The 1,153,433-nt window shown below is 47.2% G+C and overlaps 4 protein-coding genes and 1 long non-coding RNA gene across 12 annotated transcripts in view; 3 read left to right on the top strand and 2 right to left on the bottom strand.

Annotated features, from left to right (window-relative positions):
* LOC134928763 (collagen alpha-1(I) chain-like) overlaps positions 1-2,860 on the bottom strand; it is a 7,834-nt gene extending 4,974 nt beyond the window's left edge. The window contains exons 1-2 of one of the 2 annotated variants that reach the window (XM_063924774.1): positions 2,608-2,860; positions 1-905 (exon numbers count right to left, since the gene is read on the bottom strand). The exon at positions 1-905 is cut by the window's left edge and continues 4,974 nt beyond it. In XM_063924774.1, the coding sequence (XP_063780844.1) occupies positions 1-885 (885 nt within the window). In that variant the 5' untranslated portion in view covers positions 886-905; positions 2,608-2,860. The other variant, XM_063924770.1, reaches the window with a different exon arrangement.
* A 93,133-nt stretch (positions 2,861-95,993) lies between these two features.
* Positions 95,994-166,324, top strand: LOC135002581 (uncharacterized). The gene is made up of 3 exons (XR_010203819.1): positions 95,994-96,360; positions 106,651-106,760; positions 165,940-166,324. It is a non-coding gene; the product is annotated as an uncharacterized LOC135002581 (long non-coding RNA).
* Positions 166,325-271,381: 105,057 nt separating this feature from the next.
* On the top strand, positions 271,382-364,371 carry NAT8L (N-acetyltransferase 8 like). The gene is made up of 3 exons (XM_063951672.1): positions 271,382-271,840; positions 287,288-287,452; positions 362,052-364,371. Exons 1-3 carry the CDS (start codon positions 271,489-271,491, stop codon positions 362,417-362,419), a joined length of 885 nt encoding a protein of 294 aa, XP_063807742.1. The 5' UTR covers positions 271,382-271,488; the 3' UTR covers positions 362,420-364,371.
* A 44,907-nt stretch (positions 364,372-409,278) lies between these two features.
* On the bottom strand, positions 409,279-1,026,546 carry POLN (DNA polymerase nu). 6 transcript variants are annotated; one of them, XM_063924721.1, is made up of 26 exons: positions 1,026,374-1,026,546; positions 922,310-922,416; positions 864,225-864,289; positions 863,798-863,899; positions 852,577-853,020; positions 850,067-850,239; positions 825,715-825,818; positions 823,558-823,700; positions 804,905-804,973; positions 781,305-781,365; positions 777,899-777,963; positions 776,515-776,598; positions 774,155-774,247; positions 768,713-768,769; positions 767,552-767,605; positions 746,374-746,439; positions 737,737-737,794; positions 710,002-710,079; positions 577,413-577,527; positions 533,424-533,506; positions 522,598-522,726; positions 518,247-518,357; positions 492,991-493,069; positions 419,941-420,008; positions 411,520-411,575; positions 409,279-410,991 (listed from the first exon to the last, which is right to left on the bottom strand). In XM_063924721.1, exons 2-26 carry the CDS (start codon positions 922,407-922,409, stop codon positions 410,923-410,925), a joined length of 2,526 nt encoding a protein of 841 aa, XP_063780791.1. In that variant the 5' UTR covers positions 922,410-922,416; positions 1,026,374-1,026,546; the 3' UTR covers positions 409,279-410,922. The 6 variants fall into 6 exon arrangements, with proteins under 6 accessions (XP_063780791.1, XP_063780803.1, XP_063780798.1 ...); XM_063924733.1 differs by lacking the exon at positions 710,002-710,079; XM_063924728.1 differs by lacking the exon at positions 804,905-804,973.
* An 83-nt stretch (positions 1,026,547-1,026,629) lies between these two features.
* HAUS3 (HAUS augmin like complex subunit 3) lies at positions 1,026,630-1,108,846 on the top strand. Of its 2 annotated transcripts, none has more exons than XM_063924764.1 (5): positions 1,026,630-1,026,953; positions 1,052,749-1,053,664; positions 1,070,416-1,070,855; positions 1,101,825-1,102,050; positions 1,106,967-1,108,846. In XM_063924764.1, the coding sequence occupies exons 2-5, from the start codon at positions 1,052,768-1,052,770 to the stop codon at positions 1,107,192-1,107,194; spliced, it is 1,791 nt and encodes a 596-aa protein (XP_063780834.1). In that variant the 5' UTR covers positions 1,026,630-1,026,953; positions 1,052,749-1,052,767; the 3' UTR covers positions 1,107,195-1,108,846. The 2 variants fall into 2 exon arrangements, with proteins under 2 accessions (XP_063780834.1, XP_063780830.1); XM_063924760.1 differs by having other exon boundaries at positions 1,026,631-1,026,854.
* Positions 1,108,847-1,153,433: the final 44,587 nt, after the last annotated feature.

Below are 1,153,433 nucleotides of genomic sequence, written 5' to 3'. Positions count from 1 at the left end.
CAAGTCGCATTGTGCATTATTAAAAGCGAAGCATTTCCCATGCCCCGCGCGCCCTGCGCCTCCGCGAAAGCCGGCAGAACGAGAGGCAGGTTTTTTTGCCCATCGTCTTGCCGAGCCGCCGTCATCTGTGGCGGCCGGACCTTGTGTCAGTTCAGAGCACAATTCCACGTCTTTTTTACCAAAGTTATAGATCTCCCGGCCATGTTGTTTGCGTCGGAAATCCTCGTCGTAGCGCCGCCAGGCAGACCCTTTGTACTTATGGTACAGAACGTGTATAAGAAATTGATAGCGCACCACGTTCATATGTTCATCCGGGCGCGTCTCTAGGTAACACGCCGCAAAGATCAACATGCAGCGGACCCAATTCTGGTAGGACCGCAAAGTGTCCTCGCTACCCTGCCCCTTTTTCTTAGCCGAAAGCAAGGCTTTGCGATCGTCGCTGGTAAGGGCAAAAATGTTCACATATTGGCCCTTACGGATACGGTCCCGGATCCGGGGCCTGAGTCCACGTTGCACCGCCGTATTGGCGCAGTGCACGGTGTCTGATTCCACCGATACTTGGGACGCGGACGAGGTGGAATACCGCCGCTTGCGTTGTCTACGACGCTTCACCCTGTGCAAGCCGCCATCTGAGGAGGACAGACCCTCCGAGGAAGTAGAGGCAAGGGAGGAATCTGTGCCCCGACGCCTGCGCCTACTGCGCTTGCCGGAAATCCTGCCTGCGCTGCTACCTATGCTAGAGGCGCTGGAGCGAGTACCCGAACCCAAGCCGCTAGCGCTCCCCTTGGACCAGTCAGGGTCCGAGGAAGACTCACCTGCTCGAGAGGGCACGCCGTCCGCGCCTCCGGCCACCGAACGACTCGTGGATACACCGGCGGATTCCATTGCCGATCCGACTACCGTGGCTGGGGAGACAAAGGAGACATTGTTCCCCTGCACCGCCTCCGGTCCCGCAGCCACCGGGAGCGGGGCAAAAGGGGGGGTAGTTGCCCCAGTAGACAGAAGTGGAATAAGGGATTGCGCAATGCTATCCGCCAAGGAAGCGGTGGGCCGCCCCAGTCCCCCGGGTACGGAGGATAACAAGGGAGCCACCGCTGACACTACAGCGGCACAAATGGCGGACAAGACGGAGGCGTCCACCAAGGGTGCAGTCGCAGGGGCAGGTGAAGTAAGGACGGACCTCCTCCGCGCGTCATGCGCCCGACGTGCGGTACGCAAACCTCCCGTCGGGAGCAAGGATCCGGAGGATCCCTCACTGTCGGGAATCATGGCACCACCGTCTGGCTGCGCCAGACCGCGTATAGACTGCCGACCCCTCGACTGTCTACCGACCCGAGCGTCGGCCACAGGAGAGTCGTCGCCACTAGAAGGGAGGAGTCCGACGTCGGACTGAGAGCTGACCGCGGAAGCGTCGGCAGTTGAAAAATGGATGCGGGGAGTGGGTGCTGGGTCGTGATCCGCCTGCGCACGCCGCCCCCTAGTGGGGTGATTAGCTGGCAGGCGCGACCCCGCCCGCTGTCTGCCAGGAGGCGCGCGGCCGCGGGCGGCGGCCGAGCCACTTGCCAAGGCGGGCGTCCTGGATGGGCCCGACGCCCCGGGCCCCACCGCGAAAGGGGAGGTCGGACGGGCAGGCACACCGCGGGCGGGCGCGGGCCGCCCCCGTACGGCCGGCCCCGCACTATCTGTAATGGATAATGCCCCCCCCGCTGGCGCGGAGCGGGGGCGACGCCCCACCCCAACGCGGGAGGGCGCTGACCGCACGGGTGGGGGGGGTAGTGGCACAGAGGGGGTATGCCTCATGTGGGCCCCCCTGCTGTGCGCCATGTTGTCCGCACGCGCAGGCAGTAATCCATCTGCCGCGCGACCCCCCACCCGCCCATTAACTGAGGCAGCCGTGTTGGGAAGTGGGGAGAGCCGCCGGGCCGCCGGGCGGGAGCTCCGCCCCCGCCCCACGTGACCCGCGCGGCCACCCGCTGTAAGAAGCGGCGGGGCCAGGGACGGTAAAACACCGTCCCTGGCAGGCCGCCTGAGGCTTCTCCTGCTCCCCGGCGCTCCGTCCCCCGCCGCTGATTGCAGCGGGGAAGGAGACGGGGAGGAAGCACGTGGGGGAGCGCGGGCGGGCGGCCGAGCTCGGCCGCGCACAGCCCTGGTCTCCATGGCAGCCCCAGCAGCTCCGTCGCCAGCCGCTGATCGCAGCGGGGAAGGAGACGGGGAGGACACACGTGGGGGAGCGCGGGCGGGCGGCCGAGCTCGGCCGCGCACAGCCCTGGTCTCCCTCACAGATACAGCATCCGCAGCAGCAGGGCTTCCCCGACCCGGCGGAACATCAGGGGAATCTAACAGCCGGGCGGGGAGGCCAGCGCTGCGTGCAGGACGGGAAGGGGGGTTTCGTAACCCCGACATGTCCAGGGGGGAGAGGAGTCACAGCAAGGGGGGGTGGGGGAATACCCAGCAATCACCTCCAATATGTTATAAAAAACAAGCAGTAAGTAGGAGAAGAAGAATAAAAAAGTTAGGAATAGGATGAATGTAGCAGTAGGAATATAGGAAAGAGAAGATAAGGAAAAAGATAAGGAAAAAAGAGAAGAAAAATTAAAGTATATTTACTGAATAAATGAACAATACTTGCACTGCCTGCGTGAAGACACTGAAAGAGGCAGGAAATGGTGGGTTAGCCACCTATATCCAGGCTGTACAGCCCCTTTCCACAATCCGGCCAATGGCCTACCAGTTCCTCACTCAACGTTCCTCCCACTACAAAAAACCTTAACCCCTTGCAGGCCAAAGTGATGCACCAAGCAGCGCTCTGCAAGCACAGACGGCGTGTTTATGCTGCTGCTATCATATTATATTCCTTACGCAGTCTTTCATTTTTTTGGCGAATACTGGAGCCAAGGTGTTTGGGTTATGTTTGCCCAGCTGGACGCTGCTAATTCCAGAGGAATGTCAGGCTGCATATTCTGGCTAAACACCACAAACCAAAGTGGAGTCTGTCTCCTGTGACCATCATACACTGGCGTTACATTACAGACTGCTATTGGCTGGGTGCCTGCCAGCTACACACTGCATTCTCATAAATATTGGATCGGCGTGCCAAGTATGTCACACAGGGCCCTGAGGGTGGTAACGTCGCTGTCCCACGGCACCTGCATGCACCCGTCATCCATTCTCCGTTGCCTTGCAGCAGTGTCAGAGTTCCTCCCACCCAGGGCCGGATTAAGACTATGGGGGGCCCAGGGCGCACTTCAGTCAGGGGGGCCCCTAATAAAGAGGCAGGCAGAAGAAGATACACACACACACACATATATACCCACACGATGCAGCACTCCAGGCGCCTGAAATAAATACTATAACAGCAGCATATAGTTGGTAACGTTTCAGTGCCGTTTATAGGTGGTACTTTCGTCAGGCACTGAAAAGTTGCATATATATGCCGCTGTTATAGTGTTTATTTCAGCCGCCTGGAGTGCTGCACTATGTGGGGATATATGTGATTCAGAGTGTGCGGGCACCCGGCGCTGATGGCTTTATTCTACAGGGAGAGCCGGACACCTTGCTGTGATGTGTGTGTGTGCATGTGTGTGTATATACAGTATATATATATATATATATATATATATATGTGTGTGTGTGTGCATGTGTGTGTGTATATATATATATATATATATATATATATACACATACATACAGTATATATATATATATATATATATATTATATATGTGTGTGTGTGTGCGTGCGTGCGTGCGTGTGTGTGTATTTTATAATGTGTGGGTGGGTGCATGTCAGAGCTACTTACTGGGGGCATCTGCTCCAATCCACTGCCTCCTCTTCTAGATACTTGGTTTTCGATGGCCGAGCCTTCAAATCTGCAGATATGTAAAAGTACAGAATCCTATGAATATATGAACCCTAGCACTATGTCAAGTCGGGCCAATATAATATGTCCGAGTCGTTACCACCAGGAGACACATATCTGCATTGCATGGATAGCCATTCAATTTCATTAGGTGTTCCTGGGAGGTGATTGGATAGTGGTTAATGGCGGTAGACGTGTCAATGTCAGGGACTGCGTCATAAGACGCAGTTCCATTGGCACTGGCAGCCATGATCAAATGGACATTCTGAGCACCAAAGGGATTCTATAATGTCTGATGGTGCAACCGATGTTTGATCGATGGCCCGTCTTCATGCACACATCGACAGATTTGCATTACAGCTGGTGGACGTCACATAAGGGCGCCCACCGACTGTGGCATTAGCATAAAGACGTAGTAGCAGCTGCTGCAGCTACTGCAAATCCACCCACCTCCAAATCAGGCTCAAAGGGATATTCAATTACCCCCAAAGAGACATCTGGAGTAAAAACCCCTGATGTTTCTTCGGGTGCTGCGGTTGGACTATTTGATTTAGTCGGCCAGTAAAAAGTGCATTTTCACCCGAAAACACACAGGTTCAGTGAAACCTGTGTGTTTACGGGTGAAATAGCCCCGTTTTCGGACAAAAACGGGGCTGTTATCGGGGATTTTGCTTTGCCTGCCGGAGGCATGTGAAACAAAATCCCAGATAAGCCGCGGCACACGCCGGCTTATCGGGGCTAATTAGATAGCCCCCGGCGGTGATACAGTACACCTGACAGCAAGTCGGGGTAATTGAATATACCTTTCAGTATTAATATAACCCCACCCCACCACCCAGATAACAGTAATAAATTAGAGATGAGCGGGTTCGGATGTAACGCCAGAATTAACGCCAGTTCGGTTTTATCCGGATTTTTCTTATTGGCTATCCAAAACACGAGACGTCCGTGAGCCAAAAAGATGTCATTTTGAGAACCGAGTAAATCCGAGTAAAACCGAACCCGCTCATCTCTAAGTAATATACCCCCATAATATTAATACACCCCCACCCAGTGGCGCACCCAGGGGGGGTTTCCGAGTACCCAGAAACCCCCCTCCACTATTTTTTTTTTTTTTATAGCTGCATGAGTATTATTAATGACTGTCTAGCGTCCTCTGCAGCCTGCTGTCTTCCTGGTGGCACTTGCAAGTGCAATAAAAATTTACTTTATTTTAATTATAGTACATATATATCCATGTGCCTACATATATACACATGTATATACATACATACATATAAACACACACACACATATGATATATATATACATGTGTATATATATGTGTACTGTATGTGTGTGTATATATATATATATATATATATATGTATGCATGTTTAATATGCTATGTATATGTGTATATGGGTTCACTACGATCTCCCGGCGGCCGGCCTCCCGGCGACCAGCATACCGGCGCTGGGAGGCCGGCCGCCGGCTTACCAACAATGTGGCGAACGCAAATGAGCCCCTTGCGGGCTCGCTACGCGCGCCACACTATTCTATTCTCCCTCCAGGGGGGTCGTGGACCCCCACGAGGGAGAATAAGTGTCGGTATGCCGGCGGTCAGGCTCCCGGCGCCGGTATGCTGGTCGCCGGGAGCCCGACCGCCGGCATACTGAAGACCACCCGTGTATATGTATGTGTATGTATATATATATATATATATATATATATGTGTGTGTAGATATATGTATATATATATATATATATATATATATATATATATATGTAGAAGAGTCAGAACAAACAAATGTCCAAGACAGGACATGGCACTCCAGGACTTTAGTATAAATGATTTTAATGCATCCACTTAATCAACGACCTGCATCACTCCAACAGCCAGTGGTGCAGTGTAAACTGTGGCATAATGGCACAAGCATATATATGTGTAGATATATATATATATATACACACACACACACACACACACACACACACACACACAGACACACTAGTTTTACGGACCCAGCATATACTGGGTCACCTCAGTCCCCACCCCTGTGATTGGCTCCGCCCAGTTCTGGAAACCCCCCCATGCAAATCCTGCGTTTGCCACTGCCACCCCAACCCACCACCCAGATAACAGTAATACATACTTGCCTACCTGACCCTCTCCATGAGGGAGAAAATGCTCTGTTCCTGGACTTTCCTGGTAATGTATGATTGCCATCACCTGTGGTGAGCTAGTTAATTGATAAGAAAAGTGTTTCACCACAGGTGATGGCAATCATACATTACCAGGAAAGTCCAGGAACAGAGCATTTTCTCCCCCATGGAGGGGGGCAGGTAGGCAAGTATGCAGTAATATACCCCCACAATATTAATACACCCCCACCCCAACCCACCACCCAGATAACAGTAATATACCCCCATAATATTAATACACCCCCACCCCAATAACAGTAATACTGTATAGTCCCCATAATGTTAATACACCCCCATCCTCTTAACATAACCCCCACATATAACATTAATACAACACCAGTCAGACTGCATTAATATAGCCCCCTACACTTCCCCATATACTTACCTCGGTAGGAAGTTTGCTGCCTGGTCTCAGACTATCAGCAGACTGCGGAGCTGGAGCTCATGGGGAGAAGGAGAGACAGTCACAGATAGGGTAGAAGAGAGGAGGAGAGGGAAGGGGTGGAGACTAGAGCAGAATAAGCAAAGACAAAGGGCTGTAACACACTGGCCGGTTTCTCCCGGATGGCAAAAAGCCGGACAAACTTTGTCCGGCTTTTTGCCATCCGGGAGAAACCGGCAGAGTCTCGCACACAGGACGGCTTTGAGCCGTGTGTAATGCTGTGCGCATGCGCAGCATCAGACACGGCTTCAGAAAAAACCGTTGTGTGTGAAAGCTCCCCTTCACACACACAGTTCACTGGCTCCAAAGACGGCCCGGCGGCCGCCCGGCCGCCGGACCCTCCAGTGGTGAGACCTGGCTGCAACCCGGCAGCCGGGCCGGGCCGTGCAGTGTGAAGGGACCCTAGCCCTCACACTGTTCACTACAATGCCGGCACGGGAAAAAGCCGCCCGGCTTTTTCCCGGCTGGCCAAAGCCGGGTAGTGTGTTTCAGCACATAGGGCTGAAACAGACGAGCCGGCTTTTGCCGGCCGGGAAAAAGCCGGATGGCTTTTTACCGTGCCGGCATTGTAATGAATAGTGTGAGGAGTAGTGACCTTACACACTGCACGGCCCCGGCCCGGCTGCCGGGTTGCAGCCGGAATTATCCACTGGAAGGTCCGGCTGCCGGGCTGGCGCTGTGCCGTCTTTGCAGCCAGTAAACCGTGTGTGTGAAGGGGAGTTTTCACACACAACGTTTTTTTCCCAAGCCGTGTCTAATGCTGCGCATGCGCACAGCATCACACACGGCTCAAAGCCGTGGTGTGTGAGAGACTCTGCCGGTTTCTCCCGGATGGCAAAAAGCCGGACAAAGTTTGGCCGGCTTTTTGCCATACGGGAGAAACCGGCGCGTGTGTTACAGCCCATAGAGAAGAGGAGAGAAGGGGGTGGGGATTCACTGAGCATAGGGGCCGGAGTCCCCGCGAGGGGGGGGGGAGTAAGTAGAGGCATCCTCACCGCAGCCCATTGGTGGCAGTGGGAGATGACCAGTTCAGCAGCTGTGACTGGCTGCTGCACTGAGTGCTGGCCCCAATGACAGCAGCAATGCAGCAGCAGAAGCTGCGTGATCTTGGAGCTAAAGTGAAAGATTCCTACAGGTCGTCCAGGGGGCCCCTGAGATTTGGGGGGCCCAGGGTAACATACCCCCTGGGCTCCCCCCTTAATCCGGCTCTGCTCCCACCCATCCGGTTCCTGCAGGTGGGACAGTCCCAGAAAAATGGGACCATCTCGTGGAAATCAGTACAGTTGGAATGTGTGTAGTCATAGTTCCCAGCTGGCCTTATTTTCATGGGACAATCCCAACTGGTTGCCATTGAAATGCTCACATTTCATCAAAAAGTGTTTCAAGGCCTGTCAATGAGACAGGGCTTGGTTGCATTGTGGGCTGGCATTTGGGCATTTTGTTCCACTTTGGTATTTGTATATATTAGGAGGTATGTTTTATGTAGGATAGGCACAAGCATTTCGGACTAGGGGGAGTGTGTCAGTGGACTGCTTTCTCCAGCAATAAAAAAAACAAACCTTATAGTCGCAATTTATCAAACTTATGTTATACTGGCTGGAAGTAGTATGGATTATTTAGAACAGGTCATGCATGATTACACTGATTGACAAGACTGCCAGCATTTGGGGATGGGCAGAGCTGGGCTGCGTTCCCGATAATGGGGGCGTGTCACCCCATTTTATTGGAGTAGCTTGGCCAGTGACTGCATCCTTCAATGCAGCTTCACTGGCCCCAGTAGTGTGAATCAACTGAGGGTTACCCAGATGACCGATGTTCACGCAAGTGACACGATGTTGCATCTTCGGATGCAGCAGGGGTCACACAGGCATGCGGGAGGCCTCTGTTTACTCAAGACGACTTCTGCTGCCTTTGCATATTGTCGTACAGAAGCTGGGCTAAAAGAAACAGCTGCTCTATGAACTGTGCCCATCTCTAAATCAGGGCCTTAGGCGAAGAGTGATTGACAGTCATTGCGCATGATCTATGTATACAAGTGGCGGATTAGCGTGGCAGCTGGTGGGCGGCTCTGTACACATCCCAGCACCTGCTGCATTAGCATATAGTTGCAGTGCCGTTGCGTACAAAGATGCAGTTGCAAATGCAATCACAGTCATCTCTGATTCAGGCCCAATGTGAATTTCTGGCATAGATACAGTATTTATGATATGACATTGATATCTAGCATGTTTGAGCAATAACGATAATATACAATATAGAGGGGAAAATGGAAGAATTGCCACTTCAATCAATCTCTTAACTAAAGAAACCACAATACAATCCCTCCAGGACCAAAATACTAACAATACAGCAATTATTTCACCTACAGGACTCTGCACTTTCTATTTAAAAATCAAGCTCCAATAGTTGCTCTGCTCAATAATAACCACAGCCAGCACTCTCTTTCCCCCAAATCTCCCCAACCATAAAAACAGCATTCCGTACCTGCAGGATACTGTGCGGGGAACAGTGTGGAATACTTTGGGACACACAGTTACATATTGAGCGGCTTAAAGTGCGGGACAAACACAGTGCAGGGTGCAGTGTGGGTTGGATACAGTGCAGGTCAGATAGGTGCTGGTTATAGTGCTAGTCAGATACAGTGCGGGTCGGCTACAGTGCTGGTTACAGTGCGGGTTACAGTGCATTCCGAGTTGTTCGCTCGCTAGCTGCTTTTAGCAGCCGTGCAAACGCTAAGCCGCCGCCCTCTGGGAGTGTATCTTAGCTTAGCAGAAGTGCGAACAAAAGGATCGCAGAGCGGCTACCAAATAAATTTGTGCAGCTTCAGAGTAGCTCCAGACCTACTCCTAGCTTGCGATCACAGCAGACTATTTAGTTCCTGTTTTGACGCCACGAACACGCCCTGCGTTCGGCCAGCCACGCCTGCGTTACCCCAGGCACGCCTGCATTTTTCCACACACTCCCCGAAAACGGTCAGTTACCTCCCAGAAACACCCACTTCCTGTCAATTACTCTGCAGCCAGCAGTGCGACTGAAAAGCGTCGCTAGACCTTGTGTGAAACTGCATCGGCTGTTGTGAAAGTACGTAGCGTGTGAACATCGCGCCCCATACGCATGCGCAGAAGTGTCTTTTTTTGCCTGATCGGTGTGCTGCGAACAAAAGCAGCTAGCGATCAACTCGGAATGACCACCATAGTCACTGACAAAGTCGCCCAGGCGAAACATGCATGTCGGACTCCGGATAGACATGCTGCGATTGTGAGTAGCCTAAACTGCCAAAACACAATTGGTAACCTACAGGTCTTTACTTCTGGTATGTATAATAACGACGTTACCACACCAGGAGGGCCAGCTGATTGAATTGATACAGGTGCTGCGATTGCATTGAAACTAGTGATGAGCGGGTTCGGTTTCTCGGAAACCGAACCCCCCGAACTTCACGCTTTTTACACGGGTCCGAGGCAGACTCGGATCTTCCCGCCTTGCTCGGCTAACCCGAGCGCGCCCGAACGTCATCATCCCGCTGTCGGATTCTCGCGAGGCTCGTATTCTATCGCGAGACTCGGATTCTATATAAGGAGCCGCGCGTCGCCGCCATTTTCACACGTGCATTGAGATTGATAGGGAGAGGACGTGGCTGGCGTCCTCTCCGTTTAGATAGAGAGTGAGACACTTGATTTACTGGAGCATTAGGAGTACTCAGAGAGTGCAGAGTTTTGCTGATAGTTATACTAGTGACCACCAGTTTTATTTATTATTTAATATAATCCGTTCTCTGCCTGAAAAAAAACGATACACAGTCACATACCATATCTGTGCTCAGCCTCAGTGTGCTGCATGATAATATCATCTATGTATATCTGACTGTGCTGAGTAGTGCTCACTGCTCACACAGCTTAATTGTGGGGGAGACTGGGGAGCAGTTATAGCAGGAGTACATATTTAACAGTGCACACTTTTGCTGCCAGAGTGCCAGTGTGACTGACCAGCAGTGACCACCAGTATATTGTCTGCCTGAAAAAGTTAAACACTCGTGTGGTGTTTTTTTTTTTTATTCTATAAACGCATTCTGCTGACAGTGTCCAGCAGGTCCGTCATTCATTATATTTCTATCTTCTTCATACTAGTAGTTTAGGAGTCTGCAGTGCTGACAGTGTCCAGCAGGTCCGTCATTATATAATATATACCTGTCCTGCAGTAGTGATATATATATATTTTTTATATCATTATCATCCAGTCTATACTAGCAGACGCAGTACGGTAGTCCACGGCTGTAGCTACCTCTGTGTCGGCAGTCGCTCGTCCATAATTGTATACCTACCTGTGGTGGTTTTTTTTTTTTTCTATCTTCTTCATACTAGTAGTTTAGGAGTCTGCAGTGCTGACAGTGTCCAGCAGGTCCGTCATTATATAATATATACCTGTCCTGCAGTAGTGATATATATATATTTTTTATATCATTATCATCCAGTCTATACTAGCAGACGCAGTACGGTAGTCCACGGCTGTAGCTACCTCTGTGTCGGCACTGGCAGTCGCTCGTCCATAATTGTATACCTACCTGTGGTGGTTTTTTTTTTTTCTATCTTCTTCATACTAGTAGTTTAGGAGTCTGCAGTGCTGACAGTGTCCAGCAGGTCTGTCATTATACAATATATACCTGTCCTGCAGTAGTGATATATATATATTTTTTATATCATTATCATCCAGTCTATACTAGCAGATGCAGTACGGTAGTCCACGGCTGTAGCTACCTCTGTGTCGGCAGTCGCTCGTCCATAATTGTATACCTACCTGTGGTGGTTTTTTTTTTCTATCTTCTTCATACTAGTAGTTTAGGAGTCTGCAGTGCTGACAGTGTCCAGCAGGTCCGTCATTATACAATATATACCTGTCCTGCAGTAGTGATATATATATATATTTTTTATATCATTATCATCCAGTCTATACTAGCAGACACAGTACGGTAGTCCACGGCTGTAGCTACCTCTGTGTCGGCAGTCGCTCGTCCATAATTGTATACCTACCTGTGGTGGTTTTTTTTTCTCTATCTTCTTCATACTAGTAGTTTAGGAGTCTGCAGTGCTGACAGTGTCCAGCAGGTCCGTCATTATACAATATATACCTGTCCTGCAGTAGTGATATATATATATTTTTTATATCATTATCATCCAGTCTATACTAGCAGACGCAGAACGGTAGTCCACGGCTGTAGCTACCTCTGTATCGGCACTGGCAGTCGCTCGTCCATAATTGTATACCTACCTGTGGTGGGTTTTTTTTTTTCTATCTTCTTCATACTAGTAGTTTAGGAGTCTGCAGTGCTGACAGTGTCCAGCAGGTCCGTCATTATACAATATATACCTGTCTTGCAGTAGTGATATATATATATTTTTTATATCATTATCATCCAGTCTATACTAGCAGACGCAGTACGGTAGTCCACGGCTGTAGCTACCTCTGTGTCGGCACTGGCAGTCGCTCATCCATAATTGTATACCTACCTGTGGTGGGGTTTTTTTTTTCTATCTTCTTCATACTAGTAGTTTAGGAGTCTGCAGTGCTGACAGTGTCCAGCAGGTCCGTCATTATATAATATATACCTGTCCTGCAGTAGTGATATATATATATTTTTTATATCATTATCATCCAGTCTATACTAGCAGACGCAGTACGGTAGTCCACGGCTGTAGCTACCTCTGTGTCGGCACTGGCAGTCGCTCGTCCATAATTGTATACCTACCTGTGGTGGTTTTTTTTTTTTCTATCTTCTTCATACTAGTAGTTTAGGAGTCTGCAGTGCTGACAGTGTCCAGCAGGTCCGTCATTATACAATATATACCTGTCCTGCAGTAGTGATATATATATTTTTTATATCATTATCATCCAGTCTATACTAGCAGACGCAGAACGGTAGTCCACGGCTGCAGCTACCTCTGTGTCGGCAGTCGCTCGTCATCCACAAGTATACTAGTATCCATCCATCTCCATTGTTTACCTGAGGTGCCTTTTAGTTGTGCCTATTAAAATATGGAGAACAAAAATGTTGAGGTTCCAAAAATAGGGAAAGATCAAGATCCACTTCCACCTCGTGCTGAAGCTGCTGCCACTAGTCATGGCCGAGACGATGAAATGCCATCAACGTCGTCTGCCAAGGCCAATGCCCAATGTCATAGTACAGAGCATGTAAAATCCAAAACACCAAATATCAGTAAAAAAAGGACTCAAAAATCTAAAATAAAATCGTCGGAGGAGAAGCGTAAACTTGCCAATATGCCATTTACCACACGGAGTGGCAAGGAACGGCTGAGGCCCTGGCCTATGTTCATGGCTAGTGGTTCAGCTTCACATGAGGATGGAAGCACTCAGCCTCTCGCTAGAAAAATGAAAAGACTTAAGCTGGCAAAAGCACAGCAAAGAACTGTGCGTTCTTCGAAATCACAAATCCACAAGGAGAGTCCAATTGTGTCGGTTGCGATGCCTGACCTTCCCAACACTGGACGTGAAGAGCATGCGCCTTCCACCATTTGCACGCCCCCTGCAAGTGCTGGAAGGAGCACCCGCAGTCCAGTTCCTGATAGTCAGATTGAAGATGTCAGTGTTGAAGTACACCAGGATGAGGAGGATATGGGTGTTGCTGGCGCTGGGGAGGAAATTGACCAGGAGGATTCTGATGGTGAGGTGGTTTGTTTAAGTCAGGCACCCGGGGAGACACCTGTTGTCCGTGGGAGGAATATGGCCATTGACATGCCTGGTGAAAATACCAAAAAAATCAGCTCTTCAGTGTGGAAGTATTTCAACAGAAATGCGGACAACATTTGTCAAGCCGTGTGTTGCCTTTGTCAAGCTGTAATAAGTAGGGGTAAGGACGTTAACCACCTCGGAACATCCTCCCTTATACGTCACCTGCAGCGCATTCATCATAAGTCAGTGACAAGTTCAAAAACTTTGGGCGACAGCGGAAGCAGTCCACTGACCAGTAAATCCCTTCCTCTTGTAACCAAGCTCACGCAAACCACCCCACCAACTCCCTCAGTGTCAATTTCCTCCTTCCCCAGGAATGCCAATAGTCCTGCAGGCCATGTCACTGGCAATTCTGACGAGTCCTCTCCTGCCTGGGATTCCTCCGATGCATCCTTGCGTGTAACGCCTACTGCTGCTGGCGCTGCTGTTGTTGCTGCTGGGAGTCGATGGTCATCCCAGAGGGGAAGTCGTAAGACCACTTTTACTACTTCCACCAAGCAATTGACTGTCCAACAGTCCTTTGCGAGGAAGATGAAATATCACAGCAGTCATCCTGCTGCAAAGCGGATAACTGAGGCCTTGGCATCCTGGGCGGTGAGAAACGTGGTTCCGGTATCCATCATTACTGCAGAGCCAACTAGAGACTTGTTGGAGGTACTTTGTCCCCGGTACCAAATACCATCTAGGTTCCATTTCTCTAGGCAGGCAATACCGAAAATGTACACAGACCTCAGAAAAAGACTCACCAGTGTCCTAAAAAATGCAGTTGTACCCAATGTCCACTTAACCACGGACATGTGGACAAGTGGAGCAGGGCAGACTCAGGACTATATGACTGTGACAGCCCACTGGGTAGATGTATTGACTCCCGCCGCAAGAACAGCAGCGGCGGCACCAGTAGCAGCATCTCGCAAACGCCAACTCTTTCCTAGGCAGGCTACGCTTTGTATCACCGCTTTCCAGAATACGCACACAGCTGAAAACCTCTTACGGCAACTGAGGAAGATCATCGCAGAATGGCTTACCCCAATTGGACTCTCCTGTGGATTTGTGGCATCGGACAACGCCAGCAATATTGTGTGTGCATTAAATCTGGGCAAATTCCAGCACGTCCCATGTTTTGCACATACCTTGAATTTGGTGGTGCAGAATTATTTAAAAAACGAGAGGGGCGTGCAAGAGATGCTGTCGGTGGCCAGAAGAATTGCGGCACACTTTCGGCGTACAGGCACCACGTACAGAAGACTGGAGCACCACCAAAAACGCCTGAACCTGCCCTGCCATCATCTGAAGCAAGAAGTGGTAACGAGGTGGAATTCAACCCTCTATATGCTTCAGAGGTTGGAGGAGCAGCAAAAGGCCATTCAAGCCTATACAACTGAGCACGATATAGGAGGTGGAATGCACCTGTCTCAAGCGCAGTGGAGAATGATTTCAACGTTGTGCAAGGTTCTGCAACCTTTTGAACTTGCCACACGTGAAGTCAGTTCAGACACTGCCAGCCTGAGTCAGGTCATTCCCCTCATCAGGCTTTTGCAGAAGAAGCTGGAGACATTGAAGGAGGAGCTAACACAGAGCGATTCCGCTAGGCATGTGGGACTTGTGGATGGAGCCCTTAATTCGCTTAACAAGGATTCACGGGTGGTCAATCTGTTGAAATCAGAGCACTACATTTTGGCCACCGTGCTCGATCCTAGATTTAAAACCTACCTTGGATCTCTCTTTCCGGCAGACACAAGTCTGCTGGGGTTCAAAGAACTGCTGGTGAGAAAATTGTCAAGTCAAGCGGAACGCGACCTGTCAACATCTCCTCCTTCACATTCTCCCGCAACTGGGGGTGCGAGGAAAAGGCTCAGAATTCCGAGCCCACCCGCTGGCGGTGATGCAGGGCAGTCTGGAGCGACTGCTGATGCTGACATCTGGTCCAGACTGAAGGACCTGACAACGATTACGGACATGTCGTCTACTGTCACTGCATATGATTCTCTCCCCATTGAAAGAATGGTGAAGGATTATATGAGTGACCGCATCCAAGTAGGCACGTCAGACAGTCCGTACTTATACTGGCAGGAAAAAGAGGCAATTTGGAGGCCCTTGCACAAACTGGCTTTATTCTACCTAAGTTGCCCTCCCACAAGTGTGTACTCCGAAAGAGTGTTTAGTGCCGCCGCTCACCTTGTCAGCAATCGGCGTACGAGGTTACATCCAGAAAATGTGGAGAAGATGATGTTCATTAAAATGAATTATAATCAATTCCTCCGTGGAGACATTCACCAGCAGCAATTGCCGCCACAAAGTACACAGGGAGCTGAGATGGTGGATTCCAGTGGGGACGAATTGATAATCTGTGAGGAGGGGGATGTACACGGTGATATATCGAAGGATGATGATGAGGTGGACATCTTGCCTCTGTAGAGCCAGTTTGTGCAAGGAGAGATTAATTGCTTCTTTTTTGGTGGGGGTCCAAACCAACCCGTCATTTCAGTCACAGTCGTGTGGCAGACCCTGTCACTGAAATGATGGGTTGGTTAAATTGTGCATGTCCTGTTTATACAACATAAGGGTGGGTGGGAGGGCCCAAGGACAATTCCATCTTGCACCTCTTTTTTCTTTCATTTTTCTTTGCGTCATGTGCTGTTTGGGGAGTAGTTTTTGGAAGGGCCATCCTGCGTGACACTGCAGTGCCACTCCTAGATGGGCCAGGTGTTTGTGTCGGCCACTTGGGTCGCTTATCTTAGTCACACAGCTACCTCATTGCGTCTCTTTTTTTCTTTGCGTCATGTGCTGTTTGGGGGGTGTTTTTTGGAAGGGCCATCCTGCGTGACACTGCAGTGCCACTCCTAGATGGGCCAGGTGTTTGTGTCGGCCACTAGGGTCGCTTAGCTTACTCACACAGCTACCTCATTGCGCCTCTTTTTTTTCTTCTTTGCGTCATGTGCTGTTTGGGGGGTGTTTTTTGGAAGGGCCATCCTGCGTGACACTGCAGTGCCACTCCTAGATGGGCCAGGTGTTTGTGTCGGCCACTTGGGTCGCTGAGCTTAGTCATCCAGCGACCTCGGTGCAAATTTTAGAACTAAAAATAATATTGTGAGGTGTGAGGTGTTCAGAATAGACTGAAAATGAGTGGAAATTATGGTTATTGAGGTTAATAATACTTTGGGATCAAAATGACCCCCAAATTCTATGATTTAAGCTGTTTTTTAGGGTTTTTTGAAAAAAACACCCGAATCCAAAACACACCCGAATCCGACAAAAAAAATTTGGTGAGGTTTTGCCAAAACGCGTTCGAACCCAAAACACGGCCGCGGAGCCGAACCCAAAACCAAAACACAAAACCCGAAAAATTTCCGGTGCTCATCACTAATTGAAACCGGTCAAGTACTGGTAAAACAGTAGTCGTATATATTGGTGCACACTGAGCAAATATAGCTGCACTAGAGAATTCACTTGTTTATTTTAAATATTGGTTGGTGCTTGCCAAACGCAGTAGTGATAACTGCTGGGAGTGTTAAAGTACATAGGGGCAGAGGTATTAACCTGGAGAAGGCATAAGGAAGTGATAAACCAGTGATAAATGCAAGGTGATAAACTCTCCAGCCAATCCACTCCAATATGCAAATTGACAGTTAGGAGCTGATTGGCTGGTGCGTTTATCTCCTTGCACTTATCACTGGTTTATCCCTTCCTTATTCCTTCTCCAGGCTTAATACATCTGCCCCATAATTAGAAACGACTGTTGCAGACTACTCAGGTATCTTGCACCCTGAACGAGGCTCTAATGGATTTGCTCATTTGCATTATAAGATAAACATGCATTTGTTATATGTTTGGATCAGGGACGTGCAGTCAGGGGAGGCAGTGCCTCCCCTGTCATTACTGATTAAAATAATATAAAGAAGATACTTATGACACATATTCTGTGTCATAAGTATTTGCTTTATATTATCCTAATCATCCGAGTCCTGTGTAAAAGTGTTTGGGAGGCACCGATCGTGGTGCCTCCCTGTCAGATAGGGAAAGGTATGGGGAGCGGGGGGCGGGCACGGGCGGGCCTAGCAATGGGCATTAAAAGCCCATTGAAAAATCATGGGAAAGCGGCACCATTAGTGGTGCCGATTTCACACAGGGACGTGCTTTCAACCCATGAAAGCACGTCTCTGTCAGTGAGGCCACAGTGATTGGCCAGCGGATCCTTCACTGGATCCGATGTCAATCACTGTTGTGGGCGCGTCGGCGGTGCGGGCGTCGGCGGAGGTGCTGGCGGCGTGGGTGCGGGCGGCGTGGGTGCGGTGGTGCGGGCGGCGTGGGTGCGGCGGTGTGAGCGGCGTGAGTGCGGGCGGCGGTGCAGAGTTTGAGCAGCAGAGCGGTAACCCATTTCATTTTTGAAATTGAAGATGGCCGCCGCGAGCCAATCACGGCTCGCCGCGTCATCGCTCCGCCCCCTCTGTCTGACATATAAGTCAGCGCGAGGGAGCGGCTGTCAGTCCGACGGCGGAGGAGGAGCGGAGAAGAGCTCCTGAAGGTTGAAGACGCCGGAAGTCCTGGATGGGCGGCGGCTATGCAAAAGAGCTTAGCAGCCGCCGCCCACCAGGTGAAGACGCTGGAAGCCCTGGGGAAGGCGGCGGCCATGCAAAAGAGCTTTAAGGCCACCGCCTCCCAGGTGAAGACGTCAAAGGAAGACGCTGGAAGCCCTGGGGAGGTGGCGCCCTCCCAGGTGAAGACGCCTGAAGCCCTGGGGAAGCGGCGGCCATGCAAAAGAGCTTAAAGGCCGCCGCCCCTAGGTGAAGACCCTGTGCAATAAAACTTATTTTTTAAGACTGTGTGGTGTTTTTATTTTAATATTTTCTTTACAGGTGGGCAACAGGTGCCAGCAGGCTATTTACGTCCGAGCATGCTGGCACTTGTGGTTCTCCAAGTGCCAGCATGCTGGGGCAGGCTTGCTGGGACCTGTAGGCCACCTGTAAAGAACAATATTACTATTCTTTACAGGTGGACTACAGGTGCCAGCGGGCCCATTATGTCCGGGCATGCTGGCACTTGTGGTTCTCCAAGTGCCAGCATGCTGGGGCAGGCTTGCTGGGATCTGTAGGCCACCTGTTAAGAACAATTTTAACAATGAACCCTGCACCCATAGCCCAGTGCTGGTTATTGCTCGAGAGGGGGACCCCATGTTTATTTTTTGGGGTCCCCACTTCCGAGGAATTCCAGCCCTGGGCTGAGTAGCTTGGGGGGGGGGGGGTAGATTAATGCTATGGCAGGGGGACCCCATACCGAGTGACTCCCCTGCTATGGCATTACCCCCACCCCCCCTGGCTGGTTCTGCCTGGTGCTGGATTTACGAATACAGGGGGGGGGGGCTACGCTTTTTTTTTTCCCTCTGTGGGGGGGGGGGGAGGGGGATGTGAGCTGCTTGTGCCTCCCCAGCCACTGACCTCACCGCACACCACTGGTTTGGATGAAATGTCATAATATTGCTACATGCGTTACTGTTGAAACAGGTGCATTTAAAGGGATAGCATACAGATCCTCATTGTCATTATATAGCACTCAGGGACGGTTCTTGGGCTCTGTGCGCCCCGGGCGACAATAGGGGGCGTGGCTTCATACAGGGGGCGTGGTCATGTACGCCCCCTGTACAGACTGAAATGATGTGCGGTGCGCGATGACGTCATTGCGCACCGCACAGCAAAGGTCCCTGACGTCATTCTGCGTGAAAGCTTCCTTCTACTTACCTGAGCTTTTTGAGCAAGCTCTATCTAATATAGTCATTGTACTTTAAATAAGTCCAGTTTAGATATTTCCTTGGACAGATTATACACACATTAGTGTGCTTGTTATTAACGTTATTTTACCGGTATAGCACAGTCCAACCTCTCCCCTGCACTCTCATTAACTTGTGCCATGTGTGTGGCACTGTGATAGTTAACAGCAGATGTAGGCCCTTTGGGATATATAATTTCTGTACCGTTAAAAGGCTCTCTCATTGAGAATTGGATGCCCATCTGGCAGATTTTCAAAAGCAGAAGCCTGGGACAGAGTATATGTCTCGCTTCCTTCCAGTCTTTTTTTCCCCCAAGTCTATCTAGTTATTTACATCATGATTCACTGAGGGTTTTGATAGGCAAACTCATATAGGCTTATGCTGAGAGTTTTTCAGTAGGGAGAACAATGGGGTCGATTCAATTCTCCGACAGTTGAATATCGCCGGGAATTAGCTCCCATCGCTATTCAATTCAGCTCAAGTTAAGTCGGCGAATGCCTGTTCTCCCGGACTTAACAGGTTGATTTGTCGGGAGAACGGGCATTCTCCGACTTAACTCCCCACCGCAATGCTGATTCCCACCAGAATCAGCCTCGCGCCGGCCGCGCGGCAGCACTTTTGTCGGATTTCCTCTCTCATCCCCTGGGGGTGAGAGAAGAATTCCCGACAATTGAGTGTCACTTGGCGCTGTGTTGAATAGCACCGGGAGCTAATTCCCGGCGTTATTCAACTGTCGGAGAATTGAATTGACCCCAATGTGTCTGTTGATTACAGTTTAGGACAATGTTGCTAATAAAATTGTTACAGTAAATAGAAGCAGCTAGAGTTCTTTATGTAAAAGTACAACAGTTTAACAATTCACCAACAACAGATGACTTACACTCTAGGAATTCCTTGTTAAAGCTAAATAACAGACACACATATCTTCAATCTATTCTATATAAAGGAAACAAATTGTTGGATATTCCTGCTTATCAAGTAACTACACCAATTGGTGGGCATTACAATAAATATCTTAAGGGGAATTGATACTTAACTGTTTAAACCAGGCCTAGGTAAAGCCATTATATACTGTGCTATATACTGTATTTTAAATAATTCTTGAATTATTGTTTTTTGTTTTCTTTAATAAAAGTTACGTTTTAATTATAACTAAGAGTGCCCCAAAAAAAGAGAGAGTTTTCTTTTTCTTCCTGTCTTTCGATTGTATACACAACTCTAGGGAGCACCACCGGTTCCTCAAATTGCTCTATATACTCTATACATTAAGTATTTTATCAATTTAAGATCTAATATAATTCCGGTACACAGCATAATTTCACCCATTGGAAGGTGAACTGTATTGTACTTATCCCAAAACCTTCTCCTTTTCAATTGTACAGTATGCAAATTCTAAATGTTACTTCAATGCTGATTGGTTGCCATGATCAACTTCTTCACAGGCTCACTTCTCCACACTTTTCACTGCTTCATGAATAGACCCCAAAGTACTGGTTATAGGCCCTCATTCCGAGTTGATCGCTAGCTGCTTTCGTTCGCAGCGCAGCGATTAGGTAAAAAAGCGGCACTTCTGCGCATGCGTATGGGGCGCAGTGCACACGCGTGACGTACTTTCACAAAAGCCGATGCAGTTTCACGCAAGGTCTAGCGACGCTTTTCAGTCGCACTGCTGGCCGCAGAGTGATTGACAGGAAGTGGGTGTTTCTGGGAGGTAACTGACCGTTTTCGGGGAGGGTGTGTAAATACGCAGGCGTACCAGATAAAAACGCAGGAGTGGCTGCGAAAACAGAGGCGTGGCTGGCCGAGCGCAGGGCGTGTTTGTGACGTCAAAACAGGAACAGTCTGAAGTGATCGCTAGCTAGGAGTAAGTCTCGAGCTACTCAGAAACTGCACAATCTTTTTTTGGAGCAGTTCTGCGATCCTTTCGTTTGTACTTCTGCTAAGCTCCCAGAGGACGGCGGCTTAGCATTTGCACTGCTGCTAAAAGCAGCTAGCGAGCGAACTCGGAATGAGGGCCCTAGTGCAAGTCAGATACAGTGTTGGTCAGCTACAGTGCGGGTTACAGTGCGGGTCGGATATAGTGGTGGTCGGATATAGTGCAGGTTGGATACAGTGTGGGCTACAGTGTGGGTTGGATACAGTGTGGGTTGGATACAATGGGGTATATGCAATTCCGGGCAAATTGCGGGGTTTTTTCGCCCGTTTTTAAATTTGACATAATTCGACCATCGAATTCCGGCCGGCGGGTGCCGAAGTTCGACATATTCAATAAAAAACGGATTCGACAGTCCCGCTGTCGAAAAACGGACCAATTGACGAATAAGTGCGTCCTGGATTCGACTTTTTGGATGGCACAAAAATGGTTAAAAAACCCTGAAAAAATTGCGTGGGGTCCCCCCTCCTAAGCATAACCAGCCTCGGGCTCTTTGAGCCGGTCCTGGTTGTAAAAATACGGGGGGGAAATTGACTGGGGATCCCCCGTATTTTTAGAACCAGCACGGGGCTCTGCGTCCGGTCCTGGTGCAAAAAATACGGGGGACAAAAAATGTAGGGGTCCCCCGTATTTTCAACACCAACACCGGGCTCCACTAGCTGGAGAGATAATGCCACAGCCGGGGGACACTTTTATACCGGTCCCTGCGGCCGTGGCAATAAATCTCCAACTAGTCACCGCTGGCCGGGGGACCCTGGAGGAGTGGGGACCCCTTAAATCAAGGGGTCCCCCCCTCCAGCCACCCAAGGGCCAGGGGTGAAGCCCAAGGCTGCCCCCCCAATCCATGGGCTGCGGATGGGGGGCTGATAGCCTTGTGTAAAATGAAAGAATATTGTTTTTTGCAGAAGAACTACAAGTCCCAGCAAGCCTCCCCCGCAAGCTGGTACTTGGAGAACCACAAGTACCAGCATGCGGGGGTAAAACGGGCCAGCTGGTACCTGTAGTTCTTCTGCAAAAAATACCCAAATAAAAACAGGACACGCACACCGTGAAAGTAAAACTTGATTACATACACGCCGACACACACATACTTACCTATGTTGACACGCCGACTCTGTCCACGTCTCCAAGTAGAATCCGGGGTACCTGAAAATAAAATTATACTCACCTAAATCCAGTGTGTCCTGTTCTTTTTTTGTAATCCACGTACTTGGCAAAAAAAACAAACTGTATACCCGATCCACGAACTGAAAGGGGTCCCATGTTTACACCTGGGACCCCTTTCCCCGAATGCTGAGACCCCCCATGACTCTTGTCACAGAGGGTCCCTTCAGCCAATCAGGGAGCGCCACGTCGTGGCACTCTCCTGATTGGCTTTGCGCGTCTGAGCTGACAGTTCGTGGATCGGGTATACAGTTTGTTTTTTTGCCAAGTACGTGGATTACAAAAAAAGAACAGGACACACTGGATTTAGGTGAGTATAATTTTATTTTCAGGTACCCCGGATTCTACTTGGAGACGTGGACAGAGTCGGCGTGTCAACATAGGTAAGTATGTGTGTGTCGGCATGTATGTAATAAAGTTTTACTTTCACGGTGTGCGTGTCCTGTTTTTATTTGGGTATTTTTTTGCAGAAGAACTACAGGTACCAGCGGGCCCGTTTTACCCCCGCATGCTGGTACTTGTGGTTCTCCAAGTACCAGCTTGCGGGGTAGGCTTGCTGGGACTTGTAGTTCTACTGCAAAAAACAATATTCTTTCATTTTACACAAGGCTATCAGCCCCCCATCCGCAGCCCATGGATTGGGGGGACAGCCTCGTGCTTCACCCCTGGCCCTTGGGTGGCTGGAGGGGGGGGGGGGCTTGATGTAAGGGGTCCCCACTCCTCCAGGGTACCCCGGCCAGGGGTGACTAGTTGGAGATTTAATGCCACGGCCGCAGGGACCAGTATAAAAGTGTCCCCCGGCTGTGGCATTATCTCTCCAGCTAGTGGAGCCCGGTGCTGGTGTTGAAAATACGGGGGACCCCTACGCTTTTTGTCCCCCGTATTTTTTGCACCAGGACCGGATGCAGAGCCCGGTGCTGGCTCTAAAAATACGGGGGATCCCCAGTCAATTTCCCCCCCGTATTTTTACAACCAGGACCGGCTCAAAGAGCCCGAGGCTGGTTATGCGTCGGAGGGGGGACCCCACACATTTTTTTTCCTGAATTTAACCCCATTCATTTCCCACCCCTTCCCACTGAAAACCATGCTCTCTCAATAATAGTTGTAAATCCAAATAGACAAACCAAGTTCCTAATCCCTTCTAATATAAATAGATATGCTATTAGCAATAAATAAAACATGTTTTTTAAAATTTTTCTTAGATTCCACCAGCAAAGTGAGGCGGAATGAAATTGACGAAATTACTGTCGAAAAGTACTGTTGTCGAAACGACATTCTTCAACTGAATATACTTTTGTCGAAAAGCCGCATTTTTACCATTGCAAAAATGTCGAATTTGTCAACTGTCGAATTTCAAAAAGTCAAATCTGAAAAGTCAGTTTTTTTGTGGAAAAGTACTGTATTGCATTGTCGAATTTTTTTTTTGTGTCGAAAATTAGTGATGTGCACCGGACATTTTTCGGGTTTTGTGTTTTGGTTTTGGATTCGGTTCCGCGGCTGTGTTTTGGATTCGGACGCGTTTTGGCAAAACCTCCCTGAAATTTTTTTGTCGGATTCGGGTGTGTTTTGGATTCGGGTGTTTTTTTACAAAAACCCCTAAAAAACAGCTTAAATCATAGAATGTGGGGGTCATTTTGATCCCATAGTATTATTAACCTCAATAACCATAATTTCCACTCATTTCCAGTCTATTCTGAACACCTCACACCTCACAATATTATTTTTAGTCCTAAAATTTGCACCGAGGTCGCTGGATGACTAAGCTAAGCGACACAAGTGGCCGACACAAACACCTGGCCCATCTAGAAGTGGCACTGCAGTGTCAGGCAGGATGGCACTTCAAAAAAATAGTCCCCAAACAGCACATGATGCAAAGAAAAAAAGAGGTGCACCAAGGTCGCTGGATGGCTAAGCTAAGCGACACAAGTGGCCGACACAAACACCTGGCACATCTAGGAGTGGCACTGCAGTGTCAGGCAGGATGGCACTTCAAAAAAATAGTCCCCAAACAGCACATGATGCAAAGAAAAATGAAAGAAAAAAGAGGTGCAAGATAAAATTGTCCTTGGGCCCTCCCACCCACCCTTATGTTGTATAAACAGGACATGTACACTTTAACAAACCCATCATTTCAGCGACAGGGTCTGCCACACAACTGTGACTGAAATGACTGGTTGGTTTGGGCCCCCACCAAAAAAGAAGCAATCAATCTCTCCTTGCACAAACTGGCTCTACAGAGGCAAGATGTCTACCTCCTCCTCATCGTCCGATTCCTCACCCCTTTCACTGTGTACGAACCCCTCCTCACAGATTATTAATTCGTCCCCACTGGAATCCACCATCTCAGGTCCCTGTGTACTTTCTGGAGGCAATTGCTGGTGAATGTCTCCACGGAGAAATTGATTATAATTCATTTTGATGAACATCATCTTCTCCACATTTTCTGGAAGTAACCTTGTACGCCGATTGCTGACAAGGTGAGCGGCTGCACTAAACACTCTTTCGGAGTACACACTGGAGGGTGGGCAACTTAGGTAAAATAAAGCCAGTTTCTGCAAGGGCCTCCAAATTGCCTCTTTTTTCCTGCCAGTATACGTATGGACTGTCTGACGTGCCTACTTGGATGCGGTCACTCATATAATCCTCCACCATTCTTTCAATGGTGAGAGAATCATATGCAGTGACAGTAGACGACATGTCAGTAATCGTTGGCAGGTCCTTCAGTCCGGACCAGATGTCAGCACTCGCTCCAGACTGCCCTGCATCACTGCCAGCGGGTGGGCTCGGAATTCTTAGCCTTTTCCTCGCACCCCCAGTTGCGGGAGAATGTGAAGGAGGAGCTGATGACGGGTCACGTTCCGCTTGACTTGACAATTTTCTCACCAGCAGGTCTTTGAACCTCTGCAGACTTGTGTCTGCCGGAAAGAGAGATACAACGTAGGTTTTAAATCTAGGATCGAGCACGGTGGCCAAAATGTAGTGCTCTGATTTCAACAGATTGACCACCCGTGAATCCTGGTTAAGCGAATTAAGGGCTCCATCCACTAGTCCCACATGCCTAGCGGAATCGCTCTGTTTTAGCTCCTCCTTCAATGTCTCCAGCTTCTTCTGCAAAAGCCTGATGAGGGGAATGACCTGACTCAGGCTGGCAGTGTCTGAACTGACTTCACGTGTAGCAAGTTCAAAGGGTTGCAGAACCTTGCACAACGTTGAAATCATTCTCCACTGCGCTTGAGTCAGGTGCATTCCCCTTCCTTTGCCTATATCGTAGGCAGATGTATAGGCTTGAATGGCCTTTTGCTGCTCCTCCATCCTCTGAAGCATATAGAGGGTTGAATTCCACCTCGTTACCACCTCTTGCTTCAGATGATGGCAGGGCAGGTTCAGGAGTGTTTGCTGGTGCTCCAGTCTTCGGCACGCGGTGGCTGAATGCCAAAAGTGGCCCGCAATTCTTCGGGCCACCGACAGCATCTCTTGCACGCCCCTGTCGTTTTTTAAATAATTCTGCACCACCAAATTCAATGTATGTGCAAAACATGGGACGTGCTGGAATTTGCCCAGATGTAATGCACGCACAATATTGCTGGCATTGTCCGATGTCACAAATCCCCAGGAGAGTCCATTTGGGGTAAGCCATTCTGCGATGATGTTGCTCAGTTTCCGTAAGAGGTTGTCAGATGTGTGCCTCTTCTGGAAAGCGGTGATACAAAGCATAGCCTGCCTAGGAACGAGTTGGCGTTTGCGAGATGCTGCTACTGGTGCCGCCGCTGCTGTTCTTGCTGCGGGAGGCAATACATCTACCCAGTGGGCTGTCACAGTCATATAGTCCTGAGTCTGCCCTGCTCCACTTGTCCACATGTCCGTGGTTAAGTGGACATTGGGTACAACTGCATTTTTTAGGACACTGGTGACTCTTTTTCTGAGGTCTGTGTACATTTTCGGTATCGCCTGCCTAGAGAAATGGAACCTAGATGGTATTTGGTACCGGGGACACAGTATCTCAATCAAGTCTGTAGTTGCCTGTGAATTAACGGTGGATACCGGAAACACGTTTCTCACCGCCCAGGCTGCCAAGGCCTGAGTTATCCGCTTTGCAGCAGGATGACTGCTGTGATATTTCATCTTCCTCGCAAAGGACTGTTGGACAGTCAATTGCTTACTGGAAGTAGTACAAGTGGTCTTCCGACTTCCCCTCTGGGATGACGATAGACTCCCAGCAGCAACAACAGCAGCGCCAGCAGCAGTAGGTGTTACACTCAAGGATGCATCGGAGGAATCCCAGGCAGGAGAGGACTCGTCAGACTTGCCAGTGACATGGCCTGCAGGACTATTGGCTTTCCTGTCTAAGGAGGAAATTGACACTGAGGGAGTTGGTGGTGTGGTTTGCAGGAGCTTGGTTACAAGAGGAAGGGATTTAGTGGTCAGTGGACTGCTTCCTCTGTCATCCAAAGTTTTTGAACTTGTCACTGACTTATGACGAATGCGCTGCAGGTGACGTATAAGGGAGGATGTTCCGAGGTGGTTACCGTCCTTACCCCTACTTATTACAGCTTGACAAAGGCAACACACGGCTTGACACCTGTTGTCCGCATTTGTGTTAAAATAATTCCACACCGAAGAGGTGATTTTTTTTATTTATTTAACCAGGCATGTCAATGGCCATATTCGTCCCACGGACAACAGGTGTCTCCCTGGGTGCCTGACTTAAACAAACCACCTCACCATCAGAATCCTCCTTGTCAATTTCCTCCTCAGCGCCAGCAACACCCATATCCTCATCCTGGTGTACTTCACAAGTGACATCTTCAATTTGACTATCAGGAACTGGCCTGCAGGTGCTCCTTCCAGCACTTGCAGGGGGCGTGCAAATGGTGGAAGGCGCCACCTCTTCCCGTCCAGTGTTGGGAAGGTCAGGCATCGCAGCCGACACAATTGGACTCTCCTTGGGGATTTGTGATTTAGAAGAACGCACAGTTCTTTGCTGTGCTTTTGCCAGCTTAAGTCTTTTCATTTTTCTAGCGAGAGGATGAGTGCTTCCATCCTAATGTGAAGCTGAACCACTAGCCATGAACATAGGCCAGGGCCTCAGCCGTTCCTTGCCACTCCGTGTCGTAAATGGCATATTGGCAAGTTTACGCTTCTCCTCAGACGCTTTTAATTTTGATTTTTGGGTCATTTTACTGAACTTTTGTGTTTTGGATTTTACATGCTCTCTACTATGACATTGGGCATCGGCCTTGGCAGACGACGTTGATGGCATTTCATCGTCTCGGCCATGACTAGTGGCAGCAGCTTCAGCACGAGGTGGAAGTGGATCTTGATCTTTCCCTATTTTACCCTCCACATTTTTGTTCTCCATTTTTTAATGTGTGGAATTATATGCCAGTAACTATCAATAGCAATGGCCTACTACTATATATACTGCGCACAACTGAAATGCACCACAGGGATGGATAGTATACTTGATGACACAGAGGTAGGTAGAGCAGTGGCCTGCTGTACCGTACTGCTATATATTATATACTGGTGGTCAGCAAACTGTGCAAAACTGAAATGCACTACAGGTATGGATGGATAGTATACTTGACGACACAGAGGTAGGTAGAGCAGTGGCCTACTGTACCGTACTCCTATATATTATATACTGGTGGTCAGCAAAATTATGCACTGTACTCCTACTATATACTACAATGCAGCACAGATATGGAGCGTTTTTCAGGCAGAGAATGTATAATACTGGTGGTCACTGGTCAGCAAAACTCTGCACTGTACTCCTCCTATATAATACTGCTGGTCCCCAGTCCCCACAATAAAGCAGTGTGAGCACAGATATATGCAGCACACTGAGCACAGATATGGAGCGTTTTTCAGGCAGACAACGTATACTGGTGGTCACTGGTCAGCAAAACTCTGCACTGTACTCCTATATAATACTGCTGGTCCCCAGTCCCCACAATAAAGCAGTGTGAGCACAGATATATGCAGCACACTGAGCACAGATATGGAGCGTTTTTCAGGCAGAGAACGGATAAAACTGGTGGTCACTGATCAGCAAAACTCTGCACTATACTCCTCCTATATAATACAGCTGCTCCCCAGTCCCCACAATTAAGCAATAAGCACAAATATTTGCAGCAACATTAATAAACAGAGAGGACGCCAGCCACGTCCTCTCCCTAACATTTCCAATGCACGAGTGAAAATGGCGGCGACGCGCGGCTCATTATATAGAATCCGAATCTCGCGAGAATCCGACAGCGGGATGATGACATTCGGGCGCGCTCGGGTTAACCGAGCCATACGGGAGAATCAGAGTATGCCTCGGACCCGTGTAAAATGGGTGAAGTTCGGGGGGTTCGGATTCCGAGGAACCGAACCCGCTCATCTCTATCGAAAATGCCCCGTTTTTCGACATTTGCGGCAATTCAACCGCAATTGCATATACCCCAATGTGGGTCGGATACGGTGCAGGTTACAGTACAGTCATATACAGTGTGAGTTGGATACACCAAGGGGGGAATTCAAATGTTTGAAAAGTACGTTGGGTGTCTGTTTTTTCCTGTCTATTAGATAGAAAAAAACAGACACCCAACTGACTTTTCAAACATTTGAATTTCCGCCCAATAGTGCACTTACTGTGACAGCAGACAGGAGGGTCCCCATGATGGTAAATGCCCTCAGTGGTGTCTGTGAGGATGATGATGGTCCAAGCACTGCTGTGTGCACAGCACCTTCTTTTCTCTGTCAGCACAGCAGAAGCCTCTGGCTGGATTCAGCAGCAGCTTCTAGGTGGATGAGAGTGCAGGAAGCCTATTGGCTGAGAGTCGTGAGAATGGCTCACTCAGCGGTTAGCCCATTGATTTGGCGCTTGCCTTGAATACAAAACTTGTGAGATCCGACAGAGGAAAGATGCTGTTGTCAGGTCTCAGGTATTGTCTGTCCCCGGAGGGGGCACTAGTGGGTCAGTGTTGGTGCAATGTACAAAGCGTGGAGGCAATATGAAAGTCCTGCGCATATGCGCTGATGTTTATTAGCACAGAGGTAACAAAGCGGATGGTATAATAATGAATAATAACTGAAGACCGGCAATGTAGCAAACAATGATTGATAACTGAAACCAAAAGTAACTGAAAGTCTCTTGCAACAAAATTTGAAATAATTTAATTGGCTGAATGCAGATGAATAAACAAAACTCCGGTAATACTTGAAAGCACAGTCTCTGTATAATATGAAATGAACGGATAACTGAATGCAGATGGATTGAAAAGCAGAACTCCGGTATTATTTAGAAACACACAGTCTCTGTATAACACAATATGAAATGAACTGAAAACTGAAATGCAGATGGAAAAGGCAGAACTCCGGTATTATTTGAAAATACACAGTCTCTATTATATAGCATAAGTCGTTATGGCCTCACTAGGCCCAAGCAGGAGACAGTCTCAATGCAATTAGTTGGTATTACTGCTGAGATGCACAGGTTGATATACTGATAACGAAGTGCACAGGTAAGGAAATGGATTGAACACCTGAGGAGAGTCTCTTACTGCTGATGAGCTTGTAGCTGTGGTTTGAAGTCCAGAGTAAACAGGAGAATTGCAGAGTGATGAATGATGAGAGTAACCACGGTAAATAACTGGAGACAGGAACATGGGAATAACAACGGAGGTATCACTGGAGACAGGAACACGGGAACCAGAAGAACTAGACACACCATATGTGACTCGTTGTCCGAGGCGATGTGAGTGAGCCCTGGACAGGAACTTATACCCCTTGCTCTGCAGTGATTGGTCACAGGGCCCTGGCTGGAAACACAGCGCTGGATTGGATGCCGGGATCAGCTGAGTGTTAACTGGAGCTGGTGATTAACTGGGAGAATAATTCTATAGACAGTTAATGCAATGCACTGCTGGTTGCTGGCTGGGATCAGTAGTGCACCGGGAGTTAATGCTGTTTAGCTAAAAGCACTGTGTACTCCAGGCTGCTGGCTGAAACCAGTGGTTACCAAAAGATAGAACTGGTTAGGTGGAGCACAGTGAGCTGTGGGCTGCAGGAGACTGAAGACTGGAACTGCTGGGACCTGTAGTTCCACAGGTCCAATTCACAGGGAATACTCTGAAAACAGAGGACTGAAGCCAGGAGACGCCTGTTCACTAGAAGTGATGCAATGGAGAATGCGGATTCCTGACAGCTGTTTTGCCTCATTTTGGGTTCCACGGTAGGCGGTGAGATCCAAGTCCTGTCTTGGATCCCTTCAGATCCTGGAAGTTTGGGTGGGCTTGGTTCATACCTCCCAACTTTGAATTAGGATGCGCAGTGGTGCAAGTAGGACAAATGTCTTATACGTACTCGGCGCACGTGCCAAAAAATTGGTGTGACCAAATGCCACATGGGGCTTTGCCAGGGCTGCCAAGAGAAATAATGGGCCCCGGTACAACAACTTTCTGGGCACACCCGCCAACCCCCTGGAGGGGGTGTGGCCACAGCATGTGGGGGGCATGGCCACACCTCTTTGGGGGCGTAACTAGCACATGAGAAGCACCCACTCACAGGAGCATGGCATGCCTCCCAGCTAGTGCAGTAGAGTGCCTGGCTGTGCCCAGGTATTTTTCAGGGGGCATGGCCTAATCAAAGGAGGCCTGGGCCCCCACTGGGCCTCTCCATCAGACCTGGGCCCAGGTAATTTGTACCCTCCCCCCCTCTCTCAGCGCCACTGGGCATTGCCAATGAAAATGGGGGCGTGATACACATATGGGGGGGCAGATACACATATGACCCCAATAGTGCCAGATACACGTTGCCTCACAGTACCAGATATACATTTCCCCACAATGCCAGATACACATTGCCTCACAGTGCCAGATACACATTGCCCCACAGTGCCAGATACACATTGCCCCACAGTGCCAGATACACAAATGCCCCCAGAGTGCCAGATATACATTGCCTCACAGTGCCAGATACACAAATGCCCCCAGAGTGCCAGATATACATTGCCTCACAGTGCCAGATACACATTGCCCCACAGTGCCAGATACACAAATGCCCCCAGAGTGCTTGATACACAAATGCCCCCAGAGTGCCAGATACACATTGCCCCACAGTGCCAGATACAGAAATGCCCCCAGAGTGCTAGATACACAAATGCTCCCAGAGTGCCAGATACACATTGCCCCACAGTGCCAGATATGCCCCGAGTGCCAGATACACATGTCTCCACAGTGCCAGATATGCCCCCAGTGCCAGATACAGAAATGCCCCCAGTGCCAGATACAGAAATGCCCCCACAGTGCCAGATATGCCCCCAGTGCCAGATACATATATGCCCCCAGTGCCAGATATGCCCCCAGTGCCAGATACAGAAATGCCCCCAGTGCCAGATACACATGTCCCCACAGTGCCAGATATGCTACCAGTGCCAGATATGCCCCCAGTGCCAGATACAGAAATGCCCCCAGTGCCAGATACAGAAATGCCCCTACAGTGCCAGATATGCCCCCAGTGCCAGATTTATAGATGCCCCCAGTGCCAGATATGCCCCCAGTGCCAGATACAGAAATGCCCTCAGTGCCAGATACACATGTCCCCGCAGTGCCAGATATGCCCCCAGTGCCAGGTACACATGTCCTTCCCCTGCTGCTAACCGCGCTGCTGCAGCTGCTGTCCTGTGTGTGAGGGGAGGAGAGCGCAGCGTGCACCTCTCCTGCCCCTCAGTCTCCAGAGGCGGTGCGGGTGTCTACCTTCAATTAGGCGCCGATCCACGAGCCAATCAAAGCTTGCAGTCCGGCAGCTAATCAGGAGCCTTGGCTGCCGGTCCGCGAGCTCTGATTGGCTCACGGGCCGGCACCGAAATTAAGGTAAACACTGAGGGGCAGGAGAGGCGCATGCTGGCTCTCCTCCCCTCACAACAGCAGCGTGCGGTGAGCAGCAGAGGGAGGGAGGGAGCGGCGGCCTGGCGGAGGTGGGTACAGCGTACCTACAGCTAAATTCTTAAGGGTACGCCGTACCTGCGCGTACCCGCCCACTTGCACCGCTGAGGATGCAAGACTCTGGATCCCTGCTGTGCAGCAGTGCCGCGCTCGCCCAGCAAAAAGGGGGCATGGGCGATCGCGAGCCACGCCCGGTGTTCCATCACTGTGGAGGCATGGCCAGTGCTCTTTGAGGCGCTGGCATGCCCCCAGTCCCTCTTGTCTCCGTGAATAGACGCTGTGCTCATGCTAGGCAGAGCAGTGACTGACAGGAACCTCCGAACTCCCCCCCCCCCCACCCACCCACGGCGGGACACTGCCGTCCACGGGTGGGACAGCCCCCAAAAAATGGGACTGTCCCGCGAGAATCGGGACAGTTGGGAGGTATGGCTTGGTTCTCTGAGAACTGAGGGGGTAATTCAGACCTGATCGCTAGCAAGCGATTTTTGCAGCCCTGTGATAAGATAGTCGCCGCCTACGGGGGGAGTGTATTTTCGCTGTGCAAGTGTGTGATCGCATGTGCAGCAGAGCTGTACAAACTGATTTTGTGCAGTCTCTGTGCAGCGCAGGACTTACTCACCCGCTGCAATCACATCAGCCTGTCCGGGACCGGATTTGACATCATACTCCCTCCCTTCAAACACATGGACACACCTACGTTTTTCCAGACACTCCCTGAAAACGGTCAGTTGCCACCCACAATGGCCTTCTTCCTGCCAATCTCCTTGTGATCGCCCGTGCGAATGGATCCTTCACACAAACCCATCGCAGAGTGGTGATCTGCTTTGTAGCTGTATGATGCACCTGCGCATTGCGGTGCATACACATGCGCAGTTTGCATCTGATCACTGCTGTGCGAAATCGCACAGCAGTGATCAGTTTGAACCGGCCCCTGAGCCCACTCATCTCTACTTAAAACAGCAATGGTCACCCATTTCTTGATTGTAACTGCAACATTCATCCAGAACCAGAGTCTCCCTCTTGGTCCAGGGACTAGCTTGCAAATGCCCAGTCCTGCATATACTGGCCTGGCTCTCCTAAGGCTAGTTTCAGCTCTACTCGGCTCTCTGCATGATAGAGATGTGTGCCTAGCCAAAGCAGGATTTATCTGCCGCACTGTCCAGTCTGAAAATTGTAACACGCACATTTTACACGGCTGCAGTGTCATCAAGCAAAGTGCAAAACATTACAACTGCTTTCCTGTAGCTGCCAACCAGGGCCGGTTCTAGCCCTTGTGGCGCCCTGGGCGAAAAATAGAGGCGTGGCTTCATACAGGGGCGTGGTCAGTTACGCCCCCTGTAGAGTTGTGCCCCCATTTGTGCCCCCTGTACAGTAGCGCTTAAAAAAAAATGAATACTTGCTATCCCCGCTCCTGATTCCCGACCACTGCAGACCTCCGCCGGTGCCGCTCCTCTCCTCGGATCTATGGGAGAGACGTCATGACGTCTCTCCCATAGCACAGCATAGATAGACACTAGAGGTCAATTATGACCCCTTGCGTCTGTGCCAGTCCCACAATGCTGTGCGGTGCACAGTGACGTCATTGCGCACCACACAGCAAAGGTCCTCTTCACGAAGGGAAACTAGACGGGTAGCGTCTAGTTCCCTTCACAGCGGGGGACACAGCGGGGGGCACTGCCAAACAGTAGCGGATCTTGCAATGGTGCGGCGCCCTCCGGATGGCCCCGTGGCAAGATCCGCTACTGCTGCCAACATTTGTAAGTAATTTACAGGGACTCTCTGTTACCTGAGCAGGTGCATCCGATACAGGCATTTCATATACGCAATCTTCTTTATGTCTGGTGCACTTAGTCTGATTATAGTGCACTTTAGATACTGATAATAAATATCTACTTAAGGTGCATATACACTGTGCTATATTTTAGTCAATATCGCTTATTTCCCCCCCTCTGAGCGATATTGAGTAAAATATCACACAGTGGGGGAAATTTACGAAGATGGGAGTTCTATTTAAGATGGGATGTTGCCCCTAGCAACCAATCAGATTCCAGGTATTATCTTCTAGAAGATGCTTGATAAATGAGAAGTAGAATGTGATTGGTTGCTATGGGCAACATCCCATCTTAAATAGAACTCTCATCTTAGTAAATTTGCCCCAGTGTGTATACTACAAACGACGGCCGATGCGCATTCCAGGGGGTTATTAACGACCCCCTCTGCCAGTCGTACATGCAGGTCAATTTTGGCTATGTCGGCCAAAACTACATGTACTTGCCGTCCGCAGCGTGACATCACTGAGCGATATCGTTTGCTGTACCGCTTTGGGTGTACGCACTATGGGGGTCATTCCCAGTTGTTCGCTCATTTTTTTTTTTCGCTACAGAGCGATTAGTCGCAAACAGCGCATGCGCAATGTACGCAGCGCGCCTGCGCCAAGTAAATTAGCACAAAAGTTTGGTATTTTACTCACGGCGTAACAAAGTTTTTTCATCGTTGAAGTGATCGTAGTGTGATTGACAGGAAGTGGGTGTTTCTGGGCGGAAACTGCCCGTTTTCTGGGAGTGTGCGGAAAAACGCAGGCGTCTCAGGGAAAAACGCGGGAGTGGCTGGAGAAACGGGGGAGTGGCTGGGCGAACGCTGGGTGTGTTTGTGACGTCAAACCAGGAACGAAAAGGACTGAGCTGGTCGCAATGGCTGAGTAAGTCTGGAGCTACTCAGAAACTGCGGGGTAATCGTTACGAGAAAATTAGCGAATCTTTTGTTCGCAATTCTGCTAAGCTAAGATACACTCCCAGAGGGCGGCGGCTTAGCGTGTGCAATGCTGCTAAAAGCAGCTAGCGAGCGAACAACTCGGAATCACCCCCAATGAGTCTAATTGAGACCTGATCGCTCCTCTGCGAATTTGCAGAGGTTTGTGATCGGATAGTCGACGCCCAGGCAGAGTGAATACCCGCCCTGTGCAAGTCTGCGTATGCCGTGCGAAAAGCTTTGCAAACGCCGGTCAGTTGCAAATCCATTCAAAACTCACTCACCATCGAATTATTTTTCTAGTCTGTGTGTAGGCCAGGACCTACGCACAGACTGCACAGACACCTGCGTTTTTCCTTACATTCCCAGAAAACGGCCAGTTACCACCCTCAAACGCCGGCTTCCTGTCAATCAACTTGTGTATGTCCACTGATCAAAAAAGACGCTGATTTATTTTGCAGTTTGGCCTCGCGCGTGCGCATGTGCAGTCCATCAATCAGCCGCCTTTGCGAATTCGAACAATAGCGATCAGGTCTGAATTAAGCCCTATGTCGGGAGGCCCGGAAGGGAAGGGAACACACTGTGCAATATCACTCATAGAACGTATCTTACAGTGTGTGTACCCACAATAAGGATAGTAAGAATTTACACTTATTGTACAGTATAAGAGCTACTGTTAGCCAATATTGGAAAATGGGGACATTTACTTGTGCACACTCAGCTCCGGAGCATGTGCAAAGCAAATTAAACATAACCTGCATTCAACGCTGCATCACAACCTCTATATCTGAAGTTAGATCCCTGATCCTGGATTTGCATATTATACAGTTTATTAACTACAGTTTATATAATAAGGACTTTAAGGTGTTTTCTATATAATTACTGTAGCTGTGAGCAGTGTCGGACTGGAGCATGAAGGGATCACGGGGGAAATGCAGTCGTAGGGGCCCATACTTAGGGGTATTGTAAGCCACCCCAAAGATATTGGCTAGCCATTAGAGAGTGCATGGACCCCTTGATGAATATATATATATATATATATATATATATTCCAAATACATCGTACAAGCAGCGGCACTCGGAGGCTTTCACAGGTGAAAAAAATTGTATATAGATATATATATAGATATATATATAGATATAGTAAATTCTGCTAGTGCATGCATGATAATAACAGCAGCAATGCTCTGCAGTGAATACACCATAGCCCTATGCAGTATAACTCAAGTACATAGTCTAGAACTTGATCCTTAGAGGAGAAGGTGGGGCCAACTGGGGATTTCCCTTGTGCCCCTGTGGGCCAGTCGGACCCTGGTTGTATGTATTTTACACTTCTGCATAAAAGCATCACTTGGTATTGTCACAGTAACACCTCCCTGGAGGTCAGCAGAACATACACATAAATGTAGCTCGCAAAATTAAAATATCAGCAAAAAATAGGATTTTAATACCTACCGGTAAATCCTTTTCTCTTAGTCCGTAGAGGATGCTGGGGATGCCTCAAGAACCATGGGGTATAGACGGGATCCGCAGGAGACATGGGCACACTATAAGACTCTGAATGGGTGTGAACTGGCTCCTCCCTCTATGCCCCTACCCCAGACTCCAGTTATAGGAACTTTGCCCAGGGAGACGGACATTTCGAGGAAGAGGATTTATTTAACGTTTTAAACTAAGGTGAGATACATACCAGCTCATACCACCAACACGCTGTACAACATGGCATTCAATAACAACGCATGCAACGGCATGATCAACAACAGTCACAGACTGACTGAACTCAGCACAACATGTGCGTAACTACAACCAATAACTGCAGACACTGTCCGCACCGGGACGGGTGCCCAGCATCCTCTACAGACTAAGAGAAAAGGATTTACCGGTAGGTATTAAAACCCTATTTTCTCATACGTCCTAGAGGATGCTGGGGATGCTTCAAGAACTATGGGGTTTATACCAAAGCTCTAGAACGGGCGGCAGAGTGCGGATGACTCTGCATCACTGATTGACCAAACAAGAGGTCCTCCTCAGCCAGGGTATCAAACTTGTAGAACTTCGCAAAGGTGTTTGATCCTGACCAAGTAGCAGCTCGGCAAAGCTGTAATGCCGAGACCCCTCGGGCAGCCGCCCAGGATGAGCCCACCTTCCTGGTAGAATGGGCCTTCACCGACTTCGGTAACGGCAATCCTGCTGTAGAATGAGCCTGCTGAATCGTATTACAGATCCAGCGTGCAATAGTCTGCTTGGAAGTAGGAGCCCCAATCTTGTTGGGAGCATACAGGACAAACAGAGCCTCTGTTTTCCTAACTTGAGCCGTTCTGGCAACATAGATTTGCAAAGCTCTGACCACATCAAGAGACTTTGATTCCGCCAAGGCGTCAGCAGCCACTGGCACCACAATAGGCTGGTTCACGTGAAACGAAGAAACCACCTTTGGCAAAAATTATTGGCGAGTTCTCAACTCCGCCCTATCAGCATGGAAGATTAAATAGGGACTTTTGTGCGACAAAGCCGCCAACTCAGATACCCGCCTTGCAGAAGCCAAAGCCAACAGTATGACTACTTTCCAAGTAAGGAATTTTAACTAAACCTTACGCAAAGGTTCAAACCAATGAGATTGCAGGAATTGCAACACCACGTTAAGATACCATGGTGCCACTGGGGGCACAAAGGGAGGTTGTATGTGTAGTACGCCTTTCACGAAGGTCTGAACTTCTGGAAGGGAGGCCAACTCTTTCTGAAAGAAAATAGATAAGGCTGAAATTTGTACTTTAATGGAGCCTAACTTTAGGCCCGCATCCACACCTGCTTGTAAAAATTGGAGCAACCGCCCCAGCTGAAATTCCTCCATAGGAGCCTTCTTGGATTCACACCAAGACACATATTTTCTCCAAATATGGTGGTAATGCTTTGCCATTACTTATTTTCTAGCCTGAAGAAGTGTGGGAATGACTTCACTGGGAATACCCTTTTGGGCTAGGATTTAGCGTTCAACCGCAATGCCGTCAAACGCAGCCACAGTAAGTCCTGATACACGCACGGCCCCTGTTGTAACAGGTCCTCCCGAAGAGGAAGAGGCCAAGGATCTTCTATGAGCAACTCCTGAAGATCTGGATACCAGGCCCTTTTTGGCCAATCTGGAACAATGAGGATCGCCTGAACCCTTGTTCTTCTTATAATTTTTATCACCTTTGGAATGAGTGGAAGTGGAGGGAACACATAGACCGACTGAAACACCCACGGTGTCACTAGGGCTATCGCTTGAGGGTCCCTTGACCTGGAACAATATCTCTGAAGTTTCTTGTTGAGGCGGGATGCCATCATGTCCACTTGAGGAACTCCCCAACGACTTGTCACTTCTGCAAAGACCTCTTGATGAAGACCCCACTCTCCTGGATGGAGATCGTGTCTGCTGAGGAAGTCTGCTTCCCAGTTGTCCACTCCTGGAATGAAGACCGCTGACAGAGCGCTGGCATGTCTTTCCGCCCAGCGAAGAATCTTCGCGGCCTCGGCCATCGCCGCTCTGCTCTTTGTTCCACCTTGGCGGTTTATGTACGCCACTGCTGTCACGTTGTCTGACTGAATCAAGACCGGCAGACCTCGAAGAAGATGTTCTGCTTGCAGTATGCCGTTGTAGACGGCTCTTAATACCAGAATGTTTATGTGTAGACAAGTTTCTTGGCTTGACCACTTTCCCTGAAAGTTTCTTCCCTGTGTGACTGCTCCCCATCCTCGGAGGCTTGCATCCGTGGTCACCAGGATACAATCCTGAATCCCGAACCTGCATCCCTCCAGAAGGTGAGAACTGTGCAGCCACCACAGAAGGGAAATTCTGGTCCTGGGAGATAGAATTATTTTCCGGTGCATGTCCAGGTGAGACCCGGACCACTGGTCCAGCAGGTTCCACTGAAACACCCTGGCATGGAAACTGCCATGCGGAATGGCCTCGTAGGCCGCCACCATCTTCCCCAGCAACCGAGTGCAGTGAAGAACTGATACCTTTGCCGGTTTCAGAATCTGTTTTACCATGTTCTGTATTTCCAGAGCTTTTTCCACTGGAAGACAAACTCTCTGCAATTCTGTATCCAGAATCATACCCAGGAACGACAGCCGTGTCGTCGGATCCAACTGTGATTTTGGCAAATTTAGGAGCCAACCGTTTTGTTGCAGAATCGTCAGTGAAAGGACAATATTCTTCAACAACTGCTCCTTGGACCTCGCCTTTATGAGGAGATCGTCCAAGTACGGGATAATTGTGATTCCTTGCTTGCGCAGGAGAACCATTATTTCCGCCATTACTTTGGTGAAAATCCTCGGAGCCGTGGACAGACCAAACGGCAACGTCTGAAATTGGTAATGACAATCCTGTACAGCAAATCTCAGGTAAGCCTGATGTGGAGAATATATGGGGACATGTAAGTAGGCATCTTTTATGTCGACCGGCACCATAAAATCCCCCTCCACCAGACTGGAGATCACTGCTCGTAGAGACTCCATCTTGAACTTGAATTTTTTTAGAAAGAAATTGAGGGATTTTAGGTTTAGAACCGGTCTGACTGAGCCATCCGGCTTCGGGACCACGAACAGGCTCGAATAAAAACCTTCCCCCTGTTGAGACGGAGGTACCGTGAAAATTACTTGATTTTGACACAACTTTAGTATCGCAGCGCTTACTATCTCCCTTTCTGGAAGAGAAGCTGGCAAGGCCGATTTGAAAAATCGGTGAGGGGGCACGTCTTGAAACTCTAACTTGCACCCCTGGGTTACTATGGCTACTATCCAAGGATCCAGGTCCGAGTGCACCCAGACCTGACTGAAGAGTTTGAGACGTGCCCCCACTGGAGTGGACTCCCACAGAGGAGCCCCAGCGTCATGCAGTGGATTTGGTAGAAGCCGGAGAGGACTCCTGCTCCTGGGAACTTGCCACAGCCTGTGACCTTTTCCCCCGTCCTCTCCCCCTCGCCGCAAGGAAGGAGGACCCACGTCCTTTTTTGAATTTATTGGGCCGAAAGGACTGCATCTGATACTGAGGCGATTTCTTCTGCTGTGCAGGGACATAAGGTAAAAATGAAGACTTACCCGCGGTAGCCGTAGACACAAGGTCAGTGAGGCCGTCGCCAAACAAGACCCTACGGTTAAACGGAAGAGACTCCATCGCCTTCTTAGAGTCAGCATCAGCATTCCATTGATGTATCCACAATGCTCTCCTTGCTGAGACCGCCATGGCATGGCCCTTGAACCCAAAAAGCCAATATCCCTTACAGCTTCTTTAAAATATGCTGCAGCCTCCCTGATGTGACCCAGAGTCAAAAGCACACTATCCCTGTCTAGGGTATCTCTACCTCAGATGACAAGTTATCTGCCCACCTTTCAATAGCGCTACTCACCCATGCCGCAGCAACGGCAGGCCTGAGTAGCGACCCTGTAGTGACATAAATGGATTTTAGTGTATTTTCCTGCTTACGATCTGCAGGATCCTTTAGGGCTGCCGTGTCAGGGGACGGAAGCGCCACATTTTTGGATAGACGCGATAAAGTTTTGTCTACCGTGGGGATTGACTCCCACCTTTCCCTGTCCCCAGAGGGGGACGGATATGCCACTGGAATTCTTTTGGGAACCTGTATCTTTTTGTCAGGATTTTCCCAAGCCTTTTCAAAAAGCGCGTTCAGTTCATGAGAGGGAGGAAACGTTACCTCAGGTTTCTTTCCTTTAACATACAGACCCTAGTATCAGGAACAGCAGGGTCCTCAGTGATATGTAATACGTCTTTTATCGCCACAATCATGTACTGAATACTCTTAGCCAGCTTTGGATGTAATCTGGCATCACTATAGTCGACACTGGAATCAGAGTTCATGTCGGTATCTGTATCTGCTATCTGGGTAAATACACGTTTCTGTGCCCCCTGAAGGGGTCTGGGCCTGTGACAAAGCATCTTCCATGGATTTCCTCCATGTTTGGTTCTTAACTCAGATTTATCAAATCTCTTAGTCAACTTAGTCACGTTTGCGTTTAAAACACTCAACATATTCACCCAATCATCCGTCGGCGGTGCCGACACGTTCACTCTCACAGTATTTTTTGTCCCCACTCCAGCCTCAGACATGTCGACACACACGTACCGACACCCACAACCACACTGGGGCTATAGGAGACAGACCCACAATAAAGCCTGTAAGAGGGACACAGAGAAAGTTCTGCCAGCTCACACCCAGCGCCTATCCCGGTACTGAGGCCAGTAAAATGACTGCCCAGACCTGTTAGCGCTTTATATATATACAAATCAGCACCAAATTATTTGTGCCCCCCCCCCCCCCCCGTTTTGCACCCTGTTACTTGTACAGCAGTGTGGGGGACAGGGACAGCGTCTCTGCAGCTTCTGAGGAGAGAAAATGGCGCTGGTCAGAGCTGTGTGGGCTAAGCCCCGCCCACTACATGGCGCGCTTCAGTCCCGCTTAAAAATATGTTTATACTGGCGGGGGTCCCTTAACTAGTGCCCGGGGCACTGTTATAACTCATGCCAGTCTGATTTGAGGTGTTCATGCTGCCCAGGGTGCCCCACCTGCGCCCTGCAGTGCTGTGTTATGTGTGGGAGCATGGCGCGCAGCGGTACCTCTTCTGCCGTCACTGAAGTCTTCTGATCTTCTCATACTCACCCGGCTTCTATCTTCTGGCTTTGTGAGGGGGGTGACGGCGAGGCTCCCGGAATAAGCAGCTAGGCGTACCGTAGTGATCGAACCCTCTGGAGCTAATGGTGTCCAGTAGCCTAAGAAGCAGTGCCCTTGAACTCTTAAGACGTAGGTCTGCTTCTCTCCCCTCACTCACACAATGCAGGGAGCCTGTAGCCAGCAGGTCTCCCCGAAAATAACAAACCTAATAAAGTATTTTTCAGAGAAACTCTGGAGAGCTCCTCAGTGTGCATCCAGTCTCACTGGGCACAGAATCTAACTGGAGTCTAGGGGAGGGGCATAGAGGGAGGAGGCAGTTCACACCCATTCAAAGTCTTATAGTGTACCCATGTCTCCTGCGGATCCCGTCTATACCCCATGGTTCTTGAAGCATCCCCAGCATCCTCTAAGACGTATGAGTAAAGTTGTACAAGTAGGAGGACCAATCACATGCTGCACTTGCCAATGGCCTCTGATTGGTCCTCCCACTTACACCCCTCTGGTTCTCGTCTCTGTCTGTAAGGGGAGCTGCTGGGAGTGTGGGGATGCACAACCCCCTTATCCTAGGTGATAGTGCCGCTTTAATGGGCACAGGCAGTTATGAAATGTCAGACTGCCTCAGTGATTTCACCGCTTCCTGGTATAATAAATCTTGTGAATGATGGTATAGTCCATAAAATGGCTGCCCCAATTATAGGCACTCGGTGTTCATCTTGGTATTGCAGTGGATGGTCCCTCCAGCACATTTCAAGTTCCATTACTGCTCTGTGTCAAGAGCAAGGCTGCCAAGACATTGACTGGCACCGGTACTACGGGGGACGGGGGGGGGGGGGGGGGGTTTGGCTGTGAGATGGGCGCGGCCACATCATATCATGGAATGTCTGGTGAAGCCGCACACTGTGTCCTTACATACTGTATGACTGAAAAATGGCAGGCATGGACATGTATAGTGGCATCACAAACATTGAAAGTAGAGATGTGCACTTGAAATTTTTCGGGTTTTGTGTTTTGGTTTTGGGTTCGGTTCCGCGGCCGTGTTTTGGGTTCGACCGCGTTTTGGCAAAACCTCACCGAATTTTTTTTGTCGGATTCGGGTGTGTTTTGGATTCGGGTGTTTTTTTCAAAACACACTAAAAAACAGCTTAAATCATAGAATTTGGGGGTCATTTTGATCCCAAAGTATTATTAACCTCAAAAACCATAATTTCCACTCATTTTCAGTCTATTCTGAACACCTCACACCTCACAATATTATTTTTAGTCCTAAAATTTGCACCGAGGTCGCTGGATGACTAAGCTAAGCGACCCTAGTGGCCGACACAAACACCTGGCCCATCTAGGAGTGGCACTGCAGTGTCACGCAGGATGGCCCTTCCAAAAAACACTCCCCAAACAGCACATGACGCAAAGAAGAAAAAAAGAGGCGCAATGAGGTAGCTGTGTGAGTAAGATAAGCGACCCTAGTGGCTGACACAAACACCTGGCCCATCTAGGAGTGGCACTGCAGTGTCACGCAGGATGGCCCTTCCAAAAAACACTCCCCAAACAGCACATGACGCAAAGAAAAAAAGAGGCGCAATGAGGTAGCTGTGTGAGTAAGCTAAGCATCCCTAGTGGCCGACACAAACACCTGGCCCATCTAGGAGTGGCACTGCAGTGTCACGCAGGATGGCCCTTCCAAAAAACACTCCCCAAACAGCACATGACGCAAAGAAGAAAAAAAGAGGCGCAATGAGGTAGCTGTGTGAGTAAGCTAAGCGACCCTAGTGGCCGACACAAACACCTGGCCCATCTAGGAGTGGCACTGCAGTGTCACGCAGGATGGCCATTCCAAAAAACACTCCACAAACAGCACATGACGCAAAGAAAAATGAAAGAAAAAAGAGGTGCAAGATGGAATTGTCCTTGGGCCCTCCCACCCACCCTTATGTTGTATAAACAGGACATGCACACTTTAACCAACCCATCATTTCAGTGACAGGGTCTGCCACACGACTGTGACTGAAATGACGGGTTGGTTTGGACCCCCACCGAAAAAGAAGCAATTAATCTCTCCTTGCACAAACTGGCTCTACAGAGGCAAGATGTCCACCTCATCATCATCCTCCGATATATCACCGTGTACATCCCGCTCCTCACAGATTATCAATTCGTCCCCACTGGAATCCACCATCTCAGCTCCCTGTGTACTTTGTGGAGGCAATTGCTGCTGGTCAATGTCTCCACGGAGGAATTGATTATAATTCATTTTAATGAACATCATCTTCTCCACATTTTCTGGAAGTAACCTCGTACGCCGATTGCTGACAAGGTGAGCGGCGGCACTAAACACTCTTTCGGAGTACACACTTGTGGGAGGGCAACTTAGGTAGAATAAAGCCAGTTTGTGCAAGGGCCTCCAAATTGCCTCTTTTTCCTGCCAGTATAAGTACGGACTGTCTGACGTGCCTACTTGGATGCGGTCACTCATATAATCCTCCACCATTCTTTCAATGGTGACAGAATCATATGCAGTGACAGTAGACGACATGTCCGTAATCGTTGTCAGGTCCTTCAGTCCGGACCAGATGTCAGCATCAGCAGTCGCTCCAGACTGCCCTGCATCACCGCCAGCGGGTGGGCTCGGAATTCTGAGCCTTTTCCTCGCACCCACAGTTGCGGGAGAATGTGAAGGAGGAGATGTTGACAGGTCGCGTTCCGCTTGACTTGACAATTTTGTCACCAGCAGGTCTTTGAACCCCAGCAGACTTGTGTCTGCCGGAAAGAGAGATCCAAGGTAGGTTTTAAATCTAGGATCGAGCACGGTGGCCAAAATGAGGTGCTCTGATTTCAACAGATTGACCACCCGTGAATCCTTGTTAAGCGAATTAAGGGCTCCATCCACAAGTCCCACATGCCTAGCGGAATCGCTCCCTTTTAGCTCCTCCTTCAATGCCTCCAGCTTCTTCTGCAAAAGCCTGATGAGGGGAATGACCTGACTCAGGCTGGCAGTGTCTGAACTGACTTCACGTGTGGCAAGTTCAAAAGGTTGCAGAACCTTGCACAACGTTGAAATCATTCTCCACTGCGCTTGAGACAGGTACATTCCACCTCCTATATCGTGCTCAATTGTATAGGCTTGAATGGCCTTTTGCTGCTCCTCCAACCTCTGAAGCATATAGAGGGTTGAATTCCACCTCGTTACCACTTCTTGCTTCAGATGATGGCAGGGCAGGTTCAGGCGTTTTTGGTGGTGCTCCAGTCTTCTGTACGTGGTGCCTGTGCGCCGAAAGTGTCCCGCAATTCTTCTGGCCACCGACAGCATCTCTTGCACGCCCCTGTCGTTTTTTAAAAAATTCTGCACCACCAAATTCAAGGTATGTGCAAAACATGGGACGTGCTGGAATTTGCCCATATTTAATGCACACACAATATTGCTGGCGTTGTCCGATGCCACAAATCCACAGGAGAGTCCAATTGGGGTAAGCCATTCCGCGATGATCTTCCTCAGTTGCCGTAAGAGGTTTTCAGCTGTGTGCGTATTCTGGAAACCGGTGATACAAAGCGTAGCCTGCCTAGGAAAGAGTTGGCGTTTGCGAGATGCTGCTACTGGTGCCGCCGCTGTTCTTGCGGCGGGAGTCCATACATCTACCCAGTGGGCTGTCACAGTCATATAGTCCTGACCCTGCCCTGCTCCACTTGTCCACATGTCCGTGGTTAAGTGGACATTGGGTACAACTGCATTTTTTAGGACACTGGTGAGTCTTTTTCTGACGTCCGTGTACATTCTCGGTATCGCCTGCCTAGAGAAGTGGAACCTAGATGGTATTTGGTAACGGGGGCACACTACCTCAAGAAATTGTCTGGTTCCCTGTGAACTAACGGCGGATACCGGACGCACGTCTAACACCAACATAGTTGTCAAGGCCTCAGTTATCCGCTTTGCAACAGGATGACTGCTGTGATATTTCATCTTCCTCGCAAAGGACTGTTGGACAGTCAATTGCTTGGTGGAAGTAGTAAAAGTGGGCTTACGACTTCCCCTCTGGGATGACCATCGACTCCCAGCAGCAACAACAGCAGCGCCAGCAGCAGTAGGTGTTACACGCAAGGATGCATCGGAGGAATCCCAGGCAGGAGAGGACTCGTCAGAATTGCCAGTGACATGGCCTGCAGGACTATTGGCATTCCTGGGGAAGGAGGAAATTGACACTGAGGGAGTTGGTGGGGTGGTTTGCGTGAGCTTGGTTACAAGAGGAAGGGATTTACTGGTCAGTGGACTGCTTCCGCTGTCGCCCAAAGTTTTTGAACTTGTCACTGACTTATTATGAATGCGCTGCAGGTGACGTATAAGGGAGGATGTTCCGAGGTGGTTAACGTCCTTACCCCTACTTATTACAGCTTGACAAAGGCAACACACGGCTTGACAAATGTTGTCCGCATTTCTGTTGAAATACTTCCACACCGAAGAGCTGATTTTTTTGGTATTTTCACCAGGCATGTCAACGGCCCTATTCCTCCCACGGACAACAGGTGTCTCCCCGGGTGCCTGACTTAAACAAACCACCTCACCATCAGAATCCTCCTTGTCAATTTCCTCCCCAGCGCCAGCAACACCCATATCCTCCTCATCCTGGTGTACTTCAACACTGACATCTTCAATCTGACTATCAGGAACTGGACTGCGGGTGCTCCTTCCAGCACTTGCAGGGGGCGTGCAAATGGTGGAAGGCGCATGCTCTTCACGTCCAGTGTTGGGAAGGTCAGGCATCGCAACCGACACAATTGGACTCTCCTTGTGGATTTGGGATTTCGAAGAACGCACAGTTCTTTGCGGTGCTTTTGCCAGCTTGAGTCTTTTCATTTTTCTAGCGAGAGGCTGAGTGCTTCCATCCTCATGTGAAGCTGAACCACTAGCCATGAACATAGGCCAGGGCCTCAGCCGTTCCTTGCCACTCCGTGTGGTAAATGGCATATTGGCAAGTTTACGCTTCTCCTCCGACAATTTTATTTTAGATTTTGGAGTCCTTTTTTTACTGATATTTGGTGTTTTGGATTTTACATGCTCTGTACTATGACATTGGGCATCGGCCTTGGCAGACGACGTTGCTGGCATTTCATCGTCTCGGCCATGACTAGTGGCAGCAGCTTCAGCACGAGGTGGAAGTGGATCTTGATCTTTCCCTAATTTTGGAACCTCAACATTTTTGTTCTCCATATTTTAATAGGCACAACTAAAAGGCACCTCAGGTAAACAATGGAGATGGATGGATACTAGTATACTTATGGATGGACGAGCGACTGCCGACACAGAGGTAGCTACAGCCGTGGACTACCGTACTGTGTCTGCTGCTAATATAGACTGGATGATAATGAGATGAAATTAATATATATATATATATATATATATATATAATATCACTAGTACTGCAGCCGGACAGGTATATATATTTATTATGTAATGACTGATGATGGACCTGCTGGACACTGTCAGCTCAGCAGCACCGCAGACTGCTACAGTAAGCTACTATAGTAGTATGTATCAAGAAGAAAGAGAAAAAAAAAAAACCACGGGTAGGTGGTATACAATTATGGATGGACCAGCGACTGCCGACACAGAGGTAGCTACAGCCGTGGACTACCGTACTGTGTCTGCTGCTAATATTGGCCCTCATTCCGAGTTGATCGGTCGCAAGGCGAATTTAGCAGAGTTACACACGCTAAGCCTACGCCTACTGGGAGTGTATCTTAGCTTCTTAAAATTGCGACCGATGTATTCGCAATATTGCGATTACACACTACTTTGCAGTTTCTGAGTAACTTCAACCTTACTCTGCCTGTGCGATCAGTTCAGTGCTTGTCGTTCCTGGTTTGACGTCACAAACACACCCAGCGTTCGCTCAGACACTCCCCCGTTTCTCCAGCCACTCCTGCGTTTTTTCCGGAAACGGTAGCGTTTTCATCCACACGCCCATAAAACGCCGTGTTTCCGCCCAGTAACACCCATTTCCTGTCAATCACATTACGATCGCCGGAGCGATGAAAAAGCCGTGAGTAAAAATACTATCTTCATTGTTAAATTACTTGGCGCAGTCGCAGTGCGAATATTGCGCATGCGTACTAAGCGGATTTTCATTGCGATGCGATGAAAAATACCGAGCGAACGACTCGGAATGAGGGCCCTAGACTGGATGATAATGAGATGAAATTAATATATATATATATATATATATATATATATATATATATATATATATATATAATATCACTAGTACTGCAGCCGGACAGGTATATATATTTATTATGTAATGACTGATGACGGACCTGCTGGACACTGTCAGCTCAGCAGCACCGCAGACTGCTACAGTAAGCTACTATAGTAGTATGTATCAAGAAGAAAGAGAGAAAAAAAAACCACGGGTAGGTGGTATACAATTATGGATGGACCAGCGACTGCCGACACAGAGGTAGCTACAGCCGTGGACTACCGTACTGTGGGGGTCATTCCGAGTTGTTCGCTCGCAAGTGAATTTTAGCAGATTTGCTCATGCTAAGCCGCCGCCTACTGGGAGTGAATCTTAGCATCTTAAAATTGCGAACGATGTATTCGCAATATTGCGATTACACACCTCGTAGCAGTTTCTGAGTTGCTTCAGACTTACTCGGCATCTGCGATCATTTCACTGCTTGTCGTTCCTGGTTTGACGTCACAAACACACCCAGCGTTCGCCCAGACACTCCCCCGTTTCTCCAGCCACTCCTGCGTTTTTTCGGGAAACGGTAGCGTTTTTTCCCACACGCCCATAAAACGGCCTGTTTCCGCCCAGTAACACCCATTTCCTGTCAATCACATTACGATCGCCAGAACGATGAAAATGCCGTGAGTAAAATTCCTAAGTGCATAGCAAATTTACTTGGCGCAGTCGCAGTGCGGACATTGCGCATGCGCATTAAGCGGAAAATCGCTGCGATGCGAAGATTTTTACCGAGCGAACAACTCGGAATGACCCCATGTGTCTGCTGCTAATATAGACTGGATGATAATGAGATGAAATTAATATATATATAATATCACTAGTACTGCAGCCGGACAGGTATATATATTTATTATGTAATGACTGATGACGGACCTGCTGGACACTGTCAGCTCAGCAGCACCGCAGACTGCTACAGTAAGCTACTATAGTAGTATGTATCAAGAAGAAAGAAGAAAGAAGAAAAAAAAACACGGGTAGGTGGTATACATATACAATTATATATATATTATATACAATTATATATATATATATATATATATATATATATATATATTAAACTGGTGGTGATTAATTAAACTGGTGGTCAGGTCACTGGTCACACTATCAGCAACTAGCATGTAGTACTCCTAAGCAGACAATCACAATATATACTGGTGGTCAGTGTGGTCACAATGGCAGTGTGGCACTCTGGCAGCAGAGTGCCAGCAAAAGTGTGCACTGTACGTTAAAATATGTACTCCTGCTCTCAGACTCTAACTGCTCCCCACTGTCTCCCCCACAAGTCAGATATACAGTCACACTATCACTTCAGCAAGTAGTAGTACTCCTCCTAATGCTCCCCAAAATTACTAAAGTAAATAATACTGTGTCTCTCTCTACTCTAGTCTCACTCTCTATAAACGGAGAGGACGCCAGCCACGTCCTCTCCCTATCAATCTCAATGCACGTGTGAAAATGGCGGCGACGCGCGGCTCCTTATATAGAATCCGAGTCTCGCGATAGAATCCGAGCCTCGCGAGAATCCGACAGTGGGATGATGACGTTCGGGCGCGCTCGGGTTAACCGAGCAAGGCGGGAAGATCCGAGTCGCTCGGACCCGTGTAAAAAAACCTGAAGTTCGGGCGGGTTCGGTTTCCGAGGAACCGAACCCGCTCATCTCTAATTGAAAGTGCTCAAGCACCCCTAGCACCCCAGAGCTGACTCCTATAAGTGTGGTAACACCTGACTAGCACTCCTGGGCCCCCAGTGAGACATGGCCTGTGTTCTTTGTGTGCGCAGACCTAGAGCGGGATGTGCTCTGTGCTGCTGAAGTTTTGTGCTTTGTACATGACCTGTAATGTGTACACCTCAATATTAGATATGTGCACTTGAAATTTTTCGGGTTTTGTGTTTTGGTTTTGGGTTCGGTTCCGCGGCCGTGTTTTGGGTTCGACCGCGTTTTGGCAAAACCTCACCGAATTTTTTTTGTCGGATTCGGGTGTGTTTTGTATTCGGGTGTTTTTTTTAAAAAACACTAAAAAAACAGCTTAAATCATAGAATTTGGGGGTCATTTTGATCCCAAAGTATTATTAACCTCAAAAACCATAATTTCCACTCATTTTCAGTCTATTCTGAATACCTCACACCTCACAATATTATTTTTAGTCCTAAAATTTGCACCTAGGTCGCTGGATGACTAAGCTAAGCGACCCTAGTGGCCGACACAAACACCGTGCCCATCTAGGAGTGGCACTGCAGTGTCACGCAGGATGGCCCTTCCAAAAAACCCTCCCCAAACAGCACATGACGCAAAGAAAAAAAGAGGCGCAATGAGGTAGCTGTGTGAGTAAGATAAGCGACCCTAGTGGCCGACACAAACACCGTGCCCATCTAGGAGTGGCACTGCAGCGTCACGCAGGATGGCCCTTCCAAAAAACCCTCCCCAAACAGCACATGACGCAAAGAAAAAAAGAGGCGCAATGAGGTAGCTGTGTGAGTAAGATAAGCGACCCTAGTGGCCGACACAAACACCGGGCCCATCTAGGAGTGGCACTGCAGTGTCACGCAGGATGGCCCTTCCAAAAAACCCTCCCCAAACAGCACATGACGCAAAGAAAAAAAGAGGCGCAATGAGGTAGCTGTGTGAGTAAGATAAGCGACCCTAGTGGCCGACACAAACACCGGGCCCATCTAGGAGTGGCACTGCAGTGTCACGCAGGATGGCCCTTCCAAAAAACACTCCCCAAACAGCACATGACGCAAAGAAAAAAAGAGGCGCAATGAGGTAGCTGTGTGAGTAAGATAAGCGACCCTAGTGGCCGACACAAACACCGGGCCCATCTAGGAGTGGCACTGCAGTGTCACGCAGGATGGCCCTTCCAAAAAACATTCCACAAACAGCACATGACGCAAAGAAAAATTAAAGAAAAAAGAGGTGCAAGATGGAATTGTCCTTGGGCCCTCCCACCCACCCTTATGTTGTATAAACAGGACATGCACACTTTAACCAACCCATCATTTCAGTGACAGGGTCTGCCACACGACTGTGACTGAAATGACGGGTTGGTTTGGACCCCCACCAAGAAAGAAGCAATTAATCTCTCCTTGCACAAACTGGCTCTACAGAGGCAAGATGTCCACCTCATCATCATCCTCCGATATATCACCGTGTACATCCCCCTCCTCACAGATTATCAATTCGTCCCCACTGGAATCCACCATCTCAGCTCCCTGTGTACTTTGTGGAGGCAATTGCTGCTGGTCAATGTCTCCACGGAGGAATTGATTATAATTCATTTTAATGAACATCATCTTCTCCACATTTTCTGGATGTAACCTCGTACGCCGATTGCTGACAAGGTGAGCGGCGGCACTAAACACTCTTTCGGAGTACACACTTGTGGGAGGGCAACTTAGGTAGAATAAAGCCAGTTTGTGCAAGGGCCTCCAAATTGCCTCTTTTTCCTGCCAGTATAAGTACGGACTGTGTGACGTGCCTACTTGGATGCGGTCACTCATATAATCCTCCACCATTCTTTCAATGGTGAGAGAATCATATGCAGTGACAGTAGACGACATGTCCGTAATCGTTGTCAGGTCCTTCAGTCCGGACCAGATGTCAGCATCAGCAGTCGCTCCAGACTGCCCTGCATCACCGCCAGCGGGTGGGCTCGGAATTCTGAGCCTTTTCCTCGCACCCCAGTTGCGGGAGAATGTGAAGGAGGAGATGTTGACAGGTCGCGTTCCGCTTGACTTGACAATTTTCTCACCAGCAGGTCTTTCAACCCCAGCAGACTTGTGTCTGCCGGAAAGAGAGATCCAAGGTAGGCTTTAAATCTAGGATCGAGCACGGTGGCCAAAATGTAGTGCTCTGATTTCAACAGATTGACCACCCGTGAATCCTTGTTAAGCGAATTAAGGGCTCCATCCACAAGTCCCACATGCCTAGCGGAATCGCTCCGTGTTAGCTCCTCCTTCAATGTCTCCAGCTTCTTCTGCAAAAGCCTGATGAGGGGAATGACCTGACTCAGGCTGGCAGTGTCTGAACTGACTTCACGTGTGGCAAGTTCAAAGGGCATCAGAACCTTGCACAACGTTGAAATCATTCTCCACTGCGCTTGAGACAGGTGCATTCCACCTCCTATATCGTACTCAATTGTATAGGCTTGAATGGCCTTTTGCTGCTCCTCCAACCTCTGAAGCATATAGAGGGCTGAATTCCACCTCGTTACCACTTCTTGCTTCAGATGATGGCAGGGCAGGTTCAGTAGTTTTTGGTGGTGCTCCAGTCTTCTGTACGTGGTGCCTGTACGCCGAAAGTGTCCCGCAATTCTTCTGGCCACCGACAGCATCTCTTGCATGCCCCTGTCGTTTTTTAAAAAATTCTGCACCACCAAATTCAAGGTATGTGCAAAACATGGGACGTGCTGGAATTTGCCCATATTTAATGCACACACAATATTGCTGGCGTTGTCCGATGCCACAAATCCACAGGAAAGTCCAATTGGGGTAAGCCATTCCGCGATGATCTTCCTCAGTTGCCGTAAGAGGTTTTCAGCTGTGTGCGTATTCTGGAAAGCGGTGATACAAAGCGTAGCCTGCCTAGGAAAGAGTTGGCGTTTGCGAGATGCTGCTACTGGTGCCGCCGCTGCTGTTCTTGCGGCGGGAGTCCATACATCTACCCAGTGGGCTGTCACAGTCATATAGTCCTGACCCTGCCCTGCTCCACTTGTCCACATGTCCGTGGTTAAGTGGACATTGGGTACAGCTGCATTTTTTAGGACACTGGTGAGTCTTTTTCTGAGGTCTGTGTACATTTTCGGTATCGCCTGCCTAGAGAAGTGGAACCTAGATGGTATTTGGTAATGGGGGCACACTACCTCAAGAAATTGTGTAGTTCCCTGTGAACTAACGGCGGATACCGGACGCACGTCTAACACCAACATAGTTGTCAAGGCCTCAGTTATCCGCTTTGCAGCAGGATGACTGCTGTGATATTTCATCTTCCTCGCAAAGGACTGTTGGACAGTCAATTGCTTACTGGAAGTAGTACAAGTGGTCTTCCGACTTCCCCTCTGGGATGACCATCGACTCCCAGCAGCAACAACAGCAGCGCCAGCAGCAGTAGGCGTTACACGCAAGGATGCATCGGAGGAATCCCAGGCAGGAGAGGAATCGTCAGAATTGCCAGTGACATGGCCTGCAGGACTATTGGCATTCCTGGGGAAGGAGGAAATTGACACTGAGGGAGTTGGTGGGGTGGTTTGCGTGAGCTTGGTTACAAGAGGAAGGGATTTACTGGTCAGTGGACTGCTTCCGCTGTCACCCAAAGTTTTTGAACTTGTCACTGACTTATTATGAATGCGCTGCAGGTGACGTATAAGGGAGGATGTTCCGAGGTGGTTAACGTCCTTACCCCTACTTATTACAGCTTGACAAAGGCAACACACGGCTTGACACCTGTTGTCCGCTTTTCTGTTGAAATACCTCCACACTGAAGAGCTGATTTTTTTGGTATTTTCACCAGGCATGTCAACGGCCATATTCCTCCCACGGACAACAGGTGTCTCCCCGGGTGCCTGACTTAAACAAACCACCTCACCATCAGAATCCTCCTGGTCAATTTCCTCCCCAGCGCCAGCAACACCCATATCCTCCTCATCCTGGTGTACTTCAACACTGACATCTTCAATCTGGCTATCAGGAACTGGACTGCGGGTGCTCCTTCCAGCACTTGCAGGGGGCGTGCAAATGGTGGAAGGCGCATGCTCTTCATGTCCAGTGTTGGGAAGGTCAGGCATCGCAACCGACACAATTGGACTCTCCTTGTGGATTTGGGATTTCGAAGAACGCACAGTTCTTTGCGGTGCTTTTGCCAGCTTGAGTCTTTTCAGTTTTCTAGCGAGAGGCTGAGTGCTTCCATCCTCATGTGAAGCTGAACCACTAGCCATGAACATAGGCCAGGGCCTCAGCCGTTCCTTGCCACTCCGTGTGGTAAATGGCATATTGGCAAGTTTACGCTTCTCCTCCGACAATTTTATTTTAGGTTTTGGAGTCCTTTTTTTACTGATATTTGGTGTTTTGGATTTGACATGCTCTGTACTATGACATTGGGCATCGGCCTTGGCAGACGACGTTGCTGGCATTTCATCGTCTCGGCCATGACTAGTGGCAGCAGCTTCAGCATGAGGTGGAAGTGGATCTTGATCTTTCCCTAATTTTGGAACCTCAACATTTTTGTTCTCCATATTTTAATAGGCACAACTAAAAGGCACCTCAGGTAAACAATGGAGATGGATGGATACTAGTATACTTATGGATGGACTGCCGAGTGCCGACACAGAGGTAGCTACAGCCGTGGACTAACGTACTGTGTCTGCTGCTAATATAGACTGGATGATTGATAATGAGATGAAATCAATATATATATGTATGTATATATAATATCACTAGTACTGCAGCCGGACAGGTAGATAATATATTTATTAGGTAATGATGACTGATGACGGACCTGCTGGACACTGTCAGCTCAGCAGCACCGCAGACTGCTACAGTAAGCTACTATACTCTATAGTAGTATGTACAAAGAAGAAAAAAAAAAACCACGGGTAGGTGGTATACAATTATGGATGGACTGCCGAGTGCCGACACAGAGGTAGCTACAGCCGTGGACTAACGTACTGTGTCTGCTGCTAATATAGACTGGATGATTGATAATGAGATGAAATCAATATATATATATGTATGTATATATAATATCACTAGTACTGCAGCCGGACAGGTAGATAATATATTTATTAGGTAATGATGACTGATGACGGACCTGCTGGACACTGTCAGCTCAGCAGCACCGCAGACTGCTACAGTAAGCTACTATACTCTATAGTAGTATGTACAAAGAAGAAAGAAAAAAAAAAAACCACGGGTAGGTGGTATACAATTATGGATGGACTGCCGAGTGCCGACACAGAGGTAGCTACAGCCGTGGACTAACGTACTGTGTCTGCTGCTAATATAGACTGGATGATTGATAATGAGATGAAATCAATATATATATGTATGTATATATAATATCACTAGTACTGCAGCCGGACAGGTAGATAATATATTTATTAGGTAATGATGACTGATGACGGACCTGCTGGACACTGTCAGCTCAGCAGCACCGCAGACTGCTACAGTAAGCTACTATACTCTATAGTAGTATGTACAAAGAAGAAAAAAAAAAAAAAACACGGGTAGGTGGTATACAATTATGGATGGACTGCCGAGTGCCGACACAGAGGTAGCTACAGCCGTGGACTAACGTACTGTGTCTGCTGCTAATATAGACTGGATGATTGATAATGAGATGAAATCAATATATATATGTATGTATATATAATATCACTAGTACTGCAGCCGGACAGGTAGATAATATATTTATTAGGTAATGATGACTGATGACGGACCTGCTGGACACTGTCAGCTCAGCAGCACCGCAGACTGCTACAGTAAGCTACTATACTATAGTAGTATGTACAAAGAAGAAAGAAAAAAAAAAACACGGGTAGGTGGTATACAATTATGGATGGACTGCCGAGTGCCGACACAGAGGTAGCTACAGCCGCGGACTAACGTACTGTGTCTGCTGCTAATATAGACTGGATGATTGATAATGAGATGAAATCAATATATATATGTATGTATATATAATATCACTAGTACTGCAGCCGGACAGGTAGATAATATATTTATTAGGTAATGATGACTGATGACGGACCTGCTGGACACTGTCAGCTCAGCAGCACCGCAGACTGCTACAGTAAGCTACTATAATCTATAGTAGTATGTACAAAGAAGAAAGAAAAAAAAAAAAACCACGGGTAGGTGGTATACAATTATGGATGGACTGCCGAGTGCCGACACAGAGGTAGCTACAGCCGTGGACTAACGTACTGTGTCTGCTGCTAATATAGAGTCTAGACTGGATGATAAATTATTGATAATGAGATGAAATCAATATAATATCACTAGTACTGCAGCCGGACAGGTACTATATATATTTATTATGTAATGACTGATGACGGACCTGCTGGACACTGTCAGGTCAGCACAGCACCGCAGACTGCTACAGTAAGCTACTATAGTAGTATGTATAAAGAAGAATGAAAAAAAAAAAAAAACCACGGGTAGGTGGTATACAATATTATATATATATTGTAACACTGTAGGGGTGCAAGGTGCCTTTTCCTGGGGAATATGGCAGCCCGCAGCAGCTGAGGAACAACACAAGTCCAGTTTCTGGTACAACTGACCCCGGCCAGTTTTATTGAAACAGAAAATAAAACAAACCCCAAAATAAAAATACCTTGCCTGTCCGGCACTAACTAAACATAAGATGTTCCTAACTGTCACTAAACAAAACACAGAGTTCTTCAGTACATACTGTATAGCTTACTTGCATCAGAAAGCGTGTCTCTCACACACAGATCCTGCAGCCTTCCCAGGCAGTCTGCCCATACTAATCAGGTTAGAAGCACTATATCACTCTTACACAGCTGAAACCCTGATTAGCCCTCTGTGAGGCCAAAGACCCGAACTGGGCCCAATGTCTAGAACTCGCCTTATCTCTCTCTCAGAGCCTTTTCCCAGCTTTTACAGCAAACTGAAAAGGTTCAGACAAAACAAAAAGCATTTTTCCTAGAAGTTAACATTTTCTAAAACATGTAAGACAAGAACCTGGGACAAATATACCTGCCCTCAAACACTATCCCAGTGTTCTTGTCACATATCCCCCTCCCCTGTTTCGACCTAGGGGCCGGAACACTTGTAGCCCCCAAACAGAAGATGCGAGACAATGCATCTGCGTTGGCCAATTGTGTTCCCGGTCTATGTTCGACAGTAAACTTAAAGTCCTGCAACGCTAGAAACCATCTAGTTACACGAGCATTCTTGCCTCTATTTACATACATCCATTTTAAAGGGGCATGGTCTGTCACTAGTCTGAATTGTCTACCCAAGAGGTAATATCTCAAGGTATCTAGTGCCCACTTAATGGCCAAAGCCTCCTTTTCCACAATGGCATACCTTTTTTCATGCTCATTGAGTTTCCTACTCAAATAAATGATAGGGTGTTCGTCCCCATCTCTGGTTTGGGACAGCACAGCACCTATCCCTACCTCTGAGGCATCTGTCTGTACCACAAATTCTTTTGAAAAATCTGGTGTTATCAACACCGGTTGTGAACACAAAGCCACTTTTAATGCTTGGAACGCCTTTTCTGCATCAGGGTTCCATTTCACCACATTTGACTGCTTCCCTTTGGTAAGGTCTGACAACGGCACCGCTGTGGTCGCAAAATTAGGAATAAACCGTCTATAGTACCCAGTAATTCCCAAAAAAGCCCTTACCTGTTTTTTATTCACTGGACGAGGCCAGTTTTGAATAGCATCAACTTTATTCAATTGGGGCCTAATCAGAACTCTGCCTATGGTGAAGCCCAAGTATTTGACCTCCTCCATTGCGAGGCAGCACTTCTTTGGGTTAGCAGTTAACCCTGCCTCTCTGATTGAGTCCAGTACTGCTTGTACTTTAACCAAATGGGACCCCCAGTCTGTACTGTGAATTACCACATCATCCAAATAGGCAGCTGCATATTTTCTATGGGGCCTCAAAATTTTATCCATCGCCCGTTGAAAGGTTGCTGGAGCCCCATGCAACCCAAAGGGTAACATCTTATACTGGTACAGCCCCTCCGGAACCGAAAAGGCTGTTTTTTCTTTGGCGCTATCAGATAAAGGTATTTGCCAGTAACCTTTGGTCAGGTCCAATGTGGTGAGAAACCTGGCTGTTCCCAGCCTTTCTACAAGCTCATCCACACGGGGCATGGGGTATGCGTCAAACTTGGACACCTCATTTAACTTACGAAAGTCATTACAGAAGCGTATGCTACCGTCGGGCTTCGGGATGAGCACTATGGGACTGGACCACTCACTGTTAGACTCCTCTATGACTCCGAGTTCTAACATGGTTTTAACTTCCTTAGAAATAGCTTCTCGCTGAGCTTCAGGAATCCTATATGGCTTTAAATGAACCCTGACCCCTGGTTCTGTGACAATGTCATGTTTTATTATGGTCGTTCGGCCAGGCAGCTCTGAAAATACCTCCCTATTTTGGATGAGAAATTCTTTAACCTGATTGTTCTGATCAGCTGATAATGTCTCTGACACCTTCACTGCGGGAAGCAACCGGGGTGAAGACACCGAAGGGCAAGGCTCCGCTGACAGAGACAACCTATCTTTCCAGGGTTTGATTAAGTTAACATGGTAGATCTGTTCGGGTTTTCTCTTTCCCGGCTGGTATACTTTGTAATTAACCTCATTCACTTTTTCCCTAATCTCAAATGGACCCTGCCATTTAGCTAGGAATTTGCTTTCCACAGTGGGTACCAAAACAAGAACTCTATCTCCAGGAGCAAATTCCCGTATCTTGGCACTCCGGTTATAGACCCTCTGTTGAGCACTTTGGGCCTGTTCCATGTGCTCTCTGACAACAGGTACCACGGCTGCAATCCTATCCTGCATTTGTGTTACATGCTCAATAACGCTTCTATAAGGAGTGGGCTGTCCTTCCCACGTCTCTTTGGCAATATCCAACAGCCCTCTGGGGTGTCTACCATACAACAAATCAAATGGAGAAAACCCCGTAGAGGACTGAGGGACTTCTCTGATGGCCATTAACAAGTAGGGCAACAAACAATCCCAGTTTTTCCCATCTCTCTCAACAACCTTTTTTAACATACTTTTTAATGTTTTATTAAACCTTTCCACCAACCCGTCAGTTTGGGGATGGTAGATGGACGTCCTGAGGTGAGTGACCTTAAATAACTTGCACAATTCTTTCATGATCCTTGACATAAATGGAGTACCTTGGTCAGTCAAAATTTCTTTTGGTATTCCCACTCTACTAAATACCTGCACCAGCTCCCTAGCTATCGCCTTGGTTGTGATAGTGCGTAAAGGGACAGCCTCAGGATATCGAGTGGCATAGTCCATAATTACCAGGATATACTGATGGCCCCGAGCAGACTTTAACAAGGGCCCCACGAGATCCATGGCTATTCTGTCAAACGGGACCTCTATAATAGGCATGGGAACTAGTGGGCTCCTGAAATGGGGTCTAGGGGCATGATACTGGCATTCAGGACAGGAAGAACAATATTCAGACACTTCTTTATAAACCCCTGGCCAAAAGAACCTTTGTAAAACTCTTTCAGTGGTTTTTTCTGCCCCTAAATGTCCTGCGGTAACGTGACTATGAGCTAAATCTAGTACCGTTCTCCGATAAGGCTGGGGAACTACCAGCTGTTCCACCACATCCTCACCCCTTTTGACAATGTGGTACAAGAGCTCATTACAGATGGCCATGTGGGGATACGTAACCCTGTCACCTGGTACCACAGGTTCCCCATTAACAATCTTAACATTCTCTCTAGCCTTTATTAAGGTAGGATCCTTTAACTGTTCAGACGCAAACAGATCCTTCTTTACCTCCAGGTCAGGCACGCTTTCAGTTCTAACTACTATGTCTCTGTTCCCGGCAAGAGGGTCCTCACTGGACTCCCCATCTGTCACTTCCCCAGCCAAACTAGCAAAAGGCAAAGGGACAGAAAGTTCCGAAGACCCACGTACATCCATAAAATCACCGGTATTATCAACTGGTTTTTTACTTCTCACATCTGTTGACAACCGTGATTCCCACAGTTTCCAAAAATGAGGAAAATCCCTCCCTATTATGGCCTCATGCACCAAGGTAGGGACCAGTCCCACTTTAACCCTTGCTGACCCACAACAAGTTTCTATATTCACCTCAGCAGTGGCATAATATTGGGTATCCCCGTGTATGCAAGTTACCCCAATAGGTATTTGCTGGACCTTTAAGGGGTTCACTAACCCAGCTTTCACGAGGGTAACTAAACTTCCTGAATCTAGCAAGGCCTCTACCCGGTTACCTTCTAAGAACACATCACACATTTGTTTTTCCAGCTCAGGTGAAGGTACCACAGTACAGGCTAACCTAGCAAAGAAAGACATTCTGCGACATTCAAAGGCAGCATCACATTGCATGGGTTCTTGCGTGACTGGGCAATTGGCAATAACATGACCTGGCATACCACACCTAAAACATTTAACCACACGATTATCAACCCATTTGGGCAGCATAGACCGTTCTAGCCCCATTGGCCTGTTTCCAGGGCCAGTGTTTACAGTCTCTCCAGCCTTGCGTTCTCTTAACCGCCCAGCAACGTTTTCCCACGGAACAGTCTTACCAGTCTTTACTGAAGGGCGCTGTCGAGGACCTATGGGTTGCTGGGTGGTCATCAGTAGTTCCTCTGCTGCCAAATACCTCTCTACCATGTCCACTAATTGGTCAGCAGTACCCGGGTTTCCATGGCTCACCCACTTGCGCAGGACCATGGGCAAAGATCTCAAGTAGCGGTCCATGACGACTCTTTCCACCATCTGGGGACCAGTTAATGTCTCTGGCTGCAGCCATTTTTTTGTTAGCTGAATAAGGTCGTGCATCTGGGAGCGCGGAGGCTTCTCCATGGCGTACAGCCAACGGTGCACCCGTTGTGCTCGTACTGACAGCGTGACTCCCAGGCGGGTCAGGATCTCAGTCTTTAGTTTATCATAGTCCCGAGCCTCAGCAGGGCTTAAATCAAAGTAAGCTTTTTGGGGCTCACCTGACAGGAAAGGTGCCAGCAGACTGGCCCACTGTGCTTTCGGCCAGTTCTCACGCTCGGCAGTCCTTTCAAACGTGGTCAGATAGGCCTCCACATCATCAGCCTCTGTCATTTTCTGCAGGAAGTGACTGGCCCGTATAGAACTAGAGCTGGTTGGAGCACTGACGGCCACATCTCCAACCCGAGCTGCAAGTCTCTGCACCACTTCTGTTAAGGCCTCTCTATCCTGACGCTGTTGCCTGTAAAGTTCATCAACAACTGCCTGCTGTGGTCTCTTATTTTCCTCCATTGCCACCTGCTGTAGTCTCCAATTTTCCTCCATTGCCACCTGCTGCTGTCAGTTGGCCTCCTGCTGAGCCGCTGTAGCTTGCAGCAAGGCTTTAAGCAGATCCTCCATGTCAACAGATTTTTCAGGCGGCTTTGCAGCTGCTTTCACCCAGGACATATATCAAACCCTCAGGGGTGAGTCTCAGTAACTTCACACTGGGCTGTATCTGCATAAACCACCGTTTTCTGCAGGCCTCACAAAGCTGCTGCTTTCACTTATGCGCAGAACGGCCTGCTCGCATTCTCCACCAAGTTGTAACACTGTAGGGGTGCAAGGTGCCTTTTCCTGGGGAATATGGCAGCCCGCAGCAGCTGAGGAACAACACAAGTCCAGTTTCTGGTACAACTGACCCCGGCCAGTTTTATTGAAACAGAAAATAAAACAAACCCCAAAATAAAAATACCTTGCCTGTCCGGCACTAACTAAACATAAGATGTTCCTAACTGTCACTAAACAAAACACAGAGTTCTTCAGTACATACTGTATAGCTTACTTGCATCAGAAAGCGTGTCTCTCACACACAGATCCTGCAGCCTTCCCAGGCAGTCTGCTCATACTAATCAGGTTAGAAGCACTATATCACTCTTACACAGCTGAAACCCTGATTAGCCCTCTGTGAGGCCAAAGACCCGAACTGGGCCCAATGTCTAGAACTCGCCTTATCTCTCTCTCAGAGCCTTTTCCCAGCTTTTACAGCAAACTGAAAAGGTTCAGACAAAACAAAAAGCATTTTTCCTAGAAGTTAACATTTTCTAAAACATGTAAGACAAGAACCTGGGACAAATATACCTGCCCTCAAACACTATCCCAGTGTTCTTGTCACAATATATATATATATATATATATATATTAAACTGGTGGTGATTGATTATTAAACTGGTGGTCACTTCAGGTCACGTTGCAACTTGCATCTAGTACTCCGAGGCCTAAGCAGACAATCACAAAATATATTATTATACTGGTGGTCAGTGTGGTCACAACAATGGCAGTGTGGCACTGACTCTGGCAGCAAAAGTGTGCACTGTACGTTATATGTACTCCTGAGTCCTGCTCTCAGACTCTAACTGCTCCCCACTGTCAGTGTCTCCCCCACAAGTCAGATAATACACTTACAGTCACACTATCTATTATCTAATCTATAAATATCACTTCAGCAAGTAGTATAGTAGTATACAGTATAGTAGTACTCCTCCTAATAATGCTCCCCAAAATACTGTGTCTCTCTCTTCTCTAAACGGAGAGGACGCCAGCCACGTCCTCTCCCTATGACTCTCAATGCACGTGTGAAAATGGCGGCGACGCGCGGCTCCTTATATAGAATCCGAGTCTCGCGATAGAATCCGAGCCTCGCGAGAATCCGACAGCGTGATGATGACGTTCGGGCGCGCTCGGGTTAGCCGAGCAAGGCGGGAAGATCCGAGCCTGCTCGGACCCGTGTAAAAAACCTGAAGTTCGGGCGGGTTCGGATTCAGAGGAACCGAACCCGCTCATCTCTACTCAATATGTGCATTTATTTTCTGCAGCATACAGTTATGTGGGCACAGTCTGTCAGGCCCTGCAAACCTTTTCTGCCTGCAGGTGATGGAAAAATAACAGGTGATCTATGAAGGTAAAAAGACAAAAAGATTAAGTATTTTGGGACTTCAGAATATTGACCCATTACTGATTACAACGATTATACAAATCACCTTGTATTGTACAACGCTTGAAGTAATGGCCTGAAGAAAAATGCGCAGCACGTAAGAGGAATGGCCTCTGCCCAGTGTGAGCGGCTGGATTTAGTAAGTGTGCAATTACCCTGACGTGTGCTTTCACAGAATACTGAGGAGCTCTCAGATGGAAAATCAATTTCCTTTCTCTGAAAACTAGTTTACAAGTGACCCACTTACACTAAAACCTTTCCCAGTTCATTTCTTAATGATGGGAGACACCAGCGGGGAAAATTCATTGCAATTAGTCATATATTAAAAAAATATATATAATAAAACCTAATAAAAAGCTGAAAATAAGAATTTACTTACCGATAATTTTATTTCTCATAGTCCGTAGTGGATGCTGGGACTCCGTAAGGACCATGGGGGAATAGCGGCTCCGCAGGAGACTGGGCACAAAAGTAAAAGCTTGAAAGCTGGTGTGCACTGGCTCCTCCCCCTATGACCCTCCTCCAAGCCTCAGTTAGGATACTGTGCCCGGACGAGTGTACATAATAAGGAAGGATATTGAATCCCGGGTAAGACTCATACCAGCCACACCAATCACACCGTACAACCTGTGATCTGAACCCAGTTAACAGTATGATAAACGAAGGAGCCTCTGAAAAGATGGCTCACAACAATAATAACCCGAATTTTGTAACAATAACTATATACAAGTATTGCAGACAATCCGCACTTGGGATGGGCGCCCAGCATCCACTACGGACTATGAGAAATAGAATTATCGGTAAGTAAATTCTTATTTTCTCTAACGTCCTAAGTGGATGCTGGGACTCCGTAAGGACCATGGGGATTATACCAAAGCTCCCAAACGGGCGGGAGAGTGCGGATGACTCTGCAGCACCGAATGAGAGAACTCCAGGTCCTCCTCAGCCAGGGTATCAAATTTGTAGAATTTAGCAAACGTGTTTGCCCCTGACCAAGTAGCTGCTCGGCAAAGTTGTAAAGCCGAGACCCCTCGGGCAGCCGCCCAAGATGAGCCCACCTTCCTTGTGGAATGGGCTTTTACAGATTTTGGCTGTGGCAGGCCTGCCACAGAATGTGCAAGCTGAATTGTACTACAAATCCAACGAGCAATCGTCTGCTTAGAAGCAGGAGCACCCAGCTTGTTGGGTGCATACAGGATAAACAGCGAGTCAGATTTCCTGACTCCAGCCGTCCTGGAAATATATATTTTCAGGGCCCTGACTACATCCAGTAACTTGGAGTCCTCCAAGTCCCTAGTAGCCGCAGGCACCACAATAGGCTGGTTCACGTGAAACGCTGAAACCACCTTTGGGAGAAATTGAGGACGAGTCCTCAATTCTGCCCTATCCGTGTGAAAAATCAGGTAAGGGCTTTTATAAGATAAAGCCGCCAATTCTGAGACACGCCTGGCTGAAGCCAGGGCTAACAGCATTACCACCTTCCATGTGAGATATTTTAATTCCACAGTGGTGAGTGGTTCAAACCAATGTGATTTTAGGAACCCCAAAACCACATTGAGATCCCAAGGTGCCACCGGGGGCACAAAAGGAGGCTGTATATGCAGTACCCCTTTGACAAACGTCTGGACTTCAGGCACAGAAGCCAGTTCTTTTTGGAAGAAAATCGACAGGGCCGAAATTTGAACCTTAATGGACCCTAATTTTAGGCCCATAGACAGTCCTGTTTGCAGGAAATGTAGGAAGCGACCCAGTTGAAATTCCTCTGTAGGGGCCTCTTTGGCCTCACACCACGCAACATATTTTCGCCAAATGCAGTGATAATGTTTCGCGGTTACATCCTTCCTGGCCTTTATCAGGGTAGGGATGACTTCTTCTGGAATGCCTTTTTCCTTCAGGATCCGGCATTCAACCGCCATGCCGTCAAACGCAGCCGCGGTAAGTCTTGGAACAGACAAGGTCCCTGCTGGAGCAGGTCCTTTCTTAGAGGTAGAGGCCACGGGTCCTCCGTAAGCATCTCTTGAAGTTCCGGGTACCAAGTCCTTCTTGGCCAATCCGGAACCACGAGTATAGTTCTTACTCCTCTCCTTTTTATGATTCTCAGTACTTTTGGTATGAGAGGCAGAGGAGGGAACACATACACTGACTGGTACACCCATGGTGTTACCAGAGCGTCCACCGCTATTGCCTGAGGGTCCCTTGACCTGGCGCAATATCTGTCTAGTTTTTTGTTGAGACGGGACGCCATCATGTCCACCTTTGGTTTTTCCCAACGGTTTACCATCTCTTGGAAGACTTCTGGATGAAGTCCCCACTCCCCCGGGTGAAGGTCGTGTCTGCTGAGGAAGTCCGCTTCCCAGTTGTCCACTCCCGGAATGAACACTGCTGACAGTGCTATCACATGATTCTCCGCCCAGCGAAGAATCCTTGCAGCTTCTGCCATCGCCCTCCTGCTTCTCGTGCCGCCCTGTCTGTTTACGTGGGCGACTGACGTGATGTTGTCCGATTGGATCAATACCGCCTGACCCTGAAGCAGGGGTTTTGCTTGAGTTAGGGCATTGTAAATGGCCCTTAGTTCCAGAATGTTTATATGAAGAGATGTTTCCATGCTTGACCACAAGCCCTGGAAATTTTGTCCCTGTGTGACTGCTCCCCAGCCTCTCAGGCTGGCATCTGTGGTCACCAGGATCCAATCCTGAATGCCGAATCTGCGGCCCTCTAGTAGATGAGCACTCTGCAGCCACCACAGAAGAGACACCCTTGTCCTTGGCGACAGGGTTATCCGCTGATGCATCTGAAGATGCGATCCGGACCATTTGTCCAGAAGATCCCACTGAAACGTTCTTGCATGGAATCTTCCGAATGGAATCGCTTCGTAAGAAGCCACCATTTTTCCCAGGACCCTCGTGCACTGATGCACTGACACCTGGCCTGGTTTTAGGAGATTCCTGACTAGCTCGGATAACTCCCTGGCCTTCTCCTCTGGGAGAATCACCTTTTTCTGGACTGTGTCCCGAATCATTCCTAGGAACAGGAGACGTGTCGTTGGAATCAGCTGCGATTTTGGAATATTTAGAATCCACCCGTGCTGACGTAACACTAACTGAGATAGTGCTACTCCGACTTCTAACTGTTCCCTGGACCTTGCCCTTATCAGGAAATCGTCCAAGTAAGGGATAATTAAAACGCCTTTTCTTCGAAGAAGAATCATCATTTCGGCCATTACCTTGGTAAAGACCCGAGGTGCCGTGGACAATCCAAACGGCAGCGTCTGAAACTGATAATGACAGTTTTGTACTACAAACCTGAGGTACCCTTGGTGAGAAGGGTAGATTGGGACGTGGAGATAAGCATCTTTGATGTCCAGAGACACCATATAGTCCCCTTCTTCCAGGTTTGCTATCACTGCTCTGAGTGACTCCATCTTGAATTTGAACCTCTTTATGTAAGTGTTCAAGGATTTTAGATTTAAAATTGGTCTCACCGAGCCGTCCGGCTTCGGTACCACAAACAGCGTGGAATAATACCCCTTTCCCTGTTGTAGGAGAGATACCTTGATTATCACCTGCTGGGAATACAGCTTGTGAATGGCTTCCAAAACTGCCTCCCTGTCGGAGGGAGACTTTGGTAGAGCAGACTTCAGGAACCGGCGAGGGGGAGACGTCTCGAATTCCAGTTTGTACCCCTGTGATACTACCTGCAGAATCCAGGGGTCCACTTGCGAGTGAGCCCACTGCGCGTTGAAATTTTTGAGACGGGCCCCCACCGTGTCCGAGTCCGCTTGTAAAGCCCCAGCGTCATGCTGAAGACTTGGCAGAAGCAGAGGAGGGCTTCTGCTCCTGTGAAGAGGCTGCCTGGTGCAGTCTTTTTCCTCTTCCTCTGCCCCGGGGCAGAAATGAGTGGCCTTTTGCCCGCCTGTACTTATGGGGACGAAAGGACTGAGTTTGAAAAGACGGTGTCTTTTTCTGCTGAGAGGTGACCTGGGGTAAAAAGGTGGACTTTCCGGCCGTTGCCGTGGCCACCAGGTCCGATAGACCGGCCCCAAATAACTCCTCCCCTTTAAACGGCAATACTTCCATATGTCGTTTGGAATCCGCATCCCTTGACCACTGTCGCGTCCATAACGCTCTTCTGGCAGAAATGGACATAGCACTCACTCTTGATGCCAGGGTGCAAATATCCCTCTGTGCATCACGCATATATAGTAATGCATCCTTCAAATGCTCTATAGTTAGTAATATACTGTCCCTATCCAGGGTATCAATATTTTCAGTCAGGGAATCCGACCACGCAACTCCAGCACTGCACATCCAGGCTGATGCGATTGCTGGTCGCAGTATAACACCAGTATGTGTGTATATACCCTTCAGGATATTTTCCAGCCTTCTATCCGCTGGTTCTTTGAGGGCGGCCGTATCAGGAGACGGTAACGCTACTTGTTTAGATAAACGTGTGAGCGCTTTATCTACTCTAGGGGGTGTTTCCCAACGCGCCCTAACCTCTGGCGGGAAAGGGTATAGTGCCAATAATTTATTAGAAATTAGCACTTTTTTATCGGGGGGAAACCCACGCTTTATCACACACCTCATTTAATTCATCTGACTCAGGAAAAGCTACTGGTAGTTTTTTCACTCCCCACATAATACCCTTCTTTGTGGTACTTGTAGTGTCAGAAATGTTCAATGCCTCCTTCATTGCCGTGATCATGTAACGTGTGGCCCTACTGGACATTACGTTTGTCTCCTCACCGTCGACACTGGACTCAGTATCCGTGTCTGGGTCTGTGTCGACCCACTGAGGTAACGGGCGTTTTATCGCCCCTGACGGTGTCTGAGACGCCTGGACAGGCACTAATTGATTTGTCGGCTGTCTCATGTCGTCAACAGTTTTTTGTAAAGTGCTGACATTGTCACGTAGTTCTTTAAATACAACCATCCAGTCAGGTGTCGACTCCCTAGGGGGTGACATCACTAATACAGGCAATTGCTCTGCTTCCACATCATTTTCCTCCTCATACATGTCGACACAATCGTACCGACACCCAGCACACACACAGGGAATGCTCTGATAGAGGACAGGACCCCACTAGCCCTTTGGGGAGACAGAGGGAGAGTTTGCCAGCACACACCAGAGCGCTATATATATCAATAGGGATAACCTTATATAAGTGTTACTCCCTTTTATAGCTGCTGTTTATAATTTAGCTGCCAATAGTGCCCCCCCTCTCTCGTTTTTACCCTGATTCTGTAGGGACTGCAGGGGAGAGTCAGGGAGCCGTCCTTCCAGCGGAACTGTGAGGGAAAATGGCGCTTGTGTGCTGAGGAGATAGGCTCCGCCCCTTCACGACGGCCTTATCTCCCGCTTTTTTCTGGAAAACTGGCAGGGGTTAAATACATCCATATAGCCCAGGAGCTATATGTGATGTATTTCTTTTGCCATCCTAAGGTATTTCTGTTTTTATTGCGTCTCAGGGCGCTCCCCCCCAGCGCCCTGCACCCTCAGTGACCGGAGTGTGAAGTGTGCTGAGAGCAATGGCGCACAGCTGCAGTGCTGTGCGCTACCTTAGTTGAAGACAGGACCGTCTTCTGCCGCCGATTTCACCGGACCTCTTCGTTCTTCTGGCTCTGTAAGGGGGCCGGCGGCGCGGCTCCGGGACCCATCCAGGCTGAACCTGTGATCGTCCCTCTGGAGCTAATGTCCAGTAGCCTAAGAAACCCAATCCACTCTGCACGCAGGTGAGTTCGTTTCTTCTCCCCTTAGTCCCACGATGCAGTGAGCCTGTTGCCAGCAGGACTCACTGAAAATAAAAAACCTAAAATAAACTTTTACTCTAAGCAGCTCAGGAGAGCCACCTAGCATGCACCCTTCTCGTTCGGGCACAAAAATCTAACTGAGGCTTGGAGGAGGGTCATAGGGGGAGGAGCCAGTGCACACCAGCTTTCAAGCTTTTACTTTTGTGCCCAGTCTCCTGCGGAGCCGCTATTCCCCCATGGTCCTTACGGAGTCCCAGCATCCACTTAGGACGTTAGAGAAAGGATAAATAGTGCAGACATGTTACCCCTGGCAGTATTAGCAAGCTTCTGGTATGGCTAAGGATCTAGGCCTCAACAAAATCTCTGGCCATGGCATGCACTGCTTTGTATACGTATATACTATGGGGCCAATGCAGAGCTGAATGCAGGTGTGTTTCTTAGACAGATCTAGTGTGTTCTTTTTTTCACTGCACAATGCACATGTTCCACAACTGAGCGCACTCACCTCCCGGCGATTCAGAACTCAGTCACACCTCTGCTTGTGACTAGAAGGATGTAACTGGGTGGTAGCTGTCATTACCGCGTAGGCTAAGGGGAGATGTACTAAGCCCTGAAAACAATGGAGATGTGAGCCAGTGGAGAAGTTGCCCATGGCAACCAATCAGCACTGATGTAACATTTATAATTTTCATACAATAAAAGTATACAGAGCAGCTGATTGGTTGTCATGAGTAATTTCTCCACTGGCTCACTTCCCCACTCTTACTACTGATTAGTACATCTCCCCCTCTGTAGTGAGGGCATGTCGACGGATTTGCACGCCTTTCAGTGTTGCGCGCCAAGGACAGGGTTAGTGCACATGTGCTCTAATGACAATGACGGCTATCCTGCCAAGCGTTCGGATAGTGGCTGCGCAGTCACATAGGTACATATAACTCTGCATACTACATTTTGCCTTGTGCATGTAATGCAGGTGCAATTGCGTTCGGCCTGCGTTCAACTTTGCATTGGCAACTCTATATTATATATAACTTGCCTACATGCATCTCTTCACACAGATACTGAGCACAGAGAGTAATAAGCTCGAGTGTGTAGGCCAGGCATGTCCAAACTGCGGCCCTCCAGCTGTTGAGAAACTACACATCCCAGCATGCCCTGACACAGCTTTAGCATTCTCTGACAGCAAAACTGTGTCAGGGCATGCTGGGATAATAGGATTTTGATAACCTACCGGTAAATCCTTTTCTCCTAGTCCGTAGAGGATACTGGGGATGACATTAAGACCATGGGGTATAGACGGGATCCGCAGGAGACATGGGCACTCTAAAGAATTTTCATTGGGTGTGAACTGGCTCCTCCCTCTATGCCCCTCCTTCATACCCCAGTTGTAGGAACTGTGCCCAGGGAGACTGATATTTCGAGGAAAGGAATTACTTAACTAGTGGTGAGATATCTACCAACTCACACCCTCAACCATGCTGTACACATGGCATTCAACATAACACACGCCAACAGGCATGAACTAATTGCAGCAACATGCTGAAACCAAGATAACACAACTTGTGTAACTGTAATAACTAAACTGCAGGTAAAGTACGCACTGGGACGGGCGCCCAGCATCCTCTACGGACTAGGAGAAAAGGATTTACCGGTAGGTTATCAAAATCCTATTTTCTCATACGTCCTAGAGGATGCTGGGGATGACACCAAGACCATGGGGTCTATACCAAAGCTCCAGTACGGGCGGGAGAGTGCGGATGACCCTGCAGCACCGATTGACCAAACTTGAGGTCCTCATCGGCCAAGGTGTCAAACTTGTAGAATTTTGCAAATGTGTTTGACCCCGACCAAGTAGCTGCTCGGCAAAGTTGTAATGCCGAGACCCCCCGGGCAGCCGCCCAGGAGGAGCCCACCTTCCTAGTAGAATGGGCCTTCACCGACATCGGTAACGGCAATCCAGCCGTAGAATGAGCTTGCTGAATCGTACCTCTGATCCAGCGCGCAACAGTCTGCTTGGAAGCAGGACACCCAATCTTGTTGGGAGCATACAGAACAAACAAAACCTCTGTTTTCCGTATCCGAGCTGTTCTAGCGACATAAATCTTCAAAGCTCTAACCACATCTAGAGACTTTGACTCAGCGAATGTGTCAGTAGCAACTGGCACCACAATAGGTTGGTTTATGTGGAAAGAGGAAACCACCTTTGGAAGAAAATGTTGACGAGTTCTCAACTCTGCCCTATCTTCATGGAAGATCAGGTAAGGGCTCTTGTGGGACAAGGCCCCCAATTCAGACACCCGCCTTGCGGATGCCAACGCCAACAGCATCACCACTTTCCAAGTGAGAAACTTCAACTCTATTTCTTGTAGAGGCTCAAACCAACCCGATTGAAGGAACTGCAACACCACATTAAGGTCCCATTGTGCCACTGGAGGCACAAATGGAGGCTGGATGTGCAGAACCCCTTTCACGAACGTCTGAACTTCTGGAAAGGAGGCCAATTGTTTTTGAAAGAAAACTTATAAGGCCGAAATATGGACCTTGATTGACCCCAATCTAAGGCCCACATCCACACCAGCCTGCATAAAATGGAGAAAACGTCCCAACTCAAACTCTTCCGTAGGAGCCTTCTTGGATTCACGCCAAGACACATATTTTCTCCAAATACGGTGGTAATGTTTAGACGCTACTCCTTTCCTGGCCTGAATAAGAGTGGGGATGACTTCCTTGGGAATACCCTTTCGGGCTAGGATCCGATGCTCAACGGCCATGCCGTCAAACGTAGCCGCAGTAAGTCTTGATACATACACGGCCCCTGCTGTAGTAGGTCCTCTCGAAGATCTTCTATGAGCAACTCCTGAAGATCTGGATACCAAGCCCTCCTTGGCCAGTCTGGGGCAATGAAGATTGCTCAAACTATTGTTCTTATTATTATTTTGAGAACTTTTGGAATCAGTGGAAGTGGAGGGAAAACATATACCGACCGAAACACCCACTGGGTCACCAGTGTATCCACTGCCATTGCTTGAGGGTCTCTCGACCTGGAACAATATCTCTGAAGCTTCTTGTTTAGACGAGATGCCATCATGTCTACTTGAGGAACTCCCCAAAGACTCGTCACCTCTGCGAAGACTTCTTGGTGGAGGCCCCACTCTCCTGGATGGAGATCGTGTCTGCTGAGGAAGTCTTCTTCCCAGTTGTCCACTCCCGGAATGAAAATTGCTGACAGAGCTCTAACATGTCTTTCTGCCCAGAGGAGAATCCTTGTCACCTCTGCCATTGCCTCTCTGCTTTTCGTTCCGCCTTGCCTGTTTATGTACGCGACTGCTGTTACATTGTCCGACTGGATCTGCACGGGATCTTGAAAAAGATGTACCGCTTGTAGAAGGCCGTTGTAAATGGCTCTCAATTCCAGAACGTTTATGTGAAGGCAGGCTTCCTGACTTGACCATTTTCCTTGGAAGCTTTCCCCCTGTGTGACAGCTCTCCAGCCTCGGAGACTTGCATCCGTGGTTATTAGGACCCAGTCGTAAATCCCAAGCCTGCATCCCTCTAATAGGTGAGAACTGTGTAGCCACCACAGGAGCGAAATCCTGGCTTTGGGGGACAGGATTATTTTCCGGTGTATGTGTAGGTGGCATCTGGACCACTTGTCCAACAGGTCCGACTGGAATACTCTGGTATGAAATCGGCCAAACTGTATGGCCTCATAGGCCGCTACCATTTTCCCCAACAACTGAATGCATTGATGGATCAACACGCTTGTTGGTTTCAATATTTGTTTGACCATTTTCTGGATTTCCAGAGCCTTTTCCACTGGAAGAAATACTCTCCATACTTCTGTGTCCAGAATCATCCCTAAAAAGGACAATCTTGTCGTCGGTTTCAACTGCGACTTTGGAAAATTCATGATCCAACTGTGTTGTTGGAGTATTGACAGGGAGAGTGCGATGTTCTGCACCAACTGTTTCCTGGATCTCGCTTTTATCAGGAGATCGTCCAGATAAGGAATTATATTGACTCCTTTTTAACGAAGGAGGACCATCATCTCCGCCATCACCTTGGTGAATACCCTCTGTGCTGTGGAGAGTCCGAACGGCAACATCTGAAACTGGTAATGGCAATCCTGTACTGCGAATCTCAGATAAGCTTGGTGAGGAGGATAAATGGGAACATGCAAGTAAGCATCTTTTATGTCTACTGACACCATGAAGTCCCCCTCTTCCAGACTGGAAATCACTACCCTCAGGGATTCCATCTTGAACTTGAACCTTTTCAGGTAGAGATTCAGATTTTCAGGTTTAAAATCGGTCTGACCGAGCCGTCCGGCTTCGGAACTACGAAGAGGCTTGAATAAAAAAACCTTCTCCTTACTGTGCCAAGGGTACCAGGACAATGACCTGATCCTGACATAATTTTTGAATTGCCGTTGTTACTGCCTCTCTTCCCGGAAGAGAAGCTGGCAAGGTTGATTTTAAAAATCGGCATGGGGGGACGTCTTGAAACTCTAGTTTGTACCCATGGGACACTATTTGTAAGACCCATTGGTCCAGGCCAGATTGAATCCAGATTTGGCTGAAAAGTTTCAGACGTGCTCCCACCCAAGTGGACTCCCGCAAGGGAGCCCCAGTGTTATGCTGCAGATTTGGCAGAAGCAGGGGTGGACTTCTGCTCCTGCTATCCGGGAGATGCTGCAGATTTTTTTCCTTTTCCCCTTCCCCTACCTGCAAAAAAAGGGGAGACCTTTGGCCTTTTTGTATTTGTTGGGCCGAAAGGACTGTATGTGAGAGTGATGTGTCTTTTTCACCGGTGTAGGAGCATAAGGCAAGAATGTTGACTTACCTGCGGTAGCCGCCGAGACTAACGCATCCAGCCCATCACCAAACAAGGCCTCACCTTTATACGGGAGAGACTCCATATTTTATTTTGTAATCTACATCAGCATTCCACTGCCTAATCCACAACGCCCTCCGAGCCGATACTGCCATGGTAGCGGTTCTTGATCCCAAGAAACCAATATATTTCATTGATTCTAGTACGTACGCAGCAGCATCTTTGATATGACCTAACGTTAGGAGTATCTCGTCTCCATCTATTGTGTCAATGTCTAAGGACAGGTTTTCTGACCACTTTTCAATAGCACTACTCACCTACTCACAGACAATGGTAGGCCTGAGTAGTGTCCCATTGGCCACATCAATAAATCACCTCACTCACTTGCGGTCTGTCGGCTCCTTAAGTGAAGCCCTTCCAGGCGCAGGGAGAAACACCTTTTCTCTTTTATGACAGGGCCCTGTCTAAAATGCGGGGTGACTCCCACCTTTTTTGGAAAAAGGTAAGCTGCCTGAATTCCTTTTGGGAATCTGAAATTTCTTTTCAGGTTAAATCAGACCTGAGGTGGAGGGAAAATTACATTACTTCTTTACTAAAGTAAACCCTCTCCTTGTGGTAAAAGAGGGGGCTTCGTAACTTCTAACACCTCCTTTATAGCTAAAACATGTTTTGAATGCTTTTTTGCTAACTTGGAATCACTAGTGTCAACACAGGAATCAGAGTCCGTGTCGGTATCAGTTTGTACTACTTTTTCAAATTTGTATGTGACCCAGAAAGGTCCCTGTGGACGAAAGGCAGAACTATTAAAAATCACATCTTCAACAGATTATTTTCATTTTCTGTATGAGATTCAGTCCAACCTCTTACTCATATGATTCACACTATCATGTAACCTTTCACTCAGTCAGGCTCTTGGTGTCATATTACACCTCTGTGTCCCTAACATGTCTCCACAGAGTTCCTTGCCACAGACATGTCACACACGTGCAGAACCACCCCACAGACACTCCGGGATTTATAGGGGACAGACCCAAAGTAAAATCTGTCAGAGGGACACAGATGGGATTTGCCAGTTCACAACCCAGCGCCAGTAACACAATGTCTGTGAACACAAAATTCCCACTGACATTCAGCGCTTTTAAAATGTTAATCACATAATTATATAGCACCAAATTCACTGTGGGCCCCCCCCTGTTTTGCACCCTGATACTTGTTCAGTAGTGGAGGAGGACCAGTGTTGTCTCTGCAGCCTGAGGAGAGAGAGAAAATGGTGCTGAGCAGTGTGCTGGCTGACTGAGGAGGAAGCTCCACTCTTCAATGGTGTGTTTCTCCTCAGCTTTTATGAGGTAATTTTTATACTGATGGGGGTAGGACTGTGCCTCAGCAACTTATGCCCCTTATTTGTGCCAGTTTACATAGCTTTCATGCTGCCCAGGGTGCCCCCCCCCCCCCCCCCCCCGCGCCATGCACCCTGCAATGCCTGTGTATGTGTGGGCAACATGACGCGCTGCGCTCCCGCCAGCCGTCACTTTCTTGATTGAAGATCTGTCTTCCAACACTCACCTGTCTTCTGACTTCTGGCTCTGTGAGGGGGGTGACGGCGTGCTGTGGGAGTGAGCATCTAGGCACGGCTAGCGTTCAGTTCCCTTCAGGAGCTAATGGTGTCCTGTCAGCCAGAAGCAGAGCCATGAAACTTTTTAGGAAGATGGTTCCTACTTCTGCCCCCTCAGTGCCACGAAGCAGGGAGTCTGATGCCAGCAGATCTCCCTGAAAATAAAAAACCTAACATAAGTGTTTTCAGAGAAATTCAGTAGAGCTCCTCAAAGTGCATCCAGTCGACCTGGGCACATTTCTAAAACTGGGGTCTGGAGGAGGGGCATAGAGGGAGGAGCCAGTTCACACCCAATAAAAAGTCTTTAGAGTGCCCATGTCTCCTGCGGATCCCGTCTATACCCCATGGTCTTGATGTCGTCCCCAGCATCCTCTAGGACGTATGAGAAATGTAGTTTCACAACAGATGGAGGGCCGCAGTTTGGACATGCCTGGTGTAGGCTATACCCCAGAACAACTCAGTGCAAGGCTTCCACGATACAGACTTCTGGATGCACCCACCCCTATTGCCACCATATAAAATAAGGTGCACACCTAGGCAGGTATATCATAACTAAGTTCATTGAGGGACAACACAAATGATTTATAGGTAAAAGTAACACCTAATAATTTGGCAACAATACAGTAGTGCCCAAGGTATCAGAAGATATGCAAGTAATAACTAACTAAGGTAACCAAGGATACTGTGTCAGGTATGAAGTAAAACCACACTGTACCTCGGGCTGAATGAGCTATTGAGCACCATTAGAGGGAACAGAGTAAATAGCACTGAAGACCTTGGGGTATATTTACTAAGCTCCCGATTTTGACCGATTTGGTGTTTTTTCTTCAAAGTGTCATCTCGGGAATTTACTAAGCACAAATCTCGGCATTGATGAGGGCATTCGTATTTTTATTACGGCTGTGTAGTAAAAGTACGAATGAATACACCATCGGTCAAACGCGGCTGTTTAGATATAGAACTCGGTCATTTACTAAGCATTCGTATTTGTAATTTCTACCGTGAAAATGGAATTGCGGCCGCAAAAAATTACTAATCGTACAAAAAGCCTAAAAAAAAGTAGACCTGCTTTTGAGAAGCGTGTTTACATGTGTTGTCAATTCTACATTAGCCACACCTGACTTTTTGGACCTTTAAAAGGGGCCCCAACACATTTTTCAACACTCTCAATCTGAAATGGCTGCTACTGTGTGTAGTACTGCTGTATTGTTTGCTGGGGGATACCTGACACTGCTCCATGAGGCTACAATAAACCCAGGCCAGGAAAATCAACAGGGTCAGCAGGTTGTACATGTTCCGCGTAGGCTGGCCATGGCTTGTTTTTTTAGTGGGCATTTAAACTATAAAAAAATTGCTGATGACCATGTTATACAGATGAGCAGACTAAATGTAAATAATATTTTCACTCTGTATGACCTTGTCAAACTGAACCTAGACCCTGAGACAATACGCTCTCGCTCTGTCTCAGGCCTGCACAAACTCCTGCTTGTGTTGCACTTTCTGGCTACTGGCAGCTTCCAGGCTGTGACTGCTGATGTAATTAGTATCTCACAGGTTACCTTTTTAAAATATGTAATTCAGGTGAGTTAACACATACATACACGTCTACGTCTAAGTGTTGCTTCTGTAATGTAATAGATTCAGTATTGTATTGCTTACAGGTCATGACACTCACCTTTAATTTTGGAATGGCCACTCAGGTTTTGGATGTCTTGGATGGCTACATAGATGCCTCTCTCTGCTTCCCTACCCAGGAGTCGCAGTGGCATGCAGTCAGGGTAGCTTTATGTGATCTTGCGGCCATGGCCAATGTGCTGGGTGTCATAGATTAGACATACGTTGAGCTGAGGACACCTAGGGGTAGGCAATATATATATAGCAATACACATCTGGCCCTAGACACTAATGTGGAGGTTGTTTGTGTTGCGAATTAAGCAATACACATATTCTGTGTTAACAATTTATTTTTTTTAACACACCAATTTAGGCACAACAAAAACTGAAAAAAATTAAATGGTCACCATATTCTGGCCATGCATTATTATCTTTTTTTTTTTTTGGGTGCTGGGTGCGGAGGATTGTGCAGGCTCGTTGGCGCGGCTTCGACTTGAGCGTTGAACTGGGGATTGAACTGGGGTGTGGCTTGGTGTTGTTGTCCCCGAGCTCGATGTCACATGGTGTGATGCCAACACACTTAGGCTTTGGCTAAGATTGTTCAAGCTTGCTGTGAGCTGCGTATTAGCGGCAGTGTTCTTTGCGATCATTCTTGAGAGATTATCATTGATCATTTGATTATGTTGGATGATCTGGATGAGTGTTTGTTGCTGGCGCTGCTGTTCATCCAAGATGCGTTGGAGGTTTGACTGCATTTGGGTGTTGTCTGCCCTCATCTGCTCCATGGAGTTTGCGATTCTGCCCACCTGCACTATAAGTCTGCCTGAGTTGCGACTCAGTCTAGGCAAATGATGGGGCAGACTTGACATGTATTGGCTGTGGGTGGTGAGGCACGCGTAGTGTTGTGCCTGTTGTGACGACCAACGGCTCCAAAACTCAGGGCCCATTTGTGTGTGGCCTTGTGTTGTGCTCAATTGGGGGCTTTGGGATGTTTGGGGTGGTTGGGGTATGTCCTGAGGCATGTTTGGCTGTGTCGGATCGATGGGCTGCAGGTGGAGTGTGAAGGTCTCCTGTCACGGTCCTGCTGGACATCCTCGGTGATGATGCCTGGGTCTGTATGGGGTTGAAGACAGCCACTATTTAGTACATATATAGCATTGGTCTTACGATAGCTTTACGTCAACATGCATTACTTCTCAATATTAATGTAATAGCTAAATAGATTGTGGCCTAAACTTAACTATGTTGGTCACCTTTTATTAAAAATATGTGGCTTCTAACGTTCACTACTCAGTTGTTTAAAGTTTGTGGGAATAGTAGGATTCAGAGCCATAATTACTGTTTAAACACGAAGAACTCTAACAAATACAAAGTACTACATTTACATATTGGGTATGAAGCTTCCTTTGGAACAACACACACAATACAATAAATGTGTTGACCAATACACTCATACATTGTTCAAGGCAGTCAGTGGTCTGGCCAAAACGTTAACTAATATAGTGGTGTAAAATGTACACATTACCAATGGGTGAAAAAGTTTTAAGGTGCCCTATGTTTAGAAGTGGTGTTTTTGGCCATGCAAAACAATTGGATGAGACTTAACATTTATGGGGGTTTTTTAGGCCAAAAAATCATTTTCAAAAATGTGTTTATATGGCCAACATCACATATGACAATTAACCGTCTAAAAATACCTTAACACCATCTGCTTGTTGTTGTTTATTATTGCAAGTATGACTGGTCATTTGGTTTTTTGCTTTTTCAGTACTAACAGTGGTGCAGATGTATAAACCTGGAGAAGGCATAAGGAAGTGAAAAACCAGTGATATGTGCAAGGTGCTAAAGGCACAAGGCAAACAGCTCCAATATGTACATTAACAGTTGTGTTTATTTTGTACTGCTGCCTTTATCATCTTGCACATATCAGTGTTTTTTCACTTCCTTATGCCTTCTCCAGGTTAATAAATTTACCCCACTGTTTTTTAACTTATTTACACGTAATTGTTAGGTTTACTCACCAGACAACTGAGGGGATTGTGGATCCTCACTTTGGGGGCTGGCCAAAAGAGCTAGTGGTGGCACGGCCGACACTGCGGAGATGCGCCGTTGGGGTGAGGATGCTGGTGCTGGAGCCTCAAGACGGGGCCTCTTGGGTGGCCTCGTAGCCACAGTAACCGAGCCCTGTGATGGGCGCCTTAGTGGAGGTGGATTAGCCGAAGAACCTATGTGATAAGATAATCATTAACATTTTGTGTTTCTATGTGTTTGCAGAATATGTGGTTACAGTTAAATCTTACCTGCATTGCCACCATCTGCATCTCTTGGCAATGTTGGATGTGGCCTGGCTGTGCTGCTTCTCCGGCGTACTGTAGAAATATGAAGAATGTCGATATGAACATACTCTTTGGTTGATATGTTTATGCAAATTACTTATTGGGATGTAAACATATGTGGTACCTGCTGAGAAGTAAACTAAACGATGCTTAGGCTTGAATGCATAACTTCATTGGGTGTGTATACTTTAAATGCGAAACAATTTCACCAAACAATACATACACAAAGGCGCATAATGCACAATATTATACTACTTAAAACCCAAACGTCGTAGCTTTACACAGCCACAATATTGCAGGCTAAGTTACAAATTTTAGACGCTAACAAGAAAACACTAGCCACAAATATCTGCACAAAATTGTAAACATCAAATCCACAAAGGCATGAAAAAACACATAATCCACACAAATGACAACCCAGAACAACACAAAATAAACATAAGTCCATTGAAATTGATAAAATATAAACATATGCATAAAACACAGTAATCACACTTCTTTAAAATACACCGACTAACATTTACTTGGAAAATCAGACTCCAGAAAAAGGCCAAGCCAACCAGAAACATTGACAATACATAAGCCAAAAAAAAACAGAATTGAGAGTAACACTACATCAGGCCTGGCCAACCTGTGTCTCTCCAGATGTAGTGAAACTACACATCCCAGCATGCCCGGCACACATTTTGCATTCACTAATAGCAAAACTGTGGCAAGGCATGATGGGACTTGTCGTTTTACAACAGCTGGAGAGCCACAGGTTGCCCAGGCCTGCACTACATCACCAACACATTAGAAGAAAGAACCAAATAACAATCACAATTAGCGCAAAGACATTTCACACAACTAAGGACAAAGCACAGATGTTTAAATTACATAAAAAAAATAAGATTTTACTTACCGATAAATCTATTTCTCGTAGTCCGTAGTGGATGCTGGGACTCCGTAAGGACCATGGGGAATAGCGGCTCCGCAGGAGACAGGGCACAAGAATAAAAGCTTTAGGATCAGGTGGTGTGCACTGGCTCCTCCCCCTATGACCCTCCTCCAAGCCTCAGTTAGGATACTGTGCCCGGACGAGCGTACATAATAAGGAAGGATATTGAATCCCGGGTAAGACTCATACCAGCCACACCAATCACACCGTACAACTTGTGATCTGAACCCAGTTAACAGTATGATAACAACGAAGGAGCCTCTGAAAAGATGGCTCACAACAACAATAACCCGATTTAGTTAACAATAACTATGTACAAGTATTGCAGACAATCCGCACTTGGGATGGGCGCCCAGCATCCACTACGGACTACGAGAAATAGATTTATCGGTAAGTAAAATCTTATTTTCTCTGACGTCCTAGTGGATGCTGGGACTCCGTAAGGACCATGGGGATTATACCAAAGCTCCCAAACGGGCGGGAGAGTGCGGATGACTCTGCAGCACCGAATGAGAGAACTCCAGGTCCTCCTCAGCCAGGGTATCAAATTTGTAGAATTTAGCAAACGTGTTTGCCCCTGACCAAGTAGCTGCTCGGCAAAGTTGTAAAGCCGAGACCCCTCGGGCAGCCGCCCAAGATGAGCCCACTTTCCTTGTGGAATGGGCTTTCACAGATTTTGGCTGTGGCAGGCCTGCCACAGAATGTGCAAGCTGAATTGTACTACAAATCCAACGAGCAATAGTCTGCTTAGAAGCAGGAGCACCCAGCTTGTTGGGTGCATACAGGATAAACAGCGAGTCAGACTTTCTGACTCCCGCCGTCCTGGAAACATATATTTTCAGGGCCCTGACAACGTCAAGTAACTTGGAGTCCTCCAAGTCCCTAGTAGCCGCAGGCCCACAATAGGTTGGTTCATGTGAAAGGCAGAAACCACCTTAGGGAGAAATTGAGGACGAGTCCTCAATTCTGCCCTGTCAGAATGAAAAATTAAGTAAGGGCTTTTATATGATAAAGCCGCCAATTCTGACACACGCCTGGCTGAAGCCAGGGCTAACAGCATCGTCACCTTCCATGTGAGATATTTTAAGTCCACAGTGGTGAGTGGTTCAAACCAATGTGACTTAAGGAACCTCAAAACAACATTGAGATCCCAAGGTGCCACTGGAGGCACAAAAGGAGGTTGTATATGCAGTACCCCTTTTACAAATGTCTGAACTTCAGGTACTGAAGCCAGTTCTTTCTGGAAGAAAATCGACAGGGCCGAAATTTGAACCTTAATGGACCCTAATTTTAGGCCCATAGACAGTCCTGTTTGCAGGAAATGGAGGAAACGACCCAGTTGAAATTCCTCTGTAGGGGCCTTCTTGGCCTCACACCACGCAACATATTTTCGCCAAATGCGGTGATAATGTTTTGCGGTTACATCCTTCCTGGCTTTGACCAGGGTAGGGATGACTTCATCTGGAATGCCTTTTTCCTTCAGGATCCGGCGTTCAACCGCCATGCCGTCAAACGCAGCCGCGGTAAGTCTTGGAACAGACAAGGCCCCTGTTGGAGCAGGTCCTTTCTTAGAGGTAGAGGCCACGGGTCTTCCGTGAGCATCTCTTGAAGTTCCGGGTACCAAGTCCTTCTTGGCCAATCCGGAACCACGAGTATCGTTCTTACTCCTCTCCTTCTTATGATTCTCAGTACTTTTGGTATGAGAGGCAGAGGAGGGAACACATACACTGACTGGTACACCCACGGTGTCACCAGAGCGTCCACCGCTATTGCCTGAGGGTCCCTTGACCTGGCGCAATATCTGTCTAGTTTTTTGTTTAGACGTGACGCCATCATGTCCACCTTTGGTTTTTCCCAACGGTTTACAATCAGGTGGAAGACTTCTGGGTGAAGTCCCCACTCTCCCGGGTGAAGGTCGTGTCTGCTGAGGAAGTCTGCTTCCCAGTTGTCCACTCCCGGAATGAACACTGATGACAGAGCTATCACATGATTTTCCGCCCAGCGAAGAATCCTTGCAGCTTCTGCCATTGCCCTCCTGCTTCTCGTGCCGCCCTGTCTGTTTACGTGGGCGACTGACGTGATGTTGTCCGATTGGATCAATACCGCCTGACCCTGAAGCAGGGGTTTCGCTTGACTTAGGGCATTGTAAATGGCCCTTAGTTCCAGAATGTTTATATGAAGAGATGTTTCCATGCTTGACCACAAGCCCTGGAAATTTTTTCCCTGTGTGACTGCCCCCCAGCCTCTCAGGCTGGCGTCCGTGGTCACCAGGACCCAATCCTGAATGCCAAATCTGCGGCCCTCTAGTAGATGAGCACTCTGCAGCCACCACAGAAGAGACACCCTTGTCCTTGTCGACAGGGTTATCCGCTGATGCATCTGAAGATGCGATCCGGACCATTTGTCCAGTAGATCCCACTGAAACGTTCTTGCATGGAATCTTCCGAATGGAATCGCTTCGTAAGAAGCCACCATTTTTCCCAGGACCCTCGTGCACTGATGCACTGACACCTGGCCTGGTTTTAGGAGGTTCCTGACTAGCTCGGATAACTCCCTGGCCTTCTCCTCCGGGAGAAACACCTTTTTCTGGACTGTGTCCAGAATCATTCCTAGGAACAGTAGACGTGTCGTTGGAATCAGCTGCGATTTTGGAATATTTAGGATCCACCCGTGCTGACGTAACACTACCTGAGATAGTGCTACTCCGACTTCTAACTGTTCCCTGGACCTTGCCCTTATCAGGAGATCGTCCAAGTAAGGGATAATTAAGATGCCTTTTCTTCGAAGAAGAATCATCATTTCGGCCATTACCTTGGTAAAGACCCGAGGTGCCGTGGACAACCCAAACGGCAGCGTCTGAAACTGATAATGACAGTTTTGTACTACAAACCTGAGGTACCCTTGGTGAGACGGGTAGATTGGGACGTGGAGATAAGCATCCTTGATGTCCAGGGACACCATATAGTCCCCTTCTTCCAGGTTTGCTATCACCGCTCTGAGTGATTCCATCTTGAATTTGAACCTCTTTATGTAAGTGTTCAGGGATTTTAGATTTAAAATTGGTCTCACCGAGCCGTCCGGCTTCGGTACCACAAACAGCGTGGAATAATACCCCTTTCCCTGTTGTAGGAGGGGTACCTTGATTATCACCTGCTGGGAATACAGCTTGTGAATGGCTTCCAAAACTGCCTCCCTGTCGGAGGGAGACTTTGGTAGAGCAGACTTCAGGAACCGGCGAGGGGGAAACGCCTCGAATTCCAGTTTGTACCCCTGCGATACCACCTGTAGAATCCAGGGGTCCACTTGCGAGTGAGCCCACTGCGCGTTGAAATTCTTGAGACGGGCCCCCACCATGTCTGAGTCTGCTTGTAAAGCCCCAGCGTCATGCTGAAGACTTGGCAGAAGCAGGGGAGGGCTTCTGCTCCTGGGAAGCGGCTGCATGGTGCAGTCTTTTTCCCCTTCCTCTGCCCCGGGGCAGGAAGGAATGGCCTTTAGCTCGCTTGTACTTATGGGAACGAAAGGACTGAGTTTGAAAAGACGGTGTCTTTTTCTGCTGATGTGAAGTGACCTGGGGTAAAAAGGTGGATTTTCCAGCCGTTGCCGTGGCCACCAGGTCCGATAGACCAGCCCCAAATAACTCCTCCCCTTTATACGGCAATATTTCCATATGTCGTTTGGAATCCGCATCGCCTGACCATTGTCGCGTCCATAACGCTCTTCTGGCAGAAATGGACATAGCACTTACTCTTGATGCCAGGGTGCAAATATCCCTCTGTGCATCACGCATATATAGTAATGCATCCTTCAAATGCTCTATAGTTAACAGTATATTGTCCCTATCCAGGGTATCAATATTTTCAGTCAGGGAATCCGACCACGCGACGCCAGCACTGCACATCCAGGCTGAAGCGATTGCTGGTCGCAGTATAACACCAGTATGTGTGTATATACTTTTAAGAATATTTTCCAGCCTTCTATCTGCTGGTTCTTTGAGGGTGGCCGTATCAGGAGACGGTAACGCTACTTGTTTAGATAAACGTGTGAGCGCCTTATCTACCCTAGGGGGTGTTTCCCAACGTGTCCTAACCTCTAACGGGAAAGGATATAGTGCCAATAATTTTTTAGAAATTAGCAGTTTTTTGTCAGGGGAAACCCACGCTTTATCACACACCTCATTTAACTCATCTGACTCAGGGAAAACTATTGGTAGTTTTTTCACACCCCACATAATACCCTTCTTTGTGGTACTTGTAGTGTCAGAAATGTTCAATGCTTCCTTCATTGCCGTGATCATGTAACGTGTGGCCCTACTGGACATTACGTTTGTCTCCTCACCGTCGACACTAGACTCGGTATCTGTGTCTGGATCTGTGTCGACCCACTGAGGTAACGGGCGTTTTAGGGCCCCTGACGGTGTCTGAGACGCCTGGACAGGCACTAATTGATTTGCCGGCTGTCTCATGTCATCAACCGTTCTTTGCAAAGTGCTGACATTATCACTTAATTCTTTAAATACGATCATCCAGTCAGGTGTCGACTCCCTAGGGGGTGACATCACTAACCCAGGCAATTGCTCCGCCTCCACATCATTTTCCTCCTCATACATGTCGACACACACGTACCGACACACAGCACACACACCGGGAATGCTCTGATAGAGGACAGGACCCCACAAGCCCTTTGGAGAGACAGAGGGAGAGTCTGCCAGCACACACCAAGCGCTATATATATATACAGGGATAACCTTATATAAGTGTTAATCCCTTATAGCTGCTGTTTATATAGTTTTTAGCTGCCAATAGTGCCCCCCCTTCTCTTTTTTACCCTGATTCAGTAGCAAGTCTGCAGGGGAGAGTCAGGGAGCCGTCCTTCCAGCGGAGCTGTGAGGGAAAATGGCGCTTGTGTGCTGAGGAGATAGGCTCCGCCCCTTCACGACGTCCTTATCTCCCGCTTTTTCTGTAAAAAATGGCAGGGGTTAAAATACATCCATATAGCCCCAGAGCTATATGTGATGTATTCTTTAGCCAATCTAAGGTATATCATGTTATATTGCGTCTCAGGGCGCTCCCCCCCAGCGCCCTGCACCCTCAGTGACCGGAGTGTGAAGTGTGCTGAGAGCAATGGCGCACAGCTGCGGTGCTGTGCGCTACCTTAGTCTGAAGACAGGATCGTCTTCTGCCGCCGATTTCACCGGACCTCTTCGCTCTTCTGGCTCTGTAAGGGGGCCGGCGGCGCGGCTCCGGGACCCATCCAGGCTGAACCTGTGATCGTCCCTCTGGAGCTAATGTCCAGTAGCCTAAGAAACCCGATCCACTCTGCACGCAGGTGAGTCCGTTTCTTCTCCCCTTAGTCCCACGATGCAGTGAGCCTGTTGCCAGCAGGACTCACTGAAAATAAAAAACCTAAAATATACTTTTATTCTAAGCAGCTCAGGAGAGCCACCTAGCCTGCACCCTTCTCGTTCGGGCACAAAAATCTAACTGAGGCTTGGAGGAGGGTCATAGGGGGAGGAGCCAGTGCACACCACCTGATCCTAAAGCTTTTATTCTTGTGCCCTGTCTCCTGCGGAGCCGCTATTCCCCATGGTCCTTACGGAGTCCCAGCATCCACTAGGACGTCAGAGAAATTAAACAAACTCACCATCCTGCCTTGGCCGATCCGAATCCCGGACATGAGTTGCACCAACCACTTCAAGCGGAATCAGCGTACGAACAGGCTCCTCCCAATCTCGATAAGACGCTCGGAAGGGGTGTCCACCCCCGGTTTGGCGGGCTGATTTAGCCTCCTTCGCCATCTTCGCCTTCACACGGCGCTTGATGTCGTAGAAGCGCTTACGACAGGTGTCCTCGGTCCGCCTCACCACACCCTCACTATTCACAGCCGCAACGACCTTCCCCCACAGAACAGTCTTCCTGCGTGTCGACACCTTTGCAGCATCATGTCCAAACAACTGGCGATGATACCTCATCAGCTCCCGCACCAAAGCCATATTTTCAGCGTAACTGAACTTAACATTGCGGCCCGTCTTTGTAGTGGTGCGTGGCTGCGGAGCCACAACACCATCACTATCACTATTAGTGGAAGCCGCTGCAGCAACCTCCCCCTCCTCCTCACTAACCTCCTCCCTCTCACTCACCTCCTCCACCTCACTCACCTCCTCCCTCTCACTCACCTCCTCCACCTCACTCACCTCCTCCCTCTCACTCACCTCCTCCACCACACTCACCTCTGACTGGGACATAATCAGGACAAACAACAAATAACACTGAGAAAAAAAAACAATTAACACACTCCTCCACTACCACTACACACCACACACCAAACACACACACACACACACACACACACACACACAGACACACACACACACACACACTCACTCACTCACTCACTCACTCACTCACTCACAATGACAATAGACGTAAAAAAAAAAAAACAAAGACAAAAAACTAGACAGACTTTTAAATAACTACACAACTAGTATGACAAGACTACTTACACACACAATACAGCACTCAACAATCGCAAAACTCCGCCTCAAATCCTCCACAAACTCCACAAAACTCACCAACTGCTAACACACCTTCCTCTCTCCTCTCCACTAGCTCAACCCACGAGGTGCGGCCGGTTTGGGGCGGTTTTATAGTAATTAGAGATGAGCGCCGGAAATTTTTCGGGTTTTGTGTTTTGGTTTTGGGTTCGGTTCCGCGGCCGTGTTTTGGGTTCGACCGCGTTTTGGCAAAACCTCACCGAATTTTTTTTGTCGGATTCGGGTGTGTTTTGGATTCGGGTGTTTTTTTAAAAAAACCCTAAAAAACAGCTTAAATCATAGAATTTGGGGGTAATTTTGATCCCAAAGTATTATTAACCTCAAAAAACATAATTTACACTCATTTTCAGCCTATTCTGAACACATCACACCTCACAATATTATTTTTAGTCCTAAAATTTGCACCGAGGTCGCTGTGTGAGTAAGATAAGCGACCCTAGTGGCCGACACAAACACCGGGCCCATCTAGGAGTGGCACTGCAGTGTCACGCAGGATGGCCCTTCCAAAAAACCCTCCCCAAACAGCACATGACGCAAAGAAAAAAAGAGGCGCAATGAGGTAGCTGACTGTGTGAGTAAGATTAGCGACCCTAGTGGCCGACACAAACACCGGGCACATCTAGGAGTGGCACTGCAGTGTCACGCAGGATGTCCCTTCCAAAAAACCCTCCCCAAACAGCACATGACGCAAAGAAAAAAAGAGGCGCAATGAGGTAGCTGTGTGAGTAAGATTAGCGACCCTAGTGGCCGACACAAACACCGGGCCCATCTAGGAGTGGCACTGCAGTGTCACGCAGGATGTCCCTTCCAAAAAACCCTCCCCAATCAGCACATGATGCAAAGAAAAAGAAAAGAAAAAAGAGGTGCAAGATGGAATTATCCTTGGGCCCTCCCACCCACCCTTATGTTGTATAAACAAAACAGGACATGCACACTTTAACCAACCCATCATTTCAGTGACAGGGTCTGCCACACGACTGTGACTGATATGACGGGTTGGTTTGGACCCCCCCCAAAAAAGAAGCAATTAATCTCTCCTTGCACAAACTGGCTCTACAGAGGCAAGATGTCCACCTCATCTTCACCCTCCGATATATCACCGTGTACATCCCCCTCCTCACAGATTATCAATTCGTCCCCACTGGAATCCACCATCTCAGCTCCCTGTGTACTTTGTGGAGGCAATTGCTGCTGGTCAATGTCTCCGCGGAGGAATTGATTATAATTCATTTTAATGAACATCATCTTCTCCACATTTTCTGGATGTAACCTCGTACGCCGATTGCTGACAAGGTGAGCGGCGGCACTAAACACTCTTTCGGAGTACACACTTGTGGGAGGGCAACTTAGGTAGAATAAAGCCAGTTTGTGCAAGGGCCTCCAAATTGCCTCTTTTTCCTGCCAGTATAAGTACGGACTGTGTGACGTGCCTACTTGGATGCGGTCACTCATATAATCCTCCACCATTCTATCAATGTTGAGAGAATCATATGCAGTGACAGTAGACGACATGTCCGTAATCGTTGTCAGGTCCTTCAGTCCGGACCAGATGTCAGCATCAGCAGTCGCTCCAGACTGCCCTGCATCACCGCCAGCGGGTGGGCTCGGAATTCTGAGCCTTTTCCTCGCACCCCCAGTTGCGGGAGAATGTGAAGGAGGAGATGTTGACAGGTCGCGTTCCGCTTGACTTGACAATTTTGTCACCAGCAGGTCTTTCAACCCCAGCAGACCTGTGTCTGCCGGAAAGAGAGATCCAAGGTAGGCTTTAAATCTAGGATCGAGCACGGTGGCCAAAATGTAGTGCTCTGATTTCAACAGATTGACCACCCGTGAATCCTTGTTAAGCGAATTAAGGGCTGCATCCACAAGTCCCACATGCCTAGCGGAATCGCTCCGTGTTAGCTCCTTCTTCAATGCCTCCAGCTTCTTCTGCAAAAGCCTGATGAGGGGAATGACCTGACTCAGGCTGGCAGTGTCTGAACTGACTTCACGTGTGGCAAGTTCAAAGGGCATCAGAACCTTGCACAACGTTGAAATCATTCTCCACTGCACTTGAGACAGGTGCATTCCATCTCCTATATCGTGCTCAATTGTATAGGCTTGAATGGCCTTTTGCTGCTCCTCCAACCTCTGAAGCATATAGAGGGTTGAATTCCACCTCGTTACCACTTCTTGCTTCAGATGATGGCAGGGCAGGTTCAGTAGTTTTTGGTGGTGCTCCAGTCTTCTGTACGTGGTGCCTGTACGCCGAAAGTGTCCCGCAATTTTTCTGGCCACCGACAGCATCTCTTGCACGCCCCTGTCGTTTTTTAAAAAATTCTGCACCACCAAATTCAAGGTATGTGTAAAACATGGGACGTGCTGGAATTTGCCCATATTTAATGCACACACAATATTGCTGGGGTTGTCCGATGCCACAAATCCACAGGAGAGTCCAATTGGGGTAAGCCATTCCGCGATGATCTTCCTCAGTTGCCGTAAGAGGTTTTCAGCTGTGTGCGTATTCTGGAAAGCGGTGATACAAAGCGTAGCCTGCCTAGGAAAGAGTTGGCGTTTGCGAGATGCTGCTACTGGTGCCGCCGCTGCTGTTCTTGCGGCGGGAGTCCATACATCTACCCAGTGGGCTGTCACAGTCATATAGTCCTGACCCTGCCCTGCTCCACTTGTCCACATGTCCGTGGTTAAGTGGACATTGGGTACAACTGCATTTTTTAGGAGACTGGTGAGTCTTTTTCTGACGTCCGTGTACATTCTCGGTATCGCCTGCCTAGAGAAGTGGAACCTAGATGGTATTTGGTAACGGGGGCACACTGCCTCAATAAATTGTCTAGTTCCCTGTGAACTAACGGCGGATACCGGACGCACGTCTAACACCAACATAGTTGTCAAGGACTCAGTTATCCGCTTTGCAGTAGGATGACTGCTGTGATATTTCATCTTCCTCGCAAAGGACTGTTGAACAGTCAATTGCTTACTGGAAGTAGTACAAGTGGGCTTACGACTTCCCCTCTGGGATGACCATCGACTCCCAGCGGCAACAACAGCAGCGCCAGCAGCAGTAGGCGTTACACGCAAGGATGCATCGGAGGAATCCCAGGCAGGAGAGGACTCGTCAGACTTGCCAGTGACATGGCCTGCAGGACTATTGGCATTCCTGGGGAAGGAGGAAATTGACACTGAGGGAGTTGGTGGGGTGGTTTGCGTGAGCTTGGTTACAAGAGGAAGGGATTTACTGGTCAGTGGACTGCTTCCGCTGTCACCCAAAGTTTTTGAACTTGTCACTGACTTATTATGAATGCGCTGCAGGTGACGTATAAGGGAGGATGTTCCGAGGTGGTTAACGTCCTTACCCCTACTTATTACAGCTTGACAAAGGGAACACACGGCTTGACACCTGTTGTCCGCATTTCTGGTGAAATACCTCCACACCGAAGAGCAGATTTTTTTGGTATTTTCACCTGGCATGTCAACGGCCATATTCCTCCCACGGACAACAGGTGTCTCCCCGGGTGCCTGACTTAAACAAACCACCTCACCATCAGAATCCTCCTGGTCAATTTCCTCCCCAGCGCCAGCAACACCCATATCCTCCTCATCCTGGTGTACTTCAACACTGACATCTTCAATCTGACTATCAGGAACTGGACTGCGGGTGCTCCTTCCAGCACTTGCAGGGGGCATGCAAATAGTGGAAGGCGCATGCTCTTCACGTCCAGTGTTGGGAAGGTCAGGCATCGCAAACGACACAATTGGACTCTCCTTGTGGATTTGGGATTTCAAAGAACGCACAGTTCTTTGCGGTGCTTTTGCCAGCTTGAGTCTTTTCAGTTTTCTAGCGAGAGGCTGAGTGCTTCCATCCTCATGTGAAGCTGAACCACTAGCCATGAACATAGGCCAGGGCCTCAGCCGTTCCTTGCCACTCCGTGTGGTAAATGGCATATTGGCAAGTTTACGCTTCTCCTCCGACAATTTTATTTTAGGTTTTGGAGTCCTTTTTTTTCTGATATTTGGTGTTTTGGATTTGACATGCTCTGTACTATGACATTGGGCATCGGCCTTGGCAGACGACGTTGCTGGCATTTCATCGTCTCGGCCATGACTAGTGGCAGCAGCTTCAGCACGAGGTGGAAGTGGATCTTGATCTTTCCCTAATTTTGGAACCTCAACTTTTTTGTTCTCCATATTTTATAGGCAGAACTAAAAGGCACCTCAGGTAAACAATGGAGATGGATGGATTGGATACTAGTATACAATTATGGACGGACTGCCACGGTTAGGTGGTATAAAAAAACCACGGTTAGGTGGTATATATTATAATAATAATACAATTATGGATGGACGGACTGCCTGCCGACTGCCGACACAGAGGTAGCCACAGCCGTGAACTACCGCACTGTACACTGGTTGATAAAGAGATAGTAGTATACTCGTAACAACTAGTATGACACTATGACGACGGTATAAAGAATGAAAAAAAAACCACGGTTAGGTGGTATATATTATAATAATAATACAATTATGGATGGACGGACTGCCTGCCGACTGCCGACACAGAGGTAGCCACAGCCGTGAACTACCGCACTGTACACTGGTTGATAAAGAGATAGTAGTATACTCGTAACAACTAGTATGACACTATGACGACGGTATAAAGAATGAAAAAAAAACCACGGTTAGGTGGTATATATTATAATAATAATACAATTATGGATGGACGGACTGCCTGCCGACTGCCGACACAGAGGTAGCCACAGCCGTGAACTACCGCACTGTACACTGGTTGATAAAGAGATAGTAGTATACTCGTAACAACTAGTATGACACTATGACGACGGTATAAAGAATGAAAAAAAAACCACGGTTAGGTGGTATATATTATAATAATAATACAATTATGGATGGACGGACTGCCTGCCGACTGCCGACACAGAGGTAGCCACAGCCGTGAACTACCGCACTGTACACTGGTTGATAAAGAGATAGTAGTATACTCGTAACAACTAGTATGACACTATGACGACGGTATAAAGAATGAAAAAAAAACCACAGTTAGGTGGTATATATTATAATAATAATACAATTATGGATGGACGGACTGCCTGCCGACTGCCGACACAGAGGTAGCCACAGCCGTGAACTACCGCACTGTACACTGGTTGATAAAGAGATAGTAGTATACTCGTAACAACTAGTATGACACTATGACGGTATAAAGAATGAAAAAAAAACCACGGTTAGGTGGTATATATTATAATAATAATACAATTATGGATGGACGGACTGCCTGCCGACTGCCGACACAGAGGTAGCCACAGCCGTGAACTACCGCACTGTACACTGGTTGATAAAGAGATAGTAGTATACTCGTAACAATTAGGATGACACTATGACGGTATAAAGAATGAAAAAAAAACCACGGTTAGGTGGTAGGTATATAATAATAAATAATACAATTCTGGTCGGACGGACTGCCTGCCGTGTGCCGACACAGAGGTAGCCACAGCCGTGAACTACCGCACTGTACACTGGTTGATAAAGAGATAGTAGTATACTCGTAACAATTAGGATGACACTATGACGGTATAAAGAATGAAAAAAAAACCACGGTTAGGTGGTAGGTATATAATAATAAATAATACAATTCTGGTCGGACGGACTGCCTGCCGTGTGCCGACACAGAGGTAGCCACAGCCGTGAACTACCGCACTGTACACTGGTTGATAAAGAGATAGTAGTATACTCGTAACAATTAGGATGACACTATGACGGTATAAAGAATGAAAAAAAAACCACGGTTAGGTGGTAGGTATATAATAATAAATAATACAATTCTGGTCGGACGGACTGCCTGCCGTGTGCCGACACAGAGGTAGCCACAGCCGTGAACTACCGCACTGTACACTGGTTGATAAAGAGATAGTAGTATACTCGTAACAATTAGGATGACACTATGACGGTATAAAGAATGAAAAAAAAACCACGGTTAGGTGGTAGGTATATAATAATAAATAATACAATTCTGGTCGGACGGACTGCCTGCCGTGTGCCGACACAGAGGTAGCCACAGCCGTGAACTACCGCACTGTACACTGGTTGATAAAGAGATAGTAGTATACTCGTAACAATTAGGATGACACTATGACGGTATAAAGAATGAAAAAAAAACCACGGTTAGGTGGTAGGTATATAATAATAAATAATACAATTCTGGTCGGACGGACTGCCTGCCGTGTGCCGACACAGAGGTAGCCACAGCCGTGAACTACCGCACTGTACTGTGTCTGCTGCTAATATAGACTGGTTGATATTTAAAGAGATATTAGTAGTATACAACAATACTATACTGGTGGTCAGGCACTGGTCACCACTCCTGCAGCAAAAGTGTGCACTGTTAATTAATATAATTGTACTCCTGGCTCCTGCTAACAACCTGCAGTGCTCCCCAGTCTCCCCCACAATTAATTATAAGCTTTTAATTTATACATTGATGACTGTGCAGCACACTGGGCTGAGCTGAGTGCACACAGACTGAGTCACACTGTGTGACTGACTGTGCTGTGTATCGTTTTTTTTTTCAGGCAGAGAACGGATATAGCAGAGAGAAGTGAACGGATATATTATATTAAATAAAAGTTAACTAGCAACTGCACTGGTCACTGACTGTGGTAAACTAACTCTGTCTGCGACTCTGCACAATCTCTCTCTATCTAATCTATCTATCTCTATTCTAATGGAGAGGACGCCAGACACGTCCTCTCCCTATCAATCTCAATGCACGAGTGAAAATGGCGGCGACGCGCGGCTCCTTATATAGAATCCGAGTCTCGCGATAGAATCCGAGCCTCGCGAGAATCCGACAGCGTCATGATGACGTTCGGGCGCGCTCGGGTTAACCGAGCAAGGCGGGAAGATCCGAGTCGCTCGGACCCGTGGAAAAAAAAGTGAAGTTCGTGCGGGTTCGGATTCAAAGAAACCGAACCCGCTCATCTCTAATAGTAATGAGCACAGACACTCCTCCATCACGAATCAAACCAATCACGGACGAGTGACAAAATCGAAACTTAGAAAAAAAACGCGTCCGGGAACGGATAAACACTGCCGTAACCGAAATGTGACGCGGTCGTAAAAAAACCTCATAACACGGCCGACAAACCACTAAATCGGCCGCATTATACCTTACAAAAATACGAATGACATCGACATCGGAAAACACGAAGAAAAAAAAATACGACAGCTTAGTAAATGAGGCGTAATAAATTCAAAAAGTTGCAAAATTACACTTTCGATGTCATTCGTGATGAATCTCTCTCCAAATCGGGACAAATACGAATTTTAGTAAATATACCCCCTTGAGTCCTGTTTGTAGAGCAGTCTGTGGTTCCCTCCAAACTGGTCACAGGTGCAGGCCCACCTCTCAGGCAGGCAGGGATGCAGCTTCTCCTGAGCAACCTGATGAGAGAGATTTCCACAGTCAGATATGTGATGACTTTCAACCAATGGGATTTTCTGGTCACACCTGATATTTACCAAAAAAGAAGAAAAAGAGACTCTCGTTTTTTGGGGGGCACTCATTGAAAGATATTACATAAAATATAACTTTTATTGATTATCATTAAAAAAATGTTGCCACAAACCAAGACTAGGACATGAACATATACACATAAATACCAGAATTCACAAAAAAACTAAAAACAACAAAAGAACCACGCCTCAATTTACGCGTGGTATGAACACACCGTGGGGAGATACACGTGCATAGGCGTGCGCATGGGGGGTGCCTGGTGCACACAGGAACCCCCTAATGTTTGGCACCCGCCAGTTTCAGCCTGGACTCGGAGCATCAGCAGGCAGCTAGAAACACAGCACCAGATGCAAGCCAATCAAGACTCCCTGACCGGCAGCCAATCAGGAGCAGCACAGCAGCTGCGGGCAGGGGCGGATCCAGAAAAAAATGACAGGGGGGGCACTGTGATTGGGAAAGTGTAGTTGTGGGGTGTGGCAGTGACGTGCGGTGAGGTGAGGCAGGTGAGTCAGAGCCTTTCCTGTCATACTAACGTATATGGAAAATACAAAGAATATATTATAAATATCTTCTTTGTATCTAATCATTTATATAGTCAAATCTTTGGAGTAAAAAGTCTATGGCAGGGGCCTATGGATGGATATCGCAAGCCCACCATCAAATGATCTTTCGACGCAAAAAAAGAATTAGATAGAAGAAAAAAAATCATCTGATTAGCGCATGCGCAAGAAAAGTCCTGTTTGCGTATGTTTAACCCTCTGCAGTATGGTGGCCTGGGATTGGACTCGGGGCGGGCCCATCACTACACCATCAAATGTTTACCATTAGATGGCGGCAAACATTAGAGGGAAAAACCACTACCATCGCAACAAAACATTGATGATTGCAAACCATCGTGATGCGATGTTCATCCCTACCATTGCCTACCTTTTCCGCACATCTCTGATCAAAGCTCACCAAATTTCCAGCAGTATCACCTGTGTATAATGCCCACATGTATATACTGCTGCACCTGTGTATAATGCCCACATGTATATACTGCTGCACCTGTGTATAATGCCCACATGTATATACTGCTGAACCTGTGTATAATGCCAACATGTATATACTGCTGAACCTGTGTATAATGCCCACGTGTACCCTTTGGCTCATATATTGTGTGTAAATCTGGCTCTGGTAGTAGCCAGTGCATCCTCAGCCAGTTGCCTCAACGCACGTTCCTGCTGGACAGAGGCTGCAGTAGGGCGAGCGAAAGATCTCTCACCTGCTACTATGCCTCTGTAGGCTAAAAGGAGAGATGGCGTAAACTAACGTGAACAAACTCTGAAAAGCTTTGCTGATAATAGTGGGGACTGCGATCTGTAGTGCTAATTAGCATTCAGCAAGAGATTTTGTGAAATCTCCTGCATTATGCTATTAGTATATAGCCACAAGCCATAAAATTATGCAGAAAATTCAGTTTCTACATCATTTTATTGTAAACTGCTTGATACATAGGCCTCATAGAGTGTGAGTTAGTGCTCTATGAAACCACTACTAACAGTAAAGTAAAATTGTTTAAATAGAAATGTTTTGAATACCATTTGCTAAAAGACAGAATTTGTCTGATTGTAAGCATTCAAATCTATATTTTATTTTAAAAAACACATACATTTTCCACCTGCTACAGTACTGTATATCACCACAAGTATTATCCATTCTGAATATAAATGCAGAGCACATGGATTTATTTAATAAACATTTACCTGTATTTAAAATTCACAAAGATCTGCCATTAACGGTGATGATGTAACGCTAATAACTGAAAAGTAAGCCAAATAATAAAGCACATTTTTTAGAATATAAAATGGGTCCCTGAAAGGTTTTGAAAATCTGTGATGTTATATATTTAAAATATTTTAATATATGGCAACCAGGCTTTTATGTACCTACTCTATCAGAAAACAATAGGATTAATTATTTTTTATGCTGTCCTTCTGTATTCCTGGCTGTCTCCTGTTTGTTTTATGTTGACCTGTTGCACTTTATTGTCTGGGTCAGGTCAGGAATGCGGCAGAGTTTAGGATTTTAGCCTGCACCTACAAAACTCATTGAAGCAGGCTAGTAAATGCAAATCCTCAGAGCAGCACAGACACACTTATAGTTGAACTTACTGTAGCTGCCGTGTGTGGGCAGTAAGTCAATGCATGTTTATGTATTACTGGCACAGTTTCTGCAGCAGCCCGCCCCACATACTGGCTGGTGGGATCCCGTCTGTATGTGACTGTGTGAAGCAGAGGGGAGAGGAGGTTGAAAAGCATATGTTGGAATCTCCTTGTCTCCCTCTGCCGTAAATTGGAGCATTCTTTTGACCTCACCTTCCCTCCCGTCTTCACTCTTCCGATGACTGACAAGCAGCTGGGTCCGGGAAGCTTGCAGAGCAGAGCTCACGGAGGCGGAAGCCGCGGAGCTGCTGCTGAGCCTTTGACCAAGCTGCTGCTACAGGTACTATTAATGCTGGCAGCAAGTACAATAAAAAAAAAAGCCTGAAAATGACAGGGGGGGCACGTGCCTTGGTGCCCCCTCCCTGAATCCGCCAATGGCTGCGGGCACAAGATCTTAAATGCTGCCTGCACTGTTTATCTATCCGCGCTGTCCATCTCAGGCTGCTGCTCCCCCCCCCCCGGTATCAGGATCACTCTCTGTACCCTGTTCTCAGGCTCCAGCTCTCCCCTGGTCTCAGTAATCAGGCTCCTGAGGCTGCCCAGGATGCGGTGATGGTGTTGCTATTACAACCTGCAGGTGACGGAAAAGTTTTTACCGGAACTGAAGCATCCTTTCCATGCCACCATGTTGAGTGTCCAGCCTTATTTACCTCAGAGGTGTGTTATGTGCAGCGAAACCATACCTAGGTTGACGCCATGTTGGGACTGCTTTATACTGTGTATCTAAATGCTGGTGATTATATTACCTACCCACAGGTAAGTCAGTGTGAGGTGGATGCAGGAGGGCATGTACCCGCTTGTAGTTCAGTCAGTGTAAGGTATGTGCAGGATGGTATGTACCCATCTGAAGGCCAATAATTGTGACGTGGGTGCAGTAGGGTATGTACCCACCTGGAGGTCAGTCAGTGTGAGATGGGTGCAGTAGGATATGTACTCACCCGGAGGCGGAGGTCAGTGTCAGGTGAGTGCAGGAGGGTATGTGCCTACCCAGAGGTCAGTGTGAGGTGGATGTAGTAGGGTATGTACCCACCTAGAGGTCTTTCAGTGTGAGGTGGGTGCAGAAGGGTATGTTAAATATATAACATACAATAGTAATAACATGAGCAGCTACGCTTGTATCACTGTGTACCTTACAATCAATATTTTGAGACAATTTCGTTAGAGACCAGCTGTATATTTTTGACAATTTTTTTGTTAAAACTTCAACTAAAGCCGCACAAATTAAATCCCCACCCCTGTTGTTGCTCCGTCCATATTATTCACATGACTGCCCATCCACTCCACGGGGAAGGGGGCCTACCTATTTTAACAGTCCCGGGCACCATAATGTCTGATGGCAGCCCTGGCCATGCCCAATAGACGGTGCTAGACACGCCCCTCTGTCAGTGCACACCCTAATAAATTGTGCTGCACACGCCTATGTACACGTGACCTGGTCAGGGTCAATGTTATTGATCCTGACAATAGTTCCTGCAATAATAAGCATTGACAGTCCCCTAACAAGAGGAGACAAATTGTAGGATGATATAGTCGGCTGAAACAAGAAGCGGTAGCCCTATAGATAGATTTACCATAAATTTCAGCCTGTTGTAATGGATGCTACTGGCGTAGAATATAAGTAACAATAACAGTGTTGATTAGTATGTGTCCAAGCTTCATAGCACATACAATCTCCCCATCGATTGCATATCATATGTTCCCTTAGAGAGGTAGTAGCGAAATAATCTAATAATTATTTAGGATCTAGGATATAAATCTCCATAATATGAGTAAAAACTGATCCTGTAATTGTCTTAGTGCAAATACTATATAGTATACTATAGTACTATGATATGCAATCGATGGGGAGAGTGCCCCCCAAAAAACGAGAGTCTCTTTTTCTTCTTTTTTGGTACACTATTGCTTACTCTCAGGGGTGCACCTCCACATGAGTTATTGTTATAGTACCCTTCAGTGAAAGATGTAATTTAAAACTATTGTGGTTTTTCCAATTTATTCAGCGGTATATTATATCTCACCACCAGTGCTCAAGTTTCCCCCATCCCTTTCCTCCCCCCATATTCTTCACACCTGATATTTGCAAGGTCCCATCTCCCTGGTGGTGCAAGCCTCTTCCATATCCCTGGGACCTTCTTGGGAAAGCCATGGGTTGGTTGGGTAAGCAAGATCGGCGGTCTCAGCATACTGACGCTGGAATCCCGGCTTGTAGATGGCTGGGGCGGGGGGGGCAAACACCCTTTCTGGGCTCGCTGTGTTTGCCACCCTGCAGCTCGCCACAGGTTATATTCCCACTCTGTGGGTGTCGAAGTGAGCGAAGTGTTAAAATATAGATATAAGAAAGTGATAAGAAACAGAAGAGTATAAGTGTATTAAAATGGTGCAGTTTATACTATTTTCTCTTACGTCCTACAGGATGCTGGGGGCTCCGTAAGGACCATGGGGTATAGACGGCTCCGCAGGAGACATGGGCACTCTAAGACTTTAGAATGGGTGTACACTGGCTCCTCCCTCTATGCCCCTCCTCCAGACTTCAGTTAGATCCTGTGCCCAGTGGAGACTGGGTGCATTACAGGGGAGCTCTACTGAGTTTTTCTGAAAAGACCTTTGTTAGGTTTTTTATTTTCAGGGAGCACTGCTGGCAACAGGCTCCCTGCATCGTGGGACCGAGGGGAGAGAAGCAGACCTACTTAACTGATAGGCTCTGCTTCTTAGGCTACTGGACACCATTAGATCCAGAAGGTCGGAACACAGGTGTCGTCCTCGCTGTTCGTCCCGGAGCCGCGCCGCCGTCCTCCTCACAGAGCCGGAAGATAGAAGCCGGGTGAGTATAAGAAGAAAGAAGACTTCAAAGGCGGCAGTAGACTTCAGATCTTCACTGAGGTACCGCGCAGCGGTCACGCTGCGCGCCATTGCATCCACACACACACACACACACACACACACACACACACACACACACACATAAGGCACAGCAAGGGTGCAGGGGGGCGCCCTGGGCAGCAATTATTACCTCAAAAATAATCACTGGCAGTTTATCAGATACGGCAGAAGCAGTATATTATAAAACTCCCGCCAGTATTAAAAAATTGAGCGGGACCGAAGCCCGCCGTCGAGGGGGCGGGGCTTGATCCTCCAGCACTAACCAGCACCATTTTTCTCCACAGCAAGCTGCAGAGAAGCTGCTCCCGGACTCTCCCCTGCTGTACAAATAACAGAGGGCAAAAACGAGGGGGGGGCGGCACATTTATTTGGCGCAAAAGAGTGTATATATATATATATATATATATATATATATATATATAAAGAGCGCTGTACAGGCTGAGACTTTGTTTCCAGTGTCCAGTGGCGCTGGGTGTGTGCTGGCATACTCTCTCTCTGTCTCTCCAAAGGGCCTTATTGTGGGTCAGTCCCCATATTTATTTATCCCAGTGTGTGTGGGGGTGTCAGTACGTGTGTGTCGACGACTCGACATGTCTGAAGCGGAAGGCTCGTCTTGTGAGGTAGCAGAGCAGATGGTGGTGGTGTCTCCGTCGGCACAGCCGACACCTGATTGGGTGGACATGTGGAATGTTTTGAATGCTAATGTGGCTTTATTACATAAGAGATTGGACAAAGCAGAGTCCAAAGACAAGCAGGGAATTAACCCATGGCTTTTACTGTGTCACAGGACCCTTCAAGGTCCCATAAACGTCCCTTTACCCAGATACCAGACGCTGATACAGACACGGATTCCGACTCCAGTGTCGACTAGGATGATGCAAGGTTGCACCCATGAGTTGCCAAAAGTAGTCATTATATGATTATTGCAATAAAATATGTTTTGCATATCACAGAGGACCCCTCTGTCACTGACAAGGGTCTGCATGGTTTAAAGAAAAGAAACCTGACGTTATGTTTCCCTCATCTCATGAGCTGAACGTTTTATTTGAAAAAGCTTGGGATACTCACATTAGACTGCAGTTTCCCAAGAGAATTATTATGGCGTATCCTTTCCCCTCAAAGGATAGGTTACGGTGGGAATCCTCGCCCACGCTGGACAAGGCCTTAACGCGCTTGTCCAAAAAGGTAGCACTACCGTCCCCTGATACGGCGGCCCTAAAGGATCCTGCGGATCGTAGGCAGGAATCTACCTTAAAATCAATTTATGCGACTACGGGAGCCCTGTTTAGGCCTGCTGTAGCGTCGGCATAGGTAGGTAGCGCATTTGCAGCTTGGGCTGATAGCTCGTCATCTGACATTGACACCCTAGATAAAGATACTATGATGTTGGCCTTAGGTCACATCAAGGACGCAGCGTTTTATATGAGAGAAGCTGCGAGAGATATTGGGCTTTTGGGTTCAAGAGATAATGCCAGGGCAGTTTCTGTTAGTAAGTCCCTGTGGACCCGTCAATGGACAGGTGATGCCGACTCAAAGAGACATATGGAGGCTTTACCTTGAAAAGGGTGAAGTTTTATTTGGGGAGGGTCTCGCGGACCTGGTTTCCACAGCTACCGCGGGTAAGTCTTCTTTTTTGCCTTACGTTTCCCCACAGCAAAAGAAAACACCCCAATACCAGATGCAGTCCTTTCGGTCGCATAAGTTCAGAAAGGGGCGTGGCTCTTCTTTCCTCGCCAGAGGTAGAAGTAGAGGGAAAAGAACACCGGCTACGGCTAGTTAACAGGAAAAATTTCCTCCCCGGCCTCTACAAAATCCATCGAAGAGGTGCTTCCACACCGATTTTCAAATCGGACTTGCCAGCTTCTTCCCCGGAGTGGGAAATAGTTTTGGCTGCTATACTAATGCTGGGTCAACAGCAAGTGATTATCATGGTTCCCCTAGTGCAACAAGGGAAAGGGTTTTATTCAACCCTATTTGTGGTCCCAAAGCCGGATGGCTAGGTCAGACTAATTCTGAATCTAAAATCCCTAAACCTATATTTAAAGAGGTTCAAATTCAAGATGGAATCTCTCAGGGCGGTGATCCCCAGCCTGGAAGGGGGGGATTTTATGGTGTCACTAGACATAAAGGCTGCATACCTTCATGTCCCCATATATCCTCCTCATTGGGCGTACCGGAGATTCGCTGTACAGAATTGTCGTTACCAGTTTCAGACGTTGCCGTTTGGGCTTTCCGCGGCCCCGAGAAGTTTCACCAAGGTAATGGCGGAAATTATGGTGCTCCTGCGCAAGCAAGGGGTCACAATTATCCCATACTTGTACGATCTCCTGATAAAAGCGAGTTCAAGGGAACAGTTATTAAAAAGCGTGTCTCTCTCCTTGAGAGTACTAAAACAGCACGGCTGGATTCTAAATCTACCAAAGTCGCAGTTGGTTCCGACAACTCAGCTGTCTTTTTTGGGGCATGATTCTGGATACAGAAAAACAAAGGTTTTTTTTCTCCCAATGGAAAAAGCCCAGGAACTCCAGAACATGGTCAAGGTCCTGCTAAAGCCAAAAAGAGTGTCAGTTGGGATGCAGTCAGTTTACCTCCAATCAAAATCCCGACGTTCAAAATCCTGACACCAATTGACCAATGGTCAAAATCCCAACAAAGGTCAAAATCCCGACATGGACAAAATACCGACATTTAAAATACCGACAAGGTCAAAATACCGACATGTAAAATGCCGACAGGTCAAAATACCGACCTGAGTTTTTCATGATTTTTTTCATTGAAACCAACTTGTTCATACTTTACCATCCCAGTGGACCTGGAGGGGGAATATAATAGTGTGCCGAGCGCAGCGAGGCACCGTGCCCGAAGCATGGCGAGTGCAGCGAGCCATGCGAGGGGACGCTGTACACTTTATATAGTGTCCATGTTGACTTATGTCGACATACACACAAAAAAAAAAAAAAAATGCATGTCGGTATTTTGACCTGTCGGCATTTTACATGTCGGTATTTTTACCTTGTCGGTATTTTAAATGTCGGTATTTTGTCCATGTCGGGATTTTGACCATCGGTCAATTGGTGTCGGGATTTTGAATGTCGGGATTTTGATTGGCGGTATTTCATACCGATCCCTGTCAGTTCATCAATGCACTCGAGTATTGGGAAAGATGGTGGCGGCCTACGAGGACATTCTATTCATCAGGTTCCATGCAAGGACTTTTCAGTGGGACCTTCTGGACAAGTGGTCAGGGTCCCATCTGCAGAGGCATTGGAAGATAACACTGTCCCCCAGGGCCAGGGTCTCTCTCTCCTGTGATGGCTCCAGAATACTCACCTTCTAGAGGGTCGCAGGTTCGGCATTCAAGATTGGGTTCTTGTGACCACGGACGAGAGCCTCCGTGGATGGGGAGCAGTCACACACCAAAAAAATTTTTTTTCAGGGAATATGGTCAATCCAGGAGGCTTGTCTACACATCAATGTGCTGAAATTAAGGACCATATACAATGGCCTGCGGCAGGCGGAGACCCTTCTTCGCACCTACCTGTTCTGATACAGTCAAACAACGTCACAGCCGTGGCGCATGTAAACCGCCAGGGCGGGACAAGGAGCAGAGCAGCAATGGCAGAAGCCATCAGGATTCTTCGCTGGGCGGAAAATCATATAAGCGCGCTGTCAGCGGTCTTCATTCCGGGAATAGACAACTGGGAAGTACACTTCCTCAGCAGACACGATCTCCATCCAGGAGAGTGGGGACTTCATCAAGAAGTCTTTGCAGAGGTGACAAGTCGTTGGGGACTTCCTCAAATAGACATGATGGCGTCACGCCTCAACAAAAAGCTTTGGACCTATTGTTCCAGGTCAAGGGACCCTCAGGCAGTGGCAGTGGATGTTTCAGTCGGTCTATGTGTTCCCTCCACTTCCTCTCATCTAAAAGATATTGAGAATCATAAGACAAACAAGAGTGTAGACAATACTCATTGTTCCAGATTGGCCTCGAAGGGCCTGGTATTCAGATCTTCAAGAAATGCTCTCAGAAGATCCGTGGCCTCTTCCTCTCAGGGAGGACCTGTTACAACAGGGGCCCTGTGTGTTCCATGACTTACCGTGGTTACGTTTGATGGCATGGCGGTTGAACACCAAATCCTAGCTAGGAAAGGTATTCCGGATTAAGTCATCCCTACTCTAATTAAAGCTAGGATGGAGGTAACGGCGAAACACTATCACCGTATCTGGAGGAAACATATGTCTTGGTGTGAGGCCAAGAATGATCCTACGGAAGATTTTCAGCTGGGTCGTTTTCTCCTTTTTCTGCAGTCAGGTGTGGATATGGGCCTGAAGTTAGGCTCCATTAAGGTGCAGATTCGGCCTTATCTATATTCTTTCAGAAGGAGTTGGCTTCTCTCCCAGAAGCCCAGACTTTTGTAATGGGAGTGTTGCACATCCAACCTGCTTTTGTGCCCCCAGTGGCACCGTGGGACCTTAACGTGGTGTTACAGTTCCTTAAATCACACGGGGTTGAACCTCTTCAAACAGTTGAATTGAAGTTTCTCACTTGGAAAGTGGTCATGTTATTGGCCTTGGCATCTGCAAGGCGGGTGTCCGAATTGGCGGCTTTGTCGCACAAGATCCCCTATCTGATTTTCCATACGGATCGAGCGGAGTTGAGGACTCGTCCTCATTTTCTGCCTAAAGTGGTTTCGTCATTTCATATGAACCAACCTATTGTGGTACCTGTGGCTACGGGTGCTTTGGAGGATTCCAAGTCCCTTGGTGTAGTCAGGGCCTTAATAATTTATATAGCCAGAACGGCTAGGGTTAGGAAAACAGAAGCACTGTTTGTCCTGTATGCAGCCAACAAGGTTGGCGCTCCTGCGTCTAAGCAGACTATTGCTCGCTGGATTTGTAACACGATTCAGCGGGCTCATCCTACGGCTGGATTGCCGGTTGAAAGTTCGGTTAAGACCCATTCCACTAGGAAGGTGGGCTCTTCTTGGGCGGCTGCCCGAGGCGTCTCGGCTTTACAGCTTTGCCGAGCAGCTACTTGGTCGGGTTCAAACACTTAGGCAGATTTCTACAAGTTTGATACCCTGGCTGATGAGGACCTCATGTTTGCTCAATCGGTGCTGCAGAGTCGTCCGCACTCTCCCGCCCGGTCTGGAGCTTTGGTATAAACCCCATGGTCCTTACGGAGTCCCCAGCATCCTCTAGGACGTGAGAGAAAATAAGATTTTAAACCTACCGGTAAATCTTTTTCTCCTAGTCCGTAGAGGATGCTGGGCGCCCGTCCCAGTGCGGACAAGTTCTGCAAGGCTTGTATATAGTTGTTGCTTACATAAGGGTTATGTTACAGTTGAGATCAGTCTCTGGCTGATGCTGTCTTGTTCATGCTGTTAACTGGTTTATTATATACCATGTTGTACGGTGTAACAAAAATCCTTTCCTCGTACTGTCCGTCTCCTCTGGGAACGGTCCTAACTGAGGTCTGGAGGAAGGGCATAGAGGGAGGAGCCAGTGCACACCCATTCTAAAGTCTTAGAGTGCCCATGTCTCCTGCGGAGCCATCTATACCCCATGGTCCTTACGGAGTCCCCAGCATCCTCTACGGACTAGGAGAAAAAGATTTACCGGTAGGTTTAAAATCTTATTTTTAAACTGTACCATATGAACGTTTCAATATTGTTGATTGAATAAAGAAATACTGTGGTTTCTGTTTCTCTTGTATCATTCTGTGTATTGAATATATTAATACGGAGCAAAATGCAACAATATTGGCTTACACTACAGGGATCTTAATACTGAGGAGGATGATGAAGGAACCCTCTCCCGATTCTCTCTGCGAAGTGTAGCCCATAGGTTACAATAGGCTAACGCCATGTTGCATTCTAGAGCTTGGTAAATCTACAGCAACGAATCCTTCATAGAAACTAATGGGGGCTGCAGCTACTGTTGGGAATTGCGAGCGCATTATTGGGCGGCTTGTTTTGTGCTGGGCGGCTCTTGCTGCGCGATGTTCAGCAGCTGCAGTTCTGCTTCAATCGCAGAACCACACCTGAAGCTGAATAAGGCCCATAGACAGAAGCTTGGAAGTGATGGTATATTGGTTTTTTTTTTCAGGTCGCATCGCTTACCACAATTACCCCATTCCCAGCGCAAATGCGCATGCGCAGGTCCCGTACTGTGCGTATGCAACCAGCCAATGTGATCTGATCACATTTGGCTGTGAACACGGGGCGGGCGGGGGCGACGACAGAGCCTTGTGGGGGCGGTGCGGGGAAAACGGGGGGTGGATCAGCGCCATTTTCGGGGCAGCTTTTTTCACACGCATTTTCACACGCAGCCGCACCGATGAAAAAAATGTCGGCTGACCGCCTGCATGCGCAGCCTAGCTGTCGCTGCAGGGGATCGTCCACAAATGCTGCAACCTCAATTAAACATGCAGAATGGCCGCTGGGCAGGCCATTCTGCATGCTGGGCGGTCTTGCCCTGCGATGTGCCCTCAGCATGCGAAGGAAAGGATTGCGGACAGTAGTGGTTTTCCCACTAGGCATGTGAGGCACGTGCCTAGGGGCGGCACTTACTGGGGGGCAGCACACCTGGCTGATAAGGGCCAGATGATTCTTATTTTTTTCATCATTACAACTTTTTTATATATTTCAGTTATTTAGCAAATGATAGGGGTAAGACAATGGGCAGCAAATTGTAGTTCAGGAGTTGGTAGTGGGGTGAGGTTGAGGCTGCTTTGGTGGTCTCGAAGCATCCGGACTGGCACCTGAATGAAGGGGGCAATGATGTGATGAAGGAGGAAGGGGGGGCATACTTGCCTAACTGACCCTCTCCATGAGGGAGAAAATGCTCTGTTCCTGGACTTTCCTGGTAATGTATGTGGTGAAACACCTTTCTTATCAATTAACTAGCTCACCACAGGTGATGGCAATCATACATTACCAGTAAAGTCCAGGAACAGAGCATTTTCTCCCTCATGGAGAGGGTCAGGTAGGCAAGTATGAGGGGGGGGGGGGGGTCGGCGGCCAGTAATGTGCCCAGGGGCGGCCTGACCCCTAAATTCGGCCCTGATTGCAATCTGTACTGAATAACCCCCATTGCTTACTACATATAGTAAATATATGTAACACTGCCAAGCTGTATTGCTGGGGAACAGATTATTGCTAAGTTTCCCAAGTGAACTATTCCTTTTAAATTGCGGTGAGAACTTATTTTCAATCGTCAGGATAATCAGTGATAGAAAATCAGTCTTATCGCCAGAACCTGATTCCTTGATCTGAAAGTCATCTGTGCATGATTTAATAAATCCTGAAAGCATGTGCTGCTGGGGGGTGCAGGAGTGCTTGAGATAGAAACATAGGCCCAGATTTATCAAGCTTTGGGGAGTGATAAAAAGCATGGTGATAAAGTACCAGCCAATCAGCTCCTAACTGTCATTTTTTAAACACAGCCTGTAACATGGCAGTTAGGAGCTGAGTGGTTGGTACTTTATTACCATTGTATTTATCACTCTCCGAGGGGTAAATAATTTACTAAGATGGGAGTTCTATTTAAGATGGGATGCTGCCCATAGCAACCAATTAGATTCTACATATCATTTATTTAGCACCTTCTAGAAGATAATACCTGGAATCTGATTGGTTGCTATGGGCAACATCCCATCTTAAGTAGAACTACCATCTTAGTAAATTTACCCCCAAGTCTTGATAAATGGGGGCCATAGAAACATAGAATTTGATGGCAGATAAGAACCACTTGGCTCATCTAGTCTGCTCCTTTTTGAACCATTTTGAACCATAACCAGGTCTAATTAAGAAAGTGCGCAAATCTGTCCCCTGTGCTGGAGCAGGGAGTAGTGAATCACGATGCCAGGGTCCTATTCTCCTACACTCTTTAGGCCTATTTTCGAGCATTGTGAGTTTTACTTGCGGCTTAGTTCCTTAAAAGGTAACATGTTACTAATCAGAACTGAGTCCATTTTCCACCTGTCTTGTAAGACACTTACTATTGTGACCATTGTATACACTATATATTTTGTACCCATCATAAATTTTATTTGGAATGCAGATCAATGGGGCAAAAGACAGACGATCAATCAGGCTGGAGAGAGGAAACAAGACATGAAGAAACCTTTACCCTCTAATAGGGATGAGCACAGAGGGAAACAGAGGCAGCAGGTGGGGGCACTGGGTTTTTGTGACAGAAAAATATTAATGGACATTATAAGAAATATGCTGCAAAAGAAAGTATTATAATGTTTGGTAATTAAGTATAGATCTATGAGTTTCATAATCTGTGGTAAAGGGCCCGATTCAGCTTGGTACGTTGAAGTGCAGAAACCACTAATCGGAGATTTCTGCACTTCTGCACATGCATGCACACCACTGTGTGCATTTGCGAGGACTTAAACAGCGATCACATTCAATCGCGGTCTAAGTGCCGGCGGGGAGGCAGTTACGTGGCATCGTCGTTGCGCCGTTTTTTAGGGGTCTATTTACTAATCCTTGGATGGAGATAAAGTCGCTGGAGATAACGCACCAGCCAATCGGCTCCTAATTGTCATTTTTCAAACACAGCCTGTGACATGTCAGTTAGGACCTGATTGGCTGGTACTTTATCTCCAGCGACTTTATCTCCATCCAGGCTTAGTAAATAGACCCCTTAGTTGTGGATGGCAGCATTGGGAGAGGGGGCCGCGGTCCGGACAATATAGGCGTGTACGGACCATTTGTGGGGCACGCCGCGATGGCCTGGCAACTGCTGCAGAGGGCTACCCTAAAGATGTGAGTGCTTTGCTGTTTAGCGAAGCACTCACATTTTAGCGGGGGGAAGGTCCGGCATGCGGGACGGCCTTGCCCTGTGCTGGGAGCCCCCCCCCCCCCCCCCCACATGCTAGTGGAAGGAGTTGCAGTTTTGCGAATTTTTGCAAAATTACAACTCATGCTGAATTAGGCCCAAAGTGTGTAAATATAAATATTGGGGTATAGTCATTTTTTTAATATAAATTGTTTTTCCCCTTTGCTGACTACCTCTGTGACATTATAAATAATTGGATGATTCGTGTTCCTCGTTTATGTTCTGTAAATAGACCGCTCCTCCAAGCTTTGTATTATGACAGGAGAGGCACTTTCCCAGCTATTGAGAGGGCAGTAATTAATTCTATAATTCGAGTTTCTTTATTGGTAAATTGGATTCTTAGCAGCTAACGTATATATGTAAGCTACTGATTCACCTACTTTGTTTCTGTATAGACAGCTTAAGGAAAGCCCCTTAACGTTATTAAAATTCATCCCCTCTCTTCATGTATTTAGTTATTGGCCAGTCTCTTAGGTTTAATCCTTACTGACTCTGCCTGTCTATGATACTATATGCCGACATGACGCACCTGTATGCCCCCCCCCTCCCCTTCCTTCCCAACCCCCTCCCTTGTCTATATCTTTCTTTATGTTCCTTTATTGCGGTATATTTTATATGTTTCCTTATTACTTTACCTTGTGTCGCAGACACATTATGCTCTGCATTCTTATAGGTTTTTGTATGTTCTCTTTTGATACATCCCATTTTCTATTATCTACTGTTAGAACTTAGCAGTGTCCTGCTTCTTCATTGTTTGACCTCTGGCCTCGAAGTGGATGATTCTATTTCACTATTTTGGGGGGCGTGGTCTGGGGTCTGAGGGAGGCAGAAGTGTTTGAGAAGAGCTCCAGAGACCCACGATAAAACCTACTGATTCCCCTGATATCAGCGCCTCATCGGTCACCCTCAGTCCTCTGCCGCCCTTCTGGTGCCCCTTGGCTGAGACCCCTGCGGCGCTGCGGAATCGGGGAGCAGTTTTAACTGCTCCCGCGGATTGCGGCCTGCGGGGCTGGAAGAAGCCGGGGCCTCTATTTTGGACGGCTGGCCGGAGACGGCTCCGGGACCCGCTAAGCAGGCCGCGAACATTATACGGAGCCCTTCAGATTCACCTGCCGCCAGCCGATTGCCGCGGCTAGCGGTTTCCTTCTCTGCCCGCAGCTCCCAGCGTGACGGGGACCCGGCAGCTCGTCGGAGGAATAGACGGGAGAAGGCGCCCGGCGGCCATTTTGGGCTCAGTGAGAGGTGCAGGATTGCACTTTCACTGCTGCGACACATGTGAAGTAAGAGAAGGGGGACCAGAGGGGCCAGACAATACAGGCTTGATCACACTATAAATCAGTCACAGTACTCTATATACCCATTCAACCATCCATCCATCCACTTAATAATTTCTCTGTGTCTGCTGGCCTGGGGTTCGGTGGCTGCACCCTGATCGGATCATATCAGAAGCACCGCCACTACCAGCGACAGAATGGGCCCTTAGCCTAGTGAATGCCTGCCTGATGCCACCCTAAGACCACGAGGGGGGTTCTTGCACGATGACGGCCCTCATGCTGTATAATACCGAGGAAATGTGAAAGTGTACTTTTAAACGGTTATATCTACAGACCGATCTCATGGTGAAAGGGGGAAAGAAAAAAAAGAAGGCCAAGACTAAGCCGGACGAGATCCCAACCCCCGTGAATCGACGTTCATCAGATTTACGTCGGTTCCTAACTTCTCCAACCTCGACCCCCTCCGCTCCTTCTAACGTCCCGACCTTCTCGAGTGTACACGACCCGGTAGACGACATGGCCTCCTCTGGGTCTCCGGAGCCCTTACAGGCCCTCTCCTTATCAGCGGAGATAAGCGAAATACTGTCTCATGTACGATCACTCCCTACGAAGCAAGACTTTTCGGCCTTGGAGACCCGTCTGCTATCCACCATTACTCGGGAAGTGACAGCGCTCCGACAAGATATGTCTCAAATCGCGACTCGATTTGATGTACTAGAACGCCATGAATCATCTGCTGTGGACTCTTTGACTAAACTTCGAGAAGTACTATGCCACCAACGAGACAATATCTCCTTCTTAAAGTCGCGCATTGAAGATATGGATAATCGCGGCCGGCGGAATAATATTAGAGTCAGGGGCCTGCCGGAGGGCGTCCAGCAAGCAGACCTGGTAGCCGCCTTATCTAAGATATTTGGGGAACTTATTGACCTGGATCCGAATAAGGATATTATATTCGATAGAGCTCACAGAGCCCTTCGTCCTCGAGGCTTGCCCTCTGACAGACCACGGGACGTGATTTGTAGGCTCCACTATTACGCCCAAAAAGAGGAGATAATGAGGTCGGCCCGTCAATTAGACAACATTGAATTTCAAGGCGACAAGATACAGATATTCCCTGACCTGGCCTGGTCAACCCTGCAACAACGTCGCGCCTTGAAACCTCTTACGGACGCCCTCAGGAAGCTCGAGCTGAAGTATAGATGGGGCTTTCCATTCTCCCTCCAGATCTCTCATGGCGGCAAGATTGCGAGTCTTTCTAGACCGTCGGACCTACAGGCTTTCTTCACGACTCTGGGTATCCCCCCGGTTCCGGTTCCTGATTGGGACGCCTTTCACCACCTTTCGGACCTGCCTGTTGTACTCCCTCCAGATGACGCGTGGCAGCAGGTTCGCACCCCGCGGATGCGGGGATCCACTCCCGGCCCTCGACTCTCGAAGCCTCCTTGAATGAGATGCCTCGTCCCGAGTGGTTGTGAATTTGCTTGTTGAATTCGTCATACATTGAGTTCTTCTCTTTCTTCATAGTACTATTTCACTATTTTACTAACTGTTTAAATAATAAAAACAGATTTTCAAAAAGAAATAAAGATTTCTGATACTGTAGCGTACAGGTAGGCAACATGTGGCCTCCCGCAGCCCCACTGTTATAGGCCCTACACAGTACACACTGGCCGATTTTTAGAAAGATATGAACGATCTCGTTCATAAATGAACGAGAACTCGTTCATATCTTTCAGTGTGGAGGCTCCAGCGATGAACGATGCGCGGCCACGCGCTCGTTCATCGCTGGTCTCCCGTCGGCTGTGCATGCAGGCCAATATGGACGATCTCGTCCATATTTGCCTGCACTTCAATGCAGCCGCGTGACGGGGGGAGTGAAGAAACTTCACTCCCCCCGTCACTGCCCCCCCGCCGCCGGGTCGCTCGTCGGCCGTATCCGCCGTCGGGCAGCTCGGCGGCGGGTCGGCCAGTGAGTAGGGCCCCTTACTCTTCTCACAGGTGACGCACAGTTATCATCCACTGTTGTCAGCGTCATTGATTATTTACTTTTAATATTGTTTTCCAGCCACAGAGAATTAAGGGTACATTTACTAAGCAGTGATAAGAACGGAGATGTGAGCCAGTGGAGAAGTTTCCCCATCAACCAATCAGCAGCTCTGTATCATATTATAGTATGCAAATTATAGATATTACTTCAGTGCTGATTGGTTGCTATGGGCAACTTCTCCACTGGCTCACTTCTCCGCTCTTATCATTGCTTAGTAAATGTCCCCCTGAGTCTTCTCTTCTTATTTTGATGTATATCCTCACAGGGACTGTGAATAATACATGTCATTGTGATTTTGTGTGGTTAATGCTGATCCAGTACAAACACTGTGGAAGGCAGAGAACACTTTGCTATGTAGTGGCAGGTGTCACGGGGTAGTGACTGTTCCATCTTCTAGGCTCTGCACCCAGGGAGGTGGCACCACTTAGGCTCCCCAAGTTATGGCCCTGCCTAATGTCAACTCTTTGGAAGAGAGGAATCCTTTGGATCCCTCTTGGTTAATGGCTGTATGCACTTGCACAGCTGGATGGGCGGACATGAGCAGCCAGAGACAGATTAACAATGAGGAAGATGGGATTATAGCACCAGGCCTCCACATAAATATAGGCCCATCACCGTGACTGGGTGACAGTCCAGCTTGCCACACATTCGGACGTAAATCATACATTTTAAATATATATCTCTAGTTTCCTCGCATTATGATGTCATTTTTCTACTTTGACTTATATAGGGGCCCATTTATCAATAAATATGTGTGGCATATTCCCCCGAAAACACCCATTTTCGGGGGATATCTGCAAATATTTACTATCACTTGTATGTAGGAGGGACTGCTGCAGGAATCTACAATATCTGCTGTGATCCCTCCATTTCCGACTTCAGCTGCAGCCACCATAGGTTGCGATGATGTTAGATATTCCAAGCTCCAGAATGGGAAGCACTGACCCCCGCAGCTAACACCATTTGAAGATGGCATTAGCCTGTTGTAGCCTGCGAGGGTACCCTTTGCAAAAATCAGAAGGTTCCTCCATAGTAGCCCTGCTAGTTGTCCGATTATATTGTAGGGATGGTGTCCTTTTGGAGCCCCTGTTCCTGCTGGTGAAGATTAATACATGGCACCAATATAATTGTATATTCCATACGATTTTGGGTGCTAATATTGCACCGAAATCACATTGCAAAGCGATTATTGATAATTGGACCTTGCAGCAGATTCCGGCACATGACGAAGACTACTGCGCTTATGCCGATCTCTGGGAAATTGGTGCAGACGCCACTTCCTGGTGATTTATGCAGTTCACATATACAGGTCTCCAGACACTTCGGGGGGTATTCACTTGTTTGAAAAGTCAGTTGGGTGTCTGTTTTTTCCTATCTAATAGACGGGAAAAAACAGACACCCAACCAACTTTTCTAACAATTGAAAATCCCCCATAATGTCTTCCCCTTGTTTCCAGTGAAGTCTGCAGTGCAGACATACTGTAGGCGTTTCTATCATGTGTGCGGTGCACACGGGCCCCTGGGTCCAGGGGGGGGCCCACACTGCACCCATATTTTAGTACTCACCTCTCCACGGTGCAGCGTCGATCGCTGCAGCTGCAGCCGTCGTGCAAAAAATCCCTTCCAAAATGGCCGCTGCGCATGCGCAGTTTGAATTTTGTCTCCGAAACTTTACGCGCGCCATGTTTCCGGAGACCTGCGTGGGGCCCACCTGGAGTCTGCATATAGGCCCCCTCCTCGCTTAAGACACCCCTGAGTGCAGATCTCCAGAAACATGCCATGTCCCCGGTGATGCCTGTGGCGCTGACAGATTAATAAATATTTTGAATAGGTGCAGAGTGCGCAACATGGGAAAAGGCTGGGACACAGGAATCTTCATGAAGACATCAATATATTTACCGGTACATGATAATGCAGATTATATTACGCCAGAATAAGACCAAAAGTAGTGCAGAAAGAACCGTGTAATGGTTACTGATAGATATTAGCATAGGAATGGATGCCCATTGTGCTTTATTGGGGGGCAGTGTCCGGATCTATAGCTTTGTCCTTGGAAATGGTTCTTAGCACTGCCCAACAGCACAATAATGTTCTTACCCTGCATGTTGGATGCAGCTCCCACCGGTTATTTTTATTCTCCAGCTTTTATAAATTATTTATTAGAGGATTATTTAAAATGATAAAATGTAGACTGTAATTAGGTTCGGGGAACGTGACATAATGGGACTACAAGGTCAGCAGAGACGGCAATGCCAGGGATCCGCTTATGTAGTGTGCCATTCTGGCCCTGGTTTGAGACAGAGCAATGGATATAGGGGGTAATTCAGATGCTGCAGCGGCAGTAATCGCAGTCTGAATTACTTTGTGGAGTGCGCACACACAGCGGCCACACTACGCGTGCACACCCCGGGAACCCAGTGAGATGCTATCAGCATCTCACTGGTTCATTCGTCTCTGCCTGATTGACAGGTAGAGGCGGTCGCGGGAGGCGTGTCCAGACCATTGGGGGTGTGGGCCACATTGGGGGTGTGGGCCACAGCGGCTGCGTGACGTCACATGCAGCCACTGCGACCCAGGACGCGGCGAGTAGTTCCCTGTCAGTGCGCAGGAGCTGCGCTGGTAGGGAGCTACTCCTCAGGTACAAAAGCATCGCCGCCGTGCAATGCTTTTGTACCTGTGTGGGGGGCAGAGCTAGACATGTGGGGCGGACTAGCCCTGTGCTGGGCGTCCCCCCGCATGACTGTGAAACTGATCGTAGATGTGATAAATTTAGCACATCTACGATCAGGTCTGAATTACCCCCATAGTTTGAGTGTAGTGTCAAGAGGAAGAGAACAGTACTCGGGTCCATGAGAAGAGAGAGAGGAACCGGGTGTAGTACGGTATGCCGGCGCTCGGGCTCCCGGCGACCAGAATACCGGTGCCGGGAGCTCGACTGCCGGCATACCGACAGCGTGGCGAGCGCAAAGGAGCCCCTTGCGGGCTCGCTGCGCTCGCCACGCTGCAGGCACGGTGGCGCGCTACGCGCACCACTCTATTTTATTCTCCCTCCAGGGGGGTCGTGGACCCCCACGAGGGAGAATAGTTGTCGGTATGCCGGGTGTCGGGATCCCGGCGCCGGCCCGGTATACCGACATTCGGCATACAGAAGACCACCCAGAGGAACCGTGTAATGTCCGTGTTATGCAGAGAATTTGGGAAGAAGAGAGCTAAAGGCCCCTACACACTAGACAATTTTATGAATGATATGGGCAATTCCGACTCTTCGGAAGGACAAATTGTTCAAATTGTCAAGTGTGTATGCACTATGCACGCTAACGCAACGTAATTCGTGGCATTTTCATCACATCTTCTCTACATGCAGCTCAATCTGAGGATATCGTCAGACTCAGCTGCATACCAGCATACTCTAGATGTGGCCACTGATGATATCTTTTATAAGATTGCACAGTGTGTATGCTCTACATTGTTTGTCCAGGAGTTCAAGGGAAATCGTTGAAGACATTGCATCGTTTGCAAGTCATCTAGTGTGTACCTAGCATAAGAGGGCAGCTAATCCTGGCAAGTGGGACATTGGCAAAAGCATGGGGGCAGGTAGAGAATAGCATTAGATCCATCAGAAACTCCCCAGGACTCAGGGAAGAGCAAAGGAGATCAGCAACTGTGGTTAGAAGAACCTTAATCAGCCGCATATCAGGGGGAAAGAAGCGACTAGGGAACATCTATTATACACCCGCTGAGTGACAGCTCCTGAATCACCTAGTGTCCCAAATAAGCCTCAGAAAGGGTGGATGAGATTATGAGAAGGAAGAGAATGAAGCCACAGTTAATGATGATAGAAGGTAGGAGTCATGGACAGGGTCAGACTGGCCCATAGTGGTGCAGAGGAAACCCCCGGTAGGCCCCACTGCCTAAGGGCCCACCCTCTCCTCTGGGGATCAGGTTTTAGACTGTGCACTTGAATTACACATTATACATATATTACATTATACTGCACAAGACTATGGTGTATGCACTACAGTGCATTGCTGTTATTAATCCACTACATTATCATACATGCACTAGCAGTATTCAGAGGCGCAGCATGAAGACATGACACCAGGAGAAGAGTCATGTCACGATGCCCCCACCCACTACCACCACCACACATACATACATACATACATACATACATACATAGAGTCACACATATCTAGGCACAGACATACATAAACACACACATATACACAAACAGATATATGTACATGTACACACACACATAAACACAGACATACACACTGACATAAATAAACACACACATATACACAGACATATACACACAGAAATACATAAACACACACATATACTCACACATACTGTCTACAAAGATATATACACATAAACACACACATATACACACAGACATACATAAGCACACACATATACACTCACATATAAACACAGACATATACATGTATACACATAAACATACACATACAGTATGCACACAGACATATACACATATTTACACAGAAACACTCACATTTACGCATACATACAGTTAGTGATGAGCGGGTTCGGTTCCTCGGAATCCGAACCCCCCCGAACTTCACCCATTTTACACGGGTCCGAGGCATACTCGGATCCTCCCGCCTTGCTCGGTTAACCCGAGCGCACCTGAACGTCATCATCCCGCTGTCGGATTCTCGCGAGATTCGTATCCTATATAAGGAGCCGCGCGTCGCCGCCATTTTCACTCGTGCATTGGAGATGATAGGGAGAGGACGTGCAGTGTCCTCTCAGTTGTGTTCAGTGTGCTGCAAATATCTGTGCTCAGTGTGCTGCAAGTATCTGTGCTCAGTGTGCTTGCAAATTTCTGCGCTGAGTGTGCTGAAAATATCTACGTTCTCTGCCTGAAAAACGCTCCATATCTGTGCTGCATTGTAGTATAGGAGGACAGTGCAGAATTTTGCTGACCAGTGACCACCAGTATAGCAGTATGGTACAATAGTCCACTGCTCTACCTACCTCTGTTTCATCAAGTATACTATCCATCCATCCCTGTGGTGCATTTTAGTTGTTGTGCGGTGTATATATAGTAGGAGGACAGTGCATAATTTTGCTGACCACCAGTATATAATATATAGCAGTACGGTACAGTAGTCCACTGCTCTACCTACCTCTGTGTCGTCAAGTATACTATCCATCCATACCTGTGGTGCATTTTAGTTGTTGTGCGCAGTAGTAGGAGGACAGTGCATATTTTGCTGACCACCAGTATATAATATATAGCAGTACGGTACAGTAGGCTACTGCTCTACCTACCTCTGTGTCGTCAAGTATACTATCCATCCATCCCTGTGGTGCATTTAAGTGGTGCAGTGTATATATAGTAGGAGGACAGTGCATAATTTTGCTGACCGCCAGTATATAATATATAGCAGTACGGTACAGTAGGCCACTGCTCTACCTACCTCTGTGTCGTCAAGTATACTATCCATCCATCCCTGTGGTGCATTTTAGTTGTTGTGCAGTGTATATAAAGTAGGAGGACAGTGCATAATTTTGCTGACCGCCAGTATATAATATATAGCAGTACGGTACAGTAGGCCACTGCTCTACCTACGTCTGTGTCGTCAAGTATGCTATCCATCCATCCCTGTGGTGCATTTAAGTGGTGCAGTGTATATATAGTAGGAGGACAGTGCATAATTTTGCTGACCACCAGTATATAATATATAGCAGTACGGTACAGTAGGCCACTGCTCTACCTACCTCTGTGTCATCAAGTATACTATCCATCCATACCTGTGGTGCATTTTAGTTGTTGTGCGGTGTATATATAGTAGGAGGACAGTGCATAATTTTGCTGACCACCAGTATATAATATATAGCAGTACGGTACAGTAGGCCACTGCTCTACCTACCTCTGTGTCGTCAAGTATACTATCCATCCATCCCTGTGGTGCATTTAAGTGGTGTGGTGTATATATAGTAGGAGGACAGTGCATAATTTTGCTGACCACCAGTATATAATATATAGCAGTACGGTACAGTAGGCCACTGCTCTACCTACCTCTGTGTCATCAAGTTTACTATCCATCCATACCTGTGGTGCATTTTAGTTGTTGTGCGTTGTATACTGTATATAGTAGGAGTACATTGCATAATTTTGATGACCACCAGTATATAATATATAGCAGTACAGTACAGTAGGCCACTGCTCTACCTACCTCTGTGTCGTCAAGTATACTATCCATCCCTTACTGTGGTGCATTTTAGTTGTCGTGCGCAGTATGTAGTAGTAGGCCATTGCTATTGATATATTACTGGCATATAATTCCACACATTAAAAAATGGAGGACAAAAATGTGGAGGGTAAAATAGGGAAAGATCAAGATCCACTTCCACCTCGTGCTGAAGCTGCTGCCACTAGTCATGGCCAAGACGATGAAATGCCATCAACGTCGTCTGCCAAGGCAGATGCCCAATGTTATAGTAGAGAGCATGTAAAATACAAAAAACTAAATTTCAGTAAAATGACCCAAAAATCAAAATTAAAAGCGTCTGATGAGAAGCGTAAACTTGCCAATATGCCATTTACGACACGGAATGGCAAGGAACGGCTGAGGCCCTGTCCTATGTTCATGGCTAGTGGTTCAGCTTCACATGAGGATGGAAGCACTCATCCTCCTGCTAGAAAATTTAAAAGAGTTAAGATGGCAAAAACACAGCAAAGAACTGTGCGTTCTTCTAAATCACATATCCCCAAGGAGAGTCCAATTGTGTCGGTTGCGATGCCTGACCTTCCCAACACTGGACGGGAAGAGGTGGCGCCTTACACCATTTGCACGCCCCCTGCAAGTGCTGGAAGGAGCACCGGCAGTCCAGTTCCTGATAGTCAAATTTAAGATGTCACTGTTGAAGTACACCAGGATGAGGATATGGGAGTTGCTGGCGCTGGGGAGGAAATTGTCAAGGAGGATTCTGATGGTGAGGTGGTTTGTTTAAGTCAGGCACCCGGGGAGACACCTGTTGTCCGTGGGACGAATATGGCCATTGACATGCCTGGTCAAATTACAAAAAAAAAATCACCTCTTCGGTGTGGAATTATTTAAACAGAAATGCAGACAACTGGTGTCAAGCCGTGTGTTGCCTTTGTCAAGCTGTAATAAGTAGGGGTAAGGACGTTAACCACCTCGGAACATCCTCCCTTATGCGTCACCTGGAGCGCATTCATCACAAGTCATTGACAAGTTCAAAAACTTTGGGTGACAGCGGAAGCAGTCTACTGCCAACTAAATCCCTTCCTCTTGTAACCAAGCTCATGCAAACTACACCACCAACTCCCTCAGTGTCAATTTCCTCCTTACACAGGAAAGCCAATAGTCCTGCAGGCCATGTCACTGTCAAGTCTGACGAGTCCTCTCCTGCCTGGGATTCCTCTGATGCATCCTTGAGTGTAACGCCTACTGCTGCTGGCGCTGCTGTTGTTGCTGCTGGGAGTCGATCGTCATCCCAGAGGGGAAGTCGTAAGCCCACTTGTACTACTTCCAGTAAGCAATTGACTGTCCAACAGTCCTTTGCGAGGAAGATGAAATATCACAGCAGTCATCCTGCTGCAAAGGGGATACCTCAGGCCTTGGCAGCCTGGGTGGTGAAAAACGTGTTTCCGGTATCCACCGTTAATTCACAGGGAACTAGAGAATTGCATGAGGTACTGTGTCCCCGGTACCAAATACCATCTAGGTTCCACTTCTCTAGGCAGGCGACACCGAAAATGTACACAGACGTCAGAAAAAGAGTCACCAGTGTCCTAAAAAATGCAGTTGTACCCAATGTCCATTTAACCACGGACATGTGGACAAGTGGAGCAGGGCAGACTCAGGACTATATGACTGTGACAGCCCACTGGGTAGATGTATTGCCTCCCACAGCAAGAACAGCAGTGGCGGCACCAGTAGCAGCATCTCGCAAACGCCAACTCGTTCCTAGGCAGGCTACGCTTTGTATCACCGCTTTCCATAAGAGGCACACAGCTGACAACCTCTTACAGGAACTGAGGAAGATCGCAGAATGGCTTACCCCAATTGGACTCTCCTGGGGATTTGTGACATCGGACAACGCCAGCAATATTGTGCGTGCATTACATCTGGGCAAATTCCAGCACATCCCATGTTTTGCACATACATTGAATTTGGTGGTGTGGAATTATTTGAAAAATTACAGGGGCGTGCAAGAGATGCTGTCTGTGGCCCGAAGAATTGCGGGCCACTTTCGGCATTCAGCCACCGCGTGCCGAAGACTGGAGCACCAGCAAACACTCCTGAACCTGCCCTGCCATCATCTGAAGCAAGAGGTGGTAACGAGGTGGAATTCAACCCTCTATATGCTTCAGAGGATGGAGGAGCAGCAAAAGGCCATTCAAGCCTATACAGCTACCTACGATATAGGCAAAGGAGGGGGAATGCACCTGACTCAAGCGCAGTGGAGAATGATTTCAACGTTGTGCAAGTTTCTGCAACCCTTTGAACTTGCCACACGTGAAGTCAGTTCAGACACTGCCAGCCTGAGTCAGGTCATTCCCCTCATCAGGCTTTTGCAGAAGAAGCTGGAGAGATTGAAGGAGGAGCTAATACAGAGCGATTCCGCTAGGCATGTGGGACTTGTGGATGGAGCCCTTAATTCGCTTAACCAGGATTCACGGGTGGTCAATCTGTTGAAATCAGAGCACTACATTTTGGCCACCGTGCTCGATCCTATATTTAAAACCTACGTTGTATCGCTCTTTCCGGCAGACACAAGTCTGGTGAGACACTTGTCAAGTCAAGCGGAACGTGACCCGTCAACAGCTCCTCCTTCACATTCTCCCGCAACTGGGGGTGAGAGGAAAAGGCTAAGAATTCCGAGTCCACCCGCTGGCGGTGATGCAGGGCAGTCTGGAGCGAGTGCTGACATCTGGTCCGGACTGAAGGACCTGCCAACGATTACTGACATGTCGTCTACTGTCACTGCATATGATTCTCTCACCATTGAAAGAATGGTGGAGGATTATATGAGTGACCGCATCCAAGTAGGCATGTCAGACAGTCCGTACGTATACTGGCAGGAAAAAGAGGCAATTTTGAGGCCCTTGCACAAACTGGCTTTATTTTACCTAAGTTGCCCCCCCTCCAGTGTGTACTCTGAAAGAGTGTTTAGTGCAGCCGCTCACCTTGTCAGCAATCGGCGTACGAGGTTACTTCCAGAAAATGTGGAGAAGATGATGTTCATCAAAATGAATTATAATCAATTCCTCCGTGGAGACATTCACCAGCAATTGCCTCCAGAAAGTACACAGGGACCTGAGATGGTGGATTCCAGTGGGGACGAATTCATAATCTGTGAGGAGGGGGATGTACACAGTGAAAGGGGTGAAGAATCGGAGGATGAGGAGGAGATGGACATCTTGCCTCTGTAGAGCCAGTTTGTGCAAGGAGAGATTGATTGCTTCTTTTTTGGTGGGGGCCCAAACCAACCAGTCATTTCAGTCACAGTCGTGTGGCAGACCCTGTGGCTGAAATGATGGGTTTGTTAAAGTGTGCATGTCCTGTTTATACAACATAAGGGTGGGTGGGAGGGCCCAAGGACAATTCCATCTTGCACCTCTTTTTTCTTTCATTTTTCTTTGCATCATGTGTTTGGGGACTGTTTTTTGAAGTGCCATCCTGTCTGACACTGCAGTGCCACTCCTAGATGGGCCAGGTGTTTGTGTAGGCCACTTGGGTCACTTAGCTTAGTCACACAGCTACCTCATTGCGCCTCTTTTTTTCTTTGCATCATGTGCTGTTTGGGGACTATTTTTTGAAGTGCCATCCTGTCTGACACTGCAGTGCCACTCCTAGATGGGCCAGGTGTTTGTGTCGGCCACTTGGGTCGCTTAGCTTAGTCACACAGCTACCTCCTTGCGCCTCTTTTTTTCTTTGCATCATGTGCTGTTTGGGGACTATTTTTTTAATCTGCCATCCTGTGTGACACTGCAGTGCCACTCCTAGATGGTCCAGGTGTTTGTGTCAGCCACTTGGGTCGCTTAGCTTAGTCATCCAGCGACCTCGGTGCAAATTTTAGGACTAAAAATAATATTGTGAGGTGTGAGGTGTTCAGAATAGACTGGAAATGAGTGGAAATTATGGTTATTGAGGTTAATAATACTATGGGATCAAAATGACCCCCAAATTCTATGATTTAAGCTGTTTTTGAGGGGTTTTTGTAAAAAAACACCCGAATCCAAAACACAACCGAATCCGCCAAAAAATTTTCAGGGAGGTTTTGCCAAAACGCTTCCGAATCCAAAACACGGCCGCGGATCCGAATCCAAAACCAAAACACAAAACCCGAAAAATGTCCGGTGCACATCACTGCATACAGTACATATACACACTCACAGACATATACACATAAACACACATATACACACAGTATACACAAACCCTCCAACATTTTACACATGAAAACCAGTACAAATTAGGAAAGGGGACATGGCCACGGGTAAAGAGGGCGTGGCCACACCCCTTTTTCTATACTTACAATGTTAATTGGGAGAGTCAAAAATCGGTACAAACCCTTTTTGGCAGGTACAGACCATAAAAAAAAGGTATTGTACCTGCCAAAAAGGTACAGTTGGAGGGTTATGTATACACTCATTAATTCTCACCAAGAGGGCAGCAGCAGAGCAGCTCCTCGTTCTAGCCTGGAGCGGCGGAGCTTCTATGTGATTGATCTCCGTGGGTAGAAGGAAAGGACTGAGGAAAGGGAAGGGGTGGCCACCACACTGCCTGCTTGTTCCATATCACTGAATGCAGATACAGGGGCTAATTCAGTAAGGCAGAATTTGCTATCCTTTGGCTCGCATGCTGGGGGCCACCCATCGCTTGGCAAGGCTGCCCAGCATGCTGACCGGAGCCTCCCCCAGTTGAACAAGCAGAAATTGCGGAGCGTTTGCAATTTCTGCTTGTTAGCAGAAACTGTGGGAGCCTCCTGCCGCTGCTGCTTAGCTACGGCCGCAGGAGACTCGCTGCCAGTTTCCTGACCGCAGTGGCTGCGTGTGACATCACGCAGCCACCGTGATCACACCCACAACACGCTCCCATTCATCCGCCTCCGCCCACCGTTCGCGCCGCCCCACGCCCCGCAACGCTCCGTCTCCTCCCTGGAAACGGAGCGTTGCTAGCCCCCACCCCGTGACCGCCTCTGCCTGATTGACCGGCAGAGGCGATCGCTTTTTCTGCGCCCCCCCGCAGAAAGTGCGGGCGCATACGTAGGACGGGCGCTGCGCATGCGCCCGCATCTTTTCAGCAAAAATTCCGGTTGGATCTCTGTTACAGAAAGCCTGCACCTTTTGTCCCCAGCAGCGCCTGGAGCTCAAGCTCTACTCGTTCCACCCTCGCTACGCCCCTGGCAGTATTTACTATATTTATTTATAAAGTGGCCCAAAACTTACAATCTGTAATAGTTAGCCAAGCCTCTGAGGAGGATGGCCACAGCCCTAAGCATCTGTATGATAACGTCGCTGCCAATGGTCATACTACTGTTAGGTTCCTGGTGCTCAGAACAAGGGAGATGTTATGAAGCGAGTCCAGAGCACCAGGACGGAATGCTGGGAAAGGGGAATGGAAAGGGAATAGCCCCTGGCGCCCTATCTCCGTTGTCTCACCCGTGCTGTCAGTACACTCTTGCGAGACTATGGTTGCTTGAGCCCATGGCAGCCGCGTTTGAAGGGCGGATTACGTCTGCCCAACTTCGATGCCCCCTCAGGTCTTAATGAGAGACAAAGAGTGAACCGAGACAGGGTGATAACAAGGGACCCTCTGACTAAACAACAAGGCCAGGGGCTACTAACAAACCTAAAACCAAAGTATGTGCGGCTTGCCGCCAAAGGAAAAGAACAACAAAGGAAATGCTGACCACACGCCGACAATACTTTTGTGTACCGGCGGTGACAGCATAAGCAGAACCCTCTGCAAAACACCAGTGACAGAAATAATAAGGGAATACAGCAGCCTAGGCCGACGGACGCGGTAGTGCCGCTACTCACGGAACCGGTACGAATACTGGCAAACGGACAGGAACTCCCAATGCTGCTGACACAGACTCTCAGAACTGGAGGACAGGCAGAATCCCAAACGGCAGACCGGTGGACACCAAGAAGCCAGAAACTTGCACAGGCAACGGTACTGGACCTCAGGACAGGAACGCCTCACGGCAGTACACGGGATCAGACATAGGAATCGACACAGGGACTGACACAGGAATCGACACAGGAAGCTCAGGAACTAGCAGGAACCAAGCTCAGAACTCAAGCAGACTGCAAACCAAGGAATATCACCAGCATCTGTGAATTGCAAACAGCCAGCATATAACAGAGAGGCCTAATTAATAATCCCATGCAGCTGCCTTGTTGCAAGATTCCAAACTGACCAGATGCAATTAGCAGCCAGGTGAGGCTGAACACAAGGGAACAAGCTGCAATTACACAGACTCACCAGCGGCAGCAGACAAGAGTATTCTAAAACAGAGCAACAGGAAATCCTGGCATGCAAGACAACTTTATAAACATAAAATAGTAATGAACCACTACCTGTGGTTCATAACAGTATCCCCTCCTTAAGGGTGAGCTCCGAGCACCCCATGACACCCACGGGGAACATAAACAGAAGTATAACATGAAATACAGAACAAAACTGCAAAACAGGAATGAGCCACAGCCGTGGCTCATAACATTACCCCCCCCCCTTGAGGAGGGGTCAAAAGACCCCAAAATTCAGACTATCCAGAACAAGGGATACAAAAAAAAAAACCTGACACACTGGTCTAACAGACAAGAAAACAAAAACAAGCTGTAGCAACAACTTGTAACAGTGCCCTCCCCTTGATGGTGGCCACTGGACACAAGACAAGGGGAAAAAACAAAAAAAAAACTCTTTTTTTTTAATCAAGGCAAGAGTCAAAAATTATTTCTTTTTCTTCTTCTTCTTTTTACAAAGCTCTTTAGGTCTGACCAAGGTAATTCCCCACACATTGTCTGAACTGATGGTACCACCCAGCAAGGCTGCGTTCAAATCAGAGACAGGTCTCTTACCCTTGGGAGCTGAACTTTCTGGTAAAGTACTATTATTAGAAGAAGTCAGAAAAGCACATCCTGCAGTCAAAACAACGGGCTGAGACTCTTGTGCTGAGTTTACAGTATTTGGTGGACTCTCAGTATATAAGACGGGTGACCTAGAGGAACCTGAACCAATTTCTTTGGAACCATATCTTTTAATAATTGCATCACTGAATGCTAGGGGATCCTGAAGAATGGGATCTTCAGCTTTCATTAGGCTGGTCGCCCACTCAAAAGGCTCTCCTCTAAAAGAATAAATCAGATAAAGCACAATGTTCTCTGAAGTGATGCCCAGAAATGGTCTAGACAACATAATAATGTAATAGTGTTTGTAAAGTGTCAAAAATTGGGCTAAGTCCCCATCAAAGATTATGGATGTTGAGATATCAGAGTCAGGATCTGTTTCCTTCTCATCTGACTGACTGGAGTGCTTTGCTAGGACCTGGTCACTATTGACCTTACTCGAGGCTGAGACTCTCTGAACCCCACCCGGGGCAGTGACTTTCTGAACCCCACCCGGGGCAGTGACTTTCTGAACCCCACCCGGGGCAGTGACTTTCTGAACCCCACCCGGGGCAGTGACTTTCTGAACCCCACCCGGGGCAGAGACTTCCTGAACCCCACCCGGGGCAGAGACTTCCTGAACCCCACCCGGGGCAGAGACTTCCTGAACCCCACCCGGGGCAGAGACTTCCTGAACCCCACCCGGGGCAGAGACTTCCGGGAACCCCGCCGGGGCAGAGACTTCCGGGAACCCCGCCGGGGCAGTGGCCTCCGGGAACCCTGCCGGGGCAGTGGCCTCCGGGAACCCCGCCGGGGCAGTGGCCTCCGGGAACCCCGCCGGGGCAGTGGCCTCCGGGAACCCCGCTGGGGCAGTGGCCTCCGGGAACCCCGCTGGGGCAGTGGCCTCCGGGAACCCCGCTGGGGCCAGCACCTCGGATTCTTTTACTGGGACCGGGCCGTTGGCCTCCCTGACTGGAATCGGGCCATCGGCCTCCCTCTCTGAGTCGATAATTATCGAAAGTTCTCCCGGGACTATGACTTCCGGGACTTTTGCTGAAGCAATAACGTTCAGATCCTCCACTAATGCTATGCTTCTTAAGTTCTTTCCTGGGGAAGCGACTTCTAGACCCTTCTTTGGGGCTGCGTCTCTCGAGACCCCACTTGGGGATATTACTTCAAAGATCCCTTCTGGGGTTTTGCTTCTCGAGTTCCCTTCAAGAACTATGGTTTTAGAGACCCTTTCTTGGGTTGCGCTTTTCAAGTCCCTACCTGGGGTGACAGCTTCTGAGACCCCTTCCGGTATGGACACCTGAACTATAATATTTGATGCCCCTCTATAAGCTAGGGCATTGGGTACCGCTCCAGCACTCTGGGCATCGGGTACCGCTCCAGCACTCTGGGCATCGGGTACCGCTCCAGCACTCTGGGCATCGGGTACCGCTCCAGCACTCTGGGCATCGGGTACCACTCCAGGACCCTGGGCTACGGGCACCACTCCAGGACCCTGGGCTACGGGCACCACTCCAGGACCCTGGGCTACGGGCACCACTCCAGGACCCTGGGCTACGGGCACCACTCCAGGACCCTGGGCTACGGGCACCACTCCAGGACCCTGGGCACCACTCCAGGACCCTGGGCATCGGGCACCACTCCAGGACCCTGGGCATCGGGCACCACTCCAGGGGCTTGCAACTCCGCTTCCACAGGAACCTCAAGAGAGGAGAAAAACATTCTTTTTTGATTCCTGAATCTATAATGGGGCTCCCTTGCCCAAGGACCCCAATTATAGGACAGAGAGCTTTTTAGTGTGGGTTGTGTGACAAGTACCTCTGCCACAGTAGAGACAGGAGTAGGTCTTGTATCCTGACTCAACTTGGCCAGAGGGCAAGACTCGTCACCACACTTTGGCTTGCGCAACTCACAGGTCTGCAGATAGTGGCCTAAACCCCCACAATATAGGCACAAGTTTAAGTTTCTGCGACGCAGACGCTCCTCTTCTGAGAGCCTGGGCCGCAGAAAACTTTTAAATCTTTTCTCTTCAATTAAACCAGAGGATTCTCTTGTCACCATACTGTGAACAAGAGTCTCTTTAGAGATAGATGTACTCTCAACGACTTCTGGCAAGATGAGCAAGATTTTAGTCAGTAGGTTTTGCAGTTGCTTTAGGGATTGCTGCAAAACTTCTAGTCGCTCTGGTCTCAAAGCACTGAATACAGAGTTCAGGGCTGCGAGAGATGCCTGCAGGGCTTGCATAGTAGACATAGGAGGATTTAAAACTGGACAAGACAAGGCAAGACTAAATTTTGCTAAACAAAACAAGACTTTTTTTTTTTTTTTTTTTTAAACACCGGACTGGATTCTAAACACCGGACTGGATTCTAAACACCGGACTGGATTCTAAAAACCGGACTGGATTCTAAAAACCGGACTGGATTCTAAACACCGGACTGGATTCTAAACACCAGATTCTAGACAAGACTGGATTCTAACACTGGACTGGATTCTAACACTGGACTGGATTCTAAACACCGAATTCTAGACAGGACTGGATTCTAGACTAGACACTGGACTGGGCCAAAAAAGAAAAAAGTTTTATTTCTTTTTTGTGGTATGGCTGGTGATAATGTTAGGTTCCTGGTGCTCAGAACAAGGGAGATGTTATGAAGCGAGTCCAGAGCACCAGGACGGAATGCTGGGAAAGGGGAATGGAAAGGTAATAGCCCCTGGCGCCCTATCTCCGTTGTCTCACCCGTGCTGTCAGTACACTCTTGCGAGACTATGGTTGCTTGAGCCCATGGCAGCCGCGTTTGAAGGGCGGATTACGTCTGCCCAACTTCGATGCCCCCTCAGGTCTTAATGAGAGACAAAGAGTGAACCGAGACAGGGTGATAACAAGGGACCCTCTGACTAAACAACAAGGCCAGGGGCTACTAACAAACCTAAAACCAAAGTATGTGCGGCTTGCCGCCAAAGGAAAAGAACAACAAAGGAAATGCTGACCACACGCCGACAATACTTTTGTGTACCGGCGGTGACAGCATAAGCAGAACCCTCTGCAAAACACCAGTGACAGAAATAATAAGGGAATACAGCAGCCTAGGCCGACGGACGCGGTAGTGCCGCTACTCACGGAACCGGTACGAATACTGGCAAACGGACAGGAACTCCCAATGCTGCTGACACAGACTCTCAGAACTGGAGGACAGGCAGAATCCCAAACGGCAGACCGGTGGACACCAAGAAGCCAGAAACTTGCACAGGCAACAGTACTGGACCTCAGGACAGGAACGCCTCACGGCAGTACACGGGATCAGACATAGGAATCGACACAGGGACTGACACAGGAATCGACACAGGAAGCTCAGGAACTAGCAGGAACCAAGCTCAGAACTCAAGCAGACTGCAAACCAAGGAATATCACCAGCATCTGTGAATTGCAAACAGCCAGCATATAACAGAGAGGCCTAATTAATAATCCCATGCAGCTGCCTTGTTGCAAGATTCCAAACTGACCAGATGCAATTAGCAGCCAGGTGAGGCTGAACACAAGGGAACAAGCTGCAATTACACAGACTCACCAGCGGCAGCAGACAAGAGTATTCTAAAACAGAGCAACAGGAAATCCTGGCATGCAAGACAACTTTATAAACATAAAATAGGAATGAACCACTACCTGTGGTTCATAACAGTATCCCCTCCTTAAGGGTGAGCTCCGAGCACCCCATGACACCCACGGGGAACATAAACAGAAGTATAACATGAAATACAGAACAAAACTGCAAAACAGGAATGAGCCACAGCCGTGGCTCATAACAACTACTGAGATCCTACTGAGATGCTCATCCACCGCCTTGTGAATTAAGACGCACCATCAATCACACATCGGTTGCACCATTGGACATTGCACCATCCTTATGGAGGCACAAAGTCTCCATCTGAACATGAACTCCTAGGTCAGTGCAATTCCATCTTTAGACGTAGTCGCTGACCGCAACACTCCTGCTTCTGGCTAGCCATTCCCCCTTTATACCACCCACCTAAAATCGCATGAATTTCCACGCAATTTCAATCTTCATCTTTGTACGGTAATCATCATGATGCATGGGCTGTGTGACTGAGATGCTTGCGCAAACAATAGCCACCTGCATCCGATGTCACCATGCGCAGACCTGGAACGGTAAACGCCTGCGTCCGATGTCAAAATGTGCAGATGTCACTGTGCGCAGACAGAGATCAGCAGCCGTCTGCGTCCGATGTCATTGTGCAGACTGAGAACACAAGACGCCTGTGTCCGATGTCACCATACACAGACTTAGAACATCAGCCGCCTACGCTCGACGTCACCTTGCGCAGACTGAGAATGCCAGCCACCTTCCTCCAACGTCACCCTGTGCAACTGAGGACGCCAGCCTCCTGCGTCCAACATTACCCTGCGCAGACTGAGAACCTAAGCTGCCTGCGTCCGACGTCACCCTGCACAGACTGAGACCATCACTGTTGCGTTCATGTCTGAATCTTGACCAGAGACTCATAGTAAATAAATATACCTTTGCGGGATGACTGTAAAATAGGCAGTCACGTTATCTGTATACTAATACAGTAAATACTGTACAGCAGAACACAGGCAGAGAACATTAGCGCTGATGGATTTGTATATTGGGTCCCTGCAGAGCCTTTGTAAAGCCAACATTGATTCCTCATAAATCTCCCCCTGGCTTATTGCCTCTGTTTCATGTGCTCCTTCAGCTTGCAGATATTATCCTAAGTCATCGTGCAGTTCATCAATATATGTGCAGTATATACACTGTGAATACAGATGCAGACAACCTTTATATAGCGCAGAATACATTTGTTTTGTAACCATTCTCTCCCGGGTTCCGCAATCACAGACTGGCTACCAAGCGGATTGCCCAGCAGTTTCCTGTAGGTCTGGTGCTGATTGCTTTGCTGTGTTGTTCTCACAGTCTTGCTGCTAGAGAAGGAAGGCTATATAGGTCAATGTTCCATATCATAGTTTTTAATCGAACTGTAAGAAAATCAAAATGTGTCTGTGTGACAACAGATGAAATACAATCCAATGTACTGTACTCAGGGCCAGTTCTAGACCTTGTAGCGCCCAGGGCAAACGTTTCCTTTGGCGCCGCCTCCCGCCCACACACACACACACACACACACACACACACACACACACACACACACACACACACACACACACACACTGAAAACAGGGATAGTGCATGTCAGAGTCACGCGCCAAAAATAGTACCAATTCACACGACATGCACAGTCACATTACACTACACAGTAGTACTCCTTATACCAGTGGTTCTCAAACTGTGTGCCTAAGCACCCTTGGGTGCTCAGGCACTCAGTTTGCCTTAGATTGGTGGTCCAGGACTAATGCAATTATTTATGGTCAATGTAATAGGCAAACCCAGTGCTGTTGGCTGCCTCTCATATAAACTATGTGGACAAACAGATGCAAATGTTGTCCCTCACCACACAATTGAACCTAAGGATGACATATAAACACAATTTACTTAATTTAATATTTCTTTCTAAATTTCTCAATAAGAAACTTTTTGTCTAGGGGTGCCTTTAAAATAAATAAATCTGATAGTCTAGGGTGCCATGATTCAAAAATGTTTGGGAACCACTGCCTTATACACATTATGCCATGTTAGAGCCCCTTACACGCATGACACCACAGTAGAGCAGAGCCCCTTATAAACATTAAGCCCGGTAGAGCCCCTTTTATACACATTTTGCCTGGTAGAGCCCCTTACACACTTTATGCCCGATAGAGCACCTTATACACTTTGCACCAGGTAGAGCCCCTTACACACTTTGCACCAGGTAGAGCCCCTTACACACTTTGCGCCAGTTTGAGCCTTTTATACGTTGAGCCAGGTAGAGTCCCTTATACACGCTGAGCCATTTATAGCCCCTTATACACGTTACACCTAGAAGAGCCCCTTATACACGTTATACCAGGTAGAGCACCTAATATCACATTACACCAGGTAGAGCACCATATACATGTTGCGCCAAGTAGAGCCCCTTATACATGTTGCGCCAGGTAGAGTTTCTTATACAGTTTGCCCCAGATAGAGCCCCGTATACATGTTGTGCCAGGTAGAGCCCCTTATACACGTTGCGCCAGGTAGAGACCCTTATACACGTTGCCCCAGGTAGAGCCCCATATACCTGTTACGCTAGACAGAGCCCCTTATGCACATTGAGGCAACATATCAATTTAATAACAAAGAGGGTAATTCAGACCTGAACGCTAGGGTGCGTTTTTTGCTTCCCTGCGATCAAGTATTCGCCGCCTATAGGGGGTGGGTATGGTGTGTGTGTGCAGGTGTGCGATCGCATGTGTAGCAAAAGTGGACAAACATCAGTTTGTGCAGTTTCTGCTCAGCCCAGGACTTACTTAGCCGCTGTATTGATCAGGGCTGGAGCTGACGTCAGAAATCCTCCCACAAAACACCTGCTCCCTCCTGCGTTTTAACGGACACTCCCTAGAAACAGTCAGTTACCACCCACAAACGCCCTCTTCCTGTCAATCTCCTTGCAATCGCCGGTGTGTTTGTAATTTTCGCACCATCCCATCACGGACTCGCGATCCCCGTTGGTGCCGTCCATCACGCCTGCACATTGCGGTGCATACGTATGTGCAGTTCAGACTTCATCGCAGCCTGTGAGAAAATGCACAGCAGCGATCAGGTCTGAATCGGCCCCAAAGGCATATGATTTAGGCTGCAGGCAAACGGGTGCTATTTCACGGTCTTTAAGCACTGCTTACACCCTTCCATGAGCTGTGCAGTACAGCAGTCAATGTTTTGGATGTGTACACTATAGATTCATTTTACATTTGGATCGATAATCCCATAGACTGGCTGCATCAGTTATACTCAGATTGGTTTTGCCTTGTACATTTTTGGTTCTTTAAATCGTGCCTGTGCCTGCAACTTGCAGACTCTTAATGATTTAGGTGTTAGAGTTGGTGGCAAACACTGTAATGCAGACACACAGCCCGGGATGCCAGCAACCTTTACATCTGCAAATAGTTTGTTTACAGCTGAGTTAGGTTATCCAGGTTAATGCCTATATAACAGTCTGTCAGTGGGAAGGTCAGCAGGCTGATTATATAACGATCCAGAAGAGAAATTGTATTCTCCATCTTATTGCCTAAATAATCACAGCAAACTGTAACTCACTGATGTTCCGATTTCTTCCTCTCTGTGGGGCATCGGTGACAAAAACCCATCAATCACCTCTACACCCCATGGCTATGGTCGCCAGATCATCCATTTAATAAGGACACATATGAATTACACAGGTTCCGTGGCTGACTGACTTCAAATCTCCATTTCATCTGGTTTTAATCAGCCAGAACCTGTGTAATTCATGTTGAAGGAGGAGTGCGCTTCTGCGCAGACTCTAGTCTTCCTGTTTTCAAGGGAGGCTTCATGCCCTATCCCAAGATGGCTGTTGAGATCTCTACTGAGCATGTGCAGGAGCCATCTTGTTTCTTAACTGTTCTAGAGCATCACAGTGGAAAACATATGTCTTCAACTTAGCTCCAGAGAGACTTGAGCTTACCTGCAAGCCTCTTGTCCTGCACCGCTACCTAGTGCCTACATACACTCACTGGCTGGTGAGCTGCATGACACCCTGCTCCACTGAAGCTCTACTCCATTAGAACTAGGCTGTAACAGTGGGTATGGCTGTACCAGATAGCGATCAATAAACCAACACCACTGATTAAGTACAGTAACTGGTCTGTGCATAGCTTGACTCATCCGCCAGTGTGTGCCTATATAATTCTGCAACCCCTGCACACACATCCTTTCCAACAACTCATATGTGTCCTTTATTAAATGTATGATCTGGTGACCCTAAACACGGATGGTCTTCAGAACCAATACTCTCACTGGCATCATGGATTGGTCTGTGAGGAAGCCCCAACCCATAGTCCTCCATATGGGTTGTGTACGAAATCCCAGCAGTCACCATCTCGACGGTCAGGATGCCATCAGTGGCATCCCAATGGTCAAAATCCAGATGGATCCAGTTATATATTTTAACCATATCCTTATGCCTAACCTACCTCTCCCGTAGCCTAACCCTAAGCATCCCCTCCCACAGCCTGAGCCTAACTACGTTCCCCCCCAGCCTAACCCTGACCTCCCCCACAGCCTAACTCTAACCCCAGTACTTACAGTTGGGATTCTGACCATCGGAATTCCACTGTCGGTATTCTGACTGTCCGGATCCTGTCAGCCAGGATCCTGACCGCATCCCCACCATACAACCCCAGGCTTCAGTACACTCTCACCGCTAACGCAGTATAGAGATGACAGGGAAAGCCTAGCCTTACCAAACCAGACCATGGCAGGCAGCTTTCTATTTAATCTTCCAATCAGACAATTGCATGGAGTAAACCAAAATACAAGCCCAACCTACATGGTCTGATATTCTCCCAGCCAGAAAAACAGCATCTCCTCCGGGGAGCAAAGGTCACAGTCTGATCTTTAAAAAATAATAATAAGAGATCTCTTGGGTGTATGGGAAACACTAGTGACAAGTAAATAGGTGTAGTAAATGTTATTGTGTAACATAAATGACCCACAGTGGATAAACCACCCTGCTACCGCCCATGATTGCCAAAGTCCAAACTGTCCAAGAATTGAGGAGCTGCATGGTGCACTGCCTATTTACTAATCGCATGTATTTATTCAAAGCATCCTAAGGTTATACTGCATAAGCAGCATAAGCTGTAAATAAAACCAAGTTCCAGCAGTCGGGGGACTAGTGCTATGTCACCTATCACCCCAGCCTGTCTGACAACCCCGGCAATATGTTGTTAGTAGGAGATCTGCCCAACGTCCCCATCTGCAAATCATGTCTGACAAGTGGTAATGGTCTGTTTATTGCAAGTAGATGGTCACAAAGATGGATCTGGCGAGCACAGTAGGTGATCAGGGGAGGGATCCTGAAGTGCACATACAGTAGTAGGTGATCAGGGGAGGGATCCTTGAGTGCAAGTACAGTAGAAGGTGATCAGGGGTGGGATCCTGGAGTGCACGTACAGTAGTAGATTATCAGGGGAGGGATCCTGGAGTGCACGTACCATAGTAGATGATTAGGGGAGAGATCCTGGAGTGCACATACAGTAGTAGGTGATCCGGGGAGGGATCCTGGAGTGCACATACAGCAGTAGATGATCAGGGGAGGGATCCTGAAGTGCACGTACAGTAGTAGGTGATCAGGGGTGTGATCCTGGAGTGCATGTACAGTAGTAGGTGATCAGAACAGGGATCCTGGAGTGCACATACAGTAGTAGGTGATCAGGGGAGGGATCCTGGAGCGCACATACAGTAGTAGGTGATCAGGGGAGGGATCCTGGAGTGCACGTACAGTAGTAGATGATCAGGGGAGGGATCCTGGAGTGCACGTACAGTAGTAGATGATCAGGGGAGGGATCCTGGAGTGCACGTACAGTAGTAGGTGATCAGGGGAGAGATCCTGGAGTGCACGTACAGTAGTAGATGATCAGGGGAGGGATCCTGGAGTGCACGTACAGTAGTAGGTGATCAGGGGAGAGATCCTGGAGTGCACGTACAGTAGTAGGTGATCAGGGGTGGGATCCTGGAGTGCACGTACAGTAGTAGATGATCAGGGGAGGGATCCTGGAGTGCACGTACAGTAGTAGGTGATCAGGGGTGGGATCCTGGAGTGCACGTACAGTAGTAGATGATCAGGGGAGGGATCCTGGAGTGCACGTACAGTAGTAGATTATCAGGGGAGGGATCCTGGAGTGCACGTACCATAGTAGATGATCAGGGGAGAGATCCTGGAGTACACGTACAGTAGTAGGTGATCCGGGGAGGGATCCTGGAGAGCACATACAGTAGTAGGTGATCAGGGGAGGGATCCTGAAGTGCACGTACAGTAGTAGGTGATCAGGGGAGAGATCCTGGAGTGCATGTACAGTAGTAGGTGTTCAGGACAGGGATCTTGGAGTGCACATACAGTAGTAGGTGATCAGGGTAGGGATCCTGGAGCGCACATACAGTAGTAGGTGATCAGGGGAGGGATCCTGGAGTGCACATACAGTAGTAGGTGATCAGGGGTGGGATCCTGAAGTGCACGTACAGTAGTAGGTGATCAGGGGAGGGATCCTGGAGTGCACATACAGTATTAGGTGATCAGGGGAGGGATCCTGGAGTGCACGTACAGTAGTAGAGGATCAGGGTAGGGATCATGGAGTGCATGTACAGCAGTAGGTGATCAGGGGAGAGGTCCTGGAGTGCATGTACAGTAGTAGGTGATCAGGAGAGGGATCCTGGAGTGCACATACAGTAGTAGGTGATCAGGGGAGGGATCCTGGAGTGCGCGTACAGTAGTAGATGATCAGGGGAGGGATCCTGGAGTGCACGTACAGTAGTAGATGATATGGGGAGGGATCTTGGAGTGCACGTACAGTAGTAGGTGATCAGGGGAGGGATCCTGGAGTGCACGTACAGTAGTAGGTGATCAGGGGAGTGATCCTGGAGTGCACGTACAGTAGTAGATGATATGGGGAGAGATCCTGGAGTGCATGTACAGTAGTAGGTGATCAGGGGTGGGATCCTGGAGTGCACGTACAGTAGTAGGTGATCAGGGGAGTGATCCTGGAGTGCACGTACAGTAGTCGGTGATCAGGGGAGAGATCCTGGAGTGCATGTACAGTAGTAGGTGATCAGGGGTGGGATCCTGGAGTGCACGTACAGTAGTAGATGATCAGGGGAGGGATCCTGGAGTGCGCGTACAGTAGTAGGTGATCAGGGGTGGGATCCTGGAGTGCATGTACAGTAGTAGATGATCAGGGGAGGGATCCTGGAGTGCACATACAGTAGTAGGTGATCAGGGGAGAGATCCTGGAGTGCATGTACATTAGTAGGTGATCAGGTGAGGGATCCTGGAGTGTACATACAGTAGTAGGTGATCAGGAGAGGGATCCTGGAGCGCACGTACCGTGGTAGGTGCTGAATTTGGAATCAGAGATACAGTACACAGCGCCAGCACTTCCTATCTGTGTTCTGTTACCAGGAACAGGGCATATATTTTTATTGCATGACTTTTTACTAGTACTTCATAGGTGTCTAAGGATCCTTGGTCTTTTCTCCTGGGATTCCCTACTGCAAATTCTCCTTCTAATTCCGGTAAAGTGACAACGCAGATCTTAAACGCCGCTAGATGCTCAATTGCCCTCCACTGGAAACAGAAAGAGGCCCCCCCATTAGTCGAGTCATTGATAAAGTATGGTACTTAGCAAGCATGGACAAGATTACTGCATATCTCCATAATAGATCATTCCAGTTTCTATTGATATGGGACCTGTGGTACAAATCTCAAGCCCCCGCATGTAGTTCACGCTCCTCAAGCAGCTCTTTGACACTCCTCCTGTGACCTTCGTAAACCACTGACTTTTCGTGCAGACCTGAGGTCGTTCTTTATAGTACCTTATCGTGTATCTCGGCTATTATTTTCACCTAGCATTAACTTCGCGAGTTGAATTCGTTTAGTATGGAGACGTACCGGCGGACCCTCCACATCTGTCTCTTTCCCCTCTATGCTGTACCTTCCCCTTCTTTCCCTCCTCTCTTCTCCTTTTACCTCTTCATCATCCTTACGTTCTCTACCTATGCAATAGAAAATTTTAGACTTTTATTTGGTTCCTCTAAGAATGTCTTGCTTATGTTACTCACAATGTCAATTTCTTTATTTCTCTTATAATCAGTGTATTGTCTTTCAATCTGGGAACCCTACAATTTCTTTACTAAGGTTATACCTCTGTTCCATACATATTGTAGTTTTATGAATATGTTCTCTCCAAAATTGTGGGGGGACGTTGTTGTCTTTTATAACCAGAAAAATTAAATAAACTTTAAAAAAAAAAAAAAGTACTTCATGGGCAGAATGTAATGAAGTCCGAGTTCGGGGAACTGGAGTTCACATACAGTAGTAGGTGATCAGGGGAGGGATCTTGGAGTGCACGTACAGTAGTAGGTGATCAGGGGAGAGATCCTGGAGTGCACATACAGTATTAGGTGATCAGGGAAGGGATCCTGGAGTGCGCATACAGTAGTAGGTGATCAGGGGAGGGATCCTGGAGTGCACATACAGTAGTAGGTGATCAGGGGAGGGATCTTGGAGTGCACGTACAGTAGTAGGTGATCAGGAGAGGGATCCTGGAGTGCACATATAGTAGTAGGTGATATGGGGAGGGATCCTGGAGTGCACGTACAGTAGTAGGTGATCAGGGGAGGAATCCTGGAGTGCACATACAGTAGTAGGTGATCAGGGGAGGAATCCTGAAGTGCACATACAGTAGTAGGTGATCAGGGGAGAGATCCTGGAGTGCGCATACAGTAGTAGATGATCAGGGGAGAGATCCTGGAGTGCACGTACAGTAGTAGGTGATCAGGGGAGGGATCCTGGAGTGCGCATACAGTAGTAGATGATCAGGGGAGAGATCCTGGAGTGCACGTACAGTAGTAGGTGATCAGGGGAGGGATCCTGGAGTGCACATACAGTAGTAGATGATCAGGGGAGAGATCCTGGAGTGCACGTACAGTAGTAGGTGATCAGGGGAGGGATCCTGGAGTGCACATACAGTAGTAGGTGATATGGGGAGGGATCCTGGAGTGCACATACAGTAGTAGGTGATCAGGGGAGGGATCCTGGAGTGCATACAGTAGTAGGTGATCAGGGGAGGAATCCTGGAGTGCATGTACAGTAGTAGGTGATCAAGGGAGGAATCCTGGAGTGCACATACAGTAGTAGATGATCAGGGGAGAGATCCTGGAGTGCACGCACAGTAGTAGGTGATCAGGGGAGGGATCCTGGAGTGCATGTACAGTAGTAGGTGATCAGGGGAGGGATCCTGGAGTGCATATACAGTAGTAGGTGATCAGGGGAGGGATCCTGGAGTGCACGTACAGTAGTAGATGATCAGGGGAGGGATCCTGGAGTGCACATACAGTAGTAGGTGATCAGGGGAGGGATCCTGGAGTGCACATACAGTAGTAGGTGATCAGGGGTGGGATCCTGAAGTGCACGTACAGTAGTAGGTGATCAGGGGAGGGATCCTGGAGTGCACATACAGTATTAGGTGATCAGGGGAGGGATCCTGGAGTGCACGTACAGTAGTAGAGGATCAGGGTAGGGATCATGGAGTGCATGTACAGCAGTAGGTGATCAGGGGAGAGGTCCTGGAGTGCATGTACAGTAGTAGGTGATCAGGAGAGGGATCCTGGAGTGCACATACAGTAGTAGGTGATCAGGGGAGGGATCCTGGAGTGCGCGTACAGTAGTAGATGATCAGGGGAGGGATCCTGGAGTGCACGTACAGTAGTAGATGATATGGGGAGGGATCTTGGAGTGCACGTACAGTAGTAGGTGATCAGGGGAGGGATCCTGGAGTGCACGTACAGTAGTAGGTGATCAGGGGAGTGATCCTGGAGTGCACGTACAGTAGTAGATGATATGGGGAGAGATCCTGGAGTGCATGTACAGTAGTAGGTGATCAGGGGTGGGATCCTGGAGTGCACGTACAGTAGTAGGTGATCAGGGGAGTGATCCTGGAGTGCACGTACAGTAGTCGGTGATCAGGGGAGAGATCCTGGAGTGCATGTACAGTAGTAGGTGATCAGGGGTGGGATCCTGGAGTGCACGTACAGTAGTAGATGATCAGGGGAGGGATCCTGGAGTGCGCGTACAGTAGTAGGTGATCAGGGGTGGGATCCTGGAGTGCATGTACAGTAGTAGATGATCAGGGGAGGGATCCTGGAGTGCACATACAGTAGTAGGTGATCAGGGGAGAGATCCTGGAGTGCATGTACATTAGTAGGTGATCAGGTGAGGGATCCTGGAGTGTACATACAGTAGTAGGTGATCAGGAGAGGGATCCTGGAGCGCACGTACCGTGGTAGGTGCTGAATTTGGAATCAGAGATACAGTACACAGCGCCAGCACTTCCTATCTGTGTTCTGTTACCAGGAACAGGGCATATATTTTTATTGCATGACTTTTTACTAGTACTTCATAGGTGTCTAAGGATCCTTGGTCTTTTCTCCTGGGATTCCCTACTGCAAATTCTCCTTCTAATTCCGGTAAAGTGACAACGCAGATCTTAAACGCCGCTAGATGCTCAATTGCCCTCCACTGGAAACAGAAAGAGGCCCCCCCATTAGTCGAGTCATTGATAAAGTATGGTACTTAGCAAGCATGGACAAGATTACTGCATATCTCCATAATAGATCATTCCAGTTTCTATTGATATGGGACCTGTGGTACAAATCTCAAGCCCCCGCATGTAGTTCACGCTCCTCAAGCAGCTCTTTGACACTCCTCCTGTGACCTTCGTAAACCACTGACTTTTCGTGCAGACCTGAGGTCGTTCTTTATAGTACCTTATCGTGTATCTCGGCTATTATTTTCACCTAGCATTAACTTCGCGAGTTGAATTCGTTTAGTATGGAGACGTACCGGCGGACCCTCCACATCTGTCTCTTTCCCCTCTATGCTGTACCTTCCCCTTCTTTCCCTCCTCTCTTCTCCTTTTACCTCTTCATCATCCTTACGTTCTCTACCTATGCAATAGAAAATTTTAGACTTTTATTTGGTTCCTCTAAGAATGTCTTGCTTATGTTACTCACAATGTCAATTTCTTTATTTCTCTTATAATCAGTGTATTGTCTTTCAATCTGGGAACCCTACAATTTCTTTACTAAGGTTATACCTCTGTTCCATACATATTGTAGTTTTATGAATATGTTCTCTCCAAAATTGTGGGGGGACGTTGTTGTCTTTTATAACCAGAAAAATTAAATAAACTTTAAAAAAAAAAAAAAGTACTTCATGGGCAGAATGTAATGAAGTCCGAGTTCGGGGAACTGGAGTTCACATACAGTAGTAGGTGATCAGGGGAGGGATCTTGGAGTGCACGTACAGTAGTAGGTGATCAGGGGAGAGATCCTGGAGTGCACATACAGTATTAGGTGATCAGGGAAGGGATCCTGGAGTGCGCATACAGTAGTAGGTGATCAGGGGAGGGATCCTGGAGTGCACATACAGTAGTAGGTGATCAGGGGAGGGATCTTGGAGTGCACGTACAGTAGTAGGTGATCAGGAGAGGGATCCTGGAGTGCACATATAGTAGTAGGTGATATGGGGAGGGATCCTGGAGTGCACGTACAGTAGTAGGTGATCAGGGGAGGAATCCTGGAGTGCACATACAGTAGTAGGTGATCAGGGGAGGAATCCTGAAGTGCACATACAGTAGTAGGTGATCAGGGGAGAGATCCTGGAGTGCGCATACAGTAGTAGATGATCAGGGGAGAGATCCTGGAGTGCACGTACAGTAGTAGGTGATCAGGGGAGGGATCCTGGAGTGCGCATACAGTAGTAGATGATCAGGGGAGAGATCCTGGAGTGCACGTACAGTAGTAGGTGATCAGGGGAGGGATCCTGGAGTGCACATACAGTAGTAGATGATCAGGGGAGAGATCCTGGAGTGCACGTACAGTAGTAGGTGATCAGGGGAGGGATCCTGGAGTGCACATACAGTAGTAGGTGATATGGGGAGGGATCGTGGAGTGCACATACAGTAGTAGGTGATCAGGGGAGGGATCCTGGAGTGCATACAGTAGTAGGTGATCAGGGGAGGAATCCTGGAGTGCATGTACAGTAGTAGGTGATCAAGGGAGGAATCCTGGAGTGCACATACAGTAGTAGATGATCAGGGGAGAGATCCTGGAGTGCACGCACAGTAGTAGGTGATCAGGGGAGGGATCCTGGAGTGCATGTACAGTAGTAGGTGATCAGGGGAGGGATCCTGGAGTGCATATACAGTAGTAGGTGATCAGGGGAGGGATCCTGGAGTGCACGTACAGTAGTAGATGATCAGGGGAGGGATCCTGGAGTGCACATACAGTAGTAGGTGATCAGGGGAGGGATCCTGGAGTGCACGTACAGTAGTAGATGATCAGGGGAGGGATCCTGGAGTGCACATACAGTAGTAGATGATCAGGGGAGGGATCCTGGAGTGCACATACAGTAGTAGGTGATCAGGGGAGGAATCCTGAAGTGCACATACAGTAGTAGGTGATCAGGGGAGAGATCCTGGAGTGCGCATACAGTAGTAGATGATCAGGGGAGAGATCCTGGAGTGCACGTACAGTAGTAGTTGATCAGGGGAGGGATCCTGGAGTGCGCATACAGTAGTAGATGATCAGGGGAGAGATCCTGGAGTGCACGTACAGTAGTAGGTGATCAGGGGAGGGATCCTGGAGTGCACATACAGTAGTAGATGATCAGGGGAGAGATCCTGGAGTGCACGTACAGTAGTAGGTGATCAGGGGAGGGATCCTGGAGTGCACATACAGTAGTAGGTGATATGGGGAGGGATCCTGGAGTGCACATACAGTAGTAGGTGATCAGGGGAGGGATCCTGGAGTGCATACAGTAGTAGGTGATCAGGGGAGAAATCCTGGAGTGCATGTACAGTAGTAGGTGATCAAGGGAGGAATCCTGGAGTGCACATACAGTAGTAGATGATCAGGGGAGAGATCCTGGAGTGCACGCACAGTAGTAGGTGATCAGGGGAGGGATCCTGGAGTGCATGTACAGTAGTAGGTGATCAGGGGAGGGATCCTGGAGTGCATATACAGTAGTAGGTGATCAGGGGAGGGATCCTGGAGTGCACGTACAGTAGTAGATGATCAGGGGAGGGATCCTGGAGTGCACATACAGTAGTAGGTGATCAGGGGAGGGATCCTGGAGTGCACGTACAGTAGTAGATGATCAGGGGAGGGATCCTGGAGTGCACATACAGTAGTAGATGATCAGGGGAGGGATCCTGGAGTGCACATACAGTAGTAGATGATCAGGGGAGGGATCCTGGAGTGCACGTACAGTAGTAGATGATCAGGGGAGGGATCCTGGAGTGCACATACAGTAGTAGATGATCAGGGGAGGGATCCTGGAGTGTACATACAGTAGTAGATGATCAGGGGAGGGATCCTGGAGTGCACAAACAGTAGTAGATGATCAGGGGAGGGATCCTGGAGTGCACGTACACAGGGCCGGTGCTAGGGTGTTCGGCGCCTCCCTGCAAACTATTAATTTGCGCCATCCCTCCCATGTGTTTGATGGTGCAGCGGTGGCAGGTCCGTGAGGCTACTGCCAGCGACTCTGTGCCCACAGTGCATATGCACTGTGCCAGGCACCACTGTCACAGTGTTAGTTACGGCCCTGTGCAGGGTATCTAGGGGAGGGCGGCACAGTGGCTGTGAGAGAACACGTGGGGGTGGGGTCGACACAGCAACTGAGTGACACAGTGACTGGGACTGAACACAGAGGGGGGGGATTGTGACGCAATGACAAAAAACAAACTGGGGGAGGGGGGTGACAGAGTGACGTGACAGGGCACGGGGAGGTGACACAGTGACAGAACATGGGGGGACACAGTGACAGAACACGGGGGGGCACAGTGACAGAACGTTGGGGGTGACAGTGACAGAACACGGGGGGGGGGGGTAACACAGTGACAGAACACGGGGGGGGGGGGGGGCGCAGTGACAGGGCATGAGGGGGGGTGACGCAGTGACAGAACATGGGGGGAAACACAGTGACAGAATAAGGGGGGGGTGACACAGTGACAGAACACGGGGGGTGACACAGTGACAGAACACAGATGAGGGGGGGTACAGCGTGACATCAGGGTGTCTGTAATATCACGAGATCCTGGAGTCTCAGTGGGTATATTACCCTAGGAGCTTGCAGCCCGTGCCGTACCCTCCCCCTGCCGAATGACCTGACCTGCTGTGCATCGCTCAGAGCCGCCCACTGGGGATACCAGATATCTGCCTCAGCGCTGCCTGTCTCTCTCTGCCCACAGCGGCCACCACAATGCTGGTCTACTTACTTGGGGCCAGGCGAGCGCAGTTCCCCTTGTGCGCCGAGCACCGCAGCTGTAAAGACTCTGGTGGGGTGCTTCATGGCGGCAGCGGAGGGGCATTGCGTGGCTGATTGCAGCAGCAGCAATATGAGGTGCTTGAGGGGGCGGTGCTTGCAGCAATCACACTGGGTGAGCTGGAGGGGTGGGGTTTGCTGAATGCTGACCTGGCCCACTCTGGACTCCAGAGAGAACATGCTTTGTTGTTAAAACAAAAAAACATATCACACATAGCTGCCGGCGCCACTGCCTGTAATAGTGTGACAGGCGCAGTGGCAGCCAGCAGCACCAACAGACAGCAAAGGGATGCAGAGCAGAGACAGTGCCTCTCCAGGCCGGCGCCTACCTGCTCTGCATCCCTTTGCTGAGCGGGTTCCGCCGGGCCTGCCCGTCACACACACACACACACACCTTCCCCCCCACACACACACACCCTCCCCCCCACCCCCCCACCCCACAAACACCCCTCCCCCCCACACACACATGCACCCCCCACCCTTCCCCCCACACACACTTTTTCAATCACTCTCCCCCAACTTACCATTCTGTTTGTCCTCCTCTGCAGCCTGGTCCCATGTAGCTCCGCCCCCTGGCACCATGTAGCTCCGCCCCCTTTTCGGGCTGGCCCATGGAGTGTGACATAACGCTGTCATAGGAAGGAGGAGGCTTCATCATGCTGCCGGCGCCGCTGCCTGTCAGTGTGACAGGCACAGCAGCCGGCAGCAGCAGCAGGGTCCAAGGCGCAGCACAGGGATGCAAAGCAGGCAGAGTGCCTCTCCTACCTGGCGCCTACCTGCTTTGCATCCGTTTGCTGAGCGGGTAGCGCCGGGCCTGCACGTACAGTAGTAGGTGATCAGGAGAGGGATCCTGGAGGGCACGTACCGTAGTAGGTGCTGAATTTGGAATCAGAGATACAGTACACAGCGCCAGCACTTCCTATCTGTGTTCTGTTACCAGGAATAGGGCATATATTTTTATTGCATGACTTTTTAAAAGTACTTCATAGGTGTCTAAGGATCCTTGGTCTTTTCTCCTGGGATTCCCTACTGCAAATTCTCCTCCTAATTCCGATAAAGTGACAACGCAGATCTTAAACGCCGCTAGATGCTCAATTGCCCTCCACTGGAAACAGAAAGAGGCCCCCCCATTAGTCGAGTCATTGATAAAGTATGGTACTTAGCAAGCATGGACAAGATTACTGCATATCTCCATAATAGATCATTCCAGTTTCTATTGATATGGGACCTGTGGTACAAATCTCAAGCCCCCGCATGTAGTTTACGCTCCTCAAGCAGCTCTTTGACACTCCTCCTGTGACCTTTGTAAACCACTGACTTTTCGTGCAGACCTGAGGTCGTTCTTTATAGTACCTTATCGTGTATCTCGGCTATTATTTTCACCTAGCATTAACTTCGCGAGTTGAATTCGTTTAGTATGGAGACGTACCGGCGGACCCTCCACATCTGTCTCTTTCCCCTCTATGCTGTACCTTCCCCTTCTTTCCCTCCTCTCTTCTCCTTTTACCTCTTCATCATCCTTACGTTCTCTACCTATGCAATAGAAAATTTTAGACTTTTATTTGGTTCCTCTAAGAATGTCTTGCTTATGTTACTCACAATGTCAATTTCTTTATTTCTCTTATAATCAGTGTATTGTCTTTCAATCTGGGAACCCTACAATTTCTTTACTAAGGTTATACCTCTGTTCCATACATATTGTAGTTTTATGAATATGTTCTCTCCAAAATTGTGGGGGGACGTTGTTGTCTTTTATAACCTGAAAAATTAAATAAACTTTAAAAAAAAAAAAAGTACTTCATGGGCAGAATGTAATGAAGTCCGAGTTCGGGGAACTGGAGTTCACATACAGTAGTAGGTGATCAGGGGAGGGATCCTGGAGTGCGCATACAGTAGTAGGTGATCAGGGGAGGGATCTTGGAGTGCACGTACAGTAGTAGGTGATCAGGGGAGGGATCCTGGAGTGCATATACAGTAGTAGGTGATCAGGGGAGGGATCCTGGAGTGCACGTACAGTAGTAGATGATCAGGGGAGGGATCCTGGAGTGCACATACAGTAGTAGGTGATCAGGGGAGGGATCCTGGAGTGCATATACAGTAGTAGGTGATCAGGGGAGGGATCCTGGAGTGCACGTACAGTAGTAGATGATCAGGGGAGGGATCCTGGAGTGCACGTACAGTAGTAGGTGATCAGGGGAGGGATCCTGGAGTGCACGTACAGTAGTAGATAATCAGGGGAGGGATCCTGGAGTGCACATACAGTAGTAGATGATCAGGGGAGGGATCCTGGAGTGTACATACAGTAGTAGATGATCAGGGGAGGGATCCTGGAGTGCACAAACAGTAGTAGATGATCAGGGGAGGGATCCTGGAGTGCACGTACACAGGGCCGGTGCTAGGGTGTTCGGCGCCTCCCTGCAAACTATTAATTTGCGCCCTCCCTCCCATGTGTTTGATGGTGCAGTGGTGGCAGGTCCGTGAGGCTACTGCCAGCGACTCTGTGCCCACAGTGCATATGCACTGTGCCAGGCACCACTGTCACAGTGTTAGTTACGGCCCTGTGCAGGGTATCTAGGGGAGGGCGGCACAGTGGCTGTGAGAGAACACGTGTGGGTGGGGTCGACACAGCAACTGAGTGACACAGTGACTGGGACTGAACACAGAGGGGGGGATTGTGACACAATGACAAAAAACAAACTGGGGGACGGGGGTGACAGAGTGTCGTGACAGGGCACGGGGAGGTGACACAGTGACAGAACACGGGGGGACACAGTGACAGAACGTTGGGGGTGACAGTGACAGAACACGGGGGGGGGGTAACACAGTGACAGAACACGGGGGGGGTGGCGTAGGGGGGTGACGCAGTGACAGAACATGGGGGGAAACACAGTGACAGAACACGGGGGGTGACACAGTGACAGAACACAGATGAGGGGGGGTACAGCGTGACATCAGGGTGTCTGTAATATCACGAGATCCTGGAGTCTCAGTGGGTATATTACCCTAGGAGCTTGCAGCCCGTGCCGTACCCTCCCCCTGCCGAATGACCTGACCTGCTGTGCATCGCTCAGAGCCGCCCACTGGGGATACCAGATATCTGCCTCAGCGCTGCCTGTCTCTCTCTGCCCACAGCGGCCACCACAATGCTGGTCTACTTACTTGGGGCCAGGCGAGCGCAGTTCCCCTTGTGCGCCGAGCACCGCAGCTGTAAAGACTCTGGGGGGGTGCTTCATGGCGGCAGCGGAGGGGCATTGCGTGGCTGATTGCAGCAGCAGCAATATGAGGTGCTTGAGGGGGCGGTGCTTGCAGCAATCACACTGGGTGAGCTGGAGGGGTGGGGTTTGCTGAATGCTGACCTGGCCCACTCTGGACTCCAGAGAGAACATGCTTTGTTGTTAAAACAAAAAAACATATCACACATAGCTGCCGGCGCCACTGCCTGTAATAGTGTGACAGGCGCAGTGGCAGCCAGCAGCACCAACAGACAGCAAAGGGATGCAGAGCAGAGACAGTGCCTCTCCAGGCCGGCGCCTACCTGCTCTGCATCCCTTTGCTGAGCGGGTTCCGCCGGGCCTGCCCGTCACACACACACACACACACACCTTCCCCCCCACACACACACACCCTCCCCCCCCACCCCCCCACCCCACAAACACCCCTCCCCCCCACACACACATGCACCCCCCACCCTTCCCCCCACACACACTTTTTCAATCACTCTCCCCCAACTTACCATTCTGTTTGTCCTCCTCTGCAGCCTGGTCCCATATAGCTCCGCCCCCTGGCACCATGTAGCTCCGCCCCCTTTTCGGGCTGGCCCATGGAGTGTGACATAACGCTGTCATAGGAAGGAGGAGGCTTCATCATGCTGCCGGCGCCGCTGCCTGTCAGTGTGACAGGCACAGCAGCCGGCAGCAGCAGCAGGGTCCCAGGCGCAGCACAGGGATGCAAAGCAGGCAGAGTGCCTCTCCTACCTGGCGCCTACCTGCTTTGCATCCCTTTGCTGAGCGGGTAGCGCCGGGCCTGCACGTACAGTAGTAGGTGATCAGGAGAGGGATCCTGGAGGGCACGTACCGTAGTAGGTGCTGAATTTGGAATCAGAGATACAGTACACAGCGCCAGCACTTCCTATCTGTGTTCTGTTACCAGGAATAGGGCATATATTTTTATTGCATGACTTTTTAAAAGTACTTCATAGGTGTCTAAGGATCCTTGGTCTTTTCTCCTGGGATTCCCTACTGCAAATTCTCCTCCTAATTCCGGTAAAGTGACAACGCAGATCTTAAACGCCGCTAGATGCTCAATTGCCCTCCACTGGAAACAGAAAGAGGCCCCCCATTAGTCGAGTCATTGATAAAGTATGGTACTTAGCAAGCATGGACAAGATTACTGCATATCTCCATAATAGATCATTCCAGTTTCTATTGATATGGGACCTGTGGTACAAATCTCAAGCCCCCGCATGTAGTTCACGCTCCTCAAGCAGCTCTTTGACACTCCTCCTGTGACCTTCGTAAACCACTGACTTTTCGTGCCGACCTGAGGTCGTTCTTTATAGTACCTTATCGTGTATCTCGGCTATTATTTTCACCTAGCATTAACTTCGCGAGTTGAATTCGTTTAGTATGGAGACGTACCGGCGGACCCTCCACATCTGTCTCTTTCCCCTCTATGCTGTACCTTCCCCTTCTTTCCCTCCTCTCTTCTCCTTTTACCTCTTCATCATCCTTACGTTCTCTACCTATGCAATAGAAAATTTTAGACTTTTATTTGGTTCCTCTAAGAATGTCTTGCTTATGTTACTCACAATGTCAATTTCTTTATTTCTCTTATAATCAGTGTATTGTCTTTCAATCTGGGAACCCTACAATTTCTTTACTAAGGTTATACCTCTGTTCCATACATATTGTAGTTTTATGAATATGTTCTCTCCAAAATTGTGGGGGGACGTTGTTGTCTTTTATAACCTGAAAAATTAAATAAACTTTAAAAAAAAAAAAAAAGTACTTCATGGGCAGAATGTAATGAAGTCCGAGTTCGGGGAACTGGAGTTCACATACAGTAGTAGGTGATCAGGGGAGGGATCTTGGAGTGCACGTACAGTAGTAGGTGATCAGGGGAGAGATCCTGGAGTGCACATACAGTATTAGGTGATCAGGGGAGGGATCCTGGAGTGCGCATACAGTAGTAGGTGATCAGGGGAGGGATCCTGGAGTGCGCATACAGTAGTAGGTGATCAGGGGAGGGATCCTGGAGTGCACATACAGTAGTAGGTGATCAGGGGAGGGATCTTGGAGTGCACGTACAGTAGTAGGTGATTAGGGGAGGGATCCTGGAGTGCACATACAGTAGTAGGTGATAAGGGGAGGGATCCTGGAGTGCACGTACAGTAGTAGGTGATCAGGGGAGGAATCCTGGAGTGCACATACAGTAGTAGGTGATCAGGGGAGGGATCCTGAAGTGCACGTACAGTAGTAGGTGATCAGGGGAGAGATCCTGGAGTGCGCATACAGTAGTAGATGATCAGGGGAGGGATCCTGGAGTGCACGTACAGTAGTAGGTGATCAGGGGAGGGATCCTGGAGTGCACGTACAGTAGTAGATGATCAAGGGAGGAATCCTGGAGTGCACATACAGTAGTAGATGATCAGGGGAGAGATCCTGGAGTGCACGTACAGTAGTAGGTGATCAGGGGAAGGATCCTGGAGTGCATGTACAGTAGTAGGTGATCAGGGGAGGGATCCTGGAGTGCATATACAGTAGTAGGTGATCAGGGGAGGAATCCTGGAGTGCATGTACAGTAGTAGGTGATCAGGGGAGGGATCCTGAAGTGCACATACAGTAGTAGGTGATCAGGGGAGGGATCCTGAAGTGCACGTACAGTAGTAGGTGATCAGGGGAGAGATCCTGGAGTGCATATACAGTAGTAGGTGATCAGGGGAGGGATCCTGGAGCGCACATACAGTAGTAGGTGATCAGGGGTGGGATCCTGGAGTGCACGTACAGTAGTAGATGATCAGGGGAGGGATCCTGGAGTGCACATACAGTAGTAGGTGATCAGGGGAGGGATCCTGGAGTGCACGTACAGTAGTAGATGATCAGGGGAGGGATCCTGGAGTGCACATACAGTAGTAGGTGATCAGGGGAGGGATCCTGGAGTGCACGTACATTAGTAGATGATCAGGGGAGGGATCCTGGAGTGCACATACAGTAGTAGATGATCAGGGGAGGGATCCTGGAGTGCACATACAGTAGTAGATGATCAGCGGAGGGATCCTGGAGTGCACGTACAGTAGTAGATGATCAGGGGAGGGATCCTGGAGTGCACGTACAGTAGTAGGTGATCAGGGGAGAGATCCTGGAGTGCACGTACAGTAGTAGGTGATCAGGGGTGGGAACCTGGAGTGCACGTACAGTAGTAGATGATCAGGGGAGGGATCCTGGAGTGCACGTACAGTAGTAGGTGATCAGGGGTGGGATCCTGGAGTGCACGTACAGTAGTAGATGATCAGGGGAGGGATCCTGGAGTGCACGTACAGTAGTAGATTATCAGGGGAGGGATCCTGGAGTGCACGTACCATAGTAGATGATCAGGGGAGAGATCCTGGAGTACACATACAGTAGTAGGTGATCCGGGGAGGGATCCTGGAGTGCACATACAGTAGTAGGTGATCAGAGGAGGGATCCTGAAGTGCACGTACAGTAGTAGGTGATCAGGGGAGAGATCCTGGAGTGCATGTACAGTAGTAGGTGTTCAGGACAGGGATCCTGGAGTGCACATACAGTAGTAGGTGATCAGGGTAGGGATCCTGGAGCGCACATACAGTAGTAGGTGATCAGGGGAGGGATCCTGGAGTGCACATACAGTAGTAGGTGATCAGGGGTGGGATCCTGAAGTGCACGTACAGTAGTAGGTGATCAGGGGAGGGATCCTGGAGTGCACATACAGTATTAGGTGATCAGGACAGGGATCCTGGAGTGCACGTACAGTAGTAGATGATCAGGGTAGGGATCAAGGAGTACATGTACAGTAGTAGGTGATCAGGGGAGAGGTCCTGGAGTGCATGTACAGTAGTAGGTGATCAGGGGAGGGATCCTGGAGTGCACATACAGTAGTAGATGATCAGGGGAGGGATCCTGGAGTGCACGTACAGTAGTAGATGATATGGAGAGGGATCCTGGAGTGCACGTACAGTAGTAGGTGATCAGGGGAGGGATCCTGGAGTGCACGTACAGTAGTAGGTGATCAGGGGAGTGATCCTGGAGTGCACGTACAGTAGTAGGTGATCAGGGGAGAGATCCTGGAGTGCATGTACAGTAGTAGGTGATCAGGGGTGGGATCCTGGAGTGCACGTGTACAGTAGTAGATGATCAGGGGAGGGATCCTGGAGTGCACGTACAGTAGTAGGTGATCAGGGGTGGGATCCTGGAGTGCATGTACAGTAGTAGATGATCAGGGGAGGGTTCCTGGAGTGCACGTACAGTAGTAGGTGATCAGGGGAGAGATCCTGGAGTGCATGTACAGTAGTAGGTGATCAGGGGTGGGATCCTGGAGTGCATGTACAGTAGTAGGTGATCAGGGGTGGGATCCTGGAGTGCACGTTTACAGTAGTAGATGATCAGGGGAGGGATCCTGGAGTGCGCGTACAGTAGTAGGTGATCAGGGGTGGGATCCTGGAGTGCATGTACAGTAGTAGATGATCAGGGGAGGGTTCCTGGAGTGCACGTACAGTAGTAGGTGATCAGGGGAGAGATCCTGGAGTGCATGTACAGTAGTAGGTGATCAGGGGTGGGATCCTGGAGTGCACGTGTACAGTAGTAGATGATCAGGGGAGTGATCCTGGAGTGCGCGTACAGTAGTAGGTGATCAGGGGTGGGATCCTGGAGTGCATGTACAGTAGTAGATGATCAGGGGAGGGTTCCTGGAGTGCACGTACAGTAGTAGGTGATCAGGGTAGGGATCCTGGAGTGCACGTACAGTAGTAGGTGATCTGGGGAGAGATCCTGGAGTGCATGTACATTAGTAGGTGATCAGGTGAGGGATCCTGGAGTGTACATACAGTAGTAGGTGATCAGGAGAGGGATCCTGGAGCGCACGTACCGTGGTAGGTGCTGAATTTGGAATCAGAGATACAGTACACAGCGCCAGCACTTCCTATCTGTGTTCTGTTACCAGGAACAGGGCATATATTTTTATTGCATGACTTTTTAAAAGTACTTCATAGGTGTCTAAGGATCCTTGGTCTTTTCTCCTGGGATTCCCTACTGCAAATTCTCCTTCTAATTCCGGTAAAGTGACAACGCAGATCTTAAACGCCGCTAGATGCTCAATTGCCCTCACTGGAAACAGAAAGAGGCCCCCCCATTAGTCGAGTCATTGATAAAGTATGGTACTTAGCAAGCATGGACAAGATTACTGCATATCTCCATAATAGATCATTCCAGTTTCTATTGATATGGGACCTGTGGTACAAATCTCAAGCCCCCGCATGTAGTTCACGCTCCTCAAGCAGCTCTTTGACACTCCTCCTGTGACCTTCGTAAACCACTGACTTTTCGTGCAGACCTGAGGTCGTTCTTTATAGTACCTTATCGTGTATCTCGGCTATTATTTTCACCTAGCATTAACTTCGCGAGTTGAATTCGTTTAGTATGGAGACGTACCGGCGGACCCTCCACATCTGTCTCTTTCCCCTCTATGCTGTACCTTCCCCTTCTTTCCCTCCTCTCTTCTCCTTTTACCTCTTCATCATCCTTACGTTCTCTACCTATGCAATAGAAAATTTTAGACTTTTATTTGGTTCCTCTAAGAATGTCTTGCTTATGTTACTCATAATGTCAATTTCTTTATTTCTCTTATAATCAGTGTATTGTCTTTCAATCTGGGAACCCTACAATTTCTTTACTAAGGTTATACCTCTGTTCCATACATATTGTAGTTTTATGAATATGTTCTCTCCAAAATTGTGGGGGGACGTTGTTGTCTTTTATAACCTGAAAAATTAAATAAACTTAAAAAAAAAAAAAAGTACTTCATGGGCAGAATGTAATTAAGTCCGAGTTCGGGGAACTGGAGTTCACATACAGTAGTAGGTGATCAGGGGAGGGATCTTGGAGTGCACGTACAGTAGTAGGTGATCAGGGGAGAGATCCTGGAGTGCACATACAGTATTAGGTGATCAGGGGAGGGATCTTGGAGTGCACGTACAGTAGTAGGTGATCAGGGGAGGGATCCTGGAGTGCACATACAGTAGTAGGTGATCAGGGGAGGGATCTTGGAGTGCACGTACAGTAGTAGGTGATCAGGGGAGGGATCCTGGAGTGCACATACAGTAGTAGGTGATCAGGGGAGGGATCCTGGAGTGCACGTACAGTAGTAGGTGATCAGGGGAGAGATCCTGGAGTGCGCATACAGTAGTAGATGATCAGGGGAGAGATCCTGGAGTGCACGTACAGTAGTAGGTGATCAGGGGAGGGATCCTGGAGTGCACATACAGTAGTAGATGATCAGGGGAGAGATCCTGGAGTGCACGTACAGTAGTAGGTGATCAGGGGAGGGATCCTGGAGTGCATGTACAGTAGTAGGTGATCAGGGGAGGGATCCTGGAGTGCATATACAGTAGTAGGTGATCAGGGGAGGAATCCTGGAGTGCATGTACAGTAGTAGGTGATCAGGGGAGGGATTCTGAAGTGCACATACAGTAGTAGGTGATCAGGGGAGGGATCCTGAAGTGCACGTACAGTAGTAGGTGATCAGGGGAGAGATCCTGGAGTGCACATACAGTAGTAGGTGATCAGGGGAGGGATCCTGGAGCGCACATACAGTAGTAGGTGATCAGGGGAGGGATCCTGGAGTGCACGTACAGTAGTAGATGATCAGGGGAGGGATCCTGGAGTGCATGTACAGTAGTAGATGATCAGGGGAGGGATCCTGGAGTGCATATACAGTAGTAGGTGATCAGGGGAGAGATCCTGGAGTGCACGTACAGTAGTAGATGATCAGGGGAGGGATCCTGGAGTGCACATACAGTAGTAGGTGATCAGGGGAGGGATCCTGGAGTGCACGTACAGTAGTAGATGATCAGGGGAGGGATCCTGGAGTGCACATACAGTAGTAGATGATCAGGGGAGGGATCCTGGAGTGCACATACAGTAGTAGGTGATCAGGGGAGGGATCCTGAAGTGCACGTACAGTAGTAGATGATCAGGGGAGGGATCCTGGAGTGCACATACAGTAGTAGATGATCAGGGGAGGGATCCTGGAGTGCACGTACAGTAGTAGATGATCAGGGGAGGGATCCTGGAGTGCACATACAGTAGTAGATGATCAGGGGAGGGATCCTGGAGTGTACATACAGTAGTAGGTGATCAGGGGAGGGATCCTGGAGTGCACGTACAGTAGTAGATGATCAGGGGAGAGATCCTGGAGTGCACATACAGTAGTAGGTGATCAGGGGAGGGATCCTGGAGTGCATATACAGTAGTAGGTGATCAGGGGAGGGATCCTGGAGTGCACGTACAGTAGTAGATGATCAGGGGAGGGATCCTGGAGTGCACATACAGTAGTAGGTGATCAGGGGAGGGATCCTGGAGTGCACGTACAGTAGTAGATGATCAGGGGAGGGATCCTGGAGTGCACATACAGTAGTAGATGATCAGGGGAGGGATCCTGGAGTGCACATACAGTAGTAGATGATCAGCGGAGGGATCCTGGAGTGCACGTACAGTAGTAGATGATCAGGGGAGGGATCCTGGAGTGCACATACAGTAGTAGATGATCAGGGGAGGGATCCTGGAGTGTACATACAGTAGTAGATGATCAGGGGAGGGATCCTGGAGTGCACAAACAGTAGTAGATGATCAGGGGAGGGATCCTGGAGTGCACGTACACAGGGCCGGTGCTAGGGTGTTCAGCGCCTCCCTGCAAACTATTAATTTGCGCCCTCCCTCCCATGTGTTTGATGGTGCAGCGGTGGCAGGTCCGTGAGGCTACTGCCAGCGACTCTGTGCCCACAGTGCATATGCACTGTGCCAGGCACCACTGTCACGGTGTTAGTTACGGCCCTGTGCAGGGTATCTAGGGGAGGGCGGCACAGTGGCTGTGAGAGAACACGTGGGGGTGGGGTCGACACAGCAACTGAGTGACACAGTGACTGGGACTGAACACAGAGGGGGGAATTGTGACACAATGACAAAAAACAAACTGGGGGAGGGGGACGACAGAGTGACGTGACAGGGCACGGGGAGGTGACACAGTGACAGAACACGGGGGGGCACAGTGACAGAGCATTGGGGGTGACAGTGACAGAACACGGGGGGGGGGTAACACAGTGACAGAACACGGGGGGGGGGTGGCGCAGTGACAGGGCATGAGGGGGGGTGACGCAGTGACAGAACATGGGGGGAAACACAGTGACAGAATAAGGGGGGGGTGACACAGAGACAGAACACGGGGGGTGACACAGTGACAGAACACAGATGAGGGGGGGTACAGCGTGACATCAGGGTGTCTGTAATATCACGAGATCCTGGAGTCTCAGTGGGTATATTACCCTAGGAGCTTGCAGCCCGTGCCGTACCCTCCCCCTGCCGAATGACCTGACCTGCTGTGCGTCGCTCAGAACCGCCCACTGGGGATACCAGATATCTGCCTCAGCGCTGCCTGTCTCTCTCTGCCCACAGCGGCCACCACAATGCTGGTCTACTTACTTGGGGCAAGGCGAGCGCAGTTCCCCTTGTGCGCCGAGCACCGCAGCTGTAAAGACTCTGGGGGGGTGCTTCATGGCGGCAGCGGAGGGGCACAGCGTGGCTGATTGCAGCAGCAGCAATATGAGGTGCTTGAGGGGGCGGTGCTTGCAGCAATCACACTGGGTGAGCTGGAGGGGTGGGGTTTGCTGAATGCTGACCTGGCCCACTCTGGACTCCAGAGAGAACATGCTTTGTTGTTAAAAAAAACAACATATCACACATAGCTGCCGGCGCCACTGCCTGTAATAGTGTGACAGGCGCAGTGGCAGCCGGCAGCACCAACAGACAGCAAAGGGATGCAGAGCAGAGACAGTGCCTCTCCAGGCCGGCGCCTACCTGCGCTGCATCCCTTTGCTGAGCGGGTTCCGCCGGGCCTGCCCGTCACACACACACACACACCTTCCCCCCCACACACACACACCCTCCCCCCCACCCCACAAACACCCCTCCCCCCCACACACACACGCACCCCCCACCCTTCCCCCCACACACACTTTTTCAATCACTCTCCCCCAACTTACCATTCTGTTTGTCCTCCTCTGGAGCCTGGTCCCATGTAGCTCCGCCCCCTGGCACCATGTAGCTCCGCCCCCTTTTCGGGCTGGCCCATGGAGTGTGACATAACGCTGTCATAGGAAGGAGGAGGCTTCATCATGCTGCCGGCGCCGCTGCCTGTCAGTGTGACAGGCACAGCAGCCGGCAGCAGCAGCAGCAGGGTCCCAGGCGCAGCACAGGGATGCAAAGCAGGCAGAGTGCCTCTCCTACTCGGCGCCTACCTGCTTTGCATCCCTTTGCTGAGCGAGTAGCGCCGGGCCTGCACGTACAGTAGTAGGTGATCAGGAGAGGGATCCTGGAGGGCACGTACCGTAGTAGGTGCTGAATTTGGAATCAGAGATACAGTACACAGCGCCAGCACTTCATATCTGTGTTCTGTTACCAGGAATAGGGCATATATTTTTATTGCATGACTTTTTAAAAGTACTTCATGTGCAGAATGTAATGAAGTCCGAGTTCGGGGAACGTGTGAGATGCCAGCCGAGCTTGGACTTTTTTTTAAAGGGGCGATTATGTACAAGGCATGGTTTAGCTTTGTACATGATTGCCCCTTAAAAAAATGTCCAAGTTGGTCCGGCATCCTACACAGCCACTGAACTTGGACTTCATTACATCCCAGCCCATATGTTCTGTATAAATACAAAAGCAATATGCCCCTGTCTGTCAGCTAACTACTTTATCGCTGTATAACTTACACTACACCCCAGTGGCATAAGTAGAAATATTTTCTTAGAGGTATTGAGTGTCAAAAAATGGGTGTGGTCATGTGTTGTGAAGGGGCGTTGACACATATCACTAGTTGGAGTGGCTACATGACACTAGGGGTGTGGCCACACAGCACAGTGCATTTTCTTTGAACTCTGGAGGCAAGGTTAGAAATATATATTACTACCTCCAGTATAATAGAAATATAAAGTGATACCCCCAGTACAATAGAAATATATAGTAATGCCCTTAGTATAATAAATATATAGTAATGCACCCATATAGTAATGCACCCCATTATAACAGGAAAATAAACTGTAGTGTCCCACATTACAATATAAATATATAATAATGCCCCATAATATTAGACATATATAGTAGTGTCCACATTACAATAGAAATATATAGTAGTGTCCCCCATAATAATAGAAATATATAGTAGTGACCACATAACAATAGAAATATATAGTAATGCCCACATAATAATAGAAATATATAGTAGTGTCCACATTATATTAGAAATGAATGACCCCACACAGTGAAGCAGGAGACATGCCCAGCAGCCCAGCCTGTGAAGAACAAAAGCCGCTCAGTGCAGATGCGTCACATGATCTGAGTGAAGGGAAACAGCTGCACTGCTGCTCCCAGCACGGGATGCTGCAGGAAAGTGCAATCAGGCTCCTCTCTTCACGCCAACCACAGCCGCCAGAGGAGGAAGCGTGATGTGATCTCTAGTGATGAGCGGGTTCGGTTTCTCGGAAACCGAACCCCCCCGAACTTCACGCTTTTTACACGGGTCCGAGGCAGACTCGGATCTTCCCGCCTTGCTCGGTTAACCCGAGCGCGCCCGAACGTCATCATCCCGCTGTCGGATTCTCGCGAGGCTCGGATTCTATCGCGAGACTCGGATTCTATATAAGGAGCCGCGCGTCGCCGCCATTTTCACACGTGCATTGAGATTGATAGGGAGAGGACGTGGCTGGCGTCCTCTCCGTTTAGAGTAGACTAGAGAGTAGTAGAGACACTTGATTTACTAATTTTGGGGAGCATATTAGGAGTACTACTTGCTGATAGTGTGACCAGTGACCACCAGTTTAATTAATCCGTTCTCTGCCTGAAAAAAACGATACACAGTGTGACACAGTCACATACCATATCTGTGCTCAGCCTCAGTGTGCTGCATCATCTATGTAATACTGTATATCTGACTGTGCTGAGTGCTCACTGCTCACACAGCTTAATTGTGGGGGAGACTGGGGAGCAGTTATAGCAGGAGTACATATTTTAACAGTGCACACTTTTGCTGCCAGAGTGCCACTGCCAGTGTGACTGACCAGTGACCACTGACCACCAGTATATTGTGATTGTCTGCCTGAAAAAGTTAAACACTCATCGTGTGGTGTTTTTATTCTATAAACGCATTCTGCTGACAGTGTCCAGCAGGTCCGTCATTATATAATATATACCTGTCCGGCTGCAGTAGTGATATATATATATTTTTTATATCATTATCATCCAGTCTATATTAGCACTGCAGCAGACGCAGTACGGTAGTCCACGGCTGTAGCTACCTCTGTGTCGGCAGTCGCTCGTCCATCCATAATTGTATACCACCTACCCGTGGTGTTTTTTTTTTTTTCTATCTTCTTGATACTAGTAGCTTACTTTAGGAGTCTGCAGTGCTGAGCTGACAGTGTCCAGCAGGTCCGTCATTATATAATATATACCTGTCCGGCTGCAGTAGTGATATATATATATTTTTTATATCATTATCATCCAGTCTATATTAGCAGCAGATGCAGTACGGTAGTCCACGGCTGTAGCTACCTCTGTGTCGGCAGTCGCTCGTCCATCCATAATTGTATACCACCTACCCGTGGTGTTTTTTTTTTTCTATCTTCTTGATACTAGTAGCTTACTTTAGGAGTCTGCAGTGCTGAGCTGACAGTGTCCAGCAGGTCCGTCATTATATAATATATACCTGTCCGGCTGCAGTAGTGATATATATATATTTTTTATATCATTATCATCCAGTCTATATTAGCCGCAGACGCAGTACGGTAGTCAACGGCTGTAGCTACCTCTGTGTCGGCAGTCGCTCGTCCATCCATAATTGTATACCACCTACCCGTGGTGTTTTTTTTTTTTTTCTATCTTCTTGATACTAGTAGCTTACTTTAGGAGTCTGCAGTGCTGAGCTGACAGTGTCCAGCAGGTCCGTCATTATATAATATATACCTGTCCGGCTGCAGTAGTGATATATATATATTTTTTATATCATTATCATCCAGTCTATATTAGCAGCAGACGCAGTACGGTAGTCCACGGCTGTAGCTACCTCTGTGTCGGCAGTCGCTCGTCCATCCATAATTGTATACCACCTACCTGTGGTGTTTTTTTTTTTCTATCTTCTTGATACTACTAGTAGCTTACTTTAGGAGTCTGCAGTGCTGAGCTGACAGTATCCAGCAGGTCCGTCATTATATAATATATACCTGTCCGGCTGCAGTAGTGATATATATATATTTTATATCTCATTATCATCCAGTCTATACTAGCAGCAGACGCAGTACGGTAGTCCACGGCTGTAGCTACCTCTGTGTCGGCAGTCGCTCGTCCATCCATAATTGTATACCACCTACCCGTGGTGTTTTTTTTTTTTTTCTATCTTCTTGATACTAGTAGCTTACTTTAGGAGTCTGCAGTGCTGAGCTGACAGTGTCCAGCAGGTCCGTCATTATATAATATATACCTGTCCGGCTGCAGTAGTGATATATATATATATATTTTATATCATTATCATCCAGTCTATATTAGCAGCAGACGCAGTACGGTAGTCCACGGCTGTAGCTACCTCTGTGTCGGCAGTCGCTCGTCCATCCATAATTGTATACCACCTACCTGTGGTGTTTTTTTTTTTCTATCTTCTTGATACTACTAGTAGCTTACTTTAGGAGTCTGCAGTGCTGAGCTGACAGTGTCCAGCAGGTCCGTCATTATATAATATATACCTGTCCGGCTGCGGTAGTGATATATATATATTTTATATCTCATTATCATCCAGTCTATATTAGCAGCAGACGCAGTACGGTAGTCCACGGCTGTAGCTACCTCTGTGTCGGCAGTCGCTCGTCCATCCATAATTGTATACCACCTACGCGTGGTGTTTTTTTTTTTTATCTTCTTGATACTAGTAGCTTACTTTAGGAGTCTGCAGTGCTGAGCTGACAGTGTCCAGCAGGTCCGTCATTATATAATATATACCTGTCCGGCTGCAGTAGTGATATATATATATATTTTTTATATCATTATCATCCAGTCTATATTAGCAGCAGATGCAGTACGGTAGTCCACGGCTGTAGCTACCTCGGTGTCGGCAGTCGCTCGTCCATCCAAAATTGTATACCACCTACCTGTGGTGTTTTTTTTTTTTTCTATCTTCTTGATACTAGTAGCTTACTTTAGGAGTCTGCAGTGCTGACAGTGTCCAGCAGGTCCGTCATTATATAATATATACCTGTCCGGCTGCAGTAGTGATATATATATATTTTTTATATCATTATCATCCAGTCTATATTAGCAGCAGACGCAGTACGGTAGTCCACGGCTGTAGCTACCTCTGTGTCGGCAGTCGCTCGTCCATCCATAAGTATACTAGTATCCATCCATCTCCATTGTTTACCTGAGGTGCCTTTTAGTTGTGCCTATTAAAATATGGAGAACAAAAATGTTGAGGTTCCAAAAATAGGGAAAGATCAAGATCGACTTCCACCTCGTGCTGAAGCTGCTGCCACTAGTCATGGCCGAGACGATGAAATGCCAGCAACGTCGTCTGCCAAGGCCGATGCCCAATGTCATAGTACAGAGCATGTAAAATCCAAAACACCAAATATCAGTAAAAAAAGGACTCAAAAATCTAAAATAAAATTGTCAGAGGAGAAGCGTAAACTTGCCAATATGCCATTTACCACACGGAGTGGCAAGGAACGGCTGAGGCCCTGGCCTATGTTCATGGCTAGTGGTTCAGCTTCACATGAGGATGGAAGCACTCAGCCTCTCGCTAGAAAAATGAAAAGACTCAAGCTACCAAAAGCACAGCAAAGAACTGTGCGTTCTTTGAAATCACAAATCCACAAGGAGAGTCCAATTGTGTCGTTTGCGATGCCTGACCTTCCCAACACTGGACGTGAAGAGCATGCGCCTTCCACCATTTGCACGCCCCCTGCAAGTGCTGGAAGGAGCACCCGCGGTCCAGTTCCTGATAGTCAGATTGAAGATGTCAGTGTTGAAGTACACCAGGATGAGGAGGATATGGGTGTTGCTGGCGCTGGGGAGGAAATTGACCAGGAGGATTCTGATGGTGAGGTGGTTTTTTTAAGTCAGGCACCCGGGGAGACACCTGTTGTCCGTGGGAGGAATAGGGCCATTGACATGCCTGGTGAAAATACCAAAAAAATCAGCTCTTCGGTGTGGAAGTATTTCAACAGAAATGCGGACAACATTTGTCAAGCCGTGTGTTGCCTTTGTCAAGCTGTAATAAGTAGGGGTAAGGACGTTAACCACCTCGGAACATCCTCCCTTATACGTCACCTGCAGCGCGTTCATCATAAGTCAGTGACAAGTTCAAAAACTTTGGGCGACAGCGGAAGCAGTCCACTGACCAGTAAATCCCTTCCTCTTGTAACCAAGCTCACGCAAACCACCCCACCAACTCCCTCAGTGTCAATTTCCTCCTTCCCCAGGAACGCCAATAGTCCTGCAGGCCATGTCACTGGCAATTCTGACGAGTCCTCTCCTGCCTGGGATTCCTCCGATGCATCCTTGCGTGTAACGCCTACTGCTGCTGGCGCTGCTGTTGTTGCTGCTGGGAGTCGATGGTCATCCCAGAGGGGAAGTCGTACTCGTAAGACCACTTTTACTACTTCCACCAAGCAATTGACTGTCCAACAGTCCTTTGCGAGGAAGATGAAATATCACAGCAGTCATCCTGCTGCAAAGCGGATAACTGAGGCCTTGGCATCCTGGGCGGTGAGAAACGTGGTTCCGGTATCCATCATTACTGCAGAGCCAACTAGAGACTTGTTGGAGGTACTGTGTCCCCGGTACCAAATACCATCTAGGTTCCATTTTTCTAGGCAGGCGATACCGAAAATGTACACAGACCTCAGAAAAAGACTCACCAGTGTCCTAAAAAATGCAGTTGTACCCAATGTCCACTTAACCACGGACATGTGGACAAGTGGAGCAGGGCAGGCTCAGGACTATATGACTGTGACAGCCCACTGGGTAGATGTATGGACTCCCGCCGCAAGAACAGCAGCGGCGGCACCAGTAGCAGCATCTCGCAAACGCCAACTCTTTCCTAGGCAGGCTACGCTTTGTATCACCGCTTTCCAGAATACGCACACAGCTAAAAACCTCTTACGGCAACTGAGGAAGATCATCGCAGAATGGCTTACCCCAACTGGACTCTCCTGTGGATTTGTGGCATCGGACAACGCCAGCAATATTGTGTGTGCATTAAATCTGGGCAAATTCCAGCACGTCCCATGTTTTGCACATACCTTGAATTTGGTGGTGCAGAATTATTTAAAAAACGAGAGGGGCGTGCAAGAGATGCTGTCGGTGGCCAGAAGAATTGCGGGACACTTTCGGCGTACAGGCACCATGTACAGAAGACTGGAGCACCACCAAAAACGCCTGAACCTGCCCTGCCATCATCTGAAGCAAGAAGTGGTATCGAGGTGGAATTCAACCCTCTATATGCTTCAGAGGTTGGAGGAGCAGCAAAAGGCCATTCAAGCCTATACAACTGAGCACGATATAGGAGGTGGAATGCACCTGTCTCAAGCGCAGTGGAGAATGATTTCAACGTTGTGCAAGGTTCTGCAACCTTTTGAACTTGCCACACGTGAAGTCAGTTCAGACACTGCCAGCCTGAGTCAGGTCATTCCCCTCCTCAGGCTTTTGCAGAAGAAGCTGGAGACATTGAAGGAGGAGCTAACACAGAGCGATTCCGCTAGGCATGTGGGACTTGTGGATGGAGCCCTTAATTCGCTTAACAAGGATTCACGGGTGGTCAATCTGTTGAAATCAGAGCACTACATTTTGGCCACCGTGCTCGATCCTAGATTTAAAACCTACCTTGAATCTCTCTTTCCGGCAGACACAAGTCTGCTGGGGTTCAAAGAACTGCTGGTGACAAAATTGTCAAGTCAAGCGGAACGCGACCTGTCAACATCTCCTCCTTCACATTCTCCCGCAACTGGGGGTGCGAGGAAAAGGCTCAGAATTCCGAGCCCACCCGCTGGCGGTGATGCAGGGCAGTCTGGAGCGACTGCTGATGCTGACATCTGGTCCGGACTGAAGGACCTGACAACGATTACGGACATGTCGTCTACTGTCACTGCATATGATTCTCTCCCCATTGAAAGAATGGTGGAGGATTATATGAGTGACCGCATCCAAGTAGGCACGTCAGACAGTCCGTACTTATACTGGCAGGAAAAAGAGGCAATTTGGAGGCCCTTGCACAAACTGGCTTTATTCTACCGAAGTTGCCCTCCCACAAGTGTGTACTCCGAAAGAGTGTTTAGTGCAGCCGCTCACCTTGTCAGCAATCGGCGTACAAGGTTACATCCAGAAAATGTGGAGAAGATGATGTTCATTAAAATGAATTATAATCAATTCCTCCGTGGAGACATTGACCAGCAGCAATTGCCTCCACAAAGTACACAGGGAGCTGAGATGGTGGATTCCAGTGGGGACGAATTGATAATCTGTGAGGAGGGGGATGTACACGGTGATATATCGGAGGATGATGATGAGGTGGACATCTTGCCTCTGTAGAGCCAGTTTGTGCAAGGAGAGATTAATTGCTTCTTTTTTGGTGGGGGTCCAAACCAACCCGTCATTTCAGTCACAGTCGTGTGGCAGACCCTGTCACTGAAATGATGGGTTGGTTAAAGTGTGCATGTCCTGTTTATACAACATAAGGGTGGGTGGGAGGGCCCAAGGACAATTCCATCTTGCACCTCTTTTTTCTTTCATTTTTCTTTGCGTCATGTGCTGTTTGGGGGGTGTTTTTTGGAAGGGCCATCCTGCGTGACACTGCAGTGCCACTCCTAGATGGGCCAGGTGTTTGTGTCGGCCACTTGGGTCGCTTAGCTTACTCACACAGCTACCTCATTGCGCCTCTTTTTTTCTTTGCGTCATGTGCTGTTTGGGGAGTGTTTTTTGGAAGGGCCATCCTGCGTGACACTGCAGTGCCACTCCTAGATGGGCCAGGTGTTTGTGTCGGCCACTAGGGTCGCTTAGCTTACTCACACAGCTACCTCATTGCGCCTCTTTTTTTCTTTGCGTCATGTGCTGTTTGGGGAGTGTTTTTTGGAAGGGCCATCCTGCGTGACACTGCAGTGCCACTCCTAGATGGGCCAGGTGTTTGTGTCGGCCACTAGGGTCGCTTAGCTTACTCACACAGCTACCTCATTGCGCCTCTTTTTTTCTTTGCGTCATGTGCTGTTTGGGTAGTGTTTTTTGGAAGGGCCATCCTGCGTGACACTGCAGTGCCACTCCTAGATGGGCCAGGTGTTTGTGTCGGCCACTTGGGTCGCTTAGCTTAGCCATCCAGCGACCTCGGTGCAAATTTTAGGACTAAAAATAATATTGTGAGGTGTGAGGTGTTCAGAATAGACTGAAAATGATTGGAAATTATGGTTATTGAGGTTAATAATACTTTGGGATCAAAATGACCCCCAAATTCTATGATTTAAGCTGTTTTTTAGGGTTTTTTGAAAAAAACACCCGAATCCAAAACACACCTGAATCCGACAAAAAAATTTCAGGGAAGTTTTGCCAAAACGCGTCCGAATCCAAAACACGGCCGCGGAACCGAATCCAAAACCAGAACACAAAACCCGAAAAATGTCCGGTGCTCATCACTAGTGATCTCATGATGTCACCGTTGCGCTCCCAGTAACCCGGACAAAGTGTGAGGCGCTGTCATGCTGCCAAGCACCATGGTCTTGTTGCTTTCTGGCGCATTATAATTGTGGTAATGGGGGTCACGGGTGCAAAGTGTATGGCACAGCGTCTATTCACCGCTGCTCTGCTAAGCAGGGTAGCGAGAGACAGAGCCTCCCAACTGCTCCCCCCACCGCGGGACACTACGGCTCACGGGTGGGACAGCGGGACAGTCCCCAAAAAACGGGACTGTCCCGCGAAAATCGGGACAGTTGGGAGGTATGCATACCTGAGCGTACCTGCATACTGCTACACCAGTCACAGATGCAGTGAGTGTGATCATGTGTGGTTTAACATATGAAGAGGGTTACTGACATTTGCAAGGGCAAGGTGATGGATAGAGGAGTGTATGAAAGCCTGTCTGTGATGAGGCTGGTCAGCAGAGGCCTGTTCACACTCCAGGCTTGTATTAATGAGCACATTCCCACAGAACCCTGAGAGTGCCTAGGGGGGAACATTAATCTCAGCCCAGGAAAGCTGTTGCAGTGTATACAGCCGCTCTATGCAGTTTATCCATTAATTGCAATGGTACCACAATGAGTGTGAGTAGGAGGAGACACAGTGGGAGAGGCGTACTAAGCCCTGGAGAGTGATAAAGTGGAGACAGCTAACGTATCAGCCGATCTGCTCCTAACTGCCATGTTATAGGCTGTGTCAGGGCTGCCATCAGAATTTGTGGGGCCCTGGACTGACTAAATAGGTAGCACCCCCGTCCCCCACAAAAAAGAAAAAGAAAAAAAAGAATAAAATATATATATATATATATATAGGTAGTGAATGAACGGCGGCACTCAAGCAGACTTAGTCGTTATGAAGATAAAATTTCCTTTAATCGCCTACATGTTTCGGGGAAAATCACCCCGTCCTCAGGGCTCAAACAACAATAAAAGCATCTACATATGACATTTATATACACCACAGACAAAACAACATTAGTACAAAGACGAGTGTGAGCGCCAATTAAGGGACTTATCTGTTTATTCCCGTCTCATGAAAGATCCTACTAAGGACTTTAAGAAAGAGCTGGACATCTATTTAAAGGAATCCAGTGATTTGGGTATAATATCACAAGATGTTCGTACTGCCCTTACGGTAGACTTCCCGGTAGTACCGCTTTTTTACACCTTGCCTAAGGTACACAAGACCTTAGAGAATCCCCCAGGTCGACCTATTGTGTCAGCAAGGGGCTCGTTATATCAGCCCATAGCGGTCTACCTGGATGCCTTCCTTAACCCCTGTGTTCAAGCTTTGCCTTCCTACTTAAAGGACACATCGTCTCTTTTGCTGCAATTACAGCAAGTGGAGTCGATACCCACTGATACCCTTTTATGTAGTGCTGATGTGACCAGCCTCTACACCTGCATCCCACATGATGCAGGTGTGGAGGCTGTCAGAGTGCTTATTGAGGGCAATGTTTTATACCAGGGTCCAGATGTGTCTTTCTTTTTACGTTTATTGAATCTGGTCCTTACAAGAAATTATTTTGTCTTTAATGGGGAGTTTTTCTTACAGTCTTCTGGTTGTGCGATGGGGTCCGCTGTGGCTCCATCGTACGCTAATGCCTTCATGTACCAACTTGAAAATATCATGTTTTACCTTAACCCTTCAGTTAAGTCCAAAGTCGTCTATTACAGGCGTTATATTGACGATCTTCTGGTCTGTTGGGGTGGTTCTAGGGAGGAGCTTACCAGTTTGTGGGAACAACATAATGCCTCAGAGCATGTAGTAAAATTTACATATGTGATTGATGAGAAGCATGTTAATTACTTAGATGTTTCCATTACCCTTAGCTCTGGTCAGCTTAGTACTTCCATTTTTGTTAAAGATACCGACAGGAATACATTTTTGAATCATCAAAGTTTTCATCCATTGGCCCTTAAGAAAGGGTTGCCGTACTCACAATTTTTGCGGGTGCGGCGTATTACATCGGACCCTCAGGAGACCATTGTGGCCCTTAATGCAATGTTACTGAGATTTGCACAAAGGGGGTACCCCATCAGGGAACTTGAGAAATCTAAGGAGGCGGTCCTCCGTATTCCTAGGCAACAATTATTGAACCCCAGACCTGATCAGAACTTGGGGGGCGATAGACTACCATGGGTAAGCAGATTCACTACGAGCACTAAACGAATAGTGAGCAAGGCCAAACAATTGTGGCCCATCATACAAACCGATTCTGCTTTAAGTAGTCTATCTAATACTAGACTACTTCCCAGTCACACTAGGGGTAGCAACATAGGAGATCACATTGTTCGCCTTGATGTCACAAATTTGGCCAAAAGTAATCAGTCCCATTTCCTTAGACCTAAGATGGGGTGCTACAAATGCCTGGGATGTGCCACATGTAACACTTTACAAACCGGCACTACTTTTAATCATCCCCAAACGGGTCAGAAGATCCCTATTAGACATCGTCTAACGTGCACTACAACCCATGTAATTTATTTGCTTACATGTCCCTGTGGTCTAGCCTATATAGGCAAAACTATACGACAGTTTAGGGAAAGGATGGCACTACATAGGAGTGCCATCAAAAAAGCGTTTGAGAAGGGCACAAGTGACCAGCCCTTTGCACGTCATTGTCTGACAGCCAAACATGGGGTGGCTAGCATTCGGGCTATCCTTATTGACCATACCCCTACTTCTTTGAGGGGTGGCAATAGGGATAGATTACTCCTACAGAAGGAGTCCCGTTGGATTTTTAGGTTGGGAACATTATCCCCTGGTGGCCTCAATGAGAATTTGGGCCTCCTTTGTTTTCTTTAGGGCCACATAATATACATCTAATTCTGTTGTGGGATTCTGCTATTGGTTAAATTGTTTATTGCTAAATATTAATGGTTAATACTCTGTTGGATTAATAACAGAGGTATTTAATATATTACCATTGAGATAGCTATACTATTTTGACTAGGTATTGCTGTCCTCCTCATTAGCGATGCTTTATGTGTATTTTAATTGTGTTGTCTTTTTAAATGTATTATGTTCTTTGTACAGGCCCTTCGGATGCCTGCAATTGTTTAGTGTTGGTTACTATGACGATCTCCCTGTCCCGCGGCGCACCGTGACGTCATCACTCTGCGACACGGAAGCGTGCAGCATGTGCGGGCGGGCGGCGGCGCCGTGAGGACAGGTGAGTACAATCTTTGTACTAATGTTGTTTTGTCTGTGGTGTATATAAATGTCATATGTAGATGCTTTTATTGTTGTTTGAGCCCTGAGGACGGGGTGATTTTCCCCGAAACATGTAGGCGATTAAAGGAAATTTTATCTTCATAACGACTAAGTCTGCTTGAGTGCCGCCGTTCATTCACTACCTATGCTAGTCACATTGCTGACTTGGAGGGCACCGCAGCAAAGGAACTCGTTGTCGTCTCTGGGAGTGCCGGTATGACTTCTGTATATATATATATATATATATATACACTCGAGCATGTCGGCACTCAATCAATGTAAACAAATACCATGTCGGCACTCAATCAATGTAAACAAATACCATGTCGGCACTCAATCAATGTAAACAAACATCTGTGAACGCCCGGATCTCCAGCCAACGATGCGGGGCACACACCAGTGACGTCACTACATGCACGTCACGGAGCCCTCGCGCCACTGCCATGGCAACAGTAGCGGCCGTAGAGGTTGCCTAGGAAGCTTCCGTGTCACCAGGTTCCGAATGCATCATCACTGTCACTCTCAGCTGGTTCATCTACGGGCCTGTATTAAAAACACCAACATATAAAAAAAAAGAAATAGAGAAGTTAAAAACACACTGAAATAGTGTATACTGAGGCAGACACCAAAGTGTATATGCAGAACCCAGAGGAATAACGAGTAAATATATATTAGTAATCCATATGCAACAACATATTTGCAATATGCAAGCTAAATATATACAACATACACAGAAGGCAAATACATAAACAAATTAGTGCAATAAAGATAATTAATAATACTAAATCCAGTATAATTAATACAGGCTATTCCAACATATCTTCTCATTTAAACCCCTAGGGGCAACAGTGTCCATTCAGACAATTCATCTCGCTTCCATACCCAACAGCCTCTTATTCCTATCCCCACCACGTTTTATCTCTGGCAGGTGGTCAGTGATCATATATTTTAAACTAGCTAGGCTGTGACTTCTATCCACGAAATGTTGCGCCACAGGTTGTTCACTTTTTCCGGTTGTCAGGGCCGCACGGATTGCTGAACGATGTTGGTTTGCTCTTACCTTGAATTATCATTTAGTTTTTCCCACATAATAAAGTCCACATGGGCATCTGATGAGATAAATGACATGAGTCTTGTCTTGTACATGTCACCGCATGCTTTATAGGGATATACTTCCCACTATGTGGGTGTCTAAAAGAAGTCCCGATATCCAGGTGACTGCATGTGGCACAGTTAATGCATTTGTAACAACCTGCTTTACGGGCATGTAACATGAGAAGATATGTTGGAATAGCCTGTATTAATTATACCGGATTTAGTATTATTAATGATCTTTATTGCACTAATTTGTTTATACATTTGCCTTCTTTGTATGTTGCATATATTTAGCTTGCATATTGCAATTATGTTGTTGCAATAGAATGTTCTGTTTGCAGAAGTCCCACAGAGTTCCGGATACTCCAAGGGTTTCCTCAAGGTAAGTCCCTGTACCGTTCCTCTATTTCCCAGATTACAGTAGCCACACCGCTTAACTCTGTGGGACTCTTGGAAGCTGATCACCTGATGAGTATACGTTTGCCTTTATCACGATAGATTTTATATGCTTTTTATACTTTTTTTGTTTGTTTTATTAAATCTTTTCCCTATAAGTGGGAGTCTGTACTATTGCTTTGCTTCACTTTTTTCAGTAAAGCTCAGAAAGAAGTCAAAAGAATCCATATGAATTGTCGTATCCATTCAAAGAAGTGAGCCATTACATGCTCTCGTTTGACTGACCCATTGTGAGTGCAATACTAAAATAAAACCCTATTTTATTGAATTGGATGTCTGCACTATTGTGTATATTATCTTTTTCAGTTCATTTATTTCATTGTTCGATGGTATTTGAGGAGTTCATCCCTGTCTGAAAAAGGGAAGTAACGTTATTTATGTAACCATGCAAACAGTATTTGCGCAATTATACATTTAATTTCTTGTTTTATTGACTGTATGGGAAAATAGTGAATTTTTTCTCAAGTGTATAAGCTGCCATTGTTTACTGTTTATTCAGCGCAGAAAACATAGTACCTATTTCTCTGACGTCCTAGTGGATGCTGGGGACTCCGTAAGGACCATGGGGGATAGCGGCTCCGCAGGAGACTGGGCACAAAAGTAAAGCTTTAGAACTACGTGGTGTGCACTGGCTCCTCCCCCTATGACCCTCCTCCAAGCCTCTGTTAGATTTTTGTGCCCGAACGAGAAGGGTGCACACTAGGTGGCTCTCCTGAGCTGCTTAGTGAAAAGTTTAGTTTTAGGTTTTTTATGTTCAGTGAGACCTGCTGGCAACAGGCTCACTGCATCGAGGGACTAAGGGGAGAAGAAGCGAACTCACCTGCGTGCAGAGTGGATTGGGCTTCTTAGGCTACTGGACATTAGCTCCAGAGGGACCGATCACAGGCCCAGCCATGGATAGGTCCCAGAGCCGCGCCGCCGGCCCCCTTACAGAGCCAGAAGACAGAAGAGGTCCGGAAAATCGGCGGCAGAAGACGTTCTGTCTTCAACAAGGTAGCGCACAGCACTGCAGCTGTGCGCCATTGCTCTCAGCACACTTCACACTCCGGTCACTGAGGGTGCAGGGCGCTGGGGGGGGGGGGCGCCCTGAGACGCAATAAAAACACCTTGGATGGCAAAAAATGCATCACATATAGCTCCTGGGCTATATGGATGAATTTAACCCCTGCCAGAATACACAGAAAAACGGGAGATAAGGCCGCCGAGAAGGGGGCGGAGCCTATCTCCTCAGCACACTGGCGCCATTTTCCCTCACAGCTCCGTTGGAGGGAAGCTCCCTGGCTCTCCCCTGCAGTCACTACACTACAGAAAGGGTTAAAAAAGAGAGGGGGGCACTAATTATGCGCAGTATTAAAAATACAGCAGCTATAAGGGGAAAAACACTTATATAAGGTTATCCCTGTATATATATATAGCGCTCTGGTGTGTGCTGGCAAACTCTCCCTCTGTCTCCCCAAAGGGTTAGTGGGGTCCTGTCCTCTATCAGAGCATTCCCTGTGTGTGTGCTGTGTGTCGGTACGTTTGTGTCGACATGTATGAGGAGAAAAATGATGTGGAGACGGAGCAGATTGCCTGTAATAGTGATGTCACCCCCTAGGGGGTCGACACCTGAGTGGATGAACTGTTGGAAGGAATTACGTGACAGTGTCAGCTCTGTATAAAAGACAGTGGTTGACATGAGACAGCCGGCTACTCAGCTTGTGCCTGTCCAGACGTCTCATAGGCCGTCAGGGGCTCTAAAGCGCCCGTTACCTCAGATGGCAGATATAGACGCCGACACGGATACTGACTCCAGTGTCGACGGTGAAGAGACAAATGTGACTTCCAGTAGGGCCACACGTTACATGATTGAGGCAATAAAAAATGTTTTACACATTTCTGATAATACGAGTACCACCAAAAAGGGGTATTATGTTCGGTGAGGAAAAACTACCTGTAGTTTTCCTGAATCTGAGAAATTAAATGAGGTGTGTGATGATGCGTGGGTTTCCCCCGATAACAACTGATAATTTCTAAAATGTTATTGGCATTATATCCTTTCCCGCCAGAGGTTAGGGTGCATTGGGAAACACCCCCTAGGGTGGATAAAGCGCTCACACGCTTGTAAGAACAAGGGCTCTACCCTCTCCTGAGATGGCCGCCCTTAAGGATCCTGCTGATAGAAAGCAGGAGGGTATCCTAAAATGTATTTACACACATACTGGTGTTATACTGCGACCAGCAATCGCCTCAGCCTGGATGTGCAGTGCTGGGTTGGCGTGGTCGGATTCCCTGACTGAAAATATTGATACCCTAGATAGGGACAGTATATTATTGCCTATAGAGCATTTTAAAGGATGCATTTCTATATATGCGTGATGCACAGCGGAATAATTGCCGACTGGCATCAAGTCTAAGTGCGTTGTCCATTTCTGCCAGTAGAGGGTTATGGACACGACAGTGGTCAGGTGATGCGGATTTCAAACGGCATTTGGAAGTATTGCCTTATTAAGGGGAGGAGTTATTTGGGGTCGGTCTTTCAGACCTGGTGGCCACGGCAACAGCTGGGAAATCCACGTTTGTACCCCAGGTCGCCTCTCAACATAAGAAGACGCCGTATTATCAGGCGCAGTCCTTTCGTGGGCAAGCGGGCAAAAGGTTCCTCATTTCTGCCCCGTGACAGAGGGAGAGGAAAAAGGCTGCAGAAATCAGCCAGTTCCCAGGAACAGAAGCCCTCTCCCGCCTCTGCCAAGCCCTCAGTATGACGCTGGGGCTTTACAAGCAGAATCAGGCACGGTGGGGGCCCGTCTCAATGAATTTCAGCGCGCAGTGGGCTCACTCGCAATTAGACCCCTGGATCCTTCAGGTGATATCTCAGGGGTACAAATTGGAATTCGAGACGTCTCCCCCTCGCCGTTTCCTAAAGTCGGCTTTACCGATGTCTCCCTCTGACAGGCAGGCAGTTTTGGAAGCCATTCACAAGCTGTATTCCCAGCAGGTGATAATCAAGGTACCCCTCCTGTAACAGGGAACGGGGTATTATTCCACACTGTTGTGGTACCGAAGCCGGACGGCTCGGTGAGACCGATTCTAAATCTAAAATCTTGAACACTTACATACGGAGGTTCAAATTCAAGATTGAGTCACTCAGAGCAGTGATTGCGAACCTGGAAGAAGGGGACTACATGATGTCTCGGGACATCAAGGATGCTTACCTTCATGTCCCAATTTACCCTTCTCACCAAGGGTACCTCAGGTTTGTGGTACAGAACTGTCACTATCAGTTTCAGACGCTGCCGTATGGATGGTCCACGGCACCCCGGGTCTTTACCAAGGTAATGGCCGAAATGATGATACTCTTTCGAAGGAAGGGAATTTTAGTTATCCCTTACTTGGACGATTCCCTGATAAGGGTAAGATCCAGGGAACAGTTGGAGGTCGGTGTAGCACTATCTCAGGTAGTGTTGCGGCAGCACGATTGGATTCTCAATATTCCAAAATCGCAGCTGATTCCGACGACTCGTCTTCTGTTCCTAGGGATGATCCTGGACACAGTCCAGAAAAAGGGGTTTCTCCCGGAGGAGAAAGTCAGGGAGTTATCCGAGCTAGTCGGGAACCTCCTATAACCGAGCCAAGTCTCAGTACATCAATGAAAGGGTTCTGGGAAAAATGGTGGCTTCCTACGAAGCAATCCCATTCGGCAGATTCCACGCAAGAACTTTCCAGTGGGACCTGCTGGACAAATGGTCCGGGTCGCATCTTCAGATGCATCAGCGGATAACCCTGTCACCAAGCACAAGGGTGTCTCTCCTGTGGTGGTTGCAGAGTGCTCATCTTCTAGAGGGCCGCAGATTCGACATTCAGGACTGGGTCCTGGTGACCACGGATGCCAGCCTGCGAGGCTGGGGAGCAGTCACACAGGGAAGGAATTTCCAGAGCTTATGGTCAAGCCTGGAGACATCACTTCACATAAATATCCTGAAGCTAAGGGCCATTTACAATGCTCTAAGCTCAGCATGACCTCTGCTTCAAGGTCACCCGGAGTTGATCCATTCGGACAACATCACGGCAGTCACCCACGTAAACAGACAGGGTGACACAAGAAGCAGGAGGGCAAGGCAGAAGCTGCAAGGATTCTTCGCTGGGCGGAAAATCATGTGATAGCACTGTCAGCAGTATTCATTCCGGGAGTGGACAACTGGGAAGCAGACTTCCTCAGCAGACACGACCCCCACCCGGGAGAGTGGGGACTTCACCCAGAAGTCTTCCACATGTTTATAAAACTCGACAAGTATTGCGCCAGGTCAAGGGACCCTCAGGCAAATGCTGTAGACGCTCTGGTAACACAGTGGGTGTACCAGTCAGTGTATGTGTTCCCTCCTCTGCCTCTCATACCCAAGGTACTGAGAATTATAAGATGGAGAGGAGTAAGCACTATATTCGTGGCTCCGGATTGACCAAGAAGGACTTGGTAACCGGAACTTCAAGAGATGCTCACGGAGGATCCGTGGCCTCTACCTCTAAGAAGGGACCTGCTCCAGCAAGGACCCTGTCTGTTCCAAGACTTACCGCGGCTGCGTTTGACGGCATGGCGGTTGAACGCCGGATCCTGAACATTCCGGATGAAGTCATTCCTATCCTGATCAAAGCCAGGAAAGATATAACCGCAAAACATTATCACCGCATTTGGCGAAAATATGTTGCGTGGTGCGAGGCCAGTAAGGCCCCGACGGAGGAATTTTCAACTAGGTCGATTCCTACATTTCCTGCAAACAGGAGTGTTTATGGGCCTGAAATGGGGGTCCATTAAGGTTCAAATTTCGGCCCTGTCAATTTTCTTCCAAAAAGAACTAGCTTCAGTCCCTGAAGTTCAGACGTTTGTGAAAGGGGTACTGTATATACAGCCTCCTTTTGTGCCTCCAGTGGCACCTTGGGATCTAAATGTAGTTTTTGGGTTCCAAAAGTCACATTGGTTTGAACCACTTAAATATGTGGAGTTAAAATATCTCACATGGAAAGTGGTCATGCTGTTGGCCCTGGCCTGGGCCAGGTGCGTGTCAGAATTGGCGGCTTTATCCTGTAAAAGCCCGCATCTGATTTTCCTTTCGGACAGGGCGGAATTGAGGACTTGTCCTCAGTTTCTCCCTAAGGTGGTTTTCAGCGTTTCACCTGAATCAACCTATTGTGGTGCCTGCGGCTACTAGGGACTTGGAGGACTCCAAGTTGCTAGACGTTGTCAGGGCCCTGGAAATATAGGTTTCCAGGACGGCTGGAGTCAGAAAATCTGACTCGTTGTTTATTCTGTATGCACCCAACAAGCTGGGTGCTCCTGCTTCTAAGCAGACTATTGCTCGTTGGATTTGTAGTACAATTCAGCTTGCACATTCTGTGGCAGGCCTGCCACAGCCAAAATCTGTAAAAGCCCATTCCACAAGGAAGGTGGGCTCATCTTGGGCGGCTGCCCGAGGGGTCTCGGCTTTACAACTTTGCCGAGCAGCTACTTGGTCAGGAGCAAATACGTTTGTAAAATTCTACAAATTTGATACCCTGGCTGAGGAGGACCTGGAGTTCTCTCATTTGGTGCTGCAGAGTCATCCGCACTCTCCCGCCCGTTTGGGAGCTTTGGTATAATCCCCATGGTCCTTACGGAGTCCCCAGCATCCACTAGGACGTCAGAGAAAATAAGAATTTACTTACCGATAATTCTATTTCTCGTAGTCCGTAGTGGATGCTGGGCGCCCATCCCAAGTGCGGATTGTCTGCAATACTGGTACATAGTTATTGTTACCAAAAAATCGGGTTATTGCTGTAGTGAGCCATCTTTTCTAGAGGCTCCTCTGTTATCATGCTGTTAACTGGGTTAGATCACAAGTTATATGGTGTGATTGGTGTGGCTGGTATGAGTCTTACCCGGGATTCAAAATCCTTCCTTATTGTGTACGCTCGTCCGGGCACAGTATCCTAACTGAGGCTTGGAGGAGGGTCATAGGGGGAGGAGCCAGTGCACACCAGGTAGTTCTAAAGCTTTACTTTTGTGCCCAGTCTCCTGCGGAGCCGCTATCCCCCATGGTCCTTACGGAGTCCCCAGCATCCACTACGGACTACGAGAAATAGAATTATCGGTAAGTAAATTCTTATTTTTTTAAAATTGCCTTCTGAATATGTTGGGAGGTATGCATGAAGAGCTTAACACAAGAAAAGTTTGTGTTATGATGGTTCCACAGCTTCTCAGTGCTGAGCAGAAAGATATAGAAAGCAAATTTGTACAGGCATTTTGGAACAAAATCAAGCATATTCACATTTTATAGATAAAGTTATTACATGTGATGAAACATAGATCTTCAGTACGATCCTGCAGAGCCGTAACTAGACTTTTTGATGCCCTGTGTCAGAGACAGAATTCGTGCCCCCACCTTCCCCCCCATTTTTTCAATAGGGACATAAGGCACATGCCTCCTGGGGAAGGGGTATGACCAGATTGATTCCAGAGAAAGCTCATGCTATGATGCCTCTTCCCACATTTTATATCTATATATAATACACACACATTTATAGACCACTGCAAAAAAATGGGTATGGACATAAATCCTCTTTATAACACATTCATGCACTTAACAGCTTGTTGTTATTCAGTTACAATACCCTTTATTAAATAACACATTTTAATATACTGTCATACCCAGGATTCAAACCTCCTACTCACTGAGCTGTTTGATTCTGCATAAAAACAAAGAACACTATATAAAGCTACTGATACTTTGTAAAAAAACATAATCAGCATTGCAATTGAGCAGATCTATGTAGTGTGCAGCCACACATCCAATCTCTTGCAGCTACACACTACATAGATCTGTTGAGCAGCAACGCCAATCATTTTTTTCACAAAGTACAAAAGGTAAGATTCAAATAGGTAGAATTCTCTAGCTTAGAATTATCTACCTTTATATGCAAGGGCAGATAGTTCAATTATTAGATTGTCTGACTGCAATGCCACAGTCAATGGGTTAGAATCCCTGGGTATGTCAGCATCTTAAAATGTAATAATGGACAGTGTGACCGAATAACAAAGATATCTCAAGTTGAGTTGTCAAAGTCGAAAAATATTGCAATACACACATCACGTACAAACTACACACAGATGGCCTCCGTGCGCATACTTATTCTGCTGTGCGTGCACATATTCGCAATTTGCGTATGGTCGCTACCGCGTGGTATGAGTATTTACGGTAGTGTTTGTAGTTGCATGGAAAAGCCATAAAAACACATTACATATTTAATCCAAATAGTGCACAATGTACACATAGTCTCCCTGCATCACACCAGCAAGTTACAACAGTTTAAATGGTATCAGAACAAAGGGATTCACCTTTACAGGATAGGAGGGGACAGAACAAGGTTATAAGGTGGTGTTTGGTATCCAGTTGTAGGGTATTTTAAGGGCAATATTCCGGTGTTGGTTTGCAGAAGATCGCACGCTCCTGCGAATAGTTATGCGCAGGAGCAGAATATAAATATAAACTGTATTTACTGTACATTTGTTATGCGGCGGGAACCCAGAGGAGACCACCCACAAGTGCATCTGGAACAGACATCGCCCACCTATTCAAACCAACCTATGACCTCTCCTGTACTGTAAATGACCATCCCTGTGTCCAATGAACAAAGAGATTACAGTATCCATTATGTTAAGTTTTGGAAGATTGTATAAAAGAGCCAGCTGCATGCCAGGTCACACACAGACTCTTAAGGTCATCTACCCTGATCACTGAGGACCAGACTGGGAAGCGCAGGCGAAAACCAAACAAGCATGTACCATTGACTGTAGCCATTATTCTATTGTATTGTATTGTTTATATTGTTACCCCCTGCAAGTAAAGAACTGTTGGTGGGTTAGACCCCAACCTAGTTTTGAATTATAATTGGTGTTGTGTTCCATTTCCTTGCTAAGGTTTAAAGTGTATTTACAGCCACTCGGGCTGCTGCATTGTGCTAACAGCGTATAGGCCTGTGTACGCAAACTGTGTAGTCCCTACGCCCTTTTGGCGTACATACACAGAGTGCGTACACTGTGCGACCTTGTGTATGTAAGGTTTGTAAATAATATAAAGGTGAAAGGTTAATTACTGCGGCCGCAGTGGCTCAATATTAAAGTGTATCAACTGTGTTTAAGGTATATGCTTTTTAGTCCTGTAAGTAAACCAGCATTTACAATTGGTGGCATCGTCCAGTTTTCACATGCTCACAGCCTAACACAGGCATTCCCAACCGCGGTCCTCAAGGCACACCAACAGTGCAGGTTTTAGTGATATCCAGACTTCAGCACAGATGGTTAAATTAAAATAACTGAGGTATTAATTAAGTCACCTGTGTTCAAGACTGGATATCACTAAAACCAGGACTGTTGGTGTGCCTTGAGGACCGCGGTTGGGAAACACTGGCCTAACAGGTCATAGCAGACTTAATCTATCAGCAAAGGGTGGAAAGTCATCCTACATAACCTTTTCATGGTCGATGGATGTGCTGAAAACCCTATTTGTGTGCTGTTAGATTGCGTCTGGTCTGCAGAGATGCTGATAGAACCCGTAAAACAGGGGGGAAAAAAGCTATTTAAAAATCTGTGAATTTTTTTTGGCACCAAAAGCGTACACAAAGGGCACCGATACTTTGCATACCCTCTCACATTGTTGCAGCAAGATTCAGATTTCTAGAGTCATTTAGATCTGTGTGAAATCGGATACATTTGTTGCTATATAGTTAAAATTGAAATAACAGTGTTTAAGGAAGTAAATCTAAAGCACAACATGCAGGTCTGGCCTTGTCGTTAAAGGTTACACAGAACAAGCGGTTGTGCTTGTGAGCGATTATAGTTAGTATTGCTCACATTTATAGAGTTGTGTGATTTGTTTTATTGCCGACGCACGGTTTTGCACACGTGTCTCGGACAAAGTACAGGACTGCGCACGCAGCGTAAAAGACATGCACGGTCGCGTGTTTACGCAAAGTGCGTAAGAGTGCGGACGATAAGTACAAATTACACGATAGTTTCTTTCAGTTAAAAGGTGAGACAGTAGCCATGCTACAATAGCACACAACTATCCGGTTTCTAAAACAGATTAGTATAAAACTTTTGTTTAAACTGTATTGCCTCTGGGGGTAAAGCTGCCGACCAGAACGAGTGAAACATTTTCTGTACAGAAAAACAAAGCATATTTGAATGAGTGAAAGCAGGAGTGAGTGAGTTGAACCCCGTGAATTCGGGATCCCGTCGTTTGGTACACCAAGTAAGTGGAGGCTTGGCGGCGTGAGGCAGCTGACTCATGTTAGTATAGATTGAAATATGCCAATCATGAGGAGATTTGCAAAGGAGCGTAATAGGGAATAGTGGATTGTGTAGTATTGAAGTAAAAAGGTTTTTTGTTATGCTCCGGCTGAGGGTCGCAGTTTGTACATCGACTCGTGGTCGTACGGCAGATAGGTAACAAGTACCTATACGTCGTGCGATTGGACCGCGCGTTTGTGGGTGCGATATATAGCGCAACTTGATACTTTCTTTTTACGAGCTTTTGCGTAAAATCGCGGTATCATTAGCGTTGTGTAGAGCATACGCAAGCATGATTTGTGTATAAAAAGTGCATAGGGAATTTTTGCTGGTCTCTCTCAGGAAAATCTCCAGCGGTGGATATTTGCTGGAAAAGGTAAGTCATTCCTAACACTTCCAGTAAATATAAACCAATTAGGTCGACCTCACTGGGTACGCGGCGGTCACTATTGGAGTGAGTCGTGGTACTTGGCGGAGAAGGAGTGGGTGAAAGCGCTCTAAGAACTTTCACTGTCTGTCCGTATCGTGCAATTGGGGATTGTGTAAAAGGAAAAAGTCCGCGATGCGATCCAATTGCACAAGCGGTGGACGTATGGTAGCCAGGGTTCAGGCAGAAGAGTTGGGACATGAGAAGGTCAGAATTGCGGCCGAGAGGGTCAGCAAGGTTTATTATGTGTGGAAAATAGGGTCCACACGCTGAAGACTTTTTGTCTGAATGGGTACGTATGACTGACAAAGATAGGGTACCATTCCCTAGGGTGGGCAGCTTTAAACCAGAGGTACTGCAGAATGTAAGTAGTAAAATATGTCTGCTTAAATCCAGAAAACATAGGATTAGACATAACGATTGTTTAAAATTATGGCAACAAGAGGGGGAGATGCAAAGGGAACAAACTCGCAAAGCAGGTTCCAAACCTAGCAGGAATGAGGACACAAACACACCATTATTGACACAGGTCGAGAGGGAAAAGATGGCTACAGTCAATGGTATATCTATGAATGATAGTATAATGCAAGAGAAATGTATTAACCCTAATTTTTGCAAGATGTATCCCGTTTTGAAGTCTTTTCAAGGTTATAGGTCACAGGAAGATGAAGGACCCAGCCAAATCGGAGCTCTCATTCAGGCAGTCGCCTTGCAGGAAACTCAGGTGGGGCCTATCCATCCAGTTAGAGCAGTAACAGTATTCCCCACTGAAAGAACTGGTGAGGTCACAGCAAGGTAAGTGTGAGACGGTCATTGCACAGAGACAACAACACCTTACAGCAAACAGATTAGGAACGGAATGGTAGGATTACATCCTGTCTTGGAAATAAATAACTCCCAATGGGGGAACCGATAGTCAGGGAGTAATCCTCACCAGGAATAATGCAATGTATTGCCTGTGGTCCAGAGCTGAGCTGCGGTCAATCATTTCAGAATTCTCCGTTCCCCGGAAGCATTTAGCCAGATGTCAGAAGTTTACCAGAGATCTGTGTAATGCTCTTGAACCAACTAACAAAGATTGGCGGATACTTTTAAAAGTGTGCCTACCCCCTAATATTGACACCCAAAAATGTATCACTGATTGTAGATTAGAGTCGGATGGTCCTATGACTAACGAACACAATCAGGAGAATGTGGAACGAATTAACAGGCAACTAGAGTTGTATTTCCCCACTACTGTTAAGTGGAGAAGTATTTTCTCCATAAAACAAAGGAAAAATGAAATGGCATCTAAATATTTCCATCGGGCCCTGCAAATAATGGACAGATACATTGGGATATCAGATACAGGGAACGATGCGAATTACAGGGAGGTGGCTGTCTCTGTGCTAATGGACGGACTCGATCAGACAGTAAGGGACAGGGTACAAATATCTTTGCCTAATTGGAGAGGGGCCACAGTAGCTTGTCTTAGAGAGTGCGCAATGGAACACCACGAGAATGTTGCTAGGCGCAGGAAACAACAGGAGGATAAACTGATGACAATAAGTCTACAGGCTCTTGCAGCAAAGCCTCATCAGCCTAAACCCCAAAACCCGGGTAGTAAGAAAAGACCGATAATATGTTACATTTGTAGAAATAAAGGGCATTTTGCCAGAGACTGTAGGAGTAGTAGAACACATAGTCAATATAGACCCCTAGACAGAGAAAACAAGCCACGTTATTAAACACATAGACGGGATCAAGGGACATATAGTAAGGAATCACGAGCCATATAGAAAACACAGATTCGATTAATGTGAAGAACGGAATAAATGCAACTTTACCCTTTTGACAAAACTTGCTGGGGTTAAGATGAGGCCTCTAAACTTTTGCTTCTTTCTCTAGCAGAAATGGCCCCTGATTAACAGGAGTTTTGTTAGATATGGTATACATATAATGTGCTCCCGCCCAGGAAGCACAAAGTATGTTGGATACCCACGAAGACTAATGTTGCATTTCACGGTTCTAGATATATGCCCATCACAGGTAGAGAAAATTATCTCACAGATACCGAGTTCCCTATGAACTTAGGATGGACAGGACACTGGATTGATGGCTGGGATAGTCCCAGTAGAGATATGACACATAGAATTTTTTTTTAGGGGTATAGACAGTAGAGAATCACTTCCCAATAAAGCCCAATCCAGTTGTCAAATTTTATAAAATCCTCTTTGCCTCTACAAACTTATCTGTTACTAACCTCTATGTGATTTTTCTTCAAAGTTTCCTCCTCATCTCTTACGCTCACCGACAGGAGGGTACAATACATGGACCCGATCACAGTTCAAACGCCACATGCCTACTCGGTCCTTCAGAGCTCTGCCCAAATCCAGTATATCTCACCAGCATAAGGACATAAGGATACCAGTATTAATGCAGTGTGCCTGGTAAGGCACAAAGGGTGGAGAATGAGAATACTGGTGAAGGGAGACTGTGTACAGACACCGATATGCATGATGGTGTGACAGCCTGTTGGTGAATGCCAAACCTGACATTTCCAAACCTGACATTTTCTTTTTTTATTTACTATTTTTCCCCTCTTTTCTCTCATCCAGAGACGGTTTACTTCACACAACTGATAACACACGATAGTAAATTAAAATGCAAAATTTGTGTTCCCTACAGGAAAAGGCAGTCTGGAGGGCAAAGGGGTATGGCCAGGAGTCCTCAGGACTTTGGACAGGTGGACACGGTAAGCGAGTAGCCCCCAGAGCATATCGTCCAAGTCTAGCCGAGGTGGCACACGGTCTGGCTCATCTAGGCAAAGAGGGTATGTGCAAGCTGGTGAGAGCCTACTGGTGTGCGCCAGGATTCTCTTCTCATGCAGGTAAGAGAGACATGTTTTACTTGCTTGAGGAAGAATATTGGTAAGACAATACCAACAGAGCCATCCCATATGCCTCCGACAGACGGACCTTTTCAGGTAATACAAATCAACTTCATACAGTTACCACCCTGTAGGAATTTGAAATATGCATTAGTTTGTATTGATGTATTTTCCAACTGGGTAGAAGCATTCCCCGCTGCCACAAACACTGCTACATTCACTGCAAAGAAAATTGTGCAGGAATTTGTGTGTAGATATGGTATCCCTAGAGTAATTGAAAGTGATAGGGGTACCCACTTTACAGGTGAAGTCTTTCAGATCATGTGCAAACTGATGGGAACAAGCTGAGCAAATGAATGGCTGAAACTGGATTGTTGTGGCCAGAAGCTTTGCCACGAGTGTTGTACAGCATCAGAACCACTCCCAGGTCTCCACTTAACTTATCACCCTTTGAAATTCTTTTTGGTCGACAACCTCATGTAATGATAGACCCCCAGGATGAGTTGAAATGTAATAATGAAGTGACTGTGAAATATTTGGTTGGGATGAGCCAGCAGCTGAGAAATCAAAAAAGAAATCTAAAGCTGGTGATTCCTGACCTACCGAACAGTGATTGTCATGACACTGAGCCTGGGGATTATGTGATGATTTGAAATTTCTTATGCTCAGGTTGCCTCATAGACAGGTAGGAAGGACCATATCAAGTCTTGTTAATCAGCACGACAGCATTAAAGGTCGCCGAAAGAGAGACTTGGGTCCACCCGTCCCACTGCAAGAAGGTCGCTGTTCGGAGAGAACTCGTGACAAAGTAGTTTGGTAACTGTGCGTTCAAAGTGAACTATGTGTTCAAAGAGCAAGGCAAAGAGACACTAGACTGTTTGTTCCGGAAAAGTTGAGAGGCAGGACTGTTGAAAGGCACCTGAGCACAGAGAGCAACAATATCTAGGACGGTTGTTGCACCATTTTCTTTTTACACCTCCCCCTGCATTTTCCTTTCTTTTCTCCCTTTTATTTTCCTTCTTTTCCCTAAAGAAATGGATCTATCACAAGAGACTGCGTTTTGGGTTCTACTAGTAATTCTGTTTTTGATCAGGACAATTTGTTTTGGTGAGGGTACCAGAGAGGTCGAGCTGGGATCTGGAATGGGTTCTGATGGCGAGTACGAATTTGTAGGATCTCAGGAGCAGCACATCACTCGAGTAAAGGCTGGTATCAGTAAGCGCTCTGGTAGTCATGGAGCTTGGAGGCACTGTGAAGGGTTATTGTCTGATGAATATTGTATTTGTAGGAATTGTGAGAATATAGAAGAGGGTGGGTGCATCCAGAGATGTCAGTCCAACCTTAATATCGACATGGACCGCCATCCGTTGAGTGATTACCACTCACTAGTGGGTAAGGTCTTAAACCAGACAGAATGCTGGGTGTGCTCACAGGTACCTCAAGGTCAGAGTAAGTCAGGATTTGTACCATACCCTTTAGCAATAGATGAGGTACTCGAATTACGGGGTGGGAGACCAGTGGACAATATTTCTAGGCCCCCTAGTTTGAAGCTCCACCAGTATCATGTAGACAGGTCCTTACTGTGCTTTAATATTTCCAATTACCGAAAACCAGGAAATTGGGAAGTAACATGGAATAACCAGACAATGACCTTTTCACACAGAGCTGATAGGATACCCATAGACTCTGAACTTGTACGCCAAATAGCTAACAGTGGGAGGTATTTTCGGTATAGGTATACTCGTGGAAGCAAGACCATGTGGGTTGGAAAAGTATCGTCAGGGTATTGTGCCCATATCATCCAGCCCGATACTTGTACTGAGCAAATGAGAGAACTAGGGATTGGTTTCTTTAGTTGGAAAATTTGTAATATGGTGATGTTATATTTTGTCCCCTATGTTCTCCCAGATGAAGCCTATTTCATATGTGGGAGAAAAGCGTACAAGTGGCTTGCACCGAGCTCAGAGGGATTGTGTTATATTGGGAGAGTACTACTGGAGGTCATGACCATAACCAATGATAAAATGAAAGACGTTCACCACAGTGCTCAGGCTTCTTATACTCATACTCACTATGAACACATCATCAAGAGACACCTCATAGATAGGGCAGAGCACGCAGCCTCTGATTTGATCCATGAATCCACCGGGATTCAGTTCCTTCTCGCATTATACATCACCCGTACTGCCAGAGGAACTATAAATTATAAGTATATCCATGCGCTAGCGAACTTGATAGATAATATCACTGAGATGTATGATGACACCTTCAGGTATACTGGAAGGGAGTTACAAGCCTACAAGAAGGAACTGATCCAGCACAGGATGGTCCTTAATTATGTCACAGCCGTGACAGGTGGGTACTGTGTTACTCTGGCAACTCAATATGGTGTGAAGTGCTGTACGTATATTACAAACAGCACTGATAACCCAACGGAGATCATCGATCAGAAGATGGACGAGATCTTGCAGTTGAAGTGGGAGTTCAGGAGGAAGCACAACCTTACCTTAGCGACTGTGGGTAATGAACTGACCGGCTGGGTCTCATGGTTGAACCCACACAAATGGTTCTCAGGTTTAGGAGAGTGGGCTCAAAATGTCTTTATGAGTGTGTGGAAGTTTCTCCTTTGTATCCTGGGAGTCATCATAATTATTGGTTTGAGATTTAGCTGTGTTCAAATTCTAACGTGGCGCAAGCACGGCACAAATTTGATGAGTCTAAGGAGCGAGGGCGCTGTTACAGCAGCAGATTTAATTTATGATCCATCCATAGAGACAGCGTTATGATAATGATTGCAAATGAATTTCATGGCCTGTTTCTTTCACCCGTTTTTCTTTGTCTCCCCCTCTGCCCTGATACATCCAACCGGAAAATACGTCAGCCCTACCCAAAATGTTTATGTGAATGTATTTTTATATATGTGTCTTATCTTCATCTCTGCAGCCTCCAGTTAATGGCACACATAGTCGACAGGTGATAACCACATATACTAGCACTCACATATGTTCCCCCTCCATGTATCATCAACTAAATGTGCACCCCATTTGTTGGAACAAGAAGCCGAAGAGTGCTCGGTAGTGTTTGTTGGCCCATTTCCAGACCCTTAATATGGGATGAGAAGGATTTAATGTATACTTCGCAATACCTTGAAGCTTATTTAGAACATATACAGCACGATGATACATGCCCCTCAGACATGGATTCATACATACATGCTTTTTACTATCCCACTAGGTCATACATTTCCCACCTACAACTCTCCCCCGACCATCCAAGCTTCTGTATATATTGTATAGATATTTTTCTGTTTATTGATTAGGTAGTGGCAGTTATTGGTGACTGTCAAAGGGTGGACTGTCAAAGTTGAAAAATATTGCAATACACACATCACGTACAAACTACACACAGATGGCCTCCGTGCGCATACTTATTCTGCTGTGCGTGCACATATTCGCAATTTGCGTATGGTCGCTCCCGCGGTCCTGTGCATTAGCGCGTGGTATGAGTATTTACGGTAGTGTTTGTAGTCACATGGAAAAGCCATAAAAACACATTACATATTTAATCCAAATAGTGCACAATGGTGGTCATTCCGAGTTGTTCGCTCGCAAGCTACTTTTAGCAGCTTTGCACACGCTAAGCCGCCGCCTACTGGGAGTGAATCTTAGCATAGTAGATTTGCGAACAAAAGATTAGCAGATTTGCGAATAGGCAGTTCTTAGCAGTTTCTGAGTAGCTCGAGACTTAATCTGCCACTGCGATCAGTTCAGTCAGTTTCGTTCCTGGTTTGACGTCACAAACACACCCAGCGTTCGCCCAGAGACTCCCCCGTTTCTCCAGCCACTCCCGCGTTTTTCCCAGAAACGGCAGCGTTTTTTCAAACACTCCCATAAAACGGCCAGTTTCCGCCCAGAAACACCCACTTCCTGTCAATCACACTACGATCACCAGAACGAAGAAAAAACCTCGTAATGCCGTGAGTAAAATACCAAACTTCTTAGCAAATTTACTTGGCGCAGTCGCACTGCGGACATTGCGCATGCGCATTAGCGACTAATCGCTCCGTTGCGGAAAAAAAATAACGAGCGATCAACTCAGAATGACCACCAATGTACACATGGGGGTATATTTACTAAAATTTGTATTTGTCCCGATTTGGAGAGAGATTCATCACGAATGACATCGAAAGTGTAATTTTGCAACTTTTTGAATTTGTTACGCCTCATTTACTAAGCTGTCGTATTTTTTTTTTCCTGTTGTCCGATGTCGATGTCATTCGTATTTTTGTAAGGTATAATGCGGCCGAATTAGTGGTTTGTCGGCTGTGTTCTGAGGTTTTTGTTACGACTGCGTCACATTTCGGTTACGGCAGTGTTTATCCGTTCCCGGCCGCGTTTTTTTTCTAAGTTTCTATTTTGTCACTCGTCCGTGATTGGTTTGATTCGTGATGGAGGAGTGTCTGTGCTCATTACTATAAAAACGCCCCAAACCGGCCGCACCTCGTGGGTTTAGCTAGTGGAGAGGAGAGAGGAAGGTGTGTTAGGAGTTGGTGAGTTTTGTGGAGTTTGTGGAGGATTTGAGGCGGAGTTTTGCGATTGTTGAGTGCTGTACTGTGTGTGTAAGTAGTCTTGTCATACTAGTTGTGTAGTTATTTAAAAGTCTGTCTAGTTTTTTGTCTTTGTTTTTTTTTTACGTCTATTGTCATTGTTTGTGAGTGAGTGTGTGTTTGGTGTGTGGTGTGTGGTGTGTAGTGGTAGTGGAGGAGTGTGTTAATTGTTTTTTTTTTCTCAGTGTTATTTGTTGTTTGTCCTGATTATGTCCCAGTCAGAGGTGAGTGTGGTGGAGGAGGTGAGTGAGAGGGAGGAGGTGAGTGAGGTGGAGGAGGTGAGTGTGAGGGAGGAGGTGAGTGAGGTGGAGGAGGTGAGTGAGAGGGAGGAGGTTAGTGAGGAGGAGGGGGAGGTTGCTGCAGCGGCTTCCACTAATAGTGATAGTGATGGTGTTGTGGCTCCGCAGCCACGCACCACTACAAAGACGGGCCGCAATGTTAAGTTCAGTTACGCTGAAAATATGTCTCTGGTGCGGGAGCTGATGAGGCATCATCGCCAGTTGTATGGGCATGATGCTGCAAAGGTGTTGACACGCAGGAAGACTGTTCTGTGGGGGAAGGTCGTTGCGGCTGTGAATAGTGAGGGTGTGGTGAGGCGGACCGAGGACACCTGTCGTAAGCGCTTCTACGACATCAAGCACTGTGTGAAGGCGAAGATGGTGAAGGAGGCTAAATCAGCCCGCCAAACCGGGGGTGGACACCCCTTCCGAGCGTCTTATCGAGATTGGGAGGAGCCTGTTCGTACGCTGATTCCGCCTGAAGTGGTTGGTGCAACTCATGTCCGGGATTCGGATCGGCCAAGGCAGGATGGTGAGTTTGTTTAATTTTTTTATGTAATTTAAACATCTGTGCTTTGTCCTTAGTTGTGTGAAATGTCTTTGCGCTAATTGTGATTGTTATTTGGTTCTTTCTTCTAATGTGTTGGTGATGTAGTGCAGGCCTGGGCAACCTGTGGCTCTCCAGCTGTTGTAAAACGACAAGTCCCATCATGCCTTGCCACAGTTTTGCAATTAGTGAATGCAAAATGTGTTGCCGGGCATGCTGGGATGTGTAGTTTCACTACATCTGGAGAGACACAGGTTGGCCATGGCTAATGTAGTGTTACTCTCAATTCTGGTTTTTTTTGCCTTATGTATTGTCAATGTTTCTGGTTGGCTTGGCCTTTTTCTGGTGTCTGTTTTTCCAAGTAAATGTTAGTCGGTGTATTTTAATGAAGTGTGATTACTGTGTTTTATGCATATGTTTATATTTTAACATTTTCAATGGACGTATGTTTATTTTGTGTTGTTCTGGGTTGTCATTTGTGTTGATTATGTGTATTTTCATGCATTTGTTGTTTTGAGGTTTTCAATTTTGTGCAGATATTTGTGGCTACTGTTTTCTTGTTAGCGTCTAAAATTGGTAACTTAGCGTGCAATATTGTGCCTGTGTAAAGCTACGACGTTTGGGTTTTAAGTAGTATAATTTTGTGGATTATGCGCCTTTGTGTATGTATTGTTTGGTGAAATTGTTTAGCATTTAAAGTATACACACCCAATGAAGTCATGCATTCAAGGCTAAGCATCGTTTAGTTTAATTCTCAGCAGGTACCATATATGTTTACATCCCAATAAGTAATTGGCATAAACATATCAACCAAAGAGTATGTTCATATCGACATTCTTCATATTTCTACAGTACGCCGGAGAAGCAGCACAGCCAGGCCACATCCAACATTGCCTAGAGATGCAGATGGTGGCAATGCAGGTAAGATTTAACTGTAACCACATATTCTGCAAACACATAGAAACACAAAATGTTAATGATTATCTTATCACATAGGTTCTTCGGCTAATCCACCTCCACTAAGGCGCCCATCACAGGGCTCGGTTACTGTGGCTACGAGGCCACCCAAGAGGCCCCGTCTTGAGGCTCAAGCTCCAGCACCAGCATCACCACCCCAACGGCGCATCTCCGCAGTGTCGGCCGTGCCACCACTCGCTCTTTTGGCCAGCCCCCAAAGTGAGGATCCACAATCCCCTCAGTTGTCTGGTGAGTAAACCTAAAAATTACGTGTAAATAAGTTAAAAAACAGTGGTGTAGATTTATTAACCTGGAGAAGGCATAAGGAAGTGAAAAAACACTGATATGTGCAAGATGATAAAGGCAGCAGTACAAAATAAACACAACTGTTAATGTACATATTGGAGCTGTTTGCCTTGTGCCTTTAGCACCTTGCACATAGCACTGGTTTCTCACTTCCTTATGCTTTCTCCAGGTTTATACATCTGCACCACTGTTATTACTGAAAAAACAAAAAAACAAATGACCAGTCATACTTGCAATAATAAACAACAACAAGCAGATGGTGTTAAGGTATTTTTAGACGGTTAATTGTCATATGTGATGTTGGCCATATCAACACATTTTTGCAATTGTTTTTTGGCCAAAAAAAACCCCATAAATGTTAAGTCTCATCCAATTGTTTTGCATGGCCAAAAACACCACTTCTAAACATAGGGCACCTTAAAACTTTTTCACCCATTGTTAATGTGTACATTTTACACAACTATATTAGATAACGTTTTGGCCAGACCACTGACTGCCTTGAACAATGTATGAGTGTATTGGTCAACACATTTATTGTTTTGTGTGTGTTGTTCCAAAGGAAGCTTCATACCCAATATGTAAATGTAGTACTTTGTATTTGTTAGAGTTCTTCGTGTTTAAACAGTAATTATGGCTCTGAATCCTACTATTTCCACAAACTTTAAACAACTGAGTAGTGAACGTTAGAAGCCACATCTTTTAAATAAAAGGTGACCAACATAGTTAAGTTTAGGCCACAATCTATTTAGCTATTACATTAATATTAAGAAGTAATGCATGTTGACATAAAGCTATCGTAAGACCAATGCTACATATGTACTAAATAGTGGCTGTCCCATACAGACCCAGGCATCATGACCGAGGATGTCCAGCAGGACCATGACCAGGAGACCTTCACACTCCACCTGCAGCCCATCGATCCGACACAGCCAAACATGCCTCAGGACATACCCCAACCACCCCAAACATCCCAAAGCCCCCAATTGAGCACAGCACAAGGCCACACACAAATGGGCCCTGAGTTTTGGAGCCGTTGGTCCTCACAACAGGCACAACACTACACGTGCCTCACCACCCACAGCCAATACCTGTCAAGTCTGGCCCATCATTTGCCTAGACTGAGTCGCAACTCAGGCAGACTTATAGTGCAGGTGGGCCGAATTGCGAACTCCATGAACAGATGAGGGCAGACAACACCCAAATGCACTCAAACCTACAACGCATCTTGGATGATCAGCAGCGCCAGCAACAAACACTCATCCAGATCATCCAACATAATCAAATGATCAATGATAATCTCTCAAGAATGATCGCAAACAACACTGCCGCTAATACGCAGCTCACAGCAAGTTTGAACAATCTTAGCCAAAGTCTAAGTGTGTTGGCCTCACACCATGTGACATCAAGCTCGGGGACAACAACACCAAGCCACACCCCAGTTCAATCCCCAGTTCGAAGCTCAAGTCGAAGCCGCGCCAACGAGCCTGCACAATCCTCCGCACCCAGCACCCAAAAAAAAAAAAGATAATAATGCATGGCCAGAATATGGTGACCATTTAATTTTTTTCAGTTTTTGTTGTGCCTAAATTGGTGTGTTAAAAAAAATAAATTGTTAACACAGAATATGTGTATTGCTTAATTAGCAACACAAACAACCTCCACATTAGTGTCTAGGGCCAGATGTGTATTGCTATAAATATATTGCCTACCCCTAGGTGTCCTCAGCTCAACGTATGTCTAATCTATGACACCCAGCACATTGGCCATGGCCGTAAGATCACATAAAGCTACCCTGACTGCATGCCACTGCGACTCCTGGGTAGGGAAGCAGAGAGAGGCATCTATGTAGCCAGCCAAGACATCCAAAACCTTAGTGTCCATTCAAAAATTAAAGGTGAGTGTCATGACCTGTAAGCAATACAATACTGTGTTCTATTACATTACAGAAGCAACACTTAGACGTAGACGTGTATGTATGTGTTAACTCACCTGAATTACATATTTTAAAAAGGTAACCGGTGAGATACTAATTACATCGGCAGTCACAGCCTGGAAGCTGCCAGTAGCCAGAAAGTGCAACACAGGCAGGAGTTTGTGCAGGCCTGAGACAGAGCGAAAGCGTACTGTCTCAGGGTCTAGGTTCAGTTTGACAAGGTCATACAGAGTGAAAATATTATTTACATTTAGTCTGCTCATCTGTATAACATGGTCATCAGCAATTTTGTTATCGTTTAAACGCCCACTAAAAAAACAAGCCATGGTCAACCTACGCGGAACATGTACAACCTGCTGACCCTGTTGATTTTCCTGGCCTGGGTTTATTGTAGCCTCATGGAGCAGTGTCAGGTATCCCCCAGCAAACAATACAGCAGTACTACACACAATAGCAGCCATTTCAGATTGAGAGTGTTGAAAAATGTGTTGGGGCCCCTTTTAAAGGTCCAAAAAGTCAGGTGTGACTAATGTAGAATTGACAACACATGTAAACACGCTTCTCAAAAGCAGGTCTACTTTTTTTTAGGCTTTTTGTACGATTAGTAATTTTTTGCAGCCGCAATTCCATTTTCACAGTAGAAATTACAAATACGAATGCTTAGTAAATGACCGAGTTCTATATCTAAACAGCCGCGTTTGACCGATGGTGTATTCATTCGTACTTTTACTACACAGCCGTAATAAAAATACGAATGCCCTCATCACTGCCGTGATTTGAGTTTAGTAAATTCCCGAGATGACACTTTGAAGAAAAGACACGGGACCTTAGTAAATATACCCCATAGTCTCCCTGCATCACACCAGCAAGTTACAACAGTTTAAATTGTATCAGAACAAAGGGATTCACCTTTACAGGATAGGAGGGGACAGAACAAGGTTATAAGGTGGTGTTTGGTATCCAGTTGTAGGGTATTTTAAGGGCAATATTCCGGTGTTGGTTTGCAGAAGATAGTTATGCGCAGGAGCAGAATATAAATATAAACTGTATTTACTGTACATTTGTTATGCGGCGGGAACCCAGAGGAGACCACCTACAAGTGCATCTGGAACAGACATCGCCCACCTATTCAAACCAACCTATGACCTCTCCTGTACTGTAAATGACCATCCCTGTGTCCAATGGACAAAGAGATTACAGTATCCATTGTGTTAAGTTTTGGAAGATTGTATAAAAGAGCCAGCTGCATGCCTGGTCACACACAGACTCTTAAGGTCATCTACCCTGATCACTGAGGACCAGACTGGGAAGCGCAGGTGAAAACCAAACAAGCATGTACCATTGACTGTAGCCATTATTCTATTGTATTGTATTGTTTATATTGTTACCCCCTGCAAGTAAAGAACTGTTGGTGGGTTAGACCCCAACCTAGTTTTGAATTACAATTGGTGTCATGTTCCATTTCCTTGCTAAGGTTTAAAGTGTATTTACAGCCGCTCGGGCTGCTGCATTGTGCTAACAGCGTATAGGCCTGTGTACACAAACTGTGTAGTCCCTACGCCCTTTCCGCGTACACACGCAGAGTGCGTACACTGTGTGACCTTATGTACGTAAGGTTTGTAAATAATATAAAGGTGAAAGGTTAATTACTGCGGCCGCAGCGGCTCAAAATTAAAGTGTATCAAGTGTGTTTAAGGTATATGCTTTTTAGTCCTGTAAGTAAACCAGCATTTACAGAGTTCATGAATGTTGTATAGGTATTAGCGACAGAAGGGATCAGGGTATTAGACAGGGGTGGTCAGGAGATGCTGGGCTTCAAAAAGGGGTGAAGCTTCAAGTGAAAGTAATTAAAACATATAATTATGCCAACAGCGCCCCCTACCCTGCAGCGCTCTGTGTGGTGCCCCTTCTGGACACACCTAGTTACAGCCCTGTCCGTCCTGAGACGAAACAACAGTCCATGTGCTGGAAAACACCATCATCACCAAGAATGAAGAAAGCACATCAAAGCAAGTCCAAATTCAAAGCCATGTTAACGCTTTTCTTTGATATCAAGGGTCAATTAGGCCAATTACATTTATTTGCAGTCTTCTTTCAAAAATGATGTTCAATAATGATTTGATAAATTAAATCAGATTATTATCCCACGTTGCAGTTGTTTTTGGCTGGATATGTTGCAATAGCAGGTAATTGCTTGTTTTTGGCCAGCATTAGGCAAAGGGAAGAATTTTGTGCCTGTAACCACAGTTCCTACCCTGTAGTTTGTTGTGCACTGACACCTCCAGTGCAGCTAGAACATAAAGCAAACAATACAGTGGTCTTATTCCAATTTGTTTTCCAACAACTGTGTACAGAAAGCTTTCACCAGGGAATGAGGAATGAACATGTGTCTAGAGAGGTAAGCAGATATTACTAGCTTCCACACAGCAACATAAATACAGTATGTAGAAGAGAGAGATTTTCTGGAAATGGACATGTAGGTGTAGGAAAGCAATGGTTAGTGCATATACGCCAACTCCCCGAATGCTCCCTCCGGGACGGTGCAGGAGCGAGGTGCCATGATCGTGTCATTGTGGCCCTTCCCCTGCTAAACTGAGCTCCTATTCCCGACCCTGTAAAGTGGGGGAGGTGCTATGATTATGTTGATCAGTGCAAACCGAGTCATTAAGCCGCCCGAACTGCACCACTTCACTTTGGAAGTTGGCATGGGCAGCCAAATGGGTACATGTTCTGGGGGGCTTGACGACACTGCTCATGCCCCAAGTGCCCCCCTAATCATTAAACACTCATGTGAGCTGGGTGCGGGGAACATGGGTCTTAGAGGCAGGACCCATAATCATCTTGGCCCCATAGTTTTGCCCCGTCTTCGACGACCCCCCCCCCCCCCCCCCCACACACACACACACACACACACTACACTATAATTATGCCCCCAGATTAGTGCTGTCTTAACGGTTTGTGGTTTTGTGTTTGTGTTTATAGTGGTTATAGTCTAGTCCCTTGAGACCGAAGTACTGCATGATTTTGCACATAGCCTACAGTGGGGAGGAAACAGACCCATCTCCATGTGTATGTTGTTTATGTTTATAGTGGAAAATTTGTAACATCAGCCAAAAATATTAAGAGCTACAGTATGTTTACAAACTGGCGACTTTTCAAAGCTGATCACTTGTCAGCAGTTCTGGCCACTTAATTTAAAAGGGAAATAATATTAAGGCAAAACCAACCCTGTTTCGCATGTAATATTATTGCCCTTTTAAATTGGACACAGGATCGGCTGATTGTTTTAATAGTCTTTATCGTAAGAGTGTGTCTGCATGCATACTTACAGTTAGTGATGAGCGGGTTCGGTTTCTCGGAAACCGAACCCCCCCGAACTTCACGCTTTTTACACGGGTCCGAGGCAGACTCGGATCTTCCCGCCTTGCTCGGCTAACCCGAGCGCGCCCGAACGTCATCATCCCGCTGTCGGATTCTCGCGAGGCTCGTATTCTATCGCGAGACTCGGATTCTATATAAGGAGCCGCGCGTCGCCGCCATTTTCACACGTGCATTGAGATTGATAGGGAGAGGACGTGGCTGGCGTCCTCTCCGTTTAGATAGAGAGTGAGACACTTGATTTACTGGAGCATTAGGAGTACTCAGAGAGTGCAGAGTTTTGCTGATAGTTATACTAGTGACCACCAGTTTTATTTATTATTTAATATAATCCGTTCTCTGCCTGAAAAAAAACGATACACAGTCACATACCATATCTGTGCTCAGCCTCAGTGTGCTGCATGATAATATCATCTATGTATATCTGACTGTGCTGAGTAGTGCTCACTGCTCACACAGCTTAATTGTGGGGGAGACTGGGGAGCAGTTATAGCAGGTGTACATATTTAACAGTGCACACTTTTGCTGCCAGAGTGCCAGTGTGACTGACCAGCAGTGACCACCAGTATATTGTCTGCCTGAAAAAGTTAAACACTCGTGTGGTGTTTTTTTTTTTTATTCTATAAACGCATTCTGCTGACAGTGTCCAGCAGGTCCGTCATTCATTATATTTCTATCTTCTTCATACTAGTAGTTTAGGAGTCTGCAGTGCTGACAGTGTCCAGCAGGTCCGTCATTATATAATATATACCTGTCCTGCAGTAGTGATATATATATATTTTTTATATCATTATCATCCAGTCTATACTAGCAGACGCAGTACGGTAGTCCACGGCTGTAGCTACCTCTGTGTCGGCAGTCGCTCGTCCATAATTGTATACCTACCTGTGGTGGGGTTTTTTTTTTCTATCTTCTTCATACTAGTAGTTTAGGAGTCTGCAGTGCTGACAGTGTCCAGCAGGTCCGTCATTATATAATATATACCTGTCCTGCAGTAGTGATATATATATATTTTTTATATCATTATCATCCAGTCTATACTAGCAGACGCAGTACGGTAGTCCACGGCTGTAGCTACCTCTGTGTCGGCACTGGTAGTCGCTCGTCCATAATTGTATACCTACCTGTGGTGGGGGTTTTTTTTCTATCTTCTTCATACTAGTAGTTTAGGAGTCTGCAGTGCTGACAGTGTCCAGCAGGTCCGTCATTATATAATATATACCTGTCCTGCAGTAGTGATATATATATATTTTTTATATCATTATCATCCAGTCTATACTAGCAGACGCAGTACGGTAGTCCACGGCTGTAGCTACCTCTGTGTCGGCAGTCGCTCGTCCATAATTGTATACCTACCTGTGGTGGTTTTTTTTTTTCTATCTTCTTCATACTAGTAGTTTAGGAGTCTGCAGTGCTGACAGTGTCCAGCAGGTCCGTCATTATACAATATATACCTGTCCTGCAGTAGTGATATATATATATTTTTTATATCATTATCATCCAGTCTATACTAGCAGACGCAGTACGGTAGTCCACGGCTGTAGCTACCTCTGTGTCGGCACTGGCAGTCGCTCGTCCATAATTGTATACCTACCTGTGGTGGTTTTTTTTTTCTATCTTCTTCATACTAGTAGATTAGGAGTCTGCAGTGCTGACAGTGTCCAGCAGGTCCGTCATTATACAATATATACCTGTCCTGCAGTAGTGATATATATATATATTTTTTATATCATTATCATCCAGTCTATACTAGCAGACGCAGTACGGTAGTCCACGGCTGTAGCTACCTCTGTGTCGGCACTGGCAGTCGCTCGTCCATAATTGTATACCTACCTGTGGTGGGTTTTTTTTTTCTATCTTCTTCATATTAGTAGTTTAGGAGTCTGCAGTGCTGACAGTGTCCAGCAGGTCCGTCATTATACAATATATACCTGTCCTGCAGTAGTGATATATATATATTTTTTATATCATTATCATCCAGTCTATACTAGCAGACGCAGTACGGTAGTCCACGGCTGTAGCTACCTCTGTGTCGGCAGTCGCTCGTCATCCATAAGTATACTAGTATCCATCCATCTCCATTGTTTACCTGAGGTGCCTTTTAGTTGTGCCTATTAAAATATGGAGAACAAAAATGTTGAGGTTCCAAAAATAGGGAAAGATCAAGATCCACTTCCACCTCGTGCTGAAGCTGCTGCCACTAGTCATGGCCGAGACGATGAAATGCCATCAACGTCGTCTGCCAAGGCCGATGCCCAATGTCATAGTACAGAGCATGTAAAATCCAAAACACCAAATATCAGTAAAAAAAGGACTCAAAAATCTAAAATAAAATCGTCGGAGGAGAAGCGTAAACTTGCCAATATGCCATTTACCACACGGAGTGGCAAGGAACGGCTGAGGCCCTGGCCTATGTTCATGGCTAGTGGTTCAGCTTCACATGAGGATGGAAGCACTCAGCCTCTCGCTAGAAAAATGAAAAGACTTAAGCTGGCAAAAGCACAGCAAAGAACTGTGCGTTCTTCGAAATCACAAATCCACAAGGAGAGTCCAATTGTGTCGGTTGCGATGCCTGACCTTCCCAACACTGGACGTGAAGAGCATGCGCCTTCCACCATTTGCACGCCCCCTGCAAGTGCTGGAAGGAGCACCCGCAGTCCAGTTCCTGATAGTCAAATTGAAGATGTCAGTGTTGAAGTACACCAGGATGAGGAGGATATGGGTGTTGCTGGCGCTGGGGAGGAAATTGACCAGGAGGATTCTGATGGTGAGGTGGTTTGTTTAAGTCAGGCACCCGGGGAGACACCTGTTGTCCGTGGGAGGAATATGGCCATTGACATGCCTGGTGAAAATACCAAAAAAAATCAGCTCTTCAGTGTGGAAGTATTTCAACAGAAATGCGGACAACATTTGTCAAGCCATGTGTTGCCTTTGTCAAGCTGTAATAAGTAGGGGTAAGGATGTTAACCACCTCGGAACATCCTCCCTTATACGTCACCTGCAGCGCATTCATCATAAGTCAGTGACAAGTTCAAAAACTTTGGGCGACAGCGGAAGCAGTCCACTGACCAGTAAATCTCTTCCTCTTGTAACCAAGCTCACGCAAACCACCCCACCAACTCCCTCAGTGTCAATTGCCTCCTTCCCCTGGAATGCCAATAGTCCTGCAGGCCATGTCACTGGCAATTCTGACGAGTCCTCTCCTGCCTGGGATTCCTCCGATGCATCCTTGCGTGTAACGCCTACTGCTGCTGGCGCTGCTGTTGTTGCTGCTGGGAGTCGATGGTCATCCCAGAGGGGAAGTCGTAAGCCCACTTTTACTACTTCCACCAAGCAATTGACTGTCCAACAGTCCTTTGCGAGGAAGATGAAATATCACAGCAGTCATCCTGCTGCAAAGCGGATAACTGAGGCCTTGGCATCCTGGGCGGTGAGAAACGTGGTTCCGGTATCCATCATTACTGCAGAGCCAACTAGAGACTTGTTGGAGGTACTGTGTCCCCGGTACCAACTACCATCTAGGTTCCATTTCTCTAGGCAGGCGATACCGAAAATGTACACAGACCTCAGAAAAAGACTCACCAGTGTCCTAAAAAATGCAGTTGTACCCAATGTCCACTTAACCACGGACATGTGGACAAGTGGAGCAGGGCAGACTCAGGACTATATGACTGTGACAGCCCACTGGATAGATGTATGGACTCCCGCCGCAAGAACAGCAGCGGCGGCACCAGTAGCAGCATCTCGCAAACGCCAACTCTTTCCTAGGCAGGCTACGCTTTGTATCACCGCTTTCCAGAATACGCACACAGCTGAAAACCTCTTACGGCAACTGAGGAAGATCATCGCAGAATGGCTTACCCCAATTGGACTCTCCTGTGGATTTGTGGCATCGGACAACGCCAGCAATATTGTGTGTGCATTAAATATGGGCAAATTCCAGCACGTCCCATGTTTTGCACATACCTTGAATTTGGTGGTGCAGAATTATTTAAAAAACGAGAGGGGCGTGCAAGAGATGCTGTCGGTGGCCAGAAGAATTGCGGCACACTTTCGGCGTACAGGCACCACGTACAGAAGACTGGAGCACCACCAAAAACGCCTGAACCTGCCCTGCCATCATCTGAAGCAAGAAGTGGTAACGAGGTGGAATTCAACCCTCTATATGCTTCAGAGGTTGGGGGAGCAGCAAAAGGCCATTCAAGCCTATACAACTGAGCACGATATAGGAGGTGGAATGCACCGGTCTCAAGCGCAGTGGAGAATGATTTCAACGTTGTGCAAGGTTCTGCAACCTTTTGAACTTGCCACACGTGAAGTCAGTTCAGACACTGCCAGCCTGAGTCAGGTCATTCCCCATATCAGGCTTTTGCAGAAGCTGGAGACATTGAAGGAGGAGCTAACACAGAGCGATTCCGCTAGGCATGTGGGACTTGTGGATGGAGCCCTTAATTCGCTTAACAAGGATTCACGGGTGGTCAATCTGTTGAAATCAGAGCACTACATTTTGGCCACCGTGCTCGATCCTAGATTTAAAACCTACCTTGGATCTCTCTTTCCGGCAGACACAAGTCTGCTGGGGTTCAAAGAACTGCTGGTGAGAAAATTGTCAAGTCAAGCGGAACGCGACCTGTCAACATCTCCTCCTTCACATTCTCCCGCAACTGGGGGTGCGAGGAAAAGGCTCAGAATTCCGAGCCCACCCGCTGGCGGTGATGCAGGGCAGTCTGGAGCGACTGCTGATGCTGACATCTGGTCCGGACTGAAGGACCTGACAACGATTACGGACATGTCGTCGACTGTCACTGCATATGATTCTCTCCCCATTGAAAGAATGGTGGAGGATTATATGAGTGACCGCATCCAAGTAGGCACGTCAGACAGTCCGTACTTATACTGGCAGGAAAAAGAGGCAATTTGGAGGCCCTTGCACAAACTGGCTTTATTCTACCTAAGTTGCCCTCCCACAAGTGTGTACTCCGAAAGAGTGTTTAGTGCCGCCGCTCACCTTGTCAGCAATCGGCGTACGAGGTTACATCCAGAAAATGTGGAGAAGATGATGTTCATTAAAATGAATTATAATCAATTCCTCCGTGGAGACATTCACCAGCAGCAATTGTCTCCACAAAGTACACAGGGAGCTGAGATGGTGGATTCCAGTGGGGACGAATTGATAATCTGTGAGGAGGGGGATGTACACGGTGATATATCGGAGGATGATGATGAGGTGGACATCTTGCCTCTGTAGAGCCAGTTTGTGCAAGGAGAGATTAATTGCTTCTTTTTTGGTGGGGGTCCAAACCAACCCGTCATTTCAGTCACAGTCGTGTGGCAGACCCTGTCACTGAAATGATGGGTTGGTTAAAGTGTGCATGTCCTGTTTATACAACATAAGGGTGGGTGGGAGGGCCCAAGGACAATTCCATCTTGCACCTCTTTTTTCTTTCATTTTTCTTTGCGTCATGTGCTGTTTGGGGAGTAGTTTTTGGAAGGGCCATCCTGCGTGACACTGCAGTGCCTCTCCTAGATGGGCCAGGTGTTTGTGTCGGCCACTTGGGTCGCTTATCTTAGTCACACAGCTACCTCATTGCGCCTCTTTTTTTCTTTGCGTCATGTGCTGTTTGGGGGGTGTTTTTTGGAAGGGCCATCCTGCGTGACACTGCAGTGCCACTCCTAGATGGGCCAGGTGTTTGTGTCGGCCACTAGGGTCGCTTAGCTTACTCACACAGCTACCTCATTGCGCCTCTTTTTTTTCTTCTTTGCGTCATGTGCTGTTTGAGGGGTGTTTTTTGGAAGGGCCATCCTGCGTGACACTGCAGTGCCACTCCTAGATGGGCCAGGTGTTTGTGTCGGCCACTTGGGTCGCTGAGCTTAGTCATCCAGCGACCTCGGTGCAAATTTTAGGACTAAAAATAATATTGTGAGGTGTGAGGTCTTCAGAATAGACTGAAAATGAGTGGAAATTATGGTTATTGAGGTTAATAATACTTTGGGATCAAAATGACCCCCAAATTCTATGATTTAAGCTGTTTTTTAGGGTTTTTTGAAAAAAACACCCGAATCCAAAACACACCCGAATCCGACAAAAAAAATTCGGTGAGGTTTTGCCAAAACGCGTTCGAACCCAAAACACGGCCGCGGAACCGAAGCCAAAACCAAAACACAAAACCCGAAAAATTTCCGGTGCTCATCACTACTTACAGTCAGGGCCGGTGCTAGGGCGTACGGCGCCCCCCCTGCAAACCATAAATTTGCGCCTTATCACACTTCAAAAAGGGGGAGGGCAGGTGACACAATAGCTATGACAGGACACAGAGGGGTGGGGTGTGCGAAACAGTGACAGAACACGGGCGGGGGGGTGAAACAGTGACAGAACATGGGGAGGGGGGTGAAACAGTGACAGAACATGGGGAGGGGGGGTGAAACAGTGACAGAACATGGGGAGGGGGGTGAAACAGTGACAGAACATGGGGAGGGGGGGTGAAACAGTGACAGAACATGGGGAGGGGGGGTGAAACAGTGACAGAACATGGGGGGGATGAAGCAGTGACAGAACAAAGGGGGATGGATTGTTTGACACAGTGACAGAGCACATGGGGGGGTAAAATGGTGACAGAAAATGTGTGTGACTGGGTGAAATAGTGACAGAACACAGAGGGGAAGGGATCTGTGAGAAAATGGCTGAGACAGAACATGGGGTGGGGGTTTGAAAGTGACAGAACAGTGAGAACACAGAGACCAAACACTGTGCATCCCCCATGCCCTACCCCAGCCCAGTGACCTGAAATGCTGTAGAGCTGAAAGCTGCGTTCCCCCACTCAGGAAGGATGCCAAGTTTCTGGCTATGTGGCTGCCTTGTATAACCGGTTCACTTGACAGGAGAGCACGCTTCCTGTACAGAGTGACGAGCTGTGACGAGGCTTTATTGCTGCCGCGGAGGGGCAAGTCGTGGCGTCTCAGATCTGCAGCAGGAATATCAGGTGCTGCGGTGAGGTAAGGGGGCGGAGCTTACCACACTCTCCGTGTGCGGTCTCCACTGTAAGTGCCGGAGAGGAGAGGAGCCCAATAAAAAGATGCCGCAGTTTTTAACAGAGATGCCGGCGCCGCAGCCTGTGCATGGCGGCAGCCAGCAGCAAGTCAGGTACAGGGGGGATGCAGAGCAGGCAGAGTGCCTCTCCACCCTGGCGCCTACCTGCACTGCATCCCTCTGCTGAGCCGGTTGCGCCGGGCCTGCTTACAGCCATAAATATGTAACAGAATAGGCATCGCCGTGGTGATTGCTTTGATACTTGGAAAATAGGCTTCCCCATGCAAACATTTGGATTCCCCCCATCAAGAAATCCAATCTGGTTTTTCCTTTTAAAAGACTGTCCCTTTAAAATAATGGGCAGACTCGCCCGGAACTTGCCAATACCTGCAAGTCACAGGCTGTTACATTTACACCATACACTTCCAGACTACCTACACCTAGGCTCCCCACATTTCTCTCAATGGGTCAAATATACTAAGCCTTGGACAGCGATGATGAGGAGAGAGATAAAGTATCAGCCAATCAGCTCCTAACTACCATTTTTCAAACAAAGGGGTCTACTTACTAAGCCTTCTATGGAGAGAAAGTGGACGGAGATTAAGTACCAGCCAATCAGCTCCTAACTGCCATGACACAGGCTGGGTTTGAAAAATGACAGGAGCCAACTGGCTGGTACTTTATCTCCGTTCACTTTATCTCCATCCAAGGCTTAGTAAATAGACCCCACAGTCTGTAAGATGGCAGTTAGGCGCTGATTGGCTGTTACTCTATCTCTCTCTACTTTATCACTCTTTGATTCTTAATACATATCCTCTGAAAGTATGCCTAGTATCAATAATCATTATCAGCATTCCGCTTGTGAAGAGAAATAGTTGTGGTATGACCTATACACGTATCACTAGTATGCCTGTTCCATCATACTGTAAATTAGAGGTGGGGTGGGAGGGCCCCTGGTGGGGTGGGAGGGCCCCTGGTTTCTCCCTAAATAGAGCTCTATCTCTGTCCAATATTCAGATGCTGTCAGCTCCCAGTACAATCTCACCATTCACCTGCTTCCAGTGCAAAGCTTTGTGTGGGGCGGATCATGGGGAGGACAATGTCGCCATTCATCTGTATGTGGTGATGAGGCTGAGGAGGACTGCTGTAAGGAAGTCTTCAGCCAAGAGGTTGGGGCAAAGCCAGCGCTTCCTCATTACATTACAGGACAAATTGCTGCCTTTTCCTAGAAACTGCTCCCTGGGAACGTGATGACTGAGGAGAAAAAAGAGCTGGAGAAATCAATACGTATTTTGTACACTGAGCGAATGATGAGAGTAGATGCACACTAAGACTGGGGCGCAGAGCATAAATATAGCCCAAATGCACTGATCTTGCCGCTATGCTTTAAACCTAACACTAGGCAAGGTGTCAGCAGAATAGAAAACTGCAATGCCTCATTTCCGGATAAGCGGCTCTATGTGCAGCTGTCTGGAGAGAACCTCTGCAAACTGCACCATAGGACAGAACTTAGGTTATCGCTGCATTCTACAGGACAGAAATGTTCTATATTGGAATTTAGTAGAAAGGATCTCCGATGGCTGTTACACCTGCAGCAAAAGGGCCACAGCTAAACGCTTTGCCCTTTCAGCTGCACAATTGGCCATTAAAGCAAGTCACTGTCAGTTTACACCATCAGAAACATAAGCACAGTGCTAGAACAATGGGTGCTTTGGGGCAATGAATAAGTTGCACGCCAGACACAGAGTCAAGATGATGGATATGTAAAAGTTGATGGGGTGGCATGGGAACTAGAGAGGTGGTCCTCTTATATTTATGGGGTCGCTAAGTATACAGAATGCACAGGTGCACTCATATTTTATTTATGTTAATGCACACGACAAATGCAATAAGTTCATAAATGAATAATGTAAGTCTGACATTTGAGCAACATAATTCATCTCAGTTAAACAAGCAGTAAATAATTTCTAGTAGGATATTATGATTAAGGGGACGATTTATCACCGAATCCATGGATGCAGATGGGATGTGATAAAATCAAGTCAATCCGCACTGTGATAATTGATTACAGCGTATGGATGTATCAATTATCGCATGTAGCCACAGAGCTCTGTCCCTGCGATGCCGCGCCGCAGGATTATCGGGGACTTTTTCGTAAAAAAATACCCTGACGTATTGCTGCGCATGCGCCGCCACAGCAGCCGCCCGGTCGACACCCTCCCCTGTCGCGCTTTTGGTTAGTAACCCAGATCGCATTTCCCGTACCTATAACGGTAAATATGATCTGGACGAATTTATTAAAAAGAAAAAATGTAAAAAAAAATACAGCAGTGAGCCCTGTGATGATAATTACACCAGCTTCAGCTGGCATAATCGCAGGGCACCACTGTAATGTGAGTACTTCTGCACAGCTTTCTCTGCCCCCTGTCAGAGAAAGCTGTGCGGGGAGCAGGCAGTGTGATCAGTTGGATGGACACACAAGCTTAAAAATAAATAAAAATAAATCATACTTACCCGTCCAGGAGCCGGTGACTGCTGCTTCCAGGAGGCCGCCCGGCATCAGGATTTCCTGCTGCTGTACTGTGACCCCTATGCAGTAAAGTGATGCTGGAAAGCGGCAGCTCACTTTACAGCACCGCGGGTCACAACAAAGTAGCAGGACCGGGTGCCCGGCAGCCTCCTGGAAGCAGCAGTCACCGGCTCCTGGACGAGTAAGTATAATTACTCATGGGAGGGTAGAGGTGCAGGGATAGTCGCTGCTAGGGGGGTGTCACCTGGCATGCGCAGCAGGACATCAGGGTATTTTTGGCCAAAAATACCAGGATAATGGAGTGCATTCGCAGGAACAAAACTTTCTAGCAAGCTCTGCGTTACTTGATACATCCATGCAATGTACTCAAATATCGCATTGCGAGTTTGGTCGATCATCATGGTGATAAATGTGGCCCTAAATAAGAAGTTCGGGGTTGCTGGATAGACAGGACTTTGTAGTCTGTGTATAAAAAAACCTGGGCAGAAGTTGCCCATGATTGGTTGTCATGGTCAACTTCTCCACAGGCTCACTTCTCCAATCTTTTCACTGCTTCATGAATAGACCCAATAGGGGGGAATTCAAATGTTTGAAAAGTCAGTTGGGTGTCTGTTTTTTCCTATCTAATAGACAGGCAAAAACAAATACCCAACCGACTTTTCAAACATTTGAATTCCCCCCAATGAGTCTGATTGGGAGTAGCATGCAGGACCATGTACAGCTGAATCTAACATTTCTTTGCAGATAGCACATGTGCCAGAGTGATCCGGATACGGATAATCTCGGTTATTTCTTTCCATCTGTCAAATGGGCGTAACTGGGCATGCTCACATAGGGGAAAAATGTATATTTAATTTTTTAATCAAATGCGGGGTGTCCCAATAGCGTGGCACCCTCCCTTCTGTGTTCCATCAGCACTGTATGTACAGCACGCATGCACGGACAAATGAACAGTGTTACTCTCTTCTGTACGCTGGATGCAACGCTCAGTAGCTGATCTTACTCTGTATGTAGGATAACATTACTGCTGTTCTGCATGCTGGAGGTAATCCTCTGGATCTGTTCCTATTCCTATCAGAGCAGTAACTGAAGATTTGTTGATGGAAAAAACAATATTGAAAAAACAAATCCCAGGGGAACTGCTCTGTGACTGTAAAGTAAAAATCATATGTTCTTATATTCTAAGTAGACCTGGAACCTTGCACTGTGTGCTTGTAACCAGGGGCAGATACGTGCCTATAGCGGCAGCGGCTGAGAGACAATCCTTCCCACTGAGTGGTTCCTCTGAGCTACACAAGTGTGTTCGCAGTGGTCAGAATATCATGTATTATACATGGACCAATGCTGACCGTGGAGCACGGTGAAGCTAGACACATATATAATACATGATATTAAAGGGGACTACTGCTGAGTGCGGATTTCATGTTGGAAACAAACTGACCAACGTCTCTGAGCTGCTTATTCAGCATAAAATATGCAGACTACCTCACAATATTGACTTATATTTATTGATTCAGTTTATATTATAATCATACTTGCCTCCTCTCGTGGATCCTGCGGAAGACACCCGGTTTTTCAGGTAGTCGCCTGCATCACCTAGAAGAGTGGGCACCCCTCCCGCATTCTGCCCACTTCCTAGTGAAGTGGGCCAAATGGAGAGATAAAACGAGTTTTATGGTAAGAACTTACCTTTGTTAAAACTCTCTCTGCGAGGTACACTGGGCTCCAGAAGGATATACATTGGGGTGTAGAGTAGGATCTTGATCCGAAGCACCAACAGTCTCAAAAGCTTTGACCTTCTTCCCAAGATGCATAGCGCCACCTCCTATATCAGCCCGCCTCTGTGCACAGCTCAGTTTTGTTAACCAGCCCAATGCAGTAGCAAGTAAAAGAGACGACAACTGCCAGTTGCCACAAACACCACACTCTCCCGACAGGAGAAGTGTCAGCGGCTAATGCCATACCAACCCAAAGAAGCTAAGTGTGTCAGGGTGGGCGCCTTGTGGAGCCCAGTGTACCTCGCAGAAAGAGTTTTAACAAAGGTAAGTTCTTACCATAAAACTCGTTTTCTGCTGCGGGGTACACTGGGCTCCACAAGGAAAGACATAGGGGATGTCCTAAAGCAGTTCCTTATGGGAGGGGACGCACTGTAGCGGGCACAAGAACCCGGTGTCCAAAGGAAGCATCCTGGGAAGCGGCAGTATCGAAGGCATAGAACCTTATGAACGTGTTCACAGAGGACCACGTAGCCGCCTTGCACAATTGTTCAAGGGTCGCACCGCGGCGGGCCGCCCAAGAAGGTCCAACAGACCGAGTAGAATGGGCCGTAATGTGAGCAGGAGCTGATAGACCAGCCCTCACATAAGCATGTGCAATCACCATTCTAATCCATCTGGCCAAAGTTTGCTTGTGAGCAGGCCAGCCCCGTTTGTGAAATCCAAACAGCACAAAGAGAGAATCAGATTTCCTAATAGAAGCAGTTCTCTTTACATAGATACGGAGAGCCCGTACCACATCCAAAGACCGCTCTTTGGGAGACAGATCAGAAGAAACAAGTGCCGGAACCACAATCTCCTGGTTAAGGTGGAACGAAGAAACCACCTTAGGTAAATATCCGGGACGAGTCCTAAGAACCGCCCGGTCATGGTGAAATATCAGATATGGGGAACTACAAGACAAGGCACCCAAATCTGACACTCTTCTAGCTGAAGCAATAGCCAGCAGAAACACCACCTTAAGGGAAAGCCACTTAATATCAGCTGAACCAAGAGGTTCAAACGGAGACTCTTGTAACGCCTACAAAACCACCGACAAGTCCCAAGGAGCCACAGGCGGAACATTGGGAGGTTGGATACGCAACACGCCCTGAGTAAAGGTATGCACATCAGGTAAGGTCGCAATCTTTCTCTGAAACCACACCGACAAGGCAGATATTTGAACCTTGAGGGAGGCCAGACGCAGGCCTAAGTCCAGGCCCTGCTGAAGAAAGGCCAACAGCTTGGCTATACTAAACTTGGAAGCGTCATAACGGTTAGATGCTCACCAAACAAAGTAAGAATGCCAGACCCTATAGTAAATCCGAGCAGAAGCCGGTTTCCTGGCCCACAACATAGTTTGAATGATCACCTCAGAAAACCCTTTAGCCCTCAAGACGGAAGCTTCAAGAGCCACGCCGTCAAAGACAGCCGGGCTAGGTCCTGGTAGACACAGGGGCCCTGAACGAGGAGGTCTGGGCGTTGTGGAAGTAGAATTGGACGCTCTGACGACAGGCCCTGCAGGTCTGAGAACCAGTGCCGTCTTGGCCACGCCGGAGCTATGAGAAGCAGATTTCATTTTTCTTGCTTGAACTTCCGAATTACCCTGGGCAGGAGTGACACCGGAGGGAACACATACGGCAGCCGAAACCTCCACGGCACCACTAGCACATCCACGAATGCTGCTTGAGGATCCCTTGTCCTTGCTCCGAAGACCGAAACCTTGTGATTGTGTCGAGACGCCATCAGATCCACATCTGGAAGACCCCACTTTTCCATGAGGAGTTGAAACACTTCTGGATGGAGGCCCCACTCGCCGGCATGCACGTCCTGACGACTGAGAAAGTCCGCTTCCCAATTCAGGACTCCCGGAATGAATATTGCCGATATTGCCTGTAGATGGCGTTCCGCCCAACGTAGAATCCGTGAGACTTCCTTCATTGCCAAATGGCTTAGAGTGCCGCCTTGATGATTTATGTAAGCCACTGTAGTGGCGTTGTCCGACTGTACTTGAACAGGACGGTTCTGAATTAAATGCTGGGCCAGGTTCAACGCATTGAAGACCGCCCGCAATTTCAGAATGTTGATCGAGAGGAGAGATTCCTCCTTGGTCCACCGACCCTGAAGGGAGTGCTGCTCCAGCACTGCGCCCCAACCTCTTAGACTGGCATCTGTCGTCAACAGGATCCAGTTGGATATCCAGAAGGGACGGCCCCTGCACAATTGTTGATCCTGGAGCCACCAGAGCAGCGACAGACGAACCTCCGGAGTCAATGAGATCATGTGAGACCTGATCCGGTGAGGCAGGCCATCCCACTTGGCTAGAATTGCCTCTGGATGGGGCGAGAATGGAATTGAGCATACTCAACCATGTCGAATGCTGATACCATGAGGCCCAGCACCTGCATTGCCGAATGTATCGACACTTGCGGACGAGAAAGGAAGCAACGAATCCTGTCCTGAAGCTTCAGGACTTTCTCCTGAGACAAGAACAACCTCTGGTTGTGAGTGTCCAACAGCGCTCCTAGGTGCACCATGCTCTGAGCAGGGACCAGGTAGGATTTCTTCCAGTTGATGAGCCACCCGTGGGCTTGTAGAAACCGGACCGTCATATCCAGATGACGTAGGAGAAGATCTGGGGAATTTGCCAGGATTAACAAGTCATCCAGATACGGCAGTATCCTGACCCCTTGACGGCGGAGTACCACCGTCATCACCGCCATATCTTTGGTGAAGACTCGCGGAGCCGTTGTTAAACCAAAAGGTAATGCCCGAAACTGGTAATGGATGTTGCCAATAGCAAACCTCAGGTATTGTTGATGTGACACTCCTATAGGAATATGCAGGTAAGCATCCTGTATGTCCAGGGAGACAATGTAGTCCCCCGGTTCCAAGGCCAGAACTATAGAGCGAAGGGTTTCCATACGGAACTCGGGAAATCTTCACAAACCTGTTCAATGCCTTGAGGTTGAGAATGGGCCGGGAGGACCCATTCGGTTTCGGGACTAGAAACAGCAGAGAATAGTACCCCCGGCCCCTCTGAGCAAGAGGCACCTGTACTACGGACTCCTGTATCCAGGAGGGTCTGTACCACCGAGTGTAGAGTTTTTGCCTTTGTCTGGTCCAAAGGGACGTCTGTCTGGCAAAATCGATGAGGGGGTCAGTTTTTGAAGGCTATGGCGTAACCTCAAGTGACGACTTCCCGTACCCAGGCATCTGAAGTGATCTTCAACCATTCCTGGGTATACCCTAGAAGTCGGCCCCCCACCCTGGGATCCCCCAGGGGGAGGCCTGCCCCGTCATGCGGCAGGCTTATCGGTCTTGGCAGCTGGCTGATGGCAGCCCAGGCTCTTTTGGGCTTCAGCTTACCAGGTTTGGAAGTGCGGGCCTGACCTTTTGCTTTACCTGGAGGACGAAAGGGGCGAAAGGACGTACCTTTAGCCTTCGACACAGAAGGAGCGGTATTAGGCAGACAGGAAGCTTTGGCAGTAGCCAAAGCAGCCACTATCTTATTTATGTCCTCCCCAAACAGAATATCTCCCTTGAAAGGGAGTACCTCCAGGGTTTTTCTAGAGTCCAGATCCACAGACCAGGATCTCAGCCACAATATCCGGCGAGCCAGGACTGATGTAGTAGAGGCCTTGGCTGCTAGGATACCGGCATCAGAAGCCGCCTCTTTAATATATTGAGAAGCTGTGACAATATATAACAAGCATTGTCTAGCATGGTCAGAGAAGATTTCAGCTTCTAACTCCAAGGCCCATGCTTCAATAGCCTCTGCAGCCCATGTAGCTGCAATAGGGGGCCTTTGTGCAGCACCCGTGAGGGTGTAAATCGCTTTCAGACAACCCTCCACACGTTTATCCGTAGGCTCTTTTGGAGACGTGACGGTAGTGACAGGTAGAGCTGAGGAAACCACCATCCTAGCCACATGTGAGTCCACTGGAGGAGGCATTTCCCAATTCTTAGACAGCTCTGGCGCGAAGGGATAGCGAGCCAGCATCTTCTTTTGAGGCACAAACTTCGTACCCGGGTTTTCCCAGGGTTCCTGACGTATATCCACTAGGTGATCAGAGTGAGGTAAAACTTGTTTAACCACCTTCTGACGCTTGAACCTATCTGGTTTCTTAGGAGGGACGGATGGCTCGGGATCATCCGTAATCTGCAGAATTAACTTAATAGCCTCCAACAGATCAGGAACATCCACATGTGAACTACCCTCCCCATCAGCGGTATCTGAGTCAGAACCTGTGGGGTCAGTGTAAGTGCCGTCTTCACCAGACGAGGTGTCAGTGACAGCAGTGGATTGTGAGGAAACAAGCGCTCGCTTAGAGGACCTCTTGGACTTAGGCGAGCGTTGGTCAGACTTTTTAGTAGTCAAGGACTGGTTCAACTTATTTAATAGAGCAGATAAATCGTCCGCCCATGGCAGGTTAGCTGCAGGGACCACATACGGTTGTACCGCATTGGGGGTCCCATAGGGGGTGTTAGTTTATGAACTAGCGTATGCAGAAGCATGGAAAAAGCGGCCCACGGTGAGTCAGTATGTGCCTCCGTTGCCACATCCCCAATGGGGGGTAAGGAGCCCCCAGAACCAGAACCCACAACTGCTATATTCTCCTCATATGTGCCTGTGGCTTCAGCAACACCAGCAGTGTGTTCCGCCTCAGAACCGTTACCCTCAGAAGCAGACATGATATAACTTGCAGTATGAGGTAAACACAGTACAATTATCAGCAGCACTATATCCCAAATCCCAAACCCCTGCGCAGTGTAGTCAGCACTAGCAGAGATAAAGGAGAGATATGGTGACTAAATCACAGAGAAAAATACGTAATACAGTATATCTTTGTTAAAATCCTATATTAGATAACACCTGACGCACCAAGCCCCCTCGGGTTATGGAATATAGGAATAGCAAGTTGAGTGGGAGACACGAAATGGACACCACTCAGCTATCAAATGCACACACAGAAATTCACAGTCTGTACAATGCAGAGGTTATTACTAACAATAATACTGCACTGGACTAGCTTACACAGCTATATAACAATAGATATAACACTACACAGTAAGAACTGGATGTATATCACAGGGTAATTGTACTATAATAAAACCCTGACTTAATGCACTCTTTCTTAACTATCACTGTCTAAAAAGGCAGGTAGAATACTTAAGTGTCATGTAAAGGCACAGCGCTGACAACCAGGCGGCTTTACATAGGAGGATTTGCCAAAGCAGTCACAGGAACAGTGAACTGAGGAATAATGGCACCGCAGACACTGACAGGGAGTGAGGAAAAGACAGAAATGCAGCTCCAGGGCGGGAACACTTGATGGAAATGGCACCCTGGGGCTGGGGGAGGGGCTTCAGGTCTAAGCCTTATCCTCCTTGCTGGCAAAACCACCGGGTACTGTGGGCGATATAAAAACCGGTTTAGAGAGAAAACCTGACCTGTGCCCATGCCCTGTTGATCTAGTGGGAGCGCCTGTACTGCCACAGTGTCCACCGCCAGCGCGCGCGGCCCGCCTCCCACTGACCCACTTACCACCTCCCGAAGCGCGGCCACGCGATTCTGGAGAGCCCCAGCCGTGTGTGTCTAACGTGAAGAAAACCGGAGCCTCCGCTGTAGGTACCCGGCAACCAGGGCTCGGGAGTGTACAGCGCCGCTGGGGGAGAGATGGAGCTGCAGCAGGCAATGTCTACTGACATTCAGCACAATCTGTGCCTCTGCTGCAGCCCTTGTAGTCTTCTTTTTCCTCAGAAAAAGCTTTTATAGAGCTGCTGTGAGCAGCTCTTCCTGTTACATGCTTGCACTGTTACATGCTTGCACTGCAAGCACCAACTACTACTGCATTGGGCTGTTTAACAAAACTGAGCTCCTGTGCACGGAGGCGGGGTGATATAGGAGGCGCCGCTATGCAACTTGGGAAGAAGGTCAAAGCTTTTGAGCCTGTTGGTGCTTCGGATCAAGATCCTACTCTACACCCCAATGTCTATCCTTGTGGACCCCAGTGTACCCCGCAGCAGAAATAGAGTTAATCTGCGATCCTGGCAGAGGGGGTGGGGCCTAATGATGTGATGCTATGCTAATCGCATCATTTTAGCCCCACCCCTATGCAACTCCACACCAATCACTGTGTTTTCCCCACGAGGGGATGGGACCCAATGACACAATTAGGTCGTCGCCACCCACTTGCTTCTCCTATCCGGGCATGTGTCGGAGAGGAAAGCATTACTGTCAGCAAGTATGATTATAATGAATTATTTTGCATTAGGTTCTAGCTAATATTTATAGAATGTATTAGAAAAATTAAAGCTAGAATCTAATTGGGCAACACCTCCACTTGTTCGCTTGGAAGGCATGATAAATCTTCTCCCAAATGTTTAGTGCCATTAAGTTCTACAGACATTGGCCCTCATTCCGAGTTGTTCGCTCGTTGCCGAGTTTCGCTATATAGCGATTAGTCGCTTACTGCGCATGCGCAAGGTTCGCAGAGCGCATGCGCTTAGTTATTTTACTCAAAAGTTAGGTAATTTACTCACGGCATAACGAGGATTTTTCATCGTTCTGGTGATCGGAGTGTGATTGACAGGAAGTGGGTGTTTCTGGGCGGAAACTGGCCGTTTTATGGGTGTGTGCGGAAATACGCTGCCGTTTCTGGGAAAAACGCGGGAGTGGCTGGAGAAACGGGGGAGTGTCTGGGCGAACGCTTGGTGTGTTTGTGACGTCAAACCAGGAACGAAACTGACTGAACTGATCGCAGTGGCAGAGTAAGTCCCGAGCTACTCAGAAACTGCTAAGAAATTTCTATTCGCAATTATGCGAATCTTTCGTTCGCAATTCTGCTAAGCTAAGATTCACTCCCAGTAGGCGGCGGCTTAGCATGTGCAAAGCTGCTAAAAGCAGCTAGCGAGCGAACAACTCGGAATGAGGGCCATAAATCCATCTCTCTTATACCCATTTTTCACTAGCTCAAAAAACACGGGTAAATGCACGGGGGCGCGCATTTACCAGTATTTTTTGCTAGTGGAAACAGCTCCCTCAGGAAAAACCCGGATCAAGTGACCCGGGAATCCTACCCGGGTAGCTACCTGGGTACGACACGGGAATGATCCGGGTAAGGTGTAGTGTAAACGGAAGCCATGTCGATGCGACACGGCTCCCGTCCACAGTGTATGGAAGGGCTGCACTGGGAGATCTTGTGATCTCCCAGTGCCGCCCCTGCCGCGTCACCAGCAGCATCACCAATCCGGCAATGTGCCGGGATGGTGACTGCTGATGGGAAAGGGGCCGATGTGGGTCGCAGCCAGGTAGCACCCATGTCAGGCTCCCGGCTGCGACCCGCATCGTAGATGGAAAAGGGGTATTACTGTACTTCTACATTACATCTGTACTAGCTTCCTTTATCTTCTGGGAGTGATAACCAGTGCTAGGACCTGGGGCAAGCAAGCATTATGGGTTTAATTCTGAGTTGATCGCAGCAACAAGTTTGTTAGCAATTGGGCAAAACCATGTGCACTGCAGGGGAGGCAGATATAACATGTGCAGAGAGAGTTAGATTTGGGTGGGTTATTTTGTTTCTGTGCAGGGTAAATACTGGCTGCTTTATTTTTACACTGCAATTTAGATTTGAGTTTGAACACACCGCACCCAAATCTAACTCTCTCTGCACATGTTATATCTGGCTCCCCTGCAGTGCACATGGGCCCTCATTCCGAGTCGTTCGCTCGGTAAATTTCATCGCATCGCACCGATTTTCCGCTTAGTGCGCATGCGCAATGTCTGCACTGCGACTGCGCCAAGTAAGTTTGCTATGAAGATAGTATTTTTACTCACGGCTTTTTCATCGCTCCGGCGATCGTAGTGTGATTGACAGGAAATGGGTGTTACTGGGCGGAAACTGGCCGTTTTAAGGGCGTGTGGGAAAAAACGCTACCGTTTCCGGAAAAAACGCGGGAGTGGCTGGAGAAACGGGGGAGTGTCTGGGCGAACGCTGGGTGTGTTTGTGACGTCAAACCAGGAACGACAAGCACTGAACTGATCGCAGATGCCGAGTAAGTCTGGAGCTACTCTGAAACTGCTAAGAAGTGTGCTAATCGCAATATTGCGAATACATCGTTCGCAATTTTAAGATGCTAAGATACACTCCCAGTAGGCGTAGGCTTAGCGTGAGCAACTCTGCTAAAATCGCCTTGCGAGCGAACAACTCGGAATGAGGGCCATGGTTTTGCACAACTGCTAACATATTTACTGCTGCGATCAACTCTGAATTAGGCCCGATACCTCTTTTACAACTAAAGCCAGGGTCCAGCTCAGGTCACAGAACATGGATTTCAAGCTGTGTCACAGCACTTTGAATCCCATTTACACCACAGGCTGGTCATGAGTCATGCAAAAATGGAGCATGTACAGGTACCTTATTTATGATATGTGAGTATTCGGCAGAGCATTACATCACTGATACCCTCTTCCCTTATACTGTCTGTTTGAACATTTTTACATTGAACTGTTTGTGTGTCATTGTCATTTTTCCCTGTATTGAGCTGGACACTTAGTGACATCATTTAACCACTTGCCTAGCATGTTCACATCATTTGGGACCACACCAGTCTGTGCTTTATCTGACCTGGTCGCAAAGAATACAACCAGTCAGAAACACAGAGTGGCAGGCTGCCAGAAGGGGTTCAGTATGATTTCCTGATGGACGGGATGCCTTCAGTCAGAATCCTGACAGCCCCCTCTGTCACCCTACCCTAACCCTCCCCTGCCCCCTACCCTAGCACCTTGTGCGTGCCTAAACCTAACCCACCCTGGTGGTGCCTAACACTCCCCACTAGTGCCTAACCCTAACCCTCCCTTCCCCGCTGCCTAAACCTAACCCTCCACGCTTGGTGACTAACCCTAACCTCCCCTTCTATGTGCCTAACACCCCCTCCCTGGTCCCTAACCCTAACCTTCCCGGCCCTGCACCCTAACCCCTTCTTCTGCCTGACCCTATCCCCCCTTCTATGTGCCTAAACCTAACCCTCCCTACCCGATCCCGAACCCTAACCGGGCCCGGCATCCTAACTCCCCCTCTCCTGACTAAACCTAACCCCTTCTCCCCGTGGCAGGATGCCAGCGCTTCCCACTGGATGGACGTTCTGGACTCCGGCTGTCGGTATTGTGACACCGGTATCCAGATTGGCGTTGGTATTTAGACGCCGGACTTGAGGCGTCCTTTGGGATCCAGGCATTGGTATATCGACCATTGAGATCCCATTCATTGGTAAGCTAACTTCTAGTGGCTACAATTACATAGGGACCTTTTGGCCCTTCTGCATCCTTGCACCCTTCCCCCAGTGTCTGTCCCCTTCCCCCAGTGTCTGTCCTTTGGGTTAGAGACATACTTACTGCTGCATCCTCAGGAACATTAGCTACAGGGCTAGGGTTAGGATTTGGGTTCTTACCGCTACAGCAGGCAGATCGTACCATCACCAATTATCAATATTGTTAGCCTGTTGAAATGTAATTAATAGCAACATACTCAACGTCTACATGCGACCGTGTCAACATTCTCATATAGACAGGGGCGTGTAGGAGTTTCGTGCCTCCCAACTTAAAAAATAGGGAAAACAAATATGGTGTGTGTTAGTGTGTGTGTATAAACATGCATGACTTACATAATCATATAGATAGCACTCTCAGCCGCTCTACAGGGACCAGAGCCCGCAGGGAATTGGCAGTGCTTCAGCTACACTGTGTTCAGCTATCTGCAGCATACAGAATCAGCGTTCACCGGTGCGTCCCATCTCACAGTCCAGCAGCAGTGGCGGGTGCACCGTCGCTTGCTGCAGCGCAGACTGAGCAGTACCAGGCAGAAGCCGTCCTGTCTCCTATTGCACGTGTCAGCAGGGCTCCTGGGACAGAGCTGATTAACTCTGCAGCAGCAGCAGTAGGGGTTCCGCAGAGCTCCATTGGAAGAGCAGCGGTCACACTTGGATCCCACTGTGAACCACACAGGTGCTGCTGTACATGCAGGTGACCCTTCAGGGCTTTGAGCCCGGTGGCTGGAGTCTCCATTGCCTCTTGGAGTTATACCCTCATCGACATGAGGAACGCTGATATAATAACCACTGACAAAGCATACTGAACCAAAACAGGCAAATTACTGTGGGTAACATAGGTTCTTATAAAATGCCCCAGACCACCCATTGTTTGGTGCCTCCTGCAATAGATGTCCCCGTCCCCATCCAATGTGAATCTCTGCAGGTTTCCTTAAAAACTGATATCTGAATAACATTGCGATATCAATGGTTCTGCATTGTACTATGTAATCTCCTGTGAGAATGTCTCCATAGGCACAAATCTGAAGGTGGCCATTAACCTACGGGGCCAAACTCTGAAAAGCTAAATTTTTTGCATAGGGCCAGCGCACCGGTCAGCCAGCTATGCAGGGAGTTTGCCTGGGAGCTCTCTGCATCCTGGCAGGGCAAGCTCCCAGGCAGCCATTAGGTCTACGGTGGCTGGGACAGCAGGGGGTGGCGGCCATTTGCTGGGCTCAGCAGCTAGAGATGGGGTGGTGCCTAGGCAAGCTGCATCAGGAGGGGGAGCAGGAGGGGGAGTTTAGGGATCATGCTGCTGCGGGCAAGGCAGGGTGCTGCGGGCAGAGGTGCTGTTGCAGCTTTGGAGCTAGGAGGGGAAGTGAATGTAGGGGCTGTGTAGGTGCAGCTGCTGTGTTTGACCCCTCTGCCGTTGCATCTGCGGTGTCCGCTATGACCGCTGCGATGGCACCTTTTATGTCAGCCGTGTCCCCAGGGAGTGGGTATGCGTTGCCTGCGGCGGTGGATCGCGTTGCTCTCCCTAGTACTTCCGGCCCGCCATGGCACAGTTTTTGGAAGCTTGCCGTAGGGTCTGCCGCGGCGTTATTAGGAGGCAGTACGCCGGCTGAAGGTTTTAGGGACCGCACGGGGGCTTTGTTCTCTTCAATTTTCGCCAGTGGGGCTGCGGCCCTGGGGGCGGCTCTTCCATCTTCTTCAGATTTGGCAGAGGAGGATGACCTTGATGGCGTGCCGGCTGAAGGCGAAGCATCATCTTCTGTGTCTGGGACCTCAGGTTAGTTGGAGGAAGATTTGGATGTGAGGCAGAGGAGTGCATCTTCCTCCAGGGGTCTAGCAGGTCTTCTTCCTCTTCATCCTCTTCTGTTCACTCGGCGGTATGTAGCGCGGCAAAGGCGAAGAAAAGAGCTCATAAATACGCACGGTGTGAGGCGCGGAGGCGTGATAGGAGGAGCAAGAGAAGTAGGGTTTCTGGTAGTGCGCGTAGGGCCAGAAAGCGTCGCAATTTGCCGGGAGTAGTTCACTGCGACTACACAGCGGTCTTGCGAGGGCTCCGGGAGAGTTGTAGGAAGACAATTCAGCGAGGAGAGTACGTTGATGTTTTTATGCTGACGGATGATGCTAAGAAGGAGTTTAAGGAAGCGCAGGCGAAGTGCAGTTGAGGCTTTTAGATCCTTCGACAATTGGTTGACGGCGTTTTGCGTGTTCGCAGCGTGCTATTTGGAGAATCGCCCGGAGGAGCACATGAACGTGGTACATACACCTAGTTCACGACATGCAGCGTCAGTCAAAAGACACGGCATGGAGGGCGTATGACAAGCAGTTCAGACAGAAGCATGATTGCCTTCACATCATTGACTTTGGGTGCAAGGATGTGGAGGTATGGCTTCACATCACGAGGTCGCAGGATGCGAAGCAGACCGCTAAGGGCGGGCCAGATGCTCAGCCTGCGGGGGCTACTTCGGCGCGCGCTGGTACTGAGCCTTCTACTGCACGGCGCTTTGGGGGATCCGGACGGTCAGCATGGCAAGCTCCGTCAAAAGGGAAGTGCTTTGCATTTAATAATTCTGCATGCACTCTTGGTCAGCGGTGTCGTTTTCGACACCTCTGTTTGCGATGCAGTGGTTTCCACCCCGCGACCAATTGTTTTTGATTCGGTCGACAAGGGGCTAAGGCAGCCGGTGGCGCGGTCAATAAGGCAGCCGGTGGTGCCGTTAACTAGGGCGCCCACCCCAATACGTTTGGAGGCCATGTCCAAATGGTTGGGGTGGTATCCAAATAGGGAAGACGCTGAGTTTCTTTTTTCTGGTTTTAAGTTTGGCTTTCGTTTGCCGGTTGAGGGTGATGTCGTTGTTCGGGCTCCCAGGAACCTGCAATCGGCTCGAGATTTTCCTGCGGTTCTTCGGGCAAAGGTCGATTTGGAGGTGCAGCTAGGAAGAATGGCGGGCCCCTTTGCGCAGCCACCAGTGGGGAACTTAATCATTTCCCCAGTGGGGATTGTACCCAAGAAAGCTTAAGGGAAGTTCCGGCTCATTCAGCATTTGTCTTATCCATCTGGATCATCAGTTAACGATGCTATTCCTCCGGAGTATTGTTCGGTGGTGTATCAGTCTTTTGATGATGCTTTAGGTATGGTACGGGGATGTGGCCCCGGGGCCCTCATGGCTAAGATGGATGTTGAATCGGCCTTCCGTTTACTTCCGTTACACCCGGAGTCATTCGGATTCATGGGTTTCCGCATCGGTAAGGAGTACTTCATAGACAAGTGCTTGCCTATGGGGTGTTCCATTTCCTGCGCGTTTTTTGAAAAGTTTAGTGCCTTTTTACATTGGTGCATGGAGTTTGCTTGCGGGGGCCGTGGGATAGCACATTATCTTGACGACTTCCTGTGTGTGGGGCCCGCGGATTCTTTGCGATGTAGTGAACTGTTGTTCTGCTTGCGAGCATTCTTTAGTCATTTTGGGGTACCTGTGGCAGAGGACAAAACAGAGGGGCCTCTCTCGTGTTTGTCATTCCTGGTTCATCGAGATTGATACCGTTGCAGGTGCTTGCCAACTTACTTAGGCAGAGCCGGTCCTAGGCATAGGCAAACTAGGCAATTGCCTAGGGCATCTGGTATGCTTAGGGGCATCAGCATCTTCTGCTGATTAAAATGATATGCGGCATGCCTATATTCAGTGTGTAGCATTTCGTATGCAGATACAGCCACAGTCGCACACAGTATATAGGCATGCCGCATATCATTTTAATCAGCAGGATGCTTGTGTATCCTAGCCACATAGCAATGCAAATAAGATGCATCTTCATCAAAAATAGGCACCCGTTGTTAGCAGAGCTGCCAGTTGACTCACACAAGGCATCTCCTGCTGCATGGCGCATGGAGGCAACATTTATGAGGACACATCTGTATCCAAGCAGAGGCAGAGGTCACAGTGTTAGCGGCCATGTGAGTGCTGTGTGTGTGTGTGGGGGGGGGGGGGGGGGGTTTGGTTGTGCAATAGTGTTCGGCATATGTGTAAGGGGCATTATGAGTTTCATGTGTATAAATGCATTATTAATGTGTAGCAAATGTGTAAAGGGCACTATACAGTATGTGTCATTATGTGTATAAGGGCATTAATAATGTGTGACATATGTGTAAGGGGCACTATGTGTGTCATGTGTATAAGGGCATTAATAATGTGTGACATGTGTAATGGGCACTATGTGTGTCAATATGTGTATAAGGACACTAATAATGTGCGGCATATCTGTAAGGGACATTATGTGTGACATTATGTGTATAAGGGCATTAATAATGTGCGGCATATGTGTAAGGGACATTATGTGTATAAGAGCATTAATAAGGGTTGGCATAATGGGGGTCATTCTGAGTTGTTCGCTCGTTGACGATTTTCGCAACGGAGCGATTAAGGCAAAAATTCGCATGCGCATGGTTCGCAGTACGCATGCGGTTAGTATTTTAGTACAAAACTTAGTAGATTTACTCACGTCCGAACAAAGATTTTTCATCGTTGAAGTGATCGGAATGTGATTGACAGGAAGTGGGTGTTTCTGGGCGGAAACTGGCCGTTTTCTGGGAGTGTGCGGAAAAACGCAGGCGTTTCAGGGAAAAACGCGGGAGTGTCTGGAGAAACGGGGGAGTGGCTGGGCGAACGTTGGGCGTGTGTGTGACGTCAAACCAGGAACGAAACTGACTGAACTGATCGCTATTTGTGAGTAGGTCTGGAGCTACTCAGAAACTGCTAAGAAATTTCTATTCGCAATTCTGCTAATCTTTCGTTCACAATTCTGCTAAACTAAGATACACTCCCAGAGGGCGGCGGCTTAGCGTGTGCAATGCTGCTAAAAGCAGCTAGCAAGCGAACAACTTGGAATCACGAAAACATTTTGATACGTGGAATACCGCTCAACCAGCGCCTTACTAAGCATCAGCAGCTTTTTTGTTCAGCTAATTAGAATCCGTGCACCTCCTTCAACACTTCCGCATATGGAGAGGCTTTCAGGCCTCAATCACGCAGTCAGTACCGGAAAGAGAAATTAGTGCATAATAGTGTGATACTGTTTAAAAATTTAATAACATGACATACAAAACATGTAACTTATGAAACAAATTTAGGACACATGACCACATGTGTGGTAAACATGAACTGCTGGGGCTGACACCCTGGGTATCGACAGAAGGTTAGGCTAATTACCGGCTCATTAAAGAGAACAAGCTCTTATGGATGTTAGTGGATATGAGTCCAATCAGGGTATATCACCAGGCTGCAGCACCGGGATTCCTCAATGACAGGATTCTCACGTCAGCCGGGTCAGTCTCCACTCCTCGCCGTCCGTTTCAGGGGTAAGTCCCAAATAGAGCACCAATAGAATCACCCCCAATGTGTAAGGTTCAATATGTTTATAAGGACATTAATAATGTGTGTCATATGTGTAAGGGGCATTACTGTGTGGTATTATGTGTATAAATGCATTACTAATGTATGGCATTATGTGTATAAGGTGCTCTACTGTGTGGCGTAATGTATAGAAAGGGCACTACTGTGTGGTCTAATGTGAATAAAGAGCAATATGGTGTGGTGTAATGTGAATAAGGAGCAATTCAGTATGATGTTATGTGAATGAGGGGCACTACGGTGAGGAGTAACGTATATAAGGTAAAGTGGTACTACTGTGTGATGTAATGTGAATAAGGGACACTATCGCATAATTAATTGTGAATATAGTTGCACTACTGTGTGGCATAATTTGAATTGGGGGTACTATTGTGTGGCCATGCCCCTTGCCAGCAAAAACACACACCCTTTTGGGCTGTGCACTGAATGTGCGCACTGTTCTTATTTAAATTACAGGGGGTAGGAACACCAAAATAAGGACTGCTATGGCTGAGGGGTGAACAGCTCTGCTTTGCTTAGATCCTGCCATCAGGCTACCTCCCGCTTGCTTGCACCTCATGTCATCTGTCTGTCGCCCCGTCCCACTAGATTGTTAGCTCTTCGGAGTAGGGCCCTCTTTCCTCTTGTTGTCAAAGCCCTCTTCTCGACACATTTCACTCACAGCTCTCTCCTACTCAGTGACCATCTTTACCCACTTTTTCTCCTGCTGGTAAAGGCTCATCTCTATCTATGGCCGACAGCTCCAAGTAGTACGATGATTACTCCCTCAATACTTACATCTAAGCTGTATTATGTTTTGAAAATTGTGGTGCTCTTTGTTACCTGTACTCTAATTTTCTTATTTACTGTAATGTTAAGTTTTGTCTCCCAGTACTGTCCTTTGTATGGCGCTGCAAAACACTTTTGGTGCCTTATAAATAAAATGTAATAATAATAATGGTGCTGGGAAAGGGGTGCAGAGGCGGAAGTAGCGGTGGTGCTAGGGGGCACCTGCCAAAATCTTGCCTAGGGCATCATATTGGTTAGGGCTGGCTCTGTCCTCAGGACAAGGTCGAGAAGCTGCGGGGGTCGATTACACAGTGTTTGGGGCGGTGGAAGGTAACTTTGCAGCAGGCCCAATCTCTTTTGGGTCTCTTGAACTTTGCCTGTAGGGTTATTCCCATGGGCAGTTTTTTGCCGAAAATTGGAGCGGTCCACGGCTGGGGTTTCCAGGTTGCATCATTTTATCCGCTTATCTTCTGAAATTAAGAGAGAATTCAGTTTGGGTTTCGTTTTTAGCGGATTTTAATGGTGTACGGATTTGGATGGCCCCGCTCGTGGACAACATCGAGTTGCAACTATTCACTGATGCGGCGGGCTCAGCAGGGTTTGGATGTTATTTGCGTGGTTCCTGGTGTGTTGCGTCTTGGCCTGAGGATTGGTCAAAGAAAGGTCTGACAAATGACCTGTTATTGCTGGAACTTTTCCCCATCATGGTTGCCTTGGAGGTCTGGGGTGAGCGGCTTAGCAATTGCAGTATTCTTTTCCGATGCGATAATCTGGGAGTCGTACATGCTGTCAACAATCAAAGAGCTAAGGCGCTGCGAGTTCTGTGTGTTTTGTCGCAGCTAGTGCTGCCATGCATGCGTTCAACATCTTGTTTCATGCTCAGCATGTTCCTGGGGTCGCGAACGGCATTGTGGATGCATTATCAAGAGGGCAATGGGATAGATTCCGATTATTCGCCCCGGAGGCTGATGCAGTTGGTGTGCCCTGCCCCTCTTATGTTTGGCAGATCATCGAGGCGGACTGGAGGGGCTAGCTGAGCTATCTCTTGCCCCAGCCACTCTCAAGGCTTACCATCAGGCCTGGAAGGAGTGGGAAGATTTTTCCCGTGACCAAGGGCCTAGAGGTAAGAGGGGTCGGCGGTTGCTTCTTTCTTTTGTCTGGCAACTCTACGTAACAGGTAGTTCGAGGGCAGTAGTATCTCGGTACCTCGCAGGGATATCCCTTTTCTCGAAGTTAAAGGGTTTTCCAGATTTTACAAAGAGTTTCCTTTTAACGAAGGCTATCAAGGGATGGGCGCATTCAGTGCCAGCTCCGCCAGATAGGAGGCGCCCTATCGATGCGGCCCTTCTTTCTTCAATCATTGGGGCAGTTGCGGAGGTGGCGGCTACGAGCTTTGAAGCACTCCTATTTGAATTGGCTTTTTCCATGGCATTTCATAGGGTATTTAGGGTGTCTGAGTTGGTCGCAGCTTCCAAATGGATGGATTCCATTATGCTGCGTTCCGATGTTGTTGTGGGGGATGGGTCTTTGCTGTGCAGGCTGCGTTGCTCTAAAACAGATCAATTGGGTAAGGGCCGATGGGTTACTTTGGTGCCATCGGTTGATAGGAGATGTTGTCCTGTAACATTGGCTAATCATTATGTGGGGGTGAAACCCTCGCTAGAGGGTTCTTGGCTTCTGCATTATGATGGTTTGCCTTTGACAAAGTCACAATTTAATTGGATGATGCGGCACTGCCTTTCCGGTTTGGGCCTGTCCCCTCGTGACTTCGGTTCGCACTCGTTTAGGATCGGGGCCGCCACCTCCGCAGCATCAGCAGGGTTTTCGGTGGCTGAAATTAAGGCTTTTGGCCGATGGAAGTCGGCTAGTTACAAGCGTTACATTCGGCCGTCTGCTGAGTGTGTTGTTCATACTAACAGTTCGATTGTTCAGCTTTGTTTTTAAGTCATTGCAGTCTTGTTTGTCTCCCCTGTCTTCCCTACTCGGATGGCTAGCTACTCGTCACTGTTGGCAGTGGGAGTCTGGAGTTCTTTGACAATTTTTTACCTGGACTGACGGACTGAAGTTGGCTTAGTAATATTCAATTCGGCTAATTGGATTCTAATTATAAGTCCCTCAGCAGGTTTTTAAGTTTCACCTCCAGCCGAGTTCTTCTGTGTGAGCCCAATCGCCCCCTCCCCTAATGCCCCCACCCCCTCCTCTTTTATTATTTTGATTGATCCTCCTGTATCTTTATGTTGCTTCGATTGGCCTGAAGCTTGTTCCACAGGAAATTGAGTTCCTTATAAAAAAATTCTTTTTGGCAGATCCTCAATTTTCGAATAGTTGATTCACATTATTAGTTATTTGGTGGGTCTAAATTAAATTAATCTTTTTTGCCTTTGTAGGTATGCAGGATGATAGGTTTGGCATTTGGGTGATTGGTCACTCATATATTTGTTGGGCAGCTAAGTTTATGGCCCCGGATGGGGCTCCGCAGTTTCCAAGGTCGGCAGACGTGAGGTGGGTAGGAGTGAGGGGTATGCTTTGACAAGAACTGAAGGCCAAACTTCTTGAGCAGGCTAGTTGGTTTGGTTTACCTAGGGTCTTGGTGATTTACTTAGGTGGGAATGATCTGGGAAAAAGGATGGCAGTGGATCTACGGTTGTTAATGGTACGTGATTTGGAGGAGATTATGATGGCATGGCCGGGTTGTAGAGTGGCGTGTGGTCTTGTATGGTGCCCCGTTTATGTTGGCTAGGAGTGTCCGATTGTAGAGCGATTGATTTGGCTAGGAAGAAAGTAAATTCAGCAGTGGCTAAATCAGTTGTAGCTAAAGGGGGTGCGGTGGTTTGGCACCAAAGAATCAAATTTCGTTGTTTCTACTTGTTTAAACCAGATGGGGTTCACTTAGCTAGAAAGGGATTGTGTATATTCATTGAGGATCTGTTTTCGGTTGTGGGATCTTTGGGTTAGGGGAATGGTGGTGGAGCATGGTTTCTGTAAGCAGAACCTCGCTGTTGGCGGGTAAGAACGGCAAGTTACCTGTTGCTGGATTAGGAAACTGATTGGAGTTAGATTGGTGGTTGATTTTTAGGTGCGCTCACCTTCGTTAACTGGTATACATCTGCTAGACCACCTTTACGGGGGCAACCTCATCCCCTTTACGGATGAGTAGTCAAGAAGAAGGTTGAGTGGATACCGTTTGTGTTTTTGATGGTTTGCTTCAGTTATAGAGCAGGATTTGGTTGGGAGTTAGGGTTGTTTTAGCCGTTCTTTCGTGCCACTATACTTTGAATTTTTATATTTATGCAGTCTTTACATTACATTAGTTCATTTTAAATAAATAGCTGACAATTTTCTGCCAAATTCATGTCTCCGTGTCTTTATTTAATATTTAAAGTATTTACGTTGTTGGTGTTATATTCGAGAGACACAGGGCAATCCTCAGCTGATAGGGGGTTTATAAAAATGAAGAGAACATTATTTATATAGCACACACATATTCCGCAGCGCTTTACAGAGAATATTTGCCCATTCATATCAGTCCCTGCCGCAGTGGAGCTTACAATCTATGTTCCCTATCACATGTACACACAGACACATTCACGCTAGGGTTAATTTTTGTTGGGAGCCAATTAACCTATCAGTATATTTTTGGGATTGTGGGAGGAAACCGGAGTACCCGGAGGAAACCCACGCAAGTACGGGGAGAATATACAAACTCCACACAGTTAGGGCCATGGTGGGAATCGAACCCATGACCTCAGTGATGTGAGGCAGTAATGCTAACCATTACACCATCCGTACTGCCCATGATTAGTGTGGTACATACAGTATCAGGCTGATTTCTGATCATTAGCAGAACAAGATGCATTTATCCAAAAATCTGTTCCAGAAATGATGTTTGTATAAGTGCTCAGCAGAGCTCAGATTGCATGGCCTATGGTCCGGAGATATAACAGCTGACCTCTGGAGACATGAATGGGAGGCAGTGTTCATACAGTGACTGTGCTTAATGTCCTGACTGCAAGCTGCAATATTACACTCTCTCTCTTCCTGCCCTGCAGTCTCGCACTCTGCGGCGGCGCTGAAGGAAAGACATCTGTGCCACAAGCTGTGGTGTGTGATAAGCGGCTACAACTAATGCAAATAAATGCCTTTTCTACTCCTGGACATGGCATACTCATAGCTTACATCTCAGAGTGTGGATCCCCCCTTCCTCTCCCCCAGAAGCATCTCTCCATCAGTGCACAGATTACAAGTGCACAAGGCATCACTAGGTGGGAATCTATGTTAGAGTGTATTACAGTAATATGCTATTTCCATGTGATATCAGCAGCATTTCAGCACATGGTAGGAAGCATGCAGGAAACACCCGCTATAATTTGAACTTAAATTCACCCCTCTTACGTATTTAGAGTAAATCAGCAGGACGGACGGCCGGGGCAGAGTATGGGTCCGCTGCATGGACAAATATGTATAATTAGACACTTGTATTTTGGGCATCCTGAAAATGTTGGTGCTTTATGTGTCCACGTGAATTCATCTTATGGTAGCGCAGTCCCAGGTGTCAGTTCATGTTTCCAACCATAGTACATGCAGTGCTTAAAGTGGTCCTAGAGACGTGGTGGAACTCACCCCCCCTCCTCAAGGCGCCCGGCGCACATGCCCCAAAAAGGGCGTGGTCTCAAAAAGAAAGGGGCGTGGTCACACAATAGCAATAATGCCCACAGTAGTAGCACCCCATAATACACATAATGCCCACAGCAGTAGCGCCCCTTATGCAATGCCCGCAATAGTAGTGCCCCATATGTCCCCAGGAGTGATGCCCCTTATGAAGTTCCCCCTTTACAATGCCCTCATTAGTAGTGCCCACAGTAGTAATGCCCTTAATAGTAATGTCCCTGTGTATTATTGCCCCCAGTAGTAATGTTGTCTGTAGTAATGCCCCCAGTCATTTAGCCCCCTGTAGTTTAGCCCCAGTAGTTATGTCCTTAGTGGTAATGCCCCTGCAGTTATGACCCCAGTAGTTTACCCCCCCCCCTTTTAGTTTAGCCTCCCAGTGGTAATGCCCCCAGTAGTAATGCCCCCTGTAGTTATGCCGCAAGAAGTTTAGCCCCCCAGTAGTAATGCCCCTGTAATTATGCCCCCAGTAGTTATTCCCATGTAGTTATGCCCCAGTAGTAATGCCCTCCTGTAGTTTGCCCCCAGTAGTTAGCCCCCTTGTAGTTTTCCCCCGGTAGCTTGCCCCCTTGTAGCTTGCCCCAGTAGCTTGCCCCCTTGTAGCTTGCCCCCAGTAGCTTGCACCTTGTAGTTTGCCCCCTTGTAGCTTGCCCCCCAGTAGTTAGCCCCTTGTAGTTTGCCCCCAGTAGATGCCCCCTCACTAGTAAGGTCCCCCAGTAGTTGCCCCCCAGTAGTTTGCCTCCAGTAGACGCCCCTCCGTAGTTATGCCCCCCAGTAGATTGCCCACAGTAGATGCCCCTCAGTATTAATGTCCCCCAGTAGTTTGCCCCCTGTAGATGCCCCTCAGTAGTTATGTCCCCCAGTAGTTTGCCCCCTGTAGATGCCCCTCGGTAGTAATGTCCCCGAGTAGATGCGCCGCTACACAAAGAAAAAAATAAAAATCACAATACAATCACAATCCCATGTCCGACGGCTGCAGTCCTCTGGGCGTCCGCTCCTCGGCACTATGGGAGAGACGTCATGACGTCTCTCCCATAGCGCACAGTGACAGCGCTGGAAACCGGAGCCCAGTAGTGAGCTCCTGCCTCCGGCTTCCGCTGTGGAGAGAGAGATGGGCACCCGCTGGTAACACAATCTAAGCGGGTGCTCGGCATCTCCCTGCGGCGCCGGCCACACATCGGGTTAGGTGAGCCGGAGGAGGCGGAACTCCATTCCGTCTCCAAGTGGAACTGACAGAACGCAGTTCCGCCCCGTTCCGGCTCACTTTAACCTCTGAGTACATGTTAAACTCAGATTATTCCCTATGCATCTCCTTCATAAAAAGTGTCTGTCTGGCCATTCCTCTGCCCCATACCCTGAAAAGAAAAGAAATAAAAAAAGTTTCCACTATTGATTGGCTCTTTTTTTTTTAAAGATAATTATTATCTGTTATTTCTTAACCACTAAAAGTGCCAACACGGAGCGTTATTCAGAGCTGGTTCCAGAATTTGCTATCACAGCAAAATCTGTGACCATACTACCCAGCACAGAGAAAGGCCGCCCAGCATGTGACGCCGCCCCGCGATGCGATCGCAATTCAATTGCAATTGCATCGAATAGAGGTAGACCCCTGCCTATGCAACCTGGCTGTGTATGCAGGAGCACCGCCACCATGTCTCCAATCGCAGGAAATGCAGGCGACTTCAACGCATCTTCCCCCCCCCCCCCCCAACTCCGTTTCACAAACCCCGGACGCTCGCCGCCTGTCAGTCACTATGCAATCGCATCCTTTCGGGATGCGATCGCACAGTGAAGAATAGCGCATGTGCACTACAGCCTTTGGACAGGGCCATGCGTACAAACGCAGTGGCTACATCAGGGACGTGCAGTCAGGGGAGGCAGGGGAGGCAGTGCCTCCCCTGTCATAATGATTAAAATAATAAAAAAAAGATATTTATAACAGAGTCTGTTATAAATATTTTTTTTCATTATTTTAATAATTCTCCCCCCCCCCCCCCCCCCCTGTGGCTGCTTGTGAGGGTGGGCGGCAGCGGGAGAGGTGCCTCCCGCTGCTAACATTAAAACTCCGGGCAGCGGGGGGCGGGCAGGGGGCGGGGCGCAGCAATGGGCTGTGAAAGCCCATTGAAAATGAATGGGGAAGCGGCACCTATATTGGTGCCGCAATGACAGGGGCGTGCGATGAATGCACACCCCTGTCAGTGCCCCAGATGTGATTGGCCCAGCGGATCCAGTGCTGGATCCGCTGTCCAATCACCCCCTTCCCGGCTGCAGCAGGCGCCGTGGCCTGTGTGGGCGCCCGCTGCAGCCAGCGCCGCTACTATGGGAGAGACGTCATGAGTCATGACGTCTCTCCCATAGTACAGAAGAGACGAGCCGGCGGCGGACGGACGGAGGACAGCGCTGCAGGAGCGGTAAGTATGTGTGTGTGTGTGTGTTTTTTTTTTTTTTTAAATGTGTTTGTGTTTGGGGGCAGCAACAGGGGCACCGCAACTGGGGGGCACAGCAACAGGGGCACCACAACTGGGGGGCACAGCAACAGGGGCACCACAACTGGGAGTCACAGCAACAGGGGCACCACAACTGGGGGGCACAGCAACAGGGGCACCACAACTGGGGGGCACAGCAACAGGGGCACCACAACTGGGGGGCACAGCAACAGGGGCACCACAACTGGGAGGCACAGCAACAGGGGCACAGCAACAGGGGGGCACAGCAACAGGGGCACCGCAACTGGAGGGCACAGCAAAACCGCAACTGGGGGGCACAGCAACAGGGGCACCGCAACTGGGGGGCACAGCAACAGGGGCACAGCAACTGGGGGGGCACAACTACAAGGGGCACAGCAACTGGGGGCACAATTACAGGGGTCACAACTACTAGGGGCACAGCGACTGGGGGCACAGCTATTGGGGTCAAAGCTACAAGGGGCACAGCGACTGGGGTCACAACTACTGGGGGCACAGCTACAGGGGCCACAGCGACTGGGGGCAAAGCTACAAGGGGCACTGCTACAAGGGGCACAGCTACAACGGGCACAGCTACAGGGGTCACAACTACTGGGGGCACAGCCACAAGGGGCAAAGCTACAGGGGGCACAGCAACTGGGGGCATAACTACAGGGGTCACAACTACTCGGGGCACTGCTACAGGGGGCAAAGCTACTAGGGGTACAGCTACTAGGCTCACAACTATTGGGGGAGCCTGCTCCATCCTCCCAGCCAGCAGCAGCACTCTCCCCTGTCTGTGCTAATGTCTTCCCGCGTTAGCGAGTGCATAATATTCATTCATTCTACATGGACAAGTGGACGTGACCGGCGTGGGATGTAGGTAAGTATGTGTGAGTGTGTGTGTTTTAATAAATTTTTACTTTCACGGTGTGTGTGTTGTGTTTTTATTTGGGTATTTTTTGTTGTTGTAGAACTACAGGTACCAGTGGGCCCGTTATTTCCCCAAATGCTGGCACTTGAGGTTCTCCAAGTACCAGCAAGCGGGGGAGGCTTGCTGGGCCTTGTAGTTCCACAACAAAAAACAATATTCTTTTTCATACACACTTATGGCTATCAGCCTGGCACCCACCGCCCAGGGGTGCTGGGGACAGCCTCGGGCTTCACCCCTGGCCCTTGGGTGCCTGGAGGGGGTGGACCTCTTGATTTAAGGGGTCCCCACTCCTCCAGGGAACCCCGGCCAGAGGTGACTAGTTGGGGGGGTAATGCCACGGCCGCAGGGACCTAAATAAATGTGTCCCCTGGCTGTGGCATTGTGTCCCTGGCTAGTGGAGCCCGGTGCTGGTTTAAAAAATACGGGGGACCCCTACATCTTTTGTCCCCCGTATTTTTAGAACCAGGACCGGTCTAAGAGCCCGGTGCTGGTTGTCTAAATACGGGGAACCCCTGTCCAATTTTTTCCCAGTTTTTAAACAACCAGGACCGGCTTAAAGAGCCCGAGGCTGGTTACACTTAGGAGGGGGGACCTCACGCATTTTTTTTTTTTTACATTTTTTAACCCATTCAGACCCTTCTCTATTAAGTTAATGGAAGCCCTGGACAACAAAATTGCATTCATGTCCTCCTCCCACTCCCTTCCCAAACACTAATTTTTATTTTTTTTCTATAAAAATGTACAATATATCACAAGTATGATGAGCAGGCAGGCAGCAGGCATTGGCGGCATCGGACTGAGGTGCAAATTAGTGGCGGAGGGCTGGGTCAGTTGATGGTGGGCGAGTTTGTAAGCCATTGGCGGTGGCAGCAGGCATCGGCTCAGTGGCAGTAGCGGGCATTGGCTTGGCGGCGGTAGGGGTCATCGGCAGGATTCTGCGGACATTCTGGCTGTAGTGCCTCACCAGTCTCTGACCTCACTGCACGCCACTGGGCTACATCCAGGCCTGGAATAAGGCCCAATGTCATGTAAGGAGTGTATATCATAACAGAGTAACTTGACATGTCATACGTACAATACAATGTAAATTGATCTAACTAGGAATGGAATGCAGTCACAGAGCAGTAACTAGACATTTTGGTGCCCTGTGCCAGAAAGTGAATTGGTGCCTCTCCCCTCCTTTTTATTTGCGTGTGTCAAAAAAAATAGAGGTGTGGCTTCGTGGGGAAGAGGCGTGGCCACATAATACTTATAATTCATACTACACTGCACAGTAGTTTCTGTTAGTCACATTACACACACAGTAAAGCCCCTTATACACGTCACACCACAGTTCTACATGCCCACAGGGCAAATGTGCTGTCGGTAAAGCACCACCTGCGCACACCTAGTTACGGCCCTATCACTGCCAGTCACTCTCTCTCTATAGGAGCTATGGCTGGCAGTTCCTCTATAGGTGCAGGTACCAGTTGATCAAAGCATTGGAGCAGCAATGTACTATGAGCATCGCCTAGCCCGGATGCGCACAATATATGAGGAACACACAGGACACCAGCTGATACAGTAGAACAAGCTGCAATAGCCCCTGCCCCCCCCCCCATTGCTACCCCAGAGGCAGATACACAGGCTGCAGCTATGTGCCGCAGTGCTGATATCTTACCCACGGCCACGGGTTACAGCACGGCTCCCCTTCCTCTCCCTGGCACAGGCAGTGCGTGCCGCGGAAGCAGCAATGAGAGTGACGGACACCGGACTCTGGAAGCGGCAACCAGTGATGTCACGAGAGCGGGGTTTCTGCTGTGCATGCACATAGAGCGTGCCGTGGTGGCTACTGCTGCCTACATCGCCCAGCGCAGCAAACACAAAGGTGACCGGCTGATAAGGGTGGATGCAGATGGTGCGCCCACAGGGCAAATGCGCTGTGGACAAAGCACCATCTGCCCACACCTGGTTACGGCCATGTGCAGTCATAATGAAGGGTCTCTACCCTCTGCTCATTCCCCTTGACCTCTCTGCTGCTTTTGATACTGTGAACCACCCTTTCCTCCTGCAATACCTTCAGTCACTTGGTCTTCATGATACTGCCCTTTCCTGGTCATGTCCTCTTTGTCCGTTCCTTCTCTGTCTCCTCTCATGACTCCACTCCCCTGACCACCCTTTGCCTTCAAAACAGCATAAATCCTTCTAGATACACTTACACACAGTTTTTGAAGGAACTCAGCAGGGAGGTTGTTCCAAACATCTTGGAGAACTAACCACAGATCTTCTGTGGATGTAGGCTTGCTCAAATCCTCATGTGTCTTCATGTAATCCCAGACAGACTAGATGATGTTGAGATCAGAGCTCTGTGGGGGCGAGGGCTTGAACTGGTCCTGGAGAGGTGGTGGAACTTATTTCCCACGCCACCTACTCCCCCCTCCTTACCCCCCTCCCATTAGGTGGAGACAGGGTATTCAGTATCCCCCTGCAAACTATAAGTTTGTACATTACCTGTTATACTTTATAAAAGGACAGTGGTCACACAATAGTACCTGCAATTCTAATTACACATCACAGTATAGCACAGTCTTATTCCCATTACACCGCATGTAGGGGGGTCATTCCGAGTTGATCGCTCGCTAGCTGTTTTTAGCAGCCGTGCAAACGCTATGCCGCCTCCCACTGGGAGTGTATTTTAGCTTAGCAGAAGTGCGAACGAAAGGATCGCAGAGCAGCTACAAAAAAAAAATTGTGCAGTTTCAGAGTAGCTCCAGACCTACTCAGCGCTTGCGATCACTTCAGACTGTTCAGTTCCTGTTTTGACATCACGAACACGCCCTCCATTCGCCCAGCCACGCCTGCGTTTTTCCTGGCACGCCTGCGTTTTTTCAAACACTCCCTGAAAACGGTCAGTTGACACCCAGAAACGCCCACTTCATGTCAATCACTCTGCGGCCAGCATTGCAACTGAAAAGCTTCGCTAATCCTTGTGTGAAACTACATTATTCGTTGTAATAGTACGTCACGTGTGCGCACTGCGCCGCATACGCATGTGCAGAAGTGCCGGATTTTTCCTTAATCGCCACGCATCGAACATTTTTAGCTAGCGATCAACTCGGAATGATCCCCGTAGTGTCAAGATTCATATTACACCATATAGTAGTGCCCCTTATTCACATTAGGACACTTAGTAGTGCCCCTTATTCATGTCATGACACACAGTGGTACTGCTTATACACGATATGTATTTACTATGCAAGGTCATTGAGGAGGTGGGACTAGTTAGATCTACAATCACAGGTCTCCTTGTTCTCTTTTATGCTGAAGATAGATATTAATGACATTGGCTGTATGTTTGGGGTCATTGTCCTGCTGTAGAATACATTTGGAGCAAATCAGTTGCCTACCTGATGGTATTGCATGATGAATAAGTACCTGCCTGTATTTGTCAGCATTGAAGACACCTTTAATCCTAACAAAGGGGGTCATTCCGAGATGATCGTAGCTGTGCTAAATTTAGCACAGCTACGATCATTCACACAGACATGCGGGGGGATGCCCAGCACAGGGCTATCCCACCCTGCATGTCAGTGCCGGCACCCCAAGCAGAAGTGCAAAGGCATCGCACAGCGGTGATGCCTTTGCACTTCAAGAGTAGCTCCCAACCAGCGCAACTTTAGCGTGCTGGCCAGGAGCTACTCATCGCTCCCTGGCCCGCAGTGGCTGTGTGTGATGTCACGCAGCCGCTGCATCCCGCCCCCCGTTCGGTCCGGCCACACCTGCATTGGACGGACCGCGCCACGAAACGGTGGCCAAACATCACCGGTCCACCCCCGCCCAGCGACCGCCTCTGCCTGTCAATCAGGCAGAGGCGATCGTAGCGGCCCGACGGCCTTAGGCCATCTGGCATATGATATTTCTCTTACAGTATGTGATATAAAATGTTATTTTCTGTGAACTGCATGCCATTCCCTTCTACTAGGTTGTAAATACTGTGGACATAACCCCGGGGGGGCTAGGAGGTTATCACTGAGTGCATTTCACCAGGCCACTAGGTCCTGAAGTCATGAATGTGTTTAGTAGGGACAATAAAATGTAAGAAGAAATTTATATTCAACAACAGTGATTTCTCATCCTGGATCAATCATAAATGTTTGGGGGTGGAAGACTGCATTATTCAGTCCCTATCTTCAAACAAACTGTGCAAGACAGCATTGATCTTCAAACAAACTGTGCATGACAGCACTGAGCTAGTTAAAAACCACAAGGGTGGGGGCAGCTGAGGGAATAACTATCCCTTTCACTGTAATATGTGTGTTCATTCTCATGGGGTGTAGCTGCAGCTAGAAGTGAACCGATAAAGTCACCTGTGTCATCTCCAGAGCCATCTCCTAAATTTGTGTGTAAGTTTAGGCTTCTGAATTATTATCTCCTTTTATTTTTGTTTGAGATTGTACCGTACTCTGTGTGTATTCTTAAAATATTCTTAATAATCTTTGTAACGCTTTTTGCAACTAAAGCTCTGAGGTATTCTATGAATTAAAATTACAATTCTAGTTCCTGATTCTGTGCTTCTTCAAACCCAAAGCCTTGTGTGGCCCATGTCTACCTATTTTTTCTAAGTATTGCAGTGTGTGTGACAGGTAGAAGCAAAGGCTACCTTGCGTTTAGACGCTAAATCTCTCTTGCTGGTAGCGGCAAATGTGTTTGTATAACCCTGTGTGTCCAAAGTGACCCGTACGTCACAGGCAGCGATTCTCAGATAGGCGAATCTGGAGAAGCAACTGGCAGTTCCATGACATCGATTTTGTCTGATTTCGCAAGATGGCCGATTATCGATCAACTGTGCATGCATACAAATTGTAAAGTGCACGCGCGAGGCCAATCTGTGAAAAAATCCAGCATATTATCGCTAGGCTTATGCAAGTTGATTGACAGGAAGCGGACATTAGGGGGTGGTAACTGGCCGTTTTCTGGGAGTGTCAGAAAAACTGCAGGCATTCCCAAGCGTTTTCAGGGAGGGTGTGTGATGTCAGCTCCGGCCCCCGAACAGTCTGTTGCTATCGCACTGTAGGAGTAGGCCCTGGGCTATGCACAGCCTGCACAGACTGGAAAAAGCATTTGATGGTAAGTTGCGAACAGGTTTGTAGCTAACCGGCATTCGCAGAGATTTTCGCACGGCATATGCAGATTTGCATGGGGCGAGTATTCACTCTGCAAAGTTGCAGAGTGAATACCTGTAAAATAAGCAGTTTAAACTCTGTTATGTTGGGTTTTCTTCCACGAATTGCTGGCTTCAGGTTCTTCTACAACATTTTGATTGCATTAAGGTCAAGACTTTGACTTGCCATTCCAAAACTTTAAATGTATTCTTCTTTAACCATTTTTTGGTCGAATGACTTGTGTGCTTTGGGTCATTGTCTTGCTCCATGACCCTCATTCTCTTGAGAAGCAGCACATATGTCCTGGCATTTTCTTTTAGTATATTCTTGTACAATTCAGAATTTATTGTCCCAACAATGATGGCAAGTTGTCCTGGACCAGATGCAGCAAAACAGGCCCAAACCATGATACCACCACCACCACCACCACCACCACATTTTGGTATGAGGTTTTGATGCTGGAATGCAGTGTTCTACTTTCTCCAAGCATAACACTTCTAATTTAAACCAAAAAGCTCTATTTTGGACTCATCTGTCCACAAAACATCATTCCAATAGCCTTCTGGCTAGTCCAGGTGATCTTTAGCAAACTGCAGATGAGCAGTAATGTTCTGTTTGGAGAGCAGCGGCTTTCTCCATGCAATCCTGCCATGCACACCATTGTTGTTCAGCTCCCTCCTAACGGTGGACTCATGAACATTAACACTAGCTAATGTGAGAAAGGCCTTCAGTTGCTTAAAGGTTGTCAGGTCTCTGGTTTTGTCTGTCCCCGGCGGGGGCGCTAGTGGGTCAGTGTTGGTGCGATGTACAAAGCGGGGAGTCAGTATAAAAGTCCTGCGCATAAGCGCTGATATTTATTAATGCAAAGCAGATTGTATAATACTGAATACAATGGAAACCGGTAATGTGGAAAACTGTGACAGGTAACTGAATCCAAACAACATAAAAGTCTCTTGCAGCAGAAAGTAAAATAACTGATAATGAATGCAGGTGAAAATAACAGAGCTCCAGTAGTATTTGGAAATACACAGTCTCTGAATAACACAGGGTAAACTGATAATGGTTAGGAAAGCAGAACTCCGGAACATATGAGTAACTCACAGTCTCTGTAAAGCACAAGTCCATATAGCCACACTTAGGCTAAAGCAGGAGACAGTCTCTAAGCCAGTAGATGTTATACGGCTGAGTTGCACAGATGGTATGCTGACAATTAGTGCACAGGTAAGTAATGAGAAAGAACACCTGAGGAGAGTCTCTTACTGCTGATGGGTTTGAAGCTGGATGTAGCTGAAGTCCGGAGTAACAGGAGAGCTGTTGAAATGGAAGCTGGAACAAATGAAGTATCCACAGGGGAACGCTGGAAACAGGAACGCAGGAACTGGGAGAACTAGACACAGGGTATGTGACTCGTTGTCCGAGGCGATGAGAGTGAGCCCCGGACAGGAACTTATACCCCTTGCTCTGCAGTGATTGGTCGCAGTGTTCTGGCTGGAAACACAGGGCTGGATTAGATGCTGGGATTAGCTGAGTGCAGGAGTCATAGCAGCATCCCCACGAACCGGATGCCGGCACACAGCGGAACACAAACGCAGGACCAGACTCAGGGGTACTCAGCGACACGGGAGATGACGCTCGCGGTCAGCGCATCCATTCAGCCGTGACTGGGGCCATGACCTCCGGAGGCCTGCACACCAGCGCGCTGGTAGGTGAGACGCAGCTGACCGCCGATTCCTGACAGTACCCCCTCCTTTATGGGTGGACTCCGAACACCCACGAGGCTTGGCAGGGAAGAGTCTGTGGAAGGCTTGTACCAACCGTGGAGCGTGCACATCCGTAGCGTTGACCCAACTCCTCTCTTCAGGACCATATCCAGACCAGTCAATTAGGTATTGCAAATGACCGTAGCGATGACGAGAGTCCAAGATCTTTTCCACCTCGTATTCCACGCCCCGATGAGTTTGTACCTTTGGGCCTACTGGAAGCGCTCTCTGGAAACGATTGAGAATTAGTGGTCTGAGGAGAGAAATATGTAATGAGTTGGGAATTTTCAAATAGGAAGGCAGTTTTAATTTATAAGCCACCGGATTAATAACACTTTCTACTGGAAATGGTCCAATAAACCGTGGGGCAAATTTCATCGAAGGAACTCTGAGACGGAGATTCCGAGTAGATAACCAGACTTTGTCGCCTGGCTTCAAACTGGGAACTGCTCGTCTCTTTCGATCAGAAAACATTTTATACCGCTGAGAAACCTTTTTAAGAAATAGATGAATCTTCTTCCAAATTTGAGAGAACCGCTGAAGAGCAGAAGCAGCTGCAGGCACGTCTATGACGGGTAAATCTTGGAAATCCGTTACTCTAGGATGTTGACCATAAACTGCGAAAAAAGGAGTTGTATCTGTAGAAGTATGATAACGGAAATTATGAGCAAACTCCGCCCAAGGCAATAAATCTACCCAGTTATCCTGTGAAGAGGAAATATACAGTCTTAGATAGGTCTCAAGCTCTTGATTTACCCTCTCCGTCTGCCCATTTGTTTGAGGGTGATAGGCCGTAGAGAACTTAAGTTTGACTTGTAGCGCAGAACACAGAGCCCTCCAAAACTTTGCCACAAACTGTACACCACGGTCGGATATTATTTCTGTTGGAAGTCCATGTTACCTTCAGATTTCACGAAGAAATAACTGTGCCAGCTTTGGAGCAGAGGGTAACCCCATGAGTGGGATAAAGTGTGCCATTTTTGAAAATCTATCAACCACTACCCAGATGGTATCATATCCATTAGAGGGAGGAAGGTCTGAAATAAAGTCCATTGATAAATGAGACCAGGAGCGCTTGGGAATGGAATTTGGTAGCAATTGGCCTGCAGGAGCCTGACGAGTAACTTTGTGCTGAGCACATTTGGGACATGAAGATATGAATTCTTGAACATCTACTTTCATATGAGGCCACCAATAAGTTTGGGACAGAAACTTGAAAGTTTTTAGGACTCCAGGGTGACCAGTAAATTTAGACGTATGAGCCCAGGACGGGAGATTTGGACGAAGCTCAGGAGAGACAAACATCTTGCCTGGAGGTGGAACTTGGGATACCCCTGTAGCTGCGAACACCACAGGATTTAATATGGGTCGGGCAGCTTGTTCTGATGATTCCTCAGTTGAACTCATAGAGCGAGATAATGCATCTGCCTTAACATTTTGTGAGCCAGGTCTAAACATCAACTTAAAATCAAAACGAGAGAAGAATAAGGCCCACCTTGATTGTCGGTGATTCAGACACTGCGCTGCCTTCAAGTAAAGGAGGTTCTTGTGATCCGTGTAGATGGCAATAGGGAATCTCGCACCCTCCAGCAGATATCTCCAGTCTTCAAGGGCCAATTTGATTGCCAACAGCTCCTGGTCACCGATGGTATAGTTCATTTCTGCGGGCAAGAATCTACGAGAGAAAAACCCGCAAGGGTGAGTCTTACCATCAACGCCCACCTGGGACAGGACTGCGCCCACGCCAACCGTTGAGGCGTCTACTTCCAAGATGAAGGCCTTGTTGACATCTGGCTGTTGTAACACGGGAGCTGAAATAAAAGCCTGTTTTATTTTATGAAAAGCAGACAGCGCTTCATCAGACCATTGGGAAGGATTTTCCCCTTTTCGGGTTAGGCAGGTGATAAAGATGGAAACCATCTTTGTTCATAGACTCCATATTGCTAAGCTGTTTATAATTGTTTATCAGATCAGAGTTGATATTGGAAAGAACTGCCAGGCGTTGCACTTTGAGTGAACCATATTGAAACCTTCTTATGATCTATTTTTATTACTTTTCTTAGTAAAATATAAATGTCAGCAGCTAGACATATAGGCTTCACAGGTGTCCAACAGCGTGTTGAACAGCGGACGACTGGGCGGACGGTTCCTGGACTGAGACTCAAAACCCATGCATGGTACGTAGAGATATTTCTCTGTAGACTCTCATTCCTGCTAACTGTCCACTCTGTTCAGCTGGGAGACAGGAATCGGGATTGCGTGCGCAAAGTTCACTCAGTAAACAGGTTTTTCTCATTTTCATTCTATCTCTTGCTTATATGTGCTTATATATGTTACAAAGGCGTATGAATCAATGAATGTCAGTGTGAATTTATCCTGAGTATTTAGAGTGTGTATACATAATCAACTGGCGGGTTGTTAAACTGGATGTTGCTGCAGCCGCCTTCACTGGTGGTAGTGGCTCCTGGGACCTGTGAACTTGATTTGTATACCTCAAATAACAGGCGATTGGAGTGGCGTAGTTAAAACGTCCAATGAGTCTGGTCAGGTGTTCTGGTGCGGTAGCGTCCCTATACGCATACTCATGTGACCCATGTGGATTTTGAGGGCTAGAACACTGTCTTGTTTGTCTTATAAAGAGAATTAGAATGTTAATTAAGTCATTGTTACAGCAGTATAAATGTAAATTAGTGAAGGGAGACTTTAGAAAAAAACTCAGAGTTATGAAATAAACTTGTCCCCTTGGTAAGTGTGTAGTACTTTTAGTAAAGGCACACCACGATCAAACATTTTATTTACATTATATTTGTAGTCCAGGAGAAGGTCCCCTATTTTCTGAACCTTGGGAAGAAGGATTTGACATTTTTGCACCAATTTGTTGCCATTTCATTCCTACAGTAAGAGACATTGGAAGGAAGTGGTCAGATATACTTTCTGAATTAAAAGATTCAGAGCAGTATATCGTACACAATATCACAGTAGAATATTATTGCATCTGACTTGCATACCTTGTTAGTACCATAAAGCACGTCCTGACGCTTTAAAAATTATAGCGTACAGAGTTGAGAAGAGAAAAAAAAAATCAGGAACGGAAGCCGTTTAAAACTTTTTTTTTTCTTTCTCTCTTCCGTAAACTGTAACCACAGACTAGTGCAAACGGTGAATGCAAGTTAAATGTCCTGTCAGGATTGTGTCTGCATAGCAATCATACATAAGTTAGGGGAGGGACATCCATTTGTTTTAAAAGCAGTAGTGTACTCAGCAGAAGAAGGGGTTTGGGAAAATAGAGAAAACCCAGATGATGTGTTCATATTGATGGGATGTCATTTCATTCCAAAAAGATAGTGACATAGGTAAAAATTCGTTACAAATCACCTCTGTTCCAGGCAATTATCCTCACAGTTGTATCTCTGAGGATCCGTTAGATCCAGGCTACTGATATTTCCCGGATTTTGAATTCTTACTGGCCATAAGAATGGGAAATACAAATACTTATCCTTCGGATGAAGCACCTCGGAGTGCCATGGACATTATGAAGAATGTACATGGTGAGCAATGCTTGAAGGGTATGAGACGATTGTTTCAACGGGCAGAAGTGACTACTGATGGCATTCTAGACCCGGATAGGTTGAAACAAATTAGAGTAACCTATGGGAGATATGTGAAGGATAATAAACTGGAGCGTAGGCTTGAATTGTGGATTGACACGGCTGAATTACTTCAGTATGAAAAAGAGTTAGAAGAGGTAGACCAAATTCAGGAACAACTGTCCCTAATAAGTTTGGATGACTGGGAAGATGTAGACACAACAAGACAGGAAACCATGATACATAGAGGTCCCAAGAAAACCAAAGGGTATCCTTACTGGGCATGTCCAAATTGTGGACATTGTAACCCACCAGATGACACAATATGACCAGTTTGTCAGACACCCTGGTCTTACAAATGTAAACCCTGTGAAGGACCAAATGTTAGAAAATCTGTTAGGTTTAGGAAATCTATCAGTGAATGGCTGCCATTACTTAAAAATAAGAAACCTACAAAATATACTTGGAGATGCAGATGCCCTAAACTTATACATTGGCAAACTAAAGAGTGCACAGCATGTAATGTCAAAAAACCAGGAGTGCATCCTAAACAAACTGGATGTGTGGTCTCTAGTCTGACATCTGCACCTCCAGCATATATTGTACCCGAGGGATTAGTCCCCTATGGATTGTATCCGGTATGTACACAGGATTCAATCACACCGGCTGTAGCAGCTGCGAATGGTAATGAAGCGCAGGCAGAGCGGCGCAGAACCACAACATGGTACAAGCCATGGACAAATACAGAACTGTTAACAATAGTCAAGGACATGCCAGATGTTAAACTTCAACCCATGGGGTTTCTTAGGCAGGTTAAAAGATTAAGAACAATTTATAATGCTACATGGCTAGATCTAGATGAAGTAACAAAGGCCTCTGCAGGAGATCTGATTGCAAGCCAAATAGAGCAAATGCAGCCTAACCCTCCAGGTGCAGCACTTGCCATACCTGCTGAAAATGAGCGCAAAGCTTGTGCTGCTGGCCAGACGTGTATAGAAAAATTTGAACTTTTCTGTAATCGCCTGGTAGAGAATGCACCAGCAGCACAAAAACACAGACAAAATAAAACAGAATCAGTACAGCAGTACTATGATATCATGCATAGACGGCATACTGATCAAGGCTTTAATATGACAGAGCCGAGAGACATTAGAGTATTCAAGACTGCCTTCCTTAATGGCCTATCCCCCACCCTAAAGGAAGAATTGTAACGTAGCAGACCAGAAGCAGGGACATTGGCTCCAGATGTGATGCTTACTATCTTGCGTGCCATTGAACATAATAATCAGGAAAAGGCTGACAAAAAGAAGTCAGCTCCACAGACTATTTATCTGGTCCAACAAGCACCAGGTAAATTTCAACAAAATACCCACAAACAGGACTCTGATAACAGATTCAGATCCACTGCTGAAACAGCAAGGAGACTGGGTCTGTGTTTTGCCTGCAATAAAAAGGGTCATCTCAAAAAGGACTGTCGGAAATGGAAAAATCAGCAAGCCAATTTGCAAAAACCATTTCAGAGCAGCCACAATTCTCAAGATAAACACAAATCAGATTAGGAACACGGCCGCCGAGTGCCCACCTTTCCCTGCAGAGTATCTAAGGCAGGACCCCAATGTAATTTACCTCTAACTCTTGATGAAGGTCCAACCAGCAAGTGTTTGGTGGACACCGGGGCAGCCAGATCTGTAATAAGGAAAGACTTAGTGCCCAAAAATCTAATTTCAGTCGATCAAGTACCTGCTACAGGTTTACATGGTCAAACACAGTTCCTACAACAATCCAAACCGATAAAAGTTTCTGGCCCAGAGGGTAAATCAGTTGTCACACAGTTTCTCATATCTGAGGACTGCCCAGTAAACTTAATAGGAGCAGATCTTTTATCTGCCCTAGAAGCCTGTATAATATTTAAAAATGGAACTGTGTCGATTTCAACTCATGCTTGTGACAACCAAAGAATTGCTTTTGATACTTACATGTTTGTCTCATCTCAGGAGTGTGACTCTCCGAGTACTTCGCTTCCTGAATTGCTTCAAACATTACCACAGGACCTGTGGTCAAGTAGTAAAGTAGATGTGGGTTTACTCCCAGTAACACCAGTGGCTATCAAATTGAAGCCCAATGTACAACCAGTTAAAATGAAACAGTATCCCCTAAACAGTGAACAGGTGGAAGCGATAGGGAAACAAAGTGGGGATTATGTTAAGGCAGGGGTCCTTAAGACCTGCAGGTCCCCTTGGAATACGCCTCTGTTTCCCATTAAAAAACGTTCCCAAATAAATGATAAGCCCTCTTATAGGCTTATTCATGACCTAAGGGAGGTCAACAAGAGGATGATCATAGATAGTCCTATTGTTCCCAACCCGCACACACTTCTCAATCAGATTCCAACTAGTGCTACAGTATTCACTGTCCTCGATCTTGCCAACGCATTTTTCAGTGTGCCCATTACTGAGGATAGTCAGTTACTGCTAGCCTTTACTTTTAACGGACAACAGTACTGCTGGACAAGATTGCCTCAAGGAGGAGCAGTAAGTCCCAGTGGATTTAGCGAGGCTATGGCATTGGTCCTTCAGGAATGGGCACCAGAAAATGCGTCCACAGTACTGATACAATATGTAGATGACCTACTGTTGTGTGCAGATGACAGACAGAAATGTGAACAGGATACATATTCCTTGTTATTATTTTTACACAAAAAGAATTGCAAGGTATCCAAGGACAAGTTACAGTACGCACAAGACAAAATACAATTTTTGGGTCATTGTATTTCTGCTAATGCTAAACACATTACTACAGAAAGGAGAAATGTAATTTCGTCAGTTAAACCTCCTCAAACACTTAAACAGCTCAGATCCTTTTTAGGACTGATCACTTATTGCAGAGAGTGGATTGTAGGCGCATCACAGAAACTACAAGTGTTATATGATGCCCTAAAGGGACAAAATGCACAAGGTGCATTACTCATGACACAAGAACAGCTAGATGCTTTTTGTCAGCTAAAAACAGACATAGTATCAGCACCAGCATTAGGACTTCCTGATTATGCAAGGCCTTTCAATTTGTTATGTTGTGAAATTTCAGGCCATGCGCAAGGAATATTAATGCAGGTACATTGTGACAAACAGCGACCCCTAGCGTATTACTCAGTACAGTTAGACCCAGTCATACGGGCAGCACCAACATGTGTCAAGTCAGTAGCAGCAGCAGCATTATTGTTAGACAAAGCTGCTGATATTGTTCTGGGTCATCCCTTAACTGTACAGGTGCCTCACTCAGTGACTGAAATTCTGAACCAAGCGCAGACTAAACATTTATCTGCTGCTAGACTAACCAAATATGAAGTAGCATTGCTTACACCATCCAATGTCACTATCAAACGTTGTACTTCTTTGAACCCAGCTACATTATTGCCGCTGGTTTCAAAAGAGGGGAATGGTGCGAGTGATGATGAAATGACAGGCACAGAAAACCAATCAAATTTTTCAATTTCTATACACGATCAAGAACATGATTGTATAGAGTTAATGAATCTTGAAACCGCAAGTACACCAGAAATACAGGAACACCCTCTACTGAATGCTGATTTACATTTATTTGTGGATGGCTCCAGGTACTATGTGGATGGGGAACCTCATACAGGTTTTGCAGTTACCACAGAAACAGACATCTTAATACAGGAACCCTTGCCATCAGGTAGTTCAGCTCAGGAGGCAGAACTTAGGGCACTGATAGAAGCCTGTATTTATGCTGAAGGTCAAACAGTTAACGTTTATACAGACTCAAGGTACTGCTTTGGTATTGCCCATGACTATGCAGTTATCTGGAAGAGCAGAGATTTTATAGGTTCTTCAGGAAAGCCAATAAAACATGCAGACTGTATTAGGGCATTATTTGCCTCCTTTCAATTGCCAAAGAAATTAGCAGTTATAAAGGTCAAAGCGCACACTAAAGAGGACACTGCAGAGGTCAGAGGAAACGCTCTAGCTGATCAGGCTGCAAAAGCTGCAGCAGTCCAGCCTCTGGCAGACACTCAGGTGATGTTAACTGTCACACCAGAGTCATTAGACTTACAGTTATTGTGCAAATTACAAGCACAGGCCTTAGGCAAGGAGAAAAAGGATTGGGAAAAATTAGGTGGGCGAATACACAGTGACAGATGGATGGTGGAAAACCGTATCTGTTTACCACGCTCACTTTACCCAGTCTTAGCACAAATATTGCATGGAAAAACGCACCAATCCAGAGATGCAATGGTGAGGATTCTAAACCAGCATTGGGTAGCACCAGGTTTCACACAAGCAGCACAGGCTTATGTTGCAGGGTGTGTAACTTGTGCTCTACACAACCCAGGAAAGGTTGTGAAGGTACCAGCAAAAAGTACCCCACAAACTTGCTACCCCTTTCAGAGATTGCAAATAGATTTTATCCAGTTACCTAAATGTTCTGGGTATGAAAATGTACTTGTGTGCAAAGACCTATTCTCAAATTGGGTTGAAGCTTGGCCTTGTAGAGCAGCAAATGCCAAGACAGTTGCAAAGAAGCTAATGCAAGAAGTAATATGCAGGTTTGGAGTACCTGAAGTTATTGAAAGTGACAGAGGTACTCATTTTACAGGAGAGATATTGGGCAAAATTTTATCTGATTTAGGGGTTACCCAGGCCTTCCACACGGCTTATCATCCCCAAAGCAGTGGTCACATGGAACACATGAACTATACCCTAAAATTAAAGCTACAGAAATTAGTGGCAGAAACAAGTAAAACGTGGTTAGAATGCTTGCCCATAGCTCTTTTCTCAGTCAGAAATACTCCTAGTGGAAAGCATGGGTTAACACCGTATGAAATCCTTTTTGGTACTGCAGCTAGGACAGGCTGTTATTTTCCTCAACAATTGCAACATGAGCATGGTGACTTAGCTCAGTATGTAATACATATACAACAGCAACTAACCAAAATGCACGACAAAGTTTTTGGTTCAATTCCAGATCCTAATAAGTCACAGGAAACGCATGAACTGAAGCCAGGTGATTGGGTGGTCACTAAGAAACACGTAAGAAAGTCTCTAGAACCCAGATTTGAAGGTCCATTCCAAGTCCTGTTGACGACAGCCACGTCGGTCAAATTATGTGGAAGGGATTCGTGGGTACATGCATCACATTGCAAGAAAGTGACAAAGGAAGTATTATCCAATCACGATACACAATCAGAATGTACAGATATCATCTCATAAGCGCCAGACCAGACATGGGTCTGTGGGCATGTATAATGTGTTATTCAGTTCTTATTGTTGGCATGGTTATCCTTATATGGTCATTAATACTTGATCCATACTATTATGAGGAGTCACGTGACAGGGCCATGGATGGTAACCATGCCAAGGGTAATGACACAAAGGGAGATATAAATGAATCAGTAATCCTCCCTATTTTATCAGAAATGTCTACTGTTATGACTTCACCAAACACTCCAGTAAATGCATATAAACCTAGAAGATGCAGATCAGTAGGTACAATAAGGAACAACTGTAAGCAAAAGACAGCAGTAGAAGAGTGTATTTGTAGGTATTGTGGGCCTAATTCAGAGGCAACATGCGAAGAGTGTGCAAGGGTGACCCCTCGCACACGGTACATACACACCCTCTCGATACCTACCATACATTACTGGGTAAAGGTGCAAACCTCACAGATTGTTGGATTTGCAGTCACGTCCCAAGAGGACAAGGAAATGTAGGATTTGTCCCAGTGCCCATCACATATGACATGGTCAAAAATCGTGGCTGTGGAAAACACACTGCACCCCCTTATGATATGACCAAAGCTCCAGCTTTAATAGTAAAAAGTTATAATTTTACTAAAGAACAACAGGTAGTGTGTATAAATAAATCCGTAGGAAAAGAAACAGCCAAACGATGGGCAGGATGGGAACCTGATGAAGGGACTGATCTTACTGGAATAAAATTCTTGGGGGCCACCACAGGCTGTACACATATATTAGATATAGATAATCCAAAATACTTTTGGGCCATAATAGCAAAAATGGTAGGGGTAAATGTCTCTGAAGCATGGGACCGATTTCAGGAAAGGAAAATAGGAGAGGAATATCCTTGTGACCTCTTGAACGAAGCAATAATATATGCATTGTGGGATGAGGCATACACTTTACCTAGTGGAATCTATTACATCTGTGGTAGACGGGCTTATAAATGGTTATCGTACAATGCTTTTGGAATATGTTTTATAGGTACACTCATTCCTGATGTAGTTACATTAGATCATGAGGATATGAAAGAACAATTTACATCCGAGGTAACACCCCCAGGCCAAAAGTTGCCCAAACGTGAAGTCAAGACAATAAGCAAAAAAATATAAGCATCTCTTTACCCTAAGTACAGGTTACAAACTGGGATTGGGTTTTGGAAACATAATTACATTTGGTACGTGGGGATCCACTACAAATCAGAAAAAGATCCAGGCTTTGGGGGATATAATTGACAATATCACTGAAATATATGATAGTACCTTTAGGTATATTGGACATGAGCTCCAATCGGTCTGAACAGAACTTATTCAGCACCGCATGATTCTCGATTACCTTACAGCAGCATCTGCAGGCTATTGTGTCACGTTACAAACTGTATATGGAATTAAGTGTTGTACTTATATAACTAATGATACTAACCAAGAAGATATTATTGATGAATAGATGAATGAAGTAATACAGTTAAAAAATCAGTTCGCTATTAACCATAACTACACTAGTGTAATTCCAGACTCTTACTTTTCTTGGCTTTCATGGTTAAATCCAAACAATTGGTTCCAAGGCATAGGAGGATGGATAGCAGGAATATTGTCCATTATTGCCAAAATGCTTGCTTTGCTATTAGTAATATATATTTTCGTAAAGATTATTATGTGGATAATACAAAAGATACTTACACAAAGATCTTTTTCTGTCCGAGGTGTTCCTGAAACTGGAAAATCACAACCAATTAACATGGCACTTCTGGGAGACACCACCAGATATACAGAAGCTTCCAGCTGTCCCCATTGTTATGATGACATAATCTAATGAACTTTACTGTCACAATATTAAGTCAAAAAGACTTTCAAGGACTATTGAGCAAGGACTATGGACATTATGATGATTCCATCTTCAGAAGATACCTCTGATATATGAACTCTTATAATAATTCAGAAATTAGGGATAAGAGAATAGGGAACATTGATTCTGCATAAGTATAGGGGTGTTGAATGGATTAGCCCATGTCTCGAGTGCCCTTAAGGCACACTTGATGTGAAAGTAGGTGTCCCTATAGAATCAATGGCCAGGTAAAGAAAGGGTAGAATAGAGGTAAAAATTGTAAACAAAGAGGGGAAATTGATAAAGATGGAAACCATCTTTGTTCATAGACTCCATATTGCTAAGCTGTTTATAATTGTTTATCAGATCAGAGTTGATATTGGAAAGAACTGCCAGGCGTTGCACTTTGAGTGAACCATATTGAAACCTTATGATCTATTTTTATTACTTTTCTTAGTAAAATATAAATGTCAGCAGCTAGACATATAGGCTTCACAGGTGTCCAGTAGTTTGCGGTAAGGGAGGTGTGAAAAACATAACTAGACATAGCATGTCTCACTTTTAGCAAAATTCTCCTAACTAACCCATTTAAAAGCACATACAGTATAAAAAAATATAGGCATTGGCAAATATATTACGTATAAGATAAGAGTTTAATTAGCCAATAGGATTAAGCTTCGTGTCAGGAATCGACGACACCATATGTTAATTTGTATCCTTTATAATGTACTGCTTGTAGGAAATAAAGCTCTCTGCTCTATTACTTTCCACTTTATACATGTGTGGCTAGTTATTACAAAGGTCACTTTGTTGGCTGGTCACTGGCTGCAGCCGTGTATGAACCTGATGCTGACTGACTGAATGCGTGCTTGAACTTGGTTAAGCAAAGGGTGCCCTTTCCTGGGTTCACCTTTATCACAGGTAATTGGGGCTATTAATGTGGAAAAGCCCTTAATAAACTTCCTGTAGTAGTTAGCGAAGCCAATAAAACGTTGAACTGACTTGAGTGTTGTTGGAAGAGACGAGTTCTCTATGGCTTCTAGTTTAGCTGGGTCCATTTGAAGGTCTGTTCCGGAAATAATGTATCCCAGGAAAGATATTGAAGAAGCTTCAAACGTGCATTTAGATAGTTTGCCATACAGATGATTCTGTCGAAGACATCGAAGAACCTCTTTGACCTGTTGGCGATGAGTAACTAAATCGCGGGAAAATATCAGGATGTCATCGAGGTAAACTACCACACACTTATACAGGAGATCTCTAAATACTTCGTTGACAAAGTTTTGGAACACAGCCGGAGCATTACTCAAGCCGAAGGGCATCACTAGATATTCGTAGTGGCCGTCACGAGTATTGAAGGCGGTTTTCCACTCATCACCACTTCGAATCCTGATTAACTTGTAAGCCCCACGAAGATCCAGTTTCGTGAAGATGGAGGCACCTCTGACTCTGTCAAACAGTTCTGTGATGAGAGGTAACGGGTAGCTGTTTTTAATCGTGATGTCATTTAAACCCCGATAATCAATACAGGGGCGTAGTCCTCCATCCTTCTTCTTAACAAAGAAGAATCCCGCACCGGCCGGGGAAGAAGATGGACGGATAAACCCTTTTTGTAAATTCTCCTTTATATATTCGCTCATTGCTTGAGTCTCTGGAACTGAAAGAGGGTATGTTCGCCCTCTAGGTGGCTTGCTCCCTGGGACCAAATCAATGGGACAGTCCCATTCTCGATGAGGCAGTAAGAAATCAGCAGCTTTCTCACTGAAGACGTCAGTGAATTCCTGATAGGCCTTTGGAAGGCCAGACTGAGGTTTAACACTTGTGGATTTTATTGGACATACTTGAGCTAAGCATGAATGGAGACAGGAGGGACTCCACGCCGTCAACTGTAAGGTAGACCAGTCAAATTGTGGATTGTGCAATTGAAGCCAAGGCATACCCAGTACAATCTCATAGGTAGCTTTTGGTATGACCAGGAATTTGATGAGCTCAGAATGCAGGAAGCCCACTCCCAGAACTACCGACTTGGTCTGCTGAGTGATGGATCCTTCAGCAATACGGCTTCCGTCTACGGCAGTAAGATAAACCGGATGAGACAGCTTTGACACTGGGAGAGAAAGTCTATCTACTGCAGACAAAGACTGGAGACCATCTGGCATTTCCAAAGTGACAGGCAATATTAGGTCTTGAGATGAAGGAGCTTTATTCAAGGTCCCTAACTTGACTCCTCCTTTGCAAGTTAGGACCTGGCGTTTCCCGACCGAGCAGGGCAGGAACCAATCAGATGACCATCAGCAGCACAATAGACACAGTCTTCCCTTTAATCTTCTGGACCGCTCCTCAGGTGTTAAACAAAATTTCAGTAAGCTAACCAACTTAAGTTGCTTCAATTCATTACGATACCAATTACACCTGTATCAATCAAGGTGTGCCTAACAATATTACTCAATATATATAATACAACTCAATATATATAATTGTCATTGTACTTGTCTATTTTTACTCACTGCTTATGGCTAATAAATTAAAAAAATTTAACGTCGGCTCTCATTCTTTCCCTGGTACACTGCGCAGCCGTTCTATTGTTTTTATCAACAACTCTTCGTCTGAGGTCCTCAGAGATCTCCTTTGATCATGGCATGATACACTTCCATAAACGTGTTGTGAACATGATAGATCCCTGTTCTTATAAAAAGACAGGCTGTCCACTCATACCTGATTGTCCTGCAATAGATTGTAAATACCTGACTTTAATTTCACCTTCAAAATATCTGCCAAGCTTAAAAGTATGTGATATTGGATCATTTTCCACAAAACAATGAGCATCGGCAGCAGTCCACAGAAGCTGAATTGAGCTGTGCGAAAAGCAAGGAGTGGCTTCCTTCAGGAAGGGCTTCGGACCTTGCTACACAATGCTGCTTCAAACCTGCAGTTATTCCCTAGGATTTATCACCAGCAACACCCTACAGCTATTATTTAGCATTTGTGCAGCGTTCTATCCTGGTTTCTGTGCACCGGAACCCAGCCTGTAAAGTTACGTGCGGCTGTGACTCTCCGCAGCCATCTTAGGGCACGATTATAGGGGAGCACTCGACAGCTTTTCCCGCTATAATGCTGTGGCATCTTCTCCCTGCAACTGATGGTGCCTTATTGCTGATTCTCTCTGCTGGATCACCTTTCTGACATGCCTGTATGCCTCCACCTGAGGGTTTACTCATCACTCCTGCAGTGCTGCTGATTGTCAGAGAGCTCAGGTGAGAGGTTGGTTCTCCAGTGGCACTACCCTGCTGGCGACTCCTGCTATTTGGACTGTTTGCAGAGCTCCTCTGTTTGCAGTCCGCTGTGCACCCCGCCAGCACCATGGCTATGCTCCTTTATAACAGACCATCATACCCGCAATCTCAAATCAATGGAGTCATATCTCCCACAATATTACCGTATCATGGTCACTACGTTGTCTTCCTCATCTGACACAAGATCTCCCCTACTGCCACTCTGCTCAGTTGACTATGGCAGTCTCTGCCTTGGTGTGTAAGGATATTACTTTTATTGCCCATCTGGCAACAGAACTGAGCAAAATTCTTATACTGTACCTTACTTCGATGACTGTTGTAATGGACGAGAGTCTTGTCTGGACCCCATTACAGAATTTCTTGAGGCTCCTTTTGGTTTTGTTGTCCCCCTCCAGAAAATGGATAACTCCAGATCTGATATCCCTCCCTCCCCTGTGAGTCCTCTATCAGATACAGTTAATCCCATACAAATGGATGGGGGTGTTTTCCTTTCCTCATCTAAGCCATCTCAACAGGGAAATGTGCATTCTATCTCTGGATGGCTTGATGATTGGGACCCTGCTTTCTATTCAACTTGGATCCTGCACTGTAACCCCATTTTGGATTCATCTCATTCTTTATCCTGTTACACTGCTTCAGGGAGGGAGGTAGATGGCTTTCTGGTAGAAGTTCTGCAACGCCTGCATTTGGATGGTGTTATTCACTCTCCTTTTAATCTAATTTCCCGCCAAGGCATTCTATATTATAAAACATTCATGGACTCTGGCCGGCCTTTTGTCTCACATTTTGTAGAAAAGCTGCCATGGTCTATCTAGGGAGGCATCTTACCCGCCACCCTGTACCATTTACTATTGTTTCAGGGTCTCCAAGGCGTCATCTCTTGAGTGTTGAATTATCTTTTAGCATATATGTCATTTCGGTTATGTAACCTACCGTGCTAATTAGAATGTGTTGTGTGCCTATAGCATATTGTATATCTTCTATTGTGTCGTGCACTACTGAGTATGCAAATTTTTCACTTTCAGATGCTTTATGCTGTTATATTGACTTAGTGCTGTTGCTATGTACCTTACTGTTTTTATTCTATCATATTATTTCTCATGCTATATTTTTGTCTTCTCTTCCCTGTTTTTATTACCTTGTTCCTGTATAGGGATGTGCGGTGAGGTAAATGGCTGAGGAGGCACTGTCTAGTTCCAGAGCCAAATTTACACACAATTTATGAGCCAAAGGGTTCATGTGGGCATTATACAAAGATGCAGTTGTATCTACTGCTGGAAATTTGGTGAGTTTTGATCAGAGATGTGTGGAAAAGGTAGGCATAGACTTTGTACTCCAGAGTTTTGAGCAGGGCCGTAACTAGGTGTGTGCAGAGTGTGCTCCGCACATAGCGCTGTAGGGTAAGGGGCGCTGTTGGCAGCACTTATCAGTTATCTAATTGCTTTACAGTTTTAACTATTTGAAGCTTACCTTGTATTTTGTGAAGGGGTGATCACTGTTGCGGCTGGGCAGATCTACAGTATGTAGTGTGTGGCTGCAAGGAATTGGATGTGTGGCTGCACACTGCATGAATCTGCTCAATTATGGGGCTGGTTATTTGTTAAGGGGTACAGGTAGCTTCATATAGTTAGAAATCTCATAGTTTATGTGGGATCAAGAGGCATGGTGGGTGGGTTGTTTGGATGGGATGCAGCAGGTTGTGGGTTTGAGTCCTGGGTGTGAAAGTATATTGAAATGTGTTTTCTATAAATGTGTGTATAAGATGCCTCACCCCACCACACGTCACTGCTGTGTAGTATATCACAGTCTCATACACACAGCAAGATGGCACAGGGACACAGGGTTGTGCATCCCCATTTTCAGGAACGCTTTTTAGCGCCACCCCATCTCTGCACCCCACTGTAAAGACTCAGAATGTCAATCATGCTGCAGCTTAGGAGGCACTACGTGCGATTGCACAGTCACAGCTCGCCACAAGCGCAGTACAGAACCTGACACCAAACATCTATGCTATACGAAACATCAGTTTGCTTACTATCTGAAGCAGGCCCAGTGTTTATGCACTGGACAAGAGGTGTGGGTGCAGGGAGTGGGCGCTGGAATGGGGGTGGGGAGTGAAGCTGATGATTCAGCTGGGGAATTGTGGTTGTTTAGTGATGAAGAAAGATACTTATCTGAAGTATTTTCAGTGGATTTTTGATTTCTGAGAGAAGGATGATTTTTCTCCAGGAATGATGAGATCGCACAGCGTGGTATTATGAAAAACACAAAATAACAAATTTTGGGTTTGGGGGAAAGGTACGACCTTCTCAAATTTTTTTCAATTTCTTTTGGTACCAGGCCATGTGAGCTGGTTTGTGGATGGTCCTACAGGTTCCCCTGTCTGGCAGTTCCTTCCTCGTGGCCAATACTCCCTCTGTGTTTAATTTGTTTTTATCACCTGTTTTTATCCAATAAATCCTTCCTTTAAATATGGGTGGCTGAATAAGTATGCTGATTGGATAAAAGATACCTTGATGTGCAGACTGAATACGCTCCTTCCAGTGAGTACCGGTACGCAGCACAGCTTACAAAGATACCCTGATGTGTACCTATACTTTTTATTGTAAGTTAGGTACGCTGAAAATTCCAGCATCAGTTTTTAAAGAAACCTTTACATGCTTTCAACCTCACTCACTTTTGTAAGTGAGGTATGATTATCCTACTCGAAATCCCTTCCTACTTGCTATCAAAAAAATGTTTATTATATCCCATTGAGGCTCCCCAAAACCCAAAATTTGTTATTTTGTGTTTTTCATAATACCACGCTGTGCGATCTCATCATTCCTGGAGAAAAATCATCCTTCTCTCAGAAATCAAAAATCCACTGAAAATACTTCAGATAAGTATCTTTCTTCATCACTAAAAAACCACAATTCCCCAGCTGAATCATCAGCTTCACTCCCCACCCCTATTCCAGCGCCCACTCCCTGCACCCACACCTCTTGTCCAGTTTTTACCCCTTTTGGATTACATTTGGGATTAATCCAGTGGTGCAAGGGAGAGGCAGCAGGTATATTCATTCACCAGGAGCGCCTCCTTCATTCTACCAAATTTTTGTTCCAGTGTTTATGCAGATTTGTGCATGGTATTTTACTAACATCGGATTACATGCTGGCTGTCCTTGCGATACTAGCATCAGAACATACCAATCTATGGAGTAATTCAGACCTGATCGCTAGGCTGCGTTTTCTCACAGCCTGTGATCAGGTCAGAACTGCGCATGTGTATGCACCGCAATGCGCAGGCGCGACGGACCGTAGCAACAGGGCTCGGTGCATAGGGCGATCGCAAGGTGACTGATAGGAAGAGGGCATTTGTGGGTGGCAACTGACCATTTTCAGGGAGTATCTGGATTTAGAACTTTGTCTGGCCTCCCTCAAGATTCACATATCTGCCTTGTCGGTGTGGTTTCAGAGGAAAATTGCGTCTATTCCTGACGTTCATACATTCACTCAGGGCGTACTGTGGATTCAGCCTCCCTATGTCCCTCCTGTGGCTTCATGGGATCTGTCTGTTGTCCTGAATGCCCTGCAAGAGTCTCCATTTGAACCTCTTGAGTCAGTGGGCCTTAAATGGCTCACAGCCAAGGTCCTGTTTCTGCTGGCTATTGCCTCACCTAGGAGGGTGTCGGACTTAGGCGCTTTGTCCTGTCGTCCACTCTTTCTGATATTCCATTGTGACCGGGCAGTTATGAGAACTCGCCCAGGTTACTTACCTAAAGTGGTGTCATTTTTATACCTTAACCAAGAGATTGTGGTTCCGGCCTTCATCTCTTCTGACTTGTCCTCCAAAGAGCGGTCTTTGGATGTGGTAAGGGCTCTCCTTGTTTGTGGAGAGGACAGCCTCTATCAGGAGGTCAGATTCCCTTTTGGCCAGATGGATTAGAATGGTGATTGCACAAGCTTATGCGCAGGCCAGGCTCCCGGCACCTGCTGCTATTAAGGCCCATTCTACTCTGTCTGTTGGACCTTCTTGGGCGGCCTGCCGTTGCGCGTCTGCAGAACAATTGTGCAAGGCGGCTACAAGGTCATCAGTGAACACGTTCCTTAGGTTCTATGCCTTTGATACTTCCACCTCCCAGGATGCTTCCTTTGGACGCCGAGTTCTCATACCCGCTAGGGTGCGTTCCCTCCCTTGAGGAACTGCTTTAGGACATCCCCAATGTATTCCCTGTGGAACACAGTGTACCCCACTGCAGAAAACGAGATTTATAGAAGACTTACTATGGTTAAATCTCTTTCTGCGAGGTACACTGGGTTTCACAGGGCGCCCATCCTGACGCACTTAGCTTCTTTGGGTTTGTATGACATTAGCCGCTGGTCCCTTCTCCTGTCGTGAGAACGTGGTTCTATGTCATTAACATCTGCCTTCTCTTTTACCTGCTTCTGCATTGGACTAAGCTCACAGTGCCTGGAGGCGGGGTTATATAGAGGAGGCCCCGCAATGCATCCTGGGACAGTCTAAAGCTTTAGCCTGTTGGTGCCTCTGGATCAAGATCAATCTCTACACACCTATGTATTTCCTGTGGAACCCAGTGTACCTCGCAGACAATAAGATTTTACTTACCGGTAAATCTATTTCTCGTAGTCCGTAGTGGATGCTGGTGACTCCGTAAGGACCATGGGGAATAGACGGGCTCCGCAGGAGACAGGGCACTTTAAGAAAGAATTTGGATTCTGGTGTGTTCTGGCTCCTCCCTCTATGTCCCTCCTCCAGACAGGCCCGGCGACATGGGGGGTTCAAAGGGGACACCTGTACCGGGCCCCGAAGTTGAGAGGGGCCCCGAGGATCAGTGGTCCTGGTGGTCCGTGGTGCGTAGCCGACGTAGCTACATTCTATGCATTACACTGCACCAGCCCTCAATTGTCTGTTCCTCCTGCTGTCCCCGCCGAAGAGCTGAGCAGCTCAGAAGGAAAACTGCGCCTGCCAGGCACACAAAGTAGCCGCTGTACGTAGTGACTTGCAAGGTCTACACTGATCAAGGGAAAGGACCTGTATTTCTACTGAAATGGTAAGAGGACATTATAGTGATATATATGATTATAGAAAAGTGGTATTATTGCATATAAGGTCCAGCTTGCAAGTCCCTGCGTACAGCTGTTACTTGTACCGCTTTTACACCAACTTAAGCGGGACGCAGCCGGGAGCCCTGACACGGGAGCTACCCGGCTGCGACCCGCGTCATCCCCCATTTAGACCGGAGTCACCAATCCGGCATATTGCCGGGTTGGTGACATTGCCGGGGACGCGACGGGGGCGGCGCTTGGAGATCACATGATCTCCAAGCGCCGCCCGCACATAGAGAGTAAACGGGAAGCCGGGTCGCATCGACCTGGCTACCGTTTACACTGCACAGTTTGCCGGGTTGAACACATAGCGCTGTAGGGTACCCTTTTCTGTATATATATATATATATATATATATAAATATATATATATATATATATACAGTATTATTGTGTGTGTGTGTGTGTGTGTGTGTGTGTGTGTGTGTGTGTGTGTGTGTGTGTGTGTATACTGGAGGCCCCCAGTGATTTCATTGTACCGGGCCCCAAGATTTCTGTTGCCAGCCCTGCCTCCAGACCTCAGTTAGAGAAACTGTGCCCGGAAGAGCTGACAGTACAAGGAAAGGATTTTGGAATCCAGGGCAAGACTCATACCAGTCACACCAATCACACCGTATAACTTGTGATAAACATACCCAGTTAACAGTATGAACAACAACGGAGCATCAGATCAACCCTGATGCAACCAAACATAACCCTTATTTAAGCAATAACTATATACAAGTATTGCAGAAGAAGTCCGCACTTGGGACGGGCGCTGTGGCCGGAGAGACTGGCCAGCCACACGTGTAATGGCGTCTGCGGCACTGAAGGGGTTGACCCTCGTGCCCGGCGCCATATTACGGACTGTTTGGAAGTTTGTTTAATGGTGTGTTTTACTTTTGACATGTCATATGTAGTGCTCTGTGCACCATTGCAGGAAGGCATGTTTAACTGTATCTATTTTATATTCAAGACAGGCTCTGTGTATATTTAAAGGGAAACACGTGTTTAAATTAAATGTATTTAAAGGAAAAATGCAGTTACTATAGCTGTCTGAATGAGCAACTCTTATCCTCTGGAAATAGGAAGTGGCATGCTAATGGCTCTGTGCTATCAGAGAGGTGTGAAGGACAATACCTTTTGATGTGTAAGTTCCTTAGAGAGAGATGCTAATCACTGGGTCTATGGGCTTGGAACTTGTTTCATGTACCTGATTTAATTGACATACGAACGACCGATGTAGGAAGGAAGACTGTTTGTTTGTATTGTAGCCTTCCTGTTGTAATCTCAGACACTGGGTTTGCCTGGAGATGTGAATGAGACAGAAACATTGTATTTTGAAGCTATGTGATAAATTTATCAATAGTGAATGTTAATCTGATACCAAACGTCTGTGTCAGAGGAAGGAGGATATTGTTTTATTGCACTTATATCCTTGTAAAATGTGATTTATTGGTATTTTGTAAAATAACCTGATTGGTTGGAGAAGACAGGGAGGGCTTACCCCCCTGTGATACTGTGTGGAAAACTGACATAAAAAGGAGACCTGCGTGCCTCCAGAGTTGTAGTTATTATTCCATCTTATTCTGCTGAATTGTATGCTGTTGCCCCTAGCAATAGGGAGGAGCCTTTTTAAAGGTTATTGAGCAATAAACATCTTTGCCTTAAGAAGACTGCTTCATCTTGTGACCAACAGGGTTAGGCCAAACCTAGCCCCGTCCTCCGGCTGTCCAGGGAAGCACCTAGCGTCTCCAAGTTCCGCCCTCCGCCAGCTACCGGTAGAGGCCTAGCAAGTGGCTAGTGGGGATTCGTCAACACCACACAGGTGTGGTAAGGCAGTGCGTCGGCACATACAGAGCAGAACCGTGGTTCCAAACGCCACGGCAGGTTAGGAGTTTGGTGGTGGCAGCAATAACCCGCCCACAACGCAGTGGGTGGAGTCAGTAACAGGCGGTTACTGACGGTAAGCGGGAATCCCCTATGTGGTCAGGCCTCGTGCGGCTTGACCTTCCATTCTGTGCGCAGTCAACGGGACGCGGCAAGCGGCGAGTGCTTCCGTACGGTACCGTCCTGTCACAGAAATTGGTGGCATGGTGGTGGGATATTCCCAGGCGGCTTTTCATCACCCGATTGGAGAAGCCGAGTTACTCAGGAGAGGAGTAACTGCAGCGCAGGAGAACGCACAAGATGGCGGAATTCAGCGGAATGTCCAAGGAGGATCTGGAGATCGTATGCCAGGGGAAGGGTGTGGATATCCCTTCCAACGCGTCCAGAAGCGTCATGAAGGCGGCGCTCAGAAGCGTGGAGGAGTCTCATCGGGCGGAGGTGGAAAGCACTGACGGCGTCAGCATCGCAGAGGACGGCCCAACAGTGGACCTTCGTAAGGAACCGGTGAGAACCACAAGCCCCGCCCTCTCTCACAGCAGCAATGTTTCCCAGCAATCCCTAGCAGGGCCAGGATCCCAACGTCCCAGGGGGGGCGACCTGGATACCCTAGCAGATCGGCTAGCGGAATTGGGGGAAAGGGCAACGGAGCAAGAACGCATGCTTGTCATTCGAATGTGGCATGCGGAGCGGGCACCACAGGCCGTGGTACCCCGGGAGCCGTTGTCAGCTGTTGTACACAGATCAGGACGTATTCAGTTTGCCAAGTTTGCAGACAGTGATGGGGACATTGATGGACATTTGCAAGTTTTTGAAAGGACTTGTAAACTACACGATCTACCCAAGTCAGAGTGGGTTAGACACCTTGTGCCCACTCTGCATGGAGAGGCCTTGGAGGCCTATCGAGGAGTGGCGACGGAGGACTGTGGGAACTACGACGAAGTCGCGAAGGCCCTCCTCCAGCGATTCTTCATCACTCCAGAGTCTTACAGGAAGAAGTTCAGAGACTTGCCCAAGAATCCTAGCAGCACCCATGAGCAGTTCGCCACCCAGCTGCGGCAGTACGTGGTGAAGTGGGTGAAGGATTCGGAAGCCACTACATGGGACGCACTGATCGACCTGATCTGCAGGGAGCAGTTCTACCGAAGGTGCGCCCAAGAAGTGAAGGAGCGGGTGCTAGATCGGGAGCCACCCAGCTTAAAAATGGCTGCCCAATTAGCCGACAAATATGTGGCAATTCGGCCACGGGGGCAGAAGCGCCCCACCAGCAGCCAGCTCCAACAGACTGTACCACCAAGGGGACCACCCTCTTCAGCTCATCACCCCCAAAGACAAGCATCTTCCAACCCGGGTGCTCTTGGCCAGCAACCGCACCGCAGCGTCCCTGCGACTGATCAGAGATCATCGGTGCCACGACTGGAGAAGAAGTGCTACGGCTGTGGGAAAATCGGACATCTGAGGATGAACTGTCCTGCATCCCAAGCACCCCAGACTCGTGCCCCAAATCCGAGTGCTGGAGCCCGGCTCACTTGTTTGACGAGAGGAGATGAGCCTACAGAGACTGTTCCCCCTCCAGTCAGTCCGATGGAGTGTGGCGAGAGACAGGTGCACTCTGCGGAGAGAGTCACCTGCATGGCCAAACAGCCCCTACACAACATGTGGAGGCACCTGCAGCCGGTCCACGTGGGACCCCTGCAGGGGGAAGGCCTAAGAGACTCTGGGGCCTCAATCACTGTGGTGAGCCCCCACCTTATAGATCCTGCTGCAGTATTGCAGGGTCGCACTGCCACGGTCACCCTGGCAGAAGGAACAGAGAGAGCGGTTCCCATGGCAAGAGTCTACCTGGACTGGGGGGCTGGACCAGAGTTGCGAGAAGTTGCCGTCATGGATGGTCTCCCAACTGATGTGGTCCTAGGAAATGACCTGGGTGGTGGGATCGTCACTACGTTTGTTGGCGCCATTCCCCGGAGTCAAGTTCCATACCCACCGTTGACATCAGCTACTCCAGCACAGCCCAGCCCAGAGGAAAAGACTACAGCTGCTAGACAACTGCCAGCACAGCCAACCACAGCATCAACCAGCCCAGAGGAAAAGATCACAGCGGCTAGATCAGCACATCGACCCCGCATGCCTTTTGCCTCTGGTATGCCCACGTCCACTAGCAACGCAGAGGATGTCGGTTCCAGCTCGTTTGATCCTGTGGGGGTGCCCAATGATGCTCCTGACCCAAGTGGTTTGCCAACTCCGGCGGTGAGTATGAGAAACCACACTGACTTTTCCATGACTGACCCCTACCCGACTGACCCTAGTAGTCCCCACCTAGATCCCCCTGTAGAGTGTCCCAATTTAGGAGAGATTGAGGGCCACAGGCAGGAGTTTAGGGAGGCTCAACTCTCTGACCCATCCCCGAAAGGCATGAGGCGCCACTCTGGCAGCGGCCTTGACAGGGTTGGGGCGGGAAGTTTGACCTGGCGGGAAGGGTTAAGGTACAGGGTAGACAGGAAAGTGGGAGGGGATAGACCAGATAGGGAATGTGTCCATCTGGTCCCCTCAGGGAACGTTCCTGCGCAACCGGTGTCGGTTGCCAGCGAAACCCCTTTGGACAGTAACCCGGAGACAGACCGTACCCTGAAGTGCCTGACACAGAGCTTACCCTGGTCTGGAATGTCGGATGACGCCCAGACCAAATGTAAGGCTGGTGCCATGCGTTGGCAGCCGGGGCACTCCAGCGGTTGTGTTGTCTCTGGGCCTCTGCCCATAGGAGAACCCTTGCAGCAAGTTGCTGTGGACATAGCAGGTCCCCTGCCTGTGCACAGTAGATTGGGGAAGACATGCAGCCTCCCTGTAGTGGATGCCACACAGGATCCAGAGGCTGGTGGTCTGGCCGCCATCACTGTGGCACAGGTAGCGGACGAGGAGGGAAGAGTAGGCCTAGGTGACAGGGTAGGTTTCCCGAGTCATAGGTCGACGGAGGAGGATTGGAGGGCAGGTCTGACGGTTAGGGCAGACAGTTGCCAGTTAGGTATGACGGAGGTGCAGTGCCTGGGGCACCATGTGGGAGGAGACAGGGGTAGGCCCAACCCAGAGGGGGTGGAGGCAACCAGAGGCTGTCCCCGGCCCACATCACCCAGACCGGTACTGACCTTAGAACCTGTAAGGCCCTACGGACATGTTGTCATTGACTTTAGTCCTGTAGTGAACCCCTTGACAGAGATGGCTAGGAAGGGCATTCCCAAGTCAGTGGACTTTGCACCCGCTTGCGAGTTGGCATTCCAGTCATTGAAGGAGGCTCGGGTACCCGCTCCAGTGCTGATGGCGCACATTCTTGACCAGGACTGTGCGTTACGAACTACTGCGCCACTGCACGGACTGGGAGCAGTACCGAGCCAGAAAGAGCCATATGGGCAGGAGCACTCTGTGGCCTGGTTGAGCAGTATACTGCTATTGTGGGAGGTGGGGTATGCCACAGTTGGGACACCTTGGGTGGCACTTGGTAGGAACCGGCCCCCCACCGTGGTGACTTACCACCTACCTGTTAGGTGGCTGCAACCTACCTTGGGGGAATTGGACAGACTTTTGTGGTGGAGCCTTGAACTTGGACTTCAGGTGGACTATTTGAACATTGTGCACCCACGAAGAGAGGCCCACTACACTATGGATGAACTGTCTAGGCCAGAGCCTACACATCCCAGGTAGCGTCCCCTTCACCCCAACGGACTGCGGGACCAGGACCCAAATCGTTGGGACATGGGTCCCTGGTTGACCCGCTTGAATGGGGGGGGGAGGAATGTGGCCGGAGAGACTGGCCAGCCACACGTGTAATGGCGTCTGCGGCACTGAAGGGGTTGACCCTCGTGCCCGGCGCCATGTTACGGACTGTTTGGAAGTTTGTTTAATGGTGTGTTTTACTTTTGACATGTCATATGTAGTGCTCTGTGCACCATTGCAGGAAGGCATGTTTAACTGTATCTATTTTATATTCAAGACAGGCTCTGTGTATATTTAAAGGGAAACACGTGTTTAAATTAAATGTATTTAAAGGAAAAATACAGTTACTATAGCTGTCTGAATGAGCAACTCTTATCCTCTGGAAATAGGAAGTGGCATGCTAATGGCTCTGTGCTATCAGAGAGGTGTGAAGGACAATACCTTTTGATGTGTAAGTTCCTTAGAGAGAGATGCTAATCACTGGGTCTATGGGCTTGGAACTTGTTTCATGTACCTGATTTAATTGACATACGAACGACCGATGTAGGAAGGAAGACTGTTTGTTTGTATTGTAGCCTTCCTGTTGTAATCTCAGACACTGGGTTTGCCTGGAGATGTGAATGAGACAGAAACATTGTATTTTGAAGCTATGTGATAAATTTATCAATAGTGAATGTTAATCTGATACCAAACGTCTGTGTCAGAGGAAGGAGGATATTGTTTTATTGCACTTATATCCTTGTAAAATGTGATTTATTGGTATTTTGTAAAATAACCTGATTGGTTGGAGAAGACAGGGAGGGCTTACCCCCCTGTGATACTGTGTGGAAAACTGACATAAAAAGGAGACCTGCGTGCCTCCAGAGTTGTAGTTATTATTCCATCTTATTCTGCTGAATTGTATGCTGTTGCCCCTAGCAATAGGGAGGAGCCTTTTTAAAGGTTATTGAGCAATAAACATCTTTGCCTTAAGAAGACTGCTTCATCTTGTGACCAACAGGGTTAGGCCAAACCTAGCCCCGTCCTCCGGCTGTCCAGGGAAGCACCTAGCGTCTCCAAGTTCCGCCCTCCGCCAGCTACCGGTAGAGGCCTAGCAAGTGGCTAGTGGGGATTCGTCAACACCACACAGGTGTGGTAAGGCAGTGCGTCGGCACATACAGAGCAGAACCGTGGTTCCAAACGCCACGGCAGGTTAGGAGTTTGGTGGTGGCAGCAATAACCCGCCCACAACGCAGTGGGTGGAGTCAGTAACAGGCGGTTACTGACGGTAAGCGGGAATCCCCTATGTGGTCAGGCCTCGTGCGGCTTGACCTTCCATTCTGTGCGCAGTCAACGGGACGCGGCAAGCGGCGAGTGCTTCCGTACGGTACCGTCCTGTCACAGGCGCCCAGCATCCACTACGGACTACGAGAAATAGATTTACCGGTAAGTAAAATCTTATTTTCTCTAACGTCCTAGTGGATGCTGGGGACTCCGTAAGGACCATGGGGATTATACCAAAGCTCCCAAACGGGCGGGAGAGTGCGGATGACTCTGCAGCACCGACTGAGCAAACACAAGGTCCTCCTCAGCCAGGGTATCAAACTTGTAAAACTTTGCAAAAGTGTTCGAACCTGACCAAGAAGCTGCTCGGCAAAGCTGTAATGCCGAGACCCCTCGGGCAGCCGCCCAAAAAGAGCCCACCTTCCTTGTGGAGTGGGCTTTTACTGATTTTGGAAGCGGCAATCCAGCCGCAGAATGAGCCTGCTGAATCGTGTTACAGATCCAGCGAGCAATAGTTTGCTTTGAAGCAGGAGCACCCAGCTTGTTGGATGCATACAGGATAAACTGCGACTCAGTTTTCCTGACTCTAGCCGTTCTGGCTACATAAACCTTAAAAGCCCTGACCACATCTAGTAACTCGGAATCCTCCAAATCACGAGTAGCCACAGACACCACAATAGGTTGGTTCATATGAAAGGATGACACCACCTTTTGCAGAAATTGTGGACGAGTCCGCAATTCTGCCCTGTCCATATGGAATACCAGATAGGGCTTTTATGTGACAAAGCCGCTAATTCTGACACACGCCTAGCTGACGCCAAGGCTAATAGCATGACCACCTTCCACGTGAGAAATCTTAACTCCACGGTTTTGAGTGGCTCAAACCAGTGTGACTTCAGGAAACTCAACACCACGTTAAGATCCCAAGGTGCCACTGGAGGCACAAAAGGGGGCTGAATATGCAGCCCTCCCTTTACAAACGTCTGGACTTCAGGAAGAGAAGCCAGTTCTTTTTGAAAGAAAATGGATAGAGCCGAAATCTGGATCTAATGGAACCCAATTTCAGGCCCAAAGTCACTCCCGACTGTAGGAAGTGAATGAAACGGCCTAGCTGGAATTCCTCCGTAGGGGCATTCCTGGCCTCACACCAAGCAACATATTTTCGCCATATACGGTGATAATGTTGAGCCGTCACATCCTTCCTAGCCTCTATTAGCGTAGGAATGACCTCATCCGGAATGCCTTTTTCTGCTAGGATCCGGCGTTCAACCGCCATGCCGTCAAACGCAGCCGCGGTAAGTCTTGGAACAGACAGGGCCCCTGTTGCACAAGTCCTGTCTTAGAGGCAGAGGCCACGGGTCCTCTGTGAGCATTTCTTGCAGATCTGGAAACCATGTCCTTCTTGGGTAATCCGGAACAATGAGTATTGTTCTCACTCCTCTTTTCTTATGATTCTCAGCACCTTGGGTATGAGAGGAAGAGTAGGAAATACATAGACCGACGGGAACACCCACGGTGTCACCAGTGCGTCCACCGCTATCGCCTGAGGGTCTCTTGACCTGGCGCAATATCTCTGCAGCTTTTTGTTGAGGCGAGATGCCATCATGTCCACCTGTGGCAGCTCCCACCGACTTGCAATCTGCATGAAGACTTCTTGATGAAGTCCCCACTCTCCCGGGTGGAGGTCGTGCCTGCTGAGGAAGTCTGCTTCCCAGTTGTCCACTCCCGGAATGAACACTGCTGACAGTGCGCTTACGTGATTCTCCGCCCAGCAAAGAATTCTGGTGGCTTCTACCATCGCCACCCTGCTCCTTGTGCCGCCTTGGCGGTTACATAAGCCACTGTGGTGATGTTGTCTGACTGAATCAGAACCGGTTGGTCGCGAAGCAGGGTCTCCGCTTGACTTAGGGCGTTGTATATGGCCCTTAGTTCCAGGAAATCGATGTGAAGGCAAGTCTCCTGCCTTGACCACAGCCTTTGGAAATTTCTACCCTGTGTGACTGCCCCCCACCCTCGGAGGCTTGCATCCGTGGTCACCAGGACCCAGTCCTGAATGCCGAATCTGCGACCTTCGAGAAGGTGAGCACTCTGCAGCCACCACAGGAGAGACACCCTGGCCCTGGGGGATAGGGTGATTAACCGATGCATCTGAAGATGTGATCCGGACCACTTGTCCAGTAAGTCCCATTGGAAGGTCCTCGCATGGAACCTGCCGAAGGGAATGGCCTCGTATGATGCCACCCTCCTTCCCAGGACTCGAGTGCAGTGATGCACTGACGCCTGTTTTGGTTTTAATAGATTCCTGACCAGTGTCACGAGCTCCTGAGCTCTCTCTATCAGGAGATAAACCCTTTTCTGGTCTGTGTCTAGGACCATGCCTAGGAGAGGCAGATGAGCTGTAAGAACCAACTGCGACTTTGGAATATATAGAATCCAGCCGTATTGCCGTTACACTTTCAGAGAAAGTGATACGCTGTTCAGCAACTGCTCTCTTGATCTCGCTTTTATAAGGAGATCGTCCAAGTACGTGATAATAGTGACACCTTGCTTCCGCAGGAGCACCCTCATTTCCGCCATTACCTTGGTGAATATTCTCAAGGCCGTGGAGAGACCAAACGGCAACGTCTGAAATTGGTAATTACAATCCCGTACCGCAATTCTGAGGTACGCCTGATGAGGTGGATAAATGGAGACATGAAGGTATGCATCCTTTATTTCCCGAGTCACCATAAACTCTCCCCCTTTCAGGCTTGCAATGACCGCTCTTAGCGATTCCATCTTGAACTTGAACCTTTTCTGGTATATGTTCAGGGATTTTAAATTCAATATGGGTCTGACCGAACCGTCTGGTTTCGGGACTACAACATGGTCGAATAATACCCCCCCCCCTTGTTGAAGGAGGGGAACCTTGACCACCACCTGTTGAAGATATAATTTGTGAATTGCAGTTAACACTGTTTCCCTCTCGTGGGGGGAAGCCGGCAGGGCCGTCGGTGAGGGGGCATCTTCTCAAAGTCCAGCTTGTATCCCTGAGACACAATATCTATTGCCCAGGGATCTAACAGGGAGTGAACCCACTTGTGGCTGAACTTACGAAGGCGTGCCCCCACCGGGCCTAGCTCCGCCTGTGGAGCCCCAGCGACATGCGGTGGATTTTTGTAGAGGCCGGGGAGGACTTCTGTTCCTGGGAACTAGCTGTGTTGTGCAGCTTCTTTCCTCTACCCCCACCTCTGGCAAGAAAGGACGCACCTCGGACTTTCTTGTCTCTTTATTCGAAAGGCTGCATTTAATAATGTCGTGCTTTCCTAGGCTGTGCAGGAATATAAGGCAAAATATCAGAATTGCCAGCTATAGCTGTGGAGACCAGGTCCGAGAACCCTTCTCCACACAATCCTCAGCCTTCCATATGCCTCTTAAGTCGGCATCATCTGTCCATTGCATATTCTACAGGACACGTCAAGCAGAAATCGACATAGCTTTGACTCTAGGACCCAGTATACTCATGTCTCTTTGGGCATGTTTTATATATACATATCTCTTAAGACAGCATCTTTAATATATATATATATCTCTATATATACATATGTATATCTATATCACTTTGACATGTCCTGATGAAAATGTTAAACCAATAACATTGAAACGTTGACCGCACAACGACTAAGCGTTTTCTTTCCCCGTGTACGGGAGCCGTGAGTGCCGCTGACTGGGTTATGTATGTATATCTATATACATACTAGGGTCTCAATCTCTGCTGATAAGGTACCTGTCCACGCTGCCACAGCGCTATAAACCCATGCCGACACAATCGCCGGTCTGAGTAGTGTACAAGAATGTGCACGCTATCTGCAGGATCCCTGAGAATAGCTGTTACGTCAGGGCTACCTTTTGGGCAAACGTGACACCCTAGGGGAAGATTCCCATCATATCCTGGCCCTAGTGGGGAAAGGATACTGCCTGAGAATTCTTTGTGGGAAACTGCAGTCTCTTGTCTGGAGATTCCCGCTCTTTTTCATCATGAGAGGAGGGAAATTTACCTCAGCTTTCTTCCCCTTAAACATGTGTACCCTTGTGTCAGGGACAGATGATATGCAAATCATCTTTTATTACAATAATCATATATTGAATACTTTTCTGCCATTTTGGCTGTAACTTTGCATTATCGTAGTCGACACTGGAGTCAAACTCCGTGTCGATATCAGTGTCTATTATTTTGGATAGTGAGCATTGAGAGACTGTAAAGGTCTCTGCGACATAGGGACAGACATGGGTAGATTTTCTGTCTGTTCTCTAATCTTTTGTGCAATAAATTCACCTTAGCACTTAATTACACAGACAATTCCCCCATAAGGCCCTTTGGAGAGACAGAGAGAGAGTATGCCAGCACACACCCCAGCGCTATTAACCCAGGAATAACACAGTAACTTAATGTTAACCCAGTAGCTGCTGTTTATATTGATTTTTGCGCCTAATTATGTGCCCCCCCTCTATTTTTACCCTCTTCTACCGTGTAACTGCAGGGGAGAGACTGGGAAGCTTCCTCTCAGTGGTGCTGTGGAGAAAAAACATGGCGCTGGTGAGTGCTGAGGAAGAAGCCCCGCCCCCTCGACGGCGGGCTTTTGTCCCGCTTTCATGTACAATTTTGGCAGGGGCTCATACATATATACAGTGCCCAACTGTATATTATGCAAACTTTTGCCAAAGAGGTCTCTAATTGCTGCCCAGAGCGTCCCCCCCCCCCTGCGCCCTGCACCCTACAGTGACCGGAGTATGTGGGTTTAGTGTGGGAGCAATGGCGCACAGCTGCAGTGCTGTGCGCTACCTCATATGAAGACTGGAGTCTTCTGCCGCCGATTTCGAAGTCTTCTTGCTTCTGTCACCGGCTTCTGTCTTCCGGCTCTGCGAGGGGGACGGCGGCGTGACCAAGGGTGCGATCCTGTGTACGATCCCTCTGGAGCTAATGGTGTCCAGTAGCCTAAGAAGCAGGACCTATCTTCAGAGAGTAGGGCTGCTTCTCTCCCCTCAGTCCCACGTAGCAGAGAGTCTGTTGCCAGCAGATCTCTCTGAAAATAAAAAACCTAACAAAATACTTTCTTATAGCAAGCTCAGGAGAGCTCACTAAGTAGCACCCAGCTCGTCCGGGCACAGATTCAAACTGAGGTCTGGAGGAGGGACATAGAGGGAGGAGCCAGAACACACCAGAATCCAAATTTTTTCTTAAAGTGCCCTGTCTCCTGCGGAGCCCGTCTATTCCCCATGGTCCTTACGGAGTCCCCAGCATCCACTAGGATGTTAGAGAAAGAGATTTAACCATAGTAAGTCTACCATAAATTTCCTTATTTATATATATATATATATATATATGTACATATATATATATAAACAGTTTTTTATATAGCGCAAATTCTGTTGCGCTTTAATAAATAAATACACACATATTTATAGATATTTATATATCTCATCTGAGGGGGCCCCAGAGATATCACTGTATGGGGACCCAAGATTTCTGTTGCCGGCCCGCTCGTCACTCCTCTAAAACGGAGGCGACATGCAAGGATGGACTGGGCCCATAAAGCAGCCCTGGCACATCACTCTGCATGTGTGCCTAATGGGGAGCAGCCACAGCTCACGGGGGCGTTTCATGAGTCAGGGGCAACTGGCCTAGCGGCACACCCTGCAATCACTGACAGTCTACAGCTGTAGTGTGACTGATGTTGCAGGCCCATATTGCACATGTGCAGTACGGGTCCAGTGCATGCTCAAAGTACCGAACATTGGTGCTTTGTGGCATGTGCTGCACCTCTGACTACATCAATAAGTTTACTGTCGAAGTCAAAAATATTACATACCGACAACATACAAACTCCAGAGAGGTCTCTGTTCGTGCGCATACATGCAGCGTGCACAGGATATACGGTAGCATACGCATCCACACAGACAAGCCACAAAGATATATTCACCACAGATTTAATACAACACATAAATTACACATAGACAAAACATGACAAGCACTAGACATTATAATGTATTTATATAATAGAGTGTAACATCAGATATATATGTATTATTGGAACGGAACAAGTTAAATATATCATGCTTAGTGTCAAAATGATCAGGAGAATGTGTGTATTAATTTGATAGCTATGGGTAGATTGTAGCACATTGCAACGATTAGTTATGACCAAATGTATGAATACAAAGGACTTCCTGAAGACTTGAAACTGGATTCGCAGTCATGGCCCTGGGGGCAAACACATGTGTTTGCAACATAGGACAAAAGCCCTCATACTGACCTATGAGCTGTCGAGTTCTTGAGAGGTCTGGCCTCTGGACCAATGGAAGAAGAAGAAACTCACCATTATATACACCCCTTATTTTACTGTATAAAAATAAGGGACCCAGAAGCACTCTCACACACACATTCTCATTCACACACACACACACACACACACACACACACACTCACTTTCACACACACACACACACACACACACACACACACACACACACACACACACACACACAGCCTTATCAGAAGTCTTCTACCTGATGACTGGCTGCCTGTTCCCAGTGAAACAAAGCGTATGTATATTGGCTGTAACTGATTCTTATGTAACTACAACTGCTTCTTGTGTAATTGTGACTCTGTAACCATATATATATATATACGTTATACCTAATGATATACTGTACATCTGTTATTTTGTATGCATACCCTTTTTAATATCAAATATATATATCTCTGGGCGTTGGACCTCAGCTTACAATGTGTGCGACTGCTTGCTTTCTCTTAAGGGACATAGTGTTGCGACGTTCAGCGCACTTTTATCATATATGGTAATAAGATGCGCCTTGCGTCCGCAGTACATATATTAACGCTGGCATTTGAAATGTTTATTTAAAATAATTTGAAACTTTACAGTTGGGGGCTAAAATTTGAAACTTTACATTACCTATAGGAGACATTGTGAACATTTGTTGATTTTAGTATGTACATTTGTCAGGATATTTGATCCATTCATTTTATTAAGTATATCTGTTTTTGTAAGATCATATTATAAATGGATCCACTTTTAATTCTTGTTTTATGTTGGGGCCCATTTTTCAGGGATTAACCACAAATATTTAGTAACCCCCAAATGTATCACTGGGGGACCGCAGCAGATATTTCCGATACCTGCTGTGATCCATTCAGTCCCACCGGCAGCCACAACCCCCATAGGTTTGTATGGTAGGATGCGATGCTGCCAGATTTAACAACTTCCAGAATGCGAAGATGGTGGTAGTCTGTTGTAGATTATGGGCTATACTTCGCATACAGTAGTTAGCTGTTAGAAGATTCCCCTGGGATCCACCCCGGCAACGGCCACCACACCTGTGCCTCGGCAGCACTCAGAGCACATCACAGGGATGGGCTCCCCTGTCCCTGTGGGTGCTGGTCAATACATGGCGCCGGTACAATTGCATATTGCAATGTGATTCTGGGGGCTAATATCATACCCAGATCGCATTGCGTAGGCAATTCTTGATAAATGGGCCCCATTGATTGCTGTAAATTTGTTGTGGTGATAACATTTCTTCTATTTTACTGATGAAGTACAGTCTCGTCACTATATAGTTACACCATATTGTTAGGACTCCGCCTCAGTGCTATTGTTCTCCCCTTTTGTTTTTTGTTTTTGTGTTCTAGCATTTGCTTTTGAGATTAGCAATCATCTTGGACATAGCTGCAATGGTAGAGAATAACCTCTTGGACATAGTTGCAATGGTAGAGAATCACCTCTTGGACATAGCTGCAGAGGTAGAGAATCACCTCTTGGACATGGCTGCAGAGGTAGAGAATCACCTCTTGGACATAGCTGCAAAGGTAGAGAATCACCTCTTGGACATAGCTACAATGGTAATGAATCACCTCTTGGACATAGCTGCAGAGGTAGAGAATCACCTCTTGGACATAGCTGCAAAGGTAGAGAATCACCTCTTGGACATGGCTGCAGAGGTAGAGAATCACCTCTTGGACATAGCTGCAAAGGTAGAGAATCACCTCTTGGACATAGCTACAATGGTAATGAATCACCTCTTGGACATAGCTGCAGAGGTAGAGAATCACCTCTTGGACATAGCTGCAGAGGTAGAGAATCACCTCTTGGACATAGCTGCAGAGGTAGAGAATCACCTCTTGGACATAGCTGCAGAGGTAGAGAATCACCTCTTGGACATAGCTGCAATGGTAGAGAATCACCTCTTGGACATAACTGCAAAGGTAGAGAATCACCTCTTGGACATATCTGCAGAGGTAGAGGATCACTTCTTGGACATAGCTGCAGAGGTAGAGAATCACCTCTTGGACATAGCTGCAGAGGTAGAGGATCACTTCTTGGACATAGCTGCAGAGGTAGATAATCACATTAAGTTTAATTAAGAATAAAAAGGATATACACATACTGTATACATTCTTTCAGGGTTACAAGTTGCTTTCTCCATGTCCTGGACACTATTTGCTGGACGCTCTGCTTGGACATTGCAAGGAGATAACGCTTGCTATACCTTTGATTGTTTTACGTCTTTCCCCCCATGGCTCCTGCACTCCACCCTGGACACTCTCCCCAGCTGGACCTCGGTGACCTGGACGTAAATTTATCAGTACACATACCCTCTCAATCTAATACCCTAAACTTCACCCTTTCTCTTAATACCCTAACACTAATATCGTAACTTTCACCCTAAAGTACCTTGAGTCCTATTGGAGAAAGTGTGCTATACAAATAAAATTATTATTATTATTATTATTATTATTATTAATATTATTATTATTATTATTAATCCTAACCTCAAACACTAATACCCTAACTCTCACCCTTAATCCACACCCTGACCATAATACACCAACACTAATACCATAATCAGACCCAACCCAAACTGCTAATCCAACTGTAACCACCAGGACTGCATTTGCATTTTAAATTCCACAACTAAATTAAGTAACCAGCCCTAGTTCAATAGCCTTGGCTAGTTACTACTATGGCAGGTGGAATCCAAGTTTGATGCCCCCAGGGCCTGCTGGAACACTTAAATCCATAAAAATATCTGGCATTAAAATTAAAAAATAAAATAAAACCCAATATGTCCAAATAGAACACAAAAAAATATTGCTCTCCTAAATACCAAATCTTCTTCCTTTATTCATCAAGTATTCCAGTTGGATAAAAATTGAGAAACTGTAAGAGAATGAGTAGATTTGTGCTAGCAGAGCCACAGTGCAAACTAATGACTTTAATTGACCTTAAACTCTTAAAGCAGAGGTTCTCAAACTCGGTCCTCGGGGGCACACACAGTCCATGTTTTGCAGGTCTCCTCACAGAATCGCATGTGAAATAATTAGCTCCACCTGTGGACCTTTTAAAATGTGTCAGTGAGTAATTAATACACCTGTGCACCTGCTGGGTTACCTGCAAAACATGCACTGTGTGTGACCCCGAGGACCGAGTTTGAGAACCTCTGTCTTAAAGGGTCAATGAACAGACAGTCATTCAGAGTAATTTTTACATTCCACAGCCAATCAGATGCAATCTAATTGGCTGACCATGCCATACTGTGTTCCCTTCATTAATTCATATGCTTGGAGCAACTATTGTTGCTCTTTCATGGTTCAACCACGTAACAGACATCAATGTGGCCATGCCAGAAGTAGGCCAAGCAGGGGCGTGATATGAAATACCAACCACGGCATGCTGATTTTTAAAATGCCAACAGGAGAGGAGGTAAAAAATGTACCCCTTCCCTGCCCCCTACACTAACCCGCCAGGGGTGAAGGCTAGGGCTAAGATAGTGAGGGGTGGCAGCTACAGATAAGCACAGGGGGTGGCGGCTAGGGCTAAGACTCGGGGGTGGTGGCGGCTATGGCTAAACCCTCCCTGTGGTGTCTAACCCTAACCCTGCCCCCCGGGCCCTAACCCTTACCCCAATACTTACCTTTGAGATACCGGCGGTCGGGGGTTCCAACGCCGGGATTCCGAGTGGTGTTGAGATTACAGCGTCAGTCACCTGACTGCCGGGGATGCTTGGGGCTCATATAAGTTTGGAAAGAAAAACTGTGACCTTCATTTCACCTGAAGTGGCCAGAAAACCCACCCTACATTTTCACCATAAAGATTTCTGAGCCGGATGCCAGAGAAAATGCAGACGCATCTTGTGATTTGCCGCGGACTGCACAAGCGTTGAGACTATGAACAGGGTCTGAAAATGCTTTGCACAATGTGTCCACACAAGTAAGTAGCGCCATGTGACTCACATCTAGTATGGACATAACCTAATATGAAATTGGCGTTCCTGGGTGGCGACCATGGGGATGGAATAACTTTGGGTGGTGCGATGCGTATACAAAGGCATAGCTACGCCATAAATGGGCTGGTACTTGTAATAGCATAAAAAAGGTAAGTAGGCTGCCGCGGCCAGGCGCAAGGGTGGCTGCAGATGTGTCTGAATCGGTTCCGGTATGAATGGTCGACCATGTTATGGTCAACAGTCATTAGGTCGACCACTATTGGTCGACATTGACATGGTCGACATGGACACATGGTCGACACATGAAATTGTCGACACATGAAAGGTCGACATATGAAAAGGTCGACATGAGTTTTTTAACTTTTTTTTGTGTAGTTTTTTGCGTAAAGTGACTGGAAACCCCAATTAGTGCACCGCGTCCCCTCGCATGGCTCGCTTCGCTCGCCATGCTTCGGGCATGGTGCCTTCGCTTCGCTCGGCACACTTTACTGTTCCAATCGTAGTCCATGTGGATCGTAAAGTATGGAAAAGTTCCCCAAAAGAAAAAAAAGTTAAAAAATTCATGTCGACCTTTTCATGTGTCGACCTTTCATGTGTTGACCATGTGTCCATGTCGACCATGTCAACCAATAGTGGTCGACCTAATGACTGTCGACCATAACATGGTCGACCATGTGAACGGATACCGTCTGAATCAACCCCTTTGAGTGGATAGATAAAAAAAAGAAAAAAAACTGTTTGCTCTGGGTAAATGGCACCTGCACAGGCTGCACTGGCCCTTGTAGCTCACAGGCAGCAATATAAAGCAATAAATCCAGCCTGCACACCCAGTAAGTATATAAGTGTCGTTCTTATAGTGTACACTGTACATGGATCTGTGATATTACTCTATGTACAGTACCAGCAATGCACACTCACAGGGTGCCAGCATTGCAGGGCTCCCACTTGCACGCAGCCCCCTCCGTGTACTCCAGCAGAATGACAGCTTGAGGCACAGGGTAATTGACCATTGCATGGAATAAGTGCAGGAGGGGAGGGAGGTGATTCCTTCCAATACTCCACCCAGGCATCACATGGAGGACAATGCTAGCCAATGCAGTCGGTGCTAGGGCCCTGGAAGCCCCTTGGATGCAGAGCGTGCCGGCTTTGCTGCAATATAAATACAGTACTTGTGTAAAATGCAGAGCACATTCGTTACCGCTTCCCAGCTGCTGCCGCCGAGCCCGCATCCCCTCTGCACACCCCGCACCGCCGGCATCTCACCCCTCTGCTGCACCCCTGACCACTTGCATGCATTATCTTCCTCCAAAAATGGTTTGTGAGACGGGAATACTGTCAGATGGTCACAGCTCCATGCCGGGACCCCAGAAGGACCCCCTGATCGTCTCATCTCAGATGTGGCCACCTCTGCCCAGTACAGCACCCCCCACCGCCACCACTTCTCCACTGGCAGCCCCTAATACTGGGGTGGAGGAGAAGGATGTCATTAAGGAACAGCTGTATATCCGAGAATTCCAACCCACAGACCAGGAGTTTGCCAGAAGAATATTTTATGAGGGCATTAAGGAGAGGATTCCTAGCTCAGCATTTAGAGGGTTACAGCACCAGCCTGTGCTCCAGTGCGTCTATGCAGTGCTGATATGTAAGTACTAGCGCTGCATCCGCTACTTGTGCTGTACCAGAGGTGCACCCACTATACCTGCAGTGCAGGCCACGCTGCTGGACCTGCCAGGCTAGGGCTGCTCATTGCTGGTACTGCAGGTGGAGTGGATGCGATTGCTGTATTGTCTCCATGTAGTGTATATGGTTAGATGCTCCTTGGTTGGTACAGCAGCTGCCAGGGGATGGCATGTCCTGCTGGGCTCAGTACCTGTGTCACATGCTGGCCACTGTCACAGGATGCCAGAGGCATCCAATAGCTATATTGTTACTATACAATGCTCTTCATCGCCCTTCTCATTTATCAATGAGTGATAAATTTCACTGTGAGTGATAAATTGCACCAGCCAATCAGCTCATAACTCATTTTTCACTTACAGTCTGTAACAGTTAGGAGCGGATTGGCTGGTATCACTCACAGTGAAATGTATCACTCATTGATAAATAAGCCCCTAAGTTTTCTGTATCATTCAAACTTCCAGAGACATGAAAAGCAGAATACGCAGCGTTCGGGTACTGCGTAAAATAACGCGGTTTGTGTAACGCTTCAGTGTGTGATAGGAAACCGCACATTGCGCTATGGCAAACCTAAGTGCTCCATTTAATCAGAGAATGATTATTATAAGTATCAAGTGGCATCAGACTCGATTGGAACCAGTTTCAGCCGGTCTGTCCTTATCTACAGCGACTGCTGCAATCAATGAGGCGTCCCTTTGCGGATCTGATTAATAATAACAGTACAAGTAGTTGAAAGGAGAACTAGAAACATTAACTTGCTGAAACCAAGTCGCAGCTACAGTAGTGCTGCATTACCTGAAGAGGAAAGTATAACATGAGATACATCTTCTGCAAGCCATAAGCCAGTGCTGCAGTGCACCTACAGAATGCATGGAAGATTAGTGATCTGGGACTGGTACTGTCCCAGGGATCTTGGTTTTAAAGTAACCCCAGGCGACAATTACCTTATATGTAGATTACTCACTTATGTAGTAGATAGATAGATAGATAGATAGATAGATAGATAGATAGATAGATAGATAGATAATTACACATACAAAGAGATTTGTGTAATTATGACATGTAACACATGGCTGCTTATCTAGGCTGCAGAGAACACCATAGTGTAAGTGGATAATTGTACAGACTGTACACGATTAGATTGGGAATAGCGATCTGTGATGAGTGGAACTGTTTTCTTGTATATCTATGTACAATGATAGATTGTTAGTACGATGATGTGAGGTGCAGCCGGCTTTGCAGGGCTCAGGGAGGCTGAGATATATTGGCAGGGGGAGTTCCCTGGAAGTTTCTGGCTGTCCGGCTGACTTCATGCCATGGTACAACGTTTCTGTACTGCGCTGCAGATCGGGTGTTACAATGTGATGCTGATCAGTACAGTACAGTTTCCTTATGTACTGCAGATCATTTTACTACAATGCTTCAGCATAGGGGGCAGATCACAGATTGCTTGGCAGAATGTACAGTACTGAGCTGCAGACCACATGATACAGTGCTTCAGTATATACTGCAGATAACTTCATACAGTGCTTCAGTATATACTGCAGATAACTTCATACAGTGCTTCAGTATATACTGCAGATAACTTCATACAGTGCTTCAGTATATACTGCAGATAACTTCATACAGTGATTCAGTATATACTGCAGATAACTTCATACAGTGCTTCAGTATATACTGCAGATAACTTCATACAGTGCTTCAGTATATACTGCAGATAACTTCATACAGTGCTTCAGTATATACTGCAGATAACTTCATACAGTGATTCAGTATATACTGCAGATAACTTCATACAGTGCATCAGTATATACTGCAGATAACTTCATACAGTGATTCAGTATATACTGCAGATAACTTCATACAGTGCTTCAGTATATACTGCAGATAACTTCATACAGTGATTCAGTATATACTGCAGATAACTTCATACAGTGCTTCAGTATATACTGCAGATAACTTCATACAGTGCTTCAGTATATACTGCAGATAACTTCATACAGTGATTCAGTATATACTGCAGATAACTTCATACAGTGCTTCAGTATATACTGCAGATAACTTCATACAGTGATTCAGTATATACTGCAGATAACTTCATACAGTGCTTCAGTATATACTGCAGATAACTTCATACAGTGCTTCAGTATATGCTGTAGATAGTTTTATATTGTTTCAGCATATGCTGCAGACGGCTGCATCCCCTGCAGACAGCTTGGCACTGCATTCTGTTGATGGCTTAATATAATGTTTCAGTTCTGTGCAGCATACTGCTTGATACATTGTTTCAGAATATCCTGCAGATTGATACAATGTTACAGTGATATGATGTAAGTAGCTTGATACTGTAACAGTGTATGTGGAGTAACAGTGATAGGATGTAGGTGATCCTTAGTTACAGTGATAGGATGTATAGAGGATACAGTGATAGGATGCAGGTGATACATTGTTACAGTGATAGGATGTATAGAGGATACAGTGATAGGATGCAGGTGATACATTGTTACAGTGATAGGATGTACAGAGGATACAGTGATAGGATGTATAGAGGATACAGTGATAGGATGTATAGAGGATACAGTGATAGGATGTAGGTGATCCTTAGTTACAGTGATAGGATGTATAGAGGATACAGTGATAGGATGTATAGAGGATACAGTGATCGGATGCAGGTGATACATTGTTACAGTGATAGGATGTATAGAGGATACAGTGATAGGATGCAGGTGATACATTGTTACAGTGATAGGATGTATAGAGGATAAAGTGATAGGATGTATAGAGGATACAGTGATAGGATGCAGGTGATACATTGTTGCAGTGATAGGATGTATAGAGGATACAGTGATAGGATGCAGGTGATACATTGTTACAGTGATAGGATGTATAGAGGATACAGTGATAGGATGCAGGTGATACATTGTTACAGTGATAGGATGTAAGTAGCTTGATACTGTAACAGTGTATGTGGAGTAACAGTGATAGGATGCAGGTGATACATTGTTACAGTGATAGGATGTATAGAGGATACAGTGATAGGATGCAGGTGATACATTGTTACAGTGATAGGATGTATAGAGGATACAGTGATAGGATGCAGGTGATCCATAGTTACAGTGATAGGATGTATAGAGGATACAGTGATAGGATGCAGGTGATACATTGTTACAGTGATAGGATGTATAGAGGATACAGTGATAGGATGTAGGTGATCCATAGTTACAATGATAGGATGTATAGAGGATAAAGTGATAGGATGTATAGAGGATACAGTGATAGGATGTATAGAGGATACAGTGATAGGATGCAGGTGATACATTGTTACAGCGATAGGATGTACAGAGGATACAGTGATAGGATGTATAGAGGATACAGTGATAGGATGTATAGAGGATACAGTGATAGGATGCAGGTGATACATTGTTACAGCGATAGGATGTACAGAGGATACAGTGATAGGATGTATAGAGGATACAGTGATAGGATGTATAGAGGATACAGTGATAGGATGCAGGTGATACATTGTTACAGTGATAGGATGTATAGAGGATACAGTGATAGGATGCAGGTGATACATTGTTACAGTGATAGGATGTATAGAGGATACAGTGATAGGATGCAGGTGATACATTGTTGCAGTGATAGGATGTATAGAGGATACAGTGATAGGATGCAGGTGATACATTGTTACAGTGATAGGATGTATAGAGGATACAGTGATAGGATGCAGGTGATACATCGTTACAGTGATAGGATGTATAGAGGATACAGTGATAGGATGCAGGTGATACATTGTTGCAGTGATAGGATGTATAGAGGATAAAGTGATAGGATGTATAGAGGATACAGTGATAGGATGTATAGAGGATACAGTGATAGGATGCAGGTGATACATTGTTACAGTGATAGGATGTATAGAGGATACAGTGATAGGATGCAGGTGATACATCGTTACAGTGATAGGATGTATAGAGGATACAGTGATAGGATGCAGGTGATACATTGTTACAGTGATAGGATGTATAGAGGATACAGTGATAGGATGCAGGTGATACATCGTTACAGTGATAGGATGTATAGAGGATACAGTGATAGGATGCAGGTGATACATTGTTACAGTGATAGGATGTATAGAGGATACAGTGATAGGATGCAGGTGATACATTGTTACAGTGATAGGATGTATAGAGGATACAGTGATAGGATGTAGGTGATACATTGTTACAGTGATAGGATGTATAGAGGATACAGTGATAGGATGTAGGTGATCCATAGTTACAGTGATAGGATGTATAGAGGATAAAGTGATAGGATGTATAGAGGATACAGTGATAGGATGCAGGTGATACATTGTTACAGCGATAGGATGTACAGAGGATACAGTGATAGGATGTATAGAGGATACAGTGATAGGATGTATAGAGGATACAGTGATAGGATGCAGGTGATACATTGTTACAGTGATAGGATGTATAGAGGATACAGTGATAGGATGCAGGTGATACATTGTTGCAGTGATAGGATGTATAGAGGATACAGTGATAGGATGCAGGTGATACATTGTTACAGTGATAGGATGTATAGAGGATACAGTGATAGGATGCAGGTGATACATTGTTACAGTGATAGGATGTAAGTAGCTTGATACTGTAACAGTGTATGTGGAGTAACAGTGATAGGATGTAGGTGATCCATAGTTACAGTGATAGGATGTATAGAGGATAAAGTGATAGGATGCAGGTGATACATTGTTACAGTGATAGGATGTATAGAGGATACAGTGATAGGATGTAGGTGATCCATAGTTACAGTGATAGGATGTATAGAGGATACAGTGATAGGATGCAGGTGATACATTGTTACAGTGATAGGATGTATAGAGGATACAGTGATAGGATGCAGGTGATACATTGTTACAGTGATAGGATGTATAGAGGATACAGTGATAGGATGCAGGTGATACATTGTTACAGTGATAGGATGTATAGAGGATACAGTGATAGGATGCAGGTGATACATTGTTACAGTGATAGGATGTAGGTGATACAGTGTTACAGTGATAGGATGTAGGTGATACAGTGTTACAGTGATAGGATGTAGGTGATGCAGTGTTACAGTGTGCCACCCTTCAGCTGCTACGGACCTACATATCCCAGCATGCCCTGCTGCATTTTAGCATACCCTAATAGCAAAACTGTAGTGGGCATGCTGGTATGTGTAGTTCCACTGCAGCTTGGGGTATTTCATATTACATAGCCTTGATGTAGGCGATACAGTGTTGCAGTGGCGGGATGTATATGGTGTAATATTACAGTGATAGGATGTAGATTATAGAATTGTACATTGAGTGGATGTCATGATTCAATGTTACAGTGATAAGATACAGATTATACAGTGTTACAGTGACAGGATGTAGATGATACACTGTTACAGTGATACTATGTAGATTATACAATGTTACAGTAATAATATGTAGATGATACAATGTTACTGTCATAGGATATAGATAATACAATGTTACAGTGATAGGATGTAGTTGATACAATGTTACAGTGATGGGATGTAGATGGTACAGTGTTGCAGTGATGGGATGTAGATGGTACAGTGTTGCAGTGATGGGATGTAGATGGTACAGTGTTGCAGTGATGGGATGTAGATGGTACAGTGTTGCAGTGATGGGATGTAGATGGTACAGTGTTGCAGTGATGGGATGTAGATGGTACAGTGTTACAGTGATGGGATGTAGATGGTACAGTGTTGCAGTGATGGGATGTAGATTGTACAGTGTTGCAGTGATGGGATGTAGATGGTAGTGTTGCAGTGATGGGATGTAGATGGTACAGTGTTGCAGTGATGGGATGTAGATGGTACAGTGTTGCAGTGATGGGATGTAGATGGTACAGTGTTGCAGTGATGGGATGTAGATGGTACAGTGTTGCAGTGATGGGATGCAGATGGTACAGTGTTGCAGTGATGGGATGCAGATGGTACAGTGTTGCAGTGATGAGATGTAGATGGTACAGTGTTGCAGTGATGGGATGTAGATGGTACAGTGTTGCAGTGATGGGATGTAGATGGTACAGTGTTGCAGTGATGGGATGTAGATGGTACAGTGTTGCAGTAATGGGATGTAGATGGTACAGTGTTGCAGTGATGGGATGTAGATGGTACAGTGTTGCAGTGATGGGATGTAGATGGTACAGTGTTGCAGTGATGGGATGTAGATGGTACAGTGTTGCAGTGATGGGATGTAGATGGTACAGTGTTGCAGTGATGGGATGTAGATGGTACAGTGTTGCAGTGATGGGATGTAGATGGTACAGTGTTGCAGTGATGGGATGCAGATGGTACAGTGTTGCAGTGATGGGATGCAGATGGTACAGTGTTGCAGTGATGAGATGTAGCTGGTACAGTGTTGCAGTAATGGGATGTAGATTGTACAGTGTTGCAGTGATGGGATGTAGATGGTACAGTGTTGCAGTGATGGGATGTAGATTGTACAGTGTTGCAGTGATGGGATGTAGATTGTACAGTGTTGCAGTGATGAGATGTAGATGGTACAGTGTTGCAGTGATGGGATGTAGATGGTACAGTGTTGCTGTGATGGGATGTAGATTGTACAGTGTTGCAGTGATGGGATGTAGATGGTACAGTGTTGCAGTGATGGGATGTAGATGGTACAGTGTTGCAGTGATGGGATGTAGATGGTACAGTGTTGCAGTGATGGGATGTAGATGGTACAGTGTTGCAGTGATGGGATGTAGATGGTACAGTGTTGCAGTGATGGGATGTAGATGGTACAGTGTTGCAGTGATGGGATGCAGATGGTACAGTGTTGCAGTGATGGGATGCAGATGGTACAGTGTTGCAGTGATGGGATGCAGATGGTACAGTGTTGCAGTGATGGGATGTAGATGGTACAGTGTTGCAGTGATGGGATGTAGATGGTACAGTGTTGCAGTGATGGGATGTAGATGGTACAGTGTTGCAGTGATGGGATGTAGATGGTACAGTGTTGCAGTGATGGGATGTAGATGGTACAGTGTTGAAGTGATGGGATGCAGATGTTACAGTGTTGCAGTGATGGGATGTAGATGGTACAGTGTTGCAGTGATGGGATGTAGATGGTACAGTGTTGCAGTGATGGGATGCAGATGGTACAGTGTTGCAGTGATGAGATGTAGATGGTACAGTGTTGCAGTGATGGGATGTAGATGGTACAGTGTTGAAGTGATGGGATGTAGATGGTACAGTGTTGCAGTGATGGGATGTAGATGGTACAGTGTTGCAGTGATGGGATGTAGATGGTACAGTGTTGCAGTGATGGGATGTAGATGGTACAGTGTTGCAGTGATGGGATGTTTATTGTACAATGTTGCAGTAATGGGATGTTGATGTTACAGGTGTGGTATAATGGATAGACAGTGTCTAGTTAGACAGTCAATAGACAGACACCACATGTTAGACAGTCAAAAGGACGACAGGGTAAAAAATTTGACATGAAAATGGTCGACATTAAAAAGGTAGACACCTTTTTTTTGGGGGGGGGGGGGGGGTTGTGTGGATAGTTTTGTCATCTGGGACCCCCAATTGTAGAAAGGCATCCTCTTGCAGGGCTTGTTTCGCACGCCACAAGGTTTATAACCAACTCTATGCTGACATAGATGAGTGGTATAGTGGTATTTACTTTGCCGGCTGTTGGGATCCTGGCGCGCAGTATACCGGCGCCGGAATCCCGACACCCAGCATACCGACACCTTTTCTCCCTCTTGTGGGTCCATGACCCCCCTGGAGGGAGAATAGCAAGCATGGTGCGTGTAGCGCACCACCGTGCCCGCAGCATGGCGAGTGCAGCGAGCCCGCAAGGGGCTCATTTGCGCTCGCCCAGCTGTCGGTATGCCCGTGGTCGGGATTCCGGCACTGGTATGCTAGCCGCCGGGAGCCCGGCCGCCGGCATACCATACTACACCCGACGTGGATAGAGAAGGTATGAAAAAGTCCAAAAACATGTAAAATTTTAAAAAAAACTTGTGTCTACCTTTTTTATGTCGACCTTTTGACTCTGTCAACCTTGTAACCCTGTTGACCTAATGTCTGTCTAACACCTGGTGTCTGTCTATTGACTGTCTATCATCAGCAGTTGCCTAGATGCAGGCCAGGGCATGGGCCTTACACCTCTTTATCACTCTAGGAACGCTGCAATACAATACATAACTATTCTCCATCCATTATGTACATATCTCACACGCTACATGCTAGCTGGCCCATCTCCAGAGCTGTATCAGAAATGTATCAGGAGTATATGCATTACTGCATCCTGGTTACTGCGTGGCATAGTTCCTTGCTGTAGGCTGGACCTCGAATGCTGCAAATCCACATATTCCCTTTATTGAACAGTTACTTATTTATTAACATTATGTTTTACTAAAATAATGTAAAACATTTGTATTTTCACATTATTTTAGTATAACTGAATGTATTAAAGGGCAGGTTTCGTGAAAAACTGCTCCAAACCCTTTAATTGTAATTTTTTTTAATAACACACATCGCATTCCCCATACTTACAGTATAATGGGAAATGTGATGTGGCCGAATTTACGGAAAAGAAAATAGTTAAAAAACACTGCAGTGTGCCCTGTGATAATAACGCCAGCTAAAGCTGCGCTATAACTGCATGCAATTAATGATACATCCACGTGATGTACTCAATTATCGCATTGCGAGTTTGGCCGATATTATCACCTGTCATCCGCGTCATCAGATGCGGATGGTGATAAATCGTCCCCTTAACCTCTTATGCAGCAGTGATACCGCACACAATAGTTCTGCCCTCTTTTTTGTTCAATAGTCATACTAATTTAATTCATATGGCACTTTTCTCCAAAGGGACTCAAGATGCTAATTCATTTACAATAACTATCATACCTCTCTTTAGTATACCTAGTGTAGATCCATGTCTTGACCACAGGGGAGACAGCTTTTTAAAATGAATGGTGGTGCACATTTTACATCTGCCTTATGACTCAAAATGCTGTATGTGTTGGCAGCACACATATAGGGGGTGCATGAGTGCATATGTGCTGCTATGTGTACACACATAGCTACTGGCACATATGCTTAACAGGGGTGTGGATTATTAGATCTACACTAAAAAGGTCTACAGTCAATAGATCTACCACTAATGGTAGACTTGCATTAGGTCGACAGGGTCACATGGTCGACATGGAATAGGTAGACAGTAAGAAAGGTTAACAGGGTCAAAAGGTCAACATGGAAATGGTCGACACAAAAAAAAGGTAGACACAATTTATTTTTGTTTTTTTGGGGTGTTTTGTCACTTTTCTGCCACATACAAACCCCATTACTGTACTGCTACCCTTGCATCTACGGGCAAGGTGCAGGTTACTAATCCCAATCGTAGTCCACATGGATGGTAAAGTACTGTATGTGAAAGTTGGAAAAAATGAAAAATAACTAAAAAAACTTTTGTCTACCATATGTGTGTCGACCATTGTCATGTTGACCTTTTGACCCTGTCAACCTGTTGAACTGTCTACCTTTTATATGTCGACTTAATGCATGTCTACCATTAGTGCTGGACCTATTGACTGTAGACCTTTTTAGTGTAGATCTAGAGACCGGATACCGCTTAACAGCTAGTGAAAAGAAAGTGCTCCTTCTGATTTAATGATATGGTAATTCCCTAGGTCTATAAAGTTGGAGCTGCTATATACAATTTCTATAGGGCTCATTGTTTTTTTGCACCAACCTGAGTGAATTTACTGACAATGCTACACAATTGTCAGAAAATGTACTTAGGTTGGATGAAACGACATGTAGTCCTCCAAGCTATAGTCCCTGGCACCTTCCTGCTTTGTTGTTGTAATATTGCTTTGCTAGAGCTAATAAACCCTGCTGATAGCTGCCTCTCTTTGATTAAGTTAATTCATGTAATTTATCACTGAGATTATGAGGCTCATTTATCAATGAGTGATAAAACTCGTTGTGAATGAGAAACTTGGTGGGTATGATAAATGGTGCTCCAGCCAATCAGTTCCCAGTTGTCATTTTTCAAACACATGACAATTAGGAGCTGATTGGCTGGAGTTCCATTTATCATATGCAACGAGTGTTATCATTCACAGTGAGTTTTATCACTCATTGGGGGTAATTCTGAGTTGATCGCAGCAGGAATATTGTTAGCAGTTGGGCAAAACCATGTGCACTGCAGGGGAGGCAGATATAACATGTGCAGAGAGAGTTAGATTTGGGTGTGTTATTTTGTTTCTGTGCAGGGTAAATACTGGCTGCTTTATTTTTACACTGCGATTTAGATTGCAGATTGAACACACCTCACCCAAATCTAACTCTCTCTGCACATGTTATATCTGCCTCCCCTGCAGTGCACATGGTTTTGCCCAACTGCTAACAAAATTCCTGCTGCGATCAACTCAGAATTACCCCCATTGTTAAATGTGCCCTTAAAGGTAATGTATTGCCCCTGAAGTATATCAGGCTATCTATCACTGCTATGGGTGTGCTATGTTAGGTAGATACTGTAAGACTTAGGTCGACAGTGTCTAGGACGACCACTGTTGGTCGACAGTAAGTAGATCGACATGGTTTCTAGTCGACAGGGACTCTAGGTCAACATGAGAAAAGGTCGACATTAGTTTTTTGACTATTTTTGGTGTAGTTTTTTCCATACAGTGACCGGGAACCCCAATTAGTGCACCATGCCCCCTCGCAAGGCGAGTGAAGGCAAGTTGCCTCGCTGCACTCGGCACAGGTTACCATTCCCAATTGTAGTCCATGTGGATCGTAAATTATCAAAAAGTTCTAAAAATGAAAAAAAAAATGTGAAAAACTCATGTCGACCTTTTGTCATATTAACCAAGAACATGTCGATCTAGAGTACCAATAGTGGTCGACCTAGACAGTGTCGACCTACTTACTGTCGACCTAAGGGGGGTCATTCCAAGTTGATCGCATGCTGCAACTTTTTGCAGACCGTGTGATCAACTAGACGCCGCCTATGGGGGAGTGTATTTTTGCATAGCAAAGCTGTGATCGCTTGTGCAGCTGAGCTCTGCAAAAACATTTTGTGCAGTCTAGGAGTAGGTCCTGACTTACTCACCCACTGCGATCACTTCAGCCTGTTGGGTCCTGGAATTGACGTCAGACATCCGCCCTCCAAACGCCTGGACACGCCTGCATTTTCCACTCCACTTTCAGAAAACGGTCAGTTGCCACCCCGGATTGCCTTCCTCCTGTCAATCTCGTTGCGATCTCGGCAGCGATCGTTTTCCTCATTGATTCAGTCACTGCCCGGCGTTCCCCATCACCGGGCAGTGATGCGCCTGCGCATTGCGCCCACTGCGCATGCAGATTCCGGACCCATTCGCACGGCTGTGAAAAAAAGCAGCGTGCAAACGGGTCAGAATGACCCCCAAAGACTGAATCCCCACTGCTATACACAGGGGTTAAAGTGGGGGGAACGAGGTAGAACTGAGTTCCACCACCTGTTATGGTAGGGGGAACTAGTTTCACCTCCTCGATTGCACTGCACAGTAATTCCAACAGAAAATCCTGCCCCATCATCTGCGTCAATAGATGATGCAGGTGGTGCATGTGTTACTGATGAGCTGCAGCCACCTCCCCCTTCCTCAGGTCCTGGTGGCTCCATGGTCCTCCTCCATTTACAGTCCACCCCTCCTGGTACTCACACGCGCTGTGTCTGTTGGACAGCATTCATTCCCTCCTCAGATCCCAGTGGCTTCCTTTTCCAGCACAGCATATGTGAGGTCATGCTGTCACTGCTGCTGAAGTGAAGATGAGCCATGAAGAGGAGCAGGCTCTGTGCATCTTGAAGATGAGAGGAAGCTGGAGGGACAAGAGAGGTGGGGGAGCTGCTGGAGGGATACAGGGCATGGAGCTGCTGAAGGGACACAGGCGGTGAGCTGCTGGAGTGACAGAGGCATAGATGTGTATAAGGGGCACTACTGTGGGCATTATGTGTATAACCAGCACTACTGTGGTTATTATGTGTAAGGAGCACTACTACTGAGGGTATTATGTGTAAGGAGCACTACTACTGTGGGCATTCTGGATATAAGCAGCACCACTACTGTAGGTATTTTGTGTATAAGTGGAACTTCTGTGGGCATTATGTGTACGTTGCACTACTACTGTGGGAATTGTGTATAAGGGGCACTACTGTAGGTGTTGTATATAAGGTACACTACTGTGTGGCATAATATGTGTAGAGTGTACCATTGTGTAGTGTAGTGTGAATAAAGGGCACTACTGAGTGATGTAACCTGAATAAAGGGCATTATTAAGTGGTGTAATATGAATCAGGGGTACTATTATGTGACCACACTGCTTCTTTGTAAGATCAATGTCCCTTTATAAAGTATGGGAAGTAAGGCACTAAGGGTGTGTACACACAGTGAGATCCTTGCTATGTCCGATTTTAACAATGCTATTTCCCTTGAACTCTCCCAGAGCGCAGATACCACAGATTTTGACTGTCTGTGCTTGAGATTTTGTCTATGTGCAATTTTGACTAAGTGCCAATTTTGACTATACTTTGTACTAGATAGTACACTAGATAGTCAAGATTGACTTGCCTGCACAGTCTATCTAGCCTTACCGACCCCATGGGAGTGCGCATCGGATCGACTCTGTATCGCAAGCTGCCTAACACCTTGAGATATTCACTAACGTTCCATAAGATTTTGACTATATAGTCAAAATCTTACAGATTTATCTCCCCATGTGCACAGGAGGGTGCTGAAAACACTAGCACTGGCCCTGGCTCCATTTAATGTTGGGGCGGTAGGTGGCGGGGTAAATGAGTTCCACCACCTCTCCAGGACCACTTTAATCTCTGGCTATACATGTACCAAAGCAATGCTTTCTGCAAGCTGCAAGATTGTATCTGATTGTCTTGCATTCACTGATCCTCTTTTCTGTTTAATGTCATTGTGTTTAGTTTGGGACCATTTTGGTGTAGAATAATAGGAGAAATGTATGATAACTGGTGCCTTAAGATGTTGTAACCGTGGCAACAATAGTCTATCCGCTTTCTATTGTCTTAGAAAATGGATGCAAAAGTGTGAATGGATGGTGGTGTGCAATAGTCTGCACAGATGCCTTACAATGACTGTGGGGTAAATTTACTAAGATGGGAATTCTATTTAAGATGGGATGTTGCCCTTAGCAACCAATCAGATTCTACTTCTCATTTATCTAGCACCTTCTAGAATATAATACCTGGAATCTGATTGGTTGCTATGAGCAACATCCCATCTTAAATAGAACTCCTGTCTTAGTAAATTTACCCCTCTGCGTGTAAAAGCCCTGCAAAAAGTGAAGCCTTATGGAGTAGTAAGCTCAAATACATGTACGGATGGGAACCTAGTTATGACACAATGAGGCTACTGTGGCCCTTGTTTGATTGCAGCAGTCAGCTCCAGCAATCAGGGACCTTAGACTGGCAGGTCAGTTCTGAAAGACAGAGGGTAGGATAAGGACACTTTGCAAATGTGGATGAACTGGTTTGCGCTTTCACTGGATGTTTCAGAGAATGTCCCATTTATAGCACCATGTAAATATTATCAGCTCTTTGTATGTAACTAAATAAAAATATTCTCTTGATGAATGAGGAACATTGCAATAAAACTATTATCTTGATATGGAACATTGCAGTACTAATATGTATCTTCTTGTGTTTTATTTACATATATACTCATAATGTACTATGTAGATTTTTCTAATACTGTATACTTAACCTTCTAAAGGAGAGAATGATATTGCCCATAGCAACCGATCACATTAGCTTCATTTATCTAGTACATTCTGTAAAGTGATCTCTAGAATATGATTGGTTGCTAAGAGAAACGCTTCCACTTGTCCTCTTTTGAAGGCTTGATACATCTGCCCTTAGTGTAGCATAGTTCAGTGTTGTGTGAAAGACAATAGATCAGGGGTAGGTGACTTGTGGCACTCCAGCTGCTGTGGAACTACACATCCCAGCATGCCCTTCCACAGCTTTGCTGTTAGGGCATGCCAAAACTGTGGCAGGGCATGCTGGGATATGTAGTTCCACAGTAGCTGGAGTGCAGCAAATTGCCTACCCCTGACCTATTGTCTTTCACTCAACACTTAACTATGGGGGTCATTACGGCCCGTTCGCACGCAGCGGTTTGTCACTGCAGTGCGAACGGGTCCGGAATGCACATGCGCGTCGCTGGATTACGACGCGGATTACGAAGAAAGCGGTCGCAGCGGCGGCCGCAAGAAGATTGACAGATCACCAGACCGTTGGCAGCCATTTTCGGGGAGTTGTGGAGACAACGCAGGCGTGGTCAGAAGAACGGAGGGCAGATGCACAGGTTTCCGGGAAAATGGTGTGGTAGCCATTTTCCCAGTGACTTTTTTACAACGCATGTGCAAAATGCTAGGAAAATGGCCACCGTACCATCTTACTGCTGATTACTGTAGCACTGCTGCTGCTGATGCGGCACTCCGGAGGCCCCCATTATAAATACTCCAGTGGCTAGAAGGTGACTGATTGGTATGGGTAATATCATCACTGGTCATCCGTGAAAGGTCCGATAAATTTCCCCCATAGAGGCTGATGTAGCGTTGAACGTAAGATGGTTTTGCAGATGAATCTTGGGTGATCCAGCACCGGGCGTTCACATGTATGAGTGACAAAGAGTTCTATACAGATCATTTAGCAATGTTCACTAAAGGTACATTGACAGACATGTGGGCTATCTAGTTTCAGACCCATCTTTTGCACCTGGCATAGGGCTGCAGCAAGGGGAGCGCTCACGATGATACCAGTATGACACCAAGCATACAGATGGTGGGCACTGTACGGGTCAGCGAATCTAACCTCTTTTTTTACAATTGCGGCAGAAATTAGGACCGACTTGCATTCAATTCTACATCAGCCCATTATTGTCCATTTTCAGACCTACCTGCCGCTAACAATATTAACCCTCGGTTTATCTGTCCCAGTAATCAGCTTCATTTTTCCCTTATTTATTTTTTTGAAATAATATTGATATACAAAGAACTGTACAAAAACCAAGTAGTCCACAGCAACCACTAACATTCCACCTGTCATTTTACTGGTACTGTGTAGAAAATGAAAAGTAAATATTTACATGATAGTTACATGTTACATTGCTGTTCATAAATATCCCCATCTTCTTTCCATGAGATGAATTTGTCAATGAGTGAATTATTTCACTAGCTATTAAATGTCTCTTGCATTTTATTATCTTCTCTAACATGTGCTATCTGATTCTTGTTGTTTGGGTTTTTCTATTCCGAAATCAACACTAAATTCTCTTTTCTGACAGGTATCGTTTATTTTTCTTCCTTATCTCCATAGTAATGAGCTTTGTTGTGACCAACTCCTTGCTGCTGGCCTGCTGTATGCCCATCTTTCTCTTGGGCATGAGGTACTACTTCAGTAGAAAAATTATCCTCAATCATCTCGAGGGTGCTCTACGCACGGACATGTCTGATATTGAGCAATATTACATGAAACAGCCAGGTGAGTATAACCCCATAAAGGAACACTCTTCGCTGAGCCCCTTTCCGCCCCAAAAGCAGACATTTAATTCTTTCTTCGAGTCAACGCTGAGAAATTCCACAGACATCTTTTTTTTTTCTTCTTTTTTTTTTTAAATAAGCCCAGGAATATCCATGCATGCTCTTCTGTCTAGGCTAGGAAAAGCTGTCCTGCTTTTGTGGTTATTATCTGTGTATATCTGACTTCAAGATAAAGCTGCCAGCTATCACATTTCTCGGATGGTTCACAATGCAGTAAAGGTAGGTATACATTTTTTCCTGCCATTTGTTTGAGGGTGGTAAACATATATGCATGCTTCTGGATTGTAATATGAAACCTCTATGGGGGTCATTCCAACTTGATCGCACGCTAGCTTTTTTTTGCAGCGCTGCGATCAGGTCAAAACTCAGCAAAACTGCACATGTGTATGCACCGCAATGCGCAGGCGCGTGGTACGGGTACAAAGCGGATCGTTGCTGGGCGATGGATTTAATGAAGAATCCATTCGCACAGCCGATCGCAAGAAGATTGACAGCAAGTTTATGGGTGTCAACTGACCGTTTTCAGGGAGTGGTTGGAAAAACACAGGCGTGTCCAAGCGTTTGCAGGGCGGGTGTCTGACGTCAATTTCCGGGACCGGACAGGCTGAAGTGATCGCAGCGGCTGAGTAAGTTCAGACCTACTCAGAAACTGCACAAAACTTTTTTGTACCGCTCGGCTGCACAAGTGTTGCAAAGCCAAAATACACTCCCCCATAGGCGGCGACTATCTGATCGCAGCACTTCAAAAAATAGCTACCGAGTGATCAACTCGGAATGACCCCCTATATTCCATGTGTTATTCAGTTAAAATAACTGGCAAAGCAGAACGCTGGGACAGATGTATTAACCTGGAGAAGGGATAAAGAAGTGATAAGTGCAAGCTGATAACGCACCAGCCAATCATTACAGATTTTAAAAATGACAGTTAGGAGCTGATTGGCTAGTGCGTTATCACCTTGCACTCATCACTGCTTTATCACTTCTCCAGGCTTAATACATCTGCCCCACTGTTACTTCTCAGACGTATGGGATTTACATTGGACAGTAGATTCTCTAGGTGACTCTGCAAGGGAAAAGTCATCATTAGTTTAACTGTTTAACACTTCCATCCCGCAGGGCGCGCAGTTTATAGGGAACTGATCATGAAGAAATAAAATAAAATTGGGATTATGAATTTACTGTAGGGTTCCACCGACAGATTCATGGAGTGCACCAACCTGCTAAATGTAACTAAAACTGTTTTTGTTGTTGTTGTGTAATTAAAGGCACAATATCATAAATACTTACTATGAATGTATTCACGTTTATTTAATACAAAGTATGACTTTATTAAAGTTTGCAAAATATAATTTTTACAAATCTCATTCATAATAATGCCAGAAAAACAATTATAACTTTGTAAATAAACTCTCAGTGGATGTAGTTCTGCACCAGGTGCACTAAAGAACAAAATGTAGTAATACCTGCTTGTGTTACATGATGTCCGCATGTTACCCGGGCCCTGGTACAGGGAGGGTGATGTGACCAATGGGGGGAAAGTCCTCGACACCCCGTGGTGACATTGCTTCCCCACGCAGGGAGAGAGAAGACTGACTGCTGCTGCAGCTGCCCCTCTCCCCAGCCCAGCACACAACAGCGTATGATGGAGAGAGAGGCTGCTGCAGCAGCAGTCCGTTCTCTCTCTACCGTTCACGGAGTGCGGCTCCCTGCAGCAGGACCTAGGCCCCCATTAGGCCCCTCTAATAGGCCCGGGCCCGGTTAAAGAGTACCCGCTCTGTCCCTTTCTCGGCTCCACTGCATGCTACACGCCACGGCCGGATTAAAGGAGGGGCGACAGGGGCGGCCATCCTGGGGTCCCCACACACTGCATTTTGAATCTTCGGAAGCTCCCTCCAGTGGCTTAGCTGTTTAGTAACAGCGGCCACCAAGGAGCTCCTCCGTGCACAGTCAGTCTCGCGGGATAGGGAAATCCTGCGAGACAGTGACTGTGAGTGTGAGTCAGAGTGAATGAGTGTGTGTGTGTGTGTGTGTGTGTGTGTGGCGCGTGCTGGGGAAGAGAGGCCTTTGTCAGCAACTTTAGTGGTAAGGGCCCCCACATCCTCCGTTGCCCTGGGCTTCCCCCCCAGCCTTAATCTGTCCCTGCAACACGCACTATATAATGACTCTGACAGTTGTGCTTTCCTTCTAGGAGACTCAGTTGCTTTAAACTTTTTAACATTTATGGGTTTAAAAATGACACATATAAAACCATTCTAGTAATACAGTCTGAGTCATCAGGTCAAATATTTTTTGTTTTACGATGGAACTTTTTTACTACAGTTTGTTACTGATATATTTACACACAGTGGTGGTCATTCCGAGTTGTTCGCTCGCAAGCTGCTTTTAGCAGCTTTGCACACGCTAAGCCGCCGCCTACTGGGAGTGAATCTTATCTTCTCCAAATTGCGAACGAAAGATTACCAGAATTGCGAATAGACACTTCTTAGCAGTTTCTGAGTAGCTCGAAACTTACTCTGCCAGTGCGATCAGTTCAGTGCTTGTCGTTCCTGGTTTGACGTCACAAACACACCCAGCGTTCGCCCAGACACTCCTCCGTTTCTCCAGCCACTCCCGCGTTTTTCCCAGAAACGGTAGCGTTTTTTCACACACTCCCATAAAACGGCCACTTTCCGCCCAGAAACACCCACTTCCTGTCAATCACATTACGATCACCAGAATGAAGAAAAAACCTCGTAATGCCGTGAGTAAAAAACCTAACTGCATAGTAAATTTACTTGGCGCAGTCGCACTGCGGACATTGCGCATGCGCATTAGCGACTAATCGCTCCGTTGCGAGAGAAAAAAATAACGAGCGAACAACTCGGAATGACCCCCAGTGTACACAGTCCACAGATTTATACAAAACACAAATGTACGGAGATATGCAATAAAGATACGGGTGCAATAATGTAGCTGGGGTTCAGGTATAACTAGTTCTGCACATACTCTGAGCATGTAACAGCACACACACAAGCACAAATCCAATAAACTGTATTGCATGTGTCAGGGGGATAACTATACTAAATGGAGACCTGGGGGCATATTTATTAATGTTCGATTTTGGGTTTTGGGTGATTTTGCATTTGCATTCAATTTTGCATGTAACAATTTACTAATGACAATGTAGAATGTAAAATTGAATATAAAACCAAATCCCACTCAAAATCAAATACAGGTTGAGTATCCCATATCCAAATATTTCGAAATACGGAATATTCCGAAATACGGATGTTTTTGAGTGAGACTGAGATAGTGAAAACTTTGTTTTCTGTGGCTCAATGTACTCAAACTTTGTTTAATACACAAAAGAATTAAAAATATTGTATTAAATGACCTTCATGCTGTGTGTATAAGGTGTATATGAAACATAAATGAATTGTGTCTATGGGGGTAATTCCAAGTTGATCGCAGTAGGACATTTTTTAGCAGTTGGGCAAAACCATGTGCACTGCAGGGGGGGCAGATATAACATTTGCAGAGAGAGTTAGATCTGGGTGGGTTATTTTGTTTCTGTGCAGGGTAAATACTGGCTGCTTTATTTTTACACTGCAATTTAGATTGCAGATTGAACTCACCACACCCAAATCTATCTCTCTCTGCATATGTTATATCTGCCTCCCCTGCAGTGCACATGGGCCCTCATTCCGAGTTGTTCGCTCGTTCTTTTTCATCGCATCGCAGTGAAAATCCGCTTAGTACGCATGCGCAAAGTTCGCACTGCGACTGCGCCAAGTAACTTTACTATGAAGAAAGTATTTTTACTCACGGCTTTTTCTTCGCTCCGGCGATCGTAATGTGATTGACAGGAAATGGGTGTTACTGGGCGGAAACACGGCGTTTCAGGGGCGTGTGGCTGAAAACGCTACCGTTTCCGGAAAAAACGCAGGAGTGGCCGGAGAAACGGTGGGAGTGCCTGGGCGAACGCTGGGTGTGTTTGTGACGTCAACCAGGAACGACAAGCACTGAACTGATCGCACAGGCAGAGTAAGTCTGGAGCTACTCTGAAACTGCTAAGTAGTTAGTAATCGCAATATTGCGAATACATCGGTCGCAATTTTACGAAGCTAAGATTCACTCCCAGTAGGCGGCGGCTTAGCGTGTGTAACTCTGCTAAATTCGCCTTGCGACCGATCAACTCGGAATGAGGGCCATGGTTTTGCCCAACTGCTAAAAAATTTGCTGCTGCGATCAACTCGGAATTACCCCCTATGTAGACACACGTTGTTTAATGCACAAAGTTATTAAAAATATTGGCTAAAATGACCTTCAGGCTGTGTGTATAAGGTGTACATGAAACATAAATCAATTCTGTGCTTAGACTTGGGTCCCATCACCATGATATCTCATTATGGTATGCAATTATTCCAAAATTCGGAAAAATCCGATATCCAAAATACTTCTGGTCCCAAGCATTTTGGATATGGGATACTCAACCTGTATCGGCAAAACATCAATGTTTTTCCATAGACGGATATACGATCCCCTGATTTACTAACATTCGACTTGAAAATCGAACACATAATCAAACTTCAAATCCCCAAGATAATAGACTACTAACAAACATACGATTGTAGCATCTAAACAACATTCTGTAACCTAAACCTTTATTATGATCAGGGGTGTAGTGAGGTTGGCTCTGGTGGAGCGCGAGCTTCGGGTGCCAAAAAAGTTAGAGGGCGCACTGGTGCCCCCCCCCCCCCCCCCCTCCCCTGGGCCACTGTACTGGCATCCGCAGAGCAGGCTGAAGAGAAGCAGAGGGGCACACACTGACTCGGACTCTGAGACTAGGTAGGGCACAGGTCAGGCCAGAGGTGACAGCAGGAGACACTGACAGCCGGCACATGCTGGTGCTCTGCCTCTCTTTATATGTCTCACTGTCTGCTTGTAGCTACTTCTGTCCTGCAGAACCTCTCTTTTTCCTGGACGCTGCAGCACATGTCTCTACTTCAGATGCTGCAGCAGCTCTCTCTGTCCTATCTGCTGCTGCACCTCTTTCTGCAGAACTTCTCTCTGCCTGGCTTCTGTAGCACCTCGCTCTGCCACCGGCTGCTGCAGTACTTCTCTCTACATTGATGCTACAGCACTTCTTTTCTGCTTCAGCTGCTGCTGCAGCATCTCTCTCTGCATTAGAAGCTACAGCACCTCACTCTCTCAGGCTGCTGCAGCACCTCTCTGCCCCTCAGGCTGCTGCGGCACAGCTCTCTCTGCCCCTCAGGCTGCTGAGGCACAGCTCTCTCAGCCCCTCAGGCTGCTGAGGCACAGCTCTCTCAGCCCCTCAGGCTGCTGTGGCACAGCTCTCTCTACCCCTCAGGCTGCTGCAGCACCTCTCCTTGCCCCTCAGGCTGCTGCGGCACAGCTCTCTCTGCCCCTCAGGCTGCTGCAGCACAGCTCTCTCTACCCCTCAGGCTGCTGAGGCACAGCTCTCTCAGCCCCTCAGGCTGCTGAGGCGCAGCTCTCTCTGCCCCTCAGGCTGCTGCAGCACAGCTTTCTCTCCCCCTCATGCTGCTGCGGCACAGCTCTCTCTGCCCCTCATGCTGCTGCGGCACAGCTCTCTCTGCCCCTCATGCTGCTGCGGCACAGCTCTCTCTGCCCCTCAGGCTGCTGCGGCACAGCTCTCTCTGCCCTTCAGGCTGCTGTGGCACAGCTCTCTCTGCCCTTCAGGCAATTCTGGTACATTATTTTCACTGAAACATAGTGGTATTATCAGGTCTGGGATGGTAGTTCTAGGGTATTATTTTCATTGAGGGATTATCAAATTGGGGGGGGGGGGATTTTAGTGCATTAATTGCATTTAGAGTTTTGGGAAGGTTCAGGTCTGTGTGGGGGGTCACATTTGGGGCATTATTTTCATTGAGTCATTGAGACATAATCAGATCTGGGGGGGAGCAGTTTTGGAGATTTATTTTCATTCAGAAATTGGGGGTTATCAGGTCTGTGGTGGGGGGGGGGTCACATTTGGGGCCTTTTCATTGAGGAATTGGGGGGTTATGAGGTCAGGGCATATATAGTGTTTTTTTATTTATTTGAATTAAATAAGTAAATAGTTAAATGCAGCTACTTCCATAGCTGCTCAACCATAGTGTAACATGTATAAGGAGCTCTACTGTGTGGCGTAATGTGTATAAGGGGCTCTACTGGGTGGTGTAATGTGAATAATGGACACTACTGTGCGGTATAATGTAAAATGGTACTATTTTGTGGCCACACACCTTCCCAATGAAGCCATTATTTATTTATTATTACCAGTTATTTATATAGCGCACACATATTCCACGGTGCTTTAGAGAGAATATTTCGCCATTCAAATCAGTACCTGCCCCATGGAAGCTTACAAACTATGGGGCAGATGTATTAACCTGGAGAAGGCATAAGGAAATGATAAACCAGTGATATGTGCAAGGTGATAAATGCACCAGCCAATCAGCTCTTAACTGTTAATTTACATATTGTAGCTGATTGGCTGGATCGTTTATCACTTTGCGCATATCACTGGTTTATCACTTCCTTATGCCTTCTCCAGGTTAATACATCTGCCCCTATATTCTTTAACACACACACACAGGGGAGCCAATTAACCTACCAGTATATTTTTGTATTGTGGAAGGAAACTGGAGTACCCGCATGAAACCCACACAACAACGTGGAGAATATACAGGCTCCACACAGTTAGGGCCATGGTGGGAATCAGACCCGTGACCTCAGTGCTGTGAGGCAGTAATGCTAACCATTACACCATCCGTACTGCCATGCCCCTATATTGTTCTTGCAAGCCTTCGGCACGCACTGACCCTACTTTAAACATAGGTGCAGCAAAAGGAAACTTCCACCCTGAGCTCCACAAGGTCTAGAATCAGCCCTGTCACCAATTTAGGATTTTTTAAATGGTTTCTTTTCAGATATAACATGCACCACATGTTTGCTAGGCCCCTAATTCAGTACAGGGGAGGGGTGCACCAAAACATACCCTTGCTCCGGGCACCATGGAGCCTAGCTACCCCTCTGATTATGATGCCGGTAAAAGCAGAGCTGATGGGCACTGTGACAATGTTTTTGCAATGATGCACATGCTCCAAAACCTAATAGCAATGTCACTTGCAGCCTTTATCTTTAGGCAGAGTGACTGATAGTCAAACTCCGTTTGTGGGTGTTGATGGGGGAGTGGTGGCAAAAACGCAGACATGGTGCTGTCATTTTGGGGCACATTGCTGGGTGTGCCTGGGAATCCATACTTAAGTAGCGTGCCTCTGGTATCTCTGTTCAGGATACCATGCTGCTAGGGGTGTAACTAGAACTTTTTGTGCCCCATAGCAAAATCTTGGAAGCCCCCCCCCTTCTGCAGTTGTCACTACAATTCCCCTTAGGAGAGAGGAAAGTGAGAGACAAAAAGGGTATCAGGGGGAGAGAGGGTTTCATGGAAAAAGAGGGAATGAGAGAAAGAGAGAGAGGATCAAGAGAGAGTGTGTCAGGGAGAAAGAGAGAAAGGGATGAGAGAGGAAAGAGAGAGGGCATCTAGGAGAGAGAGAGGGTGCCAGAGAGACAGAGAAGTGGGAGGAGCAAGTGAGAGAGAGAGGGGGGAGTGAGAGAGAGAGAGAGAGAGTGTGTCAGGGAGGGAGAGATATTGGGGGGACCAAGAGAAAGTAAGAAAGAGTGTCAGGGAGAAACAGAGAGAGTGTCATGGAGAGAGAGAGTCAGGGAGAAAGGAAGAGAGAGACAGTGTCAGGGGGAAAGGGAGGGAGATAGAGACAATGTCAGGGAGAGAGAGGCAGTGTCAGGATGAGAGAGAGATGGTGAGAGAGACAGTGTCAGGGAGAGAGTGAGACAGTGTCAGGAACAGAGAGAGGGAGAGACAGTGTCAGAGAGAGAGAGTGTGTGTTTCAGGGAGAGAGAAAGTGTCAGAGAGAGAGACAGTGTCAGAGAGAGAACTAGAGAGACAGTGTGAGGGAGAGACAGTGTCAGGGGGAGAGGAAGACAGTGTCTGGGAGAGAGACAGTGTCAGGGCGAGAGACAGTGTTAGAGAGATAGCGAGAGAGTGTCAGGGGGAGAGAGAGAGACCGTGTTAGGGAGAGAGGCAGTGTCAGGGCAAGGGAGGGAGAAAGAGTGTCAGGGAGAGAGTGTGCCAGGAAGAGAGTGAGTGGGAGACAGTGTCATCAGGGAGAGAGAGAGAGACAGTGTCACAGAGAGAGAAAAAGAGAGAGGACCAAGAGTGTCAGGGAGAGAGAGAGGGAGTGAGGACAAGCACTACCTGACTCCAGCAGAGGTCTCTGATGGGGATGGGCACTTTCCGGCATTAGGCCCCACCCCCTAAATACCCGTGAATCACGGACCTTGGAGCTGTCTAAGTTGCCCCCCCCCCCGGGGTTGATGCTATCGATAGCGGCTGTTCTTAGCATGCTGCTTGTCCATTGATTTAATCGAGCTGCTGATTATCGAAGGGTGTGCGTGTGCGCTGGGAATGTGTACACAGCTGCTGTGCCTATGCAATGGCTCCACTGGGCGTCTCTGTACTTTTCAGGGTTGCTGGTATTTTTAAATAATTTTGCACATCCTCAACGTACACAATATCAGTGAATCTGGGCAGATATTAATAATACTGTAAAGGCTCTGGGCATAATTCATGTTTGTTCACTAATGCATTAGCAAGTGCAATTTTCTAGGCTATGGAACAGCAAAAGTGAAGGATGTTATAAAAAAACAAAAAAAACAACAGCGTGCAGGTCCCCCCAAAAGCATAACCAGCACTGGGCTCTTTGAGCTGGTCCTGGTTACAAAAATACGGGGGGAAAACTGACTGGGGTTCCCGGTATTTAAACAACCAGCACCGGGTTCTTTGACCATTCCTGGATCCAAAAATACAGAAGACAAAAGAAGTAGGGGTCCCCCGTATTTTTAAAACCAGCACCAGGTTCCTTTAGCCAGGGAGGTGATGCCGCATCCGGGGGACACTTTTATATAGGTCCCTGCGGCTGCAGCATCACACACCCCAACTAGTCACCCCTGGCCGGGGTTCCCTGGGGGAATGGGGACCCCTTAAATAAAGGGGTCCTCCCCTCCAGGCACCCAAGGGCCAGGGATGAAGCCTGAGGCTGTCCCCGTCATCCGTGGGCTGTGGATGGCGAGCTGATAGCCATAAAAGTGTAAAAAAATAATATTGTCTTTTGCTGTGGAACTACAAGTCCCAGCATGCAGGGAATTAAAGGGCACGCTTGTACCTGTAGTTCCACGACAAAAGCAATGCCAAAAAATAACCAGGACTCACACACTGTGATAGTAAAAGTTTATTTATACATACATGCACACTTACACACTCACATATACTTACCTAGTGTCCCATGAGCCCCTCGGTTTTAGTAGAATCCATTAGGGTACCTGTGAAATACATTTTTATACTCACCTATTGCTGTGTTGATTGGTCCTCTTCGGTCCATGTAGGCATCCACAGGGTTAAAGAAAAAAATGCAAAAAAAGAACCACGCGACTAAAGGGGATCCATGGTTCTACAAGGATCCCCTTTCCCCGAATGCTGGGACCCCTCGTGACTCCTGTCACTAGGGGACCCGCCAGCCAATCAGGGAGTGCCTTGTCATAGCGCTTTCCTGATTGGCTGTGTGCTCCTGGCCTGTCAATCAGGAGGAGCGCTTAGGCTATAATGGAGGTTCGTGATCCTCCATTATAGTCAATGGTGGAAACTTTGCAGTTCGCGGTAGACTGCGAGGTTAATTGAGGTCACTCTTTAGTGGGTGATCTCAATTAACCTCGCAGTCTACCGCAGACCACAAAGTTCCCACCATTGACTGTAATGGAGGATCGTGAACCATTGTGCATGTATGTGTAAATAAACTTTTACTATCATGGTGTGTGTGTTTTTGGGTATTTCTTTTACTGTGGAACTACAGGTACAAGCAGGTCCTTTAATTCCCGCATGCTGGTACTTGTAGTTCTCCAAGTACCAGAATGCGGGGGAGGCTTGCTGGGACTTGTAGTTCCACAGCAAAAGACAATATTCTTTTTTTACACACTATGGCTATCAGCCGCCATCCACAGCCCACGGATGGCGAGGACAGCCTTGGGCTCCATCCCTGGTCCTTGGGTGCCTGGAGGGGGGAAACCCCTTATTTTAGGGGTCCCCACTCCCCCAGGGAACCCCGGCCAGGGGTGACTAGTTGAGGGGTTGTAATGCTGTGGCCGCAGGGACCTATATAAAAGTGTCCCCCGGATGCGGCATCACCGAGTGGAGCCCGATGCTGGTTTTAAAAATACGGGGAACCCCTACTTCTTTTGGCACCCGTATTTTTAGAACCATAACCGGTCCAAGAGCCTGGTGCTGGTTGTTTAAATATGGGGAGCCCCAGTCAATTTTTTTCTCGTATTTTTGTCATGAGAACCGGCTCAAAGAGCCCGGGGCTGGTTATGCTTTTGGGTGTGGGGGGAAGGACCTGCACATCGTTTTTTTTATTTGTTTTTTAATTATTTCTTTACTTTTCCAGACAGAAACATGCACGGATCTCATTGATCTGTGCATGCTACTGTCAAAGTCGCACAATGGTCCTCATTCCGAGTTGTTCGCTCGCTAGCTGCTTGTAGCAGCATTGCAAACGCTAGGCCGCCGCCCTCTGGGAGTGTATCTTAGCTTAGCAGAATAGCGAACGGAAGAGTAGCAGAATTGCTACTAAATATTTTCTTGCAGTTTCTGAGTAGCTCCAGACCTACTCCTAGATTGCGATCAGCTCGGTCCATTTAGTTCCTGGTTTGACGTCACAAACACGACCTGCGTTCGGCCAGCCACTCCCCCGTTTCTCCAGACACACCCACGTTTTTCACTGACACGCCTGCGTTTTTTAGCACACTCCCGGAAAACGCTCAGTTACCACCCAGAAACGCCCCTTTCCTGTCAATCACTCACCGATCAGCAGTGCAACTGAAAAGCGCCGCACGATCAACAGCAAAACTGCTAAGTTTTTAGTTAAATAACTAAGCGCATGCGCGCTGCGTACCATGCGCATGCGCATTTATCAACAAGTCGCAGCATAGCGAAAATCAGCAAAGAGCGAACAACTCATAATGACCACCAATGTAATGAAACTAACATTACATTATGCGAGTTTAACCACTGGGTTTCTGGTCTGTTATTTCTCCAGACCTCACATGCAGAAAGAGTTTTTTTACAAAAAACTCGCACTGTATTACATTTGCGAGCTGCTCCGCCAACTCTCACCTTCTCAAAGTGCGAGAAGGTGCGAGTTGGAATTTGACTATATACTCGCACCGCAATACATCCCGGCCCATATTTCCATTTGCGGAGCAGAATTATTAAATCTACAGGGGTGGAAAAGAGATGTTAGACATTTATACATCTGTAAAACACTTGGGCCATGGGTCTCTTCTTTCACTTTTAATGGGACCTATTTTGGACCTTAAAGTTCTATTACAAAGGAAAAGCAATTTTGGAGGGGTGTGGTTCATCAAATCGACAGTGTCTAGGTCGACAATGTTTAGGTCGACCACTATAGGTCGACAGTCACTAGGTCGACATGGATGGAAGGTCGACAGGGTTTCTAGGTCGACATGTGCTAGGTCGACAGGTCTAAAGGTCGACATGAGGATATATTTTTTTTGTGTCGATTTCTTCGTAGAGTGACCGGGATCCCAAATTAGTGCACCGCGTCCCCTCGCATGGCTCGCTTCGCTCGCCATGCTTCGGGCATGGTGCCTTCGCTCCGCTACCGCTTCGCTCGGCACACTTTACCGTTCCAATCGTAGTCCACGTGGATCGTTAAGTATGAAAAAATTCAAAAAAAGAAAAAAATGTGAAAAACTCATGTCGACCTTTAGACCTGTCGACCTAGCACATGTCGACCTAGAAACCCTGTCGACCTTCCATCCATGTCGACCTAGTGACTGTCGACCTATAGTGGTCGACCTAAACATTGTCGACCTAGACACTGTCGATCTTCAGACCGGATCCCATTTTGGAGCCCAGTGTAATAAAATAACTAGCTGCCTGCACCACTAGGGGTCAGTAAGCTAGCAGCTACGCCTAGTGGAGATATTGGGGGTAATTCTGACCTGATCGCTAGGCTGCATTTTCTCACAGCATGCGATCAGATCTGAACTGCGCATGTGTATGCACCACAATGCGCAGGCATGATGGACCGCAGCAACGGGGATCGCCAGTCAGTGACGGGTTGCTGCAAAATTTCCGAACGCACGGACGATCGCAAGAAGATTGAAAGGAAGAGGACGTTTGTGGGTGGCAACTGACCGTTTTCAAGGAGTGTCCAGGAAAACGCAGGAGGGACCAGGCGTTTGGAGGGAGATATTCTGGCGACAGCTCCAGCCTCGATCATCGCAGCAGCTGAGTAAGTCCTGGGCTGAGCAAAAACTGCACAAACTTATGTTTTGTGCAGTTCTGCTGCAAATGCAATTGCACACCTGCACACACTCCATACCCTCCCCCTGTAGGCGGCGAATACCTGATCGCAGGGATGCAAAAAACGCACCCTTGCGATCAGGTCTGAATTACCCCATTGTACTATATATCAAGTTATCATAACCCACAAACTATTTTCATCTTAGCCTACACTGCTCCGTACCTCTGCATTATCTTATTCATGGATCAGTAATGTCACTAATTTCTACTGAACTGATAAGGTGTCATTATCATTGCTCCACCCCACAAAATGTTGCCTACTTTGTGAATCCACTGGTTTCAAAGGAATAGGTAGGTTGCAGCCATTTTGATTTAAACCCACAAAATGGCCACCTGTAATGGGGTGACATTCTTTTTTAGTCCATAAACAGGGTTCACTTATTAATATTGCCCACAAAATGCATTTTTAAATACAGGGTTAGTCTCCTGCATCTGAAAAACTTGGGACCAGAAGTATATTGGATTTTGATTTTTTTATGTATTTTGGAAAATGTGCATAGCGCAATGAGATATCCTGGGGGTGGGACCCAAGTCTGAACACAGAATGCATTTATGTTCCTTATACACATGGAATGAAGGTCATTTTATACAATATTTGTAATAATTTTGTACATGAAACAAAGTCTGTGTACACTGAACCATCAGAAAGCAAAAGTGTCACTATCGTGCTCAAAAAATTGTTTTTCTGAATAGTTTAGATATCAGATTTTTAGATATGGGAGACACAATCTGTTGTATTTAAATGCTCTATTGTAGGTGATATAGCATCCCATTTAATATTTTCATTAACCTCTGCATTTAATACAATAGAAGTTGCTCATTTAATTACATTTTTCACATCTCAGTCGCAGATGCCTTAAAAAAAAAACCAAAAGATTTTGCTATAAATTGTGATGATATTATTATTATTACACTTTATTTACATGGCGCCACAAGTGGTCCGCAGCACCAAAGGCATGCGGTAAGACAGAACATTACAGTAGCCCAAAAATAAACAGGAAACAAGTAACAATCAGGACCACAAATCTCAGGACATAATACAGCTGGAAAGCGGCTAAGGTAGAGACGTGTCAGGAATAGCTATGGCAAGACTAGTAATTTAAGAGGCAGCGGAAGGGATGAGTAGCTACAACGGGCCGAATACCGGAAAATGGCCAGTGTGTGGGTGAAGGCTGTATTTGAAGTGCAAAAGAGGGCTGAGAGAACAGGAGGTGGGAGGACCCTGCTCCTAGGATGTTACAATCTAAGGGGAGGGAAGACAAGACATGAGCAAGTCAGTGGGGACCTGAGGGCAGGAAGTTAGGTAGTGAGATCGAGATGGCTGGACAAAGGTATGAATGTGGGGCAGAAATTAGATTGGCTGATTCCTATGTGATATAGAGGGTCATTACGAGTTGATCGCTAGCTAGCTGTTTTTAGCAGCCGTGCAAAATGCTATGTCGCCGCCCACTGGGAGTGTATTTTAGCTCAGCAGAAGTGCGATCGCTTGTATCGCAGAGCGGCTACAAAGTTTTTTTGTGCAGTTTCACAGTAGCTCAAAACCTACTCAGCGCTTGCGATCACTTCAGACTGTTCAGTTCCTGTTTTGACGTCACAAACCCGCCCAGCGTTCGCCCAGCCACGCCTGCGTTTTTCCTGGCACGCCTGCGTTTTTCCGAACACTCCCTGAAAACGGTCAGTTGACACCCAGAAACGCCCACTTCATGTCAATCACTCTGCGGCATGCTTCGCTAGACCCTGTGCAAAACTACATCGTTCGTTGTGCCCGTACGACGCGAGTGCGCATTGCGCCGCATACGCATGCGCAGAACTGCCATTTTTTAGCCTGATTGCTGCGCTGCGAACAAATGCAGCTAGCGATCAACTCGGAATGAACCCCCATAATCAGCCCATTTTGACAATAAAAAACGATTGAGTTCATGGATTCGGTTTCAGGTTCTGATAGAATTCCGTGGCACAGACACAACTTTTATAAACATGTTTGTAAATTCCAGTCACTGAGTCATGTGACCTGGCACCATTAATAGATGGGCACGTTTGTGATATATACAGTGCTGTTTAACATGTTTTACAGACATCTTGTCTTAAGACAGAGTTACTACTGTATCCCAAAATAAATGCAAGGCTTGAATATTAATATCATCTATAGATTTACTATATCAAAAGACTGTGTAATTTCTGATTTTCATTGCTTCAGGGGGAGTTATAAACCTGTGAACTGCTGTATAATTAGAAGTCCTGAAAATAGAGGCTAGAGATTCTAATTTTCCTGTCACTTGAAGCAAAAATTTTTTTTATCACACAGTAGTTCAGCAAAAGCAGCCAACACCACATATTATTCTAGTTATTTGTGCCAGCTATTTCATTTGTTTTCTTGTCTGTCTCTACCAGCTCCCAGTCCTCCCTTATATATATGGATTTGTATGTAAAAACAAAGATCAGCATGCGTCAACTAAAGAGTCAAGCTTAATTTATATAGAAAGATGGCTCGGCTTCCTTTGTGGGTGTATGTCGGAGTAATAAGCACATTTTATGACCAAATTTAATCAATGACAAAAAGGTTGAGGAGCAAGCAGTGGAAGACTCCTCATCATTGTGGTGCCTCATAAGTAGTTTATTTACTGTGTTCATGCTATATTACAAGTATTTCATGCTTAGAAAGCCTCAGAACATAAACCTCTGTGTTCTTGGGAGGAAAGAATGTTTATTGGTAGGAGACTGAATATTGTAATTGGGATCCTCTATTTTCCCTTCTGCTCCTCCCTCAGGGAATATACAACATCTCATATCCACATTACCCAACGCATTTTACAAAAATATTTCTTACCTCAAAAGGGTTCCGAAACACTTATAATCCTTTCTCCTTTTCCTAAAATCAACTCTGAATACTGTCAAATTAAAAAAATACAAACTTACTGCAGCATAACATTAGCCATGAACTATGAGCCTCAGTAGATGACAGGGAGATGATGTTAATGGAATGTTTCATTTCCCCAAAGAAAGTATTGCACTAATAAAAATCTTACATGGTTTTGTTATTGCCATTATTTTTTCAATGGACCAATCTCTTTTTCTAATTATTTGGTAGCAAACTGTTGATGTAAATCAGTCTGTGATCCTTTTCATGGTCTTTAGGAAATAATTAAATTTCTTGGTGTTCGTCTAGTGCAGAGGTAGCCAACCCTGGTCCTTGAGAGCTATCAACAGGTCATGCTTTCCAGGCCACCAGTGGATCTATAGAATGTGTTGGTTAGGAATGAATGCACTGCATGTATGAAAAGGTGACAGAAATACCGCTTTCACATCGCAAATGCTGGGTCGCACCTGAGAATTGGAAATGGGTCCTTTCCAAGGTATGACCCAGCATTGGACCCTAACATTGGCTTCCCTGACCCGGCAATATGCCGGGTCGGGCTGCCATCGGGGCGGGGACCGTGGCATCATCGGGGGCAGGTGCGGAGGCGGTGCTGGGAGATGAGATCATCTCCGTGCTGCCTCTCCCTATGCAGTGAACGGGTCCTGGGTCGCATCGACCCAGTAACCCATTCACACTGCACCTGACCCAGTATTTAATCTGGGAATAACCCTTCTTTATTCCTGGGTTAAATTACCGGGTCAGGCGACCCGTCAATTCGTCATGGCTCCTTTCACACCACACAGCGACCCCTATCGACCCGGCAATATACCAGGTTGATACCAGGTTATTTGTGTGGTGTAAAAGGGGTATTAATAATGACTACACCTGTGCACCAGCTAGTTGGTCTAGAAAACATGAACTGTTAGTAGCTCTCCAGGATCAGGATGGCTACCCCTAGTCTAGTATATACACGAAAGCAATGAACCTTAAGCTTATAGGGTTTTTACCGATTATTATTTTTGGCATTTTCCCCTAGTGGTTCTCAAACTCAGTCCTCAGAACCCCACACAGTTCAAGTTTTCCAGGTCACCTGGCAGGTGCACCATCTATCACCAACTGTCACATTTTAAAAATCCACAGGTAACCTGGAAAACATGAACTGTGTGGGGTCCTGAGGACCGAGTTTGAGAACCTGTGATCTAATGTAAATAATAATGCATAGCATTATTTTTATAGAGCTTTAGCTTATTTCCATGATGATGATAATAAGCCATTTAGCAGTTTCCATTCAATTGTCATGTATTATATTACTAACTTGTCTTTTATAGAAACACATACAGTATACACCACAAGTTAACTTAGTTTACCTCTTTAGCAACCGTATCAATGCTAAAAGTTAGTTTTCTTCAGTTATTATATGCCCTCTTAGATTTAACTCCAATCAAAAATGAATTGGTTCTATTTGAATACTCTCTTACCCCCGCTTTATATTTGTATTAGACTGAATAAATAAAATACAATATTTTACCTTTTTTTTTAGGTTTATTTTATCATTACTTTTTAAATAGATGTCAGTGTAGTGAAAGCTGGGTATGCAATCTACAGTATTGATTACGCAAATGTTCAATAGTAAAATGATTAAAACTGCTTGATCATAGTCGGGAATGTTGATAAGTGGAGTTGGAAGGTGCCATTACAGTCGCTACTGCATCTTTATGCTAATGCTATGGCTGGTGGTCTTCCCACTGAGGAGCCCACCGGCTGCGGTGCTAACCCGACGCTGTTCTAATTAAGACACATCATCAACTGTTGTAGTAGCCCTATGGAGGTGCAGATTCCCAGTTTAACCACGGCCGCCAGTGTCAGTGCGACACCCTGCATCTGTCTAGCCACCACCAGGCCCTTTATGTCTCTGAGCTCCTGCAGACTGTGCCAATGGGTTCTAGTGATGTCAGAAGATATCCAGATGCTTTGCCCATGCTCCGAGCAGCTGTATCTTGTCCAATTAGCCACCTTATAAGAGTGGGCCGAGTGGCAGGATTGCTTCAAGTGTGGCCAGTATTAATGGCTGATTATTGTAAATTAAACGCCAAGAACAAATTTCTAACACATACTGTACTTACCTACTTTGATGATAGTTCCTCCAGGAGATACATGAAGGTGGGCGATTCGTGGGGCGTTGCGACGGGTGTCACATTTTCAGGCAGCGGGGGTGGAGCAATGACGACATGACTCACCTGGAATCATGTAAATTCAGCACCTGTATTGCCACTTCACTTCAGAACTGGGTGGCATCCAGGAGGCTGATATACGCTCCTGGAGTGCGGTAGATTTTGACGAAAATCAGGAGTCTCCCGGACATTCCAGGAGAGTAGTAAAGTATGTGCTAACATGCTCTTTCCTCTTTCACAAGCATTGTATGAGTTGTAGCACAAATACATAACAGACACAGCACAACGAAACATGAAGACTGAATTATTGAAGCCATGTCGCCATTCTACGGAGAGAAAGGGAATTATACTGGAAGCTGTCCTATAATCACTGACATTGTGTGTGGGAGATAACAGCTTGCTCCGCTCCTGTGCAGTAAATAAGAGAAAGGCTAGTCATCATATGTAAATACATCGGTAGCAGTGCTATCAGCGTAATGCAGTAGCTACAGATATAACCCACTGAGCAAACATAAAGTTCATCGGTTTTGTTTTTCTATCAGAGAGAGTAGTTATTTAGTTTAGGACTGAATAGGCTGCAGAGTATGGCTGTAGATAGCCAGCTTGGTGGAATGCCAGGCTAAACTGAACAACTAGTTGTGTAAAACATGGTGGTGGCTAGTGTGCACAGGCAGAAATATAGAGGGTAACACAAGTTATTTTCACAGTATGCCAGAACTCTTGTGTGTTGCATCACTTTCTGCTTTATTGTTAACACAATTGGTTATAGTTCAGATTAAACCAATAATAAGTTGGCCAATTAATATATTCAAGATGGATAAAATAATTCTGTATAGATATAATGGGGCACATGCTCAGTTGGGCATATAACTGTTTTTTAAGAGAAATATAAGCAAATTTGTATTATGCTTGCTCACAAAGAGCTGCAATTGTTACCTGTCAATAGCCGTATCAATTGCAGGCCTGGTGCAAATACATGCTGGCCTGGTACAAATACATGCTGGCTTGGTACAAATACATGCTGGCCTGGTACAAATACATGCTGGCTTGGTACAAATACATGCTGGCCTGGTACAAATACATGCTGGCTTGGTACAAATACATGCTGGCGTGGTACAAATACATGCTGGCCTGGTACAAATACATGCTTGCGTGGTACAAATACATGCTGGCGTGGTACAAATACATGCTGGCTTGGTACAAAGCTTGGTACAAATACATGCTGGCTTACTACAAATACTTGCCAATACAATGATGATATCCACTCCCGATTAGCGGATTGCAGGTTCACTTCTCAAGCGTTCTTCAGTGTTTGTTTTTATATTATATGATTTCGTCGGTGTTATTATGAATTATTTGTTCCCACGTTCATAAGGAGATGGAAGATTATACCGGTTGTATGGTATTCTTTCATATAAAGCTACCTTAAAACCTGTTCTTAGATCATTATAGGCACCAGGAGTGTAGGAGAGGTGTAACCCCAATGTTTTTCCAGGATTTTTGAGGGTTTTAATGTCTCCCAGGATAAGAGGACTAATCCTGTAAATACTGCAATATGGAAATGTCAAAATTGGGAGACGGAATGAACGAAGGGATAGAAAAAAGAGGGCACTACATATTGGACTCGGGGAATAGCAGAAAGGGAGGTAATGTCAAGAAGGTGGAGCATACATGCCTACCTTTTAAGTCTCCTTTCCGGAAGAAGCCCGGAGAGGAGACGCAGCAGGCAACTTCGGTGGGCATGGCCAAACTGAGATATCCTTAGGCCCCACCCCCAAGAGGAGGAAATGACAGCAATCTGAGATATCATTAGGCCCCACCCCCAAGAGGAGGAAATGACAGCTATTGGATGGGCTGTGGGTAGGGGGCGGGGCTAAATGCTGCAATTAGCCCCGCCCCTCAGGCGGCTGCCCTAGAGTGCATTATTTTAGCCTTATCCTGCCCGCTTCACTAGGAAGCGTGCAGGATTGTGCGGGATGCGGGAGAATCACTTACCCTTCCGGGGCTGCGGAGGAGAAGTCGAAAAATCGTGAGCCTCCCGCAGCTTCCGGGAGGGTAAGCAAGTATGACTGGCGGAGACATTGTAGACACAGGAAAATCAGTTGGCAGCTGTGTAGCTATGCACTCGCGTGTTAGTGGGGGTGGGGGGGGGGGGGGGCAGGATCCATTATGCGGGCAGCCTTGCCCTGTGCTGGACGGCCCCCCGCATGTTGGAGAAGCGAGTTGTAGTTTTGCGACTCAAGCTGAATTAGGCCCTAAGTTTGGGGAACATGTAAATTAAAATGGAGAAAACAATACATATTTTGTCTCACCCTTTTCAGGAAAAACTCAACATCTTAACATTTCTTTAAATGGGCGTCCTGATTTTCAGTTAGATTAATTCAAGCACAGGAAAACTTGTACACTCATTTACTCAGCATAGCTTTGAAGAGATGTAGATTAGTCATTTGCAGCTACTGCATTAATTGTGCCTGTTAATTGCTAACCCATGCATAGACACAGAAAACTCTGTTGTATTCATTCTGGAACGTAGGAAGAAAAACAGACTATAACTGTGTTCCTGGAATGGCACATTGCCTCCATTCAGTTAGAAATTACGCCTCACACCCCAGTGAGGCAATGTCGGAGGTGCAGTAACTGGTGGTGTTCAGCGGCACATCGCGTGCAATTGTATCGCCCTCTTAAATGCTAAGGAGGTCGTAAGTAAATAATCCGCATAAGACAGAATGGAATACATACTATTTACCAGTGGGCAGTATGCCGGCTGTCAATATCCCGACAGCTGCATCCCATTTATTTATTTATTTATTTATTAACAGTTTCTTATATAGCGCAGCAAATTCCGTTGCGCTTTACAATTTGAAATAACAATAACAAAATGGGTGATAACAAACAGTCATAGAGGTAGGAAGGCCCTGCTCGCAAGCTTACAATCTATAGGGAAATAGGCATGTGTACATATGGAAAGGTGCTATCTATTGCATAGAATGAGAAGACATGTGAGGATATGTGTGGACTGTACAGAGTGGATGCAATTTGATAGGAAGGTTTATGAAAGTTATGTGGGCGGTTCTGGAATTTAGTATGCTTGCCTGAAGAGGTGAGTTTTCAGGGAACGCTTGAAGGTTTGGAGACTAGAGGAGAGTCTTATTGTGCGTGGTAGGGCATTCCACAGAGTGGGTGCAGCCCGATGAAAGTCCTGCAATCGTGAGTGGGAGCGAGTATTGAGTGTGGATGAGAGACGCAGGTCTTGTGAAGAGCGAAGAGGTCGGGTTGGGAGATATTTTGAGATAAGCGAAGTGATGTACGTTGGTGTAGTTTGGTTAATGGCCTTGTGTGTGAGTAAAAGTATTTTATATTGAATGCGGTAGAGTACAGGAAACCAATGGAGGGACTGACAGAGTGGATCTGCAGACGATGAACGTCTAGCGAGGAAGATAAGCCTCGCAGCTGCATTCAGAATGGATTGTAGTGGTGAGAGTCTCGTTTTGAGAAGACCAGTTAGGAGACTATTGCAATAATCAATGCGGGAGATAATGAGAGTGTGGATTAGAGTTTTAGCAGTGTCTTGTGTAAGGTATGGTCGTATTTTGGATATGTTTTTTAGATGCATGTAACATGATCTTGAGACAGATTGAATGTGGGGAACAAAGGACAGATCAAAGTCAAGGATGACACCTAGGCAGCGAGCTTGTGGGGTAGGGTAGATAGTCGAGTTTTCAACAGTGATAGAGATATCAGGTTGGTACCTACTATTGGCCGGTGGAAATATAATTAACTCTGTCTTTGAAATATTCAGTTTGAGGTGGCGAGATGTCATCCAGGATGAAATTACAGAAAGGCATTCAGTGACACGGTCCAGTACAGATAGGGACAAGTCAGGTGAGGATAGATAGATTTGAGTATCATCTGCGTACAGATGATACTGAAAACCAAAAGAGCTGATTAGTTTACCAAGAGATGAGGTATAGATAGAGAAAAGCAGAGGACCCAAGACTGAGCCTTGCGGTACTCCAACTGAAAGAGGTAGCGAAGAGGAGGTAGATTCAGAGAAGCGAACACTGAAGGAGCGATTAGATAGGTAGGATAGTAACCAAGAAAGGGCTGTGTCTTTAAGACCTAGGGATTGTAATGTCTGTATGAGAAGAGAGTGCTCTACAGTGTCAAATGCAGCAGATAGATCTAGAAGAATAAGTAGTGAGTAATGGCCTTTAGACTTCGTAGTGACCAAATCATTAACCACTTTAGTCAGTGCTGTCTCTGTGGAGTGTTGGGAACCGAAGCCTGACTGAAGTGGGTCCAATAAAGTGTATGAGTTAAGAAAGTGTGTGAGTCGAAAATGTAGGCAAGTCTCTCAAGTAGCTTAGAGAGACAAGGGAGCTGAGAGATAGGGCGGTAGTTTGAGAGAGCATTAGGGTCAGAATTTTGTTTCTTTAAAATGGGAGTAATCACTGCATGCTTGAAGAGTGAAGGAAAAATACCAGTAGAGAGAGAGAGATTACAGATGTTAGTTAAGGTAGGGATGAGCACCAGAGACAGAGCTTTACTTATTTGTGAGGGGAAAGGATCAAGAGGAGAGGTAGTGGAGAAGCAGGATGAGAAGAGTGATGATACTTCATCTTCATTTGTGGGATCAAATGAAGAAAGAGTGCCAGAGGGTTCAGGTAAAGAACGGAGCAGGTCACTGGCTGCCGAAGAGCATACCATTTCATCTCGGATCTTATCAATCTTCTCCTTGAAGTAGGAAGCAAGATCCTGTGCCTTGATAGTGGCTGGTGGGGTAGGTGAGGGAGGATTCAGAAGTGATTTAAATGTATTAAAGAGTCGTTTGGGGTTGTAGGCTTGAGCAGAGATAAGAGTTTGGAAATATGTTTGTTTGGCAGTGTCCAGGGCATTTTTATAAGAATGGTAGACAGTCTTATATGTGAGGAAGTCACTTGAAATACGAGATTTACGCCACTGACGTTCAAGTTTTCGTGTGAGTTTTTGTAGTTGTCTTGTTAATTTGGAGTGCCATGGTTGACATCTAGGCCTACGTGGAGTGTGATGGGTAGCTGGAGGCACTTCATCAAGGGCTAGTTCTAGAGTCTCATTAAGGTGTGATACAGCCATCTCAGGAGAGGTGAATGCAGAAATAGGTGAAAGCAGTTGTTGGAGTGAAGTGGAAAGTTCTTGACGATTAATTGTGTTAATATTTCTGCGGGTTTGAGGAAGATTGGAGGACTTCAGCAACACAGGGTTTGAATTAACGGAGGAGAGCATGCAGGTGATAAGGTTGTGATCTGAGAGGGGGGAAAGGAGTGTTAGTGAGTTCAGAGATGGAGCATAGTCTGGTGAATACTAGATCAAGGCAGTGGCCTTCCTGATGAGTAGAGGAGTCAGTCCATTGGGAGAGGCCAAGAGAGGAAGTTAGAGAGAGTAGTTTGGAGGCATGAGCAGCAGATTTTGGACAATCAATAGCAATATTGAAATCACCCATCATAATGGTGGAGATGTCAAAGGATAGGAAGTGAGGGAGCCAGGCAGAAAAATCTTCCAAAAATTGTTTTGGATGCCCAGGTGGGCGGTAGATAGCTGCAACACGCAGAGAGAAAGGCGAGTAAACCCTAATGGAATGTACTTCAAATGATGTAACTGTGAGTGATGGAACCTGTGGTAGAACAGTGTATGCAAAAGATTGGGAAAGTAAAAGTCCAACTCCTCCTCCTTTATGGTTACTGGGTCTGGAGGTGTGTGTAAAGTGGAGACCACCATGTGCCAGTGCTGCAGGGAAGGCTGTGTCAGATTGTGTGAGCCAGGTTTCTGTTATAGCCAGCAGATTGATGTTGTTGGATATGAAGAGGTCATGGATGGATGTTAATTTGTTACAAACAGAGCGTGCATTCCATAAGGCACATTTTAGTGATCTGGAGGGTAATGGAAGACATGTGATGTTTATGAGGTTAGCTGGATTTCTATGTTGCTGTGAATCAGGTGAATGTGAGCGATGCAAGTGGCTGGGTCCTGGATTTGGTGAAATGTCACCAGCTATCAGAAGCAGAAGAGAGCGATAAATGTGAGTGTCAGAGGTTTGTGAAAGTTTTTTATGGTGAGAGGTTGTAGATGTTATTGTCAATGAGTATAGGGAAGTGAAAAGCTCATGAGTGCTAATAAGAGGGGAGTGTAGAATTGAGGGGGCAACATGTACGGAAGGCTGAGTTGCTGGGAGACTGAATGATGCAATGGTCTTTATGAATACTCCATGAAGAGCAATGCAGAAAATCAATTTGTGGAACATAGTTTGTTTGAGATTAAACCAGTGTTATCAGGGCTGAGAATGTATGGTTTCACTTGATCAAGTTAAAAGTTCAGTTGCCTATTTACTGGTGTTGTTCCGCTGTATGTTAGCTGTGCATGATAGAGCAAAGTGACAAACAGGTATGTACAATCACATGTATATCACAATGTAAATGGTTATACACAAAATTGGTTGTATTTTGTTCTTAGTGGTCATGAGGATTGTAGTTGGTAATTTCTATACATACGCTGAATTGCACAGATGATTGGGAATGAAAGGAAGGGAGGATGGTTTTCTGTTTTGTTGGGGGAATGTTTCCGTCTGTTTTCGTCCTGGTAAGTCCTGGGTAAGTCTATATTGTAATATTTTCTTAGCCCTTTTAAACAGCCCTTCTAATAAAGCTCTGTTCAGCCGGCTATTGGTCAGCCAAGCATCTTTCCTTATGAATGGTAAGTATCCATGTGTGTCTAGTAATTGCAATCAAGGCCTAACATCCCACCCCCGTTTACAGAGCATGCCATAAAACTCACCTAAAACAAACACTAACATAGCAGTTACCAACTATTTCAAAGCTGCAATAGTTTCTTCCTAGAATACAATATACCTTATAATATACAAATTGACAGTGTAGATTACCTAGTTATAATAACTATATCACTGCTGCATATATATTCTGAGCAGATCCAAACTGCCATCCGTCAGAATGCTGGCAGCGGGTCGAGCTCAAAGAGTCCCCTTGCGGGCACGCTGCGGGCTCGCCACAGGATGTATTCCCACTCTATGGGTGTCATGGACACCCACGAGGGGTAATAGCCCTGTGGCACTGGTATTCCGGCTGTCGGTATTGTTGGCTGTCGTGATTTTGGTGTCGATATCCTGAACGCCGGGATCCCGACAGCCGGCATGTTAACCACAACCCAACAGAACCTACCTTCCTATACAGAATGGCAGAGGCAGATAACGTTGCATCAGCATGAACCAATCAGTTAATTAAAGTACTTGTAGATGGAGTTTGTTAATGAATTGCCGCTATTTGCTTTGCAGTCATAGTAACTTTGGAATGTTCTGCTCCATGGCCATAAACTGAATCTGATTCTGCATCAAGATAAAATGAATTCTAATGAAGTCTGAGCTGGTTTCTGCACTGGAGCAGACGTGTAATGGCAGGAGGGAGGCTGAGCATAGCAGGGAGTTACACACTGGCCCCAACCTGCTGCTAACAAGCACTGAGTGTGAGGGAATGAGCACTGTGAGTCAGTGGTTTGCATACATGTCCGATTGTTTGAGATCTGTGCACGCCTCCATCTGTGGGGGTGCTGAGGCCGGTGTCTGCGTCTTTTAGCAGTGGAGATGAGGCGTCCATTCTGAGTAACCTAAGGGTTACTCAGATATCTGACGCTGTAACCTTAAGGTTTACTCGGATGGCCAATACTGTAACCTTAGGGTTACTCAGATGAGCGTTGCTGCAAATGATGTTTGCAATGGTGATTCGATGCGAAGTGTCTCTCCTACCATCCAGACACTAAGGGGGTCATTCCGAGTTGTTCGCTAGCAGATTTCGGACGCAGTGCAGCGTTCAGGCAAAAAAAATGGCACTTCTGCGCATACGTATGCGGTGCAATGCGCACGCGCGTCGTACTATTACAACGAACGATGTAGTTTCACACAGGGTCTAGCGAAGCTTTTCAGTCGCACTGCTGGCCGCAGAGTGATTGACAGGAAGAGGGTGTTTCTGGGTGTCAACTGACCGTTTTCAGGAAGTGAGCGGAAAAACGCAGGCGTACCAGATAAAAATGCAGGTATGGCTGGGGAAACGTAGGCGTGGCTGGCCGAACGCAGGGCGTGTTCGTGACGTCAAAACAGGAACTGAATAGACTGAAGTGATCGCAAGCGCTGAGTAGGTCTGAAACTGCACAAATATTTTTGTATCCGCTGTGCGATCCTTTTGTTCACACTTTTGCTAAGCTAAAATACACTCCCAGAGGGTGGCGGCTATGTATTTGCACGGCTGCTAAAAGCAGCTAGAGAGCGAAGAACTCGGAATGACCACCAAAGACCTTGAGCCACCTCCGAACTGACAAGTGTGCTACCGCGCAAGTACGGTTCTCTGTACGTGTTTCTCATCTCAGCGTCATATGTATAGGACATACCCCTGAGTGTCTTCAATAACACAATGACCCAAAAAAACTAGTGTCATCACTGCTGTATATTATATACATCCCGCTGCCACCCCTGAATATATATATATATATTTTACAGTGAATGTGCACATAGGTGCACTACAACACCCAGCATTACCCTGTATGATCCTGCCTGCAACTGGATATCCTTGTATCCTGTGCCTGCTGCATATTGCAATAACCCTATGTTATTCTGCAGCTGCTTTCTACCCCTTAGTAAACCATTACCTGATAAAGTTGTTCTGCCGTGTGGACTAACCTCCATCGTACACTGCTGCCACCTACTACCATCATGGGATCTGCCAATTAATGGAGCTGGATCTACTTATTAACAGTTACTTACAGATGTAGCAGGCCTCATCGTATCCACGACTATTTGTGGGTGCGACTACATTGCCACGATTAGTGTACCTGCCCGTAGGCATGTGCAAATAGTTGGACCCACGATCCATTGGAATTGCAGGGTGCGATTGCGGATGTGACTATTTGTGCATATGCATCACAGCAGATGAGGGCTGCTACATCTGTATATAGGGGGTAATTCCAAGTTGATCGCAGCAGGAATTCTGTTAGCAACTGGGCAAAACCATGTGCACTGCAGGGGAGGCAGATATAACATGTGCAGAAAGAGTTAGATTTGGGTGTGATGTGTTCAATCTGCAATCTAATTTGCAGTGTAAAAAATAAGATTTTACTCACCGGTAAATCTATTTCTCGTAGTCCGTAGTGGATGCTGGGACTCCGTAAGGACCATGGGGAATAGCAGCTCCGCAGGAGACTGGGCACAACTAAAGAAAGCTTTTAGGTCACCTGGTGTGCACTGGCTCCTCCCACTATGACCCTCCTCCAGACCTCAGTTAGGATACTGTGCCCGGAAGAGCTGACACAATAAGGAAGGATTTTGAATCCCGGGTAAGACTCATACCAGCCACACCAATCACACCGTATAACTCGTGATACTATACCCAGTTAACAGTATGAAATATAACTGAGCCTCTCAACAGATGGCTCAACAATAACCCTTTAGTTAGGCAATAACTATATACAAGTATTGCAGACAATCCGCACTTGGGATGGGCGCCCAGCATCCACTACGGACTACGAGAAATAGAATTACCGGTGAGTAAATTCTTATTTTCTCTGACATCCTAGTGGATGCTGGGAACTCCGTAAGGACCATGGGGATTATACCAAAGCTCCCAAACGGACGGGAGAGTGCGGATGACTCTGCAGCACCGAATGAGCAAACTCTAGGTCCTCCTCAGCCAGGGTATCAAACTTGTAGACTCTTGCAAAAGTATTTGAACCCGACCAAGTAACAGCTCGGCAAATTTGTAAAGCCGAGACCCCTCGGGCAGCCGCCCAAGAAGAGCCCACTTTCCTCGTGGAATGGGCTTTTACAGATTTAGGGTGCGGCAGTCCAGCCGCAGAATGTGCAAGTTGAATCGTGCTACAGATCCAGCGAGCAATAGTCTGCTTAGAAGCAGGAGCACCCAGCTTGTTGGGTGCATACAGGATAAATAGCGAGTCAGTTTTCCTGACTCCAGCCGTCCTGGAAACATATATTTTTCAGGGCCCTGACTACGTCCAGTAACTTGGAATCCTCCAAGTCCCAAGTAGCCGCAGGCACCACAATAGGTTGGTTCACATGAAAAACTGATACCACCTTAGGAAGGAATTGGGAACGAGTCCTCAATTCCGCCCTATCCATATAAAAAAATTAGATAAGGGCTTTTGCATGATAAAGCCGCTAATTCTGATACACGCCTGGCCGACGCCAAGGCCAACAGCATGAACACTTTCCATGTGAGGTATTTTAGCTCCACGGATTTAAGTGGCTCAACCCAATGCGACTTCAGGAAATCCAACACCACGTTGAGATCCCACGGTGCCACTGGAGGCACAAACTGGGGCTGACTATGCAGCACTCCCTTAATAAAAGTCTGAACTTCAGGCAGTGAAGTAAGTTTTATTTTGGAAGAAAATCGATAGAGCGAAATCTGGACCTTAATGGAACCCAATTTTAGGCCCATAGTCACCCCTGACTATAGGAAGAGCAGAAATCGACCTAGCTGAAATTCCTCTGTTGGGGCCTTCCTGGCCTCACAGCACGCAACATATTTCCGCCATATGCGGTGATAATGGTTTGCGTTCACTTCTTTCCTAGCTTTAATTAGCGTAGGGATAACTTCCTCCGGAATGCCCTTTTCCTTCAGGATTCGGCGTTCAACCGCCATGCCGTCAAACGCAGCCGCGGTACGTCTTGGAACAGACAAGCCCCCTGCTGCAGCAGGTCCTGTCTGAGCGGCAGAGGCCATGGGTCCTCTGAGATCATTTCTTGGAGTTCTGGTTACCAAGCTCTTCTTGGCCAATCCGGAACAATGAGTATAGTCTTACTCCTCTCCTTATTATTCTCATTACCCTGGGTATGAGAGGCAGAGAAGGGAACACATACACCGACTGGTACACCCACGGTGTTACCAGAGCGTCCACAGCTATCGCCTGAGGGTCCCTTGACCTGGCGCAATATCTGTTTAGCTTTTTGTTGAGGCAGGACGCCATCATGTCCACCTGTGGCCTTTCCCAACGGTGTACCATCATTTGGAAGACTTCTGGATGAAGTCCCCACTCTCCCGAGTGGAGGTCGTGTCTGCTGAGAAAGTCTGCTTCCCAGTTGTCCACTCCGGGAATGAACACTGCTGACAGTGCTAACACATGATTTTCCGCCCATCGGAGAATCCTTGTGGCTTCTGCCATCGCCATCCTGCTTCTTGTGCCGCCCTGTCGGTTTACATGAGCGACCGCCGTGATGTTGTCTGACTGGATCAGCACCGGCCGGTGTTGAAGCAGGGGTCTAGCCTGACTTAGGGCATTGTAAATGGCCCTTAGTTCCAGAATATTTTTGTGTAGGGAAGTCTCCTGACTTGTCCATAGTCCTTGGAAGTTTCTTCCCTGTGTGACTGCCCCCCAGCCTCGAAGGCTGGCATCCGTGGTCACCAGGACCCAGTCCTGTATGCCGAATCTGCGGCCCTCTAGAAGATGAGCACTCTGCAGCCACCACAACAGCGACACCCTGACCCTTGGAGACAGGGTTATCCGCCGATGCATCTGAAGATGCGACCCGGACCACTTGTCCAACAGATCCCACTGGAAGATCCTTGCATGAGACCTGGCGAATGGAAATTCTTCATAAGAAGCTACCAACTATCCCAGGGCTCGCGTGCATTGATGCACCGACACCTGTATTTGTATTAGGAGGTCTCTGTCTAGAGACGACAACTCCTTGGACTTCTCCTCTGGGAGAAACCCTTTTTATCCTGTTCTGTGTCCAGAACCATCCCCAGGAACAGTAGACGCGTCGTAGGAACCAGCTGCGGCTTTGGAATATTCAGAATCCAGCCGTGCTGTTGTAGCACTTCCCGAGATAGTGCTACTCCGACGAACAACTGCTCCCTGGACCTCGCCTTTATAAGGAGATCGTCCAAGTACGGGATAATTATTTCGGCCATTACCTTGGTAAATACCCTCGGTGCCGGGGACAGACCAACGGCAACGTCTGGAATTGGTAATGACAATCCTGTACCACAATTTTGAGGTACTCCTGGTGAGGAGGGTAAATAGGGACATGCAGGTAAGCATCCTTGATGTCCAGTGATACCATGAAATTCTCCAGGCTTGCAATAATCGCCCTGAGCGATTCCATTTTGAACTTGAACCTTCGTATATAAGTGTTCAAGGATTTCAATTTAGAATGTGTCTCACCGAACCGTCTGGTTTCGGTACCACAAACATTTTGGAATAGTAACCCCGGCCTTGTTGAAGGAGGGGTACCTTGATTTCACCTGCTGGAAGTACAGCTTGTGAATTGCCGCCAGTACTACCTCCCTTTCTCCGAGGGCAGCAGGCAAGGCTGATGTGAGGTAACGGCGAGGGGGAGTCCACTCGAACTCCAGCTTGTATCCCTGTGATACTATTTGCAGAACCTAGGGATCCACCTGTGGGCAAGCCCACTGGTCCCTGAAGTTCCCGAGACGCGCCCCCACCGCACCTGTCTCCATCTGTGGAGCCCCAGCGTCATGCGGTGGACTCAGAGGAAGCGGGGGAAGATTTTTGATCCTGGGAACTGGCTGTCTGGTGCAGCTTTTTCCTTCTTCCCTTGTCTCTGTGCAGAAAGGAAGCGCCTTTGACCCGCTTGCTTTTCTGAAGCCGAAAGGACTGTACCTGAAAATACGGTGCTTTCTTAGGCTGTGAGGAAACCTGAGGTAAAACATTTTTCTTCCCAGCTGTTGCTGTGGATACGAGGTCCCAGAGACCATCCCCAAACAATTCCTCACCCTTATAAGGCAGAATCTCCATGTGCCTTTTAAAGGCAGCATCACCTGTCCACTGCCGGGTCTCTAATACCCTCCTGGCAGAATGGACATTGCATTAATTCTGGATGCCAGCCGGCAAATATCCCTCTGTGCATCCCTCATATATAAGACAACGTCTTTAATATGCTCTATGTTAGCAAAATATTATCCCTGTCTAGGGTATTATATTATCTGACAGGGTATCAGACCACGCTGCAGCAGCACTATTTACGCTGAGGCAATTGCAGGTCTCAGTATAGTACCTGAGTGTGTATATACAGACTTCAGGATAGCCTCCTGCTTTTTATCAGCAGGCTCCTTCAAAGTGGCCGTATCCCAAGACGGCAGTGCCACCTTTTTTGACAAACGTGTGAGCGCCTTATCCACCCTAGGGGATATCTCCCAACGTGACCTATCCTCTGGCGGGAAAGGGTACGCCAGCAGTAACTTTTTAGAAATTACCAGTTTCTTATCGGGGGAACCCACGCTCTTTACACACTTCATTCACTCATCTGATGGGGGAACAAAACACTGGCTGCTTTTTCTCCCCAAACATAAAACCCCTTTTATGTGGTCCTTGGGTTCATGTCAGAAATGTGTAACACATTTTTCATTGCCGAGATCATGCAACGGATGTTCCTAGTGGATTGTGTATATGTCTCAACCTCGTCGACACTGGAGTCAGACTCCGTGTCGACATCTGTGTCTGCCATCTGAGGTAACGGGCGTTTTTTGAGCCCCTGATGGCCTTTGAGACGCCTGGGCAGGCGCGGGCTGAGAAGCCGGCTGTCCCACAGCTGTTACGTCATCCAGCCTTTTATGTAAGGAGTTGACATTGTCGGTTAATACCTTCCACCTATCCATCCACTCTGGTGTCGGCCCCACAGGGGGCGACATCCCATTTATCGGCCTCTGCTCCGCCTCCACGTAACCTTCCTCATCCAACATGTCGACACAGCCGTACCGACACACCGCACACACACAGGGAATGCTCTGACTGAGGACAGGACCCCACAAAGTCCTTTGGGGAGACAGAGAGAGAGTATGCCAGCACACACCAGAGCGCTATATAATGCAGGGATTAACACTATAACTGAGTGATTTTTCCCCCAATAGCTGCTTGTATACACATATTGCGCCTAAATGTAGTGCCCCCCCTCTCTTTTTAACCCTTTGAGCCTGAAAACTACAGGGGAGAGCCTGGGGAGCTGTCTTCCAGCTGCACTGTGAAGAAAAAATGGCGCCAGTGTGCTGAGGAAGATAGCCCCGCCCCTTTTTCGGCGGACTTTTCTCCCGCTTTTTTCATGGATTCTGGCAGGGGTAATTTATCACATATATAGCCCTGGGACTATATATTGTGATGATTTGCCAGCCAAGGTGTATTATATTGCCCTCAGGGCGCCCCCCCCCCCCCCCAGCGCCCTGCACCCATCAGTGACCGGAGTGTGAGGTGTGCATGAGGAGCAATGGCGCACAGCTGCAGTGCTGTGCGCTACCTTGTTGAAGACAGAAGTCTTCTGCCGCCGATTTTCCGGAACACTTCTTGCTTCTGGCTCTGTAAGGGGGCCGGCGGCGCGGCTCCGGGACCGAACGATCGAGGTCGGGTCCTGTGTTCGATCCCTCTGGAGCTAATGGTGTCCAGTAGCCTAAGAAGCCCAAGCTACCACCAGTTAGGTAGGTTCGCTTCTTCTCCCCTTAGTCCCTCGCTGCAGTGAGTCTGTTGCCAGCAGATCTCACTGTAAAATAAAAAAACTAAAATATACTTTCTTTCTAGGAGCTCAGGAGAGCCCCTAGTGTGCATCCAGCTCAGCCGGGCACAAGATTCTAACTGAGGTCTGGAGGAGGGTCATAGTGGGAGGAGCCAGTGCACACCAGGTAGTCCTAAAGCTTTCTTTAGTTGTGCCCAGTCTCCTGCGGAGCCGCTATTCCCCATGATCCTTACGGAGTCCCAGCATCCACTTAGGACGTCAGAGAAATAAAGCAGCCAGTATTTACCCTGCACAGAAACAAAATAACCCACCCAAATCTAACTCTCTCTGCACATGTGCACACGGTTTTGCCCAACTGCTAAAAAATTTCCTGCTGCGATCAACTTGGAATTACCCCCTTAGTGCACACATATTACACAGCTCTTTACAGAGAATAGTTAATCATTCATATCAGTCCCTGGAACTTGCAATCTATATTCTCTACCACATGTACAAGCATACGCTTCTAGGACTAATTTCTAGGAGAAACAATTCATCCTACTAGTATGTGTCCACTATCTAGATTGTGGAAGGAAAGAAGAAACCCACACAAACAATGGAGTATATGCAAACTCCGCATAGAAAGGGCCCTGGAACAATGAGTCCCAGCACTGCTCCTTTGGATACCATTTGAATTTGCAGTAGTTTGTATCTTACAGATCCTAGATGACTTATGTGCCCTACACACTGTGCGATTTAAGTGAAAGATATGAACGATCTCGTTCATTAATGAACAAAATATTGTTCATATCTTTCAGTGTGGGGGCACCAGCAATGAATGATGCACGGCCCCGCACTCGTTCATCGCTGTTGCCCCGTTGCTTGTGCATGCAGGCCAATATGGACAATCTCGTCCATATTTGCCTGCACTTCTATGGAGCCGGGTGACGGGCCCTGTCACTGCCCCCCCGCCGCCGGGTCGCCCGTCGGGCAGCTCAGCGGCTGATCGGTATGTGTGTAGGGCCCATTATGCTGCTATTCCAACGTGTTGGAGGAGTAATGATAGGAGCTGCAGGCAGGGGAAGGTTCCACTCCTGATTCTACATAGAGGTGGAGAGAGCACTGTTATATGGGGACTGCCTCAATTGTATAAAAAATAAGTAGTTAAATATAGAAAAAATAAGAATTTACTCACTGGTAATTCTATTTCTCGTAGTCCGTAGTGAATGCTGGGACTCCGTAAGGACCATGGGGAATAGCGGCTCCGCAGGAGACTGGGCACAACTAAAAGAAAGCTTTAGACTACTGGTGTGCACTGGCTCCTCCCACTATGACCCTCCTCCAGACTTCAGTTAGGATACTGTGCCCGGAAGAGCTGACACAATAAGGAAGGATTTTGAATCCCGGGTAAGACTCATACCAGCCACACCAATCACACCGTACAACTTGTGATACAATACCCAGTTAACAGTATGAAACATAACTGAGCCTCTCAACAGATGGCTCATAACAATAACCCTTTAGTTAGGCAATAACTATATACAAGTATTGCAGACAATCCGCACTTGGGATGGGCACCCAGCATCCACTACGGACTACGAGAAATAGAATTACCAGTGAGTAAATTCTTATTTTCTCTAACGTCCTAAGTGGATGCTGGGACTCCGTAAGGACCATGGGGATTATACCAAAGCTCCCAAACGGGCGGGAGAGTGCGGATGACTCTGCAGCACCGAATGGGCAAACTCTAGGTCCTCCTCAGCCAGGGTGTCAAACTTGTAGAATTTAGCAAACGTGTTTGACCCCGACCAAGTAGCTGCTCGGCAAAGTTGTAGAGCCGAGACCCCTCGGGCAGCCGCCCAAGAAGAGCCCACCTTCCTCGTGGAATGGGCTTTCACTAATTTAGGATGCGGCAGTCCAGCCGCAGAATGTGCAAGCTGAATCGTACTACAGATCCAGCGAGCAATAGTCTGCTTTGAAGCAGGTGCACCCAACTTGTTGGGCGCATACAGGATAAACAGCGAGTCAGTCTTTCTGACTCCCGCAGTCCTGGAAACATAAATTTTCAGGGCCCTGACTACGTCCAACAAATTGGAAGCCTCCAAGTCTTTAGTAGCCGCAGGCACCACGATAGGTTGGTTCAGATGAAAGGCTGATACCACCTTAGGGAGAAATTGGGGGGGAAAACTCAATTCTGCCCTATCCATATGGAAAATCAGATAAGGGCTTTTACATGACAAAGCCGCCAATTTTGATACACGCCTGGCCGAAGCCAAGGCCAACCACATGACCACTTTCCACGTGAGATACTTCAATTCCACGGTTTTAAGTGGCTCAAACCAATGTGACTTTAGGAAATCCAACACCACGTTGAGATCCCAAGGTGCCACAGGAGGCACAAAAGGGGGCTGAATATGCAGCACTCCCTTAACAAAAGTTTGAACTTCAGGTAGTGAAGCCAGTTCTTTCTGGAAGAAAATCGATAGAGCCGAAATCTGGACCTTAATGGAACCCAATTTTAGGCCCATAGTCACCCCTGACTGTAGGAAGTGCAGGAAACGGCCCAGCTGAAATTCCTCCGTTGGGGCCTTCCTGGCCTCACACCACGCAACATATTTTCGCCATATGTGGTGATAATGGTTTGTGGTTACTTCTTTCCTAGCTTTAATCAGCGTAGGAATGACTTCCTCCGGAATGCCCTTTTCCTTCAGGATTCGGCGTTCAACCGCCATGCCGTCAAACGCAGCCGCGGTACGTCTTGGAACAGACAAGCCCCCTGCTGCAGCAGGTCCTGTCTGAGCGGCAGAGGCCATGGGTCCTCTGAGATCATTTCTTGGAGTTCTGGTTACCAAGCTCTTCTTGGCCAATCCGGAACAATGAGTATAGTCTTACTCCTCTCCTTATTATTCTCATTACCCTGGGTATGAGAGGCAGAGAAGGGAACACATACACCGACTGGTACACCCACGGTGTTACCAGAGCGTCCACAGCTATCGCCTGAGGGTCCCTTGACCTGGCGCAATATCTTTTTAGCTTTTTGTTGAGGCAGGACGCCATCATGTCCACCTGTGGCCTTTCCCAACGGTGTACCATCATTTGGAAGACTTCTGGATGAAGTCCCCACTCTCCCGAGTGGAGGTCGTGTCTGCTGAGAAAGTCTGCTTCCCAGTTGTCCACTCCGGGAATGAACACTGCTGACAGTGCTAACACATGATTTTCCGCCCATCGGAGAATCCTTGTGGCTTCTGCCATCGCCATCCTGCTTCTTGTGCCGCCCTGTCGGTTTACATGAGCGACCGCCGTGATGTTGTCTGACTGGATCAGCACCGGCCGGTGTTGAAGCAGGGGTCTAGCCTGACTTAGGGCATTGTAAATGGCCCTTAGTTCCAGAATATTTTTGTGTAGGGAAGTCTCCTGACTTGTCCATAGTCCTTGGAAGTTTCTTCCCTGTGTGACTGCCCCCCAGCCTCGAAGGCTGGCATCCGTGGTCACCAGGACCCAGTCCTGTATGCCGAATCTGCGGCCCTCTAGAAGATGAGCACTCTGCAGCCACCACAACAGCGACACCCTGACCCTTGGAGACAGGGTTATCCGCCGATGCATCTGAAGATGCGACCCGGACCACTTGTTCAACAGATCCCACTGGAAGATCCTTGCATGAGACCTGGCGAATGGAAATTCTTCGTAAGAAGCTACCAACTATCCCAGGGCTCGCGTGCATTGATGCACCGACACCTGTATTTGTATTAGGAGGTCTCTGTCTAGAGACGACAACTCCTTGGACTTCTCCTCTGGGAGAAACCCTTTTTATCCTGTTCTGTGTCCAGAACCATCCCCAGGAACAGTAGACGCGTCGTAGGAACCAGCTGCGGCTTTGGAATATTCAGAATCCAGCCGTGCTGTTGTAGCACTTCCCGAGATAGTGCTACTCCGACGAACAACTGCTCCCTGGACCTCGCCTTTATAAGGAGATCGTCCAAGTACGGGATAATTATTTCGGCCATTACCTTGGTAAATACCCTCGGTGCCGGGGACAGACCAACGGCAACGTCTGGAATTGGTAATGACAATCCTGTACCACAATTTTGAGGTACTCCTGGTGAGGAGGGTAAATAGGGACATGCAGGTAAGCATCCTTGATGTCCAGTGATACCATGAAATTCTCCAGGCTTGCAATAATCGCCCTGAGCGATTCCATTTTGAACTTGAACCTTCGTATATAAGTGTTCAAGGATTTCAATTTAGAATGTGTCTCACCGAACCGTCTGGTTTCGGTACCACAAACATTTTGGAATAGTAACCCCGGCCTTGTTGAAGGAGGGGTACCTTGATTTCACCTGCTGGAAGTACAGCTTGTGAATTGCCGCCAGTACTACCTCCCTTTCTCCGAGGGCAGCAGGCAAGGCTGATGTGAGGTAACGGCGAGGGGGAGTCCACTCGAACTCCAGCTTGTATCCCTGTGATACTATTTGCAGAACCTAGGGATCCACCTGTGGGCAAGCCCACTGGTCCCTGAAGTTCCCGAGACGCGCCCCCACCGCACCTGTCTCCATCTGTGGAGCCCCAGCGTCATGCGGTGGACTCAGAGGAAGCGGGGGAAGATTTTTGATCCTGGGAACTGGCTGTCTGGTGCAGCTTTTTCCTTCTTCCCTTGTCTCTGTGCAGAAAGGAAGCGCCTTTGACCCGCTTGCTTTTCTGAAGCCGAAAGGACTGTACCTGAAAATACGGTGCTTTCTTAGGCTGTGAGGAAACCTGAGGTAAAACATTTTTCTTCCCAGCTGTTGCTGTGGATACGAGGTCCCAGAGACCATCCCCAAACAATTCCTCACCCTTATAAGGCAGAATCTCCATGTGCCTTTTAAAGGCAGCATCACCTGTCCACTGCCGGGTCTCTAATACCCTCCTGGCAGAATGGACATTGCATTAATTCTGGATGCCAGCCGGCAAATATCCCTCTGTGCATCCCTCATATATAAGACAACGTCTTTAATATGCTCTATGTTAGCAAAATATTATCCCTGTCTAGGGTATTATATTATCTGACAGGGTATCAGACCACGCTGCAGCAGCACTATTTACGCTGAGGCAATTGCAGGTCTCAGTATAGTACCTGAGTGTGTATATACAGACTTCAGGATAGCCTCCTGCTTTTTATCAGCAGGCTCCTTCAAAGTGGCCGTATCCCAAGACGGCAGTGCCACCTTTTTTGACAAACGTGTGAGCGCCTTATCCACCCTAGGGGATATCTCCCAACGTGACCTATCCTCTGGCGGGAAAGGGTACGCCAGCAGTAACTTTTTAGAAATTACCAGTTTCTTATCGGGGGAACCCACGCTCTTTACACACTTCATTCACTCATCTGATGGGGGAACAAAACACTGGCTGCTTTTTCTCCCCAAACATAAAACCCCTTTTATGTGGTCCTTGGGTTCATGTCAGAAATGTGTAACACATTTTTCATTGCCGAGATCATGCAACGGATGTTCCTAGTGGATTGTGTATATGTCTCAACCTCGTCGACACTGGAGTCAGACTCCGTGTCGACATCTGTGTCTGCCATCTGAGGTAACGGGCGTTTTTTGAGCCCCTGATGGCCTTTGAGACGCCTGGGCAGGCGCGGGCTGAGAAGCCGGCTGTCCCACAGCTGTTACGTCATCCAGCCTTTTATGTAAGGAGTTGACATTGTCGGTTAATACCTTCCACCTATCCATCCACTCTGGTGTCGGCCCCACAGGGGGCGACATCCCATTTATCGGCCTCTGCTCCGCCTCCACGTAACCTTCCTCATCCAACATGTCGACACAGCCGTACCGACACACCGCACACACACAGGGAATGCTCTGACTGAGGACAGGACCCCACAAAGTCCTTTGGGGAGACAGAGAGAGAGTATGCCAGCACACACCAGAGCGCTATATAATGCAGGGATTAACACTATAACTGAGTGATTTTTCCCCCAATAGCTGCTTGTATACACATATTGCGCCTAAATGTAGTGCCCCCCCTCTCTTTTTAACCCTTTGAGCCTGAAAACTACAGGGGAGAGCCTGGGGAGCTGTCTTCCAGCTGCACTGTGAAGAAAAAATGGCGCCAGTGTGCTGAGGAAGATAGCCCCGCCCCTTTTTCGGCGGACTTTTCTCCCGCTTTTTTCATGGATTCTGGCAGGGGTAATTTATCACATATATAGCCCTGGGACTATATATTGTGATGATTTGCCAGCCAAGGTGTATTATATTGCCCTCAGGGCGCCCCCCCCCCCCCCCAGCGCCCTGCACCCATCAGTGACCGGAGTGTGAGGTGTGCATGAGGAGCAATGGCGCACAGCTGCAGTGCTGTGCGCTACCTTGTTGAAGACAGAAGTCTTCTGCCGCCGATTTTCCGGAACACTTCTTGCTTCTGGCTCTGTAAGGGGGCCGGCGGCGCGGCTCCGGGACCGAACGATCGAGGTCGGGTCCTGTGTTCGATCCCTCTGGAGCTAATGGTGTCCAGTAGCCTAAGAAGCCCAAGCTACCACCAGTTAGGTAGGTTCGCTTCTTCTCCCCTTAGTCCCTCGCTGCAGTGAGTCTGTTGCCAGCAGATCTCACTGTAAAATAAAAAAAACTAAAATATACTTTCTTTCTAGGAGCTCAGGAGAGCCCCTAGTGTGCATCCAGCTCAGCCGGGCACAAGATTCTAACTGAGGTCTGGAGGAGGGTCATAGTGGGAGGAGCCAGTGCACACCAGGTAGTCCTAAAGCTTTCTTTAGTTGTGCCCAGTCTCCTGCGGAGCCGCTATTCCCCATGATCCTTACGGAGTCCCAGCATCCACTTAGGACGTCAGAGAAATAAAGCAGCCAGTATTTACCCTGCACAGAAACAAAATAACCCACCCAAATCTAACTCTCTCTGCACATGTGCACACGGTTTTGCCCAACTGCTAAAAAATTTCCTGCTGCGATCAACTTGGAATTACCCCCATAGTGCACACATATTACACAGCTCTTTACAGAGAATAGTTAATCATTCATATCAGTCCCTGGAACTTGCAATCTATATTCTCTACCACATGTACAAGCATACGCTTCTAGGACTAATTTCTAGGAGAAACAATTCATCCTACTAGTATGTGTCCACTATCTAGATTGTGGAAGGAAAGAAGAAACCCACACAAACAATGGAGTATATGCAAACTCCGCATAGAAAGGGCCCTGGAACAATGAGTCCCAGCACTGCTCCTTTGGATACCATTTGAATTTGCAGTAGTTTGTATCTTACAGATCCTAGATGACTTATGTGCCCTACACACTGTGCGATTTAAGTGAAAGATATGAACGATCTCGTTCATTAATGAACAAAATATTGTTCATATCTTTCAGTGTGGGGGCACCAGCAATGAATGATGCACGGCCCCGCACTCGTTCATCGCTGTTGCCCCGTTGCTTGTGCATGCAGGCCAATATGGACAATCTCGTCCATATTTGCCTGCACTTCTATGGAGCCGGGTGACGGGCCCTGTCACTGCCCCCCCGCCGCCGGGTCGCCCGTCGGGCAGCTCAGCGGCTGATCGGTATGTGTGTAGGGCCCATTATGCTGCTATTCCAACGTGTTGGAGGAGTAATGATAGGAGCTGCAGGCAGGGGAAGGTTCCACTCCTGATTCTACATAGAGGTGGAGAGAGCACTGTTATATGGGGACTGCCTCAATTGTATAAAAAATAAGTAGTTAAATATAGAAAAAATAAGAATTTACTCACTGGTAATTCTATTTCTCGTAGTCCGTAGTGAATGCTGGGACTCCGTAAGGACCATGGGGAATAGCGGCTCCGCAGGAGACTGGGCACAACTAAAAGAAAGCTTTAGACTACTGGTGTGCACTGGCTCCTCCCACTATGACCCTCCTCCAGACTTCAGTTAGGATACTGTGCCCGGAAGAGCTGACACAATAAGGAAGGATTTTGAATCCCGGGTAAGACTCATACCAGCCACACCAATCACACCGTACAACTTGTGATACAATACCCAGTTAACAGTATGAAACATAACTGAGCCTCTCAACAGATGGCTCATAACAATAACCCTTTAGTTAGGCAATAACTATATACAAGTATTGCAGACAATCCGCACTTGGGATGGGCACCCAGCATCCACTACGGACTACGAGAAATAGAATTACCAGTGAGTAAATTCTTATTTTCTCTAACGTCCTAAGTGGATGCTGGGACTCCGTAAGGACCATGGGGATTATACCAAAGCTCCCAAACGGGCGGGAGAGTGCGGATGACTCTGCAGCACCGAATGGGCAAACTCTAGGTCCTCCTCAGCCAGGGTGTCAAACTTGTAGAATTTAGCAAACGTGTTTGACCCCGACCAAGTAGCTGCTCGGCAAAGTTGTAGAGCCGAGACCCCTCGGGCAGCCGCCCAAGAAGAGCCCACCTTCCTCGTGGAATGGGCTTTCACTAATTTAGGATGCGGCAGTCCAGCCGCAGAATGTGCAAGCTGAATCGTACTACAGATCCAGCGAGCAATAGTCTGCTTTGAAGCAGGTGCACCCAACTTGTTGGGCGCATACAGGATAAACAGCGAGTCAGTCTTTCTGACTCCCGCAGTCCTGGAAACATAAATTTTCAGGGCCCTGACTACGTCCAACAACTTGGAAGCCTCCAAGTCTTTAGTAGCCGCAGGCACCACGATAGGTTGGTTCAGATGAAAGGCTGATACCACCTTAGGGAGAAATTGGGGGGGGAAACTCAATTCTGCCCTATCCATATGGAAAATCAGATAAGGGCTTTTACATGACAAAGCCGCCAATTTTGATACACGCCTGGCCGAAGCCAAGGCCAACCACATGACCACTTTCCACGTGAGATACTTCAATTCCACGGTTTTAAGTGGCTCAAACCAATGTGACTTTAGGAAATCCAACACCACGTTGAGATCCCAAGGTGCCACAGGAGGCACAAAAGGGGGCTGAATATGCAGCACTCCCTTAACAAAAGTTTGAACTTCAGGTAGTGAAGCCAGTTCTTTCTGGAAGAAAATCGATAGAGCCGAAATCTGGACCTTAATGGAACCCAATTTTAGGCCCATAGTCACCCCTGACTGTAGGAAGTGCAGGAAACGGCCCAGCTGAAATTCCTCCGTTGGGGCCTTCCTGGCCTCACACCACGCAACATATTTTCGCCATATGTGGTGATAATGGTTTGTGGTTACTTCTTTCCTAGCTTTAATCAGCGTAGGAATGACTTCCTCCGGAATGCCCTTTTCCTTCAGGATCCGGTGTTCAACCGCCATGCCGTCAAACGCAGCTGCGGTAAGTCTTGGAACAGACAGGGCCCCTGCTGCAGCAGGTCCTGTCTGAGCGGCAGAGGCAATGGGTCCTCTGACATCATTTCTTGAAGTTCCGGGTACCAAGCTCTTCTTGGCCAATCCGGAACAATGAGTATAGTTCTTACTCCTCTTCTCCTTATTATCCTCAGTACCTTTGGCATGAGAGGAAGAGGAGGGAACACATAAACCGACCGGTACACCCACGGTGTCACTAGAGCGTCCACAGCTATCGCCTGCGGGTCTCTCGACCTGGCGCAATATCTTTCTAGCTTTTTGTTTAGGCGGGACGCCATCATGTCCACCTGTGGCCTTTCCCAACGGTTTACAATCAGTTGGAAGACTTCTGGATGAAGTCCCCACTCTCCCGGGTGGAGGTCGTGCCTGCTGAGGAAGTCTGCTTCCCAGTTGTCCACTCCCGGAATGAACACTGCTGACAGTGCTAACACGTGATTTTCCGCCCATCGGAGAATCCTTGTGGCTTCTGCCATCGCCGTCCTGCTTCTCGTGCCGCCCTGTCGGTTTACATGGGCGACCGCCGTGATGTTGTCTGACTGGATCAGTACCGGCTGGTTTTGAAGCAGGGGTTTTGCCTGACTTAGGGCATTGTAAATGGCCCTCAGTTCCAGAACATTTATGTGTAGGGAAGTCTCCAAACTCGACCATAGTCCTTGGAAGTTTCTTCCCTGTGTGACTGCCCCCCAGCCTCGAAGGCTGGCATCCGTGGTCACCAGGACCCAGTCCTGTATGCCGAATCTTCGGCCCTCTTGAAGATGAGCACTTTTCAGCCACCACAGCAGAGACACCCTGGTCCTTGGAGACAGGGTTATCCGACGATGCATCTGAAGATGCGATCCTGACCACTTGTCCAACAGGTCCCACTGAAAGGTTCTCGCATGGAACCTGCCGAAAGGAATTGCTACGTAGGAAGCTACCATCTTTCCCAAGATCCGCGTGTGCAGTGATGCACCGACACCTGTCTTGGTTTTAGGAGGCCTCTGACTAGAGATGACAGCTCCTTGGCCTTCTCCTCCGGGAGAAACACTTTTTTCTGTTATGTGTCCAGAACCATCCCCAGGAACAGTAGACGTGTCGTAGGGACCAGCTGTGACTTTGGAATATTTAGAATCCAGCCGTGCTGTTGTAGCACCTCCCGAGATAGTGCTACCCCGACCAACAACTGCTCCCTGGACCTCGCCTTTATCAGGAGATCGTCCAAGTACGGGATAATTAAAACTCCCTTCTTTCGAAGGAGTATCATCATTTCGGCCATTACCTTGGTAAATACCCTCGGAGCCGTGGATAGACCGAACGGCAACGTCTGGAATTGGTAATGACAATCCTGTACCACAAATCTGAGGTACTCCTGGTGAGGATGGTAAATGGGGACATGCAGGTAAGCATCCTTGATGTCCAGTGATACCATGTAATCCCCCTCGTCCAGGCTTGCAATAACCGCCCTGAGCGATTCCATCTTGAACTTGAATTTTTTTATATACGTGTTCAAGGATTTCAAATTTAAAATGGGTCTCACCGAACCGTCCGGTTTCGGTACCACAAACATTGTGGAATAGTAACCCCGTCCTTGTTGAAGTAGGGGCACCTTTACTATCACCTGCTGGGAATACAGCTTGTGAATTGCCTCTAACACTGCCTCCCTGTCTGAGGGAGTTGTTGGCAAGGCAGATTTGAGGAAACGGCGGGGGGGAGACGTCTCGAATTCCAGCTTGTACCCCTGAGATACTACTTGAAAGATCCAGGGATCCACCCGTGAGCGAGCCCACTGATCGCTGAAATTTTTGAGACGGGCCCCCACCGTACCTGGCTCCGCCTGTGGAGCCCCAGCATCATGCTGTGGACTTAGAGGAAGCGGGGGAGGACTTTTGCTCCTGGGAACTGGCTGTATGCTGCAGCTTTTTCCCTCTACCTCTGCCTCTGGGCAGAAAGGACGCACCTCTAGCCCGCTTGCCCTTATTGGGCCGAAAGGACTGTACCTGATAATACGGTGCTTTCTTTGGCTGTGAGGGAACATGGGGTAAAAATGTAGACTTCCCAGCTGTTGCTGTGGAAACAAGGTCTGAGAGACCATCCCCGAACAACTCCTCACCCTTATAAGGCAAAACTTCCATGTGCCTTTTAGAATCTGCATCTCCAGTCCACTGCCGAGTCCATAACCCTCTCCTGGCAGAAATGGACATTGCACTTATTTTGGATGCCAGCCGGCAAATATCCCTCTGTGCATCCCTCATGTATAAGAGTGCGTCTTTAATATGCTCTACGGTTAGCAATATAGTGTCCCTGTCTAGGGTATCAATATTTTCCGACAGGGAATCTGACCACGCAGCTGCAGCACTGCACATCCATGCTGACGCAATAGCTGGTCTCAATATAACACCTGTGTGTGTATATATAGACTTCAGGATAGCCTCCTGCTTTCTATCAGCAGATTCCTTCAGGGCGGCCGTATCCGGAGACGGTAGTGCCACCTTCTTTGACAAGCGTGTGAGCTCTTTATCCACCCTAGGGGATGTTTCCCAACGTGACCTATCCTCTGGCGGGAAAGGGTACGCCATTAGTAACCTCTTAGAAATTACCATTTTCTTATCGGGGGAAGCCCACGCTTCTTCACACACTTCATTTAATTCCTCAGATGTAGGAAAAACAACTGGTAGTTTTTTCTCTCCAAACATAATACCCTTTTTTGTGGTACCTGGGGTAACATCAGAAATGTGCAACACATTTTTCATTGCCTCATCGTCGTCGACACTGGAGTCAGTATCCGTGTCGACATATGTGTCTGCCATCTGAGGTAGCGGGCGTTTTAGAGCCCCTGATGGCTTTTGAGACGCCTGGGCAGGCACAGGCTGAGAAGCCGGCTGTCCCATATTTGGTATGTCGTCAAACCTTTTATGCAAGGAGTCGACACTGTCGCGTAATTCCTTCCACAGAACCATCCACTCAGGTGTCGACCCCGCAGGGGGTGACATCACATTTATCGGCACTTGCTTCGCCTCCACATAAGCCTCCTCATCAAACATGTCGACACAGCCGTACCGACACACCGTAAACACACAGGGACTGCTCTGACAGAGGACAGGACCCCACAAAGCCCTTTGGGGAGACAGAGAGAGAGTATGCCAGCACACACCAGAGCGCTATATAACACAGGGATCCCACTATAATGAGTGTTTTTCCCTTATAGCTGCTTATATTTATATACTGCGCCTAAATTTAGTGCCCCTCCTCTCTTTTTTACCCTTATGTAGCTTGTCACAATGCAGGGGAGAGCCAGGGAGCGTCCTTCCAGCGGAGCTGTGAGGGAAAAATGGCGCCAGTGTGCTGGGAGAGATAGCCCCGCCCCTTTTCCGGCGGACTTCTCCCACTTTTTCTGGAATTCTGGCAGGGGTATATTTACACCTATATAGCCTTCCTGACTATATATGGTGTAGATTTGCCAGCCAAGGTGTCTTATATTGCGCTCAGGGCGCCCCCCCCCCAGCGCCCTGCACCCATCAGTGACCGGAGTGTGAGGTGTGCATGAGGAGCAATGGCGCACAGCTGCAGTGCTGTGCGCTACCTTGTTGAAGACTGAAGTCTTCTGCCGCCGATTTTCCGGAACACTTCTTGCTTCTGGCTCTGTAAGGGGGCCGGCGGCGCGGCTCCGGGAACGAACACCAAGGTCGGGTCCTGCGGTCGATCCCTCTGGAGCTAATGGTGTCCAGTAGCCTAAGAAGCCCAAACTACCACCAGTTAGGTAGGTTCGCTTCTTCTCCCCTTAGTCCCTCGCTGCAGTGAGTCTGTTGCCAGCAGATCTCACTGTAAAATAAAAAACCTAAAATATACTTTCTTTCTAGGAGCTCAAGAGAGCCCCTAGTGTGCATCCAGCTCAGCCGGGCACAAGATTCTAACTGAAGTCTGGAGGAGGGTCATAGTGGGAGGAGCCAGTGCACACCAGTAGTCTAAAGCTTTCTTTTAGTTGTGCCCAGTCTCCTGCGGAGCCGCTATTCCCCATGGTCCTTACGGAGTCCCAGCATCCACTTAGGACGTTAGAGAAAATAAGAATTTACTTACCGATAATTCTATTTCTCATAGTCCGTAGTGGATGCTGGGAACTCCGAAAGGACCATGGGGAATAGCGGCTCCGCAGGAGACTGGGCACAAAAGTAAAAGCTTTAGGACTAGCTGGTGTGCACTGGCTCCTCCCCCTATGACCCTCCTCCAAGCCTCAGTTAGGATACTGTGCCCGGACGAGCGTACACAATAAGGAAGGATTTTGAATCCCGGGTAAGACTCATACCAGCCACACCAATCACACCGTACAACCTGTGATCTGAACCCAGTTAACAGCATGATAACAGAGGAGCCTCTGAAAAGATGGCTCACAACAATAATAACCCGATTTTTGTAACTATGTACAAGTATTGCAGACAATCCGCACTTGGGATGGGCGCCCAGCATCCACTACGGACTATGAGAAATAGAATTATCGGTAAGTAAATTCTTATTTTCTCTGACGTCCTAGTGGATGCTGGGAACTCCGAAAGGACCATGGGGATTATACCAAAGCTCCCAAACGGGCGGGAGAGTGCGGATGACTCTGCAGCACCAAATGAGAGAACTCCAGGTCCTCCTCAGCCAGGGTATCAATTTTGTAGAATTTTACAAACGTATTTGCTCCTGACCAAGTAGCTGCTCGGCAAAGTTGTAAAGCCGAGACCCCTCGGGCAGCCGCCCAAGATGAGCCCATCTTCCTTGTGGAGTGGGCATTTACAGATTTTTGGCTGTGGCAGGCCTGCCACAGAATGTGCAAGCTGAATTGTACTACAATTCCAACGAGCAATAGTCTGCTTAGAAGCAGGAGCACCCAGCTTGTTGGGTGCATACAGGATAAACAGCGAGTCAGATTTTCTGACTCCAGCCGTCCTGGAAACATATATTTTCAGGGCCCTGACAACGTCTAGCAACTTGGAGTCCTCCAAGTCCCTAGTAGCCGCAGGCACCACAATAGGTTGGTTCAGGTGAAACGCTGAAAACACCTTAGGGAGAAACTGAGGACGAGTCCTCAATTCCGCCCTGTCCAAATGGAAAATCAGATAAGGGCTTTTACTGGATAAAGCCGCCAATTCTGACACGCGCCTGGCCCAGGCCAGGGCCAACAGCATGACCACTTTCCATGTGAGATATTTTAACTCCACAGATTTAAGTGGTTCAAACCAATGTGACTTTTTTGGAACCCAAAAACTACATTGAGATCCCAAGGTGCCACTGGAGGCACAAAAGGAGGCTGTATATGCAGTACCCCTTTACAACGTCTGAACTTCAGGGACTGAAGCTAGTTCTTTTTGGAAGAGAATTGACAGGACCGAAATTTGAACCTTAATGGACCCCAATTTCAGGCCCATAGACACTCCTGTTTGCAGGAAATGTAGGAATCGACCCAGTTGAATTTCCTCCGTCGGGCCTTACTGGCCTCGCACCACGCAACATATTTTTGCCAAATGCGGTGATAATGTTTTGCGGTTACATCCTTCCTGGCTTTGATCAGGATAGGGATGACCTCATCCGGAATGCCTTTTTTCCTTCAGGATCCGGCGTTCAACCGCCATGCCGTCAAATGCAGTCGCGGTAAGTCTTGGAACAGACAGGGTCCTTGCTGAAGCAGGTCCCTTCTTAGAGGTAGAGGCCACGGATCCTCCGTGAGCATCTTTTGAAGTTCCGGTTACCAAGTCCTTCTAGGGCAATCCGGAGCCACGAATATAGTGCTTACTCCTCTCCATCTTATCAATCTCAGTACCTTGGGTATGAGAGGCAGATGAGGGAACACATACACTGACTGGTACACCCACGGTGTTACCAGAGCGTCTACAGCTATTGCCTGAGGGTCCCTTGACCTGGCGCAATACCTGTCGAGTTTTTCCCAACGGTTTATAATCATGTGGAAGATTTCTGGGTGAAGTCCCCACTCTCCCGGGTGGAGGTCGTGTCTGCTGAGGAAGTCTGCTTCCCAGTTGTCCACTCCCGGAATTGCTGACAGTGCTATCACATGATTTTCCGCCCAGCGAAGAATCCTTGCAGCTTCTGCCATTGCCCTCCTGCTTCTTGTGCCACCCTGTCTGTTTACGTGGGTGACTGCCGTGATGTTGTCCGACTGGATCAACACCGGCTGACCTTGAAGCAGAGGTCTTGCTAAGCTTAGAGCATTGTAAATGGCCCTTAGCTTCAGGATATTTATGTGAAGTGATGTCTCCAGGCTTGACCATAAGCCCTGGAAATTCCTTCCCTGTGTGACTGCTCCCCAGCCTCGCAGGCTGGCATCCGTGGTCACCAGGACCCAGTCCTGAATGCCGAATCTGCGGCCCTCTAGAAGATGAGCACTCTGCAACCACCACAGGAGGGACACCCTTGTTCTTGGTGACAGGGTTATCCGCTGATGCATCTGAAGATGCGACCCGGACCATTTGTCCAGCAGGTCCCACTGGAAAGTTCTTGCGTGGAATCTGCCGAATGGGATTGCTTCGTAGGAAGCCACCATTTTACCCAGAACCCTTGTGCATTGATGCACTGAGACTTGGCTCGGTTTTAGGAGGTTCCTGACTAGCTCGGATAACTCCCTGGCTTTCTCCTCCGGGAGAAACACCTTTTTCTGGACTGTGTCCAGGATCATCCCTAGGAACAGAAGACGAGTCGTCGGAACCAGCTGCGATTTTGGAATATTGAGAATCCAATCGTGCTGCCGCAACACTACCTGAGATAGTGCTACACCGACCTCCAACTGTTCCCTGGATCTTACCCTTATCAGGGAATCGTCCAAGTAAGGGATAACTAAAATTCCCTTCCTTCGAAGGAATATCATTTCGGCCATTACCTTGGTAAAGACCCGGGGTGCCGTGGACCATCCATACGGCAGCGTCTGAACTGATAGTGACAGTTCTGTACCATAAACCTGAGGTACCCTTGGTGAGAAGGGTAAATTTGGACATGAAAGGAAGCATCCTTGATGTCCCGAGACATCATGTAGTCCCCTTCTTCCAGGTTCGCAATCACTGCTCTGAGTGACTCAATCTTGAATTTGAACCTCTGTATGTAAGTGTTCAAGATTTTAGATTTAGAATCGGTCTCACCGAGCCGTCCGGCTTCGGTACCACAACAGTGTGGAATAATACCCCGTTCCCTGTTGCAGGAGGGGTACCTTGATTATCACCTGCTGGGAATACAGCTTGTGAATGGCTTCCAAAACTGTCTCCCTGTCAGAAGGAGACATCGGTAAAGCCGACTTTAGGAAACGGCGAGGGGGAGACGTCTCGAATTCCAATTTGTACCCCTGAGATATCACCTGAAGGATCCAGGGGTCTACTTGCGAGTGAGCCCACTGCGCGCTGAAATTCATTGAGACGGCCCCCCACCGTGCCTGATTCTGCTTGTAAAGCCCCAGCGTCATACTGAGGGCTTGGCAGAGGCGGGAGAGGGTTTTTGTTCCTGGGAACTGGCTGATTTCTGCAGCCTTTTTCCTCTCACTCTGTCACGGGGCAGAAATGAGGAACCTTTTGCCCGCTTGTCCACGAAAAGACTGCGCCTGATAATACGGCGTCTTCTCATGTTGAGAGGCGACCTGGGGTACAAACATGGATTTCCCAGCTGTTGCCGTGGCCACCAGGTCTGAAAGACCTACCCCAAATAACTCCTCTCCTTAATAAGGCAATACTTCCAAATGCCGTTTGAAATCCGCATCACCTGACCACTGTCGTGTCCATAACCCTCTACTGGTAGAAATGGACAACGCACTTAGACTTGATGCCAGTCGGCAAATATTCCGCTGTGCATCACGCATATATAGAAATGCATCTTTTAAATGCTCTATAGGCAAAAAAATATACTGTCCCTATCTAGGGTATCAATATTTTCAGTCAGGGAATCCGACCACGCCAACCCAGCACTGCACATCCAGGCTGAGGCGATTGCTGGTCGCAGTATAACACCAGTATGTGTGTAAATACATTTTAGGATACCCTCCTGCTTTCTATCAGCAGGATCCTTAAGGGCGGCCATCTCAGGAGAGGGTAGAGCCCTTACAAGCGTGTGAGCGCTTTATCCACCCTAGGGGGTGTTTCCCAACGCACCCTAACCTCTGGCGGGAAAGGATATAATGCCAATAGCATTTTAGAAATTATCAGTTGTTATCGGGGGAAACCCACGCATCATCACACACCTCATTTAATTTCTCAGATTCAGGAAAACTACAGGTAGTTTTTCCTCACCGAACATAATACCCCTTTTTTGGTGGTACTCGTATTATCAGAAATGTGTAAAACATTTTTCATTGCCTCAATCATGTAACGTGTGGCCCTACTGGAAGTCACATTTGTCTCTTCACCGTCGACACTGGAGTCAGTATCCGTGTCGGCGTCTATATCTGCCATCTGAGGTAACGGGCGCTTTAGAGCCCCTGACGGCCTATGAGACGTCTGGACAGGCACAAGCTGAGTAGCCGGCTGTCTCATGTCAACCACTGTCTTTTATACAGAGCTGACACTGTCACGTAATTCCTTCCATCAGTTCATCCACTCAGGTGTCGACCCCCTAGGGGGTGACATCACTATTACAGGCAATCTGCTCCGTCTCCACATCATTTTTCTCCTCATACATGTCGACACAAACGTACCGACATACAGCACACACACAGGGAATGCTCTGATAGAGGACAGGACCCCACTAGCCCTTTGGGGAGACAGAGGGAGAGTTTGCCAGCACACACCAGAGCGCTATATATATACAGGGATAACCTTATATAAGTGTTTTTCCCCTTATAGCTGCTGTATTGTTTATACTGCGCCTAATTAGTGCCCCCCTCTCTTTTTTAACCCTTTCTGTAGTGTAGTGACTGCAGGGGAGAGCCAGGGAGCTTCCCTCCAACGGAGCTGTGAGGGAAAATGGCGCCAGTGTGCTGAGGAGATAGGCTCCGCCCCCTTATCGGCGGCCTTATCTCCCGATTTTCTATGTATCCTGGCAGGGGTTAAATGCATCCATATAGCCCAGGAGCTATATGTGATGTATTTTTTTGCCATATAAGGTATTTTTATTGCGTCTCAGGGCGCCCCCCCCCCCAGCGCCCTGCACCCTCAGTGACCGGAGTGTGAAGTGTGCTGAGAGCAATGGCGCACAGCTGCGGTGCTGTGCGCTACCTTATTGAAGACAGGACGTCTTCTGCCGCCGATTTTCCGGACCTCTTCTGCTCTTCTGGCTCTGTAAGGGGGACGGCGGCGCGGCTCTGGGACCCATCCATGGCTGGGCCTGTGATCGTCCCTCTGGAGCTAATGTCCAGTAGCCTAAGAAGCCCAATCCACTCTGCACGCAGGTGAGTTCGCTTCTTCTCCCCTTAGTCCCTCGATGCAGTGAGCCTGTTGCCAGCAGGACTCACTGAAAATAAAAAACCTAATTTAAACTTTTACTCTAAGCAGCTCAGGAGAGCCACCTAGATTGCACCCTTCTCGTTCGGGCACAAAAATCTAACTGAGGCTTGGAGGAGGGTCATAGGGGGAGGAGCCAGTGCACACCAGCTAGTCCTAAAGCTTTTACTTTTGTGCCCAGTCTCCTGCGGAGCCGCTATTCCCCATGGTCCTTTCGGAGTTCCCAGCATCCACTAGGACGTCAGAGAAATTGCAGATATTACACACATTGCCATTGGTCAGTAGGTCAACTTGGATAGGCAGCTTTTACCTTGGAAATACTGATCAGTTATTAAATAAACTGAGAGAAGGTATTGGAACACCACCGATAATCCGGCACACTTGGTTCCGCCACTATGGCAGATTATCCATTTTAACAGGTCATCAATGGTATCGGTGGCATCCTGACCCGCCGAGTAGCCTATTTCTATGTTGCATCCCAACTACCCCCCCTAAGTCTAACTAAGCCCTTCCACAGCCTAAGCCCTCCCACAGCCTAACAAAGCCCTCCAGCAGCCTAACTAAGCCCTCCCGCAGCCTAAAAAAGCCCTACCGCAGCCTAAATCCTCCCGCAGCCTAACTAAGCCCTCCTGCAGCCTACCTAAGCCCTCCCGCAGCCCAACTAATCCCTCCCACAGCCTAAGCCCTCCCATAACCAACCTAAGCTCTCCCACAGCCTACCTAAGCTCTCCCACAGCCTACCTAAACCCTCCCGCAGCCTAACTAAGCCCTCCCACAGCCTAAGCACTCCCGCAACCTACCTAAGCCCTCCCACAGCCTAACTAAGCCCTCCCGCAGCCTAACTCCTACCTGCAGCCTAACTTCCCCTGACACCTGATGTGTCCGGATTAAAATAGATGCCTGACCATAACTTGTAGGATAATTGGTGGTCTACTGTACCTGTATTTTATATCCGATGCTCTGTATTCTGTGCATTTAAGACATCCCAAACATGCTAGCCTCAGAGAAATCCTGTTAAATACTAAAGGTACCCCAATGTTTAGTGTCATGGGAGCTTGGGGATGTCCCCAGTAGGGAGGCCAATCCCGGGCCGTTTTTTCAATCCCGGGATTCGGGATTGAAAAACGGTCAATCCCGGGATTCCCGGGATTGCAGTAGGGATTAGAGAAAATTGTAGGGAGCAGCGCTGGAGGGAGTGTGTAGGTAGCGGTGCGGGAGGTAGGGAGTGTGTAGGTAGTGGTGCGGGAGGTAGGGAGGGTGTAGGTAGCGGTGTGGGACTCAGGACAGAGGGTGTAGGTCGTGGCAGGGCGGGAGGAAGGCTGCGCGGAGGGAGAGAGGATCATGTGTGTAAGTAATAGTACTTACTAATACTATTAGACGGGCGGCAACCATTAACACACTGAACGCGGCGGCATTTCAAATGAAGCGCCGGCAGCCAGCCAACCAGAGCTGGCGGACCGGCAGCCAATCAGGGAAGCGGCCGCAGCAGTCGCTCCTGATTGGCTGCCGCTGCAGCTTCCCTGATTGGCTGCCGGTCCGCCAGCTCTGATTGGCTGGCGGCCGGCGCTACATGTGAAGTGCCGCGCGCGTTCAACTTGTTCATGGCTGCTGCCCGCCTAAATAAGTAAGTACTATTACTTACACACCCACCCTCCCGCCGCCGCGCATGCGCAGTATAATCCCGTGAATCCCGGGATTGGATGCTCCAATCCCGGGATTCAAATCCCGGCATTTTTGGGCCCAAATCCCGGGATCCCCCCGATCCCAGGATTGGCCTCCCTAGTCCCCAGGATAGCTCAAAATATCCATGAGAAAATAGAAATCAGTCAGTTAGCAGAAAGGATCCTGTAGTAACGGAACTGGCACACAGACATTACTATGTAGCATACCCTATCTGTGTAGTATACCCCTATGTCTGAGTGGGTTTCCTCCGAGTGCTCCCGTTTCCTCCCACACTTCAAAAACATACTAGAAAGTTAATTGGCTTTTGACAAAAAAAAAAAAAAAAATAGAACCCTATTGTGTATATCCATCCAAGTGAGAGGGAATATAGATTGTAAGCTTCCCTGGGGCAGGAACTGATATGAATGACTGAAATATTCTCTTATTTAATATGTGCACTATATAAATATCTGTTACTAATTTATAAAATGTAGCAAAATAAACATATTGCTAATTGAATTGTTACCTATTTACTAGAGAAACATAACAAAACTCAGGAAATAATTGTAGTTCGTTATCAGTTAAACGCTAAATGACTGCAGCGCAAGCTCTAAATTTCCTTAGGGAAAGCAGCCGTGCACGAAATAACTCCCCAGGGTTAGAAACTGCGTAAGTGAATAGAAATGAAAGAAGATTAAGCTTTCTAATGACAGAAAAACCAATACAGACATCCCGAAAATAAGAATTTACTTACCGATAATTCTATTTCTCGGAGTCCGTAGTGGATGCTGGGGTTCCTGAAAGGACCATGGGGAATAGCGGCTCCGCAGGAGACAGGGCACAAAAAAGTAAAGCTTTACTAGGTCAGGTGGTGTGCACTGGCTCCTCCCCCTATGACCCTCCTCCAGACTCCAGTTAGGTACTGTGCCCGGACGAGCATACACAATAAGGGAGGCATTTTGAATCCCGGGTAAGACTCATACCAGCCACACCAATCACACCGTACAACTTGTGATCTAAACCCAGTTAACAGTATGACAACAGAAAGGGCCTCTTAAAGATGGCTCCTTAACAATAACCCGAATTAGTTAACAATAACTATGTACAAGTATTGCAGATAATCCGCACTTGGGATGGGCGCCCAGCATCCACTACGGACTCCGAGAAATAGAATTATCGGTAAGTAAATTCTTATTTTCTCTATCGTCCTAAGTGGATGCTGGGGTTCCTGAAAGGACCATGGGGATTATACCAAAGCTCCCAAACGGGCGGGAGAGTGCGGATGACTCTGCAGCACCGAATGAGAGAACTCCAGGTCCTCCTTTGCCAGGGTATCAAATTTGTAAAATTTTACAAACGTGTTCTCCCCCGACCACGTAGCTGCTCGGCAGAGTTGTAATGCCGAGACCCCTCGGGCAGCCGCCCAAGATGAGCCCACCTTCCTTGTGGAGTGGGCTTTTACAGTTTTAGGCTGTGGCAGGCCTGCCACAGAATGTGCAAGTTGAATTGTGTTACAAATCCAACGAGCAATCGACTGCTTAGAAGCAGGTGCGCCCAACTTGTTGGGTGCATACAATATAAACAGCGAGTCAGATTTTCTGACTCCAGCCGTCCTTGCAATGTATATTTTTAAGGCTCTGACAACGTCCAACAACTTGGAGTCCTCCAAGTCGCTAGTGGCCGCAGGCACCACAATAGGTTGGTTCAGATGAAATGCTGATACCACTTTAGGGAGAAAATGCGGACGAGTCCGCAGTTCTGCCCTATCCGAATGGAAGATTAGATAAGGACTTTTATAAGATAAAGCCGCCAATTCAGATACTCTCCTGGCAGAGGCCAGGGCTAGTAACATAGTCACTTTCAATGTGAGATATTTCAAATCCACCTTTTTCAATGGTTCAAACCAATGGGATTTGAGGAAATCTAAAACTACATTTAGATCCCACGGTGCCACCGGAGGCACCACAGGAGGCTGTATATGCAGTACTCCCTTGACAAAAGTCTGGACTTCAGGGACAGAGGCCAATTCTTTTTGGAAGAATATTGACAGGGCCGAAATTTGAACCTTAATGGATCCCAATTTGAGACCCATAGATAATCCTGATTGCAGGAAATGTAGGAAACGACCCAGTTGGAATTCCTCCGTCGGAACCCTCCGATCCTCGCACCACGCTACATATTTTCGCCAAATGCGGTGATAATGTTTCACGGTGACTTCCTTCCGTGCCTTAATCAAGGTAGGAATGACTTCTTCTGGAATGCCTTTCCCTTTTAGGATCTGGCGTTCAACCGCCATGCCGTCAAACGCAGCCGCGGTAAGTCTTGAAAAAGACAGGGACCCTGCTGTAGCAGGTCCCTTCTCAGAGGTAGAGGCCACGGTTCGTCCGTGAGCATCTCTTGAAGTTCCGGATACCAAGTCCTTCTCGGCCAATCCGGAACCACTAGTATTGTTCTTACTCTTCTTTGCCGTATGATCTTCAATACCTTTGGTATGAGCGGCAGAGGAGGAAACACATACACTGACTGGTACACCCAAGGAGTTACCAGTGCGTCCACAGCTATTGCCTGTGGATCTCTTGACCTGGCGCAATATTTGTCCAGTTTCTTGTTGAGGCGAGACGCCATCATGTCTACAATTGGTCTTTCCCAACGGTCTATTAACATGTTGAAGACTTCTGGATGTAGACCCCACTCTCCCGGATGAAGATCGTGTCTGCTGAGGAAGTCTGCTTCCCAGTTGTCCACGCCCGGGATGAACACTGCTGACAGTGCTATCACGTGATTCTCCGCCCAGCGAAGAATCTTGGCAGCTTCTGCCATTGCACTCCTGCTTCTTGTGCCGCCCTGCCTGTTAACATGGGCGACCGCCGTGATGTTGTCCGACTGAATCAACACCGGCTTTCCTTGCAGGAGAAGTTCCGCCTGGCTTAGAGCATTGTAGATTGCTCTTAGTTCCAGAATGTTTATGTGAAGAGACTTTTCCAGACTCGTCCATACTCCCTGGAAGTTTCTTCCTTGTGTGACTGCTCCCCAGCCTCTCAGGCTGGCGTCCGTGGTCACCAGGATCCAATCCTGAATGCCGAATCTGCGGCCTTCTAATAGGTGAGCCTTCTGCAACCACCACAGAAGTGACACCCTTGTCTTTGGTGACAGGGTTATTCGCAGGTGCATCTGCAGATGCGACCCTGACCATTTGTCCAACAGATCCCTTTGGAATATTCTTGCATGGAATCTGCCGAATGGAATTGCTTCGTAAGAAGCCACCATTTTTCCCAGGACTCTTGTGCATTGATGTACTGACACTTTTCCTGGTTTTAGGAGGTTCCTGACCAGATCGGATAACTCCTTGGCTTTTTCCTCTGGAAGGAAAACCTTTTTCTGAACCGTGTCCAGAATCATTCCTAGGAACAGCAGACGAGTTGTCGGGATTAAATGGGATTTTGGAATATTCAGAATCCACCCGTGTTGTCTTAGCACCTCTTGAGATAGTGCTAAAGCTGTCTCCAGCTGTTCTCTGGACCTTGCCCTTATTAGGAGATCGTCCAAGTATGGGATAACTAATACGCCTTTTCTTCGAAGAAGAATCATCATCTCGGCCATTACCTTGGTAAAGACCCGAGGCGCCGTGGACAATCCGAACGGCAGCGTCTGAAAATGATAGTGACAGTTTTGAACAATGAACCTGAGGTACCCCTGGTGTGCGGGGTAAATCGGAACGTGTAGATACGCATCCTTGATGTCCAAGGATACCATAAAGTCCCCTTCTTCCAGGTTCGCTATCACTGCTCTGAGTGACTCCATCTTGAACTTGAACTTTTTTATGTAGAGGTTCAAGGACTTCAGATTTAGAATAGGCCTTACCGAGCCATCCGGCTTCGGTACCACAAATAGAGTGGAATAATACCCCTTTCCTTGTTGTAATAGGGGTACTTTGACTATCACCTGCTGAGCGTACAGCTTGTGAATGGCTTCCAACACCCTCTCCCTTTCGGAAGAGACGGTTGGTAAGGCAGACTTCAGGAAACGATGAGGAGGATCCGTCTCTAATTCCAACCTGTACCCCTGAGATATTATCTGCAGGATCCAGGGGTCTACCTGCGAGTGAGCCCACTGCGCGCTGTAATTTTTGAGACGGCCCCCCACTGTCCCCGAGTCCGCTTGAGAGGCCCCAGCGTCATGCTGAGGTTTTTGCAGGAGCCGGGGAGGGCTTCTGTTCCTGGGAAGGAGCTGCCTGTTGGTGTCTCTTCCCTCTTCCTCTGCCTCGTGGCAGGTACGACAAGCCCTTTGCTCTCTTATTTTTGTAGGAGCGAAAAGGCTGCGGTTGAAAGGTCGGTGCCTTTCTCTGTTGGGGAGTGACTTGAGGTAAAAAAGTGGATTTCCCGGCAGTAGCCGTGGCCACCAAGTCTGATAGACCAACTCCAAATAACTCCTCCCCTTTATACGGCAAAACCTCCATGTGACGTTTTGAATCCGCATCGCCTGTCCACTGTCGTGTCCATAAGGCTCTTCTGGCTGAAATGGACATAGCACTCACCCGAGATGCCAGTGTGCAAATATCCCTCTGTGCATCACGCATATAGATAAATGCATCCTTTATTTGTTCTAACGACAGTAAAACATTGTCCCTATCTAGGGTATCAATATTTTCAATCAGGGATTCTGACCAAACTACTCCAGCACTGCACATCCAGGCAGTTGCTATAGCTGGTCGTAGTATAACACCTGCATGTGTGTATATATTCTTTTGAATAACTTCCATCTTTCTATCTGATGGATCCTTAAGTGCGGCCGTCTCAGGAGAGGGTAACGCCACTTGTTTGGATAAGCGTGTGAGCGCCTTGTCCACCTTAGGGGGTGTTTCCCAGCGCGCCCTAACCTCTGGCGGGAAAGGGTATAATGCCAATAACTTTTTTGAAATTATCAACTTTTTATCAGGAGCAACCCACGCTTCATCACACACGTCATTTAATTCTTCTGATTCAGGAAAAACTGTTTGTAGTTTTTTCACACCATACATAATACCCTGTTTTACGGTATCTGTAGTATCAGCTAAATGTAACGTCTCCTTCATTGCCAAAATCATATAACGTGTGGCCCTACTGGAAAATACGTTTGAATTTCTACCGTCGTCACTGGAATCAGTGCCCGTGTCTGGGTCTGTGTCGACCGACTGAGGCAAAGGGCGTTTTACAGCCCCTGACGGTGTTTGAGGCGCCTGGACAGGCATTAATTGATTGTCCGGCCGCCTCATGTCCTCAACTGACTGTTTAAGGGAAGATAAACCATCACGTAATTCCACAAATAAAGGCATCCATTCTGGTGTCGACCCCCTGGGGGGTGACATCTGCATATTTGGCAATTGCTCCGCCTCCACACCAATATCGTCCTCATACATGTCGACACCACGTACCGACACACACCGCAAACTCACAGGGAATGCTCTAATGAAGACAGGACCCACTAGCCCTTTTGGGGAGACAGAGGGAGAGTCTGCCAGCACACACCACAAAGCGCTATATATACAAGGGATATCCTTATATTAAGTGCTCCCTTATAGCTGCTTTAATATATATATATATAGCCATTAATGTGCCCCCCCTCTCTGTGTAGTGCAGTGCAGGGGAGAGACCTGGGAGCCGTTCTGACCAGCGGAGCTGTGACAGAAAATGGCGCCGTGTGCTGAGGAGATAGGCCCCGCCCCTTTTTCGGCGGGTTCTTCTCCCGCTATTTTTCCAGTCAGGCAGGGGTTAAATATCTCCATATAGCCCCTATGGGCTATATGTGAGGTATTTTTAGCCTTGTATAAGGTTTATATTTGCCTCTCAGAGCGCCCCCCCCCCAGCGCTCTGCACCCTCAGTGACTGCCCAGTGAAGTGTGCTGAGAGGAAAATGGCGCACAGCTGCAGTGCTGTGCGCTACCTTATGAAGACTGAGGAGTCTTCAGCCGCCGGTTTCCGGACCTCTTCACGCTTCAGCATCTGCAAGGGGGTCGGCGGCGCGGCTCCGGGACCGGACTCCACGGCTGGGCCTGTGTTCGATCCCTCTGGAGCTAATGGTGTCCAGTAGCCAAGCAGCAAATCCACTCTGCATGCAGGTGAGTTTACTACTTTCCCCCTAAGTCCCACGTTGCAGTGATCCTGTTGCCAGCAGGACTCACTGTAAAGAAAAAAACCTAAACTAAACTTTCTCTAAGCAGCTCTTTAGGAGAGCCACCTAGATTGCACCCTTCTCGTTCGGGCACAAAATCTAACTGGAGTCTGGAGGAGGGTCATAGGGGGAGGAGCCAGTGCACACCACCTGACCTAGTAAAGCTTTACTTTTTTGTGCCCTGTCTCCTGCGGAGCCGCTATTCCCCATGGTCCTTTCAGGAACCCCAGCATCCACTTAGGACGATAGAGAAAATATGTTTATTAAGACCGTAATTCCAGCGGAACACCTGAATACAGAGATTGTCTCTGCCAAGAAAGGCAAAATTGCAAAATCAGAACGCTGTAATTCAGAAGCAGCAAAAGGAAGGAATGCAGAGTGGCTTAGATACTGTATGTATGTGCTATCTGCAGTGCAGTCAGAAATGCACAGTATATGTCACATTATCCAGCTACTCCTATTTCTAACATCTGTAACAGTAGTACTTCAGAGAAATAAACAGTAGAAACGTTGTGCTCACTGCTATATTTAAAAAGATATTGGTGAGCAGTAATGTCCGAATGTACCAAATAATGTTATTGGTGAGCAGTAATGTCCAAATGTACCAAGTAATGTTATTGGTGGAGCAATAATGTCCGAATGTACCAAATAATGTTATTGGGAAGCAATAATGCCCTAATGTACCAAATAATGTTATTGGTGAGCAGTAATGCCCTAATGTACCAAATAATGTTATTGTTGTAATGCCCAAATAATGTTATTACATTTTTAGATAAATAACTTGACGTGGGCTACCTCGGATGCATGAAGCAACCAGGGTAGCGATTCCCAGGCAGAAGAGACTTTTAAGCATGATAGGAGCTAGTTACAAATTCCTGTAATAATTACTAATTATTAATATTATTATTATTTGGTTACAGACGGGTGCTCTTTTATACAGCCCCAAATTAGTAGCACATCAGTCTAGTTCTTGGTACATGTTGCCGCAGCTAGTTTTATTTGCAGCACAAAGATGAATAAAATATAAAAGAAAATACTAGCTAGTACCGCTGTAACTTAACAAAATGATTCCCTCGCTCAGAGTGGAAGGACCTAACGTCTCCATTACAAAACAGCAGTATTAGCCAGTAAGCATTCTGTATTTCAACAGGCCTGCTGCCTGCTTCCCGGGTAGTAAGAGACCTTAGGGGTCTATTTACTAAGCCTTGGATGGAGACAGAGTCAACGGAGATAAAGTACCAGCCAATCAGCTCCTAACTGTCATTTTTCAAACCCAGCCTGTGACATGTCAGTTAGGAGCTGATTGGCTGGTCACTTATCTCCGTCCACTTTATCTCCATCCAAGACTTAGTAAATAGACCCCTATCGGGTCTATTCATGAAGCAGTGAAAAGAGTGGAGAAGTGAGCCTGTGGAAAAGGTGCCTATGGCAACCAATCAGCTGCTCTGCACAATTGTATAGTATGCAAATTATAAATGTAACTTCAATGCTGATTGGTTGCCATGGGCAACTTCTCCACTGGCTCACTTCTCCACACTTTTCACTGCTTCATAAATACACCCCTCAGGGGGAGATGTACTAAGCAGTGATAAAAGTGGAAAAGTGAGCCAGTGGAGAAGTTGCCTATAGCATCCAATCAACACTGATGTAACATTTATAATTTGCATACTATGAATGTACAGTATACAGAGCAGCTGATTGGTTGCTATGGGCAACTTCTCCACTGGCTCACTTCTCTACTTTTATTACTGCTTAGTATATGTCCCCCTGAGACTAAGAACTGACTTACCTTGTGCTAAAAGGGGCTTGTGTCCACCATGCAGGAAACAGGAACCTGGGACACACATAGCTCCCATCTAAAACTTCTCCTGTGCTTTTATCACTCTGTGTGTGTGTGGGTATATATATATATATATATATATATATATATATATATATATATATATATATTTGATTGATTGCAGTGGAACACGATATTGGTCATAGTTGATTGATTGCAGTGAAGATTTGGTATTGATATAGTGTCTGAAGTATTGGTGATTGCTAAATTGAAATATTGAGAATCAGCAAGATATTAAATTGGTATAAATTGAGCATTTTTGATAGCGGCAGGGGCTACTAAGCCTTTATTAGAAGAAATTTCACATTGCAGCAGCAGCAGTCTCTGTAGAGAATAATTTTAATATCACATTTTCAGACTTTATTCACCTACATATTTTTATATTTCATATGGCTGAAGAAACATCCCTATTTTTAAACTTGAAACAATAAAAGTTATGTATTAAATTATAGTTAATTTAATCTCGGTGCACCCCAAAAAACGGCTTCTTTTTTCTGTGTGTTTGTATTGTACTCTCCTAAGCTAGGGGTAGCACTCCCGGACAAAAATAAAGTGTGTATATCACACTATAAATCAGTCACAAGGGAAAGAGATTGATCATTTTGAAAAATCTATACTGGTGCGGGAATATTTTTTGCTCTACATTAATGTTAACCCAGTAGCTGCTGTATGTATAGTTTTTGCGCCTAATTATGTGACCCCCTCTCTTTTCAACCCTCTTCTACCGTGTATCTGCAGGGGAGAGTCCGGGGAGCTTTCTCTCAGCGGAGCTGTGGAGAAAAAATGGCGCTGGTGAGTGCTGAGGGAGAAGCCCCGCCCCCTCGACGGCGGGCTTCTGTCCCGCTTATACAGTAATTTTGGCGGGGGCTCATACATATATACAGTGCCCAGCTGTATATATGTGTACTTTTGCCAACATGAGGTCCCAAATGCTGCCCAGGGCGCCCCCCCCTGCGCCCTGCACCCTTACAGTGACCGGAGTATGTGAGGTGTGTGGAGCAATAGCGCACAGCTGCAGTGCTGTGCGTTACCTCTAGTGAAGATCATGAAGTCTTCTGCCGCCTGTGAAGTCTTCTTTTCTTCTCATACTCACCCGGCTTCTATCTTCCGGCTCTGCGAGGGGGACGGCGGCGCGGCTCTGGGACGGACGGCGAGGGTGAGATCCTGCGTACCAATCCCTCTGGAGCTAATGGTGTCCAGTAGCCTAAGAAGCAGGACCTAGCTTCAGAGAGTAGGGCTGCTTCTCTCCCCTCAGTCCCAAGATGCAGGGAGTATGTTGCCAGCAGAGCTCCCTGAAAATAAAAAACCTAACAAAATACTTTCTATCAGTAAACTCAGGAGAGCTCACTGAAAAGCACCCAGCTCGTCTGGGCACCGTATCAAACTGAGGTCTGGAGGAGGGGCATAGAGGGAGGAGCCAGTGCACACCAGGAACTAAATTCTTTCTTAAAGTGCCCATGTCTCCTGTGGAGCCCGTCTATCCCCATGGTCCTTACGGAGTCCCCAGCATCCTCTAGGACGTTAGAGAAATATATATATATATATATATACATACACTGTGTGTGTGTGTGTGTGTGTGTGTGTGTGTGTGTGTGTGTGTGTGTGTGTCCGCATATATATAAATTCAAATCTTCATGGATGTTTTCATAGAAGGTAGAATCCTATTATTGGCTGAGTACCAGGATTGTGTGGTGTAGTTTGTTGTTGCAATTTACTATTAGAGCTCCCGCTGTGTACATTATGCTACAGATGTATGTATAATGTTACTTTCTCTGTTGGTTGCTAATGTAATCTCAGTATAACCATCTTCTTGTAGGCCAGGAGAGAGCTGGTGATGCATTTCTCTTGTAATCTGTATATTCTTAAGGAATGAATTGGAAATGCAGTTGCATGAGCTTTAATAGTTTAGAAGTACTTACAGACTGCAGAAAGAAATTATATGAAGATATACATTCATCTACAATAATACTAGACAGTGGCAGGACATACATTTTTGAGGCCATGAAGCTTGAACTGTTATGGGGGCCCCTTCGCAACCAGCAACAATAGGGCAACATCCAACAAGTTCCAAAGGGCCAGCAGAATTACCTATTAGACGTCTCCTTGTCCCGGGTGCCTTCTCACCTTTCATTGCTTCCAGCCTCTAAGGACGGACCCTCTTAGGCTCCACCATTCCTGGGAATGTCACAAAGAGAAGTTCTGCAGGCTGTTGGGAATTGTAGTTTAAAACATATTCGTTTCACTCTATTTACAAAGCTCAAATAACTGAGCTAGACTACAACTCCCAGCAGCTCCTGCAGTATTAAGAGAGGCGCATCCAAGCTGTAATAGCACATCCAAGCTGGTTGTCATGGTGTTATTGGTGACAAGCTATAACCAAACAGCGGCGTTTGGGTCAGGGAAGGGGGGGTCTTGAGCAAGTAGTCTTTACCCAGACCCGAGCCTGTAGGAGGGGCCCAGGTCCCGCTGCCCCCCACCTTCCCTGGTGTAGACAGCGACCACTTGGGTGCGGGGAGAATGGGGACTGACAGCTGTTGCAGCAGCCTCTCTCCCCAGCACAGCACATGGCAGAAACAGTGTCCTCTCACTTCTTGCATGAGTGATCACACCTCTCCCCGGCGGCTGCCACTGCCGCCGCCCATATGTACTCACCAGGCGTCTCCGTCCCCCACCCGTGCGGCCGCTCAGGTTCACTTTAAATATTTCCTAAGGAGGGGGGCTGGCCAGGCCTCCCTGTATTGGCCACGCACCTCCCCTGTACCTGGGCCCAGCATGGCTGTTGGCTCCCCTGATCATACAGTACATAAAAGCAAGAGGTGAAAATCTGATTCTTTTTTTTTTTTGTTAACAAGCACAAGTGAAATGAGTTTCTGTCACTAAAATAACTTTATTTTGATAACAAATACTTAAAAAACTCCTTCGATTTTGTTGAAAAATTCACTCCTTAAAATAAAAACTTGCTTCAAGGCCCCTCCGGGACTAAGGGTCTGAGTTACCGGAGGTGCGGGACTTTGGGCAAAAATGCCCATATTTTAAAGCAGCAATCATTTGTAATGCAACCTGGTTTAACCTTGTAAATAACTGCCGCTTTAAAAACACAGGCAACTTGGACCCTATTACATTTACCCCCCATGTTTAAGTATAAGTGTTTGAGGACAAGTCTCATTATGTAGGCATAGCCTTCAATTCATATTTAAGATAATTTCAGTATGAAGCACAGTTTCTATACGAAGCTGTTCATTTTCTATACTCTATTAAGTTAAAATATAGTCTACTAAAAAAACAACCTACCCAAATGTTTTGCATTAACAGTTCAGTTTTTGGGATATATGTAGTAGGTTCCGATTTGCTGGAAACTGTGTTACTTCGGCAATATAGCCTGCAAATTTAAAGAGGCTATTTGTTTTAGGCAAAACCAATCGTGCCAGGTTTAGCAAATCAAAACCCTATTGTGTTCATTATAAAATCTTGGTGCCGCCCACAACTCCAACAACTGTTGGAATACCAATGCCGGAATCCGGGCTGCCCGCTCCCTAAATATAAGTATGCCAGGGTCTTCTACATTTTAGTCAATATATCGTATTTATTCCACTGTACACATACAACAAGCAAGCCTGGGCTTTACTTTCTGCTACTATAATGAGGGAATAGGCTGGACAGTGCACGCTCCATGACAAGCTGCTTCTGGAAAGTCTTGGATCAACCGAGAACCCACTGACATGGTTCTTAGTCACATGACTGCTGTGATAATCTTTTCCAGCAATCATAGTAATAGTTTACCAAACACAAACATTTACTAACATCAGTAGGTTAGTTCCTGGTAGGGGCATATTCAATTGGCCACAAGGCTTTCCACGTAAAAAAATGACGTGACCAGTTTTGGATTACCATGGGTATGCATACTCCTGATACTCGTAGTATCCAAATTTAAAAAATGCATGCTGGTTGTTCTGCATACTGAGGTGTGAGAAAAAAGTGAAGAAGTAAAAAAGAGAAGAACTCACATGCTCCGGACGCTCAGCTGTCATCTGTTCCCAGCTGCTGCATCCTTCGACCACTGGACTGGCTCCTGTGCTCCCCTGTATGAAGAAGAAAGCCGACAAGAGAGGATAAGTATAGTATAGTATGTGTGGTGAGGGGGGTGGAGGGTAAAAGCGGTAGTGTAGTGTGTGGGAGGAAGGGGTGCAGGGGTAGTACGTAGCTGTCCTGTGCCCAGCCGATCCCTAGAAGCTGTCTCTCTGCGACACTGGAGAAGAGAATCAGAGGAGGAGTCAGCGCTGAGGAAGCAGAGTAATTAAGGACTAATTAAGCTAATTCTAAACTTCCAATTGCTTAATTAGTCATTAGGGGGTGTGCCGCAGTGGTTCCAGTGCAATTCCCGACCATTTTTCCTAAAAATATGTAAATGTCCGAAAAATTGATCATGTTCTGGGGCACCGGAAAAAAAATCCCTGTTTAAAAATAAAAAAAACTCTGCACCCAATTGAGTAGCAAAAATCTCACACCTGTAGGAAAAACCCCGCAAGTGTGCATTATTTGCTATTTTTGGACCAACTTGAATATGCCCCATAGTAGTATTTAAATTAACTGTTAATTTCAATGTTTTCATACCTGTTCATTGGGCAAACCGGTCCCTTTTGTTATGTTATTGTAATTCTCTGCTGGAATAAATAGCTATAGGAAACAGCAAACATTTACTAATATGTTCTCATCTTTTGCTACCCTCACAGTGATTGTATATGCTTGAGAAAGAAGTATGTTTATTTTTACAGTGTGTGTATGTGTGTGTGTGTGTGTGTGTGTGTGTGTGTGTGTAAGTATGTATACTGTATATATATATATATATATACACACACACACACACGTAGCTTTTCCAAGTTCAAACAACAAAACGGGGCTTTACGGTTTTCAATTGTCAGCAAACAGAAAAATAACAACAAAAACCTAGCAGACATTCAGGGCACTACTTTACTTTTTGCACCCTATCTAACCGGGCAGCTAGTCAGCAAACTCAGTCTCACGGTCCTCCCTGCCTCGGGTTCCGGATGACACGCCGACTGGCAATACGCAGACAGAAAAAAGACCGACAACAGAAGATAGACACACACCAGTCAGACAAGTGTGAAACCATACCTCCCAACTTTCTTGTGTTCTAAGGAGGGACACACGCGCGGATTCGCCGCGTGCGCTCCCGAAAAGAGGGAGTGGCCTATGAAGAGGAGGCATGGCTTCGCGGGAGGACCCGCGATCGCTAGCCACACCCCCGTTTTCGTCACTGAGGTGGCATGCCCAGCGCTCTGTGAGCCGCTGGCATGCCCCCTCTCCTCCTGTCTCCCCTGAATAGATGCGGTGCGCATGCGCACAGCGTCTATTCACCGCTGCTCTGCTAAGCAGGGCAGCGAGAGACAGAGTCTCCCAACTGCCCCCCCACCGCGGGACACTGCGGCCCGCGGGTGGGACAGCGGGACAGTCCCCAAAAAACGGGACTGTCCCGCGAAAATCGGGACAGTTGGGAGGTATGGTGAAACACTGACAGATAAACCTCAGACAAAGGTAAATATAGACAACTAAAACACCGACAAGGTCAACAACCTGACACACCAAAAACTGATAGTGCAATCATCAGGCAACAGTTATACCTACACCAACAATACCGACAGCGCATACATAAACAACAAAAGAGACCGACACGGCTTTCATCAGACATCAATGAGACTGACCAACAAAAGACCGACAGCATATACACAGACACACAAAAGGCAGACAGTGCACACACCAGACATCAATTATACCGACACGCAAAAGGCCGACAGCGCATACCTAGACAATGAAAGCAGCTGTCCCAGCCAATGCTCACTCCTGGGTTCTGTCACAGCAGATCCCGCTTTTCATTGGAAAGAGCTGCCAATGCCACCTGGCGACAAGTTTAGAACAGATACATTTTTCTCTTGCTGGGTACACACCAGCGCGACAGGGATTCGTTCCGACATAGGAAAGAGTCCCTGTCAACCTGACTTTAATGGAGGATGGAACGACCATGTTCCGTTCTCCATTGATATAACACAGGACACTAGCGCCAGACACTTCGCTTGATGTGCAGAACATCAAACCAAGTGTCTGTCGCATGCGACTGCGGGAGCACGTAGTCCTGGATACACACTGAGCGATGTAAGCAATATGTCGCTCCAAAATGACGTTTTGGAGCGACATTGCTCCAGTGTGTACCCAGCTTAAGCTTGTTAACTTGGGCCAGACCTCTACTCACATATAGGATTATAGCGATAGCTGTATTCAGGCCCGGCGACAGGGGGGGTCAAAGGGGACACCTGTACCGGGCCCCGAAGTTGAGAGGGGCCCCGAGGATCAGTGGCACAAGAAAACGTGGCCGCAGAGCATAATAGTGCATTTTTAAACTTTCAGCCTCCAGAAAATTAACTAATAAATAATTGTCAGGCGCACCTGTTGCCCCCCCCCCTTCATTATCCCATCACTTGGTCCAGTCCTGGTGGTCCGTAGTGCGTAGCCGACGTAGCTACATTCTATGCATTACACTGCACCAGCCCTCAACTGTCTGTTCCTCCTGCTGTCCCCGCCGAAGAGCTGAGCAGCTCAGAAGGAAAATTGCGCCTGCCAGGCACACAAAGTAGCCGCTGTACGTAGTGACTTGCAAGGTCTACACTGATCAAGGGAAAGGACCTGTATTTCTACTGAAATGGTAAGCGGACATTATAGTGATATATATGATTATAGAAAAGTGGTATTATTGCATATAATGTCCAGCTTGCAAGTCACTGCGTACAGCTGTTACTTGTACCGCTTTTACACAAACTTAAGCGGGTCGCAGCCGGGAGCCCTGACACGGGAGCTACCCGGCTGCGACCCGCGTCATCCCCCATTTAGACCGGAGTCACCAATCCGGCATATTGCCGGGTTGGTGACATTGCCAGTGACGCGACGGGGGCGGCGCTTGGAGATCACATGATCTCCAAGCGCCGCCCGCACATAGAGAGTAAACGGGAAGCCGGGTCGCATCGACCTGGCTACCGTTTACACTGCACAGTTTGCCGGGTTGAACACATAGCGCTGTAGGGTACCCTTTTCTGTATATATATATATATATATATATATATACAGTATTTATTGTGTGTGTGTATATATATACTGGAGGCCCCCAGTGATTTCATTGTACCGGGCCCCAAGATTTCTGTTGCCAGCCCTGGCTGTATTCAGAGATACTGGGGTTGACATAAGAGATATCTGTGATCTTTCCTGTGGTAAATACCAACATTACCTAAATATGAGTTATTCATGATGAAACAGTTTCTGCTTAATGGGGGTAATTCCAAGTTGATCGCAGCAGGATTTTTTTTTGCAATTGGGCAAAACCATGTGCACTGCAGGGGAGGCAGATATAACATGTGCAGAGAGAGTTAGATTTGGGTGGGTTATTTTGTTTCTGTGCAGGGTATATACTGGCTGCTTTATTTTTACACTGCAAATTAGATTGCAGATTGAACACACCACACCCAAATCTAACTCTCTCTGCACATGTTATATCTGCCTCCCCTGCAGTGCACATGGTTTTGCCCAATTGCTAAAAAAAATCCTGCTGCGATCAACTTGGAATTACCCCCAATATCAGGGAAAGGGGCTTAATAAATAGGTCCCTAATTCCTTAATGAATACTAAAATGATAAAATCACTAATCACTATTTATAGGAAACGAAGGTATGTACACATACTAATAACAGTACGGATGGTGTAGCGGTTAGCATTACTGCCTCCCAGCACTGAGGTCATGTGTTTGATTCCCACCATGGCCCTAACTGTGTGGAGTTTGTATATTCTCCCCGTACTTGTGAGGGTGTGCTCCGGTTTCCTCCCACAATCCAAAAATATACTGGTAGGTTAATTGGCTCCCGACAAATTTTTTTTAACCCTAGCATGTCTGTGTGTACACGTAGTAGGGAATATAGACTGTAAGCTCCACTGGGGCAGGGACTGATGTGAATGGGCAAATATTTTATGTACAGCGCTGCGGAATATGTGTGCGCTATATAAATAACTGGTAATAAATAAATAATAATGCTGCTTGTCTTTGGTAGGATTACTCTTTTCAGTTACTCTATGTGTCATGTTTATATTTTGCACCACTTTAGTGTTTCTCTGATACTGCATTAAAAAAGAATCAATATTTAGGATGATTGATCTTCTTAGTAGCTGTCTCCCCTGGAGGTTCCGGGAGTGAGGAGAAAATGCATGTTATTTATAGAGGTGTGACAATAATCACTGATCTAGCTCCCATTATAGCTAATGCAAGGGCGTAGCTACCATAGGTGCAGGCAGTGCAGCTGCTATGGGTCCCAGAGCTAAGAGAGGCCACCTTCCCTGTCACAGTTACATGTGTTATATACATTTTTCGCCATTGGGTGGTACATTGGAGTACTTTCAAACTTTTTCCTTGGGGCCTGTATTATATCTAGGTATGCACTTGGACCTGGTCATTGTAGTGTGGTATAAAATGAACTGTAGAACATTTCAATCTTAAATAAAATAAACCGGGGCACTGTAATGAGGCACAATATGAACAGGGAGAACTATATATCATAATGTGACTTGGGGGTACTGTGCGGCATAATGTGACTTGGGGGTACTGTGCGGCATAATGTGTACTGGGGGTACTGTACGGCATAATGTGTACTGGCAGCTCTGAAATGTGACATAGGGTGAACTTAATCACTACTGCGATTCATAAAAGAAACTAGGGCACTACTATGGGGCTTAATATTAAATAAGGATCTATTATGGTTCAGAAAATAAACTACGGCACTATTATAGGGTATAAAATGAACAACTTCTGCAGAGAAGTTTCTAGAAGCATTGGGACGGGGGCCCATTCAAAATGTGCTGTGGGACCCACAAAGTTCTGGCTACGCCCCTGAGCTAATGCCAATGTTGTCAGTATCCCTGGGGGCTCTACGAAACTATTTTACCTGGCAAAAGCCAACATTCACTTCAGTCATATATGATACACAATGGTCCAAATACCAATATCATTTCTTACTGAAGACAAAAATATGTCCACAGCTATACTTACCTTACTTTGTATGGATGGTGCAGGTTAGATAGCTGTGTGGTACGTTGCATCACATTGCAGTCATATCGTTCTGAATACACAAAGGCATACACAGACCACAGTGACCATAAACACTAATATTACACGGCCTGATCTGAGCAGTGAAGCAGAACAGAGCCAGCAACTGTGCACCTTGGTAACACCATGCTGCAATGCAGGTGGGGCAGATGTAACATGTGCAGAGAAATTTTGATTTGGGGGGCGTGTCCAAACTGCTTTCTAAATTTCTGTATAACGATAAAACTGTCCAGCAATTGTGGACTACATGCAAAATCTGCCAGTATTTAACCTGCATGCAAAAACAATAAATGTTACACCATACTTGCCTACTCTCCCGGAAAGGCTGGGAGGCTCCTGAAAATCAGGTGGCACTCTAGGATCCCCGGGAGGTGGGCAAGTCTCCCGCATCCTGCTCCCCCCACATGCACTTTCCACAGCAAACAGTCACACAGGAGAAGCGGGTGGGGCGTTGACGCAATTTGCTAAACGTATCATCATAGCCCTGCTTTACAATGCCAGTAATGTTGGCATTGAAAGTGGGGGTGGGGCAATAATGATGCGTCACCAGTGGTTGAAGTGGAAATTTTGAAGTGGGGGTATGCAAAAGTCAAGGACAGAATTATGCGTGCGCCCAAGGGGGCGTGGTCACCCAAAAGGGGGCGTGTCCAGTGTAGTAGAACCCTTTATACTATCTAGTACTGGTGACCCTTTCACCTTATAGCACACGGCACGAGCCGAAATTCACATTGTAGCACACTGAATGAGCCGAAATTCACATTATAGCACACTGAATAAGCCGAAATTCACATTATAGCACACTGAATGAGCTGAAATTCACATTGTAGCACACTGAATGAGCCCAAATTCACATTATAGCACACTGAATGAGCTGAAACTGTGACAGCAGGGAGAGAGAGAGTGACGACAGGGAGAGAGAGTGACGACAGGGAGAGAGAGTGACGACAGTGACAGCAGGGAGAGAGAGAGTGACGACAGTGATAGCGGGGAGATAGTGACAGTAGGGACAGGGATGGTAATGACAGGGAGAGAGGTGACAGCAGGGGAACATTACCTCATTTGCGGGTGAGCGGCTGGTGGCTGGCGGCGGTGAGCGGCTGGTGGCTGGCGGCGGTGGGCGGCAGTGAGCGGCGGGCGGTGTTGAGCGGCGTGCGGTGGGCGGGCGGCTGGCAGCGTTGAGCGGCTGTGAGCTAGTACAGCGCTCTACACAGATGCCGGCCGCCGCGCAGGGACGGGGAGCAACATGTGCAGCAGGATGGCCACTTCCCTCGCCTCCTGCTGCACTTTAATTTCCTCATTTCCATGTCAGTGCAAGAAGTGGCGGTATACCATACCGTCGTATACCGCCCCACTTCGACCACTGTGCGTCACCATGCCCCCGTACCGCCTCCTCCATACCCCCCTCCTGGAGGTAGTAGCCAAAAAGTAGGCAAGTATGATTTACACCCCTTGCATTACAATATGGGTTGTCCAGCTGCACAGTTACTTGCTATTTTTTTTTTTTAGCTTTGCTCCCATCTCAGAATAAGGCCCCCATTGTTTTGTAAGAGGTAAAATATTGCATTGCTCCTTTTGAACTTTCTGGGATCAATCCAAATAGGTGCAAGTTGCCTTGTGTTTTTGCAAACTGTATATGCAATCCAATGATAAACTTGCAATGCTTCTCTTGTATATTCACGTTTTTCCATGCGCACCCTCCTGAGGGTGAGAAAAGATAGGGAGAATCGTTATTTTAACTTAAAAATGTCAGGACTTGCGCCAGAACCCCTTGCCAACACCTCCTGACCCCCCTAATGACTAATTAGCCATTTGGAAGTTTTTAATTAGCTTATTTGGGCCAATAATTACATGTCATTTTTGGGGGTTAAAAAATAAATGGCCTCCAGTTACCCCGAAATAAACATTTTTGTTACATTATGCACCCTAAATGTAAACGAAAGCATTTATTTCAGCAAAAAATAATTGCTTTGGATCATTTTTTACTTTTATTTACTATAAAATAGCCGCAATTTAGCCAGAAAGCACTTTTTTTGCATTTTTAGTTTAATTCCTTTTAAGTAAATGAAATTTGCAAACTTTTTACATCCTTAAACTTTTTTTTTTTTTAAATGCACAATCAGCCATTTAACACCTTTTAAAAGCGTCTAGTGTTTTCCTTTTGCTCACTAACATCCTTCTGTATGATTCTGATAATGAAGTTGTCACTTTCCTGGGGTCCGGGAAGGTCTTCCCACTGTTTCATGTACTTCTCCCACATTGCATGTTGTAGAAAAGCCACACACTCCCGCTGCAAGTACCACGAAAAAGGGCGGGGAGCGGCTGCACGGGGTCGTCCACAGTTGCTGCAACCGCAATTAAATTGCAGTCGCAACAACATGCTGGGCGCCCCTGCTCTGCGATGTGCGACCCCCAGCATGCGAAAGAACGGATTGCAGGGTGGGGGAGGAGCAGCATGGCCCACTGTCGTTGCTGGTATGTGTGTGTGTGCACTTGCCGATCCCAGCACCCCAACGGAGGACATATCGCTCCGTGTGTGGGGACCTTTCATTTCATGTGATTACCATACTAACAAGAGTTTATATTACTTTATAATTTCCATTTTTCTGAACTGTTCATCTTTGTCTTTGTGTTAAGGAGTTACCCAACATAACTGTATCATTTTAACATATTACAAAAAAGTAATTTAATATTACTTTTTGTGGTTATATTGAGCCTCTCTTCTGCATTTTACTGTACAGTATGTGGCTATATCTTTCTACAATCTGCTGCTGTCTCTGATGGTCATGGACAAATCTCGATTTGACCAGGTGTGCCTATATATATTTTTTCTCTAAACACCCCCTCTAAAATCCAAAATATTAATTATAATTATATATAACTACTATTGGGAACTATTGTTGGGGTGCTCATGCAAAACTCATATAAGTCACACAACAGATTGAGCAAGTTCTAACTACGGGGCTAACTCAGACCTGATCGCTACCGTGCGTTTTCGCACAGCGGGTGAACAGGTCTGCACTGCGCATGCGTATACACTGCAGCGATGGGGAGAGGCCGCACCGGCGATCGCAATGAGATTGACAGGAAGAGGCCGTGTGTGGGTGGCAACTGACCGTTTCCAGGGAGTGTCTGGGAAAACGCAGGAGGGACCCGGCGTTTTGTGGGAGGAATCCTGACGTCAGCTCCGGGCCCCGACATCGTACTGGAAGAGTAAGTCCTGGGCTGTGCAGAGACTGCACAAACTGCTGTTTGTGCAGCTCTCCAGCACATGCGATCGCACCCCTGCACACAACCAGTACCCTCCCCTGTGGGCGGCGACTACCTGATCGCAGGAATGCAGAAAACGCACCCTAGCAATCTGGTCTGAATTAGCCCCTATGTACTAGGACCACTAGGCTCTGTTTAAAATGATTCATTATTCATTTTTTATTATTTTCAACATTATTAGGATCCATCCCAACAAGCAAAATATTAAAATGTATAGATAAAGGAGATGCATAAACAAAAAATGAGAAAGTGCCAGAGTCCTTGCCATCTCCTGTGCTGGCATCCTCATTCCAAAGACAACGCTGGAAAGATGGTGCATACTGTATATGGAGGGGGTGGGTGGCACTGCACAGTGTTCTGGGTACATGGTGTGTGCGTTGTGGGCAGAGCCAGATTAACAACAGGGAAACTGGGGTGGTCGTACAGGGGCCTCCACACAATGGGGGGCCACACACAAAGCTGCATCACCAGTGAGTGTGGAGGGCACTGGTGTATAGGCAAACTGGGGATTCTATGAGGCATAATGTGAACTGGGAGCAGATTTGGTATGAAACACCTCTTGTCGGGATGCCAGTGGTCACATGACCGACAGCATCATCCCAAAAATGAAGATTTTTTCCCCTTCCCCCGCCTCACGCCAACCCTCCGGAAGTGGCAGCAAGGATTAACTCCCCTCCCTCCAGTCCCCTATCCCTTCCCCCATCTGGGCCTTAACCCTAACAGGTACCCCGATACCTACCTTCCAGATGTCAGTTGTCGGTGTTTCAGTGCTGGTCTCCCGAGTAGTGTCAGTATTCCAGCCACGATCACATGACCGCCGGCATCCCGAATGGCAGCATGCTAAACGCATCCCCTGGGAACACTACAGTGTATTTAATGCATTTGTACTGCTGGGAGTATTTGCACATTACATTTTTTAATAACATCGCCAGAATATCATACTGACAGTTTTACTGGTAGGGCCCCCACAAGTCTTAATCTGGCCCTGGGGGAAGGTTCCCCTTGATCCATGGGTCAGTGTGCAGCGCATGCTGTGCAACCGGAAACTGTACGCCACTGGTGAGAGAGTTGGAGAATGTGCATCTTTAGGTAAATTTCTTGCCACGGGACAGAGCACATGTGCAATTCTAGTCAGCAAAAGGAGCTGAATCGTGCACCAGCTCAGAACTGGCTGAGATCGGATCTCATCCTATACATCTAATGGGACCTATTTTTGGTCCTCCATGTTGCACTTTGGCGGAAAGGAACAATGTATTGCATACCCATGCCAAGCGATGTAATAAAATGATTCACGCCTGTAATAATGTCAGTCCATACACATGATTTGTGCGGATATTCCAGAAATGAGGCTAAATTGAGCATTATTTTGCGAGAAAAATAGGAAAGTCTATTTCATTCAAACAGGCGGTACCATACAGCAAAGTGGTAGCAGGCTGGACTTCATTTAAACTATTGCATAAACATAGGACATTACCTTTGCAAAATGTTCCACTGAGATGAATCACAAACTCACTTCTCCTTGTACTACTGCAGAAATGCCACTTATCCGGAAAACAATAACTCTACTGCTCCAGTCACTGGCACCCTGCGGAGGCAGCCATTTTGTAGGTGGACCCAGTGTTAATGAGAATGCAGTCTATTCAATTACTTCAGTTCAGTACACAAACAATACAGTATCAGCCAAATATTACATTTTAATATAAAGTTTCAACACAAATACCCAAAGAAGGCCATTTGCTTTCCTGTCCCTTACTCGTGTGGTTGTGTTTTGCAGGTTCCTGCTTCTGGGTAGCGGTCCTGGACGGGAAAGTCGTTGGAATAGTGGCAGCCAGAGGCAACGAAGAAGACAATGTTGTTGAACTACGCCGAATGTCTGTAGATTCAAACTACCGTGGGAAGGGTATTGCCAAAGCCTTAGGCCGTAAGGTCCTGGAGTTTTCTATGGTAAACCACTACTCTTCCATTGTGCTTGGAACGACAGCTGTGAAAATCGCAGCTCACAAGTTGTACGAGTCCTTGGGGTTCAAGCACGTGGGCGTCGTGGAGCATCATACTGTTCCAGGGATGACGCATTCATTACTGGAGAGAATGTTTTTTCAGCTCCGCTACCACCGCTACTGTCTCCAGCTACGTGAAGAATGAGGGCGCTCTGTCCGTCCCTTTCCGCTGCTTTCATTTATTTTTAACCCATCACTGCAACGATCACAAAAGTCAATTTTCCCTTCTTGTAGTTAATTTGCTCCTGAATGTACCACAGTCCCTTGCTGTGAGATGCGTCCTCGGTATTCACTGTCCAGTTAGGATGGGCGTCCTAACGGTTATGTGAAGCTCACATAGGCGTTGCAACTACTTAAGCACATGAACCGGATTACTGGCCTTGTGTAAATACTGTATCTTTTTCTTTTTTTAAATGTCAATCAATGAACCGCCATTCAGATGGGAATATCAAAGTAAACCTGAACGCAATTAATTACACCAGTGACGTGTGCTAATAATAGATCTATCTATTAGTTAATCCATTTGCAAGACAATGTGAATACTGATGCTTGGTACAATGCATGAAGAGGAAGTGTCTGCACGTATACACATAGCACCGCCAATGAGGCAATGAGGTGACACTTACATGGATGTGCCTGGTAATTTTGCCAAATCTTTCAATCGACATCCAGCTCTGTGACTTTCACCAGATGTCATACTCTTGTTTTTTTTTTTTAAAGCCAGCAGACAAAATGTTACATCCAAACTGAGCCCATTTGTAAAATATTATGTAGATTATGAACGAATCCAGCTTTCCTACAGTCACGGCGCTACTTGCAATTCAGGACCAAGAGTCCTCGGAAACGTGCATTGAAGGGTACTAGAAGTTCACTCCCATTCTTTGGCTCATACTGATGATGTCATTGAAGCACAAGAGAAGCTAACATTACCTTGGCAATGCATTTGCACATTCATTGCTGAAGCAAGAGCAATGAGTAAAAGAAAACAAAAATATAGAAATATATATTTGTAGGGGAGGAATGTATAGATACCAAACAGCTCCTTATTCATGTGATGTATATAAAACTACCTTGCAGATACCCTTGTAAATGTAACTGCTTTAAATATGTTATCTGGATTCTGACTTGTCTAATGCAAGAAGCAATGCAACGCTGATTTGGCATGTGTCTGTACTTGGTATGTATGTACAGTGTCTGCCAAAACACTAAATCCAAGTCAGTGGCTTCTCCTGTCTTGAATTGTATACATTTTCTAACATGTTTGGGAATAGAATTTTGCATGGAGTATGTATAGGGGTCACCGGGTAGCTTTTAATTTAAAAGATAATAATGTAAAGAAAAAAAATAGATTTGCACAGTATGTTGATAATTTAGGTTTAGTCTTCACATTTTTAGAGAATGCATTTCTATAATATAGTAAGCTTGTTACTGTATTTTATTTCTTACTGCAGATAATCATTAACCTTTATACAGGTATAGTAGTGACATTTGCAAAGCAACCAATAAAAGGGACATTTCTAAACCAGAGAATAACAGGTAATGCAAGGAAACTTCTTAAGGATGTATAGTAATCTCAGATACTGTAACTCACATATTCTTTACTCCACTTTCATAAATGTCCTCCAAAGGCTTTAAGACATGCACTGAATGTATACTGTTACAGGACTTCTATTGTATGCCAATGATAAATATGTTATATGTAATACCAGGGATCTTGGGTCAATCTTAAAAAATAATATAAAGTAGGCTGCACAGACTAAAGTATGTTGTGTAAAACAAATTGTATTAATTAACATTCTACATTCAATCAATCTCCTAAAGCAGCAATCTCATGAAAAAACGGTTTTATGTTTTTGTTTTTAAATAACTCCCTGTGGCAGACCATAATCTAAATGCTGGTAAATTTCTATGTTGTTAATTTAAACATGCTGCTATTAATCATTTATAAATCGGCATGGACTACCATGGCAACCACAGTCACATGCTCATGATCTAGTGAGCAAATAGGCTTTGGAAAGCCTCCCTGTTCTCTGTGCACTGTAAAATTCTCCAACTCCTCCCCTCTCTGCATGACATGCTGAGAACATGTGTATGACTGCCAGCCTTTCTAGTCTGTCCCCTTTAGAGATTTTGAAAAGGAGATAATGATTTTAAGAAATTAACTATCATATGCTTGAAAGGTACTTAACTTACTATTTACAAATAATAATAATAATAATAATAATAATAAAAACTTTTATTTGGGATTGCTGCTTTAACACCATGCTGAGATTTTGGAATTCGAGTTAGGCGTGAATATTGTTAACTTCAAATTTAAGATCACTCTTGTCATTTTGGCAATAGCAGTCTATAGAAATGACTTTAGACAATTATTATCCTTTTTTATATCACTCCACAAGGGATCCGCAGCGCCCAATTACAGATTACATAAATTAAAAATCAAAACGGGAAAATAGTGACTTACAGTTGAAGACAATATAGGATAAGTTCAGGGTAAATAACCGTGTCATAAGTATCACATTGGCAGAAAACTGCGGGATTAGGTGTCGTCGAGGATAGTTTAAGTAAGAGAAGGATAAGCACATGCGGGTTGAGGGCCCTGATCGTGAGAGCTTACATTCTAAAGGGGAGTATTGTGACTACAGAGTTAAAGAATGAACCCAAGTAAAACGTAACATATAGTTTTCAGTGCTGTTCACTAACTTTAGACAAAATAACCAGTTTATCTAGTGATATTTGTTATTCATTTGAGAGATCTACGAGCAATACATTATTTTTTTAAATTATTATTATTATTATTATTATTATTATTATTATTACAAAGTGATGTTATTGCCTATTTTGTTTTCTAACTCTACTTTCCTGACTTTGGCACCTTATACTTTTAATACTACGAAACTGAAATATGTTTAACTATGTTGGAAAATAACACCATGCAAACATTGTCTTTGATAACTGCATAATTAATTCATTAATGTAAAGTACTTCACTTTTGATAATGTCCAGGGTAATGCCTGACATCTTAAACCTTACCGTAAGCCCTTAAAACCAAGCTATTGGTATGCGCCACCTAATGCAGCCCCATTTTGCTGCTCACAGATACTTTTTAGCTCCCTGGGTTTTTACAAAGTCTCAGGTGCTTACAGTACATATCATTTCTGTCAATATAAGCAAAGCGATACATACAAGGTGATAGATTATCAAATACATAGAGAGTGACTGTTCAAGTAAGGCTGTAGATAAAAGGGGTATGGGACTCAGGGTCGACAGTGTTTAGGTCGACACCTATTAGTCGACAGTGGCTAGGTCGACACTAAAAATAGGTCAACACTGCCATTAGGTCGACATGAAAAAAAGGTCATCATAAGTTTTTCATGTATTTTTTGGTGTTGTTTTCTTCGGAAAGTGACCAGGAACCCCAATTAGTGCACCGTGTTCCCTCACATGGCTCGCTTCGCTCACCATGCTTCGGGCAAGGTGCCATGCTATGCTTGGCACAGGTTACCGTTCCCGACCGTATTCCACATGGATCGTAAAGTATGAAAAAGTTTAAAAAAAGCAAAAAATGTGAAAAACTCATGTCAACCTTTTTGCATGTCGACCTTGTTCACGTTGACCTGATGGTCATGTCGACCTATTGCTAGTGTCGACCTATTCACTGTCAACCAATGGGTGTTGACCTAAGTGGTGTCGACCCAGAGTCCGGATACCAGATAAAAGATGCTTTGAAGTCAGAACAGGTGATAGGTATCCAAATCAGGACTAATAACACACACCGTAGTCAATAAATAAACAATGGTGATCAAAAAATGGCCGATGGTCAAGGCAGGCAGAGTTTAAATGTGATCAGTGATACAGACTGGAGCCTGTAGAGGGAAAATCAATACCAGAGCAAAAAGGATACAAAGAAACTTGAAACTATGACAGGATGATAGCTGTAGGAGTGAGCCACTTTTATAGAGGTACTATTCGGATTGCTTGAGTTATGTGTGTCATTGGATACCAAGCAGTCATTGAAAGAGCAAGAATCTGTCGTGGGGCTAAACCCATACCTAAATTATTCATAACCCATCATCATCATCATTCTTATCCCACCACTACAAACAGTCTCATGAACCCTAATGGGAATATTTAAGGGGTAAGTGCATATGAAAAGTTTGTTAAGATGTTCAGTAAGTCTGGAAAAATTTATTGTCCCCATACTTTATACCTCCCAATGCAGCAAGTACTAATGGCATATGGAGACCACTCAGAATATAGGTTATATTTTCTATCTCGCATTCCTTGGCTTGGTTTCAGGAAATGTAATAATTAACTTATTTGGGGTTTTAAGAGATGATGGGGGGTATAACTGAAAATGACTTTAAAAATCTATTTAGGTCCAATGTACTTTGGTCCCAATGTAACAGAGAGTTGTTGGAGGTTAACGTTCCCAGCGTATATTTTGAAGCCAAGTGTCCTGCAGTGATGTTTGTTCAAAAAGTACTTGCGTCTAGGTGTGGTACATAGTAAAGGTGTATAACTCTGTCTTCAGGAATATTTATGAGTGCGATTATGAAAAGGAGAAAGATCTACCATAGGATATCTAACAGAAACAAAAGAATAATGAAGCCCAGGTTGCTTCATGAGTAACATTAGTAGGAGTGAAATCCGCCCAAAGCAAATATTTTGACCAACCAGATTGGAGATTAGATTGGATATAATACATTTTAGGTACTACTCTAGGCATTGATTGCTAATTTCAACTCGGATTGACTCTTCAGGATTCTGACACAACACCTAACTTCTGCTGAAAAACTTTCCAAAACAGCAAGACAAATTGCATTTCTCTATTCGAAATGATAATTGATGATCAGATTATTTAAAATTCTGCTGCAGGCACCTGGGTAAGATGTAAACATTGACTAATTTTGCTGAACCACAACTCAGATAACTGAATAATCTTCATAAGACGGTATCTATAGTGGGTCCATGGTTTAGTAAGAATAGACAAGGGGGAAGTTGTTCAAGAGGGACTATCTAAGAGGCCGTATTTGGGGCACATGTTGCATTTTGTGCTTTTTTTTTTGGCCCAAAACAAAACTAGATAATAAAATAATGGTCTTAGAAGAGTCCTAGCTGTATGTTCCTGATGAAATTACCTTTTGGGATTTTTTTGTGGCAGGAGTTCTGAAAAATATGAATGGTCACGTTTTGAGTCAAGACAACAATAATCTGGGAACTGGGTATAATAGGAACAACTTCACAAGGCTTGTAATGGTTATGAAGACAGCTTTAGGATAGAAGCAGATTATACTTACCGATAATTTCATTTCTTCGAGATACTTCATGGCAGCCATAACTACTGGGATTGTATCCCTATTCCTAACTTTAGACAGGGAGTTTTCCTAAACCACTAGGGCCCACCCACTATGGGTATATAACCGCACTCCACCCCTTCCTCCCTAGTCTTTTGAGTGTCTCCTACGACAAGTCTCTCTGAGAAACCCAATAAGGGAGGGATTTTGTAGGCTGCCATGAAGTATCTCGAAGAAATGAAATTATCGGTAAGTATAATTTGCTTCTTTCTTCTACGCTACTTCATGGCAGCCATAACTACTGGGATATACCAACGCTCGTTATAGGGAGGGCAATGTAATACACAGGAAGCCTTGTTTTGATGCTGAAAATAATACTTATTTATTGCAAAGCCCCTTGAAGGACCTGCTTCCCAAAGTGGGTGTCAACAATATCTAATGCATAATGAGTAGAGAATGTATGCATTGAAGACCAGGTGGCTGCCGCGCAAATGTCTTTCGCCGACACGCGACCCTTCTTAGCCCAAGAAGTTGCCATGGCCCTAGTAGAGTGTGCCTTTAAACCTTCTGGAACTCTGCGACCACTTCTTTCATATACAAATGTCAAAAGCTCTGTAATCCACCTGGAAATTGTCTGCTTTGTAGGCCTTTCACCTTTCTTCACACCAGAGTGTAGCACGAACAGATGTTTTGTGTTACGGAACTGTTTAACTCTTTCCATATAGATTGAAACTGCCCTTATCAGATCTAAATTATGCATTGCTTCTTCCTCCTCATTCTGCGGATCCGGATAGAAAGATGGTAACACGATGTCCTGACTGAGGTGAAACTCCGACACAACTTTTGGCAGAAAATCTGGATTAGTTCTCAGAACAATTTTATCCGGGAAAAAGTTAAGATAAGGTTCTTCTGACCACAGAGCCTGTAATTCGCTAACTCTTCTGGCCGTTGTGATGGCTACCAGAAACACTACTTTCCAAGTTAAGAACTTCAACGAAATATCCTGCAGAGGCTCAAACGGAGGCAGCATCAAAGAATTGAGAACTAAATTTAAGTCCCAAGGAGCAAGAGTTGACCTAACTCGAGGTCTTATTCTTTTAATTGTCTGACAAAACTTTTTGACCAAGTCCTCCTCAGACAATCTCCGTCCCAACAGAATACTCAGAGCCGATATCTGAACCTTGATAGTGGACACTGCCAATCCTTTCTCAAAGCCTTCAAACAGGAATTGTAAAACTTGAGATGTTTCTGCTTTTGATGGATTAAATCTTGATCCAGACCATGAGATGAACTTTTTCCAGACCCTATAGTAAACACTAGAGGATACTTTTTTCCTTGCCTGTATAAGCAAATCGAGGACCTGCTCGGACAGACCTCTATTTCTTAATAACTGCCGCTCAATTTCCACGCCGTCAAATGAAGCTGTTGTAGATTCGGATGCAACAATGGCCCCTGATGCAGCAAATCCTTCTTCAACGGCAACCGCCAAGGACCCTGCACTGCCATCCTGAGCACTGAAGGAAACCAAACCCTCTTCGGCCAGTAGGGAAGAATTATGATTACTTGTGCCTTGTCCTCCCAGATCTTCCTGAGAGTCCTTGGAATCATAGGAAACGGGGGAAACACATACGCCAGTCTGAACGTCCAAGGAAGGGAGAAAGCATCCACTCCCCCTGTTCCTGGGAGATGACATCGGGAGAAAAAGAGTGGAACTTTTGCATTGACGTGTGTGGCCATCAAATCTACCTGAGGCCTTCCGAACTGTTGTATGATCTGCTGAAAAACTACATCGTCCAGCTCCCACTCTCCTGGTAATACCTCCTGTCGACTGAGGAAGTCTGCCACCACATTGTTCACTCCTGGAACATGTAGAGCTGCTAGAGTTTTGAGATGGCATTCCGCCCATTTCAATATCTTTGACACTTCCTCCATCAGCACTCGACTCCTGGTGCCTCCTTGGCGATTGAGATACGCCACTACGGAAACATTGTCTGAAAAAACCTTGAGATGTTTTCCTTGAAGTTGTTTTTGAAACTGCTGTATGGCATTCCACACCGCTCTCATCTCCCTGTGATTCGAAGACAAACGTGCTTCCTCTTCGCTCCATGTGCCCTGACAATTTCTGTGCAACAGATGAGCACCCCAACCTGTTGTACTCGCATCCGTTGTCAGAACCAGAGCATGATGGTCCGACAGAGACGTCCTTCTGCTGACCAGCCGTTCGTCCGTCCACCAGGTCAAAGATTCTTTCGCTTTCCGGCCTAGTTTTATACGATAATTCAGAGAATATCCTTTCCGAATATAATTCAGGATGTCCAACTGAAGATCTCTCATCCTCCACCTCGCCCAAGGGACTACATCTATGGAGGACGCCATCATCCCCAAGAGACGCATCCCCTGACGAATCGTCACACTGTTGCATCCCTTTATGAGGGTAGCCAGATCTTGAAGCTTTAGACACCTCTCCTCTGAAAGACTTATCATATAATCGAGGGTATCTACCTGTACCCCCAGAAACTGTATTATTTGCTTTGGCGTTAGTCTGCTTTTTTCCCAGTTTATGAGCCAGCCATGTTCTTGCAGAATTTGTAGCGCCACACTTAATGCTTTGTCCACTTTCTCTATTGACTCTCCGCACACCAGCAAGTCGTCCAGGTATGACCATATTGCTACTTTTTGACCTCTGATCACAGCAATGAGCGACGTCAGAACTTTGGTGAACACCCTTGGAGATGACTTTAGGCCGAACGGAAGGCAAGTGAACTGAAAGTGTTTGCCGAGGACACAAAGCCTTAGATATTTCCTGTGCTGCTTGCAAATTGGAACGTGGAAGTAAGCATCCTTTAGATCTACAGAAGCCAAAAAGTCTCTCTCTCTCACCCCTAACAGGATAGACTTTAGGGTCTCCATACGGAACTTTATTGTTTCTATATACTCGTTGAGCTGTCTGAGATCTAAGATGGTTCTGAACTCGCCGGAAGGTTTTATCACCAGAAACAGTCTTGAATAGAAACCTCTGTTTCTTTCCAAAAACGGGACAGTCTCTACAGCTTTTGCTTCGATCAGTTTCCTTAAACTGTCCTCCATAGCTTTTAACTCTAGATTTGTAGTTGGTGTCTCTGAAATTAGAAATTTGTCCCACACGGGAAGTTTTGAGAATTCTATCCGGTATCCCCGGGATACGACATCCATTACCCACGTATCCTGAATAGACTCTACCCAACGGCCGGCAAACTTCTGAAGTCTGCCACCCACTGGGAAAGATACCGGAACCCTGTGACAGTCATGCCCTTCGACCACCTCTCCTGTAGGCCTGCCGAAAGGACTGCCTATTGGTACCTGAGGAGTATCTTCCTGAATAAAAGCGACCTGGTCGATATCCTCTTGCCTCCTTAAACTGCTGTTTAGAGGACGGTATTGGAAATCTATTCCTCCTGTCCTGAGGAAGTTTTGCCGATTTCCCTCCTGACATTTTCTGTATAATGGCCTCTAATTTATTTCCAAACAACAGAGACCCTTCATATGGCAGGGACACCAACCTATTCTTGGAGTGCATATCTGCCGACCAAGAACGCAGCCACAAAGCTCTCCTTGCCATCACACCTGCTGCCATAGACTTTGCAGCAAAAACCAGAGCATCTAAAGAGGCCTCACAGAGATACTCGATCCCTTTGGACATTATGGTCAGACTTCTTTGCAGATACTGCCTCGAAATACCTTCTTCTATATCAGACGACAATACTGACCCCCACACTCTCAACGCTCTAGAAACAGATGCTACCGCCACACCGGATTTTAGTGATATTGCTGAAGACATATGCAATTTCTTTAACGCACTCTCCATGCGTTTATCCATCCCATCTTTTAAGACTGCTCCATCTTCTAACAAAATGGTGGTTTTTGATACCATCTCTGCGACTGCAGCATCAACTTTAGGGATTGCACACCAATTAGTAAACTGCTCATCTTCCACTGGGAACATACGATCAAGCCTTTTAGTATTACCCAGCCTTTTATCAATGCTTTTCCACTCCTTACTCACAACATCTTTTAATGCCTTATGGACTGGAAAAACCCTGTTCTTTTTGGTTTTATCACAGAACAGAATATCCTCATCATTACATTCCTCTTCAGGCACTTTATAATTCATAGTCTTAAAGATATCTTTCAGAAGACTATCCACCAGCTCCAAGTTAAACTTTCTCTCCTCTTCTTGCCCGTCTACCGACTCAGCACTAGAAGCAGCCTGATAATCATCATAAGCAAAATCCTGAGAACCTGACTCATCCACTGAATCAATTCTATCCAGAGACCTAGCCCTTTTATTCCCTTGGAACTCCGAGAGCTGCTCTTTGGTAACAAAAGACTCCTTCATCCATCTCATTAAATCTCTTATTTGTTTGGACTGCACAGACTCCTGAGAATCACTCTGCATACACTCCTCACAGAATTTAACATTTTCAGCAGCTGAAAAGATTTTGTCACAAGCTGCACACTGCATGTCCTTATGCCTTTTCTTACACAACCTCTTCTTAGGTGGAGACACACTAAAACAGCAAAATAAAACACCTTACAACCTAAACTACCACACAGCAACAAAATAAACAACAAATAACAATAAATAAAAAGTAAATAAACAACCTGCCCTCTATGAGGACTTACCTCTTTAGGGCACTGACCGGCTTTTGGGGAGAAGGCTCTCTTTCCATTCTGCTGGTAAGCTTAGAAAACCAGCCCAGCAATCATAGGAGCTTCCTAACTCCTTGTGTGCAGCGCCATTAATTCAAAATGTTCATGCCTTATAAAAGGCTGCGGCGTCAGTGCAGCCCGCCCCCCACAATCAGCTGGGACGGGTGCTAAACAGCACTTCCGCCAGCCAGCCTCCACTGCGTCCCCCCAGCACTTCCGCCCATCGCCGCACTTCCCCTTCAGTGCCAGGACCTTCCGGCGGAAGTCGCGTACGTCCCCTTCCTAAAGAGGACGGCCGCACATATCCACTTCAACAGATGGACCTCCGGCCGGAAACCGCACACATGCCCTTCTGAAGAGGGACTTCCTCTGCAGCAGCACACATTCTCCTCACTGGAAGGCCCCATAGCACCAGCAGAGCGGCGGCCACGGCAGCGGGAAACGGCAAAAGGGGGACCCGCAGCAAAGGGCTGACAGGAGGACACCTTAAGCTGAACATATGGGGACTTACTTGACTGCCCCTAGCACACTTAGCCAAACACCCAGGGAGCCACCCTCTTCTAGCACGGCTGCCAGGAGACGTATCAGCTAGGAACAACATGAGGTAAGCCCTGAAAAAATAATTTAAACAGAAAAATAAATGATACAGGAACTCCTACTGCCAAGCTAGGAGACAGGAAAAAGACTAGGGTGGAAGGGGTGGAGTGCGGTTATATACCCATAGTGGGTGGGCCCTAGTGGTTTAGGAAAACTCCCTGTCTAAAGTTAGGAATAGGGATACAATCCCAGTAGTTATGGCTGCCATGAAGTAGCGTAGAAGAAAGAGCAATTACATTCAGACTTTTAGACACCGGCCTGTAAGCGATAATGACACATTTGCCTGGGAACTCTCTCAAGATTTTGTTTAACAAAATCCTGAAGGACGGTAAGCACATTATAAAAAATCAAATGGCATAATTAGATAGCTGTAATGCTCATCTCCCAGATTGAGAGATGTTTTCAACTTGTCACCATGTCTAATATGAGTGAAAATATAAGCACTCCTCAGATCAATTTGACATAAAACAGTATGATACTCTTATTAGAGTGCTGATAATGCAGGAATGTTATTTTGGCACTGTTTTCAGGACCCAGGAGGGCATAAACTTTATTCTTGTAGATCTTAGAAAGAGGGATCAAATCAATGCAACAAGTGTCTCTTCTCTTGGGAAGATTTGTTGCACTATACGTTAAAACAATTTAGTATTGTAAGAGTAACTCCTCAAGAGACATAGAAGAGGGGCAAAGGTAACATAACAATAATAGTGACTAATGGAACTCTGTTGGATTATATTCTATATTTTCCAATCAACCGGAGGATTATGACTATACAATAAGGAGTAGCCCAGAACTGTAGCTAAATAAAGCTGAAGAAGAGGAGACAATGAAATAATATAAAAAATGTATATCATAAACAACAAGGGTAAAAATAATTTCTAAACTAAAATAATGTATCTGATGCAAGAGAATATATCTTAACTAAAGACTGTAAGAAGACAAATATTGTCATACAATTTGGGCAAAGGAAAAATCAAGAAAGTTGCCAGGGAACCTCACAATCCAAAACAGCTGAATTTGATCTATCAATAACTATGACTCCTGAAGAGGTGATAATATTTTATTAACTGCAGACAAATATAACTGAGCTTTTTGGGCTTTCTACATGCTGAAGAATCTATGCTTCACTGGAAAATTTCTAAACAGATATGCTTGCTGCGGTATAAATGTAGACCCATGGAGATAGAGTGTTGTTTCTCCATAGGCTTTAACCAGGAGGCCCCAACCTGTTAGGATTAATTTAAGGGGATCTGGAATATAAGTGAAGTTTGTAAGAGACTCAAGTGTGGGTGTGCAGCTAACCTTGTTCTGTCCTGAGAACCCTAGACAGAATTTTTGGCTTAGGGTTATTATGTTTCCATCAATGCCCCAGTGAGGAGATTCTGCTCTGTATTTCTTTGCAGTCTTTGTTTGAATGAACACAATTTGGGTCAGCAGAATTAACTCTTGCGGGTCAGCATGTGAAGCACCCAACACTTTAACGAATAAGTCTACAGATGTCACAGTCACAGATGAGCTCTAGGAATCCAGGCCAAGCACCTAATCTTGAGGGTCTTCTTAAATAAGAAAAGTTACAATACCCACTCACTGGGGCAGATGTATTAAGCCTGGAGAAGGCATAAAGAAGTGATAAAGTGGTGATAAGTGCAAGGTGATAACGCACCAGCCAATCATCTCATAACTGTCAATTTACATATTGGAGCTGATTGGCTGGTGCGTTATCACCTTGCACTTATTACCGCTTTATCACTTCTTTATGCCTTCTCCAGGCTTAATACATCTGCCCCCTTGTTCTTAGCTGCCAATAGTTGTTAGATTTGTTATCTGGTGTAAAAGCAGGAGTCAGAATAGGCAAAGTACAAACATGGTCGGACAGCTTTCAACAAGGCCCCATATCAACCTCTGCCAATGGCACTGGAGCAATATTGTAATAGTATCGTGATGGTAGCCATGATTGAATTACTCTTATTTCTTTACTAACATTGAAAGTATGATTTGTAAGAATCAATGCATGGTCCAACAGACACAGTCCTGGTGATAAGGCAATTTCTCATCATAGACCAGGTGTGCACCCTAATGGTGTAATAGTGCAGCATACGAGACTGAAAGCAGACTATAATTCTCTGATGTTACCTGTCATTAAATGACTGCTTCTCTTATAACCCTACATCAGAGACTTTCATCTCTAGTCTTCAGGTTTCCCCATATGTGAAAACTCCCTCATATGATGGTTACACTTGAAGAGAAATCCTGAGTACTCCAGGAGGAGAATCCCTGTTTCCTTCATTATCATCTGCTTTCTGACATACTCTGTATATATCAGTCTATTTAGTGGCTTTGCTATTATGGGAACATTTCTGATAAAAATAAGTAAGTATGCTGTTAGAAGGTAGATCTGTACGCGGACTTGTTTGTGACATATAATCATAGTAATACTGTAGATTTGAATACATGAACATCATATAATTATGTAAAATGATATAGTGAATCATATCTAACATACAGCTGTGCATAATTATGGTTACAAAGTATATATTATTCATCCGTGGGAAGCCAGAATGTTATCAAAGTTCAGCATTGTACAGTATGACGCTTGCAAAGTATTCCAGTTCCCCTATGTGAGATCACAGCGGGGTCACTAACAAAGCGCAGACCCTATACACAGCTGTGAGGTACGCCCCGCCACTCCAACCTCTACTCACTACCACTTACAACATTTAGCAAATAGGATCCGATCCATCCCAAACCAGTTCCTCTAATAAAGTAATTACATTACAGCAATCTGAGCAGTTCCCTGACATGTATACACATTCTATCCATCATTAACACTGAGATATATAGAGCTGTTGGGTTGGTACAAAGCGCAACAGTAAATAGGATCTCGTTTCGGGTGCTGCTGGTAACTATAGAGTTGTCCACACTCTTGTTATCAAATGGTAAATAGGGTTTTTTGGTGCCTGCGCTCACCAATGCATGTTGTCAAAAGTAACAAAAATGTATAATCAGTGTATAATAAACAGGTGTCTGTGTCGTCTGCTGATACTTTTATTCAGTCACAATGATGAGTATCAGTCAGAAAAAAATGCTATAAACACATATAAACATCAAATGAAATGAACAATAATGCAAGCTTGGTTCTTACACATCATATGTTAATTTTAAGTGTGGGGTCAGAATGTCCGTATTCCGTGGTGCACAAAGTTCATATCTAGTGCAGGTAATTAGTATAATACAGTTCGCAGTCTCTTAGGGGTGCAATGTTGACCCTTCGGTCTGGGAATCCCCACTTGATGATGGAAAAAGAGTAAGAAGTGTTGGGTAAGCTGGTTGTACCTGGCAGGCCCGGACGCCGGCTTCTCAGAACACGACCCCCTCAGACTAAAACCTCTTTATCCATCATCAAGTGGGGATTCCCAGACCGAAGGGTCAACATTGCACCCCTAAGAGACTGCGAACTGTATTAAACCAATTACCTGCACTAGATATGAACTTTGTGCACCACGGAATACGGACATTCTGACCCCACACTTAAAATGAACATATGATGTGTAAGAACCAAGCTTGCATTATTGTTCATTTCATTTGATGTTTATATGTGTTTATAGCATTTTTTCTGACTGATACTCAGCACTGTGACTGAATAAAAGTATTAGCAGACGACACAGACACCTGTTTATTATACACTGATTATATATTTTTGATACATTTGACAACATGCATTGGTGAGCGCAGGTACCAAAAAAACCCTATTTACCATCATTAACACTGACAATTCTTTTTGTTGCCTGCAGAATCCATATGTATTAAAACTGAGTGCACCATTACTGGCCCATGTTCACTATAGCCGTGGCAGTTATGGCTTATAGCTATGACCTACTGTAGGCATTCTATACATTTAGGGGCAAGTGATTAACACCTGTAGTATAGAAAGAGCTAAGGGTTAGTTCGGATCTGAGTTTTTCTCTGAATAACATTTGCAGACTATATAAGCCGTGTGCTTCTTATCTGCCATCAAATTCTATGTTTCTGTGTAATATAAGTAAGCAGTTTCCATCTAATACTGCTGCTCAGTTGTAATATATGTATATTTACACAATAGAATTCTAAACAGCCTCTTCTAATTAGGTAATATTACCTGTATTAATAGATGAGGACCTCTTTGTTGGTTACTGTTATTGTATCTTTATGTCCTATTGATATTTCTTTTCATGCCATTGCCTACCAAGAGTCAGCCTTAGCAGCCACACGCACGCATACAGGCTTTATGGCTTTGAGAGTACTAGCAGACTTTCTTGTAGCAGTCGGCATAATATTACTGTTTAAGTGAGTGGAGATGACACTGAAAGGATTAGTATGATCAAACATTTTTCCATATGCTATGCTAATAAATGAATAGTCATTTAAATAAACGTAAACAATTAGGAAGTCATGTCTTCTTATGAATCTAGCTGTGAGTTTTCTACTCCTAAGTTTTATTTTGTTGAGCAGTACTCTCTTACAGCCAGAAGATGTCGCTGTTGCTGTCCATAAAAACAATTCAGCCAATGGCTAGAGAGCTCATTATACAACAATAGCCATATTATCCCTTTCAGTCTATGGGAGAAGTAGTTTAAAAAAAAAGTGTGTTTATCCCTTTCAAATGATGTATCACACAGAAGAATGGTGTGGGTGGGATATTACTGTTGTTTGTTCATTAATACAAACTGTTATTAAGTTACATAGAATTATTATTATCAGTCTGACAAATGTCACATATTACATGGTCATATTTACATTGTACCAGAAGCCAATATAGTAAATATGACATACCGTTGGAGTGTTCTTTATTATAGTATTATTTATTACTCAGCTCACCGGAATCATCAATCAGTACCAATTAGCGATCTTTATCACAGTTTTCCATTGCAGTGAATGTGCTGTATGCTTTTCTCTGAAATCTGCATGATATTGCACTGCAGAATGTAACATAAAATAAAGCCCACTCCATCTGTAACTTATCTAGGAAACAGTCTGTAAGCTGGTCTAATACAGAAATGGCTAAGATAAATATTACACCATTTTTAAATAAATCATGAAGGGAACTACATATAATGAACTATAGAATTAAGGGTTTAATTTGCTGCTGCCTTAACCCAAAACTTATCTGCATGTCTAAAAGTACATTTCACATTAGTCTTCATATAAGAGCTACAAATTTATAGAATAGTGTGAGCAAAACTAAGCAGATGCACAAAAGATAGTAATAACAGCACGGACTGACTGGGCAACTCAGATGTATGCTCTAGTTTGTCCTGAATTTCTAATAAGGAATGGTGAACAGTAGGTACAGTATACTGTCCAGTAAGTAAACATTATTAAATACCCTGTATTACAATATGCCAAACGGGCTGTGTGTATTAAAGGTCAAACGGGAGGCAGTATGAAAAATGTCCCCATAAATTGAACACACCAGTGTTCTTCTTTATGTGTTCAGCCAACGTACCCAAGAGAACACAGCCTATCAATTTACTAGGAACCAGAGCTATCACTGAGGAACTAACCTGGTTTCCAGTGTCTTCATAGACAGTGCTCTAATGAATACTGATTAGGACCACCAACTAGCTGGGTAGAAGATTAGATAGATAGATAGATAGATAGATAGATAGATAGATAGATAGATAGATAGATAGATAGATAGATAGATAGATAGATATTAAGCCTGGAGAAGTGATACAGCAGTGATAAGTGCAAGGTGATATCGCACCAGCCAATCAGCTCCAATATGTAAATTGACAGTTAGGACTCGGAGCTGACTGGCTCACCTTGCACTTATCACTGCTTTATCACTTATCCAGGCTTAATGCATCTGCCAGATAATAAGAATTTACTTACCGATAATTCTATTTCTCGTAGTCCGTAGTGGATGCTGGGGACTCCGTAAGGACCATGGGGGATAGCGGCTCCGCAGGAGACTGGGCACAAAAGTAAAGCTTTAGAACTACCTGGTGTGCACTGGCTCCTCCCCCCATGACTCTCCTCCAAGCCTCAGTTAGGATACTGTGCCCGGACGAGCGTACACAATAAGGAAGGATTTTGAATCCCGGGTAAGACTCATACCAGCCACACCAATCACACCATATAACTTGTGATCTAAACCCAGTTAACAGCATGATAACAGAGGAGCCTCTAGAAAAGATGGCTCACTACAGCAATAACCCGATTTTTTGGTAACAATAACTATGTACCAGTATTGCAGACAATCCGCACTTGGGATGGGCGCCCAGCATCCACTACGGACTACGAGAAATAGAATTATCGGTAAGTAAATTCTTATTTTCTCTAACGTCCTAAGTGGATGCTGGGGACTCCGTAAGGACCATGGGGATTATACCAAAGCTCCCAAACGGGCGGGAGAGTGCGGATGACTCTGCAGCACCAAATGAGAGAACTCCAGGTCCTCCTCAGCCAGGGTATCAAATTTGTAGAATTTTACAAACGTATTTGCTCCTGACCAAGTAGCTGCTCGGCAAAGTTGTAAAGCCGAGACCCCTCGGGCAGCCGCCCAAGATGAGCCCACCTTCCTTGTGGAATGGGCTTTTACAGATTTTGGCTGTGGCAGGCCTGTCACAGAATGTGCAAGCTGAATTGTACTACAAATCCAACGAGCAATAGTCTGCTTAGAAGCAGGAGCACCCAGCTTGTTGGGTGCATACAGAATAAACAACGAGTCAGATTTTCTGACTCCAGCCGTCCTGGAAACCTATATTTCCAGGGCTCTGACAACGTCTAGCAACTTGGAGTCCTCCAAGTCCCTAGTAGCCGCAGGCACCACAATAGGTTGATTCAGGTGAAACGCTGAAAACCACCTTAGGGAGAAACTGAGGACAAGTCCTCAATTCCGCCCTGTCCGAATGGAAAATCAGATGAGGGCTTTTACAGGATAAAGCCGCCCATTCTGACACGCACCTGGCCCAGGCCAGGGCCAACAGCATGACCACTTTCCATGTGAGATATTTTAACTCCACATATTTAAGTGGTTCAAACCAATGTGACTTTTGGAACCCAAAAACTACATTTAGATCCCAAGGTGCAACTGGAGGCACAAAAGGAGGCTGTATATACAGTACCCCTTTCACAAACGTCTGAACTTCAGGGACTGAAGCTAGTTCTTTTTGGAAGAAAATTGACAGGGCCAAAATTTGAACCTTAATGGACCCCCATTGCAGGCCCATAGACACTCCTGTTTGCAGGAAATGTAGGAATCGACCTAGTTGAAAATTCCTCCGTCGGGGCCTTACTGGCCTCGCACCACGCAACATATTTTCGCCAAATGCGGTGATAATGTTTTGCGGTTATATCTTTCCTGGCTTTGATCAGGATAGGGATGACTTCATCCGGAATGCCTTTTTCCTTCAGGATCCGGCGTTCAACCGCCCTGCCGTTAAACGCAGCCGCGGTAAGTCTTGGAACAGACAGGGTCCTTGCTGGAGCAGATCCCTTCTTAGAGGTAGAGGCCACGGATCCTCCGTGAGCATCTCTTGAAGTTCCGGTTACCAAGTCCTTCTTGGCCAATCCGGAGCCACGAATATAGTGCTTATTCCTCTCCATCTTATAATTTTCAGTACCTTGGTTATGAGAGGCAGAGGAGGGAACACATACACTGACTGGTACACCCACTGTGTTACCAGAGCGTCTACAGCTATTGCCTGAGGGTCCCTTGACCTGGCGCAATACTTGTCGAGTTTTATAAACATGTGGAAGACTTCTGGGTGAAGTCCCCACTCTCCCGGGTGGAGGTCGTGTCTGCTGAGGAAGTCTGCTTCCCAGTTGTCCACTCCCGGAATGAATACTGCTGACAGTGCTATCACATGATTTTCCGCCCAGCGAAGAATCCTTGCAGCTTCTGCCATTGCCCTTCTGCTTGCTTCTTGTGTCACCCTGTCTGTTTACGTGGGTGACTGCCGTGATGTTGTCCGAATGGATCAACTCCGGGTGACCTTGAAGCAGAGGTCTTGCTGAGCTTAGAGCATTGTAAATGGCCCTTAGCTTCAGGATATTTATGTGAAGTGATGTCTCCAGGCTTGACCATAAGCTCTGGAAATTCCTTCCCTGTGTGACTGCTCCCCAGCCTCGCAGGCTGGCATCCGTGGTCACCAGGACCCAGTCCTGAATGTGCGGCCCTCTAGAAGATGAGCTCTCTGCAACCACCACAGGAGAGACACCCTTGTGCTTGGTGACAGGGTTATCCGCTGATGCATCTGAAGATGCGACCCAGACCATTTGTCCAGCAGGTCCCACTGGAAAGTTCTTGCGTGGAATCTGCCGCATGGGATTGCTTCATAGGAAGCCACCATTTTTCCCAGAACCATCTCATTGATGTACTGAGACTTGGCTCGGTTATAGGAGGTTCCCGACTAGCTCGGATAACTCCCTGACTTTCTCCTCCGGGAGAAACACCTTTTTCTGAACTGTGTCCAGGATCATCCCTAAGAACAGAAGACGAGTCGTCGGAATCAGCTGCGATTTTGGAATATTGAGAATCCAATCGTGCTGCCGCAACACTACCTGAGATAGTGCTACACCGACCTCCAACTGTTCCCTGGATCTTACCCTTATCAGGGAATCGTCCAAGTAAGGGATAACTAAAATTCCCTTCCTTCGAAGGAGTATCATCATTTCGGCCATTACCTTGGTAAAGACCCGGGGTGCCGTGGACCATCCATACGGCAGCGTCTGAAACTGATAGTGACAGTTCTGTACCATAAACCTGAGGTACCCTTGGTGAGAAGGGTAAATTGGGACATGAAGGTAAACATCCTTGATGTCCCGAGACATCATGTAGTCCTCTTCTTCCAGGTTCGCAATCACTGCTCTGAGTGACTCAATCTTGAATTTGAACCTCTGTATGTAAGTGTTCAAAGATTTTAGATTTAGAATCGGTCTCACCGAGCCGTCCGGCTTCGGTACCACAACGGTGTGGAATAATACCCCGTTCCCTGTTGCAGGAGGGGTACCTTGATTATCACCTGCTGGGAATACAGCTTGTGAATGGCTTCCAAAACTGTCTCCCTGTCAGAAGGAGACATCGGTAAAGCCGACTTTAGGAAACGGCGAGGGGGAGACGTCTCGAATTCCAATTTGTACCCCTGAGATATCACCTGAAGGATCCAGGGGTCTACTTGCGAGTGAGCCCACTGCGCGCTGAAATTCATTGAGACGGGCCCCCACCGTGCCTGATTCTGCTTGTAAAGCCCCAGCGTCATACTGAGGGCTTGGCAGAGGCGGGAGAGGGTTTCTGTTCCTGGGAACTGGCTGATTTCTGCAGCCTTTTTCCTCTCCCTCTGTCACGGGGCAGAAATGAGGAACCTTTTGCCCGCTTGCCCACGAAAAGACTGCGCCTGATAATACGGCGTCTTCTCATGTTGAGGCGACCTGGGGTACAAACGTGGATTTCCCAGCTGTTGCCGTGGCCACCAGGTTTGAAAGACCGACCCCAAATAACTCCTCCCCTTAATAAGGCAATACTTCCAAATGCCGTTTGGAATCCGCATCACCTGACCACTGTCGTGTCCATAACCCTCTACTGGTAGAAATGGACAACGCACTTAGACTTGATGCCAGTCGGCAAATATTCCGCTGTGCATCACGCATATATAGAAATGCATCTTTTAAATGCTCTATAGGCAATAATATACTGTCCCTATCTAGGGTATCAATATTTTCAGTCAGGGAATCCGACCACGCCAACCCAGCACTGCACATCCAGGCGATTGCTGGTCGCAGTATAACACCAGTATGTGTGTAAATACCTTTTAGGATGCCCTCCTGCTTTCTATCAGCAGGATCCGTAAGGGCGGCCATCTCAGGAGAGGGTAGAGCCCTTGTTCTTACAAGCGTGTGAGCGCTTTATCCACCCCAGGGGGTGTTTCCCAACGCACCCTAACCTCTGGCGGGAAAGGATATAATGCCAATAACATTTTTGAAATTATCAGTTGTTATCGGGGGAAAACCACGCATCATCACACACCTCATTTAATTTCTCAGATTCAGTAAAACTACAGGTAGTTTTTCCTCACCGAACATAATACCCCTTTTTGGTGGTACTCGTATTATCAGAAATGTGTAAAACATTTCATTTTTCATTGCCTCAATCATGTAACGTGTGGCCCTACTGGAAGTCACATTTGTCTCTTCACCGTCGACACTGGAGTCAGTATCCGTGTCGGCGTCTATATCTGCCATCTGAGGTAACGGGCGCTTTAGAGCCCCTGACGGCCTATGAGACGTCTGGACGGGCACAAGCTGAGTAGCCGGCTGTCTCATGTCAACCACTGTCTTTTATACAGAGCTGACACTGTTACGTAATTCCTTCCAACAGTTCATCCACTCAGGTGTCGACCCCCTAGGGGGTGACATCACTATTACAGGCAATCTGCTCCGTCTCCACATCATTTTTCTCCTCATACATGTCGACACAAACGTACCGACATACAGCACACACACAGGGAATGCTCTGATAGAGGACAGGACCCCACTAGCCCTTTGGGGAGACAGAGGGAGAGTTTGCCAGCACACACCAGAGCGCTATATATATATACAGGGATAACCTTATATAAGTGTTTTTCCCCTTATAGCTGCTGTATCTTTAATACTGCGCGTAATTAGTGCCCCCCCTCTCTTTTTTAACCCTTTCTGTAGTGTAGTGACTGCAGGGGAGAGCCAGGGAGCTTCCCTCCAACGGAGCTGTGAGGGAAAATGGCGCCAGTGTGCTGAGGAGATAGGCTCCGCCCCCTTATCGGCGGCCTTATCTCCCGTTTTTCTATGTATTCTGGCAGGGGTTAAATTCATCCATATAGCCCAGGAGCTATATGTGATGCATTTTTTGCCATCCAAGGTGTTTTTATTGCGTCTCAGGGCGCCCCCCCCCCAGCGCCCTGCACCCTCAGTGACCGGAGTGTGAAGTGTGCTGAGAGCAATGGCGCACAGCTGCAGTGCTGTGCGCTACCTTGTTGAAGACAGGACGTCTTCTGCCGCCGATTTTCCGGACCTCTTCTGTCTTCTGGCTCTGTAAGGGGGCCGGCGGCGCGGCTCTGGGACCCATCCATGGCTGGGCCTGTGATCGTCCCTCTGGAGCTAATGTCCAGTAGCCTAAGAAGCCCAATCCACTCTGCACGCAGGTGAGTTCGCTTCTTCTCCCCTTAGTCCTTCGATGCAGTGAGCCTGTTGCCAGCAGGTCTCACTGAAAATAAAAAACCTAAAACTAAACTTTTCACTAAGCAGCTCAGGAGAGCCACCTAGTGTGCACCCTTCTCGTTCGGGCACAAAAATCTAACTGAGGCTTGGAGGAGGGTCATGGGGGGAGGAGCCAGTGCACACCAGGTAGTTCTAAAGCTTTACTTTTGTGCCCAGTCTCCTGCGGAGCCGCTATCCCCGATGGTCCTTACGGAGTCCCCAGCATCCACTTAGGACGTTAGAGAAAGATAGATAGATAGATAGATAGATAGATAGATAGATAGATAGATAGATCAGGGCCGTCTTTTCGTATGGGCTCAATGGGCTCTTGCCCAAGGGCCCCAGGAGTCTAAGGGCCCTAGGCTGATAGCTGAGGGTCCCCTCTTTTCAGGGGTACCAGATTTTTGAAAATCGGCCCAGGGGAACCGGAGATATCTGACTTCGAAGCAGTGGTCCCCATCCAAGACTGTTAATTGCTCTTCCCAGCCAGATATCTCTGGTTCTGTCTAACTTAGAGTTTTTTGAGGATATTCTCCAAAATATGGGACTCCCCCTTTCAGTGGACATTGGTAGCTTGTCTCTACTATGCCCAGAACCAGAGATATAAGCCTTCAAGCAACTGGTCCCTGCTCCAGCTCCACACATCAGGTTTGCAGTTTTATACTTTTGCCGGTGGATTGCTCTGGCTCCTGAACTCTGATCCCCAAGTTCCCAGAACTTCTTGAAAGGTGGGACTCTCTAGTTTTTTTATCGCTTTCAAAGCTAAGAAATCTATTTCCAGGAACTGGAGATATCTGCAGTCAACCAAGCCTCCCTCCCACCGAAAATTATGAATATTAAGTCCACTCCACTATCCACCCCTCCCCTGCGTATTATACACCCCTTACCACCCTGGAAGTTATGTAAAAGGGCCCCTTTATTCATCTCAATGCCTCTTCTACAGTTTAGTGTTCTCCCTCCCACCCCATCTTACACCATCTGTACAGTAAAGGAGTAATTAGCAGAAATTACTGCTCCAGGTCCTACATACTGAGTGGCAGATAGAACACCCGCTACCGCTCACGGGACATCAATGCTGTGGCTGATAGCACCCCCCACCCCTACCGCTGAAGGATGGGTAGGGGGCCCAGTGCACTGCTGTGCCCAGGGGCCTACACTGCTGTTAAGACGGCCCTGAGATAGATAGATAGATAGACCTCATTTGCTACTGTGTCCTACAACAATGTTTTAAAAGGTTGAAGTATCTGTTTTAAAAGGTTGAAGTATCAAGCATTAAAAACAGCAGAGAAGTTGCCCATACAAATCAATCAGCATCTAGCTATCTTTTTATAGATTGCACTTGATAAATGTCACCTGAAAGCTGATTGGTTTGTATTGGCAGCTTCTTGTCCACTCTTTTCACTGCTTGCTACATCAACACCTAGGTCATTTAAATGATGCCACTAATAGAACCTGTTTTCTCAATAAATGTTCACTCATACACCCAGTGCCCAGCACTGCATGAGTTCTCTGTTTATGTGTAATATATACTGTACTTTTGCATATTACATGGTATACATCCTTACAATCCAGTGATTGCTTACGCTTATTATGCTGTATATAAATGCACACACACTGCAAATGTACGCTGTGGAAACATGTGCCACTGTGTTTTCATATTTACTTGGCATAACATTTACTTGATACTCAAGTGGCACGGCTGGCAGTAGCTGACTGCATCAGTATAAGGGAATGATCTAGCATTACCAGTGGGTGCAGTAATATTTGCCAACTCTATATGCACACAGCTATCTGCGTGTAACTGAGTAGGCCATTGCATAGTACGTACAATGCATAGATGTACAGATGGTCCTGCAACGTGAGGATTGTACAGTGTACAGAAATTGGCAACACGTTTTCCTGTTGCCGTTAGTCACGGAGGAGTATAAATAGACAGGTGGGAAAACAGTCTGTGCCTTTCAGTTATTCTTCATATTGGCGGCATGATCTCAGCTCTCGATCACTGCCCGCGTATGTTGTTACTGGTAACGTATCAGACAACATACGTACTCGCACCTGTCCCGTATTTATGTTTATTTTGTATTGGGACTAAGTGGGGTGTTTGTCAAATATTCTAATGCCACTTTAAAGTATGCCCCTAATGTTACTAAGCATTATTCTGTATGAGTGAATGCAATAACGACTTAGGGGTCTATTTACTAAACTTTGGATGGAGATACTGTAAAGCGGGCGGAGATAAAGTACCAGCCAATCAGCTCCTAACTGTCATTTTTCAAACACAGCCTGTAACATGGCAGTTAGTCTGGTACTTTATTTCCGCTGACTTTATCTCCATCCAAGGCTTAGTAAATAGACCTCGTAAGCTGTAAACTGTCAGCCAATTTCTGGGAAAGAACAGTCATAGGTATGGCTCCTGTCTTTCCAGGATGGTCCCATATATTGCAACTGGAGTCTCTGTAATCTTCATAGTGCTTATACAATTAGTGGCAGAATACCCGCATCATTTTAAACAAACTTGTCCTGGATAAAATGGCAGCCCTACTCAGATTCCTTTCCAGATAATGGCCACAGACAGCATATGTCATTCATGTAATGTATTCAGAGCATGTTGGTCCTTGCAAGTGAATTATAAGTGACAGAAGTAAGTTACAAAATAGCAGTAGTCACATTCTGATGTTTGCTATTTGTTGCCTTACTGTGCATTTGGAATAATGTGAATCTTTTGTGCCTTGTCAAGCTGCCTCTCGGTAGAGATGAGCAAACCTTATGGCGTTTAGTTAATAAATCACTTTTGAAAAAGGACAAGTATCCTTACTGACAGTTATCACTGCAAAGTTACATGAAAAAAAGTTATGTGGATATTTGTTAAAGCTTGGAGAGAGATAAAGTGTAGACAGATGACGTACCAAACATTGAACTGTCATTTTTCAAATACAGCCTGTAATATGACAGATAGAAGTTGGTTGTAGGGATGGACATTGGTGTGGTTACCATATATGGTTACCATTGATGGCGATATGGCAAGTGGCCATCAATGGTTGCCAACTATGCAATATATTATGCATAACCATTGATGGTCTCACCACCGGATGGTAATCCCTATTCTTTGTCCGACTGGCCCATGGACCAATCAGAAGCTGGGGGCGGGGCTCATGGGTATCAGGGAGCAGAGCTATGCTCTATGTCCCGGCACCTTGTAAAAAAAAAAAAAATGTAGTTATGCTGTGCCATTGATGGGGGGAAACATCTGGTTCTCCCCCATCGATGGCAAAAAAATTCAACATCGGCCATAAACCATCGATTATTATGAATCATCGATGGTCAATGGCCATCTCTAGTTGGCTGGTTAGTACTTTATCTCTCTCTCTCTCTCTAACCTTTGATAAATACCCCCCACAATCTTCAGAACTGTGCTCTGCTTCAGATGGCAGCCAGGCAGCATAAACATCATCCCAATTAGCTCCACTCACTGTTTAAATAACACAAACAATTAAAATTAATGTCAACATGTTGAGATCTCATCCATAGGTTGTGCTTAGCTACATACCTCAAGGCAGCATAATCTTTGTGATAATTCACCGCCAGAGGCAATAACAGACACTCTATAGGGCGGATTCCAAATGTTTGATTTAGGAACAAAAGAAAAACTGCTGCAATAAGCCTAATGCAGGCACTTTTTTGTAATTAAATTGTTACACATACATATGGTTGAGTCCCAAATTGTTTGTTATTCAGACAAAGAGACTTATCTAGTGAAATTAAAAGTATATATAAAAAAGGGTAACTTTTTATTTTTTTTACACCATGAAATAATTTTTTACCTGCAGTAAAGTTATCTGCATCCAACACACAGTTTCCGGTAAGTTCAGCACTGTACATATACCATAGAGACAGCAGTTCTTGATGCATCCATCATGTGGACGAGATGCAGTTAAAATGCCGGCTGTCAGGATCCAGGTGTTCAGGATACCGACGTTGTAATCCCGCCAGCCGACTGTGTCGCCAGCCAGAATCCCGGCGCACCTGGGCTATTCCCACTTTTGGGTGTCCACGATACCCATAGAGTGGGAATAGATCCTGTGGCGAGCCACCGAGCCCACAAGGGGACTCTTATGGCCTGCATGCAGGCCAATCTAGCACCAGCGATAGCGATGCGCGGGGCTGCGCATCGCTATCGCTGTGAGGGGTACACACGGAGAGATCACTGCTTAAAATCTAAGCAATCTAGTCAGACTGCTTAAATTTTAAGCAGCGATTGCTCCATGAGTACCCCCCTTTAGCGAACGCCCCACTGCCGGCATTCTGGCGGGCGGGGAGGCCGCTGTCGTGATATTGACAGCTGGCATCCCATCCGCCGGTATAACGTATGTAATCCATGTGGACGATGGATTACATATTCTGCTAGCTGTCCAGCTGTTTACAGAATATCATGTGTCTTACTATTTCACTTTGCTCATCTCTATTCCTTAATTTTTAAATAAAAATATGTTGTATATCTGATACCAGAATCACATTAACGAGCCATCATTTTGTTACAGTAGCTCCTAAAAGATGTCAGTAATTAGAGTGTAAGGGGTCAATGTAATAGGGTCCGAGTTTGCCAGAGGACCAGGATTTCGTCCGAGAATGCCCATATTTTTAAAGCGCCAATCTTTACAAGGCATAACCAAGTTGGTTTTGCCTTGTCAATGAATGGCGCTTTAAAAAAAATGGGCATTCTCAGACGAAATCCCGGACCTCCGGCAAACTCAGATCCTATTACCTTTACCCCAAGTGTTAAATGTAGTGACAAATCAGCATTTAGATAAACAATACAGAGAGTGCCCAGTTGAAATTTGAATAATCATCTTGTATCATGTGACGTGTATTATTGTACAGAATGTAAGTTTGCGGAGAAGCAGTGGGCTACCTCACAGACATACTATGCATTTGTTTTGTTGGTAATAAAGCTGTATGCATAAACCGGTTGTGTGGACATTGTGGAATTAAACAGTTCGCATTGAGTATATAACTTTATACAATCTGTCTTCAGTTCCATTTGCTCCCATGTATGTAATTAGAAACATTTGTCTCTCTGGGATGTTAATAAAACTAAAAGTGGAACTAAGGCTTGAAGTGGCCAAGGTGAGGTATGTAGGTATTTGAACCGCAGGAGAAAACCACTTTATTGGCAACTGATTGCATAAAGTCCTAAAAACAATTATGCCCAGATTTCAGATAATTGTGTATTCATGTTGTAAAATTTGTGTTACAGAAAATATATTTACTTTGAGTTTACAGTGAGCTCTTATAATATATATTGTTTATGGTCACACTGACATTCAAGCCTAATTGTTAAACTGCAATAGAGACTTCTCTAAATTATGAATTATCTCACTAAACTATGTATAACAAATTTTTTAGATGATTCATCTCAAGCATATTCATCATCACCGTAACAGGTTGGCAGTGTGTCCTGTGCCGGCCCCCGCCCCTAAACCCATGTCATCATGATGCCAAGCCTATGGGGTGGGAACACCGGCTATGAAGTACAGCACTGCTGGAGTGCCCTAAGGATGATCTTTGCAGCTCCACAGGCTGCAGGTGGCAATCCACATGGAGGTGCCGGGAGGCAATAATGGTGCTGCCCACAGAGCCCTATGCTCTGTGTGACGGCATCACTCACACACCCAAAGTTACGGCCCTGATAGGCACAGTAAGTGACATTAAAAATAAAAACAAAATGTCCAGCAGCAATTATACACAGAATATAACAGAAGCGTAAATCACCTATATCCGTAAGAAATACACAAGGGTTGGGAGAGCTGACTGGAGTTACTAACAAGACAGATTGGGTGGAATTCAATTGTTTGAAAAGTCGGTTGGGTGTCTGTTTTTCCTGTCTATTAGATAGGAAAAAACAGACATCCAACTGACTTTTCAAACAATTGAATACCCCCCATGGAGTCTAAGTTAGTGCTTAGGTTGTACAGAGAGGCCCTATTGCAGTTATGTTGGCTGCTTTTTAGTTGATACACAAATTGTTGCAAGCTTTACTCAAATACTAGCTATGTTATCTGTACTGAGACTCTTGACAAAGGTTTTCTGCTGTAACTCCAGATGCATTCAACTTCTCCCACCCCTCTTAGCCCGTAGATACATGACTTAGAGAAAGTCCATTTCTAGGCCTCTTATCCTGTAGATATATGACTTAGAGAAAGCCTGTTCCTACACCTGTTAGCCCCAGTTATATGACTTAGAGAAAGCCCGTTTCTAGGCCTCTTAGCTGTAGATACATGACTTAGAGAGAGCCTGTTCCTAAGTCTGTTAGCCCCTAGTTATATGACTTAGGGAAAGCCCGTTTCCAGGCCTCTTATCCCGTAGATACATGACTTAGAGAAAGCCCGTAGATACATGTCTTAGCAAGACTTCCAGGGTAAAACTAAATTGCAGTACAATTTTCATTTTTCCATGTAATTTGCATGGTATCTTGAGTCAATTTAAATCTTGTTAGCATAGAAGAATACAAAGTAATTAACCATCAAACATGTCAATTAGGATCTCAAACTAGCGTTGTTATGATTGTAACCTTATTCCTGTTCTAAATTCAGTCACAGGTGAACATAATTCAGTAATATATTTATTACACAGTCTAACATTTTCTAGTTGTGCCTAGTATAATAACAGACATAAATCCGAGCTCACCAAAATCAAGAATGTTAAATGGCCAGTTATAGTTGAATGAACAATAGATTTCATAAGAATAAAAATACAGTTCACAATACTTGCTAGGGATATACTTTCTTTTGTGTTGTTAGAGACTTCAATTGGTCATATTGATATGTAGCTTTATGCTTAATTTAGGTTAAGTAAAATGCATGTTTGACTTGTAATAATATGGTGCATTATGTCTAGTTTTTCCCTGCTTGGTGCTAACTGGACTTGTACCTGCGTATGTTAGGACCAAAAAAAAAAAAAAAGACTGACTACAATCTGCACTTTTATTGGCCTTGAACCTTGAGTTCTCTCAGTTTCTCTGCTATTACAGAAGTGTTGTTCATGATGATGTAATACAGTGAATCCGTTCAGGCATATTCTAAGGCTGTAAAGGGAAGCTTGTATACATAGCAATAAGAACCCTATTCTCTGCAGTTGGCCATGAATGGGAAATTGTCTGAATGTCTACAACTGTTTAAATAAAGAATCCACTTTTTCCCCACTGGGCTGTTCCCATCTTCTAATAACTTGTGTGCTGAAAGCTATATCACTAGAACTCGTCGCTGCGATTTGTTTGCTCTCTGAGCCGGACCAACGTTTTAAAGAGTCGTATAATGGTTGCTATGCATCTTGTGCAATTCTCTAAACCTGCTTGTACTGTGCCATGTACTGCTTGGGCTTAGTGTAACTTCCATGCTATTAGTAACTATTATTGTATCTCAGTTTTCTAATAATATCCATATGTTTGATTATATTATTATTATTATTACTTTTTAATACCCATTAAATATGTAAGACAAACCTCACTGACTCTAATAATTAGTAAACAGATAAGCAATAATCCTGCAGGAAGTATCACATGAACGGAAATGTTCTGAAAACATCCGGTAAGGAAGTAGGGCCTTTAGCACCATAGTTATATTACCGCCTGCGATCATGACAATGAGTGGGGAGCTGCCATGTTACCTGATTGGCCAATGTAAAGAAGTATCAGCAATAGGCTCTGGTTGTCTTTAGAAGATGGTCAGCAGTGGCATCAGTACATTGCCTGAGTATGCTCTGAGATGATCTTTGAACATTGCCTGAGTATGCTCTGAGATGATCTTTGAACATTGCCTGAGTATGCTCTGAGATGATCTTTGAACATTGCCTGAGTATGCTCTGAGATGATCTTTGAACATTGCCTGAGTATGCTCTGAGATGATCTATGAACATTGCCTGAGTATGCTCTGAGATGATCTTTGAACATTGCCTGAGTATGCTCTGAGATGATCTTTGAACATTGCCTTAGTATGCTCTGAGATGATCTTTGAACATTGCCCGAGTATTCTCTGAGATGATCTTTGAACATTGCCCGAGTATGCTCTGAGATGATCTTTGAACATTGCCCGAGTATGCTTTGAGATGATCTTTGAACATTGCCTGAGTATGCTCTGAGATGATCTTTGAACATTGCCCGAGTATGCTCTGAGATGATCTTTGAACTAGCCTTTTATCATGGTGCATTATATCGGTAATGACTGGGAATCAGCAGCAGAGCCTGGTAGTGACTGTGAGCTGTTCTGTTCTCACTCCCAGTAATTTATTGCAGACATCCCTATGCAAAGGTCACCAATTGCTTGTACACAATGATGTCAGCCAAGTTATTATCTGACCCAATATTCCATGGACCGCTGCTGATATCTTCTCTTTGAGCAAGCTTAGTAACACCTCTAGTTGGTTGTGACACAACAGTCTGTACTCCTAAATATACTAATTCACTGATATCTCCCAACTTTTTATAAAGCAAAATTGGGACACAAATAAGCCCCTACCATGAAATGACCTGATCACGCCAAACCACGCCCATATTCGGCAAACCACACCCACACTGACAGGAGGCTCACTTGTTTCTGGCTTTGCAAAAATGGGATAACGCCTTCAAAATAGGGACTGTTGGGATCTTCATCCCACAACATGTCTGCCCCCATTGTGCTTGGCGTTGGGTACACTTTAAGAATATGTCAGTACATTTTACAATGTGTTTTATTTTATGGCATTACTGTAACAACAGTGACATGATGTGTCGCCCACCATACATTAACTATTTTATATGAAAAAGTAGCTATTTTGCCTGTATTTTGATGGTGATTATTGTTTTTATAGACTGTGTATTGATTACTATTGATGTGGAATTTGAATGGGGTATAATACTATCATTTGAGGAGCATATGATAAGCATAGAGAGAGATGTACTAAACCTTGGAGAGGGACAAAGTGGAGAGAGATAAAGTGCCAGCCAATCATGTTACAGGCTGTGTTTGAAAAATGACAGGATTGGCTGGTACTTTCTCTCTTTTCACTTTATCACTCTCCAAGCCTTATTTTTCCTCCAGCACAAGTCGGCTCTGTGTTCTGTTATGGAATTGAGACAATATATGGTCAGCAGGTACTGTACTCAATCCTCATCATCTCTGGCTGCAAAGGGGTAATGTGTGACCCAGATGGCCGATGTTACTGTGAAAATCTGAATAGCTGCGATAATTCATTTTGCTGCATCATTTTATGTCATTTATTTTTAAATTCAAAGTGTTAAAAATACAAAAGGAGATGTATTCTGCTGATGTAAATAATGTATCAATAAATCAATCAGTCTTAAACCTAATGTCTGTTTATATTCTACTAGTTAAACGGGGCAGTATATGGTTGGGGGTGCAGTGTACATAGGGTGTGTGTGTGTGTGTGTGTGTGCCGATGTCCCTTCGGTGGCTGCCGGTGCCACCACAGATGTGAGGAGCAGCGCTAGATTAATGTAACCGTAAGTGGAAAAGAAACAAAAGGATAGAAAATCCAATCAATTTTGAATATGAAAGGTTGTTATAAATGGAAACTGCCACATCAAAAACCTACCCCTACCCCCACTCTCTCTCTCTCTCCCCAGCACCCTCTCTCCATATTCAGCAACTGTGAAACAGTCAGATCAGTGGTTTTATGTAATTAGCAGCTGGCTGTAACATCTCCCTGTATGATCACTTTCATTTGGTCTGTGTGGCGGCCTCCAGTGGCCACTGATGAACATAACAAAGGTGAGGAGCAGTTAGCCTTTTATTATATAGGATTGTGGTTGACATAAAGAAATTCAAACCCAGCGGTGAAGTGCATGCAGGCCAATCTAGAGTCAGCGATATCACCATGCAGGGCCGCGTATCGCTGTCGCTATAGGGCATACACATGGAGAGATCCATGCTTAATTTCTAAGCAATCTAGTCATCTCGCGGTGTGCACCTCTCTTTACACCTTGTCTAACGGCAAGCCTAAACATAGCCCTGTCCTAACCAAGGATAGGTTATGCCCCCCCCCCCCCCTTCCATATTAATTAACATTACTAAAGATTCAGCTGGGACTACGGCACAGTAAGGGGAGATAGGAATAGTGAGGAAAGGGGATGGGGGAAGGAAAAATCACACAATTAGTCTCCAGCAAATAAGAAGCCTGGGTGTAAAAATGTGTGTATGTGAATAGCTGGGTACATGAACTTTCATAAATGGAGCTTGAATGCAATGCTTACTAATTCACAGTCTCATTAGTTCTTAACCACTTTGCATAATCAGTCATATCTGTAAAACTGCATGCATACCAACATAGGCGTGCGCACGGGGGGTGCCTGGTGCGCACGGGCACCCCCTAATGTCTGGCACCCCCCGCACACACGCCTGCTGCTGCTGCCGATTCCCGTCTCTTGACGCTGAAGGGAGGAGAGCGCTGCGTGCGTCTCTCCTACCCCTCACTGTGTTTCCCCGTCTCTGGCAGTCATTTAAAATGTCTCTGGCTGTCAGCCAATCAGAGCTCGTGGACCAGCTCTTGATTGGCTGCTGGCACATGAGCTTTGATTGGCTCACAAGCCGGCGCTATATTTCAAATGGCCGCCGGAGACAGGGACTCTGTGAAGTGAGGCGCAGAAGAGACGCGCGGTGCGCTCGCCTCCCCTCAGCGTCAGAGACGGGAATCTGTGGCACTGGCAGCAGGAGGGTGAGCACAAATGGGGGCATAATGTATCTGGCACCACTGGGGGCATATGTATCTGGCACAGCTGGGGGCATTTGTGTATCTGGCACCGCCAGGGGCATTTGTGTATCTGGCACCGCTGGGGGCATTTGTGTATCTGGCACCACTGGGGGAATTTGTGTACCTGGCACCGCTGGGGGCATTTGTGTATCTGGTACCACTGGGGGCATATGTATCTGGTACCACTGGGGGCATATGTATCTGGCACCGCTGGCGGCATCTGAATATCTGGCACCGCTGGCGGCATCTGAATATCTGGCACCGCTGGGGGCATTTGAGGATCTGGCACCGCTGGGGGAATATGTGTATAATGCTTTGAGTGCCAATAGGCAGTGCTAGACATGCCCAATAGGCGGTGCTAGAGATGCCCAGTAGATGGTGCTAAACACCCCTCCGACGGTGCACCCCCTAATAAAATGTTCTGCGCACGCCTATGAATACCATACTGGCTTACAGTTGCCTCCAGACTAGTGCAGGGGTATGGAACATTTGCCACTTTAGGTGCCAGACATTCAACATTATAAGCCAGAAACATTTCCAGAATGCCACCACTATTACAACATATAATAAAATGTAGGTGGCTTTCCTGTCCTTACTTTTATAAAGCTAATTTGCTCAGGATAAATTGCCAGTTTGTGTCCTGTAGATGCTCAGATTGTTGTACTGTTATTCGACTGGTAAATGAACCCAGCCACTGCTATTCATACTGAAAGTGGCCCACTATTCTCTTAGTACGCTTGCCCCTCATAGGTTCTCTGATTTGGACAGTGTCTAGTGCAGCATAGAGATCTCTCCTATTAGGGAAGGAGTTGGAGCAGGAGGGCAGAACATCCATCCTCCATTTCTCTCCTCCTGAATAACTTTTCTAATGCCATTTCCATATACTGTACTTATAAAGGGTGCAGATGGTGTCGCGGCTCCGGGACCCAGAGGTGAGTTGGCTCAGTTGTCCACTGAGGTTCCCACTCTGCTCTATTGAGAGCGGGGAGCCTGGGTAGTGAGAACTGCACTGTTAAACAACTACAATAAATTTGGTATGGGTCCCTGTGATGCACTGTTCCGCCTTAACATAAAGCTATAAGTGAAATGACTAGTGATGAGAGCAGGGCCTGGTTGCCCATCTGGCACTTCTGGCAAATACAAGAAGGGCCGTTGGCCTTATGTGTCGGTCCGGCCACGCAGTGAGATCGGGGCTGGCCGAGCAGCTCAGCCTCCTGGGACGCTACCTGGCTGTCTGGCTCACATAGACAGGGGCTGGCCGAGCAGCTCCGCCGCCTGGCACTCTGCTCGGCTGCCCAGCATAGAGAGATGGGTGAGTGCCGCAAAGCCAGGCACCCGTGACTCGCAGCATGCCCACATGAGCCATGACCACAGCCAGAGGTGTAGCTAGGTGCCATGGTGCCTGGAGCAAGGGTATGTTTCAACGCCCCATCTCCTGTACTTAATTGGGGGCATGTTACAGTTAAAAAAAAAAAAATATTGAAAAATCCTAAATTGGTGACAGGGCCGGTTCTAGACCTTGTGGAGCTCAGGGCGAAAGTTTCCTTTGGGCACCCCACATGTTTAAAACAGGAACAGTGTGCGGCGAGTGTGCATCCCCTCTGCTTCTCCTCGTGTACAGCAGCCCGTAGTATAGCGGACAGAAGGAGGCAGGGCCGTCTTTTCGTATGGGCTCAATGGGCTCTTGGATGATAGCCGAGGGTCCCCTCTTTCCAGGGGTACCAGATCTTTGAAAATCGGCCCTAGGGAACCAGAGATATCTGACTTGAAAGCAGTGGTCCCCATCAATGCCTGTTAATTGCTTTTCCCACCCAGATATCTCAGGTACTGTCTGTCATAGAGTTTTTCTGAGGGCATTCTCCAAAAGCTGGGACTCTCCCCTTTCGGTGGAAACTGGCAGCTTGTCTCTATTGTGTCCAGAACCAGAGCAGCTGGTCCTTGCTCCAGCTCCACATGCCTGGTATGCAGTTTCACATTTTCGGTGGTGGATGGCTCTGGCTCCTGAACTCTGATCCCCAAGTCCCCAGTAGCTCCTGAAAGGTGGGACTCTCTAGTTTTTTTTTTATCCCATTAAAGCTAAGAAATCTATTTTCAGGAACTTGAGATATCTGCAGTCAAGCAAGCTGCCCTCCCACCAGAAAATTAAGCCCACTCCAAATCCACCCCTACCCTACATATTAAGCACCCCCTGGAAGTCATGTACCTGGGCCCCTTCATTCAGCCCTATGCTTTCTTCTACAGTTTAGCCCCGCAGTAAAGGAGTAATTAGCAGAAATTACTGCTCCAGGTCCTACATGCTGAGCGGAAGATAGAACACCCTCTACCGCCCGTGGCACATCAAAGCTGGAGGATAGGTAGGGGGCCCAGTGCATTTCTGTGCCCAGGGGCCTACACTGCTGTTAAGACGGCCCTGGAAGGAGGGGGTGGGCAGGTAGCGACGCACCCTCTAACTTTTCCAGCACCTGGAGCTCGCGCTCCACCGGAGCCACCTTTGCTACACCCCTGACCAGAGCCCATTTCTTGTACATGCTGTAAATGCCCGCAATAATATGCCACGGCTACTATACAGTCCAAGTCTGTCCCTGGATGAGAGTAGGTTGCCTGATTTGCATCACAACTCTATCATACAGTTAATTAACACTAAAAAACAACAACGAGCAGTGCCTCTCTGGATCCGAGACGAATAAATGCCTCTTATTCTGTGGTAGTGCATTTTATATTGTTTGCTGTGTGTCTGCCCAGTGGTTGTGCCTCTGTTTTCCTTGAACACATTTTAAAGCAATCTCACACTTCAGTCCACAAGAATGTCTCACCAATAATGTCTTTGAGTTTCCATGGATGAAAAGTGTTAAGAGCTTGTGAAAGTTGACATTGCTTAAAAGGCAGTGTCAGGGTGAGAAGATCAATTAATAGTAGAAATGTTTATAGCAGCTATTCTGGTGGAATTTTTTTTTTTGATACGTTACACATTGAACATGTATATAATTAATTAAGTCTAAAAATAGACTTTTTAGTAGGTCCAGAATAAAAACTTGTTTAGTGTATTAGAGTCACATTCTAAATTCTCATCTGGTCCTTCCACTGCAGTTCTGTAAAGGTTTTCGACAATATTACATGTTCACTAAATAAATGTAAGGGTTAATAATTATTCATTTTATCAGCATAAGTTTAACTGAAATGTACATGTTCTTTGCATACATGACACAATATACATACTTACCATCGGTTTCCTGATCTGCCTGCAAATAGTGCGGGCAGATCATGGTCACTGTAAAGCAAGGTACAGACTTTACCATTTTTGGCCTGACCTGACAGATATTGGGCCGTTGGCCTGATAATTGTTTAGTGCGTGTATGCTGGTCAAGGGCCCGACAGTCGGTCCAAAATCAATATGATCTGGTAACGATATAGCATTTGCTGTGTACACAATGTGATTTTCAGCCCGTTCAGAAAATGTAGTGTGTACGGACCTTGGCCTGATGTCTACTGTGTAGTGTACAGAGACACTGATTGGCGAGATGGTTTGGAGTTGAAGGGACTGTTTAGAACGTAATTATTATTGAGTAGTGTGTACGCTGTACATTAGCCCTTTTCTGGATTGTTTTGGTCGTTTTGAACCGTTGTACGTTTGCCAAAATCTTATAGTGTGTACATACAGTAGCATAATACATTTTCCTTCAATCCTGACTGGTATCTGATCAATCCCAATCAGCAGTCTGAGAGCCACACATGGTGATACGGGGCAATTTGGGTTACAACAAGCAAATAAGCTTAGAAAATGACTGTATGTATGGCCTGTAGTATTAGTTCCAAGCACTGATTAAAGCTGGATAAATAGTTCTTGTTACTAGCAATGGAAAGGAAGCAATCACAGATGAAATGGTAGTTGGGGCCAGGTGACATGAGTAAACATCCCTGCAGTGTAATTAAGTACAGACTGGTTTACAGTACTTCATAATTGCTTTTACTTACTATTTCCTTGAAGTCTAAGGAAAAGGCAACAATGTATATGATCAGCAAAGTTAGTTCTGTTAACTGACTTTTTCCATCTTAATTATCATGCGATATTTTTCAGTAATACCTTAGAGATCTATTTATCACCATCCGCATCTGATGATGCGGATGACAGGTGATGAACTCGACCAAACTCGCACTGCGATAATTGAGTACATCGCATGGATGTATCAATTATCGCATGCAGGGACAGAGCTTGCGGTCAAGCTCTGCCCCTGCGATGCCTCTTCGCAGCACCATCAGGGTATTTATCTTAAAAAATACCACGATGGCCTGCAGCGCATGCGCCGCTTCCCGTCGCAACTGCCGCCGCTGGGTCTCCCCCTGTTGTGACTACCCCCACGCTGGATAGAACCCCCCTCTCCCCCCCCCCCCCCCCGGATTCATACTTATCAGTCCCAGGAGCTGGTGTCCGCTGCTCCGGTGAGCGCTACCAGGCACCAGGTCCTTCTTCTACGCTGTGACCCGCGGTGCTGTAAAGTGAGCTGACATTTTGCAACGGGGTCACAGTGCACCATATGGGGGACCCGACACCAGGCAGCGCTCAGCAGAGCAGCGGATACCGGCTCCCTGGACTGGTAAGTATGTTGTTGTTTTTTTTACTTTTTTTACACATTGATCAGCTTCTGTGTCCATCGGGCACACATAGCTGAACACTGGAGCCCGGTCCCCACACAGCTTTCTCTGCCAGGGGCAGCGAAAGCTGGGCAAAGGGTGCAGATCGCAGTACTGCCCTGTGATCTCACCAGCCTGAGCTGGCGAGATTATCACAGGGCTCACTGCAGTATTTGTTTTTATTTATTTTTTAGTAAATTCGGCCATATCACATTTCCCATTATAAGTATAGGGAATGCGATGTGGGTTACTAAAAAAATTACAATTAAAGGGTCTGGAGCAGTTTTCATGAAAACTGCTCCAAATACCCTTTAATACAGTCAGTGATACTCAAATAACGTGAAAAGGTTGTGAAAACACCCTTTTTCACATTATTTTAGTACTGGAGTATTTTATGTACTGGAGAAGATATGTGATATTATATAATTTTCCTCAATAACAAAATGAGCACGTCTAATGTTTTTGTCTCATTTGTTTGATTTGGTTCTCTTTATCTACTTTTAGGACTTGCGTGAAAATCTGAGGTAGTTTTAGGCCAAATTTCAGCAGAAATATAGAAAATTTTGTAGGGTTCACAAACTTTCAAGCACCACTGTACACAGAACTATATAACTAATGCATAAAAATCTTTCAAGTTGTTGCTCAGTCTACTAGCGAGAGGTTTAGGAATGTATAATGGAGAGGGGTGCGCCCAGTGTTGGACTCGGGCATCAATGGCCCACCGGGGGAATGCAGTGGTAGGGTCCCATGTTTAGGGGTGTGGCCAGCCACCACAGAAGCTTGGCTAACCATGAGAAAATGCATGGTCTATGCCCCTTGAGATATATATATATATACAGGTTGAGTATCCCATATCCAAATATTCCGAAATATGGAATATTCCGAAATACGGACTTTTTTGAGTGAGAGTGAGATAGTGAAACCTTCGTTTTCTGATGGCTCAATGTACACAAACTTTGTTTAATACACAAAGTTATTAAAAATACTGTATTAAATGACCTTCAGGCTGTGTGTATAAGGTGTATATGAAACATAAATGAATTGTGTGAATGTACACACACTTTGTTTAATGCACAAAGTTATAAAAAATATTGGCTAAAATTACCTTCAGGCTGTGTGTATACGGTATATATGTAACATAAATGCATTCTGTGCTTAGATTTAGGTCCCATCACCATGATATCTCATTATGGTATGCAATTATTCCAAAATACGGAAAAATCCGATATCCAAAATACCTCTGGTCCCAAGCATTTTGGATAAGGGATACTCAACCTGTATATATATATATATATATATATAGAAAAAAGCACAAGTGACAGCACTCAAAACCATGGTCAAAAATGAATGAGTGGTGCAAGGCAGTAAAATAACATAAAGGCACTCGCTTTCCCAACTCATTGGTAAAAGCAAAACAAGCCAGCACTCACAGTTTAGATGAAGAATCGAAGAAGCTTTATTCCATATCGAAGCGACAAGTGTATATTCAGGCTGTGCCTGTATGTACACTTGTCGCTTCGATATGGAAATATGGAATAAAGCTTCTTCGATTCTTCATCTAAACTGTGAGTGCTGGCTTGTTTTGCTTTTACCAATGAGTTGGGAAAGCGAGTGCCTTTATTTATTTTTATATATATATATATATATATATATATATATAAAATACTGCTAGTGCGTGCATTACAATGTACCAGATTAAAAACAGCAATGCACTGTACTCAGTACACCATAGTCCTGTGCAGTGTAAGGTCAAATGTATATGTGCACAGTCTGGAACCTGATCCCTAAAGGGGAGGGGGGGGGGCAGTGGGGCCCACCGGGGGTTTCCCCTGTACCCCTGTGGGACAGTGCGACACTAAACCCGCTGTAGTTGTGGATTACAACCAGGTTTTACAGTCTATACATTATTATTTTTGTCAGGGCTCTTTAAATAAAAGGGACAGAAGTGGTAGTTTATTTGGGTCAAGTAATGTTGGAGAAGCTGAAAACTTCCCTCTCTGCTCTAGTTACCTATAAGGACTAATTAGTAGAGTCTTCTTTTGTGCCCTTTACTTTTTTATTCTTTTTAAATGGGACACTTCATCACCCTGCATAATTTGTACCAGTTGAATAATAATGGTAGCTTACAAGTAATACCCCTTTCACACTGCCAATGCACCCGGGAATTGGAAACGGGTCCTTCCTGGGTGGGATCCGGCATTGGCCGCTGCTGCTGGCTTCCCCGACCCTTGCCTTAGCAGCGGGGGGCGGAGCCGGTAGCGGGGGCGGAGGTGGAGGCGGCGCTAGGAGATGAGATCATCTCCGCGCCGCCTCTCCCTGCTATAGTAAACAGGTCCCGGGACGCACCGACCCAAGAGCCTGTTTACGCAGCCACTGACCCGGTATTCAACCCGGGTATAACACTGCTTTATTCCCGGGTTGAATTGCCTGGTCAGGTGACCCAGGATTTCGGCTATGACCCTTTCACACCGCACGCTGACCCGTGTCAACCCGGCAATATGCCGGGTCGATACCGGGTTATTTATGCGGTGTGAAAGGGGTGTTATGGAGGTGTTCCTTATTTACCAACTCCATTTCCAGATTCACTCTAATAGTCTAGCTCTGTCTCTACAGTCTAGACTAGTGCTTCTCAAATCCAGTCGACTCTCTGGACACACTAGCATTGCATGTTTTCCATATCTCCCCGCTGGAGCACAGGTGTATAGGACCCCATACAGATAAAGTCCATCTTCCTAATTCCCCGACCGGTACCACTGATCTGCAAATTTAATCCACCCATCGGCGGCCATCGATGATCAGCAATCTTTTTTAGGAATTGGGAAATTCTTAATTTTAAAAATCTCCAATTTGCCAATCCTGACTCTATGTGGTCATGATCAGGGAATCGCTTTTTTAAAAATGTTTAATATTCCCAATTCCCCGACCTGGCTGTTAGGGGATTGGGAAATAGCAGCAATCCGTCGGTAGTGTATGGGGGCCTTATTCCTTACTGACTGACATTTTTGAAAATCCACAGGTGGTTCTAATTATTTCACTTGTGATTCTATGAGGAGACCTGGAAAACATGCACTGTTAGTGGGTCGCGAGGACTGGATTTGAGAAGCACTGGTCTAAACTATGGCCTAGATCTCAACTTCATGCTGCTCCAGTAACCCTGCACCAGATCTGGATTTTATAATATTGTCTAAGCAGTATTAACAGTACATAAAAATCAGTCTGATATTACATCAGCAGGATTAGGATCCACAGAAGCTGAGCTACGGAGCCCTGATTTCAGGTCTTGGAGCTGGCTCTTAGCAATGGAGCAGAAATCATCTGTACATAATATACTCTGGATATTGCCTACCCTAGGCCTATAAATAATTCCAAATACAGTAGCCTTACTCTCTGCCACACCTCTTCTTTCTATCCAAATCTATATATACCAATAATAAACGCTGTGTTGTTCTATGTAAAGTGATGGGTAAAGTAGTACAACCTACAGTAGTACATGATTGTTTTCATCAAATGGGACCCTGGGTAAAAGGTCTCACACCAATCACAATTAAGATTGCAGTGTATTTTAATTGACACTTTTAATTGACACTTTATATCTACTACAGCGTGGGCAACATATGTTTTAGTACCTACTGTAAATGTCCTACTACGGTAGCATGGGCGCATCTAGAGAGGAGGAGGCCCACATGCAGGCTCCTTCTTTACCCCCCCCCCCCCCCCGCCTCTCTAGCCGGTAGTGCTGTAGCTCTGAGCACTTGGGTCACTAGGGAACCCTAGCGTTGTCCCAGAGTCTAGAGCTCATGTGCGGTTCTCTGGGAAATTGGCGCAGCGGCCATTTTCCCAGTGATTTTTCCTACTGGATATGTGCGGGAAAATGGCCGCAGTGATTTCTGCTGCTCTGCTGCTGTGCCTCCGGAGGGTAAGTATTGAAAAATAAGAATTTACTTACCGATAATTCTATTTCTCATAGTCCGTAGTGGATGCTGGGAACTCCGAAAGGACCATGGGGAATAGCGGCTCCGCAGGAGACTGGGCACAAAAGTAAAAGCTTTAGGACTAGCTGGTGTGCACTGGCTCCTCCCCCTATGACCCTCCTCCAAGCCTCAGTTAGGATACTGTGCCCGGACGAGCGTACACAATAAGGAAGGATTTTGAATCCCGGGTAAGACTCATACCAGCCACACCAATCACACCGTACAACCTGTGATCTGAACCCAGTTAACAGCATGATAACAGAGGAGCCTCTGAAAAGATGGCTCACAACAATAATAACCCGATTTTTGTAACTATGTACAAGTATTGCAGACAATCCGCACTTGGGATGGGCGCCCAGCATCCACTACGGACTATGAGAAATAGAATTATCGGTAAGTAAATTCTTATTTTCTCTGACGTCCTAGTGGATGCTGGGAACTCCGAAAGGACCATGGGGATTATACCAAAGCTCCCAAACGGGCGGGAGAGTGCGGATGACTCTGCAGCACCGAATGAGAGAACTCCAGGTCCTCCTCAGCCAGGGTATCAAATTTGTAGAATTTAGCAAACGTGTTTGCCCCTGACCAAGTAGCTGCTCGGCAAAGTTGTAAAGCCGAGACCCCTCGGCCAGCCGCCCAAGATGAGCCCACTTTCCTTGTGGAATGGGCTTTTACAGATTTTGGCTGTGGCAGGCCTGCCACAGAATGTGCAAGCTGAATTGTACTACAAATCCAACGAGCAATAGTCTGCTTAGAAGCAGGAGCACCCAGCTTGTTGGGTGCATACAGGATAAACAGCGAGTCAGATTTTCTGACTCCAGCCGTCCTGGAAACATATATTTTCAGGGCCCTGACTACGTCCAGCAACTTGGAATCCTCCAAGTCCCTAGTAGCCGCAGGTACCACAATAGGCTGGTTTAAGTGAAACGCTGAAACCACCTTAGGGAGAAATTGAGGACGAGTCCTCAATTCTGCCCTGTCCGTATGAAAAATTAGGTAAGGGCTTTTATAGGATAAAGCCGCTAATTCTGAGACACGCCTGGCTGAAGCCAGGGCTAACAGCATTACCACTTTCCATGTGAGATATTTTAAGTCCACAGTGGTGAGTGGTTCAAACCAATGTGATTTTAGGAACCCCAAAACTACATTGAGATCCCAAGGTGCCACTGGAGGCACAAAAGGAGGCTGTATATGCAGTACCCCCTTGACAAACGTCTGAACTTCAGGGACTGAAGCTAGTTCTTTCTGGAAGAAAATCGACAGGGCCGAAATTTGAACCTTAATGGACCCTAATTTTAGGCCCATAGACAGTCCTGTTTGCAGGAAATGCAGGAAACGACCCAGTTGAAATTCCTCTGTAGGGGCCTTCCTGGCCTCACACCACGCAACATATTTACGCCAAATACGGTGATAATGTTGCACAGTTACATCCTTCCTGGCTTTGATCAGGGTAGGGATGACTTCATCCGGAATGTATTTTTCCTTCAGGATCCGGCGTTCAACCGCCATGCCGTCAAACGCAGCCGCGGTAAGTCTTGGAACCGACAGGGTCCCTGCTGGAGCAGGTCCTTTCTTAGAGGTAGAGGCCACGGGTCCTCCGTGAGCATCTCTTGAAGTTCCGGGTACCAAGTCCTTCTTGGCCAATCCGGAGCCACGAGTATAGATCTTACTCCTCTCCTTCTTATGATTCTCAGTACCTTGGGTATGAGAGGCAGAGGAGGGAACACATACACTGACTGGTACACCCACGGTGTTACCAGAGCGTCCACAGCTATTGCCTGAGGGTCCCTTGACCTGGCGCAATATCTGTCTAGTTTTTTGTTGAGGCGGGACGCCATCATGTCCACCTTTGGTTTTTCCCAACGGTTCACAATCATGTGGAAGACTTCTGGGTGAAGTCCCCACTCCCCCGGGTGGAGGTCGTGTCTGCTGAGGAAGTCTGCTTCCCAGTTGTCCACTCCCGGAATGAACACCGCTGACAGTGCTATCACATGATTTTCCGCCCAGCGAAGAATCCTTGCAACTTCCGTCATTGCCCTCCTGCTTCTTGTGCCGCCCTGTCTGTTTACGTGGGCGACTGCCGTGATGTTGTCCGACTGGATCAACACCGGCTGACCCTGAAGCAGAGGCCTTGCTTGACTTAGGGCATTGTAAATGGCCCTTAGTTCCAGGATATTTATGTGAAATGACGTTTCCATGCTTGACCACAAGCCCTGGAAATTTCTTCCCTGTGTGACTGCTCCCCAGCCTCTCAGGCTGGCATCCGTGGTCACCAGGACCCAGTCCTGAATGCCGAATCTGCGGCCCTCTAGAAGATGAGCACTCTGCAACCACCACAGGAGAGACACCCTTGTCCTTGGAGACAGGGTTATCCGCTGATGCATCTGAAGATGCGATCCGGACCATTTGTCCAGCAGATCCCACTGAAAAGTTCTTGCGTGGAATCTGCCGAATGGAATCGCTTCGTAAGAAGCCACCATTTTTCCCAGGACCCTTGTGCATTGATGCACTGACACTTGGCCTGGTTTTAGGAGGTTCCTGACTAGCTCGGATAACTCCCTGGCTTTCTCCTCCGGGAGAAACACCTTTTTCTGGACTGTGTCCAGAATCATCCCTAGGAACAGCAGACGTGTCGTCGGAATCAGCTGCGATTTTGGAATATTTAGAATCCACCCGTGCTGTCGTAGTACTACTTGAGATAGTGCTACTCCGACCTCTAACTGTTCCCTGGACCTCGCCCTTATCAGGAGATCGTCCAAGTAAGGGATAATTAAGACGCCTTTTCTTCGAAGAAGAATCATCATTTCGGCCATTACCTTGGTAAAGATCCGGGGTGCCGTGGACAATCCAAACGGCAGCGTCTGAAACTGATAATGACAGTTCTGTACCACAAACCTGAGGTACCCTTGGTGAGAAGGGCAAATTGGGACATGGAGGTAAGCATCCTTGATGTCCAGAGACACCATATAGTCCCCTTCTTCCAGGTTCGCTATCACTGCTCTGAGTGACTCCATCTTGAATTTGAACCTTTGTATGTAAGTGTTCAAGGATTTCAGATTTAAAATAGGTCTCACCGAGCCGTCCGGCTTCGGTACCACAAACAGCGTGGAATAATACCCCTTTCCCTGTTGTAGGAGGGGTACCTTGATTATCACCTGCTGGGAATACAGCTTGTGAATGGCTTCCAATACCGCCTCCCTGTCGGAGGGAGACGTTGGTAAAGCAGACTTCAGGAACCGGCGAGGGGGAGACGTCTCGAATTCCAATTTGTACCCCTGAGATACTACCTGCAGGATCCAGGGGTCCACTTGCGAGTGAGCCCACTGCGCGCTGAAATTCTTGAGACGGGCCCCCACCGTGCCTGAGTCCGCTTGTAAGGCCCCAGCGTCATGCTGAGGACTTGGCAGAAGCGGGGGAGGGCTTCTGTTCCTGGGAAGAGGCTGCCTGCTGCAGTCTTTTTCCCCTTCCTCTGCCCCGGGGCAGATATGAGTGGCCTTTTGCCCGCTTGCCCTTATGGGGACGAAAGGACTGAGCCTGAAAAGACGGTGTCTTTTTCTGCTGAGAGGTGACCTGGGGTAAAAAGGTGGATTTCCCAGCCGTTGCCGTGGCCACCAGGTCCGATAGACCGACCCCAAATAACTCCTCCCCTTTATACGGCAATACTTCCATATGCCGTTTGGAATCCGCATCACCTGACCACTGTCGCGTCCATAACCCTCTTCTGGCAGAAATGGACAGCGCACTTACTCTTGATGCCAGAGTGCAAATATCCCTCTGTGCATCTCGCATATATAGAAATGCATCCTTTAAATGCTCTATAGTCAATAATATACTGTCCCTGTCCAGGGTATCAATATTTTCAGTCAGGGAATCCGACCAAGCCACCCCAGCACTGCACATCCAGGCTGAGGCGATTGCTGGTCGCAGTATAATACCAGTATGTGTGTATATACTTTTAAGGATATTTTCCAGCTTCCTATCAGCTGGTTCCTTGAGGGCGGCCGTATCAGGAGACGGTAACGCCACTTGTTTTGATAAGCGTGTGAGCGCCTTATCTACCCTAGGGGGTGTTTCCCAACGCGCCCTAACCTCTGGCGGGAAAGGGTGTAATGCCAATAATTTTTTAGAAATTAGCAGTTTTTTATCGGGGGAAACCCACGCTTCATCACACACCTCATTTAATTCATCTGATTCAGGAAAAACTACGGGTAGTTTTTTCACACCCCACATAATACCCTTTTTTGTGGTACTTGTAGTATCAGAAATGTTCAAAACCTCCTTCATTGCCGTGATCATGTAACGTGTGGCCCTACTGGAAAATACGTTTGTTTCCTCACCGTCGACACTGGAGTCAGTGTCCGTGTCTGGGTCTGTGTCGACCATCTGAGGTAACGGGCGCTTTAGAGCCCCCGACGGTGTTTGAGACGCCTGTACAGGTAATAACTGATTTGCCGGCTGTCTCATGTCGTCAACAGTCTTTTGTAAAGTGCTGACGCTATCACGTAATTCCTTCCATAAGACCATCCAGTCAGGTGTCGACTCCCTAGGGGGTGACATCACTATTACAGGCAATTGCTCCGCCTCCATACCATTTTCCTCCTCATACATGTCGACACAACGTACCGACACACAGCACACACACAGGGAATGCTCTGATAGAGGACAGGACCCCACTAGCCCTTTGGGGAGACAGAGGGAGAGTTTGCCAGCACACACCAGAGCGCTATATATATACAGGGATAACCTTATATAAGTGTTTTTCCCTTATATAGCTGCTGTATTGATTTATCTGCCAAATTAGTGCCCCCCCTCTCTTGTTTTACCCTGTTTCTGTAGTGCAGGACTGCAGGGGAGAGTCAGGGAGCTTCCCTCCAACGGAGCTGTGAGGGAAAATGGCGCCAGTGTGCTGAGGAGATAGGCTCCGCCCCCTTCTCGGCGGCCTTTCTCCCGCTTTTTTAAGGAAAAACTGGCAGGGGTTAAATGCATCCATATAGCCCAGGAGCTATATGTGATGTATTTTTTTGCCATCTAAGGTATTTTTATTGCGTCTCAGGGCGCCCCCCCCCAGCGCCCTGCACCCTCAGTGACCGGAGTGTGAAGTGTGCTGAGAGCAATGGCGCACAGCTGCGGTGCTGTGCGCTACCTTATTGAAGACAGGACGTCTTCTGCCGCCGATTTTCCGGACCTCTTCTGCTCTTCTGGCTCTGTAAGGGGGACGGCGGCGCGGCTCTGGGACCCATCCATGGCTGGGCCTGTGATCGTCCCTCTGGAGCTAATGTCCAGTAGCCTAAGAAGCCCAATCCACTCTGCACGCAGGTGAGTTTGCTTCTTCTCCCCTTAGTCCCTCGATGCAGTGAGCCTGTTGCCAGCAGGACTCACTGAAAATAAAAAAAACTAATTTAAACTTTTACTCTAAGCAGCTCAGGAGAGCCACCTAGATTGCACCCTTCTCGTTCGGGCACAAAAATCTAACTGAGGCTTGGAGGAGGGTCATAGGGGGAGGAGCCAGTGCACACCAGCTAGTCCTAAAGCTTTTACTTTTGTGCCCAGTCTCCTGCGGAGCCGCTATTCCCCATGGTCCTTTCGGAGTTCCCAGCATCCACTAGGACGTCAGAGAAATAATGGGTGCAATACCCCAGTGTACTGGAGGTTATTTCAATGACTGTATGTACAAGATTGGACTGACTGTTCATGGGTATGTAGAGTACCAGAGAAGGCAAAGCAGTTGAGTGTGTATTGGCAGGGGTGGGCAATAAGCGGCCCACCAGATGCTGTAGAGCTACACATCCCAGCATGCCCTGCCACAGTTTTCCCTGGTTAAAGTGACAAAAGTATACTTATTAGAATAAAACAGTAACACAAATCAGAAACACTTATCTGAAATCACCTTTTACTGAGTAGTAAAGAGCAATACATATTTAACAAATGTACGACAAAAGCTTTATCTGACACAATTAGAAAATATGCAACACTAGGGCTTGCTACACTAATTTGGGGGATGAATTAGTACAAAAAAGTTATTGTATACATAAGTGGTTCCTAAACTCGGTCCTCAGAAGCCCACACAGGTCACATTTTCCAGGTCACCCGGCAGGTGCGCTATCACCAACTGTTACTTTTAAAAATCCACAGGTGACCTGGAAAATGTGAATTGTTAGGGGTCCCTGAGGACAGAGTATGGGAAACACCGGTATAGATGCAATAAACACAAATGAATACAGGTTGTTCTAAGAACTGCAAATAAGAATGTGCTATAAAAAGCAGAACACATAAATCAAATGATGGGGAAGCATTAATAATGATAGAACCTACATCTAAATTGTAAATGTTCTTTATCCAGGAACTACTATGTTAATGCTAGGAAATGCTGTACTTCAAAGCACTTGGTAAACATTAACATACTGTGTATGAGGAAGGAAACATTGTGTTGGAAACCCCTAAAGTGAGTGCTCAGATGAAAACAACAACGGCAACTAAATGTCACCACACTGCAACATAAATACAATAACAATCTGAAAAAGCTGCATTGTGTGTGAACTAGTAAGAATAAATGTTTGTTGTGATTAAACAACATACAGAACGTTAACAGGCAAAGATTAAATCTATTGTTCCAGTTCCCCCTTTTGGCTACTTTTCTGACCGGCAATCTGACAGATGACTTATGACAGATGGCAATCTGACAGATGTACATGATATAAAACAGTGTGATATTTTATGTGTGCTATCAATGCTTTACCTCCTAGCTACTGAGCATTAATAGAAAGTACAATTACTACATACTTATATACACAATGTCCAGATATTCCCATTCCAATGTGTACCGGTCAGTAATGCCTTCTGTATGAATATTTTATTTATATTTTGTACATTATAGACAGTCATCTGAAATACCTTCCATGTATGTACCTTCCAATAGGTATGGTCATCAGTAGGGGGGAAATAAAGAGTCACAGATGAGGGTGATGTGATGACAAAATAATAATATATATTGCATTATATATTAGAATGCACCATACAATAAAGCATAATAGTAACTATGTAAATTAAGACATCCAACCTCTAACTATTTTAATTGAAACAAATAAGTCAAGCAAAGGGGAAAAACAGTACTAGCTATTTCATTCAGACAGAGGGAATTACATCTCAACGGAGCTGTATTTGTGCACAGTGTGATTGTACCTGTGATGACTGTGATAAAGTATATTTGGAACATATGTCTGAGTGAGAAAACACAATATAGATTAAGCATTACAAGGAAGAAATTAAAACCTGCAGCTCTCTGCTGGGTACCGTGGCTAAAATAAGTACAATGAGCTGGTATGAACCAGTCTTGTCCCACTGCGGTTGCCTAGGGCTACAGACAGAATGATGTAAGATAAATTTACATGTTGGGTATTAGGTGCTGATGAAAAATGCAGCCAAGCGGTTGCTTAGCGATTCACAAAAGAATCAGTGCGGATCTGGAGGAGGGGGGATTATGTGGTTACTAAATAACAGTCCTGTAGGGCGCTGTTCTACTTCACTTGATGCTCAGTCATGCATCCCCAGGATTTTCCACAGGATAAAGTCACTTTCAAAGGGACCTACAAATACATAATTCTCTGGTTCTTACAAAGATCTGCATACTTTAAATATAACACATGCCAATGGAATATTTCAAACGATCTTGACAGTTATTCTTTTCATTTCCAGTTGTGTAAGCCTAAAAGAAATGGTGCGAGTATTGTAACTTCTAACACATTGTAACATGTTTAGAAGCGACTCAATAGAAAGTTAAAAGTAGCTTTGTTGCTTTAGATGCTTTTCAAAGCATAGCAAGTACATTCTATTCACACAGTAGCAATTCACATTTTATATATATATATATACACACACACACACACACACACACACACACACATACATATACACACATATATGCACTTCACATATAATAGCATTGCTACTATACGTCCAACTCTGTTGTTGGAGTTTGAAGAATAAGAGTTATTATAATAAGTGAGCTATTGTTCATCAAGAGCTCTGTTTGAAAAATACTTATGTCAATAGTCAAGCTGAACAGTCACCAGCACTATTTCCGTTGTCACTATTGTCACAGTGAGTATTTGTACCTTTAATCCAACGCCACTAGCATGTTGTAAAGATTCCATGATGTGTTTAACAAGTGCTATAATTGGAATATAAAAAGTAAATTAATTACATATACTGTAAGTACCTGTTATGTAATATGACTAAGTAAGTGAAATATGCCTAATTAAATAATTTGCAGACAATAAACATTATTTTGAAAATTATATGTTTTAAAACACTTTGTTTAAATTAACAAATACAATGTGCTTATTGTTTTCTAAGTCATTACAAAAGAAGTATAAATGTTTTCCCCCTTTGATAGATAACATGTCTCGGCAGTTCAGTGATCATATCCTGTATTGTTTTATCCTGTGAGTTAATCTAGTTAATTTAGTCTGCAAATGAAACAAATGTGTTCTACATAGAACAACAAGTGTAATGAACACTTATCAGTTACAGCAAATGCTTTTCTAAACGGGTGTGGTATGGCTGAGCGATGGTCTCCCGATCGCCGATCAGCATACAGACGCCGGGATCCCTGCGGGGAGGGGCGAGTGCAGCAAGCCCCTTGTGGGCTCGGTGGCGACCTGACCTGAGGTCGCCACGGGTTCTATTCCCACTCTATGGGGGTGTGGATAATTAGATCAACAGTGTCTAGGTCGACAATATTTAGGTCGACAGTCACTAGGTCGATAGGGTCAGAAGGTCGACATGTTCTAGGTCGACAGGTCAAAAGGTCGACATGAGTTGTTTTTTTTGGGGGGGGGGTTGTGTCGTTTCTTCGTAGAGTGACCGGGAACCCCAATTACTGTACCGTGTCCCCTCGCATGGCTCACTTCGCTCGCCATGCTTCGGGCAAGGTGCCTCGCTCCGCTATCGCTTTGCTTGGCACAGATTACCGTTCCAATCATAGTCCACGTGGATCGTTAAGTATGAAAAAGTAAAAAATAAAGATTTTTTAAAAAAACCTCATGGCGGCCTTTTGACCTGTCGACCAGGAACATGCCGACCATCTGACCCTGTCGACCTATAGTGGTCGACCTAAACATTGTCGACCTAGACACTGTCGATCTTCAGACCGGATCCCCTCTATGGGTGTTGTGGAAATAGTCCCTGTTGGTCGGCATGCCGACCGTCGGGATAGTGAGGGGGCGGGATTTGGGGGGAGGTCATGTGACCGTCGGTCTGCTGACTGCCGGTCACATGAATACCACCCTTTCTAAACATTTCATGGGAAATCATGAAAAGCACAGTGTGATATTGTATTGCACTGCTATTTTCCACTGAAGGTGAGAATTATAAATGGAACATAATAAGCATTATTGCTACCATAACTGCATACAGTAATGTCCATCCAGAAAGTTTAAAGCTAGTTTAATCTTTACTGGAAATACAAACCAATATTTATTATTAACCCTCTTTTTAAAGATATAGGGGCTCATTTATCAATTACTGCATTTGCAATGTGATCTGGTACACGATATTAGCACCCAAAATTGTATTGCAATATGTGATTATACTGGTGCAATGCATGAAGAAGCACTTGCAGGGACAGAGCCCGTCCAAGTGAAGTCCGTCTCTCTGGTAAATGTGACAGCATTCAACTCTAAAATGTTTACATATTGATGCTGCATATGTCAAGTTTTACATCTATTACTAAACCTCTTTCTAAAAATATTTTGAAACTTAAGCTGTTATACAATTTTATTGCAGTCACTCACGTCTAATATGCTTTGGAGGCATTTTATCTATTCTATCCTCCTACATTGCTGCTTCAGATCTTTAGTAGGGGAATTAAATTGCAGGCGAAGGGTGCGAATTGCTACTTCAGCAGCATTTAAATGCCCGTCTCGCACTCTTCATCTGGTCAATTCGCATCAAAGCGCTCGCTACCCTATGTGAGGTCCTGCTACCATAGTTTGGCGATTCGGCAGGGCGGGGTCATCACCAGCAATTGAACTGCCCTCTAAGAGTGACTGTGGAGGCTTATAATACTACTTAACTTGTCTGCACACTGTATCAATTGAAAAACTTGTCATTGCCAACATAGGTAGGTTTAGGGGTCAAGCTACAACTTATTGGCTGCTATCACCCCCCCCCCCCACCACCACCCCCCTCCCCTCTCCTTTTCAATCAAAGCCTGTAAACTGAGAGTTAGAAGCTGGTTGGTTAGTGCTCTCTCTCTCTTTCTCCTCTTGCTTTAATAAATACCCCCCCCCAGAGAGAAAATGAAAAGTATGAAGTGAGAGGAAGAAGACCAGACATTTCTAGGGCTGCACACCAGTGAAGAGACACTGGTGTGCAGCCCTAGAAATGTCTGGTCTTCTTCCTCTCACTTCATACTTTTCATTTTCTCTCTGTGGGGGGTATTTATTAAAGCAAGAGGAGAAAGAGAGAGAGAGCACTAACCAACCAGCTTCTAACTTCTAGTGTGTACACACAGAGCGATATGGCTTAGCGATTTTGACTATATAGACAAAATCGCTAAGAAAGTTAGTGCATATCGCTCCGTGTGTACACAGCGAGCGATAGCAATGTGCGTCCCCGCCAGGTCGCAATCGCTGTGCAGGCAAGTAAATTTTGACTAGGTCCCTGGAAAAGTAAAAGCATCCCCGTATTTACAGAAGTTAGTCAAAATCGCCCGTAGCCAAAATCGCTTGCACAGTTAGTCAAAATCGGTGGTATTCATGTGACCGGTGGTCAGCAGACAGACGGTCACATGACCTCCCCCAAAATCCCGCCCCCTCACTATCCCGAGGGTTGGCATGCCAATTAACAGGGACTATTTCCACTTGTGGGTGTCCACGGCACCCATAGAGTGGGAATAGAACCCGTGTCAACCGCAGGTCGCCACCGAGCCCACATCGTAGCGAGCACAGCAAGCCCGCAAGGGGCTTGCTGCACTTGCCCCTCCCCGCTGGGATCCCGGCATTGGTATGCTGTCATCTACTGCCAATGCAAAGTAAATTGCTCAGTCAAAATCGTGTATGGACCTTTACTCAGAATAATCTAACTAAACACAATTATTCCACAGGTCAGGCTGCGCTAAATCTCCTGAACCAGTGCTGTCCGAGTACTAAGAATAAGCAAGTGGACTCAAAATAATTGTCTGCTAACTAGCTGCTTGTAGGCCAAAATGGCACAAAAAAGATGTTATACAGCAGTTTTTTTAGTCGTTATGAGGAATAGTGGAGCCGTAATATAAACTTGGAAGGTGGTACAGTAGAAAAGTCCTGTTCTAAACTTCTGAATTTTGCCCATTCGCATCAGTCACTGCCCCAGTAAGACCTTACAATCTATATTCCCTACCACATAAACACTTGGTTTTAGTGCTGTGAGTCAGTAATGCTAACCATTACACTGTCTGTGCTGCCTGTGATTGAGACAAACATATTTCATTGAGCCACTTGTTTAAAAATAGAAATGTACTTGAAAAGCAACATGCAGGGAACAGATAGTCATTTAGTTATTTTGACAAAGTGCCCCAGATAAAGCTCTCACAATGATGGTTATTTGCTATCTCATAGGATTGTTGAAGCATTGAAAAAAAGAAGAAAAAGAAATACTACTAATGTTGGCGAGTCCATTTCATCCCATATTCGAAATTTCTTGGACACTCTGGGAGCACAGATTTGGAGCCTCATTTGGAGCACAGATATTTTGCTTACAGAATGCTAATACGATTATATGTGCATATAGCACCACCCCAATGGGGGTCATTCCGACCCGTTCGCACGCAGCGGTTTTTCACTGCTATGCAAACGGGTGCGGAATGCGCATGCGCGGCGGGCGCAGGGCGTGACGTTGCCTGGCGACAGGGGTCGCTGGGTTACGTTGCGGCTTCCGACAGGAGCGGTCGCAGTGGCGACCGCTAAGAAGATTGACAGCAAGGAGGCGTGGAGGGGCGGATCCGGATTGTTGGAGAGCGTTTTTGGGGAGTGGTGAGTAAAACTCAGGCGTGTCCAGGACAATGGAGGGCGGAGGTGTGACGTCAAAGCCGGCCCCATCATCGCTGGATCAATCGCACAGGGTAAGTAGGTCCAGGGCTGGTCAAGTTCTGCTTGAATTTTTTTTAGCTTAGCAGGACTGCACAAGTGATCGCAGCCCTGCTAAGCTAAAATACACTCCCCCATAGGCGTGGACTGTTGATCGCAGCAGCAGCTAAAAGTTGCTAGCTGAGATCAACTCGGAATGACCACCAAAGTTTTCTATCCACCAGAGCAGCTGTCATCATCACTAATAGTTTTACCTATTCTATGCTGAATGTATGAGATTGATGAAAAAGGCGTCCACTCAGTATATGTGTATAACTCTGGATACGGGGCCTAATTCAGAGTTGATCGCAGCAGCAAATTTGTTAGCAGTTGGGCAAAACCATGGCCCTCATTCCGAGTTGATCGCTCGTTAGCTGCTTTTAGCAGCATTGCACACGCTAGGCCGCCGCCCTCTGGGAGTGTATCTTAGCTTAGCAGAATTGCGAACGAAAGATTAGCAGAACTGCTAATAAATAATTCTTAGCAGTTTCTGAGTAGCTTGAGACTTACTCCTACACTGCGATCAGCTCAGCCCGTTTCTTCCTGGTTTGACGTCACAAACACGCCCTGCGTTCGGCCAGCCACTCCCCCGTTTCTCCAACCACTCCTGCGTTTTATCCTGACACGCCTGCGTTTTTCCGCACACTCCCAGGAAACGGTCAGTTTCCGCCCAGAAACACCCACTTCCTGTCAATCACACTCCGTTCACTTCAACGATGAAAATTCTTCGTTCGGACGTGAGTAAATCTACTAAGTTTTGTGCTAAAATACTTAGCGCATGCGCACTGCGTACCATGCGCATGCGCATTTTTGCCTTAATCGCTCCGTTGCGAAAATCGGCAACGAGCGAACAACTCAGAATGACCCCCCATGTGCACTGCAGGTGGGGCAGATATAACATGTGCAGAGAGAGTTAGATTTGGGTGGGGTTTGTTCAAACTGAAAATTAAATTGCAGTGTAAAAATAATGCAGCCAGTATTTACCCTGCACAGAAACAAAATAACCCACAGAAATCTAAGAGAGGAGGGGACCCACACATGGAGACTGCACACGGGTCCCATCCTCTCTAGATACGCCTCTGTCTGTTTCATAGGACTGTTATGGCACACTCATGGGGGGTAATTCAGAAACAAAATAACCGCACCATTTTTCTAGAGTCCTGCGCATGCGCTGTATATTCTGGCACTGTGCCAGTGTCTAGTGCTCAGTGCGCTAACAGCAGCGGTGACGGCTATGGGAGAGGAGGAGGCCCACACATGGTCACCGATGGACGCCGGAAAGGTGAGTATAGAAGAAATGGGTGCAGTGTGTGCGGTGTGGGCCCCCTCTGGACCCAGGGGCCCGTGTGCACCGCACACACTGCACCCATTATAGATACGCTAGTGGAAATAGATCTCTTTTGTGCATCTATCCAGCTGCTGCTCAACGGACATCCGGAAACACTCATTTCATGTATGGAGAGAAATGGTGAAAGAGTCACATGCATGCACAAACTGCTCAGTGTGGAGCTTTGTGTGAGAATCAGGCCCTATCTGTATTTAAACAGTGTCACTTTGGACTTTGACTATGCATCTCCTTTGCTCCTCATATTAATTTCCAAGCTCTATCACTTGACAGCAGGGCCGTAACTAGGAGTGTGCGGAGGGGGCACCGCACATAGCGCTGCAGGGTAGGGGGCGCTGTTGGCAGCACTTGTCCATTATCTGTTTTAATTACTTTTACTTGCAGCTCCCCCCCTTTTTGAAGTCCAGCATCTCCTGACTGCCGCTGTCTCCTACCCTGACTCCTTCTGTCGCTAATACCTATACAACATTCATGAACTAAACTTGAGATTTCTTTCATATTCAGTCACACTGTCCTTTATTACATTTCACGATGCTGACATACCCGGGATTCAAACCTATTGCCTATGGCATTGCAGTCAGACACTCTATTCATTGAGCTATCTGCCCTTGCTTAGAAAGGTAGATCATTCTAAGATAGAGAATTGTATTTGAAGCTCACCTTGTACTTTGAAATAAAATGATCAGCATTGCAGCTAAGCAGATCTATGTAGTGTGTGGCTGCAAGAGATTGGCTGTGTGGCTGCACACGACATAGGGGGTAATTCCAAGTTGATCGCAGCAGGATTTTTGTTAGCAATTGGGCAAAACCATGTGCACTGCAGGGGAGGCAGATATAACATGTGCAGAGAGAGTTAGATTTGGATGGGGTGTGTTCAAACTGAAATCTAAATTGCAGTGTAAAAATAAAGCAGACAGTATTTACCCTGCATAGAAACAATATAACCCACCCAAATCTAACTCTCTCAGCAAATGTTATATCTGTCCCCCCCCCCCCCTGCAGTGCATATGGTTTTGCCCAATTGCTAACAAACTTGCTGCTGCGATCAACTCAGAATTACCCCCCATGTGCACTGCAGGGGAGGCAGATATAACATGTGCAGAGAGAGTTAGATTTGGGTGAGGTGAGTTCAATCTGCAATCTAAATTGCAGTGTAAAAATAAAGCAGCCAGTATTTACCCTGCACAGAAACAAAATAACCCACCCAAATCTAACTCTCTCTGCAAATGTTATATCTGCCCCCCCCCCCCCCCCCCCCTGCAGTGCACATGGTTTTGCCCAACTGCTAAAAATTTCCTGCTGCAATGAACTTGGAATTACCCCCATAGATCTATCTGCTCAATTGCAATGCTGATTATTTTTTTTACAAGGTACCAGTAGCCTCATAGTGCATGAATGTGGTATAAAGAGGATTTGTGTCCAAATGTCCAAATCTTTTTCTTGCAGTGGTCTACAAGCGTATGTAGTAAGGGGCATCATAGCATGGGCTTTCTCTAGGATCAATGTTGACATGCCCCCACCCCACAGTATGGGCGCCTTAGGTCCCTACTGGAAAAATGGGGATGGGGGGGAAGGCAAGGGGGGGTAGGCGCCAATTCTCTCTCTGGCACAGGGCACCAAAAGGTCTAGTTACGGCTCCGCTTGACAGAACCGTTATTTCATCACCTCCTAAGTTAGTGTAGGTGTACACACTCACCCAATACTTTCTGAACTCCATCATGAATGTTGCTGTCTAATCAAATAACAACTTGTTACACTGTAATGGCACATTTATGTCTATTGCCTTACGGCCCTTGTACTAACCACAGCCTCAAAAGCTATACAAAACATTCTTGCTAGCCCATGGCCGGACTGGCCATCTGTCACTTCTGGCACATGCCAGAAGGGCCAATGGGCAGGTGAGCCGGATCGGTCGCTCAGAGAGCCGGGAAGGCCGCGCGCAGCGCAGCCTCCGGCTATCTGGTTCCATGGACACCTTGGAAATGGGGGCGTGCCGCGAGTCCACGCCCCCGGACTCACGGCGCGTCCCGCCAGCCCCAGCAACCATCGCCATGGTAATGGGGGCATGCCATGAGTCAACGCCCCCATGACTCACGGCACGCCCCCATACGTCGTGCGGCGCGCCCCACGCGTTCACAAATGTCAGGGCCGAATCGAGGCCCCAGTCCGTCACTGCACTAGCCTAATACTATCTTCATGATCTTAGATTGCTATACAGTAACTCGTTTAAGCCCCAAATCTTCTCCCACCAGCACTTCATGAGTGGACCTCACAGTCTCGCTATATCAAACACTCCCTAAGCTTTCCCTTTAGAATTTTTGGGTCTCGTTTCGAAAGAATCTGATTACCATATATATATACAGCGGTATGACTCGGCACTCAAAAAAGGGTAAGATTACTTGCTGCGGTGCCCTCTGAGAATCTGTTCTGGATCCCAAATAGTGTAATGGAAGCAGCGGCACTCTGCAGACTGGTCAGATAAGGAAAAAAGCCTTTATTCCGGTCCTACGCCGTTTCAGGGATAACCCCGTCGCCAGGGACAAGCGATTCACGAATGAGTCGCTTGTCCCTGACAACGGGGGTTATCCCCGAAATGGCGTAGGACCGGAATAAAGGCTTTTTTTCTTATCTGACCAATCTGCAGAGTGCCGCTGCTTCCATTACACTACATATACATATATATATATACATACATATAATACAGATTTTTATTTTTATGTATTCTTATTTGGCAAATAATGGTTGTAAATCAATGGGCAGCAAATTGTGGTCCAGGAATTGGTAGTAGGGTGAGGTTGGGTCTGCTTTGGTGGCCTCGAGGGCATCCGTACTGGCACCCGAAATGATGGGGGCATTGACGTGATAAAGGGTGGGGGGGGGGGGGGGGGGGGGGTGCTGAGGGCAATAATGCGCCTTGGGGTGGCCTAAAATTCAGCCCTGGGCACTCCAATGCAGAATCAAGGTGTTTTGAAGCATTTATTATATGTGATTCACAAATGAGGTTCTTAATTTGCATTTTTGGTCTCAAGTTGTAATTTATGGCAAATGCACATTCGTACACGGTGTTGTACTGCTGCACCAACCTGCAAATTCTTGGATTTGAGAATCCTCAACTTCAAATAACAGTTCGTCATGAATCTGTGCAATAATCCTGAAAGAAATTGACTGGTTTTCATTATCATCATCATCATCGCCACTATTTTTATTTGCAGGGCACCACAAGTTCTGCAGTACCGGTCAGTGTACAAATCCCGACAATACAGATTAAGCATACAGGTACAAACTGCAAGTACACGTCATAAGTATAAATACAGGTAGCAAATGTGAAAGTAAAAATAGGATTCTTATTACCTACCGGTAAATCCTTTTCTCGTAGTCCGTAGGGGATACTGGGAATCCATTTAATACCATGGGGTATAGACAGGTCCACTAGGAGCCTTGGGCACTTTAAGAATTTGATAGTGTGCGCTGGCTCCTACCTCTATGCCCCTCCTACCAGGCTAAGTCTAGGAAACTGTGCCCGAGGAGACAGACATACTTTGAGAGAAGGATAGATAAGGAAAGTGGTGAGATTACGAACCAGCACACACAAAACAAGAGGATCTTCGATCAGCATCTCAAGAAGATCCGCGTACCAGGCCCTTCGCGGCCAGTCCAGAGCAATGAGTATTGCTTGAACCTTTTCCCTTTTTATTCTCTTTAGAATTCGTGGGATCAGCGGAAGTGGAGGAAACACGTACACCAACTGGTAGACCCAAGGAGTTGTCAGAGCATCTACTGCCACTGCTTGTGGGTCCCTTGACCTGGAACATTGCCACTTGAGCTTCTTGTTGAGTCGAGAGGCCATTATGTCGATCTGTGGATATCCCCACCGACGTGTCAACCACCAGAACACCTCCAGGTGGAGGCCCCACTCCCCCGGGTGCAGGTCGTCTCTGCTGAGGAAGTCTGCTTCCCAGTTGTCTACTCCCGGAATGAAGACCGCCGACAACGCCACGGCGTGTATTTACACCCAGAGGAGAATTCTTGTTACCTCTGACATTGCTGCTCTGCTTTTCGTTCCGCCCTATCAGTTTATGTACGTTACCGCCGTCACATTGTCTGACTGGACTTGAATGGCCTGATTCCGAAGTAGAGATGAGGCCTGCAGAAGGGCATTGTAGATTGCCCTGAGTTCCAGGATGTTTATTGGAAGGACGACTTCCTGACTTGACCATCTTCCTTGAAACTGCACCCCCTTGGTGACTGCTCCCCAACCTCTGAGGCTTGCGTCTGTGTTTAGCAGAATCAAATTCTGAATAATAAACCTCCGACCCTCGACGAGGTGAGAAGTCTGTAGCCACCACAAAGGGAGATCCTGGCTCTTGACGAAAGACGGATCCTCTGGTGCATGTGAAGATGTGATCTGGACCATTTGTCCAATAGATCCAGCTGGAAGGGCCTCGCAAGAAACCTTCCGTACTGAAGCGTCTCGTAAGAGGCCACCATTTTCCCCAGAAGGCGAATGCACAGATGCACCGAGATCCGGGTTGGCTTCAGGACAGACCGAACCATCGACTGGATTACCATAGCCTTCTCCAAGGGAAGGAACACTCTCTGAGGCTCTGTCTCGAGTATCATTCATAGGAAAGGAAGCCTCTGCGTCGGTTCCAGGTGAGATTTTGGTAAGTTCAGAATCCACCCGTGATCCAGGAGTAGTCTGTTTGAGAGGCCAATGCTGTTCAACAACCGCTCCCTGGACAGTGTCTTTATCAGAAGATCGTCCAGGTACAGAATTATGTTCACTCCCTGTTTGTGGCGTAGAAACATCATCTCTGCCTTCACCTTGGTGAACACTCATGGTGCCGTGGAGAGACCAAGTGGCAGGGCCTGAAACTGGAAGTGACAGCCCTGCAGTGCAAACCGTAGATAAGCCTGATGAGGCGGCCAGATCGGAATGTGAAGGTACGCATCCTTGATATCAAGAGACACAAGGAATTCCCCCTTCTCCAGACCTGAGATCACCGCTCTCAGAGACTCCATCTTGGATTTGAACACTTGTAAGTACGGGTTCAACGACTTGAGGTTCAAAATCGGTCTTACCGAATAATCCGGTTTCGGTACTACAAGCAAGTTGGAATAATATCCCTTGTTTTGCAGATGAGGTGGAACTGAAACAATGACCTGAGTCTGTAACAGTCTTTGAATGGTGTCCTGTAAAGTTATACTTGCCTCTTGCAAAACTGGTAAGCCTGATTTGAAGAATCTGTGAGGTGGGAGCTCCTGGAACTCCAGTCTGTAGCCCTGGTAAATAAGATCTATGACCCAGGGATCATGGCACGAACTTGTCCAGATGTGACTGAAGAATTTTAGTCGGGCTCCCACCCGCCAGTCTTCCAGGCATCACGGTCCACCATAATGCTGAAGGCTTTGAGGAAGCAGAGCTTGAGCTCTGTTCCTGAGATCCGGCAGTTGCTGGTTTGCGTGGTTTACCACTAGCGCCTCTGGTGGCTGTAGAAGAACCTCTGGTTTTGCCCCTAAACTAAGCCGTCCGAAAAGACTGTAAATTGGAACCTGAGTAAGCCTTCCTGGCTGGGGGGGGAACTGCAGAAGGAAAATAGTGGACTTACCCTCAGTAGCTTTGGAGATCCATTTGTCTAATTCATCTCCAAATAAGCCTCTCCTGTGAAGGGTAGGCCTTACACGCCTTTGCTGGAGTCCATGTCAGCAGTCCACAGGCGTAGCCATAAGTCCCTGCGTGCATGACACTGCGTGCTGACACTGCCTCCATCTATGCTGTTAGCTCTCTTGAGACTCTCTACCCTATGTTCCTTGTCTGCACCTCCTTCATCTACCACTTATGCACCTGTTATGTGCTATGTTCACTAATATCTCCATTTCTGTTATGTTATTACAGAATTTTCTCTTACGTCCTAGGGGATACTGGGAATCCATTTAGTACCATGAGGTATAGACGGGTCCACTAGGAGCCATGGGCACTTTAAGAATTTGATAGTGTGGGCTGGCTCCTCCCTCTATGCCCCTCCTACCAGACTCAGTCTAGGAAACTGTGCCCGAGGAGACGGACATACTTTGAGAGAAGGATAGATAAGGATAGTGGTGAAATTCCGAACCAGCACACACAACAAGAGGAAAGCCAAGCTAACCAAACTTGAAAAAGGAACAGCAATGGCTGAACCAACATTACTTAACCAAGTAACAGTGCAGTAAGAACGAAGCACTGGGCGAGCGCCCAGTATCCACTACGGACTACGAGAAAAGGATTTACCGGTAGGTAATTAAAATCCTATTTTCTCTTATGTCCTAGAGGATACTGGGGTCCATTTAGTACCATGGGGATGTACCAAAGCTCCCAAACTGGGTGGGAGAGTGCTGAGGTTCCTGCAGAACTGATTGACCAAACTGAAGGTCCTCAGAGGCCAAAGTATCGAACTTGTAAAAATTAGCAAACTTGTTCAAACCTGACCAAGTAGCTGCTCGGCAGAGCTGTAGAGCTGAGACACCCCGAGCAGCTGGACAGGAAGAACCCACCGACCTAGTAGGGTGGGCCTGTAAAGATTTTTGGACATGGCAAACTTGCTGTGTAATTAGCATGCTGGATAGTAAGTCTGATTCAGCGTGCAATTGTCTGCTTTGAAGCAGGACACCCAATCTTATTGGGATCATAAAGAACGAACAGCGAGTCCGTCTTTCTGTGACGAGCTGTTCTTTTCACATACACCTTCAAAGCCCTCAAAACATCCAAAGACTTTGAAGTAGAAGAGGTGTCGGTGACAACCGGAACCACAATAGGTTGGTTGATGTGAAATGCGGACACCACTTTAGGAAGAAATTACTGACGAGTTCTGAGTTCAGCTCTGTCCTCATGGAAAATTAAATAGGGACTTTGTGAGACAAAGCCTCCAGCTCCGACACACGTCTTGCTGTAGCCAAGGCCAACAGTGACGGTCTTCCACGTAAGATATTTTACGTCCACCTCCTGTAATGGTTCAAACCAGTCCGATTGGAGGAACTGCTGCTACACACTGAGATCCCAAGGTGCCGTGGGAGGCACAAAGGGAGGTTGGATGTGCAAAACTCCTTTCAAGAACGTCTGGACCTCAGGGAGAGAAGCCAATTGTTTCTGAAAGAAAATGGACAAGGCCAAAATCTGGACTTTTATGGAGCCCAGATGCAGGCCAACATCCACGCCTGCCTGCAGAAAAAGCAGGAAACGTCCCAGATGAAATTCCACCGCACAATAATTTCTGCTCTCACACCAAGAGACATAGTGGGTACTCCGAGTTGTTTCTCGTTGCCGATTTTCGCTATGCAGCGATTTGCTGCTAAATGCGCATGCGCATGGTACGCAGCGCGCATGCGCTTAGTTATTTAACTAAAAACGTAGCAGTTTTGCTGGTGTTCGGGCGGCGCTTTTCAGTCGTACTGCTGATCGGTGAATGATTGACAGGAAAGGGGCGTTCTGGGTGGTAACTGAGCATTTTCTAGGAGTGTGCTAAAAAACGCAGGCGTGTCAGGGAAAAACGCGGGAGTGGCTGGAGAAACGGGGGAGTGGCTGGCCGAACGCAGGGCGTGTTTGTGACGTCAAACCTGGAACTAAACGGACCGAGCTGATCGCAATCTAAGAGTAGGTCTGGAGCTACTCAGAAACTGCAAGAAAATATTTCGTTCGCAATTCTGCTAAGCTAAGATACACTCCCAGAGGGCGGCGGCCTAGCATTTACAATGCTGCTAAAAGCAGCTAGCGAGCGATCAACTCGGAATGAGGGCCATATTTCTTCTAAATACGATAGTAATGCTTAGACGTTACCCCCTTTCTGGCTTGGATCATAGTCGGGATAACCTTGTTAGGGATCCCTCTCCTGGCTAGAATCAGCCGTTCAACTTCCATGCCGTCCATGACGGCCCTGTTGCAGAAGATCCTCTCGAAGAGGTAGAGGCCACGGATATTCGAGGAGCATCTCCAGAAGGCCAGCGTACCAGGCCCATCTTGGCAAGTCCAGAGCAACGGGGGTCATTCCGAGTTGTTCGCTCATTGCCGATTTTCGCAACGGTGCGATTAAGGCGAAAATGTGCATGCGCATGGTACGCAGGGCGCATGCGCTAAGTATTTTAGCTCAAAACTTAGTAGATTTACTCACGTCCGAACGAAGAATTTTCATCGTTGAAGTGTTCGGAGTGTGATTGACAGGAAGTGGGTGTTTCTGGGCGGAAACTGACCGTTTTCTGGGAGTGTGCGGAAAAACGCAGGCGTGCCAGGATAAAACGCGGGAGTGTCTGGAGAAACGGGGGAGTGGCTGGCCAAACGCAGGGCGTGTTTGTGACGTCAAACCAGGAACGAAACGGGCTGAGCTGATCACAGTGTAGGAGTAAGTCTCGAGCTACTCAGAAACTGCTAAGAATTTTCTATTCGCAATTCTGCTAATCTTTTGTTCGCAATTCTGCTATGCTAAGATACACTCCCAGAGGGCGGCGGCCTAGCGTGTGCAATGCTGCTAAAATCTGCTAGCGAGCGAACAACTCGGAATGACCCCCACTGAGTATTGCTTGAACCTTTACCCTTTTTATTCGTTTTAGAATTCTTGAGATCAGAGGAAGTGGAGGAAACACTTACACCATCTGAAAGACCCATGAAGTTGTCAGGGCGTCTATCGCTACCACTTGTGGGTCTCTCGACCTGGAACATTACCGCCTGAGCTTCTTGTTGAGACGAGAGGCCATCATGTCGATCTGTGGATATCCCCATCTACTTGTCAAGCACCTGAACACTTTCGGGTGAAGGCCCCACTCACCCCGGGTGCAGGTCGTGTCTGCCGAGGAAGTCTGCTTCCCAGTTGTCTACTGTGTTTCTTTCTGCCCAGAGGAGAATTCTTGACACCTCGTACATTGCTGCTCTGCTTTTCATTCCGCCCTGTCAGTTTATGTACGTTACTGCCTTCACATTGTCCGACTGGACCTGAATTGCCGATATTGAAGATGTGAGGCCTGCAGAAGGGCGTTGTATATAGCCCTAAGTTTCAGAATGTTGATTGGAAGGCTGACTTCCTGACTTGACCATCTTCCCTGAAACTGCACCCCCCGAGTGACTGCTTCCGAACCTCTGAGGCTTGCGTCTGTGGTTAACAGAATCCAGTCCTGAATTCCGAACCTCCATCCTGCGACAACGTGAGAAGACTGTAGCCACCACAGAAGGGAGATCCTGGCCTTTGGCGACAGACAGATCCTCTGGTGCATGTGAAGATGCGATCCGGACCATTTGCCCAACAGATCGTGCTGGATGGGGCTTGCATGAAACCTTCCGTATTGAAGTGCCTTGTAAGAGGCCACCATTTTCCCCAGAAGGTGAATGCACAGATGCACCGACACCCGGGTTGCCTTCAGGACTTCCCGAACCATCGACTGGATTACCAATGCCTTTTCCAACGGAAGGAACACCTTTTGTAACTCTTTGTCCAGTATCATTCCCAGGAATGGGAGACTCCGTGTTGGTTCCAGGTGAGATCTCAGAAGGTTCAGAATCCACCCGTGATATGATCATGCTCAGCCACGAACTTGCCTTGAACCTCCGGGCTGCCCATGTTCACCCACTGATATGGTCTGACCATGCCCCTATCTCCTGCGATCTCTCGGGTCTTCTCTCTCGCCCCCGCCCCACGACTTGGCGCCTCAACGACTCCCTCCTTCACAACCCGGAGACACGCTCCCACCTTCGGGATAAGCTTTCTGACTATTTCCCCCTGAACGATTCCCCCGATACTTCCAGGTCCACTCTTTGGCTGGCACACAAGGTGGTCCTCCGGAAGCATATCATCAGCCTAGCTTCACGGGCCAAGAAACAATCCCTCACCCAGCTTAATAGACTTTCTATCAGACTCCATTCCCTCGAGACCCAGCATAAGGCGTCCTCCGACCAGACTATCTTGTCCGAACTCCGTACTGTTAAGGCGGAACTTGATCTCCTTCTCTCCAGACGGGTGGCTAAACGTCTTAAATGGCTTCGCCAGTCCTTTTATGAGAAGGGGGATAAGGCGGACAAGATTCTGGCGGCACGACTCCGCTCCGCTAGGGCCAAAACTAATATTATTTCCATTAGAGACCCTCTTAATCGGTTAGTCCATGACCCTACCGCCATTAGGGCGGCGTTTCAATCCTATTACAATAACTTATATAATCTCCCCCCGCCAGGTCCCTCCTCCCAGCCCCACTCTGACTTGATCTCTCACTTTCTCTCGGCCTCCAACCTGCATAAATTGCCCCGAGACGCCATGGACCATCTTAACAGGGAGATCTCGGTGGAAGAAATTCCCAGACCATTCTCTCACAAAAGATTGGTAAATCTCCTGGCCTGGATGGGTTTACAGCTCTTTACTACAAACAATTCTCCGATCTCCTCTCCCCCCACCTTCAATCCCTGTTTAATAAGATCATCCATGGCGACCCTCTTCCATCCGAGATGTTGGAGGCTAGAATTGTGGTGATCCCTAAAGAAGGCAAGGACGCCCTCAACTGCGCTAGCTACCGCCCTATATCTCTCCTGGGCCTTAAAATCTTTGCTAAGATTCTAGCTAACCGCCTTAACCCGTATCTCCCCTCCCTTGTCCACTACGACCAAGTGGGGTTTGTCCCGGGCCGCCAGGCGAGAGACAACACCAGACGCGCTATGGATCTTATACATATCTCGAACTCCAGGGGATCCCCCACTATCATGCTCTCCTTAGATGCTGAAAAAGCTTTCGACCGGATCTCCTGGAGTTTCTTAAGAGCCGCCCTGGAGGCCTACGGCTTGTCTGGTGCCTTCCTCTCTGGTGTCCTGGCGCTATACTCCTCCCCCTCTGCCACAGTCCTAATTAATGGGGTCCCATCCGCCCCGGTCAATATATCGAATGGTACACGTCAGGGCTGCCCCCTGTCACCATTGATATTCGCCCTTGTTATCGTGCCTCTCGCCTCTCAAATTAGAGCTCACCAGGGTATACATGGTATACCAGTGGGTCGTACCGAGCCCAAAATTTTCCTCTTCGCCGATGACGTCCTACTTTCCTTAACCCAGCCCCTTATCTCGCTCCCGAACCTATTTTCAATTAGTGATGTGCACCGGAAATTTTTCGGGTTTTGTGTTTTGGTTTTGGGTTCGGTTCCGCGGCCGTGTTTTGGGTTCGGACGCGTTTTGGCAAAACCTCACCGAAATTTTTTTGTCGGATTCGGGTGTGTTTTGGATTCGGGTGTTTTTTTCAAAAAACCCTAAAAAACAGCTTAAATCATAGAATTTGGGGGTCATATTGATCCCATAGTATTATTAACCTCAATAACCATAATTTCCACTCATTTTCAGTCTATTCTGAACACCTCACATCTCACAATATTATTTTTAGTCCTAAAATTTGCACCGAGGTCGCTGGATGGCTAAGCTAAGCGACCCAAGTGGCCGACACAAACACCTGGCCCATCTAGGAGTGGCACTGCAGTGTCAGACAGGATGGCCCTTCAAAAAAATTGTCCCCAAACAGCACATGATGCAAAGAAAAAAAGAGGCGCAATGAGGTAGCTGTATGACTAAGCTAAGCGATCCAAGTGGCCGATACAAACACCTGGCCCATCTAGGAGTGGCACTGCAGTGTCAGACAGGATGGCCCTTCAAAAAAATTGTCCCCAAACAGCACATGATGCAAAGAAAAAAAGAGGCGCAATGAGGTAGCTGTGTGACTAAGCTAAGCGACCCAAGTGGCCGACACAAACACCTGGCCCATCTAGGAGTGGCACTGCAGTGTCAGACAGGATGGCACTTCAAAAAAATACTCCCCAAACAGCACATGATGCAAAGAAAAAAAGAGGCGCAATGAGGTAGCTGTGTGACTAAGATAAGCGACCCAAGTGGCCGACACAAACATCTGGCCCATCTAGGAGTGGCACTGCAGTGTCACGCAGGATGGCCCTTCAAAAAAATACTCCCCAAACAGCACATGACGCAAAGAAAAAAAGAGGCGCAATGAGGTAGCTGTATGACTAAGCTAAGCGACCCTAGTGGCCGACACAAACACCTGGCCCATCTAGGAGTGGCACTGCAGTGTCACGCAGGATGGCCCTTCAAAAAAATACTCCCCAAACAGCACATGATGCAAAGAAAAAAAGAGGCGCAATGAGGTAGCTGTGTGACTAAGCTAAGCGACCCAAGTGGCCAACACAAACACCTGGCCCATCTAGGAGTGGCACTGCAGTGTTAGACAGGATGGCCCTTCAAAAAAATACTCCCCAAACAGCACATGATGCAAAGAAAAAAAGAGGCGCACCAAGGTCGCTGTGTGACTAAGCTAAGCGACACAAGTGGCCGACACAAACACCTGGCCCATCTAGGAGTGGCACTGCAGTGTCACGCAGGATGGCCCTTCAAAAAAATACTCCCCAAACAGCACATGATGCAAAGAAAAAAAGAGGCGCAATGAGGTAGCTGTGTGACTAAGATAAGCGACCCAAGTGGCCGACACAAACATCTGGCCCATCTAGGAGTGTCACTGCAGTGTCACGCAGGATGGCCCTTCAAAAAAATACTCCCCAAACAGCACATGATGCAAAGAAAAATGAAAGAAAAAAGAGGTGCAAGATGGAATTGTCCTTGGGCCCTCCCACCCACCCTTATGTTGTATAAACAGGACATGCACACTTTAACAAACCCATCATTTCAGTGACAGGGTCTGCCACACGACTGTGACTGAAATTACTGGTTGGTTTGGGCCCCCACCAAAAAAGAAGCAATCAATCTCTCCTTGCACAAACTGGCTCTACAGAGGCAAGATGTCCACCTCCTCCTCATCGTCCGATTCATCACCCCTTTCACTGTGTACATCCCCCTCCTCACAGATTATTAATTCGTCCCCACTGGAATCCACCATCTCAGGTCCCCGTGTACTTTCTGGAGGCAATTGCTGCTGGTGAATGTCTCCACGGAGGAATTGATTATAATTCATTTTGATGAACATCATCTCTCCACATTTTCTGGAAGTAACCTTGTACGCCGATTGCTGACAAGGTGAGCGGCTGCACTAAACACTCTTTCGGAGTACACACTGGAGGGAGGGCAACTTAGGTAGAATAAAGCCAGTTTCTGCAAGGGCCTCCAAATTGCCTCTTTTTCCTGCCAGTATACGTACGGACTGTCTGACGTGCCTACTTGGATGCGGTCACTCATATAATCCTCCACCATTCTTTCAATGGTGAGAGAATCATATACAGTGACAGTAGACGACATGTCAGTAATCGTTGGCAGGTCCTTCAGTCCGGACCAGATGTCAGCACTCGCTCCAGACTGCCCTGCATCACCGCCAGCGGGTGGGCTCGGAATTCTTAGCCTTTTCCTCGCACCCCCAGTTGCGGGAGAATGTAAAGGAGGAGCTGTTGACGGGTCACGTTCCGCTTGACTTGACAATTTTCTCACCAGCAGGTCTTTGAACCCCTGCAGACTTGTGTCTGCCGGAAAGAGAGATACAACGTAGGTTTTAAATCTAGGATCGAGCACGGTGGCCAAAATGTAGTGCTCTGATTTCAACAGATTGACCACCCGTGAATCCTGGTTAAGCGAATGAAGGGCTCCATCCACAAGTCCCACATGCCTAGCGGAATCGCTCTGTTTTAGCTTCTCCTTCAATGTCTACAGCTTCTTCTGCAAAAGCCTGATGAGGGGAATGACCTGACTCAGGCTGGCAGTGTCTGAACTGACTTCACGTGTGGCAAGTTCAAAGGGTTGCAGAACCTTGCACAACGTTGAAATCATTCTCCACTGCGCTTGAGACAGGTGCATTCCACCTCCTTTGCCTATATCGTGGCCAGATGTATAGGCTTGAATGGCCTTTTGCTGCTCCTCCATCCTCTGAAGCATATAGAGGGTTGAATTCCACCTCGTTACCACCTCCTGCTTCAGATGATGGCAGGGCAGGTTCAGGTGTGTTTGGTGGTGCTCCAGTCTTCTGTACGCGGTGCCTGAACACCGAAAGTGGCCCGCAATTCTTCGGGCCACCGACAGCATCTCTTGCACGCCCCTGTCGTTTTTTAAATAATTCTGCACCACCAAATTCAATGTATGTGCAAAACATGGGACGTGCTGGAATTTGCCCAGATGTAATGCACGCACAATATTGCTGGCATTGTCCGATGTCACAAATCCCCAGGAAATTCCAATTGGGGTAAGCCATTCTGCGATGATCTTCCTCAGTTGCCGTAAGAGGTTTTCAGCTGTGTGCGAATTCTGGAAAGCGGTGATACAAAGCGTAGCCTGCCTAGGAACGATTTGGCGTTTGCGAGATGCTGCTACTGGTGCCGCCGCTGCTGTTCTTGCAGCGGGAGGCAATACATCTACCCAGTGGGCTGTCACAGTCATATAGTCCTGAGTCTGCCCTGCTCCACTTGTCCACATGTCCGTGGTTAAGTGGACATTGGGTACAACTGCATTTTTTAGGACACTGGTGAGTCTTTTTCTGAGGTCTGTGTACATTTTCGGTATCGCCTGCCTAGAGAAATGGAACCTAGATGGTATTTGGTACCGGGGACACAGTACCTCAATCAAGTCTATAGTTGGCTCTGAATTACCGATGGATACCGGAACCACGTTTCTCACCGCCCAGGCTGCCAAGGCCTCAGTTATCCGCTTTGCAGCAGGATGACTGCTGTGATATTTCATCTTCCTCGCAAAGGACTGTTGGACAGTCAATTGCTTACTGGAAGTAGTACAAGTGGTCTTCCGACTTCCCCTCTGGGATGACGATCGACTCCCAGCAGCAACAACAGCAGCGCCAGCAGCAGTAGGCGTTACACTCAAGGATGCATCGGAGGAATCCCAGGCAGGAGAGGACTCGTCAGACTTGCCAGTGACATGGCCTGCAGGACTATTGGCTTTCCTGGGTAAGGAGGAAAATAAGATTTTACTCACCGGTAAATCTATTTCTCGTAGTCCGTAGTGGATGCTGGGAACTCCGTAAGGACCATGGGGAATAGCGGCTCCGCAGGAGACTGGGCACAATTAAAGAAAGCTTTAGGTCACCTGGTGTGCACTGGCTCCTCCCACTATGACCTTCCTCCAAGCCTCAGTTAGGACACTGTGCCCGGACGAGCTGACATAATAAGGAAGGATTTTGAATCCCGGGTAAGACTCTTACCAGCCACACCAATCACACTGTATAACACGTGATACAATACCCAGTTTAACAGTATGAAAACAACTGAGCCTCTCAACAGATGGCTCAACAATAACCCTTTAGTTAACAGTAACTATGTACAAGTATTGCAGACAATCCGCACTTGGGACGGGCGCCCAGCATCCACTACGGACTACGAGAAATAGATTTACCGGTGAGTAAAATCTTATTTTCTCTGACGTCCTAGTGGATGCTGGGAACTCCGTAAGGACCATGGGGATTATACCAAAGCTCCCAAACGGGCGGGAGAGTGCGGATGACTCTGCAGCACCGAATGAGAGAACTCCAGGTCCTCCTCAGCCAGGGTATCAAATCTGTAGAATTTTGCAAACGTGTTTGCCCCTGACCAAGTAGCAGCTCGGCAAAGTTGTAAAGCCGAGACCCCTCGGGCAGCCGCCCAAGATGAGCCCACCTTCCTTGTGGAATGGGCTTTTACTGATTTAGGATGCGGCAGTCCAGCCGCAGAATGCGCCTGCTGAATTGTGCTACAAATCCAGCGAGCAATAGTCTGCTTAGAAGCAGGAGCACCCAGCTTGTTGGGTGCATACAGGATAAATAGCGAGTCAGTTTTCCTGACTCCAGCCGTCCTGGAAACATAAATTTTCAAGGCCCTGACTACGTCCAGCAACTTGGAATCCTCCAAGTCCCTAGTAGCCGCAGGCACCACAATAGGTTGGTTCAAGTGAAAAGCTGATACCACCTTAGGGAGAAACTGAGGACGAGTCCTCAATTCTGCCCTATCCATATGGAAAATCAGATAAGGGCTTTTACATGACAAAGCCGCCAATTCTGACACACGCCTGGCCGAAGCCAAGGCCAATAACATGACCACTTTCCACGTGAGATATTTTAGATCCACGGTTTTAAGTGGCTCAAACCAATGTGATTTTAAGAAACTCAACACCACGTTGAGATCCCAAGGTGCCACTGGAGGCACAAACGGGGGCTGAATATGCAGCACTCCCTTCACAAACGTCTGAACTTCAGGCAATGAAGCCAGTTCTTTCTGGAAGAAAATCGACAGAGCCGAGATCTGTACCTTAATGGAGCCTAATTTCAGGCCCATAGTCACTCCTGTTTGTAGGAAATGCAGAAATCGACCTAGTTGAAATTCCTCTGTTGGGGCCTTTTCGGCCTCACACCAAGCAACATATTTTCGCCATATGCGGTGATAATGCTTTGCAGTTACATCTTTCCTGCCTTTAATCAGCGTAGGAATGACTTCCTCCGGAATGCCCTTTTCCTTCAGGATCCGGCGTTCAACCGCCATGCCGTCAAACGCAGCCGCGGTAAGTCTTGGAACAGACAGGGCCCCTGCTGCAGCAGGTCCTGTCTGAGCGGCAGAGGCCATGGGTCCTCTGAGATCATCTCTTGAAGTTCCGGGTACCACGCTCGCCTTGGCCAATCCGGAACCACGAGTATTGTTCTTACTCCTCGTTTTCTTATTATTCTCAGTACCCTTGGTATGAGAGGCAGAGGAGGGAACACATAAACCGACTGGTACACCCACGGTGTCACCAGAGCGTCCACAGCTATCGCCTGAGGGTCCCTTGACCTGGCGCAATATCTCTCTAGTTTTTTGTTTAGGCGGGACGCCATCATGTCCACTTGTGGACGTTCCCATCGATTTACAATCAGTGTGAAGACTTCTGGATGAAGTCCCCACTCTCCCGGGTGGAGGTCATGCCTGCTGAGAAAGTCTGCTTCCCAGTTGTCCACTCCCGGAATGAACACTGCTGACAGTGCTAGTACGTGATTTTCCGCCCATCGGAGAATCCTTGTGGCTTCTGCCATTGCCATCCTGCTTCTTGTGCCGCCCTGTCGATTTACATGGGCGACTGCCGTGATGTTGTCTGACTGGATCAGTACCGGCTGGTTTTGAAGCAGAGGCCTTGCCTGACTTAAGGCGTTGTAGATGGCCCTTAGTTCCAGAATATTTATGTGTAGGGAAGTCTCCTGACTCGACCATAGTCCTTGGAAGTTTCTTCCCTGTGTGACTGCCCCCCAGCCCCGAAGGCTGGCATCCGTGGTCACCAGGACCCAGTCCTGTATGCCGAATCTGCGGCCCTCTAGAAGATGGGCATTCTGCAGCCACCACAGCAGAGACACCCTGGTTCTTGGAGACAGGGTTATCAGGCGATGCATCTGAAAATGCGATCCGGACCACTGGTCCAACAGGTCCCACTGAAAGATTCTGGCATGGAACCTGCCGAAAGGAATTGCTCGTAAGAAGCCACCATCTTTCCCAGGACCCGCGTGCAGTGATGCACCGATAGTCCGATACCTGTTTCGGTTTCAGGAGGTCTCTGACTAGAGATGACAGCTCCTTGGCTTTCTCCTCTGGGAGAAACACTTTTTTTTTTTTTTTTTTTTCTGGACTGTGTCCAGGATCATACCCAGGAACAGTAGACGTGTCGTCGGAACCAGCTGTGATTTTGGAATATTCAGAATCCAACCGTGCTGGTGTAGCACCTCCTGAGATAGTGCTACTCCCACCAACAACTGCTCCTTGGACCTCGCCTTTATTAGGAGATCGTCCAAGTACGGGATAATTAAAACTCCCTTTCTTCGAAGGAGTATCATCATTTCCGCCATTACTTTGGTAAACACCCTCGGTGCCGTGGAGAGTCCAAACGGCAGCGTCTGGAATTGGTAATGGCAATCCTGTACCACAAATCTGAGGTACTCCTGGTGAGGATAGTAAATGGGGACATGCAGGTAAGCATCCTTGATGTCCAGGGATACCATGTAATCCCCCTCGTCCAGGCTTGCAATAACCGCCCTGAGCGATTCCATCTTGCACTTGAATTTTTTTATGTATGTGTTCAAGGATTTCAAATTTAAAATGGGTCTCACCGAACCGTCCGGTTTCGGTACCACAAACAGTGTGGAATAGTAACCCCGTCCTTGTTGAAGTAGGGGCACCTTGACTATCACCTGCTGGGAATACAGCTTGTGAATTGCCTCTAGCACAGCCTCCCTGCCTGAGGGAGTTGTCGGTAAGGCAGATTTTAGGAACCGGTGGGGTGGAGACGCCTCGAATTCCAGTTTGTACCCTTGAGATACTATTTGCAGGATCCAGGGATCCACCTGTGAGCGAGCCCACTGATCGCTGAAATTTTTGAGGCGGCCCCCCACCGTACCTGGCTCCGTCTGTGGAGCCCCACCGTCATGCGGCGGACTTGGAAGAAGCGGGGGAGGACTTTTGCTCCTGGGAACCTGCTGTTTGTTGCAGCCTTTTTCCCCTACCTCTGCCTCTGGACAGAAAGGACCCGCCTTTTCCACGCCTGTTTTTCTGAGTCCGAAAGGACTGTACCTGATAAAACGGCACCTTTTTAGGCTGTGAGGGAACATGGGGTAAAAATGCTGACTTCCCAGCAGTTGCTGTGGAAACTAGGTCCGAGAGACCATCCCCGAATAACTCCTCACCCTTATAAGGCAAAACTTCCATGTGCCTTTTTGAATCTGCATCCCCTGTCCACTGGCGAGTCCATAAGTCTCTCCTAGCAGAAATGGACAGTGCACTTATTTTAGATGCCAGCCGGCAGATCTCCCTCTGTGCATCTCTCATGTATAAGACTGAGTCTTTTATATGCTCTATGGTTAGCAGAATAGTGTCCCTGTCTAGGGTGTCAATATTTTCTGACAGGGAATCTGACCACGCAGCGGCAGCACTGCACATCCATGCTGACGCAATAGCAGGTCTAAGTATAATGCCTGAGTGTGTATATACAGACTTCAGGATAGCCTCCTGCTTTCTATCAGCAGGTTCCTTGAGGGCGGCCGTATCCGGAGACGGTAGTGCCACCTTTTCAGACAAACGTGTGAGCGCTTTATCCACCCTAGGTGGTGTCTCCCAACGTGACCTATCCTCTGGCGGGAAAGGGAACGCCATTAGTAACTTCTTAGAGATTACCAATCTTTTATCAGGGAAAGCCCACGCTTCATCACACACTTCATTTAATTGTTCTGATGGGGGAAAGACTACGGGTAGTTTTTTCTCCCCAAACATAATACCCTTTTTAGTGGTACCTGGGTTTATATCAGAAATGTGTAACACCTCTTTCATTGCTTCAATCATGCAACAAATGGCCTTAGTGGACATTAGACTAGACTCATCGTCGTCGACACTGGTGTCAGTATCCGTGTCGACATCCGCGTCTGCCATCTGAGGTAGCGGGCGTTTTAGAGCCCCCGAAGGCCTTTGAGACACCTGGACAGGCACGAGCTGAGAAGCCGGCTGTCCCGCATTCGGCATGTCATCAAATTTTTTGTGTAAGGAGTCGACGCGTGCACGCAATTCCTTCCATAAGTCCATCCACTCAGGTGTCTGCCCCGCAGGGGGTGACATCCCTTCTATATGCAACTGCTCCGCCTCCACCTCATTATCCTCATCAAACATGTCGACACAGCCGTACCGACACACCGCACACACACAGGGAATGCTCTAACAGAGGACAGGACCCACAAAAGCCCTTTGGGGAGACAGAGTGAGAGTATGCCAGCACACACCAGAGCGCTATATAATGCAGGGACTAACTGAATTATGTCCCCTATAGCTGCTGTTATATATACTGCGCCTAAATGTAGTGCCCCCCCTCTCTTTTTTACCCTTTTCTGTAGTGTAGACTGCAGGGGAGAGCCAGGGAGCTTCCTTCCAGCGGAGCTGTGAGGGAGAAATGGCGCCAGTGTGCTGAAGGAGATAGCTCCGCCCCTTTTTCGCGGACTATTCTCCCGCTTTTTTCTGGATTCTGGCAGGGGTAATTATCACATATATAGCCTCTGGGGCTATATATTGTGGTATTTATGCCAGCCAAGGTCTTTTTATTGCTGCTCAGGGCGCCCCCCCCTAGCGCCCTGCACCCTCAGTGACCGGAGTGTGAAGTGTGTATGAGGAGCAATGGCGCACAGCTGCAGTGCTGTGCGCTACCTTGGTGAAGACAGATGTCTTCTGCCGCCCATTTTCCGGACCTCTTCTTACTTCTGGCTCTGTAAGGGGGACGGCTGCGCGGCATCGGGACCGAACACCAAGGCCAGTTCCATGCGGTCGGTCCCTCTGGAGCTAATGGTGTCCAGTAGCCTAAGAAGCCCAAGCTAGCTGCAAGCAGGTAGGTTCGCTTCTTCTCCCCTTAGTCCCTCGCTGCAGTGAGCCTGTTGCCAGCAGGTCTCACTGTAAAATAAAAAAACCTAAATATATACTTTCTTTCTAGAAGCTCAGGAGAGCCCCTAGTGTGCATCCAACCTCGGCCGGGCACAAAATCTAACTGAGGCTTGGAGGAGGGTCATAGTGGGAGGAGCCAGTGCACACCAGGTGACCTAAAGCTTTCTTTAATTGTGCCCAGTCTCCTGCGGAGCCGCTATTCCCCATGGTCCTTACGGAGTTCCCAGCATCCACTAGGACGTCAGAGAAATTGACACTGAGGGAGTTGGTGGTGTGGTTTGCAGGAGCTTGGTTACAAAAGGAAGGGATTTACTGGTCAGTGGACTGCTTCCGCTGTCGCCCAAAGTTTTTGAACTTGTCACTGACTTATGATGAATGCGCTGCAGGTGACGTATAAGGGAGGATGTTCCGAGGTGGTTAACGTCCTCACCCCTACTTATTACAGCTTGACAAAGGCAACACACGGCTTGACACCTGTTGTCCGCATTTGTGTTGAAATAATTCCACACCGAAGAGCTGATTTTTTTTGTATTTTGACCAGGCATGTCAATGGCCATATTCCTCCCACGGACAACAGGCGTCTCCCCGGGTGCCTGACTTAAACAAACCACCTCACCATCAGAATCCTCCTTGTCAATTTCCTCCCCAGCGCCAGCAACACCCATATCCTCATCCTGGTGTACTTCAATACTGACATCTTCAATTTGACTATCAGGAACTGGACTGCGGGTGCTCCTTCCAGCACTTGCAGGGGGCGTGCAAATGGTGGAAGGCGCAAGCTCTTCCAGTCCAGTGTTGGGAAGGTCAAGCATCGCAACCGACACAATTGGACTCTCCTTGGGGATTTGTGATTTCGAAGAACGCACAGTTCTTTGCTGTGCTTTTGCCAGCTTAAGTCTTTTTTTTTTTCTAGCGAGAGGATGAGTGCTTCCATCCTCATGTGAAGCTGAACCACTAGCCATGAACATAGGCCAGGGCCTCAGCCGTTCCTTGCCACTCCGTGTCGTAAATGGCATATTGGCAAGTTTACGCTTCTCCTCAGACGCTTTTAATTTAGATTTTTGGGTCATTTTACTGATCTTTTGTGTTTTGGATTTTACATGCTCTGTACTATGACATTGGGCATCGGCCTTGGCAGACGACGTTGATGGCATTTCATCATCTCGGCCATGACTAGTGGCAGCAGCTTCAGCACGAGGTGGAAGTGGATCTTGATCTTTCCCTATTTTTTTAACCTCCACATTTTTGTTCTCCATATTTTAATGCGCACAACTAAAAGGCACCACAGGTATACAATGTAGATGGATGGATACTAGTATACTTATGGACGACGAGTGACGACACAGAGGTAGGTACAGCAGTGGCCTACCGTACTGCTATATACAGTATAATGGACCTGGTGGACACTGTCAGCAGACTGCGTTTATACTTAGTATAAAGAAAAAAAGACACCACAGGTATACAATGTAGATGGATGGATACTTAGTATACTTATGGACGACGAGTGACGACACAGAGGTAGGTACAGCAGTGGCCTACCGTACTGCTATATACAGTATAATGGACCTGGTGGACACTGTCAGCAGACTGCGTTTATAGTATAAAGAAAAAAAGACACCACAGGTATACAATGTAGATGGATGGATACTTAGTATACTTATGGACGACGAGTGACGACACAGAGGTAGGTACAGCAGTGGCCTACCGTACTGCTATATACAGTATAATGGACCTGGTGGACACTGTCAGCAGACTGCGTTTATAGTATAAAAAAAAAAAGACACCACAGGAGTGTTTTTCAGGCAGACAAACGTATACTGGTGGTCACTGTCAGCAAAACTGTGCACTGTACTCCTGCTATAGCTGCTCCCCAGTCCCCACAATTAAGCAGTGTGAGCACTCAGCACAGATATATCATGCAGCACTGCACACTGAGCACAGATATGGTATGGAGCGTTTTTTTCAGGCAGAGAACGGATAAAAAACTGGTGGTCACTATTAGCAAAACTCTGCACTGTACTCCTCCTAACAGCTGCTCCCCAATCCTCCCCACAATAAGCTAAGCAATCAGATCAACTGTGTAGTATATAACTAGTATATAAACGGAGAGGACGCCAGCCACGTCCTCTCCCTATTAATCTCAATGCACGTGTGGAAAATGGCGGCGACGCGCGGCTGCTTATATAGAATCCGAATCTCGCGAGAATCCGACAGCGGGATGATGACGTTCGGGCGCGCTCAGGTTAACCGAGCCATACGGGAGGATCCGAGTATGGCTCGGACCCGTCTAAAAAGGGTGAAGTTCGGGGGGGTTCGGTTTCTCGGAAACCGAACCCGCTCATCACTATTTTCAATCGTCCATTCCTACAGTCTCGTATCAGGCTATAAGATCAATTATTCCAAGTCCGAGGCCATGCTGCTTCACGTCTCCCCCCCCCCCCCCGTGAGGCTGACTCCCTCCGTACCAGTTTCAATTTTAGATGGCAGCCTACGAGGATCAAATACCTAGGGATTTATTTGACTTCCCGCTATGACTCTCTCTTTAGGGAAAACTTCCCACCCCTCCTCACCAAAATGCTTGCTGATCTGACATCCTAGAGGAGTCTTTTCATTTCGTGGCTGGGCAGGATCATTGCGGTTAAAATGAACATAATCCCTAAATGGCTCTACCTTTTCCAGACTCTCCCTGTGGCAGTCCCGGCCTCCTTTCTCCGTACTATCCAGCGAGCACTCGTACGCTTTATCTGGAACCACAGACCTCCCCGCATTGCTGCCAATACCCTAAAACGGCCGACCTCTGCGGGCGGCAGAGGTCTCACGGATATTAAACTCTACTATCTGGCCTCTCATCTCTCCTATATTGTTGCTTCCTATGCCCCCCCGGGGTCTGCTTCCTGGCTAGATATTGAAGCAGCCTATCTCAACCTATTGGACCTGTCTCCCCTGTGGGGTTTGCCCTCGACCTCCCGGCCCCCAGCCTCCAAACTCCTCCCCACGATCAAATTTAATCTTAAAATTTGGGATTCCTATTCCTTGAAGATGGGCCTTACCACTACCCCCTCACCCTTGACCCCTATCTGGCAGAACCCTTTGTTTCCTCCTGGATACTCGGCTACGAGATTTCGTACATGGATAACGTTGGGTTTTAAATTCCCAACCGATTTTGCCGATAGGGGCCAATGGTTGTCTCTCCCTGCCCTACAACAGAATCCACCCGTGATCCTGGAGGAGTTTGGTTGAGAGAGCAATGCTGTCCAGCAACCTCTCCCTGGATGGCGCTTTTATCAGGAAATCGTCCAGGTACGGAATTATGTTCACTCCCTGTTTGCAGAGTAGAAACATCATCTCTGCCATCACCTTGGTGAACACCCTAGGTGCCGTGGAGAGACCTAATGGCAGGGCCTTAAACTGGTAGTGACAGTCCTGCAGCGCAAACCGTAGATAAGCCTGATGAGGCGGCCAGATCGGAATATGAAGGTTACGAATCCTTGATATCCAGAGACACAAGGAATTCCCCCTCCTCCAGACCTGAGATCAGCGCTCTCAGAGACTCCATCTTGAATTTGAACACTCAGAAGTATTGGTTCAAAGTCTTAAGGTTCAGAATCGGTTTTACCGAAACCACCTGGCTTCGATACTACAAACAAGCTGTGGAGATCCATTTGTCTAGTTCATCTCCAAACAAGGCCTCTCCTGTGAATGGTAGGCCTTCCACGCCTTTTCTGGAGTCCGCGTCAGCAGTCCACTGGCGTAGCCACAAGCCCCTGCATGCCAACACCGCCATAGTGGTGGTGCGTGCGTTAAGCACGCCTATTTCCTTTATGGCTTCCACCATAAAGTTCGCAGAGTCCTGTATATGCTGCAGGAGTAAGACAACATCCCCCCTAGATAAGGAATCTAACCCCTCAATTAGGTTACATGACCATTTCGCAATGGCTTTAGTGATCCACGCACATGCAATAGTGGGTCTTTGGGCCACCCCTGCAGCTGTGTACAATTATTTGAGTGTAGTCTCTATTTTGTGATCGGCCGTGTCTTTTAGGGAGGCTGCACCAGGAACAGGCAATATAATTTTACGCGCCTAGAGACTGATGTGTCCACTATCGGTGGAATTTCCCATTTTTTCCTATCCTCCAGAGGAAAAGATGAGAGCAACCTTTTAGGGATCTGAAACTTCTTATCAGGATTAACCCATTGTTCTTCAAACAGGGTATTCAATTCCTTTGACACAGGAAATGTAACTGAGGACTTATTCTTTACATTAAAATATGATTCCTCACTCGCCTCTGACACCTTATCAGGAATATGCAGAACATCTTTGATAGCCTCTATAAGAGCCTCAGGGGCAGATGTATTAAGCCTGGAGAAGGCATAAGGAAGTGATAAACCAGTGATATGTGAAAGGTGATAAAGGCACCAGCCAATCAGCTCCAATATGTAAATTAACAGGATCTGATTGGCTGCTGCCTTTATGACCTTGCACATATCACTGGTTTATCACTTCCATATGCCTTCTCCAGGTTAATACATCTACCCCTTTATTCCCTGTGACAGAGCCACATACCCCCCTCCACAAGTCTACCTCACCCTCCTCCAAGTCTGACCCATCAGCGTCAGAGTCAGATAGCAGGATATGGGCCAGAGATCGCTTTTGTGGACAAATGGGAAGGGACTGAGTCTCTGTTCATAAACTCATCCACAGTTTGTTTTAAGTATTGCGTCTCTTTCTCATTGCGGGACAATTTTCTAGAAAGAGTGGAAATCATTCCTTTGAGAGAATTAACCCACTCCGGTTCAGACCCGCTAGTTTGTGAAACCTGAGTACCCAGTAGTAAGCCCCCTGGTGAAGAGGAACACTCCACTGTACAAGAAACACACTCTATGCCTGATATAATGTAAATGTGACAGCACACACACAGGAAAAGGTTAAGCACAATAAACCCACAAAGAGCCCTTCAGGGAGACAGAGTTGTTTGGAGCCAGCCCCCACTGCGCCCTTATCGCTAATGCCACGCTTAGCCGGGTCACAGACTAAGTACCCTGATAGGGGACTTAGTACACTAGTAGTCGCTCCCCCCCTGCTATGACCCCCTGGTACTGCTGAAGTAATCTGGAGTCACAACGGAGGAGCTGCGCGTCCCTGTCCTGTCAGCATCTGTGTCCACTGCAGAGGGAAAATGGCACTGGTGAGCTGCTGGATCCTCTCATAGTGAAGCCCCGCCCCTTCAATGGTGCACGGTCTTCCCGCTTTTTTTATACTGGCTGAGGTTCTGGTGCTTAAAATGGAGAGAAACCATTTTAAGCCTGTGTTGCCAATCTGGGTACTGTGTACAGTGTACTGTGATGCAGTTGTGTACTGTGTCTGGAGACGCATTCCGCCCCGTTTAGAATCCGTGCATCTCCATACCTTTGTGCCGCCATAATGGCCGGCACCCCGCTAACCAAGACGCCGGCTCAGTACTCACTACTCTTCATTCTTCTGGCTCTGTTAGGGGTGGCGGCGTGCTGCGGGAATGTACGCTCGCCGTGGTGGGGCTTGCGAATAGTTCCCTCAGGAGCTCAGTGTCCTGTCAGTGGGGAACGGGACCATTAACCCTTAACCATTCTCCCCCTAAGTCCCACAAAGCAGGCAGGCTGGTGCCAACCAGTCCTGCCTGAAAATAACAAACATAGAAAATAAATGCAGAAAACTCTTCAGGAGCTTCCTTCAGCGTGACCGGCTCCTCGGGCACATTTTCTAAACTTAGTCTGGTAGGAGGGGCATAGAGGGAGGAGCCAGCCCACACTATCAAATTCTTAAAGTGCCCATGGCTCCTAGGGGACCCGTCTATCCCCCATGGTACTAAATGGACCCCAGTATCTTCTAGGAAGTAAGAGAAATAAAGGAAAGGGGTTTTGGTTAGATCTTGAGTGAGAAAGTGGGTATTCTGGCAAAGCTGCAAAGACACAGGCCACTAGATTGCAAGAGGTCTAGATGTGAGGAGTAGAGCTAAGGGTTGAGTTAATGACTATACCAAGGTGGGCGGCTGTGTGGAACATGTGAGCTTGTGGGGGATGAGTGACGATTAGTCCACAAATCACCAGGACAAGTATGTACACTAAGGGCATGTGCTGCACAGGATGCTTCCATATTGAAATTCACATGCATCTGAATGCATTTAATGACATCATAACATTGGTTACAAAGTTACTATGTGTTTATTTTGCACATTAACCTCATTACTACCTAGTGCCTGTGTGCTGCCTATGTATAGTATTATGCCTCCTCTGACAGCGGGTGTCACACTTCCACAGTGACTCATCTGACGTGAGTGGGTGCAGCCTTTTCTTTATAGTTAGTGCACATATAGCATATTTCCCTTTGGTAACACACCTCTAAGTAAAGATGTTTATAGAATAAAAACAAATGTTCCTAAATTAACTGTTCTCCTTCACAAAAAATTATTTACTTTTCAGTTACCTTTTTATTAATAACCTCATTTCACAGCTCTATAATTAACACATTGCAGTTCCGTGACTTATTATTTTCTTCAGTAAATAATGCATTATCCTCTGTGTAAAAATTTTTAAAATGAGAGCGAACATTACTTTAAAAATCTCATGATGACACACAATAAAAACAAACGGCGATGTAAATAAAATGTGGATTTCATGCTTTGCACAAAAAGAATGCTTTTACTGTTTTATTTATTCTACATCGTCCTCCATCTCTGAATTTCCATCTCTATGTCCCCGTTTCTCTGAATTGTATCGTTATATTCATTGTCTTCCATATGAATTCTTTATAAGCTTAATTCTGGGTGTTGCCAGTTACCACCACCTTATCTCATTGGTAATGCTTCACAACATCTCAACTCTATAGTGCTAACCGTCATCCCCTTACTACCCTGTACGCAGGTTTCTTAACATACTGTATACAGTAGATACTCAAAACATGGGTCATGACCTTTGAAGTGGCTTTCCATGTTCCCCACTTTGAAACGTATTATTTACATCCAATTTACATAATCCTTATTAGTCACCTATAAAGAAAAGTCTTTCATTTCCTATATATTAGGATTAACTTTCATTATCATAACTTATTTATAATGCTCCATAATATTCAGCAGACAGCCAGAGTTACAGAACATACACAATATAAAGCCCAATTTAATAAGGATAGCAGAAATTGCTGTCTTTTGGATCGCATGCCGGGGGCCATCCATCGCTGAGCAAGGCCACCCAGCATGCTGACCGGAGCCCCCCCCCTCAACAAGCAGAAATTGCGATCGCATCGCAATTTCCGCTTGTTAGCAGAAATAGAGGAAGCCTCCTGCCGGCGATCGCGGCAGCTGCACCACCCCCTGATCGCCTGGCTCCGCCCCAGCAATGCTCCGTCTCCTGCTCATGATTAATTATCCCTCACCACAGTAATACTCATTAAATCATATGAATAAATCACAAACTAGTGAGAGGGCACATCAGGCACACTAAGAAGGAATATTTCCTCTGTATATTATTCACTATACTCCCCTGCAAACACTCTTGATACCTCCACCTTAATAGCAAAAGAAATGTTGCCCCTGCTTCACACTGTTTTCCCAATCAGCTGGATCCCATCCCTCTCACTTTGTACAAAGTTCCCCCTCCTTTATCACACGTCTAACGCTGTTCCTTCTTCTCAACACGCATCTTATCATTTACAGTCAAACCTGCTGTTTTCAAGATCATTAAAAAAAGGATTTAAACCATAGCCTTAATACATATTTCAGACTCATTATTAACCAAATAAATGATGTGTAATACTAAGCTAAATTTTCTATTTGCAAAAAAACCCAGAAGTGTTTCTAATGTAATATTTCAACTGTTTCTATATGCACAATACGTAAATGTTCAGTAAAAGTTACTTACTGATTTAAGAGGATATCTAGTTCCATAGGGGCCTATGTACTAAGCCTTGGAAAGAGATAATGTGGACAGAGATAAAGTACCAGCCAATCAGCTCCTATCTGCCATGTTACAAGTTGTGTTTGAAAAATGAGAGGAGCTGGTTGGCTGGCAGGGACTGGCTGGCAACTTTTAACCTGGGGGCAAGTGCAGTCAGTGGCCCTGGCTTTCTACAAGTCTTCCTTGAATATCACCCTGCTGTCTAATTGAGTCCTACCTGCATATATCCTGATTACCCACTCCATAGCTGTCTCCTATTACCCCCTTCATAGCCCTCTCTCACTGCCAGTTTCTTCCATATAACAATGAACCCATCGCAGCACTCACTGACCCCCTTACTGCCCCCCCACCCACCAGCTATCGCTCCACCACAGTGCACTCACTGATCCCTTCTAACAGAACTTACTGCCCCTTTCACTGACCCCCTCTCACTGAATTGTCACAGTTCACATGCTGCCCCACAGCACACACTGATCCCCTCACTTCCCCCTTTACAGTCCACCTCAGAGAATTCCCCCCTCCCTTCAATATCCACCCGGCAACAACCCCCCCTTCAAAGTCAAACTTATGGCACTCCCCACTCCTTCGCTGTCCATATCACAGCACCCAAGCCCCCTCAGTGTCCGTCTCACAGCACTCCCACTGACCCCTTCACTGTACACCTCACAGCCCCCATCCCCCTTCAATGACCACTCCCCCGCACCTTCAATGTCAACCCTACAGTACTCTCCCCACCCACAGCATTTTCACTGTCCACCTGACCCTACAGCACCTTTAATGTCATCCCTACAGTACTCCTCCCACACCCAACACTTCCCACAGCACCTTCACTGTCTGTATGATCCTACAGAACCTTTAATGTAAAACCTACAATACTCCACCCAGCATCAGCAGAAGAATTACTGAACCTGCTTTATTTTGAGGTGGTCTCAGGTATTTCAGTTGCTGTGTCTATCCTACTTTTCTGGCTTGATGGCGGCTTTTTACCCTGCAGTGCAGCGCAGCATGACTCTTCTCACAATCATGCATGCGTAGTCGCACCTGCTGAGAGGAGTACAGGGAGGTGGAGTTGCTGCCTGTCTGCCCCAATATTGTATTATAGAACAGTGAAAGTGTGGCCAGGAGTGTCTGCAGCAGCGGCCCTGTAGCACTAAAATTGTACTGGCCCAGGGGGCAGATGGGACCCTGCCCAGGTCACCACTGTTTGGTGGTACTTTATCTCTGTCCACTATCTCTCTCTCTCTAAGGCTCAGTACATAGACCCCATAGTCTCCTGCTCCACATTTCAGACTTACTCAACACTGCCCATTCCAAGGAACCCCTAGTAAAGAAATTAATAAAATATAGGCCTTTAATGGCTTGTGGTATATTCGTACTCTGGTCTTTACGCCCAACTCCTGGGCAACTTCTCCGATCACTTTCTCCCCTTTGCTCATTTTGGGGACTGCAACATTCCTGTGTTGATGATCCAACCAGCACTGCCACAACCAAACGTCTCTCACAGATTAGCTTGCTTGGCCTGTCTCATTGGACCTCTTTCCACTCCCATAGTAGTGGCCTCTTTGGACGGATTTGTAATTTCAGTAACTCCCCCTTTACTCTTTCTCACCTTCATCTCCTCTCTTTTAACCCTTTCAGTGGTATGTCTGGAAATCTTGGGTAGCCTACCTTGGAAGATTTCTCGGTATGCTACTGACTGATTCCCTGGGGACAGCAGTGCAGTGTGAGATGCCCAGGAATCAGCATAAGCTATTATGGAGTTAAGCCAGCCCACGGACTCCTATTGGCCAGGGGGCAGGCTTAACTGTATTCTAGCTTATGCTGATTCCCGGCCGCCGTGCACGCTGCACGGCTGTCTCTGGATAATCAGCCACTAATTAGGACTGACGTTGGCGGTGCCTGCGGGTGTTCCCCCTCTTTACCTTCCCACCGGCACTTTAACTCCTGCATCCCAGGAATTAAAAACACACCATGGTAGGTGTGTATTTTTCTTAGATAAAAACACTGTTTTAGGGTTTTTTTTTGCAATGAGCACACACGCTGGAGATGCCTGCAGGTGTTTCCTCGCCGGCAATCGCCCCTCTGCTGAGCGCCTCTGGAGGTAGTCACACTCTCTTACTGACTTGGTATATTTCAAATTTCATTCCTGTTACAGCTCTGCAATTTTCTAATGTAAACAGTCCTACTCCACCCTGTCCTCAAATGCAAGGCGCTTCTTGGCCACCATCAACTCCATCCTTTTACCTCCCTCCTTTCCTTGTGCCCACTTCTCTTACAAATACTGAATTTGCCTCCAAAATGTAACCTATTCATAGTGAAATTTCCTCCCATCTGTCTCCTATGCGTCCCCCCCCCTTCCCACCACCCACACACACTCCACTTGGCCTACCAACCTTGTCCTTTCTTCTTCCCTGCCACAGGGCTCAAATTCCATGCTGTCCATTAGTCCTCTCCTGCCTCCATCTGCCCTCTCAACCCTATTTCCCTCCAATGCTAAATCCAAGAAACCCTGCTCTGTTCTCATCTTTCCCAACCTCACTTCTGCCGCTGACATTATCCTTAATTCTATCAGCCTCTAATACACCGCTGTGAAGATACCAGGTTCCAAATCACTCAGGCACGGTGGTAGATGAAAAACCAACAGTGGTTTATTGAACAGAATGGGTTATAAACAGTTCAGCACACTTCTGTAATCCAATTCCACATGACAATTCCTAACACAAACTCCTGACCAGTGCTTAAAGTGGTCCTAGAGAGGTGGTGGAACTCACCCCCCTCCCCACGGCGCAGCAAAAAGGGGGTGTGGCCTCAAAAAGAAAGGGGCGTGGTCACACAATAGTAATAATGCCCACAGTAGTAGTACCCAAGTGGAAATTTTGAAGTGGGGGTATGGAAAAGTGAAGGGTGCAATTATGTGCGCGCCGAAGGCGCACGCACTCCTGACAAGGGGGCGTGGCCACGCAAAAGGGGGCGTGCCCTTCAGTGTAGTTTACCACACCATATACCCCTTATACACATTATGCACCACAATAGTAGGACCCCTTTCACATTATACCTCACAGTATGAGCCGAAATTCACATTTATACCACACAGTATGAGCCACATTCATATTACACCACACAGTATGAGCCAAATTCACATTACACCACACAGTATGAGCCAAATTCACATTACACAACACGGTATGAGCCGAAATTCACATTATAGCACACGGTATGAGCCGAAATTCACATTTATACCACACAGTATGAGCCAAATTCACGTTACACCACACAGTATGAGCCGAAATTCACATTATAGCACACGGTATGAGCCGAAATTCACATTTATACCACACAGTATGAGCCAAATTCACATTACACCACACCACACAGTATGAGCCGAAATTCACATTATAGCACACGGTATGAGCCGAAATTCACATTTATACCACACAGTATGAGCCACATTCATATTACACCACACAGTATGAGCCGAAATTCACATTATAGAACACGGTATGAGCCGAAATTCACATTATAGCACACGGTATGAGCCGAAATTCACATTATAGCACACGGTATGAGCCGAAATTCACATTATAGAACACGGTATGAGCCGAAATTCACATTATAGCACACGGTATGAGCCGAAATTCACATTATAGAGTGACAGAGTGACAGGGAGAGTGACAGCAGGGACATGGAAAGTGACAGCAGAGACATGGAAAGTGACAGCAAGGGAATACAGTAGGGACTAGGGAGAGAGAAAGGCAGCAGGTTAGATTACCTGTTTAGCAGCCGCGGTGGTCTGCGGTGCTGTGGATGAGTAGGCTGTGGTAGGCGTGACGTGGAGGAGGCTGTGGGCCTCGGAGATAGTGCGGAGGAGGAGGCTGTGGGTGCGCAGAGGTCCGAGGGCGGGGCGGCAAAAGAGGCTGAGGGCGGCTGCAGTGGATCTGGAACCAGGCTGGCTTTATTATCCCTGCCGCCGCATCGAGCTCCTGTGACCACGGCGCTAATATTTCAAAACTGCTGCGGACCGGCAGCCAATCAGCGACAGATTTGAACTAGTAGCGCCGCGGTCACAGGAGCTCGATGCAGCGGCAGGGATAATAAAGCCGGCCTGGTCCCAGATCCGCTGCAGCTGGGAGTCTGGAACCTGGGCTTCCATGCGGCGGCGATGGTAGGGGTGGAGCGACGGAGGGCGGACCGGGAACGCAGCTTCTTTGTCGGCCCATACAGTAATGCCCCCAGCAGTAGCACCCCTTATACAATGCCCACAGTAGTAGTGCCCCTTATGCAATGCCCCCAACAGTAGTGCCCCCTTTACAATGCCCTCATTAGCTGTGCACCCCATCAGTAATGCCCTTAATGGTAATGCCCCTGTGTAGTATTGCCCCTAGTCGTTTAGCCCCTGTAGTTTAGCCCCAGTAGTCATGCCCATACTGGTAATGCCCCTGCAGTTATGACCCCAGCAATTTACTCCCCCCCTCCCCTTTAGTTTAGCCTCTGAGTGGTAATGCCCCCAGTAGTTTTGCCCTCATGTAGTTTGCCCCATGTAGTTTATCCCCCAGTGGTAATGCCCCCTGCAGTTGTGCCCCCAGTTGTTTAGCCCCTGTAGTTTAGCTCCCATGTAGTTTGCCAAAGTTAGTAATGTCCCCTGTAGTTTGCCCCCTTGTAGTTATACCCCCAGTAGTTTAGCTCCTGTAATTATGCCCCCTTGTAGTTTAGCCCCCAGTAGTAATGCTGCCAGTAGTTTGCCCCTTTGTAGCTTGCCCCCTTGTAGTAATGCCCCCAGTAGTTTGCCCCTTGTAGTTTGCCCCAGCAGTAAAGCCCCCCAGTAGTTTGCCCCCAGTACTAAAGCCCCCCAGTAGTTTGCCCCTCTGTAGTTTGCCCCAGTAGTAAAGCCCCCCCAGTAGTTTGCCCCTCTGTAGTTTGCCCCAGTAGTAAAGCCCCCAGTAGTTTGCCCCAGTAGTAAAGCCCCCCAGTAGTTTTGCCCCTCTGTAGTTTGCCCCAGTAGTAAAGCCCCCCAGTAGTAAAAGCCCCCCAGTAACTAGCCCCCCAGTAGTTTGCCCCTCTGTAGTTTGCCCCAGTAGTAAAGCCCCCCCAGTAGTTTGCCCCTCTGTAGTTTGCCCCAGTAGTAAAGCCCCCCAGTAGTTTGCCCCTCTGTAGTTTGCCCCAGTAGTAAAGCCCCCCAGTAGTTTGCCCCTCTGTAGTTTGCCCCAGTAGTAAAGCCCCCCAGTAGTTTTACCCCTCTGTCGTTTGCCCCAGTAGTAAAGCCCCCCAGTAGTAAAAGCCCCTTAGTAACTAGCCCCCCAGTAGAAACGCCGCTAGTGGTACACATATAGGAGGGAGGGGGGGGGAGCACCATACTTACCAAGCCCGCTCCCGCCGCAGTCCTCTCTCGCCGCCCGCTCCTCGGCACTATGGGAGAGACGTCATGACGTCTCTCCCATAGCGCGCACTGACAGAGCCGGAAGCCGGAGCTCAGTACTGAGCTCCGGCTGCCGCTGCGGAGAGGGAGACGGGCGCCCGCTGGTAACGCGATCTCAGCGGGCACCCAGCATCTCCCTGCAGCGCCGCCCGGGACATCGGGTTAGGTGAGCTGGGGGGAGGCGGAACTGTGTTCCGTCTCCTGGTGGAACTGACGGAACGCAGTTCCGCCCCGTTCCGGCTCACTTTAACCCCTGCTCCTGACAGAACATTACTTCTTAGTCTTGGAGCAGAGAATCTCTTCTAGCAATACAGAGTCCCAGATAAATCCAATATAATGGGTTCCACAGCAGATCCTTGGCAGAACATTACTTCTTAGCCTAGGGTCAAAGAAACTCTCAGCTCCCTGGGTAGCTCTGCTTATACCCCCAGAAGCTTCATATTGCAGGGGTGTGTGTGACCTCTTTGTCTTAGGATCTTACAGCATTGGAATATAATACATATTCTAATCAAGGTGATTACAAGGTGATCAGCCAGAGAGCCACCCTGTCTGGTTAGCTCACTTTTGGATAATAGGGAGTAAACAAAAAGGGATAATGGTACCTTATATGACTCAACCTTTGAGTGTCCACTGTGGTGTATGAAAACAATAGGAAACTATAGGTCTAACACAAATACATTATCTAAAGGGTAACAGATAACATAACACAAGTGCAAATATTAACAATATCAAGATTGATTTAAACACAGTATTGGGTGAGCAGCAATGGACATGTTATGGAGAATGAACAAACAGATGAATTGGATGTATATGGATATGGGTATAAAAAGTACATATTTGACACAGGAAATGAGGCATAGCTATATTAATTGTCACAGACCTCATTTCCTCACAACCGCACTCTCCCACTTTTTAGACACAATGTCCCAGCAACTTGTAGGTAAAGTCCTCAATGTCCAAGCGAGGCTGTTGGGACAATCCACTAAGTCTGGGTGATTAGCAGTTTAGAAGTTCCTCCACCATTTTTAAACCCTGTGTCTGGGCAGTACAAACTAGTTGTCACTTTAACCCCACCTGCGTCAAAAGGACTGAGGGCCATGTTTCCTGAAGAGACTAATGACCGGCCTTTTGGGTCTGGTGGAATTATGATTAGCAACCCACAATTGATCAGTTCTTCACCAGATTCCCAATTATATGTCCCTGGCAGCAAATAACTCTGAGCCCAAAACATACTTGTAAATGCCTGTACCTCTCCCACTTGTTCCGTGGTCTCCCACGTGAGAACAAACAAATAGTGGGATGCTGGCTGACACCAGTTTCCCTCCTGGTGGTGCATTACATCTCTCGCCTCTGGCACTCCAGGAGTGGGTATTTTATCCATGTGTCCCAAACATAAATGTGTCAGTTGCATAAGGACGGGCATATGCTGGAGCTTGGCCATGGCTCCAGATACACTGTGGGGCTCTCCTCCCCCCCTCCCCGGATTGCATGCCCAATGGCAGTAACATGTTGGGGCTCTTGCCCTTTTGCCAAAGGCAAATTTAACTTGTGCTGCAGGGAAGTAACAAAATCTGACAATTTGTCTCTTAACTCTTCCCCCTCAAAAGCCACTTCCACTGTTCCCTCACATAATTCCCCATGTGGCTGCAGAGAAGCTGACAGGACCGATGGATCCCTGTCCAGGTCTTCTCCCTCAAAAGCCAATTCCCCCTCACCCAAACACAACACTGTGAATGGCTTAGTAGCCAGGACTGGTTGGTGCTCACCTGAGGAATTCCCTTGGAGGTGCTGTTGCTCAAGTGGTGGTAGAGTGACCATGGCGTCTTCTTCCTCAGTGTCTCGCTGGCACTCTGCGATGGTTTCTGTATCCTCCAAGCCTGCAAATGGCCAGTTGTAATACAGCGCAGGCTGGTAACAGAGTGTTTCACTGTGACATTCCCCCAGGGAGGAGAGAGCGGGTTGCAGACAGTGCTTCCTTGCATCCACCTGGTCAAGCTCTGCCTTTTCCAGTGTAACATACTGGGCAGACAGTTCTTGGCACTCTCTCTCACTAAGTCCTCATCTACCATCTCAGCAAAAGGGAAGTTGTAGTGCAGTTCCTCATGGGGTGCCTGGATTGCGGTCACTGCTTTCTTGACTTCAACGTGTGCTTCCTTCCGTATACAACACTGGGCAGCTTCTTCCCTTGGGTATGGGAGAAGCTGTTGCAGATGGTGCCTTTCAGCATCCACCCAGTAACACTGGTCTCGCCATGCTGAGGTAACCACAGGCCCCCAATCCAATGCAATTTCCTCTGGCTCTGTCCGGGAAAACAATTTACTCTGGACTTGTCCTTACGTCTCTGTATATTGTATTTTTTGTGTCATTTGGGCCTCTGTGGCGATCACTCCCTCCCTGAATTCCACGAACTCTGGCTTCCCCAGCAGATTCCATGTGGCTGCTTTACTTCTGCAGTGCATGAACGCATTCCCCAGATGACACATTTTGTCCTGTATGCAGGATGCTCTCCACCTGCTGATTACCCGCTGAGCTTCATTCCAGTACTCCCAAATGTACTGCATCTTTGTTAGGATCTCCTGCTCTGTGCTGCCACGTCGCCATGGCAACCGGGAGGCAAGTGTTAGCGAAGTAACCTGAGCGCAGCTGATACTCCGGTTCGGGTTTTTACTGTGTAGTGGTTACAGGCTCTGTGCACGGCAGGGAATCCGGCGCTGGTTTTGTGCTCACAGTCTGTGAGGTCTGAGTGGGGCGTGGACAGCACCTGCTATATAAACCATCCTCTCAGGCTAGGCAAATGCTGCTGAATCTTTGTTTGTTAGTCAGTTCCAGAGAGTTAGCTAGTACTGTGTGACTTTGTATTTACTTGTTGCTTACTGCGAATAGGCCTTGGGATTCGGTACTTCATTCTGCCAATCCGGACCTAGCAGTAAGACTGGAGTCAGTTGTTTGACCTGCTGGGGTTCTTTTGCTATTCTGTGAACCCAGCAGGTTTGCGGCTGTACTCTCAGACCTTCTTGCTTAATCCTCCCTCACTGTGCAGGGCGTCCAGGTGTCAGTTTAGTGGCAGTAAGCTGAACCTGTGCCCTGCAAGTGGGGGTTAGGATTGTGGATACTCTCCTTGTGTCTATATTTCTATCTCTGACCAAGGAGTTTATTCCCACACCCGTTGGTAACCCTTTGGGGTTTTTTCTGTTGCTCTTAGCAACATCATTTCAGGTGCTCCACATGTGAAATCACTACACATCGCTTCACTGTCCGCTCTATTCCATCTGAGCATTCCTGACACTAGGGAGACACCCAATTCCTGAGCCTTTGGGCTTCTCCGTTCACTTTGTGTTTATTAGTTATTCCATCACCTCCTGTGTATGTTATGTTATACTGTCTGTAAGTTCGTTTGCTTCGCTTCCCTCTCTGTTCATACACCGGTATACTCCTGTTAGCACCGGTGTGCATAACATATTCAGGAGCCATACTCCTGTTGAAATTTTGTGGGAATATGGAGCATACCCCTCAAAATACTTTGCAACAGGTGGTCGATCAGGTGCAGGTCCTGACTCGACAATTTAATGAGATGTCCATTAAAATGAACACCCCGCAGGCCGCTAGAGGAGCTCCCGCAGCAGCAGCGGCAAGTTCAGGGGTTAAGGAGCCGAAAGTAAATCTCCCGGATCTTTTTTCTGGAGATCGCTTGCAGTTCTTTTGTTTCAAGGAGAGCTGTAAGCTATATTTCAGGCTTAGGCCCCAGTCTTCTGGGTCGGAGATTCAGCGGGTGGGCATGGTGATTTTCTTGCTACAAGGAGACCCACAGGTCTGGGCATATGGGTTACAGCCTGACTGTCCGTCGCTTAAAAGTGTTGATGCTTTTTTTACGGCACTGGGCATTTTGTATGATGACCCTGACAAGATGGCTTCAGCCGAGGCTCAGATTACGGTTCTTAAGCAAGGGCGACGGCCAGCTGAGGTTTATAGTACGGAGTTTCGGAGGTTGGCTCATGATACCCAGTGGAATGACCCAGCCCTGAGAAACCAGTACCGAAGGGGCCTTTCTGACCAGATAAAGGACCAACTGGTACAATATCCCTCGCCTGATAGCTTAGATCAGCTCATGCAGTTATCCATCCGGGTGGATAGACAGCTGAGAGAGCGTAGGCTTGAAAAGGGAGACCGCAGTTTCCTTTTTTCCCAAGGGAACCTCAGACTCTGAGGAATATTCCGAGGAGCCTATGCAGATTGGGGCTACCCGCCTCTCCTCGCGTGAGAAGACGCGGAGGAGACAGCAGGGTTTGTGTTTGTACTGTGGGAATAAAGGTCATGTTGTAGTATCATGCCCAGAAAAAACGGAAAACTTCAGGGCCTGAGGGTGATGGGAAATATCCTGTCAGGCCAGAAGTCAGAATTTCCCAAAAAGACTTTTCTCATTCCGGTGACTTTGGAGATCCTCGGTCAAACTGTCAAGACTGAGGCCTTTGTTGACAGTGGGGCCGATGGGGTTTTCATGGACCGTCAATTCGCCCTGGAACACTCTGTTCCCTCAGTACCTTTGGCATCAGAGATTGAGATCTGTGGGTTAAACGGGGAACCATTGTCCCAGGGTAAAATTACCTCCTGCACCAGCCAAATTCCTTTGTTTATTGGAGCCACACACTCTGAAAAATTGTCTTTTTATGTGACTGTCTGTTCTTTTGCCCCATTGGTTTTGGGGTTACCCTGGTTAAGGGCCCATAACCCTCAATTTGACTGGGTCTCTGGGGAGATTCTTAGTTGGGGTAGTGATTGTTTCGGGAGTTGCTTGAGCCTTCCAGTCAGGCTCTCGCAGCTAAGTTTGCCAGGATTGCCAGGATGTTATGCAGACTTTGCGGATGTGTTCTCCAAAAAAGTTGCGGAGGTACTACCTCCCCATCGCCCCTATGACTGTGCCATTGATTTGTTGCCGGATGCTAAGCTTCCCAAGAGCAGGTTGTACTCCCTGTCACGTCCTGAGACTCAGGCTATGGCAGAGTACATTCAGGAGAACTTGGCTAAGGGATTTATCAGACCCTCACAGTCCCCAGTTGGGTCGGGGTTCTTTTTCGTGGGTAAAAAGGACGGTTCATTGCGACCCTGCATCGACTTCAGGGAATTGAACCGTATCACGATTAAAAACTCGTACCCACTGCCTCTCATTTCGGTTTTGTTTGACCAGCTTCGTACTGCCACCATTTTTTCTAAGATTGACCTACGCGGTGCTTACAATCTAATCCGAATAAGAGAGGGGGATGAATGGAAGACTGCCTTTAATACCCACTCAGGGCATTATGAATATTTGGTGATGCCTTTTGGGCTCTCTAATGCCCCGGCAGTCTTCCAGGAATTCATGAACGATGTGCTCAGGGAATATTTGGATAGATTCTTAGTTGTCTATCTAGATGACATCCTAATCTTCTCTCATTCCCTGGAGGAACATCGGAAGCACGTACGCTTAGTCCTCCAGAAACTCAGAGACCACTACCTTGGGGCGAAGCTGGAGAAGTGCGAGTTTGAAGTCCAGCAAATCGCATTTCTAGGGTATATTATCTCCTCAGAAGGTTTCCAAATGGAGGGTTCTAAGGTACAGGCAGTCCTGGATTGGGTGCAGCCCACTAGTTTGAAGGCGCTTCAGCGTTTTCTGGGCTTTGCGAATTTTTATAGACGGTTTATCGCTGGATTTTCGTCTATAGTGGCCCCCTTGGTGGCACTCACTAAGAAAGGGGCGGATGTTGCTCACTGGTCTTGTGAGGCCAAAGCGGCCTTTGCCCGTCTCAAAAGGGCATTTGTCTCGGCCAAGGTGCTGTGACACCCAGATCCAGAGCGTCCTTTTGTGGTAGAAGTGGATGCCTCTGAGATAGGTATTGGGGCAGTGCTCTCTCAGATGGGGGTGTCTGATAATCGCCTTCATCCCTGTGCTTACTTTTCCCGTAAATTTTCGTCTGCCGAGATGAATTATGATGTGGGTAACCGGGAATTGTTGGCTATAAAGGATGCACTCGGGGAGTGGAGACACTGGCTTGAGGGGGCTAAGTTTGTGGTCTCAATTCTCACCGACCATAAGAATCTGGCATATTTAGAGTCAGCGAAGCGGCTCAATGCCAGGCAGGCACGATGGGCTTTGTTTTTTGCTCGCTTTAATTTTTTGATAACATATCGCCCTGGGTCAAAAAACATCAAGGCTGATGCGCTCTCGCGGAGTTTTGCTCCAGTTCAAGAGACCACCGAGGAGCCATTGCCCATTGTGTCCCCATCATGTATTAAAGTGGGCATTACCCAGGACCTCTTGTCATTAGTCCTTAGAGCACAGGAGCAGGCTCCTCCAGACCTTCCGGTAGGTCTCTTGTTTGTGCCTCCTAGGTTAAGACAGCGAGTGTTCCTGGAATTCCACGCCAAGAGGTCGGCAGGGCATCCGGGTATTGCCAGAACTCGGGAGTTGCTGTCTAGGGCGGTGTGGTGGCCCTCGGTGGCTAGGGATGTGGATCAGTGGGTTCGGGCATGTGACGTTTGTGCCCGAAATAAAACTCCTAGAGGGGTTCCTGTCGGCCCATTACATCCACTCTCTATTCCGTCTAAGCCATGGACCCACATTTCCATGGATTTTGTGGTGGACTTGCCCAAATCCTCGGGGATGACAGCCATTTGGGTTGTCGTTGACAGGTTTTCGAAGATGGCGCATTTCATTCCACTGGTCTGGTTGCCATCGGCCAGACGCCTGTCTGAGTTATTTATGCAGCATGTTGTGCGCCTCCACGGGTTGCCACTTGATGTGGTCTCTGACCGTGGATCCCAGTTTGTGGCCAAATTCTGGAGGGCATTTTGTTCTGATCTCCAGATTTCTGTGAGCTTGTCGTCAGGCTACCATCCACAGTCTAATGGGCAGACTGAGAGGGTGAACCAGTCCTTGGAGCAGTTCCTCAGGTGTTATGTCTCCAAGTGTCATACTGACTGGGTTGCTCATCTGTCCATGGCGGAGTTTGCCTATAACAACGCGGCTCACTCTGCTACAGGGATCTCTCCCTTCCTTTGTGTGTATGGGCATCATCCTAAGGCCAATTCTTTTGACCCCCTGGATTCCACGCCTGGTGGTTCCTCTGTTGTTTCGGTCCTTAGGGGTATTTGGAGGAAAGTGAAGAAAGCCCTTGTGTCTGTGTCATTAGTGACCAAAAGGGTTTTTGATAAGCGGAGAAGACCCTGCAGCTTCAAATTAGGAGACTTCGTCTGGTTGTCCACCAAGAATTTGAAGTTGAGACAACCATCTCATAAGTTAGGCCCCCGGTTCATCGGCCTTTATAAGATCACCAGGGTTATCAATCCGGTGGCATTTCAGTTAGATCTGCCCCGTTCATTGGGTATCAATAAAACATTTCATTGTTCCCTTTTAAAACTGGCGGTAGTAATCCTTCTTCCAGTGGAAGACCTTCTCCTCTTCTGATACGGGGTCAGAGGGAGTTTGTGGTTGAAAGGGTTCTTGACTCCAAGATGGTTCGGGGTCGGCTGTCATTTTTGGTGCACTGGAAGGGGTATGGCCCGGAGGAGCGGTCGTGGGTGCGCAGTTATGATCTTCATGCCCCCAGACTGATACGCTCTTTCTTCTCGCAGTTCCCCGATAAACCCGGTGGTAGGGGTTCTTTGACCCCTCGTCAGAGGGGGGGTACTGTTAGGATCTCCTGCTCTGTGCTGCCACGTCACCATGGCAACCGGGAGGCAAGTGTTAGCGAAGTAACCTGAGCGCAGCTGATACTCCGGTTCGGGTTTTTACTGTGTAGTGGTTACAGGCTCTGTGCACGGCAGGGAATCCGGCGCTGGTTTTGTGCTCACAGTCTGTGAGGTCTGAGTGGGGCGTGGACAGAACCTGCTATATAAACCATCCTCTCAGGCTAGGCAAATGCTGCTGAATCTTTGTTTGCTAGTCAGTTCCAGAGAGTTAGCTAGTACTGTGTGACTTTGTATTTACTTGTTGCTTACTGCGAATAGGCCTTGGGATTCGGTACTTCATTCTGCCAATCCGGACCTAGCAGTAAGACTGGAGTCAGTTGTTTGACCTGCTGGGGTTCTTTTGCTATTCTGTGAACCCAGCAGGTTTGCGGCTGTACTCTCAGACCTGCTTGCTTAATCCTCCCTCACTGTGCAGGGCGTCCAGGTGTCAGTTTAGTGGCAGTAAGCTGAACCTGTGCCCTGCAAGTGGGGGTTAGGATTGTGGATACTCTCCTTGTGTCTATATTTCTATCTCTGACCAAGGAGTTTATTCCCACACCCGTTGGTAACCCTTTGGGGTTTTTTCTGTTGCTCTTAGCAACATCATTTCAGGTGCTCCACATGTGAAATCACTACACATCGCTTCACTGTCCGCTCTATTCCATCTGAGCATTCCTGACACTAGGGAGACACCCAATTCCTGAGCCTTTGGGCTTCTCCGTTCACTTTGTGTTTATTAGTTATTCCATCACCTCCTGTGTATGTTATGTTATACTGTCTGTGAGTTCGTTTGCTTCGCTTCCCTCTCTGTTCATACACCGGTATACTCCTGTTAGCACCGGTGTGCATAACATATTCAGGAGCCATACTCCTGTTGAAATTTTGTGAGAATATGGAGCATACCCCTCAAAATACTTTGCAACAGGTGGTCGATCAGGTGCAGGTCCTGACTCGACAATTTAATGAGATGTCCATTAAAATGAACACCCGCAGGCCGCTAGCGGAGCTCCCGCAGCAGCAGCGGCAAGTTCAGGGGTTAAGGAGCCGAAAGTAAATCTCCCGGATCTTTTTTCTGGAGATCGCTTGCAGTTCTTTTGTTTCAAGGAGAGCTGTAAACTATATTTCAGGCTTAGGCCCCAGTCTTCTGGGTCGGAGATTCAGCGGGTGGGCATGGTGATTTTCTTGCTACAAGGAGACCCACAGGTCTGGGCATATGGGTTACAGCCTGACTGTCCGTCGCTTAAAAGTGTTGATGCTTTTTTTACGGCACTGGGCATTTTGTATGATGACCCTGACAAGATGGCTTCAGCCGAGGCTCAGATTACGGTTCTTAAGCAAGGGCGACGGCCAGCTGAGGTTTATAGTACGGAGTTTCGGAGGTTGGCTCATGATACCCAGTGGAATGACCCAGCCCTGAGAAACCAGTACCGAAGGGGCCTTTCTGACTAGATAAAGGACCAACTGGTACAATATCCCTCGCCTGATAGCTTAGATCAGCTCATGCAGTTATCCATCCGGGTGGATAGACAGCTGAGAGAGCGTAGGCTTGAAAAGGGAGACCGTAGTTTCCTTTTTTCCCAAGGGAACCTCAGACTCTGAGGAATATTCCGAGGAGCCTATGCAGATTGGGGCTACCCGCCTCTCCTCGCGTGAGAAGACGCGGAGGAGACAGCAGGGTTTGTGTTTGTACTGTGGGAATAAAGGTCATGTTGTAGTATCATGCCCAGAAAAACCGGAAAACTTCAGGGCCTGAGGGTGATGGGAAATATCCTGTCAGGCCAGAAGTCAGAATTTCCCAAAAAGACTTTTCTCATTCCGGTGACTTTGGAGATCCTCGGTCAAACTGTCAAGACTGAGGCCTTTGTTGACAGTGGGGCCGAAGGGGTTTTCATGGACCGTCAATTCGCCCTGGAACACTCTGTTCCCTCAGTACCTTTGGCATCAGAGATTGAGATCTGTGGGTTAAACGGGGAACCATTGTCCCAGGGTAAAATTACCTCCTGCACCAGCCAAATTCCTTTGTTTATTGGAGCCACACACTCTGAAAAATTGTCTTTTTATGTGACTGTCTGTTCTTTTGCCCCATTGGTTTTGGGGTTACCCTGGTTAAGGGCCCATAACCCTCAATTTGACTGGGTCTCTGGGGAGATTCTTAGTTGGGGTAGTGATTGTTTCGGGAGTTGCTTGAGCCTTCCAGTCAGGCTCTCGCAGCTAAGTTTGCCAGGATTGCCAGGATGTTATGCAGACTTTGCGGATGTGTTCTCCAAAAAAGTTGCGGAGGTACTACCTCCCCATCGCCCCTATGACTGTGCCATTGATTTGTTGCCGGATGCTAAGCTTCCCAAGAGCAGGTTGTACTCCCTGTCACGTCCTGAGACTCAGGCTATGGCAGAGTACATTCAGGAGAACTTGGCTAAGGGATTTATCAGACCCTCACAGTCCCCAGTTGGGTCGGGGTTCTTTTTCGTGGGTAAAAAGGACGGTTCATTGCGACCCTGCATCGACTTCAGGGAATTGAACCGTATCACGATTAAAAACTCGTACCCACTGCCTCTCATTTCGGTTTTGTTTGACCAGCTTCGTACTGCCACCATTTTTTCTAAGATTGACCTACGCGGTGCTTACAATCTAATCCGAATAAGAGAGGGGGATGAATGGAAGACTGCCTCTAATACCCACTCAGGGCATTATGAATATTTGGTGATGCCTTTTGGGCTCTCTAATGCCCCGGCAGTCTTCCAGGAATTCATGAACGATGTGCTCAGGGAATATTTGGATAGATTCTTAGTTGTTTATCTAGATGACATCCTAATCTTCTCTCATTCCCTGGAGGAACATCGGAAGCACGTACGCTTAGTCCTCCAGAAACTCAGAGACCACTAGCTTGGGGCGAAGCTGGAGAAGTGCGAGTTTGAAGTCCAGCAAATCGCATTTCTAGGGTATATTATCTCCTCAGAAGGTTTCCAAATAGAGGGTTCTAAGGTACAGGCAGTCCTGGATTGGGTGCAGCCCACTAGTTTGAAGGCGCTTCAGCGTTTTCTGGGCTTTGCGAATTTTTATAGACGGTTTATCGCTGGATTTTCGTCTATAGTGGCCCCCTTGGTGGCACTCACTAAGAAAGGGGCGGATGTTGCTCACTGGTCTTGTGAGGCCAAAGCGGCCTTTGCCCGTCTCAAAAGGGCATTTGTCTCGGCCAAGGTGCTGCGACACCCAGATCCAGAGCGTCCTTTTGTGGTAGAAGTGGATGCCTCTGAGATAGGTATTGGGGCAGTGCTCTCTCAGATGGGGGTGTCTGATAATCGCCTTCATCCCTGTGCTTACTTTTCCCGTAAATTTTCGTCTGCCGAGATGAATTATGATGTGGGTAACCGGGAATTGTTGGCTATAAAGGATGCACTCGGGGAGTGGAGACACTGGCTTGAGGGGGCTAAGTTTGTGGTCTCAATTCTCACCGACCATAAGAATCTGGCATATTTAGAGTCAGCGAAGCGGCTCAATGCCAGGCAGGCACGATGGGCTTTGTTTTTTGCTCGCTTTAATTTTTTGATAACATATCGCCCTGGGTCAAAAAACATCAAGGCTGATGCGCTCTCGCGGAGTTTTGCTCCAGTTCAAGAGACCACCGAGGAGCCATTGCCCATTGTGTCCCCATCATGTATTAAAGTGGGCATTACCCAGGACCTCTTGTCATTAGTCCTTAGAGCACAGGAGCAGGCTCCTCCAGACCTTCCGGTAGGTCTCTTGTTTGTGCCTCCTAGGTTAAGACAGCGAGTGTTCCTGGAATTCCATGCCAAGAGATCGGCAGGGCATCCGGGTATTGCCAGAACTCGGGAGTTGCTGTCTAGGGAGGTGTGGTGGCCCTCGGTGGCTAGGGATGTGGATCAGTGGGTTCGGGCATGTGACGTTTGTGCCCGAAATAAAACTCCTAGAGGGGTTCCTGTCGGCCCATTACATCCACTCTCTATTCCGTCTAAGCCATGGACCCACATTTCCATGGATTTTGTGGTGGACTTGCCCAAATCCTCGGGGATGACAGCCATTTGGGTTGTCGTTGACAGGTTTTCGAAGATGGCGCATTTCGTTCCACTGGTTGGGTTGCCATCGGCCAGACGCCTGTCTGAGTTATTTATGCAGCATGTTGTGCGCCTCCACGGGTTGCCACTTGATGTGGTCTCTGACCGTGGATCCCAGTTTGTGGCCAAATTCTGGAGGGCATTTTGTTCTGATCTCCAGATTTCTGTGAGCTTGTCGTCAGGCTACCATCCACAGTCTAATGGGCAGACTGAGAGGGTGAACCAGTCCTTGGAGCAGTTCCTCAGGTGTTATGTCTCCAAGTGTCATACTGACTGGGTTGCTCATCTGTCCATGGCGGAGTTTGCCTATAACAACGCGGCTCACTCTGCTACAGGGATCTCTCCCTTCCTTTGTGTGTATGGGCATCATCCTAAGGCCAATTCTTTTGACCCCCTGGATTCCACGCCTGGTGGTTCCTCTGTTGTTTCGGTCCTTAGGGGTATTTGGAGGAAAGTGAAGAAAGCCCTTGTGTCTGTGTCATTAGTGACCAAAAGGGTTTTTGATAAGCGGAGAAGACCCTGCAGCTTCAAATTAGGAGACTTCGTCTGGTTGTCCACCAAGAATTTGAAGTTGAGACAGCCATCTCATAAGTTAGGCCCCCGGTTCATCGGCCTTTATAAGATCACCAGGGTTATCAATCCGGTGGCATTTCAGTTAGATCTGCCCCGTTCATTGGGTATCAATAAAACATTTCATTGTTCCCTTTTAAAACTGGCGGTAGTAATCCTTCTTCCAGTGGAAAACCTTCTCCTCTTCTGATACGGGGTCAGAGGGAGTTTGTGGTTGAAAGGGTTCTTGACTCCAAGATGGTTCGGGGTCGGCTGTCATTTTTGGTGCACTGGAAGGGGTATGGCCCGGAGGAGCGGTCGTGGGTGCGCAGTTATGATCTTCATGCCCCCAGACTGATACGCTCTTTCTTCTCGCAGTTCCCCGATAAACCCGGTGGTAGGGGTTCTTTGACCCCTCGTCAGAGGGGGGGGTACTGTTAGGATCTCCTGCTCTGTGCTGCCACGTCGCCATGGCAACCGGGAGGCAAGTGTTAGCGAAGTAACCTGAGCGCAGCTGATACTCCGGTCCGGGTTTTTACTGTGTAGTGGTTACAGGCTCTGTGCACGGCAGGGAATCCGGAGCTGGTTTTGTGCTCACAGTCTGTGAGGTCTGAGTGGGGCGTGGACAGCACCTGCTATATAAACCATCCTCTCAGGCTAGGCAAATGCTGCTGAATCTTTGTTTGTTAGTCAGTTCCAGAGAGTTAGCTAGTACTGTGTGACTTTGTATTTACTTGTTGCTTACTCCGAATAGGCCTTGGGATTCGGTACTTCATTCTGCCAATCCGGACCTAGCAGTAAGACTGGAGTCAGTTGTTTGACCTGCTGGGGTTCTTTTGCTATTCTGTGAACCCAGCAGGTTTGCGGCTGTACTCTCAGACCTGCTTGCTTAATCCTCCCTCACTGTGCAGGGCGTCCAGGTGTCAGTTTAGTGGCAGTAAGCTGAACCTGTGCCCTGCAAGTGGGGGTTAGGATTGTGGATACTCTCCTTGTGTCTATATTTCCATCTCTGACCAAGGAGTTTATTCCCACACCCGTTGGTAACCCTTTGGGGTTTTTTCTGTTGCTCTTAGCAACATAATTTCAGGTGCTCCACATGTGAAATCACTACACATCGCTTCACTGTCCGCTCTATTCCATCTGAGCATTCCTGACACTAGGGAGACACCCAATTCCTGAGCCTTTGGGCTTCTCCGTTCACTTTGTGTTTATTAGTTATTCCATCACCTCCTGTGTATGTTATGTTATACTGTCTGTGAGTTCGTTTGCTTCGCTTCCCTCTCTGTTCATACACCGGTATACTCCTGTTAGCACCGGTGTGCGTAACAATCTTGGTAAATATAAATAACATATTCAGCTTCCCAGCCCGCCAATACGCTGACGAACCTCCATCAACAAGCTCCACTGCCCTGATTCCGTTATTGGTCCCCTCTGCTGGGTCCTGGACCATATCCTCCTCTCCCTCCTCATCACAAGGGTACGCCAAGTCCCATTGAGCCAATTTTCCAATTAGGGACCCCTTGGTATCCACTGCATTGATTACAATTTTTCTTGCATGACAGTTCTTGCAGGACTCTCTTCTTGTTGTCTTTGTAATATTGTGCTGCTGTCTCCATTCTGCTGTAATATCTTACATCCATGCTTGTAACCCGAGAGATCCCTCTGCTTGCCACCAAATGTGAAGATACCAGGTTCCAAATCACTCAGGCACGGTGGTATATGAAAAACCAACAGTGGTTTATTGAACAGAATGGGTTATAAACAGTTCAGCACACTTCTGTAATCCAATTCCACATGACAATTCCCACCACCAACTTCCGACAAAACATTACTTCTTAGTCTTGGAGCAGAGAATCTCTTCTAGCAATACAGATTCCCAGATAAATCCAATATAATGGGTTCCACAGCAGATTTCCTGGCAGAACATTACTTCTTCTTAGCCTAGGGTCAAAGAATCTCTCCTTCAGCTCCCTGGGTAGCTCTACTTATACCCCCAGAAGCTTCATATTGCAGGGGTGTATGTGACCTTTTTGTCTTAGGATCTTACAGCATTGGAATACAATACATATTCTAATCAAGGTGATTACATCAGCCAGAGAGCCACCCTGTCTGGTTAGCTCACTTTTGGACAATATAATTATATGATTCAACCTTTGAGTGTTCACTGTGGAGTATGAAAACAATAGGAAACTATAGGTCTAACATAAATACATTATCTAAAAGATAACAGATAACATAGCAGAATTGCATATATTAACAATATCAAGGTTGATTTAAACACAGTATTGGGTGAGCAGCAATGGACATGTTATGGAGAATGGACAAACTGGATGTACAGTATATGGATATGGGTATAAAAAGTACATATTTGACACAGGAAATGAGGCATAGCTATATTAATTGTCACAGACCTCATTTCCTCACAACCGCACTCTCCAGGTTCACATACAATATATATCTAATCACACTTTTTCTGTTCCCATGTCCACCTCCACCACCCCTCCTATTCCCCTTCCTGTGCGAGTTATCAAAGGTTTTGTCCTTGGTCCCTTCCATTCTCCCTCTATACCTATACCCCTTCCCTCTGTATGCTTATCAGCTCCTTTCAGCCTTCAATACCGCATATAAGCTGAAAAATTTTCCCCTAGCCTTCTTAACTTCTAAACTCACCCTAAATAAAAACATTTTTTACTGAAGCCTACCACATCTTTCTAGCTCTCCAAATTTTGTACCCCACTATTCTGCTTGCCTTATTTCCCTTTAGAATGTAAGTTCTTGCAAGCAGAGCTATCTTTTTGTCTTGTTAGGTAATTATGCATTTTGTTGGATACAATTATGCATCTATGTCACTCTGTTTAATTTTTGTGTGTGATATTGTTTACTGTATACCCTTCTACTACAGTATGTTGTTTGCCTACATACAGCACTACGGAAATCTTGTGCTGCCTAAGAAATAAAAATAGAATAATATTTAGCACACACGAGGAGTAATGTGTTACCTGAACGATTATTATAATGGGGAAGCTTCAAATGAGAGAAAATTAGCTCATGGTTTTAGCTGACGCTGTCAAAAAGGTACGGATAGGCGTTCTTTACACATTTTATATAATTATGTTTATTTATAGTCCTATTAGATAAATCATATTGGAAAATTAAAAAGGATGGGTTTTGTGTGCCCTTGACAGGAGAATGGATTATGTTGCCTTTCTTTCATTCACTTCAGTCCACCAATGTGTGAACGTCAGGCTGCTGCGCCATCTAGTGGTAAAGCAGAGGAATCTGTGTACTGTACGTGTGTGCTGCATGGATACCTTTTCAGAGAGCAGGATACAGGCCAACTTAGCATAAAATATTTTGTCACCACATACCATCCATCCAATGTCTCTGGTTATTCCATGTAATCACTATATTCACCCCATTGAAACAGAACACAGTAGGGATAACCATTGGTGGGTTATCCATCGATTGTTACCATCGATTGATAACTTCGATGGTGGAAATGGTCACCTTTACTTTAATATTAAGTGAGTTGTGAGCCAATCGGGGGCCCAGGGGCGTGGCTTCACGGGTGGCGGGAGCGGAGCTATGCTCTGTGTCCCTGACACCCTGAAAGAAAAGAAAAAAATATTTGACAGCTCTTTATCATCGATGGCAGGAAACCATCTGGTTCTCCCCCATCGGTGGTAAAAGTAGTTACCATCGGTCATAGGCCATCAATGATTTCGAATCATCGATGGTCGGTGGCCATCCATAGCACAGTGATGGAAAAGAAAGCTATGAACCAGCATGTGACTATTTCCTTTGCAGTCTGCAAAGTACAGCTGTACAGGCATATAGCGACAATAAGGAATATTTTTCGTTGGTATTTACCATTTTAACATCACAAAGCCATAGGCTCCGACGAGAGCCACCCCTGACGTTCAGTAGATAGTAAAGTGATGGTTCACACTATCACTTTACTTTTGGGTATGCCGGATCCAGCCAAGAAGCAGCGTATGTGCAACCATCCAGCTGCATATGTGCAGAGTGAAGGCCATTGCAGTCACTCCAGCCCCCTGTAGAGGAAAAACAAGATCCTGCTCTGACCACGCTTTTCCCATAGAGAACAGTGGGCTAACACAGTGGCAATTTAAGAGAGGAGGAGACCGGTGTGCAGGCTCTGTGCGGGTCCCCTCCTCTTCGGAGGTGCAGTAGACTCTGGCTTTGTGGCAGAGTTTACTGCGAATGTGCAGGCCTCCAGGAACATAGCACCCATGCCTAATTCCCAAGGACATCTCTACAGCGCATGCGCAAATCACTGGGAAAATGGACACCGTGCCATATTCCAAGTGATTTCTGCAGCTCTGCAGCCAGCTCCAGGCTAATTGAGCAGTAAGTATAATTATATGGGTGCAGGGTGTGTGGTGTGTGGGTCCCTCTGGATTCAGAAGCCCGTGTGCACCGTACACCCTGCACCCATTATACATACGCCAGTGGGATAACACCAACTGAAGATTGTGTAAGCCACTACAGGAAAGTCCCAAAATAGGAGAGTTATGGTAAACTTACCATTGTTAATTCTCTTTCTGTGAGGTACATTGGGTTCCACAGGGAAAACATTGTGGTGTAGAGTGGATCTTGATCCAGAGGCACCAACAGGTTAAAGCTTTAGGCTGTCCCAGGATGCATTGGGGCCTCCTCTAAAACCCTGCCTCCAGGCACTGAGAGCTCAGTTTCGTTAACCAGTCCAATGTAGGAGCAAGCAAAAGAGAAGGTAGATGTTAGTCACATAGAACCACATTCTCATGACAGTAGAAGGTACCAGCAGCTAATGCCATACAACCCAAAGAAGCTAGGTGCGTCAGTATGGGCGCCCAGTGGAACCCAATGTACTTCGCAGAAAGAGTTAACAATGGTAAGTCTACCATAACTCTCCTTTCCTGCAGCAGGTTTAATTGGTTTCCACAGGGAAAACATTGGGGATGTCCTAAATCACTTCCTCAAGGTAGGGGACGTGCCGTAACGACTATCAGAACCCAGCGTCCAAAGGAAGCAGCATGGGAGGCAGAAGTATCAAAGGCATATAACCTAATAAACGTGTTCACTGAGGACCACGTAGCCCCCTTGCACAATTGTTCTGCAGACGCGCCACGGCGGACCGCCAAAGAACGTCCAACAGACCGAGTAGAATGGGCATTAACAGCAGCAGGAGCTGGGGGTCCAGCCTGCGCATAAGCTTGTGCAATCTGGCCAAGGTTTGCCTATTCGCAGGCCAGCCATGTTTGTGGAAACCAAACAGGACAAATAGGGCATCTGACGTCCTTATAGAGGCAGTCCTCCCCACACAGATTCGGAGAGCCCTAACCACAAAGAACGTTTTTTGGGAGACAAATCTGAAGAGATAAAGGGCACAATCTCTTGGTTAAGGTGAAAAGATGACAGCACCTTAGGTAAATAACCAGGTCGAGTTCGTAGAACTGCCCGGTCACTGTGAAATATCAGAAAGGGTGGACGACAGGACAAGGAGCCTAAGTCTAACACCCGTGTATTGCAGAGGCAAAAGCCAGCAAGAATAGGACCTTGGCCGTCAGCCATTTAAGGTCCACTGATTCAAGAGGTTGATTGGAGACTCTTGCAGGGCATTTAGTACAACAGACAGATCCCATGGAGCCACAGAACGGACATAGGGAAGCTGAATCCGCAGTACACCCTTAGTGAATGTATGAATGTCAGGCATAGATGCAATTTTTATTTTTCACCTTGAAAAAGCTGTGTACAAAAGCGAAACGCGTCTGTGGAGCAGCTGGACTCTTATGCATTTTCATCCTGAGATGAGAGCCTAATCAGTCGGATATAGGAACCCCATAACAGCGAGTTGGCCTTTCTACAAACGGACCTGTGCTTTTCATTGGATCAAGCAGCATCTTGTACCAAGCCATCGTTAGGTCCACATCTCCAACAGTGATTGGTAATTATTCCACTCGCCAAGCTTTGGTTCCTGGACTTTGGCATGAATCATATGGATGAACTTTTTAATTGAGTCCCAGCAATTATTTTTTTAAAACAACGTTTGCAGTGCTATGCCCAAATTGTTCTTGATTTAATCAACTGTTGCAACAATATGTTTTTCTTATAGATATTTTATTAAAATTGTGATTTAATTCATATCTAGTTTCACAGCGCCAACCTTTATTTGTATTTCTCTGTTTGCTTGGGCCTAACTAGCCTATAAGTTGGCAGCTTTTAGTTAAGCAGCTCATGATCAGCGCCAATTAAATTACTTGTTAATTTATTTTTCACAATAGATGCAATTTTTCTCTGAAACCACACCGACAAGGCAGATATGTGAACCTTGAGGAAAGCCAGACGAAGGCCTAAGTCTAGGCCTAGTTGAAAAAAAGCCAGATTCTGGAAGTTCAGAATCTATGTGCATCATAATTCTTATCAGCACACCAAGTGAAGTAAGAATTCCAGACCCTGTAAGAAATCCGGGCAAATGCCGGTTTGCGGGCCTTCAGCATAGTCTGAATAACCGCCTCGGAGAATTCTTTGGCCCTCAGGAGTGAAGTTTCAAGAGCCATATACGAGGAAGTCCGGGCACTGAGGAAGTAGAAGGGGATGCTCTGTCGACAGACCCTGCAGGTCTGAGAACCATTACCGTCTGGGCCATGCTGGAGCGACTAGACGTAGTATTTCTCCTTCTTGTTTGAACTTCTGTAGGACCCTGGGCAGGAGTGACACTGGAGGGAACACTTAGGGCAGCCGAAAGTTCCATGAAACTATCAGTGCATCCACGAACGCTGCCTGAGAATCCCTTGTCCTTGATACCAAGACCAGAACCTTGTTGTTGTGTCGAGGCGCCATGAGGTCTATGTCCGGTAGGCCCCACCTGTCCACTAGGAGTTGAAAGACTTCTGTATGAAGACTCCACTCTCCAGCGTGCACGTCCTGGTGACAGAGGAAGTCCGCTTCCCAGTTCAGGACATCCGGAATGAACATTGCCAATACGGCTGGCAGATGGCGTTCCGCCCAATAAAGAATTTTTTACACTTCCATCAATGCCATGTGGCTTTGAGTGCCACCTTGATGGTTTATGTATGCCACCGTGGTGGCGTTGTCTGATCGTACTTAAACAGGCCTGTTCTGTACTAGAGGCAGGGCGAGAGATAGCGCATTGAACACTGCCCTCAGCTCCAGAATATTTATTGGAAGCAGTGACTCCTCCTTGGTCCAATGACCTCGATAAGAGTGTTGCTCCAACAACCCTCCCCATCCCCTCAGACTGGCATCTGTTGTCAGCAGGACCCAGAAGGGACGGTCCCTGTTCAATTGCTGGTCCTGGAGCCACCAGGTCAGTGACAAATTAATCTCCGGAGTCAAAGAGAATGAAATTGAGCGTACTCTACCATGTTGAAATTCAACACCATCAGGCCAAGAACTTGCATCGCTGAGTGTATAGACACTCTGGGGCGACTAAGGAAGCATCTTATCCCATCCTGAAACTTCAGGACTTTTTCTGGAGACAGAAACAGTCTCTGACTATGTGCGTCAAGAAGTGCCCCCAGGTGCACCATGCTCTGAGCTGGGACAAGCAAGAACTTCTTCCAATTGATGAGTCACCCGTGGGCTTGCAGGAAGGTTACCATCAGTTGCAGATAACTGAGGAGGACTTAATTGGAATTTACCAGAATCAGCAGGTCGTCTAGGTACAGCATTATTCTGACTCCCTGGCAACGGAGATGAGCCGTCATCATGGCCATGACCTTGGTGAAGATCCGAGGAACCGTAGCCAGTCCAAATGGCAATAGTGGTCTGCTATTGGCAATCTGCACTACCAGATGCGATATGGTATATGCAGGTATGCATCCTATATATCCAAGGATACCATATAGTCTCTGGGTTTCATAGCCAGCACAATTGAGCACAGCGTTACCATACAAACTTGTTCAGAGATTTGAGGTTGAGTATAGGCCGGAAAGACCCATTGGGTTTTCGGGACTCTGCCTCTTTGGGACTGAGGTACCGGCACAACCACTAAAGTACTCAGGAGGGAACTCACAACCATTTGTAGAGCTTGCACCTTTAACAGATCCGAAGGGAAAGCCGTAGTGCAAAACTGGTGAGAGGGACGTCTCTAGAAAGAGTGTACACGTGAGAGACAACTTCCAGTACCCATGCGTCTGAAGTAGTCTTTAATCAGACCTGGGTGAACTGTAGAAGTCTGCCTCCCACCCTGGGATCCCCCAGAGGGAGGCCCACCCCGTCATGCAGCATGCTTGTCATGTTTTGAAGCAGGCTGACGGGCTGCCCAGTATTGTTTTGCCTTGGGCTTTGTGGTTTTGGCAGCACGAGATTGTCTCGGGTATGCCTGACCTTTTGCTTTCCCTTGAGGCTGAAAGGAACGAAAAGTGCTACCTTTTGCCTTCTGTGCAGAAGGATTAGCAGTGGGGAGAAAGGCTATCTTAGCGACTGCTAATTCAGACACTATTTTGTTTAGGTCTTCCCCAAAGAGAATGTCCCCAGTGAAGTGGAGTGCCTCCAATGTCTTTTTGGAGTCTAGATCCACTTTCCATGACCTCAACTACAGTATGCGGCCAATACACCCGCCTCAGAGGACGCTTCCTGTAATAGGAGGCGGTGGTAATGTGAGACAGGTATTGTCTGGCATTGTCAGAAATATCCTCGGGCAGCTCTTCCTCTAATGCCTGAACCCATGCCTCAATACCTTTTGCAGCCCAGGAGGCAGCTATAGTGGGTCTATCAATGGCTCCAGCAAGGGAGTATATAGACTTCAGGCATCCTTAAACACGCTTATCTGTCGGTTTCTTCAGTGAGGTGACAGTGGTGACAGGCAGAGTGGACGACACCAAGAGGCGGTTGACGTGAGAATCCACCAGCGGTGGGTTTTCCCATTTGTTACATAACTCTGCAGGGAGAGGATGGTGAGCCAAGGCCTGTTTTGGCAGGGGGAATTTCTTCCTTGGATTAGACCAGGGTTCCCATCTGATGTCCACAAGATGATCAGAATGGGGTAATATAGTTTTAACCACCTTCTGCTGTTTAAACTTATTAGTTTTCTTTGCCACAGTAGTGGAATCCTCATCAGTGATTTGAAGGATATGCTTAAAAGCATCCACTTAGGCAGGGATATCAATCTGCAAGGGATAATCCTCATCAGTAACATAGGATTCAGTGTCTGACAGGACCATATGCTCTCCCTCCTCTTCAGATGAGACATCAGAGAGGTTTGTGGATTGCGAGGAGGAAGCAGCCTGCTTAGAGGACCCAGAGACACGGGAGTGACCTGGTGTAGGTTTCTGTCTAACTAGAGACTGGTTCAATTGCTGCAGTTGGTTAGACAAATATTCCACCCAATGCGGATTAACAATAGGTACAATATGAGGTGGCAGTGGCACTGGTCTTCTCATAGGGGGTGCTAGGCATTCCACCAAAATACCCAATAGGTTGGTGAACGCAGCCCAGGGTGGCTCCATTGCAGATGCAGGAGCTGCGGACTGACTGGGAGGAGTATGACAATTAGTACACAGACCATCTTATAACATTTCCCCCTCTGGTAAATTCCTGGAACATGCTCTGCATGATGCAGGATCTTCCACTGATTTACTACCCTTTCTGTTTAACATTATGTTAGAATGCAACAACACAGCGACTTAGTACAATAAAGCCAGACAAAGTACAATATCTGCGAATAAATCCGGTAATATGTGACTGAATACACAGTAGAATATACCTATTAGATAAATGCTGTGTCACACTATATTATGAGACCCAGACGCACCTAGTCCCTTAGGGTACAGAATATAGTGACAGTTATATCTGGGAAACATTGAGAGTGAAACCACACGGCAGATACAGGCACACACAGTTACAGGCAATGCAGAAATTAAGACACTAAAGCTGCACTGGACATATATATATATATATATATATATATATATATATAAAACACAGCGCGGCCCTAGACCGGCGGTATATATCATAATATTCGTACAATATATTCTGTAATAGGTACACTCTTTCTTAACTAATGCTGTCTGTATACAGACATATATGGGCACTGCTATTATGTGGTGTTAGGACTGCTGATATCGGAGAAGCCTTGGCGCGGCTCAGCAGCTAAACATGTCTTTGCAAACACGTGTGACTAATTCTCTGGAATTCTATTACCATATAGTTTCAGGTATGGTTACAGGTAATTTTATAGTGTGCTGGGGGGATACCAGCGGTGTAAAAGCACCCCCTTTTCTGTCTGCTGTCAGACATGTAGAATACTCAAGTGTTTGCAAAGTGTTTGCCCTGCAATCCCAGAAACCAGCTGCTGCTACTATGCTGTAAGATGGCACCCAGTGTCTCTGTGAGGGAATGAGGGAGAGTGTGAGGCAGCACAAGGGCGGGAAATCTACAAAGAGATGGCGTCCTGGGCCGGGGAAGGGGCTACAGGTCAAGCGCCGGCTCCCCTATGCTGGACTTCCACCCAGGTACTAGCAAGTCTTATTAAATGGGATGTTAGTACCTGTACTCTGACGCCCTGGGTTCTAGTGAGGTCCCTACTCGGTGACAGTGTCGGGCGGGAAATCTACAAAGAGATGGCGTCCTGGGCCGGGGAAGGGGCTACAGGTCAAGCGCCGGCTCCCCTATGCTGGACTTCCACCCAGGTACTAGCAAGTCTTATTAAATGGGATGTTAGTACCTGTACTCTGACGCCCTGGGTTCTAGTGAGGTCCCTACTCGGTGACAGTGTCCATGCCAGCACCGCAACCCGTCTCCCTAGGTCACGGTTGAAACACGGTTTAATGGTGGGTTCCACCTGGGAGACCCTCTTACCTCCTCCCCATAGCAGCCACGCGAACCAGGAGAATGTCTGCGACTGTGTGCCTAGGCCGGAGCGTCTCCGCCGCAAGTACCCGGGAACTGAGCTGCGTGAGTATGCGTCGTCACTTGGGAGGTGATGAAGCTGCTGCACTGAAGTGTCACCCTGACATACAATGCTGACCGCCCAGAGAAGAAATCTTCTTAGAAAAGCTTTTTCAGGGCTGTCCAGTGCAGCCCTCCTGTTAGGTGACCTGCTGCTGCAGGCACCAACTCGAAACTGAGCTCTCAGTGCCTGGAGGCGGGGTTATAGAGGAGGCCCCAATGCATCCTGGGACAGACTAAAGCTTTAGCCTGTTGGTGCATCTGGATCAAGATTCACTCTACACCCCAATGTTTTTTCTGTGGAAACCAATGTAACCTGCTGCAGAAAGCTAAGACTTTGAGAGCTTGTAAAATAGTCATAACAGAAAAGTGTGGGGACGGCTGCTGCAAGCACTGTTTGTAAAGCATGCATGAGATATCATATTGGAGAACTTTATAGCTTAGATCGGTGTCCTCAGGACCCTTACACAGTTCACGTTTTCGCCTATGGAGTTTTAAAATGTGACATTTGGTGATACACGGTGCACTTGCCGGGTGACGTGGAAAACGTGAACCATTAGAGGCGATTGAGGACCACTGGCTTAGATAAATCTGTATGCACTAATTCTGCCTGAAACATGTGTAAACAGGTACTTTAAGGTCAAAATAAGTTCAATAAACAGACCCCTAGTTTCTGTTTAGGAGTAAAGCAAAATAAGTGAGCTCCTAAACAATTCTACTCCAAAACAGAGTATTGTTGCAGTGGTACATAGAGCTCAGTAGGTTATTCTCATTGTTACTGTGGCATACCACAAAACAGTTGTGACATACTATAGGTTCCCTGTGCATAACAAATAGGCAGTTTAAGGGTGATATTTAGGTAGATTTGGCCAAATGAAGCATGCCAGGAATTTCCCATTTTCAGAGGGTGACAGGAAGAAGGGTATATTGGAACACTATAAAGCAGGGGTGGCCAACCAGTCAGAGGCAAAGAGCCAGAAAAGATCTGTAGTCAAGGGCGTGGCCTAGTTTTCACAAAGTCACACCTCATTTTGTGCGCACACCTTTCGTTATGACATTTGTAGGAGTATGACCTTGTGTCATAATTCCGTTTTTAGTCATGTTGTACAGCGCCAAATACATATAATGCCCCAGTACAGTGCCACATACATATAAAAATGTCAAAAAATGGATGCCTCCACACTGCCAGAAACATATGTCCCCACAGTGCCAGATACATATATGCCCCACAGTGCCACATACACATGTCCCCACAGTGCCAGATACATATATGCCCCACAGTGCCATATACACATGTCCCCACAGTGCCAGATACATATATACCCCACAGTGCCACATACACATATATCCCCACAGTGCCAGATACATATATGCCCCAAAGTGCCAGATACATATATGCCCTACAGTGCCAGATATATATATATGCCTCACAGTGCCAGATATACATGTCCCCCCAGTGCTAGATATGCATGTCCCCCCCAGTGCTAGATATACATTTCCCCCCAGTGCCAGATATATATGTCCCCACAGTGCCAGCTATGCCCCTAGTGCCAGATATATATGTCCCCAAAGTGCCAGCTATGCCCCCAATGCAGGGTTCCCACAGTGCCAGATATGCCCCCAGTGCCAGATATACATGTCCCCACACAGTGCCAGCTATGCCCCCAGTGCCAGATATACTTGTCCCCACAGTGCCAGCTATGCCCTCAGTGCCAGATATATATGTCCTCACAGTGCCAGCTATGCCCCTAGTGCCAGATATATATGTCCCCACAGTGCCAGCTATGCCCCCAATGCCAATGTCCCCACAGTGCCAGATATGCCCCCCAGTGCCAGATATACATGTCCCCCAAGTGCCAGATATATATGTCCCCACAGTGCCAGCTATGCCCCCAATGCCAGTGTCCCCCACAGTGCCAGATATGCCCCCCAGTGCCAGATATACATGTCTCCCCAGTGCCAGCTATGACCTCAGTGCCAGCTATGACCCCCAGTGCCTGGTATACATGCCCCCACAGTGCCAGCAATGCCCCCAGTGCCAGATATATACCGCTGCGCTGGCCCCCCCTCCCCACCCCCGTGCTGCTCACCGCGCTGCTGCTGCTGTCTGTGAGGGGAGGAGAGCGCAGCGTGCGCCTCTCCTGCCCCTCACTCTCCGGCGGCAACTGTGTCTCTCTTTAATTAGGCGCCGCTCCGTGAGCCAATCAAAGCTCGCGGTCCGGCAGCCTTAGCTGCCGGTCTGCGAGCTCTGATTGGCTCATGGACCGGCGCCTAATTGAAGTGTGACACAGCCACCGCCGGAGAGTGAGGGGCAGGAGAGGCGCACGCTGCGCTCTCCTCCCCTCACAGACAGCAGCAGCGGCGCAGTGAGCAGCACGGGGGTGGGGGGGCCAGGGCAGCGGTGGCCAGGAGCCGGCTGAGCCGCATGCGGCAGATGAAAGAGCCGCATGCGGCTCGAGAGCCGCGGGTTGGCCACTCCTGCTATAAAGAGACAAATGTGAAAAACAAAATCTCATATGTCTGGGGCGTGGCCTGACCTTGCTGCAGGAGAGACGTGTCTCCCTGGAGCTCCTGCACTGGGCACATGTCCTTGTTCCTCCCTGCACTCCCGAGGTGCTGTCAAAGACCAGGAGACTCCCTGCTCTCCCCCCGCATATCCTGGGCAGCGCTGCAGAGCCAGGGACCACGCTAGGTCGATTTCGGGCTGCACCAGCCACGGACTTCCGGACTGGGGGGAGCCGCGGTACAGAGGCCTACACCGCCTGCTGGGATTGCTGCCACCAGGACCGACAGGTACAGACTTTCAGCGGGAGCCGCGGCTCTCGTACACCCACCTGTAACTTGTGCCTGTGTCCCCCAGCATTGGCCCTGCTCCTCGGTGCTGCGGCGGCCATTTTGCGGCCCTCACCCTGCATCCCGGGACGGCTGTCTCCCCCAGAGGCTAACCACCTGCCCTAACAGTGCCTCCTATCTGACACCGCAGCTGCAGACAGCCTGGATAAGCAAAGCTGCTGCAGGCACCCATACTTCCCATAGCTCCTGCGGCCATCTGCTCAGTGGTCACCTCATAGCGGGCAGGGGGACCGGCTGAGGGGGGGAAGCTGCAGAACGCGGCCCCCTGCAGCTTCTGTTAACACACTGCTTCTGCCAACCTGCTGCTGTCTGGGCCTCTGGTGACACCACAGGCTGCACTGCTCCTGGAAGCCTGGACCCCACGATCGCCTCCCCTCTGCGACTGGATCTAACTGGCTGTCGCTCTAGGACCTGAGTGGGGCCGAGTCCCCGGAATCAACCTACAGGCCATTTCACATCTAACCTGGGCAGGTAAGTGTGCTCTTGCAGCATACCCTCTTCAAACTTACCAGCCTCTTCCCTGTCCTGTTGCAGTGCCCTCTACCCACCCTCTGCCATTCCAGCAGACTCGCCCATGGAGGTATTCAATCTACTAGTCTCAGCTGTACATCAACTGCACAGAGGCTCAGTCCATAATTATACATTACATTGTGCCACGCTGGGATCTCCCAATTTTCTTCTGTGAACTGTCTACAATGTGATCTCACTATGTCAAGCACCCAGCCCCGTGTGTGATCCTGATGCCTTAGGAGCTTCGCTATTCCCAACCAGGTGTTGACTACCGAACTACCTCCTTCATCTCCTTCACCATGCCTAAAGGGGGAAAAAAGACAAATGGCCATAACTTGGTGGGTTACTTCAAGAACTCTACTCCGTCCTCTTCCCAGAAATCATCACCACCACCGCCTACGTCTGCAGCCTCCGACCGTGATTCGGATGACGACTCTTCCTCAACTCCCGCCACTAAGGCGGATGTCGCTCTTCTCCTGTCCGAAATGTGCAATATAAAAAAAAAAACAATCCGCGCAGAGGTACAAGAGGCTAACCTGGCCTAAAAACAGATATGGACAGTTTGGGGTCCAGAGTTGATGCCATAGAAAGGAAACAAGAAGAACTTATCGCCTTTCAACAGGAATCGGAACAGGAGGTGGCACAAATGCGTACAGATGTTATGCTATTGGCAGACAAACAAGAAGATTTGGATAATAGGGGTCCACGAAACAATCTTAGACTACAATGCTTTTGGATCCTCTCAGAGGGCTTAACTCTAGGATCTCTGAAGAAGAAATTGACGCTGTCATTAAAAATCTAAAACTTAATAAAGCTCCTGGCCCTGACGGCTTCTCAGCTACCTACTACAAGACTTTTCTTCCCCAGCTTATGCCCCACCTTTCAACTCTCTTTAATGCTGTTTTCATGGGAGCATCTTTTTCCAAATCAGCTCTGGAGGCTAGGATTATCGTTATCCCCAAAGATGGCACAGATGCTTCCAACTGTATTAACTATAGACCTATTTCATTACTTAATTCTGACATTAAGATATACGCGAAAATCCTGGCCCTCCGTTTGAACAGTGTGTTGCCCCAACTTATCCATAATGACCAGGTGGGATTTATTCCTGGTAGACAGGCCCGCGATAATACGAGACATATTATTAGCTTTGCCCACAACATCAACCTCACACATACCCCTATTCTTTTGCTTTCTCTGGACGCGGAGAAAGCATTTCGACCGGATCTGCTGGCACTTCATGTTCGAAACTCTCGCATGTTTTGGTTTTAGAGGTGAATTCCTCATAGGGGCCCAGGCTTTGTATTCACGTCCCTCTGCAAGGGTCTCCGTAAATGGAGTGGTCAGACCCTCTACAGATCTCCAACGATACTAGGCAGGGCTGCCCGCTCTCGCCCCTGATCTTCACTTTAGTGATAGAACCGTTGGCAGCCCGTATTCGGACTTCGAATGATATTAGGGGGATTGACATGGGGGGCTCTGCCTATAAGATCTCTCTGTTTGCAGATGATGTCCTCCTTTCACTTTCCTCACCGCACACTTCCTTGCCGAGTCTTTTCAACCTTCTGTCTGAATATGGACATGTGTCTGGTTACAAAGTTAATTGGTCTAAAACTGAAGCTCTTCCCTTCCACATCCCTCCAACCCACCTGACCCACATGCAAACCAACTATACATTTTCCTGGTGTTCTTCTAAAATCCGATACCTGGGGGTTTCTATTACACACCGCTATGGAGACCTGTATAAAGAGAACTTCTTCCCTTTACTTATAAATATTAAGGCCGATCTCCATAAGTGGCAGTCTGATTATCTCTTGGCTGGGTCGTATTGTTGCCCTAAAAATTAACATTATCCCTAGTCTACTTTATTTGTTTCAAACGTTGCCAGCGAAAGCCCCGGACTCTGTCTTGGCACAAGTACACTCCTGGGCCAATATTTACTAAGAATTCGAGTTTGTCCGTTTTGTGTTTTTTTTTCTAAGTCCCAATCCGGGAATTCACTAAGCACCAATCTCGGCAGTGTTTGGACTATTCGTAATGGTTTGATTTGCAAAGTTCCGAAATACGAATGAATAGACCATCGGTCAAACACGGCTGTTATTTCATACAATACGGGCATTCACTATTCATTCGTATTTGGGTGTTAGTTTCTGAGTGCTCAAGTGCGGGTCTGTTTTTTTTTCGATTCGTTAAAAAAAGCAGCAAAAAAATAGACCTGCTTTTTCCAGTCGAGTTTGGATAACCATGCAGAGAGATCAGTGAGATCAGTGATCAGTGAGATCAGTGAGATCTGTGCATGGTTATCTATGGGAAAGGGTCTGTTTAGTGTAAAAACGGAAAAAAAAATTGCGTGGGGTCCCCCCTCCTAAGCATAACCAGCCTCGGGCTCTTTGAGCCGGTCCTGGTTGAAAAAATATGGGGGGAAAAATGACAGGGGTTCCCCCATATTTAATCAACCAGCACCGGGCTCTGCGCCTGGTCCTGGTTCCAAAAATACGGGGGACAAAAAGCGTATTTTTGAGTCAGCACACAGCACAGATACAATGTAGCGCCTATGCGCTCCATTGTAGCCAATGGTGGGAACTTTGCGGTCAGCGGTGAGGTTACTTTCGGTCAACCGCTGACCGCAAAGTTCCCACCATTGGCTACAATGGAGCGCATAGGCGCTACATTGTATCTGTGCAGTGTGCTGCCTCACAGACACTGCAGGAGCACACAGCCAATCAGGAGAGTGCCACGACGTGGTGATCCCTGATTGGCTGAAGGGACCCTCTTTGACAGGAGTCAGGGGGGGTCCTGGCAGTCGGGGAAAGGGGTCCCATGTGTAAACATGGGACCCCTTTCAGTGCGTGGTCGGGTTTCCGTTTTATTTTTTTGCCAAGTACGTGGATTATACCAAGGTCTGATTCTACACTGGATTATGTGAGTATAATTTTTTTCACAGGTACCCCAAGGATTCTACATGGAGAAGAGGACCGAGCCTCGTGGGAACATAGGTAAGTATGTATGTATGGAGGTGTGCATGTATGTAATAAACGTATACTTTCACGGTGTGTGTGTCCTGTTTTTTGGGGGGTATTTTTTTAGTAGTAGTACTACAGGTACCAGCGGGCCCGGTTTTCCACCGCATGCTGGTACTTGTGGTTCTCCAAGTACCAGCTTGCGGGGGAGGCTTGCTGGGACTTGTAGTACTGCTACTAAAAACAATATTCACATTTTTCCAAAAGGCTATCAGCCCCCCATCCGCCGCCCTTGGATGGGGGGGACAGCCTCGGGCTTCACCCCTGGCCCTTGGGTGGCTGGAGGGGGGGACCCCTTGATTTAAGGGGTTCCCACTCCTCCAGGGTACCCCGGCCAGGGGTGACTAGTTGGGTATGTAATGCAAGGGCCGCAGGGACCAGTATAAAAGTGTCCCCCGGCTGTGGCATTATGTACCTGGCTAGTGGAGCCCGGTGCTGGTCTCAAAAATACGGGGGACCCCTACGCTTTTTGTCCCCCGTATTTTTGGAACCAGGACCAGGCGCAGAGCACGGTGCTGGTTGATTAAATATGGGGGAACCCCTGTCATTTTTCCCCCCATATTTTTTCAACCAGGACCGGCTCAAAGAGCCCGAGGCTGGTTGTGCTTAGGAGGGGGGACCCCACGCAATTTTTTTCAGATTTTTTAAGACTTTAATCAACTTTTTATTGTACACAATGGAGCCCTGCACGGATCTCACAGATCCGGCCGGGATTCCTTGTGTTTTGTCTGACAGTGTTTTACTCATCACTCCCGTAAAACACTGCCTGATATTACGAATCACATAGACATCGGAAAAAACGATTGTGCAAAACTCGGCAGCTTAGTGAATGATCGTATCAGGATTCAAAAAGTTGCAGTAAAATGCACCCGATACCATTCGAGTTCAAACACCCTTCAAAACGGCCAAAACACGAATCTTTGTAAATATACCCCCTGGTTTCTTCATTTTATCTGGAGAAACAAGGTCCCTAGGATAGGTTTCTCCGCTCTCCACAAACTGGTACAGGACGGTGGCAGAGGCTTCCCAGATATCCGCCTTTACTATCTGGCCACTCATCTCAGTCAAGCTATTGCCTGGTTTGATCCGGCTCAGAGTCTTCTGTGGCTTCAGCTGGAATCTGCGCTATGCCACACTATTTCTTTGACGTCCTTGCTCTTATCCCCCTCCAAATCCAGGCCTTCTCACTTACAATTACACCCTGTGCTGGAATTTTCTTGTCAGATCTGGGACTATTGCACACGCCGCATTAATCTGCTGTCATCCCCCTCTTCGCTTACCCCCTTATGGGACAATCCTCCTTTTACTCCGGGTCATTCTTTAACTTGCTCTCGTCTATGGTCGAGCAAGAATATCCTTTTTGTTGTAGATGTACTGTCCGAGGGCTCCTGCGCGCACTTATCGGATCTCATGACAAAATATCACTTTCCAGAGGCAAATCCTTTCACCTATTTTCAGATTAGACATTTTGTCTCCTTTCTATCGAACTCTTCCCCGTTTCAATCTTTATCCACTTTGGAGTCTTTTTGCTATCATAAACCGCTTGGTCGCGGAACTATTTCCCTGCTATATTCCCTCCTTATAGATTGAGGTCAGTCGTTGACCCCATCATTTGTACTTCAGTGGGAGCAGGATCTGGGCCCACCGCCTGCTGACCATGATTGGTCAGATATCTTCACTGCTGTTGCGAAATCTTCTATTTCAACCTTGGTAGGTGAAAATGCCTACCAAATACTATATACTGTAGGTGGTATTTTGTCCCCACTAGACTTCATAAAATGTTTCCTTCATCTTCTCCCTTGTGCTGGAGAGGTTGCGGCGGACAACTTTCCTCCATATCTGGTGGTCATGTCCTAAGATTGTGTTTTGGGATACTGTCGCACACCTGATAAGTAGTGTTCAACACCCAGGTGTCTAAAGATCCTTGGTCTTTTCTCCTGGGCCTCCCCATTGTAAATGCTCCTCCAAACTCCGGTAAATTGATAACGCAGATCTTAAACACCGCTAGATTCTTAATTGCCCTCCACTGGAAACAGAGAGAGCCCCCCCCCCCCCCCCCCCCTCTTAGTAGGGTCATTGATAAAATATGGTACTTAGCAAGCATGGAAAAGATCACTGCATACCACCATAACAGATCATTCTAGTTTCTACTGATATGGGACATGTGGTTCAAATCTCAAGCCCCCACATGCAGATCATGCCCCTCCAGAAGTTCTCTAGCACTCCTCATGTGACTTTGTAAACCCCTAACCTATTGAGTAGCCCTGAGGACGTTCTTTATATTACCATATCGTGTATTTCAGCTATCGCCTCCAACCTAGCATTAGACTTGCAAGTTGAATATATTACGTACGATGACGTACCAGTGGGTCCTCTACCCCTGTCTCTTTCCCCTCTACTCTATACCTTCCCCCTTTTCCCCCCCTCTTCTTCGCTTGCCTATTCTTCACCCTTCGGTTCTCTATTTGTACGATTACGAGACTATTATTTGGTTTCTTTATGTATGATTTGCTTGTGATACGATGTCTATTTTTTATTTTTTTAATCAGTGTAATGTTTTTTACTCTAAGAACCCTATGACTTCTTTATTAATGTCATATTTCTACTTTATACATAATGTAGGTTTATGAATATATTCTCTCCTCGTTGTGGGGGGACATTGTTGTCTCTTTTTACCTGAAAATTAAATAAACAACAACAAAAAAAAAAACTCATATGTCTACTGATGTGCATTCCCTACAATAGTCAAAACTGGATTCCCCAAAACTAGTCCCGTCTTGCGGTAATGGGGTATGGTTAAGGGTGAGACATAATGGGGTAGCGGCACATGCCAAAATGTACCAATACTCGATACTATGGATGTGCAGCATGGGTCTGTGACATTGGACGTAGATCAGCAGCAGACTGCCAGTGACTGTTGCTATTTAGGGGTAGGGAAGGGGCAGCGGCTACTTCTGTTTCCCAAAATGGAGGTGTGTTGTGGGGAGTGACGAGGCCAGGTTCTCCAGGATATTTCCTGGCCTCTTTGTTGGATCTGCAGTGGCTGCCTTACACGACCCCATGCAGCCGACCAATGGTGTTGCAGAGATCCGATGCTGCATCCTATGACACAGCTCGGATCACCAATGTAAGCAGGAGGTGTCTATTTATATCAGATACCTCCTGATGCATTACATATTAATGCTAGTGCTGCTGCTAAACGTAAGTAGCAGCATCAGCTCCTCTGTCCACATCTGAAACAGGCCTAGTGTGTCCAAATTTGTCAAATGGAAATATTTGGAAATATGGGGAGGCCAGATGTAAATTAAGAGGAGACTGGTAAGGTGCTCTCATTGATAATTTAATACTGTGGTTGCTGCTTTTCTAAATATCAAGTAAGAGTAATAAGTATCCATTGCACCTATAAACCAATGTGTTTATAAAGGGTCTGTACTTGTCTTTTTTTTATTATGCATCATAGAATAAAGAGCTGTATTTGTATGCATAAGAGACCCTGAAAGGTGTTCCTAGTAGAGACACTACAAATATAGATACATTAAATCCAGGGTTTAAATGTGCCTCACTCTCTACAACCAGATAGATACAGTGGGGATCGAAAGTTTGGGCACCCCAGGCAAAAATTAATTTTAATGTGCAAAAAAAAGCCAAGGAAAGATGGAAAAATCTCCAAAAGGCATCAAATTACAGATTAGACATTCTTATAACATGTCAAAAAAAGTTTGATTTTATTTCCATCATTTACACTTTCAAAAGAACAGAAAACAAAAAATGGCGTCTGCAAAAGTTTGGGCACCCTGCAGAGTTAATAACTTGTACTGCCCCCTTTGGACAGCTGAGACCTGGCAGTGTCATGGATTGTTCTCAATCATCATCTGGAAAGACCAGGTGATGTCAATCTCAAAGGTTTTAAAAGCCCAGACTCATCTGACCTTGCTCCAACAATCAGCACCATGGGTTCCTCTAAGCAGTTGTGTAGAACACTGAAACTGAGAATAGTTGACGCTCACAAAGCAGGAGAAGGCTATAAGAAGATAACAAAGCGTTATCAGATGCCCATATCCTCTGTTCGGAATGTAATTAAGAAATAGCAGTCATCAGGAACAGTGGAAGTTAAAGCACGATCTGGAAGACCAAGAAAAATATCAGACAGAACAGCTCGCAAGATTGTGAGAAAAGCAAGTCAAAATCCACGTTTGACTGCACGATTCCTCCAGGAAGATCTGGCAGACACTGGAGTTGTGGTACACTATTCCACTATAAAGAGATACTTGTACAAATATGGTCTTCATGGAAGAGTCATCAGAAGAAAACCTCTTCTACGTCCTCACCACAAAAATCAGCGTTTGAAGTTTGCAAATGAACATATAGACAAGCCTGATGCATTTTGGAATAAAGTTCTGTGGACCGATGAGGTTAAAATAGAACTTTTTGGCCGGAATGAGCAAAGGTACGTTTGGAGAAGGAAGGGCACAGAATTTAATGAAAAGAACCTCTGTCCAACTGTTAAGCATGGGGGTGGATCAATCATGCTTTGGGGTTGTATTGCAGCCAGTGGCACAGGGAACATTCACGAGTAGAAGGAAAAATGGATTCAATAAGATTCCAGCAAATTTTGGACGCTAACTTGATGCCATCTGTGAAAAAGCTGAAGTTAAAGAGAGGCTGGCTTCTACAAATGGATAATGATCCTAAACACACCTCAAAATCCACGGTGGATTACATCAAGAGGCGTAAACTTAGGGGTTTGCCATGGCCTTCACAATCTCCTGACCTCAACATAATTGAAAATCTATGGATAGACCTTAAAAGAGCAGTGCATCACAGACAGCCCAGGAATCTCAAAGAACTGGAAGACTTTTGTAAGGAAGAATGGGTGAAGATACCGCAAACAAGAATTGAAAGACTCTTGGCTGGCTACAAAAAGCATTTACAAGCTGTGATACTTGCCAAAGGGGGCAGTACAAGGTATTAACTCTGCAAGGTGCCCAAACTTTTGCAGACGCCATTTTTTGTTTTCTGTTCTTTTGAAAGTGTAAATGATAGAAATAAAATCAAACTTTTTTTGACATGTTATAAGAATGTCTAATCTGTAATTTGATGCCTTTTGGAGATTTTTCCATCTTTCCTTGGCTTCTTTTTGCACATTAAAATGAATTTTTGCCTGGGGTGCCCAAACTTTTGATCCCCACTGTACTACCATCAAGAGCCAGTACACTTTAAGGGAAGACACAATAGTGACAGTGCAAATAGATATGTGTGTGTGTGTGTGTGTGTGTGTGTGTGTGTGTGTGTGTGTGTGTGTGTGTGTACATATATTGCAAATAAAATATGCCACTGTGTGCTGCCAATACAGTATATAAATCATTTAATTAATAAATTACATATGAAAGCATATAAAATAAATAACACTTAATATGTAAGAATCATCACATAGAATTTAAACAGAACATTGGGCTTAGAAATGGCATATGGGAAGGTTGGGGTTGGGACCAGTGAAAGGGATGAATGAGACTTGAAAGTCTCTGTAACTAAATCTCAGATGTTCAAACTGACCAGAAGAAATTAATATTTCCCACTGTAGTCAGATGAGAACCTGAGTTGTGCAGCTTTTTGCAAGCAGATCAGATACAGTATTAATATAGTGATGGCTAGCAATGGCCAGGAATAATGTGCCAGCTTCTTCAATTTTACCACACCGGAATACATGGGGGCTCATTTATCACCGAGTGATAAAACTCATTGTGAATTATAAAACTAATTGCCAATCAGCTCCTAACTGTCATCTGTTTGAAAAATGACAGTTGGGAGCAGATTGGCTGCAGCACCATTTATTATATGCAACGAGCTTTATCATTCACAATGAGTTTTATCACTCGTTGATAAATAAGCCCCTTACTCTCCAATCACCAGAGCTGGAGAAAGTATTTTTTTCCAAATGTAGGTACAGTGGTTGGGCTGGAGATTTGTCCAAAGGAACTATAGCATGGGATATCAACACGGAACGGAAGTTACCTTACAGCCTAATGTGTTTCATTGAATATATTCAACTTCTTCAGGGGCAAGATAACTTATTTTTCCTCTGAAGAAGTTGAATATATTGAACAAAATGCATTAGCCTACAGATTCCACCCACCTTGGACTATCCCCTTCACCTACCCGCACGTGGCACACTGGCACAATTTTTTCATCCCTCTTTTAAAGAGTTGTTTTTGTCTATTGTTTTTAAGGTAGACATCGCTACACACACATTAGATGTCATTCATAGTCACAGTAATAGACCTGGTCATTTTTCTGTATTTTTTTCTGATCTCCAAAGCCAGGTTTTAGTATGATGTTTTCAAACCCACCATAAATTGGATGCACTTTGAAATTCCAGATTGCCGCATGTATGTAACTGTGGTTTGCATGTCTTGTGCATGTGAACGGTGGGGGTTTAATAAACAAACCACTATGTTTTAATCCAAAACCACAAAACTCAACAAAGAGAAAGAAGTGCTTAAATAAAAATTTTGTTATTGGAAACCAGAAATATACATATTATATAACAATTTTAATAATAGTCATATCACAACGTATATAAAAACACATCAGAAATCATAGGTGCATCAATTAAAAAAAAAAATATTAGCAGTGTTATAAGCTATCAACTGTAACATATTCTCTTGAGCAAATAAAAGCAAATTCAGAAATCACAGTTGTGTGGATAAATATGTTGTTATTATTATTATTATAAACTGTCAGCAGTAAAGTGTTCTCTTATCTGCACATAAGTCAGGTCTCCTATCAAGTCTAGCACTGTATGTGTCAGTAATCAGCTAGGGTGGTCTTCTGTATGCCGAATGTCGGGATCCCGGCGCATAGTATACCGGCGCCGGAATCCCGACACCCGGCATACCGACAACTATTCTCCCTCGTGGGGGTCCACGACCCCCCTGGAGGGAGAATAAAATAGTGTGGCGCGCGTAGCGCGCCACCGTGCCCGCAGCGTGGCGAGCGCAGCGTGGCGAGCGCAGCGAGCCCGCAAGGGGCTCCTTTGCGCTCACCACGCTGTCGGTATGCCGGCAGTCGGGCTCCCGGCGCCGGTATGCTGGGCGCCGGGAGCCCGAGCGCCGGCATACCGTACGACACCCATCAGCTATTGTAATGTGTCTTTGGTGCCTAATCATTAAAGTGAATAGGTCCGTTTTACATGTTGAAACATGTACATTTACAAACCACATGTTTAAGTAATGGACCCCTTTGACTGATGTCTCCAATGAGGCATGCCATCCACATACAAGTATGATGACATAAATATAAATAAATACATGAGGTTCTGAAAACTAAAAGCTTTCAGATATTGACCATGGTAACTGATGTCATCTTCAGATGGTGCTAGCCGAATAAGCCCCTCTCCTGCCTATAGGAAGGAGGTCCTGATTGCTAAGAGGGATCTGATTTGACCCCTCCATCTCCTCCAGCCCTCGCTGTGTGCATGCGTGTCCTCAGGTCACGTATGCACAGTAACACTACCCAGATGTGTAAAGTTTTACCTCTAGTATGACTGTCAAAAGAGGCAGCAGTAGGGCTTTGCTCGGAAACATAGCTGTCCCAACACCAGTGCAATACTGAATTGCCACTGCAAAATGCAGCAACTTATACCCCTTTTCCACTACCTTTAAAAACATGGGTAAATGCGCGGGGGTGCTCATTTACCCATGTTTTTTTCTAGTGGAAACGGCCCCCCCGGCAAATTCCCGGATTAAGTGATGCGGGAATCCTACCCGGGTATCTTGCCGGGTTGAACACGTGTTCAACCCGGTAAGATGTGTAGTGTGAACGGAAGCTGTGTCGAGGAGACCCGGCTCCCGTTCACAGTGAATGGAAGGGCGGCACTGGGAGATCATGTGATCTCCCAACGCCGCCCCTGCCGCGTCAGCAGCAGCGTCACCAACCCAGCAATATGCCGGGTTGGTGAGCGCTGTGGGAAAGGGGGCTGTAGCACGGGTTGCAGCCGTGTCAGGCTCCCGGCTGCGACCCGTGCTACAGGTGGAAAAGGGGTATAAGATGCTTTAGGGCCTGATTCAGCATGGATTACAAAAGCAAAATCTTTCTCTAATGGGCAAAATCATGTGCACTGCAGGTGTGGCAGAGAGAGTTAGATTTGGGTGGGTTATTTGTTTCTGTGCAGGGTAAATACTGGCTGCTTTATTTTTACACTGCAATTTAGATTTCAGTTTGAACACACCCCACCCAAATCTAACTCTCTCTGCATATGTTACATCTGCCCGCCCCGCAGTGCACATGGTTTTGCCCATTAGAGAAAGATTTTGATTTTGTGATCCATGCTGAATCAGGCCCTTATTTCCACGGGACCATCGCAAATATTGATGAATAGGCAGTGGCGTAACTACTGCCCCCGCAGTCCTCGCGGTGGCTTGGGGGCGAGGGGCTGCGGGGGCGCCACTGACTTAGAACAGATTGACATGCGGACGAGCGTCCGCATGTCAGTCTGCGGTCTCCTTCCCTCCGCTGCTGTGTTGGAGGGACACGGAGGGCACCGCGCGCGCCTCTCAAGTGTCCCTCCTGGCTCTCCGGCCGGTCTAATAAAGGAAGTGCCGTTCGTGAGCTCTGATTGGCTCACGAACCGGCACTTCCTTTATTAGACCCGCAGGAGAGCCAGGAAGGACACGGGAGAGGCGCGCGCTGTGCCCTCCGTGTCCCTCCAACACAAAGGAGCGGCGGGGGGCGGGGCGGATAGGGGAGCAGGCACTGTGGGGGAATATCTGGCACTGAGGGCATGTACCTGGCGGCACTGTGGGGGAATATCTGGCACTGGGGGCATATACCTGGCACTGTGTGGAGGAATATCTGTCACTGTGGGCATATACCTGGCACTGTGGGGCAATATCTGGCACTGGGGGGAGCAGGCACTGAGGGGGCTTATGTGACACTGTGGGGTAATATCTGGCACTGGGGGCATATTCCTGGCACTGTAGGAGAATATCTGGCACTGGGGGCATATACCTGGCACTGTGTGGAGGAATATCTGGCACTGGGGGCATATACCTGGCACTGTGGGGCAATATCTGGCACTGGGGGGAGCAGGCACTGAGGGGGCTTATGTGACACTGTGGGGGAATATCTGGCACTGGGGGCATATACCTGGCACTGTGGGGGAATATCTGGCACTGGGGGGAGCAGGCACTGAGGGGGCTTATGTGACACTGTGGGGGAATATCTGGCACTGGGGGCATATACCTGGCACTGTGGGGGAATATCTGGCACTGGGGGGAGCAGGCACTGAGGGGGCTGAGGGGGCTTATGTGGCACTGTGGGGGAATATCTGGCACTGGGGGCATATACCTGGCACTGTGGGGGAATATCTGGCTCTGGGGGCATATACCTGGCACTGTGGGGGAATATCTGGCACTGGGGGGAGCAGGCACTGAGGGGGCATATGTGGCACTGTGGGGGGAATATCTGGCACTGGGGGCAAATACCTGGCACTGTGGGGGAATATCTGGCACTGGGGGCAAATACCTGGCACTGTGGGGGAATATCTGGCACTGGGGGGAGCAGGCACTGAGGGGGCATATGTGGCACTGTGGGGGAATATCTGGCACTGGGGGCATATACCTGGCACTGTGGGGGAATATCTGGCACTGGGGGCATATGTGGCACTGGGGGGGTATATTTGGCACTGGGGGCATGTACCTGGCACTGTGGGGGAATATCTGGCACTGGGGGCATATGTGGCACTGGGAGCACGGCCCTACCAACAAGCACTACCCCCTAGCAACGAGCATGACACCCAGTGCATGAAACCCCTGGCAACGAGCATGACACCCTGAGCATGAAAATCCCTGGCACCGTGCATGGAACCAAGAGCATGAAACCCCTGGCAACAAGCAGGTAATTTAAAAGTAATTAGAAGCCTTACTGTAGAACTTAATGTGTAATGGGCATTACGGTGTGTGGCATAATGTATCACGGATATTGCGGTGTGTGTCATAATGTATCTGGCATTACGGTGTGTTGTATACTATATCACGATCATTGTGGTATGTGGTATAATGTCTCAGGATCATTGTGTTGTGTGTCATAATGTGTCACAGACATTGTATGTGCTATAATGTATCAGGGGCATTGCAGTGTGTAGCATAATGTATAACGGGCATTGCGATTCCTGTCATAATGTGTCACAGGCATTACGGTGTGTGGCATAATGTGTCGGGGGCATTACAGTGTGTGCATATTGTGTCGTACATTATTGTGTGTGGCATAATGTCTAAGGGCCATTGCAGTATGTGGCATAATGTATACTGGGCATTACTATAAGGAGGAAAAATGACAAATAATGTAAGGGGCATGAATCAGGATTATTTTTCTTTCCTGTGGTGGCTAACGTCTGGGCGTGCAGGTTGCAAAACTGGGATATAAGGTAGTCTTTTCCTGCAATGACACGCCCCTTTATGCGAAGCCACGCCCATTTCAACAAAGCCACACACCCTTTTTGGCGGCGCGCACCTTCAGCGCGCGCATATTTGTCCCTTTACTGCTGCCAAAAATTTAAGGGGGGGGGGGGGGGCGCCGAAGAATTTTTTGGCTTGGGGAAGAAAAATTTCTAGTTACACCACTGTGAATAGGCACATGAGTAATAGTAACAATGGTCTCCAGCATCTCATCACTTAAATACAGATGGCCAAATCTCCGGTGTGTGGCTGATCCAGTCTTCACACTATCTGATGGATGGAACAGGATTTCCCCCACAGCCTGTAAATTGCTCTCTCTTTGAGGTTCTCACTGAGGAGTCTGTACTGAAGAAGGGAAGTCAAAATGCAGGTTCCATATCGGGAAATTACATATTGTTCCCCACTGGAAGCTTTTTGGCGCTTGAGAATTTGGGCAATATCTTTGTCACCATAAAAATCAATGGATACAGCAGTATTGCCTGTTAACTATTCTAACTTTGGAAACATCATTTATTTCTCCAGTGTTAGTAAATTAATAAATAGCCCTGATTTTAAAATGGGGTTCCAGATGATAGGTCGACGGTCATTAGGTCGACAGTCAATAGGTTGACCCCATATGGTCAAGATGCATTAGGTTTACAGTTTCAAATGGCCCCCATGACAATGGTCATCACACATATGGTCGACACACGTTTTTTAAAACTTTTTCATCATTTGCTATCCACATGGACTACGACTGAGAATAGTAACCTTGCCAGAAGCACGGCAAGCGAAGCAAGCCCGCGAGGGTACATGTTTCTACTAATTTGTCATACATGTGATTAAACATATAAAATGACACACACAAAAAAAAACTGTCAACCTTATTTGTGTTGACCATTCCCATGTCAATCTTTTAGTGGGGTCAACCTTTTGTGGTGTCTACCATTTTCATGTCGACCCTGTTGCCCTTTAGACCTAGTCAACCTACTGCATGTCGACCATATGGGGTCGACCAATTGACTGTCGACCTATTTCTGATTGACCCATTGATCCACATCCCTTAAAAATGACACTTACTTTGGTGAAGACTGCTCTTTTCACAGAAAATAGTCCGATAGTGAGTAACGTAAAGGTGTCGGGGTCTCTCAGGAGTATGTGCAGAGAAGGGCATATGGAGTGTTGGTGCGTAATATCTGTGACCTTATATATTTGCAGGTGTGTAGAAGCAAGATGATTGGGGGTTATTGGGAAGACCAAGTCCCTCCTGCTGCCCTGGACATCATCCTGAGTCATGGAAGAGCCCCTTCTATGCCACCACCGCATACACCACTCCTGCACCCGATCTCCCAACAGTAAGCTGTAGTGGGGCCAGAAGCTGCCGCCGGGGAGATGCAGCCTGCTCACCTGCACCTCCTCCTTCTCCTCCGGGGACTGCTGTAGATGGGCTGCACGTTAAGGGGGGCGGGGTGTCGGTCTCTCAGCACCGCATGGTGGGGGCTGGGGCTGCGCTTTCTCTCGGGCCTCTTAGCAGCCTCCATGACGGTTCCACAGGCCCGAAGCCCTCATCACAGGCCCTGACGGGTTGCTGCATGGCTCACAGCCGGCCCCTCACCCACTGAGCCAAGCATCTTCCCTCATCTGCCTGGCCAACTCATGGCTCACAGCCGACCCCTCACCCACTGGCCAACTCAGTTTGTCTCAGAGGGGGAAAAAAACGTTGTGCTGCAGTAGTAGTTCGGGTTAGCAGGGGGGGAGTTCTAGGTACTCAGAACCCCCCCACCCCCACCCCCCGTATGCGCTAGTGACCACCCATCTCCTATATATTTGCCCAGATCTGTGACTCTGACTCCACCCAGCACTGTGACTCCGCCCAGCGTTATCCACACAGTCACAGAGTGATAGATCTGGGCTATTATATAGGAGATGGTGAAAAAAAAAATGGCGTGGGGTCCCCCTCCTTTACAAGCATAACCAGCCGCGAGCTCTTTGAATCAGTCCTGGTTCCAAAAATACAAGAGCGGTCCTTATGTTCGGGAGTGATTGGCAGCCGGCACACAGAGCAAACACAGCTGCCAAGCACGACTGAATATACCATCAGAAAACACGATCCACTCACAAACGGGAGCATAGTAAATTCACATATTTCATTTTTTTTAGAAAGCACTCGTGTTCGATCTATCCCACCAGTGTTTAATCTCGGCCAAACACGAGTCAAACACAAATCTAAGTATATTTACCCCATACTGTTTTTCTAATCACCCAGGAAATGTTCACATTTTACTACAAAGTTTCACTAGAGAAAGTATTAATAAATCTGTTTTATTATATTTGTAGAAAAATATCATTATGTGCAATATTAGAACAATCAATTGTATTTCCATTCATGTCTACTAACCTGGGTGTTAAACTAGAAGAAGATGTGATTGATGATGAAATTGTAATCATTGCCAGTTTGCAAAGGTCAGCTGCCGATCCTAGAATAAATGTGCATGTGTAAACAGTAAAGCAGTGATAATGATATGCCAAAAAAACTAATTAGACATTACTACAGTACATGCTAGAAATAGATTTGTGATTTTTCTAGGTTGTCTCCATGCTTGGAACCCTTTCGTAATATCAGGGCAATATGCTACTACAGACAAATATAGGTCAATAGCAAAAGCAAACAAGTATCAGAAACAGATTACCCCATAATTATAGCAATGGGAATATTACTTGTTACATGCAGGGGCGCTGGAATGTTTTGAGGTTGGGGGGGGGGGGCGTAGTAAAAATGAAATTTTTTGTGTTTGACACTGACCAAGTAGCTGCTCGGCAAAGTTGTAATGCTGAGACCCCCGGGGCAGCCGCCCAGGATAAGCCCACCTTCCTAGTAGAGTGGACCTTTACCGACGTCTGTAACGGCAATCCAGCCATAGTATGAGATTGCTGAATCGTATTTCTAATCTAACGTGCAATAGTCTGCTTGGAAGCAGGACAGCCAATCTTGTTGTGCTCATACAGGACAAATAGAGTCTCTGTTTTCCGTATACGAGCCATTCTAGCAACATAGATTTTCAAAGCTCTAACCACATCTAGAGATTTTGACTCAGTGAATGTGTCAGTAATTACTGGCACAACAATAGGTTGGTTTATGTGGAAAGATGAAACCACCTTCGGAAGAAAATGTTGACGAGTCCTCAACTCTGCCCTCTCTTCATGGAAAATCAGGTAAGGGCTCTTGTGAGACAAGGCCCCCAATTCAGACACACGCCTTGCGGATGCCAAAGTCAAAAGTATCACCACTTTCCAAGTGAGAAACTTCAACTCTATATTTTGTAGAGGCTTAAACCAATCCGATTGAAGGAACTGCAATACCACGTTAAGGTCCCATGGTGCCACTGGAGGCACGAATGGAGGCTGGATGTGCAGAACCCCTTTCACAAAGGTCTGAATCTCCGGAAGAGAGGCCAATGGTTTCTGGAAGGACACTGACAAGGCCGAAATCTGGACCTTGATCGATGCCAATCGGAGGCCCGCCTCCACACCATCCTGCAAAAAATGGAGAAAACGTCCTAAATGAAACTCTTCCGTAGGAGCTTTCTTGGATTTACACCAAGATACATATTTTCTCCAAATACGGTGGTAATGTTTTGATGTTACTCCCTTTTTGGTCTGAATAAGGGTGGGGATGACCTCCTCAGGAATACCCTTCCTGGCTAGGATACGGCGCCCAACAGCCATGCCGTCAAACGTAGCCGCGGTAAGTCTTGGTACACGCATGGCCCCTGCTGCAGCAGGTCCTCGTGAAGAGGAAGAGGCCGAGGATCTTCTATGAGCAACTCCTGAAGATCTGGGTATTAAGCCCTCCTTGGCCAGTCTGGGGCAATGAAGATTGCTCAAACTCTTGTTCTTATTATGATCCTGAGTACTTTTGGGATGAGCGGAAGTGGAGGGAAGACATATACTGACGGACACGCCCACTGGGTCACCAGTGCATCCACTGCTACTGCTTGAGGGTCTCTCGACCTGGAACAGTATCTCTGAAGCTTCTTGTTGAGACGAGACGCCATCATGTCTATTTGAGGAACTCCCCAAAGACTTGTCACCTCTGCGAAGACTTCTCGGTGGAGGCCCCACTCTCCTGGATGGAGATCGTGTCTGCTGAGGAAGTCTGCTTCCCAGTTGTCTACTTCCCGAATGAATATTACCGACAGAGCTTGTAGATGTTTTTCTGCCTAGCGGAGGATTTTTGTCGCCTCCGCCATTGCCGCTCTGCTTTTCGTTCCACCCTGCCTGTTTATGTGTGCGACTTCTGTTACATTGTACGCCTGGATCTGCACGGGACGGTCTTGAAGAAGATGTACCGCTTGTTGAAGGCCGTTGTATATGGCTCTTAGCTCCAGAACGTTTATGTGAAGGCAGGCTTCCTGTTGTGACCAACGTCCCTGGAAGTTTTCTCCCTGAGAGATCGCTTCCCAGCCTCGGAGACTTGCATCCGGGGTTACCAGGACCCAGTCCTGAATCCCGAACCTGCGTCCCTCTAGTAGGTGAGAGCTGTGTAACCACCACAGGAGCGAAATCCTGGTTTTTGATGACAGGATTATCTTTCTGTGCATGTGTAGGTGCGACCCCAACCACTTGTCCAACAGGTCCCACTGGAATACTCTGGCATGGAACCTGCCAAACTGTATGGCCTCGTAGGCCGCCACCATCTTCCCCAACAACCGAATGCACTGATGGATCGACATACTTGATGGTTTCAATATCTGTTTTACCATTTTCTGGATTTCCAGAGCCTTTTTTCAGCGGAAGAAATACTCTCTGAACTTCTGTGTCCAGAATCATCCCGAGGAAAGACAACCTTGTCGTCGGTTCCAACTGTGACTTTGGGTAATTTATGATCCACTCGTGTTGTTGGAGTATTGACAGAGAGAGTGATATGTTTTGTTACAACTGCTCCCTGGATCTCGCCTTTATCAGGAGGTCGTCCAGATAAGGAATTATATTGACTCCTTTCTGACGAAGGAGAACCATCATCTCCGCCATCACCTTGGTGAATACCCTTGGCGCCGCGGAGAGACAGAAAGGTAACGTCTGGAATTGGTAATGGCAATCCTGAACCGCGAATCTCAGATAAGCCTGGTGAGGAGGATAAATGGGAACATGCAGGTAAGCATCCTTTATGTCCACCAACACCAAGTAGTCCCCCTCCTCCAGACTGGCAATCACTGCCCGAAGTGATTCCATCTTGAACTTGAACCTTTTTAGGTAACCATTCAGATCCTTTAGATTTAGGATCGGTCTGACCGAGTCGTCCGGCTTCGGAACCACAAAGAGGCTTGAATAAAAACCCCTCCCTTGTTGTGACAACGGTACCAGGACTATGACCTGGTCTTGACATCATTTTTGGATTGCCGCTGTCACTGCTTTTCTTTCTGACGGAGAAACTGGCAAGGTCGATTTGAAAAATCGGCATGGGGGAACGTCTTGAAACTCCGGCTTGTACCCCTGGGATACTATTTGCAACACCCAGGGGTCCAGGCAAGACAGAATCCAATCCTGGCTGAAGAGTCTGAGACGTGCCCCCATCTAAGTGGCCTCCCGCAAGGGAGCTCCAGCGTCATGCTGGGGATTTGGCAGAAGTAGGGGTAGACTTCTGCTCCTGGGAACCTGGAGCCGCTGTGGGCTTCTTTCCCCTTCCCCTACCTGCAAAGAAGGGAGAACCTCTCGTCTTTTTGTATTTATTGGGCCGAAAAGACTGCATTTGCGGGTGATAGGTCTTTTTTGCCGGTGCAGAGGGCAAAAATGACGACTTACCTGCGGTAGCCGCCGAGACTAATGCATCCAGGCCATCGCCAAATAAGGCCTCACCTTTATATGGGAGAGCCTACATGTTTCTTTTGGAATCTGCATCCACGTTCCACTGGCGAATTCACAACGCCCGCCTAGCCGATACTGCCTTGGTAGCGGCCTGTGAACTCAAGAGTCCAATATCCTTCATTGCTTCCAGCATGTAGGCGGCAGCGTCCTTGATATTCCCTAACTTAAGGAGTATCTCATCTTTATCAATCGTGTCAATTTCTGATGACATGCTTTCTGACCATTTTTCAATAGCGCGACTCACCCATGCGCAGTGGGCCTAATCAGTGTACCATTGGTAACATAAATGGATTTCAATGTCGTTTCCATTTTGCAGTCTGCCGGCTCTTTAAGAGAAGTCGTGCCGGGAGCAGGGAGAATTACTTTCTTTGTCAACCTGGAAAGTGCACTGTCTAACACAGGGGGTGACTCCCACTTTTTCCTGTCTTCAGCCGGGAAAGGGTAAGCTATGTGAATTCTTCTGGGAATACAAAATCTTTTATCAGGATTCACCCACATCCCTTCAAACAGAGCATTTAGTTGGTGTGAAGGGGGGAACGTGACTTTGGACTTTTCCTTACATAAATACGCCTTCTCCTGAAGTACAGGAGTGGTTTCTGTAACCTCCAACACGTCCCTTATAGCCACAATCATATATTGTATATTTTTTGCCAATTTATGATCTATCTCTCTGGATTCACTATCGTCGACACAAGAGTCAGAATCCGTGTCGGTATCAGTGTTTACAACATTTGCAAATGGTCTCCTATGTGACCCCGAGGGGCCGCCCGCATAAGGAATAACAGCATCATGAAAAATCACATCTTCCACTTATTTTCTCCAGCATGCAGCCTTAGATTCAGACTTATCTAGTCTACAGTTAATCAGATGCATACTGTCACGTATCTCCTTCACCCATGCAGGCTCTTGGTGTGCCGGTAGCGCCACCACATTACAACTCTGTGTCCCTAAAATGGCTTCCTCCGGGGAGGAACTCCCTGCCTCAGACATGCCTCACACGTGTACAGCACACCAACAGACACACTGGGACTTATTTTGGGGATAGATCCACAGTAAAATTTGTCAGAGGGACACAGGATAGGAGCAGCCAGTTCACAATCCCAGCGCCAGTATTTCCTGTGAACACAGTATGTCCACAGCCTAACAGCACCTTTTAAATAGTAATAATACACTATCAAATGCACCACAATCGCTTTGTGCCCCCCCTTAGTAGCACCCTGTACTTGTCAGAAGTGGAGGAGAGGACCAGCGTGTTCTCTGCAGCCTGAGGTGAGAGAGAAAATGGTGCTGAGTAGTGTGCTGGCTGCCTGAGGAAGAAGCTCCGCCCCCGCAATGGCGCGTCTTTACACTCATACAAACACTGTAATATTTATACTGGCGGGGGTAGGGCTGTGCCAGCGGCAACTTATGCCCCCTTTTATCCAGTTTGAGGTACTTTTATTGCTGCCCAGAGTGCCCCCCCCCAGAGCGCCCTGCACCCTGTAGTGCCAGTGTGTGTGGGCAGCAATGGAGCGCTGCGCTCCCGCCAGCCGCGCCGCACCTCAGCCGTCACTTACTTGATAGAAGATCATTCTTCTTATACTCGCCTGTCTTCTGACTTCTGGCTCTGTGAGGGCGGTGACGGCGTACTGTGGGAGTGAGCATCTAGACACGGCTAGCGTTCAGTTCCCTTCAGGAGCTAATGGTGTCCTGTCAGCCAGAAGCAGAGCCATGAAACTCTGAGGAAGTTGGTTCTGCTTCTGCCCCCTCAGTCCCACGAAGCAGGGAGTCTGATGCCAGCAGATCTCCCTGAAAATAAAAAATCTAACATAAGTCTTTTCAGAGAAACTCAGTAGAGCTCCTCAGAGTGCATCCAGTCGACCTGGGCACATTTCTAAAACTGAGGTCTGGAGGAGGGGCATAGAGGGAGGAGCCAGTTCACACCCAATGAAAAGTCTTTAGAGTGCCCATGTCTCCTGCGGATCCCGTCTATACCCCATGGTATTGATGTCGTCCCCAGCATCCTCTAGGACGTATGAGAAATCAGTGTCCTGCCGCAGCTTGCTGTGCCCCATGTCCCTATTTTCTATCACCTCTATTCTCTTCTTACTGCCACTACTTTGAGAGTTACAGGGAGGGTGAGAGCAGGGATGCTAGGGGGGAGTTACAGGGATGGTGAGGGCAGGGACGCTGACGGGGGATTAAGAGAGAGGGTGAGGGCATGGACGCTAAGGGGGGAGTTACAAGGAGGGTGAGGGCAGGGGCACTGAGGGTGGAGACACAGGGAGGGTGATGGTAGGGACGCTGATGGGGGATTAAGAGGGAGGGTGTGGGCATGGACGCTGAGGGGGGAGTTACAGGGAGGGTGAGGGCAGGGGCACTGAGGGTGGAGACACAGGGAGGGTGAGGGCAGGGGCACTGAGGGTGGAGTTACAGGGATGGTGAGGGCACACTAAGGTGGGAGCTTCATAGTGGGTGAGGGCAGGGACACAGAGGGTGGAGTTACAGGGAGAGTGAGGGCAGGGACGCTGATGGGGGACTAAGAGGGAGGGTGAGGGCAGGGATACTGAGGGGGGAGTTAGAGGGATGGTGTGGGCACCTGATGGGGGAGCTACAGGGAGAGTGAGGGCATGGATGCTGAGGGGGGCGCTACATGGAGGGTAAATAAACAAATGCTCTAAATCCCCCCCAATTGTCACTTACCAGATATTTGTGCCTTCTCACCCACACGTGGGTCTCAGCTACTGCGCGCTGCAGCTCCCTTTGATCTTCTAAAGCGGCCCACAGAGGAGGCAGGGCTCGGGACAGGACTCGGGGGCAGAGCTGTGCTAGAGTGGTCTTCCTGGAACACTGGTGAGGGCAGCGCATGCTCCACTCTTCATGCTGCTGGTGCCGCTGCTGCCTGTGATAAGTGTGTGACAGGCGCTGGCAGCAGCGGCAGCCGGCAGCAGCAGGCAGGCAGTACAGTGCGGCTCCATCAGTAAGGCGGTAGAGAGGGGGGAGCTGCTGTTCATGCTGCCGGCGCCGCTGTTCCCTGTCAGTGTGACAGGGAGCAGCAGCGCACATCAGCAAGGTCGCAGAGCGGAGAGAACGCCTCCCTTGCTGAGCGGGTAGCGCCGGGACAGCGCTCCCCCTCAGCTGCGCCTGCATCTCATTTGGGGGGGTCATGCTGCCCCCCCCCCCTCCCCCCTCCCCGACCTTGCTGATGTGCGCTGCTGCTCCCTGTCACACTGACAGGGTACAATATTGTGGTCCTGTTTTAATATATATAATTAAAAAATGTGCTCTGTTAAAAGTGTATTTAAAAATAGCTAGGTTTTATTATTTGAATTCTTGGTAATAATGCTGGTTATATGCAAAAGTATAATTAATTTGTTTATTATAAAAATTCCCAAAACTCTTCACCTCAGAATCAGTATTTTCATACAATTAGCTTGTTATACCTATGTTAGACATTTGGAAGCAGAGGCGTATCTAGGGCAGGGTGAGCAGGGCATGTGCCCTGAGCACCATGGCAGGTCCAGCATAATGGGCGTTGCTGGCCAGAGCAGTGTCCCGCCAGGTGTTTCATTAATCATGCTGCATCTCAGACTGTCCAGGGACACGTAGTGCTGTGTAGCTGCCGCCGGGCCCATAGGAGCGGGATGGACGGGGCTAACTAGAGGTAGTGCCGCTTAGTGGGCGGGGTGTCCATAGGCATCATAAATGCGGCTGGTGTTTTACATTTACAATATACAGGCTCCTGCCTCTGCCGACGCATTAATAGTGGGTGGAGCTGGCAGCAGAGCAGGGAGTGATTGGAGGCATGACAAGCATGCAGAATTGGGGCCCAGGATGAGGAGGACTCACGAAGACCATGGGGCTCTTATCCAGGGATGGAGCGATGTGCTCAGCATGGTAAGCAGTGCAGCAGAGCACTGGGATGGAGAGGCGCTTTTCCAGACCGGCTCCCCTGCCATCCACTGTTGCTGCGCTGCTGCAGGGCCGTTGCTTACAGGCACCGGGAGTTGGCAGCCGCTGAGACCAGGGATCAGTTACCGACGACCCCCTTGTGCGTATAGCAGTGTGACCATGATAATTAACCTTCCCAGGTTCTAAACCCAAACTCCCCGAGCCTTGCACACCATGCCTGCCTGTTACCTTGCATCTCTCCCGGCTGCAGCAACCGCAATGCCTATGGTGCCAGCCAACTCCAGCAGCAAGAGGCGCAGTACACATTCCATACACACTCCCCTGCTCAGCTCAATTCAGTCTGTGAGATACTGTAGCTGGAGGAGGCAAAGGTGTTCTCTGGAGGAGGGTGGCAAGAACACGGACAATAAGATGGGCAAGGTGTAGTCAGGGATGCGGCTGGCAGCAGTCACACCGAGGGGAGACAGCTCACAGTGCTTGGTACTGTCCTCTACCCTGACTTTATCAGCACCCCAAAAAGTACTGATGTGCTCATGGGTAGGGTGTCATGGATGTCCCCCCAAAAAGGTGTTGACATTATGGGTTCATAGGTCATGTGTGCACCCCCCCCTTGAAAAGTGTCATGTCATGATGGTGTTTACAGGTGCCCCACCACACCAAAGTGCTGTCATGCTGGGGTTCAGATTTTTGTTTGCGTCACACTGGGACACCCTATAACGTGTGGTGACCTACTGTGGTAGTCATATGTGCCCCCTATAAGGTGTTGTCATGCTGGGGTCCTCATAAGTGCCTTCTATAATAAGGTGTTAAGCTGGGATGCACATAGTTGTCTCCTATAATGTGTGGTGACTTGAGCTGCTGTGGTGGTCATAGGTGCCCCCTATAATGTGTGGAGGACATAGCAATGGTGCTGCTGCTGCTCTGGTGGCCGGGGGCTCCCAGCAGCGGGGGGTAGGCAAATACCAGCCCCAGTACTCTCTGGCCCTAACCCCTTCCTTCAAACTAGAACTGTCCTGACTACTATCTACTATCTACCCTTACCCCCTCCCTACCCCCTGCACTGCCCCCAGTATTGCTTGCCTTTAGTACTGCCTGGACTGCTATGTACCTTTACCCCCTCCCTGTCTGCACTGCTCCGTACCTAAACCCCCAACACTACACCAACTGCTGCCTGCCTTAACCCCCAGCTCTACCCCAAATGCTACAATACCCAAGCTGCCACCTGACCACACCCTATCACTGTTCCAAACTACCCCTGTCCCTCTCTACCCCCAGCACTGAACCTGTTATATATGTCAGATCAAGGCAATGTATGCTTACTGAATATTTAAGTGTGATCTGCCATGGTGTATGTTTAGGGCATGTGGCATGGTCTAATGCTATGTGGAAAGTCATATGGGTAGCTCAAAATAATAAACTCTGATGGGGTGCTGCAGCTCTGGACCCAGGTAAAGAAATTGTAGTATATTTGTTATCCACTGTCTCTCCCCAGCGTCACCCAGTGCCTCTCCCCAGTGTCACCCACTGCCTCTCCCCAATATCACCCACTGTCTCTCCCCAGCGTCACCCAGTGCCTCTCCCCAGCATCACCCATTACCTGTCACCCAGTGCCTTTTCCCAGCATCACTTCTCCCCAATATCACCCAGTGCCTCTCCCCAGCGTCACCCACTACCTGTCACCCAGTGCCTCTCCCCAGCATCACCAACTGCCTCTCTCCAGCATCCCCCACTACCTGTCACCTAGTGCCTCTCCCCAGTGTCACCCACTGCCTCTTCCCAATATCACCCACTGCCTCTCTCCAGCATCCCCCACTACCTGTCACCTAGTGCCTCTCCCCAGTGTCACCCAGTGCCTCTTCCCAATATCACCCACTGCCTCTCTCCAGCATCCCCCACTACCTGTCACCTAGTGCCTCTCCCCAGTGTCACCCACTGCCTCTTCCCAATATCACCCACTGCCTCTCTCCAGCATCCCCCACTACCTGTCACCTAGTGCCTCTTCCCAATATCACCCACTGCCTCTCTCCAGCATCACCCACTACCTGTCACCAGAGGCGTCACTAGGGTTGGTGTCACCCGGTGTGGTAACTCATGGTGTCACCCCCCATGGACCCCTCCCGTATCACAACACACGGAATCCTTAGTTATGTTTTTGTACTAGTTTTCACATTATAGCACACAGAATAAGCCGAAATTCACATTATAGCTCACAGAATAAGTCGAAATTTACAATATAGCTCACAGAATGAGCCAAAATTCACATTATAGCACATGGTATGAGCTGAAATTCACATTATAGCACACGGTATGAGCCAGAAATCACATTATAGCACACAGTATGTGCCAAAATTCACATTATAGCACACGGTATGAGCCTAAAATCACATTATAGCACACAGAATGAGCTGAAATTCACATTAAAGCACATGGTATGAGACGAAAATCACATTATACCACACAGAATGAGCCGAAATTCACATTATAGCACACAGAATGAGCTGAAATTCACATTATGCTACATGAAATGAGACAAAATTCAGAGAGAGTGACAGCAGGGACATAGGGACCGGGAGAGTGACAGAGGGACAGGGAAAGTGACAGCAGGGACATAGGGACAGGGAGACTGAAAGAGAGAGGGTCAGCAAGGGTACATAGTAGGGACTAGGGAGTGCGAAAGGCAGCAGGGTAAGATTACCTATTTAGCAGCGGCAGTGCTGAGGATGCTGTGGTCTACGGGGCGGTGGATGAGATGGCTGTGATCGGCATGGTGCGGAGGAGGCGGAGGTGCAGAGAAGAACTGAGGTCAGCGGTGGGGCGGCTGAGGGCAGCGCCGGTGTAGTGGAGGAGGAGGCAGAGGGCGGTGCAAGGAGGAGGAGGCTGTGGTCGGTGGTACTGCGGCTCCTATGACCGCAGTGCTACTATTTCGCAGACTGGTAGCCAAGCAGGAGCGTCCGCGCGGCGAGAGCTCAATGTGGCGGCGAGGTTTTCAGACTCATATACACACACATCACACACACATATACTGTGTGTATATATATATATATATATATATATATATATATATACACACACACACACACACACACACACACACATATGTGTATATATACATATATATATATATATATATATATATATATATATATATAATACAGGTTTTTTCCACACCAGTGGACAAAATGATAGCACTCTCCAGGCTTTGAAATCAGTTAGTCAACATTGAAAATTTAATAGAGGTAGTCTCACAGTTCCAAGGTGGTATTCAGAAACGATCTCCAACGTTTCGGTCCTCGGCAGGACCTTTGTCAAGGAATGCACAGTTAAGTCAGCAGTGTCAGCGTCACAACAAGCATCAGAGTAGCAGGGAAACCGGAGACAGAGATATTGCCTCACCGGCCTCTGCTAAATACCCCTCAAAGACGCGCAAAAGAGCATAGGGCACGCCCCCAACACGGCTGCGAGCCGTGTGGAGCGCACCTGTGGAACGCAGGCACGTCACTTCCGCCGGAAGTGGGCTGCGTCCCTGGTAACAGTAGATTCTCGGATGTATCCTGCGAGTGAACCGCATGCGTGGAACGCATCGCGTCACTTCCGGTATTACCGGAAGTTAGCTATCACTATGGTAACCGGGGTAAGCAGCGGGCTTAATGTTCGCGGACGTCACTATTGCTAGCTCTGGTGTCACGGCACCAGGCCACTAAGGCATGACACTTTGTTGGAAAACATAATCAGACAAATAAGGAGTGCGTCCCACGGGCCGGGGAAGTCCCGCCCCCGTTGCCACAGCGATGCCAGCAAATAAAGTTTGGATACATAGACTAGTTAGGGTATAGCAGAGGCCGGTGAAGTCACACAGAAGGGATACTCATTAGAAAATTAATGTAGCTCAGTATAAACAGTACAAGAATTAAATCCTGATGTGACTACTTAGTTCAATAGTATTATGGGCTATGCAAACAATAGGGTAAAGGCATATGGTTCAGGAAATGATGATAATGGTAAATACAATCATTTAAAAAAAATCGACAAAGGGTTGTTTTCATTCATTCCTCGCGGGGCTACTGTATCTAGTTTATATATCCACAGGCTCTCCCTTTTCCTCAATAGGAGTGCACGGTCACCACCCCTGGGGGGTGGCGGGATCCAGTCAATCAATTTGGACCTTAGGTCAGAGACCTGATGTCTTAATGCCATAAAATGTCTGGCCACTGGTAGTGTTGCTGTCCCCGTAGCAATCGCTTGATGGATTGATGTCCTGTGGTTCGCCATACGGTCCCGGAAGCGTCTCGTAGTCATCCCCACATAATATAGTCCGCAAGGGCAAGTCAAAATATAGATCAGATGATCCATAGCACAGTGGAGCCTGTATTTTATAGCTATAGGTCGACCAGAGTGTGGGTGTGGGAAAAATGGGCCAGTCAACATGGCCCTACAAGTAGTATACCCCGTACATTTGAAACATCCTGGACGTCTTTCATATAACCATGTGGTACTCTGTGTCCCCTCATCACTGGCCATGGGCCTCAACAGAAGTTGTTTTAGGTTTGTTGATCTTCGGTAAGCCATCATAGGCGGTGAGCTACGTTTTAACTTCAGGCGATCGTCTGTGGCTAGAATTGGCCAGTTCTTACGTAAGCTCCCCTTAAGCTTATTTGAGTAGTTGTCATATGTAGTGGTGAACACCATCCGTTCCGGTGTGTGCGTGGTCTGTGTGACAGTTGTGCTGGAACCAAATTTGTTCCTAGCCTTCGTTAGGCACCTGAGTACATTCTTTTTCCCGTAGCCCCGTTCAAGGAATCTGGAAGTCATCTCAGATATTTGGGATTCCATGATGTCACTGTCCGAGTTATTTCGCATTACTCTTAAAAATTGTGAGAATGAGTATCCCTTCTGTGTGACTTCACCGGCCTCTGCTATACCCTAACTAGTCTATGTATCCAAACTTTATTTGCTGACGAGACAACCTACATCTGTCTGTCACACAACCCCATTCCAGAGATCAAAGCGACAGTAGACAACCTACTGGACAGTGCCATCAAGGAATACCATATTGATAAGAATACACATGATTTCCTCACAGTTGAATTCCCGGTATGTCCGATTATCTACACCCTCCCTAAGGTACACAAGACACTCACAAAGCCGCCCGGTAGACCCATTATTTCAGCTAAGAACTCATTATTACAACCATTAGCCATCTATGTAGATACATTCCTCATAGTACAACAGGGTGATAGTTACCTACGTGACTCAACGGATTTTCTACAAAAGCTCCTAGCCCTTCCTGATGGATTTGAAGATACCCTACTTGCGACCATGGATGTCTGTTCTTTATATACGATCATCCCGCATGAGCAAGGTTTACAGGCATTGGCCAATGCCTGGCATCAGCAACCACCTACCGGGCCACCTATACCTTTCTTATTGGATCTGACCAGTCTAGTCCTCAAGCAGAATCATTTTTTATATCAAGGGAAGTACTATCTGCAACGGAAGGGGACCGCGATGGGATCGAACCTAGCGCCGGCGTACGCAAATATCTTCATGTCCGAATTTGAGCAAGACCATATTCTACCCCAGTTTGGTGAGCATATATTGTTCTATAAAAGATTTATAGATGATATTTTCCTACTGTGGAAAGGGACGACTGAATCATTTGACCTGATGATTGCTTCATTAAACGATCTGGATGCACCGGTGAAATTCACGTACCAGATTGACCCGCACAATGTGAGTTTCCTTGACATCTCGATCACCTTGGAGGGAGGACGGATCTGCACTAGCCTCTACAGAAAACCAACGGACAGGAATACTTTGTTGCACCCAAGCAGCCAGCATCCACCTACCCTCAAGGATAATCTTCCAGTTTCACAATTTTTAAGAGTAATGCGAAATAACTCGGACAGTGACATCATGGAATCCCAAATATCTGAGATGACTTCCAGATTCCTTGAACGGGGCTACGGGAAAAAGAATGTACTCAGGTGCCTAACGAAGGCTAGGAACAAATTTGGTTCCAGCACAACTGTCACACAGACCACGCACACACCGGAACGGATGGTGTTCACCACTACATATGACAACTACTCAAATAAGCTAAGGGGAGCTTACGTAAGAACTGGCCAATTCTAGCCACAGACGATCGCCTGAAGTTAAAACGTAGCTCACCGCCTATGATGGCTTACCGAAGATCAGCAAACCTAAAACAACTTCTGTTGAGGCCCATGGCCAGTGATGAGGGGACAAAGAGTACCACATGGTTATATGAAAGACGTCCAGGATGTTTCAAATGTACGGGGTGTACTACTTGTAGGGCCATGTTGACTGGCCCATTTTTCCCACACCCACACTCTGGTCGACCTATAGCTATAAAATACAGGCTCCACTGTGCTATGGATCATCTGATCTATATTTTGACTTGCCCTTGCGGACTATATTATGTGGGGATGACTACGAGACGCTTCCGGGACCGTATGGCGAACCACAGGACATCAATCCATCAAGCGATTGCTACGGGGACAGCAACACTACCAGTGGCCAGACATTTTATGGCATTAAGACATCAGGTCTCTGACCTAAGGTCCAAATTGATTGACTGGATCCCGCCACCCCCCAGGGGTGGTGACCGTGCACTCCTATTGAGGAAAAGAGAGAGCCTGTGGATATATAAACTTGATACAATAGCCCCGCGAGGAATGAATGAAAACAACCCTTTGTCGATTTTTTTGAAATGATTGTATTTACCATTATCATCATTTCCTGAACCATATGCCTTTACCCTATTGTTTGCATAGCCCATAATACTATTGAACTAAGTAGTCACATCAGGATTTAATTCTTGTACTGTTTATACTGAGCTACATTAATTTTGTAATGAGTATCCCTTCTGTGTGACTTCACCGGCCTCTGCTATACCCTAACTAGTCTATGTATCCAAACTTTATTTGCTGGCATCGCTGTGGCAACGGGGGAGGGACTTCCCCGGCCCGTGGGACGCACTCCGAATTTGTCTGATTATGTTTTCCAACAAAGTGTCATGCCTTAGTGACCTGGTGCCGTGACACCAGAGCTAGCAATAGTGACGTCCGCGGACATTAAGCCCGCTGCTTACCCTGGTTACCATAGTGATAGCTAACTTCCGGTAATACCGGAAGTGACGCGATGCGTTCCACGCATGCGGTTCACTTGCAGGATACATCCGAGAATCTACTGTTACCAGGGACGCAGCCCACTTCCTGCGGAAGTGACGTGCCTGCGTTCCACAGGTGCGCTCCACACGGCTCGCAGCCGTGTTGGGGGCGTGCCCTATGCTCTTTTGCGCTTCTTTGAGGGGTATTTAGCAGAGGCCGGTGAGGCAATATCTCTGTCTCCGGTTTCCCTGCTACTCTGATGCTTGTTGTGACGCTGACACTGCTGACTTAACTGTGCATTCCTTGACAAAGGTCCCGCCGAGGACCGAAACGTTGGAGATCGTTTCTGAATACCACCTTTGAACTGTGAGACTACCTTTATTAAATTTTCAATGTTGACTAACTGATTTCGAAACCTGGAGAGTGCTATCATTTTGTCCACTGGTGTGGAAAAAACCTGTATTGTACTATGGGCCCCACATCTTGTTATGTGGGACTCTGATTGGCACCCCAGCTGATAGCCCTAGTTTATGGTGAGAGTGTAGGAATTAGTACTGTATATATATATATATATATACACACACATATATATATAATACATATGTTATTGACTTAGTCAAAACATTTTTTTTTTACTCAAATAAAAATGGATTATAATGTAATAGTAAACACACACCCTCTGTCAGCTGAAACAGCTCACAGCCAGCCAGAGAAGAAGGCGGCAATGAGGTGCGCACTTCAGTCCCTGCAGTACAGCTCCCTCTGGTAACGTCCGTCCTCCCTCTGTTAATGCTGCACATTGCACAGCAAAGTCTCCTCCCATTCTCCCTCCCAGCATGGCATGCGGTGCCGGCGTGCGTATGATGTCACTCGTGATGTACAGCACCCGGCATCGATTGCGGAAGTACAGACCCGGTGGTGTACAGGCAGGCCGGCATGTATATGAATGAGTCCGCTGTCCGGGTGATGAAGTCGGCAGGGGTGCAGTGCTGGGGAGGAGTAAGTGTGGGTGCAGCCGCAGACGTATCTGTGGATGGGGGTGCGGGTGTGCAGCTCTTTTTGGTGTCACCCCATTGAAGGGTGACACCTGGGTGAGGGCCGCACCCCCCGCACCCCTCTCATGACGCCTCTGCCTGTCACCCACTGCCTCTCCCCAGCGTCACCCACTACCTGACACCCACTGCCTCTCCCATTTGTAGGAGAGAGCAAATTTCTAGTTTGCAGTAGTGATGTGCACCGGACATTTTTCGGGTTTTGTGTTTTGGTTTTGGATTCGGATCCGTGGCCGTTTTTTTTTGGATTCGGACGCGTTTTGCCAAAACCTCCCTGAAATTTTTTTGTCGGATTCGGGTGTTTTTTTACAAAAAACCCTCAAAAACAGCTTAAATCATAGAATTTGGGGGTCATTTTGATCCCATAGTATTATTAACCTCAATAACCATAATTTACACTAATTTTCAGTCTATTCTGAACACCTCACAATATTATTTTTAGTCCTAAAATTTGCATCGAGGTCGCTGGATGGCTAAGCTAAGCGACACAAGTGGCCGACACAAACACCTGGCCCATCTAGGAGTGGCACTGCAGTGTCAGGCAGGATGGCACTTCAAAAAAATAGTCCCCAAACAGCACATGATGCAAAGAAAAAAAGAGGCGCACCAAGGTCGCTGTGTGACTAAGCTAAGCGACACAAGTGGCCGACACAAACACCTGGCCTATGTAGAAGTGGCACTGCAGTGTCAGACAGGATGGCACTTCAAAAAAATAGTCCCCAAACAGCACATGATGCAGAGAAAAAAAGAGGCGCAATGAGGTAGCTGTGTGACTAAGCTAAGCGACCCAAGTGGCCGACACAAACACCTGGCCCATCTAGGAGTGGCACTGCAGTGTCAGACAGGATGGCACTTCAAAAAAATAGTCCCCAAACAGCACATGATGCAAAGAAAAAAAGAGGCGCAATGAAGTAGCTGTGTGACTAAGCTAAGCGACCCAAGTGGCCGACACAAACACCTGGCCCATCTAGGAGTGGCACTGCAGTTTTCTAGCGAGAGGATGAGTGCTTCCTTCCTCATGTGAAGCTGAACCACTAGCCATGAATATAGGCCAGGGCCTCAGCCGTTCCTTGCCCCACCGTGTCGTAAATGGCATATTGGCAAGTTTACGCTTCTCATCAGACGCTTTCAATTTTGATTTTTGGGTAATTTTACTGAACTTTTGTTTTTTGGATTAAACATGCTCTCTACTATGACATTGGGCATCGGCCTTGGCAGACGACGTTGATGGCATTTCATCGTCTCGGCCATGACTAGTGGCAGCAGCTTCAGCACGAGGTGGAAGTGGATCTTAATCTTTCCCTATTTTAACCTCCACATTTTTGTACTCCATTTTTTAATGTGTGGAATTATATGCCAGTATCAATAGCAATGGCCTACTACTATATATACTGCGCACAACTGAAATGCACCACAGGTATGGATGGATAGTATACTTGACGACACAGAGGTAGGTAGAGCAGTGGCCTTCCGTACCGTACTGCTATATATACTGGTGGTCACTGTCAGCAAACTGCAAAACTAAAATGCACCACAGGTATAGAACCTAGATGGATAGTATACTTGACGACACAGAGCTAGGTAGAGCAGTGGCCTTCCGTACCGTACTGCTATATATACTGGTGGTCACTGTCAGCAAACTGCAAAACTAAAATGCACCACAGGTATAGAATCTAGATGGATAGTATACTTGACGACACAGAGGTAGGTAGAGCAGTGGCCTTCCGTACCGTACTGCTATATATACTGGTGGTCACTGTCAGCAAACTGCAAAACTAAAATGCACCACAGGTATAGAATCTAGATGGATAGTATACTTGACGACACAGAGGTAGGTAGAGCAGTGGCCTTCCGTACCGTACTGCTATATATACTGGTGGTCACTGTCAGCAAACTGCAAAACTAAAATACACCACAGGTAGAGAATCTAGATGGATAGTATACTTGACGACACAGAGGTAGGTAGAGCAGTGGCCTTCCGTACCGTACTGCTATATATACTGGTGGTCACTGTCAGCAAACTGCAAAACTAAAATGCACCACAGGTATAGAATCTAGATGGATAGTATACTTGACGACACAGAGGTAGGTAGAGCAGTGGCCTTCCGTACCGTACTGCTATATATACTGGTGGTCACTGTCAGCAAACTGCAAAACTAAAATGCACCACAGGTATAGAATCTAGATGGATAGTATACTTGACGACACAGAGGTAGGTAGAGCAGTGGCCTTCCGTACCGTACTGCTATATATACTGGTGGTCACTGTCAGCAAACTGCAAAACTAAAATGCACCACAGGTATAGAATCTAGATGGATAGTATACTTGACGACACAGAAGTAGGTAGAGCAGTGGCCTTCCGTACCGTACTGCTATATATACTGGTGGTCACTGTCAGCAAACTGCAAAACTAAAATGCACCACAGGTATAGAATCTAGATGGATAGTATTCTTGACGACACAGAGGTAGGTAGAGCAGTGGCCTTCCGTACCGTACTGCTATATATACTGGTGGTCACTGTCAGCAAACTGCAAAACTAAAATACACCACAGGTATAGAATCTAGATGGATAGTATACTTGACGACACAGAGGTAGGTAGAGCAGTGGCCTTCCGTACCGTACTGCTATATATACTGGTGGTCACTGTCAGCAAACTGCAAAACTAAAATGCACCACAGGTATAGAATCTAGATGGATAGTATACTTGATGACACAGAGGTAGGTAGAGCAGTGGCCTTCCGTACCGTACTGCTATATATACTGGTGGTTACTGTCAGCAAACTGCAAAACTAAAATGCACCACAGGTATAGAATCTAGATGGATAGTATACTTGACGACACAGAGGTAGGTAGAGCAGTGGCCTTCTGTACCGTACTGCTATATATACTGGTGGTCACTGTCAGCAAACTGCAAAACTAAAATGCACCACAAGTATAGAATCTAGATGGATAGTATACTTGATGACACAGAGGTAGGTAGAGCAGTGGCCTTCCGTACCGTACTGCTATATATACTGGTGGTCACTGTCAGCAAACTGCAAAACTAAAATGCACCAGTTATAGAATCTAGATGGATAGTATACTTGACGACACAGAGGTAGGTAGAGCAGAGGCCTTCCGTACCGTACTGCTATATATACTGGTGGTCACTGTCAGCAAACTGCAAAACTAAAATGCACCACAGGTATAGAATCTAGATGGATAGTATACTTGACGACACAGAGGTAGGTAGAGCAGTGGCCTTCCGTACCGTACTGCTATATATACTGGTGGTCACTGTCAGCAAACTGCAAAACTAAAATGCACCACAGGTATAGAATCTAGATGGATAGTATACTTGACGACACAGAAGTAAGGTAGAGCAGTGGCCTTCCGTACCGTACTGCTATATATACTGGTGGTCACTGTCAGCAAACTGCAAAACTAAAATGCACCACAGGTATAGAATCTAGATGGATAGTATTCTTGACGACACAGAGGTAGGTAGAGCAGTGGCCTTCCGTACCGTACTGCTATATATACTGGTGGTCACTGTCAGCAAACTGCAAAACTAAAATGCACCACAGGTATAGAATCTAGATGGATAGTATACTTGATGACACAGAGGTAGGTAGAGCAGTGGCCTTCCGTACCGTACTGCTATATATACTGGTGGTCACTGTCAGCAAACTGCAAAACTAAAATGCACCACAGGTATAGAATCTAGATGGATAGTATACTTGACGACACAGAGGTAGGTAGAGCAGTGGCCTTCTGTACCGTACTGCTATATATACTGGTGGTCACTGTCAGCAAACTGCAAAACTAAAATGCACCACAAGTATAGAATCTAGATGGATAGTATACTTGATGACACAGAGGTAGTTAGAGCAGTGGCCTTCCGTACCGTACTGCTATATATACTGGTGGTCACTGTCAGCAAACTGCAAAACTAAAATGCACCACAGTTATAGAATCTAGATGGATAGTATACTTGACGACACAGAGGTAGGTAGAGCAGTGGCCTTCCGTACCGTACTGCTATATATACTGGTGGTCACTGTCAGCAAACTGCAAAACTAAAATGCACCACAGGTATAGAATCTAGATGGATAGTATACTTGACGACACAGAGGTAGGTAGAGCAGTGGCCTTCCGTACCGTACTGCTATATATACTGGTGGTCACTGTCAGCAAACTGCAAAACTAAAGTGCACCACAGGTATAGAATCTAGATGGATAGTATACTTGACGACACAGAAGTAGGTAGAGCAGTGGCCTTCCGTACCGTACTGCTATATATACTGGTGGTCACTGTCAGCAAACTGCAAAACTAAAATGCACCACAGGTATAGAATCTAGATGGATAGTATTCTTGACGACACAGAGGTAGGTAGAGCAGTGGCCTTCCGTACCGTACTGCTATATATACTGGTGGTCACTGTCAGCAAACTGCAAAACTAAAATACACCACAGGTATAGAATCTAGATGGATAGTATACTTGACGACACAGAGGTAGGTAGAGCAGTGGCCTTCCGTACCGTACTGCTATATATACTGGTGGTCACTGTCAGCAAACTGCAAAACTAAAATGCACCACAGGTATAGAATCTAGATGGATAGTATACTTGATGACACAGAGGTAGGTAGAGCAGTGGCCTTCCGTACCGTACTGCTATATATACTGGTGGTCACTGTCAGCAAACTGCAAAACTAAAATGCACCACAGGTATAGAATCTAGATGGATAGTATACTTGACGACACAGAGGTAGGTAGAGCAGTGGCCTTCTGTACCGTACTGCTATATATACTGGTGGTCACTGTCAGCAAACTGCAAAACTAAAATGCACCACAAGTATAGAATCTAGATGGATAGTATACTTGATGACACAGAGGTAGGTAGAGCAGTGGCCTTCCGTACCGTACTGCTATATATACTGGTGGTCACTGTCAGCAAACTGCAAAACTAAAATGCACCACAGTTATAGAATCTAGATGGATAGTATACTTGACGACACAGAGGTAGGTAGAGCAGTGGCCTTCCGTACCGTACTGCTATATATACTGGTGGTCACTGTCAGCAAACTGCAAAACTAAAATGCACCACAGGTATAGAATCTAGATGGATAGTATACTTGACGACACAGAGGTAGGTAGAGCAGTGGCCTTCCGTACCGTACTGCTATATATACTGGTGGTCACTGTCAGCAAACTGCAAAACTAAAATGCACCACAGGTATAGAATCTAGATGGATAGTATACTTGACGACACAGAGGAAGGTAGAGCAGTGGCCTTCCGTACCGTACTGCTATATATACTGGTGGTCACTGTCAGCAAACTGCAAAACTAAAATGCACCACAGGTATAGAATCTAGATGGATAGTATACTTGACGACACAGAGGTAGGTAGAGCAGTGGCCTTCCGTACCGTACTGCTATATATACTGGTGGTCACTGTCAGCAAAACTCTGCACTGTACTCCTCCTATATAATACTGCTGGTCCCCAGTCCCCACAATAAAGCAGTGTGAGCACAGATATATGCAGCACACTGAGCACAGATGTGGAGCGTTTTTCAGGCAGAGAACGTATAATACTGGTGGTCACTGGTCAGCAAAACTCTGCACTGTACTCCTCCTATATAATACTGCTGGTCCCCAGTCCCCACAATAAAGCAGTGTGAGCACAGATATATGCAGCACACTGAGCACAGATGTGGAGCGTTTTTCAGGTAGAGAACGTATAATACTGGTGGTCACTGGTCAGCAAAACTCTGCACTGTACTCCTCCTATATAATACTGCTGGTCCCCAGTCCCCACAATAAAGCAGTGTGAGCACAGATATATGCAGCACACTGAGCACAGATATGGAGCGTTTTTCAGGCAGAGAACGGATAAAACTGGTGGTCACTGATCAGCAAAACTCTGCACTGTACTCCTCCTATATAATACAGCTGCTCCCCAGTCCCCACAATTAAGCAATAAGCACAAATATTTGCAGCAACATTAATAAACGGAGAGGACGCCAGCCACGTCCTCTCCCTAACATTTCCAATGCACGAGTGAAAATGGCGGCGACGCGCGGCTCCTTATATAGAATACGAATCTCGCAAGAATCCGACCGTGGGATGATGACGTTCGGGCGCGCTCGGGTTAACCGAGCCATACGGGAGAATCCGAGTATACCTCGGACCCGTGTAAAATGGGTGAAGTTCGGGGGGGTTCGGTTTCCGAGGAACCGAACCCGCTCATCACTAGTTTGCAGTGGTGCACCGAACACCCTAGTTTTGGCCCTGCTCTGATCTCAATTGCTCTGCCTGCTTCCCTGCAATTTTATTGTGCAGTGTCTGTCTATTCTAAGGAACCGAGCCCTGGAGGGCAGCTGTAAGTAAACCCTGTAGTGCACAGACGACATTAATTGATTTGACTTTGTCTCCAATCTCAGTCATGTTAACGACCTTAAGTTGAATGGCGGACCTGCACTTGTACTGTGTGGTGCAATGTGTATAATGGACACTACTATGTGGTGTAACATGTACATAGGGTACTATTGTGTTGCTTAACATATATATGTGGCATTGTGTGGCATAACATATATATGAGGTACTACTACTGTTTGGTATAACGTGTACATGGGATACTACTACTGTGTGGCACAATATGTATAATGGACACTACTGTGTGACATAATGTTTATAATGGGCACTACTATGTGGCGTAATGTGTACATAGGGTACTACTAATGTGTGGAGTAACATGTGCATGGGGAACTGTTACAGTGTGGCATGTGTATCATGGGCACTACTACAGTTTTACATATGTATAAGTAGTACTACTATGGTGTGGCATGTATAATGGCATGGCGTGTATATGGTGTGGCATGTGTAAATGGTGTGGCATGTGTATAATGGGCACTACTACTGTGCGGTGTAACGTGTATAATGGGCAGTACTATGTTTTGGCATGTGTATAATGGACATTGCTATGGTGTGGCGTTTCATGTACTGTATATGCGGTACTCTGTAGCGTAACGTGAATTTTTGGCACTATTTTGTGGCATGTAAGTTTTGGACACTGTGTGGCATAATGTGAATTGAGGCATTTTATTATACTACATATAAAGTAACATGGATCTGAATTTTTTAATGTATCTATTCAATGTATTCAATGCCCCAAGCCTTTCTTATTTATGAAAAAAAAGCACCAGGCAACATTAAGGCTTATATTTGCAAATCCCTTTTTCTTCTTCTTTGTTTTGTATTTCATTATGTAAGCAGTTTTATAGTAATTAAGCAGTTTATGCATCTATATAAGATTTCTATTGTGCATTTCATTTATTTGTGGGGGGTTTTGGTGGGGATGCCGTTTTTCATTTTGCCCTGGGCGCCGAAAAGCTTAGTTACGCCTCTGATTGGAAGGTTACTGGTTTCTAACCAGGGGCTTTAACTACAACTTGATTTATTACATAATACACCCTAGATTATTTTTAATCATACATTTTATTAGGTTAAAGCCTTACTACGGTTATGTTCAATAAAATAGCCATTATAAAGCACATTATGAAAACAATATATATGTAGTAGAACAGGTGTCTCAAAGGCAACCTGGGAAGTTGCACTTTTATCTGAGGTTTTTCATATTATTATTATTATTTGTATTATTATTATTATTATTATTATTATTATTGTTATTATTATTAACAACAGTTATTTTGTATAGTCCATACATATCATGCAGCACTTCATAGAGGATATTTACTCATCATCAGTCCCTGCCCCAGTGGAGTTTACAATCTATAGGGAAGATTTATCAAAGCTTGGTGAGAGATTAAGTGGAGTGAGATAAAGCATCAACCAGTGGAGAGAGATAAAGCATCAACCAATCAGCTCTTAATGATATGCTGCAGACTCTGTTTGAAAAATGGGGATCCGATCTTTAGGTCGACAAGACTTAGGGCGACAGTGTCTAGGACGACCACTATTGTTCGAAAGTAAGTAGGTCGACATGGTTTCTAGGCCGACAGGGACTCTAGGTCGACATGACAAAAGGTCGACATGAGTTTTCACATTTTTTTCTTCTTCATTTTTTTTACTTTTTCATACCATACGATCCACGTGGATTACAATTGGGAACGGTAACCTGTGCCGAGCACAGCGGAGCGAGGCACCTTGGCCGAAGCATGGCGAGCGAAGCGATCCATGCGAGGGACCACGATGCACTAATTGGGGTTCCCGTTCACTCTACGAAGAAAACGACACCAACATTTTCTTTAAAACTCATGTCGGCCTTTTTTCATGTCGACCTAAAGTCCCTGCTGACCTAGAAACCATGTCAACCTACTAACTGTCGACCAAGTCGGTTCTATCTAACATACCACACCCTAAAAAATGACAGGAGCTGATTGGTTGGTATTTTATCTCTCTTCACTTTATCGCTCTCCAAGCTTTAATAAATCCCTATTCCGTATTCCCTACTATATGAACACTTTCATATTCTAGGGTTTGCTTTTTGTTAGAAGATAATTAAACTACCAGCGAGTTTTTGCCTAGTGGGAGAAAACTGTAGCACCCAGAAGAAAACCATACAGACCCCGCACAGATTATTGGAATTTAACCCATGACCTTGAGGCAGCAATGAATCACTGTCCTGCCCTATGCATTAGTTAGAAAAACACCACCCTCAGTTCATATGTGAGATGCTTACTCTTGGGTGGGTTCATCTCTACTTCAAATGGCCCCTGCTCCACCAGCAACCGTAATACGGGGCAGTAAGGGCAGTAAGTAAGTAACTGTATGGAGGAAGCCCGCCCAGGAGCTGCATGGAGGAAGCCCTCCCAGGAGCTGCATGGAGGAAGCTGACTCAGGAGCTGCGCAGAGGATGCTAGCCCAGGAGGTACATAAAGGGAGCCAGCCCAGGAGGTATATAGGGGATGCTGGCCCAGGGCCTGCACAGAGGAAGCCATCCCAGGAGCTGTATGGAGGAAGCCTTCCCAGGCACTGTATGGAGGAAGCTGGTCCAGGAGCTGTATGGAGGAAGCTGGCCCAGGAGCTGTATGGAGGTAGCTGGCACAGGAGCTGTATGAAGGAAGATGGCCCAGGAGCTGTATGGAGGAAGCTGGCCCAGGAGCTGTATGGAGGAAGCTGGCCCAGGAGCTGTATGGAGGAAGCTGGCCCAGGAGCTGTATAGAGGAAGCTGGCCCAGGAGCTGTATAGAGGAAGCTGGCCCAGGAGCTGTATGGATGAAGCTGGCCCAGGAGCTGTATGGAGGAAGCTGGCCCAGGAACTGTGTAAATAAAGCTGGCCCAAGAGCTGTATAGAGGAAGGTGGCCCAGGAGCTGTATAGAGGAAGCTGGCCCAGGAGCTGTATAGAGGAAGCTGGCCCAGGAGCTGTATGGAGGAAGCTGGCCCAGGAACTGTATAGAGAAAGCTGGCCCAGGAGCTGTTTAGAGGAAGCTGGCCCAGGAGCTGTATGGAGGAAGCTGGCCCAGGAGGTGTATGGAGGAAGCTGGACCAGGAGGTGTATGGAGGAAGCTGGCCCAGGAGCTGTATAGAGGAAGCTGGCCCAGGAGCTGTATAGAGGAAGCTGGCCCAGGAGCTGTATGGAGGAAGCCAGCCCAAGAGCTGTATGGCGGAAGCTGGCCAAGGAGGTGTATGGAGGAAGCCAGCCCAGAGCATATGCAATCCTTCTCTGCCACAACCATATTTGCTTAAACTTTTTAAATACATTTATTTACCTTGGATGACAAAATTGACAGCCTGTCTTTCTGCCTGGGCTCTTAAGCTGTAGTTTTTTGAATTAATATGTGGAAGAGGTCTTTTGCGTCCCATGAGTGAAACCACAAGTCCTGCATGCAGGGGGAAAGAAAAAAATGTACTTTAAACCCTGAAAAAATAGGTTTGGAAATTGCTAAAAATACTCCTAATAGATTGCAACAGCAACAGAACCTGTATCATAGGCAAGAGGTGATACTGTACGTAAGGGAACGTTATTTCCATAAAAAACACATGCAATTCACAATGTATTTTTTGGAAAAGCTTGAAAAATATTGGAATACTACTTTGACATGTATTTAATGTTTGTTATATTTATATTATTTACTAAAGATGACTGCCTTTTATGGCCCAACCATTTATGAATGACAGTAATAACAATATTAACAGTTTATATAAGTTTAAGTTCCTTTTTAAGTTCATGGAAGTTATGTAATCGCTTCAATTTTTACAGGACTGGCTGGATACCTGCAAGACTGACACTAAATTTATAGCGACAATCAGTTAAAAGGTTGAACCAGCTATAAATTTAGTGACAATCTTGTAGATATCCCGCCTGTTTCATAAAAACAGAAAATATTACATCCCCTATTTCTCATTTAGAAAACTCAATGTTTACACATGCCCACCTGTAGGCAAATGCAAGGACTTTCCAACTGTTTGGACTGGCCCCCTCACCATGACCCAGCCAGTGGCACAAATCATAACTACAACAGCAGAACACAATTTTATTAGATATGTGGCCATACCATGTAGAATAAGTTGTTCAGTATAAGGGACAGGATGGAGCCACTGAGCATGCCCACTGCTGCCTCTCCAATACTGCTGGGTATGTGGATCTGAGCGCTCAATCAGTGGTATGTAGTCAAAATTTCAACATTTAGAATGTTGACACCAGAATGTCAACATGGTCTGAATGTTGACCTTCACAATATCATGTGAATTAACGTAATGTTGACATTGTGAATCTCGACAGACAAAATGGGGGGTCATTCCGAGTTGTTCGCTCGTTATTTTTTTCTCGCAACGGAGCGATTAGTCGCTAATGCGCATGCGCAATGTCCGCAGTGCGACTGCGCCAAGTAAATTTGCTATGCAGGTAGGTATTTTACTCACGGCATTACGAGGTTTTTTCTTCGTTCTGGTGATCGTAATGTGATTGACAGGAAGTGGGTGTTTCTGGGCGGAAACTGGCCGTTTTATGGGAGTGTGTGAAAAAACGCTACCGTTTCTGGGAAAAACGCGGGAGTGGCTGGAGAAACGGAGGAGTGTCTGGGCGAACGATGGGTGTGTTTGTGACGTCAAACCAGGAACGACAAGCACTGAACTGATCGCACTGGCAGAGTAAGTCTCGAGCTACTCAGAAACTGCACAGAGAAGTCTTTTCGCAATATTGCGAATCTTTCGTTCGCAATTTTGATAAGCTAAGATTCACTCCCAGTAGGCGGCGGCTTAGCGTGTGCAAAGCTGCTAAAAGCAGCTTGCGAGCGAACAACTCGGAATGACCCCCAATGTCAATAGCTTGTGTTAGTGTTAGGCTATGGTTAGGGTTTAAATGCACAAAAAACATGTTGACATGATGAATGCTGATTATCATATTTCAACATTCCACCCATGTCAATATTATGAATGTCACCTTTCTGATATTGAGATTCTCAATTTCGATATTTTGTACCACACCCCAATAAGTGCACTGGACCAGTCTTATCAAGATGGTAAATTAGAATTATAGTTGTTTGTTAATTTACGTTGGTTTGAGATCTAGCATATAGGCATATCTTGCTTCCCTGACCCACTTTGTGTAGTGACCGGACCCCTTTTTGGTCCCCCACGGGGCCCTGCTCTTCCCACTATACAACTCTCAGTCTGTGGCTTCCTGCTGCCTCCATTCCCCTCCTCACAACATGTCAGTGCCCCTGTGACATTATTGATTCTTATATAGCGCAGCACATTATGTATCTCCTGATATACTCTGTACTGCTGGGGGACCCTGCTATTTCCACTATATAACTCTCAGTGTGTGGGTTCGTGCTACCTCCATTCTCCTACTCACATCACGTCACTGCCACTGTCACATGCAGCCCTGTCCTGCCTGACATATTATGCATCTCCTAATATACTGTGTGCTGCTGGGGACCCTGCTCCTCCCACTATATGACTCTCAGTGTGTGGCTTCCTGCTACATTCATTCCCCTCCTCACATCATGTCACTACCACTGTCACATGCAGCCCTGTCGTCACTAACATATCATGCATGTCCTGATATAGTCTGTGCTGCTGGCCCACACCTAGGGGTGCTAGGGGTGTCTTGCCCCCACAGTGTTTGTTCCCAGATTGTAAGTCATATGTGTACCAAGTTTGGTGTAAATTGCTGCAGGCATTCCGGAGTTATGCTGGAACATACATACATATACTGTATACATACATACATACATACATACATACATACATTTTTGACGATTTCCATGGATAGACAATGACATTTGTAAAACCGGTTCTTAGAAAGCACCTGGGTCCTAAGGAGAAGCTACCTGCCAAGTTTCAAGATTGTAGGCCTTGTGGTTTAAGAGAAGAGATTTTGAGATGAGCCAATCAGTGAGTCAATCTCCTTTTTTGCCTTTTTTATATATAGATATTTATTATGGGATGTTTAACTTTTTCCTGACCACTTATGCTATTTATGTGAGCAAAGTTTCCCAAACCCTAACCCTAACATTGCATGATTTAAAGATCTCCTTAGTATCACATTTGAGTAATGAACTGTATATACCTGTGGACCAAACAGGAGATTTGGAATACAGGCACTTTTAGGTGTCCCTGAGGACTGAGGGGGTCATTCAGATCTAATCGTTGCTGTGCGTTTTAACACAGCGGCTGATCAGACCCGAATGACGCATGCACTTCACCGGCACGTCGCACGGCTGCAACGGGCATTGGCGATCTGCCACAGGATGGTGCAAAGAATCCATTCGGATGGGCGTTCGCAAGCAGATTGACAGGAAGAGGACAGGGCCGAAACTAGGATTTTTGTCACCCGGGGCAAGGTAGTCATTTGACACACCCCCCCCCCCCCCCCCCCCAAAAAAAAAATAAAAAAAAATTATTTTACAATAAATAAATAAATATAATAAAAAAAAAACAATTTAAAATAAATAAATTAATTAATAAAAATATTATTTATATATATATATATATATATATATATATATATCTTTCAGAACTTTTTTACCTGAAAAATTGCCTTTTCTAACATAAATTTCATATCCAGGAAAAAGTGTCCCCATTTTACACAGTACGACAGGCAAGTGTCCCCATTCCCCATTTTACACATTGCGGCAGACAGGTGACCCCATTTTACACATTGCGGCAGACAGGTGTCCCCATTTTACACATTGCGGCAGGAAAAAGTGTCCCCATTTTACACATTGCGGCAGGAAAAAGTGTCCCCATTTTACACATTGCGGCAGGCACGTGTCCCCACTGGGCACTCGGGAGAAGGGGGTTTCAAAGTCTAAAAGTGCCGCGGCGGGTGTTAGGGGGTCTCGGCGCCCCCTCCAATCCGGCGCCCAGGTCGCCTGCCCCCCTAGCCCCCCCCCAGTTTCGGCCCTGAAGAGGACGTTTGTGGGTGGCAACTGACCGTTTTCAGGGAGTGTCCAGAAAAATGGAGGCAGGATCAAGCGTTTTTAGGGAGCGTGTCTGACGTCAAATCTGGTGTCGATCAGCCTGATGTGATCGCAGTGGAAGAGTAAGTCCTGGGCTCAAACTCATGGGGTCATTCAGATCTTATCGCTAGGCAATGATATTTGCTGCCCTGCGATCAGATAGTCGCCGCCTACAGGGGGAGTGTATTTTAGCTGTGCAAGTGTGCGATCGCATGTGTAGCAGAGCTGCACAAACTGCTTTTGTGCAGTCTCTGAGTAGCCCAGGACTTACTCAGCCGCTGCAATCACATCAGCCTGTTCCGGACCGGATTTGACATCAGACACACTCCCTTGAAACGCATGGACACGCCTGCGTTTTTCCAGACACTCCCTGAAAATGGTCAGTTGTCACCCACAAACGCCCTCTTCCTGTCAATCTCCTTGCAAACGCCCGTGATAATGGATCCTTTGCACAAACCCATCGCTGACCAGCGATCCCCTGTGCAGCCGTCCGTCGCATTTGCACATTGTGGTGCATACGCATGCACAGTTCGGATCTGATCGCCTGCTGTGCGAAAACGCACAGCAGCGATCAGGTCTAAATTACCCTCTTTGTTTTTCTCTTTATAGTATGAATGATCAATATTGGCAATTGTTACTATGACAAGTTTACCTTTCCGGTGGCACTGGTCTATAACTTTCTGTGTAAAATCTGACACACTGTATTTTTGCAGAAAATGTTCCATAAATGCATTAGCTTCAGCTCGTGTTGTACCCAGACACTGTGAAAGACGTTCTTTTCCTTTAGCATAGGTAAAAATAAAAAAATAAAAAAAATGTATATACAGTCGTATGTGTATCAATAAAACAGCAGCTTTAGTTGTTTTAGGGGACTAAACTGTTAGAGAAGCAAATAAAGCCACCAGCAGAGAAGTGGTGACAGCACTGGGCACTGACAATAGGCACAAGCTGCACCCATGCTCAGTGGCGTCACAAGGCGGGTGCGGGGGGTGCGGACCGCACCTGAGTGTGACACCTGGAGGATGGTGACAGCAAATGTCAGCTCCTCCACAGTGACAGGAGCCAGGTGCTGCAGTGAGAAAGTCTACTATAGTACCCGGCTCCTGTCATAGTGACGATTCCGGGATCCCTGCAAAGCCACGCCCCCTATGTGTAAGATCACGCCCCTTTTTTTGCGCGAGCGCGGCAGGAGATCAGTGGTGCGCACCGGATGCTCACATTTCATTACTATTATTAGCAGAAACATCAGACAATAGTGAGTGAATGATAATTGTTTAATTGCAAATCTCTACCAATCTATGGTATCTAGACACATGAAAGTGGTATCTTGGATTATAATTAAAAGGGACATTATTACCCCTTTCAGACCGCCAGCTTTGAACACGAGTAATTGCACATGAGCGCGCATAACCTGTGTTGCTGTGTGGTCTGAAAGGGCCCATTTGGAATAATCCGGTATTCCAACTCGGGTAGCGAGCAGGGTTGAACACATGTGCTGTGTGAACGCTGTGCTGTGTGAACGGGAAGTCGGGACGATGCGACCTGTTTCCCGTTCACTCTATGTGGACGGACAGCGCTTAGAGATCATCTGATCTCCAAGCGTCACCATAGCCCGCGTCACCGCTGATGTCACCAACCCAGCAATGTGCCGGGTTGGAGACAGCGGCGGCGAGGGGCCTGAGGTGGGTCACACCCGGGAAGCACCCATGTACGGCTTCCGGGTGCGACCCATCTCAGGCGGTCTGAAAGGGACATTATGTTTCCTCTTTATAAAGCACTGGTGATGTCATATTGTGAGTATGCAGTACAATTTTACCGCCAAGGTGGAGAGAGAAATTACCAACCAATCAGCTTCTAGCCTGTAACATGGCAGTTAGAAGCTGACTGTCTGGTAACTTATCTCTGTATAAGGTTTGATACATCTCCCTACTAGTCACAACAAAAAGTTGTTCTGGAACTAGGAATGTTTCTATAACTGCGCGTATATTGCATACTGTATATGTGCAATATATTTATTAATAAGAAATATGGAGGAAAAGATACAAATGCATTTTAATAGCCATAGACTGAATTAGAGTAGAATACGATTTTGCGGGTGTGGATTAAAAGATCGACAATGAATAGGTCGATAGTGAATAAGTCGTCACCATATGGTTGACATGCATTAGGTCGACAGGGTTAAAAGGGCAACAAGGTCAAAAGGTCGACATGTAAAAGGTAGACATTACAAAATGTCGACATGGGAATAGTCGACACAATAATGGTCAACACACTTTTTTTTTATGTTTAACCATATCTAAGCCAAATTAGTGGAAACGTATACCCTTGTGGGCTAACTTAGTTCGCCATGCTTCGGGCAAGGATACTATTCCCAGTCGTAGTCCACGTGGATAATGATGAAAAAGTTGAAAAAAAATTAAAAACACTTGTGTTGATCACTGTCATGTCGACTTTCTGAACCTGCCTACCTTTTGTACCTGTAGACCTTTAGTACTGCCTACCTTTTGTACCTGTCGACTTTTTGTACCTATGCATGTCGACCATATAGTGTCAACGTATTGCCTGTTGATATATCATCCGCCACGCCTTTTTTTCAGCCCGAAGATACAGTAAAGGGGGGCACACACGGAGAGATAAGTGCTTAAATTCTAATTTCCAAGCAATCTGACCAGATTGCTTAGAAACTGAGCACAGATCTCTCCGTGTGTAGGGTGCCGGCGACGCTGGCTCTAGATTTGGCATGATCTAGTGAGATCACTCATTTCACCGCTGGGTGAAATGAGCGCCCCCTCACCCACCTCGCTCAGCACACATCACGCTGAGTGCTGAGCAGGGGGAGAGATGTGTGCTGAGCGTTCTGTGCTAGATCACTCAGCACACATCTTCCCCGTGTGTATGGGGCCTAAGTGTAAAACTAGCACATTTCCTCCTTACGTGTTTATTTTCAGTTACCTGTATCTAGATTGAAAGAATAGACTGTAAAGAATAATGTGAACTCATACGGAATAGATATGGCTGGAGTAAAGATACTGGAATCTTTATCATAGACTCGATGACAACATTTTCTGTTGACTGCCAGTCTACTGTATACAGTTTAGGAAATGTTTACATATTAATATAACCGCTCCTCCCCCCATAACTGCTGCAGCCTGTGCTAGTGACTGGTAAAAGAGGGGGAGCAGCATGTGGGTCCCTTGCTATGCCAGGTTGGCTTCGTCTACAACAAGGAACCCTGGCATGGGGTCCCTCTGTTATCTCATGAATTCAGACCCAGCACAGTCAGCATGAAACTGGAATCCGTAGGGAAAGGAGTAACTGCCAGTGCTTGCCTGTATGACCATTTCACAACAGCACTTAATCCATTTATTTATTTCTTACTTACAACTAGGAAAGGCAGGATGAGCCCCAGAGCTATTCTGAAGAATGCTGGCTGTCTCTGGGTGGAGGTGCACATTTCTGTAGGCCTGACTTCTCTACGGATTTCAGCCTCATACTGCCTATGCCGGGACTGGTTTCACATTTTTACAGGGACACTGCAAACAGTGGGTTTCCCTGTTTCCCATGTGAGCAAATCGGCCAGGTGCTATTGACTGCTTCTGCAGGATGAAATTACGCCCTCCCTAATTTAGATGAATTTAGATGAAATTGTCACCCTCCCTGATTTTGATGTAACCAGGCTATGACCTGATAGAGATTACAAACTCAGGCTGGTTACTTATTTTGAGTGGAATGTTATTATTATTTTTTTTAAATATCTATTTATTCTTATTTTACATTGCACATACTGTATATGTTCTGATGTTGTCATGGGGAAGCCTAGCTAGGTTACATTTCTCTGACGTCCTAGTGGATGCTGGGAACTCCGTAAGGACCATGGGGAATAGCGGCTCCGCAGGAGACTGGGCACAACTAAAAGAAAGCTTTTAGACTACCTGGTGTGCACTGGCTCCTCCCACTATGACCCTTCTCCAAGCCTCAGTTGGATTTCTGTGCCCGGCCGAGCTGGATGCACACTAGGGGCTCTCCTGAGCTCCTAGAAAGAAAGTTTATTTTAGGTTTTTTATTTTACAGTGAGACCTGCTGGCAACAGGCTCACTGCATCGAGGGACTAAGGGGAGAAGAAGCGAACCTACCTGCTTGCAGCTAGCTTGGGCTTCTTAGGCTACTGGACACCATTAGCTCCAGAGGGATCGACCGCATGGAACTGGCCTTGGTGTTCGTTCCCGGAGCCGCGCCGCCGTCCCCCTTACAGATCCAGAAGCAAGAAAAGGTCCGGAAAATCGGCGGCAGAAGACATCAGTCTTCACCAAGGTAGCGCACAGCACTGCAGCTGTGCGCCATTGCTCCTCATGCACACTTCACACTCCGGTCACTGAGGGTGCAGGGCGCTGGGGGGGGGGCGCCCTGAGCAGCAATAAAAACACCTTGGCTGGCAAATATATCACAATATATAGCCCCAGAGGCTATATATGTGATAAATACCCCTGCCAGAATCCATAAAAAAGCGGGAGAAAAGTCCGCGAAAAAGGGGCGGAGCTATCTCTCTCAGCACACTGGCGCCATTTTCTCTTCACAGTACAGCTGGAAGACTGCTCCCCAGGCTCTCCCCTGTAGTTTGCAGGCTCAAAGGGTTAAAAAGAGAGGAAGGGCACTAAATTTAGGCGCAATATTGTATATACAAGCAGCTATTGGGAAAAATTCACTCAATATAGTGTTAATCCCTAAATTATATAGCGCTCTGGTGTGTGCTGGCATACTCTCTCTCTGTCTCCCTAAAGGGCTGTGTGGGGTCCTGTCCTCAGTCAGAGCATTCCCTGTGTGTGTGCGGTGTGTCAGTACGGCTGTGTCGACACGTTTGATGAGGAGGCTTATGTGATGGCAGAGCAGATGCCGATAAATGTGATGTCGCCCCCTGTGGGGCCGACACCAGAGTGGATGGATAGGTGGAAGGTATAAACCGACAGTGTCAACTCCTTACATAAAAGGCTGGATGACGTAACAGCTATGGGACAGCCGGCTTCTCAGCCCGCGCCTGCCCAGGCGTCTCAAAGGCCATCAGGGGCTCAAAAACGCCCGCTCCCTCAGATGGCAGACACAGATGTCGACACGGAGTCTGACTCCAGTGTCGACGAGGTTGAGACATATACACAATCCACTAGGAACATCCGTTACATGATCCCGGCAATAAAAAATGTGTTACACATTTCTGACATTAACCCAAGTACCACTAAAAAAGGGTTTTATGTTTGGGGAGAAAAAGCAGGCAGTGTTTTGTTCCCCCATCAAATGAGTGAATGAAGTGTGAAAAAGCGTGGGTTCCCCCAATAAGAAACTGGTAATTTCTAAAAAGTTACTGATGGCGTACCCTTTCCCGCCAGAGGATAAGTTACGCTGGGAGATATCCCCTAGGGTGGATAAGGCGCTCACACGTTTGTCAAAAAAGGTGGCACTGCCGTCTTAGGATACGGCCACTTTGAAGGTACCTGCTGATAAAAAGCAGGAGGCTATCCTGAAGTCTGTATTTACACACTCAGGTACTAGACTGAGACCTGCAGATAGTGCTGCTGCAGCGTGGTCTGTAACCCTGTCAAACAGGGATACTATTTTGCGAACATAAGACGTCGTCTTATATATAAGGGATGCACAGAGGGATATTTTGCCGGCTGGCATCCAGAATTAATGCAATGTCCATTCTGTCAGGAGGGTATTAAAGACCCGACACTGGACAGGTGATGCTGACTTTAAAAGGCACATAGGGGTATATTTACTAAGGTCCCGATTTTGACCGAGATGCCGTTTTTTCATCAAAGTGTCATCTCGGGAATTTACTAAACTCAAATCTCGGCAGTGATGAGGGCATTCGTATTTTTTTTGAAGTCCAACAAAAAAATACGAATGAATACACCATCGGTCAAAACGCGGCTGTTTAAGTATGAATCTCGGTAATTTACTAAGAAGTGCAAAGCAAAAAAAAAAAACAAACACTGCCGTGAAAAAATACAAATCGTTAAAAAGTGCTAAAAAAAAAAAACAGACCAGCTTTTTTGATCCGTGTTTGGATAGGCATGCACGGATCCATGAGATCCGTGCATGTATATCAGTGGGAAGGGGTGGGAAAGTGTTAATTTATAGAAAAAAAATTGCGTGGGGTCCCCCCTCCTAAGCATAACCAGCCTCGGGCTCTTTGAGCCGATCCTGGTTGCAGAAATATGGGGGGAAAAATGACAGGGGTTCCCCCATATTTAAGCAACCAGCATCGGGCTCTGCGCCTGGTCCTGGTTCCAAAAATACGGGGGACAAAAAGCGTAGGGGTCCCCCGTATTTTTAAAACCAGCACCGGGCTCCACTAGCTGGACAGATAATGCCACAGCCGGGGGTCACTTTTATACAGTGCCCTGCGGCCGTGGCATCAAATATCCAACTAGTCACCCCTGGCCGGGGTACCCTGGGGGAACTTTCAGGTCAGCGGTGAGGTCACTTTCGGTCAACCGCTGAGCAGAAAGTTCCCACCATTGGTTACAATGGAGCGCATAGGCGCTACATTGTAACACTGCCGTGTGCCGCCTGTCAGACAGTACAGGAGCACACAGCCGATCAGGAGGGTGCTACAACGTAGCGCTCCCTGATTGGCTGAAGAAACCCACTTAGACAGAAGTCAGAGTGGGTTTCTGGCATTCGGGGAAAGGGGACCCATGTGAAAACATGGGTCCCCTTTCAGTGCGTGGCTCGGCTCTCCGTTTTTTTTTTTAAATCAAGTACGTGGATTACAAAAGGATTATCCGAGGAGCCTGGTACCCTGGATCTGGTGAGTATAATTTATTCAACAGGTACCCCATGGATTCTACTGGAGAAGAGGACCGACCCTCGTGTGAACATAAGGTAAGTATGTATGTATGTTTGTGTGGATGCATGTAATAAAACTTTACTTTCAAGGTGTGTGTGTATTGTCTTTTTTTGGGTATTTTTTTAGTAGTAGTACTACAGGTACCAGCGGGCCCGTTTTTCCGCCGCATGCTGTTACTTGTGGTTCTCCAAGTACCAGCATGCGGGGGAGGCTTGCTTGGCCTTGTATTACTGCTACTAAAAACAATATCAATCACTTTTACAAAAAGGCTATCAGCCCCCCATCCGCAGCCCATTGGATGGGGGGGACAGCCTCTGGCTTCACCCCTGGCCCTTGGGTGGCTGGGGGGGGACCCCTTGATTGAAGGGGTCCCCACTCCCCCAGGATACCCCGGCCAGGGGTGACTAGTTGGATATTTGATGCCACGGCCGCAGGGCACTGTATAAAAGTGACCCCCGGCTGTGGCATTATCTGTCCAGCTAGTGGAGCCCGGTGCTGGTTTTAAAAATACGGGGGACCCCTACGCTTTTTGTCCCCCGTATTTTTGGAACCAGGACCAGGCGCAGAGCCCGATGCTGGTTGCTTAAATATGGGGGAACCCCTGTCCATTTTTTTCCCATATTTCTGCAACCAGGATCGGCTCAAAGAGCCCGAGGCTGGTTTGCCTTAGGAGGGGGGACCCCACGCAATTTTTTTTTACAATTTAAACTTTTTTTTTTTTTTAAACAAAGTGCACAATGAAGCCCAGCACGGATCTCTCAGATCCGGCCGAGATTCATTGTATTAAAGTCGGCAGTGTTTTACAAGTCACTCACGTAAAACACTGCCTAAAAAAACGAATGACATCGACATCGGAAAACCCGAAAATGCAGAATACGGCAGCTTAGTAAATTAGTCGTAACAAATTCAAAAAGTTGCAGTTTTACACTTTCGATGTCATTCGTGATTGAACTTTGACCTCAAACGGGAAAATACGAATCTTAGTAAATATACCCCATAGAGCCTTATAAGGGTGAGGAATTGTTTGGGGATGGTCTCTGGGACCTCGTATCCACAGCAACAGCTGGGAAGAAAAATTTTTACCTCAGGTTTCCTCACAGCCTAAGAAAGCACTGTATTATCAAAGGCGCTTCCTTTCTGCACAGAGACGAGGGAAGAGGGAAAAAGCTGCACCAGTCAGCCAGTTCCCAGAATCAAAATTCTTCCCCCGCTTCCTCTGAGTCCACCGCATGACGCGGGGGCTCCACAGGCGTAGCCAGGTACGGTGGGGGGCCGCCTCAAAAATTTCAGCGATCAGTGGGATCGCTCACAGGTGGATCCCTGGATCCTTCAAGTAGTATCTCAGGGGTACAAGCTGGAATTCGAGGTGTCTCCCCCCCGCCGTTTCCTCAAATCTGCCTTGCCGACAACTCCCTCAGGCAGGGAGGCTGTGCTAGAAGCAATTCACAAGCTGTATTCCCAGCAGGTGATAGTCAAGGTGCCCCTACTTCAACAAGGACGGGGTTACTATTCCACACTGTTTGTGGTACCGAAACCGGACGGTTCGGTGAGACCCATTTTAAATTTGAAATCCTTGAACACATACATAAAAAAATTCAAGTTCAAGATGGAATCGCTCAGGGCGATTATTGCAAGCCTGGAGGAGGGGGATTACATGGTATCCCTGGACATCAAGGATGCTTACCTACATGTCCCCATTTACCATCCTCACCAGGAGTACCTCAGATTTGGGGTACAGGATTGCCATTACCAATTCCAAACACTGCCGTTTGGACTGTCCACGGCACCGAGGGTCTTTACCAAGGTAATGGCAGAAATGATGATACTCCTTCGAAAAAAGGGAGTTTTAATTATCCCGTACTTGGACGATCTCCTTATAAAGGCAAGGTCCAAGGAGCAGTTGTTGGTCGGAGTAGCACTATCTCGGGAAGTGCTACAACAGCACGGATGGATTCTATACATTCCAAAGTCACAGCTGGTTCCTACCACACGCCTACTGTTCCTGGGAATGGTTCTGGACACAGAACAGAAAAAAGTGTTTCTCCCGCAGGAGAAAGCCAAGGAGCTGTCATCTCTAGTCAGAGACCTCCTGAAACCAAAACAGGTATCGGTGCATCACTGCACACGAGTCCTGGGAAAAATGGTAGCTTCTTACGAAGCAAAATTCCATTCGGCAGGTTCCATGCAAGCACCTTTCAGTGGGACCTCTTGGACGGGATCGCATCTTCAGATGCATCGGCTGATAACCCTGTCTCCAAGGACCAGGGTATCTCTACTGTGGTGGCTGCAGAGTGCTCATCTTCAAAACCGACAGGGCGGCACAAGAAGCAGGATGGCGATGGCAGAAGCCACAAGGATTCTCCGATGGGCGGAGAATCACGTCTTAGCACTGTCAGCAGTGTTCATTCCGGGAGTGGACAACTGGGAAGCAGACTTCCTCAGCAGACACGACCTACACCCGGGAGAGTGGGGACTTCATCCAGAAGTCTTCCAACTGTTGGTAAACCGTTGGGAAAGGCCACAGGTGGACATGATGGCGTCCCGCCTAAACAAAAAACTAGATATTGCGCCAGGTCAAGGGACCCTCAGGCAATAGCTGTGGACGCTCTAGTGACACCGTGGGTGTACCAGTCGGTTTATGTATTCCCTCCTCTGCCTCTCATACCAAAGGTACTGAGAATAATAAGAAAACGAGGAGTAAGAACGATACTCGTGGTTCCGGATGGGCCAAGAAGGGCTTGGTACCCAGAACTTCAAGAAATGATATCAGAGGACCCATGGCCTCTACCGCTCAGACAGGATCTGCTACAGCAGGGGTCCTGTCTGTTCCAAGACTTACCGCGGCTGCGTTTGACGGCATGGCGGTTGAATTCCGGATCCTAAAGGAAAAAGGCATTCCGGAGGAAGTCATTCCTACGCTGATAAAAGCCAGGAAAGAAGTAACCGCAAACCATTATCACCGTATTTGGCGAAAATATGTTGCGTGGTGTGAGGCCAGGAAGGCCCCAACAGAGGAATTTCAGCTGGGTCGTTTTCTGCACTTCCTACAGTCAGGAGTGACTATGGGCCTAAACTTGGGTTCCATTAAGGTCCAGATTTCGGCTCTGTCGATTTTCTTCCAGAAAGAACTGGCTTCACTGCCTGGAGTTCAGACATTTGTAAAGGGAGTGCTACATATTCAGCCCCCTTTTGTGCCTCCTGTGGCACCTTGGGATCTCAAACGTGGTGTTGAGTTTCCTAAAATCACATTGGTTTGAGCCACTTAAAACTGTGGATTTGAAATATCTCACGTGGAAAGTGGTCATGTTATTGGCCTTGGCTTCGGCCAGGCGTGTGTCAGAATTGGCGGCTTTGTCATGTAAAAGCCCATATCTGATTTTCCATATGGATAGTGCAGAATTGAGGACTCGTCCCCAGTTTCTCCCTAAGGTGGTATCAGCTTTTCACTTAAACCAACCTATTGTAGTGCCTGCGGCTACTAGGGACTTGGAAGATTCCACGTTACTGGACGTAGTCAGGGCCTTAAAAATTTATATTTCCAGGACGGCTGGAGTCAGGAAAACTGACTCGCTTTTTATCCTGTAGGCACCCAACAAAATAGGTGCTCCTGCTTCTAAGCAGACTATTGCTCGCTGAATTTGTAGCACAATTCAGCTGGAGCATTCTGCGGCTGGATTGCCGCATCCTAAATCAGTAAAAGCCCATTCCACGAGGAAAGTGGGCTCATCTTGGGCGGCTGCCCGAGGGGTCTCGGCTTTATAACTTTGCCGAGCTGCAACTTGGTCGGGGCAAACACGTTTGCAAAATTCTACAAATTTGATACCCTGGCTGAGGAGGACCTTGAGTTCTCTCATTCGGTGCTGCAGAGTCATCCGCACTCTCCTGCCCGTTTGGGAGCTTTGGTATAATCCCCATGGTCCTTACGGAGTTCCCAGCATCCACTAGGACGTCAGAGAAAATAAGATTTTACTCACCGGTAAATCTATTTCTCGTAGTCCGTAGTGGATGCTGGGCGCCCATCCCAAGTGTGGATTTTCTGCAATACTTGTATGTAGTTATTGCCTAACTAAGGGTTATTGTTGAGCCATCTGTTGAGAGGCTCAGTTATATTTCATACTGTTAACTGGGTATAGTATCACAAGTTATACGGTGTGATTGGTGTGGCTGGTATGAGTCTTACCCGGGATTAAAAATCCTTCCTTATTGTGTCAGCTCTTCCGGGCACAGTATCCTAACTGAGGCTTGGAGGAGGGTCATAGTGGGAGGAGCCAGTGCACACCAGGTAGTCTAAAAGCTTTCTTTTAGTTGTGCCCAGTCTCCTGCGGAGCCGCTATTCCCCATGGTCCTTACGGAGTTCCCAGCATCCACTACGGACTACGAGAAATAGATTTACCGGTGAGTAAAATCTTATTATCTGTACTCCGTTTTCAATTGCCCACCAACGATCTGACTTTCCAGGGGCTGCAACTGCAAGCTGCTTGAAACTCTACATTTGCACAGTACATCAAAGCAGGTTATTACGCCAAACTCTAGATCCGGTGTACAGAGTTTATCTGGAGAGCACCAAAGAATTTTAGATGCGGTTTTCTTTCCAGTTATGCAAAGAACCCCAATGAAGTAAAATAACTCCATACCTACTCCATAGATCACCGAGTAGACTACCCGTTTAGCTTGCTCTCGATCAGCTTGGGTTATATTTTTATATTCTACATTCTTCCTGTATGGCAGGCGAACAAAATATCATGTACAAATGAGGAAAATAAAACCACAACAATGCAGCAAAGACAAATCAGAATTATTTTAGGTTAAAACATAACTATAAGCAGGTGCTACATTCATAATACCGCTTTCACATTGCAATCACAGGTCGCACCTGGGAATTGTACACGGGTCCTTCCTGGGTGTGACCCGCCATGAGACCCCTTTCAGACTGGCAACGCAAACTGACCAGGAAGCGTGACGTCATAAGGTCAGCGTTGCACTCTTGGCAGCCCTGGCTGCAATGAGGAAAAAACAAGAGGTGCTGCTGCTGTGACGCCGCTGAGCGATATGAGTAACTCGCTCAGTGGTACAGGCTTGTAGCAAATAACAGCACCGTTGCGCAAAGGTGGTCGGGCATTACGGCGTACCGATACCTAATTTCTTAATGTTGTGCATTATCGGCCTGTACCACTTTACTTTCACCACTGGCAATAGGAACCAGGGAAGGCCCCCCTCTTTGTCCATGCCCGGGACTCTAGACCCTGCAGTCCCCCCCTGATGGCGACCTTGACGACATTCATCATGCCATATTCATAATCTCGACATGAGAATGTCGACCTAGTCATGGTGTTGACATGCGTGCAATGTTGACATTGACAAGGTCGACATTCATCATGTCAAAACTGATAAAATGTTGACATGATTAGAATGTCAACAAAATGACCTTGGTGGTCAAGTGGAGATTTACCTGGTCCAGAGGCTCCAGCGATGTCTTCCGGGTCCAGTGGGAAAGTCATCACTTCCCAGGCCTAACCCTAACTTCCCCTTCCACAGCCTAACCCTAACCCTCAACTGCAGGTCTGTGCAGAATGTCGACATTTCACATGTCAAAATTGTGAGAATGTCGGCATTCTACAAATGCTGATGTTTAATGTTGACATCATAATTGTTGCGTACCTCCCAACATCTGGGATAGTTGTCGGATTTGTTGACATTGTAAGTATCGACACTTTGACTACAATAGTGTGTGTATATATATATATATATATATATATATATATATCCTGTAGTTTTGCTTGCTGTCCTATAATCTCATATAATGCTGAAGGCTACAATTCACCACACTCTGGGAGCCAAGCACTGCCACTAATGACTTCATTATAGTTCACAGTCTGATATTGCTTTGTCTGTTTTTTCGGATTTATTGCTTGTGTAGTTATCAACAATTTCCTGCTTGACATACAGTTTCAGACTTTTTAGTAGTAGATTCTGCTAGATCTTTGATCTATGCTGAGTTGTTGACTTGCAGTAGGGAGCTACAAAGGCAGCAAGCGCCCCAGCACTTTCCAAAACAGTGCTGCAAAACTATGATACTATGATTTTATGCTATGAATCCAGATAAAACCCAGGAGTCCTCATGCAATTTCCTTGTGTGTGAACTCACATATTGTTAAAGAGATGGACACCACATGAGACAGCCCTTTGCTTGAGAAACTGCCATCTGTTTGTTCCTCGGGTGCAGCTGGCACAGAATCATTCTTTCTTTTGCAGATTGCTAGGTACTTCATTATTGCTTTGAGATAAGATATGCAAATTTAAATGATAGGTAATGAAAAGATGGCAACTTATCTTTCCACTAATGTTTGCATAAACACATGTTTAGAAGCACTTCCATTTCATTTCACACCCTGGTATTAATAGACAAATCTTCAAGATGTGGATCTGCTATGGGCCAGATTCCAAGTTGTATGGAATTGCAATTCTATACAAATAAAATGCAGAGGTGTCTAGTTATAGGCTATAGGGGGTCATTCCGACCCAATCACTCGCTGCAGTTTGTCGCAGCGCAGCGATCGGGTCAGAACTGCGCATGCGCCGACGCCGCAATGTGCCGGCGCATGGCATTGCCTAGTGATCGACTCTGTCATTGCCTAGTGATCGACTCTGAGGCAGAGGCGGTTGCTGGGCGGGAGGGGGCTGGACGGCGGCGTTAAGCCGCCGTTTAGGGGGAGCGATCCGAGCAACACAGGTGTGGCTGGACCATTGGTGGGGTGGGGTGGGCCGCTGCGGGCCGAGGAGCGACGGGTAGCTCTCGGCCAGCACGCTAGAGCTGTGCTGGTCGGGAGCTACTCTTGAAGTGCAAAGGCATCGCCGCTGTGTGATGCCTTTGCACTTCTACGGAAGGGGGGGTGGCGGCACTGACATGCGGGACGGACTAGCCCTGTGCTGGCCATCTCCCCGCATGTCAGTGTGAATGATCGTAGCTGTGCTGCTACGATCAACTCGGAATGACCCCCATAGTTGCCTCCACAATGCATCTGCAAGAACCGATTCTGTGTCTGAGGATGCAACTGCGCCTTGGGATTTGTGATGGTAACAGACCGCTGTCAGTCTGCCTAAACTGAAGCTTACTCAGGCTGGCCATAGGATCCAGACAGTTGGGTCCAGGAAGTTTGGTTCAGGAGATGCAGACCATGGGCCCGGTACGCCTATAAAACAAGGGTGATTTGCCCCCATTTAGAAGACTGGAACCGGTTGCAGCCTCCTCCTCTACCACCAAACGTTGCAGTATGTCAATCATCCTGTGGCTTGAGGGGGGGGGGGGGGGACTACAAGTTATATAGCATGACCCATTCTGCCCATTGGATTTGTGTACAAATCCAAATCAGGCCCTATGTCACTAGCAATGCATGCTGGATAAACCCGGGGCACCACAGTGTAATGGGAACCACAGTGCTCACCAGTGAGCTCCACAAATGAGTGACGGACTGACCCAATTGCACTGCTGTGATAAACTGCAGCGTGCGATCGGGTCAAAATGACCTCCAATATGAGGACATGGACTAGAAAGCCAGAAAAGCCCAGAACAAAAGCATAAAAACATATATTTTTTGAGTGCAAAAGCAAAGCAACTTCACGATATTAAACTTCTGCCTCACAAGTGCTTTCATCTACCTGTCCTGCTGATAGCAGACATAGGTTATTAGTCCCTTAGCAACTAAATTGTTGCAAATGTTCTAGTCATATAAAATGATAATTGAGCCTTTATAGTGTAAGTGCTTTTTCCAAACCCTAAATCATACGGTGCTCCAGCATTACCTGTGACACAATATTTCGCAGAAGTAGCAAATAATGAGAGAATAGATTCTTTTTTAGTTTTTTTTTGTTGTTGTTGTTGTTGCTTTTATTTGCATATTTTCTCATAACTACTATAATTACAAAAACAGACATTTAGTGGTCAGTTTCTTAGATATACTGTACACACTTGTCATATTCATGTAATTATAACATCTGCACTCAACCACTTATTCAGCTTGCATTGCACCTAACAATGTATGGCTGTTACTTTAAATAGTAAAACATAGACTTTTACGTATATTTATTTATTAACAGTTTCTCATATAGTGCAGCATATTTCGTTGCGCTTTACAATTGGAAAAATATATATATTGGGACTGATGAAGAGCTGAATATAACAGGCATCAATTGCTCCTGTACTGCGTATAAAGATGTATGCATCTTGCTGTGTGTTACTCTCAACCAATCGCAGGCGGTTTCCTCTTTTAAAAGGGGTCAGTTCAGCATTGAACCTTGCCAGTGCTTTATGTTACTGCCTAAGTGCAGCTGCTCCAGCTCTGAGCTCCCCACAGGATTCTCTTGTGGTTATTATAGCGCTCCAGGGGATCTTCTGCTCCACAGACCTGTCACCTTTGTTGCCTCCCACTGCACAGCCTACGGTGGCCACTCCAGTCCCGCTCTCCGCGGTGTCCTCGGGAGCAGGTGTGGTTCTTGGTGCGGGCAAGCAGTGTTGCGCCCCAGGCCGCGGCCGCAGTCACCCCGCAGGCACCGCCGCCTACACGCACCCCACTCCCCGGCTGCAGCAGACGCCATTATTGACCTCTAGTATCTGTGCGGCGCTGCTATGGGAGAGACGTCATGACGTCTCTCCCATAGAGAGGAGCCGCGGGAGGTCAGATGGAGCAGCAGCAGCGGTCGGGAAGCAGGAGCAGGGCAGTGGTAAGTATTGTTTTTTTTGTGTGTGTTTGTAAGCTGCTACTAAGGGGCACAGCGACAGGGGGCACGGCAACAGAGGGCACAACTACTGGGGGCAAAGCAACAGGGGGCACAGCAACAGAGGGCACAACTACTGGGGGCAAAGCAACAGGGGGCACAGCAACAGGGGGCACAGCTGCTGGGGGCACAGCAACAGAGGGCACAACTACTGGGGGCAAAGCAACGGGGCACAACTACTGGGGCAAATCTACTGGGAGCATAACTACAGGGGGCACAACTACTGGGAGCACAGCGACAGGGGACACAACTACTGGGGGCACAGCAACAGAGGGCAAAGCAACAGGGGGCACAACTACTGGGGCAAATCTACTGGTGGCATAGCTACAAGGGGCACAACTACTGGGGCAAATCTACTGGGGGCACAGCTACAGGGGCAAATCTACTGGGAGGGGCACAACTACTTGGGGCAAATCAACTTGGGGCACAACTACTTGGGGCAAATCTGGGGGCACAGTTACTGGGGGCATAACTTTGGCCACGCCCCTCCCCTATGAAGCCACGCCCCTATTTTTGCAGCGCGCCAGTGGAAACTTTCGCACTGGGCGCCACAAGGTGTAGAACCGGCCCTGCTCGGGAGCTCCTTAACTGTAGAGGGAACCCCGGGTTCTGATCGTGCCACTCAGCCACGTTTTGCAGACATTCATCATTCCAGTCTTCATTCTTGAGAGTCCTTCAATCTTGTTTACTGAACATTCATTATACAAGTCTTCAAGTCTCCAGTGTTCTTCAGCCATGTTTAACAAGAATTTATCATTCCAGTCTTCATTTTTAAGGGTTCTTCAATCTCATTTACTGAATATTCATTATTCAAGTCTTCAAGTTTCCAGTGTTCACTAACCTCGTGAATCAAGTCTCCATTATCCAAGTTTTCATTCTTCAGTGTTTTTAAGTTACGTTTATAAAACATTAATTCTTCATTCTTTAAGTCTTCAATCTTCAGTATTCTCCGTCCATGCTGTACAAGCTTTCATTCTTTAGTCTTCAAGTTCTATTCTTCAGGCGGCTCATCCTTTAACTCTGAAGTATATGAGAAAGAACTACATTCGGCCTCCTCGTTTACTTCCTGCAGGGACATCCGCTCTTTCAGCGGATGGCCACTCTTTGGAGCCCAACCCTCAGCCCGTTGTGACATTCTACTTATGCTTCCGCTCTACATCTGCTAAGCTCGCCATTTGATTGACATGTCCTCTCTGAACTGCTGCATGACAATACCCCATTTACAGCCAAGTAATGCCCCTTCAGATGCAAGCAGAGATGCAACTGAAATGTGTACCACTCTGCATTATCCCTACTTGCATACGCTTGGTTCTGGAGCACCTGCAGTCCAAATTCATGCAAGCTATGCTCCGCAAATTGGTGTATGCCCTGCATAGCCCATTTTATATAACACACCTGTGCCTAATTACGCCAAAGTGAAAAGGGAAAAAATAGGATTTTGGTACCTACTGGTAAATCCTTTTCTCATAGTCCGTAGAGGATGCTGGGGTCCACATTAGTACCATGGGGTAAAGCCGGGTCCACCAGGAGCCATTGGCACTTTAGGAGTTTAAGAGTGTGGGCTGGCTCCTCCCACTATGACCCTCCTACCGGACTCAGTCTTGTAACTGTGCCCGAGGAGACGACATATTTCGAGAGAAGGACTTAACACAGATAGTGGTGAGATTCATACCAGCTCACACATACGAGGCACGTCAAGTCAACTAGCTTGAACTAATCAGCAAACGGCTGAAACATTACTTACCCAGTAACTATGCAGTACGCAACTAAACGAAGTGGTACTGAACCAAATAACATATGCAGGAAAACGAAGCGCTGGGCGGGCGCCCAGCATCCTCTACGGACTACGAGAAAAGGATTTACCGGTAGGTACCAAAATCCTATTTTCTCTACTGCCTAGAGGATGCTGGGGTCCACATTAGTACCATGGGGATGTACCAAAGCTCCCAGAACGGGAGGGAGAGCGCGGAGGCTCCTGCAGAACTGATTGACCGAACTTCAGATCATCAGAGGTCAAAGTATCGAACTTGTAGAACCTTGCAAACGTGTTCGACCCTGACCAAGTTGCCGCTCGGCAAAGCTGCGTTGCCGAGACACCCCGGGCAGCTGCCCAGGAAGACCCCACCTTACAAGTAGAGTGGGCCTTAACAGATATTGGAGACGGCAGTTCTGCCGTCGAATAGGCATGCTGGATCGTACAGGACAAACAAAGAGTCCGATTTCCTGTGACGAGAAGTTCTCTTCACATAAACCTTCAGAGCCCTCACGACATCCAAGGACTTTGAAGTAATCGAGGGGTCAGTAGCCACTGGCACCACAATAGGTTGGTTGATATGAAATGCCGACACAACCTTTGGAAGGAACTGCTGACGAGTCCGGAGCTCAGCTCTATCCTATCCTCATGGAAGATCAAGTGAGGGCTTTTGCATGACAAAGCCCCCAGCTCAGAGACACGCCCAGCAGAAGCTAAGGCCAACAAAGTGACCACCTTCCATGTTAGAAATTTGAGCTCCACCTCCTATAGAGGTTCAAACTAATCCGACTGGAGAAACTGCAACACCACGTTAAGGTCCCAAGGCGCCGTAGGCGGTACAAAGGGAGGGTGGATATGCAGAACTCCCTTCAAAAAGGTCTGAACCTCCGGGAGGGCAGCCAATTGTTTCTGAAAGAAAATGGACAGGGCTGAAATCTGGACCTTCACAGATCCCAATCTCAGCCCCATATCCACTCCTGCCTACAGGAAGAGGAGGAAACGCCCCAGTTGAAATTCCACTGCAGGAAACTTCTTGGACTCACACCAAGAGACATATTTCTTCCAAATACGATGGTAATGTTTAGACGTTACCCCTTTCCTAGCCTGTATGAGGGTAGGAATCCTTTCTTTCGGAATAACCTTCTGAGCAAGAATCAGGCGCTCAACTTCCATGCCATCAAACGCAGCCGTGGTAAGTCTTGATAGGCAAACGGACCCTGTTGCAGCAGGTCCCCCCGAAAAGGAAGAGGCCTTGGCTCTTCTTGCAGTAGATCCAGAAGGTCCGCTTACCAAGCCCGCCTTGGCCAGTCTGGGGCAATGAGGATCGCTTGAACCCTTGTTCTCCATATGAGCTTTAAGATACTTGGGATGAGTGGGAGTGGTGGAAACACGTACACTGACTGGAACACCCACGTAGACACCAGGGCGTCCACCGCCACTGCCTGAGGGTTCCTCGACCTGGAACAATAACGCCGAAGCTTCTTGTTGAGACGAGAGGCCATCCTGTCTCTTTGGGGTAGACCCCAAAAATCTGTTACCTCCTTGAACACCTCCGGATGGAGGCCCCACTCTTCCGGATGGAGATCGTGTCTACTGAGGAAATCTGCTTCCCAGTTGTCTACTCCCGGAATGAAGATGGCTGACAGCGCCAACGTGTGCTTTTCCATCCAGAGGAGTATTCTGGTGACCTCTGACATCGCTGCCCTGCTCTTCGTTCCGCCCTGTCGGTTTATGTAAGCAACTGTTGTTACATTGTCCGACTGTACTTGAATGGCCCTGTTTCTTAGAAGAGGGGCCGCCTGAAGAAGACCGTTGTAGACTGCTCTTAGTTCCAGAATGTTGCTGGGCAGGCCGGCTTCTAGGCTTGACCACCTTCCCTGGAAGGTCACCCCTTGAGTGACTGCTCCCCAGCCCCGGAGGCTCGCATCCGTCGTTAGCAGGACCCAGTCCTGAATCCCGAACCTGCGGCCCTCCAGCAGGTGAGGCAATTGGAGCCACAATAGGAGTGAAATCCTCGCTCTTGGCGACAGACAAATTCTCTGATGCATGTGGAGGTGAGATCCCGACCACTTGTCCAGGAGGTCCAGTTGGAAGGTCCGAGCATGAAACCTCCCGTACTGGATAGCCTCGTAGGAGGCCACCATCTTTCCTAATAGGCGAATGCATTGATGAACCGACACCCGGGGCGGCTTCAAGACATCCCTGACCATGGATTGGATCACCAACGCCTTGTCCCACGGAAGGAACACCCGCTGTACTTCCGTGTCCAGGATCATTCCCAGAAACGACAATCTCCGGGTCGGTTCCAAATGTGACTTTGGAAAAATTCAGAATCTAGCCATGACTCTGAAGCAGCCATGTTGTGAGAACAATGGATTGCCACAACTTTTTCCTGGACGATGCCTTTTTCAGGAGATCGTCCAGATAAGGAATGATGTTCACACCCTGTTTTCGGAGTAGCATCATCATCTCCGCCATCACCTTGGTAAACACCCACGGTGCCATGGAGAGGCCGAACGGCAGAGCCTGGAACTAAAAATGACAGTCCAGCAATGCGAATCGGAGATAAGCCTGATGCGGCAGCCAGATCAGAATGTGAAGGTACGCATCCTTGATATCCAGGGATACCAGGAATTCCCCATCTTCCAGACCTGCTATCACCGCCCTGAGAGACTCCATCTTGAACTTGAACTCCCTTAGAAAGGGGTTCAACGACTTTAGATTCAGGATAGGCCTGACCGAACCATCCGGTTTCGGTACCACGAAAAGGTTCGAATAGTAACCCTTTGTCAGCATGTGCGGTGGTACCGGCACAATGACTTGTGCCTCCACCAACTTTTGGACAGCGTCCTGTAGCACTGTGCTGTCCTGCAACAGAGTTGGTAAGCCCGACTTGAAAATCCGATGAGGAGGGAGACTTTGAAATTCCAGCCTGTATCCCTGAGAGACAATATCTACCACCCAGGAATCCAGGCCGGATGAGACCCAGACCTGACTGAACTGTCTGAGTCTCGCTCCCACAGGCCCCACCTCCGGGCCATCCCGTCCACCGTCATGCGGAGGACTTAGGGGTACCTGAAGCAGGCTTTTGTTCTTGGGAACCTGCAGCGGCAGGTTTCTTGGACTTAACCTTACCTACTCTGAAGAAGGTATTGGATGACTTGGCCTTTCTGGTCTTGTTGGGCCAAAAGGTCTGCTGCGTAGCTGAGGAGAAGGATCTCTTCGGAGCAGGAGCTGCTGAGGGAAGATACGGAGACTTACCTGCTGTAGCGGTAGAAATCCACGCGTCTAGGGCTTCCCCAAAGAGAGCCTGGCCTGTATAGGGTAGCGACTTCACACTTCTTCTGGATTCCGCGTCAGCCGACCACTGGCAGAGCCACAGTATCCGCGAGCTGAAACAGACATGGAAGAAATTCCCGCAGCCACGGAACCCAGGGGGTAAATTTACTAAGGTGGGAGTATTTTTTAGAACTGGTGATGTTGCCCATAACAACCAATCAGATTCTACTTAAAATTTGTCTAGCTGCTTCTAAAAGATAATAGATACAATCTGATTGGTTGCTTAGGACAACATCACCAGTTCTAAAAATCTCCCACCTTAGTAAATTTACCCCCAGGTCTTTCATGGATTCTACCATGAAACCTGCAGAATCATGAATGTTGCGTAAATACACTGCAACCTCATCCCTATCCATCGTATCCAAATCCTCCAGCAAGGCAGCCGACAACTTCACTATTGCCTTTGCAATCCATGCACTAGGAATAGTGGGACGTAAAATGGCCCCCGAAGCAGTGTACACTGATTTCAGAGTATTATCAATTTTTCTTTCCGCCGGCTCCTTTAAGGCGGTAGATCCCGGTACTGGTAAAACCACCTTTTTTGAGAGTCTAGAATCTAGATACAGATGCGTTAACAATTGGCGGGTTTTCCCACATTTTCCTATCCTCCTCAGGGAAAGGAAAAGCTACCAGAATCTTCATAGGAATCTGAAAACGAGATTTATGGTAAGAACTTAACTATGTTACATCTCTTTCTGTGAGGTACACTGGGCTCCACAAGGATTGGACAATGGGGTGTAGGGTAGGATCTTGATCCGAGGCACCAACAGGCTCAAAGCTTTGACTGTTCCCAGAATACACAGCGCCGCCTCCTCTATAACCCCGCCACCCTGCACAGTAGCTCAGTTTTTAGTTAACCAGCCCAATGCAGTAGCAGGAAAAGAGACGACAACGGTTAGTAGCCACATACACCACACTCTCACGACAAGAGAAGTGTCAGCGGTTAATGCCAAACCAACCCAAAGAAGCTAAGTGCGTCAGGGTGGGCGCCTTGTGGAGCCCTGTGTACCTCACAGAAAGAGATTTAACAAAGGTAAGTTCTTACCATAAATCTTGTTTTCTGCTGCGGGGTACACTGGGCTCCACAAGGATTGGACAATGGGGATGTCCTAAAGCAGTTCCTTATGGGAGGGTACGGACTGTAGCGGGCACAAGAACCCGGCGTCCAAAGGAAGCATCCTGGGACGCGGCAGTATCGAAGGCATAGAACAGGGGTGGCCAGACTTTTGGAGTAGGTGATCTACTTTGAAAGCTAAAAAGCTTTTGTGATCTACCCAGGAGGAATAATAGCGCGCGCCGTTAGCGCGCGTGCAAAAAAGGGGCGTGACGTAACAAAAAGTGGGTGTGGTATAACAAAAAGTGGGCGTGGTATAATAATAAAAGGGACGTAGCCTTGCTGCACAGAGTGTAATGACTGCCTCACACGAAATAACACATTGGCCCACACAGGTAAAAACCTCAAAAACACATGCCCCCACAGTGCCATGTGCCCACAGTGCCAGATATGACCCCACAGTGCCAGATATGACCCCACAGTGCCAGATATGCCCCCACAGTGCCAGATTACAGATATGCCCCCACAGTGCCGTGTGCCCACAGTGCCAGATATGCCCCCACAGTGCCAGATTACAGATATGCCCCCAGAGTGCCATGTACCCACAGTGCCAGATATGACCCCACAGTGCCAGATATGACCCCACAGTGCCAGATACAGACCCCGCAGTGCCATGTGCCCACAGTGCTAGATATGCCCCCACAGTGCCAGATATGACCCCACAGTGCCAGATACAGATATGCCCCCACAGTGCCATGTGCCCACAGTGCCAGATATGCCCCCACAGTGCCAGACATGCCCCCACAGTGCCATGTGCCCGCAGAGCCAGATATGCCCTCACAGTGCCACATATGACCCACATTGCCAGATATGCCCCCACTGAGCCATGTGCCCACAATGCCAGATATGCCCCCATAGTAGAGCTCACCATTGCTGTGTGGTGAGCGCAGCGCGCGCTTCTCCTGCCTGCCGCCCTGCTTTTCAGTCTGATCTCCGGCGGTGACGGTAGCGTGTATGTCTCAAATCAGGCGCCGGTCCGCGAGCTCTCATTGGCTAACCGACACCTGATTTGAGCCATACACTCCGCGGTCACTGACGGAGACCAGACAGAGGGGCAGGGCGGCAGGCAGGAGAGGCGCGGCTTCGGGTGGCTGGGCGGAGGATCGCGATCGACTGGTCGCATGTCCGCGATCGACCAGTCGATCGCGATCGACTGTTTGGCCACCCCTGGCATAGAACCTTATGAACGTGTTGCCGGAGGACCACGTAGCAGCCTTGCACAATTGTTCAAGGGTCGCACCACGTTGGGCCGCCCAAGAAGGTCCAACAGACCGAGTAGAATGGGCCATAATGTGAGTAGGAGCGGATAGACCAGCATTCACATAAGCATATGCAATCACCATTCTAATCCATCTGGCCAGGGTCTGCTTGTGAGCAGGCCAGCCCCATTTGTGAAATCCAAACAAAACAAAGAGAGAATCAGATTTTCGAACAGAAGCAGTTCTCTTCACGTAGATACGGAGAGCCTGTACCACATCCAAAGACCTCTCTTTGGGAGACAGATCAGGAGAGACAAGGGCCAGAACCACAATCTCCTGATTAAGGTGGAACGAAGAAACCACCTTAGGTAAATATCCGGAACGAGTCCTAAGAACCGCCCGGTCACAGTGAAAAATCAGATATGGGGAACTAGAAGACAAGGCACCCAGATCCGACACTCTTCTAGCAGAGGCAATAGCCAGCCAGAACACCACCTCAAGTGAAAGCCACTTAAGGTTAGCTGAACCCAGGGGTTCAAACGGAGGCTCCTACAACGCATCCAAAACCACCAACAAGTCCCAAGGAGCCACAGGCGGGACATAGGGAGGTTGGATACTCAACACACCCTGAGTGAAAGTATGAACATCAGGTAAAGTCGCAATTTTTCTTTGAAACCACACCGATAAGGCAGAAATATGAACCTTGAGGGAGGCCAGACGCAGGCCTAAATCTAGGCCCTGCTGCAGAAAAGCCAAAAGTTTGGCTGTACTAAACTTGGAAGCGTCATAATTATTAGATGCGCACCAAACAAAGTAGGAATGCCAGGCCCTATAGTAAATCCGAGCAGAAGCCGGCTTCCGGGCCCGCAACATAGTATTAATGACCTCTTCAGAAAAACCCTTAGCCCACAAGACGGAAGCTTCAAGAGCCACGCCATCAAAGACAGCCGGGCTAGGTCCTGGTAGACACAGGGGCCCTGAACGAGGAGGTCTGGGCGTTGTGGAAGCAGAAGTGGACGCTCTGATGATAGGCCTTACAGGTCTGAGAACCAGTGCCGTCTGGGCCACGCCGAAGCTATGAGAAGCAGATTTCCTTTTTCTTGCTTGAACTTCCGAATTACCCTGGGCAGGAGTGACATCGGAGGGAACACGTACATCAGCCGAAACCTCCACGGCACCGCCAGCGCATCCACGAAATGCTGCTTGAGGATCCCTTGTTCTTGCTCCGAAGACCGGAACCTTGTGATTGTGTCGAGACGCCATCAGATCTACATCTGGAAGACCCCACTTTTCCACTAGGAGTTGAAACACTTCTGGATGGAGGCTCCACTCGCCGGCATGCATGTCCTGACGACTGAGAAAGTCCGCTTCCCAATTCAGGACTCCCGGAATGAATATTGCCAATATGGCCGGTAGATGGCGTTCCGCCCAACGTAGAATCCGTGAGACTTCCTTCATTGCTGAATGGCTTAGAGTGCCGCCTTGATGATTTATGTAAGCCACAGGGGTGGCGTTGTCCGACTGTATTTGAACAGGACGGTTCTGAATTAAATGCTGGGCCAGGTTCAACGCATTGAAGACCGCCCGCAATTCCAGAATGTTGATCGAGAGGAGAGACTCCTCCTTGGTCCACCGACCCTGAATGGAGTGTTGCTCCAGCACCGCGCCCCAACCCCTTAGACTGGCAACTGTCGTCAACAGGACCCAGTTGGATATCCAGAATGGACGGCCCCTGCACAACTGTTGGTCCCGGAGCCACCAAAGTAGCGACAGACGGACCTCCGGAGTCAATGAGATCATGTGATACCTGAACCGGTGAGGCAGGCCGTCCCACTTAGCTTGAATCAGCCTCTGGAGAGGACGAGAATAGAATTGAGCATACTCCACCATGTCGGATGCTAAGACCATGAGGCCCAGCACCTGCATTGCCGAATGTATTGACACTTGCGGACGAGAAAGGAAGCAACGAATCCTGTCCTGAAGCTTCAGGACTTTCTCCTGAGACAAGAACAACCGCTGGTTGTGAGTGTCCAATAGCGCTCCCAGGTGCACCATGCTCTGAGCAGGGACCAGGGAGGATTTCTTCCAGTTGGTGAGCCACCCGTGGGCTTGTAGAAACCGGACAGTCATATCCAGATGACACAGGAGAAGTTCTGGGGAATTTGCCAGGATTAACAAGTTGTCCAGGTACGGCAGTATCCTGACCCCTTGACGGTGGAGTACAACCGTCATCACTGCCATTACTTTGGTGAAGACTCGCGGAGCCGTTGTCAAGCCAAAAGGTAACGCCCGAAACTGGTAATGAAGGTTGCCAATAGCGAACCTCAGGTATTGCTGATGTGATGCTGCTATGGGAATATGCAGGTAAGCATCCTGTTTATCCAGGGAGACCATGTAGTCCCCAGGTTCCAAGGCCAGAACTATAGAGCGAAGGGTTTCCATACGGAACTTAGAAACCTTCACAAACCTGTTCAATGCCTTGAGGTTGAGAATGGGCCGGGAGGACCCATTCGGTTTCGGGACTAGAAACAGCGGAGAATAGTACCCCCGGCCCCTCTGAGCAAGAGGCACCTGTACTACGACTCCTGTATCCAGGAGGGTCTGTACCACCGAATGTAGAGTGTTTGCCTTTGTCTGGTCCGACGGGACGTCTGTCTGGCAAAATCGATGAGGGGGGCGGTTTTTGAAGGCTATGGCGAAACCTCGAGTGATGACTTCCTGTACCCAGGCATCTGAAGTGGTCTTCAACTATTCCTGGGTATACCCTAGAAGCCGGCCCCCCACCCTGGGATCCCCCAGGGGGAGTCCCGACCCGTCATGTGGCAGGCTTATCGGTCTTGGAAGCTGGCTGACGGGCAGCCCAGGCTCTTTTGGGCTTCGGCTTAAAAGGTTTGGAAGTGTGGGCCTGCTTGTGGTACGCCTGACCTTTTGCTTTACCTGAAGTGCGAAAGGAAGTACCTTTAGCCTTCGACACAGAAGGAGCGGTATTTGGTAGACAGGCAGTTTTGGCAGTAGCCAAGTCAGCCACTATCTTATTTAAGTCCTCCCCAAACAGAATATCTCCCTTGAAAGGGAGTACCTCCAGGGTTTTTCTAGAGTCCAGATCCACAGACCAGGATCTCAGCCACAATATCCGGCGAGCCAGGACTGACGTAGTAGAGGCCTTGGCTGCTAGGATACCGGCATCCGAAGCCGCTCTTTAATATAGCGAGAAGCTGTGACAATATATGACAAGCATTGTCTAGCATGGTCAGAGGAGATTTCAGTATCTAACTCCAAGGCCCATGCTTCAATAGCCTCGGCAGACCATGTAGCTGCAATAGTGGGCCTTTGCGCAGCATCCGTGAGGGTGTAAATCGCTTTCAGACAACTCTCCACACGCTTATCCGTAGGCTCTTTTAGAGACGTGACAGTAGTGACAGGCAGAGCTGAGGAAACCACCATCCTAGCCACATGTGAGTCCACTGAAGGAGGTGTTTCCCAATTCTTAGACAGCTCTGGCGCGAGGGGATAGCGAGCCAGCATTTTCTTGTGAGGCACAAACTTCGTACCCGGGTTTTCCCAGGGTTCCTGACGTATATCCACTAGGTGGTCAGAGTGAGGTAAAACTTGTTTAACCACCTTCTGACGCTTGAACCTATCTGGTATCTTAGGAGGGATGGATGGCTCGGGATCATCCGTAATCTGTAGAATTAACTTAATAGCCTCCACAAGATCAGGAACATCCACATGTGAACTACCCCCCCCCCCCCCCCCCCATCAGCCATATCTGAGTCAGAACCTGTGGGGTCAGTATAGGTGTCGTCTTCATCAGACGAGGTGTCAGTGACAGCAGTGGATTGTGAGAAGACAAGCGCTCGCTTAGAGGACCCCTTGGACTTAGGCGAGCGATGGTCAGACTTTTTAGTAGTTAGGGACTGGTTCAACTTCTTTAACTGAGCAGATAAATCGTCCGCCCATGGCGGGTTAGCTGCAGGGACCACATACGGTTGTACCAGCATTGGGGGTCCCATAGGGGGTGTTAGTTTATGAACTAGCGTATGCAGAAGCGTGGAAAAAGCGGCCCACGGTGGGTCAGTATGTACCTCCGTTGCCACAGTCCCACTGGGGGGCAAGGAGCCCCCAGAACCAGAGCCCACAGCTGCTATATTCTCCTCATATGGATCTGTGGCTTAAGTAACATTGGCTGTGTGTTCAGCCCGAGAACTGTTACCCTCAGAAGCAGACATGATATACTTGCACTATGAGGTAACACAGTACAATTATCAGAAGCACTATACCTCTAAACCCAAATCCCTGCGCAGTGTAGTCAGCACCAGCAGAGATAAAGGAGAGATATGGTGACTAAATCACAGAGAAAAATACGTAATACAGTATATCTTTGTGAAAATCATATATTAGATAAAACCTGACGCACCAAGCCCCCTCAGGTTATAGAATATAGGGATAGCAAGTTGAGTGAAAGACACGAAATGGACAACACTCAGCTATCAGATGCACACACATATAGTCACAGTTTGTACAATGCAGAGGTTATTACTGACAATAATACTGCACTGGACTAGCTTACACAGCTACATAACAATAGATACAACAGTACACAGTAAGAACTGGATGTATATCACAGGGTAATTGTACTATAAAACCCTGGCAAAGTGCACTCTTTCTTACTAACACTGACTATACAAGGCAGGTAGAATACTTAAGTGTCATGTAAAGTCACAGCACTGACAACCAGGTGGATTTACATAGGAGGATTTACCCAAGCAGTCCCAGGAACAGTGAGCTGAGGGATAATGGCGCCGCAGACACTGACAGGGAGTGTGGAAAAGACAGAGATGCAGCTCCAGGGCGGGAACACTTGCTAGAAATGGCACCCTGGGGCTGGGGGAGGGGCTTCAGGTCTAAGCCTTATCCCCTCTGCTGACAAAACCACCGGGTACTCTGGGCGATATAAGAATTGGTTTAGAGAGAAAACCTGACCTGCACCCATGCCCTGGTGATCTAGTGGGATCGCCTGTATCCACAGTGTCCACCGCCAGCGCGCGCGGCCCGCCTCCCACTGACCGCGCCGGATCGCGATAAAGACCGGTTCCCGCAAGCGGGACCCACTTACCACCTCCCGAAGCGCGGCCACGCAATCCTGGAGAGCCCCAGCCGTGTGTGTCTAACGTGAAGAAAACCGGAGCCTCCGCTGTAGGTACCCGGCAACCAGGGCTCAGGAGTGTACAGCGCCGCTGGGGAGAGCTGGAGCTGCAGCAGTGAATGTCACAAGACATTTACCACCACTGCTGCCCTTGAAGTCTTCACTTTTTACCTCATAAAAAGCTTTTCTTAGGGCTGCTTGGAGCAGCCCCTCTGTTAAGTGCCTGCTTAGTGCAGCACCAACTTACAAAACTGAGCTCCTGTGCAGGGAGGCGGGGTTATAGAGGAGGCGGCGCTGTGCATTCTGGGAACAGTCAAAGCTTTGAGCCTGTTGGTGCCTCGGATCAAGATCCTACCCTACACCCCACTGTCCAATCCTTGTGGAGCCCAGTGTACCCCGCAGCAGAAACTTCTTTTCAGGATTCACCCAGGCCTTTTCAAATATAGCATTCAGCTCTTTTGACGCAGGGAAGGTTAGCGAGGCTTTCTTGTTTTCAGTAAAGAAAGCCTCCTCAACCTGCTCCGGTGTGGTATCATTAACATTTAACACATCCCGGATAGCCTCTATCAACAACTGAACCCCCCTTGCAAGAGATGCGGACCCCCGCAACACATCCCCGTCACCATCTGTAGTGTCAGAATCGGTATCCGTGTCGTCTTGTGTTACCTGCACAAGCGCACGTTTGTGGGGGTATATAGCGGGGTGAACTGAGGTACCTGACAAGGGCCACACAGCCATAGAGGACTGTAAGACCTGGGTTGCCGACTCACTACTGGTAAACCTGTCAGAAATCTGAGAAATCCAAGTACTGACAGAGGAAAATCACTCTGGTTCCCTTGCTGGAATCTGTGCTAAACCAGTTCTATCCTGATTGCATGGAATGGGATCATCCTGTGAGGATAAATCTTCAGCAGCATATGACACTGTATCTCTGGACATTGCTGCTAGTGACCACCGAACACACCACACACACACATGATGGGGTAAGACAAAGTTTCCCCCCAAGAATGGCAAGAGAGAGAAAGAGATTGGAGCCAACCCACACCAGCGCTTTCTATACAAAGAGAAATATACAAAGATACTATCTGCGCAATCCCCTCTTTTTATAAAGAAAAGAACAGAGAAAATAGAACGAAAAAAAATGTATATAGAAGAATGAATGGAAAAATAGAAAAATTAGAAAAAGCAACGAGGGTTGAAAAAAGGGGTAGTCCAAACGGTGCAGCCGATAGACAAACTACTACCCTTACTAGCAATATTTAGCAGTAGACAAATATGATCTTGGCGCACCAAATGGTGGGAAAGAGGTAGAAAAACAGTCAGACTGATTTTATCTAGAACAACAAACAAAAGAGAAGGCACAACAAAGTGACCCCCTGGCGCTGATTAGCAATTTACAATTAATGCGTATATATGTCTTATAGTGTTTTTAACCCTTTCAAATTTGTTTGTTTTGGAGAATCTAAAAGTAGCTCACTGTAAATATGGGGGCTTCTCTACCCCCTTACCACAATACTCTTAGAAAAATGAAAAAAGAACAGAAGCGCTAATAGATCCCTTATTAAAAAAACTTTTATTTTTACTTTTTTAGCTATTACTAAATAGCTCCTTAACTTACCTATATATCTAATTACACATTAAAGAGTTTTACTTTATATAGTATTCTAAAAAATCTGGACAGTTTAAAAAACAATAATAACACATTCACAATTAAATACTCTGCTCAGTGCGGTGAAATAAACAGTTAAATACAGATGGATCACACTGTTTCCTTTCGATGTTACAAGGTAACCAGCCTCAGGATTGATACATAATTACTCATTCAGCTTGTGCTTAAAGCCTTTCAGGTTTTGTAGCTGTGTTGAGAAATGATTTTGACACAGTTTCTCATTCAGAGTGTAGACTAATATTCACAAGTCCACGCTCTTATAGATTGCAATAAACTTAACTTTCATGTGCACAATCTCAGTAGCTGTTCCTTTTCACTTGGAAAGTATAGATGATTTAATACACAGCAGCGATGAATTAGTTGCTTGTAAGTTAGCGTGCAAAGCCAAAGTATAAGCTTCATTCAAAGCAATGAAGAGTTTTTACAGCTCAGCTGATGTTTTAAAGCTGATTAGATATATAGCATCAGCCACTTAATTGCTCATAGATTAGCAAATGGACATATGGGAGCTTTACTCCGAACAGTGATAGAAACTTTTTCTGCACCTCAGCTGATATTATAACATGGCCATGTTGTATGAAGATAATTATCACATAACCTCCTGGGTTCAAGTCCTTTTCACTCCCGGCTCTGGTGCTCGAATGCCTTTGTATGAGCCTTATCCGGAGGTCTTTGGATATTTCCCAGCGTAATGAGGCAGATTCGTCGTGTAGTCCTCATAGGTAAGTAGGAACCAAATGGTGAGACGCGTTTCTCCGCCTACAACACTCGGCGGCTTCCTCAGTCAGATATTTTGAACTCTGCCGCTCTGCTCGTTTTTATCCCCGGCATCTCTCGAGTGCGTCTGCGCGCACTACCTGTGCTCCAAGCCTCATTTACCGTATCACGGCTGTGGAACGTTTGGCTGGGCTAGCACTGTGCGCTCAATCACGCTCCAGATCCCGTTACTATACAGACATTTATCAGCTGTTAGTAGGACTTATTTGTGTCCCCACACGTATTTCAGTCCACAGAACTTATAATAAGGCTTTTGCTCATAACGGGTTGTAGTATTTATAAACATCTTATATAGACAATTAAATGCCGGTACTTCCAATAGCACTCAGAGCAGAGTCTTGATAAATTTGAAACAAAAAAAAAACAAAAAAAAAAAATATATATATATATATATATATAAAAATATACATAAAAACATCTATAAGACCCATTCTCTAGCTGAACTCATATACACTAGAGAATTAAAATTAAAAAAGAGGGGGGCACAACATATACCAATATAATGCTGTTTATTATTCATTTATTTATTATCAATATATATATTTCGTTTTATCAATAATTATCCTAGTATTAGATGCATTACTTTAGGACACTATTTGCAACATATTTTTCATCTAGATCTTCATGCTGTATTCAATACTATAGACACTGCATTATAATATTTAGATCTATTTAGCAAATCCAGAGTAAACATATATAAAAACTAATATCAGGGATATTTCCCATCCATATAGATCCCTGTCTAGCATATCACATTAGGAACACTACATTTACATATACATATAGGATAGACACACACATAACATGTGTATAACACATCAGTGCTACCCTTCTATCATTAATGGTACTACCACATGTAGCCTACTTACTGCCTATTTCATGGGCTCTAGCCCCCCCATTTAACAGATATTACATAATAAATCATGTCACCATGTTCTAACTGAACATATTAGAAGAACTGCACGTGGGGGAGACAGGTTCAATACCCTTTGTCGGAGAGAAGCATACTGGATATTTAGATTGGCCACCCTAGTCCCTGATGGCCTAAATGATACGGTTGAATTGAACCATATCAGTTAGAACATGGTGACATGATTTATTATGTAATATCTGTTAAATGGGGGGCTAGAGCCCATGAAATAGGCAGTAAGTAGGCTACATGTGGTAGTACCACTAATGATAGAAGGGTAGCACTGATGTATTATACACATGTTATGTGTGTGTCTATCCTATATGTAAATGTAGTGTTCCTAATGTGATATGCTAGACAGAGATCTATATGGATGGGAAATATCCCTGATATTAGTTTTTATATATGTTTACTCTGGATTTGCTAAATAGATCTAAATATTATAATGCAGTGTCTATAGTATTGAATACAGTATGAAGATCTAGATGAAAAATATGTTGCAAATAGTGTCCTAAAGTAATGCATCTAATACTAGGATAATTATTGATAAAACAGAATATATATATTGATAATAAATAAAATAAGATTTTACTCACCGGTAAATCTATTTCTTGTGGTCCGTAGTGGATGCTGGGGACTCCGTTAGGACCATGGGGAATAGACGGGCTCCGCAGGAGACTGGGCACTCTAAAGAAAGATTTAGTACTATCTGGTGTGCACTGGCTCCTCCCTCTATGCCCCTCCTCCAGACCTCAGTTAAGGAAACTGTGCCCGGAAGAGCAGACATTATAAGGAAAGGATTTTGGAATCCCGGGTAAGACTCATACCAGCCACACCAATCACACCGTATAACTTGTGATACACTTATCCAATCAACAGTATGAACAACAACAGGGCATCAACAATGGATGCCAACATAACATAACCCATTATTAAGCAATAACTATATACACGTATTGCAGACAGTCCGCACTAGGGACGGGCGCCCAGCATCCACTACGGACTACGAGAAATAGATTAACCGGTGAGTAAAATCTTATTTTCTCTAACGTCCTAGTGGATGCTGGGGACTCCGTAAGGACCATGGGGATTATACCAAAGCTCCCAAACGGGCGGGAGAGTGCGGATGACTCTGCAGCACCAAATGGGCAAACTCAAGGTCCTCCTCAGCCAGGGTATCAAACTTGTAGAATTTTGCAAATGTGTTTGAACCCGACCAAGTAGCAGCTCGGCAAAGCTGTAAAGCCGAGACCCCTCGGGCAGCCGCCCAAGAAGAGCCCACCTTCCTTGTGGAATGGGCTTTCACTGATTTTGGATGCGGCAATCCAGCCGCAGAATGAGCCCGCTGAATCGTGTTACAGATCCAGCGGGCAACGGTTTGCTTTGAAGCAGGAGCACCCAACTTGTTGGGGGCATACAGGATAAACAGCGAGTCAGTTTTCCTGACTCCAGCCGTTCTGGCTACATAAATCTTCAAAGCCCTGACTACATCTAGTAACCTGGAATCCTCCAAGTTACGAGTAGCCGCAGGCACTACAATAGGTTGGTTCAAATGAAAAGATGACACCACCTTTGGCAGAAATTGGGGACGAGTCCGCAATTCTGCCTTGTCCATATGAAAAACCAGATAGGGGCTTTTACATGACAAAGCCGCCAATTCTGACACACGCCTAGCCGAAGCTAAGGCCAATAGCATGACCACCTGCCACGTGAGATACTTTAGCTCCACGGTCTTAAGTGGTTCAAACCAGTGGGATTTTAGGAAACCCAACACCACGTTGAGATCCCAAGGTGCCACTGGTGGCACAAAAGGGGGCTGAATATGCAGCACTCCCTTAACAAACGTCTGAACTTCAGGAAGAGACGCCAGTTCCTTTTGAAAGAAAATGGATAGGGCCGAAATCTGGACCTTTATGGATCCCAACTTTAAGCCCATAGTCACTCCAGACTGTAGAAAGTGCAGAAATCTGCCCAGTTGGAATTCCTCTGTAGGGGCCTTCCTGGCCTCACACCAAGCAACATATTTTCGTCATATGCGGTGATAATGCTTTGCTGTCAGGTCCTTCCTAGCCTTTATCAGCGTAGGAATAACTTTCTCCGGAATGCCTTTTTCCGCTAGGATCCGGCGTTCAACCGCCATGCCGTCAAACGCAGCCGCGGTAAGTCTTGGAACAGGCAGGGCCCCTGTTGCAACAGGTCCTGTCTGAGAGGCAGAGGCCATGGGTCCTCTGTGAGCATTTCTTGCAGTAACGGGTACCAAGGCCTTCTTGGCCAATTCGGAACAATGAGTATTGTTCTTACTCCTCTTCTTCTTACGATTCTCAGCACCTTGGGTATGAGAGGAAGAGGAGGAAACACATAGACCGACTGTAACACCCACGGTGTTACCAGGGCGTCCACAGCTATCGCCTGAGGGTCTCTTGACCTGGCGCAATACCGTTGTAGCTTTTTGTTGAGACGGGACGCCATCATGTCTACCTGTGGCAGTTCCCATCGATTTGTAATCTGAATGAAGACTTCGTGATGAAGTCCCCACTCTCCCGGGTGAAGGTCGTGCCTGCTGAGGAAGTCTGCTTCCCAGTTGTCCACCCCCGGAATGAACACTGCTGACAGTGCTTGTACATGATTCTCCGCCCACCGAAGAATCCTGGTGGCTTCCGCCATCGCGACTCTGCTTCTTGTGCCGCCCTGGCGGTTTACATGAGCCACCGCGGTGATGTTGTCTGACTGAATCAGCACCGGTTGGTTGCGAAGCAGGGGCTCCGCTTGACTCAGGGCGTTGAATATGGCCCTTAGTTCCAGGATATTTATGTGCAGACAAGCCTCCTGACTTGACCACAACCCTTGGAAGTTTCTTCCCTGAGTGACTGCCCCCCATCCTCGGAGGCTCGCATCCGTGGTCACCAGGACCCAGTCCTGTATGCCGAACCTGCGGCCCTCGAGAAGGTGAGCACTCTGTAGCCACCACAGAAGAGACACCCTGGCCCTGGGGGACAGGGTGATCAGCCGATGCATCTGAAGATGCGATCCGGACCAGTTGTCCAACAGATCCCATTGAAAGATCCTCGCATGGAACCTGCCGAAGGGAATGGCTTCGTACGATGCCACCATCTTTCCCAGGACTCGCGTGCAGTGATGCACCGACACCTGTTTCGGTTTTAAGAGGTCTCTGACTAGAGTCACAAGCTCTTGAGCCTTCTCCGCCGGGAGAAACACCTTCTTCTGGTCTGTGTCCAGAATCATGCCCAGAAAGGGCAGACGCGTCGTAGGAATCAGCTGCGACTTTGGGATATTCAGAATCCAGCCATGCTGTTGCAACACTTCCTGAGAGTGCGCTACGCTGATCTGCAACTGCTACCTGGACCTCGCCTTTATGAGGAGATCGTCCAAGTATGGGATAACTGTGACTCCTTGTTTTCTCAGGATCACAATAATTTCTGCCATTACCTTGGTAAATATTCTCGGTGCCGTGGAGAGCCCAAACGGCAACGTCTGGAATTGGTAATGACAGTCCTGTACCACAAATCAGAGGTACTCCTGATGAGGCGGATAAATGGGGACATGCAAGTAAGCATCCTTGATGTCCAGAGACACCATAAAAACCCCCTCTTCCAGGCTTGCAATGACCGCTCTGAGCGATTCCATTTTGAACTTGAATCTTTTCAGATAAATGTTCAGGGACTTTAAATTTAATATAGGTCTGACCGAACCGTCCGGTTTCGGTACCACAAACATTGTGGAATAGTATCCCTTTCCCTGTTGAAGAAGGGGAACCTTTACCACCACTTGCTGGAGAAATAGCTTGTGAATTGCCGCTACCACTACTTCCCTTTCTATGGGGGAAGCTGGCATGGCCGATTTTAGGTAACGTTGAGGGGGCATCACCTCGAATTCCAGCTTGTATCCCTGAGACACAATCTGTATGGCCTAGGGATCCACCTGTGAGCGAACCCACTGGTGGCTGAAATGTCGGAGACGCGCCCCCACCGCTCCTGGCTCCACCCGTGGAGCCCCAGCGTCATGCAGTTGATTTAGTGGAAGCCGGGGAGGACTTCTGTTCCTGGGAACTAGCTGTAAGGTGCAGCTTTTTTCCTCTACCCCTGCCTCTAGCAAGAAAGGAAGCACCTCTGACCTTCTTGCTTCTTTGTGCGCGAAAGGACTGCATTTGGTAATACGGTGCTTTCTTAGGTTGTGAGGGAATATATGGCAAAAAGTTTGACTTCCCAGCAGTAGCTGTGGAAACCAGGTCCGAGAGACCATCCCCAAACAATTCCTCACCGTGTTTTTTGGAGTCGGCATCACCTGTCCACTGCCGAGTCCACAGGACCCTCCTGGCAGAAATTGACATTGCATTAATTCTAGAGCCCAGTAGGCAAATGTCCCTCTGGGCATTCCTCATATATAGGACAGTGTCTTTTATATGCCCCAGGGTCAGCATAATGGTATCCCTGTCCAAGGTATCCATTTCCTCAGACAGATTATCTGTCCACACTGCTACAGCACTACACATCCACGCCAACGCAATTGCCGGCCTCAGGAGAGTCCCTGAATGTGTATAAACAGATTTCAGGATACTTTCCTGCTTTCTATCTGCAGGATTCTTTAGGGTGGCCGTATCCTGCGACGGCAGGGCCACCTTCTTAGATAAGCGTGTGAGAGCTTTATCTACCCTAGGGGAGGATTCCCAGCGCACCCTGTCCTCTGGCGGGAAAGGGTACGCCATAAGTAACCTTTTGGAAATCAGGACTTTCTTATCTGGGGAATCCCACGCTCTTTCACATAACTCATTTAACTCATGTGAAGGGGGAAAAGTCACATCTTGCTTTTACTCCCCATACATATAAACCCTCTTGTCAGGGACAGGGTTTACCTCTGATATGTGTAAAACATCCTTCATCGCTATAATCATGTAACGTATAGCTTTTGTCATTTTCGGTTGCAATTTTGCATCATCGTCGTCGACACTGGAGTCAGAATCCGTGTCGACATCTGTGTCAACCATTTTGGATAGTGGGCGCTTTTGAGACCCTGAGGGCCTCTGCGCTGTAGGATCAGGCATGGGTTGAGACCCTGACTGGCCCGAGGTATCAGCTTTATCCAACCTTTTATGTAAGGAGTTTACATTATCATTTAACACCTTCCACATATCCATCCAATCAGGTGTCGGCACCGTCGGCGGCGACACGTCAGTCAACTGCACTTGCTCTGCCTCCACATAGCCCTCTTCGTCAAACATGTCGACACACGCGTACCGACACACCACACACAGGGGAAGCTCTAAATGAGGACAGGACCCCCACAAGGCCTTTTGGAGAGACAGAGAGAGAGTATGCCAGCACACACCCCAGCGCTATATAACCCAGGGATTACACAGTAACTTAGTGTTTACCCAGTAGCTGCTGTATTATGATTAATGCGCCTAAATTTATGTGCCCCCCCTCTCTTTTTTACCCTTCTACCGTGATTCTGCAGGGGAGAGCCTGGGGAGCTTCCTCTCAGCTGAGCTGTGGAAGGAAAATGGCGCTGGTGAGTGCTGAGGAAGAAGGCCCCGCCCCCTCAGCGGCGGGCTTCTGTCCCGCGGTTTTTTGTAAAATAAATGGCGGGGGCTCATACATATAACAGTGTCCCACTGTCTATATGCAGCTTTCGCCAGGAGGTATCAATTGCTGCCCAGGGCGCCCCCCCCTGCGCCCTGCACCCTACAGTGACCGTAGTGTGTGGGTTCGTGTGGGCGCAATGGCGCACAGCTGCAATGCTGTGCGCTACCTCATGTGAAGACAGGAGTCTTCTGCCACCGATTTCGATGTCTTCTCCGCTTCTGCCGGCTTCTGTCTTCTGGCTCTGCGAGGGGGACGGCGGCGCGGCTCCGGCCGACAAGGTCAGGTCCTGTGTTCGATCCCTCTGGAGCTAATGGTGTCCAGTAGCCTAAGAAGCGCAACCTAGCCTCAGTTAGTAGGTTTGCTTCTCTCCCCTCAGTCCCACGTAGCAGAGAGTCTGTTGCCAGCAGAAGCTCTCTGAAAATAAAAAACCTAACTAAAATACTTTCTTATTAGCAAGCTCAGGAGAGCTCACTAAAAGCACCCAGCTCTGTCCCGGCACAGATTCTAACTGAGGTCTGGAGGAGGGGCATAGAGGGAGGAGCCAGTGCACACCAGATAGTACTAAATCTTTCTTTAGAGTGCCCAGTCTCCTACGAAGCCCGTCTATTCCCCATGGTCCTTACGGAGTCCCCAGCATCCACTAGGACGTTAGAGAAATTAATAATAAACAGCATTATATTGGTATATGTTGTGCCCCCCTCTTTTTTAATTTTAATTCTCTAGTGTATATGAGTTCAGCTAGAGAATGGGTCTTATAGATGTTTTTATGTATATTTTTATATATATATTTTTTATTTTTTGGTTTAAAATTTATCAAGACTCTGCTCTGAGTGCTATTGGAAGTACCGGCATTTAATTGTCTATATAAGATGTTTATAAATACTACAACCCGTTATGAGCAAAAGCCTTATTATAAGTTCTGTGGACTGAAATACGTGTGGGGACACAAATAAGTCCTACTAACAGCTGATAAATGTCTGTATAGTAACGGGATCTGGAGCGTGATTGAGCGCACAGTGCTAGCCCAGCCAAACGATCCACAGCCGTGATACGGTAAATGAGGCTTGGAGCGCAGGTAGTGCGCGCAGGCGCACTCGAGAGATGCCGGGGATAAAAACGAGCAGAGCGGCAGAGTTCAAAATATCTGACTGAGGAAGCCGCCGAGTGTTGTAGGCGGAGAAACGCGTCTCACCATTTGGTTCCTACTTACCTATGAGGACTACACCACGAATATGCCTCATTACGCTGGGAAACATCCAAAGACCTCCGGATAAGGCTCATACAAAGGCATTCGAGCACCAGAGCCGGGAGTGAAAAGGACTTGAACCCAGGAGGTTATGTGGTAATTATCTTCATACAACATGGCCATGCTATAATATCAGCTGAGGTGCAGAAAAAGTTTCTATCACCGTTCGGAGTAAAGCTCCCATATGTCCATTTGCTAATCTATGAGCAATTAAGTGGCTGATGCTATATATCTAATCAGCTTTAAAACATCAGCTGAGCTGTAAAAACTTTTCATTGCATTGAATGAAGCTTATACTTTGGCTTTGCACGCTAACTTACAAGCAACCAATTCATCGCTGCTGTGTATTAAATCATCTATACTTTCCAAGTGAAAGGAACAGCTACTGAGATTGTGCACATGGTTCAATACATCTGAAAGTTAAGTTTATTGCAATCTATAAGAGCGTGGACTTGTGAATATTAGTCTACACTCTGAATGAGAAACTGTGTCAAAATCATTTCTCAACACAGCTACAAAACCTGAAAGGCTTTAAGCACAAGCTGAATGAGTAATAATGTATCAATCCTGAGGCTGGTTACCTTGTAACATCGAAAGGAAACAGTGTGATCCATCTGTATTTAACTGTTTATTTCACCGCACTGAGCAGAGTATTTAATTGTGAATGTGTTATTATTGTTTTTTAAGCTGGCCAGATTTTTTAGAACACTATATAAAGTAAAACTCTTTAATGTGTAATTAGATATATAGGTAAGTTAAGGAGCTATTTAGTAATAGCTAAAAAAGTAAAAATAAAAGTTTTTTTAATAAGGAATCTATTAGCGCTTCTGTTCTTTTTTCTTTTGATTTTATCTAGGTGTATTTATTTTATGTTAAAATTATATTGTAAAAAGTTTAAAACACAAACTCTTCAAACGAAGAACATATAATTCATTTCGTTTAAAACATCAACACATAACATAACAGAATAATGTGCTAATCTTTATATTTTGGTGCTTCATGCAGTTTTATCGGCGTGGGATCGATGAACAGGTCCCGGGACAATCTCTGCCGTTAAGGCTGCCATCCAGCATTTGTTAATGTCTGCATGAAGCACCAAAATAATAAGAATGTACTCACCGGTAATTCTATTTCTTGTAGTCCGTAGTGGATGCTGGGAACTCCGTAAGGACCATGGGGAATAGACGGGCTCCGCAGGAGACTGGGCACTCTAAAAGAAAGATTAGGTACTATCTGGTGTGCACTGGCTCCTCCCTCTATGCCCCTCCTCCAGACCTCAGTTAGGGAAACTGTGCCCGGAAGAGCTGACACAACAAGGAAAGGATTTGGAATCCAGGGTAAGACTCATACCAGCCACACCAATCGCACTGTACAACTTGTGATAACCATACCCAGTTAACAGTATGAACAACAACTGAGCCTCAGTAACAAATGGCTCATAACAATAACCCTTTAGTTAAGCAATAACTATATACATGTATTGCAGAGAGTCCGCACTTGGGACGGGCGCCCAGCATCCACTACGGACTACGAGAAATAGAATTACCGGTGAGTAAATTCTTATTTTCTCTGACGTCCTAGTCCATGGGGATTATACCAAAGCTCCCAAACGGGCGGGAGAGTGCGGATGACTCTGCAGCACCGAATGAGCAAAAGCAAGGTCCTCCTCAGCCAGGGTATCAAACTTGTAGAACTTAGCAAATGTGTTTGAACCCGACCAAGTAGCAGCTCGGCAAAGCTGTAATGCCGAGACCCCTCGGGCAGCCGCCCAAGAAGAGCCCACCTTCCTTGTGGAATGGGCTTTTACTGATTTAGGATGCGGTAACCCTGCCACAGAATGAGCTTGCTGAATCGTGTTACAGATCCAGCGCGCAATAGTTTGCTTTGAAGCCGGAGCACCCAGTTTGTTGGGTGCATGCAGGATAAACAGCGAGTCAGTTTTCCTGACTCCAGCCGTCCTGGCTACATAGATTTTCAAAGCCCTGACTACGTCCAACAACTTGGAAGCCTCCAAGTCCCGAGTAGCCGCAGGCACCACAATAGGTTGGTTCAAATGAAACGCCGATACCACCTTTGGGAGAAATTGGGGACGAGTCCTCAATTCTGTCCTGTCCATATGGAAGATCAGATACGGGCTTTTACATGACAAAGCCGCCAATTCTGACACACGCCTAGCTGAAGCCAAGGCCAACAGCATGACCACCTTCCACGTGAGATACTTTAGCTCCACGGTCTTAAGTGGTTCAAACCAGTGGGATTTCAGGAAATCCAACACAACGTTAAGATCCCAAGGTGCCACTGGAGGCACAAAAGGGGGCTGAATATGCAGCACTCCCTTAACAAACGTCTGAACTTCAGGCAGTGAAGCCAGTTCTTTTTGAAAGAAAATAGATAGGGCCGAAATCTGGACCTTTATGGATCCTAATTTTAGGCCCATAGTCACTCCTGACTGTAGGAAGTGCAGGAATCGACCCAGCTGGAATTCCTCTGTAGGGGCCTTCCTGGCCTCACACCAAGCAACATATTTTCTCCATATACGGTGATAATGTTTTGCTGTCACGTCTTTCCTAGCCTTTATCAGCGTAGGAATAACTTCATCCGGAATGCCCTTTTCCGCCAGGATCCGGCGTTCAACCGTCATGCCGTCAAACGCAACCGCGGTAAGTCTTGGAACAGACAGGGCCCCTGCTGTAACAGGTCCTGTCTGAGAGGCAGAGGCCATGGGTCATCTGAGATAATTTTTTGTAGTTCTGGGTACCAAGTTCTTCTTGGCCAATCCGGAACGATGAGTATAGTTCTAACTCCTCCCTTTCTTACTATCTTCAGTACCTTGGGTATGAGAGGAAGAGGAGGGAACACATAAACCGACTGGTACACCCACGGTGTCACTAGTGCGTCCACAGCTATCGCCTGAGGGTCCCGTGACCTGGCGCAATATTTTTTTAGCTTTTTGTTGAGGCGGGACGCCATCATGTCCACCTGTGGCAGTTCCCAACGATTTACAATCTGTGTGAAGACTTCTTGATGAAGTCCCCACTCTCCCGGGTGGAGGTCGTGCCTGCTGAGGAAGTCTGCTTCCCAGTTGTCCACTCCCGGAATGAACATTGCTGACAGTGCTAGCACGTCATTCTCCGCCCATCGAAGAATCCTTGTGGCTTCTGCCATTGCCATCCTGCTTCTTGTGCCGCTCTGGCGGTTTACATGGGCGACCGCCGTGATGTTGTCTGACTGAATCAGTACAGATTGGTTTTGAAGCAGGGGCTCTGCTTGACTCAGGGCGTTGTAGATGGCCCTTAGTTCCAATATATTTATGTGTAGAGAAGTCTCCAGACTTGACCACTGTCCCTGGAAGTTTCTTCCCTGAGTGACTGCCCCCCATCCTCGGAGGCTTGCATCCATGGTCACCAGGATACAGTCCTGTATGCCGAACCTGCGTCCCTCGAGAAGATGAGCACTCTGCAGCCACCACAGCAGAGACACCCTGGCCCTTGGGGACAGGGTGATCAACCGATGCATCTGAAGATGCGATCCAGACCATTTGTCCAACAGATCCCACTGAAAGATCCTTGCATGGAACCTGCCGAAGGGAATTGCTTCGTAAGAAGCCACCATCTTTCCCAGGACTCGCGTGCAGTGATGCACCGACACCTGTTTTGGTTTCAGGAGGTCCCTGACCAGAGATGACAATTCCTGGGCCTTCTCCTCCGGGAGAAACACCTTCTTCTGTTCTGTGTCCAGAATCATTCCCAGGAAAAGCAGACGCGTCGTAGGGATCAGCTGCAACTTTGGGATATTCAGAATCCAGCCGTGCTGTTGCAACACTTCCTGAGAGAGTGCTACGCTGACCAACAACTGCTCTTTGGACCTCGCCTTTATGAGGAGATCGTCCAAGTACGGGATAATTGTAACTCCCTTTCTTCGAAGGATTATCATCATTTCGGCCATTACCTTGGTAAATATTCTCGGAGCCCTGGAGAGACCAAACGGCAACGTTTGGAATTGGTAATGACAGTCCTGTACCACAAATCTGAGGTACTCCTGGTGAGGTGGGTAAATGGGGACATGCAAGTAAGCATCCTTGATGTCCAGCGACACCATAAAATCCCCCTCTTCCAGGCTTGCAATAACCGCCCTGAGCGATTCCATTTTGAACTTGAACTTCTTTATATAAGTGTTCAAGGATTTTAAATTCAGGATGGGTCTCACCGAACCGTCCGGTTTCGGAACCACAAACATTGTGGAATAGTAACCCCTGCCCTGTTGAAGGAGGGGGACCTTGATTATCACCTGCTGGAGGTACAGCTTGTGAATTGCCGCCAGTATTACCTCCCTTTCCCTGGGAGCAGCTGGCAAGGCTGATTTGAGGTAACGGCGAGGGGGAGTCGCCTCGAACTCCAGCTTGTATCCCTGAGATACAATTTGTATAACCCATAGATCCACTTGTGAGCGAACCCACTGGTTGCTGAATTTTCGGAGATGCGCCCCCACCGCACCTGGCTCCGCCTGTGGAGCCCCAACGTCATGCGGTGGACTTAGTGGAAGCAGGGGAGGATTTTTGTTCCTGGGAACTGGCTGCCTGGTGCAGCTTCCTTCCTCTACCCTTGCCTCTGGCCAGAAAGGATGCTCCTCTGACCCGCTTGCCTTTCTGAGGCCGAAAGGACTGCATTTGATAATACGGTGCTTTCTTAGGCTGTGAGGGAACCTAAGGCAAAAAAGTCGACTTCCCAGCAGTTGCTGTGGATACAAGGTCCGAGAGACCGTCCCCAAATAGTTCCTCACCCTTATAAGGCAAAACCTCCATGTGTTTTTTAGAATCTGCATCACCTGTCCACTGCCGAGTCCATAATACTCTCCTGGCAGAAATGGACATTGCATTAATTCTAGATGCCAGCAGGCAAATGTCCCTCTGTGCATCCCGCATATATAAGACGACGTCTTTTATATGTTCAATGGTTAGCAAAATAGTATCCCTGTCGAGGGAATCAATGTTGTCTGACAGGGTATCAGTCCATGCTGCTGCAGCACTACACATCCAGGCTGAAGCAATAGCAGGTCTCAGTAGAGTACCAGAGTGTGTATACACAGACTTCAGGATAGCTTCCTGCTTTCTATCCGCAGGATCCTTTAGGGCGGCCGTATCCTGAGACGGCAGTGCCACCATTTTAGATAAGCGGATTAGCGCCTTGTCCACCCTAGGGGATGTTTCCCAACGTAACCTATCCGTTGGCGGGAAAGGGTACGCCATCAGTAACCTCTTAGAAATCACTAGTTTCTTATCAGGGGAACTCCACGCTTCTTCACACAAATCATTTAATTCATCAGATGGGGGAAAAGTCACTGGCTGCTTTTTCTCCCCAAACATAATACCCCTTTTGGTGGTAACCGGGTTAATATCAGAAATGTGCAGTACATCTTTCATTGCAGTAATCATGCATCGGATGGCTTTTGTAGACTGTACATTTGTCTCATCCTCAGTCAGACTCCGTGTTGGCATCTGTGTCTACCATCAGAGCTAGCGGGCGTTTATGAGCCCCTGACGGCTTCTGAGTCGCCTGGGCAGGCGCGGGCCGAGACCCCAGCTGTCCCAAGGCTGCTGCGTCATCAAACCTTTTATGTAAGGAGTTGACACTGTCGGTTAAGACCTTCCACATATCCATCCAATCAGGTGTCGGCCCCGTCGGGGGCGACACCACATGTACCTGCCCCTGCTCCGCCTCCACGTAACCCTCCTCATCAAACATGTCGACACAGCCGTCCTGACACACTGCAGACACACAGGGAATGCTCAGACTGAGGACAGGACCCCACAAAGTCCTTTGGGGAGACAGAGAGAGAGTATGCCAGCACACACCACAGCGCTATATAACACAGAGATTTACACTGCTAATAAGTGATTTTCCCAATAGCTGCTTGTTTTTATTGATTTGCGCCTAAATTTATGTGCCCCCCCTCTCTTTTTAACCCGTCTTGTACCTGGATACTGCAGGGGAGAGCCTGGGGAGCGTGCTTCCAGCGGAGCTGTGAAGGGAAAATGGCGCTGGTGTGCTGAGGAAAAAGGCCCCGCCCCCTCAGCGGCGGGCTTCTGTCCCGCGTTTTCTTTAACTTAATGGCGGGGTTTTTACACATATACAGTTAGGTGACTGTATTATGTGTATATTTAGCCAAAAGGTAATATTATTGCTGCCCAGTGCGCCCCCCCCCCCCCCAGCGCCCTGCACCCTACAGTGACCGGAGTGTGTGGTGTGCTGTGGGAGCAATGGCGCACAGCTGCAGTGCTGTGCGCTACCTTAATGAAGACCGGAGTCTTCTGCCGCCAATTTTCTCTCCTTCTTCTGTCTTCTGGCTCTGCAAGGGGGACGGCGGCGCGGCTCCGGGAACGGACGATCGAGGTCAGGCCCTGTGTTCGAACCCTCTGGAGCTAATGGTGTCCAGTAGCCTAAGAAGCACAAGCTAGCTGCACGCAGGTAGGTTTGCTTCTCTCCCCTCAGTCCCACGTAGCAGTGAGTCTGTTGCCAGCAGATCTCACTGAAAATAAAAAACCTAACAAATACTTTCTTTCTAGCAAGCTCAGGAGAGCCCACTAGGAGCACCCAGCTCTGGCCGGGCACAGATTCTAACTGAGGTCTGGAGGAGGGGCATAGAGGGAGGAGCCAGTGCACACCAGATAGTACCTAATCTTTCTTTTAGAGTGCCCAGTCTCCTGCGGAGCCCGTCTATTCCCCATGGTCCTTACGGAGTTCCCAGCATCCCCTAGGACGTCAGAGAAATAAAGATTAGCACATTATTCTGTTATGTTATGTGTTGATGTTTTAAACAAAATGAATTATATGTTCTTCGTTTGAAGAGTTTGTGTTTTAAACTTTTTACAATATAATTTTAACATAAAATAAATACACCTAGATAAAATCAGTCTGACTGTTTTTCTACCTCTTTCCCACCATTTGGTGCGCCAAGATCATATTTGTCTACTGCTATACAAAGAGAAACCTCTTACCAGCGCTGACTTGTGCTCCTTAATAGGACACACAGTCAAGTATTTAGCCTCCCCCTCCACCCATCCCTTCTACAACCTCCTGGTACCAGTACAGTAACTGGAGCTGCTGTGGAGGGATCAGGATCTTCCTTCTGCTTGCAGCATGCAGGAAAATGGCGCTGGAATGCTGCGGGTCCGCTCTGGAGGAGAAGCTCCGCCCCCTTCCTGGCGCTGTCTTCCCGCTCAACTGTGTTCAAATTTTGGTCTGAGGAGCTTTGCTGGCTGGAGCCCTGGGGCCCGACAGGCTTGCTGACCAAGTTTGAGGGGTAAGTGCTGGCCCAGGGCGCCCCTCACCGCGCCGCACAGTGTGCCGCTGGTACCATCCGGGAACGTGGTTAATACCGCACTCCCACCCCTGTTGCCGCCATCTTCACACCAACCTCCCGCTTGCTAGGGGGGTCGGTGACTAACTCACCACTTTCTTCAGCTCTGTAAGGGGTCGGCAGCATGCTGCTGGGGTGAGCGGTGTGCCGGAGATCGATAAGCCCCTCTGGAACTCAGTGTCCAGTCAGCGGAGTAAGTGGCTCAGACCCCGCAGGGCGGACACTGCTCCCCCCTTAGTCCCATGCTGCAGGGAGGCTGTTACCATCAGCCCCCCTGTAAAATAAAAACTCTAAACTATACTTTTTCCAGGAAAGCTCAGGAGTGCTCCCCTAGCTGTGACCGGCTCCTCCGGGCACAATTTCTAAACTGAGTCTGGTAGGAGGGGCATAGAGGGAGGAGCCAGCCCACACTCTTAAACTCTTAAGCATCCTCTAGGATGTTAGAGAAAAGGTAATATGGTAGTAGATGCCAAAAGTGCTAGTATATAAGTGATAAGGTAGTCAGAATGTTGCTATATATTGGTCAGTTGATGCACGTCTGCCTGGATTCATTATGATTTACTGGCAGGCGGGATGCTGGCTACCCATATCCCTACAGCGGCATCCCGCCCGCCAGAATGCCGGCAGCAGCGCAAGCGCAAAGAGTCTTATTGCAAGCTTGATCTATTGCAACTCCATGGGTGTCGTGGACACGAGTGGGGATAGTCCTGTTTTGCCGGGATTCTGGCTGGCGGTATTGTCGGCTATCAGGATTACGGCGTCTGTATCCTGGCAGCCGGCAAATTTAACATCTGCTCATTCATCAGGCTACTGGTACAAACAAATTGTAAATTATCTGAACGCAAATCATATCCTAAACCAGTGGTTCCCAAACTCCCAAGCATTGTTTTCACGGTTCCCTAAAGATAAAAAGGTTATTTTATTGCTAAATTGAGACTTCCTGTCATCCTTAGGGTCACTTCTGTGGTGGTGAAGAGTTGTGCTACTGATTGTCAACATTTTATAATTGGCAGCCACTAGTGCTGGTTTTTGCCTACCACTTTGACAATAAATAATTTGATTTCATCCTTGACCACCAATCTAAGACACCCTACAAGATAGAGCCCCGCAGCACCCCAGGGTGATCTAGGCGCACAGTTTGGAAACCACTGCCATAGACATTAACAGAAGGCAATATTCATTCCTGCCAAGAATTATATACAGTATAGATTTGAGCCGGTTTAAAAAATAAACTGTCATGCTCTGGGGCTCCCACTCCCGCTACTTACCTCTCCACTGCCTGTCACGTCTTCTGCCCACTGCAGTCCCACGCTCTCAATATGGTCCTGTGCTGTGGTACATACTGCACACTCTCCCGGCATCCTCCTCCACACTTCCTCCGCCCACTCCATCTCCTCGGCGCTGCCATCTTGGGTGAAATCACTTGACCACAGCATCAGCAATGGTGTGCCAACTCCAGATCAGCTAACTCAGGCCACCAATCAGAAACCAGCAGTCCCTTTAATCGTCATTCTTGGAGGGCTGGCTAGTTGTCAGTACTTGGTTGCTAGTAACCAGTATCCCTTAGCTCAGCAGCATTCAGCTAAGTGTCCTTGCACTACTTCGCTGCTGCTCATCTGCATCACCAACATCACTGGTTCCAGCCCGGTCACCAATATCACCGGTTTCAGCCAAGTCATCAGCATCACCAGTTCCAGCCTGCTCACCAGCATCATGGTTACAGCCCAAACACTAGCATCATGGTTAAAGCCCAATCACTAGCATCATGGTTCCAGCCCAATCACTACCATCATGGTTCCAGCCCAATCATCAGCATGACTGGTTCCAGCTCAATTACCAGCACCACCGGTTGCAGCCCGATCACAAGCATCACTAGTTGCAGCCCGATCACCTGCATTACCAGTCCTTTTGGCTAAGATCAAGTGTAGTACCTGCCCGAGGGAAACACTTGGTGGAGCACCTGTTCTTACACTGGGAGCGTGAGAGGTCCCTAGTGTGAATGGAGAAACACCTTGTGGAGTACCATGCCGGGGTGTGGCAATGCCTCTGGTCGAGAGTGGAGAAAAAATAAGAATTTACTTACCGATAATTCTATTTCTCGGAGTCCGTAGTGGATGCTGGGGTTCCTGAAAGGACCATGGGGAATAGCGGCTCCGCAGGAGACAGGGCACAAAAAAGTAAAGCTTTACTAGGTCAGGTGGTGTGCACTGGCTCCTCCCCCTATGACGCTCCTCCAGACTCCAGTTAGGTACTGTGCCCGGACGAGCATACACAATAAGGGAGGCATTTTGAATCCCGGGTAAGACTCATACCAGCCACACCAATCACACCGTACAACTTGTGATCTAAACCCAGTTAACAGTATGATAACAGAAAGGGCCTCTTAAAGATGGCTCCTTAACAATAACCCGAATTAGTTAACAATAACTATGTACAAGTATTGCAGATAATCCGCACTTGGGATGGGCGCCCAGCATCCACTACGGACTCCGAGAAATAGAATTATCGGTAAGTAAATTCTTATTTTCTCTATCGTCCTAAGTGGATGCTGGGGTTCCTGAAAGGACCATGGGGATTATACCAAAGCTCCCAAACGGGCGGGAGAGTGCGGATGACTCTGCAGCACCGAATGAGAGAACTCCAGGTCCTCCTTTGCCAGGGTATCAAATTTGTAAAATTTTACAAACGTGTTCTCCCCCGACCACGTAGCTGCTCGGCAGAGTTGTAATGCCGAGACCCCTCGGGCAGCCGCCCAAGATGAGCCCACCTTCCTTGTGGAGTGGGCTTTTACAGTTTTAGGCTGTGGCAGGCCTGCCACAGAATGTGCAAGTTGAATTGTGTTACAAATCCAACGAGCAATCGACTGCTTAGAAGCAGGTGCGCCCAACTTGTTGGGTGCATACAATATAAACAGCGAGTCAGATTTTCTGACTCCAGCCGTCCTTGCAATGTATATTTTTAAGGCTCTGACAACGTCCAACAACTTGGAGTCCTCCAAGTCGCTAGTGGCCGCAGGCACCACAATAGGTTGGTTCAGATGAAATGCTGATACCACTTTAGGGAGAAAATGCGGACGAGTCCGCAGTTCTGCCCTATCCGAATGGAAGATTAGATAAGGACTTTTATAAGATAAAGCCGCCAATTCAGATACTCTCCTGGCAGAGGCCAGGGCTAGTAACATAGTCACTTTCAATGTGAGATATTTCAAATCCACCTTTTTCAATGGTTCAAACCAATGGGATTTGAGGAAATCTAAAACTACATTTAGATCCCACGGTGCCACCGGAGGCACCACAGGAGGCTGTATATGCAGTACTCCCTTGACAAAAGTCTGGACCTCAGGGACAGAGGCCAATTCTTTTTGGAAGAATATTGACAGGGCCGAAATTTGAACCTTAATGGATCCCAATTTGAGACCCATAGATAATCCTGATTGCAGGAAATGTAGGAAACGACCCAGTTGGAATTCCTCCGTCGGAACCCTCCGATCCTCGCACCACGCTACATATTTTCGCCAAATGCGGTGATAATGTTTCACGGTGACTTCCTTCCGTGCCTTAATCAAGGTAGGAATGACTTCTTCTGGAATGCCTTTCCCTTTTAGGATCTGGCGTTCAACCGCCATGCCGTCAAACGCAGCCGCGGTAAGTCTTGAACAAGACAGGGACCCTGCTGTAGCAGGTCCCTTCTCAGAGGTAGAGGCCACGGTTCGTCCGTGAGCATCTCTTGAAGTTCCGGATACCAAGTCCTTCTCGGCCAATCCGGAACCACTAGTATTGTTCTTACTCTTCTTTGCCGTATGATCTTCAATACCTTTGGTATGAGCGGCAGAGGAGGAAACACATACACTGACTGGTACACCCAAGGAGTTACCAGTGCGTCCACAGCTATTGCCTGTGGATCTCTTGACCTGGCGCAATATTTGTCCAGTTTCTTGTTGAGGCGAGACGCCATCATGTCTACAATTGGTCTTTCCCAACGGTCTATTAACATGTTGAAGACTTCTGGATGTAGACCCCACTCTCCCGGATGAAGATCGTGTCTGCTGAGGAAGTCTGCTTCCCAGTTGTCCACGCCCGGGATGAACACTGCTGACAGTGCTATCACGTGATTCTCCGCCCAGCGAAGAATCTTGGCAGCTTCTGCCATTGCACTCCTGCTTCTTGTGCCGCCCTGCCTGTTTACATGGGCGACCGCCGTGATGTTGTCCGACTGAATCAACACCGGCTTTCCTTGCAGGAGAAGTTCCGCCTGGCTTAGAGCATTGTAGATTGCTCTTAGTTCCAGAATGTTTATGTGAAGAGACTTTTCCAGACTCGTCCATACTCCCTGGAAATTTCTTCCTTGTGTGACTGCTCCCCAGCCTCTCAGGCTGGCGTCCGTGGTCACCAGGATCCAATCCTGAATGCCGAATCTGCGGCCTTCTAATAGGTGAGCCTTCTGCAACCACCACAGAAGTGACACCCTTGTCTTTGGTGACAGGGTTATTCGCAGGTGCATCTGCAGATGCGACCCTGACCATTTGTCCAACAGATCCCTTTGGAATATTCTTGCATGGAATCTGCCGAATGGAATTGCTTCGTAAGAAGCCACCATTTTTCCCAGGACTCTTGTGCATTGATGTACTGACACTTTTCCTGGTTTTAGGAGGTTCCTGACCAGATCGGATAACTCCTTGGCTTTTTCCTCTGGAAGGAAAACCTTTTTCTGAACCGTGTCCAGAATCATTCCTAGGAACAGCAGACGAGTTGTCGGGATTAAATGGGATTTTGGAATATTCAGAATCCACCCGTGTTGTCTTAGCACCTCTTGAGATAGTGCTAAAGCTGTCTCCAGCTGTTCTCTGGACCTTGCCCTTATTAGGAGATCGTCCAAGTATGGGATAACTAATACGCCTTTTCTTCGAAGAAGAATCATCATCTCGGCCATTACCTTGGTAAAGACCCGAGGCGCCGTGGACAATCCGAACGGCAGCGTCTGAAACTGATAGTGACAGTTTTGAACAATGAACCTGAGGTACCCCTGGTGTGCGGGGTAAATCGGAACGTGTAGATACGCATCCTTGATGTCCAAGGATACCATAAAGTCCCCTTCTGTAGAGGTTCAAGGACTTCAGATTTAGAATAGGCCTTACCGAGCCATCCGGCTTCGGTACCACAAATAGAGTGGAATAATACCCCTTTCCTTGTTGTAATAGGGGTACTTTGACTATCACCTGCTGAGCGTACAGCTTGTGAATGGCTTCCAACACCCTCTCCCTTTCGGAAGAGACGGTTGGTAAGGCAGACTTCAGGAAACGATGAGGAGGATCCGTCTCTAATTCCAACCTGTACCCCTGAGATATTATCTGCAGGATCCAGGGGTCTACCTGCGAGTGAGCCCACTGCGCGCTGTAATTTTTGAGACGGCCCCCCACTGTCCCCGAGTCCGCTTGAGAGGCCCCAGCGTCATGCTGAGGTTTTTGCAGGAGCCGGGGAGGGCTTCTGTTCCTGGGAAGGAGCTGCCTGTTGGTGTCTCTTCCCTCTTCCTCTGCCTCGTGGCAGGTACGACAAGCCCTTTGCTCTCTTATTTTTGTAGGAGCGAAAAGGCTGCGGTTGAAAGGTCGGTGCCTTTCTCTGTTGGGGAGTGACTTGAGGTAAAAAAGTGGATTTCCCGGCAGTAGCCGTGGCCACCAAGTCTGATAGACCAACTCCAAATAACTCCTCCCCTTTATACGGCAAAACCTCCATGTGACGTTTTGAATCCGCATCGCCTGTCCACTGTCGTGTCCATAAGGCTCTTCTGGCTGAAATGGACATAGCACTCACCCGAGATGCCAGTGTGCAAATATCCCTCTGTGCATCACGCATATAGATAAATGCATCCTTTATTTGTTCTAACGACAGTAAAACATTGTCCCTATCTAGGGTATCAATATTTTCAATCAGGGATTCTGACCAAACTACTCCAGCACTGCACATCCAGGCAGTTGCTATAGCTGGTCGTAGTATAACACCTGCATGTGTGTATATATTCTTTTGAATAACTTCCATCTTTCTATCTGATGGATCCTTAAGTGCGGCCGTCTCAGGAGAGGGTAACGCCACTTGTTTGGATAAGCGTGTGAGCGCCTTGTCCACCTTAGGGGGTGTTTCCCAGCGCGCCCTAACCTCTGGCGGGAAAGGGTATAATGCCAATAACTTTTTTGAAATTATCAACTTTTTATCAGGAGCAACCCACGCTTCATCACACACGTCATTTAATTCTTCTGATTCAGGAAAAACTGTTTGTAGTTTTTTCACACCATACATAATACCCTGTTTTACGGTATCTGTAGTATCAGCTAAATGTAACGTCTCCTTCATTGCCAAAATCATATAACGTGTGGCCCTACTGGAAAATACGTTTGAATTTCTACCGTCGTCACTGGAATCAGTGCCCGTGTCTGGGTCTGTGTCGACCGACTGAGGCAAAGGGCGTTTTACAGCCCCTGACGGTGTTTGAGGCGCCTGGACAGGCATTAATTGATTGTCCGGCCGCCTCATGTCCTCAACTGACTGTTTAAGGGAAGATAAACCATCACGTAATTCCACAAATAAAGGCATCCATTCTGGTGTCGACCCCCTGGGGGGTGACATCTGCATATTTGGCAATTGCTCCGCCTCCACACCAATATCGTCCTCATACATGTCGACACCACGTACCGACACACACCGCAAACTCACAGGGAATGCTCTAATGAAGACAGGACCCACTAGCCCTTTTGGGGAGACAGAGGGAGAGTCTGCCAGCACACACCACAAAGCGCTATATATACAAGGGATATCCTTATATTAAGTGCTCCCTTATAGCTGCTTTAATATATATATATATATAGCCATTAATGTGCCCCCCCTCTCTGTTTTACCCTGTTTCTGTAGTGCAGTGCAGGGGAGAGACCTGGGAGCCGTTCTGACCAGCGGAGCTGTGACAGAAAATGGCGCCGTGTGCTGAGGAGATAGGCCCCGCCCCTTTTTCGGCGGGTTCTTCTCCCGCTATTTTTCCAGTCAGGCAGGGGTTAAATATCTCCATATAGCCCCTATGGGCTATATGTGAGGTATTTTTAGCCTTGTATAAGGTTTATATTTGCCTCTCAGAGCGCCCCCCCCCAGCGCTCTGCACCCTCAGTGACTGCCCAGTGAAGTGTGCTGAGAGGAAAATGGCGCACAGCTGCAGTGCTGTGCGCTACCTTATGAAGACTGAGGAGTCTTCAGCCGCCGGTTTCCGGACCTCTTCACGCTTCAGCATCTGCAAGGGGGTCGGCGGCGCGGCTCCGGGACCGGACTCCACGGCTGGGCCTGTGTTCGATCCCTCTGGAGCTAATGGTGTCCAGTAGCCAAGCAGCAAATCCACTCTGCATGCAGGTGAGTTTACTACTTTCCCCCTAAGTCCCACGTTGCAGTGATCCTGTTGCCAGCAGGACTCACTGTAAAGAAAAAAACCTAAACTAAACTTTCTCTAAGCAGCTCTTTAGGAGAGCCACCTAGATTGCACCCTTCTCGTTCGGGCACAAAATCTAACTGGAGTCTGGAGGAGGGTCATAGGGGGAGGAGCCAGTGCACACCACCTGACCTAGTAAAGCTTTACTTTTTTGTGCCCTGTCTCCTGCGGAGCCGCTATTCCCCATGGTCCTTTCAGGAACCCCAGCATCCACTTAGGACGATAGAGAAACTGGGCTTAGTATCCGTCGTCCTAAGAAGGGGTTAAAATAGGACCCCTTGCGTGGTGCGGGAATGGCCTGGTTTAGTATCTACTCTCGTACTGGGGGTTGACCCTTGCACAGAGTGGGTATGAAGATTGGTCTGGCTGGAGGTCGGGAGCAGCCTGAAGCCCGAGGTTGCTATGTGCCCCTGCTGCTGGAAGAGCCAGGGGTGCATGAAACTGCACTGGTCGTCTGACACACCAAGCACTAGTACGGCACTTTTGCACTGAGCACCTCATCCTTCCTGTCTGCACCCACTTTCCTTTGCCCTGGCCTTTTGGTTAGGGCAAGGATAATTTTATTTTTTTCCCCAGGACTTTATGCTGGGGCTTATTTATTTATTTATTTTACTTACGTGTGCTGCACTTTTTTGCACTACACTGCACTCTTGTGTTTTTTTGTGTTTGTCACAGTTTTGTTGGGGTTTAGGTGAGACCCTTATGGTCCACCCTCTCCCATAGTTGTCAAAGCCCTCTCCTTTTGGGGAGGGCTGGAGACTGTTTCGTACCCCAGGGGGAAGCTTTGGCCAACCCTGTGGATACTTGAGGGTCACTCTGGGCTTCGGCAAGTAGGGACCCACAGACCTTTTTTCTCCCCAGTAGGCCTTTTGGCTCTGAGTGGTTGGGGAGTAACGGGGCCCTTCTCCCTTTGGAGAGGGTCCAAGGTCCTACGCCCCCAGCATGTTTTGCACAAGACAATGGGTGATGAAGCCACGCACCTCGGGCTTCAAGTAAAAAAAAAAAAAAAAACAGTCCCAGTCCTGTTTCCAGCAATACTGATCCCAGCCTGGTTTCCAGCAATACTGATCCCAGCCCAGTTTCCAGACTTACCTGTTCAAGCATCACTGGATCCAGTCCAGACACCACGTACGAGTTCTGCTGGAGTCTCGGAGCTCCGGCCGTCTCGCAAGCCATTACATTCGGCCCAAGGAGTTAATTAAAACCATAAAGACAGATACTCCAATTAAAGTTAATTAGTATATAAAAGGCACATAGTATTGGATAATGCGGCTGCATCATCAAAATATGGAACAGAACGCAGAATGGGGGTAATTCTGAGTTGATCGCAGCAGCAAGTTTGTTAGCAATTGGGCAAAACCATGTGCACTGCAGGTGTGGCAGATATAACATTTGCAGAGAGAGTTAGATTTGGGTGAGTTATGTTATTTATGTGCAGGGTAAATACTGGCTGCTTTATTTTTACACTGCAATTTAGATTTCAGTTTGAATACACCCCACCCAAATTTAACTCTCTCTGCACATGTTATATCTGGCCCTCCTGCAGTGCACATGGTTTTGCCCAATTGCTAACAAAATTGCTGCTGCTATCAACTCAGAATTAGGCCCATTCTCTCAGTTCTTGTTAGCACATTCCTTTGTACCATTTAGCCTGACACAAACATAAAAAACACATACAAGCATAGCTCCTTGGTAACCATTTTGTTCCCCCATAACACTTAACATACACAAAAAAATAAGCAGAAGACATGATGGGACAATAGAAGGATAACAGAGAGTTAAAAGATGAGGCAGATTAGGTAGGCAAATATGTTTTCAAGGTAGCCAGGCATATTACAGCTGCGTTTACTTTACTGCTGATACTGTTGCTTTGATTTTCTATATCATACGCTTTGCTATATCATTATATTTAGTTTTTTATTGATTTATGTCAGATGCACTAAGCATTTTCATGCCTACTTGTCATACCGCTCCTCCTGAACACAAAGGGAACCAATGAAGAGAAGTGGGGGGGTGCAGTTTGATGACACCATTTGTAGAATTACGTGGGGGGGGGGGAGTCGGTAGGTTGATGCTAAATGATTCATCCCTGAGTCAAGAACAAACAGACACTTTTAGGAGAATTGCATGTTCTCTAAAGAGTCTACGAGGCCTCAGCCTAATTCGGGAGTCTATCGACCATTTTGGAGAAGTTGGCAATATATGAGTGAGCATTTGTTTGAGAACCTTTTATACTTTTTTAATTAGCAGCTTTTAAATAATGGTGTTACAATGCTTTACTTACCACTGAGAAGCCATACTTGTAAAGATATCAGTTGTTTCCATTTTGTTAAATAATTGTAAAAGTTCAGGATCAGAGGAAAAGTGAGCAAGCAAACGAAGTTCTATTTGTGAAAAATCTAGAAAGAGAAACACTTTGTATAGCATAAATATTCTAATACATGTGTAGGCAAAATGCTCACAATAAATGAAGAAGTGCATGTACAGTAAGGTAATCATTTGCTGAGGGTGCAGATCACATACCTCTGAGTAACACGAGGGGTGGGACAGTTTGTTATGTTTGTGCACTTCCCTTCCTCAGAGAGAGAGTGGTAATGTCATTATACATTTTAGCTGTTAAATATTAAAAAGAATTCTACAAATTCAATACAAATTGCTAGGTCCATATACTGTATGTACACTCAGGAAGTTGTATTCTTATTATGTTGCCAACGTCTTAGATCAAGTTAGCAGATATAGACAGTGCCAGATTAATGTCCATATGTGCCTGGAGCTGAAATTTATGAAGGGCCTATTATGTGATGCTGCAGGGGGTGTGACAAGCCCTGTGCCGATGTGGCTAGTGATGTGGAGGTGTGGCCAGTGTAGTGTGGGTGTGGTCTACATATGTGGCGAGTCCTGTGCCATGGGTGTGGCTATCTCCATGGAGGGCATAGTTTGCATCTACCTTCAAACACTACATAGTAGAGCTATAACAAAGAAAAGTGAGCATCTCAGTGACATCATATAATACAGAGAGCATCACAGTGACTACCATATACTAGAGAACATTTCAGTGACTACCATATAATAGAAAAGCATCAATGACCGCCATACAATACACAGAGCATCGTAGTGACTGTCATATAATACAGACAGCATTACAGTGACTGCCATATAAAACAGAGAGCTTTGTAGTGACCGTTCATATATTATAACAAACATCAGTGCTTGTCATATAATCTATCATCAGTGCTTAACAGAACACACACTTTTTAGTACTGGGCATTGGCAGTGACTCTGGTCAGACACCTCACTAGAAGAATGCCTGGGTTAACTGAGCACACCAAACACATCCCCAATTCTGTACTTTACTCCCTCCATTGTCCACCCGGTTCTCATTATACTGGGGGCATAGCAGCCAGTGTGCCAACACAGACACACTGAGCCTGTAGCTGCACTATAGTGACGCATAGCCGAGGCAGGAGGCAGACCCAAGCGTGGTCCACACCGTCGCCACTGAAGAGCGTTGATGCTTTATCATCATCACCCTTCATTGATCACGTTGCTGCATCTCCCTCACGGACGGTGTGGTGAGGCCCCAACTGTAACCCCAGAGCACATGTATGCATATACACACATACATATAAATCCATAAATATCCCCTCCAGACCCCACATATTATAATTATAAAAACCTGACTAGAATTCAGATTATCTACCTCAATCTCAACCCTCTCATAGGTGATAGGTCTTTCAGTCAATCAGTCAGTCAGTCAGGGAGCTGCTCTGCCCTGTGACACAGTGTAGAGGAGGTGCTGAGGTACTTTACTCAGGGAGTACTCTACTCACTATAAGGTCTAGTCCCCTCTGTGACAAGCTTCAGTCAGGAAGTAGTCAGTAGGGTGACACTGACAATATTAACATTAATAATGTCAAAACTCTTCAAATGTCGGCAGGCAATGTCTGTTACATTGGGAGGGGACAGGAGCTTGAGGCACACTTAAAAGGATTGAAGTGGTATATGTTGACAGTCATAATGACGACATTAATCATGTTGACATGAGAATGTCGACATTGTCAGAATGTCAACAAAAGGGTTAGGCCGTGGGGTGGAGGATAGGGTTAGGCTGCGGGGAAGGGGGAATTAGGGTTAGGCTGTGAATGAGAGGATAGGGTTAGGCTGCGGGAAAGGGGGAATTAGGGTTAGGCTGTAAGTGGGAGGATAGGTCTAGGCTGCGGGGAAGGGGTAATTAGGGTTAGGCTGTGAGTGAAAGGACAGGGTTAGGCTGCGGGGAAGGTGGAATTAGGGTTAGGCTGTGAGTGGGAGGATAGGGTTAGGCTGCGGGGAAGGTAAAATTAGGGTTAGGCTGTGAGTGGGAGGATAGGGTTAGGCTGCGGGGAAGGTAGAATTAGGGTTAGGCTGTGAGTGGGAGGATAGGGTTAGGCTGTGAGGGAGGGGAAATTAGGGTTAGGCACTAGAGAGGGTAAAGTTGGGTACACACTTAACAATGCGTGTACCCAGCCTATCCGACAGCCTATGGGACCCAGCATTGGCAAGTGCATACTCTCTTGTTGATTCCGACAGCGACGGAGCGATGGGGGCGGCAATGCTGCAGTGTGGCCCTCGTTAGCGATGTCTCCTGTCAGCCCTGCAGCACGACCGTCCAGAAGCCATTGCTAATGACCTCGGAGGCGCACATATAGTGCGTACACACTTAGCAATGTGGCCGATATATCGTTCTGTTCCACTGCGGAACAATATATTGGCCAATATATTGCAGAGTGTGTACCCAGCTTTAGGATTAGAGATAGGTGAGGAATTCTTACGCTGGAGTAGCAGAGTTAGGATTGGGGGGTTATGGTTAGGCTGCGGGGAAGGGGGCTAGGATTAGACACAGGGGAGGATTTAGGGGTGAGGGCGCCCCTAGGCACAACAGTAACGGCCGTCACTCGTCTGTTTAATTTTATTTATTTTTTGGATTGGTTATAGCCCTCATTTGTTGATAGCCAATTTAATAGAATACAAAATAATTATACATATTTACTAAGTAGGACAACACACAGGGCAGTATGTGTTTGTCTAGCCATGCAAGATGGCATATGGTACAGTACAGTGGAAATATTTAGCAGTCTTAGCTCCCCCTGTCAGGATTTACACTATCGGGATGATGGCGTCGGTATTCTGACCGCTGGTATACCGTCAGCCGGGATATCATACTGAATCCCCGCAGAGACCCGGAAGCCACACGTATGTTTGTGCAGTATATATCTACATAAGTTCATGACAGACACTCCGTTTAAAAAATCAAATACCTGGGTGCTTTCTATGAGTTGCACAAGCAGCCTCCTCAGTAGTCACTAATACCCCTCTCAGACCGCCTGAGGCGAGTCGCACCTGGGAGCCTGACACAGGAGCTCCAAGGGTGCGACCCGCCTCAGGTGCCCTGCCACCACTGTCTGCAACCCGGCATACTGAACGGGAAATGGGTCGCATCGACCCGGCTCCCGTTCACACTGCACAGCAGTCCGGGTTAAACATGAGTTCATCCCTGCTTGCTACCCGAGTTGGAATACAGAGTCGCTCGACCCGGATTATTCCAACTGGGCCCTTTCACACAACACGGGCCCAGCAACACGGGTTATGCGCGCTCATGTGCTCATAACCCGGGTAAGAAGCTGGCACTCTGAAAGGAGTGTAACATGAGTGGCACATCCTGGCTTTTACAGCAAAGATACAGCACGCGCTGACTGGGCATATATACACACATTTACATACATGTTAACACACACATTAACATATATATGTATATATATATATATATATATATATATATCTATCACACACTGATACATACTGTACATGATATACACACTTTTCTATATGAAATATATATACACACACATTTACATTAACACACACATTAACATATATATATATATATATATATATACCACACACTAATACATACATGATATACACACTTTTCTATATATAGAAATATATATACACACACATTTACATATCTATAAAGCCGCGCACACATACATGATAGATAGATAGATAGATAGATAGATAGATAGATAGATAGATAGATAGATAGATAGATAGATAGATATGTATGTAGATAGATAGATAGATAGATAGATAGATAGATAGATAGATAGATAGATAGATAGATAGATAGATAGACACATAGACACATATATAAAACACACACAAATCCATACAGGATATACACACTTTTCTATATATAGAAATATATAGACACACACATTTAGATATATATAAAGCCGCACACACATACTGTATATGGTGTATGTATGTATATATATATATGTGTGTGTATAAACACACAAATACATACATGATACACACACTTTTCTATATATAGAATTACAAATACACACACATTTAGGAAAAGCTTAGGAAAAGCTGCACACACATACACGGTATATATATATATATATATATATATATATATATAGCTATATATATATATATATATATATATATATAGCTATATATATATATATATATAGCTATATATATATATATATATACAATATGGGTGTCTGCAGTGTCGGAAACCACAGTCCACTGACCCCTCTGCCACAGAAACAGGCGGCACTCCACGGATTTGGTGTAGTATGAAAACTTTATAAAACAAACACCATGAAGAGTCCAACGTTTCAACACCGCGGCGGGTGTTTTTGTCAAGGACACATGGTGAAACAAACAGTGTGTACATTGTTCTTACCTTAAATACCCCTCTCTTGTCAGTGCAGCCAAACAGGTGCGGCGGGCGGGAGAGTCGCCGACGGCCCCGGCTTCGGGCCGCTAGAGATGACGTCACCGTTGCTAGGCTACCGGGAAACACCAACACCCGGCGCATCCCGTTACTGCGCTGTAGAGCAGAAGCATTATTGAATACAACGTGTGAAAAAGTGATACATAAAAATAATATGAGGAAACAAAATAAAGTTTCCAACAGTGTAAGTGAAGAGATACTTAATAGCTGAGCGATCATGTGACTGGGAGACTATCTAAACATTTTTAAATGAATATCAACATGTGTATAAATGAAAAAACTTTGCACTATAGAGCATACCACTATAGAACATGATGATGAAAGGCTCAGGAACTTAATGCTGTTACAGGTTGCACGCTGTACATATACTAGTAACTCCCAATGGGTACAATAAACCGGCCAGTATAGCAATACAATGACATTTAAAGGAAAACACTCCATGTCAGTTTTTCATTCAGTCCCTGAGGTGCTACATAGTTCAGCAGGGAGATCCATCGCATTTCTCGTTGTGACAGAAGTTTCTGTCTGTCACCACCGCGGTTGGAGATAGGGACATGGTCCACAATCTGGTATTTCAGGCTTGAAAGAATTTACGTTATTATCTGTCCTTGTGGACTACTGTATGTTGGTCAAACGATCAGAACATTCAAAGAACGTATAAGCCCTCCACCGGTCAGCCATTAAAGCTGCCATCGAGGGCAAGGACAATGATCAGCCAGTCGCCCGTCATTTCAAGCTATGCAGACATCCTCTTTCAAGCCTGAAATACCAGATTGTGGAGTGTTTTCCTTTAAATGTCATTGTATTGCTATACTGGCCAGTTTATTGTACCCATTGGGAGTTACTAGTATATGTACAGCGTGCAACCTGTAGCAGCATTAAGTTCCTGAGCCTTTCATCATCATGTTCTATAGTGGTATGCTCTATAGTGCAAAGTTTTTTAATTTATACACATGTTGATATTCATTTAAAAATGTTTAGATAGTCTCCCAGTCACATGATCGCTCAGCTATTAAGTATCTCTTCACTTACACTGTTGGAAACTTTATTTTGTTTCCTCATATTATTTTTATGTATCACTTTTTCACACGTTGTATTCAATAATGCTTCTGCTCTACAGCGCAGTAACGGAATGCGCCGGGTGTTGGTGTTTCCCGGTAGTCTAGCAACGGTGACATCATCTCTAGCGGCCCGAAGCCGGGGCCGCCGGCGACTCTTCCGCCCACCGCACCTGTTTGGCTGCACTGACAAGAGAGGGGTATTTAAGGTAAGAACAATGTACACACTGTTTGTTTCACCATGTGTCCTTGACAAAAACACCAGCCGCGGTGTTGAAACGTTGGACTCTTCATGCTGTTTGTTTTATAAAGTTTTCATACTACACCAAATCCGTGGAGTGCCGCCTGTTTCTGTGGCAGAGGGGTCAGTGGACTGTGGCTTCCGACACTGCAGACACCCATATTGTGCATTTCTTCAAGGAGGGCACCCCGGTCAATACGTTTGTCTCTGAGTGCCAACTACACCCATTGTATATAACATTGGGGTGTGCAATCACCCCTAAAGAAGTGGGGTACCGTTCTATTTTCACAAACTCTACTTGGATTGCTTAAATTGTCTCTATTCGTTTTTAACAAGCAATCACGGTTTTTGTTTTTATCTTGCTGTGACTTTTGTGTCACAGGGAACATTCGCGCATGATGATGGAAGCCGTGGAACCGACTGCTGCTAATGCACTGGACTCTGATCATGTCCTTAGTTATACAGATGTTGAGGCCTCAGCTATTCTGTTTAAAGAAGATTTTCTCACTCACCAAGACAACATCACGGCTGATTAAGTTTACCATAATTTGTTACGTTTAAAGAAAAAGGAGACGGATTATTTGCTGCACGGCACTTCACTTTCCGATTACTACCGTGCCAAGAAGATCCCACGTGGTTTTCGGGTCAAAAACATCCCGACCATTGGCCGCAGCAACATGGACTTTTGTAGAAAATGGACATCAATATTAAACAAGTGTAGCATGGATTTGATGCTCCTTGTCATTGAAGAATCTGGGAACTTGCCAGATACCGTTCTAACATTACTGCATACGAAGTGGCTAATAAAGCACTATTAGGTGATGGCTCACATGCAGCAAAATGGGAGAAGTTAACGGCTCAAGTTAACAATTACAAACGTGACCTGATACAATACAAGAAAAGCAAATTATCAGTTGTGTTAGCCGATTATGAAGAACACAAGGTTTACCGCTGGCTACATGGCTCTGAAGTCACCTATTCAAGGTTCACTAATAAACGTCAATCCTGGAGAAACAAACAGTACAAGAATCCCAAGAGACAGGATTCAGATAACAGCGACAGTGATTTTTTAGTCCAGGATTCAGATGATGCGCGATCGCCCAACAGGCTCACCCCACGAGCAGTGACCAAAACATCCGTCGACGCTATTCCTTCCACCAGCGCACACGAAGGGGGCAGCAAAACCAGAGGCTCTACAAAACCTCCTGCAGGCAGCAAAACCAAAAAGAAAACACCAATCTAATATTCAATTTATCCTCTCGATCCTTGTCTGTAGATGAAACGAGATTGTTAAACAAGGGACTGTCTTTTATCCCCACCAACAAACATGATGCATTTAAATGGCGTACTGAACAATACCGCTTTGAAAGGTCTTTAAGGCTGCGTGAATTTTTTCAACATCAACCCAGTACACAACAAAGGGCAACATTCACAAAATCTTCTTCTACTTTTGACCCACAGAGCACAAATGCATCTATCAAGTCATTCTCAAGATTGCTTGATTGTGCCGTCAGTAAATATGAAGGGGCACAACCCAAGATTTTTTCCAATCTCACGAATAGGGAACAAGCAGCTCTAAAATCTCTATCTCAGGACTCTTCAATTATTGTCTGCCCAGCCGACAAAGGTGGTGCAATTATTATCCAAGACAGGATACAATATATCAAAGATCTTGATGAACTTTTATCTGACAACTCCACTTACAAGAAGCTCCCTGGCAATCCTACCGCTCATTATAAATTGGAAGTGGATAAAATCCTATCTGCAGCCCAGAATCAAGGAAAAATTGATGAGAAAAGTAGATTGGGATTAATTCAAAAATATCCTAAAGTGCCTGTGATTTACTCCTTACCCAAGATTCACAAGGATGCCGTCAGACCGCCCATTAGACCCATTATCTCAGCAAGGGATTCTTTATATTACCCGATCTCCAAATTCCTTGATCTTATGGTGCAACCCTTGGTGATTAAGCAACCCACACACCTACGAGACACCACAGATCTTTTAAACATCCTAACCACCATGGACACTTTGCCTGCCAACACCATTATGTGCACCATGGATGTGAAGAATTTATATTCGGTGATTCCGCACACCGAAGGGTTGGCCACTATGAGAGCATTCTTGGAGTGTAACAACTTTCGACTGATCGACATTGACCTATTCATCACCCTGCTGGAACTGACACTCCAGCGCAACTATTTCATACACAATGGGAAATATTACAAACAAACAACAGGCTGTGCAATGGGTTTTTGCATTGCACCGTCGCTAGCCAATGTATATATGTTCGCTATAGAACATGAGTTGTTCTTTTTAGATTCTTCCATTAGTTCTAACATTCTTTTGTACAAACGGTACATTGATGATCTGATTTTGTTCTGGACTGGAGACGAAGATAGTTTAAAACAACTCCTTCGTTCCATCAATTTGGTAGATTCACCAATCCGGTTCACTCACCATTATAGCAAAGAAGTGATTCAGTACTTGGATGTTTCCATTACCATAAAAGATTGTCATATACACACGGCTGTTTATCACAAACCGACAGATCGAAATACACTCCTTGAGCATTCCAGTTTCCACCCGCCAGCTCTGAAAGTAGGACTACCCAAGTCCCAGATGACCAGGGTGGCTCGTATCACAAGCATTCCGGGGGAGTTGGATCAAGCGCTAACACAGGTGGTGGACAGATTTAGAGCAAGGGGTTATCCACACAACAAGCTTCTACAACAGAAATCTGATGTTTTAAAAAAACCGCGGGCAATGCTACTACAGCCTAAAAGGGGTGAGACGTAATCTGAGAAAATCCCACTAGTTACAGAGTTCACCACAGCAAGTTCAGTCATCCCCAGGGCCATCAGTGCGCTCTGGCCGATTGTGAAAAGTGATCATACGCTGCCGTGTTTCCACAATAAATCAGTGATGCCCAGCTATAGGCGTGGACGCAATCTACGCGATCTTTTGGTACACACAGATGTCTCTCCGAAGGCTGCAACATCTACACGCAAAAGTTGTTATAAATGCCCTTCATGTACTACATGCAACTATCTCATCGCTGGCTCTTTCTTCCAACATCCATCCACGGGCAAGAAGTACACCATACATCACTTTCTAATTTGCAGCTCTCAGTACGTTATTTACGTTATTATCTGTCCTTGTGGACTACTGTATGTTGGTCAAATGATCAGAACATTCAAAGAACGTATGGCCCTCCACTGGTCAGCCATTAAAGCTGCCATCGAGGGCAAGGACAATAATCAGCCAGTCGCCCGTCATTTAAAGCTATGCGGACATCCTCTTTCAAGCCTGAAATACCGGATTGTGGACCATGTCCCTATCTCCTACCGCGGTGGTGACAGACAGAAACTTCTGTCACAACGAGAAATGCGATGGATCTCCCTGCACCTCAGGGACTGAATGAAAAACTGACATGGAGTGTTTTCCTTTAAATGTCATTGTATTGCTATACTGGCCAGTATATTGTACCCATTGGGAGTTACTAGTATATGTACAGCGTGCAACCTGTAACAGCATTAAGTTCTTGAGCCTTTCATCATCATGTTCTATAGTGGTATGCTCTATAGTGCAAAGTTTTTTCATTTATACACATGTTGATATTCATTTAAAAATGTTTAGATAGTCTCCCAGTCACATGATCGCTCAGCTATTAAGTGTCTCTTCACTTACACTGTTGAAAACTTTATTTTGTTTCCTCATATTATTTTTATGTATCACTTTTTCACACGTTGTATTCAATAATGCTTCTGCTCTACAGCGCAGTAACGGGATGCGCCGGGTGTTGGTGTTTCCCGGTAGCCTAGCAACGGTGACGTCATCTCTATCGGCCCGAAGCCGGGGCTGTCGGAGACTCTTCCGCCCGCCGCACCTGTCTGGCTGCACTGACAAGAGAGGGGTATTTAAGGTAAGAACAATGTACACACTGTTTGTTTCACCATGTGTCATTGACAAAAACACCCGCCGCGGTGTTGAAACGTTGGACTCTTCATGCTGTTTGTTTTATAAAGTTTTCATACTACACCAAATCCGTGGAGTGCCGCCTGTTTCTGTGGCAGTGACCCAGTGGACTGTGGCTTCAGACACTGCAGACACCCATATTGTGCATTTCTTCAAGGAGGGCACCCCGGTCAATACGTTTGTCTCTGAGTGGACAATAAAATGTGCGTACCAGACAAACATAGAACAGTTGCCTTATATCAAGTATCTTTGCATCAGGGTATCCCTTATTCGTACTCCTTCTCCGCTTCAATCCATCCGGGTATTGGTGTGGAGTTTGTACGTTTATTTATTATTTATTAGCAGTTTCTTATATAGCGCAGCATATTCCGTTGCGCTTTACAATTAGAACAACAGTTATAGAACAAAACTGGGCAAAGACAGACAGACAGAGGTAGGAAGGCAAGACAGTGTGTCAATAAACTGCTCTTCAAAGTGACATAGTACTTCTTTGTGCAATGGTTGCAATGAAAGTGAGCATGTGCAAAAAGTGCTAACGTGCTATTTATAAATAAATATATATATGATATATAAATGTATTGTTGAGAATGTGCTAGCTGCCCTTTAAGTAGTGTGCTTAATTATCATTTATTAAGGGTGCAACACCACAAAGAGATCAAATGATATTTATATAAAGCACTTACATATGATATTGCACTGTATTGAATAAGGCTTTCATCATTCCAGCAACAAATTCATTTTCAGGACTTCCTCAGGGGTTAACCCCTGAGGAAGTCCTGAAAATGAATTGAAGGGACGAAATGCGTTGGTCACCTACCAGCACTCCGCTCCTGTCTGAAAAACATCAGATAAGCTTTATGCATTTTTAAATTGTACGAGTCTACCTATATGTGTTTGTTATTGTGTGCATTATTAAAAAAAAATTTTAAACGATACTACACTATTAGAGGCTTTCCATCCGGCTTGGGAGCTCTCTGATTCTTTTTAAGGCACTTGAATTTGTTGCTGGAATGACGAAAGCCTATATATATAAAACACACATACATACATGATATACACACTTTCTATAGGAATATATATATACACACACACACACGATTGCATACATAAATACACAGGGGTCAGACATTATATTGACCTGTGGGAAGGTACTCCTGGCATGTTGGTTTCTCCTCACAGCCATTGCCAGCTGCCTTCCCTCCTGTGCTAGGCAGGTCAGCCTGGCTGCTAGTGCCATCTCTCAGTTGCTGAGGGAAGGATAGGAGTGACTGGGCGAGGCTTCATGCAACTCAGTGGGCAGAGCTACAGACGTCGGTACTGGGCTGTACAGGGGGTGGAGCCTCATCTGACATGGGGCGGAGCTACAGACGGCCCTGGGAGTAGGCTGGGTTTAGGAGAGATCGGGACCTGCTGAAGGCGTGAATGGGCAATGTTTCATCTGGGAGGAGGTGAGTGAGCTCATCTGTTGGTGGTGACAGGAAAATTATTTTTTTCCTGTCACCACTGCAGTGGAGCCTGTGGGCCTATTTTCATGGGGCGGCCTGGTGCTGCAGCTCCACCCGCCTCATTATTAATCCAGCCCTGACCCCAGGGAACCACAGCACACAGTTTGAGAACCACTGGTCCATGCAGCTGGTCTGTGATCACAGCTCCCAGTTCCACTTCTGCAATACAATGCAACAATGTAATGTGAGTGACAAGCTGCAGAGATTAACCCTTTCTATGACTGCTGCACAGGAATCACACAACCTTTATTCATAGGGCTGAGTTCAATTAGGGGAGAAGTTCTCACCCCTGCGAAGAAGTGCAAGTATATACCACACTTACGGTACCATTGTATTTGCAGATATTTTCTAGCAATGCACTATATACATAGAAACATAGAATTTTACTGCAGACATTAGGGTAAGTTTAGGGGTCTGGGTTAGTATCAAGTCCAGCAACAGAAATCTTGGGGCCCAGCACACTGATATCTCTGGGGCCCCCTCAAACCCCCCCCCCCCCCCCTTAAATTGTCAGAGGTGATCTTTAAAAAAAAACGGAGCCTTTAACTCAGACTGTCAGTGAGCCCGGCAAGTGGTATTTCTGCTGGGATACCCAGCTCTTCGGTGGCAGGGACAAACAGAAAAGCGCCAGCGCAGCGACATGCATAGTGGTGGCAATACAGCATGGACCACGCCGGGACTGGACACAGTGATGGGGTAAAAGGAGGGGGGAGGCCTGTTAATTGTACTCCTACTTAAATTGAGCAGTTGGAGTATTTGTGTCCCTGATCCTTGGGGCCCCCCCTGAACCTCGTGGCCCTGCACAAGTGTCCCCTTTGTCCCCACGTCGCTGGGCCTGGTAGCACCTGCAGTGATTGGCTTAGGACAGACTACAATGGTTTTGTGCAGACATCCATGTATAAGAGCTGCGTTTATTCTCGTCATTTTAAGTGAACGTACGCAATGTTACGTTTGTAGCCATGCGTGCAATGGGAGTGGGCTATATTTGTGATGGGGTTGTAGAATCTACTGTACGACATGAAGAGATCGCTCTTCCTCCACAGAACACAGCACAACGCTGGGATCACAGTGTTCAGATCTCAGTGGAATTCTGACCCCACCTTATGCTGACAGGAAGGCTTTAGGGGGCTATTCAGAGTCGGTCCCAGATTATGCTTTCGCAGTAAAATCTGTGACCGTATACTTGCATTTTGGGGGCCACCCAGCACAGTGCAAGCATCTCACTGGAGGGGGGGAAAGGTGTGGTGATAAGGAGGTGTATCTGATTGCAGTGCTGCGCAATGTATATACTGTAGCCAGCGACATAGGGCCTAACTCAGATCTGATGTCAGCAGCACATTTGTTAGCTAATGGGCAAAACCATGTGCACTGCAGGGGGGAGGCAGATGTAACATGTGCAGAGAGAGTTAAGGCCCATACACACTGGACAATTTTGAGCTGAAAGCAGCTCACTTTCTGTGTTTTCAGCTGCTCTCAGCTCAAAACCGCCCAGTGTGATGAGCGATGATCCGTGCCACCGCTTCATGAACGGCGGGGAGACAGCTTTCCATAGCGTCCTGCTATGGAAAGCCATTCACCCTTGCTGACATTGCTGGGCAGGGGGATAATAGCTCAATGTGTATGCACCTTTAGATGTGGGTGGGGTGTGTCAAAACTGAAATCTAAATTGCAGTGTAAAATAAAGCAGCCAGTATTTACCCTGCACAGAAACAAAATTTCTCTGACGTCCTAGTGGATGCTGGGGACTCCGTAAGGACCATGGGGAATAGACGGGCTCCGCAGGAGACTGGGCACTCTATAAGAAAGATTTGGTACTATCTGGTGTGCACTGGCTCCTCCCTCTATGCCCCTCCTCCAGACCTCAGTTAGATTTCTGTGCCCGGCCCGAGCTGGTTGCACACTAGGAGCTCTCCTGAGCTTCTAGAAAGAAAGTTTAAATTAGGTTTTTTATTTTACAGTGAGACCTGCTGGCAACAGGCTCACTGCATCGAGGGACTAAGGGGAGAAGAAGCGAACCTACCTGCTTGCAGCTAGCTTTGGCTTCTTAGGCTACTGGACACCATTAGCTCCAGAGGGATCGACCGCAGGACCCGTCCTTGGTGTTCGTTCCCGGAGCCGCGCCGCCGTCCCCCTTACAGAGCCAGAAGCATGAAGATGGTCCGGAAAATCGGCGGCAGAAGACTTCAGTCTTCACCAAGGTAGCGCACAGCACTGCAGCTGTGCGCCATTGCTCCTCATACACACTTCACACTCCGGTCACTGAGGGTGCAGGGCGCTGGGGGGAGGGGGGGGGGGCGCCCTGAGCAGCAATAATATCACCTTGGCTGGCAAAATAACCACGATATATAGCCCCAGAGGCTATATATGTGGTAATTACCCCTGCCAGAATACAGAAAAAAGCGAGAGAAAAGGCCGCCGAAAAAGGGGCGGAGCCATCTCCCTCAGCACACTGGCGCCATTATTCCCTCACAGTTCCGCTGGAAGGAAGCTCCCTGACTCTCCCCTGCAGTCTACACTACAGAAAGGGTAAAAAAGAGAGGGGGGCACTAAAATTGGGGCGCAGTTTAATACAATAAGCAGCTATAAAGGGTCATAATTCAGTTAGTCCCTGTATTATTATAGCGCTCTGGTGTGTGCTGGCATACTCTCTCTCTGTCTCCCCAAAGGGCTTTTGTGGGGTCCTGTCTCCTTTAAGAGCATTCCCTGTGTGTGTGCGGTGTGTCGGTACGGCTGTGTTGACATGTTTGATGAGGAGACTTATGTGGAGGCGGAGCAGATGCCTATAAATGTGTTGTCACCCCCTGCGGGGCAGACACCTGAGTGGATGGACTTATGGAAGGAATTACGTGCAAGTGTCGACGCCTTACATAAAAAAATTGACGACATGCCAAATGCGGGACAGCCGGCTTCTCAGCTCGTGCCTGCCCAGACGATTCAAAGGCCGTCAGGGGCCCTGAAACGACCACTACCTCAGATGGCAGACACAGATGTCGACACGGATACTGATGCAAGTGTCGACGACGATGAGTCAAATTTAATGTCCACTAGGGCCATTTGTGGCATGATTGAGGCAATGAAAGAGGTATTACACCTTTCTGATATAAACCCAGGTACCTCAAAAAAGGGTATTATGTTTGGGGAGAAAAAACTACCAATAGTTTTTCCCCCATCTGAGGAATTGAATGATGTGTGTGAAGAAGCGTGGGCTTTCCCCGATAAAAAATTGGTGATTTCAAAAAAATTACTAATGGCGTTCCCTTTCTCGCCAGAGGATAGGTCACGTTGGGAAACTCCCCCTAGGGTGGATAAAGCGCTCACACGTTTGTCTAAAAAGGTGGCACTACCGTCTCCGGATACGGCCGCCCTAAAGGAACCTGCTGATAGAAAGCAGGAGGCTATCCTAAAATCTATATACACACACACTGGTGTTATACTGAGACCAGCTATTGATTCAGCCTGGATGTGCAGTGCTGCTGCTGCTTGGTCAGATTCCCTGTCGGAAAATATTGACACCCTAGACAGAGACACTATATTGCTAACCATAGAGCATATAAAAGACTCAGTCTTATACATGAGAGATGCACAGAGGGAGATCTGCCGGCTGGCATCTAGAATAAGTGCATTGTCCATTTCTGCTAGGACTCGGCAGTGGACAGGAGATGCAGATTCTAAAAGGCACATGGAAGTTTTGCCTTATAAGGGTGAGGAGTTATTCGGGGACGGTCTCTCAGACCTTGTTTCCACAGCAACAGCTGGGAAGTCTGCATTTTTGCCCCATGTCCCCTCACAGCCTAAGAAAGCACCGTATTACCAAGTACAGTCCTTTCGACCCCAGAAAATCAGGCGGGAAAAAGGCGGGTCCTTTCTGTCTAGAGGCAGAGGAAGGGGGAAAAAGCTGCAACACACAGCAGGTTCCCAGGACCAAAAGTCCTCCCCCGCTTCTTCCAAATCCGCCGCATGATGGTGGGGCTCCACAGGCGGAGCCAGGTACGGTGGGGGGCCGCCTCAAGAATTTCAGCGATCAGTGGGCTCGCTCACGGGTGGATCCATGGATCCTTCAAGTAGTATCTCAGGGGTACAAGCTGGAATTCGAGGCGCCTCCCCCCCGCCGTTTCCTCAAATCGGCCTTACCGACGACTCCCTCGGGCAGGGAGGCTGTGCTAGAGGCCATTCACAAGCTGTATTCCCAGCAGGTGATAGTCAAGGTACCCCTACTTCAACAAGGCCGGGGCTACTATTCCACACTGTTTGTGGTACCGAAACCAGACGGTTCGGTGAGACCCATTTTAAATTTGAAATCCTTGAACACTTACATAACAAAATTCAAGTTCAAGATGGAATCGCTCAGGGCGGTTATTGCAAGCCTGGACGAGGGGGATTACATGGTATCCCTGGACATCAAGGATGCTTACCTGCATGTCCCCATTTACCTTCCTCACCAGGAGTACCTCAGATTTGTGGTACAGGATTGCCATTACCAATTCCAGACACTACCGTTTGGACTGTCCATGGCACCGAGGGTGTTTACCAAAGTAATGGCAGAAATGATGATACTCCTTCGAAAAAAGGGAGTTTTAATTATCCCGTACTTGGACGATCTCCTTATAAAAGCGAGGTCAAGGGAGCAGTTACTGGTCGGAGTAGCACTATCTCGGGAAGTGCTACAACAGCATGGCTGGATTCTAAACATTCCAAAGTCACAACTGGTTCCTTCCACTCGCTTACTGTTCCTGGGGATGATTTTGGACACAGAACTGAAAAAAGTGTTTCTCCCGCAGGAGAAAGCCAAGGAGCTGTCATCTCTAGTCAGAGACCTCCTAAAACCGAAACGGGTATCGGTGCATCACTGCACACGAGTCCTGGGAAAAATGGTGGCTTCATACGAAGCAATTCCATTCGGCAGGTTCCATGCGAGGACCTTCCAGTGGGACCTCTTGGACAAGTGGTCGGGATCGCATCTTCAGATGCATCAACTGATAACCCTGTCTCCAAGGACCAGGGTGTCTCTACTGTGGTGGCTGCAGAGTGCTCATCTTCTAGAGGGCCGCAGATTCGGCATACAGGACTGGGTCCTGGTGACCACGGATGCCAGCCTTCGAGGCTGGGGAGCAGTCACACAGGGAAGAAACTTCCAAGGACTATGGTCAAGTCAGGAGACTTCCCTACACATAAATATTCTGGAACTGAGGGCCATTTACAATGCCCTAAGTCAGGCAAAACCCCTGCTTCAAAACCAGCCGGTACTGATCCAGTCAGACAACATCACGGCAGTCGCCCATGTGAACCGACAGGGCGGCACAAGAAGCAGGATGGCAATGGCAGAAGCCACAAGGATTCTCCGATGGGCGGAAAATCACGTACTAGCACTGTCAGCAGTGTTCATTCCGGGAGTGGACAACTGGGAAGCAGACTTCCTCAGCAGACACGACCTACACCCGGGAGAGTGGGGACTTCATCCAGAAGTCTTCCTACTGTTGGTAAACCGTTGGGAAAGGCCACAGGTGGACATGATGGCGTCCCGCCTCAACAAAAAGCTAAAGAGATATTGCGCCAGGTCAAGGGACCCTCAGGCGATAGCTGTGGACGCTCTAGTAACACCGTGGGTGTACCAGTCGGTTTATGTGTTCCCTCCTCTGCCTCTCATACCAAAGGTACTGAGAATAATAAGAAGGCGAGGAGTAAGAACGATACTCGTGGTTCCGGATTGGCCAAGAAGGGCTTGGTACCCAGAACTTCAAGAAATGATATCAGAGGACCCATGGCCTCTACCGCTCAGACAGGATCTGCTACAGCAGGGGCCCTGTCTGTTCCAAGACTTACCGCGGCTGCGTTTGACGGCATGGCGGTTGAATTCCGGATCCTAAAGGAAAAGGGCATTCCGGAGGAAGTCATTCCTACGCTGATAAAAGCCAGGAAAGAAGTAACCGCGAACCATTATCACCATATTTGGCGAAAATATGTTGCGTGGTGTGAGGCCAGGAAGGCCCCAACAGAGGAATTTCAGCTGGGTCGGTTTCTGCACTTCCTACAGTCGGGAGTGACTATGGGCCTAAAATTGGGTTCCATTAAGGTCCAGATTTCGGCCCTGTCGATTTTCTTCCAGAAAGAACTGGCTTCACTGCCTGAAGTTCAGACTTTTGTAAAGGGAGTGCTTCATATTCAGCCCCCTTTTGTGCCTCTCGTGGCACCTTGGGATCTCAATGTGGTGTTGAGTTTCCTAAAATCACATTGGTTTGAACCACTTAAAACTGTGGATCTGAAATATCTCACGTGGAAAGTGGTCATGTTATTGGCCTTGGCTTCGGCCAGGCGTGTGTCAGAATTGGCGGCATTGTCTTGTAAAGGCCCTTATCTGATTTTTCATATGGATAGGGCAGAATTGAGGACTCGTCCCCAGTTTCTCCCTAAGGTGGTATCTGCTTTTCACTTGAACCAACCTATTGTGGTGCCTGCGGCTACTAGGGACTTGGAGGATTCCAAGTTACTGGATGTAGTCAGGGCCTTGAAACTTTATGTTTCCAGGACGGCTGGAGTCAGGAAGATTGACTCGCTTTTTGTCCTGTATGCACCCAACAAGATAGGTGCTCCTGCTTCTAAGCAGACTATTGCTCGCTGGATTTGTAGCACAATTCAGCTGGCGCATTCTGCGGCTGGATTGCCGCATCCTAAATCAGTGAAAGCCCATTCCACGAGGAAAGTGGGCTCATCTTGGGCGGCTGCCCGAGGGGTCTCGGCTTTACAACTTTGCCGAGCTGCAACTTGGTCAGGGGCAAACACGTTTGCTAAATTCTACAAATTTGATACCCTGGCTGAGGAGGACCTTGAGTTCTCTCATTCGGTGCTGCAGAGTCATCCGCACTCTCCCGCCCGTTTGGGAGCTTTGGTATAATCCCCATGGTCCTTACGGAGTCCCCAGCATCCACTAGGACGTCAGAGAAAATAAGATTTTACTCACCGGTAAATCTATTTCTCGTAGTCCGTAGTGGATGCTGGGCGCCCAACCCAAGTGCGGATTGTCTGTAATACTTGTATACAGGTTGAGTATCCCTTATCCAAAACGCTTGGGACCAGAGGTATTTTGGATATCGGATTTTTCCGTATTTTGGAATAATTAGATACCATAATGAGATATCATGGTGATGGGACCTAAATCTAAGCACAGAATGCATTTATGTTTCATATACAGCTTATACACACAGCCTGAAGGTCATTTTTGCCAATATTTTTTATAACTTTTTGCATTAAACAAAGTGTGTCTACATTCACACAATTCATTTATGTTTCATATACACCTTGTATACACAGCCTGAAGGTCATTTAATACAATATTATTAATAACTTTGTGTATTAAACAAAGTTTGTGTACACTGAGCCATCAAAAAACAAAGATTTCACTATCTCACTCTCACTCAAAAAAGTCCGTATTTCGGAATATTCCGTATTTCGGAATATATGGATATGGGATACTCAACCTGTATAGTTATTGCCTAACTAAAGGGTTATTGTTGAGCCATCTGTTGAGAGGCTCTGTTATATTTCATACTGTTAACTGGGTATAGTATCACGAGTTATACGGTGTGATTGGTGTGGCTGGTATGAGTCTTACCCGAGATTCAAAATCCTTCCTTATTGTGTCAGCTCTTCCGGGCACAGTATCCTAACTGAGGTCTGGAGGAGGGGCATAGAGGGAGGAGCCAGTGCACACCAGATAGTACCAAATCTTTCTTATAGAGTGCCCAGTCTCCTGCGGAGCCCGTCTATTCCCCATGGTCCTTACGGAGTCCCCAGCATCCACTACGGACTACGAGAAATAGATTTACCGGTGAGTAAAATCTTATTAACCCACCCAAATCTAACTCTCTCTGCACATGTTATATCTGCCCTCCCTGCAGTGCACATGGGGGGTAATTCCAAGTTGATCGCAACAGGATTTTTGATAGCAATTGGGCAAAACCATGTGCACTGCAGGGGAGGCAGATATAACATGTGCAGAAAGAGTTTGATTTGGGTGGGTTATTTTATTTCTGTGCAGGGTAAATACTGGCTGCTTTATTTTTACACTGCAAATTAGATTGTAGATTGAACACACCCCACCCAAATCTAACTCTCTCTGCACATGTTATATCTGCCTCCCCTGCAGTGCACATGGGTTTGCCCAACTGCTAACAAAAATCCTGCTGCGATCAACTTGGAATTACCCCCATGGTTTTGCCCATTAGCTAAGAAATTTCCTGCTGCTGTCAGATCTGAATTACCCCCATAGAATGATGGAGGAGCAGCGGAGGTCGGTGGTGTGTGTAATAAACTGTAGTATGCTCGATCAAATCTAACACAGCGCGGCCTACTCCAGGTCCAGGATCTTGGTTACAGCAAAGCACTTTTATATTCCCCACTCCCTATTGATGTCACTGAAGTGGGTGTGGTTATGCTAATTCACTAACACACGCCTGACCACCGCACAGACCCACATAAACTCTTTCATGTGAGGACTGCCTAGACTACGCCTGGCCAACCTGTGGCTCTCCCGCTGTTGTGAAACTACAAATCCCAGCATGCCCTGACAGTTCTAGTATTAGAGAATACTAAAACTGTGGCAGGGCATGCTGGGACTTGTAGTTTCACAACAGATGGAGAGCCACAGGTTGGCCAGGCATGGCCTAATCACAGTTTGCACTTTGCAGCTACAAACCCCTCAACCCTCCAATATGACATGAATTTTTCTAATTCCTCTATTGCACACAGATAAAATGAGCTAGGCAGGTGATGTCAGCCATGTTTATGCACCCAAGTGAAGCCTGCCTGAGTACACCCACCGCAGGCGCAACAAACTGAAATCCCCTCTCTTTAGAATGGGGCATATTTTGTCCAGTTGTTAAAAAACTGTAATGCTCTCAATTCCCTAAACCCCAAAGGCCCCAAACTGGTACAAGAGGCCCCCTGGTACCAAGGGGTAAATTTACTAAAACTTCTAAAACAGAGAATTGGTGATGTTACCCGTAGCCAGGGCCGGATTAAGGCAGGTGGGGCCCCGGGCAACAAACATGTGGGGGCCCCCACTACTAAAATTGCTGGGAGATACCCCCCACTACTAAAATTGCTGGAGGGAAACCCCAACGTGGGTAAACGCAATGCCCCCTGCCAGCGCGTATACACACACACATCAATTGCTGCCACAGATTACCCCCCACAACACACACACGCGCGCGCACGCACACACACACTCATTCACCCTGGACGCGCCTCAGCCTGGCCGTTGACAGCAGCACACGCCGGTGACTCAGTCAGTGTCTCACGGGATAGTAAAGGGAAATCCCAGAGACAGATTGAGCCGCCGGCGTGTGCTGAATACAGAGCTCCTCAGCGGCCCCCGCCGGCGTGTGCTGTATAGCTCCTCGGCGGCTGCGGGAGACTGTTTCAGTTTAGAAAGCAGGGGTCTGTGGGGGTCCCTTAATGTGTGGGAGCCCCGGGACAGCCGCCCATGTCGCCCCACCCATAATCTGGCTTTGCCCGTAGCAACCAATCAGATGCTGTCTATCATTTCTCTATTACCTTTTAGAAAAATTATAGACAGCATCTGATTGGTTGCTATGAGCAACCTCACCAATTTTCTGTTTTAGACGCGTTAGTAAATTTACCCCAAGTCATAATTCATCCTCTACCCTGAGTTATACCATCCTCTACCCTGAGTTATACTTACCTGAGTTATACCTCACCAATTTTCTGTTTTAGACGCGTTAGTAAATTTACCCCAAGTCATAATTCATCCTCTACCCTGAGTTATACTTATACCTGAGTTATACCTTCCCAAACAACCGGGTCAGTTTGACCAAAGAGGAAGTGGAAGGAAAACGCTATCATTGTCATCTTTAGATTGTTCCCAATGACTCATTTTTTATTTATGTGCCCTCAAATTCGGCATGCCGCACCAAGTGACGGGTCTCCGCATTCATGGCGGATTTCATCTCAGTACGTCCAATAACTTTTGTTGCAGCCCCTCAATGACCCACCAAGACCCCTCTCAGGAAATCCGTATGGGAGAATTCCATTTATTCAGTTCAGCCTTAACATAAGGACATCACCGTGCCCTTATAATCTCTCTCTGTCAGGTAGGTGGTGCGGCAGGTAAGTCCATCAGCCCCTGAGGAGGTGACATCCAGCTATTTACAGGAGCAAAAATGTAATTATATCTTGGCACTCCCAACCTAAAAACATATTATTCCTACACATTATATACTGTTTGTTCCCATTGTGAAGGGCAACAGAATATACTGATGCTGTATAATTAACTGATAATAATTATACAGGTTAAGTATCCCATATCCAAATATTCCGAAATATGGAATATTCCGAAATACAGAATTTTTTGAGCGAGAGTGAGATAGTGAAACCTTTGTTTTCTGATGGCTCAATGTACACAAACTTTGTTTACTACAAAAAGTTATTAAAATAATAAGAATTTACTTACCGATAATTCTATTTCTCGGAGTCCGTAGTGGATGCTGGGGTTCCTGAAAGGACCATGGGGAATAGCGGCTCCGCAGGAGACAGGGCACAAAAGTAAAGCTTTCCGATCAGGTGGTGTGCACTGGCTCCTCCCCCTATGACCCTCCTCCAAGCCAGTTAGGTACTGTGCCCGGACGAGCGTACACAATAAGGGAGGAATTTTGAATCCCGGGTAAGACTCATACCAGCCACACCAATCACACCGTACAACTTGTGATCTAAACCCAGTTAACAGTATGATAACAGCGGAGCCTCTGAAAAGATGGCTCACAACAATAATAACCCGATTTTTGTAACTATGTACAAGTATTGCAGATAATCCGCACTTGGGATGGGCGCCCAGCATCCACTACGGACTCCGAGAAATAGAATTATCGGTAAGTAAATTCTTATTTTCTCTATCGTCCTAGTGGATGCTGGGGTTCCTGAAAGGACCATGGGGATTATACCAAAGCTCCCAAACGGGCGGGAGAGTGCGGATGACTCTGCAGCACCGAATGAGAGAACTCCAGGTCCTCCTTAGCCAGGGTATCAAATTTGTAGAATTTAGCAAACGTGTTTGCCCCTGACCAAGTAGCTGCTCGGCAAAGTTGTAAAGCCGAGACCCCTCGGGCAGCCGCCCAAGATGAGCCCACCTTCCTTGTGGAATGGGCATTTACAGATTTTGGCTGTGGCAGGCCTGCCACAGAATGTGCAAGCTGAATTGTATTACACATCCAACTAGCAATAGTCTGCTTAGAAGCAAGAGCACCCAGTTTGTTGGGTGCATACAGGATAACAGCAAGTCAGTTTTCCTGACTCCAGCCGTCCTGGAACATATTTTCAGGGCCCTGACAACATCTAGCAACTTGGAGTCCTCCAAGTCCCTAGTAGGTGCAAGGCACCACAATAAGCTGGTTCAGGTGAAACACTGACACCACCTTAGGGAGAGAACTGGGGACGAGTCCGCAGCTCTGCCCTGTCCGAATGGACAAACAGATATGGGCTTTTTTGAGAAAAAACCACCAATTTGACACTCGCCTGGTCCAGGCCAGGGCCAAGAGCATGGTCACTTTTCATGTGAGATGCTTCAAATCCACAGATTTGACTGGTTTTAAACCAATGTGATTTGAGGAATCCCAGAACTACGTTGAGATCCCACAGTGCCACTGGAGGCACAAAAGGGGGTTGTATATGCAATACTCCCTTGACAAACTTCTGGACTTCAGGAACTGAAGCCAATTCTTTCTGGAAGAAAATCGACAGGGCCGAAATTTGAACCTTAATGGACCCCAATTTGAGGCCCATAGACACTCCTGTTTGCAGGAAATGCAGGAAACGACCGAGTTGAAATTTCTTTGTGGGGCCTTCCTGGCCTCACACCACGCAACATATTTTCGCCACATGTGGTGATAATGTTGTGCGGTCACCTCCTTTCTGGCTTTGACCAGGGTAGGAATGACCTCTTCCGGAATGCCTTTTTCCCTTAGGATCCGGCTTTCCACCGCCATGCCGACAAACGCAGCTGCGGTAAGTCTTGGAACAGACATGGTACTTGCTGAAGCAAGTCCCTTCTTAGCGGCAGAGGCCATAAGACCTCTGTAAGCATCTCTTGAAGTTCCGGGTACCAAGTCCTTCTTGGCCAATCCGGAGCCATGAGTATAGTTCTTACTCCTCTACGTCTTATAATTCTCAGCACCTTAGGTATGAGAAGCAGAGGAGGGAACACATACACCGACTGGTACACCCACGGTGTTACCAGAACGTCCACAGCTATTGCCTGAGGGTCTCTTGACCTGGCGCAATACCTGTCCCGTTTTTTGTTCAGACGGGACGCCATCATGTCCACCTTTGGTATTTCCCAACGGTTTACAATCATGTGGAAAAAACTTCCCGATGAAGTTTCCACTCTCCCGGGTGGAGGTCGTGCCTGCTGAGGAAGTCTGCTTCCCAGTTTCCATTCCCGGGATGAAACACTGCTGACAGTGCTATCACATGATTTTCCGCCCAGCGAAAAGTCCTTGCAGTTTTTGCCATTGCCCTCCTGCTTCTTGTGTCGCCCTGTCTGTTTACGTGGGCGACTGCCGTGATGTTTTTCCCACTGGATCAATACCGGCTGACCTTGAAGCAGAGGTCTTGCTAAGCTTAGAGCATTATAAATTTACCCTTAGCTCCAGTATATTTATGTGGAGAAAAGTCTCCAGACTTGATCACACTCCCTGGAAATTTTTTCCTTGTGTGACTGCTCCCCAGCCTCTCGGGCTGGTCTCCGTGGTCACCAGCATCCAATCCTGAATGCCGGATCTGCGGCCCTCTAGAAGATGAGCACTCTATAACCACCACAGGAGAGACACCCTTGTCCTTGGATATAGGGTTATCCGCTGATGCATCTGAAGATGCGATCCGGACCATTTGTCCAGCAGATCCCACTGAAAAGTTCTTGCGTGAAATCTGCCGAATGGAATTGCTTCGTAGGAAGCCACCATTTTTACCAGGACCCTTGTGCAATGATGCACTGTTTTTAGGAGGTTCCTGACTAGCTCGGATAACTCCCTGGCTTTCTCTTCCGGGAGAAACACCTTTTTCTGGACTGTGTCCAGAATCATCCCTAGGCACAGCAGACGTGTCGTCGGGATCAGCTGCGATTTTGGAATATTTAGAATCCACCCGTGCTGTTGTAGCAGTATCCGAGATAGTGCTACTCCGACCTCCAACTGTTCCCTGGACTATGCCCTTATCAGGAGATCGTCCAAGTAAGGGATAATTAAGACGCCTTTTCTTCGAAGAAGAATCATCATTTCGGCCATTACCTTGGTAAAGACCCGGGGTGCCGTGGACAATCCAAACGGCAGCGTCTGAAACTGATAGTGACAGTTCTGCACCACGAACCTGAGGTACCCTTAGTGAGAAGGGCAAATTTGGGACATAGAGGTAAGCATCCCTGATGTCCCGGGACACTATATAGTCCCCTTCTTCCTGGTTCGTTATCACTGCTCTGAGCGACTCCATCTTGATTTGAACCTTTGTAAGTGTTCAAAAAATTTTTTAGAATAAGTCTCACCTAGCCTTCTGGCTTCAGTACCACAATATAGTGTGGAATAATACCCCTTTTCTTGTAGTAGGAGGGGTAATTTAATTATCACCTGCTGGGAATACAGCTTGTGAATTTTTTTCCCATACTGCCTCCTTGTCGGAGGGAGACCTTGGTAAAGCAGACTTCAGGAGCCTGCGAAGGGGAAACGTCTCGACATTCCAATCTGTACCCCTGGGATACTACTTGTAGGATCCAGGGGTCCTGTACGGTCTCAGCGCCATGCTGAGAACTTGTCAGAAGCGGTGGAACGCTTCTGTTCCTGGGAGTGGGCTGCCTGCTGCAGTCTTCTTCCCTTTCCTCTATCCCTGGGCAGATATGATCTTATAGGGACGAAAGGACTGAGGCTGAAAAGACGGTGTCTTTTTCTGCAGAGATGTGACTTAGGGTAAAAACGGCGGATTTTCCAGCAGTTGCCGTGGCCACCAGGTCCGATGGACCGACCCCAAATAACTCCTCTTCCTTTATACGGCAATACACCTTTGTGCCGTTTGGAATCTGCATCACCTGACCACTGTCGTGTCCATAACATCTTCTGGCAGATATGGACATCGCATTTACTCTTGATGCCAGAGTGCAAATATCCCTCTGTGCATCTCGCATATATAGAAATGCATCCTTTAAATGCTCTATAGTCAATAAAATACTGTCCCTGTCAAGGGTATCAATATTTTTAGTCAGGGAATCCGACCAAGCCACCCCAGCTCTGCACATCCAGGCTGAGGCGATCGCTGGTCGCAGTATAACACCAGTATGTGTGTATATACTTTTTATGATATTTTCCAGCCTCCTGTCAGCTGGTCCTTGAGGACGGCCCTATCTATAGACGGTACCGCCACTTGTTTTGATAAGCGTGTGAGCGCCTTATCCACCCTAAGGGGTGTTTCCCAACGCGCCCTAACTTCTGGCGGGAAAGGGTATACCGCCCATAATTTTCTATCGGGGGGAACCCACGCATCATCACACACTTTATTTAATTTATCTGATTCAGGAAAAACTACGGTAGTTTTTTCACATCCCACATAATACCCTCTTTTGTGGTACTTGTAGTATCAGAAATATGTAACACCTCCTTCATTGCCTTTAACGTGTGGCCCTAATAAGGAATACGTTTGTTTATTCACCGTCGACACTGGATTCAGTGTCCCTGTCTGTGTCTGTGTCGACCGACTAAAGTAAACGGGCGTTTTAAAACCCCTGACGGTGTTTTTGAGACGTCTGGACCGGTACTAATTGTTTGTCGGCCGTCTCATGTCGTCAACCGACCTTGCAGCGTGTTGACATTATCACGTAATTTCCTAAATAAGCCATCCATTCCGGTGTCGACTCCCTAGAGAGTGACATCACCATTACAGGCAATTGCTCCGCCTCCTCACCAACATCGTCCTCATACATGTCGACACACACGTACCGACACACAGCACACACACAGGGAATGCTCTGATAGAGGACAGGACCCACTAGCCCTTTGGAGAGACAGAGGGAGAGTTTACCAGCACACACCAAAAACGCTATAATTATATAGGGACAACCTTATATAAGTGTTTTCCCTTATAGCATCTTTTTTATATATTTCTAACGCCAATTTAGTGCCCCCCCTCTCTGTTTTAACCCTGTTTCTGTAGTGCAGTGCAGGGGAGAGCCTGGGAGCCTTCCCTCCAGCCTTTCTGTGAGGGAAAATGGCGCTGTGTGCTGAGGAGATAGGCCCCGCCCCTTTTTCGGCGGCCTCGTCTCCCGCTCTTAACGGATTCTGGCAGGGGTTAAATATCTCCATATAGCCTCCGGAGGCTATATGTGAGGTATTTTTAGCCAAAATAGGTATTCATTTGCCTCCCAGGGCGCCCCCCTCCCAGCGCCCTGCACCCTCAGTGACTGCCGTGTGAAGTGTGCTGAGAGGAAAATGGCGCACAGCTGCAGTGCTGTGCGCTACCTTTAGAAGACTGAGGAGTCTTCTGCCGCCGATTCTGGACCTCTTCTTACTTCAGCATCTGCAAGGGGGCCGGCGGCAAGGCTCCGGTGACCATCCAGGCTGTACCTGTGATCGTCCCTCTGGAGCTGATGTCCAGTAGCCAAGAAGCCAATCCATCCTGCACGCAGGTGAGTTCACTTCTTCTCCCCTAAGTCCCTCGTTGCAGTGATCCTGTTGCCAGCAGGACTCACTGTAAAATAAAAAACCTAAGCTAAACTTTTCTAAGCAGCTCTTTAGGAGAGCCACCTAGATTGCACCCTTCTCGGCCGGGCACAAAAATCTAACTAGCTTGGAGGAGGGTCATAGGGGGAGGAGCCAGTGCACACCACCTGATCGGAAAGCTTTACTTTTGTGCCCTGTCTCCTGCGGAGCCGCTATTCCCCATGGTCCTTTCAGGAACCCCAGCATCCACTAGGACGATAGAGAAATTGTATTAAATGACCTTCAGGCTGTGTGCATAGGTGTATATGAAACATAAATGAACTGTGTGAATGTACACACAATTTGTTTAATGCACAAAGTTATTACAAATATTGGCTAAAATGACCTTCAAGCTGTGTGTATAAGGTGTATATGTAACATAAATGCATTCTGTGCTTTGACTTGGGTCCAGGGCCGGTGCAAGGTCTCACTGCACCCTAGGCAAAGCTTCAGCCTAGCGCTCCCTAACCTTTTAAACCCCCACTACCTAACCTCCAAAACCCCCAGCACTGCATCTGCACATGGGGTCTGGTGGGGATATGTAATTGTATGTGTATATATATGTATACATATATACACTTACACATATGCTCCTTATTGTGTTCCATCCCCCCATCCGTAAGTTTATTACTAACCCCCCCTCCTCCATATGTACTGTATTGTGCCCCAGTGCCTGTATTTTCTCTATTATGTGCAAACCATCCATTAGGCGGTAAGATCTGTACTGTCTGTGGTCCTGCAGAACCCCCATAGGTTGCTTATACTAAAGTTGTTTCATGTTTTCCTTCATAATTGCCATGGTTCCTATTACAGGCGGCAGCAGCATTACAGCAACGCTGCTGGGTGCAGACATGTAGTTAGGTGCTGCTTGCTGCCGGAGAACCGGGATTCAGGGGTCTGGAGGAGGTGCATCAGGGCTATGCGGAGCAGCTGTGGGGGTGCCTCTCGGGAGTCATAGTTACATCTACCTCATATGTGTCCTCACATGACTTGATGTTACACGTGTCAACAGGAGGAAGCACTGAGGCACTATGTGGTAAAGCCTTATGGCGGCGGCTGCACCGTATTAGACCCACAGCAGCAGCCAGCACAGTGTACAAGGAGGAGGTCACAAACAGAGACATCTTTAAGTTTTTTTTCTAGATGAATTCAGTGGCGCCCTCCAGGGGCCGGCGCCCCTAGGCAGCTGCCTAAAGCTGCCTAATGGTAGAGCCGGCCCTGCTTGGGTCCCATCACCATGATATCTCATTTTGGTATGCAATTATTCCAATATACGGAAAAATCCGATATCCAAAATACTCCTTGCCCCAAGTATTTTGGATAAGGGATACTCAACCTGTAATTTATTAATCTGTGTAAAAATAAGTCTGCAGGACTTATTTGGTTCAATAACAAATATAGGAAAGTAATAAGATGTGTGCGGAAGTTTTTCCTTAGTATTTACTATCAGCAGACTCTACTAGGGAAAAAGAAACGCAAAAATTGCCCCCACAATTCTCATCCTAGAGCACCAAGGGTGTCAGGGACTTTTCTTACATAAAACCTGGTTATATTATAGGGACAGCAGGTAGCAGGCAGTGACACTGGACCTACAGCAGCTGATGATGATGGTACAATGCTGCTTTGTCATGTCACTGGCTGCTGTCTCAGTGGCTCATGAACATCATTTCCATTAGTGTATCTTCACATATTCCAGTGTGAAGCTGCTTTTCTTTGCCCTTGGCAAATTTGTTTATATTGTTTCTACAATATGGATCCAAAAATTAGAAAGCAACCAAATAACAACGGTTCCGCTACAAAGGAGCTAGCGGCTCCTAGCAAGAGGAAGAAGAAAGAGGATATATGTGAGAAGAGAGGCGATGTTTCCAAAATTGTACTGGCAGGAGACATCCAGGTGCGTGAGGAGAACCAGTCAACTGAGCTAGCATTAAAGACTCTTCAAAAGAAGAGAACAAGAGAGTCATCAGATGAGTCCCCAACTACGAGGAAGGTGAGAAAGACCGGCAGTGGCAGAACTGAGCACATGCTTAAGAGAGTGGCCACTAAAAGATCCTCAGACAGGACCGGGCACAGTGGAACGTTTAAGAAAAAGAAAGAAGAGGAACATCATGACAGTCCAGGCGAGGGACCCAGCGTGCACATCATACCCCAGACATCTGGACGGAGGGGCATAAAGAGAACTCACACGGGGGGCGTGGCCTGGCCTGTGAGCTGCGAGGAGGTGATCTCGGGGAGCTCCTGCCGGCCCTGCTCTTTGTGATACAATAAAACTGCTTTAGGGGGTCCTTAACCCCTCTAATATATATTATTACGTACCTCTATCATCGGGGACCAGAGGGTCTGGGTTGCGGCGCCGAGGAGCCCTTTTAAGGGTTCCTGCAGGTTGCGGCCCTCCCCTCCATAGAGAGCCGGGGACTACAGTCTGTTCTCCCCCCGGCCGGAAGTGCGGGTGTGCGGACCGATCGGCGGCGGAGCTCGGGAAGGACGACTCCTCCCGACCATACCAGCGCTTGTCCTGTGCCTGGCTGGCCTGCCGCGTGAGTCCCCCCCCTCGCTGCCTGTGCTACACGGAGCGGAGACCGGGCGCACGGAGCGGGGACCCGCTACTCAGCGCGGACACGTCTCCCGCGCACCGGAAGCTGGGAAGCCGCACGCGAAGCCCCTCTCTCCCCCCTGGCTGTGAGCCGCCTTCTCGCCTGCGGCTTCACTCACCCTCCCCACCAACGATCTGGCTCGCTCCTGGTGCCTCTGTTGTGGAGGCCTTGCTCAGGGGACTGGCGGCGCCATTTTGGTTGTGGGCTATCCGCCCACACTACAGAAAATAAACAGGGCTGTGGGGAATCGGGGCCCTGGTTCCTTACACCCCCCCCCCCCCCCCCCCCCACTGCAGAGTTCTGCCTCGAGCGCGTGGCCCAGAGGCCGACCTGACGGGTAGTGTTTCCCACAAGCTCCCAGGGACCTGGGAGTTCTTGATTTGCCCCGCCTGCACAGCGGATGCTAGCTGCACAGGGGGAGAGACGAGAGACCCTGCCTAAGTCAGGCCGGAAGCCTCAGAACCCGGGCAGTGGCCATCTTGGACCGCGAGTGTTAGAAAAAAATAAATAAATAAAAAGCGGCGGTGCTCCGGCGGCGGGGTCCCTCAGGACCTGGGTGGGCCTCACCAGCCGCCCCGACCTGCATAAGTCGCTTCCCTCTCCTCTCCCCTCCCTGTGACCTCCTGTCGGACCGCTCCCTCACCTGCTGCGAACGGACCGCCGGACCTATAACGGCCCTCTGTCCACATACATCCGACTCTTGGGGTCACAGCCCCGTGCTTTGGACGACTCCACCTGTTATCCGGCTACCCCCCACACACCCTGCACGGCCCCTTCTTGCCCTCTGGAGTTGAAACCGTTCCCATAAGGGCCCATCAGCCGCGGCCCACGGTTACGCCCGGCCCTGCATACTGTTTATATCGGGCACTGTAGCGGCCCAGCTCGGGACTGCGCAAGTGGGACTCATTGGTGTCCTTGCAAATTGCCCTGTGTCCTGTGAGTGCTACACAGATTTCCTCTCTGCCAGGTGAATCCCCCCTCGGGGTGCCTACTCCGAATCCCTCTCCCCTCCCTATAGAGGCCCTCTACCTCTCTCGTTACATACCTCCACTAATTGACGCCCCTCTCCGTCGGAGCTCCCCGGGGTTCTGCCACAAGCTGCCAACGCTGCTGCTCCACGCAGCAATGCAATACCTCGTGCTCTCGTCCTCCGTAACTTTCCGTGAGGCCACCTGATGATCACCCGAGACCAGTCCGCGGGGAGTGACCGCTTCCTGGGAGCCATGTTGTTTTTTGTATCTTCATGATTCTGACGCATCTTGAGCTTATTGCAAACACCCTCCTTGCTATCTCCCTGGAGCATGAGGCGTACCTCGAAATCCTCTAAACGGAGCAACAACAACAACAACCGATCTCAAAAATCCACGAGATCTCAAGCAGACCTGAGGCCTTTCCTTCAACCATCAAAATCCCCACAGATGGAGAGTCGTTCTTCATCCCACCCCCCGACGTCTCCCTCTGCCTCCTCGATCTCAAATCCGGCTGATGACATGGCTGACCCCGGTACGGCGGGAGGCCGGGACCTCTGGGAAATCCTGACCTTCATGAAGTCACTTCCCACTAAGCAAGACCTTCAAGACACCATTAGGAATGAGCTCGCCTCTATTAAAAGCGAAATCTCACACCTGTCTGATCGCGTAGTGAACTTGGAAGAAGACCAAGACGCCAATGTCTCCTGTATGTCCTTGTTGAGAGACTCCATCTTTGCTCAATCCAAGGAAATCCGTGCTTTACAGTCTAGGATGACTGATATCGATAACAGAGGCAGACGGATTAATATACGCATCCGCGGCCTCCCGGAAGACGTTTCACAATCTGGGTTAGTGGATGCCCTGACCAAGATATGTAACGAACTCTTGAATAAAGATTCAGACAATATCATCACTTTTGACAGAGCCTACAGAGCACTTCGACCGAGAGGCCTCCCCACCGACAGGCCCCGAGACGTCATTTGCCGGCTCCATTACTTCTCCCAGAAAGAGGAGATTATGTCCAAAGCCCGTCAACTGGCCAAAATTGATTTCAACGGCTCCGAGATCAGCCTCTATCAAGATCTTTCTTGGTACACGCTCCAGCAACGGAAATCCTTGAAACCCCTAACAGACGAACTGCGGAAATGTCAACTGCGGTATCGATGGGGTTTCCCCTTTAACCTCCAGGCCTGCTCCTCTGGAAAATGGTTCACCCTATCTTCTCATGCAGACCTCTCCTCGTTCTGCTCTTCATTAGGAGGAGAAATAAGTACTGGCGCCGGCTGAGATCGAATGTGAGATAAATAACTCAATTAGTAAGGTTTAAAAAATTATTATTATATTTAATAAACATTCATCAAATAGAGGGTATCTCACCCCTCAAAAGATAAAACACAAGCAATTGCTGTACAAGATAAAAAGCGCTTTGTAGGATCCCACTATGTTAGCTCTTTTAAAAATGATATCCACAATTCCTGGCTAGGACACTATTCCACATTTGCCCACAAGTTCAATTAGGTATAAGATGATTTACCAGACTGGATTCCAGATAAGTCCCCTAGGTCTCTTTAGCAGTTGAGAACCAAATGGCAGTGAGGGGATGAGTCCAAGTCAAACAAGTCACACAAGCATTTAACTCCATTTCATCTGGCTCTCATTTTTCCCGTGACTCTCTGGAGGCCCATGTTTCGGTGATACCGAAACAGGGCAAAGACATTTCGATTTGCTCCAGTTATAGGCCCATCTCCCTCCTGAATGTGGATCTTAAGATCTATGCGTAGATCCTGGCCAATAGATTGAAGACGTTGATACCTCTCTTAGTTCACAACGATCAGGTTGGTTTTGTTTTGGGCCGAGAGGCTAAAGACAATACAACCAAAATCCTTAATCTTATCCACTTAGCTTCCCACAGTTCTACTCCAACAATCCTACTCTCTACTGATGCCGAAAAGGCATTTGATAGAGTCAATTGGAAATTTATGACCTAAATTTTAGAACACATTGGCTTAGGTCCCAACGCACTTGCTTGGATACTAGCCCTCTCCGACTCTCCGGCTGCAAAGGTACGCGTAAATGGCACCCTATCTGACCCATTCACCATAAGCAATGGCACTAGGCAAGGCTGCCCACTGTCTCCATTGATCTTTGTGCTCTGTATTGAAGCGCTAGCTAGAGCCATACGAGCTAATCAGGACATCAAGGGTTTTGTTGTGGGAGAAGGAGAGTACAAATTGGCACTGTTTGCCGATGACCTTTTAGCCATAGTATCCCATCCCACCGACTCTTTACCACACCTGATGGACGAACTTGACCTCTATGGACAACTTTCCAACTTCAAAATTAATTACTCTAAATCTAGCGCTCTTAATATTTCCACCCCTGAAGAGTCTGTAGTAGCCCTTAAACGTTCTTTCCCCTTCTCATGGCAATCTTCTCATATAACATACCTCGGTATAAAGCTGTCCGCTAGTGAGTCCCAGCTGTTCCTGTTAAATTATTTGCCTCTTTTGCAAACAATCTGGAATGATTATTCCAGATGGAATATGAGATATCTATCTTGGTTTGGGAGGATAAATATAGTTAAGATGAACACCCTTCCTAAACTATTGTATGTAATGCAGGCCCTCCCGATACGCATCCCAGAGTCCTGGTTCCGATCCATTTCACGATTGATCCAACAGTTTGTCTGGCAATGGAGGAGACCTAGACTTAAACGCTCCCACTTGACTAAATCAATCAAAAACGGAGGCCTCAAACTTCCCGATATAAAACATTATTACCATGCCATTCTTTTAAGCAGAATTATAGATTGGACGAGAAGTCGCGAGCTCAAACAATGGGTGGTACTGGAGGGCTTGTACGTGCAGCAATTCCCGGAAATATTCCCTTGGCTCCCCTCCCTCCCAAAGTTACTCTTCCCCCATCCCACTATTGCTCCCACGCTGGCCGCCTGGAAAACACTACGGGGTCATCCCTACATCTCATCCAAATTTAGCCCCTTGACATCTTTTCTGGCCAACCCTGAGTTTCCACCGGGTCTTAACCCCGCCCACTTTTCTCAATGGGCTGTTGCAGGAGTGTTCAGGGTCGGCCAGATGGTGTCGGCGACTGGAGTCAGTTCACGGACTTGAGGGCGAGGTGGGACATCCCTCAACAGGACTTTTGGAAGTTTCTACAGATAAGGCACTTCTTGACAACTAATACTAGACTTCACAGCGCTGCCAGGGAGTTGACCCTGTTTGAGAAGCTTTGCGTTGCAACCCTAGACCCGACCCACACTATATCCACGCTATATAAAATTGTTTGCCATTCCCGACCTGTATATACCCCGCCCTTTGCTGTGGCCTGGGAAAGAGACTTAGGCATCTCATTATCATCTAGAGATTGGGAAATAATTTTCTTAAAAACTCACTTGAGCTCGGTCTGTGTCCAGGTCCGGGAGACACAATACAAAGTTGTGACAAGGTGGTATAGACACCCCTCCCTCCTCCACTGCTGGCATTGTTCCTCCACAACTGGCTCCCTCTTACACATTTGGTGGACTTGCTCCATGATCCAACCGTTTTGGCGGGAGGTTATGCTCGTTTCTCAGGACATCCTTAAAACTCAGATTCCCTCAGACCCTGCATTTTGGCTTATTAACCACTCTAATATTCCAGTGTCCCAACACAAACACTCATTACTGCGTCATCTCAGCAATGCAGCACGTCCTGTAATCCCGGCCATGTGGAGGTCCCACCTCCCCCCTACACGTCGTGCATGGTTCGCTAAACTGGACTATTTTATGAGAATGGAAGACTTATTTCTCTCATCGATAGGCAAGTCTGGCGAATTTGATTCTACTTGGCTCCCTTGGTTGGAATACAAGACCTCCCAGGCCTACTTAGCCACTCCCTTGGATAGCAGTTGATATCCCTATAGCTCTGTTTGTATACCTCAAAAAGTGGTACCTCTTACTTCCTTCTTGTCCCCTTCTCTCCTTTTCTTCCTTCCTACTTTTCCTTGTTTCTTTACTCAATTCCTAATGGCTACCTTTCCCTGGTTCTCTTTTAGTTTTTATACTTCTTAGTATATAAGAACACAATTTATTAGTGATGTATAGTCCAGCTTTCAGCAGGCACACCATAGCCTCTCTACGATATTGTATTACAGTATCCCCAGCTCCTTAGATGTTATGCTCTACCTGCCAGCCCACTTTGCTGCTGCTACTTTTGAAGGTTCTTTATTTTTCTGCTGGCCTGCTACTCTTGCTCTAAGCATTTTTATATTCAGATCTGTGACTATATATTTTATTGGTATCAATGTTTCTAAATTTTCATTTATCTGTATTCCTCCTTATTGTTTATGTTTTTGAAATCTTTAATAAAAATCGATTATACAAAAAAAAAAAAAGAGAACTCACACAAGTGAGGAAACTGGCCACAAAAGGAAGAGATCAGCAGATGCAAGTGAGATATCCGTAGCCAGCACCCCAGAAACTACAGCTGCGTCTCACCTTCCGGCCAGTTTGACCTTCCACAGAATGCTTGGAGAGGGCAGCTTTGGGAAGGTGTTCCTAGCTTCCCATTCCATCAGCAAACAGCGTCTGGCAGTGAAAGTAATAGAAAAGAGTCAAGAAGTGAAGAGCATTAAGAAATACTCCATGTGTGTAGAGAAAGAAGTGCTGAAAATAACTGGAGAGTGTGCATTCTTCCCGCACACATATGCAGCGATCCACACACCGGGCCATATATTCTTTGTAATGGAGTACCTGAGTGGGGGAGACCTCTACCAATTAATACAGCGCAGAGGCCCATTTGATGTCCTTACTACCAGATTTTTTGCAGCAGAAATACTCTGTGGGCTGCAGTTCCAGCACACAAGAGGCATTGTCCACAGGGACATTAAGACAGACAATATACTTCTGGATGCAGCCGGCCATGTCATATTTGCAGATTTTGGCGTCTCTGTGATGAATGTCCTTGGCGATAAGAAAATCTCAGGACAAAGTGGGACTTTGCATTACATGGCCCCAGATATTACCTCTAAAATCCCATAACACCACGGTAGACCTCTTTTAATTCGGGGTAGTATTATTTGAAATGGCTATTGAGTATACCCCTTTCATGATGGCGAAGATTCTGACGAAGTTATGCTGTCTATCAGGCATGATGCTCCATGCTATCCGAGCAATCTCCATCCAGAGATTAGGGACATCCTTGAAAGACTCTTATGCAAAGACCCAGAGGAAAGGCAGAAACTCTGTAGTAACATCAAATGTCATCCATTCTTCAAGTCCATAAACTGGGAACAACTACAACTAGAGGCCGGCAGGATAACTCCCCCATTTACCATGTATCCTACCCCAGAGACAATGGATGAAGCTATACCGGCGGATGACCTGCTCTCACCTACAGAATCTGCAATAACTGCAGAGGATGAGCACCTGTTCACAGGATTCTCCTTTACCAGTGACATGTGGACAACAATGACCTGCGTAAGGCAAACTACCAGCCGCTGCAGCCTCCTCTAGGCAGTAGCACCACCAGCTCCCTCCTCCTCCCGGCACAAGCACCACCAGCTGCCTCCTCCTCCTGGCACAAGCACCACCAGCTGCCTCCTCATTCCGGCAGCAGCACCACCAGCTGCCTCCTGCTCCCGGTAGAAGCACCATCTGCTGCCTGCTCATCCCGGCAGTAGCACCACCAGCTGCCTCCTGCTCCCGGTAGAAGCACCACCTGCTGCCTAAATGCATATAGGCCAGGTTAGGGACTTGCAGAATATTGGGGTCCCTTGACGTGGGCTGCAAGCTTAAATGTTTTGATCAAAACATGATAAAACCCCCTCTATTTTATTTGCTACACAGATTTGCAGTATATTATTGTTAGAGCTGACAGCAAATGTCTTTCTGTTTTATATAAATATATGGCATTAATACTGCCACGCAGCTGGTACCATGTACAATATGGATAACACCGAGTGCGGGCATATTTCTTTTCTGTTTTGTTTGAAAATATTTTGCCTAGTGCCATCATGGCATCTTACAATTAAGGCTATGACAGGCCTAGTTGGGTGCAGCTCACACGCCAGCTCTGTATAGATGTTCCCCTCTGTAGCTGGGAGTACATATATATATATATATATATAAAAGCACACACATACATACATGATATACTTACTTTCTATATATAGAAATATATATACACACACACACACGATTGCATACATAAATACACAGGGGTCAGACATTACATTGACCTGTGGGAAGGTACTCCTGGCATGTTGGTTTCTCCTCACAGCCATTTCCAGCTGCCTTTCCTCCTGTGCTAGGCTGCTAGTGCCATCTCTCAGTTGCTGAGGGAAGGATAGGAGTGACTGGGCGGGGCGTCATTCAACTCAGTGGGCGGAGCTTTGGATGGCAGTCCCGGGTTGTACAGGGGGTGGAGCCTCATCTGACATGGGGGTGGAGCTACAGACGGCCCTGGGAGTAGGCTGGGCTTAGGAGAGATCGGGACCTGCTGAAAGTGTGAATGGACAATGTTTCATCTGGGAGGAGGTGAGCTCATCTGTTAATGGTGACAGGAAAATTATTTTTTTCCTGTCACCACTGCAGTGGAGCCTGTGGGCCTATTTTCATGGGATGGCCTGGAGCTGCAGCTCCACCCGCCGCATTGTTAATCCGGCCCTGGATATAGATGTTATTTAAAGTGCATTGGCACCAGTGGCTGAACTCTCAAAAGATTGCCTGGAGGCATGGTCTCCAGACGCCGCCCCGGGCAACCCCGTAACCCGGAGCTTAGAGGTGAAGTCCAGGAGCAACACAGTCAGCGGTCAAACAGTGTATTAATGGTGTTTTTCCATCTCCCACTGCAGGAGGTACTTAGGGCCACATCCGTTAGTATGGAGAGACCGAGGATAAAAATGTGTCATGGAGATGCGCAGAAGGCACAGGTCAGAGGTCGCACCTGGCTACGGGAAGTAACAGAGGCAGTGCAGAGCGCTCCTCAAACAGTATGAATGTGGCTAATCCTCCTTACTCCATCCTTGGGGCCCCCTGATAGCGGGACTTGGGGCCAATATTTCTATTGCCTCTTGGAGTTACGCCACTGATTAGTACTAAGTAATTTATTTCTTGGTTGTGAAACATGTTCGCTCACGCCATAATTGCCTACCCTCCCTCATTCTGCAGGAGACTCCCTGAAATAGCAGCATTCTCCCTCACTCCCTGAATAGACCAGCAATCTCCCTGATTGCACCTTACCCCCATTATGTAGCTATTACATTCTTGGGGGGAAAAATAAATCAGAGATAAATACATTCAAATGGGATCATCGGTGCCATTGCCCTGCATTGGTTATAAGGCAGAATGATCCCTATGGCTACATGCATTTTACATACGGTTTCTTGTGGCCACTTACAGTATAAGGAACCTCTTGTAAAACACAATACACAAACAAATCCTGCAAAATATCAGTGTCTTTTCTTCAGCAAATAGATATTACTAAGTTTGGGGCTCATTTACATTGGGATGTAAGTCATTTTCATAACACGCCTCTCCGATGTTGCAATATGCGCCCGCGCTTTTAGTTGTTACTTTCACAATCTCCCTGAAATGCTTTTTCAAAAGTAGGCAAGTTTGGCCCACGCCTATTACTAAAGAACTAAACAGACTGGGTGCCAGGACACCCACGGGTGCCACAGTGCACTTGCTGGAGTGCCACGGTTTGGTGGTCCAGTACCAAATCTAATTATTAATGGTCAATGTGATAGTAGACACCAGCAATGGTTTTGCCTAATCATAAAATATGTTAACAAACAGAAACGCAACACTTTGTACTACCACATAACTGACCCTAAGGATTACAGGTAAGCAATAGTTACTTAATGTAATCATTTTTGCTGTATTATTCAAAAAGAAACTTTTGGCCTAGGGGGTTTAGTCAAAACAATGCTAATAATCCAGGGCTCCATGATTCAAGAAAGTTTGGGAACCACTACATTAATGTTATGTTTTCCTTAGACATTACGATTAGAAGGCTAAAATGAATGGAAAATATATAGTTATATGGAACATATAGAAAAGTATAAATCATGCCATAGTTAAATAGCTCAGCATAGTGAGCTCATGATTAGATGACTGTAGTGAATTAGAATGTGCAGGCAGAAGTCTCCCTCTTGTGGGCAGATATATAGTACACTGATATATTACACACATTAGATCGACAGTGTCTAAGTCGACAATGTTTAGGTTGACCACTATAGGTCGACAGGGTTGGAAGGTCGACAGGGTTTCTGGGTCGACATGTGCTAGGTCGACAGGTCAAAAGATCGACATGAGGTTTTTTTTTCTTTTTTGAACTTTTTCATACTTAACGATCCACGTGGACTAGACAGTGTCGATATTCAGTCCGGATCACGATGAACATTGCGCATACATCTTATCTGATCTTTATTTTGTATTCTCTGCATTGTGCTAATTTATTAGTATATTAGATGGTTCAATAATTAGCTAAATAGGTTACAGAAACTCATACAAATACTGTATTTGTGTTTCTTATTTGAAAATATTTCAGTGTTATATACAGTATTAGTTTAACAATGATGGTTTCTCATATGTGCAAATGTGCAAGTCCTGTATATTAGCCAGTTTGATTCACCTGTTTACAATCTTGTAGCCAAATTGTTTTCAGGAAGTAAGCTGCAGCATGAACTCAGGAGGTCATTCAGACCCAGCTACTGTTGCGCACCGCAACACACAGTTTGCAACAGCACAGTTTGCCGCGCACACAGCGGTTGCACGGACTCACACATTGCAGTCGAATTCATCGTGATTGACAGCGGCGGGCATTTTTCGGGTCAGCGACGCAGTGTTGGGGTCCGTTTTCGGGAAGCCTGAGTGACGTCACATGCAGCTGCTCTGATAAAGAAAAATGGCTGCTGACCACCTGACAGCACTGCCAGGGGTGGTTAACCTTAGAGCCGATGCATTCGCAGTTAGATTATGAACGCATCAGGAGTCGGTCTTACACATGCTGGGCAGCCTTGCCCTGTGCTGGGCGGCCCCAGCATGTGCAGAGATGAAGGCAGATCCGGATGCAGCCATCTGCACTCATCTCTGAATAACCCCCTCAATCTGGACATATTACCATAATGTCTGAACATGAATAGGAATAACAGATGCACAAACAAAATTCTTATAGCTATGTCTACAAATGCTAGGATCTTAGGAGACAAAATTCCAGAGTTAATTGTGATACTGACAAGGGATGATTTGGACATTGTGGCCATTACAGAGTCATGGTGCAATGAGAATCATGACTGGGACTTAGGTATACCAGGATACAATTTATTTATTTAGGACGAATCCGAGGAGGGGTAGCAATGTATGTGAAAAAAAGCATAAATGCTACTTTAATACAAAATATTGACGAAAAAACTGAGGCCCCCTGGGTGACCATAAAAATGGAGACTGTCACAGACCTGGGTCGGGAGAGTTGGGTACTCGGGGATTCTTCCGATGGTCGTTAAGAGGAACCGTAGCTGGGTCAAAATAAAGACCGTCGGATGTAGGTCTTCCTCATGCAGATTAACAGGTAACTAATGTTTGGGAATAATGCCAAATGAAATGATGACTTGAAAACGATGATGCAGAAGAATGAAGTAATGAGTGATGACTTGTGAACGATGCTGAAGAACACTGAATGACACACTGGAAACGCTGGAGCTCACTGAGCTGGGAAAGACACTGGATACACACTGGAAACGCTGGAGCTCACTGAGCTGGGAAAGACACTGGATACACACTGGAAACGCTGGAGCTCATTGAGCTGGGAAAGACACTGGATACACACTGGAAACGCTGGAGGTCACTGAGCCGGGAAAGACACTGGATACACACTGGAAACGCTGGAGCTCACTGAGCTGGGAAAGACACTGGATACACACTGGAAACGCTGGAGCTCACTGAGCTGGGAAAGACACTGGAAACGCTGGAGCTCACTGAGCTGGGAAAGACACTGGATACACACTGGGAATGCTGGAGCTCACTGAGCTGGGAAAGACACTCACTGGAAACGCTGGAGCTCACTGAGCTGGGAAAGACACTGGATACACACTGGAAATGCTGGAGGTCATTGAGCTGGGAAAGACACTGGATACACACTGAAAACGCTGGGAACCAGATCTCCACGGAAGGCAGCGTGAGCCTGGGAGTAGCTAAACAGCAACGATACTCAGGCGCCGGAGCTTAGCCCGGCGTCTCCTTTTGAACTTCCCACTCAGTTTCTATTGGCCGCAGCGGTCACGTGATGGCCGACACTCCCCATTGGCCCATTCCCGACATTGGCCCATTCCCGGGAACAATGGCGGCGCCCACAGACCGAGCAGCAGGGACACCTCCACTGCCCGACCGCTGTGCTCAGCGGCCCCCAGACGCGGCCCGGCAACGGAGCACACAGCAGAGGGGTAAGCGCGGCGGCCGCCGCTGCCTCTCTGTGACAGAGGAGAAGGACACTATTTGCACTAGGGTGATCTATAGACCACCAGGTCAGTGGAAGGAATTGGACAGTAATCTATTGCTGGACATTACTAAAATTGCTTTAAAGGCTTTAAAGGGAGAGGTCAAAATCATGGGAGACTTCAAACTACCTGATGTAAATTGGGAGAGGTCAGCTACAAGTGGCAAATTTCTAAATTCCTTATATGGAGCATCCCTCAAGCAATTAGTGATGGAATCCACTCGCAAAGACGCAATATAAGCTTTCATGCTCACAAATGGTGACAGGATATCAGACATGTGTGTGTGAGAACCTAGAATCCAGTTACCATCAAGCAGTATGGACTAGTATAAATATAGTACGGCAAAGTGCTCATATAAAATTGGTAACATTCCTCAGATGCTGCGGGAGGGGGTTGTTCTAGACAAGAAAAAATAAAGGGTTTTTCCCACGCAACCCAAGGGCTATTAGTAACAAGACCTGTACACTATATGGTATTAGAAAATTTAGAGATCTTGGTTACATATATTTCGCAAAAAATATGATAAGCCTCCAGGCCACTTCAAGGTGTCTTTATTACTGGAGGTCCCTAATACTAAGCATAAGTCCAGGGTGCAGACCCCACAAAGCTTGCTCAGGCCCAACCACCCCAGGACAGCACACCATTGAAATACTAAAGTGTTAATATGTTAATAGGAAAGAAGCAGGAGCTATGTGTTAAAAAAGTAGTGTTAGTTGAAAAATAAATAGGAGTGTTACAAAAGTGCTAAATAAATATTATGGTGTGCTACCCCAAGGCAGCCCGGGCACACCAAATCCAGGTGGCAGTACATCCCAAACTCACACACAGCAATAATAATTATATCCACTATGGGTCATATAATTGCTTAATGTAAGGCCACATGATAGTGGCAAATAATGTAAGGGACTGTGGACATTGGCTGTGCCAGGAGAGCACGGCATGTGTGGCTATGCAATAGTGTTATATATCCTGCACCGAACAGAATGAATTGTTTATCCTTATTAAATATTTAAAAAAACAGCCATATAGCATCCATCCTATCATAGAAAGGTATTTTACTGTTCTGAGGCTGGAGGTGCTCCAACAATCATGAATTATAGCTTGTAAATATGCAACTATTGGCCGTTGCCAAAAAAAGAAGATTGCCTTTTTGGAGCACTTTTTTTATTATAATGATATTGCATTGATATGATTAGTTTTGTTAAAAATAGGATTTTGGTACTTACCAGGTAAATCCTTTTCTTTGAATCCATAGGGGGCACTGGAGTACTCTTGGGATATGGACGGCGTTAGCAAGGACTGGGCACTGAATATTCAAATTTCAGTAACTCTCCTCCCCTCCATACTCCCAGAATACCTCAGTGTTTTTTCCTGAAGCGAACAGGATAGAGAGGATGAACAATGGAGAATTACCTATAATATTATAACATAACGGACAACAATAAAGTTGACACATAACGTAACTGACAACTAACCAGTTGACACCATAACCGATAAATAGGTGAGAATGTGTTACCATAAGATCCCCTGAACTTACCACAACCAGGTAAAACTGCTCTGGGTGGGCGTCCAGTGCCCCCTATGGATTCAAAGAAAAGGATTTACCTGGTAAGTACCAAAATCCTATTTTCTTTTTCATCCACTAGGGGTCACTGGAGTACTCTTGGGACGTACCAAAGCTTCCCCCGTGGGCGGGAGAGCTGTTTGGCACCTGTAACACTAGGCGGCCAAAGCTAGATGCTGATGCCGCAAACGTATCAAACTTGTAAAAGCGCACAAACGTGTGCACTGATGACCACGTAGCCGCACGGCAATTCTGCGTCGTAGAAACCCCACGACCAGCTGCCCATGAAGTTTCCACAGAACGTGTGGAATGAGCTGTTACTGATGTAGGCGGCTGTAACCTAGCATGAAGGTAAGCCTGACGTATGGTCAGTATAATCCATCTGGATAAGGTCTGCCTAGAAGCCGGCCAACCCATCTTGGCAGCATCATAGAGAACAAACAACGTATCCGTCTTACAAACTGTAGACGTTCGGGACACATAAACGCGTAATGCGCGTACCACATCCAAAGTTCCAGACTGTCCTGTTAACAGAGGAACTACTATTGGTTGATTGATGTGAACATATGACACTACCTTTTGCCAGAAAGCGGGATTCGTACGAAGCTCCGCTCTGTCATCATGAAACCCTACAAACAATGGCTTGCATGCCAATGCACCCAAATCTGAAACACGCCTTGCCGAAGCGAAGGCTAGGAGAAAAAATAAGAATTTACTTACCGATAATTCTATTTCTCGTAGTCCGTAGTGGATGCTGGGGACTCCGTAAGGACCATGGGGAATAGCGGCTCCGCAGGAGACTGGGCACAAAAGTAAAGCTTTAGAACTACCTGGTGTGCACTGGCTCCTCCCCCTATGACCCTCCTCCAAGCCTCAGCTAGGATACTGTGCCCGGACGAGCGTACACAATAAGGAAGGATTTTGAATCCCGGGTAAGACTCATACCAGCCACACCAATCACACCATATAACTTGTGATCTAAACCCAGTTAACAGCATGATAACAGAGGAGCCTCTAGAAAAGATGGCTCACTACAGCAATAACCCGATTTTTTGGTAACAATAACTATGTACCAGTATTGCAGACAATCCGCACTTGGGATGGGCGCCCAGCATCCACTACGGACTACGAGAAATAGAATTATCGGTAAGTAAATTCTTATTTTCTCTGACGTCCTAGTGGATGCTGGGGACTCCGTAAGGACCATGGGGATTATACCAAAGCTCCCAAACGGGCGGGAGAGTGCGGATGACTCTGCAGCACCAAATGAGAGAACTCCAGGTCCTCCTCAGCCAGGGTATCAAATTTGTAGAATTTTACAAACGTATTTGCTCCTGACCAAGTAGCTGCTCGGCAAAGTTGTAAAGCCGAGACCCCTCGGGCAGCCGCCCAAGATGAGCCCACCTTCCTTGTGGAATGGGCTTTTACAGATTTTGGCTGTGGCAGGCCTGCCACAGAATGTGCAAGCTGAATTGTACTACAAATCCAACGAGCAATAGTCTGCTTAGAAGCAGGAGCACCCAGCTTGTTGGGTGCATACAGAATAAACAACGAGTCAGATTTTCTGACTCCAGCCGTCCTGGAAACCTATATTTCCAGGGCCCTGACAACGTCTAGCAACTTGGAGTCCTCCAAGTCCCTAGTAGCCGCAGGCACCACAATAGGTTGATTCAGGTGAAAACGCTGAAAACCACCTTAGGGAGAAACTGAGGACAAGTCCTCAATTCCGCCCTGTCCGAATGGAAAATCAGATGAGGGCTTTTACAGGATAAAGCCGCCAATTCTGACACGCACCTGGCCCAGGCCAGGGCCAACAGCATGACCACTTTCCATGTGAGATATTTTAACTCCACATATTTAAGTGGTTCAAACCAATGTGACTTTTGGAACCCAAAAACTACATTTAGATCCCAAGGTGCCACTGGAGGCACAAAAGGAGGCTGTATATACAGTACCCCTTTCACAACGTCTGAACTTCAGGGACTGAAGCTAGTTCTTTTTGGAAGAAAATTGACAGGGCCGAAATTTGAACCTTAATGGACCCCCATTTCAGGCCCATAGACACTCCTGTTTGCAGGAAATGTAGGAATCGACCTAGTTGAAAATTCCTCCGTCGGGGCCTTACTGGCCTCGCACCACGCAACATATTTTCGCCAAATGCGGTGATAATGTTTTGCGGTTATATCTTTCCTGGCTTTGATCAGGATAGGAATGACTTCATCCGGAATGCCTTTCTCCTTCAGGATCCGGCGTTCAACCGCAGCCGCGGTAAGTCTTGGAACAGACAGGGTCCCTGCTGGAGCAGGTCCCTTCTTAGAGGTAGAGGCCACGGATCCTCCGTGAGCATCTCTTGAAGTTCCGGTTACCAAGTCCTTCTTGGCCAATCCGGATCCACGAATATAGTGCTTACTCCTCTCCATCTTATAATTATCAGTACCTTGGGTATGAGAGGCAGAGGAGGGAACACATACACTGACTGGTACACCCACTGTGTTACCAGAGCGTCTACAGCTATTGCCTGAGGGTCCCTTGACCTGGCGCAATACTTGTCGAGTTTTATAAACATGTGGAAGACTTCTGGGTGAAGTCCCCACTCTCCCGGGTGGGGGTCGTGTCTGCTGAGGAAGTCTGCTTCCCAGTTGTCCACTCCCAGAATGAATACTGCTGACAGTGCTATCACATGATTTTCCGCCCAGCGAAGAATCCTTGCAGCTTCTGCCTTGCCCTCCTGCTTCTTGTGTCACCCTATCTGTTTACGTGGGTGACTGCCGTGATGTTGTCCGAATGGATCAACTCCGGGTGACCTTGAAGCAGAGGTCTTGCTGAGCTTAGAGCATTGTAAATGGCCCTTTGCTTCAGGATATTTATGTGAAGTGATGTCTCCAGGCTTGACCATAAGCTCTGGAAATTCCTTCCCTGTGTGACTGCTCCCCAGCCTCGCAGGCTGGCATCCGTGGTCACCAGGACCCAGTCCTGAATGTCGAATCTGCGGCCCTCTAGAAGATGAGCACTCTGCAACCACCACAGGAGAGACACCCTTGTGCTTGGTGACAGGGTTATCCGCTGATGCATCTGAAGATGCGACCCGGACCATTTGTCCAGCAGGTCCCACTGGAAAGTTCTTGCGTGGAATCTGCCGAATGGGATTGCTTCGTAGGAAGCCACCATTTTTCCCAGAACCCTTTCATTGATGTACTGAGACTTGGCTCGGTTATAGGAGGTTCCCGACTAGCTCGGATAACTCCCTGACTTTCTCCTCCGGGAGAAACACCTTTTTCTGGACTGTGTCCAGGATCATCCCTAGGAACAGAAGACGAGTCGTCGGAATCAGCTGCGATTTTGGAATATTGAGAATCCAATCGTGCTGCCGCAACACTACCTGAGATAGTGCTACACCGACCTCCAACTGTTCCCTGGATCTTACCCTTATCAGGGAATTGTCCAATTAAGGGATAACTAAAATTCCCTTCCTTCGAAAGAGTATCATCATTTCGGCCATTACCTTGGTAAAGACCCGGGGTGCCGTGGACCATCCATACGGCAGCGTCTGAAACGGATAGTGACAGTTCTGTACCACAAACCTGAGGTACCCTTGGTGAGAAGGGTAAATTGGGACATGAAGGTAAGCATCCTTGATGTCCCGAGACATCATGTAGTCCCCTTCTTCCAGGTTCGCAATCACTGCTCTGAGTGACTCAATCTTGAATTTGAACCTCCGTATGTAAGTGTTCAAGATTTTAGATTTAGAATCGGTCTCACCGAACCGTCCGGCTTCGGTACCACAACAGTGTGGAATAATACCCCGTTCCCTGTTGCAGGAGGGGTACCTTGATTATCACCTGCTGGGAATACAGCTTGTGAATGGCTTCCAAAACTGCCTCCCTGTCAGAGGGAGACATCGGTAAAGCCGTCTTTAGGAAACGGCGAGGGGGAGACGTCTCGAATTCCAATTTGTACCCCTGAGATATCACCTGAAGGATCCAGGGGTCTAATTGCGAGTGAGCCCACTGCGCGCTGAAATTCATTGAGACGGGCCCCCACCGTGCCTGATTCTGCTTGTAAAGCCCCAGCGTCATACTGAGGGCTTGGCAGAGGCGGGAGAGGGCTTCTGTTCCTGGGAACTGGCTGATTTCTGCAGCCTTTTTCCTCTCCCTCTGTCACGGGGCAGAAATGAGGAACCTTTTGCCCGCTTGCCCACGAAAGGACTGCGCCTGATAATACGGCGTCTTCTTATGTTGAGAGGCGACCTGGGGTACAAACGTGGATTTCCCAGCTGTTGCCGTGGCCACCAGGTCTGAAAGACCGACCCCAAATAACTCCTCCCCTTCTTCCAAATGCCGTTTGGAATCCGCATCACCTGACCACTGTCGTGTCCATAACCCTCTACTGGCAGAAATGGACAACGCACTTAGACTTGATGCCAGTCGGCAAATATTCCGCTGTGCATCACGCATATATAGAAATGCATCTTTTAAATGCTCTATAGGCAATAATATACTGTCCCTATCTAGGGTATCAATATTTTCAGTCAGGGAATCCGACCACGCCAAACCAGCACTGCACATCCAGGCTGAGGCGATTGCTGGTCGCAGTATAACACCAGTATGTGTGTAAATACATTTTAGGATACCCTCCTGCTTTCTATCAGCAGGATCCTTAAGGATGGCCATCTCAGGAGAGGGTAGAGCCCTTGTTCTTACAAGCTTGTGAGCGCTTTATCCACCCTAGGGGGTGTTTCCCAACGCACCCTAACCTCTGGCGGGAAAGGATATAATGCCAATAACATTTTAGAAATTATCAGTTGTTATCGGGGGAAACCCACGCATCATCACACACCTCATTTAATTTCTCAGATTCAGGAAAACTACAGGTAGTTTTTCCTCACCGAACATAATACCCCTTTTTGGTGGTACTCGTATTATCAGAAATGTGTAAAACATTTTTCATTGCCTCAATCATGTAACGTGTGGCCCTACTGGAAGTCACATTTGTCTCTTCACCGTCGACACTGGAGTCAGTATCCGTGTCGGCGTCTATATCTGCCATCTGAGGTAACGGGCGCTTTAGAGCCCCTGACGGCCTATGAGACGTCTGGACAGGCACAAGCTGAGTAGCCGGCTGTCTCATGTCAACCACTGTCTTTTATACAGAGCTGACACTGTCACGTAATTCCTTCCAACAGTTCATCCACTCAGGTGTCGACCCCCTAGGGGGTGACTTCACTATTACAGGCAATCTGCTCCGTCTCCACATCATTTTTCTCCTCATACATGTCGACACAAACGTACCGACACACAGCACACACACAGGGAATGCTCTGATAGAGGACAGGACCCCACTAGCCCTTTGGGGAGACAGAGGGAGAGTTTGCCAGCACACACCAGAGCGCTATATATATACAGGGATAACCTTATATAAGTGTTTTTCCCCTTATAGCTGCTGTATTTTTTATACTGCGCGTAATTAGTGCCCCCCTCTCTTTTTTAACCCTTTCTGTAGTGTAGTGACTGCAGGGGAGAGCCAGGGAGCTTCCCTCCAACGGAGCTGTGAGGGAAAATGGCGCCAGTGTGCTGAGGAGATAGGCTCCGCCCCCTTCTCGGTGGCCTTATCTCCCGTTTTTCTGTGTATTCTGGCAGGGGTTAAATTCATCCATATAGCCCAGGAGCTATATGTGATGCATTTTTTGCCATCCAAGGTGTTTTTATTGCGTCTCAGGGCGCCCCCCCCAGCGCCCTGCACCCTCAGTGACCGGAGTGTGAAGTGTGCTGAGAGCAATGGCGCACAGCTGCAGTGCTGTGCGCTACCTTGTTGAAGACAGGACGTCTTCTGCCGCCGATTTTCCGGACCTCTTCTGTCTTCTGGCTCTGTAAGGGGGCCGGCGGCGCGGCTCTGGGACCTATCCATGGCTGGGCCTGTGATCGGTCCCTCTGGAGCTAATGTCCAGTAGCCTAAGAAGCCCAATCCACTCTGCACGCAGGTGAGTTCGCTTCTTCTCCCCTTAGTCCCTCGATGCAGTGAGCCTGTTGCCAGCAGGTCTCACTGAAGATAAAAAACCTAAAACTAAACTTTTCACTAAGCAGCTCAGGAGAGCCACCTAGTGTGCACCCTTCTCGTTCGGGCACAAAAATCTAACTGAGGCTTGGAGGAGGGTCATAGGGGGAGGAGCCAGTGCACACCAGGTAGTTCTAAAGCTTTACTTTTGTGCCCAGTCTCCTGCGGAGCCGCTATTCCCCATGGTCCTTACGGAGTCCCCAGCATCCACTTAGGACGTCAGAGAAAAAACGTTTTCCAAGTGAGAAACTTAACATCCACTTGATGTAAGGGTTCAAAGTATGAAGCTGTACAAAATCTAAAACCAGATTCAAGTCCCATGGCGCTGTAGGTGGAATGAATGGAGGCTGTACTCTGAGGACACCTTGCAGAAAAGGTGTGTGAGACGGCAATAGAGCCAATATTCTTTGAAAGTAAATTGACAACGCAGATACCTGCACCTTTAGTGTAGATAAACGCAGTCCTCCATCTAACCCCGTTTGTAGAAATAACAAAAGACGGGATAACTTTAAAGATGATGTCGGAAACTTCCGAGCTTCACACCAACCTATATAGGCACGCCAAATTCTGTAATAATGAGCTGTCGTAACTGGATTTCTAGCACGTAACATGGTTGTTATAACCGATAGTGGAATGCCCTCTCTTCTTAAGAGGACGGTCTCAACAGCCACCCCGTCAAACGCATCCGCGCTAAATCGGGGTAAAGGAATGGACCCTGTCGTAACAGGTCCGGACGTAGCGGAAGCGGCCAAGGATCGTCTGCGAGTAAGCAACAGAGGGAGCAGCGGAAACTGTGGAAACAGATACATGAGGCCGTACGGCCACGCAATTGTGAGAGCATCCACCGCCACTGCCTTTGGATCTCGCGTTCTGGACACATACTGGCTTTTGGTGATTGTGACGAGATGTCATCAGGTCCACTTGAGGGTAACCTCACCTCTGGACCAACATGTGAAACACTTCTGGATGTAATGCCCATTCTCCTGGATGAAAATCCCGATGGCTGAGATCATCCGCCTCCCAGTTGTCCATTCTCGTAATGAACACTACCGCCAATATCACTTGGTGATGTTCGGCCCAATTGAGGATTCGAGCTATGCGGCTTCTCTTTCCCCTTTGTTTATTGATGTACGCGACCGCCATTGCGTTGTCTGACTGCACTTGGACCGTCTGAGACCGCAGCAAGTGCACTACTTGTCGTAGCACATTGTAAATTGGTCGGAGTTCTAGGACATTTATAGACAGCAATCTGTCGTGATCCTCCCAGAGACCCTGGAGCTGACAATTTTGAACTACAGCTCCCCAACCTCTGAGACTCGCGTCTGTGATTAGAACTATCCAATTCCAGACGCCGAACCGATTTCCTGCGGTTAGATTGTGTACTTGGAGCCACCAGAGTACAGAAACTCTGGCCCGTGGAGACAACCTCACCCTCTAGTGAATCTGCAGATGCGAGGCCGACCACTGTGCGAGCACATGCAGTTGAAAAGGACGTGAGTGAAATATTCCGAACAGAAGCGCTTTGAAAGCCGCCACTATTGTGCCTAACAGGCAAATGTACAAACATACCGAGGCTTTAGCACTAATTGTACCAGATGACTAATAGTCTGTACTTTCTGTTCTGGTAGACAAATTCCTCGATCTACCGTATCGAGAATCATTCCTAGGAAATGAAGTCGTTGAGACGGAATCCGATGTGAGTTCTTGAAGATGACAAACCAACCGTGCTGAACCAGCACATTCTACCTTAGCAACGCATGTTGAAGGCGCATTTGGTTGAGACGGAGCTTTGATGAGCAAATCATCTAAGTACGGAACTATTATCACTTACAGGAATATGAGATGAGCCATCAAAACATACATCACTTTGGTGAATACCCTAAGCGCTGACGAGAGAGCAAACGGTAGAGCCTGAAACTGATAATGGATCTGCCGTATTGCATACGCAAGAACCTCTGATGAGGTGGCCAAATCGGAATGTGTAAATACGCATCCTCGAGATCCAGCGCAATCATGAATTCCTGTGGCTCTAAACCTGCAAGTACTGTCCGCAGAGATTCCATCTTGAATCTGTAGCTAGTATGCAATATTGGCCTGACCAAGCCATCCGGCTTTGGTACCACAACAGACTGGAATAATAACCATGACCTTGTTGGTGTACAGGGACCGGAATCAAAACTGTGACTCCAGCAGAGAGTCTGTCGAACTCTTATCTTTTAACACTAAATTGCGGATCCACCCATCTGTGGATATCTGCAAACATGCCAAATGAAACGTCTGAAGGCGTGCTCCCACAACTGGAGAACCGAGATGGGCTGGGAGCCCGTCATGCCACTGGCTTGCCGGTGACCTTAGCGTCCGGACGACTGGCGTTGGTTTGTTGAAAACCACGTCCTCGACCTCGCCTACCAGGCGTGGCTGTTTGTCTACCACGGCCTCGAAAGGGCTGAGGTCTAAAGGATTCGAACGCTGGTCCAGAGTATACTGTGAAAAATACCTTTGTCCAAATCAGGACCAAACAACCTTCGCATAAGGTAATGCTTCTCTCGACCTTTGCCTCCGCCTGCTAAGGACGCAGCCAGAGCGCTTGTCGTGAAACAACGAGTGACGCTGAAAGGCGAGAACTGACTAGGCAGACGTCCGTAGAAGCTGTACATAGATAATCAGCAGCTTCGCAGATTTGATCAGCGAGAAGCATAAGGTGGACGTTTTGTAGGGCGGACCTGAGTCCTGTTATCCAGACAAGCAATGCCATAGTTACCCAAATGCCAACCAAACACGGTCGAAGCAACACCCCTGCTGCTGTATACAGCGACTGTAGCATAGCTCCCATGGAGATGTCACTGACTGTGGAAATGGGTAACTAGACTGAAATCGGCGAGGTTTCGAAACCTGTGTATCAGGATCCTATTAACATCTTATTTAGAGATTCCACGCTGGAGATCTGTGGCCTAGTAAAGACCACCTTATAAATTGTCAGAGCCTCTTCAGTCCCTGTAAATTTCAGAGACTGACGCACCCACACTATCTGACTGTTGGTCTATTCACCCTTCTCACATTCATCTTGCGCAGTTAGACCTGGCATAGAATCGTCAGGATTGCAACATAGCAGAAACTGTGAATTTATAAGGCAAATGAAAACTATCTTTGCAAAATAGGAGATGAAATGGGAGTATAACATATACTGTGCATGTGGTAGAACTCACCGGGAACCCACTGTACAGTGCAGTGAAACAACTTTTCCGTCTTTGCTGGTGACTGATTTATTATGTAACCAGACAAATAAATAGACAAAGACAAACCAATTCCACCTCAGTAAAATTGCGAAAATGTGTATATGGTCAAAGTGCAGTTCACGTGGCCAGACCATAAGAAACCTGATCCAAAAATTCCTACCAACACCCCTGCGCCATCCGGTGGAGCAGTGTTGTAGGACAGGAACGTTCTGGAAAAGAAACAGAAAGTATGATTAAAATGGCCTCCAGCCATGTGCTTATAGTCATAGAACATATAGCATATTTCGTTACATGACCATATATATATACATACAGTATTTTATATACATTTTCTATGGTATAACATTGTCTATGGTATAACAAGTGCTACACAAATGCATATATAACACAATGCAGCCCCTTCTTTAGCATAGGCTGTGTATTGCTGCTGCTGTGGCATAATCTCTCCCCCCCCCCCCCCTGCAGCTGCGCGACATGTAATAGGGACAGGCAAACTCCTGACTGCCCAGCATGAGCCCACTAGTTACTAGAGGGCTGTTTTACAGGGACAGACCGCGGCAGCAGTGTGCACTGTCCGCGGTCTGAGTGATCAGAGGCGCCGGCATCTCCCCCCCCCCGCGCTACCCCCTTAGCGTGTGCAGGGAGCGCTGGCAGTGCTGAGCTGCCGGCCGTTATTGAGACAGACCGCGGCAGCAGTGAACGCTGTCCGCGGTCTGAGCAGTTACCTTCCCCATAGCCTCCGGCCGTTACAGGAACAGACTGCGGCAGCACTGAACGCTGTCCGCGGTCTGATTGCATTACAGGCAGGGAGCGCTGAGAACGGCGCTTGCAGCGGCCGTCCAGCGCGTCCCTCGCAGCGGCGGCCGGGAATAGGGGAGCGGCGGCGGGGAGCTGAAAAAAGCGGTGGCGGGGACGGAGCAGCGGGATGCCTGGGGCGACGCACAGAGCAGTCCCCCCACACGGCGGGGCGGCAGCGTGAGCTGACCGCTTCGGTCATAAATACCTTGGTTCCTGTGCTCTGACGGGGCTTCTACAGCAAGCTCCGTTCTGCAGCCTCAGCTGAAGGTAGCTGATGTACTTGGGCGTTGACGGGGCTTCTTCCAGCAAGCTCCGTCCAGTCCTTTCTGCAGTCTCAGCTGTTGTTAGCTGAGCTACTTGTGGCTGTGAGGGGGCTCCTTTGTGAGGCCCGACACGCCAAGAGCTGCATGCAGCAGCTTCTGTAATCCTGGACCCATAGCTTTTGTGGAAGCTGGGAAAGGATTGTAATGTATAAAAAATAAAAACAAAAATGTTTAAAAGTAAAAAATGTATGTCCCCCTCTGGAGGTCCACACTTGTGCTTCCTGTCCATGTGAGCACCGAAAAAACACTGAGGTATTCTGGGAGTATGGAGGGGAGGAGAGTTACTGAAATTTGAATATTCAGTGCCCAGTCCTTGCTAACACCGTCCATATCCCAAGAGTACTCCAGTGACCCCTAGTGGATGAAAAAGAAATATAGCCTTTAATATTCTCATTAAAATATAGGGGGTGATAAATATACTTTTATATGACCAGAATGAAAATTTAGTGCCAATCACCCCTTTCTTATTCCAAAATAAAATTTTATAAACATGCATCTGTCTTTGTGGTGAATATTATAAATGTGAATATTCTTATATTTATTAACTCCCGCAATTGGATAAATACTTTCCTAGGTCACACGGCTTAGTTATCTTAAGTATTTATTTAATTAATCGGCATGATAACTTGCTTAATAGTTCGGCAAAAAAATAAATAAAGTAACAAATTATAACCGCTGCAGCATAAATCCGACTTCGATCTGTCACACATAAAAAACTTTCTCCATTAATTGATGCAATAGCATACACACAGCCTGAAGGTCATTTTAGACAATATTTTTTATAACTTTGTGCATTAAACAAAGTTTGTGTACATTGAGCCATCAAAAAACAAAGGTTTCACTATCTCACTCTCACTAAAAAAAGTCCATATTTCGGAATATTTGGATATGGGATACTCAACCTGTATCATCAAATGGATGATCTCTATTCCTGCCTGTTATCCTAAAACATGAGACTAAGGTGGTCATTCCGAGTTGATCGCTAGCTGCTATCGTTCGCTGCGCAGCAATCAGGCAAAAAAACGGCACCTCTTGCGCATGCGTATGTGGCGCAATGCGCACGCGCGTCATACTATTACAGTTTCACACAAGGTCTAGTGAAGCATTTCAGTTGCACTGCTGGTCGTAGAGTGACTGACAGGAAGAGGGCATTTCTGGGTGTCAACTGACCATTTTCAGGCAGTGTTCGGAAAAATGCAGGCGTGGCTGGGCGAACGCAGGGCGTGTTCGTGACATCAAAACAGGAACTGAATAGTCTGAAGTGATCGCAAGCGCTGAGTAGGTCAGAAGCTACTTTGAAACTGCACAAAAATATTTTGTAGCCGCTCTGCGATCCTTTCATTCGCACTTCTGCTAAGCTAAAATACACTCCCAGTGGGAGGTGGCATAGCGTTTGCACGGCTGCTAAAAACAGCTAGCGAGCAAACAACTCGGAATGGCCCCCTATAATTGACACAGCAATGTAATTGATTTAAATGTACAAATGAAGACATGTTAGGAAAAGGCAAGAGGAGAGAGGGAGAGACAGATCATCTCACACTTAGGTGGTCATTCCGAGTTGTTCGCTCGTTGCCGATTTTCGCTATGCTGCGATTTGTTGCTAAATGCGCATGCGCATGGTACGCAGCGCGCATGCGCTTAGTTATTTAACTAAAAACTTAGCAGTTTTGCTGTTGATCCTGAGGCGCTTTTCAGTCGCACTGCTGATCGGTGAGTGATTGACAGGAAAGGGGCGTTTCTGGGTGGTAATTGAGCGTTTTCCGGGAGTGTGCTAAAAAACGCAGGCGTGTCAGGGAAAAACGCGGGAGTGTCTGGAGAAACGGGGGAGTGGCTGGCCGAACGCAGGGCGTGTTTGTGACGTCAAACTAGGAACTAAACGGACCGAGCTGATCGCAATCTAGGAGTAGGTCTGGAGCTACTCAGAAACTGCAAGAAAATATTTAGTAGCAGTTCTGCTACTCTTTCGTTCGCTATTCTGCTAAGCTAAGATACACTCCCAGAGGGCGGCAGCCTAGCATTTGCAATGCTGCTAAAAGCAGCTAGCGAGCGAACAACTCGGAATGAGGGCATTAGTCCCTTGCGTTTGTTGTTACCTCAAAAACAATCCTCAGATATTAAACTAGTGCCAGTAATTAACCCTACTGCGATTTTACAAGACAAAAGATTCTCTCCAGTCTATGCATTGTATATAATCAATATATCAGATCTCACATAATTGGCATATTCTGAGCTTTTTAAAGATTTTGAGATACATTTGTTTCCAACATTTAATGTCTGTAAGTTTGTTATAAGACATGAAACATGGCATGTGTGGCTGCAAGCCACTGCAGCGGACTGACTACTGAGCACAAGGAGTGCTGGGACTTTTTATGGTTGTTTGCTTATTCTCAGTTATGTACCTGTGTGACCAGGCCATCCCACCTGTCCTGCCATCCGACCTGCAGGCTGCAGTATCCCGCAGTGGGAGCTGGGCTGCACTCTCGCCACTGGTGGGTGAATAGATGTCACATGCTGGGCACGCCCTCAGAGTGAAGGAAAATGGGGGCACATTGCTTGGCCACACCCTGGTGAAATGTCTGGGCTTCCAAATGTTGGGCGCTATGCTGTTGGGAATCTCACTCTTCAAGGTGAGCAGGTGTGCAATAGTGTTACCAATTTGTAATTTCTGTGGAAAAAAGGGACGATGGATTGAGGATAAGCGCTCTAAGGTGGTCATTCCGAGTTGTTCGCTCGCAAGCTGCTTTTAGCAGCTTTGCACACGCTAAGCCGCCGACTACTGGGAGTGAATCTTAGCTTATCAAAATTGCGAACGAAAGATTAGCAGAATTGCGAATAGACACTTCTTAGCAGTTTCTGAGTAGCTCCAGACTTACTCGGCATCTGCGATCAGTTCAGTGCTTGTCGTTCCTGGTTTGACGTCACAAACACACCCAACGTTCGGCCAGAAACTCCTCCGTTTCTCCAGCCACTCCCGCGTTTTCCCCAGAAACGGCAGCGTTTTTTCGCACACACCCATAAAACGGGCAGTTTCCGCCCAGAAACACCCACTTCCTGTCAATCACATTACGATCACCAGAACGAAGAAAAAACCTTGTAATGCCGTGAGTAAAATTCCTAACTGCATAGCAAATTTACTTGGCGCAGTCGCACTGCGGACATTGCGCATGCGCATTAGCGACTATTCGCTCCGTTGCGACAAAAAAATAACGAGCGAACAACTCGGAATGACCCCCTAAGTACACCACCATGGAAATTTCTCATACGTCCTAGAGGATGCTGGGGACTCTGTAAGGACCATGGGGTATAGACGGGATCCGCAGGAGACATGGGCACACTATAAGACTTTGAATGGGTGTGAACTGGCTCCTCCCTCTATGCCCCTCCTCCAGACCTCAGTTAGACTTTGTGCCCAGGAGTGACTGGACACACACTAGGGGAGCTCTACTGAGTTTCTCTAAACGACTTTATGTTAGGTTTTTTTATTTTCAGGGAGACCTGCTGGCTACAGGCTCCCTGCATCGAGGGACTGAGGGGAGAGAAGTCAGACCTACTTCTTCTTAGTTAAGGGCTCTGCTTCTTAGGCTACTGGACACCATTAGCTCCAGAGGGTTCGATCACTTGGTTCGCCTAGCTGCTTGTTCCCGGAGCCGCGCCGTCACTGTAGCAAAAGCCAGTGTACTCGTACGGTCACTGGCCCTGCTACTGGCCTGCACGCCCCTCCTCACCTTGCAGTGGCCGGCGCCGCCCCATGGGGCCGGAGGTGGCGCTGGTTTCGGGCAGCACTGGAGACCGGGCCTGGTCCAGTCTTCCCCTGCCCGGCCAATTGCAGAGTTCGGCAGCGGGCGTGGGGGCGGCGGTGAATATCCACCGCCGCTCCACTCGGGTGATGGCGGCGGGCCTGCATCCTCCAGGACTCAGGCCCCACCAATCACAGTGCAGCTTTTTGAATTTGGCGCCAGCCGCGAGCCAATCACGGCTCGTGAACTGGCAGCCAATCAGGAGTGGCGGCGGCGTCATAGCCCGGCCCCCTGGCACTGGCTTGTATTAGCCAGCGCCGGGCGCAAGGGCTCAGTTCGTCGGCCGGGAGGGAGCAGAGAAGAGCTCCTGAAGACTGCAGCAAGAAGACGGCGCCGGAAGTCCTGGAGGGCGGCGGCGGTTGTGAAAGAGCTGTTACACGCCGCCGCCCGCCGGGTGAAGTACAAAGAGCCGACACCCGTCGGTGAAGACGTTGGAAGCCCTGGGCCAGCGGTGTGCAACGCAAAAGAGCTTGCACGGGCCACCGCTGCCCAGGTGAAGCCTCCAGGAAGCCCGGAGGTGGTGGGAGCCATCCCGCCTCTGGCGAAGACAACGCGGTGGGTGCGGCCGGACCAGGCTTGGTCCAGCCGTGGCCCTTTGGACTGGTAAGTACAGGTGGTGCCCCCCCCCCCCCCCCCTTCCCCTAGACCACCAGGGATTCGGACACTAGGCCCGTGGGGCAAAAACAGGCACTAGGCCTGAGGCAACATAGGCAGGCCCATGGCCTGAGCAGCAGAGGGCGCTAGGCCCCCCGTCATCCCCCACAGTTAGGCGGGCCCACGGCCTGAGCAGCAGAGGGCGCTAGGCCCCCTGTCATCCCCCACAGTTAGGCGGGCCCACGGCCTGAGCAGCAGAGGGCGTTAGGCCACCCATTATCCCCCCACAGTTAGGCAGGCCCACGGCCTGAGCAGCAGAGGGCGTTAGGCCCCCCATTATCCCCCAGATAGGCAGCCATAGGCAGGGAGCATCTAGGGCAAGGAAGCCCAACGCTATTGTGTGTACAGTAAGTCGGCGCTACACCGCAGGTGGCTGAGGTCGGCGCTACGCCGCAGGTTGCTGAAGTAAGCGCTACGCCGCAGGTTGCTTAAGTCGGCACTAGGCCGCAGGTCGCTGAAGTCGGCGCTACGCCGCAGGTGTGGTAAGTCGGCGCTAGGCCGTGGTATCTCTTGATCCGGCGCTAGGCCGCAGGGTGTGTAAGTCGGCGCTACGCCGCAGGTGGCTGAAGTCGGCGCTAGGCCGCAGGTCGCTGAAGTCGGCGCTACGCCGTAGGTGTGGTAAGTCGGCGCTAGGCCGTGGTATCTCTTGATCCGGTGCTAGGCCGCAGGGTGTGTAAGTCGGCGCTACGCCGCTGGTGGCTGAAGTCGGCGCTAGGCCGCAGGTCGCTGAAGTCGGCGCTACGCCGCAGGTGTGGTAAGTTCTCTGTTGTCTCCACAGCCAGACCCCCACGAAAGGTGAGTTGGCGGACGCTACGCGCTGGTGCGTACCACAAGGTTGGAGCGGTATAAACGTATTGTGTCATAACCTCGATATAAATGTCTCTCAGTCATCTCGCGTAGGCAACGTCACGCCCCGTGGGTCGCATCGGGTGTCGATCACAGGAGCAAGGAAGAAGGGCCAGTCGTCTTGCGGGACCCGAGTATATAGCTGGTGAGCATAAAGGTGTTTCGTGTGTGTTTGTGGTGTATGTTGCCCCCTCCCCAACCTCCCCTTTGGGCGTTTTCGTTCAGGGTCGCCCCTGGTGCTTCGCACCACTACGGGGGCACCCAGTCTGAGGCCACAAGTGCCACTGAGCCCAGTGTAGGCCACCCCTGCGTAGTGTGTCCCCCATTCTTTTCAGGTCACCCCAGGAAGTTCTTCTCCGTGTCTGGACGTGTGCCAGTATCGTCTGAGCTACCTCGACGGACTAAAGGTGGAGGACGGGAGGCGTGAGGTACGTAGGCCTGGTAAGTGATCCCCGCTTTTGCTTTCCGCAGGACCCCACCCCCGTGCCTCTTACATCACCCCCCTCACGGAAGCCAGAAGAAAGAAGCCGGGTGAGTATTGGAAGAAAAGAAGACTTCAGTGACGGCAGAAGACTTCAGTAACGGAGGTAACCGCAGCGTTAGCGCTGTGCTCCATGCTCCCACACACCAACGGCACTCACAGAGTGTAGGGCGCTGGGGGGGGGGGGGGGTAGCGCTCTGGGCAGCAAGTTACTGAGGGCTGAAATCGCTGGCAAGAGGGACATACTAGGTGCCTGGGCACCGCGTACGATACCCCGCCAGTGTAACGCAGCGGTCGCGCCGCACGCCATTGCTCCCACACACCAATGGCTTACAAGGGTGCAGGGCGCGGGGGGGGGGGCGCCCTGGGCAGTGATTATATATATATATATATATATATACAGGGTGTAGTGCTGTATATGGACCCCCCCAGCTCAACATATATATATATTTTAGCGGGGCTTAAGCGCGCCGGGAAGGGAACAGATTCAGCACTATTTTCCTCCATGTCCCCGCCAAGGCTATGTATACAGTACAAACGAGGGGGGGCACAGTGTTTTAGTGCTATATGGAGAGAAATATAGCACTATTTTCAATAATGGGTGTATAATCATTGTTGTGGTGCATGTATCTCTGTGTTTTTCCTGTCAGATTACCCCCTATAGTTTTTAGTAGACACATGTCGACATGTGTGAGGGCTCTGTCACAAGCAGCTGTGGGGATCACTGTCGGCATCGCCGACGCCTGTTGGTACTTGATTCGGAAGATGCAGTGTCAACAGGTCGGTAGTTGTATGCTTCTAAAAGTAAACACGGTATGGGAGGCACAGTCGTATGTGGGTGCCCTGTCGGCATCAACTGTAATTACTGGGTGAAATTAACACGCTGTAACTGCCATATACCTGTATATATATTTATAGGTATATGTGGTGGGAGTGTTATTGAATGTATATATGTATGCTTCCCTCAGACCCCTCGGGGTTCCAAGAATGTTAATTTTTGCCTGCTTACTATTCCCTGCTGTCGACGACTACTAAGTTTTCTGTCGACCATAACGTTCCTGGTAGATCCACAACTGGGGCATGTCAGTACATGGTCATACACATTCAGAACACATTACTGTCACTAGGGACCCTGACGGGTCTGGACAATCCACTTATGTATATGTTATATATAGGATATGTGTGTTATATTGTGTATTACATTATGTATATTCATGAATGCTGATTAAGCTCTAGGTCGGCCGTGACGAGTTGGTCTTCGATCCTCTCAAGGAGTCTGAATGTTTATTCTCTTCCCGACGAGGAGAGACTACTGTGGAAGTCAACTCCTGGTCGACACGGATCCCGGTCACAAAGGATCATACACAGGAAGCTAAGTGATATTTTATTTCTATACTTTGGACTTATTGCATTGCATGCACAGGGGGGAGTGTTATATTCGGATAGGCATCCGATAGAATTACCCTAAAGAGAGTGGGTAAGGTTGCTTATGTTGATTCTACTCTATAACATTGCAGCAGGTTGCCGCGTGACGGCAGGAGGTGTGGCCGGGGAAATGCTGAGGATGTCTCCGAGAGATACTGGAGGGACGGTATACAGCTGTTTGGGGATGCCTCAGTTCAGTCAATCTCGGCGGATACCACTGGTACGTCTAACTTCGTGAGTTAGACTCCTTCACAACGGTTGGTGACGCATTCTTTTGTGGGATGCAGTCGTTTTAACCGGTTCGATACCGTTCTTTTTTCCTTTTCTGTGCAGACAGTGGAAGGTGAAAAGGTAAGAGTTCTGCAGCCTTGTTAGGTTCGCAGAAGCGAATGTCGTTTTCTGTTTCTACCACATCCATCACATGTCGCTGAGTCTATCTGGCTGGACCCCACTCCGGTGGAGACTCGTCTACTAATTTTCAGTTAGTCCGGGATTAGACTAGGACCTGTGAGTTAATTATAGAATCCAAAGGGGGACATTCTGAGTTACAGATGCTTACCCTCACTGTTTTTTCTAATAGATCTTGCCGTTTTCCCCTCTGGAAGGGGAGGTAGTTTGCGATGCCATACAGAGGTGCGTCAGGTTCAGGGCATTGTCCTGCTGTCCCTGTAAAAAAAAAAAAAAGACTAAGAGGTTTAAATGCGTTGTTCTCCGCATTCAGATTACCTGGGTGGATATCCAGGATTGTCTTTGACATTTCACCGGAGTGATGGCAGTATGATGGTTTTCTTGCAATAGTAAGAGCCATTGGGGGTAATTCCAAGTTGATCGTAGCAGGAAATTTTTTAGCAGTTGGGCAAAACCATGTGCACTGCAGGGGAGGCAGATTTAACATGTGCAAAGAGAGTTCGATTTGGGTGTGGTGTGTTCAATCTGCAATCTAATTTGCAGTGTAAAAATAAAGCAGCCAGTATTTACCCTGCACAGAAGCAAAATAACCCACCCAAATCTAAGTCTTTCTGCACATGTTATATCTGCCTCCCCTGCAGTGCACATAGTTTTGCCCAATTGCTAACTAAATTCCTGCTGCGATCAACTTGGAATTACCCCCATTGTTATTCTGTACTGAGACGCTATCCTGATTAAGGCGAGGTCAAGAAACAAGTGGTACAATTCGTTGTTTCTCTCTGACTGTTCTTCAACACAGGGAATGGCTGTTGTTCCCAACGACGCAGATGTCGGAGGTGGGTATCGGAGTAGATACTGACCGGTTGAGGTTCTGTGTTTTTCATGTGGAAAGAGGTCTGAGGATCCAGAGTCAGATCAGGTTTGCTGTGTCAATCCATTAATATGTTCCGTTAATGAAGCAGATGGGTGCGGCCTAAGAGGCCTTTTTGGTGAGCGGGTCAAGTGTCAGAGTGGTTTTCAAGGGACCAGTTGGAAATGTGGTCCAGGTCTCACCTGCACATGCACCGGAATATAATCCTAATGGCCAGGACATCGCTCCTGTGGTGTCTGCTCGGTTCTCTCCTTCTTGAGGGACGAAGGTTCGGGATCCAGGATTAGATCCTGGTGTCCATGCATGCAGATCTCCGAGGCTGGGGAGCAGTCCTTGCAAGGGACATATTTCCAGAGGAAAAGGTCAAGCTGGGAAGCTTGTCTACAATAAGCTTTCTTGAATTAAGAGCTATTTTCGACGAACATATTCTTCGTGATCTGCCCTTGTTAGTTCTGTCAGACGACTTGACAGCAGTGGCGTAAGTAAGCTGCTAGGGTGGAACAAGGAGCAAAGTGGCAATGGCAGAAGATGCAAAAGTTTGCCGCTGGGTGGAAAGACTGGTAAATGCTATATTAGCAGTCTTCGTTCCGGATAAACGACGGAGAAATAGATTTCCTCTGCAGGCGTGATCTCCATCCGGGAGGAATACAGTCATCATCGATAAGTTTTCACAGAAGTGACAAGTCTTTGAGGAGTGCCTCAATTGGACATGTTGGCGTCTCGCCTCAACGAGAGGCCTCAGGGATATTGTTCCAGGTCAAGGGACACTCAAGCTATAGCAGTGGACGCCCTTGTGACACCTTGGCTGTTTTCAGTCGGTCTATGTGTCCCCTCCGCTTTCACTCTTTCTGAAGGTGATAAACGTAAGAACAAAGGTTCAGGCGATCCTCTTTGCTCCGGTCTAACCAAGGAGGGCTTGGTATCCAGTTTTTCATGATTTACTCATAGAAGATCCCTGGCCTCTTCCTCTACGTGAGGAACTGTTACAGCAAGATCCGGGCGTGTATCAAGACTTACTGTGGCTGCGTTTGACGGCGTGGCGATTGAATGCCATATCCTAGCCCGAAAGGGTGTTCCCAGTGAAGTCGTTTCCTCCCTTCTTCAGGTTAGAAAAGAAGTAACGGCAAAGCCTTACCACCGTAGTTGGCGTAACTATGTGTCTTGGTGTGAATCCAAGAAGGCTCCTACAGAAGACTTTCAGCTGGGTCGTTCTTATCCATGCTTTGCAAGCAGGTGTGGATGCAGGCCTAAAGTTAGGCTCCATTTCAGTGCAGTTTTGGCCTTATAAATTTTCTTTTAAAAAAAAGGGGGGGGGGGGGGGGATTGGCCACCTTTTCGGAAGTTCAGACTATCGTGAAAGGAGTACTGCAAAACCAACCTTCATTTGTGCCCCACTGGCACCGTGGGACCTTGACGTGGTGTTGCGTTACTTGTGTCACACTGATTGGAACCTTTAGGAAAGGTTGTGTTAAAATTTCTCTCTTGAAGAGTGGTCATGCTATTAACTTTGGCGTCCGCAAAGCGGGTGTCGGAAGTAGCGGCTTTGTCTCACTAGAGCCCCTGTTGGATCTTCCATGTGGATAGAGCGGAGTTGAGAACTCGGATAATAGTTCTGCCAAAGGTGGTTTCTGTGTTTCGCAGAAACCAGCCTATTCTGATGCCTGTGGTTACTTAAGCATTGGCTGATTCAAAGTCTCTCGATGTAGTTGGGGCTTTGAATATTTATGTCGCCAATTTGGCTCAGATTGGGGAAACAGAGGCTCTGTTTGTCCGGTATGCTCCCAGTATGATTGGGGCACCTGCGTCTATGCAGTCTATTACATGCTGGATCTGTGATACGATTCGGCGTGCTCGTTCTACGGCTGGATTGCCATTACCGAAGTGGTGGAGACCCATTCTACTAGGAAAATGGGCTCTTCTTGGGCGGATGCCCGAGGAGTCTCGGCGGATCAACTTTGCTGAGCGGCTACTTGGTCGGGTTCAAACACTTTTGCTAAGATCTACACGTTTGATACCCTGGCTGATGGGGACCTCATGTTTGCTCAATCGGTGCTGCAAAGTCGTCCGCACTCTCCCGCCCGGTCTTGAGTTTTGGTATAAACCCCATGGTCCTTACGGAGTCCCCAGCATCCTCTAGGACGTATGAGAAAATAGGATTTTAATACCTACCGGTAAATCCTTTTCTCTTAGTCCGTAGAGGATGCTGGGTGCCCGTCCCAGTGTGTACTGTGTCTGCAGTTATTGGTTATGGTTACACTCTTGTGGTGTTTCTTTTCTGTCAGGCTGTTGCTGACGTTGTACATGCCATGGCATGTGGTGTCTTATTATTGGTTGTGTTGACACACTGGTTGTGTTACATGTTATCGCAGCATATGGCTGTATTTGTTCATGCCGTTGGCTGGTGTTCTATTGAATGCCACGTTCTGCGGTAGGTTCGTGGTGTGAGCTGGTATGACACTCACCGTGTTAAACAATAAATTCTTTCCTTGAAATGTCCGTCTCCCTGGGCACAGTTTTCTAACTGAGGTCTGGAGGAGGGGCATAGAGGGAGGAGCCAGTTCACACCCATTCAAAGTCTTATAGTGTGCCCATGTCTCCTGCGGATCCCGTCTATACCCCATGGTCCTTATGGAGTCCCCAGCATCCTCTACGGACTAAGAGAAAAGGATTTACCGGTAGGTATTAAAATCCTATTTTGTCATAGTTGAAACTATCCCAAAAGAGCAAGATGAAATTTTGGGATGTATGCAGAAGTGAAGCTTTGGTTGCAAGTGAATTCTTGAAGAACATTATTCTATGGGGGTTATGCCCGAATGTCAGTTTATAACAGCCTGCTCAGCAAGTCCCGCCAATCCCCGCACATGTGATGTCATGACATATCGAAGAGGGGGTCAGGGGCAGGGAGCCGAGCACTGGGTAAGTTCTTAGGATTTGCCAGGCACCTCTCCAGGTGCCATTGCTGACACCCTGCAAACCAAATACAGGTGCCATCAGCGCAGTGACAATGCAGTCACCTTGGCTTTGTGCCCCGGACAGCAGAACTGCTCGCACACCCCTAGTCACAGCTCTGCTGCTCATGAGGTGCCATTATCACATAAACCTGAATGCGAGTCATCAACAATTATTAAAAACAGTATTCAAATGCAGAGCATGTCATCAAGCGTGCTAAGGGCTAGTCAAGGGTGCTGTTTAAAGGTATACATTTTTGTATAAACACGGATGTGCGTGCCTCTGGTTGGTGGGAACATGCCAATTCAGGACGGTTTCTGCTAGTCATATTTTATCACCTTTAACTCTGTGTTCTAAAAACTGCACTGATCTCGTAACCATTTAACACATGGCAGGCTGTATCGTTAATCCTGTGTTCTTAACATCCTGCAAGATGAAGTGATTGCCAACAGACTTGCTTGATACATTATTACTAAGTTTGGGCCTCATTTACATTAGGATGTAAGTCATTTTCATAACACGCCTCTCCGATGTAGCAATACGCGCCCGCGCCTTTAGTTGTTACTTTCACAATCTCCCTGAAATGCTTTTTCAAAAGTAGGCAAGTACAGCCTACGCCCATTACTAAAGAACTAAACACGGGTGCCACAGTGCACTTGCTGGAGTGCCACGGTTTGGTGGTCCAGTACCAAATCTAATTATTAATGGTCAATGTCATAAAATGGTCATAAAATATGTTAACAAACAGAAACGCAACGCTTTGTACTACCACATAACTGACCCTAAGGCAGAGCCGGCCATAGGGATAGGCAAACTAGGCAATTGCCTAGGGCATTTGATATGCCTAGGGGCATCATCAGCTTCTGCTGATTAAAATGATATGCGACATGCCTATATTCTGTATGTAGCATTTCATATGCAGATACAGCCACAGTCTCACACAGTATATTGGCATGCTGCATATCAGTTTAATCAGCAGAAGCTGCTTGTGCATCCTAGCCACATAGCAATGCAAATAAGATGCATTTTCATAAAAAAAAGTGCCCGACGTTAGCATTGATGCAAGATTTGTGAGGACACATCTGTATCTAAGCAGAGGCAGAGGTCACAGTGTTAGTGAGAGTGCTGTGTGCATGTGAGAGGGTTGGTTGTGCAGTAGTATTCAGAATATGTGTAAGGAGCATTATGTGTGTCATGTAAAAATGCATTAATAATGTGCAACATATGTGTAAAGGGCCACTATGTGTGTCATTAAGTGTATAAGGGCATTAATAATGTGCGGCATATGTGTAACAGGGTACTAATGTATGTGTGTCATTATGTGTATAGGGGCACTAATAATGTGCAGCAAATGTGTAGGGGGCACTATGTGTGTCATTATGTGTATAAGGGCATTAATAATGTGCGCCATATGTGTAAGGTACTTTAGGTGTAAAAGGGCATTAATAAAGGTTGTCATAATGTGTAAGGTGCATTATGTTTATAAGGACATTAATGTGTCTCATATGTGTAAGGGGCATTACTGTGTGGAATTGTGTATAAATGCATTACTAATGTGTGGCATTATGTGTATAAGGTGCTCTACTATGTGGCGTTGCAAATAGAAAGGGCACTACTGTGTCGTCTAATGTGAATAAAGAGCAATAAGGTGTGGTGTAATGTGAATAAGGAGCAATTCAGTGTGATGTAATGTGAATAAGGGGCTCTACTGTGAGGAGTAACGTTTATAAGGTAAAGTGATACTACTGTGGGATGTAATATGAATTATGGACACTATCGCAAGATAAAATGTGAATAATGTTGCAGTACTGTGTGGCGTAATTGGAATTGGGGTTACTATTGTGTGGCCATGTCCCTTCCCAGCAAGAAGATGCCCCATTGTGGGCTGTGCGTCAAATGTGCGAACTGTTCCTATTTAACATATAGGGGGTACAAGGACTGCTATGGGTGAGGGGTAATGGTGCTGGGAAAGATGTGCAAGGTCAGAGGCAGAACCAGCGGTGGTGCTAGGGTGCACCAGCCAAAATCTTGCCTAGGGCATCATATTGGTTAGGGCCGGCTCTGCCCTAAGGATTACAGGTAAGCAATAGTTACTTAATGTAATCATTTTTGCTGTATTATTCAAAAAGAAAATTTTGGCCTAGGGGGCTTAGTCAAAACAATGCTAATACTCCAGGGCTCCATGATTCAAGAAAGTTTGGGAACCCTGCATTAATGCATACTTGCCTACTCTCCCGGAATGGCCGGGAGGCTCCCGAAAATCGGGCGACCCTCCCGTCCCCCCGGAAGAGCAGGCAGGTCTCCCGATTTCAGGGGTCCTCTCTGCCCGGCCGCCCACTTAGCGAGTAAAGTGGGCGGTCCGGGCAGGAGATGACGTGATTCTTGTTGAATCGCGTCATCATAGCCACGCCCCCTAATGTATAATGCCGGTAATAGCGGTATTACACAGCGGGGGCGTGGCTTACATGACGTGATCCGCAGCCACGCCCCCATCCTGCCTCCGCCACACCCCGTCTCGCCTATGGCCCGCTCCCCTCTGGACGTAACCTCACTGCACGCCCCCCTGCTGAGCTGACCTGGCTGCTCTCTCCCGGAGAGAGCAGCCTAGAAGTTGGCAAGTATGCATTAATGTTATGTTTTCCTTAGACATTACGATTAGAAGTCTAAACTGAATGGAAAATATATAGTTATATGGAACATATGGAAAAGTATAAATCATGCCATAGTTAAATAGCTCAGCATAGTGAGCTCATGATTAGATGACTGTAGTGAATTAGAATGTGCAGGCAGAAGTCTCCCTCTTGTGGGCAGATATATAGTACACTGATATATTACACAGATAAACAGGGTGTAGATCTTTAGATCGACAGTGTCTAGGTCGACAATGTTTAGGTCGACCACTATAGGTCGACAGGGTTGGAAGGTCGACAGGGTTTATAGGTCGACATGTGCTAGGATGACGGGTCAAAAGATCGACATGAGGGTTTTTTTCTTCTTTTTTTGAACTTTTTCATACTTAACGATCCACGTGGACTAGACAGTGTCGATCTTCAGTCCGGATCACGATGAACTTAGTAATAACTTAGTAATATTCAAATGCAGAGCGTATCATCAAGCGTGCTAAGGGCTAGTCAAGGGTGCTGTTTAAAGGTACACATTTTTGTATAAACACGGATGTACGTGCCTCTGGTTCGGTGGGACCATGCCAATTCAGGACGGTTTCTGCTAGTCATATTTTATTACCTTTAACTCTGTCTGTGTTCTAAAAACTGCACTGATCTCGTAACCATTTAACACATGGCAGGCTGTATCGTTAATCCTGTGTTCTTAACATCCTGCAAGATGAAGTGATTGCCAACAGACTTGCTTGATACAGTCCACTTGTTTTTAAATGATAGATGGTACTGTGAACTTGTGAAGTGGTCAAAACCATCATTAGTTCACCTTGGAACTGGATGTCCTGATTGGCTACTATCTCCTGAGGAAATTCCGCTCTGCTAAACACATCTGTGGTCACATGCTCTGCATTTCTGTATGAGAGTGGCACCACCTCTGGGTAGAAAGTGTCAAAATATGTGTTTAATCAAATATGTATTTACCCCAAAGATTCTGGATTTAAAATATAGGGCCCACAATATACTGTTTATCAACAGCTGAAAGTAACAGAAAATGGTCTTTGCATATAGGCCCTCATTCCGAGTTGATCGCATAAAGCTGCTTTTTGCTGCCCGTGCGATCGGCTAGTCGCCGCCTATGGGTGAGGGATTTTTGCATAGCAAGGCTGTGAACGCTTGTGCAGCCTGCTATGCAAAAAGAGTTTGTGCAGTTTCTAAGTAGGTCCTGACATACTCACCGGCTGCAATGTCTTCAGCGTGACTAGTCCTGGAGTTGACGTCAGACACCCGCCCTGCAAACGCCTGGATACACCTGCGTTGGACTCACCTCTCCCTGAAAATGGTGAGTATCCGCCCCGGAACGCCTTCCGCTTGTCAATCTTCTTGCGATCACCACTGTGATCGCTTATGTCGCTGTCCCTGTCGTTGCCCAGCGAGGGCCATCGCTGGGCAACGGCGCGCGTGCAAAATGCACCCGCCGCGTGTGCGCAGTTCCGACCCGATCGCATGGCTGCGAAGAAGTGCAGCATGCGAACGTGTCGGAATGACCCCCATAATCGGATGTGCAGATTACACTGGTTCCCTAACAACCTGAGCCTGCTTAAATCCTGGGTTTTGTTTGGCCAGATGAAGTTATGCTGGAAGAGGGCCTTTTTTTATTTAAACCAGGTAGATGAATATCATGGACAAGTACTTATAACTGTATCAGGTATGTTCAGGCTACCATGCGCTCACGGGTGGCTTCCCTAGTTAACGCAGGTGCCGCATGCCTGCTATCCTATACAACAATCTGTATTCTAATCCTAATCAGCATCCTTTCTGCTGTGGGGTACACTGGGCTCCACAAGGATAGACATAGGGATGTAGAGTAGGATCTTGATCCGAGGCACCAACAGGCTGAAAAGCTTTGACTGTTCTCAGAATGCATAGCGCTACCTCCTCTATAACCCCGCCTCCCTGCACAGGAGCTCAGATTTGTAGTTGGTGCCGCAGATAGCAGGCACATAACAGAGGGGCTGCGCTAGACAGCCCTGAGAAGAGCTTTTTAGAAGAATGGTGAAGACTTCAAGGGCAGCAGCAGTGTGTACAGTTCTAGTGACATTCACTGCTGCAGCTCCATCTCTCCCCAGTGGCGCTGTACACTCCCGAGCCCTGGTTGCCGGGTAACTACAACAGGAGGCTCCGGTTTTCTTCCTTGGTCAGGCACACACGACGGGGGCTCTCCAGGATCGCGTGGCCGCGCTTCGGGAGGTGGTGAGTGGGTCCCGCTTGCTCTACTTTATCGCGATCCGGCGCGGTCAGTGGGAGGCGGGCCGCGCACGCTGGACACTGTGGATACAGGCGATCCCACTAGATCACCAGGGCATGTGCGCAGGTCAGGTTTTCTCTCTAAACCAATTCTTATATCGCCCACAGTACCCGGTGGTTTTGCAAGCAGAGGGGATAAGGCTTAGACCTGAAGCCCCTCAACCAGCCCCAGGGCGCCATTTCCCGCAAATGTTCCCGCCCTGGAGCTGCTTATCTGTCTCTCCCTCACTCCCTGTCAGTGTCTGGGTGCCATTTCTCTCAGCTACACTGTTCCTGGGACTGCTTGGGCAAATCCTCGTATGTAAAGCCGCCTGGTTGTCAGCGTTGTGCCTTTACATGACACTTACCTGCCTTTTAGACAGTGTTAGTTAAGAAAGAGTGCATTTAGTCAGGGTTTTCTAGTACAATTACCCTGTGATATACATCCAGTTCTTACTGTGCAGTGTTATATCTATCGACCATATAGCTATACAGGTTGAGTATCCCATATCCAAATATTCCGAAATACGGAATATTCCGAAATACGGACTTTTTTGAGTGAGAGTGAGATAGTGAAACCTTTGTTTTTTGATGGTTCAATGTACACAAACTTTGTTTAATACACAAAGTTATTAAAAATATTGTATTAAATGACCTTCAGGCTGTGTGTATAAGGTGTATATGAAACATACATGAATTGTGTGAATGTAGACACACTGTGAAATACACAAAGTTATAAAAAATATTGGCTAAAATTACCTTCAGGCTGTGTGTATAAGGTGTATATGTAACATAAATGCATTCTGTGCTTAGACTTAGGTCCCATCACCATGATATCTCATTATGGTATGCAATTATTCCAAAATACGGAAAAATCCCATATCCAAAATACCTCTGGTCCCAAGCATTTTGGATAAGGGAGACTCAACCTGTATAAGCTAGTCCAGTGCAGTAATATTGTTAGTAATAACCTCTGCATTGTACAACTGTGACTATATGTGTGTGCATTAGCTTGCTGGGTGGTTTCCATTTCGTGTCTCTCACTCAACTTGCTATCCCTATATTCAATAACCTGAGGGGGCTTGGTGCGTCAGGTTTTATAATAATATAGAATATTCACAAGCTATACTCTAATACATATTTTTCTTTGTGATTTTAGTCACTGTATCTCTCCTGTGTCCCTGCTTGTGCTGACTACACTGCGCAAGGGTTTGGGCTAGGGGTATTGTGCTGCTGACAAATTGTACTGTGTTACCTGATACTGCAAGTTATATCATGTCTGCTTCTGACGGTAACGGTTCTGGGGCGGAACACACTGCCGATGTTGCTGAAGCCACAAATCCATATGAGGAGAATATAGCAGCTGTGGGTTCTGGTTCTGGGGGCTCCTTGCCCCCCAGTGGGACTGTGGCAACGGAGGTCCATAATGACCCACCGTAGGCTGCTTTTTCCACGCTTCTGCATATGCTAGTTAATAAACTAACACCCCCTATGGGACCCCCTATGCCGGTGCAACTGTATGTGGTCCCTGCAGCTAATCTGCCGTGGGCGGACAATTTATCTGCTCAGTTGAAGAAGTTGAACCAGTCCCTGACTACTAAAAAGTCTGACCCTCGCTCGCCTAAGCCCAAGGGGGCCTCTAAGCGAGCTCTTATCTCCTCACAATCCACTGCTGTCACTGACACCTCGTCTGATGAAGATGGCACTTACACTGACCCCACAGATTCTGACTCAGATACTGCTGATGGGGAGGGTGATTTACATGTGGATGTTCCTGATCTTTTGGAGGCTATTAAGTTGATTTTACAGATTACGGATGATCCCGAGCCATCCGTCCCTCCTAAGAAACCAGATAGGTTCAAGCGTCAGAAGGTGGTCAAACAAGTTTTACCTCACTCTGACCACCTAGTGGATATACGTCAAGAACCCTGGGAAAACCGGGTAAGAAGTTTGTGCCTCAAAAGAAGATACTGGCTCGCTATCCCCTCGCGCCAGAGCTGTCTAAAAATTGGGAAACTCCTCCTCCAGTAGACTCACATGTGGCTAGGATGGTGGTTTCTTCAGCTCTACCTGTCACTACCGTCATGTCTCTAAAACAGCCTACGGATAAACGTGTGGAGGGTTGTCTGAAAGCGATTTACACCCTCACGGGTGCTGCACAAAGGCCCACTATTGCAGCAACATGGACTGCAGAGGCTATTAAAGCATGGGCCTTGGAGTTAAAACCTGAAATCTCTTCTGACCATGCTAGACAATGCTTGTCATATATTGTCACAGCTTCTCGCTATATTAAAGAGGCGGCTTCTGATGCCGGTATCCTAGCAGCCAAGGCCTCTACTACATCAGTCCTGGCTCGCCAGATTTTGTGGCTGAGATCCTGGTCTGTGGATCTGGACTCTAGAAAAACCCTGGAGGTACTCCCTTTCAAGGAAGATATTCTGTTTGGGGAGGACTTAAATAAGATTGTGGCTGACTTGGCTACTGCCAAAACCGCCTGTCTGCAAGTACCGCTCCTTCTGTCTCGAAGGCTAAAGGTACTTCCTTTCGCCCCTTTCGTCCTTCAGGTAAAGCAAAAGGTCAGGCGTACAACAAGCAGGCCAGCACTTCCAAACCTGGTAAGCCAAAGCCCAAAAGAGCCTGGGCGGCCCGTCAGCCAGCTTCCAAGACCAATAAGCCTACCGCATGACGGGGCGGGCCTCCCCCTGGGGGATCCCAGGGTGGGGGGCCGGCTTCTAGGGTATACCCAGGAATGGTTGAAGACCACTTCAGATGCCTGGGTACGGGAAGTTGTCACTCGAGGTTATGCCATAGCCTTCAAAAACCGACCCCCTCATCGCTTTTGCCGGATAGACGTCCCATTGGACCAGACAAAGGCAAACACTCTACATTCGGTGGTACAGACCCTCCTGGATACAGGAGTCGTAGTACAAGTGCCTCTTGCGCAGAGTACTATTCTCCGCTGTTTCTAGTCCCGAAACCGAATGGGTCCTCCCAGCCCATTCTCAACCTCAAGGCATTGAACAGGTTTGTGAAAGTTTCCAAGTTCCGTATGGAAACCCTTCGCTCTATAGTTCTGGTCTTGGAACCTGGGGACTACATGGTCTCCCTGGACATACAGGATGCTTACCTGCATATTCCTATAGCAGCGTCACATCAGCAATACCTGAGGTTTGCGATTGGCAACCTCCATTACCAGTTTCGGGCGTTACCTTTTGGTTTAACTACGGCTCCGAGAGTAATGACGGTGGTACTCCGCCATCAAGGGGTCAGGATACTGCCGTATCTGGACGACTTGTTAATCCTGGCAAATTCCCCAGAACTTCTCCTACGTCATCTGGATATGACTGTCCAGTTTCTACAAGCCCACGGGTGGCTCATCAACTGGAAGAAATCCTCCCTGGTCCCTGCTCAGAGCATAGTGCACCTGGGAGCGCTATTGGACACTCACAACCAGCAGTTGTTCTTGTCTCAGGAGAAAAAACTGAAGCTTCAGTACAGGATTCGTTGCTTCCTTTCTCGTCCGCAAGTGTCGATACATTCGGCGATGCAGGTGCTGGGCCCCATGGTATCAGCATTCGACATGGTGGAGTATGCTCAATTCCATTCTCACCCCCTCCAGAAGCTGATTCTAGCCAAGTGGGACGGCCTGCCTCACCGGATCAGGTCTCACATGATCTCATTGACTCCGGAGGTCCGTCTGTTGCTGCTATGGTGGCTCCAGGATCGACAATTGTGCAGGGGCCGTCCATTCTGGATATCCAACTGGGTCCTGTTGACGACAGATGCCAGTCTAAGGGGTTGGGGCGCAGTGCTGGAGCAACACTCCCTTCAGGGTTGGTGGACCAAGGAGGAATCTCTCCTCTCGATCAACATTCTGGAATTGCGGGCGGTCTTCAATGCGTTGAACCTGGCCCAGCATTTAATTCAGAACCGTCCTGTTCAAGTACAGTCGGACAACGCCACCACAGTGGCTTACATAAATCATCAAGGCAGCACTCGAAGCCGCTTGGCAATGAAGGAAGTCTCACGGATTCTACAGTGGGCAGAACGCCATCTACCGGCCGTAACGGCAATATTCATTCCGGGAGTCCTGAATTGGGAAGCGGACTTTCTCAGTCGTCAGGACGTACATGCCGGCGAGTGGGGCCTCCATCCAAAAGTGTTTCAACTACTAGTGGAAAAGCGGGGTCTTCCAGACGTGGATCTGATGGCGTCTCGACACAATCACAAGGTTCCGGTCTTCGGAGCAAGGACAAGGGATCCTCAAGCAGCATTCGTGGATGCGCTGGCAGTGCCGTAGAGGTTTCGGCTGCCGCATGTGTTCCCTCCGGTGTCACTCCTGCCCAGGGTAAATCGGAAGTTCAAGCAAGAAAAAGGAAATCTGCTTCTCATAGCTCCAGCGTGGCCCAGACGGCACTGGTTCTCAGACCTGCAGGGCCTATCGTCAGAGCGTCCATTTCTACTTTCACAACGCCCAGACCTCCTCGTTCAGGGCCCCTGTGTCTACCAGGACCTGGCCCGGCTGTCTTTGACGGCGTGGCTTTTGAAGCTTCCGTCTTAAAGGCTAAAGGGTTTTCTGAGGCGGTCATACAAACTATGTTGCGGACCTGGAAACCGACTTCGGCTCGGATTTACTATAGGGTCTGGCATTCTTACTTTGTTTGGTGCGCATCTAACGATTATGACGCTTCCAAGTTTAGTATAGCCAAGTTGTTGGCTTTTCCTCAGCAGGGCCTGGACTTAAGCCTGCGTCTGGCCTCCCTCAAGGTTCAAATATCTGCCTTGTCGGTGTGGTTTCAGAGAAAAATTGCGACCTTACCTGATGTGCATACCTTTTCTCAGGGTGTGTTGCGTATCCAACCTCCCTATGTCCCGCCTGTGGCTCCTTGGGACTTGTCGGTGGTTTTGGAGGCGCTACAAGAGTCTCCTTTTGAACTTCTTGGTTCAGCTGATCTTAAGTGGCTTTCCCTTAAGGTGGTGTTTCTGCTGGCTATTGCTTCAGCTAGAAGAGTGTCGGATTTCGGTGCCTTGTCCTGTAGTTCCCCATATCTGATATTTCACCATGACCGGGCGGTTCTTCGTACTCGTCCCGGACATTTACCTAAGGTGGTTTCTTCGTTCCACCTTAACCAGGAGATTGTGGTTCCGGCACTTGTTGCTCCTGATCTGTCTCCCAAAGAGCGGTCTTTGGATGTGGTACGGGCTCTCCGTATCTATGTGAAGAGAACTGCTTCTATTAGGAAACCTGATTCTCTCTTTGTGCTGTTTGGATTTCACAAACGGGGCAGGCCTGCTCACAAGCAAACTTTGGCCAGATGGATTAGAATGGTGATTGCACATGCTTATGTGAAGGCTGGTCTATCAGCTCCTGCTCACATTACGGCCCATTCTACTCGGTCTGTTGGACCTTCTTGGGCGGCCCGCCGTGGTGTGACCCTTGAACAATTGTGCAAGGCGGCTACGAGGTCCTCTGTGAACACGTTCATAAGGTTCTATGCCTTCGATACTGCCGCTTCCCAGGATGCTTCCTTTGGACGCCAGGTTCTTGTGCCCGCTAGTGCGTCCCCTCCCATAAGGAACTGCTTTAGGACATCACCTATGTCTATCCTTGTAGAGCCCAGTGTACCCCGCAGCAGAAAACAAGTTTTATGGTAAGAACTTACCTTTGTTAAAACTCTTTCTGCGAGGTACACTGTGCTCCACAAGGCGCCCACCCTGACGCACTTAGCTTCTTTGGGTTGATATGGCATTAGCCGCTGACACTTCTACTGTCGTGAGAGTGTGGTGTATGTGGCTACTAACCGTTGTCGTCTCTTTTCCTGCTACTGCATTGGGCTGGTTAACTAAAAATAAGATTTTAGACCTACCGGTAAATCTATTTCTCGTAGTCCGTAGAGGATGCTGGGACTCCGTAAGGACCATGGGGAATAGACGGGCTCCGCAGGAGACATGGGCACTTTAAGAAAGGACTGAACTCTGGGTGTGCACTGGCTCCTCCCTCTATGCCCCTCCTCCAGACCTCAGTTAGAGAAACTGTGCCCAGAGGAGATGGACACTACGAGGAAAGGATTTTGATAATCCAAGGGCAAGATTCATACCAGCCACACCAATCACACCGTCTAACTTGTGATAAACTACCCAGTTAACAGTATGAACAAACCAATATAGTCTCGGTCCAAACCGATGAAACTACATAACAACATAACCCTTATGTAAGCAATAACTATATACAAGTCTTGCAAAAGAAGTCCGCACTTGGGACGGGCGCCCAGCATCCTCTACGGACTACGAGAAATAGATTTACCGGTAGGTGTAAAATCTTATTTTCTCTAACGTCCTAGAGGATGCTGGGACTCCGTAAGGACCATGGGGATTATACCAAAGCTCCCAAACGGGCGGGAGAGTGCGGATGACTCTGCAGCACCGATTGAGCAAACAGGAGGTCCTCCTCAGCCAGGGTATCAAACTTATAGAACTTTGCAAAGGTGTTTGATCCCGACCAAGTAGCTGCACGGCACAACTGTAAAGCCGAGACCCCTCGGGCAGCCGCCCAGGAAGAACCCACTTTCCTAGTGGAATAGGCCCTAACTGATTTTGGCAACGGCAATCCTGCCGAAGAATGCGCCTGCTGAATCGTGTTACAGATCCAGCGAGCAATAGTCTGCTTTGAAGCAGGAGCGCCAACCTTGTTGGCAGCATATAGAACAAACAATGCTTCTGTCTTCCTGACCCTTTCTGTTCTGGCCACATAAATCTTCAAAGCCCTGACCACATCAAGGGACTCGGAATCCTCCAAGTCACGCGTAGCCACAGGCACGACAATAGGTTGGTTCATATGAAAGGACGAGACCACCTTAGGCAGGAATTGCGGACGGGTCCGCAATTCCGCTCTATCCATATGGAAAACCAGATAGGGGCTTTTATGTGATAAAGCCGCCAATTCCGAAACTCGCCTAGCCGAAGCCAAGGCTAACAACATGACCACCTTCCAGGTGAGATATTTCAACTCCACTGTCTTAAGTGGTTCAAACCAATGTGACTTAAGGAACCGTGACACCACGTTAAGGTCCCAAGGCGCCACCGGAGGTACAAAAGGAGGCTGAATATGCAGTACTCCCTTCACAAACGTCTGTACTTCAGGAAGAGAAGCCAATTCTTTTTGGAAGAAAATGGATAAGGTCGAAATTTGAACCTTTATAGATCCTAATTTCAGGCCCAAGTTCACTCCAGTTTGAAGGAAGTGAAGAAGACGGCCCAAATGGAATTCCTCCATAGCAGCATTCCTGGCCTCACACCAGGAAACATATTTTCGCCATATTCGGTGATAATGTTTCGATGTCACTTCCTTCCTAGCCTTAATCAGGGTAGGAATGACCTCCTAGGGAATACCCTTTTCCGCTAGGATCCTGCGTTCAACCGCCATGCCGTCAAACGCAGCCGCGGTAAGTCTTGGAACAGACAGGGCCCCTGCTGCAGCAGGTCCTGTCTTAGAGGAAGAGGCCACGGATCTTCCGTGAGCAACTCTTGCAGATCCGGATACCAAGTCCTTCGTGGCCAATCTGGAACAATGAGGATTGTTCTCACCCTTCTTAGTCGTATTATTCTCAACACCTTGGGTATGAGAGGTAGAGGAGGGAACACATGGACCGATCTGAACACCCATAGTGTCACCAGGGCGTCTACAGCTACCGCCTGAGGGTCTCTTGACCTGGCGCAATATCGTTTTAGCTTTTTGTTGAGACGGGACGCCATCATGTCTATTTGAGGCAGTCCCCACCGACTCACGATCTGCGCGAAGACTTCCTGATGAAGTCCCCACTCTCCCGGATGCAGGTCGTGTCTGCTGAGGAAGTCCGCTTCCCAGTTGTCCACTCCCAGGATGAACACTGCTGACAGTGCGCTTACATGACCTTCCGCCCAGCGAAGAATCCTGGTGACTTCTGCCATTGCCACTCTGCTCCTTGTGCCGCCTTGGCGGTTTACATGAGCCACTGCTGTGACATTGTCCGACTGAATCAGAACCGGTCTGTTGCGAAGTAATTCTTCCGCTTGACGCAGGGCGTTGTATATGGCCCTCAACTCCAGGACGTTGATGTGGAGACAAGTCTCTAGACTTGACCAGAGACCTTGGAAATTTCTTCCCAGTGTGACTGCTCCCCAACCTCGGAGGCTCGCATCCGTGGTTACCAGGATCCAGTCCTGAATGCCGAACCTGCGGCCCTCTAGGAGGTGAGCACTGTGCAGCCACCACAGGAGAGATACCCTGGCTCTGGGAGACAGGGTGATCCTTTGATGCATGTGTAGATGAGACCTGGACCATTTGTCCAGTAGGTCCCATTGAAAAGTCCTCGCATGGAACCTGCCGAAGGGGATGGCCTCGTAAGATGCCACCATCTTCCCCAGGACACGTGTGCAGTGATGTACCGAAACCTTTTTTGGCTTTAATAGGTTCCTGACCAGAGCCATGAGCTCCTGAGCCTTTTCCATCGAAAGAAAAACCTTTTTCTGGTCTGTGTCCAGAATCAGGCCCAAAAAGGTCAGACGCGTTGTAGGAACCAGTTGGGACTTCGGAAGATTGAGAATCCAACCGTGCTGCTGTAAAGTCTTCACAGGCAGTTACACGATGTCCAGTAACTTCTCCCGAGATCTCGCCTTTATGAGGAGATCGTCCAAGTATGGGATAATTGTGACACCCTGCTTGTGCAGGAGCACCATCATTTCCGCCATTACCTTGGTGAAAATTCTCGGGGACGTGGAAAGCCCAAACGGCAACGTCTGAAATTGGTAATGGCAGTCCTGTACTGCAAATCTCAGGAACGCCTGGTAAGGAGGGAAAATCGGAATATGAAGGTATGCATCCTTTATGTCCAGGGACACCATCCAATCCCCCCCTTCCAGGCTGGCGATGACCGCTCTGAGCGATTCCATCTTGAACTTGAACTTTTTCAAGAACAGATTCAGGGATTTTAGATTCAAAATGGGTCTGACCGAACCGTCCGGTTTTCGGGACCACAAACAGGGTAGAGTAATACCCCTTTCCTTGCTGGAGAAGAGGAACTTTGAGGATCACCTGTTGAAGATACAATTTTCGAATTGCAGTCAACACTAACTCCCTCTCTGACGGAGAAGCTGGCAGAGCCGATTTGAAAAACCGGCGAGGAGGCACCTCTTCGATTTCCAGCCTGTATCCCTGAGAAACAATCTCTATTGCCCAGGGATCCACCTGTGAGTGAACCCAGACTTAGCTGAAAAGTCGAAGACGTGCCCCCACTTGAGCTGACTCCCCCAGGGAAGCCCCAGCGTCATGCGGTGGATTTTGCAGACGTAGGGGAGGACTTCTGCTCCTGGGAACTAGCTGTGTGCAGCTTTTTCCCCTTGCCTTTACCCCTGGCAAGAAAGGACGATCCCCGTACCTTCTTGCTTTTATTTGAACGAAAGGACTGCATTTGATAATGAGGTGCCTTCTTATTATGTTGCGGGGGAACATAAGGTAAGAAATTCGATTTACCGGCCGTAGCAGTAGAGACCAGGGGGTTTATTTACTAATATTCGTGTTTTTGACGTTTTTAAGGGTGTTTGAACTCGAATGGTATCGGGTGCATTTTACTGCAACTTTTTGAATCCTGATACGATCATTCACTAAGCTGCCAAGTTTTGCACATTCGTTTTTTCCGATGTCGATGTGATTCGTAATGTCATGCAGTGTTTTACGGGAGTGTTGAGTAAAACACTGCCTCACAAAACACAAGGAATCCCGGCCGGATCTGTGAGATCCGTGCAGGGCTTCATTGTGTACCTTAAAAAGGTGTTTTAATTGTTTTTAATTCAGAAAAAAATTGCGTGGGGTCCCCCCTCCTAAGCCAAACCAGCCTCGGGCTCTTTGAGCCGGTCGTGGTTGAAAAAATATGGGGGGAAAATTGACAGGGTTTCCCCCATATTTGATCAACCAGCACCGGGCTCTGTGCCTGGTCCTGGTGCAAAAAATACGGGGGACAGAAAGCGTAGGGGTCCCCCGTATTTTTTGAACCAGCACCGTGCTCCACTAGTCAGAGAGATAATGCCACAGCCGGGGGACACTTTTATATAGGTACCTGCGGCCAAGGCATTAAATCACTAACTAGTCACCCCTGGCCGGGGTACCCTGGAGGAGTTGACCGCGAGTAACCTCAACCGCTGACCGCAAAGTTCCCATCATTGGATACAATGGTGCGCCTATGCGCTACATTGTATCTTCACTGCACAGCCTCACTGACACTACAGGAGGTCATAGCCAATCAGGAGGGTGCCACGACGTGGCGCTCCCTGATTGGCTGAAGGGACCCTCTTTGACAGGAGTCAGGGGGGGTCCCGGCAGACGGGGAAAGGGGTCCCATGTGTAAACATGGGACCCCTTTCAGTGTGTGGATCGGGTATGCGGTTTGTTTTTTTGCCAAGTACGTGGATTATAAAAAACGGACACGACACACTGGATTTAGGTGAGTATAATTTTATTTTCAGGTACCCTGGAATCGACGTCGAGACGTGGGCCGAGTCGGCATCTGAACAAAGGTAAGTATGTGTGTGTCGGAATGTATGTAATAAAGTTGTACTTTCAAGGTGTGTGTGTCCTGTTTTTATTTGGGTATTTTTTTTGCAGAAGAACTATAGGTACCAGCGGGCCCGTTTAACCCCCGCATGCTGGTACTTGTGGTTCTCCAAGTACCAGCTTGGGGGGGAGGCTTGCAGGGACTTGTAGTTCTTGTGCAAAAAACAATATTCTTTTTTTTTACACTTGGCTATCAGCCCCCCATCCGCAGCCCATGGATGGGGGGGGGACAGCCTCGGGCTTCACCCCTGGCCCTTGGGTGGCTGGAGGGGGGACCCCTTGATTTAAGGGGTCCCCACTCCTCCAGGGTACCCCGGCCAGGGGTGACTAGTTAGTGATTTAATGCAAGGGCCGCAGGGACCTATATAAAAGTGTCCCCCGGCTGTGGCATTATCTCTCTGACTAGTGGAGCCCGGTGCTGGTTCAAAAAATACGGGGGACCCCTACGCTTTTTGTCCCCCGTATTTTTTGCACCAGGACCAGGCGCAGAGCCCGGTGCTGGTTGATCAAATGTGGGGGAACCCCTGTCAATTTTTTCCACATATTTTTTCAACCAGGACCGGCTCAAAGAGCCTGAGGCTGGTTTGGCTTAGGAGGGGGGACCCCACACAATTTTTTTTTCACGTTTTTACAGTAAACAGACCCTTTCCCATAGATAAACATGCACAGATCTCACTGATCCGTGCATGATTATCCAAACTCGCCTGGAAAAAGCAGGTCTATTTTTTTGCTGTTTTTTTTAACGAATCACAAAAAAATACACCCGCAGTTGAGCACTCAGAGACTAACACCCAAATACGAATGAATAGTGAATACCCGTATTGTATGAAATAACAGCCGCGTTTGACCGATGGTCTATTCATTCGTATTTCTGACCTTTGTCATTCAAACCATTACGAATAGTCCAAACACTGCCGAGATTTGTGCTTAGTGAATTCCCGTGTTGGGACTTAGAAAAAAAACACAAATCGGACAAACTCGGATTTTTAGTAAATTTTGGCCCAGGTCCGAGAGGCCTTCTCCAAACAACTCCTCCCCCTTGTAAGGCAACGACTCCATATGCCGGTTTGAGTCGGCATCCCTGATCACTGTCGGGTCCACAAGAGTCGCCTAGCAGAAATAGACATAGCATTTATTCTGGAGCTTAGTAAACAAATGTCTCTTTGAGCATCCCTCATATATAAAGCAGCATCTTTGATATGCTCTAGGGTCATTAGAATGGTATCTTTATCTAGGGTGTCAATCTCCGTAGATAAGGAATCTGTCCATGCTGCGACAGCACTACAAACCCAGGCCGATGCCATAGCCGGTCTAACAATAGTACCGGAATGTGTGTAAATGTGCTTCATGGTAACCTCCTGCTTACGATCAGCAGGATCCTTGAGGGTAGCTGTATCCTGGGAAGGCAGCGCCACCTTCTTGGATAAGCGTGTGAGCGCCTTGTCTACTTTAGGAGAAGATTCCCATCGTATCCTGTCCTTTTGTGGAAAGGGATACGCCATAAGAATCCTTTTGGGAACTTGTAGTCTCCTATCTGGAGATTCCCAAGCCTTTTCGCACAATTCGCTTAGCTCAAATGAGGACGGAAAAGTGACCTCAGGCTTTTTCCCTTTATACATGTGCACCCTCGTGTCAGGGACAGGGGGTTCTTCAGTGATATGCAAAACCTCTTTAATGGCAATAATCATGTAACGAATGCCTTTTGCCACCTTTGGCTGTAATTTTGCATCCTCATAGTCGACACTAGAATCTGAATCCGTGTCGGTATCTGTGTCAGTAATCTGTGAGATAGTGCATTTTTGAGACCCAGAAGGTCCCGGTGCCACTGGGGCAGGCATGGTCTGACTACCTGACTGCTCCCTAGCCTCCGCCTTGTCTAACCTCTTATGCAATAAATTTACATTTGCATTCAAGACATTCCACATATCCACCCAGTCCGGTGTCGGCGTTGCCGACGGCGACCTGACAATCATGCACTCCTTAGGTGAGCCTTCATCGTCAAACATGTCGACACACGCGTACCGACACACTCCACACACACAGGGAATCTCTTATCTGAAGACTGGTTCCCCCCTAGGCCCTTTGGAGAGACAGAGAGAGAGTATGCCAGCACACACCCCAGCGCTATATGACCCAGGAAAAAACACAGAATGTTTACCCAGTAGCGCTGCTGTAATGTATCATCGCCAAATATGTGCCCCCCCCCCCCCCCCCTCTATTTTAAAACCCTCTTTCACCGTGTGCCGTGTGTCAAGCAGGGGAGAGTCCGGGGAGCTTCCTCTCAGCGGTGCTGTGGAGAGAAAATGGCGCTGGTGAGTGCTGAGGGAGAAGCCCCGCCCCCTCGGCGGCGGGCTTCTGTCCCGCTCAAACTTAATAAAATATGGCGGGGGCTCTTTTACATACATGTACAGTGCCCACCTGTACATGTATATAGTCATCTGCCATAGGAGAGGTATTCTATTGCTGCCCAGGGCGCCCCCCCCTGCGCCCTGCACCCTTTCAGTGACCGGAGTATGTGAGGTGTATGGGAGCAATGACGCACAGCTGCAGTGTTGTGCGTTACCTCAGTGAAGCACCCGAAGACTTCTGCCGCCTCAGTAGTCTTATTTCTTCATTTCTTCCGGCTCTGTGAGGAGAACAGCGGCGCGGCTCTGGGATGAACGCCCAGGATGAACCTGTGTTCCACTCCCTCTGGAGCTAATGGTGTCCAGTAGCCGAGAAGCAGAGCCTATCATTTAAGTAGGTCTGCTCCTCTCTCCTCAGTCCCTCGATGCAGGGAGTCTGTTGCCAGCAGAGCTCCCTGAAAATAAGAAAAAAAAACTAACAAAATGCTTTCTTAGCAGGAAACTCAGGAGAGCTCCCTGCAGTGCACCCATCTTCCTCTGGGCACAGTCTAAAACTGAGGTCTGGAGGAGGGGCATAGAGGAAGGAGCCAGTGCACACCCAGAGTTCAGTTCTTTCTTAAAGTGCCCATGTCTCCTGCGGAGCCCGTCTATTCCCCATGGTCCTTACGGAGTCCCAGCATCCTCTAGGACGTTAGAGAAAACGGAGCTCCTGTGCAGGGAGGCGGCGCTATGCATTCTGGGAACAGTCAAAAGCTTTTCAGCCTGTTGGTGCCTCGGATCAAGATCTTACTCTACACCCCTATGTCTATCCTTGTGGAGCCCAGTGTGCCTCGCAGAAAGAGTTTTAACAAAGGTAAGTTCTTACCATAAAACTTGTTTTTATTAAGGAGTCTCCCATTGTGCAATGTTTATATGCTTTCAACTAGTAAAAAAAAATCAATATAAAAATAATTTGATACCATGGGGGGGAAATGTAATAGGGTGTGAGAATCAGAAAGTGAGAGATTTTGGTAAAATCCTCCTTTTTTTTTTTTTAAAGTGGCAATCATTTACATGGCAAAATCAACCAAGCCGTCTCTAACCCGCAGAAATATTAATGCTATTAATTTTCAACAACTATCTACCTCACTGCAACCACTGCTCTCACCAATTTCTACATTCACCTCTCCTTAGACTGCTGTGTCACACCTTAACCAAACTCTAGAAACAGCACTTGATGAAGTGGCTCCAGCTACCCATCACACTCCACGTAGAGTTAGATGTCAACCGTGGCACTCTAAATACACTAGACACCTATAAAAAAAACTCTCACGTAAAGTAGAACGCCAGTGGCGTAAATCTCGTAGTTCAAGTGACTTTCTCACATATAAGACAGTGTACCACTCTTATCGTAATGCTCTGGACACTGCCAAACAAACATATTTCCACTCTCTCATCTCTACTCAAGAGTCGAACCCCAAGTGACTTTTTAATACATTTAAATCACTTATTGTCCCTCCCTCACCCAACTGTCAGTGCGCAAGATCTTGCTTTCTATTTCAAGGACAAGATTCATAAGATCCAAAATGAAATGGCATGCTCTTCCACAGTCAGTGATCTGCTCAATTCCCTGCCTGAACCCTCTAACATCTTCTCTTGGTTTGATCCTACAAATGAAGATGAAGTATCGTCACTCTTTTCATCTGCCTACTCTACTACCTTTCCCCTTGACTTTATACCCTCACAAATTAGTAAAGCTCTGTCTGCTGTGCTCATCCCAACCTTAACTAAAATCTGTAATCCCTTTCTCTGTCTACTGGTATTTTTCCTTCTCTGTACAAGCATGCAGTGATTACTCCCATTCTGAAAAAAAAAAAAAAACTCTGACCCAAACTCTCTCTCAAACTACCGTCCATCTCTCAGCTCCCATGCCCCTCCAAGCTACTTGAGAGACTAGCCTACACTCGCCTCACACACTTTCTTAACTCACACATGCTACTGGACCCACTTCAGTCAGGATTTCGTGCCCAACACTCCACAGAGACAGCACTGACTAAGGTAGTAAATCTAAAGGTCATTACTCACTACTTATTCTCCTTGATCTCTCTGCTGCTTTTGACACTATTGACCACTCTCTTCTCATACAAACACTACAATCCCTAGGTATTAAGGACACAGCCCTTTCTTGGTTCTCATCCTATCTAATCACTCCTTCAGTGTTCGTTTCTCTGATTCCACCTCCTCTTCGCTATCTCTCTCAGATGGAGTACCGCAAGGCTCAGTCTTAGGTCCTCTGCTTTTCTTTATCTATAATACATCTCTTGGCAAACTAATCAACTCTTTCAGATTTCAGTACCATCTGTATGCGGATGATGGGGCTAATTCAACAAGGAACGCAACACTGCAAAAATTGCCAAAATACGTAAAATCTGAAGAAAAAAAAATTCTGAGACGAAAAATACAACTTCTAAGACACAGCAAAAATAGGATTTTAATTACCTACCGGTAAATCCTTTTCTCGTACTCCGTAGAGGATGCTGGGGTCCACATTAGTACCACGGGGTATAGACAGGTCCACTTGGCACTTTAAGAGTTTAACAGTGTGGGCTGGCTCCCCCTCTATGCCGCTCCTACCAGACTCAGTCTAGAAACTGTGCCCGAGGAGAGGGACATCTTCGAGAGGAGGATTTTACACAGATTGTGACGAGATTCATACCAGCTCACACATACAAGGCAAATCAAGCTAACTAGCTTGAAATACAGCAACGGCTGAAACATTACTTACCAAGTAATAATGCAGTACTCAACTAAAAACAAAGTTGTACTGAACCAGATAACCACTGCAGGAAAACGAAGCGCTGGGCGGGTGCCCAGCATCCTCTACAGACTACGAGAAAAGGATTTTCCGGTAGGTAATTCAAATCCTGTTTTCTCTTACGTCCTAAAGGATGCTGGGGTCCACATTAGTACCATGGGGATGTACCAAAGCTCCCAGAACGGGAGGGAGAGTGCGGAGGCTCCTGCAGAACCAATTGACCAAACTTAAGGTCCTCAGAGGCCAAAGTATCGAACTTGTAGAACTTTGCGAACGTGTTCGACCCCGACCAAGTAACTTCTCGGCAGAGTTGCAAAGCCGAGACACCCCAGGCAGCCGCCCAGGAAGAACCCACCTTACGAGTAGAGTGGGCCTTAACAGACGTAGGACACGGCAAGCCTGCCGTAGAATACGCATGCTGGATAGTGAATCTGATCCAACGAGAGATCGTCTGCTTAGAAGCAGGACACCCAATTTTCTTGGGCTCATACAGGACAAACAGAGTCCAATTTTCTGTGACGAGCAGTCCTCCTCACATAGATTTTTAGAGCCCTTACAACATCTAAGGACTTTGATGAAATTGAGGGGTCAGTCGCACTGCTTGCGGGTCCCTCGACCTGGAACAATATCACCGAAGCTTCTTGTTGAGATGAGAGGCCATCATGTCTATTTGAGGTACACCCCAAAGATCTGTTACCTCCTTGAACACCTCTGGATGGAGACCTCACTCCCCTGGATGGAGATCGTGTCTGCTGAGGAAGTCCGCTTCCCAGTTGTCTACTCCCGGAATGAAGATTGCTGACAGCGCCAACGCGTGTTCTCTGTCCAGAGGATGATTCTTGTTACCTCTGACATATCAGCTCTGCTCCTCGTTCCGCCCTGTCGGTTTATGTAAGCCACTGTCGTTACATTGTCCGATTTCTCAGAAGATGGGCCACTTGGGGAAGACCGTTGTAGACGGCTCTTAGTTCCAGAATTTTATCGGCAGGCCGGCTTCCAGACTTGACCACCTTCCTTGGAAGGTTTCCCCTTGAGTGATTGCGCCCCAGCCCCGGAGATTTGCATCCGTGGTTAGAAGGATCCAGTCCTGAATCCCGAACCTGCGGCCCTCCAGAAGGTGAGGTAATTGCAGCCACCAGAGGAGTGAAATCCTGGCCTTTGGCGACAGACATATTTTCTGGTGCATATATAGATGGGATCCCGACCACTTGTCCAAGAGATCCAGTTGGAAGGACCGAGCATGAAACCTCCCGTACTGTAGAGCCTCGTATGAGGCCACCATCTTTCCCAGAAGGCGAATGCACTGATGAACCCACACCCGGGCTGGCCTCAGGACATCCTGGACCATTGTTTGTATCACCAACGCTTTTTCCTCTGGAAGAAACACCCTCTGCACTTCCGTGTCGAGGATCATTCCCAGAAAGGACAACCTCCTGGTTGGTTCCAAATGTGATTTCAGAAGATTCAGGATCCAACCGTATTGCCTGAGCAGGTGGGTCGTGAGAAGAATGGACTGCAACAGTTTCTCCTTGGACGATGCCTTTATCAGCAGATCGTCTAGATATGGAATTATGTTCACCCCCTGTCTGCGGAGGAGAACCATAATTTCCGCCATCACCTTGGTGAATACCCTTGATGCTGTGGAGAGGCTGAATGGCAGGGCCTGGAACTGATGATGACAGTCCAACAGTGCAAATCGGAGATAAGCTTGATTCGGTAGCCAAATCAGAATGTGGAGGTACGCATCCTTGATATCCAGGGATACCAGGTATTCCCCCTCCTCCAGACCTGCTATCACCACCCTTAGAGACTCCATTTTGAACTTGAACTCCTTCAGAAAGGGGTTTAGTGATTTTAAGTTCAGAATGGACCTGACCGAACCATCCGGTTTCGGTACCACAAAAAGGTTCGAATAGTAACCCTTGCTTTGCATATGTGGAGGAACTGGTACAATAACCTGTGCCTCCACCAACTTCTGGATGGCTCCCTGTAGGATAGCCTTGTCTTCCAGCAAAGCTGGTAAGCCTGATGAAGAACCAGTGAGGAGGGAGATCTCAAAATTCCAGCCAGTACCCCTGGAACACAATATCTTGTACCCAGAGATCCAGGCCGGACGACACCGAGACGTGACTGAAATATCTAAGTCTCGCCCTCACTGGCCCTACCTCCAGGCCGCGCGAACCACCGTCATGCTGAGGACTTTGGCGTACCTGAAGCAGCAGGTTTCTTGGATTTTGGCCGACCTCCTCTAAAGAAGGTGTTGGAGAGTTTGGCCCTTCTTGCTTTAGTAACCTGAAAGGACTGTGAAGCAGCAGAAGAAAAAGGTTTCTTCATAGCAGGTGCAGCTGAGGGAAGAAAAGGTGACTTACCCGCTGTAGCCGTGGATATCCACGCATCCAACGCTTCCCCAAAGAGAGCCTGACCTGTGTAGGGTAGGGTCTCCACACCTCTCCTGGATTCCGTGTCGGCAGACCACTGGCGCAGCCACAGTCCTCGACGAGCTGCGACAGACATGGAAGAAATTCCAGCAGCCATTGAACCCAGGTCATTCATGGATTCCACCATAAATCCTGCAGAATCCTGAATGTTACGTAAAAACAAATCAACATCACTTTTATCCATTGTATCCAAATCCTCAAGTAATGTGCCTGACCACGTATCCAAATCCTCAAGTAATCTGCCTGACCACGTTACTGTAGCTTTGGAAATCCATGCACAGGCACTAGTAGGACGTAGTATCGCCCCCGAAGCCATGTATATGGATTTGAGCGTAGCATGAACTTTGCGATCAGCCGCCTCCTTTAAGGCGGTAAATCCTGGAACCGGTAAAATCACCTTTTTCGAGAGTCTGGATACAGACGCGTCACTATGGGTGGGTTTTGCCATTTTTTCCTATCCTCAGGGAAGGGGAAAGCAATCAGAACCCTTCTAGGGATCTGGAATTTTTTCTCCGGGTTTTCCCATGCTTTTTCAAATATAGCATTTAATTCTTTGGACGCAGGGAAAGTTAGCGAGGCTTTCTCATTGTCAGTGAAGTAAGCCTTCTCAACCTGCTCAGGTGCTGTATCAGCAATATTCAACACATCCCTTATAGCCTTTATCATCAACTGCACCCCTTTAGCAAGAGATGCGGCCCCCCTAAGCACATCCCCGTCACCGTCTGCCATATCAGAATTAGTATTCGTGTCATCTTGCATAATCTGTGCAAGGGCACGTTTGTGGGAACCTACAGAGGGAGGCCCTGAGGTAACAGAACCGGACCAAACTGCCATAGAGTTCTGTAAAACCTGAGTTGCAGATTCATTATGTGCAACCCTAGTATAAATTTCAGACACCATAGATTTGAAAGAGGAAAACCATTCAGGCTCCCTTGCTGGAATCTGCGCTAAAACAGTGCAATCCTGATTACCTGGAATGAGATCATCCTGAGAGGACAAATCCTCTACAGCATATGACACAGAGTCCCTAGACATAGCTAAAATGAGACCCAAAACACTCCACACACACACACACACACACACACACACACGGGAGGTTAGACAGAGTTTCACCCCCAAGAATGGCAAGAGAAACACAGAGATTGGAGCCAACCCACACACAGCGCTTTCAAGGTATAGGGAGACTCCAACCAGTGCTGACTGTGTACTTTAATAGGTTACACAGCCCCCCCTTCTACAACCCCCTGGTACCGTAATAGCTAGCTGGAGTTGATATGGAGGGACATCTCTTCACTGACGGCATCTGTGCAGGCAGTAAAATGGCGCTGAACACTCCTGGGTCAGATCTGAGGAGAAGCTCTGTCTTCCTGCTCTTCTGAAGATTATACTGGCCTGAGGAATTGTACTGGCAGCGATCCTGGGACCCTTACAGGCTTGGAGGTCAGTGTAGGGTGTAGGCACTGGCTCAGGGCGCCCCTCACAGCGCCGCACTATGTACTGCTGAGTCCCGGAGCGCAGTTAGTACTGCGCTCCATACCCTGTTGCCGCCATCTTCACACCGGCCCCCCGCTTGCTAGGGGGGCCAGTGACTAACTCGCCACCAACCTTCTGGCTCTGTAAGGGGGTGGCGGCATGCTGCCGGTGTGAGCGCTCCCCTGTGGTGGGGAACGATCGATCCCCTCAGGAGCTCAGTGTCCTGTCAGCGGAGATAGTGGCTCAGACCCCGCAGGGCGGACACTACTCCCCCCCCCTTAGTCCCATGAAGCAGGGAGGCTTTTGCCAGCAGCCTCCCTGTAAAATAAAAAACTCTAAAATAAACTTACCAGAGAAACTCTGTTGAGCTCCCCTAGCTGTGACCGGCTCCTCCGGGCACATTTTCTAAATTGAGTCTGGTAGGAGGGGCATATAGGGAGGAGCCAGCCCACACTGTTAAACTCTTAAAGTGCCAATGGCTCCTAGTGGACCCATCTATACCCCATGGTACTAATGTGAACCCCAGCATCTTCTAGGACGTAAGAGAAAACTGCATATGCAGGGGCGGATTGGGACACCGGGAACAGGGCCGTTTCTTGGGGCAGGCGAGCAGTGCAACCGCACTGGGCGCCCGCCGCGGCACTAACTGTGGCTCCCTGCTTCCGTCTCCTATTTCTCCCAGAGTAACCCGCTCGGGGGGCGGAGTTTCATGGAATGTCGCTGTTGCATCGTTACGTCACAACGCAACCCCGTCACTCTGCGAAACTCCCCCCCCCCCCAGAGCGGAGTACAGAGGGGTATCCAAGTTAGGAAGAGGGAAAGGCCAGCGCGAGGAGCGACTGGTGAGGCGGGCCGAAGAGCGGTAATCGCCTCTGTAAGTATTCTCTCTCTCTCTCTCTCAATGTGTAAAATGGGGACACCTGCCGTAATGTGTGAAATGGGGACTCTTGCCTGCCGTAGTGTGGGGATTTAATGTACCAAGGGCATTGCGGTGTGTGGCATAATATGGTACAGGGGGCATTACTGTGTGGGGCTTAATATGGTAGAATTTTTTTTTCCTGTGGTGTTCGTGATCTGTTGGAGCAGGGTCAAAAACTGGATTGTGAGGTAGTCTTTTCAGACGAGGTTACACCCATTTAGATGAGGCCACGCCGCCTTGGCCGGTCACAACCCCAACGCCGGGCCGGCTGCTGCGTTTGGAGCTCAGCTCCGATCGGGCAGCGCTAGCTGACAGAGCATACCAGCCCCAGCTGAGTTTCTAAAAATACACGCTTCACTGTACCCTGCGGGCGAAGGGGAGAAATACTACAGTGCCGCCTGCAGCATAGAACCCGTGATTCTGTGAGTCTCAGGTATCCGGAAGTGCCGTACAATTCAGAGGACTGACGTACAATGCCGGCATTAGACACTTGCTCGGTGGTGCTGCTGCTGTTGGGGGAAGGTCAGCGGATGGTGCACATGGCTGGGGACAGGAGCAGGAGGCGGATCCCGGGAGCAAGTAACCAGGGGAAAACTGACCACGGACGGTGTGTGTGAGGGGAGTAAATGGCGGGTGGGGGCTGGGTCACTGCGTGCATGCAATACTCTGTATGCTGTCAGGAAGCACCAGGGAGTGGACTGCTTGAGAGGTAACATGGGATGAGTGTGACTACATGGCTCAGCATGTCTTCTCTGGGTACCTGCCCTGTAGGCCCATATTGTGCTCACAACCATAACCACAGTCACACTCTGCTCACATACAGTATATAGCCTGTATAATATAGGGATAGTTTTCTGCTCTGTCTGTCACTATATCCCTCCTGGCTGGCAGCCTGTCCCCAAAAACTTGCAGTGATAAGTGTACAAACAAAGCAAAAAAAAACCAGGATTTTAATACCTACCGGTAAATCCTTTTCTCCTAGTCCGTAGAGGATGCTGGGGTCCATTTCATGACCATGGGGTACAGATGGTTCCGTAGGAGCCATGGGCACTTTAAGACTTTTCAAGGGTGTGAACTGGCTCCTCCCTCTATGCCCCTCCTCCAGACCTCAGTTATAGGAACTGTGCCCAGGGAGACGGACATTTCGAGGAAAGGATTTACTTTTATACTAACAGTGAGATTCATACCAGCTCACTCCTCAACCATGCCGCACAACAAGGCATTCAACATAACACACGCCAACAGGCATGAACCATTTACAGCAACATGCTGAAAACAAATGTAACACAACTTGTGTAACTAAAATGAACAAAACTGCAGGTAAATTACGCACTGGTTTGGGTGCCCAGCAAACTCTACAGACTAGGAGAAAAGGATTTACCGGTAGGTATTAAAATCCTGTTTTCTCATATGTCCTAGAGGATGCTGGGGTCCATTTCATGACCATGGGGTTTATACCAAAGCTCCAGTACGGGCGCGAGAGTGCGGAAGACCCTGCAGCACCGATTGACCAAACTTGAGGTACTCATCGGCCAAAGTGTCAAACTTATAAAATTTTGCAAAAGTGTTTGACCCTGACCAAGTAGCTGCTCGGCAAAGTTGTAATGCCGAGGCCCCCGGGCAGCCGCCCAGGATGAGCCCACTTTCCTAGTAGAATGGGCCTTCACCGACTTCGGTAACGACAATCCAGCCGTAGAATGAGCCTGCTGAATCGTACCTCTGATCCAGCGCACAATGGTCTGCTTGGAAGCAGGACACCCAATCTTTTTGGGAGCATACAGGATAAACAGAGCCTCTGTTTTCCGTATCCGAGCTGTTCTAGCGACATAAATCTTCAAAGCCCTAACCACATCTAGAGACTTTGACTCAGTGAACGTGTCAGTAGCCACTGGCACCACAATAGGTTGGTTTATGTGGAAAGATGAAACCACCTTTGGAAGAAAATGCTGGCGAGTTCTCAACTCCGCCCTATCTTAATGGAAGATCAGGTAAGGGCTCTTGTGAGACAAGGCCCCCAACTCAGACACCCACCTTGCGAACGTCAAGGCCAAAAGCATCACAACTTTCCAAGTGAGAAACTTCAGCTCTATCTCCTGTAGAGGTTCAACCAACTCAATTGAAGGAACTGCAACACCACATTAAGGTCCCACGGTGCCACTGGAGGCACAAATGGAGGCTGGATGTGCAGAACCCCTTTCACGAAGGTCTGAACTTCTGGAAGAGAAGCCAATTGTTTTTGAAAGAAAACTGATAAGGCCGAAATCTGGACCTTGATTTACCTCAATCTAAGGCCCGCATCCACACCAGCCTACAGAAAATGGAGAAAACGTCCCAACTCAAATTCTTCCGTAGGAGCCTTCTTGGCTCCACACCAAGACACATATTTTCTCCAAATATGGTGGTAATGCTTAGACGTTACTCCTTTCCTGGCCTGAATAAGTGTGGGAGTGACTTCTTTTGGAATACTCTTTCGGGCTAGGATCCGGCGCTCAACAGCCATGCCGTCAAACGTAGCAGCGGTAAGTCTTGATACACACACGGCCCCTGCTGTAGTAGGTCCCCTCGAGGAGGAAGAGGCCAAGGATCTTCTATGAGCAACTCCTGAAGATCTGTATACCAAGCCCTCCTTGGCCAGTCTGGGGCAATGAAGATTGCTCGAACTCTTGTTCTTCTTCTTATTTTGAGAACTTTTGGAATCAGTGGAAATGGAGGGAAAACATATACCGACCGAAACACCCACTGGGTAACCAGTGCATCCACTGCTATTGCTTGAGGGTCTCACGACCTGGAACAATATCTCTGAAGCTTCTTGTTTAGACGAGATGCCATCATGTCTACTTGAGGAACTCCCCAAAGACTTGTCACCTCTGCGAAGACTTTTCGGTGGAGGCCCCACTCTCCTGGATAGAGATAGTGTCTGCTGAGGAAGTCTGCTTCCCAGTTGTCCACTCCCGGAATAAAAATTGCTGACAGAGCTCTTACATGTCTTTCTGCCCAGAGGAGGATCTTTGACACCTCTGCCATTGCCGCTCTGCTTTTCGCTCCGCCTTGACGGTTTATGTACGCGACTGTTGTTACATTGTCCGACTGGATCTGAACGGGTTGATCTTGAAGAAGATGTACCGCTTGCAGAAGGCCGTTGTAAATGGCTCTCAACTCCAGAACGTTTATGTGAAGGCAGGTTTCCTGACGTGACCATTTTCCTTGGAAGCTTTCCCCCTGTGTGACTGCTCCCCAGCCTCGGAGACTTGCATCCGTGGTTACCAGGACCCAGTCCTGAATCGCGAACCTGCGTCCCTCTAATAGGTGAGAACTGTGTAGCCACCACAGGAGTGAAATCCTGGCTTTGGAGGACAGGATTATCTTCCGGTGCATGTGTAGGTGGGATCCGGACCACTTGTCCAACAGGTCCTACTGGAATACTCTGGCATGGAATCGTCCAAACTGTATGGCCCCATAGGCCGCTACCATCTTCCCCAACAACCGAATGCATTGATGGATCGACACTCTTGTTGGTTTCAAAATTTGTTTGACCATTCTCTCGATTTCCAGAGCTTTTTCTACAGGAAGAAAAACCCTCTGTACTTCTGTGTCCAGTATCATCCCCAAAAAGGACAATCTCGTCGTCGGTTCTAACTGCTACTTTGGAAAGTTCATGATCCAACCGTGTTGTTGGAGCACTGAGAGGAAGAGTGCAATGTTCTGCACCAATCGTTCCCTGGATCTCGCTTTTATCAGGAGATCATCCAGGTAAGGATTTATACTGACTCCTTGTTGTCGAAGGAGAACCATCATCTCTACCATCACCTTGGTGAATACCCTCGGTGCCGTGGAGAGTCCGAACGGCAATGTCTGGAACTGGTAATGGCAATCCTGTACTGCGAATCTCAGATAAGCTTGGTGAGGAGGATAAATGGGAACATGTAAGTAAGCATCTTTCATGTCTACTGACACCATGAGGTCCCCCTCCTCAGGACTGTAAATCACTGCCCTCAGAGATTCCATCTTGAACTTGAACCTTTTCAAGTAGAGATTCAGATTTTTCAGGTTTAAAATCGGTCTGACCGAGACATCCGGCTTCGGAACTACGAAGAGGCTTGAATAAAAAATGTGACAAGGGTACCAAGACAATGACCTGATCCTGACATCATATTTTAATTGCCATTGTTACTGCCTCTCTTTCTGGAAGAGAAGCTGGCAAGGTCGATTTGAAAAATCGGCATGGGGGGACATCTTGAAACTCTAGTTTGTACCCATGGGACACTATTTGTAAGACCCATGGGTCCAGGCCAGATTGAATCCAGATTTGACTGAAAAGTTTCAGACGTGCTCCCACCCGAGCGGACTCCCGCAAGGGAGCCCCAGCTTCATGCTGCAGATTTGGCAGAAGCAGGGGTGGACTTCTGCTCCTGCAATCCGGGAGACGCTGTGGATTTCTTTCCTTTTCCCCTTCCCTTACCTGCAAAAAAGGGGAGAACCTTTGGCCTTTTTATATTTGTTGGGCCGAAAGGACTGCATGTGAGAGTTATGTGTCTTTTTCGCCGGGACAATAAGGCAAGAATGTCGACTTACCTGCGGTAGCCGCCGAGGCTAACGCATCCAGCCCATCACCAAACAAGGCCTCACCTTTATACGGGAGAGCCTCCATATTTCTTTTGGAATCTGCATCAGCATTCCACTGGCAAATCCACAATGCCCTCTGAGCCGATACTGCCATGGTAGCGGTCTTTGATCTGACCTACTGTTAGGAGTATCTCGTCTCCATCTATTGTGTCAATGTCTAATGACAAGTTTTCTGACCACTTTTCAATAGCACTACTCACCCACGCAGAGACAATGGTAGGCCTGAGTAGTTTCCCATTGGCCACATCAATAGATCACCTCACTAACCTGCGGTCTTTCGGCTCCTTAAGTGAAGCCATTCCAGGCGCAGGGAGAAACACCTTTTCTCTTTTATGACAGAGCCCTGTCTAAAATGCGGGGTGACTCCCACTTTTTGGAAAAAGGTAAGCTGCCTGAATTCCTTTTGGGAATCTGAAATTTCTTTTCAGGTTAAATCAGACTCCCTCCAAGAGACTGTTCAACTCCTGAGGTGGAGGGAAAATTGCATTACTTCTTTACTAAAGTAAACCCTCTCCTTGTGGTAAAAGAGGGGGCTTCGTAACTTCTAACACCACCTTTATAGCTAAAACATGTTTTGAATGCTTTTTGCTAACTGAGGACCTAGTTCCCTGGAATCACTAGTGTCGACACAGGAATCCGAGTCCGTGTCGGTATCAGTTTGTACTACTTGTTTGTATGTGACCCAGAGGGGTCCCTGTGGATGAAAGGCAGAACTATTAAAAATCACATCTTCAACAGATTATCTTCAGTTTTCTGTATGAGATTCAGTCCAACCTCTTACTGATATGATTCACACTATCATGTAACCTTTCACCCAGTCAGGCTCTTGGTGTCATATTACACCTCTGTGTCTCTAACATGTCTCCCACAGAGGAAGAATTCCCTGCCACAGACATGTCACACACGTGCACAACCACGCCACAGACACTCCGGGCTTATAGGGGACAGACCCACAGTAAAATCTGTCAGAGGGACACAGATAGGATTTGCCAGTTCACAACCCAGCACCAGTAACACAATGTCTGTGAACACAAAATGCCCACCAACATGCAGCACTTTATAATGCTAATCATACAATTATATAGCACCAAATTTACTGTGGCCAGGTCCGGTGCTAGGGTGCTCAGCGCCCTCCTGCAAAACTATAAATTTTGCGCCCTCCTATAAATACAGATGTGATCGCTCTCATCCTACCCGCAAGCGGCCGCATTGTGCTTGCGACTAGCTGCGGCAAGCTGCATCTGGTTCGCTGGAACATACAAGCCATGCAATCACAATGTCCATGATACATTATGCCACACACCGCAATGCCCACTACACATTAAGCCCTACAGTAAGACTTCTAATTACTTTTAAATTGCCTGATCATTGCCAAGGGTTTCATGATCTTGGTTCCATGCACGGTGCCAGAGCTTTTCATGCTCAGGGTGTCATGCTTGTTGCCAGGGGCAGGGCCGACCCAAGCTTAATTTTTTTGGTAAGCAAATTTAGAATTTAGCGCCCCTTGATGGGATCAAATTTTAAAAGAGGTGTGGTCTCACAAGGAAGGGGCGTGGTCACACAATAGTACCCCCAGGGGTCCAGGGAAATTGTCAGTGAAAGGGAGAAAGTGCGTGACTGGGTGGCAGAGGTGATGGAGATAGTGGGGGACTGAGGAGGCTGGGGTCACAGGGAGATAGTGGCTGCCATGTGCCCACAGTGCTAGATATGCCCCCACAGTGCAACATATGCCCCCACAGTGCCAGATACAGATAGGCCCCCACAGTGCCATGTGCCCACAGTGCCAGATACAGATATGCCCCCACAGTGCCATGTGCCCACAGTGCTAGATATGCCCCTACAGTGCCACATATGACCCCACAGTGCCAGATACAGATATGCCCCCACAGTGCCATGTGCCCACAGTGCCAGATATGCCCCCACAGTGCCACACATGACCCCACAGTGCCAGATACAGATATGCCCCCACATTGCCATGTGCCCATAGTGCTAGATATGCCCCCACAGTGCCACATATGACTCCACAGAGCCAGATACAGATATGCCCCCACAGTGCCATGTGCCCACAGTGCCAGATATGCCCCCACAGTGCCAGATACAGGTATGCCACCACATTGACATGTGCCCACAGTGCAAGATATGCCCCCACAGTGCCACACATGACCCCACAGTGCCAGATACAGATATGCCCCCACATTGCCATGTGCCCACAGTGCTAGATATGCCCCCACAGTGCCACATATGACCCCACAGTGCCAGATACAGATGTGCCCACAGTGCCAGATATGCCACCACAGTGCCAGATATAACCCCACAGTCCCAGAGACAGATATGCCCCCACAGTGCCATGTGCCCACAGTGCCAGATATGCCCCCACAGTGCCATGTGCTCACAGTGCCACACATGACCCCACAGTGCCACATATGCCCCGACAGTGCTGCTCACCGCTGTGTAGAGAGCGCAGAGCGCGCTTCTCCTGCCTGCCGCCCTGCCTCTCAGTCTGGTCTCCGGCGGTGACGGCAGCGTGTATATCTCAAATCAGGCGCCGGTCCGCGAGCTCTGATTGGCTAACGAACCGGCACCTGATTTGAGTTATTCCCTCCGCCGTCACTGCCAGAGACCAGACTGAGGGGCAACGCAGCCACAGGACGGCAGGCAGGAGAGGCGCGCCGTGATCCAGGCTGCCAGCGCCTTCTTCACTGTGGTGCCTTACCCGTATGCGTACCCAGCGTAACGGGCGGGCCTGGCCAGGGGTTTCATGCGCTGGGTGTTATGCTTGTTGCCAGGGCTTTCATGCACTGGGTGTCATGGGGAGTAATGCTGCCCAAACCTCTCCCAGCTATTTGGTGTGCTGTGTGCACCGCTGCCCGATCCCCCTGTTGCTGCTGCTGCCGCCGCGCCAGGGTAGCAAGTTAGCAGGGCTGCAGCCTGCACGGTGCCGCTGGCTGCGGCCAGCGCTATGCACTCCCGGCTTTTCCTAGACGCTAGAGGTCAAGTATGACCTCTAGCATGTCTCCTCCATGGCAGTGGCCATATTGGAAAGGACATTTAGCAGATTGACATGCGGACGACTAGTCCGCATGCCAATCTGCTCTGAATCAGTGGCGGTGCCCCCGTAGCCCTGCGCCTCCTAGCCTCCGCAGTGGCTGCGGGGGCAGTAGTTACGCCACTGAATAGGACACTTTATCCCCCCCCCCATTAATATGCAACTCTCTAGCACACATTACTATGACACTACTCCCCAAAAAAAAACAAATATAACACAACCCACCCCCCAAAAAAAATAAGAATTTACTTACCGATAATTCTATTTCTCGTAGTCCGTAGTGGATGCTGGGGACTCCGTAAGGACCATGGGGAATAGCGGCTCCGCAGGAGACTGGGCACAAAAGTAAAGCTTTAGAACTACCTGGTGTGCACTGGCTCCTCCCCCCATGACCCTCCTCCAAGCCTCAGTTAGGATACTGTGCCCGGACGAGCGTACACAATAAGGAAGGATTTTGAATCCCGGGTAAGACTCATACCAGCCACACCAATCACACCATATAACTTGTGATCTAAACCCAGTTAACAGCATGATAACAGAGGAGCCTCTAGAAAAGATGGCTCACTACAGCAATAACCCGATTTTTTGGTAACAATAACTATGTACCAGTATTGCAGACAATCCGCACTTGGGATGGGCGCCCAGCATCCACTACGGACTACGAGAAATAGAATTATCGGTAAGTAAATTCTTATTTTCTCTGACGTCCTAGTGGATGCTGGGGACTCCGTAAGGACCATGGGGATTATACCAAAGCTCCCAAACGGGCGGGAGAGTGCGGATGACTCTGCAGCACCAAATGAGAGAACTCCAGGTCCTCCTCAGCCAGGGTATCAAATTTGTAGAATTTTACAAACGTATTTGCTCCTGACCAAGTAGCTGCTCGGCAAAGTTGTAAAGCCGAGACCCCTCGGGCAGCCGCCCAAGATGAGCCCACCTTCCTTGTGGAATGGGCTTTTACAGATTTTGGCTGTGGCAGGCCTGCCACAGAATGTGCAAGCTGAATTGTACTACAAATCCAACGAGCAATAGTCTGCTTAGAAGCAGGAGCACCCAGCTTGTTGGGTGCATACAGAATAAACAACGAGTCAGATTTTCTGACTCCAGCCGTCCTGGAAACCTATATTTCCAGGGCCCTGACAACGTCTAGCAACTTGGAGTCCTCCAAGTCCCTAGTAGCCGCAGGCACCACAATAGGTTGATTCAGGTGAAACGCTGAAAACCACCTTAGGGAGAAACTGAGGACAAGTCCTCAATTCCGCCTTGTCCGAATGAAAAATCAGATGCGGGCTTTTACAGGATAAAGCCGCCAATTCTGACACACACCTGGCCCAGGCCAGGGCCAACAGCATGACCACTTTCCATGTGAGATATTTTAACTCCACATATTTAAGTGGTTCAAACCAATGTGACTTTTGGAACCCAAAAACTACATTTAGATCCCAAGGTGCCACTGGAGGCACAAAAGGAGGCTGTATATACAGTACCCCTTTCACAAACGTCTGAACTTCAGGGACTGAAGCTAGTTCTTTTTGGAAGAAAATTGACAGGGCCGAAATTTGAACCTTAATGGACCCCCATTTCAGGCCCATAGACACTCCTGTTTGCAGGAAATGTAGGAATCGACCTAGTTGAAAATTCCTCCGTCGGGGCCTTACTGGCCTCGCAGCACGCAACATATTTTCGCCAAATGCGGTGATAATGTTTTGCGGTTATATCTTTCCTGGCTTTGATCAGGATAGGAATGACTTCATCCGGAATGCCTTTCTCCTTCAGGATCCGGCGTTCAACCGCCATGCCGTCAAACGCAGCCGCGGTAAGTCTTGGAACAGACAGGGTCCTTGCTGGAGCAGGTCCCTTCTTAGAGGTAGAGGCCACGGATCCTCCGTGCGCATCTCTTGAAGTTCCGGTTACCAAGTCCTTCTTGGTCAATCCGGAGCCACGAATATAGTGCTTACTCCTCTCCATCTTATAATTCTCAGTACCTTGGGTATGAGAGGCAGAGGAGGGAACACATACACTGACTGGTACACCCACTGTGTTACCAGAGCGTCTACAGCTATTGCCTGAGGGTCCCTTGACCTGGCGCAATACTTGTCGAGTTTTATAAACATGTGGAAGACTTCTGGGTGAAGTCCCCACTCTCCCGGGTGGGGGTCGTGTCTGCTGAGGAAGTCTGCTTCCCAGTTGTCCACTCCCGGAATGAATACTGCTGACAGTGCTATCACATGATTTTCCGCCCAGCGAAGAATCCTTGCAGCTTCTGCCTTGCCCTCCTGCTTCTTGTGTCACCCTGTCTGTTTACGTGGGTGACTGCCGTGATGTTGTCCGAATGGATCAACTCCGGGTGACCTTGAAGCAGAGGTCATGCTGAGCTTAGAGCATTGTAAATGGCCCTTAGCTTCAGGATATTTATGTGAAGTGATGTCTCCAGGCTTGACCATAAGCTCTGGAAATTCCTTCCCTGTGTGACTGCTCCCCAGCCTCGCAGGCTGGCATCCGTGGTCACCAGGACCCAGTCCTGAATGTCGAATCTGCGGCCCTCTAGAAGATGAGCACTCTGCAACCACCACAGGAGAGACACCCTTGTGCTTGGTGACAGGGTTATCCGCTGATGCATCTGAAGATGCGACCCGGACTATTTGTCCAGCAGGTCCCACTGGAAAGTTCTTGCGTGGAATCTGCCGAATGGGATTGCTTCGTAGGAAGCCACCATTTTTCCCAGAACCCTTTCATTGATGTACTGAGACTTGGCTCGGTTATAGGAGGTTCCCAACTAGCTCGGATAACTCCCTGACTTTCTCCTCCGGGAGAAACCCCTTTTTCTGGACTGTGTCCAGGATCATCCCTAGGAACAGAAGACGAGTCGTCGGAATCAGCTGCGATTTTGGAATATTGAGAATCCAATCGTGCTGCCGCAACACTACCTGAGATAGTGCTACTCCGACCTCCAACTGTTCCCTGGATCTTACCCTTATCAGGGAATCGTCCAAGTAAGGGATAACTAAAATTCCCTTCCTTCGAAAGAGTATCATCATTTCGGCCATTACCTTGGTAAAGACCCAGGGTGCCGTGGACCATCCATACGGCAGCGTCTGAAACTGATAGTGACAGTTCTGTACCACAAACCTGAGGTACCCTTGGTGAGAAGGGTAAATTGGGACATGAAGGTAAGCATCCTTGATGTCCCGAGACATCATGTTGTTGAGAGGCGACCTGGGGTACAAACGTGGATTTCCCAGCTGTTGCCGTGGCCACCAGGTCTGAAAGACCGACCCCAAATAACTCCTCCCCTTAATAAGGCAATACTTCCAAATGCCGTTTGGAATCCGCATCACCTGACCACTGTCGTGTCCATAACCCTCTACTGGCAGAAATGGACAACGCACTTAGACTTGATGCCAGTCGGCAAATATTCCGCTGTGCATCACGCATATATAGAAATGCATCCTTTAAAATGCTCTATAGGCAATAATATACTGTCCCTATCTAGGGGATCAATATTTTCAGTCAGGGAATCCGACCACGCCAACCAAGCACTGCACATCCAGGCTGAGGCGATTGCTGGTCGCAGTATAACACCAGTATGTGTGTAAATACATTTCTCTGACGTCCTAGTGGATGCTGGGAACTCCGTAAGGACCATGGGGAATAGCGGCTCCGCAGGAGACTGGGCACAAAAGTAAAAGCTTTATGACTAGCTGGTGTGCACTGGCTCCTCCCCCTATGACCCTCCTCCAAGCCTCAGTTAGATTTTTGTGCCCGGCCGAGAAGGGTGCATGCTAGGTAGCTCTCCTGAGCTGCTTAGAGTAAAAGTTTAAATAGGTTTTTTATTTTCAGTGAGACCTGCTGGCAACAGGCTCACTGCATCGTGGGACTAAGGGGAGAAGAAGCGAACTCACCTGCATGCAGAGTGGATTGGGCTTCTTAGGCTACTGGACATTAGCTCCAGAGGGACGATCACAGGCTCAGCTTGGATGGGTCCCGGAGCTGCGCCGCCGGCCCCCTTACAGAGCCAGAAGAGCGAAGAGGTCCGGAAAAATCGGCGGCAGAAGACGTTCCTGTCTTCAATAAAGTAGCGCACAGCACTGCAGCTGTGCGCCATTGCTCTCAGCACACTTCACACTCCGGTCACTGAGGGTGCAGGGCGCTGGGGGGGAGCGCCCTGAGACTCAATAAAACACGTTTTAAACCTTATATGGCTAAAGAAAAGCATCACATATAGCTCCTGGGCTATATGGATGCATTTAACCCCTGCCAGTTTTCCTAAAAAAAGCGGGAGAAAAGGCCGCCGAAAAGGGGGCGGAGCCTATCTCCTCAGCACACAAGCGACATTTTCCCTCACAGCTCCGCTGGAAGGACGGCTCCCTGACTCTCCCCTGCAGTCCTGCTACAGAATCAGGGTAAAACAAGAGAGGGGGGGCACTAATTGGCAGATAATACAAATACAGCAGCTATAGAAGGGAGAAACACTTATATAAGGTTATCCCTGTATATATATAGCGCTCTGGTGTGTGCTGGCAAACTCTCCCTCTGTCTCCCCAAAGGGCTCGTGGGGTCCTGTCCTCTATCAGAGCATTCCCTGTGTGTGTGCTGTGTGTCGGTACGATTGTGTCGACATGTATGAGGAGGAAAATGATGTGGAGGCGGAGCAATTGCCTGTAATAGTGATGTCACCCCCTAGGGAGTCGACACCTGACTGGATGGTCGTATGGAAGGAATTACGTGACAGTGTCAGCACTTTGCAAAAAACTGTTGACGACATGAGACAGCCGGCAAATCAGTTAGTGCCTGTCCAGGCATCTCAAACACCGTCAGGGGCTCTAAAGCGCCCGTTACCTCAGATGGTCGACACAGACCCAGACACGGATACTGACTCCAGCGTCGACGGTGACGAGACAAACGTAATGTCCAGTAGGGCCACACGTTACATGATCACGGCAATGAAGGAGGCTTTGAACATTTCTGATACTACAAGTACCACAAAAAGGGGTATTATGTGGGGTGTGAAAAAACTACCCATAGTTTTTCCTGAATCAGATGAATTAAATGAGGTGTGTGACAAAGCGTGGGTTTCCCCCGATAAAAAACTGCTGATTTCTAATAAATTATTGGCATTATACCCTTTCCCGCCAGAGGTTAGGGCGCGTTGTGAAACACCCCCTAGGGTAGATAAGGCGCTCACACGCTTATCAAAACAAGTGGCGTTGCCGTCTCCTGATACGGCCGCCCTCAAGGAACCAGCTGATAGAAAGCTGGAAAATATCCTAAAGGGTATATACACACATACTGGTGTTATACTACGACCAGCAATCGCCTCAGCCTGGATGTGCAGCACTGGAGTGGCTTGGTCGGATTCCCTGACTGAAAATATTGATACCCTGGATAGGGACAGTATATTATTGACTATAGAGCATTTAAAGGATGCATTACTATATATGCGAGATGCACAGAGGGATATTTGCACCCTGGCATCAAGAGTAGGTGCGCTGTCCATTTCTGCCAGAAGAAGTTTATGGACACGACAGTGGTCAGGTGATGCGGATTCCAAACGGCATATGGAAGTTTTGCCGTATAAAGGGGAGGAGTTATTTGGGGTCGGTCTATCGGACCTGGTGGCCACGGCGACGGCTGGGAAATCCACCTTTTTACCTCAGGTCACCTCTCAGCAGAAAAAGACACCGTCTTTTCAAACTCAGTCCTTTCGTCCCCATAAGGGCAAGCGGGCAAAAGGCCACTCATTTCTGCCCCGGGGCAGAGGAAGGGGAAAAAGACTGCAGCAGGCAGCCTCTTCCAAGGATCAGAAGCCCTCCCCCGCTTCTGCCAAGTCTTCAGCATGACGCTGGGGCTTTACAAGCGGACTCAGGCACGGTGGGGGCCCGTCTCATAAATTTCAACGCGCAGTGGGCTCACTCGCAAGTGGACCCCTGGATCCTGCAGGTAGTATCACAGGGGTACAAATTGGAATTCGAGACGTCTCCCCCTCGCTGGTTCCTGAAGTCTGCTCTACCAACGTCTCCCTCCGACAGGGAGGCAGTATTGGAAGCTATTCACAAGCTGTATTCCCAGCAGGTGATAATCAAGGTACCCCTCCTACAACAGGGAAAGGGGTATTACTCCACGCTGTTTGTGGTACCGAAGCCGGACGGCTCGGTGAGACCGATTTTAAATCTGAAATCATTGAACACTTACATAAAAAGGTTCAAATTCAAGATGGAGTCACTCAGAGCAGTGATAGCGAACCTGGAAGAAGGGGACTATATGGTGTCTCTGGACATCAAAGATGCTTATCTCCATGTCCCAATCTACCCTTCTCACCAAGGGTACCTCAGGTTTGTGGTACAAAACTGTCATTATCAGTTTCAGACGCTGCCGTTTGGATTGTCCACGGCACCACGGGTCTTTACCAAGGTAATGGCCGAAATGATGATTCTTCTTCGAAGAAAAGGCGTCTTAATTATCCCTTACTTGGACGATCTCCTGATAAGGGCAAGGTCCAGGGAACAGTTAGAGGTCGGAGTAGCACTATCTCAGGTAGTGCTACGTCAGCACGGGTGGATTCTAAATATTCCAAAATCGCAGCTGATTCCAACAACACGTCTACTGTTCCTAGGGATGATTCTGGACACAGTCCAGAAAAAGGTGTTTCTCCCGGAGGAGAAGGCCAGGGAGTTATCCGAGCTAGTCAGGAACCTCCTGAAACCAGGACAAGTGTCAGTGCATCAATGCACAAGGGTCCTGGGAAAGATGGTGGCTTCTTACGAAGCGATTCCATTCGGAAGATTCCATGCAAGAACTTTTCAGTGGGATCTGCTGGACAAATGGTCCGGATCGCATCTTCAGATGCATCAGCGGATAACCCTATCTCCAAGGACAAGGGTGTCTCTCCTGTGGTGGTTGCAGAGTGCTCATCTTCTAGAGGGCCGCAGATTCGGCATTCAGGACTGGATTCTGGTGACCACGGATGCCAGCCTGAGAGGCTGGGGAGCAGTCACACAGGGAAGAAATTTCCAGGGCTTGTGGTCAAGCATGGAAACGTCTCTTCACATAAATATCCTGGAACTAAGGGCAATTTACAATGCCCTAAGTCAATGGCAGAAGCTGCAAGAATTCTTCGCTGGGCGGAAAATTATGTGACAGCACTGTTAGCGGTGTTCATTCCGGGAGTGGACAACTGGGAAGCAGACTTCCTCAGCAGACACGACCTCCACCCGGGGGAGTGGGGACTTCACCCAGAAGTCTTCCACGTGATTGTAAACCGTTGGGAAAAACCAAAGGTGGACATGATGGCGTCTCGTCTCAACAAGAAACTAGACAGATATTGCGCCAGGTCAAGGGACCCTCAGGCGATAGCGGTGGACGCTCTGGTAACACCGTGGGTGTACCAGTCAGTGTATGTGTTCCCTCCTCTGCCTCTCATACCCAAAGTATTGAGAATCATAAGAAGGAGAGGAGTAAGAACTATACTCGTGGCTCCGGATTGGCCAAGAAGGACTTGGTACCCGGAACTTCAAGAGATGCTCACGGAGGACCCGTGGCCCCTACCTCTAAGAAAGGACCTGCTCCAGCAGGGACCTTGTCTGTTCCAAGACTTACCGCGGCTGCGTTTGACGGCATGGAGGTTGAACGCCGGATCCTGAAGGAAAAAGGCATTCCAGATGAAGTCATCCCTACCCTGATCAAGGCCAGGAAGGATGTAACCGCGAAACATTATCACCGCATTTGGCGAAAATATGTTGCGTGGTGTGAGGCCAAGAAGGCCCCTACAGAGGAATTTCAACTGGGTCGTTTCCTGCATTTCCTGCAAACAGGACTATCTATGGGCCTAAAATTAGGGTCCATTAAGGTTCAAATTTCGGCCCTGTCAATATTCTTCCAAAAAGAACTGGCTTCAGTGCCTGAAGTTCAGACGTTTGTCAAAGGGGTACTGCATATACAGCCTCCTTTTGTGCCTCCAGTGGCACCTTGGGATCTCAATGTAGTGTTGAGTCTCCTAAAGTCACATTGGTTTGAACCACTCACCACTGTGGAATTAAAATTTTTCATTCAGACAGGGCAGAACTGAGGACTCGCCCTCAATTTCTCCCTAAGGTGGTTTCAGCGTTTCACATGAACCAGCCTATTGTGGTGCCTGCGGCTACTAGGGACTTGGAGGACTCCAAGTTGCTGGACGTAGTCAGGGCCCTGAAAATATATGTTTCCAGGACGGCTGGAGTCAGAAAATCTGACTCGCTGTTTATCCTGTATGCACCCAACAAGCTGGGTGCTCCTGCTTCTAAGCAGACGATTGCTCGTTGGATTTGTAGTACGATTCAGCTTGCACATTCTGTGGCAGGCCTGCCACAGCCAAAATCTGTAAAAGCCCATTCCACAAGGAAGGTGGGCTCATCTTGGGCGGCTGCCACGAGGGGTCTCGGCTTTACAACTTTGCCGAGCAGCTACTTGGTCAGGGGCAAACACGTTTGCTAAATTTTACAAATTCGATACCCTGGCTGAGGAGGACCTGGAGTTCTCTCATTCGGTGCTGCAGAGTCATCCGCACTCTCCCGCCCGTTTGGGAGCTTTGGTATAATCCCCATGGTCCTTACGGAGTTCCCAGCATCCACTAGGACGTCAGAGAAAATAAGAATTTACTTACCGATAATTCTATTTCTCATAGTCCGTAGTGGATGCTGGGCGCCCATCCCAAGTGCGGATTGTCTGCAATACTTGTATATAGTTATTGTTACAAAAATCGGGTTGTTTATTGTTGTGAGCCATCTTTTCAGAGGCTCCTACGTTTATCATACTGTTAACTGGGTTCAGATCACAAGTTGTACGGTGTGATTGGTGTGGCTGGTATGAGTCTTACCCGGGATTCAAGATCCTTCCTTATTATGTACGCTCGTCCGGGCACAGTATCCTAACTGAGGCTTGGAGGAGGGTCATAGGGGGAGGAGCCAGTGCACACCAGCTAGTCATAAAGCTTTTACTTTTGTGCCCAGTCTCCTGCTGAGCCGCTATTCCCCATGGTCCTTACGGAGTTCCCAGCATCCACTACGGACTATGAGAAATAGAATTATCGGTAAGTAAATTCTTATTTTTAGGATACCCTCCTGCTTTCTATCAGCAGGATCCTTAAGGGCGGCCATCTCAGGAGAGGGTAGAGCCCTTGTTCTTACAAGCGTGTGAGCGCTTTATCCACCCTAGGGGGTGTTTCCCAACGCACCCTAACCTCTGGCGGGAAAGGATATAATGCCAATAACATTTTAGAAATTATCAGTTGTTATCGGGGGAAACCCACGCATCATCACACACCTCATTTAATTTCTCAGATTCAGGAAAACTACAGGTAGTTTTTCCTCACCGAACATAATACCCCTTTTTGGTGGTACTCGTATTATCAGAAATGTGTAAATCATTTTTCATTGCCTCAATCATGTAACGTGTGGCCCTACTGGAAGTCACATTTGTCTCTTCACCGTCGACACTGGAGTCAGTATCCGTGTCGGCGTCTATATCTGCCATCTGAGGTAACGGGCGCTTTAGAGCCCCTGACGGCCTATGAGACGTCTGGACAGGCACAAGCTGAGTAGCCGGCTGTCTCATGTCAACTACTGTCTTTTATACAGAGCTGACACTGTCACGTAATTCCTTCCAACAGTTCATCCACTCAGGTTTCGACCCCCTAGGGGGTGACATCCCTATTACAGGCAATCTGCTCCGTCTCCACATCATTTTTCTCCTCATACATGTCGACACAAACGTACCGACACACAGCACACACACAGGGAATGCTCTGATAGAGGACAGGACCCCACTAGCCCTTTGGGGAGACAGAGGGAGAGTTTGCCAGCACACACCAGAGCGCTATATATATATATATATATATATATATATACAGGGATAACCTTATATAAGTGTTTTTCCCCTTATAGCTGCTGTATTTTTAATACTGCGCATAATTAGTGCCCACCTCTCTTTTTTAACCCTTTCTGTAGTGTAGTGACTGCAGGGGAGAGCCAGGGAGCTTCCCTCCAACGGAGCTGTGAGGGAAAATGGCGCCAGTGTGCTGAGGAGATAGGCTCCGCCCCCTTCTCGGCGGCCTTATCTCCCGTTTTTCTGTGTATTCTGGCAGGGGTTAAATTCATCCATATAGCCCAGGAGCTAAATGTGATGCATTTTTTGCCATCCAAGGTGTTTTTATTGCGTCTCAGGGCGCCCCCCCCCAGCGCCCTGCACCCTCAGTGACCGGAGTGTGAAGTGTGCTGAGAGCAATGGCGCACAGCTGCAGTGCTGTGCGCTACCTTGTTGAAGACAGGACGTCTTCTGCCGCCGATTTTCCGGACCTCTTCTGTCTTCTGGCTCTGTAAGGGGGCCGGCGGCGCGGCTCTGGGACCTATCCATGGCTGGGCCTGTGATCGGTCCCTCTGGAGCTAATGTCCAGTAGCCTAAGAAGCCCAATCCACTCTGCACGCAGGTGAGTTCGCTTCTTCTCCCCTTAGTCCCTCGATGCAGTGAGCCTGTTGCCAGCAGGTCTCACTGAACATAAAAAACCTAAAACTAAACTTTTCACTAAGCAGCTCAGGAGAGCCACCTAGTGTGTACCCTTCTCGTTCGGGCACAAAAATCTAACTGAGGCTTGGAGGAGGGTCATGGGGGGAGGAGCCAGTGCACACCAGGTAGTTCTAAAGCTTTACTTTTGTGCCCAGTCTCCTGCGGAGCCGCTATTCCCCATGGTCCTTATGTAGTCCCCAGCATCCACTTTGACGTCAGAGAAAACACATTAAAATGATATTACCCCCAGCTTATATTAATATAACACTACCCTTTCCAGTACACAATAACATGACAGTGACACTACCCGCCCCAAAACACATTACTATGACATTACCCCCCCAAGCACATATTAACATGTCACTCCTCCCCCCAAAAAACACATGAAAATGACACTTTAACTCTCTCTTCCCCTCCCCCCACACTTTCCCCTCCCTCCCTTCATTTATCTGCAGGAGAATTTACCTGAGACTTAGCTGGGCCTCTGCTCCTATGTGTGTCTGTGGTGTTGCAGGCAGCTACACTGCACCGCTGCTCCTCTTCTGGCTGGCTCCTCCTGTGCATCATGTGACTTCCTGTTTATCGGTGCCCCGTGAATCCAGCACTGACATACCCTCCAACATTTTACACAGAAAAATCGGTACAAATCCGAAAAAGGGGCGTGGTCGCGGGTAAAGGGGCGTGGCCACGCCCCTTTTCCTATACTTTCAATGGAAGTTTGGAGAGCCAAAAATCGGTACAGACCATGAAAAAGAGGTACTGTACGTATTAAAAAGGTACAGTTGGAGGGTATGCACTGATGGGAAGAGAGGGAGGTTGCTGAAAACTGCTGTAAGAAAAATTTGGGACACCTCACAAATGCGCAGGGATGGCTGCCAAAATTATATCCACCAAGAAGGGATGTCTCCCACTTCCCAGAATAACAGACTTTAAAGTAAAATTAGGTGGTAACAACACTAGGCGCCAAACCCAGATGACAAATATTCAATTATGTAAGTGTAGTCACAATCACACAACACCCATATAACAGTTAATGGGGTACGTTCCTTAAATTTACTTGAATTTGAGCATGTAGGAAGATTTCTGTTCTTCTTCTGGATCATTAGGTACTTGTCATCCGAATTTTCATTTATCCAATGTCATAAAAATAAGAGGAGAAAGGTATCTCGTGTATTACCGTTTATTTTTCTGACAAAATTTTCATATAAAACTTTTATAACATATCCCCCTATCCAATGTAAACAGAGCACATGCAGCCGGTGCACAGCTATACTGGGTGTAAGAATGGGATAATTACCATAAAGTATGAGGAAACAAAGTCCTCAATACAGCAAAGTTCTTAAATACCAGTCTGCCTCCCGGGAAATGGCGTTCTGGATTTTGCGGCAATCTCCTCTCCCACAGACAGCAAGATGTCACCTCCAACTGCGCCGACGCGTTTCAGGCCTTACTAGGCCCTTTCTCAAGGCAAGTGTGCTCTCTACTGACAGATCCCCCCTTTTTATTTCCAGATCAACCAATCACAATTCACAATCAAAAATAAACCTGTTACATATGTGATCAAAGATGGCTCCCTCCATTTGTTATTCACTGTTGTCATGACAACCTATGATCGTCGATCATGAGTTGCAGATAAAAATACATCCCATATAATATAAGTGTCCTTGTAATGTACTAAACTGATATTTCCGAAGTGCTTTATAAAAGTATTGTCTTTAAAAGGTCCGTTTTCGGAGTCCGTTTTTACTAGCGATACGTCACTTCCGGTTGTTTCCTCCGTGACGTTGCTTAGTCCTTATCCGAGGTTCGTCACGTCCGGTGTTTTCTGTTGCTAGGCAGCGGCTGTGATTTCCCCGTGCGCGACGTCACTTCCGCTCCCAGCGAGAATGTTTCCCCGTCGCTGATCCTATTATTCTTAATGATGCACGCTGTTGCTAAGTAGCGGGGACAAACAAAGTTCCCCGTCTCTATTGCACTTCCGCATTTCCTCAGGGTGGAATTTCAATAGGATACCATATTTGTTTAAAATACCGACTTGTCCTTCTCATGACGACATAATATTCTTATAGGGTAATGGATAACATTTCCTTATATTTCAGATTTTCCTATTAGGGATGATCATTTCTCCCATAAACGACGGGGCAGAATTCATATGTGCCCTAAAAAAAGGGACACCAATAATTGTATGAAATATATATAATATAAATATAAATAGGAAAAATAAAATATGGAAAACTAATCATCTTAATTAAAACAATTGTGTTAAAAGACACTTATTTCATTTTTTAAAAAATTCCATGAATTTAAAAATACAAATAATCCCAGATCAAGTATTAACATTTTGTGGTCTTTATAAAAACCACTTGACCTCAAAATCAGAATTAAGGCCTTTGGGTAATAATGTATTGTACTTATAAATCAACTGCATTTCGGTTTTGGCCAATAATTTATTAATGTTATTTTGGCGATGGTTTGCTAATATCTTTTTAATTCCCACAAACCTCAAAATATGGCCTGGATCACAGTTGTGTATTTTTCTAAAATGATCAGAAAGTGCATGTGCTTCAAGGCCCTTTTTTACATTTCTTAGGTGCTCACTTATACGTATTTTTAGGGGCCTAGATGTTCTTCCTATGTAAAACTTGTGACATGAGCATTCTATGGCGTACACCACGTTTTTCACATTACACGTAATAAAATCCTCAATTGAATGAACCTGTCCATTAATCTCTAGTTTTTCTAATTTTTTTCCACTGTCGGTTTTAATGGTTTTGCACCCCATACATATCCCACAGCGGTGAAAACCCTTAGTCGCAATTTGACCTTCCTTTTTAAGGCTAGGGAGATCACTTCTGACTAGACTGTTTTTTATGTTGGGTGCCATCTTGTATATAAAAATGGGTTTTTCCGGTAATACCCCTGACAGGACTGGATCTTTTTTCAGCACTTTCCAGTGTTTCCTAATGGAAGATTCTAGTGATTTAGCATATTCGAAATACAGCATCGGTCGATACCTAATAGCCAATTCAAGAGAGTCAGACGGAACTGTACAGAGGATGCTGTATTTGAACAACAGGCAGAACAACTTGAAAAAAGATTCCAGGATAATGGCTATGAGCCTGAACATGTGGAAAAAGTAAAAGAACAGACATTACTATTGAATAGAGAAGACCTGTTGAGGGACAAGAATCAGAAAAAAGATGAATCAAAACATTTCGAATATGCTTTTCTAACAAATTACAGTACACAACATAAATCACTAGAATCTTCCATTAGGAAACACTGGAAAGTGCTGAAAAAAGATCCAGTCCTGTCAGGGGTATTACCGGAAAAACCCATTTTTATATACAAGAAGGCACCCAACATAAAAAACAGTCTAGTCAGAAGTGATCTCCCTAGCCTTAAAAAGGAAGGTCAAATTGCGACTAAGGGTTTTCACCGCTGTGGGATATGTATGGGGTGCAAAACCATTAAAACCGACAGTGGGAAAAAATTAGAAAAACTAGAGATTAATGGACAGGTTCATTCAATTGAGGATTTTATTACGTGTAATGTGAAAAACGTGGTGTACGCCATAGAATGCTCATGTCACAAGTTTTACATAGGAACATCTAGGCCCCTAAAAATACGTATAAGTGAGCACCTAAGAAATGTAAAAAAGGGCCTTGAAGCACATGCACTTTCTGATCATTTTAGAAAAATACACAACTGTGATCCAGGCCATATTTTGAGGTTTGTGGGAATTAAAAAGATATTAGCAAACCATCGCCAAAATAACATTAATAAATTATTGGCCAAAACCGAAATGCAGTTGATTTATAAGTACAATACATTATTACCCAAAGGCCTTAATTCTGATTTTGAGGTCAAGTGGTTTTTATAAAGACCACAAAATGTTAATACTTGATCTGGGATTATTTGTATTTTTAAATTCATGGAATTTTTAAAAAAATGAAATAAGTGTCTTTTTGTTATGCACACCAGTGCCTGCAGGAAAGTACTGGTGTCAGGACTGTTATGCACTCCAGTGCCTGCAGGAATGTACTGGTGTTTGAACTGTTATGCAAAACACATGGACTCACAGACAGACTAGGGAATATGACATAACGTACACAGAAGGTGGAAGGGTAACAAAATACACACAACGTGAACAGAGAAGCCCAGAGGCTAAGGAACAGGGTATCTCCCTTGTATTAGAACTGCTCAGATGTGAAAAGCAAGATGTTGTGTTTTTAATACATAGAAAACCCGAAATGTTGTTGCTAAGGGCAACAGCAAAACCCTAAAGGGTTACCAACGGGTGTGGCAGTAAACTCCTTGGTCAGAGATGGAATGATAGACACAAGGAGATTCTCCACAATCCTAATTCTCACTTGCAGTGCACAGGTTCGGTTTACTGCCACTAAACTGACCCCTGACACCTAGCACAGTGAGACAGGATTAGACAGGCAAGTCTTAGAATACAGCCGCAAACTTGCTAAGTTCACAGAGTAGTAACAGAACCCCAGCAAGCTGAACGACTGACTCCAGTCTTACTGCTAGGTCTGGATTGGCAGAGTGTAATACCAAATCCCCAGGCCTATTTGCAGTAAGCAACAAACAAATACAAAGCTACACAGTACTGGCTAACTTTCAGAAACTGACTAACCAACAAAGATTCAGCAGCATCTGCTTACCCTGAAAAGAGGCCTTATAAAGCAGGTGCTGTCCACGCCCCACTCAGACCTCACAGACTGTGAGCACAAAAACCAGCACCGGATCCCCTGCCATGCACAGAGCCTATGACCACTGCACAGCAAAAGACCCGAACCGGAGTATCAGCTGCGCTCAGGTTACTCCGCTAGCACTTGTCTCCCGGTTGCCATGACGACGTGGCAGCACAGGGCAGGAGACCCTAACAGTACCCCCCCTCTGACGAGGGGTCAAAGAACCCCTACCACCGGGTTTATCGGGGAACTGCGAGAAGAAAGAGCGTATCAGTCTGGGGGCATGAAGATCACAACTGCGCACCCACGACCGCTCCTCCGGGCCATACCCCTTCCAGTGCACCAAAAATGACAGCCGACCCCGAACCACCTTGGAGTCAAGAATCCTTTCAACAACAAACTCCCTCTGGCCACGTATCAGAAGAGGGGAAGGTCTTCCACTGGAAGAAGGATTACTAATCGCCCGTTTTAAAAGGGAACAATGAAATGTTTTATTGATACCCAAAGAACGGGGCAGATCTAACTGAAATGCCACCGGATTGATAACCCTGGTGATCTTATAAGGGCCGATGAACCGGGGGCCTAACTTATGAGATGGCTGTCTCAACTTCAAATTCTTGGTAGACAACCAGACGAAGTCTCCTAATTTGAAGCTGCAGGGTCTTTTCCGCTTATCAAAAACCCTTTTGGTCACTAATGACACAGACACAAGGGCTTTCTTCACTTTCCGCCAAATACCTCTAAGGACCGAAACCACAGAGGAACCACCAGGCGTGGAGTCCAGGGGGTCAAAAGAATTGGCCTTAGGATGATGCCCATACACACAAAGGAAGGGAGAGATCCCTGTAGCAGAGTGAGCCGCGTTGTTATAGGCAAACTCCGCCATGGACAGATGAGCAACCCAGTCAGTCTGACACTTGGAGACATAACACCTGAGGAACTGCTCCAAGGACTGGTTCACCCTTTCAGTCTGCCCATTAGACTGCGGATGGTAGCCCGACGACAAGCTGACAAATCTGGAGATCGGAACAAAATGCCCTCCAGAATTTGGCCACAAACTGGGATCCGCGGTCAGAGACCACATCAAGTGGCAACCCGTGGAGACGCACAACATGCAGCATAAATAATTCAGACAGGCGTCTGGCCGATGGCAGCCCAACCAGTGGAACGAAGTGCGCCATCTTCGAAAACCTGTCAACGACAACCCAGATGGCTGTCATCCCCGAGGATTTGGGCAAGTCCACCACAAAATCCATTGAAATGTGGGTCCATGGCTTAGATGGGATAGAGAGTGGATGTAGTGGGCCAACAGGAACCCCTCTAGGAGTCTTATTTCGGGCACAGATGTCACATGCCCGAACCCACTGATCCACATCCTTAGCCACCGAGGGCCACCACACCGCCCTAGATAGCAACTCCCGAGTTCTGGCAATACCCGGGTGACCTGCAGACTTCTTGGCATGGAATTCCAGGAACACTCGCTGTCTTAACCTAGGAGGCACAAACAAAAGACCTACCGGAAGGTCTGGAGGAGCCTGCTCCTGTGCTCTAAGGACTAATGATAAGAGGTCCTGGGTAATGCCCACTTTAATACATGATGGGGAAACAATGGGCAACGGCTCCTCGGTGGTCTCCTGGATTGGAGCAAAACTCCGCGAGAGCGCATCAGCCTTGATGTTTTTTGACCCAGGGCGATATGTTATCAAAAAATTAAAGCGAGCAAAAAACAAAGCCCATCGTGCCTGCCTGGCATTGAGACGCTTCGCTGACTCTAAATATGCCAGATTCTTATGGTCAGTGAGAATTGAGACCACAAACTTAGCCCCCTCAAGCCAGTGTCTCCACTCCTCGAGTGCATCCTTAATAGCCAACAATTCCCGGTTACCCACGTCATAATTCATCTCGGCAGGCGAAAATTTACGGGAAAAGTAAGCACAGGGATGAAGGCGATTATCTGACACTCCCATCTGAGAAAGCACTGCCCCAATACCCATCTCAGAGGCATCCACCTCCACCACAAAAGGACGCTCTGGATCTGGGTGTCGCAGCACCTTGGCCGAAACAAATGCCCTTTTGAGACGGGCAAAAGCCGCTTTAGCCTCACAAGACCAGTGAGCAACATCCGCCCCTTTCTTAGTGAGTGCCACCAAGGGCGCCACTATAGACGAAAATCCAGCGATAAATCGTCTATAAAAATTCGCAAAGCCCAGGAAACGCTGAAGCGCCTTCAAACTAGTGGGCTGCACCCAATCCAGGACTGCCTGTACCTTGGAACCCTCCATTTGGAAACCTTCTGGGGAGATAATATATCCTAGAAATGCGATTTGCTGAACTTCAAATTCGCACTTCTCCAGCTTCGCCCCAAGCCGGTGGTCTCTGAGTTTCTGGAGGACTAAGCGTACATGCTTCCGATGTTCCTCCAGGGAATGGGAGAAGATTAGGATGTCATCTAAGTATACAACTAAGAATCTATCCAAATATTCCCTGAGCACATCATTCATGAAATCCTGGAAGACTGCCGGGGCATTACAGAGCCCAAAAGGCATCACCAAATATTCATAATGCCCCGAGTGGGTATTAAAGGCAGTCTTCCATTCATCCCCGTCTCTTATTCGGATTAGATTGTACGCACCGCGTAGGTCAATCTTAGAAAAAATGGTGGCAGTACGAAGCTGGTCAAACAAGACCGAAATGAGAGGCAGTGGGTATGAGTTTTTAATCGTGATACGGTTCAATTCCCTGAAGTCGATGCAGGGTCGCAACGAACCGTCCTTTTTACCCACGAAGAAGAACCCCGACCCAACTGGAGACTGTGAAGGTCTGATAAATCCCTTAGCCAAGTTCTCCTGAATGTACTCTGCCATAGCCTGAGTCTCAGGACGTGACAGGGAGTACAACCTGCTCTTGGGAAGCTTAGCATTTGGCAACAAATCAATGGCACAGTCATAGGAGCGATGGGGAGGTAGTACCTCTGCAACTTTTTTGGAGAACACGTCCGCAAAATCTGCATAACACCCTGGCAATCCTGGCAAACTTAGCTGCGAGAACCTGACTGGAAGGCTCAAGCAACTCCTGAAACAATCAGTACTCCAACTAAGAATCTCCCCAGAGACCCAGTCAAATTGAGGATTGTGGGCCCTTAACCAGGGTAACCCCAACACCAATGGGGCAAAAGTACAGACAGTCACATAAAAGGACAATTTTTCAGAGTGTGTGGCTCCAATAAACAAAGAAATCTGGCTAGTGCAAGAGGTAATTTTACCTTGGGATAATGGTTCCCCGTTTAACCCACAAATCTCAATTTCCGATGCCAAGGGTACTAAGGGAACAGAGTGTTTCAGGGCGAATTGGCGGTCCATAAAAACCCCGTCGGCCCCACTGTCCACAAAGGCCTCAGTCTTGACAGTTTGACCGAGGATCTTCAAGGTCACCGGAATGATAAAAGTCTTCTTGGGAAATTCTGACTTCTGGCCTGACAGGATATTTCCCATCACCCTCAGGCCCTGAAGTTTTCCGGCTTTTCTGGGCATGATACTACCACATGACCTTTATTCCCACAGTACAAACACAACCCCTGCTGTCTCCTCCGCATCTTCTCACGCGAGGAGAGGCGGGTAGCCCCAATCTGCATAGACTCCTCGGAAAATTCCTCAGAGTCTGAGGTTCCCTTGGGAAGGAAGGAAATCTCAGTCTCCCTTTCAAGCCTACGCTCTCTCAGCCGTCTATCCACCCGGATGGATAACTGCATGAGCTGATCCAAGCTATCAGGCAAGGGATGTTGTACCAGTTGGTCCTTTATCTGGTTAGAAAGACCTCTTCGGTACTGGTGTCTCAGGGCTGGGTCATTCCACTGGGTATCATGGGCCAACCTCCGAAACTCCGTACAGTAAACCTCAACTGGCCTTCGCCCTTGCTTAAGGATCGAAATCTGAGCCTCGGCTGAGGCCGTCTTGTCAGGGTCATCATACAACATGCCCAGTGCCGTAAAAAAAGCATCAACACTTTTAAGCGACGGACAGTCAGGCTGCAACCCATATGCCCAGACCTGTGGGTCTCCTTGTAGCAAGGAAATCACTATGCCCACCCGCTGAATCTCCGACCCAGAAGACTGAGGCCTAAGCCGGAAGTATAGCTTGCAGCTCTCCTTGAAACAAAAGAACTGCGAGCGATCTCCAGAAAAACGATCCGGGAGATTTACTTTCGGCTCCTTAACCCCTGCAGGTGCTGCTGCTGCGGGAGCTCCGCCAGCAGCCTGGGAGGTGTGCATTTTAATGGACAAATCATTACATTTTTGAGTCAGGACCTGCACCTGATCAACCACCTGTTGCAACGTATTTTGAGGGGTATGCTCCATATTCCCACAAAATTTCAACAGGAGTATTGGGCTGCTGAATATGTTATGCACACCAGTGCCTGCAGGAAAGTACTGGTGTCAGGACTGTTATGCACTCCAGTGCCTGCAGGAATGTACTGGTGTTTGAACTGTTATGCAAAACACATGGACTCACAGACAGACTAGGGAATATGACATAACGTACACAGAAGGTGGAAGGGTAACAAAATACACACAACGTGAACAGAGAAGCCCAGAGGCTAAGGAACAGGGTATCTCCCTTGTATTAGAACTGCTCAGATGTGAAAAGCAAGATGTTGTGTTTTTAATACATAGAAAACCCGAAATGCTGTTGCTAAGGGCAACAGCAAAACCCTAAAGGGTTACCAACGGGTGTGGCAGTAAACTCCTTGGTCAGAGATGGAATGATAGACACAAGGAGATTCTCCACAATCCTAATTCTCACTTGCAGTGCACAGGTTCGGTTTACTGCCACTAAACTGACCCCTGACACCTAGCACAGTGAGACAGGATTAGACAGGCAAGTCTTAGAATACAGCCGCAAACTTGCTAAGTTCACAGAGTAGTAACAGAACCCCAGCAAGCTGAACGACTGACTCCAGTCTTACTGCTAGGTCTGGATTGGCAGAGTGTAATACCAAATCCCCAGGCCTATTTGCAGTAAGCAACAAACAAATACAAAGCTACACAGTACTGGCTAACTTTCAGAAACTGACTAACCAACAAAGATTCAGCAGCATCTGCTTACCCTGAAAAGAGGCCTTATAAAGCAGGTGCTGTCCACGCCCCACTCAGACCTCACAGACTGTGAGCACAAAAACCAGCACCGGATCCCCTGCCATGCACAGAGCCTATGACCACTGCACAGCAAAAGACCCGAACCGGAGTATCAGCTGCGCTCAGGTTACTCCGCTAGCACTTGTCTCCCGGTTGCCATGACGACGTGGCAGCACAGGGCAGGAGACCCTAACACTTTTAACACAATTGTTTTAATTAAGATGATTAGTTTTCCATATTTTATTTTTCCTATTTATATTTATATTATATATATTTCATACAATTATTGGTGTCCCTTTTTTTAGGGCACATATGAATTCTGCCCCGTCGTTTATGGGAGAAATGATCATCCCTAATAGGAAAATCTGAAATATAAGGAAATGTTATCCATTACCCTATAAGAATATTATGTCGTCATGAGAAGGACAAGTCGGTATTTTAAACAAATATGGTATCCTATTGAAATTCCACCCTGAGGAAATGCGGAAGTGCAATAGAGACGGGGAACTTTGTTTGTCCCCGCTACTTAGCAACAGCGTGCATCATTAAGAATAATAGGATCAGCGACGGGGAAACATTCTCGCTGGGAGCGGAAGTGACGTCGCGCACGGGGAAATCACAGCCGCTGCCTAGCAACAGAAAACACCGGACGTGACGAACCTCGGATAAGGACTAAGCAACGTCACGGAGGAAACAACCGGAAGTGACGTATCGCTAGTAAAAACGGACTCCGAAAACGGACCTTTTAAAGACAATACTTTTATAAAGCACTTCGGAAATATCAGTTTAGTACATTACAAGGACACTTATATTATATGGGATGTATTTTTATCTGCAACTCATGATCGACGATCATAGGTTGTCATGACAACAGTGAATAACAAATGGAGGGAGCCATCTTTGATCACATATGTAACAGGTTTATTTTTGATTGTGAATTGTGATTGGTTGATCTGGAAATAAAAAGGGGGGATCTGTCAGTAGAGAGCACACTTGCCTTGAGAAAGGGCCTAGTAAGGCCTGAAACGCGTCGGCGCAGTTGGAGGTGACATCTTGCTGTCTGTGGGAGAGGAGATTGCCGCAAAATCCAGAACGCCATTTCCCGGGAGGCAGACTGGTATTTAAGAACTTTGCTGAAAACTGCTGTGTCTCCTCAGTGACAGAGAGGAGACTCAGGAGAAGGGGATATGGGGTGGGGGGGCGCACGGGGGGGCTGGTGCGCATGCTGCTGCCTGTCTTCCAGCTAGGTGCAGCATGGAGGAACAAGCCAAGGAGGAGAAGGAAGGGGGAGGCATCTGACAGGCTCACACACAGCACACTGGAGGAGAATTTATGTTCGTTCTGCCAGTGCTGCCTGTCAATTTGACAGGCAGAGCCTGCGGCAGCGGATAGCAGCACTGCGGGCCAGCAAGGTAGCAGAGCGGGGACAGCGCCTCTCCCACCCGGCGCCTCCCTGCTTTGCAGACCTTGCTGAGCGGGTAGCGCCGGGCCTGACTGTGGCCCCCCCTGTTTTGCACCCTGATACTTGTTCAGTAGTGGAGGAGGACCAGCGTTGTCTCTGCAGCCTGAGGAGAGAGCGAAAATGGCGCTGAGCAGTGTGCTGGCTGACTGAGGAGGAAGCTCCACTCTTCAATGGTGTTTCTCCTCAGCATTTTTTAGGTACATTTTTATACTGGTGGGGGTAGGACTGTGCCTTGGCATCTTATGCCCCTTTTCAGCCAGTTTTATAAGGTATCATGCTGCCCAGGGCGCCCCCCTCCCGCTCCCTGCACCCTGCAGTGCCTGTGTATGTGTGGGCAACATGGCGCGCTGCGCTCCCGCCAGCCGCGCGGTACCTTTAGCCGTCACCTTGATTGAAAATCTCTCTTCTAACACTCACCTGTCTTCTGACTTCTGGCTCTGTGAGGGGGGGTGACGGCGGGCTGTGGGAGTGAGCATCTAGACACGGCTAGCATTCAGTTCCCTTCAGGAGCTAATGGTGTCCTGTCAGCCAGAAGCAGAGCCATGAAACTCTTCAGGAAGTTGGTTCCTACTTCTGCCTCCTCAGTCCCACGAAGTAGGGAGACTGTTGCCAGCAGTCCTCCCTGAAAATAAAAAACCTAACATAAGTCTTTTCAGAGAAACTCAGTAGAGCTCCCCTGGAGTGCATCCAGTCTGCCTGGGCACATTTCTATAACTGAGGTCTGGAGGAGGGGCATAGAGGGAGGAGCCAGTTCAGACCCTTGAAAAGTCTTAAAGTGCTCATGGCTCCTGTGGAACCGTCTATACCCCATGGTCATGAAATGGACCCCAGCATCCTCTAGGACGTATGAGAAAACTAAACAGTGCACCGGAGGGCAGCGACACCGTAATCCCGATACTTTTACATAACTTAACTAATTTTACTCCTTATCCTACATCCAGCCATCCCCACCCGCAGCCTAACCTTACCCCCCACCCCCACTTGAATCCTAACCCTAGCCTCCCCTTCTGGCAGCCTAAAACTAACGCATCCCCCGCAGCCCAATTCTAACCTCCCCCAATTGCAGCCTAACCTTAACCCTCACCACCCGCAGCCTAGCCCCCCCGTCTCCGCAGCCTAAACCCCCCACAACCAAACCCTACCCCTCCCCCTGCAGCCTAACCTTAACCCTCCCCTCCCGCAGCCTAGCCTCCCCCCCTACAGCCTAATCCGCCACAACCAAACACTACTCCTCCCCCTGCAGCCTAACCCTAACGTCTCTCTCCTGCAGCCTGTACAGAATGTACACTAGCTGAGTGCCATAATATTGTTTACCATTCATTGCATTGTCACACCATATGACAATAACTATTTACATAGACACTATCACCATCTACTAGCAAAGCAATATACCCAGCATTGGTTATATTTTCCAAGAGTCTATCCGGCCAATTGCCACACTTTTGGGATTTGTGCTCCACACAATGGAACATAAATCAGAAGTTGTCATGGCTCTGTGTACTGGGCCCTGTAGGGTGCCCTTAGCTGGCAGCAGAGTAAGGCTGTGTATAGGGGGCCGGGTATGTCAAGGGCTGTCCCAGAGCACAGGGGCTGCACTGGTATGGGTAATAATGTTATGGGTCATAGACTACTGTAATAGTGTACAGAGAGGCATGCCTAGTATAACCATTAGACATAGAGGCATTGCTGTGTGTAATAATGTGATGGGCCATAGACTGTTGTAATGGTGTACAGAGAGGCATGCCTAGTAGGGGATCAGTACTAAATGCCGCCGGCCAGAATCCCGGCGGTCGAAATACCGACGCCGGAATCCCGACCACACAATCCCGACAGGGGTGGCGAGCGGAACGCAGCCCCTTGCGGGCTCGCTTCGCTCGCCACGCTGCGGGCACGGTGCCTCGCTACACTCGGTACACTATTATATTCTCCCTCTATGGGTGTCGTGGACACCCACGGAGGGAGAATATATCGGGATTGTGGCGGTCGGGATTCCGGCGTCGGTATTTCGACCGCCGGGATTCTGGCCGGCGGCATCTTGACCGCATCCCCCTAGTATAACCATTAGACATAGAGGCATTGCTGTGTATAATAATGTAATGGGGAAATTTGTTTTATTTATTTTTCCTCCTGCGGTGGCCAATGTGCTTTATTTTTTATTTATTTTTTATGTTTTTCATCTGCACATGCCTCTGAGTGTCACCTTGCCTGCGTCCTAATGGCGTTTGTACAGAGTTGTGCTAGAAATATGTGGGAATTCCTAGGCGGATACAGAGGGTTGGATAACAATATGCAGATGTATCACAGTGCAGGTGTGTTGCTGAAAATGGTTGCATACAGAGGCACTGAACTGATGACGTTGGATTCCCTACTCAGATGGTACCTAGCATAGGGCTGGTAAAAGTTTCAATGGTTTTACCGATGGTGGTGTCTAAAGAAACACAAAGCATAATTGCAGTGTCTGTACACAGTGGGCGTCTCACTCCTTGCACATGTACAATAGGGAAGTGACAGCAGCAAGAGATGCACGAAAGGCCGCAACTGCGTCCAAATTAGAATCAGGACCTATTAGGAGTGATCCCGCCCCCCTTGACAGACCACACACCCTGAACAGATCCCGCTCCCTTTAGGGCTGCTTCCATACATTTCCCGAGCTGGTTTTCCATCCCAATCCACCCCTGTGCGTATGCTTTAAACTATTTAACACATATATTACTCTAAAATATATGTTAGTAGTAACCTAATAGTTCTTTAAGTTAATAACAATGCAGGTTTGTCAAGAACACACTTGCATACCTCCCAACATGACCCTCTCCAGGAGGAACAGAATGCTCTGCTTCTGGACTTCCCTCTTAATTTATTATTGCCATCACCTGTGCTGAAAAACCTTTCTAATCCATTAACCTGTTCAACGCAGGTGCCGGCAATCTTACATTAAGAGGGAAGTCCAGAAACAGAGCATTGTGTCCCTCCTGGAGTGGGTCATGTTGGGAGGTATGCACTTGTTGTCACGATCCGGGTATCTGGACGCCATTTCTTACCCATCAGATGCCTCCTAAGGCTGGCTCAGCGCTCCAGGACCGGATCCCATCTGTTATCCTGATGTTTACATTCCTGTATCCTCTCCTGTCACTCTGAGACGCTGTCACAGTAAACGCCATATTACACCTGGCATGGCGTCTCCCGCGGCCTCCGCCGCCGTCCCTGAGCTTCTGCATGCAGAGTGTCTGAGTGGCGATTACGTCAGCCGCGGCCTCCGCTGTGTCCGCGTGGTTGGATGTGCACCTGTCAGCTTGGCGCCTCCTGTCTCCGGTGGCCGGCGCCGCCATTACTGTTTTCATTACCACATGGATTACAAACCAAACTTCCCTCCAAGTGTCTGCATGGGCGCAGCCATCTTGGATTCTGTCAGCTGATCATTTCCACCAATCTGTTCTCAGTATTGATAATCTGCATAATTGCCTAGCCAATCCCTTCCTTGCTGCAGGTATAAATACACTGTGCCTGAGCAAGGAAGGCGTCAGTGCTTTGGTTGTCAAACCTAGTTCCTGTTTGTCTCTCTCCTGTGATTGTCTTTCAGGTTCCAGCTCCTGTCTCAAGACTTCCACCATAGAGACCCGCACCAGCATTCCACCTGCGGTGTAGCCTGACTCTCCGATCCATTGTGGATTCATCTGTTTCCAGCTACAACATTACCTGCTTCCAGCCCAGCTTCCAGCAGAGTACAGCTTCTCTTAAAGGGCCGGTGTCCTTTCTACAGTTTACCACTCTCCACCGGTATTATTATTTCTCCGCTCTCAAACTCTACATTTCATTCATATTGCCTCGCTCTCAAGCCTCATTTATTATTTAACTGGTTCCAGCCAGTATCCACTCCGTGCCAACATCTGTCTGGTTCCAACCAGAACCCACAGCAGCTATTTTATTTACAGCAGTCCAGCTTTCCCTGGAACATCAGCTGATACGATCCTGGGCTTTCTTCATTTCTACAGTCAGGCCTGGTAAGGACTTTCCAACTCGCAGATAATAAGAACTGTCTCATACTACCAGAGCTCTGTGGCCCCTGCCCCTGTAGTACCCAGGAACTGTATTATTTCTCTGCTGATTTTATGTTTCTTTTACTGCTACTGTGATGCATGGAGTTTGTCATAAATAAACATCATTGACTTTTATTCAAGTTGTCGTGGTCACGCCTTCGGGCGGTTCTTCTTCATGTTACTTACATGTCCAGGGGTCTGATACAACCTCCCAGGTTCCGGTACATCTCAGCCCCTACAACTGAGGCTGCCTCCCGTCAGCTCAGGCCCTCAGTTGTGACAGTAAGCACTGACGCCATGAATCCAGCCGGAGACCAGGATCAAGCGGCCAGGCCGATGCAAGAACTGGCAGCCCGACTAGAACATCAGGAGGCTGCACAGGGCCACATCATCCGCTGTCTCCAGGATTTCTCTACTCGGCTGGATGGGATTCAGACAACTCTCCGTGGATCAGGCGCGTCTGGTGCGTCAACCACAGTGACTCCAGCTATAACCCCACCCACCTTACCCATTTCTGCTCCACGTCTTCATCTTCCAACGCCAGCAAAATTTGACGGATCTCCAAGATTCTGCAGGGGATTTCTCAACCAGTGTGAGATTCAGTTTGAGCTACAACCTGGCAATTTTCCCAGTGACCGTACAAAAATTGCCTACATTATTTCTCTTCTCAGTGGCTCAGCCCTTGATTGGGCATCACCGTTATGGGAGAGGTCCGACACCCTGCTATCTTCCTACACTGCCTTCGTGTCAACATTCAGGCGCATCTTCGACGAGCCAGGCCGGGTAACCTCAGCTTCATCCGAGATTCTCCGTTTACGCCAGGGGTCACGTACTGTAGGACAATATCTGATACAGTTCCAGATCCTGGCATCCGAACTGGCATGGAACGACGAGGCCCTGTATGCTGCATTCTGGCATGGCTTATCTGAGCGTATTAAAGATGAGTTAGCTACCAGAGACTTACCTTCTAAGTTAGATGAGCTAATCTCACTCTGCACGAAAGTTGATTTACGTTTCAGAGAGAGAGCAACTGAGCGTGGAAGATCATCTGCTCCAAAATCTTCTGCTCCTCCTCCTCGCCAACTGTCACCAACTAAAGATGAGCCCATGCAAATTGGCCGTTCCCGTTTAACTCCTGCTGAGCGCCGAAGACGTCTCTCCGAGTCTCTCTGTCTTTATTGTGCAGCTCCGTCTCACACCATTAATGCCTGTCCCAAACGTCCGGGAAACTCCAAATCCTAGCTCGCCAAGGAGAGGGCCGGCTAGGAGTAATGATCTCCTCTCCATCTCCTCAAGATTGTAATCTCCCAGTCTCGCTTCAAGTTGCTCAACGTTATTGGAACGTCATTGCCCTCCTTGATTCCGGAGCAGCTGGGAACTTTATTACCGAAGCCTATGTTAAACGGTGGTCCCTACCCACCGAGAGACTTCCTTCGTCCATTTCTTTAACTGCCGTGGATGGCAGCAAAATTTTTGATGCAGTTATTTCTTTAAGGACTCTACCAGTTCGTCTGAGAGTGGGAGTTCTTCATTCCGAACTTATTTCTTTTTTAGTGATTCCAAGAGCCACACATCCTGTGGTCCTGGGCCTTCCATGGCTCCGTCTTCACAATCCTACAATTGATTGGACGACTACGCAAATCCTGGCATGGGGTTCCTCCTGTGCTGAGACATGTTTGTTTAAAGTATTGCCTGTCTGTTCTTCCTCCCCCAGGTCGTCTGATGTTCCACCTCCTCCATATCAAGATTTCACGGATGTGTTCAGTAAAGCTTCTGCTGATATCCTTCCTCCTCATAGAGAATGGGACTGCCCGATTGATCTCGTTCCAGGGAAGGTTCCACCTCGAGGCCGAACTTATCCGTTGTCTCTGCCTGAGACGCATTCTATGGAGGAATACATTAAAGAGAACCTAGCAAAGGGGTTCATTCGACCTTCTTCTTCCCCAGCCGGCGCAGGCTTCTTTTTTGTAAAAAAGAAAGATGGTGGTCTGCGGCCGTGCATCGACTACAGAGGTTTGAACGACATTACCATCAAGAACCGTTATCCTTTACCCCTGATTACTGAGCTCTTTGACAGAGTTAGCGGAGCTACCATCTTTTCAAAGCTGGACTTGAGAGGTGCATACAATCTCATCCGGATCCGTGAGGGTGACGAGTGGAAGACCGCCTTTAACACCCGTGACGGACATTATGAGTACCTCGTCATGCCCTTCGGATTGAGCAATGCTCCAGCTGTCTTCCAGCATTTTGTCAATGAGATCTTCAGAGACATTCTATACCGTCATGTCGTGGTCTATCTAGACGATATCCTCATTTTTGCCAACGATTTAGAGGAACATCGTTTTTGGGTTAAAGAGGTTCTGTCCCGTCTCCGTGTCAATCATCTCTATTGCAAATTAGAGAAATGCGTCTTTGAAGTCAAGTCCATTCCGTTTCTAGGGTACATTGTGTCCGGTTCCGGACTAGAGATGGATCCTGAGAAACTACAAGCAATCCAAAATTGGCCGATACCCTTAGCCCTCAAAGGGGTCCAGAGGTTCTTGGGGTTCGCCAACTATTACCGAAAGTTTATACGAGACTTTTCCACCATTGTGGCGCCTATTACTGCTTTCACTAAGAAGGGTGCTAACCCGTCCAAGTGGTCTGAAGAAGCCATGCAAGCATTTAATCTTTTAAAACAAAGGTTCATCTCTGCGCCTGTTCTGAAACAGCCTGACATCGACTCTCCTTTCATCTTAGAGGTGGATGCCTCCTCCGTTGGAGTAGGAGCGGTGTTATCTCAGAGGGCTAAAGATGGCCATTTACACCCTTGCAGTTTCTTCTCCCGGAAGTTCTCCCCAGCTGAGCGCAACTATGCCATTGGCGACCAGGAGTTGCTAGCCATCAAGCTCGCTCTAGAAGAGTGGAGGTATCTGTTGGAGGGAGCTTCTCATTCAATCACCATACTTACAGACCACAAGAACCTTTTATATCTGAAAGGCGCACAATGTCTCAACCCTCGTCAGGCCAGATGGGCACTTTTCTTTTCCAGGTTCGACTTTAAACTCCAGTTCTGTCCGGGCTCTCAGAATCGCAAGGCCGATGCCCTTTCCCGCTCATGGGAGCAAGAAAATGAGTCAGAGTCTTCAGACAAGCATCCTATTATAAATCCGTTGGCATTCTCCACGGTAGGGATGGACTCTACGCCCCCATCAGGGAAAAGTTTTGTGAAACCGATGCTAAGGAAGAAGCTCATGCATTGGGCCCATGCTTCCCGTTTTGCCGGACATACAGGTATCCAAAAAACCCTGGAGTTTATCTCTAGGTCCTATTGGTGGCCAACTCTGAAAAAGGACGTCTTGGAGTTTATTGCATCTTGCCCAAAGTGCGCTCAACATAAGGTATCCCGCCAGTCGCCTGCGGGGCAACTGGTTCCACTATCTGTTCCCCGTCGACCTTGGACCCATTTGTCGATGGATTTTATTACAGATTTACCCATGTGCAACAAGTTCAATACCATCTGGGTGGTAGTTGACCGGTTCACCAAGATGGCACATTTCATTCCTCTCACCGGTCTTCCGTCAGCTTCCAAGTTGGCTCAAGTATTCATACAAGAGATCTTCCGACTCCACGGTCTTCCTGAAGAAATTATCTCAGATCGAGGAGTTCAATTCACAGCCAAATTCTGGCGAAGTTTATGTCAAGTCCTCCAAGTCAAGCTAAAGTTTTCCACGGCTTACCATCCTCAGACCAATGGTCAAACCGAGAGGGTGAATCAGGACTTGGAGGCCTTCCTCCGCATCTATGTGTCCTCCTCTCAAGATGACTGGGTTCAATTACTTCCCTGGGCCGAGTTCTGTCATAACAACCAGTATCATTCTTCATCTGCTTCAACACCATTCTTCACTAACTTTGGATTCCACCCTAAAGTCCCTGAGTTCCAACCGCTTCCAGCAACTTCTGTTCCCGCAGTGGATATCACCTTGCATCAGTTTGCCAATATCTGGAAGAGCGTACGATCAGCTCTGCTCAAGGCATCGTTCAGGTACAAGAAGTTTGCGGATAAGAAGCGTCGAGCAGTTCCTGCTCTCAAGGTGGGTGATCGGGTATGGTTATCCACGAAGAATTTGAGGTTAAGAGTTCCCAGTATGAAGTTTGCACCTCGCTATATCGGTCCTTTCAAGATTGAACAAGTCATCAATCCTGTTGCTTACAGACTTCAGTTGCCTCCCTTCTTAAAAATACCCAGGACATTCCATGTTTCCCTGTTGAAACCGCTGATCTTGAATCGGTTTCATTCCTCACTTCCTCCAACTCCGAAAGTCCAAACTCAACGAGGCGTTGAGTATGAAGTAGCCAAGATCCTGGACTCACGTCACCGTTACGGTCAACTACAATATCTTATTGACTGGAAGGGTTATGGCCCTGAGGAACGTTCATGGACCAATGCTTCTGATGTCCATGCTCCTGCCTTGGTCCGGAGATTCCATTCCAAGTTTCCTCAAAAGCCAAAGAAGTGTCCTGGGGCCACTCCTAAAGGGGGGGGGGGGGGGGTGCTGTCACGATCCGGGTATCTGGACGCCATTTCTTACCCATCAGATGCCTCCTAAGGCTGGCTCAGCGCTCCAGGACCGGATCCCATCTGTTATCCTGATGTTTACATTCCTGTATCCTCTCCTGTCACTCTGAGACGCTGTCACAGTAAACGCCATATTACACCTGGCATGGCGTCTCCCGCGGCCTCCGCCGCCGTCCCTGAGCTTCTGCATGCAGAGTGTCTGAGTGGCGATTACGTCAGCCGCCGCCTCCGCTGTGTCCGCGTGGTTGGATGTGCACCTGTCAGCTTGGCGCCTCCTGTCTCCGGTGGCCGGCGCCGCCATTACTGTTTTCATTACCACATGGATTACAAACCAAACTTTCCTCCAAGTGTCTGCATGGGCGCAGCCATCTTGGATTCTGTCAGCTGATCATTTCCACCAATCTGTTCTCAGTATTGATAATCTGCATAATTGCCTAGCCAATCCCTTCCTTGCTGCAGGTATAAATACACTGTGCCTGAGCAAGGAAGGCGTCAGTGCTTTGGTTGTCAAACCTAGTTCCTGTTTGTCTCTCTCCTGTGATTGTCTTTCAGGTTCCAGCTCCTGTCTCAAGACTTCCACCATAGAGACCCGCACCAGCATTCCACCTGCGGTGTAGCCTGACTCTCCGATCCATTGTGGATTCATCTGTTTCCAGCTACAACATTACCTGCTTCCAGCCCAGCTTCCAGCAGAGTACAGCTTCTCTTAAAGGGCCGGTGTCCTTTCTACAGTTTACCACTCTCCACCGGTATTATTATTTCTCCGCTCTCAAACTCTACATTTCATTCATATTGCCTCGCTCTCAAGCCTCATTTATTATTTAACTGGTTCCAGCCAGTATCCACTCCGTGCCAACATCTGTCTGGTTCCAACCAGAACCCACAGCAGCTATTTTATTTACAGCAGTCCAGCTTTCCCTGGAACATCAGCTGATACGATCCTGGGCTTTCTTCATTTCTACAGTCAGGCCTGGTAAGGACTTTCCAACTCGCAGATAATAAGAACTGTCTCATACTACCAGAGCTCTGTGGCCCCTGCCCCTGTAGTACCCAGGAACTGTATTATTTCTCTGCTGATTTTATGTTTCTTTTACTGCTACTGTGATGCATGGAGTTTGTCATAAATAAACATCATTGACTTTTATTCAAGTTGTCGTGGTCACGCCTTCGGGCGGTTCTTCTTCATGTTACTTACATGTCCAGGGGTCTGATACAACCTCCCAGGTTCCGGTACATCTCAGCCCCTACAACTGAGGCTGCCTCCCGTCAGCTCAGGCCCTCAGTTGTGACACTTGTTTTACTACAAACATGTACAATAACATTTACAAGCAAGTTATTTTTTTTTTGTTTGGTTAATGGCTTTTTGTTTAAAAGCTGAGTCTTTTTATGATTTAAAGCAACAAACAATTATTATCTTCAAAAATCATACCCACATACATGTGTAAGGTCCCCTCCCCCCCTTCCCCCCCCCTCCCCCCCCCTCCCCCCCCCTCCCCCCCTTCCCCCCCCTCACCTTGACAAAGAAACATATGTTCAATAACATCACCACAATAATTGTGATTTTGTGGACATTTTAATTATGCACCACTTTTTTTTTTTATATTACCACATTAAACAATAACATAAGGAATGTTAGTATTAACAAAGAAACATTAATATGTCATGTATGTAAACTTTCAACATAAACAAAAAAACTATTTTGTGGATTCACCAGCGGAAGTAACTCGTCTTGTTGTTCGATGCATCCTGTCAGTAGGCATGGTTGGCTCAATGTTATGTGTGGCTGATGTTAAAATGTGACATCAGAAACCTTTACGCCAAAAATGCGACTAAGTGTAAGTTTTTTCGCAAAAAATGCGGATTTCTAAATCTAATCGCAAAATTTGCAAATTTGACAAGTCCACCTTTTTTTTGTAACATTAAATTAGTGTTGCAGATTTTCCGTTTGGTCTTGCTTTCGCACTTTTGCGATTGGTCGCAGTTTTTGCTAATTTGTACTTTTTACGATCCTTACTGAATTAGCCCCGAAACTCAAATCTACCTATCCTCCCCAGATTTGTCACCATCTGTATTGGGCCGTGTCACTGAATGCCTTTCTGCCATTTCATCTTGGATGACATCTCGCCACCTCAAACTTAACATTTCCTAAACAGAATTATATTTCCACCGGCCAATAGTAGTTTCCAACCTGAAATCTCTATCACTGTTGCTAACTCAGCAATCATCCCTACCCCACAAGCTCGATGCCTAGGTGTCATTCTTGACTCTGAACTGTCCTTTGTTCCCCACATTCAATCTGTCTCAAGATCATGTTACATACATCTAAGAAACATATCCAAAATTAGACCATATCTTACAATAGACACTGCAAAAACTCTGATCCATGCTCTCATTATCTTCCGCGTTGATTATTGTAATAGTCTCCTGACTGGTCTTCCCAAACATAGGCTTTCACCACTACAATCCATTTTGAATGCTAGACGTTCATCATCTGCAGATCCGCTCTGTCAGTCCCTCCATTGGTTACCGGTATTCTACCGTATTAAATATAAAATACTTTTACTTACATACAAGGCTATTAACCAAACTGCACCAACATACATCTCTTCACTCATCTCAAAATATCTCCCTACTCGACCTCTCCGCTCTGCACAAGATCTGCGTCTCTCATCCACACACATTACTTGTTCACACTCAAAATTACAGGACTTTATCCGGCTTCACCCACTCTGTGGAATGGTTTCCGACGCACAATAAGACTCACCTCTAGTCTCCAAACCTTTAAACGTTCCCTGAAAACTCACCTCTTCAGACAAGCCTATCAAATTCCAGACCCACCCACATAACCTTCAATGCTTCCCTATCTAATTACATCCTCTCTGTACGGTCCACATAATCTCACATATCTTGTCTTTCTTTACTCACACTCTCCTGACACTTGGCCAACATTGCGGGGTGATCATATCATACAACCCATTAAGAACCTAGCAATCTGGGGGACCATTATGTAATAGATAGCATCTATCCTTGTGTATCAATGCCTATTTCCCTATAGATTGTAAGCTTGCGATCAGGGCCTTCCTACATCTATGTCTGTCTTGTTTTTACCCAGTTTTGTTCTATAACTGTTGTTCTAATTGTAAAGCGCAACAGAATATTCTGCGCTATATAAGAAACTGTTAATAAATAAAATCAACATGGTTTTGCCATGTAAATGATTACCACTTAAAAAAAAACAACAACAACAAAAAACAGAATTTTACCAAAATCTCTCACTTTCTGATTCTCACACCCTATTACATTTTCCCACAGATCTGTGTTATTGATTGGTTAATTTAAGTCTAATTCTAGATCAACAATACTTGATGCAATGTATAAGATTAGAACAGATATATCAATTTGTTAATTCATAAAGGGGTATTAATTATCTGTCCCGATCATACTGATTTGTTATTGCTGCTTATTGGGCTGCCCAAATGTACTGTATTAATATTCACAATGATAGGAGCTTGTCCCTGCAATGAGTAAGAAGTGGCATGCACAGTTATCAGACCACACATGTGCGAGCAGAGAGTACTGGGAATCAAAATGTGGTTTCTGCACTGACCAGTAAACTGCAGCCACACAGTTTAAAGGAGAACACCTATGAATCTCCACAGGACACTAATGCAAAAAAATAAAACTGTGTGTAGGCCCTGTCCACTTGCAGTATACTGTTCTTAAATCCTTCAATATTCGTGAGTGGTACACCTGGAAACACACCCTCTTGATTAAGAACTTACATTAGGGTTCTCACCCGGAGGCCAAACAAGGTATCTTTAACCCCCGATATCATTTCTTCAATATATAATAAACCGGGATAACTTCATAAAAGATGAACACTTACATATTAATTCTGCAAACGCGTTCACATAAGGGTATCTTTAGATCGCCCCAGGAAACAGCTGTCCAGTACAATGTACGGTCCAAAAGAGATGGGTCCGGCTGCAGTCACGGACAGGGTATAGATGATATGCGCCACTCACTCGATCACTGGTGAAGTTCGTTGCTGAAACTGGTTACACGTAACAGCAGGTCTCTAACATGTTTCGGGGATTCCTATCTCCTTTATCAAAGAGTCTTTGATCTAAAGATACCCTTATGTGAATGCGTGACAGAAATAATATGTAAGTGTTCATCTTTTATGAAGTTATCCTGTTTTATTATATATTGAAGAAATAATATCGGGGGTTAAAGATACTTTACCTTGTTTGGCCTGCGGGTGAGAACCCTAATGTAAGTTCTTAATTAAGAGGGTGTGTTTCCTGGTGTACCACTCACGAATATTGAAGGATTTAAGAACAGTATACTGCAAGTGAACAGCACCTACACACAGTTTTATTTTTTTGCATTAGAGAGTACTGGGGTAGAATACTTCAGATCCCTCCCCTGGAAAACGGTGTAGCCCATAGGATACAATGGCTAACTCCATATGCAAAATCTGGTACATATAACAATTAAGCAGCGGCCATAAAAAAAATAATAACAAAATTCATGACATACCTGCTGCAAGGAAAGTATGACCTTTGGCAGATATAAACATAGATCTTGGATTAATGGTCACAATTTCTTTGGCTTTTCCTGTTATACAAAATGTATAGAAATATTTATTTAGCAGTTAAAGCGTTTCCTCATTATGCTCACCATATTAACATTCTCACCATAGCTATTCAAAAGATTCCCATAAATGACCCACACAACAATAGGTTCATGTATGAAAGGAGATATGTATTGACAATGCTAAATTCCTTGTCGTATAAACAACCCTTTATGAAGCTAAGAACACTGTACGCTGTTTGCTCAAGAAGTACCGTAATGGTACGCTATTGGCGTAGCGATCGCTCAGCCGTAGGCGAGACGCTCAAGCGTCACGTTCGCTCACGGCCCAGTGATCACAGGACACGTTATTGGCTATGTCTAGGGGAAAGATTCGCTGTAGCGTAGCTTACGCTCGAGACCACGAGGAGGTCACCAGCGATGCAGACGCTTACAACGCTATACCTTTATGTTAAAACCTTATACCAATGAAATACACAGAATACCTTAATGTGAATACAGGGTGTAAGTGCAACCTTGTGTAACCTGACTATCTACAAAGCTGCTTGTGCGTCACCGACGCTCAAGTGAACACTTAACACTATAGTAAATACACAGATACTGGTTTAGGTTCCAAGGCCTATTAACTGTATTATATCTAATATACTTGTAAAAGGGGATAACAGTACATATGATACACTACAGTATAACAAAGACTTCCTAACCACAGAACTAAACAATAAATACAAAAAGACAATACTACACTGACCTAAATGCAATACAATACAATGCTATAATACTATGAGATATATAAGAGAAAAGAGGAGAGAGAGATAGAGAGAGAGAGAGAGAGAGAGAGAGAGAGAGATTGGCTCACAGAAAGACAATGATTACATTAAATAAGAGACAACATGGTTGCAGATAAAACTACACATGTGAGAGACAATCGCTGCGCAGTTAGTCAATGCTGAATACAGCATGGGATGGAAGCTAGACTCCATTTTGAGAAACCTCCACTTGATTCCAAAGACCACACCACATGGCTGAAAGGGGGGAGGGGAAGACATCCAGCAGCAGCCATTTTATATTTGCAGGTCCAAACACATGGCACTCTATACTAAACCACAATCACATAGCAGAAAACACAAGACTCCATTTTCTTCCAAAATGTCCAAGCCTCAAAACAATGCATATGTTCTGATTTTACAATTCCAAACCATCTAAAACACCTTTCACAATGTAATCCAACTTCCTAGAACCATCTCATAATTTCACATCCCAAACAACTTCAGTATCTCTATAACCAGAGCATATGAGTTATCACAAGACCAGACCACCAGGTACTCACAAGTATCAGCCTGCCATTGCTACCAGCACATATTCAAAAGTACTGCATGGTGGTATTTATGATTAACAAGATCCCAGCTACCATCACAGATTCCACAGGGCACCAACACAAACACCCAACAATCATCCCAGCCAAGTTACAATATCCTATTTAAACCAGAAAGCAATATGTCTATATTTCCTTCTATAGCCATGTGATTCTATACTTAGCCTTTGGGAAGGAATTCTGTCCTGGGGATGTAGCCGCCATGCTGCTTGATGCTAGCTTAGTTCTGAGTGAGAGAGTCAGCCCTGTGATCTCCAGTGGGTATATCATACCTGCATTCCAGCTGTGGGGGTGTGTCAACCACAAGAAGTGTGTGTCCCTCCCAGCATGTGAGCCAGCTGCATCAGTGGCCTTGGTTATGTAACACAATGGGTGATGACCAACACATTCCTGTCTGACCAGTACCTGGGGGAGGGGTCTTTCTTTCTCCTTTGTATTGAGTCACCATTCTCTTTGTATATGCTAATCAGGTTCAGCCCTGAAAACTTAGTTGATCATCCATTGTTCCCAACAAAGCTGATCTTAACTTTTATACATATAATCATATCTATCCGCTGCAATGTCCCACGACAACACAATAGGTCTCAAACTAAACCACACCTTATTCTGCTTGCTTCAATACCAAACATGATGTGTTTATCTGGTTCGGTTCGAATGATACACATCCATGACATTAATTCATTAGCCAATTCTAAATCTCCATGATGTCTGGTGCTGTTCATTATTATAACCATGTACTGTATGAAACAAGTGCCGAATCCATCTCTGTGCCATGTCCGAGCAAATGCGTGTGTTTCCATATATTGCTGTGCTCGCTGCGCATATTTGCAAGTATAGCGACTTATATGTGTGCAGTTTATATGGTCTCTCTATGTAATATTTTTGACTTTGACAGTCCACCCTTTGGCAGTCACCAATAACTGCCACTTCCTAAAACATTTCAAAAAGAGAAAAATATATGTCAGGGGTTAATACATTTCCATGGTTGGGTAAGGGAGGAGAGAGGAGAAGGTGTGAAGAGGGTATGACCTAGTGAGAAAGTAGAAGCATGTGTGTATGAGTCCATGTTTGGAGGGTCATGTATCATCGTGCCGTACGTGTGGTAAATCAAGCTTCGAGGTATTGCGAAGTATACATTTGAATTCCTTCTTATCCTGTGGTACAGGTCTGTGGATGGGCTGTCAAACTTTACCGAGCTCATTTCGGCTTTCAGTTGTAACAAAATGGGGATGCACATTTTAGTTGATGATACATGAATGGGGGAGGTATGTGGTTGCTGATATCTGTGCCTGTATTCCCTATCGTCTATGTGTGTCGTTACCTGAGGGTTGTAGAGATGAAGATAAAGAACACTTACGAAAAATGCAATAATATTCTATGTCAGGGAAATGTACATCTGTCGTCGAAGTCGTTTTCGGTATCTGTTGAGAGTCGTCTTCTTTGCGCTGTTTTGCTCCTTAAGCATGAGCAAATAGCTTTGTCTAAGCCATCAGATTTACAAAAAATGTTGGGCTAGCGTGAATTTAAAAGTACTAGGGAAACTGGGGATCCATGGCAAAGTTCATCAAGTGTCCATATTTAAAGTTGTCAAATCTTCTTCATCTTTGGTCTTGTCTGTGGTCTTTGTCTGTATACCGTCTCGTCAACTTCCTCGTCCAAGGGGGTCTTTGTATCTTGGAGAAAAGCAGAAAAACAGGTGAAAGAAACGGACCGTATAATCGCATTTTCATCACATTCTGGTTTCTATCATTGGGTCATAAATCAAATCCAGGTTAATTACAGTTTCCTCACTCCTTAAGCTCATCACTTTCGTACTTTGTTTACACCTCATTAAAGCCTGCCCGCATCTAAATATCAATCCAATCGATATAACGACACCCAAAATACACAGTAGAAACTTTCCAACATCCATTATGACTCCTTGAGCCCACTCTCCCAAACCGGAGAACCAATTTCGCGGGTTCAACCATGACACCCAACCAGTCAGCTCATTACCTACAGCAGCAAGGGTGAGATTGTGTTTTCGACGAAATTCCCACTTCAATTGGAGAATATCGTCCATCTTTTGGTCTATGACCTCTACCGGATCCTCGGTGCTATTTGTGATATACGTGCAACACTTTATGCCGTACTGTGTTGCCAATGTAACACAATATCCGCCTGTTACTGCTGTAAGATAATTAAGAACCATTCTATGCTGAACTAGTTCTGTTTTGTAAGCTTGAAGTTCTCTTCCAGTGTATCTAAACGTGTCATCATACATTTCAGTGATATTATCTAACAAATTGGCGAGTGCGGAAATGTATTTATAATTCATCACTCCTCGAGCGGTACGAGTGAAATCTAACGCGACTAGAACCTGAATCCCGGTGGATTCATGGATAAGATCAGAGGCCGGATGCTCTAACCTTTCTGACAGTTGTCTTTTAACTCGGTGCTCGTAATGAGTGTGAGTATAAGGAGCTTGGGCACCACGGTGTATGTCCTTCATTTTGTCATGTGTAACAGTCATCACTTCAGGCAATACTTTTCCAATATAACACAATCCTTCAGAGTTTGGGGCAAGCCACTTGTACGCCTTTCTCCCACATATGAAATATGCATCATCGGGGAGAACATAGGGGACGGAGAAGGACATGACCATGTTACAAACCTTCCAGGTGAAATCTCCTGACCCTAATTCTTCCATCTGCCTAATGCACGTATCGGTTTGTACGATATGTGCACAGTATCCTGGTGATACCTCTCCAACTCTAGTAATCCTATTTCCTAAGGTATATCGATACCGGAAAGATTTTCCTCTACTGACTATGTGGCGTACGAGCTCTGTATCTGTAGGCATTCTATCTGCTCTGTGTGAAAAGGTCATGGTAAGGTTGCTCCATGACACTTCCCAATTTCCCGGTTTTCTGGGATTGGAGATGTTAAAACATAAGAGGGACCTATCCACATGGTATTGGTGGAGCTTCAAACTAGGAGGGCTGGAGATGTTAAACCTCCGGTCCACCGGTCTCCCACCACTTAGCTCAAGTACCTCCCCTAACGTTAAAGGAAATGGTACTAGCCCTGATTTGCTGTGTCCCTGAGGTACTTGAGAGCATACCCAACAATCGGTCTTATTTAACACATTACCCACTAAGGAGTGATAGTCACTCAATGGATGCCGGTCCATATGGATATTAAAACTGGATTGGCATTACTTTGTTACAGAGCCTACAGATACAACTTTCTTTTTGAACTAACATTCCTTCACAGTTGTTTACAAATAACATGGTTGTTAGATCGTGCCCGGTACTCGCCTTTGCTTGGTGATTGGGTTGCTATTGGAAATTTACACCTCCGTCTCAGTCATCAGGACCTTTCTGGATCCTTTCTCGACCTCACTGGTACTCTCACCGAAACAGACTGCTCTGGTCAACATCATGGTTAGCGGGAAAATCCATGTCACAGTCTCTTGGGGCAAGTCCATCTTACAGGAGGAGAAAAGAAGAAATTTGTAAAGGGGGTATAAGAAAATCAGTTTGAGGGGGAGAGAACTCGTTACGATAATAAGTTCTCTCGTTTTGTTGTTCTTTTTGTTCTGCTGTCCTCTCAAAAGGTGCTGTCTCTTCAGTCTTCCGAATGAACCTTCTGGTGATGTAATCTTTCTTCCTAACTAGCGATCTTTCTGTGTGGAGCAAAATCTGGCATTACCATTGGTTAACACTTAGGGGTGGCATACCATCTTTAAATCATGGAAACATGAGTGAGGAGAGAGAGAAAATAAAAAACAAAAGAGATAGAGAACAATTCATGTGCATATATACATTACATAACCCGACAATAACCACCAATAAGAGAAGAGAAACAAAGCATTTTTAAACATTGTCAACATTAAGAAAACATTGTCAGACTATTTGGCTGTCGTATCTACGTGTCTAATGGTTTCCTTGAGCAGTCCCTCCCCACCAGCACTTGCATTATTCCACTGTCTGTATCTGGCCAGAATACATTGTGGTGGATAGGTCATGCTGGGGTTTGGTAGACTTCTGCAAGGACCAAGCGAATATGCAATGTTTGAATTCTTACCAATAATCGTCAGAGATGGGGATAGAGAGAGAAAGAAAAAACATTTTTCACAAATACATTTACAACGTTTAACCTGGTCATTCCTGTGTCTTCAGTGAATGACCTCCCAATTTATTAACCGTTACCTCAGGCTTGCCTCCATTCCTAATAATCACCTTTCCTGACTATATATTATAGGTGTGGCCCAAAATTCTTCCTATATGATCCCTGCTTGTAATTTGGTGTGTCATATTCATGCTCATTTTCATGTCTAGGGGGTCTAACTTTATGTGGGTTATTACAGTTACTGGCATAATGCCCTTCTCTTCTACAATGATAACAAACCCTGGGCTTCCTCCAAGTGTCAGTGAAATGGGGTCTTGGCTGATTTGATGCCTCCTCAAACGTTTGGATGCTCATCACCATCAACCGCTTTCCCTGTACCTACCTGATTCCTTGGATACCATGATTATGTCGTTGTCTAGGGAGTTGATATACCTTCTGTGAATCTTTGATCATACAGTTAGATCTTTCCTAGGATCTGGGTAATCAGACATGATTGATCTCAATTCTGTCCGGGACCAGGGATGGCGCATTGCACTGTCCTTGACGGGAATGGTTCCCTGATCGTCAGTCTTCCCATTGGGGACTGTGATCACCCTGACAGGACTAAACTCAATTACATCACCTTGTTTTGGTCTTACAATATGGGGTACATTTGTTTGTGCGTGATATAAAACATTGTACGTACCTGTGGACACGACCTCACCTGACCCTCCGTTAGGGGGTTTGATTATTGCCTTTACCAATTTGGTCGTGTCCACCTGGATGTCTTGTAGGATGGCTTCTGGAAGAGGTGCCGACATCGTTCTGGGCTCACTTTCTTGTTTGTATTCCTGAGGAAAGTTTAACATGGGGTGCGACTTGCATGGGTTAATAGTTGTACATTCAACAGTATTACAATAATCATTGTTACATTCATTACACTTATTCTTATTATCTATACTACAGTTGCTAAGAGCATTTTTATTGTTCCACTTTTGTGCTTTTCTCTCCGCAATCAACTCCTCTCCTGCAATGTATGGTGGGGGAGGAGCTGTGGCAATCAACTTCCTGACTGCCCCAGATCCTGCCGCCAGAGCCAAACCTCTCTGTATCTCACCTTCCTGGTGCCATAACTGTAAGTAATCATGATGTTGAATTCGTCTCTTTGATGATTTTACGAGACATATCCTCCTCCTTAAATTTTGTAACACCTCTGGACTGAAGCTACCTATTCTTGGGAACTTGTCCCTGTCTTGTACAGTCATTCTCTCCCATTCATCACATAAAGATTCGGTGTGAATTCCATATTTTTCACACATTACATATCGTGCCGACCCAACTGGTCGGTTCACAGAATCAACCTGAACCAGGGTTGATCGCCCCCTACCTGAGCAACTGGCCCCCATAGTCTGCAGGTGTTGCTTAGTCCTCCTTGGATCTCTGTATCAAGGTTTTCAGCAAGCCTTTTCAGACAACCAAATTACTCCACAGTAGGCCGGCGGTGGCGGTTTACCGAGTACCCCACTCACTCGCCCACCTCGACCAATACGACCTGATCACACCGACGTGGTGCTGGCGTACTCGATACAGGGCCCCTATGGAACCTTCAGTTTACTGGAACATATGAGGGTTACCCGCAGGACACTTACTCTTTCCAGTAAAGGTGGGGTTGTTAGATAGTTCCTGAGTGACCAGCGAACTTCCCTTCCAAAAATAAAAAATTACACAAATCACGTCAGAATGTACAAATAGCGTTTGTGACCACTTTACTCTAATGGTATTAGGTCAGATTACTAACTACTGCACACAATTACGTGCGGTCCAATCGTTCAGTACACGAGCACTACTTGTCATGTACTGAAAGACCAATGGAATCGATGTTTCCGGCCGCGATTCCTTCAGCAAGAGCTTATGGCCTATATGGGTTCTGCACCAACACCCCAGGCGTTGTGCCACTGGACTTTTATAGCGGACCTTTTACCTTACGACCTCCTGGTCTTGTTCCTTATGACCTCCTGGTCTTGTTCCTTATGACCTCCTGGTCTTGTTCCTTATGACCTCCTGGTCTTGTTACCTTATGGTCCGCTATACTCTAATGCTCAAATATTATTTAACCAGGGATGCCTCCCTGGCCACCGTATATGTCACTTACACGTATGTCCCTTGACGAGTACCCGGCTTTCTTTTTGGTTCCACCTTAAAGTTATATAAACTTTTGTATACAAAACACACTCACTCAACACATGTACACTTTGTTTCTATATCTATTTCTGCGCAGAAATTGTCTTCAGGCCAAGAGTGTTACCAATTAGGAGCAGGATCTGTTAAACTAAATTTCAGATTTTCCAAAAATAGATTTGCGTTATTTACCGCTTCGCGTTATCTATCGCTTTTGCGCTAATTATCGCTTTGCGCTAATTCAACTTTTCGTGACTTGGGCTACATGGGCGTAACCAGACGCTACGTTGCGTAATGTACGCTGCGTGCGTCCTGCCTTTCGGATTGCGTACGCTAGTCTTTGTTAGTGACACGTGTACGCAATGCAAAGGATCCACCGTAACACAATATATATTTTATCAATGTAGATGATCCCTGATCATCTACCGCAATCCACACTGACTGCCTTATCTCCTAGACAAATCGTGTGTTCTATACTTTAACTATTACCTCTACTATTAAATAACAGCAAATCTCTTTTTAGCACTTTCTATCAACTATAAAATTTGGCAAACAGGAATGTGAGATGTGAAACTTACACAGATGAAAATGCAATTCTAAATTTAATCTAATAACATACATTGATGTAAGCACACGCATATGAAATTACATATAAGTACCAATCACTATTACTTATGATTGACTATGATATAGATTAAATAAATGCATAAAAAAAAAAAACCTCATTAAATGATGATTTCTTTTTGACAGTGGATGGCTGATTGTTTCCTGAGTCAACTGAAAACCAGCCGCTCAGAAAAAAAAAAAAATTTTTTTTTTTTGACCTTCCCAAAATGGCCGCTGCTCCTCCCCCTTCCACCTCCATGAGGGTCACACAAAATGGTGGACAGACCATGCGGCCTCTTGTCACAAAGAAAGTCATCATTCAAAACTCCTAAAGTTATTCTAGGCCTGAGTGTGTAGTTGGCACCAAATTGAAATAAAAACCAGATTTTCAAAGACAATAGCGTACTGTTCTTACCTCCGGTTACCGGGTTCCTTCAGCACTCTTTATCTAAGCGAAGCAGACGCTTATCCCGTCAGCACTGTGAGACAACCTCCCACCCTTTGCTGGAGGGATAATGTCTGCTGATCTACCTAGTGCAGATATGAGAAGTATAGGACGAGCCCGCAATTGACAATGCTAAATTCCTTGTCGTATAAACAACCCTTTATGAAGCTAAGAACACTGTACGCTGTTTGCTCAAGAAGTACCGTAATGGTACGCTATTGGCGTAGCGATCGCTCAGCCGTAGGCGAGACGCTCAAGCGTCACGTTCGCTCACGGCCCAGTGATCACAGGACACGTTATTGGCTATGTCTAGGGGAAAGATTCGCTGTAGCGTAGCTTACGCTCGAGACCACGAGGAGGTCACCAGCGATGCAGACGCTTACAACGCTATACCTTTATGTTAAAACCTTATACCAATGAAATACACAGAATACCTTAATGTGAATACAGGGTGTAAGTGCAACCTTGTGTAACCTGACTATCTACAAAGCTGCTTGTGCGTCACCGACGCTCAAGTGAACACTTAACACTATAGTAAATACACAGATACTGGTTTAGGTTCCAAGGCCTATTAACTGTATTATATCTAATATACTTGTAAAAGGGGATAACAGTACATATGATACACTACAGTATAACAAAGACTTCCTAACCACAGAACTAAACAATAAATACAAAAAGACAATACTACACTGACCTAAATGCAATACAATACAATGCTATAATACTATGAGATATATAAGAGAAAAGAGGAGAGAGAGATAGAGAGAGAGAGAGAGAGAGAGAGAGAGAGATTGGCTCACAGAAAGACAATGATTACATTAAATAAGAGACAACATGGTTGCAGATAAAACTACACATGTGAGAGACAATCGCTGCGCAGTTAGTCAATGCTGAATACAGCATGGGATGGAAGCTAGACTCCATTTTGAGAAACCTCCACTTGATTCCAAAGACCACACCACATGGCTGAAAGGGGGGAGGGGAAGACATCCAGCAGCAGCCATTTTATATTTGCAGGTCCAAACACATGGCACTCTATACTAAACCACAATCACATAGCAGAAAACACAAGACTCCATTTTCTTCCAAAATGTCCAAGCCTCAAAACAATGCATATGTTCTGATTTTACAATTCCAAACCATCTAAAACACCTTTCACAATGTAATCCAACTTCCTAGAACCATCTCATAATTTCACATCCCAAATAACTTCAGTATCTCTATAACCAGAGCATATGAGTTATCACAAGACCAGACCACCAGGTACTCACAAGTATCAGCCTGCCATTGCTACCAGCACATATTCAAAAGTACTGCATGGTGGTATTTATGATTAACAAGATCCCAGCTACCATCACAGATTCCACAGGGCACCAACACAAACACCCAACAATCATCCCAGCCAAGTTACAATATCCTATTTAAACCAGAAAGCAATATGTCTATATTTCCTTCTATAGCCATGTGATTCTATACTTAGCCTTTGGGAAGGAATTCTGTCCTGGGGATGTAGCCGCCATGCTGCTTGATGCTAGCTTAGTTCTGAGTGAGAGAGTCAGCCCTGTGATCTCCAGTGGGTATATCATACCTGCATTCCAGCTGTGGGGGTGTGTCAACCACAAGAAGTGTGTGTCCCTCCCAGCATGTGAGCCAGCTGCATCAGTGGCCTTGGTTATGTAACACAATGGGTGATGACCAACACATTCCTGTCTGACCAGTACCTGGGGGAGGGGTCTTTCTTTCTCCTTTGTATTGAGTCACCATTCTCTTTGTATATGCTAATCAGGTTCAGCCCTGAAAACTTAGTTGATCATCCATTGTTCCCAACAAAGCTGATCTTAACTTTTATACATATAATCATATCTATCCGCTGCAATGTCCCACGACAACACAATAGGTCTCAAACTAAACCACACCTTATTCTGCTTGCTTCAATACCAAACATGATGTGTTTATCTGGTTCGGTTCGAATGATACACATCCATGACATTAATTCATTAGCCAATTCTAAATCTCCATGATGTCTGGTGCTGTTCATTATTATAACCATGTACTGTATGAAACAAGTGCCGAATCCATCTCTGTGCCATGTCCGAGCAAATGCGTGTGTTTCCATATATTGCTGTGCTCGCTGCGCATATTTGCAAGTATAGCGACTTATATGTGTGCAGTTTATATGGTCTCTCTATGTAATATTTTTGACTTTGACAGTATGAATACTTGTGTACAGAAGAAAAGGCGCTGTAACAAAACCTGAATGGATGCTATACGTTACATCAATTTTCCCTTTGTACTGGCGAGACCCACTATGTCCCCTTTGTATTGTGATAATGCACATCTCGCTCTTGCAGTCCCATAATACAGCAATAATAGTCCAATAAGTAATAAAGATGAACGTGATATATTTAAGGAAATATTGGTGACCGCTATCACTGATGCTACACCTCTATATTCCAGGAAAGCCTCACACATATGTATTGCAGTGTAGAGAGATGCATATTATATGAATTACACGCATAAAGAAATATTCACACATTCCCTTGGTCAGATAACTATCCAAATATTATAAAACTTTATTTGCTATACCATACAAAGGGCCTAATTCAGCATTGATCACAAAAGCAAAATCAATCTTCTTCAAATGGTCAAAACTATGGGCCTAATTCAGACCTGATCATAGCAGCAAATTTGTTAGCAGTTGGGCAAAAGCATGTGCACTGCAGGGGGGGTAGATATAACATGTGCAGAGAGATTAAGGGAGATATCTACCGGGGCTAATTGTCCCGCCGGGGACTATCTAATTAGCCCTGATAAGCCGGCTAATAGCCTGTAAAAAAAAAACGGCGAAACATCGGAAAAAAGTCTGAAAAACTGCCGAAAACTGATGTTTTTTGGACCCGATGTTTTAACGGGGATAATTGGATATCCCCCTTAGATTTTGGTGGGGTGTGTTCAAACTGAAATCTAAATTGCAGTGTAAAAATAAAGCAGCCAGTATTTACCCTGCACAGAAACAAAATACCCCACCTAAATCTAACTCTCTCTGCACATGTTATACCTGCCTCCCCTGCAGTGAACATGGTTTTGCCCATCTGCTAACAAATTTGCTGCTGCGATCAGGTCTGAATTAGGCCCTATGTTCAGTGCAGGTGGGGCAGATGTAACATGTGCAGAGAGAGTTAGATTTGGGTGTGGTGTGTTCAAACTGGAATCTAAATTGCAGTGTAAAAATAAAGCAGCCAGTATTTACCCTGCACAGAAATAATAACCTACTCAAATCTAACTCTCTCTGCACATGTTATATCTGCCCCCCCTGCAGTGCACATGGTTTTGCCGTTTTGCCCATTAGAGAAAGATTTTCTTTTGCGATCCATGCTGAATTAGGCCCAGAGTACTAAACTTGTTTCAATGAAAACTTTGCATGCAGCCCAGACAGCTGGAAAACAAATCATTGTTTTATGCTTATTCATGGTTAATAAAAATAATGTAATAAAAACATTGAAAGCTACTAATTACATGAAATCCCAGAGCTTGTTTTTGTATTTAACTCAGGAATCAAAATGATTATGTAAAAATGTTGGGTTCCTTGTCACGTTGGTATATTGTGGAAGACTGCAGGCTTGGACTGGCCCACGGGGGTACAGGGAAAACCACCGGTGGGCCCCACTGCCTGGGGGCCCACCTCCTGCTCTAAGGATCAGGTTCCAGACTGTGCACTTGAATTATACATTATACATATGTTACCTTATACTGGACAATGGTGTATTTTCTAGAGATGAGCGCCGGAAATTTTTCGGGTTTTGTGTTTTGGTTTTGGGTTCGGTTCCGCGGCCGTGTTTTGGGTTCGACCGCGTTTTGGCAAAACCTAACCGAATTTTTTTTGTCGGATTCGGGTGTGTTTTGGATTCGGGTGTTTTTTTTAAAAAACACTAAAAAACAGCTTAAATCATAGAATTTGGGGGTCATTTTGATCCCAAAGTATTATTAACCTCAAAAACCATAATTTACACTCATTTTCAGTCTATTCTGAATACCTCACACCTCACAATATTATTTTTAGTCCTAAAATTTGCACCTAGGTCGCTGGATGACTAAGCTGGGCGACCCTAGTGGCCGACACAAACACCGGGCCCATCTAGGAGTGGCACTGCAGTGTCACGCAGGATGGCCCTTCCAAAAAACCCTCCCCAAACAGCACATGACGCAAAGAAAAAAAGAGGCGCAATGAGGTAGCTGTGTGAGTAAGATAAGCGACCCTAGTGGCCGACACAAACACCGGGCCCATCTAGGAGTGGCACTGCAGTGTCACGCAGGATGGCCCTTCCAAAAAACCCTCCCCAAACAGCACATGACGCAAAGAAAAAAAGAGGCGCAATGAGGTAGCTGTGTGAGTAAGATAAGCGACCCTAGTGGCCGACACAAACACCTGGCCCATCTAGGAGTGGCACTGCAGTGTCACGCAGGATGGCCCTTCCAAAAAACCCTCCCCAAACAGCACATGACGCAAAGAAAAATTAAAGAAAAAAGAGGTGCAAGATGGAATTGTCCTTGGGCCCTCCCACCCACCCTTATGTTGTATAAACAGGACATGCACACTTTAACCAACCCATCATTTCAGTGACAGGGTCTGCCACACGACTGTGACTGATATGACGGGTTGGTTTGGACTCCCACCAAAAAAGAAGCAATTAATCTCTCCTTGCACAAACTGGCACTACAGAGGCAAGATGTCCACCTCATCATCATCCTCCGATATATCACCGTGTACATCCCCCTCCTCACAGATTATCAATTCGTCCCCACTAGAATCCACCATCTCAGCTCCCTGTGTACTTTGTGGAGGCAATTGCTGCTGGTCAATGTCTCCGCGGAGGAATTGATTATAATTCATTTTAATGAACATCATCTTCTCCACATTTTCTGGATGTAACCTCGTACGCCGATTGCTGACAAGGTGAGCGGCGGCACTAAACACTCTTTCGGAGTACACACTTGTGGGAGGGCAACTTAGGTAGAATAAAGCCAGTTTGTGCAAGGGCCTCCAAATTGCCTCTTTTTCCTGCCAGTATAAGTACGGACTGTGTGACGTGCCTACTTGGATGCGGTCACTCATATAATCCTCCACCATTCTTTCAATGGTGAGAGAATCATATGCAGTGACAGTAGACGACATGTCCGTAATCGTTGTCAGGTCCTTCAGTCCGGACCAGATGTCAGCATCAGCAGTCGCTCCAGACTGCCCTGCATCACCGCCAGCGGGTGGGCTCGGAATTCTGAGCCTTTTCCTCGCACCCCCAGTTGCGGGAGAATGTGAAGGAGGAGATGTTGTTGACAGGTCGCGTTCCGCTTGACTTGGCAATTTTGTCACCAGCAGGTCTTTCAACCCCAGCAGACTTGTGTCTGCCGGAAAGAGAGATCCAAGGTAGGCTTTAAATCTAGGATCGAGCACGGTGGCCAAAATGTAGTGCTCTGATTTCAACAGATTGACCACCCATGAATCCTTGTTAAGCGAATTAAGGGCTCCATCCACAAGTCCCACATGCCTAGCGGAATCGCTCCGTGTTAGCTCCTCCTTCAATGTCTCCAGCTTCTTCTGCAAAAGCCTGATGAGGGGAATGACCTGACTCAGGCTGGCAGTGTCTGAACTGACTTCACGTGTGGCAAGTTCAAAGGGCATCAGAACCTTGCACAACGTTGAAATCATTCTCCACTGCGCTTGAGACAGGTGCATTCCACCTCCTATATCGTGCTCAATTGTATAGGCTTGAATGGCCTTTTGCTGCTCCTCCAACCTCTGAAGCATATAGAGGGTTGAATTCCACCTCGTTACCACTTCTTGCTTCAGATAATGGCAGGGCAGGTTCAGTAGTTTTTGGTGGTGCTCCAGTCTTCTGTACGTGGTGCCTGTACGCCGAAAGTGTCCCGCAATTCTTCTGGCCACCGACAGCATCTCTTGCACGCCCCTGTCGTTTTTTTTAAAATTCTGCACCACCAAATTCAAGGTATGTGCAAAACATGGGACGTGCTGGAATTTGCCCATATTTAATGCACACACAATATTGCTGGCGTTGTCCGATGCCACAAATCCACAGGAGAGTCCAATTGGGGTAAGCCATTCCGCGATGATCTTCCTCAGTTGCCGTAAGAGGTTTTCAGCTGTGTGCGTATTCTGGAAAGCGGTGATACAAAGCGTAGCCTGCCTAGGAAAGAGTTGGCGTTTGCGAGATGCTGCTACTGGTGCCGCCGCTGCTGTTCTTGCGGCGGGAGTCCATACATCTACCCAGTGGGCTGTCACAGTCATATAGTCCTGACCCTGCCCTGCTCCACTTGTCCACATGTCCGTGGTTAAGTGGACATTGGGTACAACTGCATTTTTTAGGACACTGGTGAGTCTTTTTCTGACGTCCGTGTACATTCTCGGTATCGCCTGCCTAGAGAAGTGGAACCTAGATGGTATTTGGTAACGGGGGCACACTGCCTCAATAAATTGTCTAGTTCCCTGTGAACTAACGGCAGATACCAGACGCACGTCTAACACCAACATAGTTGTCAAGGCCTCAGTTATCCGCTTTGCAGCAGGATGACTGCTGTGATATTTCATCTTCCTCGCAAAGGACTGTTGGACAGTCAATTGCTTACTGGAAGTAGTACAAGTGGGCTTACGACTTCCCCTCTGGGATGACCATCGACTCCCAGCAGCAACAACAGCAGCGCCAGCAGCAGTAGGCGTTACACGCAAGGATGCATCGGAGGAATCCCAGGCAGGAGAGGACTCGTCAGAATTGCCAGTGACATGGCCTGCAGGACTATTGGCATTCCTGGGGAAGGAGGAAATTGACACTGAGGGAGTTGGTGGGGTGGTTTGCGTGAGCTTGGTTACAAGAGGAAGGTATTTACTGGTCAGTGGACTGCTTCCGCTGTCACCCAAAGTTTTTGAACTTGTCACTGACTTATTATGAATGCGCTGCAGGTGACGTATAAGGGAGGATGTTCCGAGGTGGTTAACGTCCTTACCCCTACTTATTACAGCTTGACAAAGGCAACACACGGCTTGACACCTGTTGTCCGCATTTCTGTTGAAATACTTCCACACCGAAGAGCTGATTTTTTTGGTATTTTCACCAGGCATGTCAGTGGCCATATTCCTCCCACGGACAACAGGTGTCTCCCCGGGTGCCTGACTTAAACAAACCACCTCACCATCAGAATCCTCCTGGTCAATTTCCTCCCCAGCGCCAGCAACACCCATATCCTCCTCATCCTGGTGTACTTCAACACTGACATCTTCAATCTGACTATCAGGAACTGGACTGCGGGTGCTCCTTCCAGCACTTGCAGGGGGCGTGCAAATGGTGGAAGGCGCATGCTCTTCACGTCCAGTGTTGGGAAGGTCAGGCATCGCAACCGACACAATTGGACTCTCCTTGTGGATTTGGGATTTCGAAGAACGCACAGTTCTTTGCGGTGCTACTGCTTTTGCCAGCTTGAGTCTTTTCATTTTTCTAGCGAGAGGCTGAGTGCTTCCATCCTCATGTGAAGCTGAACCACTAGCCATGAACATAGGCCAGGGCCTCAGCCATTCCTTGCCACTCCGTGTGGTAAATGGCATATTGGCAAGTTTACGCTTCTCCTCCGACAATTTTATTTTAGGTTTTGGAGTCCTTTTTTTACTGATATTTGGTGTTTTGGATTTGACATGCTCTGTACTATGACATTGGGCATCGGCCTTGGCAGACGACGTTGCTGGCATTTCATCGTCTCGGCCATGACTAGTGGCAGCAGCTTCAGCACGAGGTGGAAGTGGATCTTGATCTTTCCCTAATTTTGGAACCTCAACATTTTTGTTCTCCATATTTTAATAGGCACAACTAAAAGGCACCTCAGGTAAACAATGGAGATGGATGGATACTAGTATACAATTATGGATGGACTGCCGAGTGCCGACACAGAGGTAGCTACAGCCGTGGACTACCGTACTGTGTCTGCTGCTAATATAGACTGGATGATAATGAGATGTAGTATGTATAAAGAAGAAAGAAAAAAAAACCACGGGTAGGTGGTATACAATTATGGATGGACTGCCGAGTGCCGACACAGAGGTAGCTACAGCCGTGGACTACCGTACTGTGTCTGCTGCTAATATAGTCTGGATGATAATGAGATGTAGTATGTATAAAGAAGAAAGAAAAAAAAAACACGGGTAGGTGGTATACAATTATGGATGGACTGCTGAGTGCCGACACAGAGGTAGCTACAGCCGTGGACTACCGTACTGTGTCTGCTGCTAATATAGACTGGATGATAATGAGATGTAGTATGTATAAAGAAGAAAGAAAAAAAAACCACGGGTAGGTGGTATACAATTATGGATGGACTGCCGAGTGCCGACACAGAGGTAGCTACAGCCGTGGACTACCGTACTGTGTCTGCTGCTAATATAGACTTGATGATAATGAGATGTAGTATGTATAAAGAAGAAAGAAAAAAAAAACCACGGGTAGGTGGTATACAATTATGGATGGACTGCCGAGTGCCGACACAGAGGTAGCTACAGCCGTGGACTAACGTACTGTGTCTGCTGCTAATATAGACTGGATGATAATGAGATGTAGTATGTATAAAGAAGAAAGAAAAAAAAACACGGGTAGGTGGTATACAATTATGGATGGACTGCCGAGTGCCGACACAGAGGTAGCTACAGCCGTGGACTACCGTACTGTGTCTGCTGCTAATATAGACTGGATGATAATGAGATGTAGTATGTATAAAGAAGAAAGAAAAAAAAAACCACGGGTAGGTGGTATACAATTATGGATGGACTGCCGAGTGCCGACACAGAGGTAGCTACAGCCGTGGACTACCGTACTGTGTCTGCTGCTAATATAGACTGGATGATAATGAGATGTAGTATGTATAAAGAAGAAAGAAAAAAAAAACCACGGGTAGGTGGTATACAATTATGGATGGACTGCCGAGTGCCGACACAGAGGTAGCTACAGCCGTGGACTAACGTACTGTGTCTGCTGCTAATATAGACTGGATGATAATGAGATGTAGTATGTATAAAGAAGAAATAAAAAAAAACACGCGTAGGTGGTATACAATTATGGATGGACTGCCGAGTGCCGACACAGAGGTAGCTACAGCCGTGGACTACCGTACTGTGTCTGCTGCTAATATAGACTGGATGATAATGAGATGTAGTATGTATAAAGAAGAAAGAAAAAAAAACCACGGGTAGGTGATATACAATTATGGATGGACTGCCGAGTGCCGACACAGAGGTAGCTACAGCCGTGGACTACCGTACTGTGTCTGCTGCTAATATAGACTGGATGATAATGAGATGTAGTATGTATAAAGAAGAAAGAAAAAAAAAACCACGGGTAGGTGGTATACAATTATGGATGGACTGCCGAGTGCCGACACAGAGGTAGCTACAGCCGTGGACTAACGTACTGTGTCTGCTGCTAATATAGACTGGATGATTGATAATGAGATGAAATCAATATATATGTATGTATATATAATATCACTAGTACTGCAGCCGGACAGGTAGATAATATATTTATTAGGTAATGATGACTGATGACGGACCTGCTGGACACTGTCAGCTCAGCAGCACCGCAGACTGCTACAGTAAGCTACTATACTATAGTAGTATGTACAAAGAAGAAAGAAAAAAAAAAAACCACGGGTAGGTGGTATACAATTATGGATGGACTGCCGAGTGCCGACACAGAGGTAGCTACAGCCGTGGACTAACGTACTGTGTCTGCTGCTAATATAGAGTCTAGACTGGATGATAAATTATTGATAATGAGATGAAATCAATATAATATCACTAGTACTGCAGCCGGACAGGTACTATATATATTTATTATGTAATGACTGATGACGGACCTGCTGGACACTGTCAGGTCAGCACAGCACTGCAGACTGCTAGTCTGCTACAGTAAGCTACTATAGTAGTATGTAATAGTATAAAGAAGAATGAAAAAAAAAAACCACGGGTAGGTGGTATACAATATTATATATATATATATTATATACAATTATATATATATATATATATATATATATATATATTAAACTGGTGGTGATTGATTATTAAACTGGTGGTCAGGTCACGTTGCAACTTGCAACTAGTACTCCGAGGCCTAAGCAGACAATCACAAAATATAATATTATACTGGTGGTCAGTGTGGTCACAACAATGGCAGTGTGGCACTGACTCTGGCAGCAAAAGTGTGCACTGTACGTTATATTATGTAGTATGTACTCCTGAGTCCTGCTCTCAGACTCTAACTGCTCCCCACTGTCAGTGTCTCCCCCACAAGTCAGATAATACACTTACAGTCACACTATCTAATCTATAAAATAATATCACTTCAGCAAGTAGTATAGTAGTATACAGGAGTATAGTAGTACTCCTCCTAATAATGCTCCCCAAAAATACTGTGTCTCTCTCTTCTCTAAACGGAGAGGACGCCAGCCACGTCCTCTCCCTATGACTCTCAATGCACGTGTGAAAATGGCGGCGACGCGCGGCTCCTTATATAGAATCCGAGTCTCGCGATAGAATCCGAGCCTCGCGAGAATCCGACAGCGTGATGATGACGTTCGGGCGCGCTCGGGTTAACCGAGCAAGGCGGGAAGATCCGAGTCGCTCGGACCCGTGTAAAAAAACATGAAGTTCGGGCGGGTTCGGATTCAGAGGAACCGAACCCGCTCATCTCTAGTATTTTCTACAGTGCATTGCTGTTATTAATCTGGTACATTATCATGCATGCAGCAGCTGAATTTACTGTATATATTTATGAAGGGGCCCAGACGTTGCACTCTCTAATGGTTAGTCAAACCAATGAGGTGGCAGGTCACACCCCTCAGCAGACTGGCCACACCCCTAAACATGGGCCCCTACCACTGCATCCCCCCGGTGGGCCCTACATGCCGAGGATCTTCTATGAGCAACTCCTTAAGATCTGGATACCAAGCCCTCCTTGGCCAGTCTGGGGCAATGACGATTACTCAAACTCTTGTTCTTCTTATTATTTTGAGAACTTTTGGAATCAGTGGAAGTGGAGGGAAAACATATACCGACCGAAACACCCACTGGGTCACCAGTGCATCCACTGCTATTGCTTGAGGGTCTCTCGACCTGGAACAATATCTCTGAAGCTTCTTGTTTAGACGAGATGCCATCATGTCTACTTGAGGAACTCTCCAAAGACTTGTCACCTCTGCAAAGACTTCTTGGTGGAGGCCACACTCTCCTGGATGGAGATCGTGTCTGCTGAGGAAGTCTGTTTCCCAGCTGTCCACTCCCGGAATGAAAATTGCTGACAGAGCTCTAACATGTCTTTCTGCCCAGAGGATAATCCTTGTCACCTCTGCCATTGCCGCTCTGCTTTTCGTTCCGCCTTGCCTGTTTATGTACGCGACAACTGTTACATTGTCCGACTGGATCTGCACGGGATGATCTTGGAGAAGATTTACCGCTTGTAGAAGGCCGTTGTAAATGGCTCTCAATTCCAGAACGTTTATGTGAAGGAAGGCTTCCTGACTTGACCATTTTCCTTGGAAGCTTTCCCCCTGTGTGACAGCTCTCCAGCCTCGGAGACTTGCATCCATGGTTATTAGGACCCAGTCCCAGACCTGCGTCCCTCTAGTAGGTGAGAACTGTGTAGCCACCACAGGAGCGAAATCCTGGCTTTGGGGGACAGGATTATTTTCCGGTGCATGTGTAGGTGGGATCCGGACCACTTGTCCAACAGGTCCCACTGGAATACTCTGGCATGAAATGAGCCAAACTGTATGGCCTCGTAGGCCGCTACCATTTTCCCCAACAACCGAATGCATTGATGGATCGACACGCTTGTTGGTTTCAATATTTGTTTGACCATTTTCTGGATTTCCAGAGCCTTTTCTACTGGAAGAAATACTCTCCATACTTCTGTGTCCAGAATCATCCCTAAAAAGGACAATCTTGTCGTCGGTTCCAACTGCGACTTTGGAAAATTCATGATCCAACCATGTTGTTGGGGTATTGACAGGGAGAGTGCGATGTTCTGCAACAACTGTTCCCTGGATCTCGCTTTTATCAGGAGATCGTCCAGATAAGGAATTGTATTGACTCCTATTTGACGAAGGAGGACCATCATCTCCGCCATCACCTTCGTGAATACCCTCAGTGCCGTGGAGAGTCCAAACGGCAACGTCTGGAACTGGTAATGGCAATCCTGTACTGCGAATCTCAGATAAGCTTGGTGAGGAGGATAAATGGGAACATGCAAGTAAGCATCCTTTATGTTTACTGAAACCATGAAGTCCCCCTCCTCCAGACTGGAAATCACTACCCTCAGGGATTCCATCTTGAACTTGAACCTTTTCAGGTAGAGATTCAGATTTTTCAGGTTTAAAATCGGTCTGACCGAGCCGTCCGGCTTCGGAACTACGAAGAGGCTTGAATAAAAACCTTCTCCTTGCTGTGACAAGGGTACCAGGACAATGACCTGATCCTGACATAATTTTTGAATTGCCGTTGTTAATGCCTCTCTTCCTGGAAGAGAAGCTGGCAAGGTCGATTTGAAAAATCGGCATGGGGGGACGTCTTGAAACTCTAGTTTGTACCCATGGGACACTATTTGTGAGACCCATGGGTCCAGGCCAGATTGAATCCAGATTTGGCTGAAATGTTTCAGACGTGCTCCCAACCGAGCGGACTCCCGCAAGGGAGCCCCAGCGTCATGCTGCAGATTTGGCAGGAGCAGGGGTTGACTTCTGCGCCTGGGATCCTGGAGGCGCTGCGGACTTCTTTCCTTTTCCCCTTCCCCTACCTGCAAAGAAAGGGGAACCTTTGGCCTTTTTGTATTTGTTGGGCCGAAAGGACTGCATGTGAGATTGATGTGTCTTTTTTGCTGGTGCAGGAGCAGAAGGCAAGAATGTCGACTTACCTGCGGTAGCCGCCGAGACTAATGCATCCAGCCCGTCACTAAACAAGGCCTCACCTTTATACGGGAGAGCCTCCATATTTCTTTTGGAATCTGCATCAGCATTCCACTGGCGAATCCACAACGCCCTCCGAGCCGATACTGCCATGGTAGTGGTTCTTGATCCCAAGAGACCAATATATTTCATGGTTTCTAGTACGTACGCAGCAGCGTCTTTGATATGACCTAACGTTAGGAGTATCTCGTCTCCATCTATTGTGTCAATGTCTAATGACAAGTTTTCTGACCACTTCTCAAAAGCACTACTCACCCAAGCACAGACAATGGTCCCATTGGCCACATCAATAGATCACCTCACTCACTTGCGCCTGCCGGCTCCTTAAGTGAAGCCATTCCAGGCGCAGGGAGAAACACCTTTTCTCTTTTATGACAGGGCTCTGTCTAAAATGCGGGGTGACTCCCACTTTTTGGAAAAAGGAAAGCTGCCTGAATTCCTTTTGGGAATCTGAAATTTCTTTTCAGGTTAAATCAGACTCCCTCCAAGAGACTGTTCAACTTCTGAGGTGGAGGGAAAATTACATTACTTCTTTACTAAAGTAAACCCTCTCCTTGTGGTAGAAGAGGGGCTTCGTAACTTCTAACACCACCTTTATAGCTAAAACATGTTTTGAATGCTTTTTTGCTAATTTAGGACCTATTCCCCTGGATTCACTATTGTCTGCACAGGAAACAGACTCCGTGTCGGTATCAGTTTGTATGTGACCCAGAGGGGTCCCTGTGGATGAAAGGCAGAATTATAAAAAATCACATCGTCAACAGATTATATTCAGTTTTCTGTATGAGATTCAGTAGTGATTCACACTATCATGTAACCTTTCACCCAGTCAGGCTCTTGGTGTCATATTACACCTCTGTGTCTCTAACATGTCTTCCACAGAGGAAGAGATTCCCTGCCACAGCCATGTCACACACGTGCACAACCACACCACAGACACTCTTGGACTTATAGGGGACAGACCCATATTAAAATCTGTCAGAGGGACACAGATAGGATTTGCCAGTTCACAACCCAGCGCCAGTAACACAATGTCTGTGAACACAAAATGCCCACTGACATGCAGCGCTTTTATAAGGCTAATCACACAATTATATAGCACCAAATTCACTGTGGCCCCCCCTGTTTTGCACCCTGATACTTGTTCAGTAGTGGAGGAGGACCAGCGTTGTCTCTGCAGCCTTAGGAGAGAGAAAATGGCGCTGAGCAGTGTGCTGGCTGACTGAGGAGGAAGCTCCACTCTTCAATGGTGTGTTTCTCCTCAGCTTTTACATACCCTCCAACTGTACCTTTTTGCCAGGTACAGTACCTTTTTTGTATGGTCTGTACCGATTTTTGACTCTCCAATTTTCCATTAAAAGAATAGGAAAGGGGGTGTGGCCACACACCCTTTTACTCGAGACCACGCCCCTTTCATAATTTGAACCGATTTTTATATGTAAAATGTTGGAGGGTATGAGGGTATGAGGTCATTTTTTATACTGGCAGGGGTAGGACTGTGCCTCAGCAACTTATGCCCCTTGTTTATGCCAGTTTCCATAGGTTTCATGCTGCCCAGGGCGCCTCCCCCACTCCTGCACCCTGCAGTGCCTGTGTATATGTGGGCAACATGGCGCGCTGCGCTCCCGCCAGCTGCGCGGTACCTTTAGCCGTCACTTTCTTGATTGAAGATCTGTCTTCTAACACTCACCTGTCTTCTGGCTCTGTGAGGGGGGTGACGGCGCGCTGTGGGAGTGAGCATCTAGGCACGGCTAGCGTTCAGTTCCCTTCAGGAGTGGTGTCCTGTCAGCCAGAAGCAGAGCCATGAAACTCTTTAGGAAGTTGGTTCCTACTTCTGCCCCCTCAGTCCCACGAAGCAGGGAGACTGTTGCCAGCATAGAGGGAGGAGCCAGTTCACACCCTTGAAAAGTCTTAAAGTGCCCATGTATCCTGCGGAACCATCTATACCCCATGGTTATGAAATGGACCCCAGCATCCTCTAGGACATATGAGAAAAATGTTTTTTTCCCCCAAAACATCGGAACATTACATGGCACTATCGGAACCTCACGACAATTGGAACGTCGCAACCATCGGAAACATTGCGACCATCGTGGGTATCATTTTAAAGGCTGAGACAGCCACCACGGTCAGGGGCGGATTGGTGTGCCGGGACGCCCACATTTACACATGGGACCGCGAGGTTAAGTGGGGTCACTCTTGTGGTTGCACCCACTTAACCTCGCGGTCTACCGCAGACCGCAAAGTTCCCACCATTGGATACAATGGAGCACCTATGCGCTACATTGTAATTCAGTGCGCAGCCTGACTGACAGTTCAGGCGCGCACAACCAATCAGGAGAGTGCCATGACGTGGCGCTCCCTGATTGGCTGAAGGGACCCTCTTTGACATCAGTCACGGGGGTCCCGCCAGTCGGGGGAAAGGGGTCCCAAGTGTAAACATGGGACCCCTTTCAGTGCGTGGTCCGGGTTTTTCGTTTTTTTTGTGTGCCAAGTACGTGGATTACAAACAGAAGAGGATTGTTGTGAGTATAATTTTATTTACAGGTACCCCGTGGATTCTACGTGGAGAAGGGGACTGACTCTTCGTGTCAACATAGGTAAGTATGTGTGTATGTTGGTGTGCATGTATGTAATAAAGTTATACTGTCACGGTGTGTGCGTTTTGTTTTTATTTGGGTATTTTTTTTGTAGTAGAACTACAGGTACCAGCGAGCCCGTTTTTCCCCTGCATGCTGGTACTTGTGGTTCTCCAAGTACCAGCTTGCCGGGGAGGCTTGCTGGGACTTGTAGTACTGCTACAAAAAACAATATTCTTATTTTTACACTATGGCTATCAGCCCCCCATCTGCCGCCCTTGGATGGGGGGGGACAGCCTCGGGCTTCACCCCTGGCCCTTGGGTGGCTGGAGGGGGGGACCCCTTGATTTAAGGGGTCCCCACTCCTCCAGGGTACCCCGGCCAGGGGTGACTATTTGGGGATTTAATGCCAGGGCCACAGGGACCAATATAAAAGTGTCCCCCGGCTGTGGCATTATCTCTCTGACTAGTGGAGCCCGGTGCTGGTGTGAAAAATGCGGGGGACCCCTACGTCTTTTGTCCCCCGTATTTTTTACACCAGGACCAGGCGCAGAGCCCGGTGCTGGTTGTTAACATATGGGGGATCCCCTGTCAATTCTTCCCCTGTATTTGTACAACCAGGACCGGCTCAAATAGCCCGAGGCTGGTTATGCTTAGGAAGGGGGACCCCACGCAATTTTTTTTTCCAGTTTTTAACCCATTCTGCACTGCACACAATGAAGCCCTGCACGGATCTCACAGATCCGGCCGGGATTCCTTGTGTTTTGTCAGGCAGTGTTTTACTCATCACTCCCGTAAAACACTGCATGACATTACGAATCACATCGACATCGGAAAAAAACGAATGTGGAAAACTCGGCAGCTTAGTAAATGACCGTATCAGAATTCAAAAAGTTGCAGTAAAATGCACCCGATACCATTCGAGATCAAACACCCTTAAAAACGTCGAAAACACGAAAATTAGTAAATATACCCCCTGGTGTATAACGTGCTCTGCCTGGTGCAGTGTGTATAACGTGCTTTACCTGGTGCAATGTGTATAACATGCTTTACCTGGTGCAATGTGTAGAACGTGCTCTGCCTGGTGCAATATGTATAACGTGCTTTACCTGGTGCAATGTGTATAACGTGCTTTACCTGGTGCAATGTGTATAACGTGCTCTGCCTGGTGCAATGTGTATAACGTGCTTTACCTGGAGCAATATTTATAACGTGCTTTGCCTGGTGCAATATGTATAACGTGCTTTACCTGGTGCAGTGTGCATAATGTGCTCTGCCTGGTGAAAAGTGTATAATGTGCTCTACCTGGTGCAATGTGTATAATGTGCTCTGCCTGGCGCAAAGTGTATAATGTGCTTAACCTGGTGCAATGTGTATAATGTGCTCTGCCTGGCGCAAAGCGTATAATGTGCTTTACCTGGCGCAATATGTATAACATACTCTACCTGGCGCAGTGTGTATAGGAGGTTCTACCTGGTGCAATGTGTATAAGCGGCACTACTGTGTGGTGTAATGTGAATTGGCACTGTTATGTGGCCACGCCCCTTCCCCGTGAAGCCACGCCCCTATAAAAATTCTTCCATGTAGTCAGGCCTTCTGAGCAGTGACCTGCCCACTTGACAGACTCCACCCCCTCAACAGACACCCTTCCCCCCCCACCATTAGGGCTGCTCCATAAATTTCTCGGGCTGGTTTGTGATCCCAATCCGCCCCTGACCACTGTACACATGGAGGGGGGGGGGGGTTAATTGACACTTTCCCAGCGGCTGCTATTGTCTGCAGTCACTGGGTGGGGAGTCCTGCAGTGCTGACCAATCAGCAGTGATCAGCAACATGACAGACACCAGGGCAGGGTGCGGGAAGGCAGAGGGTCCTTCCGGTCCCTCTGAGAGCAGCAGCAACAGAGGGAAGTTTCTCTTCCCTGCAGCTGTACACGCTGTCTATCTGACTGGTCGCATCCTGTGCGACCAGGTCAGATAAAGCACTTGCTGGTGTGGTCGCATCAGATGCGACCATGCCAACCAAGTGGTCAAAGAAAAAGGAGTCCAAACATTTATTTGTAAATCCTAAATTGTGTAACACTGTGGTCTTGGAACTGGTCCATTGTGATCAGACTGGCTTTATGCCGGGCAGATCTACCACTGTCAATCTCAGACGACTATTTACGTATATGCAGTTGACGGAGGATGATTTGGACGGTGCGATAGTGATTTCCCTCGACGCTGCCCGTGCTTTTGACTCTGTAGAATGGGTTTATCTCTGGGAGTCCCTTTCCAGATTTGGGATAGGCTCAAACTTTTTGTCCTGGGTTAAACTATTGTATTCCTGTCCAGCGGCGAGAGTCCTGGTTAATGGGTTTACTACTAAATCTTTTCAGCTGGAGAGGGGAACTCGACAAGGGTGTCCTCTCTCCCCACTGTTTTTTGCTCTTGCTATAGAACCCCTGGCCTGCGCAGTTAGGGCCGCAACGAATATAGCGGGGCTCAGGGTTGCGGGTCAGGAGGAAAAGGTTGGGTTATATGCGGACGATATGATTTTATTTTTGAGAGATATATTCCCCTCCCTTATTGCCTGTCCTTCTAGAATTGGTTCGGGAGTTTGGGTTTTTTTCAGGTATCTGTATTAATTGGGGCAAATCGGTGGTGTTTCCGTTGAGTCCCTCTACATCACCTCCATCCTCTTATGATCTTCCCCTACAATGGTGCACCCAGTTTGAATACCTTGGTATCCAAATTTATCATTGCCCTAAAGACTTTGTCACCCTAAAATCTGACCCCCCAGATTGATAATCTGCGTATGAAGACGCGCATTTGGCAGAAGCTCCCGCTAACTGTGACTGGTCGTGTGAATATTATTAAAATTATTGTTCAACCTAAATTTCTTTATATACTGCAGAATGCACCAGTGTATATCCCTGCCTCACAATTTATATTGATTTCCCGATATATTGCTTCCTTTATCTGGGGTGCTAGACGAGCACGTATTGCATATAAAACGCTTAGTAGACCCAGAGCCGAGGGTGGCTTCGCCCTGCCAGACATACGCTTATACTATCTGGCTGCCCAACTAGTACAACTTTATGAATGGGTTACTCCGGAGGATTATGGGAATTTACCAGTGGCTCTTTTGGAGAGGGCTGGCCTCTCATTTTCTCTGTTGCAGTACCTTACTAGCAAATACTTCATTAACCTCTCTCCCCCCATTATTGCAGCAGGCTCGTAGGGTCTGGTTGGCGACTGCGACGTTGCTGGGAGATCCCACAGTGGACCCCTGCTCTCCACTTTGGTATAACACAAATTTTAGTTTTAACAGAAAATATAAAAACATACATAAAGCAAAATTATCAGTGTGACATCTACAATATCAAGCTTCATACAAGTTAAAAAGTTTTATTTTACCTTGTACATATTGTTTCTTTTCGAACTGAATAGAAAGCTTTGAAACACCTTGGATGTTCTAAAACACAAAATGTATTAATCACATTTAAACTGATTAGAGACAGTTTCTAACAGTATTGTGCCGTTTATTATTATTTCAGCCCATCTATGACATGAAACAATAGGTGTAGTTAAGGGGTCGCTACAAATTTGTATCCCAAGCAAGTGGTTCCCAAACTTTATTGAATCATGGCTCCCTAAAGTATCAGCACTTTTTTCATGGAGCCCCTAGGATAAAAATGTATTATTAATAAATATATATATATATATATATATATTTTTTTTTTTTAAATATATGAAATTAAGTAAATGAAACCTACCCGTTGTCCTTAGGGTCAGTTACGTGGTGGCGTACAGTTGTGCTTCTGATTGTCCACATGTTTTCTGAATGGCAGCCACTAGTACTGGGTTTGCCTCTCACTTTGATCATAAATAATTTAATTTGGTTCTGGACCACCAACCCTAGGGGTATGCAGTTAATTTCCCGACTGTCGGGATCCAGGCAGTCGAAATACCGACGCTGGAGTCACAACAGTGGAAACAATGCCGGTAGATGAAATCCCATCAGATACCTAGTATTCCCTACAGGATGTTGGTCCACGCCACAACCCGAGCAGGAATAGACTGCCACCGAGCGCGGTGGCACAGCAGGCCCACGAGGGGACACGTTGTGCTCGATGTCGGGATTCCGGCATCACTCTCCTGACCCCCGGGATCCCGACAGTCGGGAATTCATACTGAATCCACCCTAGGCACCCTTGCAAGAGCCTCGAGGCACCCCATGGTGCCTAGGCACATAGTTTGGGAACCACTGTTCTAGGTCAGTTATGTTCCTTATCCAAGGTTGCAGCAATGTGAGAGACAATCCTCAAATATAGATATTCAATAAAATCAATGATTTGTAGAATACAGTATAGCTGTTAGACACTGGTGTTGTCTCAGGGCCCCAGTGCAGAATATCAGCTAACACACCCTTTCACACAGGCTGCCTGTCTTTCTGTAGCTTTTCTGTAATCTGAAACATTTATGTCTGCTATATCTATGGACCATAGAGGGTCACAGCTGGCATTCCAAGGCTGTTACCTTGGTTAATGAAGCTAATCCTAGTGATAAATTATCATGTCAAAGCTTAACCAGTTTTGTGGAGCAGAAAGATCAAATGTTAAAAGGTTTGAAGCCCCAAGCTGACAGGCTGTAAGCAGAAATTATTAGCTAAGATGTGTGATATTGGCGAATGCTGTCATTTCATTTTGGAACAAATCACCTAGGGCCTGATTTAGAGTTGTACGCTAACCCAATGGTTAGTGCACATCTCCGATGGTGTTAGGACTGCGCAAGCTACAGCATTTGGGAGGCCAGCGTTCTCGGAAACGGGGGGCGTGTCACCCCCGTTTTCCAGGAGGGACGAGGCCAGGGTCTGTATGGCTGCCTGCATATTTCCTGGCCTCACAAGCTGCCAGGAACCATCCAGGGTGAGTAAGTCTCAGCTTGCGCAGCCTGGCCAAACCTGCAACTATCGGAACCGATGGTCACCATGGTAATCCGAGAGGATGCTGCACTCGGATCACAAATGTAGTGCAGGAGGTGTTTATTTCATATAGACACCTCCTCAGAGGAGGGGTCCCGTGTGCACCTCCGGGTGGGCCCCCTCCGCTGTACGGTGCTGCAGACTCCGGCATTGCGCCATGATCTGGAGACCAATTTAGCTACTGCGCATACGCAGCAGCCATTTTTGGTGGCGATTTCCACCACGACCACAGTGCCCGACACTGGACTCCGGAAAGGTAAGTATTAAAATGGGTGCAGTGTGTGTGGTGTGCCCCCCCCCCCCCCTTTTGTGTGCAGCTCTGCAATTCCATCCATCTCTGAATCAGGCCCCAGGTGTGTAGTGTGGGAGTAGGAGGAGTAAGTGGCATGTATTCAGTAATTCTTCATTCTGTGTAACATTATAGCATTTTCCTTATCTGCATAAACACCATGACCTTCCTTAAAATAAGAATTTACTTACCGATAATTCTATTTCTCGGAGTCCGTAGTGGATGCTGGGGTTCCTGAAAGGACCATGGGGAATAGCGGCTCCGCAGGAGACAGGGCACAAAAGTAAAGCTTTCCGATCAGGTGGTGTGCATTGGCTCCTCCCCCTATGACCCTCCTCCAAGCCAGTTAGGTACTGTGCCCGGACGAGCGTACACAATAAGGGAGGAATTTTGAATCCCGGGTAAGACTCATACCAGCCACACCAATCACACCGTACAACTTGTGATCTAAACCCAGTTAACAGTATGATAACAGCGGAGCCTCTGAAAAGATGGCTCACAACAATAATAACCCGATTTTTGTAACTATGTACAAGTATTGCAGATAATCCGCACTTGGGATGGGCGCCCAGCATCCACTACGGACTCCGAGAAATAGAATTATCGGTAAGTAAATTCTTATTTTCTCTATCGTCCTAGTGGATGCTGGGGTTCCTGAAAGGACCATGGGGATTATACCAAAGCTCCCAAACGGGCGGGAGAGTGCGGATGACTCTGCAGCACCGAATGAGAGAACTCCAGGTCCTCCTTAGCCAGGGTATCAAATTTGTAGAATTTAGCAAACGTGTTTGCCCCTGACCAAGTAGCTGCTCGGCAAAGTAGTAAAGCCGAGACCCCTCGGGCAGCCGCCCAAGATGAGCCCACCTTCCTTGTGGAATGGGCATTTACAGATTTTGTCTGTGGCAGGCCTGCCACAGAATGTGCAAGCTGAATTGTATTACACATCCAACTAGTAATAGTCTGCTTAGAAGCAAGAGCACCCAGTTTGTTGGGTGCATACAGGATAACAGCAAGTCAGTTTTCCTGACTCCAGCCGTCCTGGAACATATTTTCAGGGCCCTGACAACATCTAGCAACTTGGAGTCCTCCAAGTCCCTAGTAGGTGCAAGGCACCACAATAAGCTGGTTCAGGTGAAACACTGACACCACCTTAGGGAGAGAACTGGGGACGAGTCCGCAGCTCTGCCCTGTCCGAATGGACAAACAGATATGGGCTTTTTTGAGAAAAAAACACCAATTTGACACTCGCCTGGTCCAGGCCAGGGCCAAGAGCATGGTCACTTTTCATGTGAGATGCTTCAAATCTACAGATTTGACTGGTTTTAAACCAATGTGATTTGAGGAATCCCAGAACTACGTTGAGATCCCACAGTGCCACTGGAGGCACAAAAGGGGGTTGTATATGCAATACTCCCTTGACAAACTTCTGGACTTCAGGAACTGAAGCCAATTCTTTCTGGAAGAAAGTCGACAGGGCCGAAATTTGAACCATAATGGACCCCAATTTGAGGCCCATAGACACTCCTGTTTGCAGGAAATGCAGGAAACGACCGAGTTGAAATTTCTTTGTGGGGCCTTCCTGGCCTCACACCACGTAACATATTTTCGCCACATGTGGTGATAATGTTGTGCGGTCACCTCCTTACTGGCTTTGACCAGGGTAGGAATGACCTCTTCCGGAATGCCTTTTTCCCTTAGGATCCGGCTTTCCACCGCCATGCCGACAAACGCAGCTGCGGTAAGTCTTGGAACAGACATGGTACTTGCTGAAGCAAGTCCCTTCTTAGCGGCAGAGGCCATAAGACCTCTGTAAGCATCTCTTGAAGTTCCGGGTACCAAGTCCTTCTTGGCCAATCCGGAGCCATGAGTATAGTTCTTACTCCTCTACGTCTTATAATTCTCAGCACCTTAGGTATGAGAAGCAGAGGAGGGAACACATACACCGACTGGTACACCCACGGTGTTACCAGAACGTCCACAGCTATTGCCTGAGGGTCTCTTGACCTGGCGCAATACCTGTCCCGTTTTTTGTTCAGACGGGACGCCATCATGTCTACCTTTGGTATTTCCCAACGGTTTACAATCATGTGGAAAAAACTTCCCGATGAAGTTTCCACTCTCCCGGGTGGAGGTCGTGCCTGCTGAGGAAGTCTGCTTCCCAGTTTCCATTCCCGGGATGAAAACTGCTGACAGTGCTATCACATGATTTTCCGCCCAGCGAAAAGTCCTTGCAGTTTTTGCCATTGCCCTCCTGCTTCTTGTGTCGCCCTGTCTGTTTACGTGGGCGACTGCCGTGATGTTTTTCCCACTGGATCAATACCGGCTGACCTTGAAGCAGAGGTCTTGCTAAGCTTAGAGCATTATAAATTTACCCTTAGCTCCAGTATATTTATGTGGAGAAAAGTCTCCAGACTTGATCACACTCCCTGGAAATTTTTATTCCTTGTGTGACTGCTCCCCAGCCTCTCGGGCTGGGCTCCGTGGTCACCAGCATCCAATCCTGAATGCCGAATCTGCGGCCCTCTAGAAGATGAGCACTCTATAACCACCACAGGAGAGACACCCTTGTCCTTGGATATAGGGTTATCCGCTGATGCATCTGAGGATGCGATCCGGGCCTTTTGTCCAGCAGATCCCACTGAAAAGTTCTTGCGTGAAATCTGCCGAATGGAATTGCTTCGTAGGAAGCCACCATTTTTACCAGGACCCTTGTGCAATGATGCACTGTTTTTAGGAGGTTCCTGACTAGCTCGGATAACTCCCTGGCTTTCTCTTCCGGGAGAAACACCTTTTTCTGGACTGTGTCCAGAATCATCCCTAGGCACAGCAGACGTGTCGTCGGATCAGCTGCGATTTTGGAATATTTAGAATCCACCCGTGCTGTTGTAGCAGTATCCGAGATAGTGCTACTCCGACCTCCAACTGTTCCCTGGACTATGCCCTTATCAGGAGATCGTCCAAGTAAGGGATACTTAAGACGCCTTTTCTTCGAAGAAGAATCATAATTTCGGCCATTACCTTGGTAAAGACCCGGGGTGCCGTGGACAATCCAAACGGCAGCGTCTGAAACTGATAGTGACAGTTCTGCACCACGAACCTGAGGTACCCTTAGTGAGAAGGGCAAATTTGGGACATAGAGGTAAGCATCCCTGATGTCCCGGGACACTATATAGTCCTCTTCTTCCTGGTTCGTTGTCACTGCTCTGAGTGACTCCATCTTGATTTGAACCTTTGTAAGTGTTCAAAAAAAATTTTTAGAATAAGTCTCACCTAGCCTTCTGGCTTCAGTACCACAATATAGTGTGGAATAATACCCCTTTTCTTGTAGTGGGAGGGGTAATTTAGTTATCACCTGCTGGGAATACAGCTTGTGAATTTTTTCCCATACTGCCTCCTTGTCGGAGGGAGACCTTGGTAAAGCAGACTTCAGGAGCCTGCGAAGGGGAAACGTCTCGACCTTCCAATCTGTACCCCTGGGATACTACTTGTAGGATCCAGGGGTCCTGTACGGTCTCAGCGCCATGCTGAGAACTTGTCAGAAGCGGTGGAACGCTTCTGTTCCTGGGAATGGGCTGCCTGCTGCAGTCTTCTTCCCTTTCCTCTATCCCTGGGCAGATATGATCTTATAGGGACGAGAGGACTGAGGCTGAAAAGACGGTGTCTTTTTCTGCAGAGATGTGACTTAGGGTAAAAAACGGTGGATTTTCCAGCAGTTGCCGTGGCCACCAGGTCCGATGGACCGACCCAAAATAACTCCTCTTCCTTTATACGGCAATACACCTTTGTGCCGTTTGGAATCTGCATCACCTGACCACTGTCGTGTCCATAACATCTTTTGGCAGTTATGGACATCGCATTTACTCATGATGCCAGAGTGCAAATATCCCTCTGTGCATCTCGCATATATAGAAATGCATCCTTTAAATGCTCTATAGTCAATAAAATACTGTCCCTGTCAAGGGTATCAATATTTTTAGTCAGGGAATCCGACCAAGCCACCCCAGCTCTGCACATCCAGGCTGAGGCGATCGCTGGTCGCAGTATAACACCAGTATGTGTGTATATACTTTTTATGATATTTTTCCAGCCTCCTGTCAGCTGGTCCTTGAGGACGGCCCTATCTATAGACGGTACCGCCACTTGTTTTGATAAGCGTGTGAGCGCCTTATCCACCTTAAGGGGTGTTTCCCAACGCGCCCTAACTTCTGGCGGGAAAGGGTATACCGCCCATAATTTTCTATCGGGGGGAACCCACGCATCATCACACACTTTATTTAATTTATCTGATTCAGGAAAAACTATGGTAGTTTTTTCACATCCCACATAATACCCTCTTTTGTGGTACTTGTAGTATCAGAAATATGTAACACCTCCTTCATTGCCTTTAACGTGTGGCCCTAATAAGGAATACGTTTGTTTATTCACCGTCGACACTGGATTCAGTGTCCCTGTCTGTGTCTGTGTCGACCGACTAAAGTAAACGGGCGTTTTAAAAACCCCTGACGGTGTTTTTGAGACGTCTGGACCGGTACTAATTGTTTGTCGGCCGTCTCATGTCGTCAACCGACCTTGCAGCGTGTTGACATGATCACGTAATTTCCTAAATAAGCCATCCATTCCGGTGTCGACTCCCTAGAGAGTGACATCACCATTACAGGCAATTGCTCCGCCTCCTCACCAACATCGTCCTCCTACATGTCGACACACACGTACCGACACACAGCACACACACAGGGAATGCTCTGATAGAGGACAGGACCCACTAGCCCTTTGGAGAGACAGAGGGAGAGTTTGCCAGCACACACCAAAAACGCTATAATTATATAGGGACAACCTTATATAAGTGTTTTCCCATATAGCATCTTAATATATATAAGCATATCGCCAAATTAGTGCCCCCCCTCTCTGTTTTAACCCTGTTTCTGTAGTGCAGTGCAGGGGAGAGCCTGGGAGCCTTCCCTCCAGCCTTTCTGTGAGGGAAAATGGCGCTGTGTGCTGAGGAGATAGGCCCCGCCCCTTTTTCGGCGGCCTCGTCTCCCGCTCTTAACGGATTCTGGCAGGGGTTAAATATCTCCATATAGCCTCCGGAGGCTATATGTGAGGTATTTTTAGCCAAAATAGGTATTCATTTGCCTCCCAGGGCGCCCCCCTCCCAGCGCCCTGCACCCTCAGTGACTGCCGTGTGAAGTGTGCTGAGAGGAAAATGGCGCACAGCTGCAGTGCTGTGCGCTACCTTTAGAAGACTGAGGAGTCTTCTGCCGCCGATTCTGGACCTCTTCTTACTTCAGCATCTGCAAGGGGGCCGGCGGCGCGGCTCCGGTGACCATCCAGGCTGTACCTGTGATCGTCCCTCTGGAGCTGATGTCCAGTAGCCAAGAAGCCAATCCATCCTGCACGCAGGTGAGTTCACTTCTTCTCCCCTCTGTCCCTCGTTGCAGTGATCCTGTTGCCAGCAGGACTCACTGTAAAGTAAAAAAACCTAAGCTAAACTTTCTCTAAGCAGCTCTTTAGGAGAGCCACCTAGAATTGCACCCTTCTCGGCCGGGCACAAAAATCTAACTGGCTTGGAGGAGGGTCATAGGGGGAGGAGCCAGTGCACACCACCTGATCGGAAAGCTTTACTTTTGTGCCCTGTCTCCTGCGGAGCCGCTATTCCCCATGGTCCTTTCAGGAACCCCAGCATCCACTAGGACGATAGAGAAATGCTAGTGCTTATCCTAAAAAATTGTGTTACATACTCTAAATTTGTGGGTGAGAATGACCCAGTTGCTCACAATCTGGTCTAGAAGAACTGCAGTTGCTGAGTAAAGCCGGGTACACACTATCCAATCATCAGGCTGATCAGCCCAATAATTAGATAGTGTGTATGCAGGAGTGTTAGAGCATATCTGGAGGATGATATAGCATGTTTTGCACAAGCTGTACTGTTGTTTCTGACCTGCCAATCCTGTTAAGGAAATCACAAGTACAGACTAAGCAAAAAAATTCTCAGTGTGTACGGTGCGCACTGATCCGATAACCTCTCTGTCTGAGTACAGTGTTTATCGGATCAGAACACACTATCTGATAGTGTGTACCTGGCATACAGCTAGGTACACACTCTGCAGATAGGTCTTCAGCTCAATGTGTATGTTCTTTGGGTTGGGTATGTGTGACCGGCGGTCAGGAGGGGGCAGGATGCAGCCGTCGGTATTGGTGCGACCTCCCAATCCGACTGTTTGCAAGAGCGTTTTAAACTGTTTATCAGTTAACACTCCTGCATACACAACTATACAATTACCAGTCAAATCAGCAGATATCAAGTAATTGGCGCGATCAAGGCCGCCATCAGAGGGGGACTGCGGGGACTGGAGTATGAAGAGCTGCACCATGCTGCGTAACAACAGCGGGTTGATGCACAAGGAAAATTTCTTAAAACAAGCCTTCCCTGTGCATCAACTCTCTGTGAATCGTTCCTGCAGGTCCGCAACGATCCATCTATATGTAACGTCACGGTGTGTGATATGACATAGGGGTGGGGCAGTGTGGCAGAATATTTTTCTTTTTCTTTTGGGGGGTGGGGGGGCACCCTGTCTATTTGATCAGGACCGGCCCCACCATTTGTGATGGCAGCCCTGGGCGTGATGATTGTACAGGGTTGTGACCAGATTAATATTTTCCACTACCCTTTCATGTAGACAATAGATAGTATCACAGGTGCATCAGTACAACCCGCCTCCTACCATCCTCCAACAGCAGCGAAATTGAAGGGTTTTGTTTGTTATATGCACAATCAACTTACAGGATGCTTTGCTGAAAGCCTGCCACTAACAGTACCAGTCTGATTCCAGGTGGGAGACACACAGCCCTAACAGACAATAATGTGTGGTTATTATTATTTTAACTGGACTTATCTTCAATTAAATATATTTACAATGGAAATAAGCATTATGAATAACAAGAATATTCTGATTCTCAGTAACTTTAACTACAAGATGTAACAACTATGGGGGTCATTCCGAGTTGTTCGCTAGCTGTTTTCGTTCGCAGCGCAGCGTTTAGGCAAAAAAGGCACTTCTGCGCATGCGTACGAGGCGCAATGCGCACGCGTGACGTACTTTCACAACAGCCGAAGTAGTTTCACACAAGGTCTAGCGACGCTTTTCAGTCGCACTGCTGGCCGCAGAGTGATTGACATGAAGTGGGTGTTTCTGGGAGGCAACTGACCGTTTTCGGGGAGTGTGTGTAAAAACGCAGGCGTGACAGATACAAATGCAGGCGTGCCTGGGGAAACGCAGGCGTGGCTGGCCGAACGCAGAGCGTGTTCGTGACGTCAAAACAGGAACTCAACAGTCTGAAGCTAGGAGTAGGTCTGGAGCTACTCAGATACTACACAATCTCTTTTTGTTGCAGCGCTGCAATCCTTTCGTTCGCACTTCTGCTAAGCTAAGATACACTCCCAGAGGGCGGCGGCCTAGAGTTTGCACGGCTGCTAAAAGCAGCTAGCGAGCAAACAACTTGGAATGAGGGCCTATGTTAATGAATGTATTTATAGCAAGCCAATTTGTGTACTGCAACAGAAATGTGTAATTATATTATTAAGTTGTGATTATTATTATTATTATTATTATTATTATTATTCATTTATTATATCCTTTAATATCATGCACCTATTATTAGGAGAATATATATTTGCCATAGACATCTTGTTACAAGGTGATACGGTCCTTAGGTTGACCCTCAATAGTTCAACCACTATTGGTCGACGTGCATTAGGTCGATGCCCGGAAAAGGTCGACATACGCATTAGGTTGGCATGGCAAGGTCGACACATAAAAAGGTTGACATGAGTTTTTCACAATTTTTTTCATTTGTTGAACTTTTTTATACTCTACGATCCACATGGACTACGATTGGGAATAGTAACCTGAAGCATGGCGAAGAAGCAGGCCATGCGAGGGGACACGGTGCACTAATTGGGGTTTCCGGTCACTTTAGGGAAAAAAAGGACACAAAAAAACCCCTCATATCGACCTTTTCCATTTCGACCTGCCGACCATGTCGACTTTTTTCAGGTGTCGACCTACTGTCTGTCGACCAATAGTGGTCGACCTAATGAGTGTCGACCTAAATAGGATCGACCCAACAAACCCATTCCGTTGCAAGTGTTGTCAGTGATTTTAAATGTTCACAGTTTAATGTACATGTAATGTAAATAATAAGAATTTACTTACCGATAATTCTATTTCTCGTAGTCCGTAGTGGATGCTGGGGACTCCGTAAGGACCATGGGGAATAGCGGCTCCGCAGGAGACTGGGAATAGCGGCTCCGCAGGAGACTGGGCACAAAAGTAAAGCTTTAGAACTACCTGGTGTGCACTAGAGATGTGCACTTGAAATTTTTCGGGTTTTGGCCCTCATTCCGAGTTGTTCGCTCGGAGATTTTCATCGCATCGCAGTGAGAATTCTCTTAGTGCGCATGCGCAATGTTCGCACTGCGACTGCGCCAAGTAACTTTACTATGAAGAAAGTAAGTTTACTCACGGCTTTTTCATCGCTCCGACGTTCGCATTGTGATTGACAGGAAATGGGTGTTACTGGGCGGATGCACGGCGTTTTAGGGGCGTGTGGCTGGAAACGCTACCGTTTCCGGAGAAAACGCAGGAGTGGCCGGGGAAACGGTGGGTGTGCCTGGGCGAACGCTGGGTGTGTTTATGACGTCAGCCAGGACCGAAAAGCACTGAACTGATCGCACAGGCAGAGTAAGTCTGAAGCTACTCAAAAACTGCTAACTCGTTTGTAATCGCAATATTGCGCATACATCGGTCGCACATTTAAGAAGCTAAGATTCACTCCCAGTAGGCGGCGGCTTAGCGTGTGTAACTCTGCTACATTCGCCTTGCGAGCGATCAACTCGGAATGAGGGCCTTTGTGTTTTGGTTTTGGGTTCGGTTCCGCGGCCGTGTTTTGGGTTCGACCGCGTTTTGGCAAAACCTCACCGAATTTTTTTTGTCGGATTCGGGTGTGTTTTGGATTCGGGTGTTTTTTTTTAAAAACACTAAAAAAACAGCTTAAATCATAGAATTTGGGGGTCATTTTGATCCCAAAGTATTATTAACCTCAAAAACCATAATATCCACTAATTTTCAGTCTATTCTGAATACCTCACACCTCACAATATTATTTTTAGTCCTAAAATTTGCACCTAGGTCGCTGGATGACTAAGCTAAGCGACCCTAGTGGCCGACACAAACACCGTGCCCATCTAGGAGTGGCACTGCAGTGTCACGCAGGATGGCCCTTCCAAAAAACACTCCCCAAACAGCACATGACGCAAAGAAAAAAAGAGGCGCAATGAGGTAGCTGTGTGAGTAAGTTAAGCGACCCTAGTGGCCGACACAAACACCGGGCCCATCTAGGAGTGGCACTGCAGTGTCACGCAGGATGGCCCTTCCAAAAAACCCTCCCCAAACAGCACATGACGCAAAGAGAAAAAGAGGCGCAATGAGGTAGCTGTGTGAGTAAGATAAGCGACCCTAGTGGCCGACACAAACACCGGGCCCATCTAGGAGTGGCACTGCAGTGTCACGCAGGATGGCCCTTCCAAAAAACACTCCCCAAACAGCACATGACGCAAAGAAAAAAAGAGGCGCAATGAGGTAGCTGTGTGAGTAAGATAAGCGACCCTAGTGGCCGACACAAACACCGTGCCCATCTAGGAGTGGCACTGCAGTGTCACGCAGGATGGCCCTTCCAAAAAACCCTCCCCAAACAGCACATGACGCAAAGAAAAAAAGAGGCGCAATGAGGTAGCTGTGTGAGTAAGATAAGCGACCCTAGTGGCCGACACAAACACCGTGCCCATCTAGGAGTGGCACTGCAGTGTCACGCAGGATGGCCCTTCCAAAAAACCCTCCCCAAACAGCACATGACGCAAAGAAAAAAAGAGGCGCAATGAGGTAGCTGTGTGAGTAAGATAAGCGACCCTATTGGCCGACACAAACACCGTGCCCATCTAGGAGTGGCACTGCAGTGTCACGCAGGATGGCCCTTCCAAAAAACCCTCCCCAAACAGCACATGATGCAAAGAAAAAAAGAGGCGCAATGAGGTAGCTGTGTGAGTAAGATAAGCGACCCTAGTGGCCGACACAAACACCGTGCCCATCTAGGAGTGGCACTGCAGTGTCACGCAGGATGGCCCTTCCAAAAAACCCTCCCCAAACAGCACATGACGCAAAGAAAAAAAGAGGCGCAATGAGGTAGCTGTGTGAGTAAGATAAGCGACCCTAGTGGCCGACACAAACACCGTGCCCATCTAGGAGTGGCACTGCAGTGTCACGCAGGATGGCCCTTCCAAAAAACCCTCCCCAAACAGCACATGACGCAAAGAAAAAAAGAGGCGCAATGAGGTAGCTGTGTGAGTAAGATAAGCGACCCTAGTGGCCGACACAAACACCGGGCCCATCTAGGAGTGGCACTGCAGTGTCACGCAGGATGGCCCTTCCAAAAAACATTCCACAAACAGCACATGACGCAAAAAAAAAATTAAAGAAAAAAGAGGTGCAAGATGGAATTGTCCTTGGGCCCTCCCACCCACCCTTATGTTGTATAAACAGGACATGCACACTTTAACCAACCCATCATTTCAGTGACAGGGTCTGCCACACGACTGTGACTGAAATGACGGGTTGGTTTGGACCCCCACCAAAAAAGAAGCAATTAATCTCTCCTTGCACAAACTGGCTCTACAGAGGCAAGATGTCCACCTCATCATCATCCTCCGATATATCACCGTGTACATCCCCCTCCTCACAGATTATCAATTCGTCCCCACTGGAATCCACCATCTCAGCTCCCTGTGTACTTTGTGGAGGCAATTGCTGCTGGTCAATGTCTCCACGGAGGAATTGATTATAATTCATTTTAATGAACATCATCTTCTCCACATTTTCTGGATGTAACCTCGTACGCCGATTGCTGACAAGGTGAGCGGCGGCACTAAACACTCTTTCGGAGTACACACTTGTGGGAGGGCAACTTAGGTAGAATAAAGCCAGTTTGTGCAAGGGCCTCCAAATTGCCTCTTTTTCCTGCCAGTATAAGTACGGACTGTGTGACGTGCCTACTTGGATGCGGTCACTCATATAATCCTCCACCATTCTTTCAATGGTGAGAGAATCATATGCAGTGACAGTAGACGACATGTCCGTAATCGTTGTCAGGTCCTTCAGTCCGGACCAGATGTCAGCATCAGCAGTCGCTCCAGACTGCCCTGCATCACCGCCAGCGGGTGGGCTCGGAATTCTGAGCCTTTTCCTCGCACCCCCAGTTGCGGGAGAATGTGAAGGAGGAGATGTTGACAGGTCGCGTTCCGCTTGACTTGACAATTTTGTCACCAGCAGGTCTTTCAACCCCAGCAGACTTGTGTCTGCCGGAAAGAGAGATCCAAGGTAGGCTTTAAATCTAGGATCGAGCACGGTGGCCAAAATGTAGTGCTCTGATTTCAACAGATTGACCACCCGTGAATCCTTGTTAAGCGAATTAAGGGCTCCATCCACAAGTCCAACATGCCTAGCGGAATCGCTCCGTGTTAGCTCCTCCTTCAATGTCTCCAGCTTCTTCTGCAAAAGCCTGATGAGGGGAATGACCTGACTCAGGCTGGCAGTGTCTGAACTGACTTCACGTGTGGCAAGTTCAAAGGGCATCAGAACCTTGCACAACGTTGAAATCATTCTCCACTGCGCTTGAGACAGGTGCATTCCACCTCCTATATCGTGCTCAATTGTATAGGCTTGAATGGCCTTTTGCTGCTCCTCCAACCTCTGAAGCATATAGAGGGTTGAATTCCACCTCGTTACCACTTCTTGCTTCAGATGATGGCAGGGCAGGTTCAGTAGTTTTTGGTGGTGCTCCAGTCTTCTGTACGTGGTGCCTGTACGCCGAAAGTGTCCCGCAATTCTTCTGGCCACCGACAGCATCTCTTGCACGCCCCTGTCGTTTTTTAAAAAATTCTGCACCACCAAATTCAAGGTATGTGCAAAACATGGGACGTGCTGGAATTTGCCCATATTTAATGCACACACAATATTGCTGGCGTTGTCCGATGCCACAAATCCACAGGAGAGTCCAATTGGGGTAAGCCATTCCGCGATGATCTTCCTCAGTTGCCGTAAGAGGTTTTCAGCTGTGTGCGTATTCTGGAAAGCGGTGATACAAAGCGTAGCCTGCCTAGGAAAGAGTTGGCGTTTGCGAGATGCTGCTACTGGTGCCGCCGCTGCTGTTCTTGCGGCGGGAGTCCATACATCTACCCAGTGGGCTGTCACAGTCATATAGTCCTGACCCTGCCCTGCTCCACTTGTCCACATGTCCGTGGTTAAGTGGACATTGGGTACAACTGCATTTTTTAGGACACTGGTGAGTCTTTTTCTGACGTCCGTGTACATTCTCGGTATCGCCTGCCTAGAGAAGTGGAACCTAGATGGTATTTGGTAACGGGGGCACACTGCCTCAATAAATTGTCTAGTTCCCTGTGAACTAACGGCGGATACCGGACGCACGTCTAACACCAACATAGTTGTCAAGGCCTCAGTTATCCGCTTTGCAGCAGGATGACTGCTGTGATATTTCATCTTCCTCGCAAAGGACTGTTGGACAGTCAATTGCTTACTGGAAGTAGTACAAGTGGGCTTACGACTTCCCCTCTGGGATGACCATCGACTCCCAGCAGCAACAACAGCAGCGCCAGCAGCAGTAGGCGTTACACGCAAGGATGCATCGGAGGAATCCCAGGCAGGAGAGGACTCGTCAGAATTGCCAGTGACATGGTCTGCAGGACTATTGGCATTCCTGGGGAAGGAGGAAATTGACACTGAGGGAGTTGGTGGGGTGGTTTGCGTGAGCTTGGTTACAAGAGGAAGGGATTTACTGGTCGTCAGTGGACTGTCGCCCAAAGTTTTTGAACTTGTCACTGACTTATTATGAATGCGCTGCAGGTGACGTATAAGGGAGGATGTTCCGAGGTGGTTAACGTCCTTACCCCTACTTATTACAGCTTGACAAAGGCAACACACGGCTTGACACCTGTTGTCCGCTTTTCTGTTGAAATACCTCCACACTGAAGAGCTGATTTTTTTGGTATTTTCACCAGGCATGTCAACGGCCATATTCCTCCCACGGACAACAGGTGTCTCCCCGGGTGCCTGACTTAAACAAACCACCTCACCATCAGAATCCTCCTGGTCAATTTCCTCCCCAGCGCCAGCAACACCCATATCCTCCTCATCCTGGTGTACTTCAACACTGACATCTTCAATCTGACTATCAGGAACTGGACTGCGGGTGCTCCTTCCAGCACTTGCAGGGGGCGTGCAAATGGTGGAAGGCGCATGCTCTTCACGTCCAGTGTTGGGAAGGTCAGGCATCGCAACCGACACAATTGGACTCTCCTTGTGGATTTGGGATTTCGAAGAACGCACAGTTCTTTGCGGTGCTACTGCTTTTGCCAGCTTGAGTCTTTTCATTTTTCTAGCGAGAGGCTGAGTGCTTCCATCCTCATGTGAAGCTGAACCACTAGCCATGAACATAGGCCAGGGCCTCAGCCGTTCCTTGCCACTCCGTGTGGTAAATGGCATATTGGCAAGTTTACGCTTCTCCTCCGACAATTTTATTTTAGGTTTTGGAGTCCTTTTTTTACTGATATTTGGTGTTTTGGATTTGACATGCTCTGTACTATGACATTGGGCATCGGCCTTGGCAGACGACGTTGCTGGCATTTCATCATCTCGGCCATGACTAGTGGCAGCAGCTTCAGCACGAGGTGGAAGTGGATCTTGATCTTTCCCTAATTTTGGAACCTCAACATTTTTGTTCTCCATATTTTAATAGGCACAACTACAAGGCACCTCAGGTAAACAATGGAGATGGATGGATACTAGTATACTTATGGATGGACTGCCGAGTGCCGACACAGAGGTAGCTACAGCCGTGGACTACCGTACTGTGTCTGCTGCTAATATAGACTGGATGATAATGAGATGAAATCAATATATATATATATATATGTATGTATATATAATATCACTAGTACTGCAGCCGGACAGGTAGATAATATATTTATTAGGTAATGATGACTGATGACGGACCTGCTGGACACTGTCAGCTCAGCAGCACCGCAGACTGCTACAGTAAGCTACTATACTATAGTAGTATGTACAAAGAAGAAAGAAGAAAAAAAAACCACGGGTAGGTGGTATACAATTATGGATGGACTGCCGAGTGCCGACACAGAGGTAGCTACAGCCGTGGACTAACGTACTGTGTCTGCTGCTAATATAGACTGGATGATTGATAATGAGATGAAATCAATATATATATATGTATGTATATATAATATCACTAGTACTGCAGCCGGACAGGTAGATAATATATTTATTAGGTAATGATGACTGATGACGGACCTGCTGGACACTGTCAGCTCAGCAGCACCGCAGACTGCTACAGTAAGCTACTATACTCTATAGTAGTATGTACAAAGAAGAAAGAAAAAAAAAAACCACGGGTAGGTGGTATACAATTATGGATGGACTGCCGAGTGCCGACACAGAGGTAGCTACAGCCGTGGACTAACGTACTGTGTCTGCTGCTAATATAGACTGGATGATTGATAATGAGATGAAATCAATATATATATATATATATGTATGTATATATAATATCACTAGTACTGCAGCCGGACAGGTAGATAATATATTTATTAGGTAATGATGACTGATGACGGACCTGCTGGACACTGTCAGCTCAGCAGCACCGCAGACTGCTACAGTAAGCTACTATACTATAGTAGTATGTACAAAGAAGAAAGAAGAAAAAAAAACCACGGGTAGGTGGTATACAATTATGGATGGACTGCCGAGTGCCGACACAGAGGTAGCTACAGCCGTGGACTAACGTACTGTGTCTGCTGCTAATATAGACTGGATGATTGATAATGAGATGAAATCAATATATATATATGTATGTATATATAATATCACTAGTACTGCAGCCGGACAGGTAGATAATATATATATTAGGTAATGATGACTGATGACGGACCTGCTGGACACTGTCAGCTCAGCAGCACCGCAGACTGCTACAGTAAGCTACTATACTCTATAGTAGTATGTACAAAGAAGAAAGAAAAAAAAAAAACCACGGGTAGGTGGTATACAATTATGGATGGACTGCCGAGTGCCGACACAGAGGTAGCTACAGCCGTGGACTAACGTACTGTGTCTGCTGCTAATATAGAGTCTAGACTGGATGATAAATTATTGATAATGAGATGAAATCAATATAATATCACTAGTACTGCAGCCGGACAGGTACTATATATATTTATTATGTAATGACTGATGACGGACCTGCTGGACACTGTCAGGTCAGCACAGCACCGCAGACTGCTACAGTAAGCTACTATAGTAGTATGTATAAAGAAGAATGAAAAAAAAAAAAACCACGGGTAGGTGGTATACAATTATATATATATATATATATATATATATATATATATTATATACAATTATATATATATATATATATATATATATATATTAACTGGTGGTGATTGATTATTAAACTGGTGGTCACTTCAGGTCACGTTGCAACTTGCAACTAGTACTCCGAGGCCTAAGCAGACAATCACAAAATATATTATTATACTGGTGGTCAGTGTGGTCACAACAATGGCAGTGTGGCACTGACTCTGGCAGCAAAAGTGTGCACTGTACGTTATATGTACTCCTGAGTCCTGCTCTCAGACTCTAACTGCTCCCCACTGTCAGTGTCTCCCCCACAAGTCAGATAATACACTTACAGTCACACTATCTATTATCTAATCTAGTATAAAATATCACTTCAGCAGCAAGTAGTATAGTAGTATACAGTATAGTAGTACTCCTCCTAATAATGCTCCCCAAAATACTGTGTCTCTCTCTTCTCTAAACGGAGAGGACGCCAGCCACGTCCTCTCCCTATGACTCTCAATGCACGTGTGAAAATGGCGGCGACGCGCGGCTCCTTATATAGAATCCGAGTCTCGCGATAGAATCCGAGCCTCGCGAGAATCCGACAGCGTGATGATGACGTTCGGGCGCGCTCGGGTTAGCCGAGCAAGGCGGGAAGATCCGAGCCTGCTCGGACCCGTGTAAAAAACCTGAAGTTCGGGCGGGTTCGGATTCAGAGGAACCGAACCCGCTCATCTCTAGTGTGCACTGGCTCCTCCCCCTATGACCCTCCTCCAAGCCTCAGTTAGGATACTGTGCCCGGACGAGCGTACACAATAAGGAAGGATTTTGAATCCCGGGTAAGACTCATACCAGCCACACCAATCACACCGTACAACTCGTGATCTAAACCCAGTTAACAGCATGATAACAGAGGAGCCTCTAGAAAAGATGGCTCACTACAGCAATAACCCGATTTTTTGGTAACAATAACTATGTACAAGTATTGCAGACAATCCGCACTTGGGATGGGCGCCCAGCATCCACTACGGACTACGAGAAATAGAATTATCGGTAAGTAAATTCTTATTTTCTCTAACGTCCTAAGTGGATGCTGGGGACTCCGTAAGGACCATGGGGATTATACCAAAGCTCCCAAACGGGCGGGAGAGTGCGGATGACTCTGCAGCACCAAATGAGAGAACTCCAGGTCCTCGTCAGCCAGGGTATCAATTTTGTAGAATTTTACAAACGTATTTGCTCCTGACCAAGTAGCTGCTCGGCAAAGTTGTAAAGCCGAGACCCCTCTGGCAGCCGCCCAAGATGAGCCCATCTTCCTTGTGGAGTGGGCATTTACAGATTTTTGGCTGTGGCAGGCCTGCCACAGAATGTGCAAGCTGAATTGTACTACAAATCCAACGAGCAATAGTCTGCTTAGAAGCAGGAGCACCCAGCTTGTTGGGTGCATACAGGATAAACAGCGAGTCAGATTTTCTGACTCCAGCCGTCCTGGAAACCTATATTTTCAGGGCCCTGACAACGTCTAGCAACTTGGAGTCCTCCAAGTCCCTAGTAGCCGCAGGCACCACAATAGGTTGGTTCAGGTGAAACGCTGAAACCACCTTAGGGAGAAACTGAGGACGAGTCCTCAATTCCGCCCTGTCCCAATGGAAAATCAGATAAGGGCTTTTACAGGATAAAGCCGCCAATTCTGAGACGCGCCTGGCTGAAGCCAGGGCCAACAGCATGACCACTTTCCATGTGAGATATTTTAACTCCACAGATTTAAGTGGTTCAAACCAATGTGACTTTTGGAACCCAAAAACTACATTGAGATGCCAAGGTGCCACTGGAAGCACAAAAGGAGGCTGTATATGCAGTACCCCTTTTACAACGTCTGAACTTCAGGGACTGAAGCTAGTTCTTTTTGGAAGAAAATTGACAGGGCCGAAATTTGAACCTTAATGGACCCCAATTTCAGGCCCATAGACACTCCTGTTTGCAGGAAATGTAGGAATCGACCCAGTTGAATTTCCTCCGTCGGGCCTTACTGGCCTCGCACCACGCAACATATTTTCGCCAAATGCGGTGATAATGTTTTGCGGTTACATCCTTCCTGGCTTTGATCAGGATAGGGATGACTTCATCCGGAATGCCTTTTTTACTTCAGGATCCGGTGTTCAACCGCCATGCCGTCAAACGCAGCCACGGTAAGTCTTGGAACAGACAGGGTCCTTGCTGGAGCAGGTCCCTTCTTAGAGGTAGAGGCCACGGTTCCTCCGTGAGCATCTCTTGAAGTTCCGGTTACCAAGTCCTTCTTGGCCAATCCGGAGCCACGAATATAGTGCTTACTCCTCTCCATCTTATCAATCTCAGTACCTTGGATATGAGAGGCAGATGAGGGAACACATACACTGACTGGTACACCCACGGTGTTACCAGAGCGTCTACAGCTATTGCCTGAGGGTCCCTTGACCTGGCGCAATACCTGTCGAGTTTTTCCCAACGGTTTATAATCATGTGGAAGACTTCTGGGTGAAGTCCCCACTCTCCCGGGTGGAGGTCGTGTCTGCTGAGGAAATCTGCTTCCCAGTTGTCCACTCCCGGAATTGCTGACAGTGCTATCACATGATTTTCCGCCCAGCGAAGAATCCTTGCAGCTTCTGCCATTGCCCTCCTGCTTCTTGTGCCACCCTGTCTGTTTACGTGGGTGACTGCCGTGATGTTGTCCGACTGGATCAACACCGGCTGACCTTGAAGCAGAGGTCTTGCTAAGCTTAGAGCATTGTAAATGGCCCTTAGCTTCAGGATATTTATGTGAAGTGATGTCTCCAGGCTTGACCATAAGCCCTGGAAATTCCTTCCCTGTGTGACTGCTCCCCAGCCTCGCAGGCTGGCATCCGTGGTCACCAGGACCCAGTCCTGAATGCCGAATCTGCGGCCCTCTAGAAGATGAGCACTCTGCAACCAACACAGGAGGGACACCCTTGTTCTTGGTGACAGGGTTATCCGCTGATGCATCTGAAGATGCGACCCGGACCATTTGTCCAGCAGGTCCCACTGGAAAGTTCTTGCGTGGAATCTGCCGAATGGGATTGCTTCGTAGGAAGCCACCATTTTACCCAGAACCCTTGTGCATTGATGCACTGAGACTTGGCTCGGTTTTAGGAGGTTCCTGACTAGCTCGGATAAATCCCTGGCTTTCTCCTCCGGGAGAAACACCTTTTTCTGGACTGTGTCCAGGATCATCCCTAGGAACAGAAGACGAGTCGTCGGAACCAGCTGCGATTTTGGAATATTGAGAATCCAATCGTGCTGCCGCAACACTACCTGAGATAGTGCTACACCGACCTCCAACTGTTCCCTGGATCTTACCCTTATCAGGGAATCGTCCAAGTAAGGGATAACTAAAATTCCCTTCCTTCGAAGGAATATCATCATTTCGGCCATTACCTTAGTAAAGACCCGGGGTGCCGTGGACCATCCATATGGCAGCGTCTGAACTGATAGTGACAGTTCTGTACCATAAACCTGAGGTACCCTTGGTGAGAAGGGTAAATTTGGACATGAAGGTAAGCATCCTTGATGTCCCGAGACATCATGTAGTCCCCTTCTTCCAGGTTCGCAATCACTGCTGTGAGTGACTCAATCTTGAATTTGAACCTCTGTATGTAAGTGTTCAAAGATTTTAGATTTAGAATCGGTCTCACCGAGCCGTCCGGCTTCGGTACCACAACAGTGTGGAATAATACCCCGTTCCCTGTTGCAGGAGGGGTATCTTGATTATCACCTGCTGGGAATACAGCTTGTGAATGGCTTCCAAAACTGTCTCCGTGTCAGAAGGAGACATCGGTAAAGCCGACTTTAGGAAACGGCGAGGGGGAGACGTCTCGAATTCCAATTTGTACCCCTGAGATATCACCTGAAGGATCCAGGGGTCTACTTGCGAGTGAGCCCACTGCGTGCTGAAATTCATTGAGACAGGCCCCCCACCGTGCCTGATTCTGCTTGTAAAGCCCCAGGTCATACTGAGGGCTTGGCAGAGGCGGGAGAGGGTTTCTGATTCTGGGAACTGGCTGATTTCTGCAGCCTTTTTCCTCTCCCTCTGTCACGGGGCAGAAATGAGGAACCTTTTGCCCGCTTGTCCACGAAAAGACTGCGCCTGATAATACGGCGTCTTCTCATGTTGAGAGGCGACCTGGGGTACAAACGTGGATTTCCCAGCTGTTGCCGTGGCCACCAGGTCTGAAAGACCGACCCCAAATAACTCCTCCCCTTAATAAGGCAATACTTCCAAATGCCGTTTGAAATCCGCATCACCTGACCACTGTCGTGTCCATAACCCTCTACTGGTAGAAATGGACAACGCACTTAGACTTGATGCCAGTCGGCAAATATTCCGCTGTGCATCACGCATATATAGAAATGCATCTTTTAAATGCTCTATAGGCAAAAATATACTGTCCCTATCTAGGGTATCAATATTTTCAGTCAGGGAATCCGACCACGCCAACCCAGCACTGCACATCCAGGCTGAGGCGATTGCTGGTCGCAGTATAACACCAGTATGTGTGTAAATACATTTTAGGATACCCTCCTGCTTTCTATCAGCAGGATCCTTAAGGGCGGCCATCTCAGGAGAGGGTAGAGCCCTTACAAGCGTGTGAGCGCTTTATCCACCCTAGGGGGTGTTTCCCAACGCACCCTAACCTCTGGCGGGAAAGGATATAATGCCAATAACATTTTAGAAATTATCAGTTGTTATCGGGGGAAACCCACGCATCATCACACACCTCATTTAATTTCTCAGATTCAGGAAAATAAGAATTTACTTACCGATAATTCTATTTCTCGTAGTCCGTAGTGGATGCTGGGGACTCCGTCAGGACCATGGGGAATAGCGGCTCCGCAGGAGACAGGGCACAAAAATAAAGCTTTAGGATTAGGTGGTGTGTACTGGCTCCTCCCCCTATGACCCTCCTCCAAGCCTCAGTTAGGATACTGTGCCCGGACGAGCGTACACAATAAGGAAGGATATTGAACCCCGGGTAAGACTCATACCAGCCACACCAATCACACCGTATAACTTGTGATCTGAACCCAGTTAACAGTATGACAAACGTAGGAGCCTCTGAACAGACGGCTCACAACAAATAACAACCCGATTTTTTTGTAACAATAACTATGTACAAGTATTGCAGACAATCCGCACTTGGGATGGGCGCCCAGCATCCACTACGGACTACGAGAAATAGAATTATCGGTAAGTAAATTCTTATTTTCTCTAACGTCCTAAGTGGATGCTGGGGACTCCGTCAGGACCATGGGGATTATACCAAAGCTCCCAAACGGGCGGGAGAGTGCGGATGACTCTGCAGCACCGAATGAGAGAACTCAAGGTCCTCCTCAGCCAGGGTATCAAATTTGTAGAATTTTGCAAACGTGTTTGCCCCTGACCAAGTAGCAGCTCGGCAGAGTTGTAATGCCGAGACTCCCCGGGCAGCCGCCCAGGATGAGCCCACTTTCCTTGTGGAATGGGCCTTGACAGATTTAGGTTGTGGCAAGCCTGCCACAGAATGTGCAAGTTGAATTGTGCTACAAATCCAACGAGCAATCGTCTGCTTAGAAGCAGGAGCACCCATCTTGTTGGGTGCATACAATATAAGCAGTGAGTCAGACTTTCTGACTCCCGCCGTTCTTGAAATATATATTTTCAATGCCCGGACCACGTCCAACAACTTGGAATCCTCCAACTCGTTAGTAGCCGCAGGCACCACAATAGGCTGGTTCAGGTGAAACGCTGACACAACCTTAGGCAGAAAATGAGGACGCGTCCGCAGTTCTGCCCTGTCCGTATGGAAAATCAGATATGGGCTCTTATATGATAAAGCCGCCAATTCTGATACTCTCCTGGCTGAAGCCAGGGCCAGTAGCATGGTTACTTTCCATGTAAGATACTTCAGCTCCACCGATTTGAGCGGCTCAAACCAATGGGATTTGAGAAAATCCAAGACTACATTAAGATCCCACGGTGCCACTGGGGGCACAACCGGGGGCTGTATATGTAGTACTCCTTTTACAAAAGTCTGGAGTTCAGGAACTGAAGCCAATTCTTTCTGGAAGAAAATCGACAGGGCCGAAATTTGAACCTTAATGGACCCCAATTTGAGGCCCATAGACAATCCTGTTTGCAGGAAATGTAGGAATCGACCCAGTTGAAATTCCTCCGTGGGGGCCTTCCTGGCCTCACACCACGCAACATATTTTCTCCAAATGCGGTGATAATGTTGTGCAGTCACCTCCTTCCTGGCCTTTACCAGTGTAGGAATGACCTCTTCCGGAATGCCTTTTTCCTTTAGAATTCGGCGTTCAACCGCCATGCCGTCAAACGCAGCCGCGGTAAGTCTTGGAATAGACACGGTCCCTGCTGAAGCAGGTCCCGTCTTAGAGGTAGAGGCCACGGATCCTCCGTGAGCATCTCTTGAAGTTCCGGGTACCAAGTTCTTCTTGGCCAATCCGGAGCCACTAGTATCGTTCTTACTCCCTTTTGCCGTATAATTCTCAGTACTTTTGGTATGAGAGGCAGAGGAGGGAACACATACACTGACTGGAACACCCACGGTGTTACCAGAGCGTCCACAGCTATTGCCTGAGGATCTCTTGACCTGGCGCAATACCTGTCCAGTTTTTTGTTGAGGCGGGACGCCATCATATCCACCATTGGTTTTTCCCAACGGTTCACAATCATGTGGAAGACTTCTGGATGAAGTCCCCACTCTCCTGGGTGTAGATCGTGTCTGCTGAGGAAGTCTGCTTCCCAGTTGGCCACTCCCGGAATGAATACTGCTGACAGTGCTATCACATGATCTTCCGCCCAGCGAAGAATCCTTGCAGCTTCTGCCATTGCTGTCCTGCTTCTTGTGCCGCCCTGTCTGTTTACGTGGGCGACTGCCGTGATGTTGTCCGACTGGATCAACACCGGCTGACCCTGAAGCAGGGGTTTTGCCAGACTTAGAGCATTGTAAATCGCTCTTAGCTCCAGTATATTTATGTGAAGAGACATCTCCAGGCTTGACCATACTCCCTGGAAGTTTCTTCCTTGTGTGACCGCTCCCCAGCCTCTCAGACTGGCATCCGTGGTCACCAGGACCCAGTCCTGTATGCCGAATCTGCGGCCCTCTAACAGATGAGCACTCTGCAACCACCACAGAAGAGACACCCTTGTCCGTGGCGATAAGGTTATCCGCTGATGCATCTGCAGATGCGATCCGGACCATTTGTCCAGCAGATCCCACTGAAAAGTTCGTGCGTGGAATCTGCCGAATGGAATCGCTTCGTAAGAAGCCACCATCTTTCCCAGGACTCTTGTGCATTGATGCACAGACACTGTCCCTGGTTTTAGGAGGTTCCTGACAAGTTCGGATAACTCCCTGGCTTTCTCCTCCGGAAGAAACACCTTTTTCTGAACCGTGTCCAGAATCATTCCCAGGAACAGCAGACGTGTTGTCGGGGTCAACTGAGATTTTGGAAAATTCAGAATCCACCCGTGTTGTTGCAGCACTACTTGGGTTAGTGCTACTCCGTCCTCCAGCTGTTCTCTGGACCTTGCCCTTATCAGGAGATCGTCCAAGTAAGGGATAATTAATACGCCTCTTCTTCGCAGAAGAATCATCATTTCGGCCATTACCTTGGTAAAGACCCGAGGTGCCGTGGACAATCCAAACGGCAGCGTCTGAAACTGATAATGACAGTTTTGCACCACGAACCTGAGGTACCCTTGATGTGAAGGGCAAATTGGGACATGCAGGTAAGCATCCTTTATGTCCAGGGACACCATAAAGTCCCCTTCTTCCAGATTCGCTATCACTGCTCTGAGTGACTCCATCTTGAACTTGAATTTTTGTATGTACAGGTTCAAAGATTTCAGATTTAGAATAGGTCTTACCGAGCCGTCCGGCTTCGGTACCACAAATAGCGTGGAGTAATACCCCTTTCCCTGTTGTAGGAGGGGTACCTTGACTATCACCTGCTGAGAAAACAGCTTGTGAATGGCTTCCAATACCGTCGCCCTGTCTGAGGGAGACGTTGGCAAAGCAGACTTTAGGAACCGGCGAGGGGGAGACTTCTCGAATTCCAACCTGTAACCCTGAGATACTACCTGCAGAATCCAGGGGTCCACCTGTGAGCAAGCCCACTGTGCGCTGAAATTCTTGAGTCGACCCCCCACCGTTCCTGAGTCCGCTTGTAAGGCCCCAGCGTCATGCTGAGGGCTTTGCAGAACCCTGGGAGGGCTTCTGTTCCTGGGCAGGGGCTGCTTGCTGCCCTCTCTTACCCCTTCCTCTGCCCCGAGGCAGATATGACTGTCCTTTTGTCCGCTTGTTCTTATAGGAACGAAAGGACTGCGGCTGAAAAGACGGTGTCTTTTTCTGTTGGGAGGGGGTCTGAGGTAAAAAAGTGGATTTTCCGGCAGTTGCCGTGGCCACCAGATCCGATAGACCGACGCCAAATAATTCCTCCCCTTTATACGGCAATACTTCCATATGTCGTTTGGAATCCGCATCACCTGACCACTGTCGCGTCCATAAACTCCTTCTGGCAGATATGGACATCGCATTTACTCTCGATGCCAGAGTGCAAATATCTCTCTGCGCATCTCGCATATAAAGGAAAGCATCCTTTAATTGCTCTATAGTCAATAAAATACTGTCCCTATCCAGGGTATCAATATTTTCAGTCAGGGAATCCAACCAGACGACCCCAGCACTGCACATCCAGGCTGAGGCGATGGCCGGTCGCAGTATAACACCAGTATGTGTGTATATACTTTTTAGGGTAGTTTCCAGTCTCCTATCCGCTGGATCCTTGAGGGCGGCCGTATCAGGAGACGGTAACGCCACTTGTTTTGATAAGCGTGTGAGCGCCTTATCCACCCTAGGGGGTGTTTCCCAGCGCGCCCTAACCTCTGGCGGGAAAGGGTATAATGCTAATAACTTTTTTGAAATTAGCATTTTTCTATCTGGGTTAACCCACGCTTCATCACATACATCATTTAATTCCTCTGATTCAGGAAAAACTACAGGTAGTTTTTTCACCCCCCACATAATACCCCTTTTTGTGGTACTTGCAGTATCAGAGATATGCAAAGCCTCCTTCATTGCCGTGATCATATAACGTGTGGCCCTACTTGAAAATACGTTTGTTTCATCACCGTCGACACTAGATTCAGTGTCTGTGTCTGGGTCTGTGTCGACCGACTGAGGTAAAGGGCGCTTTACAGCCCCTGACGGTGTCTGAGACGCCTGGGCAGGTACTAACTGGTTTGCCGGCCGTCTCATGTCGTCAACTGATTTTTGTAATGTGCTGACATTATCACGTAATTCCATAAACAAAGCCATCCATTCCGGTGTCGACTCCCTGGGGGGTGACATCACCATTATCGGCAATTGCTCTGCCTCCACGCCAACATCGTCCTCATACATGTCGACACACACGTACCGACACACAGCAGACACACAGGGAATGCTCTTATCGAAGACAGGACCCCACTAGCCCTTTGGGGAGACAGAGGGAGAGTTTGCCAGCACACACCCAAGCGCTATAATATATATGGGAACAACCTTATATAAGCGTTGTTCCTTATAGCAGCTTAAATATATCCAATATATCGCCAAAAAATGCCCCCCCTCTCTGTTTTACCCTGTTTCTGTAGTGCAGTGCAGGGGAGAGTCCTGGGAGCCTTCCTCACAGCGGAGCTGAGCAGGAAAATGGCGCTGTGTGCTGAGGAGAATAAGCCCCGCCCCCTATTTCGGCGGGCTTTCCTCCCGTAGATTTAGATAACTGGCATGGGTTAAATACATACATATAGCCTTAATGGCTATATGTGATGTATTCTTTTGCCTTAAGGTATTAAAATATTGCTGCCCAGGGCGCCCCCAGCAGCGCCCTGCACCCTCCGTGACCGCTTGGTGTGAAGTGTGTGACAACAATGGCGCACAGCTGCAGTGCTGTGCGCTACCTTCATGAAGACTGAAGAGCCTTCTGCCGCCTGTTTCCGGACCTTCAATCTTCAGCATCTGTAAGGGGGGTCGGCGGCGCGGCTCCGGGACGAACCCCAGGGTGAGACCTGTGTTCCGACTCCCTCTGGAGCTAATGGTGTCCAGTAGCCTAAGAATCCAATCCATCCTGCACGCAGGTGAGTTGAAATTCTCTCCCCTAAGTCCCTCGATGCAGTGAGCCTGTTGCCAGCTGGACTCACTGAAAATAAAAAACCTAAAAAACTTTTTCTAAGCAGCTCTTTAAGAGAGCCACCTAGATTGCACCCTGCTCGGACGGGCACAAAAACCTAACTGAGGCTTGGAGGAGGGTCATAGGGGGAGGAGCCAGTACACACCACCTAATCCTAAAGCTTTATTTTTGTGCCCTGTCTCCTGCGGAGCCGCTATTCCCCATGGTCCTGACGGAGTCCCCAGCATCCACTTAGGACGTTAGAGAAAACTACAGGTAGTTTTTCCTCACCGAACATAATACCCCTTTTTGGTGGTACTCGTATTATCAGAAATGTGTAAAACATTTTTCATTGCCTCCATCATGTAACGTGTGGCCCTACTGGAAGTCACATTTGTCTCTTCACCGTCGACACTGGAGTCAGTATCCGTGTCGGCGTCTATATCTGCCATCTGAGGTAACGGGCGCTTTAGAGCCCCTGACGGCCTATGAGACGTCTGGACAGGCACAAGCTGAGTAGCCGGCTGTCTCATGTCAACCACTGTCTTTTATACAGAGCTGACACTGTCACGTAATTCCTTCCAACAGTTCATCCACTCAGGTGTCGACCCCCTAGGGGGTGACATCACTATTACAGGCAATCTGCTCCGTCTCCACATCATTTTTCTCCTCATACATGTCGACACAAACGTACCGACATACAGCACACACACAGGGAATGCTCTGATAGAGGACATGACCCCACTAGCCCTTTGGGGAGACAGAGGGAGAGTTTGCCAGCACACACCAGAGCGCTATATATATACAGGGATAACCTTATATAAGTGTTTTTCCCCTTATAGCTGCTGTATCTTTAATACTGCGCGTAATTAGTGCCCCCCCTCTCTTTTTTAACCCTTTCTGTAGTGTAGTGACTGCAGGGGAGAGCCAGGGAGCTTCCCTCCAACGGAGCTGTGAGGGAAAATGGCGCCAGTGTGCTGAGGAGATAGGCTCCGCCCCCTTATCGGCGGCCTTATCTCCCGTTTTTCTATGTATTCTGGCAGGGGTTAAATGCATCCATATAGCCCAGGAGCTATATGTGATGCATTTTTTTGCCATCCAAGGTGTTTTTATTGCGTCTCAGGGCGCCCCCCCCCCAGCGCCCTGCACCCTCAGTGACCGGAGTGTGAAGTGTGCTGAGAGCAATGGCGCACAGCTGCAGTGCTGTGCGCTACCTTGTTGAAGACAGGACGTCTTCTGCCGCCGATTTTCCGGACCTCTTCTGTCTTCTGGCTCTGTAAGGGGGCCGGCGGCGCGGCTCTGGGACCCATCCATGGCTGGGCCTGTAATCGTCCCTCTGGAGCTAATGTCCAGTAGCCTAAGAAGCCCAATCCACTCTGCACGCAGGTGAGTTCGCTTCTTCTCCCCTTAGTCCCTCGATGCAGTGAGCCTGTTGCCAGCAGGTCTCACTGAAAATAAAAAACCTAAAACTAAACTTTTCACTAAGCAGCTCAGGAGAGCCACCTAGTGTGCACCCTTCTCGTTCGGGCACAAAAATCTAACTGAGGCTTGGAGGAGGGTCATAGGGGGAGGAGCCAGTGCACACCAGGTAGTTCTAAAGCTTTACTTTTGTGCCCAGTCTCCTGCGGAGCCGCTATTCCCAGTCTCCTGCGGAGCCGCTATTCCCCATGGTCCTTACGGAGTCCCCAGCATCCACTTAGGACGTTAGAGAAAACACCCTATCCCCGTGTTTGTAAGTATTAAATACTGTTTTCTAAACTGTTAACTATTTAGTTACATAAATAAATAGTATATATATAAAAAGTGCTATATTTCTTTTTAGTGTATAAAAGCGGGCAAAAGGCCACTCTTAAGGACCATACGCACTAGCGGATTTTGAGCTCAAAGTAGGTCACATTTGGCGTTTTGAGCTACTTTGAGCTCAAACTCGGCCAGTGTGTATGGCCAGACGATGAGCGGTGATGCGCACCTCCGCATCATCGCTGGCCGCCGCCGCCATCCGTCGGGCTGTCTGAACAGCCGAGTGAAGCACTTTCCACAGTCTCCTACTGTGGTAAGTGCTTAACCCCCCCCCCTTCTCCGTCAACATAGCTGGGCAGGGGGGAAAATAGCTCAGTGTGTAAGCACTGAGCTATTTTCCTGCCAGCGATGTTCACGATCATCGCCGTGCGTACATACTGGGCAAAAACACCCAGTGTGTATGCACCTTTAGATTTACTGAATCCATGAAATCCACAATAATTCACAGTAATGCATTCAATTATCCTCGTCTACCTTGGAGATATATGATGAAAGTCCATCGACAAATGTTGATTTTATTTTTTGTACCTAAGGTAGAAATCATTAATACTTTAATATTAATGTGAAAAACAGCACTGAAGACAAAATATTTCAATCAGTACAAATAAAAGCATAAACATACACAACTAATGCCATTATTATTATTATTATTATTATTATCATCATCATCCTTTATTTATATGGCACCTCAAGGGTTCCGCAGCGCCCAATTACAGAGTACATTAACAAATAATCAAAACAGGAAAACAGCAACTTACAGTTGAAGACAATATAGGACAAGTACAGGGTAAATAAACATAGGTTTATCAGTAGACGACACTGAGATAAGTAACAGGTGGCAGAAGACTGCTGGATTTGGTGCAGTTGAAGATTATTAAAGTAAGAAAAAGGATAAGTACATGAGGGAAGAGGGCCCTGCTCGTGAGAGCTTACATTCTAAAGGGGAGGGGTAGACAGATGGGGGTGACACAGATGGGGTACATAGAGAGCGTGGAACGGAGGGTTAGGATGAGATTTGGCTGGGTTTGGTGAAGAAGTGGGTCTTGAGAGCCCGTTTGAAGTTTTGTAGAGAGGTGGAGAGTCTGAGGGAGAGAGGTAGGGAATTCCAGAGAAATGGAGCAGCACGTGAAAAATCTTGGAGGTAGGAGTGGGAGGAAGTAATCAGAAGGCAGGAGAGTCGGCGTGCATTAGTAGAGCGAAGAGGACGGGCGGGAGTGTAAAGGGAGATAAGGTCAGAGATGTAGATGGGAGAGGAGTGGGTGAGGGCTTTGTAAGTGAGTGTGAGAAGCTTGAAATGGATTCTGAAAGGGAAGGGAAGCCAGTGAAGGTCTTGTAAGGGAGGTGAGGTGGACGTAGTGCGTTTGGTGAGGAAAATGAGCCGGGCAGCAGCATTGAGGATAGATTGGAGTGGAGAGAGGTAATTATCAGGGAGCCTAGTCAGGAGGAGATTACCGTAGTCCAGTCTGGAGATGACCAGTGAGTGTCCTGGGTGAGAAAGGATCTGATCCTGGAAATATTCGCAGCAGTGCAAAAATCGCTTTCTAGCGATCAGGTCTGAATTACCCCCTTTGTGCATGCACCGTACCCATACTAAACGAAGAATAATTCTATTCCAAAAGGCCATTTCAAACTTACTTGTCTGAACTGTAAAATAATTCTGGGCAGTGGATGCAGATCTTCAAGTTGATGCAACTAAAAAAATACATGGACACATTTACTTAAAATTTGTGGAAATGGAAGATAATGTGCTATAAAAATGGTGGACAGAAAAATGGCCATATATCAAGTCCATGTATAGTAAATGCAAAATACTGTGGCACTGCCTATATGAGAATAACACTCCAGTAATATCTGTAATTCATCAGGCTAGTTTATCCATAGTCATGTCTATTCATCATGTTCATATTAAAAATTGTTTCTCTTTTGGCACCTTTTGCTATGATACACACAGATCGTCATTACCGTTCTACCACCCTCAGCTAGAATGTGTTCTACCAGTACAATGACCATGAAGTTGCTGATCTTCCAGAAGTACAGCTAGATATCAAATAAAGGGGGACATGTGCTAAGCAGTGATAAAAGTGGAGAAGTGAGCCAGTGGAGAAGCTGCCTATGGCAGCCAATCAGCTGCTCTGTATACTTTTATAGTATGCAAATTATAAATGTTATGTCAGTGCTGATTGGTTGCCATGGGCAACTTCTCCACTGGCTCACTTCTCCACTATTATCACTGCTTAGTACATGTCCCCCAAAATGTGAAAAGATGCTGAATTAGTAACTGCTGGTGACAGCTTGAGGAGCAGATATATAAATAAACAGTACGGATGGTGTAATGGTTAGCATTACTGCCTCACAGCACTGAGGTCATGGGTTCAATTCCCACCATGGCCCTAACTGTGTGGAGTTTGTATATTCTCCCCGTACTTGCGTGGGTTTCCTCCGGGTACTCCGGTTTCCTCCCACAATCCAAAAATATACAGGTAGGTTAATTGGAACCCAACAAAATTAACCCTAACCTGTGTGTGTGTGTGTACATGTGGTAGGGAATATAGAGTGTAAGCTCCACTGGGGCAGGGACTGATGTGAATGGCCAAATATTCTCTGTAAAGCGCTGCGGAATATGTGTGCGCTATATAAATAACTGGTAGTAATAATAATAATAATAATAATAAACGTCATCTGCTATTATGTATGGTTGAGCAAACAGCTAAACAAAGTCTTCTGTGGAGATGCCATTTAAAATAGCTCTAGAGCCAAAAATGTCTTTACATCTGATTTTGGGGAATGTTAGGAATTTGTTCTGACAGCAGGAAAAGTTGAGATTTATGTCCAACTTCATGATTATCACATTGAGCACTCGAGACCCCAGGTACCTCATTACAGCTTAATTTCAAGTACCACTGGTACCAGTCCAGTGAATTGCACCACTGGTACTAGCCCGGAGACCAGTTCCAGTATCAATGGTCCCAGTCGTGTCCAACATAACCAGTACCAACCAGGTTTTCAGTACCAATGGTTCTGACCCAGTGTCCAGCACTACCGAATCCATCCGGTCCAGCACTACCAGTTCCAGTCCAGTGTCCAGCACCACCGATTCCAGTCCGGTGTCCAGTTCTAGTTCCACCAGTTCCAGCTCAGTATTCAGCCCTAATAGCACTGGTCACAGCCCAGTGTCCATTCCCTCTGGTTCCAGCCTGGTGTTCAGTCCTTGTACCTCTGCTCCCTGCCCAGTGTCCAGTCCCACATGTTCCAGTCCAGTGTGCAGGCCTAGTACCACCGGTCCCCGTCGGTAGCAGTCTGCCCGCTGTTCAACATTCCAGATTTCAAAGCCACCAGTTTGAATCTGGTGTCCAGTACTTTTGGTCCTTGCACAGAACCCAATTGTGCTGTTTACAGTCCAATACTTAGTACCGTAGACTCTGTTAATACCAAGTCTCACATATATCCAAGTCTTGTAGTCAAGTCTCCCCAGTCCTAACCAGTTCCTACCTTGAGCCTCACTAGCATTGGCCAGATCAGCCGTTAAAAGCTCCGCAGTCCACCAGTATTCATAGACACCTATACTTCCAGTTCCTCCTAGAATATCCCACAACATCTCGTGAGATCCAGTCCATGTACATAAATGTCATTAAACCACCAAGCTTCTTGAACACAGCCTCTCCTCCTACTCCAACTGTAGACACCAGTCCAGGAACGCAAACTAGTCCAGGCCTGATAATGATACTCTGCTTGTGAAGGGTGGGCTTCGTGCATCTAACAGTAGTGCATGCAGCATTGCTGGCATGACTGAAAGAGAATGGAAGCAGTTGCACAGAGGTCTAGTAAGATTAAAGAGATAGTCATACACCTTATATGGTAACCACACAAACACTAGCTGCATTAACACAATCAGGGCACTTCTGCATAGTTATCACATATGCATGGTACTGCCATATAGCAATTTTAACCATGTGGTCCCACCTACAACATGAGATCATTTTGAATATATATAAGTTCCCAATCCACTTCTTCTTGAAGTAGAGATTATAGGTATAGTAGGAGATATTTCAGCTATGTTTTTGTTTTGGCGTGAAGTTATAAGTCTGCCCCACACAGATCAATAGGATGCTAATGCCACTCAGGAGAGGAGGTTTGTTGTAATTCATTAGAATATATATCTCTGAGGACATCCTCTGACCAGGAAATCCAATGAACCGAACTGGTATTCATAAACAAGGCCTATTGGGGGGTCATTCCGAGTTGATCACTAGCTGCCGTTGTTCGCAGCGCAGCGATCAGGCTGCACCGCAATGCGCAGGCGCGTCATACAGGTGCAATGAGCATCGTGGATTTGCACAGAGTCTAACGAACGCAGGAAGATTGACATGAAGTGGCCGTTTCTGGGTGGAAACTGACCGCTTTCAGGGAGTGCTTGGAAAAACGCAGGCGTGGCAGTAAAAACGCAGGCGCGGCTGGGCATTCGCTGAGCGGGTGTGTGACGTCAAAAGCCGCCCTCCGTCGTTAGAATCAACGCACACGAAGAGTAACTACAGGGCTGGTCTTGTTTTGCACAAAAAGATTTTGCAGGCGCTCTGCTGCACAAGCGTTCGCACTTCTGCAAAGTAAAAATACACTCCCCAGTGGGCGGCGGCATAGCGTTTGCACGGTTGCTAAAAACTGCTAGCGAGCGATCAACTCAGAATGACTCCCAATGTCTGCTGTGAAGCTGGCACTAAAACTGTCACGATTATGCTGGAATAAACAGACAGCAGTCTACCAAAAAGGTGTCCTCAGACAAGCAGACAGAACAAAGACAAAACCATATGTTACACAGTAGCTATTTTGGGTGTAAAATTAATATTCCTATAACAGCTTGCAGATTCCAAAATCATATACAAATATAAGAAGTCTATACGCAGGTTAGGTGTGATTCAGAAATAACTAGGACTTATGGTTTTGGAGAAATTAGGTATCTAATCAATTCCATATCACACTACAGTCATCTTTGAATATTACACTGTAGCTTAAAGAATGGAGATTGATGTGTACATACCGGCTATCACACCGGGGGAAGTTACTGTATGTGCAGTTACATATACTTAAGTTAAAATTAAGTAGGCAGTCATAGTATGTTTCCTAATTCAATTAAATGGTTAACAAGTATGCAGAGACTTGATTAGGAACTCACTAGAGAGGGGACACAGGGGATAAAAGGTATGAGAGTTTTTTGTTCTGGGTCAGACTGGGGGATCAATTTCTAAGTTGAAGCCTGTACCTGGATTTCCAGAAAGAGTAGGCTCCATGTTATTCTGTAAAGTCCTTCTTTTTATTTGATATTGCAAAGCCTGTTTCTTAATGTAACCTGTAATTTAGCGTTCTTTATTAGTCTATTCTATATATGCTCCAGAGCCCTGCCTTTGAGATAGCTATTAGATCACTAAGCTTATTCTATATCTATTATTTGTTGTTAGAAACATGTGAAGACCAGCTAACTGTGTGTCGCCTAGCCTGCATAACTGAGGTAGAGTGTACACTATGGGAGTCATTCCGAGTTGATCGCACACTGCAGATTTTCGCAGCGCAGTGATCAGGTTACTACTGCGCATGCGGATGCACCGCAATGCGCACGCACGTCGTACGGATACAAACAGCATCGTTGCTGTGCAAGGCTTCTAGCGACGAATCCAAAATAGCTAGCGAGCGATCAACTCGGAATGAGGGCCTATAACTGTCATCGATTACTAGAAGAAGGGGAAGACCAGCTAACTACATGGTTATCTGTGTCGCCAAGCCTGTGTAATTGTGATGTAGTGTTTTGGACCTGTAGACAATTTTAATTACCATATGTGGTGGCAGAAGAGAGGTGTATAGTATAACAGGCAGAGAGATAGAATATTCATTGTGAGTATTAGCTCATCCCTCACTGAATCAGGACTTGCTGATCTCTGCAATTGCAGTCCTAATACTAGTGTGATACAGTCTAGATCAGTGATGGGGAACCTTGGCACTCTAGCTGTTGTTGAACTACACATCCCAGTATGCCCTGCTACAGTTTTAGCACGGCCAAATAGCAAAACTGTAGCAGGGCATGCTGGGATGTGTAGTTCAACAACAGCTGGAGTGCCAAGGTTCCACATCACTATTCTAGATGATTCAAATCATTGCTTCTGGCCATAGTAAGAATGCAAACATCAGGGATAAATCCTGGGGTCCCTGACTGCTTGCCATTCTATGGATATTATTTCCATGGTAACTTACCAAGGCAGGAGAATTTAGAAATCTCATCCAGTTGCTAGACCCATGGACATGTAAAGGAAATTCTAGAAAGTGAGAGCAACTAAAAAGATTGCCCATATAATCCAAGGACATACAGACACGGTTTATGACTACATTGGCCCTGGTATGAGTATTTCTGCTCTTATAGAGGAGGGTGCATTAAGAAAATGACACAGCATACAGATGTATCCTCATACACCTTAATACTCCATTCAACAAGAGACAACTGGCGCAAGTGAGCTGCGCTGAGCATTGTAGCATCTTTTTGCCCAAATGTGCATCTTAGTTGGCTTCACCAACTCGAGTGTACTGATTGATTTTGTAAGTGACACTTGTATATCTTTGTGCGATTGGGTCTGAACCTGTATACGAAGCACAATGGAACTTGGCGTGAAAACAAGCCACAGCCGCTGCATACAGATTCAGATTCAGTTGCACACAGATATACAGTGCAAGTGTTGTATATCAAATTAATCAGTGCAGTCTCATGAAGCAGTTTTGTCACAAATTGTGACTAAGATGCACATTCAGGCAAAAAAGCTGGGTCACATGGGACCTGACATGCCAAGAAGGGATAATTCAATCAATACAACTTTATTGTCATCAACAATTCACATACATGAACAGTCAATTATTCACATGTGCAATCAGAAAAGTCATAAATAGCACAACTGCAGCAATAGTGTATGAGGACATGTCTGTATGGTGCCACTTACTGTAATAGAGGACAGTAACACCATAATCTTACATATTGTATGTAAATGCTTACAGAAAGTTATGCAACACATACTGTATACAGTACAGTAATAGAGTTATCTTTACCGTGGGCTCAGCTGTTGATGGTAAATGGCACGAGCTTGTCCGAGGAAGCTTGCTTTTACACCGCAGGTGTAAGTTCAACTTTTCAAAAAGCACCTAAACAATACACACAGGAATTGAAGAACCAAATTATTATTAATTTATTTATTAAAATTATTAAAAGTTTCTTATATAGAACAGCATATTCCATTGTTCTTTACCAACATGGTTTTACCCAGACTCTTATAGTCCTATTTCCCTACTGGAAATTAAGATTTTGCCCAAGATGTTGACTACTTGTCTTAATTTGGTGATTGGTACTAGAACACACGCTGATTAAACTGGCTATAAGCCTATAACCCAGATCCTTCGGTGTCTCTTGTCACCTGAAATGTTGTACACGGATGTGCCCAGACCAGTGGTGTTGTCTCTTGACGCAGTCAAAGCCTTCTGTTGAATTGAGGTACCTCTGGGAAATCCTGGATGTTTGGTTTGGGTCTTTGCTTTCTTGCTTGGGTCCATCTCTTTTATTCCTCTGCTCTTCCTGCCTTTTATAGATATCTGCAGCTACGCCATGCTGTACAATACATGTTTGGAACTGGCCCTCTTCTGGTCTCCACTTCCCTTCTTAAGACCACACTCCATAGGTTGCCACAAAGAAAGATGATTTCTTATCTTTATTGTGACCTTAATGCCCTTGTGCCTCTTAGCAATAAATAGGGAGTCAACATAGAACCTACCATACCACTGTTATTCTTACTAAGAAAGGTGCTAGTACTTCTACCAATTGTCCTAAATGCAAGGCTCTGCAGCTTAACTTTTGGCATTTGCTTTGGGACTGTCCTAGGGTTCATGAAGTTTGGCTACAGGTTTGGTCTCATACCAGATCTACTGTCCCAGCATTGCCGCCTGCTCATGGCAGTCTCTGCTTATTTGGGTTAGATATTCCAGAGTTTTATTTTAACCCCACTAACTATAGACGAGTCCTGGACCTGCCCATATTTGCTAAGGTTATTATTGCCTAATCCTTGTGCGCCATGGATTCCCTGGTATTTATAAGGGGCAGGCAATTGTTAATGACACCATAGATCATTTGCATTATGTCTATACCAGCAGGAATACTCTTCAAAATGCCATAAACTGAGACAGGTGAATCTCCACTGGGTTTTAGGAGGATTGCTCATAGGACTTCCCAACAGTGGCATTTTCCTTTTTCGTTGTTTGTTTTTGTGTCCACACACTCTGAGGCCCTCATTCCGAGTTGATCGGTCGCAAGGCGAATTTAGCAGAGTTACACACGCTAAGCCGCCGCCTACTGGGAGTGTATCTTAGCATCTTAAAATTGCGACCGATGTATTCGCAATATTGCGCTCACAAACTACTTAGCAGTTTTAGAGTAGCTCCAGACTTACTCTGCCTGTGCGATCAGTTCAGTGCTTGTCGTTCCTGGTTTGACGTCACAAACACACCCAGCGTTCGCCCAACCACTCCCCCGTTTCTCCGGCCACTCCTGCGTTTTTTCCGGAAACGGTAGCGTTTTCAGCCACACTCCCATAAAACGGCCTGTTTCCGCCCAGTAACACCCATTTCCTGTCAATCACATTACGATCGCCGGAGCGATGAAAAAGCCGTGAGTAAAAATACTATCTTCATAGCAAAGATACTTGGCGCAGTCGCAGTGCGAATATTGCGCATGCGCACTAAGCGGAATTTCACTGCGATGCGATGAAAAATACCGAGCGAACGACTCGGAATGAGGGCCCGAGTTTCTAGTTACCATTTGTTTTATTAGCTTTTATATGCCCTATGGGCCTTATTCAGATTTGTTATCCAACCAAAAAAGCAAGCAACTGAGCAAAGCCATGTGGCACTGCAGGTTCAGCAGATGTAACATGTGCAGAGAGATTTAGATTTGGGTGGGGTGTGTTCCAACTGAAATCTAAATTGTAGTGTAAAAATTTAGCAGCCAGTATTTACCCTGCACAAAAACAATATAACCCACCCAAATCTAAATCTCTCTGCACATGTTACATCTAAACCACCTGCAGTGTAACATGGTTTTGCTCAGTTGCTTTTTGGGGGGGTTGCTAACAAACCTGAATAACCTACTATGTTCATATTTGCTGTATTCAGTGTACTGCTAGGGCCCGCACATTTCTTCTATGTAAGCACATAACACATGTAGTATTTAGTCTTTTTCTGTTTATCAGTTTTTTATGTTTCCTGGAAAAAAAAAACAATAAAAATAACTTAATTAAAAAAAAAAAGTCAAATAACTTTGTAGTGATAAAAACAACTCTCACCGTGATATATGAAAGATTGATATACTGTTGCTCTATGTTTACTTAGGTCAAAAGGAATGATATATACATTAAAATGCACACCTGTCTAAGTTCATTACTGCTGGTTAATCTGAACTTCTCTCCTGCAGCATGGTGTGCTTCTCGCTCCAGTTCTTTAAGATGAATCTGTAATATAAACGATACTTTTATAGTTTATAGGGTTCAATTTATGGTTACACATAGTACTCTCACTAAGGGGGTCATTCCGACCCGATTGCACGCTGGGCTTCTTCGCAGCCGTGGTGGCCGCATTGCACAGGCGTGTCATTGCCCAGCGACAGCCACCACCAGGTAGTGATTCCGTTACTGAAGAAAGCAGTCGCAGCAGCGACCGCAAGAAGATTGACAGGAGGAAGGCGGATCCGGGCGGCAACTCACCGTTTTCAGGGAGTGGTGAGTCCAACGCAGGCATGTCCAGGCATTTGGAGGGCGGATGTCTGACGGCAATTCCGGGACCAGTATCGCTGGTAACTGTTACCCTGGTCTTCTTTTACAGGAAACTTTTTTAGCATAGCAGGGCTGCACAAGCGTTCACAGCCCTGCTATGCAGAAATACACTCCCCCATAGGCAGAGTCTAGTTGATCGCACGGGCAGCAAAAAGTTGCTACATGTGATCAACTCGGAATGACCCCCCCAAGACACTGCATCTACAATCAGACAGTTGCTCTGCATTTCATTGGCTTGGAGTGATGCAAGCCTTCTAGATTTGCTCTAGCCACAAGTTCCCTAAAACCATCGCCTCACCTCACCCCACTATTCTTAAGACTCAAATACAATCTGAATGCGCTAGGAGCTCTGCTCTCAGATCAGTCCATTCACTTTGTAAACTAATTGCTGTAAAAATATGCATTAATCTAAAACTATTTGAAAAAAACGAAGAAACACTAAAACTACGTTAAATATATATAGGAACATATTGGCCAGGAACTTTAATGCACCTTTATCTTACTAGTCCCTCCCACTGACAGCTGGAGTGCTATAATCATTGCGCACAATATGGTAAAGTGATTACTTCCTCTATGCCACCATTAAATCTAACGGTATACGTTTAATTTGCCGGCTGTCGGGATCCCGGCGGTCAGGATACCGACGCCGGAATCTCGACAGCATGCAATGCCGGCAGCCGGAATACCAATCTATCAATGCCACCCATTTCTAAATTTATATCCACCTCTACTTGCTCCTGCATCTCTACTGGATCATCTTGAAGGATAAGTATAGCTTATTTTGGACCCCTACCCACCAAGCTACATATTCTTCTAGTCTTTACCTACCAGTGGTGCAAGCACTCCACGTAAGTCATGCAGAGTATCATTTACATTTTTCTCACTTTATTATCACTTAAAAAAAAATTTTTTTATTAAAACTGTAAATACAGATTAGGCATGCCATAATAATTTACATTTATTTTTCCTTTTTATTTACCCCTAGTAGTACTGATGTCTTCTTCAGCTCCTCTTCATTTACTTGAATAGTATTGTTTTCCATTACTAGAAATCAAATATGTACAAACTGTATATTATCTCATAGATAATACAACTTTAAGGTTCTGGATTTTTCGTTCTTTTATAAAATCAAAACAGGTACTCCAAGGGGACGTTTCAGTTTGGCAGGATGGAAGCGTCTAGTGACATTGCAAGTTTTTCTTTACACCCAGGGGCGTAGCCAGAACTTTGTGGGCCCCATAGTAACATTTTGAAGGGGCCCCCGTCCCAATGCTTCTAGAGAGACACTTCTCTGCAGCAGTTGTTAATTGTATGCCCTATAATAGTGCCCTAGTTCATTTTCTGAACCATAGTAGAGACTTATTTAATGTTATGCCCCATAGTAGTGCCCTAGTTTCTTTTATGAATTGCAGTAGTGCTTAAGTTCACCTTACTGTATGTCACATTTCAGAGCTGCCAGTACACATTATGCCACACAGTACCCCCAATTCACATTATGATGTATAATGCTCCCCGTTCATATTGTGCCGCATTACAGTGCCCCGGTTCATATTATATAACATTAAAATGCCCTCCAGTTCATTTTATATCATATTACAATGACCAGGTCCAGGGGCATACCTAGATATATTGCAGGCCCTAAAGACAAAGTTTGAAAGGACCCCTACGTACCACCCAATGGCAAAAAACGTATATAACACCTGTAACTGTGACAGGGAAGATGGGCCCCTCTCAGCTCTGGGCCCCATAGCAGCTGCACTGCCTGCACCTATGGTAGCTACGCCCTTGTTTACACCCCAAAGAGGTTTGCAGGAAAACTTGCGATGTCTGGGTACTGTAAATGGCTGATATGTGCACAATGCCAGTAACTGAACTATTCCCTGAGTGTCATAACATAATAAAGTCTTTAGTTGCAATCTTTTCTTTCTAAGGTACAACTGAGAAAATAGTAGCAGACTTACACAAAACATATGACTGTACAGATGTCACAGCATGGCTTCTCAGATTACAATGAATCCAAGCAAGCCTCCCTGCAACCCCAAGTACAATAAAAGTGCTCTATGTCCCATCTGGTTCCCACAGAAACTCAGGTGTACCCTCAATGAAAGAGGGGATACTCCTGAGAGCCTATTCTATTCACATGCCTGCACTGCAGCAGTCAAAATCCCAGGACGGGGGAATAATGCACAATTTATGTGCACTGTATATACACTCAGCTTTTACAAATCTGTATAGTAATTCTGTAAGGTCTATCCCATCTCCAACATGCATGTGTAGTGGGAGCCAGGGCACGACCCCCAACGTTTCCTACTACTACGGAAATGGGACAGACTTAGCCTAGGAAGAAGATCTGGCCAGGCACCGGGAACAAGGTAAGTATGGGACGAGGGGCAAGGCTGATAGGGGTGGTACATTTAAGCAGAAAGGGGATGGAACACTGTTTACTGAGGGGGAGGGCCTGACACAGCAGGGAAGGGACGGAACAGATAGGCCAACTGACATGACCCAGCATATGACGGGTCCCTTTACTAGTACAAAATACTTTCCTGGTAGCATGCAATAACAATAGGTTGTTCCGCATTCCAATATTTTAAAGCAAGTTTAAAACATTTTGCATTCTGAACATATTTATTATATTGAGTGGCTGGCATATGTCATGACTGTTAGTTTTGTGAACCCGAAGTCTATGTGAAGTCCATGCAGGTAACTGGAGGACTATGTGTATAATTGGCTGGTCTGTGGGAAACAATGTGATGAAGAGGCAAGGAGCAATCCCTGACCAGGAGTCGAACCTGGGCCTCGGCAGAGGGTGCTGTATCCTGACCACTGGAACACCAGGGACTTGGTGTTGATAACAGGTTGGTGAATATATTGCTGAGAACGAACTGGATCAATGATGAACAGGATTAGGCTGGTGATATGCTGCTGGACCAGACTGGCTTCTGGCTGAGGATAAGCTGGACCGGACTTGTTACTGGAGCACTATAAACCAGGGCTGAGAACCGGACTGGTTACTGGTGAGACTGAGAACTGGGCTAGTTACTGGCATGCCTGTACCGTGCTGGTTACCAGAGCACTATGGACCAGGCTGGTTACCGGTGAGACTGATAGCCCACTGTGAACCAGGCTGGGTACCAGTATAGCTGGTAACGCACTGTGAACCGGGCTGAGTACCGGTAAAACTGGTAGCATACTGTGAATCGGGCTGGATACCGGAATAACTGCTAACGCACTGTGAACCGGGCTGGGTACCGGTATAACTGATAATTTATTGTAAACCGGTCTGGGCACTGGTACAGCTGGTACGCATACTGTGAACCGGGCTGGGTACTGGTATAGCTGGTACGCTTACTGTGAACCAGGCTGGGTATCGGTATAACTGGTACGCTCACTGTGAACTGGGCTGGGTACCGGTATAACTGGTACGCTCACTGTGAACCAGGCTGGGTACCGGTATAGCTGGTATGCACACTGTGAGCCGGACTTAAGAGCAACAGAACTAGATAGCAAAAGAACAGAGGCTTGCAGGTACTAAGGTAATAAGTGTTACCTCTAGGGAGCTCAGCTACTAGGCTCACACTGAGCTGTGTGACTCAAGGAACTGCCAGCTTCTGAAACTCCGTTCTCTCTACTTATACCTCTTGGTCTTAGGTGATTAGTGAATAGAGTCAGGTGATTCAGGGAGTCTCAGGCTGGCACTGGATTGGATAGCTCATGGTCAGGTGATCAGACCCTGTCACATCAGTACTCCAGGTTAGGCTCTGATGTGGAGTGAGGCCTGGCAGACTGGAAAAACACTGAAGCCTAAACTTCTAAAAATGAACACAGGATGCTGGCTTTTAGTCCCAAACACCAGAGAGCTGAGCACAGTGGAGGATCAAATGCTGCACACAGGATCTTAGTGATTACTCACAGAGGAATTCCTCCTCAGGTGGGAAATCAAGAGTAAGCAACACAGATTGCAGTCTACATGCTGAGCTGAAGCAGATGCAGGTTACAGGATTTGCTGAGGTAAGCCACAGAACATGAGAAATACAGTTAGATTCATGACAGCATACATTTGGATTACTTATTTTTGTCTTTTCAAAGGATGAATTATTTTTTATGGGCTTGTTCTCACCATCACATTCTAAACTTTAGTATGCAATGGTGGGAACAACCCACAGAAAATCATTAATTTAACTTTTGTAAAGGAGCATTCAAGAAAAATGAATTATCCCAAAACTGAATCCAAAAGTAACCCATTTGTGATTTTACTTCTATTTTTCCATATTATTTATGCGTCAGCTTCAACTTAAGAAAAATGTTGCTTTGTAAAACTCATCCGTTACTTGTTTTAATGAGCAAAATCAAAAAAGTCCACAAAACATAATGACCATTCTTACCTGCCAAAATAGTGGTAAGTGGAAGTTCAATGGTGCAAAACAAATCCCATAGCTCTTCTGACTGCAAATAAATAAAAATCTAAATTATGCCAAAATATTGATTAATTGCAAGATGTTTTCAACAAAAAAAGCACTGCGGAATATGTGTGCGCTATGTAAATAACTGGTAGTAATAATAATAATAATAATAAGAAGAAGAAGAAGAAGAAGAAGAAGAAGAAGAAGATGTTCAAATGAAGAAATAAAATAATTACATTCTAGCAAAAAAAGTAATTTTACAAAATATAAAAAATAATTGTATTTGTAACAAAAGGTTTTCCTCTCAAATAGTAAATTCAGTTTTAAAAATTACTTTATACAGGTGGTCAAGATTACATGCTTAAGCAAAATACAGTTGCCCAAACGTGGGAAATGAATGTTCTGTTTTAAGCCACCCGTGCCCAAATTACAGTATATGAATATAGGGGTATATGCAATAGCGGGCGAAATCGCGGCAATTATCGCCGTTTTTTCAATTCGACCAAATTCGCCAGGTGAATTCCGGAAGGTGGCTTCCGGAATTCACCATATGCAATGAAAAACGGATTCGCCAGAGTCGCGGGCGAAAATCGGCCGATTTTGCGGATTTTACCGCGATTTTAAAAAACGGGAAAAAACGGGGAAAAACCCGAAAAAAAAATGGCGTGGGGTCCCCCCTCCAAAGCATAACCAGCCTCGGGCTCATTGAGCTGGTCCTGGTTCTAAAAATGCGGGGAAAAAATTGACAGGGGATCCCCCGTATTTTTAAAACCAGCACCGGGCTCTGCGCCTGATGCTGGTGCCAAAAATACGGGGGACAAAACGAGTAGGGGTCCCCCGTATTTTTAACACCAGCATCGGGCTCCACTAGCTGGACAGATAATGCCACAGCCGGGGGTCACTTTTATACAGTGCTCTGCGGCCGTGGCATCAAATATCCAACTAGTCACCCCTGGCCGGGGAACCCTGGGGGAATGGGGACCCCTTCAATCAAGGGGTCCCCCCCCCCCAGCCACCCAAGGGCCAGGGGTGAAGCCCGAGGCTGTCCCCCCCCATCCAATGGGCTGCGGATGGGGGGGCTGATAGCCTTTGTGTTAAAAAAAAAAGATATTGTTTTTTCCATTAGTACTACAAGTCCCAGCAAGCCTCCCCTGCAAGCTGGTACTTGGAGAACCACAAGTACCAGCATGCGGGAGAAAAACGGGCCCGCTGGTACCTGTAGTTCTAATGGAAAAAAAATACCCAAATAAAAACAGGACACAGACACCGTCGACAGTAAAACTTTATTACACACTGCCGACACACACATACTTACCTATGTTCACACGCCGACATCGGTCCTCTTCTCCATGTAGAATCCCGGGGTACCTGAAAATAAAAGATCAATTATACTCACCTCAACAGGCTCCAGAGATAAATCCACGGACTTGGCAAAAAAAGAAAACGAACAACCGGACCTGCGGACCGAAAGGGGTCCCATGCTGACACATGGGACCCCTCTCCCCGAATGCCGGGACATCACGTGACTCCTGTCACTGATGTCCCTTCAGCCAATCAGGAAGCGCTACTGCCGTGGCGCTCATCTGATTGGCTGGACGCCGTCTGTACTCTGACAGCGCCTCGCACAGCTCCCTCCATTACTTTCAATGGTGGGAACTTAGCGGCTAGCGGTGGGGTCACCCGCCGGTCACCGCTGACCGGCGGGTGACCTCACCGCTAGCCGCTAAGTTCCCACCATTGAATATAATGGAGGGAGCTGTGCGATGCGCTGTCACAGCGATCAGCCAATCAGGTTAGCGCAACGAAGTTGCGCTTCCTGATTGGCTTAGAGACCTGTCAGTGACAACTGTCACTGACAGATCTTAATCGTGGATAGGTGTCCCATGTGTCAGCATGGGACACCTTTCAGTCCGTTTTTGGTGCGGGTAAATGCGCTTTCTTTTTTTGCCAAGTCCGTGGATTTATCTCTGGAGCCTGTTGAGGTGAGTATAATTGATCTTTTATTTTCAGGTACCCCGGGATTCTACATGGAGAAGAGGACCGATGTCGGCGTGTGAACATAGGTAAGTATGTGTGTGTCGGCAGTGTGTAATAAAGTTTTACTGTCGACGGTGTCTGTGTCCTGTTTTTATTTGGGTATTTTTTTTCCATTAGAACTACAGGTACCAGCGGGCCCGTTTTTCTCCCGCATGCTGGTACTTGTGGTTCTCCAAGTACCAGCTTGCAGGGGAGGCTTGCTGGGACTTGTAGTACTAATGGAAAAAACAATATCTTTTTTTTTGAACACAAAGGCTATCAGCCCCCCCATCCGCAGCCCATTGGATGGGGGGGGACAGCCTCGGGCTTCACCCCTGGCCCTTGGGTGGCTGGGGGGGGGGGACCCCTTGATTGAAGGGGTCCCCATTCCCCCAGGGTTCCCCGGCCAGGGGTGACTAGTTGGATATTTGATGCCACGGCCGCAGGGCACTGTATAAAAGTGACCCCCGGCTGTGGCATTATCTGTCCAGCTAGTGGAGCCCGATGCTGGTGTTAAAAATACGGGGGACCCCTACTCGTTTTGTCCCCCGTATTTTTGGCACCAGCATCAGGCGCAGAGCCCGGTGCTGGTTTTAAAAATACGGGGGATCCCCTGTCAATTTTTTCCCCGCATTTTTAGAACCAGGACCAGCTCAATGAGCCCGAGGCTGGTTATGCTTTGGAGGGGGGACCCCACGCCATTTTTTCCCCGGATTTTACCGTTCCAGCAATAAAAAAAATAAAAAAATAAAAATATTATTTTAAAAAATATATAAATAATATTTGTGCCTCCCCCAAAAAAAAAAAAAAAACCTAATCCCTTCTAATATAAATAGATCTGCTATTCCTAAAAAAAAAAACACAAAAAAAAACATGTTTAAAAATTTTTTATTTGTTTTCACCCTCCAAAGTGTGGCGGAGTGAAAATCGCGAATTTGCTGTCTAAAAGCACTGCAGGCGAATTTCCAAACTTGAATTGAATATGCTGGAGGCGAATTGCAGCATCTGTACCATTGCAGAAAAGGCGAATTCGGAAAAAGGCGAATTGAGAAAAGGCGAATTTTGACGGGCCGTTTTTTTGCGAAAAATGACTGCACTGCATAGGCGAATTGATTTTTGGAGGCGAAAACGGCCCGGAATTCGCCTATTTTGCCAATTCGCCCGCTATTGCATATACCCCATAGCCTCTTCAGTATTATAATATGTAACAACTACAATTTTATTGATAAAGTTATGATGGAAATAGAGCAGTATTACACATAGATTACTACTGAAAGTTAACGGAGATATGTTTTACTCCTAAAAGCTTCCTTCGCTGTGCCAGGCGTTACCATTGCTTGAGAGGAATATTTGCAGACCAGGAAAGCTTATAGGTCTCTAGAAATACCACTGCTTTTGTTGGTCGTGTTATAAATACATAGGGACGGGAGCTATAAAAGTCCTCTAGCAATGCCCAGAGCTGGTTTTGAATCTAATTGTAAATCTCTTGGTGTGTTTCACTTTAACAATACCTACAGACATGCACTTTCCATGCCATCCTCCAGCCATGAACCCGATGATGATTAAAACTACTACAGATAATAAAAATAATTATAATAATAATAATAATAATTTTATTTATATAGCGCTCTTTCTCCAATAGGACTCAATGCGCTTAACAGATACATAGCATAATATAGTACAGAAAATAATGATGAAGTACATTTTCATAAAATACAGAAGCATGAAGATACTAAAAGGGACACTATGGAAATGCTTGAGTAAACAGGAAAGTCTTGAGTCTACTTTTGAAGGATTCTGTAGTTGGGACCTCTCGCACTGTGCGGGGAAGTGAGTTCCATAGAGTCGGAGCCGCATGACTAAAAGCTCGACCCCCAGATGAATTACGGTAGATTCTAGGTACTGCTAAAAGTCCTTCATCTACAGATCGCAGTAATCGAGTGGGGCAGTATGGGGTCAGAAGCTGTTTCAGGTACCTTGGGCCCTGGTCATGTAATGCTTTGAAACTCAGTAAGCCAATCTTGAAGATGATTCGCCATCTTACAGGCAGCCAGTGAAGGGAGTAGAGGATGGGTGTTATGTGGCTAGAACGGGGCTGGTTGGTTAACAGCCTGGCAGCTGTGTTTTGCACCAGCTGTAAGCGTTGCAATTCTTTTGCTGGGAGACCAAGGTAGAGGGCATTACAGTAGTCTAATCGAGATGATACAAATGCATGTATGACTTTTGGCATATCATCTGAGGGAATTAAGTGCTTGATTCTGGCTATGTTCCTCAGGTGAAAGAATGAGGATTTGATTGTGGCTGATATCTGATGTTTAAGTGTCAAGCCACCATCCAGGACAACGCCAAGATTCCGCACACGATCACTGGTCTGTAATTCTGAATCCCCGAGTGTAATTCCAGTTGGTTGGCTATGCTGCAGTCTTGTCCTTTGATGTTGCGGTCGAATCATAAGGACCTCTGTTTTATCCGGGTTCAGTCGCAGCCAACTGGCGCTCATACACTCCTGTAGCTCAGTTAGACAGCCATTTAGCGTTGCTATTGGGTTATCAGTGCCCGGAGCAATGGACAAGTACAGTTGTGTATCATCTGCATAGCAGTGGTAGAACAGGCCATGGCGCCTGATTATTTCGCCCAATGGGAGCATGTATACTGCAAAAAGCATGGGGGATAGTATAGAACCTTGTGGGACACCACATGGCAATGGCACTGGTGGTGATGAGTATAATTCAGATGATACTCTCTGTGACCTGCCTGTGAGAAATGATTTGAACCAGCTTAAGACTGTGCCATCCAGACCACAGAAATGTATCAGTCGCTCAATCAGAAGCCCATGGTCCACGGTATCAAATTATGCTGAGAGATCTAGAAGGATTAATATTGAACAGTCACCTCTGTCTCTTGCCATCAGAAGATCATTTAACACACACACGAGGGCTGTTTCAGTGCTATGTCTTCTCCTGAATCCTGATTGAAATGGATCATAAATATCATGGGTTGTCAGGCGGGTTTCCAGTTGATTTGCAACCACTTTCTCAATAATCTTTCCTAGGAAAGGAAGGTTTGATACCGGTCTGTAGTTGGTCATGCAGTCGGGATCTAAATTAGGTTTTTTAAGAAGCGGTCTAACAATTGCTTCCTTTAGGGGTCCAGGAAAAATGCCTGTCTGCAAAGAGCATTGAACAATTTTTGCAAAGACAGGACCAATTATATCCATACAACCTATTAGAAGTTTGGTTGAGGCTGGGTCCAGATCACAGGTGGTGGGACGCAAAATCCGAGCAATTTCAGCAGTGTCCTTTACAACCACTGGGGCAAAGCTGGTCCATGAAGGCAGGTAGCTTATATTGGCAGGCTTTGTAGTTTGGCACTCCTTTGATGGCACTGGGGAGATTCCAGCCCGGATGGTGGATATTTTATCTGCAAAGAAGTTTGCAAACTCGTTGCATCTTGCCTGGGAGAGGGTCTCATCAGTCTGCAGGCATGCTGGCTTGCAAAGCATCTCCACTGTGCGGAAAAGTTGAGCTGGCCTATTGTGTGCTGCTGTGATCTCATTTGACAGGAACTGTGATTTCTTACGAGTGATTGTCGATTGATATTCTTCATTATGCTTTATTAGTTTTATTTTGTCATCCACTAGGTTAGTCTTCCTCCATCGTCTTTCCAGTCTACGCCCCCTTTTCTTGAGCTCACTAACACTGTTGTCGAACCATGGAGCTTGACGTTGTGGTTTACGAGGTCTTATACGCACAGGGGCGATAATATCAATTGCAGCCATAACATCCCTATTATAATAACGGACTAGGGAACTGGGTAAACGTGGCCACCTATAGAGGTTACCAAGGTTAACCAAAAGTGTTAAATTTCAAGTAGCCTTTTGAAATTTATTATTTACATGCAGTATCATTGTTACCTCCAGATTAGTCATGAATGTACATGAAATATAAAAAAATAAAAAGGGCAGCTTTGCATCCTAGGTGAATAACCAGCACCATTGCTGTACCCTGGACTGATAACGAGGATGACTTGCAAAAGCAGCATCCAGCAAAAGATTTGCCAGACTTGGCTGCACATTCTATAAGAGGGAGCACTGCAGAGTAGGATGCTTTTATCCTAGGGAAATCAAGCCCACAAAAAATGTGCAAGCCTCTCCTCCTGCCATGGGCTCTAACAAGATAAATGTACTGTTGTGAACTATAATTCCCAGTAAACCTTGGCATCCCTTGGATTATTGGACATGCTACTGTTTGAGCAACTAAACCCTAATCTACAGAGGCCTCTTATAGTGCAATTAAAATCATCACATGATACATGGATACTGTAATACCTTTTACTTGTTTGTGTATTCTGAACACTTGGCACTGTATATTGCTTATATGTAACATTTTATGGTTCAGTACAATCATGTATCATTTTCATTAGGTCTGCTGTGAAATTCAGAAAATTTGCCCCACACCCATCACCACCACCAATCAGAGCCGGATTAAGGCCCTGGGAGGCCTGGGGTACTAAAGAGCAGCGGGGCCCCCATGGACTAAAAAACTAAAAAAATAATAATAATAATATATATATATATATATATATATATATATATATACACTGCTCAAAAAAATAAAGGGAACACTAAAATAACACATCCTAGATCTGAATGAATGAAATATTCTTATTAAATACTTTGTTCTTTACATAGTTGAATGTGCTGACAACAAAATCACACAAAAATTATCAATGGAAATCAAATTTATTAACCCATGGAGGTCTGGATTTGGAGTCACCCTCAAAATGAAAGTGGAAAAACACACTACAGGCTGATCCAACTTTGATATAATGTCCTTAAAACAAGTCAAAATGAGGCTCAGTAGTGTGTGTGGCCTCCACGTGCCTGTATGACCTTCCTACAACGCCTGGGCATGCTCCTGATGAGGTGGTGGATGGTCTCCTGAGGGATCTCCTCCCAGACCTGGACTAAAGCATCCGCCAACTCCTGGACAGTCTGTGGTGCAACGTGGCGTTGGTGGATGGAGCGAGACATGATGTCCCAGATGTGCTCAATTGGATTCAGGTCTGGGGAACGGGCGGGCCAGTCCATAGCATCAATGCCTTCGTCTTGCAGGAACTGCTGACACACTCCAGCCACATGAGGTCTAGCATTGTCTTGCATTAGGAGGAACCCAGGGCCAACCGCACGAGCATATGGTCTCACAAGGGGTCTGAGGATCTCATCTCGGTACCTAATGGCAGTCAAGCTACCTCTGGCGAGCACATGGAGGGCTGTGCGGCCCCCCAAAGAAATGCCACCCCACACCATTACTGACCCACTGCCAAACCGGTCATGCTGGAGGATGTTGCAGGCAGCAGAACGTTCTCCTTGGCGTCTCCAGACTCTGTCACGTCTGTCACATGTGCTCAGTGAGAACCTGCTTTCATCTGTGAAGAGCACAGGGCGCCAGTGGCGAATTTGTCAATCTTGGTGTTCTCTGGCAAATGCCAAACGTCCTGCACGGTGTTGGGCTGTAAGCACAACCCCCACCTGTGGATGTCGGGCCCTCATACCACCCTCATGGAGTCTGTTTCTGATCATTTGAGTAGACACATGCACATTTGTGGCTTGCTGGAGGTCATTTTGCAGGGCTCTGGCAGTGCTCCTCCTGTTCCTTCTTGCACAAAGGCGGAGGTAGCGGTCCTGCTGCTGGGTTGTTGCCCTCCTACGGCCTCCTCCACGTCTCCTGATGTACTGGCCTGTCTACTGGTAGCGCCTCCATGCTCTGGACACCACGCTGACAGACACAGCAAACCTTCTTGCCACAGCTCGCATTGATGTGCCATCCTGGATGAGCTGCACTACCTGAGCCATTTGTGTGGGTTGTAGGGAGGTCATACAGGCACGTGGAGGCCACACACACTACTGAGCCTCATTTTGACTTGTTTTAAGGACATTACATCAAAGTTGGATCAGCCTGTAGTGTGTTTTTCCACTTTAATTTTGAGGGTGACTCCAAATCCAGACCTCCATGGGTTAATACATTTGATTTCCATTGATAATATTTGTGTGATTTTGTTGTCAGCACATTCAACTATGTAAAGAACAAAGTATTTAATAAGAATATTTCATTCATTCAGATCTAGGATGTGTTATTTTAGTGTTCCCTTTATTTTTTTGAGCAGTGTATATATATATATATATATATATATATATATATATATATCTCCTTTCTTATGGGCGGCACTCAGAGACTTTTATCAAACGGATTAAGTGAAAAAAAGACCCCACCGGGCCGTTTTTATTGGTAACGTTTCGGGGTATAATCCCCTTCCTCAGACCGGACCAATAAAAACGGCCCCGTGGGGTCTTTTTTTCACTTAATCCGTTTGATAAAAGTCTCTGAGTGCCGCCCATAAGAAAGGAGATATCTACAGATGCTGATCTGAGGGGAGGGCACCGGAGCAAGACATACGTAAGACCGGAGTGCCAGGGACCCTGTATGTATTGCTATATATATATATATATATATATATATATTTATCGCTAAGAATCCCTCCTTCAGTTTAGCGTGCGGCGCGCCAATGACTGAGCCGCACAGCAATTGGACAGCTGAGCCGTCACTCAGCTGCCCTGACTACACCTGTTAGAGCACTCTTCTTAGAGCTGTAGTCAGCGCAGCTGAGCGACGGCTCAGTTGTCCAATTGCTGTCCGGCTCAGCAAGCATGCGGCTCCGTCATTGGTGCGCCGCACGCTGAACTGAAGGAGGAGGAGGGACAGGGCAAAGGGGAGCCGGGGCTCGTGAGCACAGCACCGCAGATCGGATTGAAGAAAGATCCGATCTGTGGTGTGGCAGGGGGCCCTTTTGGAAAGGGGGGCCCGGGGTACGTATCCCCGGGACCCCCCCCCTTAATCCGGCTCTGCCACCAATCACTCCTTCTGTAGCCAGCGTGCTAGCACTAGTACTCATTCTAAGGGCAGATCACTCTCTTCCATCTTCCCAAAATTTCATAAATATCCTACTAATCCCTTATCCCTTTTAATCAGACATGTTTAGATTGTAAGCTCGCAAGAGCAGGGCCTTCTTCCCTCATGTGCCTTTCCTTCTTTTACACTTATACTCCATACTCACTTTGATGTCACCTAACCCCTGGTTTTCCATACATGTCCTATGCTGTCTTGAACTGTAAGTGCTGTTTTCTTGTTTGCTCATTTGTTTATGTATTCTGTAATGGGCGCTGCGGATACCTTGTGGCACCATATAAATAAAGGATGATAATAATAATGTGAACAATTATTTGCTACTGCGGCGCATGTGTAAACCTCAGTGTACATACAAAGGTGCTATGGCATACAGGAATAGCTAGTATCTGAAATGGAAGTCAAGTGATGGGTATTTCTGGATGGTAACTTGGAGTTGGCCCAAAGAGAACACAATTTGGGTGTGCTATGGGAGTGTCAAAGGGGTGTCAGTGTAAGCAGGCTGAGTTCTCAGATGCACAGACGCTCACACAGAGGTCATGTTCACCCAAGGACTATGCAACTGCCATAGGTGGACTGTTTAGAACCACCAATGGTGTTACTGCATACAGGGGCACAGAAAATGGGTGTCAAGAGCTTCCACTTTCCGGTGTATGTTACTGCACAAGGGGGAAGCTTAAACTAGCATCTGCACAATATCACACCCACGATTTCACCAGGTGGTACAGAATCAGGCATCTGAGTCTAATATTTTGGTGAGTTTGTACATACAGCTAATCTAACAAAAGGCTCATGAATGTATTCCCTATCCTTCCCACCAACTTGATTACAGTCTTCCTATATGTACATTTAATTTGGTGCCACAAGCACTGGCGCAGAGAGAGAGGGGAGTGGGTACTAATGTACTACTTACCCGAGCTTGCTGGAGGGCACCGGTGGGGGTCCGGGTCCGCTGCCCCCCTCTCTGAGTATACTTACTTTGATCTGGGAAGCAATCTTCCCAAATATCACAGAGAAGACTGCGCCAGCTGAGGATGGGACCTGCTTTCAATACCAAGCAAAATAGGATTTTAATTACCTACTGGTAAATCCTTTTCTCGTAGTCTGTAGAGGATGCTGGGGTCCACATTAGTACCATGGGGTATAGACGGGTCCACTAGGAGCCACTGGCACTTTGAAGAGTTTAATAGTGTGGACTGGCTCCTCCCTCTATGCCCCTCCTACCAGACTCAGTCTAGAAACTGTGCCCGAGGAGAAGGACAACTTCGAGAGAAGGATTTTACACAGATAGTGGCGAGATTCACACCAGCTCACACAAACAAGGCAAATCAAGCTAACTAGCTTGAAAAAACTCAGCAACAGCTGAATAACATTACTGAACCAAGTAATAACGCAGTACTCAACTAAGAACAAAGCAGTACTGAACCAAATAACCACTGCAGGATAACGAAGTGCTGGGCAGGCGCCCAGCATCCTCTACGGACTACGAGAAAAGGATTTACCGGTAGGTAATTAAAATCCTATTTTACGTCCTAGAGGATGCTGGGGTCCACATTAGTACCATGGGGATGTACCAAAGCTCCCAGAACGGGAGGGAGAGCGCGGAGGATCCTGCAGAACTGATTGACCAAATTTAAGGTCCTCAGAGGCCAAAGTATCGAACTTATAGAATTTAGCAAACGTGTTCGACCCAGACAAAGTAGCCGCTTGGCAAAGCTGTAAAGCTGAGACACCCCGGGCAGCCGCCCAGGAGAACCCACCTTACGAGTAGAGTGGGCCTTAACAGACTTTGGACACGGCAATCACGTAGAATACGCATGCTGGATAGTGAACCTAATCCAGCGAGAGATAGTCTGCTTAGAAGCAGGACACCCAAGTTTCTTGGGATCATACAGGACAAACAGAGAGTCCGCTTTTCTGTGACGAGCAGTCCTCTTCACGTAGATTTTTAGCGCCCTTACAACATCCAAGGACTTTGATAGAATTGAGGAGTCAGTAGCAACTGGCACCACAATAGGTTGGTTGATATGAAAAGCCGACAAAACCTTTGGAAAAAACTGCTGACGTGTCCGGAGCTCAGCTATATCTTCATGGAAGATCAAGTATGGGCTTTTACAAGACAAAGCCCCCAACTCCGACACATGTCTAGCAGAAGCTAAGGCCAACAAAGTGACAGCCTTCCACGTGAGAAACTTGAGTTCAACCTCCTGTAGAGGCTCGAACCAGTCCGATTGGAGGAACTGTAAGACCACGTTAAGATCCCTCGGTGCTGTAGGCGGCACAAAGGGTAGCTGGATGTGCAGAACCCCTTTCAAAAAGGTCTGAACCTCAGGGAGGGAATCCAGCTGATTCTGGAAGAAAATAGATAAAGCCGAAATCTGGACCTTTACATATTCCAACCTCAGGCCCATATACACACCTGTTTGCAGGAAGAGGAGAAATCGTCCTAATTGAAACTCCACCGTAGGAAACTTCTTGGATTCACACCAAGATACATACTTTTTCCAAATGCGATGGTAATGTTTAGACGTTACTCCTTTCCTAGCCTGTATCAGGGTAGGAATAACCTTGTTCAGAATACCCTTCCGAGCTAATATCTGGCGTTCAACCTCCATGCCGTCAAACGTAGCCGCAGTAAGTCTTGATAAGTGAACGGCCCCTGTTGTGGCAGGTCCTCCTGAAGAGGAAGAGGCCTCGGATCTTCCAGCAGAAGACCCAGAAAATCCGCGTACCAAGCCCTTCTTGGCCAGTCCGGAGCAATGAGGATTGCCTGAACTCTTGTTCTCCTCATGAGCTTTAGAATCCTTGGAATGAGTGGAAGTGGAGGAAACACGTACACCGACTGGAACACCCACGGAGTCACCAGGGCGTCCACCGCCACTGCTTGCAGGGTCTCTTGACCTGGAACAATACCTCCGAAGCTTCTTGTTGAGATGGGAGGCCATCATGTCTATTTAAGGAACTCCTCAAAGATTTGTCACCTCCGTGAACACCTCCGAATGGAGACCGCACTCCCCTGGATGGAGATCATGTCTGCTGAGGAAGTCCACTTCCCAGTTATTCACTCACTGAATGAAAATTGCTGACAGTGTGTTTTTCTGCCCAGAGGATGATTCTTGTTACCCCTGACATCGCAGCTCTGCTCTTCGTTCCACCCTGTCGGTTTATGTGGGCCACCATCGTTACATTGTCCAACTGTACTTGAATGGCTCGATCTTGCAGAAGATGGGCCACTTGGAGAAGACTGTGGTACACGGCTCTTAGTTCCAGAATGTTTATCGGAAGACTGGATTCCAGACTTGACCACCTTCCTTGGAAGGTTTCCCCTTGAGTGACTGCGCCCCATTCCCGGAGACTTGCGTCCGTGGTTAGAAGGATCCAGTCCTGAATCCCGAACCTGCGGCCCTCCAGAAGGTGAGGCGTTTGCAGCCACCAGAGGAGTGAAATCATTGCTTTCGGTGACAGGCGTATCCTCAGGTGCATATGTAGATGAGAACCCGACCACTTGTCCAGGAGATCCAGTTGAAAGGATCGAGCATGAAATCTTCCGTACTGTAGAGCCTCGTAGGAGGCAACCATCTTCCCTAGAAGGCGAATGCACTGATGAACCGATACCCGGGCTGGCTTCAAGACATCCTGGACCATTGTTTGTATCACCAACACTTTCTTCTAAAACCCTCTGCACTTCCATGTCGAGAATCATCCCCAGGAAAGACAATCTCCTTGTCGGTTCCAAATGTGACTTTGTAAGGTTTAGGATCCAATCATGGTCCCTGAGCAGACGAGTCGTGAGAGCAATGGACTGCAACAACTTCTCCCTGGTCGATGCCTTTATCAGCAGATCGTTAATGTCACGATCCGGGTATCTGGACGCCATTACCTGCCATTTAGGTGTCTTCTGAGACTGGCCCAGCGTTCCAAATCCGGATCTCATCTGTGTCAACACTCTGCACATCCCTCCTGTCATTCTGAGACACTACCACAGCGGCGCCATGTTTGAATCCAACATGGCGTCTCCCGTCCTCCGCGGCCTCTGCCGCCGTTACTGTGTTATTGCTGCAGGTTCTCAGAATCATGTATCATGCCTGCCGCGGCCTCTGCTGCCCTCCAAGTGTCTCAGCATTTAACAGTAATCTGGCGTCTCCTGTCCTCCGCGGCCGGCGCCGCCATTATCACTATGTTTGCACATTTCATTTCAAACCAGTTTTCCCTCCAGGTTCCAGCATGGGCGCAGCCATGTTGGATTTGATCACATGCTCCAATTCCTCCAATCCACCATCTCTGGAATCTGCATAATTGCCCAGCCAATGCCTGCATAGCAGCAGGTATAAGTATCCTGTGTCTGGGCCAGATAGATGTCAGTGCTTTGAATGTCATACCTTGTTCCAGTCTCTCTCTCCTGTGGCTTGTTTCTCCAGGTTCCAGTTCCTGTCTCCAGCATTCACAAAGAGACCCGCACCTGCTTTCCATCTTGCAGTGCAGCCTGACTCTACAGCCTTCCGTGGCTGTCCAGTTTCCAGCTATCTACTATCTGCTTCCAAGCAGCCAGCTTTCAACTGATTCCAGCTTCTACCAAACACCGGTGCTGATCCAGCGGATCCTATCTTACCAGCAGTATCCACTACCACCGGTAATCAACTATCAGCTATTCTGTTTCTACGCTCACTAGCATCTCACATCATCCATTCTATATTTCATCACCTGGCTGGTTCCATCCAGCACCCACTCCGTGACTTTAGTACCTGGCTGATTCCATTCAGCACCCACTCTGTGTTTCATTACCTGGCTGATTCCATTCAGCATCCACTCCGTGTTTTACCACCTGGCTGGTTCCATCCAGCTGATACAGCAGCTTACTCAAATTACCAGATTCACCTGTTACAACTACTGGCATGTTCCTCGGCTATCTCCACTACTACAACCAGGCCTGGTAAGGATTTCTATCAAAGGACTTTAACATCTGTTCTAACCTACCAGTGCTCTGCAATACCTTCTACGGTTACGTGTTCCAGGAACTGTGTTATTTGCCACTGTCTTTGATTTACTTTGAATGCTGCTTGTCATTTCACGGAGTCTGTTAAATAAACTTTTATTTTGAATTTTAAACTGGTTGTCATGGTCACACCTTCGGGTAATCAATCTGCACTTACATGTCCAGGGGTCTGATTAAACCTCCCAGGTTTAACTTCATCTCAGCCCCTACAACTGAGGCTTCCTCCCGTCAGCCTAAACCCTCAGTTGTGACAGTAAGCACTGACCATATGAATCCAGCCGGAGACCAGGATCAAGCGGCTAGACCTATGCAAGAACTGGCAGCCAGACTCGAACATCAGGAGGCTGCACAAGGTCACATCATCCGCTGTCTCCAGGATCTCTCTACTCGGCTGGATGGGATTCAGACGACCCTCCGTGGACCTGGCACGTCTGGTGCGTCCACCACAGTGACTCCAGCTGTAACCCCACCCACCTTGCCCATTTCCATACCACGTCTTCATCTTCCAACGCCAGCAAAATTTGACGGATCTCCAAGGTTCTGCAGGGGATTTCTCAACCAATGCGAAATCCATTTTGAGCTTCAACCTGGCAACTTCCCCAGTGACCGTACCAAAGTTGCTTATATTATTTCTCTCCTCAGTGGCTCAGCTGTCCTCCTATACTGACTTTGTAGCATCATTCAGGCGCATCTTCGACGAGCCGGGCCGGGTTTCCTCTGCTTCATCTGAGATTCTCCGTCTACGCCAGGGAACACGTACTGTGGTACAGTATCTTATACAGTTCAAAATCCTGGCATATGAACTGGCCTGGAACGACGAGGCCCTGTATGCTGCATTCTGGCATGGCTTGTCAGAACACAGTAAAGATGAGTTAGCTACCAGAGACTTGCCTTCTAAGTTGGATGAGCTAATTTCACTATGCACGAAGGTTGATCTACGGTTCAGAGAGAGAGCAACCGAGCGAGGAAGATCATCCGCTCCTAAATCTTCTGCTCCTCCTCCTCGTCAACCATCTCCATCCAAGGATGAGACTATGCAAATTGGTCGTTCCCGTCTATCTCCCGCTGAGCGCCGAAGACGCCTCTCCGAGTCTCTATGTCTCTACTGTGCAGCTCCGTCGCACACTATCAACGCCTGTCCCAAACGTTCGGGAAACTCCAGATCCTAGCTCGCCAAGGAGAGGGCCGGCTAGGAGTAATGATCTCCTCTCCATCTCCTCATGATTGTAACCTCCCAGTGTCGCTCCAAATTGCTCAACGTTACAGGAACGTCATTGCCCTCCTTGATTCCGGAGCAGCTGGGAATTTCATAACCGAAGCTTATGTTAAACGGTGGTCCCTACCCACCGAGAGACTGTCCTCGTCCATCTCTTTGACTGCCGTTGATGGCAGCAAGATTTTTGACGCAGTCATTTCCTTAAGGACTCTTCCAGTTCGTCTGAGAGTGGGAGTTCCTCATTCTGAGTATATTTCTTTTCTAGTGATTCCAAGAGCCACACATCCAGTGGTTTTAGGCCTTCCATGGCTCCGTCTCCACAACCCATCAATTGACTGGACGACTACGCAAATACTGGCATGGGGTCCCTCCTGTGCTGAGACTTGTTTAGCCAAAGTTCTTCCTGTTTGTTCTTCCTTCCCCAGGTCATCTGATGTTCCACCTCCTCCATATCAAGACTTCACGGACGTGTTCAGTAAAGCCTCTGCTGATATCCTTCCTCCTCATAGAGAATGGGACTGCCCAATCGACCTCATTCCAGGGAAGGTTCCACCGCGAGGCCGAACTTATCCGTTGTCTCTGCCTGAGACACACTCCATGGAAGAGTACATCAAAGAGAACCTGGCGAAGGGTTTCATCCGACCATCTTCTTCTCCAGCCGGCGCAGGCTTCTTCTTCGTTAAGAAGAAAGACGGTGGTCTGCGTCCGTGTATCCACTACAGAGGTCTGAACAACATTACCGTTAAGAACCGATACCCTTTACCCCTGATTACAGAACTCTTCGATAGAGTTAGTGGTGCAACCATTTTTATAAAGCTGGACTTGAGGGGTGCCTACAATCTCATCCGGATCCATGAGGGTGACGAGTGGAAGACCGCCTTTAACACCCGTGACGGACATTATGAGTACCTCGTCATGCCCTTCGGATTGAGCAACGCTCCAGCAGTCTTCCAGCACTTCGTGAATGAGATCTTCAGGGACATCTTATACCGCCATGTCGTGGATTATCTAGATGACATCCTCATCTTTGCTAATAATCTAGAAGATCATCGTTTCTGGGTAAAGGAGGTTCTTTCCCGTCTCCGTGTCAACCACCTCTATTGTAAATTGGAGAAGTGTATGTTTGAAGTTAAAACCATTCCGTTTCTAGGTTACATTGTGTCCGGTTCCGGACTAGAGATGGATCCTGAGAAACTCCAAGCAATCCAGAATTGGCCTATACCCTTAACCCTCAAAGGGGTCCAGAGGTTCTTAGGGTTCGCCAATTATTATAGAAAGTTTATACGAGACTTTTCCACCATTGTGGCGCCTATCACTGCATTAACCAAGAAAGGTGCTAATCCGTCCAAGTGGTCCGAAGAAGCTACGCAGGCCTTTCACCTTCTGAAGCAACGGTTCATCTCTGCACCAGTTCTGAAACAGCCCGACACCGACTCTCCTTTTATCTTAGAGGTAGATGCCTCCTCCATTGGAGTAGGAGCGGTGTTATCCCAGAGGGCCAAAGATGGACATCTACATCCTTGCAGTTTCTTCTCCCGGAAGTTCTCCCCAGCTGAACGCAACTATGCCATTGGCGATCAGGAGTTGCTAGCCATCAAGCTCGCTCTGGAGGAGTGGAGATACCCGTTGGAGGGAGCTTCTCATTCAATCACCATACTTACCGACCACAAAAATCTTTTATATCTCAAAGGCGCACAATGTCTGAACCCTCGTCAGGCCAGATGGGCACTTTTCTTCTCTAGGTTTGACTTTAAACTCCAGTTCTGTCCGGGTTCTCAGAATCGTAAGGCCGATGCCCTTTCCCGCTCATGGGAGCAAGAAAATGAGTCCGAGTCTGCAGACAAGCATCCTATTATTAATCCGTTGGCATTCTCCACGGTAGGGATGGAGTCTACGCCCCCGCCAGGGAAAAGTTTTGTTAAGCCAGTTCTAAGGAAGAAGCTCATGCATTGGGCACACGCTTCCCGCTTTGCTGGACATACAGGCATTCAGAAAACCCTGGAGTTTATCTCTAGGTCCTACTGGTGGCCAACTCTGAAGAAGGACGTTATGGAATTTATTGCCTCCTGCCCAAAGTGTGCCCAACACAAAGTCTCCCGCCAGTCGCCTGCGGGGCAATTGGTTCCATTATCTGTTCCCCATCGACCATGGACCCATTTGTCGATGGACTTTGTTACCGATCTAGCTATCTGCAACAAGTTTAATACCATCTGGGTGGTAGTTGACCGGTTCACCAAGATGGCACATTTCATCCCTCTCACCGGTCTTCCGTCAGCTTCCAAGTTGGCTCAAGTGTTTATAAGAGATCTTCCGACTTCACAGTCTTCCTAAAGAGATCATCTCGGATCGTGGAGTACAATTTGTAGCCAAATTTTGGCGAAGTTTGTGTCAAGCCCTCCAAGTCAAGTTAAAGTTTTCCACAGCTTACCATCCTCAGACCAATGGTCAAACCGAGAGGGTGAATCAGGACTTGGAGGCCTTCCTCCGTATATATGTGTCTTCCTCTCAAGATGACTGGGTTCAACTCCTTCCTTGGGCCGAGTTCAGCCACAACAATCAATACCATTCCTCATCTTCTTCGACACCATTCTTCATTAATTATGGATTCCACCCTAAAGTCCCAGAATTTCAACCGCTTCCCGCAACTTCTGTTCCAGCAGTGGATGTCACCTTGCGTCAGTTTTCAAATAACTGGAAGAATGTCCGCGTAGCACTGCTTAAAGCCTCATCCAGGTATAAGAAGTTTGCCGATAGGAAGCATAGAGCGGTTCCTGCTCTCAAGGTGGGTGATCGTGTGTGGTTGTCCACGAAGAATTTGAGGTTGAGAGTTCCCAGCATGAAATTTGCACCTCGCTACATCGGTCCCTTCAAGATTGAACAAGTCATCAATCCTGTTGCCTACAGATTACAGTTACCACCCTTCTTGAAAATACCCAGGACATTTCATGTTTCCTTGTTGAAACCGCTGATCCTGAATCGGTTTCATTCCGCACTTCCTCCAGCTCCCAAAGTTCAGACTCAACGAGGAGTCGAGTACGAGGTGGCCAAGATTTTGGACTCACGTTTTCGTTACGGTCAGTTACAGTATCTCATTGACTGGAAGGGCTATGGTCCTGAAGAACGCTCTTGGACCAATGCCTCAGACGTCCATGCTCCTGCCTTGGTCTGAAATTTCCACTCAAAGTTTCCTTTAAAGCCTAAGAAGTGTCCTGGGGCCACTCCTAAAGGGGGGTGCTGTCACGATCCGGGTATCTGGACGCCATTACCTGCCGTTTAGGTGCCTTCTGAGACTGGCCCAGCGTTCCAAATCCGGATCTCATCTGTGTCAACACTCTGCACATCCCTCCTGTCATTCTGAGACACTACCACAGCGGCGCCATGTTTGAATCCAACATGGCGTCTCCCGTCCTCCGCCGCCATTACTGTGTTATTGCTGCAGGTTCTCAGAATCATGTATCATGCCTGCCGCGGCCTCTGCTGCCCTCCAAGTGTCTCAGCATTTAACAGTCATCTGGCATCTCCTGTCCTCCGCGGCCGGCGCCGCCATTATCACTATGTTTGCACATTTCATTTCAAACCAGTTTTCCCTCCAGGTTCCAGCATGGGCGCAGCCATGTTGGATTTGATCACATGCTCCAATTCCTCCAATCCACCGTCTCTGGAATCTGCATAATTGCCCAGCCAATGCCTGCATAGCAGCAGGTATAAATATCCTGTGTCTGGGCCAGATAGATGTCAATGCTTTGAATGTCCTACCTTGTTCCAGTCTCTCTCTCCTGTGGCTTGTTTCTCCAGGTTCCAGTTCCTGTCTCCAGCATCCACAAAGAGACCCGCACCTGCTTTCCATCTTGCAGTGCAGCCTGACTCTACAGCCTTCCGTGGCTGTCCAGTTTCCAGCTATCTACTATCTGCTTCCAAGCAGCCAGCTTTCAACTGATTCCAGCTTCTACCAAACACTGGTGCTGATCCAGCGGATCCTATCTTACCAGCAGTATCCACTACCACCGGTAATCAACTATCAGCTATTCTGTTTCTACGCTCACTAGCATCTCACATCATCCATTCTATATTTCATCACCTGGCTGGTTCCATCCAGCACCCACTCCGTGACTTTAGTACCTGGCTGATTCCATTCAGCACCCACTCCGTGTTTTACCACCTGGCTGGTTCCATCCAGCTGATACAGCAGCTTACTCAAATTACCAGATTCACCTGTTACAACTACTGGCATGTTCCTCGGCTATCTCCACTACTACAACCAGGCCTGGTAAGGATTTCTATCAAAGGACTTTAACATCTGTTCTAACCTACCAGTGCTCTGCAATACCTTCTACGGTTACGTGTTCCAGGAACTGTGTTATTTGCCACTGTCTTTGATTTACTTTGAATGCTGCTTGTCATTTCACGGAGTCTGTTAAATAAACTTTTATTTTGAATTTTAAACTGGTTGTCATGGTCACACCTTCGGGTAATCAATCTGCACTTACATGTCCAGGGGTCTGATTAAACCTCCCAGGTTTAACTTCATCTCAGCCCCTACAACTGAGGCTTCCTCCCGTCAGCCTAAACCCTTAGTTGTGACAGTTAAGATATGGAATTATGTTCACTTCCTGTCTGCGGAGGAGAACCATCATCTCTGCCATCACCTTGGTGAACACCCTCGGCGCCGTGGAGAGACCGAATGGCAGTGCCTGGAATTGATAGTGAATGTCTAACAGTGCAAATCTGAGATAAGCCTGGTGCGGCGGACAAATCGGAATGTGGAGGTACGCATCCTTGATATCCAGGGATACCAGAAACTCTCCCTCCTCCAGACCTGAGATCACCGCTCTCAGAGACTCCATTTTGAAATTGAACTCCCTCAGATAAGGATTTAACAATCTCAAATTCAAAATCGGTCTGACCGAACCATCCGGTTTTGGTACCATGAAAAGGTTTGAATAGTAACCCTTGTGTTGCATATGAGGTGGAACTAGAACAATGACCTCTGACTTTTCCAGTTTTTGGTTGGCTTCCTGTAGGATAGCCCTGTCTGTCGGTAAAGCTGGCAATCCTGATTTGAAGAATCAGTGAGGCGGGAGTTCTTGAAACTCCAGTCTGTACCCCTGGGATACAATATCCTGTACCCAGGGATCCAGGCGGATGACACCCAGACGTGGCTGAAATGTCTGAGTCTCCCACCCACCAGCCCGTCCCCAGGCTGTGCGGTCCACTGTCATGCTGAGGATTTTGAGGAACCAGAAGCAGGCTTCTGGTCCTTGGAGCCTGCAGGTGCAGGCTTTTTGGATTTTGCACGACCAACTCTAAAGAAAGTGGTAGGAGGCTTGGACTTTTTTGTCTTATCGGTCCGAAAGGACTGCGATGCAGATGAAGAAAAGGGTTTCTTCATGGAAGGTGGAGCTGAGGGAAGAAAAGGTGACTTACCCGCAGTTGCCGTGGAAATCCACACATCCAACGCTTCCCCAAATAGAGCCTGACCTGTGTAGGGTAGGTTCTCCACACTTCTCCTGGATTCCGCGTCTGCAGACCATTGGCGTAGCCAGAGTCCCCTGCAAGCTGAGACAGACATGGAAGATATCCTTGCATTCAGCATACCCAGGTCCTTCATGGACTCCATCATGAACCCCGCAGAATCCTTTATGTTACGTAAAAACAATTCAATGTCACTTCTATCCATTGTATCTAAGTCTTCTAGTAACGTGCCTGACCACTTCACTATAGCTTTAGAAATCCATGCACAGGCAATAGTAGGCCTGAAAGCCACCCCTGAAGCAGTGTATATGGATTTGAGCGTAGTGTCAATCTTACGATCAGCCGCTTCTTTTAACGCGGTAGAGCCAGGGACAGGTAAAACCACCTTTTTTGATAGTCTGGAGACAGATGTGTCAACTATGGGTGGGTTTTCCCATCTTTTTCTATCCTCCTCAGGGAAGGGAAAAGCAACCAGAACCCTCTTGGGGATCTGGAATTTTTTCTCTGAGCTTTGCCAGGATTGTTCAAATAGAGCGTTTAATTCTTTAGACGCAGGGAAGGTTAGCGAGGCTTTATTATTGTCTGTCCAGTAAGCCTCCATAACCTGCTCAGGTGCTGTGTCAGTAATGTTTAACACATCTCTAATGGCCTCAATCGTGAGCTGCACCCCCTTTGCCAGGGATTCCGTTCCCCTCTGCACATCCCCATCACCGTCTGCCGTGTCAGAGTCGGTATCCGTGTCATCTTGCATACTCTGGGCAAGTGCACGTTTCTTTGGGTATATGCTAGGGGATTTAGAAGGAATAGAACAGAACCTGACCAAACTGCCATAGAATTCTTTAAAACCTGAGTTTCAGTCTCAGTATGAGCTACCCTATTAGAGATCTGAGAGATCATTCCCTTAATAGAAGTCAGCCATTCTGGCTCAGTGATAGGGATCTGAGACAAGACATTACATTCCTGAGTACATGTAATGGATTCCTCTGGAGAAGAAACATCCTCTGCAGCATAAGACACAGAGTCCCTGGACATGGCTATGTGAGAAGACATACACCCACACTCACACAGGAAAATGTCAGACACAGTTTCCCTCCCAAGTAACTTCAGAGAAACACAGAGCTTGGAGCCAGCACACACACAGCACTCAATTAGGTAGTATAACCAACCTAGCGCTGCCTGTGTACCCTTAATAGACTACACAGTAATACACAGCCTCCCCCCCCCCCTTCTACAACCCCCTGGTATATCGCACAGGATTGCTGGAGTCGTGTGGAGGGACAGCAATACCTGTCAGCGTCTCTGGAGCTGCATCTGCAGGGAGAAAATGGCGCTGAACGCTGCTGGGTCCACTCTGAGGAGAAGCTCCACCCCCAGGACATGGCGCCTCTTCCCGCACTTTCAAATGATTATACTGGCCTAAGGATTTTGCTAGCAGTGTTACCGAGGTCCCTGATAGCCTTGAGTGACCAGTGTAGGGTATCTGCGTTGGCTCAGGGCGCCCCTCATAGCGCCGCACTGTGTACTGCTGAGCTCTCCGGAGCGCAGTTAGTACTGCACTCCTACCTGTTGCCGCCATTCACACCGGCTCCCTGCTTTTCGGGTCGCCGGTGACTCATTCGCCACCGGAATCTTCTGACTCTGTTAGGGGGTGGCGGCATGCTGCGGGAGTGAGCGGTCGCCTCTGGTGGCTAACGATCATCACCCTCAGGAGCTCAGTGTCCTGTCAACGGAGATAGTGGCCATTAACCTCTCTGGGTTGGACACTACTTTCCTCCTAAGTCCCACGAAGCAGGGAGGCTGTTGCCAGCAGCCTGCCGGTGCCTAAACTCTAAGAAAAAAAATAAAACTAGAGAAACTCCTATGGAGCTCCCCTAGCTGTGACCGTCTCCTCTGGGCACATTTTCTAAACTGAGTCTGGTAGGAGGGGCATAGAGGTAGGAACCGGCCCACACTATTAAACTCTTAAAGTGCCAGTGGCTCCTAGTGAACCCGTCTATACCCCATGGTACTAATGTGGACCCCAGCATCCTCTAGGATGTAAGAGAAAGTTAGATGCCTCCTGCCCCCGCATGCCACCCCAATCTAAATAGCACCTGTCTGTGGAGTGCCCTCTCAATTATTATTATTTTTTTTTTTTAAATTCTAGTGAACAACATGGACACGCCCCTTGGCCACATGATCCACTGCAGATGCTCTTTGTGCCATTTGGTTTTATCACACTCTTGCCATACCTGGCAGACTATTAGATAAAGCCTACTGCCCAGGATGAGCCCTTGAAATATTATTAGAAAGACTTGACATCTTGATAATCCACCCCCAATCTGCTCCTCCAATATGGAGTCTCCTGTAGAAGAGCACTGTAGCTCTCAAACGTGAAGATCATGAGAGCAGCATTTGAATCTGAGCAGAAGGTGGGGATGGTGTTTTGAAATCTGAACTGACATTCTTGGGCAGAAGGCCAGGCACTCTACGGTCCAAGCTGGATTAATAATGGCGCTTCAATGATGTTGTGGATTGGGAGTTGTCATTCCCAAGCTCAAATATGAAAAGAGTTAAAAATAATATAGAGAATCTCAAAAACAGACCAATGTGCAACTATTAATCATAATCCAGTATTAGTTGATGCATATCTTCAGCCCATTTTTACAGGAGGGAGATATATAAAACCTTGGCGTGAGATAAAGTAGACAGTGATAAAGTACCGGAAAATCAGCTCATGTAATTTTTTAAATACAGTCCTCTAAATCTGAAGTCCTACTTCTTAATAGTGCATATATGCATCTATTTCTCATCATTAGTATTATTACAGTGTATTTGGTCAAAGAATGAATAATGCTGGTCATATGGAGTAAGTAGTGTACCTAACACAACATTTTTTGAATAAAATATTACCCTGACACCCATCACACCGCACTTTACTCACCTGAAGTTTATGCTGTAGTTTCACCATCAGATGATACAATATATTCAATCTCTTGCAAGTGATATGATGCTGTAAAACACATGGATATTCTGGCTGTTCACATTTTAAAAATGTAACTTTAACCTCTTCTTATAGCATATTTACTTGATATTTTAGTGGCAACGATATGCCATGTTAGAACGGTACAAGAGAAAATAGTGTGAAAAAAGGTACTCAATCGTCTCCCTATTCTCAGAATTTTGAACACTATGGGGTAAATTTACTAAAATGGGAGTTGTATTTAAGATGGGATGTTGCCTATAGCAACCACTCAGATTCTACTTCTAATTTATCTAGCACCTTAGTAAATTTACCCCTATATGTTCAGGTCCTTGCACCTAGGGATACTTTGGCCAATGCTAAGCAGTATCCCTGGCTGGTGAGTACGCAGAAGTGACATCTTCAGTTTAATAAATATTTACCTATGTCCCCTGTATAATAATAAATTCTACATGTGCAATTTTATTGTTATAATTGGTATATGTAGCCCATTGGTTCAAGGTGAATGCATACCACTAAACTTCAGGAAAATAAATCACCATAAAATCTCTTCCTCAGAGTCCATCTGGAATGTCGCTGTGTTATTCATTACCTCGGAGTTAGAGTGTGGGCTATGGAGGTTAGGCGCAAGAACATTAAAAGTTGACTCCTCCCCCTCTAACCCCTCCCACCTCCAGCAGTACCTCAGTCTACATTTAGCAAAGCTGCATGTAGGAATAACACAAGGGGGGTCATTCCGACCTGTTCGCACGCAGCGTTTTTTCGCTGCGGTGCAAACGGGTGCGGAGTGTGCATGCACGGCAGGCGCAATGCGCGTGCGCGATGTTGCCCGGCGACAGGGGTCGCCGGGTTATGTCGCGGCTACCGACGGGAGCGGTCGCAGCGGCGACCGCTAAGAAGATTGACAGGAAGGAGGCGTGGATGGGTGGATCTGGACCGTTGGAGAGCGTTTTTGGGGAGTGGTGAGTAAAACGCAGGCATGTCTAGGACAACGGAGGGCGGAGGTGTGACGTCAAAGCCCGGCCCATCATCGCTGGATCCATCGCACAGGGTAAGTATGTCCAGGGCTGCTCTACTTCTGCTTGAAATTTTTTTAGCTTAGCAGTGCTGCACAAGTGATCGCAGCCCTGCTAAGCTAAAATACAATCCCCCATAGGCGTGGACTGCTGATCGCAGCAGCAGCTAAAAGTTGTTGGCTGCGATCAACTCGGAATGACCACCCAGGAAACTACCTTGAACAAATGGAACAAAAAACCAGAACCAACCAAACAATGACAATATAAATAAGAAGATTTATGGTAGACTTACCATGGATAAATCTCTTTCTGTGAGGTACAATGGGTTCCACAGGGAATACATCAGGGTGTAGAGATGGATCTTGATCCAGAGGCACCAACAGGCTAAAGTTTTAGACTGTCCCAGAATGCATTGCGGGGCCTCCTCTATAACCCCGCCTCCAGGCACTGTGAGCTCAGTTTTGTTAAACAGTCCAATGCAGAAGCAGGTAAAAGAGAAGGCAGATGTTAGACACATAGAACCACGTTCTCACGACAGGAGACTGGACTAGCGACTAATGCCATACAAACCCAAAGAAGCTAAGTGGGTCAGGGTGGGCGCCCTGTGGAACCCAGTGTACCTCGAAGAAAGATTTAACCATGGTAAGTCTACCATAAATCTCCTTTTCTGCAGCGGGGTACACTGTGATCCACAGGGAATACATTGGGGATGTCCTAAAGCAATTCCTCAAGGGAGGGGACGCACCTTAGAAGGTATAAGAACCCGGCGTCCAAAGGAAGCATCCTGGGTGGTGGAAGTATCAAAGGCATAGAACCTAGTAAACGTGTACACTGAGGACCATGTAGCTGCCTTGCACAACTGTTCTGCGGACGCGCCACGATGGGCTGCTTAAGAAGGTCCAACAGACCGAGTAAAATGGGCTTTAATAGCAGCAGGAGCTGGGAGTGCAGCCTGTGCATAAGCTTGTGCAATCACCATTCTAATCCCTCTGGTAAAGGTTTGCTTATTCGCAGGCCAGCCACGTTTGTGGAAAACAAACAGTACGAAGAGGGAATCTGACCTCCTGATAGAGGCAGTCCTTTCCACATATATACGGAGAGCCCGTACCACATCCAAAGACCGTTCTTTGGAGGACAAATCGGAAGAGATGAAGGCTGGAACCACAACCTCTTGATTAAAGTGAAAAGATGACACCACCTTAGGTAAATAACCAGGGTGAGTTCGAAGAACTGCTCGGTCACGATGAAATATCAAAAAGGGTGGACGACAGGACAAAGCGCCTAAGTCTGGCACCCTTCTAGCAGAGGCAATAGCCAGCAGAAACAGGACCTTGGCTGTGAGCTATTTAAGGTCCACTGACTCAAGAGGTTCAAATGGAGACTCTTGTAGGCATTCAGGACAACAGATAAATCCCATGGAGCCACAGGAGGGACATAGGGAGGCTGAATCCGCAGTACGCCCTGAGTGATTGTATGAACGTCAGGTATAGACGCAATTTTTCTCTGAAACCACACCGACAAGGCAGATATGTGAACATTGAGACAACTTCTTGCATCCATGCGTCTGAAGTGGTCATTAACCAGTCCTGGATGAATCGTAGAAGTCGGCCCCCCACCCTAGGATCCCCCAGGGGGAGGCCTGTCCCATCATGCTGCAGGCTTGTCATGAGAAGCAGGCTGACGAGCAGCCCAGAATTGTTAGGCCTTGGGCTTAGCAGTTGTTAGGAGTACGAGACAATCTCGGGTTTGCCTGACCTTCACTTTCCCTTAAGGCCAAAAGCAGGGAAAAGTGCAGAAGGAGTAGCATTTGGGAGAAAGGCAGACATAGTAGTCACCGATTCAGATCCAACTTTTAATAAGGTCTTCCACAAATAAGATGTCCTCAGTAAAGGGGAATACCTCCAAGGACTTTTGGAGTCCAGGTCCACCTTCCATGACCTCAACCACAGAATACAGCGAGCCAGGACAGACTTATTCGACGCCTTGGCAGCCAACACACCCGCCTCAGGGGACGCCTCCTGGTATAGAAAAAGGTGGCAGTGGTATTGTGAGACAGGGAATGTCTGGCGTTGTCAGACATATCCTTGGGCAGCTCTTCCTCTAATGCCTGATCCAGTCATCAATCTATTTTGCAGCTCCAAGAGGACGCAATCATGGTCTATGTACAACACCTGTAAGGGAGTAACAGACTTCAGGCATCCCTCCACATGCTTATCTGTCAGTTCCTACAGTGAGGGAACAGTGGTGAGAGGCGGACGATACCCGATGGGTGACACATGAGTTCACTAGCAGTGAAGTACCTACTTGTTATATAACTCTGCAGGGGGAGGATATCAAGCTAATGCCCATTGTAGACAGGGGGAATGTCTTCCCTGGATTAGACCAGGGGTCTTGTCTGATGTACACTTAATGGTCAGATTGTGGTAACAGAGTTTTATTTACCCTCTGACGTGTGAACATATCAGTTTGTTTAACCACTGTAGGGGAATCCTCTTATCAGTGATTTGTAGGATTTGTTTCCCAGTAACCACAAAGGCAGTGGTATAATTTAGTAATGAAAAATCCTTGTCAGAAACACCTAATATAGGGACTGACAGGACAACATGATCCCCCTCTCTTCAGATAAAATATCAGAGAGATGATTGGATAGGGAGGAGGGAGCAGCCCGCTTAGATGACCCAGAGGCACAACAGTGACCTGGAATAGGGTTTTGTCTGACCAAGGAATGAATCATACGCTACAACCCGTGAGGTAAAATTTGGGGACATCAGTGACTGTAATGTTACAGGTGGTCCCATAGGGGGCATAAAGCGTTCAACTAGAGTACCCAGTAGGTTTGAGAACGCAGCCCAGGTTGGCTCCTGATTGATTACATGAGCTGCGGACTGACTGGGATATGTATAAGACATAGTATCACAGACCATCACACAAAGTTCCCCCTCATCCGTTGCGCATGCTCTGCAGGATGCAGGAGCATCCCCAGATTTACTGCCCTACATGTTAAAAATTATACACAAATGCAACAGAGCGGTTTAGTACGATGAAGCTAGACAGAGTACAATACCTGCGAATAAATTCATTAGCATGTGACTGAGTACCCAGTACACAACACCTGCAAATAAATCCGGTATTATGTGACTGAGTACACAGTAGAATACACGTAATAGGTAAATACTGTGACACATTATATATTGACCCAGACGCACCTAGTCCCCTAGGGTACAGTATACAGTGATTGATATATCTGGAATACACCAAAGTGAAATCACATAACAGATACAGGCACACATAGTCACGTTTGCAATGCAGATAATTGTTTTCATAACAATAAAATTGCATTGGATCATTTATGAACACATATATATATATATATATATATATATATATATACAAAATAGAGAATTCAGCACTCACCATAGCAAGCTCACTTGTCCTCACAACATCAATAAATAAATGATGGGGGTTTAGTTGGTGGATTGGCCAATGCACGGAAGCCTGCATACCGATTTTCAAGGTACCCCACCTTCATGCAGGTCCTACACTATCACAAAGCCTAAAGAATTAAAACCTGGCAACTGTATCACATATAATATAACTGCAAATATGCCCACTAGGTTTAATGTATGCCTGCCACATATCTAGTGGCTTTTAAAGGCATACTAGTCACCTGACACAGCTGATAAATTACTAAGGAGCAGCTGACACAGGTTTAGAACAATTAAGATTACACAGGGGTGCATGAAAAGGCCTGTGACCATGGTTAATAAGAGTTAACCAAAGATTAACCCCAAAATATACAAACAAATATAGAAAACCACAGCACTCGCCACCCCAGAAGCGGGGTGCAGTGTCTGCACTCACCACTCATAGGGTGGGGTGCATGCAGCCCATGGCCACCTACCCAAATACATACAAAATAGAGAATTCAGCACTCACCATAGCAAGCTCACTTGTCCTCACAACATCAATAAATAAATGATGGGGGTTTAGTTGGTGGATTGGCCAATGCACGGAAGCCTGCATACCGATTTTCAAGGTACCCCACCTTCATGCAGGTCCTACACTATCACAAAGCCTAAAGAATTAAAACCTGGCAACTGTATCACATATAATATAACTGCAAATATGCCCACTAGGTTTAATGTATGCCTGCCACATTCTCTATTTTGTATGTATTTGGGTAGGTGGCCATGGGCTGCATGCACCCCACCCTATGAGTGGTGAGTGCATACACTGCACCCCGCTTCTGGGGTGGCGAGTGCTGTGGTTTTCTATATTTGTTTGTATATTTTGGGGTTAATCTTTGGTTAACTCTTATTAACCATGGTCACAGGCCTTTTCATGCACCCCTGTGTAATCTTAATTGTTCTAAACCTGTGTCAGCTGCTCCTTAGTAATTTATCAGCTGTGTCAGGTGACTAGTATGCCTTTAAAAGCCACTAGATATGTGGCAGGCATACATTAAACCTAGTGGGCATATTTGCAGTTATATTATATGTGATACAGTTGCCAGGTTTTAATTCTTTAGGCTTTGTGATAGTGTAGGACCTGCATGAAGGTGGGGTACCTTGAAAATCGGTATGCAGGCTTCCGTGCATTGGCCAATCCACCAACTAAACCCCCATCATTTATTTATTGATGTTGTGAGGACAAGTGAGCTTGCTATGGTGAGTGCTGAATTCTCTATTTTGTATGTATTTGGGTAGGTGGCCATGGGCTGCATGCACCCCACCCTATGAGTGGTGAGTGCAGACACTGCACCCCGCTTCTGGGGTGGCGAGTGCTGTGGTTTTCTATATTTGTTTGTATATTTTGGGGTTAATCTTTGGTTAACTCTTATTAACCATGGTCACAGGCCTTTTCATGCACCCCTGTGTAATCTTAATTGTTCTAAACCTGTGTCAGCTGCTCCTTAGTAATTTATCAGCTGTGTCAGGTGACTAGTATGCCTTTAAAAGCCACTAGATATGTGGCAGGCATACATTAAACCTAGTGGGCATATTTGCAGTTATATTATATGTGATACAGTTGCCAGGTTTTAATTCTTTAGGCTTTGTGATAGTGTAGGACCTGCATGAAGGTGGGGTACCTTGAAAATCGGTATGCAGGCTTCCGTGCATTGGCCAATCCACCAACTAAACCCCCATCATTTATTTATTGATGTTGTGAGGACAAGTGAGCTTGCTATGGTGAGTGCTGAATTCTCTATTTTGTATGTATTTGGGTAGGTGGCCATGGGCTGCATGCACCCCACCCTATGAGTGGTGAGTGCAGACACTGCACCCCGCTTCTGGGGTGGCGAGTGCTGTGGTTTTCTATATTTGTTTGTATATATATATATATATATATAAAACAATGCGCGGTCTCAGACCGGATGTATATATCAGAATATTCGTACAATATATTCTGTCACAGGTACACTGGTTCTTAACTAACGCTGTCTTAGTATCGACATGTAGAATACTTAAGTGTTTGTAAAACCACGGCGCTGATGTACAGGCGGGTTTACAAAGGAGACCTTGCCCTGCAGTCCTAGAGACTAGAAGCATCTATTTTAGAAAATGGCACCCAGCGACTCAGTCAGGGAGTGAGGGAGAGTGTGAGGCAGCTCCAGGGCAGGAACACCAGCAGTAGATGGCGCCCTGAGCCGGGGAAGAGGCTACAAGTCAAGTGCCAGCTCTCCTATGCTGGACTTCTCCACCTGGTACTATGGAGTCTTATTAAAATGGACATTAGTATATCCAACTTGTACTCCTCTGCCAAGGTGGATATGGTGGGGTCCCTGCTCTGTGACAGTGTCCACGCCAGCGTCGCAGCCTGTCTCCCTAGACTGCGATCGGAACGCGATTTAATGGCGGGTCCCGCCTGGGGGACCCTCTTACCTCCTCCCTTCTGTAGCAGCGACGCGAACCAGGAGAGACTACAGCCAGAGTGTCTCCGCCGCAAGTGCCCGGTAACAAAGCCAGCGGGAGTATGCGACGCCGCTGGGGAGGTGATGGAGCCGTAGCAGAGTATGTCACACTGACATATGAAGTGCTGCAGACCTTGAAGTCTTCTAAAAAGCTTTTTTTCAGGGCTACCTAGCGCAGCCCCCTGTTAAGTGACGTGCTTCATGCAGGCACCAACTCTAAAACTGAGCTCACAGTGCCTGGAGGCGGGGTTATAGAGGAGGCCCCGCAATGCATTCTAGGACAGTCTAAAGCTTTAGCCTGTTGGTGCCTTTGGATCAAGATCCATCTTTACACCACCATGTATTTCCTGTGAAACACAGTGTACCCCACTGCAGAAATATCTATTTAATACATATGTCAACAAAAAAACAGACAAACGAGAGGGATCACAGCGTCCCCAAGATGGACTTTGAGGAAGAGATTTTACAGTGAGTAAAAAATCCTTTTTCCTCTTTCAGCCATCTGGGGGATGATGCATTATTCATTTACCTCTGGGAATTCCCAAAGTAAGCTAAGAAGGGGGAATGTCCGGCAGAGACGCACGTAAATCTTACTATCCAAAATGGGCATCCTCAATACTAAAGGTAAGGAAATGGTAATATTTTGTAAACGTGTGCCCAAGAAGCCCCAACAGTGCTGGTCAAATAAGCTCTTATTTGAGCAGGAACAGGCAAATCTAAAGACACTTAAGCCTGCCTAATTTGCCGATGTGACCCGACGAGCTATGGTGTTCTTAGAGGCTGGCCAACCCTCTTGGGAGCATCAATAAGCACCAAAAGATTCTTTGTATGGCAAAAAGGCTGTGTGTGATATATACATTTTAAGGCATGGACTGCATCCAGCAAAGCCAGAGATTATAAATCTGGAGAAGAAGAGTCTGGAGACAAAGCCAGAAGGATGATGTCCAGATTGAGATGGAATGCGGACATTACCTTAGGTAGAAAGGAAGGTTTTGTCCGCAAAACCACCTTACCTGAATGAAAAATAATCAAAGGGGGTTTACAGGACAAAGCAGCCAACTTGGAGACCCTCCAAGCAGATGCAATTGTCAGGAGAACACCATCTTCAATATAAGAAAACACATGTCTATTCACTCCATAGGCTCAAAAGAAGGCTTTTGAAGTGCCGTGAGAACCACATTTAATTCCCAAGGAGAAACATTAGGTACATAAGGAGGCTGTATATGCATAACTCCCTGAAGGAAACATTGAACATCTCGAATATAGGTCGACTTTCTCTAGGAAAGAATGGATAAAGCAGAAACCTGTCTTTTAAGAGAGGAGAGACTGAGTTCTTTAGACAAACCCTCCTGGAGAAAGCCAAGAGGCGTAGAAGACGAAAAATCCCAGACAAAAGATATTTTTACGTTTGCATCAAGAGGTGTATAATTGCAAGACTCGGTGATAAATACTTGGTGGAACCGGTTTGCAGGCCTGGAGCATAGTCCGGACTACTGATCTGGACAAGCCAATTTTAAGCTTAAGATGCTGGTTTCAAAAGCCATGCCGTCAAAGCCAGGTGAGGAAAAATAGGATTTTAATACCTACCGGTAAATCCTTTTCTCTTAGTCCGTAGAGGATGCTGGGGACACTTCAAGAACCATGGGATATAGACGGGATCCACAGGAGACATGGGCACTTTAAGACTTTCAAAGGGGTGCGAACTGGCTCCTCCCTCTATGCCCCTCCTCCAGACTCCAGTTATTGGAACTGTGCCCAGGGAGACGGACATTTAGAGAAAAATTATTTATAGTTAAACTAAGGTGAGATACATACCAGCTTACACCTCAAGCACGCCGTACAACATGGCATTCAACACAACGCAAGTCAACGGCATGAACAATATCAGAAACAGGCTGACTATAAACGTAACACAACATGTGTGTAACCATAACTAATAACTGCAGATACAGTACGCACTGGGACGGGCCACCCAGCATCCTCTACGGCAGGGGTGGGGAACCTACGGCCCGCGGACCATATAAAGCCCGCAAAGCAGTTTGGTCCGGCCCACCCGCTCCTCCCAGTGAGACACGCCGCCGCACAGTCCGGCGGCAGCGTGTCTCAGCTGTCACCACACGGAGGAGAGCGCGGCTATTGTCGGGTGGCGGCGGCGTGTAGGACTTGAAACCAGCCGCCGGTTCGTGAGCCAATCAGAGCTCGCGGACTGGCAGCCAATCAGGAGCCGTGGCTGCCGGTCCGCGAGCTCTGATTGGCTCTCGAACCGGCGGCTGGTTTCAAGTCTTACACGCCGCCGCCCAACATAGCCGCGCTCTCCTCCGTGTACCCGCCGAAAGGAGCGGTAAGCGGGGGGGGGGGGGAGCATCTGTATACCCGGCACTGTGGGGGCATCTGTATACCTGGCACTGTGGGGGCATCTGTATACCTGGCACTGTGAGGGGCATTTGTATACCTGGCACTGTGGGGACATCTGTATACCTGGCACTGTGAGGGGCATTTGTATACCTGGCACTGTGGGGACATCTGTATACCTGGCACTGTGAGGGGCATTTGTATACCTGGCACTGTGGGGGCATCTGTATACCTGGCACTGTGAGGAGCATTTGTATACCTGGCACTGTGAGGGGCATTTGTATGCCTGGCACTGTGAGGGGCATTTGTATGCCTGGCACTGTTGGGACATTTGTATACCTGCACTGTGGGGGCATCTGTATACCTGGCACTGTGAGGGGCATTTGTCTACCTGGCACTGTGGGGGCAATTGTGGATCTGGCACTGCACTATTGGGGGCATATGTGTATCACGTCCCATTTTAACTGGCCACACCCATTTTTTTGGCGCGCGCGGGGGCAGACTTGTATGGCCCCCGAAGGATTTTATAAATATCCAAATGGCCCTCGGTAGAAAAAAGGTTCCCCACCCCTGCTCTACGGACTAAGAGAAAGGGATTTACCGGTAGGTATTAAAATTCTATTTTCTCATACGTCCTAGAGGATGCTGGGGACACTTCAAGAACCATGGGGATTATACCAAAGCTCTAGAACGGGCGGGAGAGTGCAGATGACTCTGCAGCACCGATTGACCAAACATGAGGTCCTCATCAGCAAGGGTATCAAACTTGTAGAACTTCGCAAAGGTGTTTGAACCCGACCAAGTAGCCGCTCGGCAAAGTTGTAAAGCCGAGACCCCTTGGGCAGCCGCCCAGGATGAGCCCACCTTTCTGGTAGAATGGGCCTTCACCGATTTCGGTAACGGCAATCCAGCCGTAGAATGAGCCTGCTGAATCGTATGACAGATCCAGCGTGCAATAGTCTGCTCGGAAGCAGGAGCTCCAATTTTATTGTGAGCATACAGGACAAACAGAGCCTCTGTTTTCCTAAACTGAGCCGTTCTGGCGACATAAATTTTCAAAGCTCTTACTACATCGAGAAGCTTCGATTCCAGCAAAGCGTCAGTAGCCACTGGCACAACAATAGGCAGGTTCAAGTGTAACGATGAAACCACTTTCGACAGAAACTGCTGACGAGTCCTCAATTCTGCTATATCTTCATGGAAGATCAGATAAGGGCTCTTGTGAGACACGGCCGCCAATTCAGACACCTGCCTTGCGGATGCCAAGGCCAACAGCATGACCACTTTCCAAGTAAGGAATTTCAACTCTACCTCCTGTAAAGGTTCAAACCAATGAGATTGAAGGAACTGCAACACCACGTTAAGATCCCATGGTGCCACAGGGGGCACAAAGGGAGGTTGGATGTGCAATACGCCTTTCACGAAGGTCTGAACTTCTGGAAAGGAGGCCAATTGTTTTTGGAAGAAAACCGATAAAGCCGAAATTTGAACTTTAATTGAGCCCAACTTTAGGCCCGCATCCACACCGGCATGTAGAAAATGGAGAAAACGTCCTAACTGAAATTCTTTCGTAGGAACTTTCTGGGATTCACACCAAGACACGTATTTTCTCCAAATACGGTGGTAATGTTTAGACGTTACTCCCTTCCTGGCCTGAATAAGAGTAGGGAAGAATTTCTTGGGAATACCCTTTCGGGCTAGGATCCGGCGTTCAACCTCCAAGCCGTCAAACGAAATTGCGGTAAGTCTTGGAACACGCACGGCCGCTGCCGTAATAGATCCTCCCTCAGAGGAAGAGGCCAGGGATCTCCTATGAGTAATTCCTGAAGATCTGGATACCAAGCCCTCCTTGGCCAATCTGGAACAATGAGGATCGCTTGTACCTTTGTTCTTCTTATAATCTTTATCACTTTTGGAATGAGTGGAAGCGGAGGAAACATGTACACCGACCGAAACACCCACGGTGTCACTAGGGCGTCCACTGCTATTGCTTGAGGGTCTCTCGACCTGGAACAATATCTCTGAAGTTTCTTGTTGAGGCGAGACACCATCATGTCTATTTGAGGAATTCCCCAAAGACTTGTCACTTCTGCAAAGACCTCTTGATGAAGACCCCACTCTCCTGGATGGAGATCGTGTCTGCTGAGGAAGTCTGCTTCCCAGTTGTCCACTCCTGGAATGAAGATCGCTGACAGAGCGCTTGTATGTCTTTCCGCCCACACGGAGCACCTTTGTGGCCTCTGCCATTGCCGCTCTGCTCCTTGTTCCGCCCTGGCGGTTTATGTACGCCACTGCTGTTATGTTGTCCGACTGAATCAAGACGGACCGATTGCGAAGAAGATGTACCGCTTGCAGGAGGCCGTTGTGAATGGCCCTTAACTCCAGAACGTTTATGTCTAGATACATTTCCTGGCTTGACCATTTTCCCTGGAAGTTTTCCCCCTGCGTGACTGCTCCCCAGCCTCGGAGACTCGCATCCGTGGTCACTCTGAATTTACAGAGCCTTTTCCACTGGAAGGAAAACTCTCTGTAATTCTGTGTCCAGAATCATTCCCAAAAACGACAGCCGTTTCGTCAGAACCAACTGCGACTTTGGCAAGTTTAGGAGCCAACCATGTTGCTGCAGAATTGTCAGAGAGAGCGCAATGTTCTGCAGTAATTGGTCCCTGGATCTCGCCTTTATCAGGAGATCATCCAAGTACGGGATAATTGTGACTCCTTGTTTGTGCAGGAGAACCATCATTTCGGCCATTACTTTGGTGAAAACCCTCGGACCCGTGGAGAGACCAAACGGCAACGTCTGAAATAGGTAATGACAATCCTGAACAGCAAACCTCAGGTAAGCCTGATGTGGAGGATAAATGGGAACATGCAAGTAGGCATCCTTTATGTCTACCGACACCATAAAATCCCCCTCCTCCAGACTGGAGATCACAGCCCGGAGAGATTCCATCTTGAATTTGAATTTTCTCAGGTAGAAATTGAGGGATTTGAGGTTCAGGATTGGTCTGACTGAGCCGTCCGGCATTCGGGACCATGAACAGTCTCGAATAAAAGCCTTCTCCCTATTGCGACGGGGGAACCCTGACAATGACCTGATTGTGACACAATTTTTGTATTGCAGCGCATACCACTTCCCTGTCTGGAAGAGAAGCTGGTAAGGCAGATTTGAAAAATCGGTGAGGGGGGATGTCTTGAAACTCCAGGTTGTACCCTTGGGACACTATTTCTAAAACCCATGGGTCCAGGCCTGAATGAGCCCAGAACTGACTGAAGAGTCTGAGACGTGCCCCCACTGGTACGGACTCCCGCAGAGGAGCCCCAGCGTCATGCGGTGGACTTGGCAGAAGCCGGGAGGACTTCTGCTCCTGGGAACCGGCCAGGGCCGGTGATCGCTTACCCTTTCCTCTAGCAGCAAGGAAGGAAGACCCTCGCCCTTTTCTGTATTTATTGGACCGAAAGGACTGCATCTGATAGTGTGCTTTCTTTTGTGGTGCAGGCACATAAGGTAAAAATGATGACTTACCCGCGGTAGCCGTAGATACCAACTCAGCGAGGCCTTAACCAAACAATACACCACCTTTATACAGTAGAGACTCCATAGCTTTCTTAGAGTCAGCATCAGCATTCCATTGATGAATCCACAATGCTCTCCTAGCTGAGACTGCCACGGCATTGGCCCGTCATCCCAAGAGGCCAATATCTCTTGCAGCTTCCTTTAGGTAGACTGCAGCGCCTCTGATATGACCTAGTGTCAGAAGAATGCTATCCCTATCCAGGGTATCCATTTCAGATGACAAGTTATCTGACCATTTTTCGATAGCACTACTCACCCACGCAGATGCAATGGCTGGTCTGAGTAGCGTACCTGTGGTGATATAAATGGATTTCAATGTACTTTCCTGCCTACGATCTGCAGGATCCTTTAGGGCTGCCGTGTCAGGGGACGGAAGAGCCACCTTTTTGGACAGCCTTGAATAGAGCTTTGCCTACAGTGGGGGGTGACTCCCATTTTTCCCTATCCCCAGAGGGAAACGGATACGCCACTACAATCCTTTTGGGAATCTGAAACTTTTTGTCAGGATTTTCCCAAACCTTTTCACAAAGCGCGTTCAGTTCATGAGAGGGAGGAAATGTTACCTCAGGTTTCTTCCCTTTATACATACAGACCCTAGTATCAGGAACAGTAGGGTCCTCCGTGATATGTAATACATCTTTTATAGCCACAATCATGTACTGAATGCTCTTTGCCAGTTTTGGATCTAATCTGGCATCACTATAGTCGACACTTGAATCAGTGTCCATGTCGGTATCTGTGTCTGCCAGCTGGGCAAATTAACGTTTTTGTGACCCAGAGGGGGTCTGGACTTGAAACATCACATCCTCTATGGATTTCTTCCAAGCCTGGTTCTGAGACTCAGATTTATCCAATCTTTTATTAATCAGAGCCACATTTGCATTCAAAGCACTCAAAACATTCACCCAATCCGGTGTCGGCGGTGCCGACAGGGTCACTCCCACGGCGTTTTGTGTCCCTAACATAGTCTCCTCCTAGGAAGAGCACTCCGCCACAGACATGCCGACACACGTGCACCCACCACACGCAGATACACTGGGCCTATAGGGGACAGACCTACAGTAAAGCCTGTCAGAGAGACACAGAGGGAGATATTGCCAGCTCACACCCCAGCGCCTAATCCCGGTCTGAAAACACTACAGACAATGTCCCAGACCTGCAGCGCTTTTATAATATAATATAATGCACCAAAATCACTGTGCCCTTCCCCCCCCCCCCATTTTTTACCCTGTTACTTGTAGAGCAGTGTTGAGGAAGGACCAGCATCTCTGCAGCTTGTGGAGAGAAAATGGCGCTGGGTTGTGTGCTGTGAGGACTAAGCCCCGCCCCCGTACTGGCGCGCTTCAGACCCGCTCTTTTTTTAACTTTTTTATACTGGCGGGGGTCCGGACAGTGCCTTGGCACTTAGTCCGCTGTTGCCAGTCAGATATTTGTGGTTTATATGCTGCCCAGGGCGCCCCCTCCCCGCGCTCTGCACCCTGTAGTGCCGCTGAATGTGGGAGCATGGCGCGCAGCGTGGCCGCTGTGCGGTACCTCAAAGCCATCACTGAAGTCTTCTGATCTTCTTCTACTCACCTGTCTTCTGACTTCTGGCTCTGCAAGGGGGGTGACGGCGGGCTCTGGGAATGAGTATCTAGGCGTACCTAGCGATCAGACCCTCAGGAGCTAATGGTGTCCTGTAGCCAAAGAAGCAGAGCCTTTAAACTCACATAAGTAGGTCTGACTTCTCTCCCCTAAGTCCCACGAAGCAGGGAGACCGTTGCCAGCAGCCTCCCTGAAAATAAAAAACCTAACATAAAGTCTTTTCAGAGAAACTCTGTAAAGCTCCTCAGTATGCATCCAGTCTGCCTGGGCACAGATTCTAAACTGGAGTCTGGAGGAGGGGCATAGAGGGAGGAGCCAGTTCACACCCCTTTGAAAGTCTTAAAGTGCCCATGCCTCCTGTGGATCCCGTCTATACCCCATGGTTCTTGAAGTGTCCCCAGCATCCTCTAGGACGTATGAGAATTCTGGGTGATGACGAATATCTGGCCGAAGAGGCAGATGGTAAGGAGACTCAATCCCCATGCTTTGAAGTAGAGCATACTAGTGTCAATGGTGCCAATTCGGAGTGATCTACTGTAGATGACCAGACATGCCTCCTGTTAAATGTGCTGAAGCACTCGCAGAATCATGGCTATTGGTGGAACAAGCAGCTTAGATGAAACCACCTAGGGGCTGTCATGGCATCCATGAGTACTACGTGAGGATCCTTGGAGCAAGCACCGTACCGATGAAGTTTCTTTCTGAGGTGAGACGCCATGAGGTTGATGTTGGGCTTGCTTCACCTGGAGACCAAAGTAAGGAACACCTTCTGGTTGAGTTCTCATTTAGCAGGATGAACCGTGTAACAACTTAGGAAGTCTGCTTCCCAGTTTTCTACTCCGGGAATGAATACGACTGAAATTTCCGGGAACCAAAGCTCCAACCATCTGAGGATGTGAGATACCTCTTGCATTGCTCTCCAACTGTGAGTCCCGCCTTAATTGTTGAAGTAGGCCACAGCGATTGTGTTGTCCAACTGGATGCGGACTGGATGATCCTGAAGCAAATCCTGAATCTGAGGCTAGGCGTTGCGAATGGCTGAAAGTTCGAGGATATTGATCGGAAGTGATGCTTCCACTTCGGACCATAGCCTCTGAAGATGGTGATGTTGGAAGGCAGCACCCCAACCTCTCAGACTGGCGTCTGTGGTAACTATGCTCCAAATCCAAATGGAGAACGGAGCACCTTGGGTCAGATTCAGAGTGTGTAGCCACCACTGAAGAGATTAACGTGTTTGAACAGACAGATGGAATAGTTGTCTGTCCTACCTTGATTCTGTCCAGGACAGACAAGACAGAATTTGGGAACTGAAGTGTCCTGGCATGGAAACCAGAAAACACGACTGCTTCGCAGGACGCCACCATCTTGCAGAGCAGCTGCATGCACTGGAGCACGGACACCCTTGGAAGAAGAGTGTGCACCCTGGACTGGAGATCCTGGCTCTTTTCCTGAGGAAGGAAGACCCTCTGACACGAGGGGCCAGATGTAATGACGCCCAAGTTCGATGACCGTGCATGATGCCGGCCAAACTCTGACTTTTTTTAAAGGGGCAATCACTTACAAGACATGGTTTTACCTTATGATTGCCGCTTTAAAAAAAAGTCTGCATGGCCGCCGAACTCGGGTGTCATTACATCCGGCCCCATGTATATAAGAGGAGACCCAAAAACACCATCCTCTGGGATTGAAAGAGCCTGAATTTGGGAAATTTTACGAGCCATCCGAAGGATTGAAGGGTGTCCACTGTCAATTGCAGGTGTGTCTGAAGCAGTGCATTGGACAGAGCCTTTATTAACAAATCGTCTATATAGGGGATGATATTAACTCCCTGTTTTCCTAATAAGGCAATCATGTGAGCCATTATCATTGAGACTCTGGGAGCGGTGGATAGACCAGAGGTTCCCAAACGCGGTCCTCAAGGCACCCCAACAGTTCAGGTTTTAGGTATATCCATGGATCAGCACAGATGGTTACATCAAATTAACTAAGGTGCTAATTTAAGCACCTGTGGCCAAGCATGGATACATTTAAAACCAGGACCGTTGGGGTGCCTTGAGTACAGTGTTTGGGAACCTCTGGGATAGACCGAAAGGAAGAGCTTTGAAATTGTAATGCCGAACTTCCACGAAAAAGCAGAGAAGGTGATGATGTCCCTTCCAGATAGGAACATGGTGGTAGGCATCCTTGATGTCTATGGAAGTTAAAAACACAATACAAACAAAGTAGACCACTCAGTAGTACTACCCAATGCAAATAAGTTAATTTTCAGTAAGCCTGCCTACTTTATAGATGGGCAGCCAATCAGGAATGGTCTATCATTGTGAATATTTGGCCTGCGTATCTGTATGTATGAGGGCCCAAATATTTGTTCAGTCCTGCCTTAGAGGACTGGGAATGATGTTAGATAGCAATGAGACATTTAGGAGGGGGATGGAGGGTTTTTCTGTATTTATTTCCTACAGGTTGGGAAGCAAGGCCAATGTTGTTTGTACTACAGTATATCACCTGTCACAACATGTCACATTTTTGCAGTGGGAAACGTGTTTTCCTGCCATTTGCATTACTACCATTTAATGTATCTAGCAGTTTCTACTTGTCAACAAAATTAGGATAGCAATGTACAACTTTGAATATGGAGATTTTTTTTCCATCTGTTTTAATAATCTGGTGGCTTTAAGACAGCTCAAAAAAAAATGTGCTGCTCCTTCAATTCAGAGGAAATGCTGTGCCATGCAATGTCATCTCTATGATTTCCCGTCCAGTGCTAATGAAAGTTTTCAATGTCTATGGTAAAGTAGTTTAAAAATCATACTTTCAAAACCATAAACTCTACCTATTTTGCTTGTGAATTACAGTAGCTTGCTGGGAATTTGCCATTTAATTGGGACACATTGAACTTCAAATGTTTAAGGATCAGATTGCTAAATTAAATGTTTACTTTACTCTTTTAATCATTGCAGCTCCTTCAAGATATTTGAACATGGGCAATTATAACCATCTTATGGTTTGTCATATTTCAAACAAACTTCCTTTCCAGTTTCTAAATAGCTTCCAAATATGACCTATACAAGATCCTGAAAATTTCTGCCACTATAACAAATTACTAAAATGATTCAGTAAAAAAAAATAGCTTGGAAAAGAAAAGGGGAGATGAATTAAAAAAATATTTCTAAGCATCATTGTTAATTTGGATTTGTTTATGGTTTCCAGTAAAGATCACACATTCGTTTTCCCATGGTTCCCACAATGATTACATCAGCTGCCAAATCTAAAACAAGTCACTCTAAGGGCTGTTTCACACTCGGCGGCTTTTGCCGGGCGGGAAAAAGCCGGATGGCTTTTTCCCGTGCCGGTATTGTAATTAACAATGTAAGGTGTAGGGTCCTTAAACACGGCACGGCTGCCGGGTTACAGCCGGAAATATCCACTGAAAGGTCCGGCTGCCATGCCGGGGCCGTGCCGTCTCTGTAGGCAGAGAACCGTGTGTGTGAAGGGGAGCTTTCACACACACCGTTTTTTTTTGCCGTCGCCGCTGCTGCTGCACATGCGCACATCATTACACACAGCTCAAAGCCGTTATGTGTGAAAGACCCTGCTGGATGGCAAAAAAGCCGGACAAAGTTTGTCCGGCTTTTTGCCATCCGGTGTAAACCTTGTAGTGTGAAACAGCCCTAACACCTGCTGGAGAAATGGAACATGTAGGGATATTGTTTTACATATTTCGTGGAATTGTTCCAAAGTACAGCCATTTGGGAAGGATATAGAATATCTGGTTGGAAGGTTATTGGGGCTTGACATTAATTTACACATAATTATTTTGTTACTCATACATATAATCAATGCAGATAAGTTATCCCAGTTTAAACATTTGTATTATTTATATTGAGATGTTCACTATTACTTTTTATTATTTCTATTTTATGGCATTGTTGAGTATGAACAGATATAGGGGCAGTTGGACTAAGCCTTCGAGAGTGATCACGTGGAGAGAGATAAAGTGCCAGCCAATCAGCTCCTGTCATTTTTCAAACACAGCCTGGAACATGGCAGTTAGGATTTGATTGGCTGGTACTTATCTCTCTCCACTTTATCACTCTCCAAGACTTAGTACATTTCCCCCAGAGAGTTGTATGTATACACATATAAATATAACAAAACTACTTGTTATACAAACCTGAGTGTGTGAAGAATTGTATGTAGTCTTCAGGTCCACTCTTTCACAATGTATTTTCACTAATTCTTCAAATGATAGATTACAATCAGATGGATTCAAAAGCCATGCTGCTATTCTTGGGTCAAAGATAACACACTGTGAAACTGAAAACAGATATTCAAAAATATGTAACTGGCTATAATTTAGACTACTTAAATGCATGAGGTCTTAGCATTCACACTAGGCTGTTTTAGCAGGACGTCGCACCCTGCCCGATTTTAAAGTGGCAAAATGCACCCCGTCCTAATCCCAACATCCTGCTAAATCTGCCTGTCCGGTGCCATCTCCACACAAGGGCCATAGTGTCCCGAGGGAGGGAGAAGTTGCTTGGGGGAAGCCCACCACCTCCATAAGTGCTGGGCACCCCCCCCAAGAGTAACGCAGATGGGCTGCGCCCCCTCCAAGGCCAGACACGCATCCTAGTGGGAACACAAGGTCTTATATACAACGTAGCATGGGGCTAGTGCAAGTGCTGCTATTAATGGTGTTAGTTTTGGCGGCTGGTGTAAAATCCATTGACGGCATGGCTTTACGCTTGCAGGCGCACATACCGCACATTAGTTCTATGGAATCACACATTAGCATAAGATACTAAATTTGGTTTTCGCAGCTGCCCACAACTACAGCCACTTTGTGTATGACTCAGAATCAGCCCTTGAATGTGGACTAAGCACATGTGTGTCCACATGCAGGAGATTTCATGTAAATGTATTTAAGTGGAAAGGGCTCATTTACAGGGGTGTTCACTCAATAACAGAAGGGTGTACAGCCCATTTTTTCTACATAATTTCCTTATAAATCAGTTAACACCGACAGACACCCATTTTTCTAGTAAAGTGTGTGCCATCTACTGATGGCTCAATTCATTCGCACTAGCAATCTACGTCATCTTGGCACATACATGCAAATTGTGACCTTTATAGAGTACTCATTTTACAACTGAGATTTTGGTCACAGTTGCGACCTACTCTGCTTTAATCCCAGAGTGATCCATAAAGAATAATAAGGAAGTGATAAACAAGTGATATATGCAAGGTAATAAACGCACCAGCCAATCAGCTCCAATATGTAAATTAACAGTTAGAATCTGATTGGCTGGTGCCTTTATCACCTTGCACATATCACTGGTTTATCACTTCCTTATGCCTTCTCCATGTTAATACATCTGCCCCAATGGCCCAAATGTATAAAGAGATAGGGGTCTATTCATGAAGCAGTGAAAACTGTGGAGAAGTGAGCCAGTGGAGAAGAACCAATCAGCATTGAAGTAACATTTATAATTTGCATACTATAAAATCATACCGAGTAGGTGATTGGTTGCCATGGGCAACTTCTGCACTGGCTCACTTCTCCACTCTTTTCACTGCTTCATGAATAGACCCCATAAAGTGGAGGTGGATAAAGAGTGATAACTGACCAGCCAACAAGCTCCTAACTGTCATTTTTCAAACACAGGGGCAGATGTATTAACCCGGAGAAGGGATAAAGACGTGATAAAGCAATGATAAGTGCAAGGTAATAACGCACCAGCCAGTCATTACGGATTTGAAAAATTACAGTTAGGAGCTGACTGGCTGGTGCGTTATCACCTTGCACTAATCACTGCTTTATCACTTCTTTATCCCTTCTGTGGGCTTAATACAACTGCCTCACAGCTTGTGCAGTGGCAGTTAGGAAGCCGATTGGCTGGTCATTTATCACTCTTTATCCATTTCCACTTTATCTCTTGTTAAGGCTTAATACATTTGGGCCAATGACACATATACCACCTAGATGCACAAATAAGCAGATTTGCACTTAATAATATGGCTTTGCTTACTATAAATCACAGGTGTAGCTATTAGAATAGCGTGATAAAAGGGATAACTAAAATAATCTGGCATGCTACTATCTTTTGTGCCGTGAAGATATATTTTGTTTAACAATATCTATTGTGAGTTTGTTCCCACCATCTAGTACCCTTTTAATATTTTCTAGGTCACGATTGCCCAGTGCATACTACAGTACATGCATTCACTCCATGTTGCACAGCTCCACATGTGGCACAGATACTACATGTTCAAAATGAGCTTTAGTTGTGAATTTAAGCTACCCATAAGTCTTCCAAACTCATCATACCTTTTTTCCAGTTCCCATAAATGCGAACAATTGTTCGAAGAAGATCTTTTGCATTGAAGCAAATCACTGGAGTCTTTCTTTGCAATATTAGTAGGAGTACTTTTCTGTTAAATAAAATAGATTTCTGCACATTTTATATCAATCATATCATAAGGTATAATACTATTCATGTTTTCAAAATACATTTAAATGTTGCTATACCTGTATGTATTAATTGTTATATATTGTACAATTTACTTTTAAACCTTAGAGATCTTTAAATTCATAGGTGAGAACTTCCCAATAAGAGGTTTTGCCAGAATACAACACCTATCTAAACAAGATCGCAGTGAACATCATAATGACTTACTACACCTGGTCTGTGCATAGGGTTAACCAGACTCGGTCCTCAAGGCACACTATCAGTCCAGGGTTTAATTATATCCTTGTTTGAGCACAAATGGTAATATAGTGCATCCAGAATTTTTCCACATTTTGTTATGTTACAGCCTTATTCCAAAATGGAATAAATTCATTTTTTTCCCTCAAAATTCTACACACAATTCCCCATAATGACAACATGAAAAAGTTTTTTGTGATTTTAGCAAATGTATTAAAAATAAAAAAACTAAGAAATCACATGTTCATAAGTATTCACAGCCTTTGCTCAATACTTTGTTGATGCACCTTTGGCAGCAATTACAGCCTCAAGTCTTTTTGAATATGATGCCACAAGCTTGGCACACCCATCTTTGGGCAGTTTTGCCCATTCCTCTTTGCAGCACCTCTCAAGCTCCATCACGCTGGATGGGAAGCGTCGGTGCACAGCCATTTTCAGATCTCTCCAGGGATGTTCAATCGGATTCAAGTCTGGGCTCTGTCTGGGCCACTCAAGGACATTCACAGAGTTGTCCTGAAGCCACGCCTTTGCTATCTTGGCTGTGTGCTTAGGGTCGTTGTCCTGCTGAAAGATGAACCATCACCCCTGTCCGAGGTCAAGAGCGCTCTGGAGCAGGTTTTTATCCAGGATGTCTCTGTACATTGCTGCATTCATCTCTCCCTCTATCCTGACTAGTCTCCCAGTTCCTGCAGCTGAAAAACATTCTCACAGCATGATGCTGCCTCCACCATGCTTCACTGTAGAGATGGTAATGGCCTGGTGATGAGCGGTGCCTGGTTTCCTCCAAACATGATGCCTGGCATTCACACCAAAGAGTTACATTTTTGTTTCATCAGACCAGAGAATTTTGTTTCTCATGGTCTGAGAGTCCTTCGGGTGCATTTTGGCAAACTCCAGATGGGCTGCCATGTACTTTTTACCAAGGACTGGCTTCCGTCTGGCCACTCTACTATACAGGCCTGATTGGTGGATTGCTGCAGAGATGGTTGTCCTTCTGGAAGGTTCTCCTCTCTCCACAGAGGAATGCTGAAGCTCTGACAGAGTGACCATCGGGTTCATGGTCACCTCCCTGACTAGGGCCCTTCTCCCCCGAACGCTCAGTTTAGACGGCCGGCCAGCTCTAGGAAGAGTCCTGGTGGTTCTGAACTTCTTCCGTTTATGGATGATGGAGGCCACTGTGCTCATTGGGACCTTCAAAACAGCAGATATTTTTCTGTACCCTTCCCCAGATTTGTGCCTCAAGACAATCCTGTCTCGAAGGTCTGCAGACAATTCCTTTGACTTCATTCTTGGTTTGTGCTCAGACATGCACTGTCAAGTTTGTGACCTTATATAGACAGGTGTGTGCCTTTCCAAATCATGTCCAAGCAACTGAATTTACCACAGGTGGGCTCAAATTAAGCTGTAGGAACATCTAAAGGATGATCAGTGGAAACAGGATGCACCTGAGCTCAATTTTGAGTATCATGGCAAAGGCTGTGAATGTACATGTGATTTCTTAGTTTTTTATTTTGTGTAGAATTTTGAGGGGAAAAATGAATTTATTCCATTTTGGAATATAACAAAATGTAACATAACAAAATGTGGAAAAAGTGAAGTGCTGTGAATACTTTCCGGATGCACTGTATATAAAATGACTGAGGTACTAATTAAGTCACCATTGCTCAAGTATGGCTATCCTTAAAATCTGGACTTGTTTATTCTGACAGTAAATTATTTCAGTAAATTATGTAGATCAGTGAATCTCAATTCCAGTCCTCAAGAACCACAATGGGTCAATCCACTTTGCTGGATCAGTAATTATCCCACTTGCTTCCACAGACAGAAATCCTCAAATCATCACCTGATGGAAAAACTTGAGGAATAAGGTTTGAACCACTGATGTAGATAAAAGAAAAACTCAATAATTTAAATTAAAAAAATTAATATATATATTGTCATTATTTTTCATTATTCAGACAGTTTGAATCAGGTGTCAGGTGTGATCTAACTTCCCATTCATGTAAACATGCAAATCTTGTATATTTTGCATGATAAACCCAATTTGTTTATAGGTTATTAAGTATCTACATACTGTAACAGATAATCCATAGACTTTAATAGAAAAGACTTGTCATCTTTAACTTTCACGGGAGCAGAGGTAGAAAGGCTACATTTGTGAAAATGTAGTGAAAATGGCACCTTTAAACTGGTTTTCAATTTATTTTTCACAATGTTTATTAAACCGTTAAGTCATTAAATATCACAAATCTTTGCCACAAGAATGTTCAATTTTTTAGTGATGAGCGGGTTCGGTTCCTCAGGATCCAAACCCCCCTCCCGAACTTCACCCATTTTACACGGTTCCGAGGCAGCCTCGGTTCTTCCTGCCTTGCTCGGTTAACCCGAGCGCGCCCGAACGTCATCATGCCGCTGTCGGATTCTCGCGAGATTCGTATTCTATATAAGGAGCCGTGCGTCGCCGCCATTTTCACTCGTGCTTTGGAGATGATAGTGAGAGGACGTGGCTGCGTTCTCTCAGTTTCTGTGTTCAGTGTGCTGCAAATATCTGTGCTCAGTGTGCTGCAAATATCTGTGCTCAGTGTGCTGAAAATATCTACGTTCTCTGCCTGAAAAACGCTCCATATCTGTGCTGCATTGTAGCATATAGTAGGAGGACAGTGCAGAATGTTGCTGTGACCACCAGTATATACATAGCAGTACGGTACAGTAGTCCACTGCTCTACCTCTGTGTCGTCAAGTATACGATGCATCCATACCTGTGCTGCATTTTAGTTGTGTGCAGTATATAGTAGGAGGGGACAGTGCAGAATGTTGCTGTGACCACCAGTATATATATATAGCAGTACGGTACAGTAGTCCACTGCTCTACCTCTGTGTCGTCAAGTATACTATGCATCCATACCTGTGCTGCATTTTAGTTGTTTACAGTATATAGTAGGAGGGGACAGTGCAGAATGTTGCTGCGACCACCAGTATATATATAGCAGTATGGTACAGTAGTCCACTGCTCTACCTCTGTGTCGTCAAGTATACTATGCATCCATGCCTGTGCTGCATTTTAGTTGTGCGCAGTATATAGTAGGAGGGGACAGTGCAGAATGTTGCTGTGACCACCAGTATATATATAGCAGTCGGTACAGTAGTCCACTGCTCTACCTCTGTGTCGTCAAGTATACTATGCATTCATACCTGTGCTGCATTTTAGTTGTGCACAGTATATAGTAGGAGGGGACAGTGCAGAATGTTGCTGTGACCACCAGTACATATATAGCAGTACGGTACAGTAGTCCACTGCTCTACCTCTGTGTCGTCAAGTATACTATGCATCCATACCTGTGCTGCATTTTAGTTGTGCGCAGTATATAGTAGGAGGGGACAGTGCAGAATGTTGCTGTGACCACCAGTATATATATAGCAGTACGGTACAGTAGTCCATTGCTCTACCTCTGTGTCGTCAAGTATACTACAAAAGTTCAGTAAAATTACCCAAAAATCAAAATGAAAAGCGTCTGATGAGAAGCATAAACTTGCCAATATGCCATTTACGACACGGAGTGGCAAGGAACGGCTGAGGCCCTGGCCTATGTTCATGGCTAGTGGTTCAGATTCACATGAGGATGGAAGCACTCATCCTCTCACTAGAAAACTGCAGTGCCACTCCTAGATGGGCCAGGTGTTTGTGTCGGCCACTTGGGTCGCTTAGCTTAGTCACATAGCTACCTCATTGCACCTCTTTTTTCCTTTGCATCATGTGCTGTTTGGGGACTATTTTTTAAATCTGCCATCCTGTCTGACACTGCAGTGCCACTCCTAGATGGGCCAGGTGTTTGTGTCGGCCACTTGGGTCGCTTAGCTTAGTCACACAGCTACCTCATTGCACCTCTTTTTTTCTTTGCATCATGTGCTGTTTGGGGACTATTTTTTAAATCTGCCATCCTGTCTGACACTGCAGTGCCACTCCTAGATGGGCCAGGTGTTTGTGTCGGCCACTTGGGTCGCTTAGCTTAGTCACACAGCTACCTCATTGCACCTCTTTTTTTCTTTGCATCATGTGCTGTTTGGGGACTATTTTTTAAATCTGCCATCCGGTCTGACACTGCAGTGCCACTCCTAGATGGGCCAGGTGTTTGTGTCGGCCACTTGGGTCGCTTAGCTTAGCCATCCAGCGACCTCGGTGCAAATTTTAGGACTAAAAATAATATTGTAAGGTGTGAGGTGTTCAGAATAGACTGTAAATGAGTGGAAATTATGGTTATTGAGGTTAATAATACTATGGGATTAAAATGACCCCCAAATTCTATGACTTAAGGTGTTTTTGAGGGGTTTTTGTAAAAAAACACCCGAATCCGACAAAAAATTTTCAGGGAGGTTTTGCCAAAAGGCGTCCGAATCCAAAACACGGCCGTGGAACCGAATCCAAAACCAAAACACAAAACCCGAAAAATTTCCGGTGCACATCACTCATTTTTTTATTTGTATCAAACACGAAAAGGTGGGGTTTTTTTTGCATTTGATTGCTTTAGTTTTTGCCAGTTAAGTAGAATGTTATAAAGATGCATTGGGGAAAGGCTTCTCATGCCTCTCCTGCAGTGCCGTAACTAGACATTTTAGCGATGTTTGCAAGAAACCGCATTGCCCCCCCCATATTTAAAACAGGGCCATTGTGTGAAATAGGGGTGTGGCTTCATAGGGAAGGAGCATGCCCACAAAATAATACCAATTCATATTACGCTGCACAGTAGTCTCCATTATTCACATTATGCTGCACAGTAGCGCCACTTGCACACATTACACCAGGTAGAGCACTATTTTAAACATTACTCCAAGTCGATCCCCTATCACACATTACACTAGGTCAGTGATGGCTAACCTTGACACTTCAGCTGCTGTTGAACTACACATCCCAGCATGCCCTGCATCAGTTTTAGCATGGCCAAATAACAAAACTGTAGCAGGGCATGCTGGGATATGTAGTTCAACAACAGCTGGAGTGTCAAGTTTAGCCATCACTGCACTAGGTAGAGCCCCCTTTTACACATTACGGCAGGTAAAGTCCCTTTTTCCACATTATGGCAGCAGAGTACTCCTTTTTACACATTACGACAGGTAGAGCCCCCTTTCACACATTACGGCAGGCAGAGCTCCCTTTTACAAATTACGGCAGGTAGAGTCCCTTTTTCCACATTATGGCAGCAGAGTACTACTTTTTACACATTACAGCAGAAGAGTCCCCCTTTTTACACATTACAGCAGCTGAGTCCGGGTGGATGGGGGGAGTGTGTGTAAAGTGCGTGTGTTATACTTACCCTACCTACGAGTATACACCCATCTACTCTCATTTTAGCTAAACGTAACTCACTGTCCTCACTAGTGACTTCACTGGGTGTGGCATATTTTATCAACATTCATAATATTGAAATGATAATGTTGACATGGCAGGCATGTCGACAGTGACTACATTGCCATTAATTGTGTCGGCACTGGTGAAAGGTCAACATGATGGTCTAGTGGTGACTTACCTGGTACAGCGGGTTTGGCGATGTCTACTGGGTCCAGTTGTGATTTCTGATTAATTCTAGTGAATCCTGCAATGCCTGCAGAGTAACCCTCCCCCTTGTGGGTAATCCTAACCTCCCCTCCTGCTGCCCAAACCTAATCCTCCCCTTAGTGCCTAACCCGACCTTCCCATAGCCTAACCCTTCAGTCCATTCAGAATATCGACATTTCAGATGTAAACATTGTGATGTCAACATTATGTCTACATCCCACTTCACTATCACTTAATATCTTTAATGTATTATGATTTGCCATATCCAGACGCATTAATAAAATGAGACAGTTCATTTTCACACTGTGTTGTTAAATAATTCTGTACCATGTCCATAACTTGGTTTTCATGGTTTTCTGCTGAGGCCATTGTTGTGTTTTTCTTTTCTTTTAATTCACTTGGATACATTCATGTGAAAACCTGTTTATTTTATTATCGTCACAATAAAAACTGATCATTTTTGCATGGAAAATGTGATCTATAATACTTCTGCTTCACAATGAGAAGAATAAGAATATTAAACACAGCAGTACTTGCAATTTCGAGTGTCAAAAATAAGAATTTACTTACCGATAATTCTATTTCTCATAGTCCGTAGTGGATGCTGGGGACTCCGAAAGGACCATGGGGAATAGCGGCTCCGCAGGAGACTGGGCACAAAAGTAAAAAGCTTTAGGACTACCTGGTGTGCACTGGCTCCTCCCCCCATGACCCTCCTCCAAGCCTCAGTTAGGATACTGTGCCCGGACGAGCGTACACAATAAGGAAGGATTTTGAATCCCGGGTAAGACTCATACCAGCCACACCAATCACACCGTACAACTTGTGATCTGAACCCAGTTAACAGCATGATAACAGAAGGAGCCTCTGAAAAGATGGCTCACAACAACAATAACCCGATTTTTGTAACAATAACTATGTACAAGTAATGCAGACAATCCGCACTTGGGATGGGCGCCCAGCATCCACTACGGACTATGAGAAATAGAATTATCGGTAAGTAAATTCTTATTTTCTCTAACGTCCTAGTGGATGCTGGGGACTCCGAAAGGACCATGGGGATTATACCAAAGCTCCCAAACGGGCGGGAGAGTGCGGATGACTCTGCAGCACCGAATGAGAGAACTCCAGGTCCTCCTCAGCCAGGGTATCAAATTTGTAGAATTTAGCAAACGTGTTTGCCCCTGACCAAGTAGCTGCTCGGCAAAGTTGTAAAGCCGAGACCCCTCGGGCAGCCGCCCAAGATGAGCCCACTTTCCGTGTGGAATGGGCTTTTACAGATTTTGGCTGTGGCAGGCCTGCCACAGAATGTGCAAGCTGAATTGTACTACAAATCCAACGAGCAATCGTCTGCTTAGAAGCAGGAGCACCCAGCTTGTTGGGTGCATACAGGATAAACAGCGAGTCAGATTTTCTGACTCCAGCCGTCCTGGAAACATATATTTTCAGGGCCCTGACTACGTCCAGCAACTTGGAATCCTCCAAGTCCCTAGTAGCCGCAGGCACCACAATAGGCTGGTTTAAGTGAAATGCTGAAACCACCTTAGGGAGAAATTGAGGACGAGTCCTCAATTCTGCCCTGTCCGTATGAAAAATTAGGTAAGGGCTTTTATAGGATAAAGCCGCCAATTCTGAGACACGCCTGGCTGAAGCCAGGGCTAACAGCATTACCACTTTCCATGTGAGATATTTTAAGTCCACAGTGGTGAGTGGTTCAAACCAATGTGATTTTAGGAAACCCAAAACTACATTGAGATCCCAAGGTGCCACTGGAGGCACAAAAGGAGGCTGTATATGCAGTACTCCCTTGACAAACGTCTGAACTTCAGGAACAGAAGCTAGTTCTTTTTGGAAGAATATTGACAGGGCCGAAATTTGAACCTTAATGGACCCTAATTTGAGGCCCATAGACAGTCCTGTTTGCAGGAAATGCAGGAATCGACCCAGTTGAAATTCCTCTGTAGGGGCCTTCCTGGCCTCGCACCACGCAACATATTTACGCCAAATACGGTGATAATGTTGTACGGTTACATCCTTCCTGGCTTTGATCAGGGTAGGGATGACTTCATCCGGAATGCCTTTTTCCTTCAGGATCCGGCGTTCAACCGCCATGCCGTCAAACGCAGCCGCGGTAAGTCTTGGAACAGACATGGTCCCTGCTGGAGCAGGTCCTTTCTTAGAGGTAGAGGCCACGGGTCTTCCGTGAGCATCTCTTGAATTTCCGGGTACCAAGTCCTTCTTGGCCAATCCGGAGCCACGAGTATAGTCTTTACTCCTCTCCTTCTTATGATTCTCAGTACTTTTGGTATGAGAGGAAGAGGAGGGAACACATACACTGACTGGTACACCCACGGTGTTACCAGAGCGTCCACAGCTATTGCCTGAGGGTCCCTTGACCTGGCGCAATATCTGTCCAGTTTTTTGTTGAGGCGGGACGCCATCATGTCCACCTTTGGTTTTTCCCAACGGTTCACAATCATGTGGAAGACTTCTGGGTGAAGTCCCCACTCCCCCGGGTGAAGATCGTGTCTGCTGAGGAAGTTGCTTCCCAGTTGTCCACTCCCGGAATGAACACTGCTGACAGTGCTATCACATGATTTTCCGCCCAGCGAAGAATCCTTGCCACTTCCGTCATTGCCCTCCTGCTTCTTGTGCCGCCCTGTCTGTTTACGTGGGCGACTGCCGTGATGTTGTCCGACTGGATCAACACCGGCTGACCCTGAAGCAGAGGTCTTGCCTGACTTAGGGCATTGTAAATGGCCCTTAGTTCCAGGATATTTATGTGAAGTGACGTTTCCATGCTTGACCACAAGCCCTGGAAATTTCTTCCCTGTGTGACTGCTCCCCAGCCTCTCAGGCTGGCATCCGTGGTCACCAGGACCCAATCCTGAATGCCGAATCTGCGGCCCTCTAGGAGATGAGCACTCTGTAACCACCACAGGAGAGACACCCTTGTCCTTGGAGACAGGGTTATCCGCTGATGCATTTGAAGATGCGATCCGGACCATTTGTCCAGCAGATCCCACTGAAAAGTTCTTGCGTGGAATCTGCCGAATGGAATCGCTTCGTAAGAAGCCACCATCTTTCCCAGGACCCTTGTGCATTGATGTACTGACACTTGGCCTGGTCTTAGGAGGTTCCTGACTAGGTCGGATAACTCCCTGGCTTTCTCTTCCGGGAGAAACACCTTTTTCTGTACTGTGTCCAGAATCATTCCTAGGAACAGCAGACGTGTCGTCGGAATCAGCTGCGATTTTGGAATATTTAGAATCCATCCGTGCTGTCGTAGTACTACTTGAGATAGTGCTACTCCGACCTCTAACTGTTCTCTGGACCTTGCCCTTATCAGGAGATCGTCCAAGTAAGGGATAATTAAGACGCCTTTTCTTCGAAGAAGAATCATCATTTCAGCCATTACCTTGGTAAAGACCCGGGGTGCCGTGGACAATCCAAACGGCAGCGTCTGAAGCTGATAGTGACAGTTCTGTACCACAAACCTGAGGTACCCTTGGTGAGAAGGGCAAATTGGGACATGGAGGTAAGCATCCTTGATGTCCAGAGACACCATATAGTCCCCTTCTTCCTGGTTCGCTATCACTGCTCTAAGTGACTCCATCTTGAACTTGAACCTTTTTATGTAAGTGTTCAAGGATTTCAGATTTAAAATGGGTCTCACCGAGCCGTCCGGCTTCGGTACCACAAACAGCGTGGAATAATACCCCTTTCCCTGTTGTAGGAGGGGTACCTTGATTATCACTTGCTGGGAATACAGCTTGTGAATGGCTTCCAATACCGCCTCCCTGTCGGGGGGAGACGTTGGTAAAGCAGACTTCAGGAACCGGCGAGGGGGAGACGTCTCGAATTCCAATTTGTACCCCTGAGATACTACCTGCAGGATCCAGGGGTCCACTTGCGAGTGAGCCCACTGCGCGCTGAAATTCTTGAGACGGGCCCCCACCGTGCCTGAGTCCGCTTGTAAGGCCCCAGCGTCATGCTGAGGACTTGGCAGAAGCGGGGGAGGGCTTCTGTTCGTGGGAAGAGGCTGTCTGCTGCAGTCTTTTTCCCCTTCCTCTGCCCCGGGGCAGATATGAGTGGCCTTTTGCCCGCTTGCCCTTATGGGGATGAAAGGACTGAGTCTGAAAAGACGGTATCTTTTTCTGCTGCGAGGTGACTTGGGGTAAAAAGGTGGATTTCCCAGCCGTTGCCGTGGCCACCAGGTCCGATAGACCGACCCCAAATAACTCCTCCCCTTTATACGGCAATACTTCCATATGCCGTTTGGAATCCGCATCCCCTGACCACTGTCGCGTCCATAATCCTCTTCTGGCAGAAATGGACATCGCACTTACTCTTGATGCCAGAGTGCAAATATCCCTCTGTGCATCTCGCATATATAGAAATGCATCCTTTAAATGCTCTATAGTCAATAATATATTGTCCCTGTCCAGGGTATCAATATTTTCAGTCAGGGAATCCGACCAAGCCACCCCAGCACTGCACATCCAGGCTGAGGCGATTGCTGGTCGCAGTATAATACCAGTATGTGTGTATATACTTTTTAGGATATTTTCCAGCTTCCTATCAGCTGGTTCCTTGAGGGCGGCCGTATCAGGAGACGGTATCGCCACTTGTTTTGATAAGCGTGTGAGCGCCTTATCTACCCTAGGGGGTGTTTCCCAACGTGCCCTAACCTCTGGCGGGAAAGGGTATAATGCCAATAATTTTTTAGAAATTAGCAGTTTTTTATCGGGGGAAACCCACGCTTCATCACACACCTCATTTAATTCATCTGATTCGGGAAAAACTACGGGTAGTTTTTTCACACCCCACATAATACCCTTTTTTGTAGTATCAGAAATGTTCAAAACCTCCTTCATTGCCGTGATCATGTAACGTGTGGCCCTACTGGAAAATACGTTTGTTTCCTCACCGTCGACACTGGAGTCAGTGTCCGTGTCTGTGTCTGTATCGACCTGAGGTAACGGGCGCTTTAGAGCCCCTGACGGTGTTTGAGACGCCTGTACAGGTATTAACTGATTTGCCGGCTGTCTCATGTCGTCAACAGTCTTTTTTGTAAAGTGCTGACACTATCACGTAATTCTTTCCATAAGACCATCCAGTCAGGTGTCGACTCCCTAGGGGGTGACATCACTAACACAGGCAATTGCTCCGCCTCCACACCATTTTCCTCCTCATACATGTCGACACAACGTACCGACACACAGCACACACACAGGGAATGCTCTGATAGAGGACAGGACCCCACTAGCCCTTTGGGGAGACAGAGGGAGAGTTTGCCAGCACACACCAGAGCGCTATATATATACAGGGATAACCTTATATAAGTGTTTTTCCCTAATATAGCTGCTGTATATATTTATATGCCAATTTAGTGCCCCCCCTCTCTTGTTTTACCCTGTTTCTGTAGTGCAGGACTGCAGGGGAGAGTCAGGGAGCCTTCCTCCAACGGAGCTGTGAGGAAAAAATGGCGCCAGTGTGCTGAGGAGATAGGCTCCGCCCCCTTCTCGGCGACCTTTCTCCCGCTTTTTTATGGAAAAATTGGCAGGGGTTAAATGCATCCATATAGCCCAGGAGCTATATGTGATGTATTTTTTGCCAAAAAAGGTGTTTTATTGCGTCTCAGGGCGCCCCTCCCAGCGCCCTGCACCCTCAGTGACCGGAGTGTGAAGTGTGCTGAGAGCAATGGCGCACAGCTGCGGTGCTGTGCGCTACCTTATTGAAGACAGGACGTCTTCTGCCGCCGATTTTCCGGACCTCTTCAGTCTTCTGGCTCTGTAAGGGGGCCGGCGGCGCGGCTCTGGGACCCATCCATGGCTGGGCCTGTGATCGTCCCTCTGGAGCTAATGTCCAGTAGCCTAAGAAGCCCAATCCACTCTGCACGCAGGTGAGTTCGCTTCTTCTCCCCTTAGTCCCTCGGTGCAGTGAGCCTGTTGCCAGCAGGTCTCACTGAAAATAAAAAACCTACTTTAAACTTTTACACTAAGCAGCTCAGGAGAGCCCCTTAGCCTGCACCCGTCTCGTTCGGGCACAAAAATCTAACTGAGGCTTGGAGGAGGGTCATGGGGGGAGGAGCCAGTGCACACCAGGTAGTCCTAAAGCTTTTTACTTTTGTGCCCAGTCTCCTGCGGAGCCGCTATTCCCCATGGTCCTTTCGGAGTCCCCAGCATCCACTAGGACGTTAGAGAAATACATTTCTTTAATACCACACTAAGGGGGGAATTCAATTAGACCCATTAATTTGACAGGTGTGAAAAAGGGTGGTAGCGTTGGGTTTTAATGGCCAAGCTATTCAATTAGAGACCATTTTTCTTGCCTGGTAAATTAACTATTTTCGGGCTTTAACACAGAATCCAGGATAAGTTCTCAGACCTATGTGTTAATGGGTTTGCGGCACCCAAAAACAGTTTATCTGGGATATCTTTATGGATCTCTTTAGACCCCCCCAAAAATCCCATTAAGTGCAGCCTGCAGGCTTGCCTTCGGGGCTAATTGAATAGTCCCGGGGATCTATTAGCCTGGGGTAAATTACCATGGCTAATTGAATTCCACGCTAAAGGCTTATTTTGATGTTGTTTATACTGTCATTTAAGGACTGTAAATAAATCCAGGTCAGTAAGGTTTTAGAGAAACAAAGTTGTGATTCATTGTGCTGTGAAAATCCTTTGCTTGTTATTCTCCTATATTCCCACTTGTGTACCAATGGCAGCTTGGTTTGTCTAGATTAGATCTGAAGTACTGTAAATGCATCCCAAATCAATCAATTTAATGTGAAATGCAGTTCTGCTTCATTAAAAGGATTGCTTCAAAATAAAAATAAAAAGTATTCAGAATGTGAATTTAGTTGTAATGGCAATCTTGCAAATTTTTCCAGTGTTTACACTGTGCATCGGTCAGATTATGTCATCCTTTTACTATTTAAATTAGTTTGATTGACTCATTTATGTTACTAATTTAGGAGCCCATTTATCAAGGATTACCTATTGAATGCGATCTGGGTGGGATTTTACCGCCCAGGATCACATTGCTATATGCAATCCTTTTGGGTGAATGTATCACCCGACATCCGCAGAGACGGGATGTAGTTGGAATCCCGGCGGTCGAAATCCCGACCACCAGAATGCCGACAGCACCGCCACGCCTATTCCCACTCCTGGGTTTTCATGACACCCATGGAGTGGGAATAGAACTGTGGCGAGCGAAGCAAGCCACCGAGCCCACAAGGGGCTTTGTTCCGCTCGCCTCCCTGCCGTCATTCTGATGGTGGGGATTCCAGTGTCTGTATTTTGACCGCCGGGATCCCGTACTCAACCCGCAGAGTCAGGTGCCCTGAAAGGAGCCGGTCCCCGCGATATACTCTGCGGGCTGCCGGGGGTTCTGCGCATGCGACCACGATGCACTGGGGCATTTCCGGTGGAGGGTTCCTGGAAACTCAGTCGGAACTACTTTCCGCGATACGTTACCTAAAGGATACAATGGGTAGCAGCAGGGATATTGATACATTGCGCAGTATCACATCTCCCATAGAAACCTAAGGGGGTTGCGGCTACGGGCGGAAATTGAGGGATTGCGGCAGATATCAGAGATATCTACTGCAGTCCTGCCTTTTTACATGCAGGTGATACTTAAAATTTGCTATTTACCCCCGAAAATGGGTGTTTTCGGGGACATAGCCACAGAGCCGGCCCTAGGCATAGGCAAACTAGGCAATTGCCTAGGGCATCTGGTATGCATAGGGGCACAAGCAGCTTCTGCTGATTAAAATGATATGCGGCATGCCTATATTTTGTGCGTAGCATTTCGTATGCAGATACAGCCACAGTCGCACACAGTATATAGGCTTGCCGCATATAATTTTAATCAGCAGAAGCCGCTTGTGCATCCTAGTCACATAGCAATGAAAATAGGATGCATTTTCCTAAAAATGAGGCACCCGACGTTAGCAGAGCTGCCAGTTGACTCACGCCAGGAACTATATGTGTCATTATGTGTATAAGGGCATTAATAATGTGTAACATGTGTAAGGGGCACTATGTGTGTCATTATGTGTATAAGGGCACTAATAATGTGTGGCATATGTGTAAGGGACATTATGTGTGTCATTATGTGTAAAAGGGGATTAACAATGTGCAGCATATGTGTAAGGAAAATCATGTGTATAAGGGCATTAATAAGGGTTGACATAATGTGTAAGGCGCATTATGTTTATAAGGACATTAATAATATGTGTCATATGTGTAAGGGGCATTACTGTGTGGTATTATGTGTATAAATGCATTACCAATGTGTGGCATTATGTGTATAAGCTGCTCTACTTTGTGCCGTAACATATAGAAAGGGCACTACTGTGTGGTCTAATGTGAATAAAGAGCAATATGGTGTGGTGTAATGTGAATAAGGAGCAATATGGTGTGGTGTAATGAGAATAAAGAGCAATATGGTGTGGTATAATGTGAATAAGGAGCTATTCGGTATGATGTTATGTGAATGAGGGACACTACTGTGGGGAGTAACGTATATAAGGTAAAGTGGTACTACTGTGTGATGTAATGTGAATAAGGGACACTATGGTATGATAAATTGTGAATAAAGTTGCACTACTGTGACGCATAATTTGAATTGGGGGTACTATTGTGTGGCCATGCCCCTTGCCAGCAAAAACACATACCTTTTTGGGCTGTGCACTGTTCTTATTTAAATTACAGGGGATAGAAGAAAAAAAAAGGACTGCTATGGGTGGGGGGTGATAGTGCTGGGAAAGGGGTGCAGGGTCAGAAGCGGAACTAGCGGTTGTGCTAGGGGGCACCAGCCAAAATCTTGCCTAGGGCATCATATTGGTTAGGGCCGGCTCTGCATAGCCACAAATATTACTTGATAAAGTCATCCACTGCACAGACAGGCATATCATTAAATGAAGCCTTGGTGAAAGTACACACATTATAATGAAAAGTCAGTCAAACTTTTTGTTTAAACTGAGTGTTGCCTGAAGAATACAGAACTTTGGGCCTAATTCAGAGTTGATCGCAGCAGCAAATTTGTTAGCAGTTGGGCAAAACCATGTGCACTGCAGGGGAGGCAGATATAACATGTGCAGAGAGAGTTAGATTTGGGTGTGGTGTGTTCAAACTGAAATCTAAATTGCAGTGTAAAAATAAAGCAGCCAGTATTTACCCTGCACAGAAACAAAATAACCCACCCAAATCTAACTCTCTCTGCACATGTTATATCTGCCCCCCCTCTCCCCCCTGCAGTGCACATGGTTTTGCCCAACTGCTAACAAATTTGCTGCTGCGATCAACTCTTAATTACCCCCTTTGTTGGCACCGTAGCAACATATTGTCAGAGTCGAAAAATATCATGATTCATATGCCTTGTATTAACCCCTAATGTGTGCACATGCTGCTCGTCGCCTGGTCCCCCGTGCGTACACATCCCCGCAGATTTTGTAAGGGACGCTCCAGCGTCTCGTGCGCATGGGATGTGTAAATACGGCGGAGTTTGTGAGCTTGTAGCTTGTGACTCGATCGCGACATATTTAACCCAAATAGCATAATAATATATTATAGTTAATATTCCCATTAACAATGTCAGCAAGTATGGTAAGTTTAAAACCTCTTAGACAGAGAGATTCCTCTTTGCATGCTGGGAGGGCTCAGACAAAGGTTGGAGGGTAGTGGTTGGTGTCCAGCTGTGGGGTATTGAAGGGGTGTTGTGCCTATGATAATTGGGAGGGATTCGCATAGTTCCTGCTCATGGTTATGCACAGAAGTAGAAAATAAGATTAATTGCATTCCGAATAAATTACACAAGTGCAGGGTAGGTGAATAGAATTCAGTCATTTATTTCCCACAGACTGAATACAATAGCCTTATTTACACTAAGCTTTGAGATTCTATGAAGAGGGCTTACTCCTTTGTTTATGAATAGAACCAGGTTTCTCTCCAGAATAATGAGTGCTGAGTTGCAATTGTCTCAACTGAAGGTGGGGTAAACAAAGCCCAGAGACAGAGTTTGTTTGGAAGATCCAAAACAATAGCTTTCCTCAATCTAATCAGACAAAGAGGAATTTAGAATACTAACAAGTCCTAGCCATCGCCCACTTCTTGAACTAACCAATGATCCCAGGTGCAGTACATGTCCCACCCCGTAACCAATGGAAAGAGAGCACACAGTATCTATTGTAGTATGTCTTGAGTTAGTAAATAAATATAGCTTGCAATAGGCTTGGTGACACAAGACTCTCTCTCATCAACAATTATCAGTCAGATAATTGGAGGACTGGATCCGGTTGCGCTTGCGAGTGTTTCCCCGTATGGTATGTTTCTCTGTGGCCACTTTGTTACCCGGTTAATGTATGCCAGTCATTCTCATTCTATGTATCTGTATTTTCAATAATTTGTTAATGTTTGTATTTATGTCTAGATATTCTGTTTAGGTATTAATGTTAGATCTGTAGTGTATCAGATGTATTGTTTTCCCCTTTTTATACTAAAAGAATCATCCACCTGGTGTTAGAGCCGGAGTGGTTTTTAAATCTACATCAGGTCTTGTGTATTTCATCATTTATTACTAAGGGTTATTGAGCGTCTCAGTCGCTCAAACAGCTTTCATATCATAAAGGTTAATCAGCGTTACATTGTGGTAGTATTACAGTAATAAGGTTTACAGCGTAAGCATACCCTTACAGTGTATTGTTACAAGGTTGTCTGTGTGTAGATCTGTGAGCGTCAGCGCCGCTTGTATCCCGCTCTCGCGGTACAGCGTCCACTACGCTAATAGCGTAGCATTACGGTACTCGGACCGCCTATAGCGTGCTCGATACCAAGCGTAAGCCATGAGCGAACGTGCCGCTCGTGCGTCTCGACCACGGCCTAGCGTCTGTTACGCTAAGTGCGTACCATTACGGCACCTCGTGCGACTATTGCGTATGTTGTCTTTAATAAGTATATAGCTTAAGTTCAAGATAAATAATCAGCTTTATCAATATTGAAGGGGCCCCTGCCCCAATGCTGCTAGAGAAACACCTCTATTTACAGCAGTTATTATTGTTATGCCCCTGAAGGGGGGAGATGATGGTAAGCTGAGAGACTCGCCCAGCCTGTGCATAAGTGACACTGAAAGACTCAGTGAATGTGTGCATGATGCTGAGAAACTTGGCCAGTGTGTGTGTATGTGTCGCTGGAGGACGCGGCTGAGAGGCGACGCAGGGAGGAAATAATGGTGTGCTGAGAGACGACGCATCGGGGGGAGATAATGATATGGCTGAGAGACGACGCAGTGGGGGAGATGATCATGTGCTGAGAGATGAAGCAGGAGGAGATAATGTGCTGAGAGACAAAGCAGAGAGATAATGATGTGCTCAGAGATGTCGCAGGTGGGAGATGATGGTGTGGCTATGAGACAACGCAGGGGCAAGACGGTGTGCTGGGAGACAAAGCAGGTGGAGATGATGGTGCGCTGAGAGATGACACAGGGAGGAGATGATGGTGTGGCTGAGAGACAACACAGTGGAGAGATGATGGTGTGGCTGGGAAATGCAGGCTGGAGATGATAGTGTGGCTGAGAGAAGCAGGGGGGGGGGGTGAGACTGAGAGACGCAAGGGTGAGATAGTATGGCTGAGATGCAAAGGGAAGACGGTGTGGCTGAGATGCAAGGGGGAGATAGTTTGGCCGAGACACGCATAAGAGAGATGATGGTGTAGCTGAGAGATGATTTAGGTGGCAGGAAGTGGCATAGGGGGCACGAGTCTGGTTGGACCACTGTTGCATGATTATGACCTTGTTAATATTCCTACATAAACAGGCATCTTCCAGACGATGTGATATCCTACATGAATAGTGAATACCAACTGAAGATGCCGTCTTCCCAAGGAGGATACATTTTTTCAGAGGATCCACTTTGTGAGAAACTATCATATAGGTAAGGTGCATATAGAATGTAAAGGAATGTTCCCAGAGTGACAAGAAACGGGTGGCTAGTGTTTCCCCTCTCGGGCCAGGGCGGTCGGCGGCCGGGCATACACACTGAGTGATATGTGACGTCACACAGCGGCCAGTCCGTGCAGGCAGCTCTTGGACGACTGTCCAAACTGAGCTGCCTGCACGGCCAATAGTGAGGGTCATTAACGACCCGCGGGGCCGCACATCACTGGTCGCCGGCGGCATACACACTTGCCGAGAAAGTGAGCGACATCGCTCAGGAAAGGTGAAAATGAGCAACGTTGCTCTTTTCTCAGCAAGTGCGTATGCACCTTAAGAAGAGATTGATCTGTGACCAAATGGAATATAATACATAGCATTATGATGATGGCAATCCTGTACCTGGATGGGTTTCATTTGCTGGGGATGCTGCTGTAGTCGGAGGTGTACACTGTACTTTGGGGGTTATTCAGAGATGAACGCAGATCGCTGCATACGCAGCCAGATCTGCATTCATCTCTGCACATGCTGGGGGTTTCCCAGCACAGGGGAAGGCCACCTAGCATGTGTGAGGCTGCCCCACGATGCCTCTGCAATTAGATTGCGGAGGCATCGGATCTAAGGTTGACCCCTGGCTGCGCTGTCAGGCGGTCAGCAGGCATTTTTTTCTCAGAGAGGCAGCGTGTGACGTCACGAAGCCGCCCCAAAAAATGGTCCCGGCTAGGCTGCGTAGGCAGGGGTTAACCCTTCAGATGCAAGCGCATCCCTGTATAGCGATGCACTCGCATTTTAGTGGGGGGGGGGGTGGAGGACTCGGTATGCGGGGCAGTCCCCCACATGCTAGAGACAGGAGTTGTAGTTTTGCGATTTTTCACAAAACTACAAATCCTTAGGCCCCTTGTTATCAACCATGTGCGGCCTAGAGAAGCAGCCTCAAATTTGGACCTCAGTCAGTTACATTTAATCATCTGTGCTCAAGCATGGATAATCTAAAAATCTGGACTGTTAGGATGCCTTGAGGACCAGGTTTGGGAAACCCTACTTTAAGGTGACTCTCCATATCAGGTTCCTGGGTAATGAGCTCATTGGTTACTACCCAAGCTCATCTCTTAAGCTGGCCATGTACTAGAATGATTTTAGGTACGAGTACATGACTTGGATGCCTCGATCGATGCATCGTGTGCACATCGTGAATTATTTGGGTACGATTATGATTCAATGCGTGGTCCCATGGGTTGAATGTTGCCATCTCTGATCATATGTGCAGCCCATATTATCCGTCATAATTGTATGCACATCATACCACGTTTTATGCACATACAATGCATCAAGAGAAGATTCATCACATAGGGGTGCAGGATGGGTCATGAGATCTATGTACATCATGTGTCATAAAACACCAAATCCTGAGTTTGAGACTGCCAGGTAGCTCCTGGGGAGTTCACGGGGAATCATGAGGCAACTCGCATCTGACGCTGGTCGTTCTAATGTATGACCAGCATTAGTTAACTTGGTTGTTCACGGTGTCTAAGCAGGATGTCTTACTGCTAATATATTGGATAATCACACTATACTTGTGTACATTTTATTGGCATTAGGATAGTATACAGGGGCGTTTTAACAGATGAGGGGGCCTGTGTGCACCTCCAGGTGGGCCCACCTCCCCTGCATGGCGCGGTAGTTTCCGGCAATATGACGGACTCTACTGCGCATGTGCAGGTCTCCGGAAACATGGCGCCCGCCATGTTCCGGAGACTAATTTAGCTATTGCGCATGCGCGTGGCCATTTTAACTGCGCTTTTTGCCGTGAGAGCAGCGCTCAGCGCTGGACGCCGGAAAGGCGAGTATTAGAATATGTGTGCAGTGTGGGCCCCCCTGGACCCAGGGACCCATGTGCACCGCACACATTGCACCCATTATTAGAGTATAGTTGGCTGATTGAGCCTGGCTGATTGATCCAGGGTGTAGGACTCTAAGGAAGTAGGCTTAAAGGGAGTAGATATATAATTTTAATATCAAAGCCTGGACTTAGCCTGGATGAAATACAGTAGGCAAAGGACTGCGATCTCCCCCTAACATCTTATTCTCTCACCTACAGGTAATCAAAACAATTACTACAACTCTCACCAGCTGCACAGTGAACTAGGATAATATAGCCTTGCATTGTCTGTTTTGTCTAGGTAATCTGGAGTTATTGTCATATGCAGAATTTAGGCTGTTTAATTGTTAGATATTTGGGGAATTTGGGATGTCCTCCTCCCATGTCATCATTTGTTTGTTTTAGCTTTTATTGCCCACCAGTGGGTGTTGGGCAATGGGTGGGGTTTTAATCAGTGAACATGTTAATGTTAGTTCATATTAGAGTATAGTTGGCTGATTAAGCCTGGCTGATTGATCCAGGGTGTAGGATTCTAAGGGAGTAGGCTCAAAGGCAGTAGATATATAATTTTAATATCAAAGCCTGGACTTAGCCTGGACTTAAACTGGACGAAAAAGTGAAAGAAAACCGCAAACAACACAACCAACAACACATGAACTACTTAACAATATCAACTGTATAGGCTAATTTATCACCCTCCAACTTTCACTCTGTGAACACTATGCAACCCATTTGCAGAAAGGAACATATGTAAGATCAAGTTTCCATCCATAATCAGGATCACAAAGATCTTATTTGGGACAATTGTGAGTTCATCTTCTCATCTACAAACACTTAAAAAATCTAACAGAATTACCATTGCTTCTTAACCCTCTAACAATCCTTTCATTTCTTACAGTCCAAATACATTTCTGCACCCACTTTATCTACACTTTTGACTCAATTCATACTAAATCTACACTCATTTCATACTAAATCTACACCCATTGAGCCTACACTGCTTTTCTCACTTGAATTCTGCAATTCTTCTGCTCTGATTCCCTTGCAGTCTCCTCTCCTACTTCCACTTTCCCTCAACCTATTTACCTACTTAACACTATGTCAAGGCTTTCTTATACTCCCCACATCACTCAGTGTCTACCTAATAATGTATCTTTATCCTTCCACCCTAGTCTCCTACACCTCCTCCTCTCTCCCCTCCTCTGTCTCCCCTCCATCCCTCTGTTCCACCCTAGTCTCCTACACCTCCCCTCCCCTCCTTTCCTGTTACCCCACTTTCATTCACCTCTGCCCCATGGTCCTGCTACATCACAACTCAGCCCTGCTCCCTCTCTCCCTTCCCTGTCACCTACCCACACCCCCATCCACATCACACTGACCTTCCTCTCTGCCCACCTCCTGCAGTTTCCCCTCCTAGCTCAGGCACCCGTACCATCACTACTCTCTCATCATCCCTGCCCTCAAAGTTAATCTCACCTCATCGCTACAGCAACCCTGATAATCTCATTCACATCTCTCCCACAAACTTATACCCCCTATCCTGTGCCCTCTGGAATGCCAGATCTGTTTGTAACAAACTGGTCCCCACTCATGAACTTTTCATTTCCAACTCCCTACACCTACTAGCCCTCTGACACTACTTCTCCTGCTGCTCTCTCTGCTGGGGGCCTCACATTCACCCCCCCCCCCCCCCCCGACCTGGGGGTCGCCATGGGGGTGGTGTTGGGGTCCTTTTACCAACTCATACCACCATAACCATCCCTTACATTCTCTACATTTGAGGTCCATGCCATACGCCTCTTCCAACCAGTCCATCTTAGAGTAGTTGTCATTTACCTCCCCCCCTGGCACTGCTTCCAAAAATGCTCACGTACTGCTGAGCGACACTGGAGGAAATCACGCTCTAAGGCAGACTTACTCCGTTTCAAACTTATGCTCTCATCCTTCAGTGCTGCCCTTTCTTTTGCTAAACAGTCATACTTCAAGAACCTTATCTCCACCCAGTCTTCCAACCCCCGGCGCCTCTTTGCCACTCTCAACTCACTCCTCTGCCCACCTCCACCTCGTCTCCCTTCCTCACTCTCTGCTCTTGACTTTGCCACTTACTTCACATCCAAAATTGACTCCATACGTCAGGACATCACATCACACCAGACCATCAGTAACCAGCCTTCACCCATCCCTTACCAACCCTCCCCATCCTTCGCACCTACTCTGACATCTTTCTCCCATGCATCTGGAGAGGAAGTCATGGCCCTCATTCGTTCCTGTCCCCTCACCACCTCCCCACTTGACCCTATCCCTTCCCGCCTCCTCCGCTACCTCTCTCCTTCTGCTTGTTCCCATCTTTCCCACCTTATCAATCTCTCCCTCTCATCAGGCACTGTCCCCTCTGCCTTCAAGCATGCACTCATCTCTCCTATTCTTAAAAAACCTACCCTTGATCCAAACACTCTCTTCAACTACTGACCCATCTCTCTCCTCCCTTTTGCCTCCAAACTCCTTGAGCATATTGTCTACAACCGCCTTACTTCCTTTCTTTCCTCACACTCACTGCTTGACCCATTCCAGTCTGGCTTCCGTCCTCTCCACTCCACTGAAACTGCCCTTACAAAAGTATGCAGTGACCTCCATGCTGCTAAATCTAAGGGACACTACTCTCTACTTATTCTACTTGATCTCTCTCCTGCTTTTGACACTGTGGACCATCCTCTCCTACTGCAAATTCTTCACTCCATTGGTCTGCGTGACACTGCCCTCTCTTGGCTGTCTTCCTACCTTTCTGACCGTTCATTCTCTGTCTCCTCTCATGACTCCACCTCCCCCTCACTTCCACTAACTGTAGGGGTACCCCAAGGTTCTGTCCATGGTCCTCTTCTCTTCTCTCTCTATATGTCCTCACTAGGTAAGCTCATTAGTTCTTTTGGTTTCCAATATCATCTCTATGCTGATGACACCCAAATCTATATTTCCTCTCCAGACCTCTCCCCTGCTCTCCTCACTCGTATCTCCAACTGTCTCTCTGCTACCTCTTCCTGGATGTCCCAGCGCTTTCTTAAACTTAACATGTCTAAGACCGAGCTGATCATCTTCCCTCCCTCCCGCATAACCTTACCTACAATCTCATTATCTATTGATGTCACTGCTATCTCCTCTAGCCCCCAAGTGCGCTGTCTTGGAGTAATCCTTGACTCCTCCCTCTCCTTCAAACCACACATTCAGCACCTCTCACAAACCTGCCATTTTCATCTAAAAAATATTTCCAGGATCAGACCCTTTCTGACCCAGGATGCTACTAAGACTCTTATCCACTCACTGGTCATCTCCAGACTGGACTACTGTAATCTCCTCCTGACTGGCATTTCTGAGAAATACCTCTCTCCACTCCAATCTATCCTCAATGCTGCTGCCCGGCTCATCTTCCTCATCAAATGCACTACGTCCACCTCTCCTCTCTTACTAGACCTTCACTGGCTCCCCTTCCCTTTCAGAATCCATTTCAAGCTTCTCACACTCGCTTACAAAGCCCTCACCCACTCCTCTCCCATCTACATCTCTGACCTTATCTCCCTTTACACTCCCACCCGTCCTCTTCGCTCTGCTAATGCACGACGACTCTCCTGCCTACGGATTACTTCCTCCCACTCCTACCTCCAAGATTTTTCACGTGCTGCACCACTTCTCTGGAATTCCCTACCTCTCCCTCTCAGACTCTCCACGCACTACAAAACTTCAAACGGGCTCTCAAGACCCGCTTCTTCACCAAATCTCATCCTAACCCTCTGTTCCACGCTCTCTATGTACCCCATCTGTGTCACCCCTGTCTGTCTACCCCTCCCCTTTAGAATGTAAGCTCTCACGAGCAGGGCCCTCTTCCCTCATGTGCTTATACTTTCTTACTTTAATAATCTTCAACTGCACCAAATCCAGCAGTCTTCTGCCACCTGATACTTATTCCAGTGTCATCTGCTGATGTAACTATGTTTATTTACCCTGTACTTATCCTATACTGTCTTCAACTGTAAGTTGCTGTTTTCCTGTTTGATTATTTATGTACTCTGTAATTGGGCGCTGCGGAACCCTTGTGGCGCCATATAAATAAAGGATAATAATAATAATAATAATAATAATAAATTATAGAAACGCCAGTGTTAGTATACTATATTACAGCTGACTGAAGACTTAGGGGCTGGTTCAATTACCTGCGGATTTCAATGGCTTCGCAAGATATGAGACGCAAAGACCTCAGATTACCATTACTCAGCAGGCACTTCATGTCTAAGTGAATCAGTCCCTTAGAGCAGTGGTTCCCAGCTTCGGTCCTCAAGTGCTCCCAACAGTTCATGTTTTCCAGGTCACCTAGCAGGTGAACAGGGTTATTCATTACTCACTGACACATTATAAAAGACCCACAAGTGGAGAAAATTATTTCACTTGCAATCCTTTGAGGAGACCTGGAAAATATGACCTGTTGGGGGTACTTGAGGGCCGAGGTTGAGAACCACTGCTTTTAAGTGACACAATAATAATAAAATAAAAAAACAGTATTAACCAGTCAGATATTCCAGTTTGGCTTCAGTTCTGAAAACATAAAATGCAAGTTTACCTTAAAAAGTTATATTGTTCTTGGTTTTCTCTCAGCAAAGCAGTGTCTGTTATGTCCATGAAAATATATATATCTTCTTTATCATAAATGTTAGACTCACTTGGATTCACAGATTCAACGTCACTGTGCCTTTTGACTAATATAAGAATTCCACTTAACAACGTATTTGAATCCTGCCAGAAAATAATTAAAATTAAGTTATTACTTGATTTCAGTAACTGAACAGTTGATATAATTGCATAGCTTTAATATATATCTACTAATTAATCGATGACAGTTGATGTACGATATGATTACAGCTGATCTATTTATAGAAATACATTTTCCTGCCTATTTAGTCAACTTTTAATTACTACTACAAATCATAGGCTTATCTGATTTTACATTTTTTGACATTATCTACATATTTAGATAAAATATTTCACCAGATATTGCTATATATTCATGTACATATTTTACAGCATGATAACCAGCTCTGTTTATAACCATCTGGACCAAAAAAGAAAAAAGAAAGAAGACTCTTTTTTGGGTGCACTCTTAGAAAAGTCAAAAGTAGACTAGAATATAGAAAAATTAAAGCATAGTATATTTATTAATCAGAAATATAAAAATTCAAACTGTTTGAATTTTTATATTTCTGATTAATAAGTATATTATGTTTTATTTTTTTCTATATTCTAGTCTACTTTTGACTTTTCTAAGAGTGCACCCAAAAAAGAGTCTTCTTTCTTTTTTCTTTTTTTTTGGTCCAGATGAGTATCATACTGACTCTGGGTGCACTGCCAATACAAACATCAAGAGGAATTTGGTCCTCCTATCCTTGTAATTTTGGCCTTCTTTATGCTGATTAGCGTAATACCTATGATCAGTGTTATCCTTTCAAGAATTGCTAACATAATAATATTACATCCCAGCTTACAGCATAGTAATATTTTTAAAAAGATAATCAGAAGGCCACATTATTTATTTCTGTGTGTATAACGTATTTAGCAAACAATGCCTATTATTAAGTCTAGTGTAAAACAATAGCTGAGAAAGTTGACATATTTTATAGTATATTATTAGTACTGTACCATTGGCTTAAAGCATAATGAGGGATTTATTCTTCAAAATGCTCACTGAATATTGAATGTTCCAGGCAATGCTGTGTGGCACATTCAAAATGCAGGGGTCTGAATGGAACCAATGGAAACAAATAACAGGGTAGACATAAATTAAGCAGTTATTTCAGAAGCAAATATTCTCCCCATAGTATCTAGCAGAAGCCTACAAACATCATAACAATTCTTTTCATTTAACATTTAATTTACTGTTATCTGGTTTCCTAGTATATCTGTCAATGTTCTACCGTTAATAATGCAATGCATACTGTAAATTAGCTAAGACAGGGGAACTCAAGACACGAAACAGTTCATATATCCAGGTCACCAGTGGATCTTTATATTGTGACAGTTGGCGTAACACCTGTGACCAGCTAAATACTCTATTAACTTGTCTGGTGTTTCGCAAACCCTCAGGGGGGCAGATGTATTAACCTGGATAAGGGATAAAGCAGTGATAAGTGCAAGGTGATAACGCACCAGCCAATCATTACGGTTTTTAAAAATGTCAGTTAAGGCCAGTACTCACTGGCCAATGCGGGAGAGATGTGTGCTGAGCGTACCGCTCAGCACACATCTCTCCCGCCGCTCAGCACAGCGCGATGTGTGCTGAGCGTGCGGGGGGAGCCGCTCATTTCAGCCAGCGGGTGAAATGAGCGACCTGCTAGATTGGCCTGCACGGCAGGCCAATTTAGCACCAGCGATAGCGATGCACGGGGCTGCGCATCGCTATCGGAGCGATCCTGCTTAAAATCTAAGTAATCTAGTCAGATTGCTTAGATTTTAAGCAGCGATTGCTCCGTGAGTACCTCCCTTTAGAAGCTGACTGGCTGGTGCGTTATCACCTTGCACTTATCACAGCTTTATCCCTTCTCCAGGCTTAAAACATCTGTCCCACAGTCCTCAGGACCCCTAACAGCAATTTAAAGATCCACAAAGTGACCTGGAAAACACGAACTGTTTGGGGTTCAGAGGACTGAGGCCCAGATTTATCAAGCCTTGGAGAGTGATAAATTGCATGCAGATAAAGTACCAACCAGTAAGCATCCTAACTACCATGTTCAAGGCTGTGTTTGAAATATGACAATTAGGAGCTGATTGGCTGGTAAAATTGAAATGTATCACTCTCCAATTAAAAGAGCTGTAAACATAATCTGTTTCACAACTAATTATAATTATTATTTTTTACAGGTGCCACTTTTTATAAACTTAGCACTCAATCACTATATATATCTTTTAATGGTTCTTCACCTTAACTGAGCTGCTGTACATACCGTACAAGCGCAGGTTACATTTTTAATGAAATATCACTCTCCAGTGCTTGATAAATCTGGGCCAGAGATTGAGAACTACTAATCAAAGGTAATTTCACTTTTTCCAGTTATAAAAATGACCATAAAGAATATTGACCTTGGGTGGATATAGCAGGGAAGAACCTTTCTGAAACACCATTGTAAGAATGATGGCCTTAGTTTTATTGCTATCTTCAAGTAATGTGCACTGCTGCTCCAAACTCATGGACCAAATATTATACAACTGTATCTCATCACTTTTAACAATGTTGTGCTGCTTCCCTGACAATTTTCTCGTGACTTTCTTTTCTAGAATACACAACTTCGGCTTTGGAGACACAGAACATTTTAGTTTACGTGTAGCACATGTAGGTTTTTCATAGCTTATGTCATCCAGTACTGAAATATTAGTTCCCGGTTTCTGAATTGGTTCATCCTGTGTAACTAAAGGGGCAGCCAACAATTGGATACGATCTTGATTAATTACACTGCCAGTAGAAACACTAGTAGTCACCGATAATGAGGCAATTTCATTCTTTTCTAGCAATGCAGTAACAGCAGACTGTAATACAAATGTTAAATAGAGACATATATATTATTAACATTAATGTGTAGTCAATTTGGCACCAAATCTTCATTTTATCTCAGAAAGATGGAGTATCTACTCTGTTCTTTTCCTCACACTCTATTATCTGTTCATGTGACCTTTTCTCCTCACAAGTCAAAGAAAGAGGGATGGCTGGACAGCGCTAATAGTGTGTACAAAACTATATGGACACAGGGCCTAATTCTGAGTTGATCGCAGCATCAAGTTTGTTAGCAACTGGGCAAAACCATGTACACTGCAGGGGGGGGGGGGGGGGGCAGATATAACATTTGCAGAGAGAGTTAGATTTGGGTGGGTTATTTTGTTTCTGTGCAGGGTAAATACTGGCTGCTTTATTTTTACACTGCAATTTAGATTTCAGTTTGATCACACCCAACCCAAATCTAACTCTCTCTGCACATGTTATATCTGCCCCTCCTGCAGTGCACATGGTTTTGCCCAACTGCTAACAAAATTCCTGCTGCGATCAACTCAGAATTACCCCCACAGTCTGTCCGTTTGTCCCTCCCTATTTGCCTGATACTAGAAATTGATAAAACAGACAGTATTATTGGAACAGCAACGGAGTGTGTCATATTATAAGATATAGGCGGTCATTCCGAGTTGATCTCTAGCTGTCGTTGTTCGCTGCATAGCGATCAGAGTAAAAAATGGCTAATCTGCGCATGCGTATGCACCGCAATGCGCACGCATGTCGTACGGGTATGAAGTCCTTTGTGGTTTTGCACTGGTTCTAGCGACAATTCCAATCGCACAGCTGATCGCAAGGAGATTGACAGGAAGAGGACGTTTCTGGGTGTCAACTGACCGTTTTCTGGGAGTGTTTGGAAAAACGCAGGCGTGGCCGGGCTTTTGCTCGGCGTTTATCTCACGTCATTACCGTGTCACTCGTCGCAGCAATCATCGCACAGGATAAGTAACTATAGGGCTAGTCTTGTTTTGCACAAAATGTGTTTGCAGGAGCGCTGCTGCACAGGCGTTCGCACTCCTGCAAAGCGAAAATACACTCCCCCGTAGGCGGCGACTATGCGTTTGCACGGCTGCTAAAAACTGCTAGCGAGTGATCAACTCAGAATGACCCCCATAGGGCCTTATTCAGGTTTGTTAGCAAACCAAAAAAGTAAGCAACTGGGCAAAATCACATTGCACTGCAGGTGGGGCAGAAGTAACATGCAGAGAGATTTAAACAGGGTGTGTTCAAACTTCAAACTGAAATCTAAATTGCATTGTAAAAATTAAGCAGCCAATATTTACCCTGATGATCATAATCCTGACATATCCCGATCAGTATACCCCACCCGGGATCCGGTCTGAAGATCAACAGTGTCTAGGTTGACCACTATAGGTCGACAGTCACTAGGTCGACAGGGTCTGAAGGTCGACATGTGCTAGGTCGACAGATCAAAAGGTCGACATGAGTTTTTCATGTTTTTTTTTAACTTTTTCATACTTAACGATCCTTGTGGACTACGATTGGAATGGTAATCTGTGCCGAGCGAAGCGAGGCACCTTGCCCGAAGCATGGCGAGCGAAGTAAGCCATGCGAGGGGACACGGTGCACTAATTGGGGTTCCCGGTCACTCTACGAAGAAAACGACACCCAAAAAACCATGAAAAACCCATGTCAACCTTTTGACCTGTCGACCTAGCACATGTCGACCTAGAAACCCTGTCAACCTTCAGAGCCTGTCGACCTAGACACTGTCGGATCTAATAATCCACACCCACCCCACCCAAGGGCGTAGCTACCATAGGTGCAGGGAGTGCAGCTGCTATGGGGCCCAGAGCTGAGTGGGGCCCACTGTCCCTTTCAAAGTTACATGTGTTACAAATTTTCACCATTACAAACTTTTGCCATGGGGACTACAATATATCTAGATATGCCCCTGGACCTGCTCATTGTAATGTGATATAAAATGCACTGGAGGGCATTTTAATGTTACATAATATGCACTGGAGCACTGTAATGTGGCACAATATGAAGTGGAAGTACTATAGTGTGACATAATATGAACTGGGGCACAGCAATGTGGCACAGTAAGAAGTGGGGGCACTGCTGTAGAGAGGTGCCTCTCTAGATGCAATGGGGTCCACAAAGTTCTGGCGCTGCCCCTGACCCTACCCCTTCTGCAGCCTAACCCTAACCTCCCCCATCTTAACCCTTACTAGCCCCACCTCGGCAATTTAACCAAATGAAGTTTAGTGTTGGCTTTGCTAGTGCTTTCAGCACAGCTACCATGGATCCAAATCAATGAATATTGTGAGGGCTGCTTGGATCTTCTAACCGGAACACACACTGGATCCCCATCAGTTTCTAAAAGACGTTTTTTATTTTCTTTTTTGCTAAGCCAGTGGCTACTAAATGGACAGAAGAGGACTCTCACACTGGATTTACAGAAGTAATAATGGGTAAAAGAGGGTAGCATGTTTTATTTTCTTCTTTGAATAAATTACTTTAAACATTCAGTGAGTGTGTATAATTATTTTACAGGCACACTACTGGTGCCAGGGCACACTGGCACTTACAGTTCATGAGATGGCATTCTGGGACCTTTAGTGCACCAGTATAGATATATTTTTATATACACTGCTCAAAAAAATAAAGGGAACATTTAAACAACACAATGTAACTCCAAGTCAATCACACTTCTGTGAAATCAAACTGTCCACTTAGGAAGCAACACTGATTGACAACAATTTCACATGCTGTTGTGCAAATGGAATAGACAACAGGTGGGAATTATTGGCAATTAGCAAGACACCCCCAATAAAGGAGTTGTTCTGCAGGTGGTGACCACAGACCACTTCTCGGCTCCTATGCTTTCTGGCTGATGTTTTGGTCACTTTTGAAAGCTGGCGGTGCTTTCACTCTAGTGGTAGCATGAGACAGAGTCTACAACCCACACAAGTGGCTCAGGTAGTGCAGCTCATCCAGGATGGCACATTAATGCAAGCTGTGGCAAGAAGGTTTGCTGTGTCTGTCAGCGTAGTGTCCAGAGCATGGAGGCGCTACCAGGAGACAGGCCAGTACATCAGGAGATGTGGAGGAGGCCAACAACCCAGCAGCAGGACTGCTACCTCCGCCTTTGTGCAAGGAGGAACAGGAGGAGCACTGCCAGAGCCCTGCAAAATGACCTCCAGCAAGCCACAAATGTGCATGTGTCTACTCAAACGATCAGAAACAGACTCCATGAGGGTGGTATGAGGGCCCGACGTCCACAGGTGGGGGTTGTGCTTACAGCCCAACACCGTGCAGGACGTTTGGCATTTGCCAGAGAACACCAAGATTGGCAAATTCGCCACTGGCGCCCTGTGCTCTTCACAGATGAAAGCAGGTTCTCACTGAGCACATGTGACGGACGTGACAGAGTCTGGAGACGCCAAGGAGAACGTTCTGCTGCCTGCAACATCCTCCAGCATCAGTAGCGGATCTTGCCACGGGCAAGCAGGACTTTTGCCCGGGGCGCCGCCTTCCGGAGGGCGCCGGCGCCATCCGGAGGGCGCCGGCGCCATCCGGAGGGCGACGCACCATGCCAAGATCCGCTGCTGCTGTGGTGCCCCCCGCTGCCGCTGCGCTGGGAAACTAGACGCTACGCGTCTAGTTTCCCTTCGTGGTCTGCCCGCTGTGAAGGGAAACTAGACGCTACGCATCTAGTTTCCCTTCCTGGAGAGGACCTTAACTGTAATGATGTGCGGTGCGCGTTGACGTCATCGCGCACCGCACAGCAAAGGTCCTCTCCACGAAGGGAACTAGACGCTTAGCGTCTAGTTTTCCTTCGTGGAGAGGACCTTTGCTGTGCGGTGCGCGATTACGTCATCGCGCACCGCACATCCTACTACAGTACAGGGGGCGTAACTGACCACGCCCCCTGTATGAAGCCACGCCCCCTAATGCCGCCCGGTGCGCAAGAAGCCCCGGAACCGGCCCTGTCCAGCATGACCGGTTTGGCAGTGGGTCAGTAATGGTGTGGGGTGGCATTTCTTTGGGGGGCCGCACAGCCCTACATGTGCTCGCCAGAGGTAGCCTGACTGCCATTAGGTACAGAGATGAGATCCTCAGACCCCTTGTGAGACCATATGCTGGTGCGGTTGGCCCTGGGTTCCTCCTAATGCAAGACAATGCTAGACCTCATGTGGCTGGAGTGTGTCAGCAGTTCCTGCAAGACGAAGGCATTGATGCTATGGACTGGCCCGCCCGTTCCACAGACCTGAATCCAATTGAGCACATCTGGGACATCATGTCTCGCTCCATCCACCAATGCCACATTGCACCACAGACTGTCCAGGAGTTGGCAGATGCTTTAGTCCAGGTCTGGGAGGAGATCTCTCAGGAGACCATCCGCCACCTCATCAGGAGCATGCCCAGGCGTTGTAGGGAGGTCATACAGGCACGTGGAGGCCACACACACTACTGAGCCACATTTTGACTTGTTTTAAGGACATTACATCAAAGTTGGATCAGCCTGTAGTGTGTTTTTCCACTTTAATTTTGAATGTGACTCCAAATCCAGACCTCCATGGGTTAATAAATTTGATTTCCATTGTTAATTTTTGTGTGATTTTGTTGTCGGCACATTCAACTATGTAATGAAAAAAGTATTTAATAAGAATATTTCATTCATTCAGATCTAGGATGTGTTATTTTAGTGTTCCCTTTATTTTTTTGAGCAGTGTATATTAACCATATTACAATGCTACACTCATTGCTTCACAACAGTGGAAGGAGTCCTATTGCAATCAGCACAGGCCTGGTTTGATAGGGTGGGGGACATTTCATTGAGGAACCAAACCCTCTAGGGAGTACAGCACTGTGCTGACTGACCCCTTTCTGTTTCGCACAAAGCTGTTCAAACAAACTCGCCTGTCAGAGGCATCTCATTTTTTGGGGTGTTTTTGCAGCTCACTTACAAATTACTACCGGTAAATCCTTTTCTCCTAGTCCGTAAAGGATGCTGGGGACTCCAAAAGGACCATGGGGGCATAGACGGGATCTGCAGGAGCTTGGGCACACTGAAAAGACTTAAACTGGGTGTGAACTGGCTCCTCCCTCTATGCCCCTCCTCCAGACCTCAGTTATAGGAACTGTGCCCAGGAGAGACGGACATTTCAAGGATTTTTGTTTAACTAAGGGCTACATTACATATATATACCAGCCCACACCACAAACATACCGTACAACCGGAGTAACAGTAAACCAGATAACAGTATGACATAACAACAGCAACAAGCTGAAAACCATAAATACACAACCCGTGTATAAACTAACTTAACCTGCAAGAATACACTGCAAGTAACAGTCCGCACCGGGATGGGCGCCCAGCATCCTCTATGGACTAGGAGAAAAGGATTTACTGGTAGGTACCAAAATCCTATTTTCTCTTACGTCCTAGAGGATGCTGGGGACTCCAAAAAGACGATGGGGTCTATACCAAAGGTCCAGACCGGGCGGGAGAGTGCGGATGACTCTGCAGCACCGACTCAGCAAACTCAAGGTCCTCCCCAGCCAGGGTATCAAACTTATAGAACTTTGCAAAAGTGTTTGAATCCGACCAGGTAGCTGCTCGGCAAAGCTGTAAAGCCGAGACGCCTCGGGCAGCCGCCCAAGATGAGCCCACCTTCCTGGTAGAATGGGCTTTTTTTTTCGGCACTGGTAGCCCAGCCGAAGAATGAGCTTGCTGAATCATACTACAAATCCAGCGTGCAATAGTCTGTTTTTAAGCAGGATGACCAATCTTGTTGGAAGCATACAAGACAAACAGCGCCTCAGTTTTCCTGGCAACAGCCGTTCTGGCGACGTAGATTTTCAAAGCTCTCACAACATCAAGAGACTTTGGAACTGGCACAGCATCCGTAGCCACCGGCACCACAATAGGTTGGTAAATGTGAAACGAAGAAACCACCTTCGGTAGAAATTGCTGACGAGTCCTCAATTCCGCCCTATCCGAATGAAAAATCAAGTACGGGCTCTTATGAGATAAGGCCGCCAACTCTGACACTCGCCTGGCAGATGCCAGAGCCAACAGCATGACTACCTTCCAAGTGAGAAACCTCAACTCAACCTTACGCAAAGGTTCAAACCAGGAAGACATGAGAAACTGCAAGACCACCTCAAGGTCCCATGGTGCCACAGGAGGCACAAACAGAGGATTGATATGCATCACTCCTTTCACAAAAGTCTGAACCTCTGGGAGGACAGCTAATTCCTTTTGAAAGAAAATAGATAAAGCCAAATTCTGCACCTTGATGGAGCCTAATTTCAGACCTGCATCTATGCCTGCCTGCAAAAAGTGGAGAAATCGACCCAAGCGAAATTCTTCCGCAGGTGCCGTTTTAGTCTCACACCAGGAAATATACTTTCTCCAAATATGGTGATAATGTCTCGCCGTAACCTCCTACCGAGCCTTAATGAGAGTGGGAATGACCTCCCCGGGAATACCATTACGAGCTAAGATCTGGCGCTCAACTTCCATGCCGTCAAACGCAGCCGCGGTAAGTCTGGAAACACGCATGGACCCTGCAACAACAGGTCCTCTCTTAGAGGAAGCGGCCAAGGATCTTCTACCAGTAATTCCTGAAGAGCCGGATACCAGGCCCTTCTTGGCCAATCTGGAACGACGAGAATCGCCTGAACCCTTGCTCGTCGAATGATCCCCAGTACCTTTGGAATGAGAGGAAGTGGAGGGAACACATAGACCGACTGGAACACCCACGGAGACACCAGGGCGTCCACTGCAAAGGCTTGGGGGTCCCTTGACCTGGAACAATACCTCGGAAGCATCTTGTTGAGACGAGACGCCATCATGTTGATCAGCGGAATTCCCCAATGCTCTGTCACCTCTGCAAACACCTCTTGGTGAAGAGCCCACTCTCCCGGATGGAGCTCGTGTCTGCTGAGGAAATCTGCTTCCCAGTTGTCCACTCCCGGAAGGAAGACTGCTGACAGGGCGCTCACGTGTTGTTCCGCCCAGCGAAGGATTCTTGTGGCCTCCGCCATAGCCGCCCTGCTCCTTGTTCCGCCTTGACGGTTTATATGTGCCACCGCTGTGATGTTGTCCGACTGTACCACGACAGGTCGACCCTGAAGAAGGCTTCTTGCTTGTAGCAGGCCATTGTAAATGGCTCTTAACTCGAGAACATTTATGTGGAGACAAGCTTCCTGGAGCGACCATTTCCCCTGGAAGTTTCTTCCTTGGGTGACTGCGCCCCAGCCCCGGAGACTTGCATCTGTTGTCAGAAGTACCCAGTCCTGGATACCGAACCGGCGTCCCTCTAGGAGGTGAGAACTTTGTAGCCACCACAGGAGAGAAATCCTGGCTCTGGGAGATAGACTTATCTATCGGTGCATGTGCAGGTGAGACCCGGACCATTTGCTCAGCAAGTCCCACTGAAACACCCGGGCATGAAACCTGCCAAATGGAATGGCTTCGTACGCCGCAACCATTTTCGCCAGAACCCGAGTACAGTGATGGACCGACACACTTGTCGGACTCAAAAGTTCCCTGACCATCGTCTGCAGTTCCAGAGCCTTTTCTTCTGGAAGAAATACTCTCCGTAACTCCGTGTCCAGAATCATGCCCAGAAAAGGCAGCCGAGTGGTCAGAATCAACTGAGATTTTGACAAATTTAGCACCCAACCGTGCTGTCGCAGAACCGCCAGCGACAAATTCACACTTCTCAGCAACTGTTCCTTGGACCTCGCCTTTATCAGGAGTTCGTCCAAGTACGGGATAATTGTAATCACTTGCTTGCGAAGGAGAACCATCATTTCTGCCATAACCTTGGTGAAAATCCTCGGGGCCGTGGAAAGCCCAAACGGCAACGTCTGAAATTGGTAATGAGAATCCTGTATCGCAAACCTGAGGAAGGCCTGATGCGAAGGATATATTGGGACGTGTAAGTAGGCATCCTTTATGTCGACTGACGCCATAAAATCCCCCCCTTCTAGGCTGGAAATCAAAGCTCGAAGAGATTCCATCTTGAACTTGAAAACTTTCAAGTATGGATTGAGGGATTTTAGATTCAGAATCGGTCTGACCGAACCGTCCGGTTTCGGTACGACAAAGTGGCTCGAGTAGAACCCCTCCCCCCGTTGGGACGGGGGAACGGGAACAATAACCCTCTGTTGACACAACATTTGTATCGCTGCCAGCACCACCTCTCTGTTCCGGAAGAGACACTGGTAAGGGCGAAATGAAAAACCGGTGAGGGGGCACCTCCTGAAACTCCAGCTTATATCCCTGAGACACAATCTCTAGGACCCAAGGATCCAGGTCTGATTGAATCCAGACCTGACTGAAGATCCGCAGACGGCCCCCCACCGGTCAGGACTCCCCCAGGGAAGCCACAGCGTCATGCGGTGGACTTGGTAGAGGCAGGGGAGGACTTTTGGTCCTGGGCGCCTGACACGGCAGGCGACTTCCTTCCACTTCCTCTACCCTTTGAAGCGAGGAAGGACGAACCCTTTCCACGCCTGTATTTATTTGGACAAAAGGACTGCATCTGCTGATGAGGTGCCTTCTTATGTTGTGTGGGAACATAGGGAAGAAAAGAGGTCTTACCCGCAGGTAGAAACCAGGTCAGCCAAGCCGTCCCCAAACAAGACATTACCTTTGAAGGGTAAAGCTTCCAAAGCTCTCTTGGAGTCGGTATCAGCATTCCATTGATGGATCCACAACGTCCTCCTGGCCGATATGGCATTGGCTCTTGATCCCAAGAGATAAACATCCCTCGCCGCATCTTTCAGGTAATCTGCAGCGTCCTTGATATAACCAAGAGTCAAAATAACATTATCTTTATCAAGGGTATCCATATCATTAGCTAAATTCTCAGCCCATTTAGCAATAGCACTACTCACCCATACCGACGCCACAGCAGGTCTGAGCAATGCACCCGAATTAGCGAAAATGGACTTCAGAGACGTCTCCAGCTTGCGATCCGCCGGATCCTTGAGAGCTGCCGTGTCAGGAGACGGAAGCGCCACTTTCTTAGACAAACGAGATAGAGCCTTGTCAACATTTGGAGACGACTCCCATTTTTCCCTGTCATCAGTGGGGAAAGGATACGCCATGTAAATCCTCTTGGGAATCTGCCACCTCTTGTCCGACGACTCCCAAGCCTTTTCACAAAGAGTATTCATTTCATGAGAGGGGGGAAACTTCACCTCAGGTTTTTTCCCTTTGAACAAGCAAATCCTTGTTTCCTGTACCGCAGGTTCATCAGAAATGCGTAAAACATCTTTTATAGCCACAATCATGTATTGAATACTCTTAACTAATCGTGGATGTAAAGCAGCCTCAGTGAAATCGACCTCGGAATCAGAGTCCGTGTCGGTATCAGTATCTATCACTTGATTAAATGGCCGCTTTTGCGACCCCGATGGGGTCTGTACCTGAGACAAAGCATCCTCCATGGATTTTTTCCACACCTGTGTCTGTGACTCAGATTTATCCAACCTCTTTGACAAAGAAGCAACATTTGTATTAATTGTATTTAGCAATGTGAGTAAATCAGGGCCAAATCAAGACCCGCATCTGCTCCCCCAATAACCTCCTGTGGTGAATAACATTCAGCCTCAGACATGCCGACACGTATTATCGACACACGGACACACACACAGAATGTCTCAGCTAGGGGACAGGCCCACAATGAAGCCCAGATAGAGACACACAGAGGGAGTATGCCAGCTCACACCCCAGCGCCCAAATATCCCGTCAAGGGATATATGTGACCAGCGCTGCTCAAAATATAACAAAATGCACCACAAACTGCGCCCCCTCCTATTAGCTCCCCGTTACTTTCAGAGGAACTGTGGAGGTCCCGGGCAGCGTCTCCTTCAGCCGCGTGTGGAGGAGAAAATGGCGCTGTGAGCCGCACGGCTAAGCTCCGCCCCTTCTCGGCGCGCTTCAACCCGCCAAATTTGAAAACCTAAAAATGCCGGCGGGGGTCTGAGAAACGGTGCCGAGGCACCGAAAAGGCTTCTGCCGGCTCCCAGACCTCAGTAACATGCTGCCCAGGGCGCCCCCCCAGCGCCCTGCTACCTGTGAGTGCCGTTGGTGATAGTGTGTGGGAGCATGGAGCGCAGCACTACCACTGCGCAGTACCTCCGTTACTGAAGTCTTCTGCCGTCCTGAAGTCTTCTGCCTTCTGCATACTCGCCCGGCTTCTGTCTTCTGTGAGGGGGGTGACGACGCGGCTCCGGGAACAAGCAGCTAGGCGCACCAAGTGATCGAACCCTCTGGAGCTAATGGTGTCCAGTAGCCTAAGAAGCAGAGCCCTTAACTAAGTAGAAGTGGGTCTGACTTCTCTCCCCTCAGTCCCTCGATGCAGGGAGCCTGTAGCCAGCAGGTCTCCCTGAAAATAAAAAACCTAACAAAAGTCTTTTCTAGAGAAACTCAGGAGAGCCCCCTAGTGAGTGTCCAGTCAGTCCTGGGCACAAAGTCTAACTGAGGTCTGGAGGAGAGGCATAGAGGGAGGAGCCAGTTCACACCCAGTTTAAGTCTTTTCAGTGTGCCCAAGCTCCTGCGGATCCCGTCTATACCCCCATGGTCCTTTTGGAGTCCCCAGCATCCTCTAGGACGTAAGAGAAATGGGGTTTTGCCAGTGGTTTTGCAAAGAGACATTTAGGAAATGTATCCCCTAACTGGAATAGCTAGGCGTGATCACTTTCAACCGAAAACCATATTTGCTATAACAGGTGAATCGAAGGTCAAGTCCAAATTCCAAAGGGTCTCACCAGCTGGGGTGATGCAGTTGGTATCTTTGGTCCTAGCTGGGTGATCCTGGCTGGGTTTCCACTTCTGAATATGCTATATCTAGCTTCAGTTCCCTCACACTCCTGCATAAGAAATAGTGACTGCTGTGTATAGTGTAATAATAATTCTAACTTAATAATAAACAGTTCAGAAATAGATCATTGGTACAGTGGTATCATGGGGCCACTTTATTTTATTATAAATGGTCAAAAAAAATGGGTATGCCATTCTGTACAAAAAAAGTAAAAAACTATTTTGTATCCACCCATACGTATTTATAATGAAATTTTAGTCTTAGGGGGCAATTCAGTGGATACACTATGCTGTTCCCACAGAGGTACTCAGCACTTGGGGATTACCACAACTGGTCGATGAACTGGTCACACCACCAACTGATCTGAAACTTGCCTTATCATTCGTCACATAATCTCCTATGGAGAATCTATTGTTGCTAGGTATTTCTGAAATGTTCGCTGTAAGAAAGAATTCACAAAACACAGCACTAAGTAACAAATGTAACATAACAAAGACAATGACATTCATATAAACATTTAGTTTAAAAAAAGGCCTAAATAAACATGACAATCAGTAAATATTAACTTTCTTTGTATACCCATTATTTTCTCAGTACCAAAATGTCAGTAGAGCAAGGTTTACAACTCTCCATAGAAATACAACCATTTATACTGTATTTAGTTATGAAATTAGATATTACAATATATAATTTTCCCTGGAGCCAAAGGAGAAAACAGTGCTCATTGGTGGGGTTCAAATACACTCAGAAGGAAATCAGGGACGGACTGGGACGCCAAGAAGGTATTCCACCGAGCCACATTGCTGGCCAGCCCTGGCCGACACTGCCAGGGCCGGCTGCCGTGCTTCTGGGATTTGTGTTTACTGTGGAATGCAAACCGGCTGAACCCGACTCCACATCAATCAACTCTGTGGCAGTGCCGTGTTGGTGTTTACCCATGCGGTGCAGAGAGAGTGATTTGTGTTGCTGTGCTGTGTAGGAGCCGGAGGAGCGGGACACGAGAGCTTTCCCGTCCCACTCACTGCAGCTGTGCCTGTCACTCCCCAGTAATACTGCTATCAGCTGACACCGGAGGAAGCAACTACTTTCCAGCCTGCCCCCTACTCTGCACTACTACTATTCCCAGCCTGCCCCCTACTCTGCACTACTACTACTCCCAGCCTGCCCCCTACTCTGTGCTGCTACTACTACTCCCAGCCTGCCCCCTACTCTGTGCTACTACTACTCCCAGCCTGCCCCCTACTCTGCACTACTACCACTCCCAGCATGCCCCTACTCTGCACTACTACTCCCAGCCTGCCCCCTACTCTGCACTACTACTCCCAGCCTGCCCCCTACTCTGCACTACTCCTCCCAGCATGCCCCCTACTCTGCACTACTACTACTCCCAGCCTGCCCCCTACTCTGCACTACTACCACTCCCAGCATGCCCCTACTCTGCACTACTACTACTCCCAGCCTGCCCCCTACGCTGCACTACTACTACTCCCAGCCTGCCCCCTACTCTGCACTACTGCTCCCAGCATGCCCACTACTCTGCACTACTACTACTCCCAGCCTGCCCCCCTACTCTGCTTTATTATTACTACTACTACTCCCAGCCTTTCCCCTGACAGTGTCTGTTGTGATATAATATATCAAGATTAGAGATGAGCGGGTTCGGTTTTACTTGAATCTCAAAACGGCATCTTATTGGCTCACAGATGTCACATGTTTTAGATAGCCAATAAGAAAAATCCTTATAAAACCGAACTGGCGTTAAATCCGAACCCGCTCATCTCTAATCAAGACTAATACCAGCATAGCAGTTTAACCTAACACACTGGTGCATTAATCAATTCATTACTGATGGGACTATATAAGATGAATCCTTTGACTTTTTTATAGTTACAAGCTACACAAAACGCATCCCGACTATTCATCTGAGATTACTGATACTGGTGTGTGATTACTAGGTCGGAAAATTACTGAATCATAAGGCCCCCATCCACTAATGAGACTTGTGTGAACTGAAAGTCGGATCCGATTTTACCCCGACCTTCCCGGCAGCTTCCTGGGAGTCTTGCGATTACGATTTACAACTAGTGTTTTTTTTTTTTAAATCTGACGTATCGCATCCGGTTTATCAAGTGTGAATCCATCTGATGTGATATATCTGAAAGGACATTTTTAACGTACGATTTACACATTAGATTTATCTCTTGGGACGGGTTAAATAAGCATATATAAACAGCAGCCATTTTTAACTCTGGGCACACTCTGCTTTGTGATTAGTGAGGCTGGTTTATACACCTACCAAGCGTTCCACATTGCAACCGTGTACTGCTTTGTTTGGCTTTTCTCAACAAAGTGCTATATCTTATTCTGTGATGCATCCCTATGGCTATAATCTCCTGCTAGCCTATGGCTTTCTGAAGGGGAGACGTGACAGGGCTCAGAAAAGGAGGAGGGTAATGTCCTGCTGGACAAAAGACTGGCTGAAGAGGGACACTCTCACATGTCTCTCCTGACTGAAATTAAGGAGAACAACCCAGAGGACTATCGTAACTACTTGCAGATGGATGATGATACATTCCTGGAGTAACTGGCCCTGGTGACTCCCTATATTCAGAGGCAGGATACCAAGATATGGAGGGCCATATCACCTGAGGAGAAACTGACGGCTACCTTGAGGTATCCGAGAAGTTTGGGACCCTCATCTCTGCTCAAACTTTGGGGCAAATCATTCCTGACACCTGCAAGGCCATCATGAAGGTGCTGCAGAACCAGTATTTAAAGGTAAAAGAACAACACTTGTTTACTTGAGCAGTAAAAAATTTTTATCGTAGGATAAAACAATTAAATATTTGTTCCGTAAAAGTGCAGTACAAATGCCAACATGGCATATATTTTCAGTGTAGCCAACATGGCTTAAGTAGTAAACATTTTTTGCTTACACACTTAACTGACGATTTTCCCTTCAAAACTGTTAATAACATTGTTTTTTAAAATTTATTTTATTTAATAAGGTTTAAAAAGTATTTTTCTAAATATTTAAACATTATATTATGCACATCTGCAGAATGGATTTCCTAATCAAAAACGGGGGAACAGGGTGGGACGGCGCAGTCGCATGAAATCTGACCATGCCAATTAAGTGGTTTTTAAGTAGCATACAATTTTAAGATAAAAAGTGCAGTTTTTTGGCCAACATGATATATATTTTCAGTGAAGCCAACATGGCTTTCAACAAGCATAAATACAACCTTATAAACAGTATAAAATACTAAAACTTTAACATTAGAGGGATTGTGTAAAAGCCAGAACCATCCGGAGCCCCCTACGCCACACCAGACCGGATTCCTGCAGCAATCCCAGCAATTTTGGAGATCATACTGAACATCCCCATATGTCCCGGTTTGTGGGGTCTCCAGCCCGGTGGGGTGTATATGTCAGTGGATATTGCGGAACACAGGGAGAAATTACAGCATATCTGTATATTCTAGGTTGTTCCAGTTTTTAAAAACATCCCTGGATCATGCAGAACAGCTATAATCTCTCCCTCCCATTCTCCCCAATGACTGCTGTCACATAAACCCCCCAGGCAAAGACACTCCCCGGATGGGAACCTGCAGTACTTTTTCCAAAAAGTGGCCAAGATTAGTGTGGGGGTTCAGTACGGTCTGGCGTTTGGGGATCTGGTCCTGTCTGGTTTTTACCCAATCCCTCTAATTCACAATAAATATGGTGCGGTATATATATTCGGGGGGATATATGGTGTTTTGGCTGCAGATTTGAACAGGAAAATATACACATGCTGTAGGTGCAGAATTAATGGTCCTGGCCCCATGACTATGCACTTGCAGCATGTGTGTATCCTCCATCAAGAGTCTGCATCCAAAGCATCATATAGCACCATATTTATTGTGAATTAAAAAGTAAAAAAAACACACAAAAAAACCCCAAAAAACTAAAAGTCAGAATAATTGGGCATGTCACATCTTCTGCCTCCAGAATAGCTGTATAAATAGTAGTGATGTGCACCGGAAATTTTTCGGGTTTTGTGTTTTGGTTTTGGGTTCGGTTTCGCGGCCGTGTTTTGGGTTCGGACGCGTTTTGGCAAAACCTCACCGAAATTTTTTTGTCGGATTCGGGTGTGTTTTGGATTCGGGTGTTTTTTTCAAAAAACCCTAAAAAACAGCTTAAATCATAGAATTTGGGGGTCATTTTGATCCCATAGTATTATTAACCTCAATAACCGTAATTTCCACTCATTTTTAATCTATTCTGAACACCTCACATCTCACAATATTATTTTTAGTCCTAAAATTTGCACCGAGGTCGCTGGATGGCTAAGCTAAGCGACCCTAGTGGCCGACACAAACACCTGGCCCATCTAGGAGTGGCACTGCAGTGTCACGCAGGATGGCCCTTCAAAAAAATACTCCCCAAACAGCACATGACGCAAAGAAAAAAAGAGGCGCAATGAGGTAGCTGTGTGACTAAGCTAAGCGACCCTAGTGACCGACACAAACACCTGGCCCATCTAGGAGTGGCACTGCAGTGTCACGCAGGATGGCCCTTCAAAAAAATACTCCCCAAACAGCACATGATGCAAAGAAAAATGAAAGAAAAAAGAGGAAGGTCAGGCATCGCAACCGACACAATTGGACTCTCCTTGGGGATTTGTGATTTCGAAGAACGCACAGTTCTTTGCTGTGCTTTTGCCAGCTTAAGTCTTTTCTTTTTTCTAGCGAGAGGATGAGTGCTTCCATCCTCATATGAAGCTGAACCACTAGCCATGAACATAGGCCAGGGCCTCAGCCGTTCCTTGCCACTCCGTGTCGTAAATGGCATATTGGCAAGTTTACGCTTCTCCTCAGACGCTTTTAATTTTGATTTTTGGGTCATTTTACTGATCTTTTGTGTTTTGGATTTTACATGCTCTGTACTATGACATTGGGCATCGGCCTTGGCAGACGACGTTGATGGCATTTCATCGTCTCGGCCATGACTAGTGGCAGCAGCTTCAGCACGAGTTGGAAGTGGATCTTGATCTTTCCCTATTTTTTTAACCTCCACATTTTTGTTCTCCATATTTTAATGCGCACAACTAAAAGGCATCACAGGTATACAATGTAGATGGATGGATAGTATACTTATGGACGACGAGTGACGACACAGAGGTAGGTACAGCAGTGGCCTACCGTACTGCTATATACAGTATAATAAATGGACCTGGTGGACACTGTCAGCAAACTGCTAAACTAGTATAAAGAAAAAAAGCCACCACAGGTATACAATGTAGATGGATGGATAGTATACTTATGGACGAGTGACTGACGACACAGAGGTAGGTACAGCAGTGGCCTACCGTACTGCTATATACAGTATAATGGACCTGGTGGACACTGTCAGCAGACTGCTAAACTAGTACTACTAGTATAAAAATAAAAGCCACCACAGGTATACAATGTAGATGGATGGTAGTATACTTATGGACGACGAGTGACGACACAGAGGTAGGTACAGCAGTGGCCTACCGTACTGCTATATACAGTATAATGGGCCTGATGGACACTGTCAGCAGACTGCTAAACTAGTACTACTAGTATAAAGAAAAAAAGCCACCACAGGTATACAATGTAGATGGATGGATAGTATACTTATGGACGACGAGTGACGACACAGAGGTAGGTACAGCAGTGGCCTACCGTATTGCTATATACAGTATAATGGACATGGTGGACACTGTCAGCAGACTGCTAAACTAGTACTACTAGTATACAGAAAAACAGCCACCACAGGTATACAATGTAGATGGATGGATAGTATACTTATGGACGACGAGTGACGACACAGAGGTAGGTACAGCAGTGGCCTACCGTACTGCTATATACAGTATAATGGACCTGGTGGACACTGTCAGCAGACTGCTAAACTAGTACTACTAGTATAAAGAAAAAAAGCCACCACAGGTATACAATGTAGATGGATGGATAGTATACTTATGGACGACGAGTGACGACACAGAGGTAGGTACAGCAGTGGCCTACCGTACTGCTATATACAGTATAATGGACTTGGTGGACACTGTCAGCAGACTGCTAAACTAGTACTACTAGCATAAAGAAAAAAAGCCACCACAGGTATACAATGTAGATGGATGGATAGTATACTTATGGACGACGAGTGACGACACAGAGGTAGGTACAGCAGTGGCCTACCGTACTGCTATATACAGTATAATGGACCTGGTGGACACTGTCAGCAGACTGCTAAACTAGTACTACTAGTATAAAGAAAAAAAGCCACCACAGGTATACAATGTAGATGGATGGATAGTATACTTATGGACGACGAGTGACGACACAGAGGTAGGTACAGCAGTGGCCTACCGTACTGCTATATACAGTATAATGGACCTGGTGGACACTGTCAGCAGACTGCTAAACTAGTACTACTAGTATAAAGAAAAAAAGCCACCACAGGTATACAATGTAGATGGATGGATAGTATACTTATGAACGACGAGTGACGACACAGAGGTAGGTACAGCAGTGGCCTACCGTACTGCTATATACAGTATAATAAATGGACCTGGTGGACACTGTCAGCAAACTGCTAAACTAGTATAAAGAAAAAAAGCCACCACAGGTATACAATGTAGATGGATGGATAATAAGATTTTACTCACCGGTAAATCTATTTCTCGTAGTCCGTATTGGATGCTGGGACTCCGTAAGGACCATGGGGATTAGCGGCTCCGCAGGAGACTGGGCACAACTAAAGACAGCTTTAGGACTACCTGGTGTGCACTGGCTCCTCCCACTAAGACCCTCCTCCAGACCTCAGTTAGGATACTGTGCCCGGAAGAGCTGACACAATAAGGAAGGATTTTGAATCCCGGGTAAGACTCATACCAGCCACACCAATCACACCGTATAACTCGTGATACTATACCCAGTTAACAGTATGAAATATAACTGAGCCTCTCAACAGATGGCTCAACAATAACCCTTTAGTTAGGCAATAACTATAAACAAGTATTGCAGACAATCCGCACTTGGGATGGGCGCCCAGCATCCACTACGGACTACGAGAAATAGATTTACCGGTGAGTAAAATCTTATTTTCTCTGACGTCCTAAGTGGATGCTGGGACTCCGTAAGGACCATGGGGATTATACCAAAGCTCCTAAACGGGCGGGAGAGTGCGGATGACTCTGCAGCACCGAATGAGCAAACTCTAGGTCCTCCTCAGCCAGGGTATCAAACTTGTAGACTCTTACAAAAATGTTTTAACCCGACCAAGTAACAGCTCGGCAAAGTTGTAAAGCCGAGATCCCTCGGGTAGCCGCCCAAGAAGAGCCCACTTTTCTCGTGGAATGGGCTTTTACAGAATTAGGGTGCGGCAGTCCAGCCGCAGAATGTGCAAGTTGAATCGTGCTACAGATCCAGCGAGCAATCGTCTGCTTAGAAGCAGGAGCACCCAGCTTGTTGGGTGCATACAGGAGAAATAGCGAGTCAGTTTTCCTGACTCCAGCTGTCCTGGAAACATATACTTTTCAGGGCCCTGACTACATCCAGTAACTTGGAATCCTCCAAGACCCAAGTAGCCGCAGGCACCACAATAGGTTGATTCACATTAAAAAATTATACCACCTTAGGAAGGAAATGGGAACGAGTCCTCAATTCCGCCTTATCCATATAAAATACAGATAAGGGCTTTTGTATGACAAAGCCGCCAATTCTGATACACACCTGGCCGACGCCAAGGCCCACAGAATGACCACTTTCCACGTGAGGTATCATAGCTCCACGGATTTAAGTGGCTCAACCCAATGCGACTTCAGGAAATCCAACACCACGTTGAGATCCCACGGTGCCACTGGAGGCACAAACGGGGGCTGACTATGCAGCACTCCCTTAACAAAAGTCTGAACTTCAGGCAGTGAAGCCAGTTCAATTTTGGAAGAAAATCGATAGAGCCGAAATCTGGACCTTAATGGAACCCAATTTTAGGCCCATAGTCACCTCTGACTGTAGGAAGTGCAGAAATCGACCTAGCTGAAATTTCTCCTTTGGGGCCTTCCTGGCCTCACAGTACGCAACATATTTCCGCCATATGCGGTGATAATGGTTTGCGTTCACTTCTTTCCTAGCTTCAAATAGCGTAGGGATAACTTCCTCCGGAATTCCCTTTTCCTTCAGGATCCGGCGTTCAACCGCCATGCCGTCAACGCAGCCGCGGTACGTCTTGGAACAGACAGGCCCCCTGCTGCAGCAGGTCCTGTCTGAGCGGCAGAGGCCATGGGTCCTCCGAGATCATTTCTTGGAGTTCTGGTTACCAAGCTCTTCTTGGCCAACCCGGAACAATGAGTATAGTTCTTACACCTCTCCTTCTTATTATTCTCATTACCCTGGGTAAGAGAGGCAGAGAAGGGAACACATACACCGACTGGTACACCCACGGTGTTACCAGAGCGTCCACAGCTATCGCCTGAGAGTCCTTGACCTGGCGCAATATCTTTGTAACTTTTAGTTGAGGCGGGACGCCATCATGTCCACCTGTGGCCTTTCCCAACGGTGTACAATCATTTGGAAGACTTCAGGATGAAGTCCCCACTCTCCCGGGTGGAGGTTTCTTAGTTGTCCACTCCGGGAATGAACACTGCTGACAGTGCTAACACATGATTTTCCGCCCATCGGAGAATCCTTGTGGCTTCTGCCATCGCCATCCTGCTTCTTGTGCCGCCCTGTCGGTTTACATGAGCGACCGCCGTGATGTTGTCTGACTGGATCAGCACCGGCCGGTGTTGAAGCAGGGGTCTAGCCTGACTTAGGGCATTGTAAATGGCCCTCAGTTCCAGAATATTTATGTGTAGGGAAGTCTCCTGACTTTTCCATAGCCTTGGAAGTTCCTTCCCTGTGTGACTGCCCCCCAGCCTCGAAGGCTGGTATCCGTGGTCACCAGGACCCAGTCCTGTATGCCGAATCTGCGGCCCCTAGAAGATGAGCACTCTGCAGCCACCACAACAGCGACACCCTGACCCTTGGAGACAGGGTTATCCGCCGATGCATTTGAAGATGCGACCCGGACCACTTGTCCAACAGATCCCACTGGAAAATCCTTGCATGGGACCTGGCGAATGGAATTTCTTCGTAAGAAGCTACCATCTTTCCCAGGGCTCGCGTGCATTGATGCACCGACACCTGTATACGTATTAGGAGGTCTCTGTCTAGAGACAACAACTCCTTGGACTTCTCCTCCGGGAGAAACCCTTTTTATCCTGTTCTGTGTCCAGAACCATACCCAGGAACAGTAGACGCGTCGTAGGAACCAGCTGCGACTTTGGAATATTCAGAATCCAGCCGTGCTGTTGTAGCACTTCCCGAGATAGTGCTACTCCGACGAACAACTGCTCCCTGGACCTCGCCTTTATAAGGAGATTGTCCAAGTACGGGATAATTATTTCGGCCATTACCTTGGTAAATACCTCGGTGCCGGGGACAGACCAACGGCAACGTCTGGAATTGGTAATGACAATCCTGTACCACAATATTGAGGTACTCCTGGTGAAGAGGGTAAATAGGGACATGCAGGTAATCATCCTTGATGTCCAGTGATACCATGAATTCTCCAGGCTTGCAATAATCGCCCTGAGCGATTCCATTTTGAACTTGAACCTTCGTATATAAGTGTTCAAGGCTTTCAATTTTAGAATGGGTCTCACCGAACCGTCTGGTTTCGGTACCACAACATTTTGGAATAGTAACCCCGGCCTTGTTGAAGGAGGGGTACCTTGCTTTCACCTGCTGGAAGTACAGCTTGTGAATTGCCGCCAGTACTACCTTTCTCCGAGGGCAGCCGGCAAGGCTGATGTGAGGTAACGGCGAGGGGGAGTCGCCTCGAACTCCAGCCTGTATCCCTGTGATACTATTTGCAGAACCTAGAGATCCACCTGTGGGCAAGCCCACTGGTCCCTGAAGTTCCCGAGACGCGCCCCTACCGCACCTGTCTCCACCTGTGGAGCCCCAGCGTCATGCGGTGGACTCAGAGGAAGCGGGGGAAGATTTTTGATCCTGGGAACTGGCTGCTGGTGCAGCTTTTTTTCTTCTTCCCTTGTCTCTGTGCAGAAAGGAAGCGCCTTTGACCCGCTTGCTTTTCTGAAGCCGAAAGGACTGTACCTGAAAATACGGTGCTTTCTTAGGCTGTGAGGAAACCTGAGGTAAAAAAATTTCTTCCCAGCTGTTGCTGTGGATACGAGGTCCCAGAGACCATCCCCAAACAATTCCTCACCCTTATAAGGCAGAATCTCCATGTGCCTTTTACAGGCAGCATCACCTGTCCACTGCCGGGTTTCTAATACCCTCCTGGCAGAATGGACATTGCATTAATTCTGGATGCCAGCCGGCAAATATCCCTCTGTGCATCCTTTATATATAAGACAACGTTTTAAATATGCTCAATGTTAGCAAAATATTATCCCTGTCTTAGCGTATTAATATTATCTGACAGGGTATCAGACCACGCTGCAGCAGCCCTATTTATGCTGAGGCAATTGCAGGTCTCAGTGTATAACCTGAGTGTGTAAATACAGACTTCAGGATCGCCTCCTGCTTTTTATCAGCAGGTTACTTCAAGGTGGCCGTATCCTAAGACGGCAGTGCCACCTTTTGACAACGTGTGAGCGCCTTATCCACCCTAAGGGATATCTCCCAACGTGACCTATCCTCTGGCGGGAAAGGGTACGCCATCAGTAACTTTTTAGAAATTACCAGTTTCTTATCGGGGGAAACCACGCTTCTTTACACACTTCATTCATTCATCTGATGGGGGAACAAAACACTGGCTGCTTTTTCTCCCCAAAAATAAAACCCCTTTTATGTGGTACTTGGGTTCATGTCAGAGAATGCGTAACACATTTTTCATTGCCGAGATCATGTAACGGATGTTCCTAGTGGATTGTGTATATGTCTCAAACTCGTCGCCACTGGAGTCAGACTCCGTGTCGACATCTGTGTCTGCCATCTGAGGTAACGGGCGTTTTTTGAGCCCCTGATGGCCTTTGAGACGCCTGGGCAGGCGCGGGCTGAGAAGCCGGCTGTCCCACAGCTGTTACGTCATCCAGCCTTTTATGTAAGGAGTTGACACTGTCGGTTAATACCTTCCACCTATCCATCCACTCTGGTGTCGGCCCCACAGGGGGCGACATCCCATTTATCGGCCTCTGCTCCGCCTCCACGTAACCTTCCTCATCCAACATGTCGACACAGCCGTACCGACACACCGCACACACACAGGGAATGCTCTGACTGAGGACAGGACCCCACAAAGTCCTTTGGGGAGACAGAGAGAGAGTATGCCAGCACACACCAGAGCGTTATATAATGCAGGGATTAACACTATAACTGAGTGATTTTTCCCCAAATAGCTGCTTGTATACATATATTGCGCCTAAATTTAGTGCTCCCCCTCTCTTTTTAACCCTTTGAGCCTGAAAACTACAGGGGAGAGCCTGGGGAGCTGTCTTCCAGCTGCACTGTGAAGAGAAAATGGCGCCAGTGTGCTGAGGGAGAAGCCCCGCCCCTTTTTCAACTGACTTTCTCCCGCTTTTTCTGGAATACTGGCAGGGGTAATTTTACATCTATATAGCCTCTAGGACTATATATGATGTAGATTTGCCAGCCAAGGTGTCATATATTGCCCTCAGGGCGCCCCCCCCAGCGCCCTGCACCCATCAGTGACCGGAGTGTGAGGTGTACATGAGGAGCAATGGCGCACAGCTGCAGTGCTGTGCGCTACCTTGGTGAAGACCGAAGTCTTCTGCCGCCGATTTTCCGGACTCTTCATGCTTCTGGCTCTGTAAAGGGGACGGCGGCGCGGCTCCGGGAACGAACACCAAGGTCGGGTCCTGCAGTCGATCCCTCTGGAGCTAATGGTGTCCAGTAGCCTAAGAAGCCCAAACTACGACCTGTTAGGTAGGTTCGCTTCTTCTCCCCTTAGTCCCTCGCTGCAGTGAGTCTGTTGCCAACAGATCTCACTGTAAAATAAAAAACCTAAATATACTTTCTTTCTAGGAGCTCAGGAGAGCCCCTAGTGTGCATCCAGCTCAGCCGGGCACAAGAATCTAACTGAGGTCTGGAGGAGGGTCTTAGTGGGAGGAGCCAGTGCACACCAGGTAGTCCTAAAGCTGTCTTTAGTTGTGCCCAGTCTCCTGCGGAGCCGCTAATCCCCATGGTCCTTACGGAGTCCCAGCATCCACTTAGGACGTCAGAGAAAGTATACTTATTATTATTAATGGATGACGAGTGACTGACGACACAGAGGTAGGTACAGCAGTGGCCTACCGTACTGCTATATACAGTATAATGGACCTGGTGGACACTGTCAGCAGACTGCTAAACTAGTAATACTAGTATAAAAAAAAAAGCCACCACAGGTATACAATGTAGATGGATGGATGGATACTTATGGACGATGAGTGACGACACAGAGGTAGGTACAGCAGTGGCCTACCGTACTGCTATATACAGTATAATGGACCTGGTGGACACTGTCAGCAGACTGCTAAACTAGTACTACTAGTATAAAGAAAAAAAGCCACCACAGGTATACAATGTAGATGGATGGATAGTATACTTATGGACGACGAGTGATGATACAGAGGTAGGTACAGCAGTGGCCTACCGTACTGCTATATACAGTATAATAAATGGACCTGGTGGACACTGTCAGCAAACTGCTAAACTAGTATAAAGAAAAAAAGCCACCACAGGTATACAATGTAGATGGATGGATAGTATACTTATTATTATTAATGGATGACGAGTGACTGACGACACAGAGGTAGGTACAGCAGTGGCCTACCGTACTGCTATATACAGTATAATGGACCTGGTGGACACTGTCAGCAGACTGCTAAACTAGTATAAAAAAAGCCACCACAGGAGTGTTTTTCAGGCAGACAAACGTATACTGGTGGTCACTGTCAGCAAAACTGTGCACTGTACTCCTGCTATAGCTGCTACCCAGTCCCCACAATTAAGCAGTGTGAGCACTCAGCACAGATATATCATGCAGCACACTGAGCACAGATATGGTATGGAGCATTTTTTTCAGGCAGAGAACGGATAAAAAAAAACTGGTGGTCACTATCAGCAAAACTCTGCACTCTACTCCGAGTCCTAACAGCTGCTCCCCAATCCTCCCCACAATTAGTAATAAAACAAGCAATCAACTGTCTCGTCTACAATTATAAACGGAGAGGACGCCAGCCACGTCCTCTCCCTATCAATCTCAATGCACGTGTGAAAATGGCGGCAACGCGCGGCTGCTTATATAGAATCCGAATCTCGCGAGAATCCGACAGCGGGATGATGACGTTCGGGCGCGCTCGGGTTAGCCGAGCAAGGCGGGAGGATCCGAGTCTGCTCGGACCCGTGTAAAAAAAGGTAAAGCTCGGGTGGGTTCGGTTTCTCGGAAACCGAACCCGCTCATCACTAATAAATAGCAGAAGAGTGTGTGGGGGTGTAGGCTGGGCTTGGGTGGGAGGAATACCCCGGGGTTCGGTGTGAGCAATAGGTTGGAGTGGGGTGGGAGGAATAGGCTAGAGTTGGGTTGGATAAGCAGAGAGGTAATAGAACGGTAAACAAACACTGTGTTGTCATCTAAACGGCCTCTCCTCAACAGAAAGACCATTTCATTGGCCAGTTTCTCGAAGTGGTCCACTTGATCGAGAGGGGCAGGGCGTAAGACTGTGGCAATGTATGTCCCAAACTGGTCAAACCGGTTGGGGGGGGTTTGACAATGCCCTTTTAACCTACTGAAAGCACAGGGCCTCCTCATCATCATCTTGGGTGTGCTTTCTCTTCCTGCCTCTCTTCCGTGCAGCTTGGACTTTAGCTTGGGTAAAGGTGGCTACAGGCTGAGGCGCAGTGCTTTCTTACGGTGTTGGTGGCACTTGGAATGAATACTCAGGGTCTGTTAGAAGGCTGAGGTCTAGAGTGCCAAATACAAGCCACTGATGGGTACTGCGTTGCTGCTGCAGATCATCCGCTGGTGCTGCTGTGCGTGTGGATGGGCATATCCAGGTACCAGTCAAGTGTCTCCTCCGAGTTATCGTCTGTGATAGGATTGCAGGTGTACAAAAGTACTCCGATGTGCACCTTTATTCCTCCAATTGCGATAAATAATCATGGCAGCCATGCTGACCTGCGACCCCGATCCAAGGAGCACGGGAACGCGCTTCGGATCGGAGTCGGAGGAAAATGACATGCGATGTGACACTTTTCATCAGATTCCTCAAACAGAAAGCTCGGAATCGGAAGAAAACTGGCCATATCGCACTAGTGGATGGGGGCCTATACTAATACTGTACAATATATAATTTGACACGATTTACTACAATGGTGTATTGAATATCTGGTATTAGGACACTAATATTACTACACAGTGTTGTTACACGATCATTAATATTGAATAACCACACAATAATTTTGCTAATCATTTGTCAGGTGGGAGGTCCTCGCAATAGCAAATGTAACAATGTACAGTGTTTGAAATGTAACCTATTTCTCACTAAAAAGTTATACACTGTACTGAATATTGAGTACTGAATATTTAAGGGTTGTTACTACACAGTGGGCAATATTTACTAATATTCGTGTTTGAGTCGGTTTGTGTAGTGTTTAAACTCGTTTTGTATCGGGTGCATTTTCATGCAACTTTTTGAATCCATATACGCAAAGTTACAAAGCAGTCGACTTTATGGTTTTCGTGTTTTCCGATGTCGATGCCAGTCGTTTTTTTTTGGCACATTTACAGCCGTCATTGTCGTTTGCGTTCGTGATTTTGTTTTTTTTCAGTTTTTTTTTCTAAGTTAAACGCGGCAGGGTTTTTTTTCTCCCGCGGCCGCATTTTCACTTTTAGTTTAGTTTTTCATCCCCGTTTGTGATTGGTTGTGTGTTTCAGATGGTAGGAGTGTCTGTGCGCAACCATATAAATACGCCCCAAACCGTCCGCACCTCGTGGGTTTAGTTAGTGGTGAGGAGGAGGGAGGTTGTGCTGTGGAGGTAGGTGAATTTGTGGTTTGGTGAGGAGTGTTGGTAGCGATTTCTGAGTGTGGTATTGTGTTTGAAAGTCGTCTTGTCATTCTTGTTGTCTTGTATTTTGTGGTTTTGTCTCATTTTTAGTCCAAGTTATTTTTCTTTATAGTCCCTTGTCAGTGTTTGTTTGTTTGTGTGTGTGTGTGTGTGTGTGTGTGTGTGTGTGTGTGTGTGTGTGTGTGTGTTGTGTAGTGGTAGTGGAGGAGTGTGTTGTTTTTTTGTTTTTTTTCTGTGTTAACTGTTTAGACACACAATTATGTGTGACTCAGAGGTGTGTCAAAGTCAGAAAAATATCCCCATACACGCTGCCATATTTGCACCTCACGCTGGTCCGCGCTGCGCATGCGTGCGCTTTCCCGTGATAGCGCATACCCGCTGATGCGTGCACCCGCTCGCATCGGTATGCGTATTTACGGTAAGGAGTATGTAGTCGTAGCGTGCGACCCAATCGTTACATATTTTCACAATTAATGTAGTTTGTAGACCATGGTCCCTTTGATAGATTCTGAAAGTTTGGTTAATATAGAATGTCCCTGAACGGAGGAATCCCTCTTTGTATTGTGCGAAGGGTCTAACAGGAGTCATACAGTAGTGTTTGGTACCCATCGGAAGAGTATTTAAATAACAATATTCCGGTGTTGGTTTGGAGCGTATTAATCGCTCGTGCGGATAGTTATGGACATAAGAAGTTTATGTCCATTTCTATTATTTACTCATACTCAGGTATGCGGCGGGAAACCTAGTTTCCCACCCACCTGAGCTGTTTGAAATCGTCACAGCCCACCTGTATGAATCACCCTATGACCTTTTGTTATAATGCGAAGCCGAATTCCTGCGTCCAATGGACAATGAGGTTGTAGGGACCATTAGATTGCATTGTGTGAGTAGCATAAAAGACGGGCCTGTGGCATCCAGCTTTGACTTCTCATCAAACGGTTCTCATTGCTGATAATCGGGAAGCTGGATGTCCAGAGGCGCATGCGATCATACCCTTTGTGCGTAAGTTTTTCTCCGTAATCATATTGTCTTACTGTGAGCCAATCTCTCTCTCTCTCCGTCTCTCTCTCTCTCTCTCTCCCTTCTCTTTCTCTCGTATCTCCCATTGACTAGTATTGTATTGTATTAGATCAGCATAGTATTGTATTGCATTTCTTGTATAGTTATTCGGTTAGGAAGTCTCTGTTATATTGTAGTGTATCATTTGTACTGTGATTCTTTTTTGCAAGTATAATAGTTATAATACAGATAATAGGCTTTGGACCCTAAACCAGTATCTGTGTATTTCCTATAGTTTTAAGTGTTCACTAGAGCGTCGGTGACGCTCAAGCAGCTTTGTAGTTAATCAGGTTACACCAGGTTGCACTTACACATTGTCTCTACATAAAGGTATACTGTGTATCTCATTGTTAAAGGTATAGATATCAAGGTATAGCGTTGTGAGCGTCTGCGCCGCTGGTGATCTCCTCGTGGTCTCGAGCGTCTGCTACGCCATAGCGAATCATTACGTTAGTCAACAGCCAATAGCGTGCCTGCCTGTGATCTCTGGGCCGTGAGCGAACGTGACGCTTGAGCGTCTCGCCTACGGCTAAGCGATCGTTACGCAACTAGCGTACCCTTACGGTACTTCTTAAGTAAACAGCGTACAGTGTTCTTAGACCTCATAAAGGGTTGTTTATACGATAAAGGAATCCAGCTTTATCAATTGGGGGACTCGTCCTGTCCTTCTCATATCTGCACTAGGTAGATCAGCAGACATTATCCCCCAGCAAAGGGTGGGAGGTTGTCTCGCAGTGCTGACGGGATAAGCGTCTGCTTCACTTAGATAAAGAGTGCTGAAGGAATCCGGGAACCGGAAGTAAGAACAAAACGCTTGTGTCTTTTAAAACTGTTTATTTCTCTTCTGTCTTGCGTATACACGCACGCATACATATATATCTGCATTTCTTTTTCAATTTCGTATATCACTATTCCTGTTTGCCAATTTTTATAGTTGATAGAAAGTACTAAAAGAGACTTGCTGTTATTTCATAGTTTAAGAATAGAGGTAATAGTTAAAAGTGTAGACAAACACACAGGTTTGCCTGGGAGATAAGGCAAAGCCAGTGGGGTACGCGGTAGATGATCAGGGATCGTTTACATTGATAAAAGAAATTGTGTTACGGTGGATCTTTTGTTTTGCGTACACGTGTCTCTAACAAAGACTAGCGTACGCAATCCAAAGGCAGACGCACGCAGCGTACATTACGCAACGTAGCGTCCGGTTACGCCCACGTAGCTCAAGTTGTGAAAAGGCGATAAGTAACGCACAGCGGTAAGTAACGCGACGCGGTAAATAACGCAAATCTATTTTTGGAAAATTTGAAATTTAGTTTAACAGATCCTGCTCCTAATTGGTAACACAGCTGGGCTAAAGAAAATTTCTGCGCAGAAATAGATATAGAAACGAAAGTGTACATGTGTTGAGTGAGTGTGTTTTTATTACATAAGTTTATATAACTTAGAGGTTGAATCAAAAAGAAATCGGGTAGGACATACGTGTAAGTGACATATACGGTGGCTAAGGAGGCATCCTTGGTTAAATAAAATATGAGCATTAGAGTATAGCGGACCAGTATACAAGACCAGGAGGTCGTACAGAACAAGACCAGGAGGTCACAAGGTACAAGAAGGTCCGCTATAAAGGTACAAGAAGCACAACCCCGGGGGTTGGTGCTAAAACCCATATAGGCCATTGGAAGCTCTGGCTGAAGGAATCCGCAGCCGCAATTTTCGATTCCATTGATCTCTCAGTACATAACAGGTAGTGCTTATGTACTGAACGATTGTACCGCACGTAATTGTGTGCAGTAGTTAGTAATCTGACCTAATACCATTAGAGTAAAGTGGTCACAAACGCTATTTGTACATTCTGACGTGATTTGTGTAATTTTTTATTTTTAAAGGGAAGTTCGCTGGTCACTCAGGAACTATCTAACAACCCCACCTTTACTGGAAAGAGTAAGTGTCCTGCGGGTAACCCTCGTATGTTCCAGTAAACAGAAGGTTTCTGGTAGGGCCCTGTATCGAGTACGCCAGCACCATATCGGTGTGATCAGGTCGTATTGGTCGAGGTGGGCGAGTGAGTGGGGTACTCGGTAAACCGCCACCGCCGGCCTATTTTGAATAATTTGGTTTGCTGTAAGGGTTCGCTGAAGACCGTGATATAAAGATCAAAGGAGTAGTAAGCAACACCTGCAGATTATGGGGGCCAATTGTTCAGGTAGGGGGCGATCAACCTCGGTTCGGGTTGATTCAGAGAACCGACCAGTCGGGTCGGCAAGGTACATAATGTGTGAGAAACATGGAAGTCACACAGAAGTTTTATGTGATGAATGGGAAAGAATGACTGTACATGATGGGGAGAAGTTCCCAAATATAGACAGCTTTAGCCCAAAAGTGTTACAAAATTTAAGGAGGAGGATATGTCTCATTGAACCAACAAAGAGACGAAGTAAACATTATGATTATTTGCAGTTATGGCAACAGGAAGGTGAATTACAAAGAGAGTCAATTGACTTTTCTGACTCTTATCTTGAGAAGAGAGACATGGCATCAGGGAGGATTGTGGTTGCGGAGAAAAGCACAAGGTTGAACAATAAAAACGCTCTTAGCAACTGTAGTATAGATCATAAGAATAAGTGTAATAAATGTAACAATGATTATTGTAATGTTGTTGAATGTACAACTATTAACCTATGCAAGTTGCACCCCATGTCAAACTTTCCCCAGGAATACAAACAAGAAAGTGAGCCCAGAACAATGTCGGCACCTCTTCCAGAAGCCATCCTACAAGACATCCAGGTGGACACGATCAAATCGGTAAAGGCAATAATCAAACCCCCTAACGGAGGGTCAGGTGAGGTCGTGTCCACAGGTACGTACAATGTTTTATATCACGCACAAACAAATGTACCCCATATTGTAAGACCAAAACAAGGTGATGTAGCTGAGTTCGATCCGGTCAGGGTGATTGCAGTCCCCAATGGGAAGACTGGCGATCAGGGAACCATTCCCGTCAAGGACAGTGCAATGCGCCATCCCTGGTCCCGGACAGAATTGAGATCAATCATATCTGATTACCCAGATCCTAGGAAAGATCTAACTGTATGATCAAAGATTCACAGAAGGTATATCAACTCCCTAGACAACGACATAATCATGGTATCCAAGGAATCAGGTAGGTACAGGGAAAGCGGTTGATGGTGATGAGCATCCAAGCGTTTGAGGAGGCATCAAATCAGCCAAGACACCAGTTCACTGACACTTGGAGAAAGCCAAGGATCTGTCACCATTGTAGAAGAGAAGGGCATTATGCCAACAACTGTAATAACCCACATAAAGTTAGACCCCCTAGACCAAGAAATGAGCAAAATTACAACACACACCATTATAATCAGAGATCAGATAGGAGGAATTTTGAGCCACACCCATGATAGGTAGTCAAGAAAGATGAGCATACGACGGATGGTAAGCCTGAGGTAACGGTTAACAAAGTGGGAGGTCATTCACTGAAGACACAGGAATGACCAGGTGAAAAGTTGTAAATGTATTTGTGAAAAATGTTTTTTTTCTCTCTCTCTCTATCCCCATCTCTGACGAGTAGTGGTAAGAATTCACACATTGCATATCCACTTGGTCCTTGCAGAAGTCTACCAAACCCCAGCATGACCTCCGCCACAATGTATTTCTGGCCAGATACAGACAGTGGAGTAATGCAGGTGCTGGTGGGGAGGGGCTGCTCAAGGAGACCATTAGACACATAGATATGACAGCCTAATAAGTCTGACAATGTTTTTCTAATGCTAACAATGTTTTCTTAAATGTTGACAATGTTTAAAAAAAATGTTTTGTTTCTCTTTTCTTATTGATGGTTATTGTCGAGTTATGTAATGTATATATGCACATGAATTGTTCTCTATCTCTTTTGTTTTTTTTTGTGTTTTCTCTCTCTTCTCACTCATGTTTCCATGGTTTAAAGATGCTATGTCACCCCTCAGTTGGACCAATGGTAATGCCAGATTTTTGCTCCTTACAGAAAGATCGTCGGTTAGGAAGGGAATATTGCATCACCAGAATGTTCGTTTGGAAGACTGAGAGACAGCACCTTTGAGAGGACAGCAGAACAAGAAGAACAACAAGACGAGAGAACTTATTATCGTAACAAGTTCTCTCCCCCTCAAACTGTTTTCTTATACCCCCTTTACAAATTTCTTCTTTTCTCCTCCTGTAAGATGGACTTGCCCCAAGAGACTGTGATATGGATTTTCCCGTTAACCATGATGTTGACCAGAGCAGTCTGTTCCGGCGAGAGTACCATAGAGGTCGAGAGAGGTTCTGGAATGGGTTCCGATTATGATGATGGAGGCGTAGTTTTCCAAGATCAACCAAACCAACAAGCAAAGGCGAGTATCAGAAAACGATCCGATAGAAGAAATTGTGATGGATTATTAGCTGAAGAAAACTGTATCTGTAGGCTCTGTGACAATTTGATTGAGGATGGGTGCATAAAGAAATGCCAATCCAGTTTTAATATCCATATGGACCGGCATCCATTGAGTGACTATCACTCCTTAGTGGGTAACGTATTAAACCAAACAGATTGTTGGGTATGCTCTCAAGTACCTCAGGGTCATAGCAAATCAGGGCTAGTACCATTTCCTTTAACGATAGGGGAGGTACTTGAGTTAAATGGTGGGAGACCGGTGGACCGGAGGTTTAACATCTCCAGCCCTCCTAGTTTGAAGCTCCACCAATACCATGTGGATAGGTCCCTCTTATGTTTCAATATCTCCAATCCCCGTAAGCCGGGAAATTGGGAAGTGTCATGGAGCAACCTTACCATGACCTTTTCACACAGAGCAGATAGAATGCCTACAGATACAGAGCTTGTACGCCACACAGCCGGTATAGGTATACCTTAGGAAATAGGATTACGAGAGTTGGAGAAGTATCACCAGGATACTGTGCACATATCGTACAAACTGATACATGCATTAAGCAGATGGAAGAATTAGGGTCAGGAGAGTTCACCTGGAAGGTGTGTAATATGGTAATGTCCTACTCCGTCCCATATGTTCTCCCCGATGATGCTTATTTCATATGCGGGAGAAAGGCGTACAAGTGGCTTGCCCCAAACTCTGAAGGATTGTGTTATATTGGAAAAGTATTGCCTGAAGTGATGACTGTAACACATGATAAAATGAAAGACATACACCGTGGTGCCCAAGCTCCTTATACTCACACTCATTACGAGCACCGAGTTAAAAGACAACTGTCAGAAAGGTTAGAGCATCCGGCCTCTGATCTTATCCATGAATCCACCGGGATTCAGGTTCTGGTAGCGTTAGATTTCACTCGCACCACTCGAGGAGTGATGAATTATAGATACATTTCCGCACTCGCCAATTTGTTAGATAATATCACTGAAATGTATGATGACACGTTCAGATACACTGGAAGAGAACTTCAAGCTTATAAAACAGAACTAGTTCAGCATAGGATGGTTCTTAATTATCTTACAGCAGTAACAGGCGGATATTGTGTTACATTGGCAACACAGTACGGCATAAAGTGTTGCACGTATATCACAAATAGCACCGAGGATCCGGTAGAGGTCATAGACCAAAAGATGGACGATATTCTCCAATTAAAATGGGAATTTCGCCGAAAACACACTCTCACCCTTGCCGCTGTAGGTAATGAGCTGACTAGTTGGGTGTCATGGTTGAACCCGCGAAATTGGTTCTCCGGTTTAGGAGACTGGGCTCAAGGAGTCATAATGGATGTTGGAAAGTTTCTCCTATGTATCTTAGGTGTTGTTATATCTATTGGATTGATATTTAGATGCGGGCAGGCTTTAATGAGGTGCAAACAAAGTACAAAAGTGATGAGCTTGAGGAGTGAGGAAACTGTAATTAACCTGGATTTGATTTATGACCCAATGATAGAAACCAAGATGTGATGAAAAATGCGATTATAAGGTCCGTTTCTTTCACCTGCTTTTCTGTTTTTTCTCCAAGATATAAAGACCCCCTTGGACGAGGAAGTTGACGAGACGCTATACAGACAACAGACAAGCACCAAAGATGAAGTTCTGACTACCTATGATATGGACACTTGATGAACTTTGCCATGGATCCCCAGTTTCCCTAGTATTTTTAAACTCACGCTAGCCCAACATTTTTGTAAATCTGATGGCACTGACAAAGCTATTTGCTCATGCCCAAGGAGCAATACAGCGCAAAGAAGACGACTCTCAACAGATACCGAACAAAACTTCAACAACAGATGTACATTTCCCTGACATAGAATACCACCGCATTTACCGTAATTATGTCTTTTCTTCATTTCTACAACCCTCAGGTAATGACACACATAGTCGATAGGGAATACAGGCACAGATATCAGCAACCACATACTTCCCCCATTCATGTATCATCAACTAAAATGTGCATCCCCATTTTGTTACAACTGAAAGCCGAAATGAGCTCGGTAAAGTTTGACAGCCCATCCACAGACCTGTACCACGGGATAAGAAGGAATTCAAATGTATACTTCGCAATACCTCGAAGCTTGATTTACCACACGTACGGCACGATGATACATGACCCTCCAAACATGGACTCATACACACATACTTCTGCTATCTCACTAGGTCATACCCTCTTCACACCTACTCCTCTCTTCTTCCTTACCCAACCATGGAAATGAATTAACCCCTGACTTATATTTTTCTCCTTATTGAAATGTTTTGAAGGTGGCAGTTATTATTGACTGCCAAAGGGTGGACTGTCAATGTCAGAAAAATATCCCCATACACGCTGCCATATTTGCACCTCACGCTGGTCCGCGCTGCGCATGCGTGCGCTTTCCCGTGATAGCGCATACCCGCTGATGCGTGCACCCGCTCGCATCGGTATGCGTATTTACGGTAAGGAGTATGTAGTCGTAGCGTGCGACCCAATCGTTACATATTTTCACAATTAATGTAGTTTGTAGACCATGGTCCCTTTGATAGATTCTGAAAGTTTGGTTAATATAGAATGTCCCTGAACGGAGGAATCCCTCTTTGTATTGTGCGAAGGGTCTAACAGGAGTCATACAGTAGTGTTTGGTACCCATCGGAAGAGTATTTAAATAACAATATTCCGGTGTTGGTTTGGAGCGTATTAATCGCTCGTGCGGATAGTTATGGACATAAGAAGTTTATGTCCATTTCTATTATTTACTCATACTCAGGTATGCGGCGGGAAACCTAGTTTCCCACCCACCTGAGCTGTTTGAAATCGTCACAGCCCACCTGTATGAATCACCCTATGACCTTTTGTTATAATGCGAAGCCGAATTCCTGCGTCCAATGGACAATGAGGTTGTAGGGACCATTAGATTGCATTGTGTGAGTAGCATAAAAGACGGGCCTGTGGCATCCAGCTTTGACTTCTCATCAAACGGTTCTCATTGCTGATAATCGGGAAGCTGGATGTCCAGAGGCGCATGCGATCATACCCTTTGTGCGTAAGTTTTTCTCCGTAATCATATTGTCTTACTGTGAGCCAATCTCTCTCTCTCTCCGTCTCTCTCTCTCTCTCTCTCTCCCTTCTCTTTCTCTCGTATCTCCCATTGACTAGTATTGTATTGTATTAGATCAGCATAGTATTGTATTGCATTTCTTGTATAGTTATTCGGTTAGGAAGTCTCTGTTATATTGTAGTGTATCATTTGTACTGTGATTCTTTTTTGCAAGTATAATAGTTATAATACAGATAATAGGCTTTGGACCCTAAACCAGTATCTGTGTATTTCCTATAGTTTTAAGTGTTCACTAGAGCGTCGGTGACGCTCAAGCAGCTTTGTAGTTAATCAGGTTACACCAGGTTGCACTTACACATTGTCTCTACATAAAGGTATACTGTGTATCTCATTGTTAAAGGTATAGATATCAAGGTATAGCGTTGTGAGCGTCTGTGCCGCTGGTGATCTCCTCGTGGTCTCGAGCGTCTGCTACGCCATAGCGAATCATTACGTTAGTCAACAGCCAATAGCGTGCCTGCCTGTGATCTCTGGGCCGTGAGCGAACGTGACGCTTGAGCGTCTCGCCTACGGCTAAGCGATCGTTACGCAACTAGCGTACCCTTACGGTACTTCTTAAGTAAACAGCGTACAGTGTTCTTAGACCTCATAAAGGGTTGTTTATACGATAAAGGAATCCAGCTTTATCAGGTGGGTGAGGTGGAGGGTGTGAGTGAGGGGGAGGAGGTCGGTCAGGTGGAGGAAGTGAGTGTTAGTGAGGTTAGTGAGGTGGAGGAGGTGGGTGAGGTTGCTGCAGCAGCCTCAAGTGATAGTGACAGTCAGAGTGCTCCGCAGCCACGCACCACTACTAAGACTGGGCGGAATGTAAAGTTTAGTTTTGCTGAAAATGTGGCATTGGTGCGTGAGCTGATGAAGTATCAGAGGCAGCTATTTGGGCCTGAGTCCGCCAAGGTGCCAACACGGAGGAAGACGGTGTTGTGGACGAAAGTTGTTGCTGCTGTCAATAGTGAGGGGGTGGTCAAGCAGACGGAGGACACGTGCCGCAAACGGTACTATGACATAAAGCGACGTGTCAAGTCCAAAATGGCCAAGGAGGCGAAGTCGGCTCGAAAAACCGGTGGTGGGCAGCCCTATATTGCAAGATATCTGGAGTATGAGGAGTCCATGCGGAGTGTCATACCTCCTGAAGTAGTCTCTGCAACCCATGTCCGGGATTCAGATAGGCCCAGGAAGAATGGTGAGCATGTGTATTTGCATTAACATTCTATGACCTTATTTTTATTTTTAAATGTGTGTCATGTCACGTTGCATATTACTCCCATCTTCAAGTGTGTGTCAGCAAATACATTGTTTTGGTTAATGTTTTATACAAAAGCCAATGTAACATCTTACTTTATTGTATGTCATGTGTTTTTATCAAAGATATTTTGCATGTGTAGTTTGGACTTGGTGTGTCACTGAATTGTCCTGCAATAATGTTTTCCTTTTGGACCTTTTTTTTTTATAATTGTGACTATGTTTTATATTTATGTTATCCATGTGCAATGTTTCTAAAACAGTGGTTGTCATGTTAGAGGCTGGAGTAGTGGAAAGTGGTTTGGAAACCACTTACATGTGTAATGTCATTATTACATAATGTAATATTTGTTATCAAAATACCACTATTTCTTGGATAATTTTTAGTTTGTATTTGTACCGTGACACCACACTGCAGTGTAATTTTTAAAATATTTTTACATTTTGGTTTGGCTCATATAGTGGTAATGTGTGTTTGGAGTGGCACATCACAGAGCAATTTATATATGGCATCTGTAATATTTTTCCTTTCAATACAAAATGAAGATGTGTGTGTTTTTGATTGTTAATGTTTGTTTTTTTACTTGTGGCCTATGTCAGTGTCCTGTACATGTTTTCCTGTGTTGATTTTTCCATAGTGCATGTCTATTGGACAATGTTTATTGTTTTATGAATTGTATTTTTTGCTTCCGGTCCTTATGTTTTTATTAAAAATAAAGCAAGCATTTCTTAAAGAATTAATGTTTATAAGCATATTGGGTGGATGTATCAACAATAGCATGAATACATTTATTTATTTATTTTTATACAGTGTTTGAAAAAAGCAGTACTACTCGTCGTCCAGTAACTCCTATCACATCTGATGATGATGACGCTGCGGAAGCAGGTAAAGTGTCCATTGTAGTATAGGGTATGTTTGTAAAGGAATGGCCATAACAAAATTGCACTTTCATTAATAGGTCCATCAAAAGAAGTATGGAGCAGCAGAAGTGGGACTTCTGTAAGACATCACCACAAAAACCTGTGGCCGAAAAGAAAGCAAGGTCTGATGTCCAGGGCCAACCACAGCAGGCTACCCCGCCACGAAGATTATCGACAGTATGTTCTGTCCCCCCACTCCAAATTTTGGACACACCTCCAAGACGTCATCCACACTCCCCTCATCTTGATTGTGAGTATCAAACTGAAATAAATGTAAACAATTTCAGAACGTAATCAAACTTTTTCTTAACCGCATTAAGTCAAAACTCATCAAAAACTTAGATACTTACCGCAGTAAGTAAAACCTGAAATGGAATCCAACCAAAATGGCCTTGTCCACATCCAGTAAAGATATGTATGTCCACTTGAGCCATACAGTATCACATTGTGTGTAAGATGCTGCAACAAAAAATCATGTTTATTTTTAGAAAAAAATAAGAATTTACTCACCGGTAATTCTATTTCTCGTAGTCCGTAGTGGATGCTGGGAACTCCGTAAGGACCATGGGGAATAGACGGGCTCCGCTGGAGACTGGGCACTCTAAAGAAAAGATTAGGTGCTATCTGGTGTGCACTGGCTCCTCCCTCTATGCCCCTCCTCCAGACCTCAGTTAGGGAAACTGTGCCCGGAAGAGCTGACATTACAAGGAAAGGATTTTTGGAATCCAGGGTAAGACTCATACCAGCCACACCAATCACACCGTACAACTTGTGATAACCTTACCCAGTTAACAGTATGAACAACAACTGAGCCTCACTCAACAGATGGCTCATAACAATAACCCTTATTTAAGCAATAACTATATACACGTATTGCAGAAAGTCCGCACTTGGGACGGGCGCCCAGCATCCACTACGGACTACGAGAAATAGAATTACCGGTGAGTAAATTCTTATTTTCTCTGACGTCCTAGTGGATGCAGGGAACTCCGTAAGGACCATGGGGATTATACCAAAGCTCCCAAACGGGCGGGAGAGTGCGGATGACTCTGCAGCACCGAATGAGCAAACTCAAGGTCCTCCTCAGCCAGGGTATCAAACTTGTAGAACTTTGCAAAGGTGTTTGAACCCGACCAAGTAGCCGCTCGGCAAAGCTGTAAAGCCGAGACCCCTCGGGCAGCCGCCCAAGAAGAGCCCACCTTCCTTGTGGAATGGGCTTTTGCTGATTTTGGATGCGGCAATCCAGCCGCAGAATGAGCCAGCTGAATCGTGCTACAGATCCAGCGAGCAATAGTTTGCTTTGAAGCAGGAGCACCCAGCTTGTTGGGTGCATGCAGGATAAACAGCGAGTCAGTCTTCCTGACTCCAGCCGTTCTGGAAACATATATTTTCAAAGCCCTGACTACGTCCAGCAACTTGGAGTCCTCCAAGTCCAGAGTAGCCGCAGGCACCACAATAGGTTGGTTCAAATGAAACGATGATACCACCTTTGGGAGAAATTGGGGACGAGTCCTCAATTCTGCCCTGTCCATATGGAAGATCAGATATGGGTTTTTACATGACAAAGCCGCAAATTCCGACACACGCCTAGCCGATGCTAAGGGCAACAGCATGACCACTTTCCGCGTGAGATACTTTAGTTCCACGGTCTTAAGTGGCTCAAACCAGTGGGATTTCAGGAAATCCAACACAACGTTAAGATCCCAGGGTGCCACTGGTGACACAAAAGGGGGCTGAATATGCAGCACTCCCTTAACAAACGTCTGAACCTCAGGCAGTGAAGCCAGTTCTTTTTGAAAGAAAATGGATAGGGCCGAAATCTGGACCTTTATGGACCCCAATTTTAGGCCCATAGTCACCCCTGACTGTAGGAAGTGCAGGAATCGACCCAGCTGGAATTCCTCTGTAGGGGCCGTCCTGGCCTCACACCAAGCAACATATTTTCGCCATATACGGTGATAATGCTTTGCTGTCACGTCCTTCCTAGCCTTTATCAGCGTAGGAATAACTTCATCCGGAATGCCTTTTTCCGCTAGGATCCGGCGTTCAACCGCCATGCCGTCAAACGCAGCCGCGGTAAGTCTTGGAACAGACAGGGCTCTTGCTGCAGCAGGTCCTGTCTGAGAGGCAGAGGCCATGGGTCCTCTGTGCGCATTTCTTGCAGTTCCGGGTACCAAGTCCTTCTTGGCCAATCCGGAACAATGAGTATTGTTCTTATTCCTCTCTTTCTTACTATTCTCAGTACCTTGGGTATGAGAGGAAGAGGAGGAAACACATATACCGACTGGTACACCCACGGTGTCACTAGGGCGTCCACAGCTATCGCCTGAGGGTCCCTTGACCTGGCGCAATATCTTTTTCGCTTTTTGTTGAGGCGGGACGCCATCATGTCCACCTGTGGCAGTTCCCATCGCTTTGCAATCTGTGTGAAGACTTCTTGATGAAGTCCCCACTCTCCCGGGTGGAGGTCGTGTCTGCTGAGGAAGTCTGCTTCCCAGTTGTCCACTCCCGGAATGAACACTGCTGACAGTGCTTGCACGTGATTCTCCGCCCACCGAAGAATCTTTGCGGCTTCCGCCATTGCCATCCTGCTTCTTGTGCCGCCCTGGAGGTTTATATGGGCGACCGCCGTGATGTTGTCTGACTGAATCAGCACTGGCCGGTTTCGAAGCAGGGGCTCTGCTTGACTCAGGGCGTTGTAAATGGCCCTTAGTTCCAGTATATTTATGTGTAGAGAAATCTCCAGACTTGACCACAGCCCTTGGAAGTTTCTTCCCTGAGTGACTGCACCCCATCCTCGGAGGCTTGCATCCGTGGTCACCAGGACCCAGTCCTGTATGCCGAACCTGCGGCCCTCGAGAAGGTGAGCACTCTGCAGCCACCACAGAAGAGACACCCTGGCCCTTGGGGACAGGGTGATCAGCCGATGCATCTGAAGATGCGATCCGGACCACTTGTCCAACAGATCCCACTGAAAGATCCTTGCATGGAACCTGCCGAAGGGAATGGCTTCGTATGAAGCCACCATCTTTCCCAGGACTCGCGTGCAGTGATGCACCGATACCTGTTTTGGTTTCAGGAGGTCCCTGACCAGAGATGCTAATTCCTGGGCCTTCTCCACCGGGAGAAACACCTTCTTCTGTTCTGTGTCCAGAATCATGCCCAGGAAAAGCAGACGCGTCGTAGGAATCAGCTGCGACTTTGGAACATTCAGAATCCAGCCGTGCTGTTGCAACACTTCCTGAGAGAGTGCTACGCTGATCAACAACTGCTCTCTGGACCTCGCCTTTATGAGGAGATCGTCCAAGTACGGGATAACTATAACTCCCTTCTTCCAAAGGAGTATCATCATTTCGGCCATTACCTTGGTAAATATCCTCGGTGCCGTGGACAGGCCAAACGGCAACGTCTGGAAGTGGTAATGACAGTCCTGTACCACAAACCTAAGGTACTCCTGGTGAAGTGGGTAAATGGGGACATGCAAGTAAGCATCCTTGATGTCCAGCGACACCATAAAATCCCCCTCTTCCAGGCTTGCAATAACCGCTCTGAGCGATTCCATTTTGAACTTGAATTTCTTTATATAAGTGTTCAAGGATTTTAAATTCAGAATGGGTCTCACCGAACCATCCGGTTTCGGTACCACAAACATTGTGGAATAGTAACCCCTTCCCTGTTGAAGGAGGGGGACCCTGATAATCACTTGCTGAAGGGTACAGCTTGTGAATTGCTGCCAGTACTACCTCCCTTTCCATGGGGGAAGCTGGCAAGGCTGATTTGAGGTAACGGCGGGGGGGAGTCGCTTCGAATTCCAGCTTGTATCCCTGAGATACAATTTGTACAGCCCAGAGATCCACTTGTGAGCGAACCCCCTGGTTGCTGAAGTTTCGGAGACGCGCCCCCACCGCACCTGGCTCCGCCTGTGGAGCCCCAACGTCATGGACTTAGTGGAAGCAGGGGAGGACTTTTGTTCCTGGGAACTGGCTGCATGGTGCAGCTTCTAACCCTCTACCCCTGCCTCTGGCAAGAAAGGATGCGCCCCTGACCGTCTTGCCTTTCTGAGAACGAAAGGACTGCATTTGATAATACGGTGCTTTCTTAGGCTGTGAGGAAACCTGAGGCAAGAAAGTCGACTTTCCACCTGTCGCTGTGGACACGAGGTCCGATAGACCGTCCCCAAACAATTCCTCACCCTTATAAGGCAAAACCTCCATGTGTTTTTTAGAATCAGCATCTCCTGTCCATTGCCGAGTCCATAAGACCCTCCTGGCAGAAATGGACATAGCATTAATTCTAGAGCCCAGCAGGCAAATGTCCCTCTGAGCATCCCGCATATATAAGACAATGTCTTTTATATGGCCCAGGGTTAGCAAAACAGTATCCCTGTCAAGGGAATCTATGTCGTCTGACAGAGTATCTGTCCATGCTGCTACAGCACTACACATCCAGGCTGAAGCAATAGCAGGTCTCAGTAGAGTACCAGAGTGTGTATACACTGACTTCAGGATAGCTTCCTGCTTTCTATCCGCAGGCTTCTTCAGGGCGGCCGTATCCTGAGACGGCAGGGCCACCTTTTTAGATAAGCGTGTCAGCGCCTTGTCCACCCTAGGGGATGTTTCCCAACGTAACCTGTCCGTTGACGGGAAAGGGTACGCCATCAATAACCTCTTAGAAATCACTCGTTTCTTATCAGGGGAACTCCACGCTTCTTCACATAATTCATTTAATTCATCAGATGGGGGAAAAGGCACTGGCTGCTTTTTCTCCCCAAACATATAAACCCTCTTTGTATTAACAGGGTTAATCTCAGAAATGTGTAATACATCTTTCATTGCAATAATCATGTATCGGATGGCCTTGGTCATTTTAGACTGTAAATGTGCCTCATCATCGTCGACACTTGAGTCGGACTCTGTGTCGACATCTGTGTCAACCATCTGAGATAGAGGGCGTTTATGAGCCCCTGACGGTTTCTGAGTCGCCTGGGCAGGCGCGGGCTGAGACCCCGGCTGTCCCAAGGCTGCAGCGTCATCAAACCTTTTATGTAAGGAGCTTACATTGTCGTTTAAGACCTTCCACATATCCATCCAATCAGGTGTCGGCCCCGACGGGGGCGACACCACACTTATCTGCCCTTGCTCCGCCTCCACGTAACCCTCCTCATCAAACATGTCGACACAGCCGTACCGACACACCGCACACACACAGGGAATGCTCAGACTGAGGACAGGACCCCACAAAGTCCTTTGGGGAGACAGAGAGAGAGTATGCCAGCACACACCACAGCGCTATATAACACAGGGATTTTCACTTATAATAAGTGATTACCCAATAGCTGCCTTATATGTTTTATTTGCACCTAAATTTATGTGCCCCCCCCTCTTTTTTACCCTTCTTGTACCCGCTTTCTGTGTAAAAAAATGGCGGGGTTTTTTACATATATACAGTGCCAGACTGTATATATGTATTTTTATTGCCAAAAGGTACTTCAATTGCTGCCCAGGGCGCCCCCCCCCCCCAGCGCCCTGCACCCTACAGTGACCGGAGTGTGTAAGTGTGCTGGGTCAATGGCGCACAGCTGCGGTGCTGTGCGCTACCTTAAATGAAGACAGGAGTCTTCTGCCGCCGATTTCGTCGTCTTCAAGCTTCTGTTCTTCTGGCTCTGCGAGGGGAACGGCGGCGCGGCTCCGGGAACGGACGATCGAGGACAGGTGCCTGTGTTCGAACCCTCTGGAGCTAATGGTGTCCAGTAGCCTAAGAAGCACAAGCTAGCTGCAAGCAGGTAGGTTTGCTTCTCTCCCCTTAGTCCCACGTAGCAGTGAGTCTGTTGCCAGCAGAAGCTCACTGAAAATAAAAAACCTAATAAATACTTTCTTTACTAGTAAGCTCAGGAGAGCCCACTAGGAGCACCCAGCTCTGGCCGGGCACAGATTCTAACTGAGGTCTGGAGGAGGGGCATAGAGGGAGGAGCCAGTGCACACCAGATAGTACCTAATCTTTTCTTTAGAGTGCCCAGTCTCCTGCGGAGCCCGTCTATTCCCCATGGTCCTTACGGAGTTCCCAGCATCCACTAGGACGTCAGAGAAAGTAAGGTTGTTTTTCCAAATTTCACATGTGTGTTTGAGGTAACATTGCAAAATACATATAAAAACATTACTATGTTTGTTTGGTCAAAGCTATAAGGTAACACATTATGGATTCCAATGTGTTTTTATGGTGGAGTATGTGTTAGCTACAATAAAACTAAAGTGTTTGCTTTCACAATTAAGTAACCAGACACATTTGCCGCAAACGGGCATATGTATGTATTTAAGTTATGAGTGATGATGTTGCTAGGCAGAATAGTTGAAAGCAACAGTGAACGACATGTGTTCCATGTGTAGTGATTTGTTTACATTTCTCAAACATATGGATAGCTAAAGGAGATTTGTTTAACATTTCAGCTTCTAGTCCTGGGAACAGCATCCCTCCGCAACAACAGCAACACAGTGACATGGAGGAGACAAACATCTTAGAAATGCAGCCATTAAGGCAAGGAATGAGCCCCCCAGCACCTGTGAGTACACCACCACAGCAAAGCACACCACCACCACAACACAGCCCAACAACACCAGTAACACAAGGCCCTGATCAGGTGTTTTGGACCATTTGGGCTAGACAGCAGGCCATTAATGAAGATTGCCTGCGTAGGCAGACACAAATGTTTGCAAGCCTACCATGTCACCTCAGAAGAATATCAAGAAATCTGAGTAGACAAAATGAACAAACAACCAGAATTGGCAATACCATGGAACTCATGCGTACAGACATTACACAGATCATGGGCAACTTACAGCGCATAATGGAAGAACAGCACAGACTAATGGAAGAACAGCACAGACAACAGCAAAGTTATATGAACATTTTTCAAAACAATCAAAAGATTAATGAAAGTTTATTCCGAATTGTAGACAATCAAAATGCTGCTACACTTGAGCTCAATGCCACCCTCACTAACCTGAATGAAACACTCATATGCATGCACCAACAGCAAACAAGCAGCAGTTCTGGTACGACTACTCCAAATATCACGCCAGTCTCATCACCACCAAGACGCTCCGCCACAGCACGACAACATGACAGTGCTAAAGGCAAAGGGCAGGACAAGCAGCCACCAAAAAAAAACGTGAAAAAAAATCAAGTTAGACATTTGTGATAAGTAACTCGAAATAGTTAGTAAGTGTATGTTTGGCAAAAAATATATAACACTTTGCTCCTTGACAATTTATACATTATCATTAATTATAAGCGGTACAAACAACAACATAAAATTTGTACGCACATTTATTCTTTACCATTTTTTTTTTGTATTGGAGGAGGGAAATGTTGATGGAGCTGCACATACATGTTAGCAGGAAGTAAACAGACCACTTGATTTTTTTCTAATCATTACTCTTTCTAGATTCCAATCATTCTCATATCCTGCAGACACAATAATTGACAGCCAGGCAGAATGTCTTTAGCAGGAAGTAAACAGACCACTTGATTTTTTTCTAACCATTACTCTTTCTAGATTCCAATCATTCTCATATCCTGCAGACACAATAATTGGCAGCCAGGCAGAATGTCTTTAGCAGGAAGTAAATAGACCACTTGATTTTTTTCTAATCATTACTCTTTCTAGATTCCAATCATTCTCATATCCTGCAGACACAATAATTGGCAGCCAGGCAGAATGTCTTTAGCAGGAAGTAAACAGACCACTTGATTTTTTTCTAATCATTACTCTTTCTAGATTCCAATCATTCTCATATCCTGCAGACAATCCAAATTACAATGTTATTGATAACTATTTTACCTTTCTTCTCTATACAACATTACAAGAAGAACACAATTGAGTTGCGTAAAAAGCTTTTAATATGTTGGCATTGAATTTTTAAAAAAACACTGACAAAATGAATGTCAGTATTGTTGGGACATGTTTGTGTGTGTTAAAAATTAGTAAGAATGTTATTACACATAATGCAGAAACCAACAAATAAGAACTTTTTAACCAAAAAACAAAGAATGTGTATAATAATGTATATATGTAGCAAACTGTGTATTTACTTACACATCAGCAAGTTTACTGCATCAAACATTAGGAAATAAATTATTTCTGATTACAGTAAGTTTGTGTCCCTTAAATATGATGGAGCATCACACATAGGGACACATGTATTCCTCAAGGCTAACATATTATATGTTGAGGAGTGTTTTTTGGGAACACAGGTTCTCAAACTCGGCCCTCAGGACCCCACACAGTGCATGTTTTGCAGGTCTACTCACAGAATCACAAGTGACATAATTAGCTCCACCTGTGAACCTTTTAACATGTGAGTAATTCATACACCTGTGCTTCTACTGGGTTACGTGAAAAACATGCACTGTGTGTGGTCCTGAGGGCCGAGTTTGTGAACCTGTGCATTAGGACGTTACACACAATGATAAAGTAAAATACTAAATGGATTATGTGTGCTTGTAATAAATTAGCACTGCAAGTTTACGATCACTTATCCAGACTTAATGCATGCCACTCATAATCTGTTGTTTTGAGTTTTAAAATACACACAATACACATGCGACATTTGTTTTGCATAAAGTGAGGGTATGTTTGTATGTGTCAAGGAGACAGACACATTCTGAGTAATGGTTTTGCCAATAAAAATGGCAAAACATCTATTTATGATTACACAACAAATGAAATAAGCAAACCAAACTTACCTTAGAAATAGCGAGTGATGAGCTCTTGCCTAACCTGCCTCCCTACATCTGTACTCCAAGTATCACCAGATGTCTCTAATTCCTCTGCTTGCTGGCTGCTTTCTTCCTCCTCCTCCTCCTCAACATGTGGCAGATGTTGTTGCAAACACATGTTATGAAGAAAGCAGCAGCAGAACACAATTTGAGTCACCTTGGAGGGACTATACAACAAAAGCCCACCAGACTTATCCAGACACCGAAACCTAGATTTCAGCACACCAAAACATCTTTCTATCACATTCCGCGTGGACTTATGTGCATGATTGTAATTGTGTTCAGCAGGGGTATCAGGTCGGGACAATGGAGTTAGAAGCCAAGAGAAACAGCCATATCCTCCATCACCTAAAAGACAGCTATAGTAACATGATTCATGTTAAGATACAGCAACACATAAGTAACATACTGTGGGGCAGATGTATTAACCTGTACAAGACATAAGGAAGTGATAAACCAGTGATATGTGCAAGGTAATAAAGGCAGCAGACAATCTGTTCCTAAATGTTCATTTACATATTGGAGCTGATTGGCTGGTGCCTTTATCACCTTGCACATATCACTGGTTTCTCACTTCCTTATGCCTTCTACAGGTTAATACATCTGCACCTGTATTTGGACAAAGTATACGCAGGCCTACACATATCAAATTACATACCCAGCAGCCATCCATCTGGCATTTGTCCGTCCTCAAACTTATCAAAGAGGGATGACTGACTGAGGATGAAGGAGTCATGGCAGCCCCCAGGGTAACCAGCAACAACACTCATTATTTTGAGATTTGCATCACAAACCACCTGCACATTTGTGGAGTGTTCGAAATGGCGATTAGTATATATGTGCTGCCTGCCCCTAGGTGGTCTCAGCTGAATGTGTGTGCAATCTATGGCTCCAAGCACATTGGGCATGCCAGCCAGCTCATAGAAATCTACCCTGACGACATGCCACTGAGACTCCTGGGTAGGGAAGCAGATTGAGGCCTCGATGTGGGGCTGCAAAACAGCCAACACCTGTGTGTATATTTTAAAGAACAATAAACATGAGATTTTAGGACAGAACTGGCCACCGTGAAATTAAAACAAACAAAAAGCAGAAGAGGTAGTTAGGTATACATCACCTGTGTTAATATTCTGGAATTTGAGGGCTGTGAGATTCCTATGACATCCCCAGACACAGCCTGAAAGCTGCCAATAGCCAGAAAGTGCAACACAGCCAGGAGTTTGTGCAGGCCTGAGACAGAGCGAGAGCGTGCTGTCTCAGGGTCTAGGCCCAGTTTGACAAGGTCATACAGACGGAAAAATAAGAATTTACTTACCGATAATTCTATTTCTCGTAGTCCGTAGTGGATGCTGGGGACTCCGTAAGGACCATGGGGAATAGCGGCTCCGCAGGAGACTGGGCACAAAAGTAAAGCTTTAGAACTACCTGGTGTGCACTGGCTCCTCCCCCTATGACCCTCCTCCAAGCCTCAGTTAGGATACTGTGCCCGGACGAGCGTACACAATAAGGAAGGATTTTGAATCCCGGGTAAGACTCATACCAGCCACACCAATCACACCATATAACTTGTGATCTAAACCCAGTTAACAGCATGATAACAGAGGAGTCTCTAGAAAAGATGGCTCACTACAGCAATAACCCGATTTTTTGGTAACAATAACTATGTACCAGTATTGCAGACAATCCGCACTTGGGATGGGCGCCCAGCATCCACTACGGACTACGAGAAATAGAATTATCGGTAAGTAAATTCTTATTTTCTCTGACGTCCTAGTGGATGCTGGGGACTCCGTAAGGACCATGGGGATTATACCAAAGCTCCCAAACGGGCGGGAGAGTGCGGATGACTCTGCAGCACCAATTGAGAGAACTCCAGGTCCTCCTCAGCCAGGGTATCAAATTTGTAGAATTTTACAAACGTATTTGCTCCTGACCAAGTAGCTGCTCGGCAAAGTTGTAAAGCCGAGACCCCTCGGGCAGCCGCCCAAGATGAGCCCACCTTCCTTGTGGAATGGGCTTTTACAGATTTTGGCTGTGGCAGGCCTGCCACAGAATGTGCAAGCTGAATTGTACTACAAATCCAACGAGCAATAGTCTGCTTAGAAGCAGGAGCACCCAGCTTGTTGGGTGCATACAGAATAAACAACGAGTCAGATTTTCTGACTCCAGCCGTCCTGGAAACCTATATTTCCAGGGCCCTGACAACGTCTAGCAACTTGGAGTCCTCCAAGTCCCTAGTAGCCGCAGGCACCACAATAGGTTGATTCAGGTGAAAACGCTGAAAACCACCTTAGGGAGAAACTGAGGACAAGTCCTCAATTCTGCCCTGTCCGAATGGAAAATCAGATGAGGGCTTTTACAGGATAAAGCCGCCAATTCTGACACGCACCTGGCCCAGGCCAGGGCCAACAGCATGACCACTTTCCATGTGAGATATTTTAAATCCACATATTTAAGTGGTTCAAACCAATGTGACTTTTGGAACCCATAAACTACATTTAGATCCCAAGGTGACACTGGAGGCACAAAAGGAGGCTGTATATACAGTACCCCTTTCACAACGTCTGAACTTCAGGGACTGAAGCTAGTTCTTTTTGGAAGAAAATTGACAGGGCCGAAATTTGAACCTTAATGGACCCCCGTTTCAGGCCCATAGACACTCCTGTTTGCAGGAAATGTAGGAATCGACCTAGTTGAAAATTCCTCCGTCGGGGCCTTACTGGCCTCGCACCACGCAACATATTTTCGCCAAATGCGGTGATAATGTTTTGCGGTTATATCTTTCCTGGCTTTTCATCAGGATAGGAATGACTTCATCCGGAATGCCTTTCTCCTACAGGATCCGGCGTTCAACCGCCATGCCGTCAAACGCAGCCGCGGTAAGTCTTGGAACAGACAGGGTCCTTGTTGGAGCAGGTCCCTTCTTAGAGGTAGAGGCCACGGATCCTCCGTGAGCATCTCTTGAAGTTCCGGTTACCAAGTCCTTCTTGGCCAATCCGGAGCCACGAATATAGTGCTTACTCCTCTCCATCTTATAATTCTCAGTACCTTGGGTATGAGAGGCAGAGGAGGGAACACATACACTGACTGGTACACCCACTGTGTTACCAGAGCGTCTACAGCTATTGCCTGAGGGTCCCTTGACCTGGCGCAATACTTGTCGAGTTTTATAAACATGTGGAAGACTTCTGGGTGAAGTCCCCACTCTCCCGGGTGGGGGTCGTGTCTGCTGAGGAAGTCTGCTTCCCAGTTGTCCACTCCCGGAATGAATACTGCTGACAGTGCTATCACATGATTTTCCGCCCAGCGAAGAATCCTTGCAGCTTCTGCCTTGCCCTCCTGCTTCTTGTGTCACCCTGTCTGTTTACGTGGGTGACTGCCGTGATGTTGTCCGAATGGATCAACTCCGGGTGACCTTGAAGCAGAGGTCTTGCTGAGCTTAGAGCATTGTAAATGGCCCTTAGCTTCAGGATATTTATGTGAAGTGATGTCTCCAGGCTTGACCATAAGCTCTGGAAATTCCTTCCCTGTGTGACTGCTCCCCAGCCTCGCAGGCTGGCATCCGTGGTCACCAGGACCCAGTCCTGAATGTCGAATCTGCGGCCCTCTAGAAGATGAGCACTCTGCAACCACCACAGGAGAGACACCCTTGTGCTTGGTGACAGGGTTATCCGCTGATGCATCTGAAGATGCGACCCGGACCATTTGTCCAGCAGGTCCCACTGGAAAGTTCTTGCGTGGAATCTGCCGAATGGGATTGCTTCGTAGGAAGCCACCATTTTTCCCAGAACCCTTTCATTGATGTACTGAGACTTGGCTCGGTTATAGGAGGTTCCCGACTAGCTCGGATAACTCCCTGACTTTCTCCTCCGGGAGAAACACCTTTTTCTGGACTGTGTCCAGGATCATCCCTAGGAACAGAAGACGAGTCGTCGGAATCAGCTGCGATTTTGGAATATTGAGAATCCAATCGTGCTGCCGCAACACTACCTGAGATAGTGCTACACCGACCTCCAACTGTTCCCTGGATCTTACCCTTATCAGGGAATCGTCCAAGTAAGGGATAACTAAAATTCCCTTCCTTCGAAAGAGTATCATCATTTCGGCCATTACCTTGGTAAAGACCCGGGGTGCCGTGGACCATCCATACGGCAGCGTCTGAAACTGATAGTGACAGTTCTGTACCTCAAACCTGAGGTACCCTTGGTGAGAAGGGTAAATTGGGACATGAAGGTAAGCATCCTTGATGTCCCGAGACATCATGTAGTCCCCTTCTTCCAGGTTCGCAATCACTGCTCTGAGTGACTCAATCTTGAATTTGAACCTCCGTATGTAAGTGTTCAAGATTTTAGATTTAGAATCGGTCTCACCGAGCCGTCCGGCTTCGGTACCACAACAGTGTGGAATAATACCCCGTTCCCTGTTGCAGGAGGGGTACCTTGATTATCACCTGCTGGGAAAACAGCTTGTGAATGGCTTCCAAAACTGCCTCCCTGTCAGAGGGAGACATCGGTAAAGCCGACTTTAGGAAACGGCGAGGGGGAGACGTCTCGAATTCCAATTTGTACCCCTGAGATATCACCTGAAGGATCCAGGGGTCTAATTGCGAGTGAGCCCACTGCGCGCTGAAATTCATTGATATGGGCCCCCACCGTGCCTGATTCTGCTTGTAAAGCCCCAGCGTCATACTGAGGGCTTGGCAGAGGCGGGAGAGGGCTTCTGTTCCTGGGAACTGGCTGATTTCTGCAGTCTTTTTCCTCTCCCTCTGTCACGGGGCAGAAATGAGGAACCTTTTGCCCGCTTACCCACGAAAGGACTGCGCCTGATAATACGGCGTCTTCTTATCTTCCAAATGCCGTTTGGAATCCGCATCACCTGACCACTGTCGTGTCCATAACCCTCTACTGGCAGAAATGGACAACGCACTTAGACTTGATGCCAGTCGGCAAATATTCCGCTGTGCATCACGCATATATAGAAATGCATCTTTTAAATGCTCTATAGGCAATAATATACTGTCCCTATCTAGGCTAGGGTATCAATATTTTCAGTCAGGGAATCCGACCACGCCAACCCAGCACTGCACATCCAGGCTGAGGCGATTGCTGGTCGCAGTATAACACCAGTATGTGTGTAAATACATTTTAGGATACCCTCCTGCTTTCCATCAGCAGGATCCTTAAGGGCGGCCATCTCAGGAGAGGGTAGAGCCCTTGTTCTTACAAGCGTGTGAGCGCTTTATCCACCCTAGGGGGTGTTTCCCAACGCACCCTAACCTCTGGCGGGAAAGGATATAATGCCAATAACATTTTAGAAATGATCAGTTGTTATCGGGGGAAACCCACGCATCATCACACACCTCATTTAATTTCTCAGATTCAGGAAAACTACAGGTAGTTTTTCCTCACCGAACATAATACCCCTTTTTGGTGGTACTCGTATTATCAGAAATGTGTAAAACATTTTTCATTGCCTCAATCATGTAACGTGTGGCCCTACTGGAAGTCACATTTGTCTCTTCACCGTCGACACTGGAGTCAGTATCCGTGTCGGCGTCTATATCTGCCATCTGAGGTAACGGGCGCTTTAGAGCCCCTGACGGCCTATGAGACGTCTGGACAGGCACAAGCTGAGTAGCCGGCTGTCTCATGTCAACCACTGTCTTTTATACAGAGCTGACACTGTCACGTAATTCCTTCCAACAGTTCATCCACTCAGGTGTCGACCCCCTAGGGGGTGACATCACTATTACAGGCAATCTGCTCCGTCTCCACATCATTTTTCTCCTCATACATGTCGACACCAACGTACCGACACACAGCACACACACAGGGAATGCTCTGATAGAGGACAGGACCCCACTAGCCCTTTGGGGAGACAGAGGGAGAGTTTGCCAGCACACACCAGAGCGCTATATATATATAGGGATAACCTTATATAAGTGTTTTTCCCCTTATAGCTGCTGTATTTTTAATACTGCGCGTAATTAGTGCCTCCCTCTCTTTTTTAACCCTTTCTGTAGTGTAGTGACTGCAGGGGAGAGCCAGGGAGCTTCCCTCCAACGGAGCTGTGAGGGAAAATGGCGCCAGTGTGCTGAGGAGATAGGCTCCGCCCCCTTCTCGGCGGCCTTATCTCCCGTTTTTCTGTGTATTCTGGCAGGGGTTAAATTCATCCATATAGCCCAGGAGCTATATGTGATGCATTTTTTGCCATCCAAGGTGTTTTTATTGCGTCTCAGGGCGCCCCCCCCCCAGCGCCCTGCACCCTCAGTGACCGGAGTGTGAAGTGTGCTGAGAGCAATGGCGCACAGCTGCAGTGCTGTGCGCTACCTTGTTGAAGACAGGACGTCTTCTGCCGCCGATTTTCCGGACCTCTTCTGTCTTCTGGCTCTGTAAGGGGGCCGGCGGCGCGGCTCTGGGACCTATCCATGGCTGGGCCTGTGATCGGTCCCTCTGGAGCTAATGTCCAGTAGCCTAAGAAGCCCAATCCACTCTGCACACAGGTGAGTTCGCTTCTTCTCCCCTTAGTCCCTCGATGCAGTGAGCCTGTTGCCAGCAGGTCTCACTGAACATAAAAAACCTAAAACTAAACTTTTCACTAAGCAGCTCAGGAGAGCCACCTAGTGTGCACCCTTCTCGTTCGGGCACAAAAATCTAACTGAGGCTTGGAGGAGGGTCATAGGGGGAGGAGCCAGTGCACACCAGGTAGTTCTAAAGCTTTACTTTTGTGCCCAGTCTCCTGCGGAGCCGCTATTCCCCATGGTCCTTACGGAGTCCCCAGCATCCACTAGGACGTCAGAGAAATGTTGTTACGATTTAGACGGAACATCTGTATGACCTTATCATCGGACAATGCGTTCAAGTTTAAACGCCCCCTAAAAAAACGAGGCCTCCGCGGAACCTGTACAACCTGCTGACCATGTTCAGTTTCTTGGCCCTGGGTACAGAGCCGGATTAAGACCATGGTGGGCCCGGGGCACTTAAGAGAGTGGGGCCCCTAATAGAGAAGGCAGAAAATAAATATATATATATATATATATATATATATATACACACACACACATATACACATATATATATATATATATATATACACACATATATATATATATATATATATATATATATATTTGCCTCCCCAAGCAGCACACCCCTGCCACACCGCAGATCGGATCTCTCTTCCGATCCGATCTGCGGTGCTGTGCTCCCCGGATCCCGTCCTCACTGCAGCAGCGGGCGCACAGACAGGACAGCTGAGCGACGGCTCAGCTGTCCAATAAAGTATGAATGAAGCATTCAAACATTATTGGACAGCTGAGCCCAGTGGCGTAACTAGAAATTTTTCTCCCCCAAGCCAAAAAATCCTTCGGCGCCCCCCCCCCCCCCCATACCCCCTGTAATTGGCACTAGCAAAGGTAGAAAAATGTGCACGCCGCAGGCGCGCAACGGCAAAAAGGGTGTGTGGCTTTGTCGAAATGGGCGTGGCTTTGGGTGGAGGGCGTGGCATTGCAGTAAAAGACTACCTTATACCCCAGTTTTGCAACCTGCACGCCAAGACGTTGGCCACCACAGGAAAGAAAAATAATCCTGATTCATGCCCCTTACATTATTTGTCATTTTTCCTCCTTATAGTAATGCCCAGTATACATTATTCCACATACTGCAATGGCCCTTAGACATTATTCCACACACAATAATGCACATGACACAATATGCACACACTGTAATGCCCCAGACACATTATGCCACACACCGTAATGCCTGTGACACATTATGACAGGAATCGCAATGCCCGTTATACATTATGCTACACACTGCACTGCCCCTGATACATTATAGCACATACAATGTCTGTGACACAGTATGACACACACCACAATGCCCGTGATATAGTATACAACACACTGTAATGCCTGATACATTATGACACACACCGCAATGTCCGTGATACATTATGCCACACACCGTAATGCCCATTACACATTAAGTTCTACAGTAAGGCTTCTAATTACTTTTAAATTACCTGCTCGTTGCCAGGGGTTTCATGCTCTTGGTTCCATGCACGGTGCCAGGGGTTTTCATGATCAGGGTGTCATGCTCGTTGCAAGGGGTTTCATGCACTGGGTGTCATGCTCGTTGCTAGGGGGTAGTGCTTGTTGCTAGGGCCATGCTCCCATTGCCACATATGCCCCCAGTGCCAGATATTCCCCTACAGTGCCAGGTATATGCCCCCAGTGCCAGATATTCCCCCACAGTGCCAGGTACATGCCCCCAGTGCCACATATACCCCCCCCCCCCCAGTGCCACATATGCCCCCTCAGTGCCTGCTCCCCCCAGTGCCAAATATTCCCCCACAGTGCCAGGTATATGCCCCCAGTGCCAGATATTCCCCCACAGTGCCAGGTATATGCCTCCAGTGCCAGATCTTCCCCCCACAGTGCCAGGTATATGCCCCCAGTGCCAGATCTGCCCCCACAGTGCCAGGTATATGCCCCCAGTGCCAGATCTTCCCCCCCACAGTGCCAGATATATGCCCCCAGTGCCAGATCTGCCCCCCACAGTGCCAGGTATATGCCCCCAGTGCCAGATCTGCCCCCCACAGTGCCAGGTATATGCCCCCAGTGCCGGATCTTCCCCCCACAGTGCCAGGTATATGCCCCCAGTGCCAGATCTTCCCCCCCACAGTGCCAGGTATATGCCCCCAGTGCCAGATCTTCCCCCCCACAGTGCCAGGTATATGCCCCCAGTGCCAGATCTTCCCCCCCACAGTGCCAGGTATATGCCCCCAGTGCCAGATCTGCCCCCCACAGTGCCAGGTATATGCCCCCAGTGCCAGATCTGCCCCCCACAGTGCCAGGTATATGCCCCCAGTGCCAGATCTCCCCCCCCCACAGTGCCAGATCTGCCCCCCACAGTGCCAGGTATATGCCCCAAGTGCCTGCTCCCCCCCCCCCCCATGTGTTGGAGGGACACGGAGCGCATCGCGCGTCTCTCCTGTGTCCCTCCTGGCTCTCCCCCGGCTGGTCTAATACAGGAAGTGCCGGTTCGTGAGCCAATCAGAGCTCACGAACGGCACTTCCTTAGACCGGCCGGGGAAGAGCCAGGGAGGGACACAGGAGAGACGCGCGATGCGCTCTGTGTCCCTCCAACACAGCAGGGAGGGAGAGGACACCGCAGATTGACATGCGGACGATCTGTTCTAAGGGAGCCGGGGAGCGGAGCACAGCACCGCAGATCGGATCGGAAGAGAGATCCGATCTGCGGTGTAGCCGGGGGCCCTTTTGGAAAGGGGGGCCCGGGGTACGTATCCCCCGGGCCCCCCCCTTAATCCGGCTCTGCCTGGGTACTTACAGGCTGATGTCTGAGTCTGAGGAATCCCACAGCACACAAAAGATCACTGGCCCACAGTCCTGCTGCCATTTCTGAGTGTAGGTGTATTGAAATGGCCCTAACATCCTTTTATAGTCATCCTAATTCAGGTGTGATTGATTTTTGAGTTACAACACATGTAAACACGATTGAAAAAAGCAGGTCTTTTTTTTTGCCGCTTTTTTTACCGATTCGCAATAAAATGCGACCGCAATTGAGCACTCAGAAACTAACACCCAAATACGAATGAATAGTGAATTCCCGTATTGTATGACATAACAGCCGCGTTTGACCGATGGTCTATTCATTCGTATTTCGGAACTTTGCAAATCAAACCATTACGAATAGTCCAAACACTGCCGAGATTGGTGCTTAGTGAATTCCCGGATTGGGACTTAGAAAAATAAACACAAATCGGACAAACTCGAATTCTTAGTAAATATTGGCCAGTGTTGTTACATAATTACCAACTTTAATAACCACACAACCACTTGCTATCAGGTGGAAAGTCCTGGAAATAACAATGTACAGTAATTGGAATGTAACCTATTTCTAACTAATAAGTGATACAATGTGCATGATACTGAATACTGAGTTATGAATACTTTAGGAAAACACGACAGGCGCATACTGTTAATAAAAAAGGACAGCTATGGTAGACTTACCTTTGTTAACTCTTTCTTCGAGGTTCATAGGGTCCACAGGGATAACATCTGGGCTACAGGTGGTAGGGTCAACGCTTGGGCAGCATACAGTTAAGCCTTTTCAGATATTCCAGGAAGCTCCGATCCCTCTCCCTGTTACCTAGCCCCTTTGCTCAGGCAGGTCAGTTTTGGTAACAAGCCCAAAGCAGGAAGCGGAAGCAGAGAGAAGGAAGACATGGTACACATAAGAACACACTCTCACAGACAGGAGAAGGGAACTAGTGACCAAAGCCGCAAACCCATATAGACCAGGTGCGTAAGGGTAGGCACCCTGTGGATCCTATGGACCTCAAAGAAAGAGTTAACAAAGGTAAGTCTACCATAACTTTACTTTTCTTCTTCGGGTTCCATAGGGCTCCACAGGGATAACACTGGGGATGTCCTAAAGCAGTACTGCAAGGGTGGGGACATGCCTGAGTGGACTGTAGTATCCAGCGTCCAAATGAAGAATCCTGGGAGGCAAATGTATCAAAGGCATAGAATCTAAGAAAGGTGTGATAAAAGACCACGTAGCTGCCTTGCACAATTGTTCGGCAGGCACACCACGACAGACCGAGTAGAATGAGAAGAGACATAAGCTGGGACTTGAAGGTCAGCTTGAGAGTATGCTTGTGCAATTGCCATTCTAAGTCATCTCGCCAGAGTCTGTTTATTAGTGGCCTAGCATGTTTGTGAAAACCATAAAGGCTGAAGAAGGAAGCTGATCGGTCAACATAGATACGGAGGGCATGAACCACGTCCAAAGAATGCTCTGTAGTGGAGAGATCCGAGGAGACGAAGGCCGGAACCATGATTTCCTAATTCAAATGAAAACAGGAGGTCATCTCAGGCAGATAACCCAGTTTAGTGCAAAGTACAGCTCTGTTCAGATGTAAAATAAGGGCAAGAGGGCGACAAGAGAAAATGCCCATGTACCTAACTCAGATCTGATCACAACAGCAAATTTGTTAGATAATGGGCAAAACCATGTGCACTGCAGGGGGGCAGATATAACATGTGCAGAGAGAGTTAGATTTGGGTGGGGTGTGGTCAAATTGTTCAAACTAAATTGCAGTGTAAAAATAAAGCAGTCAGTATTTACCCTGCACATAAACAATATTCCCCACCCAAATCTAACTCTTTCTGCAATTATTATATCTGCCCCCCCCCCTCCAGTGCACATGGTTTTGCCCATTAGCTAACAAATTTGCTGCTGTGATCAGATCTGAATTACCCCCTAAGTCAGACACCCGCCTGGTCAATGCAATGGCCAGAAGGAATAAGGTCTTAGCAGTAAGCCATTTCAGGTCAACTGTTTCCATAGGTTCAATAGGAGCCAATTGGAGGGCGTCCAGAACCACAGACAGATTCCACTGAGCCACAGGAGAAATGTAGGGTGGCTGTACCCAAATAACGCCCTGGAGGAAGGTGCAGACGTCCGGCAGTGGAGCAATCCTGCATTGAATCCATATAGACAAAGCAGAGATATGCACTTTCAGAGAAGTCAGACAAAGACTAAGGCTCAATCTCCATTGTAGGAAGGCCAGAATCCTAGAGATCCAGAAGACAGCAGGATCATAGTGTCTGATAGCACACCACTGAAGAAAGTATGCCATATCCAGTAGTAGATGTGGGCAAAGGCCGGCTTGTGAGCCTTAAGCATGGTTTGCACTACTGGGTGAGAAAAGCTTTCCGCCCTTAATATGGAAGTTTCAAGAGTTATGCCGTCAAAGACAGACAGTCAGGTCCGGGTGCAAAAATGGTCCTGGAGACAAGAGGTCTGGGTGTAGTGGAAGTGGAACTGCCACTGAGAGGCCTTGCAGGTCTGAGAACTAATGCTGTCTGGGTCACGCTGGTACGACCACAATGAGGTTGCCTCCATTTTGTTTGTGTTTCTGTAGAACCCTTGGCAGAAGGGACACTGTAGGAAAGATGTACAGGAGATGGAAGGTCCACTTCATGGAGAGAGTTTCCACAAATGCTGCTTGTGGATCCCAGGATCGTGAGCCGTACACCGTAAACTTGTGGTTGTTGTGCGAGAACATGATGACGACATCTGGGAGACCTCACTTGTCTACGAGAAGTTGGAAGACTTCTGGATGAAGGGACCATTCTCCCGCATCAACGTCCTGGCGACTGAGGAAATTGAGGGTCCCTGGAATGTAGATGGCAGAGATGGCTGGAAGGCGACATTCCGCCCACTTGAGAATGCGAGCCACTTCCTGTATTGCCATCTGGCTGCGAGTGCCGCCCTGGTGATTGAGATAAGCCACTGCTGTGGCACTGTCGAACTGAACCTAAACAGGACTGCAGTGAAGAACATTTTTCGCCAGGGTTAAGGCTTTGTAGACGTGATGCAGATATATGCAGATACGCATCCTGTATATCCTGGGATACCATAAAGTTCCCCGGCTCCATAGCAAGGACTATGGATCGGTGGGTCTCCATGCAGAATTTGGGAACCTTGACAAATCTGTTGAGAGATTTGAGGTTGAGGATGGGTCGGTGTGACCTGTTCGGCACAGGCACTAGGAATAGAGAGGAATAATAGCCCTTTCTGCGTCGAGATGGAGGAATTGGTATGATCACACCTGTTTGCAGGAGTGATTGCACAACCTAATGCAGAATTAGAGCCTTTAGGGGGTCTGAGGGAAGACATGTGCAAGAGAACTTGAATGAGACTGCGTACCAGTGAGAGACCACTTGTTGCACCGAGGCATCCATGGTGGTCAGAGTCTAGAAATACTACTTGTTTTTCCTGAACCCTTACAGAGGTTCTATTTAAACTGCAGGTTATGGTCACTATTTTTAACTGCAATAACGGTAATGGATTTTTATAATCTTGATTAGAGAATTTATGATTGGTAGCGTCTGGTGTTTTTTTTTTTTTACTACTACTCCCAACCTACCCCACCCCACTCTGCACTACTACTACTACTCCCAGCCTGCCCCCTACTTTGCAGTACTACTACTCCCAGCCTGCCTGCCTCCCTGCTCTGCACTAGTATTACTCCTAGCCTGCCCCGTTTCCCACTACTACTTTCTTCCTGCCCCCTGCTTCCCATCACTACTCCCATCCATCCCAAAGCTGCGGTGTAGTGTATGGAACTTGTGCTCCAGGCCTCACCATACAGTACCCACCCTAACCACACATAGACGTAATCTGCATACCTAAAAGCATCCGGAATATACACTACCCCTCTTGCCCCCAAGACATACAGAACCCTCCCCAGGCCAGGAATATACACCTGCTCTACTACCCCCGACCCCAGGGATATACATGACCCACCATACCACCCCGGCCACGGGGACATACACTGTCAACCCTACCCCAAGACCCCCTCCATAGACACAGTACCCTCTGCGATCTAGGTACATATACTACCCCCCCGCCCCCTAGACACAGTAACCCCAAACCCAGAGACGTGCACCCCACTTTTTTGATTGTGGAGGCCAGTGTGTTTGTATGGTTTATTTTAACCCTCTGTTTGGGCCAATGGCCCTCATTCCGAGTTGTTCGCTCGTTATTTTTCTTTGCATCGGTGCGATTAGTCGCAAACTGCGCATGCGCAACGTTCGCAGTGCGCCTGCGCCAAGTAAATTTGCTAAACAGTTTGGTATTTTACTCACGGCTTAACGAAGAAATTTCTTCGATCTGGTGATCGGAGTGTGATTGACAGGAAGTGGGTGTTTCTGGGCAGAAGCTGACCGTTTTATGGGTGTGTGCGAAAAAACGCAGCCGTTTCTGGGAAAAACGCGGGAGTGTCTAGAGAAACGGGGGAGTGTCTGGGCGAACGCTGGGTGTGTTTGTGACGTCAAACCAGGAACGAAACTGACTGAACTGATCGCAGTGGCAGAGTAAGTCTCGAGCTACTCAGAAACTACAAAGACATTTCTATTCGCAATTCTGCTAATCTTGCGTTCGCAATTCTGCTATGCTAAGATTCACTCCCAGTAGGCGGCGGCTTAGCGTGTGCAATGCTGCTTAAAGCAGCTAACGAGCGAACAACTCGGAATGAGGGCCAATGTGTTTTATTGTTTTCTGTTGAAACCAATGTGTTTTTTTTTTCTGTACAATGGGGGTAATTCCAAGTTGATCGCAGCAGAATTTTTGATAGCAATTGGGCAAAACCATGTGCACTGCAGGAGAGGCAGATATAACATGTGCAGAGAGAATTAGATTTGGGTGGGTTATTTTATTTCTGTGCAGGGTAAATACTGGCTGCTTTATTTTTACACTGCAAATTAGATTGCAGATTGAACACACCCCACCCAAATCTAACTCTCTCTGCACATGTTATATCTGCCTCCCCTGCAGTGCACATGGTTTTGCCCAATTGCTAACAAAAATCCTGCTGCGATCAACTTGGAATTACCCCCAATGTTTTTTGTCTGCGCATGCATCTGAGTTGCACCGCCCATGCGTCCTGATGGGGTTTGTACAAAGTTGCAGTCCAGATTCAGAAAAAATAGGATTTTAATACCTACCAGTAAATCCTTTTCTCCTACTCCGTAGAGGATGCTGGGATCCACTTCAGTACCATGGGGTATAGACGGTTCCGCAGGAGCCATGGGCACTTTAAGACTTTTCAAGGGTGTGAACTGGCTCCTCCCTCTATGCCCCTCCTCCAGACCTCAGTATAGGAACTGTGCCCAGGGAGACGGACATTTCGAGGAAAGGATTTACTTTTAATTTAATGGTGAGATTCATACCAGCTCACACCTCAACCATGCAGCACAACATGGCATTCAACATAACACACGCCAACGGGCATGAACAAATGCAGCAACATGCTGAAATAACCGTAACACAATATTAGTGTAACTACAAAATTAACAACTGCAGGTAAAGTACGCACTGGGTCGGGTGCCCAGCATCCTCTACGGACTAGGAGAAAAGGATTTACCGGTAGGTATTAAAACCCTATTTTCTCATACGTCCTAGAGGATGCTGGGGTCCACTTCAGTACCATGGGGTTATACCAAAGCTCCAGTACGGGCGGGAGAGTGCAGATGACCCTGCAGCACCGATTGACCAAACTTGAGGTCCTCATCGGCCAAGGTGTCAAACTTGTAAAACTTAGCAAACGTGTTTGACCCTGACCAAGTAGCTGCTAGGCAAAGTTGTAAAGCCGAGACGCCCCGGGCAGCAGCCCAGGATGAGCCCACCTTTCTAGTAGAATGGGCATTTACCGACTTCGGTACCGGCAATCCTGCCGTGGAATGAGCGTGCTGAATTGTCCCTCTGATCCAGCGCGCAATAGTCTGCTTAGAAGTAGGACACCCAATCTTGTTGGAAGCATACAGGACAAACAGAGCCTCCGTTTTCCATATCCGAGCTGTTCTTGCGACATAAATCTTCAAAGCTCTAACCACATCAAGAGACTTTGACTCAGTGAAAGTGTCAGTAGCTACTGGCATAACAATAGGTTGGTTTATGTGGAAAGACAAAACCACCTTTGGAAGAAATTGTTGACGAGTTCATAACTCTGCCCTATCTTCATGGAAGATCAGGTAAGGGCTCTTGTGAGACAAGGCCCCCAACTCAGACACCCGCCTTGCGGATGCCAAGGCCAAAAGCATCACACCACTTTCCAAGTGAGAAACTTCAACTCCATCTCCTGTAGAGGTTCATTCCAACTCGATTGAAGGAACAGCAACACCACATTAAGGTCCCATGGTGCCACAGGAGGCACAAATGGAGGCTGGATGTGCAGAACCCCTTTCACGAAGGTCTAAACTTCTGGAAGGGAGGCCAATTGTTTTTGAAAGAAAATTGATAAGGCCGAAATCTGAACCTTTATTGAACCCAGTCTAAGGCCCGCATCCACACCAGCCTGGAGAAAATGGAGAAAACGTCCTAACTCAAACTCTTCCGTAGGAGCCTTCTTGGATTCACACCAAGACACATATTCTCTCCAAATACGGTGGTAATGTTCAGACGTTACTCCTTTCCTGGCCTGAATAAGAGTGGGGATGACTCCCTTGGGAATACCCTTTCGGGCTAGGATCCGGCGCTCAACAGCCATGCCGTCAAATGTAGCCGCGGTAAGTCTTGATACACGCACGGCCCCTGCTGTAGCAGGTCCTCGCGAGGAGGAAGAGGCCGAGGCTCTTCTATAAGCAACTCCTGAAGATCTGGATACCAAGCCCTCCTTGGCCAGTCTGGGGCAATGAAGATTGCTCAAACTCTTGTTCTTCTGATTTTTAGAACTTTTGGAATCAGTGGAATTGGAGGGAAGACATATACCGACCGAAGCATCCACTGCTATTGCTTGCGGGTCTCTTGACCTGGAACAATATCTCTGAAGCTTCTTGTTGAGACGAGATGCCATCATGTCTACTTGAGGAACTACCCACAGACTTGCCACCTCTGCGAAGACTTCTTGGTGGATGCCCCATTCTCCTGGATGGAGATCGTGTCTGCTGAGGAAGTCTGCTTCCCAGTTGTCCACTCCCGGAATGAAAATTGCCGACAGAGCTCTTGCATGTCTTTCTGCCCAGAGGAGGATCTTTGTTACCTCTGCCATTGCCGCTCTGCTTTTCGTTCCGCCTTGCCGGTTTATGTACGCGACTGCTGTTACATTGTCTGACTGGATCTGCAGGGGTTGATCTTGAAGAAGATGTACCGCTTGTAGAAGGCCGTTGTAAATGGCTTTCAATTCCAGAACACTTATGTGAAGGCAGGCTTCCTGGCTTGACCATTTTCCTTGGAAGCTTTTCCCCTGTGTGACTGATCCCCAACCTCGGAGACTTGCATCCGTGGTTACCAGGACTTAGTCCTGAATCCCAAGTCTGCGTCCCTCTAGTAGGTGAGAACTGTGTAGCCACCACAGGAGCGAAATCCTGGCTTTGGAGGACAGGATTATCTTCCGGTGCATGTGTAGGTGGGATCCGGACCACTTGTCCAACAGGTCCCACTGGAATACTCTGGCATGGAATCGGCCAATCTGTATGGCCTCGTAGGCCGCTTCCATCTTCCCCAACAAACGAATGCATTGATGGATCGACACTCTTGTTGGTTTCAGGACTTGTTTGACCAGTCTCTGGATTTCCAGAGCCTTTTCTACTGGAAGAAATACGTTCTGTACTTCTGTGTCCAGTATCATCCCTAAAAAGGACAATCTTGTCGTTGGTTCCAACTGCGACTTCGGAAAATTCATGATCCAACCGTGTTGTTGGAGTACTGATAGGGAGAGTGCAATGTTCTGTATCAACCGTTCCCTGGATCTCGCTTTTATCAGGAGATCGTCCAGGTAAGGAATTATATTGACTCCTACTTGTCGAAGGAGGACCATCATCTCTGCCATCACCTTGGTGAATACCCTCGGTGCTGTGGAGAGTCCGAACGGCAACATCTGGAACTGGTAATGGCAATCCTGCACTGCGAATCTCAGATAAGCTTGGTGAGGAGGATAGATGGGAACATGCAAGTAAGCATCTTTTATGTCTACTGACACCATGAAGTCCCCCTCCTCCAGACTGGAAATCACAGCCCTCAGAGATTCCATCTTGAACTTGATCATTTTCTGGTAGAGATTCAGATTTTTCAGGTTTAAAATTGGTCTGACCGAGCCGTCCGGCCCTGTGACAAGGGTACCAGGACAATGACTTGATCCTGACATAATTTTCGAAATGCCGTTGTTACTGCCTCTCTTTCTGGAAGAGAAGCTGGCAAGGTCGATTTGAAAAATCGGCATGGGGGGACGTCTTGAAACTCCAGTCTGTATCCATGGGACACTATTTGTAAGACCCATGGGTCCAGGCCAGATTGAATCCAGATCTGAATTACAAAATTAATTTATAGGAGCGCTGAAAAAATGTAATTCAATTACTTAATAGTAGTTTTATTTAAATACATTCATAAGACAAAATAAAAATACTTTAAAATTGTGCAATTTGATTCAAGCCCATGTCCATATCTCCTTAAAAAGCCATCTCAAAAGGCTATATATGTACCAGTCCAACTGACTGTTTGTAACAGACTTGTGTCTCAGTGCTCCAATGGACACCAAATCCCTTTATGTAACAGTTTTTTACAGTCTCTGTGGTACCACTTAAATTTGTATCCAAGCACAGGGGAGAGCGCTGTGGCTGCCTGAATAACCACAGCGGTATGCTACGACCCCTAGTTTTTGCAGCCGTAATATGGAGAGCTTGTTACTCACGGCTGTCACGGTTGTTCACGGCTGTCACGGCTTTAGCTTCTCTTGCAAGGGGAGTGGACCTCCTTAGCCAGGCACCGCTTCAGCTGTGTCCCCAATCAGAATGGCTCGTCGGCCAGCCGTGCAGTCACAAGGAAGATGGTTGGACTATGGGCAGTAGAATCCCAGCAAAAGTCCCTCAACTCTTATCCGTTATACGGACACACGCTACATCACGCCCGGGGCGGTGATAGCCTCACCACCGGGAAAGGAGGGACGACTTCAATCACATTTGTGAAAACTACAGGCAGTAAATATAAAATCTCCAGCTCACTTTGAACTAATTATCGTGGCCGGGACGCCGGCATTTAAAGCCAATAGCTATACTTGTGTGGATCGTGCAAAGGATTGCAACTATTGATACACATTGTCTCTAAAAAGGACACTTTAGTATCTATTTAATTATATTACAGCTTATTCATTAGAGTTGTTATAACAGTCACCTATGTACTCTGGAATGTTCTACATATATTAACCATTTGATGCTTTCTTAAAATTATATATATATTTTATTCTTACATTCCACTTGGTGGATTATTTGGTATAAAATATATTTTATTATTGTCTATAAACAGTCTCCCGACCTCATTTCTGACAACTTCACAGCCATTTTTTCAAACCTAACTTTTATTGTTGTATTGACATACTAATATTTACATATTCTATAGCGTGATGTTTTTTTAGATTTTTTTCTAACGTTAGGAGTATCTCGTCTCTATCTATCGTGTCAATTTCTGATGACAAGTTATCTGACCATTTCTCGATAGCCCTACTCACCCACGCGCAAGCAATGGTGGGCCTGAGCAGTGTACCATTGGCCACATAAATCTATTTTAACGTAGTCTCCAACTTACGGTCTGCCGGCCCCTTCAGTGAAGCCGTCCCAGGTGCAGGGAGAATCACCTTTTTAGTTAACCTTGACAGGGCACTGTCTAATACAGTGGGTGACTCCCATCTTTTCCTGTCTTCTGCCGGGAAAGGATAAGCAACCTGAATCCTTTTGGGAATCTGAAATTTCTTTTCAGGGTTTACCCAAACTCCCTCAAATAGAGTATTCAGCTCATGAGAAGGAGGGAAAGTTACATTAATCTTCCTTTCTTTATAAAAATAAGCTTTTTTTTTCCCCTCCATTATTGCAACAATCATATAATGAATGCTTTTTGCCATTTTAGGATCTATCCCCCTGGAATCACTATCGTCGACAGAGGAATCAGAGTCCGTGTCGGTATCAGTATGTACTATTTGTGCAAATGGTCTGTTACAGTATGTGACCCAGAGGGGTCGCCTGCGGATGAAAAAGCAGAACCACTAAAAATCACATCTTCCACTGATTTTCTCCAGTTTTCTGCATGAGACTCAGACTTATCTAATCTCTTACTGATATGATTCACACTATCACGTAATTCACCCATTCAGGCTCGTGGTGTGTCAGCAGCGCCACCACATTACAACTCTGTGTCCCTAAAATGGCTCCCTCAGGGGAAGAGCTCCCAGCCTCAGACATGTCACACTCGAGCACAACCACTCCACAGACACTCCGGGACTTAGGGGACAGACCCACAGTAAAATCTGTCAGAAGGACACAGGATTTGCCAGTTCACAACCCAGCGCCAGTAACCAAATGTCTGTGAAACACAAAATGCCCACAGACCTGCAGCGCTTTTATAATGATATTATCACACTATATATAGCACCAAATTTCACTGTGCCCCACGTTTGTCAACCTGATACTTGTACTCAGTAGTGGAGGAGGACCAGCGTTGTCTCTGCAGCCTGAGGAGAAAATTGTGCTGAGCAGTGTGCTGGCTGACTGAGGAGGAAGCCCCCGCCCCCGTAATGGCGCGTTTCTCCTCAGCTTCTTTGATACAGAAATGTATACTGGCGGGGGTAGGACTGTGCCTCAGCAACTTATGCCCCTTATTCTAGCCAGTTTGGTAGGTTACATGCTGCCCAGGGCGCCCCCCGCACCATGCAGTGCCTGTGTATGTGTGGGCAGCATGGCGCGCTGCGCTCACGCCAGCCGTGTGGTACCTTTAGCCATTACTTTGATTGAAGATTCTTTCTTCTAACACTCACCTGTTTTCTGACTCTGCATGGGGGGTGACAGTGGGCTGTGGGAGTGAGCACATAGCCGCAGCTAGCATTCAGTTCCCCTCAGGAGCTAATGGTGTCCTGTCAGCCAGAAGCAGAGCCAAGAAACTATTCAGGAAGTTGGTTCCTACTTCTGCCCCCTCAGTCCCACGAAGCAGGGAGACTGTTGCCAGCAGTCCTCCCTGAAAATAAAAAACCTAACATAAGTCTTTTCAGAGAAACTCAGTAGAGCTCCCCTGGAGTGCATCTAGTCTGCCTGGGCACATTTCTAAAACTGAGGTCTAGAGGAGGGGCATAGAGGGAGGAGCCAGTTCACACCCTTTGAAAAGTCTTAGAGTGCCCATGGCTCCTGCGGAACCATCTATACCCCATGGTACTGAAGTGGACCCCAGCATCCTCTAGGACGTATGAGAAACTAAGTACCATCGACAGTTGTGGTTAAGCCATACCTACTCAGAATAATGCAGATGCAGTCGCACCGGCGCCATGTTTTTAATCAAAAGTGATCGCAGCTGACATCAGAAAATGGCCATGACACAACCATCCCCAGAAACGTCATGTTAACACCCCTAGAACGGTCACTTCCTGTAAATCACTCTGCAATCACATTTCGCTGAGGTTGCAATCGCAGTATCGGTTGATTCGCAATCCAAGTTGAATGATGGCCTGAGACTGATGAAAGTTTCAATTACGCAACCAATGGTGGCGTCTAGAGATGCACAAAGCATGATTACAGTGTTGATAGACACTGAAAGTGGGCATCTCTGTCGTTGCTTATTCGGTTGCACGGATGTACACCGCGATATTAGCACGAAGTCGCAGATGCAACTGCAGCAAACGAGGAGGATGCAAATGTGTACAACTCAGAATCAGGCAATATTAGGTATCCCGCCCCTCAACAGACCCCATTAGGTCTGCTTCCATAAATTCTCAGGGCTGGTTTTTCATCCCAATCCGCCCCTGCAAGGAATAAATGACAAAATGCAAAGCAAATGCTGCTCAAAGCAAAATTGGATTTGGTCCTGCCATGCATCTCAACTTGCACAAATGCACCTAGATTGCTGCCAGGGTTCATGGGTTTGCCATACTTGCCTACTTTTTAAAACTAGAATCAGGGAGATTATGGCGCACAATCGCGGGGGCATCACACTTTTCCCAAAGGGTTTATCTAGCTCACAATATGGGAATGTCTATGCTTAAATGCTTGTTGTTAAATATTTCTATAAAACACATTAGTAACAAAATAGTATATTTTGGGAAGTTTTGCAAGTTTTGATACTAATGTTGCTGCCTACAATATGGGGGTTTCTTGTTTGCAAATATTTGCTGTGATATTTTTTCTTCTCACTCAGCACAATATATATGATGAATATGATGCCTATGCAGTAAATTCCAAATGCAATTTCACCATGTGTGAATTCATCCCTAAGTATATAAGTATGTTTTTTTGGTGTATTAGATGTTATTTTATTGTGAACACTGTAATGTCTACAACTTGTAGGTCCTAACTACACTTATTGGATGTGCTGTTTTCCATAGCATTTACCAAATCATTACAGACACCAGATACTCTAAAAGATTACTTACAAAAATTCTTACCCTAAGTCACAGCTCACTAGCAGCAGCAACATGCTATGGATGAGTGCACACCAGCACAAAATAGATAAGACGACACTGTGATCATGTGGTGATGTCTCTCCTGACTAGGGCTTCAAAAGATGGGATAATGGGGGTCATTCCGAGTTGATCGTAGCTGTGCTAGATTTAGCACTGCGGCGCCGGCGCAGTTCCGACCCGATCGATGTGATAAACTGCAGCAAGCGATCGGGTCAGAATGACCCCCAATGAGAGGTCGCCAGCAGAGATCCCTAAGTAGCTTCAATAAATCAAAGTGATTACAGCAAATCACTATCCTTGCAAAGAAACTCCACAGTGGCACCCCTGGCAGAATCTAAAGAATCTTGGAGATTTGAAGTTCAATGCTGGGCAGCAGGAGATTTATGACTGTAAATACAGGAAGGTGGGACACTATGGGGTTTGCAGAGCATAATGCTGGCATATGGATAGGAGTAGCAGCTTCCACAGGCTGAGGACAGAGTTCCACAGGCTGAGTTTGGCGGAGTGAGAGCATAACTAGCAAAGTGTGAAGCAGGTGTAGTGTTTGCCAACCTCTAAGAGGATTGGATCGGAGAAAAGCACTCTGCCCAACTGAGACCACCTGGGTCAAAGACTGAGTTATGCATCCAAGTTATTGCATCATTATCTACACGTTCATAGCATCCGGAGTGCTGGGAATAGTTCCAGTGCAATGGCACTAGGACTGGGTATGTGTACAGGAAGAGTGGCCTGTTTTTTTTGTGGTTCTGAACTAGCAGCAACTCTACTATAGATGATACAAAACCATGGGGGGCTGGGGAACCCATACACTGTAGGTCGCCTTTCTATGGTTCCTCAAATTTTCCACTACCAGACTATACTACAAGGCCTAGGACTGGTTATCATTTTTATTTGTGTTTTTTTTTTTTTTTTTGCTTTTTAAATGATAAAAGCATGCATCCTAGGGATCTGTGCATTGCTTAAAAACTGCAGATTTGTGGCGAGTTAGGGATTTATTTTATTCATTTCCAGAATATATGTATTTTATAGAAAATATGGCTAGATCCGTTTGCCCTTTTCTTTCTAGACAGCAGTGGAAACCTTTGTATGAAATCTTCAGTTTCTTTGCCTGTTGACGCATGGAACAGCTTAATTTCTTAAAACAACGACAGACATGTTTCTTAAAAAAGTGCTCTTGGACATTTTCAAAACCACAACTGAACTTTAGAAATGTCAGTGTGTCTTTGTAGTTACAGTATATGTGAAGAAATGATAAATCAGTAATTTTAGTCATTTGCAATATTAGGATTGTCTTAACTATGGAGGGGATTCGGATCTGATCGCTGGGCTGCTGATTTTGCTGTCCTGCGTTCAGATAGTCGCCGCCCAAGGGGAGTGTAAATTCGCCCGTGCAAGTGTGCGGTCGCATGTGTACACCGTGCTACAAATGTTCCTCAGTCAGTGGACAGCTGCAAATCCGTTCGCACCACACTCACCAGTTAATGGTTTTTACATTTGTGTGCAGTCTGTGCGCAGCCCAGGACGGTATCCAGACTCTGGGTCGCCAGTGTCTAGGTCGACACACATTAGGTCGACAACTATTGGTCAACAGCGAGTAGGACGACACCACCATTAGGTCGACATGAACAAGGTCGACATGGAAAAAGGTCTGATATGTATCTTTTATATACATGGATGTAGAACTTATTCTCCATGCCATTGACAATGGATCTTAGGCACTCCATAATGAGCCTATCCAGTATAGTTGAGGAAACCCAAGTTAACATGGGAAAATCCACACACAAATAGAGCATTACGGTTATAAGCTAGAATACAAGACAACCTATAGAGTAACATACTACAGGTACCTGTATGACTGGAATGCAGAGCTGTCAGTATCTTTCCAGCAACAAGCGAAAGAGGTTCTTTCTTACAGTAAAATCCAAAATCCTGGCTATATTTTTCCATGTTTCACCTTCAAAATAAATGGATTAATATAATATAGCTCACTCTGCACAGAAATCTGTTATTTAAGATGTGCAATGTTTTCCAAAGAGAGAATACAGAATATTTTCAGATTACATGAGTATATGGAGAGGAGTGAGACACCTTGAGTGGCAGTGGGAAACATTCTGTCACAGTAAGAGCAATTACATGATGATGCAATGGGATAAGTATCATCTGCAGTAAGGGTTGGGGGGGGGGGGGGGGGGGGTGTTTGCTGCGTCACAGTTTGTGAGACCTTTTGTTAACCCTTGATAGTCCATTCAGACAACTTAACACTAGGGGGTAAATTCACTATAGCAACCAATCAGATCCTGTCTATAATTTCTCTACTGCCTTTTAGAAACTGATAGACATCATCGGAATTGGTTGCTATGGGCAACATCACCAATTTTCTGTTTTAGAAGCTTTAGTAAATTTACCCCTATGGGGTGTATTCAATTGATGTCGGATCGGAAAGGATCCGACATTTCAGTATTTGGCCGTTCCCAGCAATGCCAATCCGACTTTTTTCAAAGTCGGATTGACATTGTCGAAAACGGGGCTAAAACCTGTCGGATTTGGCTGCTGTGAATCCGCAGATCCACGTGTTTTCCGACAAGTCAGATTTTCTGAATAGGTCAAATCTGGATTTGACCTTAAACTCCCGTTTATCCGACGAGTCAGGAAATCCTGGTAGTGGGAGACTGGGGCTGAGGGACAAAGTTCATATAGTCAATGTAGAGAATAGAAGCCAAAATTATTGAGTTAGTGAAGGAGACGATATAGAGTTATAATGTGGGTGAACAATGAGCAGTACTAATTACATACAATTACTATATGAAAATTGAAGGTCCATTAATTTACACAAGTTCACCAAAAACCTATACTGCTCTTGATTACACAGGAACATCCACACCACTCTTATACACCAAACACACATTACAGAAAACACTGACCATACTCAGGTGTTAGGTAAAAATAAAGATGGAAGTTGATAATCAAAAGAACACCATCACAAAAAAACAAAACATAATATCATGCAGCATTTGCCACAGCATTGTTCGCTGCTATTAGAAAAAAGTGTAAATTAACTTACTGATTTTCATACTCAAATTCTTTCCATGGGTCATGGATCAATGGGTCGACCTGCACAAGGTCGACTTGGAAAAAAATAGGATTTTACTTACCGGTTAATCTATTTCTCGTAGTCCGTAGAGGATGCTGGGGACTCCGTAAGGACCATGGGGATAGACGGGCTCCGCAGGAGACATGGGCACTTTAAGAAAGAATTTAGCTCCTGGTGTGCACTGGCTCCTCCCTCTATGCCCCTCCTCCAGACCTCAGTTAGAGAAACTGTGCCCAGAGGAGATGGACAGTACAAGGAAAGGATTTTGTTAATCCAAGGGCAAGATTCATACCAGCCCACACCATCCACACCGTATAACTTGTGATAACTACCCAGTTAACAGTATGAAAACAGCATATCATCAGTGCAAGACCGATGCAACTATAACGTAACCCTTATTGAAGCAATAACTATCTACAAGTATTGCAGAAGAAGTCCGCACTTGGGACGGGCGCCCAGCATCCTCTACGGACTACGAGAAATAGATTTACCGGTAAGTAAATTTTTATTTTCTCTAACGTCCTAGAGGATGCTGGGGACTCCGTAAGGACCATGGGGATTATACCAAAGCTCCCAAACGGGCGGGAGAGTGCGGATGACTCTGCAGCACCGATTGAGCAAACATGAGGTCCTCCTCAGCCAGGGTATCAAACCTATAGAATTTTGCAAAAGTGTTTGAAGTGAAGGAAACGGCCCAGATGGAATTCTTCCGTAGGAGCATTCCTGGCCTCACACCAAGAAACATATTTTCGCCAGATACGGTGATAATGTTAAGATGTCACGTCCTTCCTAGCCTTTATCAGCGTAGGAATGACCTCATCCGGAATGCCTTTTCCAGCTAGGATCCGGCGTTCAACCGCCATGCCGTCAAACGCAGCCGCGGTAAGTCTTGGAACAGACATGGGCCCTGTTGCAACAGGTCCTGCCTTAGAGGAAGAGGCCACGGATTTTCTGTAAGCATTTCCTGCAGATCCGGATACCAGATCCTTCGTGGCCAATCTGGAACAATGAGGATTTTTCTCACTCCTCCTTTTTCTTATTATTCTCAACCGTTGGGTATGAGAGGAAGAGGAGGAAATACATAGACTGACTGGAACACCCACGGTGTCACTAGGGCGTCTACCGCTAATGCCTGAGGGTCTCTTGACCAGGCGCAATAACTCTGCAGCTTTTTGTTGAGGCGGGACGCCATCCTGTCTATCTGTGGCAGTCCCCACCGAACTGCAATCTGTGCGAAGACTTCCTGATGAAGTCTCCACGCTCTAGGACATATGTCTGCTGAGGAAGTCTGCTTCCCAGTTGTTCACTTCCGGAATTAACACTGTTGACAGTGCTCTTACATGATTCTCTGCCCAGCGAAGAATTCTGGTGGCTTTCGCCATCGCCACTCTGCTCCTTGTGCCGCCTTGGCGGTTTACATGAGCTACTGCGGTGACGTTGTCTGACTGGATCAGAACCAGTTGGTCGCGAAGAAAGGTCTCCACTTGACTTAGGGCGTTGTATATGGCCCTTAGTTCCAATATGTTGATGTGAAGACAAGTCTCTTGACTTGACCAAAGACCTTGGAAATTTCTTCCCTGTATGACTGCTCCCCAGCCTCGGAGGCTCGCGTCCGTGGTCACCAGGATCTAGTCCTGAATGCCGAATCTGCGGCCCTCTAGAAGGTGAGCACTCTGCAGCCACCACAGGAGAGATACCCTGGCCCTGGGGGATAGGGTGATCAACTAGTGAATCTGTAGATGTGACCCGGACCACTTGTCCAGTAGGTCCCATTGGAAAGTCCTCGCATGGAACCTGCTGAAGGGAATGTTTTTCCCAGGACTCGAGTGCAGTGATGCACTGACACCTGTCTTGGTTTCAATAGGTCCCTGACCAGAGTCATGAGTTCCTAGGCCTTCTCTATCTGAAGGTAAACCCATTTCTGGTCTGTATCCAGAATCATACCCAAGAAGGGCAGACGAGTTATAGGAACCAACTGTGACCTCGGGAAATTGAGAATCCAGCCGTGTTGCTGTGACACCTTCAGCAAAAGTGACACGCTGTTAAACAACTGCTCTTTTGATCTCGCCCTTATTAGGAGATCGTCCAAGTATGGGACAACTGTGACTCCTTGCTAGTGTAGGAGCACCATTATTTCCGCCAATTACCCTGAAATTGGTAATGACAATCCTGTACCGCAATTGTCAGGTACGCCTGATGGGGTGAATAAATGGGAACATGAAGGTATGCAGCCTTTATGTTTAGATACACCATCAAATCCTCCCCTTCCAGACTGGCGATGATCGCTCTTGGCGATTCCACTTTAAATTTGAACCTTTTCCCGTATAGGTTCAGAGATTTCAATTTTAAAAATAGGTCTGACCGAACCGTACGGTTTCGGGACTACAGCCAAGGTTGAGTCATATCGCCTTCCTTGTTGCAGGAGGGGAACCTTGAGCACCACCTGTTGGAGATACAATGTGTGAATTGTATTTAATATTATCTCCCTTCCTGGGGGAGAAGCCGGTAGGTCCGATAAGGAAAAATCGTCGAGGAGGCACCTTTCGAATTCCAGCTTGTAACCCTGAGAAACAATTTTTTATTGCCCCGGGAACCACCTGTGAGTGAACTCAGATGTCGCTGAAGAGTCGAAGACGTGCTCCCACTGGGGCGGACTCCCTTAGCGGAGCTCCAGCGTCATGCGTTGGATGTAGTAGAGGCCGGGGAGGACTTCTGTTCCTGGGAACTAGCTGTGCCCTGTACCCTTACCTCTGGTAAGAAAGGACGCTCCTCGTACTTTCTTGTTATTCTGCGACCGAAAGGACTGCATTTGATAATGTCGTGCTTTCTTAGGCTGTGAGGGAATATAAGGCAAAAGATCAGAATTACCAGCTATAGCTGTGGAGACCAGGTCCGAGAGCCCTTCTCCACACAATTCCTCAGCCCTGTAAGGTTAACCTTCCATATGCCTCTTTCAGTCGGCATCACCTGTCCATTGCATGTTCCACATGACACTTCTAGCAGAAATCGACATAGCGTTGACTCTAGAACCAAGTAGACTAATGTCTCTTTGGGCATGTTTTATATATATATATATATATATATATATATATATATATAAAAGACAGCATCTTCTATATATATATATATATATATACACACACATATACTAGGGTCAATACCATGGTATCCTTATCTAGGGTTTCAATCTCCGCTGATAAGGTATCTGTCCACGCTGCTACAGCGCTATAAACCCATGCCGACACAATCGCCGGTCTGTGTAGTATACCAGCATGTGTGTAAATGGACTTTAAAGTACTTTTACTGCAAGCTATCTGCAGTATCCCTGAGGATAGCTGTTAAGTCAGCGCTACCTTTTGGGTAAACGTGACAAAGCTTTGTCCACCCTAGGGGAAGATTCCCCTCGTATCCTGGCCCTAGTAGGGAAAGGATACACCCTGAGAATTCTTTTTGGGAAGCTGCAGCTTCTTGTCTGGAAATTACAGCTCTTTTTTTTCATGAGAGGAGGGAAATTTACCTCAGCTTTCTTCCCCTTAAACATGTGTACCCTCGTGTCAGGGACAGATGAGTCATCAGTGATATGCAAAACATCTTTTATTACAATAATCATATATTTAATACTTTTCTGCCAGTTTTGGCTGTAACTTTGCATTATCGTAGTCGACACTGGAGTCAGACTACGTGTCGATATCAGTGTCTATTATTTTGGATAGTGAGCATTGTGAGACTCTGAAGGTCTCTGCGACATAGGGACAGACCTGTGTAAATTCACTGTCTGTCCTCTAATCTTTTGTGCAATAAATTTACCTCAGCACTTAATTTCACATATCCAATCAGGTGTCGGCGTTGTCGACGGAGACACCACTCACACACACATTTTCTCCATCTCCTCCTTAGGAGAGCCTTTTACCTCAGACATGTCGACACACACGTACCGACAAACCACACACTCAGGGAATGCTCAACTGAAGATAATTCCCCCACAAGGCCCTTTGGAGAGACAGAGAGAGAGTATGCCAGCACACACCCCAGCGCTATATGACCCAGGAAAAACACAGAAATTTAATGTTTACCCAGTAGCGCTGTTATTATCTGCGCCAAATTATGTGCCCCCCCCTCTTCTTTAAAACCCTCTCTTCTACCGTGGTATAAGCAGGGGACAGTCCGGGGAGCTTCCTCTCAGCGGTGCTGTGGAGAAAAACATGGCGCTGGTGAGTGCTGAGGGAGAAGCCCCGCCCCCTCGACGGCGGGCTTCTGTCCCGCTAAAAGTGTAAAATTGGCGGGGGCTCATGCATATATACAGTGTCCAGCTGTATATATGCTCCTTTTACCAAATAAGAGGTTTATATTGCTGCCCAGGGCGCCCCTTCCCTGCGCCCTGCACCCTTACAGTGACCGGAGTATGTGAGGTGTGTGGGAGCAATGGCGCACAGCTGCAGTGCTGTGCGTTACCTCAGTGAAGATCATGAAGTCTTCTGCCGCCTCTGAAGTCTTCTTTACTTCTCATACTCACCCGGCTTCTATCTTCCGGCTCTGCGAGGGGGACGGCGGCGCGGGTCCGGGACGGACGGCGAGGGTGAGATCCTGCGTACCAATCCCTCTGGAGCTAATGGTGTCCAGTAGCCTAAGAAGCAGGACCTAGCTTCAGAGAGTAGGGCTGCTTCTCTCCCCTCAGTCCCACGATGCAAGGAGTCTGTTGCCAGCAGAGCTCCCTGAAAATAAAAAACCTAACAAAATACTTTCTATCAGTAAACTCAGGAGAGCTCACTGAAAAGCACCCAGCTCGTCTGGGCACAGTATCAAACTGAGGTCTGGAGGAGGGGTATAGTGGGAGGAGCCAGTGCACACCAGGAACTAAATTCTTTCTTAAACTGCCCATGTCTCCTGCGGAGCCCGTCTATCCCCATGGTCCTTACGGAGTCCCCAGCATCCTCTAGGACGTTAGAGAAAAGGTCGATATGGAAAAGGTTGACACAGGAAAACGTTGTCATGAGTTTTGTGTGTGTTGTTTTTTCTCTAAATTGGAAATTTCATCTGGATACCATTTTCACGGTATGTAAAAAAAAGCAGCAGACATTCACAGAAATGTAGAAACCAACTATGGGGTCATTCCATGTCAGTTCACCCAGGCATGACACCCACAGACCCAGATTTTCATGATACTTTGTACACTTGATACTACCACATAGCCACTAACCCATGCCACATTTTTCCTTCACTAGGCCTCACAGTTTGAGATATAGGGGGTCAAAGTTGTGAAAAATTGCTGGGAAATGCAAAAATTCACATCTCAGTGCCTAATCCACGCATACCTTTGAAATTTTGACCATTTGTCAATCAGAATATGGAGATTCAAGAAAAAATGTTTTAGCAATCATGCCTGACTCTGAAAATAAGAATTTACTTACCGATAATTCTATTTCTCATAGTCCGTAGTGGATGCTGGGACTCCGTAAGGACCATGGGGAATAGCGGCTCCGCAGGAGACTGGGCACAAAAGTAAAAGCCTGAACTAGCTGGTGTGCACTGGCTCCTCCCCCTATGACCCTCCTCCAAGCCTCAGTTAGGATACTGTGCCCAGACGAGCGTACATAATAAGGAAGGATATTGAATCCCGGGTAAGACTCATACCAGCCACACCAATCACACCGTACAACCTGTGATCTGAACCCAGTTAACAGTATGATAAACGAAGGAGCCTCTGAAAAGATGGCTCACAACAATAATAACCCGAATTTTGTAACAATAACTATATACAAGTATTGCAGACAATCCGCACTTGGGATGGGCGCCCAGCATCCACTACGGACTATGAGAAATAGAATTATCGGTAAGTAAATTCTTATTTTCTCTAACGTCCTAAGTGGATGCTGGGACTCCGTAAGGACCATGGGGATTATACCAAAGCTCCCAAACGGGCGGGAGAGTGCGGATGACTCTGCAGCACCGAATGAGAGAACTCCAGGTCCTCCTCAGCCAGGGTATCAAATTTGTAGAATTTAGCAAACGTGTTTGCCCCTGACCAAGTAGCTGCTCGGCAAAGTTGTAAAGCCGAGACCCCTCGGGCAGCCGCCCAAGATGAGCCCACCTTCCTTGTGGAATGGGCTTTTACAGATTTTGGCTGTGGCAGGCCTGCCACAGAATGCGCAAGCTGAATTGTACTACAAATCCAACGAGCAATCGTCTGCTTAGAAGCAGGAGCACCCAGCTTGTTGGGTGCATACAGGATAAAACATATATTTTGAGGGCCCTGACTACGTCCAGTAACTTGGAGTCCTCCAAGTCCCTAGTAGCCGCAGGCACCACAATAGGCTGGTTCACGTGAAACGCTGAAACCACCTTTGGGAGAAATTGAGGACGGGTCCTCAATTCTGCCCTATCCGTGTGAAAAATCAGGTAAGGGCTTTTATAAGATAAAGCCGCCAATTCTGAGACACGCCTGGTGAAGCCAGGGCTAACAGCATTACCACCTTCCATGTGAGATATTTTAATTCCACAGTGGTGAGTGGTTCAAACCAATGTGATTTTAGGAACCCCAAAACCACATTGAGATCCCAAGGTGCCACCGGGGTCACAAAAGGAGGCTGTATATGCAGTACCCCTTTGACAAACGTCTGGACTTCAGGCACTGAAGCCAGTTCTTTTTGGAAGAAAATCGACAGGGCCGAAATTTGAACTTTAATGGACCCTAATTTTAGGCCCATAGACAGTCCTGTTTGCAGGAAATGTAGGAAGCGACCCAGTTGAAATTCCCCTGTAGGGGCCTCTTTGGCCTCCCACCACGCAACATATTTTCGCCAAATGCGGTGATAATGTTTTGCGGTTACATCCTTCCTGGCCTTTATCAGGGTAGGGATGACTTCTTCTGGAATGCCTTTTTCCTTCAGGATCCGGCGTTCAACCGCCATGCCGTCAAACGCAGCCGCGGTAAGTCTTGGAACAGACAAGGTCCCTGCTGGAGCAGGTCCTTTCTTAGAGGTAGAGGCCACGGGTCCTCCGTGAGCATCTCTTGAAGTTCCGGGTACCAAGTCCTTCTTGGCCAATCCGGAACCACGAGTATAGTTCTTACTCCTCTCCTTTTTATGATTCTCAGTACTTTTGGTATGAGAGGCAGAGGAGGGAACACATACACTGACTGGTACACCCATGGTGTTACCAGAGCGTCCACCGCTATTGCCTGAGGGTCCCTTGACCTGGCGCAATATCTGTCTAGTTTTTTGTTGAGACGGGACGCCATCATGTCCACCTTTGGTTTTTCCCAACAGTTTACCATCTCTTGGAAGACTTCTGGATGAAGTCCCCACTCCCCCAGGTGAAGGTCGTGTCTGCTGAGGAAGTCCGCTTCCCAGTTGTCCACTCCCGGAATGAACACTGCTGACAGTGCTATCACATGATTCTCCGCCCAGCGAAGAATCCTTGCAGCTTCTGCCATCGCCCTCCTGCTTCTCGTGCCGCCCTGTCTGTTTACGTGGGCGACTGACGTGATGTTGTCCGATTGGATCAATACCGCCTGACCCTGAAGCAGGGGTTTTGCTTGACTTAGGGCATTGTAAATGGCCCTTAGTTCCAGAATGTTTATATGAAGAGATGTTTCCATGCTTGACCACAAGCCCTGGAAATTTTGTCCCTGTGTGACTGCTCCCCAGCCTCTCAGGCTGGCATCTGTGGTCACCAGGATCCAATCCTGAATGCCGAATCTGCGGCCCTCTAGTAGATGAGCACTCTGCAGCCACCACAGAAGAGACACCCTTGTCCTTGGCGACAGGGTTATCCGCTGATGCATCTGAAGATGCGATCCGGACCATTTGTCCAGAAGATCCCACTGAAACGTTCTTGCATGGAATCTTCCAAATGGAATCGCTTCGTAAGAAGCCACCATTTTTCCCAGGACCCTCGTGCACTGATGCACTGACACCTGGCCTGGTTTTAGGAGATTCCTGACTAGCTCGGATAACTCCCTGGCCTTCTCCTCTGGGAGAAACACCTTTTTCTGGACTGTGTCCAGAATCATTCCTAGGAACAGGAGACGTGTCGTTGGAATCAGCTGCGATTTTGGAATATTTAGGATCCACCCGTGCTGACGTAACACTAACTGAGATAGTGCTACTCCGACTTCTAACTGTTCCCTGGACCTTGCCCTTATCAGGAGATCGTCCAAGTATGGGATAATTAAAACGCCTTTTCTTCGAAGAAGAATCATCATTTCGGCCATTACCTTGGTAAAGACCCGAGGTGCCGTGGACAACCCAAACGGCAGCGTCTGAAACTGATAATGACAGTTTTGTACTACAAACCTGAGGTACCCTTGGTGAGAAGGGTAGATTGGGACGTGGAGATAAGCATCTTTGATGTCCAGAGACACCATATAGTCCCCTTCTTCCAGGTTTGCTATCACTGCTCTGAGTGACTCCATCTTGAATTTGAACCTCTTTATGTAAGTGTTCAAGGATTTTAGATTTAAAATTGGTCTCACCGAGCCGTCCGGCTTCGGTACCACAAACAGCGTGGAATAATACCCCTTTCCCTGTTGTAGGAGAGGTACCTTGATTATCACCTGCTGGGAATACAGCTTGTGAATGGCTTCCAAAACTGCCTCCCTGTCGGAGGGAGACTTTGGTAGAGCAGACTTCAGGAACCGGCGAGGGGGAGACGTCTCGAATTCCAGTTTGTACCCCTGTGATACTACCTGCATAATCCAGGGGTCCACTTGCGAGTGAGCCCACTGTGCGTTTAAATTTTTGAGACGGGCCCCCACCGTGTCCGAGTCCGCTTGTAAAGCCCCAGCGTCATGCTGAAGACTTGGCAGAAGCAGAGGAGGGCTTCTGCTCCTGGGAAGAGGCTGCCTGGTGCAGTCTTTTTCCTCTTCCTCTGCCCCGGGGCAGAAATGAGTGGCCTTTTGCCCGCCTGTACTTATGGGAACGAAAGGACTGAGTTTGAAAAGACGGTGTCTTTTTCTGCTGAGAGGTGACCTGGGGTAAAAAGGTGGACTTTCCGGCCGTTGCCGTGGCCACCAGGTCCGATAGACCGGCCCCAAATAACTCCTCTCCTTTAAACGGCAATACTTCCATATGTCGTTTGGAATCCGCATCCCCTGACCACTGTCGCGTCCATAACGCTCTTCTGGCAGAAATGGACATAGCACTCACTCTTGATGCCAGGGTGCAAATATCCCTCTGTGCATCACGCATATATAGTAATGCATCCTTCAAATGCTCTATAGTTAGTAATATACTGTCCCTATCCAGGGTATCAATATTTTCAGTCAGGGAATCCGACCACGCCACTCCAACACTGCACATCCAGGCTGATGCGATTGCTGGTCGCAGTATAACACCAGTATGTGTGTATATACCCTTCAGGATATTTTCCAGCCTTCTATCCGCTGGTTCTTTGAGGGCGGCCGTATCAGGAGACGGTAACGCTACTTGTTTAGATAAACGTGTGAGCGCTTTATCTACTTTAGGGGGTGTTTCCCAACGCGCCCTAACCTCTGGCGGGAAAGGGTATAGTGCCAATAATTTATTAGAGATTAGCACTTTTTTATCGGGGGAAACCCACGCTTTATCACACACCTCATTTAATTCATCTGACTCAGGAAAAGCTACTGGTAGTTTTTTCACTCCCCACATAATACCCTTCTTTGTGGTACTTGTAGTGTCAGAAATGTTCAATGCCTCCTTCATTGCCGTGATCATGTAACGTGTGGCCCTACTGGACATTACGTTTGTCTCCTCACCGTCGACACTGGACTCAGTATCCGTGTCTGGGTCTGTGTCGACCCACTGAGGTAACGGGCGTTTTATCGCCCCTGACGGTGTCTGAGACGCCTGGACAGGCACTAATTGATTTGTCGGCTGTCTCATGTCGTCAACAGTTTTTTGTAAAGTGCTGACATTGTCACGTAGTTCTTTAAATACAACCATCCAGTCAGGTGTCGACTCCCTAGGGGGTGACATCACTAATACAGGCAATTGCTCTGCTTCCACATCATTTTCCTCCTCATACATGTTGACACAATCGTACCGACACCCAGCACACACACAGGGAATGCTCTGATAGAGGACAGGACCCCACTAGCCCTTTGGGGAGACAGAGGGAGAGTTTGCCAGCACACACCAGAGCGCTATATATATATATAGGGATAACCTTATATAAGTGTTACTCCCTTTTATAGCTGCTGTTTATAATTTAGCTGCCAATAGTGCCCCCCCTCTCTCGTTTTTACCCTGATTCTGTAGGGACTGCAGGGGAGAGTCAGGGAGCCGTCCTTCCAGCGGAACTGTGAGGGAAAATGGCGCTTGTGTGCTGAGGAGATAGGCTCCGCCCCTTCACGACGGCCTTATCTCCCGCTTTTTTCTGGAAAACTGGCAGGGGTTAAATACATCCATATAGCCCAGGAGCTATATGTGATGTATTTCTTTTGCCATCCTAAGGTATTTCTGTTTTTTATTGCGTCTCAGGGCGCTCCCCCCCAGCGCCCTGCACCCTCAGTGACCGGAGTGTGAAGTGTGCTGAGAGCAATGGCGCACAGCTGCAGTGCTGTGTGCTACCTTAGTTGAAGACAGGAACGTCTTCTGCCGCCGATTTCACCGGACCTCTTCGTTCTTCTGGCTCTGTAAGGGGGCCGGCGGCGCGGCTCCGGGACCCATCCAGGCTGAACCTGTGATCGTCCCTCTGGAGCTACTGTCCAGTAGCCTAAGAAACCCAATCAACTCTGCACGCAGGTGAGTTCGTTTCTTCTCCCCTTAGTCCCACGATGCAGTGAGCCTGTTGCCAGCAGGACTCACTGAAAATAAAAAACCTAAAATAAACTTTTACTCTAAGCAGCTCAGGAGAGCCACCTAGCATGCACCCTTCTCGTTCGGGCACAAAAATCTAACTGAGGCTTGGAGGAGGGTCATAGGGGGAGGAGCCAGTGCACACCAGCTAGTTCAAGCTTTTACTTTTGTGCCCAGTCTCCTGCGGAGCCGCTATTCCCCATGGTCCTTACGGAGTCCCAGCATCCACTTAGGACGTTAGAGAAAGTTCATTATACATTTCTTTGCTTCATACATAATAATTTTTTGGTGCAAAAAAAAAAAAAAAAAGTGTGGTTCAGTTAGCATTATCAACCTAAGGCAGACAAGTTATCACGTCCCTTTTTTGTTTAAATTGAACCTTAAAGTATACTTTAAAAGGCTATGAAAGAAAAATAATGCCATTTTGATTGCCTGTATGAGTACTTTGATGTTTTTTTATAATTCTCTTGTTAAAAATGAAAATTACCATTAGGTATAATTTTGCCCACCAGGGGAGTATTTTAATTTGTATATTTCTATGTATATGTGAAGATTTTTCAATTAGCTGTGATAACCCGTTTTTTGCAAGAAAAACTGCGATTTTACTGCAAATCGTGAAATTCCCCTATTCAATTAGCCGCAATAATTTATTGTCAATAATTTTACCGTGAATTTCATTTCACCTACTCTGAGCAGGTGCAAAGTTGGGGAAAATCTCTATTTCAAGGTAAAAATGTCAGGATTTGGTTCAGAATCCCCTGGAACACCCCTCCCTCCCCTAATAACTAAGTAGGCACTTTTACATTTTTAATTATTTTTAGCTGGCCAATAAGGACATGTAATCTTTGTGGTGAAAAAGTGCAGAGTGATGGCATTCAGAGTTCAAGGTATGGGACAGGTATATTGGGGTACTTTATGAGTGGGGCAAATGTTTTTATGGCTTGCAGATGGGAGTAGTCAGTCTTTTTCCACTTTTTTTTTCTGTCCCCTAAAATGGCCCAAATATATACTTATACCAATTTTATGTACCCGAATTTAGTGAGGGCACTTATTTTGCTGGGAAAAAAAATAGCTTTTATAGTTTTTTTCTAAATTTTTTAAAATGCATATAAAAGCCATCTGACATATTTTAAGTATCCCAAATATGTTTAATATGACCTCTAATACACTTCTATACTGTTATCCTGTGTTAGTTTGACATTTTTTGGGGGTACAGGCTGATTTCCCCATTTTCACCAACACTTTTTACAGCAAGAATTTTCACACAAATCCTGTTTTCGCAATTTTTTAATTTGCACCTATTCCAAAATCGCAAAAACAAAATTCTTACATGAACAGTGTAGGTGAAAATGGGGAAATCCGACTGTATCCTGAAAAAATTCCAAACTAACACAGGATAGCAGTATAGAGGTGTATTAGAGCTCATATTAAATAGATTTGGGGTACTTAAATTGAGTCAAATGGCTTTTATATGCATTAAAAAAAAAATAAGAATTTACTTACCGATAATTCTATTTCTCGTAGTCCGTAGTGGATGCTGGGGACTCCGTCAGGACCATGGGGAATAGCGGCTCCGCAGGAGACAGGGCACAAAAATAAAGCTTTAGGATTAGGTGGTGTGTACTGGCTCCTCCCCCCATGACCCTCCTCCAAGCCTCAGTTAGGATACTGTGCCCGGACGAGCGTACACAATAAGGAAGGATATTGAATCCCGGGTAAGACTCATACCAGCCACACCAATCACACCGTATAACTTGTGATCTGAACCCAGTTAACAGTATGACAAACGTAGGAGCCTCTGAACAGACGGCTCACAACAATAACAACCCGAATTTGTTTGTAACAATAACTATGTACAAGTATTGCAGACAATCCGCACTTGGGATGGGCGCCCAGCATCCACTACGGACTACGAGAAATAGAATTATCGGTAAGTAAATTCTTATTTTCTCTAACGTCCTAAGTGGATGCTGGGGACTCCGTCAGGACCATGGGGATTATACCAAAGCTCCCAAACGGGCGGGAGAGTGCGGATGACTCTGCAGCACCGAATGAGAGAACTCAAGGTCCTCCTCAGCCAGGGTATCAAATTTGTAGAATTTTGCAAACGTGTTTGCCCCTGACCAAGTAGCAGCTCGGCAGAGTTGTAATGCCGAGACCCCCCGGGCAGCCGCCCAGGATGAGCCCACTTTCCTTGTGGAATGGGCCTTGACAGATTTAGGTTGTGGCAAGCCTGCCACAGAATGTGCAAGTTGAATTGTGCTACAAATCCAACGAGCAATCGTCTGCTTAGACGCAGGAGCACCCATCTTGTTGGGTGCATACAATATAAACAGTGAGTCAGACTTTCTGACTCCCGCCGTTCTTGAAATATATATTTTCAATGCCCGGACCACGTCCAACAACTTGGAATCCTCCAAATCGTTAGTAGCCGCAGGCACCACAATAGGCTGGTTCAGGTGAAACGCTGACACCACCTTAGGCAGAAAATGAGGACGCGTCCGCAGTTCTGCCCTGTCCGTATGGAAAATCAGATATGGGCTCTTATATGATAAAGCCGCCAATTCTGATACCCTCCTGGCTGAAGCCAGGGCCAGTAGCATGGTTACTTTCCATGTAAGATACTTCAACTCCACCGATTTGAGCGGCTCAAACCAATGGGATTTGAGAAAATCCAAGACTACATTAAGATCCCACGGTGCCACTGGGGGCACAACCGGGGGCTGTATATGTAGTACTCCTTTTACAAAAGTCTGGACTTCAGGAACTGAAGCCAATTCTTTCTGGAAGAAAATCGACAGGGCCGAAATTTGAACCTTAATGGACCCCAATTTGAGGCCCATAGACAATCCTGTTTGCAGGAAATGTAGGAATCGACCCAGTTGAAATTCCTCCGTGGGGGCCTTCCTGGCCTCACACCACGCAACATATTTTCTCCAAATGCGGTGATAATGTTGTGCAGTCACCTCCTTCCTGGCTTTTACCAGTGTAGGAGTGACCTCTTCCGGAATGCCTTTTTCCCTTAGAATTCGGCGTTCAACCGCCATGCCGTCAAACGCAGCCGCGGTAAGTCTTGGAATAGACACGGTCCCTGCTGAAGCAGGTCCCGTCTTAGAGGTAGAGGCCACGGATCCTCCGTGAGCATCTCTTGAAGTTCCGGGTACCAAGTTCTTCTTGGCCAATCTGGAGCCACTAGTATCGTTCTTACTCCCTTTTGCCGTATAATTCTCAGTACTTTTGGTATGAGAGGCAGAGGAGGGAACACATACACTGACTGGAACACCCACGGTGTTACCAGAGCGTCCACAGCTATTGCCTGAGGGTCTCTTGACCTGGCGCAATACCTGTCCAGTTTTTTGTTGAGGCGGGACGCCATCATATCCACCATTGGTTTTTCCCAACGGTTCACAATCATGTGGAAGACTTCTGGATGAAGTCCCCACTCTCCCGGGTGTAGATCGTGTCTGCTGAGGAAGTCTGCTTCCCAGTTGTCCACTCCCGGAATGAATACTGCTGACAGTGCTATCACATGATCTTCCGCCCAGCGAAGAATCCTTGCAGCTTCTGCCATTGCTGTCCTGCTTCTTGTGCCGCCCTGTCTGTTTACGTGGGCGACTGCCGTGATGTTGTCCGACTGGATCAACACCGGCTGACCCTGAAGCAGGGGTTTTGCCAGACTTAGAGCATTGTAAATCGCTCTTAGCTCCAGTATATTTATGTGAAGAGACATCTCCAGGCTTGACCATACTCCCTGGAAGTTTCTTCCCTGTGTGACCGCTCCCCAGCCTCTCAGACTGGCATCCGTGGTCACCAGGACCCAGTCCTGTATGCCGAATCTGCGGCCCTCTAACAGATGAGCACTCTGCAACCACCACAGAAGAGACACCCTTGTCCGTGGCGATAAGGTTATCCGCTGATGCATCTGCAGATGTGATCCGGACCATTTGTCCAGCAGATCCCACTGAAAAGTTAGTGCGTGGAATCTGCCGAATGGAATCGCTTCGTAAGAAGCCACCATCTTTCCCAGGACTCTTGTGCATTGATGCACAGACACTTTCCCTGGTTTTAGGAGGTTCCTGACAAGTTCGGATAACTCCCTGGCTTTCTCCTCCGGAAGAAACACCTTTTTCTGAACCGTGTCCAGAATCATTCCCAGGAACAGCAGACGTATCGTCGGGGTCAACTGAGATTTTGGAAAATTCAGAATCCACCCGTGTTGTTGCAGCACTAGTTGGGTTAGTGCTACTCCGTCCTCCAGCTGTTCTCTGGACCTTGCCCTTATCAGGAGATCGTCCAAGTAAGGGATAATTAATACGCCTCTTCTTCGCAGAAGAATCATCATTGCGGCCATTACCTTGGTAAAGACCCGAGGTGCCGTGGACAATCCAAACGGCAGCATCTGAAACTGATAATGACAGTTTTGCACCACGAACCTGAGGTACCCTTGATGTGAAGGGCAAATTGGGACATGCAGGTAAGCATCCTTTATGTCCAGGGACACCATAAAGTCCCCTTCTTCCAGATTCGCTATCACTGCTCTGAGTGACTCCATCTTGAACTTGAATTTTTGTATGTACAGGTTCAAAGATTTCAGATTTAGAATAGGTCTTACCGAGCCGTCCGGCTTCGGTACCACAAATAGCGTGGCGTAATACCCCTTTCCCTGTTGTAGGAGGGGTACCTTGACTATCACCTGCTGAGAAAACAGCTTGTGAATGGCTTCCAATACCGTCGCCCTGTCTGAGGGAGACGTTGGCAAAGCAGACTTTAGGAACCTGCGAGGGGGAGACTTCTCGAATTCCAACCTGTAACCCTGAGATACTACCTGCAGGATCCAGGGGTCCACCTGTGAGCAAGCCCACTGTGCGCTGAAATTCTTGAGTCGACCCCCCACCGCTCCTGAGTCCGCTTGTAAGGCCCCAGCGTCATGCTGAGGGCTTTGCAGAACCCTGAGAGGGCTTCTGTTCCTGGGCAGGGGCTGCTTGCTGCCCTCTCTTACCCCTTCCTCTGCCCCGAGGCAGATATGACTGTCCTTTTGTCCGCTTGTTCTTATAGGACCGAAAGGACTGCGGCTGAAAAGACGGTGTCTTTTTCTGTTGGGAGGGGGTCTGAGGTAAAAAGGTGGATTTTCCGGCAGTTGCCGTGGCCACCAGATCCGATAGACCGACGCCAAATAATTCCTCCCCTTTATACGGCAATACTTCCATATGTCGTTTGGAATCCGCATCACCTGACCACTGTCGCGTCCATAAACTCCTTCTGGCAGATATGGACATCGCATTTACTCTCGATGCCAGAGTGCAAATATCTCTCTGAGCATCTTGCATATAAAGGAAAGCATCCTTTAATTGCTCTATAGTCAATAAAATACTGTCCCTATCCAGGGTATCAATATTTTCAGTCAGGGAATCCAACCAGACGACCCCAGCACTGCACATCCAGGCTGAGGCGATGGCTGGTCGCAGTATAACACCAGTATGTGTGTATATACTTTTTAGGGTAGTTTCCAGTCTCCTATCAGCTGGATCCCTGAGGGCGGCCGTATCAGGAGACGGTAACGCCACTTGTTTTGATAAGCGTGTGAGCGCCTTATCCACCCTAGGGGGTGTTTCCCAGCGCGCCCTAACCTCTGGCGGGAAAGGGTATAATGCTAATAACTTTTTTGAAATTAGCACTTTTCTATCTGGGTTAACCCACGCTTCATCACATACATCATTTAATTCCTCTGATTCAGGAAAAACTACAGGTAGTTTTTTCACCCCCCACATAATACCCCTTTTTGTGGTACTTGCAGTATCAGAGATATGCAAAGCCTCCTTCATTGCCGTGATCATATAACGTGTGGCCCTACTTGAAAATACGTTTGTTTCATCACCGTCGACACTAGATTCAGTGTCTGTGTCTGTGTCGACCGACTGAGGTAAAGGGCGCTTTACAGCCCCTGACGGTGTCTGAGACGCCTGGGCAGGTACTAACTGGTTTGCCGGCCGTCTCATGTCGTCAACTGATTTTTGTAATGTGCTGACATTATCACGTAATTCCATAAACAAAGCCATCCATTCCGGTGTCGACTCCCTGGGGGGTGACATCACCATTATCGGCAATTGCTCTGCCTCCACACCAACATCGTCCTCATACATGTCGACACACACGTACCGACACACAGCAGACACACAGGGAATGCTCTTATCGAAGACAGGACCCCACTAGCCCTTTGGGGAGACAGAGGGAGAGTTTGCCAGCACACACCCAAGCGCTATAATATATATGGGAACAACCTTATATAAGTGTTGTTCCTTATAGCAGCCTAAATATATCAAAATATCGCCCAAAAAATGCCCCCCCCCTCTCTGTTTTACCCTGTTTCTGTAGTGCAGTGCAGGGGAGAGTCCTGGGAGCCTTCCTCACAGCGGAGCTGAGCAGGAAAATGGCGCTGTGTGCTGAGGAGAATAAGCCCCGCCCCCTATTTCGGCGGGCTTTTCTCCCGGAGTTTTAGATATCTGGCATGGGTTAAATACATACATATAGCCTCAATGGCTATATGTGATGTATTCTTTTGCCATAAAGGTATTAAATATTGCTGCCCAGGGCGCCCCCAGCAGCGCCCTGCACCCTCCGTGACCGCTTGGTGTGAAGTGTGTGACAACAATGGCGCACAGCTGCAGTGCTGTGCGCTACCTTCATGAAGACTGAAGAGCCTTCTGCCGCCTGTTTCCGGACCTTCAATCTTCAGCATCTGTAAGGGGGGTCGGCGGCGCGGCTACGGGACGAACCCCAGGGTGAGACCTGTGTTCCGACTCCCTCTGGAGCTAATGGTGTCCAGTAGCCTAAGAATCCAATCCATCCTGCACGCAAGTGAGTTGAAATTCTCTCCCCTAAGTCCCTCGATGCAGTGAGCCTGTTGCCAGCAGGACTCACTGAAAATAAAAAACCTAAAAACTTTTTCTAAGCAGCTCTTTAGGAGAGCCACCTAGATTGCACCCTGCTCGGACGGGCACAAAAACCTAACAGAGGCTTGGAGGAGGGTCATGGGGGGAGGAGCCAGTACACACCACCTAATCCTAAAGCTTTATTTTTGTGCCCTGTCTCCTGCGGAGCCGCTATTCCCCATGGTCCTGACGGAGTCCCCAGCATCCACTTAGGACGTTAGAGAAATTATAAAAGATTTTGCAAAAAAAATGATTTTTTTTGGCAAAATAAGTGCTCTCATTAAATTTGGGGGTACATAAAAATTGGTATAAGTATATACTTGAACCATTTTAGGAGCTGGGAAAAAAAGTGCAAAAAGTCTGACTACTAACACCTGCAAGCCTAAAAACATGTGTCCCACTCATAGCAACCCAATACACCTGCCCCATACCTTGAACCCTGAATTCCATCACTTTTCACCCCCAAAAATGACATGTCATTATTGGCCAGTTAAAAATAATTAAAACCGTCAAAGTGCCTACTTAGTCATTAGGGAAGGGAGAGGTTTCACAGGGTGTTCTGAACCAAATCCTGACATTTTTACCTTAAAAAGAGGATTTTGCTACTTACCCATAAATACATTTCTCTGAATCCACTCGGGTACACTGGAGATCTGTACAGCTGGGGTGTGAAGACTGCAGACCGGAGGTGGCAGAATGAATTAATTCACACAATGAATTAAGCACAACAGTGAAATAATACAAACTTGTTTGACCAAATTAACAAGAACACAAAGGCTGGCAGCACCGAGGCGGGCATCTAGTGTCCCTGAGAGGATTCAGAGAAATGGATTTATCGGTAAGTGCCAAAATCCTCTTTTCTCTATCATCCACTAGGGGACACTGGAGATCTATACAGCCAAAGATACTCCCATGGACGGGAGTGCTGTCCGAAGCCTGGAGAACTAAACAACCAAAACTTGAATCTCTAGATGCAAATCTATCAAACTTGTCAAAACGAGTGAACGTGTGTGCTGATGACCACCTTGCAGCTCTGCAAGGTTGGGCAGTGGAAGCTCCTCTAGCCGCAGTGGAAGCACCTCTAGCTGCAGCCCAAGAAGCTCCCACATATCTGGTGGTATGAGCCCCCATGTGAAAAGGAACCGGTTACCATTTGAGATATATACCTGCTTAATGGTAAGTCTTATCCACCTAGCCAAGGTTTGTTTTGAAGCAGGCCAATCCCTCCTGGGACCATCATACAGAACAAACAAAGCATCTGTCTTCCTAAGAGAACTAGTAACCTGTACGTACACCTTTAAGGCTCTGACCACATCCAGGGAAACGTCCTCTGCCCACCCCTGGAACGATGGAACCACAATTGGCTGGTTAATGTGAAAACTAGATACCACCTTGGGTAAAAACTCTGCCTTCGTACAGAGTTCCGCCCTGTCTTCATGAAAAACAAGAAAAAGCCCCTAATTCCGAGACCCATCTGGCTGACACTAAAGCCAACAGTAAGAACGTTTTCCAACACACATATTTGAGATCTACCTGCTCTAGAGGTTCAAAAAGGTCAGATTTCAGGAATTCCAACACCAAATTGAGACACCACGGAGCCGTGGGAGGACGAAAAGGAGGCTGAATTCTCAAGACTCCCTGTAAAAAGGTTTGAACTTCCTGCAGGGACGCCAGTTTTTGTTGGAAAAGAATTGAAAGTGCCGAGACCTGGACCTTCAGGGATCCCAAACGTAATCCGCCATCCAACCCCAATTGGTGAAATTTCAGCAATCTAGTATGGCGGAATTCTCTAGGATTCCAACCCTTAGGCTGGCACCAGTCCATGTATCTTTTCCAGATTCTATGGTAGTGTGCCGCTGTGACCGATTTTCGTGCCGCTAGCATGATAGGGATCACTGATCTCAGGATACTCTTCTCCCTTAAAATCCTGGTTTCAAGAACCATGCCGTCAAACGCAGTCGGTTCAGATCCAGATGCAGAAAAGGGCTTTGTGATAGCAGATTCTCACTCTTCGGCAGTCTCCAAGCACGTCCGCCAGAAGATACTTCAGATCCGCATACCAACTTCTGCGAGGCCAATCTGGCGCTATCAAAATTACCCACACTCTTTACCGTTTAACCTTTTTTAAACACTCTTGGTAATAAGGGAAACTGTCAGCGCATCCACTGCTTCTGCTGGATCCCGCGTCCTGGCCACATATCTTGGCAACTTATGGTTGTTCCGAGAGGCCACGAGATCTACCTGCGGTAATCCCCATCTTTTTACTACCGCTTCGAAGACCTGAGGGTGTAGACTCAATTCTCCTGGTTGCACATCTTGACGGTTGAGATAATCCGCCTCCCAATTGTCCACTCCTGGAATGAAGGTTGCCGACAGGACAATATCTCGTCTTTCTGTCCAGAACAGAATCTTTGTAGCCTCTCTCAAGGCCATGCGACTCTTTGTTCCTCCCTGATGGTTTATGTATGCCGCTGCTGTGGCATTGTCCGACTGTACCCTCACATGTCGAGCTCTTACTAGATTCTCCGCTTGAAGGAGTGCATTGTAGATGGCTCGTAGTTCCAGTACATTTATCAGTAAACTGCTCTCGTACGGAGACCATCTTCCCTGAAATTGATGGTTGCCTAGTACTGCACCCCATCCTCTGAGACTGACATCCATTGTCAAACTTATCCAATCCCAGGTTCCAAACCTTTCTCCTAGAAAGGTTTCTGTAAACCGACCACCAGACCAATGAAGACCTGGCCTGAGGTGACAAGCAAATTCTTCTGTGAAGAAGTAGATGCGTGCCTGTCCCTTGAGCAATCAGATTTAATTGGAAGGGTCTGGAATGTAGTCTGCTGTACTGGATCGCTTCGAAGGATGCCACTATCCTTTCCAGGAACCGTACACAGAGATGTAATGATACCGTCTGATTTTGTAAGACCAGTCGAACCATCTCCTTAATGTTTCGAATCTTGTCCTCCAGAAGGAACATGCTCAATTGTATTGTGTCCAAGATAAGACTCAATTCTCTGTCAGTTGTAAAATGGATTTTTTGAAATTCACAATCCAACCATGATGAATTAGAACTTGATGAGTGACCCAAGCATCCTTGATCAACAGGTCCTGGGATGCAACCTTAATCAGGAGGTCATCTAGATACGGTATTATCGTTACTCCTGACTATCTCAACTTTGCTATCATGACTGCCATGATCTTTGTGAAGATTCTCGGGGCCGATGACAGGCCGAACGCCAGAGTTCTGAATTGGTAATGATTCCTGCGCACAGCAAACCGTAAGTACACTTGGTGTGGAGACCAAATGGGGACATGGAGGTACGCATCCTTTATGTCCATTGACATCATGAACTCCCATTGCCCACAGACTGTACTGACTCCATTTTGAATCTGTAAACCATCAGGAATTGATTTAACACCTTCAAATTGAGGATTGGTTTTACTGACCCGTCTGGTTTTGGTACAACAAAAAGATTTGAATACAAACCCGTTCCTCTCAGAGGATCTGGAACTGGGGCAATTACCTCTGTTTGAAGTAAGTTTTGAATAGTCATATCTAATGCTCTCGCTCTTTGAGGGCACTAAGGAAGGCCCATAGTAAAGAATTGACTGTGAGGCCGTGTTTAAAAAATCTATTTGGTAACCCTGGGAAATAATATTGTTGATCCAGACTTCCGGGGAGGTTTCGGCACAGGCCTACTGAAACCTCATCAACCAAGCGCCTACCTTGGGAGACCCAAGGTGAGCTGGGAGACAGTCATGCCACTGTCTTGTCGGCAGGCTTAGAGTCCTGCTTTCGGGTTGTGGATTGGGAAAGGCCTCTACCTCTGTTTCCACAAGCTTGTCCCGCAAAGCCTCTTCCTCTGGCTTGAAAGGAGTGAGACCTAAAGAAATTAAACACTAGACCAGAGTAGCTTCTTTATTATTGGTGATACGTAGTTGGCAGAAACGTGGATTTACCCACTGTGGCTTGAGATATCCACTTTTCCAATTCTGGACCAAACAACGCTTCCCCCACAAAGGGGATCGCTTCCACAGCCTTTTTTGAATACAAATCCACTTGCCAATCTCTGAGCCAGAGAATCCGCCTGGCTGATATTGCCGAAGCTGAAATGCGTGATGCTATCCTACTAGCATCTTTTGTGGCTTGACAAATGTAAGTGGCCGACTCTCGGATATGCTCTGCTAGTCTATTTCTTCCTGACTCAGTGATCGCGCTGAGCCGAAAAAAAAGTAGGTCCCAGGGACCCCTCACTTTTAAAAATTGGGGTCCTACCTGTCCTTTTCTGGGTCCCATCGGAATGAAGGCTCTTATTAATCGTATTAATGATTCAAATATAAAAACACACAGACTTGATTTGGACACTAAAAAGTGTTGCAAGGGGGAGGAGGGGGGGTGACAATGCTGCTGCGCTGTGTAGCATACAGGACACCCTGCACCAGAGCTGTAACTAGACACTTTGGTGCCCTCCAGCAGAAAGTGAATAGGTGCTCCCCCTCCTATACTCCAAAGCATGGAAGCAAGGACTGCGCGCCGAAGGCGCGCTGCTAAAAATTAGGGGCGTGGCTTCCGTTATACACATTGCGCCAGGTAGAGAACGTCATACACATTGCGCCAGGCAGAGCACATCATACACATTGCGCCAGGCAGAGCATGTTATACACATTGCGCCAGGCAGAGCACATCATACACATTGCGCCAGGCAGAGCACGTTATACACATTGCGCCAGGCAGAGCACGTTATACACATTGTGCCAGGCAGAGCACGTTATACAATTTGCGCCAGGCAGAGCAAGTTATACACATTGCGCCAGGCAGAGCACGTTATACACTTTGCACCAGGCAGAGCACGTTATACACATTGCCCCAGGCAGAGCACGTTATACACTATGCGCCAGGCAGAGCAAGTTATACACATTGCGCCAGGCAGAGCACGTTATACACTTTGCGCCAGGCAGAGCACGTTATACACTTTGCGCCAGGCAGAGCACGTTATACACTTTGCGCCAGGCAGAGCACGTTATACACTTTGCGCCAGGCAGAGCACGTTATATACTTTGCGCCAGGCAGAGCACGTTATACACTTTGCGCCAGGGAGAGCCCGTTATACACTTTGCACCAGGTAAAGCACATTATACACTTTGCGCCAGGTAAAGCACTGGTCTGGATGGGAAGGGGGCAGCGAGATGGTGGTGAGATGCAGGATCACTAAGAGGCTCTACACACTGGTCGATCTTACTGAAAAATACAAACGATCTCGTTCATTAATGAACGAGATAAAGTTAATATCTTTCAGTGTGGAGGCACAAGCGATGAACGATGCGTGGCCCCGCGCTCGTTCATCGCTGGTGCCCCTTCGCTTGTGCATGCAGGCCAATATGGACGATCTCGTCCATATTTGCCTGCACTTCTATGGAGCCGGGTGACGGAGGGAGTGAAGGAACTTCACTCCCCCGTCACTGCCACCCCCCCCCGCCGGGTCGCCAGTCGGCTGTATCCGCCGTCGGGCAGCTCGGCGCGGATCGTTAAATGTGTAGGGCCCTTAAGCAGTAGAAGGCAGTACACTGGAATGAATGAGGGGGCACTGTAATGGGACTGGCTGATGGGGTTCTTGCTGAGGGGGCAGTGAGATGGGGGCAGGGGGCTGGTTGGGGAGACTGGGATGAGGGAGTCCATGAGATGGTGGGGGACACTGGGCTGTATGGGGGGACACTATGAATGGGGAGGCACTGAGCAGGGTGGGAAGATGGCAGTGAGATAGGGGTGTGACACTGGGTTGGGGGAGGGATCAGTGTGTCTGGACTGATTGGGGGTTCTAGATGGGAGGGCAGTGAGATGGCACAGTGGACTGGTTGGGGAGGGAAGGGGGAAACGCTCTGCTGGCAGGGTCAGTAATGCTGGGGGACACTGGGCTGGAGAAGGGGCAGACACTGTGAAGGGAGCATTGGCATGCTGCTGTTTCTGCCTGGCCCCGCACACTGGCTCCAGCACTGCACACTCCTTCCCCACTGTCCCAGTGCCCTACCTGCATCCTCAATTTCTGCACTGCAGGGAGCTGTCCCCTGGTGGCGGGTCCGGCAAACTTCATCACTGCCGGGTAATGTCTCCCGGCGGCGGCTCCGGCTCTGACACAGACTCCGGCTCTCTCGAACCCCCTCCCTCCCCGGAGAGCCGCGCTGCGGCTTCCCGTGGTCGGCGGCATGATTGTGCAGTCCCTCGCTCCTCTCAGTGGGAGCGTGGTACTCTCTCTGTCCTCCCGCCCAGCAGCAGCCGCCTGACGCACACGTCTGACCAGTAACGTCAGAGCAAGCGCCAGAGTGCATCCCAGCGGAGAGTGTCCCCGGGGACCCTCCCATTATTAAAAAGTGAGTCCTCATCCTCCATTTTGGGGTAAAATATGCGCTATAGCACATTTTTGCTAACACTGCTGACTATTGTCCTCCACAACAGCCTGAACCATTTGTCCTGCCCAAGCGACTGTAGCCTATATGGATGGTCTCTGTGATGTGCCTGCCGCCACAAAGATGGATTTAAGGGCCATGGGGGTAATTTCAAGTTGATCGCAGCAGGAAATTTTTTCGCAATTGGGTAAAACCATGTGCACTGCAGGGGGGGCAGATGTAACATGTGCAGAGAGAGTTAGATTTGGGTGGGTTATTTTGTTTCTGTGCAGGGTAAATACTGGCTGCTTTATTTTTACACTGCATTTTAGATTGCAGCTTGAACTCACCACACCCAAATTTAACTCTCTGCACATGTTACATCTGCCCTCCCCCCTGCAGTGCACATGGTTTTGCCCAACTGCTAAAAAAATTCCTGCTGCGATCAGCTTGGAATTACCCCCCATATCCAACTCTTTAAGTGCAGTCACATTTGGTATACTGTAGGTGATATTGTCTTTTTTGACAATCTAGCTAACGAAGCATCCACAATCGGTGGTAATTTCCATTTGGACATCACTCCCTTAGGCAAGGGATAATTAACTGTAAACTTTTTGAGCAATTGGAAGCGTCTATCTGATTACTTCCAAGCCTCTCCCATCTGATACTGAAGTGTCTGAGGAATCGGAAACACTGCCGCAGGTAGTTTCTGTGATTCAAACAGACCAAATACTTCAGGCTCCTTAACTTTCTCTTCTTTAAAATTAAGTAGTTGTTTAACAGTCTCAATGATGGATTCTAACCCCTTTACCTCTGAATCCTCCTCTGGAGGACTACCATCTAATATCCCCTCAATCAATTCTGTCTCCTCATCTATCTACCAGGAGACATTCCTCTTCCTCCGACTCTTCTTGCAGGATAGGAAGGCGTCTCTTTACAGATTTGCGTACAGGCTTTTCCACCTGCGGCGGCAGAGTGAGCCTAATAAGGAATTCCTCCACAGTTTTTGAGAAAACGGCAGGCCATTCTAAATGTTACTTTCGGGATCTGCCAGGGCATTTCCCCATGACCCCGATGTACCATTGCATCCGGGCTGAGCAGCCATTCCCAAAGATGTGTCACACCGCTGAGCTGCTAACACTCGTGCTCATTTTTAACATTTTAACATACATAACATATTTTTGTGGTCTTGGTTGGTGCTTTAGATGCCATGTCCAATCCTAATACACACACTCCAAACAGCAGTGCTTTCACTCTATAAGTATAGATGGAGAAAGGCTGCAGGGATAATAAGAATTTACTCACCGGTAATTCTATTTCTCGTAGTCCGTAGTGGATGCTGGGTACTCCGTAAGGACCATGGGGTATAGACGGGCTCCGCAGGAGACTGGGCACTCTTAAAAGAAAGATTAGGTACTATATCTGGTGTGCACTGGCTCCTCCCTCTATGCCCCTCCTCCAGATCTCAGTTAGGGAAACTGTGCCCGGAAGAGCTGACATTACTAGGAAAGGATTTGGAATCCAGGGTAAGACTCATACCAGCCACACCAATCACACCGTACAACTCGTGATAACTATACCCAGTTAACAGTATGAACAATAACTGAGCCTCTCTCAACAGATGGCTCATACAATAACCCTTTAGTTAAGCAATAACTATATACATGTATTGCAGAGAGTCCGCACTTGGGACGGGCTCCCAGCATCCACTACGGACTACGAGAAATAGAATTACCGGTGAGTAAATTCTTATTTTCTCTGACGTCCTAGTGGATGCTGGGTACTCCGTAAGGACCATGGGGATTATACCAAAGCTCCCAAACGGGCGGGAGAGTGCGGATGACTCTGCAGCACCGAATGAGCAAACTCAAGGTCCTCCTCAGCCAGGGTATCAAACTTGTAGAATTTTGCAAAAGTGTTTGAACCCGACCAAGTAGCAGCTCGGCAAAGTTGTAAAGCCGAGACCCCTCGGGCAGCCGCCCAAGAAGAGCCCACCTTTCTCGTGGAATGGGCTTTTACTAATTTAGGATGCGGCAGTCCAGCCGCAGAATGTGCAAGCTGAATCGTGCTACAGATCCAGCGAGCAATAGTCTGCTTTGAAGCAGGAGCACCCAGCTTGTTGGGTGCATGCAGGATAAATAGCGAGTCAGTTTTTCTGACTCTAGCCGTCCTGGAAACATAAAGTTTCAGTGCCCGGACTACGTCCAGCAACTTGGAATCATCCAAGTCCCTAGTAGCCGCAGGCACCACAATAGGTTGGTTCAAATGAAACGATGATACCACCTTAGGGAGAAATTGGGGACGAGTCCTCCATTCTGCCCTTTCCATATGGAAGATCAGATATGGGCTTTTACATGACAAAGCCGCCAATTCTGACACACGCCTAGTCCAAGCTAAGGCCAAAAGCATGACCACTTTCCACGTGAGATATTTTAGCTCCACGGTCTTAAGTGGCTCAAACCAGTGGGATTTTAGGAATCCAACACACGTTAAGATCCCAAGGTGCCGCTGGAGGCACAAAAGGGGCTGAATATGCAGCACCCCTGTAACAACGTCCGAACTTCAGGCAGTGAAGCCAGTTCTTTTTGAGAGAAAAAGGGATAGGGCCGAAATCTTGGCCTTTATGGGTCCTAATTTTAGGCCCATAGTCACTCCTGACTGTAGGAAGTGCAGGAATCGACCCCCCTGGAATTCCTCTGTAGGGCCTTCCCGGCCACACACCAAGCAACCTATTTTCGCCATATACAGTGAAAAAGTCTTGCTGTCACGTCTTTCCTAGCCTTTATCAGCGTAGGAATAACTGCATCCGGAATGCCCTTTTCCGCTAGGATCCGGCGTTTAACCGCCATGCCGTCCAACGCAGCCGCGGTAAGTCTTGGATCAGACAGGGTCCCTGTTGCAATATGTCCTGACTGAGAGGCAGAGGCCATGGGTCCTCTGAGAGCATTTCTTGCAGTTCCGGGTACCGAGTCCTTCTTGGCCAATCCGGAGCAAAGAATATTGTTCACACTCCTCCGTTTATTACAATTCTCAGCCCTTGGGTCTGAGAGGAAGAGGAGGGAATATATAGACCGACTGGAACACCCATGGTGTTACTAGTGCGACCACAGCTATCGCCTGAGAGTCCCTTGACCCAGCCTAAAACCTTTTTTATCTTTTTATTGAGGTGGGACGCCATGTAGTCCACCTGAGGCAGTTTCCATCAATTTGCAAAACTGCGTGAAGACTTCCTGATGAAGTCACCACTTTCCCGGGTGGAGGTCGTGTCCACGCCCGGAATGAACACTGCTGACAGTGCGCTTACTTGATTCTCCGCCCAGCGAAGAATTCTGGTGGCTTCTACCCTCGCCACCCTGCTCCTTGTGCCGCCCTGGTGTTTTACATGAGCCCCTGCGGTCTGACTGGATCAGAACCGGTTGGTCGCGAAGCAGGAACTCCGCTTGACTTAGGGCGTTGTATATGGCCCTTAGTTCCAGGATATTGATGTGAAGGCAAGTCTGTTGGCTTGACCACAAACCTTGGAATTTACTTCCCTGTGTAACTGCCCCCCACCCTCGGAGGCTTGCATCCGTGGTCACCAGGACCCAGTCCTGAATGCCGAATCTGCGGCCCTCGAGAAGGTGAGCACTCCGCAGCCACCACAGGAGAGACAGCCTGGCCCTGGGGGATAGGGTGATTAACCGATGCATCTGAAGATGTGATCCGGACCACTTGTCCAGTAAGTTCCATTGTCCTTGCATGGAACCAGCCGAAGGGGATGGCCTCGTATGATGCCATCATCCTTCCCAGGACTCGAGTGCAGTGATGCACTGACACCTGTTTTGGTTTTCAATGGATTCCTGACCAGTGTCATGAGCTCCTGAGCTCTCTCTATCGGGAGATAAACCCTCTTCTGGTCAGTGTCTAGGATCATGCCTAGGCGAGGCAGATGAGCTGTAGGAACCAACTGCGACTTCGGAATATATAGAATCCAGTCGTGTTGCCGTTTCACTTCCAGAGAAGGTGATACGCTGTCCAGCAACTGCTCTCTTGATCTCGCTTTTATGAGATCATCCAAGTATGTGATAATAGTGACACCTTGCTTCCGCAGGAGCACCATCATATCCGCCATTACCTTGGTGAAATTGGTAATGACAATCCCGTACCGCAATTCTGAGGTACGCCTGATGAGGTGGATAAATGGGGACACGAAGGTATGCATCCCTTATGTCCCGATTCATTTCAGGCTTGCAATGACCGCTCTTAGCGATTCCATCTTGAACCTGAACCTTTTCAAGTATATGTTCAGGGATTTTAATACAATATGGGTCTAACCGAACCGTCTGGTTTCGGGATTATAACATGGTCGAATAATAACACCCTCTTGTTGAATTAGGGGACCCTTGACCACCACCTGTTGAAGATACAATTTACGAATTGCAGTTAACACTGGCTCCCTCTCTTGGGGGGAAGCCCGCCGGGTCCTCGGTGAGGGGGCATCTTCTCACAGTCCAGCCTGTATCCCTGCGATACAATTTCTATTGCCCAGGGATCTAACAGGGAGTGAACCCACTTGTGGCTGAATTTACGAAGGCGTGTCCCCACCGGGCCTAGCTCCGCCTGTGGAGCCCCAGCGACATGCGGTGGATTTTTGTAGAGGCTGGGGAGGACTTCTGTTCCTGGGGACTAGCTGTGTTGTACAGCTTCTTTCCTCTGCCCCCGGCTCTGACAAGAAAGGACGCACCTCAGACTTTCTTGTTTCTTTATTTGAAAAGCTGCATTTAATAATGTCGTGCTTTCCTAGGCTGTGCAGGAATATAAGGCAAAATATCAGAATCACCAGCTATAGCTGTGGAGACCAGGCCCGAGAACCTTTCTCCACACATTCCTCAGCCTTCCATATGCCTCTTAAGTCGGCATCATCTGTCCAATGTATATTCTACAGGACACGTCAAGCAGAAATCGACATAGCTTTTGTCTCTAGGACCCAGTATACTCATGTCCCTTTGGGCATGCTTTATAATTATATATCTATCACTTAAAATATTTATATGCATACTAGGGTCTCAATCTCTGCTGATAAGGTACCTGTCCACGCTGCCACAGCGCTATAAACCCATGCCGACACAATCGCCGGTCTGGGTAGTATACTAGAATGTGCCCACTATCTGCAGGATCCGAGAATAGCTAGTGCAAACAGGACACCCAAGGGGAAGATTCTCAACACATCCTGGCCCTAGTGGGGAAAGGATACAGCCTGAGAATTCTCTTGTGGGAAGCTGCCGTCTCTTGTCTGGAGATTCCCGCTCTTTTTCCTCATGAGAGGAGGGAAATTTACCTCAGCATTCTTCCCCTTAACATGTGTACTCTCGTGTCAGGTACAGATGAGTCATCAGTGATATGCAAATCATCTTTTATTCCAATAATCATATATTGAATATCTTTTAGCCCTCTTGGCTGTAACTTTGCATTATCGTAGTCGACAGTGGAGTTAAACTCTGTGTCGATACTTTGTTATTTTGGATAGTGAACATAGAGAGACTCTGAAGGTCTCTGTGACATAGGGACAGACATGGGTAGATTTCCTTTCTGTTCCCTAACCTTTTGTGCAATAATTTTACCTCAGCACTTACACATATCCAAACAGGTGTCGGCGTTGTCGACGGAGACACCCTCCCACACACATATTCGCTCTATCACCTCCTTAGAGGAGCCTTTTACCTCAGACATGTCGACACACACGTACCGACACACCACACACACAGGGGATGCTCTATTTGAAGACAGTTCCCCTACAAGGCCCTTTGGAGAGACAGAGAGAGAGTATGCCAGCACACACCACAGCGCTATATAATACAGGGATGTACACTATACTGAGTGATTTTTCCCCTATAGCAGCTTATATACAGTTTTGCGCCTAAATTTATGTGCCCCCCCCTCTCATTTTTACCCTTTGTGTACCAGGATACTGCAGGGGAGAGCCTGGGGAGCTTCCTTCTAGCTGAGCTGTGAAGAGAAAATGGCGCCGGTGTGCTGAGGAAGAAGGCCCGGCCCCCTCAGCGGCGGGCTTCTGTCCTTTTATGTACTTTAATGGCGGGGGTTAATGCACATATACAGTTTATCAGACTGTATTATGTGCTTTTCGCCAAGTAAGGTAATCTAATTGCTGCCCAGGGCGCCCCCCCCAGCGCCCTGCACCCATCAGTGACCGGAGTGTGTGGTGTGCTAAGGGAGCAATGGCGCACAGCTGCAGTGCTGTGCGCTACCTTAATGAAGACCGGAGTCTTCAGCCGCAGATTTTCAACTTCTCTTCGTTCTTCTGGCTCTGCAAGGGGGACGGCGGCGCGGCTCCGGGACCGGACGACTGAGGACTGGGCCTGTGTTCGATCCCTCTGGAGCTAATGGTGTCTAGTAGCCTTAGAAGCCCAAGCTAGCTGCAAGCAGGTAGGTTCGCTTCTCTCCCCTCAGTCCCACGTAGCAGTGAGTCTGTTGCCAGCAGATCTCACTGAAAATAAAAAACCTAACAAATACTTTCTTTTCTAGGAAGCTCAGGAGAGCCCCTAGGGTGCATCCAGCTCTGGCCGGGCACAGATACTAACTGAGGTCTGGAGGAGGGGCATAGAGGGAGGAGCCAGTGCACACCAGATATAGTACCTAATCTTTCTTTTAAGAGTGCCCAGTCTTCTGCGGAGCCCGTCTATACCCCATGGTCCTTTACGGAGTACCCAGCATCCACTAGGACGTCAGAGAAATGGGGAGCAATGAAATTAGGTTTTTTTAGCAAAAAATCTGTAATAGAATAAAAAATTAGCAATAAAAAAAGAAATCTTAAAAAAACAAATAAACAGCTAGATGTTTACAACTTCCACACCACCAACTGTTGAATCCGGTTGATATGTGACAGGGTTGATGCTTCTTGAGCTCCCTCCTCCACAGGACCTGTCAGCAGCGTCCCTTGGAAGGAAATTAAATATAAATATATATATAAATAAATATATATATATATATATATATATAATAAATATATATATATATATATATATATATATATATATATATATATATATATATATATAGTTTGGACACCTTCTCATTCAAAGGTTTTTATTTATTTTAATTATTTTCTATATTGTAGATTAATACTGAAGACATCAAAACTTTGAAAGAACACATATGGAATTATGCTGTAAACAAAAAAAAGTGTTAAACAAATCAAAATATGTTTTATATTTTAGATTCCTCAAAGTAGCCCCCTTTTGCTTTGATGACAGCTTTGCACACTCTTGGCATTCTCTCAATCAGCTTCATGAAGTAGTCTCCTGGATTGGTTTTGAATTAACAGGTGTGCCTTGTCAAGAGTCAATCTGTGGAATTACTTGCCTTCTTAATGTGTTTGAGACCATCAGTTGTGTTGTGCAGAGGTAGGGTTAGTACACAGTGGACACCCCTATTTGACTACTGCTGTAATCCATGTTATGGCACAAACCACTCAACTCAACAAAGAGAAACGACAGTCCATCATTACTTTAAGACATGAAGGATAGGGAAAATTTCAAGAACTTTGAATGTATCCTCAAGTTCAGTTGCAAAAACCATCAAACGCTATGATGAAACTGGTTCTCATGAGGACCGCCCAAGGAAAGGAAGACCTTCAGAGGATAAATTCATTCGAGTTACCAGCCTCAGAAACCGCTACTTAACAGCACCTCAGATTAGAGCCCACATAAAATCTTCACAGAGCTGAAGTAGCTGACAAATCTCAACATCAACTGTTCAGAGGAGACTGCGTGAATCAAACCTTCATGGTCGAATTACTGTGAAGAAGCCACTACTGAGGATGAACAACAAGAAGAAAATTGTTTGGGCCGGGAAACACAAGGAATGAACATTAGACCAGTGGAAATCTGTACTTTGGTCTGATGAGTCCAAGTTTGAGATTTTTGGTTCCAACCGCCGTGTCTTTGTGAGACGCAGAGGTGGTGAGCGGTTGGTTTCAGCATGTGTGGTTCCCACTGTGAAGCATGGAGGAGGAGGTGTGATGGTGCTTTGCTGGTGACATGGTTGGTGATTTATTAAAAATTCAAGGCACACATAACCAGCATGGCTACCACAGCATTCTGCAGCGCCATGCCATCCTATCTGGTTTGCGCTTACTGGGACCATCATTTGTTTTTCAAAAAGACAATGAGCCCAAACACACCTCCAGGATATGTAAGGGCTACTTGACCAAGAAGGAAAGTGATGGAGTGCTGCGTCAGATGACCTGGCCTCCCCAATCACTTGACCTAAACCCAATTGAGATGGTTTGGGATGAGTTGGACCACAGAGTGAAGGAAAAGCAGCCAACAAGTGCTCAGCACCTCTGGGAACTCCTTCAAACTGTTAGAAAACCATTCCAGGAGACTACCTCATGAAGCTGATTGAGAGAATGCCAAGAGTGTGCAAAGCTGTCATCAAAGCAAAAGGGGGCTACTTTGAGGAATCTAAAATATAAAACACATTTTGATTTGTTTAACACTTTTTTGTTTACAACATAATTCCATTTGTGTTCTTTCATAGTTTTGATGTCTTCCGTATTAATCTACAATGTAGGAAATAATTAAAATAAATAAAAACGATTGAATGAGAAGGTGCGTCCAAACTTTACATTGGTACTGTATATAAAAGGATTTTAATACCTACCGGTAAATCCTTTTCTCCTAGTCCGTAGAGAACGCTGGGGTCCACTTCAGTACAATGGGTATAGATGGTTCCGCAGGAGCCATGGACACTTTAAGACTTTTCCAGAGTGTGAACTGGCTGCTTCCTCTATGCCCCTCCTCCAGACCTCAGTATAGGAATTGTGCCCAGGGAGACGGACATTTCGAGAAAAGGATTTACTTTTAAGTCAACGGTGAGATTCATACCAGCTCATACTTCAACCATGCTGCACAACATGGCATTCAACATAACACCTGCCAACAGGCATGAACTATTGCAGCAACATGCTGAAAATAATTTGAACACAACAGTTGTGTAACTACATCAAAATAACCACTGTAGGTAAAGTACGCACTGGGTTGGGTGCCCAGCATCCTCTACGGACTAGGAGAAAAGGATTTACCGATAGGTATTAAAATCCTGTTTTCTCATACGTCCTAGAGGATGCTGGTGTCCACTTCAGTACCATGGGGTTATACCAAAGCTCCAGTACAGGCGGGAGAGTGCAGATGACCGTGCAGCACCGATTGACCAAACTTTAGGTCCTCATCGGCCAAGGTGTCAAACTTGTAAAACTTAGCAAACGTGTTTGTCCCTGACCAAGTAGCTGCTCTGCAAAGTTGTAAAGCCGAGACCCCCCGGGCGGCCGACCAGGATAAGCCCACCTTTCTAGTAGAATGGGCTTTTACCGAAGTCGGTACCGGCAATCCTGCCGTGGAGTGAGCGTGCTGAATGGTACCTCTGATCCAGCGCGCAATAGTCTGCTTAGAAGCAGGACAGCCAATCTTGTTGGGAGCATATAGGACAAACAGAGCCTCTGTTTTCCATATCCGAGCTGTTCTTGCAACATAAATTTTCAAAGCTCTGACCACATCCAGAGACTTTAAAGCATCGAAGGTGTCAGTAGCCACTGGCACCACAATAGGTTGGTTTATATGGAAAGAAGAAACCACCTTAGGAAGAAATTGCTGACGAGTTCTTAACTCAGCCCTATCTTCATGGAAAATCAAGTAAGGGCTTTTGTGAGACAAGGCCCCTAACTCAGACACCTGCCTTGCGGATGCCAAGGCCAACAGCATGACCAATTTCCAAGTGAGAAACTTCAATTCTATCTCATGGAGAGGTTCAAACCAATCCAATTGAAGGAACTGCAAATCCACGTTAAGGTCCCATGGTGCCACAGGAGGCACAAATGGAGGATGGATGTGCAGAACCCCTTTCACGAACGTCTGAACTTCTGGAAGGGAGGCCAATTGTTTCTGAAAGAAAACAGACAAGGCCGAAATCTGGACCTTGATTGAACCCAATCGTAGGCCCGCATCCACACCCGCCTGGAGAAAATGGAGAAAACGTCCTAACTGAAACTCTTCCGCTGGAGCCTTCTTGGTTTCACATCAAGAAACATATTATTTTCTCCAAATATGGTGGTAATGTCGAGATGTTACTACTTTCCTGGCCTAAATAAGAGTGGGAATCACTTCTTTGGGAATACCCTTTCGGGCTAGGATCCGGTGCTCAACAGCCATGCCGTCAAACGTAGCCGCGGTAAGTATTGATACACGCACGGCCCCTGGTGCAGCAGCAGGTCCTCACGAAGAGGAAGAGGCCGAGGATCTTCTATGAGTAACTCCTGAAGGTCTGGATACCAAGCCCTCCTTGGCCAGTCTGGGACAATGAGGATCGCTCGAACCCTTGTTCTTCTTATGATCTTGAGAACTTTTGGAATTAGTGGAAGTGGAGGAAAGACATACACCAACCAAAACACTCACTGGGTCACTAGTGCATCCACTGCTATTGCTTGAGGGCCTCTCGACCTGGAACAATATCTCTGAAGTTTCTTGTTGAAACGAGATGCCATCATGTCTACTTGAGGAACTCCCCAAAGACCTGTCACCTGTGCGAAGACTTCTTGGTGGAGGCCCCATTCTCCTGGATAGAGATTGTGTCTGCTGAGGAAGTCTGCTTCCCAGTTGTCTACTCCCAGAATGAAAATTGCCGACAGAGCTCTTGCATGTCTTTCTGCCATTGCCGCTCTGCTCTTCGTTCCACCCTGACGGTTTATGTACGCTACTGCTGTTACATTGTCTGACTGGATCTGTACGGGCTGATCTTGAAGAAGAAGCACCGCTTGTAGAAGGCCGTTGTAAATGGCTCTCAACTCCAGAACATTTATGTGAAGACAAGTTTTTTGACTTGACCATCTTCCTTGGAAGCTTTCCCCTTGGGTGACTGCTCCCCAGCCTCGGAGACTTGCATCCGTTGTCACTAGGACCCAGTCCTGAATCCCGAACCTGCGTCCCTCTGGGAGATGAGAACTGTGTAGCCACCACAGGAGCGAAATTCTGGCTTTCAATGACAGGATTATCCTCTGATGCATGTGTAGATGGGATCCGGACCACTTGTCCAACAGGTCCCACTGGTAAACTCTGGCATGGAATTGGCCAAACTGTATGGCCTCGTAGGCCGCTACCATCTTTCCCAACAAACGAATGCATTGATGAATCGATAGTCTTGTTGGTTTCAGAATTTGTTTGACCATTCTCTGGATCTCCAGAGCCTTCTCCACTGGAAGAAATACCCTCTGTACTTCTGTGTCCAGTATCATCCCCAGAAAAGACAATCTTGTCGTCGGTTCCAACTGTGACTTTGGAAAATTTATGATCCAACCGTGTCGTTGAAGAACTGTCAGGGAGAGTGCAATGTTCTGCACCAACTTTTCCCTGGCTCTCGCTTTTATCAGGAGATCATCTAGGTAAGGAATAATATTGACTCCTTGCTGTCGAAGGAGGGCCATCATCTCCGCCATCACCTTGGTAAACACCCTCGGAGCCGTGGAGAGACCTAACGGCAACATCTGAAATTGGTAATGGCAATCCTGTACTGCAAATCTCAGATAAGCTTGATGGGGAGGATAAATAGGGACATGTAAGTAGGCATCTTTTATTTCCACTGACACCATGAAATACTCTTCCTCCAGACTGGAAATCACTGTCCTCAGGGATTCCATCATGAACTTGAACCTTTGCAGGTAGAGATTCAGTGTTTTCAGGTTTAGAATCGGTCTGACAGAGCCGTCCGGCTTCATAACTACGAAGAGGCTTGAATAAAACCCTTCTCCTTGTTGTGACAGGGGAACCAGGACAATAACTTGATCCTGACACAATTTTTGTATTGCTGCTGCTATCACCTCCCTGTCTGTGTTCGAAACTGGTAAGGCCAATTTGAAAAATCGGCATGGGGGAACATCTTGAAACACCAGTTTGTATCCGTGGGACACTATTTGTAGGATCCACGGGTCCAGGCCACATTGAACCCAGAACTGACTGAAGAGTTTTAGACGTGCCCCCACCTGAGCGGACTCCCGCAAAGGAGCCCCAGCGTCATGCTGAAGATTTGGCAGAAGCAGAGGTTGACTTCTGCTCCTGTAGACGCTGTGGATTTTTTTCTTTTTCCCCTTCCTTTGCCCGCAAAGAAAGGGGAACCTTTAACCTTTTTGTACTTATTGGGCCGAAAAGACTGCATCTGAGAGTGATGTGATTTTTTTGCCAGCGCAGGAGCATTAGGCAAGAATGTCGACTTACCTGCGGTAGCCGCAGAAACTAAGGCATCCAGGCCATCTCCAAACAAAGCATCTCCTTTATACGGGAGTGCCTCCATATTCCTTTTGGAATCTGCATTAGCATTCCATTGGCAAATCCACAACGCCCTCCGTGCTGAGATTGCCATGGTAGCGGCTCTTGATCCCAAGAGGCCAATATCTTTCATGGCTTCTAGCATGTATGCAGCAGCGTCTTTGATATGACCTAACGTTAGGAGTATCTCGTCTTTATCTATTGTGTCAATATCTCATGACAAGTTTTCTGACCACTTTTCAATAGCACTACTCACCCACGCACAGGCATTGGTAGGCCTGAGCAGTGTCCCATTGGCCACATAAATAGATTTCAACGTAGTCTCCAACTTGCGGTCTGCCGGCTCCTTTAGTGAAGCCGTCCCAGGCGCAGGGAGAATCACCTTTTTCGATAACCGAGACAGAGCACTGTCTAAAATGGGGGGTGACTCCCACCTTTTCCTGTCCTCAGCAGGGAAAGGGTAAGCTACCTGCATTCTTTTGGGAATCTGAAATTTCTTTTCAGGGTTTGCCCAAACTCCCTCAAAGAGACTGTTCAGCTCATGAGATGGAGGAAAAGTTACATTAATTTTCTTTTCTTTATAAAAATAAGCCTTCTCCTGTGGTAAAGGAGGGGGCTCCGTAACTTCCAAAACCTCCTTTATAGCAACAATCATGTATTGAATGTTTTTCGCTAATTTTGGATCTATTCCCCTGGAATCACTAGTGTTGACATAGGAATCAGAGTCTGTGTCGGTATCAGTTTGTATTACCTGTGTAAATGATCTTTTATGTGAACCAGAGGGGTCCCCTGTGGATGAAAGGGCAGAACTATTAAAAATCACATCTTCCACGGATTTTTTCCAGGATTCTACATGAGACTCAGACTTATCTAATCTCTTACTGATATGATTCACACTATCACGTAATTCTTTCACCCATTCAGGCTCGTGGTGAGCTGGCAGCGCCACCACATTACAACTCTGTGTCCCTAAAATGGCTCCCTCAGGGGAAAAGCTCCCTGCCGCAGACATGTCACCACACGTGTACAAACAAACCACAGACACTCCTGGCCTTATAGGGGACAGACCCACAGTAAAATCTGTCAGAAGGACACAGAAAAGATTTGCCAGTTCACAACTCAGCGCCAATTTAAAATCCCTGTATAATATAAAATGTCCAGAGACCTGTAGCGCTTTTATAATGTCAAATTGTACAATACAGCACCAATTACACTGTGCCCCCGCTTATTTGCACCCTGATACTTGGTTCAGAAGTGGAGGACCAGCGTTTCTTCCCCTGCAGCTTGCTTGGAGAAAATGGCGCTGAGCAGTGTGCTGGCTGACTGAGGAGGAAGCCCCGCTCCCTGTAATGGCGCGTTTCCCCTCAGAAATTATCATCAAAATATTTATACTGGCGGGAGTGTAGGATTGTGCCACAGCATAATATACTACTTTTGCCAGTCTAAGAGTAGGTTTTCATGCTGCCCAGAGTGCCCACCCCCCGTGTGCCCTGCACCCTTCTGTGTGCTGTGTAATGGATATCATGTTCGTGCAGCATTCCTGCCCGATGCGCGGTACCTTGAGCCGTCCCTCTTGCAGATCTCCGGTAATAATACTCATGCGTCTTCTGACTTCTGGCTCTGTTAGGGGAGTGACGGCGTTCTGTGGGAGTGAGCGCATAGCCGCAGCTAGTGTTCAGTACCCTTCAGGAGCTAATGGTGTCCTGTCAGCAAGAAGCAGAGCCATGAAACTCTTTAGGAAGTTGGTTCCTACTTCTTCCACCTAAGTCCCACGAAACAGGGAGACTGTTGCCAGCAGTCTCCCTGAAAATAAAAAACCTAACAAAGTCTTTTAGTGAAACTCAGTAGAGCTCCACTAGAGTGCGACCAGGCTGAGGTCTGGAGGAGTGGCATAGAGGGAGGAGCCAGTTCACACTCTGGAAAAGTCTTAAAGTGCCCATGGCTCCTGCGGAACCGTCTATACCCATGGTACTGAAGTGGACCCCAGCATCCTCTAGGACGTATGAGAAAAATATATAGTATATATATATATATATATATCTTATTTTTAATTACAGAGGATTCTCTAACTTCACATTAAGCCAGCGCTAAATAAAAAATAGGATTTTAATTGCCTACTGGTAAATCCTATTCTCGTAGTCTGTAGAGGATGCTGGAGTCCACATTCGTACCAAGGGGTATAGACAGGTCCACTAGGAGCCACTGGCACTTTAAGAGTTTGAGAGTGTGGGCTTGCTCCTCCCCTCTATGCCCCTCCTACCAGACTCAGTCTAGAAACTGTGCCCGAGGAGACGGACAACTTCGAGAGAAGGATTTTACACAGATAGTGGCGAGATTCACACCAGCTCACACATACAAGGCCAACCAAGCTAACCAGCTTGAAACATCAGCAACGGTTGAACACTATTACTTAACCAAGTAACAAAACAGTACTTAACCAAGAACTAAGCAGTACTGAACTAAGTAACCACTGCAGGATCACGAAGCACTGGGCGGGTGCCCAGCATCCTCTACGGACTCCGAGAAAAGGATTTACCAGTAGGTAATTAAAATCCTATTTTCTCTTACGTCCTAGAGGATGATGAGGTCCACATTAGTACCATGGGGATGTACCAAAGCTCCAAGAACGGGAGGGAGAACGCGAAGGCTCGGGCAGAACTGATTGACCAAACTTCAGGTCCTCAGTGGCCAAAGTATCGAACTTGTAGAACTTTGAAAACATGTTCGACCCAGACCAAGTAGCCTCTCGGCAAAGCTGTAAAGCCGAGGCACCCCGGGCAGCGACCCAGGAAGAACCCACCTTACGAGTAGAGTGGGCCTTAGATGTAAGACACGGCAGTCCTGCCACAGAATACGCATGCTCGATAGTGAACCTGATCCAGCGAGAGATCATCTGCTTAGAAGCAGGACATCCAAGTTTCTTGAGATCATACAGGACAGAGAGTCCGACTTTCTGTGACGAGCAGTCCACTTCACATAGATATTCAGAGCCCTTACAACATCCAAGGACTCTGAGGAAATTGAGGAGTCAGTAGCAACTGGCACCACAATAGGTTGGTTGATATGAAATGCCGACACAACCTTTGGAAGGAACTGCTGACGTGTCCGGAGCTCAGCTCTATCTTCATGGAAGATCAAGTAGGGGCTCTAACAAGACAACAGCTAAGGCCAACAAAGTGACAGCGTTACACGTGAGAAATTTGACCTCAACCTCCGATAGAGGTTCAAACCAATCCGATTGGAGGAACTGTAACACCACGTTAAGATCCCAGGGCGCCGTAGGAGGCACAAAGGGAGGCTGGATGTGTAGAACCCCTTTCAGAAAAGTCTGAATCTCAGGGAGGGAAGCCAACTGTTTCTGGAAGAACATGGATAGGGTCGAAATCTGGACCTTTATGGATCCCAACCTCAGGCCCATATCCACACCTGCTTGCAGGAAGAGGAGAAACCGTCCCAATTGAAATTCCACCATAGTAAACTTCTTGGACTCACACCAAGATACATATTTTTTTCAAATACGATGGTAATGTTTAGACATTACTCCTTCCCTAGCCTGTATCAGGGTAGGAATAACCTTGTTCGGAATGCCCTTCCGAGCTAATATCGGACGTTCAACCTCCATGCCGTCAAACATAGCCACGGTAAGTCTTGATAAGCGAACGGCCACTGCTGCAGCAGGGCCTCCCGAAGAGGCCTCGGCTCTTCTAGCAGTCGATCCAAAAGATCCGCGTACCAAGCCCTTCTTGGTCAGTCCGGAGCAATGAGGATTGCTTGAACTCTTATTCTCCTTATGAGTTTGAGAACTCTTGGAATGAGTGGAAGAAACACGTACACAGACTGGAACAGCCACGGAGTCACCAGGGCATCCACTGCCATGGCTTGCGGGTCCCTCGACCTGGAATAATACTGCCGAAGCTTCTTGTTGAGACGAGAGGCCATCATGTCTATTTGAGGTACACCCCAAAGATCTGTTACCTCCGTGAACACCTCCGGATGGAGTCCCCACTCTCCTGGATGGAGATCATGTCTGCTGAGGAAGTCCGCTTCCCAGTTGTCTACTCCCAAAATGAAGATTGCTGACAGTGCCAACGCATGTTTTTCTACCCAAAGGTTGATTCTTGTTACCTCTGACATTGCAGCTCTGCTCTTCGTTCCGCCCTGTCGGTCTATGTAGGCCATAGTCGTTACATTGTCCGACTGCACTTGAATGGCTCGATCTCGCAGAAGATAGTGCGCTTGGAGAGGACCATTGTATACGGCTTAGTTCCAGAATGTTTATTGGAAAGCTGGACTCCAGGCTTGACCACCGTCCTTGGAAGGTTTCCCCGAGTGACTGCGCCCCAGCCCCGGAGACTTGCATCAGTGGTTAGAAGGATCCAGTCCTGAATCCCGAACCTGCGGCCCTCCAGAAGATGAGGTAGTTGCAGTCACCAGAGGAGTAAAATCCTGGCTTTTGGCGACAGACGTATCTTCTGGTGCATGTGTAGATGAGATCCCGACCACTTGTCCAGGAGATCCAGTTGGAAGGACTGAGCATGAAACCTACCATACTGTAGAGCCTCGTAAGAAGTCATCATCTTCCCCAGAAGGCGAATGCACTGATGAACCGAAACCCGGGCTGGCTTCAGGACATCCCGGACCATTGTTTGTATCACCAACGCTTTCTCCTCCGGGAGAAACACCCTCTGCACTTCAATGTCGCGGATCATTCCCAGAAAAGACAACCTCGTGGTCAGCTCCAAATGTGATTTTTGTAAGGTTCAGGATCCAACCGTGTTCCCTGAGCAGACGAGTCATGAGAACAATGGACTGCAACAACGTTTCCCTGGATGATGCCTTTATCAGCAGATCGCCCAGATATGGGATTATGTTCACCCCCTGTCTGCGGACAACTATCATCTCTGCCATCACCTTGGTGAACACCCTCAGTGCTGTGGAGAGGCCGAATGGCAGAGCCTGAAATTGACAGTGACTGTCCAACAGTGCAAATCTGATATAAACCAGGTGCGGCAGCCAAATTAGAATGTGGAGGTACGCATCCTTGATGTCCAAGGATACCAGAAACTCTCCCTCCTCCAGACCTGAAATCACTGCTCTGAGAGACTCCATTTTTAATTTGAACACCCTCAGGTAAGGGTTGAACGATTTCAAGTTCAAAATTGGTCTGACCGAACCATCCGGTTTCTGTACTACGAAAAGGTTTGCATAATAACCCTTGTTTTGCATATGAGGTGGAACTGGGACAATGACCTGTGACTTTTCCAATTTTAGGATGGCTTCCTGTAGGATAGCCCTGTCTGTCAGCAAAACTGGCAAGCCTGATTTGAAGAATCGGTGAGGCGGGAGTACTTGAAACTCCAGTCTGCACCCCTGGGACACAATATCCTGTACCCAGGGATCCAGGCCAGACGACACCCAAACGTGTCTGAAACGTCTGAGTCTCACACCCACCAGCCCATCCTCCAGGCTTTGTGGTCCACTGTCATGCTGAGAATTTTGAGGAACCAGAAGCAGGTCTCTGGTCCTGGAAGCCTGCGGGTGCAGGCTTTTTGGATTTTGCATGACCACCTCTAAAGAAAGTGGGAGGAGGCTTGGACTTTTTTGCCTTAGCGGTCCGAAAGGACTGCAGCACTGCCGAAGGAAAAGGTTTCTTTGTAAAAGGTAGGGAAGGAAAGGTGACTTACCCACGGTTGCCGTGGAAATCCACACATCCGCTTCCCCAAATAGAGCCTGACCTGTGTAGGGTAGGTTCTCCACACTTCTCCTGGATTCCGCGTCAGCAGACCATTGGCGTAGCCAGAGTCCCCTGCGGGCTGAGACCGACATGGAAGATATCCGTGCAGTCAGCATACCCAGGTCCTTCATGAATTCCACCATGAACCCCACAGAATCCTGTATGTTACGTAAAAACAATTTTATGTCACTTCTATCCAAATCCTCTAGTAATGTGCCTGACCACTTTACTATGGCTTTAGAAATCCATGCACAGGCAACAGTGGGTCTTAACGCCACTCCTGAAGCAGTGTAAATGGATTTGAGCGTAGTGTCAATCTTACGATCAGCCGGTTCTTTTAACGCGGTAGATCCAGGGACAGGTAAAATCACCTTTTTAGACAGTCTGGAAACAGATGCGTCAACAATGGGTGGGTTTTCTCATTTTTTCCTATCTTCCTCAGGGAAGGGAAAAGCAACCAGAACCCATTTTGGGATCTGGAATTTTTTCTCCGGGTTTTCCCAGGATTTTTCAAATATAGCATTTAGTTCTAGCAGTCTAGTAGGGAAGGTTAGCGAGGCTTTCTTATTGTCAGTGAAGTAAGCCTCCTCAACCTCAGGTGTTGTGTCATTAATGTTTAACACATCTCTAATGGCTGGATGCCGCCCCCCTCAGCACATCCACCATCACCGTCTGCAGTCTCAGAATCGGTATCCGTGTTGTGAATGCCAAATTGCTTTCTAACAAATATTTAAAATGCCTGCTCTAATATATATTGCAGACGCCAGTCGCATCTTATTACCATATACGATAAAAGTGCGCTGTACATCGCAAAACACTGCATCCCATAAGAGAAAACAATACACCCACACATTATCTGAGTTTCAAAGCTCATTGATGTATATATTTGTTATTAAAAGGATATGGATTCAATATATTACAATGTACAGTATACCTATAGTTACATGGTTACACTCACACAGTAAGCAGTTAATACATACAGTTACAGGCCAGCAATACAATACCATTCCCTCAATGCTTATGTCTCTCTCTCTAAAATCATGCTGGGACTCCATCTTACGCTGAGACCAAACAGCAACTGACTCCTGTGTGATCAGCAATGTGTTATCTAGTTGGGGGAGGGAACTTACTCATTCATGATGAGTCACTAGTCTCTTTGTATATGCTAAACAGGTTCAGCCTTGGGGACGTCCAAAGGGCTGGTGAGCTTCCTGTCCACTACCTGTTTGGAATATCTATTGTTCTAATAAAAGTGATTTTAGCTTACATACATTTAATCATAATTATTTGTTGCAATGTCCTACAACTTAATAACAAGTATCAAATGAATCTACACATTAATCTGGTTGCTTTAATAGTAAATATGACAGGTCTATCTTGCTTCGTTCAAATAATACACATACATGACATTACTTCATTATAAAATTTTAAATCATCATGATGTCTGGCGCTTGATATTATTATAGTTATGTACTGTATGAAATAAGGGTCGAATCCATCTCTGGCATGTCCGTGTAAATGCGTGTTACCTTATATTGCTGTGCTCGCTGCGCGTATTTGCAAGTATAGCGACTCATAATGTGTGTAGTTTGTATGTTCTGTTTACGTAATATTTTTGACTTCGACAGTCCACCCTTTGGCAGTAAACAATAACTGCCATCAATTATTAACATAAGCAAAAATATTTCATACAGTAATTCGGTGACCTAGACACAAGTATGTATTCAATTCACAAAACAGACACTTGACTATATTTGGGGAAGTCAGGGAGGAGGGCGAGACATCCTCTATATGCACTCGCGCGGTCACGGGACCACTGGTTGGGTGTGGGACAACATTCAACCTATAGAGTATGCTGGGACAGTGCTTTGGCCTATAATGTCTGATTTGCGACGAACATTTCACACATACATGTACCTACGTCTTTGTACACTGATGTTTGGATTCGATTGAGGTTCTGCTGGGTAGATGAAGAAGACACAAACAAATCGTGACAGTGACATATAAAATTTTCATGATCTACATATTCCTATCATTTTCTGAACATTGTTTCTATTTCTGGAACGTATGCTAGGTCTGCTTAATCATTGAACAAGGGTTATAAGTAGTGTCCTTCCTAAATAACAAACCTTCGAAGTTCGGGGAGAGCCACTCATAAACCTTTCTTCCACATATATTAATGAGCTCTTTATCTGCAATGTGTGAATAGCCATTGTCTGATTGTTGCTGATTACCTCTGAACTCCATAACTACTAGAATTTTGATTTTTCTCTGACTTTAACAAACTGATCGGCTAATCCTGGGATCCTATAAGGAAATCACTCCTTCCTCCAGAACCAGTTCCAGTCCCACACTCGACTCCTCATAAAAAAAAAAAACCTCACAAAAATAGAATATCCTAAAAGAAAATGTTTGTCAGCGGGAAAGAGAGAAAAGAGAAATAGAACAAAACAACTCTTGTTCATAAGAAATCAATTACAATGACTGGTCTTTCTGCAGTCCTTAAGTACGCTCAGGTAGTGTTCACCAGTGCCGTCTCTCAGTCTTCACGGAACAGAGTCTCTGGTGATACTTTTGCGATCTCACTCCATTTACGAGTTCCTTCTGGACTACCGACTTTCCTGCAATGGGAATCGTGGACCCAAGTCTCTCTCTTGGCTACTTTCACTGGGATAGTGCTGTCAACAAAACTTGGTATGGTCCTTCCCACCTGTCTATTAGGCAACCTGAGCGTAAGAACAATCACACAGTCTCTTGGTTCACAATCACGAGTTAGTATTTGGCATACCAGCAATCAACAGTTTCAAGTTCTTTTGTCAAGTTCTCAAATGCTGGCTCATCTCAATAAGGTACTGTACTGTCACCTCATTGGTGTATTTCTGATCATTGTGCGGATCAATCATGACATGAGGTTGTCTTCCAAAAACAACCCAAAGAAGACACAAATACCAAAGCAAAAACAAATTTCGAAGAGGGTGATTCGTTGAGTGAAGATCTGGGAGTGGTTCCGAAGCTACATAATACTAGTGGCAGTATCTATGATCACAATGGTACAATTTCAAGCTTTGCTCCTACTTCTAGGGGTACCATTATCTACACACAAATTTCTGCGCAATTTTTCTTTGTGGTAAACACAGCAGCATCCGTGGCGGCAGGAAATGCCTCTACCCAGTTTGAGAAAACATCAGTGCACACCAATACATAACAATCATTCCTAAAGGGTGTTAACTGTACGAAGTCGATTTGTATTTCCTGAAAATATCCGTCTGCAGGAGGGATATGGGATGGCTCTGTTGGTATTGCTTTACCAATATTCTTCCTCAAGCAAGCAAGACAGGTCATTGCTCTCTTACCTGCATGAGAATAGATTCTTGGCGCACACCAGTAGGCTCTCATCAGCCTGCACCTACCCTCTGCCTAGATGAGTCAGACCGTGTGCCACCTCAGCTAGACTACTGGCTTACCGTGTACACCTGCCCACAGTCCTGAGGACTCCTGGCCATACCCCTTTGTCCTCCAGACTGCCTTTTCTTGTAGGGAACACAAATTTTTAATTTTAATTTACTATTGTGTGTTTGCAATGTAGAGTACCATGAGCATAACTCAAAAAAGAAAAAAACATCTCTAGAGGAGAGACAGAAGAAGAAAATTAAAAAGAAAATGTCAGGTTTGCCATTCACCAACAGGCATATCAGTGTCTATACAAAATTTCCCTTCACCAGTATTCCCATTCTCCACCCTTTGTGCATGACAAGGCACACTGCAGTAATACTGGTGTCATCGTGCTGTTGAGATATACTGGGTTCGGGCAGAACTGTGAAGGACCTAGGCATGTGGAGTTTGAACTGTAATTGGGTCCATGTATTGTACCACCCTATGTGAACGCAAAAGATGAAGAGGAAACTGTAGAGAAACAGAATAGAGGTTGGTGACAGATGAGTTTGTAGAGGTGAAGAAGATTTTATAAAAATTTGACAACTGGATTGGGCACTACGGGGAAGTGATTCTCTACTTGGTCTATTCCCCTTAAAAAATTTCTGTGTTTGTTGTATCGCTATTGGGACTATCCCAGCCATCAATCCAGTGTCCTGTCCATCCTAAATTCATAGGGAACCCGATATCTGTGAGATAATTTCCTCTACCTGTGATGGACATGCATCTAGAACAGTAGAAAGCGACATTAGTCTTCGTGGGTGTCTAACATACTTTGTACTTCCTGAGCGGGAGCATAGTATATGTATATCATATCTAACAAAATTAAGTTAATCAGGGGCCATTTCTGCTAGGAAAAAGAAGCAAAAGTTTAGAGGCCCCATCTTAACCCCAGCAAGTTTTGTCAAAGGGTAATGTTGCATTTATTTTGTTCTTCCCATTAGCCGTATCTGTGTTTTCTATATGGCTTATGATTCCTTACTATATGTCCCTTGGTCCCATCTATGTGTTTAATAATGTGGCTTGTGATTTCTGTCTAGGGAATCTATATTGACTTTGTGTCCTACTACTCCTACAATCTCTGGCAAAATGCCCTTCCTTCCAACAAGTGTAACATATTATTGACCATTAGGGATCTGGGGTTTGGACTGATGGGTCTTTCCTGTATGTGCCAGTATACTTACCGTCCTCAACCTCTCCACCTGTTGTTCTCTGCGCCTAGCACTAATCTTGTGATGTTCAATAGCACACTATCTAAGATTAGCTACTATGACCCCTTTCCAATTTTGAAAAGAAGTCTGCACCCTGCCACTCAATGCCTTATTGAGCCCGTCCATTTGCACAGAGACAGCCACCTCCCATTTGCCGAATTAGTGTTTACCAGTGGTCTTATCCAGATGGAGAGTTTTCTATTACTGCAAGAGACAAAAACAAAAAAAAAGTTTAACAAGCTTCTAGGTCATGCGAAGTATTTATTCAATCATTCTCATCCCGTATTAAGGGTCTGTACATGGTCCAACAAACATTTCCGAGCTCATCTTGACTAGGGGCATTACTAGGAATGAATACTTCTTATATGGTAACTGAAAGAAATACCCTGGGGTTAACTTGTCTCTGTCCACTTTCCTACTGGCAAATACTAATGGGGGTCATTCCGAGTTGTTCGCTCGTTATTTTTTTATCGCAACGGAGCGATTAGTCGCTAATGCGCATGCGCAATGTCCGCAGTGCGACTGCGCCAAGTAAATTTGCTATGCAGTTAGGTATTTTACTCACGGCATTACGAGGTTTTTTCTTCGTTCTGGTGATCGGAGTGTGATTGACAGGAAGTGGGTGTTTCTGGGCGGAAACTGGCCGTTTTATGGGTGTGTGTGAAAAAACGCTACCGTTTCTGGGAAAAACGCGGGAGTGGCTGGAGAAATGGAGGAGTGTCTGGGCGAACGCTAGGTGTGTTTGTGACGTCAAACCAGGAACGAAACTGACTGAACTGATCGCAGATGCCGAGTAAGTCTGGAGCTACTCAGAAACTGCTAAGAAGTGTCTATTCGCAATTCTGCTAATCTTTCGTTCGCAATTTTGATAAGCTAAGATTCACTCCCAGTAGGCGGCGGCTTAGCGTGTGCAAAGCTGCTAAAAGCAGCTTGTGAGCGAACAACTCGGAATGACCCCCAATGTGCGGACAATTTTTTCTCCATTTCTGACGTTACTTTCTTGATTTTTTTAGTTTTATTTTTGGGTTTTACTATATATGTACACAAATGATACCATACTTACCTGTTCCACTGGTCTCAGCCACTTCCCCCACAGGCTACTGCTCTTCTTTTACCGGTTGGATACTCCTCTGGGTGCATGAGAAATGGCTGAAAACAATCAGGTCACCTTCTCCTCCTAAATAAAACTTCAACATTCATTAGTACATATATAGGTTACAGTCATATTTTTCATATTTTTATTATTTTCTATAGTTTGTATGCTGGCTATAACTGCTTCCACCTCTACATAAGGCAGTGTACTTGCATTCTCTTTTTTTTTCCTACTTGTTTATTGTTGCAACAAGTTCAAACAGTTCTTATATTTTCATTTTTGTCTTATATGACTTTGGTTAGACATACCACCTGCAATACCTTAGGATCAAACTCACCAACCCCTCTTGCTGCCACAGTGTTAAACAATTTGTATGTCTGACCCTTTGTTTTCGGGATTTTATCAGACATATTCTTATCCTTAAGTTCTGCAATACTTCTGGTTCAAAGCTGCCCACCCTGGGGAATGGTATCTTTGTCAGTTATACGTAACCATTCATTGCAAAAAGCCTCCGTTTGTGAACCAAACTTTTCACACATAATAAACCTTGCTGACCCTCTCGGTCGCAATTCTGACCTTCTCGATCCCAACTCTTCTTCAGCCTGAACCCTAGCTACCAAACGCCCACTGCTTGTGCAATTGGATCCCATCGCGGACTTTTTGCCAATAAACGCAATCCACAATGCACACCGCAGATAGATGGTGAAAGACACCTAGCGCTTTCACTCGCTCCTTCTCCGCCGAGACTCACTCCAATAGAGAACACCGCGCCCCAGTGAGGCCCTATGTAGTTTCTATTTACTGGAAGTGTTAGGAGTGACTTACCTTTTCCAGTAAATATCCACCGCTGGAGATTTTCCTGAGAGAGACCAGCAAAAACTCCCTATACACTTTTACACAAATCACGCTTGCGTATGCTCTATACAGCGCTAATGATACCGCGATTCTATGCAAAAAGCTCGTAAAAGGGGTATCAAGTTGAGCTATATATCGCACCCACAAACGAGCGGTCCAATCGCACAGCGTATAGGTACTTGTTACCTATCTGCCGTACAACCACGGGTCAATGTACAAACTGCGACCCTCAGCTCGGAGCGTAACAAAAAAACTTTTTTACTTCAGTACTACACAATGCACAATTCCTTATTACGCTCCTCTGCAAATCTCCTCACGATTTGCGTATTTCAATCTATATTAACGTGAGTCAGCCGCCTCACGCCACCAAGCCTCCACTTACTTGGTGTACCACGGGACCCGATTTCCGGGGTTCAAATCCACTCACTCCTACGTTCGCTCACTCGAATACACTTTGGTTTTTCTGTACAGAAAATTTTAATTCATTCAGATAGGCAGCTTTACCCCAAAGGCAATACAGTTTAAACAAAAGTTTTATACTAATCTGCTTTAGAAACCGGGTAGTTTTGTGCTATTGTATTAAAGGTCTACTATCCCACCTTTGAACTAAACAACACTATTGTGTAATTTGTACTTAGCGCCCGCATTCTTACGCACTTTGCGTAAACACGTGACCGTGCGTGTCTCTTACGCTGCGTGTGCAGTCCTTTACTTTGTCCGAGGCACGTGTACAAAACCCTGCGTCTGCAAGAAAACAAATCACACAGCTCTATAAATGTGAACAATACTAATTACTATTGCCCACTAGACACAACTTGTTCTGTATAAACTTTTATGCAGACCTGCGTTTGTGTCTTTACACTTACTTCCTTAAAATACTGTTATTTCAAATTTACCTATATAGCAACAAATGTATCCTATATCACACAGATCTATAATGACTCTAGCAATAATCAATAATTTAAATGATATGATTCAGATTGGATAGCTATCATGCAGAACATACACTGATATAAATATACACATAATTACAATAATATTATATATATGTACCATTCACTGGTCTCCTATGAGACACCTTACCTCTTATTTGCATATCAAAGCTATTTGCTTTTCCCTGCTAAGAAAAAGCCGTTACACAGGTTAAGTTGCATTTCAATGGCTATCTTCCATAGTAAGCAGATTCTACAAGTCTTGGAAGAAAAAAGAGAAGAAAAAAAAACCCAAAACCATTTCTTTCCTTTTTCTATCTGTGTGCAATCCCCTCACTTGATGTAAAGTAATTACGCACAGACAAGAAGGACAGGGAAAAAAAACTTATCTCACCATTTACTCTCACTAGGCCCAATTGAAACTATTTGTAATTGACTATGGCATGGGTTAAATAAATGCATTGGTAACTCATAAATGGTGTTTGATGTGACCAAGGAAAGCTGATTGTTCTGAGCAGAGTGAAAATCAGCTATTTAGAAAATGACCTTCCTAAAATGGCCACTGCTCCTCCCCCTTCCACATCCATGAGGTTTACACAAAATGGTGGATAGGCCATGTGGTTAGTCCAAAATGGAGGACAGACCATGCGGCTTCCTTTGTCACAAAGAAATGACACATTATACAAGCACCAAAAGTTATTTTAGGCCTGAGTTTAAAAAAACCTATATCAAGGCTATGCAGCAACTTTTAAATGTACTTTTAAACCTACTTAGATAAACAATCCAATCTGAATCAAACACAATATGACTTATTTGAACTTTGTTTTGCAACAATAAAAATACATTTAAGCATCTTAAATATTATGAGAAACGCATTGTCCCTTGAAATTTCATATCATTGGCTTACTGATATCACAACAATACACGTGGATGTTATTTTCATCAGCGTCGCGAAGCGTCCATCGGAGCCGGTCGATTACAGCCGCGTTTGTAATGTACAGTGCATCATTAAGACCCTGATATCGCGGACTAGCCCCCATCTGTGAATGCCAAATTGCTTTCTCACAAATATTTAAAATGCCCGCTCTAATTTAAAATGCCCGCTCTAATATATATTGCAGACGCCAGGCGCATCTTATTACCATATACGATAAAAGTGCACTGTACATTGCAATACACTGCATCCCATAAGAGAAAACAATACACCCACACATTATCTGAGTTCCAAAGCTCATTGATGTATATATTTGTTATTAAAAGGATATGGATTCAATATATATTACAATGTACAGTATACCTATAGTTACATGGTTACACACACAGTAAGCAGTTAATACATACAGTTAAAAGCAGTTACAGGCCAGCAATACAATACCATTCCCTCAATGCTTATGTCTCTCTCTCTAAAATCATGCTGGGACTCCATCTTACGCTGAGACCAAAACAGGAACTGATCTGGCAATAACTCCATCATCGTCTCAGACCAAACAGCAACTGACTCCTGTGTGATCAGCAATGTGTTATCTAGTTGGGGAAGGGGAACTTACTCATTCATGATGAGTCACTAGTCTCTTTGTATATGCTAAACAGGTTCAGCCTTGGGGACGTCCAAAGGGCTGGTGAGCTTCCTGTCCACTACCTGTTTGGAATATCTATTGTTCTAATAAAAGTGATTTTAGCTTACATACATTTAATCATAATTATTTGTTGCAATGTCCTACAACTTAATAACAAGTATCAAATGAATCTACACATTAATCTGGTTGCTTTAATAGTAAATATGACAGGTCTATCTTGCTTCGTTCAAATAATACACATACATGACATTACTTCATTATATAATTTTAAATCATCATGATGTCTGGCGATTGATATTATTATAGTTATGTACTGTATGAAATAAGGGTCGAATCCATCTCTGTGGCATGTCCGTGTAAATGCGTGTGTTACCATATATTGCTGTGCTCGCTGCGCGTATTTGCAAGTATAGCGACTCAATGTGTGTAGTTTGTATGTTCTTTTTATGTAATATTTTTGACTTTGACAGTGTCATCTTGCATAATTTGGGCAAGTGCATGTTTCTGTGGGAACATGCTAGGGGATTTTGCAGGAATAAGGACAGAACCTGATCAAACTGCCATAGATTTCTTCAACACCTGAGTTTAAGTCTCAGTATTTGCTACCCTAGTAAAGATATGAGAGATCGTTCCTTTGATAGAAGATAGCCACTCAGGCTCAACAACAGGGATCTGAGACAAAGCATTATAATCCTGTGTACACGGAATGGATCCTTCCTGAGAGGAAACATCTACTGCAGTATATGACACAGAGTCCCTAGACATGGCTATGTGAGATATTAAACACCCACACACACAGGGAAACGTCAGACACAGTTTCCCTCCCCCCCAAGTATGCCACAGAGAGACACAGGGATTGGAGCCAACCCACAAACAGCGCTATTTGAGGAGAACTAATAAAACTGCCAGTACTGTCTGTGTACCTTAATAGACTATACAGACTTTACACAGCCTCCCCCCCTTTACAACCCCCTGGTACCGCACAGGATAGCTGGAGTTGCTTGGAGGGACAGCTCTCCCTGTCAGCGTCTGTTGTACAGGAACTGTAGGCAGGAAAATGGCGCTGAACACTGCTAAACATGGCGCTGCTTCCCACTCTTCATTATATTATACTGGCCTGAGGATTTCTGCTGTCAGCGATCCGGAGACCCTGACAGGCTTGCTGACCAGTGTAGGGTATAGGCGCTTGCTCAGGGCGTCCCTCAAAGCGCCGCACTATGTACCGCTGAGCCCCGGAGCACAGTTAGTACTGCGCTCCATACCCTGTTGCTGCCATCTTCACACCGGCTCCCCGCTTGCCAGGGGGGGCAGTGACTCACTCGCCACCAAAGTCTTCTGGCTCTGTAAGGGGGTGGTAGCATGCTGTGGGAGTGAGCGGTTGCCTGGAGCGGCTAACGATCAGCACGTTCAGGAGCTCAGTGTCCTGTCAGCGGAGATAGTGGCTCAGACCCTGCAGGGCGGACACTACTCTCCCCCTTAGCCCCACGAAGCAGGGAGGCTGTTGCCAGCTGCCTACCTGTAAAATAATAAACTCTAAAAAAAACTTTTACTAGAGAAACTCTGGAGATCTCCCCTATCTGTGACCTGCTTCTCCAGGCACATTTTCTAAACCGATTCTGGTAGGAGGGGCATAGAGGGAGGAGCCAGCCCATAATCTCAAACTCTTAAAGTGCCAGTGGCTCCAAGTAGACCCATCTATACCCAATGGTACTAATGTGGACCCCAGCATCCTCTAGGACGTAAGAGAAAAACCTTAAAAAGTGTTTTCCACAGAAAAAAACCAGGGTAAGTTTTACCGCACAGGATCACTCCTATCCCTATTAACCCTATAGTGTGAGTAGGAATGCTTAGAATTGCATAAGGAAATAGAAAAACAAATGAATAACCAAATTCCTTTCATTTGATGGCTGATGTTACGTCAGCAAAATCAATAATACAGGGATTGGTGGTGCTCCCCAGAGTCAGAAAAAACGTATTTTGGTGTGAGGAAAAAAGAAGACTGTATACTGGGGTCACTTTTAACTATAATAGGAAAAAGAGTCCAGAACGGTATCAATGTTGATCAGTCTAAAATCAACTATTTATTATGCATTAAAATAAGAGGAACAACACAGACACACATACACATAAAAAAGAGGGAAAACGATGTTCCTGGACAGCAAATAAATGCCGTTTAGGTTTCAATAATTTATTGATTAAACCTGGGCAGGTACATTATAAATAATGTGGATTTTACGGACCAAAATATTATTCCGACTGTAATGAATCCTGATTGTTAGATTAATTGCATGCGCTTAGAGAGGACACTCCAATATTATGTAATAATCACTAGAACGCCCATTGGGCTTATTCAATATACACCACAGATAAAGAAGTCCAAAAAATGCTATTTTGCAAATAAAATATGGAAATGTTATCAGTATCAGACACATTTAATAAGTATTGTTATGCAAAGTGTTAATTCCCTATAAGTAACACAGAGATAAGATTGTCTCACTCCTTGAAAGCCATAGAATAAATAGGATTTTGGTTACCTACCGGTAAATCCTTTTCTCGTAGTCTGTAGAGGATGCTGGGGTCTACATTAGTACCATGGGGTATAGATGGGTCCACCAGGAGCCATTGGCACTTTAAGAGTTTGAGAGTGTGGGCTGGCTCCTCCCTCTATGCCCCTCCCACCAGACTCAGTCTAGAAACTGTGCCCGAGGAGTTGACATACTTCGATAGAAGGATTATACACAGATAGTGGTGAGATTCATACCAGCTCACACATACAAGGCACGTCAAGTCAACTAGCTTGAACTACTCAGCAACTGCTGAAACATTACTTACCAAGTAACAATGCAGTACTCAACTAAAACGAAGTTGTACTGAACCAAATAACATTTGCAGGAGAACGAAGTGCTGGGCGGGCGCCCAGCATCCTCTACGGACTACGAGAAAAGGATTTACCGGTAGGTAACCAAAATCCTATTTTCTCTTACATCCTAGAGGATGCTGGGGTCCACATTAGTACCATGGGGATGTACCAAAACTCCCAGAACAGAAGGCAGAACGTTGAGGCTCCTGCAGAACTGATTGACTGAACTTCAGATCATCAGAGGCTAAAGTATCGAACTTGCAAAACTTTGCAAACGTGTTCGACACAGACCAAGTTGCACTGCCGAGACACCCCGGGCATCCGCCCAGGAAGACCCCACCTTATAAGTAGAGTGGGCCTTAACAGATTTTGGACACGGCAGTCCTTCCGTAGGATATGCGTGCTGGATAGTGAACCTAATACAGCGAGAAATAGTCTGCTTAGAAGCAGGACACGCAATTTTCTTGGGATCATAGAGGACAGAGAGTCCGACGTTCTGTGACGAGAAGTTCTCTTCCCATATATCTTCAGAGCCCTTACGACATCCAAGGACTTTGATGTAATTGAGGAGTCAGTAGCCACTGGCACCACAATAGTTTGGTTGATATGAAATGCCGACACAACCTTCGGAAGAAACTGCTGACGAGTCCGGAGCTCAGCTCTATCTTTGTGGAAGATCAAGTAAGGGCTTTTACAGGATAAAATATCACTTCCTGTGATGTAATGTCCTGGGACACATATAAGGGGCAGCCTGGAAGCCCAGGCATTATCTCCCTTCCTGGATGCTGTGAACACAGACTCAGTTGGTGTTCTGAATTATACACTATATCCAAGTAAGTTTGTTTACTGCTTTGTCTGATTGCATTTAGTTCAATCTCACTTATGGTTATTTTCCTATCATGGATAGCCATGGATGGAAAATTTAAGTTGTTTTATATTAATGAAATATGTAATTCTATGAACTGCATTGTTGAAATGAATATTGTGACTCATTTTTTTTAAATATTATTGCCATTTTGTAGTTCTATGAGCGGTAAATGATTTTTGATAGATCTGTGACAGGATTACGACATTACAGAGGGAACATTGTCTGATGGTTGTTATTTATTGAGACTAAGATGAAATTGCTAAGTGTAATCTTGTATTATTTAAGGTGTTAATCGCTGGATTGTTATTATATACCACTGGTCCTGTATATAATTCAGCTTATCAAGCCGTGGTATGTACACATTTTGCAGTCTAAATTTGTGTCATTTGTACAATATACTGATAAACCATACGCATAATAATTTGGTAAATCTTACATAATTGCCCCTTCATTACAGTCAGGAAGAGGCTCCAGACTTTATTTCTTCGGTTTTAATCCTTTGGTCCTGGTTGCTGCCAGCCATTATGGATCTTCTATGCATTTGAATGGTATGATCAAATTCAACTCCTTTTTTGGTCCCTTTATATGTATATGTTCCATTGTCAAGAGGCATTTCCTCTTATTGCAGGTGGCACATGGTCCATTTTTTTAACCCCAGGGTTGCAATCAGCCAATATTCCCAGTGTCTCAAATGTGAATTTGATTCACTTTTCGGGTTAGTATTAGTTATCGTACTTGTTTGTATGGGTATGTGTATGTATGTATATATATATATATATATATATATATATATATATGTGTGTGTATATATGTTTATATATCTTTATATGTAGATTTGGCCCTATTTAAATCAATTGTTTGATATATCTCCCATTAGATCAAAAACATTTCTGTGACACACATGGAACTCCAGTAGACTATGTCTGTATTACATCTCTAGTGGAATTTATTATATTCTACACTCTTGGGTTAGTACCATCCATCATTTTTGATTTTCTAATTTCTTAGATTTTGGTTCACTACAATACTAAATGTCTGACGGAGTATCTGCTTAAATAGGTTCAATTCCATATGTGACACACTGGATTCCAGTAGATCAAATCTGCATCACTAATCATTCTGTGCGGATTTTAATACATCATTATTTTGGGTAGGTACCAATATTATATTATATCTCCCTCTAATGGAATTTATCCATACACCTTCCCATTCCCTAAACCAGTTTTCTCCATATTTTTCACCCAGACATATTTTACCCCTGAAGAAGTCCGAGTGGACGAAACGCGTAGGGTTTATCAATTATTGTACACTATCCCTTTGCTCTAAGTATTCCTCCAAGAGCTCACACCGTTAAGGTGAGGAGGTTTACCTTGTTACATCTAAAATAAGAATTTACTTACCGATAATTCTATTTCTCGGAGTCCGTAGTGGATGCTGGGGTTCCTGAAAGGACCATGGGGAATAGCGGCTCCGCAGGAGACAGGGCACAAAAAGTAAAGCTTTAGGATCAGGTGGTGTGCACTGGCTCCTCCCCCTATGACCCTCCTCCAAGCCAGTTAGATACTGTGCCCGGACGAGCGTACATAATAAGGAAGGATTTTGAATCCCGGGTAAGACTCATACCAGCCACACCAATCACACTGTACAACCTGTGATCTGAACCCAGTTAACAGTATGATAACAGCGGAGCCTCTGAAAAGATGGCTCACAACAATAATAACCCGATTTTTGTAACTATGTACAAGTATTGCAGATAATCCGCACTTGGGATGGGCGCCCAGCATCCACTACGGACTCCGAGAAATAGAATTATCGGTAAGTAAATTCTTATTTTCTCTATCGTCCTAGTGGATGCTGGGGTTCCTGAAAGGACCATGGGGATAATACCAAAGCTCCCAAACGGGCGGGAGAGTGCGGATGACTCTGCAGCACCGAATGAGAGAACTCCAGGTCCTCCTTAGCCAGGGTATCAAATTTGTAGGATTTTACAAACGTGTTTGCCCCTGACTAAATAACCGCTCGGCAAAGTTGTAAAAGCCGAGACCCCTCGGGCAGCCGCCCAAGATGAGCCCACCTTCCTTGTGGAATGGGCATTTACATATTTTGGCTGTGGCAGGCCTGCCACAGAATGTGCAAGCTGAATTGTATTACACATCCAACTAGCAATAGTCTGCTTAGAAGCAAAAGCACCCAGTTTGTTGGGTGCATACAGGATAACAGCAAGTCAGATTTCCTGACTCCAGCCGTCCTGGAAACATATATTTTCAGGGCCCTGACAACATCTAGCAACTTGGAGTCCTCCAAGTCCCTAGTAGGTGCAAGGCACCACAATAAGCTGGTTCAGGTGAAACACTGACACCACCTTAGGGAGAGAACTGGGGACGAGTCCGCAGCTCTGCCCTGTCCGAATGGACAAACAGATATGGGCTTTTTTGAGAAAAAACCACCAATTTGACACTCGCCTGGTCCAGGCCAGGGCCAAGATCATGGTCACTTTTCATGTGAGATGCTTCAAATCCACAGATTTGACTGGTTTTAAACCAATGTGATTTGAGGAATCCCAGAACTACGTTGAGATCCCACAGTGCCACTGGAGGCACAAAAGGGGGTTGTATATGCAATACTCCCTTGACAAAATTCTGGACTTCAGGAACTGAAGCCAATTCTTTCTGGAAGAAAATCGACAGGGCCGAAATTTGAACCTTAATGGACCCCAATTTGAGGCCCATAGACACTCCTGTTTTCAGGAAATGCAGGAAACGACCGAGTTGAAATTTCTTTGTGGGGCCTTCCTGGCCTCACACCACGCAACATATTTTCGCCACATGTGGTGATAATGTTGTGCGGTCACCTCCTTTCTGGCTTTGACCAGGGTAGGAATGACCTCTTCCGGAATGCCTTTTTCCCTTAGGATCCGGCGTTCCACCGCCATGCCGACAAACGCAGCTGCGGTAAGTCTTGGAACAGACATGGTACTTGCTGAAGCAAGTCCCTTCTTAGCGGCAGAGGCCATAAAACCTCTGTAAGCATCTCTTGAAGTTCCGGGTACCAAGTCCTTCTTGGCCAATCCGGAGCCATGAGTATAGTTCTTACTCCTCTACGTCTTATAATTCTCAGCACCTTAGGTATGAGAAGCAGAGGAGGGAACACATACACCGACTGGTACACCCACGGTGTTACCAGAACGTCCACAGCTATTGCCTGTGGGTCTCTTGACCTGGCGCAATACCTGTCCCGTTTTTTGTTCAGACGGGACGCCATCATGTCCACCTTTGGTATTTCCCAACGGTTTACAATCATGTGGAAAAATACTTCCCGATGAAGTTTCCACTCTCCCGGGTGGATGTCGTGCCTGCTGAGGAAGTCTGCTTCCCAGTTTCCATTCCCGGGATGAAACACTGCTATCACATGATTTTCCGCCCAGCGAAAAGTCCTTGCAGTTTTTGCCATTGCCCTCCTGCTTCTTGTGTAGCCCTGTCTGTTTACGTGGGCGACTGCCGTGATGTTTTTCCCACTGGATCAATACCGGCTGACCTTGAAGCAGAGGTCTTGCTAAGCTTAGAGTATTATAAATTTACCCTTAGCTCCAGTATATTTATGTGGAGAAAAGTCTCCAGACTTGATCACACTCCCTGGAAATTTTTTCCTTGTGTGACTGCTCCCCAGCCTCTCGGGCTGGGCTCCGTGGTCACCAGCATCCAATCCTGAATGCCAAATCTGCGGCCCTCTAGAAGATGGGCACTCTATAACCACCACAGGAGAGACACCCTTGTCCTTGGATATAGGGTTATCCGCTGATGCATCTGAAGATGCGATCCGGACCATTTGTCCAGCAGATCCCACTGAAAAGTTCTTGCGTGAAATCTGCCGAATGGAATTGCTTCGTAGGAAGCCACCATTTTTACCAGGACCCTTGTGCAATGATGCACTGTTTTTAGGAGGTTCCTGACTAGCTCGGATAACTCCCTGGCTTTCTCTTCCGGGAGAAACACCTTTTTCTGGACTGTGTCCAGAATCATCCCTAGGCACAGCAGACGTGTCGTCGGGATCAGCTGCGATTTTGGAATATTTAGAATCCACCCGTGCTGTTGTAGCAGTATCCGAGATAGTGCTACTCCGACCTCCAACTGTTCCCTGGACTATGCCCTTATCAGGAGATCGTCCAAGTAAGGGATAATTAAGACGCCTTTTCTTCGAAGAAGAATCATCATTTCGGCCATTACCTTGGTAAAGACCCAGGGTGCCGTGGACAATCCAAACGGCAGCGTCTAAAACTGATAGTGACAGTTCTGCACCACGAACCTGAGGTACCCTTAGTGAGAAGGGCAAATTTGGGACATAGAGGTAAGCATCCCTGATGTCCCCGGACACTATATAGTCCCCTTCTTCCTGGTTCGTTATCACTGCTCTGAGTGACTCCATCTTGATTTGAACCTTTGTAAGTGTTCAAAAAAATTTTTAGAATAAGTCTCACCTAGCCTTCTGGCTTCAGTACCACAATATAGTGTGGAATAATACCCCTTTTCCTTGTAGTAGGAGGGGTAATTTAATTATCACCTGCTGGGAATACAGCTTGTGAAATTTTTTCCCATACTGCCTCCTTGTCGGAGGGAGACCTTGGTAAAGCAGACTTCAGGAGCCTGCGAAGAGGAAACGTCTCTACATTCCAATCTGTACCCCTGGGATACTACTTGTAGGATCCAGGGGTCCTGTACGGTCTCAGCGCCATGCTGAGAACTTGTCAGAAGCGGTGGAGCGCTTCTGTTCCTGGGAATGGGCTGCCTGCTGCAGTCTTCTTCCCTTTCCTCTATCCCTGGGCAGATATGATCTTATAGGGACGAAAAGACTGAGGTTGAAAAGACGGTGTCTTTTTCTGCAGAGATGTGACTTAGGGTAAAAACGGTGGATTTTCCAGCAGTTGCCGTGGCCACCAGGTCCGATGGACCGACCCCAAAAAACTCCTCTTCCTTTATACGGCAATACACCTTTTTGCCGTTTGGAATCTGCATCACCTGACCACTGTCGTGTCCATAACATCTTCTGGCAGATATGGACATCGCATTTACTCTTGATGCCAGAGTGCAAATATCCCTCTGTGCATCTCGCATATATAGAAATGCATCCTTTAAATGCTCTATAGTCAATAAAATACTGTCCCTGTCAAGGGTATCAATATTTTTAGTCAGGAAATCCGACCAAGCCACCCCAGCTCTGCACATCCAGGCTGAGGCGATCGCTGGTCGCAGTATAACACCAGTATGTGTGTATATACTTTTTATGATATTTTCCAGCCTCCTGTCAGCTGGTCCTTGAGGACGGCCCTATCTATAGACGGTACCGCCACTTGTTTTGATAAGCGTGTGAGCGCCTTATCCACCCTAAGGGGTGTTTCCCAACGCGCCCTAACTTCTGGCGGGAAAGGGTATACCGCCCATAATTTTCTATCGGGGGGAACCCACGCATCATCACACACTTTATTTAATTTATCTGATTCAGGAAAAACTACTGTAGTTTTTTCACATCCCACATAATACCCTCTTTTGTGGTACTTGTAGTATCAGAAATATGTAACACCTCCTTCAATGCCTTTAACGTGTGGCCCTAATAAGGAATACGTTTGTTTATTCACCGTCGACACTGGATTCAGTGTCCCTGTCTGTGTCTGTGTCGACCGACTAAAGTAAACGGGCGTTTTAAAACCCCTGACGGTGTTTTTTGAGACGTCTGGACCGGTACTAATTGTTTGTCGGCCGTCTCATGTCGTCAACCGACCTTGCAGCGTGTTGACATTATCACGTAATTCCCTACATAAGCCATCCATTCCGGTGTCGACTCCCTAGAGAGTGACATCACCATTACAGGCAATTTCTCCGCCTCCTCACCAACATCGTCCTCATACATGTCGACACACACGTACCGACACACAGCACACACACAGGGAATGCTCTGATAGAGGACAGGACCCACTAGCCCTTTGGAGAGACAGAGGGAGAGTTTGCCAGCACACACCAAAAACGCTATAATTATATAGGGACAACCTTATAATAAGAATTTACTTACCGATAATTCTATTTCTCGGAGTCCGTAGTGGATGCTGGGGTTCCTGAAAGGACCATGGGGAATAGCGGCTCCGCAGGAGACAGGGCACAAAAAAGTAAAGCTTTACTAGGTCAGGTGGTGTGCACTGGCTCCTCCCCCTATGACCCTCCTCCAGACTCCAGTTAGGTACTGTGCCCGGACGAGCATACACAATAAGGGAGGCATTTTGAATCCCGGGTAAGACTCATACCAGCCACACCAATCACACCGTACAACTTGTGATCTAAACCCAGTTAACAGTATGACAACAGAAAGGGCCTCTTAAAGATGGCTCCTTAACAATAACCCGAATTAGTTAACAATAACTATGTACAAGTATTGCAGATAATCCGCACTTGGGATGGGCGCCCAGCATCCACTACGGACTCCGAGAAATAGAATTATCGGTAAGTAAATTCTTATTTTCTCTATCGTCCTAAGTGGATGCTGGGGTTCCTGAAAGGACCATGGGGATTATACCAAAGCTCCCAAACGGGCGGGAGAGTGCGGATGACTCTGCAGCACCGAATGAGAGAACTCCAGGTCCTCCTTTGCCAGGGTATCAAATTTGTAAAATTTTACAAACGTGTTCTCCCCCGACCACGTAGCTGCTCGGCAGAGTTGTAATGCCGAGACCCCTCGGGCAGCCGCCCAAGATGAGCCCACCTTCCTTGTGGAGTGGGCTTTTACAGTTTTAGGCTGTGGCAGGCCTGCCACAGAATGTGCAAGTTGAATTGTGTTACAAATCCAACGAGCAATCGACTGCTTAGAAGCAGGTGCGCCCAACTTGTTGGGTGCATACAATATAAACAGCGAGTCAGATTTTCTGACTCCAGCCGTCCTTGCAATGTATATTTTTAAGGCTCTGACAACGTCCAACAACTTGGAGTCCTCCAAGTCGCTAGTGGCCGCAGGCACCACAATAGGTTGGTTCAGATGAAATGCTGATACCACTTTAGGGAGAAAATGCGGACGAGTCCGCAGTTCTGCCCTATCCGAATGGAAGATTAGATAAGGACTTTTATAAGATAAAGCCGCCAATTCAGATACTCTCCTGGCAGAGGCCAGGGCTAGTAACATAGTCACTTTCAATGTGAGATATTTCAAATCCACCTTTTTCAATGGTTCAAACCAATGGGATTTGAGGAAATCTAAAACTACATTTAGATCCCACGGTGCCACCGGAGGCACCACAGGAGGCTGTATATGCAGTACTCCCTTGACAAAAGTCTGGACCTCAGGGACAGAGGCCAATTCTTTTTGGAAGAATATTGACAGGGCCGAAATTTGAACCTTAATGGATCCCAATTTGAGACCCATAGATAATCCTGATTGCAGGAAATGTAGGAAACGACCCAGTTGGAATTCCTCCGTCGGAACCTTCCGATCCTCGCACCACGCTACATATTTTCGCCAAATGCGGTGATAATGTTTCACGGTGACTTCCTTCCGTGCCTTAATCAAGGTAGGAATGACTTCTTCTGGAATGCCTTTCCCTTTTAGGATCTGGCGTTCAACCGCCATGCCGTCAAACGCAGCCGCGGTAAGTCTTGAAAAAGACAGGGACCCTGCTGTAGCAGGTCCCTTCTCAGAGGTAGAGGCCACGGTTCGTCCGTGAGCATCTCTTGAAGTTCCGGATACCAAGTCCTTCTCGGCCAATCCGGAACCACTAGTATTGTTCTTACTCTTCTTTGCCGTATGATCTTCAATACCTTTGGTATGAGCGGCAGAGGAGGAAACACATACACTGACTGGTACACCCAAGGAGTTACCAGTGCGTCCACAGCTATTGCCTGTGGATCTCTTGACCTGGCGCAATATTTGTCCAGTTTCTTGTTGAGGCGAGACGCCATCATGTCTACAATTGGTCTTTCCCAACGGTCTATTAACATGTTGAAGACTTCTGGATGTAGACCCCACTCTCCCGGATGAAGATCGTGTCTGCTGAGGAAGTCTGCTTCCCAGTTGTCCACGCCCGGGATGAACACTGCTGACAGTGCTATCACGTGATTCTCCGCCCAGCGAAGAATCTTGGCAGCTTCTGCCATTGCACTCCTGCTTCTTGTGCCGCCCTGCCTGTTTACATGGGCGACCGCCGTGATGTTGTCCGACTGAATCAACACCGGCTTTCCTTGCAGGAGAAGTTCCGCCTGGCTTAGAGCATTGTAGATTGCTCTTAGTTCCAGAATGTTTATGTGAAGAGACTTTTCCAGACTCGTCCATACTCCCTGGAAGTTTCTTCCTTGTGTGACTGCTCCCCAGCCTCTCAGGCTGGCGTCCGTGGTCACCAGGATCCAATCCTGAATGCCGAATCTGCGGCCTTCTAATAGGTGAGCCTTCTGCAACCACCACAGAAGTGACACCCTTGTCTTTGGTGACAGGGTTATTCGCAGGTGCATCTGCAGATGCGACCCTGACCATTTGTCCAACAGATCCCTTTGGAATATTCTTGCATGGAATCTGCCGAATGGAATTGCTTCGTAAGAAGCCACCATTTTTCCCAGGACTCTTGTGCATTGATGTACTGACACTTTTCCTGGTTTTAGGAGGTTCCTGACCAGATCGGATAACTCCTTGGCTTTTTCCTCTGGAAGGAAAACCTTTTTCTGAACCGTGTCCAGAATCATTCCTAGGAACAGCAGACGAGTTGTCGGGATTAAATGGGATTTTGGAATATTCAGAATCCACCCGTGTTGTCTTAGCACCTCTTGAGATAGTGCTAAAGCTGTCTCCAGCTGTTCTCTGGACCTTGCCCTTATTAGGAGATCGTCCAAGTATGGGATAACTAATACGCCTTTTCTTCGAAGAAGAATCATCATCTCGGCCATTACCTTGGTAAAGACCCGAGGCGCCGTGGACAATCCGAACGGCAGCGTCTGAAACTGATAGTGACAGTTTTGAACAATGAACCTGAGGTACCCCTGGTGTGCGGGGTAAATCGGAACGTGTAGATACGCATCCTTGATGTCCAAGGATACCATAAAGTCCCCTTCTTCCAGGTTCGCTATCACTGCTCTGAGTGACTCCATCTTGAACTTGAACTTTTTTATGTAGAGGTTCAAGGACTTCAGATTTAGAATAGGCCTTACCGAGCCATCCGGCTTCGGTACCACAAATAGAGTGGAATAATACCCCTTTCCTTGTTGTAATAGGGGTACTTTGACTATCACCTGCTGAGCGTACAGCTTGTGAATGGCTTCCAACACCCTCTCCCTTTCGGAAGAGACGGTTGGTAAGGCAGACTTCAGGAAACGATGAGGAGGATCCGTCTCTAATTCCAACCTGTACCCCTGAGATATTATCTGCAGGATCCAGGGGTCTACCTGCGAGTGAGCCCACTGCGCGCTGTAATTTTTGAGACGGCCCCCCCACTGTCCCCGAGTCCGCTTGAGAGGCCCCAGCGTCATGCTGAGGTTTTTGCAGGAGCCGGGGAGGGCTTCTGTTCCTGGGAAGGAGCTGCCTGTTGGTGTCTCTTCCCTCTTCCTCTGCCTCGTGGCAGGTACGACAAGCCCTTTGCTCTCTTATTTTTGTAGGAGCGAAAAGGCTGCGGTTGAAAGGTCGGTGCCTTTCTCTGTTGGGGAGTGACTTGAGGTAAAAAAGTGGATTTCCCGGCAGTAGCCGTGGCCACCAAGTCTGATAGACCAACTCCAAATAACTCCTCCCCTTTATACGGCAAAACCTCCATGTGACGTTTTGAATCCGCATCGCCTGTCCACTGTCGTGTCCATAAGGCTCTTCTGGCTGAAATGGACATAGCACTCACCCGAGATGCCAGTGTGCAAATATCCCTCTGTGCATCACGCATATAGATAAATGCATCCTTTATTTGTTCTAACGACAGTAAAACATTGTCCCTATCTAGGGTATCAATATTTTCAATCAGGGATTCTGACCAAACTACTCCAGCACTGCACATCCAGGCAGTTGCTATAGCTGGTCGTAGTATAACACCTGCATGTGTGTATATATTCTTTTGAATAACTTCCATCTTTCTATCTGATGGATCCTTAAGTGCGGCCGTCTCAGGAGAGGGTAACGTCACTTGTTTGGATAAGCGTGTGAGCGCCTTGTCCACCTTAGGGGGTGTTTCCCAGCGCGCCCTAACCTCTGGCGGGAAAGGGTATAATGCCAATAACTTTTTTGAAATTATCAACTTTTTATCAGGAGCAACCCACGCTTCATCACACACGTCATTTAATTCTTCTGATTCAGGAAAAACTGTTTGTAGTTTTTTCACACCATACATAATACCCTGTTTTACGGTATCTGTAGTATCAGCTAAATGTAACGTCTCCTTCATTGCCAAAATCATATAACGTGTGGCCCTACTGGAAAATACGTTTGAATTTCTACCGTCGTCACTGGAATCAGTGCCCGTGTCTGGGTCTGTGTCGACCGACTGAGGCAAAGGGCGTTTTACAGCCCCTGACGGTGTTTGAGGCGCCTGGACAGGCATTAATTGATTGTCCGGCCGCCTCATGTCCTCAACTGACTGTTTAAGGGAAGATAAACCATCACGTAATTCCACAAATAAAGGCATCCATTCTGGTGTCGACCCCCTGGGGGGTGACATCTGCATATTTGGCAATTGCTCCGCCTCCACACCAATATCGTCCTCATACATGTCGACACCACGTACCGACACACACCGCAAACTCACAGGGAATGCTCTAATGAAGACAGGACCCACTAGCCCTTTTGGGGAGACAGAGGGAGAGTCTGCCAGCACACACCACAAAGCGCTATATATACAAGGGATATCCTTATATTAAGTGCTCCCTTATAGCTGCTTTAATATATATATATATAGCCATTAATGTGCCCCCCCTCTCTGTTTTACCCTGTTTCTGTAGTGCAGTGCAGGGGAGAGACCTGGAAGCCGTTCTGACCAGCGGAGCTGTGACAGAAAATGGCGCCGTGTGCTGAGGAGATAGGCCCCGCCCCTTTTTCGGCGGGTTCTTCTCCCGCTATTTTTCCAGTCAGGCAGGGGTTAAATATCTCCATATAGCCCCTATGGGCTATATGTGAGGTATTTTTAGCCTTGTATAAGGTTTATATTTGCCTCTCAGAGCGCCCCCCCCCAGCGCTCTGCACCCTCAGTGACTGCCCAGTGAAGTGTGCTGAGAGGAAAATGGCGCACAGCTGCAGTGCTGTGCGCTACCTTATGAAGACTGAGGAGTCTTCAGCCGCCGGTTTCCGGACCTCTTCACGCTTCAGCATCTGCAAGGGGGTCGGCGGCGCGGCTCCGGGACCGGACTCCACGGCTGGGCCTGTGTTCGATCCCTCTGGAGCTAATGGTGTCCAGTAGCCAAGCAGCAAATCCACTCTGCATGCAGGTGAGTTTACTACTTTCCCCCTAAGTCCCACGTTGCAGTGATCCTGTTGCCAGCAGGACTCACTGTAAAGAAAAAAACCTAAACTAAACTTTCTCTAAGCAGCTCTTTAGGAGAGCCACCTAGATTGCACCCTTCTCGTTCGGGCACAAAATCTAACTGGAGTCTGGAGGAGGGTCATAGGGGGAGGAGCCAGTGCACACCACCTGACCTAGTAAAGCTTTACTTTTTTGTGCCCTGTCTCCTGCGGAGCCGCTATTCCCCATGGTCCTTTCAGGAACCCCAGCATCCACTTAGGACGATAGAGAAATAAGTGTTTTCCCTTATAGCATCTGTTTTATATATTTCTAACGCCAAATTAGTGCCCCCCCTCTCTGTTTTAACCCTGTTTCTGTAGTGCAGTGCAGGGGAGAGCCTGGGAGCCTTCCCTCCAGCCTTTCTGTGAGGGAAAATGGCGCTGTGTGCGGAGGAGATAGGCCCCGCCCCTTTTTCGGCGGCCTCGTCTCCCGCTTTTAACGGATTCTGGCAGGGGTTAAATATCTCCATATAGCCTCCGGAGGCTATATGTGAGGTATTTTTAGCCAAAATAGGTTTTCATTTGCCTCCCAGGGCGCCCCCCTCCCAGCGCCCTGCACCCTCAGTGACTGCCGTGTGAAGTGTGCTGAGAGGAAAATGGCGCACAGCTGCAGTGCTGTGCGCTACCTTTAGAAGACTGAGGAGTCTTCTGCCGCCGATTCTGGACCTCTTCTTACTTCAGCATCTGCAAGGGGGCCGGCGGCAAGGCTCCGGTGACCATCCAGGCTGTACCTGTGATCGTCCCTCTGGAGCTGATGTCCAGTAGCCAAGAAGCCAATCCATCCTGCACGCAGGTGAGTTCACTTCTTCTCCCCTAAGTCCCTCGTTGCAGTGATCCTGTTGCCAGCAGGACTCACTGTAAAATAAAAAACCTAAGCTAAACTTTTCTAAGCAGCTCTTTAGGAGAGCCACCTAGATTGCACCCTTCTCGGCCGGGCACAAAAATCTAACTGGCTTGGAGGAGGGTCATAGGGGGAGGAGCCAGTGCACACCACCTGATCCTAAAGCTTTACTTTTTGTGCCCTGTCTCCTGCGGAGCCGCTATTCCCCATGGTCCTTTCAGGAACCCCAGCATCCACTAGGACGATAGAGAAAAGTATTTTGGTGCGTGTCCAAATAATTGTGGTCTTGTATCATGTTAATTTTATGATTATGGACTAAAGTCTATTTAATATAAAGGGGTGGTCTTCAGTATGCCGACTGACGGGATCCCGGCGCACAGTATACCGGTGCCGGAATCCCAACAGCCGGCATACTGACACTTATTCTCCCTCGTGAGGGTCCACTCCCCCCTGGAGAGAGAATAAAATAGCGTGGTAGCGCGCCACCGTGCCCATAGCGTGGTGAGCGCAGCGAGCCCGCAAGGTGCTCATTTGCGCTCTCCACACTGTCGGTAAGCCGGCGGTCGGGCTCCCGGCGCCGGTATGCTGGTCGCCGGGAGCCCGGCCGCCGGCATACCATACTGAACCCAATATAAAGAACTCCTGTAATTACACTGTGAATTTTATGTCGGGTGATTTCTTTGGGGAGAGGGTTTCTCTATAGGCCTCAATCAGGAATTCCCTTAGGGAAAAAGAACTCAAGAGAAGCCCCGCCTTGAATCTGGAATTGATCAATTTTTAACCAGTTGTAATCATTAAGCGCACTCTGTTTTGTTGTTCTGTTTCTATTTCTGGGATCTTACCGACAGGGGATTTCTCAGTGGTGCTGCTGAACTTTAGTGCAGGAAAGGTATATTTGTCGTTTGTTTTATATATATATATATATATAAATATATATAATATATATATATATATATACATATATATACACACACACACATACATATATTGCCATAATATCACAATATACACTTTCCCCCCCTCTTTGTACTCTGATACTAAACAGAAACTGAGAGGAGGATCAGCGTTTCTTTCCCTGCTTTTTGCTGGAAGTAAATGGTGCTGAGCAGTGAGCTGGCTAACTGAGGAGGAAGCCCAGCCCCCGCAATGTCGCGTTTCTCCTCAGCATTTACGAGGTAATTTTTTATCATCAATAATTTTTATTAAATTTTTCGTTATGCAAAACAGTGGTACATAAGAAGAAAAGGGAGGGAGGTGTCAGAGTCGAAAAATATCATGATTCATATGCCTTGTATTAACCCCTAATGTGTGCGCATGCTGCTCGTCGCCTGGTCCCCCGTGCGTACACATCCCCGCAGATTTTGTAAGGGACGCTCCAGCGTCTCGTGCGCATGGGATGTGTAAATACGGCGGAGTTTGTGAGCTTGTAGCGTACGACTCGATCGTGACATATTTAACCCAAATAGCGTAATAATATATTATAGTTAATATTCCCCTTAACAATGTCAGCAAGTATGGTAAGTTTAAAACTTCTTGGACAGAGAGATTCCTCTTTGCATGCTGGGAGGGCTCAGACAAAGGTTGGAGGGTAGTGTTTGGTGTCCAGCTGTGGGGTATTAAAAGGGTATTATTCCTATGATAGTTGGGAGGGATTCGCATATTCCTACACATAGTTAAACGCAGAAGTAGAAAATAAGATTAATTGTATTCCGAATAAATTACACATAAGTGCAGAGTAGGTGAATGGAATTCAGTCATTTCTTTCCCACAGACTGAATACAATAGCCTTATTTACACTAAGCTTTGAGATTCTATGAAGAGGGCTTACACCTTTGTTTATGAATAGGACCAGGTTTCTCTCAAGAATAATGAGTGCTGAGTTGTCAATTGTCTCAACTGAAGGTGGGGTAAACAAAGCCCAGATACAGAGTTTGTTTGGAAGATCCAAAACAATAGCTTTCCTCAATATAACTAGACAAAGAGGAAATTTAGAATACTAACAAGTCCTAGCCATCGCCCACTTCTTGAACTAACCAATGATCCCCAGTGCAGTACATGTCCCACCCCCTAACCAATGGAAAGAGAGCACACAGTATCTATTGTAGTATGTCCTGAGTTAGTAAATAAATATAGCTTGCAATAGGCTTGGTCACACAAGACTCTGCAAGGTTTTCACACTGAAGGCTGGGTCCCTGGTCCAGGTTGCGCCGGCGAAGTCATTCCCACGTGTGTAAGTTCTCTGTGGCCATTTCGTTACTCTGTATGTATGTAATTGTGACCATCTTTGTTCTCCGCCTGTGTTAGCCATTTACTCTTTCTCTTTGTATGTTATTGTGTGCGATTGTGCCGCTATTGTATATTTATGTATAGTTATTCTGTTTAGGTATTAATGTTAGTTTTGTAGTGTATAAGCTGTAACTGTTTTCCCTTTTTTTTACATACTAAAATCATCTAGATAAAGGTTTTGGAACCTTACAAGGTATCGTGTGTTTATCATTACATTGCTAAGGGTATACTGAGCGTCTCAGTCGCTCAAGCAGCTTTTATATTAACAAGGTTAAGAAGCGTTATATCATTACAGTATTTCAGTAGTAAGGTTTACAGTATAAGCTTAGCCTTTCAGTGTGTTGCATACAAGGTTTACTGTGTCATCCTGTGAGCGTCTGCGCCGCTCGTGTTCCTCTCGTGGGCACAGCGTCCGCTACGCTAGTAGCGTAGCATTACGGCAGTCGGCCGGCTATAGCGTGCTCGATACCAAGCGTAAGCCGTGAGCGAACGTGCCGCTCGTGCGTCTCGACCACGGCCTAGCGTCTGCTACGCTAAGTGCGTACCGTTACGGCGCCTCGCGCGCCTATTGCGTATGTTGTCTCTAGTTCGGAAATAGCTTGTGTTATAAGATAAATAATTCGCTTTATCAGAGGGAGGGGAAGCAATAAATACATAGATGAGACAATATGTATACTTATACATACAATTCAAAATCAATCAAACATGTGTATCAGAAGAACTACAATGGACGTAATGTAGTAAGGGGTACATAATGAAAAAAGACACTGAGTCCACAATAATGCAAATTGCAACCATGAGCACAGAGCGATCCCAGACTCAGGAAGAGGAGGAGTCTCCATCTAGGGGAGGGGTGTGAGGGTGAATGTCCGGGGAGGAGGATCGCAGTACTAAATTGGCTCCCTCACCCTCCGTGGCAAAGAGTAGCCAAGGCTTCCAACGCACTAGAGGGGACTTGACAGAGAGAGGGAGCAAGGCATATATACTCAGTCTCCATCAAAAATTGCTTCTGAATTTTATGTATGACTTTCATTAAGGGGGGGGGGGGGGGGGTATGGATTGTTTCCAATTCTGGGCTAAGGCCGCACGGGCTGCAAGGCAAATATGACCTAAAATGTACTGTAAATTAGCACCTGCGCGGGTAGACATTTAGTAAAGCAATGAGGGGGGTGGGGGACAGATTGAGTCCAAGTACTTTATTAATCAGCCCAAACACCTCGACCCAGTACAACTTAATAGAGGGACAGGTCCAAAAAATATGAAAAAGATGGCCCACTTCGCCGCAGAGGCGCCAGCAAAACTTTGAGCATGCAGGCCAAATCGTTTGCAACCTATCGGGTGTGAGATATAACCTATGCAGTAACTTGACGTGCATCTCGGAATGATTTAGGCATTTAGACATAGTAAAGGATAACATAAAAATGTGTTGCCATCGGGGGTCGGTAAGGGTACAGCCAATATCCACCTCCCACCTGATTTGGGCTCTAGTTTTAAGAACGGGAACCAATGCTAGTAGTGTTTTGTACCAGAAGGAGATCTCACCTGCAGAAGCATCCTTAGAAAGACGACCCAGGACCTGAGACATAGGAGGGTGCAATGGGGAGGGGGCAAGATGGAGGCTGTTCCACCAATGTTGTATTTGATAGTATCTGAGCCGCTCAGATTCAAGTAAAGCAAAGCGTTCTTGAATGGCAGAGAAGGAGCTAAGCACGGGCCCATTGAACAGGTCTCCCAGTAGACCAATCCCCCTAGAACGCCAACCTGCCAAATTGAGATTAGGGACTAGGGCGGCTACTGTGCGTAGGGAAATTCGAGGCAAGGTATGAAAGGGAAAAGATAAGCCCATGGTCAGTCTGTCCCAGACCTGTAGGGTGGCTCGGGTTGCGGGTGGCTCGGGTTGAGGGGAGAAGGCGTAGATCCGAAGGTCGCATAGATTTGGGTAGCCAAAAAAGGTCCCTCAAGGGGAACCTGGGGCAGGCTAGTCCCTCCAAACACGTCCACTCCGAATGGGCATTACTAAAAAAAGCTTTAATCTGGGCTAAGAGGCAGGCTTCTTGGTATAGGGAAAGATTAGGCATGTCGAGGCCACCAACTCTCCTAGGCAATGACATCCTGGCACGGGATAATTTAGGTGGTCGCGAAGACCAGACATAATTGGTGAGGATAGTAGTAGCCTTATCTAACTATTTCTTGGGGAAGACAAAGGGGATTGTGCGAAACAGAAACATTAATTTGGGAAGCAACGACATTTTAAAGGCGGCCAGACGTCCCAGCCATGATATCTCATAATTAAGCCACGATTTGGTGGACAATTGTAGCGCGGTCAGTAAAGGGGGGAGTTTAACGTCAAATACAGAAGAGGAGGATGGGGGGATATAGATACCCAAATACCGTATTGAGGTCGTTTGCCAATTGTAGGGGTATTTGGCACGCAAAGGGACCATGGAGTGAGTGAGATTAATAGGCAGGGCATCAGTTTTAGTTGTGTTTAATTTGTAATAGGACGCTGCAGAGTACCTATCTAAAATATTGTGTAAATGAGGGAGTGAGGTGCAGGGGTCGGTTACAAATAAAAGAACATCATCGGCAAATAAACATAGTTTATGGGAGACGGTACAGAGTTGGAGTCCTGGGAACTGTGGGTCCGCCCGAATCTTAGCTGCCAAAGGTTCAATTGCCAGGACAAAAATGAGAGGGGAGAGGGGGCAGCCCTGACGCGTGCCGTTGTAAATTTGGAAGGGGGGAGGCAGAAAACCATTACGGTACTAAAGACCCGGGCCGTGGGCGAGCTATACAAGGCTAGTATGGATGACAGGATTCGGTCGCGGAAGCCAAATTTCAATAATACTTCCCGTATGTAGGTCCAATTTATGCGATCAAAAGCCTTCCCCGCATCTAAGGATAACAGAAGAAGGCCCTGTTCACAGGTTATGGAGTCTACGAGGTTAAATACCCTACGAGTATTATCAGACGCTTGTTGACCAGGGATAAATCCGACCTGGTCGGGATGTATCAAGGAGGGAAAGAGGGCGTTCAATCGGTAAGCTATTAATTTAGCATATATTTTAATGTCTCCGTTTAACAGCGCAATGGGGCGGTAGTTTTGGCAAGAAGTCAAGTCCTTACCTGGTTTGGGGATCGTGACAATGCGAGCCTCCAGCATCTCCATTGGGAGAGTGCCCTGAGAAGTGATTTCATTATAAACCGTTACCAGAGATGGAGCCAGGAGGTCCTGGAGTGAAACATAAAAATCATTAATAAAGCCATCTGGGCCTGGCGCCTTATCTTTAGGGAGGGATTTAATCGCCCTTAGCGTGTCCGTGGTGGACCAGGGGGCATTCAGCATTTCTAATTAATCGTCGGTAATGGAAGGAAGTTTCAAATCAGCGAGAAAGGAGTTGATAGAGGAAAGAGTGGGCTGCGGGGTAGAAGGGTCAGTCGAGAGATTATAAAGTTGGGAATAGAAGTCAGCAAACTGATTTGATATCTCCAAAGGGTTAGATATTTTGGCGCCTGTTGGGGACATAATAAGCTTAATTCTATTCCTAGCTTGTTGCGCTCTAAGCTTACGAGCAAGCAATTTTCCCGGTCTATTCCCCGCCAGGTAAAATTTCTGACGCATCCTGTTTAATGAAGCCTGGGTGCGTACCATAAGCAATGTTTGAAGCTGGGACCTAATGTCAGCTAACTCTTTCTGGAGGGATCTCGAGGGTCGAGCTTGATTTTTCTCCTCCAGTTCCTTTAATTTACGCTCCAAATCATTCAAACGTTGTTGATGTAGTTTCTTAAGGTGGGCTCCTGCCTGTATTGCCGCCCCTCTAGCAACAGCTTTCAGCGCGCACCAGAAATTCAGAGTGGACGTGTCCGAAGGAGAATTCAATTCCAAGTAGGACATGATGCTGTCTACTATAATTTTTTTAGAGACGGGGTTGGCCAGTAAGTGAGGAGAGAGTCTCCAAGGTCGGGGCGGGGCATGCTGACCATTAAGATCCCATTTAAGAATCAGCGGGGTGTGATCTGACCAGGTTATTGGAAGGATATCCGCGGATCTAGCAAATTGGAGGGTCCATTTATCAGAAAACAAAAAATCAATACGGGAATAGGAGTTGTGAACGGGAGAATAGTATGTGTACTCACGGCCTGTAGGGTTTTGCACTCGCCAAATATCGTAGAGGTCAAATTCAGCCAGGAGATTGCGGAAGGCTAAGCATGAGGCGTTAGAGGAGGCTAAAGGGGAAGAAAAGGGCCTGGGAGACCTGTCCAACCTAGGGTCAAGGACCAAATTAAAGTCCCCCATGAGGAGGAGCGAGCCTGTACGGTTCCTCTGGATAACTAAACATAGTTTACGTAAAAAAGCCACTTGATTTGAGTTAGGGGCATAAGCTGAAACCAGGGTAACCGGTTTATCATCTAAAAGGCCACTCAAGATAAGATAGCGGCCATTTTTATCGGCAACCTAGGAGTGTAAAGTGAAGGAGACAGAGTTTTTAAACAATATAGCTACACCATTCCTCTTAAAAGGGCCGTTTGCAAAATAACCGATAGGGAACCTGCGGTCTTTAAATATAGGGGGCGCTAAGGACGAAAAGTGTGTCTCCTGCAATGCAACAACATCCGCCTTGTGCCTAGCAAAATAGCCCAATGCTAATCTTCGCTTATTAGGGGAGTTTAACCCCTTAACGTTCATGGACAGAACCTGGAGCATCGAGACGGTCTAAAGCACGCCATGAGTGGCAAGATATTTTGGTATACATACAAGAATTTTTTTTGTCTCATACAGTTAGTTACAGTGTTGCGAGAGGGGGGGGGGGGGGGAAAGGGAGGGAGGGAATAACGGGGGAAGAATGGGTAAGAACAAACCAAAACAACCCAGTACATCGGGTCGGTATAACCACTGCAAGGAAAGCAAAAAAATGCAGTAGTACATTAACAGGGGGGAACATGTGGCCTAACGCCGCCACCTATGAACCTAGATGAGGAGAAAAAAAAAAGAGACATGGACAGATACAAATATGCCTACCAACCATGTAAAGAAAACAGAGAACATATACGCATGAACTAAACCATGAGCACGGAGCCGGGACTTCAGCATTATAACTACTAACAGGGTAACTCACGTGACCGCATCAAAACGAATAGCTGAGACCCATCCGTTAGAACGGTACAAAGTAACGTCCATATTCAAAGTGACGACTTCAGGCGACGAACCACTCCGATTGAAGAGTTGACTGTTTCTTGGATCCAGGCGGCATCGTGACAGGAATATCCCACTCCGATAGCAGCTTGACTCCAGCTTCCAACGAGGCAACTGTGTAGGATTTATTTTTATACGAGATGATGAGCTTTACCGGAAAACCCCATCGATAAGTGATCTCTTGGTCACAGAGCGCCAGGGTAACAGGGATAAACGATCGTCTTTTAGCCAAAGTCAAAGCAGAGAAATCCGGAAAAAGTTGTAATCCACCAAGCACATCAGAATCCGAGTCTCTTGCCGCCTTCAGGATGCGTTCTTTCGTTGTGAAGAAGTGCACTCTCATGAGCGTGTCTCGCGGGAGCGAGGGAGGAACCGAGCGCGGTTTAGGTAGTCTATGGATCCTGTCTATAAGCAGCTCCCTGGGGTCAGCCCTGGGCAAAAGCTTCCTAAATAACGCGGTGGCGTAATCCTCCAGCTCAGAATTTTGCACGGAGTCGGGAATGCCTCGGATCTTGATATTATTACGCCGAGATCTGTCCTCGATATCCGCAATCTTAAGTTTAAACACCTCAAGGTCACTCTGCTGTTGATCATGGGCCGCTATGAGGTCGTTGTGAGACGAGACCAATTCCTCGACTTTCCGTTCCAGATGGTCTGTACGCTGCCCTATAGCATGCAGTACCGTCTTAACCTCTCGAACAGCCGCTGTGAGATCTTGAGTCAACTCTGTTTTAAACGCAGATAGAGCCTGATACAGAGTTTTGACCGTGAGAGGGGCGTCGGATTCTGGGTCAAACCCCGGGACAGAAGCAGGGCTGCAGGGCGGGTCTGTCGCAGAAGTGGCTACAGGAGACTTCCGTGCAGTAGAGGGGGCAGGAGCCGCTTTCTGAGATGGAAAAGATACTCTAGGAGGCAGCACCTCTTTAACCTTTTTCGTAGGCATTCTGAAGAGATGTAAGCTAGGCAAGAGCGCTGGAGAGACCACGGAACCCGGAGAATATATGGCGAAAGGTTAGGTAAGCATAGAGGCCAAAGGTGGTGGTGTGTAAACGGTCTGGACTACATCAGAAGAACGGCATCACCAGAGGCCCGGCATCCGATCATCACCCTCCAGCAGTGCCCACGGGGCAGATCTCCAGCGAGCAAGGGAGAGGGAGAGCCAGGCACCCAGACAACAGGTAGCAGCACAGCGTCACAGGGGTCGGGCAGACCGTGCCTCCCTGGGCAATCACTCTCCCCTCCAGGGAAATTCCCGCGTTACTGTGCAGGGTCAAAGAGCATGAGGGGGAGCACAGAGAAGAAGCTAGTCCATCCACAGCTGCAAGGGGGGGGTAGGTGGCTATTAACAGGCCTCCACACTTGTAGGGCAAATCAGGCGGGTGTGTGCAGCTAATTTATGCCCCGGATCCCGGATCTAGTGTAGGCCTCAACTCCCTGGGGCTTCAAAAAAGGCTATTATTAAACAATGTATTTGTTGCAAAGAGACAACAAAAGAAGTAGATTGCTTTTTGGAGCACTCTTTTTTAACAAAATATAAATAGATATGATTGTGATAATTTAAAACGTAACCTTTAATTATTCTTCCTAAAATAAAAGGGGTACTTTAAGTGGCACAAATCCATATGCATATGCCACTCCGTAAGTGCATAAATTCTATTGCATCCCCTGTGAATTATCAATATCTATGTCTAAATTAGACCAATAATATATACATGGTGAGAATATTAATCAACATAATCAGGATATAACCATCTGTATCTCAAATACAGACCAATAATTTATACCTGAAAACAAACAATTAATTAATTAATGACAAAATGTATCCATGATTTAAATTATAACACAAAATTATTCATGAATTTCAATATACTGATGGATCGCAGCCAGTAATAAACATTTGATATATTTATCAGTAAACTGATCAAATTTCTTTTAAATCTATACCGTAAATAGTCATGATTCAATTTCAGCTATATTTCTCTGACGTCCTAGTGGATGCTGGGAACTCCGTAAGGACCATGGGGAATAGACGGGCTCCGCAGGAGACTGGGCACTCTAAAAGAAAGATTAGGTACTATCTGGTGTGCACTGGCTCCTCCCTCTATGCCCCTCCTCCAGTTAGAATCTGTGCCCGGCCAGAGCTGGGTGCTCCTAGTGGGCTCTCCTGAGCTTGCTAGAAAGAAAGTATTTGTTAGGTTTTTTATTTTCAGTGAGATCTGCTGGCAACAGACTCACTGCTACGTGGGACTGAGGGGAGAGAAGCAAACCTACCTGCGTGCAGCTAGCTTGCGCTTCTTAGGCTACTGGACACCATTAGCTCCAGAGGGTTCGAACACAGGGCCTGACCTCGATCGTCCGTTCCCGGAGCCGCGCCGCCGTCCCCCTTGCAGAGCCAGAAGAAGGAGATGAAATCGGCGGCAGAAGACTCCGGTCTTCATTAAGGTAGCGCACAGCACTGCAGCTGTGCGCCATTGCTCCCACTGCACACCACACACTCCGGTCACTGTAGGGTGCAGGGCGCTGGGGGGGGGGGGGGGCGCCCTGGGCAGCACTAAGAATACCTTTTGGCACTAAATACACATAATACAGTCTGGGAAACTGTATATGTGTAAAAAACCCCGCCATTAAGCTATACAAAACGCGGGAGAAGCCCGCCGCTGGGGGGGCGGGGCCTTCTTCCTCAGCACACCAGCGCCATTTTCTCTTCACAGCTCCGCTGGAAGGACGCTCCCCAGGCTCTCCCCTGCAGTATCCTGTACGAGAAGAGTAAAAAAGAGAGGGGGGGGCACATAAATTTAGGCGCAAATAGGATAATAAGCAGCTATTGGGAAAAATCACTCATTATAGTGTAAATCCCTGTGTTATATAGCGCTGTGGTGTGTGCTGGCATACTCTCTCTCTGTCTCCCCAAAGGACTTTGTGGGGTCCTGTCCTCAGTCAGAGCATTCCCTGTGTGTGTGCGGTGTGTCGGTACGGCTGTGTCGACATGTTTGATGAGGAGGGTTACGTGGAGGCGGAGCAGGGGCAGATAAGTGTGGTGTCGCCCCCGACGGGGCCGACACCGGATTGGATGGATATGTGGAAGGTCTTAACAGACAGTGTCAACTCCTTACATAAAAGGTTCGATGACGCAGCAGCCTTGGGACAGCCGGGATCTCAGCCCGCGCCTGCCCAAGCGTCTCAGAGGCCATCAGGGGCTCAAAAACGCCCACTAGCTCAGATGGTAGACACAGATGTCGACACGGAGTCTGACTCCAGTGTGGATGAGGATGAGACAAATGTACAGTCTACAAAGGCCATCCGATGCATGATTACTGCAATGAAAAATGTATTGCACATTTCTGATGTTAACCCGGTTACTACCAAGAAGGGTATTATGTTTGGGGAGAAAAAGCAGCAAGTGACTTTTCCCCCATCTGATGAATTAAATGAATTGTGTGAAGAAGCGTGGAGTTCCCCCGATAAGAAACTGGTGATTTCTAAGAGGTTACTGATGGCGTACCCTTTCCCGCCAACGGACAGGTTACGTTGGGAAACATCCCCTAGGGTGGACAAGGCGCTCACACGCTTATCAAAAAAGGTGGCACTGCCGTCTCAGGATACGGCCGCCCTAAAGGAGCCTGCGGATAGAAAGCAGGAAGCTATCCTGAAGTCTGTGTATACACACTCGGGTACTATACGGAGACCTGCTATTGCTTCAGCATGGATGTGTAGTGCTGCAGCAGCATGGTCTGATACCCTGTCAGACAACATTGATTCCCTCGACAGGGATACTATTTTGCTAACCATCGAACATATAAAAGACGTCGTCTTATATATGCGGGATGCACAGAGGGATATTTGCCTGCTGGCATCTAGAATTAATGCAATGTCCATTTCTGCCAGGAGAGTATTATGGACTCGGCAGTGGACAGGTGATGCTGATTCTAAAAGACACATGGAGGTTTTGCCTTATAAGGGTGAGGAATTGTTTGGGGACGGTCTCTCGGACCTCGTATCCACAGCAACAGCTGGGAAGTCAACCTTTTTTCCTCAGGTTCCCTCACAGCCTAAGAAAGCACCGTATTATCATGTACAGTCCTTTCGGCCTCAGAAAGGCAAAGGGTCAGAGGCGCATCCTTTCTGCCCAGAGGCAGGGGTAGAGGAAAGAAGCTGCACCAGGCAGCCAGTTCCCAGGAACAAAAATCCTCCCCCGCTTCCTCTAAGTCCACCGCATGACGCTGGGGCTCCACAGGCGGAGCCAGGTGCGGTGGGGGCGCGTCTCCGAAACTTCAGCAACCAGTAGGTTCGCTCACAGGTGGATCTCTGGGCTGTACAAATTGTATCTCAGGGATACAAGCTGGAGTTAGAGGCGACTCCCCCTCGCCGTTACCTCAAATCAGCCTTGCCAGCTGCTCCCAGGGAAAGGGAGGTGGTACTGGCGGCAATTCACAAGCTGTACCTCCAGCAGGTGATAATCAAGGTTCCCCTCCTTCAACAGGGACGGGGTTACTATTCCACAATGTTTGTGGTACCGAAACCAGACGGTTCGGTGAGACCCATTCTGAATTTAAAATTCTTGAACACTTATATAAGGAAGTTCAAGTTCAAAATGGAATCGCTCAGGGCGGTTATTGCAAGCCTGGAAGAGGGGGATTTTATGGTGTCGCTGGACATCAAGGATGCTTACTTGCATGTCCCCATTTACCCACCGCACCAGGAGTACCTCAGGTTTGTGGTACAGGATTGTCATTACCAATTCCAGACGTTGCCGTTTGGTCTGTCCACGGCACCAAGAGTATTTACCAAGGTAATGGCCGAAATGATGATACTCCTTCGGAAGAAGGAAGTTATAATTATCCCGTACTTGGACGATCTCCTTATAAAGGCGAGGTCCAGAGAGCAGTTGTTAGTCAGCGTAGCACTCTCTCGGGAAGTGTTGCAACAGCATGGCTGGATTCTGAATATCCCAAAGTCGCAGCTGATTCCTACGACGCGTCTGCTTTTCCTGGGCATGATTCTGGACACAGAACAGAAGAAGTTGTTTCTCCCGGTGGAGAAGGCCCAGGAATTGTCATCTCTGGTCAGGGACCTTCTGAAACAAAAACAGGTGTCGGTGCATCACTGCACGCGAGTCCTGGGAAAGATGGTGGCTTCTTACGAAGCAATTGCCTTCGGCAGGTTCCATGCAAGGAACTTTCAGTGGGATCTGTTGGACAAATGGTCCGGATCGCATCTTCAGATGCATCGGTTGATCACCCTGTCCCCAAGGGCCAGGGTGTCTCTGCTGTGGTGGCTGCAGAGTGCTCGTCTTCTCGAGGGCCGCAGATTCGGCATACAGGACTGGGTCCTGGTGACCACGGATGCAAGCCTCCGAGGATGGGGGGCAGTCACTCAGGGAAGGAACTTCCAAGGACAGTGGTCAAGTCAGGAGACTTCACTACACATAAATATTCTGGAACTAAGGGCCATTTACAACGCCCTGAGTCAAGCAGAGCCCCTGCTTCAAAACCAACCAGTGCTGATTCAATCAGACAACATCACGGCGGTCGTCCATGTAAACCGCCAGGGCGGCACAAGAAGCAGGATGGCGATGGCAGAAGCCACAAGGATTCTTCGATGGGCGGAGAATCAGGTGCTAGCACTGTCAGCAGTGTTCATTCCGGGAGTGGACAACTGGGAAGCAGATTTCCTCAGCAGGCACGACCTCCACCCGGGAGAGTGGGGCCTTCATCCAGAAGTCTTCACGCAGATTGTAAACCGTTGGGAACGGCCACAGGTGGACATGATGGCGTCCCGCCTCAACAAAAAGCTAAGGGACCCTCAGGCGATAGCTGTGGACGCACTAGTGACACTGTGGGTGTACCAGTCGGTTTATGTGTTCCCTCCTCTTCCTCTCATACCCAAGGTACTGAGGATAGTAAGAAAGAGAGGAGTAAGAACTATACTCATCGTTCCGGATTGGCCAAGAAGAACTTGGTACCCAGAACTACAAGAAATGATCTCAGAGGACCCATGGCCTCTGCCTCTCAGACAGGACCTGTTACAGCAGGGGCCCTGTCTGTTCCAAGACTTACCGCGGCTGCGTTTGACGGCATGGCGGTTGAACGCCGGATCCTAACGGAAAAGGGCATTCCGGATGAAGTGATTCCTACGCTGATAAAAGCTAGGAAGGATGTGACAGCAAATCATTATCACCGCATATGGCGGAAATATGTTGCTTGGTGTGAGGCCAGGAAGGCCCCAACAGAGGAATTCCAGCTGGGGCGATTTCTGCATTTCCTACAGTCAGGAGTGACTATGGGCCTAAAATTGGGGTCCATAAAGGTCCAGATTTCGGCCCTATCTATTTTCTTTCAAAAAGAACTGGCTTCACTGCCTGAAGTTCAGACGTTTGTTAAGGGAGTGCTGCATATTCAGCCCCCTTTTGTGCCTCCAGTGGCACCTTGGGATCTTAACGTTGTGTTGGATTTCCTGAAATCCCACTGGTTTGAGCCTCTTAAGACCGTGGAGCTGAAATATCTCACGTGGAAAGTGGTCATGCTATTGGCCTGAGCTTCGGCTAGGCGTGTGTCAGAATTGGCGGCTTTGTCATGTAAAAGCCCTTATCTGATCTTCCATATGGACAGGGCAGAATTGAGGACTCGTCCCCAATTTCTCCCGAAGGTAGTATCAGCGTTTCATTTGAACCAACCTATTGTGGTACCTGCGGCTACTCGGGACTTGGAGGACTCCAAGTTACTGGATGTAGTCAGGGCTTTGAAAATCTATGTAGCCAGGACGGCTGGAGTCAGGAAAACTGACTCGCTGTTTATCCTGCATGCACCCAACAAGCTGGGTGCTCCTGCTTCAAAGCAAACTATTGCGCGCTGGATCTGTAACACGATTCAGCAAGCTCATTCTGCGGCAGGGTTACCGCATCCTAAATCAGTAAAAGCCCATTCCACAAGGAAGGTGGGCTCTTCTTGGGCGGCTGCCCGAGGGGTCTCGGCTTTACAGCTTTGCCGAGCTGCTACTTGGTCGGGTTCAAACACATTTGCTAAGTTCTACAAGTTTGATACCCTGGCTGAGGAGGACCTTGCCTTTGCTCATTCGGTGCTGCAGAGTCATCCGCACTCTCCCGCCCGTTTGGGAGCTTTGGTATAATCCCCATGGTCCTTACGGAGTTCCCAGCATCCACTAGGACGTCAGAGAAAATAAGTATTTACTCACCGGTAATTCTATTTCTCGTAGTCGTAGTGGATGCTGGGCGCCCGTCCCAAGTGCGGACTCTCTGCAATACATGTATATAGTTATTGCTTAACTAAAGGGTTATTGTTATGAGCCATCTGTTACTGAGGCTCAGTTGTTGTTCATACTGTTAACTGGGTATGGTTATCACAAGTTGTACAGTGTGATTGGTGTGGCTGGTATGAGTCTTACCCTGGATTCCAAATCCTTTCCTTGTTGTGTCAGCTCTTCCGGGCACAGTTTCCTTAGCTGGGGTCTGGAGGAGGGGCATAGAGGGAGGAGCCAGTGCACACCAGATAGTACCTAATCTTTCTTTTAGAGTGCCCAGTCTCCTGCGGAGCCCGTCTATTCCCCATGGTCCTTACGGAGTTCCCAGCATCCACTACGGACTACGAGAAATAGAATTACCGGTGAGTAAATTCTTATTTTTCAGCTAAGTGCACTCGTGACATGAAGCCTGTATCTGAAATGTTACATTTCTAACTTGTATCTTTCTTCAACAAGTTTCTAAACACGTGTCACATTTGTTACATTTCTAGCTTGTATCATTCTTCATCAAGTTTCTAAACAAATGTGTCAAATTAATTTAATTCTGCTGCCTGTAACCATAAGTTACATTTCTCATGAAAACACAAGTTGTTCCACTCTACCTGCATAAACAATTTCACAGCCCTGTTGATTTAAACAGGGACAATTCCCCTTGTCAAGTATTGATTAATACACAAATACTTTCTGGTAGATTAGCAGGTATTCCAATGTCTCTAATGCCCCTTTCACATCGCACAAATAACCCGGTATCGACACGGCATATTGCTGTGTCGAAACGGGTCACTGTGCGATGTGAAAGGTCCTTTGCTGAATTAGCGGGTCGCCTGACCCGGTAATTCAACCCGGGTAAAAAAGAAGGGTTATTACCGGGTCAGGTGCAGTGTGAATGGGAGCCGTTCCGATGCGACATGGCTCCCATTCACAGCATAGGCAGAGGCGGCGCAGGAGATGAGCTCATCTCCCGGCGCCGCCTCCACCCCCGCCCCTGCTGCTGCTGCGCCCCTCGCTGCTATGGCAACCGACCCGGTATATTGCCGGGTCGGAAAGCCAGCAAAGGAGCGCAAATGCCGGATCCCACTCGGTAAGGACACGTTTCTCTTACCGGGTGGGATCCGGCATTTGCGATCTGAAACCAGCATAATTTTGTCCCCAATATAAGCCAATTTTCACCATCTCCACCATATTTGATCAAATAACTCCTGCAAAAAATGCATACATGGAAATATTTTCAAGAAGTATTAACTCAACAATCCTGCTACAATCCAATTATTTTCCTAATGTGAACTTATTCAATTAATTAGCATATATCATATCCATTAGAATAATTTAGATGGACACAGAGAGCTATCTGACATGGGGAACTTGCATGAAAATATCTCTTAATACTTTGACAGTTCAAAACATATCCATACATCAGTGCATACACAGAATATTGCCCAAAGGGCATAAGAGACTTTGCTAAACCATAGAGTATCACAAAAAGGAGGTATTATACTGAACTATTGGACTGCAGTCTTACTTATTCTAGATAGCATATCAGCAATTTCACCAATGATGCATAATAGCAGTTCAATCATCAATTAGTTCATTGTTCTGGGGTACCCCTGTAGTAAGTACAATAGTAAATAACCAGCAGTGAGCTCCATCAATTTTGGTCACTGTATGGTAAACTATTGTTATAATAAATGTACTGTTAATTTTGACCATATGAAAGGTGTGTCTGAGATAACATCACAGGTCTATATAACACAATTGTGTCCATAGGATAGTAAGATAGTACAGTCCGAGATGCCGTCTCCCTCATCTGCTGCCCAGTATCTTCATAGAGCGGATACTGGGTGAGAGTAAGGGTTATTGCCGGGGTGATAGAAGAATAGATTCAGCATCACTTTGTCACCCTGTACCTGGTGTTAGATGGATCCTGTTACCACTGGCATTGCAGGATCCAAATTCGCCAGCAGGAGACAGGTGAACGCTAAGAAAGAGAAATTAATAATGCAGCATGTATCATAAGCCCGTAAATGGAGTTGCTTAAAAAGTCGATATGAATATTAATTTTTGGCAGCATACATATGTTACAGCAGACCAAGTCTGCATACATACTCCGTTACAAATTATAGCTACTTCTATCAGGGACATAGGACCTGGCCGCAGAATGTGGCTTCATTCATTGCCTGAAAACTGAAGCTGGGTGTTCCAAACAGGTGTGTGTAATACAGAGGTGCCGGACATAGGTGGTCATTCAGAGTTGTTTGCTCGGTAATTTTCTCCGCATCTCTGCGAGTTTCCGCTAATTGCGCATGCGCAATGTTCGCACTGCGACTGCGCCAAGTAAATTTGCTAAGAAGTTTGGTATTTTACTCACGGCATTACAAGGTTTTTTCTTCGTTCTGGTGATCGTAATGTGATTGACAGGAAGTGGGTGTTTCTGGGTGGAAACTGGCCGTTTTTTGGGAGTGTGTGAAAAAACGCTACCGTTTCTGGGAAAAACGTGGGAGTGGCTGGAGAAACGGAGGAGTGTCTGGGCGAACGCTGGGTGTGTTTGTGACGTCAAACCAGGAACGAAACTGACTGAACTGATCGCAGTGGCAGAGTAAGTTCCGAGCTACTCAGAAACCGCAAAGAAATTTCTATTCGCAATTTAGAGACTCTTTCGTTCGCAATTTTGCTAAGCTAAGATTCACTCCCAGTAGGCGGCGGCTTAGCGTGTGCAATGCTACTAAAAGCAGCTTGCGAGCGAACAACTCGGAATGAGGGCCATAGTACCGATCCGTCAGCGTTTGACTGCGTGTGTCACCGGTGCAACTCGAGGTAACCATTCATTCTGTGTCTCATACACGGCTCCCCCCGATCCGTCGATGTTTGACTGCGTGTGTCACCGGTGCAACTCGAAGTAAGCATTCATTCCGTGTCTCATACGCGGCTTCCCCCTGCAGTGAGATGCAGTGACCGTTCGGCTGTGATCCTCAGACTGAGACTGGAACGTACGTTTCACCACGTCAGCTTGATCACCAGTCAGCAGCAGCAGACCCCTCGTTTTCCCTATGGAAGGGGTATATATGTGGCAGGGGGGCTCAGGGGGAACAGGCTACGCCCGTGGGAGCGGGGGAATGCAGCCGACCGGCGGGTCGGGTGTAGCAAGATGGCCGCTGCCATGAGGGGTGCAGGAGCAAGGAGGCCGCAGCCGCGGCTCCGGAGGGCAGGGAGCGGGAGTCTGATCCCCGCCGCCGTCCCCGATGGTCTGGGGCAGGTAAGGGGCAGTGGATGGGCCGGTTTGGAGGCAGGGGGTAGCCGCCAGGGGTCCCGGTGCGGACGCGTTCCGGTCCCGAAGCCCGCGCCCGGGCAGGCCCCAAACTCGAGGTCCCGGCTTCGGGACGGGACGTAGGTCTCAGCTCTAAAAAAGTGCCAGGGGGCACCACTCAAAGCCTCCCCGGGTCTCGGCCTTGATGGGCACCTGCCCGGGGAGAGAATCAGGGGGAAATCCGGAGATAGATCCACTTTAAATGCAGGGCCAGCAGGAGCTCATGGAAGGTACGTCTTCTCAGGCTGCAGGTCAGGCCACGCCCCCCATGAGGTAATTTTTTATACTGGCGGGGGTAGGACTGTGCCTCAGCATCTTATGCCCCTTTATTTGACAGTTTTACTAGGTTTCATGCTGCCCAGGCCCCCCCCCCCCCCCCCGCGCCCTGCAGTGTATGTGTGGGTAGCATGGCGCGCAGCGTTCCCGCCCGCTGCGCGATACCATTCAGCCATCACGATGTCTGAAGATTTCTTCTTACACTCACCTGTCTTCTGACTTCTGGCTCTGTAAGGGGGGTGACGGCGGGCTGTTGGAGTGAGCACATAGCTGCAGCTAGCGTTCAGTTCCCTTCAGGAGCTAATGGTGTCCTGTCAGCCAGAAGCAGAGCCATGAAACTCTTCAGGAAGTTGGTTCCTACTTCTGCCCCCTAAGACCCACGAAGCAGGGAGACTGTTGCCAGCAGTTCTCCCTGAAAATAAAAAACCTAACATAAGTCTTTTCAGAGAAACTCAGTAGAGCTCCCCTGGAGTGCATCCAGTCTGCCTGGGCACATTTTCTAAACTGAGGTCTGGAGGAGGGGCATAGAGGGAGGAGCCAGTTCACACCCTTGAAAAGTCTTAAAGTGCCCATGGCTTCTGCGGAACTGTCTATACCCCATGGTACTGAAGTGGGCCCCAGCATCCTCTAGGACGTATGAGAAAATATCATGTGAGCATCCAGCAAATAATATCACCAGCAACATAAGCTTAATGACCTCAATGCAAATGGTATCACATAGGCAATATCAAAGAGGGATTGAGTAGAGAATAGTCCAGCAGATCTTGTCCCTGCTGATATCTGCTTTCTCACCCTCTTGATCGCCTGGCAAATCAGGTTAAATCAGCGGACGGTGGATGAGAGTAGAGCCGGACCTCTGCTGGTATGAAGGAAAGTAAAGGGCCCTTCTGCTGTTTCTGTTAGAGCGTAACTGACACCCGATATCAAATGACATTGCAGGGTGTCACGCGCAATTCAGAAATGAGAGGGCTGAAGGTGAAAAAGTGCTACCTCCATGTGGGTATAATAGCTGGTGGAGTGTGAATTTTCATTCAAGCATGCTGGTCCTGTTTATCCAAATTGATAGAGGCATTAACACATATTCAGTGGTCAGATAACCGGTTTCACCCGAGGGCTTGTTCACATCTCTAACGCTGCCGGCAGCGGAGAGGCCGCAGATCTTCAAGCAGCATCTCGAGAAGATCCGCATACCAGACCCTTCGTGGCCAGTCCGGAGCAATGAGGATTGCTTGAACCTTTTCCCTTTTTATTCTTTTTAGAATTCTTGGGATCAGAGGAAGTGGAGGAAACACGTACACCAGCTGGTGAGACCCACAGAGTTGTCAGAGCATCTACCGTCACTGCTTGTGGGTCCCTCGACCTGGAACAATACCGCTTGAGCCTCTTGTTGAGTCAACAGGCCATCATGTCGATTTGTGGATATACCCACCGACGTGTCAACCACCGGAACACCTCCGGGTGAAGGCCCCACTCCCCCGGGTGCAGGTTGTGTCTGCTGAGGAAGTCTGCTTCCCAGTTGTCTACTCCCGGAATGAAGACCGCCAATACCACGGCGTGCTTTTGAGCCCAGAGGAGAAATCTTGACACCTCTGACACAGCTGCTCTGCTTTTTGTTCCGCCCTGTCGGTTTACGTACGCTACTGCCATCACATTGTCCGACAGGACTTGAATGGCCTGATTCCAAAGTAGAGATGAGGCCTGCAGAGGGGCGTTGTAGATAGCCCTGAGTTCCAGGATGTTTATTGGAAGGACGACTTCCTGATTTGACCATCTTCCCTGAAACTGCACCCCCTGGGTGACTGCTCCCCAACCTCCGAGGTTTGTGTCTGTGGTTAGCAGAATCCAATTCTGAATCCCGAACCTCCGACCCTCAATGAGGTGAGTCTGGAGCCACCACAGAAGGGAGATCCTGGCTCTTGGCGACAGACGGACCCTCTGGTGCATGTGAAGATGCAATCCGGACCATTTGTCCAAAAAATCTACTTGGAAAGGCCTCGCATGAAACCTTCCGTACTGAAGCGCCTCGTAAGAGGCCACCATTTTCCCCAGAAGGCGAATGCACAGAGATACTGGTTGGCTTCAGGACAGCCCGTACCATTGGATTACCATAGCCTTTTCCAAGGGAAGGAACACTCTCTGAGACTCTGTCCATTATCATTCCCAGGAAATGAAGCATTTGTGTCGGTTCCAGGTGAGATTTTGGTAGGTTCAGAATCCACCTGTGATCCAGGAGTAGTCTGGTTGAGAGGCCAATGCTGTCCAACAACCACTCCCTGGATGGTGCCTTTATCAGAAGATCGTCCAGATACGGAATTATGTTCACTCATGGTTTGCGAAGTAGAAACATCATCTCTGCCATCACTTTGGTAAACACTCTCGGTGCCATGGAGAGACCAAATGGCAGGGCCTGGAACTGGTAGTAACAATCCTGTAGTGCAAATCGAAGAAAAGCCTGATGAGGTGGCCAGATCAGAATGTGAAGGTACGCATCCTTGATATCCAGAGACACTAGGAATTCCCCCTCCTCCAGACCTGAGATTACCGCTCTCAGAGACTCCATCTTGAATTTGAACACTCATAAGTACGGGTTCAACGACTTGAGTTTCAGAATCGGCCTCACCGAACCATCCGGTTTCGGTACTACAAACAAGTTGAAAAAGTACCCCTTGTTTTGCAGATGAGGTGGAACTGGAACAATGACCTGGGTCTGTACCAGTTTTTGAATGGCACTCTGTAAAGTTATACTTGCCTCTTGTGAAACTGGTAAGCCCGATTTGAAGAATCTGTGAGGTGGGAGGTCCTGGAACTCCAGTCTGTAGCCCTGGGAAATAAGATCTGTGACCCAGGGATCCTGGCACAATGTTGTCCAGATGTGACTGAAGAATTTTATCCAGGCTACCACCTGCCAGTCTTCCAGGCATCTCGGTCCACAGTCATGCTGAAGGTTTTGAGGAAGCAGAGTTTGAGCCTTGTTCCTGTGAACCGGCAGTTGCTGGTTTGCGTAGTTTACCTCTAGCGCCTCTGGTGGCAATAGAACCTCTGGGCTTGCCCCTAAACTTGGCAGTCCAAAAGGACTGTAAATTGGGTCTTGAGTAGGTCTTCCTAGCTGGGGGCACTGCAGAAGGAAGGTAAGTGGACTTACCCACAGTAGCTTTGGAGACCCATTTGTCTAATTCATCTTAAAAATGAGTTTTATGGTAAGAACTTATCTTTGTTAAAACTCTTTCTGCGAGGTACACTGGGCTCCACAAGGAATGGACAATGGGGTGTAGAGTAGGATCTTGATCCGAGGCACCAACAGGCTCAAAGCTTTGACTGTTCCCAGAATGCATAGCGCCGCCTCCTATATAACCCCGCCTCCCTGCACAGGATCTCAGTTTTTAGTTAACCAGTCCAATGCAGTAGCAGGAAAAGAGACGACAACGGTTAGTAGCCACAACACCGCATTCTCACGACAGGAGACGTGTCAGCGGCTAATGCCATACCAACCCAAAAAAGCTAAGTGCGTCAGGGTGGGCGCTTTGTGGAGCCCAGTGTACCTCGCAGAAAGAGTTTAAACAAAGGTAAGTTCTTACCATAAAACGAATTTTCTGCTGCGGGGTACACTGGGCTCCACAAGGAATGGACAATGGGGATGTCCTAAAGCAGTTCCTTATGGGAGGGGACGCACTGTAGTGGGCACAAGAACCCGGCGTCCAAAGGAAGCATCCTGGGAAGCGGCAGTATCGAAGGCATAGAACCTTATGAACGTGTTCACAGAGGACCACGTAGCCGCCTTGCACAATTGCTCAAGGGTCGCACCACGGCGGGCCGCCCAAGAAGGTCCAACAGACCGAGTAGAATGGGCCTTAATGTGATCAGGAGCAGGGAGACTAGCCTTCACATAAGCATGTGCAATCACCATTCTAATCCACCTGGCCAAAGTTTGCTTGTGAGCAGGCCAGCCACGTTTGTGAAATCCAAACAGTACAAAGAGAGAATCAGATTTCCTAATAGGAGCAGTTCTCTTCACATAGATACGGAGAGCCCGTACCACATCCAAAGACCGCTCTTTGGGAGACGATCAGGAGAAACAAGTGCCGGAACTACAATCTCCTGATTAAGGTGGAATGAAGAAACCACCTTAGGTAGATAGCCGGGACGAGTCCTAAGAACCACCCGGTCACGGTGAAATATCAGATATGGGGAACTACAGGACAAGGCACCCAAATCCGACACTCTTCTAGCTGAAGCAATAGCCAGCAGAAACACCACCTTAAGGGAAAGCCACTTAAGATCAGCTGAACCAAGAGGTTCAAACAGAGACTCTTGTAACGCCTCCAAAACCACCGACAAGTCCCAAGGAGCCACAGGCGGGACATAGGGAGGTGGGATACGCAACACGCCCTGAGAAAAGGTATGCACATCAGGTAAGGTCGCAATTTTTCTCTGAAACCACACCGACAAGGCAGATATTTGAACCTTGAGGGAGGCCAGACGCAGGCCTAAGTCCAGGCCCGCTGAAGAAAAGCCAACAACTTGGCTATACTAAACTTAGAAGCGTCATAATCGTTAGATGCGCACCAAACAAAGTAAGAATGCCAGACCCTATAGTAAATCCGAGCCGAAGCCGGTTTCCGGGCCCGCAACATAGTTTGAATGACCGCCTCAGAAAACCCTTTAGCCCTTAAGACGGAATCTTCAAGAGCCACGCCGTCAAAGACAGCCGGGCTAGGTCCTGGTAGACACAGGGGCCCTGAACGAGGAGGTCTGGGCGTTGTGGAAGTATAATTGGACGCTCTGACGATAGGCCTTGCAGGTCTGAGAACCAGTGCCGTCTGGGCCACGCTGGAGCTATGAGAAGCAGAATTCCTTTTTCTTGCTTGAACTTCCGAATTATCCTGGGCAGGAGTGACACCGGAGGGAACACGTACGGCAGCCGAAACCTCCACGGTACCGCCAGCGCATTCATGAATGCTGCTTGAGGATCCCTTGTCCTTGCTCCGAAGACTGGAACCTTGTGATTGTGTCGAGACGCCATCAGATCTACGTCTGGAAGGTCCCACCTTTCCACTAGGAGTTGAAACACTTCTGGATGGAGGCCCCACTCGCCGGCATGCATGTCCTGACGACTGAGAAAGTCCGCTTCCCAATTCAGGACTCCCGGAATTAATATTGCCGATATGGCCGGTAGATGGCGTTCTGCCCACTGTAGAACCCGTGAGACTTCCTTCATTGCTAGGCGGCTTCGAGTACACCCTTGATGATTTATGTAAGCCACTGTGGTGGCGTTGTCCGACTGTACTTGAACAGGACGGTTCTGAATTAAATACTGGGCTAGGTTCAAGGCGTTGAAGACCGCCCGCAACTCCAGAATATTGATCGAGAGGAGGGACTCCTCCTTGGTCCACCGCCCCTGAAGGGAGTGTTGCTCCAGCACCGCGCCCCAACCTCTTAGATTGGCATCTGTCGTCAACAGGACCCAGTCGGATATCCAGAACGGACAGTTCTGCACAGTTGTTGGTCCCGGAGCCACCAGAGCAGCGACAGACGGACCTCCGGAGTCAATGAGATCATTTGAGACCTGATCCGGTGAAGCAGGCCGTACCACTTGGCTAGAATCAGCCTCTGGAGGGGGCGAGAATGGAATTGAGCAAACTCCACCATGTCGAATGCTGACATCATGAGGCCCAGCACCTGCTTCGCCAAATGTATCGACACTTGCGGACGAGATTGGAAGCAACAAATCCTGTCCTGAAGTTTCAGGACTTTCTCCTGAGACAGGAACAACCGCTGGTTGTGAGTGTCCAATAGTGCTCCCAGATGCACCATGCTCTGAGCAGGGATCAGGGATGACTTCTTCCAGTTGATGAGCCACCCGTGGGCTTGCAGAAACCGGACCGTCACATCTAGATGACGCAGGAGAAGTTCTGGGGAATTTGCCAGCATTAACAAGTCGTCCAAATACGGCAGTATCCTGACCCCTTGACGGCGGAGTACCACCGTCATCACCGCCATGACTTTTGTAAAGACTCACGGAGCAGTTGTTAAACCAAAAGGTAACGCCCGAAACTGGTAATGGCAGCTGACAATCACAAATCTCAGGTATTGCTGATGAGACACTGCTATAGGAATATGCAGGTAAGCATCCTGTATATCCAGGGAGACCATGAAGTCCCCAGGTTCCAAGGCCAGAACTATAGAGCGAAGGGTTTCCATTCGAAACTTGGAAACCTTCACAAACTTGTTCAATGCCTTGAGGTTGAGAATGGGCCCGGGAGGACCCATTCGGTTTCGGGACTAGAAACAGCGGAGAATAGTACCCCCGGCCCCTCTGCGCAAGAGGCACCTGTACTACGACTCCTGTATCCAGGAGGGTCTGTACCATCAAATGTAGAGTGTTTGCCTTTGTCTTGTCCAACGGGACATCTGTCTGGCAAAATCGATGAGGGGGTCGGTTTTTGAAGGCTATGGCGTAACCTCGAGTGACGACTTCCCGTACCCAGGCATCTGAAGTGGTCTTCAACCATTCCTGGGTATACCCTAGAAGCCGGCCCCCCACCCTGGGATCCCCCAGAGGGAGGCCCGCCCCGTCATGCGGCAGGCTATCTGTCTTGGAAGCTGGCTGACGGGCCGCCCAGGCTCTTTTGGGCTTAGGCTTACCAGGTTTGGAAGAGCGGGCCTGCTTGTTGAACGCCTGACCTTTTGCTTTACCTCAAGGACGAAAGGGGCGAAAGGAAGTACCTTTAGCCTTCGACACAGGAGCAGTACTTGGCAGACAGGCAGTTTTGGCAGTAGCCAAGTCAGCCACAATCTCAGTTAACTCCTCCCCAAACAGAATATCTCCTTTAAAAGGGAGTACCTCCAGGGTTTTTCTAGAGTCCAGATCCACAGACCAGGATCTCAGCCACAATATCCGGCGAGCCAGGACTGACGTAGTAGAGGCCTTGGCTGCCAGGATACCGGCATCAGAAGCCGCCTCTTTAATATAACAAGAAGCTGTGACAATATAAGACAAGCATTGTCTAGCATGGTCAGAGGAGATTTCAGCATCTAACTTCAAGGCCCATGCTTCAATGGCCTCTGCAGCCCATGTTGCTGCAATAGTGGGCCTTTGTGCAGCATCCGTGAGGGTGTAAATCGCTCTCAGACAACACTCCACACGTTTATCCGTAGGCTCTTTTAGAGACGTGACGGTCGTGACAGGTAGAGCTGAGGAAACCACCATCCTAGCCACATGTGAGTCTACTGGAGGAGGCGTTTCCCAATTCTTAGACAGCTCTGGTGCAAGGGTATAGCGAGCCAGCATCTTCTTATGAGGCACAAACTTCGTATCCGGGTTTTCCCAGGGTTCCTGACGTATATCCACTAGGTGGTCAGAGTGAGGTAAAACTTGTTTAACCACCTTCTGACGCTTGAACCTGTCTGGTTTCTTAGGAGGAACGGATGACTCGGGATCATCTGTAATCTGTAAAATTAACTTAATAGCCTCCAAAAGATCAGGAACATCCACATGTGAACCACCCTCCCCATCAGCCATATCCGAGTCAGAACCTGTGGGGTCAGTGTAAGCGCCGTCTCCATCCGACAAGGTGTCAGTGACAGCAGTGGATTGTGAGGAGACAAGCGCTCGCTTAGAGGACCCCTTGGGCGTAGGCGAGCGATGGTCAGACTTTTTAGTAGTCAAGGACTGGTTCAACTTCTTTATTTGAGCAGATAAATCGTCCGCCCACGGCGGGTTAGCTGCAGGGACCACAAACGGTTGCACCGGCATTGGGGGTCCCATAGGGGGTGTTAGTTTATGAACTAGCGTATGCAGAAGCATGGAAAAAGCGGCCCACGGCGGGTCATTATTTGCCCCCGTTGCCACCGTCCCACTGGGGGGCAAGGAGTCCCCAGAAACAGAGCCCAAAGCTGCTATATTCTCCTCATAGGTATCTGCGGCTTCAGCAACACCGGCAGTGTGTTCGGCCCCAGAACCGTTACCCTTATAAGCAGACATGATATAACTTGCAGTATCAGGTAACACAGTACAATTTGTCAGCAGCACAATACCCCTAGCCCATACCCCTGCGCAGTGTAGTCAGCACCAGCAGAGATAAAGGAGAGATATGGTGACTAAATCACAGAGAAAAATACGTAATACAGTATATCTTTGTGATAATCCTATATTAGATAAAACCTGACGCACCAAGCCCCCTCAGGTTATAGAATATAGGGATAGCAGGTTGAGTGAAAGACACGAAATGGACACCACTCAGCTATCAAATGCACACACAGAAAGTCACAGTCTGTACAATGAAGAAGTTATTACTAACAATAATACTGCACTGGACTAGCTTACACAGCTATATAACAATAGATATAACAGTACACAGTAAGAACTGGATGTACTGTATATCACAGGGTAATTGTACTAGGAAACCCTGACTAAGTGCACTCTTTCTTACTAACACTGACTAAAAAAAGGCAGGTAGAATACTTAAGTGTCTTGTAAAGCCACAGCACTGACAACCAGGCGGCTTTACATAGGAGGATTTGCCCAAGCATTCCCAGGAACAGTGAGCTGAGGGATAATGGCGCTGCAGACACTGCCAGGGAGTGAGGGACAGATATGCAGCTCCAGGGCGGGAACATTTACAGAAAATGGCGCCCTGGGGCTGGGGAAGGGGCTTCAGGTCCAAGCTCTATCCCCCAAGCTCTATCCCCCGGTGGCAAAACCACCGGGTACTGCGGGCTCTAATAAAGCTGTTTAAAGAGAAAACCTGACCTGTCCCATGCCCTGGTGATCTAGTGGGATCGCCTGTACTGCCACAGTGTCCACCGTCAGCGCGGCCCACCTCCCACTGACCGCGCCGGATCGTGATAAAGACCAGGTCCCCCAAGCGGGACCCACTTACCACCTCCCGAAGCGCGGCCACGCGATCCCGGAGAGCCCCCGTCGTGTGTGCCTGACAAGAAGAAAACCGGAGCCTCCTGCTGTAGTTACCCGGCAACCAGGGCTCGGGAGTATACAGCGCCGCTGGGGAGAGCAGGAGCTGCAGCCGTGAATGTCCACTGACATGTAACACTGCTGCTGCCCTTGAAGTCTTCACTTTTTTCCTCAGAAAAAAAGCTCTTCTTAGGGCTGCCTGGAGCAGCCCCTCTGTTACGTGCCTGCTACTGCAGCACCAACTAAAAAACTGAGATCCTGTGCAGGGAGGCGGGGTGATATAGGAGGCGGCGCTATGCATACTGGGAACAGTCAAAGCTTTGAGCCTGTTGGTGCCTCGGATCAAGATCCTACTCTACACCCCATTGTCCATTCCTTGTGGAGCCCAGTGTACCCCGCAGCAGAAATAAGGCCTCACCTGTAAAAGGTAGGCCTTCCACGTCTTTTCTGGAGTCCACTGTCCACTGGTGTAGCCATAGACCCCTGCGTGCAGACACTGCCATAGTTGTAGTGCATGCACTAAGTAAGCCTATTTCATTTATGGCTTCCACCATAACGTTCGCAGAGTCCTGTATATGTTGCAGGAGCAAAACTATCTAACCCCTCAATTAGGTTACCCGACCATTTAGCAATGGCTTGTGGAATCCATCCACATGCTATAGTGGGTCTCTGGGTCACCCCCACAGCTGTATATAAAGATTTGAGCATAGTCTCAATCTTGTGGTCAGCCATGTCTTTTAGGGAGGCTGCTCCCGGGACAGGCAATACAATTTTCCGTGAGAGCCTGAATACTGATGCATCCACTACTGGTGGATTTTCCCATTTTTTCCTATCCTCAGGAGGAAAAGGAAAGGATGATAATAACCGTTTAGGGATTTGAAATTTCCTATCAGGATTAACCAATGGTTCTTCAAACAGGATGTTTAATTCCTTTGACACAGGAAAAGTGGCTGAGGATTTCTTTTTTATATTAAGATTCCTCACTCTCCTCTGTCACCTTATCAGGGATATTCAGAACTTCTCTGATAGCTTCTTTAAGAGCCTCTATTCTCTGCATCAGAGTACCCTCCCCCACTTCTGAGTCCAACTCACCCTACTCCATATGTGACCCTTCATCAACCGGGTCAGACTGCAGGATATGAGCCAAAGTGCGTTTTTGCAGACAAATGGCAGGGGACTGAAATGCTGGTTTGGGTACTGTGTCTCTTTTCATAAACTCTGTCATAGATTGCTTTAAGTATTGCATCTCTTTCTCATTCAGAGATAACTTAGTAGAGATTGTGGTAATCATTCCCCTAATGGAGTCCAGTCATGCTGGTTATGCCCTACTAGCCTGGGAAGGGAAACTACAATAAGTACACACTAGTGAACCCCCTGAGGAAGAGGAACACTGTGCTTTACAAGAAACACACTCTTTGCCTGACATACTGTACAGTGACAGCACACACACACACACACACACACACACACACACACACACACAGGAAAAAGTCAAATGCACAATTAACCTACAAAGAGCCCTTCCAGGGAGACACAGAGGGAGTATGGAACCAGCACACGGCGCCCTTAATGTTAATGTCAAGCTTAGCCGGGTCGCAGATTAAGTACCTAGATTAGGGACTTAGTACACTAACAATCGCTCCCCTCCCCTGCTATGACCCCCTGGTACCACTGAGGTAATCTGGAGTCCCTCCGGAGGAGCTGCGCGTCCCTGTCAGTCAGCGTTTGTATTAGCTGCAGAGGGAAAATGGCGCTGATGAGCTGCTGGATCTGCTCATAGTGAAGCCCCGCCCCTTCAATGGCGCGGTCTTCCCGCACTTTTTTATACTTTCTACATGTTACATAGTTGGTGAGGTTGAAAAAAACAAGATGTCCTTCGAGTTCAACCTGTATTTTAAATTATAAAACACTTAGATGCTGTGGCCCTGGATATTTCTATCAGTTAGGAATTTATCTAATCCATTTTTGAACTTATTTAGTAAGTCCACCATTACTACCTCCTCTGGTAGGGAATTCCAGATCTTTATTGTTCTTACCATGAAGAACCCTTTCATCCGTTGTGTATGAAGTTTTTCTTCTTCTAACCTCAGGGGGTGTCCTCGTGTCCTGTGTAGCGTTTTTTGATAAACAGTTCGTCTGATAAGTCCATGTATTGTCCCTTAATGTATTTAAAAATGTTAATAATGTCCCCTCTCAGCCTCATTTCCAGTGTAAACAAATCTAACCTTGTTAGTCTTTCCTCATAATTCAGTGACTCTAACCCCTTAACCAGTTTGGTGGCTCGCCTCTGAACCCTTTCTAGTTCCAAGATATCTTTTCTATAGTGTGGTGCCCAGAACTGTACACAATATTCCAGGTGCGGCGCACCAATGATTTATACAGTGGCAGGATTATACTCTCATCCCTTGTCTCCATTCCCCATTTTATGCATGCTAACACCTTATTTGCTTTTGTTGCTGCATTTTGACACTGCGTACTGCTACTAAGTCTATAATCGATGAGCACACCCAAATCCTTTTCAACTACGGTTATCCCTATATTTTCCCCATTTAATTTATAGGCTGCCCGATTATTCTTAGTCCCAAAGTGCATAACTACATTTTCCTATATTGAAACTCATTTCGCATTTGTCTGCCCAGACCTCCAGTCTAGATAAATCATTTCGCAGAGACTCAACATCCTTGTCGGAATGAATTACTCGACACAGTTTAGTGTCGTCTGCAAAAATTGACAATGTGCTTCTAGGCCCACTCCCAGGTCATTAATGAATATGTTAAATAGCAATGGCCTGAGTATTGAACCCTGCGGTATTCCACTAAGCACTGAGGCCCATTCAGAATACATCCCATTTATCACCACTTGCTGTTTTCTGTTATACAGCCAATTACTTACCCAAGTACAAATAGTGTTTTTCACCCCAAGCTCTCTCAATTTGAAAATTAGTCTCCTATGTGGCACTGTGTCAAAGGCCTTAGAAAAGTCCAAAAAGACCACATCCACTGCTTTACCCTGATCAATCGTGTCACTCACTTTCTTGTAAAAGCTTATTAAGTTTGTTTGGCATGACCTGTCCTTCATAAAACCATGTTGGTGCCTATTAATAACCTTGGAGGTATCCAAGTACTCTAGTATACTATCCCTTAATATTCCTTCCAGTATTTCCCCCACTATTGATGTCAAACTTACCAGTCTATAGTTGCCAGGATGAGTTTTAATTCCCTTGTGCATAAAATGGAGAGACTCCTTTTATGGCTATGTTGCCAGTCTGGGTACTGTATCCGCTGTTCAACGTCTGTGTCCGTACACAGCGGGAGACGCCCCATTTAGAAGCCATGCATCTCCGTATCCTCATGCCGCCGGTTAGCAGGTCGCCGGCTGAGTACTCACCACTCTTCATTTTTCTGGCTCTGTTAGGGGTGGCGGTGTACTGCGGGAATAACAGGACCATTAACCCTAAGAAAGGTTGGGCCGTTCCCTCTCCCTAAGTCCCATGAAGCAGGCAAGCTGGTGCCGTCCAGTTCTGCCTGAAAATAACAAACAGATAAAATAAATGCAGAAAACTCTTCAGGAGCTTCCGGAGACGTGACCGGCTCCTCCGGGCAAATTTTCTAAACTGAGTCTGGTAGGAAAGGCATAGAGGGAGGAGCCAGTGCATACTATCAATTTCTTAAAGTGCCCATGGCTCCTAGTGGCTCCGTCTATACCCCATGGTACTAAATGCATTCCCAGTATCCCCTAGGACGTAAGTAAAATAGAGATTTTCCCCAACTTTGCACCTGCTCAGAGTAGGTTAAGTGAAATTCACGGTAAAAATTATCAACAATAAATTATTGTGTCTAATTGAATATGGGGGATTTCACGATTTGCAGTAAAATCGCAGTTTTTCGCACAAAAAAAACGGGTTATCACAGCTAACTGAATACTCCCCTCCATGTAATTAGAAATCTGCACATATACATAGCCATATACAAATGAAAATACTCCCCTGGCGGGCAAAATTATACCTTATGGTAATTTTCGTTTTTAACGAGAGAATTATAATTAAACAATAAAATACTTATACAGGCAATGAAAATCCCATTATTTTTCTTTCATATCCTTTTAAAGCATACTTTAAGGTTCAATTTAAACAAAAAAGGGACATAATAACTCGTCTGCTTTAGGCTGACAATGCTAATTGAACCCACTTTTTTTTTTTTTTTGCATTTTGATTAAGTATGAAGTAAAGGAATGTATAATGAACTCGCGGAGTGAGGCAAAATTGATAAAAGATTTTTACTGGATTCTCCATATTTCAAAATTATACGTGGATTAGGCACTGAGATGTGAATGTTTTTCCAGATACACCTCAGAAAAAAATGGAGCATCAGTAGTGGCATTTCCCAGGAATTTTTCAAAACTTTGACCCCCTATATCTCAAAAACTGTGAGACCTAGAGAAAAATTTGACATGGGTTAGTAACTACATGGTAATATCAAGTGTACAAAGTATGAAAATTTGGGTCGACTGGTGTCATGCCTGGGTGAACTGACATGGAATGACCCCCATGTATATTTAACAAAAAACTTTACTATGTCCTCATAGTGCAAAATAAATTGTCCTTACATGGATGCCAACAGGGTGGGTACTGATTATCTGGGCTTGTTCATGCGGCCCAGTTATGTCTGGGCCAGCTAATATTTATCTCCTTTGCAGCATGCACCACTGCTTTGCAGCAGCATGCAGCGGGTACCTCGCTGCCAAGATCAAGCTGCTATACCAGCACTTGGAACCGCTTCCTTACACCCAGGCTCCTACCATCGGCACCTGGAGCCTACTTCTGGATATGCATGGACACGCTGCTGAAACACTTCCTGGCTGGTGTCGTCAAATTCCCATTGATTCCTCACCATGGATCAGTCTCTGCAGAGTAGCTAGCAAAAGGCTTGAGCTCAGAGACTCTGGGCTCAATCCAGAACAGCCGGGGAACAGAATAGCATTTTGCACTATTCTGGTGTTCACAGTATACAAGCAGATGTGTTGTCTTAAAGGCAAAATGTTTAATGCTCAATGTCTTGAAAAAGACACTTCACCTTGTAGATGGTAATTGGAGGTATCACCGCATACCGATATCACAGACGTATACTCCTTGATGTTCAGAGATAGACACACACCCAGGGACCACATGCCCTCTTTATATCTGGTTCCAATACACAATACTACAGGGGGTAAGACTGTCTGTGGTTTTTAAAAAATCATGCCAAGTACCTGGCATGCACACATTTAACATTGTCCCTAATAGACAGTGGGGAGTGGCCACTCTGTGCTGAGACTACTTGGAGTGATAATCGCCACTTAGATGTCTGCGCGTTTAGAGTGAGGGGATATTTCCCTCCAAAACTTACTTCCAGGATTCTGCTAGGGGGACCTTATCACCTTCTCTGGCCATCCTTAGTGCTCCAGTACAAGCAGACAAGATCCCCAGTGTCATTTGGGTAAATTTACTAAGATGGGAGTTCAATTCAAGATGGATTCGGATTCAAGTCTGCGCTCTGGCTGGGACACTCAAGGACATTCACAGAGTTGTCCTGAAGCCTCTCCTTTTGATATCTTGGCTGTGTGCTTAGGGTCGTTGTTCTGCTGAAAGATAAACCGTCATCCCAGTCTGAGGTCAAGAGCGCTCTGGAGCAGGTTTTCATCCAGGATGTCTCTGTATATTGCTGCATTCATCTTTCCCTCTATCCTGACTAGTCTCCCAGTTCCTGCCGCTGAAAAACATCCCCACAGCATGATGCTGCCACCACCATGCGTCACTGTAGGGATAGTATTGGCCTGGTGATGAGCGGTGCCCGGTTTCCTCCAAACATGACGCCTGGCATTCACGCCAAAGAGTTCAATCTGTCTCTCATCAGACCAGAGAATTTTGTTTCTCATGGCCTGAGAGTGCTTCAGGTGCATTTTGGCAAACCCCAGGTGGGCTGCCATGTGCTTTTTACTAAGGATTGGCTTCCGTCTGGCCACTCTACCATACAGGCCTGATTGCTGCAGAAATGGTTGCCCTTCTGGAAGGTTCTCCTCTCTCCACAGAGGAATGCTGTAGCTCTGACAGGTTGACCATCGGGTTCTTGGTCACCTCCCTGACTAGGGCCTTTCTACCTCAGATCAATCTGTGCTGTGAGGTAAATAATAAGGCAGTGCCGCTACAGACAAGTCACTAACCCCAATGTTCCGCCGTCATAGCAACCTATACAAAGGCTCTGCAGCCCCAACCTAACTGCCGCACTACTACTGACGTCTGTGTAATTACCTACTGTACAGATATGTCCTCTTACATCCTTGCTGAAGCCACGCTAAACAGCCCTTGAAGTTGCCCCATGGTGTGGAAAAACATGGTAGAGCCAATCGTACTTTTTTGCTTTTTTTTTCAGCGAAAATGCGTTTTAGATGCTAAGTAAAGTAACAGGACACACAGGTTTCTGCTAATTACAATGATATGCAGCATGCCTATATTGTGTGTGTGAATGCAACTGTATCTGCATCCGAAATGCCACGTTACAGGGTTTTCCAGAAAAACATTGTAGCATAACATTTTGTGTGCAAATACAGTCCCATACACACACAGACTATAGGCATGCTGCATATCATTTCAATGGATTCAGTAGGATATCCCGGCGGTCAGGAGACTGACGTCGGGATCCCGACAGCAATACCGGCGGCGAGTGCAGCGTGTCACCTCGCAGGCTCGCCACACTTCAGGCACAGGCTTGGGTGGTGGCGTGGACCACCACCCGAGTGGTGAATGGGTGCTGCGGTCGGTATTTCGCCCGCCAGTATTTCACCAGGTGTTGGGCTCCCGGCAGCTGGCAACTTGATTGCCTCCCATTTTAAACCGCAGAAGCTGCTTGTGCGTCCTATTATATTACGTCTGGAAAAACGCAAAAAAAGACGCTAAGTGCTACCGAGCCACATGGCACTCACACGTTATGTGTAACGCGACTTGTAGCACACGGTGCAAAGATATAAGAGGCCACATATGTAGCTGTAAAACACAACATTGGTCAATCATGAAATAAAAATTTCACAAGAGAACATTCTGACACAGGGGAGATGTACTAAGCCTAAATGGAGAGATAAAGTACCAGCCAATCAGCTCCTAACTGTCATGATACAGGCTGTGGACCTCATTCAGCTTCAGTTTTCTTATTTTAGCAAAACTGCAACTGGCTGCGATCGCATGCTAGGAGTCACCCAGCACAGGGCAAGGCTACCCAGCATGCAAATATCCGAATGAGATGCGATTGCAAGCCAATTACATCACTGATTTGTGGATGCCCCTCTGCAGCTGGGCTGCGTAGGCAGGCACAGAGTGGCCATTTTTCGTGTTGCATTAGCTGCCCTGAACCCTCCCCCGTTTCCGAAGACACGCCCGCCCAAGACTGCCTGTTAATCAGGCAGAGGCATTTGCTTAAGTGAGATGCGATTGCAGCTCACTGTATGCTCATGCGCAGTACGGATGCGATTGCAGCTCACTGTATGCGCATTAATAGTTCAATATGCGATCCATTCTGAATAAGACCCATTGGGCAGATGTAAGAACGTGCGCTAGGGTCATGCTGGGAGATGTGGACAGCGCCGGCATATACTCCCGGTATGCACCGGAGGAGAGGTAATGCCAGAAAGGAAAAACCCATGACAGGTGCTGGGGACAGTGGGAACAGGCATTAGTACACATGCGCGGTAGTGCACCAATCGGCACGAATAATCAGGAGTTCACTTTACCTGGGGCCAGACATAGCGCATCGCTGAGGCCAGGAGATCATACATCCAGGTGTTATGTGACGGCAGATCACGGCAAAAAAGCGGGGAAGTGCCAAAGCGGAAGTAAGGATCTTTAAGATAATGATAACACATCTGCAACTGTGTTTGAAAAATTAGTCAAGGGCCATCCTGACACAGCACACATCTCTCTCCCCCCCGCTCAGCGCAGCTTGTGCAGAGAGAAGGGGGAAGGATGGGGGAGCTATTCAGGTCACCCAGCAGTGAAACGGGCAAATTGCTAGATTGTTAATCTAGCACCAACGTTAGCAACACGCGGCTGTCGCCGGCACCCCTACACACGGAGTGATGTTCAGCTAATTTCTAAGCAAGATTGCTTAGAAATTAGCTGAACATCGCTCCATGTGTCCCTTTAGGCGCTGATTGGCAGGTAGTTTATCTCCGTCCACTTCATCTCTCCCAAAGGCTTAGTACATAGACCCCGCCCTCAGCCAGAACTTGGGTCAACTCAGCCAGCCTATTGCTCCGTTATATGGTACGGACAGTTATACCTGTAATACCACAGCTACATCAGCCAGGTAACCCTGTAGCAAGCAGCCAATCACCTACACGTTCCCCGTACACTATCTCACACAGGGAAGGCACTGGCGGCGCTGAATGAAGAGGGAGAGAGGAGAGAGAATCTACTACCAACAGTTGCGCGCGTAAAACGGACGGATGACGTCACCAGTGCAACAGCCGAGGCGCGCGCTCGCCGCCTGCTGCTTGAGCGCATCCATCCCTCACGTGACAGGAGGTTGCCCCGCCCACCCTTGCCTGCAGCTGTTGCCCGGCGCCTGCGCGTGTCCCGGGGATGAGGTGAGGGAAGTGGGAGGGGTGGCCTGGGAGGTCATCGTTCATCACTCGGATTTGCCAACTGAGGATGTGTGATCCTTTCGCGGTCCCGTAGTGCGAGCTTCCTGACGTCACACGGAAGGTGTTTTTTCGGAACCTGCAGCGGGAAAAGCAAACCGGCTGCTGTCACGGGCACACGTATGTACACCCGGCAGGGCTGATCACCGGATTCGTGAGCTCTCAGCTTATCCAGCCAGGCTAATCGCCATTGTTTTGTTATAGGGCACAAGGGCAAATGTGCGTAGATATACTGTCTAAAAAAAAAAAGGTGTATGTGTGTGTGTATATATATATATATATATATATATATATATATATATATATCGCTCTATTGGGTCTGGCACTCCTCGTTCCCGCTGGGAATATGCTCCAGGTGCCCTCCTTGCGCAAGATGGCTCTGTGTATAATTCATGGAAGGCGGCACTCAGGAGACTTTCAGGAATGTAGACAAACGTGCTTTATATATATATATATATATATATATATATATTTCTCTATCGTCCTAAGTGGATGCTGGGGTTCCTGAAAGGACCATGGGGAATAGCGGCTCCGCAGGAGACAGGGCACAAAAAAGTAAAGCTTTTACCAGATCAGGTGGTGTGCACTGGCTCCTCCCCCCATGACCCTCCTCCAGACTCCAGTTAGATTTTGTGCCCGAACGAGAAGGGTGCAATCTAGGTGGCTCTCCTAAAGAGCTGCTTAGAGAAAGTTTAGCTTAGGTTTTTTACTTTACAGTGAGTCCTGCTGGCAACAGGATCACTGCAACGAGGGACTTAGGGGAGAAGTAGTGAACTCACCTGCGTGCAGAGTGGATTTGCTGCTTGGCTACTGGACACTAGCTCCAGAGGGACGATCACAGGTACAGCCTGGATGGTCACCGGAGCCGCGCCGCCGGCCCCCTTGCAGACGCTGAAGAGAGTAGAGGTCCAAAATCGGCGGCTGAAGACTCCTGAGTCTTCATAAAGGTAGCGCACAGCACTGCAGCTGTGCGCCATTTTCCTCTCAGCACACTTCACACAACAGTCACTGAGGGTGCAGAGCGCTGGGGGGGGCGCTCTGAGAGGCAAATAAAAACCTTATTAGAGGCAAAAAATACCTCACATATAGCCCACAGAGGCTATATGGAGATATTTAACCCCTGCCTAACTTCAAAAATAGCGGGAGACGAGCCCGCCGTAAAAGGGGCGGGGCCTATCTCCTCAGCACACAGCGCCATTTTCTCTCACAGAAAAGCTGGAGAGAAGGCTCCCAGGCTCTCCCCTGCACTGCACTACAGAAACAGGGTTAAAACAGAGAGGGGGGGCACTGATTTTGGCGATATTGTATATATATAAAAGATGCTATAAGGGAGAAACACTTATATAAGGTTGTCCCTATATAATTATAGCGTTTTTGGTGTGTGCTGGCAGACTCTCCCTCTGTCTCCCCAAAGGGCTGGTGGGTCCTGTCCTCTGTCAGAGCATTCCCGGTGTGTGTGCTGTGTGTCGGCACGTGTGTGTCGACATGTATGAGGACGATGTTGGTGAGGAGGCGGAGAAATTGCCTGTAATGGTGATGTCACTCTCTAGGGAGTCGACACCGGAATGGATGGCTTATTTAGAGAATTACGTGAGAATGTCAACACGCTGCAAGGTCGGTTGACGACATGAGACGGCCGACAATCTATTAGGACCGGTCCAGGCGTCTCAGAAACACCGTCAGGGGTTTTAAAAACGCCCATTTACCTCAGTCGGTCGACACAGACACGGACACTGAATACAGTGTCGACGGTGAATAAACAAACGTATTTCTCATTAGGGCCACACGTTAAGGGCAATGAAGGAGGTGTTACGTGTTTCTGATACTACAAGTACCACAAGAAAGGGTATTATGTGGGAGTGGAAAAAACTACCTGTAGTTTTTCCTGAATCAGATAAAATAAAATGAAGTGTGTGATGATGCGTAGGGTTACCCCGATAGCAAATATTGGCGTTATACCCTTTCCCGCCAGAAATTAGGGTACGTTGGGAAACACCCCTTAGGGTGATAAGGCGCTCACACGCTTATCAAGTGGCGTTACCGTTTCCAGATACGGCCGCCCTCAAGGAGCCAGCTGATAGGAAGCTGGAAAAATATCCTAAAAAGTATATACACACATACGGTGGTTATACTGCGACCAGCGATCGCCATCAGCCTGGAGATGCAGTGCTGGGTTGGCTTGGTCGGATTCCCTGACTGAAAATATTTTATTCATGTAGAGCATTTAATAGGATGCATTCTATATATATGTATGTGAGATGCACAGAGGGATATTTGCTCTCTGGCATCAAGATAAGTGCGTTGTCCATATCTCCCAGAAGATGTCAGGGACACGACAGTGGTCAGGTGATACAGATCCCATACGGCAGATGGAAGTATTGCTGTATAAAGGGAAGGAGTTATTTGGGGGTCGGTCCATCGGACCTGGGGACCACAGCAACAGCTGGGAAATCCAACCTTTTTTACCCCAAGTTACATCTCCGCTAAAAAAGACACCGTCTTTTCAGCCTCAATCTTTCCTTTCCCATGAGGGCATGCAGGCAAAAGGCCAGTCATATCTGCCCAGACATAGAGGTAAGGGAAGTAGACTGCAGCAGGCAGCCCTTTCCCAGGAAAAGAAGCCCTCCACCGCGTCTGCCAAGTCCTCAGCATGACGCTGGGGCCGTGCAAGCGGACTCAAGGTGGGGGGGTAGTCTCAAGAGTCTCAGGGCGCAGTGGGATCACTCGCAAGTTGACCCCTAGATCGTACGAGTATTATCCCAGGGGTAAAGATTGGAGAGTCGAGACATCTTCTCCTCGCAGGTTCCTGAAGTCTGCTTTACCAACGGCTCCCTCCGACAGGGAGGCAGCATTGGAAACAATTCACAAGCTGTATATCCAGCAGGTGATAATCAAAGTACCCCTCCTACGACAAGGAAAAGGGTATTATTTTTCCACACTATATTGTGGTACTGAAGCCAGACGGCTTGGTGACACATAGTCTAAATCTAAAATGTTTTGAACACTTACATAAAAGGTTCAAATCGAGATAAAGTCACTCAGAGCAGTGATAGCGAACCGGAAAAAAGGGGACTATATGGTGTCCCTGGACATCAAGGATTACCTCCATGTCCAAATTTTGTCCTTCTCATCAAGGGTACCTCTGGTTCGTGGTACAGAACTGTCAATATCAGTTTCAGACGATGCCGTTTGAATTATCCACGGCACCCCGGGCCTTTTTACCAAGGTAATGGCCGAAAAGATGTTTCTTCAAAGAAAAAAGGCATCTAAATTATCCCTTACTTGCACGACCTAAAAAGGGCAAGTTCCAGAGAACAGTTGGAGGTCGGAAGAGCACTATCTAAAGTAGTTCTTCGACGGCACGACTGGATTCTAAATATTCCAAGAATCGCAGCTGTTTTCCGACGATACGTCTGCTGTTCCTAGGGATGATTCTGGACACGGTTCAGAAAAAGGTTTTTCTTCCCGAGGAAAAAGCCAAGGAGTTATCCGACCTGTCAGGAACCTCCTAAAACCAGGAAAGGTGTCTGTACATCAATGCACAAGAGTCCTGGGAAAAATGGTGGCTTTTTACGAAGCAATTCCATTCGGCAGATTCCATGCAAGAATTTTCCAAAGGGATCTGTTGGACAAATGGTCAGGGTCGCATCCTCAGATGCACCTGCGAATAACCCTGTCGCCAAGGACAAGGGTATATCTTCTGTGGTGGTTGCAAAAGGCTCATCTATTGGAGGGCCGCAGATTCGGCATACAGGATTTGATCCTGGTGACCACGGACGCCAGCCTGAGAGGTTGGGGAGCAGTCACACAAGGAAGAAACTTCCAGGGGGTATGGACGAACCTGGAAAAGTCTCTTCACATAAACATTCTGGTACTAAGAGCAATCTAAAATGCTCTAAGCCAGGCGGAACCACTCCTGCAAGGAAAACCGGTGTTGATTCAGTCGGACAACATCACGGCGGTCGCCCATGTAAACAGACAGGGCGGCACAAGAAGCAGGAGTGCAATGGCAGAAGCTGCCAAGATTCTTCGCTGGGCGGAGAATCACGTAATAGCACTGTCAGCAGTGTTCTTCCCGGGCGTGGACAACTGGGAAGCAGACTTCCTCAGCAGACACGATATTCACCCGGGAGAGGGGGGTCTTCATCCAGAAGTCTTCCACATGCTAATAAACTGTTGGGAAAGACCAATGGTAGACATGATGGCGTCTCGCCTCAACAAGAAACTGGACAAGTATTGCGCCAGGTCAAGAGATCCACAGGCAATAGCTGTGGACGCACTGGTAACACCTTGGGTGTACAAATCAGTATATGTGTTTCCTCCTCTGCCTCTCATACCAAAGGTATTGAAGATTATACGGTGAGGAGGAGTAAGAACAATACTAGTGGCTCCGGATTGGCCAAGAAGGACTTGGTACCCGGAACTTCAAGAGTTGGTCACGGACGACCCGTGCCCTCTACTTCTGAGAAGGGACCTGCTACAACAGGGTCCCTGTCTCTTTCAAGACTTACCGCGGCTGCGTTTGACGGCATGGCGGTTGAACGCCAGATCCTAAAAGGGAAAGGCATTCCAGAAGAAGTCATTCCTACCTTGATTAAGGCAAGGAAGGAAGTCACCGCGAAACATTATCACCGCATTTGGCGAAAATATGTCGCGTGGTGCGAGGATCGGAGTGTTCCGACGGAGGAATTTCAACTGGGTCGTTTCCTACATTTCCTACAATCAGGATTGTCTATGGGTCTCAACTTGAGATCTATTAAGGTTCAAATTTCGGCCCTGTCAATATTCTTCCAAAAAGAATTGGCCTCAGTTCCTGAGGTACAGACTTTTGTTAAAGGAGTACTGCATATACAGCCTCCTGTGGTGCCTCCGGTGGCACCGTGGGATCTAAATGTAGTTTTAGATTTCCTCAAATCCCATTGGTTTGAACCATTGAAAAAGGTGGATTTTAAATATCTCACATGGAAAGTGACTATGTTACTGGCCCTGGCTTCCGCCAGGAGAGTATCTAAATTGGCGGCTTTATCTTATAAAAGCCCTTATCTAATCTTCCATTCGGATAGGGCAGAACTGAGGACTCGTCCGCATTTTCTCCCTAAGGTGGTATCAGCGTTTCACCTGAACCAACCTATTGTGGTGCCTGCGGCCACTGGCGACTTGGAGGACTCCAAGTTGTTGGACGTTGTCAGAGCCTTAAAAATATACATTTCAAGGACGGCTGAAGTCAGAAAATCTGACTCGCTGTTGATACTATATGCACCCAACAAGTTGGGTGCCCCTGCTTCTAAGCAGACGATTGCTCGTTGGATTTGTAACACAATTCAACTTGCTCATTCTGTGGCAGGCCTGCCACAGCCTAAATCTGTTAAGGCCCATTCCACAAGGAAGGTGGGCTCATCTTGGGCGGCTGCCCGAGGGGTCTCGGCATTACAATTCTGTCGAGCAGCTACGTGGTCGGGGGAAAACACGTTTGTAAAATTCTACAAATTTGATACCCTGGCAAAAGAGGACTTGGAATTCTCTCATTCGGTGCTGCAGAGTCATCCGCACTCTCCCGCCCGTTTGGGAGCTTTGGTATAATCCCCATGGTCCTTTCAGGAACCCCAGCATCCACTTAGGACGATAGAGAAAATAAGAATTTACTTACCGATAATTCTATTTCTCGGAGTCCGTAGTGGATGCTGGGCGCCCATCCCAAGTGCGGATTATCTGCAATACTGTACATAGTTATTGTTAACAAATTCGGGTTATATTGTTAAGGAGCCATCTTTAAGAGGCTCTTTCTGTTATCATACTGTTAACTGGGTTTAGATCACAAGTTGTACGGTGTGATTGGTGTGGCTGGTATGAGTCTTACCCGGGATTCAAATTGCCTCCCTTATTGTGTACGCTCGTCCGGGCACAGTACCTAACTGGAGTCTGGAGGAGGGTCATGGGGGGAGGAGCCAGTGCACACCACCTGATCTGGTAAAAGCTTTACTTTTTTGTGCCCTGTCTCCTGCGGAGCCGCTATTCCCCATGGTCCTTTCAGGAACCCCAGCATCCACTACGGACTCCGAGAAATAGAATTATCGGTAAGTAAATTCTTATTATATATACACATACCCTCCAACATGACCCGCCCCACTAGGTACAAAATGCTCTATTTCTGGACTTCCCTCTTATTTATTATTGGGATGGCTGATATGATGTATTATGGACTCTTTTCAGCGAACTTTGATGAGTACCAATAACTTTTTTCAAAAGGCCTGATAATGCTGCTTAAATATTAATTATTTTTTTTCATTTTTCTACTTGGTGGTGTGCTGGTCTCCTTATGTATGACCCTGCTGGGTAAACATTGGGAACGATTTTATATATATATATATATATATATATATATATATATATATATATATATATATATATATATATATATATATATATATATATAATACATGCATATAGACAGAATATATATATGTTACACAGAACGCATACACACACACACACACACACAGGCTGAGGGAAGAGGATGCCAGGAGCAGGACAGTGGTGGTCATTCCAAGTTGATCGCTAGCAGTTTTCGTTTACTGTGCAGCGATCAGGCAAAAAATCGGCACTTCTGCGCATGTGGCGCAATGCGTACGCGCATCGTACTATTACAACGAACGATGTAGTTTCACACAAGGTCTAGCAAAACATTTCAGTCGCACTGCTGGCCGCAGACTGATTGACAGGAAGAGGGCGTTTCTGGGTGTCAACTGACCGTTTTCAGGGAGTGTTCGAAAAAACGCAGGCGTGGCTGGGCGAACGCAGGGCGTGTTTGTGACGTCAAATCCGGAACTGAATGGGCTGAAGTGATCGCAAGCGCTGAGTAGGTTTGAAGCTACTCTGAAACTGCACAAAATTATTTTGCAGCCGCACAGCGATCCTTTTGGTCGCACTACTGCTAAGCTAAAATACACTCCCAGTGGACGGCGGCATAGCGTTTGCGCAGCTGCTAAAAACTGCTAGCGAGCGATCAACTCGGAATGACCACCATTGATGGGGGCTAGGCAGGGTCAATTTTCCTCATTAGCCCCCACCCATGGCATAATGCTTCTATTCATCAGTTGTTAGGGAGGGGGTAGAGCCAATTTGATGCAATTCTATGAGAATCACGTAATATTGGCCCCAACCCCTCCCAATAGGCCTACAAATTGTGTTATACACCTGCAAGGGGGTGGGGCTCTTGCCATCGGACGTGTGACCACATATGACTTAAAAAAAATAAACTTCAATTTGGTGGGTGTGGGTTGGTTGGGTTCTGAGTACCTGAGAGAGAGCCTGCTGCTTATTATACACAAGCAGGATGTGGTCAGGATCCCATTGGTCACAATACCAACAGCAGGATCTCAAAGGTAAATACAAGGGTTAGGCCCAATGGGGAAGGTTAGAATTAGGAGTAGGGTTAAAAGTTTTACAGCAATCTGTCGGGATCCCGTACCTAGACCACAGAGGGAGCCTACATAACCCTGCTGCACTCTGTGCCAGTGGAATTCACTGCAATTTTTTCAAAGGCCGCTAATAGGTACTGACCGGTCTAAGGGATCAATTTAATTAAGGACAAATTGCTGGCGATTTGTGTATTGCAGTGACTTTAGAAAACCGGTAATGGCGCACTGGATCGCTAAGAATTTGCCCCTTAGACATCATAGTTTGCAGTCCATAGGAGTGCATATGAAAAGACACAATTTCAGAACTACCCTAAGTGGCTAATGTGCACCCTGCATCGCTACTCACTGTATCAAAGAGGACTGCAAGTTGTATATATATTTCTCTGACGTCCTAGTGGATGCTGGGAACTCCGTAAGGACCATGGGGAATAGCGGCTCCGCAGGAGACTGGGCACAAAAAGTAAAAGCTTTAGACTAGCTGGTGTGCACTGGCTCCTCCCCCTATGACCCTCCTCCAAGCCTCAGTTAGATTTTTGTGCCCGAACGAGAAGGGTGCAAGCTAGGTGGCTCTCCTGAGCTGCTTAGAAGTAAAAGTTTAAATAGTTTTTTTATTTTCAGTGAGTCCTGCTGGCAACAGGCTCACTGCATCGTGGGACTAAGGGGAGAAGAAGCGAACTCACCTGACTGCAGAGTGGATTGGGCTTCTTGGCTACTGGACATTAGCTCCAGAGGGACGATCACAGGTTCAGCCTGGATGGGTCCCGGAGCCGCGCCGCCGGCCCCCTTACAGAGCCAGAAGAGCGAAGAGGTCCGCAGAAAGCGGCGGCAGAAGACGTTCCTGTCTTCAAATAAGGTAGCGCACAGCACTGCAGCTGTGCGCCATTGCTCTCAGCACACTTCACACTCCGGTCACTGAGGGTGCAGGGCGCTGGGGGGGAGCGCCCTGAGACGCAATAAAAATGATATAAAAACCTTATATGGCTAAATAAAATGCATCACATATAGCTCCTGGGCTATATGGATGCATTTATCCCCTGCCAGTTTCCTGAAAAAAGCGGGAGAAAAGGCCGCCGTGAAGGGGGCGGAGCCTTTCTCCTCAGCACACAAGCGCCATTTGACTCTCCCCTGCAGTCATGCACTACAGAAACAGGGTAAAACAGAGAGGGGGGCACTATTGGCAGCTAATATATAAATACAGCAGCTATAACAGGGAGTAACACTTATATAAGGTTATCCCTGTATATATATAGCGCTCTGGTGTGTGCTGGCAAACTCTCCCTCTGTCTCCCCAAAGGGCTAGTGGGGTCCTGTCCTCTATCAGAGCATTCCCTGTGTGTGTGCTGGGTGTCGGTACGATTGTGTCGACATGTATGAGGAGGAAAATGATGTGGAAGCAGAGCAATTGCCTGTGTTAGTGATGTCACCCCCTAGGGCAGGCCTGGCCAACCTGTGGCTCTCCAGATGTTGTAAAACTACACATCCCAGCATGCCCTGCCATGGTTTTAGCATTCCTTAATAGCAAAACTGTGGCAAAGCATGATGGGACTTGTAGTTTTACAACAGCTGGAGAGCCACAGGTTGGCCAGGCCTGCCCTAGGGAGTCGACACCTGACTGGATGGTAGTAATTAAAGAATTACGTGACAATGTCAGCACTTTGCAAAAAACTGTTGACGACATGAGACAGCCGACAAATCAATTAGTGCCTGTTCAGGCGTCTCAGACACCGTCAGGGGCGCTAAAACGCCCGTTACCTCAGATGGTCGACACAGACCCTGACACGGATACTGAATCCAGTGTCGACGGTGACGAGACAAACGTAATGTCCAGTAGGGCCACACGTTACATGATCACGGCAATGAAGGAGGCATTGCACATTTCTGACACTACAAGTACCACAAAAAAGGGTATTATGGGGGGTGTGAAAAAACTACCAGTGGTTTTTCCTGAGTCAGATGAATTAAATGAGGTGTGTGATAAAACGTTGGGAAACACCCCCTAGGGTAGATAAGGCGCTCACACGCTTATCAAAACAAGTGGCGTTACCGTCTCCTGATACGGCCGCTCTCAAGGAACCAGCTGATAGAGGATATTTGCACCCTGGCATCTAGAGTAAGTGCGATGTCCATTTCTGCCAGAAGAACGTTATGGACGCGACAGTGGTCAGGTGATGCAGATTCCAAACGACATATGGAAGTATTGCCGTATAAAGGGGAGGAGTTATTTGGGGTCGGTCTATTGGACCTGGTGGCCACAGCAACGGCTGGAAAATCCATCTTTTTACCCCAGGTCACCTCTCAGCAGAAAAAGACACCGTCTTTTCAAACCCAGTCCTTTCGTCCCTATAAGGGCAAGAGGGAAAAAGGCCGCTCGTTCCTGCCCCGGGGCAGAGGAAGGGGAAAAAGACTGCACCATGCAGCCTCTTCCCAGGAGCAGAAGCCCTCCCCCGCTTCTGCCAAGTCCTCAGCATGACGCTGGGGCTCTGCAAGCAGACTCGGGCACGGTGGGGGGCCGTCTCAAGAATTTCAGCGCGCAGTGGGCTCACTCGCAAGTGGACCCCTGGATCCTGCAGGTAGTATCACAGGGGTACAAATTGGAATTCGAGACGTCTCCCCCTCGCCGTGCCTGAAGTCTGCTCTACCAACGTCTCCCTCCGACAGGGAGGCAGTATTGGAAGCTATTCACAAGCTGTATTCCCAGCAGGTGATAATCAAGGTACCCCTCCTACAACAGGGAAAGGGGTATTATTCCACGCTGTTTGTGGTACCGAAGCCGGACGGCTCGGTGAGACCAATTTTAAATCTAAAATCTTTGAACACTTACATAAAAAGGTTCAAATTCAAGATGGAGTCACTCAGAGCAGTGATAGCGAACCTGGAAGAAGGGGACTATATGGTATCTCTAGACATCAAGGATGCTTATCTCCATGTCCCAATCTACCCTTCTCACCAAGGGTACCTCAGGTTTGTGATACAAAACTGTCATTATCAGTTTCAGACGCTGCCGTTTGGATTGTCCACGGCACCACGGGTCTTTACCAAGGTAATGGCCGAAATGATGATTCTTCTTCGAAGAAAAGGCGTATTAATTATCCCTTACTTGGACGATCTCCTGATAAGGGCAAGGTCCAGGGAACAGTTAGAGGTCGGAGTAGCACTATCTCAGGTAGTGCTACGTCAGCACGGGTGGATTCTAAATATCCCAAAATCACAGCTGATTCCAACAACACGTCTACTGTTCCTAGGGATGATTCTGGACACAGTCCAGAAAAAGGTGTTTCTCCCGGAGGAGAAGGCCAGGGAGTTATCCGAGCTAGTCAGGAACCTCCTAAAACCAGGACAAGTGTCAGTGCATCAGTGCACGAGAGTCCTTGGAAAAATGGTGGCTTCTTACGAAGCGATTCCATTCGGAAGATTCCATGCAAGAACTTTTCAGTGGGATCTGCTGGACAAATGGTCCGGATCGCATCTTCAGATGCATCAGCGGATAACCCTATCTCCAAGGACAAGGGTATCTCTCCTGTGGTGGTTACAGAAGGCTCATCTTCTAGAGGGCCGCAGATTCGGCATTCAGGATTGGATGCTGGTAACCACGGATGCCAGCCTGAGAGGCTGGGGAGCAGTCACACAGGGAAGAAATTTCCAGGGCTTGTGGTCAAGCATGGAAACGTCTCCACATAAATATCCTAGAGCTAAGGGCCATTTACAATGCCCTAAGTCAAGCAAGGCCTCTGCTTCAGGGTCAACCGGTATTGATCCAGTCGGACAACATCACGGCTGTCGCCCACGTAAACAGACAGGGCGGCACAAGAAGCAGGAGGGCAATGGCAGAAGCTGCAAGGATTCTCCGCTGGGCGGAAAATCATGTGATAGCACTGTCAGCAGTGTTCATTCCGGGAGTGGACAACTGGGAAGCAGACTTCCTCAGCAGACACGACCTCCACCCGGGGGAGTAAGGACTTCATCCAGAAGTCTTCCAAGTGATTGTAAACCGTTGGGAAAAACCAAAGGTGGACATGATGGCGTCCCGTCTCAACAAGAAACTGGACAGATATTGCGCCAGGTCAAGGGACCCTCAGGCAATAGCGGTGGACGCTCTGGTAACTCCGTGGGTGTTCCAGTCGGTATATGTGTTCCCTCCTTTTCCTCTCATACCAAAAGTACTGAGAATCATAAGAAGGAGAGGAGTAAGAACGATACTCGTGGCTCCGGATTGGCCAAGAAGAACTTGGTACCAGGAGCTGCAAGAGATGCTCACGGAGGACCCGTGGCCTCTACCTCTAAGGAAGGACCTGCTCCAGCAGGGACCTTGTCTGTTCCAAGACTTACCGCGGCTGCGTTTGACGGCATGGCGGTTGAACGCCGGATCCTGAAGGAAAAAGGCATTCCAGATGAAGTCATCCCTACCCTGATCAAGGCCAGGAAGGATGTAACTGCAAAACATTATCATCGCATTTGGCGAAAATATGTTGCGTGGTGTGAGGCCAAGAAGGCCCCTACAGAGGAATTTCAACTGGGTCGTTTCCTACATTTCCTGCAAGCAGGATTGTCTATGGGCCTAAAATTAGGATCCATTAAGGTTCAAATTTCAGCCCTGTCGATCTTCTTCCAGAAAGAACTGGCTTCAGTGCCTGAAGTTCAGACGTTTGTCAAAGGGGTACTGCATATACAGCCTCCTTTTGTGCCTCCAGTGGCACCTTGGGATCTCAATGTAGTTTTAGGGTTCCTAAAATCACATTGGTTTGAACCACTTGCCACAGTGGATTTGAAATATCTCACATGGAAAGTGGTAATGCTGTTGGCCCTGGCTTCAGCCAGGCGCGTATCAGAATTGGCGGCTTTATCCTATAAAAGCCCTTACCTGATATTTCATTCGGATAGGGCGGAATTGAGGACTCGTCCTCAATTTCTCCCTAAGGTGGTTTCAGCGTTTCACATGAATCAACCTATTGTGGTACCTGTGGCTACTAGGGACTTGGAGGACTCCAAGTTGCTGGACGTAGTCAGGGCCCTGAAAATATATGTTTCCAGGACGGCTGGAGTCAGAAAATCTGACTCGCTGTTTATACTGTATGCACCCAATAAGCTGGGTGCTCCTGCTTCTAAGCAGACGATTGCTCGTTGGATTTGTAGTACAATTCAACTTGCACATTCTGTGGCAGGCCTGCCACAGCCAAAATCTGTAAAAGCCCATTCCACACGGAAGGTGGGCTCATCTTGGGCGGCTGCCCGAGGGGTCTCGGCTTTACAACTTTGCCGAGCAGCTACTTGGTCAGGGGCAAACACGTTTGCTAAATTCTACAAATTTGATACCCTGGCTGAGGAGGACCTGGAGTTCTCTCATTCGGTGCTGCAGAGTCATCCGCACTCTCCCGCCCGTTTGGGAGCTTTGGTATAATCCCCATGGTCCTTACGGAGTTCCCAGCATCCACTAGGACGTCAGAGAAAATAAGAATTTACTTACCGATAATTCTATTTCTCATAGTCCGTAGTGGATGCTGGGCGCCCATCCCAAGTGCGGATTGTCTGCAATACTTGTATATAGTTATTGTTACAAACAAATCGGGTTGTTTATTGTTGGAAGCCATCTTTTCAGAGGCTCCTACGGTTATCATACTGTTAACTGGGTTCAGATCACGAGTTGTACGGTGTGATTGGTATGAGTCTTACCCGGGATTCAAGATCCTTCCTTATTATGTACGCTCGTCCGGGCACAGTATCTTAACTGAGGCTTGGAGGAGGGTCATAGGGGGAGGAGCCAGTGCACACCAGCTAGTCTAAAGCTTTTACTTTTTGTGCCCAGTCTCCTGCGGAGCCGCTATTCCCCATGGTCCTTACGGAGTTCCCAGCATCCACTACGGACTATGAGAAATAGAATTATCGGTAAGTAAATTCTTATTTTTTATGAATTAAATCACATAGAGTAAACTGGAAATGTTAACGAACCTGAATAGAAGTTTACTCAAACTGAAGACGGTAATTATGATTTTGTGGTAGATTTTAGTAGAGTCATCTGTTTTATATTATATGTTAACTGGATAACATAAAGTAAATAGTATTAAGCTAGAATAACATAATTTTTTTTATGATAAATTTCTCTGTTACAGAAGGGGCAGATGTATTAAGCCTGGAGAAGTGATAAGTCGAAGGTGATAACGCACCAGCCAATCAGCTCCTAATGGTCATTTTTCAAACCCGTAATGATTGGCTGGTGCGTTATCACCTTCCACATATCCCTTCTTTCTCTATCGTCCTAAGTGGATGCTGGGGTTCCTGAAAGGACCATGGGGAATAGCGGCTCCGCAGGAGACAGGGCACAAAAAAGTAAAGCTTTACTAGGTCAGGTGGTGTGCACTGGCTCCTCCCCCTATGACCCTCCTCCAGACTCCAGTTAGATTTTGTGCCCGAACGAGAAGGGTGCAATCTAGGTGGCTCTCCTAAAGAGCTGCTTAGAGAAAGTTTAGTTTAGGTTTTTTTCTTTACAGTGAGTCCTGCTGGCAACAGGATCACTGCAACGTGGGACTTAGGGGGAAAGTAGTAAACTCACCTGCATGCAGAGTGGATTTGCTGCTTGGCTACTGGACACCATTAGCTCCAGAGGGATCGAACACAGGCCCAGCCGTGGAGTCCGGTCCCGGAGCCGCGCCGCCGACCCCCTTGCAGATGCTGAAGCGTGAAGAGGTCCGGAAACCGGCGGCTGAAGACTCCTCAGTCTTCATAAGGTAGCGCACAGCACTGCAGCTGTGCGCCATTTTCCTCTCAGCACACTTCACTGGGCAGTCACTGAGGGTGCAGAGCGCTGGGGGGGGGCGCTCTGAGAGGCAAATATAAACCTTATACAAGGCTAAAAATACCTCACATATAGCCCATAGGGGCTATATGGAGATATTTAACCCCTGCCTGACTGGAAAAATAGCGGGAGAAGAACCCGCCGAAAAAGGGGCGGGGCCTATCTCCTCAGCACACGGCGCCATTTTCTGTCACAGCTCCGCTGGTCAGAACGGCTCCCAGGTCTCTCCCCTGCACTGCACTACAGAAACAGGGTAAAACAGAGAGGGGGGGCACATTAATGGCTATATATATATATATTAAAGCAGCTATAAGGGAGCACTTAATATAAGGATATCCCTTGTATATATAGCGCTTTGTGGTGTGTGCTGGCAGACTCTCCCTCTGTCTCCCCAAAAGGGCTAGTGGGTCCTGTCTTCATTAGAGCATTCCCTGTGAGTTTGCGGTGTGTGTCGGTACGTGGTGTCGACATGTATGAGGACGATATTGGTGTGGAGGCGGAGCAATTGCCAAATATGCAGATGTCACCCCCCAGGGGGTCGACACCAGAATGGATGCCTTTATTTGTGGAATTACGTGATGGTTTATCTTCCCTTAAACAGTCAGTTGAGGACATGAGGCGGCCGGACAATCAATTAATGCCTGTCCAGGCGCCTCAAACACCGTCAGGGGCTGTAAAACGCCCTTTGCCTCAGTCGGTCGACACAGACCCAGACACGGGCACTGATTCCAGTGACGACGGTAGAAATTCAAACGTATTTTCCAGTAGGGCCACACGTTATATGATTTTGGCAATGAAGGAGACGTTACATTTAGCTGATACTACAGATACCGTAAAACAGGGTATTATGTATGGTGTGAAAAAACTACAAACAGTTTTTCCTGAATCAGAAGAATTAAATGACGTGTGTGATGAAGCGTGGGTTGCTCCTGATAAAAAGTTGATAATTTCAAAAAAGTTATTGGCATTATACCCTTTCCCGCCAGAGGTTAGGGCGCGCTGGGAAACACCCCCTAAGGTGGACAAGGCGCTCACACGCTTATCCAAACAAGTGGCGTTACCCTCTCCTGAGACGGCCGCACTTAAGGATCCATCAGATAGAAAGATGGAAGTTATTCAAAAGAATATATACACACATGCAGGTGTTATACTACGACCAGCTATAGCAACTGCCTGGATGTGCAGTGCTGGAGTAGTTTGGTCAGAATCCCTGATTGAAAATATTGATACCCTAGATAGGGACAATGTTTTACTGTCGTTAGAACAAATAAAGGATGCATTTATCTATATGCGTGATGCACAGAGGGATATTTGCACACTGGCATCTCGGGTGAGTGCTATGTCCATTTCAGCCAGAAGAGCCTTATGGACACGACAGTGGACAGGCGATGCGGATTCAAAACGTCACATGGAGGTTTTGCCGTATAAAGGGGAGGAGTTATTTGGAGTTGGTCTATCAGACTTGGTGGCCACGGCTACTGCCGGGAAATCCACTTTTTTACCTCAAGTCACTCCCCAACAGAGAAAGGCACCGACCTTTCAACCGCAGCCTTTTCGCTCCTACAAAAATAAGAGAGCAAAGGGCTTGTCGTACCTGCCACGAGGCAGAGGAAGAGGGAAGAGACACCAACAGGCAGCTCCTTCCCAGGAACAGAAGCCCTCCCCGGCTCCTGCAAAAACCTCAGCATGACGCTGGGGCCTCTCAAGCGGACTCGGGGACAGTGGGGGGCCGTCTCAAAAATTACAGCGCGCAGTGGGCTCACTCGCAGGTAGACCCCTGGATCCTGCAGATAATATCTCAGGGGTACAGGTTGGAATTAGAGACGGATCCTCCTCATCGTTTCCTGAAGTCTGCCTTACCAACCGTCTCTTCCGAAAGGGAGAGGGTGTTGGAAGCCATTCACAAGCTGTACGCTCAGCAGGTGATAGTCAAAGTACCCCTATTACAACAAGGAAAGGGGTATTATTCCACTCTATTTGTGGTACCGAAGCCGGATGGCTCGGTAAGGCCTATTCTAAATCTGAAGTCCTTGAACCTCTACATAAAAAAGTTCAAGTTCAAGATGGAGTCACTCAGAGCAGTGATAGCGAACCTGGAAGAAGGGGACTTTATGGTATCCTTGGACATCAAGGATGCGTATCTACACGTTCCGATTTACCCCGCACACCAGGGGTACCTCAGGTTCATTGTTCAAAACTGTCACTATCAGTTTCAGACGCTGCCGTTCGGATTGTCCACGGCGCCTCGGGTCTTTACCAAGGTAATGGCCGAGATGATGATTCTTCTTCGAAGAAAAGGCGTATTAGTTATCCCATACTTGGACGATCTCCTAATAAGGGCAAGGTCCAGAGAACAGCTGGAGACAGCTTTAGCACTATCTCAAGAGGTGCTAAGACAACACGGGTGGATTCTGAATATTCCAAAATCCCATTTAATCCCGACAACTCGTCTGCTGTTCCTAGGAATGATTCTGGACACGGTTCAGAAAAAGGTTTTCCTTCCAGAGGAAAAAGCCAAGGAGTTATCCGATCTGGTCAGGAACCTCCTAAAACCAGGAAAAGTGTCAGTACATCAATGCACAAGAGTCCTGGGAAAAATGGTGGCTTCTTACGAAGCAATTCCATTCGGCAGATTCCATGCAAGAATATTCCAAAGGGATCTGTTGGACAAATGGTCAGGGTCGCATCTGCAGATGCACCTGCGAATAACCCTGTCACCAAAGACAAGGGTGTCACTTCTGTGGTGGTTGCAGAAGGCTCACCTATTAGAAGGCCGCAGATTCGGCATTCAGGATTGGATCCTGGTGACCACGGACGCCAGCCTGAGAGGCTGGGGAGCAGTCACACAAGGAAGAAACTTCCAGGGAGTATGGACGAGTCTGGAAAAGTCTCTTCACATAAACATTCTGGAACTAAGAGCAATCTACAATGCTCTAAGCCAGGCGGAACTTCTCCTGCAAGGAAAGCCGGTGTTGATTCAGTCGGACAACATCACGGCGGTCGCCCATGTAAACAGGCAGGGCGGCACAAGAAGCAGGAGTGCAATGGCAGAAGCTGCCAAGATTCTTCGCTGGGCGGAGAATCACGTGATAGCACTGTCAGCAGTGTTCATCCCGGGCGTGGACAACTGGGAAGCAGACTTCCTCAGCAGACACGATCTTCATCCGGGAGAGTGGGGTCTACATCCAGAAGTCTTCAACATGTTAATAGACCGTTGGGAAAGACCAATTGTAGACATGATGGCGTCTCGCCTCAACAAGAAACTGGACAAATATTGCGCCAGGTCAAGAGATCCACAGGCAATAGCTGTGGACGCACTGGTAACTCCTTGGGTGTACCAGTCAGTGTATGTGTTTCCTCCTCTGCCGCTCATACCAAAGGTATTGAAGATCATACGGCAAAGAAGAGTAAGAACAATACTAGTGGTTCCGGATTGGCCGAGAAGGACTTGGTATCCGGAACTTCAAGAGATGCTCACGGACGAACCGTGGCCTCTACCTCTGAGAAGGGACCTGCTACAGCAGGGTCCCTGTCTTTTTCAAGACTTACCGCGGCTGCGTTTGACGGCATGGCGGTTGAACGCCAGATCCTAAAAGGGAAAGGCATTCCAGAAGAAGTCATTCCTACCTTGATTAAGGCACGGAAGGAAGTCACCGTGAAACATTATCACCGCATTTGGCGAAAATATGTAGCGTGGTGCGAGGATCGGAGGGTTCCGACGGAGGAATTCCAACTGGGTCGTTTCCTACATTTCCTGCAATCAGGATTATCTATGGGTCTCAAATTGGGATCCATTAAGGTTCAAATTTCGGCCCTGTCAATATTCTTCCAAAAAGAATTGGCCTCTGTCCCTGAGGTCCAGACTTTTGTCAAGGGAGTACTGCATATACAGCCTCCTGTGGTGCCTCCGGTGGCACCGTGGGATCTAAATGTAGTTTTAGATTTCCTCAAATCCCATTGGTTTGAACCATTGAAAAAGGTGGATTTGAAATATCTCACATTGAAAGTGACTATGTTACTAGCCCTGGCCTCTGCCAGGAGAGTATCTGAATTGGCGGCTTTATCTTATAAAAGTCCTTATCTAATCTTCCATTCGGATAGGGCAGAACTGCGGACTCGTCCGCATTTTCTCCCTAAAGTGGTATCAGCATTTCATCTGAACCAACCTATTGTGGTGCCTGCGGCCACTAGCGACTTGGAGGACTCCAAGTTGTTGGACGTTGTCAGAGCCTTAAAAATATACATTGCAAGGACGGCTGGAGTCAGAAAATCTGACTCGCTGTTTATATTGTATGCACCCAACAAGTTGGGCGCACCTGCTTCAAAGCAGTCGATTGCTCGTTGGATTTGTAACACAATTCAACTTGCACATTCTGTGGCAGGCCTGCCACAGCCTAAAACTGTAAAAGCCCACTCCACAAGGAAGGTGGGCTCATCTTGGGCGGCTGCCCGAGGGGTCTCGGCATTACAACTCTGCCGAGCAGCTACGTGGTCGGGGGAGAACACGTTTGTAAAATTTTACAAATTTGATACCCTGGCAAAGGAGGACCTGGAGTTCTCTCATTCGGTGCTGCAGAGTCATCCGCACTCTCCCGCCCGTTTGGGAGCTTTGGTATAATCCCCATGGTCCTTTCAGGAACCCCAGCATCCACTTAGGACGATAGAGAAAATAAGAATTTACTTACCGATAATTCTATTTCTCGGAGTCCGTAGTGGATGCTGGGCGCCCATCCCAAGTGCGGATTATCTGCAATACTTGTACATAGTTATTGTTAACTAATTCGGGTTATTGTTAAGGAGCCATCTTTAAGAGGCCCTTTCTGTTGTCATACTGTTAACTGGGTTTAGATCACAAGTTGTACGGTGTGATTGGTGTGGCTGGTATGAGTCTTACCCGGGATTCAAAATGCCTCCCTTATTGTGTATGCTCGTCCGGGCACAGTACCTAACTGGAGTCTGGAGGAGGGTCATAGGGGGAGGAGCCAGTGCACACCACCTGACCTAGTAAAGCTTTACTTTTTTGTGCCCTGTCTCCTGCGGAGCCGCTATTCCCCATGGTCCTTTCAGGAACCCCAGCATCCACTACGGACTCCGAGAAATAGAATTATCGGTAAGTAAATTCTTATTTTCTCTGACGTCCTAAGTGGATGCTGGGGACTCCGTCAGGACCATGGGGAATAGCGGCTCCGCAGGAGACAGGGCACAAAATTAAAAGTTTGACCACTAGGTGGTGTGCACTGGCTCCTCCCCCTATGACCCTCCTCCAAGCCTCAGTTAGGTTTTTGTGCCCGGCCGAGAAGGGTGCAATCTAGGTGGCTCTCCTAAAGAGCTGCTTAGAATAAAAGTTTGTTAGGTTTTTTATTTTCAGTGAGTCCTGCTGGCAACAGGCTCACTGCAACGCGGGACTAAGGGGAGAAGAAGCGAACTCACCTGCGTGCAGGATGGATTGGCTTCTTAGGCTACTGGACACTAACTCCAGAGGGACGATCACAGGTACAGCCTGGATGGGTCACCGGAGCCGCGCCGCCGGCCCCCTTACAGATGCTGAAGAGAGAAGAGGTCCAGAAATCGGCGGCTGAAGACTTCCCAGTCTTCTTAAGGTAGCGCACAGCACTGCAGCTGTGCGCCATTGCTCTCAGCACACTTCACACCGCGGTCACTGAGGGTGCAGGGCGCTGGGGGGGGGGCGCCCTGGGCAGCAATGTAATTACCTTTACTGGCTAAAAATACATCACATATAGCCCCTGGGCTATATGGATGTATTTAACCCCTGCCAGGATTACAGAAAAAAACGGGAGAAGAGCCCGCCGTGAAGGGGGCGGGGCCTATCTCCTCAGCACACAGCGCCATTTTTCCCACACAGCTCCGCTGGTGGGAGGGCTCCCAGGCTCTCCCCTGCACTGCACTACAGAAACAGGGTTAAAACAGAGAGGGGGGGCATTTTTTGGCGATATTATTATATATTAAGCTGCTATAAGGGAAAACACTTACTATAAGGTTGTCCCTGTATAATTATAGCGCTTTGGTGTGTGCTGGCAAACTCTCCCTCTGTCTCCCCAAAGGGCTAGTGGGGTCCTGTCCTCTATCAGAGCATTCCCTGTGTGTGTGCTGTGTGTCGGTACGTGTGTGTCGACAGGTATGAGGACGATGTTGGTGTGGAGGCGGAGCAATTGCCTGTAATGGGATGTCACCCCCTAGGGAGTCGACACCGGAATGGATGGCTTTATTTATGGAATTACGTGATAGTGTCAACACGCTACAAGGTCGGTTGACGATATGAGACGGCCGGCAAACCAATTAGTACCTGTCCAGGCGTCTCAAACACCGTCAGGGGCTTTAAAACGCCCATTACCTCAGTCGGTCGACAGACACGGACACTGACTCCAGTGTCGACGGTGAAGAAACAAACGTATTTTCCAGTAGGGCCACACGTTACATAATCACGGCAATGAAGGAGGCGTTACATATTTCTGATACTACAGGTACCACAAAAATGGGTATTATGTGGGGTGTGAAAAAACTACCTGTAGTTTTTCCTGAATCAGATGAATTGATTGAAGTGTGTGATGAAGCGTGGGTTACCCCCGATAGGAAGTTGCTAATTTCAGAGAAGTTATTGGCATTATACTCTTTCCCGCCAGAGGTTAGGGCGCGCTGGGAAACACCCTCTAGGGTAGATAAGGCGCTCACACGCTTATCAAAACAAGTGGCGTTACCGTCTCCTGATACGGCCGCCCTCAAAGATCCAGCTGATAGGAGGCTGGAAAATACTCTAAAAAGTATATACACACATACTGATGTTATACTGCGACCAGCAATCGCCCCAGCATGGATGTGCAGTGCTGGGGGGGTTTGGTCGGAATCTCTGACTGGAAATATTGATACCCTGAATAGCGACAATATTTTATTGACTATAGAGCATTTAAAGGATGCATTTTCTTTATATGCGAGATGCACAGAGGGATATTTGCACTCTGGCATCAAGGGTAAGTGCGCTGTCCATTTCTGCCAGAAGAAGTTTATGGACGCGACAGTGGTCAGGTGATGCGGATTCCAAGCGGCATATGGAAGTTTGCCGTATAAAGGGGAGGAATTATTTGGGGTCGGTCTATCGGACTTGGTGGCCACGGCAACAGCCGGAAAATCCACCTTTTTTACCTCAGGTCACCTCCCAACAGAAAAAGACACCGTCTTTTCAGCCTCAGTCCTTTCGTTCTCATAAGAACAAGCGGGCAAAAGGCCATTCATATCTGCCTGAGGCAAAGGAAAGGGTAAGAGACTGCAGCAAGCAGCTCTTTCCCAGGAGCAGAAGCACTCCCCCGCTTCTGAAAAGTCTTCAGCATGTCGCTGGGGCCTTACAAGCGGACTCAGGTCCGGTGGGGGGGTCGTCTCAAGAATTTCAGCGCGCAGTGGGCTCACTCGCAAGTCGACCCCTGGATCCTGCAGGTAGTATCACAGGGGTACAGATTGGAATTCGAGACGTCTCTTCCTCGCAGATTCCTGAAGTCTGCTTTACCAACATCTCCCTCCGACAGGGAGACGGTGTTGGAAGCTATTCACAAGCTGTATTCCCAGCAAGTAATAGTCAAGGTACCCCTACTACAACAAGGAAAGGGGTATTATTCCACGCTGTTTGTGGTACCGAAGCCGGATGGCTCGGTGAGACCTATTCTAAGTCTGAAATCTTTTGAACACTTACATACAAAGGTTCAAGTTCAAGATGAAATCACTCAGAGCTGTGATAGCGAATCTGGAAGAAGGGGACTTTATGGTGTCCTTGGACATCAAGGATGCTTACCTCCATGTCCCAATTTGCCCTTCAAACCAAGGGTACCTCAGGTTCGTGGTACAAAACTGTCACTATCAGTTTCAGACGTTGCCGTTTGGATTGTCCACGGCACCCCGGGTCTTTACCAAGGTAATGGCCGAAATGATGATTCTTCTTCGAAGAAAAGGCGTATTAATTATCCCTTACTTGGACGATCTCCTGATAAGGGCAAGATCCAGAGAACAGTTAGAGGCCGGTGTAGCACTAACCCAAGTAGTGCTGCAACAGCACGGGTGGATTCTAAATTTTCCAAAATCCCAGCTGAGCCCGACGACACGTCTGCTGTTCCTAGGGATGATTCTGGACACAGTTCAGAAAAAGGTTTTTCTCCCGGAGGAGAAAGCCAGGGAGTTATCCGAGCTAGTCAGGAACCTCCTAAAACCAGGAAAAGTGTCAGTGCATCAATGCACAAGAGTCCTGGGTAAATGGTGGCTTCTTACGAAGCGATTCCATTCGGCAGATTCCACGCAAGAACCTTTCAGTGGGATCTGCTGGACAAATGGTCCGGATCGCATCTTCAGATGCATCAGCGGATAGCCCCGTCTCCAAGGACAAGGGGGTCTCTTCTGTGGTGGTTGCAGAGTGCTCACCTTTTTGGAGGGCCGCAGATTCGGCATTCAGGACTGGGTCCTGGTGACCACGAATGCCAGCCTGAGAGGCTGGGGAGCAGTCACACAGGGAAGAAATTTCCAGGGAGTGTGGTCAAGCCTGGAGACTTCACTTCACATAAATATACTGGAGCTAAGGGCAATTTACAATGCTCTAAGCCTGGCAAGACCTTTGCTTCAGGGTCAGCCGGTGTTGATCCAGTAGGGCAACACCACGGCAGTCGCCCACGTAAACAGACAGGGCGACACAAGAAGCAGGAGGGCAATGGCAGAAGCTGCAAGGATTTTTCACTGGGCAGAAAATCATGTGATAGCACTGTCAGCAGTGTTCATTCCGGGAGTGGACAACTGGGAAGCAGACTTCCTCAGCAGACACGATCACCACCCGGGAGAGTGGGGACTTCATCCAGAAGTCTTCCACATGATTGTGAACCGTTGGGAAAAACCAAAGGTGGACATGATGGCGTCCCGCCTCAACAAAAAACTGGACAGGTATTGCGCCAGGTCGAGAGACCCTCAGGCAATAGCTGTGGACGCGTTGGTAACACCATGGGTGTACCAGTCAATGTATGTGTTCCCCCCTCTGCCTCTCATACCCAAGGTACTGAGAATTATAAGGCGAAGGGGAGTAAGAACGATACTCGTGGCTCCGGATTTGCCAAGAAAGACTTGGTACCCGGAACTTCAAGAGATGCGCACGGAGGATCCGTGCACTCTACCTCTAGACTTACCGCGGCTGCGTTTGACGGCATGGCGGTTGAACGCCGGATCCTGAAGGAGAGGGCTCCGACGGAGGAATTTCAACTGGGTCGATTCCTACATTTCCTGCAAACAGGATTGTCTATGGGCCTCAAATTGGGGTCCATTAAGGTTCAAATTTCGGCCCTGTCGATTTTCTTCCAGAAAGAATTGGCTTCAGTTCCTGAAGTCCAAGCTTTTGTCAAAGGAGTACTACATATACAGCCCCGGTTGTGCCTCCAGTGGCACTGTGGGATCTCAATGTAGTTTTGGGATTCCTCAAATCCCATTGGTTTGAGCCACTCAAATCGGTGGATTTGAAATATCTTACATGGAAAGTGACCATGCTACTGGCCCTGGCTTCGGCCAGGAGAGTGTCAGAATTGGCGGCTTTTTCGTACAAAAGCCATATCTGATTTTCCATTGGGACAGGGCAGAACTGCGGACGCGTCCTCAGTTTCTCCCTAAGGTGGTATCAGCGTTTCACCTGAACCAACCTATTGTGGTGCCTGCGGCTTCTAGCGACTTGGAGGACTCCAAGTTGTTCGACGTTGTCAGAGCCTTAAAAATATATATATATATTTCAAGGACGGCTGGAGTCAGAAAGTCTGACTCGCTGTTTATACTGTATGCACCCAACAAGCTGGGTGTTCCTGCGTCTAAGCAGACGATTGCTCGTTGGATTTGTAGCACAATTCAACTTGCGCATTCTGTGGCAGGCCTGCCACAGCCAAAATCTGTAAATGCCCACTCCACAAGGAAGGTGGGCTCACCTTGGGCGGCTGCCCGAGGGGTCTCGGCATTACAACGCTGCCGAGCAGCTACGTGGTCAGGGGAGAACACGTTTGTAAAATTCTACAAATTTGATACCCTGGCTAAGGAGGACCTGGAGTTCTCTCATTCGGTGCTGCAGAGTCATCCGCACTCTCCCGCCCGTTTGGGAGCTTTGGTATAATCCCCATGGTCCTGACGGAGTCCCCAGCATCCACTTAGGACGTCAGAGAAAATAAGAATTTACTTACCGATAATTCTATTTCTCGTAGTCCGTAGTGGATGCTGGGCGCCCATCCCAAGTGCGGATTGTCTGCAATACTTGTACATAGTTATTGTTACAAAAATCGGGTTATTATTGTTGGAAGCCATCTTTTCAGAGGCTCCTCTGTTATCATGCTGTTAACTGGGTTCAGATCTCAAGTTGTACAGTGTGATTGGTGTGGCTGGTATGAGTCTTACCCGGGATTCAAAATCCTTCCTTATTGTGTACGCTCGTCCGGGCACAGTATCCTAACTGAGGCTTGGAGGAGGGTCATAGGGGGAGGAGCCAGTGCACACCACCTAGTGGTCAAACTTTTAATTTTGTGCCCTGTCTCCTGCGGAGCCGCTATTCCCCATGGTCCTGACGGAGTCCCCAGCATCCACTACGGACTACGAGAAATAGAATTATCGGTAAGTAAATTCTTATTTTTTCACTTCTCCAGGCTTAATCTGCCCCAGTGTTTGAAGCTGGGTTGTCTTATCTAGGGCGATGGTTACGAATCATCAAAGCTTTTTAGTCCAATGAAAATTCCATTTGACATCAGCAGTCCAGTGTACTCCTCCATTGGCTGGCGATGGTCCGTTGGTGATGCAGTGATGTGTTTTCTTTTCTCCACTCTGCACAGGTACGGGTCGTTGGGTCGACTCAACTTAGGTCAACAGTCATTATGTCGACCACTGAAGGTCAACATGGGCATTGGGTAGACATGCATTAGGTCGACAGGTGAAAAGGTCGACATGAGTTTTTGGACTTTTTTTTGCTGTCTTTTTCTTTGTAAAGTGACGGGGAACCCCAGTTAGTGCACTGTGTCCCCTCGCATGGCTTGCTTCGCTCGCCGTGCTTCGGGCTAGGTGCCTCGCTCCGCTCGGCACAGGTTACTGTTCCAAATCGTAGTACACATGGATCATCAAGTATGGGAAAATAAAAAAAAAACAGAAAAAAAAATTGTGAAAAACTTGTTGATTTTTTGACCTGTCGACCTAGTACGTGTTGACCTTCAGTGGCTGTCGACCTAACGACCCTATCCCCTCTGCACTGAGAGCACCTAACCAGTTGAAAGCTGTCCCACATACACATAGGACTGCAGATTCTGATGTTGACATGAAGGAACAGTTCGGCAATAAACCATTCTACACTGACCCAGGTCTGTTCTGCGCATGCATTATCCATCAGTAGTTAACCATGCAATGGTTACATACCGTTGATAGGATTTGTGCAATGGCGGGGAAAGAAGGCACAATTTGTTAATATCCATCTGTAGTCTTAGACCCCTGTACTGGCCACAGATGTCCCAGGATGAGTAAAGATTTTCCTATGTGTAATGTTGATGTAGGTGGTTCAGGCACAGAAAAACCAGCATGCATGGACATTAATCCTTACAGAATGTCCTTTTGTCCTTTGGGAATGATAAGTACTGCACTTCCAATACTTGGGTGGTCATTATCCACGCAAGTATACAAAATAAATGTCTAAACACAGAGAAAATAGTGGACACAATAGTGTGCAGTACAGTACGATAAAGTATAGCGTCTTAATTAATGGAAGATATTCCTTCTCAACTGACTTTAAAAATTTATTTATTTATTTTTCCATTTGTAGAATTCCTAAATTGACAATCATGAGTTGTGGGGACAGGTTTGTGCAGACATTGGGGAAGGTAGCCTATCCTAAAGCCTCCAAGCTGGAAGGAGAAGACTTTGACTGGCTGTTTGAAAACATGCATGTGAAATCATTCCTAGACTGGTTCTGTGTCACCTTGACCGAGCGAAATGTTGTTTCGGAGGAGAAATTACAGGCCTTTAATGACTTGAAGGAATCCGGAAAAGCTGTTCTGGATGAAAAGGCTTTAGAGGAGGTGACGAAAACTTGTAAACCATCCGGCTCAAAGGATCCTATGGAAGAAATGGCCATAGAGAAGCTAGAGGAAGAACTTCATGCACTGCAGGCGTTACGGAATCTCCACATACAGAGGCGCAATAAGCTCCAGATGATGGCTTCTGCCAACGTACACTCCTGCTTGAAATTCAAAGGTACAGAAGATGAGGAGGCCAAATCACTGAAAGAAACTCTGAGTGTCCTGCAGGTCACAAGTAACAAGCTGAATCACGAGCTCCAGACTGTTGTCAATGGCATTCAGAAGTTAATGGCATTCTATGCTCCCCATGAAACGGGTTCTATGTTATCAATGCCAATTTTCCTCTTTCAGGTGCTCCTAGATAAGTATCTGTCATGTGAAGAACAAAGCACTGCCGCCCTCACTCTATTTACTAAAGAACATTTTTTTGAGGGCTTCTCTAAATGTGTTAAGGGTTCAGACAATGACTTTCAGCTTGTTCAGCTGGATGGAAACGCCTGCGATGACACGGCCCTCGAGGACAAGTGCCAAGAGATGATGAGGCTACAGCTGGCTTACATCAGTGCAAAACACAAGCTGATACAGACAAAGGCAAAACACTCCAGCTTGAAGGCTGGTGTAACATGGGTGGACAGTAATGCTAGAGTAATGCAGAGCAAGGTAAGAGAATAGTGCAGATGTTCCCAAAAGCGGTCCTTAAGGCACTCTAACGGTCCAGGTTTTTAAGTATATCCATGCTTATCCACAGGTGACTGAATTAGTTCCTCAGTCAATTTGATTTAACCATCTGTGCTGAGCCATGGATATTTTTAAAACAGGGACTGTTATGGTGCCTTGTAGACCGCGTTTTGGAAACCTATACTATAGTGTATGTTGCATTATACATAACTAAGGATCACCTCTATAATTAAGGACTATTTCATGACCATAAATATAATACATTTTTGAGATGTATCTGAGATAGATAGATAGATAGATATATAGCGGCACTCTAAAATAAAGGACAGTAGTACACTGCTATAAAGCTTTATAGTAGTGTACTACTGTTCTTTATTTTGGAGTGCCGCCGTACATAGATTGTGTTACCTGCTACCTGACGGCAGCAGGAGTTGTTGGCACCCAGCACCTTACACAGATTTTCTCTATCGTCCTAGTGGATGCTGGGGTTCCTGAAAGGACCATGGGGAATAGCGGCTCCGCAGGAGACAGGGCACAAAAGTAAAGCTTTCCGATCAGGTGGTGTGCACTGGCTCCTCCCCCTATGACCCTCCTCCAAGCCAGTTAGATTTTTGTGCCCGGCCGAGAAGGGTGCAATCTAGGTGGCTCTCCTAAAGAGCTGCTTAGAGAAAGTTTAGCTTAGGTTTTTTATTTTACAGTGAGTCCTGCTGGCAACAGGATCACTGCAACGAGGGACTTAGGGGAGAAGAAGTGAACTCACCTGCGTGCAGGATGGATTGGCTTCTTGGCTACTGGACATCAGCTCCAGAGGGACGATCACAGGTACAGCCTGGATGGTCACCGGAGCCTCGCCGCCGGCCCCCTTGCAGATGCTGAAACATGAAGAGGTCCAGAATCGGCGGCTGAAGACTCCTCAGTCTTCTAAAGGTAGCGCACAGCACTGCAGCTGTGCGCCATTTTCCTCTCAGCACACTTCACACGGCAGTCACTGAGGGTGCAGGGCGCTGGGAGGGGAGCGCCCTGGGAGGCAAATGAAAACCTATTTGGCTAAAAAATACCTCACATATAGCCTCCGGGGCTATATGGAGATATTTAACCCCTGCCAGAATACACTAAAGAGCGGGAGACGAGCCCGCCGGAAAAGGGGCGGGGCCTATCTCCTCAGCACACAGCGCCATTTTCCTTACACAGCTCCGCTGGTCAGGACGGCTCCCAGGTCTCTCCCCTGCACTGCACTACAGAAACAGGGTAAAACAAGAGAGGGGGGGCAAAATAGTGGCAAAAATTATATTATAAAAGCAGCTATACAGGGAGCACTTATTATAAGGCTATCCCTGTCATATATAGTGCTTTTGGTGTGTGCTGGCAAACTCTCCCTCTGTCTCCCCAAAGGGCTAGTGGGGTCCTGTCTTCGTTAAGAGCATTCCCTGTGTGTCTGCTGTGTGTCGGTACGTGTGTGTCGACATGTATGAGGACGATATTGGTGTGGAGGCGGAGCAATTGCCAAATATGGGGATGTCACCTCCTAGGGGGTCGACACCAGAATGGATGCCTTTATTTATGGAATTACGGGATAGTGTCAACACGCTAAAGCAGTCGTTTGACGACATGAGACGGCCGGACAATCAGTTAGTGCCTGTCCAGGCGCCTCAAACACCGTCAGGGGCTGTAAAACGCCCTTTGCCTCAGTCGGTCGACACAGACCCAGACACAGGCACTGATTCCAGTGGCGACGGTGACGAATCAACCGTATTTTCCAGTAGGGCCACACGTTATATGATTTTGGCAATGAAGGAGGCGTTACATTTAGCTGATACTACAGGTACCACTAAACAGGGTATTATGTGGGGTGTGAAAAAACTACCTATAGTTTTTCCTGAATCAGAAGAACTAAATGATGTATGTGATGAAGCGTGGGTTGCCCCCGATAAAAAGATGCTAATTTCAAAGAAGTTATTAGCTTTATACCCTTTCCCGTCAGAGGTTAGGGCGCGCTGGGAAACACCTCCTAGGGTGGATAAGGCGCTCACACGCTTATCTAAACAAGTGGCGTTACCCTCTCCTGAGACGGCCGCACTTAAAGATCCAACAGATAGGAGGATGGAAAATATCCAAAAAAGTATATACACACATACAGGTGTTATACTACGACCAGCTATAGCGTCAGCCTGGATGTGCAGTGCTGGAGTAGTTTGGTCAGAGTCCCTGATTGAAAATATTGATACCCTGGATAGGGACAATGTTTTACTGTCTTTAGAGCAAATAAAGGATGCATTTCTTTATATGCGTGATGCACAGAGGGATATCTGCACACTGGCATCACGGGTAAGTGCTATGTCCATTTCGGCCAGAAGAAGTTTATGGACGCGACAGTGGTCAGGCGATGCGGACTCAAAACGGCATATGGAAGTTTTGCCGTATAAAGGGGAGGAGTTATTTGGAGTCGGTCTATCAGATTTGGTGGCCACGGCTACAGCCGGGAAATCCACCTTTTTACCTCAAGCTACTCCCCAACAGAAAAATACACCGACTTTTCAACCGCAGCCCTTTCGTTCCTTTAAAAACAAGAGAGCAAAGGGATATTCATATCTGCCACGAGGCAGAGGAAGGGGGAAGAGACACCAACAGGCAGCTCCTTCCCAGGAACAGAAGCCCTCCCCCGCTTCTACAAAAGCCTCAGCATGACGCTGGGGCTTCTCAAGCGGACTCGGGGGCGGTGGGCGGTCGTCTCAAGAATTTCAGCGCGCAGTGGGCTCACTCGCAGGTAGATCCCTGGATCCTGCAGATAATATCTCAGGGGTACAGGTTGGAACTAGAGACAGATCCGCCTCGCCGTTTCCTGAAGTCTGCTTTACCAACGTCCCCCTCCGAAAGGGAGACGGTTTTGGAAGCCATTCACAAGCTGTACTCTCAGCAGGTGATAGTCAAGGTACCTCTTCTACAACAGGGAAAGGGGTATTATTCCACTCTATTTGTGGTACCGAAGCCGGACGGCTCGGTAAGACCTATTCTAAATCTGAAGTCCTTGAACCTGTACATAAAGAAGTTCAAGTTCAAAATGGAGTCACTCAGAGCAGTGATAGCGAACCTGGAAGAAGGGGACTTTATGGTGTCCTTGGACATCAAGGATGCGTACCTCCACGTTCCAATTTACCCCTCACACCAGGGGTACCTCAGGTTCGTTGTACAAAACTGTCACTATCAGTTTCAGACGCTGCCGTTCGGATTGTCCACGGCACCTCGGGTCTTTACAAAGGTAATGGCCGAGATGATGATTCTTCTTCGAAGAAAAGGCGTATTAATTATCCCATACTTGGACGATCTCCTAATAAGGGCAAGGTCCAGAGAACAGCTAGAGAGGGGATTAGCACTGTCTCAAGAAGTGCTAAAACAGCACGGCTGGATTCTGAATATTCCAAAATCCCAGTTAATGCCGACAACTCGTCTGCTGTTCCTAGGGATGATTCTGGACACGGTTTAGAAAAAGGTTTTTCTCCCGGAGGAAAAAGCCAAGGAGTTGTCCGAGCTTGTCAGGAACCTCCTAAAACCAGGAAAGGTGTCTGTACATCAATGCACAAGAGTCCTGGGAAAAATGGTGGCTTCTTACGAAGCAATTCCATTCGGCAGATTCCATGCACGAATTTTCCAGAGGGATCTGTTAGACAAATGGTCAGGGTCGCATCTTCAGATGCACCAGCGGATAACCCTGTCTCCAAGGACAAGGGTATCTCTTCTGTGGTGGTTGCAGAGTGCTCATCTATTGGAGGGCCGCAGATTCGGCATACAGGATTGGATCCTGGTGACCACGGACGCCAGCCTGAGAGGCTGGGGAGCAGTCACACAAGGAAGAAACTTCCAGGGAGTGTGGACGAGCCTGGAAACGTCTCTTCACATAAACATTCTGGAACTAAGAGCAATCTACAATGCTCTAAGCCAGGTAGAACCTCTGCTTCAAGGAAAACCGGTGTTGATCCAGTCGGACAACATCACGGCAGTCGCCCATGTAAACTGACAGGGCGGCACAAGAAGCAGGAGTGCAATGGCAGAAGCTGCAAGGATTCTTCGCTGGGCAGAGAATCATGTGATAGCACTGTCAGCAGTGTTCATCCCGGGAGTGGACAACTGGGAAGCAGACTTCCTCAGCAGACACGACCTTCACCCGGGAGAGTGGGGACTTCATCCGGAAGTCTTCCACATGCTGGTAACCCGTTGGGAAAGACCAATGGTGGACATGATGGCGTCTCGCCTCAACAAAAAACTGGACAGGTATTGCGCCAGGTCAAGAGATCCGCAGGCAATAGCTGTGGACGCGCTGGTAACGCCTTGGGTGTACCAGTCGGTGTATGTGTTTCCTCCTCTGCCTCTCATACCAAAAGTATTGAGAATTATACGGCAAAGAGGCGTAAGAACGATACTAGTGGTTCCGGATTGGCCAAGAAGGACTTGGTACCCGGAACTTCAAGAGATGATCACGGAAGATCCGTGGCCTCTACCTCTAAGGAGGGACTTGCTTCAGCAGGGTCCCTGTCTGTTTCAAGACTTACCGCGGCTGCGTTTGACGGCATGGCGGTTGAACGCCGGATCCTAAAGGAAAAAGGCATGCCGGAAGAAGGCATGCCGGAAGAAGTCATTCCTACTTTGATTAAAGCAAGGAAGGAAGTAACCGTGCAACACTATCACCGCATTTGGCGAAGATATGTTGCGTGGTGCGAGGATCGGAGTGCTCCGACGGAGGAATTTCAACTGGGTCGATTCCTACATTTCCTGCAATCAGGATTGTCTATGGGTCTCAAATTGGGATCTATTAAGGTTCAAATTTCGGCCCTGTCGATTTTCTTTCAAAAAGAATTGGCTTCAGTTCCTGAAGTCCAGACTTTTGTTAAGGGAGTGCTGCATATACAGCCTCCTGTGGTGCCTCCAGTGGCACCGTGGGATCTCAATGTGTTTTTGGAATTTCTAAAATCTCATTGGTTTGAACCACTAAAAAAGGTGGATTTAAAATATCTCACATGGAAAGTGACCATGTTACTAGCCCTGGCTTCGGCCAGGAGAGTGTCAGAACTGGCAGCTTTATCTTACAAAAGCCCATATCTGATTTTCCATTCGGACAGGGCAGAACTGCGGACTCGTCCGCATTTTCTCCCTAAGGTGGTGTCAGCATTTCATCTGAACCAGCCTATTGTAGTGCCTGCGGCTACAAGTGACTTGGAGGACTCCAAGTTACTGGACGTTGTCAGAGCATTAAAAATATATATTGCAAGGACAGCTGGAGTCAGAAAATCTGACTCGTTGTTTATATTGTATGCACCCAACAAGATGGGTGCTCCTGCGTCTAAGCAGACGATTGCTCGTTGGATCTGTAGCACAATCCAACTTGCACATTCTGTGGCAGGCCTGCCACAGCCTAAATCTGTAAAGGCCCACTCCACAAGGAAGGTGGGCTCATCTTGGGCGGCTGCCCGAGGGGTCTCGGCATTACAACTTTGCCGAGCAGCTACGTGGTCAGGGGAGAACACGTTTGTAAAATTTTACAAATTTGATACTCTGGCTAAGGAGGACCTGGAGTTCTCTCATTCGGTGCTGCAGAGTCATCCGCACTCTCCCGCCCGTTTGGGAGCTTTGGTATAATCCCCATGGTCCTTTCAGGAACCCCAGCATCCACTAGGACGATAGAGAAAATAAGAATTTACTTACCGATAATTCTATTTCTCGGAGTCCGTAGTGGATGCTGGGCGCCCATCCCAAGTGCGGATTATCTGCAATAATTGTACATAGTTATTGTTAACTAATTCGGGTTATTGTTTAGGAAGCCATCTTTCAGAGGCTCCTCTGTTATCATACTGTTAACTGGGTTTGATCACAAGTTGTACGGTGTGATTGGTGTGGCTGGTATGAGTCTTACCCGGGATTCAAAATTCCTCCCTTATTGTGTACGCTCGTCCGGGCACAGTACCTAACTGGCTTGGAGGAGGGTCATAGGGGGAGGAGCCAGTGCACACCACCTGATCGGAAAGCTTTACTTTTGTGCCCTGTCTCCTGCGGAGCCGCTATTCCCCATGGTCCTTTCAGGAACCCCAGCATCCACTACGGACTCCGAGAAATAGAATTATCGGTAAGTAAATTCTTATTTTAAGCAAATGAGTGCCGGTATCATATATATAATTTTTTATTTTTATTTTTTTATTTTTTTTACAAAACTGAAATATTTTCAGCGCTTACAGCTTTATAACATTGTGGCGGAAAATCATGGGTAAGGTTACTATAATATCCTTCTGTATGTTCTGTGTCTGGCTAAATTCAACCCTGCATTTCACCTGGTTTTAATGAGCGACAGAACCTGTGTAAATCATGGCAACCCTACCTATGTAGATTTTTTGCCACCGTGTTATAAATTCTTTAAGAACTAGAAATCTTTCCACTTTTTGGAATATATACAGTGTATATCTATTACATGGTGTATGTCAGACTCTGCGTTCTCAAGGATTTTATTAAAGGAGTTGTGAAATTTTGGACAACACCTCTTTTGGAAGCACCCACATTTGGTTCTTTTGTGAGTGTCCTAATCCAGAGTTTTCCAAACTATGAGATTACATTACAGTCTATGTTTTAAGGAAATCCATTTTTGAGTCCAGATGGTTAAGTCAGATTGACTGAGGTACTAATTAAGGGTTCTGGTATGAATGGTCGACAGTGTTACGGTCAGCAGTCATTATGTCGACCACTATGGGTCGACATTAACATGTTTGACATGGACTAATAGTTGACACATGAAAGGTCGACACAAGAAAAGGTCGACATAGATTTTTGAACTGTTTTTAGTGTCACTTTTTATGTAACATGACCAGGAACCCAATTAGTGTACTGCGCCCCCTTGCATGCTGCGGGCAAGGTGCCTCGTTCTGCTACCGCTGCGCTCGGCACAGGTTACTATTCCCAATCGTAGTCCATGTAGATGGTAAAGTATGATAAAGTTAAATCTAATTTCCCCCCAAAAAAAGCTGTGTTGACGTGTCATGTGTCGACCATCTGTCCATGTCGACCAATAGTGGTCGACCTAATGAGTGTTGACCTTAACATTGTCGACCATCTGAACGGATACCCTAATTAAGTCTGAAAAGTAAATAGATCACAAACTGTGCGCCACAACAAACCAGCCAAAGAAAATAGGTGGTGGAAAAAGTGTCACCTACACTTTGGAATGGACAAATAGAAATAGTTACCACCCTGATTCTCAGGCGCTTTCAAAAGAGCACAGTGATGTTCAATCTCTCAGAATCTTTGGGAAATATTCAACCTTTTAAAATGAAAAGAGACACTAACATAGCATAATACTGTTATAACAATTGATTTGAATGTATGAGGGGGGAGATCCAGACTCGTACCCAAACTGGTGGTCTACCGTGGTAGACAAAAGCGCAGTATAGAGAGCGGATCACCATCCGTACTTGCTATAGTTCTTATGGATATCCTCCTTATTTCCTCAACCGTGATAACGTGGATAAAATGGATCTCAAATAGCGTTATACCATTTAAAAATGTATTACCACATACAACATATATTAAAATAAAATAAACCCCTTTGACAGATGGGTTCTCACCAGACAAGATGGTCTACCAAGAATAGTAGACAACAGCGTTTGTTATATGAGAAAAACAACCAGGCGTCCCCAGGAGTCGTCATAAACAGCCAAGTGAGAGCTCCACTTGTCCCCTGCTACCTCCACCTTATTTTATTTTAATATATGTTGTATGTGGTAATAAATTTTTAAATGGTATAACGCTATTTGAGATCCATTTTATCCACATGTTATCACGGTTGAGGAAATAAGGAGGATATCCATAAGAACTATAGCAAGTACGGATGGTGATCCGCTCTCTATACTGCACATTTGTCTACCACGGTAGACCACCATTTTGGGTACGAGTCTGGATCTCCCCCCTCATACATTCAAATCAATTGTTATAACAGTATTATGCTATGTTAGTGTCTCTTTTCATTTTAAAAGGTTGAATATTTCCCAAAGATTCTGAGAGATTGAACATCACTGGGCTCTTTTGAAAGCGCCTGAGAATCAGGGTGGTAACTATTTCTATTTACCCTAATTAAGTCACCTATGCTTATGCATGGATTGCCTTAAAACCTGGCCTATAATAGCAGTGTGTGGCAAACTCAGTCTTAATCCAACACTGGAACCCAATTTTTGCAGCTGTGAATGATATCGCTCGGGGCTATCCTATTAGCCCCAATAAGGCGGCACGAACTGCGGTTTATCAGGAATTGTGTTATCTTCTGCAGCACCGGATTCTGACTCCTGACAGCTCCCGGTGCAGACAGCTTTGGTTCCCCTGTCACGTGACTGCTGCTGGGGGTAGGGAAAGAGGACAAGACACTGCATCGGGTCCGCCATCATTTGACACCCGCAGGGGGTCACGGAGCTGAGTGCCGAGTTCCAGGCTGCTGCTGCGGGCATAAGACACTGACTAGAGAGGTCGCCGCTGCTTATCGGGATTTGATTTCACCTGCCTCAGACAGGCAAAACAAAATCCCTGATAAGCGCCGGCTTTTTGGGTCCTCGACGGCATAAACACACAGGTTTCACTGAACCTGTGTGTTTTCGTCCGAAAAACTTTATTTTTTTATTTTTTTTTACAGATCTAATTGGATGTGCTGTAAAAAAAAATCAGGAAAAATCTCGATAAACTCCCATTATTTGATTCCGCTGTTTTGTCGCGGGTAAGTGGATACCGCCATACCTGAGAAACTTGTTTTGTTAAGAGGGTGGTATGATCTGATTTGACGGCCACAGCCCATGTACACTCAAGTGCCAGATTCGCTGTACTCCTTCCGCCCTGGCAGATTTAAATGTCCTCCCCTGCCTTTACCATCACTAAGGGGTATACTCAGTAGATGCCGGATCCTTTCCGACGGAAAGTATCCGACATCTAAGTATTCAATGAGTGGCCAAATCTTGTCGGATTTGGCCGATCTCAACGATCTCAACCCGACTTTTTTGAAAGTCGGATTGACATTGTCGGAAACGGGGCTAAAACCTGACGGATTTAACCGCGTTTCTGACTACATGCGTGGATCAGTGGCTGAAGCCACCGATTCGCGTGCTTTCCGACAAGTTGGAATTTCCAACTTGTCTGTAAAACAGAGCCGGCATTGAATAGTTCGGAACCCCTTCCGACCTAAACAAGTCGGAAACTGCCGTCTTTCCGATAAGACGGCAGTTTCCGACTTCAATTGAATACTCCCCTAAACATCACTCAGGATCTACCCCTATAGCTGTTATATAATGCAGGCTGGCAGCTGCTTTAGGTTAAGTAGATGAATACAAAATGTGATCATTTTAAAATGGCATTAATAATTTATAGACGCACCCTAAATTGAGTTGCACTTCATCATTTAAATCCTAACCCATGGGTGAGACCCCCCGCTTCTATAACTAAGGAGTAATAACAATTGATTATGATCAAGGTCTGTTTTAAAGCTGTCCACAAACAATGTACGAGGGTGGCTCAGTAAGTAAGGGAACAAGACCGCTGGTGTGTAATGTTCTTTTTCAGTCTGATCACCCACCAGAACAGAACAGGTAGACCACTGCTACCCCTCACCGCCATTAGAGTGCACCTCATATCAGTCATACTGTCCCAACATCCGGTGTAAGATGGTGGGACTGGCGGAAACATGGTCACAGATTGAGGTGCGTAGTGTGATCAGATCTGCTTCTAGAGGGCACATCAGCAGCTAACGTCATGTCACGGAAACAGGTTTGGGTTTGGTGCACTGCCTTTGATGACAGCACGACAGACGTTTAATATGAGGACCATAGGCATCCTCCCTATAGCCCTGACCTGGCACCAAATGATTTCCATCTCTTTGGACCATTGAAGAAGCTCCTGGGTGGAAGACGATTTGCAGCATATGGTGAAGGTCAGCAAGCCGTCATGTCCTGGCTTCAGGAGCTTGACACTGATTTCTTCTTTGCCGTGATAGATGCCTTGGTGTACCGTTAGAACAGATGCTCAAACAAATATGGGCACTATGTGGAAAATTAATCTATACCAAGGCCATACTACTGGTTATATGTATACTGTATGTACGAGTTGAAAAAACTGATGCAATGAGATCTTGTTAGCCTTAATTATTGAACCACCCTTGTATCATCATCATCATCGTAATCAGCAATTGCTCAACATTGTAATGTGTGTGGATCCCCCCAAAAAATCTGATTGAAGTTATTTTATTGGGGGGTAGGGATGAAATAATATTTAAAAATACTCAATCCCAGGTTTGTACTCCCTATTTAGAGTTTTCTCTGACGTCCTAGTGGATGCTGGGAACTCCGTAAGGACCATGGGGAATAGCGGGCTCCGAAGGAGGCTGGGCACTCTAGAAAGATCTTAGACTACCTGGTGTGCACTGGCTCCTCCCACTATGACCCTCCTCCAAGCCTCAGTTAGATTTCGTGCCCGGCCGAGGTTGGATGCACACTAGGGGCTCTCCTGAGCTCTTAGAAAGTTATAGTCTTAGAATTTGTTATTTTCAGTGAGACCTGCTGGCAACAGGCTCACTGCAGCGAGGGACTAAGGGGAGAAGAAGCGAACTCGCCTGCTTGCAGCCGGATTGGGCTTCTTAGGCTACTGGACACCATTAGCTCCAGAGGGATCGACCGCAGGCCCAGCCTTGATGTTCGGTCCCGGAGCCGCGCCGCCGTCCCCCTTACAGAGCCAGAAGCAAGAAGATGGTCCGGAAAATCGGCGGCACGAAGACATCCTGTCTTCACCAAGGTAGCGCACAGCACTGCAGCTGTGCGCCATTGCTCCTCATACACACTTCACACTCCGGTCACTGAGGGTGCAGGGCGCTGGGGGGGGGCGCCCTGAGGCAGCAATAAAAACACCTTGGCTGGCTAAAATACCTCAATATATAGCCCCTGGGGCTATATATGAGGTAAATACCCCTGCCAGAATCCCATAAAAAGCGGGAGAATACGCAGCGAAAAAGGGGCGGAGCCTATCTCCTCAGCACACTGGCGCCATTTTTCCCTCACAGCTCCGCTGGAAGGAAGCTCCCTGGCTCTTCCCTGCAATTCTACAGTACAGTAAGAGGGAAAAGAGAGGGGGGGGCATTAAAATTGGCACTGTATACAGTATATTATATTTGAAAAGCAGCTATTAGGGACATAACTCAGTTAGTCCCTGTATATATATATATATAGCGCTCTGGTGTGTGCTGGCATACTCTTACTCTGTCCCCCCAAAGGGCTTTTGTGGGTCCTGTCCTCTGTTTGAGCATTCCCTGTGTGTGTTGAGTGTGCCGGTACGGCTGTGTCGACATGTTTGAGGAGGATAATGATGTGGAGGGGGAGCAGATGCCTTTAGCAGGGATGTCACCCCCTGGGGGTCAGACACCTGAGTGGATGGTATTATGGCAGGAAATGAGTGCACGTATAGACTCCTTACATAAAAAAATTTGACGACATGCCGACTGTGGGACAGCCGAGTCTTCAGCTCGTGCCTGTCCAGGTGTCTCAAAAGTCATCAGGGGCTCTGAAACGCCCGCTATCTCAGGTGGCACAAGTAGATGTCGACACGGATACTGACACCAGTGTCGACGACGATGAGTCAAATTTAATGCCCGTTAAGGCCATTCACTGCATGATTGAGGCAATGAAAGAGGTGTTAAATATTTCTGATTTACATCCAGGTACCACAAAAAAGGGTATTATGTTTGGGGAGAAAAAACTACCTGTAGTTTTTCCCCCGTCAGATGAATTAAATGAAGTGTGTGAAGAAGCGTGCGCTTCCCCTGATAAGAAATTGGTAATTCCTAAGAAGCTACTAATGGCGTTCCCTTTCCCGCCAGAGGATAGGTTACGTTGGGAAACACCCCCGAGGGTGGATAAAGCGCTCACACGTTTGTCTAAAAAGGTGGCACTACCGTCCCAGGATACGGCCGCCCTTAAGGAACCTGCTGATAGAAAGCAGGAGGCGATCCTGAAGTCTGTATATACACACTCAGGCATTATACTCAGACCAGCTATTGCGTCAGCATGGATGTGCAGTGCTGCCGCTGCGTGGTCAGATAAACTGTCAGAAAATATTGACACGTTAGACAGAGACACGATCCTGCTAACAATTGACCATATCAAAGACTCAGTCTTATACATGAGAGATGCACAGAGGGAAATCTGCCGGCTGGCATCTAAAGTAAGTGCATTATCCATCTCTGCTAGGAGATGCTTATGGACTCGCCAGTGGACTGGAGATGCAGATTCCAAAAGGCACATGGAAGTTTTGCCTTATAAGGGGGAGGAATTATTTGGGGATGGTCTCTCCGACCTAGTTTCCACAGCAACGTCTGGGAAGTCAGCATTTTTACCCCATGTCCCCTCACAGCCTAAGAAGGCGCCATTTTATCAGGTTCAGTCCTTTCGGTCCCAGAAAAACAAGCGGGGAAAAGGAGGGTCTTTTCTGTCAAGAGGCAGAGGCAGGGGAAAAAGGCTGCAGCAAACAGCAGGTTCCCAGGAACAAAAGTCCTCCCCCGCTTCCTCTTCCAAGTCCGCCGCATGACGGTGGGGCTCCACAGGCGGAGCCAGGTACGGTGGGGGCCCGCCTCAGGAATTTCAGCGATCAGTGGGCTCGCTCACAGGTGGATCCCTGGATCCTTCAAATAGTATCTCAGGGATACAGGCTGGAATTCGAGGCGACTCCACCCCGCCGTTTCCTAAAATCCGCCTTGCCGATTGCTCCCTCAGACAGGGAGGCGGTGCTAGCAGCAATTCACAAGCTGTATTCCCAGCAGGTGATAATCAAGGTACCCCTACTTCAACAAGGCCGGGGTTACTATTCCACACTATTTGTGGTGCCGAAACCGGACGGTTCGGTGAGACCCATTTTAAATTTGAAATCCTTGAACACATACATAAAAAAATTCAAGTTCAAGATGGAATCGCTCAGGGCGGTTATTGCAAGCCTGGACGAGGGGGATTACATGGTATCCCTGGACATCAAGGATGCTTACCTGCATGTCCCCATTTACAATTCTCACCAGGAGTACCTCAGATTTGTGGTACAGGATTGCCATTACCAATTCCAGACGCTGCCGTTTGGACTCTCCACGGCACCGAGGGTATTTACCAAGGTTATGGCGGAAATGATGATACTCCTTCGAAAAAAGGGAGTTTTAATTATCCCATACTTGGACGATCTCCTAATAAAGGCACGATCCAAGGAACAGTTGTTAGTGGGAGTAGCACTATCTCAGGAAGTGCTGAGCCAGCACGGCTGGATTCTGAATATCCCAAAGTCACAGCTGGTCCCCACGACACGTCTAATGTTCCTGGGAATGATTCTGGTCACGGCCCAGAAAAAAGTGTTTCTCCCGGAGGAGAAAGCCAGGGAGTTGTCTTCTCTAGTCAGAGACCTCCTAAAACCAAAACAGGTATCGGTGCATCACTGCACGCGGGTCCTGGGAAAGATGGTAGCTTCTTACGAAGCAATTCCATTCGGCAGGTTCCATGCCAGAATTTTTCAGTGGGACCTGTTGGACAAGTGGTCCGGATCGCATCTTCAGATGCATCGTTTAATAACCCTGTCTCCACGAACCAGGGTGTCTCTTCTGTGGTGGCTGCACAGTGCTCATCTTCTGGAGGGCCGCAGATTCGGCATACAGGACTGGGTCCTGGTGACCACGGATGCCAGCCTAGGAGGCTGGGGGGCAGTCACAAAGGGAAGAAATTTCCAAGGACTATGGTCAAGTCAGGAGACTGCCCTTCACATAAATATTCTGGAACTAAGGGCCATTTACAATGCCCTAAGTCAAGCAAAATCCCTGCTCCTACACCAGCCGGTGCTGATCCAGTCAGACAACATCACGGCAGTCGCCCATGTGAATCGACAGGGCGGCACAAGAAGCAGGACGGCGATGGCAGAAGCCACAAAAATTCTCCGATGGGCGGAGAGTCATGTACTAGCACTGTCAGCAGTGTTCATCCCGGGAGTGGACAACTGGGAAGCAGACTTTCTCAGCAGGCACGACCTCCACCCGGGAGAGTGGGGACTTCATCCAGAAGTCTTCCAAATGATTGTAAATCAATGGGGTCGTCCACAGGTGGACATGATGGCGTCCCGCCTAAACAAAAAACTAGAGAAGTATTGCGCCAGGTCAAGAGACCCTCAGGCGATAGCTGTGGACGCTCTAGTGACACCGTGGGTGTACCGGTCAGTTTATGTGTTCCCTCCTCTACCTCTCATACCAAAGGTATTGAGAATAATAAGAAAGCGAGGAGTAAACACAATTCTCGTGGTTCCGGATTGGCCGAGAAGAGCGTGGTACCCGGAACTTCAAGAGATGATCTCAGAGGACCCGTGGTCTCTGCCGCTCAGTCAGGACCTGCTGCAGCAGGGCCCCTGTCTGTTCCAAGACTTACCGCGGCTGCGTTTGACGGCATGGCGGTTGAACGCCGGATCCTGAAGGAAAAGGGCATTCCGGAGGAAGTCATTCCTACGCTTATTAAAGCCAGGAAAGAGGTCACAGCAACTCATTATCACCGCATATGGCGGAGGTATGTTGCATGGTGTGAGGCCGAAAAGGCCCCAACGGAGGAATTTCAACTAGGTCGATTTCTGCATTTCCTGCAAGCAGGAGTGAATATGGGCCTAAAACTGGGCTCCATTAAGGTACAGATCTCGGCTCTGTCAATTTTCTTTCAAAAAGAACTAGCTTCAGTACCTGAAGTTAAGACATTTGTTAAAGGAGTGCTGCATATTCAGCCCCCGTTTGTGCCCCCCGTGGCACCTTGGGATCTCAACGTGGTGTTGAGTTTCTTAAAATCACATTGGTTTGAACCACTAAAAACCGTGGATCTGAAATATCTCACGTGGAAGGTGGTTATGTTATTGGCCTTGGCTTCTGCCAGGCGAGTATCAGAATTGGCGGCTTTGTCTTGTAAAAGCCCTTATTTGATTTTCCATATGGATAGGGCAGAATTGAGGACTCGTCCCCAGTTTCTCCCAAAGGTGGTGTCAGCGTTTCACCTGAACCAGCCTATTGTGGTGCCTGCGGCTACTAGGGACTTGGAGGACTCCAAGTTGCTAGACGTTGTCAGGGCACTGAAAATATATGTTTCCAGAACGGCTAGAGTCAGAAAATCTGACTCGCTGTTTATCCTGTATGCACCCAACAAGCTGGGTGCTCCTGCTTCTAAGCAGACTATTGCTCGTTGGATTTGTAGTACAATTCAGCTTGCACATACTGTGGCAGGCCTGCCACAGCCAAAATCTGTCAATGCCCATTCCACAAGGAAGGTGGGCTCATCTTGGGCGGCTGCCCGAGGGGTCTCGGCTTTACAACTTTGCCGAGCTGCTACTTGGTCAGGGGCAAACACGTTTGCAAAATTCTATAAATTTGATACCCTGGCTGAGGAGGACCTGGAGTTCTCTCATTCGGTGCTGCAGAGTCATCCGCACTCTCCCGCCCGTTTGGGAGCTTTGGTATAATCCCCATGGTCCTTACGGAGTTCCCAGCATCCACTAGGACGTCAGAGAAAATAAGAATTTACTCACCGGTAATTCTATTTCTCGTAGTCCGTAGTGGATGCTGGGCGCCCATCCCAAGTGCGGTTTATCTGCAATACTTGTACATAGTTATTGTTAACTAAATCGGGTTATTGTTGAGCCATCTGTTGAGAGGCTCTATTGTTTCATACTGTTAACTGTGTTTCATATCACAAGTTGTACGGTGTGATTGGTGTGGCTGGTATGAGTCTTACCCGGGATTCAAAATCCTTCCTTATTGTGTACGCTCGTCCGGGCACAGTACCTAACTGAGGCTTGGAGGAGGGTCATAGTGGGAGGAGCCAGTGCACACCAGGTAGTCTAAGATCTTTCTAGAGTGCCCAGCCTCCTTCGGAGCCCGCTATTCCCCATGGTCCTTACGGAGTTCCCAGCATCCACTACGGACTACGAGAAATAGAATTACCGGTGAGTAAATTCTTATTTATTCTTCATCAATTTGTTTTACTGTTCCATAAATGGTTTTTGCAGTAAAAAGCCTAGGGAGATATCCTATTAGCAGCTGTACTTTACTGCTGTTAATAGGATTGCCAGGAGCTTTACTATTAACCCCCGGTGTCTGTGTCCTTTTTCCCCCGATCGCGGCACTTTTTGGGCACGCGAAGCATAATCCCCAGTAAGCAGCTGTAAAAACACATGGGATCGGGAACTTATTCCCATGTGTTATCGTGTGATCGCAGGTCCAATTTCGGCCAATAAAAATGGCCTCTATTAATGATCATCGGTCATTAATAGCGATTTCCTGCTGTTTTTAACGTGCAAAATTGCATCGGGACTAATAGGAGACCCTTCCCCCCCCCCCCCCCCCGCCCAACACACATCTTTGATCAAGTATATTAAATACAGGTGACAATGATGGGATAAAGCTGGACATGTTTACGCCAATATTTAAGGAATAAGCTTTTTCCCCTTATCAGCCATCTATCTAACATTAGGTAGTGATATAAAGAGGAAAGCCTTTAGTCTAATGGATCATGTGTAGAATAAAAAACATGATGAACAAAAGTAAAAATGGTACTTACATTCCTAAGAATATATAGGGCATGGTATAAGAACAAGGATATGAAACATAATAATCATGCATTTATAATATACGTTTAGACAATTGGGAAAACTTTGCACCACAATTCTTTCTCCTTTGTATTGTGAAGGCCTCTCACAAAGATCAGCTGAAGGTCAGAATCGCGAGTCTAAAAGAGGAGGCGTCACAGACTGAAAATCACATAGACGCCATTAAGCGAGAAACTCTCCCAGAGCTGGTTCGGGAGAGCGCCCAGCTGCTGAACATGCCGATTGTGAAAGGAGACTATGACCTGCAGATAGCGCGCTACAACCTGTACACCTCCAGGCAGGACATAGTGTGCGACCATCTGATGAAGCAGAAGGCCTCCTTCGAGCTCATACAGCTGGGCTATGAGTTGGAATTGATGAAACACAGAAATGTGAACCGCCAATTGGAAGCGTTAATTAGAGAGCTGAGGCAAAGTGCTGAGGACTTGGAGAAAAGTATAGCGATGATGTCTGATGTTACTCTGCTATCCTCAGCCAAACCAAGGACTAATATTGATTCCAAGGATACAGCTACTCATGGGTAAGTCTGAACCTATACTACACAGCCTGTAAGTAATCCTCTGTATGCACCATGCTGTAATTCAAGGGGAACAAATAAATGAACTGTGCAGGGCAAATACTGGCTGCTTTTGCATGTAACCTACAAATGTTACACAACTTTCTCTAACGTCCTAGTGGATGCTGGGGACTCCGTCAGGACCATGGGGAATAGCGGGCTCCGCAGGAGACAGGGCACATCTAAAAAAGCTTTTAGGTCACATGGTGTGTACTGGCTCCTCCCCCTATGACCCTCCTCCAAGCCTTAGTTAGGTTTTTGTGCCCGTCCGAGAAGGGTGCAATCTAGGTGGCTCTCTTAAAGAGCTGTTTAGAAAAGTTTTTTTTTAGGTTTCATTCAGTGATTCCTGCTGGCAACAGGATCACTGCAACGAGGGACTTAGGGGAGAGATCTCCAACTCACCTGCGTGCAGGATGGATTGGGATCTTAGGCTACTGGACACTGAGCTCCAGAGGGAGTCGGAACACAGGTCAGCCTGGGGTTCGTCCCGGAGCCGCGCCGCCGATCCCCCTTACAGACGCTGAAGAAGACGGCAGAACGGAGGTCCGGAAACAGGCGGCAGAAGACTTCACAGTCTTCATGAAGGTAGCGCACAGCACTGCAGCTGTGCGCCATTGTTGTCACACGGCTCACTGACCTAGTCACGGAGGGTGCAGGGCGCTGCTGGGGGCGCCCTGGGCAGCAATATAAGTACCTTATTGGCAAAATAAATACATCACATATAGCCATTAAGGCTATATGTATGTATTTTAACCCAGGCCAGTTCTTAAAAACCGGGAGAAAAAGCCCGCCGAAAAGGGGGCGGAGCTTATTCTCCTCAGCACACAGCGCCATTTTCCCTCACAGAAAGGCTGAGGGGAAGGCTCCCATGCTCTCCCCTGCACTGCACTACAGAAACAGGGTTAAAACAGAGAGGGGGGGCACTGATTTGGCGATATAAAAATATATTAAATGCTATAAGGGAGGAACACTTTTATAAAGGTTGTCCCTGTATAATTATAGCATTTTGGTGTGTGCTGGCAAACTCTCCCTCTGTCTCCCCAAAGGGCTAGTGGGTCCTGTCCTCTATCAGAGCATTCCCTGTGTGTGTGCTGTATGTCGGTACGTGTGTGTCGACATGTATGAGGAAAATGTTGGTGAGGAGGCGGAGCAAATTGCCTGTAATGGTGATGTCACTCTCTAGGGAGTCGACACCGGAATGGATGGCTTACTTGTGGAAGTACGTGATCATGTCAACACGCTGCGAGCCGGTTGACGACATGAGACGACCGGCAAACAAATTAGTACCTGTCCAGGCGTCTCAGACACCGTCAGGGGCTTGTAAAAACGCCCATTTACCTCACGGACACTGACTCCAGTGTCGACGGTGAAGAAACAAACGTATTTTCCTTTAGGGCCACACGTTACATGTTAAGGGCATGAAGGAGGTGTTACATATTTCTGATACTACAAGTACCACAAATAAGGGTATTTTGTAGGGTGTGAATAAACTACTTGTAGTTTTGCCTGAATCAGATAAATTAAATGAAGTGTGTGATGATACGTGGGGTTCCTCCGATAGAAAGTTATGGGCGGTATACCCTTTCCCGCCAGAAGTAAGGGCGAGTTGGGAAACACATCTTAGGGTGGATAAGGCGCTCACACGCTTATAAAAACAAGTGGCGTTACCGTCTCCAGATACGGCCGCCCTCAAGGAGCCAGCTGATAGGAAGCTGAAAAATAGCCTAAGAAGTATATACACACATACTGGTGTTATACTACGACCAGCAATCGCCTCAGACTGGATGTGCAGCGCTGAGGGGGCTTGGTCGGATTTCCTGACTGAAAATTTTGATACCCTTGACAGGGACAAGATTTTATTGTCTATAGAGCATTTTAAGGATGCATTTCTATATATGCGTGATGCGCAGAGGGATATTTGCATGCTGGCATCAAGAGTAAATGTGATGTCCATATCTGCCAGACGAAGACACGACAGTGGTCAGGTGAGGCAGATTCCAGACGGCACATGGAAGTATTGCCGTATAAAGGGGCGGTCCATCGGACCTGGTGGCCATGGCAACAGCTGAAAAATCCACCTTTTGTTCCCCGAGTCACATCTCAGCAGAAAAGGACACAGTCTTTTCAGTCTCAGTCCTTTCGTCCCCATACGGGCAGGCGGGCAAAGGCCAGTCATATCTGCCCAGGGGTAGAGGAACGGGAAGAAGACTGCAGCTAGCAGCCCATTCCCAGGAACAGAAGCCCTTCACAGCTTCTGCCAAGTCCGCAGCATGACGCTGGGGCAGTACAAGCGGACTCAGGTGCGGTAGGGGGTCATCTCAAGAGTTTCAGCACGCAGTGGGCTCACTCGCAAGGGGACTCCTGGATCCTACATGTAGTATCCCAGGTGTACATTGGAAATTCGAGACGTCTCCTCCTCACAAGTTCCGGAAGTCTGTTTTACCAACGTCTACCTCCGACAGGGAGGCAGTATTGGAAACAATTCACAGGCTGTATTCCCAGCAGGTGATAATCAAAGTACCCCTCCTACAACAAGGGAGGGGGTATTATTCCACACTATATTGTGGTACTGAAGCCAAACGGCTCGGTGAGATCTGAAATATTTGAACACTTACATATAAGCGTTCAAATCAAGATGGAGTCACTCAGAGCAGTGATAGCGAACCAGGAAGAAGGGGACGAGATGGTGTCACTGGATATCAGGGACATTTACCTACATGTCCAAATTTGCCCTTCTCACCAAGGGTACTTCAGGTTCGTGGTACAGAACTGTCACTATCAGTTCAGACGCTGCCGTTTGGATTGTCCACGGCGCCCCGGGTCTTTACCAAGGTAATGGCCGAAATGATGATTCTTCTTAAAAGAAACTTGGACGCTTTCCTGATAAGGGCAAGGTCCAGAGAACAGTTGGAGGTCGGAGTAGCACTATCTTTAATAGTTCTACGACAGCACGAGTGGATTCTAAATATTCCAAAATCGTAGCTTTTCCGAGGACACGTCTACTGTTCCTAGGGATGATTCTGGACACAGTCCAGAAAAAGGTGTTTCTCCCAGAGGAGAAAGCCAGGGAGTTATCCGAGCTAATCGGGATCCTCCTAAAACCAGGAAAAGTGTCAGTGCATCATTGCACAAGAGTCCTGGTAAAAATGGTGGCTTATTACGAAGCAATTCCATTCGGCAGATTTCACGCAAGAACTCTTCAGTGGGATCTGCTGGACAAATGGTCCGGATCGCATCTTCAGATGCATCAGCGGATAACCCTATATCCAAGGACAAGGGTGTCTCTCCTGTGGTGATTACAGAGTGCTCATCTTCTAGAGGGCCGTAGATTCGGCATTCAGGATTGGATGCTGGTGACCACGGAGGCCAGCCTGAGAGGCTGGGGAGCAGTCACACAGGGAAAAAATTTCCAGGAAAGTGTGATCAAGTCTGGAGAATTCTCTCCACATAGATGGAGCTAAGAGCAAAATTATAAGGCTCTAAACTTAGCAAGACCTCTGCTTCAAGGTCAGCCGGTATTGATCCAGTGGGATAACATCACGGCAGTCGCCCACGTAAACAGAAAGGGCGACACAAGAAGCTGGAGGGCAGTGAAAAAACTGCAAGGATTTTTCGCTAGGCGGAAAATCATGTGATAGCACTGTCAGCAGTGTTCTCTCCGGGAGTGGACGACTGGGAAGCAGACTTCCTCAGCAGGCATGACCTCCACCTGGGAGAGTGGGAACTTCATAGGGAAGTTTTTCCGCATGACTGTGAGCCATTGGCAAAGACCAAAGGTGGAAATGATGGCGTCCCGCCCGAACAAAAAATGGGACAGGTATTGCGCCAGGTCATGAGACCTTCAGGCGATAGCTGTGGATGTCCTGGTAACACCGTGGGTGTAACAGTCGGTGTATGTGTTCCCTCCTCTGCTTCTCATAACCAAGGTATTGAGAATTATAAGACATAGAGGAGTATGAACTATACTCGTGACTCCGGATGGGCCAAGAGGGACTTGGTACCCGGAACTTCAAGAGATGCTCACAGAGGACTAAGGGCCTGGGGAGCTAAGAAGGGACTTGCTTCAGCAGGTACCATGTCTATTCCAAGACTTACCGCGGCTGCGTTTGACGGCATGGCGGTTGAATGCCGGATCCTGAAGGAAAAAGGCATTCCATAAGAGGTCATACCTACCCTGGTCAAAGCCAGGAAGGAGGTGACCGCACAACGTCATCACCACATGTGGTGAAAATATGTTGCGTGGGTGAGGCCAGGAAGGCCCCACGAAGAAAATTCAACTAGGTCGAATTCTACACTTCCTGAAAACAGGAGTGTTTTGAGCCTAAAATTGGGGTTCTTTAAGGTTTTAAGTTTCGGCCCTGTAGAATTTCTTCCGAAAAGAATTGACTTCAGTTCCTGAAGTCCAGATTGTCAAGGGAGTATTGCATATACACCCCTTTTTGTGCCTCTAGTGGCACCGTGGGATCTCAACATAGTGTTGGGATTCCTTAAAATCATATTGGTTTGAACCGCTCAAATCTGTGGATTTGAAATATATCACATGGAAAGTGAACATGCTGTTGACCAATATCTCACATGGACAGTGACCATGCTGTTGGTCCTGGCCTCGGCCAGGCGATTGTCAGAATGGGCGGCTTTGTCTTACAAAAGCCCATATTTAATTTTCCATTCGGACAGGGCAGAACTGGGACTCGTCTCCAGTTTTCTTCCTAAGGGGGTGTCAGGTTTTTCACCTGAAACAACCTATTATGGTGCCTGCGGCTTCTAGGGACTTGGAGGACTCCAGGTTACTAGACGTTGTCAGGACCCTAAAAATATATATATATATATATATATATATATATATATATATATATATATATATAGTTTAGGACGGCTGGAGTCAGAAAGTCTGACTTGCTGTTTATATTGTATGCACCCAACAAGAGGGGTGCTCCTGCGTCTAAACAGACGATTGCACGTTGGATCTGTAGCACAATCCAACTTGCACATTCTGTGGCAGGCGTGCCACAGCCTAAATCTGTAAAGGCCCACTCCACTAGGAAAGTGGGCGCATCTTGGGCAGCTGCCCGAGGGGTCTCGGCATTACAACTTTGCCGAGCAGCTACGTGGTCAGGGGAGAACACGTTTGTAAAATTTTACAAATTTGATACTCTGGCTAAGGAGGACCTGGAGTTCTCTCATTCGGTGCTGCAGAGTCATCCGCACTCTCCCGCCCGTTTGGGAGCTTTGGTATAATCCCCATGGTCCTGACGGAGTCCCCAGCATCCACTAGGACGTTAGAGAAAATAAGAATTTACTTACCGATAATTCTATTTCTCGTAGTCCGTAGTGGATGCTGGGCGCCCATCCCAAGTGCGGATTGTCTGCAATGCTTGTACATAGTTATTGTTACAAAAATCGGGTTATTCTTGTTGTGAGCCATCTTTTCAGAGGCTACTTCGTTTTGTTATCATACTGTTAACTGGGTTCAGATCACAAGTGGTACGGTGTGATTGGTGTGGCTGGTATGAGTCTTACCCGGGATTCAAGATCCTTCCTTATTGTGTACGCTCGTCCGGGCACAGTACCTAACTGAGGCTTGGAGGAGGGTCATAGGGGGAGGAGCCAGTACACACCATGTGACCTAAAAGCTTTTTTAGATGTGCCCTGTCTCCTGCGGAGCCCGCTATTCCCCATGGTCCTGACGGAGTCCCCAGCATCCACTACGGACTACGAGAAATAGAATTATCGGTAAGTAAATTCTTATTTTTATGTTTAAACTGCAATTTAGATTTCAGTTTGGACACACCCCACCCAGATCTGACTCTCTCTGCACATGTTACATCTGCCCCACCTGCAATGCAGCATGATTTTGCCAGGTGCGCAGTTACAGGTACTTGTTTATTTTTTATTTCTCTAACGTCCTAGTGGATGCTGGGGACTCCGTAAGGACCATGGGGAATAGACGGGCTCCGCAGGAGACAGGGCACTTTAAGAAAGAATTTGGATACTGGTGTGCTCTGGCTCCTCCCTCTATGTTCCTCCTCCAGACCTCAGTTTGAATCTGTGCCCGGACGAGCTGGGTGCTACTTAGTGAGCTCTCCTGAGCTTGCTATAAGAAAGTATTTTGTTAGGTTTTTTTATTTTCAGAGAGATCTGCTGGCAACAGACTCTCTGCAGCGTGGGACTGAGGGGAGAGAAGCAGCCCTACTATAGGTCCTGCTTCTTAGGCTACTGGACACCATTAGCTCCAGAGGAATCGTACACAGGATCTCACCCTTTGTCGTCCGATCCCGGAGCCGCGCCGCCGTCCCCCTCGCAGAGCCGGAAGACAGAAGCCGGTGAATGAAGCAAGAAGACTTTGAAATCGGCGGCAGAAGACTCCAGTCTTCACTGAGGTAGCGCACAGCACTGCAGCTGTGCGCCATTGCTCCCACATTAAACCCACATACTCCGCTCACCGTAGGGTGCAGGGCGCAGGGGGGGGCGCCCTGGGCAGCAATTAGAGACCTCTTGGCAAAAGTTGGGCATATATACAGTTGGGCACTGTATATATGCATGAGCCCCCGCCATAATTTTACACAAACGCGGGACAGAAGCCCGCCGCTGAGGGGGTGGGGCTTCTTCCTCAGCACTCACCAGCGCCATTTTCTCTCCACAGCTCCGCTGAGAGGAAGCTCCCCAGGCTCTCCCCTGCAGAAACACGGTAGAAGAGGGTAAAAAGAGAGGGGGGGCACATAAATTAGGCGCAAAAACATTATATACAGCAGCTACTGGGTTAACACTAAGTTACTGTGTGACTCCTGGGACATATAGCGCTGGGGTGTGTGCTGGCATACTCTCTCTCTGTCTCTCCAAAAGGCCTTGTGGGGGAACTGTCTTCAAAAAGAGCATCCCGTGTGTGTGTGTGTGTGTGGTGTGTCAGTACGCTTGTGTCGACATGTTTGACGAGGAAGGCTATGTGGAAGCAGAGCGGGAGCAAATGAATGTGGGGACGGCGCCGACACCTGATTGGATGGATATGTGGAAGGTTTTAAATGATAATGTTAATTCCTTGCATAAAAGGTTGGATAAAGCTGAAACCTTAGGACAGTCGGGGTCTCAGCCCATGCCTGATCCTATGTCGCAGAGGCCGTCAGGGTCTCAGAAGCGCCCACTATCCCAAATTGTTGACACAGATATCGACACGGATTCTGACTCCAGTGTCGATGGCGATGATGCAAAGTTACAGCCTAAATTGGCTAAAGCCATCCGTTATATGATTATAGCAATAAAGGATGTGTTGCACATCACAGAGGAAACCCCAGTCCCTGACAAGAGGGTTCATATGTATGGGGAAAAAAGGCAGGTGGTGACCTTTCCCCCTTCACATGAGCTAAATGAGTTATGTGAAAAGGCTTGGGAATCTCCAGATAAAAAACTGCAGATTTCCAAACGGATGCTTATGGCGTATCCTTTCCCGCCAACGGACAGTTTACGCTGGGAATCCTCCCCTAGGGTGGACAAAGCTCTCACACGCTTATCCAAAAGGGTAGCCCTGCCGTCAAAGGATATGGCCACCCTTAAAGATGCTGCGGATAGAAAGCAAGAGGGTACCCTGAAGTCCATTTATATACATTCAGGTACCTTACTAAGGCCGGCAATTGCGTCGGCATGGGTGTGTAGTGCTGTAGCAGCATGGACGGATATCTTATCTGAGGAACTTGATACCTTGGACAAGGATACTATATTAATGACCCTGGGGCATATAAAAGACGCTGTCCTATATATGAGAGATGCTCAAAGAGACATTAGCCTTCTGGGCTCTAGAATAAATGCAATGTCGATTTCTGCCAGAACGGTCCTGTGGACTCTGCAATGGGCAGGCGATGCCGACTCAAAAAGGCACATGGAGGTTTTACCTTACAAGGGTGAGGAGTTGTTTGGGGAAGGTCTCTCGGACCTGGTCTCCACAGCTACTGCTGGAAAGTCAAATTTTTTGCCGTATGTTCCCTCACAACCTAAGAAAGCACCGTATTACCAAATGCAGTCCTTTCGATCACAAAAAGGCAAGAAAGTCCGAGGTGCGTCCTTTCTTGCCAGAGGCAGGGGCAGAGGAAAGAAGCTGCACAACACAGCTAGTTCCCAGGATCAGAAGTCCTCTCCGGCTTCCATTAAATCCACCGCATGACGCTGGGGCTCCACAGGCGGAGCTAGGCCCGGTGGGGGCGCGTCTCCGAAATTTCAGCCACAAGTGGGTTCACTCCCAGGTGGATCCCTGGGCGATAGAGATTGTGTCTCCGGGATACAAGCTGGAATTCGAAGAGATGCCCCCTCACCGATACCTCAAATCGGCCCTGCCAGCTTCCCCCTTAGAGAGGGAAATAGTGTTTAGCTGCAATTCACAAATTGTATCTTCAGCAGGTGGTGGTAAAGGTTCCCCTCCTTCAACAAGGAAAGGGTTATTATTCGACCATGTTTGTGGTACCGAAACAGGACGGTTCGGTCAGACCCATATTAAATTTAAAATCCCTGAACATATACCTGAAAAGGTTCAAGTTCAAGATTGAATCGCTCAGAGCGGTCATCGCAAGCCTGGAAGGGGAGGATTTTATGGTGTCTGGACATAAAGGATGCATACCTTCATGTCCCCATTTATCCACCTCATCAAGCATATCTCAGATTTGTGGTACAGGATTGTCATCACCAATTCCAGACGTTGCCGTTTGGTCTCTCCACGGCACCGAGAATATTTACCAAGGTAATGGCAGAAATGATGGTGCTCCTGCGAAAGCAAGGGGTCACAATTATCGCATACTTGGACGATCTCCTCATAAAGGCGAGGTCCAGAGAGCAGTTGCTGATCAGCGTAGCACGCTCTCGGGAAGTGTTACAAAAGCACGGCTGGATTCTAAATATTCCAAAGTCGCAGTTGATTCCTACGACTCGTCTGCCCTTCCTGGGCATGATTCTGGACACAGACCAGAAGAGGGTTTATCTCCCAATGGAGAAGGCTCAGGAGCTCATGACACTGGTCAGAGACCTGTTAAAACCAAAACAGGTGTCGGTGCATCACTGCACGCGAGTCCTGGGAAAGATGGTGGCATCATACGAGGCAATTCCTTTCGGCAGGTTCCATGCGAGGACCTTTCAATGGGATCTGTTGGACAAGTGGTCCGGATCACATCTACAAATGCATCGGCTGATCACCCTATCCCCCAGGGCCAGGGTGTCTCTCCTGTGGTGGCTGCAGAGTGCTCACCTTCTAGAGGGCCACAGATTCGGCATTCAGGACTGGGTCCTGGTGACCACGGATGCAAGCCTCCGAGGGTGGGGGGCAGTCACACAGGGAAGAAATTTCCAAGGTCTGTGGTCAAGTCAGGAGACTTGCCTTCACATCAATATCCTGGAAATAAGGGCCATATACAACGCCCTAAGTCAAGCGGAGACCCTGCTTCGCGACCAATCGGTGCTGATTCAGTCAGACAACATCACCGCAGTGGCTCATGTAAACCGCCAAGGCGGCACAAGGAGCAGGGTGGCGATGGCGGAAGCTACCAGAATTCTTCGTTGGGCGGAGAATCACGTAAGAGCACTGTCAGCAGTGTTCATTCCGGGAGTGGACAACTTGAAAGCAGACTTCCTCAGCAGGCACGACCTCCACCCGGGAGAGGGGGGACTCCATCAAGAAGTCTTCACGCAGATTGCAAGGCGGTGGGAACTGCCACAGGTGGACATGATGGCATCCCGCCTCAACAAAAAGCTACAGAGATATTGCGCCAGGTCAAGAGACCCTCAGGCGATAGCTGTAGACGCACTAGTGACACCGTGGGTGTTCCAGTCGGTTTACAGTATTTGCTGGCGTATAAGACTACTTTTTTGCCCTGAAAAACATGCCTCCTAGTGGGGGGGTCGTCTTATACGCCGGGTGCACTTCAGTTGGAATAGACATAGCTGCCATAGTGGCCTTCCGATACTCGCCCGGTGCCCATAGTGGCCTCCCGATGCCCGTCCACCTCATTCTACTCACCATCCAGTATCGCGCGATATCCAGTGCGGCCGCGGCGGGTCACTAGTGCCAATTACAGGGAGATGCAGGGACTGGCCGGAGGCGCTGCAGTCGCGTTGTGGCCGTACGGTGGTGACAATGACAGGTACTGTAATGGCACTAATACTAATACTAATGGCACTCATGTGAAACCGGTAACACTAAATGCACACAGGGGTATACTTTTATACATTTTACAACTTTCTCCTCGCCCCCTCCCCCCTTCTTATGCATACCTTGATAAATACTCCCTATCCAAATCTCTTATCAGGTCATAATATACAGTATGTCACAAATCTGATGTTCTTTTACGTTTTATTTGGTGTGTGGAAGGGGGTAGTCTTATACGGCGAGTATATAACAAACTATATTTTGAGTGGAAATGTTGGGGGTCGTCTTATACGCCTAGTCGTCTTATACGCCGGCAAATACGGTATGTATTTCCTCCTCTTCCTCTCATACCAAAGGTGCTGAGAATCATAAGAAAAAGAGGAGTGGGAACAATACTCATTGTTCCGGATTGGCCAAGAAGGACTTGGTATCCGGATCTGCAAGAAATGCTCACAGAGGACCCATGGCCTCTGCCTCTAAGAAAGGACTTGTTGCAACAGGGGCCCTGTCTGTTCCAAGACTTACCGCGGCTGCGTTTGACGGCATGGCGGTTGAACGCCGGATCCTAGCAGAAAAAGGCATTCCGGATGAGGTTATTCCTACGCTGATAAAGGCTAGGAAGGACGTGACGGCTAAACATTATCACCGTATATGGCGAAAATATGTTGCTTGGTGTGAGGCCAGGAATGCCCCTACGGAGGAATTCCAGCTGGGCCGTTTCCTTCACTTCCTACAGTCGGGAGTGACTTTGGGCCTGAAATTGGGTTCCATTAAGGTCCAGATTTCGGCTCTATCCATTTTCTTTCAAAAAGAACTAGCTTCTCTTCCTGAAGTCCAGACGTTTGTAAAGGGAGTGCTGCATATTTAGCCCCCTTTTTGTGCCTCCAGTGGCACCTTGGGATCTTAACGTGGTGTTGAGTTTCCTGAAGTCACACTGGTTTGGGCCACTCAAAACCGGGGAGTTAAAATTTCTCACGTGGAAGGTGGTCATGCTATTAGCCTTGGCTTCAGCTAGGCGTGTGTCAGAATTAGCGGCTTTGTCACATAAAAGCCCCTATCTGGTTTTCCATATGGACAAGGCAGAATTGCGGACCCGTCCACAATTTCTGCCAAATGTGGTGTCATCCTTTCATATGAACCAACCTATTGTGGTGCCTGTGGCTACTCGTGACTTGGAGGATTCCGAGTTACTAGATGTGGTCAGGGCTTTGAAGGTTTATGTAGCCAGAACGGCTAGAATCAGGAAAACTGAGTCGCTGTTTATCCTGTATGCATCCAACAAGCTGGGTGCTCCTGCTTCAAAGCAAACTATTGCTCGCTGGATCTATAACACGATTCAGCAGGCTCATTCTGCGGCTGGATTGCCGCTTCCAAAATCAGTAAAAGCCCACTCCACAAGGAAGGTGGGCTCTTCTTGGGCGGCTGCCCGAGAGGTCTCGGCATTACAGCTTTGCCGAGCAGATACTTGGTCAAGTTCGAACACTTTTGCAAAGTTTTACAAGTTTGATACCCTGGCTGAGGAGGACCTTGTGTTTGCTCATTCGGTGCTGCAGAGTCATCCGCACTCTCCCGCCCGTTTGGGAGCTTTGGTATAATCCCCATGGTCCTTACGGAGTCCCCAGCATCCACTAGGACGTTAGAGAAAATAAGATTTTACTTACCGGTAAATCTATTTCTCGTAGTCCGTAGTGGATGCTGGGCGCCCGTCCCAAGTGCAGACTTCTTCTGCAATACTTGTATATAGTTATTGCTTAAATAAGGGTTATGTTTGGTTGCATCAGGGTTGATCTGATGCTACGTTGTTGTTCATACTGTTAACTGGGTAAAGTTATCAGAAGTTATACGGTGTGATTGGTGTGGCTGGTATGTATCTTGCCCTGGATTATCAAAATCCTTTCCTTGTACTGTCAGCTCTTCCGGGCACAGTTTCTCTAACTGAGCTCTGGAGGAGGGACATAGAGGGAGGAGCCAGAGCACACCAGTATCCAAATTCTTTCTTAAAGTGCCCATGTCTCCTGCGGAGTCCCCAGCATCCACTACGGACTACGAGAAATAGATTTACCGGTATGTAAAATCTTATTTTCTCTAACGTCCTAGTGGATGCTGGGGACTCCGTCAGGACCATGGGGAATAGCGGCTCCGCAGGAGACAGGGCACAAAAGCAAGCTTTTAGGATCACATGGTGTGTACTGGCTCCTCCCCCTATGACCCTCCTCCAAGCCTCAGTTAGGTTTTTGTGCCCGTCCGAGAAGGGTGCAATCTAGGTGGCTCTCTTAAAGAGTTGCTTAGAAAAAGTTTTTAGGTTCTTTATTTTCAGTGAGTCCTGCTGGCAACAGGCTCACTGCATCGAGGGACTTAGGGGAGAGAATTTCAACTCACCTGCGTGCAGGATGGATTGGATTCTTAGGCTACTGGACACCATTAGCTTCAGAGGGAGTCGGAACACAGGTCTCGCCCTGGGGTTCGTCCCGGAGCCGCGCCGCCGACCCCCTTGCAGATGCTGAAGATTGAAGAGGTCCGGAACCAGGTGGCAGAAGACTTTTCAGTCTTCCTCAGGTAGCGCACAGCACTGCAGCTGTGCGCCATTGTCTGTCAGCACACTTCCCACAGCGATCACGGAGGGTGCAGGGCGCGGGGGGGGGGGCGCCCTGGCAGCAATGTAGAATACCTGTATGGCAAAAAATACATCACATATAGCCCTTGAGGCTATATGGATGTATTTAACCCCTGCCAGACTTCACAATCTCCGGAGAAGAAGCCCGCCGAAAAGGGGGCGGGGCCTATTCTCCTCAGCACACAGCGCCATTTTCCCTCACAGAAAGGCTGAGGGGAAGGCTCCCAGGCTCTCCCCTGCACTGCACTACAGAAACAGGGTTAAAACAGAGAGGGGGGGCACTGATTTGGCGATATACATATATATTAAATGCTATATGGGAGGAACACTTATATAAGGGTTGTCCCTGTATAATTATAGCATTTTGGTGTGTGCTGGCAAACTCTCCCTCTGTCTCCCCAAAGGGCTAGTGGGTCCTGTCCTCTATCAGAGCATTCCCTATGTGTGTGCTGTATGTCGGTACGTGTGTGTCGACATGTATGAGGAAAATGTTGGTGAGGAGGCGGAGCAAATTGCCTGTAATGGTGATGTCACTCTCTAGGGAGTCGACACCGGAATGGATGGCTTACTTATGGAATTACGTGATAAGGTCAACACGCTGCAAGTGGGTTGACGACATGAGACGGCCGGCGAACAAATTAGTACCGGTCCAGGCGTCTCAGACACCGTCAGGGGCTTGTAAAAACGCCCATTTACCTCAGTCGGTCGACATAGACCCAGACACGGACACTGATTTCAGTGTCGACGGTGAAGAAACAAACGTATTTTCCTTTAGGGCCACACGTTAAGGGCAATGAAGGAGGTGTTACATATTTCTGTTACTCCAAGTACCACAAAGAAGGGTATTATGTGTGAGGTGAAAAAACTACCTGTAGTTTTCTCTATCGTCCTAAGTGGATGCTGGGGTTCCTGAAAGGACCATGGGGAATAGCGGCTCCGCAGGAGACAGGGCACAAAAGTAAAGCTTTTACAGGTCAGGTGGTGTGTACTGGCTCCTCCCCCTATGACCCTCCTCCAGACTCCAGTTAGATTTTTGTGCCCGGCCGAGAAGGGTGCAATTCTAGGTGGCTCTCATAAAGAGCTGCTTAGAGAGTTTAGCTTAGGTTTTTTATTTTACAGTGATTCCTGCTGGCAACAGGATCACTGCAACGAGGGACAGAGGGGAGAAGAAGTGAACTCACCTGCGTGCAGGATGGATTGGCTTCTTGGCTACTGGACATGAAGCTCCAGAGGGACGATCACAGGTACAGCCTGGATGGTCACCGGAGCCACGCCGCCGGCCCCCTCACAGATGCTGAAGCAAGAAGAGGTCCAGAATCGGCGGCTGAAGACTCCTGCAGTCTTCTTAAGGTAGCGCACAGCACTGCAGCTGTGCGCCATTTTCCTCTCAGCACACTTCACACGGCAGTCACTGAGGGTGCAGGGCGCTGGGGGGGGGCGCCCTGGGAGGCAAATGAAAACCTTTAAAAAGGCTAAAAATACCTCACATATAGCCCCAGAGGCTATATGGAGATATTTACCCCTGCCTAAATGTACTAAATAGCGGGAGACGAGCCCGCCGGAAAAGGGGCGGGGCCTATCTCCTCAGCACACGGCGCCATTTTCTGTCACAGCTCCGCTGGTCAGGAAGGCTCCCAGGTCTCTCCCCTGCACTGCACTACAGAAACAGGGTATAACAGAGAGGGGGGGCAAAATAAATGGCAATATATTAATATAAAAGCAGCTATAAGGGAGCACTTAATCATAAGGCTATCCCTGTCATATATAGCGCTTTTTGGTGTGTGCTGGCAGACTCTCCCTCTGTCTCCCCAAAGGGCTAGTGGGTCCTGTCTTCGTATAGAGCATTCCCTGTGTGTCTGCTGTGTGTCGGTACGTGTGTGTCGACATGTATGAGGACGTTATTGGTGTGGAGGCGGAGCAATTGCCAAATATGAGGATGTCACCTTCTAGGGGGTCGACACCAGAATGGATGCCTTTATTTGTGGAATTACGGGATAGCGTCAACTCGCTTAAGCAGTCGTTTGCCGACATGAGGCGGCCGGACACTCAATTAGTGCCTGTCCAGGCGCCTCAAACACCGTCAGGGGCTGTAAAACGCCCCTTGCCTCAGTCGGTCGACACAGACCCAGACACAGGCACTGATTCCGGTGGTGAAGGTGACGAATCAACCGTATTTTCCAGTAGGGCCACACGTTATATGATTTTGGCAATAAAGGAGATGTTACATTTAGCTGATACTACAGGTACCACTAAACAGGGTATTATGTGGGGTGTGAAAAAACTACCAGTAGTTTTTACCGAATCAGAAGAATTAAATGACGTGTGTGATGAAGCGTGGGGTGCCCCGATAAAAAACTGCTAATTTCAAAGAAGTTATTGGCTTTATACCCTTTCCCGCCAGAGGTTAGGGAGCGCTGGGAAACACCTCCTAGGGTGGACAAAGCGCTAACACGCTTATCAAAACAAGTGGCGTTACCCTCTCCTGAGACGGCCGCACTTAAAGATCCATCAGATAGGAGGATGGAAAATATCCAAAAAGGTATATACACACATGCAGGTGTTATACTACGACCAGCTATTGCGACTGCCTGGATGTGCAGTGCTGGGGTAGTTTGGTCAGAGTCCCTGATCGAAAATATTGATACCCTGGACAGGGACAATATTTTACTGTCGTTAGAACAAATAAAGGATGCATTTCTTTATATGCGTGATGCACAGAGAGATATCTGCACACTGGCATCACGGGTAAGTGCTATGTCCATTTCGGCCAGAAGAGCTTTATGGACACGACAGTGGACAGGCGATGCGTAGAGGAGTTATTTGGGGTCGGTCTATCGGATTTGGTGGCCACGGCTACGGCCGGGAAATCCACCTTTCTACCTCAAGTCACTCCCCAACAGAAAAAGGCACCGACCTTTCAACCGCAGCCCTTTCGTTCCTTTAAAAATAAGAGAGCAAAGGGCTATTCATATCTGCCACGAGGCAGAGGACGAGGGAAGAGACAGCAACAGGCAGCTCCTTCCCAGGAACAGAAGCCCTCCCCGGCTTCTACAAAAGCCTCAGCATGACGCTGGGGCTTCGCAAGCGGACTCGGGGGCGGTAGGCGGTCGTCTCAAGAATTACAGCGCGCAGTGGGCTCACTCGCAGGTAAATCCCTGGATCCTGCAGATAATATCTCAGGGGTACAGGTTGAAATTAGAGACAGAGCCACCTCGCCGTTTCCTGAAGTCTGCTTTACCAACGTCCCCCTCAGAAAGGGAGACGGTTTTGGAAGCCATTCACAAGCTGTATTCTCAGCAGGTGATAGTCAAGGTACCTCTTCTACAACAAGGGAAGGGGTATTATTCCACTCTTTTTGTGGTACCGAAGCCGGATGGCTCGGTAAGGCCTATTCTAAATCTGAAGTCCTTGAACCTGTACATAAAGAAGTTCAAGTTCAAGATGGAGTCACTCAGAGCAGTGATAGCGAACCTGGAAGAAGGGGACTTTATGGTATCCTTGGACATCAAGGATGCGTATCTCCACGTTCCAATTACCCCTCACACCAGGGGTACCTCAGGTTCGTTGTACAAAACTGTCACTATCAGTTTCAGACGCTGCCGTTTGGTTTGTCCACGGCACCTCGGGTCTTTACAAAGGTAATGGCCGAGATAATATTTCTTCTTCGAAGAAAAGGCGTATTAATTATCCCATGCTTGGACGATCTCCTAATAAGGGCAAGGTCCAGAGAACAGCTAGAGATGGGTTTAGCACTATCTCAAGAGGTGCTAAAGCAGCACGGATGGATTCTGAATATTCCAAAATCCCAATTAATGCCGACAACTCGTCTGCTGTTCCTGGGGATGATTCTGGACACAGTTCAGAAAAAGGTTTTTCTTCCCGAAGAAAAAGCCAAGGAGTTATCTGACCTGGTCAGGAACCTCCTAAAACCAGGAAAGGTGTCTGTACATCAATGCACAAGAGTCCTGGGAAAAAATGGTAGCTTCTTACGAAGCAATCCCTTTCGGCAGATTCCATGCAAAGGGATCTGTTGGACAAATGGTCAGGGTCGCATCTTCAGATGCACCTGCGGATAACCCTGTCGCCGAGGACAAGGGTATCCCTTCTGTGGTGGTTGCAGGAGGCTCATCTATTGGAGGGCCGCAGATTCGGCATGCAGGATTGGATCCTGGTGACCACGGATGCCAGCCTGAGAGGCTGGGGAGCAGTCACACAGGGAAGAAATTTCCAGGGAGTGTGGTCGAGCCTGAAAAAGTCTCTTCACATAAGCATTCTGGAACTAAGAGCAATCTACAATGCTCTAAGCCAGGCGGAACCTCTGCTTCAAGGAAGACCGGTGTTGATCCAGTCGGACAACATCACGGCAGTCGCCCATGTAAACAGACAGGGCGGCACAAGAAGCAGGAGGGCAATGGCAGAAGCTGCAAGGATCCTTCGCTGGGCGGAGAATCACGTGATAGCACTGTCAGCAGTATTCATCCCGGGCGTGGACAACTGGGAAGCAGACTTCCTCAGCAGACACGACCTTCACCCGGGAGAGTGGGGACTTCATCCAGAAGTTTTCCACATGCTATTAAACCGTTGGGTAAAACCAATGGTGGACATGATGGCGTCTCGCCTCAACAAAACACTGGACAGGTATTGCGCCAGGTCAAGAGATCCGCAGGCAATAGCTGTGGACGCGCTGGTAACACCTTGGGTGTACCAGTCGGTATATGTGTTTCCTCCTCTGCCTCTCATACCAAAGGTATTGAGGATTATACGGCAAAGAGGAGTAAGACTAGTGGCTCCGGATTGGCCAAGAAGGACTTGGTACCCGGAACTTCAAGAGATGGTCACGGACGATCCGTGGCCTCTACTTCTGAGAAGGGACCTGCTTCAGCAGGGTACTTGTTTTTTTTTCAAGACTTACCGCGGCTGCGTTTGACGGCATGGCGTTTGAATGCCAGATCCTAAAAGGAAAAGGCATTCCAGAAGAAGTCATTCCTACCTTGATAAAGGCAAGGAAGGAAGTCACCGCGAAGCATTATCGCCGTATTTGGCGAAAATATGTTGCGTGGTGCGAGCAGCGGAGTGCTCCGAGGGAGGAATTTCAACTGGGTCGTTTTCCTACATTTCCTGCAATCAGGATTGTCTATGGGTCTCAAATTGGGATCTATTAAGGTTCAAATTTCGGCCCTATCAATATTCTTCCAAAAAGAATTGGCCTCAGTCCCTGAGGTCCAGATTTTTATCAAAGGAGTACTGCATATACAGCCTCCTGTGGTGCCTAAGGTGGCACCGTGGGATCTAAATGTAGTTTTAGATTTCCTCAAATCCAATTGGTTTGAACCACTAAAGAATGTGGATTTGAAATATCTCACATGGAAAGTGACTATGTTACTGGCCCTGGCTTCGGCCGGGAGAGTATCTGAACTGGCGGCTTTGTTTTATAAAAGCCCTTATTTAATTTTCCATTCGACATAGGGCAGAGCTGCGGACGCGTCCGCATTTTCTCCCTAAGGTGGTATCAGCGTTTCACCTGAACCAGCCTATTGTAGTGCCTGCGGCTACAGACGACTTGAAGGACTCCAAGTTGTTGGACGTTGTCAGAGCCTTAAAAATATACATTTAAAGGACGGCTGGAGTCAGAAAATCTGACTCGCTGTTTATACTGTATGCACCCAACAAGTTGGGTGCACCTGCTTCTAAGCAGTCGATTGCTCGTTGGATTTGTAACAAAATTCAACTTGTACATTCTGTGGCAGGGCTGCCACAGCCTAAATCTGTTAAGGCCCATTCCGCAAGGAAGGTGGGCTCATCTTGGGCGGCTGCCCGAGGGGTCTCGGCATTACAACTCTGCCGAGCAGCTACGTGGTCAGGGGAGAACACGTTTGTAAATTTTTACAAATTTGATACCCTGGCAAAGGAGGACCTGGAGTTCTCTCATTCGGTGCTGCAGAGTCATCCGCACTCTCCCGCCCGTTTGGGAGCTTTGGTATAATCCCCATGGTCCTTTCAGGAACCCCAGCATCCACTTAGGACGATAGAGAAAATAAGAATTTACTTACCGATAATTCTATTTCTCGGAGTCCGTAGTGGATGCTGGGCGCCCATCCCAAGTGCGGATTATCTGCAATACTTGTACATAGTTATTGTTAACTAATTCGGGTTATTGTTTAGGAAGCCATCTTTCAGAGGCTCCTCTGTTATCATACTGTTAACTGGGTTTAGATCACAAGTTGTACGGTGTGATTGGTGTGGCTGGTATGAGTCTTACCCGGGATTCAAAATCCTCCCTTATTGTGTACGCTCGTCCGGGCACAGTACCTAACTGGAGTCTGGAGGAGGGTCATAGGGGGAGGAGCCAGTACACACCACCTGACCTGTAAAAGCTTTACTTTTGTGCCCTGTCTCCTGCGGAGCCGCTATTCCCCATGGTCCTTTCAGGAACCCCAGCATCCACTACGGACTCCGAGAAATAGAATTATCGGTAAGTAAATTCTTATTTTTCCTGAATCAGATAAATTAAATGAAGTGTGTGATGATGCGTGGGTTTCCCCCGATAGAAAATTATTGGCGGTATACCCTTTCCCGCCAGAAGTTAAGGCGCATTGGGAAACACCCCTCAGGGTGGATAAGGCGCTCACATGCTTATCAGAAAAATATCCTAAAAAGTATACACACACATGCTGGTGTTATACTGTGACCAGCGATCGCCTCAGCCTGGATGTGCAGAGCTGAGGTGGCTTGGTCGGATTCCCTGACTAAAAATATTGATACCCTTGACAGGGACAGTATTTTATTGACTATAGAGCATTTAAAGGATGCATTTCTATATATACGAGATGCGCAGAGGGATATTTGCACTCTGGCATCAAGAGTAAATGCGATGTCCATATCTGCAAGAAGATGTTTATGGACACGACAGTGGTCAGGGGATGCAGATTCCAAACGGCACAAAGATGTATTGCCGTATAAAAGGGGAGGAGTTATTTGGGGTCGGTCCATGGGACCTGGTGGCCACGGCAACTGCTGGAAGATCCACCGTTTTTTACCCTAAGTCACATCTCTGCAGAAAAAGACACCGTCTTTTCAGCCTCAGTCTTTTCGTCCCTATAAGATATCTGCACAGGGATAGAGGAAAGGGAAGAAGACTGCAGCAGGCAGCCCATTCCCAGTAACAGAAGCCCTCCACCGCTTCTACTAAGTTCTCAGCATGACGCTGGGACCGTACAGGACCCCTGGATCCTACAAGTAGTATCAAAGGGGCACAGATTGGAATGTCGAGGCGTTTCCCCCCTCGCAGGTTCCTGTAGTCTGCTGTACCAATGTCCCCCTCCGACAGGGAGGCAGTATTGAAAACAATTCACAAGCTGTATTCCCAGCAGGTGATAATAAAATTACCCCTCCTACAACAAGGAAAGGGGTATTGTTCCACACTATAGGGTGGTACTGAAGCCAGAAGGCTAGGTGAGACCGATTCTAAATCTGAAAAATTTGAACACTTACAAGGGTTCAAATCCAGATGGAGTCACTCAGAGCAGTGATAGCGAACTGGGAACAAGGGGACTATATGGTGTCCCGGGACATCAGGGATGCTAACCTCCATGTCCCAAAATTTGCTTTTCTCACCAAGGGTACCTCAGGTTCGTGGTACAGAACTGTCACTATCAGTTTCAGACGATGCCGTTGGAGTGTCCAAGGCACCCCGGGTCTTTACCAAGGTAATGACCGAAATGAGGATTCGTCTTCAAAGAAAATGGACGACCTCCTGATAAGAACAAGGTCCAGAGAACAGTTGGAGGTCGGAGTAGCACTATCTCAAGTAGTTCTACGACAGCACGGGTGGATTCTAAATATTCCAAAACCGCAGTTGTTCCGACGACACGTCTGCTGGTCCTAGGGATGATTCTGGACACAGTCCAGGAAAAGGGTGTTTCTCCCAGAGGAGAAAGCCAGGGAGTTATCCGAGCTAATCGGGATCCTCCTAAAACCAGGAAAAGTGTCAGTGCATCATTGCACAAGAGTCCTGGTAAAAAATGGTGGCTTATTACGAAGCGCTTCCATTCGGCAGATTTCACGCAAGAACTCTTCAGTGGGATCTGCTGGACAAATGGTCCGGATCGCATCTTCAGATGCATCAGCGGATAACCCTATATCCAAGGACAAGGGTGTCTCTCCTGTGGTGATTACAGAGTGCTCATCTTCTAGAGGGCCGCAGATTCGGCATTCAGGATTGGATGCTGGTAACCACGGAGGCCAGCCTGAGAGGCTGGGGAGCAGTCACACAGGGAAAAAATTTCCAGGGAGTGTGATCAAGTCTGGAGAATTCTCTCCACATAAATATACTGGAGCTAAGAGCAAATTTGTAATGCTATAAGCTTAGCAAGGCCTCTGCTTCAAGGTCAGCCGGTATTGATCCAGTGGGATAACATCACGGCAGTCGCCCACGTAAACAGATAGGGCGGCATAAGAAGCAGGAGGGCAGTGGTCAAAACTGCAAGGATTTTTCGCTAGACGGAAAATCATGTGATAGCACTGTCAGCAGTGTTCATTCCGGGAGTGGACGACTGGGAAGCAGACTTCCTCAGCAGGCACGACCTCCACCCGGGAGAGTGGGAACTTCATCGGGAAGTTTTCCGCATGATTGTGAACCGTTGGGAAAGACCAAAGGTGGAAATGATGGCGTCCCGCCCGAACAAAAAACGGGACAGGTATTGCGCCAGGTCACGAGACCTTCAGGCGATAGCTGTGGACGTCCTGGTAACACCGTGGGTGTAACAGTCGGTGTATGTGTTCCCTCTTCTGCTTCTCATAACCAAGGTATTGAGAATTATAAGACGTAGAGGAGTACGAACTATACTCGTGGCTCCGGATTGGCCAAGAGGGACTTGGTACCCGGAACTTCAAGAGATGCTCACAGAGGACTAATGGCCTCGGGAGCTAAGATGGGATTTGCTTTCAGCAAGAACCATGTCTGTTCCAAGAGGAACCGTGGCATCTGCCTCTAAGAAAGGACCTGCTCCAGCGGGGACCTTGTCTGTTCCAAGACTTACCGCGACTGCGTTTGACGGCATGGCGGTTGAACGCCGGATCCTAAGGGAAAAGGCATTCCGGAAGAAGTCATACCTACCCTGGTCAAAGCCAGGAAGGAGGTGACCGCACAACGTTATCACCACATGTGGTGAAAATATGTTGCGTGGGTGAGGCCAGGAAGGCCCCACGAAAAAATTTCAACTAGGTCGATTTCTGCACTTCCTGAAAACAGGAGTGTCTATGAGCCTCAAATTGGGGTCCATTAAGGTTCAAGTTTCGGCCCTGTAGATTTTCTTCCAGAAAAAATTGGCTTCAATTCCTGAAGTCCAGACGTTTGTCAAGGGAGTATTGCATATACAGCCCCTTGTGTGCCTCCAGTGGCACCGTGGGATCTCAACGTAGTGTTGGGATTCCTCAAATCATATTGGTTTGAACCGATCAAATCTGTGGATTTGAAATATCTCACATGGAAAGGGACCATGTTGTGGCCCTGGCCTCAGCCAGGCGATTGTCAGAATTGGGGGCTTTGTCTTAAAAAAAGCTCATATTTGTTTTTCCATTCGGACAGGGCAGAACTGCGGACTCGTCCCCAGTTTCTTCCTAAGGTGGTGTCAGCGTTTCGCCTGAAACAACATATTGTGGTGCCTGCGGCTACTAGGGACTTGGAGGACTCCAAGTTGCTAGACGTTGTCGGGGCCCTAAAAAAAAAAATATATATATATATATATATATATATATATATATATATATATATATATATATATATATATATATATATATATATATTTCCAGGACGGCTGGAGTCAGAAAGTCTGACTTGCTGTTTATATTGTATGCACCCCAAAAGATGGGTGCTCCTGCTTCTAAGCAGACTATTGCTCGTTGGATTTGTAGTACAATTCAGCTTGCACAGTCTGTGGCAGGCCTGCCACAGCCAAAATCTGTCAATGCCCATTCCACAAGGAAGGTGGGCTCATCTTGGGCGGATGCCCGAGGGGGTCTCGGCTTTAAAATTTTGCCGAGCAGCTACGTGGTCAGGGGGGAACACGTTTGTAAAATTCTACAAATTTGATACCCTGGCTGAGGAGGACCTGGAGTTCTCTCATTCGGTGCTGCAGAGTCACCCGCACTCTCCCGCCCGTTTGGGAGCTTTGGTATAATCCCCATGGTCCTGACGGAGTCCCCAGCATCCACTAGGACGTTAGAGAAAATAAGATTTTACTTACCGATAAATCTATTTCTCGTAGTCCGTAGTGGATGCTGGGCGCCCATCCCAAGTGCGGATTGTCTGCATTACTTGTACATAGTTATTGTTACAAAAATCGGGTTATTATTGTTGTGAGCCATCTTTTTTAGAGGCTACTTCATTGTTATCATACTGTTAACTGGGTTCAGATCACAAGTTGTACGGTGTGATTGGTGTGGCTGGTTTGGGTCTTACCCGGGATTCAAGATCCTTCCTTATTGTGTACGCTCGTCCGGGCACAGTACCTAACTGAGGCTTGGAGGAGGGTCATAGGGGGAGGAGCCAGTACACACCATGTGATCCTAAAAGCTTGCTTTTGTGCCCTGTCTCCTGCGGAGCCGCTATTCCCCATGGTCCTGACGGAGTCCCCAGCATCCACTACGGACTACGAGAAATAGATTTATCGGTAAGTAAAATCTTATTTTTTTTTTACTTTACTTTACTGCCAAATGCAAGCCAGGCCCATTATCTCTCTCCACTTTATCTGTCTCCGGGGGCGATTCAGTTGTTTTATTGCAACCGCTAGCAATGGGCGTCTGACAGCAGCTATTCACTTGTTCGGGCGCAACTGCATGAGTTCTGCGCCGCAGCAAAAATCAGCAAAAAGTTGGCTGTTTGTGCACGCTACACAGGACTTTGCATTTGGATGTAACAAGCGCAATAAGTCCTCCTCAATCGGCAAGACAATGGAATTGCTTCTTCAGGCTCCCTTATTGTGGCTTAAAAAACGGTTGAATCGCCTCCTCTCAGCTTTGATAAATCTCCTAAGAAAGAAGGAATGTGACTTTTACAAAATAAACACACTGTGCCCACTGATGTATAGAGCATCGGATGGTACACCCTTTCGGGTGCGCATACACCATGCCAGCTCTGCTGGGTATAGTGTCATGGTGAAACCGGCTCAAAAATTTGCCCAGGACTCAGTGTATTGTGGGAGTAATTCAGAGTTGATCGCAGCAGCAAATTTGTTAGCAGTTGGGCAAAACCATGTGCACTGCAGGGGGGGGGGGGGGGGGGCAGACATAACATTTGCAGAGAGAGTTAGATGTGGGTGGGTCATAGTGTTTCTGTGCAGGGTAAATACTGTCTGCTTTAATTTACACTGCAATTTAGATTTCAGTTTGAACACACCCCACCCAAATCTAACTCTCTCTGCACATGTTATATCTGCCCCCCCTGCACTGCACATGGTTTTGCCCAACTGCTCACAAATTTTGCTGCTGCGATCAACTCTGAATTGGGCCCATTGTACGCAGTGGACACACAAGCTGCACAGGTTGCTAGTACATCTGGATTCGGTCCTCACTGAATTAAGGTGAGCACGTTGGTTATAAGGAAGGAGAACATCTGAAGTTTCATGTGATTTTATTGTGGGTTTTATATACAGTATATAAAGGGGTCAGCATATAGGAACAGTGATTGGTGGCCTTCCCACTGTCATTTAATTGTTCTGTATTGAAAGGGATGTGACGCCAGGGTGGGACCCTTGCTGATGGACCGAAAGTGCAGGTTACACAAATTCTGCTTTTCTTGAGGTAATAGTTTTGCCCCAGCACTGACTTACTGAAGCCCTGCAGCGGCTGTAAAGGTATATTTATGGTCACAGGTGGTTCATTACTTTGTCTTTTGGGAGGGGTGATCCTACCCTTGTGAGGCTGTACAGGCAGGTCATGCGTACGTGTTATAACCTGTTCAGCATGAGTTGAGGGTATAATCATTTCTGCAATTCCTGGTTGGCCATTGATCATTGCTTGACTAGGCTCCTTTTTTTGAGTTTATTACTCGTTAATGTATGAAATGATAATTGGGGGCTAAATCAATGGCGTATGTATTGCTGTATGGCTTATGGCCAGTAATATGGATTTTCTCTTTCATCCACTAGGGGACACTGGAGCATTCTGAGACAGTAGGGGTGTGAAGCCTGCAACCAGAGGTGTGGCACAATCTAAAATTATTATTGTCTACACAGCCAGCTCCTCCCCCTTCACATCCCTCCTCCCTCAGTTTGGAAAATTGTGCCTAGGAGGTAACAGGCACTGAAGGGAGCTCCATGCTCCATTACAGAAAAGGAGGCTGCGTCAACCTAATGAAAGGGGGGACAAAGTCTTCACATTAGAGAGACAATGATCCCTACTAAAGGGGATCTGCATCTCTCCTCAGAAAATCCAGATGCAGTCAGCAGTTAGTGAGTACTGGTTATATAAAGGGGTCTGGTCATAACAGGATTCACTGTTTTTAATAACTATAGTCTGAGGCTACATAGGCCCCGGCCGAAGAGAGCTTTTACAGCTCGCATGGCTTATCTCCTGACTCCGGCGTACAGGGTCATAGGAACAAGCCCCGATCGGCCACCCAATATGTTAATTCAGCCGCGCAACGGCTTTCTTTAAAGACCTTCCCCGTTCTCCCACGGCCAGCTCTTCACTGAGAGCACCGCTCGCCCCCCTCCCACCGCATATCAGAGAGGAAGCTATGTCCTGCTGCACGTCCCCTCCCGCCACCAGCGCACAGCGGGGCGCGGAGGGCTGGGAGAGTCAGAGTGAAGTAGATAAAAACTGCATGACAGCGCAGCGTCTCCCGCTCTCCTCACTCCGGGCAGCGGATTACAGCCGTAGGCAGCCCCGGTGCATTCTCTGAGCTGCGGCCACGATCTCCAACTGGAGGGGTCCAGCGGACACTGATCACTCCCTCCTCCCGCACAGGGGCGCTATAGAGGGGCTGTTTGTTAGAGCACTGGAAGGGGCGCTGGGGGACATTTAATTATGTTAACAATATATTTCAGTAGCGGCCATCTTTAATATATGAGGCGCCAAGGTGCTGAGAAGGGGAAGCTATACGCCCCCTTTAGTGGAGCCATACTCCTGACCAGTTAGAACAGGGGGAGGGTTTTTTAGTATTGCTCCCTCTACTGCTGCTTGTACTGAAGGATTTTCCATGTGTTTTTACACAAACATGTTTATACCTTATATTTTCAAGGGACTTCTAATACATAGATCCTGTGGAAAATAATTACAATTTATATTTTCAAAGGAATTCTATTGCAAAGATCCTGACGAAACTACACAGAAGGCGGATACCAACTCTAACATCGTAGCTGATTACGGTTAGAGTGTGAGGGTTGCGGATAGACTGGTGTTTTAATTTTTTTATTTATTTTTTATTTTTTTATATACATTTATTTCGTCCTACTCCTTTTCTACCTAAAGAAGGGAAAAGTACTTTCAGCCGTATCCGATACCTTCGCTTCCGTCATCTCTCACAGGCTTTCTCTTCCTCGTTTTAAAGGGTGAAAGCGCTGCGTAATACCCTGGTGACGGGGTTACACAACATGTCTAAAGCACCAACCAAGAAATCCAGGACCTGTTCTGTTGGTACGAAATGTAACAAGGAGAGCACGTGGGTTGGCAGCTCCGGGGTGTGTGACTCCTGCTTAGACAAGAACGCTCCACCTGAGAGCAGTGCTCTCGCTAGGTCATGACAACCTAGCAAATAGAATCTCCAAGGAGATGGCAGAATCACGCAAGCAGCAATCGGAATGGGCTGCTGGATTCTCTAAGACGATGGAGGAATCTCTCATCAGGTTAACGCCACCCGCACAGAAACGAATGTGCGCAAGGCAGTTAAAAGAAGGTGAGTTAATTGATTCTAAACTGGACGCCGATTTTCCGGAAGAGACAGCAATCTCAGGTCTTGAGTCCTTAATTGATGCGGTGAAAGAGATCCTGCACTTTAAAGGAGTAAAGAAGCCGAAAGAATTCGACTTGTTCAAATCCCAAAAGCCGCGTTCAGTAGTGTTTCCCATTCCTAAATCCCTCCAATCTCAAATGGAGGAGGCTTGGAAACAACCTGCCAAACGCTTTCAATTTCCGAAAAGGTTTCAAATAACTTATCCCCTACCTAAGGGTGTAATGGATAAGTGGGAGACTGCACCAGTAGTGGATGCTCCCCTAGGTAGGTTGTCGAAGAAGACAATCTTACCAATACCTAATGTAACTACTTTAAAGGATGCTTCAGATCGTAAGGTTGACACAGCTTTAGAGTAAATTTTCGTAGCAGCAGGTGCAGCACAGACACCTGCAATTGTCTGTGCTTGGGTCAACAAGGCCATGGGAGCATGGTCTGGATGTATTGTACAGGCTATTGAGGAGGAAAATAGCTTAGAAGAGATTACTCAACTGATGGAACACATTCGAAGAATCTGCTTCATACTTGTGTCAAGCCTCAAAATATATTAGCAGGATAGCATTGCGCATCTCTGCATCGGCCATATCGGCTAGACGGATTTTATGGCTCAGAGAATGGTAAGGAGACTCTGAATTCAAGCAGGCGGTAGAATCCATCCCCTTTGGGGGAGAGATGCTTTTCCGTCCAGAGTTGGACAAGTGGATTTCACAGGCTACAGCAGGGAAATCCGCCTTTCTTGCCTACTCCTTATACGAGAGTTGCTCTACAGGCTAGGAGAGGTTATTCGGGACCAGCGTTTCATTCATTTAGACCGCAGTCCTTTCGTGCCCGAGGAAGAGGTTTTGGTGCACGTGGAGCCAGAGGTAGAGGCCGTTCACAGGCAAATACCGGAAAGCAGGATTTACCTGCTGACAGGAACGTGGCATGACGGTCTCCCAGCTTACCTGGTGTCCCCCTTGGTGGGTGTGCGTCTGGAGGGTTTTCAGGACATCTGGGCCAAAACCTCACCAGGACTTTGTCTAAACAACATAATCTCCCAGGGGTACAAACTGGATTTTCAACAGAGACCTCACAGTCCGTTTTTTTACAACGGGATTGCCTCGGTGCCCTCAGAAAACAAAAGCCCTACTGCTAGCGATCCAAAAATTGCTACAGTCAGAGGTCATTATTCCAGTTCCTGCCTCTCAAAGAGGAACGGGGTTCTATTCCAGTCGTCTTGTCGTGCCAAAGCCGGAGTCATTACAGGTTTGTAACGAGACGAGTTCATAGTATCCATGGACATAAAGGATGTATACCTGCATATCCCAATTTGGACTCCTCACCAAACTTACTTAAGGTTTGCACTGGTGAAGGATCACTACCAATTCAGAGCTCTACCATTCAATCTGTCGTCTGCTCCGAGAATCTTTACGAAGGTCATGGCGATAATGGTTGCAGGATTGAGACTGTTGGGGGTCACGATAATACCTTATCTAGATCTACTTATCAAGGTTTCTCTCAGGAACAGCTGATAAAGGACGCTCGGACATCTCATCAATTTCTCATTCGACATGGGTGGATTGTGAATTTCCAGAAATACAATCTCATGCCAACCCATCATCTTGGACACGGTACAATTGAGAGTATTCCTACCAGAAAACAAGGTCCAAGACCTACAGAGATTAGTGGCTCAGGTACTGAGGACACAAACAGTTTCTCTACACCTCTGTGTGCAACTTCTCGGGAAGATGGTGGCGTCGTTCGACGCTCTCCAGTATGGCAGCCTTCATTCCCAACCATTCCAGATGACCCTCATTGTTCAGAGAGCAGGGTCGCACTGGCTTCTACGTCCAAGAATCCAACTTCCACCGTGCACACGAACCTCCTTGATTTGGTGGTTGTTGCACCAGAATCTCACAGCAGGCAAGAAAGAAAAAAAAGCGGCATTTGGGATTGGAGGATCCTGACAACGGACGCCAGTCTCAGAGATTGGGGTGCCATCCTAGCCGAACATCAGTTTCAGGGCAGATGGACGTTACAGGAGAGCACTCTAACCATCAACATTCTAGAACTGAGAGCTGTTTTACAATGCGCTTCTCTTATCCAAAGCCCTGGTCCTGGGTCGACACTTAAAGATACAGTCGGACAATGTCACGACGGCGGCTTACATAAGCCGTCAGGGAGGAACAAAGAGCAGGATGGCGTTCACTGAAGGCACAAAGATCTTGCTGGGGGCAGACAGGCGAAACGTCATCCTCTCGGCAGTGTTAAATCCAGGTGTGGAGAACTGGGAAGCGGATTATCTCAGTCGCTAGGACATGCATCCAGGAGTGTGGTGCCTACACCCACAGATTTTCGACATGGTGGTGGTGAGATGAGGTCTACCTCAAGGTAGTCCTCATGGCGTCTCGGCAAAACTATCAGCTGCCCAGATATGTGTCCAGGACAAGAGATCCAGCAGCAGACGGAGTGGACGCATTAACACTTCCTTGGTGTTACAGGAGGGTGTACATTTTTCCACCCTTCCCCCTTGTACCCAGGGTCCTGAAAAGGTTGAAACGAGAGCGAGTATGGGCGATTCTAATCGCACCAGATTGGCCCCGCGAATGTTGGTATTCAGACCTGCGAGTTTGCTAGCGGAAGATCCTTGGCAGTTACCTCAGAGAGAGGACATGCCGTCTCAGGGACCGTTCCACCCAGACCTGCACAGGCTGCATTTCACGGCATGATTATTGAAACCCGGATCTTACGGAACAGAGGAATTCCACGAACGGCCATTCCTAAGATATTTGCCGCTCGGAAGCCGGTAACAGCCATGCACTACTACAAGATTTGGCAGAGGTACATGGACTGATGTCAAGACCGTGGGTGGAATTTGGAGAACTTCCACTTATCCGGACTTCTACTCTACCTTCAGGACAGTCTGGATGTAGGACTGAGGCTGAGCTCTCTAAAGGTTCAAGATTCGGCTCTCTTATCCTATTTCAACAGCGGTTAGCATCCTTGCCAGCGGTTCACATCGTTTTACAAGGGTTTCTGAGGAGGCAGCCCCCTTTTCGTCATCCTACTGCACCATGGCACTTAAATTTGGTGTTGGAATTTTTGAAATCGCATACTTTTGAGCCGTTAGCAAGAACAGACCTGTAATATCTCTCTTGGAAGGTCACATTATTGCTTGCCTTGGCTTCGGCCAGGCGGGTTTCTGAGTTGGGCACCTTATCGTGTAAGTGTCCCTTTTTAATTTTTCATGAGGATAGTGCAGAACTCTGCACAAGAGCAGATTTCCTTCCTAAGGTTGTTTCGGGGTTTCATGTAAACTAGCCAATTGTGGTCCCATCTTTCTAGGGTCTCTCAGATGGGGATGTGTCCTTGGATGTTGTCCGAGCTTTACGGGTATACGTGCAAGTTATGTCGTCCTTCAGAAAGTCGGTCCATTTGTTTGTTTTGTAGGATGGGCCTAAGAAGGGTTGGCCAGCATCTAAGCAGTCTTTGTCTAGATGGATTAGACTTGCCATACGGCTAGCTTATATTTCCTGTGGAAAACAGGTTCCAGTTCAGTCGGGTGCACATACCACCCGATCAGTGGGTGCCTCATGGGCGGCTGCCAGAGGTGTTTCCACTACTCAACTTTGCAGAGTGGCGACGTGGTCCTCAACCCACATGTTCGAGAAATTTTACAAGTTTGATACCTTTGCGTCCGAAGATTCTAAGTTCGGACGTTTCGTTTTGCAGGCCACCGACAGCACTCCCTCCCTGAGGGATAACTTTGGGACGTCCCCTACTGTCTCAGAATGCTCCAGTGTCCCCTAGTGGATGAAAGAGAAAAGAGGATTTTGGTACTCACCGATAAATCCATTTCTCTGAATCCTCTAGGGGACACTGGACGCCCGCCTCGGTGCTGTCGGCCTGCTGTGTTTAAAGTTCTTGTTCACGCAGTTCGTACAAACAGCATTGGTTTTTCAATTAAGAGTTTCTGGGATGCTGTTTGCTATGTTGTACAGTTTGGTTCCTCGCCTGGTGCTCTAGTATCATGTCCTATTCTCTCAGTCAAATTTTCCAAACTGAGGGAGGAGGGATGTGAAGGGGGGGAGGAGCTGGCTGTGCAGACAATGCTAATTTTAGATTGAGCCACACCTCCGGTTGCAGGCTTCACACCCCTACTGTCTCAGAATGCTCCAGTGTCCTCTAGAGGATTCAGAGAAATGGATTTGTCGGTAAGTACCAAAATCCTCTTTTTGCATTGTACCTGATTGTTAGCTTTATATGTTGCAGATTATTCCAGATTCTGGATGGAGATAACATACAGAAACTATTTAGAACATACAGCGGTTTAGAGTCCATGGCTCAAAAATTATCCCAGGACGTCACTTCTCTGAAAGATCAGCTGGCAGTTTCCAAGCAGGAACAGTCCCTTTTTATATCAAAGCTGGAAGCTAACCTGAAGGCGTTGCAAGATGTTATGTACCTGGATGGGAGTGAGCTAATGTTACAAACACCAGTAAGTTCTAAACACTGAAAAAACAGGTTCCTAGCACAATGGTTGAGCCCAATGCTTTGTCCGTCATCATGATTTTCTTTTATTGCTGTGTTTATTTATCCACTAAGGTCTGTCCTGTCTCCTACATGCATGTGTAATGGGAGCTTGGGTGCCTGCCGCCCCTCCAATGGCTCCCACTGCCAGGGAGACGTGACAGACCATTGCAAGTAAGGAGGACCCATTGGAAGGGAGGGGGTGAGACAGAAGGGAGCAGAGCACAGGAGGGAGGGTGTGAGACAGAAGGGGGCAGAGCACAGGAGGGAGGGGGTGAGACAGAAGGGGGCAGAGCACAGGAGGGAGGGGGTGAGACAGAAGGGGGCAGAGCACAGGAGGGAGGGGGTGAGACAGAAGGGGGCAGAGCACAGGAGGGAGGGGGTGAGACATAAGGAGGGAGGGGGTGAGACAGAAGGGGGCAGAGCACAGGAGGGAGGGGGTGAGACAGAAGGGGGCAGAGCACAGGAGGGAGGGGGTGAGACAGAAGGGGGCAGAGCACAGGAGGAGGGGGTGAGACAGAAGGGGGCAGAGTACAGGAGGAAGGGGGTGAGACAGAAGCGGGCAGAGCACAGGAGGGATGGGGTGAGAGAAGGGGGCAGAGCACAGGAGGAAGGGGGTGAGACAGAAGCGGGCAGAGCACAGGAGTGAGGGGGTGAGACAGAAGCGGGCAGAGCACAGGAGTGAGGGGGTGAGACAGAAGGGGGCAGAGCACAGGAGGGAGGGGGTGAGACAGAAGGGGGCAGAGCACAGGAGGGAGGGGGTGAGACAGAAGGGAGCAGAGCACAGGAGGGAGGGGGTGAGACAGAAGGGGGGAGAGCACAGGAGGGAGGGGGTGAGACAGAAGGGGGCAGAGCACAGGAGGGAGGTGGTGAGACAGAAGGGAGCAGAGCACAGGAGGAAGGGGGTGAGACAGAAGGGGGCAGAGCACAGGAGGGAGGGGGTGAGACAGAAGGGGGCAGAGCACAGGAGGGAGGGGGAGAGACAGAAGGGGGCAGAGCACAGGAGGGAGTTGGTGAGACAGAAGGGGGCAGAGCACAGGAGGGAGGGGGTGAGACAGAAGGGGGCAGAGCACAAGAGGGAGGGGGTGAGACAGAAGGGGGCAGAGCACAGGAGGGAGGGGGTGAGACAGAAGGGCAGAGCACAGGAGGGAGGGGGTGAGACAGAAGCGGACAGAGCACAGGAGGGAGGGGGTGAGACAGAAGGGGGCAGAGCACAAGAGGGAGGGGGTGAGACAGAAGGGGGCAGAGCACAGGAGGGAGGGGGTGAGACAGAAAGGCAGAGCACAGGAGGGAGGGGGTGAGACAGAAGGGGGCAGAGCACAGGAGGGAGGGGGTGAGACAGAAGGGGGCAGAGCACAGGAGGGAGGGGGTGAGACAGAAGGGGGCAGAGCACAGGAGGGAGGGGGTGAGACAGAAGCGGGCAGAGCACAGGAGGGACGGGGTGAGACAGAAGGGAGCAGAGCACAGGAGGGATGGGGTGAGACAGAAGGGGGCAGAGCACAGGAGGGAGGGGGTGAGACAGAAGAGGGCAGAGCACTGGAGGGAGGGGGTGAGACAGAAGGGGGAAGAGCACAGGAGGGAGGGGGTGAGACAGAAGGGGGCAGAGCACAGGAGGGAGGGGGTGAGACAGAAGGGGGCAGAGCACAGGAGTGAGGGGGTGAGACAGAAGGGGGCAGAGCGCAGTAGGGAGGGGGTGAGACAGAAGGGAGCAGAGCACAGGAGGGAGGGGGTGAGACAGAAGGGGGGAGAGCACAGGAGGGAGGGGGTGAGACAGAAGGGGGCAGAGCACAGGAGGGAGGTGGTGAGACAGAAGGGAGCAGAGCACAGGAGGGAGGGGGTGAGACAGAAGGGAGCAGAGCACAGGAGGGAGGGGGTGAGACAGAAGGGGGCAGAGCACAGGAGGGAGGGGGTGAGACAGAAGTGGGCAGAGCACAGGAGGGAGGGGGTGAGACAGAAGGGGGCAGAGCACAGGAGGGATGGGGTGAGACAGAAGGGGGCAGAGCACAGGAGGGATGGGGTGAGACAGAAGCGGGCAGAGCACAGGAGTGAGGGAGTGAGACAGAAGGGGGCAGAGCACAGGAGTGAGGGGGTGAGACAGAAGGGGGCAGAGCACAGGAGTGAGGGGGTGAGACAGAAGGGGGCAGAGCACAGTAGGGAGGGGGTGAGACAGAAGGGAGCAGAGCACAGGAGGGAGGGGGTGAGACAGAAGGGGGGAGAGCACAGGAGGGAGGGGGTGAGACAGAAGGGGGCAGAGCACAGGAGGGAGGGGGTGAGACAGAAGGGGGCAGAGCACAGGAGGGAGGGGGAGAGACAGAAGGGGGCAGAGCACAGGAGGGAGTTGGTGAGACAGAAGGGGGCAGAGCACAGGAGGGAGGGGGTGAGACAGAAGGGGGCAGAGCACAAGAGGGAGGGGGTGAGACAGAAGGGGGCAGAGCACAGGAGGGAGGGGGTGAGACAGAAGGGCAGAGCACAGGAGGGAGGGGGTGAGACAGAAGCGGACAGAGCACATGAGGGAGGGGGTGAGACAGAAGGGGGCAGAGCACAAGAGGGAGGGGGTGAGACAGAAGGGGGCAGAGCACAGGAGGGAGGGGGTGAGACAGAAGGGCAGAGCACAGGAGGGAGGGGGTGAGACAGAATGGGGCAGAGCACAGGAGGGAGGGGGTGAGACAGAAGGGGGCAGAGCACAGGAGGGAGGGGGTGAGACAGAAGGGGGCAGAGCACAGGAGGGAGGGGGTGAGACAGAAGGGAGCAGAGCACAGGAGGGAGGGGGTGAGACAGAAGCGGGCAGAGCACAGGAGGGACGGGGTGAGACAGAAGGGAGCAGAGCACAGGAGGGATGGGGTGAGACAGAAGGGGGCAGAGCACAGGAGGGAGGGGGTGAGACAGAAGGGGGCAGAGCACAGGAGGGGGCAGAGCACAGGAGGGAGGGGGTGAGACAGAAGGGGGCAGAGCACTGGAGGGAGGGGGTGAGACAGAAGGGGGAAGAGCACAGGAGGGAGGGGGTGAGACAGAAGGGGGCAGAGCACAGGAGGGAGGGGGTGAGACAGAAGGGGGCAGAGCACAGGAGGGAGGGGGTGAGACAGAAGCGGGCAGAGCACAGGAGGGAGGGGGTGAGACAGAAGGGGGCAGAGCACAGGAGGGAGGGGGTGAGACAGAAGGGGGCAGAGCACAGGAGGGAGGGGGTGAGACAGAAGGGAGCAGAGCACAGGAGGGAGGGGGTGAGACAGAAGGAGGGAGGGGGTGAGACAGAAGGGGGCAGAGCACAGGAGGGATGGGGTGAGACAGAAGGGGGCAGAGCACAGGAGGAAGGGGGTGAGACAGAAGCGGGCAGAGCACAGGAGTGAGGGGGTGAGACAGAAGCGGGCAGAGCACAGGAGTGAGGGGGTGAGACAGAAGGGGGCAGAGCACAGGAGGGAGGGGGTGAGACAGAAGGGGGCAGAGCACAGGAGGGAGGGGGTGAGACAGAAGGGAGCAGAGCACAGGAGGGAGGGGGTGAGACAGAAGGGGGGAGAGCACAGGAGGGAGGTGGTGAGACGGAAGGGAGCAGAGCACAGGAGGGAGGGGGTGAGACAGAAGGGGGCAGAGCACAGGAGGGAGGGGGAGAGACAGAAGGGGGCAGAGCACAGGAGGGAGTTGGTGAGACAGAAGGGGGCAGAGCACAGGAGGGAGGGGGTGAGACAGAAGGGGGCAGAGCACAAGAGGGAGGGGGTGAGACAGAAGGGGGCAGAGCACAGGAGGGAGGGGGTGAGACAGAAGGGCAGAGCACAGGAGGGAGGGGGTGAGACAGAAGCGGACAGAGCACAGGAGGGAGGGGGTGAGACAGAAGGGGGCAGAGCACAGGAGGGAGGGGGTGAGACAGAAGGGGGCAGAGCACAGGAGGGAGGGGGTGAGACAGAAGCGGGCAGAGCACAGGAGGGAGGGGGTGAGACAGAAGGGAGCAGAGCACAGGAGGGAGGGGGTGAGACAGAAGGGGGCAGAGCACAGGAGGGAGGGGGTGAGACAGAAGGGAGCAGAGCACAGGAGGGAGGGGGTGAGACAGAAGGGGGCAGAGCACAGGAGGGAGGGAGGGGGTGAGACAGAAGGGAGCAGAGCACAGGAGGGAGGGGGTGAGACAGAAGGGGGCAGAGCACAGGAGGGAGGGGGTGAGACAGAAGGGGGCAGAGCACAGGAGGGAGGGGGTGAGACAGAAGCGGGCAGAGCACAGGAGGGAGGGGTTGAGACAGAAGGGAGCAGAGCACAGGAGGGAGGGGGTGAGACAGAAGGGGGCAGAGCACAGGAGGGAGGGAGGGGGTGAGACAAGCGGGCAGAGCACAGGAGGGAGGGTGTGAGACAGAAGGGAGCAGAGCACAGGAGGGAGGGGGTGAGACAGAAGGGGGCAGAGCACAGGAGGGAGGGGGTGAGACAGAAGGGGCAGAGCACAGGAGGGAGGGGGTGAGACAGAAGGGGGCAGAGCACAGGAGGGGGCAGAGCAGTGCACGGCATGGCAGGACTTGGTGCAGAGAGAGGGCAGTACAGAGCTGGGGATGGAGTGGATCAGCAGTTAGAGGGAGTTGGTCGGGACACCAGAGGGTGGAGCAGTGAGCGATCGATAGCTTGATGGAGCAAATGTCAGGTTCTTTTACAAGAATATATCTATATATTGTAAGCCTATATTAAATATTGTACAGTTGTATCTACTATAGCGTAATCAAATTGTATATATAATATATAAGTAAAATTTACAGTAGTTGTCCACGGCATAGTAAGTTTGGGGGTGTAATAAGTTTCTATCTGATAAGACTGAGTGTAGTTATATTTGTTCAAAGAGTAGCTGATATTCTGATGTGTTGTAGAAATATTATATAATGAATAATTTTGTCTTTTTGTTGTTGTTTCTACTTCCAGGAGCTGTCCACTAATTTTCAGCATTTAAATTCCCAACTAGATAAATTAAACCAGATTTTACTGGAGGTTCTTGATGATCTGACCTTGAAGCGGAAGATTTTGCAGTCTAGCAAATGTGACCGGGTGGGGAAACTACTGTATGTGTACTTTTATCAGAATGAAAACCTTCTAAAGACTATTGTAGAGAACCTGGAGTCCCAGGCAGACATTCACCCCCCACAGCAATGACTCCGGGTCATACAGAGATGTAGTCATGTGCGACACATACTGTAGAGAACCTGGAGTCCCAGGCAGACATTCACCACCCACAGCAATGACTCCGGGTCATACAGAGATGTAGTCATGTGCGACACATACTGTAAAGAACCTGGAGTCCTGGGCAGACATTCACCACCCACAGCAATGACTCCGGGTCATACAGAGATGTAGTCATGTGCGACACATACTGTAAAGAACCTGGAGTCCTGGGCAGACATTCACCACCCACAGCAATGACTCCGGGTCATACAGAGATGTAGTCATGTGCGACACATACTGTAAAGAACCTGGAGTCCTGGGCAGACATTCACCACCCACAGCAATGACTCCGGGTCATACAGAGATGTAGTCATGTGCGACACATACTGTAAAGAACCTGGAGTCCCGGGCAGACATTCACCACCCACAGCAATGACTCCGGGTCATAAATTGTAGAAAATGATTTGCAATCTGCTTCATCTTTGTGCTTTTTAACACGCCTTTGAGAGGTTTTTAAACATTTATCACGATTACATACTGTACATATATATTTTAACATTTTCTCTGTATTTTATTAACTTTTTGTAAGATGTATAAATCAACTGTGATTGTTTTACATGAATGTATGTAGTAGCCTTCACTTCTCTTCATGAAAGGGACAGTAATACAGGTTGAGTATCCCATATCCAAAATGTTTGGGACCAGAAGTATTTTGGATATCGGATTTTCTCTGACGTCCTAGTGGATGCTGGGGACTCCGTCAGGACCATGGGGATTAGCGGCTCCGCAGGAGACAGGGCACAAAAATAAAGCTTTAGGATCAGGTGGTGTGCACTGGCTCCTCCCCCTATGACCCTCCTCCAAGCCTCAGTTAGGTTTTTGTGCCCGTCCGAGCAGGGTGCAATCTAGGTGGCTCTCCTAAAGAGCTGCTTAGAAAAAGTTTTTAGGTTTTTTATTTTACAGTGAGTCCTGCTGGCAACAGGCTTACTGCAACGAGGGACTTAGGGGAGAAGAAGTGAACTCACCTGCGTGCAGGATGGATTGGCTTCTTAGGCTACTGGACACCATTAGCTCCAGAGGGATCGAACACAGGCCCAGCCATGGAGTCCGGAGCCGCGCCGCCGACCCCCTTGCAGATGCCGAAAAGTGAAGAGGTCCAGAAACCGGCGGCAGAAGACTTTTCAGTCTTCATGAGGTAGCGCACAGCACTGCAGCTGTGCGCCATTGTTGTCACACACTTCACACCAGCGGTCACTGAGGGTGCAGGGCGCTGTGGGGGGCGCCCTGGGCAGCAATGAAATACCTATACTGGCTAAAAGATACATCGCATATAGCCCCTGGGGCTATATGAATGTATTTAACCCCTGCCAGGTCTCAGAAAAACGGGAGAAGAAGCCCGCCGAAAAGGGGGCGGGGCCTATTCTCCTCAGCACACAGCGCCATTTTCCCTCACAGAAATGCTGGTGGGAAGGCTCCCAGGCTCTCCCCTGCACTGCACTACAGAAACAGGGTTAAAACAGAGAGGGGGGGCACTTATTTGGCGATATGATTATATATATTAAGATGCTATAAGGGAAAAACACTTATATAAAGGTTGTCCCTGTATAATTATAGCGTTTTGGTGTGTGCTGGCAAACTCTCCCTCTGTCTCTCCAAAGGGCTAGTGGGGTCCTGTCCTCTATCAGAGCATTCCCTGTGTGTGTGCTGTGTGTCGGTACGTGTGTGTCGACATGTATGAGGACGATGTTGGTGAGGAGGCGGAGCAATTGCCTGTAATGGTGATGTCACTCTCTAGGGAGTCGACACCGGAATGGATGGCTTATTTAAGGAATTACGTGATAATGTCAACACGCTGCAAGGTCGGTTGACGACATGAGACGGCCGGCAAATCAATTAGTACCTGTCCAGGCGTCTCAAACACCGTCAGGGGCGTTAAAACGTCTTTTTACCTCAGTCGGTCGACACAGACACGGACACTGACTCCAGTGTCGACGGTGAAGAAACAAACGTATTTTTCTTTTAGGGCCACACGTTACTTGTTAAGGGCAATGAAGGAGGTGTTACATATTTCTGATACTACAAGTACCACAAATAAGGGTATTTTGTGGAGTGTGAAAAAACTACCTGTAGTTTTTCCTGAATCAGATAAATTAAATGGTGTGTGATGATGCGTGGGTTTCCCCCGATAGAAAATTATTGGCGGTATACCCTTTCCCGCCAGAAGTTAGGGCGCGTTGGGAAACACCCCTTAGGGTGGATAAGGCGCTCACACGCTTATCAAAACAAGTGGCGGTACCGTCTCCAGATAGGGCCGCCCTCAAGGAGCCAGCTGATAGGAGGCTGGAAAATATCCTAAAAAGTATATACACACATACTGGTGTTATACTGCGACCAGCGATCGCCTCAGCCTGGATGTGCAGCGCTGGGGTGGCTTGGTCGGATTCCCTGACTGAAAATATTGATACCCTTGACAGGGACAGTATTTTACTGACTATAGAGCATTTAAAGGATGCATTTCTATATATGCGAGATGCACAGAGGGATATTTGCACTCTGGCATCAAGAGTAAGTGCGATGTCCATATCTGCCAGAAGTTGTTTATGGACACGACAGTGGTCAGGTGATGCAGATTCCAAACGGCACATGGAAGTATTGCCGTATAAAGGAGAAAAAGACAACGTCTTTTCAGCCTCAGTCCTTTCGTCCCCATAAGGGCAAGCGGTCAAAAGGCCAGTCATATCTGCCATGGGATAGAGGAAAGGGAAGAAGACTGCAGCAGGCAGCCCATTCCCAGGAACAGAAGCCCTCCACCGCTTCTGCCAAGTCCTCAGCATGACGCTGGGGCCGTACAAGCGGACTCAGGTGCGGTGGGGGGTCGTCTCAAGAGTTTCAGCACGCAGTGGGCTCACTCGCAAGTGGACCCCTGGATCCTACAAGTAGTATCCCAGGGGTACAGATTGGAAGTTCGAGACGTCTCCCCCTCGCAGGTTCCTGAAGTCTGCTTTACCAACGTCTCCCTCCAACAGGGAGGCAGTAGTGGAAACAATTCACAAGCTGTATTCCCAGCAGGTGATAATCAAAGTACCCCTCCTACAACAAGGAAAGGGGTATTATTCCACACTATATTGTGGTACTGAAGCCAGACGGCTCGGTGAGACCTATTCTAAATCTGAAATATTTGAACACTTACATAAAAAGGTTCAAATCAAGATGGAGTCACTCAGAGCAGTGATAGCGAACCAGGAAAAAAGGGGACTATATGGTGTCCCGGGACAGATGCTTACCTCCATGTCCCAATTTGCCCTTCTCACCAAGGGTACCTCAGGTTCGTGGTACAGAACTGTCACTATCAGTTTCAGACGCTGCCGGTTGGATTGTCCACGGCACCCCGGGTCCTTACCAAGGTAATGGCCGAAATGATGATTCTTCTTCAAAGAAAATGGACGATCTCCTGATAAGGGCAAGGTCCAGAGAACAGTTGGAGGTCGGAGTAGCACTATCTCAAGTAGTTCTACGACAGCACGGGTGGATTCTAAATATTCCAAAACCGCAGCTGTTTCCGACGACACGTCTGCTGTTCCTAGGGATGATTCTGGACACAGTCCAGAAAAAGGTGTTTCTCCCGGAGAAGAAAGCCAGGGAGTTATCCGAGCTAGTCAGGAACCTCCTAAAACCAGGAAAAGTGTCAGTGCATCATTGCACAAGGGTCCTGGGAAAAATGGTGGCTTCTTACGAAGCGATTCCATTCGGCAGATTTCACGCAAGAACTTTTCAGTGGGATCTGCTGGACAAATGGTCCGGATCGCATCTGCAGATGCATCAGCGGATAACCTTATCGCCACGGACAAGGGTGTCTCTTCTGTGGTGGTTGCAGAGTGCTCATCTGTTAGAGGGCCGCAGATTCGGCATACAGGACTGGGTCCTGGTGACCACGGATGCCAGTCTGAGAGGCTGGGGAGCGGTCACACAGGGAAGAAACTTCCAGGGAGTATGGTCAAGTCTGGAGATGTCTCTTCACATAAATATACTGGAGCTAAGAGCGATTTACAATGCTCTAAGCCTGGCAAAACCCCTGCTTCAGGGTCAGCCGGTGTTGATCCAGTCGGACAACATCACGGCAGTCGCCCACGTAAACAGACAGGGCGGCACAAGAAGCAGGAGAGCAATGGCAGAAGCTGCAAGGATTCTTCGCTGGGCGGAAGATCATGTGATAGCACTGTCAGCAGTGTTCATTCCGGGAGTGGACAACTGGGAAGCAGACTTCCTCAGCAGACACGATCTACACCCGGGAGAGTGGGGACTTCATCCAGAAGTCTTCCACATGATTGTGAACCGTTGGGAAAAACCAAAGGTGGATATGATGGCGTCTCGCCTCAACAAAAAACTGGACAGGTATTGCGCCAGGTCAAGAGACCCTCAGGCAATAGCTGTGGACGCTCTGGTAACACCGTGGGTGTTCCAGTCAGTGTATGTGTTTCCTCCTCTGCCTCTCATACCAAAAGTACTGAGAATTATACGGCAAAGGGGAGTAAGAACGATACTCGTGGCTCCGGATTGGCCAAGAAGAACTTGGTACCCGGAACTTCAGGAGATGCTCACGGAAGATCCGTGGCCTCTACCTCTAAGACGGGACCTGCTTCAGCAGGGACCGTGTCTATTCCAAGACTTACCGCGGCTGCGTTTGACGGCATGGCGGTTGAACGCCGAATTCTAAGGGAAAAAGGCATTCCGGAAGAGGTCATTCCTACACTGGTAAAAGCCAGGAAGGAGGTGACTGCACAACATTATCACCGCATTTGGAGAAAATATGTTGCGTGGTGTGAGGCCAGGAAGGCCCCCACGGAGGAATTTCAATTGGGTCGATTCCTACATTTCCTGCAAACAGGATTGTCTATGGGCCTCAAATTGGGGTCCATTAAGGTTCAAATTTCGGCCCTGTCGATTTTCTTCCAGAAAGAATTGGCTTCAGTTCCTGAAGTCCAGACTTTTGTAAAAGGAGTACTACATATACAGCCCCGGTTGGGCCCCCAGTGGCTACGTGGGACCTTAATGTAGTTTTGGATTTTCTCAAATCCCATTGGTTTGAGCCACTCAAATCGGTGGATTTGAAATATCTTACATGGAAAGTAACCATGCTACTGGCCCTGGCTTCAGCCAGGAGAGTGTCAGAATTGGCGGCTTTATCGTATAAAAGCCCATATCTGATTTTCCATTCGGACAGGGCAGAACTGCGGAAGCGTCCTCAGTTTCTGACTAAGGTGGTGTCAGCGTTTCACCTGAACCAGCCTATTGTGGTGCCTGCGGCTACTAGCGATTTGGAGGATTCCAAGGTGCTGGACGTTGTCAGGGCATTGAAAATATATATTTCAAGGACGGCTGGAGTCAGAAAATCTGACTCGCTGTTTATACTGTATGCACCCAACAAGCTTGGGTGCTCCTGCTTCTAAGCAGACGATTGCTCGTTGGATTTGTAGCACAATTCAACTTGCACATTCTGTGGCAGGCCTGCCACAGCCTAAATCTGTCAAGGCCCATTCCACAAGGAAGGTGGGCTCATCCTGGGCGGCTGCCCGAGGGGTCTCGGCATTACAACTCTGCCGAGCAGCTATGTGGTCGGGGGAGAACACGTTTGTAAAATTCTACAAATTTGATACCCTGGCTAAAGAGGACCTGGAGTTCTCTCATTCGGTGCTGCAGAGTCATCCGCACTCTCCCGCCCGTTTGGGAGCTTTGGTATAATCCCCATGGTCCTGACGGAGTCCCCAGCATCCACTAGGACGTCAGAGAAAATAAGATTTTACTTACCGTTAAATCTATTTCTCGTAGTCCGTAGTGGATGCTGGGCGCCCATCCCAAGTGCGGATTGTCTGCAATACTTGTACATAGTTATTGTTACAAAAAAATCGGGTTATTGTTGTGAGCCGTCTGTTCAGAGGCTCCTACGTTTGTCATACTGTTAACTGGGTTCAGATCACAAGTTGTACGGTGTGATTGGTGTGGCTGGTATGAGTCTTACCCGGGATTCAAAATCCTTCCTTATTGTGTACGCTCGTCTGGGCACAGTATCCTAACTGAGGCTTGGAGGAGGGTCATAGGGGGAGGAGCCAGTGCACACCACCTGATCCTAAAGCTTTATTTTTGTGCCCTGTCTCCTGCGGAGCCGCTAATCCCCATGGTCCTGACGGAGTCCCCAGCATCCACTACGGACTACGAGAAATAGATTTATCGGTAAGTAAAATCTTATTTTTCTGTACTTTGGAATACTTGCATACCATAATGAGCTATAAAGGCGATATGACCCAAGTCTAAGCACGGAATGTATTTATGTTTCATATACACCTTATACACACAGCCTGAAGGTCATTTAATACAATATTTTTAATAACTTTGTGTATTAAACAAAGCTTTACATTGAGCCATCAGAAAACAAAGGTTTCACTATCTCACTCCCACTCAAAAAATTCTGTATTTTGGAATATTTGGATATGGGATACTCAACCTGTAGATCAATAAATCTTTCGAGTAGTATAGCCACTTGTGGCAGTGGGGCATTGGCACGTAGGATAAGTGTACTGAGGGCATGGTGAGCGGCGCATACACAGATATTAGAAAGATCTTGTGCACCAAGGGTAGGGTCGGTGGCGAGCACACGGTGATAATGGTGCCAGCTATGGTACATAGTGTATGTATAGGGGTGGTGTATTCTGCACATAGGTGCCTATCTGCATGGTGTTACCAGTTTCTTCTGTACAGTAACGGACCATTAGTATGGGCAAATACCTGCTACTCAGACATTGCCAGTTATACTCTGTACACACAACACATTGCCTTTCCCTAAACAGAATTGTTCCAATTAACACAAGTCTGATTAAAGCTACAGTAATGTCTGATTGTGCTACTTGAAAATTGCTATTAAAGTATTGTGAAGAGGGAAGTTAGAAACCCCAGGCATTTGATGGTTTCCAGACCTTGAGCCGGGCTGTTACGGAGAACATACTGCCATTATGAGTAAATACTAAGTGAAAGGAGAACCCCAACGATGTTTCAACTTTCTGTTACGGAGAGGTTTCAAGCATGCTGGTCCTGAAAATTAGGTTTGCCCCCTTGAATGGAGTCAAGTGAAGGTGACCAGTTCTTTTATAGCACCACAAAGAGGTCCTCTAAAATAATTGGTCACGTTCCCGTTCAGTGGTTACATGTATGTTTTACTGCATGTGTTATTTTGTTTTTATGGCATTTCTCTGTATTTGCACTTGTTTTAGTGCCTGCTAAGACCATTTAGCACAATGTCTCACCGGTTGAAATATATACATCACATATTTTAAACTTTTATTAAAGTGAAATTACGTAATTAGCTATTATAGTTTATATCTCACTGCGGCCAAGGTCTCAGATATCATTTGCTTAGTTTGGAATACCCGATTACAGTTTCCGCAAACCAAGGGTACAGCAGTATTCCAACATCTTATTTAGTGCCACACTCCAGACATCCCTGGCACACGCGCAATACCCCACCTACCAATAGGGAGCACGGAACACAGTGCATTACTTCTTCCGTGTTCTCTCTGGAATTTAGCGGTTTCTTTCTACAACAGACTTGGTTAGAATCTTGAAATGCTGGATTTGTAGGTAGGATTAGATTGAGAGTGCACTGAGAGTTGTATGCTTGTTTCTGGTTGTGAAAAAAGGAAGAGGGATTTGCTGCGGAGGAGTTGCGTGTTTTTGTGGCAGGACAGGTAATGCAAATAAATAAGATTTTACTCACCGGTAAATCTATTTCTCGTAGTCCATAGTGGATGCTGGGGACTCCGTAAGGACCATGGGGAATAGACGGGCTCCGCAGGAGACTGGGCACTCTAAGAAAGATTTAGTACTACTGGTGTGCACTGGCTCCTCCCTCTATGCCCCTCCTCCAGACCTCAGTTAAGGAAACTGTGCCCGGAAGAGCTGACATTACAAGGAAAGGATTTTGGAATCTAGGGTAAGACTCATACCAGCCACACCAATCACACCGTATAACTTGTGATAACTTACCCAGTTAACAGTATGAACAATAACAGAGCATCAGACAACCTGATGCAAACATAACATAACCCTTAGTTAAGCAATAACTATACACAAGTATTGCAGAAGAAGTCCGCACTTGGGACGGGCGCCCAGCATCCACTATGGACTACGAGAAATAGATTTACCGGTGAGTAAAATCTTATTTTATCTAACGTCCTAGTGGATGCTGGGGACTCCGTAAGGACCATGGGGATTATAGCAAAGCTCCCAAACGGGCGGGAGAGTGCGGATGACTCTGCAGCACCGAATGGGCAAACACAAGGTCCTCCTCAGCCAGGGTATCAAACTTGTAGAATTTTGCAAAAGTGTTTTAACCCGACCAAGTAGCTGCTCGGCAAAGCTGTAATGCCGAGACCCCTCGGGCAGCCGCCCAAGAAGAGCCCACTTTCCTTGTGGAATGGGCTTTTACTGATTTTGGATGCGGCAATCCAGCCGCAGAATGAGCCTGCTGAATCGTGTTACAGATCCAGCGAGCAATAGTTTGCTTTGAAGCAGGAGCACCCAGCTTGTTGGATGCATACAGGATAAACAGCGATACATATAGATTGGTAAATGCTCAATTAGCTTAGTGATATCATTCAGGTGCTCGAAAGGAAGGGGTATTTCTGAGCAAGAAAAAAAGCAATTGTTTCCCCAGCACACTGAATGGATAACAGTAACCAGATATAAATCCCACATGATAATAGAATTCAGAGATCTTCGTTACACATATTTGCGCAAATGTGTGGTTAAGCCCCAAAGCCGCATATGTATGTTGTGAGAGGCAGAGAGGTTTCTGCATTAGGAGGAGGTGCAGGCCCTGACATGCCACATGGAGCATTATGGGGTTGCTCCAAGGTAAGTAGCTCTTAGCTTAGACATATTTTAGTAAGGAGCCATTATCATGTGACTCCTTGCTGGTTAATATTAGACCCAGATTGGGGTAATGGAGGTGTGAGGTGTGGTGCCTCTGGACTGGCTGAGCTGGATGGCTTTAGTGTGGCATACCTTTACATTCTATTAACACTTTTCACTTATTAATTTTCTAACACTATTTCTCTATTTTAATTACATTTCATGTTTGTATCACCCCCTCTATAGCTTCGGCTTCCTAAATACTAATTTATTAACACTATAGTTTTTTACACTGGTATGTCACGCTGTGCTTTCTGGCTCATTCTGGTGTTTTGGGGTGCCACACCCTGCACCTAGATATAGCGCTAGGGACCCCAAATATACAGAGAGGCCTTGATGCGGCTTTGGGGCTTAACCACACATTTGCGCAAATATGTGTAACGAAGATCTCTGAATTCTATTATCATGTGGGATTTATATCTGGTTACTGTTATCCATTCAGTGTGCTGGGGAAACAATTGCTTTTTTTCTTGCTCAGAAATACCCCTTCCTTTCGAGCACCTGAATGATATCACTAAGCTAATTGAGCATTTACCAATCTATATGTATGTTGTGAGAGGCAGAGAGGTTTCTGCATTAGGAGGAGGTGCAGGCCCTGACATGCCACATGGAGCATTATGGGGTTGCTCCAAGGTAAGTAGCTCTTAGCTTAGACATATTTTAGTAAGGAGCCATTATCATGTGACTCCTTGCTGGTTAATATTAGACCCAGATTGGGGTAATGGAGGTGTGAGGTGTGGTGCCTCTGGACTGGCTGAGCTGGATGGCTTTAGTGTGGCATACCTTTACATTCTATTAACACTTTTCACTTATTAATTTTCTAACACTATTTCTCTATTTTAATTACATTTCATGTTTGTATCACCCCCTCTATAGCTTCGGCTTCCTAAATACTAATTTATTAACACTATAGTTTTTTACACTGGTATGTCACGCTGTGCTTTCTGGCTCATTCTGGTGTTTTGGGGTGCCACACCCTGCACCTAGATATAGCGCTAGGGACCACAAATATACAGAGAGGCCTTGATGCGGCTTTGGGGCTTAACTGGGATCCAGTGTCGACTACGATAATGCAAAGTTACAGCCAAGATGGCTGAAAGGTATTCAATATATGATTATTGTAATAAAAGATGATTTGCATATCACTGATGACTCATTTGTCCCTGACACAAGGGTACACGTGTTAAGGGGAAGAAAGCGGAGGTAAATTTCCCTCCTCTCATGAGGAAAAAAAGCGGGAATCTCCAGACAAGAGACTGCAACTTCCCACAAAAAATTCTCAGGCAGTATCCTTTCCCCACTAGGGCCAGGATGTGTTGGGAATCTTCCCCTAGGGTGTCCTGTTTGCACAGAAGGTAGCACTAGCTATTCTCAGGGATCCTGCAGATAGCGTGCACATTCTAGTATACTACTCAGACCGGCGATTGTGTCGGCATGGGTTTATAGCGCTGTGGCAGCGTGGACAGGTACCTTATCAGCAGAGATTGAGACCCTAGTATGCATATAGAGATATATATATATATATATATATATATTAAAGATGCTGTCTTAAGTGATAGATAGATATATATATATAAAACATGCCCAAAGAGACATGAGTATACTGGGTCCTAGAGTCAAAGCTATGTCGATTTCTGCTTGACGTGTCCTGTAGAATATGCAATGGACAGATGATGCCGACTTAAGAGGCATGTGGACGGCTGAGGATTGTGTGGAGAAGGGTTCTCGGACCTGGTCTACACAGCTATAGCTGGTAATTCTGATATTTTGCCTTATATTCCTGCACAGCCATGGAAAGCACGACATTATCAAATGCAGCCTTTCGAATAAAGAAACAAGAAAAGTCAGAGGTGCGTCCTTTCTTGCCAGAGGCGGGGGCACAGGAAAGAAGCTGCACAACACAGCTAGTTCCCAGGAACAGAAGTCCTCCCAGGCCTCTACAAAAATCCACCGCAAGGCGGAGCTAGGCCCGGTGGGGGCACGCCTTCGTCAGTTCAGCCACAAGTGGGTTCACTCCCTGTTAGATCCCTGGGCAATAGATATTGTGTCTCAGGGATCCAAGCTGGACTTTGAGAAGAGGCCTCCTCACTGACGGCCCTGCCGGCTTCCCCCCACGAGAGGGAAACAGGGTTAACTGCAATTCACAAATTGTATCTTCAACAGGTGGTGGTCAAGGTTCCCCTCCTTCGGCAAGGAGGGGGTTATTATTCGACCATGTGGTAGTCCCGAAACCAGACGGTTCGGTCAGACCCATATTGAATTTAAAATCCCTGAACATATACCTGAAAAGGTTCAAGTTCAAGATGGAATCGCTAAGAGCGGTCGTTACAAGCCTGAAAGGGGGAGATTTTATCGTGACTCGGGTCATAAAGGAGGCATACCTTCATGTCCCCATTTATCCACCTCATCAGGCGTACCTCAGAATTGCGGTACGGGATTGTCATTATCAATTTCAGACGTTGCCGTTTGGTCTCTCCACGGCCCCGAGAATATTCACCAAGGTAATGGCGGAAATGTTGGTGCTCCTGCGGAAGCAAGGTGTCACTATTATCACGTACTTGGATGATCTCATAAAAGCGAGATCAAGAGAGCAGTGGCTGAACAGCGTATCACTTTCTCTGGAAGTGTAACGGCAACACGGCTGGATTCTATATATTCCAAAGTCGCAGTTGGTTCCTACAGCTCATCTGCCTCTCCTAGGCATGATCCTAGACACAGACCAGAAAAGGGTTTATCTCCCGATGGAGAGAGCTCAGGAGCTCGTGACACTGGTCAGGAATCTATTAAAACCAAAACAGGTGTCAGTGCATCACTGCATTTGAGTCCTCGGAAGGATGGTGGCATCATACGAGGCCATTCCTTTCGGCAGGTTCCATGAGAGGACCTTCTAATGGGACTTACTGGACAAAGTGGTCCGGATCACATCTTTAGATGCATCGGTTAATCACCCTATCCCCCGGGGCCAGGGTGTCTCTCCAGTGGTGGCTGCAGAATACTCACCTTCTCGAGGGCCGCAGGTTCGGCATTCAGGACTGGGTCCTGGTGACCACGGATGCAAGCCTCCGAGGGTGGGGGGCAGTCACTCAGGGAAGAAGTTTCCAAGGGCTGTGGTCAAGTCAGGAGACTTGCCTTCACAACAATATCCTGGAACTAAGGGCCATATACAACGCCCTAAGTCAAGCGGAGACCCTGCTTCGCAACCAATCGGTGCTGATTCAATCAGACAACATCACCGCAGTGGCTCATGTAAACCGCCAAGGCGGCACAAGGAGCAGGGTGGCGATGGCGGAAGCCACCATGATTCTTCGATGGGCGGAGAATCACGTATGAGCACTGTCAGCAGTGTTCATTCCGGGAGTGGACAACTGGGAAGCAGACTTCCTCAGCAGGCACGACCTCGACCCGGGAGAGGGGGGACTTCATCAAGAAGTCTTTGCGCAGATTGTAGGTCGGTGGGAACTGCCACAGGTGGACATGATGGCATCCCGCCTCAACAAAAAACTACAGAGGTATTGCGCCAGGTCAAGAGACTCTCAGGCGATAGCTGTAGACGCACTGGTGACACCGTGGATGTTCCAGTCGGTTTATGTGTTTCCTCCTCTTCCTCTCTTACCAAAGGTGCTGAGAATCATAAGGAAAAAAGGAGTGAGAACTATACTCATTGTTCCGGATTGGCCAAAAAGGACTTGGTAGCTGCAAGAAATGCTCACAGAGGACCCATGGCCTCTGCCTTTAGGGCAGGATCTGTTGCAGCAGGGACCTTGTATGTTCCAAGACTTACCGCAGCTGCGTTTGACGGCATGGCGGTTGAGCGCCGGATCCTAGTAGAAAAAAGGGATTCCGGATGAGGTTATTCCTACGCTGATAAAGGCTAGGAAGGACGTGACGGCTAAACATTATCACCGTATACGGCGAAAATATGTTGCTTGGTGTGAGGCCAGGAATGCCTCTACAGAGGAATTCCAGCTGGGCCGTTTCCTTCACTTCCTACAGTCGGGAGTGACTTTGGGCCTAAAATTGGGGTCCATTAAGGTCCAGATTTCGGCCCTATCCATTTTCTTTCATAAAATACTAGCTTCTCTACCTGAAGTTCAGACAAGGGAGTGCTGCATATTCAGCCCCCTTTTGTGCCACCAGTGGCACCTTGGGATCTTAACGTGGTGTTGAGTTTCCTGAAATCTCACTGGTTTGAGCCACTTAAGACCGTGGAGTTAAAATATCTCACGTGGAAAGTGGTCATGCTATTGGCCTTAGCTTCGGCTAGGCGTGTGTCTGAATTGGCGGCTTTGTCATGTAAAAGCCCCGATCTGGTTTTCCATATGGACAGGGCAGAATTACGGACTCGTCCGCAATTTCTGCCAAAGGTGGTGTCATCTTTTCATTTGAACCAACCTATTGTGGTGCCTGCGGCTACTCATGACTTGGAGGATTCCAAGTTACTAGATGTAGTCAGGGCTTTGAAGATTTATGTAGCCAGAACGGCTGGAGTCAGGAAAACTGACTCGCTGTTTATCCTGTATGCATCCAACAAGCTGGGTGCTCCTGCTTCAAAGCAAACTATTGCTCACTGGATCTGTAACACGATTCAGCAGGCTCATTCTGCGGCTGGATTGTCACCTCCAAAATCAGTAAAAGCCCATTCCACAAGGAAGGTGGGCTCTTCTTGGGCGGCTGCCCGAGGGGTCTCGGCGTTACAGCTTTGCCGAGCAGCTACTTGGTCGGGTTCAAACACCTTTGTAAAGTTCTACAAGTTTGATACCCTGGCTGAGGAGGACCTTGTGTTTGCTCATTCGGTGCTGCAGAGTCATCCGCACTCTCCCGCCCGTTTGGGAGCTTTGCTATAATCCCCATGGTCCTTACGGAGTCCCCAGCATCCACTAGGACGTTAGAGAAAATAGGATTTTACTCATCGGTAAATCTATTTCTCGTAGTCCGTAGTGGATGCTGGGCGCCCGTCCCAAGTGCGGACTTCTTCTGCAATACTTGTATATAGTTATTGCTTAAATAAGGGTTATGTTATGGTTGCATCAGGTTTGTCTGATGCTCTATTGTTGTTCATACTGTTGACTGGGTATGTTATCACAAGTTATACGGTGTGGCTGGTATGAGTCTTACCCTGGATTCCAAAATCCTTTCCTTGTAATGTCAGCTCTTCCGGGCACAGTTTCCTTAACTGAGGTCTGGAGGAGGGGCATAGAGGGAGAAGCCAGTGCACACCAGTAGTCCTAATTCTTTCTTAGAGTGCCCTGTCTCCTGCGGAGCCCGTCTATCCCCCATGGTCCTTACGGAGTCCCCAGCATCCACTACGGACTACGAGAAATAGATTTACCGGTGAGTAAAAATAAGAATTTACTTACCGATAATTCTATTTCTCGTAGTCCGTAGTGGATGCTGGGGACTCCGTCAGGACCATGGGGAATAGCGGCTCCGCAGGAGACAGGGCACAAAAGTAAAAGCTTTAGGATCAGGTGGTGTGCACTGGCTCCTCCCCCTATGACCCTCCTCCAAGCCTCAGTTAGGATACTGTGCCCGGACGAGCGTACACAATAAGGAAGGATTTTGAATCCCGGGTAAGACTCATACCAGCCACACCAATCACACTGTACAACCTGTGATCTGAACCCAGTTAACAGCATGATAACAGCGGAGCCTCTGAAAAGATGGCTCACAACAATAATAACCCGATTTTTGTAACAATAACTATGTACAAGTATTGCAGACAATCCGCACTTGGGATGGGCGCCCAGCATCCACTACGGACTACGAGAAATAGAATTAACGGTAAGTAAATTCTTATTTTCTCTGACGTCCTAAGTGGATGCTGGGGACTCCGTCAGGACCATGGGGATTATACCAAAGCTCCCAAACGGGCGGGAGAGTGCGGATGACTCTGCAGCACCGAATGAGAGAACTCCAGGTCCTCCTCAGCCAGGGTGTGCCCCTGACCAAGTAGCAGCTCGGCAAAGTTGTAAAGCCGAGACCCCTCGGGCAGCCGCCCAAGATGAGCCCACCTTCCTTGTGGAATGGGCATTTACATATTTTGGCTGTGGCAGGCCTGCCACAGAATGTGCAAGCTGAATTGTACTACACATCCAACTAGCAATCGTCTGCTTAGAAGCAAGAGCACCCAGTTTTTTGGGTGCCTACAGGATAACAGCAAGTCCGTTTTCCTGACTCCAGCCGTCCTGGAAACCTATATTTTCAGGGCCCTGACAACATCTAGCAACTTGGAGTCCTCCAAGTCCCTAGTAGCCGCAGGTACCACAATAAGCTGGTGCAGGTGAAACGCTGACACCACCTTAGGGAGAAACTGGGGACGAGTCCGCAGCTCTGCCCTGTCCGAATGGACAATCAGATATGGGCTTTGTGAGACAAAGCCGCCAATTCTGACACTCGCCTGGCCGAGGCCAGGGTCAACAGCATGGTCACTTTCCATGTGAGATATTTCAAATCCACAGATTTGAGCGGTTTAAACCAATGTTTGACAGGGCCGAAATTTGAACCTTAATGGACCCCAATTTGAGGCCCATAGACACTCCTGTTTGCAGGAAATGCAGGAATCGACCGAGTTGAAATTTCTTCGTGGGGCCTTCCTGGCCTCACACCACGCAACATATTTTCGCCACATGTGGTGATAATGTTGTGCGGTCACCTCCTTCCTGGCTTTGACCAGGGTAGGAATGACCTCTTCCGGAATGCCTTTTTCCCTTAGGATCCGGCGTTCCACCGCCATGCCGTCAAACGCAGCCGCGGTAAGTCTCGGAACAGACATGGTACTTGCTGAAGCAAGTCCCTTCTTAGCGGCAGAGGCCATGAGTCCTCTGTGAGCATTTCTTGAAGTTCCGGGTACCAAGTCCTTCTTGGCCAATCCGGAGCCACGAGTATAGTTCTTACTCCTCTACATCTTATAATTCTCAGTACCTTGGGTATGAGAAGCAGAGGAGGGAACACATACACCGACTGGTACACCCACGGTGTTACCAGAACGTCCACAGCTATTGCCTGAGGGTCTCTTGACCTGGCGCAATACTTGTCCAGTTTTTTGTTCAGGCGGGACGCCATCATGTCCACCTTTGGTCTTTCCCAACGGTTCACAATCATGTGGAAGACTTCTGGGTGAAGTCCCCACTCCCCCGGGTGGAGGTCGTGCCTGCTGAGGAAGTCTGCTTCCCAGTTGTCCACTCCCGGAATGAACACTGCTGACAGTGTTATCACATGATTTTCCGCCCAGCGAAGAATCCTTGCAGTTTCTGCCATTGCCCTCCTGCTTCTTGTGCCGCCCTGTCTGTTTATGTGGGCGACTGCCGTGATGTTGTCCCACTGGATCAATACCGGCTGACCTTGAAGCAGAGGTCTTGCTAAGCTTAGAGCATTGTAAATTGCCCTTAGCTCCAGTATATTTATGTGGAGAGAAGTCTCCAGACTATATCACACTCCCTGGAAATCTTTTCCCTGTGTGACTGCTCCCCAGCCTCTCAGGCTGGCATCCGTGGTCACCAGGACCAAGTCCTGAATGCCGAATCTGCGGCCTTTTAATAGATGAGCACTCTGCAGCCACCGCAGAAGAAACACCCTTGTCCTTGGAGACAGGGTTATCCGCTGATGCATCTGAAGATGCGATCCGGACCATTTTTCCAGCAGATCCCACTGAAAAGTTCTTGCGTGAAATCTGCCGAATGGAATCGCTTCGTAAGAAGCCACCATTTTTCCCAGGACCCTTGTGCAATGATGCACTGACACTTTTCCTGGTTTTAGGAGGTTCCTGACTAGCTCGGATAACTCCCTGGCTTTCTTCTCCGGGAGAAACACCCTTTTCTGGACTGTGTCCTGAATCATCCCTAGGAACAGTAGACGTGTCGTCGGAAACAGCTGCGATTTTGGAATATTTAGAATCCACCCGTGCTGTCGTAGAACTACTTGAGATAGTGCTACTCCGACCTCCAACTGTTCTCTGGACCTTGCCCTTATCAGGAGATCGTCCATTTTCTTTGAAGAAGAATCATCATTTCGGCCATTACCTTGGTAAAGACCCGGGGTGCCGTGGACAATCCAAACGGCAGCGTCTGAAACTGATAGTGACAGTTCTGTACCACGAACCTGAGGTACCCTTGGTGAGAAGGGCAAATTTGGGACATGGAGGTAAGCATCCCTGATGTCCAGGGACACCATATAGTCCCCTTCTTCCTGGTTCGCTATCACTGCTCTGAGTGACTCCATCTTGATTTGAACCTTTGTATGTAAGTGTTCAAATATTTCAGATTTAGAATAGGTCTCACCGAGCCGTCTGGCTTCAGTACCACAATATAGTGTGGAATAATACCCCTTTCCTTGTTGTAGGAGGGGTACTTTGATTATCACCTGCTGGGAATACAGCTTGTGAATTGTTTCCAATACTGCCTCCCTGTCGGAGGGAGACGTTGGTAAAGCAGACTTCAGGAACCTGCGAGGGGGAGACGTCTCGAATTTCCAATCTGTACCCCTGGGATACTACTTGTAGGCTCCAGGGGTCCACTTGCGAGTGAGCCCACTGCGTGCTGAAACTCTTGAGACGACCCCCCACCGCACCTGAGTCCGCTTGTACGGCCCCAGCGTCATGCTGAGGACTTGGTAGAAGCGGTGGAGGGCTTCTGTTCCTGGGAATGGGCTGCCTGCTGCAGTCTTCTTCCCTTTCCTCTATCCCTGGGCAGATATGACTGACCTTTTGCCCGCTTGCCCTTATGGGGACGAAAGGACTGAGGCTGAAAAGACGGTGTCTTTTTCTGCTGAGATGTGACTTGGGGTAAAAAAGGTGGATTTTCCAGCTGTTGCCGTGGCCACCAGGTCCGATGGACCGACCCCAAATAACTCCTCCCCTTTATACGGCAATACTTCCATGTGCCGTTTGGAATCTGCATCACCTGACCACTGTCGTGTCCATAAACATCTTCTGGCAGATATGGACATCGCACTTTTGATGCCAGAGTGCAAATATCCCTCTGTGCATCTCGCATATATAGAAATGCATCCTTTAAATGCTCTATAGTCAATAAAATACTGTCCCTGTCAAGGGTATCAATATTTTCAGTCAGGGAATCCGACCAAGCCACCCCAGCGCTGCACATCCAGGCTGAGGCGATCGCTGGTCGCAGTATAACACCAGTATGTGTGTATATACTTTTTAGGATATTTTCCAGCCTCCTATCAGCTGGCTCCTTGAGGGCGGCCGTATCTGGAGACGGTAACGCCACTTGTGATAAGCGTGTGAGCGCCTTATCCACCCTAAGGGGTGTTTCCCAACGCGCCCTAACTTCTGGCGGGAAAAGGTATACCGCCAATAATTTTCTATCGGGGGAAACCCACGCATCATCACACACTTCATTTAATTTATCTGATTCAGGAAAAACTACAGGTAGTTTTTTCACACCCCACATAATACCCTTTTTTGTGGTACTTGTAGTATCAGAAATATGTAACACCTCCTTCATTGCCCTTAACATGTAACGTGTGGCCCTAAAGGAAAATACGTTTGTTTCTTCACCGTCGACACTGGAGTCAGTGTCCGTGTCTGTGTCTGTGTCGACCGACTGAGGTAAATGGGCGTTTTAAAGCCCCTGACGGTGTTTGAGACGCCTGGACAGGTACTAATTTGTTTGCTGGCCGTCTCATGTCGTCAACCGACCTTGCAGCGTGTTGACATTATCACGTAATTCCCTAAATAAGCCATCCATTCCGGTGTCGACTCCCTAGAGAGTGACATCACCATTACAGGCAATTGCTCCGCCTCCTCACCAACATCGTCCTCATACATGTCGACACACACGTACCGACACACAGCACACACACAGGGAATGCTCTGATAGAGGACAGGACCCCACTAGCCCTTTGGGGAGACAGAGGGAGAGTTTGCCAGCACACACCAAAACGCTGTAATTATACAGGGACAACCTTTATATAAGTGTTTTCCCTTATAGCATCTTAATATATAATCATATCGCCAAATAAGTGCCCCCCCCTCTCTGTTTTAACCCTGTTTCTGTAGTGCAGTGCAGGGGAGAGCCTGGGAGCCTTCCCACCAGCAGTTCTGTGAGGGAAAATGTCGCTGTGTGCTGAGGAGAATAGGCCCCGCCCCCTTTTCGGCGGGCTTCTTCTCCCGTTTTTCTGACAACCTGGCAGGGGTTAAATACATCCATATAGCCCCAGAGGATATATGTGATGTATTTTTAGCCAGTATAGGTACTTTCATTGCTGCCCAGGGCGCCCCCCCCAGCGCCCTGCACCCTCAGTGACCGTTGGTGTGAAGTGTGCTGAGAGCAATGGCGCACAGCTGCAGTGCTGTGCGCTACCTCATGAAGACTGAGAAGTCTTCAGCCGCCGATTTCTGGACCTCTTCTCTCTTCAGCATCTGCAAGGGGGTCGGCGGCGCGGCTCCGGTGACCCATCCAGGCTGTACCTGTGATCGTCCCTCTGGAGCTAATGTCCAGTAGCCTAAGAAGCCAATCCATCCTGCACGCAGGTGAGTTCACTTCTTCTCCCCTCAGTCCCTCGTTGCAGTGAGCCTGTTGCCAGCAGGACTCACTGAAAATAAAAAACCTAATAAAACTTTTACTCTAAGCAGCTCTTTAGGAGAGCCACCTAGATTGCACCCTTCTCGGCCGGGCACAAAAACCTAACTGAGGCTTGGAGGAGGGTCATAGGGGGAGGAGCCAGTGCACACCACCTGATCCTAAAGCTTTTACTTTTGTGCCCTGTCTCCTGCGGAGCCGCTATTCCCCATGGTCCTGACGGAGTCCCCAGCATCCACTTAGGACGTCAGAGAAATCTTATTTTTACAGCGCTCCTTGTCTGCATCTGCTTAATGGTTGTGTGTGACCAGTATCGCCCAGATTGTGGTCACTGTGTATTTTCACAGCTAGCCATCTATCTGAGACTACTAGATTATTATCAACAGGCTAAGGAAGGTGTTGTCATGACCGCATATGACATGTACAGTTGGTGAACTATGCCGCTGCTTCTGGCTAGTTTCAATGTTTACCCTATGCCGACATATTACTTAGTGGCTTATATATCATCGGGGTCTATTTACTAAGCTTTGGAGAGATATATAGTACCAACCAATCAGCTCCTAACTGCCATGTTACAGGCTGCGTGTGAAAAATGACAGGAGCTGATTGATTGGTATTTTATCTCTCTCCAAGGCTTTGTAAATAGACCCCAAAGTTTGGAGAGAGATAGTCCAAACAAATCCGCTCCTGTCAATTTTCAAACGCAGCCTGTAACATGGCCATTACAGGAGCTAATTGGTACTTGATCTCTCTCTGCAAGCTTTGATACATATGCCTCGAAGGGTGGGTACAAACTACGCTGATATTGGCACGATGTGTAGTTTACGGGAAATTGGGAATGGCAAATGGTGCACCAAGTTGCTTAATTTTAGAAACCGCCAATAAAATTGAAAAATTTACCAACACAAAAATGCGTGGGATTGATTGTCCAACCTCAAACCAAATAGGTGACTCATTACAATACATACTGAAATTCCATAAGTGTTGCCTGCCAGCCAAACGTGAATTAGGAGCACACTGTGATCAGCGTGAAACTGAAAAATAAACATTACAAGAGTGCAATCTACTGTAAAACAAAGTATATCATCCACCAAGTGAAAAAATAATTCAATAGAAAGTCATTGGTGCCAGACCAATAATATGGATCAATAAAGCTGATCTCAAAGTAGTGCTCCCAAATAGGTCCCCAGCATAATCCACAATTGGGAATTTATTTTATTTCATAATACACTCAAAAGGAAAAGGGAAAAAAAACAGCAGCATATAGAGGCTCATTCAGATCTGGGTGTTCTGCTGCTGCTGTTGAAATCTTTGCCGTATGCAATTGCAATTATATGCTAATATGGGCAGAAGCTAACCTGAACATAGGGACGCCCACTCCTCTGGCATTAATCCTGTCCTCAGCCCGCAGAATATCTGACTTGGGGGCACTCTCCTGCAGTCCTCCCCCCTTTTTGATTTTTCATCACGACAGGGCTGTCCTTCGGACTAAGCATGGATACCTAGGCAAGGTAGTATCAAAGTTCCATATCAACGAGGCAATTGTGGTACCGGCCTTCCATGAACCTGGCCTTTTACCTGAGAAAGCTTAGTTGGACGTGGTCCTTGCGCTGTACCAATTCCATTAGAAAAACTGATTCCTTGTTCGTTCTGTATGGATTTCACAAGCGTGGCTGGCCAGCTAATAAATATTGGCTCGTTGGTTCCACATGACCATCTAACAGGCTTACACGCAAGCTGATCTTCCTATTCAAAGTGCAGTCTCTACTCGCTCTGTGGAACCTTCGTGGGCAGCCTGCCGTGGTGCGTCTGCTGAACAATTATGCAAGGTTGCCACGTGGTCTCCTGCCCACCTGTTTCTTAGGTTTTATGCCTTTGATACGTTTACCTCTCAGGATGCATCCTTCAGCCGCTGTGTCCTTCTTTCAGTTTAGGAGTGTTCCCTCCCTATTACTATTGCTTTGGGACATCCCCAAGGTAACCCTGTGGAAAATATGGACCCTGAAGAAGAAAGGAAGAGTTATGGGAAAACTTTATTAACTCTTTTTCTTCGAGGTCCATAGGATCAACAGGACTCCCACTATAACACACCTAGCTTCAATGGGTTGCTCTTCTCAGTCACCTTCTCCAACAAGTTAGTGTGTTTCCTGTGTGTACCATTCTTCTCTCCTGCTTTGAGCTTGTTAACTAAAACTGTTGAGCCTGAGCTGTGGGCATTGTATAAGGGGAGAGGGTTCTAGTGCATCCTGGGAGCCTGAAAAGCTTTGCTGTTCAGTGCTGTGTCCTGATCTACACCAAGCATACCCCAGGGTAACCCTGTGGTTAATCCACTCTCAATCCAACTTTAAGTCATATATAATGCTAAAGTAAATAGCATTTTAGAGAAAAATCTCAAGTCATTAAAAATAGGTGAGGTGAGATGTGAAGTCTACACTTCTGCACCTGGTGACTCTTCAGATTTTGCACCTCTCTATGTACTTAGGTTCAGACCTAGCGGTTGAAGGCGGGTCTCAAGAGTGGAGACACTGGTGCAAAAAACCAAAGCACTTTGCAGTGTGCAATGGCGATTCCAGAATGACCTTCAACAACTGTGTTAAGGTGACAAGTCCCTCTTAAGCTTATTTACATATTGATCCTGTGTCTCTAAACCTCTTCTATTCCAAAGACAGGTCCCACTCATCCACAGCACAGCAAGACATGAAAGGGGATGGGGGTGGAAACATACAAATCCCCCGCCAGGCAATATCTCACTGCACTGTAGTAATACTAGGAGTGCCAAGGGTACGGTGGAGGTTACTAAAAGTGTTCAATATCCCCCATGCTGGCAGCTATTATGAGTCGCTGCTGCCGCTCATTTCTATTTGTATTCCTGGCTGTCCTAGCAACCTGGAAGCTGGATACTACATGTAGTAGCACACCTATTTGGAATGCTTTGTTACCTGACTCCAGCCTGTTGTTTCTTCTGTAAGTCGGGAGGCTGGTGGACATGCAGTAGCACAGCTACAGAGAGTTGGTAATTTGGGGAGGCTGGCTGTGCTGTAACTTTCATTGGCTCTTGTCTCCTGTATATGTGTTGTCTGTCTCTAACTCCTTTCTGGTCATAGTTCCTGGTTGCAGCGAGAGCCCCTGTCTCTAGGTTTTAGTACTAGTCATGGATAACTTTGTCTGGTTATTCTGCTACTGTCCTCTGCAGTATTCCTGTGTCTAGCTCTATGTCAGTTGCATAATTATCAGCATCCAACTCTGTCTCAGTTGTATAATCTGTTGTGTTGCTTTTATTTCTGCTCATATTACTCCTCGTCTTCCTGCTATACAGTCTTGTGTTTTCCTCTGCTATCCATCTCTCCTGCCTACCTTCAGTACTTCCACTGTCAGTGGCTCTATCTTCTTTATTCTTTCTCTAGTAGTGTGTTGTTTGTTTGCGTACTTTATGTACTCCCTTTACGCGAAAGCTGCCCAGAGTTTGGGAGAGTTCTGTATTAAAGTGTCTATTGTTTTTCATCATTCTTTTCAGTAAAATCCTCTTCCTCATTCATACTCTAAACACGCCAAACATACTTCTCATGCTTCTCTGGTCTACTTCCTCTCCACAGTGTTGTCTTTTCTACTGACTTCTATTCCCTAGTCTTCATCTGGTAGTTAGTTTTATTGTCTTCTTCTATACCAGCATTGATTCGGGTCACACAGGGTTGACCTTGTACTACCACCAGCGGCGTATGTCCTGGTGGCATCCCAGTACCGGTAAGCACGTTCCACCTTATGGGAAAAGTGGCTTCTATAGGCAAGAAGACTTGCTTGTGAGTTCTACGAGTCTTAACCTCAGGTGTGCAAGGGTCACTGTCCTGAAGATCTTCGGAGAACACGGACTCGTCAAGGAAGAGGATCTTTCAGTTGTAACAACAGCACTATCATTGGAAAGTGGGAAGTCCTGTCTTTCAAGCAACATACCACGTAGTTATTGTCTTGCAACACCATGCTACTTTACAGATAGAAATTCAGGCATGCGGTTGAATGTAATAGCCTCCGTGTTGCGGATGCGTGGGACTTTTATGCGAGTCTGCCCATTTTTTTAAAACAGGAATCATTTATAAGGCAAAACCAACCTAGTTTTATGTTGTAAATGATTGGTGCTTTAAAAAAACGGGCAGATTCACACAAAAGTCCCACAACTCCGGAACTCGGAAGCTATTACATTTAGCGGACGGTGTCTAATGCCCTGATCTTCACCATTCTGGTTTCAGTTAATACAGAGGTCCTCTCATTTCATGATTTATCCGATTTGTCACAATGGGCATGCCTTGTTTTCAACATTATCTTTACACATATAAATAAATTTAATTTAACATTAAAAGGGGCGGTGCTTCACTATGAGCTTGGCATTAGAGATATGGGCGCCGTGTGCTGGTTCCATACTCCCTCTGTGTCTCCCTGGAAGGGCTCTTTGTGGGTTAATTGTGCTTTTATCCTTTTCCTGTGTGTGCGCTGTCACTGCTGCAGTATGTCAGGCAAAGAGTGTGTTTCATGTAAGGAACAGTGTTCCTCTTCCCCAGGGGGTTCACTACTGTGTATTCGATATAGAGTCTGACTCGGATGATGAGGGGTCAGAAATGGAGGAGGGTGAGGTGGACTCAGAGGTGGGGGAGGGTACTCTGTCTCGGGAAATAGTAGATATCAGAGAAGTTCTAAATATCCCTGATAAGGTGACAGAGGAGAGAGAGGAATCTTATCGAGACTGTTGGCTCGCTATCCTCTCTCTGCGGAGGTGTGTAAAAATTGGGAAATCCCTCCGCCTGTAGATTCTCATGTGGCGCGTATGGTTGTTTCCTCTGCCCTGCCCGTAACTACGTCACCTCTATGAAGGAACCGACGGATCATCAGCTGGAGGGCTGTTTAAAAGCGATTTATACCCTGTCTGGGGCTGATTGAAGGGTTAGACACCTTGCCTCAGGAGGAGGTTATCTTGTTCCTACAGCATATACAGGACTTCAAATTTTATCGCGGAAGCCATAAAAGAAATAGGCTTGCTTAATGCACGTACTACAGCTATGGCAGTTTCTGCACGCAGGGGTCTATGGCTACGCCAGTGGACTGCGGATGCGGACTCCAGGAAAGGCGTGGAAGGCCTCCCTTTCACAGGCAAGGTCTTATTTGAAGATGAACTTGACAAATGGATCTCCAAAGCTACTGCGGGTAAGTCCACATACCTTCCTTCTGCAGCTCCCCCCAGCTAGGAAGGCCTACTCAGGTCCCAGTTTACAGTCCTTTCGGACTGCCAAGTTTAGGTGCAAAAACAGATGTTCTTCTACAGCCGCTAGAGGTAAACCACGCAAACCAGCAACTGCCGATCACAGGAACAGGGCTCAAGTGCTGCTTCCTCAAAACCTCCAGCATGACGGTGGACCACGATGCCTGGAAGACTGGCAGGTGGGAGCCCGGGTAAAATTCTTCAGTCACATCTGGACAAGTTCGTGCCAGGATACCTGGGTCATAGATCTTATTTCCCAGGGCTACAGACTGGAGTTCCATGAGCTCCCACCTTACAGATTCTTCAAATCAGGCTTACCAGTTTCACAAGAGGCAAGTATAACTTTACAGGACGCCATTCAAAAACTGGTACAGACTCAGGTCATTGTTCCAGCTCCACCTCATCTGCAAAACAGGGGGTACTATTCCAACTTCTTTGTAGTACCGAAACCGGACGGTTCAGTAAGACCAATTCTGAACATCAAGTCGTTGAACCTGTACTTACGAGCTTTCAAATACAAGATGGAGTCTCTGAGAGCGGTGATCTCAGGTCTGGAGGAGATGGAATTCCTAGTGTCTCTGGATATCAAGGATGCGTACCTTCACATTCCAATCTGGCCGGCTCATCTACGGTTTGCACTGCCAGTTCCAGGCCCTGCCATTTGGGCTCTCCACGGCACCGAGGGTGTTCACCAAAGTGATGGCATAGATGATGTTTCTATTCCGCAAACGGAGTGAACATAATTCCGTACCTAGACGATCTTTTGATAAATGCACCGTCCAAGGAGCGGTTGTTGGACAGCATTGGCCTCTCAACCAGACTACTCCTGGATCACGGGTGGATTCTGAACCTACCAAAATCTCATCTAGAACCAACACACAGGCTTCCTTTCCTTGGAATGATACTGGACACAGAGTCTCAGAAAGTGTTCCTTCCCTTGGAAAAGTTGATGGTTCGGGCTGTCCTGGAGCCAACCAGAATCTTGGTGAATCTGTGCATTCGCTTTCTGTGGAAAACTGTGGCCACTTACGAGGCACTTCAGTACGGAAGGCTTAATGCGAGGACCTTCCAGCTAGATCTGTTGGACAAATGGTCCGGATCGCATCTTTACATGCACCAGAGGATCCATCTTTCGCCAAAAGCCAGGATGTCCCTCCTGTGGTGGCTACAGAATTCTCACCTAGTCGAGGGTTGGAGGTTCGGGATTCAGAATTGGATTCTGCTAACCACAGACACAAGCCTCAGAGGTTAATTCTCCTGAGTTGTCTTCCAAAGAGCGGTCTTTGGATGTGGTACAGGCTCTCCGTATCTATGTGAAGAGAACTTCCTCCGTTAGGAAATCCGATTCTCTTTTCGTGTTGTTTGGTTTTCACAAACGTGGCGGGCCTGCTTCTAAGCAGGCATTGGCCAGATGGATTAGAATGGTGATTGCAGATGCTTATGTACAGGCCGGTCGTCCGGTTCCTGCTACAATCAAAGCCCATTCTACTCGGTCTGTTGGACCTTCTTGGGCGACCCACCGTGGTGCGACCCTTGTACAATTGTGCAAGGCGGCTATATAAGCCTCGAGGAACATGTTCATTAGGTTCTATGCCTTTGATACCGCCGCTTCCCAGGATGCTTCCTATGGACGCCTGGTTCTTGTGCCCGCTACAGTGCGTCCCCTCCCGTGAGGAACTGCTTTGGGACATCCCCGATGTATTTCCTTGTGGAGCCCAGTGTACCCCGCAGCAGAAAACGAGATTTATGGTAAGAACTTACCGTTGTTAAATCTCTTTCTGCGAGGTACACTGGGCTCCACAAGGCGCCCACCCTGACGCACTTAACTTTTTGGGGTTGGTATTGGCATAGCCGCTGACACCCTCTCCTGTGGTGAGTGTGTTGTGAAATTGGCAACGAGCGGTTGTCGTCTCTGGTACCTGCTACTGCATTGGGATGGTTAACTAAACTGAGCTCTCTGGCATGGAGATGGGGTTATAGAGGAGGCGGCGCTGTGCATCTTGGGAACAGTCTAAATCTTTGAGCCTGTTGGTGCCTCGGATCAAGATCCTACTCTACACCCCGATGTATTTCCTTGTGGAGCCCACTGTACCTCGCAGAAAGAGATTTAACAATGGTAAGTTCTTACCATAAATCTCGTTATCGTTCACAATCGTCGGTATCGGCCATATTGGTCAAAATAATCGTCTAGTGTGTGTGGCCCCTAAGCCTGTGAGATGGTCATGCGGAACCAACGAGCCAAGGTTTGTTTATTAGCTGGCCAGCCACGCTTGTGAAATCCATAAAGAACGAACAAGGAATCCGTTTTCCTAATGGCACTGGTATGGTCCACGTAGATATTCAGACCACGGACCATGGTGGTGATTCCGAGTTGTTCGCTCGCTAGCTGCTTTTAGCAGCATTGCACACGCTAAGCCGCCGCCCTCTGGGAGTGTATCTTAGCTTACCAGAATTGCGAACGAAAGATTAGCAGAATTGCGAATAGAAATTTCTTAGCAGTTTCTGAGTAGCTCCAGACTTACTCAGCCATTGCGACCAGCTCAGTCCTTTTCGTTCCTGGTTTGACGTCACAAACACACCCAGCGTTTGCCCAGCCACTCCCCCCATTTTTCCAGCCACTCCTGCGTTTTGCAACTTGAACGCCTGCGTTTTTCCGCACACTCCCATAAAACGGCCAGTTTCCGCCTAGAAACACCCACTTCCTGTCAATCACACTACGATCAGCAGAACGATGAAAAAACTTTGTTACGACGTGAGTAAAATACCAAACTTTTGTGCTAATTTACTTGGCGCAGGCGCGCTGCGTACATTGCGCATGCGCAGTTTGCGACTAATCGCTCCATAGCAAAAAAAAATAACGAGCGAACAACTCGGAATGACTCCCCATGTCCAACTAAGCTTCCTCAGGTGGAAGGACAGGTTCATGGAAGGCCGGTACCACAATTGCCTCATTGATATGGAACTTTGATAGTACCTTCGGTAGGTATCCTTGCTTAGTCTGAAGGACAGCCCTGTCGTGATGAAAAATCAAAAAGGGGGACTGCAGGAGATTGCCCCCAAGTCAGATACTCTGCGGGCCGAGGACAGAATTGATGCCAGAGGAGTGGGCGTCCCTATGTTCAGGTTAGCTTCTGCCCATATTAGCATATAATTGCAATTGCATATGGCAAAAGATTTCAACAGCAGCAGCAGAACACCCAGATCTGAATGAGCCTCTGCAGTATGTGCTGTGGTTTTTTTTTAGGGGGGGGGGGGGGGTCTTTTCCTTTTTGAGTGTATTATGAAATTCCCAATTGTGGATTATGCTGGGGACCTATTTGGGAGCACTACTTTGAGATCAGCTTTATTGATCCATATCTGTCTGGCACCAATGACTTTCTATTGAATTATTTTTTCACTTGGATGATATACTTTGTTTTACAGTAGATTGCACTCTTGTAATGTTTATTTCTCATACGTCCTAGAGGATGCTGGGGACTCCAAAAGGACCATGGGGGTATAGACGGATCCGCAGGAGGCTGGGCACACTATAAAGACTTAAACTGGGTGTGAACTGGCTCCTCCCTCTATGCCCCTCCTCCAGACCTCAGTTAGACTTTGTGCCCAGGAGTGATGGGTCACACACTAGGGGAGCTCTACTGAGTTTCTCTGAAAGACTTTTGTTAGGTTTGTTATTTTCAGGGAGACCTGCTGGCTACAGGCTCCCTGCAGCGTGGGAGTGAGGGGGGAGAAGCAGGACCTACTTCTGTGAGTTTCAAGGCTCTGCTTCTCGGCTACTGGACACCATTAGCTCCAGAGGGTTCGATCACTTGGTGCGCCTAGCTGCTTGTTCCCGGAGCCACGCCGTCACCCCCTCACAGAAGCCAGAAGAAAGAAGTCGGGTGAGTATTAGAAGAACAGAAGACTTCAGTGACGGCAGAAGACTTCAGTAACTGAGGTAACACGTTGTGCTACACTCCATGCTCCCACACACCAACGCACTCTCAGGGTGCAGGGCGCTGGGGGGGGAGCGCCCTGGGCAGCAGGTTACTGAGGTTTGACTTAGTCTGGTTTTAAAAATGTGTTAGGTGCTGGGAGCACCGTGTCTATTTCCCCCGCCAGCATTGTAAAGCGCACTACGAGCCATTAACCCCTCGCCGACGACATACAAGGGGGGGGGAGCGCCCTGTGTAACAGGTTAATATTGGGCTGGTGCAGGCCCTTATTTTGACCCTGCCGGGGGATCCCTGTCCCGGACCCCCGCCACCGCGTGTTGCGCACTGCGCGCCTCTCTTCCCCGCCGCTGCTTCCCTCGGGTGCGGGGCGCTGGGGAGGGAGCGCCCTGAGCAACTTTTTACTGTAATGACGCGGCTGGGGGCTCCGTGTCCCGGACCCCCGCCAGCGTATGTTTGTGCGCTGCGCGCCTCTCTTCCCCGGCGCTGCCTTCCTCGGGTCCGGGGCGCTGGGGAGAGAGCGCCCTGAGCAGCTTATTACTTCATATGCCACGGCCGGGGGCTCCGTGTCCCGGACCCCCGACAGCATGGGTTTGTGTGCGACGCGCTTTCTCTTCCCTGCCGCTGCTTCCCATGTGTGCAGCGCGCGGAGGGGGCGCCCTGAACGGACGATTGGTGCGGCACGGGGTTCCGTGTCCCGGACCCCCGACTACGCGGGTTAGGACACTGCGCCTTTTTTGTCCCCCATAGTGACGGTCCCGCCCCGGTGCTCCCACACGCCAACGAATTTATCGGGTGCAGGAAGCCAGCCAATATACTGATAGGAAAGGCACTGGTAAGGGACCGAATTTATCTTTCTCTAAGGAGTCAGCGCCATTTTCTTCAAGTTCCCCGCCAGAACTTGCTGTGAAGGAAGGGGGGCACAGTGTTTTAATGCTATAGGGGTGGCATATAGCATTAAGTTGGGATTGTATACATATTCCTTGTGATAAGGCAGGATCGTGTCCCTATTTGTTAACCGACTATCGGTTGGTCGACATAAGTCGGCAGATGTGAGGGCTTGGCCATGAGCGGCTGTGAGGTTAACTGTCGGTTTTCGCAGTTATATAAGCTTATTTCGGGAAATGGAGTATTAGCAGTTCGTAAGTCTAGAACATTAGACACGATAGCGAAGATACAGTTGATGGTGGATGCCCTGTCGGCATCAACGGTATTTCCCGCGTAAAAAACTGATTGCCCTATACCTGTATATGTATATATGTATATTTATAGGGATATGTAGGGGAAGTCTTATCAAATTATTTGGTATACTTTCCCCAGACCCCTCGGGCTCCCAATATTATTTTTGTCGCTTAATATTCCTTCCGGTCGACATTTACTATGTTTCATGTCGACCTTAACCTTCCTGGTAGATATCGGTACATGTTCATACACGTTTACAACACATTACTGTCACTATGGACCTGACAGGTCTGGACGATCCACTTGCGTATAGGTTATATCTATATGGGTATATATGTAGATATATGTTTATATATGCAGGCTTAGGGTGTATGTGTTTTATTGTGTATTTCATAATGTTTATCCATGAATGCTGAAATAATGGTATTCTTATCATGTGCTGATCGCTCTGTTGATTAAGCTCTAGATTGGTCGGGACGAGTTGGTTTCGATCCTCCCAGGGAGTCCGAATATTGTTCTCTTCACAACGTGGAGAGAAAATTATGACAGTCATCTCCTGGTCGACACAGAGCCGGTCGCGAGGAATCAAACACAGGCAGCTAAGTGAAATTTTTATTTCTATTCTTTGACCTTGTATGCACTTGAGGGAGTGTTGTAGTCGGGTAGGCATCCGATAGAATTATCCTACCCAGAGTGCGTAGGCTTGCCTATGTTTATTTTTTCCTTATAACGTTTTAGCAGGCTACCACGAGACAGCAGGTGGTGTGACCGGAAAAATGCGGAGGAGGTCTCCGGGAGTTGCTGGTGGGAGATATACAGCTGTTTGGTGTGGCCTCGGCTCAGTCAATCTCGGCGGTTTCCGCTGGTAAGTCTGAATTCGTGAGCTAGTCTCTGTCACAACGGTTGGTGACGCATTCTTTTATGGGATGCAGTCGTTTTAACCGGTTCAATACCGTTCTTTTTGTTCCTTTTCTGTGTAAACAGTGGAAAGTGAAAAGGTAAGTGTTTTGCAGCCTTGTTAGGTTCGCAAAACTGGATGTAGTGTTCTGTTTCCACTACATACACCACTGGTCGCTGAGTCTCTCTGGCTGGTCCCTAATCCGGTGACCACTAGTCTACTAATCTTTCAGTTAGTTCAGGAATAGACCGGGACCTGTGAGTTATTTATAGAAACCAGAATGGAAACATTCTGAATTACGGTTGTTCCCCTTGCGGTTTTTTCTAATAGATCTTGCCTTTCCCCTATGGAAGGGGAGGTAGTACGCGACGCCATGTAGAGGTGCGTCACGTTCAGAACATTGTCTGGTTGTCCCTGTATAAAGGTGCATATCGTGGTTTATCTCTGCCTGTTCTTCGGCGCAGGGATTGGCTGTTGTTCCCAACGACGCTGATGTCAGAAGTGGGTTTCAGAGTAGATGCTGACCGATTTAAGGTTCAGTGTTTTTCCTGTGGAAGGAGGTCTGAGGATCCAGAGTTGGATCGGCTTTGAGGTGACACCTCTTCAATAGGTTCCATTAATAAGACAGACGGCATAAGAGGCCTTTTTTTTCGGTGAGCAGGTTTAATACCAGTGTGGTTTTCAGTGGACCAGTTGGGAATGTGGTCCGGGTCTCATCTGCGCATACACCGGAATATTATCAAAATGGCAAGGACATCGCTCCTGTGGTGTCTGCTCGGTTCTTTCTTTCTAGAGGAATGAAGGTTAGGGATCCAGGTTTAGAACCTGGTGTACGTGCATACAAATCTCCGAAGCTGGGGAGCAGTCCTTTGCAGGGGACGTATTTCCAGAGGATGTGGTCAAGTTGGGAAACTTGTCTGCTGTAAGCTTTTTTGAATTAAGAGCTATTATAGACAAACGTATTCTTCGTGTTCTGCCCGTGTGAATTAGGCCACACGACTTGTCAGCAATGGTGTAGGTAAGCCGCGGGGGCGGAACAAGGACAAAGCGGCAATGGCAGAAGATGCACAGTTGTGGGAAGTCTGGTACATGCTATATTAGCAGTCTTCGTTTCGGAGATAAACGACGGAGAAAGAGATTTCCTCTACGGACACGATATCCAGCTGGGAAAAATTCTATCATCGTCGAGCAGCTTTATCAGACGGGACAAGTCTTTGAGGAGTGTCGCAATTGGACAAGTTGGCGTCTCGCCTCGACGAGAGGCCTAGAGGAGATTGTTCCAGGTCAAGAGACACTCAAGATATAGCAGTGGACTTCCGTGTGACACCGTGGGTGTTTTTAGTCGGTTTAGGTGTTCTCTCCGCTTTCACTTGTCTGAAAGTGGTAAGCGTTAGATAATCGAAGGTTCTGATGATCCTCTTAAATCCGGTCTAGCCAGCGAGGGTTGGCTATCCAGTTTTTCATGGTTTACTCATAGAAAATTACTGTCCTCTTGCTTTACGTGAGGTAATGTTACTACAGGATCAGGGCGTGTATCAAGACTTACCGCGGCTGCGTCTGACGGCGGGGCGGTTGAATGTCATATCCTAAACCGAACGGGAGTTCCCAGTGAAGTCGTTTCTTCACTTCTTCAGGCTAGGAAAGAACTGACGGTACAACGTTACCACCGGTGTTGGAGTAATTATGTGTCTCGGTTTGTATCCGGGAAGGCTCCTATGGAGGACTTTCAGCTAGGTCGTGATTATCCATACTTTACAAGCCGATGTGGAGGCAGCCTGATAAGTTCTTTACGGAATTTATCTCTTGGAAAGTAGTCTGGCTATTGACTTTGACGTCCGCAAAGCGGGTGTCAGAAGTGGTGGTTTTGCCTCACAAGAGCCTTGTTTGATTTGTCAGGTGAATAGAGAGGAATTGAGTACTCGGTTGGTAGTTCTACCATGAGTAGTTTCTGGTTTTCACAGAAATCGACCTATTTTGATGCCGGGGGTCACTTAGGCAGTAGATGGTTCAAATTCCCTTGATCTAGCCAGGGATTTGAGTACATAGGTCATCAATTTGGCTCAGTTTGGAGAAACAGCGGCCCGGTTGTCTGGTATGTTCCCAGCTTAGATTGGGAGACTGCGTTATGCAGTTTGTCACATGCTGCATCTGTGATGCGGTTTGGCATGTTTGTTCTAAGGCGGCTTGGCCGTCACCGTTGTCGGTGGAGATTCCTTCTTTTTGGAAGAGGGGCTTTTCTTGGGCGAATGCCCGAGGAGTCTTGGAGGTTCAACTTTGCCGAGCGGATTCTTGGTAGGGGTCAAACAATTTTGCGATGCTCTACGAGTTTGATACCCTGATTTTTGGGAACCTTAAGTTTGCTCATTCGGTGCTGCAGAGTCGTCCGCACTCTCCCGCCCGTTTTGGAGCTTTGGTATAATCCCCATGGTCCTTTTGGAGTCCCCAGCATCCTCTAGGACGTATGAGAAAATAGGATTTTGGTACCTACCGGTAAATCCTTTTCTCTTAGTCCGTAGAGGATGCTGGGCGCCCGTCCCGGTGCGTACGGTATCTGCAGTTATTGCTTTTGGTTACACCCTGGTGGTGTGTATCTTCTGTCTGGCGGTTGCTACCGTTGTTCATGACATAGTATGCAGGGTCGTATTTTTTGCTTCTGTGGACACACGGGTTGTGTTACATATTTTCTCAGCATGTGGCTGTGTTTTGTTCATGCCGTTGGCTGGTAGTCTACTGGATGCCACGTTCTACGGTGTGTTTGAGGTGTGAGCTGGTATGACACTCACTGTGTTATAACAATAAATTCTTTCCTCGAAATGTCCATCTCTCCTGGGCACAGTTTTCTAACTGAGGTCTGGAGGAGGGGCATAGAGGGAGGAGCCAGTTCACACCCAGTTTAAGTCTTTATAGTGTGCCCAGCCTCCTGCGGATCCGTCTATACCCCCATGGTCCTTTTGGAGTCCCCAGCATCCTCTACGGACTAAGAGAAAAGGATTTACCGGTAGGTACCAAAATCCTATTTTTTCAGTTTCACGCTGATCACAGTGTGCTCCTAATTCCCGTTTGGCTGGCAGGCAACACTTATGGAATTTCAGTATGTATTGTAATGAGTCACCTATTTGGTTTGAGGTTGGACAATCAATCCCACGCATTTTTGGCCATTTTGTGTTGGTATATTTTTAAATTTTATCGGTGGTTTCTAAAACTAAGCACCTTGGTGCACCATTTGCCATTCCCATTTTCCCGTAAACGACACATCGTGCCAATATCAGCGTAGTTTGTAGCTTTGTACCCACCCTTCGGGGCATATGTATCAATGCTTGCAGAGAGAGATAAAGTACCAGTCAATCAGCTCCTGTAACGGCCATGTTACAGGCTGTGTTTGAAAAATGTCAGGAGCGGATTTGTTGGGACTTTCTCTCTCCAAACTTTGCGGTCTATTTACAAAATCTTGGAGAGATAAAATACCAACCAATCAGCTCCTAACTGTCATTTTCCCCACACAGCCTGTAACATGGCAGTTAGGAGCTGATTGGTTGGTACTTTATCTCTCTCTGCAATCTTTGATACATATGCCTAGAAGAATTGGTAGAAACTACACTGATATTGGCACGATATGTAGTTTACGGGAAAATGCGAATGACAAATCGTGCAGTGGATTAAAATGAGGACGGTAATAATTAGCCGCACTCACTAATGCAATTAACATATATTATATTTGCATTAGTGAACATGTGCATTTAATAAGTACCAGTTTAGTCTATAATTACTATACAGTCCAATGATATTGAATACTTTGGGGACACCAAAGTCTCTTATTCTCTTGTACAGACTAGGTTTACAAATGGAACTGAAGCAGTATTTAAAGTTCATCTGTAATCTGATCTGCCACACAAATAATGTAATGACTTGTATAGCTGGATCATGCATAATGTAAAATGCCATATTAGGAACACAATTTTACACAGTTATGATGCTTAGTATACCAGATTACACAAACTTCCCTGATCAACAACACACTCCAATACCTGATTCATTCCAAAACTAACAGCTAATGATAACACCATTACATTGTGACCTATCCTCCTACAGTGTAAACAATAAAGAACACAACGCACTCTCCGAATGCCTGACCTCCCCTCCCACTGAGCTTCTGGATTAAACACCTATCCATAAACATGAATAAAAAGTCCCTAAAATAATCTCATGTCTCTCCCATTGGTTGTAGTCAGTGGTCATATCTCTCCTCACTAATGTGCCTAGAATGGTTCTCAAGCTTTTTTTCTGCTATGACACCACATATGTGACACACAATGGGGGTAATTCCAAGTTGATCGCAGCAGGATTTTTGATAGCAATTGGACAAAACCATGTGCACTGCAGGGGGGGCAGATATAACATGTGCAGAGAGAGTTAGATTTGGGTGGGTTATTTTATTTCTGTGCAGGGTAAATACTGGCTGCTTTATTTTTACACTGCAAATTAGATTGCAGATTGAACACACCACACCCAAATCTAACTCTCTCTGCACATGTTACATCTGCCTCCCCTGCAGTGCACATGGTTTTGCACAATTGCTAACAAAAATCCTGCTGCGATCAACTTGGAATTACCCCCAATATCCAGCCCAGGAGCAAGCACACCCCTAGCAAGCTTGCATATACAGTGTAGGTGTATGTACAGTATATAGATGTGTGTGTTAATTGAAGCTGACCCCTCTTCTTTTTATTTATAGCCATAAACCTATTTTTGCATCTTTAACTTACTAATTACTTCAACTATGTACTAGTAAAACAAATGTTCTATAGTCCCAGCACCTGTTTCTTCTCCTGTTCTCTTTAAACTTACCCCAAACACTATCCACACCTACACCAACCTCCCTCCTGTTCTCACATTACCCACCCAAAAAGCCCACTTCCAGCAGTTGTTTATATGTAACCGCACCAAAAATAACTCTTACACCCATTAACCATTTTCAATGCCAGGTGTGGATTAACAGGTCAACAGTCAATTGGTCGACAGGCACAAAAGGTTGACATGAAAAAGTTAACCAGTACAAAGGTCAACATGAAAATGATAGACACAAAAACAGCAGACATGTATTTTTGGGTGTCCTTGTGTATGTTTTGTATATATGACCCAAATTAATATAAATGTACCTTCATGGGCTCGCTTTGCTTGACGCGCTTCTGGGTTCGGGATTCCAGTTTTTACGGATGCCAGGGAAGGCCCGCCATTTCCTCCTGTCTGATAACTTTGGAAAAAATGTTCCATACACCATGCACCTGGATTGCGTACTGTGTCATACCGGCTGTCACTCAACTCAGAGCATTTTATTGTTATATATTATATGTCTTATAAAACTGTTAGAGTACTTTTAACTATAAAAACTATAATTTGTGCATGAGAATAATATATGGAAACCTTAATACTTAAATTGACACTCATGTATAAGACAATATGTAAATATACAAAAGTTAAAATGTTGGTGGCAAAAAGTGTTATCTGGTGCACGAATGTGTTGCTAATGTGTCTGGCATGCTAAATGGTCTGGTTTGAAACCACAAGTGGCGAACCATTCACGGTATGAAGCACTACTGTTCATATAAACCAGTGCAGTCTCAGCAAGAAACATTTGTTGTAGACTAACCTACGCGTTTCACCAGCACCTTTATCAGTTTATGTAGGTTTTACATGCATAATTAATTTGTGCTGCTTTGTGTTTAGTGGTGAAAAAGAGACATAAATGAGATTATGGGGGAGATGTATAAACCCTAAGGAGTACCAGTGGATATGTTGCCTATAGCAACCAATATAGCTTCTAAATGTTTTAAAGCAGGGGTGTCAAACTCAAATTCATCGGGGGCCGCATCAGCAGTTTGGTCCCCATCAAAGGGCCGGTTGTATCTGTAGGTCTATCCAAAATTTACCGCTCCACCTGCCTTATATGTGCCCAGCCATCTGCCCCCTTTTAAAGTGCCCAGCCATGTGCCCCCTTTTATAGTGCCCAGCCATGTGCCCCCTTTTATAGTGCACAGGTCCCCATTTTACACATTGCGGCAGGCACAGGTCCCCATTTTACACATTGCGGCAGGCACAGGTCCCCATTTTACACATAGCGGCAGGTACAGGTCCCCATTTTACACATTGTGGCAGGCACAGGTCCCCATTTTACACATTGTGGCAGGCACAGGTCCCCATTTTACACATAGCGGCAGGTACAGGTCCCCATTTTACACATTGTGGCAGGCACAGGTCCCCATTTTACACATTGTGGCAGGCACAGGTCCCCATTTTACACATAGCGGCAGGCACAGGTCCCCATTTTACACATAGCGGCAGGTACAGGTCCCCATTTTACACATTGTGGCAGGCACAGGTCCCCATTTTACACATTGTGGCAGGCACAGGTCCCCATTTTACACATAGCGGCAGGTACAGGTCCCCATTTTACACATTGTGGCAGGCACAGGTCCCCATTTTACACATTGTGGCAGGCACAGGTCCCCATTTTACACATTGCGGCAGGCACAGGTCCCCATTTTACACATTGCGGCAGGCACAGGTCCCCATTTTACACATAGCGGCAGGTACAGGTCCCCATTTTACACATTGTGGCAGGCACAGGTCCCCATTTTACACATTGTGGCAGGCACAGGTCCCCATTTTACACATTGTGGCAGGCACAGGTCCCCATTTTACACATAGCGGCAGGTACAGGTCCCCATTTTACACATAGCGGCAGGTACAGGTCCCCATTTTACACATTGTGGCAGGTGGTGGAAGGAGGGAGAGAGAGAGAAAGAGAGGAAGGGAGAGGGGCTGACTTACATTTGAAGCGGTTCTCGCCGCTCTTCAGCCGCCTCTCCCTCCTCGTCTGCGCGGCTCCCTTCTCCCTCCTCCGACGGGGTTTCGTTGAATGACGCGTTTGCGCCGTGACGTCACGACGCAATCGCGTCATTCCGCGAAACCCCCCCCCCCGAGCTGGGCACTCGGGAGAAGGGGGTTTCATGGCGGCGGCACCGCGGGCCATCAGACGAGGTCTGGCGGGCCGGATTTGGCCCGCGGGTCTTGTCTTTGACACCCCTGTTTTAAAGAATGTACTAGATTAATGACAGCAAGAAGCGGATTATTTGCTATGGACCACTTGTCCTCCTTAGGTTTGATACATCTGCCCCTTGTATATTGTGTGTGACTGAGACTGTATACGGAGCAGAACAGATCATATATTGGTAAAAAGCTGTGGCTTTTTTTTCGTATACAGATTCAGAGACTCTGGGGTACATGTATTATACCGAGACGAAGCAAGAATCAGTAGCGATGAGCTGTATGAGCATATAGGGGGTGATTCAGACCTGGTCGCATGTAGGCTTTTTTTTTTTGCAGTGCTGCGATCAGGTGGTTGCCGCCGGCGCCTACAGGGGGAGGGGGAAATCGCTGTGCAGGGGTGCGATCACTTGTGCAGAGAGCTGCACAAACAAAAGTTTGTGCAGTCTCTGCACAGCTCAGGACTTACTCAGCAGCTGCGATGATCCGGCAGGAGCTGACATCAGGAATCCTCCCTCCAAACGGCTAGGCACACTTGCGTTTTTCCGGACACTCCCTAGAAACGGTCAATTGACACCACAAATGGCCTCTTCCTGTCAATCTTCTTGCGATCGCTTTCTTTGTTAAATCCGATGCTGTCCTGCGATCCCCGTCGCCGCCGGCTGACGTGCCTGTGCATTGCGGAGCATGCGCAGTTCAGACCCGATCGCACTGCTGCAAAAAAAAGCTGCCGTGCGATCGCGTCTGAATGACCCCCATAGTGTGCCAGAGTGGAGGGGTTAAATCTCCCCCCTCCCGCGATCCCTGCTAGACCCCTCACAGGGCATCAGCCTAGTGCTGATGCTCTGTGTCTCCGCCGGCTCCACTGAGCATGCGTGAGATCTTGCTAGCATTACAGGATCTCCCTGTAGCCAGGGACAGTGCTGTCCGTGCTGTGGTGTATGGGCAATGACAACTGCAGCTGTCAAAATCAATAGCTGCAGGTGTCGGAAACGGTCAGTGCCACTGACCGTTCATACATTGGCTTGCACATCAGTGCACTATCTTGCAGATAGCAGCGCCAATAATAATGGGAGCACATACCGGTACAAGCCGGTAATTACTGCTGTTGTACATGGGGGAGAAACGGTATCCGCGCACTTCCCAATATCGCCTGGTCTTACATCTACCCCTCCGTCACACACAGATAGACGCGTCACATATTAAATTAATCAGCACAGTCTCCTTGTGCGTCCCAGTCGCATTACGTTGCGACTAAGAAGCACTGTCAGCCCACGCCGGAAGATTGTAACATGACCTGGCGTGCCGAAAGGGGCTATTTTGCGCAATTGCAACAATGCTGTATGAGGACATATTTGTAAATACACCAATAAAGACACACATGTATAACAATTAAGTTTGGGGTTTAACATATATGTTACGCAACGTTGGTCAGTTCAGAACATAGAAATATGAAACATTTAATGAGAGTACACTGATAAAAGTGTCTAGAAGGAATGGTTTCCCAGAGGGTGGGTACGGAATAGTGGCTTGGCGTGTAATAGGAATGCCTATAACAGCCACTCGCTAAACTGTACAGATGTAGGCACGCTCATCGTTGCTGTGATGTGTACAGTGATGGCACAGCTAGTGTGCCCGCTGCACACCATGTTATCCTATGGAGGGAGCGGACACTGCAGTCACTCGCAGAGCAGCGCTTTCGCACTATGCAGCAATGCGTGAGTACGCGTCGCGGCACAGATAAGCGTGGCTACATCTGTATGTTACTCATAACACTGTGGGTGACTGTATGGGAAGACTCTTTGCTAGCACCAAAGATCATTATGGATGAATAACAAAGTTATATGTTCATCATGGAGGAAATGAACTAAGAGGTGTACAGAAACTATGAGGGAAATGTATCAAGCAGTGTAAACAATGGATGAGTGGAGAGGTTGCCTATAGCAACCAATCAGCTTTGAGGTAGCATTTATCAAGTACATTCTATAAAATAATAGAAGCTGGTTGCTATGGGCAACTTCTACACTTCACTGCTTTATACATCTCTTATGTCCTTCTATATAAGAATGAGGAACAATGGCCCTCATTCCGAGTTGATCGCTCGCTGCCGAATTTCGCAGCGCAGCGATCAGGTGAAAAAATGGCATTTCTGCGCATGGTACGCAGCGCGCATGTGCTAAGTACTTTCACACAAAACTTTGCCGTTTTACACAAGCTCGAGCGAAGCTTTTCAGTCGCTCGATCGTTCGTTGTTTAATTGACAGAAAGTGTGTGTTTCTGGGCGGCAACTCAGCGTTTTCAGGGCGTGTGCTAAACGCTGGAGTGCCGGGTAAAAACGCAGGAGTGGCTGGAGAAACGGGGGAGTGGCTGGCCGAACGCAGGGCGTGTTTATGACGTCAAACCAGGAACTAAACAGACTGCAGTCATCGCAATAACAAAAGTTGTATGGACGTCAGAAAGAGAATCAAAATAAACAGCAATAAGCATAACAAAGCACAACTACAGTATATTACAGTGCATCTAGAAAGTATTCACAGCGCTTCACTTTTCTCTTACGTCCTAGAGGATGCTGGGGACTCCGTAAGGACCATGGGGTATAAACGGACTCCGCAAGAGACATGGGCACTATAAAGAACTTTAGAATGGGTGTGCACTGGCTCCTCCCTCTATGCCCCTCCTCCAGACCTCAGTTAGATCCTGTGCCCAGAGGAGACTGGGTGCATTGCACTGAGTTTCTCTGTAAAAAGAATTTTGTTAGGTTTTTTATTTTCAGGGAGCACTGCTGGCAACAGGCTCCCTGCGTCGTGGGACTAAGGAGAGAGAAGCAGACCTACTTAAGTGATAGGCTCTGCTTCTTAGGCTACTGGACACCATTAGCTCCAGAGGGATCGGAACGCAGGTCTCACCCTAGCCGTTCGTCCCAGATCAGCGCCGCCGTCCTCCTTGCAGAGCCGGAAGATAGAAGCCGGGTGAATATAAGAAGAAAGAAGACTTCAAAGGCGGCAGAAGACTTCTGATCTTCACTGAGGTAACGCTGCATGCCTTTGCTCCTACACACACACACACAATACAGGCACGGATGGGCGCAGGGGGGGCGCCCTGGGCAGCAATAAACCTCTTGGCTGGCATTATTAACGGTATATAAGGCTGAGGCATTAAGACCGCAGCCTGCCGCTGAGGGGGCGGAGCTTGATTTCACAGCACTAACCAGCGCCATTTTCTCCACAGCACGCTGCTGAGAAGCTGGCTCCCCTTACTCTCCCCCGCTGAACACAGTGACAGAGGGCTTTCAAAGGGGGGGGGGGGGGGCACATATATTTGGCGCAGTCAGTGTATATTTAACATATATAAAAAAGCGCTGTATATATGGGAATTGTGTTCCCAGGGTCATTTGGCGCTGGGTGTGTGCTGGCATACTCTCTCTCTGTCTCTCCAAAGGGCCTTATTGGGGAACTGTCTCCAGATTAGAGATTTCCCTGAGTGTGTGGGGGTGTCGGTACGTGTGTGTCGGCATGTCTGAAGCGGAAGGCTCTTCTAGGGGAGCAAATGAGTGTGGTATCTCCGTCGGCAACGCCGACACCTGATTGGTTGGATATGTAGAATGTTTTAAATGCAAATGTGAATTTATTACATAAAAGGTTGGACAAAGCGGAGTCCAGGGAAAATGCAGGGAGTCCATCCTTGCCTTTTACTATGTCACAAGGCCCTTCTGGGTCTCAGAAGCGCCCACTATCCCAAGTAGCAGACACTGATACCGACACGGATTCTGACTCCAGTGTCGACTACGATGATGCAAGGTTGCAGCCAAAGTTGGCAAAAAGTATTCATTATATGATTATTGCAATAAAAGATGTGTTGCATATCACGGATGACCCCTCTGTACCTGACACGAGGGTCCACATGTTTAAAGAAAAGAAACCTGAGGTTACTTTCCCTCCTTCCCATGAGTTAAATGAGTTGTTTGGAAGGGCTTGGGAAACTCCAGACAAGAAACTGCAGATTCCCAAAAGGATTCTTATGGCGTATCCTTTCCCGGCTAAGGACAGGATACGGTGGGAATCCTCCCCCAGGGTGGACAAAGCGTTAACGCGCTTATTCAAAAAGGTGGCGCTGCCGTCGCAAGATACCGCAGCCCTCAAGGATCCTGCTGATCGCAGGCAGGAGACTACCTTGAAGTCAATTTATACACATACTGGTACCTTGCTCAGACCGGCGATAGCGTCGGCTTGGGTTTGTAGCGCTGTAGCAGCGTGGACAGATACCTTGTCTGCTGACATTGATACCCTGGATAAGGATACCATTACTGACCTTGGGTCATATAAAGGATGCTGTCCTATATATGAGAGATGCTCAGAGAGACGTTGGCCTACTGGGTTCCAGAGCCAACGCCATGGCGATTTCTGCTAGGCGAGCACTGTGGACCTGCCAATGGACGGGTGATGCCGACTCAAAGAGGCATATGGAGGTTTTGCCTTACAAAGGTGAGGACTTATTTGGGGAAGGTCTCACGGACCTGGTTTCCACAGCTACTGCAGGTAAATCCGCTTTTTTACATTGTTTCCTCACAGCCAAAGAAAACGCCACATTATCAGATCTAGTCCTTTCGGCCGCATAAATCCAAAAGAGTACGAGGATCTTCCTTTCTCGCCAGAGGTAAGGGCAGAGGGAAAAAGCTGCCAGCTACAGCTAGTTCCCAGGAGCAGAAGTCCTCCCCGGCTTCTACTAAATCCACCGCATGACGCTGGGGCTCCACTGAGGGAGTCCGCGCCGGTGGGGGCACGTCTTCGACTTTTCAGCCACGTCGGGGTTCAATCACAGGTGGATCCCTGGGCAATAGAAATTGTTTCCCAGGGTTACAAGCTGGAATTCGAAGATGTACCTCCTCGCCGGTTTTTCAAATCGGCACTACCAGCTTCTTCCCCAGAGAGGGAGGTAGTTTTAAGTGCAATTCAAAAACTGTGTCTTCAACAAGTGGTGGTCAAAGTTCCCCTGCTTCAACAGGGGACGGGGTACTACTCAACCCTGTTTGTGGTCCCGAAACCGGACGGTTCGGTCAGACCCATTCTGGATTTAAAATCCTTAAAACTATACTTGAACAGGGTCAAATTCAAAATGGAATCACTCCAGAGCGGTCATCGCCAGCCTGGAAGGGGGGGGGGATTATATGGTGTCTCTGGACATAAAGGATGCATACCTTCATGTCCCCATTTATCCTCATCAGGCGTTCCTGAGATTTGCTGTACAGGATTGTCATTACCAATTTCACACGTTGCCATTTGGGCTTTCCACGGCCCGAGGGTTTTCACCAAGGTAATGGCGGAAATGATGGTACTCCTGCGCAGGCAAGGAGTCACAATTATCCCGTACTTGGACGATCTCCTGATAAAAGCGAGATCAAAGGAACAGTTGCAGAAAAGCGTGTCGCTCTCCCTGAGAGTGCTGCAGCAACATGGCTGGATCCTAAATCTACCAAAGTCACAGTTTGTTCCAACAACTTGGCTGTCTTTCTTAGGCATGATTCTGGACACAGAACAAAAGAGGGTTTTTCTTCCGATGGAAAAAGCCCAGGAACTCCAGAACATGGTCAGAGACCTGTTAAAACCAAAAAGAGTGTCAGTTCATCAATGCACTCGAGTACTGGGGAAAATGGTGGCGACCTACGAGGCCATCCCCATCGGCAGGTTTCATGCGATGACTTTTCAGTGGGACCTTCTGGACAAGTGGTCCGGGTCCCACCTTCAAATACATCAGAAAATAACCCTGTCCCCCAGGGCCAGGGTGTCTCTCCTGTGGTGGCTGCAGAGTGCTCACCTTCTAGAGGGTCGCAGGTTCGGCATTCAGGACTGGGTTCTGGTGACCACGGACGCGAGACTCTGAGGATGGGGAGCAGTCACACAAGGCAGGAATTTTCAGGGACTGTGGTCAAGCCAGGAGGCTTGTCTACACATCAACATACTGGAATTATGGGCCATATACAACGGCCTTCGACAAGCGGAGAATCTTCTTCGCGACCTACCGGTTCTGATTCAATCAGACAACGTCACAGCCGTGGCTCATGTAAACCGCCAAGGCGGGACAAGGAGCAGAGTGGCAATGGCGGAAGCCACCAGAATTCTGCGCTGGGCGAAAAATCACGTAAGCGCTTTGTCAGCAGTATTCATTCTGGGAGTGGACAACTGGGAAGCAGACTTCCTCAGTAGACACGATCTCCATCCAGGAGAGTGGGGTCTTCATCAAGAAGTTTTGCAGAAGTAACAAGTCTTTGGAGACGTCCTCAAATAGACATGATGGCGTCACGCCTCAACAAGAAGCTTCCGAGGTATTGTGCCAGGTCAAGGGACCCTCAGGCAGTAGCAGTGGACGCCCTGGTGACACTGTGGGTGTTTCAGTCGGTCTATGTGTTTCCTCCTCTTCCTCTCATCTCAAAAATATTGAGAATCATAAGACGAAAGGAGCACAGACCATTCTCATTGTTCCAGATTGGCCTCGTAGGGCCTGGTATCCGGATCTGCAGGAAATGCTCACAGAAGATCAGTGGCCTCTTCCTCTCAGAGAGGACCTGTTGCAACAGGGGCCCTGCGTGTTCCAAGACTTACCGCGGCTGCATTTGACGGCATGGCGGTTGAACGCCAGATCCTAGCTGGGAAGGGCATTCCGGACGAGGTCATTCCGACTCTGATAAAGGCTAGGAAGTAGGTGACAGCGAAACATTATCACCGTATCTGGAGGAAGTATGTCTCTTGGTGTGAAACCAAGGATGCTCCTCCGGAAGATTTCCATCTGGCCCGTTTTCTCCACTTCCTACAGACTGGAGTTAATATGGGCCTAAAATTAGGCTCCATTAAGGTTCAGATTTCGGCCCTATCTATTTTCTTTCAGAAGGAATTGGCTTCTCTACCAGAAGTCCAGACTTTTGTGAAGGGAGTGCTGCATATCCAGCCTCCTTTTGTGCCTCCAGTGGCACCATGGGACCTTAACCTGGTGTTACAATTCCTTAAGTCTCCCTGGTTTGAGCCTCTTCGATGCGTGGAATTAAAGTATCTCATTTGGAAGGTGGTCATGTTGTTGGCCTTGGCATCGGCAAGGCGAGTGTCTGAGTTGGTGGCTTTGTCTCACAAAAGCCCTTGTCTGATTTTCCATGTGGATAGAGCTGAGTTGCAGACTCGTCCTCAATTTTTGCCTAAGGTGGTTTCCTCTTTTCATATGAACCAACCTATTGTGGTGCCTGTGGCTGCACGGCACTTGGAGGACTCAGAGTCCCTTGATGTGGTCAGGGCATTGAAAATTTATGTAGCCAGAACGGCTCGGGTTAGGAAAACAGAGGCACTGTTTGTCCTGTATGCAGCCAACAAGATTGGCGCTCCTGCTTCTAAGCAGACTATTGCTCGCTGGATCTGTAACACGTTTCAGCAGGCTCATTCTACGGCTGGATTGCTATTACCAAATTCGGTAAAGGCCCATTCCACTAGGAAGGTGGGCTCTTCTTGGGCCCGAGGCGTCTCGGCATTGCAGCTTTGCCGAGCGGCGACTTGGTCGGGGTCAAACACTTTTGCTAAATTCTACAAGTTTGATACCTTGGCTGAGGAGGACCTCGTGTTTGCTCAATCGGTGCTGCAGAGTCATCCGCACTCTCCCGCCCGGTATGGAGCTTTGGTATAATCCCCATGGTCCTTACGGAGTCCCCAGCATTCTCTAGGACGTAAGAGAGAATAAGATTTTAAACCTACCGGTAAATCTTTTTCTCCTAGTCCGTAGAGGATGCTGGGCGCCCGTCCCAGTGCGGACAACTTTCTGCAAGACTTGTATATAGTTATTGCTTGCATAAGGGTAATGTTACAGTTTTGATCGGTCTTTGACTGATGCTGTTTGTTTCATACTGTTGACTGGTTCGTATTTCCAGGTTATACGGTGTGGATGGTGTGGGCTGGTATGAATCTTGCCCTTGTATTTACAAAATCCTTTCCTCATACTGTCTGTCTCCTCTGGGCACAGTTTATCTAACTGAGGTCTGGAGGAGGGGCATAGAGGGAGGAGCCAGTGCACACCCATTCTAAAGTTCTTTATAGTGCCCATGTCTCCTGCGGAGCCCGTCTGTACCCCATGGTCCTTACGGAGTCCCCAGCATCCTCTACAGACTAGGAGAAAAAGATTTACCGGTAGGTTTAAAATCTTATTTTTCCACATTTTGTTATGTTACAGCTTTGTTCCAAAATGGAATAAATGTAAAAAATTTCCTCAAAATTCTACACAAAATACCCCAAAATGACAATGTGAAAAAAAGTTTTTTTCTTATTTTTGAAAATTTATTAAAAATAAAAAACCTAAGAAATCACATGTACTTACGTATTCACAGCCTTTGCCATGAAGCTCAAAATTGAGCTCCGGTGCATCCTGTTTCCACTGATCATCCTTGAGATGTTCTTACAA

Source organism: Pseudophryne corroboree, chromosome 1, assembly GCF_028390025.1.
Source record: "Pseudophryne corroboree isolate aPseCor3 chromosome 1, aPseCor3.hap2, whole genome shotgun sequence".
Taxonomy (NCBI): Eukaryota; Metazoa; Chordata; class Amphibia; order Anura; family Myobatrachidae; genus Pseudophryne; species Pseudophryne corroboree.
The sequence above is the reverse complement of the archived record's forward strand: the minus strand, read 5'-3'. Positions and strand labels throughout refer to the sequence as shown.

What these genes read in the sequence shown, in the direction of transcription:
- HAUS3 (XM_063924764.1), top strand. Translation starts at nt 1,052,768, where the DNA reads ATGAGTTGTGGGGACAGGTTTGTGCAGACATTGGGGAAGGTAGCCTAT. An exon ending in AAGGATACAGCTACTCATGG is followed by an intron (nt 1,070,856 to 1,101,824) that starts GTAAGTCTGAAC and finishes TATATGTTGCAG; the next exon opens with ATTATTCCAGATTCTGGATG. An exon ending in AGCTAATGTTACAAACACCA is followed by an intron (nt 1,102,051 to 1,106,966) that starts GTAAGTTCTAAA and finishes TTCTACTTCCAG; the next exon opens with GAGCTGTCCACTAATTTTCA.
- NAT8L (XM_063951672.1), top strand. Translation starts at nt 271,489, where the DNA reads ATGCATTATCTTCCTCCAAAAATGGTTTGTGAGACGGGAATACTGTCA. An exon ending in CGTCTATGCAGTGCTGATAT is followed by an intron (nt 271,841 to 287,287) that starts GTAAGTACTAGC and finishes TTATCTCCATAG; the next exon opens with TAATGAGCTTTGTTGTGACC. An exon ending in ATATTACATGAAACAGCCAG is followed by an intron (nt 287,453 to 362,051) that starts GTGAGTATAACC and finishes TGTGTTTTGCAG; the next exon opens with GTTCCTGCTTCTGGGTAGCG.
- POLN (XM_063924721.1), bottom strand. Translation starts at nt 922,409, where the DNA reads ATGGAAAAATATAGCCAGGATTTTGGATTTTACTGTAAGAAAGAACCT. An exon ending in TTATGGGAACTGGAAAAAAG is followed by an intron (nt 823,701 to 825,714) that starts GTATGATGAGTT and finishes ATCTGTTTTCAG; the next exon opens with TTTCACAGTGTGTTATCTTT. An exon ending in AACTACAGCATAAACTTCAG is followed by an intron (nt 781,366 to 804,904) that starts GTGAGTAAAGTG and finishes ATTTATTTGCAG; the next exon opens with TCAGAAGAGCTATGGGATTT.